The sequence below is a fragment of the Anabrus simplex genome, chromosome 6 (genome assembly GCF_040414725.1).
Source record: "Anabrus simplex isolate iqAnaSimp1 chromosome 6, ASM4041472v1, whole genome shotgun sequence".
In the NCBI taxonomy this organism is placed as follows: Eukaryota; Metazoa; Arthropoda; class Insecta; order Orthoptera; family Tettigoniidae; genus Anabrus; species Anabrus simplex.
This window is the reverse complement of record NC_090270.1, coordinates 121,924,195-123,077,627: the sequence shown is the minus strand read 5'-3', so window position 1 is coordinate 123,077,627 and position 1,153,433 is coordinate 121,924,195. Positions and strand designations below refer to the sequence as shown.

General features: G+C 41.3%; 4 protein-coding genes and 1 long non-coding RNA gene across 12 annotated transcripts; 2 read left to right on the top strand and 3 right to left on the bottom strand.

Moving 5' to 3' along the window:
• Window positions 1-94,891: 94,891 nt before the first annotated feature.
• LOC136875534 (facilitated trehalose transporter Tret1) lies at window positions 94,892-153,644 on the top strand. The gene is made up of 6 exons (XM_067149081.2): window positions 94,892-94,977; window positions 126,505-126,640; window positions 132,544-132,970; window positions 139,161-139,547; window positions 140,914-141,055; window positions 152,360-153,644. The coding sequence occupies exons 1-6, from the start codon at window positions 94,942-94,944 to the stop codon at window positions 152,720-152,722; spliced, it is 1,491 nt and encodes a 496-aa protein (XP_067005182.2). The 5' UTR covers window positions 94,892-94,941; the 3' UTR covers window positions 152,723-153,644.
• Window positions 153,645-174,297: 20,653 nt separating this feature from the next.
• On the top strand, window positions 174,298-254,751 carry LOC136875536 (uncharacterized). 8 transcript variants are annotated; one of them, XM_068228335.1, is made up of 7 exons: window positions 174,331-174,394; window positions 175,651-175,722; window positions 175,832-176,263; window positions 190,828-190,921; window positions 202,442-202,543; window positions 212,556-212,683; window positions 254,620-254,751. In XM_068228335.1, the coding sequence occupies exons 2-5, from the start codon at window positions 175,696-175,698 to the stop codon at window positions 202,471-202,473; spliced, it is 585 nt and encodes a 194-aa protein (XP_068084436.1). In that variant the 5' UTR covers window positions 174,331-174,394; window positions 175,651-175,695; the 3' UTR covers window positions 202,474-202,543; window positions 212,556-212,683; window positions 254,620-254,751. The 8 variants fall into 8 exon arrangements, 5 of the variants coding, with proteins under 5 accessions (XP_068084436.1, XP_068084435.1, XP_067005184.2 ...); XM_068228334.1 differs by lacking the exon at window positions 254,620-254,751 and adding an exon at window positions 222,756-223,184; XM_067149083.2 differs by lacking the exon at window positions 202,442-202,543.
• A 1,051-nt stretch (window positions 254,752-255,802) lies between these two features.
• Window positions 255,803-287,352, bottom strand: LOC137501205 (uncharacterized). The gene is made up of 3 exons (XR_011018407.1): window positions 287,246-287,352; window positions 262,308-262,541; window positions 255,803-255,973 (listed from the first exon to the last, which is right to left on the bottom strand). It is a non-coding gene; the product is annotated as an uncharacterized lncRNA (long non-coding RNA).
• Window positions 287,353-315,901: 28,549 nt separating this feature from the next.
• LOC136876175 (transmembrane protein 198) lies at window positions 315,902-1,128,403 on the bottom strand. The gene is made up of 9 exons (XM_068228065.1): window positions 1,128,049-1,128,403; window positions 1,111,097-1,111,320; window positions 574,074-574,168; window positions 397,989-398,199; window positions 338,774-338,884; window positions 337,642-337,860; window positions 333,435-333,668; window positions 330,230-330,363; window positions 315,902-316,967 (listed from the first exon to the last, which is right to left on the bottom strand). Exons 4-9 carry the CDS (start codon window positions 398,182-398,184, stop codon window positions 316,734-316,736), a joined length of 1,128 nt encoding a protein of 375 aa, XP_068084166.1. The 5' UTR covers window positions 398,185-398,199; window positions 574,074-574,168; window positions 1,111,097-1,111,320; window positions 1,128,049-1,128,403; the 3' UTR covers window positions 315,902-316,733.
• LOC137501204 (uncharacterized) lies at window positions 580,310-583,531 on the bottom strand. The gene is made up of 2 exons (XM_068228064.1): window positions 581,651-583,531; window positions 580,310-581,527 (listed from the first exon to the last, which is right to left on the bottom strand). Exon 1 carries the CDS (start codon window positions 583,496-583,498, stop codon window positions 582,092-582,094), a length of 1,407 nt encoding a protein of 468 aa, XP_068084165.1. The 5' UTR covers window positions 583,499-583,531; the 3' UTR covers window positions 580,310-581,527; window positions 581,651-582,091.
• Window positions 1,128,404-1,153,433: the final 25,030 nt, after the last annotated feature.

Here is a 1,153,433-nt window from a genome sequence, read left to right as displayed (position 1 = left end):
ACATTCGAACACTCACGCAATAAATTAAAAGGGGTGCAAGAAACAGGGAACGCATAAAAGATACCAATGGTCAAAAGGACCCGATATAGAAGCACGGTTTATAAATAGCGTCTCAAGCATATATTCAAGGCAAAGCCCACACAAGATCGGATGCCCAAATAACATCATCAATACTTCTATCATATAAAATTCAAATGTCAAAACAGCACAAATCATCCATGTACAGGCCCTTCAGACACCCGACAGCATAGTGGCGACATCGCAGAGCAATATGGCACATAAAAAGAGACTTCCACACATGAACCGTAGAATAAAATCGACGTAACACACATCCAAGGTGCAACAGAGCTCATTCACGGAATACAGACACTCAATTACAGTAAGACGAAAATCATTGTACCGGTGACACAAAGAAGAACATAGGTGATATAAATAGCGTTACATGGGCAACAACAGAAAGAATAAAACGGGCCGCCAAATAAATAAATAAATACACATGGAGAGCAAGAAATAGTGGCCAACCACAACGCCGCGATGTCAATTTCAAAAACAGATTGAAAAATTAAAATAAAACGTAAATAAAGTACCTTAATCAAGCCATACATATATGTGCAAAAGCACGCTGTAGACCTCTGAGACAAAATGCATTATGTCTTAAATCGTTTGAAATAACGCTTGTAAACATAAGATAGGTAAACTTTATGTCGCTCGCCATAACCCTTCATCAAAATAACAAGCACAGAAGAAGATCCATGGAGAAAACTAGATAGACAAGATCGGGAAAAAACATTGTAAAGTCACAGGATGATAAGGCGACATATGTGATCTCCTTGGGCTAAGCTTGCGTGTACAATAAATCTCTATGTGTCGGTCATGATACCGAAGTCAATGGGTATACAAGTAACATTTGGCAAGCAGTTCGTCCGTAAAGCGAACCAGACAAAGACAGAGGTGGCCACGATATGGCACAAATGGAACCGGTAGAAAGGTATCTGGGGGTACTTGGGAGTTTCGGGGGGAACCCATCCTGTCATCGGTAGTGGCGGTCGCTCTTGCCGTCAACCTTGGCCATAACTGACCGGACTTCTACGACTTCGCAAACTACATCAAGAGATCTTCCCTTCAAAAAATGTGAATAGACTCTCCATCATGATACTTTCCTTATTTTCAAAAATGTCAAATGATCTTAGACGCAAGATTAGAAATCTGTTCAGACTGTCGTAAAACCTTAGGGGTGGAAATCTGTACCGGTCTCCGTCCCGTGAAACTGCTCATCTTCTAGAAGGCCATCTGTGCTGTGAATCCTAAACTATGTCTCAAAAGATACTTGGACTTTTAACCTTTAGAAGTCTCTACTATCGGCATATGTGCCCCTTCTGGTGGTATTACGGACAATTACCCTTTAAAGGAATTTTCAATTTTCAATATGTGTAAATCTTAAGTTTTGTAGAGTGTTTTTAATATGTTATAATTGTCAGCTCTACTATGGATTCTTTCTTCCTTCAGGAATGTTTGTGTATTTTTCTCTAGCCAATTAAATTGGGGATGTGTACAGGCATTCTCCCTAGCTCAAGAGAGTTCTGGAACTTTCCACTCTCAGATACTATAAAAGCTGGGTGCTTTAGGGCCGTATTGCTGTTTTAATCGCTCCGGTCTAGTGTGTGTACGGCGTAATAAGAGGAAGGGGCTGCAGGCCCGCATTCGGAAGTCCCAACAACTCAAGGTAATGGTACGCATCTCTTAATATGTGATAGCTCCAGGAAAATGACTTGAGGGGAAGGTTTCAAACTTCCTTGATTAATGTAAGGTTCTAAAATCTATGTAAATTTTCGGACTTTGTTGAAATCCCTGCTGGGAAACATGTAATTCAGGGAATAAAGAGTGTTCACCCTCTGTTAATTCTCATTCAACTTGGTTGGGGTGACTAAGGTTTTATAAACCTTTAAATTCTTCACACTGCTTTTGGTACTTAATATTTCGGATCTAGTCACCCCTCTGTAGTACAGGCTTAGCCTCTGCAACTTCGGGCCATAAACCCAATTAGGATTTTAAGTGTTTTTCCAAAGGAATACAAGAGTTTCGCCTTCTAGCATTTTGTTCATGGCCGATCGTCTTAAAACTTTTATTTTGTACAATAAGGGCATTGCCCCTGTTTAAATTGTCATTGTTTATAGACGAGTGTATAACGGACTGTGGAGCAAAAATGACAGTAAACGTGTTATCTGAAGTTTGTCCAGCATGATTGTATAAGAAACTTGTGCTGGATTGTATTAATGTTTGAAGCTCAAACTACTATGCGATGTAAGGGAGTGGAGCGGGCAATGCGCACAGCTTCATCCATCGAGTTCCTTCCTAACTTAGACTTTATTTCGTCCTTCCGATTACCCTCCTGCCATTGTTTCCACCTGTTTGTATCAGCAATCATTCTCGCTACTTTCATGTCTGTTACTTATCTTACGAATAAAATACCCTGAGTCCATCCAGCTTTCACTCCCATAAAACAAAGCTGGTCTGAATCCAGGCCGATGTAAAGATAGTTTAGTCCGAGAGCCGACTTCTTCTTCTTATTATTATTATTATTATTATGATTATAGGGAGTGTCCGATAGTTAATTCCTTTCCGTATGTATGTTGGGTATTCAGCCCGAAGGCTGGTTTGATCCTCAACAGCTCCGCCATCAGCTGTTATGGTTGGCTTAGGCGTCACTGAAGAGGTGTACTAGGGAAATGAGGAATGAGGTAGTTTCCCGTTGCTTCCCTCACTGAGCGAGAAGTTGCTATTACATATCAGCCTGCCAAGTCCACTGAAATGCATGCACCAACCGACCCTATGAGCGACATGTTCACACCATTCATTACAGGGTTGGCTGCATAAGGAATGGTATTACTAGCATCGCACATACTTCGGTCACTTTCCTATTGTCAAAGCCAAGGATGAGACTGAGACTGGTCAATGAAAGTAACAAATTTAATCTAGCCCCAACCAGAAGACACAGTGCATTGTAAACACTATATCTTGCCAGCATAGGCATGACTCCTTCCTAACGAACAATAATATATTTTGAAATATATTCTACAAATCAAACCAACTCCAAGACGCTACAGTCATATTGGGCTTTGCGCTGCCAACTGACTGATACTCATTCCGCAGTCCTGTAGATTACGAGGTGACGCATGGTCAGTGTTGGCACTGCGCAATATTCTCTCTGATATCGGTGGTGGCGGTGCTGATTATAGGGCAACCATCCTTTATTAACACTAATCAGAGAGAAAAATGAAAGGGATCCCACACTTCAAAATTTGAAGGTATCGGCCAAAGAAAGACAAGGGCCATGTAGGGCATGAAAATGAAAGGCTCCCTAGGCCTCGAATGCTCTAATATCTTCGGGGTCGGAAAGGAACAAGAGTTGACCAAGGGAGGTCGGAATTAACACATGAAAATGACGAGCCTAGCACAAGTAAGTGGAAGCAATGCCAGGACTCAGCGAAGAGCCCCATGGTTGACAACCCACGCTCCCAAGTTAAGAGCTCCAGGGGCCCCTTCTAGTCGCCTCTTGCGACAGGTAGCGGATACCATGGGTGTCTGTGGTAACAATGGACAATAAATAGTCACATGTAACATGATAAAATTTATTACAATAAACACTGAAATAATTTGCAGATACTTTAAACACACAAACTGTATTGTTGTCGAGTCCCCAAGCCAAATACGCCGAGTCACGCTACGGCTATTCCCGAGGTATGCATGAGCGCCTGCCAGTATCGAGGGAAAGACAATTCTCTGCGGGGGGTTGCAGACCACAAGGGGCTGAGATGAGACGTACCGGACAGTCAAGCGCAACGAGTCCTTTCGGCTGCACCTTGCCGTTATCTCACCGTAAATAGTTCCCCAAAATTGTTCTCACGTAAGCTGAGTAGACCTCGAACCATCCCTCAGATCTAGGTGAAAATGTCTGACCCAACCGCGCATCGAGCCTCTTGGTAACAAACTCAAACGTATGTAGTCAATGGGGAGGGTCCTCTGATTTTTAGAGACTACCCAGGGTTTCCCAAACTATTTGTATCTGAGCCCCCCTTAGCATATCTCATTCGTGTCCATGGAACCCTAGCCACATAATATAATACTGAATTCAGTGAACAAAAATAGAAAAGAAGAAGAAGAACAGAATTTTGTAGTGTTAACATGTTTGATAGTATTCGTGTAATTTAGGACTAATATTTACTTTCTTTTAAATTTAAATGTAACTTCATTTACATAAAGATACCTTTCAAATGCATACAAATTATAGAACATTGAGACACTTGGCTAATTACACTGACTGACAGAGCAAATGCAACACAAAGAAGGAGTGGTCAGAACTTAATGCCAATTGCAGGGTAGACTGACGTCACTGAGGTATGCTCATGATGTGAAATGCGCCGCTGTGCTGCGCACGTAGCGAACGATAAATGGGACACGGCGTTGGCGAATGGCCCACTTCGTACCGTGATTTCTCAGCCGACAATCATTGTAGAACGTGTTGTCGTGTGCCACAGGACACGTGTATAGCTAAGAATGCCAGGCCGCCGTCAACGGAGGCATTTCCAACAGACAGACGACTTTACGAGGGGTATGGTGATCGGGCTGAGAAGGGCAGGTTGGTCGCTTCGTCAAATCGCAGCCGATACCCATAGGGATGTGTCCACGGTGCAGCGCTTGTGGCGAAGATGGTTGGCGCAGGGACATGTGGCACGTGCGAGGGGCCCAGGCGCAGCCCGAGTGACGTCAGCACGCGAGGATCGGCGCATCCGCCGCCAAGCGGTGGCAGCCCCGCACGCCACGTCAACCGCCATTCTTCAGCATGTGCAAGACACCCTGGCTGTTCCAATATCGACCAGAACAATTTCCCGTCGATTGGTTGAAGGAGGCCTGCACTCCCGGCGTCCGCTCAGAAGACTACCATTGACTCCACAGCATAGACGTGCACGCCTGGCATGGTGCCGGGCTAGAGCGACTTGGATGAGGGAATGGTGGAACGTCGTGTTCTCCGATGAGTCACGCTTCTGTTCTGTCAGTGATAGTCACCGCAGACGAATGTGGCGTCGGCGTGGAGAAAGGTCAAATCCGGCAGTAACTGTGGAGCGCCCTACCGCTAGACAACGCGGCATCATGGTTTGGGGCGCTATTGCGTATGATTCCACGTCACCTCTAGTGCGTATTCAAGGCACGTTAAATGCCCACCGCTACGTGCAGCATGTGCTGCGGCCGGTGGCACTCCCGTACCTTCAGGGGCTGCCCAGTGCTCTGTTTCAGCAGGATAATGCCCGCCCACACACTGCTCGCATCTCCCAACAGGCTCTACGAGGTGTACAGAAGCTTCCGTGGCCAGCGTACTCTCCGGATCTCTCACCAATCGAACACGTGTGGGATCTCATTGGACGCCGTTTGTAAACTCTGCCCCAGCCTCGTACGGACGACCAACTGTGGCAAATGGTTGACAGAGAATGGAGAACCATCCCTCAGGACACCATCCGCACTCTTATTCGACGTGTTTCTGCGTGCATCGCCGCTCGCGGTGGTCCTACATCCTACTGAGTCGATGCCGTGCGCATTGTGTAACCTGCATATCGGTTTGAAATAAACATCAATTATTCTTCCGTGCCGACTCTGTTTTTTCCCCAACTTTCATCCCTTTCGAACCACTCCTCCTTGGTGTTGCATTTGCTCTGTCAGTCAGTGTATTACAACAATCTGGATCTGGAAACTTACTTGGGAAAATTCAGTTGGTACAGTTGTTGGATCAGTGGGACGGATGGTGCTGTTTTCCAAAGACCAAGCGTTTCACAAGTGTATTCAGCCCAACCGAAGATCAGCCTCAATATTAGCTCCGTTTCTGTACTTCATCTTCATTTGTATGAGAGCAGAAAAAGTATAAACTCTCACGGGTATGTTGTCTCGAAGAGCATTAAACGCAGACCAGGCGAGCTGGCCGTGAGGTTAGGGACGCGTAGCTGTGAGCTTGCACACCCCTGTGGGTGGGGGCGGTAGAATAACACGCACGGTATCCCCTGTCTGTCGTAAGAGACGACTAAAAGGGCCCCAGGGGCTCTGAACTTTGGAGCGTGGGTTGGCGACCACGGGGCCCTCAGCTGAGTCCTGGCATTGCTTCCACTTACCGCCTCAAGGGCAGTGTCCTGGAGCTTCAGACTCTCGGTCGCGGGTACAACTAGGGCATTTTCGTGGAGGAGAAGTGCGAAACCACAGAAAACCACTTTCAGGATGGGTGAGGTGAGAATCGAAGCCACCTCTACTCAGTTGACCTCCCGAGGCTAAGTTGACCTCGTTCCAGCCCTCGTACCACTTTTCAAATTTCGTGACAGAGCCGGGAATCGAACCTTCAATTACCTTTTCTGTCTATACGTAGATGATTTACAGGTCTATGTTCACACGAAATTAACCGGTATTCACGAAGCTATTAATCAAGACCCAGCCCGTGTCGAATTGGGGACTGGACTTGGCGGACTCATATTTAACCCTATGAAATCTCGAGGTATAGTGGTAAGTACATCTAAAACCCATTATCGCTTGAAGAAATTAAATATGTTCTCATAATGTTGAATTAAATGATTATCCCCTTTGAAAACAAAGTTATTTAAGTTTAATACCAGAAAAAAACCTTGACTGGACAGAACATATATCAGGTATATGTTAACGGGTACTTTTCTCCCTATACCCACTCAAAAGAATGAAAGGTACTTCCTTTCAATATCAGAAAGCAGGTGGTTCAACAACGAATAATGCCCCTGATTATTGTGACATCACACAGTTGTCTAAACACCGATTCTACCCGGCAAAATATCGATAAAATCAAAGTGAAGAAATCGCTGAAAAAAGTTTGGGAAGTCATTCTAGACACCCCAGGTACCTCATATCTGCCATACACAATGTGCCTGGAGTTTGTAAGTGGCAGAGAATGAAGCAGAAACATGACAATTTTAAAAACTTGGAAAAAATTAAACATTTATATCTTATTGGGACGAACCAGGATACTGAAGAACCCTTTCTTGTAGGGTATTTGTTAAGTAAATTCACAAGTATAAATCCTTCTTCACGCGATAAAAAGAACGCATCAACCAGTTAACTTCTCCATATTTTATACTTCACTGTACTCCGATTTTACGGCGTTTTCAGGGCCGGAAACCAAAGTTATAGATAGTTATGTGCTACTGATTGACTTAATCGATATTATACACTATACTAAAGATTTTCCACCAAAAATCAACTGCCACTTGTTGCAACTTTTTGTTGCTGGCGTTATTTGCTTATAAGCAACCCGAAAAAATTTGATAGCACTACTTTTTCTTATCAGTGTCATTCCCCCTCCCACCCTCTACCATCAACGCAACACCTTCTGTCTGTGATTCATGGCCTACCGCTCTCCGAGCCTTTCTATACCATGAATCTGACTGTATTTCTTTACACTGAAATTTGTTTTTTAAAGGTAGTTTACGAAACACCACGGATGAACAAAAGCAAGATGTCAAAGATCGAAAATCCACTATTCAGGAGGCTTTGCGGAATGAGCTGGGTCTGAAAGTTGACATGGTTGTTCAAGGGACTGGGACCTCGAACACCGGCAACATCTCAAGAAGGTTCTATCGCAATCTGAAAAAGGCAGGAGAAGCAACCGTAGTCAGTGAAGAATTAATCATCAGATTTGCTGTTATATTGCAGGTACAACAACAAAACGCAATTCAACTCTATTTGGACTTAGTTCCGTCGCTTCACGAAATTTATACTCTTCTCCGGGTTTTAGGTTTTGTCCAGTGGTCATCAGGTGAACGATGAGACTTTCAGTGCGTACGCTTTAGACACTGCAAACCTGTACGTGTCCTTATATAGTTGGTGTCGTAAGCCTCCGACCGTCCACAAAGTCTTAATTCATGGTGCTCAGGAGGTCTGATACGCCCTACTGCCAATCGGAAAGCTATCAGAGGAGGCCCAAGAATCTCGAAAGAAGGAATAAAGGTTTTTCCGGGAGCGCCAAACCCGGAAGACCTCCAGAAAGGACACAACAACTGATCTTAATACACAGTCTCCTGTTTTCGTCGGACCCAGTAGTTACAAGGCACCTCATCAAAGCCGAAATTCACTGCAATGAACTGCCCCCTGAAGTACACGCTTTGCTCGTGTTCGACGAGGACGCAGATGAAGAGGGGGCTTCAGATGAAGAGACTTCCGAAGAAGAGACTTCCAAAACAGAAGAAGAGGACGTTGAAATGTCAAACACAGATAGTGAACCCAAGGAATGACTCGTAAGTAGTCTTACTAATGAGTAACATGGCGCTAAAGTAGAAACATTTCAAATATAACGTAATATATTCTTATTGCTTTTCAGGTCGCCTTCCTCGCCAAACTGGCCTAATTTTTACAATCGTTGATATGTTTTGCATCATGGATTTAGATGACCGATTTTTATGAAAATAAAATCATGACATTTGTCAAAGATTCCATATGTCTTTCTTTGTAAACCCTGTTCATAATTTCATTAAAGAGTTAATGGGAGCGTAGCGCGCCATTTACCATGAATCCATTCGCGGAATACTAAATTTTGTCCGGCTACCTTAAGTTTTGCGAGTTAGTGGACGCGTAGTGGATCCGCTGCTCCGTTAATCGAAAATCTGTTAACAGATTCGTAATCAGCGACCTCGAAACCTCTCCTCCCCTCCCCCCCCCCCCCACCGAGTATTAATTTTCGTCGGCTTTTATGAACCCGGAAAGATGATACGATTTATTGCCGGCTAGAATCGGTGTTTAGATCACTGTGAATCATGTACGGCAGACTAAGTGGCGCCCTCTCCAATATCCTTCAGAGAGCTCAGAATGCTAATGTCCGCTTTATAACGAGCATTCCAAAATGTAGCCATATTAACTCCTGCTTTGCATGAGCTAAATTGGTTCAATACTAAACCACCGTCGTAGCTATCACTCTCTGATTCAACTCCATAGAATAGTATACATGCAGAAACCCTCTTACCTAACATATTCTTTTCTTGCTCTCAATCATTCATAACATCCCACCAGAGCTGTAGATAACTTCATCCTCAAAATACGAAGTCTCAAATCCACCCTCTACAATAATACTTTTGTTATTATTATAATTCGAACATGGAATTCGTTGCCCCATGATCTAAGAGAACAGGTATTTAAAAAATAAAAGGTAGCAACGGTATTTGGACGAATCAAGTTGAGTGTAAATACACTGACTGACAGAGCAAATGCAACACCAAGAAGGAGTGGTTCGAAAGGAATGAAAGTTGAGGAAAAAACAGAGACGGCACGGACGAATAATTGATGTTTATTTCAAACCGATATGCAGGTTACACAATGCGCACGGCATCGACTCAGTAGGATGTAGGACCACCGCGAGCGGCGATGCACGCAGAAACACGTCGAGGTACAGAGTCAATAAGAGTGCGGATGGTGTCCTGAGGGATGGTTCTCCATTCTCTGTCAACCATTTGCCACAGTTGGTCGTCCGTACGAGGCTGGGGCAGAGTTTGCAAACGGCGTCCAATGAGATCCCACACGTGTTCGATTGGTGAGAGATCCGGAGAGTACGCTGGCCACGGAAGCATCTGTACACCTCGTAGAGCCTGTTGGGAGATGCGAGCAGTGTGTGGGCGGGCATTATCCTGCTGAAACAGAGCATTGGGCAGCCCCTGAAGGTACGGGAGTGCCACCGGCCGCAGCACATGCTGCACGTAGCGGTGGGCATTTAACGTGCCTTGAATACGCACTAGAGGTGACGTGGAATCATACGCAATAGCGCCCCAAACCATGATGCCGCGTTGTCTAGCGGTAGGGTGCTCCACAGTTACTGCCGGATTTGACCTTTCTCCACGCCGACGCCACAATCGTCTGCGGTGACTATCACTGACAGAACAGAAGCGTGACTCATCGGAGAACACGACGTTCCGCCATTCCCTCATCCAAGTCGCTCTAGCCCGGCACCATGCCAGGCGTGCACGTCTATGCTGTGGAGTCAATGGTAGTCTTCTGAGCGGACGCCGGGAGTGCAGGCCTCCTTCAACCAATCGACGGGAAATTGTTCTGGTCGATATTGGAACAGCCAGGGTGTCTTGCACATGCTGAAGAATGGCGGTTGACGTGGAGTGCGGGGCTGCCACCGCTTGGCGGCGGATGCGCCGATCCTCGCGTGCTGACGTCACTCGGGCTGCGCCTGGACCCCTCGCACGTGCCACATGTCCCTGCGCCAACCATCTTCGCCACAGGCGCTGCACCGTGGACACATCCCTATGGGTATCGGCTGCGATTTGACGAAGCGACCAACCTGCCCTTCTCAGCCCGATCACCATACCCCTCGTAAAGTCGTCTGTCTGCTGGAAATGCCTCCGTTGACGGCGGCCTGGCATTCTTAGCTATACACGTGTCCTGTGGCACACGACAACACGTTCTACAATGACTGTCGGCTGAGAAATCACGGTACGAAGTGGGTCATTCGCCAACGCCGTGTCCCATTTATCGTTCGCTACGTGCGCAGCACAGCGGCGCATTTCACATCATGAGCATACCTCAGTGACGTCAGTCTACCCTGCAATTGGCATAAAGTTCTGACCACTCCTTCTTGGTGTTGCATTTGCTCTGTCAGTCAGTGTACATTAATTCATTTTTCCTACTTTGTTCTTTCATTCCGTGTGTTACTAAATTTCATGCTAAATTTGTTTTTATTGACGTATAGGTAATTTAGATAAATTTATTTTTTCCTTTCCTTTGGTGTGTTTTTATAACTGTGTGTAGAGTTTAGTATTACGAATGCATATATAATATGTTAAATATATTGTTCATCTTCATGTGCATTAAAAGACATGGTTTTGCAGAATAGCAGACTTCACATCCTGAGTCTAACTCCATCCCGTTGAACTTCTAGAAGGCCATCTGTGCTACGAATCTTGAACTAATGTATCACAAGATACTTGGACCTTCAACCATTAGATGTCTCTACCATCGGCCGATGTGCCCCCTCTGGCGGGATTAAGGATTATTAATTCTGAAGGGAATTTCAATCTTTTGAAGGTGGCAAACCTTAAGCTTTTGTAGATTGTTTTTTAATGTATTTATGTTGTCTATACTCGTACGGCTCCTTCTTCCTTAAGTGATTAACCAATCAGGAATTTTGTGTGCATTTCTCTAGTCAATTAAAATTGGGGGTGTGTACAGGCATTCTGCCTATGTCTAGCGAGTTCTGGAATTATTCCCTCTTGAGATGCTATAAAAGCTGGGCGCTTTAGAGCCGTATTGTCATCTCCATCGCTCCGGTCCAGTGTTATTACGAGGCAGGGGCTGTCTGCCGTCGTTCGGAAGGCCCAACTACTCAGGGCAATGGCAGAAATTTCCTAACATGTGATAGCTCCAGGCAGATAACTTGAGGGGAAGGTTTCAAACTTCCTTTATTAATGTAAAGTTCTAAAATCACTATTTAAATGTAAATTTTCGGCAAGTCTGAAGACTCTGCTCTAATCCCTGCTGAGAAACATGTAAATTAAGGGAACAAAGAGTGTTCACCCTCTGTTGATTCCCATTCAACTTGGTATGGTGTGACTAAACTTTTGTAAACCTCTAAATTCTTCACAGTCCTTCGGCAATTAATACTTTTCGTTTAGTCACCCTCTGTAGTATAGGCTTAGCCTCCGCAACTTCGGGCCGTAAGCCCATTTAGGGTTTTAAGAATTTTTTCCTAAAGGGAATGCAAGTATTTCACCTCCTAGCCTTTTGCCCATGGCCGTTCGTGTTAAACCTTTATTTTTAAATTAAGGCCATTTAGTGTGGGCACTCACTGCCCCGGTTTAAGTTCTAATTATTGTTAAACGAGTGTATAACAGAAGTGACTGTAAACACAGTTTATGAAAGTTGTAAAAAACTCGTGCCTTTAAGAGGCTGGATTATATTAACTTTTGAAGCTCAAACTCCGAGACGATATAAGTGAGTGGAGCAAATATGCTATTGTAAAACAATGAGCTATAATACTCATCCATGCTCTTGTTGAGAATTCTATCCATTTCTTGTACCTGATTTTGGACTTGTAGTCCACTGTTGTTATCAGAGCTGACGAGCTCATTATTCCATTTAACTGTTATTTCTTGTTGATTATTCAAATTATCTATCAAATTTTAAAATCAAAATTGGAAAGAAAGAAAATTTCAAAATTTACTCCTTTAACTTATGTTCTGCTCATTTCTATGTCCACCCATTCACTCAGGTACTTTCTTACACCTCTGCGTTCCACGTAATCCCCGCAATAATAATAATAATAATAATAATAATAATAATAATAATTATATATTAAAAATTTATGAAGTCAGTCAATCCGGCCATTCTATCCGGTCGATTACCTTCATTCTTTTTTTAAATGAAAGGTATTCATGCGCAGATTTGTCATCGGGTACTATAAATCACTTAACTTCCGCCTTCCTCAAATTATTTTATTTTTTCAATTTTTTTGTATCTTTGAAGCAATCATATCTTCAGTTCTAATTGAGGTACGGAGTTCGTTTTGGCCTAAGAACACTCAGTGGATCAATCTATTTCATTTCAACTCTTAACTATTGATATTGGTTGATTCTGAGGAAAGTTATGAGTACACATTCAATTTGTCGTCTCATTTCTTCAATGTTTTTTCTCATTGAAGCAATCATATCGTTCGTTCTAATTGAGGTACGCAGTTCTTTTGGTCTAAAAACACTCAGTGAATCAAGCTCTTTCTTTTGAGGTAAATAACTGCTTAAATTGAAGATTCTGAGAAAAGTTATGAGTGTATTTGTCTCCCTGACGAAGATCTTTGAAGGACTTTTTTACAGTTCGGCGCGTGGTGTTGTTCCGAGGAACGTTTAATTCAATTTCTTTGTGTGATGTATTCTCAAGTGTTTTGTTGACATAATATTACAATCCATTACCACAGCAAATCATTTGCTTTATTTCATTAACTCGAAACTTTGCAATTACATCCGTTAGGATAGTAACGAACAACACCATAATTTGTACATTGCGGGCGGAGCCAGCGGGAAACTGCTAATAAAAATAATAATAATAATAATAATAATAATAATAATAATAATAATAATAATAATAATAATAATAATAATAATGGGCACTAATGAGTGGGTTTGAACCCCACTGTAGGCAGCCCATTGAGGTAAGTCATACATCAGTATGACTTTGTATTTTCGAATCTAGGGTACAAAAATCTTACTTCTGTGTGCACATTTTGCTTGTTTCAGTTAGAGAAGAAATACCGTGTATCTGCATGCAATAGTTTTAAAATGATAGTGGTGGTAAAGAATAAACTAAAGCCGCTCATCATAAAACCTGAAGAAGCTGGCAGCTTCGTTGCCGCTGTAGCTTTATTCATGACGGCTCGGGCGATATTCCGCTATATCCTGCAGCAGGCTGAGAAGTTATGATGTGCATCAGGTAAGTATAAGCTCGCTTAACCACAATGTTTGAGGCCATGTACCAGGTTTCTATTCACACTTCGACGGCCCCGATTTCCAAGGGTGTGATAAGTCTTCATTATGAATGTTTAAAAAATATATTTCTTATTATCAAAAGGGGAGTCCACCTCTCTGGTGTAGTGGTTGGTGTGATTAGCTGCCACCCCCTGAAGCCCGGGTTCGATTCCCGGCACTGCCACCAAATTTGAAAAGTGGTACGAGAGCTGGAACGGGGTCCACTCAGCCTCGGGAGTTCAACTGAGTAGAGGTGGGTTCGATTCCCACCTTAGCCATCCTAAAAAGGTTTTTCCGTGGTTTACCACTTCTCCTCCAGGCAAATGCCGGGATGGCACCTAACTTAAGACCACGGCCGCTTCCTTCCCTCTTCCTTCTCTACCCCTTCCAATCTTCTCATCCCCCAACAAGGGCCCTGTTCAGCATAGCAGGTGAGGCTGCCTGGCCGAGATACTGGTCATTCTCCCCAGTTGTATCCCCAACCCACTGTCTCACGCCCTCGAGACAGTAGAGGTGGGATCCCTCGCTGAATCCGAGGCAAATACCAACTCTGGAGGGTAAACAGATTAAGAAGAACAACAACAAAATGGAAATCCTTTGTAGCGTTTAACATTATACTCTAATTATATTACTCATGTCTAATACATCTAGAGCATATAGAGGGTAGTCTGAAACAATGTGAACGGGGTATATGAACGATAGATGGACCGTGCGGTTAGGGGCGCGTAACTGTGAGCTTGCATCCGGAAGATAGTGGGTTCGAACCCCACTGTAGCAGCCCGGAAGATGGCGTGGTTTTCCATTTTGACGCCAGGCAAATGTTGGGGCTGTACCTTAATTAAGGCCATGGCCTCATACATCCCAGTCCTATCCCACCGTCGCCATAAGATCTATCAGTGTCGGTGCGATGTAAAACAAGTTGCAGAAAAAAAAGAAACGTTAGAGAGTTGGTCATACTCATGGGTCATACTGATAAATAATTTTAAAAACGATATCTCACTCCGTTAGCGAATTCAAATGGGCATTGCGCGGACATGTTGCTAAATATGAACGTGGCCTAAGACGGGCCTGAGAGCACCAATCTAAGAAACAAATCGCCATGGGAAGGTTTTGAACACGGACCTCTGAGCTGACCATTTCGCACCTACGCTACGGTGGCACCGGATGAAACCCACGGTGTGTTTGTGTTTGACTCTGATTTCTCGGCATGCTTCTCAAGCCGGTCTAAGCCACCTACAGATTTAGCAACACCGCCGCTCAAAGCCCATTTGAAGCGATCTGATTGGCTAACTTCAGCAGCTGATAAAATGAATTATTTTTTTAAATTATTTATCAATATCACCAAACCTCTAACATCTATATACCCGGTTCACATTGTTTCCGACTACACTGTATATTCAGTATTTCTTTCTTTCTTAATCTGTTTACCCTCCGGGGTTGGTTTTTCCCTCGGATATAGACTATCCGGTTCACATTATTTCCGACTACACTGTATATACAGTGTTTCTTTCTTTCTTAATCTGTTTACCCTCCAGGGTTGATTTTTCCCTAGGACTCAGTGAGGGATTCCACCTCTACCGCCTCAAGGGCAGTGTCCTGGAGCGTGAGACTTGGGTCGGGGATACAACTGGGGAGGAGGAACAGTAGTTCGTCTAGACGGCCTCACCTGCTATTCTGAGCAGCGGCTTTGTGGGGGGATGGAAAGTTTGGAAGGGATAGACAAGGAAGAGGGAAGGAAGCGGTCGTGGCTTTAAATTAGGTACCATCCCGGCATTTCCCTGGAGGAGAAGTCGGAACCACGGAAAACCACTTCGAGGATGCTGAGGTGGGAATCGAACTACCCTCTACTCAGTTGACCTCCCGAAGCTGAGTGGATCCCGTTTCTCGTTCCAGTCCTTAGGAAAAGTATCCTTCCGCATGTGAGCACGTGCCCTGTTCCCCCTTCCCGTCTCGTCACCATTCTCCATCTCCGCCACAACCAGCTTATCATTAACGCCGTGCGTCCATCTGACAAGTACAGTACTTCATTCTGAAATAGTGAAGCATCAAACGAAATCACTGCCTTTCACATAGCTGTACTTTGATTACGTACCATACCTATTTATTCCTTCATTGACCATATAAAACCTACAGATTACTGACGAATTCCGAGGCAAGAGAAGCAAGAATTATTTTTGTTTCATAATGCGATTTGTGTGAGGCACATGGAGACTTACAACATACGTATACGATTCCGCTCTCTTGCAACGACTGTCAGTGGCAGTTTCTCATAGTTAAAAAAGCTGAAAAACCCACCGGTGAGTGGAATTGTAAAATACAATGCTTCCAGGAATGTTGTAAATATTGTAGTCTCGTCATTTGGAAGGTAAAAACGAACTCATGATCCTCTCATGACAACATTTCTGTAGGTAGAGTGCGGTTGCGAATATAAAGTAAAGTACACATTATTATTATTATTATTATCGAATACGCCAAAGATCCTATTCCCATACCGTGTTAAGGCCCTTCCTGTTTTATTTACGGCGAGTGCTGAGCTGACACATCGTTCTTTCCCTGGAGACTTGGATTTTCCATTCCAAGCGAGCGGCGTAACTGTACACAGAAACGCCGATCAGCTGCGCGGACTTTTTCACGTCTTCCACAGTCCACAGTAGATTCTAATCTCGTAGGATACTGTAAACGTTTAAAAACATTTGGTTTAGATTTTCTACTTTATTTTCCTCTACTTTTGTTAGCTTTAAAGTATTTCACAGGGAACTCAAGCGTCACAGCATCACACACGTTTTGCTCACAGCTGGCAGCCATTATGAATACTGAACAGTGAACACGCTGTTGCAGCCAGTATTGCCAACAGTTTTCTTGGATCCATCTTCAACGTCCCACCTATTATGCGAACTTATCAACAGTGGAATGAACTCGAACAAACTTACTAAGTACACAGTGCAATAAGATATCAATATCATATTAAATTATTATTATTTTGCTACATACACCACTGAGAACAATAACTATTCACAGCCATCTACGTATGAAATATAAGAGTTGGTAACGAACCCGAATAACATACAACCTGTGATATATTTTCCATATTTATACAGGGCAAAAATTTTAATTCATCAAGTCAGTTCACCAGAATATCTAACCAAACTGAAGGAAGCTCCTGACTTCAGGAACAAGTAACAAACCTAGGGAACTATTTGGCGCTGCGGAAGCTTTTTCACCGACCAGAAGTCTGACTAACATTAAAGGGACCGCTAAGGTCTTAAGTTGACTCTCAGTATAGTACCACTTTTCAAATTTCGTGGCCTGCGCCTCCGTGGGTGGCAGCTATTCACACTAGCCACTACACCACAGAGGCGGACCGCCTTTTATCTTACATTCTATAACCAATTGTATCAATCTGAATTTATCATTCAGAAGATGTGACCCAAAAAGGCTGCTTTCTGCTTGTTTTCCTGGCACTACCGAGTATCTCCTCGTTGGTGACATGGTGTGTCCATGGGATCTTAAACATTCTGCGACACATCCACGTTTCAAAGGCCTGCTGTCGGTTTTGTGCGCATCGTTTGACAAAGTGTACCAGCATATGTAGCACATAGTGATTAGCTGCCACCACCGAAGTCCCGGGTTCAATTCCCGCCTCTGCCACGAAATTTGAAAAACCGCTACGAGGACTGGAACGAGGTCCACTCAGCCTCGGGAGGTCAACTGAGTAGAGGGTCTTCGATTATCACCTCAGCCCTCCTCGAAGTGGTTTTCCGTGGTTTCCCATTTCTCCTCCAGGAAAATACCGGATTGGTACCTGACTTAGGGTTACAGCCCCTTCCTTCCCTCTTCCTTTCCCATCTCTTCCAGTCTCCCCAGCCCCATAAGGCCACTGTCCAGAATGGGAGGTGAGGCCGTCTGGGCAAGTATTGGTCCTCCTCTCCAGTTGTATCCCCCGACCCAAAGTCTCACGCTCCAGGACACTGCCCTTGAGGCGGTAGTGGTGGGATCCCTCACTGAGTCCAAGGAAGAAACCAATGCTGTAGGGTAAACGGATGAAGTAAGAAAGACATACCAATGTTCATTTTTTTTTTTTTTTTGCTATTTGTTTTTTTTTACGTCGCACCGACACAGATAGGTCTTATGGCGACGATGGGATAGGGAAGGCCTAGGAAGTGGAAGGAAGCGGCCGAGGCCTTAATTAAGGTATAGCCCCGGCATTTGCCTGGTGTGAAAATGGGAAACTACGGAAAACCATCTTCAGGGCTGCCGACAGTGGGGCTCGAACCCACTATCTCCCGATTACTGGATACTGGCCGCACTTAAGCGACTACAGCTATCGAACTCGGTACCAATGTTCCAATGTAACACTCCAAGAGACGGACTCGTACTGCAGCTACACTAGTCAGTGAAGATATAACATGCCACCGTCTATGGCGCTAGATGACAATTGATGAGTTTTGCATGGAACTATTTTGGTGATGAGTACGGTACTCTCGTTCTAAGCGTGTATTTTTGCATAGCGTTCGAGCTCAAGGATGTGTCCCTTGTAAGTAAAAACTAATTGAAACAGTATGCCATGACCTGATCGTTACAATATTATATAACTTCTTTTGGCCTCATATATTCTTACACAGTATAATTATGGTCAACATACTCCGTACTTCTCGTTGAAGTTTATACTCTATCCATCCCAGTCCACTTCCTTTTGTGTGTAGCGGGCAGCATCAATGCTACGTCATTAGTAACGTCACCGATCACGGGCGACTCTTGATGTACACACTTAATTCGAAAACGTTAATCAAAGTTGTCGATCTGTTTGTTGTTGCAGTGAACGGCATTGGGCAGCACTGGTTGCCACTACCACTCAGCCTTGCCTACAATGAAAACATGAGCCACAACTCAAGATGTGAGCTTTTCACCTCGTTATGTCAGAGAATTGTAAGAGTTGGTATCGTTGAAATAAACTGTGTCATGCCATGATAATCGTAGAGTTTGCGATTTTTTTAATTAATAATAGAAAGTAAAGAATTCTTACAATAGGATTAACGAACCATCTCTCTAAACATACGGCAAAACTCGAAAGCAAAAATTATTTGATGGGGCAGATATCATTTTAATTAGTATTATTTCGTGACACTTAGAATATAAAAATATGTATTCATACAAATTTCGGCCACTTACGTGCAAGAACTTTGGGAGATAAATGTACTTCAAAAATGTGTGTCGATAGAGTAGCCTATGTCCTTTTTAGTTAATGAGAAATAAAGTTCTTCGTTACGTTTCGTTGTGTTCAAAAGACATCTTCAGTTGCGATTAATCAGTAACATAAACTCTGAAGAAGTGATAGTTGAAAAAAAGTGTGTAAATTTAACTTCTCTATCCAACATGCATATTTAATAACTGGAGACATTTCACATTTAATACAAGGACCTTTCCGATTCTAAAAGCAATGCCAAACGTGTTTTGAAGGTGGTCGTGGTTTCTTGCAGCTAATTCAGCTAACATCCATAGGTACTGATGCTGAAATTTTGGTAAGATGAACTGTTGGTGTACCAGTTACTGTAGTTGGAGGTTTCGCTGCTGCAGAATATCAGCTGACTGTTCAAAATTAACGTTATGTGAAAACTCACGTCGTGTACTGTATTTGTATAAACGGATTAAATGTGAAAAATTTGCAGTTATCAAATGAGGATCATGTTCAGAGAAATTATTTTTACACATTTTAACTACCGCTACAGTACTACAATATTTATGTTTTTGATCAACCGCAGTTGGAGGTGTCCAACGAGCACAACGAAACAAAGTCCGACTCGCTGGCTGAACGGTCAGCGTACTGGCCTTCGGTTCAGAGGGTCCCGGATTCGATTCCCGGCCAGGTCGGGGATTTTAACCTTAATTGGTTAATTCCAATGGCGCGGGGGCTGGGTGTATGTGTTGTCTTCATCATCATTTCATCCTCATCACGACGCACAGGTCGCCTAAGGGAGTCAATTAGAAAGACCTGCACCTGGCAAGCCGAACCCTTCCTGGGATATGCCGGCACTAAAAACCATACGACATTTCACATTTCAACGAAACAAAAATTCGATTAAGAACTTCGATTATTTCTCATTACCGAAGGAGTCTTACTATCGTTGGCCTAAGTCCATTTATCTTCCGAAGTTATTGCGCTCTCAAGTGGCCATATTGTTATATTCTAAACGCGATTCTAAAAATGATTACATGTTATCTTCTCTCAACAGAATGAAGTTCTCGTCAGTGCAGCAATTCGAATCGCTGTACCGATATGAGATACACTCTACACAACACTGCAGTCTTTTCACAAAAGTATAGAATATCTGTGCACACTTTCTTCCAAATAATATGAAGATAGACTTACATAACTTCTTATTCTTATTCTTATTCTTCTTTATTTGTTTACCATCCAGGGTCGGTTTTTTCCCTCGGACTCAGCGAGGAATCCCACCTCTAATACCTCAAGGGCAGTGTCCTGGAGCTTCAGACTCTGGGTCTGGGGATAGAACTGGGGAGGATGACCAGTACCTCACCCAGGCGGCCTCAACTGCTATGCTGAACAGGGGCATTTCGGGGGATGGGAAGATTGGAATGGATAAACAAGGAAGAGGGAAGGAACTAATTTAATAATAATGTTATTTGCTTTACGTCCCACTAACTACTTTTTAAGGTCTTCGGAGACGCCGAGGTGCCGGAATTTAGTCCCGCAGGATTTCTTTTACGTGCCAGTAAATCTACCGACATGGGGCTGTCTTATTTGAGCACCTTCAAATACCACCGGACTGAGCCAGGATCGAACCTGCCAAGTTGGAGTTAGAAGGCCAGCCACGGGCCCCTCAGCTGAGTCATGGCATTGCTTCCACTTACTTGTGCAAGGCTCCTCACTTTAATCTATCCTATCCGACCTCTCTTGGTCAACTCTTGTTCTTTTCCGACCCCGACGCTATTATGTTTGCAAGGGCTAGGGAGTCTTTCATTTTCACGCCCTTCGTGGCCCTTGTCTTAGTTTGGTCGATACCTTCATGTTTCGAAATGTCAGATCCCTTCCATTTTTTTCCCTCTGATTAATGTTATATAGAGGATGGTTGCCTAGTTGTACTTCCTCTTAAAACAACAATCACCACCACCACCACCTTAGAAGGCCAGCGCCTTAACCGTCTGAGCCACTTAGCCCAACAGGAACTAATTTAGGTACCATCCCGGCATTTGAGTGGAGGAGAAATGGAAAACCACGGAAAAACCACTTCCAGGACGGCTGTGGAGGGAATCGAACCCACCTCTACTCAGTTGACATACCGAGGCTGAGTGGACCCCGTTCCAGGCCTCGTACCACTTTTCAAATTTCGTGGCAGAGCCGGGAATCGAACCCGACTCTCTGGGGTTGGCAGCTAATCACACTAACCACTACACCACAGAGGCGGACACATAACTTACACATGAACTAAAAATAAAATACTCGTTGGTTACAAAACTTATCCCAAAGATTTAGAAACTGTATTGAAGCATAATCTTAGTCAATTTCGGACATGCGTTGAATATAAACAGAAATTACGGCATGTGAAAGTAATTCTTTAGTTACTGAGAATAGTCACCCCAGTTGAAATATCGTAAACGAATTTGCTGAGTATTTCTCGTAGGTACACACTGATTTTGACTTCACTTATTTGAAGAACGCGGTGGACCTGGTTCACCTGTTTATTAATAACTAGCATGTGCCCGCGGCTTTGCCCGCGTTTATTAATTCAACCGTTAGATATTATCAAACTATTTATTTAAAAGCAAATTAAAACTTTATATTTATTAACTCACATCGTTTTGACGTAAATTGCATGAAATACATTATTTTATTGTTATTATATTGTTATATTGAAAATAGAGAAGAAAAAAGGATTCTCAAGAACAAACAAATAGCATTGTCATTAAAAACTGTACAACACAAACAATATGTCATATCTGATGAAGAAAGGGCAGCCAGGTCAGCTAGAATGAAGAGGGTTTTGGGAAAGGAAGGTGATGATGCAAGCTAAATCTTCAGTTAATTCTTTGTTAACATAAATGATTTCGGTTTGATTTAAGTGCTCCAATGTGGGCGTAAACTATGTAAATAGAATAATATTGTTTCTTTCAATGCTTAAGATACCGGGTTAATGGATGGTACAAATAATATTAAAAGTATGAAAAAGACCATGTTATATAATACAAAATATATTGTTTCCTTATAGAGCTTAGGAATAAACTATATTAGTGTCCTTCCATTTGGAGGTAAGATGTATACTGTATTGTGTTTGCCTTTCGAACTCTTGAACAATCCACGTACAGCTGACAATGGCAAAAGCACCGATTTCGAAGGTGGAGTCCTACAACTTTAAGCGATTGTCTTATGTCAAAATTTCAGATTTCTGTGTGTCGTAGATTTGACTGGGCTTCGCACACATGCACCCAAACACTTCCGAATATTACGGGCTGATGGCTCCTCGTGTCGTGGACCGAAAATGGCTTCCTATTCAATGAACTTACAGTCCGAGGAGTACTACTTCGCCCGCGGGATGCTCAGTCATGATGGTGGCTTCAAAAATATTCGTCATCAGTTTCAGAGCCATGTTCATTGGAGAGCATCAGCAGCGCCATATGCCCTCACACCATATAAGACCAAAAACGGTTTCCTACGCCCTGGACGTAAAATGGCTCCTTGAATAAGTTACTGTGTTCTCTACCTATCTTGTGCACGTTGCCTAGCGACAGCGACTCTATGCATTTAATCTTAGTGACAGCACGTTGGATTGTCATATCCCAATGCACGTTTTCCGATGGTTTTTCGTTCATAACTCACCAACGAAAGCGAAAATGAAAATTCCGGCTTCGAAGTGCATTCGGACCCCTTTCCGTCTACCTATGTTCAAAATTTCAGATCTCTGCGTGCGGTAGATTTTGCTGGTCATCGCGCACAGACACACAGACAGACAAACAGTTCCTTTTATAATTATAGATATGCAATACGGGTCATTCCATTGGTAATACGTTAAACCTTCCTTTTAACCATTACATTAATGGTGTATAATATCTGCAACACCGCTTCAACAAAGATTTTGGAGCCTCTTGCACGAATGTCATGAACAACAACATGCTTTGCAAGAGGAAGAGTAGCATGTTCAGCACATAAATTCTTATCATGGATCATGCAATGCAAAGAAGCTTTTCTTCTGTTTAGGAAATTTATTCTTAAGAAGATGCGCTCACCCTACGTTGCACCTTGTCATTACTGAAGCACCATCGGTTGTTACTGGTACGAGTGAGTTCCAAGGAATACCTACATTTTCAACAGTATCCTCACGCACGCAAAAGTGGTAACGGCGAGCTCTGTTCACCAGGAAGAACTTGGGTTTGATTTCCCGTCAGGAAGCTCTCTCTGTGGGTCAATGGCAGAATGTCGGCCACCCGATCCCAAGATAGCAAGTTCAAACCCGGCAGAGGTAGACAGAATTTTGAAGGACGGAAAAATGCCCGTTTGACACTCCATGCCATGTGATGTCGGAATGCTAAAATAATCTCTGATGACACAATTGGTGTTTATCCAAAATAATTACAACTCAGCCATAGTTTGCCCAACAGAGATCCAGTTTACTCTGCCATCTGGTAGAGTCAAACGGAACTTTGAAATTGATGCACAGGCAGCCTAGATGGCGTTAAATTAAAATGCCTGCACGTGGTAGTTGGGGCCATAGATGATGATGATGATGATGATGATGATTATTATTATTATTATTATTATTATTATTATTATTATTATTATTATTATTATTATTATTATTATTATTATTACTGGTTAAGATAATATCAGAACTCTGTCCAGAACTGTTGCTGAATATGTACAATCACTGCCTGTAACGGGTGTTTTTAGTCCCCGATGGAAAATGGCCCGATCGGTTTTGATCAGCAAAGGAAAACTTGGTGGTTATAGACCTTTATATATGCTGGACACAGCTAGAAAAGGACTGGAAAACTTCTACAGCCCAGAATCCTCTCAGCAGTTTAACTAGCAGGGGATCTATCTGTTCGCCAACATGGATTTCGGAGAGGGCATTCGACGCTGGATGCAGTATGGGAGGTGGTGAATACAGCAGAAAGAGCACAAACGGGCAATCATCATTCCCATAAATTGACACTTCTTGTGACCCTGTATGTGAACAATGCTTTCTATTCGGCAAGGTGGAGCGACATGTTGGCAGCTCTTGAAAATACTTTCAATATCTTACGTGCATAATGAGAGACTACTTCAAGAATCGCACTCTGCTGTATGATACGGAAGGTGGGCAAAGGGCAAAACGACTGACGGCAGGTGCAGCGCAGGGATCAATCCTTGGTCCAGATCTTTGGAACATAATGTATGACGGCTTGGTACGTTTGGTGATGCCAGAGGACACGAATCTTGTGGGTTACGCTGATGATGTGGCCGCCTTGATAGTGGCTCGTAATGTTGAGATGGCTCAAATCAAACTGAACCAGGTGATGCGGCGCATAAGAGAATGGATGATGAGTCACAGGCTAACACTAGCAGAACACAAAACGGAGATAGTTCTTTTGACGAGGAAAAGGATCGAGTCTCTGGTCCCAATGACTGTTGGAGAGTTAATGATTGAAACGTCTACGAGCACAAAATATGTAGGAGTGACACTTGATTCCAAGCTCACATTCTGGAATCATATTCAGAGAGCGACAGATAAGGCAGTAAAATACATGACTGCACTTAGTAGACTGATGGGAAATATTAAAGTTCCGAAATCCAGTAAAAGACGCCTTCTCATGTCGACGGTTCAGTCAGTGCTCCTGTATGACTCTGAAATCTGGCTGAATCCTTGAGATTTGCTCGGTATCGGAGAAGGATAGCTACCGTACAACGGAGAGCAGCTTTACGTATTGCATGTGCATACCGCACGGTTTCTGAACCTGTAATCCTCATGGTGGCAGCAATAGCCCCGATAGATCTACTTGCACTGGAGTGACAAGAAATCTGGCGTACCCAAGGAGAACTGGGAAACAAATGTGCAAAGAAGTGTGCCTTCAGTCAACGAATGAGGCAATGGCAACTCAAATGGGAAAGTGACCCTCGGGGTAAATGGACCAAGCGACTGATACCACGCTTGGATATCTGAGTTGAAAGGGTTCATGGTGAAGTCAATTATTACCTCACGCAGCTTCTAACAGGAGATGGATATTTTCGGAAATTCCTGCATAAAGTGGGCAGAGCGAGTGATACAGCATGCATATACTGTGATGACATCGATGATGTATTTCACACCTTCTTTGTGTGCGGCCATTGGATGATATAGAGAAAATGTGTGGAAACCGAACTTCAAGAACTAACAGCAGATAATATTATTTCTGCGATGCTACGAAACCAGGAATCCTGGGATCGCGTGGCAGTGTATGTGGGGGATGTCCTTCGTCAGAAGAAGAAGGATCTGGAAGCGTACGAACGCCCGTAAAGGAGAAATGAAGAAAGAAGAAGTCTGAAAGACAAAGTAAGCACGATATCACCCTGAAGTAATGCGAGAGTGGTTCCGGGGTGATGATGCACATCGTGGGAAAAGGGTGTGTGGTTTTTAGTGGGTAAGAATCTCACACATTTGTGGAGTGCGGACCCTTCACAAGTGTCTTTTGAAGCGGGATTGGGCATGAAGTGAGATGAATCTTTGTAGCGAATTTTTTGCGACCGGATACCCTTCTTGATGTCTATCTCATCAGAGGAGTTAGTTAAAAAAGAAAATGGGGTGTGGCTTTTAGTGCCGGGAGTGCCCGAGGATATGCTCGGCTTGCCAGGTGCCGCTCTTTATTATTTGACGACCGTAGGCGATCTGAGCGTCGTGATGAGAATGAAGTGATGATGAAGACGACACATACACCCAGCCGCCGTGTCAGCACAATTAACGAATGATAGTTAAAATTCCCGACCATGCCGGGAATCGAACTCCGGACCCCTGTGATCAAAGGCCAGCATGAGCTAATGAGATGATATGAATGAATTATATGATATATGATAGTAGGAACGGAGAGGATAAAACCCGGTGCGGGCATATAGCCTACTCCTATCGAATACCAACAAGAGGTCTGCTCAAGGCTTAACGTTTCCATCCGACGGATGGATCTCCATTAACATGCCCTCACTCCATATGAGCACAGCGGAGAAATTTGGACTTGAATCCAGGCTGTTGGCACACAAGCTAGTGATTATAAATTGTATACCACCACCTCCCCTACCCTGTCGGCCAACATTCTGATAGTGAAAATGTTTTCGACCAACGGACTCGAACCCGCTAAACACGGTGTCAGACCATGCACAGTTCACGCCTTAACGGTCATGGCCACCAGGCGGGATTATTATTATTATTATTATTATTATTATTATTATTATTATTATAGTCCGCCTCTGTGGGAAACCACGGAAAGCCATTTCCAGGATGGCTGAGCTGGGAATCGAACCCACCTCTACTCAGTTGATCTCCTGAATGGACCCTGTTCCAGCCCTTGTACCACTTTTCAAATTTCGTGGCAGAGCCGGGAATCGAACCCGGGCCTCCGGGGGTGGCAGCTAATCACACTAACCACTACACCACAGAGGTGGACGTTGTTGATTTCATTGCATTTAATATGTACTATGAGAAGGACAATACAGCGCTTGAAGTATTACAGTTTCATTATGTTATCTCGTCCCGTGCTGATTCAACGTCAATGAAACAAAAGTTTTGTAACTCCGAAATGCTGTGCATAATATTGTACTGTTGTTTTTCCGGACTCGCTCCAGATAAGGCGAGGTATGTGTTTATCAACAAGGCATGAGTCACGCAGCATCACAGTACGTCCGGCTCCATGGCTAAATGGTTAGCGTGCTCGCCTTTGGTTACAGAGGTCCCGGATTCGATTCCCGGCAGGGTCGTGAATTTTAACCATCATTAGTTAATTTCGCAGGCACGTGGGTGGGCGTATGTGTCATCTTCATCGTCATTTCATCCTCATCGCGACGCGCAGGTCGCCTACGGGAATCAAATCAAAAGACTTGTACCTGGGGAGTCGAACATGTCCTCGGACACTCCCGGCACTAAAAGCCATACGCCATTTCATTTTTACAGCGAGTGGCGAACCGCTTTCTGTCTAAAGCCTACACATATGAAACTAATATCTCCAAAAGCAGTAGCGGCGATTAGAGGGAGGGGTGAGAGGGGCATACGCCCCACACCCCACTTTATGGAGAAACATATTTTTATTCCATTTTAGCCGGCTAAAAATAGGTATTAAAAAAAGTACAAGCCAGATTGCCTTATCACCTATTTCTTTCCTTTATTTCCTTTAATAACAAAAATTATTAGAGGAAATATGCACAGAAAGTCGTTCGTCGCGGCTAACCGATTTGTATAGCGCCGCAGCAAGTAGTGGACACTTTGCATGTGCTGCAAAGAGGGGTACCAGGGGTGTATTTTTTGCCAAGGTCATGGACACTGACGTATGATTCACCCGCTTACCGCGCGCATTCGTCAGTCTGACAGTCTTCTTTAATGTCTGTTAGTTTCTTAGTGTATAGTCAAATACTAAATGATTTTTAATTGTATATTCACACCGTACTTCTATTTCATTGTAATGCATGTGTGAAAGCTTTATTGTATAGTATTGAATCAAAATCTCATAAAACTACAGGTATTCTTCTTCTTCTTCTTCTTCTTCTTAATCTGTTTACCCTCCAGGGTTGGCTTTTCCCTCGGACTCAGCAAGGAATCCCACCTCTACCGCCTCAAGGGCAGTGTCCTGGAACATGAGACATTGGGTCGTGGGATACAACTGGGGAGAATGACCAGTACCTCACCCAGGCGGCCTCACCTGTTATGCTGAACAGGGGCCTTGCGGGGGATGGAAAGAATGGAAGGGATAGACAAGAAAGAGGGAAGGAAGCGGCCGTGGCCTTAAGTTAGGTACCAACCCGGCATTTGCCTGGAGGAGAAGTGGGAAACCACGGAAAACCGCTTCCAGGATGGCTGAGGTGGGAATCGAACCCACCTCTACTCAGTTGACCTCCCGAGGCTGACTGGACCCCGTTCCAGCCCTCGTACCACTTTTAAAATTTCATGGCAGAGCCTCTGGGGGTGGCAGCTAATCACACTACACCACAGAGGCGGACATAAAACTATTATTACCGGATTTAAGTTGGTAAACTTTACCTTTACCTTTCTATGGAAATTCACCCAGAGTGCTTCAAAAACGTACACTTTTGTAGTTTCTTTTTCAGTTTTGATGTATACACCCCCCCCCTTCCCACTTTTAATTCCCAATCGCCGCTACTGCGTATCTTTAACGGATCGGAAGAATGTTAAGACCTGGCCAACTTTTTAGCTGAATAACCCTGCATATTCACTTTCTTATTAAAGATGACATTTGAACGTTAGACGAAGTGGACAACGTGAGTGAATAGCTGAGTCATACATCTAACAACACATAGATGCTAAATGATTCTGACTAGTCGCTTCGTAATTGGGAACTTTGAAAGATACCAATAGGGGATTTCCTTTCAGCAGTTTGCTTAGGATACGTCATTGCCGATGACGAAAATCGTAAGAAGCCTGGAAAGTTGGATGTTAGATAGTAAACTGAACATGCCATTCGCCGTAAAACTGATGACCTTGATCGTATTGTTCTTGCTCTGTATTTCAATGCAAGATTTTGTAGTGTATTGCAGTCTGAATATCAACATGCGGTAAGATGGCGGCAGAGTAACAAGACTGTGTGTGAGGTCTCTTGAATTTCGGTAATCCGCGAGCAAAAACCGTTTTCCAGTACTTCTTCAAACGGCTAAATAGTAGCGGGACAAACTGATGCTTGCGAGTGACGGATGAAACAGTTGTGGATCTCAGTAGTATAAGTGTGATTTGTGTTATTGTATCTTGTTGGTGAAGGCATGGGAAATCAAAAGCGTAACAAAAACAAGAAGATGGAGAACTCACTAACACCATTGCCAGACCGAAACCAGAGCTGCGTAGCGGGAAAAAGAGTAACGAAGATTCAAGGAGAAATTACTGATCTTCAGGAGGCTGATTCATCTGACCTAACCAAGGAGGTAATTCAAGTTATGAGTAGCTCTAAATTCTTAGATGCCGTGTTGGAACGTCTAGTTGAAAAAGTAATTACTAGGTTAACTGACAGTATTGACTTTAACAATAAAATCATTACTGATCTAAAGGCAGAACTCAGTCAAAGAGATCAAAAGATTCGTGAGTTGCAACAACAATTAGACGTGCTGAATTCCAACTCACACGAAGAGGTTGAATCAATCAATCAATATATGAGACGGAACAACGTGGAAATCCATGGTGTGCCGGAAATACAAAATGAAGATGTTTACAGCATTGTCAGTAGCATAGGCGCGGTGATCGGATGTGACGTGAATAAAAATGATATTGACATCGCACATAGGTTACCGTCCAGAAACCCAGCGTTACCAAGGCCGATAGTTGTGAAGTTTGTGAATAGATGGAAGAGGGCCGAATTGTTCAGCGCCAAGAAAAGAAGCCCACGAATTTCATCTCGAGCTATTGGTATTAATGCTGCAGACCAGCCGATCTATATAAACGAACACTTAACTCCCAAAGCAAAGGGACTCTTGAAGAGGGCAAAGGACCTTAGAACAAGAGGATTTAAGTATATATGGTCCAGAGAAGGGAAAATATTTGCTAGGAAAGATGACACCTCACAGATAGTACCCATACGGAGCATAGAGGACATCTTAAAATTAGAATCGGCGTAACTAGGTTATGTTATTCTTAGTTTAATGACATGAATTATCTAAAGATGAATATTATAGGTAACTTAGATGATTCAGAGATTCAGTTAAATGATCTAGAAGAACTAAAAGAGAAAATTCATAGCACACGTATTCTGTATGTTAATGCTCAAAGTCTTCGTAAAAAGTGGCTAGAACTGTGCACTCTAATAAAACAAACTCATGCGCCTGATATCATAATAATTGTGGAAACATGGCTATATCCTGAAGAAGAGAAATATTTTATGCTAAATAACTATGACAGTTATTTTTGCTCTAGAAATTATAATAGGGGAGGTGGAATTCTTATCTATATTAAATCAGAGCACCAAGCCAAAGACTTATTGTCAATTAACTGTATAGAAAAACCATACAACATACTATTAATAGAAATCAGTGGGTTTCAAAGGGAAATACTTATCATAGCTTGCTATAACCCACATTATAAATTCGGAAAGTCCTTTCTAAGTGAACTTGAAGAATTATGGAACAAGAATAGTAGGCACTTTTGTGTTACAATTGGGGATTTTAATATTGATAAAATATCACAAAATCAGCAATCTATTGAGTTGAGTAAACTAGGAGAATGCTATGGCCAACTGCCATGTAATAATATATATCCCACTAGAGTAACAGAAAAGAGTTCTACACTTTTGGATCATATTTATATTAATGCACCCTGTAAAAAAATTGTGTATAATGTTTACAGTGACTTCAGTGATCACAATATACTGGTCTGTGATCTTGACATCCCAGTAAGAGATAGTAGTAGTATTTTTAAATATTCCACCACAACACACACCCTAAAAATAGACATTAAAAGCGCCAGGAAACTTTTATCTAAAAATCCTTTGATACTTGATGCTAATGACAATTGTGAAACTACTGTTAATAAGTTAACTAATCTCTTAGCAGAAGCCAGCATATCCAGTTTTAAGAAAATAACTGAATCAAGGCATAAAAACTCAGGATGTCCATGGATGACTCCTGAACTCCTCAACCTCATAAATTATAAAAATAAAATCTATGGGAAAATCAAGAGACAGCATTATAGGTTGGGAAGGGGATGTCAGTATGTCTCAGAATATCTAAAAGATGAATATAAAATACTCTGTAATAAGGTCACTAAACTCAAAAGAGAAGCTGAAAATTCATATTACAGTAACAGGTTAGCTTCTAGTAAAAATCCATGGAAATTAGTTAACGAGATACTTCAAACAACAAATAGCAACAATAGAGATATTCAACTAAAAATTAATAATAATATAATCACCAACCCCTGTGATATTTCAACAACATTAAATAAATATTTTACTAGTATTGGTCAGGATCTAGCTGTTAATTTGCCTACAACCAATACCAGTAATCCATATAGTTATCACACAGCTCCAGGAAATTCTTTATTCTTGTACCCAACTGACAATGAAGAAGTAGCAAGTATGATAAAAGAACTAAAAAATTCCAGTAGTTGCGATTGTTATGGTTTAAGCAACAGAATTCTCAAACAGATATCAACCGAAATAGTTCCATACATCACTGCATTTATTAACAAATCGTTAGCTGAAGGTACAGTTCCTACATTGTTAAAAATTGCCAAAGTTATACCCATCCATAAAGGCTTAGATAAATTAGACATAAACAACTACAGACCAATCTCTATCGTGCCCATTTTAGCCAAAATATTAGAAAAAATTGTTAAAATAAGATTATTGAAATTCCTTCTTAAGAATAATTACTTTTATAAATATCAATATGGTTTTATTCCAAATTCCAGCACATATAATGCTGTTGAGGATATTATCATTAAACTGCAGGAAGCTCTTGATTCACAAAAATTAGCTTCTGGGTTATTTATAGACTTAAAAAAAGCCTTTGACACAGTTGATCACGAGATCATGATCAGAAAACTGGAAGACGCAGGAGTAAGAGGTGTAGCATTGAACTGGTTTAAGGATTATCTCAGTGATCGATCACAATTCGTCTCATATAAAAATGCTAAAAGTTTATGTCTTCCTATATCAATTGGAATTCCTCAGGGATCAGTACTGGGTCCAATTTTATTTCTAATATTTGTAAATGATATAGGTTCCCTAAAATTACAAGGACAATTATCACTTTTTGCAGATGATACAAATATTTTCTATGTTGGTACCTCTGCTAAAGAACTTGAGGTAAAAATGCAGTATGACATTAGATTACTACAAACTTGGCTTTCAAACAATAGACTATCCATTAATCTTAGCAAGACCAACTACATGATTTTTCACAAGGCCGCATGCGCAACTCCTCTTGATATTACATTAACATTCTTCGATCATCCTTTACCAAGAGTACAATTTACTAAATTTCTAGGTTTAAAAATAGATGAAATGCTTGACTGGAACGAGCAAGTTAAAACTATATGCAAAAAAATAACTCCAGCAATTGGAGTGCTTCACAGACTAAGATATAAATTCAACCATAAGTTTTTAAAATCTATTTATCAGGCCCTCATTGAAAGTCACCTGACTTATATGATTCATGTTTGGGGATGTTGCAGTAAGGAACTCTTTGAGAAAGTTGCCATTTTACAAAAAAGAGCACTAAAAATACTTTTTAATTTACCACCCTTAACACCTACAGATTATTTGTTTAAGAAATGCAGACTTCTACCACTCCACATGTTACGTGATAGAGCTTCAGCTATGATGGTATATAAAATTAAGCATAAATTGGTTCATACAAACACTATCTGTATTACAAATTCTGACATACACTCATATAACACTCGAGGAGCAAAGAGAGTCCATACCGAATTTGTAAAAACTAGTAAGTATGGTTGTAACTCCGTATGGCACTACTCTGCGAAGGTGTACAATGCTCTTCCAAAACATATACAGCAGGCAACAACAATTTCAAAATTTAAACAAAAAATAAATAATCAATGGACAAAAGAAAATGAGCAGTAAATCTTTCAACCAAGTAATGTAGAGGGGTATTATATACTGTATTTATATTTGTGAGACTGTAACGTATTTAGAAATAAGCTATTATTGTATTGTCAATATTTTGTAACTCTGCCAATATTTAATCTTGTATTGCGCCATAAGAGCCTCGGCTCAGGTGCCCTTTCTTAAGTAAATAAAAAAAAAAAAAAAAAAAAAAACATAATTCACTGTACCAGTGACCTTAAAATGACAAGTCTTGCTTGCGCGCACACACAAGCACCTTCATTGTGTTCTATCATCATTCTGTAGCCGACTCGTTGGCTGAATGGTCTGCGTACTGGCCTTCGGTTCAGAGGGTCGCGGGTTCGATTTCCTTCATTGGTTAATTCCAATGGCCCGGGGGCTGGGTGTTCGTGCTGTCTCCAACATCCGTGCAACTCACACACCATACATCACACTATCTTCCACCACAATAACACGCAGTTACCTACACATGGCAGATGCCGCCCACCCTCATCGGAGCGTCTGCCTTACAAGGGCTGCACTCGGCTAGAAATAGCCACCCGAAATTATTATTACCTCGCTGTGTTCATCCTACCGTTTCGCACCAGTTGTCCACTTTACATCCGGGAAAGTCCCAAAAGTCACGATTCTTGTTCTGAAAATGTTTCGTTTGTGCGTGTCTTCTGGTCGTAGGCCCATTTCTTTGAGGCCTTTCTTGACGTTAACGTACTAGGGAATTGTTGTTTTTGGTTTTGAGTCAACATTGTTAAAAATGCGATTTGTCCATCGAGAGTCGACTATCCGTCGTAGGCGACCGTAGAAGCGAGCCCTGTGTTTGCACATTATTATTATTATTATTATTATTATTATTATTATTATTATTATTATTATTATTATTATTAAAGTTCTAAATCGTAATTTCCTGTAGTTCGGAAACGAATCACTCTAAAATGCCTTTTCAGACCTGTTCTATAATAATGCGCGTGTCTTGAGATTTATGGCTGTAGTGGAGGTTCTTTTAAATATGGTAAGTAGTTTTTTGTTTTATTTTTTCCTAGTGGTTTTAGCGTCGCACTAACAAATCGAAGATTTTCGGTAACTCAATCAAAATGGTAATAGAGACGGTGCATGCAAACGCTGCACAGGACGTTTAAACAATGAAAGGATCATCAAGAATTATATCATTTGTCTTGTGCATTGTCATATTCTTTATTTGTGTTTTCTTAGAAAATACCCTTCATCCCTGGTGGTATACATAAGAAGCCGACGTGTTCTTATCTCTGACCATGCGGGAATCACGTGCTTGAGTACAGTATTGTAGGGGATTAGCCGCATCCTTTTAAATCTTCTACTTCTGTGGACTGCACACACAGAATCCCGTTGTATTTGCTGTGCTAATTACGTTATATAAACGTTATAGCACATTTGTATAATACAGTGTGTTCTAAGGTCTGGAAATAATCTCTTATCGCAGAAATGAGTAAATAAAATTGCTGATATTTTAAATCTCGCTGTGAATCTATTTACTCATACCATCATATACTATACATTGACTATAATTAATTGCGAACTTGCTTTATTTTCTTACAGTTCACGTCTCTTGGTAGAGTATCGGTCTCTATACGTAAAGATCGCGGGTTCAAACCCCGCAGATGCAGTAGCATTTTAGAGGGATAGGAAATTATCTATTCGATAGTCTGTTGTGTACTAGGTTGGCATGTAAAAGGTCTGTGGTGATACAATTGCTGTTAACCCGACAAACTTAATTAAAACTTATCCATACATTACCCAGCAGAGACACTGTCTAATATGCCACCTGGTAGAGTAAAATCGAATGTTGAAATTGACAAGTAAGCAGCCTAGATGGCATCAAATTAAAATACCTGCACATGATGTGATTATTAATTAATTAATTAATTAATTAATTTTATAATTTGCTTTGCGTCACACCGACGCAGATAGGACTTATGATAACGATGGGATAGTAGAAAAAGACTAGCGTGGGAAGGAAGCGACAGTGACCTTGACTAAGGTACAGCCCCAGCATTTGCCTGTTGCGGAAGCGGGAAACCACGAAAAACCATCTTTAGGGCTGCCGACAGTGGGGTTCGAACCCATTATCTCATGAATGCATTATTATCATTATTATTATTATTATTATTATTAATCAGTTATTTTTTTATAAGTTGCTTTACATCGCACTGACAAGGATAGGTCTTATGGCGACTATGGGATAGGAAAGGGCTAGGAGTGGGAAGGAAGCAGCCGTGGCCTGGTGTGAAATTGGGAAACCACGGAAAACCATCTCCAGGGTTGCCGACAGCGGGGTTCGAACCCACTCTCCCACGAATACTGGATACTGGCCGCACTTAAGCAACTGCAACTATCGAGCTCGGTAATCAGGTAATAAAGTTCGATTTCGGGTGTTTTCCACGTGGAACATTCTCGAAGTGATTGTTTTGTGTTCTTCACTCATTTATTTCGAGGAAACATCATATTTAAATACCGATTAATTAATAGTGAAAATATTAATTTTATGTGCCACTAACTACTTTCAGGTTTCCGAGACGCCAAGGTGCCGAAATTTTGTCCCACAGGATCTACCGACATGGGGCTGACGTAGTTGAACACCTTCGAATACCCTCGGACGGAACCAGGATCGAAATGCCAACTTTGGAATCCAGCACCTTAATGTAATCGCCTGAGCCGATTAGTCTGACAGACAGGGCAGTTTACGGCACCCCACTGCTTCCACGTATTTGTTTGTGCTCGGGTCCTTACTTTAATCTTTCTTATCTTACCTTCCTTGATCTACTCTTGTTCTCTTCTGGCGCCGGCGGTAGTAGCTTTGCGAGAACTAGGTAGTCTCCCGTTTCTACATCCTTCGTGGCCCTATCCTTGATTTTAACGATGTCTTTATTCTTCGAAGTTTTCGACCTCTTCCATTTTCACTCTGGTTAAGAGAGGAAGGTCACGCAGTTGTACGAATCACCACCAATGCTAAAAAGGGTTCTTGTCCATTGGAAGCGGAAACGTGCGAAAAGCTGCGATGACGAAATCGTACGAACACGCACAAAAACGGCCGAACTATCCAAACCACTGAATTCAAACGGGACTGTGAACGCACGAATACCTGGGAATTGCGAACTATCCAGATTGGTTTGGATTTTTCGGCCAAAGAGCTACGTTTTATCATAAATACTGGAAAACTGATACTTCTGGTACAAGATTGGAAGTATTTGTGGGACCAGCGAGAGTCTAATTACCACATGCTGGATGTGCAGAAGTTGTTATGGAGTGAGGTGGCGAGAGAAATGGGTGAGCGAGGTAAATTTAATTTTACATAGTTGATTCTTATATATGTGACAGCACGTTGGATTGTCGTATGCCAACACACGTTTCCCGCTGGTTTTTCGTTCATAACTCCCAACGATGGTGAAAAAAAATCGGTTTCGATGTGCATTTGGACCCCGTTCCATCCACCAATGTTAAAATTGTCAGATCTTTTCGTGTCGTAGATTTGGCTGGGCATCGCGCACACAGACAAACAGTTACTTTTTTTATTGTGGATATTCATTTAATTATGACAATAACAGGTGACAAACTAGATGAGCTTTACAAGCGCTCTATGAAAAAGAAATTGATACGATACCAAACCAAAGCACATAGCACAACAGCCTCGAAGGACCTTGGCCTACCAAGCGACCGCTGCTAAGTCTGAAGACCTGCAGATTACGAGATGTCATATAGTCGGCAAGACGAATCTCCTCGGCCGTTATTTTTTGCTTTCTATATCGGGGCCGCTATCTCACCGTCAGATGGCTGCTCAATTTGTAATCACGTAGACTTAGTGGACCTCGAACCCAGGTAAAATCATTGACCTGGCCGGGAATCGAACACGGGGCCTCAGGGTAGGAGGCAGACACGCTACCTTTACACCACCGGGACGACAGTTGAAAAATTGTATGTGTAAGTAATCAGGTAAGTACTAAATGTGAGTACATAGTCCGACGATTGAGTATTTTCTTTCATGAATATTTTAATATTATTTGATTTTAATTCAATTTCATATTTTAAATGAGCGAGTAGTAAATCACAATGAAGAGGAATTGGAATAATTTATCAAGGGAAATGTCCCAGGTTCTTTGAAATCATTCAAGAAAAGACTAAGTAAACAACTGATAGGGAATCTGCCAAATGGATCAACCCTAAATGCATATCAATGATGAGTAATGCAGTGAGCTATCAGCTGTGATCAACAGTATTCTGTAAGACAGAAGTCAACTCTCGGACGAAACTACCGTATCTTTATGTCGGTCTACCGACATTGCTGTATGGGAATGAAAGATGGGTGGGATGGACTCAGGATATATTATTCATAAATTAAACCAACAAATATGAAAGTAGACAGAACGATTGCTGATAAAACAGGTGGGAACAATGGCAGGAGGGTATTCGAAATGAGGAGAAAATGTTGAAGTCAGGAATGAGCTCGATGGATGAAGCTGTGCGCATAAAACACCTCCGGTGGCAGAATCATTTAGGCGAATGGAGGAAGAAAAGTTTCGTAGGAGAACAAAGAATTCGACTATGGAGGGTAAGAAAATCAGAGGTAGACCAAGACGACGATGGTTAGACTTAAAGGCAAAAGGTGTTGATTAAGCGAGGGCACTGAGCTGGTTGCGAATAGAGACGCTTAGTTCTTCCACAAGAATGCTGAAAGGCATAACAACCGAGCAAGCTGGCAACGCCGTTTGAATTGCGTAGCGTTTAACTTGCAATCAGGAGATGCTGGGTTCCAATCACATCATCGGCAGCCCTGAAGATTCGGCCATGGAGGGTTTCCCATTTTCACACAAGGCTAATGCCGGTGCTGTACTTTAATTAAGGTCACGGTAGCTACATTTCCAAACCTATCACTTTCTCATCTGAAGTAATAATAATGTCCGCCTCTGTGGTGTAATTGCTAGTGTGATTAGCTACCATCCCCTGATGCCCGGGTTCGATTTGCGCCTCTGCAACGAAGTTTGAAAATTTGCACGAGGATTGGAACTGGTTTCTCTCAGCCTCGCGAGGTTAACTGAGTAGAGGGTGTTCGATTTCCACCTCAGCCACCCTCGAAGTGGCTTTCCGTGGTTTCCCACTTCTCCAGGTGATTGCCGGGATGGTACCTAACTTAAGGCCACGGCAGCTTCCTTCTCCCTTCCTTCCCTCCACAAGACCCTTGTTCAGCATAGCAGGTGTGGCCGCCTGGGTGAGGTACTGGTCTTCCTCCCCAGTTGTATCCCCGACCAAATGTATCACACTCTAGGACACTGTCCTTGAGGCAGTAGAGGTGGGATCTCTCGCCGAGTCTGGGAGAAAAACTAACCACGGAGAGCAAACGGATTTAATAATAATAATAATAATAATAATAATAATAATAATAATAATAATAATAATAATAAAAGTGATCCGGAGGAATAAGATGACAAACATTGAAGTTCTTGAGTAAAAGAAAGTAGATATCTGGTGAAATGAATGCGCAGAAGACGGCTTGCTTTGTGGGGTCACAATTTACGCCATTCCCAGATATTTTTAACTATTACTGAAGTGGTTTTATTGACGGCAAATCGCCTCGAGGACCAAAGATATCATTCCTCAGATAGGTCTTCCAAGAAATCAGTGCAAGCAGCTACGTAGCAATGAAGAGAGTTACCCGTTATCGTGCGACTGGAATCATTCCGTGACAACAGACCAGTCTTGATTACTTGATATTGAAGACAATGAAGAAGAAGAAGAAATTTTATTACGTTTTTATTTGCAAGTTTCTTTATACCGCACCGACACAGATAGGTCTTAAGGCGATGATGGGACAGGAAAGGGCTAGGAATGGGAAGGAAGCAGCCATGGCCTCAATTAAGGTACAGCCCCAGCATTAGCCTGGTGTGCAAATGGGAAACCAAGGAAAATCATCTTCAGGGCTGCCTACAGGGGAGAGGGGGGTCGAACCCACTATCTCCTGAATATTGGATACTGCCTGCACTTAAGTGACTGTACCCATCGAGCTTGGTACGTTCCTATTTGGTGTGATATTAAGTATAATCCCAATTTGTATTTCATGTGTATCTTGCGATAAAACATCCACCATCATTGTGAATATAATTACGAAATTAAGCTCTCTTTATCTCTGCCTGCATTTATAGAACCTACCTGCCCATGCGTGGAACACCGAACTATTGTAGAGATTAATCCAGGTGTTTTATTTTTACAACATTTTAAACCTTTCACGTATTTGGGCTGCCCAGTGTGAATGCTTGCGTATTTACCCTGTTCGGTAAGTTATATAAATGTTAGAGACTGAATTTACGAGTATTAGTACACTTACTTAATACTGTGTGTGTTGGCATTGAGCCCGGCCATTGTCATTTTCAATGATAACGCACAGACGTTGTTTGATGCTCTAAATGAGTGTGATATAATCATTTCTAACTGCTGTCCACTTTAAAACAGATTTACGTTAGTTAAAGTGTATGGATTATCAGCTACGAAAGAGATTTATTAGCTCACCAGCTTTATCTGAAGATGCGTCGACGTGTACTTCAGTCGTTTCTGAGTACAGTGTATATATATTTACAATTTGTTTTACGTCGCACCGACACAGATAGGTCTTATGGCGACGATGGGATAGGAAAGGCCTAGGAGTGGGAAGGAAGCGGCAGTGCCCTTAATTTAGGTACTGCCGCAGCATTTGCCTGGTGTGAAAATGGCAAACCATGGAAAACCATCTTCAGGGCTCCTGACAGTGGGGCTCGAACCCACTATCTCCCGGATGCAAGCTCAAAGCTGCGCGCCCTCACAGTATAGTTATATTGAGGAAAAAAGTCTTCTGTGATTTCTTTTCCCGCGACCATTCGTTATGAACCGACAATCGCACATCATATGATGATACTATGGTGAACGTTGTTTGGAGAAGAAGAAGAAGGAAAAGAAGAAAATTAATGACGTGGCGTTCACCAAATTCCATGTTAGGGGAATTCCACATAGACCATGTAGCCACATCGAGCCCGGCAGAGATTTTGAACGTTAAAGTGCAAAAAGGTGCAAGCATAGATTCCGACCACTGCCTTGTTACAGTCAAGATAAGGTTTATTCCAAAGCCCTTGAAGAGACCTTCACCCAAAATCAAGAAATATCGAAGTGATGAACTCAAGATAAACCAAGAGATTGTCGAGAACTATCAACGAGAGCTTGAGGTCTTGGAATCTTCGAATTGGGACGAAATGGCAAGGAGGATTGAAGAAGCAGCTGAAAAGACTATAATGATCGCCAAAAAAGAAGAAACATTCATGGTGTAATGACGATTGTGAAGTAGCCTTACGGGAAAGATCTAAAGCGTGGAATAAATGGTGTACTAATCACAGGAATTTCGAAGACTTCAAGGAACAACGGAAACACACAGCAAAAATTCTTCGGAATAGGAAAAGAAAGTACGAGAAAGAACAGCTTCACAACATAGAAGAAGATTTCAAGAGAAACAACACAAGAGATTTCTACAGAAGGTTTAAAAACAAAATAAAAAAATTCTCCCCTGGTATTCTATGTTTTAAAAGTGAACAAGGAAAACTCATTAATGGTGACAAGAAGAATTGCGAGTATCTGGCCAACTATTTCCACAATCTTCTGAACTGTGAACCTTCTGAAGATGGATTGCTGTTTGGAGAGCCTCAATTCAAGTTGAAGGATTCATTACCACCAAATAAGGAAGAAATTAGGGACATCATTAAGCAACTAAAAAGCAACAAAGCTTCTGGAAAAGATTCAATTACTGCAGAGTTATTCAAATTTGCAGGTGAAAATATAGTGGCATAACTAGAGGGATTATTCGCTTTTATTTGGGAAAAAGAAGAAATACCAAATGATTGCAAGAATGCACTCATACATCCTTTACACTAAAAAGGGGACCAAACTAACGTCAACAACTACAGAGGTATCACCTTTCTTCCTATAGCATACAACATCTCATCCAAAGCCTTGCAGCGGAAGCTTGAAACACATCTAGATAAACAAATTGGTGAATACCAGGCCGGGTTCAGGAAAGGGCGTTCATGTGCTGAGCAGATTTATATTCTAAAATCAGTTATAAAAATAAGACCATTGAGAAATCAGAAGAGGACAATCATAACCTTCGTTGATTTCAAAAAGGCGTATGATTCCATAGATCGTGGAGTGCTCATGAACGTTCTGCATGAGTTTGGATTGGATGAGATATCTCTGTCCATAATTTGACAATCTTTTATAAACATCTTTTCTCAAGTCAAATTTATGGGCGAACTCTCAAATCCATTTGAGATAAAAACGGGTTTGAAGCAAGGAGACAGCCTTTTTCCACTACTCTTTAATTGCATTTTAGAAAAAGTTATTAGGGAACGGAGGTTGATAATGACTGAAAATGGAGTAAACATAGGTGGTGGAAAAAATGCAATGATGTTGGACTGCCTTGCCTTCGCAGACGACGTCGTTCTTATTACAGACAACCGTCAAACAGCCAAGAAACAAGTTGAAGAACTACAAAATGTTGCAGTCAAAACAGGGTTAAGAATCTCTTTCGAAAAAACAGCATTCGTGGATTCTATAAAAAAAAGGCGACACGGACAGACTTGTTAAACTGTATGGGGATATCAATCGTGTGCTAAAATTTAGATACCTGGGAAAAATACTCACCCCCAATGGAGATGAAAAGGAGGGATTAAAGGAGAGGGTGAGAAGGATGGAGTTGGCATTCAGACACCTATAAGTCCAAGTCCCTCTCAATTCACGCCAAGTTAAAACATTACTGCACAGCGGTTAGAACAGAGTGCCTTTATGGAGCAGAAATCTTAAGGAGGATGGGTGACCCAGTCCTTGAATAAAATAGAAAGAAGATTGTTACGAAAAATCTTAGACCCAAGAAAGGCGACGAGTGACTCGAACACATTTCGGTTAAGATCGAATTTGGATCTCTACAAGACATTCGAAAGAATCACGACTGTGTGCATGAAGTGATAAGGAAAAGGAGACTGACGTTTTATGGGCATATCAAAAGAATGAACCCTGAGAGATTGGCCAACAGGATACTTCTTCTGCAAGAAAAGTGGAAAAAACAACCGGGATGGCTAACACAGGTGCAAAATGACTTGGCAGAAACAGGTATCAAGGAGGGGGATATAAAAGAAAGGACATCATTTAGGAAGGCGGTTGCGGGAATGAGGGATGCGTCTGAAGAGCAACATGCGAAGCCACGGATCATCTCGGTGGAAGAACGGGCAAGAAGAAGTCAAAGACTCAAGCATCTTTGGCGAGAGAGCTAAGAGAAGGGTATCAGTCTGCATGATAGAAGGAAGATTGTGTAAACGTGGCTCGCAGGTGGCCATATCGATAAATGAATGAATGAATGAATAAATAAATAAATAAATAAATAAATACAATAATAATAATAATATTAAAATCCGCAGTTTTAGCCCTTCCGGCAAGGAACTCAATGGAGAAAACATCCTAGGGATATGAACTACGAATTTTAGGTAAATAAAATATAATAAAGTATGAGAATATATTCTTCATTTAATCCTAAAAATGACAATCCTTCGTTATTTGGTCGAATAGATTAGCAGTTTGCCTTTTTCTACCATTACGAGCGCTAATGTGAGTCAGTGCATTGTTTCATTTAAGCACCGCTAGAAGCGCCAATGCGAGTCAATGCAGAGTTTCACTTAAACCCCATAACTACATTCGGTGTAGATATCCTTCAATAAGTAAGAAAGTCCTCTGAGGGTATTAAACCAAGAACACAGTACAGAGAGAATTACGTGAAAAAAATAATTTTGGCAGGAACTGAATCAGTAAAGAAACACGCGATTTTAGGCAGTTTTTCCGGAATTGCATTTAGACCGGAAGTGATTTCGAAATATGTTTTTTTATGTTGATAGAGTTATCCAAAACTCACAATTTGAAACCTTTCCGGGCCTTTTATCCCTTCAACTTTCGGCACAATTGAGAAAACTGCTTAATTTTATGTTTTTCGTAGTATGGATACACTTACTTTGTCTGCTAATAAATGTTTTCAGTAATAATAATAATAATATAAATCCGAGGCCATATCCATCCAAGCAAAATTAAAATATTATTGTGTCTATATGTGGCGGAAACCATGACGGGTGTGACGGACCCAGTCATTAAAAAAAAGTGGCGGGGGGGGGGGGGGAGGGAGGGAGGAGACTCCTTGAGAAGATCTTAGGTCCAAAGAAGTCACTAGATTCACAATCCATGTTTCGATTGATACCGAATCGAGAACTTTATGAAAAAGTAGAGAAGGAAACAGCTACCAGGAGGAAAGGAAGACTATCATTTCTTGGGCACATTATGAAGATGAATCCAAAGAGAAAAATAGCTTAAGGAGGTTCACAAGGACTCGGAAGAAGTGTGGATCCAGGAAGGAGATATACAGTAAAGAACAACCTTTAAGAAGAAAATTGCGGGAATGAGGGGTGCATCGGCGAAACTCGATAAGTCGCGCAGCATCTCGATTGAAGAACAACAAAGGAGAAGACAAAGACTTAAGAACACCTAGAAGGAATGCAGAGAAAAGGGAATAAGTTTGAGAGATAGAAGACCTGTTGGATTGTGTAAACGTGGTCCATAGATGATCGTAATGAATGTAATAATAATGTTACGAATAAAACTCCATTTGTTTCATTACTCTAATTTATTTCAGGATGGCCTAAAAATGCACACACCCATATTTAAACATAAACAATTCTAACCAGTTATGAATCGCCACACCAATGACCAGTCTATTTACAAATCTTTCTACATCATGGCGCAGCAAGTGTCCAGCCCGTTCCTTTACCTGGGACACTAATTCTTACTTTCACTTACCTTCAAGTCCAGTCCCCTCCTACAGCCACTGTGCGTAGACAGCTGGGTTTGGACACGGTGCCCTCGGCTATACAACACACGACGACTGTTCGTCGGTTCGATTCCAATGATAGTCCAGTTCTTCACACAGTCCCATGCAGTGAACAACTAAACAGCACAACAGTATTCAACAACAGGACGATACTCACAACAGCGAACATTAACAAAGGTCCTATTTATCCTCGCACTAACAATTGCGCTTCTCCTCGCTGGCTCACGGCGATCGTCAGTCCACAGAATTACACGAACACACATTATAGTCTTTCGCTCCGTCGAACCAGTCCACGCACTCACTGATCTCTCCGACAACACAACAACAGCTCCTGGTTCAGATGTTGATGGGACACTAGCGATAACCAAAACCTCTGTCGCCCTCAGCCCAGCCACCGAACCCTAACTCACTGAGAGCCACACTGACTCCACCTTGGAGCTCAACTGTCACTCCGAGTCCAACTCTGACTGACTGTCCGCGGCTATTCTCCCTTTTCATAGCTCGCGTGATTTGATCCAGAAATTTCGCGATGTCACTACAGGCAGAACATTCCCGTTGAATCTCCAAAGAACTCACAGGTAAGCCGACCGCCGAGAACAATACACGGAAAGGCCGGTCCTACCCCACAGGCCGGCTGGGAGATTCCAGGTCGTCTGAGTCACCAGCGCCTTCCTGGAAGTACCGGCACGTAACAATAATAATAACGTGCCCAGTCAGCTTATGGTGGAGTTCAACTTTGAACTGAGTAGATCACGGGTGTCAAACCATATCCGCCCAAGCACAGTGCCACCTGGCGAGTTGGCCGTGCGGTTAGGGGTACGAAGTTGTCAGCTTGCATTCGGGGGACAGTGGGTTCGAACCCCACTGCCGGCAGCCCTGAAGAGGGTTTTCCGTGGTTTCCCATTATCACACAGGCAAATACTGGGCCTGTACCTTCATTAAGGCCACGGCGGCTTCCTTCCCACTCCTAGCCCTTTCCCATCTCATCGTCGCCACAACATCTATCTGAGTCGGTGCGGCGTAAAGAAGCCTGAAAAAAGGCACAGTGCCCATGCTAGAAATATCTTAAGACTGACACAGTAATTTGTTAGTGTGTGTGTGTTTGTATTTGTGTACTTTTGCGTCAACGCGGTTTCTTGAAGAGATGTTACTTTTATCGAACCCTGTTTTCTTTTCTTTTCTTTTCTTTTCTTTTCTTTTCTTTTCTTTTCTTTTCTTTTCTTTTCTTTTCTTTTCTTTTCGTTTCGTTTCGTTTTGTTTTGTTTTGTTTTGTTACAGAATTGATATAGCACAGTACTCGGCATTAACAAAAGAAAAGGAAGTGCAGCGAAGGGCGTGAAAATGAAATGAGGGGTGCCAAGGACTCTCAACTTGGGAGCGCGTGGGTGGGCGACCACGGGGCCCTTTAGCTGAGTTTGGCATTGCTTCCACTTGTGTCAGGCACCTCGTCTTCATATTTTCTATCTGACCTCCATGGTCAACTCTTGCTCTTTTCCTACCCCGACGGTATTAGGTTTTCATTTTCACCTTTTTCGTGGCCCTTCTCTTTCTTTCCAAGTTATACTTCCTCTTTCTTTCTACTTGTTTAACGTCGCACTAACATATCACAGGTTTTCGGCAACGGAGAAATGGGAAAGACCTTAATTAAGGTAAGCTCCAGCATCTGCCAAGTGTGAAAGTAGTAAACCACGGAAAACCAACTTCAGGGCTGTCACAACAGGGAGATTCGAACCCACTATCGACGGAATGTAAACTCAGAGCTACGCGACCCTAATCGCACGGCCAACTCGCTCAGTTTAAAGCAACAAAAAATAGCAAAGTCATCTCCGTACAGGCCATGAAGGCCCTGGAAGGGTTGGAAGGTAAAGGCTTCCACTATCCGTAACCTCGGCACTTGATGGGGTGGAGTGGTTAGCTCTACGCCCGACCGCCTTTTGCCCCCACAGGAATTAACCTGCTACACTTTTTTGATGTAGGCTGAGTGAACCTCAGGACCATATGCATCTCCGGAAGTCAAAATCTTGCTTCTTAAATGTTTCGACTTCCTGACGGGGAATGAAACCCACGTCCTTTCGCCCAGGCAGCCCCTCACTCACTCGGTTTACTCCATTTTAAAACAGTAATCATCACGACCACGACAGTGCTAAAATGATCGTGTTGAGTCACTTGATGTAGTGCGTGTATCTCCTAATTGTCCTCTTTAAAGTCACAAAGACTGGCCAATTGTCGGAGATGCTGATAACAAGATGTTCTCTCGCGGTATGTGGCCTAAGAAAACAAGGCTAAGATAGTTAATGTTCTACTTAACACTCTCCAGGTTATGTAAATATTTGGAGAGTTATTAAGAGGATAACCGTATTTAGGTAGTAAATTCAAAAAATTATACACATCGGTATGCAAGTAGGTTGCTCGTAACTGGAACAAGGACGCTATTACGAAAGCAGAACGCCTGAAAAAATCAAATAAATTGCTCCATGACATAAGACTAAAAGCGAAGATGTTTTGCTTTGTGTTAACACCAACTCATAGAGGTTTCGGTCACGATAGTCTAACACTTGGAAGATAGCGGCCATAGCTTTAATTAACGTATTCATCGAGTGAATTGGCCGTGCGGTTAGGGGCGCGCAGCTGTGAGCTTGCATTCGGAAGATAGTTGGTTCAGCAGTCCTGAAGATGATTTTCCGTGGTTTTCCATTTTCAACCCAGGCAAATACTGGAACTGTACCTTAATTAAGGCCACAGCCGCTTCCTTCTCACTCCTACCTCTTTCATATCCCATCGTCACCATAAGACCTATCTGTGTCAGTGAGACGTAAAGCAAATAGTTAAAAAAGAGAAAATTAACGTTCAGTCCCAGCATTTTCCCGTTGTAACATTTTTTGTCAATCTGTTTTACATCGCACCGACACTGACAGGTCTTATGGCGACAATGGAATAGGACAGGCTTAGGGATAGGAAGGAAATCACCACGGCCTTAATACGGCACAGCCACTGCATTTGCCTGACATGAAATGGGAAACCACAGAAAACCAGGGTTGTCGACAGTGGGGTTCGAACCCACCATCTCCCGAATGCAAGCTCACAGCTACGTGACCAATTCGCCTAGCCAACTCGCTCGGTGTGTCGTGAAAATGGGGACACATGGAAATCCATCTCGCGGCTAGTGGCAGTGGGTTTCAAGCCCACTATTAAGAATGAAAGGTTACAGCTTTATGACCCGTATTGCGTAGCAAATTCACTCGATCAACGATATTTTTGGCTTTTCATGTATGTTGAGTACTCAGCCCGAAGGCTGGTACAATCCTCAACAGATATACCATCAGCTGTCGTAGATACCCAGTACCCGTGATATTAAAAGAAGCGTTTTGACAGATAGGGTTGGAGGGAGGAGCATTGCACGGAGTTGCCACTTTCCTGCATTCATTTCTCCTTCTTTTCGCTTTCGGGTCTCTTGTTGGTTCGTTCAGACCACTGTGTTCTGGTGTACGTAACTCAGAAGTGAGAAGTTTGGCAACTCCGAGCAACACGAGCCGGCCAGCAGGCTTATCTCCATAGTAACCGCACTGGGTTCACCCTCGCTTCCATGGCAACCATATACCCTACTCCCTTCTCCCCACCCAGGCAGGCAGGAAACGGATCTCCTCTAAGAACTGTCAGAACGCATCTTTCAATATTACGACTAGGTATAGGCAACACTGAGGAGTCATGCTAGGGAACTGAGAAATAAGGTCGTTTCTCGTTGTTTTCCCACAACCATAAGATACCCTTTCGTAGACCTATCCGTCTACCAAGTCCACAGAAATATATACAGTACATCAACTGACCTAATGAACGACGCCTTCATGTCATTTACTTCAGTATGACGGAATAAGGAATAGTGTTCATTTCTCACACCACAGTCACATTCATATTGCCAACGCTATGAGACAGAGAGAGACAAATTAAAGTAACAAACTTGATGTAGCCCACGCCAAGAAACACAGTACACACTGAACACTGCATCTCACAGGAGATGGACCTGAGCAAATATTTAGCATTATAATAGCGTATTTGGTTATGAACTGATTTCGGTTTCTTAGGCTCTAGAATGTATATTTTAGGTAGAGCTTAGTCGAGAAGTCGTGGCACTTGTGCACGGACTTGTTTCGTTCTTCGAAATGGATTCGTCCGTCACAGTACCCCTGAGGGGTATCAGTTCAGTCCGTAACAAGCTGTCCAGCTCAGGGGCGTAACGTTAGGGCCTTCAGGATATGCAATGCCGGCGGGCCCGGGCCTTTAAGGGGCCCCGAAGACTGATTGCAAAAAATCAAACGTACATCTTCATTATAGAACGTTGTGCCTTTCAGCTTTCAGTCTGCAAGCCTCTGTGAATTTTACTCGTATATGCCTACCTAGCTTAATGTCACTCTGCACGGAAATGGTCTAGGCAGTTTTGTAAGATTTGTCGAATTGGTTTTTGTTACAATTTGTACGTAGAGGAATTGCCACTTGGTCGCAACGCCGCGACGTGCTCATCAGAAGACCTGCACCAAATTATTTAAAAATAATTACAGCAAAAAGTAATACCATATTGTAGTCAGGAAATTATACTCTCTTAAGGTGTTGTACACCTGAGATAGTATTTTTTCAGAAATGTTGCAGAACATTTAACTTTTGTCACATATTTATTCGACAACAATGTATAACGCCAATAAGAAGTTTGTTTAATAATGATCAGTCAACTCAGTTTCGAACGAACTCTCTTTGCGCGAAGTTAATAATAAATAGGCCTATGAGTTGTACGGTTTGATATTTATCAAACTTTATTTGAACTGTTTTTGATTTAAATTTGTTTTTTGTTTTTGTTTTTTGCTAGGGGCTTTACGTCGCACCGACACAGATAGGTCTTATGGCGACGATGGGATAGGAAAGGCCTAGGAGTTGGAAGGAAGCGGCCGTGGCCTTAATTAAGGTACAGCCCCAGCATTTGCCTGGTGTGAAAATGGGAAACCACGGAAAACCATTTTCAGGGCTGCCGATAGTGGGATTCGAACCTACTATCTCCCGGATGCAAGCTCACAGCCGCGCGCCTCTACACGTTAAATTTGTTAGTACATTTTTCTGTGATGTAATCGAATAAGTTATTATAACAGAGACTTCAGTATCGGTTTACAGTTCTGTAGTCACAATCAATCAATCAATCAATCAATCAATCAATCAATCAATACTCATCTGCTTTTGGGGCAGTCGCCCAGGTGGCAGATTCCCTATCTGTTGCTTTCCTAGCCTTTTCCTAAATGATTTCAAAGAAATTGAAAATTGAATTAACATCTCCCTTGGTAAGTTATTCCATTCCCTAACTCCCCTTCCTATAAATGAATATTTGCCCCAGTTTGTCCTCTTGAATTCCAACTTTATCTCCATATTGTGATCTTTCCTGGAAACCAATTAAATATAAGTTCGAACATCTTCGTAAGTGGTGTACGGTTGGCAGTTCGGCAGGTTAGCCGTTAAACCACGGAGGCAGTCAAATAAAACCCAATAAACATTATTTTTAATAATCTTACAATAACGCATAGTCCCTTTCTTCATATACCTTGATATGAATTGCATTAATTCTACCGGCTGTAAATATTTTTTATTAACTTATTGATAGGATTTATTTGAGGGGGCCAGAAATTTTATTGTGGCAGACGGACCTGTATTACATTCGTTACACCCCTGGTCCAGCTGGTAATTTCACTGTAGAATGCCGAATTTGTTGCCTCAATAATAAATAATGTTACTTGTTTCACGTCCTACTAAACATTTTTACGGTTTTCGGAGAGGTCGAGGTGCCGGAATTTCGTCCAACGCGAGGCTGACGTATCTGAACACCTCCAAATACCACCAGACTTGAGTTGGGATCGAACCCGCTGTCCCCCTAACCCTGTCCGCTCTTATCAAATCCCGTACATACAATAGGTAAAACCAATCCAAACTACATGGCACTACAGCCCTTAAAGGGCCTTGGCCTACCACGTGACCGCTGCTCAGCCCAAAGGCCTGCTGATTACGAGGTGTCGTGTGGTCAGCACGACGAATCCTCTCGGCCGTTATTCTTGGTTTTCTAGACCGGGACCGCTATCTCACCGTCAGATAGCTCCTCATTTCTAATCACGTAGGCTGAGTGGACCTCGAACCAGCCCTCAAGTCCAGGTAAAAATCCCTGACCTGGCCGGGAATCGAACCCGTGGCCTCCGGGTAAGAGGCAGGCACGCTACCCCCACATCATGGGGCCGGCTACAGTAGGTAAATGACAAAAAATTAAGTAAACGGAATGTCAGGCTTAGACGAGACTTCGTTGTTAACCATATATGGATCATCAGCAATAAATTTCTGAAAGTTGGATTAGGGAAAGAAGCGACTTGGAACTTGAATTTGTTCAAGAGTTGTCAACAGTGGAATCTATACTAGACTTAACTAAAGTTGGTGTCTGACAGGTAAGGTTGGAGGGAGGAGCATTACACGTGCCATTTCACGATGTTGCCACATTCCAGCATTCCTTTCTGCATGCTCTTACCCCTCGCTTCCGGTTCACTTGTACCCTCCTTCATTCTGACCGCTGTGATCTGCTGTAGACTACCTGGCCAGGCGGTGTCGTCCCATTTGCGATCTCTCTTATACAAACAATCAGGTTCTTATCAGTGACAGTGACAGGTTTGGCAACTCCCAGCAAGACGAGTTGCCCTGAAGTTTTATCTCCAGGGCAACCGCAGTCGCCCCACCCTCGTTTCCATGGCAACCACACAGCCACTCCCTTTATCCCGCCTCGGCAGGCAGTAAACGGACCTCCCTCTAAGAAATGTCAGACATCAACTCTTATTATTAGCAGTATAGATTCACTGTGAATGGGAACTCAATATTTTTAGACATTAACAGGTTAGAATGCACATTAATTTAGCTAGAAGGAAGTGTCGTTGGTGAAGCCGACTGCTTGCCGAAAATGTATCATCTCAATCTACATTTAATGTCCAGAGGACTTGTAGTTTAGCAATATTGCTATCGTAGTGAAATTTGAAAACTGTCTTCAGTGAAATTTAGAGTATACATGTGCTAACAATAATAATCTCCACTCGTAAATGTTGCCTGGTTTGTCTATTCATTTCTATTATTATATAATATTTATAGTCTGAAAATGCGTGTAGACTTATTCCAATGTTTCAACTTTCATGAGAAACAATTTAAGGAGTATTTTACAGCTATGCAGCTTAATTGTCATGTTACAACATACATTCTACTTTTAGAAACCATAACTTGCCGTACTTTAAATTAAACATGTCTTCCCTTCGACAAGCACTCACCCACGGGCTCCCTACATCTTTGTCCTGTGGAAATTCAAATATCTTATAATCGAACCTTTTGTTTTCGTGGAGTGGTTGTTGGAACAATACATAGCATTGTATCACATGTTCCTTTTACAGAGATTCGATAGCTGCAGTCGCTTAAGTGCGGCCAGTATCCAGTAATCGGGAGATAGTGGGTTCGAGCCCCACTGTCGGCAGCCCTGAAGATGGTTTTCCGTGGTTTCCCATTTTCACGCCAGGCAAATGCCGGGGCTGTACCTTAATCAAGGCCACGGCCGCTTCCTTCCACTTCCTAGGCCTTTCCTATCGCACCGTCGCCATAAGACATATCTGTGTCGGTGCGACGTAAAGCAAAAAAAAAAAAAGCCTTTTACAGAGATTAATAAATACTTTCCCTAACAAGGCACACAACACATTTCATTCGACTGCGAATTAGACGTACATCTCTCCCACCACGCCAGAACTTCCAGCTGCTTCCAGCGTGGCGTCATGCACAAGACGGAACGAAATTGAGTCAATGATCCGCTTCGCTTACACCATGGTTTACCCCAATCCCCCGTATTGTAGTGAGAGTAACATCAATTCTAGGGGGTTTATGTCGTATCCCTAATGATTATGTAAAAGTCATTTCAGACCGGGCGGGTTAGCCGTGCGGTTAGGCTCACGCAATTGTGAGCTTGCATCCGGGAAATAGTGGGTTCGAACCCCACTGTCGATAGCCCTCAAGATGGTTTTCCGTGGTTTCCCATTTTCACACCAGGCGAATGTTGGGACTGTACCTTAATTAAGGCCACGTCCGTTTGCTTGCCACTCCTAGGCCTTTCCTACTCCATCGTCGCCATAAGACCTGTCTGTGTCAGTGCGACGTAAAGCGAATTGTAAAAAATAAATTTTAAAAAAGTCATATCAGAACCATTGTGCGGGCTAGAGTATACTTATTACTCGTTCCAGTAATTTTGCATTCTAACTTATTACTGCCCGAAAATCTGGTCTCTAAATGACAAAACTTCAATGTTTTTCTTCCTGTATTTTGGGGTGTCTTTTAAGGCGATTATGCTGTCTTGAGCACCAGCAATGGCCATTAACATGATGTTAAAAGGATCATAAAACATGATACTTTATATAGCTTATCTTCTCATCTGCACATCTGGCTTCATCCATCAGTTTTATGACCCAACTTTTAATTTATAGCTTTGAAGTTTTATCACAGGGCATCAATATGAAAAGACGGTTCGATGGCTGTTCGGAGACTAAGAGTAAATTACTGAACTACAAACATTTTTCAAGTACAAGATAGATTTTAAGCTGTGACGATCCTTGAGGAGCCGTATAATCCATGGAGCATGGACGCGTCTCCGCTGTGTGTCTAGTGTTTCATTTTTGTTCTTGCTATTTGCTTTACTTCGCACCGACACAGTAGGTCTTATGGTGACGATGCGATAGGGAAGACCTGGGAATGGGAAGGAAGCGGCCGTGGCCTTTACTAAGGTACAGCCCCAGCATTTGCCTGGTGTGGTGAGACTGGAAAACCACGGAAAACCATCTTCACTGCTGCCGACAGTGGGGTTCGAAACCACTATCTCCCGGATGCAATAGTGTTTCATTAGGAGCTGAGTAAGGTGATTATTAGGGCTCGGAATTTGAGGAAAAGTCTTTCTTTTCTGGAGTGTCCGAAGACGAGACCCAACACAATAGCGTATATATTCATTCTGGGTCATTGTAAGGTAGAAAATGTTGGGTTTTATTTGTCATGTTTTGCCTTGTTTGACGTTTTGGCTTATAGGTCCTTTTATTAGCCTTTTTAGTCTTAACTGTTTTTTTGCAACTTTACCTTCTTTCGACTCCCTTTGTACTGCCCATTCTCACTTCATTAGTTCATCCACCACCTCTTAATCATCTTTTCTGTAGAAAGCGAGAAAATTAAATAAAAATGAAACTAATGTTCGAAAAATCCATGGGTGTCAAACTATGTACAAGATAAGTGAAATATTGAAAGGAGAAAAATTTTATGTGAGTGTTTTTGAAGTGGAGGATCTCACTTGCTCCAAGTATGAACCCTTAACATCCAACCGTTGATGTGGAGAGAAGGTTCTCGATGTTCTGCAATATGCTATCTAAAAAACGATGAATCTTTATACCTAAAAACCTGGATATAACTACTGTGATACGTAGTATTACCGAGGTAATATTCCCGATATTCAATTTCTGTAACCCTAGTTTAGTTAACACAAAAAATAAGTACCAGGTTAATTCCTGGGGGCAAAGACGGCCGGGCGTAGAGCCAACCACTCTACCCCATCTAGTGCCGACGTTACGGATAGTGGAAGCCTTTACCTTCCACCCCTCCAAGGGCCTTCATGGCCTGTACGGAGATGACTTTGCTTAGTTTAGTTAAGCCAAATATGATTGCAGTTATACTAATTTTAATTTCTTTCTCCAGGATGTCCGTTGCAGGTTCGCTGAATTCATTCTAGGTGGAAAAAAACGTATTTCATTCTAAATTCTGCAAGTACTTTCTTTTAACGAACATGAAATACCTTTTTTTTTAAATGATGTTATTCTAAAAATATATGTCTAAAAGAAGAAGTATTTCACTCATTTTTTTTTTGCACCACCAGAATTTCGCATATTAAAACATTATATTCCTTCATGAAATATGTAATTAAAACTAAAATTATGAATGAATTTGGATCGCATTTTTACCTTTTTGTAGTTTTAAGTCCCTTTTTTTAATATCTTTAGGTCTTTTTACAGGTCTTTTTTAGGCAATTTATGGGTCTTCAACTTCCGAGCCTTAGTGATTATTGTTGAAAGGGAAGTACAGCTACACAACTCTCTCCAGGAACTGTGTAACACATCACTGCTGTATGACCGGTACTTATCAACAGAAGACGGAGGAGTTTTTTTGCTAGTGGTCTAACGTCGCACTAACACATTGAAGGTTTTTGGCGACGTAAGGATAGCAGATGACTAGGATTGGGAAGATGGTGACCATGGTCTTAATTCAGATACAGCCCCAGAATTTGCCTGGTGTAAAATGGGAAATCACGGAAAACCATCTTTAGGGCTGCCGACGGTAGGATTCGAAGTCACTATCTCCCGAATGCATGTTCACAGCTACGCGACCCTAAACGCACGGTCACCTCGCTTGGTACGGAGGGTGTCTACCTCGCCCGTCTTAAGTCTTATACATCCGCGGTTCAAAAAATAATCAAACTGGAAATGGCGAAGAATGTAAATACAGTCAGATGAAGGACGTCCTCTAGAAGACTGGCGATAAAATCCAGAACTTCAGCAACATTGTAGGACTATTCGACTCCGATTTGAGAGGCTTCATCAGTTCATGATTGCAGAACTATAGCGTTCTACCATCTTTGCAAAAGCGTGGTTTATGTTTTAAATGAATGTGAATATTTCCGGGGAGGTCACGAAAGTGATACTCGTATTTACTAGTTACAGATGTTTCATACCCTCGTGTTACGAAGGAAGGTTGAAACGCATAAGAAACTTGCAGTAGCTGGAAAGCAGGGTATGACAAGCAAGTGATAAGAACAGCAAGTGATTTTATAGTCCTGGGCCCAGCAGTGCTCTTTGGACTGCTATGTTAGGGGTACAAATAGATGGCTGTCGAGGAGCCAAGCAATTAATGTAGCAGAATCGACAGGCTCTAAATCTTTGTCCAAGAGTCATTATGTCTCGTCGTGTTATCCGGGCACAGTAAAACTAAACAAAGAATTTTAACAAGGACGAATGAAGGGTCTGCGTGAAGTACCATTTCGTACTGCGACATTGCTGCTCGTATGGCACATAATTTCACAGTAGTTTTTTTCTTTCAATTTGCTTTACGTCACACCGACACAGATAGGTGTTATGGCAACAGTGAGATAGGAAAGGGCTAGGAGTGGGAAGGAAGCGACCATGAACTTAATTAAGGTATAGCCCCAGAATTTGCCTGGTGTGAAAATGGGACTGCCGACAGTCGGGTTCGAACTCACTATCTCCCGAATGCAAGCTGATAGCTACGCGACCAAACCGCACAGCCACTTGATTGGTTTTCACAACAGTGATGCAAGTACAATTAGTGGAGCGTAGAGAACCCGATTAATCGAAAATGCGGTGGTGGACCACGAACTGTGACGGCACCACGGAATGATGGACATGTCGTCCACCTGGTAATTATAGATCGTACAGCTACATCACAAGTGTTAGCACAACGGTGGAACATTGTTAACAGAAGCAACATTCCTGCTTGCACAGTTCGACGACGTCTGCATCGGAGAAGACTTCTTCACATACTCCCATTTGACAGATTCCCTTGACCCTGGAACATCGATGTCTCAGTCTACACTGGTCTTGTTACCACACTTAGTGTTCGGCTCCATGGCTAAATGGTTAGCGCGCTAGCCTTTGGTTACAGGGGTCCCGGGTTCGATTCCAGACAGGGTCGGGAATTTTAACCATAATTGGTTAATTCCCCTGGCACGGGGACTGGGTGTATGTGCCTTCTTCATCATAATTCCATCCTCATCATGACGCGCAGGTCGCCTACGGGAGTCAAATCAAAAGATCTGCACCAGGCCTTCCCGGAGGCCACATGCCATACAACATACAGTGGCGAGTAGCTTGTAAACACCTCGTGTTTTCGGGTATATTCCATTTTAACCTTCAGGTAACAAAATTAGGAATGACCAAAAAGTGATTTTTTTGGTAGAAAATTGTCTCCAAAATGTCCAGTCTTCATTTCAGTTTGTCTGCAACGTTCCCTCGGTCTAGAATTTATGTATCATTGAAATGTTCTCAGCTGATTTTCTCATTGTTCAGATACTATATATTATGAGAACTTTGTTGATTTTATAAGAGGTAACTTTTGAAGTTTACCTTTCGAATAATTTATGAAAACTGATTTGAATGGATTTAACTGTAATCGAGTTTCTTCAAACAATTCATTCACAATGGTTGTTAGAAGCACTATATTTTCTTGATTATTATGAATGCTTACTGCACCATTATCATTGCAAATCAAAACAAGTTCATATTAGAAGTTATGAAATCAGATTATATGCATATTCAGAAGACATGAGTCCTCCAAATTTATATATACATATATATACATATATACATATATATATATATATATATACAGTCCGTTGTCGAATTGATTCCGTCACAGTCTGAATTTTGATGATATTTCCAGATACGTCAATATTCCAGAAAGACATATAAATTACTACATTAACTTTGTTTGACACATTTTATTACACCATCCTAAATAACATTAATTTAATTAATTACAGACAGTGGAGATATTTCAAGCTGGATATGGTAGAGTAGTTAGCTCGATACACGGTCACATTAGATCGCAGGGATTAGCCTGATGTTCATTTTTGTATCTCCCTATAATTGGTTCCCCTGTCAGCGCGATCTACGGTTCCCCCTGCCTTTCAAGGGATGTGATTAAAAGAGCAACCCACGGGCTCTCTAAGGAGGGTATATTTTGGTATATTTTCCTTTTCTACAAACAGGCTGTATAAAGTAACTATATTTTATTAAAAGTGTTATAACTGTTCGCCTGTAGAGAAAGAATTCGTAGAAAAAACCATGCTCGGTGTACGTGAAATGATGTCGGTTCGATTCCCATTCAGATAAACGAAACATTTACAAAAGAGACTTCATATTCTGATGTGTGGTGGTGATGGCGATTAGTGATTACTATTTTAAGAGGAAGTGCAACTGGTTATTCATCCTCTCTTAACACTACTCAGAGTAAAATTGGAAAAGTCCGACCCATCGAAGAATGAAGGAATCGATTAAAAACCGCGAAGGACGTGAAAATGAAAGACTCAGCAGGCCTCCGCCAACCTAATGCCGTTTGGTTCGGAAAAGAACAAGAGTTGACCAAGGAAGATCGTATAGCGAAGTTGGAAGTGAGGAATCTGACACAACCGGGCGAGTTGGCCGTGCGGTTAGGAGCGCGCAGCTGTGAGCTCGCATCCTGGAGATAGTGGGTTCGAATCCCACTGTCAACAGCCCTGAAAATGGTTTTCCGTGGTTTCCCATTTTCACGCCAGGCAAATTCTGGGGCTGTACCTTAATTAAGGCCACGGCCACTTCCTTCCCATTCCTAGGCCTTTCCTGTCCCATTGTCGCCATAAGACCTATCTGTGTCGGAGCGACGTAAAGCAACTAGCAAAAAAAAAAAAAAAAAGAATCTGACACAAGTGGAAATAACGTCAGATTTAGCTAAGGGTTCCGTAGTCGATAACCCACCCTCCTTTGAGAGCCCGTGGGTTCCCCTTTTAGTCACCTCTTTTGACAGGAAGGGGATACCGTGGATCACGCTGACAGGGGAACCCCTTCTAGAGAGATACATAAATGAATATCAGGCTACTTCCTGGGGGTCTAATGTGACCGTGTATCGAGCTAACTACTCTACCATATCCAGTGTGAGTTCGCGATACATTTTACCTCCTCCAGGAGCTTTCAGTGCCTGCACAGATGGACTTTGCTTTTTTGAAGTAAATTACCAGTGCTTTAAACCCAACTCGTTTCTAATATGAGAATATTAGCTTTAGGAATGGCACCTCTACAAACATTTATCATGTTTCTTTGCTTTTTTGGAGATAAAGTGTACGCAAACTTTTGTCAGGTTTAAGTAAAGAATACGTTTCTCGTGTGCTACTGCGACATTCAGAGTTCATGCAGCTTCTTCCGCACGTGTTCATTCAGGTTAGAAGCCAGGGATATCTTTGATTATTATCCTTTGGCTGTTATGCGCAGGGGAATTGGTTGGACACTCGCTTACTATGATCAAGGTCGTAGAGTTGTAACCTAATTCGTTGTTTGTCATTTAATTGTGCTTAATGTTAGAGCACATTAGAACAAAGTTCTGACATCCCGATGTCCGATAACACAGGTCTACAAAATGGAATTTTTTTAAAAGCTGTTTTACTTCTGAAAAGTGATTATATAGAATTGAGTACAGCCATTAAAAAAAAAAAGCCTTTTACTCCTATCACATCAGAATTTTCTACAAATCGAAAATGAAAAATTCAATGTTAATTACAAAAAATACACTTTTCTTTTCCAAATGTTAATACAGTTTTGATTGAAATGCTGGTTGTATTACTTGAAAATTCACGATGCTCATTCACTAGAATGCTATTTAATCAATAATAACGTTCTTGTTTGCCTTCCAGTGATCTTATCTTGGAAATTCTCTTATGAGCTGTTGCAGAGTCTTCTCTTTGAAGCATCCAGCAGTAATGCGCTATCACTGATATACTCCATCGACCTTGGTACCGTCGTTCCATCTCCCAAATGTCCTGATGGAAGCGTTCGCCTTGTTCCTCGCTCACCGCCCCCAAATTCTCAGGAAATACATCCAAATGTGAGAAAAAAGTGCAGCTTAAGACTCGTGTTGCAACCCATAATTCTGAATTTCTCAAGCATTGTGGCTACTACTTCTGCATAGTTAGGATCTTTGGCGTTTCCTAAAAACTTCTTGCTTATATATCTAAAGGCTTGCCAGGCTTCTTTTTGTTCAGGAGTCATTGTATCTTCAAACTCATCATCTTTCATTAGACTTCTGATTTGTGGTCCTACAAAAATACCTTCTTTTATTTTTGCTTGTGAGGGAAAAGGGAACTTGTTGCAAAGATATTGAAAACAATTGCCCTCTTTGTCAAGGGCTTTCACATACTGCTTCATCCGACCCAACTTGATGTGAAGGGGGGCGGGGGGTAATAGTATTTTTTTTACGATCCACTAAGCTTTTTTGAACAATATTTTTACATCCTGGAGTTAAGGTGTTCGATCAGGCCATTTTTCCCAGACCAGTGCTCATCTCTTGCCCGGCTATCCCATTCACACAAGTGTCATGGAAATTTCGTATATCCCTGTTGCTGACCTAACATTAAATACCGATTACTTTAAGATCTCCACAGACTATCCACTGATGTCTGTTATATTGTATTTTATCCAAGAGAAGCTTCATGTTATTATAATTCTCTTTTAAGTGGACTGAGTGAGCTATTGGAATTGAAGCCAACTGGTTGCCATTGTTCAGTAACACTTTCATACTTCTCTTACTAGAGTCAATAAATAACCTCCAATCGTTTGGGTCATACGTGGCAGCACCTATCTTGTTTGGAATGTTGTTGCAAAAAACCAGTCTCTCTTCATGGCTAAAGTACTGCGCAAGATCTTTTTCTCTATTTCTGTAGAAAGTCACTGAAGTACCATCAGCAGGAAGATTTTGCTCTTTTAACCTGGAACTTCAAAGTTCAACTGCATCTTTGGGGAGATTCAAATCTCTTATTAAGTCATTCAACATGGATTGTGTGAAGAGTACTGGTACATTATATTTTTCAAGGGTAAAGTCACAGTCAGATGTTGCCGATATTTCACTACTTGAAGAATCAGAAACTTCAATATCGTCTTTAGGAGATGTGGGAACTGGAATATCAGGACCATGAGGCACTGGTCTCTTAGCAGATTCAATGCTGGGGTATGTTATGCGTTTTTTATTATTAGCATTAAAACCTTTGACCTTACAAGTACAAAAGTAGCAGTCACTGGTATGGTTTTTGGGTTCACGCCAAACCATCGGTATACCAAAACGAAGTGGTTTTTCCTTCCCTTTTGTCCAATTTCTCAAATCTTCAACACAAATGCTGCAGACTGTATGAGGCGCCCATGACTTGTTTTGGTCTCCTAACTTTATTCCAAAATAAGCTTTATAAGCTTTAGCGACAAATGAGGTTATGTTTTGTCTCTGCTTTTTCACTACAAACTACCACAAATGAAACAAAACACATTTGGATTGTTCAAACACTGTCGCCTTTCCATACTCACAGAATCACAAAACAGAAACTGACAATAAATGCTCACGTATTTCGAAATTTAGCTGGTCACTTAGAGCTTTCAACTAAATTCACATCAAAAAGGAAGTGCTGCCATCTGGCAAAGAGTTCAACAACATTTGTTGTAAGAGGAACTATAACTGGCCAACCATCGTCTATGAACACTAATCTGAGGGGAAAAATTGAAGGGATCCGACACTTCAAAAAATGAAGATATCGGCCAAAGAAAGACAAGGAAAACGAAGGACGCGAAAAGTAAAACACTCCCTAGTCCTTGACACCTAATATCGTTGGGTTCGGAAAGGAGCAAAAGTTGACCATGGGAGGTCGGATAGGATAGATGAAAGTGAGGAAAGTAAGTGAAAGCAATGCCAGGACTCCGCTAAGGCTCCCGTGTGTGCGTGTTAAGAAGCACTGGGTCCCTTTTAGTCACCTATTACGACAGGCTGGGAATAACGTGGATGTCATTCTACTGCCCCACCTACAGGGGGAATAATAGTTGAAAGCCCCTCTGTGAGAGCATAGACTACATCTACAGTACCCCCAGATTGACGTAAGAGGCGCCCCCTAGAGCCTTCCAACTTGGAAAAGTTGTCTGGTGACCACGAGACCCTAGCTAAGTCTAGTATTGGTTCTAGTTCCTTGTGCCAATAGCCCCCACACTATCATCTTTCCTATCTGGCCTCCTTTGGTCAACTGTTCTTCCCCTCCTACCCCGACGGTGTTAGGTATGCGGGGCCTACAGTCTTTTCCCGTTCCACACCCTTCATGCTCCTTCGCCTTCTCTTGCTGATATCCGCAATCATCGAAGAACCGGACTACGTTTTCCTCTGATTTGTGTTAAGTTATACTTCCTCTTAAAACAACAATCAGCATAACCATCGTAAACTATGTTACCGTGAATCCCGTGGTCCAGAGAGGGAAAGGTTTCCTGGAGGCTGGACAAAGCATGAAGCAAAGTTTAAAATTTGTCAACACTATCTACTGAAAATTGTATTGTCTTTCTTCTCTTATTATCTGAATATTCAACTGCAACGACAAACGTTTATCAAGAGGAATATTTCACCAAAGGAGTTTGGAAGCTTGGAAGTTTACAACAGGCGGGCTTATAAGCTCAGAAAATTTACATAACTGAGAGAAGATCTCCCATTTCGAATGAATCAGTCAAAGACTTCCGACCCGTAGGTCTCAAATTTACACGTTATAATGATAGGCTTGGCCTTTTGCCCCGGTTTAGAAAGCCAAGAATAACGGCCGAAAGGATTCGTCGTGCTGACCACATGATACCTCGTAATCTGCAGGCTTTCGGGCTGAGCAGCGGTCGCTTGGTAGGCCCAGGCCCTTCAAGGGCTGTAGTGCCATGGGGTTTGGTTTGGTTTTGGCCTGTTGCCATTTCTTGATGGATGCAGTACTTTTGTATCCGTCTCTTGGCACAGGCCAGAGTAAAGTGTAGCTTTCACCGAAGTCCCAGTCTCATCCATGGCTGTGACAAAATGGAAGCTGCTGGGGTATGAGTGGTGCTGAGTAATGACATTCAGAGCACAACTAGTGCATCTGAGTGTTATGAAAGGTGTTGCTCATAGGATCAGTCGTGCTGCAGTGACACCTTCTGGCCCAGTGAGGAAAGCAATGGCGAACTACCTCACTCCTCGTCTTGCCTAGTACGCCTCATTTGGGCTCTGCCATTGGTTTTTGCAGTTTCCCTATAACTGCATAGCCTGTGGTGGTGCTATTTGAGGATCCAACCAGCCTCTGGGCTGATGACCTAACAGGCTAGCCTGCACCTAACTGGGAAAAATAGAGTCAACACAGTTCAGAGAAAGAAGCCATAGCTTCTAGAACAAGTTTACATTGGACCTGTCTCGAACCCTGGAGTTCAGTTTACAGTTACTATACATTCACAAACACTCTTTATTGTTCCAGGATATTACATTCATGGCGACTGTCTGACACCACAGATACTTGAAGCAGCAAACGCACTCTGCTTTAATGAGTTAATAAGTTAATACCTTCGCTACCCTTATCAAATAGGGGAGCCACACCCAAAGAGGGATAGAATGACCCAGAAAAATTACACAGGCAGAAGCCCATACTAAGCTAACAATAACAACAATGCTTAGAGACACCTGAAGAATTCATTAAAGAATGGCGTGCACACGGGTTGGACCATCGAACCCTATTTTATACTCTTGAAATGTTAGTTTAGTACGTTTACGTACAGCTAAAGAGATTCGAGCATTAAACAGTCAGTTAGGCCTACTCTTAACAGAGAGCTATGACATAAGATCTAGTAAAAAAAAAAAAAAAAGAAAAGAAACAATCCTAACTGGCAATTCTTCTCTCGCATACAAGAGCCAATACCACACTATACAAATGGCCATAGGGAAAATTTAACTCCAAAAGGAAGAATAGGATTGTAGAAAAGCCAGAAATAGAAAAACGATAGGAATACAAAAGTTATGCGAGGTACCTTCGATGATATAGTTAACATAACGCCTACTTGGGCACAGCTGACCAATTTAAACAGGGGATAAGCTCAGTCTACGCTACGACTAGAAAAGAAAAAGACAATTGCCATGAATGTAATACCCTGGACCATTAAAGGGTGTTTGTAAATGTACAGTAACTGTAAACTGAACTCCAGGGTTCGAGACAGGTCCAATGTAAATTTGTTCTAGAAGCTATGGTTTCTTTCTCTGAACTGTGTTGACTCTATTTTTCCCAGTTAGGTGCAGGCTAGCCTATCATTATAATGTGTAAATTTGAGACCTACGGGTCGGAAGTCTTTGACTGATTCATTCGAAATGGTCCAAAATGTTAATGTCCCTGTGACCAAAAACAATAGATGTCTGATACCTAAGTTAGCCCGGTATATGGGTGTGGATACACAAATACTTTCCCTATCAGACAGTTGAGAAAAGTCACTAAAAATAATTAAACATAGCTAAAAGCCGTAGGTTCTGACTTATCAATTTACATAATGACAATTATACTTAGTCAACAAGGCAACTTCCTCGAATAGGAGGGGAGTTGAGGAGAATGTCTTTTGAGTTTATTATTTCAACCATAATAGTTGGATGTAGGCCTTTAGCCATTAAAAGGTTGTAATAAATATTGACTAGGTGGACTATAAGTTTTTTATCGCTGATAGATAAGAATGACTTCCTCAAATTACATTTCAGACATGTCGTACTTTATTTAACCTCCCAGCCATGGCATGTTCGAACAATCTAAGAACGAGTTCCGATGGAGTACAAAATATACCTACTGAGGAAAATGACGTTTCTTTCATAGGCCGCTGGCAGGACAATGATTGGTCACAGGACAGTCCAGGAAGGCGTACCAACCCCGAAAATGAAATTTATTACGGCAACGCGAAGTTCGGAGAGTTGGTGCAGGATGGTGCGCAAAATGGGTGTAAGAGGGGTAGACTAATTACAGGGGAAGAGCCAATCAGTCCTGCACCAGATTCCTCTCTTTCATTTACTGTAATATCAGACCCTTCCAGCGCCAGGGGTACTAGCAGTATAAGGTATAGGCCTTTCATATCCGTATTCGCTCCTTAAACTTACCGATATCTTAATTCGAAGAGTCAAAAAAGTTTCCTTTCTCTTAATATTAGCTTTAGCAAGGGCTGGTAAACCAATTACGTCATCCCTTAATGGTTTTCCGTGGTTTCCCATTTTCACACCAGGCAAATGCTGGGGCTGTACCTTAATTAAGGCCACGGCCGCTTCCTTCACACTCCTAGCCCTTCCCTGTCACATCGTCGCCATAAAACCTATCTGTGTCGGTGCGATGTAAAGCAAATAGCAAAAAAAAAAAAAAAAAAGTCATCCCTTAAACCAATAACCACTACCAGAATCACTACCACCACCATTACCACATCAAATTATTCCAATATAAATCAATACATTACTGACAATTTCAATAATGAAATGAAATTGCGTGTGGCTTTTAGTGCCGGGAGTGTCCGAGGACAAGTTCGGCTCGCCAGATGCAGGTCTTTAGATTTGACACCCATAGGCGACCTGCGCGTCGTGATGAGGATGAAATGATGATGAAGACACATACACCCAGCCCCCATGCCAGCGCAATTAAATAATGATGGTTAAAATTTCCGATCCCGCCGTTAATCGAACCGGGGACTCCTGTGACCAAAAGCCAGCACGCTAACCATTTAGCCATGGACCTGGAAAATTTCAATATTAAAAATACAGTATAAACGTGCATATAAACTCAAAAGCACGTTGATGAAGATTATTAGATATGTTACAAGCTCAGACATTTTCTCTTAATTGCTTTACCCGACGGGGTGGGTTTCTCACTCGGACTCAGGGAGGGATCCCACCTCTACCGTCTCATGGGCAGTGCCCTGGAGCGTGAGACTTTGCGTCGGGGGATACAGCCTAGAGATGGGAGTTACTGTACCATTCTATTTAATCGCGAGAATGGATATTTAACGCAGTAAAAATATTGCGTTTTAGGACGCCGCTTGTGAGGGCGTGATGCTATACAGAGCGCGGGAATCGAGAAGGTAATTCCCCAGGCAGGGTGTGGTTGTGTACGAGTGAGGAAGAATATATGTGGAAGAGAGAAAGAGAGATAAGATTTTGTTATGGGAAGTCCCGGCGCCAACCTAACAGAATTTTAAGCGAGAGCAGACAGGGTCACCACACTACGGGAATCGAGCCCTAATTTGTATAATTGAAGGTTTCTCAGCAAAATAAAAAGATGGAAATGATTGCCAGAATTTTACGAAGCCATAGATACCTCAAGGTTTATTAATATATAATTAGATCAATAAACACGCAGCAAGCAGAACCACCGTGGGAAGATCTGGAATGGCCGCATTCCAGACTCAAGATGTTTCTCGGTGGATTCCCGGGCGTCCCTTGGTATGTTGCCTCCTATAAGAGCTGAGAGTTATGGAAAGGGGCATCCAGTCGACGATCATATTGCTGCCAGTACGCGTCGTGCGTCTGCCTAGATTGCGCCAGAAACCCTTTTGTTCAGAACAAAGACAGTGAGTAATTATTGCAGTGCGGTAACTTTGATCCAGTGGATCGGTGATCTACAGAGTTACAGGTGGTAGATTCATAGATGTGACAATGTTCAGATACCTATCAGTGAGGTCGCATGTGGCTAATTGTATCGGCAACAAAGGAACGCCGTACTTATAGACTCCGGTAAATAGCGGTAGGGGCGAAGCTCCCGAGGTGACGAGGAAATGTGGACAATAGGCTAAGGAGGTCTATATCCATCCTCGGATAGACTTGTGAATCCGAATTAAGCGGCCATGAAAACACAATAACTGAGTAGATAGTTTTCTAGGGCTGAAATAGTTTATGGCATAGTGCACAAGTTAGTGAGTATTCGGTTATACGAGAATTGAGGACAAGGAGCTGGGATATTGCAAAGTGTTAGAGCTGTATGCTAGCTCAGCCTAAATGAAAGTCCAGAATGATGCGTTGTGCTTAAAGTGAACATTTCATTGTAGTAAGAGGTCGAGACGTATTCCGAGGGAAGTGAGGTGCAAGAACTTCAGAACGTGGCTTCGAAGACGCTACCTTGAACGAGGCATCACTCAAGAAGAAGACAGCACCGTGGACCAACGGGACGGGGAGACGGGACTCCAAGAATCGACCCTGGACGAGACCTCTACCAAGATGGGCTAAATCACTATAGCCTACGCGGAGGGGGAGATGAGGAGGTCATCATAACGAGATAAGTGGATCATGATTTCCTAGACATGTAATAGAGTTAGGGAGTCACTCAGAGATAGTAGAATTAAACTTGTAAATATTAATATAGGATTTGATTGTGGCCCATCAGGCTGCATATTAAGATAGTTTTGATATATCTAAAGGGTAAGGGTAGATAGATTTTCTTTTCTTTATGTAAAGCAGACAATGATGTAATTTTGTTAACGCGGCAAGAGGTAGTGTGCCTAGTTGATACGTATTGTTTGAGTACGATAGACCGGACATTTTCTTTTGGGTCGGTCGGTGAATACATTTTCCTTGTAGGATTAGGATCACTATGAGTAATTACCATTATATTCCAGGGGGAAGGGCAGACGTATCTGCGTGATGTTAGGTGTGCATGCTGATTGTATTTCGATCATATGCATGGCTCTATTTTTGCAACTTAGATGAACGTAATCTGTAACGCAGGTGGAGACATTAATGTTATTTGACTCTGTGCGACTCTGCCAAACAGGGCCTGAACCGCAGACCTAAGTTACTGTGAACCCGTCGTATAAATCGACGATATTGATTTTATCGGGGTGTAGTATGGTAGAATACTTTATTTATAATTATAAAAGGAAGTGTTTGTCTGTCTGTCTGTCTGTGCGCGATGCCCAGCATAATCTACAGCACGCAGAGATCTGAAATTTTGAACATAGGTAGATGGAAGGGGGTCCAAATGCACCTCGAAGCCGGAATTTTCATTTTCGCTTTCGTTGGTGAGTTATGAACGAAAAACCATCGGAAAACGTGCATTGGGATATGACAATCCAACGTGCTGTCACCAAGATTAAATGCATAGAGTCGCTGTCGCTAGGCAACGTACATAAGATAGGTAGAGAACACAATATTCAAGGAGCCATTTTACGTCCAGGACGTAGGAAGCTGTTTTTGGTCTTATATGGTGTGAGGGCATATGACGGTGTTGATGATGATTCGTACGTCGGATTGGGACGTGAAGTCTTGAGCTATTCGATAGGAGTGGTCTATGTGCCGGCGGCGGGTTTCATCCTCTTCATTCTTGCTATCATATATCATGTCATTCATTTCTTTCAACAAGCAACTTTTACAAGAATTACCCGATGTTCTACACAGTTACAAGTCTATCGACTACACGGCAGAGCTTCGAAAGACTTGGAGTCTCCTGGAGTACCCTCGAACATCTTACAGCGAACGATTGTGGCACCAATTATCCTTCTTAAGAATAAGAATCCTGCCCTCTGCAATGGACACGACTCTGAAACTGGTGACTAAAATTATTGAAGCCATTCTCATGATTGGGCATGCCGCGAGCGAAGTAATATTCATTCCTCGGATTCGAATAATTTCTTCGGATACAGTTTAAGTTTAGATGTCTGCAGTGTTCAAAATAAAATATCTCTATGTAATAATAAAGCCAGCATAATCTTCTTCTTCTTCTTCTTCTTCTCCTTCTTACTACTGTATATATAAAAATGGATGTATGCATGTATATGTGTGTGTGTAAATGACACATCTTCTCCTAAACCACTGGAGCAATTTCATCCAAACTTGGTACACTTATGACTTACTATCTGGAGACGAGCACTGTGGGGTAAGCCATCCGTAGCTCCCTTAGGGATGGTGGGTCAGGGGGGGGCGAGGTATAAAAATAATCAAAAAAGGTGCCGAATCCACAATTTTCGTGGTCGCTGAGATGAACAGTGACACTCCCGATTTTTCAAAAGTCAAAGTTCAGCTCCTTTTCGTACGGGGGCGAGGGGGGGGGGTGATATATAAAATTAAACGAAAATAATGTCGAATACATAGTTTTTGGGGGTCGCCGAGGTGAATTGTATACTCTGGATTTTTAGTATCAGGAGACAAACCACGTGGGGGTAAGACAGCCCAGGAACCCTTAGGGGCGGTGGGCGAGGGGGTCAGATAAACAAATTAACGAAAATAGTGTCGAATCCATACTTTTGGGGTCGCTGAGATGAATAGTGACACTCCGAAATTTTTTAAAGTTCAAGTTCAGCCCCCTTTGGGCTGGGGGCGAGGGGGGAGTGATATATAAAATTAAACGAAAATAGTGTCGAATACATAGTTTTCGGGGTCGCTGAGATGAATAGTGACACTCCGGATTTTTAGTATCAGGAGACAAACCACGTGGGTGTAAGACAGCCCAGGAACCCTTAGGGGCAGGGGGGGCGAGGGGGCTGAGATATAAAAATAATCGAAATAGCGTCGAATCCATACTTTTCGGGGTCGCTGAGATGAACAGTGACACTCCGGAATTTTTTAAAGTCCAAGTTCAGCCCCCTTCGTGGTGGGGGAGGGGTGAGTGAGATATAATAATAATCGAATATACTGCCGATTCCATAGTTTTCCGGATCGCTGAGATGAATAGTAACATTCCGGAGTTTTAAAGTCTAACTTCAGCCCCCTTTGGCATAGGGGGTGAGAAAGAGTGAAAAAATAAATTGTCAGAAATGACCGAGATAATGGACGTGTATGATCCAGTATGACTTTCAAGTATAACTTACTACCTGGAAAATGTCCTGTGGGAGGAAGACGCCCCTAAAACCACTAGGGAAGCGGGTGAAATATAATCCACACTAATAAATGGAAGTCTGTTTAGCGCGATCTATATATACTGTATATATAAATTAAGGCATAAAAATGTAAACAGACGTGAATTAGTGAGACCATTCTAGGCATCCTAGAAATTTAAAACTTGGTACCAGACAAGCTGATAACTTCAAGGATCCCTAGAAAAATCTCAAATTCTCATAATTCTCTGAGGGTACATGCTGGGAGTTTCAAACCTGCATAAGAACACAGTCGGTGATATTTATGCAGAACCCACAGGTTTCATGGGCTTAAAAGTTTCCTGAAAGTCCTGATTTTTAACCCACTCTCCCATATCAAGATCACAGCACAATCTCCCAGACGAGTTAGTAAAATGAAATTTTGCAAAATTATAGCTTTTAGCATGTAACCGACGGAAAATTTACGAGATGTTTAAAATTTTTATTTTTACTCCCGAAAAATATCGAAATAGGGAGGCAATTTTAATGACGTTGCAGTCCTTCCTTTCGATGTATTTCGTGGCTAAACGGTAAGTCGTATCACAAAACGGATGGCACAATCTGCGTTCAATTTGGAGTGATCTACAACTTCGGTCCTATGACCTTTTGTCGTATCTCTATCCCTTATACATTCAATTTTTCTCTATTTCTGGATTTACCTAAATTTTGCACTTTGTATATATATAATATATAATATATAATGTGTAATATATAATATATAATATATAATATATAATATATAATATATAATATATAATATATAATATATAATATATAATTTTATAAGAAAGATGGGATCATCAAATTCTACACGAATATTGGCCCACCCAGTAGCCATGTGTGAGCCAAATTCTATGTTTGAAGCTGTCGCATAAGTATCTGAAAAGTAATTCACTGTGTGAAAATCTTACACAAATTTCACCCCATTCACCGTTTCTAAAACATAATGAATTGTGGTAGACAAGTGCACCTGTCGTTATCATCACAACTCCACAACTCGCATTTTACATTGGAAACATCGTCTGCGGACCTCCCTATGCTTTTCTCGGATAACGCCAATTTACATGCAATTTGAAGTTATTATTCACTTCATGTACAGTAATTTACTTCGATATCCGTATACAATCTGAAATACCGTAACGAAGCACGGGTACAATTGATAGTATGATATAAATGGGGCCCGTGATGGTTTGTTAGGGGGAATTGGATACATAGTGTAAGATGTATTTCCTCTCTTATTTATGTGGCTATTTGCTTTGTCAAGCGTAGATAAATAAAAGCCCCTTTGTGAAGTTAGCTCTGGGAGCACAAGAACCAGTATACTGGGTCACAGGCGGTCGGTGTGTTTACGAATTTTTTTTTTTTTTTTTTTTTTTTTTTTTGGCGAGGGCGAGCCTCTCATGGCTAGACGAAACAGGTCAATATACGGCCCGCACCTTGGGGTTGGCGCGGCCATCTTTGTATAGCCCGGGGGAAGGTCGTCATTCTTCTGGCAGAGATGCATTTTGGAGACACTGTTGCTTCATTTATTTGAACGTTTACCTCCTTTCCTTTCTTTTTTTTGTTGTTTCTGCTTTCTTATGGTTGCGTATTACTCTTAAGGTATCCTGCACGGTGTAATTGTTACGAGAGCCCATCTCTTCACACAAAGTTCTGCTTGGTGGACGTGGGTTCACGTCCATGTAAATATGTAATATAGGGCGGTAGAGTAGGTTATCTGAGATTACTTTTATACTTATTGTGCTGCTATCTTTGTGTATATAAATATCCCGATATGACAGGAAACTTTCATAATAGCGCTAACTTCTGCAGATATCCTTAATTCTACCATCATGTCATTTTTATGCCGTAGGCATAGTGATGCTGTTCCCATGTGGGGGACACATCCGTTCTTTCCTGTTTCACAGATCGACAAACTTCAGCATAACGTCATCATCCAGATTGTATTTTCTTTGTTTTCTTTTAAAATGTAGATGTGAGCCTTTGGGGCATGTACACTGACTGACAGAGCAAATGCAACACCAAGAAGGAGTGGTTCGAAAGGGATGAAAGTTGGGGAAAAAACAGAGACGGCACGGACGAATAATTGATGTTTATTTCAAACCGATATGCAGGTTACACAATGCGCACGGCATCGACTCAGTAGGATGTAGGACCACCGCGAGCGGCGATGCACGCAGAAACACGTCGAGGTACAGAGTCAATAAGAGTGCGGATGGTGTCCTGAGGGATTGTTCTCCATTCTCTGTCAACCATTTTCCACAGTTGGTCGTCCGTACGAGGCTGGGGCAGAGTTTGCAAACGGCGTCCAATGAGATCCCACACGTGTTCGATTGGTGAGAGATCCGGAGAGTACGCTGGCCACGGAAGCATCTGTACACCTCGTAGAGCCTGTTGGGAGATGCGAGCAGTGTGTGGGCGGGCATTATCCTGCTGAAACAGAGCATTGGGCAGCCCCTGAAGGTACGGGAGTGCCACCGGCCGCAGCACATGCTGCACGTAGCGGTGGGCATTTAACGTGCCTTGAATACGCACTAGAGGTGACGTGGAATCATACGCAATAGCGCCCCAAACCATGATGCCGCGTTGTCTAGCGGTAGGGCGCTCCACAGTTACTGCCGGATTTGACCTTTCTCCACGCCGACGCCACACTCGTCTGCGGTGACTATCACTGACAGAACAGAAGCGTGACTCATCGGAGAACACGACGTTCCGCCATTCCCTCATCCAAGTCGCTCTAGCCCGGCACCATGCCAGGCGTGCACGTCTATGCTGTGGAGTCAATGGTAGTCTTCTGAGCGGACGCCGGGAGTGCAGGCCTCCTTCAACCAATCGACGGGAAATTGTTCTGGTCGATATTGGAACAGCCAGGGTGTCTTGCACATGCTGAAGAATGGCGGTTGACGTGGCGTGCGGGGCTGCCACCGCTTGGCGGCGGATGCGCCGATCCTCGCGTGCTGACGTCACTCGGGCTGCGCCTGGACAGTACCTACTAATACTACAGGCCTTACAACAGATGTGTCGTGAGGTATGTGACGTCACGGGGATAGGCAGACGTGGCCAGTCGACGACCCAGCGTTTAGATCACAGCAAAGAGAGAGATTCCTTGGCGGTGAAAGGAGGAACTAAGCATAGTAGAGGTGCCAACGTCTATTATTTCACCCCACGTATGGAATATTAATTCCACGCTCAGCATCGTAAATAAATGTGATTATAATGAACTACAAAGAACAGCGAAGTTCATTAATGAATAAAAACGGTTAAATGTATTTCGAACCAATTTATTTTCCCTTCCCTGCCTCTTCACCTGGAGAAAAATTGAAGTTTCCATGTTGGCACCCCTACTGTAATGAGTATCATCAAACATGGCTGCTATGTTGAGTTGTGCGTGAGGAACATGCGACTAAATAATGCTGTGCTGAATCTGTTTAATACTGGCGTATGGTCGAAATAATTAGTGTAGTGTACCGGTATTACAGTTCGTAGAAGAATGGTGTTTAAATGTTCCGTTCCCCGCTGCAGGGGAAATTATGATAAAGGATCCCGTGTAGCTGTGTTTTCCTTCCCAAGCGATGAAGGACTTCGCAAGATATGGGTTAACGCAATACGCCGAGACAATTTCCAGGTCACGCAGAATTCAAAGGTAAGCTCAGTACTTATATTTTGAAAATTCTGTTCGTTTTAGGATGTGAGCTCTTATTTTTCACTTAAAGGTCTAGGAAGCTTGTTATACCGTATTCATTATCTCTCAAACTGAACCAGGTGATAAATGTGAACATTTAAGATTTATAATATTTGAGTCTAAGACCACCCTAATTTGAACCACACACATCAAGTTGCTGTCCTGTTCCACATTTTAACTGCCCACCTTGAGATGATTATCCCTAGTTAATTAATTACCTCACTGTTTTCTAAGGTATTGACATAACAATTTAGACTTTTCTTTTTCTTTTTAAGGTCTGTGAACTGCATTTCAGTGAGGACCAAATCCTGAGGCATAGTGACTGCTATGACAGTAAGATTGGAAATAAGTATTGTATACCTCTTCAGAAACCTCGTCTGAAACAGGGAGCAGTGCCAACAATAATGCCCAACTGCCCCTCTTATCTCTCTTCCACTTCTTCGTGTAGAGAGAGTGGTGATCAAAGAAGAGAAAGGTTGGAAAACAGGGATCTTGAAACAGCATTAGCAGAAAGTTTGAAAACCCATGCTCAGTACCAAGACAAAAGGAATTTCACAGACTTTCAAGGTTTTCTTCAATGTCTCCCTAATATCCAAATTTTAGATGACTGGATCTGTGTTAAATCAGAATCTAATGTTTCATTTGTCCTACTCGAGACATGCAATATTCCCACACTCCTAGCTTCCATTGTGGTAAAAAGTGACCTGAGTATGTCCTTACATGTGGGGAAAATGGAACTTAATAACCTAGATAAAAGAAAGTTTCCTATAATAGTTAGTAATATCAATGATGTAGCAGACAGTATGTTCAAACTTGATAAGATTGGACGATTAGAAAATCAGGATTTTATAAAAGATCATTTTCAGTTTATTAAGGACAGTTTAATGAAGTTATCAGAGCTACTTAAAGGAGAAGAATCTAGTTTGATCAACTTTATATGTGAAGAGTTACTGTTATTTAATTTACCCAAGAATCATTATTCTTATTCATCAGATTTCCTCATTTTTTGCAGCATTTTATTTTCTATTTCACCTCATGCATATAGATTTATGAGAAGTTCAGGCTATTTGATACTGCCCCATCCCAACACACTGCATAAAATTTGCTCAGCATATAATACCAACCCAGCTATGGAGCAAATTGACAAGAATTTTCTCCTTTATATAAGGCAGAAATATAAATTTCTTAGTGTATCAGATAATATTGTTTCACTAATGGTTGATGAAATCCATCTGAAACCTTACCTAGATTATACTGGTGGTAACATACTAGGTGCTGCATATAATTCCTCAAATGCTGCTGCTAGTGCTCAAGTTTTTATGATTCAAAGTTTATTGTCATCATTCAAAGATGTAGTACACATACTTCCAGTCAAGAAGCTCAATGGTGAGGGCCTGTTTCAATTTATTAAGAAAGTGGTTTGTGGATTACATGCAATAGGTTTTAAGGTCATATGCATTGTAACTGACAATAATGCACTCAATAGAAGGGCTATGTCTTTTTTTGCCTCACCACCAAAATTATCAATTGCTTATAGGCACCCATGTGATGACAACAAGCCTCTTTTCTATGTGTTAGATTCTGTTCACATTCTCAAATGTATTAGAAACAATTGGCTTAACCAAAAAGATGTTGATCAGTCGATAATGTATCCCTCATTTGAGACATTTCCACAAGACACTGAGTTAGCAGTGGCCAAATTCTCAGCCATTAAGACACTTCATGACATTGAGAGTACTCAGATTGTAAAATATGCCAACCGGCTGAACTTGGAGTCACTATTTCCTACCAATCTTGAACGTCAAAATGTAAAACTTGTACTGAATGTTTTCAATGAAATGACTATTCAGGGGCTGGAAGCTCTTGGAGAAAGCAACAGAATTGTAAATTTTAAGGCAACTGCCACTTTCATTAAATTAATTTGTACATGGTGGAGAATTGTAAATGTAGGATCACCTGGTAGAGATATTCGTTTTAAGGATATCTGTCAAAAACCATTGTCAAATCCAAGTGATGAAAATTTCATATTTCTGGAACGTTTCTTGTGTTGGTTAGATTTCTGGAAAAATTTACCAAACCGTGCAAGTGCTCTGTCAAATGAAACACATCTAGCCATATCACATACTACTCATGCCCTTTTAGAAATCACTAAATACTGTACTCAAGAGCTGAATTTCAAATACCTTTTGCCAGGTAAAATTCAAACAGATGCACTTGAAGCACGATTTGGTAAGTACAGAACAATGGCTGGATCTCAGTACCTAATATCTCTGTGACAAGTATTTGAAATTGAATCAAAGATAAGAATTCAAACTCTATTGTCATTGAAAATTGCATCTAATGCTTTTGGTGAAATTGATCTGGACCTGGATTCATTTGAATGTGATCTCAAACTGGATGACTTTGAGGCTAGTCCCCCAGATGTTGACCTTTACTGTGTAGATGTCAGTGAAGACCAGCTTTTATCCATTCAGGAATATTTGCCTGTTATCACATATTTGTCAGGATATTGTGTAAGAGCAGTTCTTCGAAGGTTGAAGTGTGAAATTTGCAAAACATCACTCGTTTTGGATAGAACATTATCATTAACAGATGATCAAGGTAATTATGAGCTTATAAAAAGTGTTGACAGGGGGGGGCTGCATTGTCCCAACCCAGAAGTTGTTCATGCCATTATTTTCACTTACTTGACTGTCAAAACCTTGGTATCTGAGAAGTATGAATACTTGTTTATGAAGCACCCATCACAGCAAAATTTAGTTGTAACATTGTCAATGTCTGTGATTAGAAAAGAAGGTGTACTTCTTGTGGAGTTGCCATGTACTCAAGATGACCATACTCATGAAAAAATTCTCTCTTACATTGTAAAAACAGGATGTAACATATTCCTTAATAATTATGTTAAGAAACTTAATAATGTCCAGAGTCGCATACATACAAAGAGGAGGAAGCTTAACAGTCTCATAGGTTAAGGGTACTAAATTATCTTGTAATAGAGTGGTTCTACAGTAAGAGGATGAAATGTTATAATGTAGGCATACCCTGTAAACTTGGCTATTATGTTGTCATATTCCACCCTTTAGTCAGTGATAAACTGGTTCAGATATTTTCATAAATGCAGTGTAGTGTAATTCAAAAAGTGTCATATTTTTAAAGTGTTCTTCAATTAATATAAAGTGTTCATTCCTATCAGAATGGCAACAGAACCAGAAGATGTATGTGTTCCTGCAAAGGAGAAAAAATCTTTAAATTTTAAAGTACTGCCTTAGTGAAAAACTTAGTAGTTCACTTTCGAGCTCTATGCCAAGGTTGAAATTGAAATTAAATCACATCATGTTTTTAATGAACCTAAATCTTTGCACAGTTTCATTAATGAGTTTCCTTGAAAAATATTAGGTGCTTGCATACCCTTTTAAATGTGTCTTGTAATTTTAAGAATTAATATCTTGCAGTGACTATGGTTTGGATGCATGATTATATTACCATGTATGCAGTAAATTATTTCTTAAAAAATATACTCCAAACCTTTGCATATTTCTATTGACAATGAAAAATTATTTTTCAAACATTATCTAAATGGCCAGTGGTACTTTATAGCCAAGTTAAAATATTTTCAAATAGATACTTTTAATTTTTGACATGTTGAGTTTGAGAGTACATAATTTAGTATCAGTACTTCCATGTAATCTGAATTTAATCAGGCATTTCTGGGCTCTAATTTTGTGATATTATTAAGCCCATGTACTCATATTCTGAGTGTATTGTTGTTGATTCACTGTTTCAAGGTTAGTCTATTGCCATAAAAGGCTTTACTTCCATCATCCTAATTGTATGCTAGTCTCTAAGTTAATTTGTCTTCAACAAAACATATTTAAAAATTTTCTTGTAATCTGAGCAAAATTTTAAATTTCTTATGCTAAGAATTTTTTTCCATATTATGCTATTTTCTTAGTTAGCCAGCCTAATTTGTCTTCCACAAAAAAAAATAGATTTGACATCTTTCTTGCAATTTGTGCAAAATATGCACTTGTTGGAATTTTTAGATTTCTTTTGCTTAGAATTTTTCCTATGTTATGCCAGTTTCTAAGTTAAATTGTCTTCCATAAAAACATATTTAACACTTTTCTTGCAATTTGAGCAAAATATGTTTAAACCAGTGTGTTGGAGAGAAAGAGAGCTTTTACATTAACGGAATGTGATTGACAGGGTATTACTTGAAAAGTAAAAAATTAAGTTAATTACTGCATCTTGCCACTAATGGAGAAAAGAAATATGGAACATCTAGGACAAATGTCAGATTATTTCACTGGAAGACTTAAGGAAAATTTCAGTGGATTTTCAGTAATGTTTGTGGAATTATTATATTATTATTCTTATTATTAAACATTGAAAATTTACAAGATTTAATTTCATCTAAATAAACAAATGAGTTTAAACAAGTTTCTGTGAGAAAATTCCCTTGATTAAGAATTAACAGTTCAGAAATGTGTATTGATGTAATGTTTGTACAGAAGAATTAAGTTATTTAACTAAAACTATGTTATTATTGTTAAATTGTGGTATTTCCTGTTATGAATTCCAGCATAATTTCTTCATCCTCTGTGAATCATTCCCTCCTTTGTATTCCATTTTTCATTTGTAACTAATTATTTCCATTATGTATAATATCCGATTTGTTTCTAAGTCAGCACTAAGACAGAAATATTTACCAAAATAGTAAAAATAAAATGTTCTAAATAAGAAATAAAGGGATGTTTCCGGCACGTTAAAGAGTCTTAAATGGGACGTAATTCCAGTTTACTTTGGCTTATCATTAGTAGTATATACGAAAGAGCTTGATTATTAATTAATATAATTATTTTATTTTCCAGTAAAATGTTAACTGATACTTCATGAGTAAAACGTAGGTTAATTACTAATCACCAAGGGTCATAAAATTATTATTAACTAAAAATGGTAACAATCAAATTAAAACCCCTTATTGTTATTTACAATCAATCTGAACTTTTACGAAATTTCCAGAAAACGGAGTGCGCCATCTCTCCGCCTTTCTTCTGCTTTAATTGGTCTCGGTACAACTGAATGTGCTTTAATACCCTGAAAGAGCATCTTTTGAAAACGTTTTGTAAAGCTCACAAGTTCTCATCATCAAAGTAATTCGTTCAACAACCACTGAAGTGCCGTTGCGCGCTTCAGGAGTGACTGCCTATCCTTGTGACGTCATCAGCCGTGCTGTGAGGCCTGTTGCATTAGTAGGTACTGGCCTGAACCCCTCGCACGTGCCACATGTCCCTGCGCCAACCATCTTCGCCACAGGCGCTGCACCGTGGACACATCCCTATGGGTATCGGCTGCGATTTGACGAAGCGACCAACCTGCCCTTCTCAGCCCGATCACCATACCCCTCGTAAAGTCGTCTGTCTGCTGGAAATGCCTCCGTTGACGGCGGCCTGGCATTCTTAGCTATACTGTACACGTGTCCTGTGGCACACGACAACACGTTCTACAATGACTGTCGGCTGAGAAATCACGGTACGAAGTGGGCCATTCGCCAACGCCGTGTCCCATTTATCGTTCGCTACGTGCGCAGCACAGCGGTGCATTTCACATCATGAGCATACCTCAGTGACGTCAGTCTACCCTGCAATTGGCATAAAGTTCTGACCACTCCTTCTTGGTGTTGCATTTGCTCTGTCAGTCAGTGTATTTGGACACTCCAGGTGCAATCATTGTAAATAATTTGAGTTGTGAATACAAACTTATGCTCAAAAATTCTGATCGCAGCGAAAGTGTTCCTCATTTCGTAGTTTAATGTAATTGTATGAGTTCCCCATGATCCTCTCGTCATAAGAACCCAGTTGTCGACCATTTCTGCCGACTGCAGCTGAGCTGGTGCCCGTATGTAGAACAGGTGAGCAGGTAAGTATGATCCTGCAGTGTTGTTGTGCCCTGTAGGGTACATTACATATCGTAACATGATATTGTATCATATTCCATTGTTGTAAGCTGTTCCAGAAATATTATGTTCCACCGGAGACCCTAATACAAAAGTAACTACCGGAGCGAAACCAAGGAGAGGGTAGGAGTTTCTGATTGGCTAGCTTGATATTAGGAAGCACAGCAGCTCGCTTTAAGGGCGCATTCCTGCACGATCATTTTGTAACAGTTTAGAGGCAGTACTGATATTCCTACCCTGTTATTTGTTGGCGGTTACAGATATTCTTTAGTTATTCGAAGTTTTTCGAAACTGTTACGCACGGTCTTCCCACTTTGAATCCCGTGTTTCACGCCGTGTTGTGACCACTGAGCAAAATACCCGATACGATTTTTACAGGGAAACGGTTTCTTAGAAACGCATTGTAAGAAGGTACAAAGTAATAATAACCGAGCTCGATAGCTGCAGTCGCTTAATTGCGGCCAGTATCCAGTATTCGGGAGATCGTGGGTTCGAACCCCACTGTCGGCAGCCCTGAAGATGGTTTTCCGTGGTTTCCCATTTTCACACCAGGCAAATGCTGGGGCTGTACCTTACTTAAGGCCACGGCCGCTTCCTCCCCGCTCCTAGCCCTTCCCTGTCCCATCGTCGCCATAAGACCTATCTGTGTCGGTGCGACGTAAAGCAAATAACAAAAAAAAAAGTAATAATAATTTTTAAAAATTCAACTGGTTAACGTAGTTCTCATTAATGTACATGGTACTTGAGTATCAAGTCCTAAAAAGCCATCGGAAATGCCATCACGTGTATCTGTCCCTCCTGAAACTTCGTCATTGACTGCAACCAGCAAGGCAGTGCAGCAACAGCTGTTATCATAATTTTTACCAGGACAAAGGAAAAAGTGTGATATACAGAACAAGCCATTTACACAGTTGTTCACCGCACATTCCCAACCTTCAACCTATGGAGGAAGACGAACATTTTGGAGACTTTTATGCTGGATTTCCAGAGCGAGTAGGCTACACAATTTGCGTTACGTAGTTGTTCGCTTGTATTCGGGAGATGGTGACTTCTATCCACACTGTCGGCAGACCTAAAGATGGTTTTCGGTGGTTTCCCATGTACACACCAACAAAATGCTGGGACTGTTCCTCAGTTGAGGGCACGGTCACTTTCGTCCTAATTCTGTCCTATCTTATCCCATCGTCACCATAAAATCAGTCTGTGCCAGTGTGACCTAGAAAGACCAACAAAAAAATTATTTCTGGATTAAACTCTGCTTACGTCTTGCCTAATGGAAGGACTGTTCCCTCACCTCTCATTCTGGCAGCATCTGAAGTGTATATGAAACTTGTTCATCAACATATTTTATAATTTCTGGTCCGAGTGTCTGTTTAAATAGAGATCCTTGGACATCTAAGAATACACAGAGATACCTAGCAATTATGGCGATTTTTTACAAATGAAGATTTCGAAGTATTTGTTCTCGGAGTGTATATGGGTCACTGCAAACATTTTCTAGGAATAATCAAGAATGTGAGTAACGAGCTGACGAAAGGGAGAGTGGGAGAGAAGAAAGCGAGATGAAAATATTGAACCCATGACCTTCAGTATATTACTGCTTTATAAGTACTTACTAAGGTGCGGTTACCAAACACTACACTGTAACGGATACCCAGGAACATGATACTGCAAAGGAACAATTTGTCCATCCCTAGATACAACTGGAGAATGAGGACCAGTACCTCATCTGCTATGTTGTAAGGGGCCTTGTGGGGGATGGGAAGATCAGAAGGGACAAGGAAGAGGGAAAGAAGCGGCCATGGCCTTAATTTAGGCACCATCCGGGTATTTGCCTGAAGGGGAAGTAGAAAACCAGGGAAAACCACTTCGAGGATAGCTGAGTTGGAAACCAAATCAACCTCTACTCAGTTGACCTCCCGAGGCTGAGTGGACCCCGTCCCCATTCCTCGTACCACTTTTCAAATTTCGTGGCAGAGCTGGGATTCGAACCCAACCCTCCGGGAGTGGCAGCTAATCACACTAACCACTACACCACAGAGGTGGATTAAGACATCTTTAGCACATATATGATGAACACAAGTCCATTTTTCGCCAACAATAATTTGACATCCGTCAAATTTATTTCATCTCTGTCCTTTTTTCAGACTTTCTCTGGGAACTCCAATCCTACTTAATAATGATAATTTTGTATGGTTATTGCTAGTCTGGTGCAGCCTTTGTAAGGCAGGTTCTCCGACGAGAGTAAGCAGCGTCTGCCATATACAGGAAACTATAATGTTGTGGTGTGTTGTGTTGTATGCAGTGTGCGAGTTGAAAAAACTTCCAGTCCCCGAGCCAAGGGAATTAACCCGGTCGGGAATCGAAGCCAGAGTCCTGAGCATCGAAGACCAACACGTTGACCACACAGCTATGGAGACGGACTCCTACTTAATAAACATCTGGATAAAAGAACCAGCTGCAGTTGTCTTAAGTAAATCATAGGAATTGTGTCAAATGATGGTGAAAACATCAAACAACAGATGGCGTAAGCACTCACAGGTATTTTAAGCAGCTAACAGTTTGAGCTATTCCTAGTATGTAAATAAGTAATATGCATTACATTTCACAGAAATTAACGGCATTCACTTATCATCCTAATGCAGTCTTCAGGAGATACTTCTGCTGCATTCATGTTCTGAGAGGAATGTAATTAAGATTTTTTTATCATCTTGACCTTTGAACATGTGAATAAGGTGCATACAATTCTAACAGGCAACTCATCAAGCTTTAGCGCTGAAAGACCCCAAGGTTCTTGATATCTTCCTTTCTGTTACAGTTTCTTAAACATCACACTGACACATACAGGATAGCCCTTCAGATGACGTCATGATTCTGAGTGAACCTCGTTTCAAACCATAAGTATATTCCTTGAATGAGCCGAAAATCGAACCTGGAGGATTCAGGTAAGAGACAAGTATGCTAATCCCTTACGCGGTGGCTAGCAATACTAGAGCTGACCACCGAAATCGATTTTTTTTTTCAGTCAGCTAGCGCATTTGACTATTCTATATACCCGTGATAATTATACAGGATGGTCGTAACTTAGTGTACAAGGTGAACCAGCCCCTATCCGTCTCTCGAATACAGAGGCGTAGAACACGGTAGGACTACCATGGCAACCAGTGTTCGTCTCTATACAGAGTGTCCGGTTTGAATGTATAATATAATAAATATGAATATCTTGAAAAGTAATAAAAGTAGTATAATAAGCGGGTTCTGCCGCACCTCCGCCGCCGCACGCCTCCTCCTCCGCCGCCTCCTCCGCCGCCGCCGCCGCCCGCGGGAAATTTGAATTTTGGCGGGAAATTAGAATTTTGGCGGGAGATTTGAATTTGTAAACAAAGCCACGTGCTTTTTGACAGCTGTCATCGACAACAACGCATCGCTAACCTCACTGCTGCCATCTTGACGGGCCTAAACCTCACTAGTGCCAACTTAACCTAACTAGCATGAGGTAAACAAAGCCACGTGTTTTTTGACAGCCACGTGCTTTTTGACAGACAACAACGCATCGCTAACCTCAGTACTACCATCTTGACGGGCCTAAACCTCAGTAGTGCCAACTTAACCTCACTAGCATGAGGTAAAGAAAGCCACGTGCTTTTTGACAGCCACGTGCTTTTTGACAGCCACGTGCTTTTTGACAGATTTGTAAACAAAGCCACGTGCTTTTTGACAGACAACAACGCATCGCAAACCTCAGTACTACCATCTTGACGGGCCTAAACCTTAGTGGTACCAACTTAAGCTCACTAGCATGAGGTAAACAAAGCCACGTGTTTTTTGACAGCCACGTGCTTTTTGACAGATTTGTAAACAAAGCCACGTGCTTTTTGACAGCTGTCATCGACAACAACGCATCGCTAACCTCAGTACTGCCATCTTGACGGGCCTAAACCTCAGTAGTACCAACTTAACCTAACTAGCGCGAGATAAACAAAGCCACGTGCTTTTTGACAGCCACGTGCTTTTTTGACAGCTATCATCCGCCATCTTTAAACTACAGAGCACCGTGCTGCCCTCTTTCGTCACCTGTCATCGGCAGTGCTGCCATCTTGACGGGCCTAAACCTTAGTGCTACCAGCTTAACCTCACTAGCTCGAGATAAACAAATCCACGTGCTTTTTGACAGCTGTCATCCGCCATCTTTAATCTATAGAGCACAGTGCTGCCCTCTTTAGCTACTTACCTTTGAAATGTGGTGGCGGATAATTTGAAAAATGCTTTTCGACAAGCAGCCATCTTTAATCCAGAGAGAACCGTGCTGCCCTCTATGTGGTGGCGGCAAATTGAAAAATTCCACGTGCTCTTGTTTGAAAACAAACTCACGTGCTTTTTTGACAGCTGTCATCTGCCATCTTTAATCTATAGAGCACAGTGCTGCCCTCTTTAGTTTGAAATGTGGTGGTGGTAAATTCCACGTGCTCTTGTTTGGAAACAAAGCCATGTGCTTTTTTGACAGCTGTCATCCGCCATCTTGAATCTATAGAGCACAGTGCTGCCCTCTTTATCGTAGTAGATGTAAATTCGTCACAGCTGTCATCCGCAGTGCTGCCATCTTAACGAGCCTAAACCTTAGTGCTACCAACTTAACCTCACTAGCGTGAGATAAACAAATCCACGTGCTTTTTTGACAGCTGTCATCCACCATCTTTAATCTATAGAGCACAGTGGTGCGCTCTTTAGCTACTTACCTTTGAAATGTGGTGGCGGATAATTTGAAAAATGCTTTTTGATAGCAGCCATCTTTGAGCACCGTGCTGCCCCCTTTGTGGTGGCAGGCAATTCCACGTGACAGCAGCCATCTTTAATCATGAGAGCACCGTGCTGCCCTCTATGTGGTGGCGGCAATTTGAAAAATTCTACATGCTCTTGTTCGGAAACAAACTCACGTGCTTTTTTTCTGACAGCTGTCATCCGCCATCTTGCATCACAAACCTCAGTGCTGCGCTCTTTAGCTAGATACCTTTGAAATGTGGTGGCGGCAATTTGAAAAAAATCTATGTGCTCTTGTTTAGTAAACAAAGCCACGTGCTTTTTATGACAGCTGTCATCCACCCTCTTTAATCAATAGAGCACTGTGCTGCTATCATGCGGGCAATTTCATCACCTGTCATCCACCATCTTTAATCTACAGAGCACCGTGCTGTCCTCTATGTAGTAGCGGGCAATTTGAAAAGTTCTGTTAGCCGTCATCCGCCATCTTTAATCAAGAGAGCACCGTGCTGCCATCTATGTGGTGGCGGCAAATTCCATGTGCTCTTGTTTAGTTAACAAACTCACGCGCTTTTTTGTCAGCTGTCATCCGCCATCTTACATCGCAAACCTCAGTGCTACACTCTTTAGTTGAAATATGGTGGCGGATAATTTAAAAAGAAAAATTCTACAGCAGCCATCTCTCGGCGCTAATTGCACAAGATGGTGGCTATACATGACTCCTTAAAGGTGCTTATGCAAGATGGCCGCTATACATAGACTCCCTTGGGATGCTTGCGCAAGATGGCGGTTATACATGGCTCCTTATGAGATGCCCTAGGGATGCTTGCGCAAGATGGCGGTTGCTCTTATGAGGCGGCTTAAGGGTCCTTGCACAAGATGACTAGAGACGCCCTAAGGATGCTTGCGCAAAATGGCGGACGCAAGATGGCGGCTATACACGACTCCTTATGAGACGCCTTAAGGGTGCTTGCGCAAGATGGCTGCTGCTCTTAGCTTAGAGGCTAACGTGTCATGCTAGTTCGATTCATTAAATTTGGGGCTTAAATGCAAAATGTTAAATATCTCGAAAACGGTGCATCGTAGAGCAAAACGGACAAAATTTTTCCGCCCAATACCTCGGTTCGCAGTACGAGGAACATGATATCATAAGTCTAATGATGAGATCGACGGTTCGGTTCCTACTTAGGCCCTATGGCATTCACTCTGTTTTAGCTTGTATTGAAGCAAGTCTTCGTAACATGATCAGGTCTAGCTATGGTAGAGAGTATAACGTGCCGTGCAGGTTCGATTCATTAAATTTAGGGCTTAAATGCAAAATGTTAAATATCTCGAAAACGGAAAAAATTTTCTACCTGATACCTAGGTTTGCAGTATCAGGGGCATAAGAAAAACATAGTCTAATGATGAGATCGACGGTTCGATCCCTACTTAGACCCTTTGGCATTGGCAGCTATCTAATTCTACAAGATGGCGGCTATACATAGCTTCTTATGAGACAGCTTAAGAGCGCTTGCATAAGATGGCTGCTGCTCTTATGAGACGCCCTAGGGGTGCTTGCGCAAGGTAGTAGTGACAAGACGGTGACTATACACAGCTGTTTATGATACGGCCTAGAGGTGCTCACACAAGATGGTGGCTGCTCTGATGAAGAAAGTTAGCTTTGCATCGTGCAGGTATCTTTACAGCACTAAACCTCATACCTTTGAAATGTGGTGGCAGGTAATTTGAAAAATTCGACGTGCTTTTTCATAAGCTGTTAAGGCCTCCTCTTATGTCAAGGCATAGCTCTATCGAACGAGTTTAAACCTGGATCGGGATAGCTAGAGTAAGCGCGTGCTGCAGTGATGACGTCATTATGCATGTTTAGACTTGCAAATCACAGAAGAAACGTAACAAGGCTGGAATCGAAAACTGCACTCTATGCTGTTAACTTTATCATGTGATCGAAACATTGATTGAAGTATTTAGAACACGCAATAAGTAGAACCAAACACTGTACTCGATACAATATGTGTTTAGAACATGTCAGGGGATATCTTTGTTCTAAGAAGATTAGTTTACCGCACATTCCTTGGCTAAAGGGCTAATGGGCTAAAGGGCTAATGGGCTAAAGGGCTAAAGGGCTAATGGGCTAAAGGGCTAAAGGGCTAAAGGTGCAACAACCTCATCGATCGCTATCAGCAAGAACGCTTGTACTTTGTTAAGTGTAGAAAATTAATCTTTATTGGTAAATGGTTTTATGTTCAGAACAAGGAATGGAACCTAGGGGTTACGTCTTACCTAATAAAATCCCCGAGGTGCGATGAGTTACGTTTTTCGAACTAGTATTTGGAACACTGAACTTTTCAAGATGGCAAGAGTGAGGTTAGCAATGTTCTGTTGTTGGATTTTAAATTCCGCGCTACAACATGCATAAGGTGGCAGCCTTGAGGTTTACCGCCGTCAAGATGGCAGCAGTGAGGTTAGCGACGCCCTATTGTCCTTCAAAGTGAGGTTAGGGTTCGTCAAGAAGACAGCTGTCAAAAAAGCACGTGGCTATGTTTACCAAACAAGAGCACGTGGCTGTGACGTCACGGTCACGTAATCAATCCTTAGCTCGACGTCGTTAAGAGCAGTATTAGGATTAGCTATTCTTAAAAGTCTTGGGAACAGAGCAGCAGTATGAATTGCCATGTTTCAAAGCGTGTACACATCACCTATCGAATTTGCATGCAACAAATATCGTACTAAACTTCTTCCGCTAGGTTGTGCTGCTATCTTAGCATAACTAAGACGCATGAACTTAAAGTACAAAGAATAGCTATGTCTCAAAGCGTGTACACATTATTATTGATTTTGCATTCATCGAATCTAATACTAAATTTATTCCGCTAGATTGTGCTGCTATCTTAGCATAACCTATACGCATGACCTTAAGGTACAAAGAATAGCCATGTTTCAAAGCGTGTACACATTATCTATCGACTTTGCATGTAAAAAATATCGTACTAAACTTCTTCCGCTAGGTTGTGCGGCTATCTTAGCATAACTCATACACATGAACTTAAAGTACAAAGAATAGCCATGTTTCAAAGCGTGTACACATTACTTATTGATTTTACATTCATCGAATCTCGTACTGAACTTCTTCCGCTAGATTGTGCTGGTATCTTAGCATAACCTATACGCATGACCTTAAGGTACAAAGAATAGCCATGTTTCAAAGCGTGTACACATTACCTATCGATTTTGCATGCATTGACTCTCGTACTAAACTCCTTCCGCTAGATCGTGCTGCTATCTTAGCATAACCAATACGCATGACCTTAAAGTACAAAGAATAGCCATGTTTCAAAGTGTGTACACATCACCTATCGATTTTGCATGCAACAAATATTGTACTAAACTTCTTCCGCTAGGTCGTGCTGCTATCTTAGCATAACTTATACACATGACCTTAAAGTACAAAGAATAGCCATGTTTCAAAGCGTGTACACATTACTTATTGATTTTGCATGCATCAAATATCGTACTAAATTTATTCCGCTAGATTGTGCTGCTATCGTAGCATAACCTATACCAATGAACTTAAAGTACAATGATTAGTCATGTTTCAAAGCGTGTACACATCAACTATCGAATTCGCATGTATCGACTCTCGTACTAAACTTCTGCAGGTAGATTGTGCTGCTATCTTAGCATAACTAAGACGCATGAACTTAAAGTACAAAGAATAGCTATGTCTCAAAGCATGTACACATTACCTATCGATTTTGCAAGCATCGACACTCGTACTAAACTTCTTCCGCTAGATTGTGCTGGTATCTTAGCATAACCTATACGCATGGCCTTAAGGTACAAAGAATAGCCATGTTTCAAAGCGTGTACACATTACCTATCGATTTTGCATGCATTGACTCTCGTACTACTTCCGCTAGATTGTGCTGGCATCTTAGCATAACTGATATACATGAACTTAAAAGTACAAAGAATAGCCATGTTTCAAAGCATGTACACATTACCTATGGATTTTGCATGCATTGACTCTCGTACTAATCTCCTCCCGCTAGATTGTGCTGCTATCTTAGCATAACCTATACGCATGACTTTAAGGTACAAAGAATAGCCATGTTTCAAAGTGTGTACACATCACCTATCGATTTGCATGCAACAAATATCGTACAAAACTTCTTCCGCTAGGTTGTGCTGCTATCTTAGCATAACTCATACACATGAACTTAAAGTACAAAGAATAGCTATGTTTCAAAGTGTGTACACATCACCTATCGATTTTGCATGCATCGAATCTCGTACTAAACTTCTTCCGCTAGATTGTGCTGGTATCTTAGCATAACTTATACCCATGAACTTAAAGTACAAAGAATAGCCATGCTTCAAAGCGTGTACACGTCACCTATCGATTTTGCATGCATCAAATATCGTACTAAACTTCTTGCGCTAGACTGTGCTGCTATCTTAGCATAACCTGTACGCATGAACTTAAAGTACAAAGAATAGCCTCGTTTCAAAGCGTTTACACATTACCTAATGATTTTGCATGAAACGACTATCATGCTAAACTTTTTCCACTAGATTGTGCTAAAATCATGTAAGTGTGCTGCTATCTTAGCATAACCTATCGATTTTACATGCATTGACTATCGTACTAGACTTCTTCCGCTAGAGCATGTAGCAATCGCTTTTGTGTATCCCTAACCCATGTGCACGAACTTAAAGCATAAAGATGAGCTATGTTCTAAAGCGTGTACACATCACCTATCGATAATGTATGTATCGAATATCGTACTAAACTTCTCCTGCTAGAGCGTACGAGTATCGCTTGTGCGCGCACGAACTTAAAGCATAAAGAATAGCAATGTATAAAAATCTTGTAAACAAAGCAGCAGCATTACGTATAGTCAAGATTAAATGCGTGCACACATCATGTATCCATGATGCACACAGTACTAAACTTATTCCATTAGAATGTACAAAGTTCGCATGTGTTTGTACTGCTATCTTAGCATAGCCTATGTGCATGAACTTAAAGCATAAAGAATAGTTATGTGTAAAAAATCTTGTGAACATAGCAGAGTGTTAACTACGTAGGTGTAGACATTGAACTTTACATGCTGAGGCAGCATACTACGTGAGCATGACGTCACAGCCACGTGCTCTTGTTTGGTAAACATAGCCACGTGCTTTTTTGACAGCTGTCTTCTTGACGAACCCTAACCTCACTTTGAAGGACAATAGAGCGTCGCTAACCTCACTGCTGCCATCTTGACGGCGGTAAACCTCAAGGCTGCCACCTTATGCATGTTATAGCGCGGAATTTAAAATCCAACAACGGAACATTGCTAACCTCACTCTTGCCATCTTTACGGCGGTAAACCTCAAGGGCTGCCACCTTATGCATGTTGTAGCGCGGAATTTAAAATCCAACAACAGAACATTGCTAACCTCACTCTTGCCATCTTGAAAAGTTCAGTGTTCCAAACACTAGTTCGAAAAACGTAACTCATCGCACCTCGGGGATTTTATTAGGTAAGACGTAACCCCTAGGTTCCATTCCTTGTTCTGAACATAAAACCATTTACCAATAAAGATTAATTTTCTACACTTAACAAAGTACAAGCGTTCTTGCTGATAGCGATCGATGAGGTTGTTGCACCTTTAGCCCTTTAGCCCTTTAGCCCTTTAGCCCTTTAGCCCATTAGCCCTTTAGCCCATTAGCCCTTTAGCCAAGGAATGTGCGGTAAACTAATCTTCTTAGAACAAAGATATCCCCTGACATGTTCTAAACACATGTTGTATCGAGTACAGTGTTTGGTTCTACTTATTGCGTGTTCTAAATACTTCAATCAATGTTTCGATCACATGATAAAGTTAACAGCATAGAGTGCAGTTTTCGATTCCAGCCTTGTTACGTTTCTTCTGTGATTTGCAAGTCTAAACATGCATAATGACGTCATCACTGCAGCACGCGCTTACTCTAGCTATCCCGATCCAGGTTTAAACTCGTTCGATAGAGCTATGCCTTGACATAAGAGGAGGCCTTAACAGCTTATGAAAAAGCACGTCGAATTTTTCAAATTACCTGCCACCACATTTCAAAGGTATGAGGTTTAGTGCTGTAAAGATACCTGCACGATGCAAAGCTAACTTTCTTCATCAGAGCAGCCACCATCTTGTGTGAGCACCTCTAGGCCGTATCATAAGCAGCTGTGTATAGTCACCGTCTTGTCACTACTACCTTGCGCAAGCACCCCTAGGGCGTCTCATAAGAGCAGCAGCCATCTTATGCAAGCGCTCTTAAGCTGTCTCATAAGAAGCTATGTATAGCCGCCATCTTGTAGAATTAGATAGCTGCCAATGCCAAAGGGTCTAAGTAGGGATCGAACCGTCGATCTCATCATTAGACTATGTTTTTCTTATGCCCCTGATACTGCAAACCTAGGTATCAGGTAGAAAATTTTTTTCCGTTTTCGAGATATTTAACATTTTGCATTTAAGCCCTAAATTTAATGAATCGAACCTGCACGGCACGTTATACTCTCTACCATAGCTAGACCTGATCATGTTACGAAGACTTGCTTCAATACAAGCTAAAACAGAGTGAATGCCATAGGGCCTAAGTAGGAACCGAACCGTCGATCTCATCATTAGACTTATGCTATCATGTTCCTCGTACTGCGAACCGAGGTATTGGGCGGAAAAATTTTGTCCGTTTTGCTCTACGATGCACCGTTTTCGAGATATTTAACATTTTGCATTTAAGCCCCAAATTTAATGAATCGAACTAGCATGACACGTTAGCCTCTAAGCTAAGAGCAGCAGCCATCTTGCGCAAGCACCCTTAAGGCGTCTCATAAGGAGTCGTGTATAGCCGCCATCTTGCGTCCGCCATTTTGCGCAAGCATCCTTAGGGCGTCTCTAGTCATCTTGTGCAAGGACCCTTAAGCCGCCTCATAAGAGCAACCGCCATCTTGCGCAAGCATCCCTAGGGCATCTCATAAGGAGCCATGTATAACCGCCATCTTGCGCAAGCATCCCAAGGGAGTCTATGTATAGCGGCCATCTTGCATAAGCACCTTTAAGGAGTCATGTATAGCCACCATCTTGTGCAATTAGCGCCGAGAGATGGCTGCTGTAGAATTTTTCTTTTTAAATTATCCGCCACCATATTTCAACTAAAGAGTGTAGCACTGAGGTTTGCGATGTAAGATGGCGGATGACAGCTGACAAAAAAGCGCGTGAGTTTGTTAACTAAACAAGAGCACATGGAATTTGCCGCCACCACATAGATGGCAGCACGGTGCTCTCTTGATTAAAGATGGCGGATGACGGCTAACAGAACTTTTCAAATTGCCCGCTACTACATAGAGGACAGCACGGTGCTCTGTAGATTAAAGATGGTGGATGACAGGTGATGAAATTGCCCGCATGATAGCAGCACAGTGCTCTATTGATTAAAGAGGGTGGATGACAGCTGTCATAAAAAGCACGTGGCTTTGTTTACTAAACAAGAGCACATAGATTTTTTTCAAATTGCCGCCACCACATTTCAAAGGTATCTAGCTAAAGAGTGCAGCACTGAGGTTTGTGATGCAAGATGGCGGATGACAGCTGTCAGAAAAAAAGCACGTGAGTTTGTTTCCGAACAAGAGCATGTAGAATTTTTCAAATTGCCGCCACCACATAGAGGGCAGCACGGTGCTCTCATGATTAAAGATGGCTGCTGTCACGTGGAATTGCCTGCCACCACAAAGGGGGCAGCACGGTGCTCAAAGATGGCTGCTATCAAAAAGCATTTTTCAAATTATCCGCCACCACATTTCAAAGGTAAGTAGCTAAAGAGCGCACCACTGTGCTCTATAGATTAAAGATGGTGGATGACAGCTGTCAAAAAAGCACGTGGATTTGTTTATCTCACGCTAGTGAGGTTAAGTTGGTAGCACTAAGGTTTAGGCTCGTTAAGATGGCAGCACTGCGGATGACAGCTGTGACGAATTTACATCTACTACGATAAAGAGGGCAGCACTGTGCTCTATAGATTAAAGATGGCGGATGACAGCTGTCAAAAAAGCACATGGCTTTGTTTCCAAACAAGAGCACGTGGAATTTACCACCACCACATTTCAAACTAAAGAGGGCAGCACTGTGCTCTATAGATTAAAGATGGCAGATGACAGCTGTCAAAAAAGCACGTGAGTTTGTTTTCAAACAAGAGCACGTGGAATTTTTCAATTTGCCGCCACCACATAGAGGGCAGCACGGTTCTCTCTGGATTAAAGATGGCTGCTTGTCGAAAAGCATTTTTCAAATTATCCGCCACCACATTTCAAAGGTAAGTAGCTAAAGAGGGCAGCACTGTGCTCTATAGATTAAAGATGGCGGATGACAGCTGTCAAAAAGCACGTGGATTTGTTTATCTCGAGCTAGTGAGGTTAAGTTGGTAGCACTAAGGTTTAGGCCCGTCAAGATGGCAGCACTGCCGATGACAGGTGACGAAAGAGGGCAGCACGGTGCTCTGTAGTTTAAAGATGGCGGATGATAGCTGTCAAAAAAGCACGTGGCTGTCAAAAAGCACGTGGCTTTGTTTATCTCGCGCTAGTTAGGTTAAGTTGGTACTACTGAGGTTTAGGCCCGTCAAGATGGCAGTACTGAGGTTAGCGATGCGTTGTTGTCGATGACAGCTGTCAAAAAGCACGTGGCTTTGTTTACAAATCTGTCAAAAAGCACGTGGCTGTCAAAAAACACGTGGCTTTGTTTACCTCATGCTAGTGAGCTTAAGTTGGTACCACTAAGGTTTAGGCCCGTCAAGATGGTAGTACTGAGGTTTGCGATGCGTTGTTGTCTGTCAAAAAGCACGTGGCTTTGTTTACAAATCTGTTAAAAAGCACGTGGCTGTCAAAAAGCACGTGGCTTTCTTTACCTCATGCTAGTGAGGTTAAGTTGGCACTACTGAGGTTTAGGCCCGTCAAGATGGTAGTACTGAGGTTAGCGATGCGTTGTTGTCTGTCAAAAAGCACGTGGCTGTCAAAAAACACGTGGCTTTGTTTACCTCATGCTAGTTAGGTTAAGTTGGCACTAGTGAGGTTTAGGCCCGTCAAGATGGCAGCAGTGAGGTTAGCGATGCGTTGTTGTCGATGACAGCTGTCAAAAAGCACGTGGCTTTGTTTACAAATTCAAATCTCCCGCCAAAATTCCAATTTCCCGCCAAAATTCAAATTTCCCGCTGGCGGCGGCGGCGGCGGAGGAGGAGGCGTGCGGCGGCGGAGGTGCGGCAGAACCCGCTTATTATACTACTAATAAAGATATTGGCGGTTTGTTACTAAAGTGTAGAGACACTCAAAATGTTTGTTTTACAAAACTATCTAATACACCTCGATATGCGTGCCATTAATGGAGCGACATACGTCGAAACTGTAATCCACCTCTATCCATGTGTTTTCTTGCAGTGCAATAAAGATTCTGCGTTTGTTGCACTACTGATGGTGCGCATATCAAGGTAAAGCATGTAAAGAAACATTTTGAGTTTCTCTACTTGTAGATCCAAACATCCAATGATTACCTCCATCACTTCGCAAGATATTAATTTTTTATTATACATTCAAGCTGGACACGCTATATACAAGATCAGTACCCTCATATTCTCATACTGTGCGCTTTCTTCGTATAACTAGGAGCTTGACAAAACCTCGTATGAAGTGAACACCGTTCTACTTCTCAGTCCATGTGTAAAATCGTTGAACTCGCCGGGAAACGAACCCAGGGCCTTGGAATACCTCTACACCACAGCTGTGAGCACCACGAGATCTAGAATATCTTCCATATTCTCACAATTAATTTTTCTCCCGACTTATTGGACTTGTTGGAACTCTGTAACTCCCTTGTGGGTTGAGTCAAAGGATACATTAGCTGTAACCCCTGGATGTCTGCGAGACTACCAAGGTGGAAACAACCAAATAAATAATAATTTCGTGTGGCTATTTCTAGCCGAGTGCAGCTCTTGTAAGGCAGATCCTCCGATGAGAGTGGGCGGCATCTGCCACGTGTAGGTAGCTGCATGTTATTGTGGTGGATGATCGTGTTATGTGTGGTGTGTGTGGTGCAAGGATATTGGGGACAGCACAAACACCCAGCCCCCGGGCGATTGGAATTAACCAATGAAGGTTAAAATCCCCCACCTGGCCGGGAATCGAACCTAGGACCCTCTGAACCGAAGGCCAGTACGCTGACCATTCATCCAACGAGTCGGACAACAACCAAATAATTAGTAACGAGTGAGCTGGCCATGCAGTCAGGGGTGCACAGCTGTGAGCATGCATTCGGGAGATAGTAGGTTCGAATCCCACTGTCTACAGTCCTGAAGGTGGTATTCCGTTGTTTCAAATTTTCACATCAGGCTGTACCTTAATTACAGATCACGGTCGCTTCCTTCCAACTCCTACCTCTTTCCTATCACATCGTCTCCATAAGACACATGTGTGTTGGTGCGACGTAAAGCTAATTGTAAAATAATGTGTACTCGCGCTCTTTCGTTTTATAAGCCTAAAATCTTATCCACTACTTTTACGTGCATCGGAGAAAATAATTTCGGTAGTTTTTCTTTCATATTTTTGAAATTTCCTTCCTCTGGAGTGATGTATAACATAAACATGAATAATGTAATTATTCTTCTTAATCTGTTTACCCCCCAAGGTCGGTTTTTCTCTCAGACTCAGCGAGGGATCCCACCTCTACCGGCAGTGTCCTGGAGCTTCAGACTCTGGGTCGGGGATACAACTGGGGAGGATGACCAGTACCTCCCCAGGCGGCCTCACCTGCTATGCTGAACAGAGCCCTTGCGGGCGGATGGGAAGATTGGAAGTGATAGACAAGGAAGAGGGAAGGAAGCGGCCGTGGCGTTACGTTAGGTAACATCCCGGCATTTGCCTGGAGGAGAAGTGGGAAACCACAGAAAACCATTTCCAGGATGGCTGAGATGGGAATCGAACCCACCTCTACTCAGTTGACCTCCCGAGGCTGAGTGGACTCCGTTCCAGCCCTCGTACCACTTTCAAATTTCGTGGCAGAGCCGGGAATCGAACCCGGGCCTCCGGGGATGGCAGCTAATCACACTAACCACTACACCACAGAGGCGGATAATGTAATTATTACGGTTCGAATATTAAGGACCAACTCACCCGGTTTTGTTTCTTTCCTGAGCACATTTGACACAAAATCTGAAAAATAGCTGTGAATGATGGGTCCTTGACCCCATTTAAAGGAATTCTGTGTTGCATATAAATGCATTTTCTGCCATTTTTATTGTTTTGATCATATTTTACTCATTTTTATGATAAAAGTTCATATTTGGTTTTTTTTTTTTTTTTAAGGATTGGCTTTACGTCGCACCGACACAGATAGGTTTTATGGCGACGATGAGATAGGAAAAGCCTAGGAATGGGAAGGAAGTGGCCTTGGCTTTAATTAAGGTACAGTCCCAGCAGTTGTCTGGTGAGAAAATGGAAAACCACGGAAAGCCATTATCAGGGCTGCCGACGGTGGAGCTCGAACCCACTATATCCCGGATGCAAACTCACAGCTGTGCGCTCCTATCTGCACGGCCAACTTGCCCGGTTTTGGTTTTATTTTGAGCATTTTTTGTTTAAATAGAGGTGTTGCTTTTAACAAGGTGCATGTTATCTGCGTCGAGTTACAAACACAGGATTTCGAAATACAGTACTGTAGTCTTTCTTTTCCTGAAACATATAGGGGGCAGGTTTACAAGACATGATTCCGAGAAAGAGATGATGTATGAACGTACGCGGATAGATACCAAAATGCGCCTTACTAATACTTCTTTTTTGGTTTGTTTAAAGAAAACAGTGATAACTCCGCCTCAGGGCTAATGATACTGGATTAATGTATAAAGTTTTAACGTATGATTTAATGTGCCTGATTATTATGGCTAATCACTTTTTAGCACCAGTAATGTTACTATTAATGTAATACTTGCTACCCATCCCTAAAAGAAATGCTTGTCATATTTTATCTTTTCTTTTTAGGTCATATTTTGCTAATTTTTAGGGCATATTTGCTTGCATATTTTGTATTTCTTCAGATCATAAACTTCCGAACCCTAATAATTACATTTGCTGCTGATTACGTAGCACAAATTCTTCCTTAATCCTTTAAGAATACTCCTTGTTAGAAAACACGAGAAAGAGAAAGAAAAATAGGCCTACCGATAACTTGCCCCGGGCGAGTTGGCCGTGCGGTTAGGGGCGCGCAGCTGTGAGCTTGTATCCAGGAGATAATGGGTTCAAGTCCCACTGTCGGCAGCACTGAAGATGATTTTCGGTGGTTTCCCATCTTCACACCAGGCAAATGCTGGGGCTGTACCTTAATTAAGGCCACGGCCGCTTCCTTCCTAGTCCTAACCCTTTCCTATCCCATCGTCACCATAAGACCTATCTGTGTTGGTGCGACGTAAAGCAAATAGCAAAGAAAAAAGATAACTTGCAATTTTTAATTAATCGCGAAAGTCTGAGTTAATTATCGCAAATTATCGAGAGTGCACTGAAATAACATTTTGTAGTAAGATCCCTTTTCAATTGGTTCCCCACTACTAACCTGTCGCACCGGCCTGAACTGATAAAAACATCAACTGCTTTCCCAGTAGATAGTATCAGTAGCGTGTTCCGACAACTAGCGAGCACGCCGGTCCGCACTCAAGTGCTGCGACGTCCTGCGATGACACCTCTGGATGACAGGTGTTGTTTACCTAGCCTTTGCAATGTTTAATTACCAACTCCGAGTACTTAGCGCTAAACAGCCCGAGTGAGGTGATATAACATCTGCCGGACTGGGGTTATCAGCCAGTGCTCTGCAGTAGGCCAGGTCGAACACGTCCACTTCACAGCACCATGATCACCGCCAACGTCCGCTCCGTCTTCATGCAGGTACATTTTCTTTACTTCGCTCATCATCAGAGTAATTACCAAGAGAAATATGCATTGCTACAGCAAATTACATAGTTCTCTGGCTGCGTGGTGGAGATGGTTAAACACTCACAGACTGTATCTGAGGTTGTAAAGTAACTAACTAATTAACCAACTAACTACAAATGTTTCCATACCGCACCCTGAAGGGTGAACTCCCTATGATGAATTCTAACGATGAAGATGGCACACACACACACACCCAGCCCCCGAGCCATCGGAATTAACTATTGAAAGTTAGAATCCCCATCCCGGCCGGGAATCGAACCCGGGACCTACTGGAACAAAGAACAGCAGGCTAACTATTTATCCGGACATTTCGAGCAGTGAAAGTGATGCACGGAGAGGATCAGCGGGTTGGTGGCCGTGGTCTATACTATGAACTGTCCCGGCATTCGCCTTAGTGCAGGAGAATGGAAAACCACGCAAAACCATTCTCGGGACAGCCGACGATGGTGATCAGCCCCTCTCCGTCTCTCGAATGCAGAGTTGTCGGATCACGGACCAGTTCTGGCCAATTGTAGGCCGAAAACCTACTCTGCATCCGCCGACGAGGTTGCGAGATAGAAACCTGGAACAGTCGCTCGACATGAAAATACGTTTAAATGCCAGAAATCCGCGTCAGTAGATTTACTTGTGGCCAAATTATGACTTTCTGGACTCTCCTACGACCTTGTGTTCAAGCAACTTTACATACTCATATGGTGTAAAAGCCTGCCTCTCGGAAGTTTTTATCTGAACATGATTTCATTCTCCATCTGAACGATCCAACCGGCCACCTAGTTGGAAACGCTCTGGCTAAATATGATGGAAAGAGGTGGTTAAGGTAAAAAATTTGAATTTTGGGGTGGAAGGGAACATTGGTGACGGAATTTTTGGGTGAGGGCGATAATCAAGGAGATAGGCAAAATGAGTATGGTTACAATTTACAATTGGGAAAATACGGAAAACCGCCTTCAGGGCTGCCGACAGTGGGGTCCGAACCCACTATATCCAGCTGCGCACCCTTTTCATTAACATTCCTTTTCTGTTTCCTTTTCCATTATTATTATTATTATTATTATTATTATTATTATTATTATTATTATTATTATTATTATTATTATTATTATTATGTCCCACTCGTTGGCTGAACGGTCAGCGTACTGGCCTTCGGTTCAGAGGGTCCCGGGTTCGATTCCCGGCCGGGTCAGGGATTTTAACCTTAATTGGTTAATTCCAATGGCACGGGGGCTGGGTGTATGTGCTGTCTTCATCATCATTTCATCCTCATCACGACGCGCAGGTCGCCTAAGGGAGTCAAATAGAAAGACCTGCACCTGGCGAGCCGAACCCTTCCTGGGATATCCCGGCACTAAAAGCCATACGACATTTCATTTCATTATTATTACTATTATTATTATTATTATTATTATTATTATTATTATTATTATCATTTCTTAATCTGTTTACCCTCCAGGGCTGGTTTTTCCTCGGACTTAGCGAGGGATCCCACCTTCATCGCCTCAAGGGCAGTGTCCTGGAGCGTGAGACATTGGGTCGGAGGATACAACTGGGAGGAGGACCAGTACCTCGCCCAGGCAACCTCACCTGGTATGCTGAACAGGAGCCTTGTGCCGGATGGGAATATTGGAAGGGATAGACAAGGAAGAGGGAAGGAAGCGGCCGTGGCCTGAAGTTAGGTACCATCCCGGCATTTGCCTGGAGGAGAAGTGGGAAACCACTGAAAATTACTTCGAGGATTGCTGAGGTGGGAATCGAACTCTTCTCTATTCAATTAACCTCCCGAGGCTAAGTGGACCTCGTTCCAGCCCTCGTACCAATTTTCAAATTTCGTGGCAGAGCAGCAAATCGAACCCGGGCGTCCGGGGATGGCTGCTAATCACGCTAACCACTACACCACAGAGGCGGGCATTATTATTATTTATTAATGAATTAATTTAAAATTATACATATCTAGATGACCGGAATTTTTACAATTGATAAAAGATTAGACCTATTATTACAGTTAGACATTAGGTTTATTATAAAATTTACCATTGGTAGAAAAGTATAAAATATACCATTTAACAATAGAGAAATTTTACAACTACTACAGTGACAGTTCAAATAATCTTGTACACAAATGATCGACCGTAGGGTATATGCTGACAGGGAATTTTTGTATTGTTTTGGGGTGTAATATCCACCTCCACCCTTGCCGCCAGATTACTTTCCACATGTTTGGGAACAGCCTGTATATACACTTTGAGATGATGACTCTAGGGACGAATAATGAATGAAAAGGTTATATATTGTGAAATAGATTGAATCACAATTCAAGGAGGGGAAATCAAAACCCTGAGATTTGCTGATGATGTTGTTATTTTATCTGAGATTGCAGGAGATCTGGAGAATTTGCTAAATGGTATGGACAGAGTCTTGAGTAAGGAGTAAAAAGCAAAGTCATCTCCGTACAGGCCACGAAGGCCCTTGGAGGGGTGGAAGGTAAAGGCTTCCACTACCCGCAACCTCGGCACATGATGAGGTAGAGTGGTTAGCTTTACGCCCGGCCCGGTTTGCCACCCCACCCCCAGGTACTCATTTTTGGTGTAGGCTGAGTGAACATCGGGGCCATGTGCACCTCCGGAAGTTGAAATCTCGTTTCTTAAATTTTACGACTTCCTGACGGGAATTCGAACCCACGTCCTTCCGGGCGAACCGAGCACGCCTTTACCACCTCGGCCAAGCAGCCCCCTTGAGTAAGGAGTACAAGATGAAATGAAATAAGTCCAAGACAAAAGTAATGGAGTGCAGTCGAATGAAGTCAAGTGATGCGGGATACCCCCCTCCCCCCGTCACAAGGCCTCTGTTCAGCATAGCAGGTGAGACCGCCCGGGTGAGGTATTTGTCCTGCTTCCTAGTTGTATCCCCCGACCCAAAGTCTCAATCTCCAGGGCACTGCCCTTGGGGTGTGATCACTGGCTAAGCCCGAGGGAAAAACCAATTCTGGAGAGAGAGAATAAACACTCAGGGTGTAAAATTTCAACTTAAAATTCATTTTATCATACTTATTATGTTCAGGTAAAAAACGTGCATTATTATACAATGTATTTCTATTAAGACATTTGCAGTTTAAGAAATGTTCAAGAAAATAGGATAGATTTGGTGTTTTTTGACAAGAAATTCTAAACACTTCCACCTGAAAGGTATAAATTCCACTTCAGTAATCAGAAAACTGACTGTATTTAAATATAGAATGATTAAAATTATTTTCAGTGAAGGCAAAGATCAATTGAATGGAATTCATCTAACACAACAATATAAATTATACGAATTGTTCTGTCGCGTGCCCTGAAAATGGCTGTTCATTGGCTGTATGAATACGTTAGGTTTTAGCCAGTTCACCCCGTGGGATTTGGTACATACCGTACTGGCAACAAGCGTGGTTTTCAACGTCTTGTTTGACCTCAGTTTGCGCCGTTTTGACAATTTCTCTTTCTTTCATATTATGAAGCTTCCTTTTTCTTTTCGTTCTTAATTCGTTTTCCCTCCAGGGTTCGGTTTTCCCTCGGACTCAGTGAGGGATTCCACCTCTACCGCCTCAAGGGCGCTGTTCTGGAGCGTGAGACGTTGGGTCGGGGGTACAACTGGAGAGGAGGACTAATGCCTCGCCCAGCTGGCCTTACCTGTTATCTTGTTATGCCCTGTGGGGGATGGGCAAGAAAATCGAAATACTTCCTTCTGAAAGGTATAAATTCCACTGCAGTAACCTGGAAACTGACTGTATTTAAAATAGAAGCGGCCGTGGCTCTACGTTTGCCTGGAGAAGACGAGGGAAACCACGGAAAACCGTTTCTACGATGGCTGAGGTGGGAATCGTACTCCCCTACAGGAACTGGAAATCAAGTAGGGATGACATAAAATTGTTAGTGTTGAACTGTAGAAGTATTGTAAAGAAAGTAAGTAATTTAATAGATATATATTTACCAGATATTGTAACAGGAGTTGAATCATGGCTGAGAAATGATATAATGGATGCAGAAACTTTCTCACGGAACTGGAGTGTGTATCGTAGAGATAGGATAGGAATGGTGGGAGGGGGGGTATTCATTCTGGTGAAAGAAGAATTTGTAAGCTACGAAAAAGTTAAAGACGAGACACATGAAATTCTAGGTGTAAGGCTCATTTCTAAAGATAATAGGCAATTTGATATATTTGGAGTGTACAGACCGGGAAAGGGTAGCACTGACACGGATTCAGAATTATTTGATAAGATAATCAGCTATGTAGGAAACGACAAGGAAAGAAATGTTATTGTAGCAGGAGATCTGAATTTACCAGATGTCAATTGGGAAGGAAATGCGAACGACAGGAAGCATGACCAACAAATGGCAAATAAGTTAATATGGGAAGGATAGCTAATTCAGAAAGTGATGGAACCAACCAGAGGGAAAAATATCCTGGATGTGGTTCTGATAAAACCAGATGAGCTCTATAGAGAAACTGAAGTAATAGATGGTATTATTGATCATGAAGCTGTTTTTGTCGTAGTTAAAAATAAATGTGATGGAAAAGAAGGTCTTAAAAGTAGGACTATTAGGCAGTACCATATGGCTGATAAAGCAGGCATGAGGCAGTTTCTAAAAAGTAACTATGATCGGTGGAAAACGGTAAATAAAAATGTAAACAGACTCTGGGATGGGTTTAAAGGAAATTGTTGAGGAATGCGAAAACAGGTTTGTACCTTTAAGGGTGGTAAGGAATGGTTAAGACCCGCCTTATTATAATAGAGAAATAAAGAGACTAAGAAGGAGGTGCAGACTGGGAAGAAATAGAGTTAGAAATGGCTGTGGAAGTAAGGAGAAATTGAAAGATCTTACTAGAAAATTTAATCTAGCAAAGAAGGCAGCTAAGGATAACATGTTGGTAAGCATTATTGGCAGTCATACAAATTTTAGTGAAAAATGGAGGGTATGTATAGGTATTTTAAGGCAGAAACAGGTTCCAAGAAGGACATTCCAGGAATAATTAATGAACAAGGGGAGTGTGTATGTGAGGATCTTCAAAAAGCAGAAGTATTCAGTCAGCAGTATGTAAAGATTGTTGGTTACAAGTAGAATGTCCAGATAGAGGAGGAGACTAAGGCTAAAGAAGTATTAAAATTTACATATGATAATAATGACATTTACAATAAGATACAAAAGTTGAAAACTAGAAAAGCGGCTGGAATTGATCAGATTTCTGGGGATATACTAAAGACAATGGGTTGGGATATAGTACCATATCTGAAGTACTTATTTGATTATTGTTTGATCGGAGGAGCTATACCAGATGAATGGAGCGTTACTATAGTAGCCCCTGTGTATAAAGGAAAGGGTGACAGACATAAAGCTGAAAATACAGGCCAGTAAGTTTGTCATGCATTGTATGTAAGCTTTGGGAAGGCATTCTTTCTGATTATATTAGACATGTTTGTGAAATTAATAACGGGTTCGATAGAAGGCAGTTTGGTTTTAGGAAACGTTATTCCACTGAAGCTCAACTTGTAGGATTCCAGCAAGATACGGTATAGCAGATATCTTGGATTCTGGAGGTCAAATGGACTGTATCGCGTTTGACCTGTCTAAAGCATTTGATAGGGTGGATCATGGGAGACTAATGTCAAAAATGAGTGCAATTGGACTAGACAAAAGAGTGACTGAATGGGTTGCTATATTTCTAGAAAATAGATCTCAGAGAATTACAGTAGGTGAAGCTTTATGTGACCCTGTAATAATTAAGAGGGGAATTCCTCAAGGCAGTATTATAGGACCTTTATATTTTCTTATATATATAAATGATTTGAGTAAAGGAGTGGAATCACAGGTAAGTCTTTTTGCAAATGATGTTATTCTCTATAGAGTAATAAATAAGTTACAAGATTGTGAGCAACTGCAACCCCCCAGGGGCTCTGAACTTTGGAGCGTGGGTTGGCGACCACGGGGCCCTCAGCTGAGTCCTGGCATTGCTTCCACTTACTTGTGCCAGGCTCCTCACTTTCATCTATCCTATCCGACCTCTCTTGGTCAACTCTTGTTCTTTTCCGACCCCGACGCTATTAGGTTCGCGAGGGCTAGGGTGTCTTTCATTTTCACGCCCTTCGTGGCCCTTGTCTTCCTTTGGCCGATACCTTCATTTTTCGAAGTGTCGGACCCCTTCCATTTTTTCCCTCTGATTAGTGTTATATAGAGGATGGTTGCCTAGTTGTACTTCCTCTTAAAACAATAATCACCACCACCATCACCACCTGAGGAACTGCAACGTGACCTCGAAAATGTTGTGAGATGGACAGCAGGCAATGGTGTGTTGATAAACGGGGTAAAAAGTCAGGTTGTGAGTTTCACAAATAGAAAAAGTCATCTCAGTTTTAATTACTGCGTTGATGGGGTGAAAGTTCCTTTTGGGGATCATTGTAAGTATCTAGGTGTTAATATAAGGAAATATCTTCATTGGGGTAATCACATAAATGGGATTGTAAATAAAGAGTACAGATATCTGCACATGGTTATGAGAGTGTTTAGGGGTTGTAGTAAGGATGTAAAGGAGAGGGCATATAAGTCTCTGATCCAAGAACTGAAAAAAATCCAAAGAAAAGCAGCTCGATTTGTTCTGGGTGATTTCCGACAAAAGAGTAGCGTTACAAAAGTGTTGCAAAGTTTGGGCTGGGAAGACTTGGGAGAAAGAGGAAGAGCTAATCGACTAAGTGGTATGTTCCAAGCTGCCAGCGGAGAGATGGCGTGGAATGATATTAGTAGACGAATAAGTTTGAGTGGCGTTTATAAAAGTAGGAAGGATCACAATATGAAGATAAAGTTGGAATTCAAGAGGACAAACTGGGGCAAATATGCATTTATAGGAAGGGAAGTTAGAGACTGGAATAACTTACGAAGGGAGATGTTCAATAAATATCCAATTTCTTTGAAATCATTTAGGAAAAGGCTAGGAAAACAACAGATAGGGAATCTTCCCCCTGGGCGACTGCCCTAAATGCAGATCAGTATTTATTGATTGATTGTTGACCTTCCAAGACTGATTAGACCCCGTTCCCTCCCTCGTACCACTATTCAATTTTCGTGGCGGAGCCGGAAATTGAACCCGGGCCTCCACGGTGGCAGCTAAACACACTCACCACTACACCACTGAGCCGGACGTGGAACATCCTACCAACGTATATTTCTATCATCATCATTTCAATTTTGATTTCTTTTTTATTTGGTGCCTTTTGGAAACAAATGTGTTATGGAATAAAGAGAGAAAAATAATCCCCGCATATATCTCGAATAGGTTAGTCTTCAGGTGTAAATATAACTGTGATAAGAGTACACCCTATGCCGTGCATGCTCGTGTACAGTTCATGTAAATATAACTGTGGTAAGAATCACCCTATGCCATGCATGCTCGTGTACAGCTCATGTAAATATAACTGTGGTAAGAATCACCCTATGCCATGCATGCTCGTGTACAGTTCATGTAAATATAACTGTGATAAGAATATACCCTATGGCATGCATGCTCGTGTACAGTTCGTGTAAATATAACTGTGAGAAGAATACACCCTATGTCATGCATGCTCGTGTACAGCTCATGTAAATATAACTGTGGTAAGAATCACCCTATGCCATGCATGCTCGTGTACAGCTCATGTAAATATAACTGTGATAAGAATATACCCTATGTCATGCATGCTCGTGTACAGTTCATGTAAATATAACTGTGATAAGAATATACCCTATGTCATGCATGCTCGTGTACAGTTCGTGTAAATATAACTGTGATAAGAATACACCCTATGTCATGCATGCTCGTGTACAGCTCATGTAAATATAACTGTGGTAAGAATCACCCTATGCCATGCATTCTCGTGTACAGTTCATGTAAATATAACTGTGGTAAGAATCACCCTATGCCATGCATGCTCGTGTACAGTTCGTGTAAATATAACTGTGATAAGAGTACACCCTATGTCATGCATGCTCGTGTACAGCTCATGTAAATATAACTGTGGTAAGAATCACCCTATGCCATGCATGCTCGTGTACAGCTCATGTAAATATAACTGTGATAAGAATATACCCTATGTCATGCATGCTCGTGTACAGCTCATGTAAATATAACTGTGATAAGAATATACCCTATGTCATGCATGCTCGTGTACAGCTCATGTAAATATAACTGTGGTAAGAATCACCCTATGCCATGCATGCTCGTGTACAGCTCATGTAAATATAACTGTGATAAGAATATACCCTATGTCATGCATGCTCGTGTACAGCTCATGTAAATATAACTGTGGTAAGAATCACCGTATGCCATGCATGCTCGTGTACAGCTCATGTAAATATAACTGTGATAAGAATATACATGTCACGCATGCTCGTGTACAGCTCATGTAAATATAACTGTGATAAGAATATACCCTATGTCATGCATGCTCGTGTACAGTTCATGTAAATATAACTGTGATAAGAATATACCCTATGTCATGCATGCTCGTGTACAGTTCATGTAAATATAACTGTGATAAGAATATACCCTATGTCATGCATGCTCGTGTACAGTTCATGTATATATAACTGTGATAAGAATATACCCTATGTCATGCATGCTCGTGTACAGTTCATGTAAATATAACTGTGATAACAATACACCCTATGTCATGCATGCTCGTGTACAGTTCATGTATATATAACTGTGATAAGAATATACCCTATGTCATGCATGCTCGTGTACAGTTTATGTAAATATAACTGTGATAAGAATACATCCTATGCCATGCATGCTCGTGTACAGTTCAAAGTCCAACAGGGGGGGGCGGATAGGGGGTTGGAAGACAAGTAGGTATTTATAGGATGATCCTTGGATATTCTCAGGGCTAGGGCTACTGAACTAGATAGAATATCACACTGTTGGGCTATCTGCAGTTTCACGGAGATCTCGAGTTGTTTCCCAAGCTGAACGTCCGGAGCTCGCGTTGGTTTTCGTTAATTTTATAATAATGTTATTTGCTTTACGTCCCACTAACTACTTTTACGGTTTTTGGACACGCCAAGGTGTCGTAAATTAGTCCCGCGGGAGTTCTTTTAGGTGCCAGTAAATCTACCGACACGAGGCTAACGTATTTGAGCACCTTCAAGTACCACCGTACTGAGCCATGATCGAACCTGCTAATTCGGGGTCAGAAGGCCAGCGCCTCAACTGTTCAAGCCACTCAGCCCGACCCCGTTAATTTTGAGTCTTGAATTTAACAATACTTGATTTGGTTCCCATAAGTTTTGGGCTTTGCATTATAGTTATAGCGGGAACAGATAAAAATCACCATATTAGTTAGTAGTGGTTTTTCCTTGTATTTTCCTTCATATTGCTGCAGACAGCCAATGTCACCTGCAGTCTGAACGGAATCTTCATGATCGCCAGAACGTACCAACACAGATAGGTTTTATGGCGACGATGGGGTAGGAAAGGGCTAGGAATGGGAAACGACCATGGCCTTAATTAAGGTACAGCTCCAGCATTTGCCTGGTGTGAAAATGGGAAACCACGGAAAACCATTTTCAGGGCTGCCGACAGTGGGTTTCGAATCCTGGATACTGGATACTGGCCGCACTTAGAGACTGCAGCTATCGAGCTCGGTCGCTGTACAGAAGGATAAACTCTTTTGAAGGCACACAGAATGCACTTGAAGTACCAAAGTTTTGCTCTAAATGTGTGCAGTGTGACAAGTGCCTGCTGTAATTGTTCCGACTCATTTGTACAAGCAATTTCATGTCTGTTGCAATACGAGTCCATACGGCTTTCACTCCAGTACAGCAAAGCTGTCAAAAATCCAGAGCAACGTCATCATCATCATCATCATCTGTTTACCCTCCAGGTTCGGTTTTTCCCTCCGACTTAGCGAGGGATCCCACCTCTACCGCCTCAAGGGCAGTGTCCTGGAGCTTCAGACTCTTGGTCGGAGGATACAACTGGGGAGTATAACCAGTACCTCGCCCAGGCGGCCTCACCTGCTATGCTGAACAGGGGCCTTGTGGAGGGATGGGAAGATTGGAATGGATAGGCAAGGAGGAGGGAAGGAAGCGGCCGTGGCCTTAAGTTAGGTACCATCCCGGCATTCGCCTGGAGGAGAAGTGGGAAACCACGGAAAACCACTTCCAGGATGGCTGAGGTGGGAATCGAATCCACCTCTACTCAGTTGACCTCCCGAGGCTGAGTGGACCCCGTTCCAGCCCTCGTACCACTTTTCAAATTTCGTGGCAGAGCCGGGAATCGAACCCGGGCCTCCGGGGATGGCAGCTAATCACGCTAACCACTACACCACAGAGGCGGACTAGAGCAACGTAAAGATAGATTCATCTGGTAATACACTTAATTTTTCAGAATACTATTGACCACAACTGCGAGCTCTATGCATTGGCTTCCCTACGCCTTGGTCTCAGCTAGAGTTTAGGAAATAGCTCAAAGGCTAAGTGTATTCAACCCTTAAAGATACATCCAAGAAGTAATTATGGGGTGGACATCATATTAGTAAACTTTATTTTCATTATTTTTGTAAAATTTTCTTAGTTAGATTATCTTTAATATGAAAATGTAATGGCGTATGGCTTTTAGTGCCGGGAGTGTCCTAGGACATGTTCGGTTCGCCAGGTACAGATCTGTTGATTTGACGCCCGTAGGCGATCTGCAAGTGGTGATGAGGATGAAATGATGATGAAGACGACACATACACCCAGCCCCCCGTGGTAGCGAAATTAACCAATGATGGTTAAAATTCCCGACCCTGCCGGGAATTGAACCCGGGACCTCTCTGACCAAAGGTCAGTACACTAACCATTTAGCCATGGAGCCGCATATCTTTAATATTTTGTATTATTAAAAATGTGGGATGCCTGGCCGAGGCGGTAAAGGCGTGCTCGATTCACCCGGAAGGACGTGGGTTCGATTCCCCGCCAGGAAGTCGAAAATTTAAGAAACGAAATTTTCACTTCCAGAAGTGCACATAGCCCTGAGGTTCACTCAGGCTACACCAAGGTTAATTCCTAGGGGCAAAGGCGGCCACTTTACCCCACCAAGTGCCGAGGTTGCGGATAGTGAAAGACTTAACCTGTGCGGAGATTATTTTGCTTTGCTGTTATTAAAAAATGGATTGCAACGAATAGTTATAATTACATCATCATCATCATCATCATCTGTTTACCCTCCAGGTTCGGCTTTTCCCTCGGACTCAGCGAGGGATCCCACCTCTTCCGCCTCAAGGGCAGTGTCCTGGAGCTTCAGACACTTGGTCGGGGATACAACTGGGGAGAATGACCAGTACCTCGCCCAGGCGGCCTCACCTGCTATGCTGAACAGGGGCCTTGTGGAGGGATGGGAAGATTGGAAGGGATAGGCAAGGAAGAGGGAAGGAAGCGGCCGTGGCCTTAAGTTAGGTACCATCCCGGCATTCGCCTGGAGGAGAAGTGGGAAACCACGGAAAACCACTTCCAGGATGGCTGAGGTGGGAATCGAATCCACCTCTACTCAGTTGACCTTCCGAGGCTGAGTGGACCCCGTTCCAGCCCTCGTACCACTTTTCAAATTTCGTGGCCGAGCCGGGAATCGAACCCGGGCCTCCGGGGATGGCAGCTAATCACGCTAACCACTACACCACAGAGGCGGACTAGAGCAATGTAAAGATAGATTCATCTGGTAATACACTTAATTTTGCAGAATACTATTGACCAAACTGCGAGCTCTATGCATTGGCTTCCCTACGCCTTGGTCTCAGCTAGAGTTTAGGAAATATCTCAAAGGCTAACTGTAGTCAACCCTTAAAGATACATCCAAGAAGTAATTATGGGGTGGACATCATATTAGTAAATCTTATTTTCATTATTTTTTGTAAAATTTTCTTAGTTAGATTATCTGTAATATGAAAATGTAATGGCGTATGGCTTTTAGTGCCGGGAGTGTCCTAGGACATGTTCGGCTCGCCAGGTACAGATCTGTTGATTTGACGCCCGTAGGCGATCTGCACGTGGTGATGAGGATGAAATGATGATGAAGACGACACATACACCCAGCCCCCCGTGGTAGCAAAATTAACCAATGATGGTTAAAATTCCCGACCCTGCCGGGAATCGAACCCGAGACCCCTCTGATCAAAGGTCAGTACGCTAACCATTTAGCCATGGAGCCGGATATCTTTAATATTTTGTATTATTAAAAATGTGGGATGCCTGGCCGAGGCGGTAAAGGCGTGCTCGATTCACCCGGAAGGACGTGGGTTCGATTCCCCGCCAGGAAGTCGAAAATTTAAGAAACGAAATTTTCACTTCCAGAAGTGCACATAGCCCTGAGGTTCACTCAGGCTACACCAAGGTTAATTCCTAGGGGCAAAGGCGGCCACTTTACCCCACCAAGTGCCGAGGTTGCGGATAGTGAAAGACTTAACCTGTGCGGAGATTATTTTGCTTTGCTGTTATTAAAAAATGGATTGCAACGAATAGTTATAATTACATCATCATCATCATCATCATCTGTTTACCCTCCAGGTTCGGCTTTTCCCTCGGACTCAGCGAGGGATCCCACCTCTTCCGCCTCAAGGGCAGTGTCCTGGAGCTTCAGACTCTTGGTCGGGGATACAACTGGGGAGAATGACCAGTACCTCGCCCAGGCGGCCTCACCTGCTATGCTGAACAGGGGCCTTGTGGAGGGATGGGAAGATTGGAAGGGATAGGCAAGGAAGAGGGAAGGAAGCGGCCGTGGCCTTAAGTTAGGTACCATCCCGGCATTCGCCTGGAGGAGAAGTGGGAAACCACGGAAAACCACTTCCAGGATGGCTGAGGTGGGAATCGAACCCACCTCTACTCAGTTGACCTCCCGAGGCTGAGTGGACCCCGTTCCAGCCCTCGTACCACTTTTCAAATTTCGTGGCAGAGCCGGGAATCGAACCCGGGCCTCCGGGGGTGGCAGCTAATCACACTAACCACTACACCACAGAGGCGGACAGTTATAATTACAATAAATTAATAATCTCTCCTCAGTTGGTGGTCATCCGTAACTGAGGAGAAAGGTATTAATAAAAATAATTATAATATTATTTGCTTTACGTCCCAATAACAACTTTTTACGGTTTTCGGTGACGCCGATGTGCCGGAATTTTTTCCCACCAGAGTTCTTTAACGTGCCAGTAAATCTACCGACACGAGGCTGACGTATTATGAACACCTTCAAATACCACCCGGCTGAGCCAGGATCGAACCTACCAAGCTGGGGTCAGAAGGCCAGCGACTCAATCGTCTGAGCTACCCATTCCGGCAGAGAAAAGTATTCTACACCGCGACCTGATTTCACTTACTATTCTATCATTCTAAGACAATACACGCTTTAAGTACTTAATATGGCTCACCATTTCCAGTATCGTATTTCCTACCTAACATTCTGTTCTATTAGGTTTCATCCCAGCGGTTAGAGTCGTGCAACTGTGAGCTTGCATTCGGGATATGGTGGGCTCGAAGCCCACCGTCGGCAGTCCTGAGGATGTTTTTCCGTGGTTACCCATTTTCATACCAGGCAAATTCTGAGGCTGTGCCTTAATTAAGGCCACGGTCACTACCTCGCCATTTCTAGCCCTCTCCCCTCCTTGCGTCGCCGAAAACCATCGAGGAATTGTGCGACGTTAAACCACCAGCAAAAAAGAAAGTTTCAACCCAATGGACATCATTTCAATTTTGAAGAGACCATTTTTCATATTCACTCCGTGCTACACAATTAAAAATGTTTACGGTACTCGCTACTGGGACAATCCTTTATATATTGATGTGATGCGCCATCTCCTTTAAAATGCCAACACGCAGACTCTGAATGACTACCCTCAAAACCGAATAACGTTATCAATTATCACATTTATCAATTAAGTTCATCACTTGTTTCGCTAACAATTAAAGTGATCAGGAGATATGGATAAGTAGTTCACGTTCCTCAATGATTATATCTGCGCTTGTTAAGATCCGTATCAAGTTAAGTCACAATGGATGCGTTTCAAGCCGTTCGCTGCTATCAGATTCCTTTATGATATAATTACGTTATTCTTATTATGGTTTCATATTAGTACCTAAGGATATCTTTGCCCTTTGTCCTGTGTTAGAATGCCTTTGCTGGCAAGACCTAGTGTTTACAGTGCTTTATGTCTTCTGGTATGGGCTAGAACCAATCTGACCATGCGAGTTGGCCGTGCGGTTGGGGGTGCGCAGTTGTGAGCTTGCATCCGGGAGATAGTGGGTTCGAACCGCTCCGTCGGCACCCTGAAGATGGTTTTCCGTGGTTTCCCATCTTCACACCATGGGCTGTGCCTTAATTAGGGCTACGGCCGCATCCTTCCAACTCCTAGTCCTTTCCTATCCTATCGTCGCCATAAGACTTATCTGTGTCGGTGCGACGTTAAGCCACTAGCAAAAAAAAATGATGTGAGTCGTTCATAGGGTCTGTTGATGCGTGCATTTCAGTGGACTTAGCAGACTGATGTGTAGAAACATGATCTGGCTGGGCGAGGAAAGCAAGGGGGAACTATATCACTCCTCATTCCCCTAGTACATCTCTTCAGTGAAGCTTAGGCCATCTAAAACATCTGATGAATTTATTGAGGTCAAAAACTGTACCTGGATTGGTGAGTATACAAAGACATTAAAGTTTACAAATCGAAATGATTTCTTGATAACAAGTGTGACGGCAGTGTTCATTATCTCAGAGGAAGGACCACTGTTCCTAGAAATAAGACTATGGTCTCGGTACAACTTCGTCAAGTCATGCAATAGTGCTGCCATTTTGAGGTACTAAAATCGGCTTATCGAGAGCGTCTCAAAGTTAAGGCGGCCGAACATTGTGAGGCGAATTCCGCCCAACTGGAGCTCCAGCCGAGCACATCTAGTGTTCCGGTGCTGGAAAACGATTTGTATCTCATGGTATTGAGGTGTGTAAATTTGTTTATAATTAAGAAATACATTGTCAATAATTAGTGTTCATCTGGTAGCACTCCGTGTAAGGTGTCATTTGATCCATTTCAGTGGTTTATACACGAATACGATAAGAAATAACCGAACAGTGAACATTTGAGAAAATTGTGATGCAAAGAAGTGCAAAAATTGTCTTTCACAAAATGTCACGACAAATGGTCAGTAAATGGTTTCAAAATGATCGGAAACGCATTCTGGAATATAGAGCATATTGTCTGAATTCCAAAAATTCCGAAATCTCCGATGTAAAACATCAAACGGCTTATCGAGAGCGTCTCAAAGTTAAGGTGGCCGAACATTGTGAGGCGAGTTCCGCGCAACTGGAGCTCCAGCCGAGCACATCTAGTGTTCCGGTGCTGGAAAACGATTTGTATCTCATTGCATTGAGGTGTGTAAATTTGTTTATAATTAAGAAATACATTGTCAACAATACAATTTCAAATCCATGCCGACTAGATTCTTTTTCCAGCAGTACATATCACGTGGTATGTATTCTACACGAAAACTTGAGATCGTGATCCCAGCACGGCCCCGTTCGGTATTTTCTACAATTTATTGGGGTGATCACTTGATGTCAATGTGGCCGCATACCCTTCGTGAAGCCAACCCTATGGGAAAGGATGTATTCACTGTTAGGTATTTCTGTGGTGTTTGGTAGTGTGGTGTGTCAGCATCGTGTCGGTACATTTACTGGCACGTAAAACAACTCCTTCCGGACAACATTGCGGCACCTTGGCGTCTCCGAAAACCGTAAAAGTAGTTAGTGGGACGGAAAAATAAAATTACTTCAAAAGAACGTTAATTAGTGTGGCGTGTTGTATGAAGATGAAGAGAAGTGTATTCAGATTAACTCGAACACCCAGTTGCCGAGGCGGCAGATAAATTAACCATACAAAGTAAAATCCTCGGCCTGGCCGGGAATCGAAGAAGGGCCCTCTGAACCGAATGTCAGGACGCTTATCATTTAGCCAAAGAGCTGGACAAACACGGGGTTTATGGCATAACTCATTGCAACTATTTTTTTTCCCTCTTTATTAGCACAGTGCTACCATACAGTGGTCATATGTTCTGGAAAGCATGACACCCATAATGCATGGACACAGCACGAGTTGGCGGTGTGCTGGACAGATACCATGCACAGGGCGATGGGACAGCAGTAGTAAGTCAGGCTCCGTGCAGAATGGATGTGACGAGCCAAGAACAGCGTAGAAAGTACTGGAACACCCGCCATGCTCACCGGACTTGTCCCCGTGCGATTTTGATCTCATCCCCAAAGTGAAAGAACCACTGCGTGGGAGACAGCCAACGCTGTAAAACATGAGACTGAAAAATGTACACATAGAGGGGAGACTGGTATCCGTCGTCTCCCACAACGTTTTGTAGGGGACTACTTTGAAGATTTACTATAAAGGTTACTGTACTCTCTGACAATAAACATTATGTGGCACAAGGATTTCATGGTTGACAGTTTCCTCGGTTTATATCCTACTCCTCGAAAATCTACTCAACATGATTCATACATTCCACAACACCTTAAGCGCTCCACTCGCAGTACTTGGATGGTGGACCCCGTAACAATTGCATCTGTACTTGCCAGAGTATCAGACGATCCTCTCTCCTGGTGGTCAGTAGAGGGCGTCCTAAGTCCAGTTGCCGTGCATGAGTGTCCTCACGCATCTACTGGTCGAATTTGGTTGGAATAGCGTATGTGAAGGATGATTCGTCGATAACCATCCTATCTCACGCATTCCAATACTCTCTGATAACTGGGCGATATCTCGTTGATTGCATCGTAGAGGCATGTCGAGGCGTCGATGAGCTTTCTACAACCGAAATCGACGTTGGAGCTATAGTCCACACCACGGGGGGTTGTCACGTAAGGTCGATTCACACATCTACGGGACGTGACGGCGCTCTTCGTTTCCGTATCTGTTCTTTGCGACATGAAGTTAACACGTCTGTTCTCTTACTTGTAGTTCCGTGCAGTTACGGTACGTCAGTAGTCAAGTGTTCTATGATGAATTTTTAGTGTTGATGGATGATATGTCAATGATAGCTTGGATAAAGAGGGAGAAAGGAAGAAACAGTGGGTTCATCCTATATGGAAATGCAGGGGTTTAGAAGGAAAATGTTCTGATCTATAAGTTATAAGGGCTTGATGGACGAAGAAACTTGACATATACGCTATTTGCATTTCCTTCGGTGTAATTGCAGGTGTCCAAATTGTGTCCTTTGTTTGCTATTTAAGTGCCAACCTGCTTCAACAGCACACTGAATTTATTTCTGCTCATTCCGAAATATCCATGAAATTTTAAGTTTACAGAATATCATTTTTTTATTTATTATTATTATTATTATTATTATTATTATTATTATTATTATTATTATTATTATTATTTAAGATATTATTATATTATACAGGCCTATATGATTTTTTATAATGTTACTAACTTTACTAAATTTGCATCAAATATCGCACACAGTTTTTCTTAATCTCATAAGTAATAAAATGTTATAATTTCTTCCCTTCATCTTCCAGTTTCGCCGGGCTTAGTGGCTCAGACGGTTGAGGCGCTGGCCTTCTGATCCCAAATTGACAGGTTCGATCCTGGCTCAGTCCGGTGGTATTTGATGTTGCTCAAATACGTCAGCCTCGTGTGGGTAGATTTACTGGCACATAAAAGAACTCCTGCGGGACTAAATTCCGGCACTTCGGCGTCTCCGTAAATCGTAAAAGTAGTAGTGGGACGTACAGCAAAATAACATTATTAACTCTTCCAATTTCTCTCCTAATTTGTCCTATATACGCTTCTTCAAGTCATTGTCCATGTATTTCGGTTCAGGTAAATTATATAAAACCGAGCTCGATAGTTGCAGTCGCTTAAGTGTGGCTAGTATCCAGTATTCGGGAGATAATGGGTTTGAACCCCACTGTCGGCAGCCCTGAAGATGGTTTTCCGTGGTTTCCCATTTTTTTGCTAGGGGCTTTACGTCGCACCGACACAGATAGGTCTTATGGCGACGATGGGATAGGAAAGGTCTAGGAGTTGGAAGGAAGCGGCCGTGGCTTTAATTAAGGTACAGCCCCAGCATTTGCCTGGTGTGAAAATGGGAAACCACGGAAAACCATCTTCAGGGCTGCCGATAGTGGGATTCGAGCCTACTATCTCCCGGATGCAAGCTCCCATTTTCAGACCAGGCAAATTCTGGGGCTGAACCTTAATTAAGGCCATGGCCGCTTCCTTCCCACTCTTAGCCCTTTCCTATCCCATCGTCGCTACAAGACTTATCTGTGTCGGTGTGACGTAAAACAACTTGTAACTTTTTATATAAAACAGAGTGTGCCTTCACTGATTCAATCAGCAGTTCGTCCTTCGTTTCGGAAGGTAAGGGTCATTTCAAACGTACACAGCATTCAAAGATAATTTAGAAGCGGGAACGTGCGAAGAGACAAATCACGTCCGAAAAATAAGAAAATATCGTTGGCGAGCGAATGTTTTGCCGGCACGGATTACGGACAAGTACTGAAGGTCACGGCGAATGCCGTCAATGCAAGAGTTGGAACTCATGGCTTCGTTTACAAGGCGACGTTTTTTTATTTTTACGGAAGATGCCGTCAACCGGACGGTCGCTTGCAGTATGTTCCTCAGTGCTACCCGTCTAAAGCCCCCCCCCCCTTGCATTAATAAGCCTGGTTTTCGAACGCAAAATCATACAGCAGCCAGAAAATGCTGAACAATTACAACAACGAATACCTGAGGCCTGTGCTGCAGTGACACCTGAATATTGAGACGTGCCCATGCAAGTAATGCGAGACGTGTTCAGCACTGGCTGCATCATCAGGAACATGTTTCTGAGCATATATATTATGAGTAGCTGTAAAAGGAAACGGTCTGGTAGATCCAAGTGTGGCAGTTTAATTTTCTGAGCTTTAAAGCTGTGATTATATGTATTCGTTTTTGATTTATACAATGAACTATTTTATAGCGTGGAATGTCGGCATATTTGTAAATTAATACGTTAATTTTCTTTTCTGCGTCTTTGGCGTATTTACAAATGCACCCTATTACAGAACTTGTGTAGTAAAATGACTGCATTTTTGTTTCACAACATCCGAAATACAACACGCTGTAGTGCTTCTTTGAAAATAAATGACCAGGCAACCCATTCAACATCAGTGCATGCGGGACATTTGCAAGCAGAAAGTACGGCACTGGCGGGTCGCCTGGTATATTGCTGCTCCGTGATGTTCGATTCCTGGTCAGTTCAGGGATTTTAATTCTGGACTGAGGGCTGCATCGGGGTTCACTTTTTTTTTTTTTTTTTTTTTTTTTTTTTTTTTTTTTTTTTTTTTTTTGAGAGCCAGTGGATGGAGTCCCGGCGCGAAAATTATGTCCCTCTACTCATCTGTTTCCGAGGATGCCGATAATTCAGAAAGTCACTGGTTTGCTACACTGGCAGGGAAAAAACGATCTGGCTGAGAGGCGGTATTGCCTCCCGTCAGAAAAGAAACCCAATCATCGCTACGGGAGGAAAAGATCAAATTATTAGTCGGAGATCGGGGTTCACGCAGTGTCGTAAGACCAACTAAGAAGCTGTCTTCCGAACGTGGAAGCCAATCAATATGGGCGAGGACGTCATCACGCTGATCACGTGACACTTCATTGTCTGCAGTCATTCTGGCAGGCCAGTGTAAAATGTGCTAGAGCGCTATGGGTTGGCTTCTTTCTTTCTTAAGGAAAATATATTTTTAATGTACACATTGTAATTGAAATAATGTATTTAATTTGAACTGACGGTCGAAATGGTATTCTAAACAAACATCTTCAAAATGTTTACTCCTATCTTAATTAGTGTAGGAGAAAACAAATCATAAAACTTCGGTCAATTTTTTTAGAAGTCAATAAGTACTGGGCACTCCCCTCTAATAAACAGGACGTCAAAACAGCTGTAATTTTCGGACGTCGCCCTCCCGTCCAGGAGTGCCCAGTGTTCTAGGTCAATGTGTCTCGAGATCAGTGCACTGGGACCATGCTTAAGAATGCCTCATTGGCCCACATCATACAGTTTCCTTTCGTCGTTTATTCCTCAGCACAGCGAGGAGCTTTATTTTATTTTATTTCATGCCTTAATCCTCAGCACAATGAGGAGTTTTATTATTTTCATCCCTTATCACTCCGCGTAGCGAAGAGCATATTTTTTGTTCGTAGTCACTCTCTATTGAACCCTTCGTTCAAATCTCGGTAGAACCATGTGTCATGTATGTAGGACAGTGCTTGACAGACAAGGCATTAAAATACGTTTTCAAACACTGCAGTGCCGAATCTGATTATCGAAATAATGTTGTCCTTTAAATCAATCAATCAATCAATCAATCAGTCAATAAAACAATCAATCAATCAATCAGTGACTTCCACACACACTTACTAGGTAGCCCCACCCCCCTTCCGCTAATCGGGCCACTGTTCATTCTGGAGAGTAGTCCTGATTTCAGCATTCTCCGGTAATGAGATGTAATCTGACGTTGACTTCCCTTGTATTTTCGACGAAGTTGGTTACGATTGTTTTGAGTTGTCTTTCTCAGAAAAACGCGAAGCTATGGTTGCTCTGGAGGTGTAAATTGAGAGAATGTTTACGAGTGCTCTCGTGTTTGTGAAGTAATACTTGAAAAAACAAGGCAACGGCTGGCATGTCCGATCTACTTCTTGGAAACATGAAACACATCTGTCACATTTCACGAACGTCACAGCAGTACTATTGGCGTATTCTATTTTGCAAACGATCAGGTCGTAAAGGAGAGGTGAGCTAAATTGCTGTTTTTGGAAATAGAAACAGTCCCAACTGTCTTAAGTTCAAAGCAGTTTCTTCCAATCGTCTAGGCCTACTCAGCTACAACAGCTGTCGAAATTAATATACCAGAGAAACATTACCGTATATTATTATTACTATTATTATTATTATTATTATTATTATTATTATTATTATTATTATTATTATTATTAGGGTCTATTACTGAAAATGAAAACCTACAACCTGTTTTCCAGTCTTTGACCGGGTCAGGAAAGTAATGAATGAACCATATATATATATATGCTACGATGGGGTCGCCACTTCCAAAATGATTTGTGAATGACTGATAAATGCTAGGAAATGCTAATGGAGAGTGTTGCTGGAATGAAAGAAGACAGGGAAAACCGGAGTACCCGGGGGAAAACCTGTCCCGCCTCCGCTTTGTCCAGCACAAATCTCACATGCAGTGACCGGGATTTGAAGCACGGTATCCAGCGGTGAGAGGCCGACGCTGCCGTCTGAGCCACGGAGGCTGTTATTAGGGTCTATTACTATTAATTAACAATTAATGTTATTGGCTTTACGTCTGACTAACTACCTTTACGGTTTTCGGAGACGCCGATGTGCCAGAATTTTGTCCCGAGGGAATTCTTTTACGTGCCAGCAAATCTACCGAGCACCTTCAAATACCACCGGACTGAGCAACCTGCCATGTTGGGGTTAGAAGGCCAGCGCCTCAACCGTTTGAGCCAATCAGCCCGGCTTATTATTATTATTATTATTATTATTATTATTATTATTATTATTATTATTATTATTATTATTATTATTATTATTATCATCACTGCGGACTCACATTTCACATCAACAGGAAGAGGCTAATGATGAAACGTCAGTTCCCTTTGGATTCCAGCGCACTTTATCTACAACACACTCATATCAAATTTTCCCTTAGCTAATGTGACCATATTTTCTCAAGCTGAAAACGGGACACTTATCAGCTGACTTAAAAAAAGTATTATTTGGTCTATAAGTTAAAGCAAATATAAAACTATAAGCCTGTTTATCTATTTATTACAAACATAAGGCAAAATTAATAGGCCTAATGAAAACAGAACATTTAAAGCATTACAATTACTATAAAAATCGCATACATTTGACATCAGTTATACAGTTAGCCTAGAGGACATATTTTTCTGAATAATGGATTTTCTTCAGAAGTTTCTCATTTTGCTTCAAGTAATTGAAAAACTCAAAGCATCTGTATTTTAGATTGACTTTGGTAAGCAACAATGCTTTCAGCGTTCCAACTTTTAATTGGTTTTCTTTTCTGATGTCCATATTTTGTTCATACTTGCAAAAACTATCTCTACAGGTGCATTAGTACCTGGCAAGGATAACCTAAATTCTACTACCTTAGAAAAAGTACTCAATGATGGTTTTTGAGAAGAGAAATACTGAAACATTTCTACCTATCTCAGATGGGCTTCTTTTCCTTCATTGTTCTATAGAGTGACTTTGTCTGCAGTAGCAAATTGCTTAACATAAACAAATTCACTGAAAATAGTATTATTATCATCGACATTTGATTCTCCAGATAGAATTTTAATCGTAGGTATACATATTTAAACATCATTCCATTTGAGGACATTGTTAAGCAAGATCCATTCAAATTTCTTATATACTTCAAATCTGTCAGTCCAAACTTTTAAGTACTGAATACATGAATCATAGAAACTATTAGCAATTTTTTGGAAATCCTCTACTTTCACCTTACCCTTATCTTGTATTTCATGCAAAGCACATTTTACAACATCTGGGATAAAATTGTTCTCCTTTTTCTGAATCATATTTACTTTCAACGTAGAAAGTGGAGAACTGCCTGGTGGAAAGTTGTAGCTTGGTTGTGCAGAAAAGGAAGAACAATTTTCGCCAATGGGATTTCAAAAAATCTTTCATTATAATTGGACATTTTTCCTGACTCAGAAAATATGACCTCAGTCCTTCAAAAATTGCAAGAACTCTTCCAAGTGCTGGCATCAACGCTAACCACCTGGTGTTACTATAACCTAACAATTTCCTGTACTTAATCTCAGCAAAATTGCAGAAATCCTTTAGTGATTCTACCCTAATAGTGTATGAGTGAAAATGGTAATATATTTTGTGAATAACAAGTTCTGCATCGATAGGTAAACAATCAGCAGCAGTCCTAATTGTGTTGTGCACTATATGCGCTGCACATCCAACGCCAAGGATTTCACGATGTAATGACATCCTAAGTTTGTGGAAAATATTTCTGGATCCCTTACGTGCTGCCCCACCAAAATTACTATTAGTATTGTCACCACAGAATGCAATTATCTCGTTGTTAAGATTGTTTTTTGCAAACACGTCAGTCAGATAATCGGTAACAATATCTGCTGTTTCGCCAATTTCCAAAATTCGAACACGGACACACTGTAGTGGTAAAAAGTACCTAACCATAATAGGAAAAATATTTTTCTCCCCATGATTAGAAGCATCTGTAAACACTGTAACAAACCTGACTTCATTCAATTCCTTCTGCAATATTTCATAAGAATGAGGTGCAAGTACGTTCACAACAATGGCTTCACACTTCGTATGACCGCAAGAGAATTTCTGTTCAAACCAATTTCTTATTAGTTTCGAAGCATAGTCATTTGGGCGAAAGCTATGATTTTTTTCAACAATGTGGTAAGTCCAGGCTCCTTCAATTGCAGCCAAGTGCAGTTCACGGTCTGTTGCTGAAGTTGGCCGAAAAAATGAAGTTACACTTTTGGATGACGATGCCAGAATTTCTGCGTTTTTATGCTTCCTTGATTTTACATGTTGTTCAATGTCGCTTTTCCTTCCATGGGACACAGAAAATTCGGTGAAACAAATGGTGCAACGAACACACAATCACAATCGGTAGTGTTTTCTTTATGAACGAGTACCTACGATAGAAAATAAGTATTTGTTGATCTATACATAATTACTGGGAGTTGAACTGCATTAAATTTGCTATAAATTCTAAGTTAATAAGGCACTTACCTTTCTTGCAACGCAGTAGTGAACATACATTTTCGTTTCGGCATCTAATCCTGCATCATACGACACTCCAACTGCTGTTGTTGAGAGAATTATCCGGGGACTCGCTTCAAGCAAGGAAAACAAATGCAGGCAGAGTAGCAGGGTTTCCATATTTGTTGTTGCTCGTAACGAATATTGTCACAGCCTCCTATATTCCCTCTTTACTCTTAGCTAGCTTAGTTGTTATGGGCATAAAAACAGTTACCTTGCCCACGAATTTCAGTATATATAATAAATTAAAATATTACGTTGACGAAACTAGAGACTAAAATTAAAATTCATTTTCTAACAAAACGGGACAAAGAGGCGTCCCGACAAAATCTGTCGGGACACCGGGACAACAGGTTGAAAAACGGTACTGTCCCGTTCAAAACGGGACGTCTGGTCACTTTACCTTAGCCCGACCAACAAGACATATTATTTACTCCACTGCATTTCATACGTTATTCCTTTTTTAAATTTGCTTTACGTCGCGCCCGACGATGGGACAGGAAATGGCTAAGAGTGGGAAGAAAGCGGCCGTGGCTTTAAGGTACAGCCCCAGCATTTGCTTGGTGTGAAAAGGGGAAGGGGGAGGAGGAAACCACGAAAAACCATCTTCAGGGCTGCGAACAGCAGGGTCTGAACCCACTATCTCCCGAATTCAAGCTCATAGCTGTATACATCTAACCGCACGGTTAACTCACTCGGTATTATTATTATTATTATTATTATTATTATTATTATTATTGTTATTATTATTATTTATAACTTCTGCAACTTATGAAGTACCGTACATCTGGAATGATTTTCGCACAGATAGGTACGCATTTTATGAAACGAGAAAATATGTTTCGCTCGTGTTTCGCGTACATGTATAGTTTCCTCGCATTACTGGCCTCATGATCGGTGCTTGAGGGACCATTCCTCGGCTACTCGCGGACTTCTTGAGAAAATTTGGACTATAAGTGCTATTAAAACAATGTGCGTGTTCTGACAGCTCTCAGCGTGGTAGTAGGAGGTGGCAGTTACTATGGCAACCGGTACACGCGTCCCGTTTCAGCCAATCCCAGCTCGGCATGCACTCTCCCTTTTCCTACCCCCGCTGTCGGAAAGCTTCGTGTGGCGGTCGGTCCGAGTTCCACGTTGCCAATATAGTATACCGTAACACATGTGGCTGGGCTAACAATGTCTACTTTGAGAGATATCATTGTCTGTATAGTGTGTTTTTTAAATGAACTAAATATTATAGTGCTATTGTGTTCGTGTTAATAAGTGTATCGTTATCGAGGCTGGCATTCTAGTGTAGTGTAAATTATAGTATTGTGTAGTATAGTGTAATTTTAACACCGTCTCATTTACTGAATTCAAAATGTTGCAACCCGTTCAGAGTGCCGCTAAACACCGAGGGCGACCTAGAATTCATTCACCTAGAAAAAAGGCTAGCGTAATGGAGAGGCATGGCTTCGCTATACGTGGTCAAGTTCGCGATATGGTATGTGCCTTACGGGAATATTTTGAGGCTGAAGGGAAAAATGGAGGCCCACTGATAGACGTTAACAAAGTTGTAGAAAGAACAGCAGCAGCTTTAAAATTTCTCAAGCTACAGTAATTAGAATAGGGAAAGAAAGAAAAGGAGCCTTGGGAAGAAGGTGAAGGGGAAAGAGAGGGAGTGGATGTAATTGGACCATCACATGACAGGTTATCAACACCGGGCAAAACCCGACTCCTTAAAGCCTATGAGGAAGGCGAATGAGGAGTTTGTCTTACGACATTTGAGCTGATAAAATTACTGCTGAGCCTTCTTGGAATAATAGCAACGATATTTAACGTTTTTCTAACTCTTTCATGATCGCCGTTAATGGATATTATTTTCCGCAGAGCCTAGCGCAGAACGAGAGCTGTTGACTGTGATGTAGTAACTCATGCCGGATCATGTGGCAACACAGCGCTCCCACTCCTTTGTTCGGCGCCACGTGCTGCGAACTGTCAGAACACGCACATTGTTTTAATAGCACTATAAGTGCTGACATTCTCCATTCAACTGTAACAGCCGCATTAAAGGGGTCGATAGCCATCTTCAGAAACTACACTTATAGACCATAACAACCGCCTTGGAGCTACCCTTTTCGTTTAAGTATTAAAATATATTTTGTGAAATAATATAATATAGAATACAAAGAAACGAACAGCCCAAAGCCAATCACCTCCGTATGTCGGAACTTATTCAGATTCACCAGGTATATTATCCTACAGCATTTGAATTGGCATATATTATGCTTGCATTCAGATCACACATCAATGCACAGCAGCGAATTAAACTGGGTGATAAAGCCTTCCACGAAGTTCATTTGTCAGCTTTCCTAGGTAGTACTCTGGATGTCACACGACGCAATATGAGCGACCTATATTAGAGTGTTGCCATGGTTACTATAGATGAAAGGGCTCATGTTAAACAGGCCGTTAAATTAACGACGAAGTCAATATCTCCAGATACACCACTTTATTTTTTTAAAATACAACAGGGGAAGCTACTTCGATGGCCAACATGATTTGTTAGCTCTACAGAAAAATAATGACCGACGGTAAGTACAGGAATGTGAGAAGCGAATGTGGGAATACTAACATGGTCATGTTTTGGAGCTGGGGGTCTCTCAGACGGTTGAGGCGCTGGTTTTCTGACCCCAACTTGGCAGCTTCGATCCTGGCTCACTCCGGTGGTATTTGAACGTGGTCAAATATGTCAGCCTCGTGTTGGAAGATTTACTGGCACGTGAAAAACTCCTGCGGGACGAAATTCTGGCACCTTGGCGTCTCCAAAAAAACCGTAAAAGTAGTTAGTGGGCCGTAAAGCAAATAGCATTATTATTTATATTATTAGCAATTTCACCGACACCCTTGCAACCTTGGCAACCAGTGTTCGTCTATTTATACTAGGTAGTAGCGTCATCGCTCTGTGGTGTAGTGGTTAGTGTGATTAACTGGCACCCCGGAGGCCCGGGTTCGATTCCCGGCTCTGCCACGAAATTTGAAAAGTGGTACGAGGGCTGGAACAGGGTCCACTCAGCCTCGGGAAGTCAACTGAGTAGAGGTGGGTTCAATTCCCACCTCAGCCATCCTGGAAGTGGTTTTCCGTGGTTTCCCACTTCTCCTCCAGGCAAATGCCGGGATGGTACCTAACTTAAGGCCACGGCCGCTTCCTTCCCTCTTCCTTTTCTATCCCTTCCAATCTTCCCACCCCCCCACCAAGGCCCCTGTTTAGCATACCAGGTGAGGCCGCCTGGGCGAGGTACTGGTCATCCTCCCCAGTTTTATCCAGGACCCAAAGTCTGAAGCTCCAGGACACTCCCCTTGAGGTGGTAGAGGTGGGATCCCTTGCTGAGTCCGAGGGAAAAGCCAACCCTGGAGGGTAAGCGGATTAAGAAAGAAGTAGCGTCATCGCCGGTCCAGCGGTGTAGGGGTAGCGTGCCTGCTGCCTCTCACCCGGACGACCCGGGTTCGATTCCCGGCCAGGTCAGGGATTTAAACCTGGACCTCAGGGCTGGTTCGAGGTCCATTCAGCCTACGCGATTACAATTGAGGAGCTATCTGAAGCTGAGATAGAGGCCCCGGTCTAGAAAGCCAAGAATAACGGCCGCGAGGAATCGTCATGCTAACCACACGACACCCCGTAATCTGAAGGCCTTCGGGCTGAGCAGCGGTGGCTTGGTCGGCCATGGCCCTTCGGGCCTGTTGCGCCATGGGGTTTGGTTAGTAGCGTCATCTTCTTGAGAAAATCTCGTATCAAGCACACGCCGTTCTATTCCCCATTAAGAATTAAAATTATTGGACTGGCCGGAAAACTAACACAGGGCCTTGGAATAAGAGACAGGCGCCACGGGGCTGGCTAATAATAATTACATTAATATTACATCTACGAGGTCTAAAATGTATATTTCATTTTCTCATAATTCATGAGCCTTATCATTATTTAGTGGATGCATTCATTTTTCTTTATCAGAACTCATTTTCTCCCCTGTCGGTGGAGTCAGAGGATGCATGATCTGTAATCCCTGCATGTCGTAAAAGGCTGTTAAGAGGAGAAATTAATAATTGGTTCGATAGAAGGCAGTTTGGGTTTAGGAAAGGTTATTCCACTGAAGCTCATCTTGTAGGATTCCAGAAAAATATAGCAGACATCCTGGATTCAGCAGGTCAATTGGTCTGTATGGCGACTGACCTATCTAAGGCATTTGATAGGGTGGATCATGGGAGACTACTGGAAAAAATGAGAGCAATTGGACTTGACAAAAGAGTGACTGAATGGGTGGCTCTGTTTCTAGAAAATAGAACTCAGAGAATTAGAGTAGGCGAAGCTTTATCTGACCCTGCAATAATTAAGAGGGGAATTCCTCAAGGCAGTATTATTGGACCTTTATGTTTTCTTATATATACCAATGATATGTGTAAAGAAGTGGAATCAGATATAAGGCTTTTTACAGATGATGTTATTCTGTATAGATTAATAAATAAGTTACAATATTGTGCAAAAGCAAAGCAAAGTCATCTCCGTACAGGCCATGAAGGCCCTGGGGGTGTTGGAAGGTAAAGGCTTCTACTATTCGTAACCTCGGCACTTGATGGGGTAGAGTGGTTAGCCCTACGCCCGGGCGCCTTTGCCCCCAGGAATTAACCTGGTACTCATTTTTTGTGTAGGCTGAGTGAACCTCAGGGCCATATGCACCTCCGGTAGTGGAAATCTCATTTTTTAACTCTTACGACTTCCTGACGGGGATTCGAACCCACGTCCTTTCGGGTGAACGGAGTACGCCTTTACTGCCTCGGCTAGGCAGCCCCCTACAAGATTGTGAGCACGTGCAAAATGACCTCGATAATGTTGTCAAATGGACAGAATGCAATGGTATGATGATAAACGGGGTTAAACGTCAGGTTGTGAATTTCACAAATAGGAAAAGTCCTCTCAGTTTTCATTACTGCGTTGATGGGGTGAAAGTTTCCTTTGTGGATCATTGTAAATACCTAGGTCTTAACATAAGGAAAGATCTGCATTGGGGTAATCACATAAATATGTTTGTAAATAAAGGATATAGATCTCTGCACATGGTTATGAGGGTATTTAGGGCCTGTAGTAAGGATGTAAAGGACAGGGCATATAAGTTTCTGGTAAGACCCCAACTGGAGTATGGTTCCAGTGTATGGGACCCTCACCAAGATTACTTGATTCAAGAAATGGAAAAAATCCAAAGAAAAGCAGCTCGATTTGTTCTGGGTGATTTCCGACAAAAAAAGTAGCGTTACAAAAAACGTTGCAAAGTTTGGGCTGGGAAGACTTGGGAGAAAGGAGACGAGCTGCTCGAGCAAGTGGTATGTTCCGAGCTGTCAGTGGCGAGATGGCGTGGGAGGACATCAGTAGACGAGTAAGTTTGAGTGGTGTCTTTAAAAGTAGGAAAGACCACAATATGAAGATAAAGTTGGCATTCAAGAGGACACATTGGGGCAAATATCAATCAATCAATACTGATATGCATTTAGGGCAGTCGCCCAGGTGGCAGATTCCCTATCTGTTGTTTTCCTAGCCTTTTCTTAAATGATTTCAATGACTTTGGAAATTTATTGAACATCTCCCTTGGTAAGTTATTCCAATCCCTAATCCCCCTTCCTATAAATGAATATTTGCTAACAGGAAGGGTAGTTAGGGAGTGGAATAACTTACCAAGAGAGAAATTCAATAAATTTCCTATTTCTTTGCAATCATTTAAGAAAAGGCTAGGAAAACAACAGGTGGGGAATCTGCCCTAAATGCAGATTAGTATTGATTGATTGATTGATTGATTGATTGATTGATTGATTGATTGATTGATTGATTGATTGATTGATTGATTGATTGATTGATCTGTTCTCGCTCTCTCGTTTTCTACGCACAAAAAATCTATGATTCTCTGCTATGAAAAAAAAATGAATGATTACGAAGAGTTATTGGAATCAAATGGCAAGAGAAACCGTAGACCTCCGCAGAAAATGTATTTTCGTCTCCATTTGTGCAGTACACATATCATTAGAATACATTACGGTAAGGCCGACATTAAAATGTCTAACCACGGTATTTTGTCGCAGATTGCCTTCTAATCGTTAAATGCAGCAGAAGTAAATACTGTACTTGTTATCGTAAGGAGACGGGTACTGCGCTGAGATATACAGTAAATGACTCTGAGAAATGGGTGACCGTTGAAAAGTGTAATGAAACAAAACAACGGCGCGAACACGTTGGATTTCCTGCCTCTAGTACTAGCTTAAGGTAATAAAGTAATTTCGCTTAGATAAGTGAAAATGAGGTTCACAGTGTAAAGTAGTACAGGATTTATAAATAGACCAGACCGGCGGCAAATTTCTCCGAAATGTAATAACGTCTTATTGCTGTTCAATAAAGAAACAACATTATTTTTTGTGAAAAACTTAATATGTAGGAGCTTTTAAAAATAATGAAAATTATTATCATTATCGCTATTGAAAAATGAAAACCCACTACCTGTTTTCCAGTCAATGACCGGGTCAGAGATGGAATGAATGAAGCCCCGAACTTGCGACGAGGATAGGAATTGTCCCGGGTGCCGAGGCCTGTCGCACTCCTCTGGGGCAATGATTAATGACTGACAGATGAAATGAAATTATAGTGGAGTGTGTTGATGGAATGAAAGATGATAGGTAAAACCTGAGTACCCGGAGAAAAACCTGTCCCGCATCCGCATTGTCCAGCACAAATATCACATGGAGTGACCCGGAATTTGAACCACGGTATTCAGCGGTGAGAGGCCGGCGCGCTGCCGCCTGAGCCACGGAGGCTCTTATCATTATTACCATTATATTACTAAAAAGTTCCCACATATTTTAAATATAATTTCGAATACCGTTAAATAGAGTTACTTCAGTGCCAGTTTCTTCACTTTTCCAAATTATGATATTTCAATATCCTGGTTATTTATGATTTTATAATATTACTAGGTGGAGTGCCCGGCGCTCCCCTGGTCCTTTTTGAATATTTTATATCAGAATTTTTATTACCTGTTAATTGTGTTAAGTGAATGTTTGGACATTTACCGAGCTCGGTAGTTGCACTCGCGTAAGTGCAGCTAGTATCCAGTATTCTGCAGATAGTGGGTTTGAACCCCACTGCCAGCAGCCCTGAAGATGGTTTCCGTGGTTTCCGATTTTCACACCAGGTACTGTCGTGGCAACACAGATAGGTCTTATGGGGACGATGGGATAGGAAAGGGCTAGAGGCGGGAAGGAAGCGGCCGTGGCCTTAATCAACGTACAGCCGGGATTTGAACCACGGAACCCAGCGATGAGAGGCCGGCGCGCTGCCACTTGAGCCACGGAGGCTCAAACATAGCCTAAACTAGAAAAAGAAAAAATTGTCAATTAATGAAACATATCTAATGCCCTATCAAATGTTGTCGATTTGCCCTTACAAAGGACTTACCCAATTCCACAGAGGCTCCACTCTCAACCTTAAGCAAAGAGCGCCTCAACCAATTACACTATGCAGCCAGTCTCTATCTCATTTCATCCAGGTTTTATGAAGAATTCTGAAATATCCTAGATGTGTTATTATTTTCAGGTGGTGGTGGGGATTGTCGCCGCTCTTTGTGCGGTATCCTCGGGTCTCACTCTTGGTTTTTCCGCCATTTCGTTGCAACCACTGCGTGAAGCGAACGGAACGGATCACCTGGATGAAGATGAGGCTTCCTGGTTCGGTAAGTATAACTTCCTATGAATACTATAGTTGAAATCATGTAAAGCATGTCCCTAAAAAGCAAATACGACATGCCCATCCTTGCTACCAACTTGAATAGTTCGTTCGTTCGTTCGTTCGTTCGTTCGTTCGTTCGTTCGTTCGTTCGTTCGTTCGTTCGTTCGTTCGTTCGTTCGTTCGTTCGTTCGTTCGTAATCCATTTACCCTCCAGGGTCGGTTTTCCCTCGGAATCAGCGAGGGATCCCACCTCTACCGCCTCAAGGGCAGTGTCCTAGAGCTTCAGACACTGGGTCGGGTGATAAAACTGGGGAGGATGACCAGTACCTCGCCCAGGCGGCCTCACCTGCTATGCTGAACAGGGGCCTTGTGGGGGATGGGAAGTTTGGAAGGGATAGACAAGGAAGAGGGAAGGAAGCGGCCGTGGCCTTAAGTTAGGTACCATCCGGCATTTGCCTGGAGGAGAAGTGGGAAACCACGGAAAACCACTTCCAGGATGGCTGAGGAGGGAATCGAACCCCCCTCTACTCAGTTGACCTCCCGAGGCTGAGCGGACCCCGTTTCAGCCCTCGTACCACTTTTCAAATTTCGTGGCAGAGCCGGGAATCGAACCCGGGCCTCTGCGGGTGGCAGCTAATCACACTAACCACTACACCACAGAGCCGGACAACTTGAATAGTTACTAACTAAAATTGCCAACCATTACGAAATTAAAAAGTATCTCGATGTAAGTGTTATTATTATTATTATTATTATTATTATTATTATTATTATTATTATTATTATTATTATTATTATTATTATTATTATTATTATTATTACGGGGTTTCCGTGGCTTACAGAGAATTAGGAAGCACCTGGGTTGAATGGCTGGACAAGGAATTACTTAGAGCAACTTTCAAGATAACAAATTTAGAAATTTTTTCTTTCCTTTTCTTTTTTCTAGTTTAAAATTGAGAGATAGAAAATGTGAATAAATAACAAACAATAGAAGAAGTTATTAATGAGCTCGTCAGCTCCAACAATGTCTGGGATTTAGAAGTCCAAAATCAGGTACAAAACTTGATATACAGGGTCTTTATTTATGCTTGGAAGGGAGTTTATCGCTTGAACTTGGCCGCCGATGATAGGTCGCTACCGGCCGCTGGCGCGCGCGGTTTCCGGCACTCTGGAATTTTTGAGAGCTGAACTCCGAAATAGTAGGGTGTTCAATGAAGTTACTGCGTACTGTATGTCGTATTGTATAGTGTTTTATTGTGATTGTGTATAGTGCTGTAATGTATGTGAAATATTCGTTACGTGAACGTGTATATCTGCATAACACTTACATTAAGTGCAGCAAATCGTGCGCTAGGACAAGACAAAAGTTTCGAGCGAAATTTCCAGGGAGACCCATTCCTGTCAATCGGACAATAAAACAACTGGCCAAGAGATTCAAACCTACAGGTTCAGTAACCAATAAAAATAGACGTAAAGGTCGTTATCACCTTACTGAAGTGTGTTTGGTACGAGGATCATAAGTAAAAATCCGTGGCCCCCTCGTAGCCCAGATTTAACGGCATGTGATTTTTATTCGTAGGAATGTTAAAAAATGTAGTTTATGGGAACAACCCTCACACACTAGATGAACTTAAAGACAATATAAGAGTTGCAATTGCATCCATCAGTGCTGAAGAACTTGGTAGAGTAACCGGAAACTTCATTAGGAGCTGCCGATTATTTTGGCAACGCATGGGGAACATTTTCAGCATAAACTGTAAGAATGGTGAGTAAAATGCATGATAAATGCATGATAATGCATGATAATGTTTTTGAGCATAAACTGTAAGCATGGTGAGTAAAATGCGTGATAATGATTTTGAGCACCGTATTCTGCCGTACATAAGAACGCGCGGTAGCCGGCAACTGAACCGTCACTGGCGGCCAAGGTCGAGAGAGAAAGCCCCTTCCAAGCATAAATAAAGACCCTGTAGTTAACAAGTTGTCAATTTACACATGGAAGAACATTATTGCTCCGGGCAGTTAAAAATATTTTACAAGAACAAGGTTTGCTCCTAGCAGTTTCATCGCACAGGTGTGTGAGCTCCAAAAAACCATGGTCTAGCCTCGCAGAGGCAAACAGTTTCTTTTGACGCAATAAAAATTCCACCTCATATTAAAGTGTTCATGTGCAGTTGGCTTATCCATTACTCAACAGTTATATTAGCCACTGTTCCCAAAGCAAATTAACATTGTGAAATGAATAAACAGGGGAATAATTGCCCATACTACGTGGCCTTAATGGTAAAAAGAAAAGGTTGCACATAACCGGCCATAAAGAAAAGACAAGGAGCGAAACAACAGCACTCTTTATATGAATCTCTAAAACCCTAAGTGGGCTTACGGCCCGAAGATACAGAGGCTAATCCTGTACACCACGGGGTGACTAAGGACGAAACATTAATGACAAGACAAGATTTACAAAGTTTTGTGGTTGAAAGCTTTGGTCACCGAATGCAATGTTGAATGGGAAACTACAGAGGGACAGCGATATTCGTTCCCTTAATCACATATTTCCCATCAGGGAATAAAAAAGGAGTCCTCGGACTTCGACAAAAAACCTACATTTAAACCAGCGGTTTACAAAATTACTTTAAAAGAAAGCCGGTTGAAAAACCTCCCCTCAATCGACCCGCAGTCGCTATCACATGTCTAGGTAAGTTCTGTCATTACATTGTGTCGCTGGATCTTCCTCCTAGCTCACGTCAGGTCGCACTCCTCAACACTGGAGCAATTCAGACAAGACGGCCCTAAAGTGCCCTGCTTTTATCGTGTCACAATGGGCAGCTTACAGAACACTTTGCTGATTGGATGGATTCCTGTACACACCCCCGGATTTAACCGGATAGAGAACATATTTACAAGCCTCTGGTAGGTAGATTATACTCGAGGAGGAAACAGCTGAAGTGTTGACAACTTCGGTACATTAAAAAAAACAATACTCAGAAAAGGTTTACCAACTCCAAAGATGGTTATTACTCTATCAAGTGGTTCGTTTCTACTCTAAGAGGGTGCACAACAAATCGATGGTAGAGACATCTAAGTGTAGAAGGCGAAAGTTTCTGGGAGTTCACAAGTTCAAGTCTGTTGACATAGATGGCCTTAGAGAAGGCGCACAGTTTAAATAGCCGGGGAAGCTGTACCCCTGGTACAATTATTATTATTTCCCAGCATTTCTCCCGGTTATCTGTGGTCGGCACTAAAACGGATTAAGGCTAATACCGACCCTATGTAGAGGGATGTATTCACTATGGCTGGTTTCTGTGGTGGTTAGTACAGTGATATGCTGTGTGCAAATGAAGATGTGTATCAAGACGATCATTACGTAACTGCTTTATCAAATGATGAAATTCGCCTAACTTTGTTCTCTCCAAGTTGACACCATGCACTGCCTTCCTTTTACGCTTATATGGGGAAAGTAACAATAGCTCATTGTCGAAGTCATCACTGCTCACCCATGACACAATATCAGCCAACAACTCGGCTAAAACTGAGCAGTCACGTACAAAATATAGATTTCTTTGTGGCTGCGTGGGGTAGCGAACGTAACATATACACTGACTGACAGAGCAAATGCAACACCAAGAAGGAGTGGTCAGAACTTTATGCCAATTGCAGGGTAGACTGACGTCACTGAGGTATGCTCATGATGTGAAATGCGCCGCTGTGCTGCGCACGTAGCGAACGTAGCGAACGATAAATGGGACACGGCGTTGGCGAGTGGCCCACTTCGTACCGTGATTTCTCAGCCGACAGTCATTGTAGAACGTGGTGTCGTGTGCCACAGGACACGTGTATAGCTAAGAATGCCAGGCCGCCGTCAACGGAGGCATTTCCAGCAGACAGACGACTTTACGAGGGGTATGGTGATCGGGCTGAGAAGGGCAGGTTGGTCGCTTCGTCAAATCGCAGCCGATACCCATAGGGATGTGTCCACGGTGCAGCGCCTGTGGCGAAGATGGTTGGCGCAGGGACATGTGGCACGTGCGAGGGGTCCAGGCGCAGCCCGAGTGACGTCAGCACGCGAGGATCGCCGCATCCGCCGCCAAGCGGTGGCAGCCCCGCACGCCACGTCAACCGCCATTCTTCAGCATGTGCAAGACACCCTGGCTGTTCCAATATCGACCAGAACAATTTCCCGTCGATTGGTTGAAGGAGGCCTGCACTCCCGGCGTCCGCTCAGAAGACTACCATTGACTCCACAGCATAGACGTGCACGCCTGGCATGCTGCCGGGCTAGAGCAACTTGGATGAGGGAATGGCGGAACGTCGTGTTCTCCGATGAGTCACGCTTCTGTTCTGTCAGTGATAGTCACCGCAGACGAGTGTGGCGTCGGCGTGGAGAAAGGTCAAATCCGGCAGTAAGTGTGGAGCGCCCTACCGCTAGACAACGCGGCATCATGGTTTGGGGCGCTATTGCGTATGATTCCACGTCACCTCTAGTGCGTATTCAAGGCACGTTAAATGCCCACCGCTACGTGCAGCATGTGCTGCGGCCGGTGACACTCCCGTACCTTCAGGGGCTGCCCAATGCTCTGTTTCAGCAGGATAATGCCCGCCCACACACTGCTCGCATCTCCCAACAGGCTCTACGAGGTGTACAGATGCTTCCGTGGCCAGCGTACTCTCCGGATCTCTCACCAATCGAACACGTGTGGGATCTCATTGGACGCCGTTTGCAAACTCTGCCCCAGCCTCGTACGGACGACCGACTGTGGCAAATGGTTGACAGAGAATGGAGAACCATCCCTCAGGACACCACCCGCACTCTTATTGACTCTGTACCTCGACGTGTTTCTGCGTGCATCGCCGCTCGCGGTGGTCCTACATCCTACTGAGTCGATGCCGTGCGCATTGTGTAACCTGCATATCGGTTTGAAATAAACATCAATTATTCGTCCGTGCCGTCTCTGTTTTTTCCCCAACTTTCATCCCTTTCGAACCACTCCTTCTTGGTGTTGCATTTGCTCTGTCAGTCAGTGTATATCTCGTACGTAGCGTATGTAGCGAACATAGCGTAGCGTTCTGTGTGGCCTCAGCGTAAGGTCCCTTTCACACATCCAATGCTTTCCACGCCACTCCACTCCACTAGATGTGTAGAAAGGGGCCTGGAGCATAAACACGAGACACTTCGCTTCCCACTCACATGAAAGTAATTAAAGAACTTTATTGGATCACTGATAAGTTCATCTAGAAGAAAACGGTAAGCTCGTCGTTCTAGTCGATATGAATTCAATAGATGGACTCAGTGACTCCTAGTACTCTTCTTTCTCCTCAATCTTCTTTTCGTAAGAATATAAATCTCAAGGATAATGTTCGCGTCCATGGTCCAAAGTCAAACAGAGATGCAAAAGATGTAGGGACTAGAAGTTGCCGGCAAGTTGCCAGAAGTGGACCGCAAAGAAAAAAACAGAGTGTCTGAGAAGTGGAGTGGAGTGGAGTGGAGTGGAGTGGAGTGGAGTGGAGTGGAGTGGAGTGGAGTGGAGTGGAGTGGAGTGGAGTGGAGTGGAGTGGAGTGGAGTGGAGTGGAGTGGAGTGGAGTGGAGTGGCGTGGCGTGGCGTGGCGTGAAAAGCAGTGGATCGTGCGAAAGGGGTTTACTAATAGCTTAACGCTGCAAATGCAAATCCATCACATAGATTTAAACAACACTTGCAGAATACCACAGACTTTTCTTGAAACATTTCATATTTTTGGGAAAAGAGTCCAAGACCGCAATCCCATGATCAATTCCTAGATTTAGAAACGAATATTTACCGTTGTTTGCCATCCATTACTCACGACGTTGAAGTGGTACACATCATCCGAGAGTTTTCCTTTTTACATCTACAATTTTCTCCTCAGTATTTACTGCCTCTCTGATTTTACAGCGAGTATTTCGTCCATCGCAACTCCTGTCGGCTGTCTGCTGTCAGGTCCTCTACTTGACGGTCTGGGTCGCAAGCGTACCATGATGGCTCTCAACGCGCCGTTCCTCCTAGGCTGGGTTCTACTAGCGGCTGCACCCAGCACCTCGTCTCCAGTGGCTCAACTCTACACGGGGAGAGTTCTGACAGGCTTTGCTTCGGGGATTGCTAGCATTCCTGCTACTGTGTACCTGGCTGAGATGGCGCAGCCGTCCTTGCGAGGGATGCTCGTCACCTGGGCGTCTCTCTCGATATCTGTCGGCATCCTCGTCGTTTACCTGCTGGGCTCTGTCCTTCAGGGAGCCTGGAGGATTACTGCTGCCATTTGTGGAGTCGTTCCAGTCGTCAACGTAATACTAGTGCTGCTAATACTGCCAGAGAGTCCAGTCTGGTGAGATTCTCCTATTTTATGTCCTTATCTTACAACAGTGAATATAGAAGGCCTCAATATATTCATATACTGTAACACTTACAAAGAGTACACCAAAAATTCAGCCCAGTAACAACAGGCGGTGATAAAGGGGACGAGAACGATGAAATGCGGGTAGGAATCAATCCTCCAATCAACTTACTAATGACCAGATTCAAACGGAGGGAGTAACATAATGTCGCTTTAAACTACAGTAGGTCTGTAGCCAAAATTCCTTAAGGCATCCCCCACGACGTCTTTAATTCAGTGGCGTTTCCTGGGCCAGAAGATCAGGCGTTGTTATAGATGAAATTAATGTATTAAATATAACCCCGCACATTTTCGCCTCTCTCCACCCCCTGTTTCTTTTACCAGATTATTCAGATCACCAAATGAATGAATGTAAAAGAAAGGCATGAAGGAAAACGAGAAAATCTATAGAGAATTGCGATTTTCTTTCAAAAGTGAAATACGTACCGTACTTTGGCCATTTCAATCACTTCAGCATTGTAAAATTTTATATAGGCCCTGCTGCAATGCTATAATATTACAAAACGAAAGTACAGAAAATTAACGAACCACCGTCAGCAGCTCTGAAAATGTCCATTGTCAATCACTTGTTTCTGTTTTCACTATAAGAAAGCCATGAAAAACTAATGTTTAATAATTGTTTTACTATGCTTTCACTACTGATATTAAAGCATGTAAACCGCCGACTTGATTGCGTAATCAATAATACACTCGCGCTGAACTCGAAAACAAAAATCAACACCAAACGTTGGAAACTGAAATAACGCCTTGACCAGGTTTAGTGAGCACGAGGCAAGGGAAATGAGAGCGTATGCGCGCATACGCGATTCCAGGAAATAGAGGTGCCGAGTCGTCGGAAAGAGATCCAACGCCTTGGCGGCGTGACAGTCGGTTCCGGAATCTGGACGATGAACAAATTGAAATAATTTATAATTTTTCTTTCGATATTATTTTGGCGTTGACACACAACTTAGCCTACACACCCTGAGAAAACGCCTCTGTTTAAATTATAGTTATGTTGCGAAGTCTATGTTTCCGGTGTCTAGGACAAACGGCTGCAGTATCTACATGGAGCTTACAGAAATTATGACACATTCTCAAATTTAGATCATACGATATACCGAGAGAGTTGGCTACGCAGTGGTGGTAGTGGTTATTTTTGTTTTAAGAGGAACTACAACTAGGCAACCATCCTTTCTGAACAAATTAAGGAGGACCAAAAATGAAAAGTTCAACTAGGAACGAATTTGAAAATGAAGTAAAAAATATTTATTTTACTAAGCCAAACTGGACACAAACACACCCAAAAATGTAAATTCCCTGAATAACAGCATACTTAAAATGTATATACGTTTGATCACAAATAAAGCGAATGACGAGATCAGCAGTAGTCTCGTCATCGGCTAGTATTAGTTCGAGTGTTTCCTGCAGACCGAGGTTCTGTCTTTGACCAGAGTGATCACCACTCCCGGCGAGGATGTGGACCACGGTGAATTCGGCACCAAATGAACACATTAGAGAGTGGAGCTATCTTCCCCCTTTATGAGGTAAGAATGTGTATAGATCTTCCATGTCCTACCCTCCGCCTACACCAAACTACGGCTTTTGTCCGTGAAGGCCGGAAAGAGGACCGCTATACGACAGTGGCCTTCGTAATTTCTCTCAGCTTGTTGTGGATTCGAATAGACAGCCACTCCAATGCCAGCATGGTTCGGCGTAGCTGAGAACAAATACCCTCCTGAGACCTGAATATTTTGTTACAAATATATTGTTACTTATCAAATTATCTTATTGATCTATGAAGGTTCCACAACACCACCTTATATTTTGTAGTCCATTTCAATAGATATTAATACACATTTTTGTAATGTCCTCAACTGAGCACATTAGGTCACAAGTCACAAAAATGTTTTTGTCTGTCAAGACGGTTTTAGAATCACCTTACTGGAAGATTAACAACAAAAGTTGTACTACTGCAATAACATTAAGTAAAGTAAGCAATCTATTACTGGGAATGGAAGTTAACAAAGCAATTTTTGTCCTTTGTAAAACACGGGAATGTATTACATTTCCTACATTTTACACTGCTCTTCCCCGCACATCCTTCATTTCTGCAACGATTTGGAAAACTCTGGTCTTCCACTTCTGGAAGATGTTTTGCCCCCATCATTCTACAGTATAATGTACAGGTGGAAACTTTTGAATCATCCTCCTTGGTTCACAATATACTCCACTTGAGTCATCACTTGATTCATCTGAGCTGCACACAGAACCGATCAGTTCTTCAATGAGTTAGCCTGAACTCCAATGATGTCATTTTATTTCTCTGAGATACATTCATAAGCTGTTGATCACCTCGGTATTGGATCCAGGAGTTTTCTACTGCAAGATCAATGAAGTGCAAAATTGTTCGCGGTGTCTATTTCACTGCTCTGGTATCGTTTCGGTAATGATATCATTCTATCGTTGAGGTCAACGCCTCCCATGAAAGTGTTGTACCGTTCGACAACACAAAGCCAAGAAACTGTTATATATTGTTATCTTTCTTGCTCCATCTGCAGCATGTATCGACTGGGCATTTTGCTCCCTGTGATGACATCAGCATTACAGGCTTGTTATTAAACCATTTTGTAACACAAATACTAACAGAATCCGTGTCATTTGCTACAACGTGTTCAGATGTTCATCTTGGCTGCTTGGCAAAATCGTATCTGAGGCAAAAGGTGCATTTGAAACCCTAGATTTCATAACGGTACCAGTTGCAATGATATTTTTCTTCGCTAATAGGTCCAAGAGTCTTTCTATCGTGAAATATCTATCTATGTACACTACTGTATTCGACGGAATTGACTGGGAAAATTTCAGTACGGCAGATTCACCTACTGTTAATTTTGCATCATTTTGGTCCAGCAAAAACGTTCCTTTGCCTTGGTAATTGCAGAAGTCTAGTGCGATGCCTGATGAAACAGTGTGAACAAAATTTTTAAGACCTACAGGATTAGGTTTATTGGCAACGTATTGCTTGAGAGAAGTAGTACCAGAAAAAGGATCATATGTTCATCGACTGAAAGATAAGCCTGTCTAGTTATTGATAAATGCCCCCTCTAATATCTTCAATAAATGGCCTACCTTCGCACAATCTATCTTTATGTTTCTAATCATCAGTCACTTCTAAATCATTCACCACTTTCAGACTGTTTTTAATTGCAATGAAACGGTCTCGAGAATATTATCAGCAATTACAGGTATTCGTATGTTTTTCACCCATTACATTCTGAGTCTTGGTTGAGTCCTTTTCATATTGTGAGAAGTACTGTAGTGGTCTCCAATCCTTAAGAATTTCGTCTTCTAGAATGGATTCATCACGGATAGGTATGTCAGAAGCGAATTATTTACTTCACACATCTCTTCATCACAATTAACTAAATTATCCACAGTATCATCCTGCTCCAGTTCACTATCAAAATCTGACATCTCTCCACGGTTATTGATGTCAAATATCTCACCTGCACTGAGCTGATGGTAACCTAAAGTGTAAATATTTTTCAAACTTCACATATTGTAATGATTTCCTAATAGTTACTTCTACTCCCATTAATTAGACAAAAACTGTATTATATTCCACTGAAGCATTGCTTTGACAGACGGAAGTTAGGTTAAATATGTTATTCAGAAATGACTGTCCATTAACCTAGTGTCCTCAAATGGACACATTTTAGATTTATCACTTACTATCTTTAATCACATTGATAAATTAAAACAGCATTAAATTCACACAAATGATTGTACTTTATGCATGTTCGAATTATTTAGAAATCTATACATATAAAATTAGAGTTTTGTCTGTACATTGCTCAGAATTTGAAAATAATGGTATTTCTGTATCGATCATGTCCAAAGTAACAAGAAAATGCCGTTTTTACTTTTCCGTAATGTCTGTCTGTCTGTCTGTCTGTCTGTCTGTCTGTCTGTCTGTCTGTCTGTCTGTCTGTCTGTCTGTCTGTCTGTCTGTCTGTCTGTCTGTCTGTCTGTCTGTCTGTCTGTCTGTCTGTCTGTCTGTCTGTCTGTCTGTCTGTCTGTCTGTCTGTCTGTCTGTCTGTCTGTACACGCATCACGAGGAAACGGCTGAAAAGAATTTAATAAAAATCGGTATGTAAAGTCGGAGGGCGAGCCGCTACAATCTAGGCTATAAATCATTTTATTCACGCTGAGTAAAATGGTAGCTTAGGGGAAGGCCTAAAATTCAATTCTCAAATATTTATATTATTAGTGGTCTTATCGATAAATAGTACATAACTAAAGTTATACAGAATTAAATTTCTGATCATTTACGTCTTTAGCATTTTTACCGTACCGGCTATGATAACACAGATACCGTATTCATGAATTTGGATTTTTGTTGCTAAGTCCTTATCAGCGCCGAGCCACGACAAAATGGGTAAACAGAATTTAATGAAAATCGGTATATAGAGTCGGGGAATAAGAAACTACAGTTTAAGCTATAAACAATGTTATTCACCCTGGGTGAAATGGTAGTTTAGGGGAAGGCACCTAAAATTTAATTTTTAAATACCTATTTTCTTCGTCCTATGGAAAAGTACTACATAACAAAAGTTATAGAGAATACAATTACCGATCATTTATGTTTTATTCAGTTTTACCGTACCGACTATGATAAGAGTGGTATTTCAGAGCCGGAAGACAATTAATAATGTGAAGGCCTACAATATCGAAAGCGCGTAACATTGATCAACAATAACATTACACTGGCCGTTGTTTGTTGTAATGTTCTTTGCCTCTTATGATGACATTCAACCTCGATAGATGGGATTACTGCTGCGTACCGAGTATAACAGCCTAACTGAATATTGGCGGGAAATAGCTGAGGAGTTAGATAACTTTCTTCTTTAGCATGCTATTCCTCTGGTTCATACATTTTCTGATACTGCTGGTACGTAACACACTGGTTCATCATAGTATGCTAGCTATTCGATACCTACTCTGACGCGCTGTTTTGAATGAGCAGTCTGCGCACTTAAGTCAGATGATCAGTTAGTAGTAGTAGTAGTAGTAGGAGTAGTAGTATGAACTGGTCTAGAATTACAATTTAGGCCTACTCCAAATTAAAGTACCACAATTCACTAAATAACTCAAAATTCAACCCTGAAATGAGCCGTTTCTTAAAAAAAGCTTCTTCCTCTTCACTTTTATTAAATCTACATTAATTTTATTCCAAATTAGCAGCAAAGATGTGGTTCCTTCTCTGGCTTGGAGGAAAAATTGCCTCCACGTCAGATAGTCCTTTCCCTCGCCAGTGTAGTGAATTGAGATTTTCCGACTCATCGTGTACTCCCAGGAAACAGATAAGTAAACGGGCATAGTTTTTGCCCCGGGACTATCCACTATTCGAATCCCCCCGCCGGAAAAAAGACGTAGATTGTTCACGGATCACGGCAGCACAGTACTGTTCGTTAAAAGTGAGAAAATGTGTGGTTTTTCATTTGATCGAGTATTTCATATGAAAGCATTGCTTTGAATCGCGCCATTTCTACTGACGTCATTGTAATGACCCATGTTCATTTCAGTTGGGAAAACCACTAAGAGGAGTCTTTCTGAGAATCTATAAAGGCAGGCAGAGAGTGAGTGTCTGCCATTATAATGAAACCTCCCCAACCTGATTGTGACTGACGGTAGGCAAGCTGGCCTACCATTACAATGAAAATTCCCTATCCTTTTGCCATTTTGCGCCACTTACAATTCACATGGACCAAACAATACTGCAAATACAAGTAGTGCATTAAAAATAAATATTTTCCAAGCCAGCTTCATTTTGCCCACTCTGTATTTCTTTTTTTCTCTTCTTTTCTCCGAGCATCATCATACAGTTTGCTTCCTCATATCCTTGGGGATGTTGCTTCTTCTGAAGTAAGTTATAGTTTTCAATTAAATAATCACTAAAATAAGTTGTTCATAGTTCTTATATCTGCAGTTGACTATAGACTGAAAGTACAGTCCGTTCTAAAATTGTCGTACTAAAAACCGACATGTTGCTCTAAAGGAAGTTGACTCACAACGAAACACATTAAAATTGCGTGTCGCTCAAAGACATTCCTTATATGACAACACCACCTTATAATTCCAGGTTACTTCGCAAAGGCCGGCGTCAAGAAGCAGAACGTGCGATGCGATGGCTGCGGGGAATTCCCAAGGGCAATCCCACACCAGGTCACGTAACACATGAAATAGAAAAGATGGCGATTGCTGGCCAGAACGAGAATGAAGTCCATGGGGCTCTGGCGAACGTGCGTTTCATCCTGCAACAGCTGAGGCGTCCAGAAGCCTGGAAACCTCTGATCGTCATGAACGGGTTCTTCTTCTTCCAGCAGGTCACTGGTATCTACGTGGTCGTGTACTACGCTGTGGATATCGTAGGGGAGGCAGGAGTTAGCATAGATCCCTACCTCGCCACAGTACTTCTGGGGTTAGTCCAAGTGGTGGGAGCACTAGGAGTAGGCTTCGCTCTCAACAGGTGAGTCATATGTCAGTCTTCCCAAACCATCTTTGTCGTATCGTTTCCATCTTCGCCTAACGATAGAAGGAAGAAAGGAGGGTGTGTATTGTTAGCAAAAATATGTTGTTATGAGCACTTTGTTTGCTAGGGGCTTTACGTCAAACCAACACAGATAAGTCTTATGGCGACGGTGGGATAGGAAAGGTCAGTTTGTACAAGCCATGTTGTCTTATCAGCTAATTATTAACAAAATTATCAGCGTAAATACGCAAAAAATGTCGTTCGTCGTGGTTAACGTATTTGTATAGCACCGCAGCAAGTAGTGGACACTTCACATCTGTGAGGAAGGGAAGCTGGGGATATTTTTTGCTAAGTTGATGGACACTGAGGTACAATTCACTCGCTTGCCGCGCACATTCGTCAGTCTGACAGTCTCATTAGTGTCTGTTTGTTTCGTTTATTTTCTTAGTGTATAGTCAAATACTAAATGATTTTTAATTCTATAATCACGCCGTACTTCTATTTAGTTGTAATACATGAGTAATTGTTGTTCCTTTGGTGAAATATTTATTTATCAAAATCTCAAAAACTATTATCACAGTTAAATTGGCAGGCTGTCAACCTTTACCTTTCTGTCGAAATTCGCTCAGTGAGTATAAAAACTTACAATTTTGTAGCATTTTTTTCAGTTTTGATGTATCTACAACCCCGCCCCCAGCTATCCCACAAACCCGGGTACTTTGTTGCCTGTAATTTTTTCCCCCTACTTTTAATTTCCAATCGCCGCTACTCTTGGCTTGGGTTTTATATGTGTTGTTATGGGCTGAGAGTGTGCCAGTGGTCGCGTGACGCAACGCTTCAATTTCATTCGCTAGAGTGCAACATGAACAAGTACAAGTCAAAACGGCAGTGTTATTTGTTATCAATCAATCGATACTGATCTGCATTTAGGGCAGTCGCCCAGGTGGCAGATTCCCTACTGTTGTTTTCCTAGCCTTTTCTGTTGAATAACGTAATAATTTGTCCACATGTTTATTAAATAGATAAACAGGGCTATGTCTTTTTCTAATTCGATTACTTTAATAATATAATAAAACAATAAAAAGACGTACATAATTTTGTCCTTTTGACGGGAGGTCGGGTTTACAAAGTTCTCAGTATTGGTAAGTGTCCCGTGGGTAGCTTCAAAAAATATGGCCATGTTATCTAAGCTGATGCTCCCTCTCCACCTTGGAGTTGGATATTCGGAATGTATAAAATACTCTATAATATGATTTTGATACGTATTTATAACCCTGGAACTTACAGGCTTTACATAAATTCTCTGGAGCAAGTCTTCCTGAAGATGTTCAAATCTACCACAACGGCTTGTAACCTCTTTCAGGTGTGGCAGACGACCTCTATCCATCCTGTCTGGAATAGGCCAAGCAGTATGCATGGTGGCTCTGGGGCTCTATCTCCAGTTCGCTGATACCAAGAACTCCAGTCTTACATGGGTACCTCTCGTAGCTATGCTCATTTATGTGGTAAGTCATACACTAATACTTTACATACAGTAATTTATAGACAACCTCGTGTCAAAAGATCGTAGAACCGATCCTTCGTGAGTTGGCTAGTATTAACAACTCTTCGTGTCATACATGATAGCAGCTAAATCATTCCTCCGAGTAAAATCGAATACCATGCATAAATTAAGCTTAGAAGTTACTGTGAGATATAGGTTTTACCGCAATGCAAATGAAGCATTGAATGTCGGAGCTAGTTATTTTCAATAGCAACTTTGAGGTTAATATTGTAAAATGCCAATTCAACTCCCCACTGTCAGTTCCAGAATTATGAATACTTGAACATAATATTATCCAGTAATATGATGAAGAAGGTGGCTAATATCAAATACGAGCATTTATCTTCTTACTTTCTGTGCATTGCTTCGAGTACTATCTGCAAAAGCTATTTTTTTCTGCAGCAAAAAGACATATAATTACTGTCATATTATGTAAAGTGAAATTGTGTAAACCAATGATACCATTTTGTTAAGTCATAGTTCGAACACTAGAAATGACGTCTTCTTCTTCTTCTTCTTCATTTTTCCTGGCCGTATATGTACCCATAAAACGGCCACACTCGAGCCCACTTAGGGTCGGCTCTTATGACTCGGAGAGAGTATGTCCGACTTTCTTGCACCAGATCTAATTGCCCCAGTAGTTTGTTTCCTTAGAACGCCCTCTTCCTGTCTTCGGCTCTTTGATGGCAAAAGCTTTCTGTACTAAATGGTGTTTATTTCTCCTTCTGACGTGACCATACCAGCGAAGCTGTTTTTCCTCCGTCTTGTCGATGATGGGCACAACATTGAAAGATCCTTGCACATACTCATTGCGCACTTTGTCAAGCAGAGTGACTCCCGCCGACCATCGTAACATCCGCATCTCTGTGACATGCATTCGCTGGTCATGCATTTTCTGCCTTGCCCAACATTCGGAGCCGTACCTGAGGGCAGGCCGGACAGTGGTTTTGCACAGTTTGTCCTTTAATTTGACTGACATTCGCTTATCACACAGAACACCAGAGCACCAACACTGATGCGGTGCTTGATATTTACCATCAACAGTGTTGACTGATCCAAGGTATTTGAACTTGTCGGTCATCATCAGTGGTTCTCCAGTAAGGAAGACAGTGTTGTGTGGGCCCGCTTGCCCGAACACTAGAGACTGTTACCATTATATTTAAAAACCTTCTTACCAACAAACTTCTCTCCGTAATTACAAGCAGGATAGTTGCTTTAACTGTAGACATGACTCTTTTAAAAATCTACATCAACAGCGAATGCAGTGTGAAGATTTCATTTTATATACACTGACTGACAGAGCAAATGCAACACCAAGAAGGAGTGGTTCGAAAGGGATGAAAGTTGGGGAAAAAACAGAGACGGCACGGACGAATAATTGATGTTTATTTCAAACCGATATGCAGGTTACACAATGCGCACGGCATCGACTCAGTAGGATGTAGGACCACCGCGAGCGGCGATGCACGCAGAAACACGTCGAGGTACAGAGTCAATAAGAGTGCGGATGGTGTCCTGAGGGATGGTTCTCCATTCTCTGTCAACCATTTGCCACAGTTGGTCGTCCGTACGAGGCTGGGGCAGAGTTTGCAAACGGCGTCCAATGAGATCCCACACGTGTTCGATTGGTGAGAGATCCGGAGAGTACGCTGGCCACGGAAGCATCTGTACACCTCGTAGAGCCTGTTGGGAGATGCGAGCAGTGTGTGGGCGGGCATTATCCTGCTGAAACAGAGCATTGGGCAGCCCCTGAAGGTACGGGAGTGCCACCGGCCGCAGCACATGCTGCACGTAGCGGTGGGCATTTAACGTGTCTTGAATACGCACTAGAGGTGACGTGGAATCATACGCAATAGCGCCCCAAACCATGATGCCGCGTTGTCTAGCGGTAGGGCGCTCCACAGTTACTGCCGGATTTGACCTTTCTCCACGCCGACGCCACACTCGTCTGCGGTGACTATCACTGACAGAACAGAAGCGTGACTCATCGGAGAACACGACGTTCCGCCATTCCCTCATCCAAGTCGCTCTAGCCCGGCACCATGCCAGGCGTGCACGTCTATTCTGTGGAGTCAATGGTAGTCTTCTGAGCGGACGCCGGGAGTGCAGGCCTCCTTCAACCAATCGACGGGAAATTGTTCTGGTCGATATTGGAACAGCCAGGGTGTCTTGCACATGCTGAAGAATGGCGGTTGACGTGGCGTGCGGGGCTGCCACCGCTTGGCGGCGGATGCGCCGATCCTCGCGTGCTGACGTCACTCGGGCTGCGCCGGCCTGGACCCCTCGCACGTGCCACATGTCCCTGCGCCAACCATCTTCGCCACAGGCGCTGCACCGTGGACACATCCCTCTGGGTATCGGCTGCGATTTGACGAAGCGACCAACCTGCCCTTCTCAGCCCGATCACCATACCCCTCGTAAAGTCGTCTGTCTGCTGGAAATGCCTCCGTTGACGGCGGCCTGGCATTCTTAGCTATACACGTGTCCTGTGGCACACGACAACACGTTCTACAATGACTGTCGGCTGAGAAATCACGGTACGAAGTGGGCCATTCGCCAACGCCGTGTCCCATTTATCGTTCGCTACGTGCGCAGCACAGCGGCGCATTTCACATCATGAGCATACCTCAGTGACGTCAGTCTACCCTGCAATTGGCATAAAGTTCTGACCACTCCTTCTTGGTGTTGCATTTGCTCTGTCAGTCAGTGTACAGAGGGCACTAGGAAAGTTTTGCAATGTGAGTGAACGCTTTAGCCATTTTCAAAATAATTTCCTTTCCGTGGTTTCCCATTTTCACACCAGGCAAATGCCGGGGCTGTATCTTAATTAAGGCCACGGCCGCTTCCTTCCCACTCCTAGCCCTTCCCTGTCCTCTCGTCGCCGTAAGATCTGTCTGTGTCGGTGCGACGTAAAGCAACTAGCAAAAAAAAATTCCACCACACGCAATACACTTCTCCATACGTTGAAATCAGTCATTGAACCAACTCTGCCACTTTTCTTCGGTTACATTTTCACACTCTTGATCCCATGCTGCCAGACGCTCCTCGTCGGATGCAAAACGCCGCCCTTTCAGCTTCATCTTCAATTCTGGGAAAAGTGCGAAGTCACATGGGGCAAGATCAGGACTGTATGGAGGGTGATCAAGCGCAGTCAACCCTGATCTGGCAAGAAAATCCATTATTACATTATCACGATGTGCTGGAGCATTGTCGTGATGTAAGAACCAATTGTTGATCCGTGACCTTTGTGTTTCTAGCACAACCCAAGTCAGGATGCCCTGTTTAGTGAAGAATACTGCAATTTTCCTTTTCTTCACTGAGCTTGACTTTCGCACAGTCACACGAGTACCCTCATCTTCAAACAGCCACACCTTGTTCTGGGATTTTGTTGGGACATCGTAATAATAAAGCCAAGTTTCGTCACCTGTAACGATGCTATTAACGTCACGCGAAGTCCCATTTTCGAACTGTTGTAGCATTTTTCGGCACCATTTCACTCGATGTGCCCTTTGTTCCTCTGAAAATGAATGGGGCAGCCAAAGAGAACCAACCTTTCTAACATGGAGATGGTCGTGTAGAACTGAATGAATAGCTGGTGCAGGGATGTGGAGAGTCTCTTCTACCTGCCGATATGTCAACCGCCTCCCTTGCTACAACATTTTCCTCACAGCTTCAATGTATTCCTCAGTCCGTGATTCAGACGGTCACCCAGAACGAGGATCGTCTTCAACCCCAAAATTTCCTCTCTGGAACTATTTGTGCCAGCGGAAAATTGTTGTCCGGTGTGGACAGTCTTTTCCAGCACAGGAGTAATTTCGTCCAGGCACTGGTCAACAGTTAATCCACGAGCAAAATTGTAGCGGATAATTGCACGATATTCACCTTTAGACCACAATTACATCTTAACTTGCTTTCAGTCCCACAGCTTGGTAACAACTGGTGTAAAGGTCGCGCCTTGCTGTCTTCTAGACCGGTTTTCACCCCTCTCTTCATCCCTCACCAAAACAGGGGTGTCCAGCTAACCGTTTTTGCGTATTGCAGAACTTTCCTAGTGCCTTTTGTACTTTACATATTATTTGATGATGTGTCAGGCGAGATGGTGCAGCGTGGCTAGTCTTAAAAATATCTTTAAAATATCTTTCATTCATTTGTAATCTTCATAGTACTGTGTGATTAAAGGTTTTTTAATACCCAATATATCTGTATGACATTTCTTTCTTTCTTTCGCTTTGATGGTGGTAATTATTGCTTTTAGGGGAAGTACAAAGTAACCAGCTTTTCTTAACACTAATCAGAAGTTACAAAGTCAGAAGTGTGATGTAGCGGGTTCAACCCCGCCCTAGGTCAGTGACATTTTGAGAGAGTTTAAATGCGACAGCTGTGTATCAGTGGTTAGTGGGATGTTATATAACTCTTGCAGAACAAAATTATGACACTCTGCAGTCTTTTAACATCCATAGCAATTGAAGGGATGTTAAATAAATAACATTAATTATTACTAAACTCGAAGTGCGCACGACTGCGTCGCAGACTTACTGAGAAATCAGATCTGAAGAGTGTGTGACAGCAGTGAAGAGTCCAATCATGACTTACCCCACTGATCAACTTCTCTGTCTCCTTTGATTTCTCTCCTCAGCCTCTACATTAAATTAGCGCGTCCAAGGCCGTAGCCAGGGACAATTAAGTTACTTGTACTTCCAGCAGATTAGGCTATGTTTTCTCTTTCGTTCGCTAACAGGCCAGCTGAAGAATGAGCGCGCCATTCTGCGGAAAGCGTTGGGAGTCTACAGTTCCGTTGCTGATAGTGCTAGGTGTGCCTGTCCATATTTGAGAACTGCTTTGAGCTACGGTTTATTTATTCATCCATTTTCATACCATAGTCATCATATTATACAGTATTTATACCCTGTGTTTCTATCTGTTGTATTATTTTGTAGGTTTAGGATTCATATTTAGTGGGTTTATAATTCACATTTAATTTTGGATCATTATGTAGAGAACCAATGCTTCAGTCACAGCCAACATTACGCAACGTGCTCCCGAATGTCGATAGTAGAGGAGCTGTGAGAGTTCTAAGCCACCTCGTCAGCATTTTTTCTGCTGAGTCAGCACCCGAGGTCATTGACATCTAGTACTAAACCTAGGCGGGTTCTGACCCCGAGGTCATCGACCCCTAGTAAAATAGAATGGCTAAGCCGATTCGCGGATTTTGCATAAGAGAGCAAGCCTAACCTCACAGTCGCCATCTTGGAGGGGGCTAACCTCAATTTTACGTTTAGATGCCCATCCTGGCGTTAACAGCGACTATCTTGTCGGACCCTAACCTCACTTAAAGTTAGTCTCATATAACCAATGCATAGCATCCATCTTGCCTCGGGGACCCTAGCACTAGAAAGTTGTACGCAGCCGCCATCTTGCGCAATCGCCCCTAGGCCGCCTCCTTAAATCCTATGTCTCCCCTGAGCCAGCTTTCTCCACAAGGGCCTATGTATAACCGCAATCTTGCGCAGTAGCCTCTGGGATAGCTTTCTCCATAAGAGCGTGTGTATAGCCGCCATCTTGCTCAATCGCCCCTAGGCAGTCTCCTTAAATCCTACGTCTGCGCTAGACCAGCTTTCTCCATAAGAGCCTATATATAGCCGCCATCTTGCGCAGTAGCCTGTAGGCTAGCTTTTCCATAAGAGCCTGTGTATAGCTGCCATCTTGCGCAAGCGCCCTTAGGCCGTCTCCTTAAGTCCTATGTCTCCCCTAAGCCAGCTTTCTCCATAAGAGCGTATGCATAGCCGCCATCTTAGCAGAAGTCCCTGGGCTAGCTTTCTCTATAAGAGCTTGTAAATAGCCGCCATCTTGCGCAAGCGCCCTTAGGCCGCCTCCTGAAGTCCTATGTCTCCTCTGAGCCATCTTTCTCTATAACAGCGTATGTATAGCCGTCATCTTGCGCAGTAGCCCCTGGGCTAGCTTTCTCCATAAGAGCCTGTGTATAGCCGCCATCTTGCGCTGTCTCCCCTAGGCCATCTCATAAATGCGTATGTATAGCCGTCATCTTGCACAGTAACCCCTGACCCAGGTTCCAGGAGTTAATCTCATAATAGCCTGTGTATAGCCGCCATCTTGTGCAATATATTCACGTCGGGAAGGGCATCTGGCCGTAAAACTAGGGCCATGTGTAGTTAGGCTCCTCCATGCAGTTAGGTGTGCTCTCTTATGCGAATCCCTATTGCCTTACTACTTTAGGTGGCGTCTCGGGAATCCCCATTGTCCTACTACTCAAAATGGTGTCGGGAAGGGCATCTGGCCGTTAAAGTAATGATAGGTCCCTCCAAGATAGCGGCTGCTAACGCCGGGAAGGGCATCTGTCCGTAAAACTGAGGTTAGGCCCCTCCAAGATAGCGACTGTCCACGTCAGGAAGGGCATCTAACCGTAAACTTGAAATTATCCCCTCCAAAATGGCGACTGTGAGGTTAGGCTTGCTCTCTTATGCAAAATCCACGTCGGGAAGGGCAACTGGCCGTAAAACTGAGGTTAGGCCCCTCCAAGATAGCGGCTGTGAGGTTAGGCTCGCTCTCTTATGCAAAGTCCACGTCTGGAAGGGCATCTAACCGTAAAATTGAGGTTAGGCCCTCCAAGATAGCGCTGTGAGGTTATGTTTGGTCTCTTATGCAAAATCCGCGAATCGGCTTAACCATACTACGGGTCAATGACTTCGGGGTCAGGACCCACCGAGCTATACTACTAGGGGTCAATGACCTCGCGTGCTGACTCAGCAGAAAAATGCTGACGAGGTGGCTTAGAACTCTCACAGCTCCTCTACTGTCGATGAGCATAACGTTTGCAATACATTTATGTACCCAATAATAATAATAATAATAATAATAATAATAATAATAATAATAATAATAATAATAATAATAATAATAACTTCTTGTGGCTATTCCGAGCTTGGTGCAGCCCTTGCAAGGCAGACCCTCCAATGCGTGTTTTTGTAGTGGAGGATAGTGTTTTGTTGAGAGTTACAGTAATGTTGAAGATAGTAAAAACACGCCGTCCCCGAGCCATTTAAGGTTAAAACGACTCGGCCTGGAATCGAATCCGGGACGCTCTGAACCGAAAGCGACTACGCTGACCATTCAGTGAAGGAGCCGGACATGTACCCGATGAGAAGGCGTGTTGTAAGCACACACATACAGTACTTGTGGGCCACCTTAATTTAACCATTTGATCATAAATCCGTAGGAGGAACGGGTGCTTTAGCCAGTTTTAAATATGACCAACAGGGCAGCGTATGGCCCTGGACGCGTAACTTCTTCGTATTTACTTTTTTAAACTACCTGCTTCTCTGACAAGTTAGCGTAATAATACAGTGTATGTATGTATGTATGTATGTATGTATGTATGTATGTATGTATGTATGTATGTATGTATGTATGTATGTATGTATGTATGTATGTATGTATGTATGTATGTATGTATGTATGTATGTATGGTCGGTCCTCACCCCGAAGGCTGGTTGGATCCTTAACAGCTCCACCATCAGCTGTCATAGATTGCCTAGGCATCACTGAAGAGGCGTATTAGAGAAATGAGGTTGGGGTAGTTTCTTGTTGCTTTCCTCAATCAGCTGGAAGTTGCTATTATATATCAGTCTGCCAAACCCTCTAAAATCCATGCATCAACCGACACTATGAGTAACATTTTTACACAATTATAGCAGGGACTGGCTGCATAAGGAATGGCATATGAATATAGCTCTTAATAATCTGGAAGAAATAAAAATTGCTGAAATTGGTTGAGTGGTTTCCGATATTAGCCTATACATACAAACAAATTTACAAAATGTTTCCTCTTTATTATACGAAGGTTGGAACTTAAATAGTGGCAACTATTTATTTACAACAGATACAAAAGAGTTACATATTAGCAACCTTTACTGTCCTTCACTGTAGTCACCAGCGTTGTGTATAACCAGTTGGAATTCATAGTATACCTTTAGCAGAGCCTGTTCTGTTGATGGTGCGAATGGAGCGGTCTACTGCCTGTCGAATCTCTGCAACAGTTCTGAAGCGAATGCTCACGAATCGTTGGTTTCGATCACTGTCCAGTAACGCGGCAAGAGCATGCACTTCTACTTCACTGACGCTCGTAGGACGACCTGCCCGTTGAATGTCCGCCCACAGTTTGCCGAACATCGTCGAAGGCTTTTACCCAACGTGCCACTGTTCTGTAGGGCAATGCAGATACCCCACAAGCCTCTTGAAGACCTTGATGACACTGTCGTGGTGTACGACCTCTGGCACATTCAATCTTGATCTAACTCCGTTGTTCCTGTTTGGAAAACATAGTAACAACGTCACGTTAGACCGCTAGCTCACAAGTGACTGTGTTTCTCTCGCTTGTGCGCACACAGGTGATGTGGGAAGGGCGAGTCCATTTGCTCTGAGGTAAGGTAGGTATGTAACCAACGTGTGCTATCAGCGACAACATTATAGTTCCGTTTTTATGAGTTTCGACTTGACAGTTAGCCGGAAGTCAGCCGTTGGTGCAAAACTGCTACGAATACACACAGCTGATTTACGATACACAACACGAACAGAAGCTCAACTTGTAGGATTCCAGCAAGATATAGCAGATATCTTGGATTCTGGAGGTCAAATGGACTGTATCGCGATTGACCTGTCTAAAGCATTTGATAGGGTGGATCATGGGAGACTACTGACAAAAATGAGTGCAATTGGACTAGACAAAAGAGTGACTGAATGGGTTGCTATATTTCTAGAAAATAGATCTCAGAGAATTAGAGTAGGTGAAGCTTTATCTGACCCTGTAATAATTAAGAGGGGAATTCCTCAAGGCAGTATTATCGGACCTTTATGTTTTCTTATATATATAAATGATATGAGTAAAGGAGTGGAATCGGAGGTAAGGCTTTTTGCGGATGATGTTATTCTCTATAGAGTGATAAATAAGTTACAAGATTGTGAGCAACTGCAACGTGACCTCGAAAATGTTGTGAGATGGACAGCAGGCAATGGTATGTTGATAAACGGGGTAAAAAGTCAGGTTGTGAGTTTCACAAATAGGAAAAGTCCTCTCCGTTTTAATTACTGCGTTGATGGGGTGAAAGTTCCTTTTGGGGATCATTGTAAGTATCTAGGTGTTAATATAAGGAAAGATCTTCATTGGGGTAATCACATAAATGGGATTGTAAATAAAGGGTACAGATCTCTGCACATGGTTATGAGGGTGTTTAGGGGTTGTAGTAAGGATGTAAAGGAGAGGGAATATAAGTCTCTGGTAAGACCCCAACTAGAGTATGGTTCCAGTGTATGGGACCCTCACCAGGATTACCTGATTCAAGAACTGGAAAAAATCCAAAGAAAAGCAGCTCGATTTGTTCTGGGTGATTTCCGACAAAAGAGTAGCGTTACAAAAATGTTGCAATGTTTGGGTTGGGAATAATTGAGAGAAAGAAGAAGAGCTGCTCGACTAAGTGGTATGTTCCGAGCTGTCAGCGGAGAGATGGCGTGGATTGACATTAGTAGACGAATAAGTTTGAATGGCGTTTATAAAAGTAGGAAAGATCACAATATGAAGATAAAGTTGGAATTCAAGAGGACAAACTGGGGCAAATATTCATTTATAGGAAGGGGAGTTAGGGATTGGAATAACTTACCAAGGAAGATGTTCAATAAATTTCCAATTTCTTTGAAATCATTTAGGAAAAGGCTAGGAAAGTAACAGATAGGGAATCTGCCACCTGGGCGACTGCCCTAAATGCAGATCGGTATTGATTGATTGATTGATTGATTGATTGATTGATTGATTGATTGATTGATTGATTGATTGATTGATTGATTGATTGATTGATTGATTGATTGATTGATTGATTGAATGAAGTGTAAATTCTTTGTAGCAACATACATGATTCACATAAGATCAATAATACACAACACATTTAGGATAAGGCTACAAGATAAAAATATGTCAATGCTCGAACAGATAAAACGTGAGAAAACTAAATTAAATTTATACTCACCCTGTAGAAGATCTCGCGTTGCTGTTAGATTCAGTTTCCCATAACGAAGGAGATAATCCTACAAAGCGAATATACCACTCATTTCTAAGTCACTATCAGCATTGTCATCGTCTGTTGAGGTTTCACTCTCGCTTGACCCTAACAAGATAATAAAGTCTTCAACATAATCGTCTGTGAGACTTTCTTTCTCCCAAGCCTTAATCATCTCGGATTTCGTGTGTCTCAAAACGTTGTTCCAGTCCTCCGCACTTATACGGACTACGGCTTCGAAAATAAGTCTTTCAACTTCCGAAACTGTGAAGAGTCGGTTATTCTCAGCTACATAATCCTTCACTTGGGCCCAAATCAGTTCTATGGCGTTAAAATGGCAATGGTATAGTGGAAGGTGAACTACTTTATGCCCGTTCCTTCTGGCTATCCACAACACAAACTGGGCACTGGGGCTTGTTTTGTTTCAAGAGATACGAAAGATCCCCCGTCCCCATGTAATCGCGAACCGAAATATTGTGCTCCTTCAACCAGTTCAACTCATTCTTTCTAGCTACCATTGTTGGTGCTTTGTCAAGAATGACTCCCTAACATAACAAGCAATTTCCCGGGCCTGGCTCCTTAGTGGAGTACCGCGTCCGAAGGGCTTTCTTCTCTTGGGAGCTTCATCCTTAGACGTAGGCGACGACATGACAATATCAAATTCACACACGGGCCTAAAATTAGCCTACTATGTAACCACCGAACGAAATATTAAACTAAGCTACTATATAAAATAGATCATCTCTTACACACTATTCACTACAATATAACGCGCTATACTATTAAAAATACTAAACAATACATTTATAAACTCTACACTACGTAATATAAACGAACAACAACCTAGCACAAAGACAAACAAAGACCGCGAAAAGAACTGAACACAATACAACACACAGCTGATAGCACGTGGTTACAGTAAACAACAGATCGTCAACACTGCTAATCGGAACTGGAGTCTAACGCGCTCTATCGGAGCGATCGGCTGCCTATGATTGGCTGTTGATTAATTCATTTACCCTCCGCCAAAAGGCAGCGCTCAAACGTCAAGTCGAAACTCATAATAACTGAACTATAGATTCCGTTGCATAGCGTCTCCACAGCACTGTTGCCACTATTTAAGTTTCAACCACCGTATTAGCATAGATAATTTATACGCAATAACATACAGTAATAGTCCATGATGATATTTAATGTTGCAGATCGCTGGATCGATCGGGTTCCATACGCTACCATGGGCCATGTTGGGTGAAGTGTTTCCTTCACGAATACGAGGAATTGCTGCTGGATCCACGACCTGTGTGGCCTACATCTACAGCTTCGTAATGCTGAAAATTTATCCTAACTTGGTAGAAGGTTGCCGAGCTCTCAGCGAGCACAGTTCATCTGAAGGTCTCTTCTACTTCTTCGGTATAACTTCCGTCATTGCAGCAGTATTCGTATGGCTCTGGCTGCCTGAGACCCATGGCAAAACTCTGCAGCAAATTGAAATGGAGTTCGCGGGCATCGCGAATCCACCCGATATGGAAAAAGAGCAAGTGCAAAACCAGTCAGTGAAAATGTGACCATGACAACTCTGAATAACCTCTTGGTTATTTAAAGAGAGAGAGAGAGAGACATCGTATGTGCAGACAACCAGCGTCAATTGTCACGTGAAAACATTCGGATCTCCCGTAGCGCAGTCCGACATAGTGACTTAAATTGCATGAGGTGATTAGGACGAAAGTGTTCGGTTCCTTGGCTGAATGGTCGCCGAATTGACCTTCGGTTCACAGGTTCTTGGGTTCGATTCCAGCCGGGCAGAGATAATTATGGGGCTAGGTGTTCGTGCTCGTCTTAATGCACATATTCATTTCCATAGAAAACATCACTCTACCCGCCACCACGGAAACACGCAATAGTGAATACAGTCCTGTGCGTACTTAAAGTCTTTGTGTGCGTAGGGCTGATGTCAGGAAAGACATCCTGCCATAAAACTGAGCTTAGTTCACATTAGTACCGACCCCAAAGTCATGAGGAAAAGGTCAGGAAGAAGGTTACAGAAATACCAAATGATGAACACAGCAAACTCTTACTGGTATCACAGTAAAGTTCAGCGCCAGCTAGACAGGTTTCATGGATAGATGGGTGAGAGAAAACAAAAAGCTTAATAAAGTTTAATTTACTTTCCTCCTCTCATGAACTTAACACACGATCGACTTCTACACTCTCAATACCTGTACATCGTTCATCATCCTATAACTGCTTCTTTCAAGTTTCTGGTGTAAGGCTATGGAATTCCCTTCCAGTTAGTGTTAGGAAATGCACCTCTTTAGCCTTTTTTAAGCGGCTTTGCCAAGATTACCTAGTAAATATTTAACCAGCTTGTGTGAATGTCAGTATGAATGGAAAATGATAAGGATTTTCGATTATTTAATTATCATGTTTTCTGACGTTTATATTCATTATTATTATGTGGATTAGTGTAAAAGAGGGCTGTGAGGTCTATCTTCGCCACAAAATAAATAAATAAATAAATAAATAAATAAATAAATAAATAAATAAATACCAGTAGATAAATAAATAAATAAATAAATAAATAAATAAATAAATAAATAAATAAATATTAGCGCACGGTGCCAATATTAGCTACAATATTCATGATCCAAACGGATGCTCTTCCATGTCACGAACATTGAGTTCAGATAAAAGAGAACTCACGTGTCTCTGTGTACTTGAATATGTGACTTGTAACTACTTTATCTAATATATGTAACTGGGTTTAAAGAGCATAGAAGGAAAACACGTATTAACATTCTGAGGGCTGCCTAGCCGAGGCGATTAAAGTGCGTTCGGTTCACTTGGTAGGATATGGAGATTTTTTTGCTAATTGCTTTACGTCGCACCGACACAGATAGGTCTTATGGCGACTATGGGACAGGAGAGGCCTAGGAATAGGAAGGAAGCGGCCGTGGCCTTAATTAAGGTACAGCCCCAGCATTTGCCTCGTGTGTGAAAATGGGAAACCACGGAAAACCATCTTCAGGGCTGCCGACAGTGGGGAGGATATGGGTTTGATACCCCGTCAGGAAGTCGGAAAATTCATAAAACAGACTTCCACTTCTGAAGAGTACATGGTCCTGGGTTCACTCAACCTAAACCAGAAATGAGTACCCGGTTAATTCCAGGAGACACCGGGCGAATTGGCCCTGCAGCTGTGAGCTTGCATCCTGGAGATAGTGGGTACGAACCCCACTGTCGGCAGCCCTGAAGATGGTTTTCCGTGGTTTCCCATTTTCACACCAGGCAAATGCTGGGGCTGTACCTTAATTAAAGCCACGCAGCTTCCTTCCCACTCCTAGCCCTTCCCTCTCCTATCGTCGCCATAAGACCTATCTGTGTCGGTGCGACGTAAAACAAATTGGAAAAAATCCAGGAGAAAAAGACGCCTGGACAAAGAACTAACCTAAGTCCCGAGGTTACGAATAACGGAAGCCTTTACTTTCTATTCCTCCAAGGGCCTTGATGGTCTGCATAGATATGGCGTTGGTTTTGACATTCTATGTCAATGTCATTCTTTAATTTACGACTCTTCTCAGGCCGCCTTTTATTGTAATATGACTAAATGTACAGACAATTTCCGGGCTTTTTGTTTTCTTGTACTGCATCATAGTCAGCTAATTATGCAGCATGTATGTGACGCAAAACCCTATGAAGATAATAACATAATAATGACACGATGGGGTCATTTATGTCGGTTTGATAAAGCAAAATCACCGGGCGAGTTGGCCGTGCGGTTAGGGACGCGCAGCTGTGAGCTCGCATCCGGGAGATAGTGGGTTCGAACCCCACTGTCGGTAGCCCTGAAGGTGGTTTTCCGTAGTTTCCAATTTTCATTCCAGGAAAATGCTGGGTCTGGTCGCTTCCTTCCCATTCCTAGGCCTTTCCTATCCCATTGTCGCCATAAGACCTATCTGTGTCGGTGCGACGTAAAGCAAAATAACAACAAAAAAAGATAAAGCAAAATCAAATATTTTCTTACTTACATATCCATCCATATCAACAAATCTTGAAATCTTAGTGAAATACATCCGGTGATAGGGAATGGAATTGCACATTCTCAATTAAATCAACATGGTGCTATAGACGAATTAAAATGTTTAGATGAACTTTTGTCTCAATCATTTAATACAATAACTTGTTCAAAATCCTGTCCATATATCGTTGAAGGTATTTAAGTTCCACATTACATTCGAAGAGTATAGTCAATAAAGTGCATATATGAGGCTACAGCACGACACAATTTTCAACACAAGTGGTTAATCTTCCATATGTAGGTGTTACGCCGTGTTGCCAAACATTTACGGTGATGGCTCGATCTTAGAGCTTTGGATCATTGGAACAATACAAAATCAATTCGATGATTTGAATTGAAACGTCTCATAGTTAAATCAGGGTACAATGAAAACTACTAAGAAATTATTTGTATACAGTTTTTTGTTTAGCTGGTGAACTCGAGTGAGAAGTGAAATAATTAGAATTTTGTTACATAGGTAGAGTTTTACAAGAAGAATCTCATTTCGTGTATGCAGTACACGGGCATATTTGTGCCGACGTTTTTCAAACTTGTATTGTTACATCATCATTTACAGAGGTTTATTGAGCACTTCGTGGCTTACAGAGCTTTTATCTACCTGCCACATATAGGACTACATTCTAGTGATAAGATGATTAATTGCAATGAAGTTGCACTCATGTTACTCTTACTTTTAAAGTGCGTTTCCGGGACTAAAAGCCATACAACATTTCATTCTTTTCCGAGGCCTCGATTCTTTCCGTACAATGTTTACTGTTTGACCAAGTAGAAGAATAGAAATTACTGTTGCTAACTTTGTATTTAGACTATGAGTTAGCCACGTAAAATAAAATTTTGATATGTTCTTCATGTCTTTGTCACATATAACTTATCGTATTATGAGTATGGATGACAAGGGATGTGAGACTTTTTTTTCTCAGGCAGTTCAACGATTAATATAGACGCGAGAACATTGATTTTTAAATAAAATATAAATTACATTACACGCGAGATATTTTAAAATGCTGGACTTCTATCTTTATGACTCATTACCACTGTACAGCTCCACTAAAAATAGATCCATATTTCTGTATGTTTCTAATCCTCTTTTTACTGCTTGCCATTTCATGCCCACTCAATGTAGCTCTTGAAAACTTATTGCCACAGTACAAATGTTAATTACCGTACTTCAACACTGAGGTGTTATAAATATGGAAGTCTGTATGGTTTTGTAGTCTGATACAGATTTGCTAAATTTTACAAGTTGAAATTGAGTATATTTATATCTTACAGTGTATGATTGTTTTGATATCTGGTGTTTCGAAAACCAAAGAGGTATTTCTTAGTAGAATAAAAATACGTACTTAATGTCCTTTTTAATGGGCGGTATGCATTCTATTTTCTCTCATGTGAGGATCTTCTGTGATCTATTACTACATTTAATTTATGTAATGTAGACTGTGTGTATATATAATATGTTCACAACGCTATTAGTTATGAAGACAGAAAGATTTATGTAAATATATGTTTCTAATCAACAATTTTATAACAAAATCTCAGAAATGTAAACACTAACAGGCTTGACCAAAATAATATACAAGTATTAAAAAAAGGATAAGGGACTTCACTTCACACGAAAAATCTTCAGGAACTTAATCTCTTAATCCAAGAGTCGAAAGAACTCGTGAGGAATAAACAGCGAATTATGAAAACTATCTTACTTAGTATAATACAGACAAAATACTATCAAACCAACACCTGAAAGATTATGTGTTAAGTAGTCATGAATTATGTTTTATTTGGACATGTTAATGTTTAAATATATGAGGCTAATGAATGTCAATTTAAATCATGTTCAGAGTTATATTTCTTGGTGTAAGTTAGTTAAAGTGGTGATGTGCATAGAAAATTGAATTCTGCGATCAGATTTCACTAAAACCTTCATGCTGGTAAGACAGTCCGTGTACATTAAAAATAATGCTGTTGCAATTTAGACTATAAAATATAATACAAGTTTTGAGCCATGATTGCATGAGGCTGCTTTGTTGGAGAGTGCTGCTAGGAAAGGTAAAGCAGTAATTATCCCTCTTTCGATCAGCGGTAGAGTGCTTGCCTCTAAGATCGCGAGTTCAAATCCGGATGAGGTAGGGGATTTTTTGGAGGGCGAGAAAACCCATTTGACAATCCATGTCATACGATAGCGGCATGTAAAATATATCTGGAGACACATATGGTGTTTGCCGACAAAATTATTAAAACCTCAGTCTAAGTCACCCAACAGAGTGAGATCTGTTCTTCTACCATCTAGTAGAGCAAAAAAGAACGTTGAAATTTACATGCATGCAGCCTAGATGAAGTGAAATCAAAATACCTACAGGCAGTAGCTGAAGCCACATTATTATTATTATTATTATTATTATTATTATTATTATTACTATTATTAAATGTTCGTGTTATATTGATGATAGCCATTTTTCTTGTAAGCTCTTAGACGTGGTAGAGCCGACAACCTAGTTGTTTGATTCTTAAAATAACAATCATAATTCTACGAAGTCAATTGTTTCATCTTTGTAAAGTATTTGGAGTTTGATTAATTGAATATTGCACATAACAGACACATGCTTTTCCACTTCGGAATTTCTCACTATATGCTAAAGATATTTGGTCTGTCCCTAAAAATTGTTTATACTTAATTTTTCTTCATCCAGTTTGATTATACACTGGCGGAAAATTAAATCCCAACACCAAGAATACATTTGTTTACAGGAATGCAATTTAGGCTAAGCAATTGTCTAGGTAACATATTTATTTGAATAAAGCTTCCAGGTCACAGGTTCAAGTATGCACAACAAGACATGTGACACGGTACATTAATAACCATTGTTATTGCTGCGATTTTGAATGCAAGCATGCATGAATTGCGTCGTACAGTGTTGTATGCAGGGTGCGAAATCGCGGGGGGGGGGGGGGTGATGGAGGGAAATACCCCCACTGACGATTTTACCTCAAAGGTTCCCCCCACACTAAAAATGCCTGGGGGGATTCTTTCATTATAAAATAATGAGGAAAATGTAGAACACGTATAATTTATTACTGAAATGAGTAATTTTTACTGTGCATATGTTAAAACATCAGCAATAATTCAAATGTCTGCGAGATCTTGAGCAATAAACAACGCAGCAATGGCAACTCCGCTCCTGCAGCCTATTACTCTGGCAAGTCAATTTGAAATCGGGGCAATGTAAATTACTTGAAGCTCTCCTCCCTTGCCATTGCTCTAAGTAGCTCGAGCTTACACCACTCCTGTACTTCTTGCAGAGGGTGTGTTTCCAATAGGACAATGTTCTCTTACGGTGTGTACAAACTAACCATTTTTTCTCAGTCAGCACATAGCCCTAGTAGAGGAAGGTTCCAATAAAAAGCAATAAATCAGGATAAATCGCACCACGTATGGCCTTTTCGTAAGAAAGGGACAGTCTCTCATAAACTTCTCAGCGGATTGGAATAACTTTCTAATGTTTACCATTCTTGTTATAACAACAGAATTCAAACAATAAGATCTAAAATTTACATTATTCTGAGGCACGGGGTAATTACTTGTAGGGGAATTTTGTACCCCCTACCCCGCAGGATGCTGCCTGAAATAAACACTAGCATTTAAGCCCTATGTTCCTTCTCCCCCCTCACCTTTTCTTACTAATTTCGCACCCTGGTTGTATGCCATTTTGTGCGATGGAATTCCACGCCTGTTGCACTTGGTCAGTCAAATCAGCTGGTGCTGGATGACGCCGGCTTTGTTGTCTCATAATATCCCATATGTGCTCAATGAGCGAGAGGTCTGGTGATCTCGCAGGCCAAAGCAACTGGGTGATACTCTGTAGAACACGCTGGGTCACGGCAGCGGTATGAGGACAAGCGTTATTTTGTTGGAATACATCCCCTTGAATACTGCGAATGAATGGCTGTACAACCGGTTCAATCACTAGTCTGACGTACAAATAATGACGAGAGTGTTCCTGCTGTCAAAGGAAATCACTCGCTCTGATATTAACGTCACAGGCAGCTTGGTTCCTAGCGCTCATTTGCCTCCTTAATTCTAACCTTCGGCCATCACTGTTACCAAGACAGAAACGGCTGTTATCTGAGAACCCAACAGATCTCCATCCCACCCTCCAATAAGCTCTAGGTTGACATCACTGAGGTCGCTGTTGGCAGTGATTCGGAATGAATGACATGAATGCTACAGGACGTCTGGCTCGGAGCTGTCCCTCAAGTACAGTTGTTGCAGTTCGCTGTGTCGCTCTGGTGCAAATTGAAGTTCTAATGACTGCTGCAGATTCAGTAAGGTCCACCACAGCGAATTTGGCGGTCTTCCCTCTCCGTAGTGGCCCGTGAGTGACATGACACCGGTTTTCATGAGACAGTGCCTTCCCGTGATCATTGTTGTCAACAGCGATGCACTCCAGATACATCACTGCAATATCGTCCGGCTCCATGGCTAAATGGTTAGCGTGCTGGCCTTTGGTCACAGGGGTCTCGGGTTCGGTTCCCGGCAGGGTTGGGAATTTTAACCATAATTGTTTAATTCCATGACACGGGGACTGGGTGTACGTGCCGTCTTCATCATCATTCATCCTCATCATGATGCGCAGGTCGCCTATGGGAGTCAAATCAAGAGACCTGCACTAGGCCCCTCCGGAGGCCACACGCCATTATTATTATTATTAATTATTATTATTATTTATATTGCAATATCGGGGAAAGAACTTCCACCTTCTTGTAGCCCTATTGCACGACCTCGTTCAAGTTCAGTAAGATGCTGATACTGTCTCCTTCGTATCTCTGAAGGCATGTTTGAATCACATCTACCTCAGTGTCAACACCGGACGATGGCTACCGATCACGAAGTTTGTTTGTTTGTTTGTTTGTTTGTTTGTTTGTTTGCTGAACATAACAGGCTCACGCCCAAATACATGTTCCCATAAATCCATACTAGCGTAAGCAAGCTACCTAGTGCCTAAAACTCAACAGAATATAATAAAGGATGGCCCCTGCTTAACTCTTAATACAATAATCTTTCTTAACTCCACATACTATACAAAAGGAAAAGGGAAATAGTACACGCAAATAAAAAGACAAATAAACAGAAAATGAACAAAACAAAATAATAATAATAATAATAATAATAATAATAATAATAATAATAATAATAACAATAATAATCAAACGAAAGGAAACACGGTACTCCCCGGACATGCCATGAGGTCCATGGGATACACCGGAAACGTGACCACCAAAGTGAGGTCACCACAGTAGTCATCCTCAGCTCCTGTATGTCTCCTCTGGATATTCATATTGTATCGTTCACAAAGTGTACAGTGCGTATTTAAAGCAAACTTGCTTTGCAAGGTCATATTGGCGCTACTGGCACCACTCTTCGTAGACTACCGTACAAATTTCAATAGACGTCATCTTTCAGATGTGCAAACATGCTTCTGTTTATCTAGAACAAATCAGTTTCCGCCAGTGTAGATTCGAACAATATAAAATAAACATCGTATCTCAGTTTATTTTCGATTGCTGATTTACTATGGTAAAGATGAAGGGACAATCTATCTGCATCACTCTTTGTGACTAGGTCCATTCATACAGCTATATAAATTTAATTCTGAACATGGTATGCTATAAGAAAAGTTCCTAACATAAGAATATTGTACATACAATTGTATCAGGATACTGAATATTTTGAGACAAATAAATGATGAAGAAATTCTTTGAAACACTGTTCATTTTATTGTATTACATATAAGAATATTTTGATTTGTTACGCGTGTTCATACAGTTCACGAATACGGAGGATCAGAAGAAAAGCTATGGAAAGTAAAATAAGAAATTCACTATCAAATTGAAGGGTTCAGTATTCGAAGGGTACTAACGGATCTTTTCGTAAGTTTACAGGTGAGCAAAAGGAAAGTTTGTAAAATCTGTATTTTGTGACGCAATCTGTTTCAGACTTTATATTTTATCTTAGAAGGACATTTATATATTGTATTGAACTATGCTACTGGTTTTATTTTAAGGCATTCTATTATTATTTGTGGAAATATAAATAATATTCTGCCACTATAGCATTATACAGACACTAACTGTATCAGATAGGAAAATTATCACAGTTTGTAAAAGTTTGGGCATTTTCTCTTTCCATATGGTTCATAAAGTCTTTGTAGTACACTGTACTGCTAATAAAAACTATTACTGGTCTCTAGCGCTTAACGCCTCAATTTTCCATTGAATCACTGTCTTCTGTTTGGTCTTCGCCTGTTATTGTGCACTCCTCATTCTTCGTGTTTTCCTGTTCTGCAAATACATCATTCCAGTTTCTTGTTCGCTGGCACAAATTCCATTTGTATTTTAAGATTTTTTATTTTACCTGTAACTGGCCTTTTATATTTACGACCAAGCGCTGGGAGGATGCGATGTCGTCCAGTCTTACGAATGTTGAAAGTAGTGTACTATTCCACTGTAAGTGTATCTACACTGAACCAGAAAAGGGTCGTAATATTCAATACTAAACTCTGTCAGTTGCCTCATCTTCAAGTCTTTAGAAGCTACTGGCCTGCTGAACATGTTCGAAGAGAATATTATGTCAGGTGAACATCATCTTCATTATTCATAGGAAGCACAATGAAAGGTTTCTCAAGTCAAGCAGTCTCCACCAAATGTATCCAATCTTTAGGAGTATATATTTCAATAAAGTGTGTCCTCTTCATTTCTTCTGTGGCAGAATTCTCTGTCACATGGAAGGAATGCCTGTCCATTCACCAGGAATCTATGCCATGTTTTGCTACCGAATCGACGTTGATCTCAGTGACACAATGAAAACGGTTTTCATTTTTTCCAGTAGGCCTATATCCATTACTCCACAATATCAACTCTTTCACAGGAAGAATCTTCATTTTCTGCAGTTCGTTCAAGATTTTCAGAATGGCAGATCCTGCTTCGCAAGAACTACACTTAGCTTGATCTTCAACCCACATCATCATGAATGAATCATCAGTAGAGCACACATGCACACATTCCTTACATAACCACACTGCCTCTGATAAAATGTCCGAGAGTGATTTAGATATGGCACATAGATATGGCTGCATATCAAATGTGAGAACTTCAAGAGACAAACTTTGATCCTTGGATTTCTTTATATCTGCACGCAAATGTGCGTTACCTCCTTCAGCTTTCCGCAATGCATTTCCCTTTGGGTCAGCAGTCTTGTTCTCTGTATTTCTTTTTAAGTTTGGGTCATAGCCCCCTAAATCTAGCTGTGAGCAAAGAAAATGAAATTAACAGTTATGCAGTCACAATACGATGAAAACATGGTAAATATGAACATGTAGGTATGTGAAATTTATTTTTTCCAAATTTTATAAAAATTCAACAGATATAGGTATAATGTATAGCCTTCATTTATTTCTATTATCTAAGCTTTTGTATTTTAATAAACATTTTATTAACACTTGAAACTACAAATTGGTGTTATATACAGGGTGGATAGGAAGTAGTGACTCACTGTTGTTACATTAAAATTTTACAAGATAAATTTGAAAATGACGATGGTAGTGAAGATGAAATGATCAATCAATCAATCAATCAATCAATCAATCAATCAATCAATCAATACTGATTTGCATTTAGGGCACTTGCCCAGGTGGCAGATTCCCTACCTGTTGTTTTCCTAGCCTTTTCTTAAATGATTGCAAAGAAATTGGAAATTTATTGAACATCTCCCTTGGGAAGTTATTCCAATACCTAACTCCCCTTCCTAAAAACTAATATTTGCCCCAATTTGTCCTCTTGATTTCCAGCTTTATCTTCATATTGTCATCTTTCCCACTTTTAAAGACACCACTCAAACTTATTCGTCTACTGATGTCACTCCACACCATCTCTCCACTAACAGCTTGGAACACACCACTTACAAGTAACTATTCTCATCTTAGAACCCGCATTGAAGATCAATTATGACGTAAAAATGCAATGGTTTATTACAAACCACCTATTCAATACATAATTATCTTAGTTAGGATTACATCCTTGCTAAATTGTTGTACATTGTAGGCCTACATGTTTCGCTCTTTTTCTGAGCATCATCCGCCACTATATTTCCTCTAGGTTGATTAAGATCTTGACCTTAAACTTTTGATTAATTTATGCTACTTTATAATCATATGGCCGGCCCCCTGGTGTAGGGGTAGTGTGCCTGCCTCTTACCCGGAGACCACGGGTTCGATTCCCGGCCAGGTCAAGGATTTTTACCTGGACCTGAGAGCTGGTTCGAAGTCCACTTGGCCTACGTGATTAGAATTCGGGAGCTATCTGACGGTGAGATAGCGGCCCCGGTCTAGAAAGTCAAGAATAACGGCCAAGAGGATTTTTCGTGCTGACCACACGACATCTCGTAATCTGCAAGCCTTCGAGCTGAGCAGTGGTCGCTTGGTAAGCTAAGGCCCTTCAAGGGCTGTAATGTCATGGGGTTTTTACAAACATATGCTATTTTACTAAATTCTTGGACAATCTTAATTATTCACAATATTCATGTATGTATCTTAGCTATGGTTTTGAAAACTTTACTGTTACCGGTACGTACATATTCAACTGAATCGATTATAGTCTTTCCCTTTTTTATTTTTCTGATTATTCCTAAATCTCTTTCTGTAATTGTGAAACGGTGTCCAGTTTCTTGCATGTGAACACCCATTGCAGAATGTTTATTATGCCTTGCTGCATTAAGATATTCTAGGTATCTAGTAAGGAAACTTCGGCCAGTTTGGCCAACGTACGAAAATTCGCATTCAGCACAAGTGATTCTGTAGATTCCCGATCCTTGATATTGGTTATTGTTCGAATTTCACTTATTAAAATTGACAAACATATTAAGGTTTGTGTTTTGGGTTTTAAAGGCAATATTGGTTTCCCGTTTTCTTATAGGATTAGTGACTTGGTATACGGCTGGATTAGTAAAAGTAAATGTTGAAAACTTGAATTTTTTGGTTTTTTCCGGGATGAGATTAGTATCCATTTTCAGTTTCACCTTATTGATGATCTTATTACCATTTCTGTTTTATAACCATTGATAGAAGCTAGGTCCTTTATAAAATTGAGTTCCTTCCTTAAACTGTTGTTTGTAAGATGAATTTTTAGGGCTCTGTAAACCAAACTGAAAAAAGTAGCTTGTTTGTGAGATTTAGGGTGGAGTGATTCATTTTTAATTGTTACAGGGAAATACGTCGGTTTTCTATAGATTTGAAAATCAAATTATATTGATGTCCAGAAAATTTATTGAGTTATTGTTTTCCTCCTCTTTAGTGAATTTTGTGTTACGGTCGAGATTATTTAAGAAGTCCATAATTTTCTCACTGTTATTTTGTTTACTGTCTATTATGACAAAGGTGTCGTCCACGTATCTTAGTCATAAACATAGCCCTTTTATGTTTGTCAATATTTTGTTATGTTCCAAATGGTTCATATAAATGTTAGTTAATATGCCTGATGCGGGGTCTCCCATTCCTAAATACATCTGATGGTATATTTTTCTGTTGAATGCGAAATAAGTGTTGTTTGAAACGAATTTTAATAAGTTAATAAAATCTTCTATTTCGAACTTGCTTAATTTGCTTTGTTTGGCTAGATTAAGTCTGATGATATCAACAGTTTCATTGATCGGTATGCTTGGGTACATATTAAATATGTTAAACGAACACGTCCTATAGTTTGGTTGTAAGCAGAATTTATAAAGTTTGTCACGAAATTCTATTGAATTACTGATTATGGATTCATTATTAAACTTATATACTTTTTTCAGGACTTGATGTATGACTTTAGATGTTTTATACGTAGGACTATTCATACGGTTGATTATAGGCCAGAGCCTTGGCCGTTGGTTACTTTGGGTTCATGTTTATCATTTTTTGGTATTCCAGTTCATTAAAAGGAAAAGTGGAATTTTTAAGTAATTTCTTTAAGTTCCGCTGACTCCTGAGTATTGGATCTTTCTGTATTGCCAAGTAGACTCTAAGTGAAAAAAATTCTTCTACTTTATTAACATAGTCTTGTTTATTTAATAGGACGGTGGTTTCACTTGTGTCTGCTTTAGTTACTACTAGCTGATGTACCCGTGCTTCGCTACGGGATTCTCAGAAAGACTGACTAACTGAAATTCCATAGGTCATTACAAAAACGTAAGTATGAATGTAGCGATTAAAAGCAATGCTATCATATAAAATACTCGATCAAATGGAAAGCCGTACGTTTTATCACTTTTAACGAACAGTGCTGCGGTTAGATTGCGGTGCCAATCTAATAGTCCAAACTTCCAGAGCTGGGATGACCAGGCCGCAGATTGCCATGAACACTCATCTGCCATTATTCCGCTAAATATGCACACTGTTCATTCCAATCAGTGCCTCAGAGTAGGGATTGAAAAGCCCGAATGCTATGATGATGCATTGTGTTACGTACCAGTAGTATCAGAAAATTTATAAACCAGGGGAATGGCATGCTAAAGAAGAAAGTTACCTAACTCCCCAGCTACTTCCCATCAATATTCAGGCAGACTGTTACACTCTGTACGACTGGGCGAGTTGACCGTGTGGTTAGCGGTGCGCAGCTGTGAGCTTGTATCCGAGAGATAGTAGATTCGAACCCCATTGTCGGCAACGCTGAAGATGGTATTGTGTGGTTTCCCACTTTCACACCAGTCACACCTGTACCTTAATTAAGGCCTAAGGCACTCCTAGCCCTTTCCTATCCCATCGTCGCCATAAAACCTATCTATGTCGGTGCGACGTAAATCAAATAAAAAAATACTCTGTACGCAGCAGTAATCCTATCTACCGGAGATGAGGGCCAACAGAAGACACAAAGCACATCACGACAAACAATGGTCAATGTAATGTTATTGTTGATCAATGTTATGAGCTTTCTATATTGTAGGCCTTCACATTTAGCTTTCTTTCGACTCTGTGATTTGTAAAATATTTTATGCCTTAAACTGTAGTTTCTTATTCTCCGACTCTAGTTCCTTATTTTCATTAAATACTGTTTACCCATTTTCTCGTAACTCGGCGCTGATATGGGCTTAGTAACAAAAATCCAAATTCATTAATATCTTTGTGATCATGGCCAGTACGGTAACAATGTATAAGACATGAATAATAGGAAATTTAATACTATATAACCTTAGTTATGTAGCATTCATCGATTACACCTCTAATAAGAAATATTTGAGAATTACATTTTAGGCCTTCCCCTAAACTACCATTTCACTCAGCGTGAATAAAATAATTTACAACCTAGACTATAGCGACTTATATTCTGACTTTGCATACCGATTTTCATCAAGATAGGACTACTAATAACAACAATATTTGAAATTAAATTTTAGACCTTCCCCTAAACTACCATTTTTCTCAGTGTGAATACAATTATTGGTAGCCTAGATTGTAGCAACTTATTCCCCAACTTTACATACCCATTTTCTTTAAAATACGACCACTAATAACATAAATAGTTGAGAATTCAATTTTAGGCCTTCCCCTAAACTACCATTTCACTCAGCGTGAATAAAATGATTTATAGCCTAGATTGTAGAGGCTCATCCCCCGACTTCACATACCGATTTTCATTAGACCACTAATAACATAAATAGTTGAGAATTCAATTTTAGCCTTCCCCTAAACTACCATTTCACTCAGCGTGAGTAAAATGATTTGTAGCCTAGATTGTAGAGGCTCATCCCCCGACTTCACATACCGATTTTCATTAAATTCTCTTCAACCGTTTTCTCGTGATGCGTGTACATACATACATACATACAGACAGACAGAAATTACGGAAAAGTAAAAAGTGCATTTTCTTGTTACTATGGACGTGACCGATACAGAAATACCATTTTTTTCAGATTCTGAGCAATGTACAGATAAAACTCTTATTTTATATATATAGATTACGTTATTTTCATTAATTTTTGTCCTTAATTCTTTGATTTGCTTTGTGAGAATGGGATTATAATTATTATTTGTTTCTCCTGCTAAAATTAGGAGTTTCTTTTTAATTTCAAATCTAGTATCATTTTGCAAATCTAAAGGTAATTTCCCTATATTTGACTCTACTTCTGCTTTTGTAGTGATCACATCTTCTATTTGATGTTGATTAGTCCAATTGAATTTTGAACCTTTATGGAGTAGGCTCATTTCACTTTCAGTAAATTTAGTATCTGACAAGTCTACAGTAGTGGGGATATTTGTTAGATCTGAAGTAGAATTCCTTACTCTTTTGTTACGATCCCTAGGTTTTATATTATTCTCCCTTAAATGTGTAATTTTATACATACATACATACATTATCATTATAGACTGTTATGCCTTTCAGCGTTCAGTCTGCAAGCCTCTGAGAATTTACTAAATGTCGCCACAATCCTCGATTTGCAACTAGTGTCGTGGCCTCATTTAGTTCTATACCTCTTTTCTTTAAATCGTTAGAAACAGAGTCTAACCATCGTCGTCTTGGTCTCCCTCTACTTCTCTTAACCTCCATAACAGAGTCCATTATTCTCCTAGGTAACCTATCCTCCTCCATTCGCCTCACATGACCCCACCACCGAAGCCGGTTTATGCGTACAGCTTCATCCATCGAGTTCATTCCTAAATTAGCCTTTATCTACTCATTCAGAGTTCCCTCCTGCCATTGTTCCCACCTGTTTGTACCAGCAATCATTCTTGCTACTTTCATGTCTGTTACTTCTAACTTATGAATAAGATATCCTGAGTCCACCCAGCTTTCGCTCCCATAAAGCAAAGTTGGTCTGAAAACAGACCGATGTAAAGATAGTTTCGTCTGGGAGCCGACTTCCTTCTTACAGAATACTGCTGATCGCAACTGCGAGCTCACTGCATTAGCTTTACTACGCCTTGATTCAATCTCACTTACTATATTACCATCCTGGGAAAACACACAACCTAAATACTTGAAATTATCGACCTGTTCTAGCTGTGTATCACCAATCTGACATTCAATTCTGTTGGATTTCTTACCTACTGACATCAATTTTGTCTTCGAGAGGCTAATTTTCATACCATACTCATTGCACCTATTTTCAAGTTCCAAGATGTTAGACTGCAGGCTTTCGGCACAGTCTGCCATTAAGACCAAGTCGTCAGCATAGGCCAGGCTGCTTACTACATTTCCACCTAACTGAATCCCTCCCTGCCATTTTATACCTTTCAGCATATGATCCATGTAAACTACAAACAGCAAAGGTGAAAGATTACAGCCTTGTCTAACTCCTGTAAGTATCCTGAACCAAGAACTCATTCTACCATCAATTCTCACTGAAGCCCAATTGTCAACATAAATGCCTTTGATTGATTTTAATAATCTACCTTTAATTCCATAGTCCCCCAGTATAGCGAACATCTTTTCCCTCGGTACCCTGTCATATGCTTTCTCTAGATCTACGAAACATAAACACAACTGCCTATTCCTCTCGTAGCATTTTTCAATTACCTGGCGCATACTGAAAATCTGATCCTGACAGCCTCTCTGTGGTCTGAAACCACACTGGTTTTCATCCAACTTCCTCTCAACGACTGATCGCACCCTCCCTTCCAAGATGCCTGTGAATACTTTGCCTGGTATACTAATCAATGAGATACCTCGATAGTTGTCGCAATCCTTCCTGTTCCCTTGCTTATAGATAGGTGCAATTACTGCTTTTGTCCAATCTGAAGGTACCTTACCAACACTCCACGCTAATTTGACTACTCTATGAAGCCATTTCATCCCTGCCTTCCCACTATACTTCACCATTTCAGGTCTAATTTCATCTATTCCTGCTGCCTTATGACAATGGAGTTTATTTACTATCCTTTCCACTTCCTCAAGCATAATTTCACCAACATCATTTTCCTCCTCTCCATGAGCTTGACTGTTTGCAACACCACCATGATGATTTCCTTTTACATTGAGAAGATGTTCAAAATATTCCCTCCACCTCTCCAGTAATTCCCTGGGATCTGTTATGAGTTCACCTGAATTACTCAAAACACTGTTCATTTCCTTTTTCCCTCCCTTCCTAAGATTCTTTATTACTGTCCAGAAAGGCTTCCCTGCTGCTTGACCTAGCCTTTCCAGGTTATTACCAAAATCTTCCCATGACTTCTTTTTGGATTCAACACTATTTGTTTCGCTCTGTTTCTTTCATCTACGTACAAATCCCTGTCTGCCTCGGCCCTTGTTTGGAGCCATTTCTGATAAGCCTTCTTTTTACGTTTACAGGCTGCTCTCACTTCATCATTCCACCAAGATGTTCGCCTTTTCCCATCTTTACACACAGTTGTTCCTAGGCATTCCCTTGCTGTTTCTACTACAGCATCCCTGTATGCCACCCATTCACTTTCTATATCCTGAACCTGCTTACTGTCTACTGTTCGAAACTTCTCACTAATCATATCCATGTACTTCTGTCTAATTTCCTCGTCCTGGAGATTTTCTACCCTTACTCGTTTGCAGACAGATTTCACTTTCTCTACCCTAGGCCTAGAGATACTTAGTTCACTACAGATCAGATAATGGTCTGTATCATCGAAAAATCCCCGAAAAACTCGTACATTCCTAAAACATTTCCTGAATTCAAAGTCTGTTAAGATATAGTCTATTATGGATCTGGTACCCCTAGCCTCCCATGTGTAGCGGTGAATAGCCTTATGCTTGAAGAATGTATTCATAACAGCTAAACCCATAATAGCACAGAAGTCCAGCAAACGCTTCCCATTCCCATTAGCTTCCATATCTTCCCGACATTTACCAATCACCCTTTCGTATCCTTCAGTTCTATTCCCAACTCTCGCATTGAAATCGCCCATTAGCACTATTCTATCCTTGCTGTTGACCCTGACCACGATGTCACTCAATGCTTCATAAAACTTGTCAACTTCATCCTCATCTGCATCCTCACATGGTGAATACACTGACACAATTCTTGTCCTAATTCCTCCCACTGACAAATCTACCCACATCATTCGCTCACTTACGTGCCTAACAGAAACTATGTTGCGTGCAATGGTATTCCTGATAAAGAACCCTACCCCAGACTCTGCCCTTCCCTTTCTAACACTCGTCAAGTACACTTTATAATCTCCTATCGCTTCCTCCTTATCTCCCCTTACCCGAATATCACTTACTCCTAGCACATCCAGATGCATCCTCTTTGCTGACTCAGCAAGTTCTACCTTCTTTCTTCCATAAGCCCATTAATATTGATAGCTCCCCATCGAATTCCATTTCGTTCGCCAAGTTGTTTCCAAGGAGTCCCTCGCCTGTCAAATGGGAGTGGGACTCCATTACTCCCATAGGTCCGAGGCTTGCTTAAAGTGTTCTGAGCTCGGTAAATTCACGAAGCAGGATGCTGCCCTACTTGCACATAGTCCAAGTGAGGATCTCTCCTCTAACGGGTTATGGACCACCGGTGAATTGTGTAGTCCTAGCCGCCTGAGCACAAGGAGGGCCACGACTCAGAATATGTCCGAGATGCCCACTCCCATTCCATAGCAACTGGTATCCCGACTCTCAGGACCACTTACTAGGCCACTCAGCCGTTGCCCATGGTTCACGAACTAGGACGTGACTACAGTAACCCACAAACATGAACCATGTGTAATTTTATTTTCTAGAGTTTTTTGTTTCCTATCCAAAATATCTACAAGCTTCTCTCTTGCAAACTGTTGGATAGAATACCATTCTAATGGGAATAAAAGCTGTGAAATTTCTAAGTGTATGCGATATAATGTAACTGTAAATTCAAAAATGATTATTTCTATAATGCGTCTTAATCTCATGTTTAGCCAGATCTCATTCACCTTTTTTGTGAGTTTATTACTTTTGGTATAGATAAGTTGCGTCTTTGTACTGATTTAAAAAACTTAGGTACCGTACTAATTTGTATTTCAGACATTCCTTTAAAAACCACGTGTCCTTGGAAATCTTACTGATTTTAACCTTGAGATTAATAAATCTATCCTTAATATTAACATTAGCCTGGGTGGCCATTGTATTTTTACATCATAATTGTTCGTCAATACGGGTTCTAAGTTGAGAATATTTACTTGTAATGTAATGGCTCTTCGGAGGTTCTTGTACCTTCCTTTTTTTGTCTTCAGTTTATTCTCACTAGTGCCGGTAGTAAGTATGGTTTGAATTTCAATATTACTAGAACCTAGCGCTCATGTGCTACATTCCGAACTCATATCGGTGCCCCTGCTAGAAGGTGCAACTGCTAAGGGAACAACATAGGGTTTCTTGCCGATTATTTCATGGAACTGGTCGCAGTGTTCAAGATGCGCCTGATTATGAAGACTTCATATGGTCACATTTCATATTATATCTCTTTTTCAGATTTTTTAATTTGAATTCGCATTGTTTCGGGGATTAACTGCGCCGATTTTTTCCTGTACTACTTCATTTCTAACACTGGATGAAGGTCCCACATTATTATAACCATCGATCAGTTGTAATACGGCACTGTGCGACCATCGAATGTTCCCATCTTTAGTTTCTTCTCTCCCTTCAGGCAAGGAGATAGTATCCCCATTTTCGCCTAAAACAAAACAAATTACTATGTGATAAGTTCAATTTTATCTAATCTAGTATTAATTAATGTCTTAATGGCAATAATTATTTCCATGATGTTCACATACATCCTTGGACTTGCATGCACGTATCATCCTCTGCATTTAGCAGGCATCGCCCTTCCTTATCGATGATTAAAAAATAATTTGTGCTTAAATCCATTAATTTATGCTTAACATTGCTTCCTCTGGCTGGGAGCACCACTATAAACAGGACCACGTGTTTCCCTAATGTAAACAAACCATAGTGCGCATAACCTACGCCCATCTACACAGAGTAAAAAGAGCTAACTCTGAGTTCACTCCTTACTTTAGACTGGCAATGAGCAGTAGGATTCTGAAGCCGGAAGCGTACGGTCGCCGCCATCTTACGTCACTACACTATCCCCATTCATGTATTAATGTAAAATAATAGCCAAAACGGGAACATTGGTAAGGAGATAATTAAAATAATTAAAACACATCGAAATAATAACAATAAAGTGATTAATTAGACCTATTATCGGTAGTTCATTTATATTACTGTAAAAAACATTGGTATGTCAATTTACAAATGCTTCAAAGTCGCCATCCTCTTAAGACCGATCTATAGTCAGATCTGTTTCCACTCAACTTTCTTTCAGCATGATTCGCACGTGTTTTCAAGAACAGTGGTGGAATTATGCTAATAAAGCGATAAACATGCGTGGACATTGGATTTAGATTTAAGGCATGTGAGCTTAGCCTTGAAAACAAATTTTGTTTCATACAAATGAGCTGTGGCTTCATTAGGTATGTTCCCTTTTATGCCTGAGCTGAAACCATTACATGTATTCTCTCTAAAATACATCTCAGTAAGTTTTGACACATGGTCGACATCTTTCGTAGCAACATAGAGATTACCGGCACCCCTGTTCTTCAAAGAAACGAATGGATAAGGATTTTCATTTTGTACAGCTGCTTTCCTTACAAGTATCACATTGTAGAGAATTGACTAACATCTTTACCACAAATCCTAAGAAATATTCAACAATATTCTGTGATAATAAAACCTGTTGGTTTATGCAAGCTTACTAATCCTTCCACTAAAATTTTAACAGTTATTTTGACATCCTTACAACATATCCTTATAGAATAGAAGAGACCAAGGCCATCATTATTTAATTACTAATATAACCGAAAGAAAAACTCAATCTATAAGCAAGTGTTGCAGTAATATTATTATTTCATCCATTTAGGAAGGCCCGACTTGTGCCGGTAACATAATGAGCTGACTCGGCCTATGATTATGAAGCTTAACAGCTATCTACAAATATTTAGGAAGACTCGGCTTGTGTCGGAAACATAATGGGCTGACTCGGCCTAAGCAAGGAGTCCCCGTATTGATTATGAAACTATACAGGTATCTACAAATATTTACAACATATTATTATTATTATTTTTATTATTATTATTATTCCGCACTCCATCGCAAGGGGGCTAACGCCAACAAATATACATCGGAAGGAAGTTATCTCTGTCTCCTACATAATTAGGCATCTTTAATAGTAAATTTAATGTCCGACTCTTTGGCTGAATGGTCAGTGTTGAGTCTCAGTTCAGAGCATCCCGGGTTCGATTCCCGACCGGGTTTAGGATTTAAATCGCGCCTGATTAATTTTACTGGCTCGGGGAATGGGTATTTTTGTTTGTCCCAACACGTTCCTCTTCATATTCACACAACATACTGCATTACCAACCACCACAAAAACACGCAATAGTGATTACATCCCTCCATACTGGGTTGCGTCAGGAAGGGCATCTGGCCGTAAAACTGGGCCATATCCACATGTGCGATACAGTTCTAACCCGCGACGACACAAGAGTGGGGAAAACGGCAGGGGGGAGTAGTAAATTTAATAGCATTAATAAGTAGATAACAAGTGTACATGAGCACATGTACGGTAAGCTACTTACAGGTGTATTGAAACTCCTGTGCCTTCGTTCTTATTTCTTTGCGAATAGGAAAAACTACACCCAAACGCTACGCAGTTATTCACCATTCTACCTCACAGTAGTTTGCCTAAAATAAAAGTGAAATGTGCAGAAAAACAACGTAAGCCCAAACTGCACAATAACACATATGTTTACAGTGAATCTGCAGTGATGTAATATGGCGGTGGCCGCAAGTTTCCGGCTTCACTAGCACCAATGCTATGAGGTACAGGGCAGCCAGTCTAATTACTATATTTTATGAACGCCTCACAGAGTAAACTCTGCTGGATAATTTTGTTTTATGAACGAGAAGAGTTAACTCTGAGCAGCAGAGTTATATTTTACGAATGCAACCTGTGGTATTTGTTGCTATTGAGAGTTGTAGAGAAGTTCGATCATTTCTGTAGGGATTTTACTTCCGAGGTTGGCTTACTGTTGGCTACGCTGATATTTTCCTGATGCCGCTATGGTGTTTTGTTCTGGCTGAAAGAGGGATTGTTTATGTTTATGTAGTGATGAGATAAATATAGGAACTGACTAAAATATACGGTGTTAGTAGTTTATATTGTTCTTTGTTAATAGGTGTGTACAATACGGTATAGTTATTGTGTCTCATTCATAGAATCAAAGCGGATTTTGTTTATTCAGTTTTCTGAAAGTTTGCATGTTTTGTTTGAGTAGGCCTACTTAGGATGGGACATCAGTTACCTGCGAAGATTTGTATCATTTGACAGCTTTGCAAGAGAAAAAGCTTCATAGGCTATGGCAGATGATGATAAGTTGTAAAAAAATGTAATTTTATCAAAGTTACCTACAAATGTTAGGTTATGTTAAATTAGAGGACTGATACATTACCATTGATCCATCGATGGATGAGTCCCTGATTTCTTTCAAACCTGTATGGCGTGATTGCCACTTCTTGACTAATGTTTTTCTGTTTCCAATTAATTGCCCTTGTATTAAAGGCGGCCACACACGCTACGTTTTGCTTGACGATTTGCATGCGCAAGCCAAAGTCGCAGTGTAAAGCTGAACGTGTGTGTTAGTAAGTCGTGCGATTTAGTAGGCTTGCGCAGTCTTGGGCATGGCATGACAGAAGTTTGGATCTGCTTGAAATTTTCCCGCGTGTACTGCACGTAACTCAATAACATATATGTTTACAGTGAAGTTTTTTTTGTTGCTATTTTGCTTTTACGTCGCACCGACACAAATATGTCTCATGGCGACGATGGGATGGGAAGGAAGCGGCCGTGGCCTTAATTAAGGTACAGCCCCAGCATTTGCCTGGTGTGAAAATGGGAAACCTCGGAAAACCATCTTTAGAGCTGCCGACAGTGGGGTTCGAACCCACTATCTCCCGATTACTGGATACTGGCCGCACTTAAGTGACTGCAGCTATCCAGCTCGGTCCGTGCAAGTTGTAGCGTGTGTGGTGACCGATTGCGTTCAGTTTCCACTTGAGTTAAAACTGCGTACGGAAATGTGTGATATACGTGTGTTACCGCGTACATTCTTATCTGAATTCATTGATATCTACAGACAAAATACTTGTCTGTGGAAAATTAAATCAAAGGAATATTCAGATCGGAATAAGAAATATGTTGCTTATGATTTGTTAATAGAAAAAACTCAAAGAGGTTGATCCCGAAGCAAATAAAGATAGAGTTATTAAAAAAAATTAACTCGCTTCGAACCTGCTTTCGGAAGGAACTAAAGAAAGTGAGAGACTCAAAGAGATCGGAAACTGGTACTGATGAAGTTCATCATCCTATGCTATGGTATTTTGATGAACTGTTATTTTTGGCAGATCAAGAAAACTCCAAGGTCAAGTGTCTGTACAATGCAGTAATCAATGCAAGAGGATGACATAATAAATCAGGTAAGGTAAAAATATATTTTGAGATATTATTGTGATATAATTATTATCTAATTAGTTCAAAACATATGGAAGCCTTTCTTTTACATGCAAATTAAATTATTGTTTCCAGAACGATGACGACAATATTGATGAGGTTGAAATAGAAGAAGTGATATCACCATCAGTTCCATCCTCTGCGTCCTCTACATCAAGGCGTCCAAAGAGGAGTAAAAATCCCGACCCAACTGATGAGCTACTGCAGATTGTTGCAAAGAAACTCAAGTCACAGGAGGAGGGAAAGTATGTGACATTTGGCAGGCACATCGCAGAAGAATTGGCTGCACTTGATGACAACATGGCAACATTCTGCAAGAAAGTAAACAATGATGTAATTTTTGAAGCTCAGATGGGGACACTTAACCGAACATCAACTGTAGTGACGCAGGGAGTGTCATCCCACCCACAGTCAGTTGTGTACATCCGGACGGAGGACGACATGCACTACGGAAACTCACAGACTTCCTCAAGCAGTGTCACTGGAGAATACCTGTCAACTTTTCAAGTAAGTAATAGCATAACGTTATGTAAGCCTACATTGAAAATCACTGTTTCACTGAATCGATCATTCGGTCCTGCCATTCTACCTTGCCTTCGTTATTAAAGAACTGCATGAACATATCTCTTACTTCCTTCACCTTTTGACCATAATTCCTATTGAATCCTCTTTGTAGTGGAATGAACACATTATCGGCTAGCTCTGTATTCAGTGTGTTGATTTCTTCATGACTGAAAGGTTGCGGAGACCAGTACGACGTAGATCGACGACGTAAATAGTTATGCAAACAACAACAAGCCAAAACAACAGTTTCTGTACGATCTAATCTTAAATTGATTTCTGTGTGAAAAATTCTAAGTCATGAGGCCAGTATTCCGAAAACATTTTCCACTATCCTTCTCGCTTGTGAAAGGTGGTAGTTAAACACTTTTCGTTCTGGAGTGAGATTCTTTTGACTGAAGGGCTGTAAAAAGTCTCTGCGCAAGGCAAATGCTTCATCTCCCACAAACACAAACGAAGTTCGATTGTGCTGTTTTGTGGACGTCTTGGTTTCAGCAACTGGAGATGACCAGCCGCTAATTTTTGGTAGAACCTTGTGTTTTCCAATATTCCCCCATCTGAAATTCGGCCATTAGTTCCAATGTCACAGTAAATATATTCATAATTTGCATTCACACTAGCCATTAACACCAAACTGTTTGATACCTTCTAATTCCAAAAGAACGATCCACTTCCATCAGGAGGGATTATTTTTGTGTGTTTCCTGTCAACAGCCCCCAAGCAATGCAGAAATTGCCATCTGTCTTCAAATTCTGCTGCAATTTGTAACTACGCTTTCTCGCTTGACGGGAACTGAAGAATAAAAGAAATACAAATATTAGAACTTTCTCTCTTTCTTTTCAGGTAGCAGAAAATGATCGGTGAAGAGCTGTGCACGTGCACGAGTTGCAAATAACGACAACATTTATTTCCTACCGATGCTTATATTTTTATAATTATACATTTTGTATTACTCATCAATTTAAATAAATAATATCATACCTTGCAGTATTCTTCCTTTAGTTCCTCGTAAATTGCTCTGCATGTTTCCGGAATAATTACTCCAAAGGCCTGACTAGAAATAGCTGCAGAGGACTTCAGATCTTCATAATTCCTTCCAGTGGCCAAGAAACGGAGTGTTACAGTGAGCCTTTCGTGTGGAGTAATTGTTTGTCTCATGACTGTGTCGGATTTTTTAATTCAAGGAGTTATCTTATTAAGAAGAGTTAAATACGTATCTTCATCCATGCGCAAGTAATTATACCAGTCACCCGGTTCTAACCTCAATTCACTCAGTAAGTTTGTGTGCAAAAAATCTTTTCGTTTCAGTAGCCATTTCTTTGTCCATCTCTTTCTAGAAAGTGTTTTTCTTCCTTTCTTCTTTTTTACAAATTATGGCAAGAGCTACGTATATACTATCGTCCGACATGTTTCCACATAAGCTTGCGAACATAACTTCTGAGAAAGACTGAATGGTGTGTGCCAGCCTCTGCGTTCCATCTTGCTAGTGACTTACGTTTGCGCATGCAAATCGTCAAGCAAAACATAGCGTGTGTGGCCGCCTTTACATGATGACTCTTCATTTTCAAATTATTTGTTTCATGTCATAGGTTTAACAGTTCTGTTGTCAGAGGAAATTTTTTCGTAATGTAGTCAATGATGGCTTAAGAATACCCTTCTAGGAAGTCAGAATCAGAGAAGACTGTCTTTCTGGAGTACTTTCCCGGCACAAAAATGTAGCAGGCAAATTTCACATCTAAAAATAATTTATGAATCTGTTTTCCCAATCCAAATTTTTGTTTGTAGATGCTCTGTTTTAAGCGTTTGGTAGGCTCCTGCTCTAAAATGATCATTTTTGTGCATGTTGAACTACATTGTTGAACCTTTCAAGAAATTATTTAGAGTATATTGTGTGTTACACTCTTTGCTTAGGTATTTAGCCAGAGCATACATAGGAGAACCTATTGCACTAACAATAGGTCTGAGGGGAACATCTTTTTTATGGACTTTAGGAAGTGGCACAGCGTCCCCCGGGGACAGATGTTTAGTCTCCTCTTTTGGAATTGAAGATTGCCTGAAGAACTTCATGGTGGCGTTGGACACACGAGTGGTAGGGTCACGTGAGCTCAGTCTGAAACAGGCTCTGACAATATAGCCGAGATCTTATTCTTATACTCATCATTGTCCATAACCACTGTCGCATTACCCTTATCAGCTGAGAGAATGGTCAGTTCAGAATCATCTCTAAGTTCCTTCAAAGCTCGCCTCTTGTTAAATTGGGTGCGGGTACAACAGCTGAAGCAAATTGCTTCAGCCACACATAGGATGTACTGAATCATACATCAGGGACTCTTGGTATTTCATCAACAATCTTCAACCTAATGCACTTTCGGTGAGTTTCGATGTGGAGTCCTTGTTCACCAAAGTGCTGATTGACTCGGTCATGTCTCTCTTTGAACACCTGTTCCCTGAGGACATTTTAAGCTATTTTATCACTGCATGACCTCCAGCTATTTCTTGTGGGGTGGGAATTTTTACAAACAGGCGAGCGGAGTGGCTGTGGGAAGTCCCCTTTTGCCCGTAGTGTCTAATTTCTTTATGGAGCATGTTGAGGAGGAGGCTATTGCTTCGGCACCTGTCAAAATTATGATATGGTGGAGGTTTGTTGATGATATATTTGTGGTCTGGGCAGAAGGTCTTGAGAAAATTAATCTATTTCTAAACCACCTAAAATCAGCAACATCCTTCAATTAAATTCACTGTGGAGATGGAGTCGGACAGATGCCTTCCTTTCTTGGATGTTCTAGTAAGAAAGAAACCGGATGGCTCCTTGGGACATACCGTCTATCGTAAGCCTACCCTCACAAATCAATCAGTCAATCAGTACTGATCTGCATTTAGGGCAGTCGCCCAGGTGGCAGATTCCCTATTTGTTGTTTTCCTAGCCTTTTCCTAAATGATTTCAAAGAAATTGGAAATTTATTAAACATCCCTCTTGGTAAGTTATTCCAATCCCTAACTCCCCTTCCTATAAATGAATATTTTCCCCAGTTTGTCCTCTTGAATTCCAACTTTATCTTCATATTGTGATCTTTCCTACTTTTATAAACGCCATTCAAACTTATTCATCTACTAATGTCATTCCACGCCATCTCTCCGCTGACAGCCCGGAACATACCACTTAGTCGAGCAGCTCTTCTTCTTTCTCTCAATTCTTCCCAACCCAAACATTGCAACATTTTTGTAACGCTACTCTTTTGTCGGAAATCGCCCAGAACAAATCGAGCTGCTTTTCTTTGGATTTTTTCCAGTTCTTGAATCAGGTAATCCTGGTGAGGGTCCCATACACTGGAACCATACTCTAGTTGGGGTCTTACCAGAGACTTATATGCCCTCTCCTTTACATCCTTACTACAACCCCTAAACACCCTCATAACCATGTGCAGAGATCTGTACCCTTTATTTACAATCCCATTTATGTGATTACCCCAATGAAGATCTTTCCTTATATTAACACCTGGATACTTACAATGATCCCCAAAAGGAACTTTCACCCCATCAACGCAGTAATTAAAACTGAGAGGACTTTTCCTACTTGTAAAACTCACAACCTGACTTTTAACCCCGTTTATCAACATACCATTGCCTGCTGTCCATCTCACAACATTTTCGAGGTCACGTTGCAGTTGCTCACAATCTTGTAACTTATTTATCACTCTATAGAGAATAACATCATCCGCAAAAAGCCTTACCTCCGATTCCACTCCTTTACTCATATCATTTATATATATAAGAAAACATAAAGGTCCGATAATACTGCCTTGAGGAATTCCCCTCTTAATTATTACAGGGTCAGATAAAGCTTCGCCTACTCTAATTCTCTGAGATCTATTTTCTAGAAATATAGCAACCCATTCAGTCACTCTTTTGTCTAGTCCAATTGCACTCATTTTTGCCAGTAGTCTCCCATGATCCACCCTATCAAATGCTTTATACAGGTCAATCGCGATACAGTCCATTTGACCTCCTGAATCCAAGATATCTGCTATATCTTGCTGGAATCCTACAAGTTGAGCTTCAGTGGAATAACCTTTCCTAAAACCGAATTGCCTTCTATCGAACCAGTTATTAATTTCACAAACATGTCTAATATAATCAGAAAGAATGCCTTCCCAAAGCTTACATACAATGCATGTCAAACTTACTGGCCTGTAATTTTCAGCTTTATGTCTATCACCCTTTCCTTTATACACAGGGGCAACTATAGCAACTCTCCATTCATCTGGTATAGCTCCTCCGACCAAACAATAATCAAATAAGTACTTCAGATATGGTACTATATCCCAACCCATTGTCTTTAGTATATCCCCAGAAATCTGATCAATTCCAGTCGCTTTTCTAGTTTTTAACTTTTGTATCTTATTGTAAATGTCATTGTTATCATATGTAAATTTTATTTCTTCTTTGGCCTTAGTCTCCTCCTCTATCTCGACATTATCCTTGTAACCAACAATCTTTACATACTGCTGACTGAATACTTCTGCCTTTTGAAGATCCTCACATACACACTCCCCTTGTTCATTAATTATTCCTGGAATGTCCTTCTTGGAACCTGTTTCTGCCTTAAAATACCTATACATACCCTTCCATTTTTCACTAAAATTCGTATGACTGCCAATTATGCTTGCCATCATATTATCCTTAGCTGCCTTCTTTGCTTGATTCAATTTTCTAGTAAGTTCCTTCAATTTCTCCTTACTTCCACAGCCATTTCTAACTCTATTTCTTTCCAGTCTGCACCTCCTTCTTAGTCTCTTTACTTCTCTATTATAATAAGGTGGGTCTTTACGATTCCTTACCACCCTTAATGGTACAAACCTGTTTTCGCATTCCTCAACAATTTCTTTAAACCCATCCCAGAGTCTGTTTACATTTATATTTACCGTTTTCCACCGATCATAGCTACTTTTTAGAAACTGCCTCATGCCTGCTTTATCAGCCATGTGGTACTGCCTAACAGTCCTACTTTTAAGACCTTCCTTTCTATCACATTTATTTTTAACTACCACAAAAACAGCTTCATGATCACTAATACCATCTATTACTTCAGTTTCCCTATAGAGCTCATCTGGTTTTATCAGCACGACATCCAGGATATTTTTCCCTCTGGTTGGTTCCATCACTTTCTGAATCAGCTGTCCTTCCCATATTAACTTATTTGCCATTTGTTGGTTATGCTTTCTGTCGTTCGCATTTCCTTCCCAATTGACATCTGGCAAATTCAGATCTCCCGCTACAATCACATTTCTTTCCATGTCGTTTCCCACATAGCTGACTATCCTATCAAATAATTCTGAATCCTCATCAGTGCTACCCTTTCCCGATCTGTACACTCCAAGTATATCAAGTTGCCTATTATCTTTAGAAATGAGCCTTACACCTAGAATTTCATGTGTCTCATCTTTAACTTTTTCGTAGCTTACAAATTCTTCTTTCACCAGAATGAACACTCCGCCTCCCACCCTTCCTATCCTATCTCTACGATACACACTCCAGTGCCGTGGGAAAATTTCTGCATCCATTATATCATTTCTCAGCCATGATTCAACACCTATTACAATATCTGGTGAATATATATCTATTAAATTACTTAATTCTATTCCTTTCCTTACAATACTTCTACAGTTCAACACTAACAATTTTATGTCATCCCTACTTGATTTCCAGTTCCCTGTTCTCTATCTTCATGCAGATTCTCACCACCATCCAGCACAAAAACAAGTCATTCTCACGACACTCACCAAGAGATATACAATAATAAAGTTTTATTATGAATCCACCTGTTCAATTCAGACTGATTCTGATGGTTCTGTCAGCTTCCGCCTCAAATGCCAGCGCTGTACCACATCCGAGGAGCCATCTGGTGACGAATGAACGTACCATTTTCACTTCTGTTGGGTAACGTCTAAATTCAAATGTATTGGAACAGGTGGATTCATAACAAAACTTTATTATTGTATATCAACAGATTTCAATACGGATTAAAACATGAGATTAGTCACTTGCAACTCACCAAGAGGGCGAGATGAATTTGTGAGCCATCAAACATCCAGGTGGAGATGGACACACTGAAAGTCACGTTCAAGGGTAATGGTTACAGTGATTTGCAGATTCATAGAGCCCTGCATCCCAGAGAAATGACCAAGCAAAGCTCACAGAAGGAAGAAGTGAAGGGAACTGCCTACCTGCCTTACATTCATAACACCACAGATCGAATTGGCAAGGTCCTCTGCAAACACAATATAAAAACAGTGTTTGGCACCATCACTAAAATTGCTCACAGTCTGGCTAAAACCAAGGACAAATTGTACCCACTTTTACATCCTGGGGTATACGAAATTCCCTATACTTGCGGTAAGGTATACATTGGCCAGACATGCCGGTCCATTGGTATTTGTATCAAGGAACATGAACGTAATATTCGTCTCAACCAGCCAGACAAATCAGCAATAGCTGAGCACACTCTATTGTCGGGTCATGATGTCATGTTCCAAGATGCTCAAGCTCTTACTCACACAAGACACTACAGGTCCAGGATTACACAGCAAGCTGTGGAAATACGTAGAAATCCTAACAATTTCAACAGGAACACTGGCTATCAATTAAGTAATACCTGGTTGCCAGCCATTAAGGATTTACGTAGGTAGTTCCTTCCCTATCCCTTCACTATTGTTATTTCATTTCAGTATTTTCCCAATTCTTATCACCAGATGTTTCATTCCAGACTTGTGTCAATGTCATACCTTCATATGTGCGTACGCCTGTTATGTTAAGTGACCCTTTCAGACCGATTCTGATGGTTCTGTCAGCTTCCGCCTCAAATGCCAGCGCTGTACCACATCCGAGGAGCCATCTGGTGACAAATGAACATACCATTTTCACTTCTGTTGGGTAACGTCTAAATTCAAAGCTCATTGTTTTAGAAGCCTTTCTCGAGGACAGTCAAGATTTTCTCCAGAGCATAATTCTCTGCGAAACGTAAAGAATTTCACCTTATTTTTTTGACACGGCATAAGCCCAAAAGCCTGTATCATGTCTATAAGAACGGGCCTTGAAAGCATCAATGGCAACATTACATTGACCATTGTTAGTTGTGATGTTCATTGTCTCTTTTTCTGCCACTCATCTCCGATAGATGGGATTACTGCTGCGTACCGAGTATAATAGCCAGCCTGAATATTGGCGAGAAATAGCTGGGGAGTTAGATAACTTTCTTCTTTAGCATGCCATTCCTCTGGTTCATACATTTTCTGATACTGCTGGTACGTAACACACTGGATCATCATAGTATTCCAGCTATATGATTTCTACTCTGAGGCGCTGATTGGATTGAGCAGTGTGGCACTAATCGGAATAATGGCAGAGGAGTGTTCATGGCTGTCTGCGGCCTGGTCATTCCAGCTCTGGAACTTTTTACTGTTAGATTGGCAATATAGTACTGTTTATTAAAAGTGAGAAAAGGTGTGGTTTTTCATTTGATCGAGTATTTAGTATGATGGCATTACTTTTAATCACAACATTCCTTCTGACATGACCTTTGTTGATTTCAGTTGGGAAAACCACTAAGACAGTCTTTCGGAGGATGTAAAATGACGGGTGGAGAGTGCATGTCTGCCATTATAATGAAAAGTCCCTAACATATTCTTCACATGAGAAAAGATGTATGGTGAATTCCCCATCGCGTTTCTGGAGTAACGTTAAGAGCTATGCAATTTAATACAATCTTACTCACAATGTGTACACTACCCAACATAGAATTACGCATAGGCCTACAGTGTAGAATTCCATAGTGAAGCACGGGTACATCAGCTAGTAAAGAAGGAATGAAGTTCACAAAGTTTCTAGCTAGACCTATGGTCTTTTCACCAGCCATTGTTCTGGCTTGCTCGTGCTGGGCATTTCAATCTGCGGGTACACGTCATATAAGTGGGAAGCGGCTGACCAGTGGTATACTTGAGCCACAGTGATATTGTGGTTATGTCACAGCTGTAAAGGTCAGTGCTGGGTGAAGGTTTGCCAGTCAGACTCGATCATTGTGATGATATCGTAGTTTGAAATAGAAGCAGAAACTAATGAAAAAAGAGAGGGCCCCGTTGAATTTAACTGCACAGAGCCAGTGGGAGGAACATTTGGTTTTGTTTGTGCAAGAAGGACCCATCCAGAATGTTTACCATGTGGTTAGTCTGTTACATCAAAAAAAGAAGAAAAAAGGTATAGCTGGGTTGGGTGGCTCAGACAGTTGAAGCCCTGGCCTTTTGACTCCAACTTGGCAGGTTCGATTGTGGGTCTGTCCAGTGGCATTTGAAGGTGCTCAAATACGTCAGCCTCCTGTTGGTAAATTTACTGGCACGTAATAGAACTCGTGCAGGACTAAATTCTGACACCTCGTCTCTGAAAACCGTAAAAGTGGTTACTGAGACGTAAAGCAAATTCCATTATGATTACAAAAAGGTATGATGTAGAACACCACTACAAAACAAAATGTGCTCATTCACATGATACTGTTGTAGGGGATGATCAAATAAAAATGGTTGAAGGTAGATTTTAAAAACTACTTTCAGAAACTCAATGAACAGGCTGTCACAAAAAACTAAAACACTGTGTAAAATCAAGGACAAAACTTTTTAAATTATGTATTTCATTTTACTGGCGCTGGCCCTGTAGTTTAGGGGTAGCGTGCCTGCCTCTTACCTGAAGGCCCCAGGTTCGATTCCCGGCCAGGTCAGGGAGTTTTACCTGGATATGATGGCTGGTTACAGGTCCATGGAATTGAGGTGCTATCTGACGGTGAAATAGCGGCTTCGGTCTAGAAAGCTAAGAATAATGGCTGAGAGGATTCGTCATGGTGACCACATGACACCTTGTCATCTGCAGGCCCCCGGACTGAGCAGCAGTCGCGTGGTTGGCCAAGACCCTTCAGGGCTCTAGTGCCATGGGATTAGGCTTGTTTATTACATTTTACTAAATGGATAACAGGAATTTTAATTTTCTTAAATGAAGTTCTGTCATTCCCATCCAAAAAATTGTAAATCGCAGCATGCATGCATCAACCATGTATCTTTCTACACTCACAAAAAAAAAAAAAATTGTTCCTCACAGATACAGTGGACTCTTTTTAATTCACACTCTAAGGGGAATCAGAAAAAATCCAAATTATCCAAAATTCAAATTAACAAAGAATGACTATTTTAACGAAAATATAGTACAGTACTGTGTAAATATTTTACATAAAATTTAATAAAGAATTATTATAGTATTATGCATTATACCGTACCTTAACAACTGCCGTGTTGTCCTGTACTGTAGATGAAAGTTTTCACACAAGAATATCGTCGCTGCCAGGACAAAACCTCCTATGTGAAATATTTTAGCCTAGAACTTTGGCCGGTAAGGTTCTGTCATCTAAGGTGCAATATTGTGTGAATATTGTCAAGGCATTCTCGCTCTTCGCAATGTATGTGCTGCGGGTCAGTATATCTCCAAAAATATTATCACGTAGCAGGTTTCGTCCCGGCAATGACGATATACTGTATAAATACTAGTAAAACAACAGCATTTACAGTATTTATACACAATTTACCACATGTAACAATACACTAATTCCATTTTTCACTTTAAAAGGTTAGAGATTTTTGTTTGTTTTGTATAGTTTTATGTGAGGGACAAAATCTTCAATTTAATTTAAAGCTTGAAACATGTCATCATAAACATTTGATTGAGCTTCAACAAATCTGCTTAAATTTTGTACCGTTTCGAAAGCTTCAGACGTGAATCTTCTATGACATCATAACTGTTCCCCTTTTCATCATTGGATGGATTGGAATTTTGTAGCACTTATGTTGAAAGATCAAGGGTGTCAGTATAAATTATGCCAGAGACTTGTACTACTAACTCATAACTACAAATACGGTAAGTTACCGGAATATACAAACAAGTTATCGAAATAAAGGAATCACCCTGAAGATGGTTTTCCGTGATTTCCTATTTGGGCATGGAGAATCCCCTGGGAACACTATCTACTTGAATGTTTAGTATCAACAGTGAGGTGGTATTATGTTGGGATGTTTCTCATGCCATAGACTCGGCTTTCTAGTAGGACTACATCACTGTAGACGTACTGAACACTACAAACCTCCTTGCCTCCTTTTATACTGTTACGATGCGTCATTTTGTTGTTTACCAGTTTGCTGTGGAGTCTGGATACTTATGATCAGGTAGTGTTTACATGGAAGGCGAGTTATCTAGTCTTGCCCCCTTTTGATTTATATTTCATGTTTGAAACCTTAATTCACTGTTTTATTAGACTTCTTGAATTATATTGCAACAAAACTAATTCTGATAATAAGAATAAGTGGATCTAATGTCCTCTAATATTCTACATTATGATTATATTATTTCAGTGTGTCCTATGACGATATTGTAAACATGTAATAAGGACACACTAAAAGTTCTAAAGGTTGTATATAAAGCTACACAAAAACTCATTAGTGTGGAATAAAGAAATCAGTTTAAGTAAGTCTTTATATACAGTGGTAAGAATTGAAGCATGGAGTCATTCCCGCAGAAGTACCATGATGCAGTAGGTGATTAAAAGAAAACTATTACTACAGTGTGTGATGCATCAAATCTGGAAACCAGTGGCATCTGTAAAATGATGACCAAACTACTTTCGACAATATAAGCAACGTGTTAGCTTGTCCCATCCATCAGAGAACTTTTTCCAAAAGCACTGAATGCATCAGCTTGTCATTACGCAAATAAATAGCAACCATCATACCCGGTTAAGGGGTTAAATCTCACCGTCTTGATTCCAAGAAATGGACGGTGTAAAGTGATTAGTCAGAAGAGAAGCTAGGGAAATGAAATGGTCCACAGAAGTGAATCAGTGAAGGGAATGAAAAAGGCTACTCAAGATAGATTTATAAAAATGCCTCCTGAAATGGTTATCCAGTTGCATAATTTGGCCAATTTTCAGAATGAAGTCTTTTTCCTATTGTGGGATATTATGACTAATTCCAATAAGGACCTTATATTGAATTAATATTAGGTCTTTTGAGTGAGTTATAGATCTTATGAAATTGTCCATTTCTGAAGGAAATACTTCTCTCCAAGTGGGTAAGAAAAAATTAGTATTGCTTGAAGTGGCACAAATATCACTACATGCAGAAAACATTCCCAGTATTTTTCCTGTCGTAGATGGAGATAGGTGTACATATCTCTGGCTAAATCCCATACCCTGAAGGAAATTCTCTTCATTATTTCTCCGGAGGAGGAGATCATCTTGGCTGGAGCACAGGCTGCGACATGGCTGTCTGGTGATTAGAGGGTAAAATACCTGGAAAATGCCCTCAGGGAAGGTCAGGAAACTTGCTAGTGAAGAGTTCTTCACTGTTACATGCCTGAAGAATGAATAGGTTAAAAGGTTTGACCTAAATACATTCTCATGGAGGAGAGTCATAAGGATAAACCAGTTACAAGACTGAATATACAGTGCATGATAATGATATAGTACTTTAAATATGTGGTATAATGTGAGGCATTGTACAGTGATCATCATAGGTAGAGAAAAATATAGCGGATAGCCAATTATTTAAAAAGATCTATGAAGGAAACAATTAGATTTTGAGAACCATCCGTTCTATTCTATCTTGAATTCCAGTTTTTTCATCCTCTGAGAACACTGCCTTTAAGTTCTCTTAATACATTTCCTGAATTACAGCATAAAATCTAAATGTTTAATTGCTCTTATCTCAAAAAACAATCATTCTAAGAGATCTTAGTACTGAGCTAGGGCAGCAGTGTATGGGAGAAAAGTATGGCACTCCAAATAACTACTTTGATCTTTATCAGTCAAAGAAGAGATGAAACTATAGACTGGGAAGTGCTCTGAAGGCGAGAGAATCTATAATAAAGGTGGTACATCAGGAAGAGTTAAATGATTGAAGGTAAAGAGCAAAGGGATGGTCAAGATGAAACTATCTGACGTGGGCTTGGAATGAAACTGGTTTGTAATCTCCAGATTTACAGGGCATGCACTTGTATATCTCTTAAATTCTATAGCAATTGAGGGTTCACAAAGCGTTATTGTTAGATAAGACTTTTGATCATAACAGAAAAACTTCAGTGTCGCAGTGAAATAAAAACACGAATAGCAAAGCAAGCCTTCAGAGATAAGCAGTCCCTTCTATGCCAGAAAACAATTTCCCTCATCTTATGTAAAAGAATAATGAAATCTTATATTTGCTCTGTTGCACTGTATTGTGCTGCGACCTGGACATTTACCAAGAGTGATATTAAGAAATGTAGTGTTGGCATCGGCTGCAATGGATAAGTTGGGTGGAGAAGAAGACCAACACTCAAGTATTGAACATTATCCAAGAAAAAAGACAGCTGTTGAGTCAGATTAGGAAGAGACAACTTTCTTGGATGGGACATAGAAATGTATTGATGGAAAGTTTGGAAGGTAAAATATCAGGAAAACGCCCTCGTGGGAGACCAAGAAAGACATTCATGGTGACATTTCTTGTGAACTCAGGATGCAGGAGCTATACAGGTGGAAAATGCACTGCACAGGATTGACCCAGTTGAAGAAGACTTGTTGCAGGGGCAAACCAGTCGTTAGACTGAATTACTTTTGATGACTTAAATAGTGAATGGCTCATCAAAAGATACATTTTCGAAACAGGTGTAATGGGGTAGAGAGCAGTTGTTGTGCTGTTTACATATTCTTCTATGTTGATCATCCATGGGGTCAGTGGGTCCTATATAGAAAAGCACAAAGCATTTCTTATAATTTTCACTATAACAGAACTCTGTATCTCATGGCACCGTTGCCTGTCATATTCCTGAAAATTAAACCTTACCCAGATCAGTGGAAGGCTCTACTCACGAGAGTCAGTCAACAAAACAGACTAAGTCATGAAAGAGAACCAGCAAGTTATAATTCAAGTCATATATAGAAAAATAGAACATATATTTGAATAAGCCAACAACAGGTAGAGGTAGAGAAAAATATAGCAGATAGCAGCAAATTATTTTAAAAGATCTATGAAGGAAACACTTAGATTTTGAGAACCATCCATTCTTTTCTATCTTTAATTCCAGTTTTTTCATCCTCTGAGAACACTGCCTTTAAGTTCTCTTAATACATTTCCTGAATTACAGCATAAAATTGAAATGTTTAAATGCTCTTATCTCAAAAAACAAGGAAACAAGATAGTCTGATGTAAATTTCCCATAGAAACTATATCGATCAATCAAACACTACTGATCTGCATTTAGGGCAATCACCCAGGTGGCAGATTCCCTATCTGTTGTTTTCCTAGCCTTTTCTTAAATGATTGCAAAGAAATTGAAAATTTTTTGAACATCTCCCTTGGTAAGTTATTCCAGTCCCTAACTCCCCTTCCTATAAATGAATATTTGCGCCAACTTGTCCTCTTGAATTCCAACTTCATATTATGATCTTTCCTACTTTTAAAGACACCACTCAAACTTATGTGTTTACTGATGTCATTCCACGCCGTTTCTCCACTGACATCTCGGAACATACCACTTAATACCAGTATACCAGGTTCCCTATGGGAATCATCATATCACATACCACTTAGTCGAGCAGCTCGTCTCCTTTCTCCCAAGTCTTCCCAGCCCAAACTTTGCAACATTTTTTTAATGCTACTCTTTTGTCGGAAATCACCCAGAACAAATCAAGCTGCTTTTCTTTGGATTTTTCCAGTTCTTGAATCAAGTAATCCTGGTGAGGGTCCTATACACTGGAACCATACTCTAGTTGGGGTCTTGACCTTTTTTTATTTATTTATTTATTTATTTATTTATTTATTTATTTATTTACTTATTTTTTTATATTTTTTTTTACATTTTTCCCGCCACATTGAGATTCTTGCTTGTTGTGGTGTTCCTTTAAGAGCTTCAGTGGTTGTCAAGAAGCTCTTTCTTGATTTCAACCTAGGATGTGCTGGTTGACAGGCATACAAAGGATGGGCTTCCATAGTCATAGCCTTCCTTTTCTCATGCCTAGTAGCAGTCTCATGTCGGATTTCAGGTGGTGCTATACCAGCGAGACTTATATGACCTCTCCTTTACATCCTTACTACAATCCCTAAATACCCTCATAATCATGTGCAGAGAACTGTACCCTTTATTTACAATCATATTTATGTGATCGTATTACCCCAATGAAGATCTTTCCTTATATTAAGACCTAGGTACTTGCAGTGATCCCCAAAGGGAACTTTCATGCCATCAACGCAGTAATTAAAACTGAGAGGACTTTTCCCATTTGTGAAACAACCTGACTTTTAACCCTGTTTATCATCATACCATTGCCTACTGTCCTTCTCACAACATTATCGAGGTCATTTTGCAGTTGTATCTGTGAAACTAAACTACAAATTTAGAAATGAATAGTCCTGATAGGTCTACCTACATTGTGTTCTGAATTTTCCTTTCAGGTCAGTACTTCTGGTTGGCAGCTGTGTGAACCTCAGCATAGCGTCATACCTAAGAAGATAACACTGTTAGAAGAAATGGACTTCAGCAATAATGGTGAGAATCTGCGTTTTGATATACTGATGTAGGCTTTTATGGCCATTGAATTAATGTCTTTAGCAGGCGTTTGGGTTGTTAGTCAGTCACAAACTTTCAGTGTTTGCTGATGATTCTCCAGAGTTTGGCTGGCTGTACACCAAGCCACTCCCATCTAGACCAGTGCACAGACCATTCCTGTTTAGTGCAGTCAAGCCCATCTGTCAGACTGGACTAAACTAGACTAGACTGGGCTGTCCTGAAGCAGTCATTTCTTTAATAACAATTCACCTGGTAACAAACATCAGTACTTCATATAGGGAAGGGAAAATGATGCAGATAGGTGATTGGGTTGAAGTATGTGGATTTACCCATTGATTACTTAAGGACTAGAGTTCAGTATTTTTGCAGCCTCTATACTGATTTATTGGACAAAAAAAATATGTAAGTTTCTTCTGAATGAACTATGAATCATTCATGAATCCAGTTGAATTGCTTTGATGCACTCCACACTAATTTACGAAGAACAGCTGGAGCAAGAATGGAATTTAGAAAGTACAAGGTACTTTGTTTCGGTGTCCTTGATGGACAAGACTAATACTATTATTACTTGCTCCTTGATATGATTATATAGTTAGTGATAGAATAAATATTACAGTACAAATAAGTTCAGTGCGTGATATGTGTAACGAGTTGAATGGCATCGGATATTAATGCACAGCTGCTATGGAGCCAAGCTCTGCATTCATAATGTGACGGACGGGCGAGGCCAGTAGAAAAATGGCTACCTGTAATACCAAAATTGTTGCTTTTAATGCTGGTTTATGTTCATGCTTCACAAAAATATTTAGATCTAAAAAAAGGAAAAATACTCGTAATAATAGCAGTATAAAAATTAGGCCTGCATGTTTGTTGTTCGAATCACAAACTATTGTCCTTGTTGTCTTCACTGCCTTCATCATTGCTCGAGTCTGGGTCTTCAGTTTCTTTGTGTTCTTTTATAGAGGATCATCAGAGCCATGTGATGCACATGCTATTCCAGTCTTTTTAAGAGAGTTCTCTACAAGAGACACCGTTCCCGTACAGGTCTTAGGCAGTCTTTCACCAGCGCCTCTGTGTGCTCGGTCCTGTGTATGGACGTGAATTTCTTTTGGAAAGTCTCCTTTAGACAGAGATTTTACTTCGAAAATTCACCATGGCAGAAGTTTCCTGCTGTGTTCAGTCACAGCTAGTATAACTGTACCTCATACCTTCTCAGTTCCCGAGGTTTCCACTAAAACAGTTGATGCACCTGCTGTATTTATTGTTATTCTTGTTTAAATTCATATTCTTCTATGAGTCTTATCATGAAGAAGAAATTCTATATCTCTGTAGTCAGCTGGAAGCCATTTATAAGAGAGACTTGTCATCACTCATATGTTTAAAATCTTTTAGATTGTTCTCCATTTAAATTTTTTAACTAGAAAATATTCTGCATTCAGATTACATTGATCAGAGCAATGCGGCTTGTACATTTAAAAAAAAATTTTTTTTTAAGAAAAGCTCTGTAGCCTGATAGAGACAGATGAAGTCAGATGCAATGAAGTTTGAGGGTCTCATGAAAAGCAAAAAATTTTCCTTTATTTGAAACCATTTACATTAACACCATTGATGTAAACTTAATTGTTTTGGTGCATAAATCGTACTGTCCGGCCTTATCTCACCTTAAATTCTAAAATTTGATTCCTAGGTTTTACCCTATCTCACTTGCTTTGAATTGTAGCATTTCATTTGTCACAGCGTGACCACTGCTTCCTGTTTCGACAATCCACTCACTTTTTCTCCAACTTCTTTGTACTTTTCTTTCCATCTTCTACAATATGATTTACAGTCCTTCTTCACTAAATGTAGTAGGTCACTCTGATTAGGCCAATACTGAATCATTTTAGGCAGTACATTGAATTCATGAACTGTTGCTCTTATGCCATTTTTCATTGCAAACTGGACAGCACTCAGTTTATGAGGTGTATCAAATATAAACCGGAATTTATAAAATTAGTGGCTCTCGTAATGAATGGAAATGGGTGAGGCTTTGAGAGGATGTTGATGGGTGTATCCAGAGTAGGGGTCTTGATGTGTCACACACCACAGAGCAACTACTCACTTCAGTATGCCATGAGGAAACAAGAGGTACACACGTCCGTTGCGCAGCGTATCATCATCAAATTTCTGGCGAAAGACGACACCTAAGTTTTGAGGAAGCAACCTTTTCTAAGACCCAGGCGTATGAAGGGCAGAAACAATTTTTGGCAGGACGGGAAAAACTGGAAAATGAGCCCCACCAAAGACAACCGTGGACAGACATCACTGCAGACAACATTCGTGCTGTATGTGACCTTATTGAAGAAGATGGGTGCATAAACATTTCTGAAATTGCTCATAGGAATATGCTTTGGAAGTGTTCAAGCCATCATCAATGATGAACTCAGCCTTCAAAAATTGTCTGACTTCTTCATCTCCTCACCAAGCAATAAAAAGAATTTCGCCACGATGTTTCTCACCAGACATCTGAATCGCTATGAGGAGGAAGGATATGATTTTTTGCATCGTATTGTGACTTCTGATGAAACTTAGGTTTATCAGTACAACCTGGAATCAAAACAATCAAGCATGGAGTGACAGGAACAAGGTGCAGCTGGGCCAAAACACGCCTTTCTGTTGGAAAGGTGCTTGCAACTGTTTCTGGGGCTGTGTGAGCATTTTGCTGTTTGATTTTCAGCACGAATGAAGGACAGTGAATGCATCCTATTACCGTCGTCTTTTGGTTGAGACAAAAGTTGCACATCACAACAAACGTCGCCAGCAACCGATCCGAGATGTGATTCTTCTGCACACTTCTATTGTAATGTGGGAAAAACTGGAGGAAATGCGTTGGACAGCTCTGGAACATCCTTCTTACAGTCCAGATTTGTCACCTTTTGACTGCCATTTATTTGGACCCAGTGTTCTTCCTGGAAATTTTCATCAGCCGGGTAGCAGAAATGAATAGCCGGGTGGGGAATACTACGTAAAAATGAATACGATAAAACTTTATTACCGCCAGGACGTTAACAATATCAGACAAGTAAACATTAACTGCAGATTTGAACTATTTTAGTGTTATCACGAACAAGACATAACAGAACATTTTGAACTTCTAGTGTTCTACTGTTCTTTCATAAACATGGAACACTGCCGCTTACCACTCGGTTGCTGTGGAGTGCCACACGGGTTTGCGACGTAATGTGAAATTGAGTGCTCGCATGTGATTCTATGCTAATCCAGATACCCCTCGTGCATACTACGTGATAGTCAAACTAAACGTTTAAACTCTGACGTAATTGATGCAATTATGCTGACAATAATTAATATTTATCATTTAAATGAACAGTTTTATAATATATGTATTTTAATTTGGAACACCCAATGACTCAAAATGATATCTATTAACATTATGTAACTAACACATATATAGGTTATGTTACACGGGCGGTTTGTAAAAACGGCAGGGTGGTGCGCCCATTAAAGGCCCTAGGGAGAACATTGGGACCACTGAATAGAACTGGGAGAAAAGAGATTTCATAATGATGCAGCGTTAGAGGAGTACGTGCACAACTGGCTGCATACACGTTCTTCTTGTTTTTTTTGAGGACTGCATAAAAAAATTGACATTTTGATGGCAAAAATGTGTCAAATTTGGGAGACTATGTAGAAAAATGAGGTGCTTATTTTGTATTTGTTTGTGGATTCAATAAAATTATAAACGAAATTCTGGTTTATATTTGATTTACCTACGTAAAAGAGGCTGCAAAACTCACTCTGATATTATCAGTACACGTCTTCTAACTTTTCACAGTGCGCATCTAAGATAAATACTTGATGCAAGAAGAAAGGTACACTACTGGTCAAGCGCCAAACAAGTGAGATAGGGGGATGTGAAGCTTGCCTGGAGCCTTGGCCACATTGCATTGAACTAGAGCCATGCTGGAGCCAGGAAGGGATGGGTTTTATTATTGTAGCCACACTGTGTGCTTTTAGACTGAATATCACAGAAGCAGGAGATAGGCAGCGTTGCTGGATATAGCTCAATGGTACTGTAGTGAGGAATTTTGTATTTTGTCTCTCAAAATTTAAGGGGGTTACTAAAGGTATTGGGATCCTGTAATGAAGTGGCATTCAGGTCTCTAGTATCCCCTGAGACAGCAGCAATTTGACGTTCGACAGTGGACAAAACTGAAATTAATAAAGTATCCTGTAGCACCAATTGATCCAGCCATCACCATACAGCATTTCTGGTTTAGATTGAACATAAGCAAACACTGGAGGAATATGAATTGCACTCATGACCTCATTAGTTGTGGCAGGACTGTTGAGTTGCCTTATTCTGTCTTTCCTGGTATTTGGATTATAGATATTCCAGGCTGTCATAAATCCAAATTCATTCAGGTGGCATGGGTCCACAGCAACAATATACGTTTTCAACATTGTTGAAGAAAAATGCTATATTTTAGATATGATAAAAAGCTTTTGGGCTTTTGCCATGTTAAGAAAACAAGGTGAAATTCTTTACATTTCGCAGAAAACTTCAGAAGAAAATCTCGAATGTTAACGAGGAAGACATCTCCAATAATGGTTTGAATTTAAGAATGCTTTACTGTTGGTCTATAGTAGATGTTGTGTGTGTCCTCCGCGCCTACAAGCTCCGCAACCCGCCGCATCACCAATGTTTCCCGAGCCTACGAGATGACTGCACTGCACCTGGCATGCTCGTCTGTGACGTCAGCCAGCGCTATATAAGGAGCGACGTTCCTCGCCTTACCGAGGACTACCCCAGTGTCCAACGGCCAGCCCACACTGCAAGTCAAACACGGAGGCATTCCTCTTAAAAATGTGTCTTGAACAGGTGGACAGATTGCTGGTTGTGAGGTCTCACCTCCGGACATTGCCTCATCTTCCCTGATTCCCGTAGCCACGTCGAGCCTCGAGTCAAGCATTCTGCTACACTCTCCAGTCCTCACCAGTGCTCCGACGACTATCTTAGCATTCTGCGAATTAAGATATTGATGCAAGTTCCTTGCAAGTCTAAGTCCAATACTAGCATTATACTAACGCGACTCTCTCTACAAGTTACACTTGTTATCCCACAACAGATAGTTTTCGACTATCCAAAGACATTTCCCAGTGGAATAGACTATCTCCTCAAGATAGGTTTGAATGTGTATATAGGACTCTCTCTTTGTAAATATATATTTGTGCCACAGACTTTCAGTCTATCATTTAATAACAGCATTAACTGCGTGCAATCAATCAAGCTTCAAGACATGTTTCATTATATTTCTTGTAAATACTGTATAAAACTATTGAAGCAATAAACTTTATGTTGTGTTACTGTATACCAAGTTCCTTGTATACAACAGTAGAGGTGCTCATGCTGGGCATTTTTCATCCTGCGGGTGCCCAGCACTGTAAGCGGGTGGGCAGGCGATGAGCATATGCTATTCAGCCACAGTGACGTGGTTTCGTCAGAAGCCGTGAAGGTTGGGCGAAGTTCTCCCGGTCACTCTCGAACACTGCTACGACTCGTGAGTTTCAAATGGAGGCAGAAAATAATGAAAGAAAGAGGACAGAAATCCACGTCATTTTCAATTAATGTTGTAAGAAATAAGTTATGTATGATCATTGCAGTTAATGTATTTTGACCAAATACAATAAAGAGTTAGGCCTACAATCTCAAATATTTTTATAATGTACATAATGAATTACAATTTTTACTATTAAATTTTAAGCAGTGCTTTTGAGCATTTCTAATATAATACAGAATTAAGGTGGATAAGCTGTGGCTTGTGGTTGCTTGAGTTTAAATAATCTGATAAAGTCACCAACAATCCAATCATGCTTACCGGGAATAACATCAGTTAGGTTATTTATTTGAAGGTATTTGGTAGGTGCATTTACATTGTTGTACTTAAATCTTGGATAGTAAATATCTATGTCCCCACTCAGTCTATTTAGAAGCTAGCTATTATCATTGGATGCCTCATAAGTTTTCAATACTATTTTCAAATTCATTGAACAGAGAAATTCAAACAACACTACAACATTGTGCAAAATCAAGCAGTAAACTTGTTGAATTATGTAAATATACTACTTGTTGCTGAATTAATAGCAAGAATGTTACTTTCTTAAGAAATGAAAATACTGTCATTCTCATCCAAGGAATTGTAAATTGTAGCTTGTATGCTTAAACCCTGTACCTTTGTAGATTATAGCACTAAAATTATAACGTGTTACTGTTCTTTGAATGTATAAATATAAGGAAATAAAACTGTCTGTTTATATTGAGTGCAGTATAAATCAAATCGGAATATCTTGAAAAGGGTTTTCTTGCAATTATAGTGTTTTTTTCCTTAAATACTGTACCCCATTCAACATTTTGCTGAGTAGTGGACGAGAGCTTCGTAATGACAATCGAACATCACTGTTCCCTTCTTTGCAAAGTGCGTTTGCACTCTCACTTCACTGTGAGGTATGCTTGGTATGTAAGCTGCCCACATTTACGTCACGTCAGCCCAGCCGCACTGGGCTAGCCTCAGCTGGCACCCAGCTGAACACCTCTGGTCTGTAGTAAGTAGTACTCTCATTCGTCACAAGACGGCTCACTGTTAGCACTCCAAGTGAGAGGTGACGAGACCATCTGAGCTCCAATTAAGATGTTTCTTGTTACACTGTATGTGAATTGCAAAGTAACCGCAAGGTCATCAGATGAATCAGAGAAGAATGTGGTAGAAGAAATAAATAGAAATAAAAATAGTAAAATGGAGTGCAACAAAAGACTCACAGGATAGAAGAACCGAACAGAGCTGAAGAATGGAAAGAAAGTGTAGAAAAACAGAGCATAATGAGTGTGAGTTGATCAGAGGGGGGCATAACAGGTGAACGAACACATGTTATGAAAGTATGACACTTAACACATAGCCTGGAATGAATCATCTGCTGATGAAGACATAAGAATTTGGAAAAGACTGAAACAAAATAACAATAATGAAAGGACAAGGAAAAGAACTACCTGCGTAAATCCTTAATGGCTAACAACCACATATTATTTAATTGATAGCCAGTGTCCCTGTTGAAATTGTTAGGACTTTTACGTATTTCCTCATTTTCCCATATAATCCTAAACCTTAGTGTTTAGTGTGGGTAAGAGCTGGAACATCTTGGAACACAACAGTAGGGTATGCTCAGCTATTGCTGACTTATTTGACTGGTTGAGACGGATATTTCGTTGGTGTTCCTTGATATGAGTACCAATGGCCCAACGTGTTTGACTGCAAGTACAGTGAGTGAAGAAATTGAAATAGGGCTGCTGTTTATCACCGCTACTATTGCAAGTTATAAGTCTCATTCCGTATTGACGATTATCACTTTACAATAAAAAGAATTTATAAAATCCTCCTTATCAATACAAATCAAATCATCTGTTAGATGGAACAGAGTCTATACATGTTTCAGCCTATTCTCAAGGCCATCTTCAGTAGCAGAACAATTATTATTATTATTTATTTACATATTTTACGCCCACATTGGAGCACTGAAATCAATACATTTGAGTTAATTTCTTCTTCTTCTTCTCCCAGAACTTTTTCATCCTCTCCGACCTGGAAGCCCTTTGTGTGTCCGATATAGTATATTGTTTCCGTTCAACTGCTTTTAGTTTGAGACTTATGCTTTTGTTCTTCAAAATCCTCTTCTCTTTTCTGTCTTTGATTTGTTGCTGAGTTATACCCAATTCTTCCAAATCGTCCTGAACTTCTTTGAACCAATTATTATTGATTTTATTACATAACACAGAACAAATTACACACTTCTGGCCTACAAGCCTGGAAAACAATGACATGTCTCGTGAAAAGTGTCATGAGAATGCCCTGTTTTTTTGTTTGATGATGGTGAGAATCTGCATGGAGATAGCGATTTGTGTGGGTCGACTTACGATACATGGTATGTACTAAGGAGCCGTTGGGTTTCTTTCTTACTAGAACATCCAAGAAAATGAAGGCATCCATCCGACTCCATCTCCATACTGAATGTAATTGAAGAATGCTGCTAATTTAGGTGATTGAGAAATAGATGAAGTTTCTCAGGACCTTCTGTCCAGACTACAAATATATTGTCAACATACCTCCTATTCTTTTTTAAATTTCTTCCATAACTGAACATTACTCTGTAAAAGAGCCATTACATACTCTTCTCAATATCAATTGATTTTCAGCACAATTTCACTGTTATGCAAGCTTTACTTTGGATCCTGTTAAAGAAAGACATCTAGATATGCCATATGCAACACTTCACTGCAGCTTACACTTATAACCAGTCGCAGTTGTTTGCATATATTCCTAGCAATAGCCTCCTCCTCAAAATACTCCATAATGAAATTAGCCACTGCTGGCAAACGTGGACTTCCCATAGCTACACCCATGCCTATCCCACAAGAAATAGCTGGAGGTCATGCAATGGTGAAATAACTTAGTAATGTCCTCAGGGAACAGATGCTCATTGAGAAAGATGACCGAGTCAATCGGCACTTTCGTGAACAAGGACTTCTCATCGAAACTCACCAGAAGAGCATTGGGTTGAAGGGTTATGATTAAAAACTTATTGACGAAATACAGAGAGTCCCTGATGTATGATTTAGTACATCCTGTATGTGGCTGAAGCAATTTGCTTAGGTATTTAGCCAGAGCGTACGTAGGGGAACCTATCGCACTAACTATTGGTCTGAGGGGATCATCTTCTTTATGGATATTATGGAATTTGGAAAAAACTCAAATGAAATAACAGTAGTGAAAAGACAATGAAGAGAACTACCTACATAAATCATTAATGGTTGGCAACCACATATTATTTAATTTACAGCCATTGTCCCTGTTGAAATTGTTAGGATTTTTACGTATTTCCACAGCTTCCTGTGTAATCGTAGACCTATAGTGTTTAGTTTGGGTAAGAGCTCAGTGTATTCAAGTGTACTGACCGCAATATTATGACAGCTTTCTTTGATGTATTAAACATGATTGACAGAATTTGCAATGCACAATAAGCTATAGAATAATTGTATAGACAGTTTATAGCACCACAGTGACTCCTTGTACAGTAGAGATCAGAAACGGAGTATGAGTTCAGTGTTCCAGGTTGTCTACACCTGCAGCTAGGACATTGCTGTTAGTGCAGGAGCAATCATGGTTACTGCTTGTAAGTTCAACAAGGCGTTAAGGCCATTAGTTCATGCTATATTTGCTTGAGTATGACAAGTTTGATGCAGATGGTACCAGTATTCCTCACCGTTGCTTTACTTGATAGGCATGCCCAGTGTGCAGCAGTGTGACTGTGCTTTCGGTTGTAGCTTCGTTCGGAAGGTCAGTGCATATTGCATTGTCTTTTGCCATGCTTAAAATTTAATAATGGGAGACCATCAGTCAGGATAAAGCCGAAACCTCAATGGTTTGACGAGAAAATTACGTGATAATGTATATTTATGAAATAATCTTGTCATTGCTGGGAGATCTTTAAAAAGATAGGTCCAGCAGCCACAATTATTGCTTTCTGGGAGTCATATGTAGGGCACTTTGAGGTTAAACCTACAGACATATAATGCCTCCTAATTTAAGAAGAACAAATGCTCTCATTCGAGAGTACAAGGAGAATTGCCTGTTTTGGATGATATTCCCACTCTTGAGATAACGAGGCTCAACTCACGTCATCCATCTCTGCATGATGCTCTCACATTAGCTGATAGGAATTTTCACCCTTTAGAAGAATGGAGAAGTCGCTGGAAAGTTGCCACAGACAGTTCCCTACACAACATCTTTTCTGGTGAACATCTTCCCGGTGGCCATCATCTACCGCGTAAGCTTTGGACCACTCTGAATCGGGTGAGAACAAATCATGGATGATGGATGGATGCCCTTTATAAGTGGAAATATATTTCATCACCAGAGTGCGTGCGACTGTGATGCCTCTCAACAGACGATCCCCAATATTGTAAGTGAATGTGTACGATGTTCCTACACAGGTAGCCCGAGTGATTTTTTGGAACCAACAGAGGAAGCCATACAGTGGATCACCCAACTGGACATTCTACTATAACTAAATCTTGCTCCCAAGAAACATGTTTCCTGTCTGTGTATTAGTGTTGGCTACTGAATGCATGATTCGAAGCAGTGTATCGATTCATTCAAGTGTCCGAGTGAATTAATTCACAGGAATGGCAAGCTCACGGCACACGATTCAGCTTACTCCCAGCAGACAGTGCTGAGTGGCGCACTCACTAGATGTTGACGGGGAGCCGAGCTTCCGCTGCAGAGAGACAGTGAATCATGACACATCGAAAGAATCGTGAACGAGCATGGCTCAGTGAGACACAAGATACACACGGCTCCTTATCGGCACACTGGACACTAATACCTAATAATACATATGCTATAATGGAGTCTCGAGCTTAGCTCATTTGAAAATAATACCCACTTGCATTCACTGTCCTTTTGTTACAGGGAGGTTTAAATAATAGATGGATTTATTTGCAGTGTTAAAAAGGTAGTCAAAACATAATTCTGAAGGAGCTAGTAAGTAAGTAGGCTATTAGGTTATAGCCTACTATTTATTAGTTTAATGAATCTTAGTATTATAACTTATTTGACAATTAATTAAACTCGACTCTAGCCTGCCCTATGACTACAAGTCATGCTCATGCCCACTCAAAAGTGCCTGTTTTATATTGGGAAGAGCGGCTCAGTATTCTCTCAGTTCATATGTCACATCGTTGCACAAGACTTCAATCATATGTGGACAGTAAGTGAGCCGACTGACGCAATAACTTAACCAACAGTATGTTGAATCAGAAAACCAGCGGGCTACTGTACATCTCGGGTAGCCTATACAAAATATGACGATTTAAAAAAAAACCTCTGCTGATAGAAAAATACATATTTTCAAAAATGACTGAGGGAGTTGGACGTGCAGTTAGTATCGCGTAGCTATGCGCTTGCATTCGGGGGATGGCGAGTTCGAATCCCACCGTCGGCAGCCGTTAAGATGGTTTTCCGTAGTTCCCCATTTTCACACCAGGAAATGCTGGGACTGTACCTTAATTAAGGCCATGGCTGCTACCTTCCTAATCCTAGACCTTTCCCATCCTGCGTTGCCGGAAACCTTTGATGAATTAGAGTAACTAGCATTTTTTTCTAAGAAAGGAGTTCATAGTATGAAGACCAGATGGTAGCTGCGAGCGCTGAATGCTGTTGCTGCTGTCTTACCAGTACATAATACACAGATGCAGTAGGAGCGGTGACTAATGTGCTGTGAATGGGATCACTGCATCGATTCAGTAACCTGAACGGAATCAAATGAATTGGTTCAGTAAAATGAATCGAATGTCCCATCACTACTGTGTATATTTCTAAATACTGTGTACTTGTATATATGTATCTAACTTGTTACCATACGCCAATAATAATAATAATAATGTATATTCAGTTACAGATGTGGGTCAAATGAGGAAAAAGTGACACGTGGAAAACCTTTGATGCCGTAATCCATGCTTTGGATGGAAAGCTTACACAATTAGTGCATTTTTAGGTAAATTTCTCAACAATCGTAGATCCCATCACATACAACATGCAAAACCTTTTTATGAAAGAGATGGCATTAATTGTATGTGAACATACATAGTGCACTGTAAACACTAGGTCCTGCCAGCAAAGACAGATGGCATTAATTACCTTCCTATATTCATCATCTGAACATTTCTATTTCCAGACCTGAACATTGGGATGAATATCTAATAAGACTCATCAGGAATCAAAGCAAAACATCCCTCAGATTGTATGTATGTTCAGTCCGTCAGCGATACTGCTGGTGGGATCCTCAACAGCTCTGCCATCAGCTGTCATAGATGGCCTAGGCATCACTGAAGAGGCGTACTAGGGAAATGAGGAGTGAGGTAGTGTTCCGTTGCTTTCCTCGCCGAGCCAGAGTTGCTGTTACATATCAGTCTGCCAAGCCCACTGAAATGCATACACCAACCGACCCTATGAGCAACATTTTCATACCATTCATAGCAGGGACTGGCTGCATAAGGATTGGCATTACTAGCATCGCTCATACCTCAGTCGCTTTCATATTGTCAAAGCCAAGGATAAGACAGAGACCGATCTATGAAAGTAACAAAATTGCTCTAGCCTATACCAGAAGACATAGTGTACTGTAAACACTAGGTCCTGCCAGCAAAGACAGATGGCATTAATTACCGTCCTATATTCATCATCTGAATATTTCTGTTTCCAGACCTGAACATTGGGATGAATATCTAATAAGACTCATCAGGAATCAAAGCAAAACATCCCTCAGATTATTCAAGTGTACTGACCACAATAATACAGCAGCTTTCTTTGATGAATTAAACGGTATTGGCAGAATTTGCAATGCTCAGTTAGCTATAGAATACAATTGCACCTATCTATATAAATAAAATTGTAGGAGGTCCTCTGTCTGTAATTTCTTTTGTTTTGCCAATTTTTCAGATATTTATCCGTTTTAGGTCAACTCAAGACCGAATCGGTGGTTTTTACGTTTTGTGTCTGTTTGTTTGTCTGTTTGTCTGTTTGTCTGTCTGTTTGTTTGTCTGTTCCACCATCACGTCGAAACGGCTGGATAGATCTCAACCAAACTTCATATTTAGAGTAAACTCATCACGGGGATGGTTTCGATATGCATATCATTTTAAAATCTTTCAATACTCGGGGGGTTTATAGGAAAACCAGAATGGTTTTTCCACCATCACGTTGAAACGGCTGGATAGATCTCAACTAAACTTCATATCTAGAGTATACTCATCTCGGGGAAGGTTTCGATATGCATATTATTTTAAAATCTTTGAATAGACCGGGGGTTTATAGGAAAACCAGAATGGTTTTTCCACCATCACTTCGAAACGGCTGGATAGATCTCAACCAAACTTCATATTTAGAGTATACTCATCCCGGGGAAGGTTTCGATATGCATATCATTTTAAAATCTTTCAATAGACGGGGGTTTATAGGAAAACCTGAATGGTTTTTCCACCATCACTTCGAAACGGCTGGATAGATCTCAACCAAACTTCATATTTAGAGAATACTCATCTCGGGGAAGGTTTCTATATACATATTATTTTACAATCGTCGAATAGACGGGTGGTTTATAGGAAAACCAGAGTGGGTTTCCTCCATCTTCTCTTATACTATTGATTTTCTGTAAACTTCGTTTACCGTACGTGAAACGTCTCTTCATTATAAACAACTTTCGTTATGTTCATAATTTACCTTACTCTTCACATGACGGAGAAATTTACAATTTTCCGCTGGTATCATGCTCTGCATTGAGTGACCGACAGACCGACAACGAAACTACAGGTTACCATGGCAACGTCTCTGACTGCATGCCAGCAGGGAAGTAACGTATTGCCATTTTCCTCATCATGCTTTTAAATTCGTGGTTGTTCCTTGGGTAGAAGGCAAGAGAGGCGTCAATCGGCCTATCTGCGGGATATTGGCGGAATATCGTTGGATATTATAACCGCCCTCGAATAGATTAAGTAATAACACCATTAGTCATCTTCTTATTATTTGTTTACCTAAGAATCACTGACCTAAATTTCTCCTCTGTTACCGCTTTATTATATCCATTACTCACACTAGCATAATTTATTGAGGGGCATTTGATTTTCCAATACATTCACTTGGCATTTACATATTTGTCGTTATCCGGCTGTCCGCAGTTATAATCCATTTTCTATTACTTTCAACTTTCTTAACTGTATTATTTCTTCCTTAATTACGCCGTATGTACGCGAGTGCTACAAACTACTGGATGTATTTCCACCAAGACTCATATTTAGAATACACCTGTCCTTGATAGGTTTTGGGCAAATATTGTTTCTAAATCCCTGAACTGACTGGGGGTTTATACGAAACCGAAACAGTGATTTTGCACTTCCACAAAATATACACAACCAAACTTAATGGAAATCTACCTACCTTGGTAGATAATAATTTCTAAACCTTTTTTCTCATGTGCATCATTTCGATACGAGGATTAATAAGGGAGATATCATTAACGGACCGTTTTTCTGTACAAGTCCCATCGGACTTAACTCCCGAGCGGGTGCGTGTAAAGCGTACTCCTTACAATTTGAAAACTACTGAAGACATTCGAACCAAAATTTATATTTAGCATCCACCTGTCCAAAGGTAGGTTTTAAACGTAAATAACATTTCATGTTCCGGAATGGACTGGCGGTTTATAGGGAACCGAAATGGTGATTTTACTCTTCCACAACATATACAGAACAAGACCAACCTGACTGGAAATCGACCAAACGTGATGGAATTCCACCTCTAAACCTTTTTTTCATGTGCATTCTTTCGTCAGGAGGATTACTAAGGGAGATATCATGAATGGTCACTTTTGCAGGTTAAGTCCAGCGGACATAGCCCAAAAGGTGTTTTACATGGAGCAGATTCCTTATCTATATAAATCAAATCGTAACGACTGTGTGCCTCTACACTGACTATTTTGGCGAAATTTTCGTACAGCTTTCCGTTTAAGGGGTAATAATGACCATCTCCATAATTTTTGGTTTAGTTTCCTGAAAGTACTAATTTTTACCCGCCTCGCCCAAAATCCAAATTGCGCCATAATCTGCCAGAAGAAAAAGAAGATAATTGAAATTTGACAAAATTATACGTTTAAGCCTGTAACGAACGGAAAACTTCCTAGATCATTAAATTTTTCACTTTGAATCCCCGAAGAATATCGAAATACGCAGGCAATTTTAATGATGGTGCAGACCTTCGGAAATTCCTATCCTATAACGGATTGCACAATCTCCGTTCAATTTGGAATGATCTACAACCGTGGTCTTATGACTTTTTGCCGTATCTGTATCCCTTTTACGTTTGATTTTTCTCTTTAATCGATGTTAAGTCAATTTGGAATTTTCACATGCATAATTCATACTTTCAATTACTTATATGAAATACAGAATCATTAAACTCTTCACGAAAATTGGCCCACCCAGTAGCCATATGTGAGCCAAATGCTATGTATGTATCCGAAAAGTAATGTAATGTGAGATAATCTTACAAAACCTTTACCCTGTTCCACGTTTCTAACTCAATCTGACCCAAGAATAGATGACATATCATAGGACCAGCCATTTAGGCCACTAAATCCGGCGTGTCTTATGGTATAATCCTTTGTCGATATGACGTACGTTTAGTAGCAGTTAATCTGTAAATGAAGGTCTTCAATATTGTAAATACGCATATACTTTCGTATGTCGATCTATATATATTCACTGATGTCGATTTTTAGTGATCGAGAAAGGGTGGGTCTGCTATTGTAATAAGTACTCCCCACACCGACTTTGACTGGCAGTAGGAAAGGGTTCCTTCTCCAACTCCTGTGTAACTGTCATTAGTAAGGAAAGCCTACAATTATAATGAATAGTTCCCTTCTCGATTTGACTTGCAGAAGGCAAGTGAGCATGCAGTTTTGTTTAAAACTCCCCTACCCGATTGTGTTTGGCAGTAGGTAAGGGTGCCTATCATTATAAAGAAATGTCCTCATCTAAAATGTGACTGGCATTAGGCATAGTGGCCTGCTATTTTGATGGAAACTCACCAACTTGGTGTGACTGGCAGTAAGCTGGCTGGCAGTAGGAAAATGGGCCTGGCATTATAATGATAACTGCACAACTCAATTTCGAGTGATAGTAGGGTAATTGCCTGCCATTATAATAAAAACTCCTCACCTGAAATCTGTCTGGAAGTAGGAAGGGGGCTGCCATATTAACGAAAACTCCCCAAATCGATTCTGTCCGCGTAGTAGGCAATGGGGCCTGCAATTATTACGCAATCATCCCAACTCGATTGTGAATGGCAGTAGGCAAGTGAGTCTGCCGCTATATCACAAATCCGTAACAAACACTTTACATTGGAAACAACGTACGGGGAACTCCCCATGCTCTTTCTCGGATAACGCTAAGAGACATGCAATTTTAAAACAATCTTATTTACTGCATGTACACTATTTACTTCGATAACCGAATACAATGTAGAATACCGTAGCGAAGCACGGGTACATTCGCTAGTTTAAACTAATTTTATTAGTGTACTCTCAATAAAGGGGCTGCCTGGCCGAGGCGATAAAGGCACGCTCGGTTCGCCCGGAAGGACGTAGGTTCGAATCCCCGTCAGGAAGTCGTAAAATTTAAGAAACGAGATTTCCACTTCCGGAGGTGCATATGGCCCTGAGGTTCACTCAGCCTACACTAAAAATGAGTACCAGGTTAATTCCTGGGGGCAAAGGCAGCCCAGGCGTAGAGCTAACCACTCTACCCCATCACGCGCCGAGGTTACAAATGGTGGAAGCCTTTACCTTCCACCCCTCCAAGGGCCTTCTTCATGGCCTGTACGGAGGTGGCTTTGCTTTGCTTTTACTCTCAATAAATATTTGGGTGTTGAATCTTACTCAGTAATTTTAAGTAATTTAAAACACAACAGAATAGCAATAATCTATATATATATAAAATAGCTTGTCCTGACTGACTGACTGATTCATCATCGCCGAGCCAAAACTACTAGACATAATGAAATGAAATTTTGGGGATACATTCATATTAAGATGTAGGTGCTCGCTAAGAGAGGATTTTTGGATATTCCGTTGCTAAGGGGGTGAAAAGGGGGGGTGAAGTTTTAAAATGAGTGCACCTATATCTCAAAACTTTAAAAGTTTACAAATGTAAAAATTGGTATTTAGAATCTTCTTTGAAAATAAGGAAACACGTATTTTTTTGTTTTCAGAAAATCCCAATAGGAGGGGTGAAAAAGGGTGAAAATGGGGGAAAATGTGTTGAATGCCTTTAATCAGGATACCGGTACTTATATCTCAGAAACTGAAGATATTACAGACCTGAAAATTGGTACTTTTGATCTCTTTTAAAAATAAAGAAACACGTATTTTTTTGTTTTTGGAAAATCTAATTAATGGGAGGGTGAAAAGGGGGTGAATTTTTAAAATTAGTGAATCTATATCTCCAAACTTTTAAAGTTTGCAGATGTAAAAATTGGTATTTAGAATCTTCATTAAAAATAAAGAAACACGTATTTTTTTGTTTTCGGAAAATCGCAATAGGAGGTGTGAAAAAGGGGTTGAATGCCTTTAATGAGGCTACTTATATCTCAGAAACTGAAGATATTATAGACCTGAAAATTGGTGTTTGGGATCTCCTTTAAAAATAAAGAAACACGTATTTTTTTGTTTCTGGAAAACCCAATTAAGGGGGGTAAAAAAGGGGTAATATTTTAAAATGAGTGTATCTATATCTCAAAACTTTTAAAGGTTATAGGTGTAAAAATAGGTATTTAGAATCTCCATTAAAGATAAAGAAACACGTATACTTTGTTTTCGGAAAATCCTAATAGGAGGGGTGGAAAAGGTTGAAAAAGGGGTCGAATGCATTTCATGAGTCTACTTATATTTCAGAACCTGAAGATATTACAGACCTGAAAATTGGTGTTTGGGATCTCCTTTAAAAATAAATAAACACGTATTTTTTGTTTGTGGAAAATACAATTAATGGGGGGGGGGTGAAAAGGGGGTGATTTTTTAAAATGAGTGTATCTATATCTCAAAACTTTTTAAGTTTATAGATGTAAAAATTGGTATTTAGAATCTCCTTTAAAAATAAAGAAACACGTATTCTTTTGTTTTCGGAAAACCCCAATAGGAAGGGTGTAAAAGGGTGAATAATGGGTTGAATGCCTTTCATGAGGATACTTATATTTCAGAACCTGAAGATATTACAGACCTGAAAATTGGTATTTTGGATCTACTTTAAAAGTAAAGAAACAGGTATTTTTTTCGTTTTTGGAAAATCCAAATATTGGGGGGGTGAAAACGGGGGTGAATTTTTTAAAATGAGTGTGTCTACATCTTAAAACTTTAAAATTTACAGATGTAAAAATTGGTAGTTAGAATCTCCTCTAAAAATAAAGGAACACGTATTTTTTTGTTTCCAGTAAGTCCTAATAGGAGGGGTGTAAAAGGGTGAAAAATGGGTTGAATGCCTTTAATGAGGATACACATATCTCAGAAACGAAAGATATTACAGAACTGATAATTCGCATACGGGATCTCCTTTAAAAATAAAGAAAGACGTATTTTTTAGTTTTTGGAAAAGCCAATTAATGGCGGTTAAACAGGAGTGACAAATTGGGGTGAATTTTTTGAAAGACTATATCTACAGAATATCTTGGAATCGTAAAATGTTACAGATGTAAACAGTGGGTGTAAATCTCCTGTAAATGTAAAGAAATATAGGTTATTTGTTTTTGGAAACTCTACTTAAGGGGAACCCAAAAGGGGTGAAATTTTAAAATGATAATTTTTACGGATATCTAAAAAACTTAACATGTTACAGAAGTGAAAAATAGTATTTTTTTATCTCTATTAAACATAAAGAAAAGTGTATTTTTAGTTTTTGGAAATACCACTTGGGTGAAAGGCGGGGGGGGGGGGGGGGGGTAAAGTGACTGAAAATGGTGATGAATTCTTTTAATTAGGCTACTGATATCTCAAAAATGAAGATGTTACAGACGTGAAATTTGATATTTGCAATCTGCTTTAAAAGTAAAGAAACACGTATTCTCGGAAAATCCAATGAAGGGGGGGGGGGGGGGGTGAAAGAATTGAAACATTAGTTGACAATTGTATGAGAATACATACATCTAATACTAAAGTTGTTACAGACGTGAAAATTCGTATTTGGATCTCCTTTAAAAACAAAGAAAAAGGCGTTTTGGTGGGGAAACCATCTTGGAGGGCGGGAGTGTAAAGGAGTTGAATTCCTTTCATGAGGACACATAAATCAAAAACTGAAGAAGTTAGAGTCGTGATAATTGGTATTTAGAAGATCCTTTACTATTAAAGAAACAAGTATTTTTTTGCTGGAAAATTCATTTAGGGGGAGGAGAGATTATTGTGAAATGAAGTGAAAAAAAGTAAATTATTTTTATGTGGATACTTATATCTCAAAACTGAAGGTAATAGACGTGAACATTGGTGTTTAGAATCTCCCTTAAACATAAAGAAACAAGCATCCTTTTAATTCTTTTTCGGGGGGGCGGGCTGTAAATAAACTTATCAGGGGTGGGGTGTAGAAGGAGGTGAGACCAATTGATTTTACTGTTATTAGTGTACTTATAAGGATCCTCCGTTGCTCAGGCGGCAGCGTGCCGGCCTCTCACAGCTGGGTTCCGTGGTTCAAATCCCGGTCACTCCATGTGGCATTCGTGCTGGACAAAACGGTGGCGGGACAGGTTTTTCTCCGGATACTCCGGTTTTCCCTGTCATCAGCCATTCCAGCAACACATAATAGTAATAATAATAATAATAATAATATTCCGGACCGTGGTCAAATTGTTGCGGACCGCGATGGAAACGGCTCCTGGACGGGTAATGACTAAGAATGCAGTCCGGTCGCGGGTTCAGTGCCGCCAAGGCACCCAGTATGACAGCACGCCGGATCTCCTGAAGGATTATATCCGTATTAAAAATATTATAGGAAAAGATGGCAAAGATTTACGGACCCAACTGATCTGGAGGAATACCTGAGCCTAACCCGGGAAGTACGAAATCGATTGCTGGAAAGGAAGATTTAAAAATGGGAGGAAACGTGCCGTAAAATAATAGATCGGGAATTTTGGTGGATTCTCGCAGAGAATGAGTCAGATCGCGAATTTCGGCGGATTATATATCTAAAACAATAAGCATTCAATTATAAATTTCAGTATAATACCGTAGCGAAGCACGGGTATCTTGCTAGTATCTACATATTTTTTGGTGACAAGGAAAATATCTAAGAAGGGTAAAGAAACGCATAAGCTAATATAAATATCTACATAAGTTATAATATTCATTGTAATTATTACCAAATCTCATTGATAAACAGAAATTGCCATTCGGAACACATTTCCAAGTGCAGTGCCCACAAGTGCACTTGTCAACCCTTGTGCTTGCTCTCCTCGCCCCACAGTTCAGGACTTTTTATACCCACTTGGTGAGTACATGGGTACAAAACCAGCACAAACTAGTCAACATCTGCCGAGTATACGGGCAGAGGATGAGTTCGGAGATAGGCGAGTTGAACGTGTGTGGGTATGGGTTTGAACAAGTTCAGAGAGAGGAGTATCGTTCCATCTGGGGAATTTTCAGTGGGCACAAGGAGCTGGTTTCTTATCTCTATGGGACAGTTTTCCAACATACACTAAGCGACACAGAATTCATTACTTTCATGGATATAACAGTTAATCCATTGCCTCTGTTCTTTTTTAACATTTCTTCCATAACTGAACATTACTCGGTAAAAGAGCCATTACGTACTCTTCTCAATATCAATTGATTTTCAGCACAATTTCACTGTTATACAAGCTTTACTTTGGATCCTGTTAAAGAAAGACATCTACATATGCCATATGCAACACTTCACTGCAGCTTACACTTATAACCAGTCACAGTCGTTTGCATATATTCCGAGCAGTCACCTGTATAAGGGCTAATTAAAGCTGAAGGGCAGTGCAGTTTGAATATTTGAAATGAAGTGTTTGGTCTGAAAATAAGCCAGTAGTGGGATATTATCAGTCAGTTATACAAGTAATCATCACCCCAGACAATATAAAACTTGAAGTACCGGTAGTAGACCATTGCCAGAGTCTTGGCAATGTGGAAACTGGAAATAATTCTTCCTGTGCCAGACTGCCAAAAGTTTGCCCCAAAAAGGGATTCTTTGACATAAGTTACCAGGAAATCTACACTAAAACATTGCCAGCCTGAGTACTCTTAGGTGGCTTATCTCAATTGTGTTGATATTTACCTTTTTTTTTTAAATGTACATTTTGTTTATATGCATAAGAAAAATACAATTATTTTTTGAATGTTTTTATATTTTCATTCAATACTTACATATATATATATATATACATATTTTAGTACATGTTTCAGACAGTGAGACCTTCAGGTAATGAATTAGTATGTTTTTTTTAATAAATTGAATAACATGATATAGGCGTTTGGGCTTATGCAGTGTCAAGAAAATAAGGTGAAATTCTGTATGTTTTGCAGAGAACTGAACGTACCACTTCCACTTCTATTATAACGTCTAAATTCAAACCTCATTTTTTGAGAAGCCTTTCTCGTGAACAGTTGAGATTTTCTTCTGAAGACAGAGCTAAGTTCTCTGTGAAACGTAAAGAATTTCACCTTATTTTCTTGACCTAAGCCCAAAAGCCTATATCATGTCTATACGTACAGGCCGTGAAAGCATCAATGGCAAAATTGAATATCTCTAAGTGGTGGAAATATAAAACATTCCATTTAAAGAAATTATTATTTTATTAGTGAGAGTCAGTACAGAAGAAACATGATATTCATCTATTGCAATAACAAAATGATATAATAATTCTATTATTAAAATTGTTTGTGTCTTAAACAGTTCGTGTTCATAACTCGATTGATGTGTGTGTGATTGAAATATATTCTTGTCTCGCAGCTTCTCTGACTACTGGTGGAATCTGAAGTATGCCGCAGTAAATATATTTTATTGCCAGTTGACTGTCTCTCGTGAAGTCTACATCCAACAGCATGCTCACACAACTGCTAAATATGTTTTCTGTTAAGGTAAGTGTTTTATATATTAGCCAGGAATTGTTTTAAACATATGATGATGATGATGATGATGATATTTGGACATCTTTGATTTCTTGATGAGGGAACAAGGAATTAGCATGGTAGAGTTATTCATGACTATTGTTGTTGTGCTCATTGTCGCAAGACCTCCAGATCTGTATAGTATCTAAACCATGGAGACATAACTCATTTATATATATATTGGCTGCGGTTAGATCTGTGGCTTTGGGCCGATGATCTGAGATGTTAGGCCCCTTTAAACAACAAGCATCATCATCCGATCTATGGCCACCAAAAGTTTATGGCAATACTACTGAGCTGTCATGCCCCCACCCCACCTAGACTATATCATACCATACTGTTGTGATATCTTGTGGTGTGGATTTCATGAATATTGCTGTGACATTTCACACCATCTTTGACTGGAGTGCTCACTTAATAATTGAAGACTAATGGAAAATGGAAAACAGGCATGCTTAGTTTGGATTCAGTTGTGCTTCATTCCAACTCTGAAGAGTTACATACCGAGCTCGATAGCCGCAGTCGCTTAAGTGCGGCCAGTATCCAGTAATCGGGAGATAGTGGGTTCGAATCCCACTGTCGGCAGCCCTGAAGATGGTTTTCTGTGGTTTCCCATTTTCACACCAGGCAAATGCTGGGGCTGTACCTTAATTAAGGCCACGGCCGTTTCCTTTCCACTCCTAGACCTCTCCTATCCCATCGTTGCCGTAAGACTTATCTGTGTCAGCGCGACGTGAAACAAATAGCAAATAAATAAAAAATAAAAGAGTTACATACCGAGCGAGTTGATCGTGCGGTTAAGAGTGCGCAGCTGTGAGCTTGCATTCGAGAGGTAGTGGGTTCGAGCCCCATTTTCGGCAGCCCTGAGGATGGTTTTCCATGGTTTTCTATTTTCACTCCAGGCAAATGCTGGGGCTGTACGTTAATTTAGGCCACAGCCGCTTCCTTCCCACTCCTAGCCCTTTTCTATCCCATCATCGCCGTAAAACCTATCTGTGTCGGTGCAACGTAAAGCCAGTTGTAAATATATTTTTTAAAAAAACAGAAGAAGAGTTACATTTATATAGGCCTAATGTAACATTTATTATCACATCATAGCATCATTATTTTTGGAATAACATAAGGTGCATTTCCATGATTGGGATAAGGAGGCATGGGCAATTTATTTGAATTGCAGGCAGAATACAGATCTTTTATATTTGGAATGTAACTGATCCATGGACCAGATTAGTGTAGGAATGTAGTGTTACTCAGTAGCTCCCTAACTAATGGAAATTATAAGGAGAATAGCTTAATGGCCGGTTTCTGGAATGACAGTTATCTGTAGATGCGTAGTTATCAGTGACTTAACATGGTGATATGTTTAAGACGAGTTTCCGAAACACCAGTTATTGGCTTCTTCACAGTTATCTGCGCAACGACTGGTAACTGCAGCTAGTGCTGTAGTTACCTCTATGTAAGAACTGATTCCAGCATATACTGCTGTGAGGCGCCACTCGTAGAAGGTCTTATATTCATTTCGTAAACATTAATATGTGATAATGAACTGGTTATAATATATTTACAGTCATTCATTGTAGTTTTCACGTGCTTGGGTGTGCTGGAGTCGACATTATTTTGGTCACTGGCTTTTAGTCACTGATTCCACTTAAATGGTGTCATCTGTCCCTGTCATCTGTTTAGGTTATAGTCTTCTCGGAGTATTACGCCTCTAATGTAGATGTATCTTGCAATACAGGAAATGAATCGTCAATTAAAATAGAACTCGAATAAAATGGATTTTCATCAGGCTCAAATTGATCTTTCTGTGTACAGTAGAATGAATGTTAAGATCTCTTTCGTCAGGCTTTTATTCATGTGTCCACCAACAGTTAGTTAACACCCAGTCTGATATTATGGAATATTTACATTTGTATTAAATAATAAATATCTTAGGTACCGGTATGCATTTAATATAAGCCTGCTGAAAAATAAATATAGATTTTTCATTGCTTTTTTAATGTTATTATATTCTTTAACCGGTGACGTGAGGTCTCATAGACTCCCAGTAAACATAAAACATCTGGACTTAATTAAAAATCTTGCAGGGAGCTGTAGGTTATGTCATCATCTTATCTGTGTCAACACACTTCACACCCTAGGTCGGGATTACCTCGCTAGGGTCGATTGAAATTCTCGAGTGGACTTCATGTCAGCAGTTACGAGAGTATTTTTGTCAATTCATGTTGCGTGTTCAGTGTAAGTAAAACATCTCAAATGTTGCAGTTATTATGAACTACAAATTCTCAGTTCTAGGAGTACATTAGGGAACTACAGTACTAGTGAAAAATTGAGTGATATGGCTATTTTCTTTTGGCTGTTGGAGATCGCAGATTGTGATGCTTTCGTGTTGTCCCAGTTGTGCCATGAAAGCCCGGAAAAAAATGAATTCTTGAAGGGTTTGGCATCTGATCAGGTGAAATAACATGTCAAAGAAGAACGATAAATGAGAGAGTTCCCAGGGAGATACGAACAGGAATAAGCAACATTTCGTGCATAAGACTCGGCGTCGAGATACGGAAGAAAACTGAAGAAACTGCAATCTTGCCGTACATATCCAGCATTCTTGAAGAGAAAAACAGCATATGCGTGCTTTAAGTAGGAGTTTTCGGTTTGTTTGCAATACCTGTTTATTTCTGTATTGCCGTTTTCAGCGTTACTTTTATGTCGTAATGAACCTGATCGCTTGGCACGGCCTATTTACCTTGCCGTACGACATATCGATGCAGTATGTAATGCCTGTTCACAGCGGGAACAAATGGATATCCCACGATCAGTGCAGAACTTCAGTGCTGGAATGATAGGTTCCAAAGTGTGCTGCACGTTTCCATTTATGGATTTTTTTCGTTTACGCTTGTTGTGTTCTGGATCAGTGAAAAGTGATCTGTTTGGAAATTGCTGTGTATTTTTATAATTTTACTGACGACAACGATCAAGGTGAAATTTAGACGATGACTGCGTACTGTGAATAAGAAAGAACGGGAAATATATATAATGTTTGCATTATTTGATCGTAAATACTGTATATTCATATTATAAGAGATTATTACGTGCTAATCACATTGATTGAGATGACTATGTACATATTTGGTAACCATTTTTCATTGTAGAAAACTTCTGCAAGTAAAAGTAACTAGATATTACCAAAATAACCCTAAAATCATTTGCGTAGAGACATCTATTGGAGGACGACAGCTACTAAACATGACAATAACTGCACTGTTTATTACCAGGGCTTATAAATCTGGATTTAAGTTTCCAGAAACTCATTAAAGTTAACAGCGCAGTTAAAGTTACAAGCGCATTTAGGTAACTCACAGGTACCTATGGTGTACCAGAAACCGGCCATAAGTGGGGGAATGATGGCCAGGAGTCATGCATGAAAACTGAAAAGTTATCCATGTTGGTGTTAAATAGCTTCTGTGATCATTTAACTGCTGCTGTGAAAGAAGAAATGAGTCTGTCCGAATACCTCTCCAGACATCAGCAGAACACCAGTTTAGTATAAAACTCGTACTGCCTGACTTATAAATAATAATTTCTTAGAGAATTCAAGTCTAATCAGTAATGATATAAGATAAGATAGTCCTCTCCTCCAAAAGCATAGTCCATTTTGTGCATATGAAATATTATGCCCCACTTTAACTTTGTTGAATTCCTTCATCCTTTTGCTGGGTTGGGTATCTCAGATGGTAGAGCGCTAGTCTTCTGAGCCCAAGATAGTAAGTTGAAGATACTCAAATTAACTGGCCTTATGTCAGTAGATGTACCAGCACATAAAAAAGCTTGTGGGACAAAATTCTGACATATCAGCATCTTCAAAAACCTTAAGAATAGTTAGCTAGTGTCATATAAATCCATTTCCAAGTACGTGTACTTTAGCTTATTTTGGTACAATGTGCTTTGAAACACAATTTATGTGTTTTATAAGGTAAGCTCAGTTTCTTGTTCCTACAAACCACTTTTTTTTTTAATCAACATGCTCAATGTTGAATCATACATCATATTTATAAGATGCATTATTTTCTTATAAAAATTGATAGCACCCAGGTTAATGGATGCTGTAAACTCAATTGTTTACCCATTTTCTCATAATTGTTCATTTGGTCCTCTAAACTGCACAAGATGCTGTTTAAAACACTCTCTAAACACACTGAAACTGCTGGTAACACAAGTTGTAGTGTAGTTGCTTTCATAAAACTGCCAACGAAGACCTCAAATTGTTTTGTATTTTTATTTGTACCTATTTGCGTGATGGAAGGGGAACAAAAGAAGTGTAGAAAAGCCTGCCTGACAACCATGATTATTAAGGTGTCAAGTCTTTATGGTCTGACACTGTGGTTGGTTTGATCACTTAAAGTTAAAAGTTTCATTGTTCCGTATTGAAGAATATCACAGTTAAAATTGAAATAATTGAAAAATAGATTCAACCTATTCAATACAAAAGAATAAGAAATGTAGTAAATTACATTCTCATTTAATAATAAGTAGAAATGGTACCGGTTTCGACCCTAGTCCAGGTCATAGTCAGCCGATTAAAACATGAAAAACAATGCATAGGAAAAGGAAAAGATTAAGTACACTCCGGATCAGTAGAAGAGGCGATATAAATGAACAGGGGTAGACAATGTAAAACTCAGAAGAAGTAAAATGAAAGTCAGTCAAAAGAAAACAGTGCGCAATTCTCTGAGTGGCAGCATGGCACACGCAGCGCTAGGCAAAGTCCCACAATGTTTACGAATAGCGGAGAACGGTTAAATGAGCAAGTTTTTAAGCACTGTCAGGCACAAAGTCACATCACAATCGAACACATACGAAGATCCATGATCGTGCAGGAGTTGAAGACGAGTAGGTCCATTGAAGCAACTTGCCAGCTCCCGGTGATCAGCGCGACACATTCAATATCAGGCACTGTGGTTTCAAACGCCAAAGTAAAATGGAGAATAGCTTGAAGATCCAGTAATTTACTTTGGTCGCGGGAAAGTAAGTATATAGATAAATATAATACAATTCAATATAATTGGATAAGTAATTGTGCTCCTATAGAATACTTAGAACAGTTGACGTGAAAAAACAATTATGAAGAGAAAAAAATATAGTAAAAAGCGCAATACCGGAAACAAATGAAAACGTATATGCACAGTGCGCAATTTTTAAAACGTAAAAAATTTAGGTCTTGATTGAAGTAGTCGAAATCGGTGCAAGGCAGGAGTTGAGTATGAATGAGAAGAACCGAAATGAAGGTGGAATTGATTTTTTTTTTTTAATATATAAAGAGAAGATAGAATAAATTAATAGCGGAAGAGGAATAGTGGAATAAGATAAGAATAAAAGAAATTGAAATTAAATGGTGTTGAGGAAGGAAAAGATAGGGAGATAGATGAAGGAGGGGTAGTTTAGGGTGGGTTATAGGACTTAGAAAATGTGGGTAGGAACTTTGTAAGGCATGGAAAATAGAATTGGGGTTTTGAAATTTAGAATTTTTGAGAAGAAGAAATAGGAAATCGAAAAGGATATTGGGTTTTTCAGAAATGTTGTTTAAATTGAAATTAGGGTTAAAGTATTGATCAAGGTAAATTAAGCAATTTTCAGTAGTGTTTAAGAGGGGGCCTTTGTTTATGATTTTAAGTATTTTCATGTCTTTTTCACTATTGGTGAAACTATGGTTGGAGTCTTGTATGTGTTGTCCTATGGCGGAGAATCTATTGTATTTAATGGCGTTGATATGTTCGGAGTATCTGATATTGAAGTTGCGGCCAGTTTGTCCGATGTAGGAGGAGTTGCAGTTGTTGCATTTGAATCTGTACACTCCAGATTTAGAAAAAGCATTAGATTTATTTAGTGATTTAAAGTTGTGTAAAATATCTAAATTTCTATTGTTAGTTCTAAAAGAAATTTTCATGTTGTGTTTTTTAAAAATATTAGTTATTTTATAAGCATCTTGAGTGAAAGTGAAAGTGGAAAATGCAACTAGGACTAGGGTCGAAACCGGTACCATTTCTACTTATTATTAAATGAGAATGTAATTTACTACATTTCTTATTCTTTTGTATTGAATAGGTTGAATCTATTTTTCAATTATTTCAATTTTAACTGTGGTTTGATCACATCGGTGGAAAAAATGTCGCCATTAGAATGTTGGCCAGCAGGGGAGGAAAGGTGGTGGTATACAATTCCTAATCACTAGATTGCATTAATAACTAAACTTATGTCGTAATGGTCCACCTTTTCAGTACTATATTACACAATGCTTAATTACATTTTTAGGCTATGCAAAACTGTACAAACACATCTAGTAACTAAAACAAATGTACACACACAAATTTGTATTGGTATTATAAATTTACTCATTCGGGACAAATATTTCAGGTTCCCTATGGGAATTAACATCTATATCATCTGATGGCTAGGCAGGCATCAATTTTTTAAAATGAGACAAAGTCCCTCATAGTGCATTGGCACTGCCGGTTGCTCCAGGTAGTCTATGCAATGACCTCCACGGTATGCACTAGCCAGGCATCTTGGTAGGTGTGCTATTTACCAACTGATGAGCCCAATTTAGCACACTGGGGCAAAACGCTGGCAACCAGGAATGAGTTAGCTAGAAACTTTATAATGTCCAATAATGGATCAACTATATTGGTATCACATGATAGCTTCGCGTGTGAATATAGTTACCATGGAAACAGCTGGCAGGTATATCCCAAAAGAGCAGAAAACTACAGTATCAGGAAATTCCTGACAGTCATCTGCTGAGAGTTAATATATTGTATTGATTAGATCAGAGGTAGTCGGATTTTTGAAGGGCAGAGAAAAGTCCATTTGACACTCCATGTCATACGATGTCGGCATGTAAAAGATCTCTGGTGCCACATTTGGTGTTTACCCGACAAAATTAATTAAATCTCAGCCATAGACGCCCAAGAGAGTTTCGGTTTACTCGGTCTGCCATCTAGTGGGCCTAGAGTAAAACGGAACGTCGAAATTGACGAGCAGACAGCCAGATGGCGTCAACTTGAAATGTCTGTACACGGTAGCTGAGGCCATATTATTATTATTATTATTATTATTATTATTATTATTATTATTAGTAATATTAGATCAGTTAGAAGATAGAAACAAAGACATTACTCATGTCTTTATGAGTCAGACAAATGCATGTTGACACAGCATGGAAGAAAGTGGCAATATGACGGTACTAAATGGAGCATCGAAGGCTCTGATGCTGTTGACTACATATAGTAGAAGAGTTGTTTTATTTCAATTGTTCCGTGCATCAATCTTCCATTTCCCTCCGACTAGCTATCTATTTTTCTGAAATTGTGCTATAATTCAGAATTTCCTTATTCAGTTTTTAGAATGCCCATGCCTGCTTCATTTAGCATGTAACAGGAAGCTTTGTTTTATTTGGTTTCATAAGTCTTTAGCAAAGGCAAATACCTATAGCTAACTGGAGGTAGACATTATTAAAAATAATTTTTTCAGTACTGTAGTGTACTATGTTACATACTGTACATAGAATTCAAATGAAACAAGCGTAAAGTAATATGTAATAATAACTTGAACTTATCAGTATCAGTTGTACACATCCATCCTTCTAACATAGCCAAGAGTGGAAAATTAACCCACTTCTCTAGGCATACTCAATTCGAGATTGTCAGATTCAGCTTAAAATCACAGCTGAGCCAGAAATCCAACCCATGCTAACTGGGTGCAAATTTTGAGAATTTATTTCAGCATCATTTGATGCCAACAAAATTATCTTTATACATACTGTAGTATGATTCTTTGTATTTCTAATAGTGTAAAAGTAAAGAGAAGAATAGCGAGAACATGCATAAATGAAAAATATCAAAAAGATGGACAATAGTGGTTAGTGCCAAATGAAGTGGTGTACAGCGAACTGTAGCCCATCACAGATACTGTTTATTTATTTTAAATTTTTAGCCAACATAGGACTACTTTAGTCAGGTTTATGGAGGTTTTCTTCTTTTTGTCAGCCCAGTACTGTTTCATCTTTTCTGAACATAATTTTCTTTCTGCTTCTGGAATCACTGCTCTCTGCTTATTGATTTTCGTCTGTAGTCTAGTGTGTTTATCTTTCAATATCTTGAATGTATTTGTTTTGTATTTTAAATCTTCTATTGTAATATGTAACTCTCCCATGTCTTCTTTATGTTCTGTGATCCATCTAATATTATTCTTACTCTTACTCTTACCGAGCTCGATAGCTGCAGTCACTTAAGTGCGGCCAGTATCCAGTATTCGGGAGATAGTAGGTTCGAACCCCACTGTCGGCAGCCCTGAAAATGGTTTTCTGTGGTTTCCCACTTTCACACCAGGCAAATGCTGGGGCTGTACCTTAATTAACGCAACGGCCGCTTCCTTCCCACTCCTGGCCCTTCCCTGTTCCATCATCGCCATAAGACCTATCTGTGTCGGTGCGACGTAAAGCAACTAGCAAAAAAGAACTCTTACTCTTCCATAATTTTTCTATTATTTTTCCACTGATTCTATTTTCTGGTGACCGTATTAGATGTTGTAAGAATGATATTTGTTTCTTTTTTCATTGTGCTAGTCACAGGTTCTATTTCTTTATGAACAATTTTATTGGAAGCTAGTCTCTACACTCTGTCTACTTGATAATTTATATTTAAACAGGTTCTCACTACTCTCCTTTTTAACTTGAGTACACTGTCTATTGCAACTGTGTTTGTTGTTTTGAATAATGTTTCACATGGAAGAAGAGAATGTCTTTTTGGGGGGGGGGGGGGAGAGGAGTCACATTATAAGATCACCAGATTACCAAGAAAAATTATAGAGAAAACCTGGAATCTGAAGCAAAAAGTAGGATGGATTAAGGAAATTAGAGAGGATATGGAAGAACTAGAAATAACTCCGGACAATGAATATTGAATTTTCACGACCGCATTGTAATCGAAACCGACTTTCAACCTATTAGGTCGTGTTACGTACATTTAGTACGTGTTGAAGAGATGTTAAGTACAGAACAAAAATGGCCAACCAGACACCAGTGGGATCCGAACCCACAACCTCCCGATTTCGCATCGGTTGTGGGTTCGGATCCCACTGGTGTCTGGTTGGCCATTTTTGTTCTGTACTTAACATCTCTTCAACATGTACTAAATGTACGTAACACGACTTAATAGGTTGAAAGTCGGTTTCGAAAACTCCGGACAGTTTGCTAAACAAAACAGAAAATTTAAAGAAACTGAAAAACATAAAAATAAGATTTAAACCAAACATAGACAATGAAAAGGATATTTACAGATGAGGAACAACAGAAAAGATCAGAACGAATGAAAAGCTACTGGCAATTTTGAAAGAAAACTTATCAAAGAAGATGACCAGAAAATGATCTACTCAAGTGGTCCAATGAGGCGATAAAATAAGAAGAAGAGATAATGAAAATCTATGCAAAGGATATAGAGTGTAAGAAACATGACATAAAGATGCTTGATATGAAAAGAAATGCATGGAAAGCTGTAACAGGAGTATTGCTTCGAGTGATGGAAAACGCAGTGAGGAGCAACTTAAAACACTGTGGAAGGACTTAAAAAGCAAAGGCTGAAAAGCAGAAAGCCACGGACATACAGGAAAAAATCAAAACTGGTGATGGTCCACAGACAATGTACGTTGATGATGTTATAAAAATAATTATTGAAACAATGCCCCAGGTGTTCGATAGTATTAATTCAGTTTATGGCGATGATGTGATAGCAGCAAATCACATCAAAGAGAGCAACAGCAGTATACATGGAGTTGATGACACTAATGCTGGTGATCATGTTGACATTCCGGTGGATCATCACATTGAAGTCTCTATCGCTGATATTGCTGGAAGTCCAAAAGTTGGTAATTGTAAAATTAATGTTTATTTGATAAGAAAATATTGTTCTGTTAGTTTATAAACCTCCAAGTTAATTTGCTGATATTCTTATGGCTATAATGTGGTAAAGACACATATTTTGTTGTATTACAGATCTTGGAAGTACTGAGAAAATTAGAAGACAATCTAACAGACGGGACAATCAGTTAGATAAGCGGCGTGAAGAGGTACATCAGATGCATCTGGCATTCCTTAGCATAGAGCACGAAAAGAAGATGTCAATTATGAAAAGAGAGAGAGAAATGCAAGAAGAAGCACACACTATCAGAATGAACGTGTTGGAAATATTAAAGAACAAAATATGTTCGATGCCTACAGGAAACTCTATCAACTTCGTGACTTACTTGGACCATGCGAGTGAAGTGTGTGAAATAGTACATGAAATGGCAGATTGAATTTTCAAACATTAATATGTAACAATTTTCACCCTGTAACCATTTATTTCAGTAATTCTTTATACAATATGTTTATTTACAGCTTTACAGCTTAAACATTTTTGTTCTTTTATTCAGATCACATTTCATTTAGAATAAAGATTTCTCATAACAGTGTCTTTATTTACAACCTAAGTTTTACAAGGGAACATGGAAAAATACACTAACTGGTTTTCTCATTCATGAAAAGTAATAATTAATGATAGCTCACTGAATGGCATTTCCTGCTATATTTTCTTCATAACTGACAAATCAAATGTTTTCGTTGTTGTTGAACAAGTCTCATTCTTCATACAGATCACTTACATCCAGAACGAAGTTGTGGAGGACTGCCGTAGCTACTATTGCATTGCCGCATGCTATAGACATGCAGCGCATTTCCTTTTCAAGGACTTTGAATCTTTTTTCCATATTCCAAAAGTGCATTCCACAACATTGCGGAGTTTTGCGTGAGCAGTGTTATACTGGTGTTAAGCAGGTGTATTTGGTTCTAGGAGTGGAGTCATGAGGAATTTTGTACAGGCATAACCCTTATCTCCCACTAACATTCCATTATATAAACCATGCTCAAAGTTCGCTGCAACAGCACTATTGTCCCAAATTTGTGCATTGTGTGTAGAACCAAGCCATTGATAAACAATATTCATGATCTTCATACTAGTGTCCCAATAACTGTGTGTTAATAGAAATATACTCCTTCCGATTTCTGAATAGTTCACCGTTGTCAGCGGGAGGGCACAAATGGGTGCATGTGTGTAGTCACTTGCACCCATGATGTGTGGGAAACCTGCTAACAAGTTTATTTTCTGAGCATTCATCATCATTTGCAGACATATTAATGTACCTCCCTCTTAACCTCACTAGTGCTCTAATCATGCAATGAAAGATACGGCCAGCAGTCCTGCGGTGAACATTAATAAGATCATCGGCAACTAACTAAAATGTTCCAATACGAAACACTCACAGGTTACTGCTGAATTCCTTTCTGAATTTTGTTGTAAGTGATTTCCAAGTAGATTTAGAAGGAAAGTAAAGGATTCCTTTCTAAGAACAAAACGTTCCTTAAACTTTTTCTCCGTGTACATATCGTGGATCTTGCCTTTCACACATTGTACGCACTATTACATTCCCATCGTTTTTTTGTTTGTTTGTTTTTCTTCAAGATTGTCGATATAATCTAAGTAATCAATAAACATGTTTGAAACATCTTCTTCTCATATGTGACATGCTATTCTAATTAGTCGACAAGTCTAATCCTAGCTTACTACATGCATGACGTGAGAGTAAATTCTAACCTATATTTGTGCTTTATTTACTTCTGTAGTAATATACTACAAGATGGTCCCTTTCAGCATTTTACTCTTGTATGGAAGCTGCCGAATGCTGACTTCAAGAGTACTACAAAAGTAGAACTTACTCTTGTTTGGTGCATGCCACCCTTAAGAATTGAAATGAAAAGTGTTATTTGGACACTCAGTGCACGATGTAATGACACTCGGTACACAATGTGTCATAAACAATGTGGCTCCTGGCCATGCACCAAAATGGCTGTGTGGTAATTAAGTGTCTTAATAAGAATATTGCCACCCTTTGCATGGGTAACAGCTTCTCAATGTCCTCTCATACTTTTTTCTCTTAAAAATCAAAGAAAAAGTCTCATACTTCTGGCAAGGCACAGCACATTCAGTTGAGGCAGATGTCCCCACTCTTCTAAAAAGAGCGACTTCAAGTGCTTGTAGTGTTTGCAGGGGGCTGGAAGGTGGATTTCTTGCTTGAATGCGTTATTCTAGTTGGTCCTAGACTTGTTTGATCAGATTCAAGTTGAGATATTAGGATGGTCACTCCATTAATTGCACTTGATACTCTTGCAGGAATCTCTGAACAATGTTGGCATCATATGCTATAGCATCATCATGCATATATACTGTGTTTACTCCAAGTTGCCTCACGTGAGGAATCACATTTAACATGAAGATCTCGTCAGTGTGCCGCCGAAAAGTTAATGATCAGGAGATTTTTTTATTATTTTTTTTTTCCAAGATTTGAGCCTGCCTACACTGTAACAGATCCACCTCTATAAGCAATGGTAGATTGTACAGCTGTCAGATGAAATCACTCCTCATTTTGCTGGTGATCATCTGAATGATACAAAGTGAACTGGGATTCATCCCAGAACAGCACAGGACGTCAGTGTCTTAGCTGCCAGTGCAGAAGACCTCTAGTCTCTTGCCACGATGCTCTCTGTACTGCGCACATACTTGAATGGGACGTGGGGATCTTAAAATGGCCTCTAAAAGTCTCTTTCTGACTATTGGTCACTAACTCCTTCTCCAGAAGCCTGCTGTAGATTCTGTTCTGCCCTGAGTTGTTCGCCTTTGGCAACCTATACCATGACACCAGTAAACGCTTCTAGTCACCTGGAAATGTTTCCACAGATACCAAATCGCATTCCAATTAACCCCCTAGCATTCTGGCAACGTACCTGTGCGAATAACCTTCTTGAAGCATTGTAAGTGCACGAGTGGCTTCATTCGACGACAGCTGCTTCCCTCGTTGCCTACCTTAGTCTTCGCAATCAGCCATGACTTGTAAACGCTACACTCCACATAGACCAACCTTTGTACACACTTTGAATTGAGGCACTCATACCGTTCAACTGATACTGACACCTCTCAAACATCCAGATGGCATTGTACCCCTCTGTTATAAAAACGGGGCTTCTTGTTGGCGTAATAGTATAATCCCCCAAAGGTCAGGTCTGGATCATCCTGCTGCCATATGTGACCATAGACGGTACTACCTACGACTGTCTGGCTAAGGGCCAAACGGCCATTACCAAACTTGACACCCAAAGGGGAACCAGCGGCTATGGATGGAGGAGCCCTCCCTTTGTAGGCCAGGTAAAGCCTTTGTGTTGGAAATGGCACATACAGTAAATTCACGGAAAAGGAGTACATGGTCAACGGTTTAGATGGCGGAAGATGACCCCAGTCCCAACAGCAGGTAAAATGGAAGAACTTTCTCCTGTCACCAACATCTGTACTTCAGTGAAGTGGTTGCAAAAGGTGTCTGTCCTGAGGAGTGGCCTAAAAATTACACCTGGCAGTAGGTATAAGATGCTTCTGGAAGTGGCAACCCCACTGTAACAATAGCCTATATATGATATGGTACTTCTGAACTTGGTACCCTGCTGCAAGCAACACGCAGTTCCATGGGCACTGGGGGGAACTGTGAAAACTGGGCAACCAGTAGCCAACAACATGTAGGTGAGCATAATCAACCTTATGACCCTGACAAGAAAGGCAGAAGAAAGGATGGATTTTATGAACAAAGAGGGTATGATAGGGTTAAGCGAAGTTAAATAGAAGTGGAAAGGAAAAGGAAAGAAGAGAGTGAGGGAAGGATATACACTATACTGGAGTGGTGGCAGAGAGGTAAAATCAGCTGGAAGAGTATGTGGTAGAGTATATCAGCAACAGGATAATGAAAATTAGACTGAGAATGAGGACCGAAGTGAAGGACTTCTTACAAGAGTATGCACCACAGATAGGGAGCAAATAGAAGGATATTAAGGAATTCCTGGAGAAACTAGAAAAGGAGTTAACTGATATGGAAGTGATTATCATGGGAGATTTAAATGCACAGGTGGGAATGAAAGACTAGGAAAGGAAGAAGTAATCGGACCACATGGATATGGGAAAAGAAATGAAGAAGGAGAGAAACTACTTGAGTTTTGTGAAGAATGGAATGATTGTGGGCAGCACATGGTTTTAGAAGAAAAACGGCAGGAAAATTACAAGATATGACTGGGAGACAGAAGAAAAAATCAGTAATTGATTACTTTCTGGTGGATGTAACAGCTTTACCAGGAGAAGCATTCTATACAGATCATAGAGTTGTTATAGCAAAACTGAGAGTGGGAGAAAATCAAAATCTCTTTATTTGCAAATGAGGTGTCTACCTCGGTGGCAAATGGTACACTAAAATACTTTATTGTCAAGCACTAAATTTTAAATTAACAAGAGAAGAAGAAAATTTTCCTAGAATACAATATTATACAATTTACGCTAATAATTCTTTCTATTAAACACACACAACATCCTTAATAAATTTATATTGTTTACAAAATTCTACTTATAATATCTCCTGTACTTACAAACATATTCAACTCATATACAATATGTGAAATTACTTCCAATAATACTATACAACTGGTATAAGATTAAAATTAACATTGCATTAGTTACATATTTATATTTTACCCATTTTGGAACCTAAGTACATAACGACCTGCTACGTCTTAACCAGAGCCCCTTTTGCCACTACTTTTCAGAGTTCCTGAAGGGCCTTCACAGCTACCGTAGCAGTCCCAGGGCCCTAGAAGTCCCCACTGTACTTCACCCCTACAGGCAGTCCCCTAGTTGGGCTGTCCAAACTCCATAGACCAGAGGATGGAATCAATTTAATCACACACATTTTTTATTTACAATATCCTGCACAGGTCAAATGTCCTCTAACATTTCATTTTTCTCTGTTGCTGTTTATTCTCTTTTTGATTATCTGTACAGATTTTGGAAAAGGATCAAACACTACCCCTGATAAACTGTTCCACTCCTTCACGCCCTTCTCAATGAATGAAAATTTACCCCAATCGCTTCTGCTAAAATTCCTTCTAATTTTATACTTGTGGTCAGTTCTGCAGTTATAATTATTTTCCAACTGAAGCCTCTCACAGATTTCTCTCCATGCTTCTTCTCCTGTATAGGCTCTATATAATCCTATAAGTCTAGTTTTCTCCCTTCTCTTACTTAAAGTTTCCCACCCAAGTTCCTCTAATATTTCTGATAAACTACTTTTTCTCGTGAAATCCCCTGTTACAAATCTTGCTGCTTTCCTCTGCACACTATCTATTTCTTTTATTAGGTATTCTTGGTGAGGATCCCAAACACTGTTTGCATATTCCAATAATGGACGAACCATACTTAAGTAACTTTTTTCTTTTAATTCTTTGTTGCATCCTGTAAGTAGCTTCATTATGACATGTAACGATCTGTATGCTTTGCTAACAATGTCATCAACATGACCCTTCCAGTGCAAATTACTTTCAAATCTCACACCTAAGTATTTGCACTTGCCATCTTTTGGGATCACTACCTCATCCGAAGTATATCAAATTCAGTTTTAAAGCTCCTGTTTGTAAATGTTGTAACAGTTGATTTGCCTCCATTAACCTTCATATTATTTTCTTCAACCCATTGTTGGATACTTTCAAGGTCCCTTTGTAATTCTGAACAATCCTCAATGTTATTTATTTCCCTATAAACAATTATGTCATCTGCATACAATCTTATTTTTGATGTTATATTGTTCCCTAAATCATTTGCGTATATTAAGAAAAGTAACGGACCGATTATACTACCCTGTGCAATTCCCTTCCAGACTTTCTCTTCCTGTGATATATAATTTCCTACTTTGGCTTTCTGAACCCGTGAATTTAGAAATGTTCTTATCCAGTGTATAACCCTTACGTCCAATCCTATTCCCTCCAATTCCTTTAGTAATATTCCATGTATGTTCCACTCTATCAAAGGCTTTGGAAAGATCTATGTCTATGCAATCTAACTGGCCTCCTGAATCCAACTGATCTGATATGTCCTGCTGAAATCCCACCAGTTGTGCCTCACAAGAAAATTTCTTTCTAAATCCATACTGGCTCCTCATGAACCAATTTTTATCATCACAAATCCCTCTGATATACTTTGCTGTTAAACTCTCCAGTATTTTACAAACTATACTGGTCAGGCTGATTGGTCTGTAGTTCTCTGGTTTCCTTTTATCACCCTTTCCTTTATAAATTGGTATTATTATAGATTCCTTCCATTCCTTTGGTATTACACTATTATTTATGACATAGTCAAAGAGAAATTTTAAATAAGGCATTATGTACCACCCCATTGTCTTTAATATCTCCCCAGTATTTTGATCACTTCGTGCTGCTTTTCCTTCCTGAAGCAGTTGGATTTCTCTGTAAATATCTTCAGTTGTGAATGAGAAGCTTCTTGTTTCCCTATGTGTCTCCTCTCTATCTTCTGTTACGGTTTCCAACTCCTGACAATCTTCTACTGAATCTCGGAATTCCCTACTAAATAGAGTTGCTTTCTCAGTATCTGTTAAATAGTGTTCACCCCCTTCTCCCACCATTGTAGGAATTTGGATTCCTTTTCCTTTTTGATTCCTAATATATGAATACAGCTTTTTCCATTTACCTTTGTGGTCATTACCCTCTTGAAGTATGCCATTCATACAATTCTCTTCTGCTTCCTTTTTCACTCTATTCAGTTCCCTCATTAGCTATTTTCTAGCTTCTCGATTCTCCCTACCCTCTTTGATTTTCCTGTTTACTATTCTACATTTTCTTTTAAATTTCTTATTTCCCTTGTATAATAAACAGGGTCTGAGGTTATTTTACCCTTCTTAACACGTACAAATCTCTTCTCTCCTTCCCAAATGATTCCCTTAAATTTAGCCCAAAGTGTATCCACATTATTCCCTTCACTTATCCAACAACAAAATTATGATTTAAGGTAAGTCCCAAATTCATCAACTTTAGTTTTTCTGTATAATTTCTTGTCTTGTGTGACCCTCTTATTAAGCATTTTTGGTACAAGTCGTACATCCATTATTACAGCCTTATGGTCACCTATTCCTTCAATTACCTCAGTTTTATCAACAATTTCCCACGGTTTAACAAAGAATACATCTAGCAAGTTATTGAGACGAGTCGGTTCTTGTACTACTTGTGTAAATCCTCCCTCCCAAATTAATTTGCCAGTTTCTGTTCATGGGCTTCACTTGCAGCTCCATTCCATTCAACTTCAGGCAAGTTTAGATCTCCCCCAATTATTACCATATCATTATTGTTTTTATGAGTATAATCTATTATTCTCTCAAATATTTCCATGTCTTTTTCCTCTCTTCCAGGCCTATATGTTCCTATAATTCCCACCTCCTTCATATTATCACAAACTAATTTTATCTCTAATATTTCATCCCTTTCATCAGTAAACCATTCATGTGAACAAAAAGTTTCCTTCACCAGAATAAACACACCCCCCTCCCCCACCTCCCATTTTATCTCCTCGATCTCTACGATAGACTGTATACCCTTTTGGAAATACTTCTCTATTACCCACCCCTTCTCTCAACCACAATTCCACTCCTATCGCCACATCAATGTCATAAGATTCAATCAATGTACTGAATTTTAATTGTTTATTTACTACACTCTGACAGTTTACCAAGAGCAATCTCAGACCCCCTTCCTCCCTAAAACTTGACTGTTGCAATTGGGTAACATTTGACTCATGAGTTGAGGACTTCGCTGGAACCCAGATCCTTGTATATAGATCTTGATTTAAGGATCTGGGTTTTCTGGCAAGTTTCCCTGTATGTGCCAGTTTAGTGGTATGGGTTTTCTTAAGTGCAGATTAGTTTGCAAATCTCTGTTGATAATTGTAGCAATTTGTCTACAGAGAGTTGCTTTTCCATTACCATTCAGATGTAACCCATGCCTAGTGAACATTTGCCTGCCAAGACCTAAAGTATCTACTACATAAACATATCTAAAACTCTTACATAATCTCTTGATTTTTATATTTACATCATGTACAGCTTTGTTCACACACGAGTCCTCTGAAAGGTCATACCTGGGTGGCACGTTAACTACAATTATTTTTGAGTCAGGTAGTTTGGAAATCTTACCTCTGAGGGTTGTAATTAGTTCCTCACTTTCATTTGCAGCAGTGTCATTTGTACCACTCACAATCACCACATAAGTTAATTGTCCTTCTCTAACACAGGATCACAACTTGAAAGGACGTCTTCAGTTTTGGCACCTGGTTTTATTAGTCCTAAAACCTCAGTTTCTGGATTCTGCAACTCATCTTTGATGCCTTCTGCCATACCGCACCCTTGACTGTCTGCGTAGAGATAAATTTTTGGCGATCTTGATCTTTGGTTAGTTTTCTTCTTCTGTAGGTTACCTTCACTGGATGTAAAATTATTTGGAAAACATGGAAAAATTAAAGGAGAAAATAGGTAGAAAAATAAAAGTGAGGTATTTAAAAGATAAGAATGTACAGGAAGAATTTCTGGGGAGACAGAAACTTAAAGGAGAAAATAGATAGAAAAATAAAAGTGAGGAAATTAAGAATCTACAGGAAGAATTTCTGGGGAGACAGAAACAACAGATTCTAGGTACTGAAGTAGGAAATGAGGACGATGAATGATCCAACATCAAAAGGGCATTTGTAAGTGGGGCAGAGAGTGCCTGTGGAAGAACATTGATGGGAATCAAAGAAAAAGAGACATGGAATGGGAAGGTGAGAGGAGCAACGAAAGAAAAGAAGAAAGTATGGCAAAAATGGAATAGATATAAAAAAGAAAGCAAAAGGAAGTATCTGGATAATAAAAAGGAAATGTAAGAAATTGGTAATAGATGAAAAGTTTGGAAGAATTCGTACAAAAGATTGAAACAGATGGAGCTAGCAGTAAAAGAATGCTGTGTGGAATTATACGAAGTAAGACACCCATGGGCGACCTGCGTGTCGTGATGAGAATGAAATGATGATGAAAGATGAAGATGGAGAGTTGATAACACATCCAAAAGAAATAAGAGAATAATAATAATATTGTTATTTGCTTTACGTCCCACTGCCGTCCCTGTGGTGTAGGGGTAGCGTGCCTGCCTCTCACCCGGAGGCCCCAGGTTCGATTCCAAGCCAGGTCAGGGATTTTCCTCTCGACCTGAAGGTTGGTTAGAGGTCCACTCAGCCTACGTGATTAAAATTGAGGAGCTATCTGACGGTGAGATGGTGGCTCAAGTCTCGAAAGCCCAGAATAACGGCCGAGAGGATGTATCGTGCTGACCACATGACCCCTCGTAATCTGCAGGCCTTCGGGCTGAGCAGTGGTCGCTGGGCAGGCCAAGGCCCTTTCAAGGGCGTTAAGTGCCATGGGGTTTGGTTTGTAGGTCCCACTAACTACTTTTACGGTTTTCGGGGATGCCGAGGTGTCAGAATTTAGTCCCGCATGAGTTATTTTACATGCCAATAAATCTACCTACACGAGGTTGACGTATTTGAGCACCTTCAAATATCACCAGACTGAGCCAGGATCGAACCTGTCAAGTTGGGGTCAGAAAGCCAGCGCCTCAACTGTCTGAGCCACTCAGCCCGGCATAAAAAGAAGATGGAAGGAGTATTTTGATAAACTGCTGAATGTGAGAAATTGTGCAGAGGAGACTGTAGTAATGAAATGAAATGGCGTATGACTTTTAGTGCCGGGAGTGTCCGAGGACAAGTTTGGCTCGCCAGATGCAGGTCTTTTGATTTGACACCCATAGGCGACCTATGCGTTGTGATGAGAATGAAATTATGATGAAGACGACACATACACCCAGTCCCCATGCCAGAGAAATGAACCAATTATGGTTAAAATTCCCAACCTTACCGGGAATCGAACCCTGGACCCTTGTGACCAAAGGCCAGCGCGCTAACCATTTAGCCATAGAGCCGAACACTGTAGTAATACAGTGTGATGACTCAACAGTAGAAGATGATATAACCACGTGAGAGGTGGAATTAGCAATTTTTAAAATGAAAATGAGGAAGCCACCAGGAATGGATGAAATTAGTGTGGAAATGATGATAATAATAATGTTATTGACTTTCTGTTCCACTAACTACATTTATGGTTTTCGGAGATGCCGAGGTGCCTGAATTTAGTCCTGAAGGAGTTCTTTTATGTTACCAGTAAATCTACAGACACGAAGCTGATGTATTTGAGCACCTTCAAATACCACCGGTCTGAGCCAGGATTGAACCTGCCAAGTTGGGGTCAGAAGGCAAGCGTCTCAACCGTCTGAGCCACTCAACCCAGCCATGTGGAAATTATAATGGCTTCTGCTCCTGTTGGACTACAATGGGTGTACAGATTGTTAACGTGCATATGGGGACAGAAACGTGTGCCAGAAGACTAGTGAAAGGGAATAATAATATACCAGTCTTTAAGAAGGGGGACAAAAAATGTGTGTGATAACTATAGAGGAATCATACTCTTTTCACAAGTGGGAAAAATACTGGAAAGAATATTGGAGAGGATAATGAGAAGAAAGGTAGAAGGAGAGTTGCACCAGAGATAGTATGGGCCGATTACAGAAACAATGACTAGTTTTAAGCCTTAGACAACATCTACCTATACAACGTCTATATTACGTATGATGTTCCATTGCATAAACAGTGTTTAGCTAGACGTCGTTTAAAGATTCAATATTGGTTCGAAAATGGAAACAGAAGTACTGTATATTCCATGTAACTCTTTGCTTGTCGCAACCAATGAAATTAGTCAGTGCACGGACCAAACATTAGTCAGCCGTCATCTTCCTGCACATTACACAAATATGGCTATGCATGAGCATGACTTGCTCACAGATAAGAATAGGTTATTGTTTTCGGTGGAAATGAAATCTCATAATATTATCGAGACTAAAGCGACACACCACCATACGAGGAAGTGTAGCTTTGATTATAGTGTTGTTACGGCGAGTATCATCTAAATAGTATCAGCATAGGGAAGATGAAACTACAGCCGAATGAGTTGTACAGGCCATAGAGATATAGCTTGCATTCTGGAGATCATAGGTTCGAAACGCATCATCGACAGCCCTGAAGAAGATTTTCCATAGTTTTCCCATTTTTATACCAGGCAGATACTGAGCCTGCTATTATGGCCACAGCTCTTCCTTCCTAGTCCTTGCAATTTCCTATCTCATAGTTGCCGAAAACTTATCTGAGTTGACACAACGATTATCCAAAGAAAAAAAAACTTCATAGTGTCACTGTTACGTGTGCCTACTTGGCAGTAATTATAACTGAATCCCTCCTGGTTGATGTATGTGACAGCCCTCTTGACGATCGGGACAAGTTATTCTGATCTGGATGTAGTCGATGTGACCTATAATTCCAGGGAAATTATCCCAAATATTATAAAATATATCAAATGTCAAAAATTGTAGCCAAGTTGACAATTACTGGACTGTCCCTTGTGTCAGGCTAAAGAAATAAGTCCCTTATATTATCTCTTGAAAAGCAAAATCTTATTTTAAATTGTACCTCCCCATACATTTAAAATGAATTGCTGCGATTTCACAGTAGATGACACATAGAACGCCATCGGACTAACCTTTCTTCCCATAATCATCTCATGATGATAATACCATTTATGTTTCATGATACATAACCTCTGATTGTGTGATTTACTTCTAAAAGTGGACAGTGTTCTTGGCAGTGTTTGAGCCTGACCGGTTGAACATCAGTTTTAGACAATGTCGAAGTGATAAATAACGTCTGTGCAATGCAGCAGCCATACTTTGACATTGTTTAACTGTAAACATCGTCTAAATACTATTTCTGCAATCGGCCCAATGCCTTTAGAAGTGGAAAATCTACAGTGGACCCCGCTCTTCTGCATGAGGCAATTAATGGAAAAGAGTTGGGAATATGGAAAGGATCTGGTCATGACATTCATAGATCTAACAAAGTCATAGGATAGTGTTCCCAGGGAGGTGTGGGAAACCATGGACAAGAAGAAACTGGGTACATAAACTGTAGATATGGTGCGAGCAGTGTACAAAAACTGGGTGAGCAGCGTTCAGACTCTGTTTGGAAAGACAGAATATAGTTTAGGAATGAAGCTGGATTAAAACAGGGGAGTTTGCTGTCGCCTTTTTTGTTTCTAATGGGTATGGACGAAAGTATAAAGGAGAGAACGGAAGCATATGGGAATAGGGGGATGAAGTTATTATTACTATTTGCAGATGATACTGTGGTCTGGGGAACAAACAGCAAAGAAATACAAGAACAACTTGACACACTGAGTGAGAAAATTGAAAAGTATGGTTTGAAAATCAGCACAGAGAAAAGCGAGAGAGTGGTGATATCAAGAGGAGAAGAACAAGGGAAAGGCAGTGCAAAAATTGGTGGTTAAAGCCTTGAAATTGTTGACAGTTTCAAATACCTAGGGAGTGAATTAATGCAGAATACATGGCTGGACATGGAGGGCAATCAGTTCTACCAGAGTGGAAGAAACCTTGTCTGGAATAAGGAGGTACCAAGGAAGCATAAGGGGATAATGTACAAAATGTACTATGCACCCATATGCAGCGGATACCTCGATAGTAGGGAGAAAGTAGAATTCAAGCTAGTGAAATGAAATATGATAGGAAAGATAGGAAAGACAGGCTGAGAAGCAAAGATGTGAGAAAGGAGGTCTGAATGGAAAACCTAAATGAGAGAATTGATAGGAGTAAACTAAGATGGCTTGGACATGTAAAGATGACAGAGTAGGAAAGAATACCAAAACAGATGATGGAGGTGAAGTTCGAGGGAAAGAGAGGGAGACCTAAAACAAGGTGGGTTGATTCAATAAAGAGGAGTTAAAGCCTTGAAATTGTTGACAGTTTCAAATACCTAGGGAGTGAATTAATGCAGAATACATGGCTGGACATGGAGGGCAATCAATTCTACCAGAGTGGAAGAAACCTTGTCTGGAATAAGGAGGTACCAAGGAAGCATAAAGTGATAATGTACAAAATGTACTATGCACCCATATGCAGCAGATACCTGGATAGTAGGGAGAAAGTAGAATTCAAGCTAGTGAAATGAAATATGATAGGAAAGATAGGAAAGACAGGCTGAGAAGCAAAGATGTGAGAAAGGAGGTCTGAATGGAAAACCTAAATGAGAGAATTGATAGGAGTAAACTAAGATGGCACGGACATGTAAAGATGACAGAGGAGGAAAGAATACCAAAACAGATGATGGAGGTGAAGTTCGAGGGAAAGAGAGGGAGACCTAAAACAAGGTGGGTTGATTCAATAAAGAGGAGTGCAAGAAGAAGAAACCTGGACTGGAACAAAATGATGGAAGCGGAAATGGTGGAAAGAGGAAGATGGAGAAGTGCCATAAATGCCCCGACCTGGTAGGAGTTGGATAAGGGGAAAGGATGATTATGATGATGAGCATAATCCCCATTCCACTATGCATTTGTACATTGTAGTTAGGGACATCTAAAGACATGAAAGAATTTCTTTTTCAAACAGTTTATTTTAAATAAAGTTTAATTGTTCAGCTTGTAGCAGGTTTTTTATTATTATTATTATTATTATTATTATTATTATTATTATTATTATTATTATTATTATTATTACAACTTCCCCCATGCGGAGGCTGCCACAAGGACAAAGTATGTCGACTACACAGTATTTTGTCTTCTAAGTTATTGTTGACTTTGCTGGTGTGCCAGGTAGAGAATTCACCAAAAGGCTCAGGAATAAATTTGCAATACGGTTCTTCAGATGTTATATAGATGATTGCGGAGTATGGTTTCTGAAGCTCGTATTGCGGCGATAGCGATGTCGTGAAGTCGTGTCCGGCTGAGACCGAGAGAATCCCATAGCTGTACAAGAAATTTAGGGATTGTGCCTCGAAATCCGATCATGAGTCCATGGACGGAAATATTGTCTAGGTGATATTTATCTTTATAGTAGTTTACAGTTGGCTGGTAAATTGACTTCTTTTCGGCGTCCACCTCTTCGGCCTGGCCAACGTGCGACTCGAAGCGTATTGTGGGAACTAAAGATTAGTCCTTGCTTGCTAGCTGGTTGAAAGGCTATAATGTCAATACGCCTGTTACTCCCGTCGGTAGCTAGGCCAGAGACCTCTTCGTGCACCGTGAAACCGTAATCCCTCAACGAGGTCGCAATCATGTGTTTTATTGTATAATGACGGGAATTTCTCAATACCTCCCCGTGAGGGCAGGCTCCCAGGACATGGGCAAGAGTTTCATGCTCTCTGTGGCAACGCCGACAGAGGGTGTTGTCCTGGGACCTTCCTGGCATGGAGCGAATGGCGCACACATTCGCTGTCATCTTGATGGCCTCTCTCCATTCCGCACAGGATAAGCCTCGGTGATTCAGTAGCAGTAACAAAATCCCCATTGTCATGAGCTTAATATTTTAACATCTTTTAAATTCATTTTTAAGGAATTTACTTTCTACAAATACTACATAGCATAATGTGATCCAAGAAATACCATGGCTCAAATTAAACATATTGGGATTGAGTGAAACGAGATAGCGCAACTCAGGGGAACTCTTCATCAGTTGAATGAAAATGTATTACTCTTAATAACAGTGATAACTATCACTAGAATTAAGTTGCTATAATCGTTGACAAGCTTCATGATCGGGTAATTGCTCTTCAACTTAAACACAATAATATAATTCAAGCCTGTGCCTCAACTGTGGATAAGAGTGAAGAACTGCAACAGCTCTATAATGAAATTAAACTAGCATTACATACCATGGAAGCCACAGAGACTTACAATCATCCTGGGCAATTTTAATGCAAAATTTGGCAAAGGACATGAAGATGATTATATTAGGAGATTTTAGACTGAAAATACAGAATGAAAGAGGAGAAACTGTGGCACAGTTTTGTCAAGAAAATGAGCAAAGAGCTGTTCTAAATCAAATTTATTTTCTAATGGAATTCCATCAAAGCAGTGAAAATCTATCCTGAAGCAAATATGTAATGAGATCACAGTCCACTAGTTGCAAGATTTGAAATGAAGCTTAAGAATATACTCCCTAAACAACATAAGGAAAGGATACTTACTCTCAGTTTCAAGACCCAACAATCAAAGAACAACTTGCAGAACAAATGGAATAAAAAACCTAATAAAATCGAGAGAGATTGCCCATTGATGTCAATGATAAATGGAACTCCTTCAAGGCCGTACTTCTGCATACAAGTCAAGAGATTCACAGTGAGTTACAGAGTCATGATTGACTAGTAAAATACTTCAATTGATGGAGAAGAGAAGACGGTTTTAAAAAAAACTAGACGGATATGCCAAGATAAAAAAGAAAATATGAATGGCAGAAGGGAAATTGTATTCAGAAAAGGAGGTTGAAGAACTAATATCAAAAATTGAGTCTGTAAGAAAATAAAAACTGGTTAATATTCATTTGATGAAGGGGAATATCATCATTGCTGGGACAAAACCTCCTATGTGATAACATTTTTGGAGATGTACTGACCTGCAGTTGATGGAGAAGAGAAGACAGTGTAAAAAAACTAGACGCTCTCATCGCTGAGTCTCCAGCTGTGTAAGGTAATGTATCAGTGAAATTTGTTGAAAATTATGAAAAGAACTCAATTTTTTTTTTTACATTTTTACTATGGTCATACCTTGTATTTTCGTGCTTTGTTTTATTTAAATATCATCGATTTAAAGCCCTTAGCAGCCATTTAAATGACCCTGCGAAAGTGGGCGTTGCCTCACGTTGTCACTATTCTCATAAATATCTTTAGTTTTGTATTTTTGTAGATTCACCAAAACATGACAGTAGCAACATTAAGACTATACTATCTCCACAGGTAGTATGTAAAATAATACCTGTGTATGAAATACTTGCTTCGAACACTGCACAGTAGGTAAAACACAGAATGCCAATGAATGGGCTAAAGTGTCTGAAGAAAGTGTTTGTATCAAAGAAAAAACTGGATATTGTTGTAATATCAGTAATTGCTGAATTCAACATGGGTTGTGAAGCAAGTGAGAGACTAAAAGCTAGTGTTAGGGGTGTTAAAGTTAGCAGCTCAGGATGGAAAATTAGTGTAATGAGGGACAAGCGTAGACTTGACCACAGTGGACTGTCTGGATGACAAGGGTACAAAACAGCGTGAAGGAAACTAAACCCCTCAAGAACTGCTAGTGAGGCCGAGAAGAAGGCAGCAGAGGGTCCAACATATGGTGCTGGGGAATTTTAAGTCGACTAGACTCAGGTGCTGGACTATTGTTCATCTCTGAAATTTCATTTTTCTCAGATTTTTTCCCTAGCACTTTCAAGATTTAAAATTCTCCTCATGCCACTATTTTCAACCAATCTAATTGAAACTCTTTGGATAGTTTCATGTACAACAGAATAACAAACTAATTTGCAAATTTTATAATATATGTAATAGTTCAGGAGCAATTGGTTTTTTCTTCATGATCATCATAATATATAAAAATTTAGTTATACCTATGTGAATGTGAGTATAATTAAAATCTGTCAAAACCCGCACAACACTTCTTTTATATTAGTACTTTAAAACTGAGATGAAATTTTCAGCCATATGCGTTGAGGCATTTGGCCTGAGGAGCAATTTATAAACACAACAAAAAGTTTTTAAAAATTCTTAAATTTTTTAATAACTTAAAAACTGTTGTTGATAGAAACTTGAAAATTTGTATGTTGTATCATATTGATGCTGACATTAAATGATCAAAATTCTAAGGTGAAAGGATGCAAATTGTAGATTTTGGAATTTACACAGATGCATTGCCGTAATATGACGGAAACATTTACACAGAAGTTTAGCAAATGTCGCTAGTTTTGAATCAGATTTTACTATCTTTGCTTCTCCTTTTACAGTTAAATTCTAGATGGAGTACAGTCTAATTGTAAGCTGAAAGTAAAATTTTGCTTGGCATAAAAACTTCTCATATTAAATATTTCCAGGAGCCTTTGTGGCTCAGGCAGCAGCATGCTGGCCTTTTGCACTCGGTTCCGTGGTTCAAATCCCAGTCACTCCAAGTGAGATTTGTGCTGGACAAAGCGGAAACGGAACAGGTTTTTCTCCGGATGCTCCGGTTTTCCCTGTTATCTTTCATTCCAGCAACACTCCAATATCATTTCATTTCATCTCTCAGTCATTAATCATTGCCCCAGAGGGGTGCGACAGGCTTCAGTAACCGGCACAATTCCTATCCTCACCACTAGACGGGGGCTTCATTCGTTCCATTCCTGACCCAGTCGAGTGTCTGGAAACAGGCTGTGGATTTTCATGAATTTCATTTAAAATTTCTTGTTTTGTTCAACCTGGCTGTTCGAGTAATAAGCATGTTTGGGAAAACATAGGAATATACCGGGCGAGTTGGCCGTGCGTGTAGAGGCGCGCGGCTGTGAGCTTGCATCCGGGAGATAGTAGGTTCGAATCCCACTATCGGCAGCCCTGAAGATGGTTTTCCGTGGTTTCCCATTTTCACACCAGGCAAATGCTGGGGCTGTACCTTAATTAAGGCCACGGCCGCTTCCTTCCAACTCCTAGGCCTTTCCTATCCCATCGTCGCCATAAGACCTATCTGTGTCGGTGCGACGTAAAGCCCATAGCAAAAAAAAAAAAAAAAAACATAGGAATACTTACATGACAGTGTTTTTTTCCTTAATGAAGTTTACCAAGTTCTGACTGAGAATGAATCTTTCTGATGCATAATTAAAGGCATCAAGTCGCCTGATGTGCACTAACAGTTTTACTCCCAGTGTTAGAAAGTTAGTGAGTATTATCTGTGCACTTTTTATCGATAGATTTGTGTACGGGTTTGAGGAGTAAGGAGGGAGCAATTCCGGTTCCAGTAGTACTGCCAACTGAATGGAAATGAAATCTGAATTGAATCGATAATATGATCAATCAATATGAATTTTGCTAAACCTTTGTTATCATAAGCCAACAACTGTGTCACACACACACATTATATAACATTTCTCGATGCAAAAATTATTCCTAGAGTGAATTCTATAGTTTGGCTTTGCTGCGTAAATGACAACAGTACTAGTACGTAAAGTGTACGCCAGATGTCGCACAGTGATGCATAAGCGATTCATAGTTTGTGTTTCAAAGGTAGCCAGTACGTATCTCGAAGATTGCCGAGGTCGACCAATTCAGCACTAGGGTGTAAATCTATCCAGAAAAGGTGCGCAGATAATAACTACAGTCTTAAGGAAAGATCTTCATTGGGGTGATCACATAAATATGATTGTTAATAAAGGGTACAGACCTCTGCACATGGTTATGAGGGTATTTAGGGGTTGTAGTAAGGATGTAAAGGAGAGGGCATATAAGTCTCTGGTAAGACCCCAACTAGAGTATGGTTCCAGTGTATGGGACCTTCACCAGGATTAGTTGATTCAAGAACTGGAAAAAATCCAAAGAAAAGCAGCTCAATTTGTTCTGGGTGATTTTCAACAAAAGAGTAGCGTTACTTTTGTCCCATTACTTAAAAAAAGGCAAAAGCTCATCAATGCATTGTCTAATGAGTCAGATCTTCAGCAGATCTTCATAAAATTAGAACAAGATATGAGTGTAACGCAATTTGGAATCAGAAATGTGCTAGGTACAGAGATGCTTGGAAGTCAACAAAACCAGTGTTCGCTTTTTGGACAACGTTTGACATGACTACCTCACACAACTGCTTAGGACCAAGAATTTGGAGATGAAGGACATTTGAATCTCCAGCAACTTTCATTACATTCAGACTGTTGTAATTAAAGAAGGGAGGGATTTCTCTGATGAAGTAGAAATGAAATAAGGCGTGAGACAGGCTTGTGCCCTTCACACACACACACACACACACACACGTACACGTACACCCCTATTATTATTTAACATGTTTATTTCAGCAGGAAGAAATGGCAGGTATCAAAGTTAATAGTAAACCAGTTAACAACTTAAAGTATGCAGATGTTACTATACTGTTGGCAGAATGTTTGGAAGATTAACAACAACCAAACAACTGAGTCATGGAAGGTAGTGAGTAATGTGGCTTAATACTTAATGTCAGCTAGGGACATTGTATAGTAATAACTTGAACACTACACCAAGGGGAAACACTACAGAAAGTATCACATTACAAGTATTTAGTAAGAGATTGTGAATGAGCGTGACTGTACTGATAAAATAAAGTCTAGAATATGCTAACCAAGAACTGTGTTCAGTAAAATGAGAAAAGTGTTCTGTAGCAAGGACCTTAAATCTAAATCTAAAAACCAGACTTGAAATGTTACATCCTCTTGGTCTTATTTTATGGAGTGAAAACCTGGACTCTAGAGAAAAGGAAATTGTTGAGGCTTTTGAGCTTTTGACTTACAGAAGAATATTGCAATTGTGTTAGACAGCTCAGTTCACAAATGATGTAGTGATGAGACAGATATTGAAAAGAAAGGAAGTCTTAAATACAGTCAAGATCAGAAATCTGCAGTACAGTACCTTGGTTATATGATGCAAGGAGAGAAATCACCTATTACAGTTGGTCACTCAAGGGAAGATACAAGGCATTAGAAGAAGAAGCATTTCATGGCTACACGCTTCTACTGTACGTTTATTGAGCTATTACGGGCTGCAACATCTAAAGCCCAGATCTCTATGACAGTTGACAAACTTCTATGAGGAGATGCCACTTGAAGAAGATGAAGTATAAAGTACTACTGAGACTTCGCAAGAAATTTAGTAAAAGATCTTCTTAATCCTTTACAAGTCCAACTTTACATAGTAGCAAATCTTCAATTTTATGTTTTAAATAAGGTCATATTTAGCAAATTTTATATCAAAATGGACTTAATGTTTTAAACTCGAAACATTTTTCATCAAAAGACATATTTAGGTATGTGGTGCAGAGGTAACATAGAATTTTTTTTTTATGTCTGCTTATTTTTTAAGTTTCATGCCACTTTGATTTTAAAATAACTTTTAGATTTTACATTTTCACCACATCCATGGTTGCAATAGTGCCTCTGCCTCTTACTTAGAGGACTCAGATTCCATTCCTTGCTTGACCATAGACTTCAAATATGGCCTTAGTGTTGGAATAAGTTTTCATTTGCGGTAGTTGAGGAACTATCTGATATAAGAGGTCAGAAAAGTCAAGTAATGTGGCTGAAGAAGCCATTATGCCAACCACACAAAACTCAAATATCTGGAGGCCTTTTTGATTGGACAGTAGTAACTTTAGCAGGCCAAATCTATATTGACCATTTTTTTTTCCCTGAAGAACAATGGCCTAAGTAACATTATGACTGAGTTATATGCGTAGTTTTGTTTCTTTCATTATCAAGACACAGTTGTGCAAAATCTATGGATCTGTGGTGGAGTGTTACCTTCCGGACCCCACAATCATGGGTGAACCAGCAGAGGTGGTCGAATTTTTGAAGAGCAGAAAAAAGTGCATTTGGCACTCCACATTGTATGATGTTGGCATGTGAAAGATCTCTGGTGACACATTTGGTGTTTACCTGACAAAACTAATTAAAACTCTATAATAGATCTCCCATTGGAGATCTGTTTGGTAGAGTAATTCAAACATCAAAATTGATACATACTAATAATAACAACAGCAGCAATCAGTAAGCATTTTACAATTATAACGCTGATAGTTGTAAAGTGTCTGGAAACTTCTGTCTGCCATTAAGGTCCTTTGAGGATGTAGTGCCAATAATATTGGAATATTATTATTTAAGCTGCTGGATACATCAAAGTATTTTCAGTATTCTGTTGTCAGTATGAATTGGAAAATGTATTTGTATTTGTATTTGTATTTATTAATGAACATAACAGGCGTTCAGCCCCGAGTACATGTTCATAATAATAATAAATAAATAAATACTAAATACTGCTACTGTACACCTTGGCCGTGCCATGAAGCCTGTCAGATACTCCGGAAACGTGACCTCAAAAGTTAGGTCACCACGGTAGTCATCCTCCGTCTCTTCATGCCACGTCCAGCTACTCCCCTGTCTAATTCTAAATTCACACTTAAAACATCAATAACTAATAAAATTAATAAACGAAGTCCAACCTAAGACACCCCTCTCCCCCATATACAAAATCAGATGAACAATAAAACAATAAGACCTAACGCTACAGTTATAGACCAGACCTCCTCAGCCGGGTCTATATTTACATTCCACTGCTGGTGTTGCAACTTTCTGCTTGTTATCACTCACACGTACCCACTCGTCATGCAACCTTCATGCTTCAGCATTTTCAACACCTTTATTGTTCCCTGACCTACTCCAAAATAAGCTACAACAGCAACATTACACGATTGCATACCAAACCAGCCATCTTATTCCGTCATTGCATTCCAATCAACCATACCGCAACTTTTACCAATCCGCATTAACATTGCTTCATTTCATTTCATTCCGTCATAACACTCCATAATAAAATTACCTCTCATCTCCAAAAATTTCGGCAATGAATAACAAATACCAATCACGCCTCCAAACATTTTGGCCAGCAATACTCCAACACCACATTTCAGCAATACCACACCAACCCTACCTCATATACCACCTCTACTTCTTCTACAAATACACTCACCTTCTGCCATCCACCATCTTATACCACCACTTCTCCAACACCACATTTCAACCCTATAACATATCATAACTTACTCAATTTACCATACACTCATACTCATCCTATTACCCATCATAATTACCTACCGAAAACTCCATCTTCCACCAAACCAAAATTTACAAATAGCCAAATTACATTACTACATCTTCACACTTTTCCAACACCACATTTCAACATCTACAAATACCACCCACTCATATACCATCACATTAAATACAACTTACTCATGAGTACACCACCACTTCTCCATACCTTTCCAACACCACATTTCAACATATACCACCTCTACTTCCAACACCACATTTCAGCCCTAGCACACACTCGTCTACCATCAAATAAATCTCCATCTACAAATATCACACACTCATACATCATCCACCATCTTATACCACCACTTCTCCAACACCACATTTCAACCCTATAACATATCATAACTTATATACCACTTCTCCATCACAACATTTCAACTTTCAACTCAACTAACACCACCTCCATCTCTTACCTCTTCTACAATCATGCCCTTAATTACTTACTTACTCGCTATATTATTGTTTTTTGCTTCTTGTTACAATACCCTCATTACTTTTCGCAACTCTCCACATGTCCGTTAAGTTTCTATTTCTCCCTCCGCTACGACTCTGATTCTGCTCGAAAATCTCACGGGTTAACACTGACCTTACTTCTTTACCCTGATCTTGCCTTACTACACCACTACACTCGGCTCTCTCAACTTCTTGCTGCTCACTCTCCTTGCCCCCATCACCCATTTGTTCTTCAGCCTCTCCACTGCACTGTCCGTCCACTGCTCTTTCCTTGCCGTTATTCCTACTTCCACTTAGCACTTCTCTCTGTCTCTCTTGACCCTTTTCAGTAATACTTCCGATATGCTTTGCCTTCATCCCTAAGTCCATCCTCAGCACACTGTTATTTGTATTTCGCCTCACTTGCCTACAGTTTATTTCACTACTCTCCTTTTCCTCATCTTGTTTTAACTTCGATTCTAAATCCATCAATCTATCCACAGACCAGATCCTCTTCCAGCTTCTGTCTGACACCACTAGATTTTGACCTCTAATAGTTGCCCTCAGCCCCTGTTTTACAGCCAGTATCTTGTGTTTTCTGAGTAGCCTCTCATTTCTGATCGCGTCACTTCGTACGTCTCTCTTTATCCATATTTTCTCCCTCTGGACGTTTCCCGCATTTGTTAACACAACATCCGCCATCAACGTTGAAAACAATTGTACCTTTATAGGCCTGTTGCCTCTAGTTCTCCCCACTCTCTGCACATCGTCAATATCTACTTCACTAAAATTTATTTTCATTTTTCCCTGTATTAGGTCCACTACTTTATAAGTTGTAAGTACTTTGCCTTCTCTCGACTCCTCAGGCACTCCATAAATAAACAAGCACTTCTTCCTTCTATATAAAGTATTTGCTTCCACTTCTGCTTTCAGCTTGCAATTCTCCTCTTCAAGTCGTCCTACTTTTTCCCTTAATGCTACCACTTCCTCGGTGTTATTTCTCGCCTGTGCAGCTATGTCGTCCGTTTTTTCTCTTATCCATACTTCCATTTTTTCAATCTTACTGGTTTGTTCTTCAATCATCTCTTTTATTTGCCCGAAAGGGCAAACTTCTGTCAACACCTCTCTTACAGCTCTTTTGATTGCGTCCATATTTTCCCCTTCCTCACTTCTACTATATGACGGGCCTGGGTTCAACTCGACCCCCCCAATACATAGTAAAATTATAATCACTGCTGCCGATAACAATAGTTCTCCTTTCCTCTCCATATCCATTTCACACCCACCTGGCTTCTTTTCTTCTTTCTTCATTTTCCTCTGCCATCTTCCTATCGTCACTCTGTACTGCTCTATACCAATCATTGTCGGCCCACTTCTCGGCGACCTTCCAGCACTCCACACTCTCGAACTCCACTCCCCCTCCCGGGACCCACAGCTCAATGCGACCTCCTTCGTCCGTGGCTTAGGCAAGACTGTGAATTGGAAAATGGAAATCATTACTTTTTTACAAACATGTGAGAAATCTGCTAGTTTTCAAGTTTTAAAGTCACTTTAAAACTTGAAAGGTATACCTCTCACTGTGATTTGGTTTGGGTTGATAATCCATCATCTGTATGTGATATTGGACAGATAGGAGTCTGAAGTATAAGCCTAATGAACTTCACCAAATTGAGAACAGATATGACTTTTTTTTTTTTTTTGCTTTGCGTCGCATGGACACAGATATGTCTTATGGCGATGATGGGAGAGGAAAGGCCTGGGAGTGGGAAGGAGGCGACCGTGGCCTTTATTAAGGTATTAAGGTACAGCCCCAGCATTTGCCTGGAGTGAAAATGGGAAACCACGGAAAACCATCTTCAGGGCTGCCGACAGTGGGGTTTGAACCCACTATCTCCCGATTACTGCATACTGGCCACACTTAAGCGACTGCAGCTATCGAGCTCGGTACAGATATGACTAAGAACATCCTACTTTGAAGTACTATATTTTATATTATAGTTGTATCTTATAAGAGTCTACAGATTTCTGCATATAGTAAAGACTTGTGAAGTAATTAGTATGTAGGGTCATGTAGAGTCCTACATAACTTGAGGAACATTCTATTTGACAAGAGAGAATCCACCATAAATATAAGTATAGTTTCAGCTTATTGGATGTTAAATTGCTAGTTATGACTTCATTTTTATATTTATTTATTTATTTATTTATTTTCTAATTCGCTCTGTACAGCACAATACTATATAGTAGACTACTGTTAGAATTTAAATATAATGATTCCCTATATAGTGTACTGTAAATAATATGGTGTAGTCTCGCTTTGTCATGAAGAATTGCTCTGATGGAATCGGCATTGCTAACACACATGGCAAAAGATTAATTATAAATACAAGCTTCTTTCACATATAAAATTAAGTCAGTAAGGGAGTGGCTTAAATCCCACTTTATATCAGGAACTCTCTGAAATTGGTTCCTTAGAATGGAGCTTACTTTCTGTCTCTTAACTCCAGCTCCTGTAGGTTTTAATTCCTTTGGAAAGTGTCTTTCCTTTTGGGGTTTAATACACGGTTGTCAGCAGCTCCATATATGTCTTATACAATATCAGCTGCTTGGAATTGTTGATTAGGCACTCTCCTTCTACACTTGATGTTGTGAAAGTAATCCTTACCTAATCGGTTGGCATTTAAAAAAATGCATTAATACTGTAGATTATGAGCAGAAGATTTAGTGGATGTTAAGCAGCCCCTTTCCAGCACAAAATTATGACACTGTGATTTCTTCAATTGGTAGAGATTTTAAGAAATACCAAACGCACAGTGTTATTATTTGCATTGTCCTTGTGAATTCTGTATAAAGAAAACCCTTTTTACATGACCATCAATATAATGATCATACATAGAACATGTTGCTTTATGTGGATTCTGAACCATAGGAATGTACACAAGAACCTCATTTATCCGGATTAAGTGGGACCGGAACTGATCTGGATTATCGAACATTCTGATAATCCGGAAAAAATTGGTATGTTATATCATTTATTAACATAAGTTGTACAGTAATAACTTTCTTCAATTGTAAATAAAACATATAAGAACACTTTTCTTATTTTTACAACTTTGTTTTATGCACTAAATGATGTGTAAGTGTGGTTTCAGTCTAGGATTCTAAATAGGCCATCAGTTTGTCCAGCTGCATTGTTGCCTCTCCATGAGTCATTGTTTCTTCTGATGGAGTGCCGGTTTAATTTTCGAATTTACCATCAGTGGATTAGTATAGGTAGTGCCTTGCATTCAGAAGAGCGTGGGTTCGAATTCCACCTCGGCCATTCTAGGAACTGTTTTCCATGGTTTTCTGTTCTCAATTCCAGGCGAATGCCAGGATGGAAAATTTGATAGACTGTGGCGGAATTACTTCCAATTCCTATCCTTAACTATCCATGGCGGAAAAGCCATTCAAGAAGAGTCGACCCCGTAAAAGAAATATTGTACAAGTAAAAATAAATGTTTATTATTTACGATCTGGATAAACCAGAGGTCCGGATTAATGAGGGCCGGATAAACAAGGTTCTTATGTACCTTTCTCATATATCCATATATATATATATATATATATATATATATAATTTTCTTTTAAATCACACGTGCATCAGCTAGGATTTAAACTGTGGTTACTTGGATGAAAAGCCCATGTCAGTGTTGTAATATGTATTCTTCTTCCTCTTCTTCTTCTATTCGATTTGGGCCACTATGGACCACGGAGTATCAACTTTACTATATTGGATTTGTGTTCATCTTATTCCTCCCTTGGCTTTGATATTCTACTAATGTTGCTTCATTTGGTCGCTTATTCACTTCCTACCTTCTTCCGAGTAAGCCACCTTTAGAGGTTTCCGTCCCATTTCCTCTCGAAAACCCTTGAAGTCATACATCTGAAACAAGTACTTTTTTTAATATATCATCCTGTTTGATACCCATTTTCTCCATATGTACAGGGTTTTAGTGAGCCACCTAGGAACAACTTTCTTCCCTTCATAGTGCATCAGGATCTTTTGTGTAAGTCTTTCATGGTTCATTGTTAAGAGATGCCCATAAAACTGAACTAGTCTTTTCCTCATGGACTCCTGAATTTGTTCTGTTTCTTTGTACAGTTCATTGCTTGGCCCCAGTGTTTGTTATCTATTAACATTATGTAGGCCATAGAATCTTCCTTTCCTTCTTCTCGACTTGTTGTGTCAGTCCTCTGCTTGTTAAGATCCAATGTTTCAGCAGTGTGCAATCCTTGTGGTTTAGTCACTGCATTATAATGTCTTAATTTTGTTCTCAAACTAATCAACTTCTTGTTATATACATCTTCTGTTAATTGGTATGTCAATTACATCTTTTGGATTCTTGTTTTAATGGCTTCCTTTTCTGAGCCATTTTATTGGATCATTTCCCCAAGATATTGGAAGCTCTTAACTTACCCTTTCCTTCATCTGTGTTCATGATTCTTGGACCCATTTTTATGTTTGTCATATATATTGTTTTCTGAAATGATATCCGTAGACCGGTCTTCATAGGGATTTCTCTGAGGATAATGTTTCATCTACTAGCTGATTCGACATAATTCGCAAGGATCGCCTTATCATCTGTAATGGCTATGTGTATTGCTATAGTGTCTGTTTTAATGTACATATTTCAGAATTTTTAGGTATGGGATGAGAAATGAAATGGTGAACATTTTTTAAGAGAAAACAATTCCAATAGGTAGACATACTTGAAATGATGTCCCTTACAACATGGAATTCAGACTCACCTTCCATCCATCTTCTCAATTGAAAGTGTTGAGACCAGCAATCAAAATATGGAATAAAATTTAATAGACATATGCACAAGGGAGAACAAAGGTAGTAGGAAGACTGATTTAATCCAGTCAACACTTGAGGCAGCTTACAGAATATGTCCATTTCGAGCTTTTGCAATGCGCTCTCTATCAGTCAATCAATCAATCACTACTGATCTGCATTTAGGGCAGTCACCCAGGTGGCAGATTCCCTATCTGTTGTTTTCCTAGCCTTTTCTTAAATGATTGCAAGAAATTGGAAATTTATTGAACATCTCCTGTGGTAAGTTACTCTAATCCCAAACTCCCCTTCCTATAAAGGAATATTTGCCCCAATTTGTCCTCTTGAATTCCAATTTTATCTTCATATTGTGATCTTTCCTACTTTTAAAGACACCACTCAAACTTATTCGTCTACTGATGTCCTCCCACGCCATCTCTCCACTGACAGCTCAGAACATACCACTTAGTCAAGCAGCTCATCTCCTTTCTCCCAATTCTTCCCAGCCCAAACTTTGCAACATTTTTGTAACACTACTCTTTTGTTGGAAATCACCCAGAACAAATCAAGCTGCTTTTCTTTGGATTTTTTCCAGTTCTTGAATCAAGTAATCCTGGTGAGGGTCTCATACACTGGAACCATGCTCTAGTTGGGGTCTTACCAGAGACTTATATGCCCTCTCCTTTACATCCTTACTGCAACTCCCTAAATACCCTCATAACCATGTGTAGAGATCTGTACCCTTAAATTACAAACATATTTATGTGATTACCCCAATGAAGATCTTTCCTTATATTAACACCTATGTATTTACAGTGATCCCAAAAAGGAACTTTCACCCCATCAACACAGTAATTAAAACGGAGAGGACTTTTCCTATATGTGAAACTCACAACCTGACTTTTAACCCTGTTTATCATCATACCATTGCCTACTGTCCATCTCACAACATTATCGAGGTCATTTTGTAGTTGGGCCGATGACCTCGATATTAGGCCCCTTTAAACAACAAGCATCATCAAGCATTTTGCAGTTGCTCACACTCTTGTAACTTATTTATTACTCTGTACAGAATAACATCGTCTGCAAAAAGCTTTATTTCTGAATCCACTTCTTTACACATATCTTTGAAATATATAAGAAAACATAAAGGTCCAATAATACTGCCTTGAGGAATTCCTCTCTTAATTATTACAGCGTCAGATAAAGCTTCGCCTACTCTAATTCTCTGAGTTCTATTTTCTACAAACATAGCCACCCATTCAGTCACTCTTTAGTCTAGTCCAATTGCACTCATTTTTGCCAGTAGTCTCCCATGATCTACCCTATCAAATGCCTTAGATAGGTCAATCACGATACATGACATGCTGGAATCATACAAGTTGAGCTTGAGTGGAATAACTTTTCCTAAACCCAAACTGCCTTTTATCAAACCAGTTATTAATTTTGCAAACACGTCTAATATAATCAGAAAGAATGCTTTCCCAAAGCTTACATGCAATGCAAGTCATACGGACCAGCCTGTAATTTTGAGCTTTATGTCTATCACCCTTTCCTTTATACATAGGGGCTACTATAAAAACTCTCCATTCATTTGGTATAGCAAACCAAACCAAACCCCATGGTACTACAGCCCTTGAAGGGCCTTGGCCTACCAAGCGACTGCTGCTCAGCCTGAAGGCCTACAGATTACGGTGTGTCATGTGGTCAGCACGACGAACCCTCTCGGCCGTTATTCTTGGCTTTCTAGACCGGGGCCGCCATCTCACCGTCAGATAGCTCCTCAATTCTAATCACATAGGCTGAGTGGACCTCGAACATTTGGTATAGCTCCTTCATGCAAACAATAATCAAATAAGTACTTCAGATATGGTACTATATCCCAACCTATTGTCTTTAGTATGTCCCTCAAAACCTTATCAATTCCAGCTGCTTTTCTAGTTTTCAACATTTGTATCTTACTGTAAATGCCATTGTTGCCATAGGTAAATTTTAATACTTCTTTAGTATTAGTCACCTCCTCTATCCTTGTAACCAACAATCTTTACATACTTATGACAACACTTTTACCTTTTGAAGATCTTCGCATACACACTCCCCTTGTTCATTAATGATTCCTGGAACGTACTTCTTGGAACCTGTTTCTGCCTTGAAGTACCTATACATACTCTTCCATTTTTCACTAAAATTTGTATGACCGCCAATAATGCTTGCCATCGTGTTATCCTTAGCTAACTTCTTTACCAGGAAAACAGACAGGGAATCTGCCACCTGGATGACTGCCCTAAATGCAGATCAGTAGTGATTGATTGTGATTGATTTCTAACTCTGTTTCTTTCCAACCTGCACCTCCTTCTTAGTCTCTTTACTTCTCTGTTATAATATAGTGGATCTTTTCCATTCCTCACCACCTTTAAAGGTACAAACCTATTTTCACATTCCTCAACAATTGCTTTAAACCCATCCCAGAGTCTGTTTACATTTTTATTTACCATTTTCCACCGATCATAGTAACTTTTTTTAAACTCTGTCATGCCTGTTTTATCAGCCATATGGTACTGCCTAATAGTCCTAATTTTAATACCTTCCTTTTTTTTCACATTTATTTTTAACTACCACAAAAAACAGTTTTTTGATCACTAATACCATCTATTACTTTGGTTTCTCTATAGAGCTCATCTGGTTTTACCATCACCACATCCAGAATATTCTTCCTTCTAGTTAGTTCCATCACTTCCTGAATCAGATGCCTTTCCCATATTAACTTATTTGCCATCTTTTGGTCATGCTTCCTGTCGCTCGCATTACCTTCCCAATTGACATTTGGTAAATTGAGATCACCCACTACAATGACGTTCCTTTCCTTATCGTTTCCCACGTAGCTGATTATTTTATCAAATAATTCTGAATCAGTCCAAGATCCACAGACATCAAGTTGTCTATTGTCTTCAGAGATGAGCCTTACACCTAGAATTTCATGTTTGTCATCTTTAACTTTTTTTCGTAGCTTACAAACTCTTCTTTACCAGAATGAATACTCCCCCTCTCACCATTCCTATCCTATCTCTACGATACACACTCCACTTCCTTGAGAAAATTTCTGCATCCATTATATCATTTCTCAGCCATGCTTCAACTCCTTAAGTGTATATATATCTATTAAATTACTTGATTCTATTCCTTTCTTTACAGTACTTCTACAGTTCAGCACTAACATTTTTATGTCATCTCTACTTGACTTCTAGTTCCCTGTTCCCTTATCACCACTCCCTAGGCCACCCCGTTTTGCTGAATGTACCTCCCTATAACCCTTCTAAACAAATTTTCTAACTTATATGTACCACTGTGGTATAAGTGAAGGCCATCTATGTGCAAGTCACAATTTGTTTCCGGGACTCAAACACATCTTTTTAGAATTCCATGCATTTCAGAGTATCATATATTGTGGATCTTCTTTGTTAATATTGGTATCAACATAACTACTTATTGCCAGGCTGAGAGGCTCAGAGGGTTGAGGCGCTGGCTTTCTGACCCCAACTTGGCAGGTTCGATCCTGGTTCAGTCCAGTGGTGTTTGAAGGTGCTCGTATATGTCAGCCTCATGGCGGTAGATTTACTGGCACGTAAAAGAAATCCTGTGGGTCTAAATTATGGCACCTTGGCGTCTCCAAAAACCGTAAAAGTAGTTAGTGGGACGTAGAGCCAATAACATTATTATTAACTACTTATTTGCAAAAAGAAACTAAATATAACAAAACTCAGTTTAAGAGCTCTTTGAAAACAGACAAAATGTTATGTGCAATTAGATAAATATTGAGCACTGTCATTCTCTTGTTTTGTTATAACTTTCCAGTTAAATACAGAGTTTATATAACTAGTTGTTTGCAAAAAAGCTAATGAAGTAGAACAGAACATTGTTTAAGCTACAGATGCAGTCTGCAAAACAGAAGGGCTATTAACTGATGCTTGACTGCCTTAAAATGTTTCATTACATCCATCATACTTCGGCTGTTGAAACTAATACTAATACTTTTCATTTGGTAGTCATCAATGTGCATTAAAAATATTACATTGAATTTACTGTAGTATGGTCTTTTCCATCCACCATAAAGCAAAAGCTTGAAATGGACAGATTCTATGAGCTGCCTCAAGGGTTGACCGGATTAAATCAGTCTTTGTACCACCTTTCTTCTCCCTTGCACATGTCTATGCAATTCGCTCATTTACAGTGAACGGAAGACCTATTTTCTTCCTGATTAATTCAAATGAACAAAACTTCTCTGCATGTTGTTGCTCTCACTGTGCCATGTAATTGCAGAAGTGTGCTTACTCTTCTTGAAAATCTCAAAACATGCATCTTTCCAGTGAAAAGTTCCCATTTTCCATCCCTACTCGCAAGTAACGTGTAGCAAGACATTTCATTGTATACAATAGTGTTTCCTTTTTTTGAAACACCGTCTAAGTTTATTTTGCCGTGTGTGTCAGTAGTGAGGTTATGGAAAAAAAATTAATGCAGGAAAGTTATCGAACAAATTGTAAGTAGTAACTGGAGATGGGCTTCGTAGTAAAATAATTGAAGTATGTTATGAATAAAATTTGTGTCAATGGTGAAGTTTTGTGAAGAAAAACAGTTCATGTAGGAAAGATAACATTGAGCAATTATAATGTAATTGTAAGAGGGGATAGGCTTTGTAGTAAAATGGTTCAAGTGTTCATAATGAAAAAAGAAACTAAGTCCAAAATGTAAACAAAGTGACCTGACTTCTTGACTGATGAGCAGCATGTTAGTCTTGTTTCATTATAATTGCTTTGGTATCTTTCCTACATTTGAAGTAGGTACCCACTTAATTACTTTTGTGATTTTTTCTTTCTTTTTGGACAGGAAACTCTTTGATTCATAGAAGTTTCAACGCTGGGGCTGGACACATGGAATGAGGTGTTGGACTTAGGGTGATATTTTTAAGCAATTTTTTTGGAAAAATTAAGAAAATTGTTACTTTTTGTTGGATTTGAGCTGTTTTCTTCATTAAAAGTAAAAAAAAAATTTTATTGGAGTTTTTTTGTTTAATTTAAAATTTCCTTTTCTGAGTTTTATTTTCAGAACAAAAATAAAACTTAAGTCCAAACTGTAAATAAACCTTTTGGGTAGAAAATTCATTTGAAAGAATTTTTAAACAACTAAATTTAGGACATTTAGGAATAAATGTTCAGGAGTATTGGAAGGTAAGATAATATACAATGATGTAATGTAAGTTCAGTTTATTATCTTTTTGCATTATCCTCATTACAAAGAAATACTTAAAACAGTGGTAGTTGTTCAACATTTGAGAAATTTTGCAACAGAAATTAGTTTGATCAGGAACCATTTTGAAACATGCAGTCTGCTAGATAAAGTTACCACATTGATATAAGTTGAAAACATAATGCATCAATCAAAATGGTAATAAATACTTTCAGAAAAAACTGACACCTAGATATGTAATAACCATTAAACTTGTTCTACTAAAAATCTTATCACTTATGCAGTATAACTCTTAGTTATAACTACAGTATTTACAAAATGTAACAGCATTTGAATCAAAGTTCTTAAACTGTAATTAAAGCTGTGCCAGAATGTTATGGCATCAGAATGTATTCATTCACTTATGCTAGCAGAAAAAGATCAAGACAGCAAACTCTGCATTCTACAGTGGAATTATCAACTAGGTACCTTGCAGCTGAAACCCACAAATCAAAACTAACCCCATACACAAGTGGCACAATCTCCCACTTTAGCTCTACCTCAACAGAAACCATTCAATACTCAGCTTTACTTTGCAAACATGTCACAATAAACTTAAAATTATAGTTTAGTCTTTACAAACAAACAAACCAACAAAAACCAGTAGGAAAATAAAAGCACAACTTCATGTTGAGATACACAAAGTAGGTTTTTAAAATTTACTGCACATATCTTAGCTGCTTAGTTATAAGTATTTTTTTTTAATGGTTTCAATGGTTTAGCCAAAAGGAACCTTTAACAGTTCATAACAATCCTGGCAAAAAGCAGTCAAGAAACTAATGCACTCAACACTAAACAAAATCAGCTGCAAACATTTTAAGGCCTCTAGACACAAAAAGGAAGTAACATTTCTTGGCTAGTTAGTATACTGCAGTTTTTGAACTCCTCAAATGATAACTCTTTCATGCTTGAATAGTGATATTTTGATGGAAGATGCAGACCCATGTCATTTTTCCTGGAAACAGAAAAAAAACATTAAGTTTTATGACATGTTTGTATTCAGCCCAAAAGCCAGTTACAGCATTATAAATCTTACCATTAAAAAGTTGAGTAAATTTTTAGCAAATCTTGTTCATGCATGAGATTCAGTAAATTTTTTTGAGTATGTACATTAATGCACAAAAACTGGCCTGCAGCATGTTTAATTTTATACATTCTTAAAAAAGGATATTCCAAAACACTTCGTAGCAGCTGGCCAAAGATGCTTTGAATCCTGCAATGGTCAGTTTTTATGCACTCTGGTATACAGTACTAGAAGTAATGGCCCATCTCTTCACAAGTTAGTCCCATAGAAAATGGGACAAGGTGTTATAAGTCACAAAGTTCGTGGAGTAAATTTGCACTATTTATTTATTGAATATCCCAACAGTTTGAACCTTACAGGCAATTTTGACATACACTGAGATTACATGAACATGCTACCCATTGTTCTTGCTCATCTTTGTCAAACAAGTCTCCATAGCTCAGGCTTCTGAAGTCAACCACATAGGACACAGGTATGAACCCAGCTCCCTCTATTTTAGTAGTTAGTTGTAACTAATGTGGGTGCAGTCAGATGGCTGTCCTCATAGCATTATAAGAAAGAAGTGGGTAAGTATTTGTGCCTAACAACCCACGAGCTAGTTTCAGACCTTATCTGGCCCATAATACCAAGTATTGCCTGCTGCCATTTTTTGATGGATACAGTACGTTTGTATCCATCTCTTGGCACAGGCCAGAGTAAAGTGTAGCTTTCACCAAAGTCCCAGTCTCATCCATGGCTGTGACAATACGGAAGTTGCTGGGGTATGAGTGGTGCTGAGTTATGACATTCAGAGCACAACTAGTGCATCTGAGTTATGAAAGGTGTTGCTCATAGGGTCATTCGTGCTGCAATAACACTGTGACCCAGTGAGGAAAGCAATGGCAAACTACCTCACTCCTCGTCTTGCCTAGTAGTATGGTGCTGCCATTGGTTTGTGCGGTTTCCTTATAACCGCATAACCTTTGGAGGGGCTATTTGAGGATCCAACCAGCCTTGGGCTGATGACCTAACAGACAGAATACCAAGTAAAACAGAACATCGATGTGTTCTCCAAAATAATATATTGATGAGCAGTTAACCAACTACGGATGCACTCCAACAGGCTAATGGTATCTGAATATATTCCACACAGTACTAGAGCACCCCAACCTTAGATACTGATTCACATAGCATGGGTCATATCTGGTACGAGGCTCATTATCTATCAGTCCGTCCCTGTGTGGATTAATCTTATTGTCAGCTTCTGGATCCCAAGACAGCAGCTTCAAACCCAGCAGAGGTAGTCTGGATTTTTCAAGGGCTGAAGGAAGTCCATTCAACACTCCCTGTCGTAAGATGTCTGCATGTAAAGATATCTGGCAACACATTTGGTGTTTACCCCACAAAATTCAATAAAACTCAGCCAGACACACAGGAGATTTTGTTTAATCTGCCATCTAATATACAGAGTAAAACTGATCAAGACTGACAAGCTAGCAGACAAATTGCATCAAATTAAAATGTTTGCACATGGTAGCTAAGGCCATACAGACAACTAATCACAACTTGTCTGCATTTAAGGCAGTCACCCACATGTAAGGTGCCCAGATGTAAAAAAAAAAAAAAAAAAAAGACAAAACTATTTAAAAAGGAGGACAATTCCAGAAAAAGGGGACAAATATCCTCCATTGAAAGTCTGAAATTTAGACTGCTATAGTTAACTGTATTAGCCAGTAGATGGCTCCGATTTTCTCCAGTGATCTTATGTCAGCCCAATCAGAGGGCTCTGTGAAATAGAGTTATCACCAGAATATTTGTGACAGGTTTTATTCCACAGCACCATTATGGCACATTCATTTCTTCCTAGCAAAAGCACGATTGCGTTAAATTTGGAATACAGTGACCGAAGGACGTATTGTAAATAACTGGGTGTTCTGCTTGTCCTATATGATCCGTTTTCTTTTAATCGTTTACTTATTTGATGACAATATCCTGCTACCTTGCAGAAAGCCAATTATTATTATGTTAGTCATTTTTAGAATTTGTCTTTTGTAAAAAATTCTATTCCTAGGAGAGGATGCACAAGGCAGCATGCTGTTTTATGGAATACTGCAGATGTCAGCTCTAATTATTAAAGTGATTAAAACATGAATTACAAGCAAGCACAAGATGATAGAGCAATTTCCGAAGTTCAAAAATATTCAATATGTATAGTGCCCCTGTCCGCAGGTAGCTCCATCCAAGACGAGGCGTCCCAATGTGGAATGTTCCGTGCGATTTTTTCCTTCTTGCTATTGGCTTTATGTCGCACCGACACAGATAGGTCTTATGGCGGCGATGTGACAGGAAAGGGCTGGGACTGTTAAGGAAGCGGACGCGGCCTTAGGGTACAGCCCCAGCATTTGCCTGGTGTGAAAATCGGAAACCACGGAAAACCATCTTCAGAGCTGCCGACAGTGGGGTTCGAACCCACTATCTCTCGAATACTGGATACTGGCCGCACTTAAGCGACTGTAGCTATCTAGCTCGGTGTGACCGATTTTTTTATCAAGGAATTTTAAATAAACCTTTTTAATAATAGGAGAATGTAACAGGATGGGCATGTGGCTATGACCTGTGACAACAAAAGAAATGAAATACAAGAAATGGGTGGCACTTTATTCCAAAAGGAAAAGCTTTTTTCCTGTTAAATTGCTGCTAGAATTTAAAAATATTCTGAAAATCTTACTTCTTGAATTTTAAAATGAATTATTGCTGCACTTTACAAATTTCATTATATAGGGCTGTACTGATACAGCTTAATTAAGAACTTAATATTTGGTTTAATGATCCACCCAATCAGTACACTTCACAGTGAAAATACACTTAATCTTAATTTATGCATTCTTTGGTACATGTTTAATTTATTTTTAAGACTTCAGCCATAGTGTCTTTAAAAATTCTTTTATCTAATTAAAATACAGAAATATTACTTTCCAATAATTTAAAATTGAACCCATGCCCTTTCTCAAATGTTGAAAAAACAAAAATCAGTACACACTTTTTCTATAATACTGTCCACCACTTGGATGAAATCTTTTGCATGTTACAATTTGATTCATAGCATTATCTTCTAATTAATGTTGCCTGAGATTTGGTATAGCTTCATTGTACTGAATGAGGTAGAAGTTAATGTTTGCCCTCAGAAATGGGAAAAAAGGACCTTATTTCTCTGCTGCTCCCCAGTCTTGTTTACCCAATAACAGCAGATCATTTGATTAAAAAAATAAAGTCTGCTACCATATAAGTGTGCTACCAACCATTAAAAACAGAATCAGCTATGTTTTTGCTTGGTGCAGACTATGAGATAATCGAGCAAAGTTAGTTGTATGCATTGAAGGAATCACAAACAAAACCACAATGTGAAAGAATACCCATTTACTGGTACAATGACATGTCTCAGTATCACTTTTCAGCAACATACATCAAAAACAGACTTCCTTAAAATCTTGGTTATCTCCTGTTGCTCATCACGCTGTCAGCTGTCTCACATTAATGTAGCATTGTTCTGCTGAGGTATTGCTGACAGAAACACAGTATACAGAGCAGTAAATAGAGTTATCACAATGCAAGGCTAGAATAGAATAATCTTATGCACTGTACTGTATATCCAGAATCACATTTCTATAAAATCGATATCAATGTCAAAACAGATCAGATGGCCTCCTTCCCATCAACCCTCCAACTACAATGATTACAACTCAAAGGTTGGCCCCTCTGTTGAGGTACTGTTTGCTTCCAGTTCAAACCTGTCAGAGGTAGAATTTTTGAAGGATGGATAAAGTCCTTTCGATGCTCCATGTCGTTTGATTCTCTGGTTCATCTTAGTAAAGATGAGATCATGATACTTAGACCTGAATTGTTCAACAGAAGAGATAGTAGTAGTAAATCAAATGTTTGTACAGTAAGTTAAGTGTTACATGATAATAAACCATATATACCATTGCAGCAGAGATGAGGAGCAAGCAAGCTACCACTGAACAAACTGGACACTGCTTAAAGCCATACGTGTATTTTGTCATCGTCTCCCTTTCAGAGTAATAATTTGTATTGCTATTTGCTTTACGTCCCACTAACTTGTTTTACAGTTTTCGGAGACACTGAGGTGCCAGAATTTCGTCCCGCAGTTCTTTTTACATGCCAGTAAATCTGACAAGGCTGACTTATTTGAGTACCTTTAAATACCACCGGACTGAGCCAGGATCGAACCTGCCAAGTTGGGGTCCGAAGGCCAGCGCCTCAAGTGTTTGGGCCACTCAGCCCGGCTGTTTCAAACTAGAAGTTACTTTGACTACTTTTGACAAGATTCAATTTGTTTAGCATTTGTTGTGGTTATAGAACTTTTGCATTTTACACACTGGTTTATGGATGTAATAACTGTAGACTTGCAGCTAATGCCAGTTCCTCAGTCTGCACAAACTTGTAAACAGTGCTTTGCATCCTTGATCATACAGCATCTACTTTCTAGTTAAATGTGTACATGGACAACCAGCAATTGAGACAATAGATACCCTAAATATCTAGGGATCACATTGGATAGAACACATGGTCTTATAAGATCTCCAGAATGTTGCTGCAAAAGTAAGAACTCGCAACAATATAATGCATAAACTATGTGGAACAACTTGGGGATCTACAGCTGCAACTCTGCAATGCTCAGTTCTGGGATTGGTATATTCGACTGCCAAATACTGTGCTGCTGTCTGGCTAAATAGTGCCCACACAAATATCAAGATATACACAACTGAACACCAGAATTAGTCTCATCACTAGCATAATCAAATTAATCCCACACAGTGGTTACCAGTGTTTAGTCATATTCCTCCTCCAGATCTGAGATGTGAAGATGTTCTAAGAGAATTCAAGAAACTGATGAACAATCCAGAACTGCCAATACATGATATTGGTGATGCAAATACTAATTGTCTGCATTCAAGAAAACCACCAAGAGATGCCATGAACTTGATCAGCAACTGCTAAACTTTCATCAAATGGCAGAAGAGACAATGATAAATACTACCTAACAATGCATCCTGTGAAGAAGACCTCCGTCCTAGACAATGGTCCACACTGAACAGGATTTGAACCAACCGCAGGAACTATGCAGCCTTCCACTACAAGTAGAATAGAATTTCAACACCTGAATGTGACTGGTGCTACACAGACGATCCAGCACAATTACAAGACAAGAAAGTATATTGGCAATGCTAGTGACTGCTTTTGCAACTCCAGAAATTAGAGACTACAACTAAGATTTAGATATACAAATATAGAAATGTAGGTCGTACTTAAGATAGACACTTTATCTAGCCTTACACTAAATAAATCAATGGACATCCCCCTAATGAAAAACTGTCAAATTGACATGGGTAGTTGTCATACTGCCCTGAACACTGCTTGTCACTTTCTTAATAGAAGTACAAGTTTATTAGCAGAGTATATTAGACAAAATTTATACTAAGAGAAAAGCAAGAAATATTTTACTTTAAAAGAACACAGGATAAGCTATACAAAATTTAAGATTCATTTTTACAATGGTGAAATTCACGCAACCCACTTGTTCCCATGCTAAAGTCGCATACTGATTAATAACACCCATAGGGACTGTGAGGAAAAACTCTTGAAGACACTATTGGCTTTCAACTCTACATTCCCACAACCTTGTTATGAAGTCTTTAATATTTACTCATATGACGAATACAGAAAGAATACTTGTGCCATGACCCTGAATTTCCTTCTTTAGAATTGCATTGGAACGTTTGTCCTGGAAACAAATCATCCTTGCCAAAGCTCCAAACACATCACAAGGACTCCATCACCTTAGAAATACCTGGAATCAGGTCAGGATTTAATTTTTAATCATTTCCTCAATATTGAACGAACTGAGGACCATTAAGATTGATCAACTTTATAGGCAATTCCAACAAACTAAATGATTTTACTCTTTTTAGTTATCACAGTCCAAGGAGCTTTTACACTTAAACTTTTTAAGAATGAAGCCATTAATTTTCAGTTAATATAAGTTTCAAGTTTTTCCTGTCAAAACTTGTCATTCTGTTACTAATATCTTTCTACTGGTATGTTAGGTTACATGTGTGTGTGTCTGTGTGTGTGTTTTTTTTAACAAACTGGAACAAGTAGAAAGTTATAAAAATGTAATTCCCTCTAATTAAATTACAGTATATATATCCAGTTAGTGATATAGATTTTTTTTTTGCTAGTAGTTTAACAATACACCAAGCCTTACTTTTACTTTTCTGGTAACATTGAGAAGGAAACAGCTGTGGCCTTAAGGTAGAGGCCCAGCATATGCCTTGTGAGAAAATAGGAAACCGCAGAAAACCATCTTCAAGATAGGGATTCAAACCAACCACCTTCCAAATTCAAGCACACAGTTGTTTGGCCCGAACCAAGCTGCCAACTCTTCATTTGTGTGGATTGAAGGTTCTGCATAAACACCAACTAGGAAATGTAACAGCATCTGTAAACAAAAATACAAATACTAGTTACTAATATTCTTCAAACTAATCTTTTTACAATTTTCACAGGTTATGAAGTATGAGAAATAGTAAGAACATATAAACATACTATATGTATTGCAACACTTCAGGCTAAGTCTCCTGTTAGTCTATCCATCTCTTAGCTGGACATCCACAACACTTCCTCTGGGCTGGTATCTTAAGAGATTCTTTCTCTTCCCATTCTGTTTACATGGGCCTTCCAGACTTTCCATTATCTTATGCATATTAAACGTTCTAGCTTCAGTTGTTTTATCACTTCCTCATTCCTTTTATGTCCCATTATGTGCACCCTGCTGTACACCTAGTAAATTATCCTATTAAGGATGATTATTGAAAATGTTTTGTATGTTATGTCTAGGAGCGCGATTCCCCTGTAGTTATTAGGGTCGGTTTTGTCCCCTTTTTTGTGCAGAGGATGAATGAGGGCTGTTGTCCAGTGTTCTGGTAGTTCTTCTTTAATCCAGATAGAGACAAGTTGTTGATGGAGGGCAACTTTTGCCGAGGTTCCTGCATATTTCCAGATTTCCGCAAAGGTCTGATCTTCTCTTGGCGCTTTGTAGTTTTTTAATTTATTCAGACCTTGGTAGACTTCCTTTATTGTGGGGGGATTGATGTTTTCTGGTGATGTTTTTATCGGGGTGTTGGTGTCCAAATGAAGGAGTTCTGTAGGTTATCTAGTTATTCATTAAGCAAAAATTAATATAATTACATAATTCAACAAGTTTACTGCTTGATTTTGCAGTGTGTTTTATGTAACTGATCACTGAATTTCTGAAAATAGTATTTAAAATTTAACAGGCATCCAATGATAATAGCTAGCCTCTGCAATGAGCTCTGTTGGTATGAGTGAGTCACCGCCGTCTCTATTCTCATACTGCCTGCTCTATGCCACTAGTTCAACACAGGAAGGCGCGACTACCAATATTTCTTCAAGTCGCCGTAAGAGTGCAGTAGTAGACTGCACAATCTTCGCTGTCAGCGTAGGTGTAGCACTGTGTTATTGGTACATGAATGTGTGTGAAAAAGTTTTTTCGTACAATGAATAAACATGTCTGGTCACTTCAGTTCGTACAAGAGATATTTTGTATAGAACTGTGAAATGAATTAATCATGTTATGCTTATAGATATTTCAAAAGTGATTTTAAGGTGTACTTTTTTCTTTCTGTTTGCGCAAGGTATATTTTTTGTAGAACAAACTTCAGATTCTTTCCCCGAAATATTCAACTGTTGTGTACCATTTTGCCGATCTCGGCAAGGTGGTTTGCAGCCAGAAAAGATAAAACTATGAAGTACCGTCTAGAAGGGAATTAAGAGAAAAGCGGCTGTCGGCTTTATCTAGGCAAGGACCTAATAAAGGAAGTAATTGGATATCCTCAGATTACTCTCGCATCTGTGCCTTTACACCTTATTTCGGAAGGTGATGGAGCCTCCGTGGCTCAGGCGGCAGCGCGCCGGCCTCTCACCGCTGGGTTCCTTGGTTGAAATCTGTCACTCCATGTGAGATTTGTGCTGGACAAAGCAGAGGTGGGACAGGTTTTCTTCCAGGTACTCCGGTTTTCCCTGTCATATTTCATTCCAGCGACACTCTTGAATATGATTTCATTTCATCTGTCATTCATTAATCATTGCCCCAGGAGCGTGACAGGCTGCGGCAGCTGGCACAATTCCTATCCTCGCCACTAGATGGAGGCTTCATTCTATTCCTGACCTGGTTGAATGACTGGAAACAAACTGCAGATTTTTTTTTTTTCAAAAGGTGATTAAAGCCATGGAGGATAGTTGATTCTTTGTGATAAGAACTGTGACAGACAGTCACAAAACAAACGTCTTCATGTTTAGACATTTTGGACAACCTCAGATATACAGACAATAATATCCCAATCAAACTAGAAACAGGAAATCAAATCCTAATTTGTAGGTACTGGTACTTTTTTTTTTTTTTTTTTTTGCTAGTTGCTTTACGTCGCACCGACACAGATAGGTCTTATGGCGACGATGGGACAGGGAAGGGCTGGGAGTGGGAAGGAAGCGGCCGTGGCCTTAAGGTACAGCCCCAGCATTTGCCTGGTGTGAAAATGGGAAACCACGGAAAACCATTTTCAGAGCTGCCGACAGTGGGGTTCGAACCTACTATCTCCCGAATACTGGATACTGGCCGCACTTAAGCGACTGCAGCTATCGAGCTCGGTGGTACTGGTACTTGGTTCATGTTTTGAGGAGAGAGGGAATGTGACATTTGTGTCTGCAACATCTCACTGCCTGGAGCATGGGATTCCAACTGAGGTGCTCCCATGGCCCCGGCAGCAGCCCTGGCGCTGTGCTGTAGCCCCGGTGAGGTGGTGGGGTAAGGAGGGGAAGTGGCAGAGGCAGAACCACAGGTCGTCAAGTCAGCGCGCAGCTTGCGAAAACAGAATTATTTATGACAATTCTGTGAACACAAAATTTATTCTGTATATACATTGCGTTTGCCTTAATGTACATTTAGCATTTAAGTCAATTGTTGACATCGTTTTGCGGCAACTAATTTACCAATATTGGGCACAATCGATTTGGCAGTAGAAACTAAGCATAACGTCTAATACAACATCAAACAGAGAAGTCCTAGTTCTACATTTATTTAAATTCAGAATTGTAAACATCTGTTCGCATGCATAAGTTGTAACGAACATTGACGTAAATTTTAAGGCTCATGCATGAAGTCTGGGAAATTCTTGTGGATGAACACCTTTGTAAAAGGAAATTAAATCACCGTTGTAGTGGTAGTACCTGTCCTTTAGGATTACGTTGCACTTTAGTTTTATCAGCCCTGTTTGGAAATACGATGGTGATTTTCGGGACACTGAGCTCGATAGTTGCAGTCGCTTAAGTGAGGCCAGTATCCAGTATTCGGGAGATAGTGTGTTCGAACCCCACTGTCGGCAGCCCTGAAGATGTTTTTCCGTGGTTTCCCATTTTCACACCAGGCAAATGCTGGGGCTGTACCTCAATTAAGGCCACGGCCGCTTCCTTCCCACTCCTAACCCTTTCCCGTCCCATCGTCGCCATAAGAACTATCTGTGTCGATGTGACGTAAAGCAACTAAAAGAAAAAAATTTCGGGACGCACTGAAAATGGGGTCATAACTATTTCAAGCTAAGGTGCCATATCATTCATTCTTTGAACTGGGCATTGAATTCATGGTGCAAAATCAGTAACGATGTCTGATACTCTAAGATTTTCGTAAGCAGACAAATGCATTGATTTTAATGAAGTAAAATTGTCAAAATTTTCAGCTTCAAGCTGACTTTTCAATAACACTGCAGTTTGAAAGCATTAATTCTTTCACACATGGTGCTAATCAATGTGTCTCCCTTGCAATTAAATATTTAAATCATTCAAATAAGATGTTATGTCCACCAAAAGAGAGGTCCGCTACCCATTGATTATTTCGCAGAGTTGGTTGTGGAAAACTTTTCATCTCCATGAACAGAGCAATTTCTTAAATTATTGGCACTTTCACGCAACTTAACCAACGCACAATACAATAAAATGGTATGTCGCTACATTCTGCCTCGAGTTTTAAAAATTCTTTGAACTGCCGATGGTTCAGACCTTGCTTTCTGCAGAAATTTACACATTTTGACACAGTATCCATAACAGATTTAAAGTTGCGAAAGTCTTTTGCTGATAATTGTTTTTGGTGTAAAATACAACGTACTACGTGGAGTAGGTGGCAAAGGAGAGGAATGGTGATGCTGAGTGCAGCGCTGGTGCGCCCCCGCACTCGGTGCTCGAGTTGAAAAGACTTGGCCTAGAGCTTCGACACCGCAAAGTTGAACTGATTATGCATCAGGTCAGGGGAGGAGTTCGATGACCAAAACCTTGTTTTGTTGCTATGGTAAAGTATCTGCAGGAGTTCGTTTAAGCTGCTATGCCCTACTGTCGAAGTCCTTCAAACGTACAAGCGTATTGCGGGGACTTGCGACGTCTTCCCTTTCCGAATGTGTTTTGTTAGTGTGTGAGGTCAAAGAACATCAGCAAACTGTTAGTGATATTATTCTAACCAAGTTTGTAAGATCTCTTAATTGATGTTGCGTTGGCAAGAACTCAAAAAGTACGGTGCCACTCCAAGCCTTCGTCAAGGAAAATCTTTCAATTTTTCTTGAAGAGGCCAACTGTGACTTTATACAGGTAATATTGCCCATTTTTAACATTACTGATGTAATTTACAAACTTCAGTGAACATACGAACACACTGCATAGTGTTTTGTAGGTTGTCATTAGAATAAGTTTGGAACATTGTGCATCTATGCCTGCCATCTAGCAGAGAAATTGTGTCGCAGCCTAGTCGCAAGAAACCTCTCATAGAGCAGGCATTATAGGAGAATCGAGACAGCAGTGGAGTGAATGGACGTGTGCTAGTAAGACTCTGTATTTTATGAAGTTTAACAGTGAAGAAAGCGCTACGGTGGAGGGCGACTCATCTTAACCTTACAAGTTTCAAAGACAAGGTATGTAATTACAAAAGTGTTACTTATTCACAACATAGTATTCAATTGAAATACTTGTTAAGAATCAGTCGATGCTGTTAGAAGCGTTTGTTAATGGTGACTAAGTGAAAGACTATTTTAGAGTACATAACTGCCAACTCCTGCACCGTGTTGCTGCGCGTTCGTAGTTAACACTCGCTGTCACCAGTAGCATTAGGATATCAGTAGTATGTAGCATCCACAAAGGGCAGCACTATGGGTGTATACGTTGTGTGTTCTAAGGGCATCTTACGTCAGGATACAGTTGGAAAAATAAAGTACGGGCTATGCAGCAACTGGTTCCATAGTACTTGTGCAGGCTTCAAGGATGAAGGTGAACTCTTAAAAATTACAAACAGAAATGGTATTGTAAAATATGCTTAACAACAAAGTGCAGAGACAAAAAGTGTAGCAAATGTTCAATCTCCTGATGGAAATTAACAGCAAGGTGGAGAGTGACATCTGTTCAGGACACTATGATGGAATTACAACAGCAAACAAAAATAATTGAAGGTGACTGGGAAAATCATTAAATTTAGCTCATGAGAAGCTAGACGAGAATGCTCTTCTGATTAAACAATATCAAATGATCGAAAATTGCACGAAGATAATAACAGAACTCAAGAATGAAGACTAGTCCCAAAAATCAGTTAGCTGATGCAATAATGCTGATCAATGATCTTTAACAATATGGGAAACCTATCTGTGTCGGTGCGACGTAAAGCAACTAGCAAAAAAAAAAAAAAAAAAAAAAAAAAGTACCAGTACCTACAAATTAGGATTTGATTTCCTGTTTCTAGTTTGATTGGGATATTATTGTCTGTATATCTGAGGTTGTCCAAAATGTCTAAACATGAAGACGTTTGTTTTGTGACTGTCTGTCACAGTTCTTATCACAAAGAATCAACTATCCTCCATGGCTTTAATCACCTTTTGAAAAAAAAAAATCTGCAGTTTGTTTCCAGTCATTCAACCAGGTCAGGAATAGAATGAAGCCTCCATCTAGTGGCGAGGATAGGAATTGTGCCAGCTGCCGCAGCCTGTCACGCTCCTGGGGCAATGATTAATGAATGACAGATGAAATGAAATCATATTCAAGAGTGTCGCTGGAATGAAATATGACAGGGAAAACCGGAGTACCTGGAAGAAAACCTGTCCCACCTCTGCTTTGTCCAGCACAAATCTCACATGGAGTGACAGATTTCAACCATAGTTTAAGAGTACTCAGAAGGAAGTTTTTCTCTGAAGCTAGAAAAATCAAGAAAAAAAATTATGCCTTTGTGTGGGTTGACAGGTCAGGTGCATTTAAGTTGAAAAGCAAGTAGATGATAGATATGTTTATACTGTAAAATCAATTGAAGACCTGGCCACTTTGTCATAAAATTTATGAACCCTATCAAATTTACTTTTTAATTATTTTTTAATATGTCTAGTAGCAAATATATTGCAGTCTGTCAAAATGTGAGAGGTCTAAACACAAAGAGAAATATTTTATAACATATCAGCTGAATATGACTGTCATCCTCACAGAAACCTGCTTGAAGAATGTACACAATGGTGAGCTTTTTGATAACAGATATACTGTGTACAGATGGGATCGAAAGTTTGCTACAGCAGGTGGAGTTTTACTTGCCATGAACAATTATTTAACCGTTACATACACATACATACATCATCATAAGACTTATGCCTTTCAGCGTTCAGCCTGCAAGCCTCTGAGAATTTACTAAACGTCGCCAAAATCCTCGATTTGCAACTAGTGTTGTGGCCTCATTTAGTTCTATACCTCTTATCTTTAAATCGTTAGAAACCGAGTCTAACCATCGTCGTCTTGGTCTTGCTCTACTTCTCTTACCCTCCATAACAGAGTCCATTATTCTCCTAGGTAACCTATCCTCCATTCGCCTCACATGACCCCACCACCGAAGCCGGTTTATGCGTACAGCTTCATCCATCAAGTTCATTCCTAAATTAGCCTTTATCTCCTCATTCCAAGTACCCTCCTGCCATTGTTCCCACCTGTTTGTACCAACAATCATTCTTGCTACTTTCATGTCTTACTTCTAACTTATTAATAAGATATCCTGAGTCCACCCAGCTTTCGCTCCCGTAAAGCAAAGTTGGTCTGAAAACAGACCGATGTAAAGATAGTTTCGTCTGGGAGCTGACTTCCTTCTTACAGAATACTGCTGATCGCAACTGCGAGCTAACTGCATTAGCTTTACTACACCTTGATTCAATCTCACTATATTACCATCCTGGGAGAACACACAACCTAAATACTTGAAATTATTGACCTGTTCTAGCTTTGTATCACCCATGTGACATTCAACTCTGTTGAATTTCTTAGCTACTGACATCAATTTAGTCTTCGAGAGGCTTATTTTCATACCATACTCATTGCACCTATTGTCAAGTTCCAAGATATTAGACTGCAGGCTTTCGGCACAATCTGCCATTAAGACCAAGTCGTCAGCATAGGCCAAACTGCTTACTACATTTCCACCTAACTGAATCCCTCCCTGCCATTTTATACCTTTCAGCAGATGATCCATGTAAACTACAAACAGCAAAGGTGAAAGATTACAGCCTTGTCTAACTCCTGTAAGTACCCTGAACCAAGAACTCATTCTACCATCAATTCTCACTGAAGCCCAATTGTCAATATAAATGCCTTTGATTGATTTTAATAATCTACCTTTAATTCCATAGACCCCCAGTATGGCGAACATCTTTTCCCTAGGTACCCTGTCATATGCTTTCTCTAGATCTACAAACACAACTGCCTATTCCTCTTGTAGCATTTTTCAATTACCTGGCGCATACTGAAAATCTGATCCTGACAGCCTCTGTGGTCTGAAACCACACTGGTTTTCATCCAACTTCCTCTCAACGACTGATCGCACCCTCCCTTCCAAGATGCCAATGAATACTTTGCCTGGTATACTAATCAGTGAGATACGTCGATAGTTGTTGCAATCTTTCCTGTTCCCTTGCTTATAGATAGGTGCAATTACTGCTTGTGTCCAATCTGAAGGTAGCTTACCAACACTCCACGCTAATTTTACTACTCTATGAAGCCATTTCATCCCTGCCTTCCCACTATACTTCACCATTTCAGGTCTAATTTCATCTATTCCTGCTGCCTTATGACAATGGAGTTTATTTACTATCCTTTCCACTTCCTCAAGCATAATTTCACCAACATCATTTTCCTCCTCCCCATGAGCTTGGCTGTTTGCAACACCACCATGATGATTTCCTTTTACATTGAGAAGAATCACCTCTCCAGTGATTCCCTGGGATCTACTATGAGTTCACCTGAATTACTCAAAACACTGTTCATTTCCTTTTTCCCCCCTCCCTTCCTAAGATTCTTTATTACTGTCCAGAAAGGTTTCCCTGCTGCTTGACCTAGCCTTTCCAGGTTATTACCAAAATCTTCCCACAACTTTTTGGATTCAACAACTATTTGTTTCGCTCTGTTTCTTTCATCTATGTACAAAGCCCTGTCTGCCTCGGCCCTTGTTTGGAGCCATTTCTGATAAGCCTTCTTTTTACGTTTACAGGCTGCTCTCACTTCATCATTCCACCAAGATGTTTGCCTTTTCCCATCTTTACACACAGTTGTTCCTAGGCATTCCCTTGCTGTTTCTACTACAGCATCCCTGTATGTACCCATTCACTTTCTATATCCTGAACCTGCTTACTGTCTACTGTTCGAAACTTCTCACTAATCATATCCATGTACTTCTGTCTAATTTCCATGTCCTGGAGATTTTCTACCCTTATTCGTTTGCAGACAGATCTCACTTTCTCTACTCTAGGCCTAGAGATACTTAGTTCACTACAGATCAGATAGTGGTCTGTATCATCGAAAAATTCACGAAAAACTCTTTCATTCCTAACAGATTTCCTGAATTCAAAGTCTGTTAAGATATAGTCTTATGGATCTGGTACCCCTAGCCTCCCATGTGTAGCGGTGAATAGCTTTATGCTTGAAGAATGTACTTGTAACCGCTAAACCCTTACTAGCACAGAAGTCCAGCAAACGCTTCCCATTCCCATTAGCTTCCATATCTTCCCGACATTTACCAATCACCCTTTTGTATCCTTCAGTTCTATTCCCAACTCTCGCATTGAAATCACCCATTAGCACTATTCTATCCTTGCTGTTGACCCTGACCACTATGTCACTCAATGCTTCATAAAACTTTTCAACTTCATCCTCATCTGCACCCTCACATGGTGAATGCACGGACACAATTCTTATCCTAAATCCTCCCACTGACAAATCTACCCACATCATTCGCTCATTTACGTGTCTAACAGAAACTATGTTGCGTGCAGTGGTATTCCCGATAAAGAGCCCTACCCCAGACTCTGCCCTTCCCTTTCTAACACCCGTCAAGTACACTTTATAATCTCCTATCTCTTCCTCATTATCTCCTCTTACCCGAATATCACTTACTCCTAGCACATCCAGATGCATCCTCTTTGCTGACTCAGCCAGTTCTACCTTCTTTCTTCCATAAGCCCCATTCATATTGATAGCTCCCCATCGAATTCCATTTCGTTCGCCAAGTTGTTTCCAAGGAGTCCCTCGCCTGTCAAATGGGAGTGGGACTCCATTACTCCGATAGGTCTGAGGCTTGCTTAAAGTGTTCTGAGCTCGGTAAATTCATGAAGCAGAATGCTGCCCTACTTGCACATAGCCAAATGAGGATCTCTCCTCTAACAGGTTATGGACCACCGGTGAGTTGTATAGTCCTAGCCGCCTGAGCACAAGGAGGGCCACGACTCAATATGTCCGAGATGCCCACTCCCATTCCATAGCAACTGGTATCCCGACTCTCGGGACCACTTACTAGGCCACTCAGTCGTTGCCCATGGTTCACGAACTAGGACGTGACTACAGTGACCCACAAACATGAACCATAACCGTTAATATAATTTAATTTAGAAGAGAATATAGAATATATTGTCAAAATTGTACATTGTACATTAGTTGAAGAGTACAGTTTATTTTCCACCTAATTCTAAACTGGAAACTTTTTTTTTTTACGAATTATTTGATGAACGTCCAGATATTGAATTTTATAGGATAATAATAGCTGGAGACACTAATCTTGTGCCACTGTCCCTGCTGTAATGTTTTGGGGAGGAATAACTTCGACCCAGTTTGAGAATCTATCCACACGTTAGGCAGTAACTGAAGCCATCGGATGGTGGTAGTGGTCCTACAAGGTCAATGTGCACTACACTGAATCGTTGATCGACTCTTGGAAATTCTGAAATGGGAGATTTTGTGTGCCTCGATATCTTGCTTTTCTGACAGGACAGGCAACACCTTTTCCACAATGCTACGAATTCATGTTTTTCCAGACGAATCTGAAGAAAACAGTTTCACAGTTGCTTTGATGCCTGCATGAAACATTACCATAATGTTGAAACACAGCTAAACGAAACTTTTCCGGAACATATGGAGGGACATTGCCTGCAGATACATCACACTATAGTATGTTTTCAGCTGGGGTAGGCTGTGGTTTAAACTGCAGCGAGGTTTGAGGAGTTGAATGCAAGACATTAAGCTCAACAGCCTTCGTTTGTGCTTTAGCGATATAGTCGATAGAAAGCAGTTCTCTTCTGGAAAGATTATCTGCAACTATCTTTTTTTTTCTGATACATGGCGCAAGTCAGTTGTGAATTGCAAAATGTACTGGAGATGTCTAAGTTGTCTTGGAGAAGCTTTCTCATTGTAGTGTTTGAAGGAAAAATCAGGGGCTTATGATCTGTGTAGATTGAGAAAACTCTGCTCTAGAAGGTACTTGAAGTACTTGACTGCTAGATAAATACTGAGCAGTTCACGGTCTATGTCGAATGTTTTCTTTGGGCACCAGAGAACTTTCCCTTTGTTGCACCACCAGAAATCTTCGATGTATTAGTAAGTCATTAAAACTGTAGCAAAAAATTTGAGGAACAGAATACCACAAGCTCCTTTTCATTGCCTTGTAAATTAGGATGGTTACAGCCTATCATGACATGAATTGTGTACAAATGGTTTTTTTTTTACAGAAGAGATTTGTTAAAGTGTGAAGTAGGCCTACTTTTCGAGGTAGACTACTCTTCAAAGCTAAGTTATTTCTGTACATTTGTGGATATTTATTCTTGTGATAAAAATTAAAATTGCACTACTATGATTTTCACATTGTAATTGCAAATTACCTATAGAATGTAACAAATTCTGGCCAAATTTTTAGCACATATTCCTCAAATGTAAAACGTATTTTCTATGGATGTGAGTGTGGAACACTTTACTTCCATATTAGAACTTTTCTCTACAACTCTAGTACATTATGGGAAACTCATAGGAACAGAATGAAAAAGAACCCTGTGAATTCATCTTGACCCTTTAACTTCCAATGGTTTCTTCATTCTTAAAACTTAGTTATCTTTCATCTTCTCCTAAAACTAATTATTTTCTTGATTTCTAGAAGTTGTTCTCGTTGATATCCGTTCATTTTCTTCATCTTTGTATAGATCTTTAAGCCTCTGATGTCTAAACTCCCCTCCGTTTTCAGTGGTACCAGGATTTTCTTCAATATTTTCCCCGTTTTCATAGAGAACGCACATTCTGTGGCGTAGCGATTCTCTGGTTTGATTACTGTGTTGTAGTGTGATTTTTGTTTTCCTTTAGATATTTTTATTTTTATGGGTATCTGGTACATTCTGTTCCAGTTCATTTTCCATTATTAATACACTATGTGGAGTTGTAGAAAATGAGTTCTAACATGGAAATAAAGAATTTCTGGACACGTTCATTTAACATTTTCTTCTACATGTGAAGAATGTGTCCTGAAAAGTTGGTCATAACTTGATGTTACACCCTGTATATACCTTTGTCGTTGGGGCCTACCGAGCACCAAAGGACTGTCTTCTCGTCACTTGGGCGTTTTGTTTCCTCCTCTTCCATTACTCCATTTTCTGGCTGTGAGCCATCTTTCTTTCCTCCGTCCACATAGGTCTGCTGGTTCCTGTGTTCTTCCTACTCGTAAGTTACATTGGAAAAATTCCCCACGGAATGGCTTGCCGAAACTGTGGGCGGTCATGAATGGACTCGTGAGGGATCCCCAGTTGTTCCAGATCAGACTTGACCGAAGAGATCCAAATGTTCCTGGATGCCTTCCCTCTACCTGCCTATAGAAGACCAGGCACCTTTTTCTCACACAACTATGTATTTTTGATGTTTGTATAGTTCATCGTGCCAAATTTTGTAGGTACCTTTTCCTTCTTTCTTTCTTTCTTTCTTTCTTTCTTTCTTTCTTTCTTTCTTTCTTTCTTTCTTTCTTTCTTTCAGTTCTAGTTTTCTGAGAGGGCCTTTCTTGGTCACGAGACGCTCAGAGAACAGATTTTACTACATGATGGTGCCTGTAGATACCTATTATAATATATTCATCAAAAAGTAAAATATGGGTAGGAAAATATTTTGTACAGCTTGAGGTTCATATAATATTAATGGTTTTACATCCCGCAAGATATTTTTACTAACTGCGGAGAAGTCTAGGTGCTGGAATTATATCCCGAAGGAGTTCTTTATGATGGGAAGTCTATCGACACGACGCTCTTCGATGGTGAACCAGAGTCAGGCCCAGCTGCTGTTGTCTACAACACTCATTCTGGTGCTATATAAGAAGTGTGAAGTTCTCGTCCTACAGCAGCAGTCTATGTATAGCAACAAAATCTTATGGTAAGAAGCAATACCTCGCATTGGAAATCTGACAGGCCGTTACTTGCGGCTCTCAGTGAAATTTTGCAGAACGCTGCACATTGGAATAATCAATGCTTCATTTTCCAGAATGAATCAGTAACAGACCAATCCTGAAGATATATCATTCAGTGCTTGTGAAACTGTGCTGTTCTTTTTAATTAATATCTGTTACTAGCTATTTTATGGAGGCATGCATCATTGTGTGTATAGACACTGCTTCATATCCTCTTATTGTCTGTGGTCGTTCTCATAACTGCAGTTGGTCTAAGGCAAGTGAATGGACGTTGGATTTATTAATGTAGTATCTTGCTGGAGTCAATGGGGGAAACAAAGACAGGCTGGTGTCAGATGTAAGCCTTGAGACCAGAATCTGAACATTGCTCATTCCCAATTCTATCGTTAAGTGTGAATTAATGTGCTCGGCTATCTTTGTGGTTGAATGCACTTATGTCTTTGGAGTGTTTCTGAAGTCTTTAGTGCAATTACTGCTAAATCTTTAGTAAGAGCAGATTAATCATCACAGCTATGAAATACTGTAAATTGTAAGCTTCCATGATATATCTTCAGGTAACTTACATTTACTAATATAAATTAAATTGTTGTACTAATTGTATATAGAAAGCATAGTGACTGGCTGTATAGTGTACATCAAACCAAGGACTGGAGAATGGACTGTCTCTGCTCTCAAATCTTGCCCTTGTCTTCACAGCTTCGCCAGGGACGACGCTGGCGGTGTCCTGGATGTCTTCTACCAAGTAACTCACAGATGAACTTACCATTCCTATTTTTATTATGTGAGCACCTGTTAATTCTGTTTTGTTGTAGGCCAACATTCTGATCGATACTGTTGTACTGGGCATATGACCTTTGATTTCAAGTACACTGATCTGGACGTACAGGATAGCGAGTTCTCGAAGCACTTCAAATAAGCGTTTAAGGACGTCTAAAAATCTTTCGCCAACAGCTTACTTGCAACAGCGGGGTGATATTGTCCTTGAAGAAGCCGTCCGTTTGGGAACCACACTAAGTATTTTATCTTCGTAAGGCTGAGTCGCCGACCAAATGCTTCAAGGTGTCTGTTCCATTGGTTTTCAATACATATACTTATGAATGTGATGTTGCCATTTAGTAGAGATCTTATACAAGACAAGAAACTTAGCATTCAACAGTGTCTTCGATCACAGACTACGATGCCAATACTGTATATATTGCAGAGACTTGAAAAGAAACAGAGCCATAATTGAGTTGAGAATGCTGATAAGAATTTTTAAAACTGAGGCGATTGATGTTACTGGATGATCACCACGGAGGGGAGGCGGAGTTGGGGCCTTCCCCGGAGGGGAGACAGGTTGGGCCTCCCCAGCACAAATAAAAATACTTTAGATGAAGGACTAATAAGATTTTTAAAAACGGAGGCGACAGATGTTAACGGATGATCACCAGGGAAGGATGGCGAGGCTGGGGCCTCCCCCGCATAAATAAGAACTTTTGACCCTAAAGAACCATCGAGTTCATCTGGTCGATCATTTCCACACCTGTACAATTCTCAGTGTATGACCCTTCGTAACCAGTCAGAAATTTGGTTGTTTTGTTAAGTTTTGATGTGAGCTGACAATACAGCTTCATGTGAATTACATCATATTGTCATAAATGGCAATAATTTGAGAAAATATATTTCTTTTCAATAACTATGGAGCAACAAATGAACGGGCGAGGAAGAAATGTCATCCGCAAGTATTCCCGAAGGTGATGTGTATTCCAGTTAACTTGAATAGAAAAAGAATACCAATATATAGCTAAGTTTCAGAAGTTTACTGTAGTAAATATATTTTGCTGAATTAAATTGTTTTTTAATTACAGAAACATGTACATTTATTAATGATGACAGGTGGTGGTGGTTGTTATAGTTTTAAGAGGAAGTACAGCTAGGCAACTATCCTCTATATAATGCTGATCAGAGAGAGGAAAAGAGGAAGGGATTAGACACTTCAAAAATGAAGGTATCCGCCAAAGAAAGGCAAGGGCCACGAAGGGCAGAAAAATGAGACTCCCTAGGCCTCAGGTGCTCTAATACAGTCAGTGTTGGGAAAGAACCAAGAGTTGACTAAGGGAAGTCTGATAGGATAGATGAAACTGAGGAGCCTGGCACATGTAAGTGGAAGCAATGCCAGGACTCATTTGAGGGCCCCGTGGTCACCAACCCACGCTCCCAAGTTAACAGCCCTTGGGGCCCCCTTTACTCACCTCTCACGACAGGCAGGGGATACTGTGGGTATGATATGGGAAGTGTAGTTCTCCATATTTATTGGTTAATAATAATAATATTTTGAAGTGCAATGTAATTTGCTTCACTCTTAAAAAACCACCTGTCGAGTATATTTTAAAATCTTAGGATTTGAGTTTTCTTAAGAGAAATCTTAGGGATTTAGTTTCTGTTTGAACCATTAAAACTTCATATATTCCTACATTAGGTCATGGCTGGAATATGGTGCCGAGATCTGGATTCGATTCCAACAATATTTAAATGTCTCGCTAGAGAGAGCGCAGTTAAATTTTATGAAGTGAGTGAGTTACAGGGGCTTTGGAATTAAGATGAAGTCTTCATTTTATGAAGAGTTTTCCCAACAATTGCAAATTGAGAATTTACTGCTGCGTCACAAATGTGCTAACAGTGCTCACAATAAAATGCATAACAAATCTATATATAATTTGAACATGTAACAATAGTATGAGATAACAAATTCAAAAGCCTGTGTGTTATACATCTTAAGAAAGGTCTCCATCTCAGGATTACTAGAAACATGTTATTCGTTTCATAATGTCCTTTATTTGTGTAAAATAGTCATTTATTTTAATAATATGTGAAAGTGAAAAATGTATGCAGACCTTTCCTTGTTGGTCTGATATATAGCTCTGTAAAATCAAGTTATCACGAGGATGCTAGTTGTTGCATATTGGTTCTAATAAGCAAAACACAAAGAAATCCACCTCAGGATACTCTAAATTTCAAGAAAACCTTTATTATGAAACTTATATCGAATTATTCAGTGTACAGTTATTAAATTTAATCTGTACGCACTTCCAAGCACGATGTTTCCTTGCGGGTGTGGTTTTATTATTTAGCATGTGATGAATACAATATGTACAGCCACCATCTCAAGTTAATAAAGTTCCAAGCGTCCTTGAGCATGCAAAGGACACACAAATGCAACGAGATTCACTGTCTGCTTCTCTTCTCCGCAGTCACATTGCGGTGATTGTCTTCTATCCCCATTTGAAGAGGATGTGGTAAGTGAATATTTTAATTTGTGTTGTCACAATAGTTTGGTTTATTTTCCACAACCTCAAGCAAAACGGTGTACTTGAAGGTATAATTCTATATGATACTTGTTATGAACCATGTAAGGCATATACTTTAGTATATCACACCTGCAAAATTTTAACACGTATTATCTACAGAAGAACAGAAAGACAAGTTTAAACTGAGTTGGGAGAAGATCAGTTTGGCTTCAGAAGAAATGTAAGAACACGTGAAGCAATCTTAACTTTACGTCAGATTGAATTAAGAAGGAGAAGTCCACATAGACCCTATATGGCATTCGTAGATCTAGATCGATAATGTTGATTGGAACAAACTAGTTGAGATTCTGAAGGTGATCGGGATCAGATAGAAAGAATGAAGTATTATCTACAATGTGTGTACAAATCAGTCTGCAGTGATAGGAATCTTAGGGCTTTGAAAAAGCAGCATTCCATAAAGGAGCGAGACAATGCTGCAATTTGTTCCCAACTCATTTTCAATGTTCATATGAAACAGGCAGTAAAAGGAAGCAAAGAAATTTGGAAAGAATCACAATCCAAGGAGAGGAAATAAACGGTCAGATTTGCCAATGATATTGTTATTTTGTGAAGAGACTGAAGAAGATCGAGAAATTTCTGAATGGCATGGATAGAGTCTTGAGTAAGGAGTACAAGATGAAAAGAAATCAGTTGAAAACAAAAGTAACAGAGTGCAGTCAAAGTGAAGTGATGCAGGAATTACTACATTAGGAAATGAAGTCAAAGGAAGTGGATGAATTCTGTTAGTTTGGTAGTAAAATAACTAATGACAGTAAAAGTAAGAATATAACATTTAAACTAGCAAGCTGGGAAGGCCTTTCTTAAATTTGCTCACTTATATTGATATAGGAATCAGGATATTTTTGAAGACTTTTGTATGGAGCATTGTGGCATTGAATGGAAGTGAAACATGGACGATAACTAGCTCAGTAATAAGGAGGACAGAAGCTGTTGAAATGTGGCATTACAGAAGCATGCTGAAGGTGAGATGGATAGATCGAATCATGAAAATGATGAGATACTGAATCAAATTCGTGAGGAGAGAAAGGTTTGGGTAAATAGACTAGAAGAGACAGAATGATAGGACAAGTCTTATGACACCCAGGATTTGGTTTTTGAGGGAAGTGTAGGCGGTAAGAACGGTAGAGATAGAGTAGATATCGGATGTAGAGGTTACATAGAAATGAAAAATTTAGCATAGGATAGGATGGCATGGAAACTGCATCAAATGTAGTCTAGAATGATTGCTCAAATAAGATCCTTTTAAATACAGACGTTATGAGATGGGTATGAGCTAAAGTTTTTACTGTGTTTTATTCTTTTAATATTACTATTGTTTTATAATTATCTTCATTTATATTGTCATGTTGCTTATTCCATTATTACCATCTTAATATTTTCTATTGGCACTACTAAGGTAGGGAGTGTCCCCACACCTAATTTTGTCCCCCCAAGGATTTCCAGTTTGCACGGTTGGTACCTAATGTTTAGCCACATGCACACCCAGAGCCTCATCCCATTGTCTTGTTGCGAGAGTTTGTGTACCATGTTTAGTTTCCGTGCACAAGGATTCATTTTTCATCCTGAGCAGAGTCAGTGCAGCATTCAAATTAAGAGCCTGTTACTCCTGGAGTGAGCACTTATGTGTGTGAAATACTGGACTGTATTTCAGTCGTGAGGTGTAGTTCCTGGCATGTAATCGCTACAGTGAGGTGGTTGGCGTGAGTTCCTGTAGCAGCCATTATAATAAATCAGGGGATGGTTGTAAATGTCCCCCGTAATTTTGTTATTTATGAAGTTTATTATTATTATTTTCTGCTTCCTTCAGGCTAGCAACCCGTCGGAAGGACATTTGATTGCTTTCAAGTCTTGCAAAAAGTAAAACGCAAGACCGTAACGGGTCACATGGCCCAATACTTGGAAGGAAGATGATTATTATTATTTTCTGATGGGAAACCACAAGCAGTGGGATAAGGAGGCTGTGAAAAAGGCTATTAACACAGCGAGGCACAAGATAATGGGTTACCAACATGCAAGTAAAGCTTTTAACATTCTACAAGTAACGCTGAAAGACTATGTTAAAAAGATTACGAAGACATTTTTCATAAATGGGCTTCAAGTAATTAATCATAGGGAAAGTGTTTGGTAAGGTTAGAAACTAAAATATTAAAAATAAATTGTGCTTTTCATAAATTTGATGGGGGGACGAAATTACAAGCACATTTTTTAAGTTTAGTTTTTGCAGTGTTTATGTCAAATATTAACTACATAACATTATAACAGTCTAATTGTAACTTGCCCGTAAGTTGAGAATATATTCAGTAATATATACCGGTACCTACCAATTTCTAGGCTAGTCCATAATATTCCTCAATTTCTACAAGTCAATCTGCAAAGAGGACAAAATATGGGCCCCCATATTACATAATTTAAAAAGACGATTTGCTGTATTAAAAAAATACATTTCCGTTATATATTTTTTTAATGTGGTTTAGTGTAAGGTAGGGCCTTGAGCCCTAACTTCAACACTAATAAAGACAATATCTTTATTACCCATTTCCTTGACTATTCCAAGCCGTGGAGATTTCATTTTGGTCCTAGAATGCAGAAATTAGATTGTCTGGTCTGGTCTGCTCTGAATCTTTCACCTGAACGTCATATCCCCGGGAGTTAAGTTACGGCTGTATTTTCCCATTGCTTTCAGCCGTGCTTGTTAGTAGAAACTGTTGCTGATTTATGAGATTGTATTACATCATCATAATGAAGTTTTCGCGATGACTGTACAAGGCACTAGTCCAATCGCTGAAATGAGCAGGGCTTAATCTGGAAACTCCACATTTCTCTCATGGTCAATTTCATGTAGCTTGCTCTAAGATTGGAACTCAGCGGAATTTATAAATTTACACTAATAGTGTCAATATTGTTTACCCTGCAGCACCGGATTAATGATTTCGCAGTTTTACAAAATTAACGATGCGATATCAGTAATTTGCAATATGTTCAGGAAGTTACCAATCTGCAGAAAGACATAAATGTAAGTCATTTTCTATTTTTCATGCATTTTGAAATATTTTAAACTGTTACCATAACAGTTCATGTGTATCATTTCATTAGCTTGAAATTATGCAAGTACATCCGCGCGGTCATACATGGACATCTTGATAAATTACGGATGGAGCCCGTATGAAACTCCTTGTAAAAACATTTTTTTAAAAATAAGTAAATATCAATGAAACAAAGTCTAGGGTAAAATTTATGGGAGTAATCTCAGATTATTATTATTATTATTATTATTATTTTTACAATCTGCTTTACGTCGCACAGACACATAGGTCTTATGGCGACAATGGTATAGGGAAGGGCTAGGAGTGGGAAGAAAGTTAGCGTGGCCTTAAGACGTCACCAGCATTTGCCTGGCGTGAAAAATGGGGAAACCACGAAAAATCATCTCCAGAGCTGCCGACAATGGAGTTCGAAGACTATGAATTTAAAACCGGTGTCAGGCAGGGAGATAACCTTTCTCCGATTCTTTTCAATAGCAGCTTAGTAAAGGTGTAAGAGTACGGGAAGAATTTTTTAAAATGGGATTCTATCATGAGATAAGATTTGGTTCAAAGCACAAAAGGATTTTGGAAACTTTTTGCCTTCGCTGATGAAATAGCAATCCTTTACTGAAGTACAGAGACTGTGTCAAAAGAAATCAATCTTCTGAAAGGAGTAGTAGAAAAAATTTGACTTCAGATATCTTTCGAGGAGACTAAATTCATGACTAATATTAGGGATTCACCCACAGCAGGGTACGGAAAAATCAACAAGGTTAATAAATTTAAATGCCTGGCTGAAATAATTTACGTCAATGAACTCTAAGGATGGAAGCAGATCAGAGCAAGAAAACCGAAAGTAGCAAACCAATTGAGTACATATACCTACGAGAAGAATCTCTCAAGGAAAACAAATCGAAACACTACAACACAGGAATCAAACCAAAGAGTCACAGAAGGCATGTACTATGTAAACCGGTGAAACAGAAGATAGAAAAAGGAAAGGAAAATATTGATGAAAATCTGGGAACCATTGAAAACATGAAGGTGGTGGTGATTTATGTTTTAAGAAGTACAACTAGGCAACCATCCTGTATATAACAATCAGAAAAATGGAAGGCATCCAACAGGTCGAAAAATTGTGGTATCAGCCAAACAAAGACAAGGGGCACTAAGGGCGTGAAAATGAGACTCCCTAGGCTTCCAAAGCTAATACTGTCGAGACTGGAAAATAATAGTTGACCAAGGGAGGTCAAATAGGATGGATGAAATTGAGGAGCCTGGCACAAGTGGAACTAATGCCAGGACTCAGTTAAGGGTCCTGTTGTCACCAACCCACACTCCCGAGATGAGATCCCGTAGGGTTCCTTTTAGCTGCCTCTTACGATAGGCAAGGGATACCGTGGGTGTTATTCTACGGAGGAAGAGTGTAGACATAGGAGGAATGGAGATCTTTACAGGGGTGAAAAAAATGAAAGGATGTTTGATACATTTAGGAAAAGGAGAATTACATGTTTTGGTCAATAAGAATGGATAAGAGCAGAATGAAAAAAGGAGTGTTCAACCATATTTACAAGAGCAAGAATAGCAGCCAGTGGATATAAGTAAAACATCCACTGTTCTAGCACTTCAGGCAAACAACTCAATGTTTAATAAATCCTAGGGATATGAGCTACAAATTTTATGGAAATAAAATATAGAACTTGCATGCACACAAACTATATTATAGTAGTTACTATGTTAGAACTTCCAAACTGAGGAAACTAATGTCTTGAAATCTTCCCTGTAAGGATAGTGATCTAGTTCTGAATATTTCTAATTCATTCGCGAGTTCAAAATAAAAAGGTTAAGGCTTATAACTTCAATTTTATAGGATTTATTCCCGCTATGTTTTATGGTTTTCGGAGACGCTGAGCTGCGGAAACTTCGTCCCACAGATCTCTTAAGGAGACACTCCGGAGATAATCGATATTTTGGTGAAATTTTTTTGATGACAAATTGAAAGGATTGAATTTTCTTGTCACTAAGTTATTCCACTGAATTCAAACTATTTATCACTGTAATAATGCTTTATTTGCCAATTTTATTTTTACATTTAATTCCTATTTTTCTCCCATAATATTCTTCCAAATGTAACAAAATCTGTATGGTATATGTATCACAGCTGAAACCATTTTTGACTGGAGAATTATTTCAAGTAGTAGGGATTTTTAAGCCCAAAATTTTAGAACGTAAAAATTACACAAACTTTAGTACGATATATCTCCTCATATAAGTTGTGTACAGAAAAATCTATACGTAGGTAGTGCTTATACAAGAAGTATTAGCTACCTAATTAGGAACTTAGAGTAACATGTTCATTGAATTTCATGAAAAAAGGGAATTAAAAAATTCAAAAAACTATTTTGGAAAAACGATTGTATTTGAAAGAAATGTTCGTGATGTCTACTATTATGTAGGCGACATTCCCGCAAAGTTTCATGAAAATCCATGCATTAGGTAAAATATATATTTTTATCTCCGGAGTGTCGCCTTAAGTACCAGTAAATCTACCGAATCGAGGCTGGGGTAGTTGAAAATACCACTAGACTGATCCGCGATCGAATCTTGAACCCAAGTTTATAAGGCCAGCGCTCTACCGGTACCGTCAGAGAGACTGCCCGCTTTTAAAAACTCTAACATTTCTCTGGATCTGGGATGAAAGAATAAACTGAGCAGCTGGTTCACTAGTGAAGACATTTTGAAACTTCGCGCAAACGAACACGAGAAAGCTGTGTCACGCCACTTCAGTGTATAGCGACTTGACAGCGACTTCTAATAGCGACACGGTCTTTCGCAATTGAGGAAGTGGAAGAAGTAGCTATGATAGCGTATTTGTGCCTTTTGCAGAAAAAGGGAAGGAAGGAGGTTCTGGATTCATCCTGTTATATAAGACCAAATAGAGAGTATTCCATACAATATAATCTCGTCTCAGAGCAGATGCAATGGAATTCTTTAATTATTGTAGGATGGCTATCACATTTGATGAACTGTACGTCATTCTGAAAGAAAGGTTGACTCGTCAAGACACCGTAATGAGTTTTGTATTTCAAAAACAGATTTGTCCATGTCAATTTCAGTCCGATCCGTCGGTAGGTAGCTACGACTGCTCTCCACGTGTGACAAAGACAGTATAGATATTGTTGACCGACTGTTGCATGAGTCGCGCATGGTTGACGGTTGAATTAGGGTGTAGCGCAAAATGTGTCGCGCGTCACAATCTCATCTTCTGCAGCTGGCCTAACAGAAAGGCGAAGTACCGGTAATACTTTTTACGAAGATTCAAGAACATAATACGTAGATATTATCTACACCAGTCTACGAAGACTGTAGCGGCGATTAGGAATTAGAAGTAGAGGTGAACAAAAGTTTACCAACAAGTACCCGAATCCAAAGGATATAGCGGGGGCAGGGGGGGTGGGGGGTAGAGCAGTCATCAAAATTATAAAAATATAGCTGAAAATTGCAAGTTTATGTTCTCCGAGAGAGAGGTTACAATCTAAGAACGTAAGTGCGGTAATAATCATAATATGCAATTAAACTTTCACCAAAGGAACAATTATGCATGTATTATAGCCTAATGAAACGGAAGTATGGCGTGATTATACAATTAAAAAGTCGTTTAGTACCGGTATTTGACTACACACTAACGGACACTACAGAGAACTGAACGGACACGTTGACAGACTGCCAGACTGACGAATACGCGCGACCTTGGCAAAAATATGCTCCTGCAGAACATTCTACACATTGCTCCATGTGTCTTACTTCTCGCTGTAGCACTATACAAATGTTAACTGCGACGAACGACATTTTGTGCGTATTTTCGCTAAGTACTTTTCTCAATAATTAAAGAACTTAAAGGAAAGAATTAGCTTAAAAGACGGGCGACTGTCCCCCTCGCCCTCCCTAATCGCCGCTACTCTACGAAGATACTGATTTGTTGCATATGAGGGAGTCTTCCATTTTAACAAATTACTTCGGAGGATCAGTGGTGGAATGACTAATGGAATGGGCCAAGTTCGCGCATTCGATCACGGCACAGGTAGCTTATTTTTGAAGGACTGTCAAAAAATCGTCCCACTCCATGCCATTGTTGGAATGTTTAATATCTGTCACTCGATAAAATGAAAACTCCCAGAAGAATTCCGCTTTTGATGCTAATTAGTAGCACAATCTGAATGACGAAATTGGTACGCAGGATGCCTAGAGGACACTACTTCAGGAATTCTACCCACGGTAGCAGATAACTAATATACAACCATTTAATAATGACTATAATATGGGTATATATTTGGAAATCTGCTTCCCTGTAGTCACATCACGCATTCGCCGGTACCGCTTTAATCCACATTTTACTTTCAATTCGTTACCCTACTTAACCAGGCAGGGTTTAACTTCCAGAATGATACAGTATTTAAGTACCTAGGGCAAAGATTCGAAACAAAGACATTCAGTGCTTCCAAGTATTAGGAATTAACTTACTTCCAGCTGACACTCTTATAACAACCGAAATATCAGGCGTACCCGCAACTCCCCACTCCCAGTAAATCCATCGATACGACAGTGGACTGAGCCGGGATCGAACCCGCCACGTTGTCACCTAATAAACTAATGGACCCTAAACGATTAACTTGCCTCACTGGAAGCAAGTGTAAGCAAGGTCGAAACCATTCTTCACAGGTATTTAAAAGAAACTATTATTTTGAGGATTGTTTAGTACCGGTAGCAATGTTATTGGTACTTCCAGAGTTACGAATTTGATTACATCAGTGCATCCTCAGTCCGAAAAATTCATTCAATTTGAATGCCAAGCAACTAGTAGTGACTGCTCGCCATCAGACTGGGAGTCCTGCAAGTCTAGGTAACAACAGCGATGTTTGATGAAGCTAATTACACAGACTGGTGTTTCTTTGTGGTATAAGGGTACTGATAGGAACGCCATGGGAGAGTCTTCAAATGCTCTAGATTTAGATCTGTAAACATTGCCACGAGCCATCCGTGCCCCATTAAGCCAGACGCCGTTCGGTTCTGTTTTGTATTACTAAGCTCGTTTGCTTACATCTAGACATTAAATGTAAGACGGTATTTAAATTACGGTAACTTCTCACCTTCGCCTGCTGCTATTTCTTGATGTGATTTTTTTAATATCTGGCACAGACCAGAGCAAAATATAGCTTCCACCGAAGAAAGACTAGTGCATCTGAGAGTTATGAAAAATTAAATCATGAAACAATTTTGCTCATTGCCTAACATGGAGGTCTAAACATTTTCGCTCGATGCTACAGACCAAATTTTTCTACAGCGGTACGATAATTTGAAAGGTACAATACAGATAATTTTTTTGAGTTAGTCATCCATATGAGATATGCAAACACGATTAAGTAAAGCGATAAAAATCTTCAATAGCTTAGGAAGTGGCCACTGGTGAGATATAAATCTTACAAATTAAGGCCCCTTCTAGAGAAGGAAATTTACAGTACGAAGTTACGAGAATTGTAAAGTCATCTGACAAGTCACATTCTTAAAAGTTTAGACGTCAGTAAGAGTACCTAATAAGAGTGAATGCGAAAGCGAGGAATATTTTAAATTAATAGAACTCTACACACAAACAGATGAACGTGGATACTATTCAGAAAAAGGAAAAGATTGACAGGAAATAGGTTTGTTGTATCATGCAATGAATACGCTGGACTGAACGTAAGTGAATATAAGAAAATGCATAAGCTATTACGAGAAGACGAAACTTAGAAGGCCCGATACCGGTAGGCTACTCTTACAAGTTTTCAATTTTTATTACTTGACATGAAATTTCTAGAGACATGCGATGCTATTTTAATCATCATCCCGTATGTAATTTACGTTGTGAAAATTTGTTCAATAAATGGTCTCAAACATTCAGTAGGTGGAGTTGAGTGAAATAGTGGTTTTACTCTACTACAGTAAAAGTTCCATTAAACCATCTTACCTCTAGCAGATGCGTCACTAAAAGAAGCTCTGGCTCCGATGAAGGGTACCTACTTCTGACCTCCAGTCCTGCCCGAAACATACAGAACCAAATCACCTGAACAGTTGACCATCCCCACCTCACTTCGTGACGTAACGACGAATAGTAGTTGAGAACGAACCCAGCCAACCAGCGAATTCCACGTATGATTCTATCTAGAACATCTTACGATAGAATTATGGGCAATACAGTAGATGTTAAATAAACTGAACACCCACTTCTCACATGTATTACCTCACTTTTTAAAAATTAAAAAGAAAGAGTTAAAACAGTATTTCGAAATATCCTCTGAATTGCAGGTATAAACATTATTTTACCTATGTCCTAGATATACTGGGTTATTCAGCTAAGATGTCCACCTCAAATAACTCGTGAACCGTTCAAGATAATCGACATTTTGTTCTCACAAAACAGGGATATTGTTGTGCGATGGCCTGGATCCACCCATGACCAGGTTGTTTTTACTAACAGCCACTTGAAAGCCAGACTGGAGAATGGAGATGGTACAAAAAGACTCATAATTGAACTCGAAATACTTTTCCAGGCTGTTAGAATATGCTGAGGTTGTAAGATACGGTAACGACACTTTTTTTTTTTTTTTTTTTTAATTACGCTATTTGTGTATAGTTTGCTTATAACACACATTATATATTCCGCATCGTAATTATTTTGAAAATGTAATGTATTTAAACGTGCTTTATTTGTCAGCCGGGGATTATGCTGTTGGATTCGCGCTACGTACAAAACATGAGCTCTTGACAACTTGACAGATAGAGTTTTTTATATCTTCTGACAGCTGCGCACTGGCTTTAGTGTTCCCATAAATACACTATCATACCTGCCAACCCTTCCGATTTACCCGGAAACTTTCCGGTTTTTAACTCGTCTTCCGATTTTCCGATTTATTTTTATTTCTTCCGATTTTTTACTAATATAACCTCTAGTACCGCCAATACTCTTCACCTTCGATAAAGGATAAATTCTTACGTACTTGTGTAATTTACGAAACCTTATTTTCAAGCGTATTTATTTGTTGCTTTATTTCGTGAGTGTTTCGTCCGTCGCCTCCGTGTATCGTGTTTTCCGCACACCACAACAGCGTGCGCGCTTTATGCAGCTGGGGATTCGGGGCGACAATCGTCCTGCAAGCAAGAGGCTAGCGCGCGCTAGCGACTCAGTTAATCGGGACGAAAGAACGAGTTTATTGTGCTGTTCGCGCGCTGTTGACATCTTTTCTGTGCACAGTTTCGTCGGAGTGGTAGGCCACATGTTTTTCCCCCTCTCTGTCAAAGTCGTTTGTTAATAATGTATGGGACATATTGAATTGTTTTGCATGTCGTAGTTTCGCGTATTTAAGTGCATAATTTTAATGAATTTAATGTTTTTAAGGGGGTTCTTGTCGGTGACAGTTTCCTGCATTTTCTTTTCTCGTTATGGCCAAAAAATATAACAAACGTTATCTCCAAGTGTTCAGAGATACCTATAAATTTCCGTTCATTTTACCGTCTAAGGGAAACTACCGTATTTTTCGCGTAATTAACGCCCTTGCATAATTTACGCATCCCAATAATTTTGGGTCCAAAGTGGAGAAAAAGAAACATTCACGTATTTGACGCACCCACAACTTCGAACATCCATCACTCAGCTCCGGATGCGTTTCGAAATAAAGATGTCAACTACTCAAGTAGCAGGCTTCCTGTCGCGAAGCAGGCATTCCACACACAGGGCAACGTGCTGTTATTAGCCGTCAGGAAATCCCACTGCACTAGTTTTACGAGTGCTTCGGGTACGGGATCTTCTGTGATCTCAAAATTGTTTGTCAGTACACAGTATTCCAGTAATACTGCATCATACAAACTCGCGGTGATCATTTACGTCGCAACATACGGGAATAGAGCAGCGGCCAGCAAGTATTCAGTGTCCAAATGAAACGTACGCTACCGCGGTAACAGAAGTGCACTTCAAGCGGCCAACAAGTCTCCCAAAGCATTTCGCGGACCAAAAAGCGACAAGTTTCTGCAAGTAGAGGATTATCTGCTTAAATATATGATTTTGTTGGACAATGTTGGATAAGCCGTTTCTCACGAAATGCTGTATTTTAAAGAATGAGAAATAGCCGCGGCACATGGAATCAGTGTCTCGGATTTGAAAGTTAGCCGAGGCTTGATTAATTTTCTGAAGAGAAATAAACTTTCTCTTCGACGAAGAACAACATTATGCCAAAAAATGATGAATGATTTCAACCATTGTCATCGCTTTGTGATTGAGAAGCGTGAAATGAAGTAATATTTGATCTCCCTTTATAGGAACCGCACGTCAGACGCCAATCAGTTTCCGTACGCCACAAAGTCGAAGAATCGATGAGAAAGGAACATATAGTGTTATCGTACGCGCTATCGAAAGCCAAAAACAACGATGTATTGCAATGCTTGCTGATGGCAGAAAGGTTACACTTTACATTGTTCTAAAACGAAAAACAATGCCTAAAGCAAAATTTCCGCGAGTGATCCACGTTCGTATTCAACAGAAAGGATGGATTGACACGTCACTCGTACAAGATTAGATATGAACGGTTTGGGGTAATGTAGCAGGGTCCCTTCTTCGATGCCCGGCCCTTCTCGTGTTGGATAGTTTTCTTTTTTTTTTTCGGTATGCCATTCAGGTCGTATTTTCAGCTCGTAATGAGAAGAATATTTTCTAGTGTCGGTACTTGAAACCCACGTGTCTAACTTACCTGATGTACCCTATTTGACTTTTCAGAAAAAATCTCACGCCGGAATTTTACGCTGTATGACGATAATCGCAAATGAGTTGAACCAGTTGTCTTTATATTATATTTGATGTATCTTTTAAACGTAAATGAATTATAAATAATTTGTAAAGATCTGAATTCCGTGAATAATTTACGCATCCGCAGTTTTCGCCTGTATTTTTCGTAAAAAAAAGTGCGTTAATTACGCGAGAAAATATGGTATTATGGATTTTGTTGTGTGTGTCGGTGTGACATAAATATTATTATTCGTATGTAAGTGTCATAAATGAGAGTGGTTAGGTACATTTTCTTGTAACCATTTTTATGTTTTCTTAGTTTAAGATTTTAAATTTAATGATCAATTCGCATTGTAACTGTAGGTATGTATGCCTTTTATCCTGAGCTATTTTCACGTAGACTGTGGTGAAATATGCGTGATGAAATCCAAGAATTAAAAAATCTTCCTATTTTTGGGTTCTAAAAGTTGGCAGGTATGCACTATGATAACATTATGATTTAACACCTTTAACAGTTCCCGAGTGAACACTACTCTGAATGTAGTACCGGTAGCTGCTTGGGGCCGCGAGAACAGCTCAATTTTAATTCATCTAAACTTACTGCGATGGGTAGTCACAAAGAAAAGATTGATTACCCATTAATTTACATTCAGAAATCAAATTAAGTTAGTCAATGAATTGTCGTAATTACGGTGCGTCCACACCAAGATGTTTTCGTTAACTTTGTTGATAAACACTGTTAACGAACAATGTTCATGAAACAAAATAGCGTGTTCATTAACTTTTCGAGCATGTTGATCAACAAAATTTCTTTAACTTTTGTGATTTTTTTTTTTTTTTTTGCTAGGGGCTTTACGTCGCACCGACACAGACAGGTCTTATGGCGACGATGGGATAGGAAAGGCCTAGGAGTTGGAAGGAATCGGCCGTGGCCTTAATTAAGGTACAGCCCCAGCATTTGCCTGGTGTGAAAATGGGAAACCACGGAAAACCATCTTCAGGGCTGCCGATAGTGGGATTCGAACTTTTGTGAATGAAACTTTTCATTACCTTTTCGTGTTTTCGTTAACATTTCCGTTCGCACATGTGCAAGGACGCAGTTAGATCACGCGAATTCGCAGCGCGAAATACGATAACTTCTTATTTCTTCGAAAAATTGACTATCAAATTGCAAGCGAAAGTTCTAATCTACAGCACCTTTAATTCAGTATGATATTCTTTTAGCTGTGTTCTAATGTAGTTTCATTTCCAGCTTCGCTTCTCGCTGAATAACCTAGCCTCCCATAATCGCTTGTATATCATCAAAATGATACTATCCTAACTAGGTTAAATGCAGATGAATGGCAGCTCTGGTTCAACGACTTCACAACGCTTGGAATACGGACAGCTCCGACCTGCGACACATCACCGAGTACAGTCCTCTTCATTTTTATTGCCGGCCGGGTGGCTCTACAACTTTAACACAGCTCCCCGCCGGACTCAATAAAGCATAGGGCCTATAGCTGCATTCACGATTGGAAAGTCAGCTCCCGATCATGTCTATATCCAATTCCGCCGTTACAATCACTACTACCACCACCATTACCACCACATCTACAATTACCCTTTCCCTTCCTCCTCTCACCACTATATCTATGTCTCACCCTTCCCCAATTATTTCATCGTCCCTCCCGATCTCGGAAACCCCTGACCGATCCAGTCTTCTGTACATACCACCCCGCTACTTTGCACACCAGCGACCTGAAGAAGAAATCTCAGCCACGCCTGCTACTACCTCAGCAGCCACCGCACCATCACTAACGACACGCCAACGGCCACCACCATCTCAAGCCATGCATAGTTGTGTCATCCGCGGCGTCAATCCCGCCATCTAAGATCGTGAAATACTCAGCGTCCCTGCCCGAAGAGCTTTCAGGATCCAGAACGTCTACCTCCATCCGCCTCCATCTTCCTACAGAAGATGACGTCCAGCGCCTTACAGCACGGGAGCGTATATCTACCGCCAGTTACATCGAGTTGAACCCTGTCGATCCCCTCCCCACTATTTCCCTAGCCATCCCACCAACACTACACGTCGTCGCACCCGGCCGGGCTCCTCCTCCATATCAAACTCGTCAACCCGTCCGTCCACCACGTCCTCCACCCAGTTTTCAAACAACTCCGACCCTTGATAACCTGAGACTCCTCACCACCTCTTTATGCAACATCACTGCGACCATCCACATCTTCACTCTTCACCTGAACAATAGCACCCTTGTCTAAACCCTCACACATCCCCCGTAATTTCCACCTCCGTTGCCACGGCCCTATCAATTCTCTTCCACTAAAGAATATCGTCCTTTTCCCATCTTTTTCCTTCAACACGTCTCCTACCTTCTCACACTTCTCCTGGCCTGAGCGAGGGCGTCACCCTCTGAGAGGCCCGCCCCGGGGAATGAAAACAAAAAAAAAAAAAGCATATGGCTTTTTTCGCCATCTCCGTCGCTGCACTCCTATGTTCCAACGCGGTGCATTCTTTTCTTTCGGCCGGGTGCCTGCTCGCCTTTAATTCGTCGCCTTGCCGAGGTAACAAAGCAAATTGGCTGGCACCACGTAGGAGGTGGGCCATCCCACAATGTTCTTCACATGCGTCGTACGCTTAGTCCCTCTCGATCTCACCGACGATAGCATCCTCACCGACCTTCGTCCGACCGGCGCATATTGTGCCTGCTGTCTCTACATCGGGGCCTAACCGGCTGATGAGGTCCTGCTCTACTTCCACAATTCTGCAGCTGTTTCTTCCATTCTCAAGACTGGCGCCCACATCTGTCAGCCGGAGAATATTTTAGCGCAGCTCATGGACAGCGACACACCACTGCCTGCAACTACCGCTCCCCCCGCTGCGATCACAACCCCTCCCTACCGCTCACCCCTGCCACCTGTGTCCAGCACCCCCATTACTTCAGTCGCTACAACCACCACTACTACCACCACGATTACCACCTCCGCTCACATCTCCTCCTCCTCCACCGCTCCTTCTCTCTTACTACTATGTCCCATTCCTCCCCTCTCATGATATCTTCTTTCCCTCTCCCTCCCTCCTCTGATATCGCACACCCTCCGAATGTGTCGCTTCAGCCATCTACCGAGGGGCTTTCATCTTCCGGTCCTCCTGGCAACATGGCAACTTCATTATTGGACACACCACCTTATACTAGCAGTACCACCTATATCTGCGTCGTCTGCGGTGTGCAGCCCAGCGTACCACCAGCTTTCATTGTCCAGGAACTCCGCCGGGCAGGGCTCCCTGTACGCCGAGCCCTCTGTATTTTCAACGAGGATGGTCCCACCTATCTCGTCAGGCTTCATCTCCCTACTGCCGAAGACGCCGAACGCCTCATCGCTACTGGAATCCACATCACCGGCCGCCACCATAGGATAGAACCTCTCGTTCACCTCCCCGTACTTCACCACGTCCCCCAACACCTTGTAGCCGTCCCCGGCCTACCCCACCTCCCTCACCATCTCGTCCCTCATTTTGTCCTTATCCACTGCCACCTTCCTTTGACCTCCTTCATATTCTCCTCACTTCTTTGGTTAGCTTCTCCTCCTTCTATCACACCATAGCCCTTCACCTATTTCCCTCGCATCTTGTCTAAACCCTCTCATCTTCACATCACTGTTCTATGTATTCATGCATTGTCACTCAATAAAGCACTATGCCATTCGATCTACTTAGTCAAGAGGTCGCTTTTCTCCACATCTGCTTTCATGCACTCTCTCGATATTCTTTATTGTATCTCTTATATTGTAAATCACATCTCTCTTTGTAAATAAAGCTTACATATATTTACAACCCCCTTAGCCAAGAGACTACCTCCCTGCGTACGTGCCTCTCACTCCGCTGTTCATCTCTTCGCCAGGCGATCTGTACTTTCTAAGTGCTAGCCAGGCAACTGTACTTGTTGGTACACTTCCGAAAGAGCTTTTGTCAGAGCTGAGCACTTCTCAGTGCTCGCTTTTTCTTTCTCTTTCAGGATTTATTTTTCAGGAGGACAAGGATGGAGAAGCTAACTATCCCGGCGCGACCGGCGGACTACGACTACAAGGCAGCCACATAAGAACTTCAAGCTAGGGTGAGCTCGGTGTCCGCCCCCGATGCTAGACTCCCGGCGCTGATGGTGTACAGCAGGTGGGGGAAGCACATGTACCAGGAGACTATTCTTGTTATCGATCTCCTTACAGCGATAGCGGAGTTCATCGGAGAGGAGCCGATCACCCAGATCATCGGTGAGGTGATCCTTGGCTGGGCAGTCGTGATCTACCCTAAGGACACTAGCCACTTTCGCGTCTACCAGAGGCTGGTGTCCCAACACTTCCAGGTCGTCTGGCTACCAAGACTCAGGGAGCAGCTGGACTTCTCAGGCAGCCAGGAGGCAGCTATCCACACGGAGCCGAGGACTGAGGACGACGGTGGCGTTCCCGAGCGCCGCGACGGCGCGTCCCCAGTTGGACCGCTGTACTTTACGTACACGCAGACCAACAAGACCGCCAACCAGGACCGTCGACCACCTGCCTGGGCGAAGTGGACGCAGACGCAGGCCTACCAGGGGCCTGTTCCACAAAAGTATGGTCTTGTACATTACAAGTAAATTCTCTAGTAACTTGTACAAATACCAGAGTTTCTGTTCCACAAAAGAATTTTCTACAGTTGTACTTTACTACTCCATACTTACAAATTACTAGTGAATTTTTATAGGCGTGTTCCACAAAAGTACTAGTACTTGTAACTTACTAGCGAAATGAGAAGAATTCTCTACCAGTGAAAGGACAATAATATATAAATGTACTAGTCCTATTTAAATACGCTTATTTTGGATACATTTTGATAAATATGTGGTCTAGCAGTAGTGATAGTGATGGTGATGAAAATGAAAACTATCGTCTGTACAGGGAAAGCATAAACTTCCAGTTTAACACTGTATTTGAATACAATGAACGTTTTAGGTTAAGCACAATACAAGTGGAAGAACTTTTGATAGATATTGGCCATAGCTTAAAATATCCTACGAACAGAAATAAATCTCTCTCTGCTAAACAACATTACATTGGCTAGGAAATGGTGGTCAGTACCATGGTACTGCAGATATGCTTGGGATGGCAAAATCTTCGGTCTGTGGTAGCTGCAATAAATGATATAAAATTTCCTCAAATTGTTTGTTGGCCTGAAAATACTGAAAAAAACATATTCCAAGAAGGACATTCCTGGAATCATTAATGAGCAGAATATCTCTTACATACGTCCAACTTTTCCCCTCAAAACCTCCATGAGCTTTTCCCAAGTCAAATATTTCCATCCAACCATTTATTTTGTCTTGTTTTTTCAGACTCTCGCTGAATCCACCGAAACGAATATCTTTCCTACCTTCTATTTCCTTCAAAATGAATAACTTTGTTTCTCTTGACATCATTTTAACAATTCATGCAGAGTTTGCAATTTCGTAACAATTAAGTTTGGCGGCCGAATATCGTTTTTAGCGGCATCTGATTCCTAATGACAGACCAAGGTAGGTATGTTAGACTCTCGTAGAACATACGCGAGGATCGCGGAAGAACAGAATGGGTGATAATAACGGAGTAATTTCCTATCATCAAAGAAATAAACTGAAAAATAACATCGTAGCATTAAAAATTTCACAGGAATATTAGTTCTTTCAATCTTTGCTGCATAAGTTACAGTAAAATACGATATTACGATAAATGAGGCAAGCATAACCTAATTCAACGAATGGAATACTAAGATAAACAGCTGATTCATGCTATGACGTAGTATGTTTATTGATATGTCGTCACTTGTAAAACTTGTAACAATTCACTGGTAATATACAATAGACTATCAATCTTTTGTGGAACAGAAATGTACAACTCCATACATTACAAGAACCCACACTAGTAACTTGTAATGTACAAGACCATACTTTTGTGGAATAGGCCCCAGGAAGGGCCTGTTAACCGGGCGCAATCCAGGAAAGCACCCGGGACGGCGGACGGCTGCACACCAGTGGAGGAGGACGCCCCCTGGCGTTCAGGGGCTGCTGTCCAGGCCCAGCCTGCCAGTGCGAATGTCGAGCTGCAGACGTCGACGTGCCCCTCACAGGTCAGGGAACGCAGTCGAGTGTTAGCACCGACCGACGCCACCACAGCCAGCCAGCAGGAGGAAGAAGACGGCGACGCAGCGGAGCCACCCGCTACCCCGGGGTCACCAGGCCGGGAGGAGGGCCACCAGGAAGAGGCCTCTTCCCCCACCGAGAAGAGATCCTCGGGAAGAAGACACCGCCCCCGACCAGGAGGAAGAAGACGCCGGCCCACCAGGAGAGGGCCGCCCAGCCGTAACCCAGGACAGCTCCCAGGGCAGCAGCCGAGTGAGGAGCCAATCAGGAGAGGACCTTAGCGGGTAGCAGCTATCAGGTGAGATTGAGTGTTTCAGTGTTACAGTGCTTCACTGTTTGAGGTGGGGCCACCGGCAGGAGAGGTGTGGGCTCCAAGTGAGGTGCAACCGTTGTGGGGGTGATCACCACTACACGGCCTGCGCAACACTTAAGGACGCGCCGGTGTGCGCCAACTGCGCAGGGGGCCACCCGGCCTCCCATCGCAGTTGCCCAGTCTACCGGGCCATGGCGCGGGCAGAGAGGAAGGAGGCCCCCACCCCGGCGGGCTTGGCCTCATTCTCCGGGATCGGAGACTGGGTACGAGGGACCCCAAGGAGGTGGCGCTGTGCGGCAAGCCCTAGTGATACTCGACGCATGGCTCCGCAACCGGCAAGGCCCACGCTAGTCACGGCAGTGCCCAGATGGACTGATCCCCTGGCAGATGGAATGGCGAGACGATGGATCATGGCTGGTGCATGATACCTCTTCTCAACCAACACTACCACTGGAACTTTCCAGCCCACATCCTTGCATGTGCTAGCACAAGATGTCAGGTTTTACGTGTAGGCTCTTTTCTTTTCTGCCTATGTGGATTTTCCCTGACCCTTCAATACCACACCTTAACCCTACCTTATCAACACAAACTCTTGCCGTGGTAGCGAGTCTAACTCGGAAATCGGCAGATACTCCTTGTATCACTTCCCACTCTTCCCTGCTATCTCTTTCTTCTTAGAAATAATACCATGTCGGAGGCCATGTAGATTGAGTCGATGGTCACGCGGGGGGAATAGGCTTGCCCCCCCCCCCCCCCCCCCCCGAAAACCCCCGCACTGGATGTGTGCCATGTCAACCACAACCAATACAACGACAACCACGACCTCCGCTTTCACCTTTCAGTGCCTCCCTCTCACAACTTTAACTTACTCCCATCCCTCCCCAGTAATGTCTTCATCTGTTCCTATGCAACTCACTTCAGAACACCTTAGCCTTCTTCGTATTCCATGTCGCTACTTTCACCACCAGCGAATCACCGAAACGCCTGCATCTACTACAGCAACCGTCGCACCGTCAACTTCGTCACCACCACTACCACCGTCTCAACCCGCCATGTTTAGTTGCGTACTTCGCGGCATTGCTACAACCATCACTGAACAAGAAGTCCTACAGGAACTTCATGCAACAGGAGTCCCAGCACGGAGGGCGTTCCGCATACTGAACTCTTCTGGACCGACCACCTTAGTACGTCTCCATTTACCGACAGAAGAAGCAGTCCATCACCTCATCGCCAGTGGAGCGCACATCTACCGACGTCATCATCCAATGGAGCTCTCTCGCTCTCCTCGACCTTTGCCTAGACGTCCTTCCGTCGCTACACGTCATCGCACCCAGCCAGCTCATCTTCCCTATCAACCTTGTCACTCCGTACGCCCACCACTTCCCGCAATTCTTCCTTTCTTTCGCCCTCCTGCACATACAGATCTCTATCGACTCCTCACAACTTCCCTAAGTCACATTGCTGCAGCCTTACAACTCCTCACCCATTCTTCCACCCTGGCACTCCAGTTTAACACTTCACTCCTTCTTCACACCCACTCTGTCTCGCATCTCCCTAGCCACGAGACCCCACTATTCCTCCTCCATGACTCTGTAACATCGTTCTCCTTCATTACACCTCACTCTCACTACACATCTCCCGGCCCAAGAGAGCGCGTCGCGCTGTGGGGAGCCCGCCCCGTCCTTCGGGCGGAGAATGAAATTCGAATACGATGACGACATAAATGCAGATCAGGGACCTTCACATCTCACGAGATATCCTCAAAGCCCACTGCGAGGGACACACGCACAGGCTTTTCATCGCCATCTCCAAATCAGACTATACGTCCACAAATCTTTTAGTCTTTTTGTGCGGCCGGGTGGCTATCATCTATAGTTGCTACCTAGCCGCCCTCCGAAAAGCATAGGTTGACACCTTGTTGGCTGTAGCCATGTACACCTGCGTCATCCCAGACATTGCTCCAGCCAACTCTGAAGATGATATCTGCACCGCCATCCGCTCTGCCGGCTTCCGCATACATGACACCTACCGGCTATTGGACGGCACCTATTCATCACCATCTCCACTGATTCTTCTCTACATACCCACATTGGACGATCAGCAGCGCTTCATCGAAGCCGGCGTATCCGTTCATAACCGTTTCTACCACATGGAATCTACTCCTCCATCCATACTTGCCCAACTCTCTACCGACCCCACCACCCTTCCCGTCGTCCACATGCCGCCAACCATAACCTCGCAACAACCCACATCGACCTCCTCTTCCCTTTCCCCTACAAAAACTGTGACCGCCACGACTTATCCCACGGCGCCTTTGTCCTCCTCTCATATACTGGTTACTTTTGTTGCGACTTGTCACCCATCGCCCATAGTGACCTCCTCCCTTCCACATTCTACATTTTCTACAATGGTTAACCCCTTCCCCTTCCTAACAACTCCTTGGCATCCACTGCCTAAATGCCGCCATAGCTTCAATCATCGCTTCAAGACGTCACAGCAGCCCCACAGTCATCGTCGCCCATACAGCAATCTAATCTCATCCTGGTCTCGCCAGCTGTGTGATTTGTAGACTCGACCCTCCCAGGACATCCTACAGGAACTTCACACCGCCGGAATCCCCGCCTGTCGGGCATTTCGCATTCAGATCAGTTCAGGCCCAACATATATGGTACGTCTCCTCCTCCTGACTGCCGCCGACGTCCAGCACCTCATTGCCACCGGAGCGCCATCTATGGTCATCGATATAGAGTGGAGCCTTCTCGTTCACCACCTCCACCAGCATGCTCTCCAACCCACACCACCTCTTGTTGCCCCCAGTCGATTCCTCCTCCTGTTCCACCCCCTAAACCAGTTAGTACACCCCCTCCTCCAACTACTTTCTTCTTTTCGCCACCATTGTCTTCCCCCCCTGACTTTTTCCGACTCTTATTCACTTCTCTGGTAACCTTCTCATCAGTGTTTCATCTCCTTGCTCTTCAACTCCCTCCTCACCCCCTTGCTTAAAACTTCTCTTCCTTCAGTTCAGTCCTCTCTTAGGTCATATATTAAAAACTTCCACACGTACCTCACTTTTGCTCACTTCAAATTCCCATCTACCCACTGTCCTTGCTCCTTCCCAACCAGCCAAAACTCCTGGCCAGGGTGAAGGTGTAACCTTCAAGGTGACTCTCCCCTACCCTTCAGGGAGGGGAATGAAAACTTAGGGAAAAAAATAAATGCAGATTTTCTTAATTTCGTATCTTGACTAATTCCTTGATATTGTTGTATAAAGATTCAAACACCTCACACACAGTAACTGAAAATGCTTTTTTGATACTCTAGACAAATAGGTATATAAGTGAAATGTCACTAGTTGCTAGGATCTTAAAGTTATACCCTATCTACAAAAAAAATAGCCTATCATTTGTGGAGCCAGCTTTCTGATAATTCGTATTATTACTTGCAATTTCAGACCCAATTACAGTCAACAAGAACTGAAAGTCATGTGGAGGCATTCTCAAGAGGATTTCAAAAGCCTGCTGCATCATGAATTAAAAGTTCTGACATAAGTGTTCTTTTTAAACTTAATTCTACTCGCCTTTCCAGTATTTTTCTGTGCCACACTTCACATATGTGCTTTTCTCTAATTGTACTCACTAAAATAATGAAAGTTGCAACTGTAAGTATTTTCTTCTTCCTGACCCTATCAACTGTAACCTCACAAGCTGCTATTTTACAATTTGTTTTATGTCCCATCGAGACAGATAGATCTTATGACGACGAAGCGACAGGAAAGGGCTAGGAGTGTGAAGGAAGTGGCCGTGGCCTACAGCCCCAGCATTTGCCTGGTGTGAAAATTGGAAACCACGGAAAATCATCTTCAGGGCTGCCGACAGTGGTGTGGACACAATGTTGAAGAAGTTTATTAACATGTTGAGAAATGTTTTCGTTCACATTTTTTTATTAACTTTGGTGTGAACTAACCATATTAGGGGTGATTTTAGACAGAAAATTGAATTTCCAGGCTCATCTTCATCATCATGCTGTAAAGGCTGGCAAGATACTTCAAGAAGTGACTTTTGCAACCAGACCAACCTGGGGAATGGGCTCTTCCGCACTAAAAGTAATATATCGTGGAGGAGTTGAACCCGTGCCTGCCTATATACTGTACTATATATATAATAACACGCCCTAACTGACTGATTCATTATCGCGGACATAAAGAATATTCAATTCTGGGGATACATTTATATTGCAGCTTAGGAGATCACAAAGGGAGGATTTTTGGATTTTCCGTTGCTTAAGGGTTGGAAAAGGGGGTGAATTGTTTAAATTGTTTAAATGCACTCTACAGTGTGATGGCGGTTGTTCCAGACCTGTAGGTTAGATCCTTTCCAACCTTAAAAGTTTACAGACAAAAGAATTGATATTTGGAATCTTCTTCAAAATAAACAAACACGTATTCTTTGTGTTACAAGATATTAGAATCATTCCGTATTGACGGTTTTCACTTTACAAAGGTGAAAAATGAGAGTATCCTCCTAATTCAATACAATAAATATTCCGTCATTAGACACGGAGTAAACAAATTCAAACATGTTTCGGCTTATTTGAGCCATCATCAGTGAAAAATGAGGGGAGTTTGAAATAATTTACATAATATAAGTTGAAAAAATGCTAAAAAATAGTCCTGGTTTTTTTTACAGCACTTCAGCGTCTTTAAAAACCTTCAAAAGGTCTGAAAAAGTGGTTGAATTCTTTTTAAGGGTATACTTACTTATATCTCAAAAACTGAAGATGTTACAAACGTGAAAGTTGGTGTTTGGATTCTACTTTAAAAGAAAACACGTATTTTTTTCTTCGAAAAATCCACTGAAGTGGGGCAAAAAGAAGTGAAAAGGGGGTTGAATTCTTTTTACGAGGATATTTATATTTCAAAAACTGAATATGTTATGGACGTGAAAATTGGTATTTAGAATTTCCTTTAAAAATAAAGAAACAAGTGCTTCTTGGTTTCGGACAATCAACTTAAAGGGGTGGAGAGGGGGATGAAAAGAACTGAAAAAGATGTTGATTTCCATTTATGGGGATGCAAAATTTTTGAGACACCAGTTTGAAGAATTTTTATAAACTCTTTGTGGGAAAATATAATTTGGATTCAGATGATGATGATGCTTGTAGTTTAAAAGGGTCTAACATTTAAGGTCATAGGCCCGCTTTGGATTCTTTCTAATCTTCTTTCTTTCTTAATCTGCTTATCCTCCAGGGTTGGTTTTTCCCTCGGACTCAGCGAGGGATCCCACCTCTACCACCTCAAGGGCAGTGTCCTGGAGCGTGAGACATTGGGCCATGGGATACAACTGGGGAGGATGACCAGAACCTCGCCCAGGCGGCCTCACCTGCTATGCTGAACAGGGGCACGAAGTAAGACATATGATAATGAGTTTCTTTCCTGTGGGTCTAATTTAATGCAATGCTCTATTATTTATCACCGTACTAGAAAAAATGTCTGCCTCTGTGGTGTAGTGGTTAGTGTGATTAGCTACCACCCCCGGAGGCCTGGGTTCAATTCCCGGCTCTGCCACGAAATTTGAAAAGTGGTACGAGGGCTGGAACGGGGTCCACTCAGCCTCGGGAGGTCAACTGAATAGAGGGGGGTTTGATTCCCTCCTCAGCCATCCTGGAAGTATGTTTTCCATGGTTTCCCACTTCTCCTCCAGGCAAATGCCGGGATGGTATCTAACTTAAGGCCACGGCTGCCTCCTTCCCTCTTCCTTGTTTATCCCTTCCAAACTTCCCATCCCCCACAGGCCCCTGTTCATCATAGCAGGTGAGGCTGCCTGGGCAAGGTACTGGTCATGCTCCCGAGTTGTATCCCCAGACCAAGAGTCTGAAGCTCCAGGAGACTGCCCTTGAGGTGGTAGAGGTGAGATTCCTCACTGAGTCTGAAGGAAAAACTGACCCTGGAGGGTAAACAGAAGAAGAAGAAGAAGAAGAAGAAGAAGAAGAAGAAGAAGGGTTGAATTCTTTTTATGAGGATATATCTCAAACACTAAGGGTATTACATACGTGAAAATTGGTACTGGAATCTCCTTTAAAAATAAAGAAACATTTACTTTTTTGTTTTCCAAAAATGCGCTGAATGATAGGGGGTGAAAAGAAGTGAAAAAGGAGTTGACTTTGTTTTATGAGGATAATTATGTCTCAAAAACTGAAAATGTTACAAACGTGAAAATGGTATTTGGAATCTCCTTTAAAAATAAACAAACATGTATTTTTTTTCTTTGTGGACAATCCACTTAAGGTATGTATTAACATTCAAAATTGCCTTTTTCGCCCAAAAAGGCCATAATGTTTTCACTGGAAATGAAAGCTTGAAGTCTCTACTTCAAAATGAGATATAATTCATACATATATTCCAACTGTAAGTATCCAAAAATAAGTTTTAAATAGCCTCGTGCGCGCGTGATAAGGGGGCGTGGCTGCAGTGTCCTGCTTACATGTAAATATCTCGTCAGATTTTCTTATTCAAATTTACCTCTTTGGTGCGACATGTCTCCTGAGTATATAGTTCATAGTTCTGACCAACAGATGTCAATACTTGTATATTCCAAAGACTTTTATTCCATTGCTAGGGAACAGATATAAACAAATATGTCAGCTTCCTTGTGGCCAAGTGGTCTTTCACATTGTGACCAAAGAGCTTCTTTCTCTGTGAGTGGGTTCTAAAAGCCAAATGTGGAGCAAAGAAAAAGAGAACCTGAAATATTTGTCCCAAATGAGTAAATTTATAATCATCTGATGGCCAGGCAGGCATCAATTTTTGAAAATGAGAAAAAGTCTCTCATAGTGCATTGGCACTACCAGTGACTCGGAGTAGCTTACGCAGTGGCCTCCACTGTATACACTAGGTAGGTGTGCTGTTTACCAACTGATGAGCCCAATTAACACACTGGGGTGAAATTTTGGCGACCATGAATGAGTTAGCTGGTCAATTTATAATGACCAAAAACGGACCAATTATGTTGGTATTATTAAGTGGTATGTTCCGAGCTGTCGTTGGATAGATGGCGTCAAATGACATTATTAAGCGAATAAGTTTGAGTGATGTCTTTAAAAGTATGAAAGTTCACCATATGAAGATGGAATTCAAGAGGACAAATTGGGGCAAATATTCGTTTATAGGAAGGGGAGTTAGGGATTTGAACAACTTACCAAAGGAGATGTTCAATAAATATCCAATTTCTTTGAAGTCATTTAAGAAAAGCCTAGAAAAACCACAGATAGGGAATCTGCCACCTGGGCGACTGTCCTAAATGCAGATCAGTATTAATTGATTGATTGAAGGTTACGTATAATCGGAGATACCGGCAATAAATAATAGTGTACCAGGGATATACATTCCTCAGCTATTTAAACTGCATGACATTTCTAAGGCCATCTATTTAAACAAGCTTGAACTTGTAAACTTTTGTCTTCAACAGTTAGATGTCGCTACCATTGGTTTATATGCTCCCTCCTAAGGGCTAAATTCTAATTATTTCGTAGAGTAATGTTTATTTTTGAAGTTTGTAAACCTGGCTCTGAGGACTTATTTTAGTGTACCAAAGTTGTCAACACTTCAGTTCGTTCCTCCTTGATTGTACTCAACCTACCAAAAACTTCAAAATATTTTCTCTAGTCAATTAAAACCGGGCATGTGTATAGGAATCTAGCCTATCAGTAAAGAGTTTTGGAATCTTCCCCTTATGGTACCATAAAAGCAGGGCATTCTAGGGCCGTATGGTCTGAATTGCTCCAGTGTTTGCAGAGTGCGATGTGACCTAGGGAGGCAAGGGTAAGGCCTGCGTGAGGAAGATCCAGCGGCTCAAGGTAACGGCAGATTTTACCTAGACATGCGATAGCTCCTGCGGGTAGTTTGAGGGAAAGGTATCAACCTCCTTTCTTTTAATGTAATTTTGTAAAACGGGTGGTTTAAATGTAGAATTTTTGAAAAATTTGAGGACTCTGTTTTATTCCCTATTGGGAAATATGTAATGTAAGGGAACAAAGAGTGATGACCCTCTGTCATTTCCCATTCAACCTTGCAGGGTGACTAAAGTTTTCAAAACTTCTAAATTTCTTAAATCTTGTTTCAGCATTAATGTTTCTTATTTAGTTACCCTGGTGTAGTATAGGATTAGCCTCTGTATCACTGGGCCATAGGCCCACTTAGGGTTTTAACAATTTCTAGAAGGAGTGCAAGTGTTTCGCCTCCTTGCATTTTGTTTATGGCTGGTTATGTGCAACCATTTTCTTTTGTCATTAAGGCCATTTAGTATAGGCAATTATGCACCTGTTTATTCAGTAAGTGTTTCTGCATCTTGGTTCCGGTTAGGAACAGTGCTTAGTGTCATTGTAATTGTGGAGTGATTGGTGAACACTCTAAAGAGAGGTCACCCGATGGGTTTCCTAGTGTAATTTCTATATAGCAAAGGAAACTGATTGCCTCTGCAAGGCTCGACTATGGTATTTGGAGCTCAGACTCCTGAGTAGTGTAATTTCTTGGAGAAAATCCTGCTCTTATAATATATTTGTACGTTTTTTCACTTTAGAAAGGTAAAATTAAGTGTATCGTCCTAATTCAATACATCATTAGATGGAGTAATCAAATTGAAACATGTTTCGACTTGTTTGAGCCATCTTCACTAAAGGGGAGGGGGGGGTTTGAAGTAATTTACATAATACAAGCTAAAAATATGCCATAAAACATAACGAAGGAACAAAAAAAAGAAGAAAAAAAAGAGACATGATGGAAATAAAAACAGCGCAATATACAATATTCACATCATCATATGGAGCAATAAACAACTCGCTGCGATAAAATTCAATGAAAACAGGGGTTAATACAAAGCATAATTGAATCTAAAAACTGTGTTAACCTAAGAAGAAAAGAAATGAAAACAAATGATAGAGATGGAAACGAACAATAAGTGCACATAGCGAGGTTGCAGACCTCTTAGTCCACAAAATTTTGGTTTTATAACAATTCAAAACAGGATGAAATCACTGTGTCAAAAATTCATCAAATTGCTAGGAGGGGAATGGGAGCGAAAAAATTTGATAAACCAAGCCTGAGGCTTCAATGTGATGGTGTTTCTACAAAGGCAGACTTTTGGCCTGAATTTTTGACACAGTGATTTCATCCTGTTTTGAATTGTTATAAAACCAAAATTTTGTGGACCAAGAGGTCTGCAACCTCGCTATGTGCACTTACTGTTCGTTTCCATCTGCATCATTTGTTTTTATTTCTTTTCTTCTTAGGTTAACACAGTTTTTAGATTCAATTATGTTTTGTATTAACCCCTGTTTTCATTGAATTTTATGCAGCGAGTTGTTTATTGCTCCATATGATGATGTAAATATTTTATATTGTGCTGTTTTTATTTCCGTCATGTCTCGTTTGTTTTTTCATTTGTTCCATCATTATGTTTTTTGAACCCCCCCTTTTCAGTGAGGATGGCTCAAATGAGTCGAAACATGTTTGAATTTGATTACTTCATCTAATGATGGAATTATATGATGTATTGAGTTAGGAGGATACACTTAATTTTACCTTTGTAAAGTGAAAACCGTCAATATGAAATGATTCTAATATCTTGTAATATTTGTACCTGTCAAGGGCAATAATGCTCTTCTCTATGTAAATTAACAAATTGATAATTACCTCAAGTTTTGTACCTAATGTTTGGACTTCTAAGTCCCTGTGATCATTAGAGCTGATGAGCTAATTAATAATTTGTTATATTTGCTTGTTATTCATTCAGATGTCATATTTTTTCAATTTTAAACTAGAACAAAACGGGAAAGAAATAAAATTTCCAAATTTGTTGTATCAAGTTCTGCTCTAGTTCATTCCTTGTCCAGCCATTCAACTCGGGCACTTCCTAATCCTCTGTGAGCCACAGAAATCCCGGAACAAATAATAATAATTTATAAAATAATAAATATTGCCATAGTTAATCGGTAAAGGAGGAGCTGCCTGGCTGAGGCGGTAAAGGCGTACTCGGTTCACCCGGAAGAACGTTAGGTTCAAATCCCCGTCAGGAGGTCATAAAATTTAAGAAACAAGATTTCCACTTCCGGAGGTGCATATGGCCATGAGGTTCACTCAGCCTACACCAAAAATGAGTACCAGGTTAATTCCTGGGGGCAAAGGCAGCCGGGCGTAGAGCTAACCTCTCCACCCCATCATGTGCCGAGGTTATGAATGGTGGAAGCCTTTACCTTCCACCCCTCCAAGGGCCTTCATGGCCTGTATGAAGATGACTTTGCTTTGGTTTGCTAATAGGTAAAGGGAAAGCAGATATACAACTGGTTTCCTTTCGCATCCAACTTCTCTTATTCAACCCTTGTTCTTTTCTGATCCCAACAGTATTAGGTTTGTGAAGGCTAGGAGGTCTTTCATATTCATGGCTTTCATGGCCATTATCTTTCTTTTGTTCATTCTTCGAAGAATCGAACTACTACATTTTCCCCCTTGTAATTAGTGTTAAGAAGGGATGTTTGCACAGTTGTACTTCTTTAAATAATACTCACTTCCACTACTTCCATTAGGTACTTACTAAGCCTGTTTTCCTTTATGTGTCTTAATGTTTCTCTTTTTCTCTGCCACTTTCCTCAAAACCTGGTAGGGATATATTGCAATCCGAGTCACGAATGTCGATTTGGTCCTTTTTTACGTGCTGAGGTCCTTCCTGAAATTGGACTTGAAATGGTCAAATGTAGTGGGAAGGCAAGGACGAAATGGCTTCACAGATTAATAAGATTAATATGAAATGTTAGTAAGGAACCCTCTGTTTGGATGAAAGCAGTAATTGCACCTATCTATAAACAAGGGAACAGGAAGAATTGCGGTAACTATCAAGGTATTTTATTGATCAGTATACAAGGTTAAGGTGTTCGCTGGCAGTTTGAAAGGGAATGTGCGATCAGTGGTTGAGAATAAGTTGGATGGAAACCAGTGTGGTTTCAGATCACAGAGGGGCTGCCAGGATCAGATTTTCAGTGTGTGGCAGGTAACTGCAAAATGCTAACGAGAGGTATAGACAGTTATGTTTATGGTTCGTCGATCTAGAGAAAGCATATGACAAAGTACCGAGAGAAAAGATGTTAGCTCTACAGAGAGATTATGACATTAAGGGTATATTATTAAAAGCAATTAGAAGTATTTATGTTGACAATAAAATTGGTCTACTGTGAGAAATTATGTTAGAATGAATTCTTGGTTCAAGGAACTTACAAGGCTGTAATCTTCCACTTTTGGTGTTCATTTTACATGGATAATCTACTGAAAGGTACAAAGTTGTAGGAAGGAATCAATTAAATGGAAATGTTGTAAGCAGTCAGCATTTCCAAGACTTGAGTGACGTCAGTACGGAAGAAACCTACAAGAATTGAATGAAAGGTTGGGAATACATAACTGGAACAGATTTCATATATTTAGGATGTGCATTTTCCCAGATTGTAGTATAGCAGGTGATACTGAATCGAGATGCCGCAAAACTAAGTCAGTGGGCTTGCAGTTGCGATCAACAATATTCTGTGAGAAAGAAGTTAAGTTCCTGGACAAAGCTGTCTTTACATTGGTCTGATTCCAGACCAACTTCACTGTACAGAAGTGAAAGCTGAGTTGATACAGGATATCTTATCTGTAAGTTAGAGGTTGTTCTTGTAGTGCCTTCTCCATTACTGAAGGTAGGCCACAATCACAGTGAAGACTGTATGATGTTCGGCTGTCCTCATCAGTCTACTAGAATCTAGTCCTGTCCAATTCCATAAGTTCCTCAGCCAAAGAGTGTTTACTTTGACCATTGCCCCTACGTCTATCAATTTTACCCTGCATGATCAATTTAAGTAGGTGTAAAGGCTGACTTTTTTTTTTGATTGTACACATCAACATTCGTTCCCTCCTCATGCATTTGAGTACGGCAGCATTGGAGACGTGGTAAGTCCATGAGATCTGTAACATCCTTCCGAACACCTTCATCTCGAAATCATTTATTCCTTTAATGGTTTTACATTTCAGAGTCCATGTTTCAGCACCGTACAGAAGCACTGAATAAACATAGCATCTGACGTTGTGACATGCCTCCAAGCTGAGGCTTCTGTCACACAGTAGATTCCTCATTTTCAGAAAGCTAGTACAAGCCATTTCTATCCGTACATGGATCTCTAAATCTAGGTCCTAGTCCTCAGTAATCCAGGTGCCAAGGTGCTTTAACTTCCGCACTTGTTCAAATGTTCATAAATGGTCAAGAATGTGTGTGTTATGTGTTCTGGAAATGGCCAACACCTTGGTCTTGTCGGTGTTAATTTTGAGTCCAAGTTTATCCCCTTCTGCTACAATTCTGTCTATCAGACGCTGCAGACCTTCGGTACTGTCAGCCAAGATGACGGTGTCATCTGTGCACCTCAGATTGTTGATTAGCCTACCGTTAACTTTTACTCCATCTTCCACTTCCTGAAGAGCAGCTCGGAAGATCTGTTCAGAGTACAGATTAAATAGCAGGGGAGATAAAACACATCCTTGTCGTACTCCCTGTTTGATCCTAGTAGCGCGTATCTCGGAGTTTCCAATTCTTGTGGAAGGTTCTTGATGTTCATGCAGACCTAAAAGTAGCAAGAATAATCGCTGGTAAAAACAAGTGGGAATGAACTTGGTCATAGAGGGTAAGAGAAGTAGAGGAAGACTAAGATTGTTTCTAACGATTCAAGAGGTATGGGACTTAACAGGGCCACAGAGTTAGTCACAAATAGACAATTTTGGAGGGGTTTCATAAGTTCACAAAGGCTTGTAGATGGAACGCTGAATGGCAAGACAGTCTATGATGAAGATGTATGTATTTATTTATTGAGTCATGAAGCATGAATATTATTTTAGTACCACCAGCAGTAGGATTATGTATGCTCAGAGACTATTTGGCCATGTGAGACTATTCAGAACTGTCCAACCAAGCAGCTGCTATGTTGCTGCATTATGACACCCATTCAATGCATTGTGCTCTACAGAAAATTTCTCTGCACCAGGCCAAAATATTTTTACTTCATGGAAACAGCTTTCCATTTGACACAAAAAATAGTCTAAGTGTAATACACTACCTTGCTTGCAATTCATGAACATTTTCCCATTAATACTGCATTAATAAAGGTTCACTAAGAGCGGAGGGAGAAGATTTGTCGATTCTAAATGACACAGTGATACCACACTGGTCTTTCTTTATTCGTGTCAGAAGTATCAACTTATAGATATTTAACAAAAAGCAACATCTACATTTCTACTATACAAATATACAAGTCTATTATACAATCACAGATAGAGCAACAATATTCAAGAGCTAGATGATGCTTGCCCAGTATTGGGCGACGTCAATAGCGTTGGGGGAGGCTGCAATCAAGTCTTTCATAGTGCACATTGAAGGACATAAGACACACTGACATAGATGTTGGATCGTCTGCTGTTCTCCGCAATCACAAAGTGATGAATCACTTGAGAAGCCCCACTTCCGCAAGTTTACTTTGGTTCTGCCGACTTCTGTACGGAGTCTGTTAAGGGCTTTCCATACTGTCCACTTCTCCTGGTGTCCACATGGAAGACTTTCCTTTGGCTCTATCCAGTTGGAAAGGTGGTGGATTCTTTCTTTCCACATTGTGACTCTAGCATTCTCTGCTTTCCCCTCAAGGTTGACTGATGTGCGGAGAAAACTTTTCCTAGATTTTAGCCTCTGTGTGGCTGGTTGGTATCCATAGAGAGGATGTGCTTCTGAAGAAGATGCCTGGAGCCTTTCTTTGTTAGCTGCTACCTCCCTACGAATCTCACCGGGAGCAATACCAGCTAAAAGTTGGACCTTCTCAATGGGTGTAGGTTTCAAACATCCAGTGATGATCCTGCAGCTTTCGTTTAAAGCTATGTCGACCTGCTTCGTATGAGCTGACCTGTACCAAACTGGGGAGGCATATTCTCCTGCAGAATAGCATAGAGCTAGAGCTGATGTTCTAATTGTTTGTGGTTGTGTTCCCCAACTTGTTCCTAGGTAGGTAGTGTGGCAGAAGTATCTACCACACTGGTGATACTGATGAAATGAGTAAGAGTTTATTTGCACATTGTTTTAACCAGGACTAATATATTGCCACAGCACTTTCTTTATTGGCTAATGAAGAAATCATTTCAAATTTCATTGTGATCCGTATTGACAGTTATCAGTTACGAAAAATTTGTTAATTAAGGTCAACCTAATCAATACTTGTATTACTCATGATGAGTTACAATTGGTCAGTAGGCCTACATGTTTTGGCTTGTTTCCAGCCATCATCAGCTGACAAAAATTCTGTTATAAACTAAAAGACATACATAAAATATAATTAAAATTAAAAACATATAAACCTTCATGAGAATCATTAAAATTGATGTCTCTTGAAAATGGTGAAATGTCATGTTAAAATCAGTGCACTTAAAATAATTGACCCTTCTTAGGAATTCTTAAAATTAATCTCTCTTAAAAAAAAAAAAAAAAAAAAAGAATGTCATGATAAAACACTGCACATAAATTTGGTGACAAGTGTGTGAATCCTCTGTTGTAACATAAGTGCTCATTAGATTAATTAACGTAAAGGAAGGCGCGCATTTTCATGCGATTTTAAGTTAAAGAATGTGTGAACAACACACATTTATACTTCATGTATGTCTTTTAGTTTATTAGAAAATGATTATTCTTTACCATTGTTTGTCAGCTGATCATGGCTTGAAACCAGGCAAAACATGTACAGACCAATTGTAACTCATCACAAATAATACAAGTATTGGTTAGGCTGACCTTAATTAGCAAATTATTTTGTAACTAATGAAAAAATGGTACGTGATGATTATTTAATTCCCTCTGCTTTAAAACAATATTTTTTATCCAAAACAGCAACAGAATTTGCATTACACAAGATTTCAGATCTCATGTAACACAAGTCCACATTGCTTTGGATAACTTAACTATAGATCATTCTATGTTAAAAAACAGTACTGTTCTTACAGACCTACAAGGAGTGAACACCCATAATTCCTCATGATAAAGGAATATTATAATTTATTTTATATTGTATTATGAAAGAAAGAAAGAAAATGAATGAGGCAATTTTTTTTTGCATCTCAGTTATTAAAATAACTACCAAATATTCTCTATTTCTTAAATACATTCGCAGGGAGGAAGGAAGCACAATGGTGGGAACAGCCATCGCTTTGTTGCCTTTCTTCATTTTCCTTCTGAGGTGCTTTGGTACATGTAATGCGTAATTCGTTACACTGAGAATCACCGGCAACTTATCACTGTCAAAGAGAAGTCATCTATTTATTTGTGCGTGTGTTGTAATGTTCTCGTACTCTACAGCAGTAGTTACTGAAGATTTTGATGCTGTGGTGTGCAGCGATACATCATGTCATGACTTGAAATGATTAAAAAATTTGCTATTATTTTTATCTGTGCTTGGTTTTATTATTTGGCTTTTGCTTCTTAAGCACATTTTATATTTACCACTTTTTTTTGCAAGCACATTTAATTTTTACCATTCTTTTCGTGGTGCAATATGACAGGACAGTAGTACCCATTGTTGCCTGGGAAAATTTATTAAAAACTGCATCCCTCACCCCCAAGCCTATAAAAATTTTCTATTGCTTATTTTCTCTCTCAGTTTGCCTTGAACTTCAGTAGTGAAGTTTTGTATGTGCAGTAGTTTACCCTTGTTGCTGTAAAACTTTAAATAAGCCCCCTCTGAAACCCCCTGGATCCTAGATTTCATAAAAATAACTTGCAGCTTAGTTTCTTTCCCCTTTTATCTTGAAATTAATTACTGAGTTTCACCAGTATGTGTGCTGCTGTTATCCCTTGATGCAGTTGAACAGGGCTGTTTGATATGGCAACCCTGTTGTCATAGGAACATTACTGTTTTCTTAACATGGAATGATCTATAGCAGCAGTAGCAGCACCACCACCATGACTGGTAGAAATTTCAGCACTAATCTGTATGTGCAGCATGTTATGGTACTATTCTTGCAATTTTTGAAAGCTCCTTCATCATTAATGTACTAGTTTTCTTGCATTAACTTAGGGCCACTAAGAATGGATAGGTGGGGAGGAAGGTCACTAAGAATGGATGGGGGAAGTTTTGTTTGTTTATTGTAAATGATGCAGTAGTGATAATACTATACTGATGGTAGTGATGTGTGACCTAGTAGCTTGCACATAGTTTTTAACCATGACTGGTAAGATATTGCCATGACACTTTCTTGAGTGGTTAATGAGGGTACTTATGATTATTTTACTCGCTTTGAACTAAAGTTATAAATGAAAGGCTCAAAAGTAAAACTGTACAATAACAAAGGTCCATTTATTTTATGCCTGAAAGTTTTATCTGAAATGATTACAACATTTGTATTATTACAAGTTATAAATTCAGTCTGTATTGTCAAACTTAGTGGGCTTGTTAATCTACAGAAAAGTCCCACCTATAAAATACAATATTTATTTCATGTATTACAAGTACACGTTCCATTCTTCTTTGAGAACATCATCAGCTTGAAATACAATCATTAATAAATTGGAATCAAGTTACCATTGTAGGCAAGATATACACTAAGTTAAGATAATCTAAAAGTACATCTACATAAAAAATGAAAATACATTTGCAGGTTTGTAGTGTTAAAATATTTTATAGGAGATGTTTCATTTATGGAACATGTGGTATATGTTGTGATGTGTGAAAGGAAGTTCTCTTCAGTACTATACACTTACAGTAGTTTTAAAAAGCTTGTACAGACACGTACTAAAATGAGTAGAGTTCATATAACATGCTCTATGTTATGTAGTGTTGAATTAAGTCTGAGGATTGAGACCTTGTCAACTATTCTTTGAATAATACTTGAAGTAGGGCTTTTCTTGTGGTTGCAAATTAAGGCCAGACTGGTGACGTTTGATGTTAAAGGTAATAAATGTCATCGCTGGTCTTATGCTACTTGTTATCAGTCTCTTACATTATTTTAACTTAGTGTATGTCTTACCTAAAAATGGTACCTGGATTCCTATTTATTAATGATTGTACTTCAAGCTGATGTTCTCGAAGAAGAATTAAACTTATACTTGTAATATATGAAGTAAACATTGTGAACTTGTATAGGTGAAAGTTTTCTGTAGTTTAACAAGTGCAATTCTATCATACAAGACTACAGACATCTCACATACCATCAGGAGGGCAGGCAGGCAGGCATCAACACTCATCGAAGGGCCCTCTTGACTGATCTTCAATCTCGATGCTGGAAATATGGGATAAGAAGAAAGCTGGACGAACAAAAGAAAAAGAAAATGGCGTATGGCTTTTAGTGTCGGGAGTGTCCGAGGACAAGTTCGGCTCGCCAGATGCAGGTCTTTTGATTTGACGCCCGTAGGCGACCTGAGCGTCGTGATGAGGATGAAATGAAGATGAAGACGACACATACACCCAGCCCCCATGTCAGCAAAATTAACCAATTAAGGTTAAAATTCCCGACCCTGCCGGAATCGAACCCGGGATCCCTGTGACCAAAGGCCAGCACGCTAACCATTTAGCCATGGAGCCGGACTGAACAAAGGAAAAAGGAACAAATAAAATGGTAATAAAGATGAAGCTGAGAAGCAGAAAAAATTTATTAAGGGTTGAAAAAAAAATTGGACGTAGAAGGCAGCAGTGCATGAAGATGTCCTTGTCCTTTTGTGTTTTCTTGTTTGACCTTGTCTCCTTTTCTATTGCTCCCTCTTTTGATGTTGACCTGCCATGGAGGTTTAGTGACAGTCACATTTTCCCTGTCATTTTATCATGTGAAAATATTCAGCGCAACCACTACGTGAAGAATAAATTAAAAGGTAACAGTTGGCTGTGTCAACTTTCAGTGATCAGCTTCCATGTAACATGGGAGTGCGTGAGCAAGTGTCAAATACATCTATAGAATTGTTTATAAAACTGGTTCAAATAGTCACTTTCCTTTCCTATTGATAGCATCCAAACACAATCATGGCTTCCTCTGCATAAAATGCTGAATAATTCTGAGGAAATTGAGAATGCTTTGGATGATACAATTACAGATAACATTTCATACGATGAAAATAAGATTCCAATTGATACCCTGAACTTGGATGAGATGAGGATATTTTCAAGCTTATGTTTGCTTTACAAGTATTATAAATAAATCTGCTTTAGAAATGTACTGGTGTATCTCTGATTTTTAAATAATTCTTGATTTGATAAAGAGAAATATCCATGTTCTGATATTTATGAAGTGAAAATTTAAGATCCTGATCAGTTTGTCTATAAATAAGGGTGTGAATATTACGTGATGGCAATGATTATGCAATGAAATTTGGTACTGCCTAAATGGGAAGTTCAGCAAGATAATCATCTCCATTGAAATCTAATGAGAAGATAAAAGGTCCACCTCTTTGAAGAATGAAGGTAATATGAAGAGAAAGGGTAAGGTCATGTAAAGCCTGAAAACTGAAGACTCTCATATACCTCCCAAACTTAAGACCCTGATGAACCACCAGTTTGCTTCGTCTCTGGCTTGAAAACAAATGCTGCATTGTAAGCAAATTGCTCCTCAAATGTGGTATGGATGGTTAACATTCCTAATATAAAGTAATGGAAAGGACTATACAAGTGAAATAGCACATTAAATGCAGGAAGATAGAAACTCATAATAGTACAAACACAATGTCAGGTCAGCATCAGAAGAAGGAGAACAGAAAAGCCAAGGATAAACATGAAAACAAAACTCCCAATTCTTCTCAGAGCCCAGCAAGCTTAATCCTGCCTCCCAGCTTCCTCAGGAGGGTGGGCTTCAATTCTCATTGATCTTCAGTCTTGATAGCCATTTAAATACAGGAAAAGGGAAGAGACAAAATGATACAGATGAATAATTTTTATTAAAAGGCTAGGAATACAGGACAAACACAAAAGGAGGAGAGGAACCCAATGGGTCAATATAAATAATAGAAAGGAATGAACAACAAGTGATAAATGAAGTCTACATTAAAACTGACGACCTGTAAAGACGGCCTCTCAATGAATCTTAATGCCCACCCTCCTGATGTAGCAGGGAGGTAGAAATGAGCTCGTCAAGGGATGAGAAGAATTGGGATTGATCAGTAGAGAGTCCATCTATTTGAAGAGAGCAGCATATAAGGATGTAGACCCTCATCCTTTTGCGTTTGAATATTCATCCTTGTGTCCTGTTTCTTCAGCTCTCTCTTTCAGTGCTGATCTGCCACTATGTCTATCATATTATGTGTTTCTATTCATATTCCTGTCTTTCTATAAATTCCTAAAAGAAATTTTACTTCAATAATATGATCAGAATTCAAGTTTCATTCCTTGGTATTTATTTTATGCTATTTAGCACATTCTTCAGCCTTAATTAAAATGAATAAATACAATGAAATGGTTCAGCCAGTAACAACATATTGAGTTTTTATATAAAAGGATTTATAAACAGTAAACAAATGCAATTACAGTAATAATAATTCTTATTCATGCTGCCACTTAAATTAAATTACTCTTCTCCTATGCAAACAATTTATAATATTTACAGACTTAATTCAAAAACACAGTGTTTCACTGTTGACAACGTAACAAATATCTTGAGATAAGCTTTTGCTTCTCCTCTGTATTATAACATGAAAAGTTCACAGAAATGGGACAACAAAGGGCTCTACAAGTTACAACAATCTGTACTGTGAAAGAATGTTTCTCTATGTCAGTATTGTCAAATAGTGAAGAACATCTGTTCTGGTTCCTGTAATGTCCATAGAAACCAACGAACCAGCCACTGTGTGAAATCTTTGGTCATGAAAGCACTATACATGTTGTACATACTTGATAAAAAGAATACTATAAGTTTCTCTTTTTCAAAACGTTTTTTGGAATATACATAACATTCTCTTCAACTCATATTCCTTTTTAATAGGTACATTAATCTCTCTTTTCTCCCTTGATGCAATTAACTACAAAACTTTTCTTTTTGTTTTTAACTTTCACTGCTGTCCAAAAGAGGAACGTAATAATAAAATGCACTAATATCTCACTGTGAAATATTCACCAATGTCATCATACACAGTCTGCTTCTCATCTCATATAAAATATAATATACTGAATATTTAATATATTTACACGAGGAATGATATTGTTATCACTATCGGTATGGTGGTCGGCCTAGGTTGAAGTTGACGGATTCTCGACTGCTCTCGTGGCGCCGATCCAGTTGGATGATATCTCCTGAGATCTCCCTGCTTTCGTCTTCAGACTCCGTTAAGGCTGCCAACTGAGTCTGATCAGCAGGAAGAATCGTGAGATGTGTAGAATCAGACTGGAGAGTATTTGTTTCCCCTGGACCACATACTTTACGTTGTAACGCTTGAACGTAGCTCTGAAATGATAACAAAAAGTGTGAGATTTTACATTCAAGATATTTCAATTTAAGAGAGCACATAGTTTGATATAATCAGCTTGATATTCAAGAAACTTGAGGATTGTTCCTTCAACACATGATTATTACAGAGAAGTCACAGAGGAGATTAGTATGAACTGATAAATATAGCCACAATCAGACATTTCAGTTATGTACAGAGTTTGGTGATGGAGACTAGTATTAGAATATGGAAAGATAAGGAGGTTATCAGTTACTTAAAATATTAATTGAAAAAAAGAAAGAAAAGCCATCCATTATTATACTCTCTGTCCAGGTTGGATCTTGGTGTACTACGTATGTACAATTGGCAGACATTTCAAATGCATTACAATATGTATGTCTACTCCTTAGTCCTAGGATATTCCACTGTAACAAAAATCTCATTCAAATTAGGAGAGGAATCACTACAGGCAGTAATAGGAAAATAAGAGAGCTTGGAGTAATATATTTTCATTCCCCCATATAAAGAAGAAAGTTACCGAATCCTACGATTTCTAATGAGAAATGATAAGTCTTTCACTAAAATTTATACCTGAGTACATTTATCCAATGTGATTTTACAGCCAAAACTTGAGTAATTTATAACTGTTTGGTTTTCAGTTAGTTGAAACTAATTTTGAATAAATAAATTTATAATCTACCTGACCAAAAAATGGTAATATAATTTGTTTCTTTTTCAGGTAGTTTATAAATTTATTACCCACAATTAGTTTTGGCAGACTGAAGAACCTAACAGTCATAAATTAACTGAATTGAAACTAAAAAGAGATGGCTTCAGATATTATAAAAAACTTAAAGGTTTGTTTCTCCTGTTATCCTACGGGGTTGGGTATGAGGCAAGATGAATCTGTCGTGGTGGGTTTTTATGACCGGATGCCTTTCCTAACGTCAACCGCATTAGAGGAACAAGATGAGAAGAAGTGAATGACATGATGTATGATACTACGAAGGGAGAGGGTGAAACCTGGTGCCGGCACATAGCCTATTCTTGTCGAATAGCACCATGGGGTCTGTTTAAAGCTTAACGTCCCCATCCAATGGATGAAACACCATCAACAGCGTCATATGCCCTCACTCCATATGAGCACTGTGGAGAGGTTTGAAATTTAATCCAGGCATTGAGCATGCAATCTAGTGATTAGAAATTGTATACTACCACCTCCCCTACCGGCCAACATTCTGATGGTAAACATTTTTTTTGACCAACAGGACTTTAACCGGCTAACCACGGTGTCAGACCGTTTAGACTTCAATGCATTAACGATCATGGCCACCAAGCAACCCACAAAAAAACTTGAATGTGCGTGCAAAATGTGGAACATGAGCTGCAAAATTCATATTAAAAGCATAGAACAAGTTCAGAAACTATTTCTCAAACTTCTGCTAAAAACAACAGGTGCGTATCCCTTCAATATGAAGGAACAATATTGAAGGTGAACAGATGACATAAAATTTTTATAACAATAATAGTAATACTGAGGGAAGCACTAAAAAATAAAAATAAAACACAGCGTGCCATTGACCTAGCCAAGGAGAGCGACGTAACGGGGGGGGGAAGTAGGTCAACAGAAAGTAGAAAATATGCATACAAAAGACACCCTTCTTCTTCTTCTTCTTCTTCTTTCCTTTTTTAAGCATATGGCTTTCTGTGCCAGGAATGTCAGAGGACGTGTTCAGCTCACCAGTTCTCTAGCTGCTTTTCCTGTGAGAGTGTTGTCTGTGTGTGTAGGTGTAATTGTATGCGCTAGGAATGGGAAAGAAGAGCTGTAGTCTTCAGAAAGGTACCATCCCAGCATTTGCCAGGACCTGAACAAGGGAAACCATGGAAAAAAATTTTTTGGAAGGCCAACAGCAGATTCAAACACACCTGCCTCCTGAGTACAGAGTTAGCAACCATAATGGGCTGTGTCGCAACCTACACGTTCAATTACAAAAATCGCTGAAACAAACAGAAAATGAGACCAAACTAGAAATCCCTTTGGTCAAAAATTTCCCAAACACACCAATAATAAGTTTAAATATGTTAAGTAAATCTCAGGATAGTAATAATAATAATAATAATAATAATAATAATAATAATAATAATAATAATAATAATAATAATAATAATAATAATAATAATAATAATAATACCATGGATGTATTCTTCACCTGCCCTCCCTCAAGGGGATGTAGTTTATTCTTTGCTGTAGTGCAGTTGTATCCTTTGTTCCCCTTTTTGAAACCCTTATAGAACATTCTGTACTCACATGAAAATTTGACATATATGCACAATATTATGCAGGCACATATACTCAAGTAATCTAGCATGACCGAGCAAGTTGGCCATGTGATTTAGGGACATGTAGCTATGACCTTGCATTCGGGAGTTAGTGGGTTTGAACCCCACTGTTGACAGCCCTGAAGATGGTTTACCATGATTGTGATTACCTATTTTCACACCAGGCAAAGGCTGGGACTGTACCTTAATTCAGGCCATGGCCACTTCCTTCCCACTCCTAGTGCTTCCCTATCCTATTGTTGCCATAAGACCTATCTGTGGAAAAAAAAAAAAAAAAAAAAACACCCACCTAAAATTATTAACATTGAAAGAGGAATAGTATATCATTTGAAACGGCCTATGTAATGCACCACATATATTTCTGCATTCTTATTGTCAGCAGTATTTACAGCTAAAGCTTAGTATAACTACTCATCTGGGGTTATCTGAGATTAAAATACACTCATTGGGGAACTTGCAAAATAGCATATTCAAGATTACTGTATATCAATTTAACACGAGAGACATAATAATTTTTTCCATGTTATGTTAAGCCTTGGTGCTATTCGAAAGAAGTAGGCTATGTGCCGGCACCGAGTTTCATCCTCTCCCTTCCTAGAATTATACATATCATGTCATTTATTTCATCTCCTTAACTCCTCTGATGAGGTTAAAATCAGGAAGGGCATCCGGTCATAAAAACCCACTACGACAGATTCTTCTCACCTCATACCCGACCCCGTAGAGAAGCTGGAAAAGGGTTGAACAAACAAACTAGTCAAATGCTACACCCGGTGATATTTCATTTGTTGATTGAGAATAATACGTTCCTTTCTTATTTAACTGAGATTTGTTCAACTCCTGCAGTTAATACAGCAGTTTGTGTCATCTCTTTGTTGGGCTATAGCCCTACTGCTCATAAATTATCAATAATAAATTTCAAATAATTTATTAGCATGATTGATTCCTTTCAAACATCAATGGTGGAGAGTGAAATTTAGCATCTCTGGGCAATGAAAGAGATTGTTTCTACAAGCTATTGTGATATTCATTAATAATCAATCATCTTCGAAGCTACGTAAGACTGATGTTCACTTCATGGTTTATATTGTACATTCCTTTTGGTACCTGTACAGAGAATATGAGAAAAAGTACAACAGTAATTTTTCTCAGAAAATAGTAATCCTCAGGTAAGAAAGCTAACTATAAGCGATATTATCTTAGTCAAGGAAACAGATGGAAAACAGCAATTTACTAGCAAACAAAAAATCACCATACAGTCCAAAATTTTCAGTGAAACTTTATAAAATAAGCAGAGTATTTTTAGATTTCTATTTTCATGGGCGATGTTGGTGAGAACAAAGGGAAAGGAGTAATGTGAGTAACAGTGATATTTATCGTATAGCTTCTAGTGTTAGACGTGTTCGAGGACATGTTTGGCTCGCCTAGTGAAGGCCTATTTGACATCCATTGATGACCTGCACGTCTGGATGTAGGATGATAATGGTAATGAGGTTGGGAGAGGGTGAAACCTGGTGTTAGCACATAGCCTATTCCTGTTGAACAACAAGGGGACTGCCCATTTCCCATCCGAAGGACAAATCACCATCTAGTCTTATGCCCTCACTCCATATGAATACTCTGGAGAGGTTTGGAACTAAATCCAGGGTTTTGGCACACAATCTAATGATCAGAAATTGTATACCACCACCTCTCCTACCCTTGCCAGCCAACATTCTAATAGTGAATTTTTTATTTCCCACCAATGGTACTCGAAGCGGCTAACAACGGTGTCAGATCATATTGACTTGATGTCTAATGATCGCGGCTACCAGGTGGGTTATAGTAGTGGTTTTATTTAGTAAAGGTCAACTGCTTACTTAGACCCGAGCACTAGCTGATACCTCTGAGTCCCTCGTTACGATGACACACGTAGACAGGTGTAAGTATTTCAGGACTTTTGACAAGAAAAAATATATTACATTTGACATAGTAGACCCAAGTGACTGTAATACGTTGAAATTTCTAAACATAGATTTTCTGATTCCTAATTTTTTTTTTCTTCTTAAAGAAGTTTGTTTGTAATTTTATATTATTCTTGATGTATGCCCTCACTCCACATGAATACTTTAGAGAGGTTGGCATAAGGATATAACATACAATTGAATTCTTCAAATGTCATATTATACATACAGATCTAACCATCCAGAAAATTAAACAGAATTAAGAAGTAAATATAGTGTCCATTTGACATTAAGCCGAAAATATTCATTATAAATTTCATTGTCGGAATTAATTCCAATAATTATCCTTTCACAAGTAATGGAATCATCTTTGCTGATGAGATGTAGTGTTTACAGTGCACTGTGTCTTCTGGTATGGGCTAGAAAAAAATTTCTTACTTTCATTGACTTGTCTCAGTTTCATCCTTGCCTTTGACAATATGAATGTGACCGAGGTATGAGCGATGCTAATAATACCATTCCTTATGCAGCCAGTCCCTGTTGTGAATGGTGTGAAAATATTGTTCATAGGGTTGGTTGGTTCATGCATTTCAGTGAGCTCGGCAGACTGAATTGTAATAGCAACTTCTGGTTCGGAGAGGAAAGAAATGGGGAAACTACCTCACTCCTCATTTCCCTAGTATGCCTCTTCAGTGACACCTAGGCCGTCTATGACAGCTGTTGACAGAGTTGTGGAGGATCAAACCAGCTTTTGGGCTGAATACCCAACATACAACATACAAGTGTTTGAAAAGATTATATGTAGAAAGTTGGGAATAAAGATAGAAACATGCAGTTTACCAAGAAAATCACAAGACTAAGAGTCTATCCTTGTATAACCTTTCTGTTGCTCCCTCTGTCCACAGACTCATTCTGTTAATCCTAGAACCGGTACCTATATGAATTCTATTCTTTTTCTCACCTTCCTACATTTGATTTTAATGAAGCATTATTTTATATTAAATATTATCACAATATTTAATGTACCATTATAAAGTGGAAATACAATATTACAATACAAATAAATCAATATTTAATATTCAGTAAAGAATTAGTACCCACAAACTCCATAGCAGCACCAGTCAGTCTTTAACATTTCTCTCCAGCAAGTGAACTGTTGCTGAGAAATTTTAAAGGCAGTTATATTTGTTCAAGCATGCCACCTTAAACTGATAAATGTAGTGTTGGAATATAATCTTGCAACTGAAATGGAGTCCATAGAACCTCTAAGTGTTAATAATTGACAAGGTAACACAGGCAGTAGATCAGGACATTGGTGGGAAGCTTTAGCTGATGTTTTAAAATATATAACACTGATGTTCACAAGTGAATATGGAAAATTACATTAACAGCTAGCTGGTATGTCATTTAGTGACTGTTTTCTTTTCAAAGTCATAATATACAGTAAACTAATTCAATACTGTATACAGGGATGGAATACTAAACACCTAGCAACAAAAGACTAATAACAACTGTTAGCTGGGTGATAACATAGATCTGCAAGGAAGTCTACATAGTGTGACAATATCATCCCTTTTTGACCGTGGAATAGATGGACATACAAATCTAAAAATCTCAATATTTGTTCTGCAGAAGATATGCTCTTTACACATCACTTGATTTTAAATGATTTTTGAAGGTGAACTTTAAGAGTAAGATGAAGAAACCATAAGAAGAACAGTGTCAAAAACTTCAATGTCATATCTGGTCAAAATATAGAAGAGATATACCATTACCTACTACTGTCACTATAATGAACCTACTATCATCTTCATCTACACATCTGAAAGCTGGATACATTTAAGAAGATTAATGTACAATATGCTGGGATCTATACTTCATCTATACATCAGACTGTCCATTTTTGGTGAATTTAAGAAAGTTATAGTTCTGTATAGGTTGCAGGCTTACAGTGATCCTTATGTAACAGCAACCAAGAGACTTTTATTAGAACTAAATTGTCAGGCCTCAACATGGCTAGCCTGGATTTACTCTTATTTGCGAAGTCCATGGCTAGCCTGGATTTACTCTTATTTGAGTCCAAGTAAATCTCAACATTTTAAAAGTCATTAACTGTCAAATTCAGATGCAGATAATGTGACATTTTCTACTTACCAGGTCCCAAAATTTTCTAAATAGATTATGAACTAATGTCACCCATACACATGCATTTTTGTCATCAAATACATACAACATGCAGTACTTTAAGCATTCATTTTAAAAACTACTATCAGAAAGTTTACACTCACCTTGAGAAAGTTAATTTAAACCAGTAGCGGCAATTAGGGGGCAGTTGCCTCCCCCTCCCCCCACTTTGTGGAGAAAATATTACATTTTGATTCCATTTTAGCCAGCTTAAACTAGGAATTAAAAAAAGAAAAAAAATGTATAGAAGCCCTGTTGTCTTATCAGGTGATTCTTTCATTTATTTTCTTTAATTATTAACAAAATTGTTAGCAGAAATATGCACGAAATGTTGTTTGTCCCGGATAACCAATTTGTATAGTGCCAAAGCAAGTAGTGGACACTTTGCATGTGCTGTAAGGAAGGGTAGCAGGGTACAGTTTTTTGCCAAGGTCATGGACTCTGAGGTATGATTCACCCGGTTACCGTCCGCATTCATCATTTTGAAAGTCTCTTTAGTGTCTGTTAGCTTTTTCTCAGTGTGTAGTCAAATACTAAATTATTTTAATTGTATAAGCACACCGTACTTTTATTTAATTGTAATAAATGTGTAATATTGTTCCCATGGTGAAAGTTTTATTGTATAGCATTGAATCGAAATCTCACAAAACTATTATTACCGCACTTAAGTCCGGCTCCATGGCTAAATGGTTAGCGTGCAGGCCTTTGACCACAGGAGTCCCGGGTTCGATTCCCGACAGGGTCGGGAATTTTAACTATAATTGGTTAATTCCGCTGGCACTGGGTCTGGGTGTATGTGTCATCTTCATCATAATTATATTCTCATCACGACGCGCGGGTCGCCTACGGGAGTCAAATAAAAAGACCTGCATCTGGTGAGCCGAACTTGTCTTTGGACACTACCGGCACTAAAAGCCATACCGCACTTAAATTGGTAAACTGTTAACATCTACCTCTCTGTCGAAATCGCTCAGAGAGTATTAAAAAGCTTGCCACTTAGTAGCTCCCCCCCACCTCAGTATTGATGAAATCCCCTCCCCCAATCCGCTATATCCTGCAAACCTGGCTACTGTTTGCTGTCTATTATTTTTGCCCCCGCACTTTTAATTCCCAATTGCTGCTACTGATTTAAACACTTTCAGGTATGTATCTCATAGTAAACTGATCCAAGAATAGCACTGCACTTTTCATGAGGGCTCATTCATGGAGAATCATTTTCCTCTTCTCATAAACAAATCAGTAGTAGTAGTAGTAATAGTACACCTAAGGTAAAGCTAAACTGGAAAGATGAAATAGAAGAATCTAGTACAATAAAATTGGGTTAAGGCAATGCGAGACTCGCACACATCATACATTTTCTTTCTTTTTTTCTTTTTTTTCTAATTTTCTTAATGTTGCACCGACACAGATAGATCTTATGGCGACGATGGGATTGGAAAGGACTAAGAGTGGGAAGGAAAAGACTGCAGACTTAATTAAGTAACCCCAGCATTTGCCTAGTGTGAAAACCATCATCAGGGCTGTTTTTGGGTATTCTAACTGTAATTCACCCCAGAGATGTTCATTTGGGTATCTCCTGAATGCAAGATGATAGCTACATGACCCAAACCACGCAGCCACTTTCTCAGTACATATCATATTCCTCACGAAGCAAGATAACCTCAAATTTCAAATATTTAAACTAAATTCTCAAATGAACACTCAATTTAGGTATCTACTTCAATAATAATTCTTTGTTCTTCATCCTCCATTACACATAACCAAAATGCATGAACACTGCCATTAATGACCAGTCACACCTTGAAAGGACAATAGACTGATTCCATACATCACACAAACATGTTGGAGCATTCAGTAGAAATGTTCACTACCTACAGCGGTCGAAATGGATGTACTACAAGAACACATCATCATCATCATCATCATCATCATCATCATCATCCTTTCCCTTTATCCAGCTGTAGCTGGGTAGGGGCAAATATGGTTCCTCTCCATTTTCTTCAGTCTTTCCACCACTCCTCCTCCAACACTGTGTCCCAGTCCAGGTTTCTTTCTATCATGTTGCATTGGATGGTATCCTTCCATCTCAATCGTGATCGTCCACAGCCTCTCCTTCCTTGGATTTGCATTTCCATCAACTTTTTTGGCATTCTTTTGTCGCTCATTCGCTTTATGTGCCCAAACCATCTTAGTCGGCTCTTCTCTATTCTATCATTCATTTTTTCCACTCCAATTTCTTCCCGGATTTTCTCATTCCTTATTTTGTCTCTTCTACTCTTCTGTATCATACTCCTCAAGAACTTCATTTCGGTTGACTGTATTCGACTCTCATCCTTCTTTGTCATTGTCCAAGTTTCTGCTCCGTAAGTTGTTATGGGTACGTAATATATCTTGTACATAGTATCCTTCGCTTCCGTTGGCACATCTTTGTCCCATAACATGTTTCTTACACTGTGATAGAAACAACTTCCAGCTTGAATCCTTTTACTAATCTCAGCATCCAGTCGAGCATTCTCCATTAATTTACTCCCCATGTATTTAAATGTTTCCACTACTTCCAGGGGCTTGTCTGCAAGTCTAATCTGACCTTTCCCTTCTTTTTCCCCTCTAGTCATAACAAGAGTTTTACTCTTTTCTACACTTATTTTCAATCCACATTCTTCGATCTTCCCATTCACCACATTCAACTGTTCTTGAACCTTCCTGTCGTCTTCTCCCCAAATCACAATATCATCTGCAAATAACATCATGTTCATTTCTCTTCCTCCATATGCTGCTTTTGCTGTTCTCATGATGTCATCCATTACTATTGTAAACAGGATTGGTGATAGAACACTTCCCTGTCTCAGCCCACTAGTTATTTTGAACCAACTTGTCCTGCCAACTTGTGTTTGCACCCAACTACAACATTCCTTATACAATGCCATGATCATTTTTATTAATCCCTGTCCAATTCCTTTTTGCACCAGACTGTCCCAAACTTTCGTCCTGGGGACACTGTCATATGCCTTTTCAATGTCAACAAATGTCATCACCATATCATTCCCGTACTCCCAATGCTTTTCCATTAGTTGTCTCGTAATGAAAATGGGCTCTATTGTTGACCTTCCACTTCTGAAACCAAACTGATTTTCCTGTATCTGATTCTCAATCCTCAACCTTATTCTACTTTCCAGTATCCTTTCCATTATCTTAGCAACATGGGATATTAGAGTAATTCCCCTGTAGTTCTTCAATACTTTCTTATCACCTTTCTTGAAAATTGGGATGATTATTCCTTTTTGCCAATCCTCAGGGACCTCCTTATTCTCCCAGACATTCCTGAGAACCCGATATGTCCACTGCAGACCTACAGCTCCAGCTGCCTTTATCATCTCCACTGAAATTTCATCTATTCCAGCAGTTTTTCCATTCTTCATCTTTCTTACTGCCATTTCAATTTCATTCATTGTAATTTCTTTATCCATTTCTTCATCAACTAATTGCCTTTCCCGGTCGTCCATTGAATGACTGTCATCCGTTCTTATGTTCAGCAGCTTCTGAAAATACTCTCTCCATCTAGTTCTTATTTCTTCTGGCTTTGTTAAAATTATGCCACCTTCATCCTTCACAAATCTGGTGTTTACTTGATCTCTCTTTTTGTTTCTTAAGATACCATACAGTAATTTCTTGCTGCCCTGCGTATCATCTCTCAATTTCTGTGTGAATAAGGCCCAGCTTTTCCTCTTTTCTTCCTCCACTACGTTCTTGGCCAAATTCTTTGCCTACACATATTTTCTTCTACTTTCTTCAGTCTTAGATGTTTTCCATGCTTTCCATGCCATTTTCTTTTCCTTCACTTTAATCTTTACCCTATCATTCCACCAGTGTGTTTATTTGTCTTTCACATTTCCTGATGTTCTACCACACACCTTTTCTGCACATCCAACCAGTGCTTCCTTATATCTTTTCCATTCCTCTTCAACATTCCCCACCTCTGTCCTGGGTACCAAGGGTATTATTTCCCTTTGAAATTCTTCTTGTATGCTTTTCTCCTTCAACTTCCATACTTTAATTCTTTTCTCTCTTCTTACTTGGGGTTTTTCAATCTTTCCAACTTTCAATTTTCCTATCACAACTCTATGATCTCCACCAAAGGCTTCTTCAGGCATGGCCGTTACATCTACAAGGTTCTTCCGGTGTTCTTTCTCTATGATTATATAATCAATCATGGTCTTTGTTCGTCTGTCTCCCCAACCATACCTTGTAATCTTCTGACTGTTCTTCTTCCTAAACCAGGTGTTTCCAACAATCATTTGATTCCTCATGCAAAAATCCACCAACAACTCGCCTTCTGGATTTACATTTCCATATCCAAAGGGCCCTACAACATCTTCCTTTCCTTGTCTTTCCATTTCAACTTGTGCATTTAGATCTCCCATCAATAGTACTTCCTTATCTTCTATCTGTCTCTCCACTTCCTCTAAAAAGTCCTCTAGATGTTCATCTATGCAACCAGTTTGTGGGGCATACAACTGAAACAGATCTTTTAACCATTTTCAAACTGGAGTCTCATCATCATCATCATCATCATCATCATCATCATCATCATCATCATCATCATCATCATCATCATCATCATCATCATCCTATCGCTGATGTACTTTGTATATTCCACATATTCTTGGATTTCTCTTCTAAGTATGATGGTCACTCCATTTTTTGCTTCAGGTCCTCCGCTGTAATACAGCCTGTATCCTTCTCTCAGAGGGATCTCCCCTGTAACTCTCTTCTTGGTCTCGCACAGTCCAAGTATGGCTATATCTTTTTCTATCATGAAGTCAACCAGTTCTTCTGTCATTCCCGTCAGTGTCAGTACATTTACTGTTGCAATTTTGATGTAGTTTGGTGCTGGTTGCCCATTTTTCACAGTTCCCCCAGCACCTGAAGAGCTGCACGTTGCTTTTAGCAGGGGACGCCCTAACCTTTTCCGAGGTACCATATCTGCTTTGTCCATATAGGCTATTGTTACAATGGGCTCGCCACACCCAAAGGCATTTTATACCTACTGCCAGGTTCAAAATTAGGCCGCCCCTAACATGGAGACAGATGCCTTTCGTAGCCGCTCCTCTGGAGTACAGACGCTGCGGGTATGCCCCTTCCGCCATCTCCACCGTACCGAAGTCCACCTTCTCCGCCGTAGATGCCGTTGAGGTCTTCACTCGTAACCCTGAGCTGGGACCCATACCAGATGTTACACACCGGGTCAGTGTGCTCTGGGACTCACATAGGCAGGGGCGCCACTCCCTGGGTAGGGCTGCCTCCGAAGAGGGTCCCTACCTGCTACCTGCAGGTCCCTACCTGCTACCTGCTACACAGTGAGACTGAAATAGGCATAGGTTTCTGTGCCCATCAATTTGGTCATTCCATCTGTGAGACTTCTGGCAAGTTTCAGTTTTTACTGACATGAGGAAATGATGGCAAACAATTTGTCTGGAGGTGTTTGCACTTGGATTCCATGGGCAAGCTGCAGCACATGTAACACTGCTTTCTAAACTGAATGCTTGCTGCCAATTATAATAGTGCAAAACTCATTGCCTGCAGACTCTTAGAATGACAAAAGAGTATCACATGAAGCAATAGATCATGTTACACATTGCGGCAGTAAGCTTTACTTACCAGAGTACACTGTTCCCACTGTGAAATATGGCAGAGGGGTCACTATGGTGTAAGCTTGTTCTTTGTAGTTTGGTCTGGGTCTACTGGTTTTAGTTCCTCGACTGATGAATGCTGAAGTCTATCAGGCAATATCAGACAATTCCAGGTTACCAACCCTGTGGGAACAATATGGATCTTGGCCATTTTCAATTTCACTTGTTCGTGAAGTGAAGGCCATAACCGAGTGGTTTGTCAAAATGAGAGTGAATAATATCCAATGGCCAGCCCAAAAACCCTGATCTAAACACAAATGAGCATATCTGGGATGAGTTACAGTGCTGGTTAACAGCCATACTAGAATGCCCCAAACCAGCTACAGCAGTGTTTGTCATGTTGCAGGAGGATTGGAAGAAAATACCTGCAGACATCTACTGAAACTTACAGTAGTGGAAGACTTTCTAGGAGGGTAGTGGTTGTGATAGCAGTGAAGGACAGCCCTACATCATATAGACACCATAGAAGTTCCACTTAAGCCAGTACCAATGGGTATCTGGTCATTAACGGTAATGTAGTATACATTTTCAAAGACAGGAAGCTACGGAGGATGTGTCTATGCATTGTTGTTCACTGCCCACTAAAAGTAAAAAAAAATTAAATTTTTTTTAAATGGTTAAAGCAGATATAAATTAAGAACAAAGCAGATACAAATTAAGAACTTTTCATTCTTTCATTCCCCTTTAGGGAATATATACAGACTTAAATTCAACTCAGATTTTCAAGTGTAGTCTAAACTTTCTGATCTTAGAGCGAGTCACTTCAAACCACATACTTCATGTTTCACTAGTCATGCATAAAAGGGAAAGGCATGCATTTATTACAACTAGGGATGCAACATACATGATAGCAAGCTGTGAACTGGGAGTTTGTTTCCCCGTACCTTTGTTTTATACGTTTCCATGGTATTTTAGTCCGCAACCAGAAGCGATGGGTTGTTAACTATACAAAGGTGTGTACGATGAGGGAGATGCTAAAGAGGCGAGCAGACGACAGATGACATGTGCAGGAGGAGACGGTGAGAAGATGTGCAGAAAAATAATGGAGAAGGGATAAGGAGGGAAGGTAAAAGACAAGGAAAGAGACGATTAATACACCTACGGGACAGGCATACTATTCACCTGGCTTATCACATCTCCATGCGCCGTCCGCACCTGATACAGGTAGCGGTATTTCTTCTGGCGCAGTTCAGCACGTTGTTCACGTGTTCGAACCCTTTGCAGGTTCATGTTACGGTTCTTCTTGGACGGTACCACTGTAAACACACATGAAGATTTTGTTAATTAACTTACATACACTTATTTCAAAATGTTAAAACAATTTAGTTCTGTAAATCTGAATAATCTGGAAGTTATCACTAGCTAAAATTAACATTAAAAACCAGCTCATGCCATATTCAACTTTTCAATCAATGTATTTTTTTTTTTTTTAACTGAGAAAGCTTTAGCACCAGTATCACAATCTTGGAGCATCTGTAACAGTAGGTCTGTCATCATGCTGACAATCTTGTACAAAAAGTACTTGAACCCTGTTCTTTAAGTACATTGTAAATAAAGAGGTCTTGTACTTCTGAAGCATAGTTTTCTTATCAGCTGAATTTTCTCTGTAATTTTTTTCTTTCACTCTACGTACATTTGGTGGAAAACCTTAGTTCTTTTAAGGATTTGAAACTAGGATCTTTATTTTGCTTGAGACTGCATGAATAGACTAAGATTCAGGGAAACAGACACAATTAAAGAGGTCTTTTAATATAATAACTGAACAATCGGTGCCTCTCTACGTTACCATATTGCACTTTTATCAGAACGAGTTTTACAGCACCATCATGCTAACAGAACAGTATTTCTCAAACTGAGGAAGATTTTCCACTGGTGATATAGGGTAATTCTGACATACGCATTTGCCTATTATGCACAATATAAAAAAATCAATTTTATACTTTATATATATATATAATCCTTAAAGAATATGGTGGAATTATAATATGCTGTGGTCAACACATTTTGTTTTGTACCATTTATTCTGATGATGTACAGTATTTCTCATCATTTATATACTAGTTTCTCAGAAAGCAACTATATGCAGTAATGGCCCATATGAAGTTAATTAATATTTTAACATAGGGGTCGATGATCTTCGATGTTTTTCGTGGTATGGGGATCCATACTTGTCTGTTAAGAAATGTTTTCAACATTAAAATGGAGGAAATGCTACTTGCCTGGGCAAGAAGGTGAATGAAAAAGAATCTGGACTGCATGTGACCACAAGGATTCATAATACCAAATTATGTGCTACATAAAGTTGATACAATATAAAATGGTTGCTTTTTTAAATAATATAATCTTGAAGTTTTAATAACTATTTCTGGGTACAAACTTAGCTGATAAACTGAGTGAGAGCTGGAAGTACAGTTGGTGATAGAGAATATTTCCTTATCTCATCAAAGATCCTGCAGCTGACAACGTTGCTAGGGAGACCTAGTTCAGTGAGTGTCTTGTAACTGAACTTAGTTATGCCACCTCTGGTTTCAAAGAGGAAGCCATTAATTTCCCACTTTTTTAATGGGCTGTTGCAGTAGTGGCTAAGACATCAGAGGCAGGGCTCATATATCTCCCTTTTCTCCTGATCAACCATCTTTACCTAGTCTATGTTCATCTCAGACTGGATCGTAGACTCTCCAACTGACAGAAGGATACAATATTGAAATATAACCATATTTTGTGTTATCTATTCTAACACATTTAAGTAATGACAGGAACAGTAAAGTAACAGACCCCTTTGAAGGACTGGAAATTTTCCATTTAAGAGTATATTTTGGTTTCTGCGTTTGACAGTTTCTGCTTAATCTAGAATGGTCTGCATTGCATTTTACACCCCAAGTCAAGGAACTGGGATACCATTAAAGGCAAGTTTGTGCTTAAGCAAGGGTCTGTTTAAGATGGATTTTATTGTAATAATAATAATAATAATAATAATAATAATAATAATAATAATAATAATAATAATAATAATAATAATAATAATAATAATAATAATAATAATAATTAATAATCCATCATCATCATATGGTCAAATGACACCATTTATATTGCCAATAGTCATGCAAATTCGATGTTCTGTTTTACTGTACCAAAAGGCAGAGAAAAGGATTTCACCAAGTGAGTTGCCCACATGGCTAGGGTTGTGTAGCTGTAAGCTTGCATTTGGGAGATGATGGATTTGAATCACACCATCAGCAGCCCTGAAGATGATTTTCTATGGTTTCCCATTTTCACAGCAAGCACATGCTGGGGCTGTACCTTAATTAAGGCCACAGCTGCTACCTTCCCAAAATTGGTCCTTTCCCATTCTTGCACTGCCAAAATCCTTTGATGTGTTAGTGCGACATTAAACCACTACCAAGAAAAGGATCTCAGTTGGGTGAGATATGGTAGAGTTTTAATTAATTTTGACATGGAGTGGTATATAGACTTTTTACTCTGCTCGAAAAATTTGACTATGATTTGAATCTGCAATTGTAGGATCTGTAGGCCAATTATGCTCCCACTGATCCAGAGAGATATTATTATTATTATTACTTTTTTTTTGCTAGGGGCTTTACGTCACACCGACACAGATAGGTCTTATGGCGACGATGGGATAGGAAAGGCCTAGGAGTTGGAAGGAAGCGGCCATGGCCTTAATTAAGGTACAGCCCCAGCATTTGCCTGGTGTGAAAATGGGAAACCACGGAAAACCATCTTCAGGGCTGCCGATAGTGGGATTCGAACCTACTATCTCCCGGATGCAAGCTCACAGCCGCGCGCCTCTACGCACACGGCCAACTCGCCCGGTATTATTATTATTATTATTGTTATTATTATTATTATTATTATTATTATTATTATTATTATTATTATTATTATTATTATTATTATTATTATTAACAACAACACCATCATCAGTTTTAAATCCCACTATTTTACAGTTTTTGGAGACAACAAGGTGCCAGAAATTTTTCTTCACATGGGTTCTTTTATGTGCTGGTATATCTACTGATATAAGGCTAGCATGCATGAGCACCTTCAAATACCACCAGATGAGTCAGGATCAAACCAGCCAAATATGAGCTCAGAAGGCCAGCACTCTATGGTCTTACTCGCTTAACTTGCCATCAGTAGATTTACCGGCACATTATAGGACCTCTTTGAAGGGCAACATTCCAGCACTCTGGTCTGTCTTAAAATTTATAGCATCTGAATAGGTATTAAACACACGGTAATGTCTGCAATTAAATCTTCACAGATATCATTAGCCTATGGATGGAAAGTGTAAGAAGTAACTTACGCTCTTGGTGGTAAATGCCACGGCCCGTCACAGCCCACTGTGTGATCATGCCGACAAGAACCATGAAAGGCCAAACAGACAGGATAAGCCAACTAAACCAGCAGGGGTTCTGACTTGGTTTGAGGGCAACACGATCCCACATCCACTTGACCATCATGAACTTTTCCACAAAGTAGTCAAGAGCTCCAGCCATGATTGCTCCTCCATACACACTTGTTCCAATAACAGTCAAACCTGGAATGAAACAATTTCAAGTGATAAATGGGTATATGTCAATCACTAAGGAAAGTGCATTTCTTGTAACAGAAAAAGAGGTTACAAATAACCACAGGTGAAGAGATACTCTTTTATGAATCAAAAATTGCATTTTTCAGCTAACATTTTTGTATTACACTTTCATCTTTAATACAGTGAAAATATAACAATTATTTCCACAATCAGTAATTTAGAAGATATGTTTTTAAATGTCCATGTACAATGTCCCACTCTGACATAAGTCTGTTATTCATTTTCTGTAATTTTCATTGTTACACATTACTTATAATTCAGAAGCTATTGAAGATATTTGTATTAAAATGTTCATGAAATTTTTTTAAATTGTATGAACAACACGGTCAAGACCCTTTTTGTTTTTTATTTATAACTGTACAAGAGAAACAACAAAAAACACCTTTTCTTTGCCACATAAAAATTTACTTCCCTTTAAAAAATCGTTCATAGGACAACAATTAGAAAAAGTCTTATGATAATGACTAAGAAATAATATGTTCTAAAGAAATGTATTAAAGACTATGTAGTTTATCCATAAATACTGCCACAAACTATATTTCTGAGTAACTTGAATATATAATATACTTCAGGTCATGATTTGGTCCGCTCTGTCAATATATTAACAACAATAATAATAATAACAACTGATAATATATCGCCACCACTATGGCAAAGTAGCAAAAGTGAAAAACTAGGGAATCTTTAGTTCTGAAGTTTAGGTCTAGATTTTATTATTTAAATAATCTCTGCCCTCTGACAAAGTCTCACATCTGCAGCTCGTACTGTATGGCTAACACATAAAACCAATCATCAAATATAACATTTGATTTAACATGAGTAATCACAACTTTTTTCAACTCTCCTAATTTTTCGACAATTTGTAGATTTGTTAGTTTGCCAGAGTGGGGACAATATTGACAGGGTGGACCAAACTATCACTCTTAGTGTGTTACCTTATATGAACCTAGTCAATACGGACAACTAAGAACCGAAAATGGTCAAATTTGTTGAATCTAACTGGAACATGGTTTAAGACTTTTTTCAATTTCCTTTGACTAGACACACACATTACACACCATTTGCACCAGCCATTCCTCAAAATGTTCGGTGTTAGCACGCACACAGACTTGGAATCTCTTTGGCCATTCACCTATTGCAGAACAGATAGTACAAATCAGGAAATCTACCCCTGCTGCCACTATGGAACGCTTCAAACTTTTAAGCATAGAGTGTCTTTCCTTGAAGACCATTTTCTCTAGCACTGACCAAAGTTTGAAATCTACGCGGTTTGAATTTGGGGCTATCAAAAGGCAACTCAGCGGTGGAGATGTAGTCTGGTAGATTGGCCTGCAATAACTGTTCAATCATCCTTGTCTTATGAGCTGGTGCATTATCGTGCTGCATGGTCCACGGCTTAATTTTGAACATAGTGTGACAAGTCCTTCAAGAGAGGGTTCAAAACAGTTTCTACATACACTCTGGCACGTGTTATTTTGGCTTTTTCATAAGAATGAAGCTTGGTGGGGCCCTCATAACTTGCCCCAGACGAAATCATGACTGAGGAGGGGTGGCGACTCCTATGGATCTTTGAAGCTCTTTTCAATGATGAAATCTTTCTTGTCAGTGAAGAGAACTTTTAGATGCCCATTGTTGGTGTACAACTGCAGGAGCTGCCTTGATTTTAGTTTCCTCTGTGACTTGAGCTGCGGTGTCAGGAATTGGTGTCCACCAATACGCTTTAAGCCCAAGGTCTTCAGAAAGTACACAGGATTATGATTATAGTGAAACGTTAAGCTCCCAAGCCATTTTCTGTTTCTGGACAGGATTTAGCTGGACATGGTCCGCCACTGTTCTCACACTGCGACAACGACTAACTCTCGCGCAATCTTTCATTCTATCTCTCTCCGTAAATTGCTGGATTGTCCAGTAAACAAGCTTTTGATCGAATTCCATAAGTTTCACGATTTGGAAAAACCCAATAAGTGGCAACCCAATCCTGTGTAAGGCAATTAAAGTTACCCTATTTTCATATTCTGCCGGCCCCGTGGTGTAGAGGTGCCATACCTGACTCTTATCCGGAGACCCCGGGTTTGATTCTCGGCCAGGTCAGGAATTTTTACCTGGATCTGATGGCTGGCTCGAGGTCCACTCAGCCTAAGTGATTAGAATTCAGGAGCTATCTGACAGTGAGAAAGCGACTCCAGTCTAGAAAGCAAGAATAACGGTCGAGAGGATTTGTCGTGCTGACTATACGACACCTCGTAATCTGCAGGCCTTTGGGCTGAGCAGTGGTCACTTGGTCAGCCAAGGCCCTTCAGGGATGTAGTGATACGGGGTTAGGTTATTTTCATATTTTCCCCATTCCATGATTAAGCCAAGAAGATTCACTTTCGCTTTCACTATTGAACACACACTGGTTGGGACTAACCTTCAGCATAAGGGTTGCTTACTCACCTGGAAAATCCATTCTACAGTCCATGACAAAATTTGAGACAGATTTATGGCTAGATTAGGTACAGTATGTTGTTGATTTGTATTAGCAAAATAATATTTTATATATTCAGTGAATAGTAGTATTTATAGCGCAAAACTCATTTAGCTGTAGAAATTAATATGCACATTACAGATAATTACTTTGTCTTTTAAAAAATGTGGATGTTATTTCATAAATGGTAATGTACAGTAAAGTATGTTAAATATCCAAAATTTTGTTTAAGAGGCAATTGTAGTTACTAAGCTATAAAAATAAAATAAACATTGAAATTTAGTAAATTTTGGCTAGCAAAAGGTGTACTTCACTCCTTACATGTATTTCACCGATATATTTAATGGAATCTTACCCTTATATTGTGTAAGCTTATGAAGATAAAATTAAGGCTTATCAGTCTATTATTGTATTGTTCTATGTAACTTATAAGATTTTTAGCTTATCAAACACACAAGTTAGTTATGAATTATAAGTTTAATAGTGTGTATTCTTATTCCTTGTTTAGTAATGGTTTTTTTTTTTTGCAGGTATGTTGTAGTTTAATATTTATAATTAACTTGGGTGCTCAACAGACTGAAAAGCTTGTAATTTAGATTTAACTGTGTCAACACTGAAAAGTATGGCTTCCTTCTTAAGAAAGTGTTGTTCTACGACACGACTAGCAGTCGAGTACAGTGTTCAAAGTGTCATGGACTTCTTTGTATGCTGAGGATGTGATGCTTGCTGCCACTTTGCGAGAAGATCTCCACAAACAAGTAGAAAGACAGTATGATCGTCTTCATCAGTTTGGGCTCTGTCTCAATATTCACAAGACAGAGTATCTTAAAACAGTCCAAACCACGGACAGACACCCTCCATTATATTATCTAGGGTCTGCCCTAAGCAACTTTACTATTGCTGCCTGAATGAGGAAGTATGTGCAAGAATCACTGCAATATGGATGAAATGGAGAGAGATCACAGGCATCCTTTTTAACAAAAAGAAATGCCAACCGGTATGAAGCCAAAGATTTATCAGACAATGGTAAGACCAGTTGCACTTTAAGGCACCGAGTCCTGAACATTTTCTCCTTTACAGAAATGAGTATGTTAAACAGGACAATGGGAATTTCCCTGTGGGATCACATCTGTAATACAACCATCAGTGAGCAGATCAGGGTTGAACCAATTCATGAAAAGATGCACAAAGGACAGACCTTGTTGGAATGTTCATGTCATGACAGCATTGTCATCAACACTACAAACCACCTAAACCAAAGGTGTGGTGACTGAACACTATCAATAGTGACCTGAAGCTCCTCTAAACATATGCTCAGGAGATGCAGCTGAAAAAAGAAAGTGGTGTTCAATGAGCCATACACCAGACCCTGCACCAACAGGATAACTCTCAGAAGTAGAATGTAATAATGTGTATAAATCACAAAAGGTCAACTTTATACTTATTTCTTACCTTTCTGCCAGTAGAGGTTGAGGACAGCAAAGATTAATCCTCCACCAAGGAGGACTGTGGCAGTTATGAGCACAGTGGGTTTCCAGGAGAAATGTTCGGCAACAGCAAGAGAGACAATGCCCATGAAGAGTCCGGTATGGAAACCTGTCATGAACAGGCCCACGTACTGCACCAGCATGGTGATGAGGCCAAACAGGATGCCTGCACCCAGAGCTACGCCTATACAAACAAACAACAATCATTCTTACTTGACCTTTGACAGGTAAAATTATATTGTACAACCTTCAACTTGTATAACATATTGATTTAAAAGCACTTTAAATACTTTGCTATGCTATGATCCCATCTCATTGCATTTCCACTACTTGCATTTCTCTGAAATTAATGCAAACTCTTCTTTGTCTCAATCTCTGTAATACAGTAATTACAGCAAAAAATAGATATATGAATTAGCAATTTATTATCAGGTTCACTCGATCATTACATATGAAGTGTCAAATTCATACCCAAGATTGAGTGCTTGTCATTATTGTTGTTTTGGAGGCTTAGTTTCAAAGTACTAGAGGAGTACCCGATCTCATCCAAGAATAAATCATGCTATCTTTTAGGAATTCATTAGTAATAATAATAGTGTGCCATTATTCATTCATTCCAAAAAAGTGATTAATGTGTGCAAAGTCACTGAAACTTTCATTTAATATTATAAACAACAAATTTTATTACATATTTTCACTCTGTAATAATTTCCAAACATGTTAAAAAGTGCAACAGGGTTCCCCACAGTAATGAGGAACCAAATCAGTAAGATCATCAGCCCCTAATGACTCTGAAGAATTAGGGTTCACCTAGGTGTTTTAATTATTTAAAAAATCTTTGTAATATTTTTAAAATTTTAATTTCATGTTGCTACAATTATCTGGTGCAGCCCTTGTAAGACAGACCCTCCAATGAGGGAAATTGTGTGTTACTGTGATGAAGAATAGTGTTATGTGTGGAGCACAAGTTTCAGGGATGTTGGGAACAGCCAAAGGACCCACTGAACTGAAGGCCACTATGCTGACAATTCAGCCAAGAAGGCAGACATCTTTCTAATATCTACATATTTTCTTGAAAACATGAATGTGGTTCTTACCTGCATTTCCATAGGGTGGAAGGAGATTCTCTTGGAGACAGATAAGGTACACTATAATGGAGCCGAAGATGAAGCCGGTGAGAAACATGACTGCTTTGAAACACCGATATCCTGAAATTAAGAGAAAGGAACCACTTGAGATCTGTGACATATGAATATGTAAATGTTCAGAGAGAGAGAGAGAGAGAGAGAGAGAGAAAGAAAACCTATGCTTAGAGCTTTATCAATACTTGTTGCCTTAATTCGGAATTGAATGAGGGTGCATGTTCAGAACAAACTTCTGTTCCTTGTACATACACAAACTGAAGAGACTTGTAGGGCAGTTGTGTATTCTTAGACAGGTCTAGGTATGTATGCTTTTCCAAATGATGTCTCATTTAGGCCGGCTATATTTGTCATGGTGGTGATTGCTATTTTAAGAGGAAGTATAAGAGAGCAACCATTCTCTCACTAATCAGGAGGAAAATGGAATTTGAAGAATGAAGATATCGGCAAAAGGAAGGGAAGGTCCTCGAAAAATGAAGGGCTCCCTAGGCCATGCAAATCTAAGACCGCCGGGGTCGGAAGAGATGACCAAGGGAGGTCGGAAGCAATACCAGACTCAGCTAGGAGACCTGTAGTCGCCAATCAACGCGTGAGAGTGAAATTTTAGAAGTTAGTTAGTTTAGTATGCCATGCTTGCAAAATTTTAACACATATTATTTACAGAAGAATGGAAAGACAATTTGAAGCTGAGTTGGGAGAAGGAACACGTGAAGCAATCCTGACTTTGCGTCTGATCTTAGAGGATCGAATTAAGGACAAGCCCATGTACATGGCATTCATAGATCTAGAAAAGGCATTCGATAATGGTGATTGAACCAAGCTACTGTATTAAAGATTCTGAAGGCGATTTGGATCAGATACCGAGAACGAAAAATTATATACAATCCGTATAAAAACCAGTCTGCAGCGATTAGAATCGAGGGCTTTGAAAACTAAACAATAATCTAGAAAGGAGTGACACAAGGCTGCAGTTTGTCCCCACTCCTTTTCAATATTTACACAGAACAGGCAGTAAAGAAAATCAAAACCCTGAGATTTGCCGATGATATTGTTCTGTCTGAAACTGCAGAAGATCTCGAGAAGTTGCTGAATGGTATGGATGGAGTCTCGGGTAAGGGCTACAAGATGAAAATAAATAAGTCCAAAACTAAAGTAATGGAGCGCAGTCAAAAACGAAGGCAGGTGATGCAGGTAATATTAGATTAAGAAATTAAGTCTCAAAGGAAGTACATGAATATTGTTACTTGGGTAGTAAAATATCTATCGATGGCAGAAGTAAGGAGGACATAGAATGCAGACTAGCAAAAGCAAGGAAGAGCTTTCTTAAGAAAATAAATTTGCTCACTTCGAACATTGATATTGAAATAAGAAACATGTTTATGAAGACTTTCGTCTGGAGCGTGGCATTGTATAGAAGTGAAACAAGGACGATAACTAGCTCAGAAAGAAAGAGAATAGAAGCTTTTGAAATGTGGTGTTACAGAAGAATGCTCAAGGTGAGATGGATAAATCGATTCACAAATGAAGAGATACTGAATCGAATTGGTAAGAAGAGATCGATTTGGCTAAGTTTGAAGAGAAGAGGAGATAGAATGATAGGAAACATTTTAAGACACCCAGGAATTGTTCAGTTAGTTTTTGAGGTTAGTGTAGACGTTACGAATGGTAGGCGTATACCAAGGTATGAATATGACACGCAGAGTAGAGCAGATGTAGGATGCAGTAGTTACGTAGAAATGAAAAGATTAGCACAGGATAGGGTGACATGGAAGCTGCATCAAACCATTCTATGGACTGATGACTGAAACAACAACACATAGGCCTACTGCATTAATGAAGAAGCTATCAAGCGATCATATTATATTATTATTAAAAGGGTCAAAAAATAGAAAGAGGAGGAATGTCAACTCCTTGAATAACGGAACTCTTATTTAAGCAAATGGAGAGGCTAGGACAGGCGGGAAAATTACATTCTAGGACTCAGAAAACGTAATACAGACAGGGTAGGGAAAGACTAAACTTGTTAACAGAAGGAGATCGGTCAGATGTAGCTAAAGTGCAAGTAATAGCAATCACAACTACCTTCGGATTCAAAAATATATAATAATAATAATAATAATAATAATAATAATAATAATAATAATAATAATAATAATAATAATAATAATAATAATGTTATTGGCTTTACGTCCCACTAACTACTTTCTCGGTTTTCGGAGAAGCCGAGGTGCCGGAATTTTGTCCCGCAGTTCTTTTACGTGCCACTAAACCTACCGACACGAGGCTGACATATTTGAATACCTTCAAATACCTCCAGAATGAGACAGAATCGAACCTGTCAATTGTGGTCAGAAGGCCAGTGCTTCAACCGTCTGAGCCACTCAGCCTGGCTATTTCCACATGTCTCCTTTAAAAAAGTGACGCAATCTCTCTAAAAATTCATTCAAATAGTTAACTACTGGATCAATGTTCTTTTGAAGCAAGTACACTAAGCTGATGCCCTCTAACAGAAGCATCAGGCCGAGTGGCTCAGACGGTTGAGGAGCTGGATTCTGACCCCAACTTGGCAGGTTCGATCCTGTTTCACTCCGGTGGTATTTGAAGGTGCTCAAATGCGTCAGCCTCGTGTCAGTAGATTTACTGGCACGTAAAATAACTCCTGCGCCACCAAATTTCCTGCACCTCGGCGTCAAAGTAGTTAGTGTGGGAACTAAAGCCAATAACATTATCATTATAACAGAAGCAACAAAAGAACGAACTTCAAAATCAATATTCTGGCATCGGCATTTAACTACGTGGAATGATCTAATCGAGCTCTCTTTCAGTAACATAAGTTACCTGTCCTATAGTCGGTTTCAGTTTTTGACACAACGTGGCGTGCTATAGTTCATAAACAGGTCGATGTTTCGGATTACACGGACACACGAGCCCCTTTTTAACAGGAAAAAGTCCACAAATAACGGGTATTCGTAATTACTTCGGATCTGCCTTCATAGTGTCTTCTCTTCTGATGACATTTATATCTGGTGTAACTTCACCTCCCCTTCCTATTTCAATATTTTGTATGGTGTTATCTTCGTTCCTTAGATTTTCTTCACATCCTACTCCCACTCTTCTACAATGATTTTCCCTAACGGTATGCGTCCGGAATTCTTCATTCACATTAATTCCCTCGCTATCTATTTCTACCCCGCAGTCTCTATGGTTTTCTTCACATCCATCCCCTCCCCGTTGACGAATATTATCTTCATTCGATTGCGATTCTACTGGCAAGTCTGTTCTTTCGTTTTGCACTCCATCAACATTAATTTGCTCCATTCTCGTCACACCTGAAGTTTCTTCACTATTATCATATTGATACCATGTGTGGACAACTCGGAAGGTATGTCGTACCCCCCTATCTGTCCCTTCATTACAATGCACTGCTAATCTTGTCACATGGGTTCCTCCTCTTCTCCTGCCTCTATCTTCTCCTCCTCCTCTTCCTCCTCCAACTATCCTATCACTATTTTCAAGTCGTACAATTCCATCTCCTTCCCTTACTCGTCCAATAGCTCTGCCTCCTGTGGCAGAACCTTCTTCTCCGCTCCCTCCAATCTCTATGTGTGCTTCTTCATCGTCTGGCTCCATTTCATACTCTCCGACGAACCACTTAAGCGGCGTTGTTCAAAATTCGAGATTTCAAACTACTCGAATTCGATTCTTAACGACGTTTTTAATTACCCTCTGGCATCAACAGCATCTCTCGTCAGTATTTTGTTACGTGTTCAATCAACAATGATAGTGTTCTTCATGGACGCTGCGAACGACCAAGGAAAATAGATATCTAACCTAACAGATTGTACCTTTCATCGTAGAAATACTATCTTTTAGTTGTCCTCGAAATTACACTCATATTTACACAAATGCTGAATTTCTACGCCTAAGTAGGCCTACATAAACTTGATAACATCAACATTCAGTGCTCATTAAATTAAATACCGCCGAGAAATTAGCACGACAGGGCTTAGCAATCGTCCGCCATATTTGAAGGCAGTTGAATTAGTTCGCCTTCGTTATTTGGAGACTGGAACTGGAAAACACCAGCCAGGAGAAGTAAATGCTGAAAAGAACATATACATGTCGTACCCCTCTATCTGTCCCTTCATTACAATGCACTGCCAATCATCTGAAACATCTAGAAGTAACAGGACTTCTAATAGGGTCTCGCGGTGTTATTCCGAAATTCTTTCAATAACTTAGTTTCGGAAGAATTTCAGATTATCTCAAAATGAAATGGCGTATGGCTTTTAGTGCCGCGAGTGTCCGAGGACAAGTTCGGTTCGCCAGAAGCAGGTCTTTTGATTTAACGTCCATAGGCGACCTGCGCGTCATGATGATGAAGACGACACACACACACCCAGCCCCCGTGTCAGCGAAATTAACCAGTCTTTACGAGACGAAATTGTCAGTGGTGCTGAAGAAATCATGCCATCACACGCATCAACTTTTTTTTACATCATTCATTGAAAAAATCATTTTGAGAGTATACTGAGTCCGATGAGGCTATCTTCAATGGGGGACAGTTTTCAAATAAATAAATAAATAAATAAATAAATAAATAAATAAATATGGTGTACCACGATTTCATTCGATTTCATAGTTGATAATGAAATCGAAGTAGTTACGACATGCAGCTGCCTTTTTCTGGTGCACATGTCTTCTGGTGTGCGACTGAACAAATTAGTTACTCTCACTGAGCCTGTCTCAGTCTCTCCTTGACTTCATCAAATGACTGACTGAAGTGTTGAGGTATGAGCGATGCTAGTAATGCCTTCTTTACGCAACCAGTTCGTGTTATGAATGGAGTGCAAGTATCGGTCATAGGGTCGGTTGGTGCGTGCATTTCAGTGGGCTTGGCAGACAGATATAATAGCACCTTCTGGGCTATTCTGGGCCGGTGAGGAAAGCAACGAGAAACTATCTCACTTCCCAAATATACTTCTTCAGTGACATCTATGACAGCTAATGGCAGAACTGTTGAGGATTCAACCATCCTTCAGGTTGACTACTAAACATACAATAATGTAAACTAGAATAATAAGAACTGATTTTTTATTAATAATAATTTTATTGATTTTACGTCCCACTAACTACTTTTACGGTTTTCGGAGACGCTGAGGTGCCGAAATGTTGCCCTGCAGGAGTTCTTTGTAAATATACAGACACCGGGCCGACGTACAGTATATGAGCACCTTCAAATTCCACCGGATTGAGTCAGGATCGAACCTGCCAAATTGGGCTCTGAAGGCCAGAGCTCTATCGTCTGAGCTGCTTGGCCCGATAACTGATTATTGTATGTGTATGTGTGTGTGTGTGTGGGTGTGTGTGTGTGTGTGTGTGTGTGTGTGTGTGAGAGAGAGAGAGAGAGAGAGAGAGAACAAAATAATATATTTGGAATTTATGAACACATTCGACCAAAAATATTAATAATTATAAACAGGGCGTTGCAAAACAATCTGAACAGATTGATACAGGAACTAAAGAATACAAGAAAAGTTTTAGATAGGAATGAATGTCCGTTGAAGTCAGCTGTTGGCGCTAGAGCATGCCCTCGACGTTGTTGATTGGAGTGATGCAAAGAAAATGGATAGTGTAATTTATTTATTAAATAATGTCCTCGAAATTTATACCATCAGCAACAATGCATTCATAAGATTTTCGAAGCACTGATTGTCCTACTCGTTCAACAATCCCCAATGAGTCACGAAGGATTTCAGTGGCTACAGCAATTCTTGCGACGAGTTCATCTTCTGAATCAATGAATGCCTCGTACACAAGTTGCATGAAATGTCCACAGAGGAATAAATTGAAGTACCTATGCACTATCACTCGAGACAATAGCAGTCGACGTAAACAGGTCCAAAGAAACAGCTTCGTAAACATCCTCCAGAGTCAACACCTGACTTCAGTGGACATACATTCCTATCCAAAATAAGTTTGTTCTGTAGTCGTCTAGCTCCTCTATTAATATGGATATACAATTCTAGTTTCACTCCATACATATAGAATTGTAATGATGGGGCTATATTTCAATTCTAGAGGTAAAGAACAATTTATGTAAACAGTCATTTTACACAAACATTTTGGAACGTGTAAAGCGAGTTCGTCCGTGTCGTGTGATCTTCCAGGAAGATTCTTCCTATTCAACACTGCAGAAAGCAGACATTCTCAAATTTAACGTGATATACATATTTTTTTCGTGAGGATCCTGTCATCTCAAAAATCACATGCCGTCAGTAAGGATATCCGACATTAAAACCCCCGCCCAAAACCAGAACGAGACTGGGAGGCTGTAGAGAACCCGGAAATAACTGTGATCAGCTGAAGACATTTTTCACGTCTTTTCTCGCTACCAGGTTAAAACGTCATACAGGTGTTGTTGAGACCAGTGGCCTCTCTAACCACAAGAAAAGTAAGCCTAGTGATGCTGAAATGTAGAGTTCTAATTTGCCTGGTAGAATACGCCTATTTAGATATCTACGTCACGTTCTTCAGCAGTGATTTAGTTGGAACAAAATATTTACAGGAACTCACCTTATTAATTCAGCAATTGCCAAATGGACTCGTATTGGGTGTCAAAATCGGCGGCCTCATGTTTCCGACAAGCTGTTTCATCAGCTGAACGTCTCCCCTTTCGTAGCCATGACTTGACATATGGTTGTGGGTTAAATAATATATGCACAGGAGGTTCAACGCTGCTCATGAAAATAAGTCCGTTTGGATCTCATTGATAATACTGAAAGCTCTTTCAGCTTCTGCTGAAGATATGGAAATGGTCTGTACAGTCTTGATTAACGGCATCAGCCCCATTGGAATTTCCTTGGTCTCGACATACTTTCTAAAAGCATTAATGTACCTCCTCTTATCTGACATGTGGGAAAAGTCACAAAGGTTGCCAACACTCTCATCACCATAGCAGATATCCAAAGTAGAAGTGGCCTTACTAAAATGTTTTACTAGTGCACTATAGTATTCCTAGATAGCGTTTACAGTTCTCTGGCTTGATGCTATCCATCTTATTGTAAATATTTTCCCAATCTTCTTAACTCTTTGTTCCAGTGAAGCAGCACAAATGTTGAGTTTCCTTTGATTTTTTTGGGAGACATGATGTGTAAAGAATACAATTTGTCAAAGAAAGAATGGAAAAGCTTAACGCCTGTAACTTCATTTCTTGTATCAGAAACGGCCAATTCCAAGCGGTTTTTTAAACAGTGTCAGATTACTATATCTGGAAATAACTTTAAAAACTGTGCTCCAACTCAGTTTTTCTACCTAACATTACAGAGGCCCCATCACATGTTAGACCAACTAAATGTTCTGCCAGAAAGTTTTCATTCATCCCATATGAAGCAAGATTCTTCAATATATCTCGAGTAATATCATCTGCTGTAGTTATAATAGTTTCGTGTGGCTATTTCTAGCCGAGTGCAGCCCTTGTAAGACAGACCCTCCGATGAGGGTGGGCGGTATCTGCCATTTGTAGGTACCTGCGTGTTATTGTGGTGGAGGATAGTGTTATGTGTGGTGTGTGAGTTGCAGGGATGTTGGGGACAGCACAAACACCCAGCCCCCGGGCCACTGGAATTAACGAATTAATCGAACCCGGGACCCTCTGAACCGAAGGCCAGTACGCTGACCATTCAGCCAACGAGTCGGACATCTGCTGTAGTTGATTCAAGTTCTATCAAGTCCCAGAAAAAGGAAACAACTTCAGAATTATCTGAAAGAGCACATCTCAAACATAATACTAAAACAGATTTTACACTAACTGTTGTTGATTCGTCAATCATAATACTGCTTCTCTTCTGATTTTCTGTAACAGATTTTGCTACTTCTCATTTCCTGTGAAATGTGTTCAATAATATTAGCACAACTAAAATTTGTATGAAGAACTCGTCCCGTATTTAAACCATATAATTCTTGAAGTTCAACATAAGCCTGTAGGTCTACGAAGGGTCTATTTCTTTTCGCAATTGAGTATGCTGTTCGAAATACTCGAACGGTGGTTTCTAGGTGTTTGACATTCATAGTGTCCAAACAACTTTCAAATATCTTTTTATTAGATTCTGATTTTTGTAACATAGCTTTTTTGTGAGATTCTGAATTTTTGTGCTCAAATATTTTTTCCGAAGGTTTATTTATTGTTGATTAATATCATTTCCTTTGGCATGAACCTTGCATTCTACCCATACTTTCATTAGCTTAAGTCCTGCCCTTTTAGAAAACCCTAATCCTAATTTACTTTCCTCTTAAAATATATTGCAGCCTAAATTTTTATTTTCTGCAAATAACCACTTGTCCTCTGACAAAAAAAACGTAACGATACTGAGACTCGTTCCAACAGTCTCGAAAACGTTGTTTTCGGTAGCTGAGTCCTTGAATTTCACAGTCGATGGTAGAAGGTGTAGAACCATAACCTAGATTCTCCCTTGAATCTGCATCACACGTTTCAGCAACATTTAACCCAGGCTCTATCTTTATACTCATGTCCTTAATGAAAAGAATGTTCTCGGAACTCCATTCAGTTCCGTTTTTACTTGAGCCATACACATCTTTTTTAGTATTCTTTGATTCTTCATTTTCATCCACAGCACGTTTTTTGAACCCAGCCAATTCAGTAAACTCATGGTGACACTCACAACTCACTTTCACAGCCGCTGGAAAACTTGGAAGGTATTACGGGCCTACTGATGTTCATTAACTGCAGAGAGATTCCATATCTGCTTCACAGCAACACATTGAGCAAAACATAAAATAAAACTTGGATTCACACAAACATAACGAGTGGAAGAACGTTGTGCTCACTTCCCGCTCTCCGAATCCAATAACAGTGTAGCCAACCTTAGAGAACCAGAAAACCGCCCAGGAATGTAAAAGCGACCGTGCCGTATCTTATGAACATAAAACCGTAAGGTTCGATATTAGTCCGCTAGAATACACCCATTACGTTTCAGCGCTATGTATAGATTATAAGATTTTCTTACTGAATGTAAAAATGTTACGTCATTCTAAAGCGGGAAAATATTTTCCGGAACGCCGTTCCGGTCCGTTCCGGTCCAACTAACCCACTGTTCTTCAGTATCTAAATGATGTGTTCTCACGCAAAGGTCATTCAACAAGAAGCACCCCACACTTATCTAGAATTCGGGAGGGTTAGAATTCGCGTCCCATGGGCGTCCGTTATGAAATGCCTATCTAGAAATATCCCCCTTAGGGAAAAGTAGACTCGGAATAAATTTGAAGTATTACTCATGTAAGTTTAGAAAGAGCATTCGCATCTCTGTGGTGTGGATTTACTGATCGTGAGGCTTCTGCCTTGTCCAGTATTCGGAGCCGTACAGGAGGGCAGGACAATCATCTTGTGAACTCTCCCTTCAAGCTTAATGGGCACCAATCTGTCGAACAAGACACCTGCCTGCTACCACCATTTCATCCAGTCAACACTGGAGCGGTGCTCGACATTATGAGAGAACCGAGGTGCCTGAACCTGTAGTCGTCATAAACTTCGGATTTTAAGGAAAAGTCGTATTTCATTCCTAAGGTCATTGTACCCTAAACCTGAAAAATAACCGCGAATGATGGGCCCCTGACTCTGTTTAAAGCAATTACTTTATGTTGCATATAAATGCATATTTCGGCCATTTTTATTATTTTGGTCGTATTTTGCTCATTTTTGTGATGTAAGGTCATATTTTGAGCATTTTTTTCAAACTGAGGCGTCGTACATATTATCTGCGCTGGCCCCGTGGTGTAGGGGTAGCGTGCCTGCCTCTTACGCGGAGGCCCCCGGTTCGATTCCCGGCCAGGTCAGGGATTTTTACCTGGACCTGAGGGTTGATTCGAGGTCCACTCAGCCTACGTGATTATAATTGAGGAGCTATCTGACGGTGAGATAGCGGCCCCGGTCTCGAAAACCAAGATTAACGGCCGAGAGGATTCGTCGTGCTGACCGCACGACACCTCGTAAGCTGTAGACCTTCGGGCTGAACAGTGGTCGCTTGGTAAGCCAAGGCCCTTAAAGGGCTGTAGTGCCATGAGGTTTGGGGGTTTACATATTATCTGCGTCGAGTTTCAACCACAAGATTTCCGAAAGAGATAGGTAGCAGGTTTAGAAGACGTGATTTCAAAAAGGGACACGAAAGGGGCCTCCACGAAGACTGCTATTATACAATTACAATACGGTGAGTAGCCATCGGGCGTACCCTGAGCAACGTTAGACTATAATACGAAATGTGCTGACGGCAGATCCTTTCAAATCCAGAAGCAATTATAGAGATTATCAATTCTCGTACAAAAAGTCTTTTTCAAGACCAACTTTGAACATTATATCAGTAAATACAGAAGGAATATCTGGACCAAAAGAGGAAAACAGAACGAGAACTGTGCATTAGAGGGATGATACAGAATCAAAGTATAAAGTATTAATTTACCTACTGTAGCTCTATCAGTCTGCATGATTAAATGTATCTGCTGCAGTATCGCTTATCACTATTTGACACGTTTAATGTTTATCTTATCAATATAAGAAAATATTTCCACTTTTCTTTTATTTAGCCGTTGGCTACTTTATAGTACAGTACAGTACATTACAAAGTGACGAGGAAGAAAACTAGAAGTCAAGTAAAGAAGAAGCATACTTCAGCAAAAAACATTTCTTCAGGATCACAACACCAAATTTTTTTTAGTTTTTTAAACAAGTGATTTTATTAAGCCTTCGGGACCTAAAATGATACCAAAGACATTTTAGCTCATATATAGTATTCTTAATTCATTTTAAGTTTAACGCCCTTGTAAACAACAGCCTCCCCCCTCCAACCCACACGTCCTTTACTAACATTAGATTTTTAAAGTCAACAAAGATTTAACTATGTGATTGCTTTTTGCTGTTTTATCTATTCTTTTTTGCATGCAGCTGATGATGATCGCAAAGCGATCGAAACATGTCCTGTTATTCTTAATGTTTTTATAAGTAGCCACAGGCTAAATAAAAGAAAGGTATCGATTAGGTGGAAATATGTTCTTATATTGATTAGATTAGATTATCGATACGGCAATGAAGTGTATAGTTTGTAATACGTTTAATGTTAGTAATACTCTAATACTTGCTACCTATCCCTAAAATGCTTAAGTCATACTTTATCTTTCTTGGGTCATATTTGGTAGCATATTAGCATATTTTGTACTTCCTTAGGTCATAAACCCTAGTCATCACCAGTGGTTCGCCTGCTAGGAAGACTGTATTATGTGGATTAATGATATTTTATAGTACAAAATTGACAAATGCCTGTCGTCTTAATGAATAGATGAGCCTGTGATTCAAGGGTAAATTCACTGTAATACATAGTCCAGGTAATCGGAAAGACCAGAGCCTGTGTTGCAATTTAATGAGAACTTTCCCCTCGTGGAGAAGACCAGCCGCTCATCTAAAATGTAATAAAGTCCAACTGGAGCGAGTACGTCGGAAAACACTAGCAGTTTGTAATGAATGTTCGTGGAGCAGTGCGCTTGGGGAATACATCAATGGGGCTACCCCTTGAGTTGCCCGCGCCTGGGGTTGTAAGAACAGCCCCAGGAACAAAAACCACGGCTGCAAAGTGAGTCTGGTCAGAACAGATAGTAGTGTAATCGTGAAATGAAAGAACCACAGAATATGCAAAATACGTATATTTTGTGCACGATCGACTCATCTGATCAACTACGTACAAACGAGGGCATTTCCTGATGTTATTGCCAGATATTACGCGAACGCGATTTAGGGTATTTACGGATATCAACATCCCCATCACACAGAGAGAAATAGGACAAATCATACATTATGAAGGTAAAAAAAAATGAAATGACTTATGGCTTTTAGTGCCGGGAGTGTGCGAGGACATGTGTGGTTCGCCAGGTACAGGTCTTTTGATTTGCGCGTCGTGATGAGGATGAAATAATTATGAAGACGACACACATACCCAGACCCCGTGCCAGCGAAATTAACCAAATTATGGTTAAAATTCCCGACCCTGCCGGGAATCGAACCCGGGACCCCTGTGGCCTAAGGCCAGCACGCTAACCATTTAGCCACAGAGCCGGGCATTATGAAGGTGACATTGATACATTTCACTGCTAGTAATGAGAAGTATCTTTGCAAAACGTATTACGTCTCCTAAACGAAATTTTACATGAGAAATACAAAAATAATGATTATAGCCAAATCAGGAAAGTAATTACGAAACATTCTAAAGTGTATTTGTTCAACGATACGCACGCACCCAGGAACGACGGGAAATGAAATCATTTCAGGATTGAATTTTACGAAAATCGGCAAAACACTTCGGACATAATACAACTTTATCCGCACAGGATAGTTATTTTATAATTACACTGGAACTTAATTGTAACTGACGGAAACTTACAAGGAATATTGTATATTCTATTTAAAAAAGTGTGTAAAATAACAGTTTTTAAAATGTTCAGTGCTCCTCTACATTGAGATCCTGCTCCATCATCGTACTGCAGCCAAGTTTAGTCCGTCCACAGTGTTAACATAAGCGAATGGCGCCTGATTTGCAGAATATCCAACATAATGCAACGAACTTCCATTGTTGAGCACAAGGAAAACTAAACGAATTGCATCAAATTCAATTTTGTCCATACATAATACCACAGCTTGCAACAATACTCCTCAATAGATTTCAGAGTGAAGACCACTCTGCTGTCCTCCTACTCAAATTTCACATGATCCCACTGAGAATTAAATCCACGTGACAGGCCAAGTTCTAATTGTCTGAACCATTAACGGGCTTCTGTGTGTAGAATTACGTCGCGCGAAATTGTCAACATTTTCTCAGTTATTATGGTCATTAGTAGAGACATTATAATGTTTGCCCTAAAGCAGGATTCTTTAAAGTTGCAGTAAATTTGCAAACACGAGTCCATGGCATTCAACTTCATTTAACTCGAGCTCACCAAGTTCCTCAAGGACCTGCCGAGGCGGCGGCTGCTGCTGCTACTCAGTCAGTTTGCGTGATACGTGGTCAGCGATATGAATCTCCTCGCCCGTGTTTTCACTAACTAGTTCACTGCCTCTCGCACCCACTGGACTTTTAAATTCCGTTGAAACTCAGTCTCTAAATTTAGCCTATTCTGACATTTGGTCAAAATCTGACCTCAAGTTCTCCGTGTGCGATGTAAAGATACTATATCACAGAACTGGCATTTTCACACGATAATAATAATAATAATAATAATAATAATAATAATAATAATAATAATAATAATAATAATAATACCGAGCTCGATAGCTGCAGTCGCTTAAGTGCGGCCAGTACCCAGTATTCGGGAGATAGTAGGTTCGAACCCCACTGTCGGCAACCCTGAAAATGGTTTTCCGTGGTTTCCCATTTTCACACCAGGAAAATGCTGGGGCTGTACCTTAATTAAGGCCACGGCCGCTTCCTTTCCACTCCTAGCCCTTCCCTGTCCCATCGTCGCCATAAGACCTATCTGTGTCGGTGCGACGTAAAGCAACTAGCAAAATAATAATAATAATAATAATAATAATAATAATAATAATAATAATAATAATAATAATAATAATAATAATAATAATAATAATACCGGGGGTACACCTTCCTCGGCCAGTTAAACTACGCGCCTTCTATAAGGCCATCTATGTAAACAAACTTTAACTGGTGCACTACAAGATACTTTGGTCTTCAACTGTTAGATGTCTCTATCATCGGTTAACTGCTCCCTCTAGCGGGATGAACTCTAATTATTTCATAAATGAACGTTTAATTTTGCAGTTGGCAAACCTTAGGTTTTGAGGATTGTTTTGTTTATGTATCGACGTTGTCAACAATTCAGCCGGTTCCTTCTTCAATCGTAATCAACCTATCAGAAACTTGTAGACTAAATATTTCTTCTAGCCAATTAAAACTGTGTGTGTGTGTGTGTGTGTGTGTGTGTGTGTGTGTGTGTGTGTGTGTGTGTGCACAGGAATCCAGCCTATCAGTAAAGAGTTCTGGAAGCTTCCATTTTATTAATAATATAAAAACAGGGCGCTTTAGGGCCGTATTGTCTGTATTGCTCCCGTGTGAGGAGGGTGAATTGACGCAGGGGGGTGACACTTCATAGGGAGCGTCCGAAGCAGTTCTGAGATGGGCCAATCGATCTCCGCCAACTAATGAAAACTAAAATTCTCTTTTAGAGGGTTAATTTAGAAGACAGAGGTTGGCATTACACATTCAGTTGCGTGGTACAACAAATTCAAAACACAACACCGTTATCGTTGCGCGCGAAGGGACCTTGGTCGTACGGTATGTAATAGTGCTTGTTAGACGAAACTTTGTTGAGATTCTTTCGCATTGAACGAAATTTTTGATCCAGATTTTTGAGAGTATGGTGTGAAATTATAATTATGCGCGTTCTTAGTGTGAAGAAATAGTATTATGATCATGAACGTACTTCACATTGAACTACCTAGCTGTTGCGAGTAAACGCCTGTGTGATTGTGCTTCTTACCTGCTGTTTTGGAATAAATAAATTCAAAATATAAACTGTGTGCATTATGCTGTGTTTTACTTTCATCCTTTCCTTCTCATATTTTCCATTCCCATGCATAAAAGTCGTGGGAAGGGTTCAACGAACGAACGAAAGAATGAGGTTATGTTAGATCGTGATTCAGGCAAGTATGGGCGTTTTGGGGTTTTATATGAATTGCATTAACATTTTCAGTAATCAATGTTGCATTTATCACTTAATAGATGTAAATTTACATTAAAATGCGAACGGTGAAACAACGATACAAGCTAGCGTTATAACAGTATTGCCAACATACAAATACGGTAATTGCAATTTACTTTTCAAGTAAAAGACACGAGAGAAGCTTTAGATACAACTTTCCTACCGAAATACAATCATTATCTCTATCACAATTAACATTTTAACGAAGTAACAACTATCACCATCGTGTTTACTACGAGGTACTATCGTGGGATTTATTTCCTTATGTTGGCAGAGAGAAAGTGGCCACTGTAGCTTCCATGACCTGTTTTCTCAGCCAACTTTATTGTACAGGAGTGACGGATCTATTTCTCTTATATGATCCTTGAATTGACGTGAACCAGGAGGCAGGGGCGCGGCCTGCGTGAGGAAGGCCCAGCGACTCAAGGTAGTGACAGAATTTTCATAGACGTATAATAGCTCCTGCGGATAGTGTAAGGGAAAGGTTTCAACCTCCTTTATGTAATGCCAATTTCTAAATTTGGTGGTGTAAATGCAGAATTTTCGGTAAGTCTGAGGACTCTGTTCTATTCCCTACTGGGAAATATATAACGTAAGGGAACAAAGAGTGATTACCCTCTATCGGTTCCCATTCAACTTGGCACGGGGTGACTATAATTTTTTTAAACCCCTACATTTCATAAAACCTTTTGGCATTATTCTCACTTAGTTAACCCGGTGTAGAATAGGATTAGCTTCTGTATCGTCGGGCCATAAGCCCACTTAGGGTTTTAACCATTTCTATAAAGAGGGCAAGTGTTTTCGCCTCCTAGCCTTTTGTTTGTGGCCAGTCATGTTCAACCTTACCTTTTTACACTAAGGCCACTTTGTATGGGCAATTATGCCCCTGTACATTTATTGGTGTATGTAGAGTTTTCCTGGTGTTAGTGCCTTTTGGAAACAGTGAACCCTATAACGGTTGAGAAATAGACAAGCCCACATCGGGACAACAGTGTCGAAATAGAGGAGAAGGTGGTAGTATGGGACACACTCTTTCCTACGTCAATAACTCCGAATATATATGTTATACAAGGTAAGGTGACTGACAGAAAATCCCAATCTAAATATCATTTAATTTAATACCCCCAAGAAAATAAATGCCAAACTACAAATATTTATCGTCATTTTTTCCAAAAAAAGAAAACATGCTGCAAAGATGAGCAATAAGAATTTGAAGTTGAAATATGGGACACAGAGAGTGAAATTCTATTTCAATGTAGCATTACTATAATTTTGTAGTTAACGAATCTATAACATTAAAAATGTATATGTAGGCCTACTAGTATAAAACCACATTTTTCAGTCTTTTCAAACTTTCCTTGCCTGTTTTTTTAATAACAAGATTACAGCGGGTCCTTTAGAAACCATTATTGCATTACATACTACAATCCTAGAAATGGACGAACAATCGTTTTCATTGGTCAGCTTTGAAAGGCGCCCTTTCCACGTCATGGGGGTGAATTTATTCGCTGTTGACGATTAAGATGCCAGATACCATACCACCCGGACTACATTTACAAAATAAAAAACATACGCCTCAACTCAGGATCGATCCCTCGACCTCCTGCATGCTAAACCAAAACACTATCCACTACACCAACTGTACAGCACGACTACTATGTGCTGAGAGAGGTAGTTACCCTACATGTGGTTACAGTGTTGCCAGATTGCTACTCTTCAACGTCCTTTTTCTGCCGGATACACTTTTTTTTTGTTGCTGGCATGTGAGGAGTCGCGCTGAGACGCTCGAGTGCGCGAATTTCGGTTCATCCTGTATATATTGCTTTACGTCGCGCCGACACAGATGCGTCTTATGGCGACGATGGGATAGGAAAGGACTAGGAGTGGGAAGGAAGCGGTCATGGCCTTAATTAAGGTACAGCCCCGGCATTTGCCTGGCGTGAAAATGGGAAACCACGGAAAACCATTTTCAGGGCTTCCGACAGTGGAGTTCTAACCCACTATCTCCCGAATGCGAGCTCACTGCTGCACGACCCTAACAACATGGCCAGCTCACTCGGAAGGAGAAAAACTAATATTAATCAACTAGACCTACAAATAAAACGAGGAAAGCAACGGGAAACTACCTCACTCCTCATTTCCCTAGTACGCCTCTTCAGTGATGCCTAGGCCATCTATGACAGCTGATGGCAGAGCTGCTGAGGATCCAACCAGCCTTAGGGCTGAAGACTGAACATACATACAAATAAAACCATTCCAACTTAACCTTCACAACATAATCATTCATTACAGACAATGAGTGACAAACTCCAATAAAAACAGCTGCGTGTATAGTACGCGAACCTTTTCTTGATCCCTGAGCTCCATAGTGCTGAATGGGAACTTGGGATCAAGAAAAGGTTCGCGTACTATATCATCATTAGTCAGCTTTGGAAGTATTCCTCCAATAAATTTTCGTCTAACCTCTGACAATCAAGGTTCCCTCTCGGTTTATTCAAATCCATTTCACTGCAGTAACAACGAGTAAAACTGGCACATCTTTGTGTTTACCAAGCGAGTTGCTTACGCGGTTTGTGTCACGCAGCTGCTTGCATTCGGTAAATAGTGGGTTCGAACCCCACTGTCGACAGCCCTGAAGATGGTTTTTCGTGGTTTCCTATGTTCATACCGAACAAGTACTGGGGTTGTACCTATATGAAGCTCACAGTCATTTCTTTCCCAGGCCTAGCTCTGTGCTTCCTTTCGTCACTACGAGACCTGCCTGAGTCGGTGCGACGCAAAAAAGCACTATTGTGTTCCACTTACAAAGGAACTGTTTGGGTTGGACCAGATCGATTACAATGGAATTTGGTAGGCTGATCAGTGAAGACATCAGAATATTGTGCACCCCTGCTGGTGTTACACAGATTATCCATAAGATGATAAAATGAGTGATTCTGAACAGTAAACCGACAGTTTCCTTGTTTGTGCCAATACAAGTTTACATTAATAACATGCATCTTTACATACAGACTAGCATAATGTACCGGTAGAACCTCCGTGGCTCAGGTGGCAGCGCACCGTCCTCTAGCCACTGGGTTCCGTGCTTCAAATCCCGGTGACTCCATTTGTGCTGGACAAAGCGGAGGCGGGACCAGTTTTTCTCCGGGTATTCCGGTTTTCCCTTTCATCTTTCATATCTCCACTATAATTTCATTTCATTTGTCAGTCATTAATCATTGCCCCAGAGGTGTGCGACAGGCTTCAGCAGCCGGCACAGGTCCTATCTTCGCCGCTAGATGAGGACTTCATTCATTCCTTTCTTGAACCGGTCGAATGACAGAAAACAGGGTGTGGATTTTAAATGTACCAGTCGTTAACGGACCAAAAGTTGACGATGTCATTGACTTCTGTTTGTGCCCTTCGATGACATAAAAAGTTTTAAGGAGCAACTTTCGCACGCACTGGTGTCCAGCAGGATTTACCAAGAACCGGACAAATACCCAGGCGAACAGTGCTCGGCCGGCGAGTGCTCTGCAATGTGTGCTTTATTAACACATAAAAGCTAAATTTCCTAAAGAACCATTCGAGTTTTAAAAAATGCATATGGCCACCTTTTTAGAAAGCTGGATTTTAAGTACATGTGTTGGAACTTAAGCAATACAATACCATACAATGAATTTATTTTGTCTGGCAAGATTAAGGCCATTAGGCCCTCTCTTCCATCTAACCAGAAAATACAGTATCTACATGTGCAAAATTAAAATAAATACACTTACAATTGAAACATCTTGCAACTACTAAACAATACAATATTATGATTATTTTTAAAAATAAAAATAAAAATGGGAAAAAATAGGAGAATGATGATGATGATTATTATTTACACAATTATGAGATGATTAGCTAATTTCTATTAAACTTGGTAATAACTGTGAGATTATATAAAGTATGTAGTTTGAGGAAGGCCACACCCTACTATATTTCCATAACATACGAATAACAATTTAGAATTTCATGTACGTATTACTTAGTAGGTAGCGGTGACAAAGTTGCCTAAAACTAGCAGGTGAGGCTCCTCTGACAGAGACGAGTAGTGTATTCCATTGTCATGCCGCAGAAATAACAAATTAATTTGTGTATCGTATGGTGCGGTGAGGTGGAATAGATACGACTGTATCAGATTTTGAAAGCGTTCCGAAGCTGTGATTGGATGAGAGGTGGTGACATTGACTGTACAAGTAGGGAGGTGAACATGAGGAGAGTATTCGATGAAGAAGCATGAAGATTACGGCGCTGTTTGAGTTTTAGCCAACCGAGTTCATCGTAGGTAGGTGTAACATGCTCAAAGTAACGTAGATCACATATATAGCAAACACAGGCGTTTTGCGCGCGTAGTACGGTAGTTTGTCGTTAAGAGTAGCAGTCAGGTCGTTGTACAAGGCGCCACAGTAGTCGAAATGAGGTAATACCATTTGCCCATCAGTTGGTTTCTTAGCGGATAAAACAAGCGAAAGTTCAGTACATGCCTACATAATGGCTACCATTTAGAACAGGTTAATTATTGAAAAATTATAATGGGCTTTTATTTGAACTGAACACCTAACGTACATCCACACCAAGTTTCAGCTCAATTAGTCCGGTAGTTTAGGCGTGACTGAGTGAGAAATGAAGACACACCATCTCATTTTAAACCATTAAACAATTTCGCATATGTGAGATGAGACCTATACATGGTTACAAATGATTGAAGAGACTTCATAAATTCACTGTAGCTCCATGAATAGACATGGTCACGAAACTCAACAGTCATGTACAAAAACTCAAACAGTTTTGGTCTGCTGAAGTCGCACTTCATATTTCTGCCACGAGAGCGCAGCAGCGGTGAGACACGATGGCGACAAGAGCCGAGAAAGCGTTTGTTGTGTTTGAAATGCACTCACATAAGTCTTGTCATAACAGAGCAACGACACTTCAGGACGAAGTACCACAAAGATCCACCAACTGCTAACTCCATTCGGCGATGGTATATGCAGTTTAAAGCTTCAAGATGCCTCTGTAAGGCGAAATCAACGGGTCAGCCTGCAGTGACTGAAGAAACAGTTGATCGCGTGCGGGAAGTTTCACGCGTAGCCCACAGAAGTTGACGGAGAGAGCAAGCAGAGAGCTGAACATACCACAGCCGACCGTTAGGAAAATCTTACGGAAACGACTAAAGCAGAAGCCTTACCGCTTACAATTGCTACAAGCCCTGACTCCCGATGACAAAGTCAAACGCCTTGAATCTTCGGCGCGGTTGTAACAGTGTATGGAAGATGATGAGTTTAGTACGAAACTTGTCTTCAGTGATGAAGCAACATATTTTGTTAATGGTGCAGTGAACAGACACAGTGTGCGAATCTGGTGGGTAGGGAATCCTCATGCTATCGTGCAGCACATTCGAAATTCACCAAAAGTTAATATGTTTTGTGCAGTCTCACGGTTTAAAGTGTATGGCCCCCTTTTCTTCTGTGACAAATCCGTTAAAGGATACGTGTATCTGGACATGCGGGAAAATTGGCTCATGGCGCAACTGGAGGACAGCGCGGACTTCATTTTCCAACAGGATGGTGCTCCACCCCACTTCCATGGCGATGTTCGTCAATTCTTAAACAGGAGATTGCCAAACAGATGGATCGGTGGGGTGGAGTTGATGATCAGCAATTCATGTCATGGCCTCCACGCTCTCCTGACTTCCCATGCGCCGATTTCTTTGTGTGGGGTTACGTGAAAGACTCAGTGTGTACACCTCCTCTCCCAACTGCGAGCTCGCATCAACCGTGCTTTCGAATCCATTGATAGGGACATGCTGCGCCGAGTGTGGGACGAACTTGATTATAGGCTTGATGTCTGCAGAATCACTAAATGGGCACATATCGAATATTTGTAAAGGTCAAAAAAAGAATTGATTTCCTATGTGTGCGCAAAGCCTTCTGACACTATGTCATATAATAACGTTATTCTAGAGCCTTGGAATCGCTCAAATAATTTGTAATAACCCTGTATTTTCAAGTCAATATCGAGCAGAAGGCACCCGTCGTTTAGTTTTACACCTCTTATAATGAAAACCTACAACCTGTTTTTCAATCATTGACCGGGTCAGGGATGTAATGAAGGAATCATATGTAGGCTATTATTACGATGGGGTCGCCACTCCCAAAGTGATATATTAATGAATGACAGATGCTACGAAATGAGAATGGGGAGTGTTGCTGGAATGAAGGATGACAGGGAAAACCGGAGTACCCGGAGAAAAACCTGTCCCGCCTCCGCTTTGTCCAGCACAAATCTCACATGGAATGACCGGGATTTGAACCACGGTATCCAGCGGTGAGAGGCCGACGCACACCTCTTATAATTAGGCTTAAATTATTAATGACTGAGTCTAACAATCGCTGGCTTGGTCTCTATTTCTCTTACCCTCCTTTCATTACTATTTTTCCTTCTTTTTTTACAAGTTGTTTTACGTCGCACCGACACAGATAGGTCTTCTGGCGACGATGGGACAGGAAAGGGCTAGGAGTGGGAAGGAAACGGCCGTGGACTTAATTAAGATACAGTCCAAGCATTTGCTTGGTGTGAAAATGGGGAAACCACGAAACACCATCTTCAGGGGTGCCGACAGTGGGGTTCGAAACCACTATCTCCCGAATACTGGATACTGGCCGCACTTAAGCGACTGCAGCTATCGAGCTCGGTAGTCCATTACTCTCCTAGGTAATGCATCCTCCTCCATTCGTCTCTATGGCCCCACCATCAAAGCCGGCTCATGTGTACAGCTTCATCCATAGAGTTGATTGGTAAATTACCTTTATCTCCTCATTTCGAGTACTCTCTTACCATTTTACCTACCTATTTGTACCAGCATCGTCGCCATAAGACCTATCTGTGTCGGTGCGTCGTAAAGCCACTAACAAAACAATTGTACCAGCAACCATTCCAGCTACTTTCACGTCTCCTCTAACTTATGAATAGGATATCCTGAGTCCACCCAGCTTTCATTCCCGTACAACAAAGTCGGACTGAAAACAAACCCATGTACAAATACTTTCGTCCAGTAATTGCTTGTTTGCTATATGAGTATGATATAAACAGATAAGCCAAAATTTGTAATATTTTAATGTAAAGCTTTAAAAAGGGGTTTACTATCGGCAGCCCTGAAAATGGTTTTCCGTGGTTTCTCATTTTCACACCAAGCAAATTCTGGGGCTGTACCTTAATTAAGGCCACGGCCACTTCCTTCCAACTCCTAGGCCTTTCCTGTCCCATCGTCGCCGTAAGACCTATTTGTGTCGGTGCGACGTAAAGCCCCTAGCAAAAAAATAAATAAATAGGGGTTATCTGAAATCCTAGGTATTATTATTTTCCAAATTACCAAACTAATCTACTATGATTCCGATTCAAATTCATATCGAGTTCTAAAGTGATAAATTAAAAATATAAGGGAAGTCGTAAATTCAAATTTAATTTCTTCCGGACTTTTGAGTATCTTGGGAGCTTTTAGGGCTATTGAAGTTATCCTGTTAGAAATCTGAAGTCAAATAGGAAATTTTATTTATTAAGGACTATTTTTGGTGTAAGAAACCTCTACATAGACCGACGTACTTTCAACATGCTCGGAAAACCATAGAGTATTAATGCGTCGGCTATGGCCTTAATATCAATGAAAGTATGTGAATGCTATGCTGTCGGTCTCCGTAGCTCAACGGTTAGCGCTATTAGCTGCTGTCCATGGTGACCATAAAACCACACCATTTGAACACATATGTATACTCAATATTTGTGTTTAGCGGGGGATTCCAATTTTTAAACTTGGTGTCTCTCAGGGGATGCCAGGCCTAAGGGGAAACACCACTTAAATATGCTATGTGTAGATATATGCCAGAAGGCGAGATATTAAACACACTGTGGAACCCATACCCAACTCGTTTCTGCAAGTGAATATACGGAAGTGATAATGAGTTTATCACGAAAACCCGTGTGTAGACACCCTCTGTGGCTCTAACTCGGCTGAAATTAGAGACATAATTAACCTGAAGCTATTCAGAAGAAAGTGCTGGAAGTTGTACCTACATTGAGATTAATGACATTAAGAGGCATCCTCAAAAGTTAGATTATTAATAAATTACATGCAAATATTTACATTTTTCAATATTTATTTTTTTATCACAGCAAATACTGTACATCCATTTAATAATTTTAACACGAGAATTTATGATATTTTAAATATCAGCTAAATTACATTTGTCGTTAACTTTAAATTCTATTAAGTTTACTTTTAATGTACGGATCCATGGCTAAATGGTTAGCGTTCTGGCCTTTAGTCACAGGGGTCTAGGGTTCAATTCCAGGCAGCGTCGGGAATTTTAACCATCATTGGTTAATTTCGCTAGAACGGAGGCTGGATGTGTGTGTCGTCTTCATCATCATATCATCCTCATCGCGATGCGCAGGTCGCCTACGGACGTCAACTCAAAAGATTTGCATCTGGCGTGCCGAACATGTCCTCGGACACTCCTGGCACTAAAAGCCATATGGCATTTCATTTAATTTACTTTAATTTTAAGTAGTTATAATGTTCAATGCATTATGTTTATGCAGGTGTATAATTATCTGGTTTGGCATAATAGCAGGATTCATAGCCTGACCCCGCCATATACAGAAAGTCATAAATAAATAGTTAAATAAAAAATAATTAAATAAAAAATGTAGAGTGTTGACCTCCGGATCCCAAGATCGTGGGTTCATACCCAGCAGAGCCATAAATCGCGCAATAGGGATCCGGTTTACTCTGCCGTAAAAAGGAAAGTCAAAATTGACGCGCAGACGGCATAAAATATATTATTATTATTATTATTATTATTATTATTATTATTATTATTATTATTATTATTATTATTATTGTTTCCTAAGTGTAATTCTCAGAAAATGACGTAGTACATTTTTCATGGAAATAAACTAAATTTCAGAGATTTATATTTTCATCTCTAAGAAGTTGTGTTGCTAAGAAGGGAGGTTGACGGTTGAAGGTTAGACCGCCCACCCCTTCCTCCTTTGAAGATTTCTTCTAGTTGGAAGAGTAGGTTGTTGCGCCATAGTGTGGGCGTTAAGTTTAACAAAAGGCGACCGTTCGATTTCTTTAATACAAGTCAAGGAGGAAAATAAATTGAAAAACGGCTGAGAAAAGAAAGAAAAGGCTGAAGTAGATAAATTGTTCTCTCTTTCTTCCTAGTTCTCCTGTTCTTTGTTTTCTTGAGGACGTCTGGCGTCTCTCCAGCTCTTAACAGCGCCACCACTGATTGAGTTTCAACATCCAGCGCACGAGTATTCATCGACACATAAATAAATCACCTTATATGGACATTTAAATAGAAGCAGAGCGAGTCAGGAAATGACACGCATTCAATCTAATGTTGTACTCATAAGGCCACGGCCATTGCAATAAAAGATATACAAGCTTACAACAAGTTCATGATAAGAGTCTTTACAATAAAGTTACATTCGGTTGTCTGCCATCGTTTCTGTTACCTTGGACTGTAAGACATGTTAGTATACGCGTGGTGGAAGTTTACATATGTAACAAAATCTGGACAATGGTTTACGAAATGTTCTTCAAACTCTACTTCATTTTAATAATAGCGATTGTGAAATGAAAGACTGTGAAGGAGCAGCATTTTAAAACGTATGTACTGTTTGACGCTGTATTTATGTTTGGGTCTTCTGCAAAAATTAATAGAAGTTTTTTTTTTTTTTCTGTGTTGTTAAATAACCAAATATTTTAATTATTCAGAGTTTATTACATCTCAGGATTCATTAAAAATAAGAGAACGTTGCCAAATACTTACCTATAACAACAACAAAATCAGTAAATAATATACATAAAATAAAATATGAAACTCACTATTGCAGACAAAGGAGTATCTTTGCCCACTCCAGTCAATGATTTCAGTTTAAAATGTCTATCTCCATGACTTTATCTTTACAAATTCACTAATCAGTTCCTTTTCATCCAAAGTAGATGCATGTTCGTAATTATTGAAAATTACTGCCAGGTCACTGAGTCGGTGCTGCTTCATGGAACACCGCAGATAAGTTCTTATTCTTTTCAAAGTCGAAAATGATCTTTCTGTTGATGCTACAGTAAATGGTAAAGTTAAATACAGAATGAAAGGGGTAGACACGGTTGGAAAACTAGGCAGAATATCGGCATGTACAATATGTACTCAACATGACCTAATAAGTTGAAAGTCTCTGCCAAGTACTAAGTGATAAAATTATTATTATTATTATTATTATTATTATTATTTCATTTTAGAAATCGTTACTTATGACTGAGAACTAACCTTTCTGATTAACACGTTTTAATAATAATAATAATAATAATAATAATAATAATAATAATAATAATAATAATCATCATCATCATCATCATCATCATTGCATAGCCTCAGCTACCGTGGTGCAGGTCTTCTGAAGTTGAACCATCTAGGTCATAAGTGTCCACAGCGTGCATTTCCACCAGTGCGCACAAAAATGATTCTCGCATAGCGTAATAAGGCGATAAATCATGGATACCGAAGCTGGAGAAAAGAGACGTATTGCTTCAAATATATCTGCGCTAAACATCAGCGAAAATAAACGTAGGACCGACATGGCAGTCATCTAAATGCAGTACTTTGTCTGCAAGCTTCTATAAGTATTGTTCCAGCCATTTCAAATACGCAGTTCAAAAAAAATATAGGGGAATATGTTTTTGAATGTATGCCATGCCCCACAAAACAATACCTCACACCCAGGTATATTACCAACTAAACCTTTATTCTTTACCGTTGAAGTATACAAAAGAACATCGATAGATTGGCGTTAATTTTAAGAACACAAACGGAAATGTCTAAATAGGAACGAACACAAAGTGATAACAGTCCTCCAGAGTGGATTTTTATCACAGCTTGGCACTTACGTGGCATGCTCCGGATAAGTCGACGGAGGTCACGTTGCGGTATGAGGTCCCGTTCTTCAATGAGAGGCTGTTCGAGGTCTTGGAGAGTCTGTGGTGGAACAGGACGCCCACGAACACTTCTGTCAAGCCTATCCCACACATGCTCGATGGGATTAAAGTCGGGACTCACTGCTGGCCATTCTATCTCTTGAATGTCGAGTTCTCGCAAGACAGCTCTGGTGATGCGCGCTACATGAACCCTGGCATTGTCGTGCTTGAGTACGAATTCAAGGCCAACACCGAATGCAGCAACCAACACATGCTGTAGCAATATCTGCTCGATGTATCCCGCAGCGTAAGATTTCCATGGACACGACAAGATCCGTACGGCCATCAATACTGATGCCACCCCACACCATCACAGAACCGTGTCCGAATCGGTCGCCTTCCTGGACAACATTTCGCATGTACTACTCACCACGGCGTCTCCATACACGTTGACGTCCATCACGCTGTGTCAGGAGGAAATCTGGACTCGTCTGTGAACAACACAAGTCTCCATTGGCGAAGTTGCCAGTTGACGTGGGTACGGGCAAACAGAAAGCGAGCTGCGCGGTGTTGCGTTAAACGGGGCACTCGACAGAACGTCTGGGTCATAAGGACACTTTTCTTAACCTGTTCCTTACTGTCTGGTCAGACATCGTGACTCCAGTGACACTCCTGAGGTCTTGTTGCAGTTCTCTGGCAGTTGCTGAACGACGCCACAACGCACAAATGGTCAGATATCGGTCATTCTGTGGGGTTGTCATACGTTCACGACCTTGTCGAACTCTCCTTGTGAACTGGCCTGTTTCATTGTAGCGATTCCACAAGCGGTGTATCCACAGCAACACGACGGAAAGTCCAGCCCTCCTGGACCAAAGTGACGGTCCTTGCGACTTGAACCTTGTTAAGATGTCTCATGGGATGTGCTGGTTGACGTACAACGTCCTCAAATGGCCGCAGTAGTCTGTGTATCTCACAACGACACACGGACACACCGCTATTCACTTTGTTTTGAGGGATCACCTGCCAGTTTAACGCATGGCTACGCCTACAGATGGAGTATAACTTCGATTTGACATACCCTGAGTAGCTAAGGTCTGTACGACAATTGGAACCCCATCTACCAAATTAACGTTCACACACTAGACATTACAAAACATGTTCCCCTAATTTTTGAACTGTGTATTATAGCTAAAAAGATAATAAAATAAAGAAACAAGCCACAGAAGTCCTGAGACAGCAAAAAGGAGCCCAAAATCAATCAATCAATCAATCAATCAATCAATCAATCAATCAATCAATCAATCAATCAATCAATCAATCAATCAATCAATCAATCAATCAATCAATCAATCAATCAATCAATCAATCAATCAATCAAATCACCGATCTGCATTTAGGACAGTCACCCAGGTGGCAGATGCCATATCTATTGTTTGCCTAGTCTGTTTTTAAATAACTTAATTGAAAATAATTTGGAAATTTACTGAACATCCCCTTGTTAAATTATTCCAGTCCCTCACTCCTCTTCCTTAACCGAATATTTGCCCTAGTTTGTCCTCTGGAATTCCAACTTTATCTTCATACTGTGATCTTTCTTACTTTTAAAAACACCACTCAAACGTATTTGTCTACTAATGAATGCCATTCCACGCCATCTCTCCGCTGATAGCTGGGAACATACCACTTAGTCGAGCAGCACGTTTCCTTCTTCCAAGTCTTCCCAGCCCTAATTTTGCATCATTTTCGTAACGCTACTCTTGTCGGAAGTCACCTAGAGCAAATCGAGCTTGGAATTTTTCCAGTTCTCAAATCAAGTAATCCTGGTGAGGGTCCCATAAACTGGAACCGTACCCTAGTTGCGGTCTTCCCGGAGACTTATTTGCCCTCTCCTTTACAACCTAACTAAAACATCTAATTTAAAATGTCGGTAAAGTAAACTGTATAAATAAATGTGTATAATGTAAGCAGGATTACAATAGATGTAATAATTACCATACCTTAATTTAAACTTCAATAACCATTATAATTGTCGCCATATTCAACAATTGCCGCTAGCACTAATCATCGTAGGACCACCTCCGCAGCGTAACGGTTAACACTGCCGTCCTCAGGGACCCTCGTTCGATTCCTGCTACTACCAGAAACTTAAGAATGGCAGGAGGGCTGGTATTTGGTTGAAATGGTGCACGCATTGGGAGGTGTAGCTAAAAAGAGCTGCACCACCCCAGGATGAGAATACGAGTTTACTTTTACTATTCCTACGTAGTAAAGGAATGGCCGCCGCAGATCTCGACATACCTCCTTTGTCTCCCAGCTCAGGATTTGCACTCGTTGACCGCTCGCGATATTGTACATTTGGACATGTCCGGCGGTCTGCTTTTCAACATTCCAATTGTGCTGCTATCTAGTAATAAAAGAGGAATACTACTGAAAGATATACCAGGGCTGAGTTAATTGTGTCGCGTGACACTGAGTGCGTCACCACATAACACGGCAACAAATTTATTATTATTTCTTTTCCTTCCTTCCTTCCTTCCTTCCTTCCTTCCTTCCTTCCTTCCTTCCTTCCTTCCTTCCTTTCCTTCTTAAACCGTCTATCGTCCAGGGTTTGTTTTCCCCTCAGATTCAGCGAGGGATCCCACCTCTACCGCCTCAAGGGCAGTGTCCCGGAGCGTGAGACTGTGGGTCAGGAATACAACTTGGAAGGACGACCAGTACCTCGCCCAGGCGGTCTCACCTGCTATGCGGAACAGGGGCCTTTTGGACAGATTGGGAGATTGAAAGGGGTAGACAAGGAAGTGGGAAGGAAGTGGCGGTGGCCTTAAGTTAGATACGATCCCCGCATTTGCCTGGAAGAGAAGCGGAAAACCACGGAAAACCACTTCGAGGATGGCTGAGGTAGGAATCGAATCCCTTCTACTCAGCTGACCTCCCGAGGCTGAGTGCACCCCGTTCCAGTTCTCGTTTTTTTTTTTTTTTTTTTTTTTTGCTAGTTGCTTTACGTCGCACCGACATAGATAGGTCTTATGGCGACGATGGGATAGGAAAGGGCTAGGAGTGGGAAGGAAGCGACCGTGGCCTTAATTAAGGTACAGCCCCGGCATTTGCCTGGTGTGAAAAAGGGAAACCACGGAAAACCATTTTCAGGGCAGCCGACAGTGGGGTTCAACCTTCGAACCTACTATCTTCGTGGCAGAGCTGGGAATCGAACCCGGTCCTATGGAGCTGGCAGCTAATCACACTAACCACTAAACCATAGAGGCGGACATGGCAGCAAATATGACATGGAATGCCAAGAGTTTTGACCTCAGCTGTGATCGAACTCGCGAAGTTAGGATCACGAGCCGCATCTTACCACCGATTCACAGAAGCAGCTACATGTTATATTTAATTGGGGATTCTAAATTGAGAAGAAAGGAAATGGTACTTTGTTATTAACCTGCTTATTAATGTGTCACAGCCAGTAGCAACCGCTAGTCAATATTCATTCCAATTGTGATTGTTAGTAAAATACGTCAGAATTTACTCCCCGCCATAACCAGCGCAGAGAGAATAACGGTCATGTAGGCTGGGGGAACGACAACGCTCAGACAGCCACCTGTTTCTCGGTTCTGTAGTGACTCACGAGCACTGTGAGCTTTCTCAGACGAGGGAAGGGTTCTGGAGTGTTAAAAGAAGGGGGAGATAACCCCCCACAAGGCAGACAAGCTGTTCTAACTGAATCTCCCCTACGCAACCAAGCCATTGTTTTGTGCTCAATGACTCTCGACATATGACGACGGTTAACTGCTGCGTCTCGCACACTTCTTATACCGTGCGCCTTAATAAATGAGTCTTTCAAAACATTTTTATAAGTGTCGCCCTCAAGAGCTTGTGGGATGACGAGAAGAAGTGAGCGCGCAAAAAAATTTGAGATGTATAGTACTTGAATGAATTACACGCACCCTTCACCTCTTTGAATTCTTCTTGGTCTCATATTGCACTATCCCTATCATAATAATAATAATAATAATAATAATAATAATAATAATAATAATAATAATAATAACAACAACAATAATAATAATAATAATCCAAAACCAAACCCCATGGCACTACAGCCCTTGAAGAGCCTTGGCCTACCAAGCGACCGCTGCTCAGCCCGAAGGCCTGCAGATTACGAGGTGTCGTGTGGTCAGCAAGACGAATCCTCAGCCGTTATTATTGGCTTTCTAGACCGGGGCCGCTATCTCACCGTCAGATAGCTCCTCAATTCTAATCACGTAGGCTGAGTTGACCTCGAACCAGCCCTCAGATCCAGGTAAAAATCCCTGACCTGGCCGGGAATCGAACCCGGGGCCTCCGGGTAAGAGGAAGGCACGCTACCCCTACACCACGGGGCCGGCTAATAATAATAATAATAATAATAATAATAATAATAATAATAATAATAATAAATTGTCAATATTAATATTATAGCCAGGCTGAGTAGCTCAGATGGTAGAACTTTCTAGATTTCTAAGCCGAAGAGGAGGAGGGGTGTAAGGCAGGTTCGATTCCAGCTCAGACTGTTGGTATTTGAAGGAGCTTAAATACTGTACGCCAGCCTCGTGTCAGCAGATTACCGGCACGTGTAAGAACCCCCGAAGGGACAAAATTTTCGGAACCTCTGCGTCTCCGAAAGCCTTAAAGGTAGTACCTGGGATGCAGAAATATTATTATTCCCGTAGCGTAAGCGTTGCACGGCTATCTCTTACCTGGGTGCCCCGGATCCGATTCCTAGCCTGTCGAACATTTTTAATTCTGTACTGAGGGCTAGAACTCAGCCTCGTGAGATCAACCGAGGGGATAATTCATACGAGAAGTAGCGGACCACGTAAGTCAAGCAATGCGACAAGAATATCACCGCGCTGACGTGATACTCTAATATTTTCAATATAAATGGCTGAGCAACTATCATTTCGGCAGGCTTAAAGACCTTAATTTACTTAATAGCAAACAAGCTACCCCTACATTACAGGCCTGGCCATTTATTCATTTTTATCTCTCTAATTTTCAATTTAATCGGAATTTCATTTATATTACTTGTGACTGCCGTAAATTTGTATAAATAAGATTCCTATGCTTATCAGAGAGGTTTCATTAGCCTATGAATTATGAACAGAGAACAATGAAATGAAATAATAGTAGCAGACAGAGTCAGAACAAAAGGTCTGCGCTGTACAGTGGGTAGGGAAGACATAATCCCCCGCCTCTCGTGCAATGTTCGGATCTGGTGAAGACGGCAAAGACAGATTCTCGACATACGTGCCCTACTTTGGAGAAGTTTTTGTGACTGAAACCTAAAGGAGAGTTCAAGGGTCGTACAGAAGCAGCATTTTGAGATATGAACTTTAAGACTTGAAGTAAATAGCTTACTAAGTACCACATGAATGAATACGTCGTTTTGTCCAATGATGCACGAACTACAGAGCTCTATATTTATAGAAGTTATTCAGGTCATTGCGAAGTGGCAGGTGTGCCAATCCAGTCACATACAAATGAGTAGGTGTCAAGCTTTCTTGAAATAACAAAAGATCAGTGCTTGTGTATAGGGAAAAATACTATTCTATAATTAAAATGGAAAAACTCAATGAGGTGGTATCATGGAAAACTATTAGTTTCCTGAAATAAGGAGTAAAAATTGAATGCCTGTAAAGCCGAATTTCCCAAGAAGATCAATTATTTCAGAGAGATTATTAGATACCCGACTCAAAACACAAGGAATCTTATACACTTCTCGTTGATGAATAAGCTAATATGACAGACTTACTGAAGAATTTTTACATAATGCATTTCACATTTCAGACTGCGCCGCGTAGCGAACGTGCATGGTGGCCATACATCTTGGTCAGCACCCTCAAATTATGAGAGGCTTGTCTATTAGACCTATGTTGGTCCGCTATTTTTTTGGTTTAATTTTCAAGGACAAGGGAGCCTTAACTTTTCCGTCGTTCATTACTTAAACGATACCGCCACGATCCTTCCATTAGATGTTAAAAGAGACCAATATAATTGTTTGGCCACCTTAAAATAATAATAATAATAATAATAATAATAATAATAATAATAATAATAATAATAATAATAATAATAATAATAACCACTATACCATATCCTGTGATTAATATTACGTACTATATATACGACTTAATCCGGTGTAGTGGAACTACAAACAATCAAGTATTACACCTGCGGTAGGGGTGGAAAAATACATCCAGGGATACCCCTGCCTGTCGTAAGAGGCGACTTGAAGGGGTGATCCATACGGACTCTCATCTCAGAAGCATGTGTTGGTGTTGCCCTGCCTCAACTTACTTGTGCTAGGTGATCTCTTTCATTTCCCCCTCTGATTAGTGTCACGAGATGATGGTTTCTAGTTGCAATTTCTGTTAAAACAATTGTCACCACCACAACCACCACAACCAAAATCAAGCTTTTCAAAAACTACAGTATTTTTCTTCGTAGCAGTGCTACATCGTTCATATACTCTTCTTATCTAAAATACATCAACAACTGCTCGCAACTAAGAATTGGACTCTTTGATTCTGTACAGTTATTCCTTTTATTCACATTGAAAAAATTGCCTGAATTAATTTGATCTCAGTGTTGATTGTATTGACAAGGTAACTTGAAAATTGCTGCGAGACGCTGAGAAACAATGCCAGTGCGCCGAGAACAACGATTGGGAGCGGACGCCATGACGGCAACCCTTCCACTAGAGCTGTATAGCGGGTTGCAGTCTTGTTGGAAAGACGAGCGTTACTGGCTAAAACGGATTTTGTCTGCAATCCAAACTTTCATCGCAATATTCATTTATTCCTTGTTATTATCAGCCAACAATAATCAGCTCCAGTACACCACCGTTTTACTATTCGATCGGAGCAGAGGTGGATAATACATCGCCCTATATGAATATTTACTAAGACGAGAACACTTCCTTTCAATGTTTTCTCTTCAGACAGTTTTTATAAAATTTATAATAATAATGTCCATGCGTTGTGCAACGTGCAATGGACAGAGCGAGGGTACGATTCCGTATCGTAAGTCTCCTAATGTGGATCTAATTGTTGAGGCTTATCCCAAGCAGTGGTTTGAACAGAATTTCATGAATATGTTAATAGAAATGTTGTGAATGTTAGCTATTTCATGCTTCCGCGTTTTATTTTCAAACGATCACATTTTTGAAAGCTTCACTGCTATCTAGTATCAGAGTACTTTGCTAATTATGACAGTATGTACGTTTACAGTCACAAAGACATATTGCATGAAGTCCGTAATAAACCAAATATACAACTAACATTCACATTGATTAAAGTAGACTGAGTTCGTCTCGTTGGCTGAAAGGTCACCGTAGTCGTGTTCGGTTGATAGGGTCCCGGGTTCGATCCCTAATCGAGCTGGGGATTTCAGCCGCGTCTGCTCGAGGGTGGATGTTCCTGATCGTCTTAATACAATCACCACAGAAACATGCAAAAGGCCAATAAATAAGAATACAAGAAAGAAAGGCGAAGAAATAGGTTTTTACTTTTCTTTCCCTGTCCTGCATTATTCGATTCCTGGATAGCCTACTCATTTTTCGAATACTTCTCTGGGGAATCGAATAGCCTCTGGACCAAGCTGCGCTGCTCCTTAGATCTTTACAAAACAATGAATGGAAACTTTCTGATATTGTCAGTATATCAGTTCAACTTCAGCTGTTTTCCTCGACTGATTTTCTTTCAGCAGAAGTAACTGCTGATAATCAACTTGTTCGTGTCAGTAAATTAAAGTTCATATTATTTTAAACTGAAGAGCCCAATGAAAATAGTACATAGTTCTTAAGAATGTTCACTGCAGTTGTTTTGATATAGAATTTTTTGGAAACAATATTATGGCACAGAAATTTGTGACAATACAACACTACACGTAAAATGTGTTCTATTGTAGAATAGAGACGCAAGAGGCTTTGCGTATCAGGAAGGCTTAAGGAGTAAATGCAGACTAGCTTCGATAGCTCTAGAAATTGAAAACTCAGCACTGGGGTAGTGTCGTACATTGAATAATTTGGTTAAGCCCGAAAGTGGAGGAGATACCTGAAGTGAAGGTTAAATTATACATGTTATATCTTTTCTGATTACAATACGTTGATTGGAGCAAACTATTTCATATTCTGTAGGTAATCGGGATCAGATGCCGAGACTGGGTTACATACAAAAATCAGTTTGAAGTGACAAGAATCGAGAGCTACGAAACAAACAGTCAGCTATCCAGAAAGGAGCGAGGCAGGATTGCAGTTTCCCCTACTTCTTTTCAATATTTATAAAGAACAAGGGGTGAAGGAAATCAATGAGGAATTTGTAAAATGAATCAGTTCAAGGAGAGGCAATCAGAACCCTGATAATTGGCGATGATCTTGTTATTTTATATGAGTCTGCGTAAGATCTGAAGAAATTGCTGAATGGTATGGGCACAGTCTTGAAGAGAGAGTGCAAGATAAAAATACATTCAAAACAAATGTAATGCAATACAGTCGAATGAAATCAAGTGCAGGAAATAGAATAGGAAATGACGGCTCTAAGGTGGTAGATGAATATTGTTACGTGGGTAGCATAATAATGATTGCAGATGTAAGGCGGACACACAAAATGCAGACTGGTAACAGCAACAAAGGCCACATCAAGCACAGATATGCATGTTATAAAGATATTTCCGAAGATTATTGCGTGGAGTGTGGCATTGTATGAAAGTGAAGATGGACACAACTTAGTTAAAAAAGGAGGAGGCTAGAAACTTTTGAAATGTGATGTTATAGAAGAATGGCCCTAATGGGGCCACTGACTAGAATCTCAAACGGATGATGATGAAAAAATGATCGTGAACAAAACAATCAGCGGATACAGTTCACAATGTCTTCATTACTGTGATGATACTCATTTTATAAAGGGGTCCAAAATTCAGGTCAACGGCCCCTCATAATGGTAGTAATCACTGGTAAAGCAGAACCATGATGTTCCTCCTATTTTTTTTTTTTGCTAGTTGTTTTACGTCGCACCGACACAGATAGGTCTTATGGCGACGATGGGACAGGAAAGGGCTAGGAGTGGGAAGGAAGCGGCCGTGGCCTTAATTAAGGACAGCCCCAGCATTTGCCTGGTGTGAAAATGGGAAACCACGGAAAACCATCTTCAGGGCTGCCGACAGTGGGGTTCGATGTTCCTCCTATAGTGGTACTAATCACATATGACGTAGACTCGTGGTGTTCATCGCATGGTGGCACTACTCACAAGCAACGTAGACCCGTGGTGTTCCTCACGTAGTGGGACTAGTCAAGGGCGCCGGTATTCCCCGTAGTATTCCTCACTCAGTGGCAGTAATCACAGGCCACGTATATTCGTGGTGTTGCCCACATAGTGGTACTAATCATAGGCAATGTACACCCACGGTGTATCGCACATTATAGCAACGGCCATAGGCAACAAAAACCCGTGGTGTTCCTCACATGATAGTACTAGTACTCTCAGGCAACGCGGACCCATGGTTTTACTCACATAGCGGTACTAATCACGGGCGCCGGCCAAACCCGTGGTGTTTCTCACTTAGTGGCACTAATCACAAGCAACGTAATAATACTAATGTTATTTGTTTTACGTCCCACTAACTACTCTTTTACGGTTTTCGGAGACGCCGAGGTGCCGGAATTTAGTTCCACAGGAGTTCTTTTACGTGCCAGTAAATCTACCGACACGAGGCTGACGTATTTGAGCACCTTCAAATACCACCGGACTGAGCCAGGATCGAACCTGCCAAGTTGGGGTCAGAAGGCCAGCGCCTTTACCGTCTGAGCCACTCAGCCCGGCTCACAGGCAACGTAGACCCATGGTGTTTCTCATAAAGTAGTGCTACCCATAGGTAATGCAGACCCATTCTGAACACAGTGGAACCAACCGGTGGAATACATACGATGATCATGATCACAAACAACACCCCAAAACCGTACTTTCTCGCATAATGGTACTGCTCCTATGTTACGTAGATCCATAGTTTTCCTCGCAAGGTGGTACTAGTCGCAAGTAACGTCGACCTATGGTGTTCCGCACGTAATGGTACTAATCACAATTATTTTCATGGTTCTAATTTCATTACCTCTTGGTCGCCCCTTTTAGTCGCCTCTTACGGGAGGCAGGGGATACCGTGGGTGTATTCTTTATCTGCGTCCCCCACCCACACGGGGTAAAATAAACTCAATAAAGTTGGTGGGAAGAGAAAGATTGGCAAAAGTTGGCAAGAAGAAGAGGTAAATTTATAGGGTACATTTAGAGATGTCCAAGACTTCTTCAGTTAGATTCTGGGGGTAGTGTAGGCGGTAACAACAGTAGTAGTAAACCTAGGTATGAATATACCAAACACATTAGATTAGATGTAGGAGATAGTAGTAACGTAGAAGGTTTTTTTTTTTTGCTTTACGTCGCACCGACTCAGATAGGTCTTATGGCGACGATGGGACAGGAAATGGCTAGGAGTGGGAAGGAATCGGCCGTGGCCTTAATTAAGGTACAGCCCCAGCATTTGCCTGGTGTAAAAATGGGAAACCACGGAAAACCATTTTCAGGGCTGCCGATAGTGAGGTTCGAACCTACTATCTCCCGAATACTGGACACTGGCCGCAATTAAGCGATTGCAGCTATCGAGCTCAGTAAACGTAGAAGTGAAAAGGTTGTCAGAGGACAGGGTAGAGAGCTGCATCACACCAATCTATGGCCTGATGAGCCAAACGACAGCATTTCGAATTACACAGGATCGACACACGAGACAATAGCGGAGATGCGGCAGAAGGGGCTATATTCATGACCCAGTTTTGTGTGTAGTTGGGTCCTTATCGAACGCCTACACTCGCAGACGACGGTTTACAGCAGAAGCCAATTCATTCGTGACTGCTATCTCACTGTGGGTCACTGCTGACAGCGCTGTGTCCCGTGGGGTATTATAAATCATGATTAACTAAGTAACGCGCCTTGTTGGCGTCCATATTTAAGTTCTATGGATCATTGGCAGTTGCGTGACGCACACTTTTCATTGTTTGTATACACTCTTGTCAATAGCAGGCAACCTGATCAAGGCATTATCCTGTAGTTGATTTAATTAATAATCTATTCCTCTTTAGTCAACAGCGCCATGCACTTAAGGGTATTACTTTCTTACTTCTGTGTACAGATTAAAAACAAAAATCAGTTAGCACAGTGTATGGTCGTTGGCTTCACAGACATATTGAATAGCGCAGGTTTTGTCTAGTATGATGTACAGTTAAAATTGAAATAATTGATAAACAGATTCAACCTATTCAATACAAAAGAAGAAGAAATGTAGTAAATTACATTCCCATTTAATAATAAGTAGAAATGGTACCGGTTTCGACCCTAGTCCATGTCATCGTCAGCCGATTAAAACATGAAAAACAATGCATAGGAAAAGGAAAAGATTAAGTACACTGTAATATTCTTCAATACGGAACAATGAAATTTTTAACTTTAGTATGGTGTACTCACGGAGATGTGCTGGATTGTGGAAGTCATCATATTAACACAGTGCGTGAACCTGACAGGAAGCAATTCCCACCTCTGAAGGTTTGGTTCTGCATCTCGGGACAGTCCGTTCAGTGACCTCCGTACCGGGTAAGTGAGATCTTAAATAATAATGTTGGCATTACGTCCCACTAACTACCTTTTTTTTTTACGGTTTTCGGAGACGCCCAGATGTCGGAATTTAGTCCCGCAGGAGTTCTTTGACGTGGCAGTAAATTTTGCAGACACGAGGCTGACGTATTTGAGCACCTTCCAATACCACCGGAGTGAGCCAGGATCGAACCTGCGAGTTGGGATCAGAAGGCCAGCGCCTCAACCGTGTGAGCCACTCAGCCCGGTCAAGGGAGGTCTTTCCCATGGCCAAGTTGATCTTTAATGTCCAACTGCAAGTCCGCAGTTCCTGCCTTTCAGTTAGTGATGCGGATGGTTTTTCTAGGGGTTTGGAGGGCTTCTGACCTTGAACGGGAATTCCTCCTCAATCTTTGACAACGATCTGGTGGGTGGTGACTGCAAGTGTGTTGGAACTGTCATGCTGATGATGATGATGATGATGGGGTAGGGAGAGGGTGAAACTTGGTGTCAGCACATATTGTAGGTTACTTCTATGGAATAACACCAAGGAGTCTGCTCAAGGATTAGCGCCCCCATCTGAGAGACGAATGACCAACAGCGTCGTTATGGCCTCACTCCATATGGAAACTGCTGAGAGATTCGGAATTGAATCCAGGCTTTGTGTACGCAATCTAGTGATAATACATTGTATACCACCACCTCTCCTACCCTCTAGCCGAACGTTCTGATGACACTGTTGATGGTGATTCGTCCGTCGAATGGAGACGTTAAGCCTTAATCAGACCCCCTTGGTGTCATTCAACAGGAGTAGGCTATGTGCTGACACCGGGTTTCACCTCCTCCATATACTGTATATCGCATCGTTTATTTCATCTCACTAACTCCTCTGATTGCGATGGCGTCAGGAAGGGCATCCGGTCGTAAAACTTGCTACGGAAATTCATCTCACTTCATACCCGACCCCGTAGAGAAACGTGACAAGGGGTGGATATACATTCTAGACTCTAGATTAATAAAACATTCAAAAATTCTCTGAATCAGTATTTCCAACTGCAGGCTTTCACTTCAAGTGGGCTGTTCATAAGTTTTCTCTCTAAATGAAGAATATCTGCTTAATTATTTTATCTGTAAATATGTTAATTAAATACTCATTGTTCTATTGACGAATAGCTTTGTCATCTTTTTCTTTTTTAATCTGGAACACTTGAAATATTTTTCCAGTTTTTGCCGGTCAGTGTTCCTTCAGATTTTGTCAGTAACAACCAGTTTATTTCTACTTATGTGAACAACTTTAAAGAGAGGAGAATATTTTCAACCCTGGCGCGACCCGAGATTAAAACATTCCTACGCCTTTACAGTCCAAGTCTCATCCTTCAGTAAGGGTGGAGATCTCAGAGATGTCTTGTCTCCCGGTGTGACTGTCCTACAGCCCAGCTGGTGACCACACTATCGCCCTCTCCAGGGAACAATAATCTACACCATTGATCGCCGTCTGCAACCCTGCAGGGTCCCTTATTAGTTAATAAACAGGCACATAATCGTTTGCTGTACAGGGTCATCACCCAGTGGAGCTCGACTTCCTACAGAGTATTATTATCTTCAAAGGAGCTACACGGCTTACTTATCAGAGGATGATGATGGTTTAGTTAACGACAGTGCTAGACCGTGACGGCTCAATATTACCCTCATATCGTTCAACACTGAACAATGTATCCCAAATTATTATCGTATTAAATAAGCGGGCGTAGTCTCGTTCTCATTAACTTTACACCTAGAAGGTCGTGATTAGAATTTCGAGCATTGTGTGTGAGATCCTCTAAATAAAATGCCATGTCTCTGTGGTTCAGATTTCTCGTAACTCTATAGGTCCACTGTTTACAGTATCATCCGTCTTAAAGAACTAGAAGATGTCTTATAATAATAACAATAATAATAATAATAATAATAATAATAATAATAATAATAATAATAATAATAATAATAATAATAATAACAAATTCGCAACGCCGGACTGAGTGGTTCAGACGGTTAAGGCGGCCTTCTGACTCCAACGTGGCAGGTTCGATCCTGGCTCAGTCCGGTGGTATTTGAAGGTGCTCAAATACGTCAGCCTCGTGTCGGTAGATTTACTGGCACGTAAAAGAACTCCCGCGGGACTAAATTCCGGCACCTCAGCGTCTCCCAAGACCGAAAAAGTAGTTAGTGGGACGTAAAGCCAATAACATTATTTTTATTAAATTCGCAACGTCGTGCCCAACTAAGGAGCGTGATCGAACTTATTTAGCAGACGAATTTGCTCTCTTATATTCTCGGAATCTCTTCATCCTCTCGCTGTGTTTTTCTTCCGTTCTTCAGTTCATGCAGTGGTGGTCCTCATCTTGGATTTTTCAACAAAATGATGTTTATTCACCAACGTTCTAAAGTTGAGCGTGTCACATATAATTTCACCTGTTATGCCTCCAGGAATTAATCTGGTCATAAATTTTGGTGGAGGTGAGTGAACCCCAGGGCCATGTGACTCTCCAAAAGATCTTTATTAAGTTTCCATTATCCAATTAATCTTGACTTTTAGTGAGGAGACATAATTACATATCTTTTTAGTAAGACTTTCAATGTCCATTCTTTGAATATGACCATACAATTTCAGTCTTCTTTTTCTAATAGTATCTGATATTTTCTCAGAAGTCTGGTATAATTCAGGACACCACCTTTTCATACTGGGTCAAAGATTTTCCTAGGAATTTTCCTTTCTTCTTTTTATGAAGTTTCAGTTAGTGATCTAGGTTTCTGATGTGTATAATGCTCTAGGCTTAATTGCAGTGTTTTAGTGTTTTAATTTAGCGTTCTGAGACATTGACTTTTGTTGTTGTACCTGTTCCATGTGATTCTATAGGCTTTTTGTAATTTAGAAATTCTCTCTCTGTTTGCGTCACGATTATACAATTATTATTTTACTTTAAAACGTGCATTACAATTCATCCCATTTAGATGAAACTTAATTTACTGTAATAATTTAATTATGTGACAAATGTCCTGGAGTGCCAGAATTTTGTCCTGAAATCAGCTTCTTTAACAAGCCTGTACATCTGTAAGTACGGGGTTAAATGCCATCCGATTTCTACAAGAATTTATCGGGCACTTTTTTTTTATAAAGAAAGTTACCACTACGCTATACAGTTAGCCTGACCTAGTATACTAATTTAATTTGATGTTAATCTTATGCGCATAAAATGTACAATTAGTGGTTTCTTTTGACGTTAAAACTATAACTAATGAACGAAGACTGTAGTTTGAAGTCACACCATCTCAGTGAGATTTTTGGCGACGATGGAATAGGAAAGTGTTAGAACTGGGAATGAAGCGACTGCGGCCTTAATTAAGATACAACCCCTTCATTTACCCGGGGTAAAAATGGGAAAACAATCTTCAGGGCTGTGCTGGTAGTGGGATTCGAACCCAGATCTCCCGCATGCCTCGAAACACCCTTGGAGGAGTAGAAAGAAAAGGCTTCCATTATCGCAAAACTCGGACTAAGGTAATTGACTGGTTAGGTCTACGTCCGGCAGCCTTCGCCTCCAGGAATTAATCTGGTCATAATTTTTGGTGAAGGTAAATGAAATGTATGGCTTTTAGTGCCGGGATATCCCAGGACGGGTTCGGCTCGCCAGGTTCAGGTCTTTCTATTTGACTCCCGTAGGCGACCTGCGCGTCGTAATGAGGATGAAATGATGACGAAGACAACACATACACCCAGCCCCCGTGCCAATGGAATTAACCAATTAAGGTTAAAATCCGCGACCCGGCCGGGAATCGAACCCGCGAGCTTCTGAACCGAAGGCTAGTACACTGACCGTTCAGCCAACGAGTCGGACTTGGTGGAGGTGAGTGAACCCCAGGGCCATGTGACTCTCTAAAAGTAGACATTTCATGTTTACATTGTTCAGATTTTTAAAGGGGAATTAAAGTATCGTCCTTTCGAGTCAGCCGAGCACTCCTTTACAGCCTTTGCTTTCCAGAGCGGAGCAGTTTCAAAACATCAAAACGAATATACAAAGAAGGAATGCAGGAGAAAAGAAAAAGACACCAAGAGAGACTCTTATTACAATCAGTGGTCTGTGACAACTGTTTTGAGGCTTCAATTCGAAAAAAATCTAGTCACATGAGTTATTGGCATGTTTAAGAATATCTTACCAGGGCAAAATTCAGGTACTCCAGTGTCTCTTAAAATGCATAGCAACTGAAGGGTAATCAAACACATAGCAATAAAATGTATGCAAGTGTGCCTGTAACGCTCTTCTCGCAAGTTGTGAAGCTCTGTGGACTTAAAATAATAATAATAATAATAATAATAATAATAATAATAATAATAATAATGCTATTGGCTTTACGTCCCACTAACTACCTTTATGGTTTTCGGAGGCGCCGACGTGCCGGAATTTAGTACCGTAGGCGTTCTTTTACGTGCCAGTAAATCTATCGACACGAAGCTGGCGAATTTGAGCACCTTCAAATACCCCCGGACTGAGCCAGGATAAAACCTGCCAAGTTGGGGTCAGGTCCACTCAGCCCGGCTTAACTCAAATACAGACACTCGTTCTTTATTAGTGGTTTAAAAGTCGCACTAACACATCGAAGGGAAAAAGGCTAAGGATGGAAAGGTGGCGGCCGTGGCCTTAAGGTACAGCTCCAGCATTTACCTGGTATAAAATGGGAGACCACGCAAAACCATCTTCAGGGGTGCTGACGGTGGTATTCGAACCTGTCATCTTCCAAATGTAAGCTCATAATTACGGGCTCGAACAGCTCAGTCAATTCACTCGCTAGAGACGTTCCTCTTCTTACGATTTATTATTAACATTTTCCCCTCTTATGAATCCCTCTCCCTTATGACAGTGTATTAATTTTCTCCCTCCCTTCAGTTATTTCTCTATCTCAGAAATACGATCACTTTTGCAATCCCAAACTTCGCTTCTCCCTGTCCGTCCTCTCACATTACTAGTTGGCCCTTCTTTTTTGTACTGTATTACTGACTCAGTCACTCCCTTGCCCTCCTAAATGACAGTTATTCAACGTAATTTGATAATATTAAGCTAAATTCTACAGCCCCTCTTCCTGAAAGGTCGTTTCACCCCTCAAGTCGCCAAATAAACAGCGTCCCTCAGGGAATTTTACGAACTTTTGCATTAAGTCCTCCATTCAGCTTTCAAGTAGCTTAGGGTTTAATGTTCAAGTTTACGTAAGATTATTAGGAGATGAAAGCACAAAAAGTAGCATATGGAGGTGCAACAATGAACGATGATGGGATCGTGACTTGAAGAAAGATGAGAGAGAAGTCTAAGAAAAGTAAGATGCAGTAAATTTTAAGATCGAAAAATGAGAAATCAGAATGAGGGTGGACAAATGCAGGACGATGAGTAGGAACAACTAAAAATGGAGAAAAAGCCAATGTTGTTTGTAAAATGTAATTTTAACTAATATGGGTTACAATTTAATGTAGAATGGCGAAACAACTCTTCATATCTTCCTGTAAACCCTCAGCCTATTATGCCATACTTAAATCAAGTGCACCATAAATCCCATTCCTGAATTAACAGATTCTGAATATGAAGTTTTGGCTAACATGTAGAGCGCACCGACCTCACCGCTGGGTTCCATGGTTTAAATCCCGGTCACTCCATGTGAGATTTGTGCTGGACAAAGCGGAGGCGGGACAGGTTTTTCATCAGGTACGCCGGTTTTCCCTGTTATCTTTCAATCCAGCAACACTGTTCAGTATCATTTCATTTCTTCTGTCAGTCATTAATCATTGCCCCAGAGAAGTGCGACAGGTTTCGGCAGCCGGTACAATGCCTATCCTCCCTACTAGATGGGGGCTTCATTCATTATATTCCTGACCCGGTCGAATGACTGGAAACAGGCTGTTGATTTTCATTTGCGTAGCTGCCCTAATTTAATACTAGGACATCTTTAAAATATCTGTCTTAAGAGCATAAAAACATTTAATATTTCTATGCTGTATTCATGAAACATATTGAGGAAGCATTAAGACATCGTTCTCGGAGTGTGAACAAGCTGGAATTCAAGATAACTTAGCATAGAATCAGACAGAGTGAGAATTAAGCTGTATGTCTTTGTTTGTAACTCAAACCCATACTTTTAAGATTTCTCAGTATCGAACTAGAACAGTGATATGCCCAGCTTATTTTTTCCATTGTATGAAGTCAGACACAGCACCTAATAGCCATTTAGAAGAACGCACCTGAAACGGATTACATCTTGAACAATTTTCGAAATAATCAATTACAAAATGAAATGAAATGGCGTATTGCTTTTAGTGCCGGGAGTGTCCGAAGACATGTTCGGCTCGCCAGGTGCAGGTCTTTTGATTTGACTCCCTGCGCGTCGTGATGAGGATGAAATGATTATGAAGACAGCGCATACACCCAGCCCCCGTGCCAGAGAAATTAACCAATGATGGTTAAAATTCCCGACCCTGCCGGGAATCGAACCCGGGACCCTCTGAACCGAAGGCCAGTACGCTGACCATTCAGCCAACGAGTCGGACAATCAATTACAGTTACATGACATCAACGTCGACTACTCGGATTAGATGCTTACCGGTACTTCCGGAGTTATAAGCCTGAATGTGAGCAAATTATTTCGTTACACTGAGGCCTTCTGTGTTTGATCGTGACTCAGTCGGGTTGTATTTGAAAGTACTCAAATACGCCAGCCTCGTGTCGTCGATTTTTAGCTGCAAGTAGCAGAACATCTGCGGGACGAAATTCCATCTCCGAAAGCAGTAAATGTAGTTAATGGGACGTAAAACCAATAACAATATTATTATTATTATTATTATTATTATTATTATTATTATTATTATTATTATTATTATTATGTAGCCTGAATATATAGACGCAGTCAACGTAAAACCATTTAGAAGATATGAATACACTTGAAACGGGTAACATCCCAGATAATTTTCGAAATAATTAGACACGTAATTACAACAATTTTATTTTTAGGTCTAAGTGGACGACTCTCTCTAATACCAGAGATCCCCCTGTGGGTGGGGGCGGTAGAATAACACCCACGGTATCCTCTGCCTGTCGTAAGAGGCGACTAACAGGGGCCTCAGGGGCTCTACACTTTGGAGCGTGGGTTGGCGACCACGGGGCCCTCAGCCGAGTCCTGGCATTGCTTCCACTTACTTGTGCTAGGCTCCTCATTTTCATCTATCCTATCCGACCTCTCTTGGTCAACTCTTGTTCTTTTCCGACCCCGACGCTATTAGGTTTACGAGTGCTAGGGAGTCTTTCATCTTCACGCCCTTCGTGGCCCTTGTCTTCCTTTGGCCGATACCTTCATTTTTTGAAGTGTCGGATCTCTTCCATTTTTCCCTTTGATTAGTGTTATATAGAGGATGGTTGCCTAGTTGTACTTCCTCTTAAAACAATAATCACCACCACCACTAATACCAGAGAAAACTATCGGGCCTCCAACCTTGAAGCAAATGGATGGTGCCTAATACCCATGCCATAATACCGCGTGTATTGTGACGGTCGCCAGCGCCCTCCTGCCTGTTGGTGTCGGTTGCTAGGCAGGGTGTGGCGAGAGCACACGATCGATAAGTTTTCCTCTCGTGATGCTGGCAGACGAGCCAGATCAGCTCCTAGCTGTTACCGCCCGGACGGGTCGGGACGCCCAGCTGTCTCACTCGACACCACAGTCACGGGGTAGTTTTTTTCAACATTCTGAGCGGGGCGACCTATATTTTCACGTGTACCACTTAAGAATTAAAGTCAAAAGATCTAAAAAGGATAAGCTAGATGAAGGAAAACATGCTTTTTTTCTTTGTAATCATACAGTATTATCTTTTCCATTTTAGAAATAATGTTATTGGCTCTACGTCCCACTAACTACTTTTACGGCTTACGGACACGCCGAGGTGCCGGAATTTAGTCCCGAAGGAGTTCTTTTACGTGCCAGTAAATCTACCGACACGAGGGTGATGTATTTGAGTACCTTCAAGTACCACCGGACTGAGCCAGGATCGAACCTGCCAAGTTGGGGTCAGCGCCTAAACCGTCTGAGCCACTCAGCCCGGCCATCTTAGAAATATTTACTGCAAACAGGATATGACAGCGCGTACTGATTGCGAGATATAAAAGCCAGTATTCATACGATGAGAAGTGAGAAAAGGCTGTATACTTTCTCCTTAGCTGCTCAATCTGTGCTCTGAACAAATTTTCAACGAAGCTCTTAAAGATGTTTAGCGTGGCACCAAGCTCTTAAAGATGTTTAGCGTGGCACCAAGCTCTTAAAGATGGTTAGCGTGGCACCAAGCTCTTAAAGATGGTTAGCGTGGCACCAAGCTCTTAAAGATGGTTAGCGTGGCACCAAGCTCTTAAAGATGGTTAGCGTGGCACCAAGCTCTTAAAGATGTTTAGCGTGGCACCAAGCTCTTAAAGATGTTTAGCGTGGCACCAAGCTCTTAAAGATGTTTAGCGTGGCACCAAGCTCTTAAAGATGTTTAGCGTGGCACCAAGCTCTTAAAGATGTTTAGCGTGGCACCAAGCTCTTAAAGATGTTTAGCGTGGCACCAAGCTCTTAAAGATGTTTAGCGTGGCACCAAGGTTAGACTCAATATTAAGATCAAATACATAGCCATTACAACTATGCGTCAAGGTATTATTATAAATAGTAAACAATCAACCAATGGAGCGTTTAAAAAAATGCTATTTATTTGGGGCGTCGAGCTAAGAAGATCTTTTGCCCCTACTCTGCACCATATGTTGTGAACCTGCGTGTATTTGGAAATTGCGGAAGTGTAAAGTGTTGAATGTGAGAAAAGGAACATTAAGGACGATACAAACACCCAGTCCCCAGGCCAGGGATATTAATTATTCTTCAGGTCTGCCGACAGTAGGGTTCGAACCCACCCTGACCCGGCCGGAAATCGAACCCGGGGCCGCCAGGTGACAGGCGGACGCGTTGCCCCCTACACCGCGAGGCCGGACAAATGGAGAGGGTAACTATGTACTAAAAATATAGCCTATACCTATGTAGGATGCACCATAAAAGAGCACTGGAATCAGGGCCCCGGAATGAAAAGTATGATTGAGAGAGCAAGAACATCTTTCATGGAGTTTATTATTATTATTATTATTATTATTATTATTATTATTATTATTATTATTATTATTATTATTATCATCATCATTATCATCATTATTATTATTTCGCGTGTTTTCCTATTTGCTTCACGTCACACCTACACAGATTGGTCTTATGGCTACGATGGGAGAAGAAAGGGCTAGGAGTGGGAAGGAAGCGACCGTGGCCTTAATTAAGGTACAGCCCCGGCATTTGCCTGGTGTGAAAATGGGAAACTACGGAAAACCATATTCAGGGCTGCCGACAGTGGGGCTCGAACCCACTATCTCTCGATTACTGGATACTGGAATCAATTTTCGTAACTCCATGGGTGAAATTTGTGCTGAACAGAGCATAGGCAGAAAAATGTTATCTTCGGGGTTAAGTTCACTGGGGTAACATTGCATGATGATTCACTTGCTATCAGAGCCTAATAATAATAATAATAATAATTACAATAATAATAATAATAATAATAATAATAATAATAATAATAATAATAATAATAATAATATCATCGTGATATAATCTAAGGATCAAAGATCCAAAACAGGTTTTCTAAGCAACAAATATATTGGAGAAATTGCTGCGAATAAGGTCCATAACTAAGAATCTGTGAATGTAGGAGTTAATACGTCAGCGCTGAAAGTGAGGTTTTATGTATGAGTTGAGACTGTGAGGCTGGAATTTCGAAAAGAATACGTAAAAACGTTTGCCCGTGCAACGTCCAATATTTTATTTAATACCATGCTGAATTTTCTTTATTTTTATTTAAATAATATTAAGATCTGCCTGTTGCCATTTCTTGATGAGTGCAGTACAGGCTAGAGCAAAGTGTACCTTCCACCAAAGGCTCAGTCATATTTATGGCTGTTGCAATATGGAAACTGAAGAAGTACAAGTGATTCCAAATAACGACATTCGGAGCATGCCTTATGCTCCGTACGGCATTACTTCTAAATTGACAGTTTGCAAACCACGTGACCAAAACTTCAGACCATGTGACCAAAGCTTTTCCTACGTTGCCAGCGCTCTACTGATGTGAGAACAGTTGATTCTTCAATACGACCGCGCCCACAGCCTTCGTAAAATGCAATACTGTACTCAGAAAACCTAACGAGTCACGAGTGAAAAAAAAAAAAAAAAAAAAAAAAAAACCACAGACACAAGATGCAGTGTAGCCATCTGCTAATTCCCTTAAGTAAATGGAAATTGCTTTTAGTGCCGGGAGTGTCCGTGTACATGTTCGGCTCGCCAGGTGAAGGCATCCTGTGCGTCGTGATGAGGATGAAATGATGACGAAGACGACAAATACACCCAGCCCCTGTGCCAGCGAAATTAACCAATAATGGTTAAATTTCCCAACCCTGTCGGGAATCGAACCCGGTACCCCTGTGACCAAAGACCAGCATGCTAACCATTTAGCCACGGAGCCGGTCAGTCCTTTAAGTAACAAACACTGAAAAAGTTTGCTGATGGTGTGATCTTATGCTGGCAGAAGTTCAGCGCGAAATGTAGCTCAGTATCGTAAAAGTTCCACTTATTTTTTTTAAAAAAATGTAAACAAGTTAAATTCGGCATAATTTGACAGAGAATTAATTTATAAAGTCACCATTGTACTGAATCAGAGTAAACCGTTATAACACTCACTGTAGGGAAATACGTTATAGGCTGAGTTCAGATTAGATTAGTTAGAGATAACAGAGGGCGAAAATCTCTCAACGGCACATGCTGGAGAAAGAATCCAGGTGAGCGCCATTCCATCAAGTAGACTGTATAGATGATGATGATGATGTTTGTTGTTTAAAGGGGCCTAACAGCGAGGTCATCGGCCCCTAATGGTACGAAATGAAATAACAAAAAGTTGAAATACATCCACTGACCAAAGTAAAATAAAAATTGTCATGAAGAATGATTTGATGGACATGAACCCAACAAAAAGCAACCAACCAACCAACCAACCAACCAACCAACTAACCAACCAACCAACCAACCAACCAACCAACCAACCAACCAACCAACCAACCAACCAAACAAACAAACAGAAAACAGTGGATCAGACTAAAGAAAGATGGAAAATAATAGTATGACTGACCAAGGGACCACTTATAAAGCACAAGGATGCTTGATGTCTAAAGGGGTGCAAAATCCACGTCTACGGCCCCACAGAATGGTACATGTCGCGAGTAAAGTAGAACCATGGTATTTGTCATGTCGGGGTACTAATCAAAAGTAGCGAAGACTCACGGTGTTCCACACAAGAAGGTACTACTCACAAGGTTTGCACTTCGTACAGGGAACGCAGACCTATGGTGTTTCTCACACAATGGCGCCGCTCATAGCCAACGCAGACCGATAAGGTTCCTCACCTAGGTGTACTAACCACACATCCCGTGGTGTTCCTCACAGAGTGGGTACCAATCACAGGCAACGCAGACCCACGGTGTCGCTCATATAGTGATACAACTCACAGGCAACGCCCAGACCCGCGGTGTTGCTCACATGGGTACGACGCACGGGTACTGGAAACCCACAGGAGAACCCCCTCCAGCTGCTACTAATCACAAACTTATTTCATACCTAATATAGTGGTACTACTCGCAAGTACAGGCAACCCATGGTGTTCCCCGCGTGATGGTACAATTCAAAATTAGTTTCATGGTTCTAATTCAGTCAGCCCTTGGTCGCCCCTTTTAGTCGCCTCTTACGACAGGCAGGGGATACCGCGGGTGTATTCTACATGTGCGTCCCCCACCCGCAGGGGGTAGTGTGTTTGGTCCGCGAGAGGTATTTTATTTCCCTCAAGTCCGCCGGCAACCCGGTTAGGACCCCCCTATCCGCCACCTGGGACGCGCCACGTGGGAGTATCACCTCTCCCCCTGCTACGCCTGCGTAGCAGGTTCGTGGAGTAGACTGTATAAAGGACGACGGAATTCTTTACACATGGCGAGGCGACGGGCGGATCCCTCAAGTTTGTGTGGGTGGATGTTCGGAAGCGAGGATGGGGGTAGTAAGAGCAAGAGATTTTAATTAGAACGAAGTATTCTTTGCCCCTCTAAGTAATTATCGTTGCTGTTTAATTTTTTACGGCACAGATTAAAAGGGAGAATTATTCTAATTATCGTAATTGAAATATAACAACTTACATCAAGTTCATAAAACATAAAGCTGGGCTGAGTATCCAGGTGGTAATAATGTTCGCCTCCCGAGCTCATGCTGGCGGGTTCGATCCCGGCTCATTCCGGTGGTATTTTTAACAATTTGTTTTACGTCGCGAGGAGAAGAGTGAAAACAATCGCACGGGAGTTCTCATAATTGACGAAATAAAACTAGGAGAAGTAGTTCAGTTTAATACAAACTCATTAAAAGTTGATGGATTCGTAAATTTAGAAGAACACATCCAAGAACACGGGAAAAATACACTCTCAAACCATGCGTCAGCGTTCATGTTTGTACCCCTATTGCATAACTGGGTTCAACCGGTTGCTATATATGCAAGCTGAAATTCCACACTTGGTGATATTTTATCACGAATTTTAATCCAGGTGGTCTTACAACTAGAGCAAACTGGCGCCAGAATTACTGCCTCAGATACAGTGCCGGATTAAGGTGTTTGGGGGCCCTGAGCTATTTAAAAATATGGGGCCCCTTGTTGGTAACAAAACGTTACACTACCATTCTGAAGTAATTATAGAACTATGGGTACTTCCACTTAAATTTATGAATACGGAAGTGTTGAAACAGACTACAAATTTCTCTATTTTTCATGTTAATATTTCATAATGCCAAAATATATTTTACATTTGTCTCATCATCACTATCAAATCGACATACAAAACAAAACTTACGTTTCTTGGCACCACTAGCATATTTTCTATCCATTTTACAAGAACATTACAGTTGTAACTTAGGAATGGTTCAATAATCAGAGGTGAACTGGAAGTTCTCTTCCTGATGCAAAGATATAGTATAGCATGCGCATTCCACCGTGCTTCCCCTGTCCCCTCCCGCTCACTTTCTAGACCTCTTCCCCCTTGCCCCCTTTGCCCGTACTCGCAAGCTACCAGATTTAAATTTTCGTCAACAATAACCTTTACAATAATTACAGTGCGTAAGTAGCGAGGATTCGTGTCTCCGGACGGCAATTGATTCTAGCAGTGATGAAATACTAACGCGGACAGCTGATAAGAAGGAAGGAAGAGTGCGTGTTCGATATTTTGCGAGCGTAAATATTCATACACATGCACGGAGGTGGAGCAGCAGGCCTTTTTATACAATTTTAGGTTCGGCCAAGGGCCGGGGCCCTTTGGCACGCGGGGCCCGGGGCTGCAGCCCCTTTAGACCCCCCGCCCTTAATCCGGCCCTGCTCAGATGGAAGTCACTCTAATAAAAAGGTGTGGAAATGTTTAGGAATAAATGGAAAAGAAGGGAAGGTCATGTGCTCTATTTCTAATCCTTCTGATACTAGCAGGAGACTTTGGGCTTTTTCAGACGCTGTACATACAGTATCTGGCTCTGTTATTCGTACAGGCTTCAATTTCTTATCAAGTCTCGTATATCCACATTGACGATTGAAAAACAGAAATAAAACGTACATTACGGGTAAAAACACGGTTTGTCAATGATAATTCGTTAGTCAAAACCATGCTTACTTACATACAGACAGGAAGATTTGATAAGGATGTGCCGGCATCGACAGACGGGTGTACATATGGACAGAATGATGCGCACCGTTTGTTTGCGATGCACGGAAAAGTCTCAGTGACGGCATACGACTGGTCAAGTGCATTAGTCTCCTTCCTAGAATATCAGTGGTGGACATGGGTAGGAGTGAAGAGTTAAATACGGAGCATAAGAACACTATATTTAAACTGCCACTTAAAAGGATTTTCATTACGAAAGATTGGACAGTTGATCAATAGACCACATTCTACGGTGCAATATGCGGTTGATTAATGTAAATACAAAGGCACTATTACGAACACGCCAAGGAAACACAGGAGAATGTGTTTGATTTTATCAGCCGAACAACAGGCCGTTCTTCCCTTTCAGTTCGATTCCAAATGAAGTGCAACAGTATTGAGGCAACTCACGGAGGAACGAACTGGAATGGAGATCAGCAACTCGACCATCCGTCGGATCCTGTATCGGCATGGATACTTTGGAAGAATCCCTCGGAAAAGGCTATACGTAAGTAGAAAAAACAGATGGCTTAGACTGACATTCGCTAAGGAGCATATGAATAAGGAGAACGAATTCGGGAATGATGTTATCTGGTCTGTTGAGACAAAAATAAACATTTTTGGACCAGATGGTATCCACAGAATATGGAGAAAAGTTGGTACAGACAATGATGTGACAAACACTCACAACTGTAAAATACGGTAGTGGGTCTGTAATGATTATGGGCTTTATGTCAGCCAGAGGTGTGGATAACATACATTTCATTGACGGAATAATCGACAAGGAAGACTATAATGCAATCCTGAGGGCAAACGTGAAGCAGAGTACCGAAAAAATTGGTATTCCACCTGTTTATATCTTCCAGCATGATAATGACCCAAAACACATTGCTGACATTAATAAGAGATGGTTGATCTGGAACATTCCTAATCAGCTTAGAACATCTCCCCAGTCTCCGGAATTAAATCCCATCGAACATCTTTGGGCTGCGTTGAAGAGGAATATCCGTAGGCAATGTGTGCGTACGAAAGAGGAACTTGAAAGTGTTATTCTTCAGGAATGAGAGAAAATCAGCCCGGACATGTTCAAGAAATTAGTGTATTCTACGCGGTGACGATGTCTGGCAGTTATAAAGGCTAGGGGACATTCGACTAGATACTAACATGTTCCATGAACCCTTTATTTTTTGTTTATTTCAAGTGTTCAGTTTGCTTGTACGAATAGGAAAGATACAAGATTATTGGTCCAATTTTCTTTATTAGAAGCTGTATGTTTTGTAAACGTGATTGTAAACAGATATAGTAGATATATGATTTCTGAAGGCTTTGTTTAATATATTTTCGGTGAATAAAGTCCATTTCAGTTTATTATTTTCTGGCAGTGCGTTGAGGTACTAATACAATCAGCCCGTACGAATAGAATAGGTACATACTGTATAATTAAGTGTATCAGAAATAATTTCCACGATAAAGTCAAGTCTATTAAATGAAGTTGAGGACCTAACATTCTATCGACAGGTTTTCTAAATGAATTTGCAGGGTTGAATGCTTGCCACACGCTAACGTCTGCACATATAGACCCCACTTCATTTCAGCGCATGAACGTGAGATTTGCTTTTCAGTTATTTAGTAATTCCGTAGCAAATGGCATAAGTTTTTTAGACAGATAAACTCAGAGGAATTTGAAGACAGTGAACAGTCAGAAACGTTCACTAGGGAATTAAATATCTTAATAGGCGTATCCACCAGCAGGAGCTCTTCATAACGATTCAGTAGGGTATCAAACCTTAATAAAATGGAGAGATAACCTCAGTGAGAAGAAGAATACTTTTGCTTGAGAGCCCCATACGGGTGTCCGAGTATTTATGGAATAATGGATTTCGGAACAATCATTTAGGTGTACTCAACAGTGATAGCCACGGTCTTGTTAATGTTGTTTGATTTATTATCTAGGAGGAAATATAGTACGCAACGTATCCAAGGTCACAAAATGTCATAAATGTGTCAGCCCGTGTCACGGAAAGTCTACAGAAGAAATACCTCAGCGCTCTCATTTATTAAGCAATAAATACAACACTGACAGCACTTTCCTCACCCATCCTTCAAGAGCAGTTTATAATGTGTTCGTGCAAGTTGAAAGTGTGGTGGAACAAAAATTCTCCTGCCGGGCTGAGTGGCTCAGACGGTTGAGACGCTGGCCTTCTGACCCCAACTTGGCAGGTTCGATCCTGGCTCAGTCCGGTGGTATTTGAAGGTGCTCAAATACGTCAGCCTCGTGTCGGTAAATTTACTGGCACGTAAAAGAACTCCTGCGGGACTAAATTCCGGCACCTCGGCGTCTCCGAAAACCATAAAAGAGTAGTTAGTGGGACGTAAAGCAAATAACATTATTATAAAAATTCTCCTGTGAACATAGTCTATGGGGTGAATTATTTTACGAGTGTTTGGACAGTTTGCTCAGTAGCCAATCACTATTAATTCGAAAAAATTAAGGATGCTGCGATGACCATATTGCGGGCATTATCCCTAAACTTGTGTTACATTATATGAAGTGTCGATTTTATTTTGCAACAAGACAGACGAGAAAGGAACTGAAATCTTCTAAGACCACAAAGTCTGCCCGGAAGCTATTTATATCTGACAACTGACTTCTGAAATGATAAGCAAAAGCAAAATATTTTGCATGGAATAATTGTCTTTTATTCTTAACACAGTTCTCTGCGAAACTAAAGAATTTCACATTATTTTCTTGACACTGCATAAGCCCAAAAGCATATATCAAGCCTATAATCATATACTGTTCAGTTTTGTTCAGTTACAGTTTGTTTCTGTACCTTCCCAGCTTGTGAGAGGCAACTAAAAGGGGTGCTAAGGGTTCTTAACTTGAGAGTGCGGGTTTGCTACCGCGGGATTCTTAGCTGAATCCTAACATTGCTTCCACTTACTTGTGCCAGGCTCCTCACTTTCATGTCTCTTATTCGACCTTCCTTGTTCAACTCTTGTTATTTCCCGACCCGGACGGTATTAGGTTTGCGTGGTCTAGGGAGTCTTTCATTATCACGCCCTTCGTGGTCCTTGTCCTTCTTTGGCCGATATCTTCATTTTTCGAAGTGTTTTCACTCTGATTAGTGTTAATAGAGGATGGTTGTCCCGTTGTACTTCACCTTAAAACGGCAATCACCGCCACCATCCTTCCTTGTTGGTTCCTATCTCACCTTACCGAAACCTGGCCACGTTGGTGCGACGTGAAAACATGCAGCTTCAGTAGATTACTTGACACGTACTGTATGATGGTCTCACATTTGACAAATTATGTTCACTCTGACGTATCCTATTTCCAATACGTTTGCGACAGATCTAGTACTGCTACGAGAACTTGTGACAACAGCTTCCTTAATAGCACTGACTTCCTCACGTTTCTACTACAGCGCCCTATTGAGCAGTATGTTACATGAAGCATTGCATGAAACGTAACCTCTTCTGTATGCGTCGAAATATATTGGAATCCGGGTGTCATGTCACCGACCCGGATATCGCTGTAAAGTTATGTTGCTCTCTGACCACAGCGAAAGCGCACAGCAGACTGCACAGTCCCTCTAGTCCATTATTTTTATTTAGTGGCCATTTCATCGTGACACATTTAACGAGACGTATAATCAACAAATGGAGAGAAACAAAGCTAAACACTATCATAACTGGAAAGTCCACCCATCCTTTGATTCGATGATTGATTAACGTTCAATCACTTGTTACAGATTTTAAGAAATCGCAGGATGTAAGAATGTTGTGCTATGGGGAATAATCCTGGCCTATCCCACCTATGCCAATTTTGCATGGTGCACTTTTCTCAAAACTGGATCATGACGTCGATTTGAAACTTCTATTAAATTTAATTTGAACCGTTCGTAGTTACATGAAACAATTTTATGAAATTTTAATTGGTTGACAAGATGTGATTTTTCAGGCATATTTTAAAATGAATTAAATGGCCATATTTTTAAAATTATACTTTACACAAAAACACTTCATTTTTTTTGAGTTGCATAATGTATAAACACGCAATAGAAATTTCACCATTTTAGTACATGAAGTAGTGTAGGAAACTTTTCCACAAAGAAATAGAAAAATGGTCAAATTAAAAAAAAATGTTTACTTATCCGAATTGAAATCTTACATCATTAACAAAATTAAAATTCCCACTTGAAACATCATACACTCTCAACTGTCAGACAGTACTACTGACAGTTGAGGTGAAATAATTCCCTTCAAAGAAACAAACAAACAAACAACAACAAAAACAGTACTTACCAAAAATTAGTAAGATACTTTTTCCGTAAATTCTAATTGAATAACATACAGAACAGAACAGAACAGAACAGAACAGAACAGAACAGAGCGTGGCAACTAAAAGCCTCATTTTAAAAATAATTAAAAATTAAGCATTAAATACGCGACTTCACATTTCGTTTAATAATATAATGTTCATCACATGTTAGAGAAGCAGAGGAAGTAAAAATCTCAATTTTGATATCTGGACCAAATTTTGGATGGCTTACTCCCCTTAACGGGGTGGAATCTAGCATCACGAGATATCCTGTACCGCCCAGACTAATTACACCGGATTATAAATTTCCTTCTATTTTCATTAGAATTGGAATTACTTCATAATAATTTCAATCTATATATTTTTGATTTAACTCGTTTTAATCTATGGGTTAAAATGGCATAAGAACAAATGTAATCAAAATATTATTCATACATGACTTCCAAATCGGAAACAGACATTTATTCCATTGTTGAAAATTAGTGAGTCAATGGTTGTGTGTTTAAATAAGCGTTGATATAAAAATACCAAAATGCAGGCAAAACCAATTAGATAAATGCATCGTCCATATACGTAAAATAACAATTTTATCTGTACACTTCAACTATTTGTTTAAGCGATTTTATTTCGGATTAGGTACACAAAAGTTTAAAGTAGGTCTAAGGTAATTCAGTTTTTGTCTGTGTCACATCACGGGAAAATGGGTAAATTAAGTTCAGGGATAGCCGATTTGTGTACTCTTCAGATCTCAATATGAAGATAATGTGAAGAGGACAAACTGGAGTAAATATTCGTTTATAGGGAGAGGAATTATGGACGGAATAATTTACCCAGGGAGATGTTCAACAGATTTCCAATTTCCTGAAATCATCTAAGAAAATGATGTTGATGCTTGTTGTTTTAAGGGGACTAACATCTAGGTCATCGGTCCCTGATGGTACGAAATGAAATGACAAATTAAAAGTTTTAAAATCATCCACTGACCAAAATAGAAAATGGCATGACGAATGAATGGATGGATATGAACTTAATCAGTGGATCCTATCCAAAAACTACCGTACCATAAAATAGTATTACTGTCCAAGAGACCACTTCTAAAGCACAATCCTGAATCGAGGATGCTTGTCTAAAGGGGTCCAAAATACAGGTCAACGGCCCCGCATAACGCTAGTATAAAGGAGAACCATGGTATTTGTCTTGTTGGGGTACTAATCAAAAGTAGGGTAGACTCACGGTGTTCCACACATGATGGTACTACTCACAAGTATTGGACGTCGTACAGGTAATGCAGACCTATGGTGTTTCTCACACAATGGCGCCACACATAGGCAACGCAGACCCACGGTGCCGCTCGTATAGTGGTACTAATCACAGGCAACGCCCAGGCCCGTGGTGTTGCTCACAAGGGTACGACTCACAGGTACTGGAAATCCACAGTGACCCACTCTTTGCTGCTACTAATCACAAACCTATTTCGTACCTAATATAGTGGTACTACTCGCAAGTACAGGCAACCCATGGTGTTCCCCGCGTGATGGTACTAATCAAAAGTAGTTTAATGGTTCTAATACAATCATCCGTTGGTCGCCCCTTTTAGTCGCCTCTCACGAGAGGGAGGGGATACCGTGGGTGTATTCTTCGTCTGCATGCCCCACCCACAGGGGTTAGACAGAGAAAAAGGACCGAGCTCGATAGCTGCAGTCGCTTAAGTGCGGCCAGTATCCAGTATTCGGGAGATAGTAGGTTCGAACCCTACTGTCGGCAGCCCTGAAAATGGTTTTCCGTGGTTTCCCATTTTCACACCAGGCAAATGCTGGGGCTGTACCTTAATTAAGGCCACGGCCGCTTCTTTCCCATTCCTAGGCCTTCCCTGTCCTATCGTCGCCATAAGACCTATCTGTGTCGGTGCGACGTAAAGCAACTAGCAAAAAAAAAAAGAGAAAAAGGAAGAAATAAGAAGGGATCCATCACTTCGAAAAATGAAGTAACGGTCGAAGAAAGGCAAGGGCCACGAAGGGCGTGAAAATGAAAGACTCCCTAAACCTCGATGCTCTAAAACCGTCGGGGTCAGAAAAGAACAAGAGGTGACCAAGGGAGGTCGGACAGGATAGATGAAAGTGAGGAGCCTGGCACAAGTAAGTGGAAGTAATGCCAGATCTCAACTAAGGGCCCCGTGGTTGCCAACCCACGCTCCCAAGTTGAGAGCACCTTGGGCCCCTTTTAGTCGCCTCTTACGACAGGCAGGAGATACCAAGGGCGTATTCTTCATCTGCGTCCCCCGCCCACAGGGGGTTCATTTAAGAAAAGACTTGGTAAAAATTGACAGCGAATGTATCACGTGAGCGACAGCCCTAAATGTTGATGAGTGGTGATTGATTGATTGATTGACTGACCGACTGATTGATTGATAGGCCATGTGTGATATGATTAGCACACACAATGGGTTATGCCTTTGCTGGCAAGACCTAGTGTTTACAGTGCACTAAGTCTTCCTGTACGGGCTAGATCAAATTTGTTACTTTTATTGACCTGTCTCAGTCCCGTCCTAGTCTTTGACGATGTAGAGGTGACTGAGGTACGAGCGATGCTGGTAACGCCATTCCTTATGCAATCAATTCCTGTTATGAACGGTGTGAAAAAAGGCGCTCATGAGGTCAGTGGCGTGCATTTCAGTGAGCTTGGCAGACTGACACGCATTAGCAACTTCTGTTTCGGCGAGGAAAGCAACGGGACACTACCTCGATCCTCATTTGCCTAGCATGCCTTCTCCAATCACGCTTAAGCCATCTATGACAGATGACAGTCGAGCAGTTGAGGCTTTAACCAGCCTTCGGGATGAATACCCAATATATTGTACATACAATGGCTTAGCAAGATTCACGGGGACAAAACAAGAAATGCCGAGTTCCTCCGTTTATATTAGTTGTATCCTAATATTGTACGTAATAAAAAATTGTGCAAAATACGATTTCCCATTTCACTGTTACTGTACTTTTCACACGCGTCCAGATACCTCCGGAAATGTTAGTTCTATCTAAAACATCTACATAACAAAATTACAGAAACTCCAATTTCCAACAAAAACTAACGCACAACAATGGCTGTAACTATTGTAGGCCTATATGAAATTAGAAATACCGTCTGACAGTTCAATGTATGTGTTAAACCTTCTCTATTATCTATGATGGTCTAGCATTAAACATTCCGAAATAATTCCAGTTTTTATTTCTTCACAGAAATGCAATACAATTTTCAAAACAAATATTGGCTGACGCCAAGAAATTGGCGGAAATTACCCACGAGTGAACTCTTAAAAACATCCACCTGAGGCTGCTTACAAGGAGACAAATGTGTCTTCGTGGATAGTTAAGTCATCACTCGGGCATCCTGTAGTTCCTAATAATTTGTGTGACAAATGTGTCCAACCGGTGTACGGGAAGTTTAAAAACCCTCAAAATCACGGAAATAAATAAATAAATAAATAAATAAATAAATAAATAAATAAATAAATGAATGAATAAATAAATAAATAAATAAATAAATAAATACCCGTAATAAGAATTCGAAATAATCAACTTACCAAAAAGGCTGTAGACGACGCCAAAGACGAGGTACATGCCGCAGATGACAGCCGTGGCTATGTCGTAGTCATAGTCCAGGTATCGACAGCGCTCCACGAGCGTGGGGTTCCCCGGGACGTCAGGGATGAGGCCGGAAGTAGTGTTTTGATGGGTCCGCACAGTGGGCACCAGCGGGCCCGTCTGCAGCCCACTCATGGCGCTGGCCTGACCCTGGAACATAACAAGAATATTGTGATTATCCATTTCGGTCAACTAAATCATAACTCGCATTCACAGCATTAACTGTCAGTATTCAAAAATGATGTTACTACAGAGAAACATTTCCATAACGTGGTTCGATGTATGTCTCAATGGGACCATGTCCTGTTCTATTTCTACATAGCTACTGCATCATATATTTACTCTACAATAGAATTAAACTAACTTTGTGATCAGACTTTGTGACTGCCGTAAGAGACGACTAAAAGAGGATCCAGGGGCTATTAACTGGGGAGCATGCGTTGGCGGCCACAGGGCCCTTAGCCGAGTCCTGGCATTGCATCCACTTCCTTGTGTCAGGCTCCTCCCTTTCATCTACCCTATCCAACCTCCCGTGGTCAATTCTTGTTTAATCCCAACTCCGTTTTATGTATTCCGAAACTACTACATTGTTTGTTTAAAACCACAGATTTTGCTAGTTTTAAAATACCACTTTTTGGCTTCCCAAGTCACAGAAAAATTCGAATCCCTACGTTAATCAAGAAACAACGTAATGGAGTTAACTGCCAATAGAAAAGTCAAAGAACGACAGCTGATTGAAACATTTTTTTAAAAAATTCGTGTGGCTATTATTTCTAGCCGAGTGCAGAGCCCTTGTAAGGCAGACCCTCCAAAGAGGGTGTGCGACATCTGCCATGTGTAGGTAACTGCATGTTATTGTGGTGGAGGATAATGTTAAGTGTGGTGTGTTAAGTTGCAGGGATGTTGGGGACAGCACAAACACCCAGCCCCCGGGCCAATGGAATTAACCAGTGAAGGTTAAAATCCCCGACCCGATCGGGAATCGAACTCGGGGCCCTATGAACCTAAGTTCAGTACGCTGACTAACCAGCCAAAGTCGGATATTGAAACAATGGGAACATGTATGTATGTTTAGTCCTCAGCCCGAAGGCTGGTTGGATCCTCAACAGCTCCACCATCAGCTGTCATAGATGGCCTAGGCATCACTGAAGAGGCGTGCTAGGGAAATGAGGAGTGAGGTAGTTTCCCGTTGCTTTCCTCACCGAGCCAGAAGTTGCTATTACATATCAGTATGCCAAGCCCACTGAAATGCATGCAACAACCTACCCTATGAGCAATATTTTCACACCATTCATAGCAGGGACTGGCTGCAGAAGGAATGGCATTACTAGCATCACTCATACCTCAGTCACTTTCATTTTGTCAAAGCCAAGGATAAAGCTGAGACAGATTAATGAAAGTAACAAGATTGCTCTAGCCCATACCAGAAGACGTAGTGCACTGTAAACACTAGGTCCCGCCAGCAAAGGCATAATGGGAACATAACACTTCGAAACATAAAAGGCAACTGAGTATGCAAACCAATATTAGGTAGAAACTCGCAACAAAACACTAGTTATTCTAGAAATTAGAATAATTTATTTTTCTTGCTTTCGGGAGAGAGTGGGTTCGATCGGCACTGCCGGCAGCCATTTCCACACCAGACAAATGAATAAATTAATTAAGTCATTGGCTGTTTCCTTCCAGCTCCTATTCCTTTCCTATCCCATCGTCGCCATAAGAGAGCCTGTGCGACGTAAAACAATTTGTAAACATATATTTTTCAGTGTAACCTTATTTTTGTATGAGGAAAACTGGGCACAAAGACTAGATATGGTATTTGATCGGGTGGTTTAAGCCCATATGACCGATCTGCCGCCACACGATTCATCATCATTGGTTTGCAGTCTTAAGAATGATAGTTGTGATTTAACATTTTCAGATCATCCTGCTCTTTGCGGCTTTTTTCCGATGATACATGATTCTGTGTCTGGATGCCATTTACAGTAGAATTTGTTTCAGAAAGGTGTTTCTAGATCTTCCTGGGATTTTTTCCTTCAATGGTGCTTTCAGCCATAGTTCTCCTTATACTGAAGTGGAGCACTGTGTGATTCCACCACGCGAGACGTTAGTTTTGGACTGTGTGAACGACTGATCTCCGTTGGTTCACAGTTCTAGAACCTGGCATTTGACATCTTATCCCTCTGCGTCACATTTATCATCTTAACGATAGTACCACATCTCAAACGCTCAAGACGGTTCTTTTCATTTTTATTTAGTAGTACACGCTTCAGAGTCATACTAAGTGTCATGCAGGTAGCATTTCCAGTTTGAGGGAATATCTAACTTGAGTGGCACACACAGGGTGTCTCATATAAACTAAGACCGAACGCACGGTGTTTGTAACCTGCGCTACGGCAGCTGCCTCAGCCGGACTTAAGTCGCGCGCGGCCGCCCTGCTTTAAGCGTGTATACAACCTTATATGAAATCTTACCTTATAAAAGATGCTGGAAGTGTCATCCTTCCTGGGTTATACAGGCATTGTATCTGGTAACCACGCTCTGCCACTGTAATGTTTCTGATTGCATTCGTAATATTTTCTTTCAGTTCCTCCAATCTGTGAGGATTTATTCGATACACTTTTTCTTTCAGTTTACCCCACAAGTAAAAATTACACACTGCTAGATCTGGGCAATGAGGAGGAAATAGACCAGCACTGATCACTCTGTCTATAAACACTTCCGAGGCTGTAAGAAGAGAATCTTCTGCTGTATGAGAAGGGGCTGAATCTTTTTGAAACCACCCACGCGATTTTTCTTCTTTCGCTAAGTGACGGAAGAACGGTGTCGAAATGTCATCTTGGTACCTCTCTGCATTTACAGTCGTCTCGAACAAAATAGGCCCAATTATTCCTCTTGCGCTAACAGCACACCAAACACTAATATTCCTATCATAATAAGGGAATTCATAAACACCATTTGGATTTTCTGCACACCAATATTGAGAGTTATGGCTGTTCACATGACCATTAAGATGAAACCAGAACTTTTACATATGAAAATACTGTGTTGCAATGATAACTGTCCCACCATGTTAACAGATGAGCTTCAGACTGGCGACTGATGCTTGCTAGGTCGAACATGTGCAGGCTACTTGCAAGGTCAAGAACTATGAGCGCGCCTCACATACTGCAGCTTATTTGCATAACAGCTGTTTTGACATGGGCAACATGCCATTTTAACTCGAGTGTTGCACCTTCCCTCCTCTGTAATCTTCTGACCTAGGCACGTTGAAGACTTGACTTGTTCTGTCTCAGTCATCAATCTTTAAGCGAAATGAGAATTCCACGTGAGATCTTTCTGAGCGCAAGTTTGCTCCATCCATCGAGTTTGAAGTTGCTCAAATAAGTCAGTCGCGTGTCAGTAGAATTATTAGTATGTAAAAGAACTCCTCCGGGACAAAATTCCGCCACCTCGGCGCCTCCGAATACCCTACAAGTGGGACGTAAAACCAACAGCACGATGAATTCACTATTGATTAATAATCCCACGTGAGGTCGCCACGATTCGAGACACAGAAGTCGGGATGAAGGTTACACCACTGTGCTGCCTGTAGGAATAAGGAGTAATTAGTAATTCTGTAATGATAAGATAATCAAGATTTTAAATGGCGGTGAATCGCATCCACTGCAAGCACAACGTGTAAAAACAGCAATAAAATACCGTGACGTAGAGTAGCACTAGGAATACACTCTCGTCACGACCACGTTATTAAAGATCAAGTTTCCCAGACAGTGGATCCACCTGCGGAGTTTCGACTACCGTAGAGCTGTTTAACGCCCCGTGACGGTATTCAGCCTCGACTTGACGGCGGAAACAGTCGAAAAGACTCGTGAAAAATTTATGTTCCTCACGAGAGGCAATTACTGTGTTATGAGCAACCTAATTTACGATACTTTCAAAACAGAAGCGGGGAGAAAAGAGGCAGTAAATCACTTTCCGTTGTTAAAGAAATTGTTCTGTTAAGTGGTTCACGCAATATTACCGCGACAGGAATTCGAAGACAATTCCTCTAATAATAATAATAATAATAATAATAATAATAATAATAATAATAATAATAATAATAATAATAATAATAATAAGGAGAAGAAGAAGAAGAAGAAGAAGAAGAAGAAGAACTAGTGAACGTTCAACTGTCAAATCCAGACCCTAACATCCCTTACAGAAGTAAACCACACAATGATACCAGGAAATGGTCCGAGGAAAGGAAGCGAGTTCAGTAAGATAATGAAGAATCACTCTGCCAACAGAAAAGCTCAAGGTACCGAGAAGAAAGTAGTAGTCAAACCCACTACCAACAACACCAGAAGCGGCAAAGAACAACAACACAGTTAAATCACAAGCACTGTGGTTCTCAGATGGCCCAAATGTCCTAAAAACAGAAAAGTGAGATGTTAGTTGACCAGTCTAACATTTTATTCAGTGTCATCTAGCGGCGAACCGTTGAACTTACTACTACTACTGAGCTCGATAGCTGCAGTCGCTTAAGTGCGGCCAGTATCCAGTAATTGGGAGATAGTGGGTTCGAACCCCATTGTCGACAGCCCTGAAGATGGTTTTCCGTGGTTTCCCATTTTCACACAAGGTAAATGCTGGGGCTGTACCTTAATTAAGGCCATGGCCGCTTCCTTCCCATTCCTAGGCCTTTCCTATCCCATCGTCGCCATAAGACATATCTGTGTCGGTGCGACGTAAAGGAAATGGCAAAAAACTACTACTACTGCTATCTCTTGCCCTGTTGATATAGATGTTGATTCCCATAGGAAACCTGAAATATTTGTTCCGAATGAGTATATTTATAATACCAATATAGTTAGTCCGTGATTGGACATTATAAATTTTGCATTATAAATAATGCATTGGCACTACCGGTGGCTCCAAGTAGCCTACGCAGTGGCCTCTGCAGTATGCACTAGTCATGCGTCTTGGTAGGTGTGCCATTTACCAACTGATGAGCCCAACTTAACACACTGGGGCGAACGCTGGCAACCAGGAATGAGTTAGCTGGAAAATGTATAATGCCCAATAACGGACCGACTATCTTGGTCTTGCCCTGTTACTCAGCCTGCTAATAAGCTACCCTTCGTACTATGATCTGTGTGCCACCTAGGAACTAATGCCCGAACTTTTAAGGGATAAATCTTGTTTTAGGAGTTGGTACAACTAACTGCATCCAAACGGTAGACAACTCACTGCTTTCAAAAGGATCAGTCAGTTGCCTTGTCACCGTCTTTCTGGTTACTTCCTGGTAGAGTACAGACCTCTCTTCGGATCGGGCGGCTGACGACTGAGCAAGGTAAATAACGAGGCTCTTGACATGTAACGATATAAATGCAACCCTGAACTACGTTTGGCGGAGAGAGATTTTATTGGTGCTATCATGTAAAGTTAGGGTGGGAACTTTGATACTTCCTATTTAATTTACATTATGCAAGCATCTTCTCAGGTTATTAGCATATATCAAAACAAATGTAGGTGCCAATATGTGGCTACAAACTTACGAAGGATGTACGAGTGTTGACCCTCGTTTCCCTTTGGTAGTTTCCTTTCACTACAACTATGATTATTCAAAATTTAACCTTCTGGGACCATTTTCAATCGTAATTTTCTCTCCCCCTAGAACAGCATAGGCTTATCCTCTGTACCAATGGACATTAGATTAGATCTTTCTGCCATGCCATTTCGCATTCTCTTTGCGTTGCTGGTATTTTCCACATTTAGATGTCTAAGTTTGATTTGATGAAAACATTTGCAATGGTCAGCTTTGTAGTGTGAGCTTTGTTCCCTATTTGATTTTTCGGGAATCATTTGCCTATTTTGGATGTTGCGTCGAATTTACCCTTGTCTTACCGATGATTGTCTAACGAGAATTAACCTCGTTCTCGTCTTGTACCTAAATGTATCAAGGCAAACCTGACCTGTTAGGATGTAGGAACTTAAATTGTTCCTTGCTCCGAGGGGGAAAATCCTGTATAACTGTATATCTATCGTTATCTTTTGTTATTTACTGTTATTTTATTACACTATTTCTTGTAAATTGTTAAACAAAACGAAAAGGACAAAAAAGCACAAAGAAGGGAATGATAGCTCAGAATTAATACCTTCTATTGCCTAAAGATGCTCTTTTCTTCTATGTTCTCATCCAGCACTAAGGCCCTGCCGGTTCTTATATCCAACAACCTATCTGTAATAATAATAATAATAATAATAATAATAATAATAATAATAATAATAATAATAATAATAATAATAATAATAATAATAATCGTTTTCATTAAATCATTAATTTGAGTAATGACCACTCTGAAAATTTAAAAGGCAAAGTAAGAAGCACACAGTAATGACAGTCAGTTTTATTGGTACTTAATTTTTACGCGCTGTTTTGTGCCACGGGTGTATTTTTTGAATTCATTATTTCTGTGTCAGCGGTGAGCTGATTTATGGTTTGTTATTTCTCATATTTTTAATTCTGCTCGCAGATTTACAGCCGCAGTAAATTAACTTATTATAACTAAATGTGTACAATTAAAACCCACCGTGTGTACCTCATATTTACACTGGTTCATACAAACTAGAGAGCAGAAGAGAAATTAGCAATTATTATTATGAACATGTGTGTTCTGTTTTTAATTACCAAAAAAAAAAAGTAATGGAGTTCGAGAATAGTGCAAATTTAATAATAGAAAAGAATGAACATGAAATTTAATGACGGTCAGGTCAATTAACTTCAGATTGCAAAGGACGCTCTAGAAAATTTCGAACTCGTTACAAATTACAAGACAAGTGTCAAAGTAAGGGCGCTCCATATCACTGACATTTAACTAGTCAGCGTATTACCTTAAACAAATTTAAATACGTCAATGATTAACAAAAACGATTTTCTCAGAGATTTCCATATACACTTATGTATTGTAACCTTTCGTGGTATCAGTACATCAATAGACCATAATATTCCCGCAACATGACGTTAAAAATGGAACACCTTGGATGAGGCCTCCGACCGGGCGCGGCGCCGAAGACCCCTTCTCCCCTACTAGCGTTACAAGGCACTAGCTGAGCCGGTAGAGACATACGGGTCGCAGTCTGTCCTTACTGGGCAGTAATCTAATAATTTACAGTAGGGGAATCATAATAATGAGAGGAATACTATTTACCTATGAAATGAGAAGAATGAATTACGTTTCTTTTTTTTAAAATTTTAATGCCTGAGAAAACACGTAGATAATTTATACATGGATATGCCACCATATTAAACCTATAAATTAGACACCGTAAATTTCCTTGAGTGTGTAACTGTCCTCTCTAGTCCTTTCCCTAGAATTGCAATTCACTCTGAAGATATTCAAACACATTATGCACTAGTACCGGTGTACACAGAAATAATTGGATGATGGCGTATCTTGTATTACTCGCCTTATTTACATTATTACACTATATATTCAAATACCAAGTCGTCGTCCTATTGGCGAGAATTAACATTAGCTATCGAATGAACCAGGTGAGGCGTATTTGATATACGAGCTTGTCTAAAATACCTGAAAGTCGTCTCACTTATTAGAAAGAAAAACACCTATCTCGCTATCTCATGAGATAAACAAATAATACACATCGTATGTTCCAATGGGATGTCACTTAAATATATACACGAATTCGACACTTGTACAACGATGATCCTTAAATGAATTATATTTAGCGAAACAGAAAACAATACAGTGTTCAAATACATATCACACCTGTGGATAGAAGACAATAAATACACTCGACATTTACAATATAAATCACGGACCGGGGCATCCGCCCGTAGCTGGTGGCAGCAGCATAACTGCCTCTGGTGCTGATGAGACATGAACTCATGTCCCATGACAATTGTGAAGTGTGACTTCCACTCTGAAAATCCCTAGTCGTTTTAATTAACATAAAGAAATGGGGGAATTCTCTCATTTATTGGAATTGTAGGTCTAACCAACGGTGTTTATTTCTGACTGGTTGCATGTAATATCGATGCCGGAGAGAAAGAGAACGAGCCCTCTAACACTAAGTTCCTCTCACAGCGGTGATAGTATTTCACATCCCTCCTTACCTGGCCGGACTTTAAATCTCACCGGCCAGCTGTTTACACTGTCCTCACCCTGCACTTTCACTTTCAACAAAAGGGAACTCGGTCCCGTTATCTAGCCACCTCGGCATTTCGCTTCAAAATATCATTATTCATTGGATGCCACACGCATCAATTAAACACATCGGCTTGCATCTAGCCTACTTTATACCATTAGCATGGGATAAACAACCTTGCGCATACTTTGCTTATATTTCATCAACACCGCATTCGATCTATTCCTTATCAGCTGGAGTAGCTCGATCTCACTTCTCGGCATAACCAATACACGCATATTATGGAAGAAAGAAAAGGCCCTAGCATTCGGGACAAAGTATGCTAACACTCGCGTTCTAAATAGATTCACACATTATCACACGTCACTTGTCATATCGAGGTTTCTTCTTCACCATACTTAATTTATACAAGGGGATGACCTAACACATTACGTGAAGCATCTACTACAGAAAACCTTGAAATTTCTAGATGACTCATATGACTCGTATCTTTTATCAATGGTACATGGAGTGATTTTCAAGAATATTAAAGAATCCCTTTTAATTCCCATAGTGCTCCACGGTAAATCAAATCTAGGGTCTTAAATTATCATGCATGAATTCCCATATTAAATAAAGAAATACGGTCCCCGACCGTGAAGAAACATAAACACTAGCCCTATCAATAACTACTGCCATCCCTTTGAGAACAACGAAATCCTACCCTACATTTCTAAAGAATCTGCATGCATTAAATATTTACATTTTTACAGGAAATAGACTTTCAAATATTTTCACAATACTCATCTGCCTGGATCACCCCACAGCTCACCCAGGAAGGCACATCTAGTCGTTTAGTCGTCCATTACGACAGTATCAGCAACCTGGAGTCCGGTGTTCGGCTGCCGCTGGGTGGATGGCATGATGTCTTGATTCGCCGTACACAGTAGGAAGTCCTTGAGGTTCCACGGCGTCTTGATTAAGTGCGGGCCTCCCGTTGATTCTCTTCTTTCTCGGAGACTGATGTCACTGGCACACCACAATGAGGGAATCTGACTTAATTATAATTGTGATAATTGGCAACACATTATAATTTTCTATGATCAGAGAGACTCATGGGCTCGAGTCCTCTAATCAAGCACCGGTAATGTTTGTAGCCCGTTGCTTTCCCTATTGGTTGTCTATTCTACTATCGGCAGTTAGGCCCTAATTATTACGTTCACACTTTCACTGTTATTAGAAGTCCCAAAGCTACCCTTACGAACGTGGTTTGACCTTGCCTAATTCAGCACTAGTTTATATGGGAGTACAGATTAGCTACTACGTCTGGGATTTTTTTATCACCGATAACGCCCTGAGTTTACGCGTCGCCACTGAGCCGCACTTTCTCCTACACCTGATCATTCATCATATGGTTACTGGATCTCCCATGTTATTTCACAGCCTACTAGCGTTTGATTTACGTTCTCTTTACTCATATATTCGTACACATAAGCCACTCTGCATATCATATGACCGTCATGGTTAGGGTTAAATACCGCACTCTGTTAGTATCAATAAATCTTCACTTCACTGTTACATAATCATACCACTGATAGAACTTCAGCTACATAAACACTATTCAAATGATTATTGACTGGTCACACTTTGTAGCAGTGAAGCAAAGAATACTGAAGAGTCACTCACATTAGGTACCACCTCACTATGCCACTGGCAGAATAGAACAAGATGCTTGCCTCAGTTCGCACCCCCTTTTATCATGAAACGTGTCAGACTCGAAAGAGAGGGTAAGACTCCTCCTACCTGCAGAAATCGGTCCGGTGGCACGTGGTTTCCAGGATCGATCAATGCATCAAATTAAAGCTCAATTGCGCGAGTTTCTACTGATCAGTTATCATTTTGATCACTTCACGTGTTTTGCTTTAATCTCGAAAGCATCCTTTGATATCCCAGTGAGGGAGGGGCTTGCAATTTGGCGGTTCCGTGGCTTCGGTCACCCTAACAGCTTTCTCCAGATGGTGAACACCTGTGGGATGTCCACAAACAGCGTAGATTATTCCATTAGAATCATGTAAAGGACTTCTTGGTGTCAAAATTTTCTATAAATTCGCCGCTTTTAATGAACCTTGAGTCATGAAAATCTGCCTTGTAGTATGCGAGTTATGTTAATTTCTCTCCTGAAAACAATTGAAGACAGGTTTCTGGCAGCGGTGTTTCCGCGGGAAAAGGAGCGGAAAAGTGATATTTGCCAACGCTGGGCACGACCTCCGTGACCTACTTGCTGTGGGAGTGTTTCTTTCTCTGTCGCGCCTGAGTGAGAGCGCTTCTGGCCGGAGGCGAAAATATGTCTCGGTACAGTACTTACGCGCAAAGAGAGTTTGGTGCGTGGGGCTGACAGCTCGCCACTCGCACCCCGTGGAGGGTGGACGTGCGCTGACTTGGGCGCTAATTAACGTATGAAAGCGCGGAAAACGGCATATTTGAGCGGCGGAATGCCACAATATAGTCTTGATGATGTGATGAACGGTCACAGTATATACTGTACGCATCTCCCAGGTGTAACGGTTAGCGCTATTAATTGCCGCTCTTGGATTCCAAGGTTCGATTCCTGGTACTGTCAGAGATTTAAGATTGTCAGGAGGATTGGTATGCGACTAAAAATTACATGCAGTTACCCCCTTCGGGGCTGTGCCTGAAAAGAGCTACACCAACTCGGGGCGAGGATACAGATTTAGATTTAAATAGTAATAATAATAGTCCGACACCTTGGCTGAATGGTCAGCGTTCTACCCTTCGGTTCATAGGGTCACTAGTTCAATTACCGGCTGGGTTGGGGATTTTAATAGCTTCTAATTAATTATTGTGGTTCGGAGACTCGGTGGTTGTGTCTGTCCAACAAATACTGCACTACCAATAAATAATAATAATAATAATAATAATAATAATAATAATAATAATAATAATAATAATAATAATAATAATAATAATAATAATACTTGCTTTACGTTCCACGAACTACTTTTATGGTTTTTCGGAGACGCCGAGGTGCCGGAATTTAGCCCTGTAGGAGTTTTCTTACATTCCGGTAAATCTACCGACACGAGGCTGACGAATTTGAGCACCTTCAAATACCACCGGACTCAATCAAGATCGAAGCTGCCAAGTTGGGATCAGAAGGCCAGCGCCTCAACCGTCTGAGCCATTCAGCCCGGCACGACACTACTAACCACCACAGAAAAACGCAATGGTGATTACATCCCACCAAATAGGAAGGGTATCTGGACATGAAACAGGACCAAATCCAAATGTGCGAAGGAGTTCGCACCCGCGACCCCACAGCTGTGGGAAGAAAGGTAGTTAGAAGAAATAATAATAATAATAATAATAATAATAATAATAATAATAATAATAATAATAATAATATTCTTGGGTGTATATCCCACTAACTACTTTTACGCCGTGGAGCCGGAATTTTGGCCTTCAGGTGTTCTCTTACGTGTCCGTAAATCTAAGTACACGAGACTGGCAAATTTGAACACCTTTAAATACAACTGCACTGAGCTAGGATCGAACCTGCCAACCTGGTGTTGGAAGGCGAACGTTGCTAACGTCTGTGTCACTCGTCAGCCTAACAGATTACATTTTAAAAAGCCCACATGTACTGGTCGGGTTTCGAGCCGTGGCCATCTTGGTGAAAGGTTAGAATCATTTCGACTCAATTATCATGTACTCTGGACCACGACGTTTGTGAACCATTTGGACTATGCATGTTGTCTAATGGAAATATCAAGCGTAAATCTTGAATATAACCACAATTGTTGTACATACAATGTATTATTCACATGTGAACGTAGGAAAGGTAAGCAGCTTTGTACAACCTGTAAAACATTCGCTAAGTTTTAAGAGATTTTCTTCACAATGTTATACCATTGTGGTCGATGCGGTGTGACAGACTAAAATCCAGGACGCCTTTAACGGCACTGTTAATGAACTCGCTTCAAAAAAATATAAAATACATAGGACACTTGCTTAAAGCTAAGATAAAACTCTCCTCTGTTGCAGGCAGCCCGCAGTACAGCAGAGTATCTCGACGACAAATGCGGCAGTTTACCCGATGACCTCATTATTATGGTAATCACCGCCTTCGCTGGCGCTAGAACACATATATTTTCAATGAAGGGGAAGATTATTGCACAATTTTATGATCTGAAAATAAATGAAAGATAAACTTGCTCATTTTAATTTAATGTGTATAAAGGAGAGCCTTTGGATCATGAAATGGAAAGTCACGTTCCTAAAACGCGTTAAATCTGAACTGAGTACTGTGCGGCTGCCTAGCCGAAGCGGTCAAGGCGTGCTCTGTTCACTCGGAAGAAAGTTGAGACTGACACTTCTTAAGTGGTACATGGTCCTGGGGTTCACTCAACCTCCAACAGAAATGGTTACCTGGTTAATTCCTGACGACAAAAAAGGCCGTGTATAAAGCTAACCGCTCTATTCCTAATTACTACTGTGGTTACAGATAGTGGAAGCCTTTACCTTTCCATCATTATCTGCGAAGAGATGGCTTTGTTTTCCATCTATTGTTATTGTCGTTTTAATTTTAGGTAGGTAGATGTGCCTATGCCGGCCCCGCGGTGTAGGTGCATCTTACCCGGAGGCTCCGGGTTCGATTGCCGGACAGGTCAGGGATTTTTACCTGAATCTGAGGACTGGTCCGAGGTCCAGTCAGCCGACGTGATTATAATAGAGGAGCTATGTGACGGTGAGATGGCGGGCCCGGTCTAGAAAGTCAAGTTTTTTTTTTTTTTTTTTTTTTTTTTTGCTATTTGCTTTACATCGCACCGACACAGATATGTCTTATGGCGACGATGGGATAGGAAAGACCTAGGAAGTGGAAGGAAGCGGCCGAGGCCTTAATTAAGGTACAGCCCCGGCATTTGCCTGGTGTGAAAATGAGAAACCACGGAAAACCATCTTCAGGGCTGCCGACAATGGGGCTCGAACCCGCTATCTCCCGATTACTGGATACTGGCCGCACTTAAGCGACTGCAGCTATCGAGCTCGGTGAAAGTCAAGATTAACGGTCGAGAGGATTCGTCGTGCTGACCACACGACGCCTCGTAATCTACAGGCCTTCGGGTTGCCCAGCTGTCGCTCGGTAGGCTATGGCTCTTCGGGGCTTTTGCGCCATGGGGTTTGGTTTTTAGGTGCGATTACAGCAGCGGTTCTCAAACTCGGGGAAACCCCAGCGCGGTAAATTATTTTTCTACAAGAGAGGGCCCGGTCCCAACACATGTATTCCCGAATAATTTCCATTATTTTAAAGTTCATACATTCAGCTAACATAAGTGTTAGTAATTACATATGGCGTAATCTTAAACAGGATTAGTACACAATGAAAACGTGTGACATGTTGACAAATATACTTATTCATTTTTAATCACTTTAGTTTTCTCAGGGCAACATCAAAGCTGCTAACACTCATTCACTGATCGTGAGACTCAGTCATTCCAGGCAATTCTCACGCAATGAAGCTGAAACGGATCGTATTTTGTCCGCTGAAGACCGTACGTTTTACCGTGATTCTTAGTTTGTTTATTTCTCAGTCGATTTCACTGTCACTGACGATTGTTATATTTTCAGCACTTTGCTTTACGTCGCATCGACAGATACAAGTTTTTTTGGCGACGATGAGACAGAAAAGGGGTAGGAGTGGGAAGGAAGTGCCCGTGACCTTAAGGTACTGCCTGGTGTAAAAATGGGAAACCACAGAAAACCAGGACTGCCAATATCGGGGTTCAAACCCACTATCTCCTGAATGCAAGCTGATAGCTACGTGACCCAAACGGCGCAACCACTTTCGGTAGATAATAAATTACGAAGACGGAATGAAAAATTGATATAGTGACCAACACATGGCGTCTTAATCTCTACCTCTTCTGCCTCTGCTAGAAGTTCACTCGCACATGCAGCATGGGATGTAGTATGCATGATTTGGCAACACCACATCGTGAGTGTCGAATCTGCTCTCGTCAGTATTTCACAAGTTTTCCACGACAAAGAAGTGTACGCAGCCTTCGTCTTTACGAAACAATTCAAGCACAGAAGACGTTGATGATCATTTTCCGGGAGAAGATTCCATACCAAACATTCATTCCCCACTGTATTGATGGGCCGCCTGTCGCACCCAGTGAGGATTGTCCGGACTCCAATAGCTGCATGTTGTGGAGACTGACGCCCACATTATTGTGGAAGTGCGATTCGTCCGAGAACAAGATATGCGATACGAATGCTGCAAAATTGTCCAGCCTGCCTAATAGCCACCGACAGAACTCCATTCGAGCTTTGAAATCCTTCCCATGGAGCTCTTGGTGTAGCTCAAAATGGTATGGGTAAAATTTATGTTCATGCAGTATTCACCAGACGGACGGCTGGCTGGTGTCTCGTGCAATCGCCCTTGTTCTGGTGTGTGGATTATTACGAGCTGCCTCCAGAACGGCCTCTTCTGTTTCACCCAATGTAACGGGCTTATCGCGGACTGGTGGCTGGTTGAAAATCACTCCTGTTGTCCTTAGGCACCCGTCTAACTACATCCGCTACGCTACACTGCTGGAAACATGCTGGTAGTACGCCGAGAGCAGAGTACAGTTGCATTCACAAAAAATTCGGGTGGAAAAGGGAACAGGTAACGTTTGGGCGAAGATTTTGGCCAACCCTGAGGATGAAGGAGAAGTAACCAAGACAACGTCACATGCGTTCGTCTTCCAGGAGGTGTGGTTTGCGACGAAGCGCACTCAGAGGCCACTCCCAACTCCAGTTTTTCGGGAACTGATTAAGATGTTTCTATGATTAAACATTCTGGTTATAGCAGCTTTTCCTAATCAAGGAAAACAATTAACTGTAATTTAATTGCGATGAAGTGTGCACGATGTAACCCCACCCCATTATATGGTATTTAATCATTTGATTAGCGCTGACAGTAACTTCATAGGAATGGTTTTCCAAACGCCCTTGCAACTCTGATAATCGTAATTAGTTAATGCCAGGTTATTTTTACTTTGGTTTTTGAGGATGATTAGTATTTAACAGGGCCTATAATGACGAAAACAAGGGTCATCCTTTCTTACAGTGGTGCCATTTGGTAATGAAGTCATAGTAGAGACCGCTAACATTTCAGCCAGACCTCGCACACAAGAATTACAAAGAAACTGGAGAATTTGACCCTCAATGAGTTGACATACACATTACGTCAGTTGCCTTGAAGAAGGCGTGTGGTTCTTCCATTCATTCCACTCTCCCTTCATCGTCGAGCCAATGGGACGAGTGGGCAGGCGGGGAAGCAAGTACCTTGCCTTCCACGTGTGTTTCGTTAATGCTAGATATCCTTGTACTTCCGTTTTCTCCACCTCCCCTCACTCTTCAGATGTGTGCATGTGTAAACGCGTCTGATGGATGTGACCAATGAGAGAGAGTGTGTGTAAGCAGGTACTGGGTGGTTTTGAGGGCTGTACTGATATCTTGCCTGAAATTAATAACTGGCCTCGAGATACTAAAGAGCCGGTTCGGTGTTTAAGACATTAAATTACTGCACTGTTACCTAGTTTAATGCATTGATTCCCCTCTTCGTTACACTCTGTCACGAGGCACGACACATTAACATAATTAAAGGGTAAAATGACGTTACTACATGATTTCAAGGAGTCATGTTTTGCGATCGGATGATCGGATCGCTAGGTTTCAGAATCGTGTGCTTGCTAAATGTGCTCACTGAACATTAATATCATACAGTACGCCTGCAGGGGAATAGCACCCCTATTACCATGAGCACGTTAGTTGGGCTGCAGCAAACGATATTGGAAGGGGCTGCTGAATCACACTAATTACTACGTCCCACTAACTACTTTTTTACGGTTTTCGGAGACGCCGAGGTGTCGGTTTTAAATCTCGCAGGAGTTCTTTTACGTGCCAGTAAATCTACCGACAGGAGGCTGACGTATCTGAGCACCTTCTGTGGACTGACCCAGGATCAAACCTTCCAAGTTTTGTTTAGAAGGCAGTACATGAGATACTCAGCCCAGCTGGGTTGGTATTAGTCCTCTTGAAAAGCCCCTCAAGGGCTATATGTAACATATTTTTTTCCTTATGACATCTAAAGGACCGAGCTCGATAGCTGCAGTCGCTAAAGTGCGGCCAGTATCCAGTAATCGGGAGATAGTGGGTTCGAGCCCCACTGTCGGCAGCCCTGAAGATGGTTTTCCGTGGTTTCCCATTTTCACACCAGGCAAATGCCGGGGCTGTACCTTAATTAAGACCAAGGCCGCTTCCTTCCACTTCCTAGGCCTTTCCTCTCCCATCGTCGCCATAAGACATCTGTGTCGGTGTGACGTAAAGCAAAATAGGAACAAAAACAGATCTAAAGGCATTTTTCCTCTTGTGATTTAACGTCGCAGTAAACACATCGAAGTTTTTCAGCAATGTAAAGATGGGAAAGGGCGCTAGGACTGGGAAGAAAGAAGGCATGGGATTAATTAAGGTACAGTCCCAGAGCTGTGATATATAAGGTTGAGTATACCTAACACCAGCTCTAGGACAAGGAACTTGTTGAGCGCTCTGTGCTCAGGACGAGCTTGTAAGATACACTCTAATTACAGGAGGATATTTACCAAACGATGCCACCAGAATAAACTGTACGCTACATCAAACGTTTAAATGAGGGGCTTTCAGAATAAATAACCTACAGTTTGCCAACCAATTTAACTAGAGGAATGGTAAATAAAATCCAAGTTTTGCGTAAAGAGATATTGGAAGATGAATTTCTGACGGGATAAAAAGAAATGTTGTAAACAGTCCCGTGTATGATACTCAGTGTTGAACGGAGAGGTTAGTTTGAATGTCAAGTAGGAGTGCTACATATCTTCTGTTGGTGTGAAAGAAGCTGTAATATTGATATGAAGCATCCAGATATACACGGTGGAACAGTAATTTTACAGTAGATTTACTGGCACATAAAAGAACTCCTGCGAGATTAAAAACCGACACCTCGGCGTCACCGAAAACCGTAAAAGTAGTTAGTGGGACGTAGTAATTAGTGTGATTCAGCAGCCCCTTCTAATATCGTTTGCTGGAGCCCAACTAACGTGCTCATGGTTATAGGGGTGCTATTCCCCTGCAGGCGTACTGTATGATATTAATGTTCAGTGAGCACATTTAGCACACGATTCTGAAACCTAGCGATCCGATCATCCGATCGCAAAACATGACTCCTCCACGTGTGTTTCATTAATGCTAGATAACCTTGTACTTCCGTTTTCTCCACCTCCCCTCACTCTTCAGATATGTGCATGTGTAAACGCGTCTGATGGATGTGACCAATGAGAGAGTGTGTGTGTAAGCAGGTACTTGGTGGTTCTGAGGGCTGTACAGATATCTTGCCTGAAATTAATATCTGGCCTCGAGATACTAAAGAGCCGGTTCGATGTTTAAGACAGAGTGCACGCTTCAGCCAGAGTGACGTTGTGGTTACGTCACATGCCATGACGGTCAATGCTGGGCGAAGATCTGCCAGTGGGTCTCGATCATTGCAGCAAATACCAGAGTTCGAAATGGAGGCAGAAACAATTTTCGTGAGAGGGCCTCGCCGAATCTGACTCCAAAGAACCGGTGGGAAGAACTTTCTGCAAGAATGGACCCGCAAAACTTGCGTAGTGTATGGGCAGGCTGTGATATTAAAGAGGTATACTGTAAATTAGAACGCCACTACAAAACTAAACATGCCCATTCTCATGAGACTGATGGACGGATTGATCGAATAAAAATGAAGATAAGTTTCAAATACCATTTTCTGAAACTCGGTGAACAGGGAAAATCACAAAATACTAGAAGTCTGTGCAAAAAACAAGCATAAACGTTTTGAATTATGTATTACTTTTTACTGAGTTAATAACATAAATTTTACTTTTCTTTTCATCCAAGAAACTATAAATCGTAGCTTACACCATTCAAACCCGTATCTTTGTACAGAAGCTAAAAAAAAAAAGTGCATGGTGTGTGTAAGCTCCTCGCAGGTACACTTTTTTCAGAAAGAACAAGCGTATGCAGTGGGTGTCCATAGGACTTTTGTCTACATACGAGATAAAATTATTATCAAAATATAATTAAAGTCTGATAAAATATTGAATGTGAGGATTCAATACCATACGTTGAATTATTTTCCTGGTCAGTTTTCTTTGATGTGTAATATTGAGTGCAGTATAAATCAAACGCGAATATTAGAAATGGATTGGCTTTTTCTTGCGATTATACTGTCTTCTTTTGTAATTTACCCTAATAATTTTTAATTGAAAATGGAACGAGGAAAGCTTCGTAGTCACAATCAAACGACACTGCCGCTGTGCCGTGCCGAGTGTATTCGCTCTCTCGTTTGACTGTGCCGTACGCCAGGAATCGAACCCAGAGCCCTCTACACCACAGGTCTCGACGCTCATTATTCAGCCAAGGAGCCAGGCAGAATCGAGCTTTAAACAATTAACGAACGACCCCAGAAATAATTGTCATAACTTGAAGAAAGGTTGTCTGTCTACCACTTAGTCCCGTTTCCTGATACGGAGTCGGGGAAAAGACGAGAAGAATTTATATGGGATGCTTTTACGGCCGGATGCCTTTCCTGACGTCAACCTCAGTTGAGGCTCTAATGAAGATGAAATGAATAAAGGTAAATTCAATCGAGTAAGGGAATTGAAGAAATCTGCTGTGGCCTAGGAAAAGGAACTGTCCCGGCATTTGCCTGGAAGTGAAAACGGGAAACCACGGAAAACCATTCTCAGGACAGCCAAAGGTGGGGTTCGAGCCCACTCATCTTCCGAATGCAGAGCTTGGCTCCATAGCCATTTCGCTCGGTAACTTGAAAGGTATTATTTACACTGGAGCTTTCATGGAACGTAATAAGACATGATAATCTTTTGGTTTTTCCCCATGTGAAATAAGTGAACAGTAGGAATTCTTTAAGTTTCGCGAAGAGTTTGATCCGCGTCCTCACAAGAAAACCACGTCCGTCCACTGCTATGACTCTTCTATTGTTGTTTATGGTTGAGTCATCAGTCTATAGACTGGTTTGATGCAGCCCTACGTGCCACCCTATCCTTTGCTAACATTTTCATTTCTGCATAACTGCTCCATCTTACATCTGCTCTAATCTGTTTGTCATATTCATACCTTGGTCTACCCCTACCGTTCTTATCGCCTATACCTCCCATAAAAAAAACAAAAAAACAAATGAACAAGTCCTGGCTGTTTTAAGATGTACCCTATCATTCTCTTTCTTCTTCTTCTACTTCTTCTTCTCCTTGAATTTGGTCAAATCGACCTCCTCTCATCAATTCGATTCAGTATCTCTTCATTCGTGAATCCATCTCACATTCAGCCTTCTTCTGTAACACCACATTTCAAAAGCTCACATTCTTTTTCTTTCTGAGCTAGTTATCGTCCAAGTTTCACTTCCATACAATGCCACGCTCTTCTAACTTGGCGAAACGTTATTTATTTATTTATTTATTTGAAACGGCAAAAAATAGAAGATTATCACATTCATCGTCATCACCATCATCATATTGGGTTTGTAAATATGGAAGATGTATGAGCAATGCTGCTATTAACAGTCCTTATGGAGCCTGTCCTTGTGAAAAAGGGTGAAAGATGTAGCCTTAGGGTTGTTTGATTCTGGCATTTCAGTGAGCTTAATAGATTCATATTTAGTAGGTCCTAGCACCTTCTGCTCGGTAAGGAAGGTATAGGAAACCACCTTTCTCTCCAATCTCCTTAGCATGCTTCTTCAAGGCAGCCTTCCAGCATATTCATGAGAGCTGATGGTGGGATTTTTGGGAGTCCGATCATCTTTAGGCTCAAGATTCGACAGAAATAAATAATAATTAAATGCATATTTATTTATTACTGCATTCATTCAATCTCAAACTGCCGCAGTGGAACAGTATGTGATAGATATTTTACTCCCTTTTTTCATTTACTTCTGAGATAGTCGATATGTGACGGAATACTCTTCAACTACCTCTATTCACCGGTAATTCAATCCCTATCTTTTTGTTAATCCTTTTTCTACACTTAGAAGTTTCAAAAGAGCTATAGAAGCAGTCATCTAGAAACCAGTTCGATTCATTCATTTCTTTCTTTCTTTCTTTCTAATTCCAGCACTCCTCATTCACTGGCTCCCAATACCAGTTTAAATTGAACACGACTTTGAACAAAGACAAAACAGGACTTTGATAATGAAGGTTTTGATGTCGACTTTCTAAGCGTAAGGCACTCTCAATTTAGAAAGGTTCTTGCCCATACAACAATCAATGGCGTGAATGGTTCACAAATACAAACTGTATACTGTAGACATATACGCCTTTTCATTTTGTATTTGCCTCCTGTACATATGCATTATATCATTTTCTACCTGAAGTAAAAAATAGTAAAAAATGGACCGGTGAATTAAAAACGAATTTTGCATGAATGTTAGTAGGAATCACACAAGAAGACGTCCAGAACAGGGAGATCTTTAGATCCACTTTTCGCAAGGGGCAACCAAGAGGGTAAACAGAAAAAAATGTTCGGAACAAGTTGGACCAAAGAGAGAAAAGAAGCCCACAGCAAAAGATGGGCACAAGGAAAATCAAACATACACAGCTCTAAATGTGCGTAGTTCTACATAGGCTTATTCGCAAATAATAATAATAATAATAATAATAATAATAATAATAATAATAATAATAATAATAATAATAATTCTTACGGGGATACCCGTGGAGCAGAAAGAGGTCAAAGAAGGTGCCGGGGTGAATGGGTCTATCTATAATATCAAAATTAATTTAAAACTTGAACTGAAGGTCTTATTTCATCAGAAAACAACAACTTAACAATTTTTCACATAGTGAACATAACATATCAGGTACAAAAGCAATCTTGAAAAAGACTAGGAAAATCCAAGATCAGTGAACTTTACAGATTCTGGGCTTCAAGCCCGTAGTTCTACAATTCCAGAGATACCGGATCCAGTTTACAAAACTTTAATTAAAAATGAGGAACCATTAAATCAAGGACAGAAATCCTCGAAATCAAGATCACTTGCTCCCTCAATAACAATGTCAAGCCTTCCAGAGGCACTCATTACTCCTACAAAATTTAGGAAAAAGAGCTAACAGGCTCTCAGTTTCTTACGGCCCACTCGAGGCAACATTACATCAAAATTTACAATACCTGGCCTCTCAAGGACAACTTACAAATTGAAAATAATTTTACACAGGGGTATCTAGTACCCAACCTACAGGGTCTTTGCGAAAAAGAACAGGTTAAATAAACGGCCCGAACACAAACTGAATGGAGGCGTAAACTGCGCTCCGAGATAATGAAGAAATTAAAATCCTACAGGGCTCTCGGCCGATGAAACAGGGGCTATTCCCAAACTACTGAGGTGGCTCACATGGAAATTACTTTAATACATTACAGAAACGAAAGGTTGCGAAAACGTAGCACCTCAAACCAAGATGAAGGGGAGCTCGAGGGGGTAAAACTTGATTTACAATTAAAGATTTATGAATTTTTTACATTAGCCGAAAGAAAAGTTACATTTTAGAAAAGTAGGTTACATAGTTAAAGATTCTGACCTTCCCCTCAGATAAAGTAGCGGAGACAGCAAGAAAGATAGAATTTTATGTGGCCATTACCTTATAGATGTTCTGCTGGCCGAAGAAAGAGGCGGCCCCGCCTCCTGCTTTAACACACACACAGAAAGACGATGATCAATTGGCAAGGAAACCCGAAAAGCCGCAACTTATATACCCTCAGGGAAGGTTCGAGAGGATTCGGGGCTAATCCGTACACACCCTCTCAATTTTATTGGTTAATTTCAAATTTACATTCAAAATCGAACAAGAAGCCTGTGATAGGTTGAAAATTAATTACAGAAATTTTTCATTGGCCAGATTCAAAACTGGCGGGAAGAAAAAGAAGCGTTGCCAACCCAAAAATAAATGAACATAGATTCAGTTATGGAAATCTAGGAATATGAAACTTCTTTTCAAGTTCTTTCAACTTGCACCAGAGTGCATGACCAGAGTTTTTGGTAGTGCCATCTGTGGAAGAATATCCAAACTTCTTGTATCAATGGCAAACAAAATAAGGAGAAATTCAATCAGTTTAGGAAACGTCACAATAACACTATTCCTTAATTTTTCAGTGGTGACATCTTCTGATTAATGTTCTAAATTCATGTTGTATCAGTTTCTACTTTTGATCGATAGGGGAGTTTATAAGGGCGGTTATTTTGAATGCGCGGCGTTTCAGTGTACCTCCCGGTACAATAATAATAATAATAATAATAATAATAATAATAATAATAATAATAATAATAATAATAATAATAATAATAATAGCTATATTATTTTGAACGTCCCTTACACTATTATACGACAGGAAACGCCATAGAACCGAATATTTGACAAACAGTGGGTATTCTATAAGGTGTCGATTAATCTGTTGACATGGATTTAAGCAGGTAGACTTAAATGCCAAAAGACTGCGTCAATTTTAGGAATGGTGTAGTTCCTCTCTCTTCCTTTGCTTTGGCAGAGCGAAGTTAATTAACTCTATTAAGAAGGTGGGTGATCATTGTTCTCCAATATATGCAGTGCATTTATCTTATTTAGATTTCGTTTAATAAATTCAAGCAATTTATTTATTTTCTACCTTGCATTCAGTCCAAGCTATTAATTGTCGGGACTGGGCTGTTGTGTGGGAGGACCTTTTGTTGGAACTTGACAAAGAGATACGAATACAGATGAATTAGTGAGTCGCGCTCTTTGTCGCTTCACAATTGACAGCTGACAGTCAGATTACGTGGTCGATGACTGATTTAAAGTAGCCAACCACCTGCTGCTGATAGCGCCAGGCGTTATCAACATACGAAATAGAATGAACAATTGATGCGAGATCGAATGTTTAATAATAGTGTCATTCACAAATTAGATGGCTGCCTGATGATTTTTTTTAGTTGTATTTATTACTTTCAAAGCAAGAAGCCATCATAATCATAGTCCGTAAGGCCGCATGCACTGTTCTTAACCCACAAAGCACTACATGGTCCTCAAAAGCCCGAAGCCTCGCATCGTCTATATAAATGTCCGCGTGTGTAACGCAACGGTTAGCTCTACTAGCTCCCGTCCTCGAAGGACCGGGTTCGATCCCCAGGAGGGCTGGTATATGGTTGAAATGGTACATGCAGCTTACCTCCACTGTAGATGTGCCTGAAAAGAGCTGCACCACCTCGAGATGAGGACATTAGTTTATTTACTACCTATATAAATAAAATCGTAAGCCTCCGTGGCTCAGGCAGCAGCACGTCAGCCTCTCACCGCTGGATACCATGGTTCAAATCCCAGTCACTCCATGTGAGATTTGTGGTGGACAAAGCGGAGGCGAGACAGGTTTTTCTCTGGGCACTCCGGTTTTCCCTGTCATCTTTCATTCCAGCAACACTCTCCATTATCATCTCATCTGCCAGTCATTTATGATTGCTCCAGAGGAGTGCAACAGCTCCGGCAGCCGGCACATTTCCTATCCCCGCCGCTAGATGGGGGCTTCATTCATTCCATTCCTGACCCGGTCGAATGACTAGAAACAGGCTGTGGATTTTCATTTTCATAAATAAAATCCCATGGGTCACGTGTCTGCACATCTATTATTTCAGCAAGATTTCTTCAGAGCTGCCGAAGGTGGGGGTCAAACCTACCACCTACTAAATGCAAGCTTTTTTTTAAGAAAAACATGCTATTTTCGGGGCGTCGACCTATATAGATCTTTCGCCCCTACTTGCACCATGTGATATGAACCCGCGTGTAATTGGAATGGAGGAAGTGTAGAGTGTTGAATGTGAGGAAAGGAACGTTAAGAACGACACAAACACGCAGTCCCCAGGTCATGGATATTACTCATTTACAATTGAAAACCCCCTGACCCAGCCGGGAATCGAACCCGGGACCGCCGGGTATCAGGCAGACGCGTTGCCCAATACACGGCGGGGCCGGACAAACTGCAAGCTTACACCTCCAAGGCCCTTGATGTGTTGTATGTGATTTGAGATGAATTCAGAAAAAGAGATTTGTGGTCGTGGCCAACGTATGGTGGGGAGGTTCGTTTCGTAAGTAATACTGATCATCAGATTCTGAAAGTCTTGGTGGTTATATGTGTTCCTAAAAGTGGAAAACTGCTGGACATGTCAATCAAACTCCGTATATGGGATCTACCCATTCAGGGTTGTGTAATATGATGCGTGTGAATTTAAGGTCATTGTACGGAGCAGGTGTTTATAGAATAATCAAAACCGGTTATGCCTGAATATCTCCATTAACATTAGGTCTAGCGAAAATATATGGGCCTACCAAACTTCGTTAGGACTTGCAAATCTGATCGTTTATGCCACATACATATTTATCGCACGACAATAATAACGGAGAGACTGTATTTATGAAAGGATTTTTAGTCAAATTCTCGTACGACAGTCAGTGAATATCACTTCAGGGCCACTTCAAAGTCGGTTTACAGGAAAAATAAAACAGTATTTTTCTTTTTTCTTTTTCGATAGAACAGGTAAGGAAGATCTCATCAACAATGGGTTTCGTGAATTTTCAGTCGCAGCGTACGCCAGCGGTCAGAGCAACTACAGTATGTACCTTGGAAGCAGGGGCGATTTCACACAACTTTCGACGAGGAATTTTTCCGTACTATTCATAAGGAAATAGTCCTCAGTCTGTCTATTGGGTTTAGCTTTATCATACTTCACATTTCTGCCACATGCTTCCAGAGAAAATATGTTTAACATCCCGCAATTTACGTGCGAAATGAGCCACGAATATTCACTTAAATTCATGGAGGAAATACCGTATTTACGCGAATAATATCCGCATATTATAAAATTGAGGCACGAAATTGGGGAGCGGGTTTTATTTCAGTCAATGTTGGCATTTTTTCAAAATCAGCCTTCCTAAAGTTAGGGTGCGGGGATTATTCGCGTAAATACGGTATATATTTCACAATAAAATGTCATACGAAGAACGGTTACAAATAGTAGTCTTCACTTTGTTTTCGCCGTTGATGAGCCAGTATATGACTATGAATGGGATGGAAGCGACAGTAGCTTTAATTAAGGTAGAGACCCAGGAATTGACTGGGATGCAAATGAGAAACTACTGAAAAATCAACTTCAGAACTGCCAACGGTGGGGTTCGAACCTACCATCTACCAGATAAACAAGCTTACAGCTACAAGGCCCTTGACATGCTGTATGTGATTTGAGATGAATTCAGAAAAAATATATCTGTGGTCCAAGCTAACGCATGGTGGGATTTTAGAAATGAAACATTCGTCTCTGTAGTTCGGATTTCTCGTCCATGTCTATGACCACGATATCAAGAGTTATGGAAAAATTACAAGCTCTCCAAGCTCAGGAAGCTAAGGATTATGGTGTGCAAACGCGTTGTAATGTTCGGAAGTCCTTTCATACCAGCTGTCGTACCCGTCGCTGATGGGGTAATCTTTGTATACACTGCCTGACAAGAACATTAAAGCATCCAGAAGAAAGAGTCGGATGTCATTATAACTTCGTACACGTACACACCATCGGGGGGGGGGGGGGGGTTGCATGTAAATAATTAGAGTTACAATTCACTGTGACAGGTAGAACGGCTACCAGTGTGCACTAGAGTTGCTCGTGTTTAGTGTTGTTACCAGGCCTGGTAGGGTATATTGACGCAAGTGCGATAGCAGAAGTGCGATAACAGGTATAACTTGAAAACAATATTCTCTCACCCATGGGTAACTAAAGCAGATATCAAGCTCGAATAATAATTGTACCGGGCGGTACACCTCTACACCGTTTATTTAAAAGTTGCGCCAGTTGAAACTCCTCTTCTGGAGGAAGGTTGAACTTTATCTATTCTATTAATTCTCTACTTTCTCAGAAGATGTCACCACGTGGAAAATTTTGAGTTTTTGAACTGTGTCACTTTTGATGTGTTTTTGTTTCGCTTGAAGTAAGAAGTGTGAACTTTCTCTTCTAGAGGACACTACTGAAGATCAACAATAGCGCACCCTAGTGCGGAGTCAAAGAACTATTTTGTTGGAGAAATTTTTATTTCAAAAGTTTGTTTCTTGTTAAATTTCTTTCTGTTATTGTTTAAGTTGGCTGTATACCCCTCTTTTTCCCCTTGTTTTAGATTTATCCAATCCCGAATTTCTTTTAGTAATTTCTGACCAATCTGGTGTATCTTCCCCCAACTTGTATCTGTTGCGGGGTCCTATCCAATAAAAACATTGTGGGCGGGTGTTTTCATTCCCCTAACGCCTAGAAACTTCCGCGAGAGTATTTAAACTGCTGATTTTGGGGTCTCCGGGCCACTTCTGTTCCATCTTTCAGTGTATTAAGTACATAGCAGGAGGCGGGAAGCGCCTCTTTCTTCTTCAGCCGTTCAACACCAGGTAATGGCCTATTAATAACTTCCTTTCTTGCTAGGTCGGCAGTTTAACACTCGCGGCGGGTTCGAAGCATTTCCATCATGTAACCTTCTCCTAAAATGTAATTACTCTTTTCATCTTTTTCTTGTAAAGCTACATATTGGGATAGAGAGTGCTAACCCTCTCGAGCTCCCACTCACATTTGTTTTGAGGTGAACTTATTTTCTCAAACTATTCTTCGTTTATGTAATGTAAAGTGTTCTTCTCTAAGTCACCTCTGTAGTATGGGATTAGCCCTTGCGTTAGCGGCCCAGAGCCAGATTAGGTTTTAAAAACAAAGTGTATTAGGAGTGCAAGATCGCCTCCTCTCAAATTGTTATTTTAGAGGTCATGTAATCAACCTTCTTTTCATGTAATAGACCTCCGTAGGTTGGGTATTTTACCCCTGTGAATACGTCCTTAGAGGACAGCTTGAAGGTAGAGTTTGGTGTGGCCTTGTGATAGGCTTACAATTTTGAGAGCGGATCGCTCTTTGAAATTTGTTTCTGTATGCCTCGTGCAGGCTTTATGTGTAATGTTTGGAGCCAGTGCTCCTGGGCATGAATGGGGTTTTCTGCCCCTTGGCTAATTTTTTTTTTGGAGTAAGGCGGGGCTGATTGCCCAAGAGTTATGAAGTAAGGGCACTGAGCCCGAATCCAGTAATATTGTACCTACTTTTTTGCTACTCTGTACCTGTTATGATTGTTATCTCTTGTTTTTGAAAAGAAAATATAACCTAGTTAAATTTTAAATTAATTTTACATTGCACGTTAATTTCGTAGCTTGAAACCCATTCACACCCGCACCTTCTTTCACCTCTACCTACCACGGATATCTCCGTAACAAGTGGTAGCAGAGCGTGGTTGAATGGGTCTCAATTTAGCCCCTTTTGACGGCTAAACATTGCTTTGATTCGAACTCTAATAATTTTCTCAGTTGCTGGAATTTTTTGAGTTTTTCAAAATTGTTCTGTCATCATGCCCGGCCCTCGCGATGTTCTCCTCCTTAACTACTTGCGCAAAGAGGAGTTGATATACGAGTTAACTATCAGAAATGTGCAATCTGGAGGCACGGTTGCAATCGACACCAACAAGCTTAGAGAGTCCCTTGATTTGCCCATTTCCATCCCCAATTTGGGAGAGAAAGAAATTGATGACTCTTTCCACGATCATCGAGAATATTACTGGGCTAGAATCTGTAGTCAGCTTTTTTGATGAAAACGATCCGTCTCCTAATCAAATTAAGCGTGTGCAAGGCAGGCTGTATCACTTTGCAAATAGAGTTAATGATCTGTTGTCTCTAAAGGTGAATGACGTTCAGAGGAAGGACGCTAATACGCTCCTTGAAACTATTTCTGAATTGTCTAATAAGGTCACTCAATTGCTAACCGGCGAAGTTCCTCCCAAAACTGATCAACCCGCCACGGTGAATGTAGGTAACGAGGAAGAGCCTCCTCAGGGAGAAGTCAATAGGATAACCGTTGCTGCTCAAACTATCTCTGCCCCATCGAACAACGAATCTGAACGCCGTGCGTCATTGGGTAACATCCGCTCTGAATTAACTTCTTTGCCATTGAAACCTTTAACGACTATGTCACCTGGGTTCAGTAGCTTGCCTCATCCATTGGCAATGTTGCTTAGAGGTATCTCTAAGTTTTCCGTCAACACCACCAGTGATGTAATTTCAGGATCATGCTCTTGTTTTTTCTCTTTCGCCATGTCAAATTTTGCAAATTATCTATCCGTATGCTATTGGTATTCTCTCTGATAAAATCGTAAGAGCCATTGCCGAGCAATCATCTATTGAGGATTTCCATGCCCATTTGCTAGCTAACTTCATCCCGGCTAGGGCCAGGTCCTCCCTGATTCAGAAGTACTATTACCGTGTACAGCGCTTGGATGAAAACTTGGCTGATTTCATTCAAGATATCAAATTCTACACTAGGGTGTTTGCTCTGCACTTTCCTGAAGATCAGATTGTGCAGGCTATTGTAGAAGGTATTTCGCCATCCTACAGGTCATATTTGTGTTTCGCGGCGTGTCCGCAAACCTTCTCTGAACTTGAAGCATTGGCCGTCTCAGCGGAAGGAGTTAGATACGCCGATTCTTTGCGTGTCGCGAAAGAACCCCCGCCTTCCTTTAGTAACACTCGGCCTCCACCTCGCCGACCAGTCAATCCCCGTAAATGTTATGCTTGCGGGTCGCCTGACCATCTGCGGAATAAGTGTCCTCTGATCAAGTCAAGTGGGACAAGGAATGGAGCAGGGTCATCACAAGGCTGTTTTAAGTGTGGGGCCTTCTCACATATCGCCAAGAATTGCCCAAACTCAAATAGCACCCCCTCCTGCTCAACTTCTGGTGCAAATTCCAGCTATTCCAATAATAAAAAGTGACTAGTGGCGTCGGCTGAGCCGACTAATCCATCTTCCCGAGACTTAGCCCCTAGTAAACAGGTTGTAAATGCAGAGAACGACCAGCCTTCAAATTCATCTTTTGAATGCCCTAAAGAGTGTCTTAGGATTGCGGCGGATACCCCCGCACCTGTTCCTTTTCTTAAGATTGAGTTAAATAACGAGCCTATAACAGCTCTCTTAGATTCAGGCAGTGTTTGTTCCATTATTTCGGCTGATTGGTATTCTAAATTGAAATCTGTTTGTAAACTCCCTGACTATGACTCATCTCCTGTTAAATATGTTTCGGCTAATTCATCTCCATTAGAAATTCTAGGTTCCTTACATGTCAAAATTCGGGTTTTTAAATTTACATGGAAGATCAAATTGTTTGTGGCCAAGCGTTTGTCTTGCCCCATCATATTGGGAGCGGACTTCATTTCTCACACTGGTCTTGTGCTCGATCTCCAGAGTAGGTCGTGCACATTCAAATTTGCGTCCAATTGTAGAATTCCCTTGTTAAAGTGTAATTCTGTATCATGTTCATCTATTTCGCCTACCCAGGATGAGATGTTGTTAGACCTTAGACATCTACCTGAGGAGCAGGCTGATAGTATTCGGAAACTGTGTCAGTCGTTTCCCGAGGTGTTCTCTGATACTCTTGGTGTTACTGACCTTATTGAATACAAAATTGAGGTCACGGATTCGATTCCTGTCCGTTTTCCACCGTATAGGCTATCTCCACCTAAAATGAAGGCTCTGAAAGAAATCATCGATCAGATGTTGAAGGATGGTATTATTAGGCCCTCTAAGTCAGCGTATTCTTCGCCTATTTTTCTAGTCCCGAAACCCCAAGGAGGCTTCAGGCCTGTCATTGATTACAGGGCTCTCAATCGGAAGGTGGTGTTGCAATCTGTGCCCCTTCCGGACCTTCATTCTTGCTTTTCATGGTTTCGTAAGGCCAAGTTCTTCACCATCTTGGACTTGAATCAGGCCTATAATCAAATTCCCCTTGCCGAAGAGTCTAAACATCTTACAGCGTTTGCCACGGACTGGAATTTATATGAATACAACCGCGTGCCTTTCGGGCTCCCCACGGGGGCAGCTGTGCTCACTAGGCTACTAGATAGGGTCTTTTCCGACATCAAATTTGAGTACTTATATCACTACTTGGATGATGTCGTCGTATTTTCCGAAACCTTTGAAGAACATCTAGATCATTTGCGAGAAGTTCTCAATCGCCTTCGTAAGGCTGGGTTAACTGTTAAGTTGTCCAAGGTTGCCTTTGCTAAGCCCTCTATGTCATTCCTAGGGCATATTGTGTCACCTGATGGTGTAGCAGTCGATCATTCTAGAACACAGGCCATCCGTGATTTTAAACCTCCCAAGGACATTAAAGGTATCGCCAGGTTCATTGGCATGGTGAATTTCTTCAGGAAGTTCATTCCTAATTTTGCTAATAGAGCGGCGCCCTTAAACCTTCTCCGTAGGAAAGGCATCAAATTCGAGTGGGGACCGTCTCAACAAGCCGCTTTTGAAGACCTTAAATTAGCTCTCTGTAATGCCCCTGTACTTGCTATGCCTGATTTCTCGAAGAAATTCATCGTCCAAACCGACGCGTCGTCGTCGGCGGTAGCTGCAGTCCTTCTTCAAGAGACTGAACTAGGGAGGCGCCCCATCGCCTATGCATCTAGGACTCTCTCGGCTCAAGAAGCAAAGTACTCCATATATGAGCTTGAAGGTTTGGCAGTTTTATTTGCCTTAGAAAAGTTCCGTCTCTATCTGGAACATGTCAAATTCGACTTGGAGACAGATAATCAAGCCTTAAGCTGGGTCTTAGGTAGGCCGCGTCGTACTGGTCGTATAGCCCGTTGGGCCATCCGTATTTCTGCCTTCCAATTCGATGTACGACATATCAGAGGTACTGAAAATGTTGTTGCTGATGGACTCAGCCGTAAGTTTTCTAACGACGTCGAGACCCATGAACCTGTCGACAGTTCATCACCTTCCGAGTCCATACTATCTGAGGTTAATGCCATCCTAACAGATGCTCCCATGCTCTTTAGGGATATCGAGAAATACCAACGTGAAGATCCGACGCTGGGTCCGATAATGGAAACCCTTTCTTCTGGGGAACATGTCGTCCCTTATGTTCTGAGGAATGGTGTGTTATGTTGCCCATCGAGGCATGATAAGATGATGAAGGTTGTCGTGCCAGCGGTTCTTGTGCCTATGATCTTCAAGTATTATCATGAGACCCCATTAGGAGGGCATCTTGGAATCTTTAAAACCCGTGAAAAAATTCGTGAAATGTTCATTTGGAAAGGTATGGACGGTGAAATCCGTGAACTCGTAAAAGCTTGTAAATCTTGTTTGATCAGTAAACCCACCATGTCCACCAAGGTAGGCCTTTTGTCTTCTCATCAAGCGTCGCGCCCCATGGAACGCCTGTATATTGATTATGTGGGACCCTTCCCCCAGTCAAAGGGCAATGCCAACAAGTTCATCTTTGTGTGTGTAGATGGTTTTACAAGATTTTCCTGGTTATTTCCGACTAAGCTGGCTACCGCTCAGTCAACCATTACTTGCTTAAATTCTATTTTTGCTTCTTTTGGTCCGTGTCAATATATTGTATCTGATAATGCTAAGGCGTTCACATCAAATTTATTTCGTAAATTCTGTTTTGACTTGTCCATCTCTCATGTAACTACTTCTGCTTATTACCCTCAACCATCTCTGGCTGAACGGGTTAACCGTAATCTCAGGTCCGCACTCATTGCCTATCATCATGAAGATCCTTCCAGGTGGGACACGTCCCTGCATTGGTTAGCTTTTGCTTTGAATTCGGCGGTTCATGAATCACACAAATTTACTCCAGCTTCTTTGATGTTTAAGTTCGTTCCCAACACGCCGCTCTCTAACCTCTGGTCTCTGAATGACATTCTGCCCGAGACAATAGATCCGGACAACATTAAAGATCTTTGGAAGAAGGCTAAAGCTAATCTTAAAGTATCTCATGAAAAGGTTAGGGAAAGGTATGATCGTGGACGGAGACCCACCACTTTGAAGGTAGGTGACCAGGTTATGGTCAAAAATTTTGTTCCCGCGGGCAAGCTTGCCCCCAGATTTCATGGGCCTTGTATCATTCTCGATTTTCTTACGCCGGTTACCTTATTGCTAAGTAATCCAGCCACCGAGAGGATATTTAGAGTTCACCTGTCCCAGGTGAAACCGGTGTAATTTCTGTGTTAACTTGCTTCATATTGTTTTGAAAGGATATGAAGGTTATATTTTTTTTTGAGTTTCACTTTTAAGGCATTCTGCCCCTTCTGTAATATTTTGGTTTTAGATGTAAGCCTTGTGTAAAACCTGCCCCGACCCGTTAAACTGCCATCCTGTTCTTGCCACGGCCATTACCACGCTCCCGTCTCCTGCTCCACCTTACACTGTGGCTTCATAATAGTAAATGCCATGGATATCTACACGCCGCTGGCCCCTCAACCTCTCCACAAGCCTGTACCCTCAAAGAAAATGATTGTCCAACACAATTCTGCCGCCTAGCTTTAATGTTTCAGCGCCCCCGCAGCCGCGCAGCGCCGTGCAGCGACTGGGGAGGGGGATGGGCCCCCTCCTCTCCAGCGAGGACGACATGTGCACGGCGAGCCGGAGCTCTCCTCCCGGCCAAGGCTGATGTGCGGCGCACGACCTGCTACATGCCCGCAGCCTGTACCTGTTCACCGCGGGCGCGGCGTACTTCAACACCTCTGCTCCCCTCATAGTGCGGGCGAGCGGTATCTCAGGGTACTTGAGGGGTCCGAGCGGCCTCCGTTGGACGCAAGCTGCAACGGCCGGTCTGGCCATCCGACTCAATCTACATCAACTACATGGACAGTCACCATAAGCAATAACTACACTTGGGAATTCAACAACAATATTTGGTGGACATTGCAAAATTTTTCTTCACCTTTAAGTATTAAAAGTTTATCTTCAGAAATTCAAATTCTACAAACATAAAGACTTTCATTCACCTGCAACAACAACATTTTGAAACTGAATTAAGAAATCTTGTAAATGCTTCTGCTATCTATCTTCGTATCAACATCATTACTTGGACTTTGTTTCAAACTGATTTCATGTGTCACCCCTGGAGGAACTTTTGGGGGGGGAGGTCTGTACCGGGCGGTACACCTCTACACCGTTTATTTAAAAGTTGCGCCAGTTGAAACTCCTCTTCTGGAGGAAGGTTGAACTTTATCTAATCTATTAATTCTCTACTTTCTCAGAAGATGTCACCACGTGGAAAATTTTGAGTTTTTGAACTGTGTCACTTTTGATGTGTTTTTGTTTCGCTTGAAGTAAGAAGTGTGAACTTTCTCTTCTAGAGGACACTACTGAAGATCAACAATAGCGCACCCTAGTGCGGAGTCAAAGAACTATTTTGTTGGAGAAATTTTTATTTCAAAAGTTTGTTTCTTGTTAAATTTCTTTCTGTTATTGTTTAAGTTGGCTGTATACCCCTCTTTTTCCCCTTGTTTTAGATTTATCCAATCCCGAATTTCTTTTAGTAATTTCTGACCAATCTGGTGTATCTTCCCCCAACTTGTATCTGTTGCGGGGTCCTATCCAATAAAAACATTGTGGGCGGGTGTTTTCATTCCCCTAACGCCTAGAAACTTCCGCGAGAGTATTTAAACTGCTGATTTTGGGGTCTCCGGGCCACTTCTGTTCCATCTTTCAGTGTATTAGGTACATAGCAGGAGCCGGGAAGCGCCTCTTTCTTCTTCAGCCGTTCAACACCAGATAATGGCCTATTAATAACTTCCTTTCTTGCTAGGTCGGCAGTTTAACACTCGCGGCGGGTTCGAAGCATTTCCATCATGTAACCTTCTCCTAAAATGTAATTACTCTTTTCATCTTTTTCTTGTAAAGCTACATATTGGGATAGAGAGTGCTAACCCTCTCGAGCTCCCACTCACATTTGTTTTGAGGTGAACTTATTTTCTCAAACTATTCTTCGTTTATGTAATGTAAAGTGTTCTTCTCTAAGTCACCTCTGTAGTATGGGATTAGCCCTTGCGTTAGCGGCCCAGAGCCAGATTAGGTTTTAAAAACAAAGTGTATTAGGAGTGCAAGATCGCCTCCTCTCAAATTGTTATTTTAGAGGTCATGTAATCAACCTTCTTTTCATGTAATAGACCTCCGTAGGTTGGGTATTTTACCCCTGTGAATACGTCCTTAGAGGACAGCTTGAAGGTAGAGTTTGGTGTGGCCTTGTGATAGGCTTACAATTTTGAGAGCGGATCGCTCTTTGAAATTTGTTTCTGTATGCCTCGTGCAGGCTTTATGTGTAATGTTTGGAGCCAGTGCTCCTGGGCATGAATGGGGTTTTCTGCCCCTTGGCTAATTTTTTTTTTGGAGTAAGGCGGGGCTGATTGCCCAAGAGTTATGAAGTAAGGGCACTGAGCCCGAATCCAGTAATATTGTACCTACTTTTTTGCTACTCTGTACCTGTTATGATTGTTATCTCTTGTTTTTGAAAAGAAAATATAACCTAGTTAAATTTTAAATTAATTTTACATTGCACGTTAATTTCGTAGCTTGAAACCCATTCACACCCGCACCTTCTTTCACCTCTACCTACCACGGATATCTCCGTAACAATAATAATAATAATAATAATAATAATAATAATAATAATAATAATAATAATAATATCATTATATAATAATAATAAATAATAATAATAATAATAATATTAATAATAATAATAATAATAATAATAATAAATTATTATATAATAATATATATATAATAATATATATATATATATATATATAATAAATTATTATTATTATTATTATTATTATTATTATTATTATTATTATTATACCGAGCTCGATAGCTGCAGTCGCTTAAGTGCGGCCAGTATCCAGTAATCGGGAGATAGTGGGTTCGAGCCCCACTGTCGGCAGCCCTGAAGATGGTTTTCCGTGGTTTCCCATTTTCACACCAGGCAAATGCCGGGGCTGTACCTTAATTAAGGCCACGGCCGCTCCCTTCCAATTCCTAGGCCTGTCCTATCCCACCGTCGCCGTAAGACATATCTGTGTCTGTGGGACGTAAAGCAAATAGCAACAAAAAAAAACAATAATAATAATAATAATTATTTTTATTATTATTGTTACGGAGATATCCGTGGTAGGTAGAGGTGAAAGAAGGTGCGGGTGTGAATGGGTTTCAAGCTACGAAATTAACGTGCAATGTAAAATTAATTTAAAATTTAACTAGGTTATATTTTCTTTTCAAAACAAGAGATAACAATCATAACAGGTACAGAGTAGCAAAAAAGTAGGTACAATATTACTGGATTCGGGCTCAGTGCCCTTACTTCATAACTCTTGGGCAATCAGCCCCGCCTTACTCCAAAAAAAAAAATTAGCCAAGGGGCAGAAAACCCCATTCATGCCCAGGAGCACTGGCTCCAAACATTACACATAAAGCCTGCACGGGGCATACAGAAACAATTTTCAAAGAGCGATCCGCTCTCAAAATTGTAAGCCTATCACAAGGTCACACCAAACTCTACCTTCAAGCTGTCCTCTAAGGACGTATTCACAGGGGTAAAATACCCAACCTACGGAGGTCTATTACATGAAAAGAAGGTTGATTACATGACCTCTAAAATAACAATTTGAGAGGAGGCGAACTTGCACTCCTAATACACTTTGTTTTTAAAACCTAATCTGGCTCTGGGCCACTAACGCAAGGGCTAATCCCATACTACAGAGGTGACTTAGAGAAGAACACTTTACATTACATAAACGAAGAATAGTTTGAGAAAATAAGTTCACCTCAAAACAAATGTGAGTGGGAGCTCGAGAGGGTTAGCACTCTCTATCCCAATATGTAGCTTTACAAGAAAAAGATGAAAAGAGTAATTACATTTTAGGAGAAGGTTACATGATGGAAATGCTTCGAACCCGCCGCGAGTGTTAAACTGCCGACCTAGCAAGAAAGGAAGTTATTAATAGGCCATTACCTGGTGTTGAACGGCTGAAGAAGAAAGAGGCGCTTCCCGCCTCCTGCTATGTACTTAATACACTGAAAGATGGAACAGAAGTGGCCCGGAGACCCCAAAATCAGCAGTTTAAATACTCTCGCGGAAGTTTCTAGGCGTTAGGGGAATGAAAACACCCGCCCACAATGTTTTTATTGGATAGGACCCCGCAACAGATACAAGTTGGGGGAAGATACACCAGATTGGTCAGAAATTACTAAAAGAAATTCGGGATTGGATAAATCTAAAACAAGGGGAAAAAGAGGGGTATACAGCCAACTTAAACAATAACAGAAAGAAATTTAACAAGAAACAAACTTTTGATATAAAAATTTCTCCAACAAAATAGTTCTTTGACTCCGCACTAGGGTGCGCTATTGTTGATCTTCAGTAGTGTCCTCTAGAAGAGAAAGTTCACACTTCTTACTTCAAGCGAAACAAAAACACATCAAAAGTGACACAGTTCAAAAACTCAAAATTTTCCACGTGGTGACATCTTCTGAGAAAGTAGAGAATTAATAGAATAGATAAAGTTCAACCTTCCTCCAGAAGAGGAGTTTCAACTGGCGCAACTTTTAAATAAACGGTGTAGAGGTGTACCGCCCGGTACAGACCTCCCCCCCCCAAAAGTTCCTCCAGGGGTGACACATGAAATCAGTTTGAAACAAAGTCCAAGTAATGATGTTGATACGAAGATAGATAGCAGAAGCATTTACAAGATTTCTTAATTCAGTTTCAAAATGTTGTTGTTGCAGGTGAATGAAAGTCTTTATGTTTGTAGAATTTGAATTTCTGAAGATAAACTTTTAATACTTAAAGGTGAAGAAAAATTTTGCAATGTCCACCAAATATTGTTGTTGAATTCCCAAGTGTAGTTATTGCTTATGGTGACTGTCCATGTAGTTGATGTAGATTGAGTCGGATGGCCAGACCGGCCGTTGCAGCTTGCGTCCAACGGAGGCCGCTCGGACCCCTCAAGTACCCTGAGATACCGCTCGCCCGCACTATGAGGGGAGCAGAGGTGTTGAAGTACGCCGCGCCCGCGGTGAACAGATACAGGCTGCGGGCATGTAGCAGGTCGTGCGCCGCACATCAGCCTTGGCCGGGAGGAGAGCTCCGGCTCGCCGTGCACATGTCGTCCTCGCTGGAGAGGAGGGGGCCCATCCCCCTCCCCAGTCGCTGCACGGCGCTGCGCGGCTGCGGGGGCGCTGAAACATTAAAGCTAGGCGGCAGAATTGTGTTGGACAATCATTTTCTTTGAGGGTACAGGCTTGTGGAGAGGTTGAGGGGCCAGCGGCGTGTAGATATCCATGGCGTTTACTATTATGAGGCCACAGTGTAAGGTGGAGCAGGAGACGGGAGCGTGGTAATGGCCGTGGCAAGAACAGGATGGCAGTTTAACGGGTCGGGGCAGGTTTTACACAAGGCTTACATCTAAAACCAAAATATTACAGAAGGGGCAGAATGCCTTAAAAGTGAAACTCAAAAAAAAAAAAATATAACCTTCATATCCTTTCAAAATAATATGAAGCTTGTTAACACAGAAATTACACCGGTTTCACCTGGGACAGGTGAACTCTAAATATCCTCTCGGTGGCTGGATTACTTAGCAATAAGGTAACCGGCGTAAGAAAATCGAGAATGATACAAGGCCCATGAAATCTGGGGGCAAGCTTGCCCGCGGGAACAAAATTTTTGACCATAACCTGGTCACCTACCTTCAAAGTGGTGGGTCTCCGTCCACGATCATACCTTTCCCTAACCTTTTCATGAGACACTTTAAGATTGGCTTTAGCCTTCTTCCAAAGATCTTTAATGTTATCCGGATCTATTGTCTCGGGCAGAATGTCATTCAGAGACCAGAGGTAGGAGAGCGGCGTGTTGGGAACGAACTTAAACATCAAAGAAGCTGGAGTAAATTTGTGTGATTCATGAACCGCCGAATTCAAAGCAAAAGCTAACCAATGCAGGGACGTGTCCCACCTAGAATGATCTTCATGATGATAGGCAATAAGTGCGGACCTGAGATTACGGTTAACCCGTTCAGCCAGAGATGGTTGAGGGTAATAAGCAGATGTAGTTACATGAGAGATGGACAAGTCAAAACAGAATTTACGAAACAGATTTGATGTAAAAGCTTTAGCATTATCAGATACAATGTATTGGCACGGACCAAAAGAAGCAAAAATAGAATTTAGGCAAGTAATGGTGGACTGAGCGGTAGCCAGCTTAGTCGGAAATAACCAAGAAAATCTAGTAAAGCCATCTACGCACACAAAGATGAACTTGTTAGCATTACCCTTTGACTGGGGGAAGGGTCCTACATAATCGATATACAGGCGTTCCATGGGGCGCGACGCTTGATGCGAAGACAAAAGGCCTACCTTGGTGGACATGGTGGGTTTACTAAGCAAACAAGATTTACAAGCTTTTACAAGTTCACGGATTTCACCGTCCATACCTTTCCAAATGAACATTTCACGAATTTTTTCACGAGTTTTAAAGATTCCAAGATGCCCCCCCAATGGGGTCTCATGATAGTATTTGAAGATCATAGGTACAAGAACCGCTGGAACAACAACTTTCATCAACTTATCATGCCTCGAAGGGCAACATAGAACACCATTCCTCAGAACATAAGGGACAGCATGTTCCCCAGAAGAAAGGGTTTCCATTATCGGAGCCAGCGTAGGATCTTCACGTTGGTATTTCTCGATATCCCTAAAGAGCATGGGAGCATCGGTTAGGATGGCATTAACCTCAGATAGTATGGACTCGGAAGGTGATGAACTGTCGACCGGTTCATGGGTCTCGACCTCGTTTGAAAACATACGGCTGAGTCCATCAGCCACAACATTTTCGGTACCTCTGATATGCCTGACATCGAATTGGAAGGCGGAAATACGGATGGCCCAACGGGCTATACGACCAGTACGACGCGGTCTACCTAAGACCCAGCTTAAGGCTTGGTTATCTGTCTCCAGGTCGAATTTGACATGTTCCAGATAGAGACGGAACTTTTCTAAGGCGAATAAGACTGCCAACCCTTCGAGCTCATAGATGGAATACTTGGCTTCTTGAGCCGATAGAGTCCTAGATGCATAGGCGATGGGACGCCTCCCTAGTTCAGTCTCTTGAAGAAGGACTGCAGCTACAGCTGACGACGACGCGTCCGTTTGGACGATGAATTTCTTCGAGAAATCAGGCATAGCAAGTACAGGGGCATTACAGAGAGCTAATTTAAGATCTTCGAAAGCGGCTTGTTGAGAAGGTCCCCACTCGAATTTGATGCCTTTCCTACGAAGAAGGTTTAAGGGCGCCGCTCTATTAGCGAAGTTAGGAATAAACTTCCTGAAGAAATTCACCATACCAATGAATCTAGCGATACCTTTGATGTCCTTAGGAGGTTTAAAATCACGGATGGCCTGTGTTCTAGAATGATCGACAGCTACCCCATCGGGTGACACAATATGCCCTAGGAATGACATAGAGGGCTTAGCAAAGGCAACCTTGGACAACTTGACAGTTAACCCAGCCTTACGAAGGCGATTCAGAACTTCTCGCAGATGATCTAGATGTTCTTCAAAGGTTTCGGAAAATACGACGACATCATCCAAGTAGTGATATAAGTACTCAAATTTGATGTCGGAAAAGACCCTATCTAGTAGCCTAGTGAGCACAGCTGCCCCCGTGGGGAGCCCGAAAGGCACGCGGTTGTATTCATATAAATTCCAGTCCGTGGCAAACGCTGTAAGATGTTTAGACTCTTCGGCAAGGGGAATTTGATTATAGGCCTGATTCAAGTCCAAGATGGTGAAGAACTTGGCCTTACGAAACCATGAAAAGCAAGAATGAAGGTCGGGAAGGGGCACAGATTGCAACACCACCTTCCGATTGAGAGCCCTGTAATCAATGACAGGCCTGAAGCCTCCTTGGGGTTTCGGGACTAGAAAAATAGGCGAAGAATACGCTGACTTAGAGGGCCTAATAATACCATCCTTCAACATCTGATCGATGATTTCTTTCAGAGCCTTCATTTTAGGTGGAGATAGCCTATACGGTGGAAAACGGACAGGAATCGAATCCGTGACCTCAATTTTGTATTCAATAAGGTCAGTAACACCAAGAGTATCAGAGAACACCTCGGGAAACGACTGACACAGTTTCCGAATACTATCAGCCTGCTCCTCAGGTAGATGTCTAAGGTCTAACAACATCTCATCCTGGGTAGGCGAAATAGATGAACATGATACAGAATTACACTTTAACAAGGGAATTCTACAATTGGACGCAAATTTGAATGTGCACGACCTACTCTGGAGATCGAGCACAAGACCAGTGTGAGAAATGAAGTCCGCTCCCAATATGATGGGGCAAGACAAACGCTTGGCCACAAACAATTTGATCTTCCATGTAAATTTAAAAACCCGAATTTTGACATGTAAGGAACCTAGAATTTCTAATGGAGATGAATTAGCCGAAACATATTTAACAGGAGATGAGTCATAGTCAGGGAGTTTACAAACAGATTTCAATTTAGAATACCAATCAGCCGAAATAATGGAACAAACACTGCCTGAATCTAAGAGAGCTGTTATAGGCTCGTTATTTAACTCAATCTTAAGAAAAGGAACAGGTGCGGGGGTATCCGCCGCAATCCTAAGACACTCTTTAGGGCATTCAAAAGATGAATTTGAAGGCTGGTCGTTCTCTGCATTTACAACCTGTTTACTAGGGGCTAAGTCTCGGGAAGATGGATTAGTCGGCTCAGCCGACGCCACTAGTCACTTTTTATTATTGGAATAGCTGGAATTTGCACCAGAAGTTGAGCAGGAGGGGGTGCTATTTGAGTTTGGGCAATTCTTGGCGATATGTGAGAAGGCCCCACACTTAAAACAGCCTTGTGATGACCCTGCTCCATTCCTTGTCCCACTTGACTTGATCAGAGGACACTTATTCCGCAGATGGTCAGGCGACCCGCAAGCATAACATTTACGGGGATTGACTGGTCGGCGAGGTGGAGGCCGAGTGTTACTAAAGGAAGGCGGGGGTTCTTTCGCGACACGCAAAGAATCGGCGTATCTAACTCCTTCCGCTGAGACGGCCAATGCTTCAAGTTCAGAGAAGGTTTGCGGACACGCCGCGAAACACAAATATGACCTGTAGGATGGCGAAATACCTTCTACAATAGCCTGCACAATCTGATCTTCAGGAAAGTGCAGAGCAAACACCCTAGTGTAGAATTTGATATCTTGAATGAAATCAGCCAAGTTTTCATCCAAGCGCTGTACACGGTAATAGTACTTCTGAATCAGGGAGGACCTGGCCCTAGCCGGGATGAAGTTAGCTAGCAAATGGGCATGGAAATCCTCAATAGATGATTGCTCGGCAATGGCTCTTACGATTTTATCAGAGAGAATACCAATAGCATACGGATAGATAATTTGCAAAATTTGACATGGCGAAAGAGAAAAAACAAGAGCATGATCCTGAAATTACATCACTGGTGGTGTTGACGGAAAACTTAGAGATACCTCTAAGCAACATTGCCAATGGATGAGGCAAGCTACTGAACCCAGGTGACATAGTCGTTAAAGGTTTCAATGGCAAAGAAGTTAATTCAGAGCGGATGTTACCCAATGACGCACAGCGTTCAGATTCGTTGTTCGATGGGGCAGAGATAGTTTGAGCAGCAACGGTTATCCTATTGACTTCTCCCTGAGGAGGCTCTTCCTCGTTACCTACATTCACCGTGGCGGGTTGATCAGTTTTGGGAGGAACTTCGCCGGTTAGCAATTGAGTGACCTTATTAGACAATTCAGAAATAGTTTCAAGGAGCGTATTAGCGTCCTTCCTCTGAACGCCATTCACCTTTAGAGACAACAGATCATTAACTCTATTTGCAAAGTGATACAGCCTGCCTTGCACACGCTTAATTTGATTAGGAGACGGATCGTTTTCATCAAAAAAGCTGACTACAGATGCTAGCCCAGTAATATTCTCGACGATCGTGGAAAGAGAGTCATCAATTTCTTTCTCTCTCAAATTGGGGATGGAAATGGGCAAATCAAGGGACTCTCTAAGCTTGTTGGTGTCGATTGCAACCGTGCCTCCAGATTGCACATTTCTGATAGTTAACTCGTATATCAACTCCTCTTTGCGCAAGTAGTTTAGGAGGAGAACATCGCGAGGGCCGGGCATGATGAGAGAACAATTTTGAAAAACTCAAAAAATTCCAGCAACTGAGAAAATTATTAGAGTTCGAATCAAAGCAATGTTTAGCCGTCAAAAGGGGCTAAATTGAGACCCATTCAACCACGCTCTGCTACCACTTGTTACGGAGATATCCGTGGTAGGTAGAGGTGAAAGAAGGTGCGGGTGTGAATGGGTTTCAAGCTACGAAATTAACGTGCAATGTAAAATTAATTTAAAATTTAACTAGGTTATATTTTCTTTTCAAAACAAGAGATAACAATCATAACAGGTACAGAGTAGCAAAAAAGTAGGTACAATATTACTGGATTCGGGCTCAGTGCCCTTACTTCATAACTCTTGGGCAATCAGCCCCGCCTTACTCCAAAAAAAAAAATTAGCCAAGGGGCAGAAAACCCCATTCATGCCCAGGAGCACTGGCTCCAAACATTACACATAAAGCCTGCACGGGGCATACAGAAACAATTTTCAAAGAGCGATCCGCTCTCAAAATTGTAAGCCTATCACAAGGCCACACCAAACTCTACCTTCAAGCTGTCCTCTAAGGACGTATTCACAGGGGTAAAATACCCAACCTACGGAGGTCTATTACATGAAAAGAAGGTTGATTACATGACCTCTAAAATAACAATTTGAGAGGAGGCGAACTTGCACTCCTAATACACTTTGTTTTTAAAACCTAATCTGGCTCTGGGCCACTAACGCAAGGGCTAATCCCATACTACAGAGGTGACTTAGAGAAGAACACTTTACATTACATAAACGAAGAATAGTTTGAGAAAATAAGTTCACCTCAAAACAAATGTGAGTGGGAGCTCGAGAGGGTTAGCACTCTCTATCCCAATATGTAGCTTTACAAGAAAAAGATGAAAAGAGTAATTACATTTTAGGAGAAGGTTACATGATGGAAATGCTTCGAACCCGCCGCGAGTGTTAAACTGCCGACCTAGCAAGAAAGGAAGTTATTAATAGGCCATTACCTGGTGTTGAACGGCTGAAGAAGAAAGAGGCGCTTCCCGCCTCCTGCTATGTACTTAATACACTGAAAGATGGAACAGAAGTGGCCCGGAGACCCCAAAATCAGCAGTTTAAATACTCTCGCGGAAGTTTCTAGGCGTTAGGGGAATGAAAACACCCACCCACAATGTTTTTATTGGATAGGACCCCGCAACAGATACAAGTTGGGGGAAGATACACCAGATTGGTCAGAAATTACTAAAAGAAATTCGGGATTGGATAAATCTAAAACAAGGGGAAAAAGAGGGGTATACAGCCAACTTAAACAATAACAGAAAGAAATTTAACAAGAAACAAACTTTTGATATAAAAATTTCTCCAACAAAATAGTTCTTTGACTCCGCACTAGGGTGCGCTATTGTTGATCTTCAGTAGTGTCCTCTAGAAGAGAAAGTTCACACTTCTTACTTCAAGCGAAACAAAAACACATCAAAAGTGACACAGTTCAAAAACTCAAAATTTTCCACGTGGTGACATCTTCTGAGAAAGTAGAGAATTAATAGAATAGATAAAGTTCAACCTTCCTCCAGAAGAGGAGTTTCAACTGGCGCAACTTTTAAATAAACGGTGTAGAGGTGTACCGCCCGGTACAATTATTATTATTATTATTATTATTATGATTCTTCTTCTTCTTCTTGCGCTCCGGCCTTCTAAGGACCACGTTACAATTTCAATTCTTCCTCCTTAGTTCTTTCCTTTTCTTCCAGTATTCTTTCATTGTTTCACTGTGCTTCTTTTTCCTGTCTTCAGTCCACTTTGTGCCTGTTTTCTTTTCCTTCCTCCCTTGGAATCCTTCCATTTGCAAGACTTTCTTCCTAAAAATCTTTATTTCCAATAATTCTTCTTCTCGTATGTTATTCCTTTCCAGGTCTTTCTTGACTTCTTGAATCCAGGTGGTAGTTGATTTCTTTTCCCAAAGGTACCGGAAGATTCGTTTAGATAGTCTATTGTCATCCATTCTGTAAATGTGTCCAAGAAATAGCAATCTCCTTTTTCTTATTGTTTCTGATATGTTTTCTATGTCCTGGTAAATTTCATTGTTACATCTTAATTTCCAAAACTCTGCAATTCTTAGAAGACCTAATATTTTCCTTATAATTCTTCTTTCTAATATTTCCAATTTATCGAGCTTGTAGTTCAGTGTTAGACATTCGCTGGCATAAAGGCATTCTGGTTTCACTATTGTGTTGTAATGCTTTATTTCTTCTTGATAAGCACTTTTTGTTATAAGTATTCTTAGTTATACCGTACGCTCTTTCCATCTTCTGTATCCTCTCCTCTATAGCAGATTTTTCTAAACCATTTTCTTGAATTGTCTCACCCAAATATTTGAATTTCTTTACCTTTTCGATTTGACCAATATCCGTTACTAAAAACTTTGGGGCACTTTTTTTTTTTTTGCTAGTTGCTTTACGTCGCACCGACTCAGATAGGTCTTATGGCGACGGTGGGACAGGGAAGGGCTAGGAGTGGGAAGGAAGCGGCCGTGGCCTTAATTAAGGTACAGCCCCAGCATTTGCCTGGTGTGAAAATGGGAAACCACGGAAAACCATTTTCAGGGCTGCCGACAGTGGGGTTCGAACCTACTATCTCCCGAATACTGGATACTGGGGCACTTTTTATATTCGTCAAAAATTTTGTTTTCTCGGCAGAGATTCTCAAGCCTGTCATCTTGGCTGTCTTTTCAAAGAGATTGACTTGCATTGCTGCATCTGTAAGGCTTTCTGAAAGTATGGCACAGTCATCTGCAAATGCTAGGCAATTTATTGCAACACCTTTGTTCTTCTTCCCCAGCATGAGTGGCAATATTTTGGATTCTTTCAGTTTTTCATTCCAAATTCTTACAATTTTCTCCGTGACCCAATTGTAAAGGAGTGGAGATAGACCATCGCCCTGCCTGACACCTGTATTTATTCTGAAAGGTCGAGATATTATTATTATTATTATTATTATTATTATTATTATTATTATTATTATTATTATATGTATAGCTGTGAAGTGTTACGTCCATATGATGATAGTATTATTATTACATCATGTGTACATGCAATATGATAAAGTTGTTTTTGAGGTTATGTCATGAAACAGGCACTGTATATAAACATTTATATCAGTTCAGTTAATGTAAATACCTGTAAATTAATATTAGAATTTATTCTTACCTGTATATATAAATTCTAATCCATAATTGTGAAACACACTGTAACTTCCAGAATGGTAATATGTGACGAGAACGATTGAAAATATTCTATCCTTAAGGGGATTTTGACGGTAAAATTAGTTGTTGTTTAGTCGAGTTATGGTGTAGCTAGTATATATCCCGGGCTGACATGCAATATTTGCAGTCTCCATACTGAAATACGCTGTCATCTGTTTTCAACTGTGTTTCAAAGTTGTAATCTCCATATTGAAGTGTTGGCAGTTGTTTTTAATAATGGCGGCTTTGTTGATATTCTCGAAGTGAAGTGTTTTGTTGCGATACTGTGATTAAGGTTATGTGTGTGTTAATTTGTGAATATATGTAAATAAAAATAATTGTACCAACTGAAAGCATATCGTGTGCTTCTGTGTGGCTACGTTAATATAACAGCGTCAGATGTTGAGTGATCACTATGAAGGATACGAAGATGCCGCGTACCCGTGCAAGACACAGTTATTAGCATTTGGCGGAGTTTGAAAGAGGCCTCATTGTGGGTCTCCATTTGGTCGTCTGGTCGAATCGTACAATATCCAGATGTGTGGGGCATTCGGACGCGACAGTGTCCCGACTACCGCAAGGGAGGATCGCCGTATTGTGCACCAAGCAGATCGTAACCCATTCATATCTGCGCCTGCCATCCGAGAACAAGTAATGGACTCCCTGCAACATTGGTCGAAGACTAGCAGCAGCAGAACTATGGAATTACCGTCCCATGCGTAGGCTACCGTTAACACCACACCACAAAAGGCTGCACTTGTACTGGTACTGTGACTGGGTAGCACGGACTGCTGATGAATCACGGTTCTGCACTACCTCGGATGACCATCGTCTGCGGCGACCAGGGGAGAGGCCCCATTCTTCCAATGTTTTGGAGAGGTACAGCGGTGTTACCCTGGCGCCATGCTGTGGGGAACCATTGGGTTTGACTTCAGGTCACGACTGGCAGTGATTGAGGGAACTCAGACGCACAACTATACGTCACGGATACCCTGCGTCTTTATGTGTTACCTCTCACGCAACAGTATCGTGGTGTAATGTTTCAACAAGACAATGCTCGTCCCCGCACGGTACGTGTCTATGAACTGTCTGCATGATGTTGAGGTACTCTCGTGGCCAGCAAGATTCCCGGATTTGTCTCCAATAGAACTTGGTTGGGACAAGCTCGGACGTCAACTACGTCCCAGTGTATATCCAGTATATCAAGGACCAGTTACAACATTTGTGGGCCAGCATGCCTAAGGAGAGGATACAACGGCTTTATGACACCCTTCCTAACCGAATCAGTGCATGCATCCAGGCCAGAGGAGCTGCAACGTCATATTGATATGTGGGCTCATACTGCCAAGCTCTTTGTAAATTTGACTCGATTTTGTAATCACTGAAATAACAACACATAGCTTTTCAACATGTGAAGCTTCATTTTGTTTCCTCCCCACCTTCTAGGTGATTCCATTCTTTTGTTAGGAAGTGTAATTGCAGTAGTAATGCCATGAAACAGATGAGTGGCAGCAGACGGGGAAAAGCATAAATTAACAGTGTTAGTGTAGGGCAGGGCCTCTCAGAGTGCATGCACCAGTGCATTGCGCTGTGCACGGTGCAAAAGACGACTTCGCTCGGTTGACCAGAGTGCAGACCTCCACTCCTCGATTTGGAGTAATCTCTCTCTTTCCTCACGCCTGTCTCCCTCTTCCTCACTTGCTCTGTAGCGCTCCAAATCCGAGCAGAGTTGAGCCGAGCTTAGCTGAGTCGCCCCGAGACGACGCGTTGGTCCGAGCCGAGCCGAGTGGGACCGATACAATGTGCACAGGACCTCTGCGCCTCAGTTTGCACGCGTGAGATTTTGGGCGTTTGAGAGGCCCTGGTGTAAGGCATCATATTTTGTTTTTTCCAGCTCAGTGATACACGAGACCTAGGTTTTCATTTTCTCCCTCAGTCGTCGAGTGATCGTTCCTTCATGTTTATATTTTCATGTCAATACTCTCTTCAGCTCCGAGAAGGTTCTACCGAATTTCAAATTCACTCTGTGTGGTATACGGTGCTAAGTGATCAATTATACGAGAGGTCGATACGGTTTTTATATTTGTATTTTTTCTGTCTCACTTCTTACTGTCGAAGCCAGTGTCTAGTGGTTATAATAATGGTTTTCGCACGATTTTTGACTTGGGTTCAACTCCATAATGTCACGAATTTAAGACTACTTGGGAGTTTGGAGTAAAAAAAGCCCTCTTCCTCGGAAACACAAGTGGGTAGAAGAAAGTGACCATTTCAGCCATGTTGCAGGTGTTGACGTAATTTACTATTTAAGTTCTAGACGAATCACAACCTATTTACCAAATCTATAATTATTTTGGGGCTAACTTGAAGCATACCTTGATAGATGCTCACCTGCTGAAAGACTGAATCCTGGATCAGGCGATTAGCATTTACGTGGGTTACTGAAACGTGACGGGACAGGTGTCAACAGACGAAATAATTTTGGACGAGCAGTAGTATTGAACATTTTCAGACTCTCAAATTCGAGTGACAATTTTCTGGCCATAAACATTTCATAAACGTAAAACCTCCATTGTTCGACAGTCAAAGAGTACGGTTCTAGGAAACAACTGAAAAGGAATGGAGAGTTAAAAAAGTGAAGAATAATGGAAGGGCAGGGAACAGCGGCGTCAATAATTGCTTGAGGTTGAGGTCACGACATGGGTCAAGCACCGTACTAACAGAGAACGAGAGCATATTTCCTGTTATGGGCTCGATGCCGGGTCCTTGGCCTCCACTGGATATTACGTGACTAAGAGAGTTACCAGTCTGTCGCATGCTCTAACCACTTAGTGTCAGCTAGGTAATTCCCTATTACAGCAGGTGCTCTGGGAACGATATCCTTATCGCCAGTGTCCCATCACTTTGTCCTTGTTAGAATTCGGGAACTCATTTTCATTTCATGCTTGTTGAAGACAGTTATTATAAATCTATATCTACGTCATATTTTTTGTGGCGAGACCTAGGTTTTACAGTGCACTATGTCTTCTGATATGGACTAGATTTTCTTTTACTTTCACTGATCAGTCTCGCTTTGAAAACAGGAAAGGGACCGAGGTATACTGTGACACTAGAACCGCCCTTCCTTATGCAGTCAGTTTCTGTTATGAATGGTGTGGAAATGTCGCTCGTAGGGTCGGTTGGTGCGGGCATTTCAGTGGGTTTACCACACATGTAATAGCAGCTTCTGGCTTGGTCAAGAAAGCAACGATTTCAACTTGTTTTTTCATGAACCACGATAATGAGTTTTTGGATTATATTACCCTATTTCTATCCATTGAGATATTACATGTCAGTGAGGTATCTGTTGAAGAGGTGAAAAAGGCTATTAATGGTAAACTAAAGCCTAAAAGATCGAGTGGTCCTGATGGCACACCACCATATATAATTAGGGTTTGTGCCGATTTATTGGTTAATCAGTTAACTTTCATTTTTAACCTTTCTTCCTTTCCTGAGAAATGGAGAAGTAGCTAAAGTTACACCCATTTTTAAGATTTTAAGACAGGCAGTTTTGTAATGATAACTAATTATTGACCAATGTGCATTATCAACGCCATAGCTAAGGTATACGAATATATATTGCACAATAAGATTTAAAACCATGTTACGATTGCATTATCTGAATTTCAACATGGATTTGTACCCAACAGATCAGTTATTGCCAATCTTTTGGGCCATACTAAAAATTTGTATGAAACCATTAATACCAACGGAAGGACTGGTGTTGTTTATATGGATTTCGAAAAACGCATTCGATAAAATCGACCATCAAAAAATGTATTTTTTTTGTAAACAGTTGTTGCAGTTAATGTGTTCATATTTAAACAATCGACAGCAGTTCGTTTCTTTTAACAATGAAATTTCAGATCATTTTATCACTCATTCTGATGTATCGCAAGGTTCTAATTTTGAATTTTTTGGTTTTTGTTTTAAATTCTAATTAGTGACTTGCCAGACATATTTCCACTCTAACTGTTTACTTTTTGTAGATGTGCCACTTTGCAAATATATTAGCGACCACAAAAACCAGGATGAGTTGCGAAAGAACACTGATAATATCATTTCTTGGTGTGATATTAATAATTTGTCTTTGAATGTTAGTAAATGTAAATACATGACGTTTACCATAAGGAAAGTTTTGAAGTCAGCCTATCATATATGCGGGACAAAATTGGATAGGGTTTTAACGTTTAAGAATCTTGGTATAATTTTTGACGGTAAGCTAACGTACAACGATCATATCAATACAATATCAAAGAATGCTAACCGAATGCTAGGATTTTTGATAAGAACTTCGAGACCTTTTACCCAGCCCTGTGTACTGAATAAATTATATGTTACTTTAGAACGGAGCATACTGGAATATTATGTAATATTTTGGAGTCCATATACAAAGCAACAAGTGAATGCTATTGAAATTCTAAAAAACAAGTTCCTACGTTATCTTTTTTCAAAACTTTTAACACTTTTTGCCCTTTCTACACATCAACCCAGTTATTGAGGAATATATTTCAATTTCCTTCATTGAAAATCAGACGGTCCTTAGTTTCTATATAAATACTAAGAAAAATTGTAATAGGACCTGTTAAAACACATTTCCGCAGACAAGATCACGTCAGCACCAATTATTTCATGTTCAAAGGTCAAAAACAATGCATCAGTCAAATTCACCTTTCGTAAAAATGACAACGCTTTCTAACACTGTAACAAAAGAAGTCGATATATTCAACGAATCGGATAACGAATTCAATAAGAGACTAGAAGCCTGCCTTTACAATTTGTAAATTTTTGATCATTCTTTTTTTCTGGTATTCATCATATTTCCCAGTGTACTCATTTGTGTTTTAAGTTAGTTTGTTTTTTGCATTGTCTTTCGCTTTGTATTACCGTGTGATTTCTTAATACATTCATGTCTTTTAAACGGTACAATAAATGGTATCATATATAATGTTAATATTCATTTTGTTTTATTTTGTTTTTTGTTGATTTTTAACTTGTTTTTGTTAAATTTTAACTTCATAGATATAGATTGTTAATGGAAGTTAAGAAGGTACTTAATTGGGTGTAAAATCTGTGCCTTTTCAGATAAATAAATAAATAAATAAATAAATAAATAAATAAATCTGTAACGTTCGAGCCTTTGGTTTAGGGGTCCCGGGTTCGATTCACGGCCGGCTGGGGATTTTAACCTTCATTGGTTAATTCTGATGGCTCGGGGGTTGGGTGTGTGTGCCTTCATCATAGGAAGGGCGCCATCCTCACAGACTCGCAGGTCGTCTATATGGGGTCAACTCAAAAGACCTGTACCAGGCCTCTCCGGAGGCCATTCGATATTATTATTATTATTATTATTATTATTATTATATTATTATTATTATTTTTTATCATCCTTTTCTTAACCAATATCTTAACTTTTCCGAAGGGAAGATTTTTTTTTTTTTTTTGCAAGTTGCTTTACGTCGCACTGACACAGATAGGTCTTATGGCGACGATGGGACAGGAAGGGGCTAGGAGGGGGAAGGAAGCGACCGTGGCCTTAATTAAGGTAGAGCCCCAGCATTTGCCTGGTGTGAAAATGGGAAACCACGGAAAACAATCTTCAGGTCTGCCGACAGTGGGGTTCGAACCCACTATCTCCCGAATACTGGACACTGGCCGCACTTAAGCGACTGCAGCTATCGAGCTCGGTAGGGACAAATTTCTTCCCTTTATGATTAGTGTTAGGGGACATGGCTAATCACGTCTATTTCCCTCTCAAAACAGCAACCGCCAGCACTCCCTCCTGTCGCGCGCCGAAAGAATGTGAAAAGGACCATGCCAATGGATAAGCAAAGTGCCCAGTATTTCGAGCGTGAAACCATGGGCATGAAAGCATAATTTACGCTAGCAAAAACGACGGTTAGCTATTGCCGTTGCTATGAAACAAAGGAACGTTCCTATTGCATAAACGCAGTGAATGCAACACTAGCTCCCAATGAGCAATACATATCGTTGTTGAATGATCGATATTCTACATCGATAATGCAAATGACATTTTCAGCAACGCTCACCAAACTAGCAAACTGATTTGGTAAGTATGCCGCGACACTAATTACCACACATATTCATTCAGATGTCACCGGCTGACACATGAAATAACAGCAAGAAGTAAGCATTAACGACGTCCTCGTTCCACAGTCAAAAAATGAATTATGAATTCAATATATCGTATCCCTTCTTTATGACTAAATAATAATAATAATAATAATAATAATAAGGCGCTATCATCAATTTCGACGTTTTGTTTTACTCTAGGCTTATAAGGTGACAAGAGTATACCAAATCTCATTTCATCTGTCAGTCATTAATCATTGCCTCAGAGGAGTGCGGCAGGCTTCGGCAGCCACGGCCGACTTGATGCATCGATCTAGCGCAGTGAGGGATCCAGTCGGCCTTGTGGCAGCCGGCACAATTCCTCTCCTCGCCGCTATAGCTGAGACGGGCAACGCGTACCCAGCGGCATTCAAAGAGTACGGCATACGTTTGATCTCCCTGGCCACTCACTTGCCTAGCAGGGGGTGATTTATGACGGCAGTGGGCTTTAAAACGGAAGTTCGCATTCCCCTTCAGAAATCCTCACAGCTCTGTTGCCAATGCACCTCTTGTTAAACAGACGCCAGTCTCTTTTTTTCAGCTCAGACAATTCACACTTGCTTTGTTCGCTGTTTGAAAGTTTTAGATTATTTCTTTGCTTCGTTAATTAATATATGTGAAGAGTGTTGCTTTTCACTTCGCTTCATGCAGTAATGTGGAGACCGTGGGAATCACACCTAGAAATTATACAACCGGGGAGAATGACCAGTACCTCACCCAGGCGGCCTCATCTGCTATTCTGAACATGGGCCTTGGTGGGGGACGGGAAGATTGGAAGGGATACGCAAGGAAGAGGGAAGGAAGCGGCCGTGGCCCTAAGTTAGGTACCATCCCGGCATTTGCCTGGAGGAGAAGAGGGAAAACACGGAAAACCACTTCCAGGATGGCTGAGGAGGGAATCGAACCCACCTCTACTCAGTTGACCTCCCGAGGCTGAGTGGACCCCGTTCAAGCCCTCGTACCACTTTTCAAATTTCGTGGCAGAACCGGGAATCGAATGCGGGCCTCCGGGGGTGGCAGCTAATCACACTAACCACTACACTATAGAGGCGGACAATTATTATTATTATTATTATTATTATATTATTATCCCAGTCCCTAGGTCGTGATTTTACTTTTCCTTTGCCGGGCGAGTTGGCCGTGCGGTTAGGGGCGCGCAGCTGTGAGCTTGCATCGGGGAGATAATGGGTTCAAGCCCCACTGCCGGCAGCTCTGAAGATGGTTCTCCGTGGTTTCCCATTTTCACACCAGGCAAATGCTGGGGAAGTACCTTAATTAAGGCTACGGGCACTTCCTTCCTACTCCTAGGCCTTTCCTAGCCCATCGTCGCCGTAACACCTATCTGTGACGGTGCACATAAAACAAATTGTTAATAATTGTTATACTATTCCTTTCTTTACTGAAAGCGATACACTGATATTAGCAGCATAAAATGAATATTTTAATATGCCTACTTTGGTATCAATTTAAGTTTAGTCTTTGTCGAGATTATTTGCCAATTCCTTCTTCCTGTTTTTCTTTCTTTCTTTCAACATCTGCGACCATCGCACGTGTTAACCACGAAACAAATTATTCTGCGATATCGGTTTGTGCTGTGGTTCATGATCAAGTTTTTATATTTATATTTTGACTTTAGAATAAATTAAATGTTAACATGTTTAAATAATCAACGCAAAATATGACAACCTTGCTTTTGACAGCGCTCACTTGCCTTTTAAACGACACGCGCCCCTTGTGTCCAGAGGAAAGAAACCGACTGACAACCCTCATTATCACTAGGGCGGGCAGACTGACAACCCTCATTATTACCAGGGTGGGCCAAGTTTTGAGATCAGAGGATACCGCGTGGGTATGCGTTGAGCGTCAGGACTATACATGGGGCTTCATTCATTCCATTCCTGACTCGGTCAAATGATTGGATTGGAAACAGGCTGGGGACTGTGGTGACTGTTGTCTGTAGGGGCAAAACAACGACACTGTAAAATGGAGGCCATGGTTATTAAGGTTTCAAGTATTTAATGGTCTGACACCGTAATTAGCAAATTAAGAGATTCTTATATTTTCGACCCCAACATAACTTCTGCCCTTAAAGAGTCATAGAGCAACGGTTGTGGTACACTTATCTCGGGCTTATAGGTTTTTAATGGTGCCCTACACGAGGGGTCGGACACTTTATTTAGACGGTCTAATCGGCCATTTCTCAAACAAAAACTTAAGTGAACTTTCGAGCTAGTTCGTTGCCATATTTTTCTTTGAGGGTCCGGACGATATTGTCAAGCAAATGTAAGGCATCAAATATTCTATCGTTAAACATCTAAGGCATCTTTGAGTGTCTTTGGTTATGATTTTAATTGTAACCAGATAACACCCCCTCCCCCTCCCCGTAACTGTGATTATTATTATTATTATTATTATTATTATTATTATTATTATTATTATTATTATTATTATTATTATTATTATTATATTTTCTCTCGTATTCCATTCAAGCGCTACCGCAACCATTCTTATCGGATCTTAATTTAGGACAGTCGCCCAGGTGGCAGATTCCCTATTAGTTGTTTACTGAGCACAAGATTTTGTCACACTAAGGGTCGAGTATATTTTTTAGAAATGTTCACGGTAACAATAATCACCATCACTTTCATGATAAAGATGTAATGAACTATTTCAAGGCTACACAACATGATTCGAACCCACCCAGCTCTCCCGTCCTGAGTGCTCTATACAGGCTAGTGCTATAAAGTTAGTATTTCGGCCGATAATTAGGTAATAATGTTAGAATTGTCATTTGCTATTCATAAGGAAATGAGTTGGAAGATTTATAGCATTTCAAAACCGAGCTCCTATGACTTGACTGACTATATGTATGAAACATAGCTGGTTTTAAAATGGTGTGTAATTTCTAACCAGTGACAGGCACCATAAATCTCGTATTCCATTCGATATGTTCGGTTTTACAGACACCTCTAGTAGCCGCTAATAGAGCCACAAAACGTAATACATGGCGCAGCGAGCAATTATCAGGCCATTACAATAGCCAATTTATACTTCTATTAACAACGAACGCCCAGTATGCCTATATTGTTATATATCCGATACATCACACCGCGCCATTTCGTGTGCCCCACACACTAAAAAGCGAGCAGCGGGTAAAATGTAAACAGGGATTTTTCATCACGGGATTCAAGGCTTAATCGAGCCCACAGGGGGAAAAAATCTGTTGAATCAAGGAGACGATAACTAATCATTCCGAATAATTAGCATAAGTGAGACCTACAAATCGGTGAAAATGAACTGAATTACGTACGATTAACACTGGCTCCGCTGTCTAGAGATAGCGAGCTAGACTCTTACAAGGAGGCCCCGGGTTCGACTCCCGGCCAGGACAGGGATTTTTATCTGGGTGTAAGGGCTGACTCGAGGCCCACTGAACCTACATGAGAATAACTGAGAAGCTACCGTACTGTCAGATAGCAACCCGGTACAGCCCCAGCATTTGCCTGGTGTGAAAATGGGAAACCACGGAAAACCACCTTCAAGGCTGCCGATAGTGGGATTCGAACCTACTATCTCCCGGATGCAAGCTCACAGCCGCGCGCCTCTACGCGCACGGCCAACTCGTCCGGTATGTGGTGGATTGACTGAGAAGATGCACCACAATCACGATCTGCAGACCTAGTCCAACCCCATTTGCACAACAGATAATCACATCTGCCTTGTCCAGTTCTTATCCGATTGATGATTCTCCACTGTCGTCTTGGAAGATCAAATCCTTGTACTCGTTTAGAAGGATTCTCAACCAGATGTTTGTTCACTACCGAAGACTGATCCCACTGGGCTTTCCATGAACTGTTAACATGAAAAGAGGTTCTTTCAAGATCCATTGCTGTACGCCAGGGTGGTTTCCTTGATTTCAGTCGTTGATGTTCAGTGTGCGTAATATCTTGATGGATGGGTAGTTGGGGGTTCTGCTGAATGTTCTTCCAAACCTTTAGGAGAGCTTCTGATCGTCTTAGGGCTGGAGGTGCAATATTGCTGAGAACAGGAAGCCATAGTGTGTTCGTGCTCCGAATGCAACCCGAGATTATGCGCATTGCCTGATTGAGTTGTACATCGATCTTCTTTGTGTGAACACTATTGATCCAAGAGGGGCAGCAGTATTCAGCAACAGAATATGACAAGGCTAATGCTGTTGATCTTAGAACATGAGTATTGGCTCCCCATGATGTACCAGCAAGTTTCTGAGGAATATTATTTCTAGTTTTTACTTAGGAGCTACATTTGAAAGATGTTGCTTGAAAGTCAAAGTTCTATCAAGTGTTATTCCCAAGTATTTTGGTGTACTGCAGAACGGCAACACTTCACCTCAGAATCTGACTGTTGGTTTGTAATTAGACTGTCTGTTGCGTAAGTGGAATGTAGATATAACTGTTTTTTGAGGATTTAGGAGAAGGCACCATTTCTTGAAGTATACATCCAAGGCTTCCAGATCAGTGGCTAAAGTAGTTTCAGCATCACAAAAGTTGGAGCACTGAGTCACCAAACAAATGTCATCAGCATAAATGAATCTTCTTGATGATGTGTCTGGGAGGTCATATATGTACAGACTGAAAAGAAGGGGGGAAAGGACTGATCCCTGAGGTAAACCATCGTTTATTTTAAACACTCTACTTCTGTCATTATCAGCGTAGATCTGGAAGTACCTATTACTGAGCATATTGCTAAGTAAGGCCGTAAGCTTACGACATGGGATCACACTCAAAAATTTTAGAAGGAGTACTTCTCGCCAGACAGTATCATAGGCAGCCGATAGATCCAAAAAGGCAGCCACGCTTACCGATTTCCTCTCATATCCATTTTCGATATACGTGGTGAGAGACAGTACTTGATCATTACAACTTCTTCCAGGTCTAAATCCTGCTTGCTCTATAGGAATGTAGCTGTTGATTGTTTCATAAATTCTATTGTAGATCAGTCGCTCAAGGAGTTTATATATAACACTTAGAAGTGCTATTGGACGGTAGCTTTCCACTTTAGATGGATCTTTATTTGGTTTCAGTATGGCTATTATCTTTGTTTTCTTCATCAGAGGTGATATGTTTCCAGTTTGCAGAATATTAGTGAAGTTGTTAACCATTTTATTGTGGCTGGTCCGCAATGAGCCAAAAATTCAGGATAAATTCCATCAAATCCTGCAGCTTTTCCAAGTTTCATACTTTTTATTGCGGCTTCAGTTTCCCCTTCTTTGAATGGAGTAGAGAATTCAGAAAACTGCGGCGCTGCCCTTTTCTTGATGTTCAACTTTAATTTGATACCCTTTTTGGTTCGCTTGTCTTTTGTGTTTTTAGAAACTGATATTAGATGATTAGCAAAATCATCCAGATTGATGGCTGTTTTTGATCTCTTGGTTGCAGGGTTTGAAGAATCCAGTTTCCTAATTATAGACCAGGCCTTTCTGTTAGAATGGGTGTAATCTATGGATTCCACTGTTTCATCTTCTTCGACTCTCATCCAAGGATTGGAGGAGACCAGCTGCATTGTCGGAATTAGGATGTTCTTCATATTCTCGTAGTAATTCCTCACTCTCTGAATTCCAGCCAGGGATATACTCCTTACGATATCCTCTAGGGATGCGTCGTCTCGCTGCACCTTTTATGACCCCTACAAATCTGCTGTAGTTGTTGTATGTTGGTTTGATCCATCTTATATTGGAGTCTGTTTGCTTTGCAAATTCAGTCCAATTGGCTTTCTTGAAGTTCCATCTTGGTTTAGGAAGTGAACGAACAACAGGTAAAGACATCCCAACCTCCAAGAGAACAGGCCTGTGTTGACTATGTGGGAAACCGTTGAGCACTGTACGTCGAACTTGACTGTGTGAATTATGAAGCCGATTAGTGAAACTAAGATCTGGGGTGTAGCCTCGAGACCAGCGAGCTGATTGAAAGGTAGGCAGGTCCTTAGCATCAAAAATCAGATTCAAATTTTCAGTTTCCATCCAGTCCACAAGAACTTCACCATTAGAGTCATCCTTGTTATATCTCCAAAGATGATGATGACTATTGAAATCACCGAGATATATAGTAGGATACTGCAGAGAAGGTATAGGAGGATTAGGCCAAGTAATATCTGGTGGCTTGTACACATTAACTATTGTCAATTTTTCAATGTTAACTGTAGTAGTAAAAATGTCATTTTCAGAATTTACAGGTAGTAATTGGTAATTTGTTATATCATTCCTGACATAAGTTGCAAGGCCATAATTTTGATGATAGTTAGACGCTACCAATTTAAAGCCTGGAATTTTCCCCCTACTCTGTAACTGTAGTTCGTCTGCTGTGTGTGTTTCTTGAAGCACGATGATATCAACTGCATATTTCAGTGCAATCCTGGAAAGATACTCGCATTTCGCTCGACTAATCCCTTCAATATTCAATTGACAAATGCGCAGCGATGGTCCAATTCTACGAACTTGAAGGTCCTGAAAAGGACCACACATCTCCTTCTTGTTCGCTCTTTGACCGAGAGGTCGTTTCCGACAGTTCGGTCTCATCTTATCACTGTTGCTTTCTTAGCACCACCCGGGGGACACGTGTAGGGCAGTGTAGTGGTTAAACCTACGGACGTATTATGCCACTGAGAACACAAAACTTAACACCGGACGTGGTTGCACAGTCGCTCAAAAAAAGTATTGAAGTAAGTTCCTTCCAGGCACACTTTTCGCAGAACCAAGTGAACCTACAGATATAATGTTTGTTATCTACATGGGAGGTGAATTTTATTTTAATAATAATTCTGATAAAATATTAAATGCAAACAACATACAGTAACATGCGATCATTCTTTTCTTTTCAGCGACCTTACAAACCTACGCCGGGTTGTCTAGCCATAACAAATTACAAAATAAAGTTTTCTTCAGATAACTTGACACACTAACGAGTGTTCCTGAAAGCAATTGTTGCCTGCTTAATTCCAAAGTATAATTTTTTTTTCTGTTCCAGGGGACAGTTCTCAGAACAAAAACGGGAATTTTTGTATAAAGAGTTTACACAAACTACTGGTTATGCAAATGAGATAGTAGGACGTAGGGGAAGAAAGGCATAGAAAGAACTGACCTTCCCATTTTTCGCTGGAGAAAAGAACAATATAAAATGAAATGGTGTACGGCTTTTAGTGGCGGGAGTGTTTGAGAACAAGTTGAACTTGATTTGATGCCCGTAGGCGACCCACGCGTCGTGATGAGGATGAAATGTCGATGAAGACAACACATACACCCAGACCCGTGACAACGGAATTAACCAATAATGGCAAAAATTCCCGACCCGGGACCCCTGTGAACGCCAGCACGCTAAGCCACTGAGCCATGGAGCCGAACAAAAATAACATTAAGAACAACTCGCTGATTCCCAAAATGGTGATCTTGCCTTGCAAACTAGTGATCTTGTTTATCAAGGTTTTTGTAGTCTGGTGGCCATGGTTGTTAGGACGTCAATTCTATAAGGTCTGACATCGTGGTTAAGGCCGGTCTCCACTGTTTAACATTTAACACCAACATGTTAAATTTAACATGTTACAGTTGACGTATATTGTGATTGTGTCTTCCAATTGACTTTGCATGTTAACTCAGAATGTTGAGTTAACACTTTTAACATGTTGGCGTGTTTTCCGCTCCAAGTGGAAAACATGTCAAGTCAATTCGTTGTTCGTGCGTTGTCGGCACAGCTTCGGCAACTTCCATGATGTTTCCATGCCAACACATAACCTAAACGACGCAAACGACGTGCTCCTCATGAAGTAGGATTATAATTACAACACTCCGCAACACTCCTTCTCTTTGTTATAAGCTACAAATACAGTACACGCACGTGTGTCGTTCTCTCTGCGCTATACTAAAATGTATAGTCAGAAATGGAGTAGAGCAAGGAGATTACTCTGGCCTTAATTAATGATATAATAGAAAGGCCTTATTTGTGGGATGTCTCATCAGAAGAATACGAATATAAAGCGAAGAAAGCCGACAGTTTCCAGGAACTCGAAAATATCTATAATTGTTCCCGCGAGTAAATCGAAAAGAAAAAAATTAGCGTCCCTCCGCTCCCAGTACAGTCGAGAATTGCAGAAAGTTCAGACAATTCGGTAGTCGGGAGCGGACGAAGTTTATACTTCAAAGTGGTTTGCTTTTGAAGCTATGAGCAGAGTGAGGGAAGGAAATGTGCCTAATAAAACTGCATTTCTAAATCATAACAAGAAGCAACAGTGGCAATAACAAAGGCCAATTCCTCTTCATCTGAGTCCATTGTCCTTATTTAAAAATACTAGACACCATCTAAATGTATTACCATAAATTGATGTGATGAACTACCTGTATATAAACAAAGGATGTCAAGTTTAACATGTTTATTAAGTGTGGACACAATGTTAAATGGAACAGTTTTTGACATTTAACACTTAACATGCTGATGGTGTCACCAGTTAACATTTAACACTTTTAACATTTAACATGTTGTTAAATGTTAATCAGTGGAGACCGGCCTTTAGCCTGTGAGTCCCGTTGGTAAAAAAAAAAAAAAAAAAAAAAAAAAAAAAAAAAAAAAAAAAAAAAACCCAGGTCAGAACGATGGCCGACAGGGCGTTGTGATGAAAGCCTGGATTCAATTCCAAACTTCTCCGCAGTGTTCATATGGAGTGAGGGCATATTCATTTATTTAATGCCTTTGTATGTGGCGATGTTAGTGCTCGCGCTGTTGATTGCGATTCGTCCGTCGGTTGAGGACGTCGAGCCTTGCGTAGAACCTTTGGTGCTATTCAACAGGAATAGGCTATGTACCGGCACCTAGTTGCACCCTCTCCCTTCCTACCGTCACATATCACGTTATTAATTTCACCTCATTATCTCCTCTGATAAGGTTCACATCGGGAAGGGCATCTGGTCGTAAAACTCACTCACTTCAAACCCCACTCCGTAGAGAAACAGGACAAAGGCTGGACATATAATCAAGGGTTTTGTGATGTTAAACAAAAGGGGCTGAATATCAATGAAAAATGCCGCAATAAACTTATTGGGGAATAGGAAAAAGGCAAACTACGTGCAGCTCGTTGAGGAGCTTGAACCAGCGAACTTAGGATCGCAAGTTTTCTGATCCACAGAGGCAGGTAGGCCTACACTAAATATCCCTGACGTGGTCCAGCAACAATTATAATCTCCATTACGGAGTTGAGAGCATGTTGAAGTTGTCATCATTAGGCGGCGGTTTATTATTGATTTACAATCTACGTTAGCGCTGATGGAACAAGATGTACGTTATTGAATTTATGAACTCTTTTCTAACGACTTTGAGAACTTTAATAAGGAGCAATCAAAACTTACTTTACTACGTTCACTGCAGCCAGCAGCGTGTGCAACTTTATGAACGAAGCTGAAGGTTGTACGGCCATTTTAAATAAAAACTGGTCTATATGAGTCAGTTTAAAGGTCTATAATATTATGCAGTGCATAAGCTAAGGAGCGCGGTTGAGCGTGGGCTCGTCATATTTTCTGAAGGTACAGTACTTTATTTCCTCTTCATGAATAAGCTATTAAGGACTGCCTAGTCGAGGTAATATAGGCGTAATTTGTTCACCCAGAATGACGTGAGTCCGATTCCCTGTTGGGAAGCCAAAATATTCCGAAGCAAATTTCCACTTCTAGAGATGCAAGTAGCCCTGAGGCTCACTCAATCTACACCAGAGGTGCTCACGCTGAGCTTCTCGTCCCGCGAGCACACAGTAGGCGGGCGGCGATCAGTGTGTGCGCTTTAGCGACAGCAACGTTGTGGTTACGTCACAGGCCGTAAAGGTCAATGGATAGTGAACCTTCATTTGAGTATTAAGGGAAGAGGAGAATTTTTAATTTCCAGTGGACAGAAACCAGGCGATGTTCAATATAACTTATGTTGTGAGCAATTAATTATTTTGGTTCTGTTTGCGTATATTGACCGGATACAATCAAATGTTGCAGGTATCAGAAAATAGTTTTGTACTTTAAGCAATTAATGATAATTGTCACTCTTCTATTTTAAGAGAGATATACTTTATAAACATTCTTAATATAATAATGTGTAAATCTGTGGTTTTCCAGATTAAGGGAGACTGATATTATCTTATGATTTAAAGAAATGAGTAAAGTGGATACGCCGCGGCTTCTTGTTGCTTGAGTTTAAATTATCTGACAAACTCATCAACAATCCAATCAAGTTTACCGGGAATAACATTAGTTAGATTATGTATTTGAAGACATAATATATATATAACTTCAGAAACAAGTTTCCACTTCTAGAGATGCATATAGCCCTGAGGCTCACTCGCTCGCTCACTCACTCACTCACTCACTCACTCACTCAGTCTATAGCAGACGTGCTCACGCTGAGGGTTTCGTCCCACGGGCACACAGCATATACTGTAAATGGGCATATATTGCATTTGCAGTGTTGTTATACTTGGATAGTATTTATCTCTGTCTTTACTAATAATGAAACTCACTAGCTATTTAGATGCTACCTATTATCGATGGACGTCTGATAAGCTTTAAATACGATTTTCAGAAACTCAGTGAGCGGGAAAAGTCGCACATCATCACAACACTGCAAAATCAAACATTAAACTTGCTGAAAAATGCAAATATTTACGTTTTACTGAATGAATAACATGAATTTTACTTTTCTTGGTAGAAATTCTGTCATTCACAACCAAGAAATTTTAAATCGTAGCTTGCACGCTTCAACCCCGTGTAAATATAGAAAAATAATCCTATCTATTAATATCGAGCGCAGTATAAATCAAACGCGAATATTTTTTAAAGATCGGTTTTCTTGCGATTATAGTGTCTTTTCTATAAAAAAAACTGTACTGCAATCAACATTTCACTGAATGGTGCTGCCTAATTTACTAATATATTTTATAGTCTTTCATGGAGTGTCTTTTTCCTGATCTGAAGAACCTCATTTTAGATTGTTATGTCTTGTTTTGATTCTGTTTTGTACATACTTTAGCGTACTATTTATAGTATGTACCTTAATCCTTACTCATGTCCCGTCCACCCTGAAGTCATCTTCCCGATAGCGATAAACTATTTTCTAAATACACGTCGCAGAGAGCTGTAATGAGCAAAGAGTTTGTTGGCAGTGTCAGTCTTTTGAGAACAGGTTTTTGTTCTAGAAGAATAGCTGGCAGATGTCTCAAGTGAACTGTGTACAGCGAAAAAAGAAGAGGAAATGTAAACAATGAAAAAGACTCTCAAAGGAAAAGAAGTGCACGGAAGGAAGAAGAGAATCTTGTACGTGATGTCTAGCCATCAGCAGTCGTACCAACTGTAGCGTGAAGGGCAGTGTCTTCAGGTCATACACACTGTATGACCGGAAATTCAGCACCGACAGGGAACACGGTGATAATACAACCGACCACAGCCTAGCAAAGGGTAAGGAAGAGGATGGACCGAATATGAATTATTACAACTCTTTTACAAGGATCGACAAAGAAAGAGGGAAAGAAAGAAAGAAAGAAAGAAAGAAAGAAAGAAAGAAAGAAAGAAAGAAAGAAAGAAAGAAAGGAAGCATAAAGTGTATTGGTGGTGGTGTTCTTGTTGTTGCTATCATTAGCTGGTTCCTTGGCCGAATGATCAACGAACTGGTCTTAGGTTCAGAAGGCCCGTCTTCGATTCCCAAATGGGTTGGGGATTTTAAATTCAGTTAATTTAGCTCAGGGGCTGGGTATTTGTGTTCCTATTCATTAAAATGTAACACTGCACACTACGAACTACAACAGAAACACGCAATTGTGATACACCCATCAACTTAGGACTGGAGTCAGGAAAGTAATAATAATGTTATTTGTTTTACGTCCCACTAACTACTCTTTTACGGTTTTCGGAGACGCCGAGGTGCCGGAATTTAGTCCCGCAGGAGTTCTTTTACGTGCCAGTAAATCTACCGACACGAGGCTGACGTATTTGAGCACCTTCAAATACCACCGGACTGAGCCAGGATCGAACCTGCCAAGTTGGGGTCAGAAGGCCAGCGCCTTAACCGTCTGAGCCACTCAGCCCGGCGAGTCAGGAAAGGCACCCGGCCATAAATATAGGGTAAATCCAAATAAAGCGCTGACCCCAGGTAATTTAGAATAAGAGGCCAGGATTATTATTATTATTATTATTATTATTATTATTATTATTATTATTATTATTATTATCATTATTATTATTTAGGTTTTCTTCGGTTTTTCTGGTGTTTCAAAGTTGCGTTAGGCAGGTTTATTATCCAAACTTGGCGGAACACTATATTTCTTTTGAATGTCAACATTTATGGATCCTTCAAATCCCTATTTAGCACTATTTTCTGCAGCTCAATGTATAGGTTATCGTTAAGCTTTAACTATAGAAGTACATCATACAGATGGTGAAGAATTTGTCCTACAGCTCCCAGCACTATTGGAACAATGACAACCCTGTCGTAATAATAATAATAATAATAATAATAATAATAATAATAATAATAACAGACCGGGCGAGTTGGCCGTGCCGTTAGGGGCGCGCAGCTGTGTGATTAAATCCCGGATGTGGTTTTCCGTGGTTTCCCATTTTCACACCAGGCAAATGCTGGAGCTGTACCTTAATTAAGGCCACGGTCACTTCCTTCCCACTCCTAACCATTTCCTATGCCATCGTCGCCGTAAGACCTATCTCTGTCGGTGCGACGTAAAGAAAATAATAATAATAATAATAATAATAATAATAATAATAATAATAATAATAATAATAATAATAATAATAATAATAATAATAATATGGCGGATGCAGGTCTTTAATCATAAATTCAGCTAGGACACGGAGATTGGTACATTCATAATTCCCTTCGATCGAGGACTGGGTGTTTGTGTTATCCCCAACATTTCTGCAACTGACACACCACAATATTAAACTGTTTTTGCCACGTTAGAGGCATGTGGTGGTGGTGGTGGTGGTGGTGGGTTTGTTTTTAAGAGGAAGTACAAGTAGGTAATCATCCTCTCATCAAAATTGGCCAAGTATTGCACACACCATAATTACATTAATTTTGATCAATAATTAACATTTATTTAATAATAAACTCAGTTGTCCATCATCAAGCTAGCAATGGTCACACACAATTATTATTATTATTATTATTATTAATAATAATTTTTGTTATTATATAATGTTATTTGTTTTACGTCCCGCTAAGTACTCTTTTACGGTTTTCGGAGACGCCGAGGTGACGGAATTTAGTCCCGCAGTAGTTCTTTTTACGTGCCAGTAAATCTACCGACACGAGGCCGACGTATTTGAGCACCTTCAAATACCACCGGACTGAGCCAGGATCGAACCTGCCAAGTTGGGGTCAGAAGGCCAGCGCCTGAACCGTCTGAGCCACTCAGCCCGGCGTTTTATTATTATTATTATTATTATTATTATTATTATTATTATTATTATTATTATTAATCTTCCTGTCCAGTCACTAGTTGTAAACAGGGTAGGTGAAGACCTACTGCACCGAGCTTGTGGCTCCATAAAATATGGAACACATAATGTGTGTGTATTAATACACTCGAAGGCCAGACGTAATCAATAACCGGAGAGTTATATTAAGCTGCACCTACCACTTTTTGTTCTCGTACTGACTTCATTACGCCCCGTCACGCAATTTCTGCGACTCACATTCTCCTTTGTGACATTCTTACAAATGAGTACAAGCTCTTTCAAAAAGACAGAATACCAAGACATACGATGTATATATCCAGGTTATTAACAGTGGCTGATTACAAAAAAAAAAAAAAAAGTTTGGCTGTACGAGGTACAGTCTCTTTAATTGTTTATCGCGTATTGTAATTAGAAATGAAATGAAATGGCGTATGGCTTTTAGTGCAGGGAGTGTCCGAGGACATGTTCGGCTCGCCATATGCAGGTCTTTTGATATGACACCCGTAGGCGACCTGCGCGTCATGGTGAAGATGAAATGATGATGCAGACGACACATACACCCAGCCCTCGTGCCAGCGAAATTAACCAATGATGGTTAAAATTCCCGACCCTACCGGGAATCGAACCCGGGACCCCTGTGGCCAAGGGCCAGCACGCTATCAATTTAGCTATGGAGCCGGACGTAATTAGAAATAATAAACATACATGCATACATCTTCATTATAGACTGTAATACCTTTCAGCGTTCCGGCTGCAAGCCTCTGAGAATTTACTAAAGGCCCTCCCCACAGTCCTCTATTTTGTAACTAGCTCTGTGGCTTATTTTAGTTTCGTACCTCTTATCTTTAAATCGTTAGAAACAGAGTCTAACCATCGTCACTTTGGTCTCCCTCTACTTCTCTTACCCTCCATGACTGAGTTCATTATTCTCTTAGATAATTTATCCTCCTGCATTCACCTCTCATGACCCTACCACCGAAGCCGGTTTATGCGTACAGCTTCATCAATCGAGTTAATTATTAACTTAACCTTTACCTTCTCATTCCCAGTACCGTCTTTCCATTGTTCCAACCGGTTTGACGAGCCTTCATTCTTACTACTTTTATGTCCTTTTTTTTACAACATTTTTTACGTCACATCGACACAGATGTGACGGTGAGATAGGAAAGGGCTAAGAGTGTGAAGTAAGGGGTGGTCGTCTTAATTAAGGTACCGCCCCAGCATTTGCCTAGTGTGAAATGGGCAACTACTTTCATGTCTGTTAGTTTTAACTCGTAATTTATCCTCAGTCCATCCAACTTTCACTTCCGTACAACAAAGTCGGTCTGAAAACAGACCGGTGTGAAGATAGTTTGCGTTCATTCATTTAAATTGTTATTTGTACAATATTCGGCAATTATCAATATTTTCGTGAACAACGGTGTTATGACATGAGAAATAAGACGTAATCCATCAATGGAACAACATTTGGACTTCTTCCACTAGAGGCCAAGTTATCAGAGAAATATTCTTCCCTGAGGTTTTCAACCGCCTACAAAGTAACGTGTTGGTGCCAAGCTTTGAAATTACTCAATTTTTGACTGGTCATGGCAAATTTGGTTACTATTTTCATCGATTCAGAATTAATCGTCCTGATGGCTACGCGCGTGTTTGCGGATCCTCACAAACGGTGGATCGATCACCTACTGTTTGAATGTGCTGCATTTGAAAGAAAGCATGCCTTGAACTCTCATTTGAATTATTGTAACATTGCATTATCAAAACCCCTGTATCATTTGTTTAAGAAGCCGTGCTGTTACAAATATTTATTAACTTCAACCACTTCATTTTCCGTCGATTGGATACATGAATTCTTTTTCATTGTAAAACTAAATATGTATTTTAACTACAACCCTAGTATCCTATGTAAAATAGGGTTCCAACCCGCTTTAGATATTCAATAATAATAATTGTTTTTAGTACAGGTTCAAGTCTGTGATGCTACATATCCGTCTCAGTCTTTTTGCATATGCCTTTTGACTTCATTCGATCCCTAATTCGGTTAATTTTCTCTCTGTATATGTCTTCTATAAGCTTTTATCTACTTATTAGTCATATATTTGGACACCTCATTCCATCTCTTTACGACATTTACACGCCCAGCTATACCACCGTAGGGTAACTAACTTTCTAACATCGAAAACAAACCTCAAAGGGGCGACCATATTTCGATGACTTCATATGCATTACGTCAGTTACCGAGGGCCATCCTTCTTCAAAATAATTTGTTAAACGTTTCTAAAAGTAGGAAAGACTAGCTGATGTACCCGTGCTTCGCTACGGGATTCTCAGAAAGACTGACTTGGTGGCTTTCCTAACTGAATTCAACATAGGTCATTACAAAAACGTCGGTAGGAATGTAGCGATTGAAAGCAATGTTATCATATAAAATACTCGATCAAATGAAAAACAGCACACTTTCTCACTTTCAACGAACAGTACTACGGTGCCGATCTAAGAGTCCAAAGTTCCAGAGCTGGAATAACCAGGTCGCAGACAGCCGTGAACACTCCTCTGTTATTATTCCGATAAATATGCACACTACTCTTTCCAATCAGTGCCCCAGAGTAGGGATTGAATAGCTCGAATACTATGATGAACCAGCGTGATACGTACCATATATATCAGAAAATGTATGAACCAGAGGAATGGCATGCTAAAGAAGAAAGTTATCTTACTCCCCAGCTACTTCCCGCCAATATACAGGCAGGCTGTTACAGTCGGTACGACCAGGCGAGTTGGCCGTGTGGTTAGGGGCGCGCAGCTGTGAGCTTGCATCCGGGATATAGTAGATTCGAACCCCACTGCCGGCAACCCTGAAGATGGTATTCCGTGGTTTCCCATTTTCACACCAGTCACACCAGGCTGTACCTTAATCAAAGCCAAGGCCGCTTCCTTCACACCACTATTCATTTCCTATCCGATCGTCGCCATAAGACCTACCTGTGTCGGTGCGACGTCAAGCAAATTTAAAAAAAACTCGGTACGCTGCAGTAATCCTATCTATCGGGGATGAGAGGAAACATAAGACAAAAAGCACATCACAACAAATAATGGTCAATGTAATGTTATTGTTGATAAAGTTTATGAGCTTTCTATACTGCAGGCCTTCACATTAGTTTTCTTTCGACTCTGTGATATTAGGGTGTCTTACAAAATTATTTATATAGTAGACTGTAGTTCCTTATTCTCAGACATTACATACCGATTTTCACTAAATTCTGTTTACCCATTTTCTCGTGACTCGGCGGTGATATGGACTTAGTAACAAAAATCCAAATTCATGAATATCTCTGATTATATGCGGTACGGTAACAATGTATAAGACATAAGTGATCGGAAATTTAATAACTTCTTACATAACTACTACTAACTTACGACATGACTAAAGTTATGTTAGTTATGTAGTATTTATCGATACGACCACTAATAACATAAATAACTTATTTGAGAATTACATTTCAGGCCTTCCCCTAAACTACCATTTCACTCAGCGTGAATAAAATAATTTGTAGCCTAGATTGCAGTAGTTCATCGCCCGACATTACATACCGATTTTCATAAATTCTCTTCAGCCGTTTTATCGTGATGCGTGTACATACATACATACATACATACATACATACATACATACATACATACATACATACATACAGACAGACAGACAGACATTACGGAAAAGTAAAAAATGCATTTCCTTGTTACTGTGGACATGACAGATACAGAAATACCATTCATTTCAAATTCTGAGCAATGCGCATGCAAAACACTTATTTTAAATATAGATTACATTTCAGGCCTTCCCCTAAACTACCATTTCACTCAGTGTGAATAACATTTTTGATAGCCTAGATTATAGCGACCTATTCCCCGACTTTGCATACCAATTTTCGTGAAGGTACGACCATTAATACAATAAATATTTGGCAATTAAATTTGATGCCTTCCCCTAAACTACCATTTTTCTCAGCGTGTATAGCCTATATTGTAGCGACTTATTTCCCATCTTTGTCTACAGATTTTTATTAAGACACGATCACTAATAACAAATATTTGAGAATTAAATTTCAGGCCCTCCCCTAAACTACCATTTCACTCAGCGTGATTAAAATAATTTATAGCCTAGATTGTAGCGGTTCATCACCCGACTTTACATTCTGATTTTCATTAAATTCTCTTCAGCCGTTTTCACGTGATGCGTGTACGTACATACATACATACATACATACATACAGACAGACAGACAGACAGAAATTACGGAAAAGTAAAAAAAAAATGCATTTTCTTGTTAGTGTGGACATGACCGATACAGAAATATAATTATTTTCAAATTCTGAACAATGTACAGACAAAACTCTTATTTTATATTGCACCCTTAAAATTGGTTATTGGTTTGTATGGAAAGAATATTTATTACTGGGGTGGAACAATGCATAAAATTATCATCCAGGAAGGTGATTTCAACTCTGCACTGTCTGCTAGCCCGCAGTAAAACAGGTTTTCCCCATGCCGTGTAAGCGAGTCTGGTTTTATTTTTTTTGTGCCTTGTTGAAGACACCAGAGGGGTAGCACGTGGACAGGAACTCTACCAGATTAAAAGCGATCAATACTTTGAGATTTTGACGTCACGATATTTAACCAATTGAATCGCAAGGTTAGCCCGATCGCTAAATCTCAGCCAATAAAATTCAATTAACAAACACACCTGCGTCTTGAAGAAATAAATACCCATGTACCTGGGGAAATCTTTCTCATTTGCTCATTTTCATTCTGCTCATTCGCTCAGTTGCTCAGTTGTCTACGGGAATAATTGTTCGAGCACATGTGTTATTGGAAACGGCGTATCCGACGTGGAACATTACCAGCATTCATTTGATGAAAGACGATAATTTTTCTGCTTCTGAGGAAATTTTGTGACACAGAAATATCGGAAACGCAGCAGTTCAGATTTCCTTAACTTTATAAATCTGAAGAAAATTTTTTAAAGTAGGTAAAAACTGTGCCATCTTGAAGAATCGAGTGTGTGTTGGGAACTATTTCTAAAACAGATCTTTTAGTTTCAGCTTTCACCAGAAGACGGAAGATCCCTAGCAATCCTGAAATATTTCGGAAGAATGGAACTTCAGCATTACGACGGCGTTTGTAATTGTCCTAAGTCCTCGCCTGCTGCAGCCATGTATAATTAAAATGTGAGGCATACTTCAGCCCGGGAGAGAATAATATCGGAGATGGAGTTTGGTTAAATATTCACTGATCATCAACCGATTCCAGAAGCCAAGTCTACTACAGCTAAGATTTTAAATTATACTTTTCTCTATTTTCTGTTGTAATAATTATGTAGACGTAGTCCTTGCTTGAATATTTGAAATCATTTCTAATAGTCTTTGTAGTTAGGAATTTCACTCTTCTTTCACTGGTGTTGGTAGATTTGATGTGTGTGAGAGTGTATTTGGGACCTATAATTTGTTCTATTTGAGTGAGTGCTTCGTGACATGTTCTCACTGTCCCATGATAAGTCGAGGAAAGTGTTAAAATATTTGACCCACGCGATAATAATTATTAATTTATAAAATAATGATGGAATAATTTGTGAATTATTTGGGACTTAATATCGACGTGCTGTGTGAATTTAGGATTTTTCCTTGATGTTTTGTGGTTTACCATAGATTCGAGTTAGAATAGAGTCATCTATGATTTCATTAAACCATAGCCTGCGATGACGCGACCGCGCGCGTATAATAATAATAATAATAATAATAATAATAATAATAATAATAATAATAATAATAATAATAATAATAATAATAATAATAATAATAATAATAATTGGCATTATTACGGTCTAATAGAATGTTTAAAGGTCATGAGTGTAATTATTACTGTGCTTATAAGTGATTAATGTGTGCTATATTGAAGTAGATGTTGGCCTGGAATATTGGTCGTGGTTTGAATGTCCACAAATTTTGCATTTACTGTTATTGGTATTTTGAGACTTGTAAATGGATCTTAAGATAGGATTTTATTTGTGTGTCCATTACACGAGTCAGTTAAGGAAGAGAGTGTGTCTTTGAACATAATTTCTTCTTATGCAGCACATGTTGATCGATAATTTGAGATAATAAGAGATTAAAAATAACGTAGTCGTGACTCACAGACCGTATGCGCGAATGTTTATTTATCTGTGACTGTAGGCAGTTCTATGGAATTTTTAGTGATGATTTCTACTGTAAAATTATCCTGGAACATCGTTGTGGAATCTATTTCATTGGAAAAGTGATAATCCTGTCACAATCACACGTCAGACGATCGTAATGGTAGCCCTTGTCTGATATTGTCATCGGGAGAAACTCTCATATTTCGAATAAAATTTAAAATTAAAAATCAAGAGATAGGGTTCGATAAATCTATTTGATAATATTACCGTGGACCAAAGCTTGAATGTGAGATGGATGAATGACTGATTTTGTTTGTAATTGTGATTTTCATGGTTATATTTCGTCATGATATGTGTACGCTGTGCGCGTAAAGTTTCGATTTTTTTTGTTGTTTTGTGGCGAGCGTATTTGGCTCAGTTATGAATCTTTAAGTAATTTTATGACGGAATAAGATAGATTAGGATCTTTGCTTCGAGGGAAAATACTTAAGCAAGGATCGCGTCAATGAACTAAGCTCACAAAATGTAAAATATTTAACTCTACAATGCGAGAATTTTAAGTCTTTATTGTGAGTTGTGCACAACACTAGGTCAATTGACATAAAAATAATAATCTAATGAGTTGGATATTGGATTTCAAAAATTATATATAATTTGAAGCTTAAATAATTAATTAAAATAATATTTAATTAATAGAAATGATTTATTTGATTTTTCGTGTGAGGTAAAAATTTGACTCACGGTAAAATGAATCGCAGAGTATTGTTAATTTAAATAATAATTTAAAAGAAAATCATTCAGATTTTTGATATTTTGAGATAGGATTTTCTCAAATAATAATTTATTTAATTTCCTAATACGATTTATTAAGACTTAGTTTCGTATCTTTGCAGAATGCAATTTAATGAAGAACGGTGGGTGAATTCCAGCAGGGAAGAGCTGAATATTTTATTTAATAAATGTTAAAACCCATTTCTTTTTAGTGTTTTCATTTGTCGTCAGTCCTTAGATTGTCCCTGTCCCCTATAATTTAGCGTTGCCTGTAAGCGAACGTTCCGCCTCTGGGACTTTTGCTTACCGGCTGGGCTGCCCGGCAAAACGGGGGCAATATATATAGATTACAATATGAATATAAAGTTGGAATTCAGGAGGACAAATTAGGGCAAATATTCGTTTACAGGAAGAGGAGTTTGTGATTGGAATAATTTACCAAGGGAGATGTTCAATAACATTCCAAATTATTTGCAATTGTTTACGAAAAGACTAGGTAAACAACAGATAGGAAATCTGCCACCTGGGCGACTGTCCTAAATGCAGATCAGTGGTAATTGATTGAATATACTGTCCGGCTCCATGGCTAAATGGTTAGCATGCTGGCCTTAGGTCACAGGGGTCCCGGGTTCGATTCCCGGCAGGGTCGGGAATTTTAAGCATACTTGGTTAATTTCGCTGGCAGGGGGGCTGGGGGTTTGTGTCGTCTTCATCATAATTTCATCCTCATCATGACGCGCAGTTCGCTAATGGGTGTCAAATCAAAAGACCTGCATATGGCGAGCCGAAATTGTCCTCGGACACTCCCGGCAATAAAAGCCATACGCCATTTCACTTTTTTTTTCATTGAAAATACAAACCTTTTCCGTATCTGCAATACAGTAATTTTTGAGCCATAATCACTTCTTGCGTTATATCAGGGCCTCTCAAACGCCCAAAATCTCACGCGTGCAGAGCGAGGCGCAAGAGCTCCGTGCACTGTGCATCGGTGCCGCTCGGTATGGCTCGGATCAACGCTTCGTCTCTGGGCTACTCGGCTATGCTCGGCTCTACTCGGCTATACTCGTCTCAACTCAGCCAGGATTTGGAGCGCTACGGCTCAAGTGGGGGAGAGGGAGACAGGGGGAGCGAGCGAGACAGGCGTGAGGAAAGAGAGAGTTAGCGCTATTGCTCCAAATCGAGGAGTGGGGGGTCTGCACTCTGGTCAACCAAGCCAAGTCGTCTTTTGCACCGTGCACAGTGCATGCACCACGCGCATGCACCCTGAGAGGCCCTGCGTTATATGAAAAGCTTCACATAGATTTTTCACCAGACGGTCCCGATTCCAAATTTCACGTCAAAAATGATGATGCTTTATACAAAAAATATCAGGTTGATTGCACTACCTCTTTTTGATGTTACTGTTTCAGCCGGAAAGAAGGAATTTGCGATATATTTGGTAAAGGCGTCGTATAGTTTGTTTATATGTGTGGCTTGCTGTCTGTGTTCGAGTACGTGATTATATTTAGGAACTGTGAATTTAGAAACAAGGCTGGGGCGTGATAGCTGGTTGGCATCGTTTCTGATTTCTCACCAAGGCGGCCACCATTCGAATCCTAAGCAATGCATGTGAGAATTTTTAAATAAGTCGTGTTCATATGATTTGGATCTCACGTAAAGCTGTATGTCCCGTGGCTAAGATCACGATATCAACAGTCAAATAAAACAGGGGTTACTGATTGTTCATGAGCACTGAAGAATGTCTGTTCTTCGAGCAAATCTTATTTTCCCTTTCAGGATAAAATTCCAACACTACATCGTCTCAAAATTGAGTTTATAGTTTTGGAATCATACTTGGACCGCGACCGTTCAAAAAACGAAGTTTTCAAAACGATATACAGTAATTTCCAGGTACCACATGTGGCGAACGTGTTTAATAACTCGTTGTAAAGGGAACACACAATCATACAATTAATATTGATCAATAATAATTAACATTTCTTCTTTCATTGTGTCTTTGCACGAAAACAACTGGTGATAGGCCTGAAAATAGTTTGAACACACGGAAACAGGTGTGAGAATGGAGGTGGTCAGGTGGTTGCCGTAGCATGAAGAGTTAGTGGTACCATTGTCTGCAGATAAGCGCTGCACTGTTCAGGTAACAAAATATTAATATCAATTACGAGTAGTCTACAGTTAGCCGTTATTGTACACCAGCGGTAATCGTGCGATTCGCTGCGAGTACAAATCGCAATTAGCTCTAGGGGAGGGAGGATGCGAACGGGGCTGTGTCGGAATCACGGCCGCAAGTTTTGACGCATTAGGCCAGGGCCTCTCAGGGTGCATGCGCGTGGTGCATGCACTGTGCACGGTGCAAAAGACGACTTGGCTTGGTTGACCAGAGTGCAGACCCCCCACTCCTCGATTTGGAGCAATAGCGCTAACTCTCTCTTTCCTCACGCCTCTGTCGCTCGCTCCGCCTGTCTCCCTCTCCCCCACTTGCGCCGTAGCGCTCCAAATCCGGGCTGAGTTGAGCCGAGTATAGCCGAGTAGAGCCGAGCATAGCCGAGTAGCCCAGAGACGAAGCGTTGATCCGAGCCATACCGAGCGGCACCGAGCGACACCGATGCACAGTGCACGGAGCTCTTGCGCCTCGCTCTGCACGCGTGAGATTTTGGGCGTTTGAGAGGCCCTGCATTAGGTTGACGCATAGTCCGTAGCGTTTTAGCTGTGATAAGGTACCTTAATGTTATTGAACATGTAACTGTTGCACATTTGTGATGATGGGATACAATGGCGAAACGAACTATACACTCCAGTAACACTTTCCGAAATAAACATCTTCACTTCATTTCAAGGTAAACAGCCTTGGTTATTTGCTCAACCTCCACCTCCTCCTACTACTAACTTAGTACTACTACTATTACTACTAAAATGTTTTCGTTCCATCCCTGAAGGGGACGGCGGGCCTCCTAGACGGTAACGCCAGGGAGATGTGATACGGTGAAGGAGATGTTCGGAGAAGGTGAGGGGGTTGGCGGTCGTGCTCTATTCTACGAACTGTCCCAGCATTCGCCTTAGTGCAATAGAATGGAAACCGACGGAAAATCACTTTCAGAACAGCCGACTGCGGGGACCAGTCACGGCAGAGCCACCCCTCCTCTGCTCGGTCGGAGTGCAGAGCCGTCGAACCACGGATCAGCCGTGGCTATCTGTAGGCCGAAGCCCATTCTGCATCCGCCAACCTGGTGAAAATCAATAAACGTCATTTAGAAATTATCAGCAAAATTATCCGCATTGCCATACAGTTTGTATCCACCAAGACACAAACTTTGCGGATATCCGCATCCGTGCAGGGCTCTAATTATTTATCAATATCAGAAGTTTTCATACCTCCCTTGGCCAACTCTAGTTCTTTTCCGACTCCAGCGCCTAGGGAGTGTTTCGTTTTCACGCCCTTCGTGGCCCTTGTCTTTCTTTGGCCGATACCTTCATCGGTCGGATCCCTTCCATTTTTCTCTCTGATTAGTGTTATATAGAGGGTGGTTGCCTAGTTGTACTTCCTCTTAAAACAATAATCACCACCACCACCACCACCACCACTCCTCTTGAAATAATCTTATTCTGCCTGGTTTGAACCCGTGATCTTTGGAATCAAAGGACGATACTCTACCACTGATCTACAGAGGCAGCTTCCATTTACAATCATAGATGGATAAAATAGATAGACAGATATATACATAGATAGATCAGTCATTAAGATAACGTCATAGCTATCGTCTGCCCATTTTCAACAGTGATTGAAAGTGTAGAATGGAATACTTCACCACAAAGGAAACAAAACCAAACCCCATGGCGCAACATCTTGGCGCTATCTCACTGTCAGATAGCTCCTCAATTATCACGTAGGCTTAGTGGACCTCGAACCAATCCTCAGATCGAGGTAAGAGTCCCCGGTTTGGCCGGGAATCGAATCCGGGATATTCGGGTAAGAGGCAGGCACGCTACCACTACACCGTGAAGCCGGTAATACTTCACCATATGAAAACGAAAATCCACAGCCTGTTTCCAGTCATTCAACCGGGCCAGGAATGGAATGAATGAAGCCCCCATCTAGTGGCGATAATAGAAATTGTGCCGGCCGCCGAAGCCTGTTGCACTCCTCTGGGGCAATGATTAATGACTGACAGATGAAATGAAATGATAGTGGAGAGTGTTGCTGGAATGAAAGGTAACAGGGAAAACCGGAGTACCTGGAAGAAAACCTGCCCCGCCTCTACTTTGTCCAGCGCAAATCTCATATGGAGTGACCGGGGTTTGAACCACGGAACCCAGCGGTGAGAGGCCGGCGCGCTGCCGCCTGAGCCACGGAGGCACCTTACTTCACCATATCAATTATTAAAAAGAGGTAGAGAATTTACAGTAAAGTAAAGTAAACTAGTGATACTAGTGGACCCGTGCGCTGCTGCACAGCATTCCTTATAAATAGGTCAGATAATTCATCTTGATATGCCTGTCGTAGCGATATTGTTTCTCCTGCCCATTTCAATAATTTTATGAACATTTAATACCGATAATATAGTTTATGCATTTAAAAAAATTTAAAAAATTGTTTATTTTTAAAGAAGATTCCAAATACCAATTTTAACGTCTGTAACATCTTCAGTTGTACGATCCCGCCCGTATGTGTGTCTTACCCTACAGTTTTCTTTCCCAAACAGTAAGTCATAATATGTTTACCATATCGATTGGGAACGAACTTAACTTAAACGGTATTCAGAGTGTCATAGTTCATCTCAGCTACCCCAAAGACTATGAATTCGTCACTAATATCGTCATTTTCGGATTTTTAATTTTCACCCCCTTCCTTTAGGGGTGCTAGGGGTTTCTTGCCCCTACAGTAATTATTCCAGATAAAAGCAGAACTAAGTTTTAAGGAACACATCATAATCTTCATATACTGTTGGGTAGGCAACCCGCTGATCGGACTTGTCTTGCGGTTTGCTTATCTTCCCCTATTTTATTTTTCACCCCTTAGTGCCGAACTACCAATCAGATTTCATTCAAACCACTTCATAATCCTTCTCAGATGTAATAAGAACAAACTATGAAAATTTCAGCGAAATCGGTCCAGTAGTTTTTGAGTCTATTAGCTTCAAACATACCAACATCCAATTTCATATATACTGTATATAAGAGTAGATTTGGATGACGATTCATCCACCTGTTGATTGTCCTTTATCTCCTTTAAGAAGAGACTCCCACTACGTGGTTAGAGCCTTCTCAAGAAAAACTTCATAAGGCATGTTATTAAAGCGTACAATCAGCTCTGTGGTTGTGTAAGTTTGTTAGCCTCTTATAGACTAACCACAATGACATGCGAGGTGGTCTGCTGACATGAAGGACCAGTGTTGAACTAGATTAACGTTAAAATGACGGACTCTCGTCTGTGGAGGTTAACAAACCGCTAATCACACTCTCTTAGAGATGATGGCAGAAATAAATGCCACTGAAACTTTTATGGGGAGTTGAATTGAGAATTTTAATTTTAGAGAGCGCTTGACGGATTCCTTATTCTTTCACTAGAACAAAAATGGGCATTAGAAATGCGTTCAAGAATGGTTTTTGTCGGATCATCTCTATAAAACTAAAATATGAAAACTGAATTTTCACGATCGCATTGTAATCCAAACCGACATTCAACGTAAGTCGTGTTACGTACATAGAGCACGTGTTGAAGAGATGTTAAATGCAGAACAAAAATTGCCTACCGGACAACCGTGGGATCCGAACCCACAACCTCCCGATTTAGCGTCAATTGCTCTACCATTGAGCTATGGTGGCCTAGGTCATATCTGTTGTGTTGGAAAGGATCTAAGCTACAGGTATGGCACGACCTAATAAGCGGTCGTGAAAATTTAATATTCATTGACTTGGTCCACAACGGGCGACTTGCACGCACTCTACAGTGTAATGGCAGTAGTGCCAGACCTGTAGCTTAGATCCTTTCCAAAAGAACAAGTATGACCTGAGGTACCGTAGCTCTATGATAGAGCAACCGACGCGAAATCGGGAGGTTGTGGGTTCGAATCCCACTGGTGTCTGGTTGGTCATTTTTGTTCTGTACTTAACATCTCGTCAACAACTAATTCTAAAATATATTCGTTAAGGTAATAGATAAATGCGTCATGGAAAATAAGATGTCCAGCATGTTACTTAGTAGTGCGCTCGCTGGCTGCTGGCACGTAAAATAATTCTTGCAGGACAAACACCCGACATCCGGACAGTAGTATAATAAGCGGGTTCTGCGGCACCTCCGCCGCCGCACGCCTCCGCCCGCCTCCTCCTCCGCCGCCGCCTCCGCCGCCGCCGCCCGCGGGAAGTTTGAATTTTGGCGGGAAATTTGAATTTTGGCGGGAGATTTGAATTTGTAAACAAAGCCACGTGCTTTTTGACAGCTGTCATCGACAACAACGCATCGCTAACCTCACTGCTGCCATCTTGACGGGCCTAAACCTCACTAGTGCCAACTTAACCTAACTAGCATGAGGTAAACAAACCCACGTGTTTTTTGACAACCACGTGCTTTTTGACAGACAACAACGCATCGCTAACCTCAGTACTGCCATCTTGACGAGCCTAAACCTCAGTAGTGCCAACTTAACCTAACTAGCGCGAGGTAAACAAAGCCACGTGCTTTTTGACAACCACGTGCTTTTTGACAGATTTGTAAACAAAGCCACGTGCTTTTTGACAGCTGTCATCGACAACAACGCATCGCAAACCTCAGTACTACCATCTTGACGGGCCTAAACCCCAGTAGTGCCAACTTACCCTAACTAGCATGAGGTAAACAAAGCCACGTGCTTTTTGACAGCCACATGCTTTTTGACAGCTGTCATCCGCCATCTTTAATCTATAGAGCACAGTGCTGCCCTCTTTAGCTACTTACCTTTGAAATGTGGTGGCGGATAATTTGAAAAATGCTTTTCGACAAGCAGCCATCTTTAATCCAGAGAGAACAGTGCTGCCCTCTATGTGGTGGCGGCAAATTGAAAAATTCCACGTGCTCTTGTTTGAAAACAAACTCACGTGCTTTTTTGACAGCTGTCATCTGCCATCTTTAATCTATAGAGCACAGTGCTGCCCTCTTTAGTTTGAAATGTGGTGGTGGTAAATTCCACGTGCTCTTGTTTGGAAACAAAGCCATGTGCTTTTTTGACAGCTGTCATCCGCCATCTTTAATCAACAGAGCACTGTGCTACTATCATGCGGGCAATTTCATCACCTGTCATCCGCCATCTTTAATCCACAGAACACCGTGCTGCCCTCTTTGTGGCTACTACCTTAAGCACGTAGTAGCGGGCAATTTGAAAAGTTCTGTTAGCTATCATCCGCCATCTTTAATCAAGAGAGCACTGTGCTGCCATCTTTAGCTAGATACCTTTGAAATGTGGTGGCGGCAAATTGAAAAATTCCACGTGGTCTTGTTTGGAAACAAACTCACGTGCTTTTTCGACAGCTACCATCCGCCATCTTTAATCAACAGAGCATAGTGCTACCCTCTTTAGTTTGAAATGTGATGGCGGCAAATTCCACGTGCTCTTGTTTGGTAAACATAGCCATGTGCTTTTTTGACAGCTGTCATCCGCCATCTTTAATACAGAGAGCACCGTGCTGCCCTCTTTATCGTAGTAGATGTAAATTCGTCACCTGTCATCCGCAGTGCTGCCATCTTTAGCTAGGTACCTTTGAAGTGTGGTGGCGGATAATTTAAAAAGAAAAATTCTACAGCAGCCCTCTCTCGACGCTAATTGCATAAGATGGCGGCTATACATGACTCCTTAAGGGCGCTTACGCAAGATGGCTGCTATACACAGGTTCTTATGAGACGCCCTTGGGATGCTTGCGCAAGATGGCAGTTATACATGGCTCCTTATGAGATGCCCTAGGGATGCTTGCGCAAGATAGCGGCTGCTCTTATGAGACTGCTTAAGGGTCCTTGCACCAGATAGCTTGAGACGCCCTAAGGATGCTTGCGCAAGATGGCTGACACAAGATGGCGGCTATACACAACTCCTTATGAGACGCTTTAAGGGTGCTTGCGCAAGATGGTTGCTACTCTTAGCTTAGAGGCTAACGTGTCGTGATAGTTCGATTCATTAAATTTAGGGCTTAAATGCAAAATGTTAAATATATCGAAAACGGTGCACCGTAGAGCAAAACGGACAAAAGTTTTCTGCCTAATACATAGGTTCGCAGTATGAGGAACAAGAAAATCATAGTCTAATGATGGGATCAACGGTTCGGTTCCTACTTAGGCCCTTTGGCATTTGCTCTGTTTTAGCTTGTATTGAAGCGAGTCTTCGTAACATGATCAGGTCTAGCTATGGTAGAGAGTATAACGTACCGTGCAGGTTCGATTCATTAAATTTGGAGGCTTAAATGCAAAATGTTAAACATCTCGAAAACGATGCATCGTAGAATAAAACGGACAAAATTTTTCCGCCTAATACGTAGGTTCGTAGTATCAGGAACAAGAAAAAACATAGTCTAATGATGAGATCAACGGTTCGATTCCTACTTAAGCCCTTTGCCATTCGCAGCTATCTATTTCTACAAGATGGTGGCTGCTCTTATGAGAAACAAGATGCCTTGAGACGTCCTAGGGATGCTTACGCAAGATGGCAGACACAAAATGGTGACTATACATAGCTCCTTATGAGACGGCCTAGGGGTGCTCGCACAAGATGGCGGCTACTCTTATGAAGAAAGCTAGCTTAGAGGCTACTGCGCAAGATAACAGCTGCTGTTATGCATGTGGTGGAGGGCAATTTGAAATTCTATGTGCTTAATCAACAGAGCACCCTGCTGCCCTCTTTAGCTGAAATGTGGTGGTGGATAATTTGAAAAATTCTTTTGACAGCTATCATCTTTAAACAAAGGCGACTATACATAGGCTGTTAAGGCCTTATCATTCTCCTCCTCCTCCCCCTCCTCCTCCCCCTCCTCCTCCTCCTTCTCTACCTCCTCCTCCGCCTCTTATGTCAAGGCATAGCTTTATATCGAACAAGTTTAAACCTGCATCGCGAAGGCAAGCGTGTGCAGCGATAACATTATTGTGCATGTTTAGACTTTCGAAACATAAGAAGAGTAGAATCAAACGCTGTACTCGATACGACATGTGATCAGAACATTGATTGATGCGTTCAGAAAACAAAATAAGTGATCAAGACTAGAATCGAACAATGTACTCAATACATCATGTGTTTAGAATATGTCAGGGGATACGCTTGTTCTAAGAAGATCAGATTGAAACATAACAAGACTAGAATAGAACACTGTAATCGATGTTGTTAACTTCAACATGTGATCAGAACATTGATTGACGTGTTCAGAACACAAAATAAGTGATCATGACTAGAATCGAACACTGTACTCGATACAACATGTGATCAGAACATTGATCGATGTGTTCAGAACACGAAATAAGTGATCAAGACTAGAATCGAACACTGTACTCAATACAACATGTGTTTAGAACATGTTAGGGGGTACCCTTGTTCTAAGAAGATCAGAATGAAACATAACAAGACTAGAATCGAACACTGTAATCGATGTTGTTAACCTCAACATATGATCAGAACATTGTTTGATGTGTTCAGAGCAAAAGTACAATTTTGATGATTTGCGCAGCTAACTCGCTCGGTAAACGATATAGCCAAAGTATATCTTCAAATTATTTACCTTCCATCATTCGTCTTGTGTGTAAAAATCAGTCGAACAAGTTATCGCATAAACATGGCTGAAAAAAAATCGTGATAGGGTATGGAACCCAGGGGTTACATCTTATCAGAAGGACAAAAAGGATGAAAGGACTCTTCCTCCTCCTTACCGCACATTCCTTGGCTAAAGGGCTAATGGGCTAAAGGGCTAATGGGCTAAAGGGCTAAAGGGCTAATGGGCTAAAGGGCTAAAGGTGCAACAACCTCATCGATCGCTATCAGCAAGAACGCTTGTACTTTGTTAAGTGTAGAAAATTCATCTTTATTGGTAAATGGTTTTATGTTCAGAACAAGGAATGGAACCTAGGGGTTACGTCTTACCTAATAAAATCCCCGAGGTGCGATGAGTTACGTTTTTCGAACTAGTGTTTGGAACACTGAACTTTTCAAGATGGCAAGAGTGAGGTTAGCAATGTTCTGTTGTTGGATTTTAAATTCCACGCTACAACATGCATAAGGTGGCAGCCCCTGAGGTTTACTCCCGTAAAGATGGCAAGAGTGAGGTTAGCAATGTTCCGTTGTTGGATTTTTAAAATTCCCCGCTATAACATGCAAAAGGTGGCAGCCTTGAGGTTTACCGCCGTAAAGATGGCAGCAGTGAGGTTAGCGACGCTCCATTGTCCTTCAAAGTGAGGTTAGGGTTCGTCAAGAAGACAGCTGTCAAAAAAGCACGTGGCTATGTTTACCAAACAAGAGCACGTGGTCGTGACGTCACGGTCACGTAGTATGCTGCCTCAGCATGCAAAGTTCAATGTCTACACCTACGTAGTTAACACTCTGCTATGTTCACAAGATTTTTATACATCACTATTCTGTATGCTTTAAGTTCATTCACATAGGCTATGCTAAGATAGCAGCACAAACACATGCGAACTTTGTACATTCTAATGGAATAAGTTTAGTACTGTGTGCGTCATGGATACATGATGTGTGCACGCATTTAATCTTGACTATACGTAATGCTGCTGCTTTGTTTACAAGATTTTTTATACATTGCTATTCTTTATGCTTTAAGTTCGTGCACGCACAAGCGATACTCGTACGCTCTAGCAGGAGAAGTTTAGTACGATATTCGATACATACATTATCGATAGGTGATGTGTACACGCTTTAGAACATAGCTCATCTTTATGCTTTAAGTTCGTGCACATGGGTTAGGGGTACACAAAAGCGATTGCTACATGCTCTAGCGGAAGAAGTCTAGTACGATAGTAGATGCTTGTAAAATCGATAGGTTATGCTAAGATAGCAGCACACTTACATGATTTTAGCACAATCTAGTGGGAAAAGTTTAGTATGATAGTCGTTTCGTGCAAAATCATTAGGTAATGTGTAAACGCTTCGAAGCAAGGCTATTCTTTGTACTTTAAGTTCATGCGTACAGGTTATGCTAAGATAGCGGCACAATCTAGTGCAAGAAGTTTAGTACGAGAGTCGATGTATGTAAAATCGATAGGTAATGTGTACACACTTTGAAACATGGCTATTCTTTTTACTTTAAGGTCATGCGTATTGGTTATGCTAAGATAGCAGCACGATCTAGCGGAAGGAGTTTAGTACGAGAGTCAATACATGCAAATTCGATAGTTGATGTGTACACGCTTTGAAACATGACTAATCATTGTACTTTAAGTTCATTGGTATAGGTTATGCTAAGATGGCAGCACAATCTAGCGGAAGAAGTTTAGTACGAGAGTCAATGCATGCAAAATCGATAGGTAATGTGTACACGCTTTGAAACATGGCTATTCTTTTTACTTTAAGGTCATCCGTATAGGTTATGCTAGGATAGCAGCACAATCTAGCGGGAGGAGATTAGTACGAGAGTCAATGCATGCAAAATCCATAGGTAATGTGTACATGCTTTGAAACATGGTTATTCTTTGTACTTTTAAGTTCATGTGTATAAGTTATGCTAAGATGCCAGCACAATCTAGCGGAAGAAGTTTAGTACGATATTTGATGCATGCAAAATCAATAAGTAATGAGTACACGCTTTAAAACATGGTTATTCTTCGTACTTTCAGTTCATGCATCTTAGTTATGCTAAGATAGCAGCAAAATCTAGCGGAAGAAGTTTAGTACGATATTTGTTGCATGCAAATCGATAGGTGATGTGTACACACTTTGAAACATGGCTATTCTTTTTACTTTAAGGTCATGCGTATAGGTTATGCTAGGATAGCAGCACAATCTAGCGGGAGGAGATTAGTACGAGAGTCAATGCATGCAAAATCCATAGGTAATGTGTACATGCTTTGAAACATGGTTATTCTTTGTACTTTTAAGTTCATGTGTATAAGTTATGCTAAGATGCCAGCACAATCTAGCGGAAGAAGTTTATTACGAGAGTCAATGCATGCAAAATCGATAGGTAATGTGTACACGCTTTGAAACATGGCTATTCTTTGTACCTTAAGGCCATGCGTATAGGTTATGCTAAGATACCAGCACAATCTAGCGGAAGAAGTTTAGTACGAGAGTCGATGCTTGTAAAATCGATAGGTAATGTGTACACACTTTGAAACATGGCTATTCTTTTTACTTTAAGGTCATGCGTATTGGTTATGCTAAGATAGCAGCACGATCTAGCGGAAGGAGTTTAGTACGAGAGTCAATACATGCAAATTCGATAGTTGATGTGTACACGCTTTGAAACATGACTAATCATTGTACTTTAAGTTCATTGGTATAGGTTATGCTAAGATAGCAGCACAATCTAGCGGAATAAATTTAGTACGAGATTTGATGCATGCAAAATCAATAAGTAATGTGTACACGCTTTGAAACATGGCTATTCTTTGTACTTTAAGTTCATGCGTACAGGTTATGCTAAGATAGCAGCACAACCTAGCGGAAGAAGTTTAGTACAATATTTGTTGCATGCAAAGTCGATAGGTAATGTGTACACACTTTGAAACATGGCTATTCTTTTTACTTTAAGGTCATGCGTATTGGTTATGCTAAGATAGCAGCACGATCTAGCGGAAGGAGTTTAGTATGAGAGTCAATACATGCAAATTCGATAGTTGATATGTACACGCTTTGAAACATGGCTATTCTTTGTACTTTTAAGTTCATGTGTATAAGTTATGCTAAGATACCAGCACAATCTAGCGGACGAAGTTCAGTACGAGATTCGATGCATGCAAAATCGATAGGTGATGTGTACACACCTTTTTACTTTAAGGTCATGCGTATAGGTTGTGTTAAGATAGCAGCACAATCTAGTGGAAGGAGTTTAGTACGATATTTGATGCATGCAAAATCAATAAGTAATGTGTACACGCTTTGAAACATGGCTATTCTTTCTACTTTTAAGTTCATGTGTATAAGTTATGCTAAGATAGCAGTACAATCTAGAGGAAGAAGTTTAGTACGATATTTGTTGCATGCAAAATCAATAAGTAATGTGTACACGCTTTGAGACATAGCTATTCTCTGTACTTTAAGTTCATGCGTATAAGTTATGCTAAGATAGCAGCACAATCTACCTGCAGAAGTTTAGTACGAGAGTCGATACATGCAAAGTCGATAGGTAATGTGTACACGCTTTAAAACATAGCAATTCATACTGCTGCTCTGTTCCCAAGACTTTTAAGAATAGCTAATCCTAATGCTGCTCTTAGCGACGTCGAGCTAAGGATTGATTACGTGACCGTGACGTCACGATCACGTGCTCTTGTTTGGTAAACATAGCCACGTGCTTTTTTGACAGCTGTCTTCTTGACGAACCCTAACCTCACTTTGAAGGACAATGGAGCGTCGCTAACCTCACTGCTGCCATCTTTACGGCGGTAAACCTCAAGGCTGCCACCTTTTGCATGTTATAGCGGGGAATTTTAAAAATCCAACAACGGAACATTGCTAACCTCACTCTTGCCATCTTTACGGGAGTAAACCTCAGGGGCTGCCACCTTATGCATGTTGTAGCGTGGAATTTAAAATCCAACAACAGAACATTGCTAACCTCACTCTTGCCATCTTGAAAAGTTCAGTGTTCCAAACACTAGTTCGAAAAACGTAACTCATCGCACCTCGGGGATTTTATTAGGTAAGACGTAACCCCTAGGTTCCATTCCTTGTTCTGAACATAAAACCATTTACCAATAAAGATGAATTTTCTACACTTAACAAAGTACAAGCGTTCTTGCTGATAGCGATCGATGAGGTTGTTGCACCTTTAGCCCTTTAGCCCATTAGCCCTTTAGCCCTTTAGCCCATTAGCCCTTTAGCCCATTAGCCCTTTAGCCAAGGAATGTGCGGTAAGGAGGAGGAAGAGTCCTTTCATCCTTTTTGTCCTTCTGATAAGATGTAACCCCTGGGTTCCATACCCTATCACGATTTTTTTTCAGCCATGTTTATGCGATAACTTGTTCAACTGATTTTTACACACAAGACGAATGATGGAAGGTAAATAATTTGAAGATATACTTTGGCTATATCGTTTACCGAGCGAGTTAGCTGCGCAAATCATCAAAATTGTACTTTTGCTCTGAACACATCAAACAATGTTCTGATCATATGTTGAGGTTAACAACATCGATTACAGTGTTCGATTCTAGTCTTGTTATGTTTCATTCTGATCTTCTTAGAACAAGGGTACCCCCTAACATGTTCTAAACACATGTTGTATTGAGTACAGTGTTCGATTCTAGTCTTGATCACTTATTTCGTGTTCTGAACACATCGATCAATGTTCTGATCACATGTTGTATCGAGTACAGTGTTCGATTCTAGTCATGATCACTTATTTTGTGTTCTGAACACGTCAATCAATGTTCTGATCACATGTTGAAGTTAACAACATCGATTACAGTGTTCTATTCTAGTCTTGTTATGTTTCAATCTGATCTTCTTAGAACAAGCGTATCCCCTGACATATTCTAAACACATGATGTATTGAGTACATTGTTCGATTCTAGTCTTGATCACTTATTTTTTTTTCTGAACGCATCAATCAATGTTCTGATCACATGTCGTATCGAGTACAACGTTTGATTCTACTCTTCTTATGTTTCGAAAGTCTAAACATGCACAATAATGTTATCGCTGCACACGCTTGCCTTCGCGATGCAGGTTTAAACTTGTTCGATATAAAGCTATGCCTTGACATAAGAGGCGGAGGAGGAGGTAGAGAAGGAGGAGGAGGAGGAGGAGGAGGAGGAGGAGGAGGAGGAGAATGATAAGGCCTTAACAGCCTATGTATAGTCGCCTTTGTTTAAAGATGATAGCTGTCAAAAGAATTTTTCAAATTATCCACCACCACATTTCAGCTAAAGAGGGCAGCAGGGTGCTCTGTTGATTAAGCACATAGAATTTCAAATTGCCCTCCACCACATGCATAACAGCAGCTGTTATCTTGCGCAGTAGCCTCTAAGCTAGCTTTCTTCATAAGAGTAGCCGCCATCTTGTGCGAGCACCCCTAGGCCGTCTCATAAGGAGCTATGTATAGTCACCATTTTGTGTCTGCCATCTTGCGTAAGCATCCCTAGGACGTCTCAAGGCATCTTGTTTCTCATAAGAGCAGCCACCATCTTGTAGAAATAGATAGCTGCGAATGGCAAAGGGCTTAAGTAGGAATCGAACCGTTGATCTCATCATTAGACTATGTTTTTTCTTGTTCCTGATACTACGAACTTACGTATTAGGCGGAAAAATTTTGTCCGTTTTGCTCTACGATGCATCGTTTTCGAGATATTTAACATTTTGCATTTAAGCCTCCAAATTTAATGAATCGAACTTGCACGGTACGTTATACTCTCTACCATAGCTAGACCTGATCATGTTACGAAGACTCGCTTCAATACAAGCTAAAACAGAGCAAATGCCAAAGGGCCTAAGTAGGAACCGAACCGTTGATCCCATCATTAGACTATGATTTTCTTGTTCCTCATACTGCGAACCTATGTATTAGGCAGAAAACTTTTGTCCGTTTTGCTCTACGGTGCACCGTTTTCGATATATTTAACATTTTGCATTTAAGCCCTAAATTTAATGAATCGAACTATCACGACACGTTAGCCTCTAAGCTAAGAGTAGCAACCATCTTGCGCAAGCACCCTTAAAGCGTCTCATAAGGAGTTGTGTATAGCCGCCATCTTGTGTCAGCCATCTTGCGCAAGCATCCTTAGGGCGTCTCAAGCTATCTTGTGCAAGGACCCTTAAGCCGTCCCATAAGAGCAGCCGCTATCTTGCGCAAGCATCCCTAGGGCATCTCATAAGGAGCCATGTATAACTGCCATCTTGCGCAAGCATCCCAAGGGCGTCTCATAAGAACCTGTGTATAGCAGCCATCTTGCGTAAGCGCCCTTAAGGAGTCATGTATAGCCGCCATCTTATGCAATTAGCGTCGAGAGAGGGCTGCTGTAGAATTTTTCTTTTTAAATTATCCGCCACCACTTTCCAAAGGTATCTAGCTAAAGATGGCAGCACTGCGGATGACAGGTGACGAATTTACATCTACTGCGATAAAGAGGGCAGCACGGTGCTCTCTGTATTAAAGATGGCGGATGACAGCTGTCAAAAAAGCACATGGCTATGTTTACCAAACAAGAGCACGTGGAATTTGCCGCCATCACATTTCAAACTAAAGAGGGTAGCACTATGCTCTGTTGATTAAAGATGGCGGATGGTAGCTGTCGAAAAAGCACGTGAGTTTGTTTCCAAACAAGAGCACGTGGAATTTTTCAATTTGCCGCCACCACATTTCAAAGGTATCTAGCTAAAGATGGCAGCACAGTGCTCTCTTGATTAAAGATGGTGGATGATAGCTAACAGAACTTTTCAAATTGCCCGCTACTACGTGCTTAAGGTAGTAGCCATAAAGAGGGCAGCACGGTGTTCTGTGGATTAAAGATGGCGGATGACAGGTGATGAAATTGCCCGCATGATAGTAGCACAGTGCTCTGTTGATTAAAGATGGCGGATGACAGCTGTCAAAAAAGCACATGGCTTTGTTTCCAAACAAGAGCACGTGGAATTTACCACCACCACATTTCAAACTAAAGAGGGCAGCACTGTGCTCTATAGATTAAAGATGGCAGATGACAGCTGTCAAAAAAGCACGTGAGTTTGTTTTCAAACAAGAGCACGTGGAATTTTTCAATTTGCCGCCACCACATAGAGGGCAGCACTGTTCTCTCTGGATTAAAGATGGCTGCTTGTCGAAAAGCATTTTTCAAATTATCCGCCACCACATTTCAAAGGTAAGTAGCTAAAGAGGGCAGCACTGTGCTCTATAGATTAAAGATGGCGAATGACAGCTATCAAACAAGCACGTGGCTGTCAAAAAGCACGTAGCTTTGTTTATCTCGAGCTAGTGAGGTTAAGTTGGTAGCACTAAGGTTTAGGCCCGCCAAGATGGCAGCACTGCCGATGACAGGTGACGAAAGAGGGCAGCACAGCGCTCTGTAGTTTAAAGATGGCGGATGACAGCTGTCAAAAAGCATGTGGCTGTCAAAAAGCACGTGGCTTTGTTTATCTCGAGCTAGTTAGGTTAAGTTGGTACCACCGAGGTTTATTCCCGTCAAGATGGCAGTACTGAGGTTAGCGATGCGTTGTTGTCTGTCAAAAAGCACGTGGCTTTGTTTACAAATCTGTCAAAAAGCACGTGGCTGTCAAAAAACACGTGGCTTTGTTTACCTCATGCTAGTTAGGTTAAGTTGGCACTACTGGGGTTTAGGCCCGTCAAGATGGTAGTACTGAGGTTTGCGATGCGTTGTTGTCGATGACAGCTGTCAAAAAGCACGTGGCTTTGTTTACAAATCTGTCAAAAACACGTGGTTGTCAAAAAGCACGTGGCTTTGTTTACCTCGCGCTAGTTAGGTTAAGTTGGCACTACTGAGGTTTAGGCCCGTCAAGATGGCAGTACTGAGGTTAGCGATGCGTTGTTGTCTGTCAAAAAGCACGTGGTTGTCAAAAAACACGTGGGTTTGTTTACCTCATGCTAGTTAGGTTAAGTTGGCACTAGTGAGGTTTAGGCCCGTCAAGATGGCAGCAGTGAGGTTAGCGATGCGTTGTTGTCGATGACAGCTGTCAAAAAGCACGTGGCTTTGTTTACAAATTCAAATCTCCCGCCAAAATTCAAATTTCCCGCCAAAATTCAAATTTCCCGCCAAAATTCAAATTTCCCGCGGGCGGCGGCGGCGGAGGAGGCGGGCGGAGGCGTGCGGCGGCGGAGGTGCCGCAGAACCCGCTTATTATACTACTCCGGACATGTCTTTAAAATCCATAACAATTCAAGTTACATTAAGAACAAACATTCATATTAATTATTATATCGTATTGGATATAACAAGGTGGATTTCAAATTAAATCTGAACAAAGATACCTCCAAGCGAGAAGAAAATCAACGAATGTTTGAATCTCTCTTATATACTGAGTCACGCTGTCTCATCCTCATGATGTTGAACACACACCATTTTAGACCGTGGAACCATCTTCTGATATCCAATCTCAAGGGAAGCTTCCCAGAAAAAAAGGTGTCAAATATGATTCTGGAAAGTAGTTCGTTAACTTATTTGCAATTTCTTATTAAAATGTATAATGAGAATCGGTTTAAAACGTTAAGTTATTAAATTTTGATATGTCACGCTCCCAAATTAAATAATTAAATAATTTTGGAATGGTTGCACTTAGAAGGCAGCTATCACTAGAGAATTCGAAGTAGGTTTTGCATTGTCAAATTCAAATGACTAACGGTTGATGGTTTGCCGTGTTTTGTTTTACTTTTCTTTCTTTCTGAAAATGGGCATTTTCAAACATACTGTATATCTGAAACCACAAAACCCAGGCTTCATAATTCTCTAAATACAGAAGCCACCCCTCATTTAATCAAACTCTATAAAACTTTTACAGTACGGTAGTTTAATCAATCAATCAATCAATCAATCAATCAATCAATCAATCAATCAATCAATCAATCAATCAATCAATCAATCAATCAATCAATCAATCAATCAATCAATCAATCAATCAACTCCGTTTGCGACCTCTCACGGGTTAAATAATTGCGAAGAAGAGGGACATTTATTGAACATTTCCCTTGGTAAATTATTTCAGTAACCTTGAGAAAATAGTTAGCAAAATATTGAAAATATGGGGACAAAACATGCTTTTCTAAATTTAGACTCATTAACAAAAATCTAGATTTTAATGAGAGATACCAATTTTATGTCTGAAAGGTTTATTATAATCTAAATATATCTCTAAACAGACTGTAAAGTCTCAGAGAACAATATCTTCATGGGTTAGCAGAAAAGAAACGTTGAATATGACTAATTTAACATTATCAAGATAGCACAGAGTCCCCTTAAGTCTTTCCGAGACCTGTCAGCTGCTAAACAAGAGAGACAGCCAATACAGATCATGAGATATTTTCACACGTACACAGAATATATACTTGGACGTATGTTGCGAGTAATAAAAAGAACAAGCAAGCAACATTCAGCATATTCTACCCGCGAGTGTAGGTTTTTTTTTTTGCTAGTACTTTGTGTTACAGTTTTGAGCAGACCGTGTCATCCTGGCGCTGTTTTTAATGACTAGATCGCATGCCGGACGTTTGAAATCGAAAGCTGTTTTCGTGTTCATTCAGCTGACTCAAGTCCACGTGCGGCCAGGTTCCCAAATCCAGTTCAACCCGCCTCGCAAGCTGAAGGTGGACGATGCTCTGATAGCGCTCTGGGTCATCACGAATAGCCTTATCGTCCATCGTAACAAGTATAACTTGGTAGAACAGGAAGAAATTAGACACTCCCCCACCCCCCGCGCCACAGGACCAGTTACATTTTCCTGTAGTACGCAGCTTACCGAGTGAGTTGGCTACGCGGTTTGGATCAAATAGCTGTGAACGTTCATTCCAAAGGCTGTACTTGTCATTCGTCACGATATATCCAAGATACGCCATCTTACGTTTTTTTCGTATGTCAATTAGTTCTCCATCATTCTGCATATGACTTAGGACTTCCTTTTTGGTTATAAGATCAAATCATGAAATGGCGAGGCATTCTTCTAGAGATCTAAATTTCAAATGCTTCTATTCTGCGCAACGCGTTGTTTTTCAGTCTGTAGGTCTCGGCATCGCAGAGAAGTATTGAATATACATAGCACTTCACAAATCTGTATCATGATGATAATAATAATAATAATAATATATCAAAGCTAATGCAGTGAGTTCGCGGTTGCGATCAACACTATCATGTAAGAAGGAAGTCAGCTCCTGGACGAAACTATATTTACAGCGGTCTGTTTTCAGACCAACTTTGTATTACGGGACTGACAGCTGGGTGGAATCAGGATATCTTAATGGGAACAATGGAAGAAGGGTACTCGGAATAAGGACATAAAGACTAAGTTAGAAATGAACTCGACTGATGAAACTGCACTCATGAACGGGCTTCGGTGGTGCGTTCATGTGAGGAGATTGGACGAGCATAAGTTAGTACGAGAATAATGGACTCGGTCATAGAGGGTAAGAGAAGTAGAGGGTGGTGGTGGTGATTATTGTTTAACAGAAAGTACAAGAAATAGAGGGGGGAGACGATGGTTAGACTCAGTTTCTAAAGATTTAGAGGTCAGAGGTTACACGAGGCCATAAAACTAGTTACAAATAGAGGACTGTGACGGCGTTTAGTAAATTCACAGAGACTTGCAGACTGGACGCTGAAAGGCATACCAGCCTACAATGAAGAAGTATGTATATAGAAGAATAATAATAAGACGAAATATTTATATAAACGTTGCTTTACATCGCACAGACACACATAGGTCTTATGGCGGCGACGGGATAGGCAAGGACTACGAGTAGGAGGGAAGCGGCCGTGGCCTTAATTAAAGTACAGCCCCAGAATTTTCCTGGTATGAAAATGGGTAACCACGGAAAAACCATCTTCAGTGCTGCCGGGGTTCGAACCCACTATCTCCCGAATCCAAGCTGTTAGCTACGTGGCTCAAATTGTGCGGCCACTTGCTTGGTTGAAGAACAAGAAAGAAGGAGGCAAACCGACTGAGATGGGTGTGCGGTTCACGCTGTGTAGCTGTTTGCTTGCATTCTGGCGATGATGGGTTCGAACCCCACAATCGGCAGCCCTGAATTTGGCTTTCCTTAAATTACCTCAATTAAGGCCACAGTTGCTTCCTTCCTAGTCCTAGCCCTTCCCTATCCCATCGTCACCAAAAACTCCTGAGTTGTTGCGACGAAAATAAATAAATAAATAAATAAATAAATAAATAAATAAATTCTTCAATTTAGTATTCTAGATAAGCATAGCTTGCCTTTGAATATCCTTTTGTCGATGAATCGGACAAGGATTTAATCCACAATTTTGAACACACGATATCAAGCGTATTGCTACTGCACACCTGAGTGCCACTAAAAGGTAAAGAAAACTAAACTGTAAGTAAGCCGCTCTTAATGGCTTAGACAGTTGGGGCGCTCACCTTCTGACCCCAACTTGGCAGGTGGTATGTGAAGGTGACAGCCAAATACTGTCAGCCTTACTGGCTTTTACATCCCACTAACTACTTTTACGGTTGTTTGAGTCCGTCAGCGTCGTGTCAATAGATTTACTGGCATGTAAAAAAAACTCGTGCGGGACAAAATTCCGGCACATCGGCGTCTCCGAAAACCGCCAAAAGTATGAGGGACAGTCAGATGAAAACCAAACAACGCTACAACGTGCGCATGGAATGGTTGTATTGAAAGTAATTACCAAAAGCGTTAGAACATGTAGAATGATGACCTTCTTTGACTGTAGGGGTCCTCTGCTTGTCGACTTCCTCGAGCGTGGAAACACAATCATTGTGCAGCGCTGTGAAGACACTTTGCAGAAACTGCAACGCGCCATAAAGTCAAAACTTCCTGGAATACTGTCGGACGGAGTCATCCTGCTGCAGGATAATATTCCCCCCCATACTTCCAATCTGGCGAAGGCTGAGCTTCAGTGATTTGGTTGGGAAACACTTCAACATCCTCCGTACACGCCAGATCTTTCACCTTGTGATTTTCACATTTTTGGCGACCTGAAGAAAGACATTCGTGGACGTCGGTATCATCCGGAAGAGGAAGTGCATGAGTGGGTGCCGTTGTGGATCCGTCAGCGTCCTACCTCTTTCTAAAAAACTGGAATTGATCGTCTCGTCTTCCAGTGAGATAAATGTGTTGACGCTTTTGGTAATTACTTTTGAATAAAACCATTCCATGGACATATTCGGTTTTCATTTGACTGCCCCTTATAGCTAGTTAGTTGGACGTAAAAATTATACCAAGAAGCTCGTTTATCCGGCCTTCATTAATCCGGATCTCCGGTTTATCCGGGTCGAAAATAGTAAAACATTTTTACTTGTACAGTATTTATTTTACGGGGTCGATTCTTTCTGAATGTCTTTTTCACCTAGGATGGTTAAGGACAGGAACTGGAAGTAAGTCGGCCGCGGTCTATCAAGAGTACCGTCCCGGTATTCGCCTGGAATTGAGAATGGGAAACCGTGGACTCGTCTGGGTTCCTTGACGCTTTTGTACGCATTCCCGGATGCTCGGACGTAGATGTGAACGACGTAAATGACTGGTTGAAAAATGACTGTGATTCAGGCTACGGTATAATGACGGATGAATAAATTATTGCCTCTTGTTCCTCGGCAGGTAAAGAGGAGAGTGATGCTTTATTTGAAAATGAATCCGGCGCTCCATCAGAAGAAACAATGACTCATGGAGATGCAACAATGTAGCTGGACAAACTGATGGCCTATTTAGAATCCCAGACTGAAACCACACCGGCAGAACTGATGTTAATAAAACGTCTTCGTGACCATGCTGCACGCAAACGCCATGCAAATGTAAAACAGGAAAAGCTCACACATTATTTTAGTGCATAAAACAGAGTCGAAAATGTAAGAAAAATGTTCTTATATATTTTGTACAATTGAAAAAAGGTATTACTGTACAACTTTTGTTAATACAGTATATAACATATCGTAGTTACCGGGACAAAACCTCCTATGTGATAATATTTTTGGAGATATACTGACCCGCAGCACATATCTTATGAAGAGCGAGAATGCCTTGACAATGCTCACACAATATTGAACCTCAGCTGACAGAAACTTACTGGCCAAAATTCTAAGCTAAAATATTTCACATAGGAGGTTTTGTCCCGGCAGCGACGATATACTGTATTTGTTTTTTAGTTTCCCGGATTACCCAGATTTTCGAAAATCGGGATCAGTTTCGTTCCCACTTAATCCGCATAAACGAGGTTCTTTCGTATTAACATTATTGAAACTGTAAGCAATTTGGACAGCTCTAATTGTCTGAATGGAGGTATTGTCTACACTGGCCAAGAGAGACGCGTGCTACAGGGAAGAAGTTGCGGTCTACGGCTAGCGGAACTGGCTGTACGATAACTATCTGGCATGCAGACACGGACACACCATCATATAATGGATATATCCACAGGTCGTATGAAGTAATCAGCTCCAAACAGCACATAATGGCTCGCCGCTTTCTAATACTGCAGCTGTCAGCTTAATACAGGCTTGTTATACCTCCCTGCCAGCATATACAGTAGATGCCGGCAAAATTCCTCTTAGCAAACACTGTGATTTGCAACTCTTTGTGCATTAAATTCACAAAGAAGGGGAAGCAATATATTTAATTTTGACAGGATGATACTCAAGGTATATCAAGAAATATCATATATGAACCATAGGTATGAAAACATTTCTCTTCTGACCCCAACCAGGTTCGGTCCTGGCTCAGTCCGGTCGTGTTTGAAGGTACTCAAATACGTCAGCCTCGTGTCGGTAGATTTACTGGCACGTAAAAGAATTCCTGCGGGACAACATTCCGGCACCTCGGTCTCTCCGAAAACCGTAAAGTAGTAGTTAGTGGGACGTAAAGCAAATAACATTATTATTCTCTTCCAGTCATTTACTTTGTGAAGAAAAACAGAAATAAACAATTTGCAATTTCACGTGTCACATATATTTTTAACTTTTCCTGTGACGTTGCCACGATTCGTTCAAGATAAATCGTACACCTTCGATTTTGCTGAAGGTGAATCAGAGTTTATTTCGATAAGGATCTTCTATTTACAGATAAAGAAAGAATGAAGAAGAATTGAACTGAATTGTTTAACTTCCCTTACTCTGGCTGACCGGCTATGTAGCATGGTTGATAAAAGAGCTTGTCTCCTATATTCTTAAGTTGCAGGATCGAATTCTGGAGTAGTCGATTGGCATTTATAACTGCTTAAATACGTGAAACGTGTGATAGATCTATTAGTACGAGAAAGAAACCCCTTTACGAGAAAAATTCCAGAACATTGGCATATAAGTAAATTTACAGGCAGTAAAAAAAATGAAATGGCGTATGGCTTTTAGTACCGGGAGGAGGTCTATCCAAGGACAGGTTCGGCTCGCCAGGTGCAGGTTTTTTTATTTGAATCCCGTAGGCGACCTGCGCGTCGTGATGAGGATGAAATGATGATGATGAAAGAAACACTCGTGCCAGAGAAATTAACCAATGGCGATTAAAAATCTCGACCCTGCCGGGAATCCAGGACCCCTGTGACCAAAGGCCAGCATGCTAGTGAAATCTTGGTAAACAAATCGATAAACGCGACCTAAGTATTTAAACAAAGTTATAACTGTATAACCGAGTGAGTTGGCTGCGTGGTTCGAGCCGTGCGGTAGATAGCTTACATTCAGGAAATGGTGTGTTCGAATCCCGCTATCACCACCTCCTAAGTTGACTTTCCGTCGTGGATCATTTTTACTGTATATCAATTAAGGTCACGGTCATTCTTTTCCAAGTCCTTACCCTTTCCGACCCCATCGCAAAAAAACATGTGTTTGTGCGACGTTAAAACGACTGCTGACGCAGAGTCTTGTTATTTACCGCCGCCCAACACTCGCTGGCTGTACGGTGTACATTTAAGAACCTATTACCAGGAACATACATTAGATGCACTTGGAAGACGAACATTATATTTGGCAGCGAGTGAATGTTCATCTATGATGCGATTATTATGGAATCCTGGAGTGACAAACTTTTACCGTGAAATTTTAAAAGTGTTCCTTAACCCGAATATAAGCCCTCAGGAGTGTAAACGGATTGAGACACGATTTGATCTAGGAACGTTCAAGGACGAGCGCATAACCCATTACTTTGTTCACCTGGCCCACTGCAGTAGAGAAGACAGATCAAAGACAAAATTTAGCAGAAGTAAGAGAAATGCGTACCGGACTCAGCGCAAGATCGCGGATTCGAACCCATCAGAGGTAGTTGATTTTGATATGAAAAAAATATATATATATATTCATGATGTATATCACCACGTACAAAATCTGTAGCGACACATTTGGTCTTTACCTGACAAAATTAAGTCAAACTCAACTATACGTCGCCTAACAAAGTAATGGGTTTTCTGGCATCTGGTAGATTAAAACAGAACGTCGAAATTGATACGCAGGCAGTCTAAATGGTGTCAAATCGGAATGTCCCTATCGTGGTACGTGAGGTCATACGATTATTATTTTTTTTTTGCTAGGGGCTTTACGTCGCGCCGACACAGATAGGTCTTATAGCGACGATGGGACAGGAAAGGACTAGGAGTGAGAACGAAGCGGCCGTGGCCTTCATTAAGGTACAGCCCCAGCATTTTCGTGGTGTGAAAATTGGAAAACAACGGAAAACCATCTTCAGGGCTGCTAACAGTAGGGTTCGAACCTACTATCTCTCGAATGCAAGCCGATAGTTACGTGAGCCAAACCGCACATCCACTTGCTCGGTCTGTTGAAAAATAATGATGACAACAATAAAAGGAGTGGTGTACGTATCACGATGATATTTATTTAACGTCCCAGCAACTGCTATGAATTTTAAGATATTTTGGAATTTTGTCGCACGGAAATTCTCTAGTGCAGTGGAAGCCACCGCCACGGCGTTGTCGCAATTAAATACTCTCAAATGTCACCACACTCAACCGGAATTGAACCCACTCTCTAAGGAAAACGAGGACAATTAACCCCTTGCACCACTCAGGTAGGTAGAAAATATCAATAATTGGCAACAACAAGGCTGTCTTTAGGCAGAGTTCACATCATTCCACAAAATCTCACCACGATCATTCACCTGATATAGAGTGCAAAAATCGATAAGCTGTACACAGTGTCGGGGAATACAAAACAGCAATTAAATGGTGTCCAAGAGCGAGTAAGATTATATCAGTCCACAATTGAGCAGAACAATACACAATGCATGCCGCTCAGAGCTAGAAATACATCCTTCTTTTACAATATTCCCGTTCTTGTTGAGGTGAATGTACCGTGAACTGGCAGGAATAGGATAACACTTAAAATTTTGAGTGGAGAAAGAGACTTCAAGTATCTCAACTACATTCAGCTTATGAGCACCTGTTGGTAAACAAAAGAATTCTGAAGGAGATTGCTTCTCCTAAAAAGTATTCATGGCTCACTAAAAGGATTGGAAACAACAGTTAACGAGATGCTCTACAGGAAGAGGGATTATGAAATTATAGTCCTTAAAATATAGATATAAGAAGAAGAAGAAGAAGAAAAGTCATCAACATCGTATGACCTCATCTACCATGTGCAATAATTTTATTTGTCCCCAATTACAGTGCCTGCGTATCAATGTCAACGTTCTGTTTTACTCTTCCAGATGTCATGGAAAGTCCGATCTCTTTTGGCCCCGGGTTCAATTCCCGGGTAGGCCAGGGATTTTTACATATATATGAGGGCTGGTTCGAGGTCTACTCAGCCTACGTGATTACAATTGAGGAGCTGTCTGATGGAGAGAGAGCGGCCCCAGTCTAGAAAGCTAAGGATTAGTGGTGCTGACCACACGACACCTCGTAGTCTGTAGGCCTTCGGGCTGAGCAGCGGTCGCTTGGTAGGCCATGGCTCTTCAGGGCTGTAGTGCCATGGGGTTTGATTTGGTTTGGTTTGGTTTTGAGGTGAATGGCTGAGTTTTAATTAATTTTGTCGGGTAAATACCAAATGTGTCACCAGAGATCTCTTACATGCTGATTTCTTTTCCGCCTCTCAAAAATCCTATTACCTCTGCCGTGTTCGAACCCGTGATCTTCAGTTTAGGAGAGATTCTCATCGTTAAAACATTTTTTAAAGGAAGCATAATACTGTAATATGCTACAAAGCGTTTGGTCACGGTTTAGGAAAAATAAGAATAACATTGCCCTTTCCTTATTCAATGAAGTGTCCTCAAGGGTCATCAGTGAACTTGTGTATAAATTCCCCGCGATTTCTGTAATATCACCGGCAAATTGGATTCAATTGTCTCGAGTAACAACTGGATAATTTATTGGAATTTCAACAATGAAATATGTGCAGGGAGTTTATTTGCTCGTTTTGCGCTCTCATCTGTGTTACAAAATGCCAAGGGCTGTCAACCAAGAAATGAACTGCACTGTCTCCACTGATGAAGAGGATTTTCGGAAATTACTTTTTACTGGGATTCTGTGAAATTAGTAAAAATAGTCAATAAAGAAAGACGTACAAATAGGTATGAATGGATGGTTAGGGTATCGATAAGAAGGGCTAAAGAGAGAAACATGATGAGCATCGTTGTTTGTTATGAGAAAAATAATGAAAGAGACACATCTACTGGGAGCATTTATGAAAACATACTCGGTTAGGTCCAATTACCTGGGTAGTGAATCCAAAGCAAAAACAGAAAGAGAGAAAATATTATACTCTTGTCAAATTGAACAAAGAGTGGATCGCATAGGGAAGGACAGCAATTGTTCGTGTGTGTTTTAAAAATGCGTAGCAAAAGAGAACAAGAGAAAATAAAATAAACTCTAATTTAACTATGCCTCTAATATCTAAAGTTCAATTCTGACAGTTCTTAGAGGGAGGTCCGTTTACTGCTTGCCGCGGCGGGATAAAGGGATTGGGAGTATGGTTGCCATGGAAACGAGCGTGGGGCGACTGCGGATGCCATGGAGATGAAACTTCTGGCCAGCTCGTCTTGCTTGGAGTTGCCAAACCTCTCACTTCTGAATTAGATCTTGTCGCAAGCAGTTCAGATATCGGAACATGAGACCAAGTCAGTCACAGTCTGGCCAGGTAATGTACAACAGATCACAGCGGTCTGAATGAACGAGGGAACAAGTGAACCGGAAGCGTGGGGTAAGAGAAAGGAATGCTGGAATGTGGCAACATCGTGAAATGGCACGTGCAATGCTCTTCCCTTCAGTCCTACCTGTCAGAATGTATATTTAGTTATTAGACGTATAACGAAGGATAGAATAGATGTCCGTCTTAGAATAACACTGTTCAACATCTAGGACAAAAAGAAAGTGATAATTTGGAAAATGGGTATAAACATTTATTAGGTTGAATTATAATGTTTAGACAAACTAATTATAGTAAGAAAAATGAAATTAATGTACCAAAAACAATTTTTTGATGTCTATCCACAGTACGCGGTGAACCGGAGCTAGGGGATTGGAGTATTCTATTCAGATATTACTTTAGAGGACACTTTCTCTTACAGTGGTGGTTGTTCTAAGTCTGAACTGGAGAAAATTTCGAATTGCTCATGCGATTTTACACCAGCCCAGTGCACAGTGGTGTGCGGGTAGCGTACCTGACTCTTATAGGTAGATGGCGGGTTCGATTCCGGGCTAGCTCAAGGATTTTAATTCTGGGCTGAGAGCTGGAGCAGGGGGTTCACTCGGCCTCATGTGAGCAACTGTGGAGCTGATTGATACGAGAGGCAGCGGGACCGGTCACGACAGTGAAGCAGTACAGTTGAGGACACCGTCTCTGAGATCAAGTGATACTCGAGTACCTGACAGACATTTGGCTGGGCAGCAATAATCGTCCTGGCAGGTCAAAAGCCTTAATGCGTCACGGGCTTGTTTCCCCATGCGAATTCAACCCATTCTGCTATACTAGAAGAATTATCTGCGTTAGCCAATTTTCAGTACACTTCTGCCAACGATGCATAGAAGAGAAATAAGACGATAATGCTCTTCGCAGAACTTTTGTTAGTTAAAAACATAAATCGTACGTCTTAGCAACTGGGTTGGAAGCTTTTTGAAATGGTGTCATGTGGACAAACTGTGCAACCCTATTTCGATATCCCCATTAATTGTTGCCATCTATATTAGACTTAACTAAAGTTGGCGTCTGACAGGTAAGGTTAGAGGGAGGAGCACTGCACGTGCCATTTCACGATGTTGCCACATTCCAGCATTCTTTTCTACATACTTTTACCCCTCGCTTCCGGCTCACTTGTTCCCTCCTTCATTCTGACCGCTGTGATCTGTTGTAGACTACCTGGCCAGGCGGTGTCGTCCCATTTGCGATCACTCTTATACAATCAGGTTCTTATCAGTGACAGTGACAGGTTTGGCAACTCCCAGCAAGACGAGCTGCCCTGAAGTTTTATCTCCATGGCAACCGCAGTCGCCCCACCCTCGTTTCCATGGCAACCACACAGCCGCTCCCTTTATCCCGCCTCGGCAGGCAGTAAACGGACCTCCCTCTAAGAAATGTCAGACGCCATCTCTTATTATTACCAGTATAGCAACAAGTCAGAACTCTGCCGGAGGATTCCTGAGTTAACGTTGTTTTTTTAACGTAGACTTACGTCCTTCGACATCGAGTACATGGAAAGATAAATGTTACGACGCTTTTAGTGTTTGAGTAGAACGCGTATATCGGCGAGAGTATTTCACTTACGATTATGTTTAAAGTCTTGATTGACAGAAAAAAGAGGACGCTACCTGTTGCAAAAGTTTTAATGAAATAGCACTTCAAAGTAAGGCAAAATTTGTGCTAAATATGTGACGTTACACGTATACTCTGTTGCAAAATGGCGCTCAGGTTTTACATGTAGGTATCCTTCTCTTTCCGCCTATGCAATTTTGTCCTGACCCTTAATACCAAACCTCAATACCACCTTGCCAACACAAATATCTGCCTGGTAGCATGTGTAACATGGCAATAGGTCGATACTCCTGTAGTATCACTTTCCACTCCTCCCTGCTATCTCTTTCTTCTTAGAACTAATAGCCAGTGTTGCCAACATAGCGGATTTTCCGCTAAATTTGGCGGAATTAGAAGACTGTCGGCGGAGAAATATATCATTTAGCGGACAGCGGAATTCTGGATTTGTTATAGCGGAATTTAGTGTTTTATCCATTTTACGTTCTTTTTAAATTTGTACTCCAGTCTATCTTCGAGCAATTCCGTATTTCTTGTCAGGAGGTAACAGTCACACGAGGAAAACATGTTATTTGGATTTGATGTTATGAGATCATGGTATCATAAAATTCTAATGCGTGGGGAAAGGGTACTCATCTCTTAGTTCACGAATGACGACAGATAATGAAACTGTGAGAGAGTAGCATTTATATTTATGCTATGAAGAAGACCGTTTAATGAACTGGCCTGTTCTGTGTGTGGTCCTTGAGGTAGGGGATTCACCTAGTTTGCACCTGCACTAAAAAGCCTACAAGTCTTTGCTCGCAAGCTCGGATGCAGCGGATTAATCCCAGTGAAACTCACAGATCAGGTGAGTGCAGACATTTACTTTTATTATTATTATTATTGTTGTTATTATCACTCATTTTTATTGCTCATTATTTGATATCTGATTTCTTGGCGGAATTTTAGCGGATTTTAAGCAGTATTTAGAGGATCTTGAAAAAAATAAGTTGGCAACACTGCTAATAGCATGTCGGAGGCGATGTAGATGTGAGCTGATTGCCACGCGGGGGGAGCGGAATAGGGGGCCACCCAAAAAAATATCGCGCGCTCAGTTTGAGATTAGCTGTCGTTGTGAACACATCGTTGTCAGGTGTATCGAATAAAAATTTTATATTTCTAATAAGTTTACGAAACCCTCAGAACGACTATGTTTACAATAGTGACAGCCTACCGCCATTTATTTATTTATTTATTTATTTATTTATTTACTTATTTATTTATTTCAACAGAGTACCCTCCCAGATGACTTTGACAGCTGACTCGATCAAGACCGAATCCACGAACTTGAGGAACTGAATTAGACTTTCTACCTCTGATCCACCTGCGTAATACTGTATGGAAAGCAAACACGAGGATACTGTGCTAATGACTTGCTCTTCCTGCAAAGAAATTGATCGTTCATTTAAACGCCACTAGCTTATCTAGCCTTGACCCCTTGCACGGAATGCAGAAGAGGAAACAGAACAATAGATAAGCCAAGGAGCGATGACTCATTTCCGTGCATAAAGAAAACAAAAACAGCGTGGCCATGTTTGAAGTGACGGTGTTGCATGAATACTTAATTGCTGCCAACGGTGGTTCGGTCGCTGGGTCATTTGGCTGAGAACAATGAACGTGCGATTTGGTGGGCCGTGGCAGCCGTAAATAATAGCGCGCATTCACGAACACAGGTGGCTCAGCTGATATTTGAGAGAAACTGTGTAGTGATGCCAGTTAATCACACAGCGCATTTACAACTGTGTAACATGACGACGTAGAAATAATATATAAAATACGTTGTATATAAACAGACACGCTCGGGCCGAAGTAATTACCATTCCATCATTTCACTAAATTACATTCCGCCACTCATCACTAATGACCATGAACGCCATCTATATTTTACGAGACACAGTACCTATAGAGACATATTAAGAACTAACATTTCAGATGTACCTGTTTTGTACATTATTATTATTATTATTATTATTATTATTATTATTATTATTATTTATTATTGTAGCTCAGGAATTTAGACATGAAAAAAAAATAAAGTTAATATTGTATTATGGCGATCTAAAGTAGGTTATGAGATGAGGTATCGAAGAGAGACCTCTGAATACTAAAACGCAAACTTAAGACGACCCATAAAACTGGACTATCTCAGTGATAGTGTGACGGGCTAGTAACCCGAAGTCGGGAGGTGCCGTGGGTTCAAATCCCACCGGCTGTTCTTGAAATGATTTCTGTAGTTTTCCATTTCACGTAAATGCCGGAACATTATAAGGCTGAAATAGCCACATGAATAATAATAATAATAATAATAATAATAATAATAATAATAATAATAATAATAATATAATTTCCTGCTGTTGTTGTTGCTATTATCATATAATTGTTAACAGAATGAATGTTCAAATTACCCAATTGTATCCCACCAATAGGTTGCACAGGGTTACATAGGTACTGACATAACTGATTTTAACTTTTTTTTAGTAACACAGATTCCTGTCGCTTCCGATGCTAAATTATTTAAATTTTTACCAGTTATAACGCCGCCATTTCCTAAAACACCTTCGCAATCATATTTTTGTCACTTTCAGTTGAAGTTCTTGGTGGGGAAGGAGAAGAAGAAGAGGGTCCAGGCAGCTGATTTAATTCCGCTTCATTACACTGTGATTCTAGATTTACCCACGGCCGGAAGAATACCGACATATTACTGCTCTTGCACTAAACTGATAAGTTATAAATATTAAAAATATCAGTTATTTCGTATCTTATTATTAATAAGGCTCACTAGGTCACTGCACTGCACTCGGCACGAAGAAAGAGTCAAGACTGAAGAGAGTGGTTTGGCAACCTCTCCATACCAAGCAAGGATCACTTAGAGCTCATTAACTCAGCAGGGTGCAGGGTGGGATTTACACCTGGCTTCCAGGTCGCTTCCAAGAACTGAGGTCGTCATGTTTTGCCCTCAACTATACTTTTTTCAAGCGTTTGTTCCTGCATTTTATTAATGGTCATACAGAAGGCTAGTCGATTTGATACCTTCCCGTCTGTACTTATGTAGACTGTTTCCTCTTAGCAGCATGTGAGTTATTAGGAATGTTCTGCCATCTATTGAGTATGTTCAGAAGCGGGGGAAGGTCAGAGCACCAGAGAGTATCTAGCAGAGAATAGTATTCTTCCATCATCAAACGAAGTGTCAGCCGCCTGAGCAACCTGCTAAGTACAGAATGTATTGCGGGTTAGGGTAAGCCTTCGCCTGCAATTATTGGAGCGATCATTTAATGATTTAATCTTGAAAATACAGCAAATATATTTCCGTTGACTTTTCAAGAAATGCAAGATTTTTCCTAAGCAATTGAGACGATTTGGAAGATTCTGGTACAAACCGCACCTGGTTTCAAAGTTATGTGAAACGTACAAATTCGCGTTTTATATATATAGATTAATATGTCCGGCTCCTTGGCTGAATGGTCAGCGTAGAGCTCTTGGGTTCAGAGAGCCCCGGGTTCGATTACCGGCCGGATCGGAGATTTTAATCTTAAATGGTTAATTCCACTGGCCCGGATACTAGGTGTTTGTACTGTCGCAACATCCCTACAGTTCACCCACCACAAGCAACACTAACCTATAATACAATAACACGCAGTATCCTATTTATAAAAAGCTAAGAATTGCAGCCGAAAGGAATCGTCACGCTGACCATAAATCACCTCGTAATCTGAAGGCCTTCGAGTTGAGCACTGGTCGCTTGGTAGGACAAGGCCCGTCAGCCCTGTAGCACCATTCATTAAATCATGTTTTCGACTTTACGTTCCACTAATTGCTTTACGATTTTTGGAAACGCAAAAGTGCCGGAATTTTGGCTCGCAGGAGTTCCTTTACGTGTCGATAGAGCTGCCGTATTTGAGAATCTTCAAAATACCATCGGACTGAACTAGGATTAAATTGCCATAGCGGGCTCAGAATACTAGCGAGTGCCTTACCGGCTACGCCACTCTTGCGCGGCAATTGTCCTTCTTCTTTAGCAGAAATTTCAAGTCCTCTGGCATTGAAATTCACCGTCCTCCTCCAGTTTGCAACAAGACCACCAACATCTTTACTTCAAAGAGATCTGAATGTTTATAGAGGATGGTCGGAAACAACGTGAACAAAGTATATGAGGGTTACCCCCCCCCCCTCCCTGTGGGTGGAGGCAGTAGAATAATACCCACAGTATTCCCTGCCTGTCATAAGAGGCGACTAAAAGATGGCCCAGGAGTTCTTAAGTTGATAGGGGGGTTGACACCCACGGGGCCCTTAGCCGAGTCCTGGCATTGTTTCCACTTACTTGTACCTAGCTCCATCACTTTCATCTATCCTATCCGATCTTCCTTGGTTATCCCTTGTTCTTTTCCGACCCCGACGGTATTAGAGCATTCGAGACCTAGGGAGTCTTTCATTTTCACGCCCTTCGTGGCCCTCGTCTTTCTTTGGCCGATATCTTCATTTTCGAATATCTTCCATTTTTCTCTCGGATCAGTGTTATATACAGGATTGTTGTCTAGTTGTACTTCCTCTTAAAACAATAATCACCACCACTATCAGCGTTGCAGGGTTGGCTACACTGATATATCCTCCTTCCTCCTTAATCTGTTTACCCTCCAGGGTTGGTTTTTCCCTCGGACTCAGCGAGGGATCCCACCTCTACTGCCTCAAGGGCAGTGTCCTGGAGCGTAAGACTTTGGGTCGGGGGATACAACTGGGAAGGACGACCAGTATCTCGCCCAGGCGGCCTCACCTGCTATGCTGAACAGGGGCCTTAGTGGGAGATGGGAAGATTGGAAGGGATAGACAAGGAAGAGGGAAGGAAGCGGCTGTGGCCTTATGTTAGGTACCATCCCGGCATTTGCCTGGAGGAGAAGTGGAAAACAATAGAAAAAACACTTCGAGGATGGCTGAGGAGGGAATCGAACCGTCCTCGACTCAGTTGACCTCCCGAGGCTGATGGACACCGTTCCAGCCATCGTACCATCTTTCAAATTTCGTGGCAGAGCCGGGAATCGAACCCGAGCCTCCCCGGGGGTGGTAGCTAATCACACTAACCACTGTACCACAGAGGCGGTCATATGTACACACTGTGTTTAGTATTAAATATTAATTATTTAAGTGGAGTTGTTTCTAACTGTATTAGGTTAGGATTGATTAAATGTAAGAAATGGAATATAAGGCATTATAACAACAATTCTTAGGAGGTGAACGAAACACCTCGGGAAATTATTTAAAGATGGTATTCGAACCCATATATTCTCTATACTGGTCATCTATTTAACATGATAAGGTACCCTTTCTGGTAGCAGTCTACTAACCGTCACATCGTTTTAATATTACGTGCAGCTGTTGCTAAGAAATGCCGTCAAAATATTCACAACGTAGTGACGGACAGGGTAATGAATTATAACTGGACACATCAATAAGTCAGATGTGGTGTCTAGGAGCTCGTATGCTTGTTAAACACTTCTCATGGGCAGAGTCATGAATTTTAATGTAATTGCATTTCCATTGTCTCGTTTGTATTCCGATGTTCCTTGAAATGTTTATCAACTCCTTGTGTGTAACGTACTAAGTTTTCATGAGAGGCAGAAGTTCCCTCGGAGATACTCGGAACACGGCTTTGTAGAGATAAGAATATTCAATTTGGGGAAGAAAAAAAAAAAAAAAAAAAAAAGCCAAACTTTCGCATTCAATATCAGCTACGGAAAAGGCAAACAAAGAATCAACCCAACGAAATAAATAAATAAATAAATAAATAAATAAATAAATAAATAAATAAATAAATAAATAACCCCGTGACAAGAAAAAATTATACTAGTAGATAAGTTCAAGTATCTCGGAGAACTGATAACACCAAACTTGTAAGAGAAAGAAGCATTTACATTACGGATGAACAAAATTGAAATGGTCTACAACAAAAGATCCATATCTTTCAAAGCAAAGGTGATGCATTACTGCAGTGTCATCCGTCCAGAGGTCTTGTACGCTTCAGAATGTCTTGCAATGAACAAACTGATCGAGAAACTGGAGGACGAAAAAATGAAGTTTTTGAGAAAGATCTTAGGTCCCGTCAAAGACTACAGTACAGAAGTCGGCTTAACGACGAACTATACACCGATACCATTCGGGAATGAACAATTATCTTTTATGGGCATGTGACACAAATTCACCCAACAAGACTGACGAACCGGATCATTACCTTCTTTCAGCAGAAGAAAATCAAAGGGGCTTGATTCACTGAGGTGGATAGAGAACTTGAAGAAGTGCGAATAACACAAAATGACATCCAGGAGTATGTCCCACTTAAGAAGAAACTTCTAGCGCTCCAAGCGAGACAAGCCATAATTAAAAATTGGAAAGGCATGGGCGCAAGGGAGGAAAGAACGATACAGAGAACCTTGCGAAAGTACTGGGCAGACATCAAAGTCAGGAGTAGTCAGTTGAAATAACGTGGCTCAAAGTTGGCCGATACATGAATGAATGAATAAATAAATAAATTAAATAAACCCGTGGTGGCACATATGGCCCAATGAGGCTCGTGGCCTGTCAAGATGACTGCTGCTCTGATAGATGGCCAGCAGAGTTTGGAGTGCCACGTGGTCAATGTGACAACTTTCCTCGGTCGTACTGCTGGACTTTCGTGACCAGGCCGCAACCTCTCGTATCAGACACTTCCTCAGTAGATCTCACGAGTGTGATTGAACCCCGTTCTAGCCCACAGTACAGAATTCAAATCATTGGAATGGCTGGGAATTGAACTAGGGACCTTCGGAAAAGAGGCAGTCACGCTACCCCTACACAACGGAGAAATGTCCCACAGCGCAGCTCTTACGCATTTAAGTCCTCCTTTCATTGTCATCACATGAAAAAGAAAGCGATGATGATAAAATAATAATAATTTCGTGTGGCTATTTCTAACCGTGTGCAGCCCTTGTAAGGCAGACCCTCCGATGAGGGTGGGCGGCATCTGCCATGTGTACATAACTACGTGTTATTGTGATGGAGGATAGTGTTATGTGTGAGTTGTAGGGATGTTGGGGACAGCACACATACCCAGTCCCCGAGCCAAGGGAGTTAACCATTTAAGGTTAAAATCTCCCACCCGGCCGGGAATCATCCCGGGGCCCTCTGGACCAAAGGCCAGCACGCTAACCAATTTGCCATGGAGCCGGTCATGATGATGATGATGATGATGATGATGATGATGAGCCTCTGCATCCTTCAAGGACCAGTGATCTACCAAGACTACCCCTGCTTCCCAACTAACTGGTCTGCAGATATTGAGCTGACACACAATCAGTGAGGTGAATCTTTTCAGTCTTATTTGCCGGTCGATGCAGTTAGGATTTTTGAAAAAAGAAATTACGTCACTGTGGTTCGGATTCCAAGCAAAAGCCGTCACTATAAGGACGGTATCAACAGTTTCATAGAACGAGAAACTTATTTCCTTCTTTATAACCGGGAGTGTTACCTTTCATATTAGCCAGCTTCTTCTGAGGCTGTCTTACTACTTACGAGAAGTGTGTGGCATTATGGTGCCCTAGCTGAATCTGGCATGACTTACACCTGCAGTCTATCACATGCTTGCGAACACTATTGGTATGCACCCCACTTCATGTTTCCCCGAAAGTCTCGTGACGAATGTCATCGAAATGTTTGATTGTTTCCCTTATTATATGAAAATTAATATCTACGAGCAGATAATCTCGTTCTTTTGTCCATTGTCCTCTCAGCGCTGGGTTCCATGGTTAGAATCCCGGTCACTCCATGTGAGATTTGTGCTGGACAAAGCGGAGGCGGGACAAGTTTTTCTCCGGATACTCCGGTTTTCCCTGTCATCATTCATTCCAGCAACCAAACGCCAAAACCAAACCCCACGGCACTTAACGCCCTTGAAAGGGCCTTGGCCTGCCCAGCGACCGCTGCTCAGCCTGAAGGCCTGCAGTTTACGAGCAGTCGTGTGGTCACCACGACGCATCCTTTCGGCCGTTATTCTGGGCTTTCGAGACCGGGCATTTCAGCAACACTCTCCAATATCATTTCATCTGTCATTCATTAATCATTGTCCCAGAAGAGTGCGACAGGCTTCGGCAGCCGGTACAATTCCTATCCTCGCCGCTAGATGGGGGCTTCATTCATTCCATTCCTGGCCCGGTCGAATGACTGGAAACAGGCTGTGGATTTTCATTTTCAATGTGCGAAGAACGAGTAAATTTACAAGTAAATGATCGTATTCGTGTTTAAACATTACAGCTCAAAACATCTTGAGGTTAAGCAGCACCCAGAACATGAACGGAATGTTACAGTTTATCGGATGGTGAAGAAGTAGGAAGAACTACCCTCTCCAAGTACACTTTAGCTTCAGCTTCACGAGATCTGGCCTCATATTTTAATATTCGTTGAGTAACTACATGGTTCGAACCCCAACGTCGGCAAACCTGAAGATGATTTCCGGTGGTTTTCCATTTTCACACCAAGCAAATGCTGGGGCTGTTCCTTAATGAGGATCACGGCCGCTTCCTTACCACCCCTATCTCCCACTCCCCACAAAACTAACTACAGGCTTTATCACCACACATCTAATATTTTAGAAATTGTTTTTTTCTTGTTTCCTCGCAAAATGCATGTATTTAGAGCAGGGCCTCTCAGGGTGCATGCACTGTGCACGGTGAAAAGACGACTTCGCTTGGTTGACCGGAGTGCAGACCCCCACTCGTCGATTTGCAACAATAGCGCTTACTCTCTCTTTCCTCACGCCTGTCTCGCTCGCTCCCCCTGTCTCCCTCTTCCCCACTTGCTACGTAGCGCTCCAAATCCGAGCTGAGTTGAGCCGAGTAGAGCCGAGCTTAGCCGAGCTTAGCCAAGTAGCCTAGAGACGAAGCGTTGGCCCGAGTCGAACCGAGCGGCTCCGATGCGCAGTGCACGGAGCTCTTGCGCCTCGATCTGCACGCGTGAGATTTTGGGCGTTTGAGAGGCCCTGATTTAGAGTAATAGGTATTCTATTCTTCATGGTAATAGTTTACACGAACGTAGAAAGAATGACTTTATATTATAATACAAAATGCTGTTCTCATTGGTAGGCCAAAGTTCGTGATGGGCTGTACTGCCCTGAGTTTACTTTTTCTCGTTTTCCTTGATTAACGGGCAACACAATTTTGAAAACCTTAAATTGGCAACCGTAACTAAACTGACTACTACACTTTTTTGTAGCGACCAATCAAGCTATCCAGATGAGATGGCGTATGGTTTTTAGTGCCGGGAGTGTCCGAGGACATGTTCGGCTCGTAGGCGGCCTGAGCGTCGTGATGAGGATGAAATGATCAAGATGACACATACACCCAGCCCCTGTGCCAGCAAAATTTTTTGTTTGCTAGTGGCTTTACGTCGCACCGACACAGATAGGTCTTATGGCGACGATGGGATAGGAAAGACCTAGAAAGGAAGGAAGGAAGGAAGGAAGGAAGGAAGGAAGGAAGGAAGGAAGGAAGGAAGGAAGGAAGGAAGGAAGCGACCGTGGCCTTCATTAATGTACAGCTCCAGCATTTGCATGATGTGAAAATGGGAAACCACGGAAAACAATCTTCAGGGCTGCCGACAGTGGGATTCGAATCCACTATCTCCCGGATGCAAGCTTACAGCCACACGCCTCTAACCGCATGGCGAACTCGCCCGGTGCCAGCGGAATTAACCAATGATTGTTAAAATTCCCGACCCTGCCGGGAATCGAACCCGGGGCCCCTGTGACCAAAGGCCAGCACGCTAACCATTTAGGGTCTGTACTACGACTGTCAGATAAACAGCCAGATACGTAGGCTGCAGTTTTGCAAACTAGAAGTTAAATATTTTCTTGCGTACTACCAACGGATTTTAACGACGGTATTGTAATGCGGAAGATGTAGTAACTATTTTATTGGGTTGGTAATAAGGTTACTGAAAATATAGTGAAATTTGGCGCGGAGGTATACGTATTCCCGGGTGTTTTCGTTTGTTTAGCTCTATTCCTTTTGAAACTGTATTACTAGAATCCAATATCAGACTCTTATTAAGCTATAATATGGAAGTCCAGGTCAAAAACCGAATTAGGACTGAAATATACACATACAAAGAAATGTTAAAATTAATTAATTGTATAACGAAACTGAAACTGTTATGGAAAATAAAAAGATTGAAAATGTAACCTGGACGCAAAAGTTAAGGTTCAGGTTATGTATCTTTTTTGTCTAGTACTATTTACGAGGTTGCGCGTTACGACGAAAGTAAAGTTTATATTCGTAATTAATGGCACTGATCATTAATTTTATTATTAATTCCATTTATTGTTTGCTCATTGAATAAGTAGTTAGTTTCTTTCTTTTCAATACAATGTGAGAATAGTAACTGGAAAGCATTTATCTCACTTTAGCGTAAATACTTTCGTAGCAAGTTGTTATGAAGTAAAAGAAATATAACCTCCTTAACATCCTCATTCGACGGACGAATCGCCATGAACAACGTCGTATACCTTTACTCCATATGTGCGTCGTGGATAGATTTGGAATAGAACCCACGCTTTTGACACGCAGTTTAATGATTAGGAAATGTGTACTATCACCTCTAGTACCCTACCGACTACCATTTACAAGGTAAAACAATGTTAGGCTATTGGGACTCGAACCCACGAAAAACTGCTTAGCAGGAAGCTTTGCTGCCCTAACGACCACGGCTAACGACCACCCATAAAGCTTACGGTTGCTTGCTTGTGTACCAGTGATATACCCAGCAGCAACTACTTACTAGCTTGGGAAATATTTAAGAATTCTGTGATAGCTGGACAGGAAGCATGACATACTTTATAAATATATACATAAATTACATTGTTAACAACTTAATTTCGCATAGCATCATGCAGATGTAGATTCACCTTCATGAGTAGCCATCTTGATTCTTTACCGTAGCGTTCCCGATAAGAGCTAAGTGCCAGATAAGAGCGTTAACAGCCTCTCCAACTTCGGCATAGCTATACTCGAGAATATTTTCCCAGATTCCACATAAACGAAAGTCGTAGTACGCGGTTTCAACCGAACTTCCAGATATATGTCCAAACTGCCAAATAAATTTATACCGCACTTTTATCTGGCTGTCGTAGTACAGGCCCTAAGGTAAGGTAACCATGGAGCCGGGCAATCTAGTCTAGAGCTTAAATCTGAGATTCATAGATCTGGTTTCGGTTCTCAAGACGTAAGACAATACAACTCCTAGTAACCCTGCTTAATACAGTTTTATCCTATCAAAGATCTTCTATTTAAAAACTTGAAATACGAACATTGGTAGCTCTAGCGTTGTGCTTTGCCATTAACTGTTCGTGACGTTATGAAAGTAGACGTTTTTGTACGTAATATTATTACTGTTTATTACCATGCGTGCATATAAACTGCTATACATCCAGAAAATGCGGTGCTAAGCACCATACTTAAATCTCAACCCTGGGTAGTTAGTAAGACATTTCTACATTCTGGACATTTCATGTTCACATGCAATTTGTTTCATGCCTTTTTATACCTTTCGTAATCTACACTTCAGGTTTTAAACTGAATTAAAGTAGAATACCAAGCTCGGTCGGGAGGAATGTTACAGGTATTTATGTATACAGGATGTACCCGAGATGGTGTTACAAAATCTCAGGTATGATGAAGGACGGCAAATGGACCAATCTGAGATAAGGAACCATATTCCGAAACAGATCGAGCCAAAAGTTAAGCAAAATTCTAGTGATTTAAGTCCGCCGGAATTGTCTTCCCTATTGTACTTTTTTTTTTGCTACTTGCTTTACGTCGCACCACAGATAGGTGTTATGGCGACGATGGGACAGGAAAGGGCTAGGAGTGGGAAGGAAGCGGCCGTGACCTTAATTAAGGTACAACCCCAGCATTTGCCTGGTGTGAAGATGGGAAACCACGAAAAACCATCTTCAGGGCTGCCGACAGTGGGGTTCGAACCCACTATCTCCCGAACAGTGGATACTGGCCGCACTTAAGCGACTGCAGCTATCGAGCACAGTATATTGTACTCTTAGCACATGTTGTGTACAGTACAGTCGGAGGTAGCGGATAGATTTTTGCTTTAACTTTCGACTGCCGGCCGCAGTGGTGTACTGGATACGGCGTTGGTCTACTAATTTCCGTACTACGGTTCCTTATCTCAAATTGATCAATTTGCCGGCCTCCATCACCCCTGGAAGTCTGTAACATCATCACGGATACATCCTGTATATCCTGTTTTTATAAGTCACACTGACTCGGGCAGGTCTTATGCGCGACGATGGGAAAGGAGAGGAACCCTGATACAAGAGGTAGTAGGCCCGGTCAAACAAGCGACGCCAAACAGTTAAAGATGTCGTCATGCTGACCACAAGATACTCCGATATCTGTGGGCCTTCTCGCTGGGTAGCAGATAATCTTGGCAGCCTATTGTAGCCTACTGGATTTTTCTGAATATATTCAACCACAATGCTCGATTCATTTCGAGTCTCAACATTCTCGTTTATAAAACCTACCTTATTGTAAGAGATTTGGCGAAATATGACAAATGTAAATTGTAACAAGTCTGAGCATAATATTTGGACATGCTTCAGCGTAAACTAAGAATAACTCCATTCAACAATGAGCCACGAAATGTGTTGCAAGTAGGAAAATTAGTAGTATCAAAAGATAAATCCATTTTAATCCCTGAATGTGTATAGACTGTACTTCAAAGTAATTCTGGACCAATGCCACAAATCAATGACACATCTGAAAGCGTCAAACCGCATGCTATTGTTAGTTAGTTATCAATATATGGATTTTCTATTGATTGCAGATCTGAAAAGCACTTACTCGAAACGATGATGGTTGGGAGTCCGGCACACATTAGTGGAAGCAATCCCAGAGTGATCTAGGGGGCATGGCATCGCTACTACCCCCATATTCCCAAGTTTGAAGTCTGAAAAGCAAGGGGACGGAAGGAACGAACAAGAAAGAAGAATATGAGAGAGCAATGCAAAAATGAAAAAAAAAAATGCACAGTGGAGAAATGAATGATTGCAGAAGAAGGAAATTATTATACTCCTGCAAACCTATCGCGGTACTCACCCTACTGGGCACAGAAAGGAAAGGATACTATAGTCAGAAAAACGAACGTACTTAATCTTATTCAAATGTTATGTTTACGCAGGACCATCAATTTCATTTTGACAAAACGATCCTACCACACCACTCCCTCCGTATTTCTGTTAACACTGAACTCAACTGTCAAATTATTGAACTGGAACTTAGTGATCATATGAATTACAGTTCACAGAACATAATATTGAGTTTTATTGAAAAATGGCACCTCCTCTTAAATGTCCTTCTTGCACCCAGCCCATCAATTTTTTAAGACGAAATACGGAGAGATAAATATCGTCTGTTAATTTTAAGCACAGGAGAAAGAAACATGGAGAAGTCCGAACCTTGTATGTCGTCAAAAGAAACACAAGAGCCATGAAAACCTAATGCCACTGTGTTCGATAAAAAAAAAAAAAAGTTAACGCATGGAGTTCCAATAGGAACACTCTCCAATATCATTTCATTTCATTTCATTTCATTTCATTTCATCTGTCAGTCATTAATCATTGCCCCAGAGGAGTGCGACAGGCCTATGCATCCGGCACAAGTCCTATCGTCGCCGCAAGCTGGGGGCTTCATTCATCCCATCCCTGACCCGGTCAGTGACTGGAAAAGAGGTTGTAGATTTTCAGTATCATTGTCTCGCTTTCAGTAGAGAAAGTAAAGTAAAATTAGAGACTGGGAAAGATAATAATAATAATAATAATAATAATAATAATAATAATAATAATAATAATAGTAATAATAATAATAATAATAATAATAATTGTACCGGGCGGTACACCTCCACGACGCTAGTTCAAATATTGCGCCAGTTGAAACTCCTCTACAGGAGAAAGCCTGAACTTTAACAAACTGAATTAACTCAACGGTTTCTCGGAAGATGTCACCACTGTAAATTTGGTAATTTTGAAGTGTTCTGAACTGTGTCTATTTTGATTTGTGTTTGTTTGATCCGTATCAAGAAGTTGGGACATTCTCTAACAGATGTCTCTACCAAAAACTATGATGACGCACTCTGGTATAAAGGAATGTAGTCTCCTGAAGAAATATTGTATTCCTAAGGTTTGTTTTTACTAAATTTTGTTCTGTGGTTTGTGGGTTGGCAATATAAATCCTTTCTTTCCGCCTGTTTTGAATTCAGCCAATCCCGAATTTTCTAAATTAATTTTCCTCCAATCCTAGGTTTCTTGTTCATGTTGTGTGTAACTTTTGATGTTAGCCAATAAAGGGAAGGGGTGTGGCGCTTTTATTTCATGAAAGGTCTCGAAGCTTCCTTGTGGGTATAAAACTGCTGAGGTTCATGGCTCGTGGCCACTCCATCGACATCTTGCTTAGTGTGTGAATATGTAGCAGGAGGCGGGAAGCGCCTCTTTCTTCGGGCAGCACTTCATCAACAAGGTAATGGCCGTTTAATAACTTTATTTCTTGCTAGCTCAGCAGTTTAACCCCCGGGGCAGGTTCGAAACTTTTCTCATGTAACCTACTTTTATAATGTAAAAGACATTTGGTAAAAATTCCGTGTCTTTAACTACAAATTGGGATAGAGAGTGCCTTACCCTCTCGAGCTCCCACTCATATTGTTTTGAGGTGACTACGTTTTCATTACCGATTTTCTTCTTTTCTTAATGTAATAAAGTTTTCTTCTACGAGTCACCTCCTTAGTATGGGATTAGCCCTTGTGTAAGCGGCCTAGTGCCAAGTAGGTTTTAAAAGTGTATTAGGGGTGCTAGCTACGCCTCCAGTCAATTTGATATTTTGGGCCATGTAAGTAACCTGTTCCTTTTCTGAGTAGGCCCAGTAGGTTGGGTACATGGTACCCCTGTGTAAATTTGTAAGTTGTGCCTGCAGGCATGTGATGGTAAAAGTAGACTGAACCGACTGCGTGGAGATTCGATCCCGCAACCTGGATCATAGGAAGTGAGGGCCTCAACTGCCGTCGGGATGAGAAGTCGAATCCTCCTTTGTCATCACATGAAAGAAACGCTTCACTGCATTTAGTGCGATTTGCTGGCCATAAACAGTTCACATATTGATGGTACATCTGTGTTTTTTGCTAGTCGTGACTGAAATTTTAGAATTTGAGATTTATTTATTTATTTATTTATTTATTTATTTCCCTTATGGCGTTAAACAGATTATTAGCATATAGAACAAGAAAAGAAAAACGAAAATAAGGTTGCAAACTAATTTCTGAATTATTTCGAAACTGTAGAGCTTTTGGATTAGGATCAAAGAAATCCAGAAAATTTCCAGAGTAAGAAGAGACGGGATATTCCTCACAATAGGTTTGATGATTTGTTGGGAAATCTGCATTAGCATGTTGGATAGAAGATTTCTCCTCACTTGTACAATAAGTCAGCATATCCACCATGATTTGTTCCTATCCTGTTAAACGATGACCACGTTCTGCGAGACAAATTTAAAGCGTCAGGTTTAAAGAGGATGAAGTTTCGCTACCTCTCTAAGAACGAAACATATTTTCAAATTTGTTACACAATTCAATAAATAACCCCCATTTCCAATATTGATACAGCGCTGGCAGTGTATTTTCTAGAGCAGCTTAGCCAGCTTACCGGGAGAATAAGATAACGTTATAGGGATGCTAAATGAACTTCCGTGGGCCGGTAATTGTGCTCAGTGGAGAACAGAGGGAGTTTGTTGTAATATCCGTGCTCACCTGCAGTCTACAATCTACTCCTTCACATCCGGCACGGTTTTCAAGTGACTAAATAATGCTGACTTGCTTTTGGAATGGGGAACATGTAGATATAATTACTTAGCAAATTGCTGACTTTTCATTTCCACCCTTCGGAAGGGGTAGAGTTAATCCAGAGTTATTAAATTTTCCCCTCTTTGGCTGGGGTTTATGAACGACCTGTAAGAAAGATGACAGATGCATTAATATTAAGCAACATTTGAGAACATTTTTCTAGTTCAGTATTGTGAAAATGTGTGTCATGGAGTGCTAGCGCACCCAGTTGCCAACATCAGGCGTCACGTCTCAATGAGCTGACTCCGTGGTTAGTCGCTTCGAGTCCCGCTGGTGAAAAAAAAAAAAAGTACACCATCAGAATGTCGACCGTCCGGGCACGAGAAGTGGTGGGATACAATTTCCGAACACTAGATTGCGTACCAAAAGCCGGAATTCAGTTCCATATCTCTCCGCAGTTTTCATATGTAGTGAGGGCATAGTTGAGACGGGCAACTGATCCTCAGCCGGCAGCAAAGAAAACGGCATACGTTTGATCTCCTGGCCGCTCGCTTGCCCAGCGAGGGGTGTTTATGACGGTAATTTAAAACTTTAACAAAGGTTATATTTTCTTTTCAAAATAAACAAATAACAACAACAGAGTAACAGGTACCAAGTAGCAGGAAAACAAGTTAAGAAATTACATTTGCTGGGGTTCAAGCCCCGGGTGAATAATTAATGAGCTCCAAGCTCCACTTTACCAATATGCAACCAGACTACCTGGGACAGAATTCCCCTGAAATCAAAGAGCACTTGCTCTCACCTAACACATTCCGGCCTTCTAGAGGCACTCAAAACCTAATTCGAAACGAGCGAACCGGCTCTCAGTTACTCACTCACGCCTATTTAAGGCATCCTCTACTGGTGTCGACCGTCCGGGTACGAGAAGTGGTGGGATACACTTTCCGAACACTAGATTGCGTACCAAAAGCCGGAATTCAGTTCCATATCTCTCCGCAGTTTTCATATGTAGTGAGGATATAGTTGAGACGGGCAACTGATCCTCAGCCTGCGTTTTAACTTCCTATCAATAACGCTATGAATTTAAACAGACATTGCGATGCTGAGATTTTTGCTTAACATGGATCCTTTAACGCGCAATAAATTCACCAGCACGACTTAAACGTCCTGGTATTTGACTAGACTGAAATGAACAACAATGCAAATCGTAATATTGTTATACGTTTCTCATCCCACCGATTTTAAAAACGCCAAGGCGACGGAATTTTGTTCTGCTAGATTTTCTGTACGTGCCGGTGAATCTACCGTTCGTGCATGCAGGTCTTTCAACACAAAAAAAGGCATCTTCAGATCTATGAAATAAAAGCAATCGAATCATAAGAATATGCTATAACTTGATGAATTTCATTGCCTAGGGAACAGAGCTGCTAACGCGTGCATATTCTTCTTCATCATAATCATGATGATGACCATGATCATTATCATCATCAGCAGCAGCAGCAGCAGCATTCCTTTTCTCCAAATTTTATCGAGTCGACACTTCATAGAGATATGACAAGTTTTTCGGCCGGATGTCCTTCCAGACACCAACCGTACATGGAGGAATATATACGCCTATTACGTGCAGCGTAGTGTGCACTGAAATGAGCACAAACACGCAGTCCCCGAGCTAGAGGAATTTGTGCATACGTTGTTAAGATTCCCGACCCGCAGGGAATATAACTCAGGGTCCTCAGCCACGGAGCCAAACTACTAAAGCGGACAATATTTATCTCCTAAAATGAAGTAGCCTACTTTACTCACTAATTTCTCTCAATGAATATTATGAATGAAAATGTTAATATTTCTGTTCCGCAGTAAGTAAAAACACTCTCGTTCTAATTAACCGGCGTCACTCCATTTCAATGTCATTCGTACAATGCACTGCACTGAACCTGGAGGTCACGTCAGTCACCATGCAGACTATTTATTACGAAGTTGTGGCTGCCAGTCACATTACATATTAACTCTTTTTTCCTACGAAGTAACGAGAAGGATTAGTTTAGTTTGTTTGTTCATAAAAGTGAAATGTTTCTCTCTTACTTTCTGATATTATTTTATCTTTAAAAACATTCCACATATCATAAAAGCTTCTGTAAGGACCTTTTGTGCGTCCAATTTCATACTTCACACCAGAAAAAAATTATTACTATTATATATTTACACTGACTGACAGAGCAAATGCAACACCAAGAAGGAGTGGTCAGAACTTTATGCCAATTGCAGGGTAGACTGACGTCACTGAGGTATGCTCATGATGTGAAATGCGCCGCTGTGCTGCGCACGTAGCGAACGATAAATGGGACACGGCGTTGGCGAATGGCCCACTTCGTACCGTGATTTCTCAGCCGACAGTCATTGTAGAACGTGTTGTCGTGTGCCACAGGACACGTGTATAGCTAAGAATGCCAGGCCGCCGTCAACGGAGGCATTTCCAGCAGACAGACGACTTTACGAGGGGTATGGTGATCGGGCTGAGAAGGGCAGGTTGGTCGCTTCGTCAAATCGCAGCCGATACCCATAGGGATGTGTCCACGGTGCAGCGCCTGTGGCGAAGATGGTTGGCGCAGGGACATGTGGCACGTGCGAGGGGTCCAGGCGCAGCCCGAGTGACGTCAGCACGCGAGGATCGGCGCATCCGCCGCCAAGCGGTGGCAGCCCCGCACGCCACGTCAACCGCCATTCTTCAGCATGTGCAAGACACCCTGGCTGTTCCAATATCGACCAGAACAATTTCCCGTCGATTGGTTGAAGGAGGCCTGCACTCCCGGCGTCCGCTCAGAAGACTACCATTGACTCCACAGCATAGACGTGCACGCCTGGCATGGTGCCGGGCTAGAGCGACTTGGATGAGGGAATGGCGGAACGTCGTGTTCTCCGATGAGTCACGCTTCTGTTCTGTCAGTGATAGTCACCGCAGACGAGTGTGGCGTCGGCGTGGAGAAAGGTCAAATCCGGCAGTAACTGTGGAGCGCCCTACCGCTAGACAACGCGGCATCATGGTTTGGGGCGCTATTGCGTATAATTCCACGTCACCTCTAGTGCGTATTGAAGGCACGTTAAATGCCCACCGCTACGTGCAGCATGTGCTGCGGCCGGTGGCACTCCCGTACCTTCAGGGGCTGCCCAATGCTCTGTTTCAGCAGGATAATGCCCGCCCACACACTGCTCGCATCTCCCAACAGGCTCTACGAGGTGTACAGATGCTTCCGTGGCCAGCGTACTCTCCGGATCTCTCACCAATCGAACACGTGTGGGATCTCATTGGACGCCGTTTGCAAGCTCTGCCCCAGTCTCGTACGGACGACCAACTGTGGCAAATGGTTGACAGAGAATGGAGAACCATCCCTCAGGACACCATCCGCACTCTTATTGACTCTGTACCTCGACGTGTTTCTGCGTGCATCGCCGCTCGCGGTGGTCCTACATCCTACTGAGTCGATGCCGTGCGCATTGTGTAACCTGCATATCGGTTTGAAATAAACATCAATTATTCATCCGTGCCGTCTCTGTTTTTTCCCCAACTTTCATCCCTTTCGAATCACTCCTTCTTGGTGTTGCATTTGCTCTGTCAGTCAGTGTATTTATTGATTTACTTATTTATTAGGGACATGTGGCTTATAAGAAATTCCCTAAAAGGAAGTCAGAAATAGGGCAATATAAACAAACAAAGACAAAAGACAAAGTCACCTCCGTACAGGCCATGAAGGCCCTTGGAGGAGTGGAAGGTAAAGGCTTCCATCATCGTTAACCGCGGCACGTGATGGGGTAGAGTGGTTAGTTCTACGCCCGGCCGCCCTTGCCCCCAGGAATTAACCTGGTACTCATTTTTGGTGTAGGCTGAGTGAACCTCAGGGCCATAACACCTCCGGAAGTGGAAATCTCGTTTCTTAAATTCTACGACTTCATGACGGGGATTCGAACCCACGCCCTTCCGGGCGAACCGAGCACGCCTTTACCGCCTCGGCCAGGCAGCCCCTGGGCAATATAAACACTAAAGGGAAATGCAGATGGGAGCATATGGCAAATATTCATTTTTAAATTGCATGGCAAAAAAATTGATTGCGTTACCAGCAGCAGTTTTAGAGTATTTTTTTCAAAAAAGAAAAAAAGGCTTCAAAAATAGACTAGAAAATCGCGTGAATTTTGTGTACCGAGAGAGTTGGCGTGCGGTTAGGGTTGCGCAGCTGTGAGCTTGCATTCCCTGAGGATGGATTTACGTAGTTTCCGATTTCTACACCAGGACAATGCTGGGGCTTTATTAAGGCCACCACCGCTTCCTTCCCACTCCTAGCGCTCTTTCCTATCCCATCGTCTCCATAAGACCTATGTGTGTCGGCGCGACGTAAAGCAAACTAAAAAAAGAAAAAGAAGAACTTCAATTCTTAATTCATGGTGTCGGGTTTCGTGGCTGACTGTTAACATGCCCTTCAAAACGACAACGGCAGGAGTCAAACGGCGATAAGTGAAGTAAAGTGAAGATTAGGTTACACGTCTACAAGCAAGCAGATACGATATAATTTTCTCTGTGGCAATTTTTCCGTAAGTAAACTAAAGTAGGTAACTGACTTTTGTGAGCGTTTCTTTTTTTTTTCTTTTCTTAAAAATCGCCCGCATCCAAATGAGAAATTTCATATATTCTACGAACATCTCTTCGTTGAGGTCTTCCTTCTTGGCAACGACTCGATTGCAGTCGTTTCAGTAACACCTCTCTATACTATATTTATTGCAGTCAAGAAGGTTCGTTGCTAAGTAATGAATACCAGATCACGGTAAGAGGGTGAAACCTGGAAGGTTTCTAATATCCTGTTGTTAATATATATTCATTAATTTCATCGAGTATATATTTACAAGACACCGTTTCTTATGTATTACGTACTGCTATGCATTTTTCTCTTATTATATTCATGTTCAGTCCGCCTCTATGGTGTAGTTGTTAGAGTGATTTGCTGCCACCCCCGGAGGCCCGGGTTCGATTCCCGGCTCTGCCACGAAATTTGGAAAGTGGTATGAGGGCTGGAACGGGGTCCACTCAGCCTCGGGAGGTCAACTGAGTACAGGTGGGTTCGATTCCCACCTCAGCCATCCTGGAAGTGGTTTTCCGTGGTTTCCCACTTCTCCTCCAGGCGAATGCCGGGATGGTACCTAACATAAGGCCACGGCCGCTTCCTTACCTCTTCCTTGCCTATCCCTTATAATCTTCCCATCCCTCCACAAGGCCACTGTTCAGCATAGCAGGTGAGGCCGCCTGGGCGAGGTACTGGTCATTCTCCCCAGTTGTATCCCCGACCAAGAGTCTGAAGCTCCAGGACACTGCCCTTGAGGTGGTAGAGGTGGGATCCCTCGCTGAGTCCGAGGGAAAAGCCGACCCTGGAGGGTAAACAGATGATGATGATGATGATGATATTCATGTTCGATAGCTCAAATAAATTAAATTCGTAGATTTATAGACCGCCCGGTGGCTATGATCGTTAAGGCGTTGAGGTCTAAACGGTCTGACACCGTGGTTAGCCAGTTCGAGTCCCGCTGGTCGAAAATTTTTCACCATCACAATATTGGCCAGCAGAGTAGGAGATGTCGTGGTATAAAATTTATAATCACTACATTGCGTGCCAAAAGCCTTCCAAACCTATCCGCAGTGCTCATATGGAGTGAGGGCATATGACGCTGTTGAAGGTGATTCGTCCGTCGGATGGGGACGTAAAGCCTTGAGCAGACCCCTTGGTGCTATTCGACAGGAGTAGGCTATGTGCCGGCACAAGGTTTCGCCCTCTCCCTTCCTACTATCACACATCGCGTCATTCATCTTATTATTCCTACTATCATATAACACGTCATTCATTTCATCTCACTCACTCCTCTAATGAGGTTGACGTCAGGTAGGGCATCCTGTCAGTTCTACTATTTCAGAATAAAGACAGAAATGTTGACTTGTTCAGGGTATAACCATAAGATACGGTCAAACGTTCACGACACATTCCTGACAGGTAGAAGAAGAAAACTCGTTATATGTACATAGGTCCGGAAACGCTTTATTTCCGTCTTAGAACACATTTTCCAAACTCTACGTGCTGCATTAATCATGGGAAACTCGCCGCAACAGAACGCACCCGCATACAATGGTCGTCTGACGAGAAGTCGCGTGGATGCGGGGAAAGGAGTGCGAGGTGTATGTGTAGCTGCCGCACATGCGCCTGTCTAAAGTCTCAGTGCCTGACGATAAACATCCGTTCCGTCCGCGGTGACTCCTGCGAATTGAGGCGCTGTCGTGAAGTTTCAAAGTGGGAGTGCAACTGTACCTTAGTTACACATTTCCTGTACGTACTGCGTAATGAACAGTTTGATAATGAATATGCATTGTTTCAGAGAGCTCGCATTTTCTGTCACGACTGATGTTTGTAGCTAAGAGTGTAGTACCTGTTACTCGTGCCGTACCTACAAGCTGATTGTGGTGATGGTGATTTTTGTTTAAGAGGAAGTACAAATAAGTAATCAACCTCTCTGAACAAATTAGTGGAAAAGAAATGTAAAATAAAATAAAAATATTTATTCAACGAAGGGATTAGGAAACGCAGTACAAAATAAAACAAAAAGTTATTGAATTAGGCCGAAATATTACTAACGAATCAAAAAGGAACGTGCGTTCCCTGAGTAACAGTACACTTGTAATTTATATACCCTTCATTAACCCGCTGTCGCACATAAAGCGGATGACGAGATCAGTGGTAGTCGCGTCATCGGCTAGTATGCGTTCGACCGGGTGAGTTGGCCATGCGGTTAGAGTCGTGCAGCTGTGAGCTTGCATTCGGGAGAGAGTGGGTTAGAACCTCACTGCCGGCAGCCCTGAAGATAATTTTACGTGGTTTCCCATCTTCACACCAGGCAAATGCTGGGGCTGTGCCTTAATTAAGGTCACGGTCGCTTCCTTCCCACTCCTAGGCCATTCCTATACCATCGTCGCCATAAGACCTATCAGTGTCGGTGCGACGTAAAGCAAATAGCAACCAAAAAAAAGTATGCCTTCGAGTGTTTCCTGGAGACCGAGGCTGCGTCTTGGCCAGAGAGATCGGCGCACGCTGTGACGATGTGGGCCACGAAGCTGCCGCGGCTTCTCGCCAAACGCAGATAGTACGACATTTAACTCTTTCTTACATGAAACGTTCAAAATGCCCTCCACTAGCAGCGCTCAGTCTGTCAGCCTCAGTGAGTAAACTAAATGCTCTCAAAATCCTCTATTTCCAAACAGCTCTGTGGGCACTTTTACCAACTACAAATAGTTTAAAAGTATCCAAATTAATACGGAATAACAATACGGGAAAGATAATTACACATGAGTATTTTCTTGGGTATTGAAGGGATGAAGGACAGCTGGCGAAAGCTGCTGCACTCCTGAAACTGAATCATCAAATTCTGGTAGTCAATCTCTGCAAAATGTTTTGCACAATCACCTGTTCAGGTGGTAGTCAACTGTCCCATGATAGTCTACCAAGGCACCAGCATGTTATAATACAACCTCTCAAGTCGAAATATGGGCTGAAACTCGTCCAACGACATAGGCCTACATTTTCCCACGTTTATATGGAACTAGGCGGATCCAGTTCCCATTTGGTTCAAAGCTAGATTGTCCTTGCTCCCACCGAAGTCGCCATGATCCGAACCCGGGACACTCGGGTTCGAAATCTAGTTGTTAAAAAAACACTGTCAGCGTGACCTCGTCCAATAATATTATGTAACTATGTAAATTACCCTACCAATCCATCAAAGAATCCTAGACAAACATTTTGACACATGATTCATCCGGCTTGCGTGACAAAAGCGATTCTATCATGTGTTTCCGTTATGCACCGCCTCGACATCCAATATTAATCATCCCTGCTATACTGCAGGTGGACTAATGTGTCTCAGTTTAAAATATGGGCTGGCGTAGTTGCATCTTGATCGTGATAGTGACCAGCTCTTGAATAATAATAATAATAATAATAATAATAATAATAATAATAATAATAATAATGTGCGTTCAACGTTCCTCCTACTATACAGGTCTTTTCTTGCTATTGGCTTTACGTCGCACCGACACAGATAGGTCTTATGGCGACGATGGGATAGGAAAGGCCTAGGAGTTGGAACGAAGCGGCCGTGACCTTAATTAAGGTACAGTTCCAGCATTTGCCTGGTGTGAAAATTGGAAACCACGGAAAACCATATTCAGGGCTGCCGACAGTGGGATTCGAATCCACTATCTCCCGGATGCAAGCTCCTCTAACCGCACGGCTAACTCGCCCGGAAATATACAGGTCTAAAGGACACTGAAGAACGCTCTTAGATGATTGTTCACTTTTGCAATTTCCGTTCATATGTACCCAAGGGTAGTACCAGAATTTTTAAGAATACATTGGGAACTCAAGAATCTTTTCGTTTACTTCCTGGAGCAATGCACGCACGAGTCAATAAGGAAGGAAAACAGTCATTTATACAAGCGTGACCTACATGACTTGTAAAAATGTGCAGCATGTAACATACTGTGTGTGTTTTCGTTTGTTGACATTTGTCAGCATTACACTGCAAAGAAGAAAGGGTTAAGGCTATACGAGGACCACTTACTAAAAACACCTCCATCTCAAATACATGTTTTCTCATAAATCATCATCTTGCATATAAAAGAAAATCTACCTATCCAGGGCGTATAAAAGAAAGATATCCAGATGTTTAACACAAGTAACTATGATATAGGGCCTAAGTTCATCTACAAGGTGTCCGGTAAAGGGTAGAGAAAGCCGACGGGACATAAAATTTATCTGAAAAGAGAAGGTGAAATACTTTATTTCAAACTCTAGCAAGTGTAGTTTCGAAGATATAACCCGTTCAAATTATGGTGAGAGTGAAGAGTTGTCAAAGCTTGCGATTGGCTCGTGACACGGTCACGGCTTGGCATGTATTCGGTTCAGCGGTGGCTCCGCTTACCTCGTTTGTCCGTTGTGTATACAAGTGGAAGCCGGCAGATGATCTACACATTACACACTTCCTCAGAACTGTTTGAAACATGCTTACGTATAGGTAATGTGCAATGTTACGAAGTTCATTCTTTATTTTCAAACTGCTCTCAACGTAGAACACTCTAAAAAAGCACTACAGTATGTTAGCATCCTTTCACAGCCAGCATTCTCCTGAGTTTGGCTTGTTCTACTACCTGGTGGACGTTTTGTATAGTGTGATTGTCCAATATCTGTTCTTGATGGTGTTTCCGCACCATATATGAAATATATGCAGTACTATAATCGAGAGTATACGCGGGTATACGTCGTATGCCCTGTGCTTAACTCCGCACACTAAGAGTATGCCTTCTGATTTCTTGCGTATACCTTTTATTTGGTTCACTTCCTCTTTAATTTCGACATTCTATCAGTGAGTTTTAACATTTTTTTTTTTTTTTTTTTTTGCTAGTTGCTTTACGTCGCACCAACACAGATAGGTCTTACGGCGACGATGGGATAGGAAAGGCCTAGGAATGGGAAGGAAGCGGCCGTGGCCTTAATTAAGTTACAGCCCCAGCATTTGCCTGGTGTGAAAATGAGAAACCACGGAAAACCATTTTCATTGAGTTTTAACTTTCCAGCTACGCTCGTAATCATGAACATCGAAGGTTCAGCTTGATGAATAACATAATCAGCCATCACTTACTTACGGACACCACTGTTCTTTACTTACGTCTCCAGCCTTATGTTTACACATTTAAATGCCTCACCAGTCGACCGATTTAGACCTGAGAAATATATGAAGACGTGGCTGCAAAACCACCGTACTGCAACATACACCAACTCAAGAGTTTTTCCAGTGAAAAATGTGATCGTAAATCAATAGAGGCACCTTGGATTGTTCTTTTAATAAATAGCTGGAAGTAGGCTCAGTAGAAAAGTACTGTGTGAGGAAATGAAAATTTTCAAACTAGTGCATTACAATATGGATTTCTTCTTCGTCATACGAAAAATGTATCCTATATGCCTAATTTGTGCCAAACTAGCTGTAAGCCATTAATTTAATAACGCCAGGATTATCTGGCTTCCGGGATTTGTCATGCGTTGGCTTAGAGCATGCTCTGTGCGAATGTTGGCACTACAACGCTGAATATATGAGGGAACACGCATACAAAAAAGAACGCACCTTTCTCACCAACACTTCTGTATACACGAGGATGTACACGAAGATATTCCTATGTTCAAGTCAAGTCTCTGGGAAGTGTCCGTGCGCCAAAAAGTTTTAGTGAGATGTTGAACACATTTTAAGAAAAACAGTTCCGCTGTAACATGAAATTAGGGGTTATCACAGCTCCTGCATGAACACCTCTGGCTGTCAGTCGTATAGTCGAAAGTGCTATGTGGCAGAGTGTCAGGTAAATCAGTTACTGATTAACTGAATCGAGTTTCTGTATCAATCTTCAATTTTACTTTTAAGCACAAACAAACCTTTATGTTTTTTTATATATGTAAATGATATGAGTAAAGGAGTGGAATCGGAGGTAAGGCTTTTTGCGGATGATGTTATTCTCTATAGAGTGATAAATAAGTTACAAGATTGTGAGCAACTGCAATGTGACCTCGATAATGTTGCGAGATGGACAGCAGGCAATGGTATGTTGATAAACGGGGTTAAAAGTCAGGTTGTGAGTTTCACAAATAGGAAAAGTCCTCCCAGTTTTAATTACTGCGTTGATGGGGTGAAAGTTCCTTTTCGGGATCATTGTAAGTACCTAGGTGTTAATATAAGGAAAGATCTTCATTGGGGTAATCACATAAATGGGATTGTAAATAAAGGGTACAGATCTCTGCACATGGTTATGAGGGTGTTTAGGGGTTGTAGTAAGGATGTAAAGGAGAGTGCATATAAGTCTCTGGTAAGACCCCAACTAGAGTATGGTTCCAGTGTATGGGACCCTCACCAGGATTACCTGATTCAAGAACTGGAAAAAATCCAAAGAAAAGCAGCTCGATTTGTTCTGGGTGATTTCCGACAAAAGAGTAGCGTTACAAAAATGTTGCAATGTTTGGGTTGGGAAGAATTGAGAGAAAGAAGAAGAGCTGCTCGACTAAGTGGTATGTTCCGAGCTGTCAGCGGAGAGATGGCGTGGAATGACATTAGTAGACGAATAGGTTTGAATGGCGTTTATAAAAGTAGGAAAGATCACAATATGAAGATAAAGTTGGAATTCAAGAGGACAAACTGGGGCAAATATTCATTTATAGGAAGGGGAGTTAGGGATTGGAATAACTTACCAAGGGAGACGTTCAATAAATTTCCAATTTCTTTGAAATCATTTAGGAAAAGGCTAGGAAAGCAACAGATAGGGAATCTGCCACCTGGGCGACTGCCCTAAATGCAGATCAGTATTGATTGATTGACTGATCAGTCAACTGCTCAACAAAACTGCACTGCACATTTCGACATGTTACTAACATATCACAATGTTGAGGGTGGATATGCCAGTTCTACTTCCCTTGTATTCAAGAAACTGATAACAGACCGTATTTTACGGGCGAATGGCGTCGACACAATGTTTCGTCAGCACGGTCTGACCTCCAAAATGGCAACTATGGCTTTTAAAAAAATTTGCTTTACGTCACACTGCCACAGACGATGGTGACGATGGGATAGAAAAGGCCTAAGTGTGGGAAGGAAGAGACCATGGCCTTAATTAAGGCACAGCCCCATCATTTGCCGGGTGTGAAAATAGGAAACCATCTTGAGGGCTGTCGACAGTGGGGTTCGAATCCACTATCTCCTAAATACAAGCTGATAGCTCTGTGACCCAAGCCACTAGGCCACTTGCTCGGTAAATGGCTTGTTAATGGTTTGTGAGAACTCAAGTTTGATCGGAAAAGTGCAGTGGCAGCATTTGCCAGCTGAACTCCCTTCTACAGTGATCACAAAATAAGAGACAACTAACACTCAAGGGACGAGTGGAGTTACCTGGCAGGAGACAATACCTTCTTTGTCCCAACCCCTGTTCTGCAAGGCTCGGTTGTTAATAGAGCTCTGTACTTGTGCTAGTGAAACATGTGATTTACTTGGTGCACTCAGTGATTGTGGTTATAAGGTGTGCAATAACAATTATCCATCATATTTAAATACACAATTGAGCAACAAGTGTTTACTGTTGAAACATCGCTTACAAAATAATTGTAAGACAGGTGTGTCTGGAAGTATTTACGGAAATTTCTATATCATCAAAACCCAGTGCTGTGCATTTGGTTCAGTCTTAAAGAGCAAAAACGTAGTTTAAAAAACTGTTAATTGATTAAAATTCTGAAACGTTTTCCTAATAAGGTTTCTGTTGAGCACAAATTAGAAAGTGATAGGCGATTAAGAGATGAAAGAAATAATAGAAAACTGGTTTCGATGCGTGCCAAGGGATTTCCTTGGAAGATGCTAGAACTGAATTAAAAAAAGGGAAATAATTTTAAGCAGCTGTTATGACATTAATGTAAAAAAAGTAAAAACAGTGCCTGATTTTCATTTCTTTCCTGTTTTTATGATAGTGAGGCTCTTTTCCTGCGCTTCTCGGCGCCACAAGTTCCCCTCTTTTGCAGTCTGCTGAGAGCTTTAACAGCGTAAGGTTCAGTTTAGTCAAGTATTTACGTATTTGATGTGTGTTTTTCAAATGCCATTTTCACTACGTGAGCGTGTGCACATAAAACCCTCATAAAGTACAGGAAATTTTGTGCGAAAACATCCTATGACTCAGTGTCGAGCGAGCGCTGGCCGCATTACGGCAAAGTGCTTGGCGGGAGACAAGCTCGCAGCGCAGGCGAACGGGCAAGCTGCAATCCCTTGCACAGATAAAAAAAGCCCTCTAGATGATCAAGATGTTAAACTGCATACTATTTTAGCCTCAGTTGTAAATGGTACTCTAGTATTATAATCCTAATATTATAATATACAGTACATGTTAGTAAGGTTTGCAGAGTGTGAAATTCCGTTTGCTTTGTCAAAATCTCATTTTCGGAATGAAGTGTTTTACGTAACTTTAAAATAGAACTATGGGTATATTTCCTAAGTGCATACACTAGGTCATAATTCATTTAACTAATTATAACAGTATCAACGATTTTACGGCAAAATGGTAATTGCTATTAAATTTAGGATATTTTAGTTGATCATTCGCCCAAGTTTCGTTGAAATATATCCCGTTCCACCTACATAGTCCTCTTGCAAGTGAAACTGCAACTAATTGTAACGAATGGGCTAGGCCCGTGGTGAAAGGTTAGTGCATCTGTCTCTTACGCGGAGGCTTCCATTTCTGGCCAAGCGAAGGACTTTTAATCCTAGAATGAGAGTTGGAACTGGATTCACTCAGTCAAACGAGTTAATATGAGGAGTTGTCTTATATGAGAGGCAGTAGACCTGGTTTAAGAAAGCCAAGAAATATGGCTCAGGATGTCATGCTGAACATTTGACACATACGCCTATCTGCAGATATTTTGTTTGATTGGCAGTCGTGTCAACAGGCAAAAGTTTTCAGTGGGCTGCATGTGCTAAGAGTTTGATTTGGTCTTTTTTCACGCACGGGGCAGTGGTTTGATTACCGATCAGTGCATGTTGAATTTTTGGAAAGTTAGTTTATTTAGTTCATTAGCCTGCCAGCTGGCCATGACCGTTAAGGCGTTGAAGTCTAAACTGTCTGATACCGCGGTTAGCCGGTTCAAGTACCGTTCGTCGAAAACATTCCATAATCAGAATGTTGGCCGGCAGGGTAGGGAAGGTGGTGGTATACAATTTCCAATCACTGGAATGCGTGCCAAAAGCCGGGATTAAATTCCAAACCTCTCGGCAGTGCTCATATGGAGTGAGAGCATATGAAACTGTTGATAGTCATTCGTCCGTCGGATGGAGACGTTAAGCCTTGAGCACACCGCTTGGTGCTATTAGACAGGACTAGGCTATGCGCCGGCACAAGGTTTCTCCCTCTCCCTTCCTACTATCACACATCGCGTCATTCATCTTATTAACTCCTCTGCTGAGGCTGAAGTCAGGAAGGGCATCTGGTAGTAAAAAACTCACTACGAATATTCATCTCACTTCAAGAACGGGACAAGGGTTAGACATACATTTAATTTATTGCATGATGCATGATGCATGATTTTCATCCCATTTACACCAGCATTTTTTATGACACAAAGTAAACTTACAAATAACGAGTACTTAATATTACCTAGCTTAACGTAGGATAATTAAATCTAATTTAAAACAATCTAGCCTGTTGTTAAGAGCTTGGGTTTACAATACATTGTTCCAATATATATTTGCGAGTGGCTTTACGTCGCACCGACACAGATAGGTCTTACGGCGAAGATGGGATAGGAAAGTGCTAGGAGTTGGAAGAATGCGGCCTTGGCCTTAATTAAGGTACAGCCCCAGCATTTGCCTGGTCTGAAAACAGGAAACTGCGGAAAACCATCTTCAGGGCTGCCGACAGTGGGATTCGAACCCACTATCTCCCAGATGCTAGCTCACAGCTGCGCGCCGCTAACCACACGGCTAACTCACCCGGTCCAAAATAATTTAATATACCGTGCATACAGGGTTGTATCATACTGAGCGGAGTGGCCGCGTGTGTTAACGCGCTAAGGCTATGGAGCCAAGCTCTGCATTCGGGAATCGCGTGGATTCGAACCCCACCGTGAGATGTCCTGAGAATGGTTTTCCGTGGTTTCCCATTTTCACTTCCGGGCAAATCCCGGGACAGTTTCTATCATAAGCCACAGCATATTCCTTCCACCTCCTTACCCAGTTCCATTCACTATCATTCATTTCATCTTCATTAGCTCCTCAACTGAGGTTGGCGTCAGTAAGGGCATCCGGCCGTAAAACTCAGCATTATCAATGTGAGAATGTATTATTTTGTAAATGAACTTAACCGCATCTCCAACCCCGTATCAAGAAACGGGACTACGAGGTAGACACATATACATATGCTAGCCGTGAATTCTTTCAAAAATATTGTTATGTCTGTACTGAAATCAAAAGTATTACCGGTATCTTTCCACTATGCGCTGCCTATTATAGGTACTGCGTCCTCCGTAAAGTGGTGACTTGCGATGGGCAGATTTGTTAACCTCTTTATTGAAAATTTTTACATTAAATCTTGAATTTGGGTGCGGCACATGGAAATTTAAGACGGAGAGGAACTCAGGATTATCAGTTTGCGAATTTATTATTTTGTAAATGAACTTCATCGCATCTTTCTGCCTTCGATAGTCTAATCTCTCCTTTTCCAAAATTAGCAGAATCTTTTTGGACGAAACCATATGTGAATATTGAGATGTTCTTTTAACATGTAAATGTTTCAAGTATTTATTTCGCACCTTTCCAAGTGAATACACATGAATTTTACATCGAGGGCTCCACATCACGCACGCGTATTCTAGTTTCGGTCTGACCAAGGTGGTGTACAACTTACGTAAGTTACACGTTTTCGTGTTGTTTTTTTTTTTTTCAAATAGCTTCACGTTTCGTGGTTAGGATTTCATACTAGAGGTTCCGAGACTCAAGATCACAAAAGTAAAAATTACATTGTTCCCTTTATTATTATTATTATTATTATTATTATTATTATTATTATTATTATTTTGCACTATACTGCTAAACAGAATGTGACCCATTTATTTAAGAAAGTAACAATTAACACATGCATAAATGCAAAGTATTAGAAAGCTTATTTTTCATTATAGAATAAATCGCTATCCATAACGATAGTTCGTAAAGTATATCCGCTTTGTAAACCTGTAAATATCTACCATCCATTGAATGTCAATAAAATGCGCTGAGATGCAAGCCTTTTCTGTGTGCAATATACCACGCTGTGTAAGGATCATGTATGTGACAAAGAGAGACAGAGAGCGTATAATCTGCTCTTTTTCACGTCAAAGAACTTGGTATTTATACCAGTAGAACTCAATAAATATTCAGTGAACCGAGAAGTGTTTGTATAATCTGAAGAAGAACACACAAACTTTGTTTGCCGCTAGTAACTTTCATGTAAAGGGTTCACTGAATATATCTGCCATGAAGTATGAAAAGAAACTAGTGTGAAATATGGTACATATAAGATGCATTGATTCCTACCTAGTAGTGTTATAAATACAAGTCAGAAAACGGCATTTCCAATCGAACGTTGGCAACGAGTTTTATGGCTGTTCTCTTCTGCTTGACTTGTCATCAACATCATAAGTTATGAATTTCATTATGGTCCGTATTGACAATTGATCACTATCAAAGGGTAGGAAGGGTCCACCTATTCAATACTATTAGTTTGTATATTGTCTTATAAAACTGAGACTAGTTTCGACCCCATATATATTGGGTCATCTTCAGCCACGCTCCAATTGGAAGACGTAAGAGTACATATAACCAATAATGATATAACCACTGATATGACACAATTTGTAGTCTTAACTTAAACCATTGATGAATTCTGAATAACATATCTACACTTTAAACTAAATAACACATCAAAAATGATGTGGTTGATGGCGAACTCTTTTGTCATTTCTACAGCAGCTATTGTTTTTGAGTTGATCTGGGAGTTGGTATCCTTTTCTGTGTAGACGAGCAACTTGATTGATATTTATGTTTGTTCAATAGTAATATCGGTCAAGACTTATGTAGCTTTAAGGGGAACATTCATACTTTGAATAGGTTTTTCCTTATTATCAATGTAGTTATATATTGTTTGATTTATTTGGAGGTGAATGTCCCTATGTTGTTTGTAAGTTACATGCACTTGATACAGATACCAACACCAATATCAGTGTTTATATCATTATTAGTTATATGTACTCTTATGTCTTCCAACTGGAGCGTGGCTTAAGATGACCCAATATATATGGGGTCGAAAATAGTCCCAGTTTTATAAGAAAATATACAAACTAATAGTATTGAATAGGTGAACCCTTCCTACCCTTTGATATTGATAGTTGTCATCAACAGTAATTCATATATCTTTGCAATAATGTATAAAATACATCAGTAGTAGCGATTGGGATTTAAAATGCCGGGGGGGGGGGGGGGGGCGAAATATACAGACAACAAACAGTACCCGGGTTTGTTGGATACAGTGGACGGGGAGTTTATATAAATCCAAAGTGAAAAAAAAAAGCTAAAAATGTTAAGTTTTTTATACACTCTGAGCGAATTTCGACAGAGAGAGGTTTTTTTTGCTACTTGCTTTACGTCGCACCGACACAAATAGGTCTTATGGGGACGATGGGACAGGAAAGGCCTAGGAATGGGAAGGATGCGGTCACGGCCTTAATGAAGGTACAGCCCCAGCATTTGCCTGGTGTGAACATGGGAAACCACGGAAAACCATCTTCAGGGCTGCCGACAGTGGGGTTCGAACCCACTAACTCCCGGATGCGAGCTCCTAATCGCACGGCCAACTCGCCCGGTGACAGAGAGATAAAGGTTGACAGTTACCAATTTACAGTAAGTGCGCTAATAATAGTTGTTTTTTTTTTTTTAGATTTTGATTCAGTACTTCTTCTTTATCTGTTTACCCTCCAGGGTCGATTTTTCCCCTTCGGACTAAGCGAGGGATCCCACCTCTGCCGCTTCAAGGGCAGTGTCTTGCAGTTTCAGACTCTGGGTCTGGGGATACAACTGGGGAGGATGCCCAGTACCTAGCCCAGGTGGCCTCACCTGCTATGCTGAACAGGGGCCTTGTGGGGGATGGCAGGATTGGAAGGGATAGACAAGGAAGAGGGAAGAAAGCAACCGTGGCCTTACGTTAGGTACCATCCCGGCATTTGCCTGGAGCAGAAGTGGGAAACCACGAAAAACCACTTCCACCTCTACTCAGTTGACCTCCCGAGGCTGAGTGGAACCCATTCCAGCCCTCGTACCACTTTTCATATTTCGTGGCAGAGCCGGGAATCGAACCCGGGCCTCTGGGGCGTGGCAGCTAATCCCTCTAAGCACTACACCACAGGGGCGGACTTGATTCAATACTATGGAAGAAAACTTGCACCAAAGGAACGATATTACACATTTATTACAATTTAAAAGAAGTACGGTGTGATTATTTAGTTTTTGACTAAACACTAAGAAACTAACAGACACTAAAGAGACTGCCGGACTGACGAATGCGCGCGCCAAGCGGGTAAATCGTACCTCAGTGTCCATGACCTTGGCAAAATATATATACCCCTGTTACCCTTCCTCACAGCCCAACCAGAGTCTCCACTACTTGCTGTGGCGCTATAGAAATCGGTTAGCCGGGACGAATGGTATTTTGTGCGTATTTCCGCTAATAATTTTGTTAAGAATTAAAGAAAATAAAGGAAAGAATTAGGTGATAAGACAACAGGGCTTGTACAATTCGCTTTTATTTTTTTTAAAAGTTCCTATAATTCCTAGTTTTAGCGGGCTAAAATGGAATACAAATTTAATATTTTTTCCAGAAAGTGTGTGTGTGTGTGGGGGGGGAGTGTCCCTCTCTACCCCACCCCCCAATCGCCGTTACTGAAATGATTCTGAGACGTATTTATGGATTACTAACATTAATTCTAGAGATGGTACAGCGAAAAGCTGCAAGGTTCGTACTTAATGATCTCAATCCTAAAACTACCGTGACGAGTGATAGAAAAACTTGGGTGGGAGTCGTAATAGTCTAGACGGAAACGAACACGATTAAGTGCCATGTACCTAGCAGGCAAAATAAAATGGGTCCGGAAAATATAAGACTGGCGCGCAATTGATCCTTGTTAATGAGCAGAAGAACTGCCCATCACAGGAAATGCTGGAAACCATGATTTCGATGCACCAATCGATTGCTGTCATATGTCTTTGCGTGCGCATTTTCTGCATCTTCTGCGATGTTCATTAACGAGGGCCAACCCCGCGTCAGCCCTATTGTAAATATTTTCCGGGCCAGTTTTATTTTGTCCACCCGGTGCATTGCCTATATGAACACTCCAGCTTGAGGAGAATAAACAGTCGACGAGAAAATCTCTGTTGCATAAGCAGGACCAATCAATCTCGTACCGTAAGAGGTAGGTCGCAGAAAACAGACTACAGTATATATTTGTTTGTAAATGGAAACTACATCAGCCTACGAACCTTTTCCCAAAAAATATAAGATGATTCCAGATAATACTCCAACATCCAGTCAATTATGTGTAAACCTGTATGTGACCGTATTGTATTTACAGTGTCAAGATATTAGGAAGTCGCTGTACCACTCAATCTTTTGCAGATTGTGATGTTAAATTGTTTGAAATATTACGTTGGCTGTGAATCTGTATGTGATTCAATTGTGGTTGTTGTGCTTCGCTACTTGTAATGAAGTATTTTGTCAATTTTGGGTGAATTTTTGGATAACTGCATTGTTAGTTGTGTTGCATCACATATAAGGAAATATTTTAGGTTATTTCGTATTCATTTCTTGGCGATTGCTTTTTTGTGTTGCACCACTGGTATGTAATTTTTAACCGACAGGATTTTTGTTCCTTCTTTAATGTACTTTTTTTATTCTTATTATTTCGTTGTTATGAACTCTCTTGTTTTAGGATATTTCTTGTTTTGGTGTCCTTTCTTGTAATATTTTGCTTTCGTGTAATTGTTTGTTGTGTTTGTTATTGTTGTTGTGTAACATACTATTATGTTTTCATTTCGCGATTACACTGCTGTCGGTAGGCAATGACTCCCATTCGCAGTATTTAATAATAGAAAAGTACGCTGTAGGAGATTCTATAAGAGATTCTGAAGGATTTCGAGATCGAATACCCAGGAAGAGATATCTAAAATATCAATTAAATCAAACTGCAGTGATGAGAATATGAAAGAGTAACAACGTCCAGAGAGGCAGGGTTGCGGTTTGTCATCCACCTCACTGTTTATCCAAACAGTAAAAAGAGGCAGTAAAGGAAATCAATGAAGAATTTGGGAAAGGAACCCTAGTTCACTCTGATTTGCCGGCCATATTGTTATTTTATCCGAGCCTGTAATAGATATGAAAAATAATCTGCTGTAAGGTATGGACGCAATCTTGGAGGAGTACGAGAAGAAAATTTTAAAAATCAAATATAATGAAATGCAGTCGAATTAAGTCAGGTGATGCAGGAAATTAGACTAGAAAATAAAGTATCAAAGGAGGTAGACGAGTATTGTTACACGAGGAGCAGAATCACTCACAATGACATTTATAAAAAAAAAACCACCACCATACTCCAGATATTGTGCAAAAATTCCGTCGTCTTCTTCGATATAAGCTATACACAATGGCAGTGAGCGGCAAGTTTGATTTGTTGAAAATAGTTCTGTGTAAATTAAAATGTGGGATAGAAAACGGATAGATCTCAAGTAGAAATACTGGTTCTTTGGGAAACAGTTTCTGAACATCTGGTTTCCATCTCATATTACTGAATAAGTGTCCTATTTATTTGATGGAAACTTTACATTCCTTTCACGCCTTCCACACAGAAAAAGATTTTGTGAACCCAATTAGTTATTATATCTCTTAAACAGAACTTCCGATTTATATGTCAATGTTTGTTCAACCATGCAGTTCATTACAAATTTTAATATTAGACGTGGTGGTTGTATATTTACATTTGTGACAGACGGCAGTGTTATATAACAGCTAGTTATGAATGTGGCGCAGACGTGACAAGTTACTGCAAAAGAACAAGAGAATGAAGCATCAAAATTTGTTCAAGGTTTGTGTATGGCAGCTGTTGTTAGTCGAGGGCTATACTGAATGTCGTGGTGGAGAGTAAGTCTTCCGCTCGCAGTCTCTCTATGCCGCTAATGGTGTTATTTATCAACGCAACATGTTCTGTACAAAGGGAATCACTCATTTCTCTCCTTCGCTCACAGAGCGTGATGTTGCTATAGCAACGGGGTTTTACCCTCTGCTGCTACCTGTTTATCTTTAGCAGGCGATTGTTGATGCGGCTGTTACACTGAGTACACAGCAGAATTCACATGTGACGTCGGTTAGAGAGGGGGTACACATTTCACTATCTTAGATTTGATAACATTAAAATGACTGTAGTTCAGCAGCAACAAATATTACTTAAAACATCTGCAGGCTTATGACAAATGTACTGAATATTTAATTTTCATGGCCGCATTTTATTCGAAATCCCACTGCGGTCCGGTTGGCATGTTTTGTTCAGTACTTAATCTCTCTTCTTTTTTTTTTTTGCTAGTTGCTTTACGTCGCACCGACACAGATAGGTCTTATGGCGACGATGGGACAGGAAAGGGCTAGGAGTGGGAAGGAAGCGGCCGTGGCCTTACTTAAGGTACAGCCCCAGCATTTGCCTGGTGTGAAAATGGGAAACCACGGAAAACCATCTTCAGGGCTGCCGAGAGTGGGGTTCGAACCTACTATCTCCCGAATACTGGATACTGGCCACACTTAAGAGACTGCAGCTATCGAGCTCGGTAATCTCTCTTCTAGGCCTATATGTAGCCTACTATATATACTGAACACGACCTAATACACTGAAAGTTTACTTCGAATACATTTATTGCCGTTCCACAAATAATATTCTGATCCTTAAAAATCTTACTAATTACCTGTAAAAATAATGGAACGGGCCTGTGTCGGGGTTTTGACGTAAAATACGTACCACGTGATACGTACTGTAGAAATGAAGTGTGTAGTCAGTATCGGGTGTGAAATGTTATTGACATTTTATTTCTTAATTCTAAAAAAAAATGTACACATCTTCAAGACCATGAGTAACGGATCATTTTCTACCACTGGGGCAGTGTAGAAGTATTGGGCTGGGGCTCGAGCAGCGCGGAACTCTCCTCACCCCGTTCGACTCCCGATAAGACTTTTGACGCTCGACGTTGGTGACTTTGAACATTTGAGCAATTCCGACAAGCCTCTCGATACTGCTGAACGCGCTTTTGATCATTCTGAAGCCATTAACTGTCCAAATGCCACGACATTTCACGAAATGTTTCGCACTTCTTCGCACCACAATTTCCCTAATGTCCAGTATTTGATTTTGTTTTGCTTTGTGCATATAGAACCCACTAGGTCAAATCTAACGACACATCACACGACGTGTTACCACGCCAGAGTTCAGAACTACTGTAACTTCCATCCGGGAGATAGTAGGTTCGAATCCCACTATCGGCAGCCCTGAAGATGGTTTTCCGTGGTTTCCCATTTTCACACCAGGCAAATGCTGGGGCTGTACCTTAATTAAGGCCACGGCCGCTTCCTTCCAACTCCTAGGCCTTTCCTATCCTATCGTCGTCATAAGACCTATCTGTGTCGGTGCGACGAAAAGCCCCTAGCAAAAAAAAAAAAAATTACTGTAATTGTTAGCTGCACGGCAAGCTGATCCTCAACATAGCAGCGCTATTGCATCACCTAATGACGTCATACGGAGGGAAGAGACTAGTTGCTAAGTACATTGGTGCTTTCTCTTTTCAAATGAAGTGGTCGGTGACCAGTCAGTATTATCTGAATGGTACATTAGGATATGTTTCCTCTTTCTTTGCAGGGTATTCGGCGTTCAATTAAAGTACTTTCAGTTTGTTCTAACTCATCTGTTTACTATTAATCCTTCGTGGTATCAAATACAGATATGTTTCTTACAGTTCCATTTAATTTCGAGAATAATCTTGTTGGCTATTTTTCCAGGCATTTTGTAATCGTTTAATATAATTTATTTGGTAATTGCGTTTCCACTGATTAAATTACACTGGACATTTGTTCATTATTTTTCTTTTAATGTGCTACAGTATATGCCATTGTTGCGCCTGCGAAAATCGCTGTGAGGTAAAAATACTGACCCGCAGCACATATTTCGTTAAGGGCGTGAATTCAAAGAATGTATTCACAATATTGAACCATAGATGACAGAACCTTACCGGCCAAAGTTCTAAGCTGGAATATTTCACATAGCGGTTTTCTCAGCCGCAGCTACGATATGGTTTATCCAAATTCTCAGGAGATAAAATCATGCACTCCATTTCTGAACTTAAATTTCGACTATTCTTTTAGAAGAAGAAAAGTTACATTTTGAACACACATGCTCATACTAATATAATGTATAGCACATTTAATCACTCACCAAGATCTCATGAGTAAACGCAGAGTAGGACACCCACCTGGAACAGAAAATAAAGTATCTTAGGAGGATGACGCATAATACACAGTTATATTAGTAATTCAGCTCCTCCTATAGGTAGTATAGGGCCTACCACATCTCAACCTCGGAAGGAGACGTAAATATGAAAAAAAATAAAGCGTTAATAGTCCGAGTCCATGGCTAAAACATTAGCGTAATGGCCTTTGGTCCAGAGTCCCTGGTTCGATTCCCGGCCGAGTCGAGAATTTTAACTTTCATTGGTTAATTCCGATGGCTCGGGGGCTGGGTGTGTGTGTGCCGTCTTCATCATTAGAATGTCCGGCTCCATGGCTAACTGGTTAGCGTGCTGGCCTTTGGTCACAAGAGTCCGGTTCGATTCCCGACAGGGTCGGGAATTTTAACCAGAATTGGTTAAATCCACTGGCACAGGGGCTGGGTGTATGTGTTGTCTTCATCGTCATTTCATCCTCATAGACGCGCAGGTCACCTATACGGTGTCAGCTCGGAAGACCTGATCCAGGCCACACGCCATTATTATTATTATTATTATTATTATTATTATTATTATTATTATTATTCCTCAAAGTCACAAACAAGTAACATCAGGAAAAGCTCTAAACCCGTGGCCATATAGCCCATTTTGGACCGTGAGTTTGCCCAGACGACTGCTGTCCAGCCTAGTGACTGCAAGTTGAGTGTCGTGTGATCCGTGTGATTAATTCTTCTACCGCTTGGCTTTCATGGCAGGGCCCATTGTATCTCATATCAGAGAACTCCTCAACTGACGTCATGAAACTGTGTAGAGCCAGTTCCTTTAGATGTAGAATCCAGCCAGGAATTGAGCCTGGGGTCTGTAGGAAATGGTAAGCATTGGATTTCCCACGAAGAAACATGGCAGCCAATATTTTTCAGGAGAGATCTCAGGAATCTCATGAAAAATTGCATCCATTATGGCCTCTGTGAGCGTTAGAACCACCGGTAACTACAGCTCGCTCATAAAAAAAAAAATGAAATGGCGTATGGCTTTTAGTGCCGGGAGTGTCCGAAGACAAGTTCGGCTCGCCAGGTGCAGGTCTTTCTATTCGACACCCGTAGGTGACCTGCGCGTCGTGATGAGGATGAAATGATGAAGACAGCACGTACACCCAGCCCCCGTGCCACTGGAATTAACCAATTAAGGTTAAAATCCCCGACCCGGCCGGGAATCGAACCCGGGACCCTCTGAACCGAAGGCCAGTACGCTGACCGTTCAGCCAACGAGTCGGACAGCTCGCTCATTATAAGTGTGCTTATGTCTCGCCGCTGTGACTGCGACAACTTAATACGCGCGGCGTGTGGTGGCCGAGCTAATGATCATGAAATGGAAACTTTACGACATTGCACGTTCAGCTTGAGAGTTATGGCCCTTCACTCGACAAGATCATAATAGGTTACGTTGAGTGATACAGTGTGTAACGGAACGTAGGTGTGCGACTTTCTGCATAAGTTATACGGCTTTAGCTGGTAATAAATTATCCATACTTTAAATATATATTATGAAGACTTTAATCAAATAGCATAGTACTTAAGTCATCTTGTACTATTTAAATAATGGATAGGAACAAATAAAAGAGGTCATGAAAGATGGAACATATAGGATTAAACCACTGACAAGTCACTGTGGGAAGAATCCGGCTCAATGTAGTGGCCTTGGGTTCAAAGGACGTCGGGTTCGATTCCAGAAATGGTCGAGGATGTTAACCTTAAAGTGATTAATTCCATCGGCTCCGTGGCTGGGTATTTATGCTGTCCTCAATATCCCTACAACTCGTACACTACACACAACGGTATCCCTCATCACAATAACACGCTGTTTCCCCACACACAGCAGATGCAACCTACCCTCGTAAGGGGGTCTGCCTTGCAAGGGCCTTACCAGGCTAGCAATAGCCACACGAAATTATTATATAGTGTGGGAAGAGGGAACAACGGATCTTCCCTCCGTATCTTCTGTGCCGCCTTCAAATACATAGACTCGCTTCTCATGTACATCCATTTCTTCCCAGCCCCCAAAGAACTCTCATTTCTGCTTCCCTTAGCTGAGTCCTGTCATTGAGTCCACTTGTGCCAGGTTCCTCACTTTCGTCTATCCTATCCGACTTCCCTTGGTCAACCCTTGTTCTTTTCCGACCGCGATGGTATTAGGTTGCGAGGCATAGGGAGTCTCATTTTTACGTCCTTTGTGGGCCTTGTATTTCATTGGGCGATAGCTTCATTTTTCGAAGTGACGGATCCCTTCCACCTTTTCTTCTCTCTGATTAGTGTTAATAAAGGACGGTTGCCTAGTTGTACTTCCTCTTAAAACAATAATCACCACCACCACCTCCCAGTTGTTATTAGGAGGGTGGGTTCCTTTTCTTCTTTCGTGAATGTGTTGTTTTACTTTATCACCCACATTCATCTGTATCTTTTTCTGTTCCTTTCATCTGTGTTTATTTGGTTTACTTCTTACCCCCCCCCCCCTGTGGGCACGGTCGATAGAATACATCCCATGCCTGTTGTAAGAGACGACTAAACGGGAATCCAGGAGCTCATAACTTGAGAGGGTGGGTTGGCGGCCACAGAGTCCCTAACTGAGTGTGGTATTTCTTCCACTTACATATGCGAGGCTACTCATTTTCATTTCCCTTCGTCAACTCTTCTTGTCGTCTGACCCCAATGGTATTAGGTTTGCAAGGCATAGGTACACCTTCATTCTTCGAAGTGTCGGACCTCTTCCCTCTGATTAGTATTAAAACAGGATGGCTACCTAGTTATTCCTCTTCAAACAATAATCACCAGCATCACCTTCTTGTGCTAGATTTCCCATGTTTAGGACTGAGGATATGTCAAGATGGCCCCTACCGAGCGGGTGGTTGCGCAGTATGGGTCACGTAGACGTCAGCTTGCATTCTGGAGAGAGTGACTTCGAACCCCTTTGTCGGTAGCCCTGAAGATGGTTTTTCGTGGTTTCCCATTTTGACAACAAGTACGTGCTGGGACTGTACCTTAATTAAGGCCACGGACGCTTCCTCCTCATTCCTTGACCTTTGCTATCCCATCGTCGCCGTAAGATATATCCGTGCGACATGAAGCTAATTGAATAGAAAATGATGGCCCCTCAATGAGTGTTAATGCCCATCCTCCTAATGAAACTGCTGAAGAGGACCGAGCTCGCTGAGTCTGAGAATAAATGGATGTAGAAGAACTGATATTGATGAAGAGAGAGCCTATCTACATGAAGATGTCAGTGTATAAAAATGTGGCGATAACCTTCGTGTCCTCTTCCGTTGCTGACCTGTCATTGTGTTTACTCCACTGGCTGTTTCTATGACTTGCTCCTATGCAGGGAAAGAATGGAAATATGTATGAACCAAAACATTTCAAAACCAACATCATCTGACTGATTTTCATTTTGTCAAACTGCACGAGTTCCTGCTCACACTGTACATTCAGACAGATAAGACGGTTGTCAGATATTGGACATATCCGCTTGTATCCAGCTTCAAAGACAACATAATCAAATGTGTGTGCGTTTTATGTGCGCATTATAAGAGAAATAGTATTATATTTCTCAAGTGTATCTGCCACATTACAGAATAAAAATCTATAGTTTTAAACAACCCTGTATAAGTTTCGGATAATTGTTTTCTTCAATGGCGGATGTGCTGAATAATGACCTAGTCTCCCTTCAGTTTCTTTTTTTGTCTGTTCGTTTTTTGTGAGTCGAGTCGTATCACTCCTGTTAAGTATGTTCGGATCCATGTATAAACTGTTAGCGAGTTGACCTTGGGTCCAAGGTGCCCCGAGTTCGATTCCCGGCCGAGCCGGAAATTTGAACCTTAATTGATAAATTCCGATCGCTCGGGGGCTGGGTGTACATGCAGTCTTCATTATAGATAAGGCCCTCACAAACGCGCAGGTCCTCTATAAGGCGTCAACTCGAAGGACCTGAACTAGAACTCTCCGGAGGCCACACGCCATTATTATTATTATTATTATTATTATTATTATTATTATTATTATTATTATTATTATCATCATCATCATCATCATCGACTGTCAGAGGTAACACGCCAGGGATGATGATATCTGCTCACGTCCACGTTTCTCCTCTACCCTTTCTTTTAGAATCAGTTGTATCAAGCTGTACCTATTTGTTATTTCAGAAGATGTGCTCTTGTGATGTAAATATTGACCGTATTCAACGCATACAATACATACGTATGCACTGCATTAACACGAAGTATCATTCCAACGACAATTCATGCTGTCCAATAATTAGTGGAAATAACAAATTATTTGATATTAATTCACGAGGGGATGCTATTCTCTGATAACTCATGATTTGTTTAATGGCTCGAAGATAGGCGAATAAATCACTTCATGTTTATATTAACAGAATAAGTTCAATGCACGTTTTCACACGGTGAGGTAGCATTGTGACGTACCCGCTTTGCCCACAGATGTATGACAAATTTATAACGTGGCGGGTCACTTTAATATTAAAATAAATAAATGATATGTCATGGTTTCTCCAGAAACAGTATCCCAAGGGCGCCAGTCTTCAAGCTTATGGCTTGAAAACAAAAGTAGATAATTAATAATAATAATAATAATAATAATAAATAAAAATACGTAATGAGACTCAAATAACTCCCAGGGGTGGGGTGAACGGAACACAAATCATTAAGTACACTAACTTGGAATTTAAGGATCATTAATAATCATTTCATAAAATACAAATTAAAACAGCTATTTATTAAGATGAAAACGTGACGTAACGGCGTATTAACGAAATCTGAACTTACGGAAGCAAAAGAAAAAGTGAATGAAATTAACTTTAAGAAAATGAACTGTTGCGCGAAGACTTGCAGTAACTTATGCCATAAGCTCACCAAATGTAGACTCTGTTGTCTTGAAGCTGAAGATGGGTGGATCTCTCGTACAGGCTGCCTCATCTGTTGTTGGATTCCAGTCCTACATCCACATTCCCTGTCTTTAACACTTCCTATTGTACTCCTTACATAAAGTCGTAATGAGTCCTAATTTTAAGTGCAAAACCACCATGGGTTATGTTCATGGAGAGAATACCTTCGTATTCTTCCGTATTACGGAACAGTAGCGTAGCTAAATTCATAATAAAAGCTCTCCTCCCCTATACCAGTCAGAACCGGTCTCCCGTTGACTACCTTTCGTCATTGAGATAACAAGTCCCAATGAGAGTAACTTTTGAGTAGAATATACTCAGATGCGAAGTGAACTAAGTTAAAATCTTCTCCGATGTGTAGACGTAGAATCGTAGTAAGAGTATCTTCCAAGCGTGAGAATCAGAATCAGAATGTCCGAATCTCCGAATCTGAATGAGAATGTTAGTGTCCTCTCCAGCCCTTGTCGGTGGTATATATCGGTTCAAAAGTCTCTTTCCATCAGCCATATCACATGGTCCAGTAAGATTCGAGGTCTCATCCCTTCTCCCATGTATTGCTGTGCATCCATCACGTTGCTTCATTACGTTCATTCACATAGGCTGAACTTTCCCGCTGAAATAAAGCGTCCCCAAGCTGAGTTTGAAAAGTGGGTGTTAATAATGTATCAACTGTCTCATCATGAGGTGGAGAGGGTAAGGTCTCTCGTAACCTCGATGACGTACTTTTCCTGGAACTGGGCTGAAATTAGCCTGCTGACTCTAGTCACCTCACAACGGCTATTGGAAAATTTAAAGTTATAAGTATGCGTGATGTTGAAATACTTTACCCAATAATTTGTTCGTTCAGAATACGTTATAGCCGCGATACAAAGAAATGAAATGATGATTGAAATGGATGATAAAAGCCCTATATATATATAATTTTAAAATGACCTATCAGTGATTAAATATATACATCTTATCAATTAAATATATAGTTCTATAATTAAAAACATTCAGTGATGTCCCAAACATCACAGCATCATTGATTACACTGTATACGCGAAGTGTCATTTTATCATCCCTGATCAACCGATTATGTAGCCGTATGCTAAATGAAATAAAATGAGTCACAATGAGAACGCGAGTTAGTTATATTTCGAGTGGTGTCTGGTCGCACATTTTAGGAGCTTTAAGGGGGCTAAAATGTGAGAAATCTGTACGCCTATTATGGCCACCACAATGCCCTCTGCTCCATCATATCGCTAAGTAAAAGAGAGTTATGAGGAAAAATTCCTTTAATTAACTAATGATACTCTTGGTAATAAAAGGCGTGGTCTTAATGATATTGCACACAAAGCTGTGTGGGACTGAATGTATTCATTAATTTTAGAAAGTATTTCTTGTTTAAATCTTTTAACACGCATTTGTCCAATACACACTTTGCCAAGAAACTTGCACAGTTATATACCTGTTAGGAAAGTTACAACCAGTATTTAAGGCATCAAACACAGAATTATACCATTTTAAACGTATGCTAAAGGGTATTCAAGTACATCCTTTTGACGGCCTAGTATAGAAAATGCTCCGAGTATTAAGTAACAAAGAAATCTCCATGACTATTTAGCTCATGAAGACTATTCAGTTTCTTCGCCCCGGATTCGATTCCTGCCCGGGTCGGAGATTTTAACCTTAAAATTGTAAATTCCGCTTACTCGGGAACTGGGTGTCTGTGCCACCCCCAACATCTCTGCAACTCATACAACACTATCGCCGGAATTAAATGATTTTCCCTTTCTCACTTCCATTTTATCGCACTTACGTGTACTTGCTTTTAAGTAAATTTATCAGAATAGCCCACTGAAATATTTTTATAGCTTCTTTGGCCTAAACATCAGTTGCCTTCAATGTACATTTCACCACAGAGCGCACAATTAACAGGATGTAACTGTGTTATTCTGATGAAGCCGACAGCCGACATTGTGACATTACTGCGGACAAAAGGGTTTAAACGGAAAAATGAAACAGTATATTTCCGGGCTGAACATTTTGTTCTCTGAATGTGTTACAAATGTGGTTTGTTTTACATTTATTCGCATACTTATTTTATTCGATAAAAAGTCCAAATAAATGAAACTCTGGTTCCATATTCTCTCCTCTTCTTCTTTTCCTACACGTATGAGGTCGCGGTGCGAACTGCGTCGTACATGTGGATTTGTCCCTGTTTTACGGCCAGATGCCCTTCCTGACGCCAACCCAATCTGGAGGGATGTAATCACTATTGCGTGTTTCTGTGGTGGTTGGTAGTGTGGTATGTTGTCTGAATATGATGAGGAGACTGTTGGAACGGACACAAAAACCCAGTCCCCGAGCCAGAAGAATTAATCAGAAGCGATTAAAATCCCCGACCTGGCACCCTCTGAACAGAAGGCCAGTACGCTGACCATTCAGTCAACGAGTCGGATTCCGGCTCCATATTCTCTCAAGATAAATTATGGGACTCGTTAATAATAGTGAGAAATCATTTATACTCCTAGCTATATGTTTGTCCTATAGGTAAGGAGTTCCTCATGGTTTTCAAAATTATTGATTGATACGATTTTTACTGAGCAACAGGTATGGTAATTATTTATAGGCAATATACATTACACGATCCTTGTAGTTATCAACCCACTTTTTTTTACAAATTGTTTCACGTCGCACCGACACAGATAGGAGTGGGAAGGAAGCGGCTGTGGCCTTAGTTAAGGTACAGCCTCAGCATTTGCCTGGGATAGTAATGGGATATGAGTGGGAAGAAAGCGGCCGTGTCCTTAATTAAGGTAGGCTACACCCCCAGCATTTGCCTGCTGTGAAAATGGGAAACAACGGAAAACAATATTCCGGGCTGCCAACAGTGGGGTTCGAACCCACTATCTCCCGAATGGAAGCTCATAACTGCGCGCCCCTATCCACACGGCCAACTCGCTCGGTTATCCACTTTTTATGCAAACTTTAACTTTTTGGTAGCCTCCAAATGGGGGAAAAAGTAATAAATGAATTTTACTCTCTCTAATGAAGATATGTTCCTTCCTTTCGATCATGGTTGTACTTGGAGACTTCAAACAAGGTAGTGTTTGTACAATACGGAAGACTAGAGCAGACTTGTTCCCAGTCCGATACAACGGTAGGTGACAGTACCCTATGGTTATGTCTTCCTTATTAGACTTTTATATTCGGCACAGGCAGTGTTCTTGCGCAACAGTAGTAAAATAAAGTACCAGTGTGGCAGAGTCAGTGCCATTGCCCCCTATTGAGCAAGGACGATACATATTTAAACAAGGTCGCACGTCAAGTACCGTGCGCCGCGCCGAGAGGGGAGCATAGGCCTTCTCTGTTACACTGTCTGCTCGCTTATTATGCATCCTTTAAAAACACTTTTTTTTTTCCTATTGGCTTTACAACAACACACTTTGGTTTTGTGCTCATCCTTGTTATTGTTTCATGTCTCACTGACCAATTAGCACATCCTAATTTATAGCACGACCGTGGTACTACGTTCACTCGGTAGGATATGGGTTTGAGTCCCCATGGCGAAGTCTAAAATCGAGCGAGTTGGCCGTGTGGTTAGGGTCGAGTAGCTGTGAGCTTGCATTTGGTAGATAGATGGTTCGAACTCCACTGTCGGTAGCCCTGAAGATGGTTTTCCGTGGTTTCCCATTTTCACACCATAATTAAGGCCACCTTCACTTTCTTTCCTTTCCTTTCTAGCCCCTTCCTGTCCCGTCGTCGCCAGAAGACCTATCTCTGCCGGTGCGGCGTGAAGCACAATTGTGAAGAAAAAGGAGTGCAAAATAATTAGAAACTAGCAGTTTCCCGCTGGCTCCGCCCGCAATGTACAAAGTATGGTGTTGTTCGTTACTATCCTCACGGATGTATTTGCAAAATTTCGAGTTAATGAAGTAAAGCACATGATCTGCTGTGGTAATAGAATGTAATATTATGTCAACAAAACATTTGAAAATACATCACACAAAGAAATTGAATTAAACGTTCCTTGGAACAACACTATGCGCCGAACTGTCCTTCAAAGATCTTCGTCATGGAAACAAATGTGCTCATAACTTTTCTCAGAATCTACCAAAATAAAGCGCCTGATCCACTGAGTGCTTTTAGACCAAAACGAACTACGTACCTTAATTAGAACGAAAGATATCATTGCTTCAGTGAGAAAAAATGTTGAAGAAATGAGACGTCAAATTGAATGTGCACTCATAACTTTCCTCAGAATCAACTAATTTGAATAGTTAAGAGCTGAAATGAAAGATCTTGATCCACTGAGTGTTCTTAGGTCAAAACGAACTCCGTACCTCAATTAGAGCCAAGGATATGCTAGCTTCAAAGAGACAAAAAATTGAAAAATCAAATAATTTGAGGAAGGCGAAAGTTAAGTGATTTATAGTGCCTGATGACAAATCTGTGCATGAATACCTTTCAGTTAAAAAAATGAAGGAAATCGATCGGATAGAATGGCCGTACTGACTGACTTTAGTTTTCATCATTTTTTTAAATATATAGCTAGCACCTCCACTTCCGGACTATGTACAGTATGGCACGTATGGATTGTCCAACGTAGTACACACTATGTATGCGCAAAGAAGCAAAGCACCATTTATACGATGGAGCACACCCAAGGACTGGTATTCGCTGTAACCCGGCCCTTATCGTAACTCGTATCCAAATGCACGGGAAAAGAGGAGCAAAGAAGAGATCTGATATCAGTAATAGTAAAACAAAATGACTAAGTGTAATGTTATATGTTACATGAACAATCAATAATCTATATACTGTATAAAAAATAAGAGTTTTGTCTGTACATTGCTCAGACTTTACAGAGAATGGTATTTCTGTATCGGTCGTGTCCATAGTAACAAGGAAATGCACTTTTTAATTTTCCATAATTTCTGTATGTATGTATGTATGTATGTATGTATGTATGTATGTATGTATGTATGTATGTATGTATGTATGTTTGTATGTATGTATGTATGTATGTACACGCATCAAGAGGAAACGGCTGAAGAGAATTTAATGAAAATCGGTATTTAAAGTCCGGTAATAAGTCGCTACAATCTAGGCCATAAATAATCTCATTCACGCTGAGTGAAATGGTAGTTTAGGGGAAGGACTAAACTTTCATTCTCAAATATTTGTTATTAGTTGTCCTATCGACAAATACTACATAACTGAAGTTATAGAGTATTCAATTTTCGATCATTTATGTCTTATACATTTTTACCGTACCGGCTATGATAACAGAGATTTTCATGAATTTGGATTTTTGTGCAAAGTTCACATCAGCGCCAAGTCACGATAAAATGGGTAAACAAAATTTAATGAAAATTGGTATGTAAAGTCGGGGAATAAGAAACTTCAGTCTACGCTATGAATAATTTTGTAACACGGTCTAATATCACAAAGTTGAAAGAAAACTAAATGTGAAGGGCTACAATATAGAAAGCTCAATGTTGATCAACAATAACATTACATTGACCATTGTTTGTTGTGATGTGCTTTTTGTCTTTTGTTGCCACTCATCTCTAACAGATGGAATTACTGCTGTATACAGAGTATTTTTCTAAACATTTGCTTTACATCGCACCGACACAGATAGGTCTTACTGCGACGATGGGACAGGAAAGGGCTAGGAGTGGAAAGGAATCGGCTCTGGCCTTAATGGTACAGTCCAAGAATTTGCCTGGTGTGAAAGTTGGAGAACACGGAAAACCATCTTCAGGGCTGTCGACAGTGGGGTTCGAACGCACTACCTCCCGAATGCAAGCTCACAACTGCGCGCCCCTAACCGCACGGCCAACTCACCCGGCCGTACCGAGTATAACAGCCTGCCTGAATATCGGCAGGAAGTAGCTGGGGATTTAGATAACTTTCTTCTTAAGCATGTCATTCCTCTGGTACATACATTTTCTGATACTAATGGTACGTAACACACAGGTACATCATAGCATTCGAGCTATTCAATCCCTACTCTGAGGCACTGACTGGAATGAGCAGTGTGCATATTTAACGGAATAATGGCAGAGGAGTGTTCGCGGCTGTCTGCGGCCTGGTCATTCCAGCACTGGAACTTTGGCCTGTTAGATCGACACCGTAGTAAGTGAGAAAATGTGCAGTTTTTTATTTGATCGAGTATTTTATATGATAACAGTGCTTTTACTCGCTACATATCTACTGACGTTTTTGTAATGGCCCAAGCTGACTTCAGAAAGGAAAACCACACTTTCTGAGAATCCCGTAGCTAGTATAATAATATATACCGTCACGGCGAGTTCGAACATACAACCTCTGGGATCACGAGCGAGCACGTTACCACTCAGCCAAATAAACACTCGGCGTAAAACTAAGGAGAAAATTCTTCTCTTATGTGCTCGGCCCAATCTAACATTAACCCCAAGGCGTTGGGTAGCTCGTACTGCACGTGAAAATATGAAAACCTACAACCTGTTTTCTAGTCAGTGATCGGGTCAGGGATGGAATGAATGAAGCCCCCATCTTACGGCGAGGATAGGAATGGTGCCGGTAGCCGAAGTCTGTCGCACTCCACTGGGGCAATGATTAATGACTGACAGATGGAATGACATGATAGTGGAGAGTGTTGCTGGAATGAAAGATGACAGGGAAAACCGGAGTACCCGGAGAAAAACCTGTCCCGCCTCCGCTGTGTCCAGCACAAATCTCACATGGAGTGACCGGGATTTGAACCACGGAACCCAGCGGTGAGAGGCCGATGCGCTGCCGCCTGAGCCATGGAGGCTTCGTATTACACGTTCTTTGTGTAATTTTCAACGTGACGTTTGTAACATGAGCTAGAAGACGTTAAATCTTTTGCGATGCAAGACGCACTGGTACTTATTTCTCGCACAGCTTCGTAACAATCGAACTTCAAACCACTGCTCATAGTAACTTCGAACAAGAGTTCTACTGCGACATTTTTGCATTTGATGCACAAGCCACTATACCAGTCAGCACTTGGGAGAGCCCTTGGCCGCACAGAGAGGGAAGTGACTACAGTGTCTGTTAATTATTACGGTATTTTAATTGATTATAAACCATTCTTTTACACACACATCGTAAATAACGCTAGATTTTAGCATCAATATCAAATTAATAAGAATGAACAATTTTCGATATTAATTCTGGAATTCAGACATTGCAAACCCTCAAAATTTCAATGGTATATTTGTGCCGGCATGGCTCCATACATACATACATACATACATACATACATACATACATACATACATATTAAACTTATTTATTTCCATATTTCAATTTTTCTTCATTTTTTCCCCTGAAGGTTACTCCTGTACCCCACTAAAAGTCTCAGGCGTACTCCTAGCGGTATGCGGACCACAATTTGAGAACCACTGTTCTAGAGGATCGTTAAATTCATACACGAAACTTTTGAGCGCTGGAGAACAGTCTTGTTTACTCGACCTCTTAAGAAAATAACTTGAAATCGTCATCTTCTTTTCTTTATATTTACTTTTGAAACACACAAAACCAATGTGTGGATTGCATAGAAAATGATATCTTAGTATGACTTTGTCTTGGGGAACTTCAATGTACAGTAGTTGCCCGGACGAAGGCAAGTAGCGGCAGAACAGATAGCGCCCGCTCACAGTACATATCGACAACTTAACGAGCACGTGTGTGTTGCGGTCTCCGTACTCCGATCTTCTGCAGGAGTGAGCGCACGGACTTGAGTTCTGTACCAGCAGCAGTAGTAAGCCATTTGAAGTATTTTAGCATCATGGATGCATGTGACACACACTATGCCAATCTTCAGAAATCCTGATTCAATATAAGACTATCCCGAGGTGTAAAAGCGTGTCTGTCTGTTACCCGAGTTTGATTCTCGGCGTGTGCGCAAGGATTCTAAACCTGAAAAAGGGTTCACTCAGCCTCGTGAATTCAACTGTTTGATATGAGACAGAAAAGCTAGTCATGAAAAGTGGCAACACATCTGTGGACGACATTACGCTGACCATGCTGCACATCATTCTCTGCAGGCCAGCTGACTGGGCAGCAGTCATCTTGACAGACCAAGACCCTTAAGGGTCTGTACATGCCATGGAAATTTTGTTTTTTGGTCAAGAAGAACAAGAGATTTTCTATTAAATATATTGCAATTGTCATACATTTTTGTGGATTTAGTGGTTATTTATTCATTTAATTAATTGACAGAAGTGTCACTGAACAGAGAAAAGCGAATGAGCAATGATTGTGCGAACATTCTTGTCCAAACTGAAACATGACTTACCGGGCGAGTTGACCGTGCGGTTAGGGGCGCGCAGCTGTGAGCTTGATCCCGGGAAATAGTGTGTCGGCAGCTCTGAAGATGGTTTTCCACTTTCACACCAGGCAAATGCTAGGGGCTGTACCTTAATTAAGGCCATGGCCACATTATTCTCACTCCTAGACCTCTCCTATCCCACTGTCACCGTAAGACGTATCTGTGTCGGTGCGACGTAAAGCAGCTTGTAAACAAAAGACGCTGTGATAAAGACGAAAATAGTAGTAGTAGTAGTAGTAGTAGTAGTAGTAGTAGTAGTAGTAGTAGTAGTAGCAGCAACAGTATTGGCACATTAAGAAGATGAATTCAAAGAGACTGGAACACAGGATACATTGTCTACAAGAAAAATGGAAGGAACAACCTTTCGGCTTAAAGAGATTCACAATGATTTGGAAAATGTGGGGATCTGGGAGGGAGATATACAGGAAAGAAAAAAGTTTAGGAAGAAAATTGCAGGAATGAGGGATACATCGGAGAAACTCGTCAAGTCACGCAACATCTCAGCTGAAAAGCAACAAACGAGAAGTGAATGACTTAAGAACATCTGGTAGGACTGCAAAGACAAGGGAGTAAGTTTGAGAGACAGAAGAGCTGGTGGATTATGCAAACGTTGTCCAGAGATGACCGTAATGAGAATGAAATAAAAATTAGTAGCAGTAGTTGCTGTTGTTTTATATATCACTATTTTCACTGTTAGACCTCAAAATGCTGAAAGTTTTCCCCGCAGGAGTTCTTTTAAATGCCAGTAAATTTACCAACAAGAAGCTGACGTATCTCAGCACTTTCCAAAACGAACGACTGAGCCAGAATAGAGCCCACTACGTTATGTCCAGAAACCTGGCGCTGTATCATACGAGACTATCTACATGCAATTCAGTGAGCTTTGCAGACGGATATGTAAGAGGACTCCATTCCATTAATTTTATTCTCGATTTTTAAAAATATTTTTTATCTCGTATTCCTAATCCAAAACCAGGTCCATACCATTCAGCAATTTTTCTTGCTCATCTTCCTGCCCAGATAAAATAACGAATAAGACTTAGACATTTGATTACCTCTCCTTGAACTGTGATTCTCGATTCCTTTCTATGTTCAAGGTATGGGATTAAAATTCAACAAACAGAAATGGAGGTAATGGATGGAGCCGTTTCCAATTACTGGCTCATCTCATTTGCCTGCCCTACTCACATGTGGGTCACGTACAAAGGAATGTTTGCGAACAACCCCCACACGGACTGCAAATCAGCCACAGCAAACCGCTGTTCACCTCAGAGCGGTCGTGTTCCACTTCTACGGCTCACCCATTACGTTTTCACGAGTATCGTCAAAGTTTAATCAGGCCAAGCGAGAATTCTCGAATATAATCTATCTTAGTGCTTTGAAACAGCTAATTTCCTCGTTCCAACATCGTTCTTTTAACACTAAAGGCAGTTTATCTAATTATGCAATTAATAACATACAAGTTCTTGTGATCCCCTTTCGTGCTTTATCCATTCTCAACGGTACTGAAATACTAAGTTCTAAGGCAGTGGTTCTTAGCCCGTTTTATGTCACGGCCCCGTTTGTTAATGTGGTATAACTTACGGACTTCATTTCATTGAAAACCGATTGTTTCATACAGTGTACGACATACACAAAGTATGCATAAAGTAAATAAACAAAACAGTTTCTCAGTCTTTACGAAGCGAAAATTAGTTAAATGCAAATTGAGCACAGCATAACAATACAATACAACAATCTTTAACTGCAAATTTAAAAAAATCTTGGACACGAATATGAAACTATGGAATGGCCTGTGACATCCAATAGATTTAGACTATTTCCACGGCAAATGTTCCACGTTACTAGATTCGCATTTACGAAGTGTACTCAACTGGTTATGAATTTTAAATTTAAATGCATTTACAACTGATTTACGTAAACACAGACAAATTCTTGACGTTCAACGCTTCTGCTTCATCATATTACAGTATAGCATTGCTAAATTTCCTGATACCTTTCTGCTGTTCACGTTACAATTAAAGTGAATGTAAATGTTACATGTTTATTTCATGGACTCCCACGGGTCAAGAACCCCTGGTCTCAGGTCACACTGTAGGAGGATTCCTTGCCGGGGGTGGGGGTAAGGGGATGAATTTAGAGAGGATCGAACTACGAAGAGTGGAATGGCTGTGGCGTATGGCTCAACATCAAGCGCATTCGTTAATGTCACTGATGAAAATCAAATAATGGGAGAACAGATGTGTAACGCTGAACAAGATGGAAGTGTTCAATGATCAACGAACAGGACGCCATTTTCTCCCGTGAAAGAAAGGAGACACTCACTGTACACTATAACAGATATGCAGGCCATCCAGAAATTATTTCTTTCCTTGTGAAGTGAACGTATTTAGCCGGGAAATATGAGCATGCGCAATAGATCTATGACGTAACAATCATATACCGGCCGGACAAGTCCTGCCTGATGTCAGTAGCGCAGCAGCAGTGGTTCGAAACGGCGGCTTGTATTTTCTCCCTCTCCGCCAGTGAAGTTCGGTCTGTGATAAAGTTTCTACGGAAATTACGATGCGCCATTCAAAACAAGAGGCGTGGAATGCTCAGTGCAGGTGTTGTGATGATCTATGGCAATGCTCGCCCGCATACGGCTCGGCGCTCAGCAACAGTTCTGCAGGAGTTCGGCTGGGGGGGTGTTTGATCATCCACCGTACAGACCTGATATTGTTCCCAGTGATTTTCATATTCTGTTGCACCTCAAGAAATCTCTGTCCTCCCGTCAGCATTTTCACGCGAACGAAAAGCTGAAGACGAATGTCACACACAGTTCCATTCCCAGGCGGGACTTCTACGACACCGGCATACAAAAGTTGATCTCACGATATGAGAAGTGTCTCAATTCTGGCGGTGATTATGTCGAAAATTAGCTTCAACATTGCTGTATCGAGTGAAAAAGATTTTCATGTAGTTATGTTGTCTTTTTTTAAGAGAGGAATTTAATTGCTGGATCGAAATCTTCAGGACTGCTGACAGTGTGTTTCAAACCCACTATCCCCCTGTGGGTGGGGGCGGTAGAATAACACCCACGGTTTCACCTGCCTGCCGTAAGAGGCGACTAAAAGGGGTCCCAGGGACTCTGAACTTTGGAGCGTGGGTTGGTGACCACGGGGCCCTGAGCTGAGTCCTGGCATTGCTTGCACTTACTTGTGCCAGGCTCCTCACTTTCATCTATCCTCTCCGACCTCACTTGGTCAACTCTTGTTCTTTTCCGACCCCTACGCTATTAGGTTTGCGAGAGCTAGGGAGTCTTTCAATTTCACGCCCTTCGTGGCCCTTGTCTTTCTTCGGCCGATATCTTCATTTTTCGAAGTGTCGGATCCCTTCCTTTTTTCCTCTGATTAGTGTTATATAGAGGATGGTTGCCTAGTTGTACTTCCTCTTAAAACAATAATCACCACCACCACCACCACCACCACCACCACCACCAAGCCCACTATCTCCCGAATTCAAGCTGACACGTGACCCAAACCGCGCAGCCATTCACTCAGTACCAGTACAGTCATTAGGTACTGTGAATCTATCAGGTTTATATGTCCCTCTAAAGCACAGTTGAAATTCAAGTGCCAATTTGGTCTTACTCTCGTAGAATACACTCACAAATTGTAGGATAAAACACAACACATTTACAGCATCGTTCGAAATTTTGTTGAGGTGTGCATTTCACGAATGGTCAGTGTAGTTTTCGAACATGCCAGTTTTAAACACGCCGAGCTAGTCTTAGCGCTATGAAGGTTACAGTGTAATGAAGCAGCCAAATGAACGTTGAAGTTGAAAGTGGTAACAAACTAACATACAGTCATCTAGCCGCCAGTCACAACTAATGACATGCTTGTGATGGCAGCTTGTCCTTCAGACATAGTTTATTATACGAGACAAAAATTGTCCTCATCCGAACACTCCGTCAATTGATGAAAGACAAGCCGCTACTGACTTCACAGAACCCTCTCTTGAATTACATTAATTTAGTACCCGAGTTACTTGAGCATAACGTGCAGCAAGAGGTTATCAGTCAAAATTCACAATTTCCTGGACTCAAAGCTCCAAATATAGTCCTTACTATCCGCGGAACTTTCAGTTACACTTCGTTCTACGGGGGTGAGGGGCAAGGAGGGAACTCAACTCTTGCAGTAGAACTGCCTACTGAACGGAATTGAAATTTCAATTGCATCGATAGTGTGATCGATATGAATTTTCTACATCTTCATTATGTAAAACTCATATTTGCGTCACACACGCACACATGTACATATGTCTTGTTGTGACATTTTCTTTATTATCCATAATAACCTAATTCGTAATAAAATAGAGTGGCCTACCTCTTTTTTACTAGGGGGCGTGGAGAGGCAGGAAATTCTCTTAATTGTGGAAACAGATTTTCCAGTATATGCGGCATATCGTGAGTGGGAAGAGCAACTCTTTTCTGTATCACAGCAGTCTTCTTCGCCTGCTATTATTTTTCTGCCCTCACTGTGTATAGGTCGTGACGTTCTTTACCAAGTAGGAGTTCTGAGGTTTCAAAAGTTCATTTTTCACCTATATTTCTTTGCTTAATTGTAAAAGTAACAATAGTATTCGAAGTTTTGTGGTTACACCAGCAGGTGTCTTACGGCGGTTCATTTTGGGTGCCACAGGTTGCCAATCCATATTTCGAAGACAACCGAGCACTACGGAGCCGAAGTGTCACTAAAAGTTTCGGGGATAGCTCACCATTACGTGGCCAAAAAGTGTCTTCAGTTAGTGTTCTACCTGATCTAAGAAATACATTTCATTTTCTTGCTCTTCTTGTACGAGGTATCTCCTTCTTCTTCTTCCTAGGACGCCGTATCCCTACGAAGGTTGGCGATCCAACTGATTATGATAAATCGCGAAACATATTTGAGTGGAAGTTCGTCCAAAAACCAGCGGCGTGTCTTTTAAGCCAGGAATTTCTCCGTCTCCTCACAAGTCGTTTTCCTTTATTTTTTCCTCCTCGATAATGAATTGGAGAAGTTCATATCGTTCACCTCTCTCACGATGTAAACGATATACATGAGCTTTCACTCCTTGATGGTTACTAGAAACTTTTTTCTTATTTATCAAAAGACATACGCGGAGGTAAATATATTCGTCAGCAAATCCCTTTTCAAGATAGCACACTTTCTTAATCCTCCTAATTTGCAATATCTGAGAGGTTGGTGAACGCAGTACCTCCTATGCCTTTCGCCGAAGGTAAATAAAACGGATGACTCTCCAGTGGCTCTCAAAAGTTACGTGACAACGGGGCCCATAGCTGATTTTGGTATTGCATCAACTTGAACTAGGCTCCTCACTTTCATATTTTTTACCCGACCTCGTTTGGTAAATTCATGTTCTAATAATGTTAAGTTAGTATTTTGTCCTAGTATCTACTGTTGTTTTCGCAGACGCCGCAATCTTGTCCCGCAGTAATTGTGTATGTGCCAGTAAATCTATCAACGCAAGGCTGGCGTATTTGAACATCGTCAAACACTGTACGACTTAATGAGGCCGAAGCCACAACTTTGGCTCAGATCGTCTGAGCCACTCAACAGAACGGCCACTCTTGTCCTCTTCCGACCCCGACGGTATTATGATTCCAATATCAGGGGAGCCTTTAATTTGCACACCCTTCTACGTCCTTCCCTTTCTTTTTCTGGAACCTGCATTTCTGAAAGAGTTAGACATCTTTCTCTTCCAATTGGGATGAAGAGGAGATTGCTCTCTACTTGTACTTCCCCATTAAAACTGATGGTGATGATAATATTTCTTGTTTAAAGGTACCTAACATCTAAGGACATCCCCCACCCCACCGTAAAACATTCACCACTACCTTCACCACTAGTGTACATACTGCAGTGGACAGAAATACGATGATGATAATAATAATACGGAGGTTGGAACTTAAATAGTGGCAACTATTTATTTACAACAGATACAAAAGGGTTACACGTTAGTAACCTTTACTGTCCTTCAATGTAGTCACCAGCGTTGTGTATAACCCGTTGCCAGCGATGTGGAAGTCGTAGTATACCTTTAGCAGAGCCTGTTCTGTTGATGGTGCGAATGGAGCGGTCTACTGCCTGTCGAATCTCTGCAACAGTTCTGAAACGAATGCTCACGAATCGTCTGGTTTCGATCACTGTCCAGTAACGCGACAAGAGCATGCACTTCTTCTTCACCGACGCTCGTAGGACGACCTGCCCGATGAATGTCCGCCACAGTTTGCCGACCATCATTGAAGGCTTTTACCCAACGTGCCACTGTTCTGTAAGGCAATGCAGATTCCCTGCAAGCCTCTTGAAGACCTTGATGACACAGTCGTGCTGTACGACCTCTGGCACATTCAATCTTGATCCAACTCCGTTGTTCCTGTTTGGAAAACATAGTGACAACGTTACGTTAGACCATTAGCTCACACGTGACTGTGTTTCTCTCGCTTGTGCGCACGCAGGTGATGTGGGAAGGGCGAGTCCATTTGCTCTGAGGTAAGGTAGGTGTGTAAACAACGTGTGCTATCAGCGACAATATTGGATTCTTTTGCATAGCGTCTCCACAGCACTGTTGCCACTATTTAAGTTCCAACCCTCGTAATAATAATAATAATAATAATAATAATAATAATAATAATAATAATAATAATAATAATAATAATAATAATAATAATAATAATAAACCAAACCTCATGGCGCAACAGCCCCGAAGGGCCATGGCCTACCAAGCGACCGCTGCTCAGCCCGAAGGCCTGGAGATTATATGTCGTGTGGTCAGCACAACGAATCCTCTCGGCCGTTATTCTTGGCTTCTTGAACAGGAATAATAATAATAATAATAATAATAATAATAATAATAATAATAATAATAATCAACCGCTACACCACCAGCTATCAGATGGCCTAGGAGTCAATGAAGAGGCAAACTAAGAAAATGAGAAGTGAGGTAGTTTTACGCTGCTCTTCCCACCGCGCCAGAAATTGCAATGATATATCAATCTGCCAAGCCCACTAAACTGAACGAACTAGCCAACCCCATATGCGGCATTTTCACACCATTCATAACAAGAGAGTGGTTGCGTAAGGATTGGCATTGCTAGCACCGCTCATACCTCAGTTATTTTCATACAGTCAAAGCCAAGGATGAGACTTAATCCAGTTTCCTGATAAGGGGTGGGGGATGACGTAAGATCACATTATAGGGCATGATTTTAGGGGCCGAGTGCCCTTCCTGACGGCAACCTCAGTTAAAAGGCTAATGAAGGTGAAATTAATGATAGTGAATTAAATTGGGTAAGGAGGTGAAAGGAATCTGCTGTAGCCTATGAATATGAAAATGGGAAACTACAGAACATCATTCTCAGGATAGCCGACGGTGGGATTGGAACCCACTCGTCTCCCGAATGCAGAGCTTGGCGTTAACACTTGCGGCCACTGCGTCGGCCACTCCGTTCTGTAGACTGAGACAGGTCAATGAAGGTAACAAATCCACTCTAGCCCATATCAGAAGACATAGTACACTGCAAACACCAGGTCTCGTCCGCAAAGACAAATAACTATCATCTTCTTCAGTTAGTCCTAGCTAAATTACCGTGCGCAGGCATTTAAATTTCACGACATTTCGGCTCTCTTCGTGTCAATTTCAACGTTCAGTATTCCACTACCAAATGGCAGAAAAAGTAGAACTATTTATGTTGACCCACTGCTGAGTTTCGATTCATTTTCTAGGAGTACATGCTGACATCGTACAACATGGAGTGTTGAATGGACTTCCGTTCACCTTTGCATTATCCGACTTCTGACGGGCTTGAACCAGCCATCTTCGAATCCAGACGCCAACACTCTACCACTGACACGAGCGAGTTGGTCACATGGTTTGGGTCACGTAGCTAGGAGCTCGCAATCGGGAAGATGGTGAGTTCGAATCACAATATCGACAACCCTGGACATGGTTTCCCGTGGTTTCCCATGTTCACGCCAGGTAAATGCTAGAGCTATAACTCCCACTTTCCCATCCTTGTATCGCTGAAAATCTTCCAAATGTTCGAAGATGATTAAGAGAGAACTAAAATTACGTATCATCCTGTACAACAGGAATTTTTTTCTGTTCGTTTCACATTATCACAACAATCAAGTAAACATTGTCAATAAATAATCAATTCTCCAAGTATTTTTGAGACCATGATATACTGTACTATTTAAGAATGTCCCGTTATCACCATTATTGCTCTTACGTAAATTGTGCTCTCCGCGGATCTTGAATGATGCGAGTGACATTGTTCTACTGCTGCTGCACGAAGCATTGATTTAACCTCTATAGATATTTCAGTTTACTTCGCTGCCTTCACTACTTCTTACACGAATTACGATCTGATAAAAGATAAGGAAGCTCTTTAAGGACTGGAATTTTCGATTTAGTTTCAAAGTTAAAAGCTTAATTTACAGCGAGGAAACTATCAAAGTTTTAATTTAAATCTCGACAAGAAGCTCTAACTCTTTAAGTGATATTCACTAAGTTAATTTATAACAGTAACCGATATCCTTGAACTATTTAAAAAAGATTCAGCTGCATTTCATTCCCCGTGTCAAGTTCTGGCCTATATAAATAAGAAACGGAGCGCAACAACAGAAAGATTCCGTAATTTTTTTGTGCCTAAGAATTACAACCGGGCTGAGTGGTTCAGACGGTTGAGGCGCTGGCCTTCTGACCCCAAACTGGCAAGTTCGATCTTGGCTCAGTCCGGTGGTACTGTATTTTAAGGTGCTCAAATACATCAGCCTCGAGTGGGTAGATTTACGGATACGTAAAAGAAGTTCTGCGGGACAAAATCGCGGCACATCGCCGTATTCATAAACCGTAAAAGTAGTTAGTGGGACGTAAAGCCAATAACATTATTATTATTATTATTATTATTATTATTATTATTATTATTATTATTATTATTATTATTATTTAATCTTTAGCTTTGAATTGAAAATATATTGTTTAGCCCTATCCAATCGTCAATTTAGCCCTTAAAACTACAGCTTTCATCACTGTTAATAAAGGATCTCCGGTGCCGGCATATAGCCAACTCCTGACGAATAGCACCGAGAAGTCTACCCAAGGCTTAACGTCGCTATCCGACGGACGAAAAATGTTGTCTGAAAATTTTGTCCAGTAGACATGAGTGTAATAAACGCCACAAAAGAAGTGACGTACGAGTCAACTTGGAAACTCTTTTGACATAATGCTCAGTTATTTAATAGTACCCTTCTAAACTAATTTTTCTAACTAGAACAGTGGACATGGACCAAGAAAGATTTGAATAGCCTACGAGTAACAGAAATGCGTTTTCTGCGAAGAATTACGGGGAATTACAGAAGAGATAAAGTAAGAAGCCTTCTGAAACAAATAGAGGAGAGAGAGATTTAACTGGTTTGGACATGTGAAGAGAATGGGAGCAGATAGGCAATCAAGAAGGGCTTGGAATTGTTGCAACAGGGAAGAAGTGGAAGAAGAGGAATTGTAATATCTCAATCGCTAACTGATTCAAATCAGCAACTTTTCATTAATGTTATAATGCGTATGTACGTGCAAACCTTTTCGCGTTTCTCTACGGGGACGGGTATGAAGTGAGATGGATCTTCGTTGCGAGTTCTTACGACCGGAAAACCTTCGTGATGCCAACCTCATCCGAAGAGGTAATGATATGAAATGAATGACGTGGTAAATGACACTAGGAAGGGAGAGGGTTTCGAATAGCACAAAAGCGCTTGCTTAAGGCTTAATATCTCCAACGGTCATATCACCATTAACAGCGTCATATGTTTTCACTGCGAAAATGTTTGGAACAATCCAGGCTTTTGGCATGTAACCTAGTGATCAGAAATTATATACCACCACCTCTTCCACCCTGTCGGCCAACGACTGGCGGTGACTTATTTTTCGACCAATGGGAATCGAACTGGCTAACCACGGTGTCAGACCGTATAGAGGACGTCTTAACGGTCATGACCAACAGGCCGGCTGCATCAAAGATACAATAATAAACATCTCCTAGAAGTATATTTGCTGAACGCAAACATCATAGGAATAATATGTTGATAGTGGATATCTTTGAAGCATTGTTCTCGACAGTAGATATGAACTACTGTACCCTCGAGTGTGTGTGAGTTAGTACAATACAAAGTTCATAAGGTTGGAACGAAAGACAAATTAATATATAAATTTATTCAGAGAGAATAAACACTCCCCCATAAGGAGGTTGCCTATAAGGACAAAGTATACTATATACATTTATGACTATACAAATGATTCCTCAGTATGGATATTGAACCTTTCAAGGCTCTGAGGACCACAATTTTTGTTATCGACTCTGATAGATTGAAACTTAAGCGGAATTCTTCGAAAAACTTAGGAATTGTTCCTCTTGCACCGATCATGAGGCCTGTGACCTCATGACTATTATATCATTTATAATTAACCCGTGGCTATTGCTACAGTACTCGGCACGTAAGGATAAACACCTACACAAAAAAGCCAATATCACCACCCTGTTATCTTTAATGGCTCATCACTGCTGCCAACCTGACTAGTTACATATTGAAACCATCAACAAACTAACCTCAATATAAGTATGAATAATGGAAGTTTCCTTACCCAAGTACCGAGCTCGATAGCTGCAGTCGCTTAATTGCGGCCAGTATCCAGTATTCGGGAGATAGTAGGTTCGAACCCCACTATCGGCAGCCCTGAAAATGGTTTTCCGTGGTTTCCTATTTTCACACCAGGCAAATGCTGGGGCTGTACCTTAATTAAGGCAATGGCCGATTCCTTCCCACTCCTAGCCCTATCCTGTCCCATCGTCGCCATAAGACCTATCTGATTCGGTGCGACGTAAAGCAAAAAAAAAAGTAAATGATCAATCATGATATTCATCATTATGTCGATTTTCAAGTTCAGTGAGTAATTATAGAAATAAACACACTCTCTCAGACTCACTCAATTTAATGTTGGATATTTCTGCCTTTATTTTGATATACACAATACTATAACGGTATTATTCGGAATATGTTTTGAGTAAATGATTCAGCTCTCTTCTTGAAATCTGCTTGGGCCCTTGGAGGGGTGGAAGGTAAAGACTTCCACTATTCGAAACCTCGGCACTTGATAGGGTAGAGTGATTAGCTCTACGCTCGGCTGCCTTTGCCCCCAGGAATTAACCTGGTACTCATTTTTGGTGTAGGCTGAGTGAACCTCAGGGCCATGTGCACCTCCGGAAATGGAAATCTCATTTCTTAAATCTTACGACTTCCTGACGGGGATTCGAACCCACGTCATTCCGGGTGAACCGAGCACGCCTTTACCACCTCGGCCAGGCAGCTCCTTTGTTGCTTACAGTATATACCCTACTTAAATTCTATAGATACGAAATGGACAAAATAAGACCGTATTAATAAAATCCCGCGTTCGTCATTTAATACGAGCTACGTTCTTACATGCTTTATTCGAACATGTCACAATTCTGCTTACCTCGTAGGGCCTATTTCTCAAACAGATTTACCCTCCTACAGGGAAAGAAAATATGCTTTAGGCCCCATTTATTCCTGCGTATGTAACATTAGTATATTTCACAATACGGTAGTGGCAGTACATATCGGTACTACTTAGTGCCAACCTGCAAGATTAACAGTAACTGTAAGACGTCGTATTGGCAAGTAGGGTCCCTAAACAGAATGGTTGGTGATACTGAATCGAACCCAACAGTTAGAAAATAACTATCAATCACTACCTTCAGCATTAACAGGGGAGAAAGAGTGAGCTTGTACCCTAGTGCAGATATCATCACGTAGTTGCTCTAGGGAGCCGGTGTTACTTGCTCCCCTCGGGACGGGTGTTTGTCACGTGACAAGAGAGCAGCAGTCAGGCGGGTTGCATAACGTGGCCGTGCTGTACTTGCGCCACTGGCCTTCAGCACATACAGTACTACGTCATGCACTTCTACTTCTTCCCCTACTTGCTCGCTAAGCTGCTCTCGTTCCTCGAGAGCGGGGAGCAAACTGGCTCCGAAGGCCTGCCCTAGTGTATACGCTTGTAGCCTAGTGCAGCCCTTGTAAGGGAGACCATCCCGCGAGAGAGGACCGGGTCTGCCGTGTGTAGGAAACTGCGTGTTCGTGTGGTGGAGGATAGTGTTGTGAATTAAACGTTTAAAATTAAAATCCCTACACCTGGCCGGGATTCCGACCAGATGCTAAGAAGGCTCAGAATCTGAGCATACAGCCATGGAGACGAAGAATTAATTATTAATTTAGTGAATATAATACCTTCGTAATATGACGTGAGCTAGTGCTTGCAGCAAGAGTAAAATGTGGGTTAGTCTCAAACTCCAGCTAACAGCACAACGGAAGAGAGAAAGAGCGAGACAAGACGAAGCGTGACTGAGATAACATCTTCGAAGTGGTGAAAGTAGCAGGTTTATCGATGAGACAGCTGTTTAACTTTTAGAGAGGAAGATATTGTCATTGATCTCGCCTGGCTTTGAAGTAGAGGTTATTGATATACGAATGTACCGCTCAAATGGCAACTTACAGGGAACAAATTGAGTGAACATGCGATCCTAATTAATAATAATAATAATAATAATAATAATAATAATAATAATAATAATAATAATAATAATAAAGCCTCCGTAGCTCAGGATGCAGCGTGCCGGCCTCTCACCACTGGGTTCCGTGGTTCAAATCCCGGTCACTCTATGTGAGATTTGTGCTGGACGAAGCGGAGGCGGGACAGGTTTTTCTCCGGGTACTCCCGTTTTCCCTGTCACATTTCATTCCAGCAACACTCTCCAATATCATTTTATTTCATCTGTCATTCATTAATCATTGCCCCAGAGGAGTGCGACTGGCTTCGGCAGCCGGCACAATTCCTATCCTCGCCGCTAGACCGTGGCTTCATTCATTCCATTCCTGACCCGGTCGAATGACTGGAAACAGGTTGAGGATTTTCATTTTTATTATTTTTATATATTTATTATTATTGTAATGTCGTTAGGAGCGGGCGAGAAAAATGGAAATTGCATTTCAACTGACAAGGAACACCTGCAACAAAAAGATTTTATCTCTTGGGGCTAAAGTGAGGCATCTAGACACCGTTGTACAACCTGAGTGCCTGTGTGCAGCAGAAACATTGGACATGATTGGAAAAGATGGACTTGAAGATATCCGGAGGAGGAAGAAAAATGGTAAACATGTTCTAGGCTTAAATGTAAAATATGGAGAGAGGAGATTCAAATCTAACAAAGAATCTAACTCAAGAGAAAGAGAAGGTTACAGTTCTAAGGACACTTGTTGAGGATGGACAAAAATAGACTAACGAAGAGAATCTTTTGCCGGGCTGAGTGGCTCAGACGGTTACGGCGCTGGCCTTCTAACCCCAACTTGGCAGGTTCGATCCTGGCTCAGTCCGGTGGTATTTGAAGGTGCTCAAATACGACAGCCTCGTGTCGGTAGATTTACTGGCACGTAAAAGAACACCTGCGGGACTAAATTCCGGCACCTCGGCTTCTTTTAATTCTTCAGGAAGAGCTGAAATGGTTTCGAGAAGTGAGTTTGGAACTGACGAAGATAGAGGTTCAGGAAGTTTATATTACGGACAGAAATCAGTTTAGACAACTGGTCAAAACGTTCCGCGGTTTCCAGCAGAAAACATTGTCAAACGTAGTCCATAGACGCCCGAAGCGAAATTAAAAATTAATTTTTAAAATCAGCTTGGAATGTAAGAAATCAAACACCCAGCCATTAACTATATGCGATTAAAATCTATGATCCAGCCGGGAATAGAACCCTGGCAACGAAGGGATAGGACAGGGCTAGGAGTGGGAAGGAAGCGGCCGTGGCTTTAATTAAGGTGGAAAAATGGGAAATTACGTAAGAAACCTTCAGGGCTCCCAACAATGGAATGGGGAGTTGATTGATTGATTGATTGATTGATTGATTGATTGATTATAACTTGGAGCCGTTGACTAAGTCATTGAGGTCGTGTAGCTCCACAAGTGAGCATTAGAGGTAGCGGAGGCGATCATCGTTTTAAGAGGAGGTACAACTGGGCAACCATCCTCGCTTAACACTAACTACAATGTAATGAACACGACCTAATAATTTGAAGGTTTATTTTGAGTAAAATACTGTCGTAAAAACCAAATATTCAGTGGTCAAGCTTTCCATTAACTTATGTGTGGTAACTTAGGCGATAGAGCGCTGGCCTTCTGAGCCCGGTTCAGTCCGATGGTATTTAAAGGTGCTCAAATATATCAGCCTCTTATCGATAGATTTACTGCCACATTAAAGAACTCCTGCGGGACAAAATTCCAGCAACTCGGAGTCTCAGAAAACCGTAAAAGTAGTTACTGTTACGTAAACACAATAATAGTATTATTACCCTAACTTTCATCAACTATGAAGAGCTTCCATACATCCTCAATAAGTTTAAGGTCTGCGCTGTTTCACTTTCCGTTTTGTTGAAAAAGGCTCATTACAACACGGGAAACAACGCCTTTAATTGATAAATGAAACAACATGTATCCAATACTTAGAGATAACGTTACCGAGCTCGATAGATGAAGTCGCTTAAATGCGGCCAGTATCCAGTATTCGGGAGATAGTAGGTTCGAACCCCACTGTCGGCAGCCCTGAAGATGGTTTTCCGTGGTTTCCCATTTTCACACCAGGCAAATGCTGGGGCTGTACCTTAATTAAGGCCACGGTCGCTTCCTTCCCACTCACAGCCATTTCCTGTCCCATCGTCGCCATAAGACCTATCTGTGTCGCTGCGACGTAAGAAAAAAAAATCACCGTTCTTTTCTCATTATACTTTGAAATGAAATGGCGTATGGCTTTTAGTGCCGGAAGTGTCCGAGGACAAGTTCGGCTCGCCAGATGCAGGTCTTTTGATTTGACTCCCGTGGGCGATCTGCGCGTCGTGATGAGGATGAAATGATGATGAAGACAGCACATACATCTAGCCCCCGTGCCAGCGAAATTAACCAATGATGGTTAAAATTCCCGACCCTGCCGGGAATCGAACCCGGGACCCCTGTAACCGAAGGCCAGCACGCTAAACATTTAGCCACGGAGCCGGACACTGTACCTTGAACAATGAAGTAGATGAAATAACACCCATTTTATTTTCCTTTTACATTTTCCTTTTAGACATTTTTGCATGAGCTCTTCACGAGGCCTACCAGAACTGGCTTTAAAATATTCCTATACTTGGCGATGATATCCTGCAAAGCTCTGAACACAACACCAACTCCTCTTTTATTTGAAAAGGAAAGATTTGATAAAAATTCATAATTCGATTGCCACTTAGGATGGCTCTTTCCGGAGGTATTTTTGTGTCATTTATGTCAGTTCTCAGGCTCCTGTGTATTCCGTACTTATTTTCCCAATTCTTATTAATTTTACACCCTCGATCTTATTAATTTATGGTTTTTATATTGATATTACACTGTTTAAATGGAATATGTGCTGAAATAAACGTTGAACTTCTGTGACGAGTTGACCTACTCAAAATCCCGAGTTAACATTTTAATTATATCTGAACAACAATAAAAATCTGAATTTTTATTTCCTGTCATCGATTACAGGTCAAGTAGCGACCCCTAAAATTAAGTATCTTCCCAGTCCGAACATGTTAGACAAAATAGGTCCGGTAAGAACGGTCTGAAACGCCAGGATTTCAGATTTAACTAAGATCCATAGGGAATGTAGTTCCTTGAGTCTTAGCACAACACGGTATCGAATGATATAGTCTGGCTCTGACGTTGTGAATGGGAGTGTACCATTCGAGCCTGGGGAACTGACCCGGCGATTTATCTGCCTCGAGCCGAAGTAATGGGGAATTGTTTTTCCACCGAGGCACGATCGTAAAACAAAAGCAGTGCACTGCTGGAGTATTCATGGCCCTATGAAATGTAGTTCGCAGTCTCGTATTTCCAGGCTTCCTGGTTCCAGGTGGCTTAGTTCCCAACCAAGACCGACTGAGAACCATTGCGGTGTGGTACGGAAGATACTTTGTATAAATTAACGCATTAAAGCGCCGTCATTACGAATGTCACGTTTTAGTTCTCTATGCTTCAGCTAATATCCACTGGTGTGGATCAGATTCGTTCCAGTAACCTCCTTCCCTGATTAGCAACACAATGTCGCTATAATTGTATCAATTTAAGGGCAAGAAAACAGATTGTAAAATAGCAAATGATGGAGAAGTTGACCTCGCTTTCAAGACCAATCGATGAGATAATGGCGCGATAGGTTCCTCGTAAAAGATAGCTAACGCGGAAGAGCAGGGGCATAAAACAATAACATTGAGCAGTTATGGAGGATGCAGACGTACCAACTTTCAAAAATTAAAAAATCAGGAGGGTTTCTTGCGGCATATCCCGACATGTTACGACACATCATTGATGACGTAACTTCGAAGAATATAACACGTTATACTTACTCCTCAATTACGTCATTTCTCTTTAATTTATAAATACTGAAATATTGCCTGTGTTTTAAAAATACTGAAATACTGCATGTATCTGAGCTTTAGAACACATGACTCTTCATTGTAACTACCTTAGCCCTTTTCATACAATTCTGAACTAGATTTGTGCTCAAAGCACTGGCATTGTTGAACGGGTTTTAAGGTTGAAATTTTTTTTCCAGAATTCTTTTTGGGGAAGCTTTGATGTGAATTGAGTTTTTTCTCTTGTAAATATGCTAAGCATAAGTCTCACAGTCGGCATTGCTATATGGAAATGATAACATAAAATGCATTACGTTAGAGATTCTGTCATATTTAAGAACGCCACCAGCTGATTACATCTGTCTTGCCAGAGTCCATTGGACATCAATTCTCTCCTGCTACTTAAAGAACGAGGATAAACCTGGGATTTAAAAAAATACAGGAATACTAAATTTGTTCTCAAAATATGGAGATACGTTTCTGTGATTAGGGGAGAAGGCGGAAGGACAAAATAATAGGGTCTCTCGTACTTAAATTGGAGGAGATAGCATGTTTGAAGGTGTTAATACTCATGATCCATGCACCTTCGTGATTTCATTGTTTTGAACTAAAGAACCCACGGAGATTGCATTACTACAGTATCCAAGGCTCAATATTGTAGCAGTAGTCTTCGATCATCCCGTGCTTCTGATTTCAAATGGCTTTGTTCTCCTCAGTATCCTAAACAAACATGCATACATCATACAGAAACCTTCCTCGACAACGCTGTAGGAAAAATCAAGGCCTTTCTTAAAGTAAATCCTAAATCATTAATATGTAAAAATTAACGTCTAGGCCTAAATGAGATTTCTATCTGACAGTCTCTTGAAGGCAAACAAAATTCTTGTGTGTTGGATAATAAGCTCGAACGCTAGATGGTCCTCCACAGCTCCACCAACAGATGTCATAGATAGCCTAGGCGTCACTGAAGAGACAGTGGGGTAGTTTCCCGTTGCTTTCCTCGACGAGTCAGAAGTTGTTATTACAATATCAGTCTGTCGAACCCACTGATATGCATGCACCAACCGATCCTATTTTTCCGATATTTTCACATCATTCATAACAGGGACTAGTTGCATAAGGAATGGTGTTACTAGCATCGGTCATACCTCGGTCACTTTCATATTGTCAAAGCCAAGGATGAGATAGATAGGTCATTGAAAGTAACAAATTTATTCTAGCCCATACCAGAAGACATAGTGCACTGTAGACACTACATCTTGCCAGCAAAGACATACAAAATTCTTATGAAAGAAAAAATGTACGAGGGCGCGAACCATTTCATTTTACAACATATAGATTAGAAATACTTCCATCATTTATTGCTTTATTTGATATTGATACTTAACAGTAGTGAACTTCACCTATCGATTTACGTCAAAGTCGTATGAAACATAACTCTGAAACATAGGAAGCTGTGACCTCGCATCCGGGAGATAGTGGGTTCGAACCGCACTGTCGGCAGCCCTGAAGATGGTTTTCCGTGGTTTCCCATTTTTACACCATGCAAATGCTGGGGCTGTACCTTAATTAAGGCCACGGCCTCTTCCTTCCAATTCCTAGGCCATTCCCATCATATCGTCGCCATAAGACCTATCTGTGTCGGTGCGACGTAAAGCAAAAAAAAAACACATAGGAATACAAGAAAATAATCGTTTAATTGTCATATATTATGCTTTTATATGTTCAGGATTATGTTCCCACAATGTTGATAGCATCGTTGTAATTCCCAGCTCTCGGGTGTTAAAAGGAATGGAACATTCTTTGCTCTATTTTTTACACCCAATCTGTATTTAATCTGGAATGGGTTCACACCCATCAACTTCACTTGAAAATAAAGTGGGTTTTTTTAAAGTTGAGTTAAAGCTGACAAATTTACTCTTTGTGCTCGGTTTCTTTGACTCCTCGGCTCCACAGCAGCAGATCGGCAGAGGTCGGTAAACTTCAAAATCAGAACTAGCAACTTCACAAGCGTATTTACAGTACGTAATGGCCCGATATTCCATGTGTATTAACATGTACCAAACGTGTACAATATCTAGGTAAAAGAAAACTCGTGTCCTCTTACCGAGGTGGTGCAACTTTTCAGGCGCACCTCCAATGGAGGTGAGATGCACGAAATATTTAAACTAAATACCAACCCTCCTACCATTCATAAACCTCCAGCAGTACCGGGAATGGAATGCAGACCCCGAGGACGATACCTTATAGCAGTAAACATTACACCGACGAGGATGTAATAATAATAATAATAATAATAATAATAATAATAATAATAATAATAATAATAATAATAATAATAATCACTGCAAATAACCTCAGCCTTTGTGGGTGAGGTTAACTTCCGAAAGTAATCAGGGGAACCCGACCCCTACAAAGCGCGTCCCCAGGTGGCGGATAGGGGGCCCCTACAGTATGTAGGGCTGGTTGAAATACCCAATACAACCCGCAAACCAACGGGTAGCCCAATTCCTGGGGGCTTTAAAATACTGGGACACCCTCTCTCCACGGGTCATAAATATGGAGGACCCTTAGCCTGGATTATGGGGAGAAGTCCTCAATGGCATCTACTGCGGAGAAGATGACCTTCCGTACGACGGAGAGGGCGGAAGGGGCAAACCTTGCCTATGGTTACTAGGTAAATGCCGGGAGTGTCCGAGGACAAGTTCGGCTCGCCAGGTGCAGGTCTTTGGAATTGATGCGCGTAGGCGACCCGCGTGTCGTGATGAGAATGAATGATTATGAAAACGACAAATACACCCAGCCCCAGTGCCAACGGAATTAACCAATGATGGTTAAAATTCCCGACCCTGCCGGGAATCGAACCCGAGATCCCTGTGACCAAAAGCCAATACGCTAACCATTTAGCCATGGAGCCGGACGGGTTACTAGGCGAAAAATGGTCAACGATCTCAATGGCGGATGAAGAGAAGAATCTCCCAACGGCAGAGAGGGCGGATGAGCTGCCTCCAAGAATAGAATCTTGGTTGAAGAACACAAAATTCTCCAGGAGTCTGCTCCCAGATTAGGCGGCCTTAGGTCAGTGTCTGTACCCGAGGTTAGGGGCCTGGAAGAAACCTCCGGAGGTCACAACCTTGGTTGTAAACTGGTGACTCAAATAGTTACCCCAAACTCATCTTTATCGTACATGGGAAAGTGTAGTGTGAAACAAATTACCTCAGGTGCTCCGTTGTGCACAAGCAGACATTCGGATTCTGGGGAGTCTGCAGCGTTACACAGAGACGAGCTGGTGAGTCTTGGAACCTCAAACAAAATCAAATGCAAATGCCCGAATTTCATAACCACCTTCAATGCTAATTCTCTTATTAAAAACTGGAAAAATAAACCACCTTACAGACACTCTCAAAAATCATCGAATTTTTATAACGGCACTTCAGGAGACCAGATATATAGATGGAAACAACTTCGACTATGAAGGGTTCAGGATATACAAGGGAAAAGTTAGTCAAAGAGTCATCAGAAACATGCCACACCTAGGAACTGGCTTCATAATAAACAAGATCGTGCTGGATTCCATAGTCCAGTTTGAGTCTTAAATTGAAAGTCTATCAACTTTGGTTTCCAAATCTACCGATAGAATATACACTATCATGAATGCCCATGCCCCCATAAATGAGGAAAACAGAAAGAACAAGGAGAAAGTGGAACTCTATTTGGGATCAGTTGGACGATGTCATCCAAACGGTACCTGAAAATCACAAGACCATACTAATGGAAGACTTCAACGCCCAGATAGGGAAGGAGAGAAAGTATCAGCATGTATTTGGGAAATACCCAGCGCATAACAGGACCAATCAAAATGGCGTCAGACTTACAGAATTGTGCCAAGCCCTTGATATGATACTGAAATTCACAGCTTTCAAAAAGCTTCCTAGAAAACAAAAAAACGTCCATCTCACCAAACCCTAACTTGGGTGAATTGCATCTGGACCATGTGGCTATCAGACGGAAGTTCAATAGACAGATACAAAATGTCCTCGGACCATTACCTGTCGAAGATAAAGATCAAAATCATCCCCAGAAGGAGAGACAATGTCCTTAAACACACAAGTATATGCTTATTGAAATAGATGGAGACATTACTAAAAATAAAACAAGAAGTTTCAACAAAATCTTTAAACATAAAACAACGAAGTACAAGCCACCGACTCTACAATTACGGGACAAGAACGGAAATATTGCACATAACACGGATAACTGCAGGATACTAACCGACTACTTTGACAATCCCCTCAACTGTGAAACACCAGTCGAAAAAATAAAATTTAACGCCCCAACAAATACCAATCCCGACTCAAAGCCGCCAACCTTCTAGGAACTAGTAAAGATCATTTCGAGCCTTAAGAAAACAAAGCATCGGCTGAAAACCAGATCACAGTCGAACTTTGGAAGAACGCCACTAAAGCAATAGAACCCCCAAAAAATGTTTTTTGAAGAACTCTAGGTCAAAGTACGATTTCAGAAGAATGGAAGATGGCCTTTATACACCCAATCCACAAGAAGGTGGATAAAATGAACCCCAACAACTATAAAGGCATATCACTTTTGGATATTACATATAAGATATTCCCAAAGGCCTTACTTAAGAGAACAGAACCACAGTTAGATCATAAATTGGGAGATCCTTTCCGGAACAAATCTTGAACCTTAAAAATCTTATAGAATACCAGAAATCTAGGGCAAAAACATACGCCATCACCTTTATTGACTTCCAAAAGGCGTATGACTCACTAGACCGGAAAAATCTCCTTTCACCGGGCGAGTTGGCCGTGCGCGTAGAGGCGCGCGGCTGTGAGCTTGCATCCGGGAGATAGTAGGTTCGAATCCCACTGTCGGCAGCCCTGAAAATGGTTTTCCGTGGTTTCCTATTTTCACACCAGGCAAATGCTGGGGCTGTACCTTAATTAAGGCCACGGCCGCTTCCTTCCAACTCCTAGGCCTTTCCTATCCCATCGTCGCCATAAGACCTATCTGTGTCGGTGCGACGTAAAGCCCATAGCAAAAAAAAAAAATCTCCTTTCTGTACTCAAAGAATTCGGTCCGGACAACAAAAGAACACATCTCATTAGGGGAAACTCTCACTAATACATATTCCGAAGTCAAATTAATGGGAGAATTGTCGGCTCCTTTTGAGATCAGAACTGGTGTCCGACAGGGTGACGGACTGTCCCCCATACTGTTCAATTGGGCCTTGGAGAAGGTAGTCAGGGAATGGAATAAGACAACCAATGGTGGAATTATATTGGGATCGGTAAACAAGGTTATTAAGATCGCGGCATGATGGCCTTAATAGCTGAGACGTGTTAGGAAGCCAAGGAGCAGTCCATCGAACTGCTGAAGCAAGCAGAGAAGATAGGTCTCAAAATCACATTTGGAAAGACCAAAATAATAAACAACATTAAGAATCCTGCAAAATATTTGACAGTGACGGAACAAAAAATAGAGATTGTCAGGGATTTCAAATACCTTGGTGAATGGATCAGTTGGAATGGTCTTGAGAAGAAAGAAATGGGATCTCGACGGACCAAAATAGTAACAGCCTTCCAGCTTACGAAAGACACCTATAACAAAAAATCCCTCTCTTAGAATTCCAAGATCATACAATATAATACAGTAGTAAAGCCTGAAGCCCTTTATGCTGCAGAAACACTGTCTATAACTGCAGATGGTCAAATGGAAAAGTTGGAGATCAAGGAAAGGAAAATACTACGAAAAATTCTAGGCCCCAAATACCATAATAACGAACTTTCACACATCAGCAATGAAACCCGTTATAGGAAAACAGAAAGGATCGCATACACAATAAGGAAAAAGAGAATTGACTTCTACGGCCACATCCTAAGAATGGACCCGAAAAGAATAACTAAAAGAATTTTCGACTATTTCCGCAACAACAAAACCAAGCCGAACTGGTTTAAGGAGACTGAGAAGGACCTGCGAGAGTTCCTAATTACACAAGAGATGCTTGTAGATGGATCCGCAAAGAAAATAAGCAAATATAAAATAAGAAGTTTCAGGACAGGTGAAGCCCAAACGACTATACAGAATTTCTGAAGAAGAGAGGAAGGCAAGATCTGAAAGGATGAAAAAGTACTGAGGGGGGGGGGGGCGGCAGGAAAACATGACTCACTAACCATTGATTGATCTATCGCACCCCAAAGTAGGTGAGACGCACAATAATAATAATAATAATAATAATAATAATAATAATAATAATAATAATAATAATAATAATAATAATAATAAGAATTGTTACGGGCATACCCGTGGAGCAGAAAGAGGTTAAAGCAAACAACAACTTAACAATTTTCACTTGGTGAACATAAAACACATCAGATACAAGGTACTCTTGAAACAAGATTAGGAAAGTCCGAGATTAGTGATTTTTACAGATCCTGGGTTTCAAGCCCGTAATTTTACAATTTCCAGAGCTCCCAGCTCAAATTTACAATTAAAAAATGAGAACAAATTTAGTCAAGGGCAGAAATCCTCTAATTCGAAGTGCACTTGCTCCTAAAAGTCTTCCAGAGGCACTCTTTACAATTACAAAACTTGAAAAAGAGCTAACAGGCTCACAGTTTCTCAAGCCTACTCAAGGCAACATTGCATGAAAATCAGACAATCTCTGGCCTTACAAGGCACTATTTGCAAATAGAAATATTATTGCACAGAGGCATCTAGTACCCAACCTACAGGGCCTTAGTGAAAAAGAACAGGTTAAATAAACGGCCCGAGTACAATTTGAACGCAGGCGAAGACTGTGCTCCAAAAATTAAAACCTATGGGGCTCTCGGCCGATGAAACAGGGGCTATTCCCAAACTACTGAGGTAGCATGCATGGAAATAACTTTAATACATTGCAGAAACGAAAGGTTACAAAAACGTAGGCACCTCAAACCAAGATGAATGGGAGCTCGAGAGGGTAATTCACTCTCTAATCCCCGATTTAAAGTTAAAGCTTTATGAAGTTTTTACATTAGCCAAAAGAAGATTTACATTTTAGAAAAGTTTATTACATAACTAAAGATTCGGACCTTTCCCTCGGATTAAACTGCGGAGGTAGCAAGAAAGAATGAAGTTATGTGGCCATTACCTACCTCCTGCTTAAGCACACACACTCAGATAGACGATGATCAATTGGCCAAGAAACGTGAAAAGTCGCACTTTATAAACCCGCAGGGAAGGCTCGGGATCATTCAAGACTAAACTAGCCACACCCTCTCAATTTTATTGGTTGAGTTCAAAAGTAACACTCAGATCGAACAAGAAGCCTGTGATAGGTTGAAAATTAATTACAGAAATTAGTGATTGGCTAGATTCAAAACTGGCGGAAAGAAAACGGTAATATTGCCAATCCAAGAATAAATGAACATCAATCAGTTACAAAAACCTAGAAATACAAAACTTCTTTAAATTATAAGTTCTTACACCTCGCACCGGGGTGCATGATCATAGTTTTTTGGTAGTGTCATCTATGGAAGAATGTCCAAATTTCTTGATGAATGGCAAACAAAACAAGGAGAAATTCACTCAGTTTAGGAAACTGCACAATAACAAAATTACATAATATTTCGGTGGTGACATCTTCTGATTAAAGTTCTAAGTTCCTGCTGTAGTAGTTTCCACTTTAGTTCGATAGAGTTCATTCAGGCGCTTATTTTGAATGCGCGGCGTTGAGGTGTACCTCCCGGTACAACAACAATAATAATAATAATAATAATAATAATAATAATAATAATAATAATCATAATAATAATAATAATAATAATAATAATAATAATAATAATAACTATTATTATTAGTTTAATATAATTGTAATAGTTAAAGTAAATATTTCTTATATTGGTTTTTGACATTGGGATAGGATATGGCTAGGATTAGGAAGGAAGAGACTGTGAGACTGTGAGCTGAAATGAGGTAAAGCCCTGGTGTGAAAATGGGAAACCAGTGAAAACCATCTTCAGGACTGCCGATAGTGAGTTTCGAACCTAGTATCTCCGTAATGCAAGCTGGCGGTTACGTGGCCCAAACCACGTATCCAACTTGCTCGGTGTTGGAATTATTATTATTATTATTATTATTATTATTATTATTATTATTATTATTATTACCGTGTTTTGGTGGTAGGTAGAGGTGTAAGAAGGTGCGGGCGTGAATGGGTCTCAAACTACGGAATAAAAGTTAATGTAAAATTTAACAAGGTTATATTTTCTTTTCAAGATTAAGTAATAACAAAGAACAGGTACTAGTAGCCGAAACACAATTTGAAATGTACAATTACAGGGATTACAGAATTTGGGCTTCGAGCCCTGAGTTCACAATTCTTGAGCAACTAGCCCAACTTTCCGATATACAAATTTTAACAAAGGGGCAGAAGACCCCAATCAAACCCTGGAGCACTTGCTCCAAATTACACAGTAAAGCCTCCTCGAGGCATACAACACTCCGTTTCCAGAAGAGCCACTCGCTCTTTAATTTAAGCCTCTCCCAGGCCACACCAAACTCCACCTTCAAGCTGTCCTCAACGGACATAAACACAGGGGTAAAATACCCAATCTACTGAGGTCTATTAAATGAAAAGCAGGTTAATTAAATGACCTCTAAAAACAATTTGAGAGGAGGCGAACTTGCACTCCTAATACACTTTGATTAAGACCTACTTGGCCCTAGGCCGTTAATACAAGGGCTAATCTCATACTAAAGAGGTGACTTAAGAAGAGAACAATTTGTTTTACGTTAACGAAGAATAGATTGAGAAAACTAAGTTCACCTCACAACAATATGAGTGGGAGCTCGAGAGGGTTAGCACTCTCTATCCCAGTATGAAGCTTTAAAAGAGAATATATGAAAAGAGTAGTTACATTTTAGGAAAAGGTTACATGATTGAACGCTTAGAACCCGCCCCGAAAGTTAAACTGCTGAGCTAGCAAAGAAAGAAGTTATTAATCGGCCATTACCTTGTTGTTGACCGCTGCCGAAGAAAGAGGCGCTTCCCGCCTCCTGCTATGTACTTAACACACTGAAAGATGGAACAGAAGTGGCGCTGAGACCCAAAAATCAGCAGTTTATATCCTCTCGCGGAAGGTTCTAGGCGTTAGGGGAATGAAAACACCCGCCCACAATAATTTTATTGGGTAGGACCCCGCAACCGATACAAGTTGGGGGAAGATACACCAGATTGGTCAGAAATTAATAGAAGAATTTTGGGATTGGATACATTCATAACAAGGGGAAGAAAGGGGTAAATATTGCCAACTTAAACAATGACAGAAGGAAATTTAACAAAGAACAAACTCTTGAAATTAAATTTTCTCCAACAAAATAGTTCTTTGACTCCGCACTAGGTTGCACTATTGTAGATCTTCAGTAGTGTCCTCTAGGAGAGAAAGTTTACACTTCTTACTTCAGGCGAAACAAAAACACATCAAAAATGACACAGTTCAAAAACTCAAAATTTTCCACGTGGTGACATCTTCTGAGAAGGTAAAGAATTAACAGCGTAGATAAAGTTCAGCCCTCCTCCAGCAGAGGAGTTTCAACAGGCGCACATTTTAAATTAGCGGCGTGGAGGTGTACCACCCGGTACAATTATTATTATTATTATTATTACGGGGCAGTACCTTACTTCTTCCACCTTCCATCAACGTTGCAAGGTGTTGCTCATATCGTTGTACTCATCCATAAAACGAATTCGCACAGACATCAATGAATCGTATGTCAATGAATCAAAGTGAAAAGTATTCGAACAAACCAACTTCTTCTTAACAAATTATACCAATTTACAGTTGTTAGTTTAATAGCCTGTTTGATTAATACATCATTCCATGTCCAATTTCTTCAGAATAATCGAAATAACTCAATTACCTCGGAGGAATATAAACGAGGATGTTCTGAATTAACATTGATATACGTATAATTTATACGAAGTCAGCTATTCATAATAGCGTTTGGTCGGAGTTGCGCAAGCATATATCAGGCACGACAATAAGAAATCACAGGCCACTTAGATGATGTCGGACACTATATTAGCGGCCAAGGCCTTCTGACATGACGTCTCCATCTACAGTATATAGCAGACAGCCTCCGGCTGACATTGAGCAGACAGCTAAGGTGCACCATCCCACACATCACAATACTGTACTACTAGTTATTTATTGTATTTGGATATTGCAGACATGTACGTGACATTAGCGACCCGTGGCTTTAGTAACCCCCATCTTGGCTAGCTGCAGATTTAGCGAGCATGCATCTCCATGAAATCCCTTTCCTTACGCTGTGCATTCGGCATTGCTGACGTTTGCGAACCGATTTTATTTTCACCAGCAATCGAAATCTGAGACCGATCCTGTTGGCTGTGCGGTTAGGAACATGCAGCTGTGAGATTGCATTCGGGAGATAGTGGGTTCGACTCCAATGTCGACAACCCTGAAGATGGTTTTCGGTGGTTCCCATTTGCACACCAGGCAAATGCTGGGCCTGTACCTTAAGACCACGGCCGCTTCCTTCCCACTCCTAGCCCTTTCCTACCCCATCCTCATCATAAGATCTATCTGTGCTGGTGCGACTTAAATCAGCTTTTAAAATAATAATAATAATAATAATAATAATAATAATAATAATAATAATAATAATAATAATAATAATCTTGAGAGGCACGGCGGAAAAACGAATACCAGGCCTATGTATTCTTGGAATGAAAAAGTTAAGGAAGCCATGGAGCATTCTGAACCTTCATTTGTTAATTCCAATGGCCCGGGGGCTGGGTATTTGCCCTGTCCCCAACATCCCTGGAACTCACACACACCACATAAGACAATCCTAAACCACAATAACACGCAATTACCTACACATGGCAGATGCCGCCCACTCTCATTGGAGGGTCTGCCTTACAAGTGCTGCACTCGGCTAGAAATAGCCACACGATAAAAAACTGCATAAAATATTTCAACGAATTTTCGTTTTAAGTGATACATGTGCTGCGGGTCAGTATTACATTCCTGAACATTGTCAAATGGCGTGTTTCAGGGGGTAATAACTTCTTCTACCGCTTTTCCCACGTTTGTGGGGTCGCGGGTGCGAACTGTGTAGCACATGTGGATATGGCCCTCTTTTACTATCGGATGCTCTTCCTGGCGCCAACCCTATGTCTGTCTGTTAGGTCATCAGCCCAGAGGCTGGTTGGATCCTCAAATAGTACCACCAAAGGTTATGCGGTTATAAGGAAACCGCAAAAACCAATGGCAGCACCAAAATGAGGCGTACTAGGCAAGACGAGGAGTGAGGTAGTTTGCCATTGCTTTCCTCACTGGGTCAGAAAGTGCTATTGCAGCACGACTGACCCTATGAGCAACACCTTTCATAACACTCAGATGCACCAGTCGTGCTCTGAATGTCATTACTCAGCACCACCCATACTCCAGCAGCTTCCATATTGTCACAGCCATGGATGAGACTGGGACATCGGTGAAAGCTACACTTTACTCTGGCCTGTGCCAAGAGATGGCCAACCCTATATGTAATCATTTTTGCGTGTTTCTGTGGTAGTTGGTAGTGTAGTGCGTTGTCTGAATGTGAAGATGAAAGTGTTGGGACAAACACAAAGACCCAGTCCCCGAGCCAGGAGTAACAGTAACAATTTATTGATGAACAACACAGGCGTTTAGCCCCAATACATGTTCACAATAGAGTCTTACCTAAGCCACCCTACAACTAAATAAATAGCTGAATAAATAAACAAATAATATAATAATAATAATAATAATAATAATAATAATAATAATAATAATAATAATAATAATAATATAATAAAACAATAATAATAAAGGAATAATAATATTAATAATCAACTGGCCAACGGTAGATTCCCTCGAACCGTTTGCCTTACTTGCAATATTTCTCATATGTGATCCCGGGGCAAGACTACACCTTCCACCAACTGTCCTTTCTTACTCAGCACATTCCCACACCGCCATTGTTTTTCTGTTTGACCTACTCTGCTTTGTGCTCAGGCCAACCATGCCTATGTTTACCTTCAGCATTTTCATCAGCTTTATCGTTCCCTGACCTACTCCAAAATAAACTACCACAGCAACATTACACAAATACATACCAAACCAGCCAAAATAACAACAATATTCCGTCATTACATTCCAATCCACCATACCACAACTTTCACAAAACCTCGATAATATTGCTTCATTTCATTTCATTCCGTCATAACACTCCATAATAACATTGAAATTTCGGCAATCATATACCAACACCTCTCCAACAACATATTTCTTCGTCCCTTCTGCACAAACAAACCAAAATTTACAAAATGATAATAAATCATCTCTCTCCAACTCTAAAAATTCGATACTCATACCAGACACAATACCACCTCCCAACTCCTACGAATTCAGCCGTAAATAAACCATCTCAATACCAAACCATACATCACCTCATAACCACATTTCCAACACCTCATTTCTATATATACCACTTCTACTTCTCCGACAATTACACTCACACAATCTATTTAACAGACATATCACATATCATAACTTATTCAATTTACCATACACTCATACTCCTCCTATTACCCATCATAATTACCTACCGAAAACTCCATCTTCCACCAAACCAAAATTTACAAATAGCCATATTACATTACTACAACTTCATACTTTTCCAACACCACATTTCAACATCTACAAATACCACCCACTCGTATACCATCATCACATTCAATACAACTTACTCATGAGTACTCCACCACTTCTCCATACCTTTCCAACACCACATTTCAACCATTTACCACCTCTACTTCCAACACCACATTTCAGCCCTAGCACACACTCGTCCTCACAACATTTAATAACTTACTTACTCGCTATATTACAAACAAACCTAAATTTACAAAATGATAATAAACTCACCTCTCTCCAGCTCCAAAAATTAAATAGTCATGCCAAACACCAATACAATAAAACCACCTCCCAACTCCCACGCAATCATCCGTAAATAAACCATCTCAATACACATAATAGCAATAAACTCACCTGTTTCCAGCTCCAAAAATTAAATAGCCATCAACACCACATTTCAACCCTATAACATAGCATAACTTAAATACTAAGCCTTCAATACTTCCAACACTACACTTCACCCTCTTATACCACCATTTCTCCCACACCACATTTAAACTCTGTAACATATCATAATTTGCTCAATTTGCCATACACTCATATTCATCCTATTACCCATCATAATTACCTCCCGAAAACTCCATCTTCCACCGAACCAAAATTTACAAATAGCCAAATTACAACACTTATCCAACACCACATTTAGCATCACTCCTCCAGCTCCAAATAACAACAAACTGCCATCCACCATATTATACCACCACTTCTCCAACACCATCTTTCAACCCTTTAACATATCATAACTTGTATACCACTTCTCCATCACAACATTTCAGCCTCCACGCCCTTAATTACTTACTTACTCACTATATTATTGTTTTTTACTACTTTTAACCTAGCTCTCATCATATTGTCCGTATATCTTCTATCTCTCCCTATGCTCAAACTCAAATTCTGTGCGAGGTACTCATAGGTTAACTTTGGACTTACTTTTATACCCTGATCTTGTCTAACTACACCACTACACCCAGCTCTCTCGGCTTCTTGTTGCTCATTCTCCTTTCCCTCATTACCCCTTTGTTCTTCAGCCTCTCTCCTGCATTGTCCGTCCACTGCTCTTTCCTTACCGTTGTTCGTACTTCCACTTAGCACCTCGCTCTGTCTCTCTTGACACTTTTCAGAACTACTTCCTATAATTACACTTACACTGTTACTTCTTGTATTTTGCCTATTCTCTCCACTACTCGCTGCACTGCTCCCTTCTTCTTCAGCCCGCTTTGCCTTCATCTCTAAGTCCATACTAATACTGATATCACTCCTCACTTTCCTACCTTTCGTTGCACTACTCACTTTTTCTTCGTCTTCTTTTATCCTCCTGTCTAAGTCAATCAGTCCATTTACAGTCCAAATTTTCTTCCAATTTCTGCCTGCTACCACTAGCTCTTGCCCTTTAATAGTCGCTCTCAAACCTTGATTTATTGCACGAATCTTATGTTTTCTAAGTATTTTCTCGTTCCTAATCGTCTCCCATCCAACGTCTCTCTTGATCCATATTTTCTCTCTCTGCATGTTACTCGCACTTCTTACCACAGCATCAGCCATCAACGTAGAAAACAGTTCTAGTTTGATAGGCCTTTTGCCCCTAATTTTTCCCACCCTCTGCACATCATCTATATCTACTTCACTAAAATTAAGTTTCAACTTCCCCTGTATTAAATCCACAACTTTGTAAGTTGTCAGTACTTTGTCTTCTCTCAACTCTTCAGGCACACCATAGATAAATAAGCACTTCTTTCTTCGATGTAAAGTATTTGCTTCCACTTCTATTTTCAGCTTCAAGTTTTCCTTTTCTATTCGTCCTATTTCTTCCCTTAATGCTGCCACTTCTCCGGTGTTATGTCTCACTTGTACTGTTATGCCTTCCGTTTTCTCTCTTAACCATACCTCCATTCTTTCAAATTCCCTGGTTTGTTCCTTAATCATATTTTTAATTTGCTCAAAAGGGCCAACTTCTTCCACCACCTCTTTTACAGCTCTTTTGAATGCGTCCATATTTTCCCTTTCTTCCTTTCTACTAGGGGTCGGGCCTGGGTTCAATTCGACCCCCCCAATACATAGCAAAATTAAAATCACCGCCGCTGATAGCAATAATTCACCTTTTCTCTCCAAATCAATATAACACCTTCCTAATTTCATTTCTTCTTTCTTCATTCTTCCCTGCCATCCTCCTACCGTCGCCCTGTACTGCTCTATACTAATCATTGTCGGCACACTTCTCCACAACCTTCCAGCTCTCGGCACTTTCACCCACACCTCCCACTCCCGGGACCCTCCGCTCAACGCGACCTCACTCGTCCGTGGCTTAGGCAAGACTGACGACCCCGAGCCAGGAGAATTAATCACACGCGATTAAAATCCCCGACCCGGCCGGGAATCGAACCCGGGACCCTCTGAACTGAAGACCTCAATGCTGACCAATCAGCCAGCGAGTCGGACAACGATGTATGGAAAAGTTCCAATATAGAATTTTTAAATGAATAGTTATACTGACAGCAAAACTGACAACTAGATATTCTCTCGACTTTATTAAATACGCCTGTGTTAATTTCATAGCCAGTTCCAAGCCTGGAATAAAGTGTGAGGGGAAAATCGAATAAAGGAAGTCACTTTTGCCATACGTAACGTCATGTCAGCTAAAGCCACGGATCCTTGAAGACGTCGGTTCAGCCCTTGTATTTAATCAGCAGCCTATTTAAGATCCAATTGATTGTGGCGTCTAGGTTGATGTAGGAGGCTGCAGGTGGCCAGGCATAGAACTAGCATCCCTCTTAGTACCGAGGTTACGAATGGTGGAAGCCTTTATAATCCATTCCTCCAGCGCTCTTCAGTGGCTTTTCATCATTATTATTATTATTATTTAGTGAAAAGGTCGGAATTGAAATCACCAAATTTATAATGGTAGGATTGTTGATTGTAGCTCACAACAACAAGGTTTGTTTTGAAGAAATGAACTATTATTATACTACTTCTGCTTTTCCACACCATGGTAGGGTCGCAGACGCGAACTGTGCGACACATAGGAACTTGGCCCAGTTTTACAACTCGATGCCCTTCCTGACGCCAACCCTATGTGATGGGATGCATTCACTAGTGCGCGTTTCTGTGGTGGTTGATAGTGTGGTGTGTTGTTTGTGTATGAAGAGGAGAATGTTGAGATTATCACAAGCACTCAGTTCCCGGGTGAGGGAAATTACCCAGACGTAATTATTATTATTATTATTATTATTATTATTATTATTATTATTATTATTATTATTATTATTATTTGCGTTTCGTCGCACCGACCTCGATGGGCTTTATGGCGACGATGGAATAGGAAATAGCTAGGAATGGGATGGAAGCGACCGTGGCCTTAAGGTACAGTCCCAGCATTTGACTGGTGTAAAATGGGAAACCACGGGCTGCCGACAGTGGTGTTCGAACCCACTATCTCCACAATGCAAGCTCACAGTTGAGCACCACTAACCGCACGGCCAGCTCGCTCGGTTGTCGTGATGTTCTTTCAAGCATTTTTAACTGGCGGATATGTTCAGCCTTTATCTGCTGCGTGTCATTAAGCTCATAGACTGCGTTAGACAAGAAACTCGTGCAAGAGATCGATTCGTTCTGGGAAGACAAGGGCACAGAAGAAACTTGGCTTAGTGTGAGTCAAGTAGCCGTTACGTAACGCGGGTTGTTATTGTTTCTCCACCTGCAGTCACTTCCGGACAGAACAGCCTTGACACCGCTCCAACTCCCGAGCTGGCACAAAGCTATGAAGGCCAAAGAAATCTACGTAAATTGATTTGTGTCCTAGCCTCGCCCTGAGCGTTTAGTGTGCCTTGCAGTCATGATTGCACAGTATGACAAAAGCATCTTTTTTTTTCTATTTCAGATATGCCTATTATCCTTTTCAGTCCTGTGGTATTTGAAAGGATGCAAATATTTCAGCCTGGTATTGGTATATCTGGGAACAAAAGAATGCAACCGGGCGACTTGGGCGTGCGGATAGAGCTTTCATCCGAGAGATAATGGGTTCGAACCCCACTGTCGGCAGCCCTGAAGATGGTTGTGTGTGGTTTTCCCCATTTTCACACAAGGCAAATGCTGGGATTGTACCTTAATTAACACCACGACCACTTCCTTCCCTCTCCTAAGCCTTTCCGATCCCTGTGTTCCTATCTGCGTCAGTGCGACGCAAAGCAAAAGAAAAAAATGACGACCTCGCCTAACACCACTACTCTCCAGCAGCAGTTAGGTATCTGTTAGCGGCTTATAGGATTTACTACGTCTGCTGTAGCCGGAGTTGCCAAATCGTCTACTGTACTCGACAAGAAGAAAGGGTAAAAACTGAAGAGAGTGTGGAAGAAAGTGGTTTGGCAACCTCTCCACACCAAACAAGGATCACTTAGAACTCGTTAACTCAGCAGGTGTGATTGACAGCTGGCTTCCTGGTCGCTTCCAGAAACGGAGGCAGTCATGTTTTGTTCCCAAGTATAGATTTACTGGAACGTAAAATAATTCCAGTAGGACAATATTTCGGCACGTCGGCGTCTCCGAAAACTGCGGTTATTGCACTCCACTACTTCACAAATGTTACCGCTATCGATGTGAAGTGGGAACTTAGTAAAATCAGTAATCTCCGTGATTCTTATCGTTGAGTTAGCTCCCTTCGTGGATCAGCGGTAGTGTGCCAGCCTCCGGATCCCGATATCGCGGGTTCACACACCACAGAGGAAGTCAGATTTTCGAAAGGCAGAAAAAGAGTCCATTCGAACGATGTCGGCAAGTTAGAGATGCCTGGCAGCACATTCGGTGTTTACCCGGCAAAAGTAATTTACAGCTCAGTCACAGATCGCCCAATAGATTTCTTGTTCCTCTACCATTTGGTAGAGTAAAGGACACTTCGAAACTGATATAGAGAAGATACAGATTCAGTGGGTGCGGGGATGAAATTAGCTCGGTTTGACTCCCATCCCTAGAACTTCCTCCTTAATTGAAACATAAAGCAATAGTTTAGTTAATTCCGTCCATCCCGGAGCATGAAAGTTCCTTACAGATATTTTCTTCTTATAGAGCAGGGCCTCTCAGGGTGCATGCGCTTGGTGCATGCACTGTGCACGGTGCAAAAGATGACTTCCCTTGGTTGACCAGAGTGCAGACCCCCACTCTTCGATTTGGAGCAATAGCGCTTACTCTCTCTTTCCTCACGCCTGTCTCGCTCGCTCCCCCTGTCTCCCTCTCCCACACTTGCTCCGTAACGCTCTAAATCCAAGCTGACTTGAGCCGAGTAGAGCCGAGCTTAGCCGAGCTTAGCCAAGTAGCGTTGGTCCGAGCTGAACCGAGCGGGACCCATGCACAGTGCACGGAGCTCTTGCGCCTCGATTTGCATGCGTGAGATTTTGGGGGTTTGAGAGGCCCTGTTATAGAGTGTTGATGTAGTGCAAGCGGGAAAGTACAGACACAAGTTACACTACATAGTATATCATAATTAGCGGGGAGATTTTGCCCTATTCCCCTTTTTTATTCCTTCGTTAAGAAACTTATGCTTCTAAGATATAAACGCGTTTCTTAGTGTCGCAAGCCTAAAACCATAATTTTATAGTGCGTGATACACGATGGAAAACCATTGCAGTGCATGGTAGTAGTCTAGAGGGTAATCAGGAACTCCGGCACAAGTAATTTTTGCTTTTTATGCTAGTTGCTTTACGTCGCACCGACACAGATAGGTCTTATGGCGACGATGGGACAGGTAAGGGCTAGGCGTGGGAAGGAAGCGGCCGTGGCCTTAATTAAGGTACAACCCCAGCATTTGCCTGGCGTGAAAATGGGAAACCACGGAAAACCATTCTCAGGGCTGCCGACAGTGGGGTTCGAACCCAGTGTCTCCCGAATACTGGACGCTGGATGCACTTAAGCGACTGCAGGTATTGAGCTCGGTAACGAAGTTTTGCCCTATTGTTAAGCAGAAGGAAGTTTCTCTCAGTATAAAAATATTTTGCGAGACAACAGACAAGGTTTTACTCCCGAACATAATGAGACATATATGATAATTCAATGTTTGAACTTTTGTATACGCACTTAATCCATTTTTAATTTTTTCGTGGCCATTTCTTGAACTTTAGTGTTCTTTTAAGTTTGCATTTCCTACAGTTTGCTGTCTTTTTAAGTGAATATACCTTCTATTTTGCCTGCCTATTTTATACATGTTTATTGCGTATCCCGAATTATTATAATGTTTGAACTAGAAAGTTATAGCATTTACAGTACTGTACTTACGTTTTTTGAGTTAAATTTTCTTTCTTCTCACTGCTACAGCGGGCCCCGCGATCTACGTGACATTTTCTCACCCGGTGGACCCGAGCTCGATTATCGGGCAGGTCGGGGATTTTTTTACCTGGTTCTAAGGGCTGGTTCGAGATCCACTCAGGCTACGCGATTACAATTGAGGAGGTACTGACGGTGTAATAGCAGATCCGGTCTAAAAAGCCAAGAATAACGACCGAGAGGATTCGTCGTACTGACCACAAGTCACCTCGATACTTGCAGGCCTTTCGGGCTGAGCAGCCTACCGTGGTGCAAACCAAACCCCACGGCGCTACATCTCTGATGGGACTTGACCCACCAAGCGACCGGTGCCATGTTTTCTACATGCAAATGCACCTTTTTGCACACATAATGGCATCTAAAGTTTTTGGCAGGACTAAAGTTAATAGCACCAAGGGTACAAAAATAAAATAAAATAAAGGATGTGAAATGTGAGGGGGAAAATACACAACCCATGATATACAACACCACCTGAGTCGGAAAAGAATAGGAACAGAACGAGGAAAGTAGGACTGGTAATGTGAACCCTCGCTTCCAACAAGAGCCGAATGACAGTTCTGATAAGAGACGATAAACTCAGGCTCTACGCAGCTCACTGTGGTTGCAGACAATACGCTGCGCCAGTTTCGTGTCCATGAAAAGCCAGATAAATCAAAGGAAACGAGGTGCAAATTATGGCACTGCTATTTACAAAATGCAGACAAAAGAATAAATATTACTAGCGCAATAGGAAATGAACAGAGATTAATTAATCATGAAACAGTTTGTGAATACCATTGTGATTAACAGTTATCGCTACTTTTAGCTCCATAAATCAATTGCATTGCTTGTCGAGTGTTCAACTGTGAAAGGTACATATATAGTTTCCTATTGTACTTCACATGTAGTAACAGTCGTTCGGACATACTCGTATATTTAATCCTCGATATTGAACAAAGCCTATATAGTGTCCCAGGAGGAATGGTCATTGTTCAGGGATATGAAGGGACGATCATTTGAAGCAAAAACTTCATATGGACACATGCCCTACTCCGAACGGTTTTCGAAATAGAACACATGTAATGTACATTTGTCTTTGGGCTAGTGGCACGCATGTATGTCTTAATCACCTCTTTGACGTTTTGGAATGGGTACGTAATGTTCGCCACTGCTACGTGCAGAAAGTCGCCGTATGCTGGTAGTAGGACTACGCTACACCACTTCAACAATGTCTTCCTGTTTCTGCACAGGTTGTTGGACTACACGTTCAGAAGAAAATTGGGAACATGGATGAATAACTGTTTCACGCAATGTGCTGAAAACTCTGGTACACTCTCTACGATCAGGAATTCGACGTGTTGGAAAGCGCCGACAGTATTCCTCGACAGCAACAGGAGCACTACCATCGGAAGAGCCGTAAACATTCACCATATTTGCATATTCTTCATTAGTGTACGTGTGTGGCATTTTAGCCAGCGCGTGTACACGCATGCACAGAAATGGTGTCTCTACATAAACAATCAGCATTGCCCCACTCCAGTACTGAAAAGGAGGGAAGGGGTAGTGTTGAATGCCACTTAATTATTGAAAAGGATAGGAAAGGAATGATCGGGTTGTGCTGAAGGTAAGCCTACAGAGTGCATATTGCTATACATCTGTCACTGTGCCCATTTCAATCAAAACAAAGACATGTAGCACGCTGTCTGCCTGCAGCAATTGTGCTAAGCTAGGAGGTGCTTTGTTTATATCGGGACACCATTTCTGTTCATGCGTGTACAAACACACTTAACCGATACTTCTCTCGGATACACTCTCAGTCCCTCACACTACTTCACTCACAACACACCATGGATAACTGCGCGTTCAACCGGCAAAGAGGTTGAGAGCGACGTGGTAGGCTGGGCTAGAATAAATCGTCAAAGAGGTTGGGTGGGTAAGACACATACGTACGCACCACTAGCCCATAACCAAATGTGCATCAAATGTGTTGTATCTCGGAAACTATTCGGAAAACGGCTTCAAATAATCGTTCCTGTCATATCTCTGAATATTGACCATCCGTCCTGGGACATCCAGTATACAGGACGGCGTGTCTTACGATTTTACCTGGAATATCTTCTGACTAGTTGAAGCTAGTATAGACAGTTTCCACCTTGGTGTGTAACAATAAGAGGCACGTGAAAGAACGCTTGGTGTGTGTCCCAGGCTTTAAAAAGCGCCGGTGAAGGACATGGGCGCCCGCAGGATCTTTTCCAGGGAGGGGCACCTTAACAATTTTCTTGAATATAAAAACCAATATAACGTCAGCAACATTAAATTGTTTACAGAAACTTCCAGTTATAACATATGCTAGATGACTGTCAGTAATTTCAGTTTATGAAATAATCTGGTATGATATTAAACAATTGAACATCAACATCTTTAGAATTCCAGGGGGGGGGGGCAAGTGCCCCCCCTTGCCCCCCCTTGCGGGCGCCCATGGTGAAGGATACAACTTCAAGGAAGCTCTCGAGGATCTGGAGATGGGAGTGCTCTTAAATTGGACCTGGATAAACAACATTCGATATGCCGACGGCACGGTACTTTTTGCGGACAGTCAAGTTAGGCTACAATATATTTTCGATGGCGTTACACAAAAACAGTCATGAATATGGACTAGATGTAAAATCTTCAGAAAATTAAAACCATGATAATTAATAAAATCAGAGTTGCTGCGTGTCATACGAGAGCTAGGGCATAAGTCATGGATATATTTTTTTTTCACACGAATGAGGAATCTACCAGACAAATGGAAATATAGAAATGAGAGTGTGGAGCGTAAAGTGCTGTGAAATGTATAAATAATGCTGAGTAGGTTTACCAAGTGTAGGATATAATGTAAGGAAACTGTCAGCCATCACATCCTTGTGCTACATAATGTTCATTCTCAGAGAGTACAGTAACCTTTATGGTAAACTCTCGAGGTAGACCTCTAGATTCCCACTGCACGTTCACAGCGATACCAGTCACCTCACTATGTATGAATTTTGCAACTTCATGTTTCGCAGCGTTGGCAATGTTCTCACGTGTCCCAAATCACACGGAGACAGGTCCAGCGAGTATGGCGGGTGTTCTAGTACTTCCCACCCCCATCACTGAAATTACCTTGTCACATCCATTCTGACGGAGCACGACTCACTACTACTGCCCCATCGCCCTGTGCATGGTACCTGTCCAATACACCGCCATCTCGTGCGGTGCTCATGTACTATGAGAGTCATTCCTTCCAGGACATATGACCATTGTATGGTAGCACTGTGCAAATGTAAGGAAAACAATAGTTGCAATGACTTATACCCCAACCCTCATATTAACATAGTCCAGAATCTCATTGAACAAGTACACATATCTTGGCACCCCCATAAATGACCAGTGGGGTCCTTCTGATGAAGTGAGATGTCGAATTGGAAAAGCAAGGGCATGAGTAATTTGCTTAAAAATCATGGGTGAGCAATGACTACGAAGGTCAGACTTCTGCGCTGCTGTATGTTCTCTAACCTCTTCCATGGAGTTGAAATATGAACTGTGACAAACTCATTAAGTAAACGATTGGAGGCTTTTGAGATGTGGTTGTACAGAATAATATTGAGGGTGCCGTGTACAGACCATATCACGAATGTTGAGATTCTCTAGGAAATGAAAAAAAAAAAAAGGCAAAGAAGTATTGACCATCGTTAAAACAATGAAGATTCACTACCTTGGACATATCATGAGGAATGAAAGGAGATACCATCTCCTACAGTCTATTCTTCAAGAAAAAGTACCTGGAAAGAGAAGAGCTGGTCGGAGAAGAATACCCTGGTTACAAAATATCAGAACTTGGACCTCCAAAACAGCTGCAAAGTTATTCTGACCCACAGGTGACAAGAACAGCACAGCCAAGGTGGTTGACAATATCCGGAACGGATAATAATAATAATAATAATAATAATAATAATAATAATAATAATAATAATAATAATAATAATAATAATAATAATAATAATAATAATAATAATTTGGCGTTTTCAAATGAAACTATACCCATTTTTGCCGCGAACATAGTTGATAGTAGAAAGTCACATTTCCATTCAGACACATAGAACTCGAGAAAAGGTGTATTTAATTGTGCACGTTTTAAAACAGTGTGCCGAAAGTCTGAAAATTGAAGACATACGTTGTTTTATGTTCACTCTCCCTGGAGACATAAACACGAGGTATGAGGCATACTTAGCCCTTGTCGTATTGACCTACGGACAATGACACGCAGCACTTATCTGTGGTGCTACAGCTTGTGTTCATAACGGTCCTATAGATAGTCAAACATAGTGATGAAGACATGTCACCCCAAGAATACAAATAATGACGGTATGTTCTTTCGCAATTTGTGAGCTGTTCTAGCTGGGTCATCTGTACGGAAAACGGGTTCTTTCATCATCCCCCGCATTACGAGAGAAGATATAATCAATTTTTGTGTCCTTGTGGCAATCTGCGTTCGTCAACATGTTCGACAATCTACAGGGACGTCGTGAACAATGCGCGAGACGTGAGGGTACATATTAACATGGATATGTCTTTAGGCTAGGGTTCCATCTGAGATTAAAAACAAACTAACCCCATGGCACTACAGCCCTGAAGGGCCTTGGCGTACCAAGCGACCACTGCTCAGCCCGAAGGCTTGCAGATTACGAGGTGTCGTGTGGTCAGCACGACGAATCATCTCGGCCGCTATTCTTGCCTTTCTAGCCCGGTGCCGCCATCTCACCCTCAGACAGCTCCTCAATTCTAATCACGTAGGCTGAGTCGACCTCGAACCAGCCCTCAGATCCAGGTAAAAATCCCTGGCTGGCCGGGAATCGAACCCGGGGCCTCCACGTAAGAGGCACGTACGCTACCCCTACACCACGGGGCCAGCTCCACCTGGGACTAGTGTCATCAATTTTCCGACACCATTGTAACCATGGCAACCAGTGTTCGATTAGGTCAGTAGCGTCTTCTTCTCACTCTGCGCTTTCTACATTGAGAAAATTTCGTATCAAGTGAACCCTGTTCTACTCGTAAGTCCAGAATTAAAATTTTGAAGTAGTTGAAAAATGAACCCAGGGCCTTGGAATAAAAGACAGGCACGCTATCTCTACACCACAGGGCTGAACAATATTGGTGAAACGGTTGCTCTTGAACACTAGTGTCCAAAAATTAAGCATAAGTTACGAGTAAGCAGAGCAACAGGAAATAGACCGCAAATCGCATGACATGCGCACCTACGTGTTCGCTCTGTATAGGAAAGGAGTGTTCCCTGCTTTGCCTAGTGGCGTAACCGCAAGGTAAACACAGCCAGTGTCTACGCCCCAAATTCTATTTGCCTTGTTATAGTGTGCGGAGTGTAGCCTCGTGGTGAACGTGACAACATAATGGCACAATGACGCCACTTGGACCCCGTTAGGCAGGGTAGAATACTCGGCCGCCTGGAAGCAGGCCAGACACAGACCGAAGTGCCACAAACTGTGCCGGCAAACTGTGTATCGGAGGCTCGAAACAGCAGGTCTGTTTGCCCGATGTCCAGCGGTGTGCGTCCAGCTCACTCCAGCACAGAGACGGGCCCGTTTACTGTGGAGCCGTCAACATCGAAACTGGACCATGAATGAATGGAGGCATGTACTCTTCACAACTGATTCCCACTTCAGTTTGCAGAATGATTCTCGTCGCACATTATTCTGGAGAGAACCGGGTAGCCAATACAACCACAGGAACATCGTGGAACGGGACCAGTATGGTGGTGGTGGTGGTGGTGTCATGGTGTGGAGCGGCATCATGTTAAATGACCGTACGGACCTGCACATCCGAGGAACAATGCTAACCTCGGAGATACAGGGATGAGGTACTGAGACGACATGTTCGACTCTTCAGAGATGCGGTTGGTTCAGACTTCCTTTTAATGGACGATAATGCCCGACCGCACCGCGCTGCTCTGGTGGATGAATTTCTGGCTGGGGAAGACATTCATCGCATGGACTGGCCAGCGAGGTCTGCGGATCTGAATAGTACAGAACATGCCTGGGATGCATTGGGGAGGCGAATTGCATCCCGTCAGCCTCCACCAAGGACCCTCCAAGATCTTCGCATTGCCCTTTCGGAGGAATGGGATCGACTGCCACAAGACTTTTTGGATCATCTGACAGAGAGAATGCGACGTCGCTGCGAAGCATATGTGGCCGTTAAGGGTAACCATACACCCTATTAACAGCACATTGTGTTGTGGAAGACATTGCCAAGTTTTGTTAGTTGTTGTTAAGAGTGTACCTTAGCTATCAGAACCTTTCTGACACTGTTTTTTGGACAAGTTGTGTGACATATGATGTGTGATTCAGCTTCTGTTTGTTCAGCAATCCGTCTGACATTCCTATCAGGTGGTATGGACTCGTTTAGTGATTATACTTAACTTTTGGACACTAGTGCAGACAAGGCGCACCATGCCTGCAGAAAACTGTAGCTATTGATATGTAATAGGCATGATTTTAACTTTTTATAATACAATTTCGTAAATACGAGGGTTGTGCACAAAGTTACTCTAACGTCACAGTCACGTGACTTCGAGTTAAAATTCGTTAAAACTCTAAAAAAAATTAACTGTATGATGTCTGTACACCCCCCACTTATTGCTTGCGAAGCAAGGATCCCGTACAATCCTCCTATTACTACACATGTACATGCAACAGTCAGAACGTCAGTCCTCTACGCAACAGATTGTGTATCTCTAACTAAGAAGGTCTCACTAAGAGCCTTCGAAGTAAAATAAAGGAAGTTCCTGAGAAGGATAGTAGGACTAAGGATCCTATCAGGTGGAAGGCGATGATAGCAGTCACACCGTGAACTCTATCAACACCAAGAAACCCTCACAGATGCCATAAAAAGAAAACGGCTGGCTTCCTGCGGACACCTGTATAGAATGGATTCCAACAGGCTGTCTTATAAGATCTTCAAAGTAGCCAGCAAGGGTAAAGCCACTGGATCGCTATGGATCCAGCAGGTAAATAAGGATCTGGCAAAATTTAATATTAATAATGCCATCATAATTCACATAAGCAACTACCGCTCATCTATCAAAACCAGACCCTTCCTAACATTCCTTACGGAAACTAACCACAATGAGACCAGGAAATGGTCAGTGGAACGAAAAATAGAGTTCAGCACGAAAATGAAGGATTACTGTGCCAACAGAAATGGTCAAGGTACCACAAGAAGGTACCAGCAGGCAAATCTACCATTAAGAACATTAGAAGCGGCAACAATCGAAAACAACAAGAACACAGTTAAAGCACAAGCATCATGGTCCTCAAGCGGGCCAAACGAACTCATTATTATGATTTATTTATTAAATAATTAATAATAATACATTTACGAGGTCTAGAATGTACAGTGAAACCTCAATATCTCAAATCACCTCGGGTGCTAAAATTTTATTTCGAGTTATCGATATTTCCAGATATAGAGAATACCCTTATTGAGGATGTATAGCACGTAATTCAATCCTGTGTACCTACGAGCTTATACTGAATGGATTATTTTTAACCAAACCAAACCAAACCAAACCAAACCAAACCAAACCAAACCCCATGGCACTACAGCCCTTGAAAGGCCTTGGTCTACCAAGCGACCGCTACTCAGCCCGAAGGCCTGCAGATTACGAGGTGTCGTGTCGTCAGCACCACGAATCCTCTCGGTCGTTATTCTTGGCTTTCTAGACCGGGGCCGCTATCTCACCACCAGTTAGCTCCTCAATTCTAATCACGTAGGCTGAGCGGACCTCGAACCAGCCCTCAGGTCCAGGTAAAAATCCCTGACCTGGCCGGAAATCGAACCCGGGGCCTCCTGGTGAGAGGCAGGGACGCTACCGCTACACCACGAGGCCGGTATTATTTTTAACAGTACTTAAAAATATACAAACTAATTCTATTTTACGGCATCACTTTAATTATAATCCTTATTGTAGTAACTTTTTAGAAGACAGGATACAGTACATACAGCAGTGAAACAATAAACATACCTCGGTTAATACCTTTGGAAAAAATCCGTTACTCTCTTCTCTTTGTTACTGTTAACTTTTCCTCCCTTCACGTTGAAACTTCTCGTCAATACCACGCAGCCGAGATTCGTAAATGGAGCTTGTCATCCGCGACTTCGGTGGGTTAGATTCGTACGTGACCGGTAATTAATTCACACCCGAGAAACAGCGAGGCTTCGCCGATTTTCCGATCACTAGAAGTTTTAGTTTTTCGGTTCCCGTCATATTAGCTCCCAGCATCACTGTAGCCCTTTATTTACTTGTTAACTCTTTCTCACAAACCACAAATGACGTAGTTAATGTTGTACAACATTCGAGTTACAGAGTATTTTTTTTTTCTTCAAGGGAGGAAATCTATGCTTCGAGTAATAGAGAAATAGGACAAACGGCCGGGAAATTTAAGTTACTTCGAGGTACTGAAAATTCGAGTTAACGGAGGTTCGAGATATCGCGGTTCCGCTGTATTTCTCACAATTAATGAATCTTAACATTATTTAGCGAATACACTAATTTTCCTTTCGATTTATCGAAACTCTTATCTCCCCTGTGGATGGAGTCAGAGGATGAATTATGCTAGTTTGCTTTACGTCGCACCGACACAGATAGGTCGTATGGCGACGACGGGACAGGACAGGGCTAGGAGTGGGAAGGAAGCGGCCGTGGCCTTAATTAAGGTACAGCCCCAGCATTTGCCTGGTGTGAAAATGGGAAACCACGGAAAACCATTTTCAGGGCTGCCGACAGTGGGGTTCGAACCTACTATCTCCCGAATACTGGATACGGGCCGCACTTAAGCGACTGCAGCTATCCAGCTCGGTAGGATGAAGTATCTGTACACCCTGCATGTCGTAAAAGGTTACTAAGAGGAGAACAAGCATAAAACCTGTACTCACTCTCCTTATTCTATGCTTTTCCGTGGCAGAGAAAATGTACGATCATGCCACTTTTTTCTATTACTGTATTTTGAACACCTGCTGTTCCGACGCAGGTTTTTCTTCTTTTCAATTTTCTTTACGTCGCACCAACATAGATAGGTCTTATGACGAATATGGGATAGGAAAGGCCCAGGAATGGGAAGGAAGTGGCCGTGGCCTTTATTAAGGTACAACCCCAGCCAACATTTGCATGGTGTGAAAATGAGAAACCACGGAAAACCATATTCAGGGCTGCCGACTGTGAGGTTCGAACCCACTATCTCCCGAATGGAAGCTCATAGCTGCGCGACCTTAACCGCACGGCCAACTCGATCTGTCCGAGGCAGTTAGTACATGTGTTGCCGTCGTCAACTTGGGAGCTTTAATGACGTAGCTTGATGTTCGGAGTATTTTTATAATATCAGAACTTTTTCGTTGGCCGCATACTATAATTACATCGCTGAATGTGACTTCATAGAATCAACTATGTAGGCTTATGTGACAGAAATTTTTAAACTTTGTATCGCTGGCTCTGTACTTATTAAAGAACATTGAAAACCGCCTGTCGCTATCTTCAACTAGTGAGAAGATATTGGAGTTGAAAAACTTAGGTTGGCCACCCTGAATAGCACAGAAGTCAGCGGTCAACTTTCATCCGCGAACGAAATCTCTCTCTCTCTCTCTCTCTCTCTCTCTCTCTCTCTCTCTCTCTCTCTCTCTTCCCAATGTTTAGCACAGTAAACAAATAAAAGAAGGAGCACACACAAGTAATCTCACTAAAGCGCGAGTGACATCTCCTAAATTGCTACAACTTCTTCTCCTTTTTAAATATCCTTTCTCTTCCGCAGCATTACCACTTTTTTGTTCTATTTTCCGAACGCGCCTGTGTTTCCAAACCGCAATTTCTAGAAATGCTTTGTTCTTCTTCTTTGGAGAGCGCTGATTGAGGTGGTCGTGTTCAGGCTTGTGTCGGTCTCCTACATCTTTCAATCAAGTGAGATTCATCGCAAGGCCTCCCTGCTCTGGTGTAATTGAAACCGATCGCCGTTAATCCACACGATTCGTCAACATCACTGCTATTATTATTATTATTATTATTATTATTATTATTATTATTATTATTATTATTATTATTATTTATCGAATTTCGCCTTCTAAGTAGCGCGTAACCCTATGACCTTCATTTCTTGCTTCCAATGAGTGAGTTTGGACCATGTAGCTGTCTGCTTCCATTCGGGAGATAGTGTTCGAACCCGACTGCCAGTAGCTCTCAAGATGGCTTTCCATTGCGACGTAAAGCAAATATAATCTATACTCATATTTCTTTCCAATAGCTCTTCATCCTTTCACTTCGGTGTTTCTCCTATCTTCCTTCTAGATTCTACTACTATTTCTTCCTCTTTTTTGTCCTTCTTTCCTGGCCTTTTTTTCGCAATTGTATTTGGGGTAGTCAATGTAGATGTAAGTCCAGTTTTACAAAGGAATGCCATTCCTGACGCCAACGCTATGCGGAAGGTTGTATTCACTAATGCATGTCTTTGGTGGTTGGTAGTGTGGTGGTGGTTGTGTTGGTAGTGATTATTGTTTTAAGGGGAAGTGATCCGACACTTCAAAAATTAAAGAATCCGCCAAAGAAAGACGAGGGCCAACAAGGACGTGAAAATGAAAGACTGTCTAGGCCTCGGAAACCTAATACCGTTGGGGTAGGAAAAGAGCATGAGTTTACCAAGGAAGGTCAGATAGGACGGATGAGAGTGAGGAGCCTGGCACAAGTAAGTGCCAGAGACTCAGCAAAGGCCCCATGGTCATCAGGGAAAAAGTTTCGATTTCTTCCACATGTCGGAAATTTTAGCCGCGTCTAGTTAATTCCTCTGCCTCGGAGACAGCGTATTTGTGTATATCTGGATGCACATCTCTTCGTATACACAACACTACAACATCGCTCCACGTAGGGTTGGCGTCAGGAAGGGCGTTCGGCCGTACAACAGGGAGAAACCCACATGTGCGATACCGTTTGCACCCGCAACCCCACAAGAGTGTGGGAAAAGTGGGGAGAGGGTTACAGATGGTGATGATAGCGATAGAGATAGCGTGTCTAGCTCTCATCCTGAGGCTCTGAGGCCCTTGGCTTTACTCCCGACTCGTCCTACGATTTAAAGCAGCGTTGCCGTGGATAGTAGAGCTGAGGCTTTAGAGAAGACAGTAGACTGTAAGGAGCAGAATGCTACTTCAAAACGTAACAAATATGTCGAAGAATATTTGTTCAGTCTCTCATTTTTACATTATCCATAGTAAACCTTCCTTTTAATATGTATCAAATTCTCTTAACAACTCAGTTTTAAAGGAAAGGGCCTTCGCCATACATTTATTTATTATCTACTGTATGTATATAAAACAACATGTCCTGACTAACTGACTGACTGATTCACCATCACCGAGCCTTAACTACTGGACATAAAGAAATGAAATTTTGGGGATACATTTATATTACAATATAGGTACTCACTAAAGGAGGATTTTAGGATATTCCGTCGCTAATGGGGTGAAAAGGGGGGTTAATTTTTAAAATTAGTGTATCTATATCTCAAAACGTTGACAGTTTAAAGATGTGAAATTTGGTATTTAGAATCTCCTTTAAAAATAAGGAAACATGTATATTTTGTTCTCGGAAATTGCTCATAAAGGGGGGTTAAAAAAAGGTAAAAAGTGGTTGAATACCTTTTATGAGGATACTTATATCTCAAACTGAAGATGTTACAGACGTGAAAATTGGTATTTTTATTTTAAAAATAAAGAAACACGTTTTTTTCGTTTTCAAAAAAAAGCATTTAAAGGGATAAAAAGGAACTGAAAACTTAGTTGAATTCTTTGTATGAGGATACTTATATTTCAAAACTTAAAGATTTCACAGACGTGAAAATTGTATTTGGAATCTCCTTTAAAAAGAAAGATTTCTTTTTCGACTTGAGAGAAGACTGTTTCTCGCATGTACAGTTCTATGTCGCATCTCAACTCCAAAAGGCAATACAGTAGCACAAACGTGATTTACATAGGCTTTCTGGGGTAAATGAAACTCAATTTTCGGTGAGTTTTTATACTTTTAGTATTTTCAGATAATATCTTAGTACAGTACCGAGGAACGATTACTTTTATCAAATTACGAAATCAACGCCAGCGAAGCCGCGGGTAACTGCTTGTCCACAATAAAATAGCACCCACCACCCAAACCTTATCGCTCACGGCCGGAATTACAGCGATTAAGAAAGGAGGCGGTCCATGAAGGGTATTCCAAGTGCCTATTAAAACACACCAGTTCAACAGCAAGTAACAGATATTCAATTCCTTCCCATCCTAGACTTACAAGCAAAATATTTTCTGCAGTCTGTCTTCTGATCCCGTGCGGTTCCGCTTGTGAGTTTATTAGATATATGACGTGTTGAGGGTCGTTCGAGAGAGAGAGAGAGAGAGAGAGAGAGAGAGAGAATTGAAATGAATTGAATTTATTGGTGATTTACATGCCGCTGATGCTGAAAAGCCCCTTTACGTAGAGTCTTCATATAGTAATATACAGGTTTATGAACACACTAACTACATTTCATAATATTAAATTAAACATTAAACTTAATCATCATCATCTGTTTACCCTCCAGGTTAGGTTTTTCCCTCGGACTCAGCGAGGGATCCCACCTCTACCGCCTCAAGGGCAGTGTCCTGGAGCTTCAGACTCTTGGTCGGGGGATACAACTGGGGAGTATGACCAGTACTTCGCCCAGGCGGCCTCACCTGCTATGGTGAACAGGGGCCTTGTAGGGGGATGGGAAGATTGGAAGGGATAGGCAAGGATGAGGGAAGGAAGCGGCCGTGGCCTTAAGTTAGGTACCATCCCGGCATTCGCCTGGAGGTGAAGTGGGAAACCACGGAAAACCACTTCGAGGATGGCTGAGGTGGGAATTGAACCCACCTCTACTCAGTTGACTTCCCGAGGCTGAGTGGACCCCGTTCCAGCCCTCGTACCACTTTTCAAATTTCGTGGCAGAGCCGGGAATCGAACCCGGACCTCCGGGGGTGGCAGCTAATCACGCTAACCACTACACCACAGAGGCGGCATTAAACTTAATAATAAATTAAAATAGAGAGATATCACATCCAGTAAAATTAAAACATACTGTAATAATAAGTAAGAAAATTAAACATTAAGCCTATTTATTAATTTAGACTTCAAAAATCTAAAGCAAATGCAGTGAGCAAAACAAGAGGACAAAGAGAGTTTAGTTTGACTAGTTTTCATTCTCTTGGTTATTTTATTTTACTTCATTCTTTAGTTTGCTATTATGAGTGGCTCTGATAACTACGGAAATGAGAAGAGAAGAAAGGAAAACTGTGATTTTAATTTTTTTAAAGGCAAGCAAATTTGTGTAAATGTTAACTCAATTCATTATATGTCATACCAATAATTATTTACGACATTTTCAATGAACTAATAGTAGAATAGAACCAGCTTTTGGGTGGTTAGGCCGTGTGCATTTGCAGTGATAGTAAGATCTGCGGCCGTGAAAGCCATTTTTGTAATAGCAGAATAGTTCCGTTAATGGCAAAAGTATGTGATGATGTTATGATAGCAGATTTTTGCTTCGGCGAGTTGGCAAAGCTAATTTTGAACAAGATTTTATTTTTACGTGACTTGACATCGTGACCATTCCCACGGGTCCAATCGTTGACTAAGTGGCTAGTTCAATCAACATCGTGTAACCTACCGTATACAACTGAACCATAGCCAATGATCAGGTATATCAGGCTTTGGACAAGTAGCTTTTGCATGTAGGACAGTGTTCATGAAATTTTGCGTATGAAAATATGCATGGATGAGACAACTTTTCTGGGCACATTTAAGCTGGGATCAGGCGAAGATGAAATTTTGTCAAAAATTATTCCTACAATGTGCTACTGCTAAATGATTTTATTTTCCCCTGAAGGGGGAGGCGGGCCTCCTAGAGGGTGACGCCGTCTCTCAGGCCAGCAGATTCGTTTCGGAGAAGGTAAGAGAGTTGGCGACCGTGGCCTATACAAGGAACTGTTCCGGCATTCATCTTAGTGCAGGAGAATGGAAAACCACGGAAAACCACTTTCAGGACAGCCAACGGTGAGAACCAGCCCCTCTTCAACGCCCGAATGCAGAGGCGTAGAGCCACGAGAGAGCTGCGGCCACCACTCCTTTCCTCTCGGCTGGTCGGTCGGAGTGCAGAGCCGTCGAACCTCGGACCCCTTGTTACATTGCCGCGCACCAGCCGTGGCCACCTACAGGCCGAAACCCACTCTGCACCCGCCGACCGTGACCACTTCTATTATTGAGCAAATTTTCATTCCTCCCCTGAAGGGGGAGGCGGGCCACCTAGGAGGTAACACCTTATCTCTGGCCAGGAGATTCAGGCGGGTTAAAACTGAAGTGAGGGATTTAGGAGTCGGGTAAGGGATGTGTAGAAATAAGGAGATGGAAGGGGTTTGGCCTATTGGCTAATCGTATTTGTTATTTTTTCTTTTGTTCTGTAATTTTATACTGTTATTCAAAGTACTGTACATAGTTTGGGATATTTATAATGTTAAGTTTTATCAAGATGTTGTACATAATGCATTTTGGTTTTACACTATTTATATACAAGGTTTAATTGTTTTTGTGGATCACGTTGTCTTTTTCCTTTTCTTTTCTGCAAGAGAGAGTACAGAACATGCGTTATTTGATCGCAGAAGTTATCCAGGTGGAAAACTAGAACTTGGTTTAGGACACTTCCCACAAGAAGAGAATACAACACCAATCGAAAATCACTATTCTGAACGTTTCCGAGTGTATTCCATCGCGTGCAGCTTGTAGTTGAAGTTTCAATCGAAAACTATTTACGTGACCATGGCAACGCAATGTCAATACTCGGGCAGATAGGAATAGTTGACTGGTGAATAATAGTTGAGAATGAAAGATTGACAACCTTCCTCAAGGACGGTTCTCTTTACTGACGTAAAACATGTAATTGTGCTTGTTAGAGCCAGACACAGTGTCGGCGGTTTATCAACAAGACAGGGTCACTGACTGTACTGTGTTCTCTTGAACAAACACAGAATACACTGTTCGTCACACCCGGATACTTCACAAGCGACAGATGTACAGAAACACAGCTTTAAAAAACTCGTTAACAGTGCAAAAACGATATAATGTACAATATGTGGACTGTATTAAAACACATCACTGATGAGAGTGCTTACAGCTTTATTTTCAGACCTAGGACAAGAACAGAAGCGTGCCTAAAGAATGTTCAAGCTTCCCAGCCGCTCTAAAAATCGAAAAGAAGGTGCCATTTCAACTGTTTCAATAAATGGAACATCTCATCTTTGCCCTGAGTGAGATAGAAGAAAAAATGGAATCATACAGGCAAAGTGCAAGAATAATGTATGTATTTCGAGTCTTCAGCCCGACGGCTGGCTGGATCCCCAACTGCTCCATCACATGCCAAGGGAGCGTAGACATCACTGAAAGGGTTCACAAGGAAAATTAGTGAGGTTAGTTTCCCGTCGATTTCCTCACTGAGTAAGAAGGAGTAATTGCATGCCATCCAGCGAAACTCACCGAAAGGTACACACCAACTCAGGCTATAAGCTATATTTTCACAGCATTCATAACAAGGACTTAAGCATAAGGAATGGCATTACTATCATCGCTCATGCCTCAGTCACTTTCATATTGCCAAAGCCAAGGATGAAACAAATGCTGCTTCTCCCTTTTCCTTATCATTATTATTGTTATTATTATTATTATTATTATTCAATCAATTTGCTTAACGTCGCACCGACAGACAGGTTCTATGGCGACAATGGGGTAGGAAAGGGCTAGGAGTGGGAAGGAATTGGCCGTGGCCTTACTAAGGTACAGTATCAGTATTTACCTGGTGTGAAAATGGGAAACAACGGAAAGCCATGTTCAGGGCTGCCGACAGTGGGGTTCGAACTCACGATCTCCCGAATGCAATCTCACAGCTGCCCATCAACTCGCTCGGTATTATTATTATTTCCCATGCATTTATTTAATTAATTTTTAAGCCCTACCAACAACTTTTGTGGTTTTCGGAGATGTCGGAACTTGGTCCCATGGGAGTTGTTTTATGTGCCGACATGAAAATGGCGTATTTGAGCACCTTCAAATACCAGCAGACTGAGCAAGGATTGAACTCAGAAAGCCAGCAGCGCTCTACTGTTTGAGTCACTCAGTCTGGCGTTCTAGTTCTGTTATGTTTAGAAAGTGATAAGCAGCGTGTAGGGCACTTTGTAGCATAATTTAAACTCGTTCTAAAAGCAAAGACGTGGTCCCTTTGTCAGTAAACTGTACATAAACCTCTCTGTATTCTCTGGGCGATGCACCTCTGAATACTCTACTCGTGGGTCCAGCGACCAATCCGGTATAATCAAGACCGACTCCGATATCTAAACCATAACATCAGAAAAACATGGCGGCTGAAGTGGCTGGTATTGGCTAACACGAAAATATCACGTTCATATTTCACTTACGGAGGTAATTTAACATGATAAATGTAACATCCAAAGGAAAATCAATTTTGCACGCATTAAAACGCTTCACCAACAACTAACCATCACATATAATAAACCAGAATCACATATATTCTACTAGAATAAACGGACAGCCCCACAGTAAAAGAGACCTAGCTGATTATCTTGAAATTTCACTTAGTCAAAGAAAGTTTTCTCTTGGATTTCACGTCTTTGAATTATCCCCGTTATCTTCAAACCAGAAAAATAGCTCCACGAAAGACCAGACAGCGATAAGATATTTCTTCGGAAGAAATCTGTGATGATGATGATGATAATAATAATGTTATTTGTTTTATGTCCCACTAACTACTCTTTTACGGTTTTCGGAGACGCCGAGGTGCCGGAATTTAGTCCCGCAGGAGTTCTTTTTACGTGCCAGTAAATCTACCGACACGAGGCTGACGTATTTGAGCACTTCGAATACCACCGGAGTGAGCCAGGATCGAACCTGCCAAGTTGGGGCCAGAAGGCCAGCGCCTTAACCGTCTGAGCCACTCAGCCCGGCATATCTGTGATGAAAGAAGCTCTTCAACCGCAGGAAATACATTGGATGACGAGTACGAAATTCATTTGAACAACGATGTATCTATCAATCCAAGTCAATATTCCAACGAGTAAGAATGACAGTAGTGATCACAAAATCAGACATTAGAGGATCCGATCAAGAATTCTGAGACTGCGATAACAGCTGATGACTAACCATAATGAAGTGTGTCACTGGTTGTCGAAGACAGCATCGTTTGACGTGAAACTGATTGCTTTATATGTATTGTCTGCACGTTCAAAAGGAATCAAATATAATGAAGAAGCAGCAATGAACGAAAACATATAGACTTAGATTATGATATATGTCTCGTCACCGGCTGCAATTTTAATCAGCTGTTCATTTTCTTATTATTTGCAATTTGCCATTTCTGTTTTACATTTGAATTCCGTAAACACATGATAATTTTGCGCGTACTTTCTTGTGTTTCAAGTTTAATTTTCACTGTGACTGGGCCTTTACGGTGTAACACGGCGTGTTAACGTGGCCGAGATTAACGAAGGAACACGGCCACATGGTGAGCTGGTGTTGGTTTATTTAATTATACGAGGCACGTCGAGAAGATAACTCAGTGGGGATTACGATACTGTGTGGACGTAGCCCAGCACCGCGGGGGTCAAGGTTTCTACGACCCTTCTACCCTACACTTGTAGAATATTAACTGGATATAATCAGGACCCTTATAACTTTGTGGATTAGTTCCTACTTAAATGTGGTAATCGTCAAGAAAGTGAGAGCAGAAATTTCTTAGTTGAGTGCGTAAGTCACGTTTTAAGAGGTAGAAATGGCTTTAGAATAATGGTGCTCTTTGCTGGGCGATCATCAAAATGTCTTCAGTCAATCTTAATTTGAATTCAGTGGAAGGCAATTACATTTGGAAATTACTTGGAACTGAAGTTAAGAACTTAAAGAACGGAACTCGCAAGATTTGTCACTGAGCAAATGTATCTATACCGTTCCAAAGTAACGTGTAACAAGTTTCTCATTCTTTGGATCTCCCCACGATGACACCATTGTAGAAACTTTGAAACTCACTAACAGAGACCATATCATCATTAATACTAGAAATGTCCTCGCTGCTGAGTCCTGGAAGAATTTGTTTTGATCCGGATACGGAAATACAATATATACATCTAGCTGAACCGCCCCGGCTTCGCACGGGTGGCCTTACATGTTCAATATCTCCGTATATACTACGTTAGATGACTCTCCGTTTGGGGCCAACACAAACAAATTTTCCTTGGAAGTAACACGCGACAGGGCCACGTTGAGTTGACCATGAGAAAAACATTCAATGCACAGCCTGTAACGTTTAGAGTTTGACCCTGTGCTTTATTAATGGTTATACTAAAACGTGGGTATTAATGGTTTCGATGGACCAAATAGTTTCACCGGCTCCACACCCAGTGAGGGTCGTGCACTCAAGTAGATTTTTAAACGATTTTATTAGCAATCTTGTGCCATTGCATAATTTTGGTATGTTCAGGTTGCGGAGTAATGTTATAGGGAAACCTACCTTTAAAATCAGTTTGTGAGGAGGATGAGACTTGGTTAAATGTAGTTTATGCATGTAAACCATTTGTAATACATTTTTCATTAGTATCACATGCATAACTTACCTGTTCCTCGAGAAATGTTTAAATTTTCAAGAATAATCGATTTCCAAAACGTTACAGTATAAACCTTTCACATCAAAATTAAAACTACACATTAATATCCCAGAGCAATTTGGAATGCTTGCAACACTGAGAACATTCTCCCTCAGTTGTAAAAAAATGATATAAACTACCTTGCAATGAAAATAGTGAAAAAATGCAAGGCGAAAAATGAGAAGGCTACACTGGATTTTTAAATCCTCCTATGCTCTGCTTTCGGATGTCCATGAAGGGCTAAGAGTAGCGAGGAGTGACTGCCTGTCGTAAGAGACTCGACTAAGGGTGAACCTACATGTGCTTTCAATTTGGTAACAAGGAATGTCAAATATAGGACCCCTAGCTGTCAATGGCATTATTTCCACTGAAGACTTACAGGTGTTAGGCTTCCTACTTTCGTATTTCCTATCCTAAGTTCCTTAGTCAACCCCCGCTCTCTTCCATACCCGGCGACGTTGAATTTGCGAGGCCTAATACGGTGTTGAACCATATCTAACACGGAGACAGGCGGCGATATTGTTCGAGCAAAGAGGCAAACAGATGGCGGATGTTCTCCAGATGAAAATCCTGCCACAGCTGGCACAACTGACTCCAGATCTGTCAAAGTTGAAGTCCAATTTGGTCTCAAACGTTCTCGATGGGCAAGAGGTCTGCAGATCTTGCTGGCAAAGGAAGCATGCTGACATCACGAAACAAGGCCCGAGATACCCGTGCTTTGTGAGGTCGGGCATTATCCTGTTGGAATACAGGGTTGTCGATCTGCACGACGAAGGGAAGCGCACACGGTCCCCAGAATTTCCTCGACGATTCACAGCGCCGTTAGGGTTCCTTCAATCGCCATCAGTCGGGAGCGGAAATTATGGGGAATTGCACCCTACACCACAACAACTCTCGTTGGGCGAGGTGTACGGCTCAACAATGAAGCGTGGGCCACTGTGCTGCCCACGATGTCTCCAGACTTGAATTCGGCAGAACCGTGATACGCCGCTGAACACCATCCGTCACCAGTTCGTAAGCTGCCATGCTGCCCGTTCGTGGCAGAAGTTAAAACTTGTTCGGCGATGCACAGGTCGTAATGGTGAACGTCGTCACGACAGGCCCTGCTTTGCTAGGTACCTACATATGGCGCTAGTACGACTTTCAGTGCCGGGAGTGTTCGAGGGTACGTTCGGCTCGCCTGGCGCAGGTCTTTCTATTTGAGGCTCTTAAGCGACCTGTGCGCCTGGGTGTGAGAGGGACAGAGTGAAACTCTGTGCCAGTGCATAGTCTACTCCTGTTGAACAACACCGAGGGACCTGCTGACGTCATCTACCCCCACTCATATGAATATTGCGGAGAGGATGAGAATTTAAACTAGGCTTTTGGCATGTAATCTAGCGATTAAAATAAACTTGCAATATTTTAGACACATACCAGTCCTCCTGCCGTTCTTAAATATCTGGCAGTACCGGGAATCGAACCCGCACCACCAAGGACAGCAGCTAATAGTACTAACCGTTACGCTATGGAGGTGGACAATCTAGTGATAAGAAACGATATACTGCCACTTCTCATGCCCTGCCTGTCAGCATTCTGATGGTGATGTTTACGTTTTCCTTCCACTCACGGGACTTGAATCGGGCGGTGGTGTTGATTGTTGTTTTAAGAGGAAGTGCAACTGGGTAACCATCCTCTATTAACACTAATCAAGAGGAAAAAAATGCAAGGGGTTAGACACTTCGAAAAATGAAGGTATCGGCCGAAGAAAGACGATGGCCACGAAGGGTGTTAAATGAAAGGATCCCTAGGTTTCGTTAGGGTGGGACAAGAACAAGTGTTGACCAAAGAGAGGTCGGATAGGTTAGATTGAAGTGAGGAGCCTGTCAAAAGCAAGTGGAAGCAATGCCACCTGCCCCGTGACAGCCAACCCATGCTGCCAAGTTAAGAGCTCCTGGAGCCGCCACTTACAACAGGCAGGAGATACCATGGATGTTATTCTATCGCCGGTCCGATCGGGCAACCGCGGTGTCAGACCATGGACACTTGCGACCAAACGTCATAGTATAATTTTACCAACCACAACTACTTGAAATTACTCGTTTGATCAAACGTGTAATTTTACACGGAAAATAATCCCACAGCCGTTTCCAGCGACCATAATTGAACTTCACTACCAATTTTCATAGGAGCGTTTAAACATGAATACTTCCCTAGTTAGTCCGACGATGCGATCTCTGACTCATTTAGCTGGTCAAAGGCTTGTCCAATGTGGCGTCCGGACATGCTGTGTGTTCACTCACCTCAGTTCTGTGGCTCGAACTTATTCGGTGTCTTGCATCTACGAATGAGGGAGAACATGTAAACTCCCTAGTAGCAGTTCCACGTAGGCAATCAATATTATACACAAATGGAACACACGTCAGCGTAAGACGATACGGAGTGGCAATCTTCAGTGTACTAGCGCCATTATTATTATTATTATTATTATTATTATTATTATTATTATTATTATTATTATTATTATTATTATTATTCAAATGAGTGTTAACAGGAGGCAAGATCTCAGCGATCGCTTAAATGTTATTCTGGTGGGTAAAATTAGTTTAAAGAGAAAAATAAAAACTGACTATCAAAAATCACACCATTTGAAATTTGACAGTTAATAGAGATTTTATTATTGTAAATACTAATCAATGCAAACATAAGTGTTCAAATTCAAGCTAGAATCATAAACGACAACTATTTTTTCATGATGATGATGATGATGATGATGATGATGATGATGCTTGCTGTTTAAAGGGGCCTAACATCGAAGGTCATTTCTTTCAAAGCTTGAATTTGAACATTTAAGTCGTTTGTCATCCGCTGCAATAATGTTATTCTACAGACATTAATACAAGTTCTAAATCAACATAATAAAAAATTTCTTATAAAGGTAGGCTTACTATAGAAGTCCAAAAGAAAAAAAAATCCCATAGCACTATAGCCCCGAAGGGCCATGGCCTACCAAGCGACTACTCCTCAGCCCGAAGGCCTGTAGCTACGCGGTGTCGTGTGGTGGCACGATGATTCCTCTCGGCCGTTATTCTTGGCTTTCTATCTCCTCCACTGTAATCACGTAGGCTGAGTGCACCTCGAACCAGCCCCAGTTCCAGGTAAAAATCCTTGACCTGGCCGAGAATAAAACCAGGGGCTTCAGAGTAAGAGTCAGGCACGCGACCCCTACACCGCGAAGGCGGCTTACTATAGCGATCGGTCATTGCTCATTAGTCATTACATTGGCCACACTGATAAAAACATAGCATTCGGGAAATGGTGGGTTAGAATTCCACCGTCGGTGTCTGAAGATGGTTTTCCGTGGTTTCCCATCCTTGCATCGCCAAAAAAACCTTCAATGTATCATTGTGACGTTTAACCACTAGCAAAAAACTGGCAGCAAGATGAACATGATGGACCTGATTAAGCTAAGAAGGTATTATAAACCCGACGGAAAATGATAATTTAATTTACGATCAGTTAGCTACTTTTACGGTTTTAAGAGGTGCCGGAATTTTGTCCCGCAGGAGTTCCTTTATGTGCCAGTAAATCTACCGACACGAGGCTGACGTATCTGAGCACCTTCAAATCCCACCGGAATGAGCGAGAATCGAGCCCGCCAAGTTGGCTTGAGAAGTCCAGCGCCTCAACCGTCTGAGCCACTCAGCCCGGAGAAGACGACGAAAGTGAGGAGAAGGACTAATTTATTTTTCTGCTGCGGTCACACAAACTACATGTCTATGCCCGAGCATTAAAATCTCCGCGAATACCACTGGCCACTTTTATTTTTAACAACGAAATTTTAAATAGTACTGAAAGGTTTGATCAAAATACAGAGTTTATAAATACAATTGCAATGGTCGATATCCCTGCCGTCCAACACAACGCAATCTGGTCACGTCGCACCGGAAGCAGGGAGCAAGGGTCGAAGCCAGGTGTAATCTCCATTCCGTGCAATATCCCCTGAGTCTTCTGCAATGCAACAGTATTGATTTCACATTCCCAGAGAACAGCTATCCCCATCGTTCGAGATGCCACCGTTGCCTTGCTGTTATAGCTTTACTTCCATTTTAAATTTCTCTCTCAGTTTGTATTATTTACTGCCCATAAAGAATACTTGTATGTGTTACCCTGCACATCGTATGTAGTATAATAAAATGAATCAGAGAAGTTCTCTATTTCTAGACTTGGCATCAGTGAGGACAGCCTAACTACTTAGGAACGTTTCTGTACGTCACGTACGGTATCTTGTTAAGTAAATGACTGTGTGATTCTCGAAGCTGCTATTGAGAGCTTCAATTTAATGGGATCACATGAAGTGTATAAACGATTTTAATGTTGAGAACATTTGTTAGCAGACAAAGTAGGGGTTCCCTTACTACGAAAAACGTAAAATTAAGCAATTTCCTCAATTATGCCGAAAGCTGAAGGGTAATAAAATTCCCAGAAAGGTTTTAAATTGTGAGTCTTGGATAGCTCTATCAAACTAACAAAAAAAATTGTAAATCACTTCCGGCCTGAATGCAGTTCTAAAAAAAACAGCCTAAAATCGCTTGTTCCTTTAATCGTTTTTTCTTTTTTATTCAAATTATAACAAAATTAACTTGTTTACATAATTATTTCTGTAATGTGTTCCTTGGTTCAATACCCTCAGGCGTTGTTTCCTTTCTTTGAAAAATGCCCGCACCAAATGTAGTTGCGGCCTAATCAAGGTAGAGCCCCAGCATTTTTCTGATTTGAAAATTGGAAACCAAATGAAAATAATAATAATAATAATAATAATAATAATAATAATAATAATAATAATAATAATAATAATAATAATTTTATTAGTTTTACGTCCAACTAACTATCTATACAGTTTCTCGGAAACACCGCGGTGCCGGAATTCAGTCCCGCAGCAGTTTTTTACGTACCAGTAAATCAACCGACACGAGGCTGACGTATGTGAGCTCCTTCAAATACCACCGGACTGAGCCAGGATCGAACCTGTCAAGTTGGGGTCAGAAGACCAGCACTTCAATCGTCTGAGCCACTCAGCCGGACCCACAGCAAAGCATCTTCAGAGCTGCCGAAGGTGGGTTCCGAATTAACCACCTCTCGAACGCAAGTCGTACCACGTAGTCGACTAGTACGGTGGGTTAAAGCGATATTTTAGTTTCGAGCCTGAAACAGCTAACCCCGGTGGCAAAGTTAAGTTAATCACTAGCCTTCTGTTTCCTAGATAGTGTATTCGATCCCGGTTGAGGTCATTAAATGTATGCATGTTTAAATGCGACATACTCTTGTCGTTGGCTTCCGGCACGTAAAGGCCTCTTGCGGGAGAAAATTCCAATACCCCAGTCTCCGCCTTTTAATGTTGACAGTAAATGGAGGGGCCTGAATAATAATAATAATAATAATAATAATAATAATAATAATAATAATAATAATAATAATAATAATAATAATAGTATGTTTACGTCCGACTACCTACTTCTGCGGTTTTTCCCAGACGCTGAGATGCCGGTTTGTCCCGCAGGAGTTCTTCTGCGGATCGAAAAATCACCGGCACGAGCCTGATGTATTTGAGCATCTTCAAATACCAACGAACTGAGCCAAGATGACTATGATAATAATAATAGTTATTAAATTAAATATGATAAAATTTGCAGTGCTTTATTTACATAATTCAAGTACACAGTAAGGCCAATGGCATAACTATACTGAACTGTCAGGTACCGTGAGATCTCGAAAGTTCAGCAACATTGAGCGTGGTCAGTAGTTGGATGGGTAGTTCACGAGCTGTTGCCAGAAGAGGAGCGGAAAGGATCTGGACACACAACTTAGTTGGCTTAGTTGGGGACGTCCAGATTTGGACAAGGCACTTTGTTATTATGTTCATCATAATACGAGTAATATCCTAATTATTCTACAGGAAGGAGCAATTAATGCATTTAATTGTAAGATGAGAAATATATTTTTTAAATGTTCAGTTTTGGCCATAATAGTAACTTTGCCTAACTGACGATTCGTTTAGTTATTAATCCAGTATTCGGGAGATAGTAGGTTCGAACCCCACTGTCGGCAGCCCTGAAATGGTTTTCCGTGGTTTCCTATTTTCACACCAGGCACATGCTGGGGCTGCACCTTAATTAACGCCAAGGCCGCTTCCTTCCTACTCCTAGCCCTTTCCTGTCCCATCGTCGCCATAAGACCTATCTGTGTCGGTGCGACATAAAGCAACTTGCAAAAAAAAAGTTATTAATCGGACACAGAAAAACGTATTGTCGCCTGGTGGACTTACAACTGTATATTCATGGCTGACAGTACCGACAGAAGGGAAGGCCCGCAGGGTAGAGAGATCACAATGTACTTTCCGTGTACCTGTCTATTTGAAAGGCTCGTGTTATTCCTCCCACCCCCACCTGTTTAGCCCGTGGAGGGTGGCAGGAAGCACATATCCGCTCTGCCACCTGCCGGGAGCCCTTACAACTGACTTCCCTAGCCTCCAGGCAATAGTTATAGAGAAAAAAGTAACGGAAGTTCAGTGTATCGACCTCCATTGCCATGCTTATGCACTTGACTAGTTTCCGGATCATTGGCCGAGTGCACTGAGCGGTTGGAGATGCGCGTCTCCTCAATGCGCAACATCGCGTGATCGAATCCCAGCGTAGTAAGAACGCTTTAATGTGAAAAAATCAGAGTCAGTCAACTGGATGTTAAAAAACCCTGTTCTATGCTATGCATACAAGGCCGGTAGTATTTGAACATACGTCCGTTCCCGAGCCGGTTAAGTCTGAACGAAAACAGAAGAGGAATTTGTTGCAATACGGAGCGAGTGGCTATGGGGTTTCGGTCACGTACCTGCCAACTTGCATTCGGGAGATACTGTAGTGGGGTCAAAACCCCAATGTCGACAGCTCTGGATTTCCGTGGTTTCTCATTTTCACACAAGGCAAATGCTGAGATTGTACCCTCATTAAGGCCACAGTCAGTTTCCATTTCTTTCCTACCCATCGTCACCGTAAGACATGTCTGTGTAGGTGCGAAGTAAAGCAAATAGCAATAGAATTTGTTGCAGTGGCGGAATCGAAAACAGTCAATAAGAAGAAGAAGAAAAATTAAGACACTCCGTGGCTCAGGCGGCAGCGCACCGACCTCTCACCACTGAGTTCCGTGGTTCAAATCCCGGTCACTCCATGTGAGATTTGTGCTGGACAAAGTGGAGGCGGGACAGATTTTTCTCCGGTACTCCGATTTTCCCTGTCATCATTCATTCCAGCAACACTGTCCAATTTCATTTCATTTCATCTGTCAGTCATTTAATCACTGCCCCAGAGTGTGAAAGGCTTCGGCTCCCGGCAGAGTTCCTATCCTCGCCGCTAGATGGGGCTTCATTAATTCCATCCCTGACCCGGTCGAGCGACTGGAAACAGGCTGTGGATTTTCAATAATAATAATAATAATAATAATAATAATAATAATAATAATAATAATAATAATAATAAAGAAGGTCAAAATAAAATGGCTAGAAGAAACTAAGGCGGACCTCCAAGAAATAAATATCACAGACGACATCATGGAAAATCGTAGAGCTTTTAGAATAAAAGTAGCCAATCATAAATTTAGGGAGAAACCAGAAAAGACAACTGGTAGGAAGTGGTCGACAGAACGCAAGATGCAACACAGTGCATTCATGAAGAGATTTTGGGAGGATAAGAAGGCACAAACCATCAAACCAACTAACAAGTTCAAACGCGCTCTATGAATGGGCATAACGAAGAAATAATAATAATAATAATAATAATAATAATAATAATAATAATAATAATAATACGTCCTATCAACTACTTGTATGCTTTTCCGGGTTGCCGAAATGTCGGAATTTTGTTCCACAAAAAGTTCCCGTTATGATAGCATAGATATAACCCCGTGATGTGAAAAATATTGCGTTCATTTCATTTTATTTCACATTCCAAATGTAAAAGCGGGAAGAATGTCCGTTCTGGATATTGTTTGTATAGATTTGTAGAGTACTTAGGAATTCTGTTCTAACTGCCGAAGAATAACAACAAGAAAAACAACAACGGAAAGTTCGATGAATCATCTATTTTAACAGCACCAGAAAATTGGCAGTGTCATCTGAGCATTAAGAAGCGAGTCTATACATAAGGGTGTGTGCAATGCGGTATCTAATGCCCGGTAGACAATATCCATTCAGTATCAATCCTACAATGTCGTTGCACCTGTGATAACCGCTGTGTGAACTTTGACTTGCAAGGCTCTGTCATTTAAAGTTCAATATTGTGCTAATATTCACAAGAAATTCTTGGTCTTCATAAAATATTGTGTTGCGGGTCACAATATTATAAAGGTGGTTTTCGCAGAGATGATAGGCAGACGTGCTGCCGCTTGAGCCACGGAGGCTCCACCTCAAATTCTGAAATACTCTATATAAATAATATGTAACACAAAATAATGAGAAGTGCATACCGGCTATTACATACATTGTGCCTAACGGACAAATTTTGCTCAACGTATCCCTATACCGGACTCAGCTAAAGGCCGTGTGGTTACCAATCAACGCCACTGCTTCTTCTTCTTCCTCCCTCATCACTCTATCCCCTTGTGGGTGGGGGCGGTAGAATAAGACACACGATATCCCCTGCCTGTCGTAAGAGGCGACTAAAAGGGGCTCTCAACTTGGGGGCGTGGGTTGGCAACCATGGGGCCTTTGGCCGAGTCCTGGCATTACTTCCACACTTTCATCTGACATATCCGACCTCCCTTGGTCAAATCCTGTTCATTTCTGACCCCGGCGGTATTAGGTATCGAGGCCTAGGGAGTCTTATTTTCACGCCTGTCGTGGCCCTTGCGTTTTTCTTGGCCGATACCTCCATTCCTCGAAGTGTCGGATCCCTTCTATTTTTCTCTGTGATTAGTGTTATATAGAGGATGGTTCCCTAGTTGTACTTCCTCTTAAAACAATAATCACCACCATCACCACCCCTCTAGGGGTCGCCCTTTTAGTCACTTCCTACGACAGGGAGCAGATACCATATATGCACTGTCTGACCCTAGTCAATAGGGATTGCCGGAGTCCAAGAGTTATCTCCAAGTGATTAACTATTCGTGTTTTTTTTTTTAAAAAAAAAGGAGGAGGAATCATATTCCAGTGATGATGGGAATTTTACGGTCCAGACATCCTGGAGAGTGTGATTACATAACCCAGGATTATATTAATACGGATGTAGATGCAACTGGATGCACCACATTCCAGTGCAACTGAGCTATTAAAACCGCTCTGCAACAGAAATGTATGACGTAAGCGGGCGTGTTATGAGTCATTGAACTTCAGAGAACTTGAATCTCGGTAGCAGTCGAGAACAAAGGTACCGCCCGAGAAGGTGACAACGGCGTCCTCAAGGTGACTGACTACAAGTCACCGACCGCCTGCAGATGTCTACTCAGGCGAAACCCACGAAATTACTCGTTAATAATTTTCCCATCCTGTAATTTAGCGCGCCGTCTGTGACGACATCTTAAGGAGGCACATTCAGCTTAAACGCTTGCGAACTATGGAAATTGTATTTCTCCCTTTCTCTCAGCTTTTAAGAGGTGGGGATTTAGTGCACATCATATGAAAGCCTTTAATATCAAGATTAGTGGGGAGAGGTAGAGTTTCTATGTGATGATAAATTTATGCTATCGGACACCGGTTCCTTCCTAATGTCTACACATGTTAGTTCACCTTAGTACATTTCTGAGATATGTAGGTATGCCGCTAAGAAAGAAAGAAAGAAAGAAAGAAAGAAAGAAAGAAAGAAAGAAACTCTATATACACTTGCATGAAAGAAAACTGTAACTCTACTATTGCAAGTACTGAAAATGAAATAGAGTATGGCTTTTAGTGCAGGGAGTGTACTAAATTTAATTATATTGCAACACAAGTTTTACTATTGACCCCTGTATTAAGTTCATACTGTGTAGGGGACTTATAGCTGTATGAGATCATTACTATATGCTATCAATAGGGAGCAGATTTTTATGTGCTAAAATGTAAAAAATATTTATTTTTTATGTGTTAAAAATCCTAAAAATATTTCATAAAATGTTGAAAATATTGCGCTTTAAAAATCATATAACCACACGCAATTAAGAGGCAAATCAGTATAAAGCATTGTATGTAAATATGGTACTATCAATCGTACTCCTACTGTATGGAAAAGTACAAACAGAGTAGATATTATGGTATTTTTTAAAAAAAGTAATCTTCTGTTAAAATATGACAAAAACAACCTTTTCGACGCCATAAGACCTATCTGTGTCGGTGCGACGTAAAGCCCCTAGCAAAAAAAAAAAAAACTTTCATCTTTGAAAAATTTGTTCCAGTTCATACTCTCTCCGTGATTGCCTTTCACTGATATTCTATAAAAAACAGTACAATCCGATCGGGCTGACTAATACGAGCAAGGGTTTTTTTTTGCTATTTGTTTTACGACGCACCGACACAGATAGGTCTTATGGCGACGATGGGATAGGAAATGGCTAGGAGTGGGAAGGAAACGGCCGATGCCTTAATTAAGATACAGCCCCAGCATTTGCCTGGTGTGAAAATGGGAAACCACGGAAAACCATCTTCAAAGCTTCGCACAGTGGAGCTCGAATCCACTATCTCTCGGATGCAAACTCACAGCTGCGCGCCCCTAACCGTACGGCCAACTCGCCCGGTAGGAGCGAGTTAGAAAGCTAGGTAACTCAGTCATGGAGGGAAACAACTTGTACAGCAAATCAAATCACTGTGTAAAGGTAACGACGTAGTCAGTGATAAGCAAGTCTTCGAACTTCCGGAAGGAAAATGACGTTAGTTATACTGTTAAAAACAATACCGTAATCGTAAAATGTAAATAACAGTATAGTTTTATAATACAGAACCAATTACTGAGTAGCAAATATTGCCGATTTATGTACGTATTATGGATTTTCTTAAAAACATATTTACATACAAATTTTGTGAAAATATGTGTTTTTATGTTAAGTAAGATTAGGTTTTTATACTTGGCGATGCACAATAGGAATAATAAACTTCGTAAATTGCGTTAAAGTCTGCCTCTGTGGTGTAGTGGTTAGTGTGATTAGCTGCCACCCCCGGAGGCCCGGCTTCGATCCCCGGCTCTGCCACGAAATATGAAAATGGTACGAGGGCTGGAACGGGATCCACTCAGCATCAGGAGGTCAACTGAGTAGAGGCGGGTTCGATTCCCACCTCAGCCATCCTCGAAGTGGTTTTCCGTGGTTTCCCACTTCTCCTCCAGGCAAATGCCGGGATGGTACCTAACTTAACGCAACGGCCGCTTCCTTCGTTCTTCCTTGCCTATCCTTTGCAATCGTCCCACCCCCACCAAAGCCCCTGTTCAGTACAGCAGGTGAGGCCACCTGGGCGAGGTACTGGTCATTCTCCCCAGTTTCATCCTCCGACCCAATGTCTCACGCTCCAGGACACTGCCCTTGAGGCGGTAGAGGTGGGATCCCTTGCTGAGTCCTAGGGAAAAACCAACCCTGGAGGGTAAGCTGATTAAGAAAGAAAGAAAATTGTGTTAAATCGTATGCAAGAAAAATATGTAATTACATAAAAAGGCGCTCCCTAGTTATCAAACTTGTCCAGGTCGTGTAAATGTCAAGCGTGTTCGAAGTTGTATTTGAATCTTTCGCCTCCACAGATGTTTAAATTCAGCGACATTTTCACACTTGATTTACCCCTCTTTCAAATGCACTTTTGTGCTTTAAAGGTCAATCAAGCTCCAACCATCTTCTTTCGCTATCATACGTTATACGTTCATATGATCGTACAGCCATGCGAGTAGTCATATTTGTTGCAAAAATACCCTACTCCACATTAATTCAATTCAATGTCGACAACACATACACATACCATCCGAAAAAGTTTTTTTGGTAGACCCTGCACACTTTGAAAATAATAATAATAATAATAAATAATAACAGCTACAAGACAGTCGATTTGCCGGAAAATTTATACGCCTCAGAAACCATATCCCTAGGAGGTCACTCTAAAGTTATAGAAATTGAAAAGCAAGGAAGGAAAATTCTCCGGAAAATTTATGGTCCCACGAGAGAAAATGCAATGTGAATTTTTTTTGCTAGGGGTTTTACGTCGCACCGACGCAGATAGGTCTTATGGCGACGATAGAACAGGAAAGGCCTAGGAGTTGGAAGGAAGCGGCCGTGGACTTAATTAAGGTACAGCCCCAGCATTTGCCTGGTGTGAAAATGGGAAACCACGGAAAACCATCTTCAGGGCTGGCGATAGTGGGATTCGAACCTACTATCTCCCGGATGCAAGCTCAGAGCCGCGCGCCTCTACGCGCACGGCCAACTCGCCCGGTGCAATGTGAATTAAGAGAAGACTCATTAACTGACAGGTTCACTGATGCCGTAAGCAAGAGACGCCTGAAATTCTATGGCGATATCTATAGAATGGACAGCAACAGACTCAGCAAAAGAATATTTAAAGTCATCAACTCAAAGAAGGTCAAAATAAACTGGCTAGAAGAACCGAAGTCGGACCTCCAAGAAATGAATTTCACGGACGACATCATAGAAAATTGTGGAGCCTTTAGTACAATAGTAAAAACAAAACAAACAAAACCCCATGGCACTACAGCCCTTGAAGAGCCTTGGCCTACCAAGTGACCGATGCTCATCCCGAAGGCCTGCAGATTACGAGGTGTCGTGTGGTCAGCACAACGAATCCTCTCGGCCGTTATTCTTGGCTTTTGAGATCGAGGCCGCTATCTCACCGTCAGATAGCTCCTCAATTTTAACCGCGTAGGCTAAGTGGACCTCGAACCAGCCCTCAGGTCCAGGTAAAAATCCCTGACCTGGCCGGGAATCGAACCCGGGGCTTCCGGGTAAGAGGCAGGCATGCTACACCTACACCACGGGGCCGGCTTAGTACAACAGTAGCCAAGCACAAATTCAAGAAGAATCCTAAAATGAAAATTGGCAGGAAGAGATCCACAGAACGAAAGATGTAACACAATGCATTCATGAAGAGGTTTTGGGAGGATAAGAAGGCGAAAACCATCAGGCCAACAAACAAGTTCAAACGCGTTCTTTGAATGAGCATAACGAAGAAATAATAATAATAATAATAATAATAATTTCATATGATATATGAGTGTGAAACCTGGAAGTTATCAAAACAGGAGAAATCTCGTCTGGAGGCAGCGGAAATGTGGTTTCGAAAGATAGCTACCAGAAGTAGCTCAACTGGCAGGAAGAGAAATTATATGGTTCTGCAAGAAATAGGAGAAGAAACACAGCCACTTGAATTCACAGGAAAGCGCAAAGCAAAGCTCATTGGATACTCACTTACAGACCACTTTCGAAGACAAGATCTTTACGGAAGAAAACAAGGGGATGACCACAAATATCTTGTTTTCAAAAATATAGTCAGTGAGTGGAGTGTTTTTCCTACTTTGAGATAAAAAGGACTGCTGGGGAGAGAAAACTATGGTTGCAAAGACAAAGCTTAGTCTTTTGAAATAAGATGACAACTGGATAGATGGGTATTCAATTTGCTCTTGTCCAAAGAACAGGCCTAGAATAAAATGTAACTTTCACTAATGTCATTACGGTAAATCCGGTACAGATGCCGCATACTCTGTAGCCAAAGGTTCCCATCGTTACAGCTAGATGGCAATGTGTATGGTTTCTCAGTCTCTAAGGAAGAACTATTGTCTGCGGGTGTCATTAAAATTGCTCGTGCATTACGCCAATCATAGCCCATATCTTGAGGCGAGTACATGTTTCCTCCTGACAAAGATTTTTCCCTGTGTTCACTTATTGTATATTAAGTTGGTTTCAAACGCTTAAATCAGCCTTTGCTAATACAGTAGAAGTCAGAAGCATAACTTCAGCTGACAGTAAGCCGATAGCCTTGAGGTTGGACAACACCAGGGTGCGGGGTCTCTACCTGAGAGTTGGGAGAGTTGCCGCACAGCAATGCGGTAGAGACGCCTCATTGCTATCAGATTCTGAAAGTGATCTAGAAACATTCAATACTATTCATAGGGTACCGATATTCCATTCGAATGTTACCGTCTTACGATTCTGAAAATACACAATTTATTTTTATTCATGTCATTGGTAACATTATTTTATTGTATAAAATTATATGATTTTCAGAAATAAAAAGTTATGATATGCCTGCTCTATAAAAGTAAGGGTACTATTAAAAGACCTCAATGAGCAGAGGAAAACTTCAAGAGAGGCTGTTAAAAGACTGAAAGCGAAGGAAATACTGACCAGGGAAGCAGAATGATACTATCGAATTGCGGCACGAACAGTGAAACGAAGAATGGAGTCAGGAGACCTGGAATAAGTCTCACTGGGTGCAGAAGGTACAGTTACCGAAGTCAAATTCACATTCAAAAGAGGATGACTGGATCCAGTGCGAGTACGAATCTTGCTCTACATATAACGAAGATGTGTAGACTGCTACAGAACAAAGTCCTAGGAAATAATCTGTATACATTTGTAACTTGTAAGTGGGTAAACATCAGTTTTTGATTCAAGAATCCTGTCTCAGGCATGATTACAAATTACTGTGTCAGGTCAGAATTATATTCACGATGATTTTGATGTTTTCTTTATATAACACAGGGAAGAATCCAATGCACATGCACATTCATAGTAAATTGAAATTAAAATATGATTCATTTAATGTTGTAAATTATGAGTTAGATTATTTTACTATTGAATAATTAAATTATACAGATATCATTGTTTTGTAGTATGTTCTAATATTCAGTTAAATTAAAATTGAAGAAATTAGCCTAAATTTCTTAACTTTTATTTTGTTATTAATTATTTTAATTGCAACATCTCTCCCGAGCAAAGTTGGCATCTATATCGGGTTCCAGGGAGAGACGCCGCTGATACAACAATTCTTTTCTTCTCTCCTTTCTCTCATTTATTTTCAATTACAATTGAAATGTACATATTTTCATATTATGCTCTATCAATTTTCAACAAATTTTAAAGTAAATCTACGGAGATATAACAAAAGAGATAAAAGTGCGGCAACTCTACCGGAATTACCTTATTCTGCGTTTAAAATTACAACTATGCTTTTCTATTACGCCCAGCTCCATGAGTAAATAGTTAGCGTGCTAGCGTCTGGTCACAGGGGTCCCGGGTTCGACTCCCAGTAGGGAATTTATCAATAAGCGCAGGTCGCCTGCGGGTGTCAAATCAAAAGGCCTGGCGAGCTGAACATGTCCTCGGACACTCCCGACACTAACAGCAATACGCCATTTCATTTCATGTCATTTCATTTTTGTATTATTAGCTCTTGACGTCACGTTTCCAAGTTTGCATGGGTTCGGAAGACGACTCACGCAGTCAGCTCCGTATAGAACTACCTCTAGAGATGAACTAAAGATCCTTCTGCTCTGGCTAGACCTGCCTGGCCGACGAGTACAGCGAGATTGTACCGCCAGTCGCAACGAAGCGAATCCCGCTAACACAGCCGACCCATTACCTTTAAGTAACATACAGTAACCAGTAACTAGAGAGGGAAATGTAAACAATCTTATTAGTATAGCCCGAGAGAAATGCACATTAGTGTTGGCAGATTGTGCTGAAAGCCTGCAATCTAATATCCTGGAAGTTGAAAATATGTGCAATGAGCCTTTCCAAGAATAATGTGATGTCTAGAGCCCGGCTTTGTATGCATTAATACGTCAGAATGCAAACTTACTGAAGCGAGTAACAAGTATAGTCTACCTTCACAACGATTATGCTATGAGGTTTACATAAACATCAGGGGTACAGCCCATCACAACCCCTATAATTTATGATACTCTTGCTACATTATTGAAGAGCGGGTGGCCGACACTTCCTACTAACGAAATTAGTTTGCAATCTAACCTGTTACTGCACTAAAGTCCGGGCTTTAGAGGTAAGAAACCTAAGATAATTGAATGTCAGGTTGGGAGTAGGAAGCTGGAGCAGGTGGATAATTTCAGATATTTGGGATATGTGTTCTGCCAGTATAGTGGTATAGCAAGTGAAATAGCATCAAAGTGCAGCAAAGTTAATGCAGTGAGCTCACAGTTGCGATCAACAGTATTCTGTAAGAAGGAAGTCAACTCCCAGTCGACACTATATTTACACCGATCTGCTTTCAGACCAGCTTTGATTTACGGAAGTGAAAGCTGGGTGTACTAAGAATATCTCAGTCATAAGTTAGAAGTATCAGACATGAATGATTGCTGGTACAAACAGGTGGAAACAATGGCAAGATGGTACTCGGAATGACGAGATAAAGGTTAGGAATGAACTCTGTTGACGAAGCTGTACGCATAAACAAGCTTCGGTGGTGGGGTAATGTGAGGCGAATGGAGGAGGATGTAGATTCCCTAGGAAAATGATGGACTCGGCCATGGAGGGTAAAAAGAAGTAGAGGTATACGACGATAGGCTCGGTTTCTGGTGATATGAAGATCGGTGGTATGAAGTTAACGAAGTCACAGAAGTAGTTACAAATAGACTATTGTGGAGACATTTTGTAAATTCACAAAGGTCTGCAGACTTAACGCTGAAAGGCATAGCAGTCTATAATGAAGATGTATGCATGTACAGCAGGCTACTTTATTAAACATAGTATTTAAGGTTGTGTGCTTTTATTTGTCTCCTACCGAGCACGATAGCTGCAGTCGCTTAAGTGCGGCCAGTATCCAGTATTCGGGAGATAGGTTCGAAGCCCACTGTCGCAGCCCTGAAAATGGTTTTCCGTTGTTTCCCATTTTCACACCAGACAAATGCTGGGGCTGTACCTTAATTAAGGCCACGGCCGCTTCCTTCCCACTCCTAGCCCTTTCCTGTCCCATCGTTGCCATAAGACCTGTGTCGTAGAGCAACTAGCAGTATTTGTCTCCTCAATCATAATATGGAATTTTGACAACTACTTCTGCTTAAATGTGAATATTTTAATGTACTAGGTTTCTTAAATATTTGCCTTTCTTCAGTAAGAAAAGTATTCACGTTTTCATTAGGCGCCAGTGTTCCAGGTACTGCCAAAAAGAACGCCACCATCGGCCTGTCCTCCATTTCTTTGTATTAACAGCACTGACTGTCCTGTATTTATCTCCAGCGTCTGTGGTTCTGCATCAAGCCGATGATGTCGACAATAGAAGCCTTTACCTGTACAGGCCTCCTGTACGATGACCTTCCCCTCCTTTTTTACTTCACTACAAAGTTTAACTCTACCTTTGCCATTCCTGACCGTATTCTCTCCCTCCTTAGCCATTCTAGTGCTAATACATAGTGGCCAAAGCTATTACCATGACCATAGAGCCTCATTCAATATACCTGGTTTCGCTATTGTGCTTAGTTTTCCGAACCTTCAGCGAAGCCGTCTAACTGCCCATTTTCTGGAACGTAAGTTGCTGTTGTGAAGTGCCCATTCTCATACAGGGAGTTGAGAGCCAGGTCATTCTCTATAATTACGGCAACATTTAAAACTTTCTTGCTGCCAACAGCACGCTCAGTTCATCGATTTCTGGCCCTCTACAGCATTCTCCTCTACTGGCCTGAAATTCTAAGTTCAAAAATGCCGCATTAGTTGCATTGTTGACGAGAGCCTACCCAGGACACTGCACCGATGTTTTGTTTAAGAAAGAAGCATGAGAAATGGTGCATTTTCTCCAGTTTCACGTTTTCTAAAATATACATTTCACACGTGCCTACGTAGATTCGAACCTCGAGGGATTTATAAACAGATCCCTTCATTTTCTTCTCCTGCCGGTTTTTCCCCACATTTGATTCGGTAGCGGGCGGCAACTGTCCTGCACATGTAATCATGGCCCTGTTTACAGCCGGATACTCTCCATGCCGCTGGCTCCCTTTGGAAGGACGTATTCACTATTACGTGTTTCTGTGGCGGTTGGTAGTGTGTTATGTAAATATGAAGAGAAGTGTATTGAGATAAAAACCCAGTTCGGATCAGAGGAATTAATCAGATGCAGTTACAATGCCGACCCGGCGTACCAAAGACTCTCTGAACCGAAGGCCAACAACACTGATCATTCAACCAAGGAACTGAGAAAGTAAACGCCTGCATCTAAGTATCAAACCGTATCAATGTTCCTAGTTTCAACACGAAGAAGGAAGAAGTCATTGGACCATATGGACATGAGAAAAAGAATCGTGCAGGAGAAGAACTAGTGGACTTCTGTGAAAGGAATTCATGGTTTTGAAAGTAAAACAGCAGGAAAATTAAGAGATATGGGTGGGGTGACAGAAGAACAAAATCAGTAATTGACTACTTTTCGGTGGAAAGGACAAATCGCAGGAAGTTGATGGAGGTGACAGCTTTATCAGGAGAAGCATTACTGTAGACAGGGACCATAGAGTTGTAGTGGCAAAATTACAGTTGGGAAAAATGGAAAAACTAAACGAGATAGCAGAAAGCAAAATAAAAGTATCGAAAGACGAAAATGTACAGGAAAATTTTCACAAGAGAATGAAGCAACAAATCCCAGTTACTGAAGTGGAAAATGTAGAGGAGGAGTGGCCAATTTTAAAAAGGCATGTGTTAGTTTGTCGTGACCCTAAGGATACGGCAGGCTGGGGACTACATCTACACAACCACAGAGTTCTATGATTAAGTTTCTTACTCAAGAAATCTGAATTTTTATTTGTATAAATGATAAGGTATTTAGAGCCAGAGTCCTTGTCTGAATAGTCAACGGGACAGTCTTTGGTACTGAAAGTTTCGGGCTCGATTCTCGGCCATATCGTGTATAATAGCCACGCCAGATTAATTTCTCAGTATTGGGTGTGTGTCTCAATATACACCTCTTCGTATCGAACAAAGAAACAAGCAATAGTGAAAACAGCCCTCCACACAGGGTTGACGTCAGGAAAGGCATCCGGCCGTAAAACTGGGCCAGATCTATATGTGCGACAGTTCTCTTCCCGATCCCACCAGGACGTGGGAACAGTTGAGAAGCGGCAGATAAAGTACCATAGTTGGAAGGCCGTACCCCTGTCGGTTATGCAATTGAATACACAGATCTGTATTGCGGGAGAAAAATACTGCAGCGACTTGCTGATAAGACAGCATCGTTCGTAACTCACTGCACACAAATTAGTTTTCTATTCTTAAACGATAGATTTAGTATTAATAATTATTATTTGTGCTGTATTATTAATAACAATATTTACTCCATAATGGTCGCCGACCTTCTGTGAGAAGACGTCACCCTAAGAAGAAGAAGAAGAAGAAGAAGAAGAAGAAGAAGAAGAAGAAGAAGAAGAAGAAGAAGAATGAACCTTTTGAAAATGCCGGCCATTAATATGCTGACGTTTACAGAACTTGAGTATGTTTCAACGGTTAAAAACCTGAATAATGGGCAAATGGTTAGTTCTATCACAAAATAATGAGCCATATGAGCACTTGAGTTTAGTTTTCTGAAAGAAAACAAAAGTCGTAGGCATTTTCTTAGTAACTCTAATGCTTCCTTAATGCTATTACATGTTAAAGTACGCGTTCCAGAGCACCTGCCGGCCAACCGCTGTTCGGGTTTGTGTTCAGTCGGTTCTTAGTAGGTCCTAGTAATTCACAGACTGGACACCAGAGTGTGCGGAGGTTTATGCAGCTGGAAACTTGTAATTTAATACTCTAATAATCCGCAAGGGCCTACTTACACGTCGGACAATGGATACAAGATAGAAGTCAATGACATCATCTATCGGCCTGTCAACTACGGCTACGTTTAGCTAATGCACTATGAACATTCAGAGCAAATGCGTAGTCACTCAAAAACAGAATGCTATTGTACGCTCTTCGTATTTAATATTTTATCACACAAATTTGTATAATAATCAAAATATAGTTCAGCTCCCACGTAGATACAAACCCTGTGTATGCTCACAAGAAACATATTTGTAAGTTCAATGTTGTTTCTGAGAGAAATGTACCTACGGCAATACCTTGCGGTGTTCTTTCTTTCTGTTTGAGCGACAGTACAAACTAGATAATAGTGTCTGTTTGGTAGTTTGCGTTGATAGTGTTTTACGATGTGCATAATGATAATATCGACTTACAAAAGCGAATTATTTAGAATTCACTGGGTATTGAAAATGAAAATCCACAGCCTGTTTCCAGTCATGCGATCGGCTCAGGAATGGAATGAATGAAGCCCCCATCTAGCGGCGAGGACGGGAATTGTGCCGGCTGCCGAAGCATGTCGCACTCCTCTGGGGCAATGATTAATCAATGACATATAGAATGAAATTATAGTGGAGAGTGTTGTTGAAATGAAATATGAAGGGGAAAACAGGAGTACCCGGAGAAAAAACCTGTCCCGCCCCCGCTTTGTCCAGCACAAATCTAACATGGAGTGACCGGGATTTGAACCACGGAACCCTCACTGGACAATATAGTTTCGAAATAAACTTTGGCGGGTAGACAGGAAGGTAATATAAAACCTCGGTTATCCGGTTATACATTACCCTTTTAACAGTCAGTTTATGTTAACTGCCACATTGTTAAAATCAATTTCCTCATTCCCCTACTTCCCACACCCAGCAATGTGACAGGTACAGCGCAGTATCGGACTTGAGTCAACAAGATGAGAGAGGTTGATCATAATGTCTGCATCACGTCACTGTTTAATTGTGTTTTTTTTTCTTGTTTTTTTTTTTTTTTCTCTCCCAAGTTTCATTTGAACAGTTAAACAGACTCAGAAACGTAAAAGAGTAGTGTTGAGATAATCCCAGAAACGGAAATTACGTATGAAGAAATGTGGAAGTGCTATAAGTATCGCGTTAACTTATGGTATCAGGCGAACGACAGTCAATGGTATCAGACGTGATGTGGACAACATATTATTATTATTATTATTATTATTATTATTATTATTATTATTATTATTATTATTATTTTACAGTCCACTTTACGTCGCACTGACAGAGATAGGTCTTAAGGCGACGATGGGATAGGAAAGGGCTAAGAGTGGGAAGGAAGCGACCGTGGCCTTAATTAATGTACATCCCCAACATTTGCCTGGTGTGAACATGGGAAGTAGTGGTGGTGGTGGTGGTGATTATTGTTTTAAGAGGAAGTACAACTGGACAACCATCCTCTATATAACATTAATCAGAAAGAAAAATGGAAGGGATCCGACACTTCGAAAAATGAAGTTATCGGCCAAAGGAAGACAAGGGCCATGAAGGGCGTGAAAATGAAAGACTCCCTAGGCCTCCATACGTAATACCGTCGGGGTCAGAAAAGACAAGAGTTGACCAAGGAAGGTCAGATAGGATAGACGAAAGTGAGGAGCCAGGTACAAGTGGAAGCAATGCCAGGACTCAGGTAAGGACCCCGTAGTCGCCAACCCACGCTCCAAGAGCCCCTGGGGCCCTTTTTTCGCCTCTTACGACAGGCAGGGGATACCGTGGGTGTTATTCTACCACCCCCACCCACAGGGGTTGAAATGGGAAACCACGGAAAATCATATTAAGGGTTTCTGACAGCGCAGTTCGAACCCACTATCTCCCGAATGCAACCTGACAGCTACGTGACTCAAACTGCACAGCCACTTGCTCGGTAGACAACATGTGTTTCATTCAAACCTGCAACCAGAGGATTCCCCTTTCGGGACCAAAAATAATCTCTAGAACTGTCGTGATGGCACCGATGCCGGGAATCGAACCAAGGTATATTAAGTCCCATAGCATATATTAAGTTAAGGAGATTAGAATTGAACTAGTGGATCCCCAGTACAGGAGACCACTAGGAATGTATAAACGAAAGGATAAAGAGTTTTCTTGCAAGAAGAATTATGGTTATTAATTGTGTAAAATGTGCTACTTTATATTTGAAACATTTAGAATTGGATATGTGAAATTACTTGTTCTTCAAGTCCTGCTACGGAAGGCTTATGAGTAACTTGTTATTGAGTTGTAATCTTATCTATGTAAACTGACCAAGGGTTGAGTAAATGAACAGTGGCTAGCTACAAGCACAAATCCAGCATTCAGAATAATTAGCATTGGGAGAGACAAGGAAAGAATACATGACTCATGGAAGGATGGAGCATCGGAAAATCTCCACTTCATGGCAAAACATTCCACTCAGTGAGAGATATGAGTTAGGCTGAGTGAGACGGAGAATAAGTGGTTCTGAGATTGACCACTATAGCACCACCTACTGGAGAGGGATCCCAGTTGGGGGTAGACTAGTACTAGGGTGGGAGTTCCCCCTCTCACTAGTTAGCAAGGGCCAGACCAGGATATATATACAAGCTGCAGAGGCTTAAGGGATATCTTTAGTCTTGGACAGGAGAACGCTCTACGTAGGTCAAGAACGTCGGTAATAAGACTGGAGGTGCTTACATTCAGAATGAGAGAGAGGAGTAGGACATAGCCGCGTTAGAAGTGATATTGGAAAGACTTAGTCTCTCAGACAGTAGTGGGAGATGCGGACTTAGGCTTAGAGACAAGCTAGAGGGCAACTCTCAGGTTTTCAACATAGACTCTAACCAGGTCGGAAGTCAGTATTCTAAAAGCTTCCGGAGCAGGCACATCACTGAAGTATGCTGTAAATAGACATTGTAAATATGTACGGTAGTTGGGAAGTCAGAATTGAATTCAAATATATATCATATTAAATGGGACTCAGTACTTCATTTAATGGTTCAGGGCACCCAACCCACAGATTCTCCAAGCCGCTCGGGAGAACAAATCGTCCAGAACATCTCGGGACAAGGTGAGTCACGACAGACTTACGTTTTGGTGTCAGGTATGTGGGGTGCCCTTAGTTCGAACTCCGACGAACAGTAGAACCATATCAGTCCGATGTTCGCGCACTTCGAGAAGAAGATTGTCCGAAAACCGCGCATCGCAGAAGATTGAACCGCGCACCGAAGAAGATTGTCCGAAAACCGCGCATCGCAGAAGATTGAACCGCGCACCGAAGAAGATTGTCCGAAAACCGCGCAGCGCAGAAGATTGAACCGCGCACCGAAGAAGATTGTTCGAAAACCGCGCATCGCAGAAGATCGAACCGCGCATCGTAGGAGCCACAATCCAGCCCAGCTGCAGGGAGCCAGCAGCCCAGCAGCCTATTAAGCAGCCTACACGGATCGCAGCCAACAAGCCCAGCAGCCTGTTAAGCAGCCTACACGGATCGCAGCCAACAAGCCCAGCAGCCTATTAAGCAGCCTACACGGATCGCAGCCAACAAGCCCAGCAGTACAGAAGACATCGTAGGGTGAGTCACTTTAATTCAGTATGGCAAGTCAGGAGGAGGATGTAGATTTAAATGCAGGAAGGCTAGAATTTCAGATAGCAGAGGCTGATGATGATGATGATGCACGTAGCTTAGAAGGACCGTATGTAACTGTAGTAGAGGGACACAGACTGATTGGTCGAGAATTTGACGGTAGTCAGCCAGACAGACTACGAGAATTTCTTGCCAACGTAGATGCGGCTGTACGCATGATCAGGGAGAATGATCAGGCACTTTTCTTTAAATATATATTGACAAAAATTACAGGCAAGGCCCGAGAGAAGCTCTTGGTAAGAGCTGATATTACTAACTGGGAGAACGCTAAAGTAGCGCTAAATGAATATTATGGTAGGCAGGGCACGTTAGATCTATATATCTGCCAAATGTTCCAAAGCAGTCAGGAACCGCGAGAGAGTGTAGCATCCTGGGCGCATCGCGTAGACACGATGGCGTCAGCTTTCAGGGATGCTTTATTAGAGGGCGAATGCCTACAGGATAGGCAGGCACAGTTGAAGTGCGTGAGAAAGATAGGAGTGGCTAGTTTCACACAAGGGTTAAACAACCCAAGAATCCAATGTAGAGTGCAGGATAAGCAACCTTTAAAATTTGAAGGAGCCGTGGCAATAGCTAGGCAGGAAGAAGCAGTCATTATATCCAAACAGGCTAAGGACGGATTGCAAAGTAGGCGGAACACACTAGGGTTCACACGGAGAATTGAAACTAACAAGCCTAATGTAGCAAAACCAGAAGGAAGGTGGCATCCTAAGCCTAGAACAGCAATGGTTAGGGTGATTTGCTACAATTGCAATAAAGAGGGCCACCTAGCTAGGCAATGTACAAGTCCAAGAAAGGAAACACAGGGTCAACCTATCGGAGAGTCAGAATTAAAAAGACCACCGACAACGCTAACGTGTCGGTATTGTAAGAAACAAGGACACATAGAGAGAGATTGCCGAAAGAAGCAAAGGGACCAAGTAGGTGTAGAAACGCGAACGGTCCGCACAGTCAAGGCGGGCATGAGGGAGAGTACCAGGGGTACACGAACTTGCTACAATTGCAATAGGAAAGGGCATGAGCAAGATAATTGCAGGCTACCGGTTAACAGACAACATACCGAAATAACGAGATGCTATTCGTGTGGTAGAGATGGTCACTTGGAAAGGGACTGTTGGAGAAATGTACTTGGTAAACAGTCCACTAAACAGTGCTATGCTTGTGGGAAAGCGGGGCACTTACAGAGGTACTGTCGCACGAAAACAATGGGTCAACAGATAGGCAGAACGGACATGAAAGTCTTCCGAAGGTCTGGAGACGAGGGTGACAGGGGGTCGCAACAAACCGAGGAGGGCCCGTTTGGATCAGTGAGTAGCCAAGGACAGGCTATGAAAACCAGGTTAGCAACAAACTAAGCAGGGACCGAAGGCCGGAGACAACCTCGGAATCCCGTAGAAAAATAAGTCTCGAAAGTTCAGATGACGAAGGCACGATGTTACTTAGCATCGTCCAGAGAGGGAAACCGCTTCGATTCTTGTTAGACACAGGGTCAGAAATTAGCCTGGTCAAAGAAGGAAGCGTACCAAAAGTATGCGCAATTATGAGGGGACATGTCATAGAACTCACCGGGGTCAGTGAAGGCAAGCTATATACCAAGGGTACGGTACGGTTTGGGATAAGTGGTTCCAGTCACACCTTCCATGTAGTGGGTAAAGACATTAACTTGACCCAAGATGGCATTATTGGGAAGGACCTCTTGTCAGATGGCGTAATAAATTACAAGGAAGGCTACGTCATAATAAAAGGGACCAGGTACTCAATGGGGGCTCGAGAGACAAAGCTGATCCGTCTCGAACCTAGGACCGAGAAGGTAGTGGCCATTGAGGTAAATAAGAATCTACCTGTTGGCGTAATAGAGCGAGCAGAAGTAGCACCAGGGGTGTATTTAGCCGAATGTTTAACCAGGTCCCAGAGAAATGAGGCTATTGTAAGCATTATTAACACCACCGAGAAAGAAGTAGAGATACAGAGCCCTGTGGTATGCATTCATGAGGTTGATTACACATGCCTGTCACAAGGGAAAAGGGTAAGGCTAACCAAGGAGACCGAAGACAATGGTTTAGGTTTCGGAAAGTTGCGCTCACAGAGAGTGACCGAACAGTTGCGGATAGACCATTTGAACATGGTGGATGCAGAGAAAATATTGGCCATCTGTACAGAGTATGATGATGTATTTCACTTAGAGGGGGACAAGTTGACCCATACGAAGGTAATACAGCATGAGATTCCAATATCTAGGGAACAACCTCCTATTAACGTACGGCCCTATAGGCTCCCAGAAGCACAGAAGGGAGAGATACGAAAACAAATAGATAAACTGTTGGAGGATGACATAATCAGTCCCAGTGTGTCACCCTGGAATGCGCCGTTACTTTTAATCCCAAAGAAACTAGATGCCTCGGGCATACAGAAATGGAGGGTCGTTATAGACTATAGGAAATTAAATGAGGTTACAATAGGAGTTAGTTATCCCCTACCATTAATTTCCGAATTGTTAGATGCCCTTGGAAAGGCTAAATATTTCTCGACTCTAGATTTAGCGAGTGGGTACTACCAAGTGCTACTGAAGCCTGAAGATAGGCCCAAGACCGCCTTCTCAGCACTAGGGCAGAAGTATGAATACAAGAGAATGCCGATGGGTATCAGAGATGCCCCAGCCACATTCACAAGGCTGATGAACACTGTGCTAACAGGGTTAACTGGCATTAAATGTTTATGTTATCTGGATGACATAATTGTGTATGGTAGCTCAGTAGACGAGCACAATGCCAAGTTACGAGTAATACTCCAGAGGCTGCGAGAGAATAATTTAAAACTCCAGCCTGATAAGTGCGAATTTTTAAGGGCCGAGGTGGCATTTTTAGGCCACGTAATCACGGAAGATGGAGTCCACCCAGATGCTAAAAAGGTCCAGGCAGTCAGGGATTTTCCCAAGCCGACCACTAGCCGCCAGATCAAGCAGTTCTGCGGGCTGAGTGGGTACTATAGGAAGTTCATCCCTAACTATAGTAAAATTGCAAAGCCACTTTATGAATTAGTAAAGAAAGACGTTCCCTTTGTGTGGGGAAACAAACAGGAGCAAGCGTTTGAAACACTGAAGCGAAGGCTAATAGAGGAGCCTGTTCTGCAATATCCAGATTTTGAAAAACCCTTCGTTGTTACCACTGATGCAAGCAACGAGGCGGTTGGAGCAGTACTGTCACAAGGACCCATTGGGAAGGATCTCCCAGTTGCCTATGCAAGCCGGACGCTTAACAAGGCAGAAGTAAATTACAGTGTAACCGAAAAGGAATTATTGGCAATAGTGTGGGCAGTGAAGTATTTCAGGCCGTACTTATTTGGGCGGCATTTCACTGTAGTGACGGACCACAAGCCATTGAAGTGGGTTTTCAATGTGCAGGACCCGTCTTCACGCCTGCTGAAGTTTAGGTTAAAGCTGGCAGAGTACGATTTTGTCATAGAATACAAGCAGGGTAAGCGGAACTGTAACGCCGATGCCCTGAGTCGTAATCCAATTGTAGAGAAGAGCCAAACTAGAGTGGTCAGTTCAGCTCGGAAAGGACCCCAGACGGAGGTCAGAAGAGACACTCAGTATCCTGGTGACGTTAAGGTTAGAGTAGCGAGTTCAAAACCCGAGGACGCCAAGGCAGAGGGAATCGAAGTCGGCTACACCACGGACGAGGGCTCCAAGGACGCTAAGGCAGAGGAATCCAAGCCCGAAGGTAGTTCACCGGAAGGAGAAATAGAAGGGCTAAGAGAGGAGGAGAAATTAGCCATAATGAAGGAGTGTCATAACTCATTAATAGGAGGCCATCAAGGGATTGCGAGGACATTCGCAAGACTGAGCGAGCGAATACAGTGGAAGGGTATGAAAAAGGACGTAGAAGAGTACATTCGCTCTTGTCCATCATGTCAGCGAAATAAGGGGACTCGGCCAGACATCAGAGCCCCCATGGTAATTACAGATACTCCAAGCACAGTCTTCGAGAAGATGTCGCTTGACGTAGTAGGCCCTATGCCTTTGACGGAAGTTGGTAACAGGTACATTCTCACCTGCCAGGACCAGCTGTCCAAGTATCTAGTGGCAAGTCCAATGCCAAATCAAGAAACAGATACGGTGACACGTACATTAATAAATAATGTCATCAGTATATACGGGATACCCAACCAGATATTGACTGATCAGGGTAGTAACTTCATGAGCGAGGTGTTCAAAACACTCTGTAAGGTGTTGAGGATACAGAAAACTCACACCACAGCGTTCAGGCCACAGTCAAATGGGAGCATTGAAAGATCCCATAAAGTGCTAGTGGAGTACCTTAGGCACTATGTTTGTGCCAATGAACAGAACGATTGGGACCGGTATCTCCCAACGGCAGCTTTTGTCTACAACACGACCAAGAGCACAAGTACGGGGTTCACGCCTTACGAATTGATATTCGGTAAGAAGGCAAACATCCCAGGAGTATTGCAAAAACCACCTGAGTCAGGTTATAACGAGTATCAGACAGTGGTTGAGGAGCTAACCCAGCAGTTAAGGAGAAACCACGAGGCAGCAAGACGAACCTTAATAGAGAGAAAAGAAAGAGAGAAGCAGGACTATGACAAGAAGCAAAACGAAGTAACCTTCCAAGTAGGAGATAAAGTTTTGTTACGTAATGACGCACTGCGACGAGGGAAATCCAGGAAATTGAGCCCACCTTTTGAAGGTCCATACATTATAGTAGGCGTATCAGGTGTAAATTGCACCTTACAAATGAACAAAAAGGGAAAGAGAACAAAGGTTCACAAAAATAGACTAAGGATGTTCCTGTGAGAGCTAAGTGGGATAGCAAAAGAGGTAGACAAATAAAAGAAATTAGCTAGGTTAATAATGAGGGAATGTAAACAGTCAGTTAAGTAATAGAAATTAAGTTTGGGAATAATATAATTGTTAGGTAACGAATTTCCTGTCGTACCTTACAGTTGACAGAAGACGATGGCGGAGATAACGAGTTGGTTCCACATCGTAGTAACCCTGTGGATGATGATGTCTCATCTCGAGGCAGGTGGAGAGGTGATAGACGTCAGAGTGACGCCATATGAGAATACACCTGGTGTATATTTCGATGACCAGGGCGAAGTGCAGTTATATACTACAGAATGGACCCTAGTAACGTATGTAAATTTGAATCAGCTGACAGAAACATTTGCTCTAGCTCAGAGATATGTGAGACGAACGAGGTTGCTATGTTTGCAATTAGAAGTTACTTCAAATTTTACTTGCCAGCAGGACGTAAATATGCTGCAGACACATTTGGAAAGAATAAAGGGATCAAAAGATGTTATTAATAGGATCACAAAAGGCGTGGCAAGGGAAGAAGGGAATAGACGAAGGAGAGGATTAATTAATGCCGTAGGATCAATAGCGAAAACGTTATTTGGAACACTTAGCGAAGACGATGCAGAACGATACGAGGGAAAGATTTCTGAGCTAGAGAAGGAGCAGCTCTCTATTATGAAAATTGCTAAAGAGCAGATGATTGTTGTTAAGTCCACCCTACAAACCATGAACAGCACCATCTACGAGGTAAATGCAAATGAACTTAGAATCAGTAAGAATTTAGATGAAATTAGATTGTATTTACAGAATGAAACACTCCAAGTAGCTGGAGCGATTAGGCAAGCAGAATTGGAGATAGCTATTAATAGACACTTAATTGAAATTGAAGGTCTTCTAATGCAGTTGCATGATCATTATAGTATAGTATTGGAAGGTATTATGAATGCTCAGTCTGGGATAATACATCCTCAGATAATTACACCAGAAAAGCGCAGGGAGATTTTCCAAGAGGTATTTCCTTGCCATTTGAATTAAAGTCGACTTATGGCTACCTTATATACAGGGTAGCTTCAGCAGAAGTGTTTTTAAGTAAAAATTTCTTAGTGTATGTAATGAAAACACCCTTAACAGATAAGACAACCTATTTATTGTATAAAGTGATACCTTTTCCTACTCAAGTGATAAATAACCCTAATCATTACGTGTATGTGAACGAGGAAAAGAATTATATAATCATGGATAAGGAAAAACAAACATTCGCGCAATTGAGTGAAGAACAATTAAACGAATGCAAACAGGTAACTTCCATGTGGAAATTATGCAAGGTAAGGTTTCCAATTAATACGGTGCACACGCAAAATAATTGTGTTGTTAAATTAATTAGTGGAGTCAATCAAATGCCTGAAAATTGTGCCAAACGCGTGTTGCCCGTTAGAGACTTGATGTGGATTCTCATAGAGAATAATAAATATATATATGTGTCCCCTGAAGAGAAAAAGGTGACTTGCATGTGCAAAGATACTACTAGTGATATCATGCTTAAGGGTACAGGTACGATAGAAATAAGTCCTATGTGTACACTGTATGGCCCAAATAGTAAAATTCAGGGAGTAGGGAAAATAAATAGTACGCAAGACAAGGATTTAGTGCCAATGATAGCACTACAGTATGATTGCTGTGAGCAGATAGACAGTGAATTAAGGTTAGATCAGGTCCCTGAGTTAAATAAAGTAGCAACAACTAACTTGTTAAATCACATCGATGACTTACGTTGGGCTACCCATAAGACAGAGGAAGTAGAAAACATGGTCAGACAAAAAGAGGAAGAAATAAGGCAAAAAGCCATGTATCAACATGTAAATATATATAGATACATAGTCTGGACCATGGTGAGTATAGTGGGTTTATTCATATGGTGTTATTGTTGTAATTGTTGTTGTTGTAATTCCTGTAGAAAGGTAGGATACTCTTTCAGTAAATGTATGGACGATGCGAAGGAGCATTGTCCAAGTATCTGTATCAAACAAACTGTAATCAATAAGGAAGGTAAGGCGAAAACCTCGGAAGAGAATGTTAATGTGATATTTCAGCACCCCAGGCTTGTTGGGAGACGTCCTGACTCACCTGCGGGGCTTTTGAGACTGGAAAGTCCCAGGCTCACTGAGAGACGTCTCAGTTCACCTGTGGAATCCCGAGAAGTAGTAGTTATCGAGGCAAGTTCACACGAGATAAGAGAACGAGGCACGCCACCACCAATAGCCAGGAGACCGTTAAGGTCATCAGAAGCGAGGCTGTGAGTTCCTCATAGTCGAAATGGACGCAAATGTGTTGCGCCCATTTCTTCCCGGGTAAGGGAGGTGTCGTGATGGCACCGATGCCGGGAATCGAACCAAGGTATATTAAGTCCCATAGCATATATTAAGTTAAGGAGATTAGAATTGAACTAGTGGATCCCCAGTACAGGAGACCACTAGGAATGTATAAACGAAAGGATAAAGAGTTTTCTTGCAAGAAGAATTATGGTTATTAATTGTGTAAAATGTGCTACTTTATATTTGAAACATTTAGAATTGGATATGTGAAATTACTTGTTCTTCAAGTCCTGCTACGGAAGGCTTATGAGTAACTTGTTATTGAGTTGTAATCTTATCTATGTAAACTGACCAAGGGTTGAGTAAATGAACAGTGGCTAGCTACAAGCACAAATCCAGCATTCAGAATAATTAGCATTGGGAGAGACAAGGAAAGAATACATGACTCATGGAAGGATGGAGCATCGGAAAATCTCCACTTCATGGCAAAACATTCCACTCAGTGAGAGATATGAGTTAGGCTGAGTGAGACGGAGAATAAGTGGTTCTGAGATTGACCACTATAGCACCACCTACTGGAGAGGGATCCCAGTTGGGGGTAGACTAGTACTAGGGTGGGAGTTCCCCCTCTCACTAGTTAGCAAGGGCCAGACCAGGATATATATACAAGCTGCAGAGGCTTAAGGGATATCTTTAGTCTTGGACAGGAGAACGCTCTACGTAGGTCAAGAACGTCGGTAATAAGACTGGAGGTGCTTACATTCAGAATGAGAGAGAGGAGTAGGACATAGCCGCGTTAGAAGTGATATTGGAAAGACTTAGTCTCTCAGACAGTAGTGGGAGATGCGGACTTAGGCTTAGAGACAAGCTAGAGGGCAACTCTCAGGTTTTCAACATAGACTCTAACCAGGTCGGAAGTCAGTATTCTAAAAGCTTCCGGAGCAGGCACATCACTGAAGTATGCTGTAAATAGACATTGTAAATATGTACGGTAGTTGGGAAGTCAGAGTTGAATTCAAATATATATCATATTAAATGGGACTCAGTACTTCATTTAATGGTTCAGGGCACCCAACCCACAGATTCTCCAAGCCGCTCGGGAGAACAAATCGTCCAGAACATCTCGGGACAAGGTGAGTCACGACAGAACTGCTGATACAGGGCGTATCAGATGTCAATACTGAATCTTCTAGGGATGATAGAAGAGCCAAAAACAGATAGTTTGATAGTTTTGAAGAATGAAAATCAAAAGTTAATTTTTTCCCTTATAGTACAGTTTCTGATTTCGTCAATCAATCATTCGTTTCAGACGCATGTTTATTTACCCCCCACTCCAAAAAGAAGTTTGTTTCAGTATCTTCTATCGCGACTTGAATTTGGAGTTTTGAATTTCGATACACCCGGCCCCGCGGGGTAGGGGTATTGTGCTCCGGGTTCGATTCCCGGCCACGTCAGGAATTCTTACTTGTATCTGAGAGCTGGTTCGATGTCCACTCAGCCTGCGTGATTACAATTTATCGCGGAGCTATATGACTGAGTGACAGACGTCCCTCTCTAGAAAGCCAAGAATAACGGCTGAGAGGATTCGTCGTGTTGACCAAACGACACCTGAGGCCTTCGGGCTGAGCGATCGCTTGGCAGGCCAGCCTTTCGGGGTTTTTGCGCCATGGGTTATTTACTTATTAATTTTTTATAAACAACAAAGCTTGGTCGAGTGATGCTGAACCGTTTTTTTTGTTTTTTTTTTTTGATAGCAAACATTGGCTGGATAGATAAATTTCAGTTTCGTCATGGTATTAAACAGTTGGATACAGCGGGTGAAAAACCGAACGCAGACAATGCACGGACTATTTTCAATTATACATCTATTCTCATATTCGACATGGCTTCGGTCTCAGCCCCTGACAGGTAATCGAGTGTCTACTGTAATTTATTTACTGAACGGTAATAGAACGGTCTGAGTGGTCAGTAATAGATTCACGTGCCAAATACACTGTGTTTTATAGCACCTGGCTTCGAACTCGCGCCACCTGTCTAGCCCACATCCGGCGCCACTCACTTAACATTCCCTCGTTGAGGTGTCCCGTACTACCAGACGCCCGACGGCGGAGCAGTTTGTCACCATGACATATTTATCATCCATCTCGACAGAGATAGATCTCATATTCTGAACACAGGAAGGGATAATGGGGCTTCAGGTACTTTCAAGACTTCCAGCATTTTAACGCTGTCTAGCTTCGCTTGCCACTAACATTCGTAAGAGAATCAATAGCTACATCAATAATGGAGTTATCAACTTGATCAATGAGTAGCGAAAACTGGAACTAAGATGAACTATTGTTTATTTATTCATTTAGGCTATTTATTTATTTATTTATTTATTTAACCCGTTTACCCCCCCCCCCCCAGGGTTGGTTTATCCCCGGACGCAGCGAGGGATCCTACCTCTACCAACTCAAGTGGAGTGTCCTGGAACGCGAGACATTTGATCGGGTGTGATAAAAAGGGGAGGAGAACCAGTACCTCACCCAGAAGTCCTCACTTGCTATGCTGAACAGGGGCCGTGTGGGGAATGGGAAGATTGGAAGCGATAGGCAAGGAAGAGAGAAGAAAGCGGTCTTGGCCTTAAGTTAGATAACATTTCGGCATTTGACTGGAGAAGAAGTGGGAAACCACAGAAAACCGGACGGGAATCGAACTCTCCCCCTTCGCTAATCAGTTGACGTCTCGAGGCTGAGTGGACCCTGTTCCAGTCCTCGTAACACTTTTCAAATATCGCGGCAGAGCCGGAAATCGAACCTGGGCCTCCGCGGGTGGCAGCTAATTATACCAGGGGGAAAATATGAGACATGATTTACCTTTTTTTTTTTTTTTTTTTCTCTCCATAAAAATGTTGGTCAGCATTTAGTAAGAAAGGGAGCAAAGTATGAGAATCTTCTTACTTTTAATGTGTAGCTTTTGAGGTACTACCCCCAGAACTTCATCACTTATAATAGAATCACATTAGTTTGACGATGAATTGTGCTGGTGTCTTATTTCAAGGGGAAATTCTAATCTGGGCAGATGACGTTCCATTTTAATATAACTACGTCGATGAAATACAGATAATCCGCATCCCTCTATTCACCAACAGAAAATAGAGCTCACAGATAATTATTTAGCAGGTTATATCAACAGATCAGAAATAGAAATAATAATAATAATAATAATAATAATAATAATAATAATAATAATAATAATAATAATAATAATAATAATAATAATCTTTTTTCTTAATCCGTTTAACCTCCAGGTTTCGTTTTTCCCTCGGACTCATCTGGGGTCCCACCTCTACCGTCATATGGGCACTGTCCTGGAGCGTGAGACTTTGGGTCGGGGGGATACAACGGAGAAGAAGTACCAGTACCTCGCCGAGGCGGTCTCACGTGCTATGCTGTGCTATGCTGAACAGAGGCCTTGTGGGGGGATCGCAAGATCGGAAGGGGTAAAAAAGGAAGAGGGAAGGAAGCGGCCGTGGCCTTAAGTTGGGTAACATCTCAGCATTTGCCTGAAGAAGTGGGAAACCACGGAAAACCACTTCGAGGATGGTTGAGGTGGTAATCGAACCCCACCCCACTCAGTTGGCCTCCGAGGCTGAGTGGACCCCGTTCCAGCCTTCGTACCACTTTTCAAATATCGTGGCAGAGCCGGGAATTGAACCCGGGCTTCCGTGGTTGGCAGCTAATCATACTAACCACTACACCACAGAGGCGGACAACAACAAGCATAATAATAATAATAATAATAATAATAATAATAATAATAATTGTCCCCCCACTAACTACTTTCAAGGTTTTCAGACCGCACGAGTTGGCCGTGCGGTTAGGGGCACGCAGCTGTGAGCCTGCATCCGGGAGATAGTGGGTTCAAACCCCACTTTTGGCAGTCCTGAAGACGGTTTGCCGTTGTTTTCCATTTTCACACCAAGCAAATGCTGGGGCTGTACCTCAATTAAGGCCACGGCCGCTTCCATCCCTCTCCTAGCCCTTTTCTATCCCGTCGTCGCCGTAAGACCTATCTGTGCCGGTGCGATGTAAAACAATTGTAAAAACCCGGTTTCAAGAGACGCCGGGGTGACGGAATTTTGGCTGGAGATTAAACCCTTGGCCCTCTGAACTCAAAGCCAGAACGCTGACCATTCAGGCAAGGAGCCACACCATAGCGTTCATTCATGTACCAGTAAATCTACCAACACGAGGCTGACGTATATGAGCACCTTGAAATACCACCGGACTGAGCCAGGATCGAACCTGCCAAGATGGGGTCAGAAGGCCAGCGCCCCAACCATCTGAGCCACTCAGCCCGGCCAAAAGAAAGTGAAGAACCTGGCACAAGCAAGTGAAACCAATGCCAATACCCAGGTGGGGCCGTGGGAACTGGGAGTTACTGATAAAATGGAGAGAAATAAAATTATTATTGAACGTATTTTTGAAGAAGGGATATCGTAAATTACTACGGTATAGCGAACGTAACCACAGAAGGGACAAGAAAAGGTCAGATTGCAACAAAGGAAACAGGACTGGAACACCGTGCTAGTTAAGGAATGCTGGAGTGGTAGAGGAATTCTATTTGACCCGACACGGTTAAATAAGGACTAGGCAAATGCTGCTGCTGCTGCTGCTGATGATGGTGACGATAAGGGGGAGGAGGATTCGGAAGGGAATGAGGAAGAAGATACTACTTTTCAGAACAGAAATTACATACTTTTCTTCTTGTAGTGCCTTCTCCATTACTGAAGGTTGGCCACAATCACTGGCATTTATTCTCTTAATGAAGTTACATTTCAGAACCCATGTTTCAGCGCCGTACAGAATCAATGAATATACTTTAGCATCTGACGAAGTTGTGGCGTGCCTCCAAACTGAAGCTCCTATCGCACATTGGACTCCTCTTTTTCAGAAAGCTAGCACGAGCCATTTCTATTCATACACTGATCTTTAAATCCGGGTCTAAGTCGTCAGTAATCCAGCTGCCAAGGAACTGTTAAACTTCCGCCCTTGTTCAACTTGTTCCCTATAAACGCTCATAAGAATGAACTACATAGCCTACATGTGGCCACAAAATCTTGTAATCACCTGGCTGGATGCACCACCTTATGAGCACACTAAAATCACGAGCTGTCGCTGATAAAGATTTCTATAGGATAACGGAAGACAAGACGAAGAGATCCTCGCGTTGTGTCCTCTGTGTGCAGGGCTCCAACCAATAACGTTTTGTTTCACATGGTACGGGAAGCCACTCGTTAGCTGTCTGGCAGGTAGGGCACGGCTCAGTGGATCCATTGTGAGCGAGTTTCCCAGCCAGCCCTCAGCCCCTATTGTAACCTTCAATTAACTGCTCAACACCGCACAGTAATTAGTGAGAAAGTCAGGTGGAACGACACTCGATTCAAAATCGTTATTTTTCAGTTCGTGACGTGGATCAACGCGTAACCAATACTGCTAGTCGCTCTGTAGCTCACTATGAAGTACTTGTGTTCGAACACTCTGAATTGCAGGAACATTGGTAGGAAAGCTCAAAGAAGGTTTTTAAAAATGACCGGAAAGGAACAGACAGAAAATTATATTATCAATGCAAGTGTAATAAGGGACGGACCCACCGGGCGAGTTGGCCGTGCGGTTAGGGTCGAGCAGCTGTGAGCTTGCATCCGGGAGATAGTGGATTCGAACCCCACTGTCAGCAGCCCTGAAGATGGATTCCCACGGCCACTTCCTCCCCACTCCTAGGCCTTTCCTGTCCCATCGTCGCAAAAAGACTTATCTGTGTCGGTGCGACGTAAAGCAAATAGAAAAAAAAGGGGCGGACCAAATAAAAATGGAAAAAGAGCCACACAATGGCATTAAAACATTTATTTCAAAAGCCATGAGTACTTGGCCCACTGTTTCTATCCAGTGGTGAATACCCTGCCCTCAGAACTCCTTCAGCAGAGACTGGAACAAGTTGCGAACAATGTGCAGGATTTCATTTGCCCGAGTAGAAGCGCCGACCATTTAACGCCCTTTTCAACGAGCCACCCACCGTATAACCATGCCACATCCATATCAATCAATCACTGCTGATCTGCATTTAGGGCAGTCGCCCAGGTGCCAGATTCCCTATCTGTTGTTTTCCTAGCCTTTTCTTAAATGATCGCAAAGAAATTGGAAAATTATTGAACATTTCCCTTGGTAAGTTATTCCAATCCCTAACTCCCCTTCCTATAAACGAATATTTGCCCCAATTTGTCCTGTTCCATAACCAAACTACCACCACCACCACCACCAGATCAAGGAACGGAACACGTACTTCTATATTTGATATGTAATTGATAATATTGTACTCTTCATTGTACAATTATTCATGATCACGTAACACTTGTTGCGGTATTGACGGTCTTACCGCTACCAGCAATACGTCAATCTGGAGGCCGTGGAACTATTAAAGTCTCATCCCCCTTTGGGTAGAGGTGGTAGCCCTCAGTTGAGTTCTGGCAATGCTCCCTCTTACTGTCCGGCTCCATGGCTACATGGTTAGCGTGTTGGCCTTTGGTCACAGGGTTCCCGGGTTCGATTCCCGGCAGGGTCGCGAATTTTAATCATCACTGGTTAATTTCTCTGGCACGGGGGCTGGGTATATGTGTCGTCTTCATCATTTCATCCTCATCACAACGCTTAGGTCGCCTACGAGCGTCAAATCAAAAGACCTGCACCTGGCGAGCCGAACACGTTTCGGACACTTCCGGCACTAAAAGCCATACGCCATTTCATTTCCTCTTACTTGTGTCGCAGTCCTCATTTCAATCTTTGCTATCAGACTTACCTTGGTCAACAGTATTGCTCTCTTCTGACGGTGTTAGGTTTACGACGCAAAGATCGGTAAGTGCTAGGAATGGTAAGATAGCGGTAGTCGCCTTAATTAAGGTACAACACCAGCATTTTCCTGGTGTGAAAATGGGAAACCATGGAAAACCATCTTCAGGGTTGCCGACGGTGGGATTTGAATCCATCTCCTGATTCAAATCTCACAGCTACGCCAAAGTTTCCTTATTTTGTTTTTTATATTTGCTCTGTTGTCTTCTCGGCCTCGTTCACTTGTATTTTGAATGATAACTGGTAAATCTTTACGATTCTTGACACAGCTGAATGCATGGACTTAGGAAGGTATACGCCAAGTTTATAAAGAGTCTGCCCTTGCTTGCCTATTTTATGATAGTTTACAACATTTTAATGAATTAATTAGACCGAAGGAAAATGAAGAAATAGTGCGTAACAGAATATTTTTCTGCTAGGTCTCTCAGGCAGCACAAGTGGTAGTCTCATGAAGAACGTAACTATGCCAATGCGGCATGGAATATCTCAGAATACTCGTTTCGGCTGTATTTCAAACTTTTGTTGAGGTGTATATTTGTTGTATCTAAAACCTGTACACAACAGAAGTTGTACAAACCACAATTTCCAATCATTTATCACGTTTATCGCACAGATAAATTCAGATATATTCACGAATTATAGATTTTCAGTGCGAAGTCCATCAAGGCCGAATATCGCTGATATGGAAGTATTGTCCAATCGTCATGGTAACAAGTTAAACGGCGATGATGAGCGTTTTTACGTAAGGCAAAAATCCGCGAAACCATCTCGCCGTATTGATCAGGAAGATAATTAAGATAATCATTAACATGAACTTTCATTGACCTGTCTCAGTCTCATCCTTGGCTTTGACAAAATGAAAGTGACTGAGGTATGAGTGATGCTAGTTATGCCATTCCTTCTGCAGCCAGTCCCTGCTATGAATGGTGTGAAAATATTGCTCATAGGGTCGGTTGGTGCATGCATTTCAATGGGCTTGGCAGACTGATATGTAATATCAATTTCTGGCTCGGTGAGGAAAGTAACGGGAAACTACCTCACTCCTCGTTTCCCTAGTATGCCTCTTCAGTGATGCCTAGGCCATCTATGACAGCTGATGGTGGAGCTGTTGAGGATCCAACCAGCCTTCGGGCTGAGGACTAAACATACATACATTAACATGAGAAGGAAAACGTGAGGAAAGATAATACGAGAAAAGGGACTCGTGAAGGAAGGTAGAAATGAAGAACGCCCGTGACTTCGGAAGCCCTAATATCGTCGAGCCCGGAAGAAAAGTAAATTGCTGTGGCCTATAATTAGATCCCTGCACGGATGCGGATATCCGCGAAGTTAGTGTCTTGGCGGATACAAACTGTATGGCAGTGCGCATAATTTCTAAACACCGGGCGAGTTGGCCGTGCGCGTAGAGGAGCGCGGCTGTGAGCTTGCATCCGGGAGATAGTAGGTTCGAATCCCACTATCGGCAGCCCTGAAAATGGTTTTCCGTGGTTTCCCATTTTCACACCAGGCAAATGCTGGGGCTGTACCTTACTTAAGGCCACGGCCGCTTCCTTCCAACTCCTAGGCCTTTCCTATCCCATCGTCGCCATAAGACCTATCTGTGTCGGTGCGACGTAAAGCCCCTAGCAAAAAAAAAATCTAAATAATGACGTTTATTGATTTTCACTCAGGTATACTCTTGTTTTTGCTTGTGGCTGGGAGAATAGTGATATATAAAGAGGCTTGAGGCATAAAGCCGTAAATATGACCTAAGCCTAACTGCCTCCTGTCCTAAATTAATGGAAGGAAGGAACAAAGGTCATTATGTCGGTAATTTTCGCAAGAGAAAATCCCTCATAAACCTGCGACTGTAGGGGTTCTGGTGCCAGGTACCAGCGTATTGTATTATGTTCACAGATCTATCAGTTTCAATACCTTGGGTGTAATATACGGTAGTTAAATATTTAAATTATCCGCGGATAACCATTCGCGGATGCGGATGCGGATGCGAATGAACGAATTGCGGATACGGAGCGGATATTATTTAGTACATCCGCGCACGGCTCTACCTATTATGTTCTAAGCTCATGAAACTCATCACCAATAGCATTACATTGACCGTTACCGGGCAAGATGGCCATGCGGTTAGGGGCGCGCGGCTGTGAGCTTGCATCCGGGAGATAGTGGGCTCGAATCTCACTGTCGGCAGCCCTCCGTGGTTTCCCACTTTCACACCAGGCAAATGCTGGGCTGTACCTTAATTAAAACCACGGCCGCTTCCTTCCCACTCCTGGGTCTTTCCTATCCCATCGTCGCCATAAGACCTATCTGTGTCAGTGTAACATAAAGCCACTAGCAAAACAAAACCACATTGACCGTTGCTAACTTAAGATGGGTTCTCTCTCGCCGGCTGCCACTCATCTCTGCTAAATGGCATTACAGTTGCAATAGTAGGCTATAAAAAACTCGCCGACGATGGATTCAACAGTTGTTAATCAGCGGTAGAGTGTCGGCCTCCGGATCCCAAGACAGCGGGTTCAAACCCGGCAGAGGTAGTCGGATTTTTGAAGGGCGGAAAAAAGTCCATTCGACACTCCATGTCGTACGATGTCGGCATGTAAAAGATCTCTGGTGACACATTTGGTGTTAACCCGACAAAATTCATTAAATCTCAGCCATAGACGCCCAAGAGAGTTTCGGTTTACTCGGTCTGCCATCTAGTGGGGGCCTAGAGTAAAACAGAACGTCTAAATTGACGAGCAGACAGCCAGATGGCGTCAAATTGAAATGTCTGCACACGGTAGCTGAGGCCATACGATTATACTAATAATAATAATAATAATAATAATAATAATAATAATAATAATAATAATAATAATAATAATAATAATAATAATAATATCCAATGATACAACGAAGTTAAACACAAAGTGGCTGAGATTTGGATCGCAAGAAATGACATAGTATTAGATAGAAGTATTTTTAGAAAAAAAGGATGAAAGTTTGGTGGGGGGGGGGGGATGAGGAGGTCATCCAGGAGAAAGGGAAGAAGCAAAGGAAATATTTCTGGACGGTGGAAAAAACGGAGGAACTCTACGTATGCCCCGAAAAGCAGATCGCAAGAAGAGGAAGAAAATATATCCTAGAATGTTCAAGATCTCATGATTAGACCACATCAAGGAGGAGGTACTCAGTCGCGCTGCCAAATCATGTCAAATATTAATCGCTGTAAAATAGAGGAAAGCAATCTGTTTCACTTACAGCTTGATACAATTGATCATAGAAGACTAGACGGAAGAGAAACATGGACGAAGGCGGAGAAGATTATCCTAGACGTGGAAGCCCTGACAGTGGTTTGACATACAGTATGTAGTGTCTTAGCAAAGCAAAGCAAGCAAAGTCACCTCCGTACAGGTCATGAAGGCCCTTGGAGGAGTGGAAGGTAAAGGCTTCCACCATTGTTAACCTCGGCACATGATGGGGTAGAGTGGGTAGCTCTACGCCCGGCCGCCTTTGCCCCCAGAAATTAACCTGGTACTCATTTTTGGTGTAGGCTGAGTGAACCTCAGGGCCATATGCACCTCCGGAAGTGGAAATCTCGTTCCTTAAATTTTACGACTTCCTGACGGGGATTCGAACCCACGTCCTTCCGGGCGAACCGAGTACGCCTTTACCGCCTCGGCCAGGCAGCCACTATGTAGTGTCTTAGCCCTATGAAAAAAAAAAATAGTGACTCATAGAAGTGATCATTTCGCGAGATCAAGGAGGTACGAAGTAAAAGAAAAGAAGAGTGGTGCAAAAAACCAACAACAAGAACGTTTATGTATTTAACATTGGTTGTATTTAGTACATTTAAAAATCAAACGTGTATCACATACACGACACGGCCACTATGATCCGGAAAATAAATAGATAGGAAAACCTACTCGATTGCAGCAGCCAAACTTCTGAGAGAAGAAGAAGAAGAAAGCAGACTCTTAACTTTGTTCATAATTAGTTGTCGCATACGAGATGTCATTTCCGTACATTATTCTTGAAACCCACTGACTTCGACTTATGCCCTTTAACCAATCTGAATACTTATCGTACAGGAAGTTCAACATTGTATCCAAGACAGATCTTTATTATTACGTATAAATTCGTTTGAATGAGGTCGTTGTGTTGTGACAGTTTACCATTTCCGTAATGCCACATCTCTGATCAATCGCGGGTTATCGTGCTGCTGAACTCTACGTCTGCCCCAATAAGCATATCGCTGGTTGTCGTGTGCTTTATCCGTACGCTTTAACACGACTCAGCACTCTGCGAACAAGCATGAAAAGTTAGGTCTCTACATGGAAACGACACCACTGACGAATGACTTTTGGAGAGTCGACAAATTGCATGCAGAGTTCAAGACGGGGTACGGTATACATTTTATGAACTCCAATATCCTATTATTATATTTCCCTGGAATTCTGTAAGCGTGGTTGAAAAATACTGATGTAGAACATCAGGTATTATCATGTAAAAGGCGTTTTCCGGGAATGCAACTCATTCATTCTCTTGTACATATTCACTAAGAAACGCACTGCGGGAAGTAGTTAAGTAGAAGAATATAAGCCAGCAAGATATTAACTAACAGCGCTTTACGCTCAGGTCAGTCTTGAAACACACTCATTAGGTTCTGTAAAATTCCGATTTAACGAAGCGCTGAAAGCTGCTCTCTTCATTTTCATCATGGCCCCACAATTTTCTAGGTATCCTTGATGTAATAATAATAATAATAATAATAATAATAATAATAATAATAATAATAATAATAATAATAATAATAAGGCCAGAGCTGCCAGAGGCAAGAAATACGTAGCAGTGTCTGTAGACTTTCGGAAAGGATATGACTCAACCAACGGATAGGAGCACATTATATGACATCCTTAAAGAAATGGGCACAGATAACAAGACATTACAATTAATAAAGGAGACCCTAACAAACACATACTCAAAGGTTAAGTTCATGGGTGAGATATCTGAACCGTTTGAAGTCAAGACAAGCGTAAGACCAAGAGATTGCCTTTCCCCACTTCTGTTCATTTGTGTCCTGGAGAAGGTCATCAAGGAATGGGTAAAAGTATTCGCAAAAATAGGCATTAAGGACCAAGAAAGGATAGGGTACAAGAAAGAGAACATCACTATCAACTGCTTAGCATTTGCTGATCTTGTGCTGCTGTCAAAGAACATTGAATCAGCTATAATGCAAGTTCACACTTTCCAATAGATAGCAGTGAAAACTGGCCTGCAGATATGTTTGAAAAGGCCCAAACATTAAAGAAGCCCCAAGATAATGACAACAAAGTAGAGTAAGATAAATAAAGTTGGTAAATTCAAGTACCTTGGTGAGATACTTCAACCTAACGGGCTCGATAAAGAAGGAAACTGCGAGAGAGCCAAAAAAATGGAGCTTGCATTCCACCTTACGAAAAACACAAGAAAGCAGTGGCGGTTTCTGGTATAGCGCAATGGAGCAATGAACCTCCAGTTTATATCAAATTGTACTCAACTACGTAATTTTCATAACTCCCTTGTCAATCTCGAAGCTCTTGCTAAGTCCCTCTATCCGTAATATACTCGTACTGGCTTTCAATTCATGTGAGCTGCGCAAGGTCTGTGGCTGGATACTTGTCTGGAATGAACCCCCTTGCAAAGACGATCTCTCCGTCCGTACATAGGCGAAGGGAGCGGCGAGGTGCGGGGGGACGAAAGCCAGCACTAAGGCAAGACCAGGATATCGCAGAAACGGATCTCTGTTCTTTACGCATGCGCAATAGGCCACTGTCTCAAGACTAGCTAGTCGTGTTGTTGGGGTTGGGGTATGTGCCTGCCATCTGTTGGCCTTACGGGAATTTGACTAGGCAACAGAGAATACAACACGTAACTAGCGCTAGTGTTGAAAAGCATCGTTACTACCAAAAGTCGCATTAAACTGTCAAATTCCAATTAATATCTTGTCCCAAATATATTATTACTTACTAAACACCTATTAATTTGGCTTCTTTGGAATAATTACCTTTTGGAGAGAAACTTAACTCAAAAATCATTGAGGCAAAGAATAGCGGCAAGGTAATACCAATGAAAACTTTTAAATATAGTTGTTACTGTTCCCATGACATCGGAAGCAGAAAGGTGTTTCTCTACCCTGAAGAGAATAAAAACTTTCTAGCGCAGCACAATGACCGAGGATAGACTTATTGCTCTTGCTATGTTGTCAATTGAAAGGAACTTTGTTCGAGACTCTGCGGACTTCAATGAAGCAGTTATTTCTTATTTTGCATGTGGTAAAACTCGGCATGTAGGCCTACCGTATTTTCTGCTCCTCTTGTATTTGATCACTTTCTAGAACTTATGGCATCTTAGTTTAGGAGGTTACGGCCCACGATGGAAGAGAAGCTGGCGGAGATGGGAAGAGGAGAGGTTGGGGGGAGGCAATTTTTTTTTTTCTTCTTTTGAACCCCCAGTGATGAGAGTCACGCGCCGCCACTGCAAGAAAGCGATTTGTATTGAGACCAAACTACGATACTATCAGGCAGTAATCCAACTAGAGTGCCTGTATGCTTCAGAATTCCTACGATTAACAACCAGAAAAGACATTGAAGAAATCGAGACTAAGGAAAGAAAGATTTTAAGAAAAATTTTCGGACCAAAAAGATATGCTGACACATATCGATTACGCAGTAACAACGAAGTATATAAAGCATGCAGCAGGATTTCAGATACAATACGCAAACGAAGGGTTAAGTTCTTTGGACATATTTCAAGAATGCCCAACGACAGACTCACTAAGAACTTTTTTAAACCATTTCAACAATCCCAATAGGAAACGGGACTCTTATGATAAATGGTTTGCTAACACAAAGAAGGATCTGCAAGAAATTAGCATCATGGGATCAAGACATCTACAACAGAACCACTTTCAGGAGCAAGACACACATTTGAGGCGTTTCTAGAGCCAGAAACAGCGACTAAAGAATAAAGAACATTGGACGGCTGAAAGGAAAGAAGACAAGAGAATAAAGGAATATTGGCGCCAAAGAGAAATCAAGTCATGAAGAGTTATTTACGTGATCCAAAGTCGGCCAAAATTGATTATGAAAATTAATATTGTACTAATAACTAGTGGACCTGTGCGGCTCCGCAGAATTCGTTCTAAATAGGTGAGATAATAATAATAATGTTATTTGTTTTACGTCCCAGTAACTACTTTTTAAGGTCTTCGGAGACGCCGAGGTGCCGGAATTTGGTCCCGCAGGAGTTCTTTTACGTGCCAGTAAATCTACCGACACGGGGCTGTCGTATTTGAGCACCTTCAAATACCACCGGACTGAGCCAGGATCGAAGGTGCCAAGTTGGGGTTAGAAGGCCAGCGCCTTAACCGTCTGAGCCACTCAGCCCGGCAAATAGGTGAGATAACTCATCGTAACATGCCTGTCATCATATTGTATTGCCTGCCCTTTTCAATACTGTTATGAACATGTAATACCGGTACATAATAACTGATCCATTCGTAATATAGTGTATTAACACTTATTTCCATACAATGTTCAGTCTGCTTCGGCCATTCGGGCGTATCTGGATCTTAACCTTTTCAAAACGATCTTGAGCCCGAGAGAGTGCAACATACGAGGGGCGTATTATATTGTTTTACACTTTATTTATTGTACGTCCGGGTATGGTTCACATTTCACTTTTGAAGGTAGTGGCGTGTAACCAGTGTCTTGTTCCACTGTTTGGTAGCATCACATGCACAGAAGCCAACGAATGCACTCGTCATAGCCATAGCGTAGGAGCAGACACAGGGAAAGCAACCATCAGGGACAGCGCTATACGACTTGGTTCCTACGGACCACTGCAGAAATTCATCGGCGCTTAGTGGCAGTCTGTGGAGAACATGCGCCGTCACGGAAAACAGTTTAAAACTGGGTGGAAGGTTGGAAAACAGGGCACACATCGGTGCACAAGGGAACTAGTTCTGGAAGGAATGTGACAGTGTCAACACCAGCCAACATTGCCCGGTCGAACAGCCCAACCAAGGAAACAAATTCATCACATTTACGGAGACTGAGGCAGCCACGGGAATTAACCGAAACACCTTGCAAGCGGATCGTGCACGGCTACTTACAGTTGGCGAAGGTGTCATCCACGTCGCTGCCTAGACTTTTGTCTGCAGACGAAAAGCAGAGGCGTGTGGACGTGTGCAGATACATTTTGCAACGCCATATTCAAGATACAGCCGACTTCATCGCTACGCTTGTGACTAGTGATGAGACATGCCTCTATTACCATGAGTCATAAACGAAACAACAATCGATATAATGGAAGCATAGGGGCAGTCCACTGCCAAAAAAACGTGATTATCACATGTTCGAGAACATGAAGAAACCTCTGCCTGGTCGCCGTTTTGCAGACTGGACACAGCTGTCAATGCATGGGTACGCAGCACTCCGAAAGAATGGTTTCAGGAAGGTCTGGAGAGACTGACACATCGATGGCAAAAGTGCATACAGTTACAAGGAGATTATGTTGAGAAGGTGGACGTAACAACTGATGTGTAATGTAATTCATTTGGGTAGAAAAAAAAAATCTGTACGTACGTAGACTGTTTTCTCTTAGCAGCATGTACGTTATTAGGAACGTTCTGCCATCTGCTGAGTATATTCAGAAGCCGAGGAAGGTCAGAGAATCAAAGAGTTTCTAGCAGGGAATAGTATTCTTCCATCATCAGAGGAAGTGTATACTCTCTGGACCGACAGGTAGTAATCAAACCTGGCTGCATGCAATCACATTACTAAGGATGTGAATCACATACAGTACATCAGAATATTAATGAAAGTTTTAATCGCTTAGCAACCCGCTAAGTACAGAATGCATTGCGGCCTAGGGTAAGGGGTGGTGGTGGTGGTGGTGGTGATTATTGTTTAAAGAGGAAGTACAACTAGGCAACCATCCTAATGGAAAAATGAAGGTATCGGCCAAAGGAGGACAAGGGACACGAAGGGCGTGAAAATGAAAGACTCCCTAGGCCTCCATACGTAATACCGCCGGGGTCGGAAAAGAACAAGAGTTAACCAAGAGAGGTCGGATAGGATAAATGAAAGTGAGGAGCCTGGCACAAGTAAGTGGAAGCAATGCCAGGACCCAGCTAAGGGCCCCATGGTCGCAACCCACGCTCCAAAGTTCAGATCCCCTGGGCCCCTTTTAGTCGCCTCTTACCACAGGCAGGGGATACCGTGGGGGCTAGGGTAAGCCTTCGCCTGTAATTACTGGAGTAGTCATGTAGGGATTTGGTTTTAGGATTACTCAAATTTAGCTGAACTTATAGACCTATCAATGTCTGACGATTCACGGGCAGGTAATTCTGGACAGAATTAAAAAAAGAATGAAGGAAATCAGTCCAGTAGAACGTCCGGACAAAGCTGTTTCGGTAAACTTTTTAAATATATAAATAATAATAATGGTTTTACGTCCCTTTACTAAATGTTTATAGTTTCTGGAGATGCCGTGGAGTCAAAATTTTGTTCCTCAGAAAATGTCACGTGCCAATAAATTTACCGACACGAGACTGACGTGTCTAAGCACCTTCAAATACCTCCGGACTGAGCCAGGATCAAACCTGCCAAGCCGGGGTCAGAAGGCCAGCCGCTCTACCGCTTGAGCTACTCAACCAGTCATGATGGAATTAAAAACACCAAAGAGCATTAATACAACATAAAATATAAAAATAGGCTATAAAACTTACAGCAACGTATACCACTAAGAAAACAATCACATACACATACAGCCCATTAGTAGCCAACACTGACTGACTGCAAATATTGGAGTGTCACTTGATCAGAGGCTGTGATTGTCTACTTGTATTCCATAATAATCATCTCCACCAAACTATACATTGTCGATTCTTTCAAACTGTTTCCCTTTACTAACGGAGTGTATTGAACAAGCTGTCAGCCACGTAATTATAAACTACATTACGGTCTTCAGAGGTCACTATTTTGTAATCGCACTGTACTCTGCCGCAATGAATAAATTCGGCATAACCTCAGTCGCTGACCTTAAACATACAAAAGCTCTTCAGTGACAGGATTAAAACACAACGTGCTATGACGGAGGGAGAGTAAAAAAGGCCAAAGATTATAATCCATTGAATGTTTAAGAATAAAGACAGCTTATCCTGATGATAAATCACACTCCTATAGAGAGCTGCAGTACGTGCGTGTTAATTATAACCTGCAGATAAATAATGAAGAGACTCGGACAATGCACGAAGAGTATTGACTGTTTAAAAAGTAAATATATAGCCTAGCTGAGGCTACAAGCTCCTGCTCTGGATTAAAGCAATGAGAGAATTCCAGTAAGTGAACCGAGCGTGAGCAATCCCACGTATAATAATTCTTTACAAATGGGCTGTTTAAACATACAACTCGAGCAAAAGGCTACAATAGTAGACTATAAACACATCTTCAAATACACAGAATAACATGAAACATTCATACGTCCAAACGTTCTTGGATAATATCTAGAGAAATGTAGGAAATCAATCAGCCGGTTCCGCAGTCTACGGATAGCGAGGCTGCGCCTTACCTGGCGACTCCGGGTTCGATTCTCGGCCACGTCAGGGATTTTTATCTGAATCTGAATGCTGGTTCGAGGTCCACTCAACCTACGTGCGTACAATTCAGAAGCTATCTGACTGAGGTCGTGGTCTAGGAAGCCAAGAGTAATGGCCGAGAGGATTTGTCGTGCCGACCACACGACACCTCCTCGTCTGCAGGGCTTCGGGCTGAACAGCGGTTGCTTGGTAGGCCATGGTCCTTCGGGGCTGTTGCGCCATAGAATTTCTTGGTTTTTGTTAGTGAGCCTGCCGTTATCATCACAATTCGGAACTCTCCTTGCTGTTTCTGGATAACGCTAAGAGACATGCAATTTAAAAGAAATCTTATTCACTGCATGTACAGTAATTTACTTCGATATCCGTATACAATGTAGAATACCGTAGTGAAGTATGGGTACATTTGCTAGTATACTGATATATGTGATGTAATTCCATGCAGCCATGTTTGATTTCTTCATGTCAAGCCAGAGAGTATACACTTCTTCTGATCACGGAAGAATACTGTTAGGTGCTAGATACTCTTTGATTCTCTAATCCTTCCCTGCTTCCAAATATGTTCAACAAATGGCAGAGCGTTCCTAATAACTTGCATGCTGCTAAGAGAAAAAAAGTCTACGTACAAACAGACCCCGCCATGTCATAGCCTTAGACATTATCTGAGAACACCTATCGAAGGATAACCTAGCTACACTAGAAAGAGTGAAGGCCATGAATCTTAAAAAGTTCTCTGCCTGGCTAAAAATGCTCCTCTGAGACTAACCTTGCGAGCTCACAAGACAACCGTTCTACATAGAAGAACTGCGATTAAAAATACAATTGCCTTCTACGACACAATACCAAGTCTTACATCAAGAACGGTAGGAGAAAAAAAAGCTAATATATTGATAGATTTTTACCAAATAGACGACATGATGACGTCAGAATGGATGAATTGTGACTACGAACTTCGGAGTACCATAACGCGCTTCATAATTAGATATTCATAAAACCATTGAAAGCGGCAGGCAAAACAATTTGACAACAGGAATATGAAGACGAGTTATCAGACCTATATATAACGAATACTGCGGAGCAGTACGAGTCCTCTGGTAGTACAGTAATTGATTTTTGTAAAAAGTAGGATGTGTGGCTTAAACATGTAAATCGAAATATTTACATTATACGCTAACAAAGTGTCAATATGAACCTGGCTCTTCAAGTCCAAAGGGTTGGCCTGAGGAAAAGTTCAAGTAAGCACTTCTTCTTCTTGACCTTTTCTCCCATTCATGAGGTCGGCACTTTATATGGATTTGACGTAGTTTTCCGGTCCGATGCCCTTCCTGACGCTAACTCTATATGGAAGGACGTATGCACTATCGCTTGTTTCTGTGATTGTTAGTAGTGTGGCATGTTGTGTGTATATGACGCCAAGTGAATTAAAACGAACAGAAATACTAGGTCCTCGAACCAGAGGAAATAACCAAACGCAGTTAAAATCCTCGATCCGGCCGCGAATCGAACCTGGGGACCTCTGAACCGAAGACCAATACGCTGACCATTCAGCCAAGGAGCCAGACTAAGTATGTAACGAGACATTTTAAAAACAGCACTTTGCTTTTAAGATTTAAACCCGTGCTTCCGTACATAGGCACTCGGGAGACAAAACTGGATGTGACACGCTGGGAGAATCGATAGTAGAAGGATAATGAAATAAACCCTACGATAGGTGCCCATTGGGGAAAGATGTATTGGACCTCACCCATGTATGTATATTCAATTCTATATCTATGGATGCATGTTTCCTTTTTATTTTGAGTAAGCTGTGTGTGCCCCTTTGTAAACCTCTCATGCCCCCAGTTTGGGAACCATAATGGATTAAACAGGCCGTCTGCAGCCTTGTACAGAAGCTTCACATTAGTTACCGTTTAACGATCAGGAAGAGGTCAGAAGTTTAAGTGTAGTTAATGAAAGCTGGTTGTACAAATTATGACACTGCGCCATACGAGCTCTGCATGAAACAAATATTGGATACAGTCAGCTAATAAGGGGGAGATGTCCAACATAATTTTATTTATTTATTTATTTATTTATTTATTTATTTATTTATTTATTTCGTATGGCAAGAAGATAAACTGTCACAATAGTAAAAATATGTCCAAATTAATAATAGGTTTAAATATACTTTTAGGCATTTTTCTCTACTGGAGTATCCTCTGATGGCTGGGATTACCATAAAGCAAAGCTTTAGGTCCAGCAAACAGTGTAGTTGCTATCTTTGCACCACACAGGAGTTACGAGTAGGGCAATTCAAAGTTATACCTACGGACGTGCAGCAACGACAACCCCGATAGGGCAAGACATATACAGTAGATTGCCCGTTCGAGAAATGGCTCCCGTACGTGGGGCACCGCATAGAAACAGTGGAGTGCAAATGTATATAGTGTTTTCCAAGGTATCAATCGAGAAAATAAAATATGGTGACAGGGCAAGATTTCAAAAGCAATAAATAACACTCTTAGCGGATTAATCTATGGACCGCCGGGCGGAGTGGCTCACACGGTTGAGGCACTGGCCTTCTGACCCAAACTTGGCAGGTGCGATCCTGGCTCAGCCAGGTGGTACCTGAAGGTGCTCAAATATGTCAGCTTCGTATCGGTAGATTTAATAGCAAGTAAAAGAACTCCTGCGGGACTAAATTTCGGCACCACGGCGTCTCCGTAAAATTAGTCAGTGGGACGCAAAGCCAGTAACATTATTCTTATTCTTATTATTATTATTATTATTAATCTATGGACCCAATGTATAGAATCCAATATGGAGGAATTTAGGGAAATAACGTTAAACCGATATACACCCTGAAAAACAACAAAAATAGCTCGTATATTACCGAAATAACACTTGCAAACTATCACCATATAAAACAAAAACACATACCGGGCGAGTTGGCCGTGCGCGTAGAGGCGCGCGGCTGTGAGCTTGCATCTGGGAAATAGTAGGTTCGAATCCCACTAACGGCAGCCCTGAAAATGGTTTTCCATGGTTTCCCATTTTCATACCAGGCAAATGCTGGGGCTGTACCTTAATTAAGGCCACGGCCGCTTCCTTCCAACTCCTAGGCCTTTCCTATCCCATCGTCGCCATAAGACCTATCTGTGTCGGCGTAAAGCCCCTAGCAAAAAAATAAAACCCACAGATATTCTCTGGAAACCACAAACATAAATGACATCACGAATAAAGATGTTAAAAAGTATTCATCTCTAGTGCACGTGATATTCAAGGGTTACAATTAAAACAGTATCTCGACATAACTTTCAGCTTAGAGCAATAATTGTTCCAGGGCAACATATGCAAGGACACTATCACTATCACATTTCTGTGTCACGGAAGTTTGATAAAGTATACCGGTATATGATATTTTACAATGTACGAGTAATATAGCATCTTTGATCACATCTAGCTTCTATATAGTCCCATGTTAAAAGTTATGGCCATCGCCATATCTTTGATCAAATCTGTGACGAGTAAGAAAGCAAATGGCCAGCAAAAAGTATACATGACCACAAAACTTCTGATTTCGCATTGTAAGTCGCATGAAATATTGTACATTCCAAGGCAAAATATTACAAGAAACAGGAACAAGACTGGAAATATAAAAAGATCCCTTCCTGAAGCCATAAATGTGATTCAAAAATATAAAATAAACATGCTTCTTAATGTTCTAAATTGCACAAAAGTAATTATAAAATGAACATGCTAAGTTCCCTTCGGATTCATCTTTCACTGATGTGTAGATATCTGCATAGGTTACTGGAACTATTTTTGAAATAGTAAATTGTGTGGCATTCTGGTATTACACTGCAAACTTGTGAAACTTTCTCCAATCGACAAAAATCTTAGTGTTGCCATAACAAGATCTTCCACACTTACGAGGTTCCTCAAGAGAGTACTTTGTTTTGCAATGCAACTCTTTTGAAACAACAGCTTGAAATGTTTCATCATCAATCCTTAAGTACTTGGTATATGACTGTACATCTTTATATTTTAGTTATCTTGATGGGTTTCTTTTGTATCTCTTCTCCGTACCCGATCTGTAACCCTAACATTGCTTTTCCTTTGATTTGATCTTCAATAATCATTCCTACACGTACAGTTGCTGCGTATGCATGGAACTGTTGTGGATCCATCTTTTTAGAACTATGACATAATACACTGACTGACAGAGCAAATGCAACACCAAGGAGGAGTGGTTCGAAAGGGATGAAAGTTGGGGAAAAAACAGAGACGGCACGGACGAATAATTGATGTTTATTTCAAACCGATATGCAGGTTACACAATGCGCACGGCATCGACTCAGTAGGATGTAGGACAACCGCGAGCGGCGATGCACGCAGAAACACGTCGAGGTACAGAGTCAATAAGAGTGCGGATGGTGTCCTGAGGGATGGTTCTCCATTCTCTGTCAACCATTTGCCACAGTTGGTCGTCCGTACGAGGCTGGGGCAGAGTTTGCAAACGGCGTCCAATGAGATCCCACACGTGTTCGATTGGTGAGAGATCCGGAGAGTACGCTGGCCACGGAAGCATCTGTACACCTCGTAGAGCCTGCTGGGAGATGCGAGCAGTGTGTGGGCGGGCATTATCCTGCTGAAACAGAGCATTGGGCAGCCCCTGAAGGTACGGGAATGCCACCGGCCGCAGCACATGCTGCACGTAGCGGTGGGCATTTAACGTGCCTTGAATACGCACTAGAGGGGACGTGGAATCATACGCAATAGCGCCCCAAACCATGATGCCGCGTTGTCTAGCGGTAGGGCGCTCCACAGTTACTGCCGGATTTGACCTTTCTCCACGCCGACGCCACACTCGTCTGCGGGGACTATCACTGACAGAACAGAAGCGTGACTCATCGGAGAACACGACGTTCCGCCATTCCCTCATCCAAGTCGCTCTAGCCCGGCACCATGCCAGGCGTGCACGTCTATGCTGTGGAGTCAATGGTAGTCTTCTGAGCGGACGCCCGGAGTGCAGGCCTCCTTCAACCAATCGACGGGAAATTGTTCTGGTCGATATTGGAACAGCCAGGGTGTCTTGCACATGCTGAAGAATGGCGGTTGACGTGGCGTGCGGGGCTGACACCGCTTGGCGGCGGATGCGCCGATCCTCGCGTGCTGACGTCACTCGGGCTGCGCCTGGACCCCTCGCACGTGCCACATGTCCCTGCGCCAACCATCTTCGCCACAGGCGCTGCACCGTGGACACATCCCTATGGGTATCGGCTGCGATTTGACGAAGCGACCAACCTGCCCTTCTCAGCCCGATCACCATACCCCTCGTAAAGTCGTCTGTCTGCTGGAAATGCCTCCGTTGACGGCGGCCTGGCATTCTTAGCTATACACGTGTCCTGCGGCACACGACAACACGTTCTACAATGACTGTCGGCTGAGAAATCACGGTACGAAGTGGGCCATTCGCCAACGCCGTGTCCCATTTATCGTTCGCTACGTGCGCAGCACAGCGGCGCATTTCACATCATGAGCATACCTCAGTGACGTCAGTCTACCCTGCAATTGGCATAAAGTTGTGACCACTCCTTCTTGGTGTTGCATTTGCTCTGTCAGTCAGTGTATATGATGTAAGCTCTGACATAGTGTAATATACTTAAAATAATACATCTGATCAAATCTTTTATCATATTCTGTGACGGAAGTGAGCTGCATGTAGGCTACTACTTATAGCCCCACACCAGCCCTGGGGGCCACCCGGCCTCCCACCGCAGTTGCCCAGTCTACAGGGCCATGGCGCGGGCAGAGAGGAAGGAGGCCCGGCGCCATGACCCACCCCCTTCCAGGAGGCCCCCGCCTCGGCGGGCTCGGCCTCATTCTCCGGAATCGGAGACTGGGTACGAGGTACCCCAAGGAGGTGGAGCCGTGCGACAGGCCCTAGTGGTACTCGACGCATGGCTCCGCAGCCGTCAAGGACCGTGCTAGTCACAGCAGTGCCCAGACGGACTGATCCCCAGGCGATGGAATGGCAAGGAATTGGTTTATGTTTTGTGCATGTCACCTGTTCCTAACTAACACAACCTCTGGTCTTTTTCCAGCCCACATCCTTGCATGTGCTATCAAAAGATGTCAGGTTTTACATGTAGGCACTTTCTTCTTTCTGCCTATGTGGTTTTTCCCTGACCCTTCAATACCATACTTCAACACCATATACCTAATACAAACTCTTGCCGTGGTAGCGAGTCTGACTCGGAAACCGGCAGATACTCCTTGTATCACTTCCCACTCCTCCCTGCTATCTCTTTCTTCTTCTTAGAAATAATAGCATGTCGGAGGCCATGTAGATTGAGTCGATGGTCACGCGGGGGGAGCGGGCTTCGCCCCCCCCCCAAAAAAAACACAAAAAAAGAAAAACTCCTGCCAATCTTAAATCTCTCACAGTACCGAGAATCGGACCCGGGCCAACGAGTACGGCAGATAATAGTACTAACCATTACGCTACGGAGGCGGACAGGCGGGTGCGCAAGACCGCGCTTCGAAGATCTTCCACTCACTTTCATGTCGGTTAGGGACTGAATGGCTGTGGTGACTCTTAAGTAGGAAGAAGATCAGTGGACTTCATTTATCTGATGATTTTCGGTAGCTCAGCACTTATGATCAGAAAATGGATTCTCACTTATTCTCTATTCCCCTCTGCTAGTACACGGTGCGGTCCGAACAACTGTGTTGTTGATTGGTTCCCGCATGACAATTATTAGTCTACCATCACTCTCTCATTGTTACGTAGAAGGTTTTTTTTAACTCTCTGTGAGTGCGAGACCTGGCCGGTGGAGAAACAGCTCGTCCATCACGGGCATGACAGGTCACCTCCCCTGCCTCACTTCCAACGTGACACCGACACCACCATTATTGGTCAGCATGGCGAACCTCCTGAGTGTCAACTTTACTATTTATTAGGGAATTATCCGAGACACCCTGTCTGCAGAGGCGGGTCTACAGTCATCATTACGTATTCATGTGGCTGTAGCGGCCAAGACTAGCAGAGGTTCTGTTCTGCTTCCCGACTATTGATGCACCTCTCAGATAGCTTTCTTGTTGGCTGATTCAATTTTTGAGCTAGGGAATTGCTGTATAAACATGCGCGTATTCAGAACTAAAATCCGATGTTGTAGTAGGATCTGCAGATACTTGATAACTTTATCATCATATGACTCGTGTAGTGTAGTGGTGGTGGTTTCATTCCTTTTCCTTATGTTATTCAAACACTGATTGATTGATTGATTGATTGATTGATTGATTGATTGATTGATTCCAGGTGACATGAAGTTTTAATGTTGAAAACTTTTCTTAGCAGAGAAAGTAGGTGTTCCCATACTACGAAAAACGTAAAATTAAGCATTTTCCTCAATTGTGCCGAAAGTTGAAGGGCTAAAGGGCTCAGAAAGGTTTCAAATCGTCAGCCTTGGATAGCAATATCAAACTAAAAAATAAAACATTTCGAAAATTACTTCCGGCCTAAATGCAGTTTCGGAAAAACAGCCTAAATTCGTTTGTTTCTTTACTCGTTTTCTTTTTTAGCCAAACCTAGTCAAATTAATTTATTTACTTATTTACCCTCAGGGATTTTTTTTTTTTGAAAAATGTCCACATCGAACGTTTATAAGGGGTTAAGTGAAACTCTGCGTTGACTCACATTAGCGCTCGTAGTGGTGCTTAAGTGAAACAATGCATTGACTCACATTAGCGCTCGTAGTGGTGCTTAAGTGAAACAATGCATTGACTCACATTAGCGCCCGTAGTGGTGCTTAAGTGAAACTCTGCATTGACTCACAGTAGCGCTCGTAGTGGTGTTTAAGTGAAACTCTGCATTAACTCACATTAGCGCTCGTAGTGGTGCTTAAGTGAAACTCTGCATTGACTCACATTAGCGCTCGTAGTGGTGCTTAAGTGAAACTCTGCATTGACTCACAGTAGCGCTCGTAGTGTAGCTTAAGTGAAACTCTGCATTGACTCACATTAGCGCTCGTAGTAGTAGAAAAAGGCAAACTGCTAATCTAATTGACCGGATAACGATGATTAAGAAAAGAATTGTAATTTTAGGAATAAATGAATAATATATTCTCATACTTCATTATATTTTATTTACCTAACATTTGTAGCTCATATCCGTAGGATGTTTTCAACATTGAGTTGCTTGCCTGTAGTGGAAAGACTTGGCTCATACTTACATTGAAGACGACTGTGCAGAACACCTCCGGCTTGTCTTGGTTTTAACGTCAGTATCATGGACACTGTTGATGCGGATATGCTACAGAAGTGAAATTTCGGTAACATGTGGAACAAAGTAGGCCGAACAAAACTTGTTTTGCGTTAGTGATTCACATAAACCAAGTTTCCTTTCCTCCATGTCCATTACAAGTAACATGGTGATACCGTTGTAACGTACCTTTTGGAACACCCTGTCTTTTTTGTTTTTTGTAAAACCCTTTTCAAATTAATATGGAATCTGTGGAACATCACGTAAGGGCACTGTGTGGTGTTCTTTTATGGGCGGATGTTGACCCTACAAAATGTTGCACCTACTACAGATATGAACCTAGGACACACGAATAGAACACCGTGAGAATGCAACCTGCCCTTCCCATTTCGAAAGAATGATTTGGACAAGAGATCTAAGGCATAAAATAAAGAATTTTCTGAAGAGTAGATGAAGAATGGAAAAATCCATTAAAACCATACACTTGCGAGATAGCCAGGGAAAACTTTACCATTAAATTCTCAGATCTCGGACATCATAACTTCACAGTTTTATTATGGAGCAAACAGAATTGTTCGTGTAATAATTATTCACTACGATTTTAATACTACTTGTTTAACGTGCTACTAATTACTTTTACACATTTCGGAGACGCCGAGGTGTCACAATTTCGCCCCACAGTTCCTTTACGTGCCAGTAAATTTACAGACACGAGGATGGCGTATTAGAGCCGAGATCGAACCCGTCAAGTTGGGGTCAAAAAGTCAGCGCTGAACCATCTGAGCCATTCAGCCCGACTGACTGGTATACAGTGGCGTAGAAATATTAAGAGGTAAAAAAAGCTTGTTCGTGACAAACAAGTATACTTTTTAAAAGTTGTTTTAAGGCACATTGACACAGATAAATCTTATGTTGACGATGGGACAGAAGAGGGCTAGGATTGAGAAGAAAGCGGTCGTGGCTTTAATTAAAGTACAGCCCCAGCATTTGCCTGGTCTGGAAATGGTAAACCACGGAAAATCATCTTCAGGGCTGCCGCCAGTATCCCGAATACTGGATACTGGCCGCACTTACGCAACTGCAGCTATCGAACTCGGTACAAACATGTACAATGGGATAATTGCCAAGCTGGTCAAGTTACTCAACATGGATCTCATATAATACGAATCCCGGTCAGCGTTGGAGCTGACTGAGCCCTTCCTCTAACAAGCAAAGAGCTCTTAATCCTAGCCTCATTGGCTGACCAGCATTTTAATGACCACCCTATGCGAACCTCTGTTGCTAGGCAACGAGTACAATGTCGGACAGTCCGCTGTGACCTAGGCCATTAATGAACGACTCAACTAATCTTCTAGGAAATTCAGTAATTCTACACTTCTGCAAATCGTCTCTTAAACTTCATGGTTATTAAGAGACAGCGCATTTTGTTTATTTCATCCTGCGAATAAAAACGTCATGCAAGCCCGCACGTCTCCAATCGTGCCTTCAGCGTGTGATGTAAAGTGCATCCAGATCGCTAGTACCTAACCAGTCAAATCATACCCCGCACACTAACAAATAATTATAGTCAGAAAACACACACTCGATATGACACAATCCCGTGCATGACGGTAACAACATACAGACCCCTAACCCCCAAAACCTTTGCAATAATTTTATTACATTGACTGTCGTTAACTGAACTACTAACACTCCCCAGCTAGATGGCATTGCTGCTGAATTTATTGTGAAGATAAATCTTCACAAAAACTAACTCGTCAATGGGCACAACATTATTACTATTTATTCATTCATCTTTGAGGCGATCTTTCTTTCTTGCTAGTGTTCTAATGTCGTAACCGACTCAATTAGATCTTTGGAGACATCGGGATAGGAAAGGGCTAGGACTGGGAAGAACGCGGATGTGGCCTCAAATTACAGTTTGCCTGGTGCGAAAAAGGGAAACCACGGAACACAGTCTCCAGAGCTGCTGACGGTGGGGTTTGAACCCCGTATCTCACGGTCATGTGACCCGGATCATGCAGTCAACTCGCTCGGTTTAAAGAGATCTACTGGGCCATGTTTATAATATCTACCTGTCCTTCTACTATTCCGAGTTGTGCTTTCTGCAATATCATCCATTCAGTAGTTGGCGAGAAACCAACCAAACCAAACCCCATGCCACAACAGCCCCGAAGAGCCATGCCTAACAAGCGACCGCTGCTCAGTCCGAAGGCCTGCAGATTATAAGGTATCGTGTGATCAGCACGACGAATCCTCTCGGCCGTTATTCTTGGCCTCCTAGACCGAGTTGGCGAAAAACAGGTACCAAATATACTGAAAATGTCGGACCTAGAAACAAGGTTCGAAGTAATTCACTGAGAACACTGAAATGGTAATGACGTATTGGACGTCTCTTCTTCCCCATGAGTGTGATTCTCTGTCAAGGTTAGCTACACTCGGACATTACACTTGGAGGGTCACAAAAGCCTTGTCTGAACTCCCACTCGACTGACTGTAATCAGTACCCAGCCATGTGTAACGTGTGGGAAGGACATAGACGTGTGGACATTAAGCTGGTTCCACTGAGCCGATCCTCAGAGATGGTCTTCTAATCTTCGTTTATAACGAAGTGCCTTGTTCTACGTCAACTCTCGCACAATCGCCATCCAAATCACACTAAGGCAATTCGCAATACTAAGGCAAGCCAAGTGGAATTCACTGTTCACGCTCTGTCTCTCCACACTTCATTCTAGACGCGTCGAAATCAATGTGCCATCTGGAGAATCTCCCTCATTTCGGCTCAAGAATTATTTTTTAAGAACAAAAATCACACAGAAAGCTCGAGGTGCAGAGCTCAGGAGTTAACGGGAATTGGAATCTGGTGTGGAACGACAGCTGTGGGGAAGAGTGAGAAGCAGATAGCTATGGAAAAAACAGCTTTTGTGAACATTTCTTTGGCTAATTGTTTTACGGTGCACCGAAAGAGATACGTCTTATGGAGACAATAGGATAGGAAAGGGAAGGAAGCGACCGTGGATTTAATTAAGATACAGCCACAGCATTTGCCCGATGTGAAAATGCAGCCAGTCCATCGATCCCATTACACTGCCTGTGTCGGCGAGACGTAAAACAAACATTACAAAAACACAAAACGCATAAAAAACATCTTCAGGTCTATCGACAGTGAATGCAAGCTCACACCTACACGACCTGAACCATGCAGCCAACTCGCTCCGTAGGAATCAAGAAATTAGCGAGGTACTTTCAGACACACTAAAAACTTAAAACTCGTTACCAGAGAACCAATACCCAGAAAATCTAAAAGTTCACAAAATTTCCGTAAGGGACCAACCTGGGGGTTCAAAATTGGAACTGAGAAGCAAAACGACACAAGTACGCTAGGTGAAAGTACAAACTGGTTAATTTTCAAAATATTATGTTTCGATGAAGAAATACACACTTATCATTGACAGAAAATAAGGTAGGCTACGGGAAGCAACTACAGTCAAACTTCTGTAGCTTCTTCGTTTCCCAAGGGAATCTTACATATTTTATGTGTTATATATTTTCCATAACTCTAAGTTCTATTACTCGAATGTTTCTATATCCCGAATAACATTTCAAGTTCAGATGTAAAATATTTTGTAACTCGAAGTTATGCTGAACATTACGCTTATGCGTACGGAACTCGATAATCCCCACATTTGTGCAAGAGGAACCTGAACTTAAGTAGTTTCCTTATACAAGAATTGTAGTCATTGTGTTTAGTTGACTAGCCGCATGCCGACAGTGGGATTCGAACCTAATATCTCCCGGATGCATAAAAACCAGTTTTATTATGTCACAAGGAATATTCTCATTATAGGGTACAAATTCATATCTTTGAAAAGAAGTCCCACAGTTTCTTCTGCTGTTTTCTATTGAAGTACTCAACGACGTTGAGTAGTCTCATGCCATAGCATACTTATTAGGCTACGTCACAACCCTTAGCAGAGTGTTCAATAGAAAACAGCAGAAGAAACTGTGGGACTTCTTTTCAAAGATATGAATTTGTACCCTATAATGAGAATATCCCTTGTGACATAATAAAACTGGTTTTTATGTATCCGGAAGATAGTAGGTTCGAATCCCACTATCGGCAGCCCTGAAGATGGTTTTCCGTGGTTTCCCATTTTCACACCAGGCAAATGCTGGGGCTGTACCTTAATTAAGGCCACGGCCGCTTCCTTCCAACTCCTAGGCCTTTCCTATCCCATCGTCGCCATAAGACCTATCTGTGTCGGTGCGACGTAAAGCCTCCAGCAAAAAAAAAAAAAAAACTCGTTTTAAAAACATCAACTTTACGATATTTAATAATACAGTATTAAGCACGTAGACTTAGAAAAAAAAAACTAGTGACATTGGTGACAAAAATTGGGAAGTAACTAGCGGTATGGCTGACAATTATTTTGTGGATCCAAAGTAGTGTGCACGTTTTTCCATATCTCAAATTTTCGATAAATCGGAGAGATTTTACAGTACGCAAGAACTTTCAGACTGTATCTGATTTACAAACCACCTCCACATTTCGGCAAGGTTCTCTTTAAAAAGTAACCTGTGTATTGGTAAGGGAGGCTCATATTGTGTAAAGCTCTAAAAGGTCGGATGTAATCCCTTGTTATCTGATGTTCCCAACTCAAATCACTTTGTGAACACAAGTTCTATGCAGTCAGAAGCTTGACGTGATATTTGCGAGGGAGGATTGTCGCTGGTGGAGATAGGAGAGTGGAGATCGATTCTCGTCCGCATCACAGCACCTCATCCCTCACAAGCTGGTACAGTACAATGCAACACACTGTGGAACAGAAGCGAGCACCACAAACAACATAGCAAGGAGCGATTCATGGTACCACCTCTTTCTGCTTGTCCTCCTTAACGAGCACAAGGTAGGAAGTTGGTGAGGTGAAAAGTTATTTGTTGCCTAACGGCAACAGTATAAAACGATTTAGTTTTATCACATTTTCGGAGAAATGTATCGATTGTCCAATGTTGATTCTGTTTGTCACGCCTTTGTGGAGGGATGTATTCACTATTACGTGTTTCAGTGGTGGTCTTACTGTGATCTGCTGTATGTAAACGAAGATATGATTCCCGATTGGGAATCGAACCCGTGAACCTCTTAACCGAAAGCTCAGTAAGCTGACCATTCAGCCAACGAGCTGGAATGAAAGATGCATTTTAAACGTTCAGGCAAATATTTATGGAAGTATTCTGATTTTTTTACCCATACCCTTATTCGATCTTTCCAGCAATTTTAAAATTATATCCTCACTTAAATGATGTGCTTTAAAAGTGGGAAAAAGTGTATCAAGTGCCTTTTATCAGTGTTGACAAAGTGAAAAGGTAGTTCCTTTCAAAGAATACGACACTAAGAGAGACCAACGGGAGTCGGGTGGTAGAACTACCACACTTTAAGAGTTTTTCCCGTCAAACGGAGGTCGCTATTCTGCTATACCGTCTCCATTTCTCTCTGTTGCTAGCATCCTCAGGATTCAGAGTGACAGCTTGTTCCCAAACGTTCAATAAATAATAATAATAATAATAATAATAATAATAATAATAATAATAATAAGACGAAGAAGAAGAAGATATTGTACCCGTGCGGTAACTATCGCATGCGGAAACCCGATTTCCTCATTTCCCCTCACATCGTATGAAGGGTAAAAGATGTTCGCGAAATGTGGTTATGTATAAATATTATAGCCCAGAAACCTTACTTTCATCATCCTGTGGCTGGGAGCGGTAGAATATATCCACGGTATCCCCTGCCTGCCGTAAGAGGCGACTAAAAGGGGATCCAGAGACTCTTAACTTGAGATCTGGGTTGGTGACCATGAGTCCCTTAGCTGAGTCCAGGCATTGCTTCGAATTGTGTCAGGCTCCTCACTTTTATCGACCCTATCCGACCTCCTCCGGTGAACTCTTTTGTTCTTTTCCGACCCCGGCGCTATTATCAAAGCCTAGGGAGTCTTTCATTTTCACGCCTTTCGTGACCCTTGTCTTTCTTTGGCCGATACCTTCATTTTTCGAAGTGTCGGACCCCTTCCATTTTTGCCTCTGATTAGAGTTAACAGAGGATGGTTGCCTAGTTGTACTTCCTCTTAAAACAGTAATCACCACCTTCACATTTCAATTTATTTCTGGAATATAAAAACAAATACAAAACAATTCATATTTAGCAAAAATAATTTTTCACAAAAATATTTAGATTATCGTTTAAAACATTTTTATCACAAACGTTTATTCAGTACTGTTTACAACATTTCTTGGAGATAATAGTTCGCTACACACTCTTAAAAGTAATATTGGAAGTAATAATAGTCTTCCTCAACAGTTGTTTTTCGCTCTCCTTGATAGATGCAAAATTATTAGAAAAACGTTCTACTCCGCACAAAACGCTGCGCATCCGAGGACACGGTATTGGGCAAAGTACAACCATGCTCTTTGCTATGTTTGACCTTGTGCTTTTTTAATGGTCATATCATAGGTAATTTTAATGGGACGAAAACCATACCAATAACGAACTAAGGGGGACTATTAGAAGGCCTATCTTTACGACAAATCACCGGTAAGTTAGAAATACTGAAGTTCCATGGCAAGCAGTAGATGCAGAGAAAGTAAGATCTGGCCAACCACGTATTTCCTGCGGCAAACTTCAGCAACAATGAGACGCGTTTTTAAAAACAAATAGTTAACATTCATAAAGTGAAAGTGCAATTCGTCACTGCTCCGGGAAATTCTCTTTCTTCTAACACCTCATTTGTTAAGATCGATTGTGAGAGCCGCAAAATGCATCTGTACCATAGAAATAATATATTTTCATGTATCTGCAGTTACCGCTGTGGATTTTAGGAGACGTCAGAGTTTTAATTTTAGCCTGCAGACATTCTGTAATGTGCCAAAAACCAACGATGCATAATTATGACATTTGATAATTCCATAATCCAAGCGAGTTGGCTACGCGGTTTAGGTCACGTAACTGTGGGCTCGCATTCAGGAAATTGTGGGTTTCAACCCCACTGACGGCAACCCTGAACATTGTTTCCTGTGGTTTCCCATTTTTACACCAGGTAAATCCGTAAGTCGCCGAAAACCTTCGATGTGTTAGTGCGACCTTAAAACAACAGCAAAAATTAGAAAATCCTACAATGCAGCCGACCTTGGCTGGGACTGAACACGAAGAGGTCAGCCATTATTATTATTATTATTATTATTATTATTATTATTATTATTATGTTCATACAGAACCGACTCCAATTCTCAGACCGGAATATTAAAAAAACATGGCGGCCGAAGTAGCCGGACTGCTGGTATTGGCTAAACGAAAATATCACGTACATATTATACAAACGGCGGCAATTTAACATGATAAATGTAACATCGTAAGGAAAATAACTTTTTCGCGTATGAAAACGCTTCGCCAACAAGTACGCACCACATATAATCAACAGGAATCACATAAATTCTACTAGAAAGGAGAACAACAAGCTGATTATTTATAAATTTGAATTTGTCAAATAACGTTTTCTCTTAGATTTCACTTCCATGGATCAATGGAAATGCGTCATAAAACTGTTAAAATGATATTTATAACATCATTTTGAATGTTTCAAAATGAATTAAGGTGCGAAATTCCTCAATTTATTCGTTCAGAACTATGAAACATAATTTGTTGCCTTTGTTTAGAAGTGGTCGACAATTTCTTATATTCAGCACCCAATGAAAGAGAAGTACACCCGAAATAATAATGATGATGATGATTATGATGATGATGATGCTGATGATGATGAATCTTGTTGTTTAAAGGGGCCTAACATCGACGTCATCGGCCCCTAATGGTACGAAATGAAATGACAACAAGAAGTTCAAATTCATCCACTGACCAAAATAATAAAAAAATGTCATGAAGAATGAATGGATGGACATAAACCCAACAAAAAAACAGTGGATCAGACTCAAAATAAGATCGTAAATAATAGTATTACTGACCAAGGAACCACTTATAAAGCACAATGATGCTTGGTGTCTAAAGGGGTGCAAAATCCACGTCTAAGGCCCCACAGAATGGTACATGTCGCGAGTAAAGTTGAACCATGGTATTTGTCATGTTGGAGTACTAATCAAAAGTAGCGAAGACTCACGGTGTTCCACACAAGATGGTACTACTCACAAGTATTAAACTTCGTACATTGAACGCAGACCTATGGTGTTTCTCACACAATGGTGCCACTCATAGCCAACGCAAACCGATAAGGTTCCTCACCTAGGTGTACTAACCAAAGGGACTCCCAATATCCCGTGGTGTTCCTCACATAGTGGGTACTACAGGCAACGCAGACCCACGGTGCCGCTCATATAGCGGTACAACTCACAGGCTACGTCCAGACCCGCGGTGTTGCTCACATGGATACGACGCATGGGTACTAGAAACCCCCAGACCAGCCTCTTTACTGCTACTAATCACAAACCTATTTCGTACCGAATTTAGTGGTACTACTCGCAAGTAAAGGCAACCCATGGTGTTCCCCGCACGATGGTACGAATCAAAAGTAGTTTCATGGTTCTAATTCAATCATCCGTTGGTCCCACCTTTTAGTCACCTCTCACGACAGGCAGGGGATACCGTGGGTGTATTTTTAGTCCGCGTCCCCCACCTACAGGGGGTAAAGAGAAAGAAAAAAGAAGAAAGAAGGGATTTGTCACTTCGAAAAACAAAGTAACAGACGAAGAAAGGCAAGGGCCACGAAGAGCGTGAAAATGAAAGACTCCCTAGGCCTCGAATGCTCTAATACCGTCGGGGTCGGAAAAGAACAAATGTTGACCAAGGGAGCTCGGATAGAATAGACGTAAGTGAGGAGCCTGGCACAAGTAAGTGGAAGCAATGCCAACACTCAACTAAGGGCCCCGTGGTCGCCAATCCACACTCCCAAGTTGAGAGCCCCTTGGGCCCCTTTAAGTCGCCTCTTACGACAAGCAGGGGATACCACGGGTGTATTCTACATGTGCGTTCCCTACCCGCAGAGGGTAGTGTGTTTGGTCCGCGAGAGGTATTTTAATTCCCTCAAGTCCGCCGGCAAGCCGGTTAGGACCCCCCTATCCGCCACCTGGGACGCGCCACGAAGTATCACCTCTCCCCCTGCTACGCCAACGTAGTAGGTTCGTGGCCGAACTAATAAAGTTATCGTCTTTACGTCCCACTAACTACATTTTTACCGTTTTCGGGGACGCCGAAGTGCTGGAATTTAGTTCCGCAGGAGTTCGTTTACGTGCCAGTAAATCTACCGACACGAGTCTGACGTATTTGAGCACCTTCAAATACCACCGGACTGAGCCAGGATCGAACCTGCCAACTTCGGGTCAGGAGGCCAGCGCCTTAACCGTCTGAGCCACTCAGCCCAAGTACATCAGAAATGATTATGTTAACCCAGTGAAGGGCCCTGGTAATGCTAACAATGTTGACATATGGCATAGCAGCACTTCACACAATGATGGGAACCTTAGTAATGAAACGTTCAGGTCCTTATGAGTAAGAATTGTATCATCTCGTGACCATATTATTTGTGGCCAAACAGTCTAATCTGCTTACATACGATACGACAATTTAGGTTAGGTGCTGCATTTGGACATTTGATTGGATATTTTGGATTTATATAACAAATCTTACAATATAATTAATTGAATTGTAGTATTGTGGTAGAACCTTTATGATATCTTGTAGATTATTTTAATGGTCTGCATCTGATTTTCCTCTGTGACATCACCAATATACAAACTCTGTGATATCATTGTGGTGTACCTTCTATGACGGCTTCGTTGGTCGATTTCTGTACAACTGCCGTTGAACAAATGACGATGTATAAGCGTAATTATTATTCTTACATCTCACATCAGCTGTTTACCTTTGTGTTAGCAGAGGAAAGAACTATGTGACTCGGTAAGATCTATCATTCAAAAAGAGCATTATTACAGATTAGCCACATACCCCAGAGATATGGTCGATTGTCAGGAAGTATCAAGCTTTTCAAGTGCTGTGCCTACATTTATGTCACAGAAAGCTTACAAAAAGGGGCATTAACATACACATAGCAAGACCTCACTCATCATTTGTAGATAATGAACAATTGCACCTTAATTTAAGAATTCTTCAGGCAACTCAAATTCTTTATCCAAGTTTATCAGCTAGCCACACTGCGAATTCTTCAAATCAGGTATTTGACAATATACATTCTCACTGTCCACACTGCGGATGTCATTACTCCAGTTCCCGTGGGGTCAAAATACACATCAGCAGAGCTCGTCGTGATATTCACCGTCAAATTTTAGTTTCTAGAAATCGACAGGGGGTTGATCCCTATCAAAATGTTTAAACAACCGCTCAAGAAAGTGACCCTCGTGCTAACACGGAAACTTACGGTGTCACCTCTTTACCACATGAATTTAAACAGAAAATTATGCAGTGACGAAGCAGATTTTTAAATAATTTGACAGACGAACAATTTAACCATGAGATTAACATTTGGTATGAGTTCTTGGCTTCAGCGATTGATCTACTCCCTGGCCCCAAACATCCGTCGCGGAAATACTACCAGCGCAGGAAAAAATAAACAAACCACAAACAACCAAAGGAAATATAAACAAACAACCGATCCTGAACGGGCAACAAAACGGGACTGAAGAAGACGCCGCGAAAGATACAAATATCAGTTTACCCAGTACCACTTTTATAATGAGCGCAAAAAGGGTATTAGATCTGTTTTAAATTCCAATGCTGAAAATTGTAAAATTCCTTCGGATGAAATATTCCATAATTTCTCTGAAATTCTCAGGAAACCTATAATATCTCACATTGCCACACGTATGTTGAAAAGTGGGGTTGTACCTTCTATCTTCAAAAATGCCACGACTGATCTAATTCATAAAGGTAGAGTTACACTCAATATTAAGAACTGGAGACTTATCACAATCTGTTCAGTAATAAGAAGAATAATTGAGCGGGTCCTTGACAAGCGTCTCCGTGAACATGTTGTCTTAAACCCATATCAACGAGGATTTACCAACTCCTCTGGAACGCATGTCAACACTGCGATATTCGACTCTTCTCTGTGAAGCCAAAAACAAGCAAGCCAATCTGACTACTATATTCATAGACATACAGAGAGCCTTGGACAACGTTGGCCATGCTCATTTAAATGAGACGCTAAATTCGCTACCAATTCCAACCAAACTTGCGAATTTAATCACGAATCTGGAAACAGGAAATGTCACACAAATTCAGACGCAGAGGAGCAAACCAAGACCTTTCTTGATAATTAAGGGAGTTAGGCAAGGTTCTCCACTGTCGCCAATCATGTTTATTCTCCCCATCAATCATATTCTGGATGACCTTAGCGAAACGTCGATATCTACCCAATATGGCTTTCAATTGAGTCCAGATTATGAAGCTCTAACAGTATTAAGTTTTGCTGATGTAGTTATTTTTGGAAAAGATTCTGAGTCAGCTTTATTACTTGCTCATGCGGCCATACATCAATTACAAGAAAATGGACTTAACATCAATATTGGAAAATGTAAAGGAATATGCATGGCCACCTTATGAGTAGAAAAACTATTCAAGGCAGATGAAAAACAGATACTATGTCTGAAGAAAGGAGAATCTATTAAGTATTTGGGTGTAAATTTATCCAAAGAAATTACTTTCCAGTCCGTCGAGGTTCTAAATAAGCTCAAAACCACCCTAGAGCTCATCATTTCTTCACCGCTTTTGCATTCCGATCAAAAATTGTAATCATAAACACTTCAATCTGTCCCAGTTTAGTATACACATTTCAGACACTACCACCACAAAATATTCCAGTCAAATTTATAAATGACGCCGATATTATGGTAAGGGGAGCATTACTAGAAATTTTTCAACTTCCCATGGATGTCCCGAATGATATAATATACGCTAAAATGAAATTTAAAGGTCTGTGTTTTCTTTGTGCGTCGTGGGAAATATTTCTGCAACATATTAATGCATGCACAATTTTGAACCCTTCCAATAACTTCTTTTTACACTCAACGAGAAACTTATGTCAAGAAATCAGCACGAGCCTCACCGCATTGAATGAAGCAGAAACAGAATCTATCCGAGACAAAAGGCATGGTTTTGTAGATTCAAAGAAAGTTCGACTCGAACTGAGAAGAAGAGCTTTTGAAAACTGGAGCAAGAAAGACCTTAAAGGCAAAGATGTAGTCCTATTTAAACAGTATACTCCATCGAACACATGGATTCGTGATCATGAAAGATTGTCTTGCAGTGAATTGCGTGATGCTGTGCGAACTGTACCTGGCAGATCCCAGGGCAACAGCTTCTCTCGGCCTTGCCACAGAGAGTTCGAAACTCATTCACATGTCCTGGGAGCCTGTCCACATGGTGAATTACTGCGCACCTCACGTCATAATGTAGCCAGATCAATGATAACTAACGCTACTCAGTATATAGCCTATAAACACTTCAATCTGTCCCAGTCTAGTACATACATTTCAGACTCTACAACCACAAAAGATTCTAGTCAAATTTATGAATGACGCCGATATCATGGTTACTCGATCGCCATCTTTGAACGATCGAGAGTAGCATTAAGTTCTGAGAATTGGAGTGTGTGTTGATTCGTAGCCACGAGACAGACAGTTTGAGGGGGGGGGGGGTGATCCGTACCCAAAGATCGTGACTTTTGAGGAGATCATGGCTACCCTCAATAGTTAACTCGTCAACATCTTTCTCCGTGACTCTGGAGGCCCTGGAATGAACTAAATTTCTAACAGGGTCTCTCTATCTTGAGTGTGGTTACTATGGAGTGACGGTTGTCATTTGGCTTTGTTACTGCTCTGAAGACAATACTGGTCGCAGGATCGAAACGTGTCAGCTGATAATTAATATTACACGACCTAATATCCCCAAATAATTATCATAATATTGTAAGATACGTTCGCATCTAAATCACTCGACCAAAATGATGTATGCACACTACAGTTTTGTCAACGACTTCAACATAATCACGATGTATATTCCTAATCCAATTCTCTGTTAATGTTTTAGGCCTATTCCGTAGAAAATTGAAGGATAGTTGTATGAAAGGCATAGCCATAGTTACACTTAAACCTAGTTCACAACACGACCAATCAAACATTCTCACATTACTGCGTGTAATTACAGTTCCTAAGTGTCCACTGACTCATATAAATACACTCGCACACTTATATTCTACAAAAAGAAACTAACATTTATCGCCAGCTTTCATGAAATTATACCTGTTACGTACGATAACAACAAACCAAAACAAAACCATATTTCCAACAAGTCCGGCTACTCGATTCGCCATCTTTGAACAATCGAGAGTAGAATTAAGGTTTGAGGATTGGAGTCGGTCTTGATTTATAGCCACGAGACCGACAGTGTGACGAGGGGGGATCCGTATCCAAAGATCGTGACTTATGATTTCAGAAAGTCCACTTGTATCAGCCAAGAAGCAAATCGTGGCAGCTTTCATGAACAGCCAGTGACGATGTAATTGAGCTACCACGCCCGCTAGACGTAAAAATTACATCACTGTATATATAAATCCATTAAAATCTGACAATACTGAAATACTTTCGACACAGCGTCGTGTCGACAGAGGATTTGAACAACGGCCAACACTGAGAATTTCATCATCGACGTCTATTTTAACGACATTTCTTATAAACTGTGATAAACCAATAAAAGAGGCGGAAGCTGAAGTGAGGAAATAGTTTCCTGGAGCATCTCCAGCGCTTTCGTAATACTTGAGTGACGACCCGTAAGTCGACAAAAAGAACACCGAAATTCTTGCGATTTACTGAAAATGTGAGAATAATGGAATCCGAGTTGAGCTGAGAAGGGTCGAGTTGAGTGGCGCAGACGGTAGAACGTGGCCTTCTGATCCCAAGTTAGCGGGTTCGATCCTGGCTCAATCCGGTGGTATTTGAAGGAACTGAAGTACGCCATTCTCGAGTCGACAGATTTACCGGCAACAAAATAACGCCTAAGGACAAATTTCTGGCACCTTGGCGTCTTGAAAAATCGTTGAACTAGTTAATGGGACGTAGATCTATTATTATTATTATTATTATTATTATTATTATTATTATTATTATTATTATTATTATTATTATGGCCCTGGCTTTCTGAGCCGAAGTTTGCAGGTTCGATGCTACCTCTGTCCGGTGGTATTTGAAAGTGCTCATTACTATCACCATCAGAATATTCGCCAGAAGTGTAGGAGACGTAGTAATGGACGCCTAGATTAAATTCCAAACATCTCCGCAGTGTCCCTATAGAGTAAGTGCACATGAAGCTGTTGACGGTGATTCGTCCGCCGGATGGCGACGTTAGGCCTTGAACAGACCCTTCCGTGTTAATCGACAGGAGTAGGTTCTGTGCTGATACCGGGTTTCACTCTCTCCCTACAGCATTATTATAATCATCACAACCGGGCGAGTTGGCCGTGCGGTTAGGAGCGCGCAGCTGTGAGCTCGCATCCGAGAGATAGTGGGTTCGAACCCCACTGTCGGCAGCCCTGAAGACGGTTTTCCGTGGTTTCCCATTTTCACACCAGGCAAATGCTAGGGCTGTACCTTAATTAAGGCCACGGCCGCTTCCTTTCTATCCCCAGGTCTTTCCTGCCCCATCGCCACCATAAGAGCTATCTGTATCGGTGCGACGTAAAGCAAAATAGCAAAAAAACAAAAAAATCACACACCCAGACGCGCAGGTCGCTAATGGGCGTCAACTTGAAAACCTTGCAGCAGTCTTCTCTGGAAGCCAGACGACATCACATCATATCAACATATGGCAGAGAGGGATGTATTACATGGTACAGTGACATTTATAAACGTATCGTCTGAATTAGTAGCTATCTTTTTTTCAGCAGATTAAATTAGAAAACATGGTCTATAAATAAAATAAATACCCTTAAAACTGCCATTGTTCAACCTCTGACGGTGCATCTTCCCCTTAAGTGACTTGAGCTGAACTAGATAATTGTTCGCCAACAAAATGGCCTACAGATGTCATCTGGTCAAAACACAAAACCTCCAATTTTCGAAAAATTCTAAAATTTTCAATCATCCTGCGAAGTTTTCACAAAAACGTATTATGGTTTTGACGGAATTTTCCGAAAGCCTTTTAAATATTTTAAAAATATACTATTGATTTTCCAAAAGTTCTCAAAAAGTTTGTTAACATTTTCACGCACCTTGCGAAGTTTTCACAAAAATTATCATTGATTTTAACGGAATTTTCCGAAACTCCTAAAAAAAACATTCAAAAATAATTACTGAATTTTCTCTTTCATATTTCCCACCCCACCACCCTTCTTTTTCGAATCCGACAATATGAGATTTGAGTGGCTTAGGGAATCTCATTTCCATTTCATTTCGTGACTGTACTCTGCTAAGTACAAAATGTATTCTCTAAAACGGTTTATAGGCCTGTAATGAACTGAGTAGCCCTAGCCTGCGATGGAGTGAAAAGAACGTCGAATAGACGTCATGCTTGTAGTTTGGTGTGACTGTTGATATAGTGATCAGAAGACTGCATTTCGGCAACTGAAGTCGCGTGACGAGACATTATTATTATTATTATTATTATTATTATTATTATTATTATTATTATTATTATTACAAAAATTAGTAGTAGTGCTATTTTAGTACCACTACAATGCATCCACGGAACCGTAACATACAAACGCTGCAACTGCACTTGGAAAAGAACATCTAAAGAGAGCATCTTCGTTCTGAAGCTTGGCCAAGACAACAGTGTTCAAAGGATTCCTATTTGACAGCGCTGGCAGATAGGCTGGGACTCGTTAATTTGGCTCCGAATATTTGGCAATCTAACGTGAGGCCACCCACACGGATACCGAACAGTATTACGAAGAGTCGCTCACTTTATTATAGCTGGCTTTCTCTTTTCTCGTCGTAATGTTTCTGCCCTTATCCCAGCAATCGTGGATTCAATTCTAGACTCGTCCAAGGATTTCAATCCTTGTCTGGGGATTGGAACCGAGTTCAACCAGCGTCTTGATCTGAAGGAAAAGTTGACAGTGAACTCGATTGTCTGTCAAGTTATCAGTCCAGGGGCCGATTGTATCCTCAAATGCACTGCCAGAAAATGAAAACACATCAAGGAGGAGTTGTACTACATAAACGAAATTCGGGAGGCATATTTGCACACCTAAAAGACGGTGCCAATTCAGATTTGTGCACTAGTCGACGAAGAGTGGTCTAGTGGCGTCACTATGACCTTGGAAATAAAATTTGCTTTAAATACGCGTTTTATACCTCATCAGGGTTAGTCATAGTCCGGTGATGACGTTGTGAGATGGTGTAAATCAAACAAGTCCTTAAGGAGATGAAGAAGGCAGCATCGGTAGCGTACCGAGTTTGAACGAGGTCGTGCAAAAGGGCTAGGAGAAGGTGGAAGTTTTTTCCGCGATATTGCAGAAAGACTTGGTAGGGATGTATTCATTGAACACCGGTGCTAGCAACAATGGTCACCGGAAGGCACTGTCTCATGAAGACCAGGGCCCGGCCTCACACGGGCCACTGTGGAGAGGGAAGACCGCTGTATTCGCGGCATGGTTGTAATGGATCGTGCTGCATATGCATCAGCCATTCGAGTTCCAAATGGCATCAGAGAGACACAACGAACTGTAACAAGTTGATTACTGGAGGGACAACTCCGAACCAGACGTCCTGTAGCGATCCTACCACTAACTCCGAATCACTGCCATCTGCGACTTCAGTGGTGTCAAGCGGCAGTTCATTGGAGGGCGGAGAGGAGATCTGTTGCGTTCTCAGATGAGAGCCGTTTCTGTCTTGGTGCCAGTGTTGGCCGCAGTTTGGTAAGGAGGCCAGCTGAGCGCTTGGAACCAAGCTGTCTGCGGCGTCGATACACTGGATCTACACAAGGAAAGATTTCTTTTCACAGCAAAAGCACTCATGTCGTCGTCCAAAAAATCATGACAGCGGATTTGTACGCCAGACTGGTGATCGAAGCGGTTGTGCTGCCGTTCATTCTCAGTATCCAAGGGAGTGTTTTCCAGCAGGATAATGTTCGTTCTCATACCGCTGTCACCCAACGTGCTCTACCGAGTGTCGACCAGTTGCCTTGGCCTACGAGATTACCACACCTTTCAACCATTAAGCACGTATGGGACATTATGGGACACCAAATCCAGTGTCACCCAGTACAAACATTAACCGTTGCTGATTTGACAGACCAAATGCAACAGGTGTGGAACTTCATTCGGCACATGTACGACACAATGTATGCACGTCTGCATGCTTTCATTCAAATCGTGACACCTACAGCGGTTATTAATGTACCACCATGCCACATGTCTTCCCGCGCATACTTGAACCTGTGCCCTGTAAACTTGAATTAAATAAATATGTTACCTAGACAACTGCTTAGCTTAAATTTCATTCCTATAAACTGATTTCTTGTTGGTGTTAGGATTACATTTTCAACCAGTGTAGTACCACGAAAGGTTATGCAATTATATGGGAACCGTAAACGCTGATAGCGACGTACAACCAGGGCTTCTAGGAGAGATAAAAGTGATACAGTTTTACATTCCTTTCCTCACTGATCAGAAAGAGCTACTACAGCACCACTGACCCCGTAGATAGCATCTTACACAGTATCCAGACGCACAAGTTGTCGTCTAAATGCCATTATTCAGCACCATCCATGTGTCAGCATCTTCCATACTGACACAGCCATAAACGAGGCGGATACGTCGGTATAAGTTACATTTTGCTGTGGCCTATGCCAAAAGACACTGCATATCACCTTCTCTCAAGCAACAGGTCGAATTTATCGCTGTAATTTTCCAAAATGTAAAACGGTTATAATTTGGTGGACGAGTTTTAAAATAGTCAAATGTAGGGCACTAAGACGATGTCGAGGGTGGGGCTTTACTAAACCAAGAAGCAAAGGTCAGTAATGGAGCTCACCTGAGCCAAGTGTGTCTGTCCTACTTGTGCACCTGACGCAGATGTAAACACGTCTTACTCACTGATACGTGAAGACAGGCGTGTCAAGGATGTAGCATTTCAGAACATTAACTCTATCATGTATGCATACAAGTACTTGAGGGATATTCGCTCGATAACACTTAATGAGCTGGCGTTCTTGTTTCACTGGACCAAAGAAGTGAGTGCCGAATAGACACCAATAAATGGAGTGATTAACTTGAGAAAAAAGTCATACTGGAAACAAAATGTTGTTCCACAATCTCTTTGCTCATGTAAGATTATCTAACCACAATCATTGTCTGTGATCCAGAGGTTAGTATGTAGTTACAATAATAATAATAATAATAATAATAATAATAATAATAATAATAATAATAATAATAATAATAATAAACAGTAGTCACGTTAGAGTGCCTATACACAGCAGACACCTTAGCAGAATGAGACTTTCGAAGGTAGAGTGGAAATAAAAGGAAGGAGAAATCTGCAGCCTAAGAAAGTTCCCGGAGATGAATTCATATTCCACCTGAGGTCAAAAAGAAACTCAATGAATAGTTCGAAGGAATATCAGCCAGCATGGGAAAGAGAAGACTGACGTTTTATGAGCATATTAAAAGAATAAGGACAGACAGGCTGGCGAAGACAGTTCTCATCTTCCACAAGAAGTGACAGACAAAACTTCCCTTGGCTTAAGCATTTATTTCATTGCTACAACGCGGCGAAGCATTAACATTACATTAACAGGTATATAAAATAACCTCACAACATGGTATCAGAACAAAACTTATTAAAATTAGAGAAAATAAGTGTGAATGATAAAAGAGAGAGCACGTTTTCAAAGATAAACTGGAGATTAAAATTAGAATATAATAATTTAGAGGATCTTATGAGACAATGCGAGTGAAGAAATTTATTCTCCACACACGTGTTATGAATAATAAATATAAATAGGTAAGGAGTTACACACACACACACACACAGTACAAATGTTTAATTAAATCATTAAATCTATTGACAAGAAATTCCGTACTTAATCGCTTACATAGATTTTCGTTAATATCTTCTTGAAGCATTTCAAAGACATACTGAAGTCTAAACTACTTTTAAGAGACAAACCATTAAATGAACATCTCATTCGAATTAACGGAGAACTCTTATGTGAAGATGCATTTGATTCCTTAACAATTACCAGATCTCGTCTTCTTAAAGTTAAACTCTTTCATTAAAATTAATTGTATAAGTCTATAGTCTCTTTGAAAACTTCGTATAAAACATGTGTCGTGAGTTTCTTCACTGGAAATTACTTTAATAAATTATCGTAAGAAGTCTTATTTTGTAATGAAGAAAGGCTGAAGATTTCCGAAAAAGAGCGGTAAAGAAGAAGTCAGAGAGTGAAGGATCTCCGCAAAAGGAAAGGAAAGAACACCTTGAAAACTTGGAAGCTTGTTTTGTCTTCGCAGCCAAGAAGAGACTGTATCGAATAATAACAATAATAATAATAATAATAATAATAATAATAATAATAATAATAATAATAATAATAATAATAAATGCCGGGCGAGTTGGCCGAGCAGCTAGGGGCGCGTGGCTGTGAGCTTGCATTCGGGAGATTGTGGGTTCGAAACCCACTGTCGGCAGCCCTGAAGATGGTTTTCCGTGGTTTCCTGTTTCCACACCAGGCAAATGCTGGGGCTATGCCTTAATTATTTTTTTTGCTAGGGGCTTTACGTCGCACCGACACAGATAGGTTTTATGGCGACGATGGGATAGGAAAGGCCTAGGAGTTGGAAGGAAGCGGCCGTGGCCTTAATTAAGGTACAGCCCCAGCATTTGCCTGGTGTGAAAATAGGAAACCACGGAAAACCATCTTCAGGGCTGCCGATAGTGGGATTCGAACCTACTATCTCCCGGATGCAAGCATGTCTTAATTAAGGCCACGACCACTTCCTTCCCATTCCTAGGCCTTTCCTATCCCATCGTCGCCATAAGACCAATCTGTGTCGGTGCGACGTAAAGAAAATAGCAAATAATAATAATAATAATAATAATAATAATAATAATAATAATAATAATAATAATAATAATATTGAGTGAGGTCCAGACTGAGTGGCTCAGATGACGGAGCGTTAGCTTTCCGAGTCCAAGGTAGTAGGGTTCACTCTCGGCTCCGTATAGTGATATTTGAAAGTGCTCAAATATGTCAGCCTCGAGTCGATAGATTTACTAGCAAGCAAATCTCTTACGGGATAAAATTTTCAGCATTTCAGAGTCTCTCGCACAGATAGTAAAAGGGGCATAGAACCAATAGCATTGTTATTACATCCATGCAAGTGCTGACCATACGCGGCGTTGCTTCACATCGGAGATTCCACGAAATTCCGTATTTCAGTATGGCTACGTCGTTGGCTTCAGTCACACCAAATATCAGAGAAATAATAATGTTGTTATTATTATTTTACGTTCCACTAACTACTTTACGATTTTCAGACGCCATAGTGCCAAAATGCTGTCTCGCAGGAGTTCCTTTAGCATATTTGAGTAGGCCTACCTTCAAATATACAATCAGACTGAGCCAGGATCGAACCCTCCAACTTTAGGTCAGAAAGCCAGTAGTCTGTCGTATGAGCCATTCTGACCGGCAAAATCAAGATAGGACCGAGATATTGAGAATCATACAAAAAGTTTTTTGCAAGTTGCTTTGTGTCGCACCGACACAGATAGGTCTTATGGCGACGATTGGACAGGACAGGGCTAGGACTCGGAAGGAAGCGTCCATGGCCTTAATTAAGGTACAGTCCCGGCATTTGCCTGGTGTGAAAATGGGAAACCACGGAAAGCCATCTTCAGGGCTGCCGATAGTGGTGCTCGAACCCACTATCTCCCGATTACTGGATACTGGCGGCACTTAAGCGACTAAAGCTATCGAGCTCGGTCATACAAAAAGTAATCACCTCCTCTGTGCTATGGAGTATCGAATTATCCAACATATCGGCAATGGTTTCAACCCCATTAATAATATACCGTAGTACGCACCGGCCGCTTAGGAACTGCATTGGATTTCGATAACTCGCAGTGATGGGGGATGGAGGTAAAAGACAAAGAAAGCAATCAGTCCACTTGGTCTGACGCGGGGTATTACATTGATTCAGAAGGCGGAAACACATGCACAGAAGTGACACACCCCACAGCCGTGGCACTAAGGTGGGGCGTCCTTCCTTTGTTTTGTCAGCGCAAGCAAGTTACCTCACCCAGACGCTCCCGTCAAAACCCGATATTCCTTTCCATAACATGGTCAAAGGTCCCAAGATACAATAACACTCGGACATCATCGCATTCCAAAATGTTAAGTAAAAAAATAAATAAGAACAATCCTTCCATTTTGTAGTTCTCGTAATAATCAAACGGGGCACGAGTAATCCTAATGATGTTGGGAGTTAGGATTTCACTAACGCACTACCGAAACGCAAGGTTGAAATTTTACGTGATAGCTGATATCGTGGTCATAGCCACAGGACCTCTATTCTTAAATGGAATCCGAACCTTTGGAGCGTGACTATTTATTTTTAAAATCCCACATGTGTTGGCCCAGTTTCGAATCTCAGTCACTTTGGTGACAAGCCAGTGATAATGCTACTCCTATCTCATCCCTTACCACCACCACTAGTGTTAATACAACTCCGGAGTTGTGGCCTACTCCTAAATCTGGTGAGGAAATAAAGTTATTCCCCGGGAACACGAATATTCGCCTGATGAAGCTGCACACCCGATATAAGTCGAGGCAGAGAACTTGCCGAAATCACAAGCATACAGCAAAATGCCTTTAGTATTTCTACGTTCTGACAATTCTCTTGAACGACTTCCTTCAAACGGTCAAGTTGAGGAACAGTATTTCTCCGAACTGCTCTCTCCATTGAGCGGAGGCTCTCCACACAAAAATTTAAGCTTTCTTCTACTTGGTGAAGTCCAGCTCCATGGCTAAATGGTTAGCGTGCTAGCCTTTGGTCACAGGGGTCGGCTTCGATTCCCGGCAGGGTCGGGAAGTTTAGCCATAATTGGGTAATTCCCCTGGCACTGGGGCTGGGTGTATGTATCGTCTTCATCATAATTTAATCCTCATCATGACGCGCAGGTCGCCTACGGATGTCAACTCAAAAGATCTGCACCAGGCCTCTTAGGAGGCCACACGCTATTTCATACTTGGTGAAAATCAACCACTTTGTGAGATCATGTTTATCCTGTAAATATGTAGAAATGGCCAAGTCTTCGAAGTCCTTCTTGAATTTTTAATTTTTAATATGATTTTAATGGTTTATTTGAAAACAAACTTCTGGTATTCAGACGCTACATTGTAGATTTTTTAGGTACAAGACATAGTGCAACAGTTCTATACATTCATTTTATGACAAATTGTATTCATTTACTTTCAGTATTTTTCAAATTTCGAACTTAATTTGTCTATATTTATCTGTAGATAAATGGCATAATAAAATAGAGAAACTACATTTCCTACAATATTAATGCATAAAAGAATGCACGTACCTCACCCATTTCTTGTAAAAAAATGTGCTGAGATTAGTTTATACTTTGGTTTACAAAGTTGTCATTGAAGTTAGAAACAAAAGTTCACGGGGAAATGTATTTTAGTAAAATATGAGTAACTGAATAAGTTACTAGTTCAAGACGCATACCCATTAAAATTCTCTAGCATCATACGTTGTCCCTTTTGGCTTTTGTAGGGCTGCTTCTTGTAATTTAAAGACCATGGCAGCCACAACTTCGCACTGTTTACACTTCTATTTCTTCTTCTTCTTATCCTCCTTCCACCACTATTTCCCACATCTGACGCCAACCCTATATGGACGGATATAATCACTATTGCGTGTTTCTGAATATGAAGAGGAAAGTGTTGGGGCAAACACAAACGCCCAGTCCCCGGCCCAGAAGAATTAATAACACGAAATTAAAATCCCCATCCCGCCGGGAATCTTACCTAGGACCCTCTGAATTGAAGGCCTCAACACTGACCATTCAGCCAAGGAGTCGGACACTGTTTACACTAACAGAAGTAATAGAATATTTACGCAAGGAGACCACGTGTTGCTGCTACTGTCTGGCAGGAAGTTCTTCCGCGTTTACTACTATAATCATAGCCGGCATTGTTTCTGTGCTCACTACTACAACATTCACAAGTATAACAACTTACATGGACAGTCATTTATATAAATGTAAGGTAACAACATAATTACTCTAAAGGGAAAGAAGGCAAACTTTCAATAATTCCACTCTCGATAAAATGTTTGTTTGCAAAAACGATTGCAGTTTATTTTCTCGCTAAGAATCGCTACGTGTCTACAACATGCAAGAAACGAACACTGGAACACAATAATGTTACGATGGTCGTGTTTGATGGCATATAAATCAGAAACTGTCTTTGGCAGCTGCCAGTGTGCCACGCCCCCTTACGCAGTTCATATTTCAAATATTTTTTGGACATATTTGTTACTCGAATACAGTCAAATCTTTTTGGGATCTAAGAGTAAGCACTCCAAAGATCTGATATGGCCATAATTTTTTTGTGGGTGGGGGGGACTAAATTGTTAGGGTGGAGTCCCCCTTAAGAAGCAATTCATAGTGCAGATTTCCTTTCGAATCCCACCAAGTACAGAGCAGTATTTTTCTGAGATGAAGACGTAGGTCAGGAACTGTTAGCGGAGATTCAACTTTTTTTGCACAACAATTCATTTTTTAATGTTCTACTTTTCGTCATCAGTCGTTAAGGTCTATACTGACTGCGTCTCAACAAAGAATCGCAGTCAGACACGCCGTGAGCCAAATTCTGGTCACTCAGTTCATATGATACCCAAATAACACAGCGAAGAACGAATTCAAACCTCGAGATGATTCCTCATATTACGGGGTGATATATTCAGTTCTTGTGCTAATTCCGCCGTTGTTATCCTTCGGTTGTTTTCAAGTAACTTCTTCAGACTTTATATATCGGTACTCATAAATTTGCATTTAAACAAAAAGTTAGACCGAAATCTTGAAAATCACTTCTGGCATGCCAGATCTGTGTTTTTGCCCTTGCGATAGTAAAAGGTGTCTAAAATGCTCCTTTGAACATTCCATGTTGACGAATAGCCTATTAAATTTGTCAGTGTGTAACAGATACTTACGATATCGCAGTAATATATCTAACGAACAGCTCACATTGTTAAAAAACTTGGTTCTGGTGATCTAAGAAACTGTAGCAGGTGTGCAGCCTCATCCGGCGAATATCCCTACTGTAGTTGCGCCAAATGAACTTTTTTCCCTATCTATACATTTTTAATTATCCTTTTAGTCCAGCTCAATGGCTAAATGGTTAGCAGACTGGCCACTGATTACAGCGGTCCCGGGTTCGATTCCCGGCAGGGTCGGGAATTTTCACCATCATTAGTTGCTTTCCCTGGCACGGGGGCTGGGTGTATGTATTGTCTTCATCATTTCCTCCTCCTCACGACGCGCAGGTCGCCTACGGGTATCTAATCAAAAGACCTGCACCTGGCGAGTCGAACCCGTCCTGGGATCTCCCGGCACTAAAAAGCCGTACGCCATTTCATTTCATTATCTTTTTACAAGTTGCTTTACGTCGTACCGACACAGCTAGGTATTATGACGACGATGGGATAGGAAAGGGCTATGGCTGGGAAGGAAGTAGCCGTGGCCTTAATTAAGATACAACCCCAGCATTTGCCTGGTGTGAAAATAGGAATCCACGTAAAAATATCTTCAGGGCACATGGTTATCAAAGTGTGTTTTGTGAACTAGGAACATAATATTAGTAATTCATTTAAAATGTAAATCCATCGGGCAGTAGACGTGTGCACGGTATAGCATATTAATGATAGCAGATACTTACTGAAAAGGGCATAAATAAATTGGAACATCGGTTGGACTACTTCTGTCCGCCCCACTATTTGTTATAGTGTATTGCTTGTATCTATTTTATTACTTGTATTTATTTAATTTCAAAGCACAAGATAGTTACATTGAGTACTTCTCACTTGTACTGCTAGCAGACAAGTTAAAGAACACACACTCTGATAATAAAATAATATGAAACAAGATCAGGTACATCCTGTATAAACAACTGTCCAAACTGAAACCTACCGAGCTCGATAGCTGTAGTCGCTTAATTGCGGCCAGTATCCAGTATTCGGGAGATAGTAGGTTCGAATCCCACTGTCGGCAGCCCTGAAAATGGTTTTCCGTGGTTTCCCATTTTCACACCAGGCAAATACTGGGGCTGTACCCTAATTAAGGCCACGGCCGCTTCCTTCCCACTCCTAGCCATTTCCTGTCCCATCGCCGCCATAAGACCTATCTGTGTCGGTGCGACGTAAAGCAACTAGCAAAAAAAAAAAAAAAAATTCTTTTTTAAAATAGCAAACTGAAACCCGTGAGAATGCAATGACCACAGCCAAGTCGTCGTGGATCAAGATGGCACCAAATACTTGACATTAACTTATTTTTAAAGAGCTCATCTACTTTTTTTTCTAGTGGCTTTACGTCGCACCGACACAGATAGGTCTTATGGCGACGATGGGATAGGAAAGACCTAGGAGTTGTAAGGAAGCGGCCGTGGCCTTATTTAAGGTACACCCCCAGCATTTGCCTGGTGTGAAAATGGGAAACCACGGAAAACCATCTTCAGGGCTGCCGATAGTGGAATTAGAACCCACTATCTCCCGGATGCAAGCTCACAGCCGCGCGCCCCTAACCGCACGGCCAACTCGCCCGGTGTCACCTACTTTGTTTTGGAATATAGCCTTTACTTGATGATATGTCAATCGTGCCTATTGTTGATACTGTTAAATAGGGCTGGGAGGCGGATTTTAAAGATCGTTGGATTATTGTATGCTGAGTGGGAGGAATGTAGAGAACATCTTTGAGTCTGATGAGGCGGAAAAGGAAATGGAAGAACAGTGAAACAAGATGTTCCAAGTGGAAATAGGCATTCAGAAGCCCGTTTAATTACTTTAACGACGAATAAATTACAAACATTTTCAAGCTGATATTGCCTAGAACAAGCCAAAAACGAACAACGCAGCACACACTAGTACTATGTGGCTTAACACCAATTTCGCAGTAACGCACCACCGCAAACAGACGGACGTTCAAAGTCATCGTAAATTCTTCTTCACTATTATAAATCTTCGCGGTACTTTATATTATGAAATTTAATATAAAACCAACAAATGTGCATCTATGATAACACTGGGGTGATTGGCTCAAGCTGTCTTTCTAAGTTCCTGAGTTCCGTCCCCACTCAGTCCGGCGGTATTTGAAGGCGATTTGAATACACTCATTGTTAATGACAATTATTTAAAGACATAAACCAGTTCTCACCACTTCACTCACACTGGAGTACAGTTAAGCATATCACTTCACAAACTAACGCTGATATATAGCGTAAGTGTATTTACAGAGTCTTGACAGTAGAGATAAATAGTTCCTAAGGATAGACAAGGTTGCACACTCCATTGGTGTAAACTGTCTGAACAGCCACATGAAGCCAAAACTCTTCACAGCAACCAGTTCCTCTAATGTTTCAGTACCGGCCGAGTTAGCCGTGCGGTCAGGGGCACGCGGCTGTGAGCTTGCATCCGGGAGACAGTGGGTTCGAATCCCATGGTTTCCCATTTTCATACCAGGCAAATGGTGGGGTTGTGCCTTAATTAAGGCCACGGCCGCTTCCTTCCAACTCCTAGAACTTTTTCTCTCCCATCGTGGCCATAAGACCTATCTGTGTCAGTGCGACTTAAAGAAAAAAAAAGAATTGATGATAATAATAAATAAAGTTTCGGTAGAAAGTAGAAATTACCCGTGCTTCAGTAGAGAGTGCATGTTATCGTTCTCTTCGCTTAACCGTATGCTATGCCCCGTCCATTAAGCTGTACGATGTAGCATCGCATTCAAATTATGTAGCGGTAAAATAAATCTAGGTTAATTACGCTCGATGCCTTTGCTGGCGAGATGTAGTGTTTACAGTGCACTATGTCTTCTGGTATAGGCTAGAGCAATTTTGTTACTTTCACAGATCTGCCTCTGTCTTATCCTTGGCTTTGACAATATGAAAGTGACTGCGATATGAGCGATGCTAGTAATGTCATTCCTTATGCAGCCAGTCCCTGTTATGAATGGTGTCAAAATGTTGCTCATAGGGTCAGTTGGTGCATGCATTTCAGTGGGCTTGGCAGACTAATATGTAATAGCAAGTCTGGCTCGGTGAGGAAAGCAACGGTAAACTACCTCACTCCTTATTTCCCTAGTACGCCTCTTCAGTGATGCCTATGCCATCTATGACAGCTCATGGCAGAGCTGTTGAGGATCCCACCAGCGGCTACGCTGACGGACTGAACATACATACATACATACAATTACGCTCGATATAGTTCATGCCAGAAATTAACGCAATGAAAGTCTAGAAAATCAAGTAACATCATAAAGGACTTGTCGATAGTCGATATATGTTCAAAGGGCGTGATGAATTCGATAGCTGGCCCTTAAAAGAACAATCATCATCAGCATTCATTTCTTCTGGCCTTTATCCCAATTTAGAGGAACAGGCAGAAGATATGCAGGAAGGTTTTCACTATTGCATGATTCCGTGGTGGTTTGTAGTGTGTTGCGTGTAGATGAAAAGAAGCGCATTAAGAAGAACAGAAACACCTCATATCCGTGCCATAGAAATTAACAATCCGCAGTTAAAATTCTTGTCCCGGTTGGGAATCAAAGCCGGGGGTCATCAGAACCGAAGGTCAATAAGCTGACAACATTATTGAAAACACTCGTGCAATGGAAACAAACAAGAACATACCTGAAACACGACACTTATAAAAGTTTGCATAAAATAAGTTCTTGTAAGTGTTTTCCCACGTCGGCGCAAGGTCTGCTATTCGAATCTTTGAACGTCACTTCGGGGTGTGGGCCGATCATTTTGATGTGAACACTGACTGTGTCTTGCCAACGTTATTTTGGTCGACCGCGGGAACGTTGACCTTTGACTTTTAGATGGTTAGCGACGCTGATGACAAGTATTCGATATAGTGTGTGCTATATTACCGAACTAATGGAGCCGCCTTCCTCGTACTTCTCGGTGATGGACGCGATGTCTGTCGTATTATGTCGTCAAGCAGGAAGACTTGTAGTGATCAACAGCCCAAGACCATCACCAGACAGTGCTCAGCAGTTTATGAACATATAGGTTAGTAATACTTCACTCTAAAATAAATATTGATGACCCAGTGATGCCAGATCCTCCGAAACTTCAAAAGATTTTCAGAGTTTGAAAAGTATTCTAGTAAACACGAATAGGAACACTTAAGAATTCTTTTTGTATCGTCACTATAGATAGGAAGCTACTAGGAGAAATAATGTAACTTCTCCTCCAAATACCACCGGCCTTAAGATAGGTCACTATAATGCCTTGAAAACGGGTTCTTCATCGCACTAGTGGTATAAGTATCTTGTACGTAACCACTCTTAAATGCTACACCCGGATATCAGCACACGACCTACCATGACATTTCAAGATGATCTCTAAGACCTATATGATTTGCTCATCCTGATACAATTTCAAATTTCGTGCGGAGTTTCTACGATTGATCAAGAACATTTCTAAGAAGGGTGGCGAGGAAAAGGAAGAAACCTAAACTAGTGAGTGAAAGTTACACAATTATATGTATCTCTCAATGTTAATTGTATCATAATTTAATTTTCCGTAATACAATCAGTATTACGAAATCTTCACAGTATCTTCGAAAATAAACATGATATAGGCTTTTGGGCTGCAGAGTTACCTGCAAAACGTAAAGAATTTCACCTTATTTTCTTGACACGGCATAAGCCCAAAAGCCTATATCACGTCTATAAGCAAGGGCCGTGAAAGCATCAATGGCAACATCTTCGAAAATGTTCGAGTCCTATCTTACCTTTTTTTTTTTTTTTTTCCTATCTGACAGTACTGTGGTGAATGCGCAAGAGAAATTCTGGCCAACAGGTACTGGGCTAAAGAAGATAAAAAGAAATGCAGAATCAGCGGAGAAAGTGAAGAAACAATGAGACACCTGTTGTACGAGGACACAGACAAAGAGGAAAGAAGAAAGCAGAATTCGTCTAGAGGATGTATTGAATGAAAGATTGGGTGGAGAAATCTTAAACCAACGGGGGGTGGGGGGAGAGAATCATTGCCCATAAACCTTCAATTCTATGTAAGTATATACAAGCAATACGTCTTTGTTAAAGATTGCCAGTGCCAGATTTTATTCAGTGTAAGCTCTGTTAACATCGTAATAAGAATATTTTTAATGCCGAAAGGCAAGAAATAAAACTATTACTACTGTGGTGTGTGTTACTGATCAGTCTGGTTTCTGGTTTCGACATGTGAAGAATGAGCGATGCTAGCAATACCATTCCTTATCTAGCCAGACCATGTGATGAATGGTGTTGAAATATGACACATGAGTAGGGCCCGGATATTTTAAAAATGCATATGTGCATATGCAAATGCATATTTTGAACGTTAGTGCATATTTTGAGCGTTAGTGCATATAGAGACATATTTTTCTCTTATGTGTGATCAATTATCTAAGATTTCTGAACGAAATGAAAAATCTAATGAACTCTGTATGTTATACATCCCTTGGCAACGTAAGAAGCATTCCCTGATCAACGAAAAAGCTTTCAGTGTCGCAATACAAGTTGGTAGACGGATAATGACGCTTTTCACAACAGCTATTTCCTTCTCCTTACAGTAGCCTCCGGAAGTTTTCTTAAACAAGTGCATTCATCTGTTAACTTGTTCTTGATCTACTGCAATGTTTCACCAGATTAAGTGTCCGACTCGTTGGCTGAACGGTCAGCGTACTGGCCTTCGGTTCAGAAGGTCCCGGGTTCGATTCCTGGCCGGATGGGGTATTTTAACTTTAATTGGTTAATTCCAATGGCACGGAGGCTGGATGTATGTGTTGTCTTCTTCATCATCATCACCACCACCACCACCACCACCACGACGCGCAGGTCGCCTACGGGGGTCAAATAGAAAGACCTACACCTGGCGAGCCGAACCCGTCCTGGGATATCCCGGCACTAAAAGCCATACGACATTTCATTACGAGATTAAATTGAATAATGCCTTAAGATTTTGCCAGTAGAATGTTCCGAGCAGTCGGTGCCAGTGTTCAAGTATTACCCACTTACATCAGTCGACGTAAAACGATCATTTTCGGGGTATAAATTAATTCTGGCCGACAACAGAAAGTTATTGACTCCTGAAAACATTGAAAAACTGTTGAAACCTACTGACGTGCATCATTTTGCAAGGAATTAAAGATGTTTGTAAATTTAACACTGAGTTAAAATTAAATGATGCGTCTGGTAAGTGTATTTTGTTTTATTTTTAGTGCATATTTTCGTGCATATTTACAACATTTTTAGTGCATATGAGCATGCATATTTTCTGAGTTTTTAGTGCATATGAATCCGGGCCCTACACATGAGACTAGCTGGCCTAGTCCAGGGAACGACGCAATGGGAAAAGTACCCCATTCTTCGTGATCAAGAGACCAATTTCATTCCACTGAAGCAAGCCAACAAACAAGTCTTTAGGTTTACGTGGCTATCGATGTATCGTACAGGGACTTTCTGTTTTACGTCGAATTCAAAATATTGTGACATAATTTCCTTTGAAGAAATCACAATACTTATGCTTTGGTCAAGAATGGAAATTACGGTCGCCTTGTTGAAAAGCTAGCGACGACGAACACAGCTCTAACGCACTCTCTTAGACGAAACGTACGTCTACACTGCACCCTTTAACCAATCCACATTTATTAAATTACTTTTTTTCTTTGCTCACTTATTTTTACACTCCATTGATGATAATAAACAGTTATTGAAAATTTATAAACTTGCCTTTATGTAGATAATTTCCTGCTTTTGCCAAATGTGTGACAATTTTAAATGTGATAAATCCTGTTCAGAGTACAGTATATTTGGTACTATGAAGCCAATGTGGACAAGGTGCGATATAAATTTTCAGAAATACATGTAAGTATCTCAGATTTAGCAAACTATTATTTATTAGGTATGGGAACACAAGAGACATTGAAACGTTCACCACTGAATTCTCATAAATACTTCCCATAAAGAACTATCTGCTTACCTACTGTAGGAACTGACAAACTCTGTACTGCAAGTCACTCACCTGAAAAGGAAAGAAAATGCATTAGAACCACAGTTACCATAACTGAGGGGAACATGGAAAAAAGAAAACATTAGGTTGAGTAGCAGGCTTACGTTTATACACAGTATATAATCAACAATTATATTCCTTCACATATATTTATTATAGGCAGCTGCCGTGGTCTAAAGATTAGTATCACAGCTTCCTAGGAATCGATTCCCTGTTCTGACAGACGTTTGTGACGATTTGAGGGTCTCGAACGCGGTTCAATGATCTTATGGAAATACAATCGAGAAGAAGTTGATCGCGATTCAATTCCCCTTCCCACCCTCTTTCGCTCCGTGTGAATTCTGAATTATGGTATGGTACCACTTCCCTCTCATTCCTGGCTTAAATTAATTAGAAATGTAGCTATCAGTACACAGATCACAATTACACAGGTTGTGTAAGAATAATGTTTCACATGTTCAAAATACACGGTGCTCCTAAACATGTGGGAAGTAATTGGGGTGGGGGTGGGGGTAGTACAACAAAAAAACGACACAAACAAGTTTCTATGAACATATGCCCCACGGTCGGACATTTACGAGTTACAGGCTTTCCAACTTTGTAAGGGAAGTGTTGGTAACAGCCTTACCTGGCACATCGCACTTGGAGAAGCTGTCACCATGTTTGTGTACCAGAAGGGATACTGAATTCAATAGTCTGAACATTATAGCTTCTAAATTGACGTTTCAGGCGATTCTGGCTCTATCTGGTGGTTGTACGCGAAAACACAGACATCCAAGCAATCCCACGCTGCCGTTCATATCGATTTATATCAATTGAGCGCGATCTCGAAACCTAGTGTACATTCACCACGTGGTTAAGCTATCTCGCTCAGCGTGTATAGAATTTGATACGGTTCGCGATATTTTGCATTTTCTTCAGTAATTTGTGTGTTTCATATTGTTATTTCTAGTCTCTATCTTTCTACTATAGCGTAGTTTACAGTTTAGCATAGCATAAGTTAGTACAATGGCCTATAGTTAGTTATGTATACGTTTAATAGTTCAGTCTAGCTGCATTTTTATTTACATCCATGTGTTGGTTAGTATATCTACTTCGTCTGTGCATATCCCGTCTCAATACAGTTCGGGAAGGACCAGTAGCAAGAAAGTGACTCTGAGATCAGTGGAGTATTTCCATTCCAGACCATAACCTCCTTCCTGTGCCGTCTCTTAGCTGTGAATAATTTGTTATTTCCTCACTCGCTTTCATTCTTAATAATGTATTCTCTTTATAGTGTCGGATTCTGCAAATTTGTTTTCACTCGTGATTCATTAGCTTTTCTAAATACAGTAGGCTATTACACCATACGCGGGCTGTTTGCCGCGGTCGTACTGCGTCAGCTGATCAGTAGGCAGCTGGCAACATAGGTAAGGCGGTGCTCACGTGTTTTGCCAACTATCAATTTAGAAGTAAAGCCGCGTAGAACATGATATAGGAAGTCTTCAAAAAAAATGTCCACTATGCGCCTGATTGCACGCTACCCCATTGATTGCCGGACACGTCCGAACACTCCAAGCATTGCAGGTATTCGATGACAACCTTATTCCACAAGTTGCAGAAGTACTGTTACTGTATCCGTAACAGTATGCCTGACTCCAAACTTAATCCTAGATACGAACTATCTTTCCAATCTAGCAAACAACTAAAACAGGCTTAGCTTGCAAACCATCGACCGTAGGGCCTATGTTCAAAGGGAGTTTTGGGGTTGTTTTGACGTATTCTTACATGCTGGGAACACCTTGTACACAGGACTGTTTGGTACGATACCCAGAGACTTTACTTGAAATCATAATCATCATAACCATTTTAACAACAACTTACAGAATGGCTCAGAGTTCGTTAATAATCCACGTCTTTCGCAGCCGTTCTGGATCCCTCAGACTAAATTCCTGATGGCAAAACCGGAAAAGGAACGGGCAACGCTCTTCAGGAATTCAATCATTTTAACGACGATTCCATTGACCTTGCCGTGATTAGTTTAATATGTCGTTTGGTTGCGAAGCGGAGTTTGAGCTGAAAGTTCTAGTATTAAATTCTGATACAGTGTTTGAATGCAAAAGACTATATCAGATTCACTGGAACGTTAAAAATCTTTTCTAGGGCCTAATTCCGCTTCAGTTGAAGGGGCGATTACTGTAACTCATTACTCCCTGTTAGCTGCAATAGTTGAATATTTCTCTCTCTCGAAGTAGAAGGGCATTACTTTCTCTATATCAATACCATCGAATGTTCTTTTATTTCAGAGGACTTTTTTTTTTTTTTTTTACGATCTTAATCAGCTCCAAAATCAGTATTTCCTTTGTTCCTTTCATCGATTGTATCCAACCTTCCTTGGTCAACTCTTGTTCTCTTACATCCCCAACGGGACTAAGGTTGCGAGACATTGGGAATTGTCATGTTCAGACGGTTTATGGCACCCCTCATTATTTTTCCAATGCGTTCATTTTTGAAATAGCCGAATTATTTCCCCCTACGAATCGAGTTAAGAGGAAACGAGTATTTCGTTATATAAACAAACAAATGCCACAGTACTACAGATCTGATGGACTTTGGCCTACCAAGCGACCTCTGCTGTGCCCGGAAGCCTGCAGATTACGAGGTGACGCGTGGTCAACGCAACGAAACATCTTAGCCGGGGCCCGATTCTCATCATCAGGTATCTCCTCAATCGTTCTAACGTTAGTTGAGTTGACATCGAACCAGCCCTCGTGCGCAGGTAGAACTCCTTGACCTGACCGGGAATCGAACCCTCGGCCACCAGGTAAAAGGCATTATCACAACCCCTAGACAACAAGGTTAATACAGTGTGCTCACAGTTGCGATCAACGGTTTCCCGCACGAAACTAATCTTTACCTCGGTCTGTTTTCAAACCAACTTTGATGTACGGGAAACGGTTTTATGAACGTTAAATCAATACCATCGAATGTCCTTTTATTTCAGAGGACTTGTTTCATATCTTAATCAGCTCCGAAATCTAGGTACAGTATTTCACGTTGTTTTCGACCATCCTGTATATCTATGTTTGTGGATTTACAGGTAAGACACAGTGCATCATGTAATTTACCTATTATCTTCTTTTCCTACCGCTTTTCCCACATCTGCGGAATCGCGGGTGCGAACTGCATCGCACATGTGGATTTGCCCCTGCCTTACGGCTGGATGTCCTCCTTGACGCCAACCTTATATGGAGGAATGTAATCACTATTGCGTGTTTCTGTGGTGGTTGGTAGTGTAGTATGTTGTGTGAATATGAAGATGAATGTGTCGCGACGGACACAAATACCCAGTCCCCGAGCCAGAAGAATTAATCAGAAGCGATTAAAATCCACGACCCAGCCGGGAATTGAACCCGGGACCCTCTGAACTGAAGGCTAGTGCGCTGACCATTCAGCCAACGAGTCGGGCAGTTTACATATTATCCTCTGGGTGGGAAATGATATCCGTGGTTTGGATGGCCGTTCTCAAGCAGTTTCAGATGTTTCTCGACACAGGGGAGCGCAAATGTGTACCTTTAAATTATACACTGGTTCCGACTGAAACCTAATGTGTTCTTTCACCTTTCATTTTCTGTCTGCAATTCTCTTCACCGCAGATGCGATTTTGATGTGCTACCAGGAGGTTTACCCAAATTATTCATAATATCACAACTTAATTAAGACTAGAACAGATCCCCAGTCAGACACAGCTGTGCTGATTGAGAAGTGCGAGCTCTCGGGCATTTTTCTCTCCCCAGCTGAGCCTGATCATCCAATTAGCACTAGCAAGGCGTTGTTATTGTCAATCTGTGTTGGCAAGCCTGACTTAATCAGGAAGGAGCCAATGACGCATCCCCTCTCGCATGCATCCTATGTGGGCAGACTGGCTCAATGACTGGATTACTATACGCTTGATTAACCCGCTACTTTTGAGCCGCCACGTACAACAAGACCCTTCTAATAGCTCCCCATTATTGACATTTCATCAAACAGGTACAGGCATGCATTTACTCCTCTAATGGGGAAGTATTACTAAGTGATTTGTGGGCACTTACATGGGAACACTTTGGATTGGACAAGACAGATTTCAATGAAATTTGGAAGAATCATCAATTAGCATACACTTAATTTAATGGTGGTAATCATTTTCCCGCAAAATCAACGGTAGTGCTATAACTACTTCATGAAAAAATAGCTGGGCAGTTCGGAGCAATGAGATGATGATGGTTATTATTATGATTATTGCGTATGCACTATAGAAATACATCGACAATTCTATTTTGAAATTACATAAAATACTTTACACTGACATGATATTTTGACAACACGAACATTATTTTACGCTCTACAAACCCTTTTTTCTAACACGTACAGTATATGAAAACCTGTATATAAAAATATTAGCGTTTTATGTACCATTTATAATGGGAAATAAAATGTTCCGGGTATATGAGCGTTACAGGGTTTATCGTAATGATAAGGAGGGAAACATTGTTCAATATCTTGCACCGTTTTCATGTTATCACCTGCTGAACTTAGCGAATCCCATCACTTCGTGGGCGATTTCAAATGGATTTTGTGAGGCGTTCTTGCTAAATCTACACGTGGATTGTAACCGGCTTGAGAGTGCCAATAGAAAAAATGAACTTCTCCAGGGGAGGACATGAACACGGACCTCCGCTGTGATAGGATCGCCCTTTAGCAAGTACGCTACGATGACATCGGCTGAAACTCGAGATTTGTTTGTGTTTGATGCTGATTTTTCGGCATGGCTCTAAAGCCAGTCTAAGCCAACTGCAGATTTTGCAACACCATCTCGTTAAGCCCACTTGAATTCGCCCGCGGAGCGTTGTGATTGGCTAACTTTAGCAGATGATAAAATTACAAAGGCGATATCGAATTATATATCAGTATGACCAACCCTCCAACGCGTATATACCCGGATCACGTTGTTTCCGAGGACCCCCTGTATACAAATAAACGTGTGTGCTTACATCTGAACAACAGATAAAATAAATATTCTTCATATGAACTGATTAGGAGGCCAAGCATTTCAATTCCCTATTTGGGATGGCTATCAGGTAGATTGCCATTATATTTTGTATCACAAACGAGGAAACTTTAGGATTCCTGTTTAAAATCACTCATGTTTTCCATGATGTGGCCAGCCTATAAACAACAGCAGACGGACAGCGATGTTCCGATGTCTTAATTGATCATCGTACAAAGTTTCATCGCAATCAGTTTGAACTAACCTAAGCAGTTCCCTCGTTAGTTGCCCAAAATTCGTGTCATTTCCGCCATTCCCCCCGTGTTTTTTTGTTATTTCTCACATCATGTTGGGTTACCATAATGTTTTCACAAAAAAGAAGGGGCCGGGGCGGAATTTTTGTAAAATTCTAGTAAAAGGTCTGAAACATTTCAGAAAAAAATAGTACAAAAAAAACGTACGATAAATATTAATACCAATACTACCTTATTGCATTACAAAACCTCACATTATCACACGAGGATAGAACATTTTAACTAACATAACCTTGCATGCTGCTTAATACAATATTCTGAAACTACCGATCTCGATATCTGCAGTCGCTTAAGTGCGGCCAGTATCCAATAATCGGGAGATAGTGGGTTCGACCCCACTGTCGGCACCCCCTGAAGATGGTTTTCCGTGGTTTCCCATTTTCACACCAGGCAAATCTGGGGATGTACCTTAATTAAAGCCACGGCCGCTTCCTCCCAATTCCTAGGCCTTTCCTATCCCATCTTCGCCATAAGACTTATTTGTGTCGGTGCGACGTAAAGCAAATAGCAAATTATATATATATATTCTGAAACTAATTTGTCCTTGCAACTTCATGAATTTCTTCAAGCATCTTGTCGTCGGTTACGCTTAGAAAAACCGCGATGTGATAATATTTCAGCTTAGAAGTCTGACCAAAAAGGTTCTGTCATCTAAGGTTCAGTATTGCATGAACTATATGAACGAATTTTCGCTGTGATACATGTGCTGCGGGTCAGTATTTCTCCCCTTAACATTGTCACATGACTGCATTTCGAGGCGCAACGACATTATGTTCTTTTGATATTTAGACAAAGAATTCTGTATATGGCACTGAATTAGAATGGGTATTCAAAATTATTCATCCGTATTTTCTATTTATTTATTCAGACCACAAATAACTGATTAAGGAACACACACGTTCCACTCCTGACAATGTATTAGTTGTAGTGTCACTACGCGTGTTTTGTTCCTAAACACTGGATAAAATCAAGAATCCTTCATGAACTGGTTTAGACTCTCTTCGACTCCCACTGGTCAGTGAACATAATGCGACGGCGACGGCTGTTCTCGGCCAAACATTTCGCAGCCGACCTGTCTTGCCCCCGACAAGAACCAATACCGAGTAGTTAACAGAGTACAAGCAATAAAGCGGGTAAATCTATATATATAAAAGCAAGTCGGGCTGGAGCGATGTATATATAAATATTTAAAAATTAAAAAAGACGTGAATTAATGAGGCACTTCCAGAAATCTCAGAAATTTGAAACTTGGTACGAGGGAAACTGATGACCCCAGGATCCCTAGAAAAATCGGAAAATCTCAAAATTCCCTCAAGGGGGCAGCTGGGGGGGGGCTCAAATTTTGGGCTCAGCATAAGAACACATACGTAAAGTATATCCAAAACGATAACCTATAGGTTTCGTGGGCTTAAAAATTTTCGGGAATTTCCTCATTTTTATCCCCCATTCCCCCAAATCAAGATGGCGGCACAACCTGCGAGACGAGGTAGACAATTGAAATTTGGTGAAATTATAGCTTTTGGTCCCTAACCGACGGGAAAATTCCAAGATGTTCAAATTTTTCACTTTTTACCCCCAAAGATATCGAAATATGGAGGCAATTTTAATGACTGTGCAGACATTCCTTTTGAGCTATTTTTTGGCTAAACGGTAAGTCGTATCACAAAACGGATGGCACAATGTCTCTTCAACTCGGAGTGATCTACAACTTTGGTCCTGTGACATTTTGTCGTATCTCTCACCCTTATACGTTAAATTCGGCCGTATTTCTGGATTGTTCGTAAATTTGGTGATTTTTACAAGTATATTTTATTGTTTGACACACTTATTACAATGATAGGATCATCACGTTGTGTGCGCACATTGGCACGATTAAGGGACATATGTGTACCAAATTTCATGATTCTAGCTTATACTTAAGTAGGCAAAATGTAATGTAAAATGTTAAAAATGCACCCAAATTTCACCCTATTCAAAATTTGAACTCAATTTACCCCCTTAATATGGGAGATACGAGAAAATGGTTTAGAAACAAACATGTAGAGCGATAAATGATGCGTCTGATGGCGTAAACCATTGCTTAATATCATAAGCCGTTTAGGAGATATGAATCTCGAAGTGGAAGTCTGCACTTTTCAACGTGCTCATTCTTATCCGTCATCTATCTATATATATAAAAGCAAGTCGGGCTGGAGCGATGTATATATAAATATTTAAAAACGAAAAAAGACGTGAATTAATGAGGCACTTCCAGAAATCTCAGAAATTTGAAACTTGGTACGAGGGAAACTGATGACCCCAGGATCCCTAGAAAAATCGGAAAATCTCAAAATTCCCTCAAGGGGGCACGCTGGGGGGGGGGCTCAAATTTTGGGCTCAGCATAAGAACACAGTCGTATAGTATATCCAAAACGATAACCTATAGGTTTCGTGGGCTTAAAAATTTTCGGGAATTTCCTCATTTTTATCCCCCATCCCCCCAAATCAAGATGGCGGCACAACCTGCGAGACGAGGTAGACAATTGAAATTTGGTGAAATTATAGCTTTTGGTCCCTAACCGACGGGAAAATTCCAAGATGTTCAAATTTTTCACTTTTTACCCCCAAAGATATCGAAATATGGAGGCAATTTTAATGACTGTGCAGACATTCCTTTTGAGCTATTTTTTTGGCTAAACGGTAAGTCGTATCACAAAACGGATGGCACAATGTCTCTTCAATTCGGAGTGATCTACAACTTTGGTCCTGTGACATTTTGTCGTATCTCTCTCCCTTATACGTTAAATTTGGCCGTATTTCTGGATTGTTCGTAAATTTGGTGATTTTTACAAGTATATTTTATTGTTTGACACACTTATAACAATGATAGGATCATAACGTTGGGTGCGCACATTGGCACGATTATGGGACATATGTGTACCAAATTTCATGATTCTAGCTTATACGTAAGTAGGCAAAATGTAATGTAAAATGTTAAAAATGCACCCAAATTTCACCCTATTCAAAATTTGAACTCAATTTACCCCCTTAATATGGGATATACGAGGAAATGGTTTAGAAACAAACATGTAGAGCGATAAATGAGGCGTCTGATGGCGCACGCAAACCGTTTCTTAATATCATAAACCGTTTAGGAGATATGAATCTCGAAGTGGTAGTCTGCACTTTTCAACGTGCTCATGCTTATCCGTCATCTATATAAATAAAATCGTAACGACCGTGTGTCTGTACATTGATTATTTTGGCGAAATTTCCGTATAGTTATCCGTTTCAGGTGTAATAATGACCATCTGCATCATTTTTAGCTTTGGTGTCTGTTTGTCTGTTTGTTTGTCTGTTAGTCTCTTTGTCTGTTTGTCTGTTTGTCTGTCCTTCTATAACTTGAAAACTACTAAATATATATTTCCACCAAACTTCATATTTAGAATCCACCTCTCCTTGGGTAGGTTTTAGCGCAAATATCGTTTCTAAATCCCTGAACTGAGTGGGGATTTTTACGAAACCGAAACCGTGATTTTGCACTCCCTTAAAATACACACAACCAAACTTAATGGAAATCTACCTGCCTTAATGGAAATTAATTTCTAAACCTTTTCTTCTCATGTGCATCATTTCAATCACTTACAGGAAAGATAGTATGATCAAACTCTACACGAACATTGGCCCACCCAGTACCCATATGTGAGCCAAATGCTATGTCACATAATTATCCGAAAAGTAATGCAATGTAAGATATTCTTACACAAATTTCAACCTATTCAACGTTTCTGATTCAATCTGACCCATGAATAGATTAGATGCGAGAAAATATCATAGGACCAGTCATTTAGATCGCTAAATACTGCGCCTTACGGTACAATCATTTGTCGATATGACGTACCGTTTAGCAGCAGTTAATCTGTAAATGAAGGTCTGCAATATTGTAAACATTCATATACTTTCGTATGTCCATCTGTATATATTCATTGATGTCGATTTGTAGCGATCGAGAAAGGATGTGTCTGCTATTGTAATCAGTACTCCCTACACCGACTTTGACTGCTGGCAGTAGGAATGGGGTCCTTCTCCAACTCCTGTGTAACTGGCATTAGTAAGGAGGGCCTACCATTTTAATGAATAATTCACTTTTCGATTTGTCTTGCAGAAGGCAAGGGATCATGCACTTTTGTTCGAAAGTCTCCTACTCTATTGTGTTTGGCTCTAGGCCAGGGTGCCCGCCATTATAAACAAATGTTCCAATCTAAAATTTGACTAGCATTAGGCATAGTGGCCTGCTATTTTCATGGAAACTCACTAATTCTGTGTGACTGGCAGTAAGCTGGCTAGCAGCAGTAAAAAGGGACTGTCATTATAATGATAACTGCACAACTCAATTTTGACTGGTGGTAGGGAAGTTGCCTGCTATTATAATAAGAACTCCTCAACTGTAACCTGTCTGAAAGTAGGAAATGGGTCTGCCATTGTAACTAAAACTCCCCAAATCGATTGTGACCGCGCAGTATGCATTGGGGCCTGCAATTATAATGTAAACTTGCCAACTCGATTGTGAATGGCAGTAGGCGAGTGAGCCTGGCGTTATCATCACAACTCCGCAACCCTCACTTTACATTGGAAACAACGTATGTGGACCTCCCCATGCTATTTCTCGGATAAGGCTAAGAGACATGCAATTTTAAAACAATCTCATTTGCTGCACGCACAGTATTTACGTCGATATCCGTATACAATGTAGAATACTGTAGCGAAGCACGGGTACATTTGCTAGTAACGTATAATTGACAAACAAAATACGTACAGAAAGGACGTTTTTCTCTTGCTTACAAATTAGTTGGACCATTTAATTATAAGAAACTTATACCTAAGATTTCTGGACAATTTTCACAGTTTTGTATGTTTATTTCCTACTGGAGTAAAATTAGCACTGGTTCTTAAGCAAAGATATACTGTAGATTGTGTCCATAGGAATTTACCATTCCTAACTCGTTTCATTTTCTGAATAATTTAAATAACACACTTTTGGTATTCTTACTCATTAATGTCTACTCCATATTCGAAACAATATTTTCTCACTCATAATAGGAAATAAAACCAAACGCCATACTGCACGACTACGGTGGTGGTGGTGGTGGTGGTGGTATAATTCTACAGCAAACAAGAGAATTGCCTGAAATTATAGATTTGACAGACAGAAATTACTGAACATAAACAAACTCGTCCGGAACTTTCGTACTCAGTCACAGAAACATTTGATGGTTTGCCGATACAGTCGAGCGTCAATTATATTTAACCTACGTTCTTTAATTTTTATATTCGGTCATGCAGGGATCAAGTATCCATATACCTTATATACTGAAGCCTGCATAGGTTATTACAATCAATCCTGAATTAATTGATCCTAAATAGAACTTATAAGCTTTTAAATCTCTCGAAACACGAAACACATAGGACATAATAACATATCTGTAAAAACTGGACAATTATAAATGGAATGAGACATTTCGTTCTACAAGAATATACTCAGATTCTATCCTATCACCTTTAAACCTTGCATATATACAATACTGTTTTTTTTTAAACCAAGACCCATGGCGCAACAGCCTCGAAGGGCCCTGGCCTACCAAGCGACCGCTGCTCAGCCCGAAGGCCTGCAGATTAGAAGGTGTCGTGTGGTCAGCACGACGAATCCTCTCGGCCGTTATTCTTGGCTTCCTAGACCGGGGCGGCCATCTCGCCGTCAGATAGCTCCTTAATTGTAATCACGTAGACTGAGTGGACCTCGAACCAGCCCTCAGATCAAGGTAAAAATCCCCGACCTGGCCGGAAATCGAACCCGGGGCCTCCAATAAGAACCAGGCACGCTATCCCTACACCACGGGGCCGGCACAATATTGTGTACTTTGCATAAACAAATGTGAATGACTGCAAATGATTGTGAAATGGCGACTTTATGGACAAGTTATACGAATTATTAATAGAAGTCCTCAATTTATTGATCCGAATAGCAGCGACCACGAATTCTTTATTATTATTATTATTATTATTATTATTATTATTATTATTATTATTATTATTATTCGGTCGTTGTGCTGAAGTGGTTAGCGTTGCCAAGCTATACGGTTCGTTTGCCAGATCTAGTATACCTTTGTAAGGTCGATCATTAGACTGATGATGATCTAACCTCGTAGAACAATCTGGGAGCTGAGTAACAAATGAAGCGCACCGGGTCGCCAAGGTGAATAACGTACTGTAGGGTGTCGTTATGTTGATCACATGCCCTACGTAACATGCAAGACCATGAGCTGGATTCTGTGGCAATTATTTTAAGGGAGATATAATGATGTAACTATTCTCTGATATAACTAGAGACAGCCTACTACAAAGAAAATATTATCAAAACAGGCCCGGTCTAGAAAGCTAAGAATAACGGCCGAGAGGTCCCGTCGTGCTGACCACACGACACCTTGTGATCTGCAGGCCTTCGGGCTGAGCAGCGGTCGCTTGGTAGGCCTTGGCCCTTCGGGGCTGTTGCGCCATGGGGTTTGGTTTATTATCAAAAAAGGGGAAATTCGAATAAAAAATTCAAACTATTTAAACTGTTCAGGCCGAGCTCGATAGCTGCAGTCGCTTAAGTGCGGCCAGTATCCAGTATTCGGGAGATATTAGGTTCGAACCCCACTGTCGGCAGCCCTGAAAATGGTTTTCCGTGGTTTCCCATTTTCACACCAGGCAAATGCTGGGGCTGTACCTTAATTAAGGCCACGGCCGCTTCCTTCCCACTCCTAGCCCATTCCTGCCCTATCGTCGCCATAAGACGTATCTGTGTCGGTGCGACGTAAAGCAACTAGCAAAAAAAAAAAAAAAAAAAAAAAAAAAAAAAAAAAAAAAAAACCTGTTCAATGTTTACATCATTATCTAGTGTCTGTATTTAATAACTTGATATCAAATAAGATACAGTAAATAATAAAGGACTACAGTTCTTCACCATAATGAAACCCTTACTTTGAGAGAATGAAATAAATCACTGGTTTCTCTAGGTGGACTTGAACACTATTTACAACACACTAGAAGTAGTAGATTTTCAATATTTTACGACAAAAGGTTGCATTTTCTATCAGATAGCATTCCTTCATACGATGACATAGACAGCACAGGTACTATAAGCCTCTTGGATGGGGTGAAAAGAAAGTAGACACGGAAAGAAGTGGCTTGTTTTTCCAAACGTGTTTCTTGAAAAAAAAAAAAAAAAAGACAATCTTAGAAAATATGAAGTAATATAAAGATTTTCATGAATTATGAGTATCTCACGCAAACTAAATTCTACACATTACAAATTGTATTTAAAAACCCTTGTTGCCACAGCCATGATTTAGAATAAGAAATTTTCATATTTCGCTTGTCCCAAAAGTTAACTAGAACCTACATTTTTCGGATTTGCGATATAGTGAATTTTTACACGACATTTGTACTTTTTACGCGTACTTTTTCGCTTTTATAAAAATGACGTGAATTTTGCATTTTTACACGAATAACGCGAATTTTGATATCTATCAGAAGTTAGCTCCCTAAAAATAATTGATAACGTTCTTCTTGGCCCATTTAAACTGTGTCTGACTGACAATAAAATAGATTTAGTAAAATTTTACAGTCATTTTCGTGAAAATCCAGTTATTAAAATACGATATCATTTTATGCGAAGTTATTAATTATTAAAACACTGTGCGTTATTAGACGTCGTGGATTCTAGTAAGGATTTTATTCCAGTTCTTTTGTCAGTGATAATCGTGAGTTTGGGAAACAGAGGTTAGTTTTGTCGTGTGAGTCGAGATGAGATTTGTGAATGAGGTGTTGGAGACCTGTCAACGAAGACGGAATTTGTGGAAGCCCGAGGAAGATTTTGAATAATGTTTGGGGATGGAAAGTAGAAGGGGAATCCATGTCGGTATTAATTTGCGACGTGTACAATTAGTGTGGGCATTTTGAAGTATAATCTATGTGCATTTTGTTGGTTAGAATATCGTATTTGTGTAATTATGTCGGCAGAGTTTAAAGGTTGCATTTTGAGAGGCCAGTCAGGTCTCATGTCTCATATCACTGCCAAGCGAGGGTTGGGGCGGAATGCCGTCAGCTGATAGGGGTTCGCCGCTCGGATAACGGAACATGCAGAGTGTGTTACGCATTGAATTGAGATTGCATTTCTCGGCAGGGGATAACGTTAAATGTTATATTTAGTTGAAATTTTCACTCGGGAATAACGTGTGTGTTATCAGATACTGTAAATTTGTTTAACTGAGAACGTAATGTGCATTTGAGACCACGAACTTAGAGTATAATGAGCAAGGTTAGCCAAATTCAGGATAGTCCAAAATATAGAGCGATGGTAATGATGATTGTTTGGTCGCTTAAGTGCGGCCAGTATCCATTAATCGGGAGATAGTGGGTTCGAGCCCTACTGTCGGCAGCCCTGAAGATGGTTTTCCGTGGTTTCCCCATTTTCACACCAGGCAAATGCTGGGGCTGTACCTTAAATAAGGCCACGGCCGCTTCCTTCCCATTCCTACACATTTTCTATTCCATCGTCGCCATAAGACCTATCTATGTCGGTGCGACGTAAAACAAAGGCTATATAACAAACGTTTAAGAATATCTTATTTCCGTTATTTTATGCCTACACGAATTTATCGTACGACGACGAATAACGGAGATGCTTGGGAAGAATTTGATTTTTAGTCCCGTGGAACACTTGGTGCTTGTCACTTCAAGGTGAGTTAACGGGAAGAGTAATTTTACTCTTTTGGACAAAACAGATAAGGGAAGTTATCATCAACGATCGGTTTCACGGGTCCTCAGCCATAGCGCCACTCCAGTGGTCCGAGAAAGAACAGTATGTAACCGAGAAGCAGGGATAAATTTCTCACAAATTCGGACCAGAAACTTGTTTTTTGTTTTGCTTTACGTCGCACCGACACATACAGGTCTTATGGCGACGATGGGATAGGAAAAGCCTATGAATGAGAAGAAGGTGGCCGTGGCCTTAATTTAGGTACAGCCCCCAGTATTTGTCTGGTGTGAAAATGGGGAGCTACGGAAAACCATCTTCAAGGCTGCCGGCAGTGGCATTCGAATCCACTGTCTCCCGGATGCGAGCTCATAGCTGCGCGCCCTTAACCGCACGACCAACTCACCCGGTGCGATCAGAAACTGTACCGTACAATAAATTATGTAATCATCCTCATTCTGTCTCGACTTTGTTCATCTTTACAGTACTTCACATCACTTCCACGTGCTTACGTTGAAAAATATGTTCAACATGCCGGATTAATACAGGCACGTAATTTCGCATAAATTCATGAAGGAAACATATAATACATTACAAATTTCTGTGCTAAGAAAGGGTGAAAATCATCATCATCATCATCATCATCTGTTTACCCTCCAGGTTCGGTTTTTCCCTCGGACTTAGCGAGGGATCCCACCTCTACCGCCTCAAGGGCAGTGTCCTGGAGCTTCAGACTCTTGGTCGGGGGATACAACTGGGGAGTATGACCAGTACCTCGCCCAGGCGGCCTCACCTGCTATGCTGAACAGGGGCCTGGTGGAGGGATGGGAAGATTGGAAGGGATAGGCAAGGAAGAGGGAAGGAAGCGGCCGTGGCCTTAAGTTAGGTACCATCCCGGCATTCGCCTGGAGGAGAAGTGGGAAACCACGGAAAACCACTTCCAGGATGGCTGAGGTGGGAATCGAACCCACCTCTACTCAGTTGACCTCCCGAGGCTGAGTGGACCCCGTTCCAGCCCTCGTACCACTTTTCAAATTTCGTGGCAGAGCCGGGAATCGAACCCGGGCCTCCGGGGGTGGCAGCTAATCACGCTAACCACTACACCACAGAGGCGGACAAGGGTGAAAATGCTGGTTTGAAATATTTTTTTCAAAATTTGACATGAAAGCACAATCTTCAACTAAGTAAAGTAAACTCGTGTCCTCATCCCGAGGTGGTGCAGCTCTTTTCAGGCACACCCCCATTGGAGGTGAGCTGCATGTACCATTTGAACCACATACCAGCCCTCCTGCCATTCTCAAATTTCTGGCAGTACCGGGAATCGAACCGGGGCCCCCCCGAGGACGGCAGCTAATCACACTAACCGTTACGCTACAGAGGCGGACAATCTTCAACTAGAACAACGTCACTGATTAGTCCTGATGGATTCTGGGCAATGGTCACTTATTATCGCTAACTTGAACTTAAATACATTTACTGTTTGGTGCAACGAGTAGCAAGTCCATTTTGGTTGGGAGACACGTTCTCGACCGGCTCCTTGGCTGAACGGTTAACGTTGAAATCTTCGGTTCAGAGGGCTACGGGTTCGATCCCCGGCCTGGCTGAGAATTTTAACTTCGTATGTTAGTTCCTCCGGTTCGGGAACTCGCCTTAAAACACACCTCTTCATCCATAGTACACACAACACACTGCAAACTATAGAAACAAGCAATAGACGATATGTCACACACATACATAGATACATTTAACGTCACTGATTAGTCCTGATGGATTCTCGGCAATAGTCAGTTATTATCACTAACTTGAACATACATTTATTTACTATTTGGTGCAACGAGTGGCAAGTCCATTTCGGTTAGGAGACATGTTCTCGTCCGGCTCGTCCAGCAAAACTGTGCCTCAGGAAAATAAAAGAATAGTATTTTGTTAAAGCCTATTGCTCACGGTAAAATGTTTCGTAAAATTTGTTGTACAATAAATTTTATAAAAATTTGGTGAAAAGTTGTGTTGCTCACGGTAAAATTATTTTATAAAATCCGTGGAAGCATCAGGATGGCCATCTATGAACTAACTTCTGAACTAAGATGTGTATATGCTGCCATCTATCGATGAACTTTTAAACCAAGAATCAGCTATTAACTTACAGTGTGTTTGAGAGTATGTCTCCAACAAACAAAGCAAAACTTGCGGCTTTAGCTGCAATAATATGTTGTACTGTGTGTGTACGTAAAACTGTCAAGAAATGCTGGACTTAGGATTGGATCAAAAGAAGAGAAGAAGGTAGAGAATTGCTGTCCTTGGTCGAAAATGAGTTGAGGTTAGTCCACCCGGAACCTGCCATTTTAGAAAGAAGTGTTTGTTTACCACGGCCGACTGGATCCCTCGCTGCGCTCCTTATACCGGCCTTGACAATCGCTTGTGAAGCCCAGCATAAAGCTGTAATTGGAAAGTTTCACCGTAATGTCGCTGGAGCGCTGGCCTACTACCTACTGACAGGAAGCTGCATATCGCAAATTGCCGCATTTCCAATTTTATTTATATGGTTTTGCTGTCATAAATGTTGGCAATGTGTTTGCAATGAGGTGCTTGTTGGCTTGATGTTGAGATCTGTTAGTTATGCGCTAGTGAGTTTATTTTTTATTGTGTAGTGTGATGATTATAGTTTTTAAATTGTGTTTACAAATCTTGGAATTTGTGACATTCTTGTGCACCTTTTCGTACTTCGAGCAGAAATGTTATGGAAACAAGAACAAAGTGATTTCTCGCTGTAACTTCGTCCTGAACAAGGATTTTAATTTATGCGCTAATTCGTTTTTTAATGGTGTGGTGATTTGCTTGTCTTAAACTGTGTTAGGAAATATTCGAATATATATTGCTGTGTGCCTTTTTGTATTCCGAACAGGAAGAAAGAGCAAAGGGACACTATCATTTCACGAATTCTCTGTAGACCAGGACAAAACTACGGAGTGGCTAAAAGCAGGTAGCACTCTCATCTTAGTTTTCCTTTTCTATTTCGGGTATTTATCTTCTTTCTTTCTTTCTTTCTTTCTTTCTTTCTTTCTTTCTTGCTCTCTTTACCCCTCCAGGGTTGGCTTTTCTCTCGGACTCAGTGAGAGATTCCACCTCTACCACCTCAAGGGTAGTGTCCTGGAGCGTGAAACTGCGGGTCGGGGATACAACTAGGAAGGATGACCAGTACCTCGCCCAGGCGGCCGCAACTTCTATGCTGAACAGGGGCCTTGTGTTGGGGATGGGAAGACTGGAAGGCATAGACAAGGAAGAGGGAAGGAAGCAGCCGTGGCCTTAAGTTAGTTACCATCCCGGCATTTGCTTGGAGGAGAAGTGGGAAGCTATGGAAAACCACTTCGAGGATATCTGAGGTGGGAATCGATACCCCTCTCTACACAGTTGACCTCCCAAGGCTGAGTGGACCCCGTTCCAGCCGTCGTACCACTTTTGAAATTTCGTGGCAGGGTCAGGAGTCGAACCCGGGCCTTCGGGAGTGGCAGCTATCACGGCTGTCAGGTATTTTATCCATGAATTTTCTTTTATAGAATAGTCCTTTAGGCGGTGTCATATTTGCCATATGACAGCAACACAACACTTTTTTATCCAAGATAATCTGAACTTTAACATTTAAACATCGACTCACTACTGGGTTCGAACCCACTATCTCCCGGATGCAAGTTCACAGCTCACAGCTGCACGCCGCGCGGCCAACTTGCCCGGTATTTAATATTCTAGTGAAATGTATGAATGAAATGTAATCTGAAACTATATATATTGAAATTAAGATTTAAACATGTTTGAGTCAAAATATTTATGTTATGCGTACGAGTATGGAAAAAGTAAGACTTTTATGTTTTGTCCAGCCCCCTTCCTGAGAGGAGCGCTTGAAGAATTTTAAAACTCTAATTGAACACTGACTCAATATTAACATCAGAAGACAAAAGTATTGTGGTAAGTTCTGCTATGTATCTAAATGCCATGATAATAAAAACGATTACTACTATTCCTCACAATTAAGGAACGTCAGTTGGACTACTCCATCCTCCGCAGTTTCATTTCACGACGTTATTTTGGCACATATCTATGAAAGTAGCCTTTAGGTTTAATCATTTTAACAATATTAGTCAATATAACATACTATTTTATTCCCTAAGTTAAGATACATCGGCAATCATAGACAATATCAGAACGTCAGCTGGACTAAGTCATCTCCCCGCAGTTTCATTTCACGACATCATTTTGGCAAATATCAAAGAAAGTAACCTTTAGGATTAATCATTTTAACAGTATTAACCTATGTAACCTTCTTCATAACTCTAAATTACGATAAATCGGCAATCAAAGTCAATTTATTTTCCATAAAGAAGTATGCATTTCTACTGCAAATAGGTCGGCCGCCAGCGCCACGTGTCGAGCTGTGTAACTACTCCGATTACAGTGCGTGGACCCCGATTGTCAAGGCCGGTAAGGAGCTAGCTAGAGCGACGCATCAAGTCGGCCGTGTTGTTTACAATCGAGCTTCACAATCTTCTCACGACGTAGCGCCAGCATCATCGTGATGTCAGCTTCGCTGATTGGTTCGTTTTGTAAAATTAATTTTACGGAATAGAACATGTCCTATTTTATGAAAAGTTTTATCAAATGTTTTATAAAACTTGAATTTAACCGTGAGCAACAGAAATTTTATAAAATTAAATTACTGTACAATAAATTTGACATAAAATTTTACCGTGAGCAACAGGCATAATAGTGGTTTAACGTCACACTGACACATAAGGTGTAGGGGGCAACGCGTCCGCCTGTCACCCGGCGGCTCCGGGTTCGATTCCCGGCCGGGTCAGGGGTTTTTAATTGTAAATGATTAATATCCCTGGCCTGGGGACCGAATGTTTGTGTCGTCCTTTAACGTCCCTTTCCTCACATTCAACACTCTATACTTCCGCAAATCCACTTACACGCAGGTTCATTTCATATTGTGGAAGTAGTGGCAAAAGATCTACAGAGGTCGACGCCACGAACAAAAAATTCAAAAAAAAAAAAACATTAGGTTTTCGGCGATACAAGAATGGGAAAGGTTTAGGACTGGGAAGGAAGTGGCCATGGTTTTAAGGTACAGCCCCCGCATTTGCCTGGCGTGAAAATGGGGAAACCATGGAAGACCATCTTCAGGGCTGCCGATGGTGGGATTAGAACCCATAGAAGCTCATAGCTGCGCGACCCTAACCAGCGGACAACTGGCTCGATTATTATTATTATTATTTGTAAAATTAATTTTACGGAATAGAACATGTCCTATTTTATGAAAAGTTTTATCAAATGTTTTATAAAACTTGAATTTAACCGTGAGCAACAGAAATTTTATAAAATTAAATTACTGTACAATAAATTTGACGTCTGGCCTCCGACGTACGGCTGCCCGGTACAATAACCGCTATCGACTGAAGGTGAGAAGAAATACGTCTGAACATTTAATTCAAAGAGACTTATTTGAGCACTGAGACTGCGTGATAATCTGCACTGCCAGTAACCAATGGAGTGCACACGTGTTTGGTGACCACACGGCATGAATATGTAGCTAGAGCACACCGCACTGTATAAATAATTCACACGTGCCTGTCAGTCCTCCTACCCAACTTATATCCCATTACTGCTGCTCCGTTTCACTCATTAATTCCATCCGAATACTTCCATGATGCCGCTGTTACGAAATGTAAATTCCGCTTCGGTATTTTCATGACGTATTTGTGTTAGTCACTATATCACAGGCAATCCAACAGATTCAAGGCTCAAATATATTTGCGCCACGTATCTGTTTTTACAGTGCTCCCTTATTAATATAAAACAGAAAAAATGTTTAAATGCTAAAAATAAAATAGTAACCTATAACCCAACTTAAAAGAGGTCAACACGGATATGTTAGTAGAACAGGGTAAAATCAAGCAGATGGAGAAGTAAGTACCTCGGCGACTGGACTGAATCCAATTTGTCCAAGAAAGGAGCCCTTGCCGAAGACCATGGTTTTGTCACTAGCCGGACCTAATCAATCCAGACCATTAGTTTTGATGATGATGATGATGATGCTTGTTGTTTAAAGGGGCCTAACATCTAGGTCATCGGCCCCTAAAGGTACGAAATGAGACAAAATGGAATGACAAATTAAAGTACAAAATCCTCCACTGACCAGAATTCAAAACGTGAGGACGAAGAATGACTGGATGGATATGTATTTAAAACAATCAGTGGATCCGACCCGCAGTGCCTCACGTGCACAGAAACTGACGAAAAACAATAGTATTACTGACCAAGGGACTGCCTCTATAGCATAATACTGAACCGATGATGCTTGTAGTCTAAGGAAGTCCAGAATCTAAGTCATCGGCCTCTCATAATGGTACTTATCGCTAGGAAAGCAGAACCATGCCATTTGTCATGTTGCGGCACTACTCAAAAGTAGCGTAGACTCGCGGTATTCCACACATTACAATACTACTCACAGATAATGAAATTCGCACATGTCATACAGACCTATGGTGTTTCGCACATTGCGGCGCCATTTACAGGCAACGCAAATCTGTGGTGTTCATCACATACGTGTACTAACCGCAGGGATTCGCACTATCCCGTGGTGTTCCTCATATAGTGGGTACTAATCATAGGCAAGCCAGAATCATGGTGTCGCTAAGTGGTACTAATCAAAGGAAATGTAAAAGCCGGCAACGCACTCTATTGCTACTAATCACAAACCTATTGTGTACCTAACATAGTGGTACTACGCACAAGTAAAAGCGACCCATGGTGTTCCCCGCGTGGTGGGACTAATCACAACTAGTTTCATGGTTCTAATAAATCATCAATTGGTTGCCTCTTACGACAGGCAGGGGATACCGTGGGTGTATTCTTCGTCTGCATCCCCCACCCATAGGAAGTTGTGCGTTTGGTCTGCGAGAGGCGTTTTATTTCCCTCCAGTCCGCCGGCAAGCCGGTTAGGCCCCCCCTATCCACCAACTGGGACGCGCCACGTGGGAGTATCACCTCTCCCCCTGCTACGCCAGCGTAGTAGGTTCGTGAACCATTAGTTTTCAGGAGATCCTATAGGCCTGTGGAGCGCTTCACGGCTCTAACCTTCTGCTTGCGCGCAGAAGTTGACAAGCCTGCTGAGTGTTTTGTGCCGTCGTCGAGCCGCTCCATGTTGAATCTCTAACCTAACTTTCTTTCACCCACAGAGTACGGAATTTTTACCCATCCTTCTACTTCAAAATAAAATACAAACTACTCCCGCAGATGTCTTTCTTTCTTTCTTTCTTTTTTTTCCGCCATAATCCCTTCTTGCATTACATGAAAAATGTCAAGTCGATTTTCCGTCGGAGAACCCCGGCCTCGATATGAATGACGTTTCACGTCGAAAATCTCATGCACTAGCCAGTATTTTAACCGGGGAAGCCAATGACAAGGTCACTCTGATATCACGCATTCAGACTTGAGAACATAAGAAAAATAAATAACATAAAACGACTTGAGCCTGGAAGAGAAATAAATAAATAAATAAATAAATAAATAAATAAATAAATAAATAAATAAATAAATAAATAAATAAATAAATATTATATACACTGTAATCTTAGGTTCTGGTAAGAAACCATTTACGTAAATTAAAATGTTGGTCTGTACATCAAAATGTATATTTTCCTTGACCAAAAACCCTTCCATTGGATATCACTGATCCAACGCCTGTCCGTCCTTCTATCAGATGGTAACGACAGAAGAGATATTCCTATCACTGTGGCCCACATCCATCCAAGACGAATACCCATGTCTGGAACGGTAATCCGTAGATTCGATGTGCCACAATTCTCACACGATCGAATTCGACATCCTGTTCGAATAGTTGCTATATTCGACAAGACCTTCTTCGTCGCCCGCACACTAATGGCGAGCACACAGCGACTCTTTTACACTGTTTATGCCTATGTGGTTTTTCCCTGACCCTTCCTACCCAATTACACACTATGATAAAATCTCATTACCTCGTCTGGCTTGGTAACATGCTCAGCATGTGGACAGGCAGATACTTCCTACCTTATCACTTCTTCCCAATCCTCCCTGTTGTCTCTGTCCTTCTTAGAATTAACAGCATGCTGTAGGCTGTGTAGACTGTGCTGATCGCCACGCGGGGGGAGCGTACTTCAGGGGGCCTCCACAAAAAACAAAATACTGGGCCATCCAAATATGTTGGAACCGGAGCGGCGGCTGGGAGTCACTAAGCTGCATTGGGAGGAGGGTAGCCTGCGAGGACTACCGGTTCTGGCTTTGCCTCGCAACGCAGTTTATTTCGTGCTTCAATGAGAGCGATGCTTGTGTGCAAAGCGACTCGAGAATAACTTGAAAATAATAATAATAATAATAATAATAATAATAATAATAATAATAATAATAATAACAGGCCTAATTATTGTATTCCACATTGAGTGTTTATATCTACGGTTCCTATGTCCGCATAGAATCCACTCGAGCCCTCAGAATATTTCAAGAAAAATTCCCAGGTGTTCGAGGTCCAAGTCGTGGGGGTGGTTCGTAGAATAGTTAATAAATTTCGAGAAACGGGAAATATTAGTGAGAAGAAGCGCAGGCTAACAGAAAGAAATCTTGAAGACACTGGACAACGCTTGAAAAATTCTACTAGGAAATCTCTCAGCCGTCTTTCTCAGCGAAGGAGAATCTCTTACGTTGCTTACAAAGTGACGCAAAGTTACTGAAGTTAAAACTCATGGGTGAGTATTTTTAAAGTGCATTAGAATGTATTACCTTGATATCTCGTACTGCCCGGCTAGCGGGAAGCTATACCTTGCCGACCGAGGCCTCAGCTGCGGTTCTGCGTTAATTGGATGACCCTGTATTATTAGGCGTGATGCTCATTTGTGTACTGCGCCATTATTGACGTTCTTGTCTCCTTATGATATACGAAATTCTGCAGGTGTCTGGTAGGTAAGCTACGCCTTTCCTGGTGTTGACACGTTAATAGCCAGCGTTGTACCTTTTCTAGAAAGTACTGTATTTTTCCATAGTTCTTTAAGGTCTCATTTAATAACATAGGACGGGAACCAAGGTGTTTCACAGATTACATTCAACATCTTAATGAGTTATTCCTGACAATGGTACAACCAAAGTGGTCAGGTAATGAAGCGGAACAATTACAGAGCCACAGGGAAGTGGTTTATTGCAAATGATATGAACAACGATCGTGCACAATGTGAACGTGATACTTCGAAGGTTAACAGAGGAAAGGAAATGGACTTGGAGCCAGGCGGTGTGTCACAAGCAGAAATAGCCTCTGGTTAATAACTTCAGTGCCACTCTTACCTCGCATTACTTTGAAGAGAGGGATATTACAAAGTGAAATTACTCGCTAGGCGTATCATTTAGTGGTAATATGGAGCACTGGATATTTACTGATCAGAAAGTGTAACTGGCGAAGTAGTACGGAAGGTTTTAAATAACTCGATCGTGCGTTCAGTTGAAATAATGTTCTCTCCCCCCCCTTGTGTTGCAGTTTTAACTATCTGTCTGGTGTCTAAATTTCCGTATCAAGCACTAACGTAAATAATATAATTCTGGCTGCAAATGTGGAAAATAGTTATCCAAGAAGTAAACAGACCTTGAGTTATATAAGGCTGTTAACTGTAAACCACAGGACTTTTACACAGGAACCGGATATTTCAAAAATGTCCAATACACTGCCCAGGATGTGAACTGTGTCCACCTCTGAAAAATTAGTCACTATGACTGAGAACTATGTCGCCTGACCAGCTCTTTGGCCGAATGGTCAGCATAACAGCCTTCGGTTCAGAGAGTCCCAGGTTCAATTACCGGCTGGGTCGGAGATTTTAGCCACGTCTGGTGTGTTCATCTTAAATGTAAGCTATTTATTACATTTTGTCAACCCTATCAAGTCAATTCATAACTGCCCACCCGGTACTCATGATCGTTAAGGTACAAGTATATACGGTTTAAAACCGAGGTTAGCTGGTTCGAGTTCCGATGGTGACAAAAATATTTACCATCAGAATTTCGACCGGCAGGGTAGGAGAGGCGGTGGTATACAATTTGTAATCACTAGATTGCGTACCAAAATCCTCAGTTCAGTTGAAAACCTCTGCGCAGTGTTCATATGGCGTGAGAGCATATGACTCTGTTGATGGTGATTGTGATTCATCCGTCGAATGGCGACTTTAAGCCTCCGATAGGAGTAGGCTATGTACCGAAACCAGATTTCATCCTCTCCCCACTTCTCACAAACAAACACACACAAGATCTTCAGTAGGTTTTTTCTGGAGGTCACATCATATCATAAATCAAAATTAATAAAAAATAGATAGTAGTAAATATCACATGAGTTCCATAAACAAGTATTAAAAAAGAATTACAAATTGAGGGTGGCTGCAGGCTGAAAAAGGCCGAAAGACAAACATTTTAAAAACATATCTCGTCCTAAGTGGGTCAAAATTCCACCGCTGACCACCTTTAAAAATCCTTTTATGATTAATTCAGCTTCGGGGAAACACTGAAATAGCCACAGTAGCTTATAATAAAAATTAATATTATTATTCGTGTCCAAACGATCGTCAGCCCTGTCGTAGACCTCTTCAGCATTTTGTGGAAGGCATAAGTGACTCAGGCCGGAGACCTTCCAGCCCACCTGGGGTGCATAGCCTGCCTCTCCTTCTATCGTACTATTCGTCTGGTTTCCCCGTGGACCTTCTCGGAGGCGAAATGAGAATGTTCCTTCTCTAGCCGCATCGCTAAGATTCCAGGACTTCGTCATTAGGGATATAAAAAGGAGGCTAGCCGCGTAGACAGCCGTAATACTGGCTGTCGTCGCAGCTATTGTGGGTTGTGAGTAAGGTGAGCTGAGCCTGTCACCCGGCGGCCCCGCATTCAATTCCCGGCCGGGTCAGGGGGTTTTTAATTGTAAATGATTAATATCCCTGGTCTGGGGACTGGGTGTTTGTGTCGTCCTTAACGTTCCACGTTCAACACTCTATAATTCCGCAATTACTCTTATACGCAGGTTTCTATCATATTGTGAAAGTAGTGGCAAAAGATCTGCAGAGGTCGACTCCACGAACAAATAGTATGTTGTAAAAAAGGTGAGCTGTCAATCAAGATAACTGAAAGGACCGTCCAAGGTAAATACCAGAGCTGGCGACTTCTTGTGAAGACGACGAAAGACCTTGTAATTAGCAACTCATTGGGGGAACTGTTGCCATCCATTGTCAGTGTGTGTGTAAATTAAATTGGAAGCATAAAGTAATAATAATATTTTGAAATGTGCTTCTAACAGGTAGAGCTGACGTCACCTAACTGTTGTAAAGTTAAACAGAGTGGGTTTGGGTCACGTAGTTATCAGCTTGCATTCGGGAGATAGTGGATTCGATCACCACTGAAGATGAATTTCAGTATTTTCCCATTTTCACACCAGGCAAATCTGGGGTTGTACCTTGAGTAAGGCCAAGGTCGCTTCCTTCCCACTCCTAGCACTTTCCTATCCCACTGTCGTCTTAACACCTATCTGTGTCAAAAAAGTCAAAACATGTACGAACAATGCATTTAATAAGCTGGATGGTGTACGACTACAGTACATCAGTAACGGCCGGTTGTCCACCTCACCCATTTATAAATATTTAAATAATAAATATTGCTCCACGAGCTTAATTCCACAGTCCAGATATCTGTATTGAAATTATGTTCCATTCTGGCATTTTCTTTCTGCAATGTGTTCAGTTGGAGGCACTACGGTTGGTGAAGTTGCTAAAAGGACGAGGTTGTAAAATGATCTACTATTGTACTGTTAGAACTACCTGCTTGCCTTTGGCCTGCAGGCTGAGACTCCTTACAACGCCGGTATGGATGTTTACAGTTGATGGCTATCAGTGGCGGCTCGTGATGATAAAAATGGGTGGGACACATTCAACATATTAGGAACACTAGGAATCAATTAAATCAATTAAATTAATCTTACCTTTTTATTTCTTGTAAATAAAACTGCGATTGTAGGTTCCATTTTTATCTCTGAACACTTGATTTATGCTAAGCTCTGGTCTTGGTCGGCTTCACACACTTTTCAGACTTACAATGAACATCGACACCGATGGACACGATTAATCTAAAAGACGTACAAGGTAAGCACAGGTTTGCTACAAACACTACTTTTGCGCGCGTTAATAATACATATGCCGACAAGAAAGTGTAGCTGGGTGCTATCTAGTAAGCTGTAGGAGAAGTAAGTTCAAAATACGAACTAGCGCTGAAGTGTCACGTCGTAGAAATACTGTGACCGGGTCAATGGAATTTGCCATAACCCCCTTCACCCCTCACAGCTCGCAGAATGAGGGGATGATGTTCAGGTATAAGAACGAGTCGGTCCCATCCAGGATTAGACCTTTGCTATGTTGCCTAGTTTAGTCCAGGGCTGCTAGAACAAGAACAACCATGGTGAATCATAGCCTCTTGAACTCACTGAAGGTGGTCGTGACAGTAATCGTGCATAATGTTGTTCTGATTTTTACAATAGTTTTAATCGGTGGAGGGGTACGTGACCATGTGACCTAAAGGCAGAACCGCGCCTGATGGCTATGCTTGGCTGAAGTGAGTTTAAGGTCAAAGTGCATCTCTAATTTCTAGACTCTTCTGGGAGATTCAGAAGCACATTGCAGCCTGTTTTAGCACTCTGATCCATTGACACGGACGGTCAAGAGGGAAGTTGCGGTTACATTTTAAATCATCCCTTGCCCGGTGTGTACATCTCATTCAACTCTCAGTGTCGGTACTTCCACTCCGTGATTGTCATTCGAGCAGAGCTTTCAGAGTACAGTGTATCGTCGTTACGCCTGCGAAAACCGCTATGTGGAATATTTCAGAGTTATTTACGCAACGGTCACAGAAAGTGATCTTTTACGTTACGAGTGAGATGTTTCGTAAACTTTCGTAAACGTAAAGTTATCACTTTAGTGGCTACCGTGTACAATATTTTATTCATACTACGATGAATTTACTTATTTTAAATTAAATGTATTTAATTATAATCAATGTTGATTCATCACGACGCAAATTTATTTTATTTATTTATTTATTTATTCAGGATCAGCAACAGCATAACGCCGAATTACAACGATCTGAGCTATGTACAACAGATATGAATCTAAAATGAAAGATATATAAATACTTACAAAGGACACGAATATACACAATAAAAACTGTACAATCATATATAATACATATTTACATAAACAACGTTATTAACAAAGAAAAATACATTTACAGTAAATACAGGAGCAGAACGGGAAAGAACAAGAAGGAAAATTAAGTTATATGATAAATATCATGACAGAAGGAAGGAAACGTTACGAAGAGATCTAGGTTGTTGTTGATAGATAATGTATTAAACATTGCTGGAATACGTACCGAAAGGGACCTTTGGGTGAGAGAAAGCCGGGAGTAAGGAGTATGGAATAGGGTCTTCATTCTGGTATTACGGGATGGGACGTGGAGGGGAAATAAGGAAGTTAAATCTGGAGACCTAAACAGACCATTAACTGCTTTGTATAGCAGCTTTAGGTCGGCTACTTTCCTCCGAGCAGAAAGAGTCTTGAGGTTCAGTTTCCCAAGCACTTGGATAGTGCTTAGATTGCGACATGCAGGGACCCTGGCTCTGACGATAGCACAGAAAAAAGATTGTACACGGTCAAGGTGGCAGAGGTTTGAAGAAGCAGAAATGGACCAGACTGGAGAGGCGTATTCAACAATAGGTAAAATACAGGAAACGTACAATGCTCGGAGGGCATTCACATCTGTGATGTCAGAAAACCTGTACAGTAAACCAAGGAGTGACATAGCACGTGAGGTAACCCTGTTTATGTGCGAGACAAACAACAATTTACTGTCAAAATGCACTCATGTTTGAACTATGGAGTGATGTTTTCTTGTTCGTTTCTTGTTACTAAATATATAAGCGGTGTCTACATGGGTTTGTATTGTAATAAAACATAAAGTTGTTAATTGAAGCAGTGAACAGTCCACTAAGCTACCAGAGTCGTAATCATGGTCCTCTGCGACTAGATTAATGAAGGCAATACGAACTTTATATTTTTTGTGCATACGTGAGGTCATCCTACATATTCACCTTATTGCTCCGTGCCACCCAGCTTTTCTCAGTGATGATTTTCGTAAGTAACAATTCAGATTGCCATTAATGACGGTTCTTATTCTGCTGACACAGGCCTTTGAGATAACTGATTACAGCGTGATTGGACACTGCCAATGTCAACAATGCCATTGATTTTACAGCGAAATGATTACCATTAACCCTTAAATGCGCAATTTATTATTTCATGACGGTTTTTCATTCCAAATGCAACACATTATTATAAAAAAGATCAAAGAAATATTCAGGAAGATTTTTTTATATTTATTTGGATCAGTCAAAATGTTAAGAGTTTTAAATGTTTTACGTACCGACATATAACAAAGCTGTGCGATTATTGTAGCTACTACCGCACTTGAATCGTACGGATATCGTTGCTCAGGAATTGTCTGAGTAACGAACATTTTATTTGTTTTACCTTAACTGTTTAAAGTTTACACTTCACTCCAGCAAATTAGCGAGAAAATCATGAAATAAAAGATTGTTAATTTGAATACACTAGCGACCCCTAGCGAGTTCGTCTGCAAAGTAGAATTTACTGTTAAGAACTTCATCTTTGGTCCGCATTGAATAGAGATTAACAAACAAAGTAGAGTGCAATAGATCCACCTTTTCAATACAAAATATGCTGCTAACAAAGTAATGTTATAATCTTAAATTAGCAGCATATTTTGTACTGAAAAGGTGGATCTATTGCACTCTACTTTATTGTTTGCAAAGTAGAAGTTAGAACACACTTGCCGGGCTGAGTGGCTCAGACGGTTGAGGCGCTGGCCTTCTGACACCAACATGGCAGGTTTGATCGTGGCTCAGTCCGGTGGTATTTGAAGGTGCTCAAATATGTCAGCCCGGTGTCGGTAGATTTACGGGCACGTAAAAGAATTCCTGCGGGACAAAATTCCGGCACCTCGGCGTCTCCGAAAACCGAAAAAGAAGTTAGTGGGACGTAAAGCCAATAACATTATAAAAGCACACTTGTAAAGTCGTGAAGCAGATATAGCAAGCAAATACATTCTCCTTTACACACACGCATTGCTGTGCATTTAAAGGTTAAACTTGGCATATCTCAGTTGATCATTCACCCAGGTTTTATTGAAATCTGTCCTGTTCAACCCGAACAGTTTCCTTGTTTGAACTGAGGTTTACCTACTAATCCCCCAATGCTTTTACAGCCTGTGAGGAGATGGGACTTTTTTGTTCATCTTTTGATGAATACTGCACACTTCAGCTGAGAAATATATAGCGACCCTTCACACAGCACGAGAAGAAGCCGAAAGCACTCGCATTACATGAACAAAGATGAAATCATCCGACAGAGCGCTCGTGATGCATATTTAGGGTGATCGGCAGAGCGGAACAACGATCATGTGAGCAGATTGCAGCAACTAGTAGCGGTAAGATAGCTTCCGTCACTTTAACAAGCTATATTGTTCGTTGTCCCACATAAAATGCATGTTTTAATGTTGTATTCGAGTAAATAGAACTCTCAAAACTAGTCGAATAATCTACGATGCTGAGATTAATCCATATTATTTACCGTCGGTAGAGAACAAAAAATACCCGGCGATTCAACCTCTTGGCATCTGAAATAATAATAATAATAATAATAATAATAATAATAATAATAATAATAATACATCCAGAAAATGAAGAAAGCCCTCGGCCGAACGCAAAACATTTACAACAAAAAATGCCTTTCAATCTTCACCAAAATTCAACATTACAATACTGTGATCAAACCTGAAATACTATACGCGAGTGAAACACTGGATCTCCACAGGAAAACAGTACTCGAAGACATCCTGAAAGAGGAACGTAAAATCATCAGAAAAATTCTCGGCCCAAAACTGACTGACGAAAGATATAGATTGCTATCTCGTACAAAAACCGAGGAGCTCTCAAACCTTGCGGCCGACATCAGAAAAAGGCGCCTGAAATTTTACGGACACATCAAACGCCTTCCAGAAAACAGACTGACAAGAATCTTACTTGAGGCAACAGAAAACATCAAAACAAATAGGTGGACAACGGAAATCCGCCAAGACCTGGAAAAATCAGGAATCAGAGTGGCCGACATCGCTGACCGAACCTGCTACAGAACGAAAATCAACAAGTGGGAAGTAGAGTCAGAGAGAAACTACAAGAAGAAGACGACAGGAGCTAAGTGGACAGAAGAACGAAGAACCACGATGAGAAAAAAATTAAAGCTGCCTGGCTAAGAAGGAAATGCACAACTTCTAAGTGAGCTTTACGTGATCAGTTGTATGGTCTTTTTCGCATCTAATAATAATAATAATAATAATAATAATAATAATAATAATAATAATAATAATAATAATAATAATAATAATAATAATAATAATAGCGTATTCAAGCAGCTTCAAAATATCATCGGACCGAGCCGGATCTAACCCACCAACTTAGACTCAGCCGGTACTTTTACCATCCAAGTCATTCTGCCTGATGATAATATTAAGGAGAGTAGAGAAATGGTTTTCTGGGCTCAATTTGATGGGTTCGATTCCGGCTGAAGAACACTGTGTTTTCCCGATCTTGAAGTGGGAAACGTTTTTTCAAGGGCTATTGTCGAGAGCTTTATTTTTTTTTCTTAACTTTGGTGCGTCACTTTCTATGTAATTAGGGTTTTCAGACGTTCTATTCAGGGACATAAAAAATACGTCCTCAGTTTTACGTAATCCGAAGACGTTTTGTCCTCTTTTTTTTTTTTTTTCGTGTTTCCACGGTGATTGATTGAACTTTTAAAAAGTCGACAGATATGACTAAACTGAATACAGTACAATTTACACCCCCCTCTATTCTTGCAGTGGTGCAGTTTACACTGTGGATTATAGAACTCCGGTGCAATTTACAATCGTCCCTACCTTGGCCGCCTGGTTTGTGATTTACTCGAATATGGCGGTCCACTGCTAGCAAACGAAGCAAGTTTAAATATTTCTTTTTCCAAAAGTACTTACCAGACACCCCTGAATTTCGAATTGCCACACCTCTAATGCCAGATGTGGAAAACATTGCAGTTCAATTTTTTTAAAAATAACTAGACGACCCGTGCTGCTCCGAGCATTCTTTAGAAATAGTTCAGATAACGAGTCTGAACATAAAATTGCTCCATACGCTGCCCGGGTACTATTTTGAACGTTTATTTTTAGGATTTGTATTACCTGTTAATTATGTGTGGGGGCTGCGTGGCTGAGGCGGTAAAGGCGTGCTCGACTCACCCGGAAGGACGTCGTAAAATTTAAGAAACGAGATTTCCACTTCCGGAGGTGCACATGGCCCTGAGGTTCACTCGGCCTACACCAAAAATGAGTACCAGGTTAATTCCTGGGGGCAAAGGCGGCCGGACGTAGAGCTAACCACTCTACCCCATCGAGTGCCGAGGTTACGGATAGTGGAAGCCTTTACCTTCCACCCCCACAAGGGGTTAATTATGTGTAAAGCGACTTTTTGCACATTTCTTCTTTTTTTTTTTTTTACAATTTGTTTTACGTCACACCGACACAGACAGGTCTTACGGCGACGATGGGATACGAAAGTGCCAAGGAAGAGACCGTGGTCTTAATTAATGTACAGTGGGGTTCGAACCCACTATCACTCGAATTCAAGCTGACAGCTACGTGACCCAAGCCGTGCGCCAACTCGTTCAGTTGTTACTAATTGTTTTGTAGCTTTAGTTATTGTTTAATTTAAAGTTTCAATTTTAGATTAACTTGTTTCGCGTGGAACTTTGTCCCTATGGCAGGGCAGATTGTCTGAGAAGTAACTGATCATTTCAAATTTAAAAAAATAAGTGATTACTTTTTGTATTTACACGTGGCGCTATAGATATGATGTACACGAATCCAAAATAAATGTCATTCGGACTGTCACCAATCAGCCTAGAGAATCCCAAAACTGTTTATTATTATTATTATTATACAATCATCGTGCAACAGCTGCAGGTTGCCCAAAGACAAAGAGTACCTTAACAACAATAATGGATGTGGATACAGTAAATAATGTAACCGTATGATGTTAAGTGTAGGCAACTGACTGAGGCATGTCAAACATTTATTTGAGGTCCGCAAGCATGGTTCTTGAAGATCACGATGGACTTCTTGAGTGTGGTAATCGCGATGTACTAATCTCGATCATTTTGAACATTTTCGGGCCGATGACCTTAGATGTTAGGCCCCTTTAAACAATAAGCAAGAACATTTTCTTTCTCACCACTTACGACCCGCATGCCGATGGAAGATGAACTTAGAGCTAAGCGGCGTTCAGAGTGTCACAATTCATCTCACTGACCTCGAAAAATAAAGATTCGACACTAATATTGGTCGTTTACAATGAGGTTTACATCTCACTCACTCCCTCCAACCCTCAACCGTGGGGCTGCTAAGTGTGTCTTACCCCTATAGTAATTTTTTCTTTTTTTGCTTCGGATAATAAATCATATGTGTATCAAGTTCGGTTGACAGCTATACTGGAACACACACACATACATGCACAATCTCAGTCAATTTGGACATTTTATTTTTCACCCCTTCTCATTCCCCATGCCGATGGTAGCCGAACGTGGTCTTAAATGTCATCCGGAGTGTGACTATTCATCCCAGTGACCCCGAAAACTATGGATTCAACACTAATATAGGTCGTTTTTCGATTATTTGTATATGTTCTCCCTCCCCACTCCACCCGTAGGGGTGTTTGGTGTGTCTTACTCCCACAGTATTTCCCTCCAGATAGCACTAAGTCATATGTGTGCCAAGTTTGGTTGAAATTGCTCGTTTGTCTTTAGTGGTTAACTTCGCTTATATCTTTACGTAAAGATATTGCTCCTTAACAGCATGCAGCCCGTTAAGTACAGAATGAATGTTGGGCCAGTGTAACAAGACTTCGCGTGCAATAATTGGAGTGATCATTTAGTGACTTGAGTTTAGGATTACTCGAAGTTCACTGAACTTACCTGTCGTTGCCTGACGATTCACTGGCGGGCTAATTCCGGCGAGAATAAAACAAAAACGAAGCAAATCGGTCCAGTAGAACGGACGTACGGACTGGACAAAGGTGTTTTAGTACACTGTTACAGTCCTACTACATAATAAAAAAGATCCTTATACGGTTGTTTAACACTTGTATAGTTATACCTTGAATAAACCTCGTATAAGCGGTGCATCGTTTTCTTACTAATAATAAACATGGGATACGCACCGTATTACTGTACTGCACGTATACACTCATTCCAAGCCGTATGGATCTTTCGATAGTTCACTGGCGTATTTCTTCACGTTCATCATCTTTACGATCGCTTTCGCTGGTTATCTTGGAGAAAAACATTTCAAGATGCCGTGTGGTAGCGCGAATAGAATAGAATCGAACAGAACAGAACAGAACAGAACAGAACAGAACAGAACAGAACAGAACAGAACAGAACAGAATAGAACAGAACAGAACATAATGGAGGAATGGAATTGAACACAACAGAATAGAACAGAACAGAACATAATGGAGGAATGGAATTGAACACAACAGAATAGAACAGAACAGAACAAAACAAAACAAAACAAAACAAAACAGAATAGAATAGAATAGAATGGAACAGAATATAATGGAATGGAATAGAACACAATAGAACGGAATAGAACAGAATAGAACAGAACAGAATAGAATGGAACAGAACAGAATCCTTCAATAAACAAAAACAGAATATTAATACACATATTTTAGCGGAATCTTATTCTCGCTAGTAATAATTATGTCACTGTTAATAATACTTACTAACCTCATTCCTCGCCCATTTTCGTAGTGCTGTGAGAACATGAAGTTCACACGATATAGAACCACCTTTTGGATCTTCCATTAAGTCATTTCTCTCTGCGGTATTGACAATTCGAGCATACTCTTTCATAAATATATATTTCATTTTAAAATTCTCGTCATCTAGGAGAAATGAGTCACTCCGTCTCTTAAAGTGTTTTACTTTACGAACATGCCAGCCTTCATAACCTCTAAATGTTCTATGCCTTCTGTGTTACAAATATCATGGAGATCATTAACATTATATTCCATTCTTTCTATGTGTGCTTTTTAATGGGTAAGTCGAATATTTTAACACTATATTAGTGCAGACAGTAAATACCACTAAAATAAACTGATCGCTCGTTGTTTCGTTTTCTCCACTCGCTGATATACAACGCTTACACAAGGGTCCTGGTATATACACTGACTGACAGAGCAAATGCAACACCAAGAAGGAGTGGTTCGAAAGGGACGAAAGTTGGGGAAAAACAGAGACGGCACGGACGAATAATTGATGTTTATTTCAAACCAATATGCAGGTTACACAATGCGCACGGCATCGACTCAGTAGGATGTAGGACCACCGCGAGCGGCGATGCACGCAGAAACACGTCGAGGTACAGAGTCAATGAGAGTGCGGATGGTGTCCTGAGGGATGGTTCTCCATTCTCTGTCAACCATTTGCCACAGTTGGTCGTCCGTACGAGGCTGGGGCAGAGTTTGCAAACGGCGTCCAATGAGATCCCACACGTGTTCGATTGGTGAGAGATCCGGAGAGTACGCTGGCCACGGAAGCATCTGTACACCTCGTAGAGCCCTCGTAGAGCCTGTTGGGAGATGCGAGCAGTGTGTGGGCGGGCATTATCCTGCTGAAACAGAGCATTGGGCAGCCCCTGAAGGTACGGGAGTGCCACCGGTCGCAGCACATGCTGCACGTTGCGGTGGGCATTTAACGTGCCTTGAATACGCACTAGAGGTGACGTGGAATCATACGCAATAGCGCCCCAAACCATGATGCCGCGTTGTCTAACGGTAGGGCGCTCCACAGTTACTGCCGGATTTGACCTTTCTCCACGCCGACGCCACACTCGTCTGCGGTGACTATCACTGACAGAACAGAAGCGTGACTCATCGGAGAACACGACGTTCCGCCATTCCCTCATCCAAGTCGCTCTAGCCCGGCACCATGCCAGGCGTGCACGTCTATGCTGTGGAGTCAATGGTAGTCTTCTGAGCGGACGCCGGGAGTGCAGGCCTCCTTCAACCAATCGACGGGAAATTGTTCTGGTCGATATTGGAACAGCCAGGGTGTCTTGCACATGCTGAAGAATGGCGGTTGACGTGGCGTGCGGAGCTGCCACCGCTTGGCGGCGGATGCGCCGATCCTCGCGTGCTGACGTCACTCGGGCTGCGCCTGGACCCCTCGCACGTGCCACATGTCCCTGCGCCAACCATCTTCGCCACAGGCGCTGCACCGTGGACACGTCCCTATGGGTATCGGCTGCGATTTGACGAAGCGAACAACCTGCCCTTCTCAGCCCGATCACCATATCCCTCGTAAAGTCGTCTGTCTGCTGGAAATGCCTCCGTTGACGGCGGCCTGGCATTCTTAGCTATACACGTGTCCTGTGGCACACGACAACACGTTCTGCAATGGCTGTCGGCTGAGAAATCACGGTACGAAGTGGGCCATTCGCCAACGCCGTGTCCCATTTATCGTTCGCTACGTGCGCAGCACAGCGGCGCATTTCGCATCATGAGCATACCTCAGTGAAGTCAGTCTACCCTGCAATTGGCATAAAGTTCTGACCACTCCTTCTTGGTGTTGCATTTGCTGTCAGTCAGTGTATAAGTAATTCAGTGAATAAGTATAACATAACAGGAGGCATATACACGGTTTATTAGTAACAAACGGTGAGTATAAACCTTGTATAAAAGTTATACACCGTTTATTAGTAAGACTGTTAATATATAGACTAGATAATTATATTACCGTTATCTCAGCAGAAACTGCCACCCGGAAAAAAGTGTTGTATCTTCGATTATAAGTTCCTTGCAATATTACAGAGAGTGAAAACAGACCTTCGAAATCTTTAACGGTTTTAGAGTTCTTTGACGTGAACATTTTGCTGACTCATCCTATATATTAAATACATGCAATTAACTACACGCACAAAGGTCGTACTCAAACCAGCATCCAAGCGTAAGCTCAGCTACAAAACCAACGCCGTACAACCTGAGCTACGAGACAATCATTACATTTCTGACATATGGAGAAAGTAGAAAATACTGAACATAAATGAATGAGAGAATGTGTAGAAGCGAGTTTTCTAGCCTGCCTCATTTCAAAATTCCTTCCGCGCTTTCTTGATACACAGCCGTCCAAGGAAATAGGTTACGTGACGTTGTTGAGAATCAACTTGGATAAAGTAACATTATCTGCACACGCGCCTACTGATAGCTGGAACAGCAGCAGGCTTGTAACAGAGCAACTCGTGAGGTCAAGAGAGCTTACGACCTCGACCTTCACGACGTATTTATAGATGAGACGGTGGTAATGTGGGTTGTTATTGTTGGTTCCTTTTGCCCTGTAATGTCCAGGTTAATTGTTACACTGTGTTACAAAATTTGATTTTCATGAATATCTTAGATTACTTTCTCATGTCCGGCTCCATGGCTAAATGGTTAGCGTGCTGGCCTTTGGTTACAGGGGTCCCGGGTTCGATTCCCGGCAAGGTCGGGAATTTTGACCATAATTGGTAAATTCCCATGGCACGGGGACTGGATGTACGTGACGTCTTCATCATCATTTCGTCCTCATCACGGCGCGCAGGTCGCCTACGGGAGTCAAATCAAAAGACCTGCTCCTGATGAGCCATTTCATTTCATTATAACTTTCTCATGTTCAATTATGTTCTATCGATTGTTTTTAATATTTTCATTCTGGATATGTGCCTGTTACTCTTCCTATATCCGTAATATTAAAAGAAGCGTTTTGACAGACAGGATTGGACGGAGGAGCATTGCACGTTGTTACCACATTCCTGCATTCCTTTTCCCTTCCCCTCGCTTCCGGCTCAATTTTTCCTTCGTTCAGGCCGCCGTGTTCTGTTGTACGTAACTCAGAAGTGAGAGGTTTGGCAACTCCCAGCAACACGAGCCGACCAGCAGGCTTATCTCTATGGCAACTGCAGTGGGTCCACCCACGCTTCTATGGCAACCATACCCCTACTCCCTTCTCCCCACCCAGGCAGGCAGTAAACGGACCTCTCTATAAGAACTGTCAGAACGCATATTTCCACATTATGACTATAGATGCATGCAGTATTTCTGCATCTGCATCTTGGCACAGACCAGAGAAAAATGCAGCTTCCACTGAAGCCCCAGTCCCATTTATGGCTGCGACAGTATGGAAGCTGCTTAGGTATAGTTGGTGCTCAGTAAGGACATTTGGAGCACTATTAGTGCATCTGGACGTTATGAAAGATGCTACCCAATGGGCCGGATGAAAAGCAATAGTATTTTCTGGCCCATTGATGAAAGCAATGCCAAACTACCTCACTTATTTAACCTAATACGCCTCATCATTGTGCCAACATCGGTTGTTGCGGTTTCCCTACAACTGCATAAACTTTGGTGTGCTATATGTATATTAATGCTGTCACGGCCTGTAATAATTATAGACATGATAATAAACTTTGGGGATTTTGCCGTATCTAAAAACAAGGTGAAATTCTTTACGTTCCACAAAAAATCGTCTGTTGACGAGCAAGACTTCTCTAATAATGAAGGTTTGAATTTAAGATTGCTTAAGTGGTGATGGTGGTGATTACGGATTTTTTTGCTAGGGGCTTTACGTCGCACCAACACAGATAGGTCTTATGGCGACGATGGGATAGGAATGGCCTAGGAGTTGGAAGGAAGCGGCCGTGGCCTTAATTAAGGTACAGCCCCAGCATTTGCCTGGTATGAAAATGGGAAACCACGGAAAACCATCTTCAGGGCTACCGACAGTGGGATTCGAACCCACTATCTCCCGGATGCAAGCTTACAGCCGCGCGCCTCTACACGCACGGCCAACTCGCCCGGTGATTATTGTTTTAAGAAGAAGTGCAACTGCGCAACCATCGTCTATTAAAACTAATCAGAAGGGGGAAAATGGAAGGCTCCCACACTTCGACAAAATGAAGATATCGGCCAAAGAAAGACAAGAGCCACGAGGGGGGTGCAAATGAGTCTCCCTAGATTTCGACACCTAATAACATCAGCGTCGGAAAAGAACAAGTGTTGACCAAGGATGGTCGGATAGATAGGAGAAAGTGAGGAGCCTAGCACAAGTGGAAGCAATGCGAGGACTCGGTTGAGGGCAACACGGTCACCAACCCACGCTCCCAAGTTAGGATCCCCTGGGCCACATTTAGTCATCCCTTACGACAGGCAGGGGATACTGTGTGTGTGCTATTCTATCGCCCTCAATCACAGGAGGATAAGAATGAACCTGCCACTCGGAAGGCTAGCGCACAGTGAGCCATCTAGTGACGAACGAGAGTACCACTCATTACCGGTAAAGCATGATGCAAGTGCAATGGAGTAATATAACTTGGAAACAATTCTCTAAATCCATAGGTAAACAGTGGAACTATCGAACTCGATTAGTAGGTATTATTATTATTATTATTATTATTATTATTATTATTATTATTATTATTATTATACTTCCAAGCTTCAGACTTTCGTCAACCGCTATATGGGAGTGATTTCTAACCATGAACCCTGGACAAGGACGGAAAAACCGAGATATCTATACAGATCAAAGGGCGGAGATTGAAAATGACTGGGCGTAATCTCAGGAAGCAATCGAGAGAGGTCTTGAACTGTAATCCGCAGAGAAAGACGAAGAAAGGGAGACTATAGCAGTCGTGGCAAAGATCTGTCCACACTGAGGAACAAGAAGGTTTGTTTTAAGTGTTTTAACCTCGCACTGACTGAAGGAGGTATTTTGGCGACGATGGGTAACGATTTCCTCATCAGGGGAGCAACATTGAATGGTGCCAGTCACTGAAACACACTGGAGCGTTTGCAGGTAGTAATTAGCAGAAAATTACCTGGACTTATTTACACAGGAGTCGTGTTGTTGCACGATAACGTCAGACCATACGCAGCCTTCAACACGCTTGAATTCTAACGGGCGCTTCCGTTGGAAGGTACTGGATCATCCTCCGTACAGCCCTGACATGGCACCCAGTAACTTCCATCTCTTCAGACTGTTGAAGAAGCTATTCAAGGACGATACGGTTGTTCAGCATGCGTCATGACGTGGCTTCAGGGACCGGACACAGAGTATCGATACCGTGGTGTGCCGTTAGTGCTTGGAGAAGGATTGTGACTATGTTGAATAGTAACGCGTATCAGTGCTAGCTCTTGTTATCTCAGTTTTTGAAGCTACCTTGCATATTGCACACTAATGAAACGAGATCACGAATAGAAGCAATAGTTTTACAGTTCAACTGTATGCGTTAAAGCAGCGTAATTATTTATGTAAGCCTATGTGTAAAACGTTCTGTAACTCTGTAACAGATTAGAGAAGGTATGACTTGGTCCTGCTGTTAACTTCTAATAATATTCGCGAAGACAGGGTTGAGGTAATTGAAATATCCTATCTTGTAAATGATAGATTTGCCAAATTTAAGTCCCTATGTCTCTGGATCCTATTTGTTGTATCATAGAAGGTTTGTAATAATAACATTGATTGTAGACCCACTAACAACATGTTACGGTTTTCGGAGACGCCGAGGTTCTGGAATTTTGTTCCGTAAGAGTTATTTAACGTGAGAGTATATCTACCGACCCGAGGCTGGCGTATTTGAACACTTTCAAGTAATACCGAACAGAGTCAGAATCGAGCCTGCCAGAAGACCAGCGTTCTAACTGTTCGACCTACTCAGCCTGGCACTGAATGTTTAGAGCAGTTTTTGGCATATATTTTAAATTCGCTAACCTGGAATTACGTGACCTTCATTGCTTCCCTCTGTGGGTGGGGGCGGAAGCCATTGTATCTCCTGCCTGTCTAAGAGGCAACTAAATGGGGTCCCAGGGTCTCTCAACTTGGGAGAATGGTTTGGCAACCACGGGGCCCCGAGCTGAGTCCAGGCATTGCTTCGATCCCGACGGTATTAGGTTTGCGAATCCTATTTCATTTTCACGCCCTTCGAGAAGGTATGAGTTGGTCATTTTTCGAAATGTCGGATCCCTTCCATTTTTTTCTCTCTGATTAGTGTTATATAGAGGATGGTTGCCCAGTTGTACTTCCTCCTAAAACAATAATCACCACCACCTTCATTGTTTTGAGTAATCATACTTCTTACATTCCATGCGGCTGACCATTTAAGGTCTGCCCACGACTGAGGGCCATTTTCTTTCGCCTCTTAAGAGCGTATCTGGAATGACATGTCATACAGAAATATGAATACTGCTATATGACAGCTCGTAATATAAAATCTGCCATAAGACATCCCATTTCTCTTACCGAGGCATAATTTCGGATGGGATTGTTTTACTGTAGCCACAACACATTTTTCAAGTCGTCTAGTTTTGTATTTTACTGCGAGCGTTGATTGAAGGAGCACGGTAGTTCAGAATGCAAGCCACGATGCTACAACAATCTTTTCCCCCATCTCGGACGTAAACTATTATGTACCAACGTCATTCTTCTTGTTAGTTGTACGTGTTCTCATAGGTAAGCAAGACAGAATCATCCACCGTACAGACCACGAATGCCCACTGACTAGTGAAAATAAAGACTTCTACTGTTCTTTACCTTGGCACTACGTAAAACAGAGGTCAACTTGGAGACCTTTAACTCACTTCTGTTGTACTTCAAGTGAACTCGCCGATAATGTGCTTCTTCAACAGCAAAATGTTCGGACTATGTGACAGGGCCATGGCCTTCTGTTTAAAACAAGAGTGCGCCTTGCATGATAAGAGGGGAATTCCGTGAAATTTGAACCACTTAAATTTAAACGTCCATAACTCTATTGACCTTAATGAAAATTTCTCAAATTGTATACACGATAAGTAGTAGAATGTATCAAATAATTTGGTGAATATAAATGCTAATATTATCTTCAGGATTTGTCTAAAAGTAGCATCTATTCTAAAATTTGTTATCGTGTAATTTGGACTGATGCGTGTAACTCGCACCAGGTGATCATGTTATTTGGACTGGTAAATATATATTTTTTTGCTAGTGGTTTTACGTCGCACCGACACAGATCGGTCTTATGGCGACGACGGGATAGGAAAGGCCTAGGAGTTGGAAGGAAGCGGCCGTGGCCTTAATTAAGGTACAACCCCAGCATTTGCCTGGTGTGAAAATGGGAAACCACGGAAAACCATCTTCAGGGCTGCCGACAGTGGGATTCGAACCCACTATTTCCCGGATGCAAGCTCACAGTCGCACGCCCCTAACCGCACGGCCAACTCGCCCGGTGGTAAATATAAACACATAAGTCATTCAATGTATTTATTATGAAATACTAAGCAATAAAGTACGACAATATCAATTGTGGTCATCACTTTTGGCATACTGGACTATGATGAAACTATTCATCCTGAATTTTGGCGCAGTTTTCGTGAGTCCACCTTGTTGCAACTACTGAATTGAATCAAATTGTGATCATATACGTGTCACATACAATTCCGTCAGATAGCTCCTTAATTGTAATCACGTACGCTGAGCGGACCTCGAACCAGCCCTCAGATCCAGGTATAGGACCAAGACCTGGCGAGGAATCAAACCCGGGGTCTCCGATTAAAAGGCGGGGTCGGCTTCAAATTGTAAAACAAGTTATTTTTAGAATTACCAGTAAAACTACGAAGAAAAATTATTACAATTGTTTCAATGGTCCAAATTACACGACATGCAAAGATTTAACCCTCTACTGCATGAATTATTTTTCGTTTCCGTTTGGTGAAATGTTCAACATACGCTCAGTGTTTTGAGATGTACCAGCAATTCTTGACTGGGCCTAATAGCTTAACACTCGTATGTGATGTGGATTGCCATATTGGAATATATATACTATTTTTCACGATTTTACGCTAAGCTTTTAACATTCAAAGACCGAACATTACTGCCTACTGGCCATGGGTACGTATTGCAGGGCGCAAGTATACTTGCACGACCGTAGATCGGTAATGTCTTTGAGGTTGAGCCAGAGGTACTCCTGAAGCCTGTGGTAATATGATGGGGAGGGCCCACGTAAAATAAACGGTGGTTGGTACGCGTGGATGTTGACGGGGTGGAAGGAGTACCTTTGGTTGTAGGGCTGTTTTGTCTTAAGTTATGTGTAAAAAAAAACAAGGCATCACTGGAATATGTGTTTAATTGATTGTACAGTTGAAGGTGTGCCGTAAAACTACCTCTGCCTACAATATTTATCCATGTATACAGGTGAAAAGTTATTTGTTGCCTAATGGCAACAGTATGCAGTAGAGGGTTAATCAAAAACTAAATAATATGCAACATATTTAAAATTTATGAATGAAACTATGTTAAAACTTAGCTAGATATTTCATCAGTACTTGTAAAAGCTAAAAACTCTTGGTTGAAATAACTGCTTCACAGTACACTTACTTGCCACCGTATACGCCTACAAGCAATGTGGATATTAAGACTGTTTTCCTCTTCCCCCTTCAACCTTAAGTCCAATACCAAAACAACTTCAAGGAGAAAACGCTACCCTTGGCTGCATTGCTGACCTTGTCTAAGACAGGGGGTGACCAAACGTGCAAATACCAAAAATATAATCGGTTCAAATTAGACGCAGGTCCAAATTACACGGACTTCCCTTAATAATAATAAGAAAGCACACTCCGAAAGTAAGAAACCCTGGTGGGTCCACTAGAAGACAACCAGTTGAGATCTCGCGGGCCTTAATGGCCCTAATAATAATAATAATAATAATAATAATAATAATAATAATAATAATAATAATAATACGCTATAGAATGCCTGATACTGAACAGGAAAGAATTGTTGCACAAGCTGGAGGTCCAGGAAAAGAAGATCTTGAGGACACTAGGACCGATCAAAGTAAGTAGATGGTGAGTACAAAAGGCGACCAAACCAGGAGCTATTCACTTTTATTGAAAAAAAGGAAGAGGCATCTGACTTTTTATGGACATGTCTCGAGGATGAACCAACTACTGTAGGCTGAATTACCGGCTTCTGAACTACTACAAGAACAGGAAGATAGGGACAACATGGCCAACAGAAGTAAATAAAGACATACAGGAACTGGGAGTAACTGAAAATGACATCAGAAACCGAGCACCTCTGAGAAGAATAACCGAACAAAAGAGGTTTCAGGACAGGCCACACTGTAAGAAAACAGGCGCCCTCTGGACAAAGGAAAGAAGGGACAAATATAGCCAGAGGATGCGCGGGAACTGGGCAAATATCAAGTTCCTACCTAAGCGGGAAAAGTTGAACATCGTGGTCCGCAAGTACGCCATTCGAAACAAGAATAAGAATAACTGTTTTATATCTCATTAACGTAGGATTTGACTATGCATGATTATTATTATTATTATTATTATTATTAAAAATGTGACGAGAAAAATTATTATGAATTTAAAATAATTAGTAAATCTAATTCGAAATGCCTTATTTTCCTATAAAATGATTTTAAAAATAGGTTCAAATGTAGAAAAATTGAATAAGGCAATACCTTTGAGATGAAATCCTGTATTTTATTCAGTTTTAAACCTCAAACCATATGAAAACATACTAAAATCTGGCTAAAAATAGCCAAAAGATAAAAGCGTAGTTAATAAAAGAAAACTTAAAAACAAATAAAGATAAGAACTTCCACTGTCCCTCATAAAAAGGAAGTCTGGAATGGTAAAGCGTTAGACTTGGGACGGTACTGGTCGAGGCCTGAAACGTAGTAAGGTTATTGCTGACGAGGAGCTGATCCAACCATCTGCCGACTGCCAACTTACTGCTTCATGATCTAAGACGCTCGGAAGAAATGGCGACTATATTTGATAATAATTACGTACACCGCATTCTTTTATACGGAGCGACTTGGCCATGTGGTTAGGGTCACACGGCTGTGAGCTTGCAATCGGGAGATAGTGAGTTCGAATCCCACTGTCGGCATTCCTGAAGATTATTTTCCATGGTTTCCCGTTTTCACACCAGGCAAATGCTAGGGCACGGCTGCTTCCTTTCATTTTCCCTTTCCTATCCCATCGTCGCCGTAAGACCTACCTGTGTCGGTGCGACGTAAAAACAAATTGTAAAAAAAACATTATTTTGCTCATTACTGAACACAGATTTTTTAGGCAGAGTTAAATCGCTCTCTCAATTAGTTTATTACAGTCATATTATTGGAAAACTCTTGAAGTGCGATCTGTATGTTATCTCTGATAAACAACATGGCAAGCTGGACTGGTATTAATTAATCAACAAATCAATTAACCGCAGTCCATAAATACAATAGCCATTGTAACGGAACAAGCTCGTTAAATAGTCTCGTTCAGTTTAAATTAACAAAACGAGGTTTTTTTTATTTTACTTTTTTTTTTTTTTACATAAAAGTGAGTAACTTAATACAAACTAACCATCAGTCTATATGTTACATGATCGGGATAGTTCAGTTCGTACGCTATCCACCATCTACAGACTACGGAGACAGGTTCAAATCAACAATCTTTGGAAGACGGATGTATTCCAAATGGTCAATATCCGTTTCGTTCCCAACTCAGTGTCTAATCCGGTGGTGGTGATCGTCGTGGTGGTGGTGGTGGTGGTGGTGGTGGTGGTGGTCCAGCTTCTTGGCTGAATGGTCGGCGTTCTGGCTTTCGATCAAGAGGTCCTGGGTTCGATTCACTGTCGGGCTGCAGATTTTAACTATGTATGGTTAATTCCTCTGGCTCAGAGGCTGGGCGTTTGTCTTAACACACATCCCTTCGTCAATAGTATTCACAAAAAAACCCACAATAACAACCACCACAAGGAAAGAGAAAACTCCCTCCGGATCGGGTTGTCATCAGGAAGGGCACCCAGCAGTAAAATTAGACCAAATACATAGTAAGTGCCGACCCCAATAAATTGGAAAAGAAGGTGGTGGTGGTGGTGGTGGTTGTTTTAAGAGGAAGTACAAATGTGCGACCATCCTCCCTGAACACTAATCAGAGGAAAATGGAAGAGGTCCAACCTCCGAAGAAGGTATCCAAAAAATGAAGGAAAGAGCTACGAAGGGCGTGAAAATTAGTAACTTCCTAGTCCTCACAAATTTAATTCTGTTGGAATTGGAAGAGAAACAGAGTTAGCCAACTGAGGTCGGATAGGAAAGATGACGTGAGGAGCCTGACAAGTTGGATAAATGTCAGACTCAGCTACAGGGCCCGACGTCATCAACCCACATTCTTACGACGGAAGCCGCCGGAGATTCCCCTTCCAGACATTTTATCCAACAGGTAGTGGATATGAAGTTTTTAGGCTATTCTTCACAGAGGGGTGTTTTTAATTTTGATAGCGATTTTACGTCACACCAATTCATGAAGGTCTTTAGTGACTCTGAAATTGAGAATGTAGCCGCCGTGGTCTTAAGATACAACCCTGATATGTGCTTGGCGTGAAAAGTGAAATCACAAAACTATCTTCAGGGCTCTCGATAGAGTTTCGAGGATCGAACCTTACCTTCTCCAGAATGCAAGCTTTCAGCTACACGACTCGTATGCTACGTTCGGCAGCTCTGAAAATGGTTTTCCATGGTTTCCCATTTACACACCAGGCAAATATGCCTTAATTAAGGCCACGGTCGCTCCCTTCCCACTCTTAGCCCATCGAAGTCAGAAGACCTATCTGTGTCGCTGCGACGTAAAACAAATTGATGCCACCTGAGGATCCAACCAACCTCTGAGCCGATGACCTAACGGGCAGACATATTTCTCCAGTTGTATCATAGCTGGATGTATACTGTCCAATATATTCCAAGTAGAAGAAGGTAAGGGAGGCATCCTTCATTCACCGGGTGTGAAGCGGAAGTCTGAAAGTGAACAGGCTAAGAAAGAAAGAAAGAAAGAAAGAAAGAAAGAAAGAAAGAAGGAAGGAAGGAAGGAAAGATAAAAGTAACACAAACGAAGAACAGACAAGCTGAGTAGGATATTTTGTAATACATTCTGTGATCAGGATTGTAGAATCAAATGTCAAAATAGATTTAGCATTTACGAATTCTTAAATTCGATAATTTTTTGAGTAGATTAAGAACAAGTTTTTAATGAACACGACTACTGATATCGCGATCTTAGCAACGGAACCTTGTGTTGTGTTGTGTTGTGTTGTGTTGTTACAGTTGAGTGGGATACAATGGCAGGAGGATACTCGGGATGAGGTAAAATCTAAATTTAACAATTAACTCGACGGGTGAGCCCGCATGTATCTGTTGTTGCTTATTCAAATTATCTATCAAATTAAAAAAAAAAGTAAAGAAATTAAATTTCAAACTTTAGTATTTTAATTTATGCTCTCATCTTTTCTTTGTCCATCCATCCACACCAGCACCTTCTTACACCACACTGCATCCCACAAAAACACGATAATAATAATAATAATAATAATAATAATAATAATAATAATAATAATAATAATAATAATAATAATAATAATAAGGCTTCATCTACTGTGTGGAGGCATTTGACGTCATCTTAATGTAGTAATTTCCTGTTCTTTTTACGGCCATGATCGATCACTCAAATTCAAAACGTTCATGGCTGTGTGTACAAAATACAGTACTACAGTAGTGGGAAGGTTTCACGTCCAGCGACCTAGTAGCACCACTTGTACAAATGACCTGTTAGTAATTTGTCGAGACAACCCATGAATCTCTTGAGGAGAAAGATATCCTCGTTGAAAGCCGCACCTTCGAGCACCATGCCTTAATTCGGAATAGTTCACTGGTGAATGTACGTTGCAGCAAGCAGTAATTTATTGCCTCCAGCTAAGAACTTTTCTTTGAGTCAACTCCTGAATCTGGGTCATTGCTCGTCTGTCTTCCCATAATGCCTCTTCTCTAGCGACTGGTCATCCTTTCCGAGAAGATCTGTTCTTGAAAGACAAGTCGACATGATGGAAACGTGTTTCGTGCAATGAGAATGGGAAGAGAATCTTATGCCCCAGTGGCGGCTATAGAGCATTCTATCAGTCATGCCAGTAAATTCAAAATTTTTAAACAAATCTCTCAATGTCGCAAGTACAGGTAGTGTATATTTTCCTATGCTGAAGATTAGACGACACCACATAAATCGTTCTACAGTAAAAGGCCGCTCTTTTAATTATCAACTGAAACGAATCTAGAAACTAACAAATATTTACTTTAATTCACAAATATTTTACTAAAAATGCCTGTTTAAAAAATTTATTGATCAAATTAACAACCTCTCAGATTTAAAAAAAATTAAAAATTTATGTAGGGCCTACTTACCAAAAGTATTTCTTTCAAAGCCTCGAACGATACCTTTAAATTAACTAATAAGAACTGTACCGAATATAACACGTGCTTGCCTCACATACAAATAAATAGCCATATCTATTGCCAACATACGCGTGCGCACAAACACTTGGTCACAATTTCTGTTACCGGGTAGTTTAAATTTACAAAATGCCTTACCTTCAACTTGAAAACTACTTTACCTACATACATAAATTTGGAAGGGATATCCACCGCGGAAAATAAAATTTATTGGTCACATTCTGCGGCATGAGGAGTTCCTTTGTAATATCATTGAAGGAAAAATTGCTGGAAAAAGAGGAAGAGGACGACCCAGAGTGTCGTACTTCAAGAACCTGCTTCTGAGGATGAAGTGCAAGACCTACGCTGAGTTGAAGAGACAGAAAAGATAGACAACTGTGGCTGCAGCGACAAGGCTTAGCCTTTAGAATATGATGATGATGATGATGATGATGATGATGATATCCACTGCACCGTCCGACTCGTTGGCTGAATGGTCAGCGTTGGTTTAAAGGGTCCCAGGTTCGATTCCCGACCAGGTCCTGGATTTTAATCGCTTCTGATCAATTCCTCTGGCTCCAGGACTGGGTGTTTATGTCTGTCCCAACACACTCCTCTTCACATTCAGACAGCACACCACACTACAAACCACCATAGAAACACGCAACAGTAATTACATCCCTCCATATAGCGTTGGCGTCAGGAAGGTCATCCGGCCGTAAAATAGGGTCAAATCTACACGTGCGACGCAGTTCATACCCACGACCCTACAGGTGTGGAAAAAGCGTAAGAAGAAGAAGAAGAAGAAGAAGAAGAAGAAGAAGAAGAAGATGATGATGATGATGATCCGCTGCACCGTGTACGATTACGAAAAAATAATTTAATGACGCTATTCATAAATACACACACTGGAGACTAGAAACAGCATTTTTGATATTTTGCTTGCGTTCTAATAGGAAAAGGTAACAGTGTCACTAAATTACATTTATAAAATAGCAAAATTAATTGTAAAAAATGTTATATTACAAAATTGGAAAGATGTAGTCCGCCTCTGTGGTTTAGTAGTTAGTATGATTAGCTGCTACCCCCTGAGGCACGGGTTCGATTCCCGGCTCTACCACGAAATTTGAAAAAATGGTACGAGGGCTGGAACGGGGTCCATTCAGGACGAAGTGGTTTTCCGTGGTTTCCCACTTCTCCTCCAGGAAAATGCCAGGATGGTACCTAACAAAAGGCCACGACCGCTTCCTTCCCTCTTCCTATTTCCAACCTTCCCATCCACCTACAAAGTCCCTGTTCAGCATAGTAGGTGAGGCCGCCTGGGCGAGGTACTGGACCTCATTCTCAGTTGTATCCCCCGATCCAAAGTATCACGCTCAAGGACACTGCCCTTGAGGCGGTAGAGGTGGGATCCCTCGCTGAGTCCGAGGGAAAACCAAGAAAGAAGAAGGATTTAGTTCTGTCGCTAATACGAGATTAAAAAAAAAAAAAGTCGCTAGGTTGTCGCGAGAAAACTAAGGATATCTTGTTAGAAGATATAAGAGTCATCAGATACAGTGAAAAATCGCTATATTGGTAACGCTGGGTGCTGCCTGCATTGTAATCTCCATATGCTGTACTGTATTCGTTGAAATTCAAGAGATATTGGGCTCGAACCCCACTGTCAGGATGATTTTCCGTGGTTTCACATTTTTACACCTTAAGGCCACAGTCACTTGCTTCTCAATCCTATCCTATCCCATTGTCAAAATTACGCCTGTCTCAGTCGGTTGGACGTAAAACAAAGAGCACAAAGAAAAAAATCATACCTGTAACTATACAGATTTAACTAACGGGAGGATGTTGCTGACCGAAAAAGAATGCCTGAAAATGATCTACAAACCGTCCTTATATTTATGGGAAAATGCTATAAAATAAGTAAAAAATGACTAAAATATTTGATCAAACTGAATTCTGGTGACCGTGTAAGGAAGATTTTACAAGTAATATATCCCTGTATAAATACGGGCATAAAGATTTGCTGGGTGTATTACTTCCCCCCCCCCCCCCCCCCCAGAAGAACCTGGAAACACGTCTTGTTCTTCGCACTCTTTTCATCTTTCAATCCATGTCATTTGCTTTGCGTCCGACTGACTACTTTCATGGTTTTTGGAGACTCCAAAATGCCGAAATGTAGTCCCGCAGGAGTTCTTTGAAGTGCCAGTAAATCTATCAACACGAGGCTGACGTATTTGAGCACCTTCAAGTACCATCGGACTGGGCAAGGATCGAACCTGCCTCGTTGGGACCAGAAGGCCAGCGCCTCAACCGCCTGAGCCACTCAGCCCAGCTTTACAGCTTTCAGGTGTTTTTTTTTTTCTGCGTTTTATGCGCTATTGTACAACAAACTTCTTTTCCGCACTCGCTTTAACACTGCACAATTTATATGAACAAAACAAGCCGATCTGTTGTAAACACGTCTTTTACACATTCATTCACTAGCTGAATTAAAAATAAACATTGTGATGCCGAAAAAGTGCCTGCGCAGTGTGAGTCACGTAGTTATCAGCTTGAATTCGTGAGTTGCTGGGTTAAAACCCCACTGTCGGCAGCCCAGACGATGGTTTACCCTGGTTTCCCCATGTTCACACCAGGAAAATACTAGGGCTGTATCTTAATTGAGGCCATGGTCGCTTCCTTCTGACTCCTATCCCATCGTCGCCGTAAGACCTATCTGTTTAGGTACGACGTAAAGCAAGTTGTAAAAACAAAACAAACAAAAACTTTGTGATGGTTTCACTTTGAGCATTTTTCTTGCACGGAACTACCTTGGGGGAGGATAATTCTGTACTGAAGCAGAAAGTTATGTAGGCCTAGCTGTTGTTTCTCATCCCTGCTCGTTTTAATTTGTTGTTACCCGTGAGGTACGCGGGGGTGAATGACTAGTTGTAGGGGGCGGGGGTGAAGGCTGATGCATTCCTTGTGCTTGAGACGCATTTGGAAATACTTTCTCCTAATTATCAAGGCTCTGTATTGTGTTCCTGCATGTATCATGGGAACACGACTCACATATATAAATCCTTTTCTTTACCCTTCTCAGTCACCAATAGAGGCATTATTTTTCACATTAACGATAGACGCGACAAAAGAATTTTTTTTTCGCTATTTGCTTTACGTCGCACCGACACAGTAAGGTCTTATGGCGACGATGGGACAGAAGAAGTCTAGGAATGGGAAGAAAGCCTGGTGTGAAAATGGGAAACCACGGAAAACCATTTTCAGGGCTGCCGACAGTGGAGTTCGAACCTACTATCTCCCGAATACTGGATACTGGCCGCACTTAAGCGACTGCAGCTATCGAGCTCGGTGAGAAAATTACTAAAGCGAAATTAAAGCTATGGGGCCAGCCCTATTTCGCGAAATAACGCAAAAAGTTGTTTCCTTTTCGTGAAATCTAACATAAATTAATGCGAAAAAATCATGCCTTTAGCCGCCTACAAATGCTTTTAGCTTGCTTGGCAACAAAAAAAAATATTTTTATTTTGTCACTTGTGGACTTTTATCATACATGCATATTTCTACAAACATTTTGAAGACCTTCTAGTAAGTTGAAATAATGACTGATCATCCCAAATCGGCAAAAAAGTGCAAAATAAAAACCTGTTATTCTCGTAGTTTGTTGTATCGCAGAATGAACTTCTATACCAATGAGCAACATGCTATAATAATAATAATAATAATAATAATAATAATAATAATAATAATAATAATAATAATAATAATAATAATAATTTCGTGTAGCTATTTCTAGCTGAGTGCAGCCCTTCTAAGGCAAACCCTCCCATGGGTGGGTGGCATCTGCCATGTGTAGGTAACTGCATATTATTGTGGTAGAGGATAGTGTTGTGTGTGGTGTGAGAGTTAGCAACGTGCTAATGTAAAGGGAAAGAAAGATGACATATCAACAACATCCGACCCTATATATGACCGACTACAGCATAAAGATATGTGTTTTTGATTGGATAACTAAAACCGAACCAAACCCCACGGCACTTAACGTCCTTGAAAGGGCCTTGGCCTGCCCAGCGACCGCTGCTCAGTCTGAAGGCCTGCATATTACGAGGTGTCGTATGGTCAGCACGACGTATCCTCTCGACCGTTATTCTGAGCTTTCGAGACCGTGGCCGCCATCTCACCGTCATATAGCTCCTTAATTCTAATCACGTAGGCTGAGTGGACCTCAAACCAGCCCCTCAGGTCGAGAAAAACTCCCTGACCTGGCCGGGAATCGAACCCGGGGCCTCCGGGCGAGAGGCAGGCACGCTACCCCTACACCACGATGAAGTAAAATTGAATGCCTGCTTTCTTGTGTCAAATATTGAACTCATCTTTTCAGAATGATCTATTTCTTTAGCAGAAGCTATGGAGAAAGAACGGTAGATTTGTATTTACTTTTGTTGATGTCTGTACCTGTTATCGCTAGTAACGGAATGTGCTCTTAACGACCCCGAGTGACCACGTGACTCAAGGACGACTCTTCATGAATGGCGGCCATATTACGTAACTTCAATTACCTGCCGCATTCTGTTTAGTTCAGTTGCTAGGTTCCACAGCATGTAAGTTCGTTGTTCATAGTTATTTACGAGCTACTAACAACGAGGTCATCAGTCTCAAGTATATTCTATAACTACCTACTGCCATACTGAGTAGCTCAGATGCTGGAGCGCCAGCTTTCTGATCGCAAGGTGACTTGGTTTGATCCCGGCTCAATCCGGTGATACTTGAAGATGCTCAAATACGTCAGCCTTATATCAGTAGAATACTGTATTCTTTCACTTTTACCACACCCAGGTGAGGGTGACGAGTGCGAACGGAGACGGACACGAGGACTTGGCCTTATTTTACGACCGCATGCCCTTCCCGACACCAACCCTATGTAGATGTATTTACGATTCCGTATTTTCTGTGGTGTTTGTTAGTATATGTTAAGAGGTGTGTATTAAGACATAAACAAACAACTAGTCCCCGAGCCACAGAGGAAGTAACCAGAGGCGGCTAAAACCACCCACCGACAGGGAATAGTACATAGTACTGAAAGGAAGGTCGCGATGCTGGCCATTCATCCACGGATCTGAAAGTGTCGGTAGCAAAATATAATAATGATATTGGTTTTACGTCCCACTAAATTCATTTGTATGGTTTTCGGAGACGCCGAAGTGCTAGAATTTTGTCCCGCAGGAGTTCCTTTACGAGCCGATAAAACTACAGACACTCGGCTGGCGTATTTGAGTACCTTCAAACTGAGTCAGGGCAGAACCTGCCATCCTTTGAGTCAGAAGGCTAGCGCTCTACCGTCTGAGCTACTCAGTCCGGCTAAGCGACGTGGTTACTGAGAGTAAAACTCAAATAACTTATAAATAGTCTACTATAAAATGACATTAAGTACTCACTTTCTGTTTACTTGCGATACTATCAGCCAATGTCCTCCTCATTTATCTTAATGCTAAAGACCGAGATAAGATATCGTAACCTAAGGACCCTGTGAGTCGTCGTATGCTTTTTGAGATACAGGTTCCCTAATAATAATAATAATAATAATATTAATAATAATAATAATAATAATAATAATAATAATAACTCGGAAGACCCGTGGTGCTCCGCAGCATTCCTTATAAATGGATCAGATAACTCGTCTTGATACTCCTATCCTAGTCGTGTTGTTGAGCCTGCCATTTTCAGTGGTTTTATGAACATTCTTTAAGAAGCGCGTTATGGTATTCCGCAGTTCGTAGTTAGAATTCACTCATTCTCACGTTATCATGCTGTCTGTCTGGTAAAAAAATCTATCCATACATACGCTTTTTTATCCTGCAGTTCTTGATGTAAAGCTTGGTATTGTGGCGCAGAAGGCAATAACAGTTCTATATAGAATGGTTGTCTTGTCAGCTCGTTAGTCTCGAAGGAGCGTTTTTGCCAGGCAGAGAACTTTTTTAACATACATGACTTTCACTCTTTCTAGTGTAGCTCGGTTATCGTTCGATAAGTGTTCCGAGATAATGATGCGGTCTGTTTGTACGTAGACTTTTTTCTCTTAGCAGCATGTCAGTTATTTGGAACGCTCTGCGTTGTGTTGAATATATTTGGAAGTTGGGAAAGGTTAGAGAATCAAAAAGAGTATCTAGCAGGTAATAGTATTCTTCCGTGATCAGAGGAAGTGTGTACACTCTGGTTTGACAGGTAGTAATCAAACATGGCTGCATGCAGTGACAATGCTAAGGATGAAAATCACATAGAATATTCATGAAAGTGTTAGTTGCTTAGCAACCTGGTAAGTACAGGATGTACTGCGGGTTGGGGGCAAGCCTTCACCTGCAGTTATTGGAGTGATCATTTAATGATTTGATTTTTTTGTTTGCTTGTTGCTTTACGTCGCACCGACACAGATAGGCTTTGTTTATTTATTTATTTATTTATTTATTTATTTATTTATTTATTTACTGCACACTACAGGATTTCTAATCCCAATTACAGTAGCAGACGTTTACACGTGTTTCTTTTTAATGTTTCAATCAGTCTAATAACCTAATATCTAAATTATTCTAATATTATATTTACGTTGAGAAAGAAATAATATTACTTATCTAATTCTTACAAGAAACAAGTAGATAAAAATCATAATTTCGTATCTAAACTAGTCTAATAACCTAATACCAAAACTATTCTAATATTATAGAGAAAGGAACAGTAGTTCACATCTAATCTAATTTAATCTTTACATGAAAGAGTAAAATAAAAAAGTAATTTCATATATTCTAAACTATTATTTTCTTCTAGTTCTAACACTTATAATTACATTTATGGCATAGGGCTTAATGTACAATGTTTATAATACATTTTGTGGTTCAGATCATTACAAATTAGTGAGTTTTCGCGGAGATGCTGAACTGTTGTAAAAACAGGTCTAGAGGTACACAGAAGTCTAAAGAATTATTTTTCTGAACTGCACTGTTGTAGACATTGCATTGCCTGTAGAGTGGGGAATTTTTGTGAGCAGTTGTTCTGACTTTTTTGTTATGAAAAGTTACATTTGTCCTCGCATTAAAGCGGGGCACGTGGAAGCTCAAGAGGCATAAAAAGTAAGGGTTGTCAATAACAGAATTCACAGTTTTGTACAGAAACTTCATGTCATCCTTTTGCCCACTTAGTTCCAAGCATTCTATTTCAAAATTTAGGAGAAGTTCGTTGTATGCTATGTGTGGATAATTACCGGTTTTTTTTTAAATGTAAGTATTTTAAATATCTCTTGGATTTTTTCCGATCTGTGCAATATTATTTTGTTTGCTGGATTCCATATAACGCTTGCGTATTCTACTTTGGGCCTGACGAGAGAGCTGTGGAGGTGTATACAGGTTTTTAGGAGTTTAAAGGGTTTGACATTCCTCATCACAAATCCGAATGTCCTGTATGACTCAGCAACTACCTTCTGTATATGTGGGGTGAATTTGAGTTCTCGGTCTAATAATATCCCGAGGTCTTTAACCTCATTTACTGGTTTCAGGTCATCGTAACCTAGTTTATAGTTAAAGGAAATACACGTTTTATTTCGAGTGAACGACATGGATACACATTTATCTACATTTAGATATAGTTGATTTTTAGTCGTCCATTGTATTAAATTACTTAAGTCAGCCTGGAGAAGTTCGCAGTCGTTAATGGTGACAATGGATTTGAATACCTTAAAATCATCGGTGTACAAGAGAGAGTCCGAAAATTTTATTCGTTCAGGTAAGTCAATGATTATCACCAGGAACATCCACGGCCCTAGATTAGAGCCCTGGACTATTCCTGAATTTACAGAGTATTCTCTGGATGAGTTTCTTTGATATGTTACATACTGCTCTCTATCACTTAGGTAGGAGCTGAAAAGACATAGTAATGGGTAAGATAATCCAAGGCTATTTAATATTTTTAGCAGTATGTCGTGGTCAATTTTGTCAAAGGCCTTTTCGAAATCAGTAAATATTGCATCTACTGTATATGACCACCTCTATCAAGTTCTGCGGATATTGATTGTGTAAAATTTATGAGATTTGTTACTATAGATCGTCCTGAAGTAAATCCATGTTGCTGTTCTGATATTAAAGGTCTTTTATAGACTGTGAGTCTACGACATAAAAGAAATTCGAAAACCTTGGCTATAGCTGAAATAATTGATATTGGTCGGTAGTTTTTTATTAACAATGGATTACCCGATTTAAACACAGGACATAATCGGGACAGTTTCCATACTGTGGGAAATACGGATGTTTTGAGAATTAAGTTATACATGAAGAGGAGAGGATATTTCAGTACATCTTTGCAACCTTTTATAACATACGGCGGTATCTGATCTGGTCCCGCAGAAGACTTTGGCTTGAGCTTTTTTAACGCTAGTTCAACATCCTCTACAGTAATGCTGTCAATATGGATATTGCCAGTGGTTCCGGTTGGAACGTTTGGAATGTTATACTCAGCTCTATCTTGGCAATATACAGGCCGAAAGTACGTTGCAAACCCTTCCGTAATATTCCTATCATTCTCTAATACTTTAGAGTCGTATTCATAGGTATTGCGATTATTGTTGTTTTTTCTTTTATTCTTTACCCACGTCCAAAAGGTTTTGGTGTTATCAGTGATATCCTGCTCTACAGTTTTTACATAATCGTTTATGGCGACGATGGGATAGGGAAGGCTAGAAGTGGGAAAGAAGCAGCCGTGGCCATAAGGTACAGCCCCAGCATTTGCCTGGTGTGAAAATGAGAAATCACGGAAAACCATTTTCAAGGCTGCCCACTATCTCCCAGATGCAAGCTCACAGCTGCGCGCCCCATACCGCACGGCCAACTCGCCCGGTATTTTTTTTCTAAATGGGGCGTTAAGCCTTGATCAGACCCTAGTAGTATAATTGGACAGTTCTGCGACACCTCCGCCGCCGCACGCCTCCGCCCGCCTCCTCCTCCTCCGCCGCCTCCGCCGCCGCCGCCCGCGGGAAATTTGAATTTTGGCGGGAAATTTGAATTTTGGCGCGAGATTTGAATTTGTAAACAAAGCCACGTGCTTTTTGACAGCTGTCATCGACAACAACGCATCGCTAACCTCACTGCTGCCATCTTGACGGGCCTAAACCTCACTAGTGCCAACTTAACCTAACTAGCGTGAGGTAAACAAAGCCACGTGTTTTTTGACAGCCACGTGCTTTTTGACAGACAACAACGCATCGCTAACCTCAGTACTGCCATCTTGACGGGCCTAAACCTCAGTAGTGCCAACTTAACCTAACTAGCGCGAGGTAAACAAAGCCACGTGCTTTTTGACAGCCACGTGCTTTTTGACAGATTTGTAAACAAAGCCACGTGCTTTTTGACAGCTCTCATCAACAACAACGCATTGCAAACCTCAGTACTACCATCTTGACGGGCCTAAACCTTAGTGGTACCAACTTAACCTAACTAGCATGAGGTAAACAAAGCCACGTGCTTTTTGACAGCCACGTGCTTTTTGACAGATTTGTAAACAAAGCCACGTGCTTTTTGACAGCTCTCATCAAAAACAACGCATTGCAAACCTCAGTACTACCATCTTGACGGGCCTAAACCTTAGTGGTACCAACTTAACCTAACTAGCATGAGGTAAACAAAGCCACGTGCTTTTTGACAGCCACGTGCTTTTTGACAGATTTGTAAACAAAGCCACGTGCTTTTTGACAGCTGTCATCGACAACAACGCATCGCTAACCTCAGTACTGCCATCTTGACGGGCCTAAACCTCAGTAGTACCAACTTAACCTAACTAGCGCGAGATAAACAAAGCCACGTGCTTTTTGACAGCCACGTGCTTTTTTGACAGCTGTCATCCGCCATCTTTAAACTACAGAGCACCGTGCTGCCCTCTTTCGTTACCTGTCATCGGCAGTGCTGCCATCTTGACAGACCTAAACCTTAGTGCTACCAACTTAACCTCACTAGCTCGAGATAAACAAATCCACGTGCTTTTTGACAGCCACGTGCTTTTTTGATAGCTGTCATCCGCCATCTTTAATCTATAGAGCACAGTGCTGCCCTCTTTAGCTACTTACCTTTGAAATGTGGTGGCGGATAATTTGAAAAATGCTTTTCGACAAGCAGCCATCTTTAATCCAGAGAGAACAGTGCTACCCTCTATGTGGTGGCGGCAAATTGAAAAATTCCACGTGCTCTTGTTTGAAAACAAACTCACGTGCTTTTTTGACAGCTGTCATCTGCCATCTTTAATCTATAGAGCACAGTGCTGCCCTCTTTAGTTTGAAATGTGGTGGCGGTAAATTCCACGTGCTCTTGTTTGGAAACAAAGCCATGTGCAGCTGTCATCCGCCATCTTTAATCAACAGAGCACCGTGCTGCTATCATGCGGGCAATTTCATCACCTATCACCCGCCATCTTTAATCTACAGAACACCGTGCTGCCCTCTTTATGGCTACTACCTTAAGCATGTAGTAGCGGGCAATTTGAAAAGTTCTGTTAGCTATCATCCACCATCTTTAATCAAGAGAGCACCGTCCTGCCATCTTTAGCTAGATACCTTTGAAATGTGGTGGCGGCAAGTTGAAAAATTCCACGTGCTCTTGTTTGGAAACAAACTCACGTGCTTTTTTGTCAGCTACCACCCGCCATCTTTAATCAACAGAGCATAGTGCTGCCCTCTTTAGTTTGAAATGTGGTGGCGGCAAATTCCACATGCTCTTGTTTGGTAAACATAGCCACGTGCTTTTTTGACAGCTGTCATCCGCCATCTTTAATCCAGAGAGCACCGTGCTGCCCTCTTTATCGTAGTAGATGTAAATTTGTCACCTGTCATACGCAGTGCTGCTATCTTTAGCTAGATACCTTTGAAATGTAGTGGTGGATAATTTAAAAAGAAAAATTCTTCAGCAGTCCTCTCTCGACGCTAATTGCATAAGATGGCGGCTATACATGACTCCTTAAGTGTGCTTACGCAAGATGGCTGCTATACACAGGTTCTTATGAGACTCCCTTGGGATGCTTGCGCAAGATGGCGGTTATACAAGGCTCCTTATGAGACGCCCTAGTGATGCTTGCGCAAGATGGCGGTTGCTCTTATGAGGCGGCTTAAGGGTCCTTGCACAAGATGGCTAGAGACGCCCTAAGGATGCTTGCGCAAGATGGCGGACACAAGATGGCGGCTATACACGTCTCCTTATGAGACGCCTTAAGGGTGCTTGCGCAAGATGGCTGCTGCTCTTAGCTTAGAGGCTAACACGTCGTGCTAGTTCGATTCAATAAATTTGGGGCTTAAATGCAAAATGTTAAATATCTCGAAAGCGATGCATCGTAGAGCAAAACGGACAAAAAATTTTCTGCCCAGTACCTCGGTTCGCAGTACGAGGAACAAGAAAAACATAGTCTAATGATGAGATCAACGGTTCGGTTCCTACTTAGGCCCTTTGGCATTCACTCTGTTTTAGCTTGTATTGAAGTAAGTCTTCGTAACATGATCAGGTCTAGCTATGGTAGAGAGTATAACGTGCCGTGCAGGTTCGATTCATTAAATTTGGGGCTTAAATGCAAAATGTTAAATATCTCGAAAACGGATAAAATTTTTCTACCTGATACCTAGGTTTGCAGTATCAAGAACATGAAAACAACATAGTCTAATGATGAGATCGACGGTTCGATCCTTACTTAGGCCCTTTGGCATTGGCAGCTATCTAATTCTACAAGATGGTGACTATACATAGCTTCTTATGAGACAGCTTAAGAGCGCTTGCACAAGATGGCTGCTGCTCTTATGAGACGCCCTAGGGGTGCTTGCGGGAGGTAGCAGCGACAAGACGGTGACTATACACAGCTGCTTATGATACGGCCTAGAGGTGCTCACACAAGATGGTGGCTGCTCTGATGAAGAAAGTTAGCTTTGCATCGTGCAGGTATCTTTACAGCACTAAACCTCATACCTTTGAAATGTGGTGGCAGGTAATTTGAAAAATTCGACGTGCTTTTTCTTCACAGCAGCTATCTTTAAACAATAGCGGCTATACATAAGCTGTTAAGGCCTCCTCTTATGTCAAGGCATAGCTCTATCGAACAAGTTTAAACCTGCATCGGGATAGCTAGAGTAAGCATGTGCTGCAGTGATGACGTCATTATGCATGTTTAGACTTGCAAATCACTAAAGAAACATAACAAGACTAGAATCGAACACCGCACTCTATGCCGTTAACTTTATCATGTGATCGGAACATTGATTGAAGTGTTTAGAACACTAAATAAGTGATCAAGACTATAATAGAACACTGTACTCGATACAACATGTGTTTAGAACATGTCAGGGGATACCTTTGTTCTAAGAAGATTAGATTACCGCACATTCCTTGGCTAAAGGGCTAATGGGCTAAAGGGCTAATGGGCTAAAGGGCTAAAGGACTAATGGGCTAAAGGGCTAGGGCGCCTCTCCTCTCTTTATCCGGGCTTGAGACCGGCTCTACAACTAGAGGCGGAGTTAACACCCTAAGGAAGGGAGAATGTTGGGAAATAATCTATACGAATATAGCTACTCGATCGACTATATACTACAGATGGATGACTTAGGTGAGGGTAAGCGCTTACTTAATAATACCTACACGACGTAATTCATACTCTATTTCAAAAATATCTTCTTTGTACTGTGTGTAACCAGCATCATGATAGGCTCTTAGCAGTTGTAAACGTTTTACGAGTACGTTGGGGTCTTTACAGTAGCTTATATCTACATAGGGTAACAGAGGCTTGTTGTGAACTTTGAGTCTATATGCAGACAGTTGATGTGCAGGGACTTGTTTTGATGTAATACGTGCTTCAGCAGTAGCGTTTCTAGGTACAAACATAACTTGTTTCGATAGCGATGAAGCGTTGAAATTTCCTTCTTCTTTACCTTGCATCTCTTCTTGAGATGTTTGCACTTCGACAGAACGTGTAGTAGGCTTAGGAAATGAAGTAAAATCATCAAGCTGTAATGGCAATGAATTTTCTTCTTCTACTTTCCCTTTACTACTGTTTTGATCAACATCATTATCCTTATTATCATAATCATGATCTTGCCTCTCTTAATCTTGAAGTTTGTGCTGAGTAACAGAACTTGCAGCAGGCCTAGACAGCAAGGGAGAATTAAAAATCTCTCGCAGAGGTGTACTTTTTAAACATAAATCAGTGTTCGCTGGAATATGGTTGAGCTCTTTGTATTTTGTTCCCGATGAAGCTACATTACACGCGGCTTCATGACGTTGAGCGTTGTATGCGTTCTTGAACTCTCTTCTACAATGTTTGCATTGAAAAATCGTACTACATGATATCTCATGACGTCTCCTGTGATAGCTTCGGGAAAATGCTTTTCCACACTCTTCGCAAATATACCTAGAAATAGGTTTTTCCATGACGGACTTTTATCTTCTGCTAACAGATTCTTCTTTAAATCCACTCGACATTTGTTACTCTCTACTTCGATGATGCGAACAGCTTAGCGATTAATAGTAAACTAACACAAAAGCGTATAACCAAGGTAGCAACAGTAAGGTTTAAGCCCATCAAGATGGCAAGAGTGAGGTTAGCGACGTTCTGCTGTTGGATTTTAAATTCCGCGCTGTAACATGCATAAGGAGGCAGCCTTGAAGTTTACTGCCGTAAAGATGGCAGCAGTGAGGTTAGCGGCGCTCTATTGTCCTTCAAAGTGAGGTTAGGGTTCGTCAAGAAGACAGCTGTCAAAAAAGCACGTGGCTATGTTTACCAAACAAGAGCACGTGGTCGTGACGTCACGGTCACTTCATCAATCCTTAGCTCTACGTCGTTAAGAGCAGCATTAGGATTAGCTATGTTTAAAAATCTTAGGAACAGAGCAGCAGTATGAATATCCATGTTTTAAAGCGTGTAGACATCACCTATCGATATTACATGCATCGACTCTCGTACTAAACTTCTTCCGCTAGATCGTGCTGCTATCTTAGCATAACCTATACGCATGACCTTAAAGTACAATGAATAGTCATGTTTCAAAGCGTGTACGCATCAACTATCGATTTTGCATGTATCGAATCTCCCTTCCTTAGGGTGTTAACTCCGCCTCTAGTTGTAGAGCCGGTCTCAAGCCCGGATAAAGAGAGGAGAGGCGCCCTAGCCCTTTAGCCCATTAGTCCTTTAGCCCTTTAGCCCATTAGCCCTTTAGCCCATTAGCCCTTTAGCCAAGGAATGTGCGGTAATCTAATCTTCTTAGAACAAAGGTATCCCCTGACATGTTCTAAACACATGTTGTATCGAGTACAGTGTGCTATTATAGTCTTGATCACTTATTTAGTGTTCTAAACACTTCAATCAATGTTCCGATCACATGATAAAGTTAACGGCATAGAGTGCGGTGTTCGATTCTAGTCTTGTTATGTTTCTTTAGTGATTTGCAAGTCTAAACATGCATAATGACGTCATCACTGCAGCACATGCTTACTCTAGCTATCCCGATGCAGGTTTAAACTTGTTCGATAGAGCTATGCCTTGACATAAGAGGAGGCCTTAACAGCTTATGTATAGCCGCTATTGTTTAAAGATAGCTGCTGTGAAGAAAAAGCACGTCGAATTTTTCAAATTACCTGCCACCACATTTCAAAGGTATGAGGTTTAGTGCTGTAAAGATACCTGCACGATGCAAAGCTAACTTTCTTCATCAGAGCAGCCACCATCTTGTGTGAGCACCTCTAGGCCGTATCATAAGCAGCTGTGTATAGTCACCGTCTTGTCGCTGCTACCTCCCGCAAGCACCCCTAGGGCGTCTCATAAGAGCAGCAGCCATCTTGTGCAAGCGCTCTTAAGCTGTCTCATAAGAAGCTATGTATAGTCACCATCTTGTAGAATTAGATAGCTGCCAATGCCAAAGGGCCTAAGTAAGGATCGAACCGTCGATCTCATCATTAGACTATGTTGTTTTCATGTTCTTGATACTGCAAACCTAGGTATCAGGTAGAAAAATTTTATCCGTTTTCGAGATATTTAACATTTTGCATTTAAGCCCCAAATTTAATGAATCGAACCTGCACGGCACGTTATACTCTCTACCATAGCTAGACCTGATCATGTTACGAAGACTTACTTCAATACAAGCTAAAACAGAGTGAATGCCAAAGGGCCTAAGTAGGAACCGAACCGTTGATCTCATCATTAGACTATGTTTTTCTTGTTCCTCGTACTGCGAACCGAGGTACTGGGCAGAAAATTTTTTGTCCGTTTTGCTCTACGATGCATCGCTTTCGAGATATTTAACATTTTGCATTTAAGCCCCAAATTTATTGAATCGAACTAGCACGACGTGTTAGCCTCTAAGCTAAGAGCAGCAGCCATCTTGCGCAAGCACCCTTAAGGCGTCTCATAAGGAGACGTGTATAGCCGCCATCTTGTGTCCGCCATCTTGCGCAAGCATCCTTAGGGCGTCTCTAGCCATCTTGTGCAAGGATCCTTAAGCCGCCTCATAAGAGCAACCGCCATCTTGCGCAAGCATCACTAGGGCGTCTCATAAGGAGCCTTGTATAACCGCCATCTTGCGCAAGCATCCCAAGGGAGTCTCATAAGAACCTGTGTATAGCAGCCATCTTGCGTAAGCACACTTAAGGAGTCATGTATAGCCGCCATCTTATGCAATTAGCGTCGAGAGAGGACTGCTGAAGAATTTTTCTTTTTAAATTATCCACCACTACATTTCAAAGGTATCTAGCTAAAGATAGCAGCACTGCGTATGACAGGTGACAAATTTACATCTACTACGATAAAGAGGGCAGCACGGTGCTCTCTGGATTAAAGATGGCGGATGACAGCTGTCAAAAAAGCACGTGGCTATGTTTACCAAACAAGAGCATGTGGAATTTGCCGCCACCACATTTCAAACTAAAGAGGGCAGCACTATGCTCTGTTGATTAAAGATGGCGGGTGGTAGCTGACAAAAAAGCACGTGAGTTTGTTTCCAAACAAGAGCACGTGGAATTTTTCAACTTGCCGCCACCACATTTCAAAGGTATCTAGCTAAAGATGGCAGGACGGTGCTCTCTTGATTAAAGATGGTGGATGATAGCTAACAGAACTTTTCAAATTGCCCGCTACTACATGCTTAAGGTAGTAGCCATAAAGAGGGCAGCACGGTGTTCTGTAGATTAAAGATGGCGGGTGATAGGTGATGAAATTGCCCGCATGATAGCAGCACGGTGCTCTGTTGATTAAAGATGGCGGATGACAGCTGCACATGGCTTTGTTTCCAAACAAGAGCACGTGGAATTTACCGCCACCACATTTCAAACTAAAGAGGGCAGCACTGTGCTCTATAGATTAAAGATGGCAGATGACAGCTGTCAAAAAAGCACGTGAGTTTGTTTTCAAACAAGAGCACGTGGAATTTTTCAATTTGCCGCCACCACATAGAGGGTAGCACTGTTCTCTCTGGATTAAAGATGGCTGCTTGTCGAAAAGCATTTTTCAAATTATCCGCCACCACATTTCAAAGGTAAGTAGCTAAAGAGGGCAGCACTGTGCTCTATAGATTAAAGATGGCGGATGACAGCTATCAAAAAAGCACGTGGCTGTCAAAAAGCACGTGGATTTGTTTATCTCGAGCTAGTGAGGTTAAGTTGGTAGCACTAAGGTTTAGGTCTGTCAAGATGGCAGCACTGCCGATGACAGGTAACGAAAGAGGGCAGCACGGTGCTCTGTAGTTTAAAGATGGCGGATGACAGCTGTCAAAAAAGCACGTGGCTGTCAAAAAGCACGTGGCTTTGTTTATCTCGCGCTAGTTAGGTTAAGTTGGTACTACTGAGGTTTAGGCCCGTCAAGATGGCAGTACTGAGGTTAGCGATGCGTTGTTGTCGATGACAGCTGTCAAAAAGCACGTGGCTTTGTTTACAAATCTGTCAAAAAGCACGTGGCTGTCAAAAAGCACGTGGCTTTGTTTACCTCATGCTAGTTAGGTTAAGTTGGTACCACTAAGGTTTAGGCCCGTCAAGATGGTAGTACTGAGGTTTGCAATGCGTTGTTTTTGATGAGAGCTGTCAAAAAGCACGTGGCTTTGTTTACAAATCTGTCAAAAAGCACGTGGCTGTCAAAAAGCACGTGGCTTTGTTTACCTCATGCTAGTTAGGTTAAGTTGGTACCACTAAGGTTTAGGCCCGTCAAGATGGTAGTACTGAGGTTTGCAATGCGTTGTTGTTGATGAGAGCTGTCAAAAAGCACGTGGCTTTGTTTACAAATCTGTCAAAAAGCACGTGGCTGTCAAAAAGCACGTGGCTTTGTTTACCTCGCGCTAGTTAGGTTAAGTTGGCACTACTGAGGTTTAGGCCCGTCAAGATGGCAGTACTGAGGTTAGCGATGCGTTGTTGTCTGTCAAAAAGCACGTGGCTGTCAAAAAACACGTGGCTTTGTTTACCTCACGCTAGTTAGGTTAAGTTGGCACTAGTGAGGTTTAGGCCCGTCAAGATGGCAGCAGTGAGGTTAGCGATGCGTTGTTGTCGATGACAGCTGTCAAAAAGCACGTGGCTTTGTTTACAAATTCAAATCTCGCGCCAAAATTCAAATTTCCCGCCAAAATTCAAATTTCCCGCGGGCGGCGGCGGCGCAGAACTGTCCAATTATACTACTGACCATTTAGTGTTATTCGACAGGAGTAGGCTATGTGCCAACGCCCTTTCACCATTTGTCGACCCCATTATCATCACAGCACAGTCAAACTCGCACGTCGCCCGCGGGTGTCCCCTACAAAGACGTGTACCAGGCCATCATCATAATCAACAACAAAAAAAAAAGCAATTTGAATCAGGAATATCTTTCGAATGTGTAGCGTTTAGCGTTCCATCGACAACTGTGAGGTAATTTTGTCTGGCTATCGCTAGTCTGGTGCAGCCCTTGTAAGGCAGACCCTCCGACTGGGGTGGTGGCGTCTGCCGTATATGGGAAACTGGACGTTTTGGTAGAGGAGTGTAGTGTTTTATCTGGAGTGTGAGTTGCAGGAATGTTGGAGACTGCACGAACACCCAGTCCATGAACCACGGGAATTAAAACATCACGATTAAAACCTTTCTACCTTGTCGGTAATAGAACCCAGGGCCATGAAATGCGAAGACGAGGACACTTATCACTCAGCCATAGGGCTGGACAACTGTGAGGTGAAATGTTTCATCAGTGTATCATAAGTCCGCTCAGCCTTCACAGCCTAACAGCCCCAGGGGCTCTGAACTTTAGAGCGTGCGTTGGCGACCACGGGGCCCTCAGCTGAGTCCTGGTATTGCCTCCACTTACTTGTGCGAGGCTCCTCACTTTCATCTATCCTATCCGATCTCCCTTGGTCAACTCTTGTTCTTTTCCGACCCCGACGCTATTAGGTTTGCGAGGGCTAGGGAGTCTTTCATTTTCACGCCCTTCGTGGCCCTTGTCTTTCTTTGGCCGATACCTTCATTTTTCGAAGTGTCGGATCCCTTCCATTTTTCTCTCTGATCAGTGTTATATAGAGGATGGTTGCCTAGTTGTACTTCCTCTTAAAACAATAATCACCACCACCACCTCACAGCTTAACACGTACAGTACGGCAATACTCCAAGACATAATGGTTACAGTTACATTTCTGGAAAGTTCTATATGGAGGTCTACCGAATTACCGTAATCATGCGTCATAAACTCACTACCAATGAAATATAGCTGTGACTATGTATAGCGATATGTGGTCCTAGTTCCAAGTGGCCATAAAGCTGTGGAAGTTAAGCGAACACATTTCCGATCGACGTGATTAATACCTCTCGCAAACACAGTCATGATGCATTCATCACACACAGCATGGAGCCGTGGCACTTAGAATAAGGAAACTAGTAGTTGTTCTCCCGCTACTGAGGGAATCTTGGGAGGCCATGTCCTTGTTCCTCTTACTTAAGACAAGGCCCCCTCCAGGAAGAGAGTCAAATAAGCTACGAACACGCAAACTGAACACTTTCGCTTTCTTGTCATTCACGTTATTGTATTGCTACTGCCTCCTTTATGGAAACTATGGCACCTGTCATCAGCAGGCTAGGATTTTGATGACGTGTTATCTTTTAATTGGTTCACGACAGACAATCCTAACTTGCACAGAAATCCCGATCATGGTTCCCACATTGTAGAAATGCTAATTTATTAGGGTTTTTTTAGCCATTTTTTTCATTTTTAGGTTATTTTTTAAAATTATACGTCGTTATTTGGTCATCATATCGAATGTATTAGACTATTTTATACTTTCTGACTGTCCAACTCGTTGGCGAAATGGTCAGCATACTGGGCTTCGGTTCAGGGGGTCCCGGGTTCGATTCCCGGCCGGGTCGGAGATTTTAACCTTCATTGGTTAATTCCAATGGCTCGGGGACTGGGTGTTTGTGTTGTCCGCAGCAGCATCATCGCAACTCGCACACCACACGTAACACTATCCTCCACCACAATAACACGCAGTTACCTACACATGACAGATGCCATCCACCTTCATCGGAGGATCTGCCTTACAAGGGCTGCACCCGGCTAGAAATAGCCACACGAAATTATTATTATTATTATTATTATTATACTTTTTGAGTCGAATTGCGCGTGTTATTGGATAATATCGCAACTTTACGTGAGGATGAATACGGAGAATGGAGAATCTTGACAACGCTTTGTCAATCTGGGGACTAAAGAAACTTTGTTCACCACTCACTTCTTGGAAATGTCCACATTCCAGGAGAGACACAATCGAGATTTTCTTCTTAAGACTCGGAGCAAAGTTCTCTGCGAAACGTAAAGAGCTGCACCTAGTTTTCTTGACATGACAAAAGCCCATAAGCTTATTATAATGTCTATAACATAAATATAGGCTATACCAACTTAATTAGAGAATTGAAATTTCATTTAATATTTCTCATTTTAAAAAGTTTTCGGTTCATTTTACTAGATTTTTGCCGTCATTTTACAAATCCTTTTAAAATATTTTAGGTCATAAAAATTCTGGCCCTAGATATCGGATTTGTATACAAACGCATAGGTTGTTTGCCGATACGTAGACCTCCAAAACCGACAATGAAGTGCGCTTGAAGCTGAAATCGGACAAATTAAGTTTAATAGCGCATATATATGCATATATTTGAGATTAGTGCATACATGTCAAATTTCGGATTTATTGTGCATGTTTCCGACTTTTTATTATGCATATCTGGCGTGACTGAGCTTTAAAGAATTTTCTTCGAAAATAGACTATATTTTCTCGCTGTCCTTCCAAATCGTACGGTAGAAATCGTTCTGTTTGGTGCACCCAATTCCTTTGCGATCCTGACGTTTGCTTCCCCATTTTTAAATCGCCATATTATATGTGACTTTTCTTAAATATTAAACACTTTTTTCTTTTGCCACGTCTTCATAGCGATGCTTGCCTTGACTATTAAACAGGCAGACTGATTTGAAGTCTACAATAATAAGCGTTACATTGTAGTCAGCAATCCCCAAGTACGTAACAAACAAAAATCAATATTGGACGTTATAGCCGATACATTTATCCGAAAATGTGGTAAAATTACTTCGTTTTATACGATATGTCGTAATAAGCGATGCCGTACTAAAATATTTTATCAATAGTGTTTATATAGGATTTAGACGGGACCGATAAATGTTGCCGTTATATCCAGTATGTCGTTGAAAGCGATATCGCTATAAACGGTTTCAATTGTATGTGGAGTCCGGCTCCATGGCTAAATGGTTAGCGTGCTGGCCTTTGGTTACAGGGGTCCCGGGTTCGATTCCCGGCAGGGTCGGGAATTTTAACCTTAATTGGTTAATTTCGCTGGCACGGGGGCTGGGTGTATGTGTCGTCGTCATCATCATTTCATCCTCATCACGACGCGCAGGTCACCTACAGGTGTCAAATCAAAAGACCTGCATCTGGCGAGCCGAACATGTCCTCGGACACTCCCGGCACTAAAAGCCATACGCCATTTCATTTCATTGTATGTGGAAACTGTTTCCCAAAAATAGAATTCTATTTCTTCACTAAAATATAACATAGAGCCTTGAATGAAAACATCATGCCGTATCGTAATAATTGACAAATACGATAAATATTAAACTTGAAATTAGCCATATCTCTGGCTCTGTCACAAGAACCAAAACTTATTCCCACTTTTAAAAACAAAACTGCATTAACAACTGATCATAACTGAACTTATTCAAGCCGGATTAATCAACTTCCTGAAGACCACAACAATGACCATGACGAATAAAAACACAATGCAATGCAAGGGAGAAAAATAACACAAAATTTGAGCATCGCGAAATCCACTTTTCATCTTGAACAGGCCTTCCTGCTACATGACGGCTAATAAGAGATGCACTTTCAGCCACTCATAGCGACCAGTAAGAGAAGAACTTCCAGCATTCACAGGATACTGAGCTACTGAAGCAACAGCATGAATCGGCGGTACTTTCAAAACATTTTTCAATTTCTGCAATCATTGACTTAAAAAAAAGGGAGAAACAAATGATCGGAATTTCGGGAGGCTCTACAGAAATTTCGGAGTCTCCTGCCTAAATTGGGGAGTGTTGTCAGTTGCAGTATATCCCATGAAATTAAATACGGACTTTCATTAAATTCCGTTCATTCATTTTCTCGTGATGCGCATACATATCGTACTTATGTGACAATGTTGAGGGGAGAAATACTGACCCGCAGCACATGTATCACTTAGAACGGAAATTCGTTGATATAGTTCATGCAATGCTGAACCTTACACGACAGAACCCTTCTGGTCAGAGTTCTAAGCTGAAATATTATCGCAGAGTGGTTTTTCGAGGCGCAACGACGATATATACTCTCTTTCTTAATCTGTTTACCTCCAGGGTTGGTTTTTCCCTCGGACTCAGCGAGGATCCCACCTTTACCGCCTCAAGGGCAGTGTACTGGGACGTGAGACTTTGGGTCGGGGGATACAACGGGGCAGGAGAGCCGCTATCTCACCCAGACGCCGTCACCTGCTATGCTAAACAGGGGCTTTGTGGGGGAATGGGAGGATCGGAAGGGATACACAAGGAAGAGGGGAGGAAGCGGCCATGGCCTTACGTTAGGTACCATCCCGGCATTTGCCTGGAGGAGAAGTGGGAAACCTCGGAAAACCACTGCCAGGATGGCTGAGGTGGAAATGGAACCCTCTCTACTCAGTTGACCTCCCGAGGCTGAGTCCACCCCGTTCCAGCCCTCGTACCACTTTTCAAATGTTGTAGCCGAGTCGGTAATCGAACGCGGGCGTTAGGGAGTGGCAACTAATCACACTAACCACTACACCACAAGATTAAATTTAAAAATTGCATTTCCCTCTTCCTGGACATAACCGACAACAGTATGGTGCCATTTTCTTTTTAAATTCTAAACAAAGTATAGAACAAACTCTTTTTTTTTTTTTTTGCTAATAGCTTTACGTCGCACCGACACAGGCAGGTCTTATGACGACGACGGGGTAGGAGTTGGACGGAAGCGGCCGTAGCCTTAATTAAGGTACAGCCCCAGCATTTGTCTGGTGTGAAAATGGGAAACCACGGAAAAACCACCTTCAGAGCTGCCGATAGTGGGATTCGAACCCACTATCTCCCGGATGCAAGCTCACAGCTGCGCGCCCCTAACCGCACGGCCAACTCGCCCGGTAGAACAAACTCTTATTTTATGTACAGGCCTACTTATTTTTCGCCCATTACAATCGTGGAAGTCTACTTGATGTAGACTGTAGATAAATACGTAAATCATCCATTCGTTAAGAATGTTGAGATCGTAGTGGTGTTAAGTAAAGCGTAAAGGCCATGTTTTACACAAAACAGGAATTTAGAGGCGTGCCTAGATAGAGTTCACCCCTGCTAATATAACGGTGGTAAGATATCGAAGTCGTGTAAACAAGAGAAACAGCTTTGACCGCGAGTAGCCCCACAGAGGTTGTTTGTTTACACAGAACGAGGATCTGCACTCAGCACTGGCAAGGTCCATCAGGCATGTTATCAAAAACATTAAACTCGTGCCCTGATGTGGCAGTTGAAGATTATTATCGAACGTCAGAAGCTACTTGGGAGGAAAGTTTGTCTGTCCCTCACTACAAACACAAGATTTCAATAATCGATTACGTAGGTACTATTTGGTAAAACAGTTCTTTCCCCTCAGATTCGGTGAGGATGGTTTGTTCCTTCATATTTGAGGGGTTGGGAACATCTTCGATTATAAATTCTATCATTAATTTTAAGACTGCACTTAATCCAGAATATCCACGTAAAGTCAATGGTCAGCAGATCATCCATCGTTTCAGTGTGCCTTGTTTGACAAAGGAAGAAGTAATTTAACATCATAAGTATTTCAGGAAAAGAGCCTCCGTGGCTCAGACGGCAGCGCGTCGGCCTCTCACCGCTGGATACCGTGGTTCAAATCCCGGTCACTCCATGTGAGATTTGTGCTGGACAAAGCGGAGGCGGGACAGGTGTTTCTCCGGGTATTCCGGTTTTCCCTGTCATCTTTCATTCCAGCAACACTCTCCATTATCATTTCATAGCATTTATCAGTCATTAATGAATCACCTTGGGCGTGGCGACCCCATTGTAATAATAGCCTATATATGGTTCATTCATTTCATCCCTGACCCGGTCAACGACTGGAAAACAGGTTGCAGGTTTTCATTTTCAAGTATTTAAGGATCAAGGAGTGAACAAATTCGTTTCAAACGTTTCTTGGGATCAACAGAAACCGAACAAGTTTGTAAATGTGCACATAAATAGCCATAGAATTATGAATGTTTGTTTCATGTAGTTCGGAAGATATGTTCACATCTGTAGTATAATTCTATATGCAGTATTTATTACTGTTATGTTACGGAACATACTGTGCATAACATGTTAAAAAAAAACCACTTTTCTCCACTTCTGCTCGTATACTTAGGGGCAATGGGCAATGAGTCGGGTCCGCAGTGGTGTAGGGTTAGCATGCCTGCCTCCTATCCGAAAGTCTCGTGTTCGATTCCCGGCCAGGCAAAGGATTTTTACCTAGATCTGAGGGTTGGTTCGAGGTCTAATCAGCCTACGTCATTCCAATTGAGGATCGATTTGACGGTGAGATAGCGGCCCCGATCTAGCAACCTAAGAGACGGCAGAGAGGATTTGTCGCGCTGACCACGCGTCATTTCACAATCTGCATGCCTTCGGGCTGAGCAGAGGTCACTTTCCAGGTCAGATCTCACCATGGGATTTGTGTGTTTGAATTGGGAAGAAGAAATTGGTAAACAAGAAAGCTTGACCTTTTCACGTGGCTCTTAATCTTTAATTCGTAAAGCAATGGTAAAAAGAGTTAGACTTGCCATTAAATCTATAGAGGTAGGGACAGCTTTAAAAAGGCACATGTTTCAACCAAGGATCAAAATCAAAACTGAAGGCTATAGATAGGAAACTAGTGACGCACAGAGCTGTCACGCCTCGGAATACTGCGTTATTAGGCCAAGAACGGCGAGACCTGAAATAAAAAAAAAAAAATTAATAACAATAGGTTTTACGTCCACTATTCTTATGGTTTTCCGTACGTCTATCGATACGATGCTGGCGAACAGCTCTAAATACCACTGGACGCAGCCGAGATCGAACCTGCCATTTTGGACACACCAACTTAGCCTGTGCAGAGGGCCTGAAAATAGTCAAGAGTACAGAATATGGAAGGATGGTCACAAAGTCCCATTTGACGTTAATGAATTAAAATTCATTACAGAAATTAAGTATCTAATACAGTCAATCTATGCTTGAGTTTCGTTACAGTCATAGTAACAGTAATGGTCTTCTGGAGCGAATGTGTTTCTGTGTCTATTATAGTGAGTTACGCACTGCCTGGAATCCTAGACAACTAGTTGCACGCATGTACTTTTTTCTCTGCAAGGTTCTCTTCACTGCTTGGCATCTGTGAGCTATTGGTTGTATCTGGAATCAAAAACTTGGTTCTGTGAAATATTTAGCTCTGCAAACTTTCTTTTAAATTTATAGGCCTACTTATTTTTATGATACGAAGACCATTCAGCCAGTCACGTTAAACATATCCACCAAATACAAAGATATACTGTATTGTAACAATGCAAGCGGCATTTTCATGTGTAATATAGGGTAATCGGAATCGACAGAGTAAGCCTATTAGGATGTAAAAGTCTGCGTAACAATTATCATAAGGAACATACGATTAAGAGTTATTTCAATCTTTAAGAAAAATCATCTTTAATTCATCAGCAGCACAGATTTTTCGCAACTAGTCCATATTCTTCCTCCACTGAATCTATCAATGGTCATGTCGTTTGTGTTCGCATTGTGGCAATTTCGGATCGACGAGGCGATAATGTTCGGGTCTGTGGCAGAATTAAACCATAACCATCAACTGCTAAATACTGGTATTTTGTAAGTTTCGCCCAGGTACTTTACTCAGAAATAACTGAACCTATTGATATAATGTTCGTTGTGAGTATCCTCAGGGTTTCTATCAACATGGAAGGTGAATTATATTTTGTTAATTAAAATAAAATGTGATAAATTATCAAAAGCAAGGAACATACAATAGAATTATACGTGTCGTGCCTTTAACCCATTAGTGCTCAAGACGTTTTAGGTCTATTGTTACTGTCGATAATACGTCTATTGGCTTTATATAATTTGTAAAAAGTATTCTAAAATTATGTCTTTAATAGAACACCAACTATAATTGCCAGCTGATAATAACACAACCTGTTAAAAGCATATACTGCAGTTGATGAATGGTACCAAATATCAAATTAATAACATTCATGAAACAAATGTTCAAAGCCATTTTAAATTACAACGTATGCTTCAGAGTTAACTCACTTAGGGTATGTAGCCGGGCTGAGTGGCTCAGACGGTTGAGGCGCTGGCTTTCTGACCCCAACTTGGTAGGTTCGATCCTGGCTCAGTCCGGTGGTATTTGAAGGTGCTCAAATACGACAGCCTCGTGAAGGTAGATTTACTGAAACGTAAAAGAACTCCTGCGGGACTAAATTCCGGCACCTCGGCGTCTCCGAAAACCGTAAAAGTAGTTAGTGGGACGTAAAGCAAATAACATTATTATTAGGGTATGTAAGTGTGTTCAGTCCCTCCAGAGAAGCACAAGTTTAATGGATCAGTACAACTGAAACAATTAACTACCCCCTGCGGGTGGGGGACGCACATGTAGAATACACCCGCGGTATCCCCTGCCTGTCGTAAGAGGCGACTACAAGGGGCGACCAAGGGATGATTGATTTAGAACCATGAAACTACTCTTGATTCGTACCATCATGCGGGGAACACCATGGGTTGCATGTACTTGCGAGTAGTATCACTAAATTGGTACGATATAGGTTTGTGATTAGTTGCAGTAAAAAGCTTGGCCTGGTGGATTCCAGTACCCGTGCGTTGTACCCATGTGGGCAACACCGCGGGTCTGGGCGTAGCCTGTGAGTTGTACCGCTAAATGAGCGGCACCGTGGGTCAGCGTCGCCTGTGATTGGTACCCACTATGTGAGGAACACCACGGGAATACCGGCCCCCGTGACTAGTACACCTAGGTGAGGAATCTTTCCGGTTTGCGTTGGCTATGAGTGGCGCCATTGTGTGAGAAACACCTTAGGTCTGTGTTCCCTGTACGAATTGCAATACTTGTGAGTAGTACCATCTTGTGTGGAACACCGTGAGTCTTCGCTACTTTTGATCAGTACCCCAAAATGACAAATACCATGGTTCTACTTTACTCGCGACATGTACCATTCTGTGGGGCCCTATACGTGAATTTAGCACCCATTCAGACATCAAGCATCATTGTGCTTTATAAATGGTCCCTTGGTCGGTAATACTCTAATTAACTACCTTCTTTTTGAGTCTGATCCACTGTTTTTGTTTGTTTGTTTGTTTGTTTGTTTGTTTTTGTATTCTTCATTCTTCATGACATTTTTTATTTCATTTTGGTTAGTGGATGAATTTGAATTTTTTGTTATTTCATTTCGTACCATTAGGGGCCAATGACCTCGATGTTAGGCCCCTTTAAACAACAAGCATCATCATCATCATCATCATCATCATCATCATCATCATCATCATCGAAACAATTAACTTACACTGACGGACAAGAGCTCAAACGGTGACTACAACGTTCTGCGTAAATCCATTGTTGTAAATGAATTCAAATATAAAATGCATATTTAATAGATTTTGACATTAATGTATCTTATGGCTGGGAGTAATCAGAAAATCTGCGTTACGGAAGTTAGTGTCATGGAAATGTAACCTAGCAACCCTGCAGGTTGTGAAGTAAGATATGGGTGGGGATGGTCAAACAGTATTACCTAGCAACCGTGCAGGCTATGTCTTATGACTGATGGTCATCTGAAATTAGCAACCGTTGATGGGTGGCCACGACGAAAGACATTTATGATTACCTGATTTTCGCAAAGGGAAGAGTGGTGGGTTTTTTTAACTACTGAAGTTGCCAATGAGCGCTACTGGGTTAATGACAGACTATCATCCAAAACTCAAACGTCTACATTATTTGTCCGCCAGTACACATAAATGTGCCTCTCTCATACCAACAAACTGATCCCTGTTGCCCTGCGAAAACACTGGAGCCACGATAATATTGTAATTATGAAATAATTTGTCCACCACAAACAATGAATAGTGGTAATCCCGCCCCTGTGTTTGTTTATATCGACTGGCCATCGCCGATGATGTCTGTACAATCCCAAGCACAGAACATGATCGTCCTCCCGTTAAGTTGTGATAGAAGCATAGGCATTGCATGGCTGTAAGTTCGAGATAATTTATAGAGGAGGATCATCCGTGAGAGAACCAGAAATAGAGATGAGTAACCTGTAGCTAGTAAGTGCACATTGTTCTCTGTACTGTAATTAGCCGACTCTCCCTGGCTACATTCTAACTGGCTGAGAGTTGCACTACAATAATGTGAGTGGTCAACATTATCCGCTTACATTCAGACGTCTCCAAACGATTCCTTCAACCATACAGACCAATAATAAAACATTATAGGGTGCGTATTGTGCACTTATGAATGACATACAGAGTAGCCCAGTCTAATAATGTTAATACCTTCTTGAAGGAAGAATTGGAGGTATAAGTTGAAGAGGATATTAGTAACTTCTTCACAAGATTAACAGTAAGTTCTATACTTGGCATAAGGGACTAATTGGAAACGGGGAAATATAGTTGTTGCGACAAGGTACGGTATTCCAATATATTATTATTATTATTATTATTATTATTGCCTTTCTACAAACATATATAACTGTTAGATTCTTTACTCTGCCGAAACCAATTTTGAGTAATAAATTTATGAACTTCATGAAAAAAATATGGTTATAGAAAAAGGAATCAACAGAACAAATGAACATAAATATATATACATTTCTAAATATCTGAATGTGATCTGATAGAATCTGATGATTTTTTTTTTAGAACGAAACATGTCGTTCTATTTTAACTACTACTACAACAACGTTTTCATTCCTCCCCTGAAGTGGGAGGCGGGCCTCCTAGACGGTAACTCCGTCTCTCAGGCCGGGAGTTGGCGGCCGTGGCCTATACTACGAACTGTCCCAGCATTCGCCTTAGTGCAGGAGAATGGAAAACTACGGGAAACCATTCTCAGGACAGCCGACGGTTGGGGCCAGCCGTGAGGTCCAGCCCTGTCCCGTCTCCCGAATGCAGAGGCGTAGAGCCACGGTAGAGCCACGGTAGAGCCTTGGCCACTTAAGGGATGAAACCCAAGGGCCGAAACCCACTCTGCCATTACCGACTTCTATTTTAACTAAGCAGTTTCTGTTCGTTTCGGTTTCACCGATAGTTCGGATTACGCGTAGAACTGAATGTCCTGTGGCCATAATCATGATATCAACAGTCAAGGAAAACTCTTAAGTTCGCTTACTTTTCCCAGAATATCACGAATGGAATAAGAAAGAGTAAATAAGAATCTACATTGGGCTTACTGCAATAAATTGACGAACAAGCATACAGTGTAGTTTAAGAATAATTGCGCATGCATGAAATTGAAGTTCGATGCCATCTTGTGTCTTATGCAGGAAACTTGTTCATACGGTATATTATGCATCACTTTTGTGTAGTTACAGATAAACTTTACTTCAGAGTAACCCACTGACATACGATTACTTCGCTGATAAATGCGCTGGTGAATACGATTATATATTTACATTTTAGATTATTAACGTTGTAACCAACAACTTTGGATTTACATTTGAGATTACTACCTTCGAATAGATAGTTGATCTACGATGCTCTTCAGTCCACTGGCGATCTCAAGAGCGGCCGGGTCTTTAACCCCCTTAATCTTATAAACAATCTCCAAGTTTGATTAACGTGTTATCAGATATTTCTCAGTTGCGGAAATGGGTAAATTCTTCCCTCTTTCATGTGACTACAAAGCATCTCGCTTAGTAGCAATTATTATTATTATTATTATTATTATTATTATTATTATTATTATTATTATTATTATTATTATTATTATTATCATCATCGTTATCATTATTGTTTAGTCCAGTTCAACGTATACCTTGGAGAATGTCATTCGGATAGTAATACATACATACATACGTACATACATACATACATACATACATACATGCCAACTGTGAACGTACTTTAATATTAATGAGGATTTTTCTTTTTCAAGCTGCACCGACACAGATAGGTCTTATGACGACGATGAGATAGGACAGGGCTAGGAGTAGGGAGGAAGCAGCCGTGGCCTTAATTAAGGCACATTTAGCTGGTGTGAAAATGGAAAACCACGGAAAACCATCTTCAGGGCTGCCGACAGTGGGGTTCGAACCGCCTATATCCCGAATGCAAGCTCACAGTTGCGCGCCCCTAACCGCATGGCCAACTCGCTCGGTAATGAGGAAATTCACGATCGAAATAAACCTACAGTCGAAGTACTGCATTTCAGATTTTAAAATGCGTAACGGTTTCTTCGACATTCTTAACAGGCATGAAGGAATTTAGGGCTATTAGGGCTATTACATTTCCCACGTCGAGGTATTAATTCACAGATACTAATCGTGTCCGGAATTCCATTACGCAGCACCCGTAACTCATCAGCTGATTCTATCACGAACATAAATTACCAGTTTCATAATTCGGTTGAAGAGTCTCAATGGTTATTTCATACTCGCCATGCTAGCAAGACACTGAAGATGATAAGTAAGGGCTGATGTTGTTGAAATGTCATCTCTTTTTCCCCTTTGCATTAGGACGTTTACCGACTCGCTGGTTGAATGGTCACCTTACCGGCCTTCGGTTCAGAGTGCCCCGGGTTCGATTTCCGGCCGGGTCGGGAATTTTATCCTTCATTGGTTAATTCGAATGGGCTGGGGGTTGGGTGTTTGCGCTGTCCCAACATCCCGGCAACTCACACACCATATAACACTATCCTCCACCACGATAACACGCAGTTACCTGCACATGGCAGATGCCACCCGCCTTCATCGGAGGGTCTGCCTTACAAGAGCTGCACTCTGTTAGAAATAGCCACACGAAATTATTATTATTATGTTGCTCAGTAGTATAGAAATTCATTCTGCGATAAAACAAACGATAATAAAATGTTTTTATTTTGAATTATTGAATTATTTACTTTTTTTTTTTTTTTTTTTTCGATTTGGGATGAACACTCATTGTTTCAACTTTCAAGTGGATTTTAGGTCAATATATAGCAATTTTCAAGATTGTTTAGACCATTTGAAAATGTTTTTTTAAATGTATGCACGCATTTCTTACGGTCAGACTGATAAAAGTTCACAAGTGACAACACAATTTTTTTAAATACATTTCTTTTTATGTGGTTAAATAGACTAATGATAAATATCTTTCACAACCAAACTGGCTAGCAATTGTTGGTGACCGGGCGAGTTGGCCGTGCGCGTAGAGGCGCGCGGCTGTGAGCTTGCATCCGGGAGATAGTAGGTTCGAATCCCACTATCGGCAGCCCTGAAGGTGGTTTTCCGTGGTTTCCCATTTTCACACCAGGCAAATGCTGGGGCTGTACCTTAATTAAGGCCACGGCCGCTTCCTTCCAACTCCTAGGCCTTTCCAATCCCATCGTCGCCATAAGACCTATCTGTGTCGGTGCGACGTAAAGCCCCTAGCAAAAAAAAAAAAAATTGTTGGTGACTTGAGACCTGTTGATTGTTGTGTTTACAAGATATGTGCCGGAACACAGTACAACAATCTGATTAGGAGAAACGTATGTGAAGAACAAGGAAAGCATCAGCCTTCGCACCCGCCCCTACAGCCAGTCATTCACCCCCGCGTACATTAAAGCCAAAAACAAAACAATGAAAATGAGAGGGGATTAGAAACGCTTCAGTATATATCCTGCCAAGTAGTTCCGTGCAAGAAAAATGTCAAAAATGAAATCGTCACAAAGTGTTTTTTTTTTAAATTCAGCTAATGAATGAATATGGAGAAGACGTGTTTAAAAAAAAGATGGGCGTGTTTTATTTTATAGATTTGCAGTGTTAAAGTCAACGCGGAAAGGAGATTTTTTGAACAACACCACACTAAACGACAACAATCATCTGAAAGCTGTAACGAGTCCGAAGAACAACAAGTGTCCTCAGGTTCAGCAAATCATTATGTCCATATTTATACACACTTCCATATAAATAGGAAATAGTTATTTCCGCAAAAACAAAGAGTTGTGTAGTGAATAGAACAAGGATATATTACTCGTAAAACCCTTGTTACACTGTCACTAGAACTCAGTTTGGTCAAATACTTTTCTTGTTTTATAACATTCTTCCATATATTTAAGGGCATTTTATTGATGATTTTCAGTGATTTGTAGTTCATCAACATCCAGCCCCTATATAACCAATCTTACCTGATGTCTAAATCCATGATGTCTGAGACGCACAACCATTGTCTCTGAACTACACACAGTCCACACCTGTACTGACGGTGTACACGACCCCTTCCCCTACATACAACATGGTTCGCGAAGTATGATTCAGCCAAGTTTCCCCACGCGCGCCAGACAAGTCGACGCGGGGTGACCCGACCCGACGCCTGCCCATCAGCGTTCTTATCGAGCTCAGTGCATTAGAGAATGTATTACCGTCAATTCACATACACAGAGGCATGATATTGTAGTGACACTGTCGTGGCTGGCTTCTCACCAAGGCGGCCACCATTAGAACAGAGGCATGTGGATAGTTTTAAATGAGAAGTCATGTCCTTGTGGCTCGGATTCCACGTTTAATACGGGTCTCGTGTCTATAATAATAATAATAATAATAATAATAATAATAATAATAATAATAATAATAATAATAATAATAATAATATGTTTTTACAATTTCCTTTTACGTCGCACCAACACGGTCTTACGGTGACGATGGGATAGGAAAGCGCTAGTAGTGGGAAGGAAACAGACGTGGTCTTAATCGCAGTCCCAGCATTTACCTGGCGTGGAAATGGGAAACCACTAGAAATAATAATAATAATAATAATAATAATAATAATAATAATAATAATAATAATAATAATAATAATATATTTTTACAATTTCCTTTTACGTCGCACCAACACGGTCTTACGGTGACGATGGGATAGGAAAGCGCTAGTAGTGGGAAGGAAACAGCCGTGGTCTTAATCACAGTCCCAGCATTTACCTGGCGTGAAAATGGGAAACCACTACAAATAATAATAATAATAATAATAATAATACTTATATGGCAGTAAATGCTTAGTACTCAATTATAAACTTGAAAGGTTGGAAGTACTAAGAATTATAAGAAAAATATTAGGCCCTCTAAAAACTACAGAACTTTTGGAAACTAAGAAGTAATAACGAAATTTATCAGAACATAACAAACATATCTATAACAGTACGGAAAAAGAGACTGCTATTTTTGGACATATTTACAGAATGGACGATAATAGACTAACCAAAAAGATCTTTACGTATCGTTGGAAGTCAACCACCACCTGGATTCAAGAGATCAAAAGACTTGGAAAGAAACAACATCAGAGAAGAAAGAAGTAATGGAAAGAGAAATTTTCAGGAAGAAAGTTTTAAAGATGGAAGGATTCCAAGGGATGGAGGCAAAGAAAACCGGCACAAAGTGGTCTATGTATGTTCAGTCCGTCAGTGCTTCCACTGGTGGGATCCTCAACAGCTCTACCATCAGCTGTCATAGATGGCCTACGCATTTGGCTGTTGGCGGAGCTGTGGAGGATCACAGCTTTCAGGCTAAATACCCAACATACATACGCCGCTTTACTATTTGCGGGCCCTTGCTGATTATGGTGTTGACTGTTGAAACAGAAATCCGCAACTTACGTGCGATAGTCCTTTGGGGGGCAGAGTTACTGCCTTCACATTCCTCACCACTTCTGGTGTACGGCTAGTGGCTGGTCGTGGATTTGCCAGTTTTCCCCCTCTGGAATTAAGCCCAGTCAACCTTTGACTTTTCAAGCAAGCGTTTTTGTAGCTAATGTCACTAAACCCTATACACACAATCTCAGTACTGACGTGAATCGTCACTCCCCGTTTTGACGTGCTCAAAGTTCATAAAAGCGCCGCCAGTGGCCTTCACACTCGTCACCAGAGATCCCGAACGACCTTTTGTATATGGTCTGATACCGTGGTTAGCCCGTTCGAGTCTCGTTGGTCGAAAAAAATTACTATCAGAATGTTGGCCGACAGAGTAGGAAAGGAGGTGGTGGTATACAATTTCTAATCACTAGATTGCGTTCCAAAAGCCTGGATTCAATTCCAAAACTCTCCGCAGTGCTCATATGGAGTGAGAGCAGATAGCGCTGCTTATGGTGATTCACCCGTTGGATCATCAATCAATCAATCAATCAATGATATACGTTTAGGGACGTCGCCGAGGTACCGGATTCCCTATCAATTGTTTACCTAGATTTTTCTTAAGCATTTTCAAAGAACTTGGAAATCTATCGAACATTTCCCTTGGGAGCCTCCGTGGCTCACGCGGCAGCGCGCCGGCCTCTCATCGCTGGATACCGTGGTTCAAATCCCGGTCACTCCATGTGAGATTTGTGGTGGGCAAAGCGGAGGCAGGAGAGGTTTTTCTCCGGGTACTCCGGTTTTCCCTGTCATCTTTCATAATATCATTTCATTTTATTAATCATTCCAATCATTCATTAATCATCGCCCCAGAGGAGTGCGACAGGCTTCAGCAGCCGGCATATTTCCTACCCTCGCCGCTAGATGGGGGCTTCATTCATTCCATTCCTGACCCGGTCGAAAGACTGGAAACAGGCTGTGGATTTTCATTTTTCATTCATTTCCCTTGGGGGACGTACAGCCTAGTGCAGACCCTCAGTGCTATTCGACAGGAGTAGGCTATGTGCCAGCATCGGGTTTCACTCTCTCCCTTCATACTGACGTATATGGCACGTCATTCATTTCATCTCATTAACTCATCTCATAAGGTTGAAGTCAGGAAGGGTATCCGGTCGTAAAAACTCACTACGAAGATTCACCTGGCTTCTTACTCGACCCCGTAGAGAAGCGGGAAAAGGGTTGAACATATATACTGTACCAGTAAAAGAGCCCGACTTTAAGATTTATTTTTAACGCAAGCATGGAATAGTTCTCAGGGCTAAACTGGATGAATAATAGCTAGGGCTTGGTACAGGAGGCAGGGTCCTATCTACAAAAAAAATTTGAATCTGATTTGATAAGAGTTTATTCATGTAATGCATGATAAATTGCACATCACCTCATGGTAGATAGGGGTTGTCTTCCACATTGTCCTTTAAATGGCCTGGATCTCCAGCTCACCAGGCTGCACCGGCTGGAACACGTTCCCGAAGATGCCCAAGTACTCCGTCAAGATGCGGACGGACCATCCAGGTTGGTTGCATGGAATACGCCTCAAGTTCCCGATGCTCGTGGTGACCTCCGCTGGTTCCTGACGATGTTGAGGGTAATCACATTACCCAAGTACAATGAGGTTGGTAGAATCAATGCAAACTCCGAAAATGTGCTCTTCGTCACTCGCAGAAGAAATCAAAGTTCATGAAAACCTTGAGTAATGAGTTTTCTCACCACTAGTAAAATCACGAGACAAAGTTCATAAAGACTTTCAAGAATCCACTCTTTAACATTCATGGAAGTGGCAAGTCCGTGGTTATGCAGACTTTCAAAAATGTTATAGTTCATCAATGAAAAATTACAAGTCTTTAAGTAATCACTGGCAAAGATCACAAGTCTATGCTCCTGGAAACTTCGAATAAATTTAGAGTTCATCACTCGTGAATATTGCAAGTCTTTGAATAATCACTGGCGAAAAGTTAGAGTCCATCACTGTTAAATATGCCAAGTCTTTGAATAATCACTGGCGAAAAGTTAAAGTCCAACACTGGTAAATATGACAAGTCTTTAAATAATAACTGGCGAAAAGTTAAATTTCAACACTCGTAAATACTTAGAAAAATTCAGAGTTCCTCGACACTCGTAAATATTGCAAGTCCCATTTATAAAGACTTAGCAAAATTCAGAGTTCCTCAACACTCGTAAATATTGCAAGTCCCATTTATAAAGACTTAGAAAAATTCAGAGTTCCTCAGTGAGACTATAACCACACGAAGATAGCTTCCGACGATACTGGCAGCGAGAAGGGCCACGTTGACTACTCGACTGTCACTGACTGACTGAGATATCAGGCTATATGGAGCCCTCCTTATATTTGGTTTGGGACATCTACGTCACATATGCCGTGAAGCTGATTATCTCCTGAATCCCTCGACGGATTTTCTTGAAATTCAAGCATTGTGACGTTTATGTAATTCCCTTTAAAATGACGTGTTGATCAAGTCGCTACCACAATTATTATAGGAGTTTTAAATTTTTCCTCCATCGAATGTTCCAGAAGGTGTGACGCTTGAATCTGGAACATACGAGTTCAGGCTGGCTGCACGTGGCATGACAAGCGGGTGATCTAACTAGCCCCTGCGGCTACGTCACACATACAGCTGTTCTCAGCTTGCTTGCTCGTCCTGCTGAACGTAAACAAACCAGGCTTGCACGGAGTAATACGCGTGGTGATAAAATACGATCAACTCTCAAAAAAATATGCATGTACAGGGCGAAACCGGTACAATACATACATATATAATATTTAAGTCTGTAGTTATTCCTTAAATAGCCAAAATAAAACAACTCGAGCACAAGATTTTCTCAAGATTTTCGGTTTTCGGAGACGCCGAAGTGCCGGAATTTAGTCCCGCAGGAATTCTTGTATGTGCCAGTAAATCTACCGACACGAGGCTGACGTATTTGAGCAGCTTCAAATACCACCGGACTGAGCCAGAATCGAACCTGCCAAGTTGAGGTCAGAAGGCCAGCGCCTCAACCGTCTGAGCCACTCAGCCTGACAGTCAAAGATTTCTTACCTAGTTAATACATGGGTTTTCCTACACATGGCGAATAAAATTGTACTTATATGCTTTCAGAAGGAGTTTACATGGAAAAAAAATAGGTTACAAATTGGTCTAAACGCAACTTGCCTCTTTTGAAACATACTAGAAGTACGGAAGTTGTTTTTTTTTTTCAAGTTGCTTTACTGGGAAGTGGCCGTGGCCTTAGTTAAGGTACAGCCCCAGCATTTGCCTGGTGTGAAAATGGGAAACTACGGAAAAACCTCTTCAGGGCTGCCGGCAGTGGGGTTCGAACCACTATCTCCCGAATACCGGATACTGGCCGCACTTAAGCGACTGCAGCTATCGAGCTCGATACGGAAGTTTAACAGTCAATTTATGTATTAGACAAAAAAGAGATAGACAAGAAATATTTTATTACGTGACGAAGTTTTTTTCGTACAAGAGTCCACTCAGATTTGTATACTGAACCTTGATGTACTAAAGTTTTCTTCTATCAAAGCATGGAGAAAGCTCTTGTAAATCAGTAAAACTGTGAACTTTCCACATGCATGATTCATTAGTTTTATCAATGCTCTTCTACAACGTATTTCTTGATCTACACGAGTTTTGGACATATTTTTTAATTGTTTATTTATTTCGAATGCTTGCAAACTTCTCAGAATATATGACATGGCACGGTAACGTGCCATTATTCCAAAATTCTTCATGACTTTTTTATTCAATTGGCTTTACGTCGCACCTACACAAATAGATATTATGGCGACGATGGGATAGGAAAGGCTAGGAGTGACAAGGAATTGGCCTTAATTAATGTACAGCCTAGTGTGAAAATGGGAAATCACGGAAAACCATCTTCAGGGCTGCCAACAGTGCGGTTCGAACCGCACTGTCTCCCAAATGCAAGCTAGTATGGTAACGTATCATTATGCCAAATTCTTAATGAATTTCTACGTAGATTATTATTATCAGTATTGTCTTATCACAATCAGTCATGCTTTGTTAATTGTTCATATTAATCATGTTATTGTAATAAATTGTTAGGTATGAGAAGGGGCCTAGGGCCCTAACTAGCCATAAATAAAGACGATATTCAATCCAATCTAATTGTGCTCCCAACGTAGCCAAGCAAGTAGAATAAAAAAACGGGGCGGTTTACAAACAGTATTAATTCAAACACGGAAATTAGTCTAGCACTGATCGTGGGGCCAGACTTCTCGACCGGGCACAATTCTCTGTGAATTTATTGTTGTTGTTTTTTTTTAGCAAAGAGAATGCTACAAGAGTTTGACTTCTTCGAGATACTTCTTTCAGCCATGAAAAAATCCATAAAATATTCTTCCCAGACAAATACTAAATTATAACACAGACCTAGATGCATTCTACATTACGACAGCTGTAGACTGAGTCGAACACGGGTCTGCCAGAAATAAAAGCTACATCAGTTGTGAGCCATCGGATAAACCACCAGCAAGCTAGGTATTCCCAGACGTCGAGATAAAGTTCTGGTTACCGTAGTGATGGGCGGGACAACCCCCCTCAAACCTTGACGTAACGCGGGATAGTATCTCGAGTTTCTCCTTCAACCCACGCTAATGTGGGGGAACGTTTTATTAACCAGCTGATACCGACGCGACGGAATGTAGTCATACTGCGTGGGAATCTCCACCCACTGACGGAATAACTCGAACTCGCGACTCGAGTGACATGACCTCACAGCCATGTCGGCCAACATGTCTCCAGAAACCTTCAGATCATTATTTATTACATTCAATCGTTGTTTCCGTGAATTGTTGGTAGTCTTCAGTTGCTAACAAGAAGTTGGAGTGCCATATCATTGGGCTAAAAAGGGTTTCTATTATGAGTCAGTATTAAGCTGGATACAATTATTATCCTCGTTATTTTCTTCTGTATACGTCACGGCTTTCAGGCATTCAGTTCACACGTCTCTACGAATTAACTATGCGGTTCTATAATTCTCTATTTGCAACTAGTTCTGTAACCTCGTTTGGTTCCACACCTCTTACATTTAAGTTATTAAAAACCGATTCTAAGCTCTTTTTTTTTTTCTTTCTAGTTGCTGTACGTCGCGCCGACACAGATAGGTCTTATGGCGACAATGGGACAGGAAAGGCCTAGGAATGGGAAGGAAGCGGCCGTGGCCTTAATTAAGGTACAGCCCCAGCATTTGCCTGGTGTGAATATGGGAAACCACGGAAAACCATCTTCAGGGCTGCCGACAGTGGGGTTCGAACCTACTATCTCCCGAATACTGGATACTGGCCGCATTTAAGGGACTGCAGCTATCGAGCTCGGTCCAATTCTAAGCATCGTCGTATGGTCTCATTTTGCTTTTCTTACACTTCACGGCAGTTCTGTTACTCTCCCAGATTATCTATATCCTCCATACCTTGACCATCGAAGCCATTTTATGCGTACAGCTTCATCCATCGCAATTTTTCCCCTAACTTAGCCTGCTTTTTATTTTAAAAAAATGTGAGTACCCTCTTGCTACTGTACCCACGTGACAGTACTAACAATAATTCTCGAAATGAACTTTCAACGTATCAGGTCGTGTTCAGTACATATAGTACATGTGGAAAAAATGTTAAGTACAAATGAAGTGAAAATGAAGTCTTCATTGAACAATAAATCTCACTATTTACATGTCTTTTCTAGCTTATGATTGAGATTTTCTAAAGTGACCCAGCTGCAGATAATTTCGACTTTACTACACCTTGATTCTGTTTCACTTAATGTACTACCATCCCAGGAGAAAACACATCCAAAGTACTTGAAATAATCTGCCTGTTCCAGTTTTGTATTATCTATCTGAAATTCATTCATTTTAGATTCCTTCCAGATGATATCAATTCATTCCTGGAATTTTTATTTATTTTCAAGCTCCAAAGTTTTCACCATTTGCCATTATGACCAAGTTATCAACATAGGTCGAACTGTTTATTACATTTCCATCCAACTGAATCCCTGCCTGTCATTTTATACCTTTCAGTAATGATCCACGTACCTATACTATGAACAACAAAGCTGAAAGATTACAGCCTTATCTACACCTTGTAACTATTTCGAACTAAGAACTCATTCCACCATCAATTCCTACTGCAGCCCGATTGTCAACAGAAATGTCTGATTGCCTAAAACAACCTAACCCCTAACCCCATAATTCGCCGGTGCAGCTAAAAATATTTTCTTTCGGTACGGTATTCTGGCATATGCTTTCCCTAGATGTTTACTTTTTCTCTTCATTTCTTTCTTTCTTAATCCGTTTACCCTCCAGGATTGGGTTTTCCTTCGGACCGAGTGAGAGATCCCACCTCTCCCGCCTCAAGGGCAGTGTCCTGGAACGTGAGACTTTGGGATGAAGCGACCGTGGCCTTGATTAAGGTACAGTCCCAGCATTTGCCTGATGCGATAATTATGAACCACAGAAACCCATATTCAGGGCTGCCGACAGTGGGGTTCGAATCCACTATCTGCTGAATGCAAGCTCACAGCTACGTGAACCACCCAATTCGTTCCACTTTCTGTTCAGTTAATTACCACTGTACTGCTTCAGTATAATAGTCTTTCTGTTGATGCGTCGTCTTCGTAAACGCAATTCATTTGCTTATAATAGAATCCCACGTTGACTGCATTTAGGGCTTTCAGCAAACTCAGAGCACATAACCTCTTCGACGGACTCCCGTCTGAGATTACCCGCAGTTGCTTCTTTCCAGGATTTCGAAAAAAAAAAAAAAACTGCACGACATATTACAAGTCCCAAAGCGACTTCTGTATGCTATGACGAATTGGTGGAAGATGAGTGGCAGCTGTGGTGCTTTTGGTAGCTAGTGCCTGTTCTTTCGAGCACGGTGTGTAGAATCTCATTTTTTAGATAATGGTAAAAGAAGTTAGTCCTGAGCAAGTTTTGTCTTCAAGTATCATGGAATCAATATCTGGCCGCATGTCTACATGGTTAGCATGCTGGTCTTGGGTCCCGGAGGTCCCGGGTTCGATTCCCGGCCGGGTCGGCGATTTTAACTTTCATTGTTTAATTCCGATGGCTCGGGGGCTGGGTGTTTGTGCCGTCTTCATCATTAGAATCCATCACAGGTAGGTTCCCATTCTCACGGACGCACAGGTCATCTATACGGCGCCAACTCAAAAGATCTGCACCAGGCTTCTTTGGAGGCCACTCGCTATTATTATTATTATTATTATTATTATTATTATTATTATTATTATTATTATTATTATTATTATTATTATTGAATCAATTAGTCCTTATCCTAATACTGAACAACCCTTCACTTTCCTCTCTAAACATTTCTTCAGCTGCTGGCTTTGCTCTCAAACCTTTTCCCGAAAAGAACTTGCTAAGAAACACCCGAACTGCGACAAATGAATAGACCATTACGGGAAAATAATTTTCAGCCCCTCAAGTAAATCTATTACAGTAACGAGTGTTTACTGTCCGGCTCCATGGCTAAATGGCCAGCGTGCTGGACTTTGGTCACAGGGGTCCTGGGTTCGATTCCTGGCAGGGTCGGGAATTTTAACCATGAAAATGAAAATCCACAGCCTGTTTCCAGTGATTTGATCGGATCAGGAATGGAATGAATGAAGGCCCCATCTAGTAGCGATGATAGGAACTGTGCCGGCTGCCGAAGCCTGTCGCACTCCTCTGGGGCAATGATTAATGACTGACAGATGAAATGAAATTATACTGGAGAGTGTTGTTGGAATGAGGTACCCGGAGAAAAACCTGCCCCGCCTCCGCTTTGTCCTGCACAAATCTCAAATGGAATGACCGGGATTTGAACCACGGAACCCAGCGGTGAGAGGCCGGCGCGCTGCAGCATGAGCCACGGATAGTTAATTCCCCAGGCACGGGGACTGGGTATTCAGTCAGCCTGGTGAGCCCAACTGAGGAACTGTTTGATACGAGACCAAGAGAACACGGTCAAGAAAACCAAACATTACGGATGTTACGCTGACCACGCGAAACTTCAGTATCTGATAGCTATCTGTATGGGCAGCAGTCGTGTTGGTAAGCCTAGTCACTAATAGGCTGTTGTGCTACCTGTTTGTTTGTATTTGTTTGTATGACTGTAGGTGGGTAGGTTCGAACAAAGGTGGATTCTGTAGCGAAAACTATGGAGATTTTGAAAAAAGATAACCATGACAGGAGCAGCTTCCTGGAGGAGAAGTATAAGAAAAACAAGCTGTTTATGCTGTTGAGTCACTATTTCAATTTCGAATTCTAAATATGAAGTGCGCGATTTTGATTAAATATTGGGGTCGTGTAAGAGAGGTTTTCGATGGCCTCGCGTGGGCTTTGACGGAGTTGATTTGCAAGACCCATCTGGAACTGTGAATGTGCTTGGGGACCTGACCACTCCACACCGCCTCCTCTCCAAGATCGATTCCTATCTCGACGGTTCACATTGGCTTCATCTCTCCGAGTTCTGTAATAAGAGCGAGTGGACTGGAGTGGCTCTGAGAGGACCCAATAGCAGAGGCTGGAGAAACTTTCCCTGCTCCTTCACATCGGCACGTGCGCATAATATTCTATTATGTGGTGCTATCATTAAAAGTTTGAAGAGACTTGGTTCAGGGTTACAGAGGAAACAGACCCTCCTTTACAACAACTTTTTTTTTATATAACTTAAGGGCGTAGACGAGTTCTGCTTTGCCGGGGAGTAAAGGCACGCTTAGTTTAACCACAAAGATAGAACTTTTTGTTACTTGTTTAACGTCGAACTAACACATGGGTGGTTTTCGGCGGTGGAGGGATGGGAAAGGGCTAGAACTGGGAATGTAGCGACCTTAAATTAAGGTACAGTCCAAGCATTTCCTGGTGTGAAAATGGAAAACCACGGAAAACCATCTTCAGGACTGCAGACGGTGGGATTCGAATCCACTATCTCCCTATGGAAGGTCACAGCTTTGCGATCATAGCACCAGAGCCAACTTGCTCGGTCAGAAAGACAGAAGTCAACTACCGAATAAAACTATATTCAAGCCTCTCAGTGCACCGACTTTGCTGTACGGGCGTGAACGCCGGGTGGACTCATGATATACATAAAATTCCCAAGTTAGATAATAGACATGGAAATGGTGAGAGTGAATGCTGGTACAAACAGGTGAAAAAAAGGCTGTAAGATAATCGAAAAGAGGAGATAAAGGCTAATTCAGGAATGAACTCGATGGATGAAACTATGTTCATAAATCGGCTTCTGTTCAGGGAAAATACGGCAACCAACAGATAGGTGACAAATCGTGAGGGATTATCGAGCAGTGAACGGAGAGATTCACTCAAAATCATTGCTAACGTTTATCCAGTCCGGGCATAACCAGGCAGATCCAGAGATGGCAATCACTGTTGCCGTTGCCACAGTGAGCTCGAAACTCTTGCACACGTCTTAGGTGCCTGCAAACATGGTGAAGTTCTTACAAATGGCCGCTATCACCGTATTCGCATCTTGATCGCTAACAGCTTGCGGAAACGTCAGTATAAAGTACACGAGGAAGTACATGGACTTGCGCTGGATGGATCCAGCATGCGGACAAATACGATAGCCATTCAAGCTTGCTTGACCCATGGTTTCATAATTGACCCGACGGTTAGAACTGAGGTCTCTCAAACTCAACCAGCGGATGTCCATAAAGAGAAGTGCGTCATCTACGAACCCACAATTCCATACTATAAAGCAAAATATAAGTTAACCTCTATAGAAGTAGTGGGTCTTATGGGTGCAGCCAGAGGCACAATAACATCCATATTTGCACAGTTCTGTACGCTGTTCACGCTGGGCTATCAACTTATGAATACACTAGCCTTACTGGCTGTTAAGGATTCTGTTTTTAATTTGAGGAATATATATATATTTTTTTTTTGCTAGGGCTTTACGTCGCACCGACACAGATAGGTCTTATGGCGACGAGAGGAATATTTTGTAAAACAGATGAGTGTCCCTCGGACTCTCTTATACGCAGATGATGTCGCACTTGCTGATACCACCATAAGTGGATTGCAGCGTCAAGTTGAACATTGGAACAGCCGTCTCTCACAGTACGGTCTTAGACTGAACAAAAAGAAGACCGAATACCTGGAAACCATCCCAAGCAACGGCTCAGTTCAAGTTGATGGAGAGATCTTAACGAAGACCGTAAGCTTCAGGTATCTAGGATCTCGCCTACAGACTGATGGTGGGATACGTGATGAAGTGCGAAGTAGGATACAGGCAGCATGGATGAGGGACGTGTTTGTATACAGTGCCGTGAGAGTTTCATTTTTCAAGTGGAAAGTGACATTATTGAGGTACAGTTCAGTTACGTTACTTAATACTAAGTGAAGTTCTTTGAATTGACATAATTAACATTTCACTCGAAACCTGTACAAGAGTAAAAACTGTGTTTGCTTGATTGTTGAGTTCGTTAAAATTTAAGTCGCCATTTAGTTAACGTATGACATCAGAGACTCTAGTGGCGGAGAAAGGAACGAGAAACAAAACACGGTAGTACTGCCAACTGCTGCATAAGTCATGGAATACTGCAAAGCGTGCGAGTGCGAACTGCCTAATGACGGGGGCTATGTGGAGTGCAAGGGGTGCGGAAATGCATGGCACTATGATTGCTCCGCCCTGAAAGAAAATTCGTACCGTGCGATGAGCAAGGACAAGAAAACAAAATGGCGATGTGCTGAATGCAGAAAGAAAGTGGTCACTAGCAGTAACGCTAAAAAAAGCGATGACTTGACGGACATCAACAAAAAATTAACAATAGTTGTGGACTTGAAAGATGCAGTGAATGAAATGAAGGAAGAACTGAGGGAAAGTGTTAAAAGTCAGAAGTTCATTTGTGAACAGTATGAGGACATTAGGACAGGAATGCAGAGCATGATTAAACAGATAAAGGAGTTGGAAAAGAAAGTGGAGTGTTTAACAGATGCATGCAAAGAAAAGGATGATATAATTCATGAACAGGAAATTAGAATACAAGAACTTGAGCAATATTCCAGAAATAGAAACCTTTTGCTACATGGTATTCCAGAGAAAGATGAGGAAGATGTTGAAGAAATAGCATGCAGAATTGCAGCAGAGCTGGATGTTCCATTGTGTAAAACTGAAATAGATGCAGCACACAGAGTTCCAACCAGGAAAGAAGGAGTACCCAAACCCATCATAATTCAGCTACCAAGGAAGAAGAGAGACTTAATGCTCGCAAGAAGGAAAAGCAAGACCATCCTTAACTCCAAAGTTATTGGACCAACTGAAGGAGGGAAGGTACTTGTTACGGAGCAACTGTCCCCTTACATGGCTAATCTTCGCTGGGAGGCATGGAGACAGGCGGACATCAAAGGATGGAAGTACGTATGGGTGAAGCAGGGAAAGCTGTTCGCTAGAAAGGAAGAGAAAACTACTCCGGTAAGAATTCTTTCAAAAAAAGACATTGAAAAAATCCAGTAACTGGCTGAAAATATCAATATTTAATTTTACTCTAGTGTATCTTAAATTTAGTTATGGATGTTATTTACATTGATAGTTGTAGTTTATTACTAGACTCAAAGGTATACAATAATTGTGATGAATGGCTACAGATGACAAAGAAACAAGAAAGTGAAATGTCTCTACTTCATATGAATATCAGATCAATTAGAAAATATTGGGATCAGATGGTTATAATATTAAGACACAGCAGGCCACTGGTAGATGTGCTAATATTTAGTGAAATAAATGTAAATAATGAAATGGAAATTGAGCAGTATGAGTTAGAAGGATATAGTATGCATTATTCAATAAGAAATGTTTCTAGGGGTGGAGGAATAGTCATTTTTGTCAAGGAAGGGTTCATATTTAAAGAAAAGAAATGTATAACAAATCAATTTGAAAATTTATCAGGGGAAGTTTGGATTAATGGAACACTATATGGGATCATTATGGCAGTATACAGACCACCTGACTATAATCCAAAGGATTTTGTGGAGGAGTTAGATCTTCATTTACATAGTATGAATGCCAGAAACTTAATAATTATTGGGGACATGAACATAGATATTCTGAAAGACAGCAGAGTCACATCCTTGTACAATAATGTGCTAGCAGATCATCAGTTAGTTCATTGCATTAACAAGTTCACAAGGGAAGAATATGTAAATGGAAAACTAACACAATCCTGCATCGACCATGCATTGATTAGGAGTGGGAAAAATGTAAGAGATTCTTCTGTAATTCAGACTAAAGTTTCTGATCATTATATAATAACTGTACAGATATCACATGATACTAGGTGTAATAAATATGTTCCAAGTGAAAAAGTTATAGATAACATACAGGAAAGGGTGAGTAAATCCATGTTAAGAACAGAAATAGAAATTATTGCAAAAGAAATAAATGAGAACATGAGTTCAGATGATATATACATGAAGATTTACAATGCAGTTAACAAGGCAACTATTGAAACGAAGGATACAAAACAACAGAAGAGAAGGAAAGACTCTCAACCGTGGCTGACGGGTGCTATAATAGAAAAAATCAAAGAAAGGGACAGACTTTTCAAAAGATGGAAAAATGCATCAAATTTAAATCCAGAAAATAAGGAAAATTTAAGGAGGTTATATAAAAGAATGAGGAATGATATAATAGCTGATATTCAAAAAGCAAAAAGAAAGTATTACAGATTGCAGTTTGAAAGTTGTAGAGGGGACATGAAGAAAACTTGGGAAGTATTAAATGATGTGCTAAAGACTAAAAAGAAATGGACAATAGAAGAAACAGTAAGACATTATTTAGGAATGATATAAGCTCATGTTTAAAAAAATGTAAATATTTCATGTATGCAGACGATAAACTAATTGTATCAGTACATAAAAACCCACTAGAAAATATAGTTGATAACTTTTCAAAAACATTTTCAGAACAGCTAGACAAGGTAGTACATGAATGTAGAGTACAACGAAGACCATTACCTAATACAGAGAGACTTTCATCATTTTATCTACCACTAGCAAGTACAGCAGATATAGCACACATAATTGAAGGAATGGACATAAATAAATCACCAGGCATGGATAAATTAACAGTTAAACATCTGAAAGATAACATAGACATAGTAACACCAGTAATACAGAAGCTAATCAATAAAATAATAGAGACAGGTATTTTCCCAAAGGATCTGAAGACTGCCATAGTGAGACCTATTTACAAGCAAGGTTCACATTTACAGTATGAAAACTATAGACAGATATCTATTCTTCAAACTATAGGTAAAGCAGTTGAAAGATACATTGCTGATCACCTAATCTCATATTTAGAAAAATTTAAAATTATTGATGAACATCAATTTGCTTATCAAAAACACAAGGGTACAAGTAATCTTCTTGAGGAATTCTCCAATTTGATCAATGGGAAGCTAAATCAAGGTATGCACATTTTAGCTATGTTTATTGATTTCTCAAAGGCATTTGATTCAATTTCCCATGAAAAAATTATTGCAGCCTTAAGCAAAATTGGGGTAAGAGGAACACCACTAAAAGTTTTTGAAAGTTATCTGACTGACCGAACGTATAGGGTAAAAATTGATAATATATATGGAGAAATAACTTCTATTAAAAGAGGTGTTCCACAAGGAAGTATCCTAGGACCCATTTTGTATATTATTTTTGTCAATGATATAAGCTCATGTTTAAAAAAATGTAAATATTTCATGTATGCAGACGATAAACTAATTGTATCAGTACATAAAAACCCAAAAGTAGCAGAGAAGCATTTACAAATGGAGTACAACTACTTTCAAGAATGGTGCCATGATAAGGGTCTAATAATTAACACTTCAAAAACAAAAGTCTTGTACATTACTACCCCAAAAATGCAAAGAGAAAACATTAAAATAACAGGCCATTCAGTTCAGTGCATTCACGATGGTGAACAAAAATCATGCAATTGTGACTATGTAATAGAGGAAGTTGATAACATGAAATATTTAGGTATAATAATAGATAGATATTTTTCATGGAAGCAACATATTAATAAGTTGTGTGAAAGACTGAGGCTAAGCTTGTTCAAAATGCAAATGGTTAAGTATATAATACCTCATGATAGCTTAAAATTGGTTTATCATTCACTTGTTGAGTCACTTATATCATATGGTGTAAGTGTATGGGGATCAGCTTCTGTTACAGACATAAACATGGTACAAATGTTACAAAATCGCATTGTCAAAGCATTCTTTTGGTATGAAAACAGAGGAATATTTAGCTTAAGTGAGGATATGTTAGCAGGGATGTACCAGAAGGAAAGGTTCTTGAGAGTTAAACAACTATATATGTACAACATAATTAAAGAAAATTACTGGAAGCCACAATATAGAATTGTTAATGAACATACACATGGAACAAGACTGAGACATATAAGTTATTTTCAGGTCATGAGGTACTACAACAAATATGGATCCAGAACACTGCAAGTTGTAGTTCCTAAATTTTTGAACAAGTTGCCCTCAGAATTGACACACTTGAAAACCAAATATCAACTTAAAAAACATGTGAAACTATGGATCATAGATAATAAAATTACAGTTTAAATATTTGTTCATGAATGAAAAATGTACCAAAGACTTATCTACTTTGAGTGATACTTTCAGGGATTAAGAAAAACTCACACCACAGGACAAAATTACAATGCTAATGTAAATATACATACCTTATTAATGTTGTAAACAGTAAGGATTGCAACATTGTATATAAATGTGAAACAACTACACCGGCAGATAAGCACATCAAGTGCTTTGCAGGTGTAAATAATTGCAAAGATAATGTATAATATCCTACTGCATATTTGCAAATGTATTTTAGATAAGTTATAAATAAATAAATAAATAAATAAATAAAATTATTATTATTATTGTTATTATTAGGCTCAATGGTATATCTTAGATTGTAAATAATAATAACTCATGTTCGGAATGCTTTTCCAACTGGGCAACCTCCATCTAGGGTAAGATGAATAGCATAATGTGCAGTCCCAATAATTACTTTTACAGTTTTCGGAGACGCCGAGGTACCGGAATATTTTCCCGAAGGAGTTCCTTTTTTGTGCCAGTACATCTATCCATACCCGACTAGCACATTTGAGCATCTTGAAATACCACCGAACTGAGCCCAGATCGAATCCGCTTGGGCGAGTCAGATTTTAACGAAATATCTTTTAGTATATGGATTTTAGTTCGAGGACATATTCGGTTCGCCAGTTCTGTAGCTGCCTTTCCCGAGTCCCCCCATGAGGCTGAGCTACATGGGGCGTTGTCTGCGGGTGTAGGTGCAACTGTACGGTCTAGGAATGAAGAAAGCGGCCGTGGACTTGAGAAAGGTACCATCTCAGCATTTGCCTGGAGATGAAATGGAAAGTCACAGAAAACTAGTTCGAGGATGGCCGATGGGGAATTCGAACACACTGAGCTAACCTGTTCGGTGGAGAATCAATGGTAACTGGGGGGGGGGAGGATTCCTATGCACTAAAAACGGCAAAATGTGCATGCATCTATGCACTAAAAACAGTAATATTTGCACTCATATATGCACTGTTGCATACTTTGAAAAATACTTGTTTTTCCTCTAGGTATAAGGTTGGTTCTCAAAATATCAACTACAGAAACAGAATACCTTTGGCTGCTTTTTTTCTTTTGGCATGATTTCTAGTGATGCTGATGTTCATACAACGAAGAAATGAAAGTAAAGGTTATAAATCCAACATGGCGGCGGATCCGGTGAGCTCGCAGTGCACTACACAGGCTTGCCAACATCGGCGCATTATCCATAGATAGTGACTAACACGAAAGATAAACGGTAAAGAGAAGTTAGAAATACAAAATATTGGTCTGGACTGGTTAGGTTCTGCTGTGATAAGACCACAGGAACAAAGAAAATTGTGCCATTATTTAGTTTCAGGCTCTTCCTGTTTTAATTCTTCTATAAAAGTTAGAATACTTTTTGGGGTGAGTAGGTTGGTCCTGCCACGCATCGAGAAAGGATCTTCCCTCTCTGCTACTTCAAGTATCGTAAAACATTATTTTTCTATGATTCCTACATCCGAACCGAATACCAAAACGCCACCGGAAAAAAAAACTTGCGCATTGTCAAGCTCTTGTTATTACTGTCGACTGTCAACAACAATGCATTGCAAAGGCTTCCGGCGGCAAACAGAATTTTTACATTTTCATTTCTGTGGGTTGTTGTACCGATTTGAATGGCAATATACAGTACAATATTATGCATTATTTTATAGAAAATCTATATATTTAAAAAAATATGAAAACTAAAGTCAGTCAGTCCGGCCATTCTATCCGGTCGATTTCCTTCATTTTTGTTTTAACTTAAAGGTATTCATGCACAAATTTGTCAGCAGGTACTATTTCATTTTTTCATTTTTTGTATCTTTGAAGCAATCATATCTTTGGTTCTGATTGAGGTACGGAGTTCGTTTTGGCCTAAGAACACTCAGTGGATCAGGTTCTTTCATTTCAGCTCTTAATTATTCAAATTGGTTCATTCTGAGCAAAGTTATGAGTGCACTTTAAATTTGACGTCTCATTTCTTCAACATTTTTTCTCATTGAAACAATCATATCTTTCGTTCTAATTGAGGTATGCAGTTCGTTTTGGTCTAAAAACGCTCAGTGGATCAAGCGCTTTCTTTTGAGGTAATAACTACTTACGTTGGTAGATTATGAGAATAGTTATGAGTACATTTGTCTCCATGACGAAGATCTTTGAAGGACTTTTTAATAGTTCGGCGCGTAGTGTTGTTCCAAGGAACGTTTAATTCAATTTCTTTGTGTAATGTATTTTCAAGTGTTTTCTTGATACAATATCACATTCTATTACCGCAGCAGATTATGTGCTTTATTTCATTAAGTCGGAACTTTGCAAGAATATGCCCGTATTCCGTATATATGCATTTATATGCACTATAAAACTAAGCCATTCGATTTCAAATGACATGAACCGCCTTTATTTCTTATGGGCACACACTATCTTGAAACAAACAAAACATGGAAATATGCCAAAATCCACCTTCTAGTAAAAACACAGTTCGATTATTTTGTGTGTTTATTTTGTGACCGCAACCTACAGCATAGAGAGTGAGAGGTTTACTCCCTCCCTATCATCTGCCCTCCAAGATGATGGATGATGGCATGAAAGCCCTGTAAAAACGTTCATGCGCTTAAGTTGGCAACGCATGAAGTTAGGGTGACATTTATTCAGAGGCTGATGGTACATAACGACAGGGGAGCCCAGGCAAGCAGGCAAATCGATTCGCGAAGCACGACACACAGTACAGCGTGTCTGCAACTACAGCAGTCTAGACGAGATCATTGTGCGTGCTCGTGGGGGTCACTGACCTTCCGCGTGCCTGGGTTCGAGTCCAGCTTTATCGATCACGGCCCGCTTATAAGCACGTGCCATGAAGCAACGTTCTCCTGGTATAAAGGTATTTAGCTTATAAACCAATTAATTTTGAGTTCTTATAGCTCCTTGTTTTGTCGGATAGCCTACAGTACCGACAGTGTCGCAGCTGGGACTAGAATTAGGAAATGAGTAACCGAGTAGTATATTCTTCGTAGGTACACTTTTCACTTTTCCCAGATTTTTTTTCTATTTGCTTTACGTCGCACCGACTCGGATAGGTCTTATGGCGACGATGGGATAGGAAAGGCCTAGGAATTGGAAGGAAGCGGCCGTGGCCTTAAGGCATTTGCCTGGTGTGAAAATGGGAAACCACGGAAAACCATCTTCAGGGCTGCTGACAGTGGGGCTCGAACTCACTATCTCCCGATTACTGGTTACTGGCTGCACTTAAGCGATTGCAGCTATCGAGCTCGGTTTTCCCAGAAACAAGTGAACCTATAGATGTTTGTTGTGAGAATCCAGAGAATTTGTATCTACATGGCCGGGCTGAGTGGCTTGGCAGGTTCGAACCTGGCTCAGTGCGATGGTATTTCAAAGTGCTCATATACGTCAGCCCCGTGTTGGTAGATTTACTGGCACGTAAAAGAACTCTTGCGGGACAACATTCCGGCACCTCGGTATCTTCGAGAACCGTAAAGGTAGTTAGTAGGGCGTAAAACCATTATTATTATTATTATTATTATTATTATTATTATTATTATTATATAATGCGTTTTGCCCTCTCAGGAGCGCGTAGAACCATTATTTTTTTTTTGCTAGCGGCTTTACGTCGCACCGACACAGATAGGTCTTATGGCGACGATGGGATAGGAAAGGCCTAGGAGTTGGAAGGAAGCGGCCGTGGCCTCAATTAAGGTACAGCCCCAGCATTTGCCTGGTGTGAAAATGGGAAACCACGGAAAACCATCTTCAGGGCTGCCGATAGTGGGATTCGAACCTACTATCTCCCGGATGCAAGCTCACAGCCGCGCGCCTCTACGCGCACGGCCAACTCGCCCGGTGAACCATTATTTAACACTGGTCTTCTTGTTCTTCTGATCTTCCCAAAACTTCCTCATCCTTTCACTATAGGCTTGTCTTCTCTCTTGTGTGTAAGCATTTTTGAGTTTCAAGGTCCCTGGCTGTTGGGTTCTCGGATGTGAACTTATGTGAATTGATTCTCTGTCTGAATGTGGTCCAGGTAGTTCCCAGTGGGCCAATATTACTAGTAATTTCTACAAGGTCGCTTTGTGTGTCAACTAACCAGCGTAATTTGGTTTGTCGGGTTCCGTTAATGATGAAGATTTTCTGGTCAGTCGAGGGTTGTCCATTCGTGCGGTATGTCCGTAACATTTCTTACGCCCCTTCCGTGAAACTGAGGAGAATCGCTCAGTCATAGAATACAGTTCTCTGAGCTTTTATACATCCAGATACTGTGACATGTTCCTGACTCGCTGACTAACTTTTGAAACATATTAATCTGAATTTATATTGATAATCTGAATATCTTCATTTAAAATGAAAAATCTGAATATCTGCATTTAAAATGGAAATTATGAAAATTAACATTCATTAAATAAAATACACACTCGTCGAACCTTGTACTCACACTTACTTGTTACCTGGTTACTTACACATACGTTATTTGAAGGGCGCCAGCTGTCACTCAGTACAGCAATAATAGAATGAGACTCTTGACTATCTCTAGGGTGTGGGGTAATAAGCTTACTTTTGACAACATACCATATAAGTTCTGGGAAAAGGAGATTGGCGTTCGGTTTCCCCATTAATTTTGAGGTTAAGATATTTTACTGTAATTGAAATAAAACTATGAATTCGTTTGATAGAACAATATATTCTTTAAATAATATATCAAAAAATAGTGAGTCTTGTTGCGATAAAACAGATGAGAATATGAAATAATGACATTGCAACTGAAAGAAACTAGGCATGAATTTGAATTCTTCTTGACCGGACATTTAACAATTTATACGAAATATTTCCCTCACTGATTCACTTGACTGTACCTTCAACACTTTTAGTGTAATTACGACGTATTCCTTTGATCTGGTGTTTACTGTAGATATGTCACGCCTAACGTGGTGATACATCCTTGTGACTGCTTCTTCTCCATATCATCTGACTTCTTTGTAAGTCAATATGGTATGACCTCTTGGCAGGTCCAGGGTTGCCCTCTCTGACTTCATGGTAAGCCTTGCGTCCGTGTCTTCAACTAAGTGACCAACTAACTTTTGGCCTCACTCTCTCAATGACCAATAATTAATGGCTCACTGAGTCTTCTCCATCTCTCGTTCACACTTGTTGGCTGACCAACTAAGGCCTCTTGATCTAGTAGACTTCTTCACTGTACTGCATCCGTATAACTAATGACTGACGCTACAATATGCATCCACCTTATATAGACGTTGGTTGACACAGCTACGTAATCTCCAGAATTAACAATGACATACTCCCACCTACGCGACAGATATTACATACAGTGGTGAAATAGCCCGGAGGCGGCTAACTCCGTGAGCGCATATCTAAATAAATACAATGCCGTAGCCATGGCTTGGCGATGACTTGGCAGAATCGCCAGTGGTATAGCAATATAACAAAGTCACTTCCAATCTATGATATATACAACAATTCTCACTGTACAGGTATAGAGTGTTATTCTACACATACGTATATATGCATACATCTAAGTACAATCTTGCAAGCAACAGGCAATTGCAAAATCGAATTAAATAAGACTGATAATTACAATAATAGTAACAATATCACAGATAACATAATAATAATAATACTGACATAATAATAATAATGATAATAATAATAATAATAAAATACAGATAAAATCATACAATAATAAAAATACAGATATCATCTTGTAACGGGATTTGAACCGTTACAATACCATCTTGAATCTTGGGTCCAAATATCTTCCAGACTATCTGCCGCTCCATTTTTCCCTATGTCCTTGATGTTGATGGTTAAGGATGACGTCACAATTGCGTAGAGTGTTCCTGTGAGAACAATTGTGTGGTAGCGAAGAGTTTCGCTTTGGTGGAAAGCGATTTATTATTGTACATATTTCAAGTGATTGTGTAGGCCACGTTAGGCTTTATGCAATTTTTCTGCACGTGTTGAATTATATATGTTTTCACTTCCAGTGTTCCCGATGTTATTATTATTATTATTATTATTATTATTATTATTATTATTATTATTTTGAACGACTATACATGTTGGATCCCATCCCAAAATACTTGCCTGGAACTGAACGAAGAAAGAAAGAAAGAAAGAAAGAAAGAAAGAAAGAAAAGGAAATAAAAGAAAAGAGACAGTATGTGCGTGTGCGTGTGTGTGTATATATATATATATGTGTGTGTGTGTGAGAGAGAGAGAGAGAGAGAGAAAGGAGCGTGGTGGGAGGGGAGGGAGGTTGAGACCATAAAATACATCCAGAACGCTCACGAGTGAAATTTTAATCCACTTCCCTACTTAAACTCTGTAAATACCTTCTAGTCCTCAAATCCGTTTTTAATTCATGGTAGAGTCGAGAATTGAACTCTGGTCAGCCAGACGGAAATGTCAATGCTAAATTCTAGACCGCAGCAATGAACTAATAGCTTTACAACCACTCTCCTGCAATATAACATTGCAAGCATGGTGTGATATTTCCTCTACCAACCCCCATAATGCAACACTGGGAAGAAAGATTAAATCGAATCCACGTGATCGCAGCGTTCGTTCATCAACGTTAGCACCATTTTACACTGGTTTTCTTCTCCACAACAATCATATAAATTCCAAATTCAGTAGCCTTAAGCATTGTCTACTTCAATAAAAATTGAGGGGTCGATGACAGGCATAGTCGATTCGTACTTAGGAATGCTGAATTGTGCGAGATAATTTACTAGTTCGTTAAAAATAATTGTATCGAGGGCAAAACTTCCGATACTCAATCTTCTCCAAAGAGTCGCATTCCCTTGACGGGTGTTACAAAAGTTACCCCGCTAAAATCAAGAGGTATTTTTTTCCAATGTATAGCATAGACAAGCGAACATCTGACCATATCTTTTCATTTTGAAGAATGCAAGAAACAACAACAAAATAACTAGTTGGGCTTAATGACTCAGATGGTTGAGCACTGGCTTTGTGAGTGCAAGTAGGCAGGTTCTCAGTTTAATGGTATTAAAGATACTCAGTTATGTCGGTATCATTTCGGTGGATTCACCGGCACGCAAAAGAAAAAAAAGAAAAAAAAAGGGACAAAATGTCTTCGAAGACCACAATCAGTAAGACTTACAAATGGTTAACATGCTGGCCTTTGGTTCAAGGGGTCCCTGGTTCGATTTCCGGTCGGGTCGGGGATTTTAACTTTTATTAGTTAATTCCTATGGCTCGGAGGCTGGATGTTTGTGACGTTTTCAGCATTAGATTTCACCTTAGATACGGCCCCATCCTCAGAAACGCGCAGGTCGCCTATACGGTGTCTAATCGAAAGACCTGCCCCAGGCCTCTCCGGAGGTCACACGCCATTAATATTATAATCTTCTTCATCCTTATGGCCCCATTATGGCCCCAATCTCAATTTATTTTGGTCGGAACTCGATATGAATTCGATCCCGTTTTACGGCCGGACGCCTGCCCTACGTGGAGGAATTACCAATTAATAATAATAATAATAATAATAATAATAATAATAATAATAATAATAATAATAATAATAATAATGTCTGCCTCTGTAGTGGTTAATGTGATTAGCTGCCAACGCAGGAGACACGGGTTCGATTCCCCGCTCCGCCACGAAATCTGAAAAGTGGTACGAGGGCTCGAACGGGGTCCACTCAGCCTCAGAAGCTCAACTGAGTAGAGAAAGAGAGGGGGTGTTCGATCCCCTCCTCAGCCATCCTCGAACTGGTTTTCCGTGGATTCCCACTTCTCCTCCAGGCAAATACCGGGATGGTACCTAACTTAAGCAACGGCCGCTTCCTTCCTTCTTTCTTGGCTATCCCTTCCAATCTTCCTACTCTCCCACAAGGACCCTGTTCAGTACAGCAGGTGAGACCACCTGGGCGAAGTACCTGTCCTCCTCCCCAGTTGTATCCCCAAACCCAAAGTCGCGCTCCAGGACACTGCCCTTGAGGAAGCAGAGGTGGGATCCCTCGCTGAGTCCGAGGGAAAAACTAATCCTGGAGGGTAAACAGATTAAGAAAGATAGAAGAAATAATAATAATAATAATAATTATTATTATTATTATTTATTATTTATTTATTTATCGTATGATGTGCACAGATAGATTATATAAATAAGTATACAATATATACACAATATATACAAGCACAAGCCTATAGTTCCAAATCAAGTCCATTGATCCATTTCAAGGCCTCCTCAGTTGCGTTATGAATGTCCTCCAAAGGACCTTGAAATGCTCTCCGTGGACACTCGGCAATTACGTGGTGGATGGTCTGTGAGGTAGCTCCACAATCACACCCAGAAGACTTCTGCCAGCCCCATTTATAAAGCGTATAGCCGCATCTTCCTTGATTGACTCTTATCCTGTTTATAATAATAATAATAATAATAATAATAATGTAATGTTCGACGTCCAATTCACTGCTACATCGCTAAGAAGAAGCGGAATTCCTAAATGTTTTCCTCTAAAAGGCTTTCTTTAATGTCTCGGTTTTTTTTTTTCATAACTACTAAGTACAGTAAGAAATCCAAGTGAATTCGTGGAGGTTGAACCCTGAGACCTTAAACACAATAACTTAACAACAGCATTACCCTGTCGGCCTCTCAAGAAACGAAGCTTAATGAAAAAAAAAAAAAAAAAAAAAAAAAACTGTCACGGAATGAGAGGTAATTAGAAGATTAGGGAACCATGGGAATACCACGAAAACTTCAAGGTCCCTAAATCTACGTATTAAATTTTCTTTTGTTTTCAGTCAGTGACTGTACTTCTACTGGGAACGTCTCGATCTTAATTTGTATCTGATGAGCAAGTTAAGTCACGCTTGCTCTTACCATTTGCGGCGGCCGCGATGACCGGCCGGTAGCTGAGCAACTAGCATGGCAGTGTCGTTAACCCTCGTCTTTGTACGAGCCTTCCCATTAGCGATAGCTCGCCCCTCTCCTACAAGTTATCAGAAACTCAGCCTTGTTCTTGTTATTATTAGTGCTTGAGGGGAAGGAGGGGCCTGTATTTTCCTTCCCATCAGTGGTCAAGAGAGGGTGGAAATACGCACAGTTCGTCATAAGAGAGAAAGTTGTGTTCAAATTATAATTTACTACAGTATATTCGGTCATTCGCTCGTTTCTTTACAGACCACCTCGGTGGAAGAGTCAAATAAAAACCTTAATGCCTGTTGCTCACGGTAAAATTTTCTGTCAAATTTATTGTACAATAATTTAATTTTATAAAATTTCTGTTGCTCTCGGTGAAATTCAATTTTATAAAACATTTGATAAAACTTTTCATAAAATAGGACATGTTCTATTCCGTAAAATTAATTTTACTAAACGAAGCAATCAGCGAAGCTGACATCACGATGATGCTGGCGCTACGTCGTGAGAAGATTGTGAATCTCTATTGTAAACAAACACTTCTTTCTAAAATGACAGGATCCGGGTAGACTAAGGAAGCTGTTAGTGTTTTAGAGAACGAATACTATAAATATCCCCGTTTGTACGAAGTTAAAACGCCACTTTACTACAACAGAAATGCAAGAAGAGAGGCAGAAAACACAATTGCCGAATTCCTATATGAACCTAACCTCAACTAATTTTCGACCAAAGACAGCAATCCTCTACCTTCTTCTCTTCTTTTTTTCCAATCCCCTTCCTGGCATTTCTTTTCTTCCTTTTTACCACTGTACAACATATAATTGCAGCTAAAGCAGCAAGTTTTGCTTTGTTTGTTGGAGCCATACCGTACTCTCAAACACACTGTCAGTTGAACAGCTGATTCTTGGTTTTAAAGTTTATTGATAGATGGCAGCACATACACATCTTAGTTCAGAAGTGAGTTCAGAGATGGCCATCCTGATGCTTGCACGGATTTTATAAAATAATTTTACCGTGAGCAACACAACTTGTTTTCACCAATTTTTTTATAAAATTAGGTGTACAACAAATTTTACGAAACATTTTACCGTCAGTAATAGACATAACAGTGCCATAAAAATTCGAAATGTCGCGCCACTGCTCTGTGCGCCGGTAGTACTGTTACAAATGCTTTAACAAATACGCTATGGCAGCACCGCGCAGACAAGCGAATACCACCAAGGAACTAGTGTTAATAATGGCCGCCCCAATTAAGATATGCACAGAAGGAACAGCGGACTGTTATTCGGTTTTAATATTGAAAACAATTATTAACAGACAAAGTAGGGGTCCCCATACTACAAAAGACGTAAAATTATACAATTTCCTCAATTGTGCAGAAAGATGAAGGGCTTAAGGGCTCGAAAAGGTTTCAAATTGTGAGTCTAGGATAGCTCTATCAAACTAAAAAACAAAGTTCGAAAATCACTTCCGGGCTAAATACAGTTCTGGAAAAACAGCCTAAAATCGCTTGTGATATTTTTTACTCGTTTTGTTTTTTATTCAAATCTTGGTAGAATTAACATATTTACATAATTCTTTCTGCAATGCGTTCCTTGGTTCAATACCCTTAGGCGTTTTTGATTTTTTGAAAAATGTCTACAGCGAATGTAGTTATAAGGGCTTAAAGAAACTCTGCACTGACTCACATTAGCGCTCGTAGTGGTGCTTAAATGAAACGATGCACTGACACATTAGCGGTCGTAGTGGTAGAAAAAGGCAAACTGCTAATCCAGGGCCTCTCAAACGTCCAAAATCTCACGCGTGCAAACTGAGGCGCAGGGTTCCAGTGCAAAGTGCATCGGTCCCACTCGGCTCGCATCGGACCAACGCTTCGTCTCTGGGCTACTCGGCTATGCTCGGCTCAACTCAGCTCGGATTTGGAGCGCTACGGAGCAAGCAAGTGAGGAAGAGGGAGACAGGCGGAGCGAGCGAGACAGGCGTGGAGAAAGAGACAGTGCTATTGCTCCAAATCGAGGAGTGGAGGGTCTGCACTCTGGTCAACCAAGCGAAGTCGTCTTTTGAACCGTGCAATGCACCGGTGCATGCACCCCGAGAGGCCCTGTGCTAATCGAATCGACCGGATGACGATGATTAAGAAAAGGACTGTAATTTTTAGGAATATATTCTCATACTTTATCATATTTTATTTACCTAAAATTCGTAGTTCATATCCCTAGAATGTTTTCAATAATGAGTTGCTCTCCTGAAGTGCAAGAACAGTGGAACTTTGAATAGCAAAGGTCTAAAACCTGTTGAAATTCATCGACAAATGATGTTTCACTAGGATGATGGATGACTGCAAGCAACATGACAATGTTCAGGCTTATACACTGACATGCCAAAAGTCATGAGATAGTAGTAAAAGGTAAAAGTCTGGTGCGCCACCGTACCGTGATGTCTTGGAAGTGCCCAGATGTGATGTGATATCTCGAGAGCAAGTGTAAACACCGTCTGTGCTGATCGTGACAGTGCGATGTGAATTACCATCTTTCGAACAATGCATTCTAGTGGTAGGCATATGGAAGGCACATTCCATTGTTGAAGTTGTGTGGATATTTAATATCCCTCGATCGATGGTATCACGTATGTATAGGGAATACCACATGGAAGGCATTATCACCCACAGTGAAAAACGCAGTGGCCGACCACAGATCGCGTTTAGCGGCATCTGGCTAGAATTGTCCGTAGTAACAGACAAGCCACACTGGCTCACATCATATCCGCTCTTACTGCAGGAGGTACCAGACGCATATCCAGCAAATCAGTGCAGCGTTCTTTAACGTCACCAGGATATGGGTGAAGAAGACCCACAAGAGTACCCTTGTTAACACCGCGACACCGAGCACAGCGTCTCGCCTGGGTATGTATCCTTGCTAATTGGACTCTTGAGGACTGGCGGGCAACGTCTGACTGTTCCAGTTGTTTCGAGCTGATGGTAGGAGTTCGAATATGGCGTAGGCTCCATGAAACCATGGACCCAGTTGCCAACAAGGCACAATACAGGTTGGTGATAGCTCCAAAATGGTGTAGGGTGTGTTTACACGGCACGGGCTGGATAGGCCTACACCGATCCATGTGAACAGTTGACCAGTGACTACAATTTTCAACTGTTTGGTGACCACTTGCAGCCTTCATGGACTTCACATGCCCTACAAAAATAGGATATTTCATCAGGATAATGCCCCGTGTTATCGGGCCCAAGTTGTCCAGAACTAGTTCGAGGAGCGTCCGGAGAATTCCAACGATTGCTGTAGCCGTCTCGTTCACCTGAATCTCCATCAACAGTATGATGTGCGTTCACTTTATGCGAACAATGCAAAGAGAATTGCAATTGAACCCAGGCTTTTGCCACGCAATCTAGTTATTACAAATTATATACCACTACGTCTCCTGCCCTGCCAGCCAGCATTCTGATGGCGAAAATGGTTTCCACCAGCGGGACTCGAACCATCTAATCATGGTGCCAGACCATTAAGAATTCACGCCTTAAACGATCATGGTCACCACGCGGGCGTTAGACCATGACGATACACGATGATATCATAAGCAATGAATTCAAACTACTGGCTAGAGTAGGGCCTCTCAAACGCCCAAAATCTCACGCGTGCAAACTGAGGTGCAGAGTTCCTGTGCACAGTGCATCGGTCCCACTCGGCTCGGCTCGGACGAACGCTTCGTCTCTGGGCTACCCGGCTAACCTCGGCTCAACTCGGCTCGGATTTGGAGCGCTGCGGAGCAAGTGAGGAAGAGGGAGACAGGCGGAGCGAGCGAGACAGGCGTGAGGAAAGAGAGACACAACGCTATTGCTCCAAATGGAGGAGTGGGGGTCTGCACTCTGGTCAATCAAGCGAAGTCGTCTTTTACACTGCGCACAGTGCATGCACCCGCTCTGAGATGTCCTGGGCTAGAGACTACGTTTCAATTCTAGAAGTAATATGACAAGAACAAAACCTGCGTAGAAGGGTAGAAGGCGCTAGAAGATCGACGGTAAAGATCATGATTATGTGCCATGTACTGTACAACGCTCATACGAAAAAAAAAGGTTTGAGCAGATTATTCACGTAAAATAAAAAGTAAGATCAAAAGAACTATGGTAAATATTCGTTTGTAAATCAGGAAATGATGTGGTGTAGTGGTTAGTGTGATTAGCTAAGAAGGACCTATAAGGCAAAAGTGCCGAAAAATACAAAAAAAGGACAAATAAACCCCACCATTTTCCGGCCTGCAAGGACCCAGAATTAAATATATTATGTTGGGCCTCGTTTTCGGATACTAGAGAAAAAAAAGGAGTTTTCCTCAACTTCCGAGCCCTAATAATAATAAATATTATTTATTATACATTATTATTATTATTATTATTATTATTATTATTATTATATAACATAGGAATGCCCGGTAGCAGAGAAAAGCAAAGCGGTTTAATGTCATTAAAGCTTTTGCTTCTCGTATCACGAGAACAACCATATGTGCGCGCGCGCGTGTGTGTGTGTGTGTGTGTGTGTGTGTGTGTGTGTGTGTGTGTGTGTGTGTGTGTGTGTGTATTCCAGCATAAAATAATTGCTTTTTGTCAACATCCTTGTGTACGTTATCGTGCCTTTCCAGGAAAATGAACGAGATCTTCAGAGAAGATAATTTAGTTGGTAGAACAGTAAATTACTCCCTTTACCAGCTGAACGTTATCAACAAAGTAGGCCGAAGGTGAAATATACATCTCCCCCAATTCGGTGGTGATGAATTTATCATCAAAGTCTCTAGGGCTCAGCAAGCAGCTTATTAACTAGACTGGCCTCCTGGTATGATAAGAGCCGTCAACAAGCAACCACATTTGTTAACCCTATAGTACTTTCAGCTGCGAGCTATCTTACGCCGTGAATATTTTATAACGTCGTATTTAACAAAAACATCCAGAAAGATTTATTGATGCGATTCGTACCATAGTTGATTAAGCGCTCACGGTAAGTTGGCATTTAAATGTGAGAGACTCGTGTCAGCGGAATGTTGACAAATACATCTTATGGATGGGGATCATCTGAAAATTTGCGTCGAGAAATTAGCAATTTTTGTACAAAATATTGGACGCGATGTTACCTAGCAACCGTGAAGTACTGATAGATGGCCATGACAGAGATAAAAAGCTATATCGCTATCTTTGTGAAATTACGCAATTTGAGTGTAATTTATTGAAAGGCATATTTATGATGGTTCGATTTTCGAAAGGGAAATTTGACACCATTCCTTTAAAAAGGCCTTCCTTGCTTACTGTAGCTAGTCTGCATTTTAACATGTTTATGAACCACGTATCAGTGTAGAATTCCACTTCTCTAAGGAGGGTCGTCCAGTGCTGTGGCTGGAATTATTTTCTAGAATGTACTGTTAATATCACTTATCTTTATGTCAAAGGAGGCTCCAGATGGATACTGCACTTCTTTTGTGGCGGTTATTAATATTATATTCATGTCAATTAGACATCGAGCGGAGTGGCTACGGCTATGGAGCCAAGCTCTGCATTCGGGAGACACGTGGATTCGAGCCCCGCCGTCGGCTGTTCTAAGAAGAGTTTTCTGTAGCTTCCTATTTTCACCCCCAGGCAAATACCGGGACAGTTCATATTCATTGACCACAATAAATTCCGTCCACCTCCTTATCCAATTTCTTTCACCATCATTCAATTCATCTTCATTAGCTCTCCAACCGAGGTTGGCGTCAGGAAGGGCATCCGGCCATAAAACAAGCCAAATCAATTCATCTCACCACATCTCCCAACTCCTTATCAGGAAAACGGGACTAGGGGTAGAAATAAATTATCATTATTATTGAGCATGAGGAAATATACTCATGAGCAATTGAATATTAGAGGTAGCTGCCGCTGTGGGAAAGTGGAGCTGTGCTCGGTCCGGTGAATGTAATGGGAGGCCACGGCATGTAACAGCGAGGACGTCAGACCTCGTACAGGCTGTAGGAGTAATGGTTGACTGCAGGATGGATGAACACGAGACTTCAGCGCATGTGATCGCGGTCAGATTGTTGGCGCCGGACGTATGGGCCACTCCATCTCTGAAGTCATGCAGGCTCTGGGCTTTCCAAGGCCCATGGTATGAAGAGTGTACCGTGAGTACATGGATTCGTGCCGCTAGGGTCACATGTCGTAGTGTACGACCTACTGATGACAGGGGTTGCCATCGGTAGCTTGGATCGTAAGAGTGGATGGACGGGCCACAGTGCAATAGATCACGCGCCAATTCAATGTTGGACAACGACGTGTGAGCAGCCATATCATCCAGGACCATCTCCTCACCATGGGGTATAAAGCACGCGCCACGGGGCAGAACGACTGACATAGGCAAAGGAGCAGCGCCATTCGACGCTCGAAGCATAGAAAAAAGGTCGTCTGTACAGATGAGACGAAGTACAAGTTAGTACACGCCGATGGCCGAGTACGAATGCGTCGTCAACCACACAGAGGCAATGGATCACTCTTAATAGCAGGGTGCAGGTCAGGTGGTGGTGGTACTGGTGGTTGGTATCCTCGTATGGGGATTGTTCACGTGGGATGAAATGGGACCCCCTGGTACATCTGATAATGTCCCTCACCGGCGAACGTTACAGGAACCTGCTCCCAGATCATGTTCACTCCTTTGTTCGCCTCCAGCACCTTGCAAGCGAACTATACCTACAGCAAGACAGTGCTCCAGCCCATCGCTCCCGAACTGTGGCTGACTGGTTCCATGAGCATTCCACGGATGTGAAGATGCTTGTCTGGCCCTTGAGGAGCCCAGATCTCAATCCCTTCGAGCACATGAGGGATGCTGTTGAAAGTGATGTGCGTGCCCTGGACCCCGATCCGAACAAAGTAGATTACGGAGACTGTGCAGAGATCACAGATCAGAATGGCTCCCCAATGCTTCCGGTGTCTTGCGGAGTCCATGCCACGCCGTATCGCGCCGCAGTCAGGTATCTTTACTGCAATTGCTCATGAGTGAATGGCAGGGAGCCTCTCAATTTCTCGTCCTGTCAGGGGCCCAAGAAAATCTTGACTCGGGCCCCTTTTCTGAGATCTGTTAAAATATACAGCAATTGAAAGAACATTACCCATACCATGCTACTGTTTGTTTTTGGTCTCTGGAACTGCCGTGCGCACTGGGCTGTCAGCACTTCAGCAGACCTATCGTTGCAACGCATGAATGGAGGTTTCTCCACAGCCAGTGGAGAGCTGTCTGTCGTACTGTGGGTATCGTTGTTATCCCAATGTTCGGAATGACACTGTTCAATGTTCGATGACAGACTTGTTCCATAGCTTCGAATTGTTTGTGATTGTACTTTATTTACACTTACGTACAAACTAAAACACACGAAGATTATTCCATGCACAATGAACCGCTGGGATATGCGAAGGCAAATACAGATTATATTGAACCTGTCTGCTCTAGCATCTTACCGTGTTCATGTGTGCTCAGTTTCCAGTAATGTTGAAATTTCAAACCTGCTTTGATGGACTAGAAAGTATTACACTAACACACCCGGCATATGAGTTAGAAGAGAGATGCATTAAAATCCCATCCTCTAACACCTTAGAAGTGTTTTCCATTATTTCCTCATTCCAGACGACTGCTGGCATGGGACCTATATTACTAGCACACTTACATCCTTCCCAGTTCTAGACTAAACTAACTACACACACAGACAGCATAAGTAGCAAAACATCCTCACATGTTATCCGTCGTTAACTGCATACATTAAGTACACAGGACTAATGATCGAAATGTCCGAAGTCCCTTTCAGGACGAATACAACTAGAAACTGAAATCATGTTAAGTCCCTTTAAAGAACAAGCATCATCATCATCATCATCATCATCATCATCATACAGAAACTGAAATCGTACTGAGATGGAAATCACTTTTCAAAACTACATAATTGTTCAACAAATACTCGTGACACAAATGGGTTAAATTCAATTTTAACATCACAAACACACAAACGCAGGAGAAAATTTAACACATGCTATACAATTATTATTAGAGGCGTTGAACCATGAGTAATTAAACAATTTAAGCCTTTCAATGCATAAGAAAAAATAATGTAAATCGAATTGAATTTGAAATAGTTCTCTGCATGATCGAGCTGCGTAAACAAACGCTTCCCTCACAAACGCAACACCAGTAATGGTAAATAGTGAACGGTGCGAATGTAAAAACAGAATTGGCAGACTAAGTGGCTTAGACAATGGAGCGTTAGCATTCTGATTCCAAGTTTGCGGGTTCGATAATGGCTCAGTTCAGTGGAATTGGAAGGTCCTGAAGTACAACTTCATTTCTATAGAATTAACGGCACTCTTGCGAGACAAAATTCCGGCACCAGGGAGTCACGGAAAACCGTAAAAATGGTTGTAGGTACGTGAAGTCAATAACATTATTTTCACTACAACAGAACTTTCGGTCCATATTGTAGCTCCATCACATCTATATCAAAGTCCGGCTCCATGGCTAAATGTTTAGCGTGCTGGCCTTTGGTCACAGGGGTCCCGGGTTCGATTCCCGGCAGGGTCTGGAATTTTAACCATCATTGGTTAATTTCTCTGGCACAGGGGCTGGATGTATGTGTCGTCTTCATCATAATTTCATCCTCATCACGACGCGCAGGTTGCCTACGGGTGTCAAGTTGAAAGACCTGCACCTGGCGAGCCGAATATGTTCTCGGACACTCCCGGCACTAAAAAGCCATACGGCATTTCATTTCATCTACATCAGAGAGAACGAAGTAAAATCTATATTTCTAGTTCGTTCAAAAATAGCCAAGAATCTGAGTGAAATAGGACATAATAGCATTAGGATCAATAATAATGTAAGACAAAAAAGTGAAATAAAAATATTAAATAGCAAATGGCGTGTTTCGCCCAATCGAGTGGTTATCTTCAGATTGCTCAAATAACATCAAATAAAAATGAAAATCTCTTGGGAATCTATGTAAGAATTACAGTAATATATATTTCCAATCATAAACTTTTCGCATTGATGGAAGAAAAATGAGAGTGGAAAGTCTGCAAGTGGTACGTTTAGGCGACGTGGACACAGATTTCGATATTCCGCCTGCAGCACCGCCTAGGACTTTTTTTTTTGCTATGGGCTTTACGTCGCACCGACACAGACAGGTCTTATGGCGACGATGGGATAGGAAAGGCCTAGGAGTTGGAAGGAAGCGGCCGTGGCCTTAATTAAGGTACAGCCCCAGCATTTGCCTGGTGTGAAAATGGAAAACCACGGAAAACCATTTTCAGGGCTGCCGACAGTGGGGTTCGAACCTATTATCTCCCGAATACTGGATACTGGCCGCACTTAAGCGACTGCAGCTATCGAGTTCGGTCCGTCTAGGACTGAAAGCAGAACTCTCTACTGGATGGTTTATATATAAGCTTTTTTTTTCTGGTAAACAATGAACGCGAGACCATGTAAGCTAATTTGCTCAACAGTTTATTTTCCCATTAATATTATTCGAGAATGAGATTACACATACCAAAGAAAGAAAAAGCTTTAGACTGAAACTCAAATCAAATCCGAACCTAAGCTATCAGTGTTTAATTTTTAGAAAATTTAACTACTAGTACATATGAGATAAGATATTCGTAAGAAACCAATCGCTCCCTCAAGGAAGAACAATAATGGGAAATAAAATATAATAAAGAGCTTTACTATCTTTGCAGTTCATGTGACATGGGTATATACCTTTAAAAATAACTCGACTGATGGTAAGGGCATGTGCAAAGAATGGAGACTTAAATTTCGATGGACTGATGCAATTTTAAGGGGTGTGAAAAGAATTGGAATGAAAAACTGGTAGACAGGTGCCAAGGATAGAGAGGCCTGGAAGAATGCCCTGTAGTAAACCGAAGCCCATACTGGATTGTAGAACTACCGATGACGAGATATTTGAAGTACTTCAGGTGGAATTAAATGCTATTTGTTCGGGGCGTCGACCTATAGAGATCTTTTGCCCCTACTTGCACCATATGATATGAACCTGAGTGTAATTGGAATTGCGGAAGAGTATAGTGTTGAATGTGAGGAAAGGAACGTTAAGGACGGCTCAAACACCCAGTCCCCAAGCCAGGGATATTAATCATTTACAATTAAAAACCCCTGACCTGGCCGGGAATCGAACCCGGTACCGCCGGGAGGAGTAACAGTATACACGTACTCTGTGCCAGGGATTCAATAAAGCAAGATTTTACTGAATTTTGATTATCTTTTATTATTCTCCTTCTTGATTATTTTCAATTTAGGTGCTTGGAGCACCAGGCTAATCACATCATTTGGTAGTATCGTTGATCATAGCTACAAGACTGACATAAAGTAGCAAGTCAATCACATCTCCTTGAAGTCCAATCTAGAAAAAAGAATGTAAGACAACTCCTATCAACTCTCATTTACTTGATCCTTTGATTTGAGATTCAGCACGAAAGGGAACGCTACTAGTTTGGTGTGTAAATTTTATGTGCGCTTAAAACAAGCGTAGAAGGAAAGGTTGGATTGGGATGGGGAAGAAGTCATGTTGAAAGTGTCCCCAAAGGATCTGCAATTCGATTGGTCTGTCCTAGATGCTTCGTTCCGTGTTGCAAGTGCTCCCCAGAGACAACCAGACACACACAGTCACCATAGCAACACAACCTACATCGCCCCGTGGGAATCCCCTAATAGAATCGAGAGCAAGGTTTGTATAGTTTCTCCCTAAATCTTACGGTCATGGTTTTATAACGAAATGGTTCATTCGTTACTGATTTATTCGAGAAGGTTCACCTTATTTGGAAAACGTAAGAATAAGGAGGCAGGTCTTCGAGCAAGATGGTCGATAGTCGATAAAATGCATTCATACCCACGGCCACTTTCAATACACAGTGCAATTTCCATAATTCGACTGTTCAGTAATCCGGCAAGTCCAGTAATCCGGTCTTCTTTCCGGTGTGGCGCAACATGTTAAAACATAACGACTTGAATGTAGTGTGGCCTTTAACCCATCCACTATCTTCTCTCTTCCCGCACCCCCCCCTCTTTTTTTTTTTTTTTTTTTTGCAAGTTGCTTTACGTCGCACCGACACAGATAGGTCTTATGGCGACGATGGGACAGGAAAGGGCTACGAGTGGGAAGGAAGCGGCCGTGGTCTAAATTAAGGTACAGCCCCAGCATTTGCCTGGTGTGAAAATGGGAAACCACGGAAAACCATCTTCAGGGCTGCCGACAGTGGGGTTCGAACGTAATATCTCCCGAATACTGGATACTGGCCGCACTTAAGCGACTCCAGCTACCGAGCTCGGTCTCTCTTGCCATTCGCTTCTTCTTTCTTCATGGGGCCTCTAAATATTAGTTTGTAATTAGCGTCGACCTCTAAGATCTTTTGCTACTGCCATTCGCTTAGATGACTACTGCAACAACTGCTGTGTGCTATGATTGGGTTCCTTGTGCAGCTTCATATTTTTTATGTTTGTTTTTAAGTATCAAGTGTGATTTGAACAATGCCGAACTTAGAGGAAAGCAAGTACAAAATAATATCGTTAACATTGTTATATCTTTAAGAAACTGGATCGAAGTGAGACACATGATTTAACGATCCAATATTTTTTTTTGCTAGTTGCTTTACGTCGCACCGACACAGATAGGTCTTATGGCGACGATGGAACAGGGAGGGGCTAGGAGTGGGAAGAAAGCTGTCGTGGCCTTAATTAAGGTACAGCCCCAGCATTTGCCTGGTGTGAAAATGGGAAACCACGGAAAACCATTTTCAGGGCTGCCGACAGTGGGATTCGAACCTACTATCTCCCGAATACTGGATACTGGCCGCACTTAAGCGACTGCGGCTATCGAGCTCGGTGCGATCCAATATACTGGCGGATGTGTAACAATCTACCCTCGCCCGCAGACGTGAGGTCTCTGACACCGCTGCTGAATTAGGCTAAGTATTGTTCGGATCAAGAAAAAAACAATGCGTATGAAATAATGGTGGTCGTTCTTTTAAATGCATTTGCCCATTTAACAAAACAGGCATTTAACATCATTCACATAATTACCACAAATTCAAATTATCATGCCGGGTACTGTTTGTAAATGCAGACGCAGGCTACACATGTATTATCTGCGCACTTTTCAGCGATAGATTTACACTCTAGTGCTGCATCGGTCGACTTCGGTTATCTTCGAGATTAGTATTGGCAACCTTTGAAACACAAACTAAGAATCGCTTATCATCGCTGTGCGACATCTGGCGTACACTTTAAATACTCGTACTGTTGTTGTTTACACAGTAAAGCTAAACTATAGAATTCATGCTAGGAACAAGATTCGCATCGGGAAATATTATATAGTATTATATATTGTGTGTGTGACACAGTTGTTGGCGTAAGATAATAAAGGTTTAGAAAATTCATATCGATCGATCATATTATCGATTCAATTCAGATTTCATTTTAATTCAGTTGGCATTACTACCGGAACCGGCAGTGCTCCCTTCTTACCCCTCAACCGAGTACAAAAATCTATCACTAAAACGTGCGCGTACTATAGATATATCAGTAAAATCCCATAAGGAAGCTGTGGTCATTGAATTAAATTAGTGGAATAATATGCATTCAATGTAGAGGTTTTTTTTTAATTAACTGGACATTGCCTTCCAGTCAAGGTCCTTGTCTAGTATCCATTGTGAGAACGAGTAAAAATATGTAACTGCTGGCAGTACATTATGTTTATACTGTATCTGCAGTACTACAGGGAAGAGGTAGACACAATTACACTGCGCAACTGGCTTCCCGCCAGGAAGTATGTGCGCGCTCACATTCTACCGTGAATGGGTGGGTTGACTTAGACGTTTGAAGTTTTGGGGTGATCGGAGAGACTGTGACTGAGGGTTGAAAAGAACTGGACGAAAGATGAGATTTTGTAAACAGTGCTGCATGTGAAACTGGTGAAAGACAGACCATGTAAACGGAGGATACCCAAAAGTTGACGAAGCACTCTATGCATGGCTTCCTTGAAGTAGTTTTTTTTCTGCAAAACCAGAAGTCATAGCCTATAAAACCCCATGGCACTACAGCACTTGAAGGGCCTTGGCCTACCAAGCGACCACTGCTCAGCCCGAAGGCCTGCAGATTACGAGGTGTCGTGTGATCAGCACGACGAATCCTCTCGGCCGTTATTCTTGGCTTTCTAGACCGGGGCCGCTATCTCACCGTCAGATAGCTCCTCGATTCTAATCACGTAGGCTGAGTGCACCTCAAATCAGCCCTCAGGTCCAGGTAAAAATCCCTGACCTGGCTGGGAATCGAACCCGGGGCCTCCGGGTAAGAAGCAGGCACGCTACCCCTACACAACGGGGCCGGCAGTCATAGCCTATACATCCCAATAATCTGGATTTTCTACTACCTAATCGGTCGTCCCTATGAGACGAAATGGAATTTTAATTAAATTATTTTACTCACCGACTAAAATTTTAAAAGAAATGATTATGGATTTAAAATAATCAGTGGATATAATTCTCAATGCCTCATTTTCTTATAAAATGATTTAAAATCGTATTAAAATACAATAAATTAAACACGACATTGCCTTTATATTGAAATCATATATGTAATAAGTAGGGTTCGAATTAAGCGTTTGAAGTAACGAAAAATCACTGATTTAAGTTTGCCTTCAAATAAAGAGTACTATAAACAAGGCTGTAAAAACAATACCATATCGCAGTACATCACAACTTACCAATATAGTAAGTTACAGTAAACCTAGAGTGATTTGGTAATTTTTGTATATTCGCTAGAAGGTAAGTACGAAAAACAGTACGAAAGTTGAGAGGAACAGACAAAATGCAATCCATCTCTTCCTTTCTGACAGCACCCCATTGAGGAATACCTATGGCAACTCTAGTCAAATGATTCAGAATAACAAAACCTGCTTTCTTCAGTTTCATCCCGGCTCCATAGTCTTACGATGTGTGACTACTCGTGAAGAACGCATATAGAATCCCCTCACTATAAAATATAATCGTCCTGAATCGTTCACCACACTGAAGGTGTTCACTAAAGGTCTGCATTTTCCATTTACGGTCGGTCGAACAAAGGTAGTCGTGTAGTGAGCGCGACCTGTCCGACCGCTTGGCGCTCGAAAGTCTGAGCGTCGAGCGAATGCACCACCCGCCGTCACCACGACATTCGTTGCGAACATGAAACGGAAGTCCAATGACAGGGTGAAAGCAAAACCTAAGAGGAAGCAATATGGATTATTACATAAAGAAAAGATGGAGAGCGAAGTGTGTGAATACTTCGTACTAGTAACAACTGCGAATGGTCAATATGTAGGATATGTGCCATGTAAATGCTGTGCTTCCTCATTGACGTTTGCATCTACTACCTCACATATGAAAGCATACGTGTGCAAAGTGCGACCGAATACAGTGAGTCCATCAATACAGTATCACATGATCAAACAAAACATTACACAGAAGTGCATCAAAATGTGTGCAACAGATCTCCGTCCCTTTACGGTTGTTTCGGGAATAGGTTCCTAGATCTATGTCAAGAACGAGTTGATGTTGGCGCAGACTAAGGACTAATAAACGTTGCCTATATTCTTAGTACAACAATTTATTTATTAAAATATCGCCTTTCTGATGACACTCTTTACCTAGTGAAGAACTAACAGCACAGAATATCCAAGAATTGCTCTGCTAGCGAAGAAAATATTGTCTATTCCAGCCTCCAATGCGGTAAGGGAAAGAAATTTCAGTTCAGGTGGTAACTTCATTAGTGACAGAAGGAGCTCGCTTAACCAAGATACAGTAAATGCCACTTTCTTGGTCCATTCAGAACTAAAAGAGAACACTAACGATGAATGTTTGTGACGATGTGAAAGACAATTAAAGTTAATGTTGCGTGTCTACTAAGGTGATCTGTGGATCAGTGGTAGAGTGTCGGCCTCCGGATTCCAAGAGAGCGGGTTCAAACCCGGCAGAGGTAGTCGGATTTTCGAAGGGCGGATAAAAGTCCATTCGACACTCCATGTCGTACGATTTCGGCATGTAAAAGATCTCGTGACACATTTGGTGTTTACCTGACAAAATTCATTAAATCTCAGCCATAGGCGCCCAAGAGAGTTTCGGTTTACTCGGTCTGCCATCTAGTGGGCCTAAAGTCGAAATTGACGAGCAGGCAGCCAGATGGCGTCAAATCGAAATGTCTACACACGGTAGCTGATGCCATACAATTATTATTATTATTATTATTATTATTATTATTATTATTATTATTATTATACTAAGGTGACAAGTTGATCTCACAGTGTTTATAGTAAGTTTGTAGTTACTAGTGAAAGGACTTTAAGGTACAGCACTTCTCCAAAACTATAGCTATTTTCACACAGATAGGTCAATATATGTATTTGGAAACATAAAATGAAGCGAAATAAACACAATTTGTTGCACCTTTTTTAGTGAAATTGCTACATGTTGCCACCCCTTTTCCCTTCTCTTTCGTACTTCAGCACTCTCCCACCCCCACACCCCTCCACCCACATTCATCTGAGTTCTTAAAAGATTAGACAGATCTTTTTTTCTCTGCTTCGACAGATTTTCTTGGGCAAAAATGTTGATACAATCAAATGCCTCGTACGTGCCCTAGACTCAACGGATGCAGAAGCCATCAAGCAGGCTTGGAACTTTTTGCAGTGCATAGCTACAAGTATTTACCTGATGTGATTCAGAGCTTGGAAGAAAATGAGTGTTAGGGAGAACCTTGACGGATTTGCTAAAGACAAATTCGAATTAAATTTGAAGAACAACCTAGATGTGGAAACCTTTGCAACTTTGACTGAACTCCTTTTACGAGTACTGAAAAGGTATGCTTGGATGATTTCTGTAGTTATCGAGAGGAGTTTCTCTCACTATACAGAGTGAAGCGAAATTCGCGCACTCGGGCGACGCAGTCCGACTCCTCACATGCCAGCAATAAAAATATGTCTCTCACAAAAGTTCGTCCTGCGAGTATATCCGGGAGAAAAAGGACGTTGAAGAGTGGCAATCTGGCAACACTGTAACCACATGTAGGGTAACTATCTCTGTCAGCACATATTAGTTGTGCTGTACAGTTGGTGCGGTGGATAGAGTTTTGGGTTAGCATGCAGGAGGTCGAGGGGTCGATCCTGGTTTGAGGAGTATGTTTTTTATTTCGTAAATGTAGTCCAGGTGGTATGGTATCTGGAATCTTAATCGTCAACAGCGATTGCAGCGGGTCCTCTAGAAACCATTTGCACTTATATACTACGATCCTAGAAAGGCACGAACATTCGTTTTCATTGGTCAGCTTTGAAAGACGCCCTTTCCACGCCGTAGGCGTTAATTTATTTCATCTACTAGGTGCGTTACGTGTTCAGCGTTACTAAATTTTGTAACTGTAGGATACATGTGACCTAAGAAACGGTGTCTTACTGTATTACAGTATGCACTTTTTGTGCACCACAACCCAGGATCGAACCCTCGAACTCCTGCATGCCAACCCAAAACTCTATCCACTGCTCCAACTGTACATCACGACTAGTATGTGCTGACACAGATAGTTACCCTATATGTGATTACAGTGTTGCCAGATTGCCACTCTTCAACATTCTTTTTTCTGCCGGATATACTCGCAGGACGAACTTTTGTGACAGACATTTTTTTATTGCTGGCTGTGAGGAGTCGCGCTGCGACGCCCAAGTGCGCGAATTTCGCTTCACCCTGTATAAGAATCTACTGAGCACAAAGCGCCAGCGACTTACTCTCAAAAACACTGAAATGCTCTGTCCAATCCAATATAACAGGTTTATTAATTATTAGAGTCCGCCTCTGTGGTGTAGTGGTTAGCGTGATTAGCTGCCACCCCTGGAGGTCCGGGTTCGATTCCCGGCTCTGCCACGAAATTTGAAAAGTGGTATGAGGGCTGGAACGGGGTCCACTCAGCCTCGGGAGGTCAACTGAGGTCCTGGAAGTGGTTTTCCGTGGTTTCCCACTTCTCCTCCAGGCGAATGCCGGGATGGTACATAACTTAAGGCCACGGCCGCTTCCTTCCGTCTTCCTTGCCTATCCCTTCCAATCTCCCCATCCCTCCACAAAGGCCCCTGTTCAGCATAGCAGGTGAGGCCGCCTGGGCGAGGTACTGGTCATACTCCCCAGTTGTATCCCCCGACCAAGAGTCTGAAGCTCCAGGACACTGCCCTTGAGGCGGTAGAGGTGGGATCCCTCGCTAATTCCGAGGGAAAAACCGAACCTGGAGGGTAAACAGATGATAATGATGATTAATTATTAGAACACAGTAATTTCGTGATTTCGTCAACTTCTTTTTTTCCACCTTTTTGTATGTACTCGTATTTTCAGAACCTCCCTCCCCCCTTTCTGACCATACTTTCTACCTTAAAATCCTTTCCCTAGTAATTAGATTACTTCAATGCATATTTCGTAAAGATACTTACATGGTGTGCTACATTTTATAGTCAGCCAGTCTCCTTTCCTCGCTCCTTTTAAGTTTGTTCGTCGTAACATCGTTGATAATGTCCGCAAGTGCATCCATCCGCCGTCTTACCTCAGACTACATGCTGCTAGCCAATGCAAAGTCGACCAAGATATGGTCGACCGTATGAAGATCGAATGAGCGTGAACGAACGAACTGGGTCGTTTGCAGACCTCTAGTGTTCATTTTTTATTTACAGAGACCGAACTTTTGAGATCAGTGTGACGAATCGTTCTACATTCGCTGCTCGTCTGCGAGTTAACAGTATACTTTGTTCACACCGTGCCCTCTAATGTCGACGTGAAATATAGCTCTTATCTCACACAGAGTATTTTTCAATTCAAATGCACATGTTTCTCGCACCCAAAACGTAAATTTTCCACCGTTCTCCTATGGATATGGTTTTCCATTAGTAGCTAATAATGTGCATTCTAATTACGCAATGTGTGGCGCTTTCAACGACATCAACAACGCTGTGATTCATGGACCTCGAAGGGAGAGAGGTTCCTCGTAAAACGTTGAACGTGAGCGATGGGATTCAGTATTCAAGCACTGTTACACCCAGAACAGAATAAATCACGATCTGTACATGTGTTCTGAATGGTTAATGCGTAAATTTAAGGGGAATAAATTATCGACCTTATCAAACCCAAAGTGCCGAGAAACCGATGACTAGGGCCCGGATGTTTATGCAGTAATAGGTTAGAATGTAAACTTATTGAAGCGAGTAATAAGTAGAGTCTACCTGCACGACAATAATGCTATGAGGTTTGCATAAACATTAGGGGTTCGGCCAATTAGAATCCCTAGAACTTATGTTACTCCCACTCCATTACGTTAGAGCGGGCTAGTCGACATTTCCTACGAATTTTGTTACTAAATGATTTTGTTAGCAGGAAATGACGACTAACCCGCTCTAACGTAATGTAGTGGGAGTAACATAAATACTAGGGGCTTTAATGGGCCGAACCCCTAATGTTTATGCAAACCTCATAGCATTACCGTCGTGCGGGTAGACTCTACTTATTACTCGCTTCAGTAAGTTTGCATTCTAACCTACTACTGCATAAACATCCGGGCCCTACTGATGACCAATTAATACAGAGCACAAAAAAGTACTAATGAAATAATTTCATTACCGTTAGGTCTTGGTCATAATTTTATAAGATCGTCCATTACACGCCTCTATATCCTCTCCAAGCCTCCGAAAGAAAACAACGAACTCACCTGCAAACAGGTGGTGGTGGTGGTGATTACTGTTTTAAGAGGAAGTACAACTAGGCAACCATCCTCTATATAACACTAATCAGAAGGAAAAAAAGGAAGGGGTCCGACACTTCGAAAAATAAAGATATCGGCCAAAGGAAGACAAGGGCCACGAAGGGCGTGAAAATGAAAGACTCCCTAGCCCTCGCAAACCTAATAGCGTCGGGGTCGGAAAAGAACAAGAGTTGACCAAGGGAGGTCGGACAGGATAGATTAAAGTGAGGAGCCTGGCACGAGTAAGTGGAAGCAATGCCAGGACTCAGCTGAGGGCCCCGTGGTCGCCAACCCACGCTCCAAAGTTCAGAGCCCCTGAGGCCTCACCTGCAAACAGAGTAAAAAAATCTTAATTAGTTAACAAGCTGAAATAGTTGTCCTTCACTGGTGCACAAAATAAAATAAAACAGACACGCATTGGGTATAAAGCGATATACTTTGTGATTAACCACTAAAAGATCAGTAACGTGTATTAGGTATATTATTTGTCGACATGTCCATACTGTATCTTATGCTTCAGTTAAAATTTGCAAACCATTTTAAAATCGGATACGGGGATATTATGAAATGTTGATTGTAAATCGATGGTGTATTACAAAAAGGGCGTTATCAACAATTTTGGCTATCAATAACTTGTCAATGAATTTGTCCTTGTAACGTTAATACTAATGAACTTCCAAAACAATTCTGCAATACTGATGCACAGAAAGTTGGTGAAATATCAAAAGCTGATTTTAAAACCTTTTTCCTTCACCTCCAGAAAAGTTGATTTTTTTAATACCTCCCTTTCTGCAACATCATCGATATAATTAAGGGCCTATGTTAATATATGCGACACCGTTACACTGTTCTTTCATTCAAAGATGGAGCATGTTGCCTACTTCAGCGTGTTACTAAAGTTAGTTCAACAGCATTCGACAGAATGATGTGTTGCGTCACTTGAGGACGGATTATGGTTTTTCCTGAAAATGGATGAGAAGTGGAACAGATTTTGTGTATTGTTTCGTTTCTTTGCTAGCGTTTTAACGTCGCACTAACACCGAAAAGTTTTCGGCGACGCGCAGACGGGAGAGGGAAGAAGAGGATTGGGGAGAAAGCGGTCGTAGCCTTAATTAAGGTACAGCCCTAGCATTTGCCTGAGGTGAAATTGGGTCACGAAAAACCACCTTCAGAGCTACCGACAGTGGAGTCTAACATAGAGTATCAGTGAAACACTGAAGCTTTTACAAGAGGTTCAGAAATCAGGTTTTATCATAAATCTGTGTTAGAGTGGAACAAGATTTACTGAAAGTATGCTATCAGTGGATAACTGTTCAAGATCTCTGTATCCTCGACAAGAAGAGAAGACACTTTCAACTTAAGGTGACATTGTAATAATTTCGAATATATATAAAGGAAGCATCGGATAAGCATACCGAAGGATGTTTTCTTAGTTGCTTCCGTAACTTCAAGAGATTCTGGCAGTGATGGATGTACTGCACAGTGGACGGATTGTGTTGAAACGACAACGGTCAGTAGTTAGCAGGTTGAATATTTTATTTTCTACCGTGAAAACCCCGAAACTTCTCTAGCACACTTCATAAAACACGAGCATATATTTCTTTACGGTCACAACCTTTTTATAGAAATACTTGCACTCTAATTTCAGACGATAATAATTCGAAAATAAAATACGATCTGCCGTTCGACACGCATTTTATTTATACAAAACTCTGCCACAGCCACAATCACATCTGTTTAGTTAAGAGCAGAAAACATACCTCACTGAAATTCAAGAAAACGCTTCTATGATTCTTAAATTTGTTACTCATTTAAAAAACAACTCTATTGTTACTACTGTACGCGCGAACACAAAGAGATTCGAACGCGAAATTCCTATCATATAGAAACTGCAGAACACTTATTACTGAAAATTAGTCTCTTAACTGTGAGGTAGGAATAAGGAAAATAAGCTTACTAATAAGGGGATAATAAACAGAATAAAAATATCGCTATAAGTACCTACTACGCAAGGAGGTCCGAACGGGACTGCCTGACAGAAAAAAGTTTTCACTATACAGATAAGGATTACTTCTGTATTCCCAATTTTGATACTGAACACTGGAATGCCTCAACGCTTGTATTCAACTCCGATACCCTTCATTTTGTTGTTACCGTTGCTTCATCGGATATTGATGTCAATAGCCCAGTGTGAAGCCTATATGATATACTCAGTGATATGCGTCGTTTAGTTGCAATTTCATATACACTTTTTTTTTTTTTTTTTTTTTTTTTGCGGAATTAGGGTTCTAGTGTCTTTGTATCCCCGTATGATTCTACGCGTTCATCTGAAGTACTGAGCTTCAGTACGAGATAGGTCGCAGGATTTTCACTGACAGAAATACAAATTGGTGTCGACTTATCCAAAGCATGTAAAAGGTTCTTAAGGTAAAATACAAGAGACACAACATCCTAATTAAAGGTGAAGTACGGTAGAGAAATGAAACTAGTTAAAATAGGGCAAAAGATGTTTGTAAGAATATGTATAAGAAAGAATTGTAGTGGATGTCATATTACGAGTTATAATGCTGCCAGAAGTGCAAATGTTAACACTGAAAGTGAAGGATGTGAAGATTTTCCATACAAACCACTTTGGCAACGACTGGAAATCTCTCCGAACATTGTCATACTATCTTAATATTGCAGACAGGTTCAGTAACTTACATGAAACTGAACACTGCCCTATTAATGGCAGATGTTTGTATGACGAAGGTTCTGAAATAAGACGAAAAACTGTATTCTACATGTTTCAATGTTGTAATATTCCAATTGCAAAAGTAGACTGTTTTTGTATAAAACGGTAATATTTTGTTTTTCAAATATTTATATCACTAGACAATGGCTAACTATAGTACTACTTTGATATTGTAACATTTTTACTGTAAAAGTAAGAATTTATTTTCTCCAAGAGCAAGTTAGTTTGTTTTCAAACTAAGTTTATTTTCAAATCCGCTAATCCCTATTTTTAAAAATGTTAATAGCTCTCCGGTTAACTTGTAAATATCTACATCCCAGTTACTAATGCTTTACCAAATTATCAGTACCTTACACTACAATGAAACGTTTTAACTCAATCCTGAACAATTTTCCCTTATGTACAGTACTATCTGGTTCTGCTACTAAACTACTCATATCTCCATTGCTATTCGTTTCCGCTAGACATTAAAGCCTTATACCTGAAATATATCGGTACTATTTAAATGGATGAATAAGATATCTAAAAGATATTGGCAGTATTGCAATGGACAAAAATCTGACGACTTCTGTGCATCTGGTGAAAGAATTTCACTAAAGTACATTCAATGTTGGCAAAAACTAATTACTGCTGAAACATACGGTGTCCAAACTGAGGCGGAGCACATTTCTATCCAGGTCACTGTAGCCGTGGGAACAGCTAGTAGCCTCCGGTCCAACAACAGATTTCCTTTCATTCCCTGTATCATACGTGCTTGGCCGTCTCGTTAAACAGAGATTACATTACCCAGAACTAAGTGGTGATGCCGGAACACTTCTAATGAAACTCAAGTGGAAACATTGAACAGAAGTGTATTTTTATGTTTAAAACAGTAGGCTATGTAGAATAAAATGGAGTCGAATAGAACACAAAAATCTCATCCCATAGTTCCTGATTACTTGAAACCGAGAGGAGAGAATTCGTTTATTGAAATCCGAATTACTGTTATACAGTACATCCATGTAAATGATCCTTATTGCAGTTCGTTGGTCTGTTATTACATCCAACATTATAATTTGATCTAAGAAATGTTTATACCCATTTTATGCATTGTTAGTTTTTTGTCGTAGATATTAAACAGTGTTCTAGGCCAAACATGTTGATTTCTTCTTTTCGTTTGGGCCTACTTACGACCACGGGGCTCGATTCGACTCTTCTTGGCACTGAAAGCTTTTATTTTCTTGTTGTGTGTCAGCTTCCTCTCTTCCGGCCACTTCAGTCTGGTAGTCCCCACGTTCTTCTTGCTGGTGAGAGATACTGGGATGGCATCCTTTATGGGATCGGTCCTGCAAGGTGTTTACTAGAAATTCTTATACTTCTAGGTCGGATTTCCCTGCGGTAATCCATATGATCTTGGAGGCTTTCCTCCTAGCTAATTGTACTGAAGATATTGATGAGCCTGCACGGGTCCACGCGGGTCAAGTGGCCGTAAAAGGCTAGTCGTCTTTTCCTCATGGATGTGATTATGTCTTCCTAAGGATCATAGAGCTCATTGTCGTGGCTGATCTTATTTTATTTCAATAATTTTCCAATTTCTTTGCGATCATTTAAGAAAAGGCTAAGAAAACAACAGAAAGGGAATCTGCCACCTGGGCGACTGCCCTAAATGCAGATAAGTAGTGATTGATTGATATTTTATTTTGCTTTATTTCAGTATATTTTTGCACATATTTTTATCACACAGAACAATCTTGCAACCTTTCCCGGCAATATCCATTCTTATTTAATAATTTGACAATTTCTCGCTTTATTTTTTATTTAGATTCATTGTCCCAAATAGTTGACTCGAAACGACTGTCTCCTACACACACTCAACAGATGTGCCTCTTCCATTGTTTCTCCACATAGCAAACAACTATTTTCATCTTGTTCTCTTTGACCTGTATTCTTGTGCTGTAAATACCCATTAACCAGCACATCATCTCTGTTACTTCTCTATCTGTATTCGTTCTTTCTTGTCAAGGTTTTCCTTTTTCATTTCCTACTTGTTTAACGTCGCACTAACACACTGAAGGTTTTCGGTGATAGAGGGATAGGAAAGAACTAGGATTAGGACGATAGCGATCGTGGCCTTTATCAAGGTACCTGGCGTGAAAACGGGAAACCACAGAAAACAATTTTCAGGGTTGCCGACGGTGGGATTCGAACTCACTGTATCCTGAATACAAGCTCACAGCTGTGCGACCTTAACCACATCTGTTCGTCATTCGGAATCTCTCCATCACAGCAGTTTCCTATTCCTATTCTATCTAGCATCTTTTCTGCCTTGCTTACCCAGCAATCGTCATGTACTTTAGATGCTTAAAACTAAATTACATATTCTAGACTTACAACTCCAGATCTGAAGGACAGCTTGTGAAGAAGAAAAGTAAGAATAAATGAATGAAGTATATAAATCTTATTCCTAACACTTTCCCAGTTATCTGCAGTTGGCACAATTATGGATTTGGCTCAGTTTTATAGTTAGATGCCTTCCCCCCCCCCCCCTCCCAGTAGTTTAACATCCAACTAACCCATGGATGATTTTTGGTGACGCAAGGATGAGTAAGGGGTAGGATTGGGAAGGTAGCGTCCGCGGCCTTAATTAAGGTTCAGCACCAGCATTTTCCTGGTGTGAAAATGGGAAACCACAGAAAACATCTTCAGGGCTGCCGATTGTGGGATTTGAACCCACCATCTCCCGAATGCAAGTGTATAGCTACGCGACCCTAACCGCACGGCCAACTTGCAAGGTGATGCCCTTCCTGACGCCAATCCTACGTGGAGGTTTTGTATTCAGTATTACGTGTTCCTAATGTGGTTTGAAGTGTGATGTGTTGTAATGTAGATGGAGATTTGTATCAAGAGGAACATAAATACGCAGTTCTCGAGCCGGAGTAATTAACCATACGCTGTTAAAAATCCGCGACACAGCCGAGAATCAAACCCGGGGCCCTCTGAACCGAAGGCCAGTTCGCTGACCTTTTAGCCAAGGAATCGAACTTACAATATATAAAATGCAATAATAATAATAATAATAATAATAATAATAATAATAATAATAATAATAATAATAATAATAATAATAATAATAATAATTTAACAACCGTTCCTGCTATAGATCCCAAGAGACAACGATTGACGGAATTTTGTCCCGTAAGATTTGTTTAACGTGCAAGAGACTATTAACAGGGAAACATTGACCTCATTTGGGTTCGAACTTACTTTCATGGTTAACGACTAATTGCCTACGCGACTGAGGTCGACACTGTTTCTATAGTAACGCCACTATGACACAGTCCGTGTTTATCCTAAGATTTTGGAGTTCTCTTCTTTTTCCTTTTAACTATTACCGTATATCACTGTCAAAAATTCTGAGAGATCCTCTCAAGAGTGAGATAGGTCAGATCTGGAAACTGAAGATCGAGTTAAAATTGTGTCTTGTATGGCTTCATCATCTGAGGGCCCCGACCTCAATCTAAAGTTTCACTCCAAAAGAAAATAACTGTGACTCAAGTACTTTATGAAATAATCATAACAAGATTTTTTAAAAATTCAATATCTGTCAAGTTTCTGATGAAATATATTGAGCATATAAAAAGCGACAGTTCTAAAACATTTGCACATCAAATCTTAAGGTCTCAGTTCAGTACAATTTGTCCATCATGGAGGCTGTATTGTCCACCGTTCTCTGAAAATCTGACACTGAAGAAAAACTATTTTCTACTTTGGATCTGTTGGTTGGTATCTTTCTCAAGGAATAGTCTAGGCTTTCTGAGTTAGAAGTGATGCTGCAGTCATGTTGGGTTTAGCGAGCCAAGAACACACACTGATCTCAGTCAACATGCAGCCTGTATTGATACAAGGAGCAGTGTGACTTTTGTACTATTTGTACACAACTCATAGAATGTCGCCATGTCCTCAACTCAATTTCGCAAAGGGGATGACTCATATAGTATTTGAAATCTCCGACTGAAATATTATCGGTTGTAAGATAGACCACAGTGAGGGAATATTATTCTGAAGAGGAATTTTAACATGTCAATGAACAAACTCCATGGCGTTACAGCCCTGATAGCCTAACAAGTGAGCGCTTCTCAGCCTGCCGATTACAAGGTGACGACGCGTGGCCAGCGCGACGAATCCTCTCTGCCGTTATTCTTGGCTGTCTAGACCACGGCCGCTATTTCACCGTCAAATAGCTCCTCAATCGACTGAGAGAGGTGAAGAGAGAAGAGATAGAAGAGGAGTTCTACAGCACAAGTGCTATATGTGACAGAAACTGGACTAAAGAATGTCAAGAAGAAAGGCATGTTGTTACCAGGCTAGCCACACATGGCCTTCACCACTGTATCCGCAGTAATACCACCTTCCACGAACCGAACAATGAGTATGTTTGCTCTCTCTGTGATCAAAAATGCACTTCATATCATATAGACTCTTTACTCTGAAAAGAGTAAAATCAATTAGTGAATGTAATAGGGAATATTTGCAAGTTATGAACTGAGAATATAAAAATTCCAAATTTGTAAAATTTTACTAGGTTAAGTAATGCTCTTTCCAGCACACCTTAACAAATTATTATAAATAGCTCCTCAATTGCTCTCACATAGGCTGACTAGAGCTCTAACCAGCCTTCATATCCAGGCAAAAATCCCCGTTTTGGTCCCTCCTGGTATGAGGTAAACTCGTTACACACGAACACGGGGACAGCGTTGACATGTTAATGCGTATACTATTCCGCATATTTCGCCTTTAAGTACAGAGGAACTTCGCAAATTTGAACGTTTTTAATTCGAAATCATCAAAAATTGAAACATTCCGCGCGGTTCCTTGATATTCCTAAACGCCGTAATGTTAAAATATCTTCTGTAAATCGATTTTTTTTTAAATAATTCGACGTAATAATCAACGGAGTTGAATGGCGAAGTTGTGAAATTGTGAGCCAGAGTACTGCAGGTTAGTCAAGATTGATTGTTAAATACCAGAAACACTCGCACACCCTCTCCCATCCTATTCCCTTCCTTTCCGTTCCCCAGGCACTTGTTTTCATTTTGTGCATTGTACTTCAATGTCTTCAGTCCAGTCTAGTTACCTTGAAGTCTACCTGTCACTGTATCAGTTTTAAAAGAGTCCATTTTTTACAGTGCTGTAGGAAATTACAGAGTCTACGATACATCGCAGTTATCAATATCTGTTCATTACCGGACTGTGCCAACAATATCTCTGTCCTAACCGATTCGAGCCCAATAAAAGAACAAAACACAAACATATCGAGCTTCTTTATGTAACTTTGAATCATGCAATTGTATTTTGACACTGCAAAAGGTCTTGTGTAAATATAAACTTTATTTTCTTTCATGAGTTCCTTTCTATTTTTATCCCCATAAATGATGATTGATTGGATTCGTGAGCTCTCCAAAGCAAACCCCACGGAGCAACATCCCCGAAGGAACTTGGCCTCGCCTTTTCTCGCCATTCATGCATATTAGGGGGGGGGGGGATAAGGGAGGATGGGCAAGGGAAAATGACGGGGTGGGTAAGGCCCACTCCAAATAAGCAAAGGAAGGGAAGAATGCGATAGGTGGGATAGGAGAGGAGAGTGGATTCAGTTAGATGTGGTTTGTTGCAATGGAATGGTGAGAATAAAGGCACTGTCATCTGGTTAGGATTGTTGGGGTTTCGCCTTAGGGCTCCACAGTTAGTGCCGGCTGTGTCATCATGAGGAGGGCGGCCTTTTTCTCACCAGGGTGATGACACGGCCGGACGGTAGCAGTAGTTAGTAAATTTGTATTCTCTATTGTTTATTTTTCCTTTTCTCTGTATGTGAACATGTATAGGGGCGAAATCGCCTGTTATGTTCAATAAATGTTCTACAATGTTCTAGAACCAGCCCTCAGATATAGGTAAAAATTCCTGACCTGGCCGGGAATCGAACCAGGGTTATCCGGGTAAGAAGTAGACATGCTACCCCTACACCGGGTGGGCTCTCCAATAACTATAAATGCATAGTTTTGAACCAGAAAAGCTTGAATATTTAAACAGTTCAAAGTTTTGGTGGTCCACCGGGATCGACCCGAGGCCTCTCGACGCGTGAGAGTTCACTCAAGTTCAGAATGTTTCCAGCACTGAAGCACAGCGTAGTTCAACGGCAGAGTAATGAGCCGAAACGTACTAACCGGCCTCTCTCAAACACATCTAGCTGATCAAAGGCTTGTCGAATGTGCCGTCGGGGTAACTTATACTGTGTGTTCGCTCAACTTAGTAAGAGCGTGGGCAGTGTGAGTTGCAGAGCTAAGGCCTTATTCGGTGTCTTGAATCTTTGAATGAGGGAGAGACATGTGCGCCCTCCAGCGCCATTTCCGCACAAGCAAAAAAGCTTTAAACGTAAATGGGACACATGTCATCGCGATTCGTTCATGTTGTTTTAACGGAGACTTACGTTTCTCGACAACGGGCACATGGAAGAAAAATTTTAAGACGATTTTAGTGTTTGGGTAGAACGAGTATATCGCCGAGAATATTTAACTTACGATTATGACATAGAGCTTCTAAGTAAGGCAAAAAATATGCTAGATATGTGACGTCGGCACGCATACTCTGTTATAAGATAGCGCTGTGTTGACTCGAGCGCTCAGCTGGAGGTTAGCTGTCGTTGTGAATACATCGTGGTCAGTCTTACTTTTACTCGTAATATTACTCCCGAACTCTTAAATTATGTCTCTTGTTTCTCATATCGTCGGCCTCTGTGGTGTAGTGGTTAGTGTGTTGGTTAGCTGCCACTCCCGGAGGCCCGGGTTCGAATCCCGGCTCTGCCACGAATTTAAAAAAAATGGTACGAGGGCTGAAACGGGGTTTACTCAGCCTCGAGAGGTCAACTGAGTAGAGGGGGTTAAATTCCTTCCTCAGCCATACTCGAAGTGGTTTCTCACTTCTCCTCTAGGCAAATGCCGGAATGGTACCTAACATAAGACTACGGCCGCTTCCTTCTCTCTTCCTTGTATATCCCTTCCAATCTTCCCATCTTCCACCAGGCCCCTGTTCAGCTTAGCAGGTGAGGACACCTGGGCGAGGTACTGGTCCTCATCCCCAGCTGTATCCACCCGACCCAAAGTTTCATGCTTCAGAACACTGCCGTTGAGGCGGTAGAGGTGGGATCCCTCTCTGAGTCCGAGGTAAGAATCAACTCTTGAGGGTAAACGGATCAAGAAAGAAAGAAAGAAAGAAAGAAAAAAGATTTCTCACAACACAGACCCACATGTAATGTTAATGCTGACCCTGAGCAAATTAATGGTTATGCAATTAAAAATTAAACCGCCATAAAACGCAAGCCATTATAATCGGTACATCAAAGAATCTTCACATTTTAAAACAAAATTGCATTCCTCCCATAACTTTAAATAATACTGTTATACCTTATTGTGAATCATCAGTTTCTAACCTTGGAGTTGTTATAACGGAAACTCTAAACTGGTCAGCGCAAGTTAAGAATATCTGTAAAAAGGTGTATTGTGGCTTGCACCCCTTAAAACGGTTCAGAAATCGATCACTAAAACTTCGACTAGTTCAGTCATTATTATTTCCCATTTTTGACTACTGTGATGTAATTTTTACGGATATAACAAATGAATTACGCATGAAACTACAACACAATCAAAATGCTTGCCTTAGACATGCTATGGATTTACGGTATGACGCTCGAGTTTCTCCCTACTATAAACAATTATCTTTGTTACGACTAGACGACAGGCGTAAACTACATGCAAATACTCTTGTGTACCAGGTACTTTCGGAAGACATCCCTGCTTATCTCTCCAGCAATTTTCTTCACGTTGGTTCTTTAAGTCTCCACGATACTCGCTCAGTGTCCCTCCCAGAAATACGTGTCCACCGAACAACCACACACCATCGATCATTTACTATCACCGCTTCGGGATGGTGGAATGGTCTTCCCAAAGACATCAAGGATACTGCATCAAAAAGTATATTTAAAACCTACTACCAGCAGCTCCTCGTTAAATGCTTCCAGCAAGGTACCTGCATGAGTGCAACGAGTGACTGTGTGTGAAAATTATGTTATGAGATTATTGTACAATTAAACAAATACTGTGTTAATATGGTAATTTCATTAAAGTGAAAACATCCGTACTGTATTTACCAACTAGAAGTAAACATAGCTAGTAGAAATTACAGTATTTAACTGAAGTCTAGTATTGCAAGAATATAATTAGTTTCAGTCAATACATTGTTAAGTTTACTAGTACTTTTACTTTCGTATTTCTTTCGTTGTGCATTGAAATTAGTATTTTTTCAAATCCGTATTATGTAGGCGTTCGCCTCTGTGTTGTAGTGGTTAGTGTCATTAGCTGCCACTCCCGGAGGCCCGGGTTCGATTCCCGGCTCTGCCACCAAATATAAAAAAGTGGTACGAGGGCTGGAACGGCGTCCACTCAGCCTCGGTAGGTCAACTGAGTAGAGGTAGGTTCGATTCCCACCTCAGCCATCCCGGAAGTGGTTTTCCGTGGTTTCCCACTTCTCCTCCAGGTGAACGCCGGGATGGTACCAAACTTAAGGCCACGGCCGCTTCCTCCCGTCTTCCTTGTCTATCCCTTCCAATCTTTCCATCCCCCCGCAAGGTCCCTGTTCAGCATAGCAGGTGAGGCCGCCTGGGCGAGGTACTGGTTGTATCCCCCGACCCAGTGTCTGAAGCTCCAGGACACTGCCCTTGAGGCGGCAGAGGTGGGATCCCTCGCGTAGTTTGAGGGAAAACCGACCCCAGGGGGTAAACAGATAAAGAAGAAGAAATATATATAGGCAGTTCCTTTTTCTTTCTTTCTTTCTTTCTTTCTTTCTTTGTATATATATTCATATTTTTGTCTTCAACATGATTGTTATTTCTAGTTCTTAGTGTCATTGTATTAATAAGTAATAATAAGTAACGTGTGTGGTGCAGATCTTTTCAGGCACACCCCCGTTGGAAGTGAGCTGCATGTACCATTTAAACCACATACAAGTCCTCCTGTCATTCTTAAATTTCTGGCAGTACCGGGAATCGAACCCGGGCACCCGAGGACGGCAGCTAATAGCACTAACCGTTACGCTACGGAGGCAGACATGTGTGTAGTTAAGTGTAAGAAATGGGCCAGAAGCCCTAACTTCGCCACAGAAAATGAAGGCTTTATCTATCTACACCAAATTATTACCCACATTTCAAGTGTACCATGTTCTATTGAATACAATTTATTATTCACATATATATTTTTTTAGTAAGTAAGTCTAAGATACGCTCAAAACCCTGCGGCTATTACAGCAGTAACAGCCTGCCACCAATTTTCTTTTCAATCTATTCAAACTACTCTTTCTCTCTCTCTCTCTCTGTGTGTGTGTGTGTGAGAGAGAGAGAGAGAGAAAGAGAGAGAGAGAGAGTAGCAATCTGGCAACACTGTAACCGCATGTAGGGTAACTACCTCTGTCAGCACGTATTAGTCGTGCTGTACAGTTGGTGCAGTGGATAGAGTTTTGGATTAGCATGCAGGAGGTCGAGGGGTCGATCATGGGTTGAGGCGTATGTTCTTTATTTCGTAGATGTAGTCCAGGTGGTATGGTAACTGGCATCTTAGTCATCAACAGCGACTGCAGCGGGTCCGTTAGAAACCATTTGCACTTACATACTACGATCCTAGAAATGGACGAACATTCTTTTTCATTGTTCAGCTTTGAAAGACGCCCTTTCCACGTCGTGGGCGTGCATTTATTCGCACCACTTCTTCTACTAGATGCGTTACAACGTGTTCAGGTTACTAAATTTTGACCTTAGAAACGGTGTATTACAGTATGTAATGTCCGAAGTAAATTAGCAAATAAAAAAGGCGCCTCAACCCAGGATCGAGCACTCGTTCTTCTGCATTCTAACCCAAAACTCTATCCACTGCACCACCTGCACAGCACAGCTAACGCGTGCTGACAGAGGTAGTTACCCTACATGTGGTCACAGTGTTGCCAGATTGGCACTCTTCAACGTTCTTTTTCTGCCGGATATACTCGCAGGACGACCCTTTGTGAGAGACATTTTTTTATTGCTGACATGTCAGGAGTCACGCTGCGACGCCCGAGTGCGCGAATTTCGCTTCACCCTGTATAAGATCAAAAACTGTATTCTCTACATCTCGGAATTTCGATAACTCGAAATAAAATTTAGCCCCCCTACGTGATTCGAGATATCGAGGTTCTACTGTATAAGCTAAACCAACCAAACTGAATCGATATTTGTTAGAAGACACGGGAAAGTAAAGAAACGTCCATGGCTATGAAGCCGTACTGTCACGTCGTCCATTATTGTAGAAAGCTTTCCAGCATAAAACACGCCACCACTTCCTTTTTCTCTTCTTGTTGGCGGGTTCTTTTGGCTACAAGATAAATGTCAAAGCTCTCAGTTCCATTGGTTTGACATCTGGTTCTTTTGCTTTTCTTGTGTCTAAAAACTTCAATGCTCTATTGTATTTGTACTACTTGTAGACACGGCAAAGCACGGCTAATCTGTCCGAGTTCCGAGAAACAAAACAGAACAACACCTAAGCAGGGCTGTACTGGCGTGAATTAAATGGAATGGTGGTGGTTATTTTAACAAACAAGACAACCAGACTATTTGTCCCTCATAATCTTAATTAAAAGCAGTGTTTCCAACTTATATTTTCTAAATCCGCTAAATACTACTAAAAATCTGCTAAAATTTCGCCAAGAAATCCAATCTCAAATAATGAGCAATAATAATAATAATAATAATAATAATAATAATAATAATAATAAGACAAGGAAATGTCTTCACTCACCTATCTGTAAGTTTCACTGGGATTAGTCCCCTGCCTCGAAGCCGGCGAGGTAAAACTTGTAGGCGTTTTACTGCCGGGTGCAAACTAGGTGAATCCCCTACCTCAAGGGCCACACACAGAACAGGACAGTTCATTTAAAACGGTCTCCCTTCATAGCATAAAATAAATGCTACTCTCTCGCCGTTTCATTACCTGCCGTCATTCGTCAACTAAGAGATAAGTAACCTTTCCTCACGCATTACAAATTTATGATACTTATGATCTCATAACATCAAATCCAAATAACATGTTTTCCTCATGTGACTGCTAGCTCCTGACAAGAAGTACGGAATGACTCGGAGACAGACTGGAGTACAAATAAAATAAACGAAAAATGGATAAAACACTAAATTTCGCTATAATAAATGTAGAATTCCGCCAAAAAATCCGCTATCCGCTAAATGATATATTTCTCCGCCGACAGTTTTCTAATTCCGCCAAATTTAGCGGAAAATCCGCTAAGTTGGCAACACTGATCAAAAGTATAGAAGAAATAATCCCTATCTGTAAAATAAAAAGTGTAGCATGTAAAATAGCTTGCGTGCTGGAAGATAGAATTAGAGAGAATTCCGTAACTTCGCAAACAAAACGCCGTCGCCTTAGCAAGAACTGTTTTTTGGAAATGTAGGGATGAGAAAGGGCTAGGACCGGGAAGACAGCAGCCATGGTACAGCCCTTGAAATTGCCTGTGCCAAACTGGGAAACGACCGAGAACCATTTCTAAAGGCCAGAACATACCGTCTCCCGAGTACAAGCTTACAGCTCGCGTAAGAGAAATCACATTTACACTCAAGTGAGGTCTAATGTTTGCTAAACGTGTTTCAAAATATTGTTTACTAGCTGATGTACCCGTGCTTCGCTACGGGATTCTCAGAAAGACTGTCACCGAGGTCGATAGCTGCAGTCGCTTAAGTGCGGCCAGTATCCAGTATTCGGGAGATAGTAGGTTCGAACCCCACTGTCGGCAGCCCTGAAAATGGTTTTCCGTGGTTTCCCATTTTCACACCAGGCAAATGCTGGGGCTCTACCTTAATTAAGGCCACGGCCGCTTCCTTCCCACTCCTAGCCCTTTTCTGTCCCGTCGTCGCCGTAAGACCTATCTGACGTAAGACGTAAAACAACTAGCAAAAAAAAGAAAAAGAAAGACTGTCTTTGTGGCTTTCCTACCTGAAGTCGTCAGGAATGTAGTGATTAAAAGCAATGGTATATAAAATACTCGATCAAATTAATAAACCGCATATTTTTTCACTTTTAACGAACAGTACTACGGTGCCGATCTAACAATCCAAAGTTCCATTGCTACAGTGACCAGACAGACAGCCGTGAACGCTTCTCTTGTCATTATTCCGTTAATTCTCTTTAGCCATTTTCTCGTGATGCGTGTACAGACAGACAGACAGACAGACAGACAGACAGACAGACAGACAGACAGACAGACATTACGGAAAATTAAAAAATACATTTCCTTGTTACTATGGACATGACTGATACGGAAATACCACCCTTTTTAAATTTTGAGCAATGTACAGACAAAACTCTTATTATATATATATAGAGAGAGAGAGATTTTGATAAAACACAGAACTACTTAATTCGATAACGCATATACCTATATCCTTGTCGCGGGATGTAATATTCAACATCACTCGCCTGAAATGTTTTTTCAAAGGACGATCTATTTCATTATGCTTTGTATAATGAATGTTGTTCCCATGGACACTCACCATTTTGCCTATTTTTATCAACATATCGCTTATTTATTCGTTGAATTTTTAGTTAAAAAATACCTGTAACACACTCCGAGTTGGGCCGATGACCTAGATGTTAAGCCCCTTTAATCGACAATCACCATTATCATCGGACAAGTTAGCCGTGCGGTTAAGGGCGCGCAGCTGTGAACTTGCATCCGGGAGATAAAGGGTTCGAACCCCACTGTTGGCAGCCCTCAAGATGGTTTCCCATGGTCTACTATTTTCACACCAGGCAAATTAATTAAGGCCACGGCAGCTTCAATCCTGCTCCTAGCACTTTCCTAATCCATCGTCACCATAAGACCTATCTGTGTCGGTCCAACGTAAAAAAAAAAAACTGTAATTTAAAGAATTAAAGAATAAAAGTCATCACACTCCGAGTTAACTAAACAGTTTTGCTACGCCAAATTTCACTCACCAGGGGCCTATTCCACAAAAGTATGGTCTTGTACATTACAAGTAAATTCTCTAGTAACTAGTACAAATACCAGAGTTTCTGTTCCACAAAAGAATTTTCTACAGTTGTACTTTACTACTCTATACTTACAAATTACCAGGGAATTTTTATAGGTATGTTCCACAAAAGTACTAGTACTTGTAATTTACTAGTGAATTGGGAACTATTCCCTACCAGTGAAAGGACAATAATATAAAAATGTACTAGTGCTATTTAATTATACTTATTTCAGATACATTTTGATAAATATGTGGTCTAGCAGAAGTGATAGTGATGGTAATGAAAATGAAAACTACAGTCTGTATAGGGAAAGAATAAACTTCCAGTTTTACACTATTTGAATACAATGAGAGTTTTAGGTTAAGCACAATACAAGTGGAAGGACTTTTGATGGATATTTATCATAGGTTGAAACATTCTACGAACAGAAATAAATCTCTCTCTGCTAAACAACAGTTAGGCCTACTAACAACACTACTTTGGCTAGGAAATTGTGGTCAGTACCATGGTATTGCACATATGCATGGGATGGCAAAATCTTCGGTCTGTAGGTCAATACATTCTGTGGTAGCTGCAATAAATGATATAAAATTTCCTCAAATTGTTCCTTGACCTGAAAATACTGAACAAACATGTTCCAAGAAGGACATTCCTGGAATCATTAATTCCAAGTAATTCCAATCATTAATCCAACTTTTCCCCTCAGAAGCTCCATGAGCTTTTCCAAATCAAATATTTCCATCCGACCCTTTATTTTGTCTTGTTTTTTCAGACTCTCGCTGAATGCACCGAAATGAATATCTTTCCTTCTTTCTATTTCCTTCAAAATGAATAACTTCCTTTCCTTGACACCATTTTAACAATTCATGCATAGTGTGCAATTTTGTAACAATTAAGTTTGGCGGCTGAATGTCGTCATTAGCGGCATCCGATTCCAAATGACAGACCAAGGTGGGTATATCAGACTATCGTGGAACATATGTGAGGATCACGGAAGAACAGAATGGGTGATAATAACAGAGTAATTTCCTATCATCAAAGAAATAAACTGAAAAATAACATTGTAGCATTGAGAAATTCACAGAAATATTAGAGTTCTTTGAATCTTTGCTACATAACTTAACTTAAAATATGATATTAAGATTTAATGAGGCAAGCATAACCTAATTCAATGAAAGGAATATGAAGATAAACAGCTGATTCATGCTATGACGTAGTATGTTTATTGATATGTTGTCACTTGTAAAACTTGTAACAATTCACTAGTAATATACAAGAGACTATCAGTCTTTTGTGGAACAGAAATGTACAACTCCATACATTACAAGAACCCACACTAGTAACTTGTAATGTACAAGACCATACTTTTGTGGAATAGGCCCCAGGACGGCGCATGGAGTTACCGCTCAGGACCGTGATAGAACCTTCATATATTAAAGAAATAATCGAGATGAACATGCCTGAGAAATGCTAGATTTCGCAACCTCACTACACGTGAACAGAGTCTTATATCCTCATCCTGATGCCCGGATGTTAGAACTTCATGTATCTGAATCGTTAACTAGATAAATAATAAATGTTACGGAAAGACATACCTAGGCTATAGAGGAAACTAAATTGTTACTTACAGTACATAAACTAAATATGAAAATCTATCGTTGATGTTATTTGGTGTATCTTAAAATTAAAATAATACAGAAGACCCAACATCATTTTGGAGGTTGCGGAAATGAGAGTCCCTAGGAAAATTAGAAATTATACATGTACATTACAGACATTGGCTACTTACCCTTCAAACAATAATCACACCACCATCAGAGATAGGACTGAGAACACTAAAAGGATCCTGGCAAAATAAGTCAAACTGTGGATAGTTTCACAAAGGAGGTAGTGAAATGAGCATTTTAACATAATGCAAGCTGAGAAATTTGTGAGAACAGCAAAAAAATGAAAAAGCAAAAAAAGGAGAACTAGAAAACCGAGGCATTGATGAAAGGATATTCTATAAATGATTGGGATACGGTTTATAACAAAGAAGAACAAGAAACTGAAGAGTGTAACACAAACATGGAAGTTCATTAACACGACAGTATAGAGATCAAGAAATGAAAAATAATGCTAATACGGTATGTCAAACAAACGAACGAACGAACAAATCTGTGGTATAAAGTCAGTAAGGGTACAAAATGAAATGGCGTATGGCTTTTAGTGCCGGGAGTGTCCGAGTGTCCGCCAGGTGCAGGTCTTTCGATTTGACACCCGTAGGCGACCTGCGCATCGTGTTGAAAATGAAATTATGATGAAGACAACACATACACCCAGCCCCTGTGCCAGTGAAATTAACCATGATGGTTAAAATTCCCGACCCTGCCGGGAATCGAACCCGGAACCCCTGTGGCCAAGGCCAGCACGCTAACCATTTAACCATCGAGCCGGACTATAAGGGTACAAACCAACCAAGACGGCTGTTACCCAGCCAGGCAGCCTTCAAATACTGGTGAGCAGGTGGTCAGCGCAAGATCCCCAGCTGTACTGTTTGGTTCCCATTACAATTTGCTGCCTCTCACATCAGGCCGCTCCTCACTTGGTCTCAAGACGCTGAGTGAACTGTGTTCCAGAATCAAAATCGAGTTGGGAATCGAGATCAAGCCTCCAGATAAGAGGCAAGAGCGAAACTTCAAAACAACGAGACTTGCCACATGGTACAAAAAGCTTTTGAAATATTCAACATTTAACAGTTCTTAATTTCGTTTGAATAAAAGGCATGACCAGGTTTACGGAATAAAACAAGAACATCAACCCTTCAGAGAATTTCATGTTACTAACATAGCTTTCTTTTTTCTTTCTATATGTTCTACGTCGCGCCGACACAGACAGGTCTTATGGCGACGATAGGATAGGACAGGCCTAGAACTTGAAAGGAAGCGACCGTTGCCTTAATTAAAGTACAGCCCCAACATCTGTCTAGTGTTAAAATGGGGAAACCACGAAAAACCAACTTTAGGGCTGCCGACAATGTTGATCAAACCCATTACAGAAAAAGTTGCTTTGGAAAAACATAATTTTTGAATAATAATGTTATTGACTTTACGTCCCAATAACTACTTGGTTTTCGGAGACGCCGAGGAGCCGTAATTTTGTCCCGCAGTAGTACCAGTAAATCTATCGACACAAGGCTGACGTATTTGAGCCCCTTCAAATATCACCAGACTAAGCCAGCATCAAACCTACCAAGTTGGGGTCAAAGCATAGGGCTTCAACCGTCTGAGCCGCTCAGCCTGGCAAAAAAAAAAAAAAAAAAAAACCGAGATACATTGTCTGATCTACGTAAGAAGTTGAACAATATCACTATATAGATAGAAACTGTAGCGTATGCGTTTCGGAAGATAATTACGACAAAATATTTATTTTTTTTGCTAGTAGTTTTACGTCGCACCGACACAGATAGGTCTTATGGCGAAGATGGGATAGGAAAGTCCTGGAAGTTGGAAGGAAGCGGCCGTGGCCTTATTTAAGGTACAGCCCCAGCATTTGCCTGGTGTGAAAATGGGAAACCACGGAAAAGCATCTACAAGGCTGCCGACAGTGGGGTTTGAACCCACTATCTCCGATTACTGGATATTGACCACACTTAAGCGACTTCAGCTATCGAGCTCGGTACACAACTTCTTAAGGGTGGGTATTTTATTTTTATTTCCTCTTTACATTTTATCTTTACTGTAGTTTTATATTCCACAATCACATTCTTAAACACAGAGACTGTCTGTAACATAAGCCCACAAAGATTTAACTCGTAGCTATGACGGAAAAAGAGAACTCAAAAAACATGTGAAAAATTAGATGCCCTTTCCACAGACAGTTGACCTCACCACATGTTCTCCCCTACAAAAGCACTATTCTGATAAATTCCCGGATGTGTCTGTCTACACCAACCCCTAAGTAAAACAAACATCACCACTGTTAATCAGGGCTCATAAATAAACATCCCCGGGGAGGGATGTGGGGCCTGAGAAATATGAACTACTTCATCCCCCACGCTTCCCTCGCGGTGAGATCTGCGCACCAGCATGATACTGCATGCCAAGGGTAGTTAAGCACAGTTAAGAGCATGGATTCGTGTCGACGTTCGAAATATCTAGTTTCCAGGGCCTGCCTGGCCAAGGCGGTAAAGGCGTGCTCGGTTCACCCGAAAAGATGCGAGTTCGATTCCCCGTCGGGAAGTCGAAAAATTTAAGAAGCAGATTTCCACTTCCGGAGGTGCACATGGCTTTGAGGTTCACTCAGCCTGCACCAAAAGTGAGTACTAGGTTAATTCTTGGGGGCAATGACGGCCGGGTGTAGAGCCCCACCAGTCGCCGAGGTTACGTGTAGTGGAAGCCTTTACCTTCCAGCCCTCCCACGGCCTTCATGGCCTGTACGCAGATAACTTGGCTTTGCTTTGTATCTCTCTAATCCAGTAATACTGTTCTTTCTTATCTAATGTTATCAACATATCAACATAGGGTTATTAGCTACCACCCTCAGAGGTCCGGGTTCGAATCCCACTACTTCCAGAGATTTAAGAATGACCGGATGACTGGTATGTGGCTAAAACGGCACATGTAGCTCACCTCCATTAGGTGCGTGCCTGAAAGGAGCTGTACCATCTCGAGGATTAGGGGACGAAGTTTGTCCAACGCCATGGCAAACTGGTTAGCATGCTGGTCTTCAGTCGAAGGGGTCCTGGGTTCAAATTCCGGCCGAATCGGAGATTTAAAACTTCATATGTTATTTCCTCAGGCTTGGTGACTGGCTGTTTGTGTCATCTTCAACATTAGATTTCATCCTAAGTAGGGCCTCATTCTCAAAGACACGCAGACTGCTTATAGGCTACCAGACCTCTCCGACGGCCACACCCCATTATTACCAACCCCTTGATGAGCCAGTCTCTTCTTGGTTTGAAGTAAATTCCGGCACGCAACATTAACCTGCGAACAAAGGTCAACTCTACGTGAGCAGTGAAAGGTGAGGAATAAAGGAAAGTAAACTTGAGTGGTTGAAAGGCACTGCCTAGTAAAGTGTGTCTACACCAGGCCTGTGGAACAATAATCCAGTAATCCAAACATCGTCCGTACCTACAGCAGGTCGGTAAAAAAAAAACACACACACACACACACACACACACACACACACACACAGAGAGAGAGAGAGAGAGAGAGAGAGAGAATACAGTGTGTTTCCAATTTTTATAGTAGTGAGTATGGAACAATGTAACGAGAAGTATGATCCTAACCAAGATCGGGAAACTAACCATTTCCAAGTTATGACGTAAAACCATTTGCAACCGTTAGATATGTTCCTGCCAACTTTCTGCCTTGTCTTCTTTAAATGAAGTGAAGAGTAAGGAATTGCACAAAATAAGGACTTCTTGGCCTGGAGACGGCGTCACCTCTAGGAGACCTGTCGTACCCAATGCAGCATTTTAGTAGTAGTAAATTGCAAAAAATCTACAGAAAATAAACAATGTTGTTGGTAAGCCACTGCATTGGAAGTTTGTGCGTAAAATATCTCGAATGTTCACGTAAAAGTGCGCCGCTACTCGATCATGTGGGAAAAGGTGCATTTTCTAAAGAAGCGCGTACCTCATGTTACAGGAAATGAAGGTACGAACAAACAGTAAGAAATGTCAGTCATCTCTTCATTCGAAAACGGGTGAGGTACAATCACAACTCCTTCAGATGCAGCTACAGATGCAAGGCGCTATTGACATCCAATGTGGAACCTGGAATCTACAACAAAGCATGAACAACGTTGAAACTGTTCCAAGGGTGATATTATATCTTGGAAGTGGCTGATTTCCCAATCTATGTTTATTAGGACTATTCTTCTTATTTTATGGTCCTATAGTCACTCCTGCAGATTACACCTGTAATTTTGAAACGCGCGGTATAGATATCACAATCATACAGGTTATCAGTCAAATTCCATATGCACTAAGAATATGAACCTCTTGATCATGATACATGAAGTGACAACAGTAATTTTTATAGAACAGATAATATTCCTAACTTTAGGGTACTAATGCGAAGACTACGGTCATCTGGCAACTGCAGGCAAGAAAGTAGGTCTCATAATGGCATGGAGTTATTTCTGGTAAACTGACAGTGAGGTAAGCAGTCTAACACTGAGGGCCTTGGGCAGTACACTGTAGCGCTATTCGCAGATGGGCACTAATGGACTTGACAAGGATTACTAATGGAGAAATTGATCACATGTCAGGTACGGTACAAGAGACGAGAGGAGCCAAAGTACCGCTACTGAAACAAACTTGACTGAGGCACAAGAGTAACCAGTTTTGTAGCTATGCAGATCAGATATCCATCAGCAGCTGTAGTAAAATACTTAACGAACAAAAAACTCGTTCACTTCGTAACTCTAAAAAATACGAACGTTAACAGATGTACGTACGCCTCCGAGAAACAGAATGTGCACGAACTTAGAAACAAAGAGGGTCAGAGAAACACATACAGTACCTTAGTAAACATGGAAAGTTAAGAATCTGTTTGACTTAGGCCTATGTGTTAGCATAGGAGACAAGCGACATGCTTGAGTCCTGGCTCGGTAATCTGACAAGTGAATTGGTTTGACATCTGTAGTGGTGTGTGTACCTGTAACAAGTGCTCCCACGCAAGGGCCAGCAATTGGAATTCGTGACATGTAAATGAGAACACTGTGTCGTGTGAGCGATACTTTGTTTGAACCCCAGTCTAAGGAGTGTTCGAATCCCGGCCAGGTTGGGGATTTTAACCTTCATTGACTAATTCACCTGGCTCGGGAACTAGGCGTGCGTGCCATCTTTATCATTAGGATGTCCGACTCGTTGGCTGAATGGTCAGCGTACTGGCCTTCGGTTCAGAGGGTCCCAGGTTCGATTCCCGGCCGGGTCGGGGATTTTAACCTTCATTGGTTAATTCCAATGGCCCGGGGGCTGGGTGTTTGTGTTGTTCCCAACATCCCTGCAGCCCACACACCACACATAACACTATCCTTCACCACAATAACACGCAGTTATCTATGCATGGCAGATGCCGCCCATCCTCATCGGAGGGTCTGCCTTACAAGGGCTGCACTCGGCTAGAAATAGCCACACGAAACTATACTATCATTAGGATTCATCATTGGCAGGGCCCCATCCTGACAGATGAACAAGTGGTCTGTAGGCGTCAAAACGAAAGATCTATACCAGAACTCTTATGAAGAACATACGCAAATAAATTAATAATAATAAGAAGAAGGCAATAGACCAGACATCGTGCGACATGCCAAGACCAAAACACCTACTATCTCAGGCAACGTGCACAGAAAGAAAAAAGTCTAAGTACACCAATTTGCCAGTAGAAATTAAAGCAATTTGGAGAACGAAGAAAATTATCGCAGTGCCGATAGTAATATCGCGCAATGATTTTATTCCAAAGACGTTACATAATAAACTTTAAATTCTCAATATGCTCCTCTTCAGCTATACGGAACTACAAAAAGCAGTCACCTTAGTAACTTGCCATATCATCCGATAGATCTTAGAGATGAAACATCCACTGTATGACCCCACCATATGATTTATTTATTTATTTACTAGCAAATGTACCCGTGCTTCGCTACGGTACTCTACATTGTATACGGATTCCTCCGTAAATTACTGTAAAGGCAGTGAGTAGGCCCGTAACTTGGCAGGGTGGGCTCGCGACCACGGACCCTTAGGTGAGTCTCCAAAGCGACTTCAATTTATTAATATATATATTATATTTCACCCCCCTACCGAGGGGTTCTAGGGGCGTCTTGCTCCCACAGTACTTTTTCCACATAGTAGGTTATATTTGTACGCCCCCACCGCAAAGGGGGCTGAAGTTGAACTTTAAAAAATCCGAAGTGTCAGTATTCATGTCAGCGACCCCGAAATCTATGAATTCGACACTATTTTCGATTATTTGTATATATCACTCCCCCCCTCGCCACAAAGGGCGTGAAAATGAAAGGCCTCCACACGTAATACCGTGCGAGTTGAAATAGAACGAAAGTTGACCAAGGGAGGTCGAAAAGGATAGATGAAAGTGAGAAGCCTAGCACAAGGAAACAGAAGCAATGTCAGGACTCAGCTAAGGCCCCGCGATCGCCAACCCATACTCCCTACTTAACAGCCCCTGAGGTTGCTTGTAGTCGCCTCTTATGACACGGCATCATGATAGCACTCGAATTCGACTGCGACTGACAGTAGTAAAGGGAACGTGCCATTATAATGAAAATACCTTCCCTATTTCCAGTCATAGTGTAGTTGGGGAAGTATCATGAAATCGCAGGTGGCCTTGGGTGTTAGCAATCAAAAACGTGATGGAGTTTTTCCGTTTTAATGCCAGGCCACCGTGTGTACTTCCAGTCGCTGTCGAGTTGGAGAGTTCCCATTACAATGGGATATCTTGTTTCCTTTTTCCAATGATAATCAGTTGGGGAGTTTTAACTATAATGGCAAGCGGACTTGTCTACCGACAGTATTAGTCCAATTGGGGAGTTCGAGTAGAAGTCAGAGTCGAGTTTGGAGTTTTAATTATAATGACAGTTCTGCTTACATATTTTTTTGCTATTTGCTTTAGGTCGCACCGACACAGATATGTCTTATGGCGATGAAGGGATAGGAAAGGCCTAGGAAGTGAAAGGAAGCGGCCGTGGCCTTAATTAAGGTACAGCCCCGGCTTTTGCCTGGTGTGAAAATGGGAAACCACGGAAAACCATCTTCAGGGCTGCCGACAGTGAGGCTCGAACCCACTATCCCCCGATTACTGGATACTGGCCGCACCTAAGCGACTGCAGCTATCGAGCTCGGTTGCTTACTTAGTGCCGGTCACAGTCGAGGTGGAGGGTTTCCGTTATTACGGTAGATCATTTTTGCTATTCCCAGTCAGATGAGTTGGAAAGTTTCGGTTAGAAAAGAAGGCCCATTTGTCTACTGTTAGCGAAATGTATTTAGGGTTCTTCAATATAATGGCAGGCCCACTGGTGGGCAGGCGGTCACAATCGAATTTCAAGGTTCCCATTATCATTATAGGTCGTCTTTGCTATCCCCAGTCACTGTTGATTTGCGAAGTTTTCATTGAAATGGCATTTCCGCTTGCCTATGGCCAGTTAGTATCAAGTTGACGACTTTTCATGACAATGTCAAGCCTTCAAAATGTGTTCGGGCGTGTGGGTTATAAAAGTAGGTCCCCTTGCTACTGCCAAACCCAGTCAATTTGGGGGTTCCCATGATAACGGCAGATCTTCTTTCCTATTTCCGGTTATCGTGTTTTGATTATATTGCCAGGCCCCCTTGCGTATTGGCAGTCACAACGAAGTTGGACAGTTTTCATTGTAATATTATTCCAGTTTGTCTACTGCGAAAAACATTGAGTTGAGGAGTTAAAATTATATTGGCAGGCTCCCTTACCTTCTGCCAGTCACAACCGACGTGGGGTATTTTCATTACAGTGGCAGATCCTCTTGCCTATTGCCAGTCATAGTCGAGGTGGAAGGTTCCCTACCGCTACAGACAGTAGATTTGAGCAGCTTTGGTTATGATGACAGCCAACGGCCGTAGCCGTGTTGAAGCACCGGATCCTGTGAGATCTCCGAAGTTAAGCAACACTGGACGTGGTCAAGATTTGGATGGGTTGCCACGCGCTGTTGGGTGGGGTTAAGGGAATGGAGGAGCGGAAAGGGACTGGCCACCCTACCGTACGTAAACTCCGGCTCAGGCACACCTCTACGGAGGTTCGGACCTGCCTTCGGGCAGAATACACCCTTTAGTTATGATGTCAGGCATACTTTCTCTTATTGCCTGTCACAATGGCCTTGCGCAGGTTTCATTATAATGGCCGGCCCACTTGCCTATCGATAGCCACAGCCCTCTTTCCTATATTCAGTCATAGTGTAATTGGCGAGGTTTGGTTATAATGGTAGTCCCGCTTGCCTACTGCGAGTCAGAATCGAGTTGAGGAGTTTTAATTATAGTAGCAGTTCCCCTTGCCTACTACCAGTCACATTCAAAATGGGGAGTTTTCATCATCAATGCTGGTAGAGTTTACCAGTGCTAGTCACAGTCGAGTTTGAAGTTGCTATTATAATGGCCGATCTCCTTTCCTATTTCCAGTCATAGTCGAATTGGGAAGGATTTTTATAATAGCAAGCCCCTTACCTACTGCAATTCACAATCGAGTTGAGGAGTTTTAATTATAATAGTACTCCCCCTTGCCTACCACCAGTGTCAATCAAGCTCGAGAGTTTTCATTTTAAGGGCAGACCCCCTTACCTAGGGCCAATCGCAGTCAATTCGGAGAATTCCCATTTTAACGTAGGTCTTCTTCCCTATTCCCAGTCAGTGTCGATTTGGCCAGTTTTCATTATGTTGGCATGCCCCCATTTCTACTTCCAGATAATCAACAGTGTGCTTGGAAAAATTAAGTAACACTGATGATCTTCCCATAATTAGGAGTCTATTCGTTTATGGGATCAATTTCATTTAATTTGTCACCAGTACACGTACTGAAGCGAAGGAAGAACAGAGTCATTGAAGAACCTCTTGATAAACAATGTTTCGTGTTTTATTTTCTGGTGCACATATAAACAGGGACTTGCTGCTGCTGACTCGGGAACATGCGACGTACAGTTGCCCGTGGGAAAAGCAGGGTGATCTGAGGTCAAGTCCAGCAATACTCAACGTCTGGCCCTGGGATTTATTAATAGTCATCGCAAAGCAGAGGCTGACTGGAAACTGCAGACGCTTGAACTCAAACGGGTAGTTGGTTGGGATTAGTGGTATCCGCGGGATAAGAACTGACTCTCCTTCACCGCATCCAGTCATGATAGTTGCCTCTATCACATGTTTGTGGAGGGCGTTTACCTGAAGTCTTGTCCCATTGCACAAATTAGGTGGGCTGAGATTGCGCATGAGTATGATTGGTGCGCCGATCTTTAAGGTAATTTTGTGCGATGGAAGCCCCGGAGACGTTATAGAATTCAGGAACTCAGGAGGATAGTGAACTGCGTCGTCAGAGTTGATTACTTCATTGACAGACGTATAAACTGTCTCCTCGCCGTGGAACATTGTGAGGATAGTCGAATTAACGTACGCCGCTTGTTCATTAGTTGGAGTTAAGATCGCTCTGCAGCAGAGCCATGAGATGGGTTTGCTCCTAATATTTTCTACGTCCGGGTACACCGATGAAATGAGAGCTTCAAGGTTAGAAAGCGACAAACAAAATTCATCAGAAAGAGTAATGATCCCGTTACTGTCTCCCAGTGAGCCGTTCCCAATCGACAACAATATTTCAGTGAATGTATGTATGTTTTCATCACCACCTAGATGTACCCTCATATTCTGTGTCAGAGACAGTTTTTTGATATTTGGCCAAAGTGATGATCTCTTTAATGAAGCGTTCACTTCATCTGCTCTGCTCCCTCTTGGAACAACCGGTAACGTTTGACGAAAATCACCAGAAAAGAGGATAGGGACACCTCCAAAGAAGTTATCACTGTTTCGGATGTCCCGCAGCGTTCGGTCAACTGCTTCAATCGCCTTTCTGTGAGCCATAGTGCATTCATCCCAAATTATAAGACTGCAGTCTTGCAGAACCTTGGATATGTTACTTTGTTTTGTGATGTTACATATTGGTGACTCTGTGCAGTCAAGATCTATAGGCACTTTAAACATCGAGTGAGCAGTTTTGCCACCGGGTAAAAGAGTGGCTGCGATCCCCGAAGAGGCTACTGCTACAGCAATCTTACTATCCTGTCTGATCTTAGACAACAGTAAGTTAATCAGGAATGTTTTTCCAGTTCCGCCCGGAGCGTCTAAGAAAAACATTCTACTTTCCTTATTTCTAACACAGTTTAATATTTCCCGATATACTACAGTCTGTTCATCTGTAAGTTTTGGTTCATTTAATAGAACAAAAGACCTTAACGCTTCTTTATTGTAATTTGTTTCCCTGAGATAGTCAGCATTTAACGTTTGTAAGATCTGAGGGGAAGGAAGGCCGTAAATGTTCAAAGGCTGACCGCCAATCGATAGAACGTATTCTTCGAGGTCTTGAAGACATCTGTCTTCCACATGGGCGATCATTTCATGAGCAGTACCGTCGTTACAGGGGGAAAGTTGTCGTAAGAAATCTTCTGCTAGGCTCTCCTTATATTTGTTCCACAGATCCAACGGATCAGAGAGACTGCAAAAGACTAACAATATGCCAAAAAGCCGGCGAAGTTTTGCTGGGCTTTGTGAAACTATCGCCTCCTTCAGTGTCTCTTCCCATTGAGAGTCATCCAGGAGTAATCCATGGGCTTTGCATGCACTCCGATATGTAGGGTGAAGTATGCCATTGACGGTGCGAAGGTCAGTGAAGGATGTTGGTCCCCTGACAGTGAACAGAAGCATGCGTAAATAGAAGCACTCGGAATTATTAGGATGGACTGCATACACTCGGCTAATTACGTGCTGCTTTCTAACGCCCGAAAATGCTACCACAGGTACTCCTTTCTTTCTTCTTACAAATGTACCTTGCTGTTTGTTATACGTATAGTAAGAGGGAACGTCTTCATACAACAGTGTCTTAGCAAAATCATCTGTCTGACATAAGTTAAAGAATGCCATTAAGGTGGTGTTACGTGGATTTTCTACTATGTCATGAGCCGTTTCTGCAGTAAAGACAATTCTTTGAAAATTTTGTAGATGAACATCTAAATGCATTACTGGAGGATACCTTTCATGGATAGGAAATGAAAGAATTCGCCAAACTGCTTCTGAGCTGGATATGTACCTTCCGCTCTGATACTGGCACACTTCATCATTTTTGTCTTGCAAACCTAAGACTGCCTGATCGCTTCCTTTGTTGATGTACTTACAGATGTATTTGATGGACTTAACACTGCTACAGTATTCAACATTGATGTGTGTTTTGAATACCCTAGACAAAACAGGACAGTATGGCACTATCCATCTATTATCCACTTCCATATCCTGTCCATTTATCATAAGGCGTGCAGTGAAGCCACCCATAGAAGGAATCCTGCGCTTGTAGGATGGGTACCCATCGTTCCCTGTGACAGTTTCATTGACGAATGCACGTGGGTATCGTTTTGAGCATCGTCCACCTTTCATACATGGTGAGCCTACGTTGAAAGATCCGCATGGTCCATGGACCATGTGACATTTAACTATGTTAAAAAGCTGTGGATCTTTATCAGGATCTGGAAATTCAGCACTAATAACCTTATCAATATCGACGGGTCGTATCTTGTCCTCAAGCCATAATAATATGTGGGCGTGAGGCAAGCCACGCTTTTGCCATTCAACAGAGTACATAAAACAAAGAGTTGGCCCAAATATTTGTTCTCTGGTTAGTAAGTCCATGAGAGATTTTAATTTCATGTGAAATACACGTGTAATAATGTCGTGACGATCATTCGCTGACTGACCATTATATACGGCATTACCAATTTCTTCCCATTTTGGATTAGTTGTAGCTGTAATAAAAAGATCTGGACATGAGTATTTTCGCACATAACAGAGTGCATCTTGAGATCGCTCGTGCATATATCGGGGTCCTCCAGTGAAAGTGGACGGTAAAATGACTAACCGTCCCAAATCCGCCATGTTACCCTCGTCCTTCCTCAGGGCGTCTTTAAGGTGAATGTAGCTCTCAGCCCTTAATTCCCTTTGGTGTGTTCTGATATAGACTAACCTTTCAGTCTCTATTTTAGCATACATGTCTACCCAGAACTGATTGGACAGTTGACGGTAACAATGTAAGTAGTTTACCTCGCCTTGTCTTATCATTATACGATAAGAATAAAACTGAAGACAAGATGTTTTCTTGAGAGGGGTCTTTAGTTCTCCGGTTCGTGGGTCTACGTGGTACAGTAGGAAGTGGTAGCCATCATCTCCACGAGGGAACATCAGGGGATATTGAAGAGCGTCGTATGATCGGTGGGTTTCAGATATTCGTCTCAGGCCCTGGTCTCTTGTCCGAAGCACGATGTCTCGCTTATCACATTCGTGTCCAACCAATATGACAGCTATCTCGTTTGTTGTCGGCTGATTATAACAGCCTCTGTGCTCACCAGCAGGAACTCGGTCGGCGTGGATCACAATCTTGTGGGTGTCACCGTCCGGCATTGTCTCTAGAGTTGTCTTCAGTTCCTTGACATATGGGTTCACATCATGTAACATGCCCTGCAAATCATTAACTAAATGGGTTTTTAAATTTGGTATTATTGCTGTTCTTTGATCTACCTGTGCTTTGTGGTCTGCAATGAAATATATTTGAAGATATTTAGAATTTTCATTGTTTGCAGGGAGAAGTGAACCTATTAAGTGGTATACTTGTCCTTGAATTTTGAATGTTGGCATAACATTTCCTTCCACTACTTTAGTAGCTCCGAAGCTTGTCATTTGGAATGCGCTGTTGTAGGCTCGCACAAATTGAAGAAAATGGCGAGAGTCAGTATGCGTCCCATTTAACAGAGAAATAAGAAGTTCCGGTAGAGGAGTTAGATGATTTAATTTAATTTTTCCGGAAGAGCAGCACATTCCCTCTGGCTCTTGCTTCCATTTGAGAGCCCTACAGAAAGGGCACACTTTACTCAAAGACCCTATATGGGCTCTTGGATGGTAGTCGATAAGAGGGTTATAAGCAAATGCACTTCGCTGCTTTTCATGCCATGGAATCATATTAGGACACCTAGATTCAATTGACGTTGAATGTAATTCTCTAACATTGGCATGTCTCACTCTATCTTCATCTAACCGTCTGAGATATTCATCAGTGGTCTCTGATGAACGTCTTTCTGCTGCACGTTGTCTTTTCTCTTCCTGCTGGACATTTTGCATTTCGTTTAACGATGCGTAGGTACTTCGTCGTTGTGTTAACGCCTGAGAATATTCCTCCGCAGCTAGGTTTTCGCGTGTGAGGGAATGGTGCTCTCTGTCATGCTCCATTCGAGCCATCCGCTGATCCTCTGATTCTGTTTCTCTTAAACGCATCTGTCTAAATCTTTGCGATCTGAGTATTGCCTCGCGGTCTGAAGCAGTCTCAGAAGCCCTAGATGTGGACTGGCGTGCTCTCTGTGAGCGAAGCCTGGCCTCGCGCTCAGAAGCAGTCTCCGAATCACGGTCAGTGCTCTTCCTCAGTCTGTCTGCATTGAGTCTGGCTTCGCGGTCTGAAGCAGTCTCAGACGCCCTAGATGTGGATTGGCGTGTTCTCTGTGAGCTAAGCCTGGCCTCGCGCTCAGAAGCACTCTCCGAATCACGGTGAGTGCTCTTCCTCAGTCTGTCTGCACTGAGTCTGGCCTCGCGGTCTGAAGCACTCTCAGACGCCCTAGATGTGGACTGGCGTGTTCTCTGTGAGCTAAGCCTGGCCTCGCGCTCAGAAGCACTCTCCGAATCACGGTGAGTGCTCTTCCTCAGTCTGTCTGCACTGAGTCTGGCCTCGCGGTCTGAAGCACTCTCAGACGCCCTAGATGTGGACTGGCGTGTTCTCTGTGAGCTAAGCCTGGCCTCGCGCTCAGAAGCAGTCTCCGAATCACGGTGAGTGATCTTCCTCAGTCTGTCTGCATTGAGTCTGGCCTCGCGCTCAGAAGCACTCTCCGAATCACGGTGAGTGCTCTTCCTCAGTCTGTCTGCACTGAGTCTGGCCTCGCGGTCTGAAGCAGTCTCAGACGCCCTAGATGTGGACTGGCGTGCTCTCTGTGAGCTAAGCCTGGCCTCGCGCTCAGAAGCACTCTCCGAATCACGGTGAGTGCTCTTCCTCAGTCTGTCTGCATTGAGTCTGGCCTCGCGGTCTGAAGCAGTCTCGGAAGCCCTCAATATCTTAACTTTTTTAGCTTTTGATATGGACCGTCCAATGTTAATTCGCTTCCTAGCAGGCATGGTCAAAGGAACAGTCACAAAAGTGTCGAAACCCAATCAGTAACTCTGTAATGGGCAGCAAAGTGCATGTGGTGGTGATTATTTTCTGTTGGTGACGGTGGTGTTGGTGATTATTGTTTTAACAGGACGTACAACGGGGCAACTATCCTCTATTAACACTAATCAGAAGAAAACTGAAAGAGATCCGATACTTCGAAGAATGAAGTTATCGGCAAAATAAAGGGAAGGGCCGCAATGAGCTCGAAAATATCAAAAACAGAAACCCCTCCCAGAGCAGAAACTGGGAAGGCAGGAAGTACTAAGGGGTAATAGTCAACAAAATAGAGGTAGTTGTGATTATTGTTTCGAGAGGTAGTACAAATGCGCAACAATCTTCTGTTAACACTAATCAGAACGAAATATGAAGAGATGCGATACTTCGAAGAATGAAGATATCGGAAAAGGAAGATAAAGTCCACAAAGGGGTTAAAAATCGCAATCAGCAACAGAATTGAAATGGCCGTATTGGTGATTGTTTCAAAAGGAAGGACAACTCCTCAACAATCCTGCCTTATCACTAATCAGAACGAAATTGAAAGAGATCCGATACTTCGAAGAATGAAGATATCGGCAAAAGAAAGGGAAAGGCCGCAAAATGCTTCCAAATAACAACCACAAACCCCGCCCAGAAAAGAATTTCAGATGCAGTGGTTCCCAATGAAATTAGAGTATCCGAAAATTTCTAAAGTGGAAATAAATTAACGTACCGTCGCAACACTTCTGAAACAGGAAACAATATTTCAGATATTTTTAAACGCAATAACTGACATGAACACTCACATAGATATGTTAACAATCTCAGTTAGAAAGTAACAATGTAATACAGAGAAGAACTAAGCGCCACCAGTGTGAATACCATTAAGCAGTCAAGTTCCTTTTGCTCAGAGCAATATTGATTTCGGTTACGCTTATCGACATGGATGATATAGACTGCTGAAGCTGACCGAAGTAGCTGTTGCCTGTGACTCACGGGTGGCCCAGATTGGTTGCGCAGTAGTGTCGTAGGACAGGTATCCTAATTAGGATAAAACCTTCAATACTGGTATTTTGAAGGTTTATGATGAGCCGAAATTATTATGTTATTATATTTATATTTCGTGTCCATGGACGTATAACGTGCGGACGTACGGTACACAGATTTCCAATATGGCGTCAAGGAACAGCACCATTAGATCTCTGATGTAAAACATGTATAAATTCTATGTAGATTGTTTTAGAGAGCGATTGTTTTCTTTTTTGTATTCCGAGAGAGGCACTGAATGTTTTCTTCTATCTGACAGGATAAGTTCGTAGCGATAATAAAGTTGCTTTTAGAATACGTAAAAGTGTTCTCGTGTGATATTTTTATTGCGTAAAATAGAAAATCGCATATAGAGAACGACAGTAGATGTTGGTTTTCCCCACAGGAGCACCGTGACTGTGTAGCACACAACCGCACGTGTATCTTATTTCTTTGTTTATAGCTGTCTCTCTTATAAAGGAAAGATTTCCATGTAACATCTGTACGTAATTTCTTTCCTTATATTGCTGTTGGTGTATATAGTGACCTACTGTATTTTGCGTAGCGTGTGCATCGTAGTTCGTTTCTGTGAACCGCCTGTTGCGTGGTGAAGGTGGGAGGGGGGGGGGGGGGAGGAATACATCCGGGTTATTCCCTGCCTGTCGTAACAGGTGACTGAAATCGCCCCAGGGGTCCTTAACTTGGCAGGGTGGGCTCGCGACCACGGACCCTTTTAGGTGCACTTACTTATGCCACGCTCCTCACTTTAGCTATATTATCCGAACTTCCGTGGTCTATTCTTGTTCTTTGCAGACTCCGACGGCATAAGAACATTCGAGGCCTCATTTCCACGCCCTTCGCGGATAACTTAATTTCGGAAGAGTCGGATTCCTCCATTTTTGTCACTGATTACTGTTAATATAGGATGGTTGCCCCGTTGTAGTTCCTCTTGAAACAAAAATCAGCACCATCACCACTCTCTTCTCTCATCCGACTTGTGTTCTTATGTTTGAGAGATCTCGGGAGTTGGCCCAATTTTAAGATCGTATGCCGTTCCTGAGGCCAACCGAATGTGGAGGATTGTATTGAACAATTACGCCTTTCTGCTGGGATTCAATCAATCAATCAATCAATCGATCAATCAATCAATCAATCAATCAATCAATCAATCAATCAATCAATCAATCAATCAATCAACATACATACGGAGTAATTAAGGAAGAAAATAATAGTTAAGAAATCTGACATTAATGGAAAATAGATTATAATAACTGAGGAGAGCCGGATGACGACAAATATGTAAATACCAAGTGAATGTATTGCTCTTACTTATGCCCCTCAATAAATTATGCTGGTGTGAGTTATGGATATAAGAAAGCCGTAACAGAGGAGCAAATTAGGCGCAGGGATTCTTAGGTAAACATATAAGATGACTAATGGTGTTATTACTGAAGCTGTTCGAGAACGGTTATAGGCCTAACCTCCAACGATATTCCGCCATTATCCCGCAGAATGGCCGATTGACACCTCTCTTGTTATTCTACCGCCCCCACCCACAGGGGGACGTTGTCGGTCTGTCGGTCACTCAATGCAGAGCATGGTACCAGCAGAAAATTGTAAATTTCTCCGTCATGTGAAGAGTAAGGTAAATTATGAACATAACGAAAGTTGTTTATAATGAAGAGACGTTTCACGTACGGTAAACGAAGTTTACAGAAAATCAATAGTATAAGAGAAAAAGGAGGAAAACCATTCTGGTTTTCCTATAAACCCCCCATCTATTGTAATATTTTAAAATGATATGCACATAGAAACCTTCCCCGGGATGAGCATACTCTAAATATGAAGTTTGGTTGAGATCTATTTAGCCGTTTCGACGTGATGGCTTTCGTATAAACACCCCGTGTATTGAAAGATTTTAAAATGATATGCATATCGAAACCTTCCCCGGGATAAGTATACTGTAAATATGAAGTTTGGTTGAACAGACAAACAGACAAACAAACAAACAGACACGAAACGTAAAAACCACCGATTCGGTCTTGAGTTGACCTAAAACGGATAAATATCTGAAAAATTGGCAAAACAAAAGAAATTACAGACAGCGGACCCCCTACAATTTTATTTATATAGATAATTTCGCTGCTGTAGAATCCTGGAGCTGACGTTGCCATGGTACGGTATTCTACATTGTATTCGAATATCGAAGTAAATAGTGTACATGCAGTAAATAAGATAGTTTTAAAATTGCATGTCTCTTAGCGTTATCCGAGAAAGAGCATGGGGAGGTCCCCGTACGTTTCCAATGTAAAGTGTTTGTTACGGATTTGTGATATAACGGCAGGCTCACTTGCCTACTGGCATTCACAATCAGGTTGGGAAGTTTACATTATAATTGCAGGCCCCATTGCCTACTATGCGGACAGAATCGATTTGGGGAGTTTTCGTTAAAATGGCAGCCCCCCTTTCCTACCTCCAGACAGATTACAGTTTTTATTATAATGGCAGGCAATTACCCTACTATCACTCGAAATTGAGTTGTGCAGTTATCATTATAATGACAGGCCCCTTTTCCTACTGCCAGCCAGCGTACTGCCAGTCACACCAAGTTGGTGAGTTTCCATCAAAATAGCAGGCCACTATGCCTAATGCCAGTCACATTTTAGATGAGTACATTTCTTTATAATGGCGGGCACCCTTGCCTACTGCCAAACACAATCGGGTAGGGGAGTTTTAAACAAAACTGCATGCTCACTTACCTTCTGCAAGTCAAATCGAGAAGGGAACTATTCATTACAATTGTAGGCCTTCCTTACTAATGACAGTTACACAGGAGTTGGAGAAGGAACCCTTTCCTACTGCCAGTCAAAGTCGGTGTGGGGAGTACTGATTACAATAGCAGACCGACCCTTTCTCGATCGCTAAATCGACATCAGTGAATATATATAGATCGACATACGAAAGTATATGCGTGTTTACAATATTGAAGACCTTCATTTACAGATTAACTGCTACTAAACGTACGTCATATCGACAAAGGATTATACCATAAGACACGCCGGATTTAGTGGCCTAAATGGCTGGTCCAATGATATGTCATCTATTCTTGGGTCAGATTTAGAAACGTGAAACAGGGTAAAGGTTTTGTAAGATCATCTCACATTACATTACTTTTCGGATAATAATGTGACAGCTACATACGTAGCATTTGGCTCACATATGGCTACTGAGTGGGCCAATTTTCGTGAAGAGTTTGATGATTCTGTATTTCATATAAGTAATTGAAAGTATGAATAATGCATGTGAAAATTCCAAATTGACTTAACATCGATTAATAGAGAAAAATCAAACGTAAAAGGGATACAGATACGGCATAAAGTCATAAGACCAAGGTTGTAGATCATTCCAAATTGAACGGAGATTGTGCAATCCGTTACGTGATAGGAATTTCCGAAGGTCTGCACCATCATTAAAATTGCCTGCATATTTCGATATTCTTCGGGGATAAAAAATGAAAAATTTAATGATATAGGATTTTTCATTCGTTACAGGCTAAAACGTATAATTTTGTCAAATTTCAATTATCTTCTTATTCTTCTGGCAGATTATGCCACAATGTGGATTTTGGGCGAAGCGGGTAAAAATTAGGACTTTCAGGAAATCAAAAATTATGGAGATTGTTATTATTACCCCTTAAACGGAAAGCTGTACGAAAATTTCGCCAAAATAGTCAGTGTAGAGGTACACAGTCGTTACGATTTGATTTATATAGATAAGGAATCTGCTCCATGTAAAACACCTTTTGGGCTATGTCCGCTGGACTTAACCTGCAAAAGTGACCATTCATGATATCTCCCTTATTAATCCTCCTGACGAAAAAATGCACATGAAAAAAAAGGTTTAGAGGTGGAATTCCATCAGGTTTGGTCGATTTCCAGTCAGGTTGGTCTTGTTCTGTATATATTGTGGAAGAGTAAAATCACCATTTCGGTTCCTTATAAACCGCCAGTCCATTCCGGAACATGAAATGTTATTTACGTTTAAAACCTACCTTTGGACAGGTGGATGCTAAATATAAATTTTGTTTCGAATGTCTTCAGTAGTTTTCAAGTTGTAAGGAATACGCTTTACACGCACCCGCTCGTGAGTTAAGTCCGATGGGACTTGTACAGAAAAACGGTCCTTTAATGATATCTCCCTTATTGATCCTCGTATCGAAATGATGCACATGAGAAAAAAAGGTTTAGACATTAATTTCTACCAAGGTAGGTAGACTTCCATAAACTTTTGTTGTGTATATTTTTTGGAAGTGCAAAATCACTGTTTCGGTTTCGTATAAACCCCCAGTTAGTTCAGGGATTTAGAAACAATATTTGCCCTGAAACCTATCAAGGACAGGTGTATTCTAAATACGAATCTTGGTGGAAATGCATCCAGTAGTTTCTAGCATTCACGTACATACGGCGTAATTAAGGAAGAAAATAATACAGTTAAGAATGTTGAAACTAATAGAAAATGGATTATAACTGAGGACAGCCGGATAACGACAAATAAATAAATGCCGTGAGTTATGGATATAATAAAGCGCTAACAGAGGAGAAATTTAGGTTCAGTGATTCTTAGGTAAACAAATATGAAGATGACTAATGGTGTTATTACTTAATCTATTCGAGGGCGGTTATAACCTCCAACGATATTCCGCCAATATCCCGCAGATGAGCCGATTGATGCCTCTCTTGCCATCTACCCAAGGAACAACCACGAATTTAAAAGCATGATGAGGAAAATGGCAATACGTTACTTCCCTACTGGCATGCAGTCAGAGACGTTGCCATGGTAACCTGTAGGTTCGTTGTCGGTCTGTCGGTCACTAAATGCAGAGCATGATACCAGCAGAAAATTGTAAATTTCTCCGTCATGTGAAAAGTAAGGTAAATTATGAACATAACGAAAGTTGTTTATAATGAAGAGACGTTTCACGTACGGTAAACGAAGTTTACAGAAAATCAATAGTATAAGAGAAAATAGAGGAAAACCACTGTGTTTTTCCTATAAACACCCCGTCTATTCAAAGATTTTAAAATTATATGCATATCGGAACCTTTCCTGGGATGAGTATACTCTAAATATGAAGTTTGGCTGAGATCTATCCAGCCGTTTCGACGTGATGGTGGGAAAACCACTCTGGTTTTCCTATAAACCCCCCGTCTATTCAAGGATTTTAAAATGATATGCATATCTAAACCTTCCCCGGGATTAGTATACTCTAAATACAATGTTTGGTTGAGATCCATCCAGCCGTTTCGACGTGATGGTGGAAAAACCATTCTGATTTTCCTATAAACCCCCCATATATTCAAATATTTTAAAATGATATGCATATGGAAAACTTCCCCGCGATGAGTATCCTCTAAATATGAAGTTTGGTTGAGATCTATCCAGCCGTTTCGACGTGATGGTGGAACAGACAAACAGACAGACAAACAGAAACAATTTTATTTATATAGATTTTTACACTCGTTCTTCACCCCCTTTCCATCCCCGCCCAAAGGAGTCCTATGAGTGCCTTACACAACAGTATATTTTTTTCCCAGATATTAAGTCTTATTTGTACCTATTTTGGTTGACAGCTATGCCCAAACGTACATGCATAATCTCACTGCTCTAGAATCCTGGAGCTGACGTTGCCATGGTTACGGCAGTTCATTTCTTTATCCGATTCCTAGAGCAGGGGTAGTGTGGTGCCAATATCTCCGTAACGGTTGGTTTTAGGGCCTTAAAACATGGTTTTCGGGCCCGTAGGGCTTACCGAGTTTTGTTCTTTGCGTCAAGAGGATTAAATTGAGCTTTGTCTCGTCCTTATACGACAAATTCGATATTTTGCCTATAATAGTATAAGAGAAAATGGAGGAAAACCGTTTTTCCTATAAAACCCCCGTCTTTTCAAAGATTTTAAAATGATATGCATATCGAAACCTTCCCCGGGGTCAGTATACTCTAAATATGAAGTTTGGTTGAGATCTATCCGGCCGTTTCGACGTGATGGTGGAACAGACAAACAGACAGACAAACAGACAAAGGGAAACAATTTTATTTATATAGATGACGGATAAGCATGAGCACGTTGAAAAGTGCAGACTTCCACTTCGAGATTCATATCTCCTAAACGGTTTATGATATTAAGAAACGATTTGCGCCATCAGACGCCTCATTTATCGCTCTACATGTTTGTTTCTAAACCATATCCTCGTATCTCCCATATTAAGGGGGTAAATTGAGTTCAAATTTTGAATAGGGTGAAATTTGGGTGCATTTTTAACATTTTACATTACTTTTTGCCTACTTATGTATAAGCTAGAATCATGAAATTTGGTACACATATGTCCCCTAATCGTGCCAATGTGCCCACCCAACGTGATGATCCTATCATTCTTATAAGTGTGTCAAAAAATGAAATATACTTGTAAAAAACACCAAATTTACGAACAATCCAGAAATACGGCCAAATTTAACGTATAAGGGAGAGAGATACGACAAAATGTCACAGGACCAAAGTTGTAGATCACTCCGAATTGAAGCGACGTTGTGCCATCCGTTTTGTGATACGACTTACCGTTTAGCCACAAAATAGCTTAAAAGGAATGTCTGCACAGTCATTAAAATTGCCTCCATATTTCGATATCTTTGGGGGTAAAAAGTGAAAAATTTGAACATCTTGGAATTTTCCCGTCGGTTAGGGACCAAAAGCTATAATTTCACCAAATTTCAATTGTCTACCTCGTCTGGCAGGTTGTGCCGCCATTTTGATTTGGGGGGATGGGGGATAAAAATGAGGAAATTCCCGAAAATTTTTAAGCCCACGAAACCTATAGGTTATCGTTTTGGATATACTATACGACTGTGTTCTTATGCTGAGCCCAAAATTTGAGCCCCCCTAGCGTGCCCCCTTCAGGGAATTTTGAGAATTTCCGATTTTTCTAGGGATCCTGGGGTCATCAGTTTCTCCCGTACCAAGTTTCAAATTTCTGAGATTTCTGGAAGTGCCTCATTAATTCACGTCTTTTTTCATTTATAAATATTTATATATACATCGCTCTAGCCCGACTTGCGTTTATATATATAGATTTATTTATTTATTTATTTATTTACTTATTTATTTTTGCTAGTGGTTTAACGTCGCGCACGGATGGGAAAGAGCTACGATTGAGAAGGACGCGGCCGTGGCCTTCATTAAGGTATAGTTCCAGCATTTGACTGGTGTGAAAATGGGAAACCTCGGAAAACCATGTTCAAGGATGCCGACGGTGAGATGTGAACCCACCATATTTTTCTTCTTTATTCTCACATCATCTGGGGTCGGCTTTTCTGTTCACTTCCTTTCAGTATGGTTTTTTAAAATTACAATTCTGCTTTACGTCGCACCGACACAGACAAGTCTTATGGCGACGATGGGATAGGAAAGGGCTACGAGTTGGAAGGAAGCGGCCGTGGCCTTAATTAAGACAGCCTCAGCATTTGCCTGGTGTTGGCCGGACTGAGTGGCTCAGACGGTTGAGGCGCTGGGCTTCCGACCCCAACTTGGCAGGTTCGATCCTGGCTCAGTCCGGTGGTATTTGAAGGTGTTCAAATACGTCAACCTCGTGTCAGTAGATTTACTGGCACGTAAAAGAACTCCTGCGGGAATAAATTCCGCCACCTCGGCGCCTCCGAAAGCCGTAAAAGTAGTTAGCGGGACGTAAAGCAAAGAACATTATTATTATTATTATTATTATTATTATTATTATTATTATTATTATTATATTATTATTATTATTTGCCTGGTGCGAAAATGGGAAACCACGGAAAACTATTATCTGGGCTGCCGACAGTAGGGTTCGAACCCATTGTCTCCCGAATGCAAGCTGATAGCTAAGAGACCTAAAAGAATGTGGCCACTTGCTCGGTCCAGTATTGCCTGTCTTGGACCCTATCCCTGGGCATATTGCATTGTTTCAGGTCTTTTTGAAACAAGATCTACTGCGTGTAAGCATTATGATTTGATGTTTTTGAGGCTGAACTGTAAGACTGGGTAGACTGATAGTTAGTGTGGGGGAATGAGTTTTTTTATTTATTTGTTTACGCCTGTGGCGAGGAAAGCGCCATTTGTTTTACATCGCACGATTCAAATAGGTGTTTGAACGACTATCGCTCAGGACAGGGAAAGAAGCGACCGCGGCGTTAATTCAGGTGTGGGAACCATCTCAAGGACTGCCGATAGTGGGGTTCGAATCCGCTGTCTCCCGAATACAAGCAGCTACATGTCTTAAACCGCGAAGCCAACTCACTCGGTATAGAAATAAGTTTTCTGTGAGTTTATCTGGCTGGAAGTCTGAGGATTCTGGCTGCTGATGTAGCTGAAAAAGAAACTGTCAACAAGTTCAAGCTAACAGCGTCTGTGATATATATGTTTTTTCATATAGTCGGAGCAGCTAAGAATAGAACGTGTATAAAAAAATTAACTGGAAGTATCAACTGCAACGCAGAGAAATCTAGAACTAATTCTTGTGAGATTGTGATTCTCAACCATTCTTAAGATGTATATGATATTCTTTTCACCGGGCGAGTTGGCCGTTCGGTTAGGGGCGCACAGCTGTAAGCTTACATCCGAGGTAAAGTGGGCTCCAACCCTACAGTCAGCAGTCCTGAAGATGGTTTTCTGTGGTTTCCTATTTTCACACCAGGCAAATGCTGGGGCTGTACCTTAATGAAGGCCACGGCCACTTGCTTCCCACTCTTAGGCCTTTCCTGTCCCATCGCCGTCATAAGACCTATCTGTTTCGGTGCGAAATTAAGTAAATTCTAAAAATTAAAAATACACACCTTTCGATAGCTTAAACTTGCTAAAATTTAAATGTTTACTAGCAGTTTCCCGCTGGCTCCGCCCGCAATGTACAAAGTATGGTGTTGTTCATTACTATCCTCACGGATGTATTTGCAAAGTTTCGAGTTAATGAAATAAAGCACATGATCTGCTGTGGTAATAGAATGTAATATTATGTCAACAAAACACCTGAAAATACATCACACAAAAAAATTGAATTAAATGTTCTTTGGAACAATATTACGCGCCGAACTGTTAAAAAGTCCGTCAAAGATCTTCGTCATGGAGACAAATGTACTCATAACTTTTCTCAGAATATACCAATTTAGATAGTTACTACCTCACAAGAAAGCGCTTGATCCACTGAGTGTTTTTAGACTAAAACGAACTGTGTACCTCAATATGTGATTGCTTCAATGAGAAAAAATGTTGAAGAAATGAGACGTCAAATTAAATGTGCACTCATAACATTCCTCATAACCAACCAATTTGAATATTTAAGAGCTGAAATGAAAGAGCTTGATCCACTGAGTGTTCTTAGGCCAAAACTAACTTCGTACCTCAATCAGAACCAAAGATATGATTGCTTCAAAGAGACAAAAATTGAAAAAATCAAATAATTTGAGGAATGCGGAAGTTATGTGATTTATAGTACCTGATGAGTAATGACAAATCTGTGCATGAATACCTTTTAGTTTAAAAAAAGAATATAATCGACCGGATAGAGTGGCTGGACTGACTGACTTTAGTTTTCACAATTTTTTTAAATATATATTCTACCTCTACAGCTAGAAATGCTACCCAAATAAAAGAGTGCATTCTTCTTCCTGGCCTTTTCCCATTTAGCTGGGTAAGTTCAGTTTTACAGCCGGATACCTTTCCTCATACCCATCCTATGTAGAGGAATGTATTCTACTTGTTTAAATCCCCGATCCGTCCAAGAATCGAATCCGGGCCCCTTTGAACTGAAGGCCAGCAAGCTGACCATTGAGCCAACGAAGCGGACAACTAGTGTGCATGAATGAATTGTATCATTGTCGCATTACTGAAATGTGTAGGTTACTAATTAGCAGCGAAGTAAACAGATGGGATCCAATCTAAACCAAACCAAACCCCAGGGAGCAACAGCCCCGAAAGCCTGCAGATTACGAGGTGTCGTGTGGTCGGCACGACGAATCCTCTCGGCCGTTATTCTTGGCATTCTAAACCGGGCCCGCCAACTCGCCATCAGATAGCTCCTCAATTGTAATGACGTAGGCTGAGTACGCTTCGAACCAGCCTTCAGATCCAGGTCAAAATCCCTGACCTGGCCGGGAATCGAATCTGGGGCCTCCGGGTAAAAGGCAGGCGTGTTACCCCTACACCGCGGGGCCGACAAATAGAGGTGATCGCCAGCACGGTGATTTGATTCTCGAAAAGGGGATCATACCCAATGAAATTAAATATAATAATAATAATAATAATAATAATAATAATAATAATAATAATAATAATAATAATAATAATATGGACTCCTCTATCGTGTGGAGGCATTTAGAAATGACTATCTACGCTGCCTGCGAAACAGATGGTAGAGAAACTGATCTTTATTGGGCGGTCAATAGATGAATTTTAATTTTATCGGGTAAACACCAAATGTGTCACCAGAGATCTAAGTCGACACTGTACGACATAGAGTGACGAATGGGCTCTTTTCCACCCGTCAAAAATGTATCTATGCAGGGGTTTGCACCTGCGATCTTGGGGTGCGGAGGCTGACACTCTACCACTGATCCACAGAGCGAGCACTGAAAGTAATCATGACTACTGATATTTTCAAACCCTACTAGTACGTTAAAAGAAGAGACACGCTAGCAAATAAACTGGATGGGGTTTCTGAAGACTGCGTCATTACTGGTGGTAGAGACTGTTAGTTCACAGCGATAATGAGATTATGAAGTGGACTAACTCCACAGCGCCGTCCACCACAAGCTCTCTGCTGGCTCATCCATCACTGTCTGTCTGGATACAGACCACAACAGACTATCGATAACTGACAGCCCAGGAAGTAGCATCACCATTTGCATTCTCTACCGGAGTCAATATGACGAGAATATTAATACACGGGAATAAAATAACACAACCCTTTAATGCAATTGAGAAGATTCCGCCTTTCTACTGCCGTACTTCCCCATTTTCAGTGAGGAACGATCTACTTACAAATAACTAACCGTGTGTGCATACTAGTGAAGGTATACAGGATGGTCGGAAACAATATGAACCGCGTTAGAGGGTAGATCATACTGATAAATAATTTGAAAAAAAAAAAAAGATATCTCGCGCCGGTCTCATTTTATCAGCTACTGAACTTGGCCAATCAGATCGCTTCGCGGGTGAATTCAAATGGTTTCTGTAAAGCGATGTTGCTAAATCTGAAGGTAGCTTAAGTCTGGCTTGGGAGCACCCGGGAAGAGCTTGAAACACGAACCTCCGAGCTGACAGGATCACGCCGTAGCAAATGCGCTTAAGGTGACACCGGCTGAAACGCACGGTGCGTTTGATGCTGATTTGTCATAAAAATCTAAACTAATGAACAGTTCTGCAGTGAGATTTGCATAAAGATTAGCGATTCTATCAGAACCCCTAAAATTTATACAACTCGCCTACATAACTGTAGAGAAAATCCTTTCCCTATTAATGAACCTCTCCATTAATGTAGGCCGTACGCTGAAAATGTATAGGTTAAAAATGACTGAAAAGTAATATTATTTATTTAATTATTGTTGTGTACACTTTTAGAAATAACTAATATTATCGGAGATATTTGTAAGTTCGTGAAAGATATGATAATCGCGATTATCTCCGTTAATCTCTTTACGGTAAAAAAAAAAAAAAAGCACATGGAACATAAAAGATCGATAATTGGAATACTCATTTCCAAGAGTGTATGACAGCAGGTACAAATGCTACTCTATGTGTTACTGAGGTGAATGTGGATGAACAAGATGGTAACTTAAATGTTCTTATTCACTATACTCTCGAGAACTGGATTGAAAAATATGACTCGAGGACTGGCGCCGGTCCTTTCGACCCATATTTTTAATATCACTTTTTTCTTCTTTTTGTAAACTTACACAATTTAATGAAGTAATTTTCTCCTAGTCTCTTCCAATAAACTATTTCCAAACGTAAAATGAGGTTTATTTAAATGTATTTAACTTAATATGTAGAACAATGACAATAATTTACACAATAGTAAAAATAGCTGTGGTAGTGGCGGTGGACTAATCATCTTCAATTTCAGTCACTTAACACCAAAATGTCAAAACATTATCTGCATCACTCTCTAGAAAAAATCACAATTAACATTTACTGTCATTGAGCACACTTTACGCCATTCTCAGTTGATGACAATTATTGTGGAAGGATTCATTAACGGTAAGCGACCTCGAGAAATACCAAGATATGTATATCTCAAGCAGATCCAGGAAGATACCGGAATGGGAAACTCCGTAGCAATGAAAAGGGCTGCAAATAACCGTACAACTTGGCATCATTTTGTGACAACAGACCAGTCTGTCGACTGAATAATCGATGACTGTGTCATTGAGCAATCACTACGTTCATTCTCCAAGAATTCAAAGATCTCCAAAATATGCTCTTTTATTCACGCTGGTTGGTAGCTATCTCCACAAACCGAAGACATAGGAGTTGTGTGTTGTCGCTCCATTTTCGTTTTCCTGTCAGCGCCGGAAGGGCAGTAATCACATTTTGTTCGGCCTTTCTTAGCTGGAGATCCTGCCAACATTTCCTTTAATCTTCGATCTAAGTGAACGAGAAAGATTGCCCATTACTGGAGTAAGATTGCCCATTACTATTCGGTTTGCCACATGTTCGCAGACCATTTCCTGTGACAACTGCTTGAGAAAAGCTCATCCGATTACTTTATCAGATTTCTTGGATTGATAGATAATGGCAACACTTATATCATCTATCTTTAGTGTGGCATAAAATACTGTGAATGGCTAGCGGTTACTCACAGGCACGTCATGGTACTGTATGTGGCACAAAATTCAACAACACAACAGCTATTAGAAGCAACACTGATACGAACACTATACGGCAGAAGCGAGGAATGTTTCTTCGACAAGAAAAAGTTAGTGAGGACTGGCGCCTAGGTGAATCTGACGTGACCCGACCATGAATAGCACAGAAATAACTTGGATGCTGACAAAACTAGAACATTACACTTTTTACAGAGTGCAGGTAAGTGTCAGGTATTGAAGACGACAGCAAATGAGGGGTGATAAAAAGGGAAATATAGAGCAATATTATTAAAGCCTTGGATCAAATATACCCACACGCCAGGCCTCGAATTTTAGCGATTCGACAGAATTTTAACCGAGTTGGCAGATAAATATGAAATTTGAAGTACTCCCAGACATCGTAATTTTTTCCTCCAAAACGGAAACCTTCACAGTTCGCTTCTGACAATTTACTTTACCGAAAATTCATCGAGAACTATTTTCAAAATAGTTCAATAGATCAATATTACTGGAGGAGTAAAATAACACGTATTTCTGTATTCCTATACAGTGGCAGTGATTATGGGGGAGCAGGAGGCCAATCCCCACCCCTGCCCCCAACTTTGCGGAGAAAAAGATACATTTTTATTCCATTTTATCCACCAAAAACTAGAAATTATAAAACAAAATTTACACAAAACCTGTTGTCTTATCACCTAATTCTTTCCTCTAATGCCTTTAAATACTAGGAAAAAAAATAGCAGAAATACGCACAAAATGTCATTCGACGCAGTTAACCGATTCGTACAGCGCCACAGCAAGTAGTGGAGACTCGCGCAGGAGCTGTAGAAGCGAGATAACTATCTGAACCTTTGTTGCGCACTAAATAAGTTTTGTATGCGGACAATTCTATGGTGCTGCGCCATGCCTAAAAGGGAACAAACGTCCACTTCGCTGGTTGCTATCGAAGTGTTCACGCCAGCTCCTGCCGACTACGTTAGTATGACAAGGCTTCATTTCGCTCCCAAGAGATCAGCAGTAGTTAGCCCCTCCACTATCTTCTTTCCCCTACTTTCCCCAATAGCCCGGGGATTCGCGTAGGTTTGTTCCATCACCAGATAGTAATCACATTGCTATAGTTGCGCCCACGAGAGTTGAGGTCTGATGTTTAGCGCCACCGGTGAGAAAAAAGTTGACTAACGCTGCTCGAAAAGGGTCTGTTGCTGTGGCTATCGTCACGTGGGTTGGCTTTCTTCTCAGTCCCTTTTGTGATTTTATTTGGAGTAGTACTGTGCTAGCTGTGTTAGTTGTTGCTGATTTATGTAATAATTTAAGTGTTTGTTTCCTGAATATTATTTTCTTTGTTAGTTATTTTTTTTTTTTTTTTTGTTAATCAGTGGTTAGTCGTACAGTTCTATTCTATATTTAACACGTGAATTTGTTGAGGTTACTGTCTGTTTAGTGAATATGAAATCTCATATTTATCGGCAATGACGTGTTCTGTCTTAAATGACAGAATTATTATCACGAGCTTAGGATCGGGTCAAAGTTTATTGAATTGCATTAGGCCAACATAGTTGATTAAATATTCAGCCTGTATGAAAGGGTGATACGCCACAGATTGAGGTAACTATTAGTACGTTTACATGCAGGATTCAGATCGATCTGAGTACACTTCCCGTATTGAAAACGCCATGTAAACGGGGACTCAGTTCGGATTGAGTCTCAAGGTCGATACGGTAAAATCTGGGATCGTATCGTACTCGGTTCGAATTGAGTCCCATGTAAACGCGGATCGTACTGAGATCGTATTGAAAACGACTGCGCACACACTCCATGTTTGTTCTGACAAAATCATCATCATTAATGTTCTGTCGAAATAACAAACATAAGTTAGTAAATATATTTACCTGTATAAATGATCAGCAACTGCAATCATATTATAAGACGGCCAGCCCTGGCGATTAAGAAAATCACGATAATCTTCTGTTGGGGGTAAAAATGGAATGTGCGTTCTATCTATTGCACCAATTACATTTGGAATATCACACATACTTTCAAAACTGAAAGTTATCTCCTGGGCTTCTACTTCATTTGGCGTTTTTAAATTCTAAGAGGTGATATAGATTTTACTACAATTCTGCATCGTCTGTATACGTCGATGTTGCCTGGGGATTCAATACGATACTCAAATAGCCTACTACATGTAAACGGGGATCGTATTCAATACGGTAAGTGTACTCAAGTCGATCTCAATCCCCATGTAAACGTACTAATTGACAACGCAGCGTACTTCGTAGTTACTGCTTTCGCCGCTCAAATGTCAACTTCAACTCTCGTGGGCCCAACTATAGCAAGTGTTGTGAGTTGAGAGCAAGGGAAGCAGGGGTATATTTTTGCCAAGGTCAAGGGTAATGAGGTATGATTCGCCCGCTTGCCGCACACATTTTTTAGGGCCTGTACTACGACAGCCAGATAAAAGTGCGGTATAAATTTATTTGGCAGTTTGGACATTTATCTGGAAGTTCGGTTGAAAACGCGTACTACGACTTCCGTTTATGTGCAATCTGGGAAAATATTCTCGAGTATAGCTATGCCAAAGTTGGAGAGGCTGTTAACGCTCTTATCTGGAACGCTACTGTAAAGAATCAAGATGGCTACTCATGAAGATGAATCTACATCTGCATGATGCTGTGCGAAATTGAGTTGTTACAATGTAATTTATGTATATATTTATTGAGTATGTCATGCTTCCTGTCCAGCTATCGCAGAATTCTTATAAAGATTTCCCAAGCTAGCAAGTTGTTGCTACTGACTATATCAGTAGCACACAAGCAATCAGCTGTAAGCTTCATGGTTAGCCGTGGTCGTTAGGGCAGCATAGTTTGCTGCTGAACAGTTTTTCGTGGGTTCGAGTCCCAATACCTTGTAAATGGTAGTCGGTAGGGCACTAGAGGTGATAGTACACATTTCCTAATCATTAAAATGCGTGTCAAAAGCGTGGGTTCCATTCCAAATCTATCCGCGACGCACATATGGACTAAAGGTATACGAAATTGTTCATGGCGATTCGTCCGTCGAATGAGGATGTTGAGGTTATATTTCTTTTACTTCATAACAACTTGCTACAAAAGTATTTACGCTAAAGTGAGATAAATGCTTGCCAGTTACTATTCTCACATTGTATTGAAAAGAAAGAAACTAACTACTTATTCAATGAGCAAACAATAAATTGAATTAATAAAATTAATGATCCCACGCTGCATCAGTGGCATTAATTGCGAATATAAACTTTACTTTCGTCGTAACGCGCAACCTCGTAAATAGTACTAGACAAAAAGATACATAACCTGAATCTTAACTTTTGCGTTCAGGTTACATTTTCAGTCTTTTTATTTTCTATAACAGTTTCAGCTTCGTTATACAGTTAATTAACTTTAACATTTCTTCGTATGTGTATATTTGAGTCCTAATTCTGTTTTTGACCTGGACTTACACATTATAGCTTAATAAGAGTCTGATATTGGATTCTAGTAATACAATTTCAAAAGGAATAGAGCTAAACAAACGAAAACACCAGGGAACACGTATAACGCCGCGCTAAATTTCACTATATTTTCAGTAACCTTATTACCAACCCAATAAAAATGTTACTACATCTTCCGCATTATAATACCGTCGTTAAAATCCGTTGGTAGTAAGCAAGAAAATATTTAACTTCTAGTTTGCAAAACTGCAGCCTACGTATCTGGCTGTTTATCTGACAGTCGTAGTACAGGCCCTTAGTCCAGCAGTCTCCCTCAGTCAATGTCTCTGTGTAGTTCTATCTGGTGTCTTACTGCCTTAACGTGCAGTAAATTACTAAATGGTTTTTTATTGTATGATCACGCCGTACTTTTATTTAATTGTTATACATGTGTAATTTGAGCCTCCGTGGCTCAGGCGGCAGCCTCTCACCGCTGGATATTGTGGTTCAAATCCCGGTCACTTCATGTGAGATTTGCGCTGGACAAAGCGGAGGTGGGACAGGTTTTTCTTCGGGTACTCCGGTTTTCCCTGTCTTCTTTCGTTCCAACAACACTCCCCACTATCATTTCATTTCATCTGTCAGTCATTAATTATTGCCCAGAGGAGTGCGACAGGCCTCGGCAGCCGGCACAATTTCTATCCTCGCCGCAAGTTGGGGACTTCATTCATTCCATCTCTGACGCGGTCATTGACTGGAAAACAGGTTGTAGGTTTTCATTCGCATGTTCAATTGTTCCTTTGGTTAAAGTTTTATTGTATAGTATTGGATCAAAATGTCAAAAAAAAGACTATTATTACCACAGGTAAGTTTGTTGACTGTCATCCTTTACTTCTCTGTCGAAATTAACTCAGAGGGCATCAAAACCTTGCCATTTTGTAGCTTTTTTTAGTTTTAAAAATGCTGTTGTTTACCTTCCACTATATCCCCCAGACCCCCGCTACGTTGTGTTTTCTTTAAATTGTTGTGCGCCCCTTCCCCACTTCCACACACGTCTATTTACGAATCGCGGCTACTGTTCCTATAAATTATGTACAGTCCATTCAAGAGAACGGAATCGCATGTATCCAATTTTTTTTCCTGAACTAGTTCAATTATGTCCAGTACTTCTCTTGTTATTAGGTATGAAACGGGACCTTGAACATTTTATTTGTATAGATTAAGAAACCAAGTGGCGTGAGGTGTGAGAACAAGCTCCACGCATTTTACTGATAGGAAGTAATCAAGGACAAGTGCAAGGTGCAAAATACTGCAGCTCGAGTGAGGTGTAACGATCTATCCTTCACTCTCTAACAAGTCTGGCAGGATAAGTGTTCCGAATGTTCAATCGCCCGCTAACCGGTATTGTGTCCTCTGAAGCCTACCTGTTTGCCATACACGGCCTTATGTACACTGCTACGACACCGGTCACGCTTCCAACGTGTCGTGCGAAGCCGAGCTTCCTGCCGCGTCGCTGCCTTTGTGTTACTACTGAAGGGCGTAACATTAAGGCTTGCAGGACCTGCAATTCAGGCGGGCCCGGGCCTTTAAGGGGCCTCGCAGACTCCTCGCAAAGAAATAAAAAGAATATATATATATATAACTAATGTCACTCTGCGCAAAAATGGTCAGGGCAGTTTTGTAGAATCAGTCTAAATACTGTATACTCCGCACGGCCTTACTTCTAAATTGAAGTTTCGTAAAACAAATGAGCATCGCCTTCCCTCTGTTGCCAGCGCGCTACGCCTGCGAGAACAGCTGATGCAATACAACCGCTGTAAACAGCCCTTTTAAATTGTAATACAGTACTCAGAAAAACGAATGAATATGGATTGAAAACAAATTCACAAGAACTACACTTTCTAACAATATCTGTCAGTAAAAGAGAATATATTATTAACAATAAAAGGGAATGAGGAAAAAAAAAGTCACTAACGGCTAATGGCTGGCACAGGAAGGAGATTATGGCCTACAAAGGGAACACTCTACTGATCTGTCACTGGAACCCTCCAACAATATGAAAAACACAGTAAATATTGAAGGAAAATGCAAAAGATCGCTAACCGTACCGAATACCATACACGCTGAGCGAGATAGGTTAACCACGTGGTGAATGTAAATATTAGAGTTGGCAACTAGGTTTCGAGATCGTGCTCTGCCGATATAAATCGATATGAATGGCAGCTTGGGATTGGATGGATGTCTGTGCTTCAGCGCATAACCACCAGACAGAGCCAAAATCTGCTAAAACGTCAATTTAGAAGTAGAGCCGTACGGAGTATAGGCTAGTTTAGTTTACAATTAGTACATGGATCAATTTCCATCTAGCAGTAGGTATTATAGCACAGCTGTAAATATTGCAGAACATTTAACTTTTATCACATGTTTATTCGACAACAATTAACTCTAATAACAAATAGGTGTAGTAAACACTCAGTCAATTCAGTTCCGAACGAGTTATCTTTGCGTGATGGCTTGTCAGTTGTGCTGTTTGATATTTTTCAAACTTTATTTGAACAGTTTTTGATGTAATTTTGTTTGTATATTTTCTGTGTTGTAATCGAATAAATGATTATAACTAATACAGCTCTGTAGTAAATGAAAAATGAAACCCATTTCGAGTACAACCAACTAAATGGTGAATGGTTCAGCAGCTTAGAGACTGAACCATGGAGGCAGCGAAATAAAACATTACAATTATACTTTAATAATCCTACAATAGTGAATAATCCCTTTATTTATATAACTTGACAATTTATTGCATATTATCTACCTGCTGTAATTAAATGTACATCAGTTATTCGCAGGTTTTACATTTCATTTGACCGGGCGAGTTGGCCGTGCGGTTAGGAGTGCGCGGCTGTGAGCTTGCATCCGGGTAATAGTGGGTTCGAACCTCACTGTCGGCAGCCCTGAAGATGGTTTTCCGTGGTTTCCCATTTTCACACCAGACAAATGCTGGGGCTGTACCTTAATTAAGGCCACGGCCGCTTCCCTCCCATTCCTAGGCCTTTCCTATCCAATCGTCGCCATAAGACCTATCTGTATGGTGAAGTGTCATTTTCCGTACTTTTTTGAGAACGGGAAGAAGGCAGTTACGTCCTAATAATTATGAAATAAAATCAAGAACATTATTACTACCCTTATATCAAATTGCTTTTGATCCTGCCGCTACACGAGAATCCTCCGTCTCCCGTATCTTCTATCACGCCTATGTTGAGGAACTGTGTTATTTCATATCCGGTAGCCCCCATAAACGCACAAAACCTGTTCTGAATTCACTCCCTGTGGTTCAACGAACAATGTGATAAAGAAGCAATTAAACTAACTGTTGTTGTGGTGTGGCCAAACAATGGCATATAGAAAGTTGCTTTATGTTTTCGTCATGGGTGGGCGCCAATTGCATCATACGTTACTATAATATCATACCGTTACGCTCACGTTTATATGCGCCGTCGTAAATAAGTACGAATGTCACGGTTGAATACCAATTGGGTCCCGAATAACAGCAGAGTCTTTCAAAGGTAAAATGTAAACATACCTAATGGATTTAAGGAGTAGGTAGGCAGCGAATATATGAACAATATTACAGACGTACGTAACCTACGAACGAACACACCTCTCCTCGGTTCTTTCCAACGGAGGCATGGCTTCGGGTACAGAATAAATTCCACTGATATTAGGCATGCTGTGCCAAGATATACTATCACTATCCTGTATTTCATGGCCTTTGCCATTGTTTACCTTTCTTTCTTCCAAAAAGACAGCTTCAGTGGTGCAATTGGTTAGTAGTTGCACTCCTGTTCGTAAGATAACGGTTTTTTTTATTACTTCCATTGATCTGTCGCTCTAAGTCTTATCTTTGGCTTTGACAATATGAAAGTGACTGAGGCATGAGCGATACTTAATACCATTCCTTGCACATCCAGTCCCAGTTAAAATGGTGCGAGTGACGCACAATAGTCAGTTGGTGTGTATATTTCAGTGGGCTTTGTAGACTGATATTTAATAGCACTTTGTGGTACAGTGAGGAAAGCAACGGCAAACTAATCCGTTCCTCATTTCCTTAGTACGCCTTTTTCTTCCCCATGACAGCTGATGGTTGAGCTATAGTAAGGTATCCAAGCAACTTTCAGGCCGACGACTAAACATGCAAACGGTACTGTAACGTTAGCTTTCAGCACGTTAAAGAACTCCACCGCACCGGGAGAACAAATAAAATAGTTACTTCTTTGTAAGACTCCGTGGCCGGATCTCACCGCTGGGATCCGTGGTTTAAATTTCGGTCACTCCATGGGAGATTTGTGCTGGACAAAGCGGAGGCAGGACAGGTTTTTCTCCGGGTACTACGGTTTTCCTTGTCATCATTCACTCCAGCAACACCCTCCCAGTATCATTTCATTTCATCTGTCAGTCGTTAATCATTGCCCCAGAGGAGTGCGACAGGCTTCGGCAGCCGGCACACTTCCTATCCTCGCCGCTAGATGGGGCTTCATTCATTTCATCCCTGACCCGGTCGAATGACTGAAAACAGGCTGTGGATTTTCATTTTCACTTCTTTGTAAATTACTGCATTTGTATTGTTGTTTTGCGTCCATTTTTTCACAAGTTGCTTTACGTCGTACCGACACAGATAAGCCTTATGGCGACCGTAGGACAGTAAAAGGCTAGGAGTGGCCTTAATATGGTACAGCCCCAGCATTTGCTCGGTGTGAAAATGGGAAACCACGGGAAATCATCTTCAGGGCTGCCAACAGTGAGGTTTGAACACACTATCTTCCGGATGCAAGCTCACAGCTGCGCGTCCCTAACTGCACGGCCAACTCACCTGGTAGTTCTATTGGTTGACGGAAACCAAGACGTCTAGAAGCGAGACAACTGAGCCAGTACCTACTAATACTAGTAGGTATTAGTAGGTACTGACTGAGCCCACGCATTTGCGCCACAATTGGTGGTATTTCCGCCGCTAGGAATTAGATAAGAATCTAGGGCGTAGGTTGTTATTTGTTGTTTACAGTGTTTCTAGAAGAACCTGTACTTCCCCTCGTAATAGTAAGTGCATAGGTTGGTCATTCGTCCATAACGTCACAAATTATATATAAAAGGTGCATCATCCTTAGTGGACAAATTTCATACGAATGACTGACCATAAGAACATGAAGTTTTTAGGAAAAGATTCTAATCGGCAAAACGACCCGTTTATTAAGGACGGCGAAAAATTCAAAAAGCCTTACTTATGCTAGAGATCAACGTGTCCGGTGACTAATGAGTTAGGCATCACGATTTGACACTAGAAATTGAACAGATTTACAATCATGAAAGCGGTGAAAGAAATGCAATCTGCTACAAATTCTGTGCCTCGTGTTAACGTAAAACGGGGAGTGATTTACTGTATATGAATTGTCTTCTAAACACGTACAAACCACTTACCCTCACAAACATACATTCTCGTGTCTCGAATGTCTAGACCATGCCAATTCCTATGCTTAAAAAACCGTTGTCCCGTGAAAATCACGAAGTACCAACTGAAACTCTCGAATAGTCACTCAATATATTTCGTGTTAGTTGACGGCTTGCGTAGAAGCATAGTGGTGAAATTAAAAGATCTTGTGATCTCTGGCACAAAAGCAAGGTTTCAGCTAACTGGTGCACAACCATTGTCCTGGAGAAGACCACATGTAGAGGGATATAATATAGTCCTGCAAAATAAAGTGAGCACCTGGTTAATTTCTGGCAACAAAGGTAAACCGAAGAGGAGCTAATCTGATCACACTCTCCCACTCAGTGTCGGGGTTATTGACAGTGGAAGTCTTTAGCTTTCACTTCTACAGGGCACTTCATAGCACTTATGGAGATAACTTTGTTCTGCCTTGTTGCTTTGTACTATTCTTGGCCACCATAGTCATAATTTGTGCTTCCTGCAAAGAAGAATCTCGGCCAACGACTGTGCGATATGAGAGATGAAAAGCTACCTCCTAGTGGTTCAAATCCTAAGATTAATGGCTTTCCTTTTTGTCGCACCGACTCCAGATAGGTTATTTGGCGATGGTGGTACAGGAAAGGCCCGGACTGCGAATGAAGTGTCCGTGGCCTTAATTAAGGTAAGACCCAGCGTTAGCCTGGTGTGAAAATGGGAAACCATGGAAAACCATCCTCAAGGCTGCCGCCACTGCGGTTCGAGCCCACTATCTCCAGAATGCAAGCGCACAGCTGCGCGACCCTAACCGCACGGCCACTTGCTCGGTCCATTGCGCTATTCACGCCCCCACTGTAATAATAATAATAATAATAATAATAATAATAATAATACCCCCGTCAATTACTATTTGTTTTAAATATACACTGAAGTGTCCGAACTTTGTCCTGAAAAGGTGCGCCTTAACGCAACAGTAAATTACAAAGCACAACGTAATCTTTCTTCTTTTCAACTTGCTTTAAATCGCACCGACAGAGGTAGGTCTTATGGCGCAGATAGGATAGGAAAGAGCTAGAAGGAAGGAAGGAAGGAAGGAAGGAAGGAAGGAAGCGTCCGTGGCCTTAATTAAGGTACAGACCCAGCATTTGCCTGGTGTGAAAATGGAAGAGCACGGAAAATCATCTTCAAGACTGCCGAAAGTGCGGTTCGGACCCACTATCTCCCGAATACAAGCTGACAGCTACGCGACCCAAACCACACAGCCATTCGCTCGGTAAAACGCAATCAGTCGGTTTCATACATACATACATACATACATACATACTGTGCATGCACACTGGAAAGTTATGCCTATGCCTTTCAGCGTTATGCCTGTAAACATCTGTCAATTAATTAAGCGCCTTAATATTCTTTTATTTTCAAATAGACATATGGTCTCAGAATTTCCACATCTCACATTTAAACCATAACATCTAATTCTTATCATCGTCACCTTGTCTTCCTCTAATCCTGTTATATTCCATGGACGAGTCCACTATTTTTCCATTTAACCTGTCCTGCTACATTTGTCTCGCATAACCCCACCACTGCGGTCAGTTTGTACGAACAGACCCACCCTTCGAGTTCATTCCTAAGCCTTTATCTCGTAATTCTGAGTACCTTCCTCTCACTGCTCCCCCACCTGTAGATTACTGTCAGTTACTTCAAACTTATGAAAAAGACATCTTGAGCCCAACCAGCTTTCGCTCCCGTACATCAAAGACAGTCAGGAATCCGTCCGATTTACTTTCATCAGAAAGCTCACTCCTTTCTTACAGAATACCGCTGACTGCAAATGCGCATTCACTGCTTTAGCTTTACTAAACCTGAAGCTAATCACGGGTGGCCCAGATTGGTTGCGCAGTAGATGTTAGTTTTCCCTCGTTCTGTAGTGACGTCATCACAGGAGCACCGTGACTGCGTTTATATATTATCGTCTTATAAAGAAATGATTTCCACGTAATAACTATACGTAATTTCTTTCCGTATATTGCTGTTGGTTTATATAGTGGCCTGCTGTATTTTGCGTAGTGTGTGTGTCGTAGTTCGTTTCTGTGAGATCTCTGTTGCTGTGTTTCGTGCAGTGAGGTGCACTTATTTTCTTTTCATTAGTTGCGTGAACAGTGTCATAGTAGCTGGAGTGAAATTTATGTGTTCATTGTACAGTGTCATTGCGACAGAAAACTGTGCCGTTAATGATTCACCGACCGAGCTCGACAGCTGCAGTCGCTTAAGTGCGACCAGTATCCAGTATTCGGGAGATAGTGGGTTCGAACCCTACTGTCGGCAGCCCTGAAGATGGTTTTCCGTGGTTTCCCATTTTCACACCAGGCAAATGCTGGGGCTGTACCTTAATTAAGGCCACGGACGCTTCCTTCCCATTCCTAGGCCTTTCCTGTCCCATCGTCGCCATAAGACGGTGCGACGTAAAGCGAATAGCAAAAGACTCACCGCAATCTACAGCGACACCTGATTGTTCAGCAGAGGGATTTCGGTACCTCGCAGCCTACATCGCCTACCGTGAAAGAAAATATGACAGGTCAATGCTAAGTCCCACTGGGGAAATGATTTACATTTCTTCTGGTACAGGCCCTGTGGGATGGATAGAAATGTTATCTCGGGGAGATCTACTCGTTCCATCGTTAGAATGGTAAACCAAAAATAATAAAGGAATTTGAGTTAATTTTCATGACACTCACGGACGTGCTGAACTGTGACGCATACCTAATATTATACGCAAAGTGTGTCAAATAATTAGCAGTAAATTCCCCGCTGTACCACCAGAAATATTAAACTGTACGTTAGAACGAGAATATTTATACGTATACCACAAATAAACATTCGGAGAAGAACTGAAAAATCCATAGCAGCTCATCGGCGAAAGGCACGACAGTGGATTACATCTTCAAAAGCAACCACTTCATGACATCTAATCTCACAGGTAGGACTGTGTTCTAATGAAGTGTTTTTCCTGTTCTTTCTTATTGTTTAATTTTTAAAAAGTAGACGTATCTACGCGGAGCCTCCGTGGCTCAGACGGCAGCGCGTCGGCTTCTCGCCACTGGATACCGTGGTTCAAATCCCGGTCACTCCATGTGAGATTTGTGCTGGTCAAAGCGGAGGCGGGACAGGTTCTTTTTCCGGTTACTCCGGTTTTCCCCGTCATCTTTCATTCCAGAAACACTCTCCATTATCATTTCATAGCATTTATCAGTCATTAATCACTTTGGGAGTGGCGACCCCATTGTAATAATAGGCTATATATGGTTCATTCATCACATCCCTGACCCGGTCAAAGACTGGAAAACAGGTTGCAGATTTTCCAGCACTATCTATGCATGGTTTAGAATATGAACTTACTTCTGCTGCTGTTATAATATGTGTTAAGATTTAAACTCGATACCTGCGGAACTGAGACAGTATATCGTATGTTAACATACGCTAGTTCCATAACGGAATTTCTGCTGTAAAGATTTAATATGACAAAGTTTTCATATCTCTAAATATTTATGTTTATAGATTTGAAAGCGCGTCACCTTCCTCAAACTAAATAGAGGAACTTGGAAATGTTAATAAATTTCAAGCGTTGGTCAGTGTGCCGTCACGTTTCATTTACGCCTTATTCGTAATGGAAATAATGAAAAGTTACTATGCTGTACTCTTTTTCAATCTTATAACAGCAGTCATCTTTGTCTGGTCTGCAATTAGTTCTGAGAAACTGTAATGTTTGCTGATATTATGAGATTTCTACTGATTTGCGCGCTCTGGGCTCGGCTGCTTTGCTCCTACTGTGACGTCATTTCGTTAACCAATAGCAGCTCGGCTCGCGTTGGGCCCAACCTTTAGTAGTGTTTAAGAACCTTGAAGCTAATGACTGAGGAGAGAAATCCTCTAGCAAGAGCAATTGCCTCCAACGAAACCTCATCCGGATAAACAACAACGTCGAAATCTCATACAAACGAACGGTGTTTGACATCTATAGGCCTACAGCTGATGTAACAAGCATCATAGAAAAATACTCAACAGCAAAATAGCCTATGTAACTCTATATGCAGAGGATGTGGTGATAGGATCGAAGAACGGAGAGGATGTTCAAAATGCACTACACAAATTAGAGATTTGGGCAAGAGTAAATTATATGGACGAAGAGAAGACAGTAAGGTAGGCTGCCCATATTTCGTCTCCTTAGCAGATCTCTACTTGTAGACATTCAGGAATATTATGGACAAGGCTAGAAATTGGTATATATATTACTGAATACATTCTCCACTTACGGGCAAATTACAATGAAACTATTATAACGTAAGGTAGTCAATATTCGATATAAACATAAACACTGCAAAAACTAAGCTACGAAAAACGTGTTCGTAATTTCGTCCCCCACCAATTTTCTGAAAAGTACGATTAAATTTAATATATGTTTCCTTTCTAAATGCCGGTCCCGTGGTGTAGATGCCTGCCTCTCACCCGGAGGCCTCGGGTTCGATTCCCGGCCAGGTAAGGGAATTTTACCTGAACCTGAGGGCTGGTTAGAGGTCCACTCAGCCTACGTGATTAGAATTGAGGAGCTATCTGACGGTGAGATAGCGGCCCCGGTCTAGAAAGCCAAGAATAACTGCCGAGAGGAATCGTCGTGCTGACCCCACGACACCTCGTAATCTGCAGGCCTTCGGGCTGAGCAGCGGTCGCTTGGTATGTCAAGGCCCTTCAAGGGCTGTAGTACCATGGGGTTTGGTTTGGTTTTTTCCTTTCTAACTTTATCAAACACTCTTTCCCTATAATGAATCACTTGAAGACCATTTATGAAAAAAGTTTTTTTGGTATTCTTGTTAACATAGTCTTTCAGCGTTGCTCGTGGGATGTTAAACTCTTTATTTGCACGTGTGTAACCATTATCTTGTCCCTCACTGCCTTAATAGCCTTTTTCGTAGCCTCCTTAACCCACTGCCTGCGTTTTCCCATCTGAGAATAATAATAAACTTCATAAATAGTAAATAAAATGTGGGGGACGAAATTACGAACATTCCCTGATTTATTATAATGGCAGTTATAGTAACTCACGCCAACCACCTCAATGAAGTGATTACACACCAGGAACTACACCACACGACTGAATTGCAGTCCAGTATTTCATACACATATCAGTGCTCACTCTAGGAGTAACAGGCTCTTCATTTGAATGCTGCACTAACTCAGCTTAGCATGAAAAATTAATCCACCTTGTACACGGAAACTAAACGTGGTGCACACAACTAACTCTCACAACAAGACAACGGGATGAGGGTACGCGTGTGCGCACGACTAAACATTAGGTACCAACCGTGCAAACTGGAAATCACTTGGGGAAGGAAATTAGATGCGGGGACGGAATTTGGTCCCCCTACCTTACAAATGACATTTAGGAACGGTGAAAAAACAACGGCTGAAGATGGTATAATTCTATACAACGAGACTCTAAAAAAATGAAATGTCGTATGGCTTTTAGTGCCGGGATATCCCAGAACGGGTTCGGCTCGCCAGGTGCAGGTCTTTCTATTTGACACCCGTAGGTGACCTGCGCGTCGTGATGAGGACGAAATGATGATGAAGACAGCACATACACCCAGCCCCCGTGCCATTGGAATTAACCAATTAAGGTTAAAATCTCTGACCCGGCCGGGAATCGAACCCGGGACCCTCTGAACCGAAGGCCAGTACGCTGATCGTTCAGCCAACGAGTCGGACACGACACTCTAAAGATAGTAGGACACTGTACATATCTCGGAGTTACGCTACAGACAACTATCAGCATCTTTTGGTATGGACATCCAGGAGAGAGCAACTCTAGCAGCCATCAGAACCTCATACAAAATCCCTAACATAAGCAATCTATCGACAAACACAGCGATGCAGTTATTCAAAAGGCAGTGGCACCGGTCGTACCATATGACATAGACATCGTCTGGGATAAAATGATGATAAGTGACTTCAAAAGAATAGAAAAGGTCAAGACGATAAGCAAGAAACGAGTATTTGCTAGCGGCTTTACGTCGCACCGACACAGATAGATCTTATAGCGACGGTGGCATAGGAAAGGGCTAGGAGTGGGAAGGAAGTGCCCGTAGCCTAAATTAAGATACAACCCCAGCATTTGCCTGGTGTGGAAATAGGAAAGCACGGAAAACCATCTTCAGGGCTGCCGACAGTGGGATTCGAACCCACTATCTCCCGGATGCAAGCTCACAGCAGCGCGCTCCTAACCGCACGGCCAACTCGCCCGGTGAAACGAGTATAAGGTGTCGGGAAAACAGCGCCGTCACGATTGCTATACGAGCTCATGAAGAGAACTTACTTTGTAGAGGGTATCAGGCTACAGTACTGGTTACCATCCACAGGACCCTGCCAGGAACTAGTCAATACCAAACAAAGGAAGAAGAAGGAGACAGGACTAGAGTTCTACAATACTTCAGCCATAATGGATGACAGCTGGAAAAAGGAGTGCAAGAGCCAGAGACACGTCACAACTAGAACAATCCATGAGTTCCACCACAGAATATGAGAGAACAAGATATTCCATGAACCGAACGAAGAATGCCAGTGTGTAATATGTGGACAGAGCTGTGGGAAATATCATATAATAATATGTGCAAAGAGAACAAAATATCTTACAGACTATAGCTAAGATCCAGCTGATGTTCTTTATTTCGGTACATTAATAATAAATTAATACATCTCAATAGGGGAAAGAAACGTACATTTTGATCCGACGATATCCACAGTGTTCCCATGTGAGGTTATATGGCTCCATACATGCTTATGGCTGATGGAGTAATGTCGTTATTGTTCTCTTGTAGCTGTCATAAAATAATAATTGTAGCCTTTTTTTATAACAACTTTCCATGTTCACAGAAACACAGGATAGCGGGTATAAACGAAACCCACATGATGTAATTCGCTTTATATTGTTCAACATTACATCATAAAGTACACGCATTTCATAATACTTAACTGGTTGCCAACATGCCCAACAAGAGACACACTTCCGTTGCTACGTCGTTATTGTATCAGCTATCTCAAAAGTAGTTGCACACAATGAGCTTCTCCAAAACACTATGAGAAACTGAATGAAAATCTATTAGATCTCTTGTTTCGATCTTCCAATAATTATTCCGTCAATTTTGACCTTATCATCGAAATTAAATATTAATGGCTAAAGTGGACTGATAGATGATGATTATCATCATGAATAATGAAACAGAGTTGCCAATTCAACCATTTAGTGGTTAGATCTGGAATTTTAAAGAGGATTAAGTTGGCCACAAATGTTTGAAATTGTCACTTGTGGCATTTCGACACTTCCTTTCCCTAATTTCCATATTTACCTTGGATGTTTTAATTGGGGAGTGTGATATAGATGTAGATTTCCACAGGGAACCTGAAATATTTGTTCCGAATGAGTAAATTTATAATACCAAGAGAATTGTTCCATTATTGGACATTATAAATTTTCCAGCTAACTCATTCCTGGTTGTCAGCGTTTCGCCCTCGTGTGCCAAGTTGGGCTCATCAGTTGGTAAACAGCACACCTACCAAGACGCATGGCTAATGCATACTGTGGAGGCCACTGCGTAGGCTACTTGGAGTCACCGGCAGTGCCAACGCACTATGAGCGACTGTCTCATTATCAGAAATTGATGCCTGCCTGGCGATCAGACAGGAACTTAGCACACTGGGGCTCACTGGTACTGAGGAGTGTCTGTTCAAAAGGAGCCATTTCCACTTATTTTTTATTGTTTCTAGTATTTCGTCCACATGCATTGAACTATTTGAATACTATCGACCGCCATGAACAATCCAGACCAGAAATATGCCATTCTTTAATAGTACCATACTCGATCATGGGTATATTCCATGTGCCTTGCGTTTTTTCCATAACTTTCTTATGAAGGAAATAGCGCCTTTTGAACACACACTCCTCAGTTGTGATTTTCAGTGCAGTTACAGATTTTAACATTGCTAGTTTGGATATTTTGTGAAATAATTATGTATAAAATGCTAATTTTGCCTTTGTAGCATTAACTTTCTTGCACGTGAAAGAATTTTCATAAGAAAGAAAAAAGGATCTAACGAGCATAATTAACATAAAAGTATGTTGATTTTTCCAATTAAACTGCAAGGCAGAAATGCTTAAAATTCTAAGAATTCCAGCCCTAGCCATCGTCAGTTCTACAATTTATGGATCACGGGCCTAAATAAATTAAGTTTTTAAATAATTAATTTAATATTATTGGCTTCTACGTCCCATTACCTACTATTACGGCTTTCGGAGACGCTGAGGTGCTGGAATTTTGTCCCGCAGGAGGAAAGTATTTTTAGTCTAAATAATTTATCCTGCTTTAAAAAAATATAAAAAAGAAAGGCTGGCAAATCCCTGCATTTGGAAATGTCGACATGGCAACTAAAGTTTTAATAACACATTAGGGAGAGGATTCTTTTCTTGGGGAAAAGGTGCTGGTCTGGCCTTCTGAGACTTGGCAGTCCGATCCTGGCTCAGTCCGCTAGCATTTGAAGGTGTTCAAATGCATCAGCCTCATGTCGGTAGATTTACTGGCACGTAAAAAGAACCCCTGGGGGACACTTCGGCACTTCGACATCTCCAAAAACCGAAAAGTAGTTAGTGGAACGTAAAACCAATAACATTTTATTATTATTATTATTATTATTATTATTATTATTATTATTATTTAAAAGGCGCTGATCTTCTCCGGAAATTTCCGCTTTTATCTCACTTTCCTTCCAGCAATTAATGATTATTCATTTATTATTGCCATCGAGGAATACAATAGGCTTCGTCAGTCACGTTCGCCTCGGCTCAAGTTGACTTCATCACCCAACAAGACTTGCTAGAATGAGGTTCTGTGGATAATGTAAAGAGAAAACTAAAAGGAAAGCTAACAGAAATCTTCTCTACATTTACACAGATGGGTGGGTTCTTGATCAACGTAAAGTCGATGAGACTGATTGTGATATAGTTCCCGATATTACGAACCGTGCTTGAATCAAATTAGATAAGGTATACCAAAATTCAGCGTAATACAAACCAGCAGAATTCAAGGAAGAGTAAGGCCGATATGATTTCTCTCTTCAGGGAAATACGAACTCGTCATTTGTTACAAGAATTCTCTAAACATAATGTACAAAAATCGACGTCTGTCTATACATAGCTTATCGGTGTTATGTTGTAACTCGAGAGATGCTGGACAGATTGTCACGCGGTTTTCGCTGTTGCCTAGAGGCTTTCTTAAATTAAATATATTGAATTATGATGAAAGGAAATCGATAAATAACTCTTTCTGCGAAGCAACTCTAAGAAAGAGACGACACGGGAGCTTGTTCTCGGTTTACGCTGCCTAAACCGTTAAAAGATATCCACAAAACATAAGCGCAAGAAGTATGGAGCATACAACGTTCTTCAAAAAGAAGTCCATAGAACCACATATCAATCTCTAAAAGGTCACCCACAATAACAGTTTTTTTTTTTTTTTTTTTGCGCTAGGGGCTTTACGTCGCACCGACACAGATAGGTCTTATGGCGACGATGGGATAGGAAAGGCCTAGGAGTTGGAAGGAAGCGGCCGTGGCCTTAATTAAGGTACAGCTCCAGCATTTGCCTGGTGTGAAAATGGAAAACCATCTTCAGGGCTACCGATAGTGGGATTCGAACCTACTATCTGCCGGATGCAAGCTCACAGCCGCGCGCCTCTACACGCACGGCCAACTCGCCCGGTATAACAGTTTTTAGCCTCTGTTTTAAAACTATGATGGAAGCACAATAATTATTTCCAAGCAAATGTACCATTCCAACTTCTATGTTTCTGGAAATATTATAATATATTATAAATTCGTCATTGAGACAAAGCCAAACAAAAACAGTCACTGAAGCATTACCTCCCAGAAGTTTTCGTCTAACCTCTGACCGCCAAGGTTTACTCAAGGTTTATTCAAATCCATTTCACTGCAATGGCTAAACTTTGTCCACCTTTGCGTTCTATTGGCGATTTTTTAACACCGAAGGACACGATCGCTAGGATTCGTAAAACCCGGTCGACGCAGTCGGAGCTGCGGGTAAAAGATTGTATATTACAAGTGGCAAGAATTTGACTGCTTTATACATTGGGTGGTCGGAAACAACGTGAACCTGGTATGATATGTACTTTAGTAGGATTTGTCATGCTGATAAATAATTTGAAAAATTGATTCGATATCTCGCGCCTTTGTTATTTTGTTAGCTTCTGAAGTTACCGAGCTCGATAGCTGCAGTCACTTAAGTGCGGCCAGTATCCAGTATTCAGGAGATAGTGGGTTCGAACCCCACTGTCGGCAGCCCTGAAGATGGTTTTCCGTGGTTTCCCACTTTAACACCAGGCAAATGCTGGGGCTGCCACGGACGCTTCCTTCCCATTCCTAGCCCTCTCCTGTCCCATCGTCGCCATAAGACCTATCTGCGTCGGTGCGACGTAAAGCAACTAGAAAAAAAACTTCTGAAATTAGCCAATCAAATCGCTTCGCGGGAGAATTCAAATGGGTTTTGCGAGGCGATATTGCTAAATTTGCACGTGAATTTTAAGACCGGCTTGAGAAACTTACCAAGAAATCAGCTAACACACCGTGGCACGATCCTGTCAGCTCGGAGGTCCGTGTTTAAATCCCTCTCAGGGCGAAGTTGTATTTCTTGGGTTGGTGCTCTCAAGCCATTCTTACGCCACGTTCAGGTTTAGCAACACTACCTCTCCCGCAAAGCGACCTGATTGGCTAACTTCAGCAGCTGATAAAATGTCAACGGCGCGAGACATCGAATTCTTTTTTTCACATTATTCATCAGTATGACGAGCCTTCTACAGTTCATTTATCCGGTTCATGTCGTCTCCGATCAACCTGTATTCATACAGGATATTTTTGGAGATGACATCAGTTCACAAATTTTAAGTGACCATGAGGATGCTGAATTATAAATGAAATCCAAATTATTAGAAAGTTACATACAACTCTATAGAACAAAATGACCCACAATAATATTGTGAACAGCATAAATAAGAATCAATAAAATGCCGTGATCTATGTATAATAGAGATTGTGATTAGGGTAGATTGAGTCATGTGATATTTACTATCATATTCTCTAATGTAGGGTGATGAATAGTCAACCCCTTCACGAGACTTCATCTGCACTTGTTTACACTGCCTCTGCAACCGAAAAACAAGCCTATTACAGACCATCTGTCTGGACGGATGTTGTAGTGTTTACTGAGGTGCGGGATGCAAGGTTCGTAGGTTTCTTTTCTTTTCTTTTTTTTTTTTTTTAGAGTCGACCTCACGGGTTTTTTCATATCCATTTCAAAACGGACAGTTGGCTCGACCACCACAGCTCGATGCGATTGACAATGAATCGCAACGATGTGATAGTGAATTTCTTCATGGATTCGATAACAGATTCCCGCATTGCAGAGGCCAAAGATATTCTCAACTTTGTGGTGACGAGCGTTCCCTTGCAGTTCTCCCTTACGACACAATCCAAGCACATGTCCTATAGTTTCGATCTCACCAAAGTCTGGATACGGCACTGAGTTTTGCTTTGGCATCTGTCGGGTACTGCTCGAACTGCCGAAAAGTAACAGGTCATTTTCAGGGCGTTTGTCCATTCAGAGTCTGATAATCTCGTTCGATTGCTCGTCCAGAAGTTCGCTTTGGGATGGTCTGCATGTACAGGGTCTCTCATATAAAGTAAGACTGCCTTAACGGCGTTTTTTACTCTCCGATACGTATGCTGTAGTATGGGAGGAGCGTGCATAATTCTTGACCTTGCAAGCAGCCTGCACGTGTTCGACCGCGCAAGCATCAGTCGCCAATCCGAATCTCAGCTATTAATACGGTGAGACATTTATCACTGAGACACACTATTTTCGTACGTAAAATGCCTTTTCCCCACATCTGCGAGAGGACCAGGGGCCTGTTCCACGAACGAACTTTGCAACTTTTAAACTTTGCACTTTTCACATTACAATTCTTGCAAAATGCAAAGTCTTTGTGTTCCACCGTGACATAGGTTGTACTTCTCATTTTTCTTCGCAAAGTGAAAAGTATTTGGGAATGAGTGATCCGATCGAGTTTATTCCATGTGCAAACTGTATAGGCCTAACATTCTATGATTTTAATGCTTTATTTTTCGCGGCGAATTTGACGGTAAAATTGTGGTGCCGTTAGTTTTAAATTTTTATCATGGGAAAGAAAGGTTATTACAAGAAGCTGGCTGTGATGGAAGTTGTCAAGGAGAAACGGGACATCCTTTTTGGCAACTTTAAAAATAACCTCTCAAATGATGACACGCATCAATATTGAGAGTACCGCCAACACATCCACACACAGAGGGAAATTCACCCTTCATTAGAAATCCCGTTGCTATATTAAGTGTATTATCAGGCCAACGTACTATGTTAGGAAATATTACATTTACTATAACATCTACTACTTTGGTAACAGTTCTGCAAATAATTGATTTTGATGTCCCATGCATTGCTGCTACACCGTGCAGCTGGGCACCATTTACTAACCAATGTAAGCATATACGAATTTGTTATTTTTCGGAAAGAGATTGACTTCCTTTTGTTGCAGGTTTCAATAAATGGCTGATCATTTCAAGAATATAGTCAGCCTGTGTTGGGGTAATACGAAATCACTCACGAAATTCGATCGAAGTGAGGTTATGAAAACATTTTTTTGCTAGGGGCTTTACGTCGCACCGACACAGATAGGTCTTATGGCGACGATGGGATAGGAAAGGGCTAGGAGTTGTAAGGAAGCGGCCGTGTCCTTAATTAAGGTACAGCCCCAGCATTTGCCTGGTGTGAAAATAGGAAACCACGGAAAACCATCTTCAGGGCTGCCGATAGTGGGATTCGAACCTACTATTTCCCGGATGCAAGCTCGCAGCCGCGCGCCTCTACGCGCACGGCCAACCCGCCCGGTATTATGAAAATTAATCCTGTCTTTGCACGTTCTCTTGTTGGATTTTTCATCACTGTCCTCACTTGATGGTAACAAAAGCTCTCGTCGTAACGTGTTTATGTCACCAAACCAAATTCTACGCCGAGAAACTCGTGTACATACTTGTCAATTAACAGATGAAAAGGGAATCATCCCTTTGCAATATTTCTGAAAACTTTTCACTTCATTTCTTTGCACTTTGCATTTCTGTACCAATGGAGGAACATAACAGGCTTGAAAAGTGAAAAGATTCCTAACTTTTAACTTTTCACGTTGCAAACTAAATATGAAAAGTGATGGTGAAACAAAATTTGAACTGAAAAGTGCAAAGTGCAAAGTGAAAAGTTGCCAAGTTCGTTCGTGGAACAGGCCCCAGGTGTGGAAGGCTTGTTCTCTCAGGACGTTCCTAATTCACCAGTGGTTGTTGTCAGGCTCACTGAGGTTCAGTTTCTCTATTACTGGTCGCTTCTCACGTTCTAGATCTCTTTCATTCCAATCATTGGTAGATTGCATCGGTTCCACAAACTGGAGTGAGTATATATATTCGAGAAAATCAAATAACCACATAATTGAGGGAGTGGTAGAGCGTGTAGCCGGAAAACCGCAGGTAGAGGGAAGATGAAGCCGCTGCGGAAATGACATCACAGTTCTCAATTAATGGGCATCTGATCGATAGTGTTAGTAACAATATAACTGAGGTGGACTGAAGGATGAACAGTTCATTAACAGTGCCTGAAGTGGGCTGGTGGTATGAGAATCTCCGGAAATCAACACCATTAAAATGATTTTTACGGCTTTTAACGGCAAAGCAGGTTACCAATAATAATAATAATAATAATAATAATAATAATAATAATATCCAGGCCGAATGGCTCAAATTGGAGAGTTCAGGCTTTCCGAATCCCAGCTGGTGGATTCGAAACTAGTCCACTACGGTAGTATTTGAAGTTGCTCAAACAGCCAGCCTCGTATTAGTAGATTTAATGGCACGGAAAAGAACTGGAGGACAAAATTCTGGTACTTCGGCGTCACCGAAACCGTAAAAGTAGTTAGTGGGACGGAAAACAAATATAAAAAATACATTCATTTAAAATTTAGAACACAATACTCCAAGTGTCAGCAAATATGAGCTCATGTACATTATACCTCCGAAAAATGTTACCATCGAGTGAAAAAATGCTCGCGCTTGTGTACATACTATCTATCTATCTATCAATCAATCAATCAATCAATCAATCAATCAATCAATCAATCAATCAATCAATCAATCAATCAATCAATCAATCAATCAATCGATCTATCAATCGTCCTACAGAGCTCGATAGCTGGAGTCGCTTAAGTGCGGCCAGTATCCAGTATTCGGGAGATAGTAGGTTCGAACCCCACCGTCGGCAGCCCTGAAAATGATTTTCCGTGGTTTCCCATTTTCACACCAGGCAAATGCTGGGGCTGTACCTTAATTAAGGCCACGGCCGCTTCCTTCCCACTCCTAGCCTTTTCCTGTCCCATCGTCGCCGTAAGACCTATCTGTGTCGGTGCGACGTAAAACAACTAGCAAAGAAATAAAATCAATCGTCCGAATCCATAGCTAAGTGGTTAGCGTGCTGGCCTTTGGTCACAGGGATCCTGGGTTCGATTCCAGGCAGGGTCGGGAATTTTAACCACCATTGGTTAATTTCACTGGCACCGGGGGCTGGGTGTATGTGTCGTCTACATCAACATTTCATCCTCATCACGACGCGCAGGTCGCCTACGGGAGTCAACTCAAAAGACCTGCACCTCCCGAGCCGAACATGTTCTCGGACACTCCCGACACTAAAAGCCATACGCCATTTTATTTCACCAATCAATCAATCAATCAATCAATCAATCAATCAATCAATCAATCAATCAATCAATCAATCAATCAATCAATCAATCAATCAATCAATCAATCAATCAATCAACCAATCAATCAATCAATCAATCTATACTCATCTGGAGTTAGAGCTGTCGCCCAGCTGGCAGATTCCCTATCAATTGTTAACCTAGTCTTTTTTAAATAATTTCAAAGAACTCTGAATTTATTCAACATTTCCTTTGATAAATGATTCCATCCCCTCATTCCTTTTCTTTTAAATGATCGTTGGCCCAATTTGTCCTCTTGAATTCCAACTTTATCTTCGTGTTATGATCTTTCCGACCTTTAAAATGTTCACCCAATGTCATTGCACGCCGTCTTTCCATTGACAGGTCGGAATATGTCGTCCCCTTACTCCCATGTCTTCCTTGTCCAAAATTAGCAACATTTTCGTAACGCTGCTATTTTGTCGGAAATAACCCAGAACAAATCCTGCTGCTTTCCTTTGGATTCTTTCCGGTCCTCGTACTAAGTTAATCTGGTGTTTTCACCATACACTGGAATCATTCTCTAGTTGGGGTCTTACTAGTGACTTATACGCCCCCTGGTTTACATCCTTACTACAAACCCTAGGTACCTTCACAACCATCTGAAGAAATATGTGACCTTGATTTACAACCTCGTTAAGACGATTGTCCCAGTGAAAATGCTAATTTACTTCTGCGCCCCGATTTCCAACCCCTCAGCTCAGCACCCGGAGAGCTACATTTCTAAGGATCCTGGATGATATCCAGTTTTGCGGGACTAAATTTTAAGTTTCTACGGTGCCTAGAAGTACCATTTCAGTGTTTTTGCTCGCAGGCACCTTAATGTGTATTCTCCTGGGTGCAGATTAGGTAGAGGTGGAGCAATTGCTTGGCCATCAAGCTTCCCTGACTGAAACCTCCTGGAGAGACGTTAAGTTCGTCGTGTATTCGACTGCTGATTATTATGAACAGACTCGTCGGGTAACTCTGCAATTACTATACATTTCCGGACCTTTTTTTTTTTTCTTACTTCTCTGTATTCGAGGAATCCATCTCTGAAATGTTGCCGTTGAGATTTGATACCCCTGTAGATAAGGGGATCTTAACATAGAGCAGGGCCTCTCAAACGCCCAAAATCTCACGCGGGCAAACTGAGGCGCAGAGGTCCTGTGCACAGTGCATCGGTCCAACTCGGCTCGGCTGGGACCAGCGCTTCATCTCTGGGTGACTCGGCTAAGCTCGGCTCAACACGGCTCGGATTTGGAGCACTACGGAGCAAGTGAGGAAGGGGAAGACAGGCAGAGCGAGCGAGACAGGCGTGGAGAAAGAGAGACAGCGCTATTTCTCCAAATCGAGGAGTGGGGATCTGCACTCTGGTCAACCAAGCGAAGTCGTCTTTTGCACCTTGCACCGCACAATACACTGGTGCATGCACCCTGAGAGGCCCTAACCTAGAGTACACGGCGGGTCCATGGATCGGTGCTGTAAATTTAATGCATTGAGCTCGCAGTAGCTATCAACAGTATTTTGTAGGAAGTAAGTCAGCTTCTGTACGAAACTATCTTGATATCGGTCTGTTTTACCAGTCAGTGAAAATCAATTTAAAAAAATTATATTTACTATAAACTTATCATGAAGAGCAAAAAGTTACATACATACATTAATTATTTAAAGATATTTTAGGCACAGAGCAATGACCAGTGAGCAAAAGTCGGTTAGTCAAAAATGAGTTCGCACGTTTCACGAACTCAATGGTATTTGCACAACTGTGAAACGAGGATACATTTTTTTTACATTATTATTTTGTTTACTTATGTACATCATAAAAGGCATCAAATTAAGAATGTATCTCACATGCAATTAAAAAATTAAGTTGCATTTGTACTATGATTACTGAAGCATGTAGTGTTACTGTCATGTAATGGGGTATGCTGTAAAAAAAAACGGTTCAAAAATACACACATCTTCATTATAGACGTTTATGCCTTTCAGCGTTCAGTCTGCAAGCCTCTGTGGACTTACTAAACACCGCCACAATCCCCCATTTGTAACTATTTCTATGGCCTCGTTTAGTTCTGTATCTCTAATCTTTAAATCGTTAGAAAATGAGTCTAATCGTCGTCGTCTTGGTCTCCCTCTACTTCTTTTACCCTCCATAACAGAGTCCATTATTATCCTAGGTACCCTATCCTCCTCTACTCGCCTCACATGACCCACCACCGAAGTCGGTTTGTACGTACAGCTTCATCCATCGAGTTAATTCCTAAGTCAGCTGTTATCTCCTCATTCAGAGTACCCTCCTGCCATTGTTCCCACCTGTTTCTACCAGCAATCATTCTCACTACTTTCATGTCGTGTTACTTCTAACTTACGAATAAGTTAACCTGAGTCCACCCATCGTTTACTCCTGTAAAATAAAGTTGGTCTGAAAACACACCGATGTAAACATAGTTTCGTACGGGAGCTGACTTCCTACCTACAAAATACCGTTTCATCGCTACTGCGAACTCACTGCATTAGCATTACAGCACCTTGATTCAATCTCACTTACTATACTACCATCCTGGGAGAACACACATCCTAAATACTTGTATTTATCTACCTGGTCCAGCCTTGTATCACCAATCTGACATTCAATTCGGATCAGAAAGGTGTCTGATAACTTTAATTTTTAGCAATGCACAATAATAATAATAATAATAATAATAATAATAATAATAATAATAATAATAATAATAATAATAATAATAATAATCGTATGGCCTCAGCTACCGTGTGCAGACATTTCAATTTGACGCCTTCTGGCCGTCTGCTCGTCAATTTCGACGTTCCGTTTTACTCTGGGCTCACTAGATGGCAGACCGAGTAAACCGAAACTCTCTTGGGCGTCTATGGCTGAGATTTAATGAATTTTGTCGGGTAAACACCAAATGTGTCACCAGAGATCTTTTACATGCCGACATCGTACGACATGGAGTGTCGAATGGACTTTTTTCCGCCCTTCAAAAATCCGACCACCTCTGCCGTGTTTGAACCCGCTATCTTGGAATCCGGAGGCCGACACTCTACCACTGATCCACAGAGGCAGCTAGTAATAATAAATTATAAATGCATTACAATTTAACAGCTGTACGTGTCCTGATTCCGTTTGCCGCCGAATACCTTTGTGAGGCGGGATTTTCAACACTTGTTTCTATCAAACCAAAAGGCCGAAATCGATTGGATGTCAAGGATGACAAGCATGCTGTCTTGTCGAAGACCACTCCATAGTTTCATCTTATTAGCATGCCAAACAATAACAACAACAAGAACAACAACAACATATTAAAATGAATTGAAAATTTGTTTTGTTTTATTCAGTTTGAACTCGATGGCTGTATTTCATTCTTGTTTGAAGCGGCCATTAATTTTTGCATGATAAAGGCTGAAAAACATTTCGTTAAGGCTGTTTATTCATACTTAGTGTATGCTATTTATACTGCATGAGGCAATCGGTTCTCAAGAAAAATAAAGTATATTTAGTGCCAGCAAAGTTGTATTTATGCGATTATGTTTTGTTTTTTTGTTTTTCATATATAGGAAGGGAGCCAATAGGTGAAATCAGATTCTGAAAGAAGCCAGCCCGTGAGAGGAAAAACAAAAGTAAAAATCTCCGGTATAGATGGTCAGTAATAATGTCCTTAATGAGCAACCAGTAGTTTCGAGAGTACTGCAGTAACTCATTTTCTTATCTACACTGGAGTTAGCAAAAGTTTCAAATGATACGCTAAGTTTCCATGACTTGTGCAACTAGATAATAGGTCATGACTCATGCTGTCATTCTCACGACAGACAATAACAAGTCGGGCTTTATTTAAACACAGGATGAATAAATAACTGTGAAGAAATGAAGTTTCAAACGAACACAGTGGCGATAAAAGGAAATTGGCATTGGTATGGTTTATTTTGCAGACAGCGGTTTGTTTGGGTGCGGGCTATAAGTAGGATACACGTGAAAACAAACGACGCCTCCATTTCTGCACAGGAAGAAAGTGATTCTTCTTTGTATTTGTTTTACTTTTCTTTAAATGGTTCGCTGTGAATGAATCACTTCTATGGTGTTAGAACTTCTATATACAGCACGTAAACACAAGAATATATTTTGGTGCAAATCGATAGGACGGCCCGGATCCTTGGCTGAAAGGTCAGCGTCGAGACCTTCGGTTAAGAGCATCCCAGGTTCGATTTCAGGTCGGGTCGGGGATTTTAACCACGTCTAGATAATTCTTTTGGCTCGGGGACAGTATGTGTATGTGTGTGTGTTCCAACTTGCTCTTAACATTCACAGATCACAGTGAATACATTCCTGCACATAGGGGTGGCAACAGGAAGAGCATCTGTCCATAAAACAGGGCCTAATCTACAAGTATGGCCCCCATGATCTCACTAGTGGGTGAGAAAAGAGGAACCGAGCAAGTGGCCGTGCGGTTAGGGTCGCGCAGCTGTCACCTTGCATTCGGGAGAGAGTGGTTCGAGCCCCACTGTCGGCAGCCCTGAAGATGGTTTTCGTGGTTTCCCATTTTCACAACAGGCAAATGCTGGGGCTGTACCTTAATTAAGACCACGGGCGCTTCCTTCCCACCCCTAGTCCTTTCCTATCCCATCGTTGCCGAAGCTATGCCCTGTCGATGCTATCCCACTGTCCCAGGTCCCTAGTGGTCCGCCCCTTTTAGTCGTGTTTCTCTTCCAGCCCTGAAAGAATTAGGTTTGCGAAGCCCATGGAGTCTCATTTTAGATATTCCATAAACTTTCACTCTCTGTGGATACCTTTATTCGTCGAACGCTGGGATCTATTCCTCCTAAGCAAGTATGACTATCACGTATTTCTTAAAACAATCACCACATCAAGGATGATACTCTTCCGTTTATCTCTTTCACTTGAGCCGATAGGCGTGGGGCATTACAGTATAAGGCTACGCATAGAGACCTGCTTCATAGCTGATTTTAGCTACCTGGAGAGACTGACTGCGTCGAGTCGAGAAAGAGTACAGCAGCTTACCTTGAGAAAGTATACTGAAACGTACTCAAAACGTCAACATCTTGTTGTACATACCCAGACACAACCCAGCTCTCATGGCGCAATAGCCATAATAGGCCTTGGCCTACCAAGTACACACGGCATATAACACAACGAAACGATCGAACCCAGACAAATAACGTGCCATAATAGTAATTGAACAGACCGCGGAAGTTTAAACTGTAAGTTATCTGGACCATACAAGAGCCGTCCAGAAATTAAATTTCCCTATTAAAAAAAAAAAAAAAGACAACATAGTTACATGAAAAACTTCACTGGCACCCGATAAAGCAATGTTAGAGCAATTTTTACATAACCACCACCAGAATTGGGACAGTTGTCATATCGAGAAATATACTTTTGTATGCCGGTGTCGTAGATTTCTGCCGCCTGGGAATAGAACCAGCGTGTAGCATTCGTCTTCACCCTTTCGTCCGTGTGAAAATGCTGATGGGATGACAGGAATTTCTTGAGGTGCAAGAGAATATGAAAATCACTGGAAGCAAGATTCTGATGCCCATACTTCCTGGTTAAATACGTTCACTTTACAAGAAAAAAGTAGGAAAACAATTTCTGGGTAGCCATCGCATTTAACGAATTTTTAATTAAGTACTGCTCTGTTTCTGAAACGGATTATTCAGTCAACAATATGCATTTCAACGTAGACAGTCGGAGTGATGTAACACATTTTACGTCATGGTAGTTGAACTGTCAGTCGAACTGAGACATACATACATACCGGTCATGTTGCTGTCAGTCCGCCTTGTAATCTGGTTGAGTGCAGATGTGTACACAATTTTCATGGGGAAAGCGTATTTAGTAGATGAATTGCTTGCAACTACTACTACTACTACTACTACTACTACTACTACTACTACTACTACTAAAATGTTTTCATTCCTCCCCTGAAGGGGAAGGCGGGCCTCTTAAACGGTGACGCCGTCTGTCAGGCCGGGAGATTTGGTACGGTGAAGGAGATGCTCGGAGAAGGTGAGGGGGTTGGCGGCCCTGGCCTATACCAGGATCTGTCACAGCATTCGCCTTTGTGCAGGAGAATGGAAAACCACGGAGAACCATTCCCAAGACAGCCGACGGGTGGGGCCAGCCATGAGGTCCCATCGTCACCATAAGACCTATCTGTGTCGGTGCGACGTCAAGTAAATAGAAAAAAAAAAAAGTGACGGAAGTGACTGTCCAACACTCCGAATGATTGGCCGGCCGGCAACACCATACAGGTCAGTTTTTCCAGCCAGTCGTCAACTCTTCAGGCCGATCGGAAGGCGAAACTGTACGTATATGGTGCCCCTTACAATAATTTTACAGTAAGCACCCTTCACTGGTCAGTCTCTCTACGTTTTAATTAAAGGATCTCTCGTGAGGAAATAACACTTCGTGAAGGAATCTTAAATACTCAGTATCTCAATTACCATCTGCCTGGCTAGTAACAACTGTCCCGTCCCTCTCATGTAATTGGAGCAGCCTTGTTAGCACGATACGTGTGAAGCTGGTTCTCAAGAAGGGCGCAAGTAAGCGAACCGTGATGTGCTCGAACCGAGACGGCACCGGAAGTGCACGCACTCGACTTGCCGGAACACGGCGGGTTCCTGGACTTCTTCGGAAAAGAAAAAAGAAATCCAACATCTATCCCAGTACACGTATTGTGTTTCAGAAAATCTTAAAGCCTCGTTCACAATGAAAATTAAACGTTAATGTAACATAAAACTTAAACGCATAAAATTAATGAGATCAAAGCATTCAAAATGAACGTCGCAACGCAAATATTAGCCAATGAGAAAGGACAGCAAAACTAATTAAGATCTGTACGTATATTAATATAAGCCATATACAGTGCTGTTACTCATGAGCCTCCGTCGCTCAGGCGGCAGCGCGCTAGCCTCTTACCGCTGGGTTCCGTGGTTCAAATCCCGGCCACTCCATCTGAGATTTGTGCTGGACAAAGTGGAGGCGGTACAGGTTTTTCTCCGGGTTCTGCGGTTTCCTCTGTCATCTTTCATTCCAGCACTCTCCAATATCATTTCATTTCATCTGCCAGTTATTATTCAACGGCCCAAAGGACTGCGACAGGCTTCGGCAGCCGGCACATTTCCTATCCTCGCCACTAGATGGGGGACTTCATTCATTCCATTCCTGATGCGGTCGAATGACGGGAAACAGGGACGAGTCTGATAATTTGCAACCAGCCTTTCATCCAACGACGCCTTTGTGAAAGTATGGACATGCTACGAATATCTGAACAGCAGTGCTTCTGTTTGGCTGATTTCTTTCCGCGTGAATTTAAGCGCAGGAGCTACAACCTTGCAAGATGCTATATCTTCCTTCAGCTTATCCCAGCTATTTCGAGGTCGCTGGAGCTATACAGGCTCATTTTGGTTTTCGCCGGGGAATCTAAGGCCGGAAAACCTTACTTCAGCATATCCTAATTATTTTTTGGGTCACTGGAGGCGTCCAAGCTCAGTTTAGTTTTGGCTGGGGATTAACGCCGGATCCCCTCTCTGAAGCCACCTGATTTGAGCCTCAACCTAGAATGGGCCGAGATTCGAACCTCAGTCTTCCGGGTGGGAAGCCAGCAGTTAAGCCACTGAACTAATCACCCCCACCATCGTTTTGATTTTATGTTTACGTGACCCCTCTGTGAACGGTTCTATTCTATTACACACTAACTAATTTTTTTAAGTTTACGTTGCATTTACGTTTCATTTTCACTGTGAATGGGGTATTATGCTTTTTGATGCGTGAGAGAAGAGGTTAAACCAGTGATCTGCGAACATGCCACCACCACCACCACCACCACACTTCCTCGTCCTAATTTCTTAGTCAAAACGTGTCATTATTTTCAATTTACTTTTTTTTTTCATCATACTTAGAAATGTGATCTTTTCCCCCCTAGTTGTTTAACGTCGTGCTAACTAAGATTTTCGGCTGCGATGGAATAAGAAAGGTCCAGGACTGAGAAGACAGCAGTCGTAGCCTTCACTAAAGAACAGTCGCAGCGGGGGAATGCAAACTCGTCCTAAGGTAACCAATAATTAGAATCTGACATGTAAACTCGTCCGCCTTTGCAAATAGTGTCGTATAATGACGATCTACGCGGATGCATAAGAAAACCCGCAACATTTCCCTTTCCATTTTATCCAGTCTTATGACTAGTAGCTTGTATACGATAACTGGCAAGGTTCAAAATGTGTATTCGTGAGGATCTGTAATTTTACATGATGCTGTATTATTAACTAATAACAATTTTTCTAATATTTTTAAAAGTTGCTTTACGTCACAGCGACACGGATAGGTCTTATTAGAATATAATACTCCCATTCCCTAGTTCTGGATCACCAGGAACTGGTGAATGAATGGATAAATGAACTGAATTTATGAATGCATGAAGAAAAGGTCTATACCCGTCACGGATAACCACCAACTAGGGAGAGAGTCTCTATTATTGGATGAGTAAATGAACTGAATGAACGAATGAATTAATGAATGAATCAGTGAATGAATGCTCTCAGCCTACAGCTACGGAACTCCAGCAGCTGAGGAAGAGCATTTAATATATTGTAACCTAAGCAATTTCACATGCAATAAGCACATAATTAATGAAAACAACAATGACATCAACAATACAACCGTAATAATTCTTTGATTCTCTTTTGCCACATTTTGCTGTCCTCTTCGGTGCCATCCATTCTTCGTTTAACAATTGTATACAATTCTTTCTCTCTTTGTACCCAGGTACTTGATCCTAATTGATTCTGTTTCCCTACATAATCTCAAAAGGTGCTCCTCCTCCATTAATTCTCCTCATAACAAACAGTAATTTTCTTCATTGTTCTCTCTTAGAGATAGGTCTTATGGTGACGATGGGATAGGGAGGTTGTACGAGTGGGAAGGAAGCGCCCATGATCTTAATAAAGATACAGCCCCATCATTTGCCTCGTGTGAAAATGGGAAACCATGGAAAACCATCTTCAGGGCTGCCGACAGTGAGTTTCGAAACCACTATCTTCCGAATGCAAGCTCAAGAGCTGCATGACCTATCAGCACGGCCAACTCACTCGGTAATGAAAGGAGTACTTACAATAATCTGCCATCAGTTGATTTGTTATCACGACCTCTGCAATGACTGCTTACACACAACACGGTTTCTACTCATCCGGACATCAGGAAGGTTGGTCATTGTAAAGCAGTGCCTCTCACGGTGCATGCACCGGTGCATTGTGCGGCGCAATGTGCAAAAGACGACATCGCCAGTTTGACCAGAGTGCAGATTCCCACTCCTCGATTTTAAGCAGTAGCGCTGTCTCTCTTTCCCTACGCCTGCCTCGCCCACTCTGCCTGTCTCCCCCTTCCTCACTTGCTCGGCAGTGCTCCATCAACCACGCAGAGTTGAGCCGAGTTTAGCCGAGTCACCCCGAGACAAAACGTTGGTCCGAAGCGAGCCGAGTCGGACCGATTCACGGTGCACAGAACCTCTGTATCTCGGTTTGCACGCGTGAGATTTTAGGCGTTTAAGAGGCCCTGATATATAGTATTCGCTTGGCGGACGAATTCATAAGTTCTAAACAAGTACTTGATCATTCAAATCCTATGCATGCGCCGGTTTTCGAGCGAGTTTACAAGTCCCCATCCCATTATCCAACTGGTATGAAAGCAGGTAACCAAGAAAAACTATCTTCAGTTCTGCTGTCAGTGGAGTTCAAACTCACCATCTCCCGAATTCAAGCTACCAGCTACAAGACCTGATCCGCACAGTCGACTCACTTAGTACTTTCAAGCCCGCTACTTCCAACTTACCATCGAAACAGACTTTCAACGTATTAGGGCTACATCAATAATGAACAGCGCACTTACAGCTTCCCGGGGACGAGGTGAACCTCAAACTCAACCCACGCACCCTGACAAACACAAAGATAGCTTTTTTTAATTTCTCCTGTAAGGGTGTAAGTTACCACGGGCATAATGCCTACATGCGTAATCAAGAAGGTAGCTCTCTTCAGTATTTCACCGCCGATTTCTCAGATTTTCTCGACTGTGATGACCGTTATTTTACTGTTTTGAGAGGAGGCGCAACTGGGCAACCATCCCCAATTCACAATAATCAAAGGGAAAAAATGGAAGGAGTCTGAATCTTAGAAAAATGAAGATATCAGCCCAAGAAATGGATGATGATGTTTGTTGTTTAAAGGGGTCTACCAGCTAGGTCATCGGCCCCTAGTGATACGAGGTGCAACGAAATGAAACGGCAATTAATACTTCATAATAATCCATTGACTAAAATATAAAACGAATGTTGATGAAAAATGACCATGAATCCGAAACAGTCAGTGGATTCATGGTAGAGCAACCGACGCGAAATCGGGAGGTTGTGGGTTCGGATCCCACTGGTGTCCGGCTGGCCATTTTTGTTCTGTACTTAACATCCCTTCAACACGTACTACATGTACGTAACACGACCTAATACGTTGAAAGTCTGTTTCGATTACAATGCGGTCGTGAAAATTCAATATTCATTTCCAACTTACCAATTTGAACAATTTGTGGTAACCTATCAAGCAAGATTTGGAAGAACTAACCACTCAAGGGATAAAAAATATACTCAAACTCATCCGAGATGTAATCAATGTGAATGGTAGATGTATAGCGTATTGAGTGAGATCTTGTTACTGTGATTATGTAGAACTGGCAATATTTTGCTTGTAAGGTGTGAAGTTTGAATGTAAGTACTGTAAGTTATCAGACATGGGAAGTAGAACTAGTGCCTAAAATCTGTAAGTTTATATTTCATTGGTCACGAATGGTATGGACAGGAAAACCCTCACAGACTGGGTGAACTACACTGGAGGCTTTTGTTCCGACCCGTCCATGGATTTCATGCCACAGTCCCTTTAAATTATGAAATAATACTATTGTAACTCACTGGTCGATCAGCTGACTGTCAATAACATGTGACCTTGACATTCCCTATATTACATCAGCAAACATGACCTCACCTCTGGAACTGTCACATGGAACGTTGACAAAACCGCGAGTGTCGGTAAAACTGCTGCAATTTTATTTACAAAACAATAAGAGCTGATAATAATTTATTGTGGCCTCCGGAGAGGCCAGGGTCAGGTCTATCTAGGGCAACGTGCGCAGCGGCTGCTATTATTATTATTATTATTATTATTATTATTATTATTATTATTATTATTATTATTATTATTATTATTATTATTATTTACAATTTGCTTTACGTCGCACCAACACAGATAGGTCTCATAGCGACGACAGGACAGGAAAGGGCTAGAAGTGAGAAGGAAGCGGCCGTGGTCTTAATAAGGTACATCCCCAGCATTTGCCTGGTGTGAAAATGAGAAACCACGGGAAACCATCTTCAGGGCTGCCGACAGTGGGGTTTGAATCCACTATCTCCCGAATAATGGATACTGGCCGCACTTAAGCGACTGCAGCTATCGAGCTCGGTAGTTGGTCAAGTGTGGCAGCGGGCTTGTCGGCTGGATTGTCACACCTAGCGCACTGTCACTGCTTTGTCATACGAAGTAGTTTGCAGTGGTGTCTCAACGCCTCAATAGCCGCCAGTGTCTTGAAAAGGTGAGAAGCAACCCAACTTATGTGGCTTCTGCCACTGCTGGTAATTTCCAGATTAAAAAGCTCTAAAGAATTGAATACGTTCAACATTCACAATCGCTGAAATTAAATAATGGTTCCTTTCTGGGAAGTTAATGTTTTCTTAAAATGTTATTTGTTTTACGTCCCACTAACTACTCTTTTACGGTTTTCGGAGACGCAGAGGTGCCGGAATCTTGTCCCGCAAGAGTTCTTTTACGTGCCAGTAAATCTACCGACAAGAGGCTGACGTATTTGAGCACCTTCAAATACCACCGGACTGAGCCAGGATCGAACCTGCCAAGTTGGGGTCAGAAGGCCAGCGCCTCAACCGTCTGAGCCACTCAGCCCGGGAAGCTAATGTTTTAAATGATAGCTTAATCTCAGGCACACACTGGCACCGATCGTCGTGGTTAGTGAATGAGAGTTTTTGTCCAAGTTCAATGTAGCGATTCAGAAGTCCATGGATTTTTTGAAATCGTCTTGATTTGCAGTATTATAGTTAGAAGAACATATTTTCGTGTGGCTATTTCTAGCAAGGTGCAGCCCTTGTAAGGCAGACCCTCCGATACGGGTGGGTGGCATCTGCCATGTGTAGGTAACTGCATGCTATTGTGGTAGAGGATAGTGTTATGTGTGATGTGAGAGTTGCAGGGATGTTGGGGACAGCACAAACACTCACTCCCCAAGCCAAGGGAATTAACCATTTAAGGTTCAAATCTTCAACCCGGCCGGGAATCGAACCCGGACCGGGCGAGTTGGCCGTGCGGTTAGGGGCGCGTGCCTGTGAGCGTGCATCCGGGAGATAGTGGATTCGAATGTGTGTAGCACGTGTTTGCTTGCACCTCAACTCCTCATTCATTTTCTTCTTGTGATAGACAGCTTTTAATTCTTTTAAGCTAAATTTTCAGTTTTAATTTAACTCAATGCACTTCCTAAATATTTTTAGCTATCCATACCTTCATTAGTCGTACAAAAGGACCATTTTGAATAAAACTTGTTATCGTTTTACAGAGCCCGAATCTGGAACGAAAAGTGACGAAGACGGTGAGGCGGAAGAAGAACAAGAAGTTCTGTCAATGAAGCAGGGACTAAATATGCTTAAACAGATCAAGAATTTGTGTGTCACGCTGGAGAGTATCGCCGTTAAGAAAACATGTGCTAAATTTACACAGACGATGCTTCACGATTACTTCACGAAGCTGTAATGTTTGTAAATGATGTAGTAAAATCACGTATAATAACTCTCTATGAAATATTAACACAGAAATGACTTAAAATAATAAAAATAAATATATGTACTGTATTCTTATATTTAAGGTAGATGTTCTTTGGCGTTGAAATGTTCGATTATTTTTACAAACTTGTTTTAGCGGACACCTCTCGTAACGGACATTTTTCCTCGGAACCCACGGTGTCCGCAGAAGGGAGGTTCGACTGTACTTAAGCTGCTTCTTTTCCAGGCATAATTTTGTTACTATTTGTTTTCTTTACCAGGTAGTTTTAATAATAATTTCGTATGGCTATTTCTAGCCGGGTGCAGCCCTCGCAAGGCACACCCTCCGATGACGGTGGGCGGCATCTGTCATGTGTAGGTAACCGCGTGTTATTGTGGTGGAAGATAGTATTGTGTGTGGTGTGAGTCGCAAGGATGTTGGGACAGCACAAACACCCAGTCCCGTGCCAAGAGAATTAACCATTTAAGATTAAAATCTCCGATCCAGGCCGGGAATCAAACCCGGGACCCCTGTGACCAAAGACCAGCACGCTGACAATTTAGCCATGGAGCCCGACACCAGGTAGTACACAAATTTGTTTATTTAAAATTAGTTATACATTAACTGAGTCGAAACGGAAAAGAGATGACTTCAGACATAAACAAAAGTCAGTTCGGTACTACACGAAGGGTGCACAAATACGCTGACCTAGTGTCGGCACATGGAACAACTCCTGCGGGATAAAAATCCGGAAATGGACAGTCGATTGGAGACTAGTCTAGTAACTGTGGGGATAGGCACAAAAGAACTCTACCGAGCGGTCACCGGCCGATGGAACAACCGCATAAAGTACCAGATATGTGGACTAAAATGAAAATGAAAACCTACAACCTGTTTTCCAGTCAATGGCCGGGTCAGGGATGTAATGGATGAATGAAGCCCTCAACTTGCGGCGAGGATAGAAATAGTGCCGGCTGCCGAGGCCTGTCTCACTCCTCTGGGGCAATGATTAATGACTCACAGATGAAATGAAATGATAGTGGAGAGTGTTGTTGGAATGACAGATGACAGGGAAAACCGGAGTACTCTGAGAAAAGCCTGTCCCGCCTCCGCTTTGTCCAGCACAAATCTCACATGGAGTGACCGAGATTTGAACCGCGGAACCCAGCGGTGAGAGCCCGGCGCGCTGCCGCCCGAGACACTGAGGCTAACGTAGCAGATGCCTGTTCATATATGGAATTAAAAAGTCCAACAAATGTTACAATATAGAACAAAGTCACGTCTATAATAATTTTATGTGTTATTATAGGAGAATGCATCCGATTTAAAGTAAACCTCTGATGAAGATGTGGCGCGTCGGTAGTAGGTGAAAAACCGCGTGTTATCGAGGTGAATGGCAGCGCTGCGCGTGATGTGCGAGTCGCAGGAATATTGGGGACAGTTCAAACACCTAACCAGTCACCCAGCCACGGGATTTAACCAGTGTTGCCAACTTATATTTTCAAGATCCGCTAAATACTACTAAATATCCGCAAAAATTCTGCCAAGAAATCCGATTCAAATAATGAGTAATAAAATGAGCAATAATAATAATAATAATAATAATAATAATAATAATAATAATAATAATAAATGTCTGCGGTCACCTGATCTGTGAGTTTCACTGGGATTAACCGCCTGCCAGCGAGCTAAAACTTGTAGGCGTTTTAGTGCCGGGTGCAAACTAGGTGAATCCCCTACCTCAAGAGCCACACACAAAACAGGCCAGTTCATTAAACGGTCTTCCTTCATAGCATAAATATAAATGCTACTCTCTCGCAGTTTCATTATCTGTAGTCATTCGTCAACTAAGAGAAAAGTACCCTTTCCCCACGCATTACAAATTTATGATACCATGATCTCGTAACATCAAATCCAAATAACATGTTTTCCTCATGTGACTGCTAGCTCCTGATAAGAAATATGGAATAGATTGGAGACAGACTGGAGTACACATTTTTAAAAAACGTAAAATGGATAAAACACTAAATTCCGCTATAAAAAATGTCGTATGGCTTTTAGTGCCGGGATATCCCAGGAAGGGTTCGGCTCGCCAGGTGCAGGTCTTTCTATTTGACTCCCGTAGGCGACCTGCGCGTCGTAATGAGGAGGATGATGATGATGAAGACAACACATACACCCAGCCCCCGTGCCATCGTAATTAACCAATTAAGGTTAAAATCCCCGACCCGGCCGGGAATCGAACCCGGGACCCTCTGAACCGAAGGCCAGTACGCTAACCGTTCAGCCGAGTAATTCCGCTATAATAAATCTAGAATTCCGCCAAAAAATCCGCTGTCCGCTAAATGATACTTTTCTCCGCCGACAGTCTTCGAATTCCGCCAAATTTAGCGGAAAATCCGCTAAGTTGGCAACACTGGAATTAACCTTTTACGATTAACATTCCACGACTAAGCCGTGAATCAAACCCAGGAGTCCGAGACCTGATGGCCTAGACACTGACCACTCAGCCACGGAGCCGGACATGTGAACGTGTGCATTCATTCTACTGTTAAAATATTGACAAGCACTTCAAATAGGAAAGCAAACTGAGAACACGTCAAACACAATGCCTCAAATACTATCGTGGTAGGGTGAACGCAGCAGAGTAATATTTTATTGAAATGTAACTTACGTAAGACAGTGGGGTCTTAAACAACAGCCTGGAGGGGTTGGGTTGATTCAAACATAGCGTGATAGCCCCGGCCACCCGCAGCGTCACGACATAACCTGACTGTTTTGTAGCACTGCTTTCATAGACCTAGTGGCCGATATCTCAAGGTCGCCCCTCACCTGAACGATGATATAATCACTTCACACTTGTTGCGGTACGACAGTAGAAGCGTTATCACATCATCTCCCTCCTACATCTTCCTAGAAACGCCATCTGTCTTCTCGCGCTACAGCACGTCATATCACAGCATTCACTGAACTTAACTGAAACAAGGATGGATACTGCCGAGCTGGCAAGAGATTACAGTAGGAACTACACCATTATTATTATTATTATTATTATTATTAATATTATTATTATTATTGTTGTTGTTGTTGTTGTTGTACCGGGCGGTACACCTCCACGCCGCTAATTCAAACATTGCGCCAGTTGGAACTCCCCTACTGGAGAAAGCCTGAACTTTAACAACCATATTAATTCTAAGGTTTCTCAGAAGATGTCTCTACGGTAAATTTTGAAGTGTTCTGAACTATGCTTGTTTCGATTTGTATTTCTTTGCTCTGTAGTACGAAGTGTGAACATTCTCTTCTAGATGGCACTACGTAAGAACTACAATTGTGCACCCTAGTGCGAAGTGAAGGAACTCTTTTTTGAAGAAATGTGGTATTCATAAGTTTGTTCTTTGATAAATTTCTTTCAGTCATTGTTTGGGTTGGCAGTATAACCCTTCTCTTTCCGCCAGTTTGAATTCGACCAATGAGGAATTTCTGTAATTAATTTTCCACCAATAAGGTGTTTCTTCTTCATCTGGTGTATTAGTTTTTGCTGTTACCCAATAAAATTTTGTGGGCGGGTTGTAATCATTCATGAAACGTCTCGAATTTTCCGCGAGGGTATATAAACTGCTGATTTTCGGGTCTCGGGGCCACTTCAGTAACATCTCTCCTAGTGTGATTATGTAGCAGGGGGCGGGAAGCGCCTCTTTCTTCGGGCAGCAGTTCATCCATAAGGTAATGGTCGTTTCATAACTTCATTTCTCGCTAGCTCAGCAGTTTAACCCTCGGGGCAGGTTCGAAAACTTTTCCCATGTAACCCATCTTTAAAATGTAATAGACACTTGGTAAAACTTCAACTCTTTAACGATAAATTGGGATAGAGAGTGCTAAACCCTCTCGAGCTCCCACTCCTATTGTTTTGAGGTGACTTTGTGTTAACAACCGTTTCTTTTTTTTTTTTAATGTAATAAAGTCTTCTTATACAAGTCACCTCTTTAGTATGGGATTAGCCCTTGTGTATACGGCCTAGTGCCAAATAGGTAAAAGTGTATTAGGAATGCAAGTTACGCCTCCAGTCAAGTTGGAATTTTGGGCCATACAATTAACCTGTTTTTTCTTTTTTTTCTTTTTTTTTACTGAATGGGCCTCAGTAGGTTGCGTATCATTACCCCTGTTCTTGTGTGCCCGGAGGGCAGCTTGAAGGTGAAGTTTGGTGTGGCCTTTGAATAGGCTTGAACTTTGAGAGCGGGTTGCTCTTTCTTAAAAATGTATTTTCTGTGTTCCTCGAGCAGGCTTAACTGGGTAATTGGGGGCAAGTGCTCCTTGGCATGATTGGGGTTTTCTACCCCTTTGTTGAACTTTGTACATAGGTGAAGTTGGGCTCATTGCTCAAGGATTGCGTGTCTGGGCTCGAAGCCCAAATCCATTAACCAATTGCAATTGTACATTCTTAATTTGTTGATATGCTACTGAGTACCTGTTATACTTGTTATTTCTTGATCTTGAAAAGAAAATATAACCTTTGTTAAATTTTAAATTAACTTTAATTTCGTAGTTGAGACCTGTTCCACCCAGCACCTTCTTTCACCTCTGCTGTTCCACAGATACCTCGGAACAATTATTATTATTATTATTATTATTATTATTATTATTATTATTATTAGCTAAACACGGCCACGGTTCTCTGTGGCTCAGTCTGTTATGAAATTAATAGATGTGTAAGTAAATAAATGTATTCCAGCGAACATGACATCAATCGCACTTTTGAACATCCGATTTAAATTACTGTCGTCATGAAACATTTTGTTGCAACGGCTCAACAATATGCCTTCTGTGGTAAATTTGTCCCTGAATTTTAAATGTCGGCATAAAATGCTCTGCTATAACGTTAACGCCGAATGAAGTTATCTAAAAACAGGAACTGTAATTTTTTAAGTTTTCGAGGAAATGTTTTGAATCCTCGGTAATTCTTTTTAACAAACTTTTCAGCGGTTCTTTTCGCAGCTCAAGTTCAGGTGGATTCACGTTTCCGCTCACGCAGCACATTCCCGAGGTTTCTCCTTTAAATTTTATTACTGTGCAGTGCGGACGAAATTTGTCCATTTTTCCGATTTGAACGAATTTGAATGAGGTATTGTATTGAATATCCGGTTAGTATGAAAAAACAATTCAGTGATTTGAAGCTCGATCATTCAGGTACTGCAACTGCATACGTCCTCGCTGTTGACCTAATTGTTATTGGCGTTGTTGAAATGATTGTGCTGCACTACTTCTCGATTCAACTCGTCAAGTTTTTCTTCCCACTGTCCTGCCAGTTCTTCTGCTCGCCTGTGAGAAGTTCCGACACGTTCATTGTCGTGTAAACGTTCCTGATCAGTGTGGTTTGATATCCATTGACGTTCTGTGATTGCGTGTTGAGAACGGTGACCTATGTTCGAACGTGGGCGAGGCATTACAGATGATTAATGTATGTGGTACTATGACTTAAGACTAAAAGGCTGCCGTACTATGACTAAGAATATTTTATTATTACTTAAGGATATGAAGCTCGATCGATCAGATATTGCAACTGTATACGTCTTAGCTGTTGATCTAATTGTTCTTGGCTTTGTTGAGACTAATGTGTTGCTCTTTCTCGATTCGGCTCATTAAACTCGTACTATGGCTGGCGAAAACACAGACGACGATCGACTACTTTTAGTGTTGCGAGCACAGTACACATTTATTCATCTTTATTCACATTTATTCACATCTACAACAGGCAATGGGGTGCCTACAGTAATTACATGAACCTCCTAGCAAGAAAAGTCCTTCATAAAACATGGCGGCGTGTTCCCATCCTCCTATATACAGCAATTCTTACCGGACTAAAAAATAAATAATAATCGTATGGCCTCAGCTACCGTGTGCAGACATTTCAATTTGACGCCATCTGGCTGTCTGCTCGTCAATTTCGACGTTCCGTTTTACTCTAGGCCCACTAGATGGCAGAGTAAACCGGATCTCTCTTGGGGGTCTGTGGCTGAGATTTTAATGAATTTTGTCGGGTAAACACCAAATGTGTCACCAGAGATCTTTTATATGGCGACATCGTACGGCGTGGAATGTCGAATGGACTTGTTTCCGCCCTTCAAAAATCCGACTACCTCTGCCGGGTTTGAACCCGCTCTCTTGGGATCCGGAGGCCGACACTCTACCACTGATCCCCAGAGCCAGCTCTTACCGGACTAAATAATAATAATAATAATAATAATAATAATAATAATAATAATAATAATAATAATAATAATAATAATAATAATAATAATAATAATAATAATCGTATGGCCTCAGCTACCGTGAGCAGACATTTCAATCTGACGCCATCTGGCTGCCTACTCGTCAATTTCGACGTTCCGTTTTACTCCAGGCCTACTAGATGGGCGTCTGTGGCTGAGATTTTAATAAATTTTGTCGGGTAAACAACAAATGTGTCACCAGAGATCTTTTATATGCCGACATCGTACGACGTGGAATGTCGAATGAACTTGTTTCCGCCCTTCAAAAATCCGACTACTTCTGCCGGGTTTGAACCCGCTCTCTTGGGATACGGAGGCCGACACTCTACCACTGATCCACAGAGGCAGCTCTTACCGGACTAATGATGATGCAGCGTAGATCGTTGTCGCCTAGCAACAATTTGTCCATCAATGTCGATCCAATCTTGATGCGGCTGTGTGATTAAATTAATTCCATAAAATTACTCATTATAAAAAAACCTACCTATCCGATTTCGTTCAAAGTACTTCCTAAACACGCTCGTATTCGAATGCAAGGTTGTGTCAAAATTTCAAATCAATCAATCGACCGACTACTTTTAGAGTTATGCGATCACAAACATACGCAGGTTGAATTTTTATATATTAAGATTATTATTATTATTGTTACGGAGATATCCGTGGTAGGTAGAGGTGAAAGAAGGTGCGGGTGTGAATGGGTTTCAAGCTACGAATTTAACGTGCAATGTAAAATTAATTTAAAATTTAACTAGGTTATATTTTCTTTTCAAAAACAAGAGATAACAATCATAACAGGTACAGAGTAGCAAAAATGTAGGTACAATATTACTGGATTCGGGCTCAGTGCCCTTACTTCATAACTCTTGGGCAATCAGCCCCGCCTTACTCCAAAAAAATGTTAGCCAAGGGGCCGAAAGCCCCATTCATGCCCAGGAGCACTGGCTCCAAACATTACACATAAAGCCTGCACGAGGCATACAGAAACAAATTTCAAAGAGCGATCCGCTCTCAAAATTGTAAGCCTATGACAAGGCCACACCAAACTCTACCTTCAAGCTGTCCTCTAAGGACGTATTCACAGGGGTAAAATACCCAACCTACTGAGGTCTATTACATGAAAAGAAGGTTGATTACATGACCTCTAAAATAACAATTTGAGAGGAGGCGAACTTGCACTCCTAATACACTTTGTTTTTAAAACCTAATCTGGCTCTGGGCCACTAACGCAAGGGCTAATCCCATACTACAGAGGTGACTTAGAGAAGAACACTTTACATTACATAAACGAAGAATAGTTTGAGAAAATAAGTTCACCTCAAAACAAATGTGAGTGGGAGCTCGAGAGGGTAGCACTCTCTATCCCAATATGTAGCTTTACAAGAAAAAGATGAAAAGAGTAATTACATTTTAGGAAAAGGTTACATGATGGAAATGCTTCGAACCCGCCGCGAGTGTTAAACTGCCAACCTAGCAAGAAAAGAAGTTATTAATAGGCCATTACCTGGTGTTGAACGGCTGAAGAAGAAAGAGGCGCTTCCCGCCTCCTGCTATGTACTTAATACACTGAAAGATGGAACAGAAGTGGCCCGGAGACCCTAAAATCAGCAGTTTATATACTCTCGCGGAAGTTTCTAGGCGTTAGGGGAATGAAAACACCCGCCCACAATGTTTTTATTGGATAGGACCCCGCAATCGATTCAAGTTGGGGGAAGATACATCTGATTGGATAGAAATTAATTTAAGAAATTCGGGATTGGCTACATGCAAAACAAGGGGAAAGAGAGGGGTATACAGCCAACTTAAACAATAACAGAAAGAAATTTAGCAAAGAACAAACATTTGAAATAAAAATTTCTTCAACAAAATAGTTCTTTGACTCCGCACTAGGTTGCACTATTGTTGATCTTCAGTAGTGTCCTCTAGAAGAGAAAGTTCACACTTCTTACTTCAAGCTAAACAAAAACACATCAAAAGTGACACAGTTCAAAAACTCAAAATTTTCCACGTGGTGACATCTTCTGAGAAAGTAGAGAATTAATAGAATAGATAAAGTTCAACCTTCCTCCAGAAGAGGAGTTTCAACTGGCGCAACTTTTAAATAAACGGTGTAGAGGTGTACCGCCCGGTACAGACCTCCCCCCCCCCCAAAAGTTCCTCCAGGGGTGACACATGAAATCAGTTTGAAACAAAGTCCAAGTAATGATGTTAATACGAAGATAGATAGCAGAAGCATTTACAAGATTTCTTAATTCAGTTTCAAAATGTTGTTGTTGCAGGTGAATGAAAGTCTTTATGTTTGTAGAATTTGAATTTCTGAAGATAAACTTTTAATACTTAAAGGTGAAGAAAAATTTGCAATGTCCACCAAATATTGTTGTTGAAATCCCAAGTGTAGTTATTGCTTATGGTGACTGTCCATGTAGTTGATGTAGATTGAGTCGGATGGCCAGACCGGCCGTTGCAGCTTGCGTCCAACGGAGGCCGCTCGGACCCCTCAAGTACCCTGAGATACCGCTCGCCCGCACTATGAGGGGAGCAGAGGTGTTGAAGTACGCCGCGCCCGCGGTGAACAGATACAGGCTGCGGGCATGTAGCAGGTCGTGCGCCGCACATCAGCCTTGGCCGGGAGGAGAGCTCCGGCTCGCCGTGCACATGTCGTCCTCGCTGGAGAGGAGGGGGCCCATCCCCCTCCCCAGTCGCTGCACGGCGCTGCGCGGCTGCGGGGGCGCTGAAACATTAAAGCTAGGCGGCAGAATTGTGTTGGACTATCATCTTCTTTGAGGGTACAGGCTTGTGGAGAGGTTGAGGGGCCAGCGGCGTGTAGATATCCATGGCATTTACTATTATGAAGCCACAGTGTAAGGTGGAGCAGAAGACGGGAGCGTGGTAATGGCCGTGGCAAGAACAGGATGGCAGTTTAACGGGTCGGGGCAGGTTTTACACAAGGCTTACATCTAAAACCAAAATATTACAGAAGGGGCAGAATGCCTTAAAAGTGAAACTCAAAAAAAAAATAACCTTCATATCCTTTCAAAATAATATGAAGCAAGTTAACACAGAAATTACACCGGTTTCACCTGGGACAGGTGAACTCTGAATATCCTCTCGGTGGCTGGATTACTTAGCAATAAGGTAACCGGCGTAAGAAAATCGAGAATGATACAAGGCCCATGAAATCTGGGGGCAAGCTTGCCCGCGGGAACAAAATTTTTGACCATAACCTGGTCACCTACCTTCAAAGTGGTGGGTCTCCGTCCACGATCATACCTTTCCCTAACCTTTTCATGAGACACTTTAAGATTGGCTTTAGCCTTCTTCCAAAGATCTTTAATGTTATCCGGATCTATTGTCTCGGGTAGAATGTCATTCAAAGACCAGAGGTTAGAGAGCGGCGAGTTGGGAACAAACTTGAACATCAAAGAAGCTGGAGTAAATTTGTGTGATTCATGGACCGCCGAATTCAAAGCAAAAGCTAACCAATGCAGGGACGTGTCCCACCTAGAATGATCTTCATGATGATAGGCAATAAGTGCGGACCTGAGATTACGGTTAACCCGTTCAGCCAGAGATGGTTGAGGGTAATAAGCGGAAGTAGTTACATGAGAGATGGACAAGTCAAAACAGAATTTACGAAATAAATTAGATGTAAAAGCCTTAGCATTATCAGATACAATGTATTGGCACGGACCAAAAGAAGCGAAAATAGAATTTAAGCAAGTAATGGTTGACTGAGCGGTAGCCAGCTTAGTCGGAAATAACCAGGAAAATCTTGTAAAACCATCTACACACACAAAGATGAACTTGTTGGCATTACCCTTTGACTGGGGGAAGGGTCCCACATAATCAATATACAGGCGTTCCATGGGGCGCGACGCTTGATGAGAAGACAAAAGGCCTACTTTAGTGGACATGGTGGGTTTACTGATCAAACAAGATTTACAAGCTTTTACAAGTTCCCGAATTTCACCGTCCATACCTTTCCATATGAACATTTCACGAATCTTTTCACGAGTTTTAAAGATTCCAAGATGCCCCCCCAATGGGGTCTCATGATAGTATTTGAAGATCATAGGTACAAGAACCGCTGGAACAACAACTTTCATCAACTTATCATGCCTCGAAGGGCAACATAAAACACCATTCCTCAGAACATAAGGGACGACATGTTCCCCAGAAGAAAGGGTTTCCATTATCGGAGCCAGCGTAGGATCTTCACGTTGGTATTTCTCAATATCCCTAAAAAGCATGGGAGCATCTGTTAAGATGGCATTAACACCAGATAGTATGGACTCAGAAGGTGATGAACTGTCGACCGGTTCGTGGGTCTCTACGTCGTTATGAAACATACGGCTGAGTCCATCAGCAACAACATTTTCGGTACCTCTGATATGTCTAACATCAAACTGGAAGGCGGAAATACGAATAGCCCAGCGGGCTATACGACCAGTACGACGCGGCCTACCTAAGACCCAGCTTAAGGCTTGATTATCTGTCTCCAGGTCGAATTTAACGTGTTCCAGATAGAGACGGAACTTTTCTAAGGCAAATAAGACTGCCAAACCTTCGAGCTCGTAGATGGAATACTTGGCTTCTTGAGCCGACAATGTCCTAGACGCATAGGCGATGGGTCGCCTCCCTAGTGCAGTCTCTTGAAGAAGGACTGCAGCTACAGCTGACGACGACGCATCCGTTTGGACGATGAATTTCTTCGAGAAATCAGGCATAGCAAGTACAGGGGCATTACAGAGAGCTAATTTAAGATCTTCGAAAGCGGCTTGTTGAGAAGGTCCCCACTCGAATTTGATGCCTTTCCTACGAAGAAGGTTTAAGGGCGCCGCTCTATTAGCGAAGTTAGGAATAAACTTCCTGAAGAAATTCACCATACCAATGAATCTAGCGATACCTTTGATGTCCTTAGGAGGTTTAAAATCACGGATGGCCTGTGTTCTAGAATGATCGACAGCTACCCCATCGGGTGACACAATATGCCCTAGGAATGACATAGAGGGCTTAGCAAAGGCAACCTTGGACAACTTGACAGTTAACCCAGCCTTACGAAGTCGATTCAGAACTTCTCGCAGATGATCTAGATGTTCTTCAAAAGTCTCGGAAAATACGACGACATCATCCAAATAGTGATATAAGTACTCAAATTTGATGTCGGAAAAGACCCTATCTAGTAGCCTAGTGAGCACAGCTGCCCCCGTGGGGAGCACGAAAGGCACGCGGTTGTATTCGTATAAGTTCCAGTCCGTGGCAAACGCTGTAAGATGTTTAGACTCTTCGGCAAGGGGAATTTGATTATAGGCCTGATTCAAGTCCAAGATGGTGAAGAACTTGGCCTTACGAAACCATGAAAAGCAAGAATGAAGGTCGGGAAGGGGCACAGATTGCAACACCACCTTCCGATTGAGAGCCCTGTAATCAATGACAGGCCTGAAGCCTCCTTGGGGTTTCGGGACTAGAAAAATAGGCGAAGAATACGCTGACTTAGAGGGCCTAATAATACCATCCTTCAACATCTGATCGATGATTTCTTTCAGAGCCTTCATTTTAGGTGGAGATAGCCTATACGGTGGAAAACGGACAGGAATCGAATCCGTGACCTCAATTTTGTATTCAATAAGGTCAGTAACACCAAGAGTATCAGAGAACACCTCGGGAAACGACTGACACAGTTTCCGAATACTATCAGCCTGCTCCTCAGGTAGATGTCTAAGGTCTAACAACATCTCATCCTGGGTAGGCGAAATAGATGAACATGATACAGAATTACACTTTAACAAGGGAATTCTACAATTGGACGCAAATTTGAATGTGCACGACCTACTCTGGAGATCGAGCACCAGACCAGTGTGAGAAATGAAGTCCGCTCCCAATATGATGGGGCAAGACAAGTGCTTAGCCACAAACAGTTTGATTTTCCATGTAAATTTAAAAATACGAATTTTGACCAGTACGGAACCTAGAATTTCTAATGGCGATGAATTAGCCGAAACATATTGAATAAGAGCTGAGACATGGTCAGGTAGTTTACAAACAGATTTCAATTTAGAATACCATTCAGCCGAAATAATCGAACAAACACTGCCTGAATCTAAAAGAGCTGTTATAGGCTCGTTATTTAACTCAATCTTAAGAAAAGGAACAGGTGCGGGGGTATCCGCCGCAATCCTAAGACATTCTTTAGGGCATTCAAAAGATGAATTTGAAGGCTGATTGTTCTCTGCATTTACAACCTGTTTACTAGGGGCTGAGTCTCGGGAAGATGGATTAGTCGACTCAACCGATGCCACTAGTCACTTTTTATTATTGGCATAGGTGGAATTGGCACCAGAAGTTGAGCAGGAGGGGGTGCTATTTGAGTTTGGGCAATTTTTGGCGATATGTGAGAAGGCCCCACACTTAAAACAGCCTTGTGATGAACCAGCTCCATTATTTGCCCTACTAGACTTGATCAGCGGACACTTATTGCGCAGATGGTCAGGCGACCCGCAAGCATAACATTTACGAGGGGTGACTGATCGGCGAGGTGGAAGCCGAGTATTACTAAAAGAAGGCGGGGGTTCTTTTGCCACACGCAAGGAATCGGCATACCTAACTCCTTCCGCAGAGACGGCTAATGCTTCCAGTTCAGAGAAGGTTTGCGGGCACGCCGCGAAACACAAATATGACCTGTAGGGTGGTGAAATCCCTTCGATAATAGCTTGCACGATCTGATCCTCAGGGAAGTGGAGAGCAAACACCCTAGTATAAAACTTAATATCTTGGATGAAGTCTGCCAGGTTTTCATCCAAGCGCTGTACCCGATAATAGTATTTCTGAATAAGAGATGACCTCGCGCGGGCAGGAATAAAATTTGCAAGCAGATGTGCATGGAAATCTTCGATAGATGACTGTTCAGCTATGGCTCTTACTATTTTATCTGAGAGAACCCCAATAGCATAAGGATAGATAATTTGCAAAATTTGACATGGGGAAAGAGAAAACACAAGGGCATGATCCTGAAATTCCACTAGAAATCTTAAAAATGAAATTACGTCACTGGTGGTATTAACGGAAAACTTGGATATACCTCTGAGCAACATTGCCAATGGATGAGGCAAGCTGCTAAACCCGGGCGACATAGTAGGTAAAGGTTTCAATGGCAAGGAAGTTAATTCAGCACGTACATTGTTCAACGATGTGCGGCGTTCAGACTCGTTGTCCAATGGGGCAGAGATAGTTTGAGCAGCAACGGTTATCCTATTGCCTTCTCCCTTAGCAGGTTCTTCCTCACTACTTACATTCACTATGGTGGGCTGATCAGATTTGGGAGGAACTTCCCCAGTTAACAATTGAGTGACTTTACTAGACAATTCAGAGATAGTTTCAAGGAGCGTATTAGCTTGCTTCCTCTGAACGTCATTCACCTTCAGAGACAACAGATCATTAACTCTATTTGAAAAGTGATATAATCTGCCTTGCACACGCTTAATTTGGTTAGGAGACGGATCATTTTCATCAAAAAAACTAACTACGGAAGCTAGCCCAGTAATATTCTCCGTGATCGTGGAAAGAGAGTCGTCAATTTCTTTCTCTCCCAAATTGGGGATGGAAATGGGCAAATCAAGGGACTCTCTAAGCTTATTAGTGTCTATTGCAACCGTGCCTCCAGATTGAACGTTTCTGATAGTTAACTCGTATATCAACTCCTCTTTGCGCAAATAGTTAAGGAGGAGAACATCGCGAGGGCCGGACATGATGACAGAACAATTTTTAAAAAAACTCAAAAAATTCCAGCAACTGAGAAAATTGTTAGAGTTCGAATTAAAGCAATGTTTAGCCGTCAAAAGGGGCTAAATTGAGACCCATTCAACCACGCTCTGCTACCACTTGTTACGGAGATATCCGTGGTAGGTAGAGGTGAAAGAAGGTGCGGGTGTGAATGGGTTTCAAGCTACGAATTTAACGTGCAATGTAAAATTAATTTAAAATTTAACTAGGTTATATTTTCTTTTCAAAAACAAGAGATAACAATCATAACAGGTACAGAGTAGCAAAAATGTAGGTACAATATTACTGGATTCGGGCTCAGTGCCCTTACTTCATAACTCTTGGGCAATCAGCCCCGCCTTACTCCAAAAAAATGTTAGCCAAGGGGCCGAAAGCCCCATTCATGCCCAGGAGCACTGGCTCCAAACATTACACATAAAGCCTGCACGAGGCATACAGAAACAAATTTCAAAGAGCGATCCGCTCTCAAAATTGTAAGCCTATCACAAGGCCACACCAAACTCTACCTTCAAGCTGTCCTCTAAGGACGTATTCACAGGGGTAAAATACCCAACCTACTGAGGTCTATTACATGAAAAGAAGGTTGATTACATGACCTCTAAAATAACAATTTGAGAGGAGGCGAACTTGCACTCCTAATACACTTTGTTTTTAAAACCTAATCTGGCTCTGGGCCACTAACGCAAGGGCTAATCCCATACTACAGAGGTGACTTAGAGAAGAACACTTTACATTACATAAACGAAGAATAGTTTGAGAAAATAAGTTCACCTCAAAACAAATGTGAGTGGGAGCTCGAGAGGGTAGCACTCTCTATCCCAATATGTAGCTTTACAAGAAAAAGATGAAAAGAGTAATTACATTTTAGGAAAAGGTTACATGATGGAAATGCTTCGAACCCGCCGCGAGTGTTAAACTGCCAACCTAGCAAGAAAAGAAGTTATTAATAGGCCATTACCTGGTGTTGAACGGCTGAAGAAGAAAGAGGCGCTTCCCGCCTCCTGCTATGTACTTAATACACTGAAAGATGGAACAGAAGTGGCCCGGAGACCCTAAAATCAGCAGTTTATATACTCTCGCGGAAGTTTCTAGGCGTTAGGGGAATGAAAACACCCGCCCACAATGTTTTTATTGGATAGGACCCCGCAATCGATTCAAGTTGGGGGAAGATACATCTGATTGGATAGAAATTAATTTAAGAAATTCGGGATTGGCTACATGCAAAACAAGGGGAAAGAGAGGGGTATACAGCCAACTTAAACAATAACAGAAAGAAATTTAGCAAAGAACAAACATTTGAAATAAAAATTTCTTCAACAAAATAGTTCTTTGACTCCGCACTAGGTTGCACTATTGTTGATCTTCAGTAGTGTCCTCTAGAAGAGAAAGTTCACACTTCTTACTTCAAGCTAAACAAAAACACATCAAAAGTGACACAGTTCAAAAACTCAAAATTTTCCACGTGGTGACATCTTCTGAGAAAGTAGAGAATTAATAGAATAGATAAAGTTCAACCTTCCTCCAGAAGAGGAGTTTCAACTGGCGCAACTTTTAAATAAACGGTGTAGAGGTGTACCGCCCGGTACAATTATTATTATTATTATTATTAAATGTCGAATCTTAAGCCTAAAGTAGGTTTACCAGGCATAACGTTTTATGAGTAGGAGTACTCTTTCTTGGAGTTTAGACAATACTTTCGTATTCTCTTGTTTCAGTTGAGTATCCTTTTCTTATGCTAGCCCAACAAATTAAAAAATCAAAATTAAGGAAAATTCTGTGGTACTGTAAGATAGAATTGTTATCCAATCGCAACACAGCTGGCAAAGTCAGCGTAGTTATCTACAACAAGCATTTGTATTCAGCTCATCTCACTGACTACTACTAATAATAATAATGATAATAATAACAATAATGTTCTTGTTTTTACGTCCCACTAACTAATTTTGATGATTTTCGAAGCCGCCGATGTGGCAGAATTTTGTCCCGTAGGACTTCTTTTATGTACCAGCAAATCTACTGACACAAGGCTGATGTAATTGAGCACCTTCAAATACCAACAGACTGAGCCAGGATTGAACCTGCCAAGTTCACGCCACAAGGCCAGCGCCTCAACCGTCTGAGCCACTCAGCCCGGGGTGAAATTCTCTGTAGAGTGGAATTCATTGAGTGGATGGGGTCACGGGACAACATAGCAGTAAGTTGGTTGGATAATTTTAAGAAGCCTCTCCAGGCCAAAACGCTTCCCATTTGACGTAGACTCATAGATGTCCTCCCAAACTCATTACTCAGCACTATCCAAATCTCAGCAGCTACCATACTGTCATAGCCATAAATGAGGCCGACACTTCTGTGGAAGCTACATCCATCCCCGCTACCCGACCGAGACACGGGAGCGGAAAACCAGCCCGCGCCCTATAACAAAGACAGCAGTAGCAGTACTGATACAGAAAGTGTTATTCCACTCTTTATATACGTAAAACCCTGGACTTGAGAGCAGGCAACCATGCCGGCACTCCAACGAACATCTGTATATACACTGACTGACAGAGCAAATGCAACACCAAGAAGGAGTGGTTCGAAAGGGATGAAAGTTGGGGAAAAAACAGAGACGGCACGGACGAATAATTGATATTTATTTCAAACCGATATGCAGGTTACACAATGCGCACGGCATCGACTCAGTAGGATGTAGAACCATCGCGAGCGGCGATGCACGCAGAAACACGTCGAGGTACAGAGTCAATAAGAGTGCGGATGGTGTCCTGAGGGATGGTTCTCCATTCTCTGTCAACCATTTGCCACAGTTGGTGGTCCGTACGAGGCTGGGGCAGAGTTTGCAAACGGCGTCCAATGAGATCCCACACGTGTTCGATTGGTGAGAGATCCGGAGAGTACGCTGGCCACGGAAGCATCTGTACACCTCGTAGAGCCTGTTGGGAGATGCGAGCAGTGTGTGGGCGGGCATTATCCTGCTGAAACAGAGCATTGGGCAGCCCCTGAAGGTACGGGAGTGCCACCGGCCGCAGCACATGCTCCACGTAGCGGTGGGCATTTAACGTGCCTTGGATACGCACTAGAGGTGACGTGGAATCATACGCAATAGCGCCCCAAACCATGATGCCGCGTTGTCTAGCGGTAGGGCGCTCCACAGTTACTGCCGGATTTGACCTTTCTCCACGCCGACGCCACACTCGTCTGCGGTGACTATCACTGACAGAACAGAAGCGTGACTCATCGGAGAACACGACGTTCCGCCATTCCCTCATCCAAGTCGCTCTAGCCCGGCACCATGCCAGGCGTGCACGTCTATGCTGTGGAGTCAATGGTAGTCTTCTGAGCGGACGCCGGGAGTGCAGGCCTCCTTCAACCAATCGACGGGAAATTGTTCTGGTCGATATTGGAACAGCCAGGGTGTCTTGCACATGCTGAAGAATGGCGGTTGACGTGGCGTGCGGGGCTGCCACCGCTTGGCGGCGGATGCGCCGATCCTCGCGTGCTGACGTCACTCGGGCTGCGCCTGGACCCCTCGCACGTGCCACATGTCCCTGCGCCAACCATCTTCGCCACAGGCGCTGCACCGTGGACACATCCCTATGGGTATCGGCTGCGATTTGACGAAGCGACCAACCTGCCCTTCTCAGCCCGATCACCATACCCATCGTAAAGTCGTCTGTCTGCTGGAAATGCCTCCGTTGACGGCGGCCTGGCATTCTTAGCTATACACGTGTCCTGTGGCACACGGCAACACGTTCTACAATGACTGTCGGCTGAGAAATCACGGTACGAAGTGGGCCATTCGCCAACGCCGTGTCCCATTTATCGTTCGCTACGTGCGCAGCACAGCGGCGCATTTCACATCATGAGCATACCTCAGTGACGTCAGTCTACCCTGCAATTGGCATAAAGTTCTGACCACTCCTTCTTGGTGTTGCATTTGCTCTGTCAGTCAGTGTATATTGTATTGATAACCTTAGCTTAGTTACAGATCTGCAGTGACAAGTGTGCTTCAACAGCACCACATTAGAGGGACATCGCCAGGCGGAAGAAGATAGCCCCTTGCACCACGCAAGGCTTGGCTCTTATCCCCTTCTCCGAACAGAGACTTGGCACCAGGGACCACTGGCTGCTGGACAATGGGACGAACCTATGGCCCAAAACCCAGACGCTAGTGGACCCGAGCCGATCCGGCAGGGACAAGCAGGACTGATCCCCATAATAATAGACAATGGCAAGGAAATGGTTATGATTGCATGACACATATTCCTAACACAACCTCTGGATTTTTCAAGCCCACATCCTTGCATGTGCTATCACAAGATGTCAGGTTTTACTTGTAGGCTCTTTCTCTTTTCTGCCTATGTGGTTTTTCCCTGACCCTTCAATACCACACCTTAACACCACCTTACCAACACAAACTCTAGCCGTGGTAGCGAGTCTAACTCGGAAACCGGCAGATACTCCTTGTATCACTTCCCACTCTTCCCTGTTATATCTTCTTAGAAATTAATAGCATGTCGGAGGCCATGTAGATTGAGTTGATGATCACGCGGAGGGAGCGGGCTTCGGGGCACCCCCGAAAAAAAATGTGGAAGCTACATTTTGCTCTAACCTGTGCCGAGTGACGAACGCAAAAATCTGTATTCCATCAAGAAATAGTAACAACAACAATAATAATAAATATAGCAATTATTATTATTATTATTATTATTATTATTATTATTATTATTATTATTATTATTATTATTATTATTGTACCGGGTGGTACACCTCCACGCCGCTAATTCAAACTTTGCGCCAGTTAAAACTCCTCTTCTGGAGGAAGCCTGAACTTTAACTTCCATATTAATTCAACGATTTCTCAGAAGATGTCATTACTATAAATTTTGAAGTGTTCTGAACTATGTCAGTTTCGATTCATTTTTGTTTTATCTGTAGCAAGAAGTGTGAACATTCTCTTATAGAGGACACTACTTAAGAACTACAATGGTGCACCCTAGTGCGAAGTGAAGGAAACTTTTTTTTGAAGAAATTTAGTACTTATAAGTTTGTTCTTTATTAAATTTCTTTCTGTCATTTGACCAATAAGGAATTTCTGTAATTAATTTTCCACCAATAAGGTGTTTCTTCTTCATCTGGTGTAGTAGTTTTTGCCATTATCCAATAAAATGCTTGTGGACGGGTGTTATCATTCACGAAACGCCTCGAACTTTCCACGAGGGTATATAAACTGCTGATTTTCGGGTCTCCGCACACTTAAGTAACACCTATCATTGTGTAAATTATGTAGCAGGGGGCGGGAAGCGCCTCTTTCTTCGGGCAGCAGTTCAACCACCAGGTAATGGCCGTTTTATAACTTATTTTCTTGCCAGCTCAGCAGTTTAACCCTCGGGGCGGGTTCAAAATCTTTACCATGTAACTTTCCTTTAAAATGTAAAAGACTTTTGATTTAAATTCTGCCTCTGTAACTACATATTGGGATAGAGAGTGCTTAACCCTCTCGAGCTCCCACTCATATTGCTTTGAGGTGAACTTATTTTCACAACCGTTTCTTCCCTTCTAATGTAATGTAAATCGTTTTCTTATATAAGTCACCTCTTTAGTATGGGATTAGCCCTTGCATTAGCGGCCTAGTGCCAAGTAGGTTTTAATAAGGTGTATTTGGAGTGCAGTTTTGCCTCCTCTCAAGTTGGTATTGTGGAGGCCATGTAATATTTCTGTTTCTTCACTGAATAGGCCTCAGTAGGTTGGGTATTTTTTTTACCCCTGTGTGTATGTCCTTGGAAGACAGCTTGAAGGTGGAGTTTGGTGTGGCCTTTGATAGGCTTGAACTTTGAGAGCGGGTTGCTCTTTCTTAAATCGGTTTATGTGTGACTCGAGTAGGCTTTACTGAGTAATAGGGAGCAAGAGCTCCTGGGCATGATTGGGGTCTTCTGCCCCTTTGTTGAATCTGGTGTATGGGTAAAGTTGGGCTTATAGCTCAAGAATTGTGTGTCTGGCTCTCGGAGCCCAAATCCTGTAACTACTGTAATTTTATATTCTCGATTTGTTGCTAGGCTACTAAGTACCTGTTATATTGGTTATTTCTTGATCTTGAAAAGAAAATATAACCTTGTTAAATTTTAAATTAACTTTAATTTCGTAGATTGAGACCTGTTCATCCCAGCACCTTCTTTCACCTCTAACTACCACGGAAAACTACGTAACAATTATTATTGTACCAGGGGCACACCTGCCCCGGCTATTTAAACTGCGCGCTTTCTCTATAGCCCATATATGTCAGTGAACACGAACTTTTAAAAACTATCTAAAACCTTTCTTCCCCGGTGGTTAGATGACTCTAGCTTCTAGTTTCTAGCCATCTCTGATGGACTAAGCCCAAATTAATTTCAGAAGACTTTATGTGTTGGAGTTGGTAAACCTTTCTGATTTTTTTAATGTACCGAATATGTCAACACTGCATCTGGTTCTTCCTCTAATGTAATCTGGCTATCACATGCCTGTAACTAAGTTCCCTAGCCAATCATTCCTGGGGTGTGTATGGGAATTAGCTTATCAGTGCTCTGGATTTTAATTTTATCTGGAACCTTCCTCTACGGAGCTATTTAAGGAGTGCGCTTAACGCCTGTCTTGTCTAATTTGCTCCGGTTTTTGAGGGTGCGATTTGACGGATATTAGAGAGGCCAGGAGGCAGGGTGTGGCCGGCTTGAAGTTCCACCGCTAAAAGGTAATGGCAGAATTTACTTAAACATGTGATTGTGCCGGCGTGTATTTCGAGGGAGAGATTTCGGCAGTTTCTTTAATATCAATATGTAATCTTTTCTTTTTGGAGGGGCTGCCTGGCCGAGGCGGTAAAGGCGTGCTCGGTTCGCCCGGAAGGACGTGGGTTCGAAACCACGTCAGGAAGTCGTGAAATTTAAGAAACGAGATTTCCACTTCCGGAGGTGCATATGGCCCTGAGGTTCACTCAGCCTACTCCAAAAATGAGTACCAGGTTCATTCCTAGGGGCAAAGGCAGCCGGGCGTAGAGCTAACCACTCTACCCCATCACGTACCGCGGTTAACAATGGTGGAAACCTTTACCTTCCACTCCTCCAAGGGCCTTCGTGGCCTGTCTTTCTTTTTGGGCTAAAATGTAGGACCTTCAGCGCAGTCTGCGGACTCTATTTATATTCCCTTCTGCGAAAACATTTAATGTAAGGGAGCACGAGTAGTGACCCTCGGATCTCTCCCCTTCTACTTTTGAGCTGAGTGACTGAAGTTTTCAACCTATAAATTTTGGAAATTTTGTCTCGGCTTTTAAATTTCCCTCCACTTCAGTCACCCTTTTTAGTATAGGATTAGCCTCTGCATCACTGGGACTTAAGCCCACTTAGGTTTTCTCGTCTCTTCCCGAATGTTTAAGGAGTACTGGTGTTTCGCCTCCTTGACGTATGTTAATGACCTGTTTTATGTAACCTTTTATTCTTAAGGCATTGTAGTATGGATAATTATGCCCTTGTATATTCCTTGTGGTTCTTCGGGTAACCGTGTCTTCGTCAGGGCTCCCTTGAGGAGCAATACTTAACTTGATTATTATACTTTGTAATAGATAAACCCAGCATGAGGAAAACTGCGTATGAACACTATGAAATGGGATCACTCTAGGGGTTACCGAGTGTAATTGAGATTGTAAATAGCCACTGATTGCTTGATTGAGGCTAGCCTCTATTGTATCTTGGAGCTGAGTCATCTATATTGTATCTATTCGGAGCAACTATGCTCTTTCATAATAATGTACCTGTCATATGTAAGTCAACGACTAGGAGATTCTCTCAATTAATTGCGTACCTGATTAAGGAATTCTACGTCAATGCATTGTTGGAGCTGACGATCTCGTTGTTAATGTAAAATCCCCAAGTTATATTTCAATTGTCTCTTGTTATGTCATTAAATTACTCACTGAAGTTTAAGAAAGGAAAGAAATACAATTTCCAATTTTTATAAAAATTGTTTGCTCAAGTGATCCCCTGTCCAGCTATTCAACCCAGGCGCTTCCTATTCCACTGAGAGCCACAGAACCACGGTAATAATAATAATAATAATAATAATAATAATAATAATAATAATAATAATAATAATAATAATAATAATGTAAGTCCAACCCTTGCCCGACTCATTGGCTGAATGGTCAGCGTTGAAGCCTTCGCTTCAAAGGATCCAGGGTTCGATTTGCGGCCTGGTCGGGGATTTTAACCACGTCTGATTAATTCTTCTGGCTCGGGGACTGGGTGTTTGTGTTTGTTCCAACACATTCTCCTTCACATTCATACAACATACTGCACTACCAACCATCACAAAAACACGCAATAGTGATTACATCCTATATCGCTAATATTTTTAATTATTAGACCAAATTTAATTATAATTTCTCTTCCTGGCGCCAACCTCATCAGAGGTGTTAATGAGATGAAATAAAGGACGTGATGTATGATGGTAGGAAGGAAGGCGGTGAAACATTTTTGGGAATACCATAATCGAATTAAGGAATTAAATGCAGACTCATTACAGGGAATGTACACTGTAACAGAAATTGTACAATGGTGCTAATTTCAAACAAGGTAATACGTTAAGCCTATAGCCTCCAATACATCCGGAGAAATACTGAGGTGCCCTTGTTAAAAATAAAAATGTTATGTTTCTCCTAAAGAAAGAGAGGTCTGTAACATGCCAGTAAATCTAGTGACATGGTTATCACCCACGTAAATGCTCGTTAAATGCTGAGCAAATGACAGAGCAGGGATCGACCCCCGCCCCCCTACTTTGAACACAGGAGGCGATCTCCCAGCCAGATCAACTCGAGCTTAGTGAAATAAGGCAAGTACTCCATCTTCCTGGTCGTTTCCTGACGTTGATGAAGTTTATTGTGAACGAGCGACAGAGCAGTTTGCGGTTTGAACTATGGAGCTTCCTGTGATCGAGACAACGCCTTGCCGTACAAGTGTGGGCCAGGTGCTGCCAGGTTAGTGGGACGGTAGCTGGAAGGTAGGGAGTTTCTCCTCTCGTCTTATTAACGATTAGAGCCGGCTTGTTACATGTTTAGCCTTCCTTCACCCGCAGGTTGCACTCTGGTAGTAGAATACTGATCTACCACGTTGTGGATCCGAAGAACAGGATTTGCTGTTGTTTTTCCAAGACTTTGTGGTCGACAGTCTCGTTGTTGTGGCAATTCTCCAGTCATCAGGTGTTCGTCACGGGGCTCCTGCCTGTTTTTCAAACATACCCTGTAGTTGGCTTAAAATATATTCGATGTCCTTTGAGCATTGCGGCCACCACGGCCACCACACCGACTCTTTGGCCTGTCTTCCGCTTTTAACCAGTCCCCGGTGTCCACAATGTAATTTTCCTAACATTACCTGTCGAAGCTGAGGAAATTCCGACAATGGAGTATTTCCGTCCACTTCCTGTGTCGGTGCGACGTAAAGCAAATTATAAAATTAAAAAATAGAAAATCAGGTTGATGCACGCATTTCTTCATTTAACATTCTCAAACTTCCACGTTTCAGTGTATTTGTGTTCATCATAATAAAAAATAAAATAAAAACACTTTCACATGTATATACGTTGTAGAAAACTGTATCAGAACAATGACAACATATTTACTCAGTCGAAATATTGTTTTACAAAATTTAAATTATTGGCCATACATTTGTAATTCTTAATATTACGATTTATATTCGCTTCATAATTAATTCGTGTTCGACAGACTGAAAAAACCTTAAAGGTTACATATCTAATTCGATACCGAAAATGGCTTCAATCATAAGCTATTGTATACACCTCTTATGGAATGTCACGAATTTCAACGGTATATAGGCCTAACATACAAAAGGCATTATTTTGGATGAATCCAAGACTAAATATATTTCTTTATGATAGGTAAATTATTTAAGCATTATAGAACTAGTACGTTATTGTTAAGAATGCATAGAATATTGGATAAACGGCACACGCTATAAAAGTTTTAAATACACTGCCTGAAAAAAAAAAAAAAAAAAAAAAAAAACAAACGTTAAGCACCCAGAAGGAGTGGTTGAAAGTGAATGAAATTAAATATTATGAAAGACCGTGCGCCTTTACTGAAGTGATTACAATATGGGATGAAAGAGACAAGGCCGTTGGCAGTTACAGGTGAAATGTTGACGACAGGCCGGTAGGGTGTTCCCCCCCACTTCCCCGGCTCGGAATGGTGTCAAACAGCCTTTGGATCCTTTCCTGAGGCAAGTTCGTCCACAGTTGTTGCAGCTGTCCCTCCAGATCCCGCAGGTTGGTCCCGGGACGGAGTCCCCTTCCAATGCCATTCTACACGTCTTCAATGATGGAGAGTTCCGGGGATCTTGCAGGCCATAGGAGAATCTCAACATGCTCTAGGCAATCCATAGACACACGTGCTGTGTGTGGACGTGCATTATCTTGTTGTAACACTGTCCCAGAGTGCTGTGCCATAAGGGGAAGGACGTGCGGACGCAGAATGTCTGATGTATCGCTGTGTCGACAAAGTCTGCCGAAGCTCTATTAGAGATGACCTGAACGCATATCCTATGACTCACCATACCACGATGCCAGGGATTACGCCTGTGTGTCTTTCCACAATATGGGCAGGATCTGCTCTCTGCCCTCGACACCACCAAACCTACACACAATGGTCATCGGAGGTTATGGAGAAGCGGGACTCATTACTGAACATGATGCGAAGCCAGTCGTCCTCTGTCCAATTCCTCCCTGGCGAGGCACCACTCCAAACGCAGATGTTGGTGTTCTGGTGTCAATACAACCGACGCATGGGGCAGTAGGACCACAATCCGGCGGGTGCGAGTCGCCGAGACACTGCAGAGTCTCCAGTACATGTTCGCGGATGGCGGGTGTCGAAGTTATGGGATCCCGCAATGCTTGGCGCACCTTACTACGGTCCTCCTTCGGGGTGGTGTTTCTTGGTCATCCCTAACCTGCACGACGTGATTGGGTGCCGTCATGTACCCATTGAGTCCAACATCGGGCCACTGTGACATCTGAATGGCCCACATGCCTGGCAACTGCACGATGCGACCAACCTGTCTCATGCAGTCCCACAATGCGGCCTCTGTCAATTGGTGGATAGGCTGTCTAACGCGTCTGCGAGGCATAGCGGGTGCTTCGTACTGTACGTAGTCCTCTGTGCACGTCTTGTCTGATTCACAGCAGTTGACTAGTAACAACTTATCAACAACAGGGCGGTGCCATCACGAATGCACTCTGGTGAGCGTTCTACACATTACAGATCCTTGTAAATCCAACCATTTACTGACACATCAATGTTATGAATGTATGCCAAATTGGGATATTAGACCACTCCTTCTGGGTGCTTAACATTTTTTGCCAGGCAGTGTAGTTTCACTGCAAACAACCGACGGTAAGAACAAAAGGGTAAACTTCTGGAAAATTAATTTTTAAATTTTAGAAAATCTTCCTTGCTTAATAGAGATTCAAAAATTCCCTTGCACCTTTGCTTTCCTCTTCCTATAGGACATCTCTGCAACACAATTTCAGCCTCCTTTGTATCATGTGGTTCAGTGGTTCAGATTCACATGTTTCCCGCCGGGCTGAGTGGCTCTGCTCCTTAAAGCACCGGTTTCAGAGCCCAAGAAAGCAGAGTCGATTCCGGCTCGGTCCGGTGGTATTTGAAGGTGCTCGAACACGTCAGCGTCAAGTCGGTAGATTTATTGGCAAGGAAAAGAACTGCGGGACTAAATTCCGGCACCTCGGCGTCTCCAAAAACCGTAAAACTACTGCGTACTGCCTTCACTCCACAGCTATTAAGTCAAAACATAAATCTTTTTCGTGCACTCGTGTAGTAAGAGCGAACATAATTGCTTTCACTACTCCACACTCGCGACGTATTCCAGGTACGAATACGTCGATATGTTACTCGTCTATGAAGATATACGAAAGCAGTCTTTACAGTCGAAACGCTTGAATCAAGAGAGATTTTCTGAGACAAGTAAACAGCCAATACGTTCCGTACCCTTGAACGGCGTTTATGTTCAAGTGGGGCACTTGGTACTCCTACAACGTCTGTTCGTAAAGAAGAGATTATTTTAGATTATCCGGAACGTCCCTCATATTTACTGGTACAGTCATTTGTACAACACACAAACATCAGCCGGTCTTGGTTATGCGAGTATTACCTAACAATCAATTGCATTAACATCTACGTCATCGGTAATCACATCAGAAGCTTGACGATCCGACTTCAATACTTGGGGAATATTTTGTCGATGGTTATTACACAAAATGGGCAGTGATGCAGCCTTTTTCTAATTAATAATCCTCTCTTCGGAAGAAACCCAATTTCACAAAAAAATACGCTATGCAACACTCAATATAAATGGACATTTTCAGGGCCACTTAAAAAATTGCATTCTTTGGAAATGAGTAGGAATGTGTCTACACCATGTCCACAGTGACAGACCTTAGAACGAAATGTACTGCCTCGGGTTTGAATCTGCCCTTGAACGGCCTGGTTGCTTAAATCAGATATGCGAGGCTTTAGTCGCTTTAACTAGGACGAGGCCTAGCAGATCAAAGTTCGCAGTATAGCATCTGTTCATAGGTTTACGTACGCTTGCTGTTCTAACCCAAGAGTTGTTCGCAGTTGTGATCGTTACGTGCATTCATTACAGTTTCTATCATTCAATTATCATGTGTGCTAACAATTCCGTTTGTACTGAAAATGAAAAATGAAAACCTACAACCCGTTTTCCAGTCATTGACCGGGTCAGGGATGTAATGAATGATACATATATAGGCTGTTATTACAATGGGGTCGCCACTCCCAAGGTGATTTATATTAATGAGTGATAAATGCTATGAAATGATAATGGAGAGTGTTGCTGGAATGAAAGATGACAGGGAAAACCGGAGTACCCGGAGAAAAACCTGTCCCGCCTCCGCTTTGTCCAGCACAAATCTCACATGGAGTCACCGGGATTTGAACCACGGTACCCAGCGGTGAGAGGCCGACGCGCTGCCGTCTGAGCCACGGAGGCTTCCGTTTGTACTGACGAACTTAAAACCAAACATATCTTTATAGGTCTACTAATCCTGTATGGGAACAGGGACAGATAATTTAGGTTGTCTATAAACTGCGGGTTGCATTAAACTATATTTTACGGGGCTGATGAGCCACTTTGTATTTAGTACATAAACAGGACAATCTCGAACAATGAAATGAATCGATTTACAACACAAAATGCACGTTGAGTGTTTTTCTCTCCCCAGTAAAATAACTGTGGCGAATACGGGCTATTAAGGGTCCTGCCAGGTTGCCTGCAGATGTTGGAGTGCCACACAGCCAGCGTGACATCATCGGTTGCATTACGATCCAGTTCGTTCTTAATAAAATGTGAAAAATCATGCTATCAAATTATAAAAAGAAACACGGTGAAATATTGAACTCATTCTTACAAGAAAAGAAAATATCACCTTATATCTGTGTATTCTTTGACATCAGTCGTATTGTTTGGATTCCACGACCGGTTCCGCTGCCTCATATCAGATAACCCCTCAGTTGGTCTCACGAGGTAGAGTGAACTCCGATCCAGCCCTCTGTCCAGACTGGCCGGGAATTGAACCCGGGACCTCTAAATAAGAGTCTACTAACGCCAAATACAGGATTCAAACTTCGTCGAATAGATCAGCAGCACTTTGACCAAGGGCGTACTAGTTTTGTTATGCCCACGTTTAGATTAAATTCCAAGCCCCTCATTTCCCCGGGGAAATTACTCGGTCCACTCCGGTTCACTCGGTGCCACGCTATCGAATCCGGAGTAAAACCTGTATCTGTTAGCCCATCCATAGATTTAACAATGGTAGACAGGTCATGGCTGCGATATCCCACGGTGCACTTGATCAACCCAGCATACACAAGGTTAAATTTGACAGAACAGCATTATACAGTTGAACTTAGGTTATCAGATGCAGAGCGGATTTCTTTCTTTCAATTTTCTTTACGTCGCACTGACGCAGATAGGTCTGACGATGGGATAGGGAAGGGCTAGGAGTAGGAAGGTAGCGACCATGGCCTTCATTAAGTTACAGCTCCAGTATTTCCCTGGCGTGAAAATGCGAAACCACGGTATGGCTCCCGAGAGTGGGGTTCGAAACCACTATCTCCGGAATTCAAACTGACAGCTACGTGATTCAGACCGCGCAACCACTCGATCGGTATTAATTTTTTTTGCTAGGGGCTTTACGTCGCACCGACACAGATAGGTCTTATGGCGACGATGGGATAGTAAAGGCCTAGAAGTTGGAAGGAAGCGGCCGTGGCCTTAATTAAGGTACAGCCCCAGCATTTGCCTGGTGTGAAAATGGGAAACCACGGAAAACCATCTTCAGGGCTGCCGATAGTGGGATTCGAACCTACTATCTCCCGGATGCAAGCTCACAGCCGCGCGCCTCTACGCGCACAGCCAACTCGTCCGGTATATCGGTATTATTATTATTATTATTATTATTATTATTATTATTATTATTATTATTAACATTTGCATTACAATGAGGAGAGATCCCGATGCCAATGCTTGCTTACAGTAGTATGATAACGATGTGAAACTAAAACAAATTACATAACAAAAATATAACAATTTCTTCTTCTTCTTCTTCTTCTTCTTCTTCTTCTTCTTCTTCTTCTTCTTCTTCTTCTTCTCCTTCATCTGTTTACCCTCCAGGGTCGGTTTTTCCCTTGGACGCAGCGAGAGGTACCACCTCTACTGTCTCAAGGGCAGTGTCTTGGAGCTTCAGACACTGGGTCGGGGATACAACTGGGGAGGATGACCAGTATCTCACCCAGACGGCCTCACCTGCTATGCTGAACAGGGACCTTGCGAGGAGATGGGAAGATTGGAAGGGATAGACAAGGAAGGGAGAAGGAAGCGGCCGTGGCCTTAAGTTACGTACCATCCCGACATTTGCCTGGAGGAGAAGTGGGAAACCACTTCCAGGATGGCTGAGGTAGGAATCGAACCCACCTCTTACTCAGTTGACGTCCCGAGGTTGAGTGGACCCCGTTACAGCCCTCGTACCACTTTTCAAATTTCGTGGCAGAGCCGGGAATCGAACCCGGGCCTCCGGGGGTTGGCAGCTAATCACACCAACCACTACACCACAGAGGCGGACAACAAACAACTTCATGAAAACAAAACATTTCATCCAACCTCGAAGTTTCACGATAACAAAAGAATAAAAGGAAGTGTCTCGTGTGTGTGTGTTAGAATCAGTGTTACTTCCAAAAGCTGTGTGGGATAGGCAACTTTTTTTTAAAACATTTTGTTTTACGTCGCACTGACGATGGTGAGGTAGGGAAGGACTAGGAGTGGGACGCATTGCATAGTGTGAAAATGGAAAACCACGGAAAATCATATTCAGGGCTCGCGCCGACACAAAGGACAAACAGTTAATAGATGGCGAATTACATAGGAATGCAGTGCACATGAAAAGAAGTGATATGAGACCCAAGCATCAACATATCATAATCACAATAACCACAAGAAAAACACGCAGTCCATTCGGTTACGTGCCAGATGCGACCGTGCCGGATGCGACCCGGCCATTATCGTGCCAATAGCGACCGAGCGGATATGCACCGTGCCGCATGCGACCCATCAATCACTTACATCTTATCTGCATTAAGGGCTGTCACCAAGTGGCAGATTGTTTATCAGTAACTAACTTGGTATTTTCTAAAATAAAGGTCTGACACCGTTGTTAGCAGGTTCGAGTGCCGTTGGTCGAAAGAAAAATATAATAATGTTGCTGGATTTACGTCCCAGTAACTACTTTTATGGCTTAAGGAGACGCCGAGGTGCCGGAGTTTAGTCCTGCAGGACTTATTTAACGTGCCAATAAATCCATCGACACAAAGATGACGTATTTGAGCACCTTCAAATACCACCAGACTGAGCCAGTATCGAACCTGCCAAGTTGGAGTCGGAAGACCAGCATCTCAACCGTCTGAGCCGTCGAGCCACTTAGCCAGGATGAAAAAAAAAATTCACCATCATAATGTAGGCGGCAGGGTAGGAAAGCTGGTGTATACAATTTGTAATCACTAGATTGCGTACCAAAAGCCTGGATTCAAATCCAAACCTCTTCACAGTGTTCAAATGAAGTGAGGGAATATGATGCTGTTGATGGTGATTCGGCCGTCGGATGGGGACGTAAAGCATTGAGCAGACCCCTTGGTATTATTCGAAAGGAGTAGGCTACGTGGCGACACCGGGTTTCATCTTTCCCTACCTCATTATCATAATCTCACATCCAGACGCGCAGGCCTCCCATGTGCGTCAGGTAGAAAGACCCGCACCAGGCAAGCCGAACACGTCCTCGGACACTCCCGGCACTAATAGGACACGATAAGTAAGTAGGCCTAAGTCGTAAATAATTTCAGAGAATTAGGATTTTTTTTTTTTTTTTGCTAGTGGTATTACGTCGCACCGACACAGACAGGTCTTAAGGCGACGATGGGATAGGAAAGGGCTAGGAGTGGGAAGGAAGCGGCCGTGGCCTTAATTAAGGTACAGCCCTAGCATTTGCCTGATGTGAAGATGGGAAACCACGGAAAACCATCTTCAGGGCTGCCGACAGTGGGATTCGAATCCACTATCTCCCGGATGGAAGCTCACAGCCGCGCGCCTGTAACCGCATGGCCAACTCACCCGGTGGGAAAAGACGTAAACGCATCACCATATTTCGTGTTGTAAAACGAGTTTCCCCCAGAAGTATTATGTAAAGTAGGGGCAGTAGCTGCTTATAAGACTTTTTAAATTGCATTGCACTGCGTTTAGCTTACCTTATCTTGGGTGATGACACAACTATCAAATGACAATTTGCTTGTCAACGCCGGTCGCATCCTGTCAACGCCGGTCGCATCCGGCACGGTTACAGATTATGCGGTCGCTAGTGGCACGGGTCGCATGCGGCACGGTCGCATCTGGCACGCCACCGTCCATTCATACTGCGGAGCGAACGACGCATATCAATCAGCTATAAATAATAGAACAAGTATTACGAAAGAAAAGCCGAAGAAATATTACGAAAGAATACCCATACCTGGAATATAAACCAGCAAAGTAAGGAGAAGGATGGTAGTATATGCCAAGTTTGAATCGTTTAAAGACTTTTTGGTAAGTCAAACACGCTACTCCGATCAGCGCGGGGTCCATTTTCATACGAACCTTTATCTCCCGAATGCAAGCTTATAGCTACGTGACTCAAAAACCATGCAGCCATTTGCTCGGTACAAGATGAATGAACACCCTGAGGTATGCGTAATGTTAGCGCTATTTATTCGACGGACTGAGAGCCACCAGACCAACTGCTAGGGACCGCCCTTTTCTTCTTAGGAGGGCCACACGTGTGCGCTGTATCACTTTGTCAAAGGAATATTCCTCTACCAAAGCTAAGCGCTGACTAAAGAAAACACTATCAGTTTGTACATTCCTTGATAGTAGGAGGTGAGTTCGCATCCGGGAGATAGTGGGTTCGAATCCCACTGTCGACAGCCCTGAAGATGGTTTTCCGTGGTTTCCCGTTTTCACACCAGGCAAAGGCTGGGGTTGTACCTTAATTAAGGCTACGGCCGCTTCCTTCCCACTCCTGGCCCTTTCCTGTTCCATCGTTGCCATAAGACCTATCTGTGTCGGTGCGACGTAAAGCAACTTGTAAAAAAGGAAAGCTACAAAGTAGTAAGATTTTTTACGCTCTCTGTGCGAATTTCGGCAGAGAGGTAAAGGTTGACAATTTCCAACTGAAGTGCGGTAATAATAGTTTGTTGTTGTTTTTGTTTTTTAAGATTTCGATTCAATACTACACGATGAAACTTTCACCTAAGGAACAATATTACACACGTATTACACTTGAATAGAAGTACGGCGTGATTATACAATTAAAAATCATTTAGTATTTGACCACACACTAAGGCCCGGTTTCATCAACACATGTTAGTACTTAACAAGGTGTTAAATCATTTTAAACCGGGCGAGTTGGCCGTGCGCGTAGAGGCGCGCGGCTGTGAGCTTGCATCCGGGAGATAGTAGGTTCGAATCCCACTATCGGCAGCCCTGAAAATGGTTTTCCGTGGTTTCCCATTTTCACACCAGGCAAATGCTGGGGCTGTACCTTAATTAAGGCCACGGCCGCTTCCTTCCAACTCCTAGGCCTTTCCTATCCCATCGTCACCATAAGACCTATCTGTGTCGGTGCGACGTAAAGCCCCTAGCAAAAAAAAAAAAAAAAATCATTTTAACATACGATTTAAGAAAATTTGCGTTTCATCAACAACTGTTAATATTAACAAATGTTAAACTGCGTATTAAAGTTAACATCAGCCATTTCCAATGTTAAATGGCTAACATTAGCATTTAGCAACCTGTTCCAAAATGGCTGCTGTGAATCTCGCTTTCGATGCGGAATTGCTCTATTTAGATCTTTTACAAAACAATCCTGATCGAAGAAGAGTTCAGCGACGTAATGGCATTGAAAATTTGACGGATGCGGGACTTCTTCATAGATACAGGTTATCGAAAATGGTCGTTGCCAAGGTTGTTGACGAAATTCAAATAAGGTTGGAATATCGTACGAAGAGAAACCTCTTTCTCCAATGTTGCAGGTACTGATAATATTACGAATTTTTGCTAATGGTTCTTTTCACATAATGGTCGGAGACAATGCTGGAATTTCTAAACCCACTGTTAGTAGAGTTGTTTGTCGAGTGTCTGCAGCAATAGCATCCACGAGAAGGAGGTATAACATTCCCTTCAGTAGAAGAGCGTCAGCAAATTATCCGCGACTTCTATGAAATAAGCCGTTTTCCTCGTGTTTGTTCTAGGTGAAACAGATTGCACACATGTAAGAATCCAATCACCTGGAGGCAATTGGGCCGAAATATATCGTAATCGGAAGGGATATTTCTCTGTTAATGTTAATGTTCAGGTGATCATTGAGCCTAACCTCCAAATCAGGGATATACTTGCTAGGTGGTCTGGTTCTGCGCACGACAATACGATATTTTATAACTCCCATATCGGAGCACAGTTTGAAGTAGGACAATTAACGAAGTGATTTAGTTGGGTGACAGTGGATACCCGCTAAAAAATATCTGTTAACTCCACTGAAACCCTCGCGGACTTTCTCCCACGCCTCGTATTTGTCTTTTATCGTCAAGCCATCTGTGCGCTTGCATTCAGTAACATATGTATTTACTAGAAACTAACGGACACGGAAGAGACTGCCAGAAAGACGAATTCGTGCGGCAAGCGGTTGAATCATACCTCAGTGTCCATGACCTTGGCAAAATATATCTATACACACACACACACACACACACACACACACACACCCTACTACCCTTCCTCATAGGCACAGCACATGCAAAATCTCCACTTCTTTCTGTGGCGCTATACAAATCGGTTAGCCGCGACGAACGACGTTTTGTGCGTATTTCCGCTAATAATTTTGTTTATGAAAGAGAATAAAGGAAAGAATTAGGTGATAAGACAGAAGCGCTTGTACAATTTGCTCTTTTTTAAAATAGGTCCTAGTTTCAACCGGCTAAAATGGAATACAAATCTAATGTTTCCTCCACAAAGTGGGGGGGGGGGGCGAATTTCACCCCACCCCCACCCCTAATCAACGCTACTGAGTTTAATTACAACAGTTTCAAAGAACTGTGGACTCTTCGGGGCATTTTAATAACAACCAATCTTTCATTTCCCAAACTCCTGGAGACATATCATGGAACCTTAACATGTTTCCTTCAAATATGTTAACCTCCTTGTTTGTAGACGTCTTGGCCCCATTCTTTGGAGGCGTTCACCCTTGGCGTGTGTATCAGGAACAAGGAACAAGAAGCGGGCGGGTGCGCGCGCGGTCATTCCCGGCACGTCAGCACAGGTGGTTCAACTCCAGTGAAAGACGTTTCGACAGGACAAAAAAGGAAAACCAATGCTGAAGTCACGAACTCTAATCACTTGTCAGCCGCATGAACACCGACCAGCTAGCCTTCCCCTTCCGCTCGTCTGAAACACTGTAAATTAAATTTCTCTGGGCAGGCGAAACGCAAATAGAGATACTGAAACTTCTCACAATAGACAGGGTATCATAAGTACCATTTCATAACTTTGACAGGTGACAGAAAAAACTGATAACATTATAGCAAAAGATCCCTGCTCGATAATACCACTGACTCGTACTCCATGCTATAATGGCGAGGACTGCTCTTCACGTATTTACATGCAATAAAATCACTGAAAAATGGCACCTAAAATATGTTAAATCACCTTCTTCTTCTTCTTCTTCTTGCGTTCCGGCCTTCTGAGGACCACGTTACAATTTCAATTCTTCCTCCTTAGTTGTTCTTTCTTTTTCTTCCAGTATTCTTTCATTATTTCACTGTGCTTTTTCTGTCTTCAGTCCACTTTGTATCTTTTCTTTTCCTTCCTCCCATGGAATCCTTCCATTTGTAAGATTTTCTTCCTAAAAATCTTTCTTTCCAATAATTCTTCTTCTTGTATGTTGTTCCTTTCCAAGTCTTTCTTGACTTCTTGAATCCACGTGGTAGTTGATTTCTTTCCGTTTAGTTAGTCTACTGTCATCCATTCTGTAAATGTGTCCAAGATACAGCAATCTCCTTTTTCTTATTGTTTCTGATATGTTTTCTATGTTCTGGTAAATTTCATTGTTATTTCTTACTTTCCAAAACTCTGATATTCTTAGAGGACCTAATATTTTCCTTATAATTCTTCTTTCTAATATTTCTAATTTATGAAGTTTGTAGTTCAGTGCTAGACATTCGCTGGCATAAAGGCATTCTGGTTTCACTACTGTGTTGTAGTGCTTTATTTTAAGTTTATTTTAAGTTTTAACTATTTGAAGCACTGTTGGTGGTAACGATACTCTTTACAATTTTTTTTTTCTCTGCAGTCCGTCCATGATCTCTTGATTTTGTGAAAATATTGCACCGCCAAATTTGATTAAGAACACACTCGAAGAGTAATGTTAATCAAGACAGACGGTGCTGTACTACTAGAGACAACGTAACCTCAATAATGGCATGTCAGTATATCGTAGCCGACTGAAAAAGGAAGGCCCTTGCCAGGTGGTGATCATTGTTTTAAGAGGAAGTACAATCGTCAACTACCCTCTATTAACAGTAAATTAGAGGGATGAAATGGAAGGAGTCCAATATCACTAAAAATGAAGGTATCGACCAAAGGAAGACGAGGGCCATGAAGGACGTGAAAAGGAGAACGTCCCTAGGCCTCGGAAACTTAATATCGTCGGGGTCGGAAAAGAACAAGAATTGTCCAAAGGAAAGTCAGAATAGATGAAAGTGACCGAGCGAGTTGGCCATGCGGTTAGGTCGTGCAGCTGTGAGCTTACATCCGGGAGATAGTGGGTTCGAACCCCACTGTCGGCAACCCTGAAGATGGCTTTCCGTGGTTTCTGATTTTCACACCACACAAATGCTGGGGCTGTACCTTAATTAAGGCCACGACCGCTTCCTACTCCTAGGCCTTTCCTATCCCATCGTCGCCATAAGACCTATCTGTGTCGGTGCGACGTAAAGCAATTGGTAAGGATGAAGGTGAGGAGCCTGGTACAAGTAAGTGGAAGCAATGCCAGGACTCAGTTAAGGGCCCCGTGGCACAGTGATCCGCATTCGGAAAAAATTGAAATATTTTCGTGAAAATTTTTATATTTGTATATGTTAATTTGAAGTAAATTTGGCACAACTACTAAGTTAAATATTTAATCATCCTCTGATACGGATGTGTGTGCGCTTCTTCTTCCCCTTCCTGCTCAGTTTCGTCGTCGGGTATTGACAATAAATTTTACACTTCCTGAGGCAACCTTCTCTTGTTTTCTTCAATTCTGCAGGCTTATTTAAATGCAGTTTTGGTTCATGAAACATCAGGAATTACCCAGGCGGACAGGGATCATGTAATCAAACTGAGAATTAACATAATTTGATTATAAATAACTTCTAACTGCAGTATTCCCTAATACTATCAATGATATATGAAAAATATGCAATGCTTTAGCAAAATCTTCAAGCATGAAGTGCTTTATTTGTGGTGCGAAAATTTCAGAAATGAACAATCTAAACATTTTAAAAATATTAAAAAAGACGCACAAAAGCCCTCTGGTTCGGGGACTGGGTGTTTGTGTTCGACATAATACACTTCTCTTCATATACTCATTACACTAGCAACCCCCACAAAAACACGCAGTGGTGAATACATCCCTCCACAAAGGGTCGGCATTAGGAAGGGCATCCTGTTTTAAAACTGATCCAAATCCATTAATGACCCCAATAAATTGGGAATAAGGCCAAGAAGAAAAAACAAATTACTAACAGATTACCGTGTTGTGTAGGGGTAGCGTGCCTACCTGTTACCTGTAGGCCCCGGGTTCAAATCCCGGCCACATCAGGGATTTTTACCTGCATCTCCGGGCTGGTTCGAGGTTTTCTCAGCCCACGTGATTACAATTGAGGAGCTATCTGACGGTGAGATGGCGGCTCCGGTCTAGGAGATCCGTCGTACTGCCCACACGACACGTCATAATCTGCAGGCCTTCTGGCTGAGCAGCGGTCGCTTGGTAGGCCATGGCCCTTCGGGGCTGTTGCGCCATGTAGTTTGGTTTTGGATTACAATTACTGTAAATGTGGACGTATTTACTTCAGTAAGTTAGCAAGTGTGGTGGCACGTGTAAAACAACAGTTTGAGAGATCAGGAGAATGATCCCCGCATACATCACTTGGTGGTGGTGGTGATTGTTGTTTTAAGAGGAATTAGAACTAGGTAACCATCCTCTCCGTACAAACAAGTGCGGAAAAAGCCCTATGTATTAAACGGAGTAATGAAAACATAAATAAAACAAAACAAATTTTATTACGCTGAAAAAGACACTGAATATTTGAAATTTAGAAGCCCTTGATTAATCCATTCTCAGAGCAATATTCCCGTTATCGGCTAGTATGAGTTCAAGAGTCTCCTGCAGACCGAGCTTCCGTCTTAGGCCAGAGAGATCAGCGCACTCTGTGAGGATGTGGGCCATGGAGAATTCGGCACCACAAGAACACTGGTGGGAATATTCCCTCTTTAGGAGGTAGGAGTGTGTAGATCGTCCATGGCCTATCCTCAGCCTACACAAAACTATGACCTCTATCCGTGCAGGCCGGCGAAGGCCCTGAAGGCAGGAAAGAGGACCGCCACACGGCAGTTCTCTTCTTAACCCTCAAGCACACGCGCCAGATCTTAGGACGCAGACACACGCGTGGGGGTGCTTTCTACCCCACATATCATTGTATTGTAAAATATGAATTATTGTATTAATTGCAGATTTTAAGATATATTATGTAAGAATGAGAGCCTCCGTGGCTCAGACGGCACCGCGTCGGCCTCTCACCGCTGGATACCGTGGTTCAAATCCCGGTCGTTCCATGTGAGATTTGTGCTGGATAAAGGGGAGGCGGGACAGTTTTTTCTCCGGGTACTCCGGCTTTCCCTGTCATCTTTCATTCCAGCAACACTCTCCATTCTCATTTCATAGCATCTATCAGTCATTAATAAAACACTTTGGGAGTGGCGACCCCATCGTACTAATAGCCTATATCTGCTTCATTCATTCCATCCCTGACCCGGTCAATGACTGGATAACATGTTGTAGGTTTTTTTAATGTAAGAATGACTCTTTCTGCGGGGATCCAGCCAGAAAGCTACAAGAGCAGGGAGAGCACAGAAAAGTTATTTGTACATTTCACTAGGAAATAAAATGACCTAGGGTGGATTCCACCCCATACGCGTGTTTGAGGGTTAATTGCTCTCAGTTTGTTGGGAGTCTGGATAGCTAGCCACTCCGATTCCCAGGACGCCAAGATGGTTCGATGTAGCTGAAAAATATCCGTAGCAAGTACGCTCATAGGTGTAGGTGGTCAAAGTGCCGCGCCTTTTGCACCTTCATCCGCAAGTTCATTTCTCGCAATTCTAACGTGGCTCACATGAGGGTTTTTTTTTTTTTTGTTAAGTGCCTTTACGTTTCACCGACACAGATAGGTCTTATGCCGGGCTGAGTGGCTCAGACGGTTAAGGCGCTGGCCTTCTGACCACAACTTGGCAGGTTCGATCCTGGCTCAGCCCCGGTGGTATTTGTAGGTGCTCAAATACGTCAGCCTCGTGCCGGTAGATTTACTGGCACGTAAAAAGAATTCCTGAGGGACTAAATTCCGGCACCTCGGCGTCTCCAAAAACCGTAAAAGAGTAGTTAGTGGGACGTCAACCAAATAACATTATTATTATTATTATTATTATTATTATTATTATTATTATTATTGATAGGTCTCATGGTGACGATGGGATAAGAAAGGTCTAGGAGTTGGAAGGAAGCGGCCGTGTCCTTAATTAAGGTACAGTCCCAGCATTTGCCTGGTGTGAAAATGGGGAAACCACGGAAAATCATCTTCAGGGCTGCCGACAGTGGGATTTGAACTCACTATCTTCCTTATGCAAGCTCACAGCCGCGCGCCCCTAACCGCTCGGTCAACTCGCCCGGTCACATGAGGTCTAAAGTGAAGTAAAGAGTCATTATTTTGTAAGCATTCTTAAAATGTATAAGTTACTGAATAACAGGCATATTGCGAAGTTCTTATGAGGTTTGTGCGCACGAGAGTTTTAACACACGCATCATTATAGGAAAATGGATTTATAATTGACAAATATGAACTACAGTGAATTGTCCTACATAGCTCACGGCAATTCTTACAATTCCGAGGACGTCTGGTAAGGACTACTTTCGAAGCGCCAGGAAATGACGTAAGGTAATCAAACTACTGGTTTCGTTAATGCAATTACTTGTTGAATGCCATTAGTGGAACTTCGTTGCTTGTTTATTAGCTAGACTTAATCTTACAGCCGTTCCGACAAATTCTATAGATTGAAACGGGATGTTCATGAATAATGACTGACTTGCCGAAGTGAAACGAATCATAACGTCTTAGGATAAAACACAAAAGCAGACATTTCGCAATCAACAAGCGTGACTGAACTTCTGAAGTGTATGCTTGAAGAGGGAGCTGAAATAAATAAATTAATAAATAAATACATAAACAAATAAAATAAATAATAATCATAATAATACCGGGCTATGGTGGCGTGAGTGGCGTAGTGGCTTTCCACCGAGGTTCGATTCCGGATCGATCTCATGTTGGAATTTTCACCTGAAAATTCACGTGGATTCCGGAAGGGCATCCGGACTTAAACCCGCGGCCAAAACCCAAAGACCCCAGAAGTACCTTTATAGTGGGGCTCGCTCGAGCTCTCAATCCCAAATCATTCTGGTAACTTGAAGGCGCTCAAATACGCCAGCCTCGTGTCAGTAGGTTTGCCTCCCGCGGGCCACCTGGGCGTCTCCGAAAACGGTATTATCCATTCGAAATAAGCAGTAATACTAAATTTTTCAGCAGTCAGTTATAGTATCTACTATACTGTATGTTGGAGACGTAGCATCAGTCAGATGTCACGATTCCACAGATGGTCAAGGTGAATGTAGCCTGCTGAAAGTCGAGCAATCTCACCTTTGCTACCTCCGTTCTCCGTGCTTCACTTGATGGCAAGTCACGTAACTCGGAGAAGTATGTTGGCCTTGGAATTGCCATGGTTTTATAAAATTATAATTGAGTGCCACGTCTCACCTTCTTTAGCAATGTCCTTATCATAGTAATGTACCTGCATCTACCTAGAACTTGCCACAGTTTAGATTCATCTTCCTTATTTTCGTAATGAGAATTAAAGCAAACATTCTAAATACGTAAAAGAAGAAACCTGTCCTGATATAGCAATATCCAGATGTGCTAACTTGCAAAAGTCAAAATCAGGAGATTTTTTTTTTTTTTTCGGCATATCCGGACATGTTACGACACATCACTAATGACGTAACTTTCAATAATATTTAACACATTATACTACTTTAATTAATTCACGTATAAATACTGAAATACTGCATGTATCTGAGCTTTAGGACATATTACTTTTCATTTTAACTGCAACAGGCTGCTTCATAAATTTCTGAACTAGATTAATGCTCAAAGCATTGGCCTTACTGGTTTTAAGTTTTTTTTCCGGAATTCTTTTTCGGGAAGCTTTGATCTGAACTGAGTTTAGTTTTTGTCTTTGTAAATATGCTAACAAATAGTGTCACAGTCGACATTGCTATGTGGAAATTATAAAATAAAAAGCAATACTTTAGAAATTTTGTCATGTTTAAGAACATCACCAGCTGATTGCATCTGTCTTGCCAGTGCCCATTGGACATCAATTCTCTCCACCTACTTAGAAAAAACGTGGGATCTTAAAAAATGTCTCAAAATCGTGAGGTAAGTTTCAACGATCAGGAGAGAGGAGGTAAGGTAAGGGTTATTCTGCCCGAAGGCAGGTCCGAACCTCCGCAGAGGTGTTCCTGAGCCGGAGTTTACGTGTGGTAGGGTGGCCAGTCCCTTTCCGCTCCTCCATTCCCTTAGCCCCAACCAACAGCGCGTGGCAACCCATCCAACTCCTGACCACGCCCAATGTTGCTTAACTTCGGAGATCTCACGGGATCCGGTGTTTCAACACGGCTACGGCCGTTGGCAGGAGAGAGGAAGGAAGGACCAAAAGCAGGGAGTCTCCCGCTTAAATTGGAGAGTTGGCACGTCTGCCTTATCTATCAGAAACTTCAACAGCGAGCATAAGCCTTGCTTGTTGATTTTTCAACTCCTTTGCAGTAATACTATAAGAAACAAAGAAAAAACACAAACAGGTCACTGTGAAACAGCAACAATCTTTTTATTATGGGAAGCAATAAAATAAAGGGAATGATTGTTGTTCTGAGGGATGAAAACTATTTTTAAAGAAGGAAATTGAAGGAACTTCAATTTCACTACTTCTTCAAACTTTAGATGAATAATTAATACAAAGTATGCATTTCAAAAGGAAACGAATGTTCTCGGAGTAGAAAACAATTGTGAATTTAGTGGGGCCAAGACAAACTTACACGAAATCAATTACCATCGTATGCCGACCTGCGTTCTACAACAAGGCTGTTCAGTCGTGTAGAAGGCAGGAAGGAGGTCAACTAAAGAGAGGCTGTCTGAAATCACTAGTTAGAGAAGAACATTGCGAACAAAGGGAAGAGCACAATGGTCGGTACTTACGATGTGTTTGAGGGCCACACCCACTGCACTGGGAGGTTGTGTTCGACTCACCTGTGAACAAAGAGAGGAGACACTTCAAATATCACACGAACTGTTATTTGGACGAACAAGAGTCCTAACAACACAGTTTGGAAATAGCAAGATTTTTATTACAGGCTGTTATGTCCTTCAGTGTCTAGTCTGGATAATTCTGTGAATTAACGAAGTTCCACCATAATCCTCTCTTAGCAATGACACTCCACATATAATTTCCCTATAAGCACGAAACACTGAAATCCTTAAAAACTGACTCTGATAGCTGTCATTTCACTGCTTCTCTTACCTTTCGCAGCACAGTCCATTTATCTTCAAGGTAGAAAATGCTCCTTTCTTCACCTCGCATGATCGCAGCTCTGGGAAGTAGTTTTCTCCTAGCTGTTCAGCATAGTACAAGGGCCATGATAGTCGAGTTACACCATCGTTACACCGGGCGAGTTGGCCATGCGGTTAGGGGCGCGCAGCTATGAGCTTGCATCCGGGAGATTGTGGGTTCGAACCCCACTATCGGCAGCCCTGAAGAGGTTTTCCGTGGTTTCCCATTTTCACACCAGGCAAATGCTGGGGCTGTAACTTAATTAAGGCCATGGCCGCTTCATTCCCACTCCTAGTTCTTTCCTGCCCCATCGTCGCAATAAGGCCTATCTGTGTCGGAGCGACGTAATGCAACTTGTAAAAAAAAAACTTGATTTGAAGTTACATAGATTTCCAAATATACTGAATGCATTTTTCGTGTTTAGCCTAATATCAACATGCTACCTTACGCAAGTTAGTGTTATTTCTTCTCTTTTTAAAATTTTAATAGAAACACGCCGTTACATGCAAGTTAATATATTGTTGTAAGTGAAGTTCATTTGAACTAATGGCAGTCTACAGCCTGTAAGTGGGACGGAAAGTTTCATTTCCATTGTGTATCATTGTACCTTATTTTATCATGAGGGAGTTAACCACACCTTCCGTGCAACAGTTTTCAGATGGGAGGAAACAAAACTGTACCTTACTGTGGGAGGGAGCGCTATTGTCTATTTCGGAGGGATTCTGGCAACTCCAGAGAAAGCCAAGATATACTACTAAGAATGTCGTCACACTGACCACAAGAGCCAAGTATCTGCACGTCAGCAGTCGTTCTGACAGGCCAAGGCCCTTATTAAGGTGTATGTACCTTAAATATGTTGGTAGCTTGTATGTGATTGGTACGTCCAAGACACGACCGTAGTACTCACTTTAACGACCTTTGACTGTACGTCCCGGAAGGCCCGGTGACAGGATTCTCGGACCCCTGAGCAACCGACGAGTCCGGGACCCTAAAACCCGGCACCCCCACCCCGCTCACTTAATTTAGACCAGAGCTGTCAACTTGTAGGTTATTTTATAACCAAGACTTACCTGATTATAAGTCCCTGGCGGTGGAGTTTGCACCAAAATTTGGTGCAAAATTCTTATCGGTGCAAACGTGGTGTATTTGTGGTGCTAATGTGGCGTAAAAGCGACAACGGATGCATCGATTTAACACCAATGAAAAACGCATCAAAACTGTACCATAATTACACCACATATTTTTTCACATTAATTTATACCATTTTATACCAACAAAGTTGGTGCAAGAGTAGTGACAGTTTACATCACTGTTACACTAAAAATGAAATACTTAAATTAGACAATTTTTGCACCAAGTTCGCACCAAAAATACACCAAGTTTTTCCTTCAACTTCTTTACTGTCAACATCACTGTTGACCAAATTACATTTTTATTTTTAATTCATTTTTTGGTCTCGGGCCCCTGGGAATTTTCCCCCTCTGCGCCCCCACCCCCACCCCCACCCCTTGTCACCGGCCCTGCATTCCTGAAGGACATGAGCTCATTTCTTTGTCAGGAAAATGAAACTTTCAGAAACGAGATTTCCAATTCTGGAGGTTCACTACCAGGACTGCAATTGGTTCTCAATCATTTTCGAGGAGACACTCAAGTTATTTCTCAAACTGTTGACGGGTCAGTACAGGAGTTCGTTCCCCAATTTTCCCGTACATTTTTAACAGACTGAGGACTGTCTACTTAAAGTGCGGAAGGGCCGGCTAAAATATACTGTATATATACAATATCAAAAGTAATTCCCCAATTTCGAAGTAAAATAAATAAATAAATAAATAAATAAATAAATAAATAAATAAATAAATAAATACGCAAGCAACTCAATGTTGAAAATATCCTAGGGATATGAGCTACGAATTTTAGGTAAATAAAATATAATAAAGTATGGCAATATATTCTTTATTTATTCCTAAAAATTACAATCCTTTCCTTAATCATCGTTATCCAGTCGATTAGATTAGCAGTTTGCCTTTTTCTACCACTACGAGCGTTAATGTGAGTCAATACATTGTTTCACTTAAGCACCACTACGAGCGCTAATGCGAGTCAATGCAGAGTTTCACTTAAGCCCTTATAACGACATTCGGTGGGGACATTTTTCAAAAATCAAAAAACATCTGAGGGTAATGAACCAAGTAACACATTACAGAAAGAATTATGTAAATAATTTGGCTAGGATTTGAATAAAAAGAAAGCGAGTAAAGAAACAAGAGATTTTAGGCTGTTTTCCGGAACAGCATTTAGACCGGAAGTGATTTTCGAATTTTAAAAAAATATTTTCATAGGGCTATCCAAGACTCACGATTTGAAACCTTTCCGGAACCTTTAGCCCTTCAACTTTCAGCACAATTGAGGAAATTGCCTAATTTTACGTTTTTCATACTATGGGGACTCCACTTTGTCTGCTAAGAAAATGTTTTCAACATTAATAATACACTGAAAGAAACAGTCCAGTCCAGCTCCTTGGGTGAATGGTCAGCGCAATGGACTTTGGTTCAGACGGTCCCGCATCAAATTCCCAGCTGGATCGGGGATTTTTACTGCGCATGGCTAATTCATCTGGCTCGGGAACTGGGTCTTTATATTCGTCTCATCACACGGCTTCATCTACATACAAAACAACACAACACACCACATCACACCAGGATCGACCACAGAAACACGCAATTGTAAATACATCCCTCCACATACTGTTCACGTCAGAAAGGGCATCCGGCCATAAAACCAGACTAGATCCACAAAGATGCGTAGACTAGCTCAAGAAACTGGAAGAAAATACGTAAAAATGTACTGAAGTCTGAACTTACGTTTAAGTCGCGAATGGTAATTATGTAAAACATGCGTGTTGCAAAAATATTTATGTAGATAAACTACCTTCTTTTAACCTCTCAATCTACTTCTGCACATATTATTCTTGTGTAATTGTCTTCTTAGGCCTGGTTTTTATATCTGCTCCGTAATTTGATGGAAGTGTCACTCTGAATTTCCTGGAGGACAGTAGTGAATTTTATTATACTCTTTACTGGGGTGTAAACATGTTCAACGAATTTGCTGTGACCAGATTCAAAGTATTTAGATATTCTGATCTTGAATATATTGCACTCAAGTTAGTATTATTTATTTACCATTATCAATCATCATCTACTTACCCTCCAGGTTCGGTTTTTCCCTCGGACTTAGCGAGGGATCCCACCTCTACCGCCTCAAGGGCAGTGTCCTGGAGCTTCAGACTCTTGGTCGGGGATACAACTGGGGAGTATGACCAGTACCTCGCCCAGGCGGCCTCACCTGCTATGCTGAACAGGGGCCTTGTGGAGGGATGGGAAGATTGGAAGGGATAGGTAAGGAAGAGGGGAGGAAGCGGCCGTGGCCTTAAGTTAGGTACCATCCCGGCATTCGCCTGGAGGAGAAGTGGGAAACCACGGAAAACCACTTCCAGGATGGCTGAGGTGGGAATCGAACCCACCTCTACTCAGTTGACCTCCCGAGGCTGAGTGGACCCCGTTCCAGCCCTCGTACCACTTTTCAAATTTCGTGGCAGAGCCGGGAATCGAACCCGGGCCTCCGGGGGTGGCAGCTAATCACGCTAACCACTACACCACAGAGGCGGCCATTTACCATTATTCTGAGCATAAATATGGAAGGTCTAGGGGTGGATATTGGCTGTCTTCAGCAATATAAGTAATATATGAAAATATCACAATTTATTATGATGGTTATTATTACTTCCCGATATAACTATAATTCAAGGTCCAGAACTTCCGGCAACCAAATCCAGTAATACTAAATTCAAAGCTCAAAAATTAACGGAAACCAACTCCAGTTCCGGAGGTTCGGCTTCGGGACAAATTCGAGAACTCCAGTATTATTCAGCCTACAACAAAAGTGAGTACCGGGTTAATTTCTGGGGCAAAGCCGACCATGTACCCAGCTAACCACTCTATCCTCACCTCCCAATGGAAGGCGATATTTCAATATCTTCTTCAAATGTATTGCCCGACTCGTTGGCTGAACGGTCAGCGTACTGGCCTTCAGTTCAAAGGGTTTCGGGTTCGATTCCCGGCCGGGTCGGGAATTTTAACCTTAATTGGTTAATTCCAATGGCACGGGGGCTGGGTGTATGTGTTGTCTTCATCATCATTTCATCCTCATCACGACGCGCAGGTCGCCTACGGGTGTCAAATAGAAAGACCTGCACCTGGCGAGCCGAACACGTCCTGGGATATCCCGGCACTAAAAGCCATACGACATTTCATTTCAAATGTATTTATTTTTGAAACTTCCTTTTAATTAATAGTTTATATCTAGTGCTCAATGTACGTAAAATGTGTTCTATGTATATAGAAGATATGATTTGTTTTTGTATATTAAGAAATTCTTCCTTAATATCACTAGGTTTGTTTATTTTATTAACACTATTACTGTTATTATTAATATTTTTTCATCTTAATGTCATCATTTTGTTTGCATCAGTAGTAGTTATTATTAAAGGTGTTCTAGGTTAAGACTGGTGAAGTGTAAGAAAGGAACTGCATCCCCAACTTTGTCAGAATAAATACAAAATATTATTATCATCCCACATAGAGCCGAAGTTACGGTCGTCTATTATTACTTGATTGAAAAACTAATAACAGTCTCACGTAATTTGAAAAGAAACTACGAGAATTTTGGCCACTTTTTGTAACTATGGTGTTTGAATGTGGCAAGACTCGTTGGGGAAGATTAGGTTGTTTTATTAGTTCTCAGTTACCAACCGACAGAGCAAATGTATTATAATAATATTATTTTCTTTACGTCCCACGGAGACGCTCAAGTGCCAGCATTTAGTCCCGCAGGAGTTCTTTTACGTGCCAGTAAATATACCGTCACGAGACAGACGTATTTGAGCACCGTCAAATCACACCGGACTGAGCCAAGATCGAACCTGCCAAGTTCGGGTCAGGAGGCCAGTGCTCTACCGTCTGAGCCACTCAGCCCGGCGCAAATATATTCATTATTTCTATGAAGGTAATCTGGGTAGCATAATAGATGGAGGTGCGTAGTGCGCGTCGCGACGCCAACAGGAAGAGCGAGTGACCTCGAACTCGGCACGGCACAGAGGCGTTCGATAATGCGGTCAAGCTCCAGGCTCCAGCCTCACCGCGTGGGCTATCATAACTAACATTTCAAACCGCACAGTTTAATTCGTTACCGAAGGCCTGCCTGATCAGTGTTAATATGAGCCTCGCAAGTTGATTAGCCAAACCATTCCTCTTCACTCGTATCTAAACTTCACACAGCGAAATACACTTCAATGTGCCTAGAAGATACAAAGACTATTTGTTGCAACATTTCTGTCTTTGGGCAGAGCTAAACACGCACTTGTCCGGTATTGTTTCCATACTTTTCCGATCTGCACACACAGCAGAACTCAGGTGTTAGGGGTCGTATGGCTCTGATAACAAGTATAGTCGTCCCCGTCTAAGGACGTACCCTAAGGGTGCAACCTTACCCTTTCTCCCCTGTAATATTAAAGTATTGATTTATAGTAACTTTTTTTGCTGTTGGGTCTTTTTCAGTGTCGGTAACCATACAGTTTAGGGACCCTACTTGCCGATACGACGTCTTACATTTACCGTTAATCTGGCACGTTGGCAACGTTCAATCACTGTTCTAGCGTGAATTGCGTGTTGCCACCGCATTGGTATTAAAGTCACTAATGATACATTTGCGAGAATATTTAAAGAATATTTTCTTTTTCTGTGGGATTGTAAATCTATTTGGCTAATACCAGGTAAGTAGAATTGTGGCATGTTCGGATAATGCATTTAATAACATAGTTTGTGTGAAATGATGAGCACAACATTTTATTAATTACGTTCCTATTTCGTCCCATACTTATACGAACAGAATTCGATTGGGATGTCTAAGAAGGAATAAGGAAGAAAAATCTGCAAGAACTCCTCCGAAAAGGAAAGCAAGGTTACGTCCTTTACAAACATCAGGTCAAGAAATGCTTGTACATTGCTACGAGCAATTGAAACACGAACTACGACGAAGAAGGTATCAGTCGCAGTGATACGAAGCTAATGGCAAGAGTTTCATTATTAACTGGGGTAAGTGTTCGTTTTTATCTTGTTTCTATGATAAGTTTCTGACATAATGACAATCAGTTCAAATGGAGCAGTATTTCATTCTGAACCTAACCTAACCTAATCATGTAGGCCTATACCATGTCTTGTGTCGACTTCGATACGGTTTGTAGACTTAACCTTTGTGTATTCCTGTTGACGTACGGTGTATGTGTATGTAATATATTTCTGTGTGTGTATTCTTACAGGGTAGTGGTGAATATATATGTTATATTTTATTTAAAAATCTTAGAATAATTTATCTTCATCAGGTGTCTTTGGTTTCAAATGTGCATTTCTCTTTCAGGGTCGCCCACATACTCCTGGAATAAACCACACAAATCTGGACATGATGTTCAAGGAGTAATTCGTCGACCTGTGTCTTAGGGAGGAAGACTGGTTATTGTTCATGCTGGAAAGAAAGATGGCTTTGTACCTGGTATGTTCTTACTTTATTTTACTTCATTTTATTATAGTGAGGTGATCTCTCTTTTCATAGTTATGAGGGTATTTAGGGTTTGTAGTACGGATGTAAAGGGGGAGGGCACGTAAGTCTCTGATAAAACCCCAACTTGAGTACAGTTCCTGTGTATGAGACCCTCACTAGGATTACTTGATTTGAGAACCGGAAAAGTTCAAAAGAAAGAAGCACGATTTGTTGTGGGTGATTTCTGACAAAAGAGTAGCGTTACAAAAATTTTGTCGAGTTTGGGCTGGGAAGACTTGGGTGAAAGGAGACGAGTGGCTGGACTAACTGGTGTGTTCCGAGCTGTCGGTGGAGAGGTGGTGTGGAATGACATTGGTAGACGAATACGTTTCAGTGGTATTTTAAAAGTAGGTAAGATCATAGTACAATTATAAAGTTGAGGATGAAAAGTGGGGCAAATATTTGTTTTTGTTTTTTTTAAGAAGGGAGTTAGGGATTGGAGTAATTTACCAAGGGAGATGTTCAATAAATTTCCAAATTCTTTGCAATTATTGAAGAAAATACTAGGCCTATCCCTGAAACTACATCTTCCACCTGGGCGACTGATCTAAGTGCAAGTCAGTGGTGCCCGATTGATTGAAATTGACTGGCACGAGATCGGTAGTGGCATTATAACTTACCGCTCATTGGGTTCTGTACGTGGTTTTTGATTTTGACTTCTCCACTGTCAAGGGATCTCTTGGTTATTAAAAAGACTTGCAGGTATTCACTTTAGGCCAATGATTAACCTTAGAGAGGTACTTCAATCAAAACTTCCCCAGTGTATTTTCATATAATATTACTGGATATTTTTATCAGTAAATTACTTGTATTGCAGGCCTATTTATTATGTTTATTCTGCATTCGACAATCTCCACCTGAATCGGTGCTTGATACCTGACTGTTGAACACCTTCCAAGCTTCTTATTTCTTACTGCCTGATATAGGTTCAGTGTTCGCAGCAATTACATTTGTTCTAAGGTATTGAAATGGGTGTTTATACTTATATCTTTAATGCAAGTGATCGTGGACTTCTAATCCAGATATAGGCCTACTAATGGAAATACATTCATGAGAGACGTTAGGATAAAGTAGAGTAAGTAGTAATTCATTGACTTCATCATCAGGTGACTTTGCTACACAGTAGTTGGTTTCACTTAAAATCAGACATCTTTTTGTATCATTCAACAGAAATCACATTTTTTATCAATTAATAGGCCTATCCTTGAAGAGGATCTCATATTTTTAGGGAATACTTTTTTTTTAGAAGAAATAACTTCAAACTAAAACTTAAAATTCTTACAGGTGCTGATTTGATGCTACAAACTTGAAGAGAAATCAAGATTATGCTACAAAAGATGAGCTGCAAAGGTTGTGTAATATGAATTGAAGTCACTTAAAGAGGTACAGAAGCACCTAAACATAAGTTTAGATAATGTTGTTTACATTCATGTTGTTGACTTTCATGTATGCATAATAATATTTCTCTGTTTCTTTAAAACCAGGTACATTGTTGACGAGATGTTGCACAGTGAAGGCCATACTGTCCTACGATTTCCTCCATACCACTCATTTTTCAATGCCATCGAATTTGCATGGTCTGTGGCAAAACAGTATTATAACAAAACAGTGGCTTCAAGACCTGGTCATGGATTGGACAGAGCTACAGCCGTGTGGAAAGAATCTCTTGATCAGGTAGGCCAAGTGGAAATGTTATTTATTGGATATAGGCAAGTGGAGTTTATAATATACTTGTCAGGTTGTGATACTTCAATATATTCTACAGGTGACAGCAGAGATGTGGAGAAATGAAGTGAAACACACTGAGAAGAAGATTGTCGAGTCGGCCAACTAACTGGGTCATCTTTGAAAATGTCTTTTTCTATCGGCAGAGGCTTTTTTTAAATCGTCATATTTTGTATAGGCTACGCGAGATGGACAGTAGCCCACTGGTTTTCTGATTAAACATAATTTATTTAAGCTATTGCATCAGTCTACTTACATACTCACTGTCCACGTATACCGGTAACCTGGTGATTTGATTATTGAAGCATTGTGCAATGATGCGACATACAAACTGAGACAATTTCGAGTGGTCATGAGCATAACTCATAATAATGTTATTGGCTTTATGTCCCACTAACAACTTTTATGGTTTTTTGAGATGTCAACGTGCTGGAATTTAGTCCTGCAGGAGCTCTTATGTGCCAGTAAATCTACTGACACGAGGCTGAGCACCTTCAAATGCCATCGCACTGAGCTCGGCCCTGCCAAGTTGGGTTCAGAAGGCCAGCGCCTCATCCGTCTGAGCCATTCAGACAGGCGTGGAGGCTAGAGAGCTGAGTTTAAGTAATTGTCGAACGTCAACTAGTTATAAAAATACTGATTGATTAAACTAATACGGTAATTAGAATAACCTAATTGCCTACCTACTTACAAGCTAGGTACTTTGGAATTATGTTCTGACTATCTTTTTAACACTGCAAATAAATCCATCTATTATTTAAAACTCCCTGTAAGAAGAGGACAGTGAATGCGAGTGGGTATTATTTTCAAATGAGCTGAGCTCGAGAGTCCATTGTAGCATATGATTTTTCCAGTGTACCATGACTCTGTATGTATTGCTTCAAAGGAAGTTTGGCTTCCCGCCAATGTCCAGTGTACCGATAATGAGCCGTGTGTGTGTGTTGTGTCTCACTGATCCGTGACTATGCACGATTCTTTCAGTGTGCCATGATTCACTGTGTCTCGCTGCAACGGAAGCTCGGCTCCCCGCCAGTGTCCATTATGCCGATAAGGAGCCGTGTGTGTCATGTGGCTCACTGAGCCGTGATTGTGCATGATTTGTGTGCCGTGAGCTTGCCGTTCCTGTGAATCGATTCACTCGGACACTTGAATGAATCGATACACTGCTTCGAATCATGCACTCAGTAGCCAACATTAGTACAGGTACATAGTACATTACCATTAAGACAGATAGCATTGCAAAGTAATTCGTCTTTACCATAATAATAATAATAATAATAATAATAATAATAATAATAATAATAATAATAATCGTATGGCCTCAGTTACCGTGTGTAGACATTTCAAGTTGACGCCATCTGGCTGTCTGCTCGTCAATTTTGTCGTTCCGTTTTATTCTAGGCCCACTAGATGGCAGACCGAGTATACCGAAACTCTCTTGGGCGTCTCTGGCTGAGATTTAATTAATTTTGTCAGGTAAACACCAAATGTGTCGCCAGAGATCTTTTACATGCCGATATCGTACGGCATGGAGTGTCGAATGGACTTTTTTCCGCCCTTCAAAAATCCGACTACCTCTGCCGGGTTTGAACCCGCTATCTTGGGATCCGGAGGCCGTCACTCTACCACTGATCCACAGAGGCAGCTGTCTTTACCATGAAATACATCGTCAACATAGATTAGTGAGGTTGGACATCCTGCCCGTCATCATTCATGAGTCGCTGTTGAACATACTGTACTTGTCAAAACTAGTAAGTTTCTATTTTACACAATAATAGTGAAATGTTGTTGAAGACGACATACACCCAGCCCCCGTGCCAGAGATATTAACCAACGGTGGTTCAAATTCGTGACCCTGTCAGGAATCGAACCCGCATCCTGTGACCAAAAGCCAGCACGCTAATCATTTAGCCATGGGGCCGGACAGTAATAGTGAAAAACCACGTTCACTGCAGCTATTGTTGACTGGATATTTCTTCTCTTTAAAGAACAGTGAGTACCACGAATTAATATCCTGTTTTGTTGATTCCTGTAAACTTTGTATGTACCGGTACGGTGTTGGTTCGCCAGTTCCTAGCGTATCTACTGAATGAAAACTTTGTAGATCAATGGATTCAGTTTTATGTTTATTGCCTTCAGTCATCACGGCAGTGCTTTCAATGACAACAGTCGCTCGAGTACAATTCCTGTCGAACCTAACCTAACCCTGTGACAATCAGTGGTTTTCGGTGGATCACAACCTAACCGGTCATTATAATTTGTTTTCGGTGGATCACAACCAAACCTGTCCCTATCAGTGGTTTTCGGAAGAATACTGTGGTTTTGTCACAAGCCAATACAGACTCTTGTATCAATGTGTGAAAATGGGAAAGTGCAGAAAACCCTCTTCAGGAATGCCAATCTCAAAGTCCATAGTCTTTTTAGCGTTGTCACACAGCTGAAATGTCACTTTAGAGGTAATTGTAAAAAGTCTTGTATATAGGCTCTACAGATACATAGTACATTACCAATTCCATCTCGATAGCTGTGAGACGCACACTGCATAGCGGTTTCGCTCTATAGATAAATCATATTATAGTGAAAAAAATTTGTTTAAAAGAAATCTGACATGAAGGTCCAGAAGGAAAATACTTTCATTGGAATTCTTATTTATGTGTTCACCACCTTAGTAGGTTTAAATAAACCTTATAAATGCTTCGTAAGGCCCATTATCGAATATGGATCTGCATGCTGGGATGCGTACAAGATGGGTTTAATAAATTCCCTAGAGAAAGTTCAAAGAAGAGCGATGCGTTTCGTAACTGGGAATAGGAGGAATACCATTAACTGGGAAAGTCTTGAATCTAGAAGAACTAGAGCTCGCCTGTGTGGTCTTTATAAGAGCTATACGGAAAGGGCTGCTTGGAGTTGTATTAGGAATAATTTGGAACCTCCCTCATACTTATCGAGAAATTATCATAAGCATAAAAACCAGCATACGGATGTGGGCAAGTTTTCCTTCGTCAACAGGATCGTAAGGGATTGAAATAAATTACCTGCAGCAGTCTTTGATAGATTCCCTTCTGGTATCAAGTCATTTAAGAAGACCATTAGTGTTTGTGTAAAGTGAAAAGTAAAAGTTGTAAATTATGGGCACTGAATTTGTGATTTTCTGCTTGGATTCGATTGTGAAACTGGGAGGTTTTTACTTGTGGTATTCTCTTTCCAGGAAATTGTTTGCTGTACTCATGTTTTTGTAATTGTTGTTGTTCTTGGTTAATTAATAATGTTTTTAACTTTATTTTTTATCACTTGTAACGTTAAGCTAGTAGTAAGCTCAATCTATAGTTTTGTAAGCCATAGTGGAAATAATTAAATTGTGTGTGAAACTGTACATGATGCTGGATTTAAAACGACTAGTAGTATTTCTTGTAATATTTTTTATGGAATTCCTTTTTGTACCGATACTTGAGTTGTTGTAGTTGTTGGGTAGTAGGTTTTAACTTTATCATCACTTGTAGTGTTAAGCTAGTAGCAAGTTCAGTCTGTAGTATTGTAATTTGTAGTGTTAAGTACTGGAAATACTTAAGTTGTGTGCGAATATGTATATAATGACACTGGATTTAGAAAGTTAAATTACTAGTATTTCTTGCTTGTTGTAATGTTGTTGTTGTAGGGTAATTACGGTTTAACTTCACTTTATTATCACTTATAATGGTAAGCTAGTAGTAAGGTCAACCTATAATATTGTAAGCCATATTGTTAAGCACTATAAATACTTAAGTTGTGTGAGAATTTGTATATGATGTTGCTCGATTTAGAATATTAAACTAGCAGTAATGCTTGCAATATTTTCCTTCCATATATCTGCTTTTTGTACTCTTGTTCTTTGCTTGTTTGTTTGTTTTTTTGTTTGTTGTTGTTGGGTAATTATGTTAACTTTACTTTATTATTACATTACTGTAAGTGACCGTTGCCACCGGGTATTTCCCATTTGCAATTTAATAATAATAATAATGAGTGACAGGGGTTTAACGTAATTTGGAAGGAATGTTTTGCGTATGATAAACGAGTACCAGGTTAACCACTGGGGGGCAAGGGCGGCATGCGTAGAGCTAACCACTCCACTCCACCAAGTGCCAACGTTATGGATAGTGGAAGCCTTCACCTTCCACCCTTCCAATGGCTTTCATGGTTTGTATGGAGATGACTTTGCTTTTTGCTTTTTAAATATTAGTATTCATGTTTATTATGTTTGTTTATTCATACCCCTGCTTTGTAATTCAGTGACCATGGAATGGCTCTAAATGTTGTAAATTATATTTACTTGTATTTATTTCCTTTTTCCATATTGCACATGTTTGTTGTTATTATTATTACTGCTACATATCGCTTAACATGTAAATAAACTAATATTTAATACAGTAAATAATGTTTATCTCTTTGGATTCATTTTTTCGTTGCATATTCTTTTTGCTATGACAACATTACTTCTTTATGATATAAATAAATATAAAATAAAAGTATTTCTTCCCAAACATATTTGTTATACGTGCACCAATCAGAGAACCAACTAGGGAAGTACCTTTTACTAAGGTGCATAATGTTTTTGCATACATGTATAATTGAAGAACTGAAGATCCATATACAGGTAAGTGGGTCGCCCATGTGGTAGGCCTATTACGCGTCATAGGAAACTGAGTGAACTGGCTGTGCAGTTTGATCACATTGCTGTGAGCTTGGTATCAGGAGATGGTGATGAATTTGAACCCCACACTCGGCAGGTCTGAAGTTTTTTTTTCGCCCGTCATTTTCATTTCAGGCTAGTGCTGTGTCTGTACGCTTATGTACATTTTAAACGTTTGAAATCTTAGCCCTCTTTCCTATCCCATTCTTGCCTCACAACCTGTCTTCATGTGATTTAAGGCAATGTATATGTAAAAATCTGGTAATGTTGTTTGACTCATAGTGCTCCTGTACATTGGTTTCTGTAATGTTGTAAGCTTGAGATACACCAACTTGTAAGCTGAAAATATTTTTCAAATGCCAAATGCCAAATTTACTTGTAAAATGCCAAATTGCCGTAAAAGTACTTAGTGGGATGTAAAGCTGTTAGCATTATTATTAAAAGGAAGGACAGATATGTCTTATGTGGTAAGTCCTTGAACTTGCAGAAATCGCAATGAATTATACAATCTATATTCCCTCCCCCCTTCCTTTTTTTTTTTTTTTTTGCTTTACGTCGCTCCGACACAGCTAGGTCTTATGGCGACGACCCCCCTTCCTTTAAGAATGCAGTTATAGTAATGCGTACATCAGAATAACGGCAGGATTTTTTAAATTAATTTAAGCAAGTGAAGGAGAGAATGTATGACTAGCTCAGGTTGGCGGATTCGAGTTAGGCGGTATTTGAAAGTGCTCAAATGCGCCAGCCTTATGTCTAGATCTACCGGTACATAAAGAACTCTTGCGGGACGAAATACTGGCACCTCGGCGTATATGAAAACGATAGAAGTAGATAGTAGAAGTAATATTCAATTCTGCAGTGAGCTTGAAAGCTGACCTAATTTCCGTTCACGTAGCTTGGCACATTAGTGTTCTTATATGGTGGGTTCGAGTCGGGCGGTATTTGAAAGTGCTCAAATACGCCAGTGTCATGTCTAGATCTACCGGTACATGAAATAACTTGCGGGACGAAATTTTTTGGCAGTAGAACTTACTACATTATTATTTTCAAATCCGCAGTGAACTTGAAAGCTGACCTAATTTCCGTTCACGGAGCTTGGCACATTAATATTCCTATATGTTTCCTGGTAAGCTTGAAGATATAACCAGCCTGCAGGCTGAAAATATGCCCAGTAATCTCTCTCCTTACTGGTTACCGGTATTGAAGAGAGAAGGAAATGTTCGCGCAAAAGAAAGGGAAGTCATTGGATGTCTGAAACTTTCGAAAATCACACTGCAAAGATTTATTAAATAAATTGTATCGTTTAACACGCCCCTCTTTTCAAGAATATGGTTAGTACGCCTACTGTATATCAAAATAAAGACAGATACATGTAACATTAATTTGAGTGAGAAAGTGTGTTTATTTCCTTAATTCCTCATTGAGCGTGGAAACCGACTTAATTATGAATATCTTGATTTATTTCATCTAAACTTTTAGCATTTACTAGGGTAGGGACACATTCATTATCGGTGTTTACATTGAGGTTAGTTTGTTATGGTTATGTCTGGTGATTTTAATATGTAACCAGGCAGGTTGGCAGCAGTGATCAGCCATTACAAAAAAAGAGAAAAGAAGAGCATCGGGCGGCGATATTTACTTTCTGGGGTATTTCCTTACGCGGCGATTACTATAAATCGGTACCGAATGTAAACTTTGAATTTGCATCCGGGAGATAGTGGGTTCGAACCCTACTGTCGGCAGCCCTGAAGATGATTTTCCGTAGTTTCCCATTTTCACACCAGGAAAATACTGGGACTGTACCTTAATTAAGGCCACGGCCGCTTCCTTTCAACTCCTAGGCATTTCCTATTCCCTCGTCGCTATAAGACCTATCTGTGTCAGTGCGACATGAAGCAAGTTATAACAAATGTTCTATTCGTTCAAAATTACGCCACAATAATGAAATGATGAAATAATAAATCGAAAACTGATAAATATAAATTGTTTGTAATTACAAAGTTTTAAATCTATTGTAATATAATTTTAGGTTACTATTTTAAAGGCATGATCATTTATTTTAAATGATATATAAGCTGTTAACTCAATTTACAACGTTACCCTGACAGTTTAGAAATCCGACATGATGCAGCTCGGACGACGTCGCAATACGCTAAACAAGGCTTGCCAATTTCCGCGCATTATCCGTAATCCCTGCCCTCTTCCTGAATGACTACTGAATGTGGATAGTATATACCGCGGTCTTGGAAAATAGAGTCTCAATAGGGCCACCACTTCCGTGACAGAAATTGGCGTGGACACTCTTACAAAGCGTCTTATTTTCACAGAATGTGGCAGCCCTGTGGCCAGAGATGATGCGAGCTCTACTGGATACAATAGGAAACTTATCTCCATTAGAGCCGGCCAGTAGCAAAAAAAAAAAAAAAAAAAAAAAAGTCGCATTTAGCAGATTCATGTAATGTCGGTATTAATTCTTATATTTAAATAAGAATACTTCTTTGGGCGGTTTTGTGGAATCCTGGCGAACACAGCATGATCTCTTCTCGCTACTATTTCAGATATTGTTTCACATCATATTTCTATGTTTTTCTCTCTCCTAAACATGCCTCTGTGTGGTGGTGGAGGAGGTGATGGTGATTTTTGTTTTAAGAGGAAGTACAACTAGGTAAATATCCTCTCTGAACAAATTAAGTGGAATGAATTTAAAGCTATTTCTTAAACGGAGGATCTTGAAAATTATTTTTTAAAATAATAATAAAAATGATAGTATTAAGCTGGAAAGGACACTGATACTTTAAATTTAGAAGCCCTTGATTAATCCACACACAAAACGATTGACTAGATCGACAGTATTCCCGTCATCGGCTAGTATGAGTTCACTGCAGGCCGGGGACATCGGCACATTCTGTGAGAATGTGGGCCGCGGTGAATTCGGTACCGCAAGTACACACTGGGGTGGGGTCTTCCTCTTCAGGAGGTAAGAGTGAGTAGATCTTGCATGGCTTATCCTCAGCTTACGGAAAACTACGGCCTCTCCGCGAAGGCCCGAAAGAGGACCGTCACACGGCAGTTGTCTTATTTGCTCTCAGTTTGTTGGGAGTACGGATAGCTTGCCACTCCGCTTCCCAGGACGCCAAGATGGTTCGAAGTAGCTGTGAACAAATATCCGCAGCAGGTACGTTCATAGCTGTAGGTGGTGAAGGTGCCACTTCTTTAGCAGCTTCATCCGCAAGTTCATTTCCCGCGATGCCAACGTGACTTGGGAGCCACGCGAAAGTGATTCTGGTGCCAGCATCACATAACCTCGCTAGAAGGGCATGCATCCGCCGCACCCGAGGGTGTTGTGGGAAACAATGTCAATAGGTATCGCAGCGCTATCTCATATTGTTTTAAATGCGTGAGCATTTTTAAAAGGAAATAAATATACCATAAGATCTGAGTGCAATTTACATACGTCCTTTTATAACCTGGAATGTTTATGTATGCAGATTATATACTCAACGCCTTTATGTGATAATTACATCCATGCAAATAACATTCACTCATGTAGTGGTAAACAGGCATGGTTTACGGCCCCCACCATTTTCAGGAATGTCACTATGAACTAGGCACTACCGACTCTTTATTGGACTGTTATCGATTTAGAGTCTCCGTGAAAATTTATGTTGTTGATCGGTCTGTATGGTAAGGCGTGGTTAGCTCAATGGCTTAATTGCTTACTTCGCAACCGGAACGCTAGGGTTCGATCCCGGTTGATCTTAGGTCGAAATCTTCATCTCAAGAATCACGTGGCGTCAGAAAGGGCATTCCGCCTTAAATCCCCGGCGCACACCAAAATGAGCCTGAGTGCTCCAGCAACACCAGAAATATTGGGATAAGCTGAAGAAAGTTGTTAATCCGCCTGCTAGCCGTGATCCTTAAGGCGTCAAGTCTATTTCATCATCAGAATGTTGGCCGGCAGGGTAGGTGAGGACCTGGTGGTATACAATTTTTAATCACTAGATCGTATGCCAAACGTCTTGATTCAATACCAAACCTCTCCGAAGTTTTCATATATATGTGAGGGCACATGATGCTGTTTATGGTGATTCGTCCGTCGGATGGCGTTGAGTAGATCCCTTGGTGCTATTCGACAGGAGTAGGCTACGTGCCGGCACCAGGTTTCGCCCTCTCCCTTTCTACTATCGTATATCACGTCATTCATATCATCTCATCAACAAAAAGTGGCAGCTAGAAACAACAGTATAAGGAAGTTAACAGGCAAAACATGGGGAGCTAACCCTACCACTATAAGAACATCTCCCCTTGCACTCTGTTACTCTGCCGGGGAATATGCAAGCCCAGTGCGCTCTCGATCTAGTCATGCCAAATTAGTAGATGTTGTTCTTAACGATACTTCTCGGATCATCACCGGGTGCTTAAAGCCCACTCCGCTTGACAAGCTGTATTGCCTTGCTGGTATTGCACCTCATGACATCCGTATAGAGAGGTAGCCGCAAGACGTGAGATGTACAAAGTGCAAACTTCTCAAGCACATCCTTTACATGGATATCAACCAGAAACCCCAAGACTAAAATCAATAAACAGCTTCCTCAGAACAACAGAGGCTCTTATCGGGACACCACAGCATTCCCGAACTGATCTCTGGCGTGCAAGGTTTAACAGCCCTGAGGAATGCCTCACACCCTCCAAAAAACTTCCCGCTGGATACACAGAGAAATGTACCACATGGAGATCGCTCAAAAGATTTCGGTCAGAATAAGTTAATGAAATGGGGTTTCCGTACGGAGTTGCCGCAATGTGAATGTGGCCATGTGCAGACGTGCTCCCACCTGCTCCAATGTAGTCAGTGTCCAACGTGATGTACTCTGGAAGACCTGATATGTGCTACACCAAATACAATCGATGTTGCGATAGTATAAACGAACTGTCAATTCAATGTTATATTGTTCATGTATCATGTACATGTGCATTATTACCATATTAACTTCAATCATTGTAAGTGCTTCTGACACGAATAAATAAATCTCATCAACTCCTCTGGTGAGGTTGACGACAAGAAGGGTACCCGGTCGCGAAAACTCGCTGCGAAGATTCATCTCATTTCTTACACAACACCATACAGAAACGGGACAAGGGTTGGACAACATCGGTCATTAATGGTCTCAGTTTTATCTCGTTATGGCAGAAAATCGTAAAAAAAAACGAGACTGTTTCTTTGTAATAAAGGTAAAATGGTAAAGTACTGAAAAATGTAATGTAATATAATAACCCGAGTCTTCACTGAAATAATGGTGGCCCAAACGGATGAGACGCTGGTCTTCTAACCCCAACTTGGCAGGTTCGATGGTATTTGAAAGTTATCAAATACGTCAGCCTCGTATCGGTAGATTTACGGGCACGTAAAGGAACTCCTGCGGGACAAAATTCCGGCACCTCGGCTCCTCCGAAAACCGTCAAAAAGAAGTTAGTGGGCCGTAAAACCAATAATATTATTATTAATACTGAAATAATGTACTGTGCGTGCAATCCCACGACTTAACGACTTAATTTATATACAGAAATTCTTTATCAACACATTTTGGTCACACTGAGTGAACGAAGTTCTCTAGGGTATAATTTTGTTCGTACATTTTCAGCTTACTTTTTACAAGTTGCTTTACGTCATACCGACACAAATAGGTCTTATGGCGACGATGGTATAGGAAAGGGTTAGGAATGGGAAGGCAGCGGTTGTGGCCTTAATTAAGGGACAGCCCCAGCATTTGCCTGGTGTGAAAATGGGGAAACCACGGAAACCATCTTCAGGACTTTCGGCAGTGGAGTTGAAACCCACCATCTCCCGAAGGCAAGTTTCCTCTTCCGGTGTACACTGTATAATGTGTTACAAGCCATCGTGAAAAATACACCCCGATAAGAACCACACGAACTGAAAGTCACACAAAACGTGAGAAAATCACATCTAAAAACCCCCAAACCCCATGGCACTACAACCCTGGAAGGGCCTTAGCCTCCAAGCGACCGCTGCTCATCCCGAAGGCCTGCACATTGCGAGGTGTCGTGTGGTCAGCACGACGATTCCTCTCGGCCGTTATTCTTGGCTTTCGAGACCGGGGCCGCCATCTCACCGTCAGATAGCTCCTCAATTCTAATCACGTAGGCTGAGGACCTCGAACCAGCCCTCAGGTCCAACCCCCTGTGGGTGGGGGCGGTAGAATAACACCCACGGTATCCCCTGCCTGTCGTAAGAGGCGACTAAAAGGGGCCCCAGGGGCTCTGAACTTTGGAGCGTGGATTGGCGACCACGGGGCCCTTAGCTGAGTCCTGGCATTGCTTCCACTTACTTGTGCCAGGCTCCTCACTTTCATCTATCCTATCCGACCTCCCTTGGTCAAACCTTGTTCTTTTCAGACCCCGACGCTATTAGGTTTGCGAGGGCTAGGGAGTCTTTCATTTTCACGCCCTTCGTGGCCCTTGTCTTCCTTTGGCCGATATCTTCATTTTTCGAAGTGTCGGACCCCTTCCATATTTTCCCTCTGATTAGTGTTATATAGAGGATGGTTGCCTAGTTGTACTTCCTCTTAAAACAATAATCACCACCACCACCTCAGGTCCAGGTAAAAATCCCTGTCCTGGCCGGGAATCGAACCCGGGACCTGCGGGTAGGAAGCAGGCACGCTACCCCTACACCACGGGACCGGCACACCTAAAAAACACTAGATGTTCCTAAACACTGTTGTCTGGTCATTTTGATTTACGAGTTTTTGTGTTCTTTTCGAACCTGATTTCTCTGGGGTTACTATCGTTTAATTTGGTCACTGTCAATAAATGAAGCTGATGACCCTGTCAACCTTGCACTTACAATGAAACAACAGCAACAAAACAAGTCATGTTCATGACTGTCTCAAATACGTCGGTTATGATAAAGGAACACGATCTGGCTTGACAGGCTGAGCAAAAATTTCGTACCTGATTGTATCAAACTAAGCCTCCTGTATCTCCTAATAGAGACGAACAAGGCAACGTGTCTTGGCGAGTGTGTTTTTAAAGGCTCAGCGGGCGGAGGTATTTGAGAGTGGCTTGTCAGACGTTCGAGCAACTTACTATTGGGATTAACAGAAAGAAATGATGTTGCAAGCCAGGTCAACGAACCTGAAACAGGCATCAGCTGCTGGAAGATTAACTCGCAAGCTCTTCTGCAGAGAAATTTCAGAGAATCGTTGAGAGCAGCGAATACACCATCATTCACTCCTCTGCCAACGAACTTTAGATTGTAAAGCGAGTTTAGAGGTGTGGCCAACTGCTGCATCACAAATCAAGTAGTTCTGTTGTTTTTCTGCTAGTGGTTTAACGTCGCAATAAAACATCGAAGGTTTTCGGTGACGGAACGATGGGAAAGGGCTAGGAGTGGGAAGTGGCCGTCGCTTTAATTTAGGTACAGCCCCAGCATTTCCCTGGTGTGAAAATGGGAAACAACGGAAAACATCTTCAGGGCTGCCGACGGTGGGATTCGAACACACTATCTCCCGGATGCAAGCTCACAGCCGCGCGCCCGTAACCGCACGACCAACTCGCTCAGTAAAGAGTAGTTAATGGGACGTAAAATCAATAACATTGTAACATGTCGCCGACAAATTACACTAAGTGGAACGCAACGCTTAATACCAAGGAACAGCTGACTCACACTAACGTATCATATGGCCAAGTCCTACTATTTCCAGGTACGTTGTATGAATTTAAAGATATAGCACGTTACTGATGATGGAATTTAGTTCCGAAAACCGATTATAGACTGTATTTCTATTCATTTATTGTATTATGATGTATTATGGAAGAAAGCTACATTTCCAGTTAAATGAGCCCCATAGGCTCTTAACTTGGGAGCGTGGGTTGGCGGCCATGGGACTCTTAGCTGAATCTTGGCATTGCTTCCACTTAATTGTGCCAGGCTCTTCACTTTCATACATCATATCCGACCTCACTTGTTATTTTCTGACCACGACGGTATTGGAGCATTCGTGGCCTAGGGAGTCTTTCATTTTCACGCCCTTCGTGGCCCTTGTCTTTCTTTGGCCGATACCTTCATTTTTCGAAGTGTCGGATCCTTTCCTTTTTCCCCCCTCTGATTAGTTTTAATACAGGATGGTTGCCCAGTTGTACTTCCTCTTAAAAGAATAATCACAACCACCACCACCACCACCACCACCACAATACTGAACCACCATAACGCCTGTATTATATTAGTTACGGTGTATTGTTTCCTAAGTGACAGTGTATGGAGGGGCAAGACCAGTTCGCTATGAAATGTTTGGCCGAGTACAACCGTCGCTTTATATTCGCAGACCAGTGGAAGTCAAACCTAGTCTAAACCATTTTTAAAAATAACCGGTAGATTCTGCAGTCTGTCGAAACTGATTTTGAATCAATACATTTATAAACTACCTGAAAATGAAATCATATACCTGGAATGGAAACAAGTTAATTAATTATAATACTGTTATTGGCTTTACGTTCCACTATCTACTCTTTTACGGTTTACGGAAACGCCGAGGTGCCGGTTTTAGTCCCGCTGGAATTCTTTTACGTGCCATTAAATCTAACGACACGAGGCTGACATATTTGAGCACCTTCAAATACCAACGGTCTGAGCCAGGATCGAACCTGCCAAGTTGAGGTCAGAAGGCCAGCGCCTTAACCGTCTGAGGCACTCAGCCCGGCACAAGTTAATTAAATAGAATGACATGTTTCGTTCATGGAAGGACATCATCAGATCACACTCAAAATATTTAGAAACTAGCAAGATACCCGTGCTTCGCTACGGTATTATACTGAAATTTATAATTGAATGCTTATCGTTTTATATATAACCCACCGATATTCGCGATCTGACTCGTTTTCTGAGAGATTCCGCCAATATTCACAATCTGACTCGTTTTCTGAGAGATTACGGCAACGTTCCTCCCATTTTTAAATCTTTTGTCCAGCAATCGATTTCGTACTTCCCGGGATAGGTCCAGGTATTCCACCCGGTCAGTTGGGTCCCTAAATCTTTGCCATCTTTTCCTATAAGCATTTTTAATGTGGATCAAATCCTTGAGGAGATCCGGCGTGGTGTCGTCTTGGGTGCCTTGGCGGTACTGAACCTCTACTTGGCGGTAAATTACATCTGCTGCCGTTGTCATTGATGGCAGTATGACCAGCACCATTGTCTCCCTTAGGCAAGTGCGCAGGACTTCTGGTGATACGAATGACATACTTCCGTGCATTATTGACCTTATTACAGAGGTGAACAATTGCACGGTCTATCATATATCTATCGTTTATTTCAAATATGTTTACATTTTTGTTTATATGCCAGAAGAATCTACTGTAATCTAAGAAGGTTCCCCAAAGGAAAAGATGGTTCTTGAAAACGAACCCAGGAGAGATTAAAAATGATCGGTTTATGATCAGAATAAGTACAATGAAAATCCACAGCCTGTTTCCAATCATTCAACCGGGTCAGGAATGGAATGAATAAGCCTTGCCGAAGCCTGTCGCACTCCACTGGGGCAATGATTAAATGAATGACAAATGAAATGAAATGAAATGATATTGGAGAGTGTTGCTGGAATGAATGATGACGGGGAAAACTGGAGTACCCGGAGAAAAACCTGTCCCGCCTCCGCTTTGTCCAGCACAAATCTCACATGGAGTGACCGGGATTTGAACCACGAAACCCAGCGGTGAGAAGCCAGCGCGCTGCCGCCTGAGCCACGGAGGCTCCTTATAAGTACATTAGGAACAGTAAAATCAATTGGTCTCACCTCCGTTTTCACCCCACCGCGGTTAAGTTGATTTACCTCCCCCCCCCAAAAAAAAGAAAAAGAAAACGTGTTCCTTTATGTTTAAAGGAGTTTCCAAATACCAATGTTCACGTGGGTTACCTTCAGTTTTGAGATATAAGTATTCCCATAAAGGTAATTCACTTTTTTCACTTACTTTCACACTCCCCGCCCCCCTTAAGTGAATTTTCCGGCAAAAAATACTTGTTTCTTTAATAGTAAAGGATCTTCTAAATACCGATTATCTTCCGTTTTTGAGATGTGTGTCCTCATGAAACGAATTCAACTCCTTTTCACACTCGCCCCCAAAAATGATTCTCTGCCCCCCCCCCAAAAAACGCCGTCGTTTTATTTTTAAAGAAGATCTAAATACCAATTTTTATGTCTGTAACAACTTTAGTTTTTATTATATGTAAGTATCCTCATACAATTAATTCAATAATTTTTTCAATTTTTCACCCCCCCCCCAACCTTCATTGGATTTTCCGAGAATACCTGTTTCTTTACTTTAAGAGGAGATTCCAAATACCAATTTTTACGTCTGCAACATTTTACGTTTCTGAGATATACTGTAGATATAGACTTTCTAAAAATTCACCCCAATTTGTCACTCCTGTTTAACCCCCATTAATTAGATTTTCCAAAAACAAAAAATAAATGTTTCTGTATTTTAAAGGAGATTCCATATACTAACTGTCTGGTCTGTAATATCTCCATTTTCTGAGATATAAGTATCTTCATTAAAGGCATTCAACCCCTTATTCACACTCTTCACCCCTCCTATTGGGATTTTCCGAAAACAAAAAAATACGTGTTCTTTTATTTTTAAAGGAGATTCTAAATATCAATTTTTACATCTGCAAACTTTTGAAGTTTTGAGATATAGATACACTCATTTTAAAATACACCCCCCTTTCACCCCACCCCCCACTATTTGGATTTTCTAAAAACAAAAAATACATGTTTCTTTATTCATAAAGGAGATCCCAAATACAGATTTTCAGGTCTGTAACAACTTCAGTTTCTGAGCAATAAGGATCCTTATTAAAGGCATTAAACTATTTTTCACCCCTTTCCACCCCTCCTATTGGGATTTTCCGAAAACAAAAAAATACCTGTTTCTTTATTTTGAAAGTAGATTCTAAGTACCAATTTTTACATCTGTAAACTTTTAAAGTTTTAAGATGTAGATACACTCATTTTAAAAATTCACCCCCCTTTTCACCCCCATTATTTCGATTTTCCAAAAACGAAAAAATATCTGTTTCTTTATTTTTAAAGTAGATCCTAAATACCAATTTTTAGGTCTGTAATATCTTCAGGTTCTGAAATATAAGTAGCCTCATTGAAGGCATTCCACCCATTTTCACCCTTTTCCACCCTTCCTATTGGGATTTTCCGAAAACAAAAAATTACGTGTTTCTTTATTTTTAAAGGAGATTCTAAATACTAATTTTTACATCTATAAACTTTAAAAGTTTTGAGATATAGATACACTCATTTTCAAAATTCACCCCTTTTCACACCCCCCATTAATTGGATTTTCCAAAAACAAAAGAATACGTGTTTCTTTATTTTTAAAAGAGATCAAGTGTACCAATTTTCAGGTCTGTAATATCTTCATTTTCTGAGATATAAGTACCGGTATCCTGATTAAAGGCATTCAACCCATTTTTTACCGGTTTTCACCCCTCCTATTGGGATTTTCTGAAAACAAAAAAATACGTATTTCCTTATTTTTAAAGATGATCCTAAATACCAATTTTTACATCTGTAAACTTTTAAAGTTTTGAGATATAGATACACTCATTTTAAAATTTCAACCCCCTTTTCACCCCCTTAGCGACGGAATATCCAAAAATCCTCTCTTAGCGAGCACCTACATCTTAATATGAATGTATCCCCAAAATTGCATTTCTTTATGTCCAGTAGTTTTGGCTCGGCGATGATGAATCAGTCAGTCAGTCAGTCAGTCAGTCAGTCAGTCAGTCAGTCAGGACAAGTTATTTTATATATATAGATGTATAAACAATTATGTATATTTCCATTTAAATTCTTAAACACTTGAGATCTGGAACTTTAGTGAAGTCCTCACTTCTAGCATAGAATGCAAGTTGTTGCAATATCGGCACCGAGTCGTTGGCGTGAGTCCAGCTGGCTGGTCAATCCGTTAACCTTCCGCCGCGGACATCATTAAGCCAAGTTCCATATTTCAAGTTTTTAAAGATTTAAACGGAAGTAAACATAAATATTTATTAATTTCTAAATATTTTTGAGTGTAATTTGATAGAATCTGTTGACGTTCTTTCACGAAACGTTTATATTTGAATTAAGTTGTTGCTTTTTCAAGTTTTATTTAAAATTAGTTTTGGCAGATTAAAACTCACAAGAAATGGTTTCAGATATCACCAAAAATGTCAAAACCGGTTTCTGCATTACTGCAAGGAACTAATCGCTGGATACTGAAGGTGCTGCGGTTGGTGAGGTCATCAACATCCTGGAGGCTAGTCGGATCCTCAAATAGCTCCACCAAAGCTTACATTGTTATTACAGGGTAACCGCAAAAGCCGATGGCGGTGCTAAAATTATGTATACTGGGTAAGGTAAAGAGATAGTTTTCGATTGCTTTCCCCACTGGGCCAAAACGTGCTATTCCCGACACACTAGTAGTCATTACTCAGCACCACTCATACCTCAGCAACTTCCACGGTGTCACAGCTAGTCTGGTGTATGGGCATTGCAGCACCCGAAGCTGCAAAAGGCGCCCATCTTCAACCTCCAGCAAAAGTATTATTAGTAAAAACAGGTTAATTTTCCCGCTGGAACTGTATTTATATATTTGAGGTTGTCCCCCATGTTACTAGAATATTCCAACAGCTGTCTAACAGTTCTTCGATAATATATCTAAGAGAAACCTTTAGAAGATATTTCCCCAAATTTATTTATTTATTTATTTTATTTATTCGTATCAGAAGCATACAGTTTACATAATATAATGGCACTTAATGACATACATATCAAATAGTGTCTGCCCAGAATGTTGCCAAATCACGGGCATTAGGTGTCGCAGCCACCACGTCTTCCATTGTGCAACTTAAAGGACACTTCCTACAGTTCATGAAATGGGCTGTGGTTTGGTCTTCACCACATTCACATAGCCTGGATGTGTCAAGAAAGCCCCACTTTACCATACTGATTCTTGATCTACCAACCCCATTGCGAAGCCTGTTCAATGATTTCCAAATAGACCAATGTTCCTTATCTCTTGGAGGGAGGTGTTCAATTGGTAGGATCCAGCCAGCAAATTGAGGATTTCTAGTTCTCCACCTTATAATATCAACCTTGTGGATTGATCAAATTCGTTTAGATCTTCGGTTGTGTTCAGGAAACTCCTCCTAGGCCTGAATTGTCGGTGGGCAGGTTCATATCCGTACAATGGGTGTGCACATCAGGCAAGTGCTTTCAGTAATCCAGAAGTAACATCTATTACTATTTCCCCAAATGTGTCGGCGGCAATGAGAATTTATTTACTCCAGTCTTAATGGCGTCAGCTGAATGAAGCTTTTCCAAGTTGAAGTTATTGAAAGTTACGTGAGAACTACAATAAGTGAGGAACGTTTAAGAGGCTTTCCGTTATAGCTGCAGATAGGCAGACAGTCGGATCCTTAGACACTGATGAATTAGTGAAGTCATTTACCGATCAAAAGAGGAAATGTTTTTAAGCGAGTATATTTTAAATAACTAGGAAAAAAAAAACTAAATTATGTATCTCATATACTTTAGATAAAATGATCATAATAATTTTAATTATAAAATGTACAGCGTAAGATTATAAATGGTAGAAAGGACACAGTGCATATTAAATGGGAATAATATATATTTATATATTTTTTAAATTTTTTTATTTTTTTTATTTTTTTTTGCGTAGACAGATGAAACTATTGGGAGGAGGAGAGCGAAATAAATCCTTGAACGGGCCTCCAAAATTCCTTAAACCGGCCCAGATTACAGCCATAAACGAGACAGACTTCGGTGGAAGCTACATTATGCTCTCGCCCGTGGAAAGATCAGCACTGCCAACCCACCTGACCTTCCACGATCTCTTCAGTCTACGGCCTAGGTGAACTCTTTCCACAGCACGGAGGAAACAAAATTCCACTTAAAATGGTTGGGAGTGAGATTTTCACACGCATCTCTTGCGGGCTGTGTTTTACTTCAGGCACTATCTTGATGAACACTCGTAATCCTATAAAAAAAAATAAATAATAAAACAAAACAAAACATACTACCTCGGTTAGATCTGAACCCGTGATGGGACCAGGGGCAGATGTAGTTGATAGGATTGAAATCTTAACAAACGGACTATGCTAATGGACCGCGGTGGCTTACTTCTCCTAACGACTTGGTTGTCATAGCTTTCTCACCAAAGAATGAATACAAGTGTCCAGTTCTGTTTGGAATGCTGTGCACCTGGCCCTGTCTGAGGTATTACAGAGGTGGGTCGTGTTGGAACTCCGGCGGTCATCTCGAGACACCTGAGCCTGGGACGACCAGACAACAATATAGTAAACCACACCGTTCGCGTAAGCTGGGCTGGGCTCTGCTGGCTTGTTATGACAGGCTATATCCAAATTAAGCTCAGGTGTAAGCTGTAAATCCATAGCCTAGCCAACTTCACTGCGGCCTGCACAGTGGGTTACAATATTCTAAACCAACGGTACTCAACCTGTGGAGCGCGTCCCCCTAGGGTGGCATTGGAGAATTTCAAGGGGAGGCGTGGTGAGCAATGAAAAACACACGCGAATTTGCTAAACAGTAAAAATTTGTGATAAAGAAAAGAATTTACTACAAAAAGTTATCTTCGTCACCGCTAAATCGTACACGTAGAAAATAGTTTTTCCAAACATTATTATACTTTAGAGTAACGTTGGAACAAGAACTTCGTGTTTATGAAGTATGTAATGAAATGTGTAAAAAATTCTAAAATTACTGGATTTTCATTATGAAGTATAGTAAAAATTATTGCATTTTAAAAATAAATTTTAAACAAACTGTTTCTACGTGTATAAAAGATGTGTGGTTCATGGTGTGGGTTACTGTAGTCACGTCCTAGTTCGTGAACCATGGGCAACGGCTGAGTGGCCTAGTAAGTGGTCCTGAGAGTCGGGATACCAGTTGCTATGGAATGGGAGTGGACATCTCGGACATATTCTGAGTCATGGCCCTCCTTGTGCTCAGGCGGCTAGGACTATACAATTCACCGGTGGTCCATAACCCGTTAGAGGAGAGATCCTCACTTGGACTATGTGCAAGTAGGGTAGCATCCTACTTCATGAATATACCGAGCTCAGAACATTTTAAGCAAGCCTCGGACCTATGGGAGTAATGGAGTCCCACTCCCATTTGACAGGCGAGGGACTCCTTGGAAACAACTTGGCGAAAAGATAAAGAGGTATAGAACTAAATGAGGCCACAACACTAGTTGCAAATCGAGGATTGTGGCGACGTTCAGTAAATTCACAGAGGCTTGCAGACTGAACGCTGAAAGGCATAACAGTTTATAATGATTATGTATGTATGTATAAAAAATGTGAGAAAATGACAAAGTAATAAATCAACTGATAAATATGAATGTATGAAAAATTCATGGAAAATAAAATAATTTTAACATTTATATTTTATTTTCAAATTGTGTTGTGCAGTTTTCATCAACATATCTATGGGAATCTATGCTGGCTTACATCAAACCAAATCAAGTTAATTAATCTCATTAATAATTAATTCTGTTCTTACAAAATCAAATCAAACGATGTAGTTTGATATCCTAATTGCCTGGAGTGTAGAAACCTCCGTAATATATTTACTGTAATTTGTTTTATTCTTCTGTTGTATTATTATTTGTGTTATTCATGATTTTCTTTGTAAAATGATTGCATTATAATTATTAGTTTGAAACATGTAATATTACGTATTATGCACTCATAATTAATACTGTAATAACAAAATGAAAACCTACAACCTGTTTTCCAGTCATTGACCAGGTCAGGAAAGAAATGAAATGAATCTTATATAGGCTATTAGTACGATGGGGTCGCCACTCGCAAAGTGATTTATTAATGAGTCATAGATACTATGAAATAAGAATGGAGAGTATTGCTGGAATGAAAAATGACAGGGAAATCCGGAGTACCCGGAGAAAAACCTGTCCCGCCTCCGCTTTGTCCAGCACAAATCTCACATGGAGTGACCGGGATTTGAACCACGGTATCCAGTGGTGAGAGGTCGACGCGCTGCCGTCTGAGCCACGAAGGCTCACTGTAATAACAAAATCATTATAAAATATTTTTGAGATAACCCTAACATTTCATACACTAAACGCCGCCATAATACTCTATTTGAAACTAGTCGTGTGGCCTTGTTTATTATATATCTCTTTAAACCATTAGAAACTGAGTCTAACCATTGCATCGTCCCCTTGGTCTCCCTCTACTTCTCTTACCCTCCATGACTGTCTATTATCCTCTTACTTAATCTATCCTCCTCAATCGTCTCGCATGACACCACCACCGAAGCTGGTTTATGCGTACAGCTCCATCCATCGAGTTTCCTAACTTGGTCTTTATCTCCTCATTCCGAGTACCCTCCTGCCACGTTCCCACCTGTTTGTACCAGCGATCATTCGCGCTACTTTCATGTCTTGAAATATATGTCAATAACAATAATTGAAATAAAATAAATTAATAAAATAATTAATCGAAATGTCCATAGTATGGGCGCCAAAGTTCACCAGAATGGATCCCTCAAATTGTAATAAAGCATGATAATTCTCTCTCCGAGGGCGTGTACATAAAGCTGCGTACTGGTGCATCTGCTTCAGGCCTTACCCAACCTTCTGAAAACGACTAAATTGGTAGGGACTGCACCTAGGTTCATCAGTAACTCCACTAATTCCAAAATAACTAACTATATTCTAAATAACATCCGTGCATGAGGACCTCATCAAAACGCCAAAATGTACATAAAATACACTCGCAAAATGCTGCTGGAATACTCCACATTTACAACAACAACAACAACAACAAAACAGTGGGAAACCAATATTGAGAACCAAGCTACCATTTGCAGTCAGCCCGATTAAAATTCATTACAAAATATACAAATGTGGATAAATACCCTGCAATGTCTCTGTGTATCAACACAACTTGCATACTCTCATTGTTGGCACTTGTTATATCACACCTTTATAATACTGTGTTCACTGATTCTAACACTTGGTTTGAAGATACATTCACTCGAGCAACACACGCTTGTTGTTCCATGAAATAATTTATGGAAAGTCTTGAGATACAGTACCCCATAGTACACCAAGCCACCACAAGTGATACAAAGCCAAGTTCCTAAGCACTCCACAGTTTGTCGGTCAACCACGTTCCACAAACATAATAAGACCACGTTGCACAAGAAATGCATATCCTCTCTTCCGCTGTTTTAAGTCCAGTATGCTCCACCAAAGTTTGAAGTCAAGTATATTTTACAAAAGTTATCTCTCCTCTTACTACCAAAGTAGTTCAATCCTTCTCCGCTGTTTTCTCACGTGCCTATATATACCTCAGTTTCCCCTTTCTCTCACACGATACGTCTACATTGATCCCTGCCCATCCAATCACGAGTGGAAGATCCCTCTTGCCATACCAAGACCACGCCCCGAAGCTCTCCCGGGTCCCATGACAATAACAACCAGGCCGCGTCATCGGACTCTGGGTAGTTCCGTGACTCACGCAAAGTTTCAGAGTTGTAAACAGTACTGTTTTCCAATCCGTTTGTACAAAATAAATTACTCATATCACGTATGGAGTCCTTCCAGCTTAAAATATTAAGAACCAAATATACAAATGAAATAATTATGATAATAATACGAATAATGACAATAATAATATACCTTATTTCAGAATATCGTGCGAGGGTGTGATGTATGTACTATCACAGTCTGTTACTTCTAATTTATGAATAAGATATCTTGATTCCAGCCAGCTTTCACTCGCGTAGAGTAAAGTTGGTCTGAAAAAAAAGACCGTCTGGGAGCTGACTTCCTTCTTACGCAATTCTTTTGATCGCAACTGCGAACTCACTGCATTAGCTTTGCTGCATCTTGATTCAATCTCGCTTACTATACAACCATGTTGGAGGAACATACACCCTCTTAGGTTTCTTACCTACCGACATCATTTTAATGTCAGACTCCATGGCTAAATGGTTGGCGTGTTGGCCTTTGGTCACAGGGGTCCCGGGTTCGATTCCTGGCAGGGTCGGGAATTTTAACCATAATTGGCTAATCCCCCTGGCACGGGGACTGGGTGTATGTATCGTCTTCATCATCATTTCATCCTCATCACGTCGCGCAGGATGCCTATGGGCGTTAAATAAAAAGACCTGCACCTGGCGAGCCGAAGTCCTCGGACACATCCCGGCACTAAAAACCAAAGGTCATGGGTTCAATACGCCATTTCATTTCATCATTTTAACCTTGGAAAGACTAATTTTCACATTATACTCATTGCACCTACTTCAAGTTCCAACATATTAGAATGCAGGCCTTCAAAATAATAATAATAATAATAATAATAATAATAATAATAATAATAATAATAATAATAATAATAATAATAATAAGTAAATACATAAAAGTATTATTTATTCTTCCTCCGTTTTGGCCGAATATGGACTACGTTAATTCGAATTTAGCTTCATCTGGTTCTGCGCTTTAATCCTTGTCCAGTACTCTTTAATCCTTCAACCTTTCACTCTGCAATCTCCTCCTTTCTTCTGTATTCGGGAGCTAACTTTTTCTTGAAACCACTCGGTGCCCTTGATCCTCGATTTGTAAGCATCCGTGCTGCTGATTTCAGTTCTTTGTGTTCCTATTTCTTCATCTCCTGATACCTACCAGCACACCGCAGTTTTCCTTATCTCAAAAATTGTATTATCTGATCTCAGTCAGTCTTCCCGGGTTCATTCTGTAGATATGCTCGAAGAATATGGCTCTCCTCTTCCGGATGATATCTCAGATCTTTTCTATCTTGAGATATAATTCTTGGTTTTCTTTCTTTCTGTATGATCCATCCTCTGTTCATTGGGGTCCCAATATCTTCCTCAGAATCTTTCTCTCTACCAGTTCTAACTTCTTGACCAGTTCTGTTTTATCAGGTATTTATTTATTTATTTATTTATCTATTATCATCATCGTTCTTGTGAGGCCATCGGGTGTTAATCGTTTACACTATGTATTTAGGGCTAATACTGTAACTGCGTTGTTCTTGACATCTGATTGATAACCATAAAAGCAACGGGGTAATTAAACAGACGTAGCGCACCGAGTAATCAACCTCAACTGCGATGCTAAAAAAAGAAACCGAAGATATTTAACGGTTATTGACGCGACCGACGTCTATCGAAACAAATATTACCGCAATATGTTATTGTTATTTGTAGGACAGACCACCCACTAGATCCCACAGAGCTAGTTAACTTTCATAGTCAGAACGTGCAACAGAGGATGTTTTCAAACCCGATTGGAAAAAGTTACACGAGGGATTATACAGTCCCGCTTCATAATCCTACAAAGAATACGTTTTAAAATTTGTGTGGCACTAAGCTGTGTGTAGAGATAAAGCACATCGAAAAAAAAAATACAGGTCACCAGACAGTGCTATTATAAAATACTGTTTGCGCAGTCTTTAAATTAAAGTGAATACAGATGGGAAATGTTTGTTACTCGCAACGGTGTGCCAATGTCAGAAACCTCTAATCCAGTACTTATAATCGTTTTATACTTTTAAGGAACCCTTTTGAGCCATACCATTCCCTTTGGTAACATCTGAAGCCATCTCTTTTCAGTTTCGACTCAGTTAATTTGTAACTATTAGACTCTTCAGTCTAATAAAACTGAGTAATACATTAATAAACTGCCTGCAAAAGAATACAATAATTAATGTTATTGGCTTTCTGTTATGGTTTTATTACTTCTTCGTCTTCTTTGTCGGTTTACCCTCCAGGGTCGGTTTTTCCCTCGGACTCAGCGAGGGATCCCACCTCTACCGCCTCAAGGGCAGTGATCTGGAGCTTCAGACTCTGGGTCGGGGATACAACTGGGGAGGATGACCAGTACCTCGCCCAGACGGCCTCATCTGCTATGCTGAACAGGGGTCTTGCGGGGAGGGGGGATGGGAAGATTGGAAGAGATAGACAAGGAAGAGGGAAGGAAGCGGCCGTGGCCTTAAGTTAGGTACCATCCCGGCATTTGCCTGGAGGAGAAGTGGGAAACCACGGAAAACCACTTCCCGCATGGCTGAGGTGGGAATCGAACCCACCTCTACTCATTTGACCTCCCGAGGCTGAGTGGACCCCGTTCCAGCCCTCGTACCACTTTTCAAATTTCGTGGCAGAGCCGGGAATCGAACCCGGGTCTCCCGGGGGTGGCAGCTAATAGCACTAACCACTACACCAGAGAGGATGACGTTTTTTTACTTATTACTCAAAATTAGTTTCGGCAGACTGAAGAAGCTAAAAATTATAAAATATACCACTCCATTTTACGCAGTACCCATCAAGCAATCTTTTTTCGAATGGGCCTACTAGGGACCACGTTTGTTCAAACGTTGGGCTTTGATCTTTGCTCAATATTATCGCATCTTCTGGCGATGTAACTTCTCTCTTTCCTCTGACCAACAGGGTGACTTACTTCTTAAGAGGTTTTTCCTGAAAACTATAGACTATCTTCAGGATCTGTCTCACAGCCTGTCTACTTTGTACGTTTGTCAGCCCCGGTTCTTTTATGTCTCAAGTTTCCGTCAGCCATATGTGCTGGTGACGAGTTGATGGAAGTATCAGTGCTATCGGAGGGCATTTTGAACACTTCATGTAAGAAAGAGTTTCATGTGGTATGCTGATACTTTTTGTTCCCGTGTGTTTCCCATGATTAATGTACTATGTAGAGTTCTGACACGGAAATAAAGCATCTCCGGACTCATGTCCATACAACATTTTCGTCTTCTCCATGTTAGGAACGAGTCCTGAAAGTTTGGCCGCACGTTATTGTTACACACTGCACATATGTAGGATGGTTTGTAGTTCCCGCACTCATAGACTTCTGACTTCACTTCCAAATACCGCGACTTCTGGAAATTCCCCTGGATCATACAACGCTACTCCTCAAATGGTTCAGCTACCTCCATGTTGCCCAATCCAGCTGATCTCCAGAAGGTCGAGATTCAGAGCCCATCATCCACTACGAGAGATGTTATGTTCTTCCTCTCCACAGGTCCCGACGATCATTTTAGATCCAGACTTCGATTCATCTTCAATACCGGTCAGTAAAATTTGTACTGAACTGTCAGAGCACATGAAACGTATCAAGAGTAACTGAACCTAACATAACATCTTAATTTATTTTCTTCCCCTGACTTCTCAAAGAGGTCGATTAATCAGGGTAGTGGTGGTACTGAGCAAACTCTTCCATGACTTCAGGAGTATGGTTGCCTAGTTGTACTTCCTCTTTAAACAATAATCAACACCACCACCACAGTAACCTTGAATTCAGCCTCGTAACTGTCCATATAATTTGCATGGATGGCTTAGGAGTTTTCGTCGTTTTAGTGAAAGGGTAGAAATGGTTTAAATATCGCTTGGGGGAGAGAAGCAAGCTAACAGATCAGAAGAACTTTGGAAAAACAGTAAGTTACCTATAAGTAAATATTATAAGACCTATCACCATAAATTCAAAATTGCCTCCTTGAGAAACCAAATTAAGATGTTATATTAGGATCAGTTACTCTTGATACATTTCATGGGCTCTGAAAGTTGAGTCCAAACTTTATTGGCCGGTATTGAAGACGAATCGAAGTCTCGGTCTAAAGTGATCAAAAGCACAAACACGACGTCTTTCATTTTAATTGGAGACGGCAATGAACATTCACACGAACTTCTTCCGCGCTAACAACTTCTCGTCTCAGTAAGCACGAGAGGGAAATCTGACTTTGAAATTGCTTCGAATGAAATGAAAGTCATTTGATGTTAAGTTGTCTGAATAATTTCATCTCCAGTTCCCAGTGGAACATGTTTGTAAGCATCGCTCCGCTTGGTGAGCGTCAATTATTTTGTTAGATGGGAGAAACCGACCGAGAGAGAGATTTTCAATCGGTTCTCGCTCGTAGAGAATTCTTGCTTGTTACAATAACCATCAGTACAGGCTAGTCTGTTACACAGAGCGCATTCCGCTACCTTGCACAGCAGTAGAATAAATGTTATGATGCATTTTTCATTAAGAGACTGATGACCTAGATGTTAAGTACCTTTAAAATAATTTTAATCATCTTATTTACGATTATTATTTAGCGTATGGTTAACATCACATCAAGTAACGTACTTGCAACAATTGGAAAGAAAGTACCCAGACTACTAAACTAATTCAAAAAGGTAGGATTACAGACAGAAATCTGAATTGCAAATGTATTCAATTGATATATCCGTCGCCATCAGAAACTCCCCTATTCTCCAGGAAACGCTCGTAATGGACACATCTGGACAGTGACTGATCTGACGTTCAAAACCACATTCACAGATGGGTGAGGATGTCAAACCCCGTCTATACAATGAGTGAACGCATTTTCGGGCGAATATCGTACATGCACTAAGAGTCCTACTCGTTGGCTGAATGGTCAGCGTAATGGCCTTCAGTTCAGAGGGTCCCGGGTTCGATTCCCGGCCGAGTCGGGGATTTTAATCGCTTCTGATTAAATCTTCTGGCTCGGGGACTGGGTGTTTGTGTCCGTCCCAACACTCTCCTCTTCATATTAACACAACACACTACACTACCAACCACCACAGAAACACTCAATGGTGATTACATCCCTCCATATAGGATTGGCGTGAGGAAGGGCATCCGGCCGTAAAACGGCCAAATCCACATGTGCGACGCAGTTCGCACCCACGACCCCACAAGTGTGGGAAAAGTGGTAGGAAAAGAAGGGGAAGATCGTACATGTACTAAGACTTCCCAGCCAATTTCCTCGAATCTTCTGTGGATGACCAATGTTAGTCTACTGCTTGCCTTGTCTTGACGCTATTCGCTAGATCTTCAGTAGCAGTATAAATTTGAATAAACATATGATTGTACGGGGAGGGGGGTGGATATCTTACAACAAAGAATGCTTCTGAAATAATTATAATAATGCTATTGTTTTTTACGTCCCACTAACTACTTTTGACGGTTTTCAGAGACGTCGAGGTGCCGGAATTTTTATCCTCAGGAGTTTTTTTACGTGCTAGTAAATCTACCGACATGAGGCTGACGTATTTGAGCACTTTCAAATACCACCAGACTGAGCCAGGATCGAACCTACCAACTTGGGGTCAGCAATTCAACCAACATGATCTTGATTCGGGGCTGATAATTGCGTTGAGTTGCCCCTTAAACAAACATCAACACCACAGATCTTAATTCAAACAACGCCAACATTTCGAAAGCGTAAATATTGCCCTTCTGTCGTTGTGGATTACAGTATCATTATGATTATATGCATGCGTAGGAGCCTTAGTAGTCTGTGAGCCACGGCCAATCCAGCAGCCTTGAAATTGTTCATCAAGGAACTCGCGCACCTGAATAGCAAAATGTGCTGGAGCCCCATCCTGCTGTAACCACACATGACCCATGATTCCCTTGTCTTGAAGCTGAGGTATTAACCAAGATTGTAACATATGCAAATAAGATTTACCATTCGCATACCCATCAAAAAAATACGGTCCGCACAAGTGACGTGATTATATCCCGGCCCATACCATAACATGAGGGGGCGTTCCTTTCCAAGTCTTGCACATAATGAGAATTTTCCTTAGACCAAAGAACTACATTCCTCCTATGTGAACTGCGATATATCGCACATTCATCAGAAAATAACATTCTTGAGCGAGACACGGCACTTGGGAATTGTGCCCAACAAAGCACGGCTGCGACTCGTTGCTCCATGTCATTGTCAGATAATTCATTCACATGCATCGGCCTAAATCCTTTCATTTTCAAATCTCTTTTAATGTGGTAATGCATTGTTGACCGCGGTACTTGAAGTTCAGCTGCTCTTTCACGAATGGATTTCAATGGAGACTGCTCAATTGATTGAGCGACGGCGTCACACGTTTCTTCCAGCGTCTTCTTACGTCCACCACGCGGCCTGTCTTTGACACTGCCTGAAGCAAACGCACGTTTCTCCCAATCAAGCAGAGAAGCTTTACGAAGTGGGGATTTGCCAAAGCCATCTCTAAATGCATTCATTATCACTGTCATTGTTTGGCCCGTATGTGCTCGTTCGTGCACCCACACACACGCCACTAATCGCTCCTCAACAGTGTAGCTGTGTCCGCTCACGTCCGTCGTGACTTAACTGAAATGAGACTGACAACAACGCTAGCAGCAGGGATACCAATACCAATAACACAACTATTGAATTCCCCAATTATACAAACTCAACTGCCCATGCCATAATATAACAAAATAATATGAAACTAGGGGTACGGGGACTTCTCCGACATCCTGTATTTTCACTCTCCGAATAGTTCCAGAGAATCTTCTTTTGAAATCTGCATGTGTTGTACCTCTCATGTATTCTGTGCTTCTGCAAATAAGAGCGGAAAGTAGAATCTATTTTGACAGTGAAAGCTTCTATACACCATTGCCTCTTGAATATGCACTGCTGTGAAAGAAACAAAAATTCGTTTACATACGATGCGATGAATGAATGCCAACGTGACATTTGAATGCTTGACTCTGTAAGGCACGGTCATCCTTCAGTGGCATGAACATTGAATATGGATGGAAGTCACATTTTTGACATTTGGATGATACTCCACACAAGAGGAAAGCGGGTAAAACTCTAGAACAATGGATGCAGTTTTTTAAGTGCTTCTCATAAAAGGTAAGTTTTATTTACGTTTATTTGTAAGTGTAAATTAATTACTATTGATCTGCTTAGAGCATACAATATCATACCTGCCAGCTTTTAGAAATAAAAAATAGGGAGATTTTTTAATTCTTGAATTTTATCGCGTATAATGCTCCACGATCTCTATGAAAAAGGGCCTACAGTTACAATGCGAACTGACCATTGAATTTAAAATCTTAAACTAAGGAAACATAAAAATGGTTACAAGAAAATGTAACAAACACGGATACTCGATAGTACGAAATGACGCATCGACTCGCCGAGTGTGCTCGGCCCGTCTGTGGCGACTCGCGAGGAACTCGTGTGTCGAGTCGACCGCCGCTCCGCGCCGCGCCGTATACAATGTGGATTTATTTGACTAAGTAGAATGGTGGGTCGAGTCGACGGTCGTCACGATACTTCTACACTGTACAGGTGACATCTTAGGATCTTAACGGAGCCTCGGAGGATGAGAGTCACGACTTCACGAATGCCCTCCACTGGAAGTTGGAAGCACTTCCACGTGGCGACAAACTGACGAAGGACGGTATCACGAGCTCCAGCCATTAATCTTATACCTTGAATTTCCTGAAGGTGGTATATAGATTTGTAGTAAGGGGTAGCAAGTTCATATTTTTTTCTTCTTTTCTAGATTGACCTGTGGCTGGGCACAATGGTGCTCAAACTGTATTTTTGGAAATGGACGAGCTGAGGCACTTTGTGAACCTACAAGGACGTGATTGAAAAATGAAAACCTACAACCTGTTTTCCAGTCTTTGACCGGGTCAGGGATGTAATGAATGAAACATATATAGATATAGGCTGTTGTTACAATGGGGTCGCCACTCCCAAGGTGATTTATTAATGACTGATAGATGCTATGAAATGATAATGGAGAGTGTTGCTGGAATGAAATATGACAGGGAAAACCGGAGTATCCGGAGAAAAACCTGTCCCGCCTCCGCTTTGTCCAGCACAAATCTCACATGGAGTGACCGGGATTTGAACCACGGTATCCAGCGGTGAGAGGCCGACGCGCTGCCGTCTGAGCCACGGAGGCTCAGAAGGACGTGATTCTCAGTCAGAAAGTCGATAAATTTAGAAAAATTACTTCTGCTTCTGGAGATTCAGATGAACCTATGGTTCTTTCAACATGCACTAAAAATTAATACGACGTTCATTTTTGACAGTTAATAACGGGCACAACAGAATTGATCGTTGTATTCCACTTAGTGTCCAGTTTACAGGTAGGCCTACTGGATGCTTTAAATTTCACTCCCTTAGTGGCCTAAAAACAGATCTGAAGAATAAAGTGAAGTTAAAATGCTTTAAAACTCATGGAATGTAGGTCTACAGGCTGGTAACTCCCAACCAAACACACCATTATTCTGGTGTTATTACCAAAGGACGCCAAGCATGTCGTAAGTATCATTACGATGGGTGGGAATCGGAAATTGCGCTCCCAAGAGAACATCATGCAAAATAAACAGTCTACTAGCTGAACATCTAGAGTAGCATTATCCTCAATGACGGTACGGCTCCTTTACTGACACCTGTCCTATATGGAGGGATATATTCACTGCTGCGTCTTTCTGTGGTGACTCGTAGTGTGTGTGTATGGATTGTGTATTTTAGACAAATACCTAGTCTCCGAGCCAGAGGAACAACCAGACACGGCGCAACTTCCTCTTCTGTCCGGGAATCGAGCCCATATCCCTCTCAACAGAATTCTTCAATGCTGACCATTCAGCCAAGCCACCAAAACACACATTAAAAACAAATCATTTTTTACATTTCCGGGCCACTACTCATCTGGACTATATTTACCACGGGACGGTTAGAGGGTGGTGAATTTTGTTATGAGAGAGGGATACATCTTTCAAAATTCGATATCGCTACTCAACATTTTTAATAACATAATTCCTTCTAAGAATCAATATGAAATGCTGTTCTCCAGTATAGGCAAATTATGCCATGAATACGTTATTTGAAGTTTCATTCTCTTTATTATAATGTATTGTATCTCCAAATTTATGGAACCGAAACTACAAGCCTCTATTACCCGGGTTTTATTCTGCAGCTAAAAGGGTATTTACTGTTACTAATTTGAAAGTTGAACCTGGATAAGTGAAAGTCCAAGGGACCGGGTTATTTTTCTCATTTATCCAGGTTCCACCAGTACATTTTCTCACCTTTCCAGGTTTTTACTTTTTTAGGCCCGGCTATGCTTTCTTTTATTTTACACAGATCAAATAAATCAACCTAGTAATCATAGTACAGTATACTTTACTGGGTATCCGCAGTACAGCAGTACATTCGTAGGAACTATAAATACATTTAAGCCGGCTTCGTGGTGTAGGGGTAGCGTGCCTGCCTCTTACCGCGAGGCCCCGGGTTCGATTCCCGGCCAGGTCACGAATTTTTACCTGGACCGGAGGGCTGGCTCGAGGTCCACTCAGCCTACGTGATTAGAATTGAGGAGCTATCTGACGGTGAGATAGCGGCCCGGTCTAGAAAGCCAAGAATAACGGCCGAGAGGATTCGTCGTGCTGACCACACGACACCTCGTAATCTGCAGGCCTTCGGGCTGAGGAGCGGTCGCTTGGTAGGCCAAGGCCCTTCAAGGGCTGTAGTGCCATGGGGTTTGTTTGTTTTGTTTGTTTATAAATACATTTAAAATAATAAAAGGAAATCAGTTACTGTAAAATCAATAAAATCAAGACACAATCCTTAACCTTTTACGAAGTTACATTGCAACATTTATATGATTAATAACAAATAAAAACAATAACAAAAGAAAACAATTAAAACCTAATTTTCAGCTTATTTTTTTAATCTGTCATTTTAGATTATTTTTTGGATGTCTGCTTCTCTACGCACATCTGGAGTTCACAAAATTTATCAAAAACAGACCGTTCGCAACAAGGCAAGGACTCAAAAAATAAACCTATTCAGTCTCCGACTTCAGAGAGTCTCGTTATTTTCCAATGGGTTTTTCTTGCAAATCAAAACATTCCGTTCCCTTCATCACCTTCTTCGTCACTCACAACTCCCTCCACTGTTCCAGGGAATCGGCTTTCACCAATGCCATCAGCTTGTTCCCCCGTAACTATCACATCCTCGTCTAACATTGCGAAGTCGTCAAACGTCGCCGAATTGTCTTTACAAAAAACAGAAACAAACCCGATGTGTGTGTCTGCTGATGCTTTTCCACAGAAACATATTCTCACTTAGAGGTTTGTGGTTTGGCGGTCTTAACCTATAGAGGTTGCTGACGCAAAAATGACGCACTTAAACAGGTTTAGCCCCCCTTTCCCTTATAAAAGTTTCCGGAAGTAAAACTGTATTTAACTTGATTTGGTGTATGCAACCAACAATCGCTAAGTCAGTCAGCTCAACCTGCGGAGTGTTGACATTCTGTTGGTGAATACGTAGAGAAAAGGACAAAAGAATTGGGCGCCTGGGTGTCACTCTCTAACTATCGAACATATTGTCGGATTGCTACATCAAGGCTGTACAGCCATTCCAGATTATCACTTACGGAGCAATGAACCACATCGTTCACAATGTCCCCTGCCTGTCAGTTATTGTCAACAATTGCGTTTAGCGTTCTATTTAACAGTAGCTGAAAGTTGCTATTTTTAGTCTTGCAGTTGTATGAACTGAATGCTTTTACAGCTAAGTTGGTCAGTTGGCGTTTGATTACGTGATTGGTTACAGTAACTGTTGCACAATGAGCGCGCGTCGAGTTAAATTAAGTGCTGTATAATACAAGAAGAAGAAAAAGAAAAGACCGCTCGGGAAAATTAATTAATCGTGTAAGGAACGGAAGTGATAAAGTAACAACTGCCCCGGGCGGAAGAATGTCGAAATACGGCCCTGCTACTAATACTTCTCAGTTGTTTGCAAAAACGGAGCTTGTCTAGCTCAACATGAAACATAAGCACAAATTGTTAAAAGATACCAAAGTAATTTAAATGAGTTCATAAGTAATTTAATCACAATAATGTACACGCAATACTGAACTAATACAACCTTACATAAGGGCTTGCCGTTATAAAAGCCATTAGGCCGTAAAAATGGGGTAAATCTATTTAGTGCCGATCACAGATAATTGCGAAAAGGCTAGGAACAAGAAGAAGAAGAAGAAGAAGATGATGATGAAGAAGAAGAAGAAGAAGAAGAATACTGCTGCTACAGTGTATGTTAAACAAATATACCGAGCAAATAGCCGTGCGGTTAAGGTCGTGCAACTGTGAGCTTGCATTCGGGAGACAGCAGGTTCGAACCCCACTGTCGGCAGCCCTGAAGATGGTTTTCCGTGGTTTCCCATTTTCACACCAGGTGAATGCTGGGGCTGTATCTTAATTAAGGCCACGGACGCTTTCTTCTCACTCCTATCCCATCATCGCCATAAGACCTATCTGTATCGGCGACGAAAACCGAAATTCTAGGCTAATCAAATAATACGAATGGCGTACTATATTGTTTTACACTTTACCCAAATTAAGTTCATTATACATCAGTTGTTACGTCCACCTTCTCAACATAATCTCCTTGTAACTGTATGTACTTTTGCCATCGATGTATCAGTCTCTCCAGACCTTCCTGAAACCATTCTTTCGGAGTGCTGCGTACCTATGCCTCGACACCTGTGTCCAGTTCTGCAAACTCCGCGGCTGGCCTTGGTGAGGGCCTTTCTATCTGACACCCGTGGGCAACCTACTCCTCTGGGTGTATACTGGTAATGATTATGAGGTAGGCAGAGGTTGATTCGCGGTCGGTGTCGGTATACACTCTACTCTCATCGAATAACTCCAAGGAATCTACTATATGATAACGTCCGCATCAGACGGACGAATCGCCAACAGTGTCATAATGCCCTCACTCCATATGAACATTGCGGGGAGGGGGGTTGGAATTGAATCCAGGTCTTTGGCACACAATCTAGTGATTTTAAATTGCATACCACCCCCTCTCCCTCCTGCAAGCCAACATTATGACAGTGATTTCATTTTTCCAACAATCTGGCTATCCACTGTGTCAGACCATATAGACTTCACGCCCAATTATGACCACCAGGCCGGCATCCTTCAACTTAATTATGGAATTTCGAGAAATTGTGTTAAGCATTTTTCCCCCTCTGGTGTAAGAAACAAAGAACTAAACATGCAAACAGACAAAAATTGAGCCGAACCCATTTTCGATTTTTTTTCGTGCCTAATCTGATATGGCCAACGGCCGTAGCCGTGTTGAAACGCCGGATCCCGTGAGATTTCCGAAGTTAAGCAACATTGGGCGTGGTCAAGATTTGGATGGGTTGCCACGCGCTGCTGGTGAGGGGGGCGGGGATAAGGGAATGGAGGAGCGGAAAGGAAATGGTAACGCTACCATACGTAAACTCCGGCTCAGACGCACCTCTGCGGAGATTCGGACCTGCCTTCGGGTAGAATACACCCTTACCTTACCTTAATCCGATATGAAAACCATGGCAAATAAGTTGGAAATGTACAGACAAAAATACAATTTTACTAATATACAATAAATATTTTCAAACCCAAAGGCAAAATATTTAATAGCGACAATTCGACTTCCTGAATAAGCACCGTGAAAATATTTCTCTGGATGTCAGGGCATATGACTAGGAACTGCGATTCTGGTAGTGTGGTCTGTATCAATCACAACCACTAGGAATTTCGAAACAAACAAAGCATACTGATGGTATCAGGGATCGAACCTTGGTAATTCCAAGCATGAAGTTAATTCTTAAGCCGTTATAACAACTGTTTCTCAGAACAGGTACACAGTCCAGTAACATCCAGCATCACTGACAAAACAATGCGTATTTAAAAGTATAATGTGATAGTTCATCGCAGCAGGCCTTCTATTTACCAAGTCTGTTTGCTATCTCACCCCCATCTGAGTATTTACCTTGTCCTCCCTTTCCCCGCCCAGTGCACGTAATTACTGTATAACAGCCTGAAACAAAGGTCATTAACATACAACAGAGTTATTAACATACTCATATAGGGGTAGGTGTTCCAACCAACAACATGCGTGGCATACACAAGCGTTGAGATATACAGGATGAATTTGAGTTAAGTTCGAATTTTCAGGAGGTGATAGAAGACGGTAATGCGAACTATAAGGTATTTTCCGACGTGAGAAATAATGGAAATTAACATGTCTCTCACATTTGAAAGTTCGTATTGAAAATCCATAGCCCGTTTCCAGTCATTCGACCGGGTTAGGAATGGAATTAATGAAGCCCCCATCTAGCGGCGAGGATAGGAATTGTGCCGGTTGCCGAAGCCTGTCGCACTCCTCTGGGGCAATGATTGATGAATGACAGATGAAATGAAATGATATCGAGAGTGTTGCTGGAATTAAAGACGACAGGGAAATCCGGAGTGCCCGGAGAAAAACCTTTCGCGCCTACGCTTTGTCCAGCACAAACCTCACATGGACTGACCGGGATCTGAACGATGGGATAGGAAAGGCCTAGGAGTTGGAAGGAAGCGGTCGTGGCCTTAATTAAGGTACAGCCCCAGTACTTGCCTGATGTGAAAATGAGAAACCACGGTAAACCATCTTCAGGGCTGCCGGCAGTGGGATTCGAGCCCACCATCTCCCGGATGCAAGCTCACAGCCGCGCGCCCCTAACCACATATGTGTTTTAACTAGTATGGGTTCAAGCCGTAGGCCTATGCTATAAGACTGTCAAAGTAACCTCGTGTCCTCATCCCGAGGTGGTAAAGCTCTTTTCAGGCACGCCCTCAATGGAAGTGAGCTGCGCGTACCATTTTAACCACATACCACTCCTGCTGCTGGTCTTAAATTTCTGGCAGTACCGGGAATCGAACCCAGGCCCCCGAGGACGGAAGTTAATAGCACTAGCCATAACACTACGGAGGCGGACTACAAGACTGATGATCTATATTAGAGTTCTTAGCTGAGATGTCTTAGGTCTGACAGGTTCGGTTCTAATTGTAAATTGATGGTACCGAGCTCGATAGCTGCAGTCGCTTAAGTGCGGCCAGTATCCAGTAATCGGGAGATAGTGGGTTCGAGCCCCACTGTCGGCAGCCCTGAAGATGAGTTTCCGTGGTTTCCCATTTTCACGCCAGGCAAATGCCGGAGCTGTACCTTAATTAAGGCCACGGTCGCTTCCTTCCAATTCCTAGGCCTTCCCTATCCCATCGTCGCCATAAGACATATCTGTGTCGGTGCGACGTACAGTAAAGCAAAAAAAAAAAAATGATGGTAGGCAGCAAGGTGCTACATGATGTTACAATGGACACCGTAAGAACCAAGTGAAACTGCTTTGTTCTTTTGTAACCGGGCTGATTGGCTCAGACGGTTGAGGCGCTGGCCTTCTGGCCCCAACTTGGCGGGTTCGATCCTGGCTCAGTCCGGTGGTATTTGAAGGTGCTCAAATACGTCAGCCTCGTGTCGGTACCTTTACTGGCACGTAAAAGAACTCCTGCGAGACTAAAACCTGGCACCTCGGCGTCTCGGAAAACCGTAAAAGTAGTTAGTGGGTCATAAAGCCAATAACATTATAGTACTTTTGTATACAAGAAAAAATAAACGTTACATTAGCAACAAGCCCTTGCGAAGAAAGGGTAATTCCGTTAAAGTTAGACAATATTACGCAAAACAAATTAACAGTCCTTTACTTTCTAATGGGAATAGCACTTCCATCTACTGTAACTCCCAAACGTCCGCATTTATATCAAATTCACCTTGCATATTGGCATGATATATTACAATACAGTCGTAACAGGCACCACATCAGTCCCTTAATATTGATTCCATGCGGTCCCTTCTCTACCTGACAAGTAAATCGTTATGCGCGAAGTCCAATACAGAATTATAGGTTATCTACCTATATAGAGTGGTTCCAGCTCAAATATCTTGACTACTGTAGTTGAAGATAAAGATATCCGATTTTCATCAAGGTAAATAACAGTAAGAAGGCAAACAAAATAACGTGCAATGTACCGTATGTTCTGTGCTGCAATAACCACAGAGGCAGCAGTACCAAGTAGTTTCTTGTAAATGGAATTACACCTTTTCCTGTTTCATTCATAATTGGCCATAGGGAGGCATATTCATCGATGCAATTATTTCCACAGTCAGAGATGAAGCATTGACGAAAAGGAGTATTGAAGTGTGTTCGTTTTCAAACGTAGCACTATCCGAAGTTAGCAGCTAGAATGTCAAGAAGACTAGAGAACTACGTATGACTCATGCCTTACGTTGATGTCACCGCGGAGATTGAACATACAGTACAAGTATAAACCACGTCTGACGTTATCACTATCACTATATCTTGAACGTTCAGAATGTTGGCGCCACATTTAAGAATGTTGTGTACACTTCAAAACTCAAAAGTAATTGCAGCGTTGAATATGACTGCCTACGAAAAACAATGCAATGTAGCCTATACGAGCGAAACGGGTAACATTCCATTTCAAATGGAGGTTTGGTTTCGCTACCTCAGTTTATTAAAGCTCGGGACACACACAGTATGTTCTTCCATGTGCCTTTTATTGCTATTCACTTATGAGAAAAACACTGCTATTTTCAACCAAACCTCAGTGGCTCAGACGGCAACGCGCCGGCCTTTCACCGCTGGGTTCCGTGGTTCAAATCCCGGTCAGTCCATGTGAGATTTGCACTGCACAAAGCGGAGTCGAGACAGGCTTTTCTCCGGGCACTCCGGTTTTCACTGTCATCTTTCATTCCAGCAACACTCTCCAACACCATTTCATCTATGAGTTATTAATCATTGCCCCAGAGGAATGCGACATGCTTCGGCAGCCGGCACGATTCCTATCATCGCCGCTAGATGTGGATTTTCATTTTCAACTAGTCAAAAAATATTAGAGATGAAAAACTTACGTGGACCACTCTGTATGAATATATCACCAAGACCGCAATTTTCATCTCTTCGTTCGGTAACAGTACCAAAGTTCTGTAGTGGGGCATATTTCAAACTTTCAGCCAAAAATATCTTGCTTGTCTACCCCTCAGTCCCGTTTCTTGATATGGGATTATCACTGATGTAAGTACAGGAGACAAACAGAAGACGTTATCTTTAAGGTCTGGTCATCCCTTGTGAGAAAGAGAACCAGTCGCTAGTTGACTGTAGGACTACAACGTGATAAGGTTATCTAATCATTAATTATATCGCAAAGAACAGCTGAGCACTTGATTGATGAGACAGGTTAGCTGCCCCGCTCGGAGATACCAGGTTCGATAGCAGGTAGAACAATGGCATGCAAACGATACCAGGACGTGTCCTACAATGACAAGTTACTTCTATCTTTTTGTGATCAGTGATCACTACTTATCCTCATGCAGACTCACTAATGAGCTTGTTCGTCTGGGGGCCATGATCGTTAAGACCTCATGTCTCTATGGTCTGACACCGTGGTTCGCTGGTTTGAGTCCCGTTGGTGGAAAAAAAGAATGCTCTCACAAACAACACAAGGAAAAGATAGAATGAGGATAGGGAAGAAAGCGGCCGTGGCCTTTAGGTACAGCATTTGCCTGGTGTGAAAGTGGAAAACCACAGAAAATAATCTTTAGGGCTGCCGACAGTGGAATTCGAACCCACTATCTCTCAAATGCAAGGTCAGAGTTACGCGACCTGAATCGCACGGCCAACTCGCTCTCTAAGAATGGTTTTACGTTCCACTAATTACTTTTATGACCGGGCAAGTTGGCTGTGCGGTTAGAGGCGCGCGGCTGTGAGCTTGCATCCGGGAGATAGTGGGTTCGAATCCCACTGTCGGCAGCCCTGAAGATGGTTTTTCCGTGGTTTCCCATTTTCACACCAGGCAAATGCTGCGGCTGTGCCTTAATTAAGATCACGGCCGCTTCCTTTCCACTCCTAGGCCTTTCCTTTCCCATCGTCGCCATAAGATCTATCTGTGTCGGTGCGACGTAGAGCCACTAGCAAAAAAAAAAAAAAATACTTTTATGGTCTTCGGAAACGCCTCGATGCAGCAATTTTTGTACCGCTGGAATTATTTTACGGGCCAGTAAAGCATCAACAATAGGCCGCATATTTAGATTTGTTCAAGGACGATGGAAGATATGAGCCTGGTAGTAGAAAGTAGAAACAATACCAGATTTAGGGGGAGGGGGGAATTATTTATTATCAGTGAAAAAATAAAATTAATAGCAGGCAAACTTTGATAAACAATATAAGCACACAATTAATTCACAACATATTACCACTTTCATAATACGCCATTTAAAAAGATATGTTTTGAAAGTTCCGTTCTTCATTTGTATTTTTCCTTAATTCCTCAAATTAAATACGATTTTTATTTACATTTCGAAGTAAGAATAACAGTAATAGCTAACAATAGCCCTGACACTGCAATGTTCAAAAGGTCTTCAAATGATGACGGTAATGATTTTCGTTTTTAAGGGGCTTAACATGTAGGTCATCGGCTCCTAAAGGTCTTCAGAAATGAGCTCCGTAACTTCTCTTGAATCACCTCGTAGCCTATATTATTCTATTTTAGTAATGGTCGTAAAAGCAGAAATAATAATAGTCACATACGTTCGGGAGAAGAGATCTGTTTATTCTGTGGATAAACAACGGCGGGTTATATCCCTGTTCTTGATAATGTGCCAAAGTAGTTAAAAGGGACAGACAAACTCGATGGTCAACAAGCGTATGGTGCATACAGTATAATCTATCAACACTAGAGAGAAACCCTTCATCATAGGGAGAACTGTTTGAAGAGAGACAAGGATGGTAAGTGCGAATGTGTGGCTCACAGGCAGATTAATTGTGACATAAGCATTCAACTGATAATGGGGCAGATATAACAAGGCAATCAGCTGTCAAAGAGCTACAGCTGTCGTAGTTCACTCACTGAATATTTAACAGTTTCATTGAAGTATCAAGACAGGTTGTTAGGTTTCTCTATTGTGCAAGCTGTACCATAATCTAGACCAGGGGTACGCAACCTGTAAATATGACCAACTATTTCTCAATAACTATATTTTTTAATATGTTTTAACAATTTGCTTTAGATCGCCCCGACATAGATAGGTTTTATGGCGACGATGGGAAAGAAATGGGAAAAAAGTGGCCTTGGCGGCACTTAAAGTACAGCTCTAGGATTTGCCTGAAGTAAAAATGGAAAACCACAGAAAACCAGGGCTACCAACGCAGGGGTTCGATGATGATGATGATGATGATGCTTGTTGTTTAAAGGGGCCTCACATCGAGGTCATCGGCCCCTAATGGTACGAAATGACAACAAAAAATTCAAAATCATCCACTGACCAGAAGAAAAAAAATCGTCATGAAGAAGGAATGGATGGGCATGGAGCAAAAAAAAAACGTGCAAACAAAAGAATTAGTGGATTCAACTAAAAAAAAGGATCATATATAATTTATTACTGACCAAGGGACTACTCATAAAGCAGAATCCTGAATCGAGGATGCTTGATGTCGAAAGGGGTGCAAAATCCACGTTTAAGGCCCCACAGAATGGTACATGTCGCGAGTAAAGTAGAACCATGGTATTTGTCATGTTGGGGTACTAATCAAAAGTAGCGAAGACTCACAGTGTTCCACACAAGATGGTACTAATCACAAGTGTTGTACTTCGTACAGGTAACGCAGACCAATGGTGTTTCTCACACAAGGGCGCCACTCATAGCCAACGCAAACCGATGAGTTTCCTCACCTAGGTGTACTAGGCACGGGTGCCGGTCCCACGGGCCCCGTGGTGTTCCTCACATAGGGGGTACTAATCACAGGCAACGCAGACCCACGGTGTCGCTCATATAGTGGTACAATTCACAGGCTACGCCCAGACCTGCGGTGTTGCTCACATGGGTACGACGCACGGGTACTGGAAACCCACAGGGGAAGCACTCTCTGCTTCTACTAATCGCAAACCTATTGTGTACCAAATATAGTGGTGCTACTCGTAAGTAAAGGCGACCCATGGTGTTCCCCGCGTGATGGTACTAATCAATAGTAGTTTCATGGTTCTAATACCAGCATCCCTTGGTCGCCTCTTGTAGTCACCTCTTACAACAGGCAGGGGATACCGCGGGTGTATTCTACATGTGCGTCCCCCACCCGCAGGGGGTAGTGTGTTTGGTCCGCGAGAGGTATTTTATTTCCCTCAAGTTCGCCGGCAAGCCGATTAGGACCCCCCTATCCGCCACCTGGGACGCGCCACGTGGGAGTATCACCTCTCCCCCTGGTACGCCAGCGTAGCAGGTTCGTGGAACGCTGGGGTTCGAACCCACTATCTCCTGAATTCAAGCTTAGAGCCAGAATGCCACGGTGTCGCTGATATAGTGGTACTAATCACAGGCAACGTCCAGACCCATCGTGTTTCTCACAATGGTACTAATCACAAAGTTATTGTGTACCTAATATAGTGGCACTACTCGCAAGTAAAGGCGACCCTTGGTGTTACCCGCGAGATGGTACTAATCACAAGTTGTTTCACTGTTCTAATACAATCTTCCCTTGGTCGTCCCTTTTAGTCGCCTCTTACGACAGGCAGGGGATATCGTGGGTATATTCTTCGTCTGTCTCTCCCATCCACAGGGGGTAATTTTTGTTTTTGTTTTTTTCATTTATTTGTTTTTTGTCCGTTCTACGTTCTGTCTGGTCAATTACTTTTAAGGTAAGGTAAGGGTTATTCTGCCCGAAGGCGGGTCCGAACCTCCGCAGAGGTGTTCCTGAGCCGGAGTTTACGTGCGGTAGCGTGGCCAGTTCTTTTCCGCTTCTCCATTCCCTTACCCCCCCACCAACAGCGCGTGGCAACCCTTCCAACTCCTGACCTCGCCCAATGTTGCTTAACTTCAGAGATCTCTCGGGATCCGGTGTAACAACACGGCTACGGCCGTTGGCAATTACTTTTAAAACATCAATAAATGAAAAAAACAAATTATTTGAAACTGTTTTTGGAAAAACGATCCGTTATGCATGGTTTGTCGCAAACTTATTGCCAACACGTGAAGTCTTCAGTAATATTAACGACGTTTCTTTCCCGAATGCAATTCCCACCCAGGAATATAACTGTGGCAAACCTGCCTCTGCGCGATGCTCGTAGTATGTGAAATTTATGTTTCGAATGTTTCTATGATCGGTATCATCCAAGGGAATGCATCGTATTTCCCTGAAGCGTTAATATAAGAATGAACTTACAAAACATTGTAATCTCTGAAAAATAACACACACATATATATAGGCTGTATATAATAAATGCATAACACGTTTCGTGAAACCCAGTTGTAATTTTACAATCAACATAACGCCCTTGTATCCACTAACTTGTCCGGCTCCATGGCTAAATGGTTAGCGTGCTGGCCTTTGGTCCACAGGGTCCCGGCTTCGATTCCCGGCCGGGTCGGGGATTTTAACCTTCATTGGTTAATTCCAATGGCTCGGGGGCTGGGTGTGTGTCGTCTTCAGCATTAGAATTCATCATAGGTAGGGCCCCATTCTCATAGACGCGCAGGTCGCCTATGCGGCGTCAACTCGAAAGACCTGCACTCGGCCTCTTCGGAGGCCACACGCCATCATCATTATTATTATTATTATTATTATTATACACTAATTTGATAAAAATATTGGTGTAGTAATCATCAAGGGACATAAGTAGATACATTTTTAAAAACAGAACAATTAAATGGGATTTGAACACGGTGCGCAAAAGGGTGAAGCCCCGGGTATAGCCACTGCATCAGTTGAATGCGCTAAAAGGCACATACAGCACGTCAGAAACTTCGACCGTCATTTTCGTGGAAACGGTCGAGTGTCTACGGATAAGCCGAAACACGTGTTCGCTTATTTTGATCGCTCTTTCTCTGAGCGAAGTTACATTTGGCGGGTTCCCCTCGTGAGTGAACTTCAGAGTCATGTGGGAAATATCATTTCTAATTTGTTCGACCCTAACGGGAAGTCGAACCCACGTCCTTCTAAGTGAACCGTGCCTGCCTTTATCGCCTCGGCTAGATATCACCAGAGGGACAAAGTTTTCGACACTTCGATGTTTCATAAAACCGAAAAAGTACCGTAGTTAGTGGGATGTTAAACCAAACATTATTATTATTATTATTATTATTATTATTATTATTATTATTATTATTATTATTAACTGAATTCCAGATTCTTGGCTGAAAAGTCAGCATAGTAGCCTTCAGGGTTCATAGAGATAAGGGTTCGATTCTCGATCGAGACGGAGATTTTAGCCGCGTTTCGTTAATTCCGTGCTTATTCTTATTACATATCTTCATTTGCATACAATTCCTCACACTACAAACAACCTGAAAAACATGCGATGGTGAATAAATTCCTCCAGATATGACTGGTGTCAGGAAGGGCATCCAGCCGTAAAAATGAGCTTAATTCACATTGCCAAAGATTGCTGGAGGAAAAGGCCAGGAAAAGAGAACTCCATAAATATTAAGTAACGGATTTGGCATTACTATTGCACCAAATGTCGGTGTGGTTGTAACTTCTCGAGAATAAGTCATCAAAGTCGCTGGCTCACTGCTTTAAGATTTAAGGGTTTCATTTCGTATAGGCTACTAGACAAGTCGTTGAGTCCAACGTTCCTTCTGCTATTACCTAATAAGAACTCTCAAGACTGTCATCAGCAGATTCCAGTCTTACAGTCTTGATATTAAACAGGGCATTGTTTACCCCAAGAGACATTCATTAATCTTAAGTGGCAATTGTCTATTCAGGTTGTACCACGTTAGCACAAGCTGTTCAGGAAATTATATGAAGTAAATAATCAAGGAAGAAAGCAAAAGCATGACAGTTCAATTACTTGAAAACCTTCCTGAATAATTTATTTTCACCTTTCCTGTAAAGACAAATGAAATAATTAACACCTTCTAGAATAGCAAGCTTGTACTCCATTATGGCTGTTTATGTGGTGATCTTACACAGAGACTTCGAGTTTTACGTGGAATCCGAACGACAGTGGTGGTGGTGGTGGTGGTGGTGGTTATTGTTTTAAAAGGAAGTACAACTGGGTAACCATCCACTATTAATGCTAATCTGAGGGGAGAAATGGAAGGGATCGGCCAAAGAAAGACAAGGGTCACGAAGGGCGTGAAAATACCTAATAGGCTACCGTCGGGGTCGGAAAAGAACAAGAGCTGACCAAGAGAGGTCGGATAGAATAGATGAAGTGAGGATCCTAGCGCAAGTAAGTGGAATCAATGTCAGGACTCAGCTAAGGGCCCTGTGGTCGCCAGTCCACGCTCCTAGGTTGAGCCCTTGGAGCCACTTTTAGTCGCCTCTTACGACAGGCAGAGACACCGTGGTCGTATTTTACCACCCCCACCCATAGGGGGTGTCCGGACGACAGGGACGTGACATTTCATTTCAAAAATCCCAGATGAACTGGCCAGGATTCGAACCGTGGTCACCGTGGTGAGAAACCAGAGACTGCGCCACTCGCTATAGGATACAGATGATCGAGGATTCAGCCGGTATATATATACATACACTATCTGCTTGAATTGTAATAGTACATAAAGTAAAATTAGAACCATATTTAAATTATTGTTTTTCTATTCTTTTAGTTGCTTTACGTCGCACCGACAATGGGATAGGAAAGGGATAGGAGTGGGAAGCGGCCGTGGCCTTAATTAAGGTTCAGTCCCAACATTTGCCTGATGTGAAAATGGGAAACCACGGAAAACAGTCTTCAGGGCTGCCGAGATTGGGGTTCGAACTCACTATCTTTCGAATGCACACTCACAGCTGCGCGCTCCTAACCGCACAGCCAACTCGCTCGGTGTTCTAATATCTGTGTTCTTATTTCTTTTCTGTTGCTTTCTCCCTACCCTTGTGGTGTCTCAGATGCGACCTGTACCGCACATATGGGCTTGACTGTTGTACGGTCGGATGACCGTCCTGGTGCTAATCTGCGTGGAGGAGTGTATTGAACTGTTGGTTGTTTCTGAGTTGATTAGTAGTGGGATGTGTTGTATGTAGATGTGTGTATTAAGACAAGATACCAAAGAATTAACCAGACGCGGCTAAAATACCTGACCCAGCCAGGAATCGAACCTGCGACCCACTGAACCTAAGGTCGCTTCACTGTCCATTCAGCCAAGGAGCTGAACGGTTTTCAGGGAAAGCCTCAAAAGAAGAAGAAGAAGAAGAAGAAGGAAACCCCCTTAGTCAGAGGAAGGAAATAAGCTGCATCGGGGGATAATGCAACAGTACCAGTGTTGCCAACAGTGGAATATGATGACCCACTAAACGGTTGCTTGAAAACCACCAGAAACCTCTATCCTCCCCTCTTTAACCATACAACAAAAACGTTCGTAATGTTTACGACTGCCAATTCTTCATTGTTGTGCGAAGAGTGCGGCAAGATCACGAGCGCTTCCATTTCTTCAGTACCTTCCTAGCTTTAATACTTGAATGATGTTCGTATGACTTCTAAGAGGAAACTCCTCGCACTGCTTAGAAAACAGTTGCTACCTTTCGGAAGGTCGTCATTTTTTCGAACAAGGTCTGTAATGCTTATGATATGGGGTTATAATTACTTTTAGTATGTGGGTAATCCACGTTCACAACACCAGCTACGAAAAGAAGAACGTACTATAAGAGGAAACGCTTACTAATTTGACTGAGTGACGAGATCGCCATGGATGCAAAGCAGGTTACACATTCCAACACTACAATAATTTTATTGCTTTTACGTCCCCCTAACTACCTTTTCACGGTTTTCTGAGACGCCGAGGTGCCGGAATTTAGTCCCGTCAGTAAATATACCGACACGAGGCAGGAGTATTTAAGCATCTTCAAATACCGCCAGACTGAGCCAGGATCGAACGTGCCAAGTTGGTATCAGAAGGCCTTCTTCTTCTTCTTTCGATGCCTATCCGTTTCGGATGTTGGCGATCATGATGGCTATTTTCGACTTGTTTGTGGCAGAGCGGAACAGTTCAACTGATGACATATTGCACCAGCCTCTAAGATTGTCAAGCCAAGATATTCTTCTTCTTCCAGGACCTCTTTTGCTGTTGATTTTCCCCTGGAGTATTTTTTGGAGTAGGTTGTATCTATCTGTGTTGCGCATTATATGTCCCAGATACTGCAGCTTTCGGCATTTCACTATCTTGATCAAATACTATCAAATTGTCTGCGCCTCCTATATAGTCGGTCGTTGGAATCGAACCCAATTGAGAGAAAAGTACCTGAACATCATCTGCCTCGAGGAGAACTCTCTGCCACGTCTGTCTGTTAGGTCATCAGCCGAGAGGCTGGTTGGATCTTCAAACAGCACAACCAAAGGTTATGCGGTTATAGGGAAACAGCAAACACCGATGGCAGCGCCAAAATGAGGCATACCGGACTAGGCAAGATGAGGAGTGAGTTAATTTGCCATTACTTTCCTCACTGGACCAGAAATAAGTCCAGCAAACAAAGGGGAATGATAACGTTGTGTACTGTTTGTTTTAAGGCATTTTACAAAGTGCACCGAGTGCAAGTATGCATTAAGTGTTGGAAATAAATATTCTCGTTGTCAAAACTATTGTTTCTGTGACTTTAGACGATGCTCCGCATTGTTTCTTAGTCAAAATATATAATAAAAAGCGTTGCCAAATTTTCCTTCTTTTTGTCATGTTTTAAAAATAACGAACGTTTGTGAAACAAGATAATGGGAAAAGGCTTGTGCTCCGGGTTGAACTTTGAAGAGTTACGAAAATACTACATCTTGCAGTTTAAAGTTTTACATTATTCGAAATATACGTAGGTCGAGTCATAAGTCATGGAAACAATTTTTTCCCCTCGCAAACAGGAGACAACACGGAAAATCTAAGATATGCATTTGGAAACGTATGGTATGTACTTGCGTGTGATGCCACTAGATGGTGTATGTAAAGAACGGTGTGGGTCTAAGCATGCCCCCAAGTTCAGGGTGTGAGTGAGGGCGTCACAAAATGAAAGTCAACAAGCAGGAGCAACGATTATATATTAAAATAGCAGTTCTCCGCGGCAGAAATGCACGCCAATAGCATGCAGAGCTGCGGGAAGCATTAGGCGTGCATGTCATGCCCTATAGAACAGTGGCGAGGTGGGTGGGTGTCATGCGTTAGCAATACACACGCAGCGAATGGTATTCAGCGCCTGCTCTACCGCTGGCAACGCACAGTGGAAACCTTGGGTGATTATTTCGAAGGTCTGTAACCAGTGGAGACCTGTCCTTTGTACGTTATCTTGTGTATTTGCTGCCTATACCATAAAACAATGTTTACCAATGACCTGTGTACTGTCACTTTCCTACGAGAATATCCTGAAGTCAGAATTTGTCTTCAGGCACGATGCATAAGTACATGCCCTATATTTCCAGGTGCATATCTTAGATTTTCCGTGTTGTCTCCTGTTCGCGAGAATAAAAAAGTTGCCATTACTTATGACTCGACCCTCGTATTTCAAGGTGAACATATCTGATAGTCAAAGACCACTGATGTCTTTCTAAAACTTCGACAGAAGGCACAGTGGGAGAAGAAAGAGAAACAGAACAGATGTCTGGTATGTTTTCACAGTCCCTGCACTTCGTTTCTTCTTTCCTAGTCCTGTCAGAACCGATAAAGCAAATTTATCACTTTGAGTCTCATTCTATTTTTGGCTTTACTTTTAATAACGTTCTACTGAGTTTCTCTTCAATACCAATGCGCAACAGCGCGAATGTTGCCAGCTCCTGAAGTGAATTGATGTTATTTGCATACCAGCGTTTCATCACACTACACCATAAATTAACGGTGTCCATAGTTTGAGACCATTTTACCATTTTTACAACCAACATATAAATCCTTAGACTGGTGTTCAAGTTAAATGACTCAAGAAGGGGAGAATCAACGTCTCTATAACAAACTTGAGTGCTTGCATTCGGGAGATAGTGGGTTCGAACCCCACTGCTGACACCCCTTTATACTTATTAACATATTCATTAACTGCATGCTCCATTACAATTTAAGTAATACTACATGCATTAGTATTCATTTGTAGTTGTGATTACATTTTCTATTCATTATGTTACCTATACCTACATGTTTGATTTTAATGTGTCTAGCCTAGAAACGTCATGTTTTAAATGAAAGTGTTCTTTCTTGACATAGCTATGCCTTACATCAGGTTATCAAAATTGATACACTTCACAAACAGTTTAAAGAACTTTAAGTATTTACCTATTAGTTCATTCTTGCTTGTAGGCCAGTGGCCTCCTGAGTCGATTACATTTGTCTTTAGGTTTATCCTTTCGTGTTTTAACAATTCAGACTCATATAGAATGTGGTCCACACTTTGCGTTTATTCGCCACACCGACACGTCGCATGCTCTTGGATTTTAAATCTTTGAAGATAGGTCCCTATTTTTCCATGCCCTGTAATCATGCTTGCTTGTTGTTTCAAGGGGCCTAACATCGAAGGTCATTGGGCCCCTGTAATCATAACCGTCGTACTGTGGCTTAAGAGAATTTTTGAGTCAAGTCTTGCTTTAACACTCAGAAAAAATGCTTTCGTTATTGATCCATTGGAAGTTTCTCTCCGCTCTTCTTCTCACAACTGTAAACTTCTCTGACGCAATACCTTTTTTACTGCACCATCAGGAATTTGATCGAAAGTCACTTCTAGATCCGTCCTGCTGGCTGCTTGTTTCGCCAAATGATCAGCAGTTTTGTTGCCTTCTGTGCCGACATGAGCCTTAACCCATAAGAAAAGTATTTCCCAGTTCTGTAGTTGAAGGTCTCTCATCTTCCTTCTGATCTCTTCTACGAGACTGTTGCTTTTTCAATTGGTTTTTAGTAAGTCCAGGGTTTTTTTTTACTATCAGTATAAATAATTGCTGCTCTATTTTCGTGGTTGATGTCTTGTAATTTCTCCACTGCCTTCAATACTGAGTATTGTTCTGCTTGATTACTTGAACAGGTATTGTGTAATTTGAATTGGCATTGTTGAGGAGGTTCATGGTGACTGTAAAGAATTATTCCATATCCAACTCCAGCCTCACTTTTGCTTCCATCGGTATATATTTAGAATGGCACCACTGAATATTGTTTTCCGTGTTTTCCCATTTTCACACCAGTCAAATGCTGGAGTTGTACCTTAATTAAAGCCACGGCCGCTTCTTTCCCAACCTAGCCCTTTCTTGTCCCATTGTCGCCATAAGACCTGCAGTATATTTGTCGCTGCGACGTAAAGCCAATTGTAAAAAATAAACACAAAATAAAACTTGAGTGGCTTGAACACTTGAAGAAGTGATGCTTCACTGTGAAAAGAGAATGAAAGCGCACCAAGCCTTGCTTCCTTATCTTTAAGCGAATTCCCTACATCTCACCTCCGCCTACAGTTCAGTCTTCCCTGGCTCGCCTTTTTATAAAGTAAACTCGTCTTCTTATCCTGAGAACACCTCCAAAGGGGGTGACCTTCATGTACCATTTTAGCCACATACACATGGGGACAAAATAGTGACGGCCTCAGTTCCTGAAAGCGAGCTAGAAGCTAGTAGTCAATCACACACTACACCCTGCTCAGTTAACGAGTTCTAAGTGATCCTTGTTTGGTGTGGAGTGGTTGCCAAACCACTTTTTTCCACACTGTCTTCGGTCTTTACCCTTTCTTCGTGTCAAATGCAGTAGACGATTTGACTCCGGCTACAGAAGACGTAGTAAATCCTATATGCCGCTAATAGAAGGCGGGTTACTGCTGGAAAGTGGTGGTGAGAGGCGAGGTCGTCATGTTTCGTTCCCAAGTATTCCAGCCCTCCTGCCATTATTCACTTTCTAACCGTACCGGGAATCGAACCTGGGCATGACGGCAGCTAATAGAGCTAATCGTTACACTACGGAGGAGGGATCGCCTTTTGATGGAATCACGACTGTCAACGTCAAGAACGTATCTATTTTATTATTATACTCTCTATCATAGTGCGTAACAGGGGCGAGGGGCGGCGCTACGGTGCTCGAGCAAACCCCCAATATTTTTGTGGGAATGTTCAGCAGCCCCAAAAACAGGTAGAAGAAAGGTTAAAAAAAAAGATAGAAGAAAAAGAAAGAAAACTGGGAATCTTAATTTTTCGTCGTAATTCTTAACCCTAGCAATACCGAGATATTTTTGTCCCGTGCATTACCAGCGGCGGGGCCGAGGGGACCAGTAAGAAATTTGAGTTTACTTTATTCTCAACCACAAACGAGAGGTACGGTATGTGGATACTGTATTTTATTAATTAGATCTGATTTATCCAAAACTTCATTGCGGTTACGTGATTCCAGAAGTAATTAAGTTGCTAAAGATCGTTTTAACTATCCCTGGTTTTACATGCCCATCACAACGTTCATTTTCCACCCTTAGAAGATTAAAAATTGACTTGCGCAGTAGCATGATGCAAGGAAAATTGAATGACAGTGATTGTTTGTACAGTATGCATGTCTCGAATGAACTCAAAAACTACTGGACCGATTTCGCTAAAAATTTCACAATTTTTATTACCCCTGGGAGGGTTTAGGAAGTGGTTTGAACGAAATCTCGTGGTTAGTTCGGCAAAAAAAGGGATGAGAAGGGTGAAAAAGAATAAAAATAGGGGAAGGTAAGTAAACCGCATGACAAGTCTGATCAGCGGGTTGCCTAACCAACAGTAGGTAAAGATTGTGTTTTTCTTAAAACTTATCTTCTTCTTCTATAAACGGTATATAAAAATGAGAAGTCCAAGTTCAGTCCCCATGGCATAGGGGGTGAGGAGTGAAAAAGAAAATGTCGGAAATGACAGAGATTACGATGTGTGTGTATGTTTTAGCATATCTCTCAACTAAACTAGATACACATATAACAATATCTGGAAAAATTACTGTAGGGGCAAGAAACTCCGAGCATCCCTAAAGGAAGGGGTGATATGTAAAAATCCGAAAAGTGACCGGTATTAGTGGCGAGTTCATGGTCTTTGAGGTACCTAAGATTAACCGTGACACTCTGGATGCCGTTTGAGCCAACGTTCATTCCCTATTGAGATGAGGGCTGGAAGGGGTGAAAGGAATGTCCAAAATGACCGAGATCATGGATTTACGTGTGCATATTCCACCATAGCTCTCAACCAAACATGATACTCAAATAACTTACTGTTTGGGAAAGAAAACTGTAGGGTAAGTCACCCCTACGGGCGGGAATTAAAAGGGGGTGAAATATTGAAATAAAAAGAAAACGACCAATATCACAAGCGAAAACGATGTATTTTAATAAACATACTTTATCTTTTGCACTTAATTAAACGGTTTAGAAAAATCTAACGTGGTTAAATTAATAAACGCGGGCGAAGTCGCGGGCAGCTGCTAGGCAAGATATAAAAAATAAGTTGAATCTCGAAATCGTGGTGAATATTTTCATCAAACGATCGACTGTTCGTAGAAACACCCTCTTTATGAATGAGAATTACTAATTTCGCAAAAGATTTTAAATTTCATACCAAAGGCTTACGATGTGTAATTTATCTTTTATTATTATACTAACAATAAGCGCCAAATTTGAGGTAATTGCCTTTTTAACTCGGTTTGATATCATTCTAAGAGAAAACTAGACTATTGGTTGTTTACGTTAAGATTTTAGAGACAAATTGTGTATTTCTTTAGCTTCCATCCTTTTAATTCACATATATGTAAAATATAAAAATCTCTTTTCATGATGAAGACGCACGTTTACGATTTATATGGACTTTTGTTTGTATTATTATCATTGAAAAAGCGCCTAATAAAACAACATTTAAAGTTTTCCAACAAGTTGCACATTCAAAAACACCTAAAACAGCATTTTCATGAAGGTCAAATGTTGACATTTTCCGCCCCCCCCCTCCCCACACACACACTAATTTTCAAAACCCGGCGCCCCTGTTGCACAAAACTAATTCAAAAATCACCAAAATATCCACTGACATAAGCATGAAGAAACTAGATTTTCCACTGCCCAGCGTCTGTTAAACTTTGCCTACTGACGAAGAATAAAATCCTAGATTTAGTGAGGAACCCACCATGTTGGCGACACTGGACAATACTGCGCAAAAAGAACAGAGCCCAACGGCTGAAAAAGCGTGGTCCCTATTATATAGGCCCACTCGAAATAATAATAATAATAATAATAATAATAATAATAATAATAATAATAATAATAATAATAATAGTAAGAACAAGAAGAAGAATCGGTGGGTCATCCTGTTCAGTTAAGGCTATCGTGACAGGACAGACGAGAGGGAGGCACTCGAGCGCCTAATGCGCTGGTTGTTGAATATGACAGGAAAAAACGCAGCGGATGTCTTGTAAGGAGCAGGAAGAGAGGACGGGCTAATTGCTGTTGGCTCAGTGAGTCATGCATTGGACACGCCTTTCGTCAGGAGCACGCTGCACGGAAAGTAAACAAAACTGGAGTCTGAGAGGCCACTGTCAAAACTGTTTTAAAAAGAGCCATAAACATTTCACTGTATTAGTATATCCACATTCTGGATTGGATATGATCATAACCCAGTTATTTTCACATACCAAACACACGCAGTCATTCTTAAAACACGCGACATAACAAAGCTCAATGGTCAATTTAACCTCAGGACACAGCAGTCAGTCATAACTCATGCGTAGCAGTGGATTTGTACGTCGTGTCCACAGTTCCAAGGCTCAACAGCTCCATTATCAGATGCCAAAGATACCGAGTGAGTTTGCTGCGTGGTAAGTGCCACGTAGTTGTAACCTTCTGGAGATGGTGGTTCGAACCCTATTATCGGTAGCCCTGAAGGAGGTTTCCAATCATTAAGGCGACGGCCACCCCCTTTAGAAGTTCTAGCCCTGTCCGATTGCCTAGACATCATTGAAGAGGCGTACTAGGCAAATGAAAGAGATAGTTCCCTGTTGTTTACCTCGCCAAGCCAGGAATTATCACAGCAATGTGTGCACCAGCCGATCCTGCTAGTTACACCCTCACACCATTCAGCTCAGGGATTGGCTGAATAACATATTATTATTATTAGCTTTACGCCGCACGGACACAGTAGGTCTTATGGCGACGATCGGGTAGGAGAGGCCTAGGAGTGGGAAGAAAGCAGCCGTGGCCTTAATTAACAATGTGAAAGTGAATGAGAGTGTGAAATATGAACAATGCTAGTAGCGCCACTTGTTATTCAGCCACCGTGCGGTTACGGGCGCATCCGGCAGATAGTGGGTTCGAGCTCCACTGTCGGCAGCCTTGAAGATGGTTTTCCGTGGTTTCCAATTTTCACACCAGATAAATGCTGGAGCTGTACCTTAATTAAGGCGACGGACGCTTCCTTCCCACTCCTACACCTTTCCTCTCCCATTGTCGCCATAAGACCTATCTGTGTCGGTGCGACGTAAAGCCAACTATTAAAAAATATTCATGCTGTGGACCAGCGCATGAAGCAACACCCTTAAATCTACCGATTCGATTTGACAATACAGCTCAGCTGTCATATCTGTCATGTTCTTTTTTTTTTTTTTTTTTTTTTTTTTTTTTTTTTTTTTTTTTTGCTAGGGGCTTTACGTCGCACCGACACAGATAGGTCTTATGGCGACGATGGGATGGGAAAGGCCTAGGAGTTGGAAGGAAGCGGCCGTGGCCTTAATTAAGGTACAGCCCCAGCATTTGCCTGGTGTGAAAATGGGAAACCACGGAAAACCATCTTCAGGGCTGCCGATAGTGGGATTCGAACCTACTATCTCCCGGATGCAAGCTCACAGCCGCGCGCCTCTACGCGCACGGCCAACTCGCCCGGTCATGTTCTTTCTTACGAAATTCCACACTATAATAGGGGCTGGAATTGGGAAAACAGCTTTCATGTTCGGTTCTTCACCAAGCACCTTAAATTCAAATGGAACGCGCCAGAAATCAACTTCTAAAGTGACCTGGAGAGAGATACAATTACAATTCTCTCAGTAGTCCTCAAAAGCCTGACAGCACTCTGCTTCACCCTTATGGCAAAGCCAGGAAATGAACCTGAGTGAGCACACTGGGTACTAGACCGTGGCATAAAAAAAAAAAAATTATAAATAAATAAACAGCGTATGGCTTTTAGTGCCGGGAGTGTCCAAAGACATGTCCGGTTCGCCAGGTGCAGGTCTTTCGATTTGACGCCCGTAGGCGACCCGCGCGTCGTGATGAGGATGAAATGAAGACGGCACATACACCCAGTCCTCGTGCAAGAGAAATTCCAGACCGTGCCAGAAATCGAACCCGGAACCCCTGTGACCAATTACCATTTAGACATGGAGCCGGACAAGAACAAATGAATATTAAATTCCAGTACATAGTTCCATCATATCTGTCAAACAAACAAGACCACGATAACCAGAATAAATAGATATATCTCCATGAGAAAAGATGGTCGATGAGGTCAAAGAACTGTCTGGAACAAAACGAGAATTGGGGAAAACTACTTACCGACCGGGAAAGATTCAGGATTTGACGCAAACTTGTAGTTTCACGTGACTTAATAATGCTGACCTACTATTCATTTTCACTTAAAAATTCCACATGCACTGACTGGGATTAAAACCATGTCTGCGTTAGTGAGAAGGTGGTGGTGGTGGTGGTGGTGGTGGTGGTGGTGGGTGGTGGTTGTGGTGGTTATTGTTTTAAAAGAAAGTCGTTGGTGAGAAGCCTGCGACTGTTCTTGGGGTATCACTACCTGTCACTTCTAAAATAAAAAAGCGTTTCCTTTTCAGGAATAAAACCCTCATGGTGTTGCAGCCTTGATGAAGCTTGCTCTACCAAATGATCGCTGCTCAGTCCGAAGACATGGCAATTACGAGGTGATGCATTGTCAGGGCGACGAATCCCTTCAGCAGTTACATTTTTACAATTTGCTTTATGTCCCCGCGGTGTAGGGGTAGTGTGCCTGCCTCTTACCCGGAGGCCCCGGGTTCGATTTCCGGCCAGGTTAGAGACGTTTACGTGGATCTGAGGGCTGCTTCGAGGTCCACTCAGCCTACGTGATTATAATTGTGGAGCTATCTGACAGTGAGATGGCAGCTCCGGTCTAGAAAGCCAAGCCGAAAGGATTCGTCGTGCTGACCACACGACACCTCGTAATCTGCAGGCCTTCGGGCTGAGTAGCGGTCGCTTGGTAAGCCATCGCCCTTCGGGGCTGTTGCGCCATGGGGTTTGGTTCGGTTTATGTCGCACCGACACAGAAATGTCTTATGGCGACGATGGAATAGCAAAGGGCTAGGAGCAGGAACGAAGCGCCGTGGCCTTAATTACGGTATAGCCCCAGCATTTGCTTGGTGTGGAAATGGAAATCCACGTAGAAACCATATTCAGGGCTGTCGACAGTGGGGCTCGAACCCATTTCCTCCCGAACGCAAACTCACAGCTGCGCGACCCTATCCGCATGACCAACTCGCTCGGTATGGCCGTTGTCATTATGTCCGGCCCCATGGCTAAATGGTTAACGTGTTGGCCTTTGGACCAGGAGGTCCAGGGTTCGATTCCCGGTCGGGTCTGGGATTTTAACCTTCATTGGTTAATTCCGATGGGTCGGGGGCTGGGTGTGTGTGCCGTCTTCATCATCAGAGTTCATCATAGGTAGGGTCTCATTCTCACAGACGTGCAGGTCGCCTGTACGGCATCAACTCGAATGACCTGCACCAAACCTCTTCGCAAGCCACACGCCCTCATTATTATTATTATTATTATTATTATTATTATTATTATTATTAATGATATGTCCCACAAACTCCATTACGGTTTCCGGAGACGCCGAGGTGTCGGAATCTTGTCCCGCAGGAGTTAATTTATATGGCGCAAAACCTCCTGCTACGAGGCTGACATATCTGAGCACCTTCAAATAATACCGGACTAAGCCGGGATCGAACCTGCCGACTTGGACTCAGACGACCTACTCTCTGCTGTTATATTCACGATCACTACCAGCCATGACATCAAATCTTCACAGGACTGTTAACTTATTCAGCTTCTACTGTACTGAAACAGGTTGGGCCTAAATTGTAAACAACTTTAATATTTAAAACATTACTGATGGCAAAAGGAAGAAGACATTTCTATCATCATTCATGAATTAGTGCGAGAGCAGAGCTCTTAACAAGATTGTTGTGATAATCTCCCAGGCCCAATGCTATTTCTCATTTCGTTCCCAAGGGAACTGAGCTCGCCCATATCGCGTGAAACATCTCAATGTGATGCAGGACGCGTTGATTTAAAACTTGATGTGCTGGAGGCTTAACAAACCCTAATTGTTCGTCCTTCCCAATTCCACTGCTGTGCTGTGGGCGGCAAGCATGTTCACACAAGTTGCCGCTTTATTATGTTCGATTAGGGTTGATTCGGTTCAAATAAAGCAAGTTAAGATGAATATAATAATATCATCTGTTTACCCTCCAGGGTCGGCTTTTCCCTCGGACACAGCGAGGGATCCCACCCCTACCACCTCAAGGGCAGTGTCCTGGAGCTTCAGACTCTTAGTCGGGGATACAACTGGGGAGAATGACCAGTACCTCGCCCAGGCGGCCTCACCTGCTATGCTGAACAGGGATGGGAAGATTGGAAGGGATAGGCAAGGAAGAGGGAAGGAAGCGGCCGTGGCCTTATGTTAGGTACCATCCCGGCATTCGCCTGGAGAAGTGGGAAACCACGGACAACCACTTCCAGGATGGCTGAGGTGGGAATCGAGCCCACCTCTACTCAGTTGACCTCCCGAGGCTGAGTGGACCCCGTTCCAGCCCTCATACCACTTTTGAAATTTCGTGGTAGAGCCGGGAATCGAACCCGGGCCTCCGGGGGTGGCAGCTAATCACGCTAACCACTACACCACAGAGGCGGACACAAGTTAAGATGAAACATTTCTTTAATAACAAAATTTACGTTTTTCAGCTTTTGGGTATTTATTACTTTTTCATTAGTTTCGACAGACTGGAAAACTTCAAGGTTACACAGGGTATCCCAGGAGGAATGGTCAATATTGAGGAATATGACTGGAACAATCATTATTTGAAGCAAAAAACTTCATATGGACATATACCCTATGCCGAATGGTTTCGAGATAGAACACATGTAATGTACATTTGTTTTTGGGCTAACTGCGCGCACTTATGTGTCTTACTCACTGAACCTCTTTGATGTTTTGAAATGGGTACAAGTTTTTCGCATGTAATGTTCGCCATACGTGTGTTTGTGGGACACTGATACGTGCAGAAAGTCGCCGTGTGCTGGTAGTAGGACTACGCTACACCATTTCAACAATGCGTCATAGGTTGTTGAAGTACACGTTCAGAAGAAAAATGGGAACTTTGAAGGCAGTTCGGGTTTAGGAAAGGTTATTCCACTGAAGCTCAACTTGTAGGATTCCAGCAAGACATAGCAGATATCTTGGATTCAGGAGGTCAAATGCACTGCATCGCAATTGACCTGTCTAGAGCATTTGATAGGGTGCATCATGGGAAAAATGGCAAAAATGAGTGCAATTGGACTAGACAAAAGGGTGACTGAATGGGTTGCTATATTTCTAGAAAACAGATCTGAGAGAATTAGAGTAGGCGAGGCTATATCTGACCCTTAAGAGGGGAATTCCTCAAAGCACTATTATTGGACCTTTATGTTTTCGTTTATATATATGACATGAGTAAAGTGGAATCAGAGATAAGGCTTTTTGCGGAGGACGTTATTCTGTACAGAGTAATAAATAAGTTACAAGATTGTGAGCAACTGCAAAATGAACTCGATAATGTTGCGAGATGGACAGCAGGCAACAGTATGATGATAAACGGGGTTAAAAGTCAGATTGTGAGTTTCACAAATAGGAAAAGTCCTCTCAATTTTAATTACTGCGTTGATGGCGTGAAAGTTCCTTTTGGGATTATTGTACGTATCTAGGTGTTAATATAAGGAAAGATCTTCATTGGGGTATTTACATTAATGGGATTGTAAATAATGGGTACAGATCTCTGAACAGGGTTATGAGGGTGTTTAGGGGTTGTAGTAAGGATGTAAAGGAGAGGGCATATAAATCTCTGGTAAGACCCCAACTAGAGTATGGTTCCAGTGTATGGGACCCTCAACAGGGTTACTTGATTCACGAACTGGAAAAAAAAATCCAAAGAAAAGCAGCTCGATTTGTTCTGGGTGATTTGCGACAAAAGAGTAGCGTTACAAAAATGTTGCAATATTTGGGCTGGGAAGACTTGGGAGAAAGAAAACGAACTGCTCGACTAAGTGGTATGTTCCGAGTTGTGAGCGGAGAGATGGCGTGGAATGACATTAATAAGCGAATAAGTTTGAGTGGTATCCTTAAAAGTAGGAAAGATCACAATATGAAGATAAAGTTGGAATTCAAGAGAACGAATTGGGACAAATATTCGTTTATAGGAAGGGGAGTTAGGGACTGGAATAACTTACCAAGGGAGATGTTCAATAAATTTCCAATTTCTTTGAAATAATTTAAGAAAAATCTAAGAAACAACCGATAGGGGATCTGCCACCTGGGCGACTGCCCTAAATTCAGGTATTTACTGATTCACTGATTGATTGGTTGAACATCAGTTTCATGCAGTGTGCTGAAAACACTGGTTAACACTCTACGATCTGGAATTCGACGTGTCGGAGAGCGCTGACTGTATTCCTCCACAGTAGCAGGAACACTACCATCGCATAAGCCATATCTGCATATTCTTCATTAGTGTAGATGTGTACAAACAGAGTTAACTGATGGTTCTCTCTGATACACTCTCAATCCCTCGCACTATTCATTCACAATCCACCATGGACAACTGCGCGTTCAACAGGCTAGTTTAATGGCGGAAAGACATCCGGAGCAAAGAGGTTGAAAGCAACGAGATAGGCTGGGCTAGAATAAAACGTCAAAGAGGTTGGGTGGGTAAGACACTAGCCCAAAAACAAATGCGCATCAAATGTTTTGCATTTCGGAAACCATTCAGAATAGGGCTTATGTCCATATGAAGTGTTTTTTGCTTCAAATCATCGTTTCTGTCATATATCTGAATATTGACCATTCCTCCTGGGACATACTGCATACAGGGTGTATGAGAGATAAGTACAAATATATCTTCTTCCGGTTATTTGTAGGACTCTGAATACACAAGACATCAAAATAGTGTCCTATTACAATATTTTAAAATTGATAATTCTATGTTTGTAGCTCAGGTATGTGAGTTTCATAAACACTCCCATCCTCCAGTTTCAGATGATGACCTGAGAGTGGGGAGGTAGTAACATTTATTGTAATCCTAATTGTTTTGATACATGCATTATTTTCCTTATTACAATTACTTTATCTATTACTACATTAAACATTACAATTAAACCTCTTAACTATTTACACCCAATCTCTAAATTTTAGCTTTTAAAATGTATTTATTTATTTATTTATTTATTTATTTATTTATTTATTTATTTATTTATTTATTTATTTATGTCAAATATTAACAGTACTATATAATCCAGGACAACATGTATCTTACGCTTCATACATTGAATTAGTCCTTACTTTTATGTCACAAGTCTGTACGTCTGTTCAGAGTTATCCTATAATTCCAACATATACCAGGTGGCTCACGGACGCCGTACTTTCTACTTTGAAATGTCCCGCATGCATAAGTGATGTGTGGGGTGTCTACCAACTGATTTTAACAGGGAAACTACTGCCAGCGGGCAGGTTACGTCAGAATATGAAGAGATAAGAAACAGAGTCACACTCGCAGCATGTTACTCAGCGCTGGCGGTCGAATGCACCCCGTGCATTAGTAAACATCGTTTTCGACCGCATAGTTCTAGGCTGGTGCATGGTACAGCCGCACTATATTTGCTGTCTGCATATCGGCAATGGCTAGTGTGATCAGCAGCGGTGAATACATAGACATTATTTTAAGCTGGACAACCTGGTCGGAATGCGACAGAAGCTCCAAACAGACGTACGCCTTCTACACACATATTTCGCCGAACAGTATTCGTTTTTGTTCCATGCAATCATCTATTTTATCGAGTTGAATGTCTACACGTGTCTAAATTAATAAGTGATTAAATTTCCTTCTCTGCATCTTTGGCGTGTTAACAAACAGTAGCGGCGATTAGGGGGTGGGGCGTGAAGGGAAATTTTATGGAGTAAACATTACATATTATTCACTTTAGCCACCTGGAACTAGGAATTATTATTATTTGTTTTGTTAATTGCTTTATGTCGTACCGACACAGATAGGTCTTATGGCGACGATGTGATAGGAAAGGCCTAGGAGATGGAAGGAAGCGGCCGTGGCCTTAATTAAGGTACAGCAACAGCATTTGCGTGGTGTGAAAATGGGAAACCGCGGAAAACCATCTTCAGAGCTGCCGACAGTCGAGTTCGAACTCCCGAATGAAAACTCACAGCTGCGCGCCCATAATCGCACGGCCAACTCGCTCGGTGAGGAAAATTAACTTAACAATACATAAACCAGACAACGAATCAACTAACCTTCACCGACAACTCAGACTCTCCCTCAATTATCCATTCAGCACTTATCACGTCATATTCCCTAAAAACAAAGTAGTGAGCACTCGGATGAAATTACCTTTAAATCGATCTATTTTCAGACAGACTTTTCTGTACGGGAGTGAACGCTAGGTGGATTTATTCATAAGTTGGAAGTAACAGACATGAAGGTGGGAACAGAGGCAGGAGGGTACTCAGAATGAGGGTATGAAGGCCAAGTTCGGAAAGAACTCGACGGATGAAGTTGAACGTATAAACCGGTTTCATTGATGGGGTAATGTAAGGCGAATGGAGGAGGAAGGTTACCCAGGAGAATAATGGACTTGGTCATGGATTGTAAGAGAAACAGAGAGAGAGAGAATGTGATGACGGTTTGACTCATTGTTCTTAATTATTTAAAGACTAGCAAGATACGCGTGCTTTGTTACGGTTTTAAACTGAAAGTTACGTTTCAAATGTTTACATCTTGGAGAGTCCACTGTCGGCTGAGCTGGTAAAATACACCATCAGTTCGTACATCAAACTGCTTTAAAGGAACGAAGGAACGATTATTTTCAGATCTAACACTCACTTGAACTCTCATAGAACTGGAATGTTTTTAAACCATATCTTATTTAACATCTAAGACGTAGAAGCGACGAACCTTTGAAATCCTGACTTCGTATGTCGAACAGTAATGGAGAACTGAATATTTTGTTTTAAGGGAAGAATGTTTTAATGGATCTTATTTAATATGTAATATATTCTGCAGAACACAAAGTTTGGCGTCTTCAAAAAAACCATAAAAATGTAATTAGTACGATGTAAATCCAATACATTTTGAAGTTCGGGCGTGAAACTGTTTCGGAAGAGGGAATAATGAGATTTTCACAGTCCACTCCCATCTAAAAGCCTTACGAGAGAAATATTTTGGTGTATATGATATCTGACATTCAGGATATAAGAGAGCATCGTTCTACTGGAATTACAGCTTCGTACGTCAAACTGTTTTAGAGGGATGAATAATTTCATTTCTGGAGCTAAACCCATTTAACACTTTAGGGGTGGAATGTTTAAAAACAACTTATTTCACACCTAGGATTTAAAATATATACCGCCATTTGGAATTTTGTCTTCATACGTTAAGCGGTTTCGGAGGAATGCATATTTTTATCATCAGATTTCACCCCATGGTCAAAACCCCTTAGGGGTGTGTTGTTTTAGGACCACTTTTTAAAATCTAACACAGTGAAGAGTAACCATCATGTGAAATTTCAACCTCGTATGTCAACCGGTTTGAGAGAAATTAATATGTTTGTTTTCGGGTATTAATCGCCATTTAACCCACAAGGGCTGATTTGCCTTATTTGGCATCTAGTACATAAAGGAGCAATCATTGAGCGAAATTTCAACCTTGTCCGGTGAATGGCTTCAGAAGAATTAATATATTTGTTTTCAGAGTTCTATCCCCCCCACCTTTCATCCTTTTAGGGGGTGGATTTTTTAAAACCCTTCATTATTGAGCACCTACACCGTAATAGAAATGTATTTTCAAAATTTCATTTCTTTATGTCTTGCCTAGGCGTTGATTGACAATCAGTCATGACATTGCCAATTATATAGATAGATTAGATAGATAGATTAGATAGATAGATAGATAGATAGATAGATAGATAGATAGATAGATAAGGTGTGCGTAACTAAACGAGGCCAAATAGGTACTTGCGAATATAAGATTGTAGAGGTGCATAGTTAATTCATGTACGACTCGCAGACTGAACGGAGAGAGGCTTAACGGTCGATAATGGATAATTATGTATGTGTTACAATATTTTAGGGGCTGCCTGGCCGAGGCGGTAAAATCGTGCTCGGTTCACCCGGGAGGACGTGGGTTCGAATCCCTGTCAGGAAGTCGTAAAATTTAAGAAACGAGATTTCCACTTCCGGAGGTGCACTCAGCTTACACCAAAAATGAGTACCAGGTTAACTGCTGGGGGCAAAGGCGGCCGGGCGTAGAGCTAACCACTCAACCCCAACAAGTGCCGAGGTTACGGATAGTGGAATCCTTTACCTTTCACCCCTCCAAGGGCCTTCATGGTCTGTACGGAGAAGACTTTGCTTTGCTTTTTGTTACAATATTTCAAAAATATCGCTCTCTGTCTTTTTTGTTTGATGTTCAAGCTCTTCTCACAGGTAGGTTACTGTGGATAGCGGGGGAAATCCATCCTTTTATCCAACAACACCCAGCTGTAATATATTGGTTGATGTTACTCCACCACTGAGGCAGCGATGAATCGTACCACCACGTCTGCTGTTGATACCGTCTTGTAAGCCGAGATTGAGCGTTGGGGCGACGGCAGACTGCGAGAAACAATGGTAGTTAATTACGTATGAGAATGCGGGGAGAGAACTAATTAGTGAGTGTGCTGACAGAACAGTACCGCAGCCGACATACTCCTTGGCTTCAGTGAGGTGTGGAAGGTGCTAAATTACGGCCTAAACTGAACTGACATTTGTGTAGATTTAAATGGATTGCTAAAGATAGACGGTTGTGTATCTAGAGGCATAGGGCTTGGCTACAGGGTATGCGGAGTGTACTTGCGCACACCCCAACAGTTTTAGTCCAACATGAAACTGGAAATGAACAAGAAAATGGGTCATAATTTCGTGTTAAGTACGGTGAAGATTTACAGTATCTGCTTTGTCTAAAATTGTGGAAGTGCTACTCGATGATCTATCAATAGGCGTCTTCTAAAAAGTGAGCCATCTGCCACAGTGGTAAACGATAATTAAAATACGCCCTAACACTTTAGTGAAATAGAGTCAGAAGCTTAGTGAAAAAAAAACTGACACAAAATTTACAGTGCCGTTTAGAAAGATACATGAAGTAATATTTTCTACAATCACAATCACCAGTTTCTCCTCCGAAAGCGTGTTCTCATTTTGAAGAGAAAGCTCCGGGTTACTCAAATATACAGAAGATTGAAGTCTTCAATTTTATTTCGCGTATTACCGTCCAGCTGATTTCAATGATGTGATCGACGAATTAAAGGATATATCTGAGCGACGCCTCCCGTTGCAACTGCAGGTAGGTAACTTTTTACATTTTGGTTGAGTGAGCTGGAGCACACCCCCAACGAAAAATCTTGGTTACGCCATGTCTAGAAGCCATCGCATTACGAATAGATTCTTTACCTAGTAACGGAAGTTATAACGAGATTTAACTTATACGGTAAAATGTAGATGAAAAAGAACTGTTATTGGAGATGGCCATGTATGAAGATACGGCGATTGTATTTGTCCTTTCCTGTTTTCACATTTCTCCTTGTGTCCTCCTATGATGCTCCCTCTTCCTATAATGATCGTGTTTAACCTGTTATCTGCTCCTGTTCGTGTTCCTTTCTAAGTAAGACTTATTTTTATACAGTTTTTAATAACACAATGCAACGTTTAAAATTTATCTGAAGTTATGTTCATCTTATTCTTCAGAAGGTAGGAACCCTTTCTATCTATCACCCATTCAATTTACATAGTACATTCTGTCTATAATCAAGTCATAAGAATGACAGGTATATACATTAGGATAAATGCAAAGGCAGGCCAGTTTAAAAAGAGGGGAGTCTTTTACCAATGGTATTCATTATTTCTTTGCCCCTTCTTTCCTCGATTTATCCAGCTTTCTTCTTACCATATCAAGACTGATGATATGTCTAAATGGCCCGTCAAAGGGTACTGATGCCCGCTATCCTAATAAAGCTGAGAAGCAAAAACAAAGCACGTCGAACACTGACCTAGTAAAAGAAACTATGTTGGTGCATTTTTATTGTTGGTAAGCACTAATCAGCCTGAACCAGTCAAAGCCCGGCAGCTTCTTTGCTCTTCCCTTACTATCTTGATCACTCATATAATAATAATAATAATAATAATAATAATAATAATAATAATAATAATAATAATAATAATAATAATAATAATATCTACAGCCACAAGAACAAGAACCTTTCAATTGACTGTCTAGCATTTGCAGACGATCTCGCGGTTTTCGCTGATTCCTTGGATGTGGCCACGAAGCAGATCAACCAGCTTCAAACACAAGCTGCAAAGGCGGGCCTCCAAATCTCCTTTGGGAAAACGAAATTCATCACAAACATCAAACAGGCGCCAAGTGACCTAGAAGATACTCAGGGAAAAGTTAAGCGAGTTGAAAAATTTAAGTATCTTGGTGAATGGATAGAAGCTAACATGTCCGAAAAAGAAGCCTTTTCTTCACGCATGAATAAAATGGAAATGGCTTACCATCTGACTAAAAATGTCTATAACAAAAGATCTAAATCTCTGAATGCAAAAATCAAACACTATTGCACTGTTATCCGGCCAGAGGCTCTATATGCTGCAGAATGTCTCGCCATGAACAAAAAAGGCATGATGGAGAAATTGGAGGCCAAGGCAAGAAAGATTTTGAGAAAAATCTTAGGTCCAGTCAAAGACAACGGCGAGTTTAGGAGACGGCACAACCAGGAGTTGTACTCGCATGTGGAGAAAATAACCGATGTGTTGCGAAAAAGGTGGATTACTTTTTATGGACACATGGCCCGAATGAATTCAACGCGGTTAACCAACCGCATTTTCACTTTCCTCCAAGAGAAAAAGGCAAAGGGGGCATGGTTCAGTGAGGTACAGAAAGATCTGCAGGAGATTGGGATCTCATTTGAAGATACCCAGGACCGTGTCTCACTTAAGAAAAAACTCCAAGAACATCAGAGTTTCCAACCAAAGCCGAAGATGAAAACTGGAAAGGCATGGACGAAAGAGCGAAAGGAGCAACACCGTATACGAATGAAGGAATACTGGACCAACATTAAAGCTCAAGGAAACAGTAGAAATGACGTGGTCCTTAGTTTGCCGAAAGGAAACAAGAAGAAGAAATCTACAGCCTGTTTGCATTTTCACCCGGGTCAGGAAAGAAATTAATGAAGCCCCATCTAGCGGCAAGGATAGGAACTGTGCCGGCTGCCAAAGGCTGTCTTACTCGTCAGGGGCAATAATTAATGACTGATGAAATGATACTGGAAAGTGTTGCTGAAATAAAAGATGAGACGGGAAAACCGGAGTACCCGGAGAAAAGCATGCCCCACCTCCGTTTTGTCCAACGCAAATCTCACATGGAGTGACCGGGATTTGAACCACGGAACCTAGTGGTGAGAGCCGACGCACTACCACCTGAGCCACGGAGGCTCTAATAATAACGAGGAGAAGAAGAAAAATTGCTTCGAGGCTATGGAACATGATCCAGATAGATATTTAAAAACTCTTCTTCGTCTAAAACGCTTAAAAAATCCTGCCGTATTTTATTCTAGAGCAGGGCCTCTCAGGGTGCATGCGCGTGGTGCATGCACTGTGCACGGTGCAAAAGACGACTTGGCTTGGTTGACCAGAGTGCAGACCCCCCACTCCTCGATTTGGAACAATAGCGCTTACTCTCTCTTTCCTCACGCCTCTCTCGCTCGCTCCGCCTGTCTCCCTCTGCCCAACTTACGCCGTAGCGCTCCAAATCCGGGCTGAGTTGAGCCGAGTATAGCCGAGTAGAGCCGAGTATAGCCGAGTAGAGCCGAGCTTAGCCGCGTAGCCCAGAGACGAAGCGTTGATCCGAGTCATACCGAGCGGCACCGATGCACAGTGCACGGAGCTCTTGCGCCTTGCTCTGCACGCGTGAGAGTTTGGGCGTTTGAGAGGCCCTGTTCTAGAGTGCATACCTATACAGTTGACTTAAATGAATATATGAGTGAATGGTGTGTGAATAAAATGAAATATTATAAATTAAACGTAACTTAAGTTTTCTTATCATCGTCTTCCTATTCTCATTTAATTTGCGCATTGGTTACTAAGAATAGAGATTGTAAGTTACATTTAGTTCATTTTTGTATGCCTCATGTTCATTAGTTAATAAATTTTACTTTAAGCTAGTTACTAGGTACTGCACATGGGTACTGCAGTATTAATTTAGATGGCAATAATAATAATAATAATAATAATAATAATAATAATAATAATAATAATAATAATAATAATAATAATCGTAGGGCCTCGGCTATCGAGTGCAGGCATTTTGATTTGATGCCATCTAGGAATACAAGCCGGTAGCTACGTAACCCGAATGCTCGGTAAATAAATAAATAAATAAATAAATAGTGGTGCAGTGGTTAGTGTGATTGGCTGCCATCCCGGAGGCCCAGGTTCTATTCCCGGCTGTGGCACGAAATTTGAAAAGGGGTACGAGGGCTGGAACGGGGTTCACTCAGCCTCGGGACGTCAACTGAGTAGAGTGGGGCTCGATTCCCACCTCAGCCATCTTCGAAGAAGTTTTCCACTTCTCCTCCAGGCAAATACCGGGATGGTAACTAACGTAAGGCCACGGCCGCTTCCTTCCCTCTTCCTTACCTATCCCTTCCAATCTTCCCATTCTCCCACAAGGCCCCTGTTCAGAGCACACCGGGCGAGTTGGCCGTGCGTGTAGAGGCGCGCGGCTGTGAGCTTGCATCCGGGAGATAGTAGGTTCGAATCCCACTTTCGGCAGCCCTGAAGATGGTTTTCCGTGGTTTCCCATTTTCACACCAGGCAAATGCTGGGGCTGTACCTTAATTAAGGCCACGGCCGCTTCCTTCCAACCCCTAGGCCTTTCCTATCCCATCGTCGCCATAAGACCTATCTGTGTCGGTGCGACGTAAAGCCCCTAGCAAAAAAAAAAAAATGTTCAGAGCAGGTGAGGCCGCCTGGGCGAGGTACTGGTCCTCGTCCCAAGTTGGATCCCCCGTCCCAAAATCTCACCTTCCAGGACACTACCCTTTAGGCGGTAGAGGTGGTATCTCTCGCTGAGTCCGAGGGAAGAACCAACCCTGGAGGGTAAACGGATTAAGAAAGGAAATAAATAAATAATCGTCTATAATGGTGGTGAATGCCTTATGCAGTCAAACGTCTTAGGCCTAATCTACAGCGTGTCACACTACAAGCCAGGTGACGACTTTCTCAGAACGGAACTTGACTTGTAATCGTACTGTGAGAAGATAACAGCACACATTTATGCGGGTTATACCTTGAGTTTAGCACGCGATGTTACGAAATGCTTAGCTATTAAGGTACAACTGCCAATGTATCGTAACTGACATTCTAACTTGCCGTTCTAGACAACTATAATCGATTTGTTCCATTTCAATAACCTGAAGAATGGCTTTAGAGGAATTGGCACAAGGCGTAGTGTTCACTGACTCGTGGCTAAACCTATGTAATTGTGTTTCGTAATACAGGATTGTGATCTCATACTGTGCGTCTACTCGGCAATTCAAGCGACTTGAATTGATTTTCTCGGAACTATAATTTTAGCTCTTCAAGTCCCTCACTTAGTTGAAGGGAACCTAAACACTAGCACACGGATACATAACAAATGATACAGAAAGTGAATGATACTTTTAGATCTTATCCGATACACTGATAAGATTTTGTTTATCATGTAATGGTAACATTTACTGGGCGTCTCACGTAAGACTCGTCGGGTGCCTTTTCTCCGCTGTTGCGGAAGATAATTTCAATTTCGCCTTTAATGTAGACTTAGGTTCCTCGACAACGGGTACATGGAAAAAATATATATATATATATATATTGCTATTTACTTTACGTCGCACCGACACAGATAGGTCTTATGGCGACGATAGGATAGGAAAGGCCTAGGAATGGGAAGGAAGAAGCCGTGGCCTTAATTAAGGTACAGCCCCTAGTGTGAAAATGGAAAACCACGGTAAACCATCTTCAGGGCTGCCGACAGTGGGATTCGAATCCACTATCTCTCGGATGCGAGCTCACAGCTGCGCGCCCCGAACCACACGGCCAACTTGCCCGGTAAGGATAATTTTAAGACGCCTTTAGTGTTTGGGTAGAACGCATATATCACCGAGTGTATTTAACTTACGATTACATAATAATTCTCTGTGATAACGCTGCAACTAAGATTCAAATCCCTGAGGCTGCCGGTGATATTTAAGCCCAAAAAATGGAGATACCCTTTCCTGGTGAACTGTGATGTCCAGTCAATTTAATGATATAAACATTCCATTCTCATTCATTGCCATCACCCGGAGGTATGTGTTAATTCTTAACAGTTTGTACCCAGTGGCGGTTCGTGCATGAAGGACTTTTGGGCGCCACCCTGCCACCTTTTCAGAAGCATTTAACGTTCTTTCACCATGTAACTGATTATATAAAGAGACGGACAAATGTAGCGAAGTCGAACTTACGTGGTGTGCTATTCAGTTATACAATATTACTTTATTATTTCGGCCGTGAACTAATTCATTTTCTATTTTCAAGGAAATGGCAAAGGCTTTCACACCGTGGCTGCTGTCAACAGATCCCTCGGTAGGTCCCAGGACTTAACAAGTGTGCGAGGTGCGGAAGGAGCCTGGAAGGACAATATGCACTTGTAAAGGACCCAGGCTTTTCTCCCTACGTCTTACATTAATTTGTTGTTAGAGATTAATTCCAAAACATTTTACAAAACAATGAATTCCATTATACCGAGCTCGATAGCTGCACTCGCTTAAGTGCGGCCAGTATCCAGTAATCTGGAGATAGTGGGTTCGAACCCCACTGTCGGCAGCCCTGAAGATGGTTTTCCGTGGTTTCTCATTTTCACACCAGGCAAATACCGGGGCTGTACCTTAATTAAGGCCACGGCCGCTTCCTTATAATTCCTAGGCTTTTCCTATCCCATCATCGCCGTAAGACATCTGTGTCGGTGCGACGTAAAGCAAATAGCAGAAGAAAAAAAATCCATTGCAGTGACTATTTAAACAATTCAGTTTTATAAAGAAGCTACAATAAAGATTCAAAATGTAACCATAACATGACGGCACTATTTGCAGGGTGGTCCAATTGTTAAATACGTTTTCATGCTTTGAAATTTGAGCAAGGAGAAAGAGATTCGGGAGTGCATTGTTTATTTGTTTTCAAAAATGTCGTTATCACTTGTGATTGTGATATGTTAAACAGTGCAGTGACATAGTAGTCGGGGATTGCATTAGCTGTTAGCTTGTTAATGTGTGTGCATAAATGTCATTGTAGTGTAGTTAATTCATTAATTAACTTAATGGTGTAGTGCAAGCAGATCTCCATTCAGTCGGTGTCATCGGATTATTATTATTATTATTATTATTATTATTATTATTATTATTATTATTATTATTATTATTATTATTATTATTATTATTATTATTATTCATCTCTAAGTATCGTAGTGCTGGTCAGCGAAAACTGGACCGACTGGGAAAGAGATGGCGGCACAGCCCTGCCAAAGTAAAATTTCACGAACCGCTTCTGTCAGTACCCTAACGCTTAGCTGTCTCGATGGATGCGAGAGTAAATGGTCTGACTCATACTTCAAAGTTCACATGTTCGACCCAACAAAGGATCTTTTTTTGAAGACTAAACAAAAATAAATGTAAGCATGTTGAAGTTATCTTCACCCGACAACGCTAACTTCGCTTCAAGAACTATCCAGAGAAGTACTTCGCCACTGCATGGCATCTCTCCAGAAGATCTAGAACTCTGTAGTTGAGGCCATACGATTTAAAAAAGAGAAATAAACCTCAGCGCTTAACGTGCCGTTATCCTCTTGATCAGCTACTTGCAGAACAAGTCAAGCATTTATTATTATTATTATTATTATTATTATCGAAACAGACTTCCAACGTATTAGGTCGTGTTACGTACATATAGTACGTGTTGAAGAGATGTTAAGTATAGAACAAAAGTGGCCAGCCGGACACCAGTGGGATCCGAACCCACAACCTCCCGATTTCGCGTCGGTTGCTCTACCAATTGAGCTATGGTGGCCTAGGACATCTTTGTTCTGTTTGAAAGGATCTGAGCTACAGGTCTGGCACTGCTGCTAGCACACTGTAGAGTGCGTTTAAGTCGCCCGTTGTGGGGCATGTCAATGAATCTTGAATTTTCACGACCGCATTGTAATGTACGTAACACGACCTAATACGTTGGAAGTCTGTTTCGATTACAATACGGTCGTGAAAATTCAATATTCATTATTATTATTATTATTATTATTATTATTATTATTATTATTATTATTATTATAGATGATTCAGCTTCTGTGTAAAACTTCCAATTTATGAGTAACTTTTGATAATAATTTATTCCCGATTAGATTGTCGCCTAGCTTCTGATCATGTAAAATGAACGTGTCTCTGGTCCAATGCTTGTTAATGTGTCCCGTAAGGACCAAAACCTTGAGCTGAACTAGAGAATTTGTGGAAACTTGCAGCCAATTTTCACCCATGGAGGATCAATATGATGTAGTATGACAAACAATTTGGGTCGGGCTAATAATGGAGCCAGCTCAGCATATCGAGGGTGCACACTATCACACCATGTGTTTCTAGTTCGTCATTGAAATGATGTCAGGATGACAGATTGCTAACAATGGCACGGTAAAGACGGCACCCACGCCCTTGCTGTCGACGCCCAGATTAGAACAAGAGACCACAGCTGCCTATTATCTGTCAACGGAAACATTGTCTCATCCGCTGCCCTACTTCGTATCTCGTGCAGATATAAGTTATCTCACCTTATCCGCCTTAGGCTTTGGTTTTATCTTCACATCGAAAAAAAAAATGTTAAGGCAAATTATTTTCCTTACAGAAAAAAAAAAGAAGTGTCAGAATAGGACATCTGACAAGCCCACAGGAGAATTTATTTCTACATCTAATTCTGACCTACTCGTCAATTCTATATTGTCTGATACCATGGTTAGCCGGTTCGAGTTCCGTTGGTCGAAAACAGTTTCACCATCAGAATGTTGGCCGTCAGGTTAGGAGGGGTGGTGGTTCTAATGACTAAAATGCGTGCCAAAAGCTGAATTCCAAACTTATCCGCAGTGGTCAAATATGGATTGAGAACATATGACGCTGTTGATGGTGATTTCTCCGTTGGATGGGGACATCAAGCCTTGAATAGACCCCTCGGTGCTATTCGACAGGAGTAGGCTATGTGCCGTCAGCGAGTTTTACCCTCTCTTTTCCTGCTATCACAGATCATATTAATTTCATTTCAGTAACTCCTCTGATGAGGTTGACGTCAGGAAGGGCATCCGATCGTAGAAACTTGCTACGAAAATTCATCTCAATTCATACCTGACCATTTTCTGCCTAGTTTGTTCTCTCCCTTCTTTTTTTTTTTTCAGTTCCCATTGATCTGCATTCATCAGGTCTGTCGCCCCGAAGGCAGATTCCGTATCATTTCTTTTTTTTTTTTTTTTTTTTTTTTTTGCGTCCCACCGACACAGATAGGTCTTATGGCGACGATGGGACAAGGAAGGGCTAGGAGTTGTAAGGAAGCGGCCGTGGCCTTAATTAAGGTACAGCCCCAGCATTTGCCTGGTGTGAAAATGGGAAACCACGGAAAACCATCTTCAAGGCTGCCGATAGTGGGGTTCCAACCTACTATCTCCCGAATACTGGATACTGGCCGCACTTAAGCGACTGCAGCTATCGAGCTCGGTTTGCTTTTTTCTTAAGTTATTTCAAAGAAGTTGGAAATTTTCGAACAACTCCTATGGTTAATTATTCCAATCCCTAATTCCTCTTCCTGTAGGGGTGGCACAAGTATAAAGGAAGTCACTGCAATCCATTAGATTAGCGGTACACTGCGTCGTGATGTACAGTACAACGTATATGTACATGTAGCAATTTTATAGAAACTTTCACTGCAAGGTTACGGACAGACGAAGCCTTTGCCTTTCATTCCTCAGAAACTTTCACTGCAAGGTTACGGACAGACGAAGCCTTTGCCTTTCATTCCTCACTGCGGTAGAATACACTCACGATATCCCCTGCCTGTCGTAAGAGAAGACTAAAAGAGCCCCCTCCCCACTTAGGCACTCGCAACTTACAGAGTAGGTTGCGATCAGTTGACCTTTAGCAGAGCCTCGTATTGCTTTCGCTTACACGTGCTATCCCCTTCGCCTTCATTTTTCATATCTGAGCTCCCTTTGACCACTCTTGTTCTCTTCCCCGACGGCATGGCTGATACTGAGTTGCACCGATGGTTGAATGAATTTAGAAGGGTCCACCATCCGCCAACCCCTGAAATTATGGAACTGCACAAATGATCAACTTTGCGGTTATTTATTACTATCATCATCATCACCATCATCATCAATCACCAGTGAATTTAAGGCTGTCCAACATTTCACTTGTAAATTATTCCAGTCCCTAATTTCTCTTCCTATAAACGAATATTTGACCAAATTTGTCCTAAGGGCGCAGCTGTGAGCTTGCGTCCGGGAGATAGTGGGTTCGAATCCCACTGGCGGCAGCCCTGAAGATGATTTTCTGTGGTTCCCATCCCCACACCAGGAAAAAGCTGGGACTGTACCTTAATTAAGGCCACGGCCGCTTTCTTCCCACTCCCAGGCCTTTCCTATCCCATCGTCGCCATAAGACATATCTGTGTCGGTGCGACGTAAAGCAAATTGTAATAATATAAAACATATGATGCATAATACAATATTTACCCGACTTCTAGGTACACTTTTCTGTACAGCGGATCTACTTGACAATTCTTGATGTTATCATCATCATCTATTTAGGGTCATAACAAGAAAAAGACTGCACACTTATGTTTATGATACACTAATTCAGGCTTAGGTTTTAAGGTGCCGGTACATATTATTTAAATATCATTCAATGGTCAAGGGATATACGAGAAAAGACTTAATCATACGTCTCATTCCAAGGCCTGTTACAACATGCACAGAGGACTGATGGCTGAGCTGTCCCGTTTCTAAAATTAAACAAGAAAATAACGATTACAATTCGATTATAAAGACTTCTCAATTTGTCAACGACCAGGCATATTGCAACACCAGACCGTCGAAAGTTAAAGCAACACTGGACTTTGTTAGTACTTGGGTAGCTGACTATGTTGGTGGCTGGTAGAAGAGTGGAGAGGATCTGACCAGCTTACCGTGTGTAACCACCAGCTCGAGATGCCTGGTCACTGACCTCGAGGCTTAGCTTGTAATCAGCAACCTTTTATGTTACCAGTATGATTAATATTAACAGGATTTGATGCCGGCTGTTGCAAAGGAAGTCAAGAACACGAATTATTCTTTGAAATGAAGGAGAATTCAGTCTCGAAATTTCCAGGTTCACTTTTCCTTATCGCTGACGTGTCCTGCGTGGTGGTTATGGGAGACGCTAGCCGATGTTTACCAGACGACTGGCGCCAACTCTCAGAAATGCTCTAGGGTAAGTCATACGGTACGGTATCAGCTACACATCCGGTAATATTTCCTCAAACATTTAGTTTTAATTTGCCCTTTCTTTATCAGACCAAAATTCTTCTTGAAACTTGCCAAGTTTCAATACAACACTATATTTCAGCTGCGGTTATTTGTCGTTGATGAGTTAGTTTTTGTGGAGGAGGTGAGCGACAATAGAATAGAGAGTTCACATGCAGATATTAAGAAATATTCGGTCAGTGTAACATTACTGTTGGTTCGTTTCAGGACCTCCTCCTGAAGATCCTCCGGCTACAAAGATCGCAGGTTCAGAACCGACAGTGGTACCATTTCCTGGGTTAGTCCCAGTTATGCCACACAGGGTTGGTTCTATAAAAAGAAGGCTGTCATAACATAATACTGTTCAAAATTACATTTAAAGTAATTTTTGTTTGAAACGTTCCTAAATAAAGCGGTCCTTTTAAATTTATCATCAACAAACAAACCATTTTAACTCTTCTTTGAGCTCCCCTTCCTCTCTTGAATACTGCTATGTCAATTAGCCCAGCAGTATCTAAATTAACACACTTATGCAGAGTTGCACAAAAATATACTCCACCGTTTCCATGTTATATTCGATGATGTAGATGTTGATTCACATAGGGAATCAGAAATAATTGTTCCGAATGAGTAAATTTATAATACCAATATAAATGGTCCGTTATTGGACATTATAAATTTTCCAGCTAACTCATTCCTGGTTGCCAGCGTTTCGCCCCCGTGTGCTAGGCTGGGCTCATCAGTTGGTACCTAGCACACCTACCAAGACGCTGGATAGTGCATACCGTGGAGGCCACTGCGTAGGCTAATTGCAGCCACCGGCAGTGCCAATGCACTATGAGAGACATTGTCTCATTATCAAAAATTGATGCCTGCTTGGCCATCAGATGATGTAGATGTTGATTCACATAGGGAATCAGAAATAATTGTTCCGAATGAGTAAATTTATAATACCAATATAAATGGTCCGTTATTGGACATTATAAATTTTCCAGCTAACTCATTCCTGGTTGCCAGCGTTTCGCCCCCGTGTGCTAGGCTGGGCTCATCAGTTGGTACCTAGCACACCTACCAAGACGCTGGATAGTGCATACCGTGGAGGCCACTGCGTAGGCTAATTGCAGCCACCGGCAGTGCCAATGCACTATGAGAGACATTGTCTCATTATCAAAAATTGATGCCTGCTTGGCCATCAGATGATGTAGATGTTGATTCACATAGGGAATCAGAAATAATTGTTCCGAATGAGTAAATTTATAATACCAATATAAATGGTCCGTTATTGGACATTATAAATTTTCCAGCTAACTCATTCCTGGTTGCCAGCGTTTCGCCCCCGTGTGCTAGGCTGGGCTCATCAGTTGGTACCTAGCACACCTACCAAGACGCTGGATAGTGCATACCGTGGAGGCCACTGCGTAGGCTAATTGCAGCCACCGGCAGTGCCAATGCACTATGAGAGACATTGTCTCATTATCAAAAATTGATGCCTGCTTGGCCATCAGATGATGTAGATGTTGATTCACATAGGGAATCAGAAATAATTGTTCCGAATGAGTAAATTTATAATACCAATATAAATGGTCCGTTATTGGACATTATAAATTTTCCAGCTAACTCATTCCTGGTTGCCAGCGTTTCGCCCCCGTGTGCTAGGCTGGGCTCATCAGTTGGTACCTAGCACACCTACCAAGGCAGTGGCCTCCACGGTATGCACTATCCAGCGTCTTGGTAGGTGTGCTAGGTACCAACTGATGAGCCCAGCCTAGCACACGGGGGCGAAACGCTGGCAACCAGGAATGAGTTAGCTGGAAAATTTATAATGTCCAATAACGGACCATTTATATTGGTATTATAAATTTACTCATTCGGAACAATTATTTCTGATTCCCTATGTGAATCAACATCTACATCATCTGATGGCCAAGCAGGCATCAATTTTTGATAATGAGACAATGTCTCTCATAGTGCATTGGCACTGCCGGTGGCTGCAATTAGCCTACGCAGTGGCCTCCACGGTATGCACTATCCAGCGTCTTGGTAGGTGTGCTAGGTACCAACTGATGAGCCCAGCCTAGCACACGGGGGCGAAACGCTGGCAACCAGGAATGAGTTAGCTGGAAAATTTATAATGTCCAATAACGGACCATTTATATTGGTATTATAAATTTACTCATTCGGAACAATTATTTCTGATTCCCTATGTGAATCAACATCTACATCATCTGATGGCCAAGCAGGCATCAATTTTTGATAATGAGACAATGTCTCTCATAGTGCATTGGCACTGCCGGTGGCTGCAATTAGCCTACGCAGTGGCCTCCACGGTATGCACTATCCAGCGTCTTGGTAGGTGTGCTAGGTACCAACTGATGAGCCCAGCCTAGCACACGGGGGCGAAACGCTGGCAACCAGGAATGAGTTAGCTGGAAAATTTATAATGTCCAATAACGGACCATTTATATTGGTATTATAAATTTACTCATTCGGAACAATTATTTCTGATTCCCTATGTGAATCAACATCTACATCATCTGATGGCCAAGCAGGCATCAATTTTTGATAATGAGACAATGTCTCTCATAGTGCATTGGCACTGCCGGTGGCTGCAATTAGCCTACGCAGTGGCCTCCACGGTATGCACTATCCAGCGTCTTGGTAGGTGTGCTAGGTACCAACTGATGAGCCCAGCCTAGCACACGGGGGCGAAACGCTGGCAACCAGGAATGAGTTAGCTGGAAAATTTATAATGTCCAATAACGGACCATTTATATTGGTATTATAAATTTACTCATTCGGAACAATTATTTCTGATTCCCTATGTGAATCAACATCTACATCATCTGATGGCCAAGCAGGCATCAATTTTTGATAATGAGACAATGTCTCTCATAGTGCATTGGCACTGCCGGTGGCTGCAATTAGCCTACGCAGTGGCCTCCACGGTATGCACTATCCAGCGTCTTGGTAGGTGTGCTAGGTACCAACTGATGAGCCCAGCCTAGCACACGGGGGCGAAACGCTGGCAACCAGGAATGAGTTAGCTGGAAAATTTATAATGTCCAATAACGGACCATTTATATTGGTATTATAAATTTACTCATTCGGAACAATTATTTCTGATTCCCTATGTGAATCAACATCTACATCATCTGATGGCCAAGCAGGCATCAATTTTTGATAATGAGACAATGTCTCTCATAGTGCATTGGCACTGCCGGTGGCTGCAATTAGCCTACGCAGTGGCCTCCACGGTATGCACTATCCAGCGTCTTGGTAGGTGTGCTAGGTACCAACTGATGAGCCCAGCCTAGCACACGGGGGCGAAACGCTGGCAACCAGGAATGAGTTAGCTGGAAAATTTATAATGTCCAATAACGGACCATTTATATTGGTATTATAAATTTACTCATTCGGAACAATTATTTCTGATTCCCTATGTGAATCAACATCTACATCATCTGATGGCCAAGCAGGCATCAATTTTTGATAATGAGACAATGTCTCTCATAGTGCATTGGCACTGCCGGTGGCTGCAATTAGCCTACGCAGTGGCCTCCACGGTATGCACTATCCAGCGTCTTGGTAGGTGTGCTAGGTACCAACTGACGAGCCCAGCCTAGCACACGGGGGCGAAACGCTGGCAACCAGGAATGAGTTAGCTGGAAAATTTATAATGTCCAATAACGGACCATTTATATTGGTATTATAAATTTACTCATTCGGAACAATTATTTCTGATTCCCTATGTGAATCAACATCTACATCATCTGATGGCCAAGCAGGCATCAATTTTTGATAATGAGACAATGTCTCTCATAGTGCATTGGCACTGCCGGTGGCTGCAATTAGCCTACGCAGTGGCCTCCACGGTATGCACTATCCAGCGTCTTGGTAGGTGTGCTAGGTACCAACTGATGAGCCCAACCTAGCACACGGGGGCGAAACGCTGGCAACCAGGAATGAGTTAGCTGGAAAATTTATAATGTCCAATAACGGACCATTTATATTGGTATTGTTATATTCGTACAAACAAATATACACACGCATACATAGAGAAATTGAACCAGTGGTCTCTAAGTTATTATTTATACAATATTTAGTTCGACAAAATAATCTTCATGATGTGCAGACAATGTAAATTTAATTCACAGAGATAGCATAACATACCGATAAAAACGAGAATATTAAACCAGCTAATGGTTCTGAGATCACGAAATTAGGGATTTTACCACCGCCATAATCTAAACCACCACGAATGAAGTAAAGAGAAATACCACAGAAAATACAGAAAATAACAAAATCGGACGCATTTATTCATTTTAGTTTTTAAGAAAATGTAACTGTCATGATGTACAGACACAATGTAATAAATTAAGGAAGTGGATCTTCTGTTTTACGCAGATCAATCCAAAGCACGGCAGTGTAGGTAACTTAGAAAGTTTCAATCAGTCGCGCTGGTGGCAGAGTCCCTATCAACTATTTACTTAGTCTCTTCTTAAATGATTTCAAATAACTTCGAAATTTTTCGAACATTTTCCTTAATATATTATTCTCATTTCCTGATTCCTCTCCCTAAAAATGAATGTATGCGCCAATTTGTCGTCTTGAATTCCAACTTTATCTTCTTATTCCGATGTACCCTAACGCTTAAAACCCCACTCAAGTTTATTTAACTAGGGTCATTCCACGCCATTTCTCCACTGACAGCTCAGAACATCCCTCTTAGTCGAACAGCTCGTCTCCTTGTTCCCAAGTCTCCCCACCTCAAAGTTTACAACATTTTCGTAATATATACTCTTTTTAGTCGGAAATCACGAAGAACTATTCGTGCTTTCATTTGTGTCTTTTCCAGTAATCCTGGTGTGGGAACCATACTCTAATTGGGGTCTTACCAGAGACTTACGCAAACATCCTTATCCACAACCACGAAATACCCTCATAACTACAGTATGTGAAGAGATATGTAACCTTTATTCACAATCTCGTTAATGTTATTACCCCAAAGAATATACTTCCTTATATTAACACATAGGTACTTACAGCGATACCCGTGAGGTACTTTCACCCCATCAACACGTGATTAAAACTGAGATGATTTTTCCTCTTGATAAAATTTACAACCTGACCGGATTTTTCGTCCCATTTACCATCATACCATTGTCTGTTGTTCAACTCACGACATTGTTGAAGTCTTTTTGCAGTCGTTTACAATTCTCTGTTACTTATTTACTACTCTATACAGGCTGGTCGGAAACATGAACCGGGTATATGAGCATTAGAGGGTTGGTCATACTGATCAATAATTGGAAAAAAGAATTACATATCTCGCGCCGTTGGCTTGAGAGCGCCAATAGAAGAAAAACTTCTCCAGGGGAGGAAATTCAACTAGGACCTCCCTGCTGATAGGATCACCCCACAGTAAGCACGCTGCGGTGGTATTGGTTGAAACCCACGGTATGTTAGTGTTTGATGCTCATTTCTCAGCATGGTTCTAAAGCATGATCAAGCCACGCGCAGATTTAGCTACACCGCCTCGTAAAGCTCATTTGAATTCGACCGCCAAGCCATCTGATTGGCTAACTTCGGCAGCTAATAAAATGACAACAACGCGAGATATCGATTTTTTCTTCAAATTATTTATCAGTATGACCAACCCTCTAACGTTCATATTCTCGGTTCACGTTGTTTCCGACCACTCGGTACGGTATAACGTCATCTGCGATTCCGGTTATTTACTCATATCATTTCATCTGCGTTGTTCCGAATTATGATTATGGTTTTGATCATCACTGATCGGCTTCTAGTTAGTACAGGAAGGTGGCCAACACTACACTAATCTTAAGATGGAGCCCCTGCTACTAATCAACAAATCCGGAGTATCCGACGGACTTCACGGCATGTCCAAGGAGTACGATTAGGAGTGGAATGGTGAGAAGGAAAAATTGTCATCTGGTTAGATCTTGGGGCCTTCAGGAGGTCTCCACGGCAAGGGCCGGTCGAGTCATCACTGGGAGGGTGGCCTTCTTCTCACCAGGGGTGATGACTTGGCCGGACGGTAGGTTATTATGTGGTGTTCTTTTCTTTTTGTTTTCTTTTTTTGTTTATAAACTGTGGTGTCCTTTTATTTCTTTTAGGTATATTAACTATGTCTGTCTGGTTTTAAAGTTAGTAGTAGTTTGTGTGTGTGGCTTAAGATGAACGATGTTATTTTTCTCATTCAACGGATCGATTGGGTATTTGTGTACTGTGATCTTGAGAGAAATAATAATAACAATAATAAAGTACTAATCAACAACATCACGCGGAAGGACTATTTTGTTGACTGACGTGTATACCACTACCCTTTTGCATCCACTCACTTCTACTAGATGGTATTTTACAAAAACTAACCCATCAACAACGGGCGCAGTAGCTAGACAGTCGTTAAAAAAGGAGAATGTTGAACAAACGAGGTGTGTGAAACTACGAATAACGTGAAGATCCTAAAGAAAATGCAGGAAAGAACAAAGAGGGAAACATTTACTCAATACATTTATGGTAGAACGAAGTAACATATATCCTGCAGAATATTACGTGCATATGTATTCCGCACAGATATTGCAATCAACGCTTCTCTGCAGCTGTAGAAATTCAATTTAATAGCGAGCGAGGGAGATGGAATAACATTTGAAAAGTTACAATTTGATCAGCAATCTGCATATCAACTTTCGTATTGGTCATATATACACACTCTTGCACAGTACATGTTATCTAAGAGAACTCTGTTTTCATTTCCTTTGATTTCTCCTCTTCCTCACCCTTTGCGAATAAGAAAATGCACTACAGTATAAGGCTCCTTCACTAGAATGTTGTAGCCTCTTTCTACACCACTAGTTTTACAAATAAGGATGGTTAAACAAAGATCTAAACTCCAAATGTCTTACAATCAGAATGTTAGGTTGATCGTGCACTTCAAGATTAGCATGAAGTAAAATAAAATAGAAGGAAATCTAACGTCTTCTAGTTTTGTAAACTGCAGAAAGACTGTTATAATAATAATAATAATAATAATAATAATAATAATAATAATAATAATAATAATAATGTGGGGACTCACAGCCAAGAACGTTGCGATTGTTATTGGTTTTTATGTCCCACTAACTACTTTTCTGTGGTTTTTGGAGACGCAGAAGTAGCGGAATTTTGCTCCGCAAGAGTTCCTTTACGTGACAGCAAATCTACCGACACGAGGCTGACGTATTTGAGCACCTTCAAATATCATCGAACTGAGCCAGGATCAAACCTGCCAAGATGGGCTCAGAAGGCCAGCGCTCTACCATCCGAGCTACTCAAGCCTGGCTGAGTATTCGTTGATTTTAGAAAGGAGTATGATTCGATAGACAGAACAACATTGATAAACACATTAGAGGAATTTCGGGATAAGAAAACTACGAATTTAATTAAGGAAACCATCACTGACACTACATCACAAGTAAAGTTGATGGGTTTGTTGTAAAAAAACCGTTTGAGATTGAAACAGGTGTCCGACAAAGGTAGTATTCAATGTTGTTCTGTCTATCAAATGTCACCAGAGAGAACGGTCAAGAGAATTCTGGAATATATGGAGAGCAGGAAGACACAAATTAATTGGCTTAAAGGAGTAAATGAGGACCTGGAGGAAAGTAACGTACCGTAGGATGCAGTACATAATAGACATTAATATAGGATGACCATAAAAAAATACGGGATTACGAAATCAAACGATGAACCAGGATCACACGAATAGGAAAGGACTGGCAACACCTGGTCGCAAGAATATAAAGAAGCCCATTCTGAAAGGATGAAGAAACACTGGGCTGATCGAAAGAGAAGAATGCTTAATGTGGTCCATAGTAGATGTCCGTCGGCCACCTAGTGAAAATCCCACCGGAAGTAGCTGGAATTAGAACCCGTAACATTCAGTTTCGGAATGGCTCAATTGATTGTCTAAACCACTTCACCAGCGTACTCCCAAATGAATATATTATTATTATTATTATTATTATTATTATTATTATTATTATTATTATTATTATTATTATTTAACAAACGAAGCCATGTAGCAACAGCCCTTACGGGCCATGGCCTGCCAGGACGATTGCTGCCCATGGCGACATCCTCAACCCTCAGTATCTAAAATAGCGCAATTATACCGAGTTGCACAAAAATATACTCCGCTGTTCTCCATCACACCAACCAGAAAACTCGAGCTGCTACAGGAATACTATGACTGCCACATCGCTGATATCGGATTCTACGCGTTGTAGCCGTTTCATAGAGGTATCTCTTGTGTATAGATTGTAAGTAATAGTTGCCAATAATAATAATTTTAAAAAACGGTCCTGGTAGTATAACTTCACAGAATCACCGGTCTGTCGAGGTGACTGTACGGAGGATCCCACAGGGCTCTCAACTGGGAGAGTGAATTAGTCGAGTCTGATATCACTTCCATTCTTCACTTGTATCTTTCGCATTCGAACTCCTGTGGTAATCTATAGTTCTATCCCTTCGTCTGGTCAAATTTCGCCCAATCGTTTTCTTCTCAGCAATTAGGCACAGTAATCTCTTCATCCGTGATTCGATCTACCGATCTCACCTGAAGCATTCTTCTGTAACACCACATTTCAAAGGCTTCTATTCTCTTTCTGATCTATTTCAACTTAGAAATTAGAAGCCATACAAGATCAATTTTTAAATAGTATTTCCAGGATAAGATTAGTCTTTTCTGACCTACTACAGTCAAAGTGTCGGCGAGAGTAACGAGTAATATTAAGAAACTTCATATACTCACGGCACCGACAAGTAGCAGTGTGTTAGCTGAACTATGACTCACCTGCAACAGAAAAAGTAAGGGCTGCGTCAGATATACAGTATGGGGATTATACAATATATTATAAACAGAATACTGAGATGTGCAGTGTAAGTTAGTAGCTGAGGCCATACGATGATGATTATGATGATGATAATAATAATAATAATAATAATAATAATAATAATTGTTCCGGGGTTTGCGTGGCTCAGAGAGAGATAAGAAGCGTCTGCGTTGAATGGCTGGACAAAGAATTAACTACAGCAGAACTTAACACAACAAATTTGGAAATTCTATTTCTTTCCTTTTGTTAAAATAGAGAAATTTTTATTCATTCAGATTTTCTATCAACTAGCACAAGTTATTAATGAGCTCGTCAGTTCTAACAGTATCAGGGACTTAAAAGTCCGAAAATCAGGTACAAAAACTTGAGATAATTATCAGGCAGTTAATTTACGTAGAAAAGAGTATTATTGCTCTTGACAGGTACAATATTTTACAAGAGCACGATTTGTTCCAATCATTTACACTACATAAGAGTCTGCGCTCTAAATATACCACAATTCAGCCTCGCAGAGGCATCAGTTTCTTATGGCGCACTAAAATTCCACCTGTCAACCTATCGGTTAGCCTCACAAATACACAGTTACCCCGATGTGGGGCTTACCTCTTGCTCAACAGTTATATTAGCCACTGTTCCCGAAGGGAACTAATACAAAGAAAACTTAACATTCAGAAATAAGTAAGCATGGGCATAATTGCCCATACTACGTGGCCTTAATTGTGAAAGATTAGGTTGCACATAAGCGGCCATAAACAAAAGGCATGTAGGCGAAACACCAGCACTCCTTATAGAAATGGTTAAAACCCTTAAGTGGGCTTATGGCCCGAAGATACAGAGGATAATCCTATACTACACCGGGGTGACTAAAGGAGAAACATTAATGCCGAGACAAGATTTAAGAAAATTTAGAGGTTGAAAGCTTTATTCACACAATGCAAGGTTTAATGGGAAACGACAGAGGGTCATCACTCTTTGTTCCCTTACATTGCATATTTCCCAGTAGGGAATAGAACCAGAGTCCTCAGGCTTGCCGAAAATTCTACACTGAAACCACCAGTTTACAAAATTACATTAAAAGAGAAAGTGTCGAAACCTTCCCCTCAATCTACACGCAGGAGCTATCACATGTCTAGGTAAATTCTGCCATTACCTTGTACAGCTTCCTCACGAAGGCCTGGCCCCTGCCTCGCTTAGATGAAGTCGCACTCCCAAGCACTGGAGCAATTCAGACAAGACGGCCTTAAAGTGCCCTGTTTTATAATACCCTAAGAAGAAGTTTCCAGAACTCTTTACTGATAGGCTGGATTCCTCTACAAACCTCCGGATTTAATTGGCCTGAGAACATATTTACCAGCACCTGATAGATCGATTACAATCGAGGAGGAACCAGCCGAAATGTTGACAACTTCGGTACATTAAAAAAATCCTCAGAACCAGGTTTACAAACTTCAAAATAAACATTACTCTATCAAGTATTTATAAATTGATGGTGTAGCCATTTAATGGAAGACAACAAAATCTTTGGAAATTTACCTGTTCAATTCCGTTGGCCTAGATGGCCTTAGAGAAGGCGCGCAGTTTAAATAGCTGGGAAAGGCGTACCCCTGGTATAATAATAACGATAATGATAATATTATGCAAACGAAGGGTTAAATTCGTAGAACAAATTTCAAGAATGCCTGACGACAGATTCACTAAGAACTTTTTAACCATTTCAACAAACCCAACAGGAAAGTGAACTGTTATGACAAATATAACACCAAGAAGAATCTGTAAGAAATGAACATCATGGATCAAGACATCCACAGCAGAAACACTTTCAGAATAGAATAGAATAAAATAGGATATGTTTCGTCCATTTTTGGAAATCATCAGTCATTAGTAAAAGACAAAGTAATTGGAACAAGGAAAATTTAAAACACTTGATGAATAATGGGTGATTCGACTAGCGAATCAGTCAATGGTAATTAAATTAAAATTCAGAGGCTATTATTATGTAGATGAATTTAAAAGTGTGTGCAATGAATATTGTATATAAGTATATGTTATTTGTAAATGAATAAAATAACTTTTGCATTGTAAAGGTGGAACTTTTCACCAAAAGCATTATAACACTTCAAGTGACAGTACAGGCTTAACAATGCAATTTGTATCTTGCTATTATTATTATTATTATTATTATTATTATTATTATTATTATTCTTTGGCTTCAGCTACCATGTTACATCCATAAAGTGGTGCGATTTATGCGTACTACCTATCAATTTCGACATTACGATCGTGCTGCTGAGTAGCAATGAAAGCAAAATTCTACTGGACGGTTCCTATGACTGAGTTAATATTGTTACCAGCAGAGGTCTTCAACATACCAACAACAATAAATTAGTACATGGAGGGACAAGATTTGAACCCTCACTTCAAAAATCGAGTACAACAACCGGGATAGAGACTACGAACTTGGGATCATGAGTTGGACACTCAACAACTGCTGCATCTATGTTCTATGATAGTTAATATCATCATCATTGGTATTCTCTAAGAAAGAAGGCAGTTTTCGACCAAAGCCTTTACATAGGGCTGTTTTCCGACAGACTTTGCTGTATAGGAATGAACGATGGGTGGATTAAGGGTATCTTAGTCGTAAGCTAGAACGACTGCTGGTAGAAAAAGGTACGAACAACGACAGGATAGTACTCGAAATAAGGGAATTAAGGCTAAGGAATAAACTCTATGGATGCAGCTGTATGTACAAACCGGCTTCGGTGGGGGTCATGTGAGGCGAATAAAGAGGACAGATTACCTAGGAAAATAATGGGCTCGACCATGGCGTGTAAGAGAAGTGAGGGAGACCAAGATAACAACAGGTACTCGGGTTTTAATAACTTTAATTATGATAATAGGTGTTAAACTTAACGAAACCACAGAGCTAGTTGCCAATAGAGGACTGTGGAGACGCTTAGTTAATTCACAGAGGCTTGCGGACTGACAACTGAAAGGCATAACAGTCTATAATGATTTCAAAAAAGGCTTTCACGGCCGCAGATCTTATAATCACAGCAATAGAACCAGCTTTTGGGTGGTTAGGCCGTGTGCATTATGCAGAGTTTCGTCCAGACGTGCCATTTGGACTCATCAGCTGGAATGGCACGCCCCTCCAGGACTCTGCTTAGCAGTAGCAGACCAAACTGCGTGGCCCGGCCGTGTTAGCAAATCAAGTTTGCTAACCTGCTAAAGGAGAAATCATTTCTCCGTTCAAAAAATGCTCCCCCATTGGAGATACAATTTCAAAAAAGGCTTTCACGGCCGCAGATCTTATAATCACAGCAATAGAACCAGCTTTTGGGTGGTTAGGCCGTGTGCATTATGCAGAGTTTCGTCCAGACGTGCCATTTGGACTCATCAGCTGGAATGGCACGCCCCTCCAGGACTCTGCTTAGCAGTGGCAGACCAAACTGCGTGGCCCGGCCGTGTTAGCAAATCAAGTTTGCTAACCTGCTAAAGGAGAAATCATTTCTCCGTTCACGGCCTAACCACCCAAAAGCTGGTTCTATTGCTGTGATTATAAGATCTGCGGCCGTGAAAGCCTTTTTTGAAATTGTATCTCCAATGGGGGAGCATTTTTTGAACGGAGAAATGATTTCTCCTTTAGCAGGTTAGCAAACTTGATTTGCTAACACGGCCGGGCCACGCAGTTTGGTCTGCCACTGCTAAGCAGAGTCCTGGAGGGGCGTGCCATTCCAGCTGATGAGTCCAAATGGCACGTCTGGACGAAACTCTGCATAATGCACACGGCCTAACCACCCAAAAGCTGGTTCTATTGCTGTGATTATAAGTCTATAATGAATTCGTGTGTATGTATTATTGTTTCTATTATTAACTACTATCTTCAGCTTGTCCCAGTTATTTCAGGTATCGTTGGAGCCATCAAGGTCATTTTTTTAGCCAGGTACTTAAGACCGAATGACCTTTCTGTTTCACGTGATTCTTGAGATGAAAATCTCGACCCAGGATCGACCAAGATTCGAGCCTCAGTCTCCCGCGTGGAAAGCCAGCAGCTAAGCCACTGAGCTAGTAACGCCTTCCTTTCTATTATTACTATCCCTTATGAATGCCTTTCCAGTGGGCCTACATATTCACAGACAATGTATATGGGCGCAACACTCCCTGAAAAAAAAATCGTTAAGAATTGTCAGGAAATGAAGATAAACAAGGGGAAAGGGAAGGAAAGGCTTTTCTGTAATGAACACCCACAACTCCTGGGTGGCGAATATGACACCACCAATCTTCTCCGACTGTATTTTAACAGCTGCCTGAATGAAGAGACAGTGGGAACATTCTAGCTTTTTTGTAAGGCAAAACGAAGAGTCTGCCTATCAGCCTGTCCTTGCCGCCAACATATGGCCCATTTCTTAAGCCAACAAAACATGACTAACAAAGCACAGAGATCCCCCCTCCTGACAATCAACTAATTGAACACTGCAATGGAGGGATTCTGCCTAGGCTCTGAGCTGTTTGACAACGATATTTGTTGACAATGTTAAATGTTACAATCGTCGTTGCGCCTCGAAATACCGCTATGTGACAATCATGAGGGGAGAAATACTGGCCCGCAGCACATGTATAACTAAGAACAAAGATTTGTTGATGTGGTTCATGCAATACTAAACCTTAGATGACAGAACCTTTCTGGCGAGAGCTCTAAGCTGAAATATTATCACGTAACGGGTTTTCAAGGCGCAACAACGATATGTAACTTACACATTTTATTGTAACATACCCTTTACCATTTTGCTGTACGGGAGTAAACGTTTATTCGTTAAGTTGGAAGTGGAGAAGAAGGTAGCGAAAATAACTCGTTCCTTCGTAGTCTGTTTACCCTCTAGGGTCGGTTATTCCCTCGGACTCAGCGAGGGATCCCACCTCTACCGCCTCAAGGGCAGTGTCCTGGAGCTTCAGACTCTGGGTCGGGAGATTCAACTGGGGAGGATGACCAGTACCTCGCCCAGGTGGCCTCACCTGCTATGCTGAACAGGGGCCTTGTGGGGGGATGGGAAGTTTGGAAAGGATAGACAAGGAAGAGGGAAGGAAACGGCCGTGGTCTTAAGTACCATCCCGGCATTTGCCTGGAGGAGAGAAGTGGAAAATCCACTTCCAGGATGACTGAGAAGGGAATCAAAACCCCCTCTACTCAGCTGACCCCCCGAAGCTAAGTGGACCCACTTCCAGCCCTCGTACCACTTTTCAAATTTCGTTGCAGAGCCGGGAATCGAACCCGGGCCTCTTAGGGTGGCAGCTAATCACACTAAGTACTACACCACAGAGGCGGACGCGAAAATAAATGCTGGTAAAAATTGGCGCGAAGGATGGCAAGAGGGCACTCGAATTAATTAAATAGGTACATAAATTGAGGAAAATATTAGGGCCTAGGAAAGTGGGACAATGACTTCGACTGCGAACAAATGCGGAATTATACAAAAAGGCAGAGAAAATCACAATGCCATTTTTTTTTGCTATTGGCTTTACGTCGCACCGACAGAGATATGTCTTATGGCAACGATGGGACACGAAAGTGCTAGGACTGGAAAGGAAGCGGCCGTGGCCTTAATTATGGTACAGCCGCAGCATATGCCTGGTGTGAAAATGGGAAACCACTGAAAACCATCTTCAGGGCTGCCGACAGTGGGGTTCGAACACACGATCTCCCGAATACTGGATACTGGCCGCACTTAAGTGACTGCAGCTATCGAGCTCGGTCGCAATGCCATTTAAAAAGAGAAAACTTTGTTTCTACGGATACATCAAAAGAATGCCACCAGAGAGAACACTTAACGGAATTCTGGAAAACACAAATTAATTGACTTAAAGGAGTAAAGAAGAGTATGGAGGAATCAAACATACAACAGCATGCAATATATGATAGACATTATTATACGATGACCATCAATAACATTACGGGATTCCGAGATCAAACGAGTAGGAAACAGACTGGCAACACCAGGTCGCAAGAACGTAAAGAAGCCCATTCCGTAAGGATGAAGAAACGCTGGGCTGATCGAAAGAAGAAGAACCAGAAATGAAGGATGCTTAACGTGGAACATAGTAGACCCTAACGGAAATAAATAGAGTAAACCCCCGATTCAATTCATTTCAGATTTAACGAACATAATTCGAAAAACAAATACACATAATGAAAATAATTTCAAAAATATACTGCTAATAATAAGAGTTGGTGTCTGACATTTCTTAAAGGGAGGTCCGTTTACTGCCTGCCGGGGCGGGATATAGGGAGTGGCTGTGTGGTTGCCATGGAAACGAGGGTGGGGCGACTGCGGTTGCCATGGAGATAAAACGTCAGGGCAGCTCGTCTTGCTGGGAGTTGCCAAACCTGTCACTGTCACTGATAAGAACCTGATTGTTTGTATAAGAGTGATCTCAAATGGGACGACACCGCCTGGTCAGGTAGTCTACAACAGATCACAGCGGTCAGAATGAAGGAGGGAACAAGTGAGCCGGAAGCGAGGGGTAAGAGTATGTAGAAAGGAATGCTGGAATGTGGCAACATCGTGAAATGGCACGTGCAGTGCTCCTCCCTCCAACCTTACCTGTCAGACGCCAACTCTTATTATTAGCAGTATAATGATTGAAAAGAAATGGACCAAATACGATTTTTGAGGTTTAGACACCATTTACTTCGTGAAATTATGACCCAAACTGGTGATAACTGCAGTGAGAATGACATTTAACGATGGCTAGCCATCGACGAAGGCAACCTATACTGTTAATAATAAGAGTTGGTGTCCGACAGGTAAGGTTGGAGGGAGAAGCACTGCACGTGCCATTTCACGATGCTGCCACATTCCAGCATTTCTTTCTACATACTCTTACCCCTCGCTTCCGGCTCACTTGTTCCCTCCTTCATTCTGACCGCTGTGATCTGTTGTAGACTGCTTGGCCGGCGGTGTCGTCCCATTTGCGATCACTCTTATACAAACAATCAGGTTCTTATCGGTGACAGTGACAGGTTTGGCAACTCCCAGCAAGACGAGCTGCCCTGAAGTTTTATCTCCATGGCAACCGCAGTCGCCCCACCCTCGTTTCCATGGCAACCACACAGCCACTCCCTTTATCCCGCCTCGGCAGGCAGTAAACGGACCTCCCTCTAAGACATGTCAGACACCAACTCTTATTATTAGCAGTATAAGTAAACAAATTCTAAGCCAGAAGGAGAATGCCGATGATACTCCACGGATCGATCAGGAAGCTGCTGCTGCTGCTGCTGCTGCTGCTGCTGCTGATGATGATGATGATGATAATGATAATGATTTCAGCTTGTCTGAAACTATCGGTGGTCAGAGAACACAAGGATAATATTACTACATTTCGTTCATAGATGCCTTATCACATCCAGACGTAACTACATATTACAAACATTTTCAGCCATTTCGATCAATAATTATTACCAAGGTAGAGCATACAAGTGGAAAACAATTGAAAATTCATGCTTTCTTCAAGCTTGCTATTTATTTTGTCACACCGCCTCAGATAGATCCTAGACGACGGTGGGAAAGGACAGTGCTAGAACTGACTGAGGATGTTACTGTGGCCTTATGGTACAGCCCTAGCATGTGTCTGGTGTAAAAATAGGAGACAATGGAAAACCATCTTCAGGACTGCATACAGTGCTGTTCGAACCCACCACCTCCCGAACGCAAGCTCACAGCTACGTGACTCAAACCGTGCAGACAAGTCAGTCGGTACTCGGAATAAAGATATAAATGTTACGTTAGGGATCGTAGTAGTGGCGCGTAGCCTTGCGAGAGACCTGGTGCAGGTCTTTAGAATTGACGCCGTGTAGGTGACTTGCGCGTTTGTGAGGATGAGGCTCTACCTAGGATGAATTCTAGTGATTAACATCCACCCCGCAAGCCAGAACAATTAACTAATGAAAGTTAAAATATCCGACCCTGTCGGGAATCGAACCCGCTACCCCACCAGCACGCTAAACATGTAGCCGAACAATGACGACTTGGATGGGTGCTCTTTACTTCATTGGAAATTACTAAAATTGCCCAGTCCTTGTCACTCTCGGAATACCGACCCCCCCCCCCCCCCGGTCCGTCCGTAACATCGTGGGGTTCAATGTCTTGGAGAGTTGGATTCGGTTAAAAAGAAAGTTTATGTCAGTTTCTATTTCTATTTGCAGTGGGCGGGGCCAACTTATTACATTTTCCCCATATGAAAAGTATGTCCTCCATTAATACTAATATGTTAACTAATACTGAATGTGTGAGTTGCTTTTTCTCACATGGTATGGCATTAAATCAAATGGCGTATGGCTTCTAGTGCCGGCAGGTGTCCGAGGACTTCGGATCGCCAGGTGCAGGCTTTTTTGATTTGACTCCCGTAGGCGACCTGCGCGTCGTGATGAGGATGAAATGATGATGAAGGCGACACATACACCGAGTCTCCGTGGCAGGGGAATTTACAAATTATGGTTAAAATTCCCGACCCTGCCTGGAATCGGACCCGAGACCCCTGTGACCAAAGGCCAGCATGCTAAACATTTACCCATGGAGCCGGACATCGTATGACATTGATATCAAGCAACAACGATGAAATACGTAGTTAACAATAAAACAAAGGTTACAATACTATACAGAATAAGTACAAAAACGTTCAACGAGGAGCAAGATGTGCAGGAATTTTTACGAGATAGTAATTGTTCTGAATGTCGCAGCTACTTGCTTGAATGATTAATTAAGTGAGCTTCGGTTCAGAGGGTCCTGGGTTCAACGCCGACGGGATTTTACCCATGTCTGCTTAATTCTTCTAGCTTGGCGACTAAGTTTTGTATTTGTTTCTCTGAACATATCTTCATTTACTCACAACGCACTACACTACCAACCTCCCTAAAAGAAAAAATACCGATAGAACCCGCCACATACGATTGGCTTCAAAAAGGACATGACCGAGCTCGATAGCTGCAGTCGCTGTGCGGCCAGTATTCAGTATTCGGGAGATAGCGAGTTCAAACCCCACTGTTGGTCCTGAAGTGCTCTTCCGTTGTTTCCCATTTTTACACCAGGAAAATGCTGGGGGCTGTACCTTAATTAAGTCCACGGCCGCTTCCTTATAACTCCTAGGCTTTTCCTGTACTAATGTCGCCATAAGACCTACCTGTGTCGGCGCGACGTAAAGCAACTTGCAAAAGAAAAGAAAGAAAAAAAAGACATGCGCTCGTAAAACTCTGCCAAGTCCATATAATATTATTATTATTATTATTATTATTATTATTATTATTATTATTATTATTATTATTTATGCTATTAATATTATTTGTGTTATTTGTAATTATAAGTTATGTAGTGGTTAAGTGTAAAAGAGGGCCTTGAGCCATAACTTCACCACGAATAAAGGCATTATCTATTTATCCATGTGCGACATCGCACCCAGGATTCCAACCGAGTATGGGAACAGCAGAACAGGAAGGAGAAAAGTCAATGATCTCAAAGAAAAATAATCTAAAAATATAATTTAAAAATAATAAAGAATGAAGTCGTTAGACTAATATGAAGAAATACTCTCAAAATGAATAACTTATCTGCGATAACTTCTGTCTTCAATTATGTGATCAGGAATAATGGAAACAAAATTCAATTTTCTGCTTGAAGTTGTGTTAATTCCGCACGTGTCCTTCTCAAGCTGCCTGCTAGCAACACCTGTAACGACTTCCCAAGTTCCAGCAAGTTGACAACTTGAGATGTAGAGCCCACTGAGAGGCGTTAAGTGATATTGGGAAGCCTTCGTGCACGAACAAAGGCAATCTGTTACGGTGCTCTGTATTTCCGATACGTCTCTAGGAGCAATAACACAGAGTACTGACATAAATCACTTTTCCATTAAGGTACCAGAGCTCTTGTTTATGTTCTTGTCCCATGGTAGCTGCCGCCTTCCATTTAAAGACAATGACATTCCGAGGCACAGTGTTAGTACAGTTACAAGTTCCCTCTTTCAAAAAGAACTAGGCTTACGTTGAGATTGCAGGATAAAAACGTAGTTTTCTTCTCTACTGCAAGTGATGATTAATATTGGGACTTCCGATATTAGCCCCGAGGACTCACATACTTTTCACATTATCTACGTTAAGGGGAGACTCCACCAAATTTTTTTAAACTAACTTTTCAAATCTTTGGAGTGTTTGCTCTTAGATTCCAAAATGATTTTGGCCATATTCGAGTTATAAATGTGTTCAGAAATGTTTTTTTATTTTCTTTACATCGTACCGACACAGATAGGTCTTATCCCCCTGTGGGTGGGGGCGGTAGAATAACACCCACGGTATCTCCTGCCTGTCGTAAGAGGCGACTAATAGGGGCCCCAGGGGCACTGAAATTTGGAGCGTGGATTAGCAACCACGGGGCCCTTAACTGAGTCCAGGCATTGCTTCTACTTACTTGTGCCAGGCTCCTCACTTTCTTCTATCCTATCCGACCTGTCTTGGTCAACTCTTGTTCTTTTCCCTTCGTGGCCCTTGACTTTCTTTAGCCGATACCTTCATTTTTCGAAGTGTCGGATCCCTTCCATTTTTCTCTCTGATTAGTGTTATATAGAGGATGGTTGCCTAGTTGTACTTCCTCTTAAAACAAAAATCACCACCACCACCACCACCAGATAGGTCTTATGGCAACAATGGGATAGGAATAGGTTAGGAGTGGGAAGGAAGCGGCTGTGGCCTTAATTAATTAAGGTACACCCTCGGCATTTACCAATCCTCGGGGTTGCTGACAGTGGGGTTCGAACCCACTATCTCCCGAATGCAAGCTGATAGCTGCGCGCGCCCCAAGTCGCTCTGTAAAAGTATTATAACTTTTAGATTCCAATGTTGGCTCCTGCGTTTATTTGACATACATTGATTCCTAAACAGAAAAAGCCTGCACAGTAATGTAAACAAATATTTTTCTGAGTGGGTGAAATTCATTAAAGTTTACATTTTCTTCTTTAGGGCAGTTGTGTTTTGTTCGGTTCGGTCATACTGATAAATAATTTAATATGTTACGCCGTTGTCATTCTATTAGCTGCTTAATTTAGCTACTACTACTACTACTACTACTACTACTACTACTACTACTACTATCAGCACTGTTTTAACATAATTGCTTTGATATTTTATGATGATTACTATTAAAAGGTTATCATTCTTTCCCTAAAGATGAAGGCGGGCCTCTTAAAGGTAATGCCATCTCTCAGGCCAAAAGATTTGTGGTTGTGATGTGTAGGGAAGGTGGGAGTGTTGGCGGCCGTGGCCTATACTAGGAAGTGTCCCGACATTCGCCTTAGTGCAGGAGAAAGGAAAATCACGGAAAACCATTATCAGGGCAACCAACGGTGGGAACCACACCCTCTCCGACTACCGAATACAGAGCTGTCGGACCCCGCATCAGCCGTGGTCACTTGTAGGTCGAAGCCTACTCTGCAACCGCCGACGGAGGATGACTCCAGACTGCCTCGCGTGCGCCAGTTCCGCTTTTTATAAAGATCCGTAGATGATTTTAGTACATCGTTCCGGGCGCCAGGTCCGTTGTTAATCAGCTTCCAGCCTCTTCTAGTGGCTTCTTTATCGCGAGCCCCAACAGTTCGCCGACGCTATTGTTTTTGCTAGTTGGTGCCTTGCTGGCCCCGTCCACAACGTCGACCGCTGCGCCATCATTATTATCTCTCGCTGCCATTATTGTCGACCGCCCTCCTCTCGCCTTCATACTCACAGCATATACGGAAGCGAAGAGATGTGTCTTAAGATGATCGCAAACACCCAGTCCCCGAACTACAGTAATTAAACAAAACCGAGGCTACAATCCCCAGCCCTGTCGGGAATCGAAAGAGGGGTCCAACGAACTGAAGACCACTACGCTGACCATCCAGCCAAGGAACCAGAGTTTTAAAAATAGGCTCCACAAATCGTCGCTGCCGGGTCAAAACCTCCTATGTGAAATATTTTTGCTTAGAACTTTGGCCGGTAAGGTTCTGTCATCTAAGGAGCAATATTGTGTGAACGTTGTCAAGGCATTCTCGCTCTTCATAATGTATGTGCTGCGGGTCAGTATATTTGCAAAAATATTATCACATAGGAGGTTTTGTCCCGGCAACGACGAAACGTTACATTAACATTACCCTAATATCAGCAGCCCTGAAGATGGTTTCCCATTTTCACACCAGGAAAATGACGGGCTGTACCTTAATTAAGGCCACGGTTGTTTCCTTCCCATTCCTACACCATCGTCACCATAAGAATTGTCTGTGTAAGTGCGACTTAAAACAGATTGAAAAAAAAAAAACACTAACAGGTGTGTAACCATGAATACTGTAATGACTAAAAGAATACAGCCCTTATACAAGCCACTAAAAACAAAACAAAACAAAATGAAAAAGTACAGGAGAAAGTACACTTGCATGTAAAATTAAACAACTAGAAATACACAATACTATTTCTTGAGAAAAATTAAATTATCGCTCTATTTTCCAAGATCCGATATTCAGGCATTTCTAGGTGACCTAACCTCTCTTCCTTAATCGAAAATTTGTATTGTATTTGTTTTTTAGATCATAACCCTCAGAAGCTTCTGTTTGGTGTTAAGAATCCTTTTATTTTACATAACACCCTCCTATATACAGCGTTAAAAATATAAAACAGGCTGCAATACGGAAATGTACGGACTGTTCGATTTATAATCCTGAAAAAGGAAAACCATCCAATTTGTACTAGTTTCCACTTCTGTCAGTTTTAGCATATGTTATATATTCTAATACTTTTCGAATAATGTGATGAATTTCTACGGTGGTATTCTTGTCTACAATTTAATATTTCAGACGCACTATAAGAAGAGGTAATCCACAGACATGCCTCTAGATTACTAACTGCGCAATAGTACATACGGAAGACTGATGTTTATTAAACCGTGCCAACAAACGTTGACCTTGGGGCGTTACCAGCAATGCTATCGCCAAGAAATTAATACCTCTCGACTGACACACCGCAGCACAAACAGTGCCTATTAAGAATGCATTAATACTCAACTCGATAGCAAGTGTGGGCGCTAAGCGGCTATTCATTAACTGAACTTAACTGGCAGATGGCTGCCATTCTACCCGTTAATTTTCAATGGCGTTCGCGGATCCAAGTCCTCTGTCCTAATTTGCTGTCTCTGATGCCAGACGGTAACAGCACTTTAAACGAACAGCGGTGGTGAGAGAGCTGGCGAATGCTTGGCAGGGTACCACAAGGACTTTGCATAGGGCCAGCAGTAACACATTTCTATATAATGTTCTAACGAGTAAGTGTTCAGGGAGTTGACTTCGATACACAAAGCACCCGGTATCTAACAGGGATGTTGAAAAAGGCAATCGCAAGATCCTACCAGCAAGTTAGAAAAGAATTGTCCATACGTCAGTAAACTTTACTCTCCGTCTAACCTCATAGTTGGGGATAATTTCTTAATATGCCGTGTGATACAAAAGGTTACGCAAAAACTGAAGTAGCCCGTAGATGAGACACACATGCAACAACTTTCGAAAAGGAACGTACAGTCTAGGATGAAACCCAGCGTCAGGGCAAGCGTTATAATATTATTATTAGTGTTAATCTCTGTAAATAGCCATTATGCATTTTTCCTCAGCTTTTCCTACGTTTCGAACTATAAAGCAACTACTGAAAAATTAACCAGTAATCTAATTTCACGAAAGTTAATGTGTTTTAAGTCCCAGGACTGCATGCTCCACAAAACTGAATTACGCAAGGAAGCCACGGCTCTCAATTTAGAAAGACTTCGGAAAATAGTTCAAGACAGGAAGAAATGGCGCACTTTGGTCTATGGGGTCACGGAGAGTCGAAAGCGACTAAACGACTAACAACAACAACAACAACAACAACAACAACAACATTGTTTGATCTAGCAATACATGTTTATATTAGTTTTCGCTACCTGAATGTAGTGTTGACAATAACATTTCTCTTGTAACATTTAATAGCATTTAATTTCATGAAAGCTTGTCAGCATTTTAATAAATTCAAACGAAACATTACGAAACATTTATGGACAAAATGTAATGTTCTTGGATTTAGTCTGTTTAAATGAATTTATTATCAGGTTTCATTTATAGCTATATAGTTCTGTTTATATACACTTTTAAACAAAAATATCCTTAAAAAATGTTGTATTTTAGATTTAAATTATGGTACCTTTTTATCAGCTCTGCATTATAAATGATTCAATCTTTCTTTAATATTGTAACTGTGTCAGCTCTTTAACGTACTGTCCCAGTTCGAACATTAGCTCATGGGAACTCTGAAACAATCAAAATAAATAAATAAATAAATAAATAAATAAATAAATAAATAAATAAATAAATAAATAAACTCTCGAAATTTACTGTACTAATAAGGAGTGATAAAGTCACGTCTATTCTGAACAGCATAACCGTCATTTACTATCAGCGAACGCCTCTGCACACTAAATGATCTTGCAATAGCATTTAAAGTCCTAACGCACTCCTTATATGATAAGTATGTCCAAAACGCGAGGATTTTTATCGAAATATGTAGCCCGCTTGTTGACCATATTCGCAAGAAGCCAAGTTCCCACCGTGGTTGGCCGGTTCGAGTCTGTTGGTCGAAAAAAGAATTCACTATCAGAATATTGGCTGGCAGGGTAGGAGAGGTGAGGGTATACAACTTATAATCACTAGAATGCGCGCCAAAAGCCTGGATTAAATTACAAACGTCTCCGCAGTGCTCATATGAAGTGAGGGCATACGATGCTGTTGATGGCGATTCGTCCGTCAGGTGGAGACGTAAAGCCTTGGGCAGACCCCTTGGTGCTATTCGACAGGACTAGGCTACGTGCCGGCACCAGATTTCACCTTCTCCCTTCCTATCATATATCACGTCATTCATTCCATCTCATTAACTCCTATGATAAGGTTGACGTTAGAAAGGGCATCCTATCGTAAAATCTCGCTAAATACCCGACCCCGCAGAGAAACGGGTCAAGGGTTGGACGTACATTAATTTTTAGTATGCAATTCGTAAACTGAGTCGGACTCCTTGGCGGAATGGTTACTGCAGCGACCCCCGCTTCAGAGGGTCATGGATTCGATTCCCGCCGGGTCGTGAATTTTAGCCTCGTTTGATTAAATCCTCTAAATCGGGCGCTGGCTGTTTTGTCGCAAAAGACAGTTACACACATCACCAACCACCACAATAATACATTGAATAATTGAATACATCCCTTCACATAGGGTTGGTGTCATAAAGGGCATCCGGCCGTAAAACAGAGTCAAGTCCACATGTTCAATATACGTCGCACCCGCGGGAAAGCAGCGGAAGAAGCAAAATAATTCCTGAAAACAGAGCAGTGTCAAGTTCCACATTCTGTCGTTTTTTAACCTATCGAGCATCAAGGTATTTCGTTCAAATGACCAATCATTTGCTGTTCAACATATTCACCAACATCTGATGTTTCAACAGTAATGATCTTGCCTTTTCGACGTCTAGATTTCCTTTTGATCATTTTCAAAGCCTTTTCAAACGTATGCACATGGGTTATTCCAGTCTGCAAGCAATAATTCCCCAGCAGAATATCCTGATCATAATAAAGAAACATCTTGGCCATGGTTATTCGGAGAGCGTGTTTTATTTTGTATATCTGCTGAGAGGTTTCTCACTAATGAGCACAGCTACACTCGGGGGAGGTTGCATTCTGCATACTTTGTAATGAAGAGATAAATCGTCTTTTGTTTTCCTCTGCTGAATCAAGCAGCTTCGAAATGAGGCCAGCTAAACACGTCGAGCACAAACCCTCATGCGAAAATATACATTTACCTTATCTGAGGAACTCTGACAGTACGGAATTTATCCTTTTAGGTCAAATGTGTGATCGAGCACTCTCAGTTGAATTGACGGTCAGACGGAATAGATTTTAATAGCGTGATTGAGACCGATATCCGCCTCTGTGGTGTAGTGGTTGCTGTGATTAGCTGTCACCCCCAGAGGCCCGGGTTCGATTCCAGGCTCTGCCACGAAATTTGAAACGTAGTACGAGGACTGGAATGGGGTCCATTCAGCCTCGGGAGGTCATTTGAGTAGACGGGGTTCGATTCCCACCTCAGTCATCCTCGAAGTCACTTTCCGTGGTTTCCCAATTTCCAGGCAAATGCCGGAATGTTCCTAACTTAAGGCCACGGCCACTTCCTTCCCTCTTCCTTGTCCATCTCTTCCCATTCTCCCACAAGGCCCCTGTTCAGCATAGCACGTGAGGCAGCCTGGGAGAGATACTGGTCCTCCTTCCCAGTTTTATACCCTGACTCAATGCCTCACGCTCCAGAACACTGCCCTTGAGGCGGTAGAGGTGCGATCCCTCGCTGAATCCGAGGGAAAACCAACCCTGGGGGGTAAACGGATTAAGAAAGAAAGAAAGAAAGAAAGAAAGAAAGAAAGAAAGAAAGAAAGAAAGAAAGAATTAAGACCAATAAGCTTTCTTTTCCTGTATACAACTCGTACATAAAGCTGTCTCGGTGGAATAGTGATGGTGTGTCCGATTCATGATAGCAAGTCCAAGGGTTCGGTCCCGACTGAGGTACTGAATTTTTCAACGGCGTTCTCGGCACTCTATCGCATTGCTGTTTGCATGTTATAGATCAACAAACCACCACAAACAAAATTATATTAACTCAGCCATAGAATCCGTAGAATCTCGCTTCCGTTGCTGGACAGTACCACAAACGGAATGTCGAAATTGGTAGGCAGGTCGCCTAGATAGCACCAGTTTAAAAGCTCTAATTCTGTAGCAGAGGACATTTGATTACGATGATTATTTCTTTTTGCTGGTGCCTTAACGTCGCACCGACACAAATAGGTCTTATGGCGACGATGGGATAGGAAAGGCCTAGGAGTTGGAAGGAAGCGGCCGTGGCTTTAATTAAGGTATAGCCGCAGCATTTGCCTGGTGTGAAAATGGGAAACCACGGAAAACCATCTTCACGGCTGCCGACAGTGGGATTCGAACCGACTATCTCCTGGATGCAAGCTCACAGCCGCGCGCCCCTAACCGCACTGCCACCTAGCCCGGTATTATTATTATTATTATTATTATTATTATTATTATTATTATTATTATTATTATTATTATTATTATTATTATAATATCTGGTCTATAACATTAAATAGAGTGTTTACTCAAAAATTCAAAAATGAAAAGAATTATATTTCATTACCTACCGAATTTTCAGTCCAACATGCACCTGGCCAGAGAGAGGGTAGCTTTCTTAGACTAGACTTAACCAACTTGGTGGTGGTGATGGTGGTGGTGGTGGTGGTGGTGGTGGTGGTGGTGGTCGTCGTGGCCGTGGTAGTGGTTTTAAGAGGAAGTACAACTACGAACCATCGTCTCTGAACATGTTATGTTGAAACAAAAATGAAAATAAAATAAAAAACTATGTATTAAACGTAGAAATTTGAAAATGAATTTAAAAATTAATAAATGAATTACTTAATTTTAAAAACATTTACTAAGCCGAAAAGGAAATAAAAAACTTGAAATTTAGAAGCCCTTTATTAGTCCACTCTCACACAAAGCGAATAGCGAGATCACCAGTACTCTCGTTATCGGCCAACAAACAATTTTTCATATTTTATTATTCTATTTTCATCCATATAGTAAATATGATAATCAGAGGAGTCATAAATACATACAGAAGACCCCCAAAGTTGCAAAAATTCAGGTGCAAGATGTACGATAAAAAGCAGTATACATTATAATGGGCGCTGGGGGTGAAAGCGAAGATGAACTCTTCTTCACCCTGGACTTACTTGTGGATTAGGTTCAGTTTTAGAGGCAGATGCTCTTCCCGACGTTCATTCGTATGTAGAGGGATGTATTCACTAACGAGTGTTAATATGGTGGTTGGTAGTGTGGTGCGTGTTGTATGTAGATCAGGGCCTCTCAAACGCCCAAAATCACACGCGTGCAGATCGAGGCGCAAGAGCTCCGTGCGCTGTGCATCGGTGCCGCTCGGCATGGCTCGGATCAACGCTTCGTCTCTGGGCTACTCGGCTAAGTTCGGCTCTACTCGGCTCAACTCAGCCCGGATTTGGAGCGCTACGGCGCAAGTGGGGCAGAGGGAGACAGGCGGAGCGAGCGAGACAGGCGTGAGGAAAGAGAAAGTAAGCGCTTTTGGTCCAAATCGAGGAGTGGGGGGTCTGCACTCTGGTCAACCAAGCGAAGTCGTCTTGTGCACCGTGCACAGTGCATGCACCACGCGCATGCACCCTGAGAGGCCCTGGTGTAATGAAGAGAACTCCCTGAGCCAGAGGAATTAACCGTACAAGTTAAAATCCTTGATCTGGCCGAGAATCGAACCCGAGGCTCTTTGAACCGAAGCCCAGTGTGTTGACCATTCAGCCAAAAAAAAAAGAAAAAAAAAAGAAGCGGAACAATGAGCTAAGCTGAGTTATTGGTTTAAACCAAACATGTCCATCTGCAGAGCAGTTTCGATCAACATTCTACACAGTCCTAAGTATCTACAAAATATTCAAGACAATCTTTGTGTATAAAACACACTTACGCGGAGACAAATGATGTAATACTCACGTGTTTCACATTTACAAGTGTGTACAGCTCCCATCCAACTATCAGTTTTTATTTCCTTTTGCTGGAGTAGTATTACATAATTACGTATGGCATAATATGATATCATAATATTGCTATCGTCTTGTTCACATGGAGTGGCCAATGCAGTATTTGTTGTAGTTGACCAGGGCTGTATCCAAGTAAACACCACTCCAAAAATACACAAATGAAGTGATGACTACAAAGACACACAAACTTCCGGTAGCGATAAAATAAAAACAACAGGTTCGTGTCCACAGTGAGTTACCCTGCGGCTGACTAAGCGAAGATCAATATCTGAGTCCATACAGCGCTTCTAATCTCAATGGTGCTATCGCTACCAGGTAACAGCGAAAACTGCACCTGGCTCCTTTGATCTGACACGTCAATCCATCTTATCCCTGCTGATTCCAGAACGTACACAAGACATTGTAGCATTAAAATCCATAAAACTGAAATTGAGGAGTCTGTCTGTCTATTGGCTTTTTTAACCGGAAATAAGCTATTTTAAGCGCTTTGTGTCATTCTACGACTGGGACCAATATATCTGTTTGTTTGTTCGTTACATCAGCAGCGGAAAACGGCCGATTCAAGTTGCACGAAATTTTGTATTTACGTATCTCTCTCTCCTAGCGTGTATGCCGGTAAATTGTCTGGCAACATCGCCATTTGGCGCGGTCTTGGACATTTTTAAGGTTGAGGCCTGCGGGTTGTATATCTTTCAGGATGTTATTTATCCATCGCATCCCGCTTTTCTGCTGAATTGTCAGCGTAGTAACCGCCCGATCGGGTGGACGATGGTTTTTGTTAATTCCCTCGGCTCGGGGAATGGGTGTTTGTGGTGTCCATAACATCTGTATCTCCATTACAGTAGTTTGTAAGTTCTGACCGTCGATGGTGATGGTGCCATTACTCTGGGAACCGAGCTCGATAGCTGCAGTCGCCTAAGTGCGGCCAGTATCCAGTAATCGGGAGATAGTGGGTTCGAGCCCCACTGTCGGCAGCCCTGAAGATGGTTTTCCGTGGGTTTCACACCAGGCAAATACCGGGGCTGTACCTTAATTAAGGCCACGGCCGCTTCCTTCCAATTCCTAGGCCTTTCCTATCCCATCGTCGCCGTAAGGTAAGGTAGGTAGGTAAGGGTTATTCTGCCCGAAGGCAGGTCCGAACCTCCGCAGAGGTGTTCCTGAGCCGGAGTTTACGTGCGGTAGGGTGGCCAGTTCCTTTCCGCTCCTCCATTCCCTTACCCCCCACCAACAGCGCGTGGCAACCCATCCAACTCCTGACCACGCCCAATGTTGCTTAACTTCGGAGATCTCACGGGATCCGGTGTTTCAACACGGCTACGGCCGTTGGCTCGGTGCGACGTAAAGCAAATAAAAAAACTTACTCTGGGAGGATATTTAACTTATGCTCCAGTTAGTCCAGGGAATTAGAGTAAGGTCAAATCATCGAAGGTAATCAAATGAAACTGACTTTAATGGTTTCGACGTGATGAACAAAACTCTTGGATTTTTACGACGCAGAAAACCGTGACTCAAGTTCTTAGAACGAGCTGCTTACAACATACGGAGCCAGCTGTAGATAAGAAATGACTTTGAGAAGGAAAACTTCATTTCGAAGAATCCACTGAAAAACCATCACCAAGCGAATGTTCGGCCCATGTAAGACCATAACTAATTTATACTACAGAACAGCTTAGGTTTTCACGCCCTCATCCGGAAAATACAAAATAAATTTTCCAAGCTTGTAGGCAGAATTTCGATTGAGAGAGCAAATCAATGAATTTCTGGATGCAGAATCAGGTGAAGAACCCAGTCAGAGCACGCCTTCAAGGCCGGAAAATTACTTCGATATCAGTATAATTTATACAGGATGATTTGCAAGTCACTGTACAAACTTTGTAAGCGCAATGTAAACAATAACACTAATATGTTATATACATTTTTTCTTAAAATGCTTTATTTCAGAGCTATGACGCATAATGCCCTATCTCAGGGCCTCTCACTGTACACGGTGCAAAAGACGACTTCGCTTGGTTGACCAGTGTGCAGACCCCCACTCCTCGATTTGGAGCAATAGCGCTGTCTCTCTCTTTCCCCACGCCTGTCTCGCTCGCTCCCCCTGTCTCCCTCTTCCTCATTTGCTCCGTAGCGCTCCAAGTCCGAACCGAGTTGAGACGAGTTGAACCGAGCTTAGCCGAGTAACCCAGAGACGAAGCGTTGGTCCGAGACGAGCCGAGCGGGAGCGATGCACAGTGCACGGTGCTCTTGCGCCTCGATTTGCACGCGTGAGATTTTGGACGTTTGAGAGGTCCTGCCCTATCTTATTGTTACAAGCATTAAAACATGTTTCGGACATGTCATGTTCTACCCACATAGCGACTGAAAGTTCCAAGAACTAAGAGAAAACTATCTTCACGTGGGCTGTGAAAGGCAATTCCTGTACGGGCAGAATATATAATACTTGGTACGTAAGGATATACACTAAAAAGTAAATATCACCACCCTATTGTTTTCTTTGAATGGCTCATTACTGTTGCCAACCCGACTAGTTACATATTGAAATCACGAGATACAACCATCAACAAACTAACCTCAATGTAAGCAACAATAATAGAAGGTTCCCTTATCCAAGTAAATTATAAATTAAGATATTCATAATTAAGCCGGTTTTCTAGCTCAATGAGGAATTAAGGGTATAAATACTCTATCTCATCCTAACTCCATTTAATATTCTTCCTTTATTTGTATGTACACATACTATAACCGTATTCTTCGATGTTTGCCTGGTGTAAATAATTCAGCTCACTTCTTGAAATTGGCTATTACTTTGTCGGAATGAACTGAAAGCATGCTGTAATAACTCACACAAGCAAATATGCCGTAAGTCAATAAGAATATACAAAAGGCTACATCTGCAAACCGTACGAAAGTCGTGACAAAACAAGGTTAGGTTAGGTTGATACCGAAGTTTCCTTCCATTTCAATTGAATTGATCTGTATAGAGGAGATAAGGTTGCTTTCCTTTTCTCGCTTCTTATACACCGTGAATGAACTCTATACAAACGAATTTGACAAAATAAGACCGCATTCATAAAATGCTGCGTTCGTCCTTCAAAATCAACTACGTTATAAAATGCATCATTCGAACATGCCACAATTCTATTGCCTGGTATTACCCAAACAGATTTACAATCCTAAAGAAAAAGAAAATATGGTTTACTTATAGCCGCAAATATAAATACTAGGGGTTTTCATAATACGACAGTGGCAGTACCGCTTAATCTCGTAAATCACGCGTAGGGCAAGTAAAGTCCCTAAACTGTATGTGTAGTGAGAGTGAATGGAACCGAACAGTTTGAAAAAAACTATAAATGATGATGATGCTTGTTATTTAAAGTGGCCTAACATCTAAGGTCATCGGCTCGAACTATAAATCACTACTCTCAGTATTAACAGGGGAGAAAGAGTATAAGCTTGCATGGCAGGGATTACTGTATAATGTTGTAAATTCCTCTGTTGAGTTTTGCTTCTTAATGATGTTTCATTCTTAAGGCGACACTCCCGAGATAAAAATCGATAGTTCATCATTTTGGCGATTTTTTTATGACTGAAATTGAAAGGATTGAGTTTATTTTTTCTTGTCACGAAGTTCTTCCGCTGAATTCAAACAATTTTATCACTGTAATAATGCTTTGTTTGCTAATTGTACTGTAATTTTACATTTAAATCCCATTTTTCTCCCACAATATTCTGCCAAATGTAACCAAATTTGTTTGGTATATGTGTCACAGCTATAGTATATTGAAAAACCTGCGTATGCAATTTTTGATAGAAAATTTTTTTTCAAGTAGTAGGAAATTTCAAGTCCAAAATTTTAGAACGTAAAAATTACAAACTTTAGTACGATATATCTCCTTATATAAATTATGTAGAGAAAAATCGATACGAAGTGCTTTTAAAATAAGTATTATCTACCTAATTACAAATGTACATTAACATATTAATTTAATTTCATGAAAAAATGGAATTAAAAATTTCAAAAAATTAGAAAAAATATTAATTGTATATGAAAAATGTTCGTGATATCTCTACTTTTATGTAAATGACATTCCCACAAAGTTTCGTGAAAATCCATGCATCAGGTGAAAATATATTTTTATCTCCGGAGTGTCGCCTTAAGAATTTGTTCTGTTCGCTAGCGAATGCAGTGCAGTAGCTGTCTGCTGATCATTTGCATACCCCACTACTCACAGTTGATTCAGGCAAGAAATGTACGTAGGTCCGAACGGGGTCCGCGACATTCCATGGAAGTCAATTTGAACATGCTTTGGGGTAATCTGAATATATTGCACTGTACGTAGTTCGTGTTTAATTTGTGATTCCGTTGTATAATTCAACTCCGGGAGGAATTAATTTTGTTTCGTTTGTTTTGCACTGGGTGGAATTCCACTATGGGTAGAATGCAATTACTATAAGTTTACACTAGGCCACGTACAGTACACTGGTTGAATTTGAGTTGCTTTAATTGATAAACTCTGGGAGGAATGCATTTTGTTTGTGTTGGAATAACTCTAAAATAAAGCAATTTCAGAAAAAGTTGGTATAACATGTTAGTCTTACTTTAACCTCTAGATTACACCCAAAAGGTTTGTACAGTGATTTACGAATAATTCAGTATATATTCACCCCCTGTGGGTGGGGGCGACAGAATAACACCCAGTCCCCGAGCTAGAGGAATTAGCCGAACAAAGTTAAAATCCCCGACGCGACCTGGAATCAAACCCAGGGTCCTCTGAACTGAAGGCAGTACGTTGACCATTCAGCTAAGAAGCCGGACAATATTTCCATATAGGCGTGACTTCAATATCGAGCATGGGATCATACGGTTTTAAGAACCACACTTAGACAATAATATGAAGTACATCAACAGAAGAGCTAGTTTGACTGAAATAGCTTCTTAATGTCACACGTCCGGTCCTAATTTGTTGTTTCATGAAAATGGTCGGTGACAACATGTTAACAATCCTGATTACTTAGGCTAGTAGTTCCCGAAGTGGGCGTCACGGCTTCGAAAGGCGCCACCAAACTTCTAATGAAACCGACAGTGTAATTATCGAAGCAATTAATTTCAGTAATAAATTTGAATTTAATAAAGAACCTGGGTCTGTGTACCAAGCTCATCACAGACCTATTTTCATTTAATACAGCAGCACTGAGATAGAAGATTATCCCCTTCAACGACAAGCGCAGCTTAATCGCTTCCTCAAAGCAGCCAAGGATTCTCGGCGAAATGCCAGATAGTCTTGTTCCAGTTCCTTTAACCGATAGATATTAATTATGAAAATTTATAGCAAGTTTCTCCATTATGGAAATATTCTTTTATTTGTTCAGGAATTATAACTTGATTTCAGGACAGCTTCAGAAGATCGCCAAACCAGTCATACAAACATTTTAGAGAGTCCTATTCTATAAGAGGCAGTCAAATTAAAACAGAACACCCACCATAACACTTGTTCCGTGTGAAAGGTGGCAACACTGTTGTTACGTATCGATACTGCCATCGCTGTAGTAGAAGAACTGCATAGTGACAACTCACAGAAGCACACAGTTATTGGGTTATGTCTTGGTGCGCGAACTGGTCTAGTCCAGCTGTGAAAATGGAGGCAAATAAAGACGATGGGAGAAGTGTACTGTAGTTCGTTTTCTGGTGACGCACTTTGCAGAAACTGTGACGCGCCATAAAGCCAAAACGCCCTGGAATGCTGTCGGACGGAGTCATTCTGTTGCATGATAATGCTCACCCCCATACTTCCAACCTGACGAAGGCTACGCTTCAGCGATTTGGTTGGGAAACACTTCAACATTTTCCGCACAGCATGGATGTTTCACCTTATGATTTTCATATTTTTCGCTACCTGAAGAAAGACATTCGTGGACGTCGGTTTTATTCGGACGAGAAAGTGCAAGAGTGGGTGCCGTCGCGGATCCGTCAGCGACGTATCTCTTTCTACAAAACTGGAATTGATCGTCTCGTCTCCCTGTGTATTAACGCTTTTGGTAATTACTTTCCAATAAAAGCATTCAATGGTCACGTTGTAGCGGGTGTTGGGTATTATTTTGACTGCCCCTTATAACTGGAAAAATATAAGGTCACAGTAATAGCACCTATGGCTAATGTGAAATGGTACTGAAGAAGTTTTACAGAACTTCTGGCGATCATATTGATGAAACTGGAGGGCTGCAATGACTGCCGTAATAACTTAACCAACCACACATTTCCCTGGGAGGGAATTCTTTCAACTGTGGTAAGGTAGGCCTACTTGTTCATTTGCTAGTAGGTTTAACACCGGTTCGTAATACACTGATATGTCAAAAGTTATGGGATAGCCATATTTAAAAGTAATAGTCGATGACGCCACCGTACTGTGATGTCTTGGAAGTGCCCAGATCTGTATCAGGTGTGATCTAACATCTTGAGAGTGTAAACATTGTCTGTGGTAATCGTGGCAAGACGACATGATGGGCATGATAGTGGGGAGCCGTCATATGAATAGACATTTAACATTCCTCGACCGACGGTGTCACGTGTGTATCGCGAATATTTCATGGAAGGCATCATCACCCACAGTGAACAGCGCAGTGGCCTTCCACGGATGTGAACAGCGGTGTCTGGCTATATTTGTCCGTCGAACAGACAAGCCACACTGATCAAATCATACATTCACATTCAATACAAGAGGCACCAGACTCAAATCCAGCGCATCCAGTGCAGCGTTCTTTAACGTCAGTGGGATACGGGAGCATAAGACCTTTCGGAGCACAGCGTCTCACTGGGCGTGTGACGTCAATAATTGGACCATGACGGACTGGCGACATATAGCTTGACCCGATGAGTCACTGTTCGAGTTATTTCGAGCTGATGGTAGGGTTCGGATATGGCGCAGGCTCCAAGAAGCTACGGACACCAGTTGTCAACAAGGCAACATATAAGCTGGTGGTAGCTCCATAACGGTGAGGGTGTGTTCAAGTGGCATCGACCGGCTCCACTGATTCACCTGGACAGGTGATTGACCATTGAGTGCTACATTTAACTGCTTGGTAACCATTTGCAGCCCTTCATGGACTTCGTGTGCCCCTTTAAACGGTAGATATCAATGATGAAAATTTACACTAAATATTCTTTTATTTGTTCAGGAATTATAACTTGATTGCAGGACAGCTCCAAGGATGTCATAAGGTTGCCATGGTAGAGCCATGAAAACTTCTTAGTGAGTGCTATTCTAACTGGAAAAAAATATAAGGTGCGAGTAATGGCACCTATGGAGTACTGAACACAAATTACGTACATTGAAACTGGTTTCAGGGAAAAATTGTCCAGAATTGGTTACAGGAGCATTCTGGAGAGTTTCAACGATTGTTGTAAGCACCTCGTTCGCGTGATATGAACCCTGTTGAGCATTTGTGGGACGTGGTGGTGAGGTCCATTCACAACCAAGACGCACCTAAAAAAAATCAGGAAGTTGTGGGAAACTATCTAAAAGGCATGGGTTAGGATCTCTCCCACAAGTGTTCATTCCACTCAAGGAATCGATGCCACGAGTTATTGCACTTGGCCGAGCTAGAGGAGGGCCTACACGGTACTAGACCCCTATCCCACAACTTTCGGCATGTCAGTGTACTTAAACCTAGCGTAAGTGAGTGGTAGCAATGTCAGGCTCAGTAAGGGGCCCCTTGATTGCCATCCCCCACACTAAGTCGGCTCGCTCTACCCTACCTCCCTTCTCTCTCGTTACCCCTCTGGGCAAAGTGATTCAGGTGATAGAAGTTTTGACCATCTGAGCCCACGTTCGCGGGTTCGGTCCCAGCTTAGTCTGGTGTTATTTGAAGATGTCCATATCAGTAGCGGCAGGTGGGGTTAAGATAATGAAGCATCACTACACGTATTTAAAAATACTTAAATACTAAATTTTGCTCCACATAATTTTCAAACTTTTTACTCCACTGTCCATCTGTATTGGAAGTATGTACCAACTTGGCATTTTTCATTATGTTCACTTGGAGCCACTAAAGATTGGGAAGGGGGGGGGGAGGAGGAGGGCGGTTACTAATAGGAAGAGGGTGTGCAAGAGTCCACTACGGTATTGTTGTCGCTTCATGCTTGGCTTTCGCCTGCAGATTGAAGCTCTTACTAAAGCCGCACTGGATAGGTGCATGTTTACGGTTAGTTTCCTTGACAACTAAGAGGAGATGGCTAAAACGTGATTCAAGGGGAAGTGCATCTATATTTCCAGACACACCTGGGAGATGCAGAAGCACATTGTATCCTCCTTTGGCAGTCTGGCTCACTGACACGGCCACAAAAGGAATGAAGTGGTACATTTTAAGCCATCCCTTGCTCCTTCCCAATAGTAAATATCTAATTCTCCCTTTGTAGGTACTTTCATTAGTACTGTACTTATTATTTTTGTTCAACGTACCTAATGTGCATTGAGGTTCAAAGAAGGAACAATTTTATATTTAATTAATGTCTTGTCATAGGTGACAGTTTAATATTAATGACAACGTGGACGTGAAATGATTCCACAAAATTATGCATTACACACTCCACTATAACGATGGGCCTGACTTTTATATGGTTCGGTTCCTTGGCTGAATGGTCAGCGTACTGCTCTTCAGTTCAGAGGACCCCGGGTTCGATTCCCGCAAGTTGAATCTAAATGGTTAACTCCATTGGCTCGGGCATTAAATGTTTACGCTGTCCCCAGCATTCCTGCAACTCGCAACACACAACGCTATCCTCCATCACACTAACAAGCATTCCTACACACCGCAGATGCTGTCAACCCTCGTTGGAGGGTCTGCCTTAGAAAGTCTACACCAGCATAAAAATAGCCACAGGAAATTATTATTATTATTATTATTATTATTCCGAGCGAGTTGGCCGTGCTGTTAGGGGCGCGCAGATGTGAGCTTGCATTCGGGAGATAGTGAGTTCGAGCCTCACTGTCGGCAGCCATGAAGATTGATTTTCGTGGTTTACCATCTTCAAAGCAGGCCAATACTGGAACTGTGCCTTAATTAAAGCCACGGCCGCTTCCTTCCCACTCCTAACCCTTCCCTATTCCATCGTCGCCATAAGAACTATCTGTATCGGTACAACGTACAGCATCTTCTAAAAATATATTATTATTATTATTATTATTATTATTATTATTATTATTATTATTATTATTATTATTATTATTATTATTATACTGTAGGCTATAGAGTAGGTATATTTTTAAGCAACGTTCAAACCAATGTAGGATGATTTTTAATTATGTGAATGCAACTGGAAAGAGATGAGATCTCAGAATCTTTTATATCCAAAAGTGGTTCACTTGTGGTTCAGCTCGCGAGTCGCTACCACCGGACTGAGACGCGATCGACCTCGCTTCAGTCAAGGAGCTAGTATTAATGCATAATATATTTTTCAAGTATTAAGTACGGCTCCTTGACAGAATGAACAGCATAGTCGTCTTCCGTTCACAGGGTTCTGGGTTAGATTCCCAGCCGGGCCTAGGATTTTACCACGTCCTATTAACTTCTCTACAAACTACAAACCACCACAGAAATGCACAATAGTGAATCCATCCCTCCATGTAGGGTTGACGTCAGGAAGGGCATCTGGCCGTAAAACTGGACTTAATCCACATATAGTTACGACCGCAAAAGATTGTTAGAAGTAGTTTTTTCAATCATTATAAAGTTTTTACGATTGGTTCTGAAATTCTGAAAAATGATTGACCTCCCAGTATTACAAACGATCTAAGTAGGAAGGATAAATAGTTCACACCCAACTACTTCCAGCGAATTATTCCCACCGGGAAAAAGACCAAGGAAAGTAGCGAAAATTAGCAGCTTGCGCTAAGAGCTGTCATAAGACTAACGTATTGTAGATGACGAAGTACTGACAACGTTGGCTGAACAATGAAGATGTCGCTGGAGGTAACTGAGGCCTCATCAGCTGCAAGTGACGGGCTAATCTAAGTAATAGCACATTCAGAGACGTAGACGTCTGTCTCGGAGCCAGCGAGAAGATTTCACCCACCCACATCGAGACTTACAGAACCACCCACAAATAGCAACGGAAGCTAATTTACTCCATCCAAGTGCAGCATAAAACTTCTCCAGAGGTTGGGAATGTCAGAAGCACAGTACGGCTTGATTGTTGAGGTCACGGACTGCCGAGAATAGCTATAAAAACACTGGAAGAATGTCTTCATTTACTTTTGATAGTGTAACACTAGCCCACCTGGTGGCGATGATCGTTAAGGCGTTAAGTCTATACGGTCTAAAACCACGGGTAGCCGGTTCGAGTCCCGTTAGTCGGAAAAAAATTTCACCATCAGAGTATTGGTTGGCCGAGTAGGAGAAGTGGTGGTATACAACTTTTAATCACTATATTAGTCCCAAAACCTGGATTAAATTCCAAACATGTTCCGTCTCCGTACGCAGCCCGAAGATTCTAGTATATCAGCAGGGATATAAAAGCAGACTAGCCGCGAATAGGAATGTTGATGGAGAGTACTGTTTAGAAAGTGTCGTCATGGAGTGTTAAGAGCGGTTGTCCTTGAGATGTGTTGTAGTATTGTTAGTAGTTGTTGCTATTATTTAGTGAGAGAATACGACGCCCTTGATGGCGATTTGTGTGTCGGATGGAGACATTAAACCTTGAGCAGACTCATTGGTGTTATAGCTACATTCCTAGCAGGGTTATCTAATCGGAAAATTGATTCTTTATTCACGCCCTCAAATACAGTTTTTATGAAAAATGCGTGAGACTTGAGGTTGCACATTTTAAACACATGCCACATTGACACAGATACGTGTTGCCGTAGTGTCTTTGCATCTTGTAATGACGCATCCTGTTGTACAGAACATGTTTGTAATTTCAGAACCGTTTGCTCTGCTGCATACGGAAACAGTTTATTTGAATTGGGATGAACGGTGAATACCAGGTCACAAAGATATTTCACTATTTTGCAGCCACCAATTCTGTGACATAGGCTATATCAAACGCGAAAGCAATCACATTTAAGGTCATGAAGTCAAGTCCTTCTGGATTGGATAATATGACGATAAAATTGTACAGTTCTTATCACAAAAAGCTGAGGAAGATATCATCAAACATTGTATACCTCGTCTCGTGCTAGGGTCTTCAGTAATCAAATATTTCGTGTTTTACTCTTTAATATACCGGTACTGTAGTTTAATAAACACTCTGCCAATAAACGTTGTGCATTTCTATGACAAGCAGTGTTTAGGCCAATTTGGAACGCATGGTATTGTTAGCCCAAGCGACTGCCAGCTGTGTTGCAGTCCTCTTTTGTATTTCCTGGGAGGAATGAGTTAGTTACGTCTGTGACCTCCAAGCCGGCCTGAGGGCATGTGACGGCCCTCTCCCTGATTTGCTCTTTCAGTCTGGCGTTTTCGTGGAATTTCTGAAAGGTAAAATTAGAATGTTCCGTCTCCGGACGCAGCCCGAAGATTCTAGTAAGTCATCAGGGATATAAAAGCAGGCTCGCCACGAAGGGGAATGTTGATGGAGAGTACTGTTGAGAAAGCGTCGTGATGGAGTGTTAAGAGCAGTTGTCGTTGAGAAGTGTTGTTGTAGTATTGTTAGCAGTTGTCGCTATTATTTAGTGGTTGGTGTCGAGTTGTCGAGTGATATGTGTCCATGGTGTGAAGCAGTCAAGTGAGTTGATCGTGCGAGTTATCAGTCTTGTCTGGAGTCGAGCCAAGTGTATAGCAGTCGTGTGCTGTGGCAGCATTCTTGTGTTTGAACCTGTGTGCATTTGGCTGCGATGTAAAGTGACGATAGTGTGAGCCAAGTGAAAAGTGAGAGCTGTCGATCAAGGTAACGGAAGAGTTGCCCGTTCCAGGTAAATACTAGCTAGATGGAGACCTACTGTGAGGACAAGAGACTCCCAACGAAGTCTCAGTCTCACTCATGGCTGTGGCAGGCTGCTGAGCAATTGCATCTGGATATTATGATAGTAGCCACTCGTCCGAGCAGCAATAGTAATAATTTCATTAAGCTGAATAGGGCACTAAAAACTAGAAATTCACTCTCACACATAAAGCGAATGACGAGATCAATAGTATTCCCATCATCGGCTAATATGAGTTGCGAATGTCTCCTGCAGACAAAGGTTCCGTCTTAGGCCACAGAAATCGGCACACTCGGCGAGGACGTGGGCCACGGTGAATTCGGCACCACAAGAACACACTGGGGAGGCGGTCTTCCTTCTTCATGAGGTAAGAGTGGGTAGATCTTCCATTACCTATCCTCAGCCTACATAAAACTACAGCCTCTCAACGTAACGCCAGAAAGAAGACCGTCACACGACAGTTGTCATCTTAATTATTGTTCTCAGCTTGTTGGGAGTTCCGATAACTAGCCGCTGCGATTCCCAGGACAACAAGATGAGTCAGGAAATATCTGTCTATTCAGCTCATGGCTACCAATCACCTATCTGATACAAGAATATCAGAATCTTCAATCACCCAATCAACAGCTGCCTATTACCACAATTTTATAGTTTTCGTGTTATCGCTTTCAGTTGATCACACCTTACGTGCACCTGTTTTTAATACAAATAAATTCATCAGAATACACACAGAAACATTTTCAATAATATATTTGACCAAAGACCGCTCAATCAACAGAGCGTCACTGTGTTTTTCTGATGAAACCCACAGCCGATATATTGAGTGACTGCGGTCCAAAGATGTAATTTGCTCAAATACGAGGGGGGGATCGAATATAAAAGGGATTTTATTTTTACCTAAATTAATTTATTAAAAAACACAAGGCAATTACAATTTAGTTTCCTGATTTGGAAATGCATTTGTCCAAGCGTATGGGCAGCTTTTTGATGCCCTCATCGTAAAAGGAACAGGGTCGTGTCACCAGCCAGTTGCGCAAACTCTTGTCATCTTCAAATCGTTGCTCTCCTAGAGCTTCTTAAAGCGGTCCGCACAAATGGATATCGCAGAGCGATAAGTCCGGGCTGTAAGGAGGATGATCAAGTGTAGTCCATTGCATTTCCTGTTGCTTGGAGACAGAGCTGCTGTATGGGACCGCGCATTGTCGTGGAGGAGGATGACCTGTGGAATCGGTTGGTCTCGTCTTTTGCGGCGATATGCGACTCTCGCCTTTTTCAACAGCTCGCAGTAGTAAGCAACATTGAGTGTGCGTCTCTCATGCAAAAAATCAATCCGCAAAATGCCTCGCCGATCAAACAGAACGGTTGCAAGAACCTTGCCAGCTGACAGTCGAGTCTTGGCTTTCACTGGTGCTGCCTCCCCTTTCCTCCACCACTCTTTACTGGGGATTCGGGAGTGCATTGGTGGACCCATGTTTAGTCGCAAGTGACGATCCGACTCAAAAATGCATCACCTTCTTCCACAAACCTTGCTGTAAGTCTCTGACAGACCTCCAAACGTCCCAACTTCAAATTTTCGATCAAAAGGCGAGGGACCTATCTGGAACACACTTTACGAAACTTAGGTCGTTTGTGGTGATTGTCTGACAGCTCCCATAACTGATTCCGACTTGTTCTGCAATTTCTGACACTCTCACCCGTCGATCATCGTCAATAATGTCTTAAACCGCACGAGTGTTTTCGTCTGTAATGCTGGTCTTAGGACGGCGATCATGTTGCTGATTTTCTACACGTTCTCGTCCTTCCTTGAGCTCTTTATTCCAGGCAAACACGCGCGTCCTTGACAATATTTGATTACCGAACTGTGCAGTCAATCTCTGGCAAATTTACGCCGCTGTAACTCCTTCACGAGCAAGAAATGTTATAAGTATACGTTGCGCAGTGGAGGGATGCACCTGTTGCTCCGATATCGTCAGCGATACTGACGAAACGGCGGGAAATATCTAACAGCACGCTCTCCCCACTCCTAACGGTCCCGCCTAAGCATAGCAGAAGTGCGGGGCCAATCCAACAAACTGTCGATGTTCAGGAACAAAAATCCCCTTTATATTTGATCGACCTTCGTAAAACCGTATATTTTTGGGCTGAAAGTTGTATTCTCTGTATAGGTTATGAATACCTATGTAATTGATTTTTTTTAATTTATGCACTTTAATCATTACTCGTTTCATTATGTTGCTATTCGCTGAACACGCAAAGAACGAGAGCTCGAAATTCTCTCCCTAGATAAATTCTGGAGCTCTCGTTATATTCTCCTTATATGCTCCTTATATCTACTCATACAACAGACCGCAAGTTCTCAACCATATAAAGTCTGCAGCTAATCAGACGCTCAATCTACATTTACTCACAACTTACTCATGTTTAAATGCACATTTCATCTTTACACCTTTAGAAACTCCTTTATAACCATATTCATAACATTTTCAGCCTCAGGCACAGTCCTAATATCACCATATGTTCCATGTTTCATTGCCAGGTACCAAGGACAACCAAACTACAAATAATATAGGGGTATAAATGCAAGAAGAAACGCCCAGTTATCACCTTTAAAAACTTTTATATGTTTGTAATTCACATCAGGCGTAGGAAGGAAAAAAAGTGGTATAAAATAAAATAAAAAGTTAAAAAAAGAAAAACTACCGTATATTAATCCTGAATGTATTATCTCTCATTGAAACTCAATGCATATATTAAATTCATGTAACTTATCTATTTTGTCTAAACAACTTTTTTAAGCGAACATCAATTTAATACAACTCAGCCAAGAGGCAACAAATCTCCACTACCACCTCCTTCATTCTCGCATCCATTTACACACCTCCCTCTTCCAGCACATCTCCCCAACGCACCCGCATCTCTTGGCCTTGCTTTTGATCATACTTGTACTCGCGGACTCCCATCCCTTAGCCACCCAGCGTCGACGGAAACTGTAGCAAAAAGATTATTATTATTCCATCTACCATGACTGGATCCTCTTATGGAAGAAACTGACAATTTTATTTGTTTTAAAGTATTTCATTAAAGGGCAATTCCGACCAAAGCTCTTCTATAGAGTCACGAAATGATACGATAAATTCATAATCACTAGAACATCAAGACCAGTGTCAGCAGTGTTCTAGAATTGAACCCCAATACAGGCTCAGTTATAGAATCTCATTTCATGTAATTGTACTGCCGCATTCAATTCCAGGTCATGTTATGTGGCATTGCTCCAAAACATTCACAAAAAAGGCATTATAGTAAACTTGCTTATGAGAAAGTGATGTAGCTGTATGTCACAGGCATCATACTCGACAATAATTTTTTTTTAAATGAGATCTCTCATAAATAAATTATGTTCTAACGAAGGATGACAACCTGAACATTTCATATGCTGATAAATAATACTGTGTTCTGCAGCGGTTAATGGCTGCAATCCGATTGTGAACTAATATACGCTTCATACATTGCTCATAAACCACGAAATTCTTTGCTTCTTACATTTCATCTCTTTCCTATCTCACAGTATTTTGTTAGGATGTTCATAGTCATTTAGGCACAATTTGCACCTCTGTTGTTTATTGAGTGCCATAAGACTATTTACAAGAGGAGAGGAGGGGGGGGGGGGCTTTACAATGTTGCTAATTTACAGTAGAACTGAAATACCACGTCACTCGGTTGATCTGGAGCCCAGTATAGAGGTGTTCAAATTTGGTCGGATTTTTAAGGACAGAAAACCATTTAGCTCACTCTGCCGTACGATATCGTCATTTGAAATATTTCTGGTGCTAAATGAAGTATTTAACCCGACACAGTTATTTAATTTACAGCAACAGGTCACCCAGTACAGTTCAGATTTCTCTGTCATATGGAAGAGAGAACTTTAACATTTAAATTGAAAGGTAGGTAGCCTAAACTGCGTCATATCGAAATTCTTGCTCACGATAGCAGATACTATACGATTATTATTATTATTATTATTATTATTATTATTATTATTATTATTATTATTATTATTATTATTATTATTGCCAAGCTAAGGAGCTAAGACGACCGAGTGCTGGCTTTCTGGTAAGGGGACTGTCAATGAGCTCATATAGGAATCTATCTACCTTGACATTTTGCTTAAATCATCTACGTCTTATAGGAATCTAACCAAAAATTAGTTTGGATTTTTATCTTGAATGTTCCAAGGTCTAATCTTGAATGCGTCGTATGAAAGCAGTGAGTCAGCAGCAACTGGACATTCCTGAAAAATTCCAGATTCTTCAACGAGTGGTGGTGGTGGTGGTGATGGTGGCGGCGGTGCGGCGCTTCACCGCAGCATGCGAGCGTTCGCCAATAATCAGGACTGCCCAAACGTAACCCTAAAATCCCAGGCAATTATATTATTTTCCCGAAATCCTGGTTTCGATTTTGGTACCTTCCAGTTAAAACTCGCAGCTAATTTTTGGTAAGTGAGCTTCCTATTGGACGTAGATGATTTTAGCAAAATGTCAAGGCAGATTTATACATGAGCTCATTGACAATTCTATTGACAGTTTCCTTGTAAGCCAAAATTGACGGGTACGATCTCGGCTCAGTCTGCTAGCATTTGAAAATGCTCAAACACGCCAATTCATACCGATAGATTTACCAGCACGTAAAAGAATACTGCGGGACAGAATTTCTGGCATCTCCGCAACTCCAAACTCCGTAAAAGTACAGTAGTTTTCGGGACGTAAAATCAATATTATTATTATTATTATTATTATTATTATTATTATTATTATTATTATTATTACAAGTTGCTTTATGTCTCACCGACGCAGATAGGTCTTATGGCGGCGATGGGATAGGAAAGGCTTAGGAGTGGGAAGGAAGAGGCCGTGGCCTTAATTAAGGTACAGCTCCAGCATTTGCCTGGTGTGAAAATGGGAAAGCACAGAAAACCATCTCCAGGACTGCCGACAGTGGGGTTCGAACCCCATTAGTATTATTGTTGTTAGTTTTTTTCTGGGCAATTGGGAAGCTTAGCTGGTTAGGCACTCTCCTCGTGAGCCTAGTAGGTGCTTCTACTTCCTCATTTTCATCATTACTATCCGACCTTCCTTCCTCAACACTTTCTCCCCTGAATCTGGACTATTTGGTTTGCGAGCCCCAAGGAGTCGTTCACTTTACGACCTTTCGATGTCTTCCCTGTACACCTTCTCTCATCGAGGAGCAAGATGTCCTCCTATTAGAGTTAAGGCTGTGAAGTATTTCCCCTTACAATAATGATCACCACCAGGTATCGCCAACTCGGCGAAATGCCTCCGGAGCCAGCTTTGGGGGAACAGAAGCAACGCTATGAGGATCTGATTGGAAGTTCGTGACGTCATGCATGCCGAAGCTCATTGGTGATCCACGCTATTCTCACATCACGTCATGACACATTGAAGCCAAGTCGGTACAAAAGTTTTCATTCACCATGGAAGACAGTTCAGCTCAGGAAAAAAAAAAGTCTGTTCCTTTAAGGATACCGTCAGTAAACAAAATATGAAATAGAACACTGAGAAGACCACACGCAGGATGACCTCCTGTAATGAATGGACGCGACTTTCAAACAGCTCTAGTGTTTTTCTCTTTTCTTTCATATCTAGTCGCTCGATTATACCAAATACCGTATAAACAATCCAGGACACTTCCGGATTTAACCTCGTTAAAATGGGAGACAATTCGCATGTGGCGCGGCCTGGAAACTAGCGTCGAATTTACATATCAATGGAAATTCTTATACCGAAATGGATAAATAAATTACGTCTAGAAAGAAAGTGTTATTGAATTGCCAAACCAATTCTGGGTAAATGAAAGAAGACCTACTTAGCAGTTTGTTATTTGAAGATTGAAATTATACATACCGGGTGGTCCACCAGCCCCTTGCGATCTAGTTTTATGCATCCCTTTACATTTATTACAATTCTGAAAGACATCGGTCCCTCTTCCGAAAACCGGGGTAATATAACGAATGCGTATTTACGGGCTACAAGACAGCAGGAATCGTGAGCGCCACTATCAATTCGTTCTGGGTACCTCGAATGAACCCGTAAAACGAGTGCAGATACGCAGAACACGTACTTTAAAACAGGAGGTGGACGAACAGAACGGCAGCACGGTACTCTATAGGCTGGAAAGTGAGCGCCGTAGGTGAAATGTCGCAGTAGCTCATATGACAAGCGGGCGGGGAGATATGTGACAGTGGACAGTGCTCGAGGTAGGAGGTTCGAATCCCACATAAAACTTTTTTAACAGCCAGTTGCCTGGCATGTCGTATGGTTGCATACTTCGATAGCTTCCAAGGACTGATTTGTTTATTTGACCCTGTAAAAGACCGTATGTATCGTTGCATTGGGTATGGTGCTGGGTTGGACGAGGATGTGGAGATAATGGTCTGTGGCCAGTATAGGCTGGGAAGTGGGTTCCGTAGGTCAAGTGTCACAGTTGCTCACATGGCTAGCGAGCGGTAGGTCGTGTGTTAGTTGACAGTGCTCGAGGGTTAGAAGGTTCAAGCCCTATGCAAACATATTTTTTAAAGCCATTTGCCTGGGATGTGGCAAGGTTGTATAATTAATACCGGTATTTTTCACAGACTGATTTGTTTATCTCGCTCTGAAAAGGGCCGTTGGTATGGAGCTTGATAGAGGCTAGGAAATATACGACAGGATTTCAGTTATCCACGTGTTATTGAGTTGCCGAACGAATTCTGGGTAAATGAAGGAAGAATTACTTAGCACCTGCTTGAACTGACGACCTCCGTTGTCGATACAGAGCTGCACGCGATGTTGTAAGGACCGTCTGGCCCGTTGCAACATCTCTGGCGAAACGGATCGGTATGCCTCGGTGATGAGCTGTCTGAAGTGATAAGGACTGGCCGGCTTCTGTGCATACATCAGTTGCTTTACATGGCCCCCACAGAAAAAAATCTAGGGGCGTAAGATAGGACGATCTGGCGCGCCAGAGGACAGGTCCTCCCCTTCCTATCCATTTATCAGGATACGTCGCATGGAGATGGTTCCGGACGACCACCGCGCGTGCGGTGGAGCTCCGTCATGTTGAAACCACATCCCGCATCGGCCAAGGAGTGGCACATGTTCCAAAAAGGTGGTATTCATTTTGGAGAAACCGCAGATGCCGTTGGCTTGTCAGATGGCCCTCAAAGAAATGGGGACCGATGAGGTGATCACCCATGATTCTGTATCATACATTCACGCCCCCAATGAACCTGAAAAGCTGTCTATCGCACCCAATGGGGATTATCAACACTCCAGTAATGCATATTATGGCAATTAACGGTTCCATTGTTGTGGAATCTCGTGCTTCGTCCGTAAATAAGAGAGTCGCTAGAAAAGCAGGATCAGTGTCCACATGCTGTACGATCCATTGACAGAACGCCACCCGGGCATCGAAATCATGACCATGGAGCTCCTGGTGTAAGTGCAGATGGTACGGGTAAAACCGGTGGGTATGCAATATCCACATAATAGACGCTCGGCTGATGTTCGTATCCTGTGAAATGGCCCGTGTGCTAGTATGAGGGTTACGTCGGATAGCGTCAAACACGACCTCTTCATTGTCAGCAGACGTCACAGGATGATCTCGAACAGGCCGTCTCCTTCCCAGTAATGCAGAATCCCGCAGGCGTCTTTTCACACTCCGAAATGTAATGCCCGTCGGTTGTCGTCTATCCGGATAGCGTTCGTGGTACAGGCGTTGTCTCTGGTATGCATTCTGTCTAGCTTCTCCATTGATACGTAACATATCCACATACTCGTCGCTGGAATACATCTCGAGGCAGTGAACAAACTGTTGTTAATTGCTTCGAAGGAGGGAGTTCGCGCAGCTACATACTTACCTGCCATCGAATGTTGTTATCGTTCCAATGGGACATACTTTGCCCTACCTGTGGTCAATGAAGCTTGGAACATGTACGACGTAGCTAACTGGCCACAGACCATCTCCTCGTCCTCGTCCAACCCAGCACCATACCCAATGCAACGATACATACGGTCTTTTACAGCGTCAAATAAACAAATCAGTCCTTGGAAGCTATCAAGTATGCAACCTTACCACATCCCAGGCAACTGGCTGTTAAAAAAAATCTTATGTGGGAGTCAATCTCCTACCTCGAGCACTGTCCATTATCACATATCTCCCCTACCGCTTGCCATGTGAGCTACTGCGACACTTGACCTACGGAGCCCACTTCCCAGCCTATACAGTACCGTGCTCCCGGTCTGCGCGTCAACCTCCTGTTTTAAAGTACGTGTTATGCGTATCTGTACTTGTTTTACGGGTTCATTCGAGGTACCCATAATGAATTAATAGTGGCGCTCACGATTCCTGCTGTCTTCTAGCCCGTAAACACACATCTCGTTATATTACCCCAATTTAGGGAGAGGGACCGATGTCTTTCAGAATTGTAGTAAATGTGAAGGGATGCATAAAACAGGATCGCTAGGGGCTGGTGGACCACCTGGTATATTCAAGATAAGAAATGCACTGCTGTGAAAGGGCTTGATCGTTCATTCATACATTACATTTTTTTTCTTTAGTATTTCATCCTGAACGCTTACAATTAGATTTGTCCATTCCCTCATTTAAAAATCACATTAAGACACTTGTCAATAAACAAATAGGCATATTCCTGTCCTTTCTCTTGGGAGGACTACCCCTTTTGGAAGGGACGGAGCATTTGATGTTTCATTTTTTGGAAGATTCTGTGTTGGTACAGAGCCCGGTTTAATCTGAGAGGGATAAAAGAAAGAAAAGCATGAAAGTGCTATCGACAGTTATATTTGGAGGAATATTTACGTACAAATTAGATTAAGAATATAACATACCCTTCGCTGTACAGTAGGAGATTTGCAAAGTTGTAATTCACATCTAAAACAACCCATCGGTATTGAAGGTTGACTGCTGCACTATACAATAAAATAAGCTTATTATATTTTAAGCCATTTAAAATATGGGTCGCGCAGCTAAGGAAATCTGTTTGTCACTGGAAGAATGTCTACTTGTACTTCCTTGTCACGAGAGAAATGGAAGAGAGACCGCAAATTCTTCAGAATTTCATTATCATCATCATCATTATTATTATTATTATTATTATTATTATTATTATTATTATTATTATTATTATTATTATTATTATTATTATTATTATTATTATTATAGCCAAACACAGCACATAACTTTCCGTTCAAGATGAGAGGAGATGTTAGTTAATGACACACGTATTATTTACTGATTTAAACTTACTCCAAACGCATGATAACACGAAAAACTTCACAAACTAATGCACGCGCTCTTGTGACAGGCTAAATAACTCCAGGTCACACCGCTATCCGACAGAGCTCCAATCACTGTCCCTCGATATCTCGCGGACTGTCCTGTCTTATCTCTACTGTATTTGATTATACCAGTCCTCAATATCGATATTAGTTGAAGAAACGTAAAACACATACACATACACACTACTACTGTCTCCACCAGTGGCCTAACGCAGACTTACCCAGAAAACGCAAATAAATGTATAGATATGGCGTGTGGCAAAAGTGCCGGGAGTGTCCGAAGACAAGTTCGGCTCGCCAGATGCAAGTCTTTTGATTTGACGCCCGTAGGCGACCCACGCGCCGTGAAGAGGATGAAATGATATGAAGAAAACACACACACCAAGCTCCCGTGCCAGCGGAATTAACCAAATATGGTTTAAATTTCCGACCCCGCCAGGAATCTAACCCAAGACCCCTGTGACCAAAGGTCGGCACGCTAACCATTTAGCCATGGAGCCGGACCGATGAATAGATAAACGTTACATGAATGTCAGTCTGCACGGGAAAGATTACAACGTGATGTGTTTGTAGATTGGGCCGAAAAAGTTTGTTTTTACACTGCGTATTGCAAATTATTGTTATTGTTTTGAGTCTAAGAAGACTGTCTCTCGTAACACAAATAGCTGCGCCAAATTAGTATTGAAGAAACAGTGAAAATTGTTACCAAAATAGCAAATTTTAGATCTAATTATTCCCGTTGCCATTTCTGCTGCAAAACAATCAAATTTGATTGAAATTTTTGAAAAACTACCTACAAAATATTATGATCCACGACGGACTGTCAACTCAGCATCCTCAGCATCGAATGTGTCATCCGTGCACATCAATAAAATTGCCTATGCCTTTGCATCTCAGAAAGTACGGTGCATGATCCAGTTTCTTTAGCATCAAACGCAAGAACAGTAAAGATTTAAAAATGTAAAGGCAAAAGATAGACATATTTATTTACGTTGTATTTCAATCCCTAGAATTTGTTTTATATCAAATCTATTAATAATTAGTTTTATGATCTTACAGTAAGTCCTTTGTATACATTGAAGGAATATAGTACCTGCTGTATTTAAATTTATGTGTTATTCATACGTTTTATACAATTTCATTGAAGGGGTCCAATTTTATTTCCTGCAGGCGGGTTCGTATTATATCTGTTACGTCTTTGCTCCCCACAAGTAACATGATATAAATATGCTGATATATTTATATTTTGCACCGACATCCTGCGCAATACACTTTACCTAATTAATGGTACAAGGCTGATATTACGTAAGCTTGACGAACAATACAGCACATATGTGACATACTGAAACAGTACATCATTGTTTTCTTATTAATATCTTCCTACATTACGTGCAGACCGATATCACTAATACTGTTTGCAATGGAACTGAATATTTGTTTGTGGAGTCTAGAAAGGCCTTCTTCGATCTACTACTACTACTACTACTACTACTACTACTACTACTACTACTACAGAAAAGGAAGATGAGAATATTACGGCACCACCCATTCATTAAAAGAAGTCTGACTCCTTGACTGAATAGTCAGCGTTGAGGCCTTCGATTCAGAGGGTCCCGCGATCGATTCCCGGCCGGCTCGGGAATATTATTCGCGTCCGATTAATTCTTCTGGTTCGAGCACTATGTATTCGTGTTGTCCTAACACCTTCGTATTCAGACAACACCCTACACTACCACCTACCACAGAAACACACAATAGTGATTACATCTCTCTATATAGGGTTGGCGTCGGGAAGGGCATTCGGTCATAAAACAGGGCCAACTTCACATGTGTGACAGTTCGCACCCGCGACCCCACAGATGTGGGAAAAGCCAAATAAGAAAAGAAGAAGAAGAATCCATACATTAAAAGAACCGTTAAATGCTGCTGCTAAGAAGTCTGAAGAATCTAATTAATTAACATTTCTTGCTTCCTATAGTATGACTGAAGACCTGTTTCAAGTTATTATTCCATCCAATCTACACAGGAACACTTTATGGGAGAACACACTATTAACACCCCTGTTTCACTACTGTGACTTCGTAGTGACTTTACCTCACAGTTAACCAGTAGACAGAAAAAATACAACAGGTATAGGTGGACACAAGCGAGATACAGTCCCACTGGCTTTTCGTGACAACACCGCCCGGAAAGTGGAAAGGAAAAATACAGTATACTGTAGATGGTTAAATAAGTCATACAAACATACATTCCTACAATACAGTAAGGTCCATTTACCTTTACCCATCAGCATAGGAAAATGAACATAACGGAAATTGTTTAGATGGACTGCATATCCTTATGTGGTTGAGAGACGTGACCAGTCTTAAGGAAATTAATGGATAGCAAGAGCTTTGTAAGATACAAGGTTTTGTTTTTTCAACGAAGATAGGCCTATACTGGATAATGACAGTAAGAGCTGTAAGTATGAATCGGCTGAGTGGTGCAGTTAATTGCTTGCTGATCTATATTCAATACTGCGCAATCGCATCTCGGTGCGGTCAATTGGCATTCTGAGAGCTTCAGTAAGAGAAATTTGTATTATTAGATGTACTTCCGAGAATAAAAATATCCTCTCCAGGACACAATTTCGGCATTTTTGTGTGTCTTAAGATAGAGAGTAGCTGAAGAGACCTTGAACACAGAGTAAGGAAACAACAGGAACTTTAAATGCGGAAAGCTACTGACCATGTCCCTTTGCTACCGTATCCTTTGTAAAAAGAAAGAAAAAGTCTTTATGGACGGTACTTAACGACTATAATAACCATTTAACGTACGACTTCAGAAGTGTCAAAGAGCTGCCTATGCAAGGCGGTAAAGGCATGCTCAGGTTCACTTGGAAGGACGTGGGTTTGATACCCTGACAGAAAGATGGAGCAATTTAAGACGAGATATCCATTTCTGAAGATGCATATATCCCCGAGGTTCACTCAGCTTACATCAAACCGGGCGCAGAGCTAACCTCTCTATCCCATAATAATAATAATAATAATAATAATTATAATAATAATAATAATAATAATAATAATAATAATAATAATAATGCATCTCATGGAATGCCAAAATAAGGCATTACAACACTGTAGTAAAACAATGTCTGTATGCCAGCGAATGCCCCTCGACGAATTACAAGTTGGAGAAGTTGGAGATCCTAGAAAGAAGAATAATACGGAAATTCCTGGGCCCAGTCCAGACTGAAACCGGCTGGAAACATCGGAACAACAATGAAGTCTACAAAAAATGTGGACCGGGTGAGTTGGCCGTGCGGTTAGGGGCACGCAGCTGTGAGCTTGCATCCGGGAGATAGTGGGTTCGAGCCCCACTGTCGGCAGCCCTGAAGATGGTTTTCCGTGGTTTCCCATTTTTACACCAGGCAAATACTGGGGATGTCCCTTAATTAAGGCCACGCCGCTTCCTTCCCACTCCAAAACCTGTCCTATCCCATCGTCGCCATAAGAACTATCTGTGTCGGTGCGATGTAAAGCCAATTGTAAAAAAAAAAAAGTGGAGAAAATTTTAGAGACCATGAAAAAGAGAAGGCTATTATTTCTCGGACATTTGTACAGAAAACAAATACAAACTAACTAAAAAGTTATTCGACTACCTGTGGAACAAGAAGACAATGACGACATGGATTAAGGAAGTTCGTAAATATCTAGAGAAGTCCAACTTCAAGTTCAGATGTTAGACAGGAAAACACTTCGGACCATGGTTCAAAATCTGAAAGAGTTTGAAGTCGAAAGAACTGTAAAAACGGGAAGAGCCTGGACAGATGAACAGAAAAAAACAGCATAGCGTCCATATGAAGGAGTACTGAAGGAAAAGAAAACTTCAGACAAAGAAAAAATAAAATTGTAACGTGATCCTCAGGGGTCAATTCGCAAATAAATAATTTTGGCTTTACGTTCCACTAACTACTTTTACGGTTTTCTGGGACGCCGAGGTGCCGGAATTTTGTCCCGCAAGAGTTCTGTTTCGTGCCAGAAAATCTAGCGACACGAGGCTGACGTATTTGAGCACCTTCAAACCCCACTGGACTGACCCAGGGTCGAACTTGCAAAATTGGCGTCAAAAGGCCAGCGCCTAAACCGTCTGAGTCACTCAACCCGGCACTCTATCCCACCTGGTGCTGAGATTACAGATAGTGGTAGCCTTTACCTTCCAATCCTCCAAATACCTCCAGAGCCCATACAGAGATGGCTTTGCTTTGAGTTGTGTTGGTAAGGGTCAGCTCTTACAGAAGTATGTGGAAAAACAAAAAAAACCGTATGTTTTCCCTCTTCCTCATCACAAAATGTACTATCAAACTTGAATTAATACTTCTCTTCAAATAACTGTGATGTCGATTTCAAAATCCCTTTCTTTACATATACAACTCAGAAGTTCCTCTTAGAAATGCAGTCAGTAGTAGATTATAGATTGCCAGTTCGACGCTATCCTTGAGCTGGTTGCGTGTAGCCATCAATTACGAGCGACGTGTCACTCACAGAATGTCGACTACACAAGAAACACTAAAGCAGAGTAGGCGTTGCCTGGTTACGGAGATTTGTTGAAAAAATAAATGCCAAACAATAAGCTTGCTACTAAATGCAGTCCAAATGAGGGCACTCGAAACGGCAGTAAGGTTGTTTTCTTAATAGACAGTTAATAACTTAACGGCAAACAGACCAGTAATTAGGACATGTGGGATGGGAGGTAATCGTACAGCAGACTATATTTAGCGGGTTACTTGTAGCATAGAAAGTAGTGTACTAACAAGGGAATTGTCTGAACCGGATCACACCGATTACAGTGAAACTTTGTAGGATGATCAATTAACACATTAGAACATTGTTGCTGCTGTCCACAGCACGACACAATGAGTGATTCTGGAAAGGAATCAGTCAGTTTTCTCTTTATGTTAATAAAATATATTAGTTAATGATGTTTGTTGTTCAAAGGGGCCTAACAGCAAGGTCATCAGCCCCTAAAGATACGAGGTGCAACGAAATGAAACGATAATTAAAACTTTAAAATATATTCACTGACTAACATCTAAAATGAATGATGCTGAAAAATTACCATGAATCCAAAACAATCAGTGGATCCAATTCACAATGCTTTATTTTCTGAGATGATGCTTGTTGTCCAAAGGGGTGCAAAATCCAGGTCTCCGGCCCCATATAATGGTACTAATCACGGGTAAAGTAGAAGCATGGTGGTTCTCATATATAGGTATTACTCACAGGTAATAAAAACCCATGATGTTCCTCACAGAATGGTACTACTCGCAGGTAACGCAGACCTGTAGTGTTCCTCACATAATGGTACTAATCACAGGTGATAAAACCCATGCTGTTTCTCATATAATAGTACTACTCACAGGTAATGTAAACCCAGGATGTTTCTCATATAATGGTACTACTCACAGGTAATGTAAACCCAGGATTTTTCTCATATAATGGTACTACTCACAGGTAATGTAAACCCAGGGTGTTTCTCATATAATAGTACTCATAGGTAATGTAAACCCAGGATGTTTCTCATATAATGGTACTACTCTCGGGTAATGTAAACCCAGGATGTTTCTCATATAATAGTACTACTCTCGGGTAATGTAAACCCAGGATGTTTCTCATATAATAGTACTACTCTCAGGTAATGTAAACCCAGGATGTTTCTCATATAATAGTACTACTTTCGGGTAATGTAAACCCAGGATGTTTCTTATATAATAGTACTACTCTCAGATAATGTAAACCCAGGATGTTTCTCATATAATGGTACTACTCTCAGGTAATGTAAACCCAGGATGTTTCTCATATAATAGTACTACTCTCGGGTAATGTAAACCCAGGATGTTTCTCATATAATAGTACTACTCTCAGGTAATGTAAACCCAGGATGTTTCTCATATAATAGTACTACTCTCGGGTAATGTAAACCCAGGGTGTTTCTCATATAATAGTACTCATAGGTAATGTAAACCCAGGATGTTTCTCATATAATAGTACTCATAGGTAATGTAAACCCAGGATGTTTCTCATATAATAGTACTACTCTCAGGTAATGTAAACCCAGGATGTTTCTCATATAATAGTACTACTCTCGGGTAATGTAAACCCAGGATGTTTCTTATATAATAGTACTACTCTCAGGTAATGTAAACCCAGGATGTTTCTCATATAATAGTACTACTCTCGGGTAATGTAAACCCAGGATGTTTCTCATATAATAGTACTACTCTCAGGTAATGTAAACCCAGGATGTTTCTCATATAATAGTACTACTCTCGGGTAATGTAAACCCAGGGTGTTTCTCATATAATAGTACTCATAGGTAATGTAAACCCAGGATGTTTCTCATATAATAGTACTACTCTCAGGTAATGTAAACCCAGGATGTTTCTTATATAATAGTACTACTCTCAGGTAATGTAAACCCAGGATGTTTCTCATATAATGGTACTACTCTCGGGTAATGTAAACCCAGGATGTTTCTCATATAATAGTACTACTCTCAGGTAATGTAAATGCAGGATGTTTCTTATATAATAGTACTACTCTCAGGTAATGTAAACCCAGGATGTTTCTCATATAATAGTACTACTCTCAGGTAATGTAAACCCAGGATGTTTCTCATATAATAGTACTACTCTCAGGTAATGTAAACCCAGGATGTTTCTCATATAATAGTACTACTCTCAGGTAATGTAAACCCAGGATGTTTCTCATATAATAGTACTACTCTCGGGTAATGTAAACCCAGGATGTTTCTCATATAATGGTACTACTCACAGGTAACGCAGACTCATGGTGTTCCTCACACAGTGGTACTAATCAGGCAACGCACAACCCCGTGGTGTTTCTCAGATAGTGGTACCAATCACAGGCAACATAGATCCATGGTGTTCCTCATATGGTGGTACTAATCACAGGTAATGTAAACCCATGGTGCACCTTGCCGAATTACATTAATCAGACACCCATGGTGTTCCTCACATAATGGTACTAATCGCAGGTAGCTTCGACCCAGGGTGTTATTCACGTGATGGTACTAATCACACATAATCTCATGGTTCCAAATTCATCATCACCGGGCGAGTTGGCCGTGCGGTCAGGGGCGCGCATCTGTGAGCTTGCTTCCGGGAGAGAGTGGGTTCGAAGCCCACTGTCGGCAGCCCTGAAGATGGTTTTCATGGTTTCCCATTTTCACACCAGGCTGTCTCTGTACATCAGTAGTAGAGTGTCGGCCTCCGGATCCCACGATAGTGGGTTCAAACCCGGCAGAGGTAGCCGAATTTTTGAAGGGCGGAAAAAAGTCCATTGGACACTCCCATGTCGTACGATGTCGGCATGTAAAAGGTCTCTGGAGACACATTTAGTGTTTAACCGATAAAATTCATTAAATCTCAGCCATAGACGCCCAAAATAGTTTTGGTTTACTCGGTCTGCCATCTAGTAGGCCTAGAGTAAAACTAGAACGTCAAAACTGACGAGCAGAGAGCCAGATGGCGTCAAATCGAAATTTCTGCACATGGTAGCTGAAGCCATACGATTATTTAATTACCAGGCTAAGATCTTATGGCGACGATGGGATAGGACATGGCTAAGGCTAGGAAGGAAGCGACCGTGGCCTTAATTAACCCCGTCATTTGCCTGGGCTGAAAATATGAAACCACCATATTTAAGGATTGCTAACAGCGGTGTTCAAACCCAGTATCTTCCAAATGTAAAGCTCATAGCTACGTCAATCGAACCACGCAGCCAACTCACTCCGTTACCAAGTACTGTGTGTAGCCGTGATTTTCGAATTATTATTATTATTATTATTATTATTAATATTATTTTATTTTCTTATATCCCCTTCAGTTGTTATACTTATTAAGAAATGAATGGGTTTAAAAATATTGTCCTGCAGAAATATATTTTCAAGAAGGCGGAAGCCACAATGCGATGCGAAGTTGTTGCATTCAAACTCCCTTAAACGCCACCGACCGACACCAGCCGGGATCGAATGTGCTACCTCGCGAACAGAAGGACGACTACTAACGACCACCCGCATGATTATTAATATTATTATTACACAGAATGAGTGCTCTTGAATGTGGCCATAAATATGCTGGAATAACTCTCTCATGTTTAAGCACTCTTAAATGCCACCTGAACATGGTGGGATTTGATTCCGAAACTAACCGAACTGAGCAACTCAGCTACCCCAAAAATCTCCTTCTGAATCTTCAAGCAGCGAAATAGAATGGTGAATATGTAACTTATTTCGGTGAAAGGAGACCTTTGCTGGCAAGATGTAGTGTTTACAGTGCACTGTGTCTTCTGGTATGGGATAGAATAAAATTGTTACTTTCATTGACCTGTCCCAGTCTTATACTTGGCTTTGACAATATGAAAGTGGCTGAGGTATGAATGACGCTAGTAATGCCATTCCTTATGCAGCCAGTCCCTGCTATGAATGGTGTAAAAATGTCACTCATAGGGTCGGTTGGTGCACGCATTTCGGTGGGCTTGGCAGACTGATGTGCAATAGCAACTTCTGGCTCAGTGAAGAAAGCAACGGGAAACTGCCTCACTCCTTATTTCCCTAGTATATCTCTTCAGTGACACCTAGGCCATCTATGACAGCTAATGGTGAACCTGTTGAGGATCCAACCAGCCTTCGGGCTGAATACCCAACATACACATACTTCGGCGAAAGGCTTCAGGATTTCGCAGGTGTTTCAAAACGTTTGCATAACCACAACGTCGGAAAATTGATACCTCAGTCACTAAACTTTATTTTTAACCCACAAAACAGTTTGTGTTATAATAAAATCCGTGACGCAACATCATATCAAGGCTCTTGGCCTGCCAAGACGTTTGTTGTCCAGCCAGATGGCCTGAAAATATAGGACTGCCACATGGTCAGCGTAATGACAGCTCCTCATTTGGTCTCACGAGGCTGAGTGAATTTCGTTCCAGCCCTCAATTCAGAAATAAAATGCCTGGACTGGTCGGGAATAGCACCCAGGGTCTCTGGGTACGAGGTAGGCACGTTGTCCCTAAACCAAGGGGCTGGCGTGTAATAATAGTCGAAATATTACCGAAGTTAGCATTTCAGAGGAGGGACTTCAGCAGAAAGTTTTCACTTTCTATAGGCCAACACAGTTTATCAGCAAAATGGCTTGAAAATATTGTCTTCCAGCCATTCCTTCCGGTTACGAACGCAACAAGACTAATTGATCTCGATTGAAGCGTGGCCTAGATATTTCACTTAGCACTTGCGTGACAGGCCGGCACATTTTTCCAGTCAGTCATTCGCAACATTAATTTAAATGCTGCCTTAAGCAATTTGTAACAACAAGAGTTTCACTCAACAGCCAGAACATACGTGAGAGAATTGTCAAATAACTAAAATTCTTCGGAATCCCTTCCCGGCCCTTATTACATTTCAAGTAACTGAGGGGTTCAGAAAATTGATTGTTTTGAGAAAAAACACATCCACACCCAAGGACTATATATTGATTAACTTCTGCTGAAGGCTGTTCACGTTGAAGGTTACTGGGACGGAGCTATCAACGTTCAGTGATGGTCAGTCAAACCAGCGAGTGAAATCAGCGGAAACCGGTCGGCTGGCCCTCCAGAGGGTCGATCCTACGTCATCGTGTTTTATTTTATCCACCGGAAGCTAGCTGTTAGTTTTGCGTGACGACACGAGCAGATTGTTAGGAACATACCATTTATATAAACCAAGGTTAAGTTGTCCTAACTGCTTCATTGCCTTCTCTCCACGCAATTATTTACAGTTCGTAGAAACTGTCCATCACGTGACGAATATGATAAAGGCGAACGAATTCTGGAATAAACAGCTGCTTGCTTTCATACAAGATATCATAGACCTTAGCATTAAAAAATTTAAATTCCTCATTTTCACCTAGTGCTGGTGATTAAATCAGTAAGCAGAGTGACTGAGTGACCGTGTTGTCCATTTCACGTTTCTTGGGGGAAGAGAAAGCACATATTTAGACTGGTCTGGGATAGAGATGAAGAGGTCTCGTCTGTTTATTGTTTTTAAATTTTGCTTGAGAGGATTCGTCGTGCTGACCACACGACACATCGTAATGTGCAGGCCTTCGCGCTGAGCAGCGGTCGCTTGGTAGGCCAAGGCCCTTCAAGGGCTGTCGTGCCATGAGGTTTGGTTTTTTACGTCACACAGACACAGATAGGTCTTATAGCAACGATGAGATAGAAAATGCCTAGGAGTGGGAAGGAAGTGACCGTGGCCTTAACGTAGGTGCAGTCCCAGCATTTGCCTGGTGTAAAAATGGGAAACCACAGAAAACCATTGTCAGGGCTGCCGATAGTGGAGAATTCGAACCCGAACTCACTATGTCACGGATGCAAGCTGACAGCTGCGCGCCGCACGGCCAAATCACCCGGTAGTCGAATCTCGTATTGCTTCCAATTACTTGTGTCAGTGTTTTCACCTTCATCTATTTTCATCCGACCTTCCTTGGTAAAATTTCGTTCTCTTCCGACCCCGACAGTATTAAGTTAACGAAGTCTAGAGAGCCTTTCAATTTTACACCCTTCGCGGTCCTTGCCAATAGCGTAGCCATGTTAAAACACCAGACCCCATGAGATCTCAGAAGTTGAACAACAGCGGGCGTGGGTAGCCCCCACATGCTGTTGACTATAGGAGGAGCAGCAAACTAACTGGCCCCCCTAGCGCAAGTGAACTCCGGGTCAGGATGCCTGATAAGTAGCTCCAGGCCTAGATGGGGTGCCAACATCCAGGTCTGAACAAAGGCACTTTTAACATTGATTTGTTTTTGGGCTGGGCGTCTATCTAGAATTATACTTCCTCTTAAAACAATAATCACCACCACCACCACCACCAATCTAGAATTAGCATGGACAGTTTTGCGTCAATAATTTTCTGACGCCACGGTAACCAAGGCAACCAGAGTACGTCATCTATGTATACTAGGACAGGAAAGAAACATATCCATGCTTCTATTTTCCGTGTAGAGGAGGAACTTACGTTTTTCCCCATTTTTGATTGTCCTTCCCATTTCTTTGAAGACTTTCCATTCTTCCAAGGGACCTGCTTCTTCCTTTTGCAAGTCTAATACATAATGAATGACATGGATTATACTCGCTCTCAGAATTTACAATGTCATGTTATCATTTTGCTCCGCAAAAAGTACAGAATTTCACTATGTCATCTTGACACGACAAAATACCAAAAGCTATATTATGATATTATTATTATTATTATTATTATTATTATTATTATTCCCGGAATTCTGTGGAACGCAGAGGTGAAAGAAGGTGCGGGCATGAATGGGTGGATATAGAAAAGATTAAATAGTAATTTAAAACTTCAAAATTCTGAATATATTTTTTTCTAGGTTTTTCTTTCCAGTTTTTAACCTTTGTTAAGCAATAACAAATGACCAGGTACAAAAGTGAACTCGTGAGCTCGAGAAACAACGTTAGAAACTCCTAGAACAATTAGACAACATGATTTAACAACCTCAGCTTGAAGCTCCCCCAGTTACAATTTTAACAAGAGTACCACGGCTCCCTTCAATAAAACTACAAGGAGACTGAGCTCCAAAATTTACAACAGTAGGAAGAACGTCTTTGCTCCACACAATTTCTCTCTTGAAGACCATTCTCCAAAATTTACAAGTTCCAGGCCTCTTAAAGGCACAATTTACATTTTACCAAAACCAATCAGTATTTACTGTCTTATCTGCTTGACAGTTACATTTAAAAGGAAATGAATAAGGGAAGTTAACTTTAACAGGGGTAACAAGTACCCATTCTACGTGGCCTTAGTTAAAGAAAAAAAAGTTAAACTTACCGGCTAAAAATCAAAATGTTAGGAGGCGAATACTTGCACTCCTTTGAAATACACTTGACAAATACCTAAAACCCTATTTGGGCTGATGGCCGTAAGTTAAAGAGGCTAACCCTATACTACGGAGGTGACTAGATGGAGAGAAAGTTTAAATTACAAGGAAAAGATAAATTTAACGTTTACAAAATCATAGTTACCTCAACACCAAACTGAAGGGGAATATAAGAGGGTTTCCACTCTTTATTCCCTAAGTTAAATTAAGATCTTAAACCAGACGTAGAATTTACATGGCCGGATTACATTAAGAAAGAATTTTTGAAACCTTTCCCTCGAGTTAACTTTCCGAGACTATTACATGATTAAAATACGGCTGCCATTACCTTGAGCAGGTGGACCTTTCGGAGATGGACGAGGCAAGCTCTCCCTTGCCTCCTCTACCAACACACTCTACTGTTGGACTGGAGCGGTCGGAAAAAAAAAGGACATGGCTCAAACGGTCCCAGCTTTTATAGCCGAGAGAAATGTTCCGGATTTCTCTAGGCCGAAGCCCTGACGCACCCACAATTTCCATTGGACAATGAAATAAATATTTTTAAAAAACCCTGATTGGTTACTTAAATAAATGTACAAAATTTCCTACTGGCTGCAATTTTAAGCTGGCGAGAAGAGGTAGAAGTGCTGATAACCTTGGAACACCAAATATAATCTACAAACAACAGTTTAGAAAACCAATTTTTTTTTAACACAAATTCACTTGAAAATTACTTGTCCATCCTCTTATCAGAGGGAGTATCTAGGTTGATAGTAGAGACATTCTGCCGATAATTGTTCGAACTTCTTCAAAAATGATTTTCTGTTTTCATGTTATAGGTGGCCTTCTAAAAGGCGTTTAATTTAAATGCACGGAGCTGGTGAACCTCCGGTAAAATTATTATTATTTCCATGAACTTTCTGCAAGAAAGAAGTCAGCTTTCGGTAAAACTGTCTTTACACCGGTCAATGTTCTGTTCTGACAACATTGTTGTACGGGAGTTAACGCTAGGCAGACTGAGGCTATCTTATTCATAAGTTAGAAATAACGAACATGAAAACAGCGAGAGCGATCATTGGTACAAACAGGTGGAAACAATGACAGGCTGGAACTCGGAATGAGGAGAAAAAGGCTAAGTTAGGAAAGAAGCGGTACGCGTAAGCCGATTTCGGTGGTGGGGTCATGTGAGACGAATGGAGGAAGGTAGGTTACCTAGGAGAATAATGCACTCGTCTGCTGATTACTGGGGTCATGTGAGGCGAATGAAGGAGGGTAGGTTACTTAGGAACATAATGCACTCGGTCATGAAGGGTAAGAGAAGTAGTGAGAAACCAAGACGACAATGATTAGACTCATATAAGATGTATGGAACTAAATGCGGCCACGGAACTAGTTACAAAGGATTGTGGAGGCGTTTAATAAATTCACAGAGGTGTGCAGACTGTAAGCTGAAAGGCATTACAATCTATAATGAAAATGCATGTATGTACTTTAGAATTAACATCACCGAGCTCGATAGCTGCAGTCGCTTAAGTGCGGTCAGTATCCAGTAATCGGGAGATGGTGGGTTCGAGCCCCACTGTCGGCAGCCCTGAAGATGGTTTTCCGTGGTTTCCCATTTTCACACCAGGCAAATGCCGGGGCTGTACCTTAATTAAGGCCACGGCCGCTTCCTTCCAATTCCTAGGCCTTTCCTACCCCATCGTCGCCGTAAGACCTATCTGTGTCGGTGCGACGTAAAGCAAATAACAACAGAATTAACATCAATCTGAATCGATACTGGCTAATTTTAAAGTAAGTGTGACATTGTAGAAATATTACATTATAAATGATGTTACTAATTTTCCTTAAGTTCACAGATGTGAAAATGCACAGGAGGAAAGAGGGATTTCTACCTTCCTTTAACAGATTACATTAACTGGTTTGCAATCTGTGCTGCATCATCAGATGTGGTCTGGCATAGTGATACTTGGTAGGGCCTGAAGACGCATAAACAGACTTCATTTGTCGTTAAGAGGCTAGCATGGAGATTAATGATAGCGTCTGTCTAACAGAGCAGCATTCTTTCATTTATGTTCATCGTTGACTGCAGCACGTGCAGCGGTCATATGTAGCAGAATAATATCGTCAGAGCGTGTAATAGAAAATATTATGAAATCATGGATGGTAATAAAAATGCAATGTGTGAACGTTCCTTCGTCTGCTGATTGTCTTCAGATACGCCAGAGTACCTGAACATCAGCACGACATGAATAATTCTTTCTGCCTGCTGTTATTTCTTTATGGATTGCAAGTTACAAATTTCATATTGGAATCCGCATTGAGCTACGTATAAGCTCATGAAAGAATTATCTCACAGAGGTCCACCTTTTCAATACACTTTGTTATACCGTATATTAAAAATCAAAATTTATGTTACATGTTAAAATAACAGGACATGTTTTGCCTATAATATAATAGGCACCTTCATCCGTGTCCGCCTCTGTGGTGCAGTGGTTAGTGTGATTAGCTGCCACCCCCGGAGGCCCGGGTTCGATTCCCGGCTCTGCCACGAAATTTGAAAAGTGGTATGAGGGCTGGAACGGGGTCCACTCAGCCTCGGGAGGTCAACTGAGTAGAGGTGGGTTCGATTCCCACCTCAGCCATCCTGGAAGTGGTTTTCCGTGGTTTCCCACTTCTCCTCCAGGCGAATGCCGGGGTGGTACCTAACATAAGGCCACGGCCGCTTCCTTCCCTCTTCCTTGCCTATCCCTTCCAATCTTCCCATCCCTCCACAAGGCCCCTGTTCAGCATAGCAGGTGAGGCCGCCTGGGCGAGGTACTGGTCATTCTCCCCAGTTGTATCCCCGACCAAGAGTCTGAAGCTCCAGGACACTGCCCTTGAGGCGGTAGAGGTGGGATCCCTCGCTGTGTCCGAGGGAAAAGCCGACCCTGGAGGGTAAACAGATGATGATGATGATGATGATGATGATGATGATGATGACCTTCATCCGTATTGTCCTTAACATTAAAATTAAAGTGGTAGACTAGACATTAGGCTAAACTTAAAATGCTACATAAAATGGCTTATAACATTAAAAGAACTATTACAAGAATACACATTCTTAGACAAAACGAGCATGTGAGTGCACTTGACATTTGTGTCGTGTCATTGAAACTTTGTGGTCGTGTCTGACATTTAATATTTGAAAGCACTCGGTACACTTGTATATGTATTTCTAAAATTTGTATCTTCTTACGATAAAAAAAAATGCTACAGTTGATTATTAAGGTTGTGATTGTGATAATTAAAGATCGTGAACTCGTGATATCATGGTAGCTGGGCTTCGTTTGTATGCATCATGAAGATAGAGCAGTCCTTTGTGGCTACAGTAGAAGATGGAACTTCTTCCTATAGCTAGATATGTTTTATGTAAAAGAAAGTTCCGTTATGGTGGGAGAATTAGTCCACTTGATGTCCTCACTTTGCTGCTGACTGCCTAGGTGCTACAGTGTGTTGCTCTGGCCGTGGCCAATGCTGCGCGTACTATGTAAACATTTTAAGTTTAGCCTAATGTCTAGTCTACCACTTTAATTTTAATGTTAAGGACAATACGGATGAAGAAGCCTATTATATTATAGGCGAAACATGTCCAGTCATTTTAACATGTAATAACGTATATAGGTTCTTAAGTGTGTCTGAAAAAAGGAAGAATGAAAACAGATCTAGTATTAATTGTTTCTTTTTCAGGTATAATTCTGTTATCATACGTTTTTTTACAGGCAGTGTCTACATTGATTTATTCACAAATTAGTTTCGATAAACTGAAGAACCTAACGGCCATAAATTAACTGAGCCGAAACTGAAAAGAAATGGCTTTATATAGACCACACACACACACACAAAAAAAAGACTTAGGTCTGACATTAACACCAACAAGTTTTGTCTATTTTAGTAGTATGGTTAAAAATGTTTGTTTAATTCAGTAGTATGGCAGTGTTCCGAGTTGTCAGTGGAGAGATGGCGTGGGAGGACATCAGTAGACGAATAAGTTTGAGTAAAAGTAAAAGCAAAGTCATCTCCGTACAGGCCATGAAGGCCCTTGGAGGAGTGGAAGGTAAAGGCTTCCACTATCCGTAACCTCGGCACTTGATGGGGTAGAGTGGTTAGCTCTACGCCTGGCCACCTTTGCCCCCAGGAATTAACCTGGTACTCATTTTGGTGTAGGCTGAGTGAACCTCAGGGCCATGTGCACCTCCGGAAGTGGAAATCTCGTTTCTTAAATTTTCGACTTCCTGACGGGGATTCGAACCCACGTCCTTCCGGGCGGGTGAGTGGTGTCTTTAAAAGTAGTAAGTTGGAATTCAAGAGGACAAATTGCGGCAAATATTCATTTATAGGAAGGGGAGTTAGGGATTGGAATAACTTACCAAGGGAAATGTTCAATAATTTTGCAATTCCTTTGCGATCATTTAACCCTCTACTGCATGAATCATTTTTCGTTTCCGTTTGGTGAAGAAAATTTCGAGCTTTAATGTTCAACATACGCTCAGTGGTTTAGATCTACCAGCAATTCTTAACTGGACCTAATAGCTTAACACTCGTATGTGATGTGGATTGCCATATTGGAATATATATACGATTTTTCACTAAGCTTTTTAACATTCAAAGACCGAACATTACTGTGTTGGGCCAGAGGTACTCCTGAAGCCTGTGGTAATATGATGGGGAGGGCCCACGTAAAATAAACGGTGGTTGGTTCGCGTGGATGTTGACGGGGTGGAAGGAGTACCTTTGGCTGTAGGGCTGTTTTGTCTTATGTTATATACAAAAAAACCAAAGCATCACTGGGATATGTGTTAAATTGACTGTACAGTTGAAGGTGGCAACAGTATGCAGAAAAAGGGTTAAGAAAAGGCTAGGAAAACAACAGATAGGGAATTGGCCACCTGGGCGACTGCCCTAAATGCAGATCAGTAATGATTGATTGATTGATTGATTGATTGATTGATTGATTGATTGATTGATTGATTGATTGATTGATTGATTGATTGATTGATTGATTGATTGATTGATGTCAAATTATATATCTGGCTTTTGGCTTTTGTTGGAAGGTGCTTGAATGCAGTAGCCTTTGCAAATTGGAGTCTTAACATTTGTTGTTGGTGAAAAGCAAGCATTTGCTTCTGCAGAAACTTTCCCTTAGACTATTAGTGATACCTCTTCTTCGCTAAGCTAAACTTCTTATGTACAGTATATGACTACGTCTTGCAGTACATTAATCATATTCAGTATGTTAGGGTAACTGATGGAAAGACTGTTCCGTTTTCTTTTTGTGAAACAATTCACATCCATTTGTGATTCTTCTAGTGTAAGAGAAAATTCATCCCATATACTTACGTGGTGGAAAATCAGCATCAATAGCGATATAAGTTTCCAGAATATAATCCGTCAAGGACATTACATTTTTGTCCACTGTCAGAATCGGCATCAGGTTGTCAGTGCTTTAAAAAAGCCTAAAAAACAGCGACCATGTCTCAGTTTTCTACATTCATATGAAAAAAAAAACTACGAAGAACGCTGACTGTAAACACTCCCTTAGGTACACTTATCAAAGTTATATCTTTAAGTACATTATGACAAATCTTATCCTACAATAAACTCTCATACCACGATTCTAATGGTTTTTAGTACATACAATGAAGTATTTGAAATGAATATTACCGAGCTCGATAGCTGCAGTCGCTTAAGTGCGGCCAGTATCCAGTAATCGGGAGATAGTAGGTTCGAACCCAACTGTCGGCAGGCCTGAAGATGGTTTTCCGTGGTTTCCCATTTTCACACCAGGCAAATGCTGGGGATGTACCTTAATTAAGGCCACGGCCGCTTCCTTCCCACTCCTAGCCCTTTCCTGTCCCATCGTCGCCGTAAGACCTGTCTGTGTCGGTGCGACGTAAAGCAAATATATATATATATATATAGTATTTTAGGACCGTTGCTTTTTACATTGTATATCAATGACATTTCATCTTCTCTAAAAACGTGTAATTATCACCTATATGCTGATGATCTCCAAATTTACTACCATTGCAGCTTAAGCGAATTACCAAACGCAGTAAAATGCATAAATGATGACATGAAAAAACTCAGTGAATATGCTCTCGCAAACAGACTTCTCATAAATCCATCAAAATCGCAAGCTATCATGTCGGTTCCCAGAAGCTCCTACACAAGATCAATGATTCGATCATTCCTCCTTTACAAATAAATAATAGCACAATTCCGTACAGTAAAACAGTGAGAAATCTTGGGGTGACTATGACTGAAACTCTAAATTGGACAGAACATATCAAAAACATAAGTCATAAGGTGTTTGCTACTCTACACCCACTGAAATTAAACAAAGATATAATACCACTAAACATGCGGCAAAGATTAACACAGACCCTAATTCTTCCTATCCTTGACTACTGTGATGTTATCTTGGTAGACGCTACTAAAGAACAAACTAGGAAACTGCAGCGTATTATGAATTGTTGCCTTAGAGTCATTTTTAACCTAAGGTATGATGTGCATATTACTCCTTATTATCAGGCACTGCACTGGTTACAACCTGATAAGAGACGTGAATATCATATACTTGTCTTAATACACAAACTCCTGCATAGTAACTCCCCCGGTATATTTCATCTAAACTTCACTTCCTCTCTTCCTTCCATAATCGTAACACTCGCTCGGGCTCCACTTTAGCTATTCCTCTTCACAACTCTTCTGTGTATAATAAATCTTTCATTGTAACCGGATCCAGGCTTTGGAATTCCCTGCCAGTAAGTGTCAGGGGCATTGACTCCTTCCTCAAATTTAAAATATCTTGCCGAGACTTCCTGTTGAGAGATACCGATTGAAGTGTGTATTGGTGTGTATTGTGTGCGTGTGATTGGTAATTGTAAAATTAAAAATTGTTTCTGTTAGTTTTATATAATATAAACGTAAGGGTAGTTGATAAGTGTGTACATTGTAAGTGTATGTGCAAGTGTCTGTGTGAGATAGAAAAGAGAACTGAAGTAACGAGCTAATAAGCTGCATATTGTGTGGATGTGTAACTTAAGCTTAATTTAGGAAATAGTATAAGTAGTGTAATTAGTATAATCAGTAATAGGTAACCTTAATATTATTTATTGTATTGTGGTTAAGTGTAAGAGCGGGCCGTGTGCCCTAACTTCGCCACATGAAAGAAGCCATAATAAATAAATAAATATATATATGAATATTTTACAGACGGTATAGTTTTACTTAAAACTAATCTTACATGTTTGTATCATGAAGTATTTTCGTTCTAGTAATGATCAAGAGTTTTAACACCTCTGCCTCAAACACGTGGGGTGAATATTTGCACGAGGGGAATATGCCAGCAGAAGCACGACTACTGACACCTTGCAGTTAGTGACCTATTCGATGAGGAACAGTAATATGAGTACAAAGCTAAATTCTGCATGCTTTCAATTCACAACAGGTCGTATTTCACATCTGAAAGTATACCCAAGAAAGATTGTATACCCGTGCAAAGTTGATTAAGTAACTAATTCGCAAAACCTCAGTAACGAAACATATTGAGTCTATTTGAGGATACACAGACTATCTCTTTGACACTTTAAATTATGACGAACATGAAAAGATCAACGATTTTTTTTTTTTTTTTTTTGGTAGGGGCTTTACGTCGCACCGACACAGATAGGTCTTATGGCGACGAGCAACGATTATTAGACCGCATCACAAAAGCACACACATTATGGTTCCCACCGTAATAAATTTAAATAAATGTAATCGTAGGTCTTCTGTTTCAACCTGAATATCCCCTAGGTAGCTGACCATCCCTCTATAATTAATGCTCAGGTTGTAATAAGCAACCTGTGTTCACAGCATTGTTTATGGCTGATCAGCACCGCCTCATTAATAACAGTGATTACTTCTCATTGGTATTGTGTTTGGGGGAGAGAAATAAACAATGACTGGGCTCCTATTACATACCAACCCTTAGAAGAAAGAGCAGTAATAAAGTTACATACTCATCGATTATATTACTGAAGCTACAATTCAACTCCATACAGCGCCAACAATAAAAATTCCTCACACCGCGACAATGCACCTCTTTTCAGTCACGGTCAAAATGGAGGAGAGCTATATGTACTTTTTTAACCACATAAAAGCCCTTCTGACAATCTTCAATGTCTGGCAGTATCGGGAATCGAACACGGGCCTCCGAAGACAGCAACTAATAGCGCTAACCTTTACACTGCGGTGGTGGGCCATCTGTCTGTCTGTTAGGTCATCAGCCCAGAGGCTGGTTGGATCCTCAAATAGCATCACCAAAGATTATGCGGTTATAAGGAAACCCCAAAAACCAATGGCAGCACTAAAATGAGGCGTACTAGGCAAGATGAGGAGTGAGGTAGTTTGCCATTGCTTTCCTCACTGGGTCAGAAAGTACTATTGCAGCACGACTGACCCTGTGAGCAGCACCTTTCATAACACCCAGATGCACTAGTCATGCTCTGAATGTCATTACTCAGCACTACCCATACCGCAGCAACTTCCATATTGTCACAGCCATGGATGTTGACTGGGACTTCGGTGGAAGCTACACTTTACTCTGGCCTGTGCCAAGAGATGGATGCAAAAGTACGGTATCCATCAAGAAATGACAGCAGGCAGGGTGGGCCATAGAACGTTATTAATTCATGTTAAGCAAGTGGTTGCGCGATTTGCGTCACGTAGCTATCAGCTTGCATTCGGAAGATAGTGGGTTCGAACCCCGATTTCGGAAGTCCTGAAAATGGTTCTCCGTGGTTTCCTATTTTCACACCAGGCAAAATACCTGGGCTGTACCTAAATTAAATCCACGGTCGCTGCCTTCCCACTCCTAGCCCTTTATTCCACCGTCACCATAAGATCTGTGTCGGTGCGACGTAAAGTAAATTGTATTCTATATTTATCGACAAAATTTTAAATGTTAGAATTGGTAATTCTGGTTTCCTGGTACTCTTAAAACGTCATGATCCTAAGGCGAATAGTAGAAAATGTGCAACGTTTCAAACTGGGGGTGGGGGGTGAAGTAGTTCTTGTACCATGCTAATGACTCAGACGGTAGAAATGCTGGCTTTCTAAGCCCAAGTAAGCAAGTTGTTCTTCCTCCTCTCTTCCCACATCCTGGTAGGGTCATGAGTGCGAAATGTGTCGCACACATGGACTTGGCTTTGTTTTACGGCTAAATGCCCTCTTGACACCAACTCTATGGGGAGGGATATAATCATTATTGCATGTTCCTAAGGTGGCGAGCAGTGTGGTGTGTTTTATGTACATTACGAGATGTGTATTGAGACAAACATAAATACCTAGTCCCTGAGTCAGAGGAATTAACTACACGCGGCTAAAATCTCCGATCCGACCGGGAACCGAACCCGGGACCCTCTAAACCGAAATACCGACCGATGAGGTTAGGAAGAGTCCGCCGCGTATACGAAAATGCGTGTTAAGCGTGAAGTGTTTAAGATTACAATCCTTCAACCCTGCCACGAATCGAACAGACCGAAGGTGAAAAAGTTGACCATTCAGCCACGGAGTCAAACATTGTTGTTGTTGTTGTTGTTCTTAAGATACAAATATTTAAGTGAGTTTAATGAGGTGTTTTTAAAATAAATGTCTTAGTAAGGAGGATAGTGAGAAGAAAATGCTAAACATTCCTACAAAGTTAAATGAAAAATGAAAATTCACAGCCTGTTTCCAGTCATTCGACCGGCTCAGGAATGGAATGAATGAAGCCGCCATCTAGCGGCGAGGATAGGAATTATGTCGGCTGCCGAAACCTGCCGCACTCCTCTGGGGCAATGATTAATAAATGACAGATGAAATGAAATGATTTTGGAGAGTGTTGCTGGAATGAAATATGACAGGGAAAACCAGAGTATCCGGAGAAAATCCTGTCGCGCCTCCGCTTTGTCCAGAACAAATCTCACATGGAGTGACCGGGATTTGAACCACGGAACCCAGCGGTGAGAGGCCGGCGCGCTGCCGCTTGAGCGACGGAGGCTTTCCAAAGTTAAAATGATAGCTTTAACAATGTTGCTATAACGAATAAAAAACAACTGTTATTCTGTGAGAGTGAATTATTCCGTGTTATTGCACGAGTCCCCACCATATGTTAGTTTATATTCAAACCCCAACACTGATCGCTCCTGTCATCTTATTTACAAACCAGTTGCGGAGCGTGGCTACTTCTTGATATTTTGCCAAAAGATCCATCTCCTGCTCTCCTAACTACTGTGTAACTTTACGTCTTTTCCTTATACATTGCGGACTAAAGAGTACCAACTACAATCTGCATTATATGAAGAGAGACAAACTTCGAGGTGACAATCTTTATTTGATATATACCACTAAGACAGTATATACTGCGCCCCGCACTGTTAGAGTAATAAACTAAAGCCTTGTGCATAGTTAAGAATATTATACGGCAAACAGTCAAAGATAACACGGCATCAATGAGGTAGTATTAAGCAGAAATTATATAAGAGGACAAAACACTGTAGGTAAAGCAACAAATAGGTTTACTGATGCCGTACGTAGATGGTCATATCTATACAATGGACGATAATAGATTTACTAAAAGAATTTTAACTATAATCAATTCAAAGAAGATCAAGATCAACTGGTTAGAAGAAATTAAGCAGGATTTGCAAGAAATAGACGCTACAGACGACACTGTTTAAAAAATCGTAAATTCTGTGGAATTTTGGTTGCAAATCACACATTCGTGGAAGAAGTTAAAAGGACCACTGGAAAACAGTGGGCAGAAGAACAGAAAAAAACCACAATGAATTCATGAAGAGATTTTGGGAGGAGAAGAAGAAGACGAAGAAGTCGTCAGATCAAGCTAACAAGTTCAATCGAGCTCTTTAACTGGTCATAACGAATAAATAAATAAATAAATAAATAAATAAATAAATAAATAAATAAATAAATAAATATCACCATCAGAGCTAAGATACTAGTCACTGCAGGGAAAGATAATTTCGTTCGTTTTGTCGGCTTTGAGTAATGATTCCTTTATCACTTGAAAAAATGCACAGATTAAAATATGTTCAAGTTGTGGACCAGGACTTGAAAACAAAAGCCTTCAAATCAGCTGATTCAACCTTTGCAATGCAGCTCAGCTGTTTTATTCGTGCCGTATCTGTCAACTTCCTTCTTACGAAATTCGCTCTACAATGGGAAGTCTCTCAACTTCAGATTATACAAATTACATACGTGTGCTGCACACCAACAAGACGGGCGTACATATTCAAAATAAGATTGCAATCGGGCGACGCTGTGCTAGTGATTGTTTATCGTGGGAGGACAGTGGAGAGAGCAACGGGAACATCATCGGACGAAGTCGACAAGAGAAGATGAATTTTAGAGAAGAATTTGTGAGTGTTATAATACAAAAACTACTAGTGATAATTGAGAATGGAGTGTGTGGTGATCGTTCAGGGGCTAGCGACGTTAGAGCGAAAGGAACCATTGTATCACTAAGAATTGATTAACTGAGCAGTCGTAGATGTTAAGAATGCTACTATACCTGGTGACAGCCGGTTGGCAGAGCACCGGACGTAAACATTCAGTAGTTCCTGCCATGACCGTGACTCAGACCATCTACAATACTTTCATATCTCATTCATAATCATTGCACACAGGAGTACGATAGGTTTCGCCAGCTGGCACTATTTTCCATCCTCGACGCTACATGGCGGCTGCACCTATTCCATTCCTTACCCGGTCGGTTGACTGGAGTAAGGCTGTGGATTTTCATTTCCAATAGTTAGGTATACCTGCACGGAAGAGAGAGATAGTTAAGGGTAAGGGGTTGTTCTGCCCGAAGGCAGGTCCGTACCTCCGTAGAGGTATTCCTGAGCCGGAGTTTACTTGCGGTAGGGTGGCCAGTTCCTTTCCTCTCCTCCATTCCCTTACCCCCCACCAACAGCGCGTGGCAACCCATCCAACTCCTGACCACGCCCAATGTTGCTTAACTTCGGAGATTTCACGGGATCCGGTGTTTCAACACGGCTACGGCCGTTGGCGGAGAGAGAGATGGACGCCCTCAAAAGCTGATGTAATTAGTCGTGGCCTGCAATCAAAATACAAGACTTCAGCGTCGCTATACTGCTAATAGTAAGAGTTGCTGTCTGACATTTCTTAGAGGGAGGTCCGTTTACTGCCTGCCGAGGCGGGATAAAGGGAGTGGCTGTGTGGTTGCCATGGAAACGAGGGTGGGGCGACTGCGGTTGCCATGGAGATAACACTTCAGGGCAGCTCGTCTTGCTGGGAGTTGCCAAACCTGTCACTGTCACTGATAAGAACCAGATTGTTTGTATAAGAGTGATCGCAAATGGGACGACACCGCCTGGTCAGGTAGTCTACAACAGATCACAGCGGTCAGAATGAAGGAGGAACAAGTGAGCCGGAAGCGAGGGGTAAGAGCATGTAGAAAGAAATGCTGGAATGTGGCAACATCGTGAAATGGCACGTGCAGTGCTCCTCCCTCCAACCTTAACTGTCAGACGCCAATTCTTATTATTAGCAGTATAGTACCGATACAAACCCCAATATTTCACGCTGTAAGCAATGAAGCCACAGTCAGTTATGTATTCCTTCTGCTGACGGAAAATACAAGCAATAATTGCACGCCTGTGGAGCATTGCCAACGGGAAACATTGTTAACGTCCGGCTCCATGGCTAAATGGTTAGCGTGCTGGCCTTTAGTCACCGGGGCTCCAGGTTCGATTCCCGGTACGGTCGGGAATTTTAACCATAATTGGTTAATTCCCATGGCACGGGGACTGGGTGTATGTGTCGTCTTCATCATCATTTTATCCTCATAACGACGCGCACAGGTCGCCTATGGGCGTCAAATTAAAAGACCTGCATCTGGCGAGCCAAGTCCTCGGACACATCCTGGCACTTAAAGCCATACGCCATTTCATTTGTTTATTGTTAATATTCAAGGCACAGGAGAACATGAAGAATTTAATTTACGCGCTCACCACAGCTTATGAAATGGACTAGACATTGACCCTAATGACCCGTCCTTCAGGGATCATATTCGCGAATTCTAGGAAGGTCACGCTGACTAACCTTCTCGACATTCGTTGTGGAGGATATGTCACTTAGACTCCCCCCAGAGGCACCACTAGATACAAGGGGACTAACTGAGATGTACTTGTTGCGCGAGCCATCCAGTATTTCATAGCCCATTACACAACCGTCTTAACTAGCAGGAGTTTTCTCAAGGGGAGCCATTTGAATCTGGATCACACTACAGGGCATTTCAAAAATGTGATACACCAGTAGTAAAATGAATGAACTTCAACATTTTTGGTCAAGCCAGGATAAATACTTCGTGATTACAGATCTTACGATATTTCCTTATAGATGACATTATTTGTTCTCCTCCTCGTGTATGCACGTAGATCAGTGTGACGTTTTCCCACGGACCTTCCGGCAGCCTGTAGGTTAGCTCTCTTCTTTCTGCCCAATGCGATATTTGAACCATGTAGGGCCTACGCGCTTGCATTAAAACTACGGTAACTCCTGAATCTTCGTGGCCCAGGCGGCAGCGCGCCGGTCGCTGAGTTCCGTGGTTTAAATCCCGGTCACTCCTTGTGAGATTTGTGCTGCACAAAACAAGAGGTGGAACAGGATTTTCTCCGGGTAGTCCGGTTTTCCCCTGCCCAACAACACACTCCAATATCATTTCATTTCATTTCATCTGTCAGTCATTAATCATTGCCCCAGAAGAGTGTGACAGACTTCGGCAGCGGCTCCTATCCTCGCCTCGAGGTAGGAGCTTCATTCTTTCCATCCCCGATCCGGTTGAATGACTGAAAAAAAGGGGGTGGATTCTCATTGTTTATAATATACCGTAAGGGGTATTCTAATATTAATAAAATTGAGGTGATCACACAATTGATTACGGTAGCAGCACTGGCCCTCTGAGCCAAAGCTAGTTTGCTCGATCCAGACTCGTCTGGTGGCATTTGGAGGGGCTCAAACACGTCATCCTTGCACCGGTAGATTTACCAGCACGTAAAAGACTGCAGGACAAAGCTCGGTATCTCAACGTCTCTAAAAAACGGTAAAGTACTTACTGGGACGTATAACTATTATTATTATTATTATTATTATTATTATTATTATTATTATTATTATTATTATTATTATTGTACCGGTTGGTACACCTATACGCCGCACATTTGAATTTTCCGCCTTAAAGTACTCCTCTACAGCTGAAACTCTGAACTTTAAAACTGAATTAATTCAACCGTTTATCAGAAGATGTCACTGTGTTAATTTCGAATTGTTTTTGTTTACTAATTATCAAGAAGTGTGGACATTCTCTCACAGATGTCTCTACCAAAAACTATGATCATGCACCCTGGTGCGAAGTGATGGAATTTTTCTTGAAGATATTTTATACTCATAAGTTTTCCTATAACTAAATTTCGTTCTTTCATTTGTAGGTTGGCAATATAAATCTTTCTTTCCGCCAGTTTTGAACTTAGCCAATCCCGAATTTCTTTAATTAATTTTGGACCAATAGTGTCCTTCTTCCTCAATTTTTGATCTGTAACTTTTGGGGAACCAATAAACGCCCGTGGGTGTGTCTTAATTATTCATGAAAGGTCTCGAATCTTCCATGAGGGTTTAAAAACTGCTGATTTTCATGGCTCGTTGCCACTTCAACAACATCTTGCTTAGTGTATGGAAGTACAGCAGGGGGCGGGTTGCGCCTTTTCCTTCGAGCAGCAGCTCTTCAGCAAAGGTAATGACCTTTTAACATCTTTATTTCTTTCTTGGTCAGCATTTTAACCTCCGGGGAAGGTTCGAAACCTTTTCAAAGTATCCTACCCGTTCAAAAATGTAACTTAGTGCCGGCTTATGTAAACATTTTCTTATTACTTTAACTGTAAATCGGGGATAGAGAGTGCCTTACCCTCTCGAGCTCCCCTTCAATTTGGATTTGAGGTAACTACGTTTTCATAACCGATTTTCTTCTCTTCATTAATGTGTTAAATTATGTTTCTTATACGAGTCACCTCTATAGTATGGGAATAGTCCCTGTGTATCGGCTTCACGCCCCTCAGGTTTTAACAAGCTTTCATGTAGGAGTGCAAGTACACGCCTCCATTCATCTTGATTTTTTTGGGGGGGGGGGGGCATTTAATTAATCTGTTCCTTTTCCACGAAGGCCCAGTAGATTGGGTACTAGATACCCCTGTTTCTTGATAGGTGTGCCTTGAGGACAGTTGATAGTAATGTTGGTTGCTGCCTTGGATAGGCTTGAAAGATTGAGAGCGGTCAGCTCTTTCTGGTATTTTAAAAGGTGCCTCTAGGAGGCTTGATATTACTAGGCGGGAGCAAGTGCTCCATGTAATTAGGGGTTTTCGGCCCTTTGGTACTTTGTGGTTGTGAGCTGAGAGCTCAAGGATTGTCAAATTGGGGCTCGAAGCCCAGAATTTGTAAAGATACCTTAACTTGTGTTTTCGCTTGTAAAATTATTATTGTACCTGAATATTCATTGTTATTTCACTTAGTGAAAAATTGTTAAATCTTTTTATCTGTTGAAAATATAACCTTTATTTAAATTTTAAAATCATCTTTCGGACTTGTAGTTAGACCCATTCCAGCCCACACCTTATTTCACCTCTGCTGGTCCACGGGTAACCCCGTACCCGTAACAATTAATAATAATAATAATAATAATAATAATAATAATAATAATAATAATAATAATAATAATAATAATAATAATGTCCGACTCGTTGGCTGAATGGTCAGCGTACTGGCCTTCGGTTCAGAGGGTCCCGGGTTCGATTCCCGGCCGGGTCGGGGATTTTAACCTTAATTGGTTAATTCCCATAGCCCGGGGGCTGGGTGTTTGTGCTGTCTCCAACATCCCTGCAACTCACACACCACACATAACACTATCCTCCACCACAATAACACGCAGTTACCTACACATGGCAGATGCCGCCCACCCTCATCGGAGGGTCTGCCTTACAAGGGCTGCACTCGGCTAGAAATAGCCACACGAAATTTATTATTTAAATAATAATAATAATAATAATAATATTATTATTATTATTATTATCTTTTTCAGTTGCTTGTAAATCTCTGTGAAAGTTGTGTTTCTAAACGTATCTTTACGAAATTTTTTACATAGAAAATCGGCTGCCAATTACACTAAAAGCGGCATGAGGACCGGTTGCTTGAATGCATCTCACAAGTTGACTTATGTGGGCCGCATCAGACCCGCGGGCCGTACTTTCGCTATGTATTCCCTACATTTATTTTCTTGCATAGAGGTTCCTGTGCAGAACTCAAGATTTGCTGTCCTTGCTGGCAAGATGTAGTGTTACAGTGCGCTATGTCTTCTGGTATGGGCTAGAGCAATTTGTTACTTTCATTGACCTGTCTCAGTCTCATCCTTGGCTTTGACAATATGAAAGTGACCGAGGTATGAGCGATGCTAGTAATACCATTCCTTATGCAGCCAGTCCCTGTTATGATTCGTGTGGAAATATCGCCCATAGGGTCGGTTGGTGTATGCATTTCAGTGGGCTTGGCAGACTGATATGCAATAGCAGCTTCTGGCTCGGTGAGGAAAGCAACGGGAAACTACCTCACTCCTCATTTCCCTAGTATGCCTCTTCAGTGACGCCTAGGCTGTCTATGATAGCCTTTGGTGGAGCTGTGGAGGATCAAACCAGCCTTCGGGCTGAATAACCAACATGTTAACATCACCAACGTCCAAGAACTGAATGGTGTTTAATTGAAAAATCCAGAATGTCAGTCCTATTCGTTAAACTGCACTCAACAAAATGGTAATATCAACGCATAGATTTTCAATTACGGATGTCCAGTGATTTCCATTTGCTGGCCCCGCGCTGTAGGAGCAGTGAGTTTGCCGCTTACCCAGAGCCCCGGGTTCGATTCTCGGACAGGTCAGGAATGTTTACCTGAATCTGAGGGCTGGTTCGGGGTTCATTCAACCTACGTCAGAACAAATAACGAGCTACTGACGGTGAGATAGCAGTCCTGATATAGAAAGCGAAAATTAACGGCCGGACGAAGATGTATGTATGTGCTATTATGATGAATGTATATCAACACAAGGTGTGAATCTAGGTGCGATAAAATGACAGTGATAACACGAAAACGATAAAATTGTGGTGTCAGACAGCTGTGGATTTGTTAAAATTCTTGGTATTCTTATACCGGATTAGTCTTTGGAGCCATGAGATGAATAATCACAGAAATTTCTTGGTTAATTAATACAAAGAGGATTATCTACATTCTGCCTATGCACTTCTTTGCTTTCAGAACGATTTTACATGGTAACATTATCTACAAATTGCCTGAAACGCAAGACAGGTCAGGAATTTTTACCTGAATCTGGGGGCTGGTTCGAGGCTCATTCAGCCTACGTGAGAAAAAAAATTAGGAGCTATTGACTGTGAGATAGCAGCCCCGATATACCATAGAAAGCATAGATTAACAGCCGGACGAAGATGTACGAGTATCAATGTGCTATTATGAAGTACACAAACGTCAACGCTGATTCTTCTGCACAAGAGGCCGCTTAGTTTTTGTGTCAGGAAGTGTGTACGTACAGGGTAATTAATGAGGGAAAGTAAATATTCCGGGAGGCAGTAATCTAGGCTATTTTAAGATCAAGAGGGCATGTAAACATGTTTCCTATGTGCAATGTGTGTGGAATGGCAGCTGATTGTATGGCACGCACAGAGCGACCTTACAAACATTATTTAAGACATACAAATGACCTATTAACATATTTAGCGTGCAAAAACCTTACATTGTGCAGTGGAAAATGTGCGGTTTTTCATTTGATCGAGTATTTCATATGATAACATTTCTTTTAATCACGACATTCCTACTGACGTCATTGTGATTATCGATTTCAGATGGGAAAACCACAAAGACAGTCTTTCTATGGATGTAAAAGAGCAGGGGGAGAGCGAGTGTCTGCCATTAAAATGAAAACTGCCGAACTCCATTGTGACTGGCGGTAGGCATGTGGGTCTGCCATCATAATGAAAACTCCCCAACTTGATTGTCACTGACAATAGGCAAGAGGACCTGCCATTACAACGAAAATTCCCTAACCCAGACTTCACATGAGAAAAGGCGCATGGTGACTTCCTCGTCATATTTCTGGGGTAATGTTAAAAGCTATGCATTTTAATACAATCTTACCCGGGCCGATGACCTACATGTCATGCCCCTTTAAACAACAATCATCATCATCATCATCATCACAATCTTACCCACTTCGTGTACACTACTTAACCTAGAATTCTGTACACACTTTAGAATTCCGTAGCGAAGCACGGGTACATCAGCTAATAGTTCATATGACTTCCTCCCAAAACATTTGCTATCCCCCCTCAAACACCCTGTAGGCTATAATTTAAAATAATGTTGAAAATCTGATATTATTCTAGTAGCCTGCTAGTCAATAGCATGTATGTCTGTCGCTTTCTTCGCGTTAAATTGTTTAGAAAATTAAGGATCTTTTAAAAAAATGTCAGTACGTGATGCACCCATGAAGTGTCGCCAAATAAGGCATCTACGTGTTGGTGTTTTTTCTTTTTCTTTTTTAGGTGGTATAACGTCGCACTTACACCAAGTTTTGGTGCCGATGGGATAGGGAACGATTAGAACTGGAAAGGAAGCGATCAAGATACTGTCCCAGCAATTCTCTGGGATGAAAACAAGAAACAAAGTATGCTAACAGTTACACGGCCGAACTGTGCAGCAAACTCGCTCGGTGTACTGTCACAGATTAAGCTTTCTTTACGTTAAAATGTTTATAAAAATAAGGTATCTTGTACGTGAGGTGCTCAATGTGACACCACACAGGGTGCTCTTTTAAGATGACTGACGAATATATGTATCGTAACCATAGTTGTTACATTTTGAAACTGTTGTTATTAAACAGTTCTGCGCGGACTGTAAGTGGATCCACACCTACTTCTTTACTGTGACGAAAAGAAATACCGGTATTTATGGAAAAAAAAAAAAAAGAACGTGAGTGGAGCTAAGGGAAGAGTATTATTTTTCATGTAAACACGAATGTATTTCTGCTATGCGTGCATCTCAGGTAACTCCATAACAAAGGCAACAGCGACAACGCATCTCTCCTATTTCACATTATAGCCTGCTGACACACGATATGGCTTTCCCTTCTCAGGTATCTCATCTCTCTGGATCAATATGTTCTGGCTTCTAATCACATTCTTCTACAGGTTGAATGTAATGTGAATGTAAAGATGTGTCACATGATTTTTAAGCTCCTACTAAGATCTAAATTATTTATGGGATAAAAGCTGATGTGGAATTTCCTCAATGCAGTATCTGGTAACATTTATGATTTCATATTTCAGTTGCTTTTCCAATCCTGATGCTATTGAAAAATGAAAACCTACAACCTGTTTTCCAGTCATTGACCAGGTCAGGGATGTAATGAATGAAGCATAGCCTATATAGGCTGTTAGTACGATGGGGTCGCCACTCCCAAAGTGATTTATTAATGAATGATAGATGCAATGAAATGAGAATGGAGAGTGTTGCTGGAATGAAAGAGGACAGGGAAAACCGGAGTACCCGGAGAAAAACCTGTCCCGCCTCCGCTTTGTCCAGCACAAATCTCACATGGAGTGACCGGGATTTGAACCACGGTATCCAGCGGTGAGAGGCCGACGCGCTGCCGTCTGAGCCACGGAGGCTCCCCTGATGCTATTATCTTTTTAAAAAACCTACGTATCCTTCCCTTTCGTTCAGGCTTTAACCTTTAGTGTTTTGAAAGATTTTCATCCACTGACGATTCTACGATGGGGAAAGCAAGCTAGCTTGTAGTTTTACATGACTGTTGATATCGTAACCACAGCCACACGACCGACCTCCAGTTTTACGTGGGATCCGAACCACAAAGACATGAATTTTCATTTTCAAAACCCCACGTGCATTATCCGGGATTTCGAACCGCGACTGCCTTGGTGAAAAGCCAGTGACAATGCCACTCTGCTATCACGTCCCAAGGGAGGAGAATTCGTTTTCAAATCCCGGTAACGAGTTCATTTTTTACTCTTCTGCTTCACACAGACACAGAATTACCCCAGTTGCTCAATGTGTTGTAAGGCGTTTCCATTTTTTTTTTTTTTTTTTTTTTTACACAGATAGGTCTTATTGCAACGATGGGGTAGGAAAGGAAAGGCCAAGGCATGGGAACGAAGCGGCCGTTACCTTAATTAAAGTAGCCTACAGCCCCAGCATTTGCCTGATGTGAAAATGGGAAACCAGGGAATACCATCTTCAGGGCTGCCGACAGTGGGGTTCGGACCGACTTTCTATAAAATGTTTCTGAGCAGCCATCTTCTCTATAATCAATAAGTAATTAAAACATTATTTATTTTATAGAGTTGATAAAATAATAATAATAATAATAATAACAATAATAACAATAATAATATCTTTCAAGCCTTTCGGCATCCCAAGAGAAAATCTTGGCTGCTTTGTGCCGTATTATTGCTGGGCAAAGATGTAGCAAGGTACCAGTCTCTTTTATTCCAGTAGTGCTCTTTAATAACTTACTGTAGACTAATTTCACAAGCCGGCACGTTCCTACGCCCTTGACTTAAATGTGTCTTCTTCACTGGGCTGAAGGCGGGAATACTATCCAATGATCGCGATCATTACGCCTACGCGGAAAAATAAGATGTGAAGGAAGAAAATGGTTAATAAAGATAATAATCGTGTCGGGTGGAGTAGATCGGGCGCTTACTTTCTGAGCCCAAGTTGGGAGATTCGACCCTTGGTCAATCCGGTGCTATTTGAAGGTGCTCAAATACGACAGCCCCGTGTCGGTAGATTTTACCGGCACCTAAAAGAACTACCGCAGGACAAAATTCCGTCACCTCGGCGTCTCCGAAAACCGTGAAAGTAGCTAGTGGGACGTAAAGCCAATAACGTTATTATTATTATTATTATTATTATTATTATTATTATTATTATTATTAGGAGTAGCTCAGATGGTAAAACGCTGGCTTTCAGAGTTTAAGTTGGAGGATTCGATCCCGGCTCCGCCTGGTATTTCAAGGTGCCCAAATAAGTCAGCTTCTTGTGTGTAGTTTAACTGGCTCGCAAAATAACTCGAACAGGATGAAATTCCGGCATATCGGATTATCCGAAAACCGTGAAAGTAGTTTATCGGGATTAACATAGTACCAATATCATTAATAAATTAACATTCTTTCATTCATTACATATTAATCGTTTCTATTTTAAAGCCAAACGCTGCAAATTTTCCAAATAGATCGCAAACTTCATTCAACCACCTCACTAGTTCGAGACTCTTATCAGAGAAAGCATCAAGCGAATAGATATGATCACCTCAGACAAATAACTTTTCCATTTCAGTAAATTTGGGAGTTTGGTGCGGGTCGCGGAATCTTGATTGCCTCGTGACCTATATTTGAGAAACTCTTGGGGAGTCGTATTTGCTGAGGTGCGAATGAATGTACCGTTCTATTTGATGCCCTGTCTCTCGGAAAGAAATGGGGTCTACGTAAGAACAAACATTCATAATACACAGACAGCTAGTTCCTGAAGGCAAGGCATTTCTTTACACTAGACAGATACACAAACATACACTTCTGAAGACTGACCTCCAAGGCAGCTTCTAGATTTGTTTTTCTTATCTCTCCCTTGCCGTTCAGAAAGAGAAATAAAAAATACACATGCATTTTAGACTCTTCTCTTTTTCTCTGCTGTTTTCTTAAGGGGTTCGCATAAAGCAGGTTTGTCCTACATCCAGGAGACGAGTGCAAGATATAATCGATAAGTCTGGAAAAGCAACGGGTAAAGCTGTTCTGTCTCTTAGCTCTAAAAATTAGTATAAAAAGGAATGAGTCGAGAAATTGTAATCTCAGGATTGAAATATGAATGCTTGTCTTTTCTAAGCCGGGCTGAGTGGCTCAGACGGTTGAGGCGCTGGTCTTTTGACTCCAACTTGGCAGGTTCGTTGGTATTTGAAGGTGCTCAAATACGCCAGCCTCGTGTCGGTACATTTACTGGCACGTAAAATAACTCCTGAGGGACTAAATTCCGGCACTTCGGCTTCTCCAAAAACCATAAAAATGAGTTAGTAGGACGTAAAGCAAATACCATTCTTACTGTCTTTTCTAAACGAATGTTAAGTACAATTTTGCGTGACTCATGTAGTGTTACTTATACAGTGTGTATGTTTGTTTGTTTGTTTGTCTGTTGAGTCCTCAGTCCGAAGGCTGGTAGGTTCCCAACAGAGAGATGCAAGAAAACTACAAATGATGATCGAGGTAGTTTCAGGTTGATTACTGGGTCAGAAGATGCTACAGCATAACAGTTTGCCAAACCAAACCAAACCAAACCAAACCAAACCCCATGGCTCAAAGCTCCGAAGAGCCGTGGCCTACCAAGCGACCACTGCTCAGCCCGAAGGCCTGAAGATTAAGAGGTTTTGTGTGATCAGGACGATGATTCCTCACGGCCGTTATTCTTGGCTTTCTAAACCGGGATCAGACTGCCAAGCTCACTGGTATACACACACTGACCGACTCTATGAGTGAACATCTCGAAACTCTATAACAGGCTCCTATACCAGCCCATTCAGATGTTCAGTTACTCAGAGGGTACGAAACCGCGGGCTTGCCTTGTTCCTGCTACCTACGACGCCTGTGACCCTATTCGGCGAGAGGCCAAAACGTGCGAAAGAGTGAGGCAATCCATGATACGACGTCTGAACGCGTGCACTGCAGCTCATGGAGGTCACTTTGAACATCTGCTGTGACGTGAATGCGATTCAGCTAAGTACTGTGTTCCGGGACTATTTGTTGTCGTTGCACGCACACCGTCCATTTCCGGACACATGTTCGTAGGACTTTTTCCCCTCCATTTCCAGTCAGGAATCAGTCCCTGCAGTTTGTCGGTTTTATTACAGTTCACCCTAGGCCTACACGCGTGTTAATACAAACATATATACTCAGTTCTCGAGCTTGAAGATTTTATTAGACGCGGCTAGAAAACGGGAACCCCTGAAACGAAGTCCGTTATGCTGACCATTCACCTACGAAGCCTGACATTATTATTATTATTATTATTATTATTATTATTATTAGTATACTCCGGAAAGTTAACGTTACGAATATCAGCATATCACAGGCTGTTTATAGCAAACTAAAAGTGATACACCGAGCTCGATAGCTGCAGTCGCTTAAGTGCGGCCAGTATCCAGTATTCGGGAGATAGTACGTTCGAACCCCACTGTCGGCAGCCCTGAAAATGGTTTTCCGTGGTTTGCCATATTCACATCAGGCAAATGCTGGGACTGTACCTTAATTAAGGCCACGGTCGCTTCCTTCCCACTCCTAGCCCTTGCCTGTCCCATCGTCGCCATAAGACCTATCTGTGTCGGTGCGACGTAAAGCAACTAGCGAAAAAAAAAAAAAAAAAAGTGATACATTCGGTATTCCGATTTCGCCAGGTAACTCAAGGTCTCGGGTCCTCAGGTAAATGTCACAACAGTAAATTTATCGCGATGATTTAACCTCTGCCCGCGGGGGCCTCGTGCTTTGAGCGTTCGATCACGCGCACTTCAGTACACTTCCGAGCGTCGCGCCGTAATGAGTGAACGGGTCGACCGATTGAAACGAATCTGTTGGTTGTGGTGGTGATTGTTGTTTTAAGAGGAAGTATGACTGGATAATTATCACCTCTGAACTAATGAAGTGGGAACATTAAAATAAATTTAAAACTATTTATTAAACGGAGGAAATTGGAATTAATGATTTATTACGACCAAAAGGACATTGCAATCTTGAAATTTAGTGGCCCTTGATTGATACACTTTCAAACACAAAGCGAATGACGAGATCAGCAGTATTTCCATCATCGGCTAGTATTAGTTCGAGTGTCTCCTGCAGACAGAGGTTCCGTCTTAGGTCAGAGAGATCGGCGCACACTGTGAGGATGTGGGTCACGATGAATTCAGCACCACAAGAACACTTTGGGGTGGGGTCTTCCCTCTTCAGGAGGTACGACCTATCCTCTCAACTCGCTTCGTTCCAAGACAGACTGGCTATTAAATATACGTGTCATTATAGAGAATACAAATACTGTGAATATGGAAAATTTACACCAAACTTATGACAAACAGACTATCTCACTGTCTACATATCAATTCCTACACCTCGTGCGCGGTCGAACATGTGAGGATTTCTGAATTTGTTTCATTTCTGAATGTGAATTCTGACTCGTGATCATGGGCGCCCATGCCCGGGGGTAAGGTGGAGACGCGCCCCCTCCCCCCACCCTAACTCTCAGGAAAAGGAAAAATTGTAATATAGTCAGGTGTTTTTCTTTCAAGAAAACGATTTAAAAATCGGTATTACGTAAAAGTGGTAGGGGATATCGTGTGTGGTACTCTACCGTGGAATACAAGTCGCCATTCATCTTCCAAAATATTAAAAATACTACATACCCCCAGGTCTAGCGCCCCCCCCCCACAACAAACTATCCTGTGGGCGCCCTTGCTCGTGATGTATGCATATCATTGAACAGAGAATCTTACGCCAAATGTAACGGTACCATTGCAGTGCACTTGAGACAATTAGGGCCTAAGTTACACCAAATCACCAAATGTATGGAAAAGATAGGATCGGGCTGTATAATAATCCATGACACTAGATAACCAGCCAGCTAAGTTAGTTCGCAATACATTTATTTATTTATTTATTTATTTACGTGGCAAATGCTCACTATGATGCCATTCACCTCTCACTGTAATTATCATTGGCCGCTTGTAAATAAAACTGTACTGAATGAACTAACATGTTTCATTTCAATTCACACTTCCTCTGGGCGACGCTGTCACTGTCACACTGTCTCAAATAGCTTTGTTTTTTAAAAGCAGGATGCAACTTAGCGATTTAATTAAATCACTTTTACTTTTTCACAAGTTGTTTTACGTCGCACCGACAGAGATACATTATTAGGTCTCATGGCGTCTATGGGATAGGAAAGGGCTGGGAGTGGGAAGGAAACGGCCGTGGCCGTAACGTAAGGTACAGCACCAGCATTTGCCTGGTGTGAAAATGGGAAACCATGGAAAACCATCTTCATGGATGCTAGCAGTGGGGTCGAACCCACTGTCTCAAATCTTCAAGTTACCACTGATCTGCATTTAGGGCAGTCACCAAGGTTGCAGATTCCCTATCTGTTGTTTACCTAATCTTTTCTTAAATAATTGCAAATGATTTGGAAATTTATTGGAGCCTCGGTGGCTCAGGCGGCAGCACACCGGCCTCTCACCGCTGAGTTTCGGTGTTCAAATCCCGGTCACTCCATGTGAGATTTGTGCTGGACAGAGCGGAGGCGGGAGAGGTTTTCCCGGTTACTCCGGTTTTCCCTGTCATATTTCATTCCAGCAACACTCTCCAATATCATTTCATTTCATCTGTCATTCATTAATCATTGCCCAGAGGAGCTGCGGAATTTTTACAGTTCTCGAATCAAGTAATTCTGGTGACTGTCCCATACAGTGGAACCGTTGTCCTGGTTTTTTTTTTTTTTTTTTTTGAGAGCGAGTACATGAGAGTCCCAGGGCGAAAACTATGTCCTGCGACGTGCCGATGCGTTGGAAAATGTCAATCACCTATACTGGCGGGAGAAAAGCGATCTGTCATGGAGGAAAAACGTCATCCATGTGTTAGGCATGAAACCCCCTCTTCGCTAGGCTGTTAGAAATCTAATTTTTGAGATCGGAGATTATTAACAGAAGAAGAATTAGGGCTAGGAGAGAGGGGAAAGCTTCGCTTCTTAACAAACGAGCCAACTCGCTCGGTCACTTGTAATTTGTACGGTACGGAATCAGTAAAGGTTATGACTTCAATTCCCTCCCCATACAATATATACGGACGATGGCAGGGTCTTTCTTTTAATAGAACCGACTGTCGTCTGGCACACAGTACCGATGTTAATCAAGGACATGATGATGAACACCTTGTTTGATCTTTTGCCTGTCTGCTCAGCGTATGAGATGTGCACAAGGACGTACCCAGAGCATCAGACAAGAATCTCGAGTATAAACTGTCATGTAAGTACCTGCAAACTCACTCACCTATTCAGCTGGAGAAGTGGAGACGAGAGGTTACAGTTGCAGCGGCTGCACTTGGAAGTTCAAAGCCGAGGCTGTGATTGGTAGAAACTGTGCTGACGTAACGAACTGACAGAAGAGGCCGAGTCCTCTTGTAACACAAACAATTTCGAGCACTCATAGCCGTCCGTCTTTGTATCTCCCCCACTAGCCTTTGTTCACCAAGACGCGACAATTAGGAAGTATACCTGAAAAGAAGCAAAGGGGATTGCTTTTACTTCTAACACACATTACCTTCACGCACACACAAGCAGAAGAACGTGTTCTACAACATGAAGCACTTGATGATGCATCCTTAAGACTTCAGTTTACATTCAACATCCAACTACAAACATCTATACTCCCTGGCACGTAAGCCTATACAGTCAGGGTACACCTTACTCATTCCCACTGTTAATACTGGAGGTAGTGTTTATAGATTTTTTTTTTGGGGGGGGGGGGGGGGGGGCTTGCACCGACATAGATAGGTCTCATGGCGACGATGGGAGAGGAAAGGGCAAGGAGTGGGAAGGAAGCGGCCATGGCCTTAAGGTACAGACCAAGCATTTGCCGGGTGTGAAAATGAGAAACCACGGAAAATCATCTTCAAGGCTGCCGACAGTGGGGTTCGAACCCACGATCTCCCGGATGCAAGCTCACAGCTGCGCACCCCTAACCGAACGGTCAAATCGCCCGGTAGTTCTTTTCTAACTGTTGGATTCCATTCAGCGTCGCCAACCATACAGTTTAGGGACCTTACTTGCTGATACGACGTCTTACAGTTACTATTAATCTGGCACGTTGGCACTAAGGTTTATTTCGTGATTTGCGAAAATTACGTATTACCACTGCCGTACTGTTAAAAACACTAGTGTTACATTTGCGGTAATAATTAAAGCACATTTTATTTTTCTGTGGTACTGTAAATCTGTTTAGGTAATGATGATGCTTGTTGTTTAAAGAGGCCTAATATCTAAGTCATCGGCCCCTAATGGTACGAAATAAGATGAAATGTAATGACAAATTAAACGTCAAAAATCCTCCACTGACCAGAATTCAAAACGCCAGTGGATCCGACCCGCAGTGCCTCACATTCACAGAAACTGACGAAAAACAACAGTATTACTGGCCAAGGGACTGCTTCTAAAGCACAATACTGAATCGATGATGCTTGCAGTCTAAACGGGTCCAAAATCCAAATCATCGGCCCCTCATAATGGCACTTATCGGTAGGAAAGTAAAACCATGGTATTTGTCATAGTGCGGTACTAATCAAAATTAGCGTAGACTCGCGGTATTCCACACATTATGGTACTACTCTCAGGTAATGAAATTCGCACATGTAATACAGACCTACGGTGTTTCGCACATTGCGGCGCCATTTACAGGCAACGCAAACCTATGGTTTTCATCACATAAGTGTACTAACCACAGGGACTCGTACTATCCCGTGATGTTCCTCATAAAGTGGGTACTAAGCATAGGCAAACCAGAACCATGGTGTCGCCCATACAGTGGTACCAATCACAGGTACTGTAAAAGCTGACAGTGCACTTAGTGGGGGGGGGGCGGGGGGGGGGGGCTGACCGCACGGTGCTCCTGCGTGCTATTAATCACAAATCTATTTGCTTCTTTCTTTCTTTGCTATTGGCTTTACGTCGCACTGACACATAGGTCTTATGGCGACAGTGGGACAGAAAAGGGCTAGGTCTGAGAAGGAAGCGGTCGTGGCCTTAATTAAGGTACAGCTCCGGCATTTGCCTGGTGTGAAAATGGGAAACCACGGAAAACCATCTTCAGGGCTGCCGACAGTGGGGTTCGAACCCACTATCTCCCGAATACTGGATACTGGCCGCACTTAAGCGACTGCAGCTATCGAGCTCGGTCAAATCTATTTGGTACCTAACATAGTGGTACTACGCGCAAGTAAAAGCGACACATGGTGTTCCCTGCGTGGTGGTACTAATCACAAGTAGTTTCATGGTTCTAATACAATCATCCCTTGGTCGCTCCTTTTAGTCGCCTCTTACAAGGGGATACCGTGGGTATATTCTTCGTCTGCATCCCCCACCCACAGGGGTTGTATGTTTGGTCCGAGAGGTATTTTATTTCCCGGTTAGGAACCCCCTATCCGCCACCTGGGACGCGCCACGTTGGAGTATCACCTCTCCCCCTGCTACGCGAGCGTAGTAGGTTCGCGATGTTTAGGTAATACCAGGTAAGTAGAATTGTGGCTTGTTCGAATAATGCATTCAATAACGTAGTTGGTGTGAAATGACGAATGCAGTATTTTGTTAATTAAGGTCTTATTGACTTACTTCGTCCAATACCGTATAGAATTCGATTAGGATGTCTAAGATGCAAGAAAAATCTGCAAGAACTCCTCCGAAAAGGAAAGCAGCATTACCTCCTCTATAAAGATCAGTTCAGTTCAAATGGAAGGAAATTTCGTTATCAACCTAACCTAACTTTGTCTTGTCACGACTTCGGTACGGTTTGCTGATTTAGCCTTTGTGTATTCGTATTGACTTACAGCATATGTACAATATATTTGTTTGTGTGTGTTAATACAGCGTGGTTTCTCTTCAGTCTGACAAATAATAGCAAATTTCACGAAGGGAGATGAATTATTTACACACGGCAAACACCGAAGAATACGATTATAGTAATGCGTATATCAAAATAAAAGCAAAAATACGTAGCATTAAAGTGAGTGAATGTGAGAGACACTGTGTATTTCTTTAATTCCTCATAAATCTTGAAAACCGACTTAATTATGAATATCTTGATTGATCATTAACTAGGGTACGGGAACTTCGATTATTGATATTTACATTGAGATTAGTTTGTTGATGGTTATGTTTCGTGATTTCAATATGTAACTAGTCAAGTTGGCAGCAGTGATGAGCCATAAAAAGAGAGAGGGCAGCGATATTTGCCTTACGTGACGAGTACTATACCACTGTTTCTTCAAGTTTCGAGAGGTGGAGTGGATAATGATATAAACAGTCTTCAGAATTTGGTAAGTGTGAAGACTGAAATGGTTTTGATATGCTTGGCCGAGGTGGTAGAGGCGAGCTGAGTTCACTCGGAAGGACTGCGTTCGATTTCTCGTCAGAAGTGAAAAGATATAGAAATGAGATATTTACTTCTGAGGCATATAGCCTCGAGGTTCACTTTGCCCATACCAAAAATGTAATAATAATGTTACATCCCAATTAATACTTTTACGGTTTTCGGAGACGCCGAGGTGCCCGAATTTAGTCCCGAAGATTTCTTTTACGTGCCAGTAAATCTACCGCCACGAGGCTGATGTACAGTATTTGAGCACCTTCAAATACCATCGGACTGAGCCAGGATCGAACCTGCCAAGTTGGGGTCAGAAAGCCAGCGCCTCAACCGTCTGACCAAAAATGAGGAGCAGCTTAGTTCCTGGGGCTGGATGCGGTAGGACATAGAGCTAACCATTCCATCGCACTTAGTGCCGTAGTAGAAGCCAGGCGCGGCTGTTCATTAGCTTCAATGGTTCGCTGAAGCCTCTTCAAATAACAAGCCTCTTATTTTCCTAATTACTTTCATAAGGACCCACGCGATGGCCATCATATTTTTAAGCCGTCTAGTCTTTAATGGTCTGACATTGTAACCCGACAAGGTAAGAAAGGTGATGGTATACAATTTATAAATCAGTAGACTGCGTGCCAAAAGGCTGGATTCAACTCCAAAACTCTCCGCAGTGTTCTTACGGAGTGAGGGCATATCCTGCTGTTGATGGGGCTTTTAACTGGAGAGCGTGGGTTGGTTTCCCTGGCTGAGTCTGGCATTGTTTCCATTTTTCTTGCGTCAGATTCCCCATTTAATCTTTCCTATCCGACCTTCCTTGGTCAACTCTTGATCTCTTCTGACCCGGACGACATTAGGTCTGCAAAGCCTGGGGAGTCTTTCTTTTTCACGCCCTTCGTGGCTTTCCCCTTTCTTTTTCCGATAACTTTATTCTTTGAAGTGTCGGACCTCTTCCTTCTTCCCTCTAATTAGGATGATTGCCCAGTTATACTTCCTCTTAACACAATGATCACCATCATCTATTGTCCGTCGGATGGGAACATTAAGCCTTGAGCAGACACTCTGGCGCAGAAGTCTAGCCACTCTACTACCAACCCCAGTATCTGGGGTTCGAAGTCCGGGGACTTTGGGTGGGATTGTCAACAGTTTGAGTAAATGGCAGCAGGAAGATTATCTGAAACGAAGACTGCTCATCCGATCCCACATAAACATAGGACGATGGTGTTGAAATAATAATTTATTTACATAGACCAGCAACATCAAATTTATGAATACCGCCGAAACGGTCCATGTGTTATCAGAACTTCTGTCTAGATTAAAAACTCCTGACCGAGCAAGTGGCAGCGGGGTTTGTGTCGCGTAGCTATCAGCTTGCATTCGGAAGATAGTGGATTCGAACCTCCCTGTCGACAACCCTGCAGATGATTTTCCGTTGTTTCCCATTCTCACACCAGGTAAATGCCGGCATTGCGGGGCTTCCTTCCCACTCCTAGCCCTTTCCTACCCCATCATCGCCATAAGACCAGCCTGTGCCGGTGCGACGTAAAGTCATACGTTATATCATCTGAAGCTCCTGCTGTCGGCCTCGAAGCTCTCCTTAAGGATATCGGCAGAGAGTCCGTCTCTGCAGCCCAAGATTTCGGATTCATACCCGACAAAGATAGTCAGAAGTTTGTAGGGCGGGAAATGGTCCACATTCAGCACTCCGTGTCATATGATGTCAAGATGTGACACAATCAGTGTTTACCCGACAAAAGTAACCTTACCAGTAAACGCTCACTAGAGTTCCAGTTTCTCTACAGTTTGGTAAGAGTGAAACAGAACACCAGAACTGACGCGTAAGAAGCCGAAATTGCATCAAATCTAACTGCCTACATGCTGTAGTTAAGGCCACACAATTTATTATTATAGAGATAGAGACTTGAGGAAGCGATTCGTGAAGTGCTTTGTATGGAGTGTGGCACTGTATGGAGCTGAGGCATTGTCACTGAGAAAAGAGGACGAAGGAAGAATGGAAGCATTTGAGATGTGGATTTGGAGGATAATGGAAAGTATGCAATGTATAGAAAAAGTAACAAATGAAGAAGTCTTCAGAAGAGTTGGGGAAAAGTGAAATATATTGAAAGTAATCAAGAAGAAAAAGCACAACTGGATTGGTCATTGGATGAGGAGAGATTGCTTGCTTATAGATGCTATACAAGGAACGGTAAATGGAAAAAGATAAAGAGGACGGAGAAAATATCAGATGCTGGACAGTATGAGGATAGAATACAAATATGAGGAAACAAGGAGGGTGGCAAGAGACAGGATTACGTGGAGAGCTGCCATGTGAAGACCTGCCATATGAAAGAACATGATGATGATGATGATGATGATGAATGAATTATTTTCATATTATAAAAGTGTAGTAGTGGTGAAATTACGATGGGTAAATCACACTGATCCTTTACCCCATTGTTTCAGGAACTCTAAAGATATGTATTCTATACCGTTACCTGTTTCCAAAATAGCGGTGGTCGTTGTCTTGTAAGAGATTACTAACCGCTCGTAAAATTAAAAACGAGCAGGGGAAAAATACGTTTGGACTCATTCATCCAAGAATAAGGATGTCAGATGCAGAAAAAGGACGATGTGTTTGGAAAAATGAAAACATTCTCAGACCTTTCAAACTTCATTCGGAAGAGGTCAACAGAATTAGTCAAAGGGGATCGTATAAGAGATATGGAAATGAGTACGTAACAAACAGAGATACGTGGAAAGAATGTCAGTTTCGTCTGTTGCCTCGTGGTTTCATCTGTTAGTAGTGAAACCCTACGGACTGCCAAGTAACGAAACTCGTTTGAAAGGGGGAAGAACTATGGCTGTCCTAGGAAAGGAAAGCATCAGCTCTCTCGAAACAGAAATAGATTCGTTTCACGTATTTAGAGCAATGTTCACCGCTTGCTTGCTGAGCTGCAACACTCCCAGGGCTGTCTGATTTAATAATTCAAAGTTTCTATGCTAGCAAGATAAACAACCTGCCTAGCCGCCGTGTCCACTTGGTTGACGAAATCCATGATGCATGGAAATGAGGAACTGTTTTTCTTGGAAAGGTCGTAAACAGCGCATGGTAAGGACATTTGATCTTGGAAAGCAACACTGTACAGTTTTATTTCAAGTGATAAGCATGTTTATAGGAACACAGTATATGAAATGTATTAAAGTAAATTAGTGCTAAAACTTTCAATAAATTCCTTTATTTGTTTCGTCTCCAGCACTACGTCAGTAACATCAGCATAAAAACGAGGTTTCATCTCTTGGAAGTTTATGTGACCCGTAGCATAGAAAGGAGAAAAAATTGCATTTTCCCTCGAGGTCACGAAGAAGCGGTTAACACTCACTCTAGAGGTACTGTAACTAACTTGATTCCCACAAAATAAAATATTACTTCACTTAAGCCTAAGAAGTCCAGTCCCTTCACCTTAAACATGCGATTAAATTAATTCAACTTTGAAAGACTGCGAGTTTCAAACTTCAACAGGGTATCAAAATCGGGTTTAAAATTTTAAAAAATTATGAACAGATTCATGGTGCTATCGTTCATAAATAAAATGTCAGTACTAACTCTTACCAAACAATTCTGAGACAAGCACTCGATCAACAAACTTAGAGGGTCGAGAATGCTAAGTTCGCTTGGAATTTAAGAGCTGATGAAGACGTACAAAATTTTATTTTTTAATCTTGTTAAAAAACAATGAATCGTTTGTGATAGAGCATAATATTTGTACCGCTTGACCATCACGCCGATTAAATTTTACATATAGGTACACCTCGGCTTGTCTGGCAATCGAACCCGGGGCCCTCTGAACCGAAGGTCAGTAATCTGATTATTCACCCTAGCTAACTTAAACAATTTTACAACGCTCTTTAGCTATAGCCTAAGGGCAAATAACTTCTTTCAAAATGTCCTTTTTCCAATAATATTAACTATATTAACTAGTTCTTTATTCCCCGACTTTGCATACCGATTTTCATTAAATTCTGTTTACCCATTTCCTCATGATTCGGCGCTGATATGGACTTAGCAACAAAAATCAAAATTCATGAATATCTCTGTTATAATAGCCGGTACGGTAAAAATGTATAAGACATAAATGATCGTAAATTTAATACTATATAACTTTAGTTATGTATTATTTGTCGATAGGACCACTAATAACACAAATATTTGAGAATTAACTTTTAGGCCTTCCCCTGAACTACCATTTCACTCAGCGTGAACAAAATTATTTATAGCCTAGATTATAGCGATTTATTACCGGGCTCTATATACCGATTTTCATTAAGTTCGCTTCATCCGTTTTCTCGTGATGCGTGTACATACATACATACATACATACATACATACATACATACATACGGACAGACAGACAAAAATTACGGAAAATTAAAAAGTGCATTTCCTTGTTACCATGGACCGATACAGAAATACCATCCTTTTTAAATTCTGAGCAATGTACAGACAAAACTCTTCTTTTATATATATATATAGATGTGTTATAGCCTCCGTGGCTCAGGTGGCAGCGCGCCGGCCTCTCACCGCTGGATACCGTGGTTCCAATCCCGGTCACTCCATATGAGATTTGTGCTGGACAAAGCGGAGGCAGGATATGTTTTTCTCCATGTACTCCGGTTTTCCCTGTCATCTTTCATTCCAGCAACACTCTCCAATATAATTTCATTTCATTTGTCATTCATTAATCATTGCCCCAGACGAGTGGACGGGCTTCGGCAGCCGGCACAATTCCTATCTTCGCCGCTAGATGGAGCTTCATTCATGCCATTCCTGACCCGGTCGACTGACAGGAAGCAGGCTGTGGATTTCCATTATTATGTATTATGACGTTATTACGTAGAAAACTTGGTTGGTTCACAGACGAACGCTTCTCGGAACCACTGTACATCGTTCGGGGCGATTATGGCGAAGAAATCATAACTCTGGGAATTGCCGATGATATTGTTATTATATCTGACTCAGCAGAAGATCTAGAGAAATTGCCGAATGGTATAGACACAGTCTAGGAGAAGGAGTAAAACATACCCCATGGCGCAAGAGCCCTGATTGGCTTTGGCCTACCAGCCGACAGCTGCTCAGCCAGAAAGCCTGCAGATTACGAGGTGACGTGTCATCAGCACGACGAACCCTTTAGAGAACGAGTACAAATCCAAAACAAAAGTAATGGAGTGCTGTCGGGCGCAATCAGGTGATGCAGGAAACATTAAATTAGGAAATGAAGTAATAAATAATAATGTTATTGGCTGTACGTCCCACTAACTACTTTTACGGTTTTCGGAGAAGCCGATGTGCTGGAATTTAGGAGTTTAACGTGCCAGTAAATCTACAGACACGAGCTGACGTATTTGAACACCTTCAAATACCACGCTGAGCCAGATTGAACCTATCAAGTTGGAATCAGAAGGCCAGCGCCTCAACAGTCTGAGCCACTCAGCCCGGCTGGAAAATGAAGTCTTACAGGAAGTAGATGAATATTGTTACTTAGGTAGTAACATAACTAATGATGGCAGAAGTAAGGAAGACATAAAATGCAGACTAGCACAAGCAAGGAAGGCCTCTTTAAAAAATAATTTTCTTTTCCTTACTTTTCCTTTTCCTTACTTCGATATGGGAAATAGAAAGATGTTTCTAAAAACTTTCGCCTGGAGCGTAGCACCGTATGGAAGCGAAACACTAACAGTAACTGGCTCAGAAAGAAAGAAAATAGAAACTTTTGAAATGTGGTGTTACATAAGAATGCTAAAGATGAGACGGGTAGATCAAATCCGAATGAAGGGATACTGAATCGAATTGGTGAGAGAAGAACGATTTGGTGAAATTCGACCAGAATGATAGGGCATACAGTACATATCTTCAGACATCCTGGATTTGTTCAGTTAGATTTTGAAGGAAATGTAGGCGATAATAATGACAGGGGTACACCACGGCATGAATATGTGTTTTTTTTTTCTTGCGAGTGGCTTTACGTCGCACAGACAAAGATAGGTCTTATGGCGACGATGGGTCAGGAAAGGCCTAGAAATGGGAAGGAAGCGTCCGTGGGCTTAATTAAGGTACGGCCCCAACACTTGCCTGGTGTGAAAATGGGAAACCACGGAAAACCATCTTCAGGGCTGCCGACAGTGGGGTTCGAACCCACTCACAGCTATGCGCCCCCAACCGCACGGCCAACTCGTCCGGTACACCAACTAAAGGAGGAAGGTACTGGCTGGAGAAGGCGGGCTGAGTGACTCAGTGGAGTGGTGGCTTTCTGTGCCCTCCATCTGAATATGATCAACTGCGCCAGCCACATATCGACAGATTAAATGCACGGATAAAACACTCCCGTTGGACAAAATTCCAGCATCGTAGCGTCTCCGAAAATCGTAAAATGATAGTGGAACATAAAACTAATAACATTACATTAAATTTCGATTCGGCCAGCTATGGACCAGGACATTTCAGCTGTTTTTCTTCCATTTGCCCAATATTCCCGCATTGGCCTTTGGTAAGTTTCCTTTGCTGGTGGGACCTAGTGTTTACAGTGCACTATGTCTTCTGGTATGGGCTAGAGCAATTTTGTTACTTTCATTGATGTGTCTCAGTCTCACCCTTGGTTTTGACAAAATGAAAGTGACCGAGGTATGAGTGATGCTAGTAATGCCATTCCTTCTGCAGCCAGTCCCTGCTATGAATGGTGTGAAAATATTGCTCATAGGGTCGGTTGGTGCATGCATTTCAGTGGGCTTTGCAGACTGACGTGTAATAGCAACTTCTGGCTCGGCGAGGAAAGCAACGGGAAACTACCTCACTCCTCATTTCCCTAGTACGCGTCTTCAGTGATGCCTAGGCCATCTATGACAGCTGATGGCGGAGCTGTTGAGGATCCAACCAGCCTTCGGGCTGAGGACTAAACATACATAATACATACATACATACAAGTTTCCTTTCTCTCGTCAGTGCAATTCTTTTCAGTATGGTCTTTTTCTGGAAACCTAGGTATCTTCAAGTTTCTTTGGAAGAGGATCACGTTTTAGGATATCATGTATGATCCTCACTTTAAGCCAAGGGCGCAGCAAGTCCTTTTCCACCTCGATGAACCGGGCTCCTTTGGTCTTCTTAACAAAAACAAAAAAAAAAACAGGCAAAAATCCGACAGGACAGTCTGTCTGAACTAATTCGTATGAGGTGACCATAAAGAGCCATCCTCCTTTTTTCTAATGGTATTCATTATCTTTTCTCATGTGAATATAGCTCATGGCTCTGCTTTTTTCAGTACTCAATTTTCCTTGACCTTTAGATTTCCTACCAGTGAATATTATTATTTCAAGAAAGTATGGGTTGTAAGTGTTCGGAGAATTAAAGATCCATAGGTTTCGAAATTTATTAGGTCGAAAGAGACTAGAAGTTGACCTTGGGAGTTCGGAAGAAAAGTTGGGAGACCTACACGGGGCCCCGTTACTGCTATTCATGTTTCGCGGGCTAATTTATATCTAGGCTTATGCCCCTTTAAATAACAAACACCACTGTCACTTATAAGCCTCTGGAATGAGTTATAGGTGAACAATAATGCAAAAGAAATTTATATACTGAACAGCAACTCCCCAACGCTGTATGTTCATCTATCTCACCGAACAGAAAATGCAAATTTGATAAAGTTGAAATCGGCCAATCTATATATTAAAAATTTTTATGAAAACTAAAGTCAGTCAGTACGGCCATTCTATCCGGTCGATTTCCTCCATTCTTTTTTAACTGAAAGGTATTCATGCACAGATTTATCATCAGGCACTATAAATCACTTAACTTTCGCCTTCCGCAAATTATTTGATTTTTTCAATGTTTTGTCTCTTTGAAGCTATCATATATTTGGTTCTAATTGAGGTACGGAGTTCGTTTTGACCTAAGAACACTCAGTGGTTCAAGCTCTTTCATTTCAGCTGTTAACTATTCAAATTGGTTGATTCTGAGGAAAGTTATGAGTGCACATTCAATTTGATGTCTCATTTCTTCAACATTTTTTCTCATTCAAGCAATCATATCTTTCGTTCGTACGCAGTTTGTTTTGGTCTAAAAACACCCAGTCAATCACGCGCTTTCCTTTGAGGTAATAACTACTTAAATTGGTAGATTCTGAGTAAAGTTGTCTCCATGACGAAAATCTTTGAAGGACTTTTTAACAGTTCGGCGCATAGTTTGTTCAAAGAAAAGTTTAATTAAATTTATTTGTGTGATGTATTTTCAAGTGTTTTGTTGACATAATATTACATTCTATTACCACAGGAGATCATGTGCTTTATTTCGTTAACTCGAAACTTTGCAAATACATCCGTGAGGATAGTAAACGAACAACGCCATACTTTGTACATTGCGGACAGAGCCAGCGGGAAACTGCTAGTAAATATTTTAAATAACGAGTATCCTTCCAGAATAACAAACGCATATTAAATGGGACAGCGGTATATTTGAATAACAATAATAATAATAATAATAATAATAATAATAATAATAATAATAATAATAATGTTATTTGCTTTACGTCCCACTAACTGCTTTTTAAGGTCTTCGGAGACGCCGAGGTGCCGGAATTTAGTCCCGCAGGAGTTCTTTTACGTGCCAGTAAATCTACCCGACACGGGGCTGTCGTATTTGAGCACCTTCAAATACCACCGGACTGAGCCAGGATCGAACCTGCCAAGTTGGGGTTAGAAGGCCAGCGCCTTAACCGTCTGCGCCACTCAGCCCGGCCGGTATATTTGAACACACGGGATCTCTGTAGTGGAATTAACTGAGTGCAATTCCTAGCAAAAAGCAATCAGCTGGAAAAAAAATAGTCTCCAAGTACAAGACGACCGAAATAATAATAATAAGAAAAATAAGAAGAGGAAGAAGAAGAAGAAGAAGAAGAAGAAGAAAAAAGTTGGGAGACTTACATGGAACCCTGTTATTATCATTATTAATTTTTCGCGGGCTAATTTATAACTAGATCTCAGATACCATCCGGAAGAGGAGAGCCATGTTCTTCCGACATATCTACAGAATGAACCCGGGAAGACTGACCAGTCAGATAGTAAGATTTTTGAAATCAGAAAAACTACGGTGCGCTGGTATCAGGACCTGGGAGAAATGGGAATACAAGGAACGGAAATCAGCAACAGGGTTGCTTACAAGTTACACGAAGAGGTTTCAAGAAAAAGTTAGATGCCAACCCAAGCGCCATGGACAGAAGAAAGGAGATTGCAGAGTGAAAGGATGAAGGAGTACTGGACGAGGATTTAAGCCCAGAAACAGATGAAGCTGAATTCGAATTAACGTGTTCCGTGGTCAGCCAAAACGAAATAATAACAATAATAAATGGTTTTACGTCCCACTAACTCCTTTTACGGTTTTCATAAAGGCCGAGGTACCGAAATGTTGTCTCTCAGTGGTTATGTTAGATTTACCGACACTTTCAAATACCACCTGACATAGCCGGGATCGAACTCGCCAACTTGAGCTGAGAAAGCCAGCGCTTCTACCGAATGAGCACAACTGCATATTAATTACGAGTAAGCCAAGAAATATTTTATTACAAATGACCATACCCCGGGACGAGACATACCAAGTTTCACGTTGATTGTTCTGTACAGGAGTAATCTCAGATTTTATGTCCAGGAGTGTATCAGCCCTGTTTGCATATATAAAATCTGAACAATCCCTATGACTTCCGCAACAATACTTCTAATAACATCAAAGTGATGTTCATTCATACCGATCGTCCTCTTTCCTTGCAATTAGATAAGCTTGCAGCAGTTGCAAACACATGCAGACCTGTCTTTCCCGCAAGGTCGACGTTACGTCACAATATCACTAGAGAGAACAATAGCTCGTTTATTATTCGCTCAAAGCGTTATAGAACAAATTAAGAGAATTCACGCATAACGAGAAAGGATATTATCATCACTACAGACAATGGGAATAACGAGAATTCCGAAAATTGAGATTCAAATATTATAACACAAACATGTAGGCTACAGTAAGTAGTCCATTGACGTATCTGGTATTTGCAAATTTAGAGCAAATCTACCGGTACAATGATAATCACCTCCAACCATTAACTGGCAGAAAGAGTGCAGGGCGATAGCTATCTTTGAAATATCAACTGCTTTACGAAATGGGGTATTCCATGCAAATCCCGTCATAATGCGTAGTGCGAAATGAAGTGGGCTTAATATAGGTGCAGAGTACCTCAAACAGACGGCTGACGGCGAGTTCATTCGCGGATATGGATTGAAGTTCTGACATTTTTCGGAGGAACTTACAAATACTCTTATAATTAACCAAGTGGCATTTAAAAAAATAACTCTCTCAACGGATCAATGCACAGGGGGGAAGTCGGGTTTTTGAAGGGCGGAAATAAGTCGATTTGACACGCCATTTCGTACGATATCGACAGGTATAAGATCTCTGGTGGCGAATTTGGTGTTTACCTGACAAACATAATTAAATCTCAGCTATAAATCGCCCGGCAGAGTCCCAGTTTCTCCATAAACCGGTAGAGGATAGGAATTGTGCCAGCTGCCGAAGCCTGTCGCACTCCTCTCGGGCAATGATTAATGACTGACAGATAAAATGAAATGATATTGGAAAGTATTGCTGGAATGAAAGATGATGATAGGTAAAATCGGCGTACCCGGAGAAAAACCTGTCCCGCCTCCGCTTTGTCCAGCACAAGTAGCCTATCACATGGAGTGGCCAGGTTTTGAACCACGGAACCCAGCGGTTGAGAGGCCGGCGCGCTGCCGCCTGAGCCACGTACACTACTTTTTAATAATAATAATAATAATAATAATAATAATAATAATAATAATAATAATAATTTTTACGTTGAGGGGTTGAGATTTTATTCCGCAGGAGTTCTTTTACATTCGACTAAAGCTAACGACAGGAGGCTGGTGTATTTAATCACCTTCAAATACCACTGAACAGAGACCCGCTAACTTCAGCTCAAAAGGCTAACGCTCTACAATCTGAGTTACTCAACCGGACTTTCCCAGTTCTGCCGACAACCTCCCAGCTCTGAAGGAGAGTTAAAAAAAACTATTAAATTATATTCAAGGCCAGATAAGGCTGAAGGATAAATATTTACAATGAAAAAATGTATTAGGCCCTATATCAGGGTCAAAAGGTACTTTTTCAATCACATCCAGTCTAATATGCACATTCATATTCCATAATTATTCCCAAGTGCCCTACTGCAAAAACAAACTTATTGAACATAGCAGAAAAGCATTCTTGTATTTTCTTCGTTGCGCTATGAGAACTGACTATGAGACGATACGATCGTCAATAAAAATAGATGGATCCTTTAAAACGTAGTTGATCTAGTGAAATGAAACAAAAGATCGTTAGTATTGGTGGTGATTTCTACGATTAATAATATCGGTTTTATGTTCCACTAATTACTTTTATGGTTTTTGGAGACGCTGAGGTCCCGGAGTGTCATCCCGCAGTAATTCTTTTACGTGTCAGTAAATCTACCGAAGACAGCCTGGTGTATTTGAGCACCTTTACACAACATAGGATTACCTTAGAATCGAACCCAATAACATGGGCTCAGAAGGTGAGCGGTCTATCGTCTGAGCAACTAAGCCTGGTAAGTAGTTAATTTTTTTGCTAGTTGCTTTACGTCGCACCGACACAGATAGGTCTTATGGCGACGATGGGACAGGAAAGGGCTAGGAGTTGGAAGGAAGCGGCCGTGGCCTTAATTAAGGTACAGCCCCAGCATTTTCCTGGTGTGAAAATGGGAAACCACGGAAAACCATTTTCAGGGCTGCCGACAGTAGGGTTCGAATCTACTATCTCCCGAATACTGGATACTGGCCGCATTTAAGCGACTGCAGCTATCGGACACAACAAAGGGAATATTCCCAGAGACAAGGATGGGAGTTTGCTACGAATTGCGTAGACATACATCTTCACCATAGACTATAGTATGCCTTTCAGCGTTCAGTCTGCTAGCCTCTGAAAATTAATAAGTAGCGCCTACACAATCCTGTATTTGTAACTAGCTCTGTGTTTTATTCCCGCACCTCGTATCATTAATTCATTAAAACAATATAATTTGGGAAGAACAGATCCAAGTTATGGAGTGATATTATTATTATTTATTTATTATTATTATTATTATTATTCAACCCTTCGCATGGCTGGTTATCTTGAAATATGAGCAATGAATTATGCTGGTTGCGTGCACTTACTTTTGAGACAGTCTGGTCATGTAATTAGAAGCAAATGGCAGACTTCGGGGTCGCTTTCCTGTGGGCCGTTCTCTTTCCAGGTGTCCGTAAAACACACTGCGTTCGCACATCATCGGAGCGGCTCCTCGCCCTCAAAAGATTTTACGACGTAACTGATAGCAACCATCTTTTACAAACAACAGCTAATCAAGATAATAGGCAGCAAATACAGCAAAGTTGTATATTTTTGAGTTAAACATTACAACAGTGAAATGGGGCTTCGAATAACAAAGACAGCATAATATTTCTGTAGGCCTACAGATCGCAGTGTATCGTTTATAGAATCCGCAGTTTAAGATACCTCTAATTACTACATTATCAAAATAAAATAGACACGCTTGGCTACTTTTTACAGCAATACAATAGCATGCGGGATATATGAAGTCAATTTGATTGCAACCGTTGCTCTATTACCGTTATCGAATAATCCAGATGCTTATTCAGAGTATTATATACACGTAAAAACACTGAAGCAAAATGTTTAATGAATATAACTGTAATGAAATTTCTTCCTGTGGCACTGCATAATTTCCCAAGACACTTCATAATTTAGTGTTATCATAAACGAGATGAAAAGGGGCGTGTCTTACCATCTGTGATAATCTACGCAAGCGTAGTTCGCGTTCGATATGCCAGACCTAGGAAAGGAAAAATTAATAGAGGAAATGTTAAACACTGCGTTTCCAAACTTACATGGTCAAACATTTTGTTACTCTCAACAATACTTCAGTAGCACTATACCGAAGACGTCAACATTCAGACAAAGGATTCCTATTTTTCTCAACGAGAAATGGACATTTCCGTAAAATATAGAATTCCGTTTCAAAATATAAAAATAACTATTATTCGTCCATATCCAAGCAATATAATATTGAGCCTACAACATGAATTCAATTTTCGACAGTACTGTAATCTGTAAGTCGGCATATACGCTGTATGGACTTTATCTTGAAGCATAAGCTGTATATTCTCGTATGATATCAATTACGGTATTTCGCAGCAGTCACAGAGAGCTCGAGTGGTATTCTTCGTCATTTTCGGCAACACAAGAAGTTTAAGGAAGAACAATTAAATACACAAAAGATTTACCGCGAAATTTGACAACCTTTTTTTTAGAACTACACTAATATTCAAATCATAAATGAACGTTAAATGATTCCTTGTTTCATGAGACGAACAAAGTCACGACTATAATACAAATTATCTTTTAATTAGGATTCTAACAACTGATCGATAACACAGTAACAAGTCTTTTGAAACAACTGATAATGAGATATGATGGTTTGTTGACAAATTAACAATAAACATGAAAACACCCTTAGCATTATTTCTTACTTAGTTTCAGGATTCTACCGGTACAGCCCGTCCATTACGGCCGCATTATAAACATCAATATTACATTTCTGTGACAAAGAAAAGCTTCCATAGCAACAAAAAGGCGCTTCGACAGCGCAAAAATGGATGAAAGTTAAATTTATTGATTTTCTGTTTTGTAATTGCGTACTGGGACATGAAGTATGGTTGCTACGCGCTGACTAACGCATGAACAATGTTTTGCTTACCTTATCCGAGAACTATGATGAGTAAACTTTGATGACGACACAGTTTAAATTCATTCACTTCACTTTTAACAATTCACGCTCGTGTTCCTATTTTTTTTTTTTTTTTAATCACACACACCTTGCTTTGAAGACAAAAACACCACCTGTCACTTTCAAAGTATCAGCGAACACCTTCTTAAAACGACATGATTATTCGAAAAGTAACACGCACGGACAGTTTAAGTGGGTTATCACAATACGGAACAGGAAAGAAAAATAGCTACATATTGTAATAATACTATTTCACTTGGCACAACAATGACTGTAATGTCTTCTCAATAATGACAATAATGTAGAGTGAGTTGCAGCTGTCAGATTGCAGCACACAGGCGAACAGAATTTCAGGAGACGAGACGAATGTTTTGGAATGTATTGTTTATAGGTGGACGATTCCAAATTTGTGCACCGCTGATGATGCCACGTCTGTCCAGCCGCCACTACAGCGGAGCTCTCCCGTAACACCTTGCTCTGAGTATTGAGCTGAACTGGCAAGCTCCAGGAGCCTGTACCAGCACGACCGCGCTATCGCTCACCGGCTCACTGCAGGGGCCTTTGGTCGAGCGCTGCCGAACATTGACGAACACTACCGAGTGCGATCAGCCGGTCACCAGACGAGGTCTAGGACAGGGATAACCAAAGTCATTAAGTGCAGTTAATTGCGAGTTACCAAGCAATTCGAATGCGGAGATGGTTCAACGGCTAAGGCGTTAGCTTCTCATGTGAAAAGACAATCATGCCAACTCCTTTCGGGCTAACTGTCATTGAAATAGGCAATTGTCCAAAGGAGTACTGGAGCAATTTTCTTTTTTCGGTAATGGGTTTTAGATTGCACCGACTCAGACGTCTTGTGGCTACGATGGGAAAGGACAGGGCTATAGGTGGTGATCGTAGCTTTAATTAAGGTACAGCATGGTGTGAAAATTGGAAACCACGGAAAACTATATTCAGGGCTGCCGACAGTGGGGCCGAACCCACCATCTCCCTCACAGCTCACAGCTACGTGATCCGAACCGCGCAACCAACTCGCTCGGTGGAGTAATTTTTCTTAGTGGGTAACGGCAACTGTCTTCATTGTCCTCATCTTCTGTGCCTGAAGTCAAGAGAGTACGGAGTCATCCTACACACACTCGTGCAGCAATTCGAGCCTCACTGATCCAGAAGTTCATATTCCTGACAGGAGAAACAGGAAAGAGAAATTGATTTTATCTTGCTTCTTACGTTCCAGATTACTCCTAGTCGACTCAGCCTGCTATAAAAATGAGTAGGCCTATTATTTAAACATAGGAATTTCATTTTGTCCGTATTGAACTGAGAAAGGATGTTAGGAAAAACTTAAAACGGTCCACCTTTTCAATACAAAAATGTTATATTTATTTATAACATGTATTTGCACTTGGAACTAGTTTCGACGCTGTGTTTGCGTCATCATCAGCCTAAATGTGGGAAATAGGCAAGATGTAGGCATTTATATAAATATATAAATATATATAATATACAGTGTGTTAAGTTTGAATATTAAGTTTGTATTCAGTATTAAGCCGCATAATGTGGTTAAGTGTAAGAGAGGGCCAAGAGCCCTAACTTCGCCACAAATAAATAAATAAATAAATAAATAAATAAATAAATAAATAAATAAATATACCAATTGAAGAGATCTTGACCTATTATTATTATTATTATTATTATTATTATTATTATTATTATTATTATTATTATTATTGTTATTGTAGTAGTTTTCCCTTTACGTATCAGAATCCAGAATAATATAATAATATAACTTAATATAGACTAAAACTAAAAGATTACATCCTAAGTCTCATAAATTCAATAACTACTCTAAGTATAGGTTTTAACACAGACCTGGATGTCGAAATTTTATCCCACCAGAGTTCGGTAATGTGCCAGAGGCGAACGACACGGAGAAATATGACTTAAAGAACCGCTGATGCAACCGACCTCTGCCGGAACATAATATTAAATACATTTTGCGAAAGAATATTTCACTCGTCGGCCGTCCTGAGAATTGTTTTCCGTGGTTTTTCATTCTGTTCACTAAGGCGAATACCGGGACAGTTCCCTTTATAGGCCATGGTCACTCCTCTCTTAACTTCTCCGAGCCTCAAATCACCCCAACGCATCTCCTGGCCCGAGAGAGGGCGTCACCATTTAGGAGGCCCGCCATGCCCCATCAGGGCTCGGAATAAAAATAGTTTAGTAGTAGTAGTAGTAGTAGTAGTAGTAGTAGTAGTAGTAGTAGTAGTAGTAGTAGTAGTAGTTGTTGTTGTTGTCGTAGTAGAAACTCTTGACACCCCGGCGCCTAGTAAGGCCGTCGGCAGTTAACAATAATAATAACAATAATAATAATAATAATAATAATGTTATTTGCTTTATGTCCCACTAATTACGTTTACGGTTTTCGGAGACGCCATGGTGCTGGAATTTAGTCCCGCAGGAGTTCTTTTACAGGTCAGTAAATCTACCGACACGAGGCTGACGTATTTGAGCACCTTCAAATACCACCGGACTGAGCCAGGATCAAACATGCCAAGTTGAGGACAGAAGGCCAGCGCCTCAACGGTCTGAGCCACTCAGCCCGGCGTCGGCAGTTAGACCGAATATTTATTATTATTATTATTATTATTATTATTATTATTATTATTATTATTATTATTATTATTATTATTATTATTATTATTATTATTTCCCTTACATGTCGTGGCTCAGCTTATGAAGACTTCTATAATAGCAAATCATATTACAACGAACGTATTAACTTAAATTCTTCAACTACAGCGTCTTAGTGTTCTTAATTCTGTAAATCTAATATAAGTAGTAGGTAAAAAGTGTCAATTCTAGACTAAAGACATTTTTAACCAGTATACTGTTGCTACTACTACTACTTTCTTAAGTTTATGTACCCTGTTTTTTACGTCGCGCCGACACAGATAAGTCTTATGGCGATGATGGGATAGGAAAGGCCTACGAGTGGGAAGCAAGCGGTCGCGGCCTTGATTAAGGTACAGCCCCAGCATTTTCCTGGTGAAAATGCGAAACCACGGAAAACTATCTTCAGAGCTGCTGACAGTGGGGCTCGAACCCACTATCTCCCGATTACTGGATACTGACCTCACTTAAGCGAGTGCAGCTATCGAGCTCGGTGTGTACCATTTATAACCTCTCATTTAAATGCATTTCTTTGCAATGAAAAGTAACATTCCTGTGGCTCGGATTCCACGTAAATCTAGAGATCCAGTCCCTATGATTACGATATCAACAGTCACGTAAAAAGACAAGACTGCTTGCTTGCTTGCTTTAAATATGATACAGTTCTACAAAGTACTATATGTTTCTTACGAGCCAGATGGTGTATGGGAAGCGTGCCTGCCTCTTACCTTGAGGATTTAGCTTCGATTCTCTTTCATTCAAGGGATGTTAATTCTGAACTGAAGGCTCGAACAGGCTTCACTCAGCCTCGTGAGATCTATTCTTGGCAGGCCAAGGTTTTATTTTATACTTTATTATTTCATTAGCGGCCTTAATGGAATTCCAGGAGCGTATGGTCGCAGGTATGAATTGCCGTAACTTGCCTTGCGGTAAATTGGAAAACTCGTCAGGAAAGAGGTTTTATGAACTTACATGGACGGAAACATCACTGTCAGAAGTCAATCATTAACGTTAAGGAGCCATAGTAAATATGACATTTATTGCAATTTCTTATAATCGAACATTGTGTTACCACAACAATCATTGCAGGAAAAACTTCCCTTATCTAAACTTTAATTACGATTCATGTATTATATAATTCTGAGTTTTGAGATAATGCATGATTGCGAGTATTGTACGCAATGTATGGCGTGAAGATACTGTAAATTACAAAATACACTAGCGAAAAAATATATCCAAACACCATGAAAAAAGGAATGGAGAATACGGAGATTTGGCAATATATTCGTCGAGGTAACGTATTTAATTGATTAAAAGTACAAGACTACAGGTTAATATCCGCGCTAGAAAAGCTATCGCAAATATGGAATGCTGATTCATGAATAACCAGTATCATCGCCTGACTGTTGAATGCAAACGTGCATGCATTGTGTCGTACAGGTACCGAATGTCAGCTTGTGGGATGGAGTTCCACGTCTGTTGAACTTGGTCGGTCAGTACAAGGACGGTTAATGCCGGTTGTGGATGACGCTGGAATTGTCCAATGATGTACCATACGTGCTCGATTGCGGACAGATTGGTGAGGGGGATAACCATCAGAGTGCTCCTGCTGTCACAGGAAATTGCTCCCCAGACCAGAACTCCCGGTGTAGGTCCAGTGTGTCGACGCCGCAGACAGGTGAAATGCAGGCGCTCACCTGGCCTCCCCCTAACCAACACACGGCCATCACTGGTGCCAAGGCAGAACCGGCTATCATCGGAGCCCACGACGGACCTCCACTCCATCCCCCAATGAGCTCTCGCTTGACACCACTGAAGTCGTAAACGGCGGTGGTTTGGGGTAAATGCACACCGCAGGGCGTCTGGCTCGGAGCTGTCCTTCAAGTAACCGATTTCGAACAGTTCGTTGCGTTACTGTGGTGCCAACTGCCGCTCGAATTGAGGCTGCAGACGCAGTCCGCTGCGCCACAGCCATACGCCGAATACTGCGGTCCTCCCTCTCGGTGGTGCCACAGGGAAGTACGGAGCCCGGTCTTTTTGTGAGCGTTACCTTCTCTTGACAACTGCTGCCAGCACGCATGCACAGTGGAGACATTCCTGCCAAGTCGTTCTGCAATAGCGCGGAAGGAAAATCCACCTTCACGTAGCTTTATTATACGGCCTCGTTCAACCGCACTGAGCTGTTGATACTGGCCTCTTCGTCGTCGTAAAGGCATTCTCGACCCACTCAGTCACTCCGTCCAGTCTCACAGGTAATTAACGCTCTCGCAGAGTACAGTCCGTATTTAAAGTAAACCTGATGTGCAACGTCATGGGGCCACTAGTAGCGCCACGCTAATGCGATTTGCGGGTAATCTGAATCAACGTCATCTTTCAGATGTATAAACACACCTATATGTCTTTTCAGGAGAGCTTAATCCTGATGTAAACATGGTATGTCCACGCCTCCGCCAAAGAAAGAGTTGTGATTCGCTGAGCATGTAGTACCGACCCCCACCTCGTCAACGTCTCGTGTTCGGACGTACAGGATTGCGCATCGCATACGACAACAGTGCGAAGATCTGAACTTCTGAATAAACGACTAAACTTGGATTATGTTCACTTAGTTTATTGAACACATTCACAATGCACTGCCTATGGTCACTTCTGAGCGTTTTTCCTCTTTTGTGTTTCACTACACGCGATGTACCTACCTCTTGCCCCATTTCTCTCATTTTGAATACTGACTCACTGACTGCTGCTACAAGATGAAACACCTTATCTCTACCCTGTACAGCTTGGGACTTTCCCCCACTACGAGAAGACTTCCTGTATTACACCACGCCTTGTGCTTTCATTTCTCGTTTGTTTACATCAGGATTAAACTCTCGTGAAAAGCGGTATACCGACGTTTGTTAATCTAGCACAAACCCCTCTTGGCATTTGAATATTTTCCCCCTACTACTGTATATGCCTTACATAAAGTTTTCTTGATTTCTGGCAAATCATTTGACCTAAGCAAATCAATATTTACATTTGACGAACTCAGTTCTCTACAGTATATGCTGTAAGTCCTGTTACCTCGTTTGCATTTAGCCTCTTTCCTTGCAGTCGTTAAAAACTTTTCTACTCATCACTCTGCTATAAAGGAAAAACGCTATTGTAACTACGACCGTCGGCAAATTATGACCTCGGCGAACACAATGTTTTCATCAGGAAGAGAAAACTACTTTCAAATTTTGGATAATGCATTATGCTTTGATGTTTATACAATGTAAATTGTATAAAGGTTCATATGCAGCCACACCAACAACATACAGGGTGGTTGGTAACATGAACCGGGTATATGAGCGTTAGAGAGTTGGTCGTATTGAAACAATTTGAAAATAATGATTCGATATCTCAATATTGCTAAATCTGCAGACAGTCTTAAACCATGTGCAGATTTAGCAACACGGTCTTACAAAGCCCATTTGAATTCGCCCGCGAAGCGATCTGATTGGAGAGCAGCTAATAAATTGACAACGGCGCGAGATATCGAATGATTTTCAAATTATTTATCGGTATTGCCAACCCTCTAACGCTCATATACCGGTTCACGTTATTTCCGACCACTCTGTATAGATGTCTCCTGCCCACATTTTCGATCCTTGGCAATTCCAGTAATTGTTTTTTCTGTTTTGCCTGTGCATCCTTGTGTTTCAAAACAAGAATTCCCCAGTCAATAAGGGCAATAGGGGGCTGGATCCGTAGAGTTTCATAAGACCTTGTTTGCCCCTCCCCTAGGCCGTACCTCAAGAGGAAATTTTGCCTGGAATTACAGTGGTGTGCCGAATTTGGAAGAGCTATCAGCGTGAAGTTCTCGTTTCAACACTAAGAGGCTTCCCTAAAGTGTGAAGAGTGTTACTCTGAACTGTCTTGTGCGCAAGTTTGTGCACATTTTAAAAACTAAATGTACTATTTTACAACATTTGTGAGAAACCCGTAGCTGCAGACATGCGTTCGCAAGTTACGCAGCATACTGCGTCAGCAAAACACAGTTTGCTTCCCGAAATACAAGGTTTGAGACCTGGTCCAGGTCTCATAAGATATTTGTCAAGTATTTCTTACGGCTGATATACCACTTAACAATTTACAGCATCCAGTGCTACACGAAACGCAAGAGAAGTACGTCAAACTTTTATCTCTGATGAGTCAACCTGCGTAAATAATATCCACCAAAACTTCCTATCGGAATGTGACGCAGGAGTGTCTCAGAACTCAAAATTCCCACTCTTTATGCTGTGGTGCGTCATGTCACTGGGAAAATATTTGCAAGTAATTGATGGCCCCTTCACAGGTAGCCATCGTTCTATATGGTACATTTTGTCGCAGAGATACCGTCCAACCCACTCAGGAGCAAATCAGGTTTCTTGTGTTCGGCCGAGTGAGATTCGCACACGGGTTGCAAGCTCTAACATAGGTTTACAATCTCCACTCGAACAAGTGCTCTGTTCAGTTGATCTGGCATCACCTTCTATACTTAAGGTCCCGGGACTAAATCCCACTGGAGTCGGTTGATATGTGAAAGTGTTCGAATGCAAGAGACCTGTCTGGAACCTTAAAAAAATCATGGAAAACTTCCCACACTCCATCAAATTTGGAGATTAATACTATCTGAAGCGATGTTGTCTATTATGTCTTCAGCCTGGAGGCTGTTTGGATCTTCAACCAGCACCTCCAAGGTATATGCAGTTATAGGAAAACCACAAAAACTAATGTCAGTGCCATGTGAGGCGCACAAGGTATGAGGAGTGAGAAGTGAAGTAGTACCTGAAAGTGCTATTGCAGCACGACCGGCCCCGTGAATAGCACCTCTCATAACATCAATATTTTTTATTTCATGTTTCTTCTAATTTCACTTCTTTGTAACGACAAATCTCACAGTTACTCTTTTAAATTCAAGCCAATATAATTGTGTTCTGTTATAAAATGCATCCAGTTAATTATTTCAAGTAGAACAGGATAGAGTAGTTCTAAATCGATGTGAAAATCTAACCACTTTACCCTCCTCCAAAACCTGTAGCATGGTGTGTTGTCAAGTAATACGAAAGAGTCATGCTTTACCGAACTGTCACGTTTGTTAGTGACTGGCGCCCAATAATTTATAATCTAAATATCTCTTTTCAATGTGTAACAATATGTTTCTTAGCTATGATAATACGAGTGGATTTAATATTATTATTATTATTATTATTATTATTATTATTATTATCACTTCAATTTAAATGAGCGTGTAGGCGTAAATCACAGTGTCACACACTATAGGGTAGTTAATAAGTGAATTAATAGTAAGGTAAACCACGAACTGTCGCCACAACGTGGGGTACGTATTTCCTGTCAATCACAACATATAGGGTATATATGAGGAATCATAGTGATATTTCATACTTTGACGTCCTAAAACAGCTCAAGACTGTAAAATCAAATAAGCATTCCTTTCAGTTCATTCCGAGAATAGCTGCGACAGCTAATGTAATACTTCTCACCAGGCTCTTTCGTCACTGACAGATATACTGTATGCACGAGGAAACATAGTAATGCATTTGACAGTCTTGACGTCCTAAAACAGCTCAATACTATAAAATCAGCAAATATGAGGATGTTTAGAATACAGACCTTTCTTTTATCGTAATGAAGTCCATTCACAAGTTACGATATCACTAACGTTGCAAACTAGTATTTCTAAACATCATGAATATCATTCTTAATTTAAAATGTTAATATATATAATTCACTGGGGCCATCAAGGACCACGTTAAGTCTTGTTGCATTTGACACTGAACTTGGCCTTCTTTAGAGCCCAAATTTCCCTCATTCTTTGTGAGTGGGCCTGCTTACGCTCCTCTGTCCAAGGGGCACCAGGTCTTCTCTTCGGTTGCTTGTCTCAGTTTAGCCCGTTCGTCAATATTTTCTTGCGGAAGAGATCTCTGTTAAGGGCGTCTTCAGCTGAGATATGTAGCATTTGCAGGTCTTCTTTGGTATTTCTAAACCAGGGAATTGTGGTTTTGGGGTTTGAATCAAAAATCAATGTTAATATATTTATAATAATTATTTTTATTACTAACTAGAATCATTCATCATCACTATAAGCGACAGAACTAACACATCCATTAATATGAGAACATCTCTTTCTTCCAGTTCTGTAACAAGAAATTAGATCAAGTTGCCCAAATGCAACATTTTTCTGTATGTTATATATTATATCCTGGACACAGAAACATGTTATAAATATCTCTCACAAAAGCTGCTTCTGCCGTTGATATCAACTCCTTCCATGTCAGGTATAATATTGTGTAGAAGGCAAACAGTTTTAACAATCTTGTCCTCAGAAGTGGGCGACGTCTCAATCGGTTTCCATAAGATACCAAGTTTGGCATTAATTATTCCAAAAGCACATTCAATAACAGGTAGTGCCCTCGACAGCCGACTGTACTCATTATTAATGTCCAACTGTTGTCTACTACTGTATATGGCTTTAGTAGGTGTTTTTAACAATGGGTATGTCCCCTCACCAATATAGACATATTATGATACCACGACTGCAGTTGTTGGCAAAACTCCTTTTGATGGAATGTTAAATGTACAGTTTTATGATTGTTGAAAGAGAAGAATGGAAAGTTTCCGTAACCTCCAACTGCTATGGTGATACAGTAGATTTATACCTTGTATCAGCGACTGTTTGAAGGACTATCGAGTAAAATTGCTTGTAATTGTATAACATACTGCTACAATGTGGCGGGCAATTTAATGGACTGTTTTACTACCAATCGCGCCTAGGCAGTTCGGGAAATTTTATTTTATCATAAAATTCCTTGGCTACCTTTTAAACATTTCTTCGGTAAGTACTTTCATGTGAAAATGCTGCAGCGTGTCCCGAATTACTTCCATAGGTTCTTTAACAATTAACTGTTGATGCGCATATTCGAAAATTCAGACTTCTGAATGATGCGCTCCTTGCTATCAACTTGTGGACATAAAATAAAATAAACGTAGCAATGTAATGTATTACCTTTTAAAACACTGTGTAATACTTACTGATTTACCGGAATCTGTGTGCGTGGGAAGTGGAAAACATCGGCTTTCAAAATTCAGGGAATATCACTGGTAACGAAAAATTCACCTAAGCCAATATTGATTTCATCGATATTCTTGTAGTTGAGCGTGTGCACGTTTTGAAAATAAAGAGTGTACAGAGTGAAGGTAAACTGTAGGAGGATTTGTCTTAATTGACGATAATGCGTGCATCCACCATGCGGTTCTCACTAAGGACTTCCAATATTACGGGTTGAGCTTACTACGAGCTTAACATTACAAGTGATAATAAAGTAAAGTTTACCGAGCTCCATAGCTGTAATCGCTTAAGTGCTGTCAGTATCCAGTATTCTGGAGATCGTGGGTTCGAACCCCATTGTCGGCAGCCCTGAAGATGGTTTTCCGTGGTTTCCCATTTTCATACCAGGCAAATGTTGGGGCTGTACCTTAAGTATAACAAGCAATTCCATGGAAATAAAATTTTACAAGAAATACTACTAGTTTACCATTTTAAATCAAGCATCTTCTTCTTTTTTTCCTACCGCTTTTCCCACACGTTTGGGACGCCGGTGCGAACTACGTCGCACATGTGGATGAATTTCGAACGTCTTTTTGTCAAAGTTAAAGATGAATGATTAAAAGCTTATTGAACTAGTGCGCAGTTATCTTGTGCTGTATGATCTGTCCAATCCCAAGTATATGGACACGGATTTTAATAACAATATATGGAGTAAAATAGGGGAAGAAATGAAAACAACTGGTAAGTAAATACGTTTTTATTAATTTCATTAATTTATACAGCAAATATGGCTAACTTTTGTACAGTAAATTTACAAACTTATGAGATCCAAGTAAAGAGTTATTAGATCCACCTAGGGGTTTTTAGTCTCTTTGACCTAGAGAGTTGATGACCTAGGGAGTGATCCATTCTCAAACTGAAGTATTCTGTGAATAACTCTCTGACCCGAAATGCATGTGACGTAGCATTCCCGCCTTGGAATTCTAAATTTTGTTGTGTGCTGTACTCATTCCTCCACTCCACATTCTGAGGAGCGTAATTATAACTATTTCTGTCATATTTTTTTCACAAAGTTATGCAATAAGCACGTGGCAAGAATTACGTTATCAATGTGTTCTGGATTAAGCCTGAATACGCCTGTTGTAAATCCGGAATTTTTGTGACAAAATACCAGAATTATTTTCTGATGTCCTCCGCGCGCGACTCAAATGACAGTAGAAGTTTCGCTTACGATCATCCAAATTATCACCCGGATATGGTCGCATCATGTATAGCCTTCAAGTGGGAATGCTTCATCAGCGACAATAACATAAGGAACTTTAATATATGTATTTGGTAACACACATTTTTGTGGTGCATTCAACGACCTTTGTTGAAGTGCTTTACCTAAATTTGAATTAGCAAAGATTCCCCCGTCACTATTCATACCGTATGCCTCTACATCAACTGCAATAAAGTTGCAGTGAGCGTCCACAAGAGCCAACAAAACGATGGATTTTTTTTTTTTTTTTTTGTAATTAAAGAATAATGATCCAGAGTTCTGAGGGACCTGGAATAACAACGTGTTTACCATTCAAAGCACCAATACAATTAGGAAAAAATCAGTAGCTATGTTCTTCCACATTCCTGCTGTTGGTGTAGGCAACAATTCTTCCATCAGATTTTCAGTAATAATCCTACAGGTTTCTCGTTCGATCTTGTAAACTGTACTATGACCCATGTGATAGCTAAAGGAAACCGTGTTTAGCGTATCCCCAGTGGCCGAATGCCTGCAAGAAAAAAATTAGCAATAAACATATTTACGTGGAATACAAATTACTTTGTGTTTCTATGCTCTAATTCATGTTTGTCTACAGTTCGTTGTATTTTTCCTATAACAAAACCTATAGATGTGTTTACGATTTAACAAATCAAGATAGCCAGTGATTTTGTTTTCAGGGCAGTCTTGTAAAACCAGATGGGGAAACATAAGGGGCCATTTAAGTCTCTAAGGAAGAATACTACTGTGAGTGGTCAGAAGGTGAAATCTGGGAAACTCTATAAATATTCAGAGCAGCTGAGTTTTTGAAAGAATTCTTTAATACGAGGGAGACCAGGAGCAACATTGGTGATGAGGTAGGAAACCAGGAACTATCAGGAGATGATGACGAAAATTACAATACAGACAGCAATGAAACACAACAACTTTCTACACAAGTCGACAGTCCAGCGAATGAGTAGTCCCACTGTCACACGTTGTCTACTCCAACACAAACAGGTTCCTTACGATACTCGACACCATCGAAAAAACTAAAACTGTCATTACAAAAAAAGAATCCTATTAAAAGTGCCGATGCTACTGTTATGGAGTATCTTCTAAAAGAAAAAGGAAAGTATGGGATCTCCATCAATCCAATCACCAGATCCTGTTGACGCCTTAAATCAGGAATAGCTCCAGCATTGTAAAAAGCTGCCCCCGCGTTACTGGCATTATGCTAAAGCGGATATACACTGACTGACAGAGCAAATGCAACACCAAGAAGGAGTGGTTCGAAAGGGATGAAAGTTGGGGAAGAAACAGAGACGGCACGGACGAATAATTGATGTTTATTTCAAACCGATATGCAGCTTACACAATGCGCACGGCATCGACTCAGTAGGATGTAGGACCACCGCGAGCGGCGATGCACGCAGAAACACGTCGAGGTACAGAGTCAATACGAGTGCGGATGGTGTCGTGAGGGATGGTTCTCCATTCTCTGTCAACCATTTGCCACAGTTGGTCGTCCGTACGAGGCTGGGGCAGAGTTTGCAAACGGCGTCCAATGAGATCCCACACGTGTTCGATTGGTGAGAGATCCGGAGAGTACGCTGGCCACGGAAGCATCTGTACACCTCGTAGAGCCTGTTGGGAGATGCGAGCAGTGTGTGGGCGGGCATTATCCTGCTGAAACAGAGCATTGGGCAGCCCCTGAAGGTACGGGAGTGCCACCGGCCGCAGCACATGCTGCACGTAGCGGTGGGCATTTAACGTGCCTTGAATACGCACTAGAGGTGACGTGGAATCATACGCAATAGCGCCCCAAAACATGATGCCGCGTTGTCTAGCGGTAGGGCGCTCCACAGTTACTGCCGGATTTGACCTTTCTCCACGCCGACGCCACACGCGTCTGCGGTGACTATCACTGACAGAACAGAAGCGTGACTCATCGGAGAACACGACGTTCCGCCATTCCCTCATCCAAGTCTCTCTAGCCCGGAACCATGCCAGGCGTGCACGTCTATGCTGTGGAGTAAATGGTAGTCTTCTGAGCGGATGCCGGGAGTGCAGGCCTCCTTCAACCAATCGACGGGAAATTGTTCTGGTCGATATTGGAACAGCCAGGGTGTCTTGCACATGCTGAAGAATGGTGGTTGACGTGGCGTGCGGGGCTGCCACCGCTTGGCGGCGGATGCGCCAATCCTCGCGTGCTGACGTCACTCGGGCTGCGCCTGGACCCCTCGCACGTGCCACATGTCCCTGCGCCAACCATCTTCGCCACAGGCGCTGCACCGTGGACAAATCCCTATGGGTATCGGCTGCGATTTGACGAAGCAACCAACCTGCCCTTCTCAGCCCGATCACCATACCCCTCGTAAAGTCGTCTGTCTGCTGGAAATGCCTCCGTTGACGGCGGCCTGGCATTCTTAGCTATACACATGTCCTGTGGCACACGACAACACGTTCTACAATGACTGTCGGCTGAGAAATCACGGTACGAAGTGGGCCATTCGCCAACGCCGTGTCCCATTTATCGTTCGCTACGTGCGCAGCACAGCAGCGCATTTCACATCATGAGCATACCTCAGTGACGTCAGTCTACCCTGCAATTGGCATAAAGTTCTGACCACTCCTTCTTGGTGTTGCATTTGCTCTGTCAGTCAGTGTATTTGCCGCTGTGCAAAAGTACGAGCTTAAAATGCTCATGGGAGAAGAGCCAAGTGCAGGATCATCCGCAGTTTCTCATTCTCATTACTCTACCCCAACATACTTTGGACAGCCTTCTCCTGCAGGAAGCTACAATGAACGTGTTGTAGTGCATGAAAATCAAGGGTTAACAACTGGTCAATGGCAACCGGTAACTTCCCTGAACTATTCGGTGCAACAGTATTTTGAGAATTTCGGACAGGAATAAATACATATCGAAACTGAAATTGAACCAAAATACATTTTTACAAATGAGTGTTTTGAAGTATGAAAATGTTTTTGTAAACTTTGATTACAATAGTAATTTATGTTACCAAATATTTGTAAACTAACACTTCAGTTTAAATTTAAAACAAATTATTGTATAGAAATTATTCAAAATATTTGTACACTTAGTTGAAGTTGAAATGCATTTATTGTTTTCAAAATAAAATGTCAAACTTTATATTGTAATGCTATTCTACCTTACATACCTCAAGCAAACTGAGAGTCGTTCCCTCGGAGAAATGGTTTTTCTTAGGTCAACTTCCAGTTTGCTCAATATTATGTTAAATGCATGCTCTGACAATCTTAAGTATTCGTGAAACTTTGATCCATCGTCCATCAGTTCCTTAAAAAGAGTGGCAAATTCCCCCTCTGTTTTTATCTTGCTCCAGGCCTGATGAACCCACTTCCGTTTTCTCACTTGTTGCTCCTCCTCTTCATCCGAAACAAGACCAGCCATGCATAAATCAGTTTTTAAGAGTTTCGCCATTTTCCGTGGTACTATAGAAAACACGGACTGATGCCGATCACCCCACGTTTTAGTGTGAATGGAAAGCACTGTGAGATCACGGGCGGTGGGATTACGGTCCGGTCACGTCACGGTCACGTCACTGCTAAGAGTAAATATACCTTAACTTGTATAAATACGCCCGTGGCACGGCCGTGAAATGAGAAAAATATCGGCGGGAACTAACTTGACTGTCACTGTACGGTGCCGGCGGGAGCACTGACCGCACTGTCACGGACCGGCACCGGGTGAGTATGAACACCGCCACTCAGTTTCCTACAAGAATATCGTCCGGCTCGCCGGTCGAAGCACGTGCCGGTCACGCCACGGTCACGTCACTGCTAAGTGCAAATAGACCTTTAGAGTGGCCACCGTGCTACCCGGACATGAGCCCTATCAAACATGCCGGGGTTAAATTAAAGATGGCTGTTTATGGATGTCACGACTCACCAACCACTCTACGCCGAATCACCATTGAGAAGTGGGACAATTTAGACCAGCATTACATTGATGAATTAGTGGACGTTATGACAAGATGAATTCAGGCATGTATCCATGCAAGGGGACATTTTGCTCAGGTGGCAGATTCCCTATCAAGTGTTTATCTAGTCTTTCCTTTAATGATTTCAGACACTTGGAAATGTATCTTAACATTTTCGTTGTTAAATTATTAAAATCCCTAATTCCTGTTCCTATAAATGAATATTAACCTCAATTTGTTCTCTTGAATTTCAATTTAATCTTCATATTGTTTTCTACCTTTTAAAGCTCCACCCAAGCTTATTCGTCTACTACTATCATTCTACGCCATCTCTCCGCTAACAGCTCGGAAAATACCGCTTAGTCGAGCAGCTCGTCCCCTTACTTTCACGTGTACCCAGCCCAAACTTTGCAACATTTTCTTAACACTTTTGTTAGAAATCGCAAATCGTGAATTGGGTCTCTTCCACTTCACATATCAAGTAATCGTGGTGTGGGTTTCATACACAACAACTAAACTCTAATTGGTCTTTTACCAGAGACTAATACGCTCTCTCCTTTACATCTTTACTACAACCCCCAAATATCCTCATAATTAGGTAGAAGAAGATCTTGTTAATGTGATTACCCCTATGATGATCTTTCCTTATATTAACACCTAAGTGCTTTTAGTGGTCCCCATGAGGTACGATCACTCCATCAACACAGTAGCTAAAATTGACAGGAATTCTCCTCTTGGTAAAACTTACAACCTGTCTTTTCATCCCATTACAATCATACCGTTGTCTGCTGTCTATTTCACAACATGATAGAGGTATATTTGCAGTCGCTCACAGTCCTGTAACTTATTTATTACTCTATACAATATAAGATCATACGCAAAAAACCTTATATATGCTTCCAGTTCTTTGATAATATCATTTATATACATAAGAATACACAAAGTTCCAATACTACTGCCCTGAGTGACCCCCTCTTAATCATTACAGGATCAGATAAACTTCACCTACTCTAATTCTCTGAGTGTCCGGCCCCGCGGTGTAGGGAGCAACGCGTCACCCGGCTGCCCCGGGTTCGATTCCCGGCCGGGTCAGGGGTTTTAAATTGTAAATTACTTATATCCCGGGACTGGGTGTCCTTAACGTTCCTTTCCTCACATTCAGCACTCTACACTTCCGTAATTCCAATTACACGCAGATTCATATCATATGGTGCAAGTAAGGGCAAAAGATCTCTATAGGTCGACACCCGAACAAATAGCATTACAAAAAATTCTCTGAGTTCTCTTTTATAGAAATTTAGTCAACCATTCTCTCACTTTTTTTTTTTTTTGTTCATTTTATTAGCCCTCATTTTCGTCAATAATTGTCTATGATCTACCCTGTCAAAGGCCTTGGATAGATCAATAGCGATACAGCCCATTTGACCTCCTGCACCTAAAATTTCTGCTATACAGTATCTTGCTGAAATCCTACAAGTTGATCCTCACAGGAATAACCTTTCCTGAACCCAAACTGCCTTCTATCAAACCAAGTTGTAATGTCGCAACGTGTCTTACGTAATCGGGAAATCATGCTTTTCCAAAGCTTATAAACAATACATGTCAAGCTGACTGGCCTGTAATTATCCACTTTATTTTTATATGGCACTCTATCGCAACCCGTTGACTTTAGTATATCCCCAGAAATCTTATCAATCCTAGCTGCTTTTGTAGTTTTCAACTTTTGTACGTTTTTAAAATATCTTTATGTATAAAATAAAACGCAATACTGTGCCACTATTACAGAATAGTCCTACCATCTATTTTCTCAGTTCTGATAACCATCCATGTGAAACAAGTTATGCTGATGATCTGACTCTTTAACATTCTTTCTTTCTTTCTTAATCGGTTTAACTTCCAAGGTTGGTTGTTCCCTCGAACTCAGCGAGGGATCCCACCTCTACCGCATCAAGGGCAGTGTCCTGGAACGCGAGACTTTGGGTCAGGGATACAACTAGGGAGAATGACCAGTGCCTAGCCCAGGCGGCCTGACCTGCTATGCTGAATGGGGGTCTTGTGGGGGGATGGGGATAGACAAGGAAGAGGGAAGGAAGCGGCCGTGGCCTTAAGTTAGGTACCATCCCGGCATGTGCCTGGAGGAGAAGTGGGAAACCACGGAAAACCACTTCCAGGATGGGTGACGTGGGAATCGAACCCACCTCTACTCATTTGACCTCCCGAGGCTGAGTGGACCCCGTTCCAGCCCTCGTATCACTTTTCAAATTTTGTGGCAGAGCCGGGAATAGAACCCGGGCCTCTGGGGGTGGCAGCTAATCATACTAACCACTAAACCACAGAGATGGGCCTCATTAATATTCTTCCTTTCTTTCTTTCTTTCTTTCTTTCTTAATCTGTTTATCTTCCAGGGTTGGTTTTTCCCTCAGACTCAGCGAGGGATCCCACCTCTACCGCCTCAAGGGCAGTGTCCTGGAGCTTCAGACTCTGGGTCGGGGGATACAACTGGGGAGAATGACCAGTACCTCGCCCAGGCGGCCTCACCTGCTATGCTGAACAGGGGCCTGGTGAGGGGGATGGGAAGATTGGATGGGACAGGCAAGGAAGAGCGAAGGAAGCGGCCGTGGCCTTAAGTTAGGTACCATCCCGGCATTTGTCTGGAGGAGAAGTGGGAAACCACGGAAAACCACTTCCAGGATGGCTGAGGTGGGAATCGAACCCACCTCTACTCAGTTGACCTCTCGAGGCCGAGTGGACCCCGTTCTAGCCCTCGTACCACTTTTCAAATTTTCGTGGCAGGGCCGGGAATTGAACCCGGGCCTCGGGGGGTGGCAGTTAATCACGCTAACCACTACACCACAGAGGCGGACTGTAATATTCACAGTGTAAAATATGGCAAAAAATTGTTTTAAATTCTCTAAAATACAGGCTTTCAATAGATTTCCGTAGACATAACATCAGTACCAACTTGACAGTATTTTTAAAAAAAGTAGAACGTTGAAGAAAGAGTTGTGGGAATGTTGCATTGTGATGTCATCTAGCTGCAAGAGAATGTAGCCTTGCTGTTAAATTCATATAGACCGGGCGAGTTAGCCGTGCGGTTAGGGGCGCGCAGCTGTGAGCTTACATCCGGGAGATAGTGGGTTCGAACACTACTGTCGGCAGTCCCGAAAATGGTTTTCCGTGGTTTCCCATTTTCACATCAGGCAAATGATGGGGCTGTACCTTAATTAAGGCCACGGCCACTTCCTTCCCATTCCTGTCCCATCGTCACCATAAGACCTATCTGTGTCGGTGCGACGTAAAACAAATAGTATAAAAAAAAGCATATACATTCTTCACATGCTTGTGTATCGTATATTTGTGAATATCTCTCTAGATCATCCATTTACAATTTAAGTGACTTTAAAACTGTGTATTATCTCCTCACCTTGTGAGGTCATGTTAACATTAATGTTTTTGAAAACAACTTTTAACCTATTAGGTCGTGTTACGTACATTTAGTACGTGTTGAAGAGATGTTAAGTACAGAACAAAAATGGCCAACCGGACACCAGTGGGATCCAAACCCACAACCTCCCGATTTCGCGTCGGTTTCTCTACCAATTGAGCTATGGTGACCTAGGCTATCTTTGTTCTGTTGGAAAGGTTCTAAGCTACAGGTCTGGCACTACTGCCATCACACTGTAGAGTGCGTGTATGTCGCCCGTTGAGAGCCAAGTCAATGAATATTGAATTTTCACGACCGTATTGTAATCGAAACCGACTTTCAACCTATTGGGTGGTGTTACGTAAATTTAATATGTTATTATGGGCTGTCTCAGTACATTGTTTTCTTACACCTGTTTCAAGTGATATGAATAATTTCTCCATGTTGCCATATTATATTGTTCAAAGTTTTCTGTTCTATACTTTCATTCTCTGTTGGTAGGGTTAAATATATTTAATGGTAATGTACTGCGATTTATTTTTGTAATTACTGGAAGTGTATTAATTTTCCTTCTTTATGCAATATGTAAGTACTTATATCTTGTCTCTTTAATACCCTTTTAAAAGGTCATTATACACCTTTGGGTGTTTTCCTATTAAGGAAACAGTGAATTGGTGTTTCTTCCTGCAGCATGCATACTTGCTTCCTCACCACTCCCACTTGTTTTGATCGCTTATAATATAGCAGACGCGGCGTTCAATAGGATTCAAATATGGCGGAACAACAGATACACTATATTCTTCTTTGTAGCTCGTTGTTATCAACAGTTCTGCAGCAGCAACTTGGCCCTATGAGAGAGTAAATTACTCTTGAGCATACACTTAGGTTCATCACAATACTGCACGTAACCGTTTGTAGTCTGCCAATCCTCACAATCAGAGAAAAGTTTAAAGCCATTCCCATATAAACTGATATTTCAAACATTGTCTTCACAGATAACCGAGCATATAAATACAGTATTTAATTTCATTTCCTTTGTAATGTGTTGATTCTGTGGGGAATGATAACGTGTTATTGAATTTGACGGCACACATCGCCAGAAACAGCATTTCGCTCGATGATTTATCGCATAAATCTTGGAGTGGTTTGTAAGAAAGTTTAATAATAATTTCATTGTTTTTACATTTCACTAACTACTTTTGACGGCTTTCGGAGACGTACCCGGAATGTTGTTCCGCAGAAGTTCTTTTTAACGTGCCAGTAAATCTATCGACACGAGGATGACGTATTTGAGCACCTCCAAATACCACCGGACTGAGCCAGGATCGAACCTACCAAGTTAGGGTCAGAAGTCCAGCGCCTCAACCGTATGAGCCATTGAGGCCAGCTTAAGGAAGTTTAACAAGGGTGATTAGCTCACTGTCCGGCTCCATGGCTAAATGGTTAGCGTGCTGGCCTTTGGTCCAGGGGGTTCCGGGTTCGATTCCCGGCAGTGTTGGGGATTTTAAGCTTCACTGGTTAACTCCAACGGCTGGGTGTGTGCCGTCTTCATCATTATAATTCATCACAGGTAGAGCCCAGTCCTCATAGACGTGCAGGTCACCTGTATGGCGTCACCTGGAAAGACCTCTTCGGAGGTCACACGCCATTATTATTATTATTATTATTATTATTATTATTATTATTATTATTATCTCATTGGCGTAGCTGCTGGTTCCCACCCAGAAGGCCAAGGTTCGAATCCTGTTCGATCCTGGATTGAGATTTTCATTTCAAGAATCACATGGCGTCAGGAAGGGAATGCGGCATTAAAATCCCGACCAAAATCAAAGAGGGCCCGGTTGGCTCAGAAATAACTTGGATCAGCTGGAGAAAGCAAAGAAAGTTTAACAAGCAATAAATTTGCTTAGGTGATACGCAGTGAGCTTGCTGAAACACAGTTTTACGAACTCAAACATAACGAGATCCACAAAGTACAGATTAAAGAAAATACTATCTTCCCAATAACGTTTACCACTCACGTCTTCTTTCTCTATCAGTCATTGTAGATGCAAATATTGCTCATCTTTTTTACTCATTCTATTGAATGTTGCTATGAATTGTAACATTTCTTCATCCGTAACATTACCGAGCTCAATAGCTGCAGTCGCTTAAGTGCGCCCAGTATCCAGTATTCGGGAGATAGTAGGTTCGAACCCCACTGTCGGCAGCTCTGAAAATGGTTTTCCGCGGTTTCCCATTTTCACACCAGGCAAATGCTGGGGCTGTACCTTAATTAAGGCCACGGCCGCTTCCTTCCCACTCCTAGCCTTTTCCTGTCCCATCGTCGCCATAAGACCTATCTGTGTCGGTGCGACGTAAAGCAACTAGCAAAAATAAATAAATAAATAAATAAATAAATAAATAAATCCGTAACATCAACCAGACAGCACGACCTTCATAGGCCTCAGCTATTATACAAGAAGATTACCAACGGCAGTGCTATCACAGATTACGGTCGCTAAACAAACGTGAATATAGCAATTTTAAGGTTATGTTCCCACATCCATGCAGGAACATTTTTATCACTATAGTTCTCGCAAGGTTCACCCTTCACTTTGGCAACTCGATTTTTTTAATAGCCATCCGAATTCCTTACACCTTTTCTTCTTTATTTCTCTGGTGGACTACACTTTCCTTCATCAGATGAAACTTTCATTTTGTATCCAGCTTGTATGTATTGCGATATTTCCTTCTTTCCGTTGCTGACTTACTGTAGAATCTCTAACTAACCTGAACATATAACAGGAAGACCAGTTTTCTACTTCTTCCTGTGAATATACAGTTGTGTTTGTTACCACCAACAAATTAGTACGAAAATACATGTCACTTCCTTCGAGTTCTATGATCAACCATGTCGCAGATTCGGTTGAGAAATTGTACTAGTCTTCATATTACGGTTTACAGTCCGCATCCTGTAGATATCACCGTCTACTATAAGCATAGAAGACGGTAATATTCTCGATCATACTCCGGATTAGGTGTTACCAGTGATGGGAAAAGTCCAAGAAGAAAAAGTAATTTGGCTGAAATGCAGCTATCCGAGAAATATTTTACTCAATTAAAACTATAACTTACTTTTCAACAACACTAAAATTACTCCATAGGAAGTCAGTCTTAAGGAAATTACTGGGTTTTTTCTTTTTTTTTTTTCAAAAGGGGGCTGGAGTGATACCAAAGTTTGCACGGAAGAAGCTATTACCTCATTGCAGTTTTCATTGTGGAAATGAACATTTGGAGCTGGTGTCGGGTTAACACTCCAAGTCACGGAGAAAACCTTCAGCAAGCATATTGAAGAAAGACGCATCAGAGCTATATACGCTTCTTTTGACATATAGAAACATTGAGAAACTATCGCTTGACATAGCCCTGAGCCTATTTCCGATTTTTCCTATAGCATGCTATGCAGTTATCAAAATTCGGACTCACCTGATTTCCGTTAATCTAAGTACTGTAGGTCGAGGCAGTGAAAGCAAGTTCTTCCATTATCCAGGGTACAAGGATCAGACTCGCCTATCTTTTGGCTGCCACAGATTTCTTTATCAAGGAGGTAGAGACAAAGAAAGTACAACCTGGTGTGTACGCCAGCATATGATGCCTACACAAGAGAAAGGAAAGTAGATCTAGGTTTTTCATAATATTCTAGCTATGACTACAGTAGAATGGAAAGAACCAAATTTTCCTCTGCGACACATACATACAGTATTTTCAAGAACGGCTGCACACGAATTCCACTTCATAATCTCTAACCAAAGAGGATATCACCAGGCTTCGCTTTGATGCTCCTGCATCCTATCTAGACAGCGATGCAATTAGTATAATTTAGAAGATTGCAAAGGGAAGACAAACTTGCTAACATTTTATGCAAATGACGAAAACTTTGTATAATCTGTATGTATACAGTGTGTTTAATAAATATAATCATATTACTTCATATTTTGTCCTTTTAGCATGAAAATAATAAGTGGTCATCATCATTAAATGAGACAAGACTGAACATGATACATTGGAACTTCCAAAAATATTTTTTTCCATAGTATTTTAGTTAGTGACGTTTAGCATTTGAAATATTTGCCACTTACTTGACAAAATATTAGTTATTAAAATTATCATTGAACTCTTCGCTGAAAATACATACTTGTATTTCCCGAAAATATGCTCTCAGGGAGACCTGAAGGAATACATGTCTATGACAATGCACAATTAAATTCCTCAGCGCAGCCGGGAATCGAACCGAAGACCAGTACGCTGAATATTTTTTCGGACCCGCGGTGTAGGGGGCAACGCGTCCGCCTGCCTCTCGGCGGCTCCGGGTTCGATTCCCGGCCGGGTCAGGGGTTTTCAATTGTAAATTATTAATATCCCTGGCCTGGGGACTTGGTGTTTGTGTCGTCCTTAACGTTTCTTTCCTCACATTGAACACTTACTTCCGCCATTTACATAATACACGCAGGTTCCTCACATATGGTGCAAGTAGGGGCAAAAGATCTTCATAGGTCGACGCCCCGAACAAATAGCATTTTTTTAAACGCTGAATATTCAGCCAAAGAAATGGATATTCATGAAAAAGCAGTATTTTATACATTTCAAAACCTAGTCACCAATTTCTAGTTCTTGGTCGCCAATTTCGACCTGGTGATCGGAAAATTCACGTCCTGACTTAGATAATCCCTTTTGGCAACTTCAAAAAAAAAAAAAAAAGGCAGATGATACCGTGGGGTTAGTGTATCCTCAACTCACAAGGGTTCATCCATCGTGCAGCACAATACAGGTACTAACATTAGTATATGGTGTGGATTTGCAATCCTTTTGTAATACAAGTACGCAAGTAGGGTGTTTTTGTTTGATCAACAAGTTATGTTATTATGATGTAACACTTCCCCTGTTCTGCTGGGGGAGATGTGAATGATACTACATTGGCCACGATCTTACTTTCCCTTTCTTGCGTGAGGGATTCTATAATTCATCATAACATCCAACATATCTTAATCAGCACCAGCCCTCAATAACCTTCAACACCATAAAGATCTGTCGACGTGTATTTCATTATCATACTCACCCTAACTTCACATGATCACCCCATGGTGGCCATAACCGTTAAGGCATCGAGTCTATATGGTCTGGCACCGTACTTAGCCGGTTCGAATCCCGTTGGTCGAAAAAGTTTTCACCATCATAATGTTGACCGGCAGGGTAGGAGAGGTGGTGGTATACAATTTCTAATCACTAAGCCTAAGTTTAATTCCAAACCTCTCCATAGTGTTCATATGGAATGAGGGCACATGACGCTGTTGATAATGATACGTCCGTCGCATGGGAACGTTAAGCCTTGAGCAGACCCCTTGGTGCTATTCGACAGGAGCAGGCTATGTGCTCTCCCTTCCTACTATGTCATGCTATTCATCTCATCTCATTAAAACTCCTCTGATGACGTTGACATCAGGAAGGGCATCCGGTCGTAAAAACTCGTTACGATGATTCATCTCATTTCATACCCGGCCCAACAGTGAAACGGATCAAGGGTTAGACATACATACTTTCATGACACCTGAACACTTCTCCAGAGCTGTGGCGCCTGACTGGTAAGGCATCAACTTCCCAACTGGTAAGACCGATTTTTGAACTCCGACACACGACGGAGTTTAAGAACTAAAGGGCCTCCTGGTCGATTGTTAGCTCCTCTAGTGAGTAACAAATGCATGTCATCCATCAGCTGTTTCCGTCCCGGGATAAAAGCCATTTCTTATTCTTCTTTATCTGTTTACACTACAGGGTCAGTTTTTTCCTCGGACTCAGCGAGGGACCCCACCTCTACCACCTCAAGGACAGTGTCCTGGAGCTTCAGACTCTGGGTCGGGGGATAAAACTGGGGAGGATGACCAGTACCTCACCCAGGTGGCCTCATCTGCTATGCAGAATAGGAGCCTTGCTGGGGGATGGGAATATTGGAAGGGATAGACAAGGAAGAGGGAAGGAAGCGGCCGTGGCCTTAAGTTAGGTACCATCCCGACATTTGCCTGGAGGAGTAGTGGAAAACCACGGAAAACCACTTCCAGGATGGCTGAGGTGGGAATCGAACCCATCTCTACTCAGTTGACCTCCCGAGGCTGAGTGGACCCCGTTCCAGCGCTCGTACCACTTTTCAAATTACGTGGCAGAGCCGAGAATCGAACCCGGGCCTCCGGGGGGGGGGGTGGCAGCTAATCATACTAACCACTACACCACAGAAGCGGACGATAAGAGCTATTTTTGCTCTAGATTTCCTACTTCCAGTTCACCACGAGTCTCCAAAAAATACTTTATATTTTCTAACCCATCCTTTCTCCATCCCGATTTTCATCTCGTCCTTTTGTCTCTTAATAATAATGTTAATGGTTTTACGTCCCACTATTTACTTCTACGATATTTGGAGACGCCGAGGTGCCAGAATTTTGTCTCGCAGGATTTATTTTACGTGCCAGTAAATCTACCGACATGGGGCTGACGTATTCGAGCACCTTCAAATACCACCGGATTGAGTCAGGATCGAGCCTGCTAACTTGGGCTCAGAAAGCCAGCGCGTCAACCATCTGAACCACTCAGGCCCGATTTTGTCTCTTGAAACAGCACCCATCACCACTAACACTTTCTCCCTAAATATATTTATTATCCGAGAAAATGAGATAATTTTCTTCATTAGTTTATAGGAATATTAGGTAAAAGTGAGAAATGGATCGAATAACAGTGATGCCCGTTCTTGGCACGGTTTTATGGTTTCTAGTATTCCAGTTTCAGAAAAAGAATATAATGAGGCTTTCTAAAGAACCATGATCAATTCTATCACAGTTCCAATTAATCACGAACACACACTGCACTTTTGATTAGTACCGCACCATGACAAATACCATGAATCTACTTTCCTAGCGATAAGTACTATTATGAGGCGCCGATGACATGGATTTTTGACCC

Coding starts and splice junctions, on each gene's coding strand:
- LOC136876175 (XM_068228065.1), bottom strand. CDS start 398,184: ATGAGTGGGCTGCAGACGGGCCCGCTGGTGCCCACTGTGCGGACCCAT. Junction 330,364..333,434: donor TGGCATTTACCACCAAGAGC/GTAAGTTACTTC, acceptor GTGTGTTTACAG/TGGTACCGTCCAAGAAGAAC. Junction 316,968..330,229: donor ATGGAGATGTGATAAGCCAG/GTGAATAGTATG, acceptor TTATCATTTCAG/AGCTACGTTCAAGCGTTACA.
- LOC136875534 (XM_067149081.2), top strand. CDS start 94,942: ATGATCACCGCCAACGTCCGCTCCGTCTTCATGCAG. Junction 126,641..132,543: donor AGATGAGGCTTCCTGGTTCG/GTAAGTATAACT, acceptor CTGATTTTACAG/CGAGTATTTCGTCCATCGCA. Junction 139,548..140,913: donor GTAGGCTTCGCTCTCAACAG/GTGAGTCATATG, acceptor AACCTCTTTCAG/GTGTGGCAGACGACCTCTAT.
- LOC137501204 (XM_068228064.1), bottom strand. CDS start 583,498: ATGATTAGTATAGAGCAGTACAGGGCGACGGTAGGAGGATGGCAGGGA.
- LOC136875536 (XM_068228335.1), top strand. CDS start 175,696: ATGCAAGAGGATGACATAATAAATCAG. Junction 175,723..175,831: donor AGGATGACATAATAAATCAG/GTAAGGTAAAAA, acceptor TATTGTTTCCAG/AACGATGACGACAATATTGA. Junction 176,264..190,827: donor AATACCTGTCAACTTTTCAA/GTAAGTAATAGC, acceptor TTTTCCTTTCAG/GTCAGTACTTCTGGTTGGCA.